General features: G+C 44.8%; 8 protein-coding genes, 6 long non-coding RNA genes, 2 other non-coding genes and 3 pseudogenes across 49 annotated transcripts; 8 read left to right on the top strand and 11 right to left on the bottom strand.

The window, feature by feature from the left end:
• Positions 1-20274: 20274 nt before the first annotated feature.
• TRNAG-UCC (transfer RNA glycine (anticodon UCC)) lies at positions 20275-20347 on the bottom strand. The gene has a single exon. It is a non-coding gene; the product is annotated as a tRNA-Gly (tRNA).
• An 8989-nt stretch (positions 20348-29336) lies between these two features.
• Positions 29337-59473, top strand: PRKCD (protein kinase C delta). Of its 6 annotated transcripts, XM_081524990.1 has the most exons (20): positions 29337-29563; positions 31875-32010; positions 33040-33151; positions 46571-46704; positions 47841-48040; positions 49333-49393; positions 49562-49724; positions 49825-49856; positions 50955-51040; positions 51328-51457; positions 52030-52130; positions 52809-52899; positions 53086-53183; positions 53350-53523; positions 53848-53939; positions 54511-54573; positions 55347-55485; positions 55637-55825; positions 56414-56542; positions 59021-59473. In XM_081524990.1, the coding sequence occupies exons 4-20, from the start codon at positions 46590-46592 to the stop codon at positions 59177-59179; spliced, it is 2022 nt and encodes a 673-aa protein (XP_081381116.1). In that variant the 5' UTR covers positions 29337-29563; positions 31875-32010; positions 33040-33151; positions 46571-46589; the 3' UTR covers positions 59180-59473. The 6 variants fall into 6 exon arrangements, with proteins under 6 accessions (XP_081381116.1, XP_081381118.1, XP_081381115.1 ...); XM_081524992.1 differs by lacking the exon at positions 31875-32010 and having other exon boundaries at positions 33040-33060; XM_081524989.1 differs by lacking the exon at positions 31875-32010.
• LOC145519923 (uncharacterized) lies at positions 45559-49103 on the bottom strand. Of its 3 annotated transcripts, XR_014064027.1 has the most exons (5): positions 49020-49103; positions 48128-48191; positions 47882-48006; positions 47110-47196; positions 46431-46674 (listed from the first exon to the last, which is right to left on the bottom strand). It is a non-coding gene; the product is annotated as an uncharacterized LOC145519923 (long non-coding RNA). The 3 variants fall into 3 exon arrangements; XR_014064028.1 differs by lacking the exons at positions 47110-47196; positions 48128-48191; positions 49020-49103 and adding exons at positions 45559-45781; positions 48224-48431 and having other exon boundaries at positions 46545-46674; positions 47818-48006; XR_014064026.1 differs by lacking the exon at positions 48128-48191 and having other exon boundaries at positions 47085-47196.
• Positions 59474-64745: 5272 nt separating the features above from the next.
• On the top strand, positions 64746-65237 carry LOC145519921 (PRELI domain containing protein 3B pseudogene; annotated as a pseudogene).
• Positions 65238-72158: 6921 nt separating this feature from the next.
• LOC145519920 (uncharacterized) lies at positions 72159-75072 on the bottom strand. Its single transcript, XR_014064025.1, has 3 exons — positions 74887-75072; positions 73199-73316; positions 72159-72942 (listed from the first exon to the last, which is right to left on the bottom strand). It is a non-coding gene; the product is annotated as an uncharacterized LOC145519920 (long non-coding RNA).
• A 3749-nt stretch (positions 75073-78821) lies between these two features.
• TKT (transketolase) lies at positions 78822-100964 on the bottom strand. 3 transcript variants are annotated; one of them, XM_081524988.1, is made up of 14 exons: positions 100725-100964; positions 97684-97686; positions 92613-92709; positions 90914-91011; positions 86850-87041; positions 85243-85361; positions 83730-83923; positions 83266-83430; positions 81946-82102; positions 81695-81825; positions 80995-81078; positions 80793-80886; positions 80114-80236; positions 78822-79108 (listed from the first exon to the last, which is right to left on the bottom strand). In XM_081524988.1, exons 1-14 carry the CDS (start codon positions 100829-100831, stop codon positions 78933-78935), a joined length of 1740 nt encoding a protein of 579 aa, XP_081381114.1. In that variant the 5' UTR covers positions 100832-100964; the 3' UTR covers positions 78822-78932. The 3 variants fall into 3 exon arrangements, with proteins under 3 accessions (XP_081381114.1, XP_081381111.1, XP_081381113.1); XM_081524985.1 differs by lacking the exon at positions 97684-97686 and adding an exon at positions 91702-91815 and having other exon boundaries at positions 92613-92730; XM_081524987.1 differs by lacking the exon at positions 97684-97686 and having other exon boundaries at positions 92613-92730.
• A 10197-nt stretch (positions 100965-111161) lies between these two features.
• On the bottom strand, positions 111162-152805 carry DCP1A (decapping mRNA 1A). 3 transcript variants are annotated; one of them, XM_081524982.1, is made up of 10 exons: positions 152645-152805; positions 149940-149980; positions 147552-147679; positions 132802-132868; positions 127492-127630; positions 125487-125600; positions 119376-120125; positions 117599-117664; positions 115459-115677; positions 111162-115148 (listed from the first exon to the last, which is right to left on the bottom strand). In XM_081524982.1, exons 1-10 carry the CDS (start codon positions 152777-152779, stop codon positions 115068-115070), a joined length of 1740 nt encoding a protein of 579 aa, XP_081381108.1. In that variant the 5' UTR covers positions 152780-152805; the 3' UTR covers positions 111162-115067. The 3 variants fall into 3 exon arrangements, with proteins under 3 accessions (XP_081381108.1, XP_081381109.1, XP_081381110.1); XM_081524983.1 differs by having other exon boundaries at positions 125487-125594; XM_081524984.1 differs by lacking the exon at positions 125487-125600.
• Positions 152806-237218: 84413 nt separating this feature from the next.
• TRNAG-UCC (transfer RNA glycine (anticodon UCC)) lies at positions 237219-237291 on the bottom strand. Its single transcript has one exon. It is a non-coding gene; the product is annotated as a tRNA-Gly (tRNA).
• A 51920-nt stretch (positions 237292-289211) lies between these two features.
• CACNA1D (calcium voltage-gated channel subunit alpha1 D) lies at positions 289212-635499 on the top strand. The gene is made up of 51 exons (XM_081524957.1): positions 289212-289378; positions 290365-290551; positions 292482-292791; positions 296536-296641; positions 470185-470324; positions 479396-479538; positions 484155-484307; positions 484852-485048; positions 491764-491867; positions 527155-527324; positions 542387-542474; positions 542763-542822; positions 543799-543825; positions 548124-548284; positions 549218-549443; positions 549574-549781; positions 552615-552735; positions 557081-557195; positions 557671-557740; positions 558591-558657; positions 559520-559667; positions 562060-562189; positions 565394-565453; positions 568102-568208; positions 571002-571089; positions 571757-571864; positions 571951-572003; positions 573785-573931; positions 575596-575797; positions 577869-578027; positions 579334-579444; positions 588144-588227; positions 588667-588750; positions 595549-595593; positions 596007-596135; positions 598349-598414; positions 600401-600492; positions 601381-601540; positions 602098-602225; positions 602361-602457; positions 605605-605707; positions 606020-606121; positions 610711-610841; positions 623740-623856; positions 624576-624943; positions 625697-625723; positions 627190-627339; positions 628593-628762; positions 631613-631734; positions 632564-632884; positions 633371-635499. The coding sequence occupies exons 2-51, from the start codon at positions 290485-290487 to the stop codon at positions 633662-633664; spliced, it is 6636 nt and encodes a 2211-aa protein (XP_081381083.1). The 5' UTR covers positions 289212-289378; positions 290365-290484; the 3' UTR covers positions 633665-635499.
• LOC145519917 (uncharacterized) lies at positions 294440-299589 on the bottom strand. The gene is made up of 2 exons (XR_014064024.1): positions 298785-299589; positions 294440-297824 (listed from the first exon to the last, which is right to left on the bottom strand). It is a non-coding gene; the product is annotated as an uncharacterized LOC145519917 (long non-coding RNA).
• Positions 635500-636154: 655 nt separating the features above from the next.
• Positions 636155-657643, top strand: LOC145519914 (uncharacterized). Its single transcript, XR_014064020.1, has 6 exons — positions 636155-637902; positions 638364-640046; positions 640967-641242; positions 642151-642433; positions 645785-645856; positions 657305-657643. It is a non-coding gene; the product is annotated as an uncharacterized LOC145519914 (long non-coding RNA).
• Positions 637904-707986, bottom strand: CHDH (choline dehydrogenase). Of its 5 annotated transcripts, XM_081524959.1 has the most exons (11): positions 707900-707986; positions 699103-699181; positions 673202-673334; positions 668927-669056; positions 661315-662070; positions 660511-660662; positions 659441-659570; positions 658403-658537; positions 641052-641194; positions 640478-640580; positions 637904-639722 (listed from the first exon to the last, which is right to left on the bottom strand). In XM_081524959.1, the coding sequence occupies exons 4-11, from the start codon at positions 668943-668945 to the stop codon at positions 639304-639306; spliced, it is 1857 nt and encodes a 618-aa protein (XP_081381085.1). In that variant the 5' UTR covers positions 668946-669056; positions 673202-673334; positions 699103-699181; positions 707900-707986; the 3' UTR covers positions 637904-639303. The 5 variants fall into 5 exon arrangements, with proteins under 5 accessions (XP_081381085.1, XP_081381084.1, XP_081381086.1 ...); XM_081524958.1 differs by lacking the exons at positions 668927-669056; positions 673202-673334 and adding an exon at positions 662365-662523; XM_081524960.1 differs by lacking the exons at positions 668927-669056; positions 673202-673334.
• LOC145520832 (cytochrome b pseudogene) lies at positions 646920-650141 on the top strand (annotated as a pseudogene). Its single transcript, XR_014064848.1, has one exon. The product of XR_014064848.1 is annotated as a cytochrome b pseudogene (transcript).
• LOC145520831 (NADH-ubiquinone oxidoreductase chain 1 pseudogene) lies at positions 652067-652880 on the top strand (annotated as a pseudogene).
• Positions 707987-708292: 306 nt separating the features above from the next.
• Positions 708293-725576, top strand: IL17RB (interleukin 17 receptor B). 10 transcript variants are annotated; one of them, XM_081524971.1, is made up of 11 exons: positions 708293-708378; positions 710432-710456; positions 711157-711297; positions 714025-714152; positions 714769-714895; positions 717051-717098; positions 718531-718673; positions 719061-719123; positions 720336-720432; positions 721532-721630; positions 724397-725576. In XM_081524971.1, the coding sequence occupies exons 1-11, from the start codon at positions 708319-708321 to the stop codon at positions 724954-724956; spliced, it is 1491 nt and encodes a 496-aa protein (XP_081381097.1). In that variant the 5' UTR covers positions 708293-708318; the 3' UTR covers positions 724957-725576. The 10 variants fall into 10 exon arrangements, with proteins under 10 accessions (XP_081381097.1, XP_081381099.1, XP_081381095.1 ...); XM_081524973.1 differs by having other exon boundaries at positions 719058-719123; positions 724493-725576; XM_081524969.1 differs by having other exon boundaries at positions 719058-719123.
• Positions 718967-743570, bottom strand: ACTR8 (actin related protein 8). Of its 8 annotated transcripts, none has more exons than XR_014064017.1 (15): positions 743324-743570; positions 738892-739062; positions 737438-737548; positions 735691-735795; positions 735234-735407; positions 734620-734713; positions 734281-734413; positions 732400-732553; positions 731530-731625; positions 730887-731027; positions 729685-729949; positions 728967-729130; positions 728003-728190; positions 724599-724667; positions 718967-719453 (listed from the first exon to the last, which is right to left on the bottom strand). XR_014064017.1 is itself a non-coding variant. In XM_081524965.1 (14 exons), exons 1-13 carry the CDS (start codon positions 743444-743446, stop codon positions 728047-728049), a joined length of 1875 nt encoding a protein of 624 aa, XP_081381091.1. In that variant the 5' UTR covers positions 743447-743570; the 3' UTR covers positions 718967-719453; positions 728003-728046. The 8 variants fall into 8 exon arrangements, 6 of the variants coding, with proteins under 6 accessions (XP_081381091.1, XP_081381092.1, XP_081381090.1 ...); XR_014064019.1 differs by having other exon boundaries at positions 738892-739025; XM_081524965.1 differs by lacking the exon at positions 724599-724667.
• Positions 743571-745540: 1970 nt separating this feature from the next.
• Positions 745541-751141, bottom strand: SELENOK (selenoprotein K). The gene is made up of 4 exons (XM_081524981.1): positions 751044-751141; positions 747749-747839; positions 746207-746290; positions 745541-745634 (listed from the first exon to the last, which is right to left on the bottom strand). The coding sequence occupies exons 1-4, from the start codon at positions 751060-751062 to the stop codon at positions 745541-745543; spliced, it is 288 nt and encodes a 95-aa protein (XP_081381107.1). The 5' UTR covers positions 751063-751141.
• A 34005-nt stretch (positions 751142-785146) lies between these two features.
• Positions 785147-790798, top strand: LOC145519915 (uncharacterized). The gene is made up of 2 exons (XR_014064021.1): positions 785147-785254; positions 790197-790798. It is a non-coding gene; the product is annotated as an uncharacterized LOC145519915 (long non-coding RNA).
• Positions 785883-906753, bottom strand: LOC145519916 (uncharacterized). 2 transcript variants are annotated; one of them, XR_014064023.1, is made up of 4 exons: positions 906650-906753; positions 800411-800664; positions 792541-792582; positions 785883-787111 (listed from the first exon to the last, which is right to left on the bottom strand). It is a non-coding gene; the product is annotated as an uncharacterized LOC145519916 (long non-coding RNA). The 2 variants fall into 2 exon arrangements; XR_014064022.1 differs by lacking the exons at positions 785883-787111; positions 792541-792582; positions 800411-800664 and adding exons at positions 880442-880923; positions 884371-884419.
• Positions 906754-916490: the final 9737 nt, after the last annotated feature.

The raw sequence follows: 916490 nt of genomic DNA, 5'->3' as shown, positions 1-916490 counted from the left end.
TGAGACCTGGAGATGTGAAGTGACTTGTTCATGTATATACAATTTGTATCTGGGTGGAGCAGACCCCAGGCTCCTGATCCTAAACTTGCCTCTCTTATCTGCATACTACCAATTGTGAGAACAGAGAAGAATGGTAGGGAAGTGCTTCAGAAAATGTAAAGTGCCCAACACAGTCATCAGTTGTTCTGTCCATGCTATCATCTGCTATGCAGGCCATAAAAAGTCCTATCTATCTCTTTTAGGCCCTGGATGATCTGACCCCAACCTACCTTTCAACCACCTTTCACACTATCACTGCCCTTTCCCTGAAACTTTCTGGACTATCCTTTCAGATCCCTTACAGGCCCTAATTGGCCTTTGCTCTGCTGCTCTCTCTGCCCAAAGTGCCCTCCTTGAGGCACCGCCTACCCTCCCAGACTCCAGTGTTTGTGAGTACAACAGCACCTCCTATGGATTGAATGTGTCATCCCCAAATTCATATGTTGAAGCCCTAATTTCCAATGTAGTGGTAATTGGAGGTGTGGCCTTTGGGAGGCAATTAGGTCATGAGAGTGGAGCCCTTATGAGTGGGGTTAGTGACCTTCCAAGAAGAGAAGAGAGAGGAACTCTCTCCCTGCCCTGTGAGGATACAGCAAGAAGGTGGCTGGCTGCAAACCAGGAAGAGGGCTCTCACCAAGAACTGAACCAGACAGCACTTTATCTTAGACTTTCCAGCCTTCAGAACTGCAAGAAATAAATTCCTATTGTTTAAACCACCCAGTCTATGTTATTCTATTACAGCAGCCTAAGCAGATTAAGATAGCACCTGTAAAGCACTTGGTAACCCTCAATAACTCTTAGCACAGTCTGCTTTGCAGTGAAAAGACTAGACTATGTCGAGACATCCCATGGGCTCCGAGAAGGCAGGAATGAAGGCCACTTGACTTTGCCTCCTGAAGCAGTGGCAGAGAAAGTTCCTAATACACCCATGAATGCTTCCTGACCTATTACTGCTGCTGGAAACAGACTATGGAGCTCAAGGCCTGTGCACTACCCCCACTCCCATCTTGCCAGATTAATCAAGCTCTGTCTTATGGCAGAGACTTACAATGTAAGCTTTTGACTATTAGACCAAGCTGGCCCTGAATCCTCGTTCTGTCACTCATGAACCAGGTGACCTCAATATGCTCAGCTGTTAAATAGGGGGTATTATTTGTCTTGTGATGGCAATTGTAAGGATTAAAGTAGACAAAAGTCTGGCCCTTCAGCAGCTTAAATTCTAATGGAAGGAAGACTGGGAAAAAAAAAAAAAAACCCTAGTAAACAAATAATACAATTTCACAAAGTGATAAGTGCTATGAAAGAATGAAATAAGGTAATAGAGGCTCTTAGAAGGGAAGGGAGGAGTGCTGTTCTGGAAGGCAGAGCAAATTAGACATCCACTTGGAGAGGAGAGCAAAATGCTGAGCTATTCAGCCTGTGGGCTGAGATGTCCAAGGCCTTGACCTAGGCTGCCTGCCCACCCCCTCAGACCTTAGGCTGGCAGGTGAGGTAGGCCCTGGCTCCTTTTATCCCCAGCAAAGCAGCTGCCTCCTCCACAGCTCCTCCTTGGAGCACAGCCAGCCAAGAGCTCTTCATGTCAACATACTCTAACCCTAGTCCTCTGGGTGGGCTGAGTGACTAGGGAATCGTTTCACTGGGGGCAAAGAAGGCAAGGAGGAAATTCTCCAAGGTAAGTCCAAAGTGCCAAGTCTCCCAGGAGTCCAAAGTACAGACTCCAAGGGACTTCTAGGCAGGGAGTCAAAGGCCCTCTTCTCTCATTCCAGAGGATAGGATTTAGCAAGGAGACACTGAGCAGATGCTTTGTGCCCAGAGTCATGTGTGGTACAAGGGTGTGTGGGAGAGAAAGAACCGTGATGAGAGTCAGTGAGCACTGAGCACTAACTCCGTGTCAGGTGCTCATGGGAGCACTGTACATGCATGTACCAACCCCTTCATTTTCTCAACAACTCATGAGGTAGGTGTTACAGATCAGGATTCTTGGAGAGCTGCAGAGATTGAGATGCAGTGAGCTTGAAGTTGTCCCCCGCCTCAGCACTGAGCTGCTCCAAAGGCCTCCCCTCTGTTAAAGGTATTGGCACCAACAGGGCCTGGCACACTCCACAGTTCTTGTGCAGGGGTCTAAGCTCAGGGCTGGTGAGCTGAGACTTGTTGGCTATTGCCTATTTTATACCACCTGCAAGCTAAGAATAATTTTTAGATTGGTAAATGGTTAGGAAAAGTCAAAAGAAGACTATTTCATGACACATGAAAATTTCATGAAATTCAGATTTCAGCGTCCACATATAAAGGTTCTTTTTTAATTAGAAAATTGGTATCATGTTGTACATTTCCACTGTGTTTTCAAATTATAATTTTTTTAATTGAGGTATAGTTGACGTACAACATCATATAAGTTTCAGGTGCACAACATTAGTGATTCACATTCTTAAAGGTTATATTTCACTTATAAAATGTTGTCTGTATTCTCTGTTTTCTCATATACCCTTATAACTCATTAATTTTTATAATATTTATTTATTTATTTGGCTGTGTCAGGTCTTAGTTGCAGCATGAAGGGCCTTCATTGCATCATGTGGCACATGGACTCCAGAGCCTATAGGCTTAGTTGCTCCAAGGGATGTGGGACCTCAGTTCCCCAACAAGGGGTCGAACTCATGTCCCCTACGTTGCAAGGCAGATTCTTACCCCCTGGATCACCAGTAAAGTCCTAGCTCATTTAATACGTAGTAGTTTGTACCTCTTAATCTCCACCCCTTTCTTGCCCCTCCCCACAAATAAAGTTTTATAGAAACACAACCACATCCACCCATTTGTTTACTTGTTGTCTATAGTTACTGTCCTACTACAGTAGCAGAGTAGTAGTTTGACCTGAAAAACTGAAAATATTTACTGCCTGGCCTTTTAAAGAAAAAGTGTGTCACTCTTGGTGATCAACATTAAGCTCTGGTGCCCAACGTGCCGTGGACATTTCAATACTGACTGAATGAATGCATACATAAAATAATATTTTAATTCAGTTAAAAAAATGTTTAAGGGTAGAAGAGATTTATTAGCTCATGGCAAGGTCCAAAATGATTAATGATAATGATGATAAGAAGAGTCCTTTCCTGGGGGTCCCTTGGCTTGGGGAACAAGTGACCCCTGGAAGAACGCTAGGCTGTAATTAGTTGTCATTGAAGGAGCTTTCCCCAGGCTTCCCTCCTCCCTTTTGCTCTTCATGCCAGGTAGCCTCCTTGCCAGGGAAAGTTGACCTGAGCTGGCTATTTTATTACAAAGCTGGAGGGAGTGCCAGGGCTGTCGCCAAGCCAGTTAGACTCCTGGGGCATCAGAACAGAGAGGGAGGTGGCTGGTGGGTGGGGAAGCAGGACAGAAGATAGAGCAAGTGGAGCCCTGGACCTTAGCTGGGTGTAGGCAGGACAGCAGGGCATGGTCCCATATACCAGCCACTAGCCCTGCCCTGCCAAGGCTTCCTGCTGCCCAGAGGACCTCCACCAGGGCCCTCCCTGCAAGAGAAACTCAAGAATCAGTCCCTCACTCAGAAGTCCCTGGGTGTGAGGATTCAGCTGTGTTACTAATAATCCATGTTTGCTGAGCCCAGGTAGGCACTGTGCTGCATATTTCTCTTTCATGATCTCATTTTATTCCCACAGCAGCCCCACAAGGTACACACTGTTATTATCCCCATTTTACAGACCAGGAGACTGAGGCTCCGTAGGGTTAAGGACCTGCCTAAAGGCTAGTAAATGGCGGTGCCAGAATTTACACTGGGCTGTGTGACTCTCAGACCCTTAACCAGGACTGAACCAGAGTGTTTATTGTTAGTGCTGAGTTTTGGGGCTTCACTTCAGCAGTTCTGAGTCAAAAAGACTAGGATGGGCCTAGGAATATGCATTAACCTGGGTGGTTCTGATACAGTGGCAAAGCTTTGGGAAGCACAGCCTGAGGACAGATCTCCAGGCACCTTGGAAAATCTACCTCCTTTGGTGGGCTGGAAAATTCTGTCTGCTGAAAGCAAGCAAATTGAATCCTGAGATCTGCTCCCAGGGCCATCCAGCCCACGAGGAGTCTTGCTTCAGGATTGGGGTGCAGTTCAGTGGTCAAGGCAGCAGAGACTGGAGGTAGTGCCTGTGTGAGGGCCTTGGGGAAATATTTTTTCGCCTATTATTTATTTATTTAAATTTTTAATCTTTTGATCACATTGCATGTCACACGAAATCTTTTTATTTCCCTGACTGGGGATCTAACCCGCACCCCCCACATTGGCAGCACGGAGTCCTAACAACTGAACCACTGGGGACGTCCCCGCTTGGGAAAGATTTGTACCAGGAAGGGTGCACAGTGCATCCCCTGGGTCCCCGGGTCTGCCCAGGGCCCGGGGCTGAGCAGCCACTTTTTGATTTGTGCAGAGATAAGAGAATAAATTGCAATGTCTGTTCATCAGCCTGCTTCATTTCAACTCAGTGTCTATTCCAGTGCCACCACTCTGTGCCGAGGCACAAGGGAAAGCTTCCTGCCAGAGCCTGTTTTGAGCTGCATCTTGAAGGGCAAGAAGGCATGGTCAGACAGAGGGACAAGCAGGCAGGGAGAATACAGAGGAGGAGACTTGCCAAGCCCACTGGGGGACCCAGTGAGGTCCTCCCTCACTGGTCTGTGACTAGTGCAGAGTTGGTGGCACTGAGAATAGCAAGTTCATGGGTGTGAACGTGCATGTGTGAATGAAACAAATTCAGGCACATGTGTTCACATGCATGACAGGAGGTGAGTGTGCATCTGTATGTGTGTGCAGATGTATTTGCCCAGGGTCTGCCCTCAGACAGACAAAGTCTGTGCGCACACACATGCATACACATGTGCTTGTGGGTTTACGTGTGAGCACAAATGTGAAAGCTTGAGTATTAGATTACATGTATTGTACGCAGCCAGTGAACATATGGGGACACAAAGGTGTGCGTGCACGCAGGTATACATGTACGTGTGCCACCTCAGGGAGTCAGCCTTTGGACTTTCTGATTCTGGGTCTATGGCCCCCATAAGTGTATTAATGGTTAATATTGTTGAGTCAGGCCTCCACTTTTCATGCATCATTTCAATTAATTTTCTCAACAATCTTACATGGTGGGCTTATAACAGTTATTTAATAATCTTCTGAGTTACTACCCCGTTTTACAGATGAAGAAACTGAGGCTTAGAAAAGTAAAGTGACTTGCTCTGGTGTCTCAGAGAGTAAAGAATCTGCCTGCAACACAGGAGATGTGGGTTTTTTCCTGGATTGGGAAGATCCCCTGGAGAAGTGAATGACAACCAACTCCAGTATTTCTGCCTGGAGAATCCCATGGACAGAGGAGCCTGGAGGACTACAGTTCTTGGGGTCACAAAAAGCCAGATATGACAGCAACAAACAACACATAGATGAAGAAACTGAGGCTTACAAAAGTAAAGTGATTTGCTCAGAGCTACCCAGCCAAAAGGCAGGAGAGCTGGGATTGTGAGCCCAGACTATCAGACCTCAAAGGCCTCTGCTTTATCACTTTTTGCAAGCTGCTTCTTAGCGATTCACAAAGCTCCAGGGAGGAAATGCCTCTGGCACCCTCCTACCCCTGGCCTGGACCCCGCACAGACACTCAGGGCTTCTCACATGCTAGGTAGGAAGGGGCTACTCCTGGGACCTGGGTCTTGCAACCCAGGGCTACACACGTAGAAAGGTCACACAGAGGTGAAATGGGGCAGTCTTTGTTTATCCAAAACCCCAAAGAATTTGGGCCAGAGCCAGTGGAGGCCCCTAGCCTGAGCACATGGTGTGTTTCCTGCCCTCTGGAACAACAGCCCAGCAAGGAGAGTTACCCCTAGGCTTTTCCAGCCCAGTTTCTTGAAGGCTACTTGTAGGCACCTGTCCCTGAAAAAGGCAAGGATTCAGCTTGGGGACTAGAATGGACTTGGAAGCCAGGGCAGGCCCTTTTTGGCCCTGACAGCCTGTTGGTGGCAGTAGTACCAACTTGCATTCTTGTCTTTTTTTTTTTTTTTTTGATTGGAACACACCTTTTATTTATTTATTTTTTTTATAAATGTATTCATTTTAGTTGGGGGCTAATTACTTTACAATATTGTAATAGTTTTTGCCATACATTGACGTGAATCAGCCATGGGTTTACATGTGTTCCCCTTCCTGGACCCCCCACCCACCTCCCTCCCCATCCCATCCCTCTGGGTCATCCCATTGCCCCGGCCCTGAGCATTTGTCTCATGCATCGAACATGGAATGGTGTTCTGTTTCACATATGATAATATACATGTTTCAATGCTATTCTCCCAGAACGTCCCACCCTCACCTTCTCCCTCAGAGTCCATAAAATTGTTCCATGCATCTGTGTCTCTTATTCTGTCTCGCATATAGGGTTATCGTTACCATCTTTCAAATTCCATATATATGCATTAGTATACTGTATTGTTGTTTTTCTTTCTGGCTTACTTCACTCTGTATAATGGGCTCCAGTTTCATCCATCTCAGTAGAACCGATTCAAATGTATTTTTTTAATGGCTGAGTAATATTCCATTGTGTATATGTACCACAGCTTCCTTATCCATTCGTCTGCTGATGGACATCTAGGTTGCTTCCATGTCCTGGCTATTGTAAACAGTGCTGCTATGAACATCTTTTTTTTCTTACATTGAGGGTGCAAGTGCCATGTAAAAACCAAAACAGACAATGATAATTTAAAAAAAAATAAGTCACACAGAATCATTTTTCTCAACCATTTGGAGATGACTGATCTAAATTCATATGTCTTTTAGGCAAGACAGTTCATTTCTCTGAGGCTCTGTTTTCCCATCTGTAAAATGGGGATGATAATAATACTTCCACATGAATTATGATGAGAGTTAAATGAGATAATGAATGTAGAAGTTTCCAAACTGCCAGGCACATAGCCTGAGCATGCTCAACAAATATCTAGGAGTGTCATTTTCATTGCATTTGCATTGACAGCACTGACATCATTTCTTCCTGTGACCTTGGAAAAGCATTTGGACCTCCATCCTCCCCACCATAGAGATTATCTTGAGTTTTTTTTGGTTAGGCTCATTTGAATATTTTAAAATATAACTTATTTTCATAATTCTGTACCATAAAATTTACCCCTTTTAAAGTGTACAATTTAATTGTAAATGAACTATATTTCAATAAAAATTAAAAAAATAATGAAATAAAGTAAAACATCATAACATTAAAAAATAAAAAATAAGGTTTACAATTCAGTGGATGTTAGCATTTTCATGGTTGGACGGCATTGTCCAACCTTCACCACTATCTCATTCCAGAACATTCTCATCACTCCCAAAAGAAACCCTGAAATCCCCTATTCATTAGCAAACACTCCTCTTTACCTCTTCTCCTCACCTCCTGGCAACCACCAATCTACTTTGTGTCTCCTTGGATTTGCCTGTTCTGGACATTTCATATAAATGGTATCATATAGAATGAGGTATTTTGCACCTGGAATCTTTCACTTAGCAGTAATGTTTTGTAGAGTCATCCATGCTGTGGCAGGTATCATTTTTCATTCCTTTTTATGGCTGAATAATATTCCCTTTTACAGGTATGCTGTATTTTGTTTATTCATTAGTTGATGGACATTTGAGTTGTTTCCACATTTTGGTTATGAGTAATGCTGCTGTAAACACTGGTATACAGACAGCTGTGTGGACGTATGCTTTCAGTTCTGTTGGTTATGTACCTAGGAACAGAACTGCTGCAGTCTTGTGGTGAGTCTGTTTCTCACAGTGGCTGTAGCATTTTACATTTCCAGTGGCAGTGTGTGAGGGTTCTAATTTCTCCACATCCTCACCAATACATTTGATTGTCCATGTTTTTGATCACAGCCATCCTCTTGGGTTGTAAAGTGATATGTCATTGTGGTTTTGATTTGCATTTCCCTAATGGCTTATGATGTTGAGCAACTTTTCATGTGCTTGTTGACCATCTGTATATTTTTTTTGGAGACATGTCTCTTGAAATCCTTTGCCATTTAAAAATTCTTTTTATTTTAGCTAACATTTAGTGAGCACCTACTGTGTATTGCCTTACTGGGATGGGCAGGGGCACACAGAGCCATGGACTCTGCTGGGGGCAGGAAGTCTTACCCTGCTCCCCCTCCCAGGACTGTCACACTGGAGCATGTGTGTGATACAGGGGACTCTGATCCAGAAGGGAAGGAAGCACAGGCTGGAGAAGAGCCTCGGGTTTCAGAGGCTCTGTCTGTGCCATGCACCCTTCCAGGGGCCTGCCTTGCCCATTGGCTGCCCTGCCACACTCAACATCAGTGTGATTGATACCTGGCAGTCAGAAGCTGACTAGGCATGGCAGCCACCCAGGTCACCAACAGAGGAGGTACCTTCTGGGTAAGCACCCACAGGGAGTCCCAATTTAAACCCATGACCACCCAGCCAGAGCTCCCACACAGTCCCTAGTCATCTCCAAGTGGCTCTCCAGGGAGAGTGCTGGGGACAGCAAGGCTGCTGGAGCCTAAGCAATAGGAAGATAAATGGACCCTGCTCTGGCCCAGACTGCTGTGTGCTTTAGGCATGTCTCTTGACAAGCCTAAAGCACATAACAGAAAACTGAGCCTCAGTTTTCTCATCTGTGAAATGGGAGACTAACAGCACAATCCCTTGAGTCCCTTATGAAGCTGAAATGAAATGAGGTATGCAAAGGGATTTACACAGGTTGGGAAAGAGGACATGTTCACTAGATATAACTTGTGTCATCTGAAAACTGAGAGGGACAAGATGATGTACAAATGCTTGACTCCTTCCTAGAAAAGAGGTTATAAGGAGCCAGGGGCACCCTCATGTCATATGAAAGGACCAAAGAGGTGGGCCAGACTCCCGGCCACAGCTGTCGCTATGGGGAGGACCCACCCTGACCTCAGGGCTGTGCAAAAAGAATTTCAGAGGCAACAGCCTCAGCCGTGGGGAAAGCCAGACCATCCTAGGAAGCTGTCTGGCTTCTGGGGCTCTTGGTCTCCATCCCAGTTTCTCCTCAGCCTGTGCCGTGGCGGCCAGGCGCCTTTTCACTGATCTGACAAGCTCATGGCCGAGGGGAAGTATGTTTCCAGATACGATGAAAATAGATCCTTCTCCAAATATGCTCATTGTGGCTAAGAAAAATAAATAGAACCAAGAAGGAAAAGAGAGAGCAGCTAGCAGCCATCAGATGGGGCCAGGCCTGGGCGGGTCTGGAGAGGCAAGCTGCAGATGCGTGGAGGTTGGGCTTGTGCAACCGAATGGTGTGTGTGCATGTGTGTGAGTGTGTGCATGTGTATATGACTGAGTTTAAGCATGATTGAGCATGTGTGATAGTAATCGTGAGTATGAGAATGGATATGCATGAATGTGTGTGAGTGTATGTGTGAGTATATGCAGGCTGAGTCTGTGAGTGCATTTGTGTATAAGGAGAAGTCTGTGAGCACGTGCAAGCATGTGACTGAATACGTAAGCATTGTGAGTCTATGTGTGAGTGTGAGTGCATGTGAGAGTATGCAAATGAGTGTGAGTATGTAGGAGTGCGAAAGTATGCGACTGCATGCATGTGTTTATGCCAGTGCATATGTGTGCATGTGTGAGTAAGCATCTGTGTACCTGTGTGTGAGTGTGTCTGAGTGAGAATGTGTGTATGAGTATGTGTGTGTGTTCACTTGTGTCGTATGGTGTGCACACATGAGCAAGTGTATGTGAGCATGTACAAGCAGGTTTGATAGTGAGTGTGTGTGTGTGCATGTGCTCATGGGGGAGGTGCTCCGAGTCACTCAGTAATGGTGGTGGCCCTGAGGGGAGAATTCTCTGTGCTTAGTCACTCAAAGCCCAGACACAATCAAATCAAGAATGTATTTCAAAATACATCGGCTGCATTTATCATGGAGACACTGTGCTTCTCAGGGGGCCCATGAAGCTTCCTAGAATTGCTGCTCCAGGGACCTCGTGGAAGCAGAGGAAGTTGGAAACTGGAGGGACTTGTAGCTCCTCCCCACAAAGACTTCCTGGTCCATATGGGGAGACTGAGGCCCAGGGTCACACAGCCGGCTGGGGCAGAGCTGGGCTTAAGGACTTGGCCTTCACCTCTCTGTCCGGTAGTCTGTTGTACCTCCCACCAAGACATGCCTTCCACCTCCCTAGCCATCATCCATTCATTCATCCAGCAAATGTTTCCTGAGGATGTGTTGAGAGCTACACACCAAACTGGGCTCTAAGATACAGACCAGGACTCTGCCTCAAGAAGCTTTCCTCCCAGTGTGGAAAGGTAGACTGTAAACCTATAGCCCAGCTGACAAGATAATTCCAGATTCTGATCAGAACCTTGAAGTCAGGAAGGCAGGGTGATGCGATCCTGAGGCCTCCTTCAACAGAGTGACAGGAAAGGCCTCTGCAGAATGACATCGGAGCTGACGCCAGGGTATGGGAGCCAGTTCCTCACAGCTGAGTCTTTTATATATAAAAAATATATATTATTTTTTTGTTGTTTGCCTGTGCCGGGTCTTAATTGCAGCATGCAGTGTCTAGTTCCCTGACCAGGGATCAAACCTGGGCCCCCTGCATGGGGAGTGTGGCATCTTAGCCCCTGGACCATCAGGGAAGTCCCTCCAGACCTCTTTTCTTGGTGACCTTCTAGGGACAGGTGGAGCTGTCACAAGTACCATAGGCCAGAAGGCTTCCACCACTCCCCTGGTCCAATTCCGATGAGAAGTAATGGAGAAAAACCTCCTCCCCATGGGGACTAGAGAAATCTCCCTCAGAGAAGACGAGAGCTAGTAAGCAAGTGGGCCCAAGGCAGCTGGGACCCAGGAATCACTGCTGGGGCTGTGGAAGAACCGTCCCCTCCACTCATGCCCTGAAACGCTATTTCAACCTTCATGAAAGTCTTAATAACCCGTGATGTTAAATAATATTAACTACTGATGTTTGCTAAGCACTTCGCCCATGCCAGGCACATACCAGGTGTATTACTGCAGTTAATGTCTTCAAGACACCTTAGGAAATGGGCATCAATGTCTCATTTATTTTGTAGGCAAGGAAAGTGAGGCCCCGTTGAAGTAGCACACACAAGGCCACACCACCAGGAAGGGGCAGAGCTGCCATTTGTATCCAGGCCTCTGTGATCCCAAAGACTAGAGGCTCTGAACACACAACCCAGGGCCTCCTGTCTGCCTGCCCTAAGAATCTCACTGATGTGGACCTTTCTGCCTGCCCTTGGAGCTCCTACTAATTCGGGCCTCACAACTTACCACAGAACCCTGAATTATGCTACCGTTTGCAAAGGCCAAGATAACGTCATTGTTCTAAGAGCCCCTACTAGACACAAGAGCACTGGAACTTTTACATACGTGGTTGTAGTCTTCAAAAGAACCCTTCTAGGTCAGGATTATGTATCTCCTCTTATAGCTGAGGAGATAAAGGGACTGGCTGATGGTCAGACAACTGTGGAGTGGGGTGGGTAACGTGACTCCAGAGCCTAATAGCCCCTCATGCTTTCACACAGGCTGCTGGTGAAATGCTTAGCATGCTTCAAAGTCAGTAACTCCCTCCCACCACCAGCCTAACCTATGCAGGGTTCAAATTCATGCCTCAGCAATGCTACAAATAACAGAAAATCCCCAACTTTTGGGGTCACTCTCAAGCACTTGAACTCACCATGTTGAAATGGTGAATGCCAAGGGTCCCCCACATCTATCCCTCAAGGCTGTGAGGGAATAGATGTAAAATAATACAGCCCTATCTTAGTGTAGGGAGCCTGGGCAAGTGACTTAGCCCTTTAGAATCTTGATTTCCCCATCTGCAAAATGGGGCTATGTGATAATACCCACCTCACAGGTTTGGAGTCAGGTAAAACCAAGGTGACTTAATGGTACCTGGCACACAGGAGGTGCTCAGTAAAGATCTGTGGGCAACTTGGTTGGCACTGGCTTCAAGACCCTGAGGGAGTGGTACTATTTGGAGTCGAGAAGTTAGGGCAGAGATTTCAACTTCCTGGGTTTCTGGGCCTGGCTCAGAGGGGCTCAGTCCTCAGCTCTCTCTGCCCTAGTCCCTGATTTGGGCAGCAGCCCCTGACTCTCTCTCTGGGAACTCTGGGGCAATGCACAGGCCTAGCCTCTCACGTTCATAGACCAGCTGGGTAGAGGAAACTGCAGGTTTTTCCAGACAGCTGTGCCCCAGAGCTGCAGCCTAAGGACAGAAGTATGTGCTCAGTGGGGAAGTTGCTGTTGCAACCACCAAGTTGAGAAACAAGGTGGGGAAAATCCACCAGGCTGCTGGCTCTGGGAGGGTGGGGGACCTCGGGGGGCGGCGCGTGCACACCACTGGATCCTCCTTTGTCCCCTTAGCCTGGAGGCAGTGGTGGCTTCCTGCTGCTGCTACTCTCTGGGCTGCCTTTCCTTTCCCTGATAGCTCCTCCACTTTTCCATCACCTGTGTAATGAATTCCCTACATTCAACTCCCTCTATTTGAAATACCTAAAGTGGCTTCTCTTTTGCTATTGGACCCTGAAGTCCAGAGAGGTAAGGCCACTTGTCCGGGATCAGAGGGCTTGCCCGGGGCACCCATCCTATGCTTCCTCAGCCCCCTCTCCCTTGGGGGCATCTACCTTCCTCACACTCACTCTGTGCCAGCCTTCCCCTGCTTTGTGGAGGACTATCTGGGAATGCAGTGAACTTAAGGCACTTCATCAGCTGATTCTCACTGAAGTGTTACTGACTGATACTTGGGTATTCAGAAGAAGCTAGAACCACATAGAGCCTGTCCAGAGGGATCGGAGGCCACAGAGGAGAGGCTGCCACTGCTGGAAATATTGCCTAAGGCATTTCTCTTCCTTTCTTCCTCCACCTTTCTCCCTGTGCCCTCCATGAGTAAACCAAGCCGTGGAAGTTTGAGGAGTGCAGCCTGAAGAGGTTGACCCCTTTGCCATAGACAAGGATCAGAGTAGGGTAAGGATGAGGAATGATCTGAGGTAAGTAGGCTCAGGATGGGCTTCCCAGGTGGCGCTAGTGGTAAAGAACTCGCCTCCCAATGCAGGAGATGTAAGAGACACGGATTTGATACCTGGATGGGGAAGATCCCCTGGAGGAAGACATGAAAACCCACTCCAGTATTCTTGCCTGGAGAACCCCATGGACAGAGGAGGCTGGTGGGCTACTGTCCATGGGGTCACACAGAGTTGGACACAACTGAAGTGACTTAGCATGCACGCAGGCTCAGGATGGACATATTCTGCTGTCTACTGCGGCAAGGGGTCAGATTTGACGGTTCCTGAGGACACTTGCTCTCTGAAAGTCCGCGGATCTGTGACTCTTAGAGCAAGGGCATGGATTCCCCTGGGTTCTGGTCACATTCTGATCTTGCATGGCCTGCTGATCCCTATCCTCTCTGGCCTTAGCTTGGCATCTGCTCAGTGGTGAGGTTGGTCAAGTTGGTCCAGCCGGGCCCTGGAAGAAGACCCTGCGTGTGGGGGCTGATTACCCATCCATGTCCATACCACAATTCTCCAGAAGGTGCTTTCAGGAATCTGTTGACCTCACCATACCTGCCCATCTGATGTCTTCTCCATCCTGCTGTCTCAGGCGGAGGCACCCAGCCCAGTGCCCTCTTCTCCTTGTGGTCCAATCTTCATGAGCCTGCCAGCCCATCAGCTATGGGGCCAGACCTCCCACCCCAGCTCCACCTTCGCTGGCTGAGGGCTGTTCCCTCTCAGAGCAGGCGGCACCACCCAGTCTGGGCAGAGTTCCCCTCAAGCCTTCCGCCCCACCTCCCTCCTTCTATCTGGGGCTTCTCCTTTTTTTCCTTTCCAGAAATGGAAGGAAAGTGGGCCAGTTCTAGAGATATGATAAGATTTTTAGAAAGATTCTGAGAGAGGTGCCGAGCCGAGAGGAGAGCAAGTCGCCTTCCGTTGGAGGCTGAGGTCAGGCCTGTCTAAAGTTTCCGCAGGCTCTTGGCTCTCAACCCCAACAAGTTAAAATGCGCCTGCTTCCCACATAAAACACGTTTGAATCACTTTATAAGAGCTGTGCTCTTCTCTTACGTGTGCTCCAGGTGACAGGTTGTTCTAATATTACCCTTCGCAGACATTTAAAGAAACATGTAAGAGTTGCAAGCTTCACTGTCCCTGAGCTGACACCCTGTGCTGTGTGACCTCAATCTATTCCCCCGAACACGGTACCACCATGAACACCCTCTTACAGGGGAGAAGACAAGGTCAGAGTGGTCTGGCACATAGCCTGGGAGCTCTGGGCCACCGTCTGGGTCTGCCACTCCCCATAGCCCAGACCTTCGTTACCCTGGATTCCTGGCTCTGCCGCGGGGATTCTGGGGCATGGACTTGAGGCCTGTGGGGTTCACACCTCATTAGAAGAGCTCGGAGCTGCTGAATGGCCTGCTGGACAGAGCCCTCCTCCTGGCCCAGTTAGATGCTTGATGCTGGTGCCCCAGGACTCCTCCCAAGGGTGAGCTGCAGGGCATGTGGTTTACCTGCCAGGAGCCCGGAGGCAGGAAAACAAACACCATAAATCATCAGGAAGCCTGTGTAAATATTTTATAGACAGGATAGTAAATAATGCAGCTCCCTGGATGCACCTGACCTAGTTCATCTGCCCCACATCCAGCACCCAGGTCAGTCTGTCTGGGCCCCCTCTCCTGCCTTGCACTTTTTAAACAAATGCTGAGGCCCAGTGTTGGGCCCTTTCATATGCACCATCTTCACTGCCAAACTTTTGCTCAGGCTGCTCCCTCTGCCTGGAACACCTTTCTCCCTAAGTCTGGCTAATTCATCCTCCTCCTTCAAGAGTCACCTCCTCCAGGAAGCCTTCTTTGATTTCCTAGGTAGAGTAAGGCATTCTCCTGGCTCTCATAGTACTTAAGCTTCCCCCATGTGGGCTCTGCTTCCTGGAGGTGGTCACTTCCTAGTGACTTGTCTGCTCTCCTTCTGATTGTCAGCTCCAAGAGAGCAATCATTTCCCTGGAGCTAAAGGCAAAGCTTGGTATATAGTAGGTGCTCAACAAACAATGTTGAAGAATAGCATAAATTGTCTTGTTTAATCTTTAAATAAGTCTGTGAAGTCTTATTGGAGTTATTGAGTTTCTTATTACAATCATCCTTACTTTACACGGGAGAAATCCAAGGCCCAGTGGCAGTGCTGGGATTGACTTCCCACCTGTCTGACCCTGAGGCTAAGGCTTTCTCAATTACCCACCTGGGAACACATCTCTTTCTTGTGCAGAACTCAAGGTCCTTGAATCAGGGACCCTATATTTCTGCTGGGAGGGCCTTGACCCCTGCCATAGGCTCTAGCATCCAGTAAATGTTAATCTATGTGTGTGAATGGCTACAAAAGGCAAGACAGCAGTCGGGATCTTGCCCCCGATCTGGGAAGGAATGCATAGTGAGCACCTTGGGAGCAGGAGACCAGGCCAGGGGACTCTCTGGATTCCAGAGCATCTCTGAAAAGATGTGTTTCTAGGGAGGGTTTTGGGCCCCTGATGGAGGTGGCTTTGGAAGGTACTTACATTTAGTGGCCCACATGCCTTCCGTCCAAAGGAACTGCACCACTTTGGGGCCAAGTCCCTAACCAGGCCATCACAGCCTCAGAGGAAGCTGAGATGCAAAGACAGATGATCCTGTCTGCCCTCTCCCCAGCCTGTGTCAGGTGCTAAGAATGAGGACAAGGAAATCAGGGCACAGGCTGTGAGAGGTGGGACAAGACAAGGACAGCTTTGCACAAGAAGCCCTGGCCTGACCCTGGCCTAAATCCTTGGCGGAGGTGGGCTGCAGAAAAGAGGGAGGGTAAATGGGTTTCAACTGATGTGTCGATTCCAGCTGGTTGCCAAGGGCTCCCTACAGCTGTGTTGAGGATTCTGACCTGTATCCCTCCAAGCTCAGAAATGCTGTGATCAATTAGTAATATCGGCCACCAGCACAGAGGGGCACACAGTAGCCCATGTCACAATTTGTCAGCCCCTCCTTTCACCTCTCCTCAACTCTCAGCACAGAGTAGAAATCCAATAAAGTTCCGAAGTTTCACTGGTTTTTTTAAGTTTTTTTTTTTTTTTTTTTAATGTGGACTATTCTTAAAGCCTTTGTTGTTTTGAATTTTTTTTTTTGGCCCCAAGGTGTGTGGGATCTTAGGTCTCCAACCAGGGATCGAACTCACACCCCCTGCATTGAAAGGCAAAATCTTAACCACTGGATCACCAGGGAAGTCCCGTGGTTCACTGTTGACTACTAAGGTCAGGACCGAAGTCATTTCTGCTTTAGTTATTTGTGGAAATGGAGATATGAACCCAGGGACTCTTTACTGCTGCATTTGCAAGAACCAGAAAGGGAACAAGGAGAAGAGAATAGAAAAGAATGACAGACAGTAAGTGAGAAGTTAGATGTGCAGGAGAACTTCTGGGCAGTATGGACTGAGATCCTGAACCCAGGCACAGCTCTGCCCTCACCAGTCAGCAAGAACCAAGAGTTTTCAGAGGTAAGTTCCAGAGATAAATCTTGGCAAGGACCCAGGGGGTGGCGCTTTGTGCTGCAGGAGGTGGGGCCCAAGCCTTCTATGAAGTCCAGCAGAATCAAGCATCCCCGTTGGGCCTGGGGCAATGCAAGGGGCACACAGGGGTACCGGATGCAACTCTTGCATGAGCTCCTCCCTCACATAGCTTCCCAGGTTGCGGGGAAAGGATGTTGGTGGAGCCAGAGCAGGTGGGGCCAGGCAAGATGCTCCCTTTGGGATGGGAGAATCTGGGCAGGTTTCTGGGGAAGGGACAAGGCCAGAGAGCCGACAGTGGGGCAGCCTGTGTATGCCTACCCTGGTTCCCTCAGCCTCTCATTGCCCCTTGGACATCCACCTTGTGAGGCCACATAGAAAGGTCTGCACAAGCCTTCACTGCTGGGGAACAAGCCTCCGGAAGGGGTGTTGTGTCCTTGTCCTGTTAGCAGCCAACACCTCCACACCCATCACTCATCTGACTTTACCTAGACCAGTTACCAACTGCTCCCCCGCCCCCAACTGCTCCTGTGACTTTAGGGGTAGCCTGGCCTGGTGGCTATGAGCTCTGGCCTGGAATTCAGAGTGGTCCGGGATGTGAGGCTCAGTCTGGCCGCATCCTAGCTATGTGAGAATTGGCATGTCATTTTGCCTCCGTGGGCCTCAGTTTCCTCTCCTGTAAAATGGGGCTAACGATGGTCCCCACATTGTAAAGGCTTTGTGGAAAGATTGTGAGTTAATAAACATCAAGGGTTAGTTCAGGGCCTGGTAGGTAGTCAATGCTTGATATATGGGGGTTGGAGTTATTGTTCCTGTTATGATTCTAATCAGAGACCAAGTTCATGTTTACCGCATCCTCTGCAGAGACCTGATTCCACCTGGACTCCTGGGGGACCTCTTCTAAGATTGGTAGGCATCGAGGCTGGTGGAGGGCCCTGGGGCTGGGGACTTGGGATGCCCTGAACCAGGGGCTGAGTCCGATGGGCCAGGCAGAGGTTCCGTGCAGCCCTGAGGCCTCTAGGCCTGCTGAGCTCTGGGCTGTGGGCAGAGTCAGCCATCCCAGGCCATCTATAATTACCTTCCAGCAGAGCTCTGTGGCACTGGGTGGGGGAAACCATTATCAAGTTTTATGTTGCTGTCCATTCAGTGCCCTTGGGCAGCCCCACACCTGCTGGCCACTATTAGACACAGATAAAGATTGAAGTTCTTCGGGGAGGAGATCCTTCCAAGGAGGCTGACCTCTGAGTGCAGGCTCCAAGAGTTCAGGACCCCCACAGTCTCCAGAGATCCACCTCTGCCCAGGCCGGGGGCAAAGCCTACTATGGGGAGCCAGGAGAGTTGATGGGGAGCTCTCCAGGGCCTCCTGGACACAGTGTGAAGCCAGAATGTGAAGGATGCTGAGGCCCCACGGCGCATTCTCCATCCTTGTCCTCCTAGCCACTGTCCCCTTTCCCTCCTCCCCTCAGACAGCCAGGCCTTGGTTTTACGAGGACCGTCGCTGGCCATTGTGGCGGTGGCTGGGAATGATGGTGCCTCAAGGGCAAATCCGGAGCCTGAGTCTGGGCCGTCTCTGGAGGTCGTGCACCCTTGCTTGGCTGGAGCCTGGCCTTCCACTCACTGCCGTGTGTACTTGCACCCTCCGGCTTTCCCACGCTCCAGGCCTCTCACACGTCCTTGTCCACTCAACTGTGTCAGCAATTGCAGGGTGATGAGGGAGGAAGTAATGGTGACTTCCCACCCCAAACTTCCTCATCTTAAAGCAGCAAGAGGTGGAGACTCCAGGAGTCAGGCTTGGGGATGCAGAGAGGATCCTGCCTCTGAATGCTACGGGCACTCTCGGGCATCAGCAGAGGTGGGTCCACCCTGAGGTGCTTCATCGTGTGTTGCTGGTCCTGATTCTTCTGGGCACATCCCCACCTAGTGTATCTTTCTCCCCAGGAGAGGGCTGGGGTGTCCCTGGATCCACAGAGGGGCTTTCAGGGCTGGGGTACAGGACGGGGAGCTCCGGAGGCTCAAGCCAACCTCAGCCACCCTGACTTCTTTGGGGAAGGGCCTCCCCCGCCTCCCGCCCCCATTGCCCTGTGGAGACCCAGAGGAAGCCAATAAATGCAGTGAACAGGCGCTGCTGAGCACTGATGGGCTTGGGGTGCCACCCCGGGAAAGCCAGTCTTTACTAAGTGCCTACAGTGTGCCTGACCCACATGGGGTGGCAGTCATGTGTGTGGAGGCATGAGGAGGGGTCAGGAGGAGAGGACATGGGCTCAAGGGGATGTGGCCCTATAGCTAAGGAAAGAACAAAGACATGCTCAACCCTACAGGCACCAGGAAGGTCACATGTCCCAACCATGACACCAGGAAGCCCAGAGACCCATAGGCAAAGGTTCCAAAACAAATAGTGAAAGAAAGGAAGGGTGTTTGAGGTGGTGCAGGAACCCCATACACACACCCACACTCTCACCCCTGAGTCTGTTGCTCAGAGTCCCAGAAACTCACCGCTCAGGGCTGCGCCTTCAAGCTCACAGAGCAAAGGTCAGAAGGGCAAAGATCAGAGAAGTCTCCCTGGACCCACACCTGTGTGCCCTTTCATATGGGCAAACCTTGTGCTCAGGGAGCAGGCTGTCATCAGCCTGGCAACAGTGGGGGAGGGGCATGTGGGTGGGTGGGTGGAGGGCTCTGCGTTGGCTCTGTGTCTCCACCCCTGCCCTACAGGTGCCATCAGCAGGACGGGGCAGGGTACTCTGATCCTCACCGTTTTGGACCCACAGAGCAGCGTGAGTGATAAAGGCCACGCTGCGCTTATTCACTGCAGCCGGGCCTGCCTCCAGATCCCTGCCCTTTTCTCTACCTAGAATACCTGTCTTCCCAATCTTCTCACCTCCAGTTTCTGTCTTGAAAGTGCCTTTCCCAAGTCTTCATTTCCCATTATCTTCAGCACAGGGCCCAAACGCAGGTCCAGCCTTTGCGTGGCATCCAAGACCCCTGAGAATGTGAATCCCCCACTGACCCCTAGGGTCCCCTGTGCACACCATGCTCCAGCCTCCCAGGCTCACCTAGAAGTTTCTGGGATTGGTCTTGGATATTGTCTTTGCTCCAGGTGTGAGTGCCTTTTCTGCCTCCTCACCACTGTCTGAGAAGGAGTTCCTCCTTGTCCTTTTCGGCCCAGGCCAGGGGCACCCTGTGGTGGAGCCATCCTTGCTTCCTCAGCTTTAGTACAGGCTCAGGCACACAGTAGGTGCTCGCTAAATGACTGCTGGAGGGAACAAATGAATTAGGTTCTATTCCGGGCTCTGTTGGAGTTTGTGCTAGTTACCTAGGCAAGTTACTTGGCCTCTTGGAACCTTAGTCTCCCATCTATATGATGGGAAGTTAGTGGGGAGTTAGATGAGATGGTTTGTATTAAGCTTCTAAGAGCCTTAGGTTTTATATATATATATATTTACTTGTTTATGATGGTAAGAATCTGCCCACAGTGCAGGAGACTCAGGTTCAGTCCCTGGGTTGGGAAGATCCCCTGGAGTAGGAAATGGCAACCCACTCCAGCATACTTGCCTGGAGAATTCTGTGGACAGAGAAGCCTGGCAGGCTGCAGTCCATGGGGTCACGGAGAGTCGGACACGACTGAGCGACTAACACTTTCACTTTAACTTGTTTATTTATTTGGCTGCACTGGGTCTAAGTTGTGGCATGTGGGAACTTTTAATTGTGGCATGTGGGATCTAGCTCCCTAACCAGGGATTGAACCTGGGCCCCCTGCATTGGAGGTGCAGACTCTTAGCCACTGGACCACCAGGGAAGTCCCAGAGCCTTAGGTTTTATGCAGAGGACTTCAAGCCATATAAGCTTCCCCTCCCATCCCTAAACACATCCTGATAACATTAAATCATATAAATAGCAGTAATCTATTGAGAGCTCACTCTGATCTAGGCACAGTGCTAGACCTCCTCTATCTACATTCCCTGAGCCTCTGAGGGGTACTAACAACCCCATTCAGAAACCAGAGAGAGGAGGTGACTTACCCAAGGTCACACAGTAAGAAACCAGCCCCCAGTGGCCAGGGGACTCCTGGTCTCAGACTTGGGCCTCCTGAGCTCAGCCACTGCCTTCCAAAACCACCTATAAGAATAGGCCCTTTGCAGGAGGCTCAGGCTCAGAGGCCTGGGCTACATTGTGGACTGGATCCCCACAGGCATATGGAAGGGAAGAGGGAACCCTGAAGGGCAATCACCCAAGAATGTGGCCTCTCACATCCAGCATCCAGGCCAGGCAGAGGAAAACAGGTGCCCAGCCCCTCAAATCATGCTGGACTCCATCCCTTCCTCTGGTGGGGATACTGGCCAAAGTCCCAGTTGCCATTTGGGCTCAGCCAGGCCAGACAAAACAGCTGCCCCTGTTCCAGTTTCCTGAGAAATTGTCCTGAATCTGCCCCTCTCAGTACCAACTAGAGGGCAGCAGAGATGTCTCCCACCACAGCATCTAGCCTTTGTCTAGGGAAGGGGCAGGAACCTTTTTATAGGACATGTGGACAGGCAAGGCCTTGGACTGCTACCTCAGTCTCTTCCAACAACCCTGGCCTTGTGTGGCCTTGGGCAGGGATGCACCAGAGCCTCAGTTTTCTCATCTGTGTGATGGGCTCAGAATGCTTAATCTATCCAAGGTGGAGGCAATCAGACAGCAATCAGGGGACTCACCATGGTGCCTGAGTGAGGCTCCTGGCCAAGGGATAAAGAGGAAAGTATCAGGGAAGAACCGTAGGACTGTGGGAACCTGTCCACGCTCCCAGCAGGTCCTCCTGCGGACCTGGGGAGTGGGGAGAGATGGGACAGGGATGCCTGTGGCCTCCTCCTTACCCTTACTGGGTCAGTTAACCCTCATGGCCACTGAGAGCTGGAGCTCTTAACATTCTTCATCATGTTTCAAGAAGCTGAGCCACCTGCCCAGCTGTCACACAAGCAGAGGAGGCTGAGCTGGGAGAGGAACCCAGAAGCCTGTGGCCCAAGTTTAACTACCAGGTGCCCCTGCGTCTGAAGCCACCAGATCCTCCTCCTGAAGTTGAAAGTCTAGTTCATCTTCTTTGAAGGCTCCCAACCAGGGTCCTCGGATCTCCCTGTGACCTGATGCCCCCGTTCCAGTTGCCCACCTGGGGCAACTTGGTGCACCTGGATACAGTTAGCCTGAGTCTTCATGCCCCCCTCTTCCTGTCTAGAGAGAGGGTGTAAAGGGTCCCACATGGCCTGAACCTGAGGGTTTAAATTATATATCCCAGCCTTTGACTCAAATATCACCCCCATCCGGAAGTTTCAGCCTTCTTCTGGAACTCCTCCTTCTATTGCCCTGGGATGACTACCTGGTGCCCACAGACCACAGCCTGGGAACCGGCTGTGTTTCTAGCCCCAACGGCTCACCATCCTGCTGTCCAAGACCTGCCCAATAGCCTGGCCACCTGCCTAGCCACTGTGGCCAAGATGGCCTCAGCCTGTGCCTGCAGAAGCCTAAGGGCAGAGGCAAGGCCAAAGCATGTGAAAGTGGTAGAGTGGGCAAGTAGCCGAAGGGTGAGACTCAGCTCCCTGGGGAGGCTCCTCCCTGCCAACCTGTCTCTTTCCACTGATGGCTGCTGGATATTGACAAGGAGGCATATGTCTGCCTAGGGAGCTCAGAGCCTGGGGAGACAGACGTGAACAACCCAGCTGCCTGTTTCCAGTGCTGGGCACAGGTCTGGATCCTCTGCAACCAACATTTCAATCCATCCTCAGAGCAGTCTCACGGGCTCAGGATTTTACAAATGAGGAAACTGAGGCTCAGAGATGGCTGACACTTGCTCAAGGTCACACAGCCAGTTAGTGTGGAAGCGGCATGTGAGTTCTTCCTACTGTGGAGCCTCTGTACATGTGGTCAGTGTCCCAGGAAAGACCCTGGACCGCGCCAGTAGTGGGATGGAGGTGAGGGCAGAGCTCATAGGAAGCAGAGGCCCTCCTCTGTTAGAGACAGGAATCTAGAGGAGGACCTCTTGCATGGGGTCTTGTTAGATGGTTAAAAACTTAATGGAATGGTTTTTTAAGAGCAACGCACAATCTGAGCAGGGGCCTTGAGGAGAAGCGTGGCGGGGGGTGGGGGGGTGAGTTGAAGGGCTGTCCTGGCGCCCCAGTGCCTCTCAGATTCCTGGCGGAGTCAGAATGGAAGGTGCTGGCTGTGTAGGCACATTGCTCAGGCTCTGCTGGTCCAACTGGCCTAACCACTTCTCTCCAGGCACTGCTCATTGCCCCTGCGTACAGCTTTGCCAAGCATTGTTGGCAAACCCTGGGTGAAGCTTGGTCAGGAGCCTGGGATCCCTCATCCTGGTACCAAGGTAAAATGAACAAGAGGTCTTGAGCCCCAGACTGCTCTGCCACCACCACACAGCCACCTTCTCCAGGAAACCTGCCCTGATTGTGCCTTCCAGTAAGAATTTTTAAGATGCAGTGACAGTGTGGACTGTAGATCTGTCTGAGGAGATGAAATTATCCGTGCAGTAATGACAAATTTCTACTTATCTCTGTAAACTTGTCTTTGTTTTCCTTAACTTGCTCTATTTTTCATCAGAACAGCCAATGTGTGTCATTCATTTCTTTTCTAGGTTTCTGTGACTCTCCGTCCCCATCTGGCATCCCCCATCCAGCCCCCCGTCCTCCCAGCCAGGAAGCTGGTTGAGGTGCCTTGAACAACACTCTTGCCCAGGCTCTCGGTTACGCCATCCATGAAATGGGAGTGCCCGAGTCTCTCTGACTCCGGGAACCGAGCCAGCAGCTAAGGGTGAGAAGACGCCGCCTCGGCCCAGGAGGCGGCGCCACTCCAGCCTCCAGGTGGCGGCCCGACCCGGGAATAGAGCCGGGTCTTTTATAGCCGGGTCTGAATCACGTGACGGGGCGGACGCCTCTGCCCGCGGCTGAGAAAGGCCTCCCGGGGGCCAGGCGGGGCGGGGCCCGGTGCGCGGTAGACGCGCCTGCGGGGGCGTGTGCGCGGCGGTCGCTGCTGGGGGCGAAACGGGCGGGTTGGGGTCGGAGTGTGCCTGGCGGTCGCTCTGCACCCTGTCAGCTCAGGGCCGCTCCTACCCGCCGCCCCTGTTTCCCACCCGCCAAACCGGGCTTGGTGAGCTGCCCGCTGCGGAGGGAGACTGAGGCAGGTGAGCAAGCCAGGGAGCTGATGAAGCCCGCAGCCCTCCACGCCCTGTGGGTGACGGAAACCCCTACCACCGCCGACTCCTGAAGTGTCAGAGCCTAGAGTGAGACCTGGCAGATCTTAGCGGCCGGGGGTACTGCTGTGTCCGGGTGATGGGAGAGGTAGGGGTGGTGCTGGAAAGCTGGGAGTTCCTCTGGGTCTCCTTGCCAGGGAATATCTGTTACTCCGTGACTGCCTCTGACAACATCAACACCCACCCACGCCCCTTTGGTGGGCAGAGGAGTAGAGGAGGCGGGAGATCAGACCCAGAAGAGCAGGGACTGTGCGGTGGTCAGAGCAGGACCTGGGTAGGCCAGGGGCTGCTTACCCTGTAAGAACCCCAGGAAAGCCCTGTGCCCTGAACTCCCAGAAAGCACCTTCCCCTTGGCCTACTCCAGGTATTTCTCAAGTTCCACCCAAACACAGATGTGTTGAGGACAGAACTTGTGGACCATTAGCTGGTCTCACCAACTCTTTCGCAGTTAACACCAGTATGGATTGAGCTCTGTTCCCAGAGTACCCGGCAAGCTTGATCTTGTCCATCTTCTCAGCCACCCCCCAGGCCAGCATTACTGTTATCTTGCCCATTCCACAGTTGAGAAAGCTGAGGCACAGTTAAGACATAGGGCCAGGGTGGAGCCAGGGTGTAAACTTGGCCCCTCCAGGCCCTTGATCTGGCACTTCCTGCCATTTGGTATTACCCCCCAAGGCCTCTGCCCTTACTACCCAGTGTCTGAGGCAGAAATTCGGGCCCACGATCATCTCGGTGACCTGAGGTACTGCTACAGGTTGGACTATGTTCCAAGTATCCTTCTCACTTGCACTAGACGCAGCAGGATCCATCCAGGCTCTGCCATCCCTAGGAGTTGCCCAGGAGCACCATCTCTGCTAGCCTGGCCTTCTTATCCCTGAAACACGAGCCCCACTCTCACTTGGCCAGCCCAGTGCTCTGGGAGTGATGGGGGTGGTGCTGGCAGCCAAAGCCTCAGGGAGAGGGATGGTGATACAGAGAAGCAGAAAGAGAGAGGGAGCAGAGGCAGAGAGGCTAGATCAAGGACCAACTCTTGGCAGGGCTCAAGTGAGGGACCCCTTCCTGCCGGCTCAGGTGGGCCGTCCGCCCCCAGAGACGGAGGGATGTCCAGGTCCTTTCCAGGTTGCTTGGCTGAGTCCTGGACTTCCTGTGGAGGCATCTGAGGGCCTCCAGGGTTCGTGGCCTCTGTGGGGTAGTGGTTGCAGGGGTCAGGCTGCCCCTCCTCTGGACTAACCCTCTGGGAGCCTTCGGGGGACAGGGTGGATGCTGGGGGTGGGAGTCTGGTGGCTGGCTGCTCAGTGCTGCCTCTGATGGGCCCGTTTCCTTGGCTGCAAACCTAGAGAGGGAAGAAGGGAAAGTACCACTTCTGGGTGGCTGCTGTGGACCCAGCCGTGCTTGGGGATTTATATGCCCCATGTCACGAGAGGCTATCGAGGACTCTTCCAAGGCTGACAGCCTGTGACTAGACAAAGTGACCTTACCTGTGCCGTGGCCAAGGTGAGTTGAGCCTCACCAGGTGTCCACCCTGGCTGAGGCGCCACGCACATTATCTCACACAACACTTAGCCCCCAAAGTGGTGGTTTGTCATCAGCCCATTTCACAGGTGAGAACTCAGGATCAGAGAGGTGTGGTCACCCGCTCAGAGTCATACCGTTAGCATGTGACATAGCCTAGGCTTTCTCCCAAGCTTCAATAGGCCCTACTAAGGTCAGTACCAGTCAGGTTATGGGGGCATAGAAGCAAGCTCATCCAGACCATGCCCTTGCCCATCCAGTGTGGCACCAGAGGGCAACTCCAATGTGCAGAGCCACTCCAGCCCAGCTTGGCCTGGATTCCCTGGGTCCTAGATCCCAGGGCCTGACTCTAGATGGGAGCCCACCTGCATCCTGTCTCTGCCTTGACCACAGTGTGACCTGCACAGCCTCAGCCCCTTCGCCTTCTCTGAGGACATTTTGCCTTCCCTTGGAGTCTCCAGGGGAGAAAGGTTGGCTGAGGCCGGTGTATGCTTGCAGCCCCTGAGTTCCCGAGTCCTGCACAATCCTGAGGGCAAGGAAAGTGCTTCCTGATGCCTACTTTATAAATCCTTGCTCCTGCAACACTAACTCTGATCTACAGTAGTGGTTCTCAACAAAGAGTGGTTTTGCCCCCTAGGGGTCATTTGACTGTGTCTGGAGACATTTTTTTTAAATGTTATTTTATTGAAGGATAGTTGATTTACAATGTTGTGTTAATTTCTGCTGTACAGCAAAGTGATTCAGTTTATATATATATATATATATATATATATATAAACTATGTATATATATACACATGTATGTATGTATATTCCTTTTCATATTCTTTTCCATCATGGTTTATCACAGGACATCAAATATAGTTTCCTGTGCTATATACCTTGTTGTTTATCCATCCTGTATATAATACTTTGCATCTGCTAATCCCAGGTTCCCAATCCATCCTTCCCCCATTCCCCTTCCCCCTTAGCAACCACTAATCTATTCTCTATGTCTGTGAGTCTGTTTCTCTTTTGTAGATAGGTTCATTTTTGCCATATTTTAGATTTCCTTGTGTAAGTGGTATCATAGGGTATTTGTTTTTCTCTTTCTGACTTACTTCACATAGTATGATAATCTCTAAGTCCGTCTCCATGTTGCTGCAGTGGTATTATTTCATTTTTTTTATGGCTGACTAGTATTCCATATGTGGGTTTCCCTGGTGGCTCAGTGGTAAAGAACCTGCCTGCCAGTGAAAGACATGTGGGTTTGATCCCTGGGTCGGGAAGTTTCCCTGGAGAAGGAAATGGTAACCCACTCCAGTATTCTTGCCTGGGAAATCCGATGGACAGAAGAGCTGGGCTGGCTACAGTCCTTGGGGTCACAAAAGAGTTGGACATGCCTTAGCAACTAAACAGCAACAATATTCCATAAGTACCACATCTTCTTTGTCCATTCATCTGTTGACGGACATTTAGGTTGTTTCTGTCTTGGCTGTTGTGAATAGTACTGCTCTGAACATGAGGGTGTGTGTGTCTTTTCACATTATAGTTTTATCTGGGTATATGCCCGGGAGTGGGATTGCTTGGTCATATAGCAACTTTATTTTTATTTTTAGTTTTTTTTTTTTTTTTGAGGAACCTCCATACTGTTTTCCATCGTGGCTGCACCAGTTTACATTTCCACCAACAGTGTAGGAGGATTCCCGTTTTTGGAGACATTTTTGGTGGGTAGAGGCCAGGGATGCTGCTAAACATCCTCCAGTGCACAGAACAGCCCCCACAACAAAGAATGATCTGACCCAAAGGTTAGCAGTGCTGAGACTGAGAACTCCTGATGTAAAACATGGACTTTGGAGCCTGGCGGACCTTGGTTTAAATCTCACTTCTGCCATTTACTAGCTGTGTCTCCTTGGGCAAGTGGATTTGAGACTTAGTTTACTCATCACCAAAAGTGGCACTAATAGTGGCCTTCACTGTGAAGGGTCTTGAGGTCTGATCAGGTTGCCCAGATCCAGTACTCAGCACAGGACCTGTCACTGGGGCAGCTCCGTCAGTGATGGCCATTATTCTTCTTTTCCATTTTCCAAGGTGAACCTCAGTGTGGGAGCAAAGGTCTGGTGGCTGGACCTAGAAATCTCCAAGTGGCAGCCCTCATTGCCCTCCTTCCAGTGGTCCCTGGCACTAGCTGGGCCTATTGTTGACATTGAGGGAGAGGTTCATCTGGCTACTGTGGACCTGGAGGGAGGAGCCAGAGAGGAAACTTGATTCCAGGTGAGCAAAAGTCACCTGAAGCTCATCTTGCTCATCCTTTCTTCAGCTCAAGCCCAAGTAAGCCATGGGGTGGGGGTGGGGACTAGGACACAAAACACACAAATGAATAGAGTCCTTTAGCTCAAGAAGTGCCATGGATTCACAGCTGGACATCAGGGAGAAGTGGCATTTGAATGGACACAACCAAGACAGGTAGAGATTTGGGAGTGGGTGGGAAATGACATTCAGGCCCAGGGAACAGTGTGTACAAAAGATTGGTTGTAAGCAATATGGCATAAGATTTCTTTCCTAAATGATGGTCCAGTGTGACCTGAAGGGTCCATCTTGGTGGACAGAGCCTACCCCAGTGGGGTAAGGGACAGGCATCAGAGCTGGGAACTTAGACATTAAGCAGTTTTCACACTAGGTCTTCTTTCTGGAATGTAGGGTAGCACCCATCCCCACCCACCCGTGTGTGGGAAAAATCATTGTATCAATAGTTTTCTTCTTTCCAGCTCAGACACACCCCTGCCACACACACGCAGTTTCAGATTCACACACACACACACACACACACAGTTGCAGATTCACATCTTGGCCAGGGCTTTGCATCCCTGGAGGTGTCATTGGACAACCCCTTCCCCCAATCCCCACAGCCCTGTAACCCAGAAGGTCTGGCCCCTTCTTCCCACCCATCTTCCCCAACCTAGGGTCCTCCCACCCGAGTAACATGGCAGCCCTTCTGGCCCTATCCAGCCCTTCTCTTCTCCTCAGCCACTATGTCCCATCCATTTCCCCCACAAGCCCATTCCATTCGAACAGCTGGCAGCACTCGCTCCTTGAGAAGACTAATGTCCTGGCCATGGCCTGTGTTGACCATGGGCCCCTTGATCAGCTCAGGCCTCCTCAGGGATTGTCTCCCATTTTCATCTCTTAGGTCTCAGCTGGAAAGAGCTGTCCAGACTGTCCGCATGACCTCCAGGTGGTCCCCCAGGAGGTAGGTCTGGAACTGGAACGCTTCTTTTCCTCTGGAAAGTGACATTTCTTTGGAGTATGGAATCGTTAGTCTGGTTTTCTGATATTTCGGGGCAAAGGAATGGATTCCCTGGGCCTTACTCTCTCCAGACTTGAGGTCCAGAGAATATTCAGTGAATGAATGAATCAAGTTCTAAGTCTAGAAAGGAAGCTCAGGAGCCTCCCAGAGGCGATGGGGAACTCTGAAAAGCAGGGGCAGAGGGGAGGAATACTCATGGATCAGGGTAGGAGCTGCTCTCAGAATCGCTTGACCAGCACCGGTGGACCGACTAGAGCCTCCCGCCCTGGAGTCTTCCCATTTGTCTCCGGGCACAGAGCCGGGACTAGCCGGCTTGGCGGCGGGCACCGAGCCCGGCCGCGTCCGCACTCCAGCCAACAGGAAGAGAAAGAGCGAAGGCCCGGCGAGGCGGGCCAGCTGGCGGGCAGGGCGTCCCGGGCGCCAGCGCTGGGAACTGGGGAACCCCCGCCGTCGCCTCCCCGGCTCCGAGTGCGGGGCATAGGATGGGGAAAGCGCCCCCCCGGGCCTCCGCGCCCTCAGTAAAATGAGGCCCCTTCTGAGGGCCCGTTCGTGCCCTAAGTGGGGAGAGGGGTGCTCGGGCCGGCGGAGAGGCCCAGACACTGAGTGGCGGGCCTTGGGGAAGCGGAGCTGCTGGACCCCCGGGGGTGGCCGGCGGAGGCGGGGCCTCGGAGGGGCGGGCCTACGTAGGGGCGGGCCCAGGGCCGGGGCGGGCCGAGACTGGGGCCGGCACCTGGGTGAGGTCGCGCCGCCCCGCCCCCTTGCACTTCCGTGTGCCGCTGCGCGGGAGCGGGAGGCGGCGGACCTGGGATCTCTTGAGCGACCCCCGGCGTTCGCCCGCAGCGCCGAGGCCGGGGTGGTAACTCACCGGCCGCCGGGCCCGTCCGGGTCTGGCGCGCACCGACCCCTCTCCGCGAGCGCTCCCGGGAGCGGCGCCGAGAGCCGGACCCCAGCCACCGCGACCCCTGGCGCCTGGCCCTGTGCCTGGAGGTGAGTGCGGGCCGCCGTAGGATCGGGCCGTAGGATCGGGCTGCCCCGAGGGCGCGCCGCCCCTCCCTTCCCCTGCCCGCTCCGGTTCTCGTTTCCGAAACTAAGAAACTGAGCTGCTGCCGGCGAAAGTCCCGCCGCGCTCTGAGACCCGCCGGTGCCTCCGTAACCCTGTCCGTGTGTCTCGCCCTTTGTCCAGCGGTGGGGGCCGAGGGGCTCTCATCCGTCTGCTCGCGGCCCCTCTCTACCCGTAAGTGTCCCCAGCGCCTCTGAGGGTCCGCTCGTCCGTTCCAAATTTCTCGAGCTCTCTGTCCGTCCATCCATCCCCGCTCCCTCAGTGTTCCCCGGCCGCCTCTCCCTGGTCCCCATCGGTCTGCCCTTCGCCCTCCTGGCTCCCCATCACCCCATCCGACCCTGCCTCCCGCCACCCCCTAGATCCTGTCCTCTGGGAGCTGCGCCCCCGGCCCACGCTCGCCGCCCCCTGCCTGTCTGCCGCCTCTCATTTTCTACCACGGGGCTGAGACCAGGCTATCCACTGGGCCTCGCCTCCCGCTCCTGGGACTCTGCCCGGCCCAGCCGCCGCGGCGCCTCCTCTTCGCTTGCTCTCTTCTTTCAATCTCTGGGTCTTTCTCCCTATCTGTCTCCGGGCTGGGCGTGGCTCCAGTCTCCGCCAATCCCCCCCCTTCCGTCCTACCCCTGCGCCCCCTCCTCCGGTGGTCTCTTCCCAATCCAGATGCTTCCCCTGTAGGGGCCCAGCCAGGAGAGGGGAGGGGGTGGAGGAGAGCAGAGATGAGGAGGCAGGAGGTAGAACTGCCCCACTTCCCCAGCTCCCCTGTTTGTCCTTGTCAGGGAGGGGAGGGCCCACTGAGCCCCCGACTTGAACCCGGTGAGCAGGATTTGGAGTGAGTAGAGGGACATTCCTTTCTCTTCTGGCCCCTACGCTATGCGCCTGGACCTTGTCTTGTGCTCAGTTGCCTGTACCTGTCACGTAGGTATGTTGGCTATCTGTGTCTCCTTGTGCGTTCTTTGTCCCCGGGTCCGGGACTTACCCTGTGTGTCTTTTTAAACATGTGTGACTTGCCTGTGTGTATGTGTATATGTCTGTTTGGGTGTCCTGAAACTCTCTGTGCTCTTTGCAGCTATGTATGGACTATGTTTTTTGTCACCAGACTCCCCTGTAAGTGTTGGGATGTGTGCCTATGTGCCTGGAGGGTCCTGTGTTGCACACTGGGTATGTCATGGTGACCAACTGACCATGAATACATACAGCCTTCAGTGCTAGTGTCAGCCCCCCAGGCTCGTGTGTGCACGCGCACACATACACACACTTACATTTTCTTCTTCTCTGCACTGAGCCGCTGTGACCAGGCTGTGACCAGGCTGACCTGGTCACTGAGGGAGGTGACTGGTCCCTTGGGTTTCCTCGTTCCTGCTGTAGACTGAGCTGGGGTGTGGTGGACAAGCCAATAGAGGGCAGTTGTGCTTGTGTTGTGTGTGTGTGTGAGATGTGGAGGTGTTTGGACAGTTGTACTTGGCTGTAGGGTGGTATGAGGGATCTGGTGTGTGACAGGAGTTTGGCTGGGGGCGAGGCTAAGCGAATGACTGGTGGGAGACTCACACTGTGACTGTATGAAATTGTGCGGATGTGTGCTTGGGGAGTCACTGTGATTGTGGGGAACCGAGAGTGTCTGGGCGTGGGTGTCAGTAGCAGAAGGAGGTGCAACAAGGTGTGTGTTGCCTGTGCCCTGGGGTGGCAGTGCTGGGAGGGAAGGTGAGAGCCCTTGTGTGTGCGCGCACGTGTGTGTGTGTGCATGTGGGAGGTCATGAGGTTGTGGATGTGCATGTGACACACTCAAGCCCAGTGCTGGCTCCTGGGAAGATAGGGAAAACCCTCCACCTCTCACCTTCCTCCACTTTCTCAAGTTCACAGACACCCCAGGTCACAGTGTTGTGAGCAAGACCTTGGGCTTGAACCAAGAAAGATTTAAGCTCAAATACTCACTGTGCCTTTTAAGAACAAGAGCCGGGAACTAGGCCTCTCTAAGGCAGTTTCCTTATCTGCAGAGTGGACAAAGTTGTGAGGACCAGAGGTCCTTTAGCCTCAGTCCATAGTGAAAGTTCAGCAGATGCTAAGTCTTGTTTGGTGAACACTTACCTCCCCTCAAATGTTGTTGTTGTCGTCATCGTCATCGTTGTTTAGTCACTAAGTCATGTCCGACTCTTGCGATCCCATAGACTGTAGCCCGCCATCCTCCTCTGTCCATGTGATTTCCCAAGCAAGAATACTGGAGCAGGTTGCCATTTCCTTCTCCAGGGGATCTTCCGCACCCAGGGATCGAACCTGTGTCTCCTGCCTTAGCAAGTCGATTCTTTACAACTGAGCCGCCAGGGAAGCCCCTCCGAACTATATGGTCCCCATTCTCCTGGGACTGGAGCTGCTAAAAGCCCAGGTAGCCCCAACCCAACTTCCTGCCTGTGATGTAGCTCTTGCCCCCTCCCATCCCCTTGGAGGGAAGATGGCTGATAGAGACCCTATCTGCATCCAGCCCTGTTGAGGCCAGCCCACATGATACCCTCCACCAGTCTCAGCAGCAGCAATGGTGCTGGTGGAGGTGATTCGGAGCTGTGACCGCAGGGCGCTGACACCGTTTAGCTGGCACAGCTAATTGGAGTTTAAAATTAGAAATAACTTAAAGTGCAGACAAAAAGATAAAGCTCGAGGATGCCTTGGCCCGGAGGGAGTGGTGATGGGGGTCTTCAGTGGGAGGAGGGGCTCGCATCTGGGAAGGAGAATCTTTTGTGGACACCTGGCCTGGCCTGCAGAGGAAGTGCTTAGGCCTTTCAGCCAGGAGACCTGGGGTATCCTGCTGCCTTTGCTGTTCCTTCCTTCTAGGATCTCTCTGGGCCTCTGTTTTTAAAGCTGTATAATGGGCACAACAGTAATGAGAGAATCACCTGAACTAGAAGGTACAAAACAGAGAATGAAAAAGTGTCATTGTTTGTTTGGCACTCCCAGTGAGTTCAGTACAGCAGCCGGCACACAACATCATTGGAACCTCACAATCACTTGAGACATCTCACCACTTCAGAGATGAGACAAACTGAGGCTCAGAGGAATTGCCCCAGGCCACAAAGCAGGGGTCCCTGATTGCACCATAGGCCTCCAAGCCCACAGGGCAGGCTCTTGAAGACGAGAGAATTGGGGACACCTTTTCTGTTGTATCTGTAACCTGGAAATGCTCCAAGGGCTAAGACATAGTCTTCTGACCCCTAGCATGGAGTAGACACATAGCCGGTACCCTGGAAAAGATGGCTCCAATACCTCACTTCACAGAAGAGACAGCCAGGCCCAAAGAGGCCAAGGTCTCAGAACGAGACAAGGCTGACCCAGGCCTGTGTTGGCCATGCTGGGGCTGACAGATGGGGAGAGCCTGTTTGGTGGTGCCTACTGGCTCAGCTGTTTTCTCTTGTTCTTGCAGGTCTGCCGGGAACTGGCCCAGGTGAGGGCACAGGCCTACTTCTGGTGGTGGTTGTGTGCAGTGGTGGCAGTGGCAGCCAGGACTAGAGGCCAGGGGAATCTGGGAGCCTCAGGTAGGACTGGGTCCTTTTAGGCAGGTGGACAGATAGACAGTGTACAGGGATGGCCTTCCGCTTTGGGCTTCTCCCTTTCTGCCCTGGGCCTGGAGTCGGTTTGGGGTTGGGGGGTGCAGCACACACTGAGTCCTTAGTCTGGGTGTGGGGTCTGGGCACCCAGGGTGGGTAGCAGTTTGCTGTGCCCCTGAAAGCTCCCTACCTGGAAGTGGCATCTGGCTCAGGGAAGGCTTTGACCTTGGACCTCAGGGACCTGGGACCCACCGGTGATTAGGTGCCGAGAGTGGTGACTCTGCTGGTCGGTCAGAAAGGAGGTGGTGTTTGAGCCAGAGTAAGAGTGGATGTATCAGCTTCTCCATGGCCCCTTTCTCTGCCTCAGGCTGTCCTCATCATCACACAGGGAAACTGAGGTTTGCCCTGGGCCCTCTAGGGGTTGGACATAAGGTCTCCCAGCTCCTGGCACAACCAAACTCTCTCCCACATCCCCAGGTCCCCCCATTTCCCTGGCCTTTCTGGGGCCAGAGGAGAGACCCGAAATTCCCATCTGCAGCCACCAGATTCAGGGTGTGCTGGGAGTGTCTGTGGAATGCTGGGGAAGGGTATACTCTCTCAGGCACCTTATAAAGCTCAGAGTTCCCTCCTTTGGGTCACACTTGCCTCCTTCCACCTGCGTTACAGTACAGAAGTGAAAGTTACCCTTTGGGTGTCCGGAGTCCAGTGAACAGGATCCTGGGGGGCACTGGGGGCTGCTGAGGGTGGCAAAGATGTTCTTTCCCCCAAGAGTCCTCCCGGCTCACCCCCTCAGTCCCACCCCTCCTGGCTCTCAGGCACCTACAGGTCTTGAGGATGAAGAGACGGTGGGGGCTGGGGTCCCCCTTGAAGGGAGGGCAGGACATCAGGGCTCTGGCTCCTGGAGTGGGAGTGGGGGCTGAACAAGGGCAGGGTCTATGCTGGGTCTTCTGTTTATTCAGCCTCTCCCCAAACTTGGTGGGAAGGGGGTGATGTGTCCTTGGTTGGCTGGGGAACTCTGCTATGTGAGGTCAGGGGGGCATTCCCACCCACCACTGAGCCTCATTCCCTAAGAAGTCCAACTAATTAACCTTGAAGCCAGCCTACTTTCTGCTCTCAAACGCCACCTACCTCGCCGGCGTAGGCATATAAACACACACAGGGATACAGAAGCTGAGCTGCACTCTGCCCCCATACCCGCAAACCCGCGAGTGCCTGCACACGCATCACACATGCGCACACACGTACACAGGTGTTCACATGCACTCACTCGCAGGCACGCTCAAACACGCACACAGACGCTCACCCGCTCACCCAGTCATCCGTGCACTCAGACGCCTGCCCACACATACCACACTGTGCCCATTCTGGGTCAGGAGGGGGGGGGGTCCTTGGTCAGGGTCACAGCTCAGCCTACATCTGGCACTGAGGGTGACGTTTGAGGTGTAACCGTGACCACAGGCACTCCAGGGGACAGCGCCACCCTGGGAGGTGAGCTTTGCCCAGACGTTTACCAGCTATCCCGCTTGGGCCAGGCCCCCGGGCTGACCAGGGCTCGGCATAGAGGGGGAGGGGAGATGAGTGCGGGGGAGGAGCCATGTCAGCCGTGCCGTTTGTGGCTGCTGCCACAGAGGAGGAAGTGGGCTGTCTGTGGTCATAGGCCCAAGGTGCTCACAGGCGGGTGGGCGGTTCTGTCGGCTTGTCTGTCCCCTGCAGTGTCCACACCTGGTACACGTGGAGTTGCTGGGCCCCGGGAACTGGGAGGCAGGCAGGGAACTTCTCCCAGGGCAGTCTGTGCATTTTCCAAGGCCTGGGCCCAAGGAGAAACCGTCTGAGGTGTTTCCGGAGGCCCACTTCCTCTGGGCTGCCCAGGAAGTGGTTTTAAAGTGGGACTGACCAGCTCTCCATCTGTGGCTCGCTCCGCCCCAGCCTGGCCCCCGAGGGGAACAGTGTCTGGATAGTGGATTAGGTCGACCGATCGGGCTTTCCACGGCCAGGGCTGGCCAGCCCAGGATGGAGACTCAAGGAGGGGAGTGGGGGTGCTGAGGCCACGGAGTCCCCCGCAGCCCCCATGACCCCAGCTCCTCCTTTCCTCCAAGCTGTAAGCCGAGACTCAGAGCACAAGCTCTGGCAGGAAGGGCTTCTTGAGTGTGAGAGATGCTGGGCTGCATCTCTGGGATTAGACAGCTCTAAGCAGCTGTATGAATGGACCTGGGCAAGTGGCTTTGACTCCCAGTGCCTCAGTGTCCCCCTCTGACACCTCAGACCACGACAGCGTCCACCTTTGCTGGGTTGTGCTGGACATAACAGATGATGTATGCAAAGTAGCCAGCACCGTGCCTGGCACGCTGTTCATGTTTAAGGACTAGCAGTGGTTTAGTCGCCAAGTCATGTCCGAGTCTTTGCAACCCCATGGACGGTAGCCCGCCAGGCTCCTCTGTCCATGGGATTTCCCAGACAAGAATACTGGAGTGGGTTGTCATTTCCTTCTCCGTGAAGAAGTAGAAACTGTAGTTATGTAAAGCACGCAGCTCCCAGTTCATGGTAACTGTTTGAAGAACAGCAAGTGGTACTGATGATGGGATTATTTTCGGCTGATGGCCTGGGCACGGGCCCAGTGTCACAGGGCCAAGTGGCTCTGGAGCCTGACTGAGAAGCCAGGTCTCAATTCTGCCTCCGGTGGCAACGCTGCAGGGTGGGGAGGGTTCTGTTGTTTCAATCTGTTCTGGGTCCTCCAAGGAGAAGAACTCCAGGGTGGAGCAGCTGTGCCCACTCAGTGGCCCAGCCCTCTCCTGCTCTTCTCCCCCTCACTCCATTTCAAAAGGAGAAAAATAGATCTCCTGACAAATGGATGCAGGGAAGGGAAAGGCAGGCGCAGCTGCCTGCTGCCCCCACAGGCCTCCCCCAGACCCCTCCCCTGCTCTGGCCCCCTGCAGGACATGGGGCTTGGAAAAGCTGAGGCTGGTGGTGTGGCAGTGGCTGCTGAGCCCTCCTGCCAGCCTGCCTCCACTTGGGACCCTTGAAGTTGGTCTTTGGGCTGGGGAAGGAGACGGACAAGGGGGCTGATGGAGCCTGGGGGGTGGGGAGAGCTGGAGATCCCCTCACACACGTTCATGCACACATCCTCACCAGGTGGCAGCTGGTGGCAGGACCCTACCTGTCCCAGGGACATGCAGAAGGTCAGCCCTGTGAGGGGGTTGCTGAGCTTCAGCTTTCGCTAGCCAGGACCGAGGGCCTGCGGGCCTCAGGTGTTGAGTGGTAATGATGACATTGTAGTAGGCAGAGGCCAGAAGCCTGGAGGGTGGAGAGGGGCAGGGGCCTGGGCTGAGAGTGTAAGTAAGGGTCTCCTGAAGGTTTAGGAGCAAGACTTCTGCAGGCGTCGACAGATCTGACTTCAAATCCTTGCTTAATATTTACTGGCTCTGTACTGACGCCAGGGACTAGGCTGCTTTAAGGCTCAGTCATCCCATCTGTGAAATGGGCAGATCCAGGAGTGTGCATCAGAGACCTGAATGATGAGAAAGAGCCAGTGTGTGTCTTGGTAGAGGAGCAGGAAGACGAAACAGTGAGTTCAGAGGCTCCTGAGCAGAAAGGAACGTGGTTGTTTAGGGGACCAAAAGTGGTTTGCTGGGGTTGGGGCTGAGGAGCAGGGTGGGGTATGGCCAGGAGGTCAGGGAGAGGGGTCTGGGAAAAACTGGGGTCTTGAACAAGGGGTGACAAGATCTGCTGTACTATCTTAGGAGATCTCTTTAGTCACTGGGGCAGAGGGACCTTGGGGGTTAGAGCAGAGGCTGGAGGGCAGTGAGCAGGCTTGTGCAGGCCTGGGGAAGGTGATGGTGCTGGGATGGGATGGTGATGGAGAGAAGAGAGGACTTTGGGACAGATAGGAGGCAAAAGTGATAGCCTTGTTGTAGGGGGAGGAAGAGGAGTGTGGAAACGACCCCCAGGTGTCTGACCTGAGTGCTGTTGCTACTAGGAGACCAGGGCACTTGTATGGGGAAGGTGTTTGGATGTATTTGAGCACTTCCAGAGCATGGTAGAGTTGGGGATATTACAGTTCAGGAGGGTCTGGGCTGAAAGTGGAGACTTGAGAGTCGAAATGTAGCATGTAAAGCCGGGACTGAGGGGAGGAGAGAGTTCAGCAGGCCTTCGGTGGGCAAGTCCAAGAGGCCCTGGTTATAAGACTGGGATGCTTGTCCCTCGAAGGTCCCTGCCAAGGTGCCCATGAAGGCAGGCTTGTGGTGGCTGAGCCACTGTTTTCACAACAGCCCCGGAAGCTTTGGATCATTTCTGTGGCTGTGTTGGGTAAACAGGTGTGCTGGAGTAGCCAGTCGCCAAGGCCCGAGGCTAGAACAAATGTCCGCTAGAGGTAAGCTGTTGGGGCTAGGATCGGGGGTAGACAGGAGGAGAACTGCAGGGTCGTTCAGTGTCAGAGCTGGAGAAAGCTGAGAGGTGTCCATTGTCAAGACAAGGAGACGGAGGTCCTGAGAGAGACGGTAGCTGGCCTGGGGTCTGCCAGTGGACTCAGCTACCTTTGCCCAGCCCGGTCTCTTCTCAGAGCAGCAGAGCAGGGCATCATGGGGCTGTATGGCTCTAGAGAGCCCCTTTCTCCACTGATCCAAGGAAGTTTCGAGGCCCCTGTGACCATAGGACAGCTGGAAAAGGGCGGTGGGGTAGGTGGGAAGAGGACATGGTGTGAGGATGACGGTGCTGGCAAGGATGCCGCTGCAGCCCATGCTGATCCGTGGGCAGGCCACGATCACCCCCTTCACAGATAATGCCAGTGCGCCTTGACCAAGGTCACAGGGCACCAAGGGCAGACATGTCCTGAACTAGACTTGCCCAGCCTAACCCAGCCCCTGCTCTCCACTTCCTCTGTTCACTGCTCACCATGAGATGGCACACCACAGTCCTGCTTCCCTCCAGCTTGCTCCCCGTCACTAAAGTGGGGAGGCATCCTTGGGGCCCTGCTCGCCTCCTGGTGCTCTGCTGTGCTTAGTCGCTCGGTCGTGTCCATCTCTTTAGGACCCCATAGACTGCAGCCCACCAGGCTCCTCTGTCTATGAAATTCTCCAGGCAAGAATACTGGAGTGGGTTGCCATGCCCTTCTCCGGGGGATCTTCCCAACCCAGGGATGGAATCCAGGTCTCTCACATTGCAGGCAGATTCTTTACCATATGAGCCACCAGGGAAGAGAGAGAGGCAAAAGCCTAAGATGGCCATCTCTCTTTCTCCCTAGCACGAAGTCTACTGTCGACAACCAGGAAAACCACAGGGACTCTAGGAAGAGGTGCACCAAGAGAGGGCTGGGGAGTGGTCTCTGGGGGCTGGCAGAGAAGCCATTCCCTCCATCTAGCACTGGCCCTTGTCTCCCTCAAAGCCAGACACGCAGTTCTGGGGCTGGAAACAGAGTCCCCTCTCCATCTCCCTGGGGACCACCCCGTTGAGTTCATGGGTCTGGGTGAATTACCCACTATCTCCTTGTCAGTTTTTTCCCAGTGAGTCTGGAGGTCCTGGGTGGGGTGCCCACGTGGCTTCTCCACCTACACAGGAGCACCAGCCCCTCCTTCTGTGCACCAGGCCTATATCTGCACCTCTGACCCCCGGCCTGTTCCCAGCCTCCAAGGACCTCCCCTCTTAGAAGGAGGAAGGCTGCCCAGCGAGGAGCCTGACCGGCCCACTCCTTCCTCTGTGCACTTTGGACTTCTCCCAGGGCTGGGAGGGACTTTCTCCACCTCCCTCAGCAGGGGAAAGCCAGCCTGCCTGACATCCAGCAGCCCTTCCCTCCCCTGTCCCCTGCCACTGGGCCCCAGCGGCTGCAGGAAAAAAAGCCGCGTTGGGACTTTCTGCTGGCAGCCCCTCGTTGGGCACGTGTGGGTCCTGCCCGGCTTGTGAGTTGATCACTGCCTGCCTGGAGTGTCTCCATTCCCGTGTGTACACAGATCTCTCTGTGCTGGTGAATGAGGGTACGAATGTCCCATGTGATCTGTGTGGGCCTGGATGTCTATCTACACGTGAGAGCCGCTGGCACGGGGGTGTGTTTCTCAATGTTCAAGCTACTCACTTGTCATAGGAGTGTGTGAGCGCCTATGGTTACAGCTGTGCCTGTGTGAGGGTGAGGGTGTGTTCAGCTGCAAGCAGGACTCCCCACATGTAACGGTGTGTTTGCTTTGGTGGGTGTGCCCATGTGTGGACATGTGACGTTATTCTGAGAAAGGCCCAGACGTACCCCTCACCCCGGCTCCTCACAGAGGCCCCCTTGTTCTCAGTCTGGCTGTGAAGGGGCTCTTGTTCCTTCCTCAGGGGTACCTGGGGCCCTCCCTCTGGCTGAACCCAGGGCTTCCCCAATCCTAGGGCCAGTTGAGTGATTCAGGCCTGTACCACACAGGTCCTATGCACCGTGCATGCTGGCAGGGGTGAGCGTGAGCCAGTAACAGCCAGTGTCCAAGACCTGCCTCTCTGACCCTTCCAGACCCTCTGGCTAGGTGACCCGGTGGCACCCTGGGCGTCTTTCCCGCTGAAGCCCTTCCTGACATCCTCCCACCAACAGGCCCCTTTGGCCCCCATTCCACCCCAGCCCCTCTCACTGCCTGAGCGGTGGTCATGTCCTTCTCTATAATGACATGTTTGTTTGCATGTCCTCTGTCAGGCTGTGAGTTCCATGGGCCTGGTGTGACTCATCACTGTGGTGCCCACTGGCTGGGTCTGAGGAGGGCTGAGGGTGACCTGGGGCCAGGCTGTGCGTTGGAGCCTTAGAGCCGGCCCGCTATCATGTGCAGAATCTTGTGTCCCCAGGCGCGGGTTTTCCTGCGGGAGACAGCCAGGTCTTTCATTGGTTCTGAGGGAACGACAGTGGCAAAAGGTTGAGTTGCGCTGCCCCAACCTCTCCTCTGATTCTTGTCCGCGGGCCGGGTTGACCAGCAGTGGAGGGGTTTACTGTCCCCAGGACAGTCAGGTGTGTGGCCGGAGCTGGGAAGGCTGAGCTCCAGGCAGACGCCCAGGTCGTCTGCTGAGTGTGATCCCAGACACCTGCCCAGGGAACCTGCCGGGGCCCGTGAGGTGATGGAGCGGCTGACCTCCTGGAAAGAGGGGTAGAAAGGACTGGACTTCAGAGCGATCTGTAAGGATATGTAGGAATTCAGGGGGCCACTCTGGCTGAGGGAACAGCGTGTGCAAAAGCACGGGGGCTGCTGCAGAGTGGGGCACGTGTTCACAGAGTAGCCAGGGGGTAAGATTGGAGGTGGCGAACAGGCCAGGGCCAGGCTCAGAGACGGGCCTTCTCCAGGAGGTTCCGAGCTGCGAGGAGAACGGAACAGGGAGGGACCAGGAGTGGTGGCAGGGAGGCAGGGTCACTGGGGAGGAGGAGGACAGTCCGCAGTGATCGGAGTTTCAGCTGGGGGATAAGGCGCGAGTCCTGATCTGGGGGGGGGGGGGACACGTCTCCTGCTCTGGGACTTGCCCATGACCTGAGACCGTCCGCGGCTGGTCCTCCTCCCAGGATGTGGGGGCTGGGGGGCACAGGCCCAAGGGGAAGGGCCTTGCTAGCCCTTCCTTCCCCCACCTCCTTTTCTTGCTGAGCCCATTTCCTGGGTTGTGAAACCCCTGTGGCCTCTTTAACTTGCTTCCGTCTGGGAAGGCCATCTGGGGAAGCCAGCCTCCCAGCTGAACTGCTGCCCGCCCGCCCGCCTGCCTGCCCTGCCCGGCAGCTTCTGCCACACCCAGCCCCCTTGCCCTGTTGCAACCCTCCCAGGGCCAGCCCTGCTCCCTGCTGCCATCACACTGCCTCTCTTATTCCTTCCCTTCCACTACCTGGGCTTCCTGGGTCCTCCTCCCTCCAGTCACCCCTCAGGACTGATGTGGCCTGGACTTTGAGCTCCCCCCGGGCAGGGTTTGCATCCCCAGAGGTCCTAGGCCGACACGGCCCCGCTTTGCTTTGCTGCTGCCACCACCCACCTTGACTGGCAGCAGGTGGTGCCTTTCATGGGAAGGTGGCAGGGGCTGCCCCAAGCTGGGCAGGTGTGTGTCGGGAGGGAGGGTGGCATGGGAGTGGGGTATTCCTTACTCCTCAGGGGTCCGTTCAAGGGAACCAGAGCCTAGACTCAGCAGAGCCTCATCTGATCCTGCTCACCCTTGCTTTGCTTGACCTCAGCCTGCCTCCTCTTGTTCCTCTGGCTGACTTGGAGAGGGACCCTCCCTTTATGTTCTAATACTACCCCCAAGAGTCTGCCTGAGGCCTCTCTTCTCGGGCCCTGCTTTGTTTCTCCGTTCAGCAGGCATCCCCCTGTGGCCTGTGAGGCAGAACCAAATGCCAGTGAGGGACTAGGGTGGAAGGGAACCATCTGAATCTAGGGACCAGGGAACCTTTATGGCAGGACCCCTTCCTCAGTTTCCCCCTGTGTATAAAGAGGAGATAGACAGGTCAGTTTCTGAAGGCCCATCTCTTGGGAGATATTTTGGCTTGATGGGTTTTATTTTTTACCTCTAACAAAACTGTTACACGTGATTGTTGTAGAAAAATGAGAAACCTCATCCTTGTTCCTGAGAACACCCCTCAGGCCGTGTTCCCATTCGCCTCCTTTACTTACTGGAACACACTCACACTCACACACACACAGGGATGTATAATGGGCACGATTGTCCTCCGTGCACCAGTAACTTCGGCTGGGGTAGTCACTCTGGTCACCTTGAGGTCGGCCTTGCCCACTGCCCCTGACTGGCTGGGAGCAGGTTTTCACTGCCCTGGAGGAGGTAGGCTGCCTGCTCTGGCCTTGCTTGGTACCACCTTTCCTTACCTGTGGGCTGCAGGCTAGGGCACGGTGTGGAGCAGGAGCAGCAAGCCCTCATCCCCTGAGGCTGGGGTCCAGTTAGGTCTTCCCCAGGTTTTGAGAACTGGAGGCTGCCCCAAGTGGCTGGAACAGGAGAAGTAGTAGCAGTTCAGGAGTCTGTACCCACCTTCTTTGTACAGTAGTGGTCCACAAGGTAAGGCCTGGAGCGGGTTGGGTGGTCAAGCATAGGAGACTTGTCTTCTGGTCCCCTCACCCCCTTATTTTCTCTATCCTCACGGATGTATTTCTGTACACTGCTCCCAACACATTTATCTGTCTCTACCTTTGTCCCCTCTTGCCCTTCATCTCCTCTTCCTGACATGGCAGACCAGGAAGAACATGGGCTGCAACATCAGATAGGTCTGGATTCAGAGCCTTCTTCTAGCACTTACCAGCAGTGTGATCTTGGGCAAATCACTTAGCCTCTCTGAGCCTGTTTTCGTCATCAGTAAATTACCCACCTCTGGGATCTACACAAGGATAAAGTGAGTTAATTCCATTAGAAGCTTGATCTGGTGTATGTAGGCCTCTCCTTTCCCTGCTGTGTCCACAAGTCTGTTCTCTATGTCTGTGTCTCTACTGCTGCCATACAAGTAGGTTCATCAGTACCATTTTTCTAGATTCTGTATATATGCATTAATATACGATATTTGTTTTTCTCTTTCTGTATTATTTCACTCTGTTTAACAGTCTCTGGGTTCATCTACCTCACTAGATCTGACTCAGATTCATTCCTTCTTTTTTTTTTTTTTTTTTGATTCATTCCTTCTTATGGCTGAGTAATATTCCATTGTATATATGTACACAACTTCTTTATCCATTCATCTGTCGATGGCCATCTAGGTTGCTTCCACGTCCTGTTGTAAATAGTGCTGCAGTGAACATTGTGGTACATGTGTCTTGTAGAATGGTTTTCTCAGGATACATGCCCAGTAGTGGGGTTGTTGGGTCACGTGGTAGTTTTATTCCTAGTTTTTAAAGAAATCTCCATATCGTTTTCCATAATGATGTTATCAATTTATATTGGCACCAACAGTATAAGAGGGTTCCCTTTCCTCCACACCCTGCCCAGCATTTACAGTTTGTAGATTTTTGGATGATGGCCATTCTGACCAGTGTGGGTGATACCTCATTGTAGTTTTGATTTGCGTTTCTCTAATAATACGTGATATTGAGCATTTTTTCATGTGTTTATTAGCCATCTGTATGGAGGGAGAATCTTTTTTTTTTTGTAAGTGAGGGCACTGATTCACACCCAGGCCCTTTGACTCCAAGTCCAGTGCTCTCTGCTTCATGGGCTGCCTCTGTTGTGGGCTAGAGAAGCAGGAGAGTAGAGACAGGTGGTCGGGAAGGGCCTGGCTGGCTTTGGCTGGCTCCAAGGAGCTGGTCCCCATGGAGGCCTATGTGGAGTCCAACCCCTGCTGTCTCCGGGGGCCTGCGGAGCAGGGATGAGGTTGAGCCAGCGGCCTTCCTTTGGGGCCTGTGGACCTGAGCCAATTTGCATGAGGGCTATAAATAGTTGGCTCACCTTGTTTTTGTGCCACCACTCCACCCCCGGCCTTCCCACCAGTGTTCAGATGCTTTGCAAGGTAGGTGAGTGACTCTGGCTCCGCTGTGCAGGGAGTCCCGGTGTACTGCGGCCCAGGACCTATCTTAGGGTCTCATGGTGATCGATGAAAGATGATGTCTGCTTACAGTGTCTCTCTTCCTCTGGGGATCCACACAGTGCAGTTGGGGTGGAGATGGTGTTGGGAACCTGGCTGGGGCCCGAGCTCTAGCTTTAGTCCTAGGTAGTTGGGGCTAGGTGACCTCACCCTAGGTTATTGCCAGGTAGCTCCAGGGCAGCCCGTGGTCCTCTTCCTCATGATGCTGCGGTCGGGCTGTGCAGGTTTGGGGCCAGGACAGGGCCCACTGTGGTTGTGGTTTTCCCTCTGGTGGCTTCTAACTGACTGCAAGCACCAGCTGTTCTGAGTCCTGCAGAGCTGGAGGGCAGGCTGATGACTCTGTCTCTGCCGTGGTCCTATGGACGGCTGGCTCCTGTAGGTGACCCAGAGCCCATGGGCTACCTGGACTGGGCCCTGAGGGGAGATGGGGTTGGGTGGGGGGGTGGGGGAGAAGCCAGCCTGCAAGCGCTGAGCCCACTGGCCACTTCAGGATGAGCAGCTCCATTCCTGGAGACTTGAGTTTTCCTCTCTGAGGGGTAGGGTCAGTTATCAGGACTGTCTTCCCAGGCTACTAGGAGCCTGGAAACCTGGATGTGGTGAGGCTGTTAGTATACATTGTAAGCTGTGAAGGATGGTGCACAGAGGAAAGAGGGATGCTATTAGCAAGAAGGGATGATAGTGACAAGAGGCCCCCACCCTGAGTCTTGTGGGGTTGGTGTTGGCTGTACAAGTTCTCATCAATGCAGCAGCCCTCCAGCAAGGCACTGTGCCTCATCTGGGGGATGGGTGACCGAGACTCGGGCCAGGTGACTCCCAGAGTCCCCCCTCCAGGACAGTTTATCCTGTTGGGAAGCCTGAGGCTGAGCCATGTCTGCTGAGGGTCAGGCTCTGGAGTGTGGTTGCAGACTCGAGGCAAGTGTGTGCTGTGTAGGGGTCATGCTGATCCTTCCGGAACCCCAGACCACATAGGGTGATGGGATGAGTGCAATAGCCTTTTGCTTAGAAATTTGAGACCCTCACGTGGGCTCCGACGTGCGCTCCCAGCCATGCCTGTGCAGCCCACTATCCACTGCAACACTGACTGTGTACCCACCGCCTGCCCCGCACTCACACGTCCTCACAGGCACACACATCTCCATAGCCGTGGAGTTACACCCACGTGTACGGCCCCCCTTCCCCTAACACCAGCTTGCATACTCATGCCTGCTTGGGGCCCAGGGAGGAGGCGGCAGCAGCCCACAGATGGCTTTCCCTCCCTGCCTGCTGAGGAGTGGTCGGTGCGGCTGGTCTCAGACGTGAGCTCACACACCCACGCTCACGCCTTCTAAGTAGGAGCCAGGCCCGGGCAAGGGACATGGTGGAGTCTGCCCTGCCTGGTCCCTCTTCTTTATTCTGGTGGCTGGCTTCAGAGGACTGACCGGACCATTGGGCTGGGCTTCAGGCTGAGGTCAGTGTTTCCTGTGAGCTCATCTGGGCTTGGAACTCCCAGTGGGCCTGGCTGCTGCTCTGCGACCATGAGGAGGAGCTGGGGGAGACGTCCCAGGGCCAAGGTGGTGTTGCCTGTGCAGACAGGCATGTGTGGTGGGGGGATAACGGTATGTGTCTTAGTCTGCCTCGCTGCCATCTTATGTTCAGGATGGAGCAAGGCTGTGTATATGTGGATATACATGAGTGAGCATTCCTGCAGCCACAGTGGTGGAGCTCCCCTCTATGGACCCTGGACCCTGAGCCAGTGTCTGGGCAGGTGTATGAGTGTGCACCTATGGGCTTGCACAGCTGAGCATCCTCCACAATGACAAGCCAAAAGACCCTCAGGGTCACCTGTCATGACCATTGATTTGAGGCACTGTGAGGAATGGGGGCGTGTGGGGCCAACGTGTGTGGTATAAGAAGCAAATTCAGCATTATGTTTAATATTAAAATAGTTTTATATTTGGGAAAAAGTTAGTTTAAGAGTGCAGGCAACTTTCCAGGTAGGCAAGAGGCGCCTAAACCCAAGGGGCTCGGGTTCAGAAGTGTCAGGCATTCCCATCTGGGTGGGGCTTTTCACTACCCTGGTCCCAGACAAAATGGGGACTTAATTAGTAGAATCCCAGCTGTAGGTTCTGCTTCATCCTCAGGATTTCAGTTTCCTGTAGGAAAAGTGGGGGTGATCATCTTGACCCTGGCTGTCTGCTTGGGTGCTGTGCTCAGTCGCTAAGTCGTGTTGGACTCTTTGCAACTCCGTGGTCTGTAGCTCACCAGGCTCCTTTGTCCATGGGATTTCCCAGGCAAGAATACTGGAGTGGGTTGCCATTTCCTTCTCCAGGGGATCTTTCTGACCCAGGGATCGAACTTGTGTTTCCTGCATTGTAGGTAGATTCTTTACCACTGAGCCATCAGGGAAGCCCTGTCTGCCTAGGTAGTTATGAGCAAAAAACGAACTATGAAAACCAAGGAGGGCTGCAGAGGGCAGGGAGGATGGGGTGCTGTCCTTCCCATCTTGGCTGGCACTGAGGTGCTGGAGCCCAGCATATACTAGGTACCTGCACATAGTAGGTGCCCAACCATTGGCTGTTAAAAGAGGCATTGAATTACTGACTCTCCAAATAAATGAGATGGAAGTCACAGGCTCACATGTCTCCAGGGCCCAGGTAGGATTTGGAGAGAAGTAAAAGCAGGGTTTTGAACTAGAGTGAACTGGCAGGGGTGCTCAACCAAGGGGGCGGTGCCAGCCAGATATTGCCCAGTGGGCCTGATGTCACACCTTCCAGTTTCATCAGGGAAGTCACAAATCTCGTCTTACGTAAAACTCCATTTTAATGTTGGCAGCTAGGACTAGTGCCTTTTAAGCACCATGTGGGAGCTCTGAGGGGAGTGGGTACCTGACCACCCTTCCAGGGCTGTGCCTGCTACCTGCCTCAGGTCTTCTGTCTCCGCAGCCCAACTGCAGGCCCCAGCATGGCACCATTCCTGCGTATCTCCTTCAACTCCTACGAGCTGGGCTCCCTGAAGGCCGTGGACGAGGCAAGCCAGCCCTTTTGTGCTGTGAAGATGAAGGAGGCTCTCAGCACAGGTAAGGCTGGAGGCTGGACCCCACCCATGCTGCAGCCACTGGCAACAGGGAATTGCCAGTGGGGCAGGGAATTCAGAGCCAGGAGGCGACAGCAATGGAAGGAACTGTGTCTTGTTCTCCTAGAACATTTGAGGGATCCTTCTCTTCCTTGTCCTCATCTCCCTGACCAGCTCACCTGGCAGTGCAGGACAGTAGACACTACCCACTGCCTATAGGACCTCCTGCACTGGCTACATGGAACCTTCTCTGGGCCCCAGGGCTTCTGGTTCCTCCCCATTGGTTGTTTTGCCAAGAATGGGCTCCTTGTAGGAGCTCCATGTGTCCATCTGTGCCAGGCCTTGTGCTGGGAACAGAGGATACTGCCATGCTCCAAGGCTGACCAGGCTCTGCCTTCATGGGGCTCACAGTCAGGTGGAGGAGCCATACAGTGAATCTTGTGATAGGGAAATCCAGACGAGGTACCATCCCAGGCTGAGGTTCAGGAAGGGCTTCCTGGAAGAAGCAAACATCTCACATCATTCCTTATTGCTTCTGCCCTCTCCTGGTGAACCCTGGCTCATCCTTTAGGTCTCAGCTAAGCTGTCCCTTTCTTTAGGAAGCCTTCCCTGACCCTTAAGCTGGGGCAGGCCACCTGACCATGGGTAGGTCTAGACCCACTGACATTGCTCTCTTCAGTCTCGTCACAGCTATGATTTAATATTCACTTGAGGGGTGAACTGATTCATGTCTTGGCCTAGAACTGGGGCTCTAGGACAGACACCATGTTCTTTGCCTCCAGTATCATGGCTGGCATGTGGGAGCCTGCAGCAGTATTCACTGAGTGAATGCATAGGGGAAAGTGACATCTAAGAGGGGCTAGAGGAAGAGGGTCACAGGAAAAGGAAATAGCAAGAACAGAGGCCCAGGGTGGAACCTAGTAGGGGCGCCCTCAGGGAAGGCCAGTGTTTCTGTGTTCTGGAACAGATCATGAGTGAGATGGTGAGGCGTGCAGAGCACAGCCGTGAGGGCTGAGGTGTGGAGACCTGGGCCCTCGGGGAGAGAGCAGACAGATTCCACAGGATGGAAGGCCATGGGGAGGTCAGGGAGGGAGGGACAGAGGGACCCTAGCCCGACCTTGCCTGCCTGGCCCATTGCAGAGCGCGGGAAGACGCTGGTGCAGAAGAAGCCCACTATGTACCCTGAGTGGAAGTCCACATTCGATGCTCACATCTACGAGGGCCGCGTTATCCAGATCGTGCTGATGCGAGCCGCCGAGGAGCCAATGTCCGAGGTGACGGTGGGCGTGTCAGTGCTGGCCGAGCGCTGCAAGAAGAACAATGGCAAGGCCGAGTTCTGGGTGAGGGGCGCAGCCACGACACACCACATGGGTGGGCAAAGGAAGCAGGAATGGCCAAGGACATCCCAGGCTCTGGCCACCAACAACCTGGGTTTGAATCCTAGTCCTGTGAGTCATCAGATCCTTAGCTTCTCTGAGTCTGTTTCTGAATCTGTAAAAGGAGAAGCTGCTAAAGAGACCTACCTTGGGTCAGTTGTTCCAAGAAATGAAAAGCTGAAGGTGAAGGGCTTACTGCAGCACCTAGCCCTCAGGCAGCGCTCAAGAGAGCCCTCCTAGTGTTGTGGCTGATTTTTTCCCTTGTAATTTTGCAAAGGCGGGATGTACAGAGTTAAACATCTCAAACTGTATGAAAGGGCAGCTCCTGGCCCCAACACCCGGCCCCAGTCCCCCCTTCCTAGAGGCCCCCATTGTTCCTAGTTCTGTTTGGAATGTTCGCAGATATTCCAGGCCCAGGCAGGCACTGGGGAACACCATTTAGGATCTTCCACAGCAAAGGGGTGGGGAGCAGGATCATAGCCCGCCACTCACCTGCCCAAACCTGGACTTTGCACCCACATGTGGCCGGGTATCCCTTGTGGCCACAGGATACCCATGCTGGCAGAGCATCCCTATGCCCTGGGGTTACATGTGGGCTCCTGCAGCCAAGACGCACCCCCCCCCCCAGGAAAGACCCTGTGACCGTGGAGACTCTGCTCAGCCTCCAGTGAGGGGTGAAGGAACTGACCAGGACAGAGGTTGACCTGGGACTGCACCCAGTCTTGAATAATCAATCAGAGACACCTGGTGTGTCTGTCCAGCACCCCAGCGGGCACAGTCGGGCTCCAGGCCCCGGGTCTGGGGAAGCTGAGGGTCCTGTCCTGAGGACCAGCCAGTCTGTGTGAGGAGACTGGCCACAGAGAGAGAGAGAGAACCAGCACTGTGTTTCACTGCGCGTGTGCCTATGTATGTCTGTGTATGGGCGGTGGGGGGGATGGAGTACCTCCATTCTAAGATCCTTGTGAAGCGGGTGGCCAGGGTTGAGGGTGGGGAGTTTCCCTTCCCACTCTGTTCCCAGGGCCATGTGGCCAAGGTGGGTGTGGGCTGGATCCTTTCACTTCCCCAAATGTAATAATACCCCAGGATGAGGGGTGGGGGCGGGGCTCAGGGGTGGGGCCCTGCCCACTCTGGGCAGCCAGGTGGCCGGCCGGAGGCCAGGACTCCCTGAGCCTTGAGGGACCAACCATGGGGGCGGGTTCTGAGTCTGGCTTGGCCCAGGCCCGCCCTCATTGACTCCCCCACCCTCACCCCTGCAGCTGGACTTGCAACCCCAGGCCAAGGTGTTGATGTCAGTGCAGTATTTCCTGGAAGACATAGGTAAGCCCCTCCCTACCTGGGCTGAGGATGGAGGTTCAGAGGCCAGAATGGAGGTTTAGGGAAGCAGCCTCCATCAGCGTCCTCTGGCTGGGACTGCCCTGGGAGGGACTGAAAGGGTGAGGCCCCTCCTAAGGGCCAGAGTTGACTTCTCTGCTCACCGGCCCCCAGATTGCAAGCAGTCTATGCGGGGTGAAGACGAGGCCAAGTTTCCAACGATGAACCGCCGTGGAGCTATCAAACAGGCCAAAATTCACTACATCAGGAACCACGAGTTCATCGCCACCTTCTTTGGGCAGCCCACGTTCTGCTCTGTGTGCAGAGAGTTTGTTTGGTGAGACTAGTTGTGCCCACCAGGGTGGGGCAGCGGGGAAGGCGGGCCCCCATCCCCGGCCTTCCTCACGCTCACCGAAGACTGGCCACTTGCCTTTCAGGGGTCTCAACAAGCAAGGCTACAAGTGCAGGCGTAAGTGTCTCCACAGCCCGGTGTGTATGCGCATGTGTGCACACATGTGTGCCTGCTTGCATTCACAGCAAAGTCTGTGTCCCTGTGTTGGGATGGTGTGTCTGCATGAAGCCTGTGTGTGTGTTTGTGTGTGTGGTGTTCCAGGTGGGTGCGTGTGTGTGGGCGATAACTGCATCAGTGAGTGCCAGAGCTGGAGTGTCTCTTGCCAACGTTTCCCGTTCAGTGATGTCACACTGGTGGCCTGAAAGAGGCCCCAGTGGAGTCCGTGCACAGAACCTGCCAGCACTGCACATCAGGGCTCTTTCCCCCCAGAGAGGCTATCAGAGCTTTGCCTGTGCATCCCTGGCTACACATGTGCTCCTGACCACACCATGACGGTGTGAGCAGAGGCTCTGGAGCCAGCCCGCCTGGGTCTGAACCCCAGCTCTGCTGCTTCCTTGCTGTCAGACCTTAGGCACAGTTACTTAACCTCTCTGTGTCTCAGTTTCCTCATCTGTGAAATGGGGATAATAGAGTCATTGTGAAGACCAAATGGGATAAAATATGTAAAGCTGTGTTCCAAGTGTGAGTGGGACACTGTAAGCATTCTATGTAAGAAGTCTTGTCCTTACTACCCTGCTGTGTATGTATGCCCAACCGTCTCTGTGTAGGAGTGCATCTGTCTGTGTGTGTTTGTGTGTCAGTGTGTGTGTTTGGGGGAGGGTAGATGGTGAGAGAGCTTAGGAGCTGTATACTGTCCTGGGCCACAACAAGGACTCCCCTGCCTCCAGTTCTCTCAGTGCCATCCCCACCCTATCCTTCACTTCTGCCCTGCTCCCTGCTCACCGAGACTCCTTGAGCCTTCCCTAATCTCTGAGGACTCCCAACCCCAGATCAGCCTGTCCTTGCCCCATCCTTCCCAGGCTCCTCCTACAGGGACTGGCGGGCTGAGAGAAAAATCAAGCTCCGGGGCCGAGGCCTCCATGGAGTGAGGGTGTGGGCGGTTGGGGAGAACGGTGGCTTTGTATAGAGGGCAGGACTGGGCCGGCGGGCGCCAGCTCACAGACTCTGCCCCTCCTGGGCCTTCCCGTCCCCCTCCTGGGCCTGTGCCTCCTCAAGAATGTAACGCTGCCATCCACAAGAAATGCATCGACAAGATCATCGGCCGGTGTACAGGCACTGCAGCCAACAGTCGGGACACCATAGTGAGGCTGGGCCCAGGGTGGGGGTGGAGGGGTGGGGGGGATCCGAGCTGTCCCCACCCCTTCCCTGTCGGGTCACCCTTCCTCCCTGTTTTCCTTCATCCTTCCTTCTGGGTTGACCCCTGGGATCTCTTCATCCTTCCTTCTCCTGAGTTGACCCCTGGGATCCCTGGGGTCATGGAGCCCTCTTGGGAAATCTACCATGCGTGGGGTTGGGTTGGGAAGTGTTAGGGGGTGAAGAAGGGGCTGGAGCTGGCATGTGACCTTTGACCCATCACCCTGCATCCCAGTTCCAGAAAGAACGTTTCAACATCGACATGCCGCACCGGTTCAAGGTTTATAACTACATGAGCCCCACCTTCTGTGACCACTGTGGCAGCCTTCTCTGGGGTCTGGTGAAGCAAGGATTAAAGTGTGAAGGTACATACTGGCGGGGGCGGGGGTGGGAGGGGAGGGACCACCCCACTCAGACCCTGGAAACCCTGACCAGCTAAGGTTGCCTTTGCTCCCTCACTTGGGGAATCTCACGTGGTTGAGGCCTCCTGGCCCCTCCCCACTGGCCCAACCGACTACCCTTTACTGCTGTGAGACCATCAGAAGGTGTCCCCACTGCTCTAAGCTCCATGTCTTCAGTTATAAAACAGGGGTTAGAGTCAAGTTGGCCCCAGTCGCTGAGGAGAATGGTGCAGAAGGTGCTCGGTCGGAGGGGCCTGTCTCAGCAGCTTAAAACATGCTCCTCACTGGTCCTCCCCCCACCTCCAGCTTCACTGCAGCAAGAGACGTCTGGAGGAAAAGGGACTTCTCTAGTTTGTCCCAGACATTTGTTTTTTATTTAAGTAAGAAAAGATTTGTGGTGATGATTTCAGACACATCTTTTTCTAGAGGCAGAAAACCCAGCAGACCCTGCCCTCCTTTCTCCTCCATCGCTCCTCGCCTTACTGGCTGCCAGCCTGGGCCAGAGGCCTGATGGTCTGCTTCTCTTCCCACCACAGACTGTGGCATGAACGTGCACCACAAGTGCCAGATGAAGGTGGCCAACCTCTGTGGCATCAACCAGAAGCTCTTGGCCGAGGCCTTGAACCAAGTTAGCCAGGTGGGCAGGCACTGTGGGGAGCCTGGACAGAGGGTCTTGGGGTTGGGGACCAATCCAGGCTCATGCTTACTCCTGGGGGGGTGAACTGCAGTGAGGTGCATTTATACCTAAGACCCCACTTCTGGAAGATCCATTTCAAGGTCTGGTCATTAGAAAGTGATGGGCTTGTTCTCCTAAGATATTAGTTACTCAAGCAGTGCTCTGAGGGTGAACCTGGAGGACTGCAAGTTTGGAACTCTTGGAACTGAAGCCTTATATGTTTATGTTGTGTGTGTGTGTGTGTGTTTGGGTATGTGGGTGGAGCTTGAAGGATGTCACAAAACTTTAAAATTGTAGAATCTATCACAAGTGAAGGAAAAAAACAAACAAAAAAAAACAAGTAAAGGTTCTATTAAGTGGTTGGGCAGGTAGGATTCAATTTCTAAAACTTTTGTTTGTAACCACTGCCTTTTAGACCTCCAAGGCATCTCTGTGCTAGAAGTGTGTGTATGTGTGTACTTTTTCGTGCGTGTGTACATGCACGTGTACCACCTAGGAGTCCTGGGCTCTGCCCCTCGCTGTCCCCCATTGGTATTAAGGATGGAGTTATGGATGGTTGGGGTCCTCCCTGTGGGTTGGGAGTTCTGACGATGCTATGACCTCTGGGTGCCTCCCCCCAACCCCCACCCCCTCCTCCAGAGAGCTTTAAGGAAGGAACCAGAGACCCAAGAAACTGTTGGGATCTACCAGAATTTTGAGAAGAAGCCAGGAGTCTCTGGAGATGTCGCAGGTGAAGCTATGCCCATGCCTTCCAAGAAAGCCCCTCCCCTCCCCCACCAGCTTGGGCCCCTGTCTCCCCACACAGTCGAATGCACCTATAGAGGAGGCCCCTCCGCTGGGAGGGATCCAGCAGGGCAGGGCCACCCTCTGGGCCTCCGGGCAGAGACCGGAGTCAGAAGTGGCTATGTCTTGGCAGAAATGGGGACCTACGGCAAGATCTGGGAGAGCAGCACGAAGTGCAGCGTTGACAACTTCACCTTCGTCAAGGTCCTGGGCAAAGGCAGCTTCGGGAAGGTGAGGGCCCCATGGCCCCGGGGCAGGCAGCCTGAGCCACCTGAGCCCAGGATCCCGGGGACACCTGCCTCCCACCCTCTCTGTCTGCTTCCCGGTTGGGTGGGGCCATGCACCCTGGACTTGGTTCTGGCCCTCCCCTGCTCAGCACCCCTGTTACATCCATCAGGTGCTGCTCGCAGAGCTGAAGGGCAAAAAGGAATTCTTTGCCGTCAAGGCTCTCAAGAAAGATGTGGTCTTGATCGATGACGACGTGGAGTGCACCATGGTGGAGAAGCGGGTGCTGGCGCTCGCTGGGGATAATCCGTTTCTCACCCACCTCTTCTGCACCTTCCAGACCAAGGTGCCTGGCCCACCCACTGTCAGTGCCCCTGGCCCACAGCCCTCCTCAGTTGCTCAGGTCAGGGCTGTATCTCCCGTTGAGACTCGCCAGAACAGGGCCCCTTCTTCCTCAGATCACTTAAGGCAGGGCTGAGTTCCCCTGTCCTCAGACGTCTCAGGACAGGTCTCAGGACAGGGCCGTTCTTCCCCCCGCAGGTCCCCCAGGGCAGAGTTGTTCCCTGCTTCCTGTTAGGGCCCACCCCTGGTGATCCTGTCAGGGTGCCTCCCTTCGCTTTCTGTCCCTCTGCTCACCATCATCCCCCCCACCCCCCCCACCCCCCCGCAGGACCACCTGTTCTTTGTGATGGAGTTCCTCAACGGGGGTGACCTGATGTACCACATCCAGGACAAAGGCCGCTTCGAGCTCTCCCGTGCCACGTACGCGAGGCCCCATGGGGGAAGAGCTTCTGCCCGTCTGCCTTCCATTCCTTCTCCTCGCCCCCTGGAGAAGCTAGCCTGGGCTGGAGCTGGTGTTGGAGAAACTTAGGGTGGCCAGGGCCATCCCCTGCCCAGTGTGGGAAGCCAGGGGTGGTGGGTGAGCTGCGGCTGGGAACCCAGCCTGGTCATATGCCAGATCCTGTCCCCTTCTTGGGCCTCAGCCAGGTGGGTGATCTTTTTTCAATGCAGGACCGAGGTGGGTGGCCCTTAAACCTGCAAGCACCACTAAACTGTGTGTGTGCACATAGGCATATCTGTATAAACGCGCATACACTCTTAGGACAGAGAATGGTCTCCTTTGGAGCTTCTTCCTTCTTAATTTTCTTTCCTGTCTTGGCTACCAGCCCCTACTTGCCCGACACAAGATGTACTTGATGAGGCCAGACTGTCTGTGAAGTTATGCGCAGCATTTCCTGTCCCTGGGGGGACAGAAGAAGACCTAGGGAGAAGCAGGGGCTGCTCACAGAAATCTCAGGACACTGTATGTGTGTGTGTGTGTTGTCTCATCCAGGTTTTATGCGGCTGAGATCGTCTGTGGACTACAGTTTCTGCACCAGAAAGGGATCATTTACAGGTGCGAGGATCGGAAGATGGAGGGTGTTTAGGAGGGGAGGCCCCAGCCACATCATATCCTCTGAAGTGCTCTGAATGGGGCTCGGTCCAGCTGTGGTCCCATCTCCGCCTGGAGTCGGTCTTTTAGTTGGGTATTTGCCTAAACCACCTACTCCATTGCTAGAATTCCTTGTGGCCCCTTAGCTGAGGCTGGCACAGCTCCAGGGTCTGGGAACTCCCCAAGCACACTCGATGCCAGTCAGGGAGCACAGCACTGACTGGTGTAGTGTCTCCCTCCCTTGGAGCCATCAGTCTCCCTCTAAAGCCCCTCTAAAGCCCCATCCGAGCACTGAATTTGCACCCATAGGGACTGGTTTCATAAATTCTCACCCAACAAATGACAGTCCTATCCTGCCGTTAATGTGTATTCTTGCCAAAGGATGAGGCCAGGCTCTGTGCTGCTGTGGGATGATGCCAGGGGATGTCAAGTTGAAAACCAATCCATGGGACAGTGTGTACTGAGTACTAGGGTCCAGGCTTTAAAAGGTGGTGTGAGATGCACACTATAACATCCGTCCATGCCTAGACTCACTCTAGGGAAGTAGGATGGTGTGTGTCGAACACGCAGTAGCCAGCTTGCAGGAAGCACTTGTATTTAGCACTTCTTTGCCCTCCTCTTCCTCATTCCCCCATACCTGTGGGAGAGTGCTAGACTGACAGTGGGGACATGGGAGGGAGCTGCCTGGAGAAGGGGAGTGGGCCCTAACGACTCCTCCTCCTGTCCTTTCCCTGCAGGGACCTCAAGCTGGACAACGTGTTGCTGGACCAGGATGGCCACATCAAGATTGCCGACTTCGGCATGTGCAAGGAGAATATGTCCGGGGACAAACAGGCCAGCACCTTCTGCGGCACCCCTGACTACATTGCCCCCGAGGTGAGCAGCACCCTCCCGGCCCCAGCCAACACCTTGCCTCCACAGGGCGGGTGTGACTGGCGATGTCTGAGCCGCAACTGGGAGGCTGAGGAGGTCCGGCCAGGGCTTGTGTTCTGGGCCCCCATCAGCTCCGACGCTTTGTCTGCTCCAGATCCTGCAGGGCCTGAAATACTCGTTCTCCGTGGACTGGTGGTCCTTTGGAGTCCTTCTCTACGAGATGCTCATTGGTCAGTCCCCCTTCCACGGTGATGATGAGGACGAACTCTTCGAGTCCATCCGTGTGGACTCACCGTACTATCCTCGCTGGATCACCAGGGAGTCCAAGGACATCCTGGAGAAGGTGGGAGGCCCTGGGCGGTGCTGGCCGGGGCTGGGGCTGGCAGGTCTCGGGAGTGCCAGAAGCCCCCTGTCTCAGGGATGGCAGCCTCGCTGATGCTCTGGTCCTCACATAGGGGAGTCACTCTCCTGCTGTGATCCCAGGACCTCCTGTCTGCGTTCCCTGCACTGAGTCAGTCTGGCATGGCAGTGACAGACTTGGGGTCAGGAGACAGACGGACCCTTGGCTAAACTCTGAGTTTGTCTCCTTATCTACAAAATGAGGCTAGGAGAGAACCTTTCTCACAGACTTCTGGGGGTGGGGGGAAACAAATGTGTGATGCTCCGGCCTGTGCCAGGCAGACGGAAAACACCCAGTAAATGACCACTGCTTTTATTCACAAATCCTGCCAGCCAAGAGTCCCAGCGGCCCCCGTCCATGCGGACCTGGGAGCAGAGATCAGAGAGGACTCGTCCACCCCAGAGGCTCTAGGCTGTAATGCCGGGCTGAACCAGACTGGCCCGGGTACCACTGGGCCTGCTTGGGGGTTTTCTGAGGATCCCATTTTCTGCAGCCCTTGGGTGCTAACCAGGTTCCTTTGCTGGGTTGCAGCTGCTTGAACGGGACACAAGCAAGAGGCTGGGAGTGACAGGGAACATCAAAATCCACCCCTTCTTCAAGACCATCAACTGGGTTCTGCTGGAGAAACGTGGAGTGGAGCCGCCCTTCAAGCCCAAAGTGGTACGTGATCCCACTCCAGTGGGGGCTGCCACTCCACATTGCCCCCTACTGCCTTCCTGGGTGGGCTCCTCCTGCTTTGCCCTGCCTCCCTCCTGCATCATTTACATGCTCTTCTCCTCTCCCTTCTTCTGACGAACCCGCTTTCCCGACCCTTCTGGCAGGCTGAGTCACAGCCTCTACCCTTGTGTTCTCATGGTCTCTCCTCAGTCAGTCAGTCATTCAACAAACATTTGGTAACAGTGGATCCAGCACCCTTTACTATACATTCTCTCTTATTTATTTATTTATGGTTACACTGGATCTTTGTTGCATCACTCAGGCTTTCTCTAGTTGCAGTGAGCGGGGGCTGCTCTTTGTTGGGGTGCGCAGGCTTTTCACAGTGGTGGCTTCTCGCTGCGACGCACAGGCTCCAGGCACACAGACTTCAGTAGTTGTGGTGCACGGGCTTAGTTGCTCTGAGGCATTGTGGAATCTTCCCAGACTAGGGATTGAACCCGTGTCCCCTGCCTTGGCAGGTGGATTTTTATCCACTGTGCCACAAGGGAAGTCCAACCATACATTCTTTAACACCCACTGTGTGCAGGGGCGTATGCTTTGGTAATCAGAGTTAAGGCCTCCCTCCCTCCATCTATCCATCCATCCATTCAGTCCATTTTGCAATAAATATCGAAAATGCTGAGTGCCTTCTGAGTGCAGAGCACTGAGCTGGGCTGCATACACAGCAGAGTAGGAGGCCCAGTCCCAGAACTGGAGGGCCCCAGCTCCTCAGAGAGATAAGAAACTTGCATGCCGATGATCGTTTATGATAAAAGACATCAGTATGAGAGATGTTACAAGGCCACACACGATCAGTTGCCATGAGGAGGGTCTGTCAGCAGGAGCCAGAATCCAGAGTTTGGAGTAGATCTGAGAGGAAATGGGATGCGGACTGGGCTGAGGAGGCTTGGCCAGGCTGGGACCAGATGCTTTCCAGGGAAAGCTGGGTTGCTGTACACAACAGCCTAGAACCTAGAGAAGCTGCTAGGAGCAAGCAGGAGAGCAGAAGCAAGCTAGACTTCTCAGAAGTTGGACGCTGAGGCCCTTCTCTGATCACAGCTCTTCCCTCCCTTCCTCTTTCTCTCTTTTGCTTCCCCTCACTCCTTGAGGACACTGTTAGCACCTAGCAGCCTGTGTAACATGCTCCAGTGTTTGTGTCTTAAAACCGCAGAGAACTCCTCTGACTCCAGGGACCTCACACTTGCTGCCTCCTGCACTGGGCACGTTACTACCAGGCCAGACAGGCTGTAGGAATATCCCACAGCCTGCGTTTACTGTCATGCTTTTGATAGAAAGAATGATGGACTGATTTTAAACAACACCAGGCATATGTGCTAATCAGCAACAATCCCTGTTGGAGGGAAGAGGTGGGGGCCTGTGATGAGCTGGCCAAGGGGTTTCAGCACCAAGAGTGGACAGACCTGCCAGGAAACTGGCCCAACTGCTCTGCCCTGTCAGTTTTCCAAAGAAGCCAGGAACCTGGATTTTTTTTTTGTTTTTTTTTTTGGCTGCACCACACAGCACATGGGATCTTACTTCCCCAACCAGGGATTGAACCCACGCCCTCTGCATTGGAAGTGCAGTGTCCTAACCAGGGGACCACCAGGGAAGTCCCCAAAACTTGATTTTGATGTCATATTGCCTAATTTTAAAATATTGGCTCAGGAATTTCCTGGCAGGCCAATGGTTAGGACTCTGAGCTTTCACTGCCTAGGGCACAGGTTCAATCCCTGGCTCGGGAACTAAGATCCCACAAGCCATGTGGTGCAGCCAAGAAAAACTTGGCTCAAAAGCCGTTAAAACTCATGGCTAGTAAAAATGGTTGTACCTGCAGCTCAGTTTGGCCTGAGGGCCACCAGCTTGAGACCTCTTTCTATCACACTTTCACTGTACCCTGAGAAGCAGAGTTGGCAGACTTTTCCTGTTAACAGCCTAATAGGAAATATAGGCTTTGCAGGCCAGATATTCTCAAAGTGGCCATAGATATAGCCATAGACATAGCAGCATGTCAGTTAGTAGGCATGGTTGTGTACTAATAAAACTTTATTTATGGATGCTGAACCATTGAATTTCATTTAATTTTCACATGTCATGAAATTTTATTCTCCTTCTGTTTTTTTTCCTCAACATTTAAAAATGCAAAATCCAATCTGAGCTTGTGGGACCTACAGAAACAGGTGGTGGGAGGGGTTTGACCCAGGGCTAGAAGCCTGCTTGGGCAAATGCCCACCTTTCCTCCTCCAGGCCCCCTGCTGGCTTCCCTCAGCCCCTTGGGTAACAGCATCCCTCTTCCAGCAGAGAGGCTCACTTTTCTGTTCTCAATAAGGATGGTGCTGCTTGGCCCAGCCCAGCAGGGATTCTGGCCCCAGGGGTGGGTCCCTGGAACCTCAAGAACCTTCGTCCTTTGAGTTCTGCTTACACACCCCTGCCCTTTGCTTGCAGAAGTCACCCGGAGACTATAGCAACTTCGACCAGGAGTTCCTGAACGAGAAGCCACGCCTCTCCTACAGCGACAAGAACCTCATCGAATCCATGGACCAAACAGCATTTGCTGGCTTCTCCTTCGTGAACCCCAAATTCGAGAGACTCCTGGAAAACTGAGGTTCCCAAACGTGTGCCCCAAAAGCCCACCCCAGCCCGGGAGCCTGGGTCAGCCAGCATGGCCTGCCGACCCGGCAGCGCAGGCAGGGCCCACACTTCATCAGCACCTGCCTGCCCCCCACGATAAGCAACTGTGCGGTTGTCGTGATTTCTGCTGCTGCCCACCCCCCATGTCCCCCAGAGGGGCCTCAGCTCCTGTCCGGCTGGGCTTTCATGGTACTTCCTCTGTGAATTGTGTGTGAATTTGCTTTTCCTCTGCCCTCAGAGGGAAATTGTAAATCCTGTGTTTCATGACTTGAATGTAGTTATCTATTGAAAAATATATATATATTATATATATATTATATATATATATGCACATACGTATATATATATATAGGCTGTATATATTGCTCAGTAGAGAAAAAATGTGGGGACTGGTGATATTGTTGATCTTTTAAAATATATATATTATATATATATGACACACGCCCTCCCGACCTCCCACACCCCCCCAAAAGAAAAAGGAGCACAAGCTGTTTGAACCACCAGGTGCTTTGATTTGTGTGTCTAAATAAACACCAAGTGGTACCGACCTGGCTGTTGGGACACATTTGTCCCAGGAAGTTGGTGGCCCCTGCTCCTGCTTCCGGCAGCTGTCTTGGACGCTAAACCTAGCTGTTAGCAGCAGATGCAGAGCCCCTGGGCTTTCATGCAAATGTGTTTGTATTTATGGGTTTCCTCTGACTCCAGAGCTGGGGGCCAAAAGCAGAAAACTTTTCTGGTTGGCTGAGGGAGCCCCGGTTGTCTCTGGGGTGATGGGACCAGCTGCAGAAAGTCCATCTCAGAAGAGTGAGGGGTGAGCGTGGAAGAGCAGGACAGTGCAAGGCCCGGCCAGAAGACATGAGCAAAGGCAGCAAGGCCAGCCTGGACCGGGGAGGAGAGGAGGGGAGAGGAAGGAAATACAGCTCAGACTTCAGGCAGATGTGGATTCAAATCGCACAGGAGCCAAAAGATGTAGCTTTTCAGGTGTCACTTAATCATCCGAAATCTCCGTTTCCTTATCTGTACAATGGGCCTGAGTTATTCAGTGTAACTCCTCAAGTTTGTCCCCACCCTTGCCACAGAGGATTCTGTGTCTGAGTTCTAGAATCTACTCCCCATCAGCCCTGAGGATAAGGAGGGGAGCAAGGTAGGAGAAAAAAGGGGAAAAAATGCTGAGTGGCTGGGTCGGGGTCGAGAGCCTTGCCCCAGTGTGACCTCATGCAGCCAGGAAGCTGGTGGTGGCCGCTGCCCCCTGAGCTGCAGGTCTCTGTCCCCACCACCTCAGTGGCCTGCTCTCGGCTTCCTGTTTCTTCCTGTCTGTCTCTCTCGGGGCACAGGCCCTGGGGAGGGCCTCCCCTCCAGCCCTTCGGGTCCAGCCCCCCCCAGCCCTTGTCCCTGGTGCTGGTGAGGTGCCCCCAGAGCCTGATTGGCTGGCCCTGGCCGCCAAGCAGCTGGCTTCCAGCAAGTTCATTTTTCTGAGCTGAGGTATAAGTTTCCATAGCTGGAGAGGAGTCGGGTGTGGAGGGGGGCTGGTGCTGGCCAGGGGAGGGGGCTGGGGGATGTTGAACCTTCTCCAGAGAGACCAAGTGTCTGCTTCCCCTCTCCCCCTGCCTGCCATCTTCTCAGGAAACGCTTGAATCCCTGCTCTGTGTCCAGAAGTGGGGCTTTGTCTCCTTGGGCTCACAGTCAGGTTGGGGAGACACGGGGGTGACATGGGCTGTGCTGGGGCACGCTGGGGCCATGAGAGCCCAGAGGAGGAGCCTGGGGACCCCTGTTCCCCACCTCTGCTGCCCAGGCCCCAGAAAACCTTAGGTTGGTCCAGAGCGGGTTTAGAACAGAAATATAGTTGATGTGTGAATTCAGAGCCTCTTGCCATCTTTCTGCAGCTCCAAGGTGGGGCTGTGCACCTAGACCTCATTTCCTCCAGCGTAGACTGGGGGAGTAAGTAGTTTTTCAGCCAGAGGCAATGGAGGGTGGCAGGAAGAATGGGAGTGTGTGTTTAGTCCGCCACCCACACACTGTAACCGCCATGAGTTTCTTCGGTGGGCCTCAGTTCCTCATCTGTAAAATGGCACCATTACTCCCTGCTGCCTTGTGGAGCTCCTGGCTCTGAGGGACCCCTTGGAGACTGATGCTGAGTATGCAGTGATGCTGGGCAAAGCCTAGGAGACGGAAGAGCAAGCTACCAGAGATGCTTCAAAACTGCCTGGAAAGCCGTGCAGCTCCAGACCTGTTCCCAGAGTTGGGTGGGCACCAGACCTGCCTGGCGGCCCAGGAAATGCCTATAGTGGCTGGGCCCAGAGCCATACTTTCACTGGGATCGGGGGTCTGGAAACAGGCAGACAGCCCTCCACTTGCCAAGTAGGTTTGCCGGCAGAGCAGCAAGCTCCGGTCCCACCTCAGATGTGTAGCAGGCCTCACACTCATGCCAAGCAGACTAACGTGGATGCAGGAGGTCCTGGGGGCAGGGGCAGGATCAGGGCTCTGCTGTCACATGCCCCTGGTTTCAAACCCTAGTTGTGTGACCTCAGTATGTGGCAGCCTCCCGGAGCTCCAGTTTCCTTTACTATAAATCGGGGATAGAGGCAGACCATGCTTTGTTGTGCTTCACTTTAGTGCACTCTGCAGACATCATATTCTTTACAAATGTAAGGTCTGTGGCAACTGTGCGTGGAGCAAGCCAATCAGTGCTGTTTCTCCAATGGCAGTTGCTCACTTTGTGTTTCTGTGTCACATTTTGGTGATTCTCTGGATATTTCAAATTTTTAGATAATTATTATATCTGTTATGGTGATCAGTGATCTCTGATGTGACTATCGTAGTTGTTTTGCAGCACCACAACCTGCACCCATCTAAGAACTCAACCTGTAAATGCTGTGTGTGTTCTGACTGCTCCACTGACTGGCTCTTCCCCCATCTCTCTTCCTTTTCTTAGCCTCCCTATTCTCTGAGACACAACAGTATTGTGGGGGTTTTTTTTAACATGCTTTCTTTTAAGAAAAATATTTATTATTTATTTTTGGCTGCGTTGGGTCTTAGTTGCAACACTCAGGATTTTTTTTTTGCATTGCACGGGCTCAGTAGCTGTAGCTTGGAGGCTTGGTTGCCCCAAGGCACATGGCTCTTAGTTCTTTGATCAGGGATCAAACCCATGTCCTCTGCGTCGGAAGGCAGATTCTTAACCACTGGACCACCAGGAAAGTCCCAAGACACAACAATTTTGAAGTTAGTCCAATTAACAACCCTTCAGTGGCTTCTAAATGTTCAAGTGAAAGGAAAGAGTCGCACATTCCTTTAAATCCAAAGCTAGAAGTGATTAAGCTCAGTGAGGAAGGCAGGTGGGAAGCTGCGACAGGCTGAAAGTGAGGCCTCGTTGGCCAGTTAGCGAAGGTGGGAATGTAAAGGAGTTCTTGAAGGAAATTAAAAGTGTTAATCCCATGACTGTACGAATGATAAAGTGAAACAGCCTTACTGCTGATGTGGAGAAATTGTTAGTGGTCTGGAGAGAGCATCAAACTAGCCATAGCATTCCTTTCAGCCAAAGCCTAGCCGAGAGTAAGGCCCTGAAAAAAAGGTGCAAGTGTTAGTTGCTTTCCTTGTGGCTCAGCTGGTAAAGAATCCACCCGCAATGCGGGAGACCTGGGTTCGATCCCTGGTTGGGAAGATCCCCTGGAGAAGGGAAAGGCTACCCACTCCAGTATTCTGGCCTGGAGAATTCCATGGACAGAGGAGCCTGGTAGGCTCAAAGAGTCGGACACGACTGAGCGACTTTGACAGTCAGTCACAGTCAGTCGCTCAGTCGTGTCCGATTCTTTGGGACTCCATAGACTGTAGCCCGCCTGGCTCCTCTGCCCATGGGATTCTTGGGTCTCCTGCATTGCAGGCAGATTCTTTACCGTCTGAGCCGCCAGGGAAACCCAGAGTAAGGTCCTCTCTTCAGATCTGCGAAGGCTGAAAGAGGTGAGCAAGCTGCAGAAGAAAAGTTTGAAACTAGCAGAGGTTGGTTTACGAGGTTTCAGGAAAGACCTTTCTCCGAAGAAGTGCAAGGAGAAGTAGCAAGTGCTGCTGTAGAAGCTGCAGCAAGTTATCCAGATGAGCTAACCAAGATAATTACTGAAAGTGATTACATTAGACAACTAATTTTCATTGTAGATAAAACAGCCTTATCTTGGAAGAAAATCCCATCTAGAACATTCATAGCTAGAGAGAAGTCATTGCCTGGCCTCAAAGCTTCAAAGGACAAACTGACTCTCTTGTTAGGGGCTATTGCAGCTGGTGAGATTAAGCCAAAGCCAGTGCTCATTTACATTTACAAAACTCCTAGGGCCCTTAAGAATGATGCCTGTGCTTTGTAAATGGAACAATAAAGCTTGGATGACAGCACATCTGTTCACAACATGGTTTACTGAACACTTTAAGCATATTGTTGAAACTTACTGCTCAGAAAAAAAGATTCCTTTCAAAATATTACTGCTTATTGACAATGTACCTAGTCACTCAAGACTTCTGATGGAGATGTAGAAGATTGATGTTGTTTTCGTTCCCGCTGAAACAACATCCCACCCATGAACCAAGGAGTAATTTTGACTTTCAAGTCTTATCTTATTAAGAAATACCTTTCAGGGACTTCTCTGGTGGTACAGAGGATAAGAATCCACCTGCCAATGCAGGGGACACAGGTTCAATCCCTGGTCCGGGAAGATTCCTCCCGCCATGGAGCAGCTAAGCCCATGTGCCACAATTACTGAGTCCTTGTGCTCTGACTACTGAAGCCCGTGTTCCTGGAGCCGGTGCCCCATAACAAGAGAAGTGACCGCAGTGGGAAGCCTGTGCACCTCAATGAAGGAGTAGCCCCTGCGCACTGCAACTATGCAACAGACCCAGCACAACCAAAATAAAATTAAAAAGGAAAAAAGAAATACCTTTTATAAGGCTATAGCTGCCACAAATAGTGATTCCTTCGATGGATTTGAAAATTGAAAACCTACTGGAAAAGATTTACCATCCTAGATGCCATGTGATCTATGGGAAGAGGTCGGAACATCAACATTAACAGGAGTTTGGAAGAATTTGATTCCAACCCTCATGGATGACTTTGAGGGGTTCAGGGTTTCAGTGGAGGAAGTCATTGCAGATGTAGAAATTGTAGAAGCCCTAGAAGTAGAGCCTGAACACATAACTGAATTGCTGCAATCTCATGACAAAACTTTTAATGAACAAGGAATTACTTCTTATGGACAAGCCAAGAAAGTGGTTTATTGGAATGGAATCTACTCCTGGTGAAGATACTGTGAAGATTGTTGAAAGGATTTAGAATAATATTATGTAAATGTAGTTGATAAAGCAGTGGCAGGACTTGAGAGGACTGACTCCAAGTTTGCAAGAAGGTCTACTGTGAGTAAAATGCTATCAAACAGCACTGTGTACTACAGAAAAATTGCTCATGAACGGAAGAGTCATTTGATACAGCAAACTTCATTGCTGTCTTATTGTAAGAAATTGCCACTAGCGTCGCCCTGACACCGTGCTGGCCGCCAGTACCATGAAGATCTGGACTTCGGAGCATGACTTTGACCACCCATGGGAAACCATTACAGCAGCTGCAGTTCAAACCCTTTGAACCTGAGTGTGGTTGGAGTTGATGTACTGGACAGACACATAGATCCCTCTGGAATTTGCACAGCCATAGACTTCTCAGCACAGAGTGGGGACTGCCTTCCATTGTGAAATCTATTATTGGTGCAGCAAGGACCAAAACATCTGTGCAAGAACATTCTGTAGTGGATCCCGTAGAGAAAACGATGGAATGTAAAACTACAAATATTTCATTTACAAATATGGTTCAGTAGATGGGAGACTTACATACAAACCACATCCTCAAGACCCAGAAAAACTATTTTGACTCAAGAAGCCATAATTACTGTGAAAGGGGTTAGTCTTGGTAGTTACCTTGAAGGGCTGATGGCAAGTACGATATCATCAAATGCTAATAAAGGCCGAGAAGCAATGGAGTGGGTAATACATAAATGCTGAAATTGAGGAACTGACAGCTTCAGCAAGAGGAAGCATATGGACACCAATGGCAGCAGCAGAATTTGGGGCGAAATGATAATGGAACTTAATACACAGCACCCAGTTCCCCAGGTCTCTACAAGCTGGCAGTATATTTGTTATTTAAAAAATACAACTCTATTTTAGGTAGAATTTTTTTTTTTTAATAAGCTGAAGAAAAGCTATGTGACTTGATCAAAGCAAAGAGCTGCAGGGTTTCTAAATAAAAGGGATCAGCAGAAAAAAATAATTGCCACAGCTTCCTCAGTCTTCAAGCTGCCAACACCTTGATCTGTCAGCGACCATCAACATCGAGCCAAGACCCTCCACCAGCAAAAAGATTATGAGTTGCTGAAGGCTCAGATGATGGCTAGCATTTTAGCAATAAAGTACTATATAAGTGAGGTATGTAAATTTTTTTAATTTTTAAATTATTTTGTTATTATTTTACTTTTTGGCCTTGAAGCACGGCATGTGGGATCTTACTTCCACAACAAGGGATCGAACCCATGCCCCCTGTAGTGGAAGTGTGGAGTCTTAACCCCTGGACTACCAGGGAAGTCCCTGTACACTTTTTTCAGACCGAATGCTATTGCATACTTAATAGACTACAGTATAATCTAAGCACAGCTTTTATATGCACTGGGAAGCCAAAAACTCTGTGTGACTCAGGCTTTATTTTGGTGTCCTGGAACCGAACTTGTAATATTGCCAAGTTATGCCTGTAACTATGACGCTGCTTGTGGACTAGGATGATTTCTGTAAGTGCATCCCATGGGCTCCAGACACAGTAGATGCTTAGTAAAAGCAGCCTCTGTGACCCCATCCCCTCAAGGGGATGAAAGTTGCTTAGGACAGCAGCCTGTCAGTTGCACATTGGAACCCCTGGGCCTTCTGACCAGACTGCAGGAGGACACCTTGGCAGTTTCAGTTAAAACCTAAAATGCACCCACCCCATGACTCAGCAGTCCCCCTTCCCAAGCAGTTACCCAAAGGAGACTCACCCAGAGGCCCTAGGAAACTGACCAGGATACCCACCACCTCATGGATTAATTGGGGAAAACCAGAAGCAAGCAGGACCCTCAACAGCTAGGGGGCGTGGGGTGGTGGTTAAATACTTCCCTGATGTGCAAAGTGGTGCAGGACAAAGGGATCAAGACAAGCAAATTAGAGAACCATAATTTCAGGGTGATTCCACTCTGTGGTTCCATGTGCCAGCTTACGAGGGCACCCAAAAGTGAAGGATGAAAGAATGGGCTGCGCAAACCACAATCCCTTTATGGCAGTGGCTCTGACAGTCAGCGTGCAATGCATCCTGATAAGATACGTCCTTTTATGCCAGGTTCTAACCAACAGGTCTCAGCTCTGACTGTGCACTGGAATGTGAGGGCAAGACCACCCTGGGTCTAGTTCTAGGTGATCTCTGGAGGGGCCCCCACATCAGTATTGCTAGGTCGCCCCACAATCCAATGGGCACCAGGACTGAGAGTCACTTGGTTGAGGTTCAGGAATCTACATTTTGCCCAGTCATCCTGTTGGAGCAGGGAGATGCTGCTGTGAGCGGGCCACACCCTGGAAGGCAAAGTCACCAACCAGTACCATCCAGCTCCTGTGTGAGGAAGGTTCCACTGCTGGACCTGGTACCCCTGTGGGAGCGCCCACCATAGGCAGAAGATCGGTGGGTCAAAGAAGCACAGGGGAAGGAGCCTGCAGCAGCTGGGGTGGCTATAGCGCCCTCTGGTGGGAGGCAGGCTCTCAGGCCCAGGGAAGACTGTTTTGTGCTAGACATATACTCAGTGCTATAACCCACCTACTGTCGTTACTCTCTGGGGAAATATTCCAGTAACAAGGTGCCTGAGAACCATTTTGAAGAGAGTCAGAGATGTGGAGATTACACATCTAGACAGCTCTCCTGGCATTAAGAGGGTCTCTGGACTGCCCCAAACCTCAACCCCATTCCCTAGCATCCATCATCACCCAGTTAGAATCCCATTTCCCCCAATTTATTCCTTACTAAGGTGTGAATGACTGATACGAGTTCCCTTGCCCCTGCTCTGGGGACACAGTAAAGAGTAGGTAAAACCAGGGGTGGCTGCCAGTCCTGCTTTGTGGCATTAGCAGCAGCAGGTGACCAAACCCCAGGAACTCAGAAATCAATGCCCACCACTGGCAGGTGGCATTGGCCCACTGCCCCAGCTGAGGGTTGGGACCTGGCTGAAGAGCAAGACAGCTGTAGCCAGCCACAGCCCATTAGAAACTTGCCATCAATAGTATCGGCAAAACCTCTCTGAGCCATTTCCTGGGTTTAAATCATGAGCTGAGAAAAAATTAAGCGAATTAGATGCATTTTGCATCAGTGACAAGTTAAAAAATAACTCACTTCACAAAATGCTTGCATTCTGTTAAAAATGGGTCCAGTTAGCCTAATTGTTATTAAGTATTCTGGAAACAAGGTATGCTTTTTTTTTTTAAGAAAAAAAAAGATTGCCTTTAAACCCTGGCTCAAGTTTGTAATAGCTAGATAGCAAATGCCCCTGTTTGTATTGGACCCATACTCAGACTCAGCCTAGCATGGGACAGGAAGTGGAGGCGCTGATGACAAACCGTGATTCGCAGACTTGGAGTCAGATCTGGTTCTATGCCTGCCTGCCCCATCCTCTGCTGTTACTCGGCCTCTCTGAGCCTCAGTTTCCTCCCCTGTCATCGTGCATAATCATACCTGCTTCATACGGTTGTTATGAGGCCAAAGCTTGGAAAACTCTTCCTGCAGCCCGGCACCCAGTGAGTGCTCAGGAAATCTAAGAATATTGTTCTTAACTCCATGAACATCTTCCATGCTTCCAAGCATGTCTGCCTCACAACAGTGCTGTAAGTACAAGGCATGGCTGGGCCCAGGCTAGTGTTCAGGAATCTCATAGAAAGGGGACACAATTTTCCTGGATGGGAGTGGAGTGAAGAGCCCTGGATTTTGAGTCAGGAGTGGGTTCCAACAGGGTCCGTCCCCTCCTCCCTCACCGTGGGCTTTGGGCCATCAGCCAGCTCTACAGTAGGAAAATGAGAGTCTAAAACTGACATGAGTGGCAGGTAGGTTTCATGCGGTTTTAAATTATGAAAAAGAAAATTAGAATGTCAAATACCCCCCGTTCTTGGCACAAACTAAAACCAAATGACACAAAAGGTAGTAATTCCCACTGTCACAAAAATCCATTGAAAGTTGCCACAGCAGCAGGAAGAGCGGCTGATGCCTGGAGGGCACCCCTTCTCCCCCTCTTCTTGTTTGATCTCAGGGACACACGAAAACCTTTCCCTTGACCCTCATGACCTTCCCCAGCAAGTTTCCAAGGCAGAGCTGAAGAGTCTCCTGGGGGCCCCCAAATAGCATCCGAGATGCAGACATACACAGGTTCGGTTGATGTTTCTTGAACAGCCACTAAGGTCAGATCCTGCACCGGAGGCTTCTTTAGTACATTTGTGGTCAGGACTCTGAAATGAAGGCTGGACTCATCAGTTCACTCTGTGAGCATTTAGTAAGTGCTGACTGTATATCAGGGATTCTGCAGGATGGTGGGAAGCTGTGCAAATGAGGAACAGGCTCATGGTTTCCTGGGGGAGGCAGGTCTGTAGGCAATTACAGTACTAGGAAAGGGGGTCAGGGTGCCTGCTGGGGCTGTGGGTGTACAGAGGAGGTACCGGCTCTTCCTGGGAGGGCAGCAGGGACTGGAAAGACCTCCTGGAAGAGGAGACGTTTAATCCTGAGGTCCAAAGAATGAGTCGGTCTGGTTGTTGGACCTGCATCACTTTTCAAGTCTGCTAATAACAAAGTATTGCAGAGATGCAGAGCTCTGGGTCCCTGTTAGCAAGGAGTGGGAATGAAATTGGCCTCATTCCTCCAGAAGGCAACTTGACACCCTTGGGGACTGCTGAAGATCCAGCCTTCTTCTAGCTGGAGAAAGTCTTGGTCACAGTATTGATGGCCACACAAGCAAGATTTTTCCTGGGCACATTGTAAAGTGCAAAGTTGGAAACAACTGAATGTCCACACAGAAGACTAAATGAAGAAATGGAAGTGAGTTCATGCAGTGGGTATGGCTCATCTGCCGTCACAGTGGACAGAGCTGCCAGCTTCAACCCTGGTAAAGCCTCAAGCCCACATTAAGGGGAAATGTGGAATGGTATGTGTGGGGTGATGAAACGGGAAAGCGCAGAGCTGTATGACCTCAGGAAAACAAACTTCTTTGTGAAGCACCAGACCCCCAGGGGCCAGGGTGCTGGCTCCTCTGAAATAGGTAGGGGAGGCCTAGATCCAGAGGCCACCTAAGGGCTGGGCATTTCTGTCTGTAACGCTTTACCTCACTGAAAAACACCTGAGGCATGTACAAAAAACCCATTAGAGGTTCACAGAGCTTAGTGGAGGGTCTGCAGATGCTTATTTTATTCTCTGTGCTTCACGCTCAAAATGTTTCATAATTTTTAAAAGTTTTTTTTTTTTAAGAGAACAGGTAGGCGTTCTGTTTCTTGACCTGACTGCTGGTTACCCAGGTGTCCCTTTAGCATGACTTTTTTACCCTGTACATTTGTGCTTTTCTTTACAGAGGTGACAATTCACAGTTTTTTAAAAGTTAAAAAGAATGAGTAGGTGACAGGCTGGGTTCGGGGAAGCCATCCAAGGCAGAGGAACGGGCAGGGCAAAGGCCTGGGTGCTGGGCAGGGGCCTGGGAGCCCTGGCCCATGGCTGAGTGGGGTCCCCTGCGCACAGCCCTACACCTGGCCCCGGCCCGCGGGTGGTCTGTCTCTCTGCACTGGGGGACCAGTGGGGCTGATTCCTGAGCGAGGCCGGATAGAAAGTGAGGGCTCATGCAGGGGCGCTGGGTGGAGTGACCAGATGGGCTTGATGAAGTGGTTTAAGCCCCTCCTGGTGTGGTAGCGGCGGGTGTGAGGTCCCCAGGTGGGGCTTATCGTGAGTCTGGCATTTCTCATTGGAGGCAGGTGCTGAGCTAATACAAGAACTCATGGCCAGGGTTTGGCGGCTTGACGGGCTGCAGAAAGAGGGCTGAGGACCCTGGACGCAGAGTAGCAGCGGCCCCACTGGGCCCCAGAGGTTCTGCTGATGGCCACCTGCCCCAGCTCGGTATGCTTTTCTGTGGCTTTGGGAAGGTTTAGGAAGACACAGAACAGGCAAGAGTGATGGGCTAGTTGAGTTTTCCCAAGGGAAGCCAGAAAAAAGCTCAAGAGTTGTTTTTAAAACTCTCTGGCGTTCTTTCTGCATCAGCGATGGGAAATCGGGCTCTGTGGGGCTGGTGTTCCCAGTGAGGTGCTGGGCTTGCCCAGGGAAGGAGGGGCACAATCAGTGGAAATGGGGCTGATTTATCTGCCACGCCATCTTCTTAAGAAAGCTCTTAAAGAAAAGGGTAGCACATCGCCCCTGGCAACTTCCTCATTTCCTCTGCATTCTTCCAGAGGGAACCAGCAGCTGGTTTTGGTATGTGGACCATTTCTCTGTACCATAGGCGACCCTGAAGATCGCCTAGGCAATTGTTTTGCATGTTTTTAAACGTCATTATAAATAGAGTCCATGCACAGAGGATCCTTCTGCCCCCAGATTTCCCCTCTAACCTCCCCACCCACACATGCTTTTAAAATTGACCTTTACTAAGCCCTTGTAGCTCAAGTGTATTTCCTTCCTTCTTGTGACAGCTTTGAGATATAATTCATATAACATACAATTCCTCCACTCAAAATGTACAGTTGTTTTCAGTATGCGCATAGTGTTATACAATCATTACCACAGTCGATTTTAGAACACTTTAATCACCCAAAAAAGAAACCCCATACCCTTTAGCCATCAGCCTCCCACTTCCCCCATATCCCCAGCTCTTGGCAACCACTAATCTACTTTCCTACTGTATAGATTTGCCTACTTCAGGATGCATCATATAAATAGAATCAGGTAATATGTAGTCTCTTGTGACTGGTTAAGGCATTCGTTTCAGGGTTGTGTGATATTCTATCTTATACAATGACCACACTTCATACAAATAAATGATGTAAAACCCTGCTTTTATCCTTCCAAGATGGAGTAAAAGGGACTGTGTTTACCTTCCTGTCCTGCCTTAGCAGGGAGAAAAAAAAAACACACCTAAAAACACAAGCAAGGTAAGATCGATGAAACAACAGTTCTCAAGAGTCTGGACATGAGGCAACAAAGGGCAGTGTTCCCCGAGAGACGTGAAACATGGGATGTGAGTCCCATGGTTGCCCAGCATTACTGCCTCAAGACAGTCCTCAGGCTGAGGCTCCAGGAGGGGAACCCAGGGAGTGCCCTGTGGGGTCCCCAAGCTGGGAAGATGAAACTGGGAGTCCAGGGAAGCCAAGGTGGCTAGAATTCACAATGTAGTCCATGGGAGATGAGAGAGAAAAGCCTGGAGGTTTGCAGAAAATTCTCCTGGAGTACTCAGCGGTACATGCGTGTGAGAAACACTCCAAGGCAGGAAAGGCTCATCTGAGTGGGTGAGAGGGAGCAATCCTCAGAACTCACTTGTTGTCAGGAACAGTACCTGTTCCCCAGCAGCCAGACTGGAAATCCTCATGACTCAGGGTCATCGTGTGGAGTACCCAAAAGGTACCTAGAACAAAGCCTAAGAATATTTATGGGAATGTAAAAAACATCCAATACCCAATCAGGTAAAACCCTCAATGTCTGGTATCCAATCAAAAATGACCAGGCATAAAAATAAACAGGAAAAATATCAGTCAATTGAAATGGACCCAGGACCAACACAAATATTAGAATTTGCAGATAAGGACACTAAAACAGTTATGATAACTCTTTCGTATTTCAAGAAGTAGAGGATGAAAAGGCAAAGGACAGCTGATTTTTTAAGCAATGAGTAAAAAACTAATAATATATTGATACATGTCATTATACATTTATTCAGACTCATAGAATATATAACATCAAGAGTGAACTTTAAACATAGACTTTGGGTGATAATGATGTGTCAATATAGGCTCATCAACTGTGACAGATGTACCACTCTGATCGGGGATGTCAATAGCAGAGGATGCTATGCACATATGGGGGCAGGGGGTATATAGGAACTCTCCCTTCCACTCAGTTTGGCTGTGAACCTAAAACTGCTTTTAAAAAATAAAGCCCGTGTTCAAAAAAAAAAAATAAGCAGAAAGTATGGCTGAAATTTAAAAAGATCCCAATGACACAATGATGTCTGAGATTTTAAAATATGCTGTTTGGGATTCACTGCAGATTAGACATTACAGTTAAAAACCTGAAGACATAGCAATACAAAATATCCAAAATGAAACCTGGGAGGTGGGAGTGGTGGTGGTGGAATTAACAGCACCAGTAAGACGTGGTACAATTTCAATCAATCTAATGTGTATCTAAGTGGAATCTCTGAAGTATAAGGAGATGATGGTACAGAAAAAATATTGGAAGAAATAATGGCAGAAAAATTTCTAAACTTGATGAAAACAGGATCCAAGAAGCTCAGTGAATCCCAAGCACAACAGTATGGATGACCTGGTATAATAATGAAGTTTTGGTGAATTGTTTTCTAGAATTGCAAATAGAGGCCATCTTAGTTAGTTCCAGAGGTCACATGATTTAACATTGCTTTATAAAAATGTCACTATTGCTGTAAGGGTGGATCCAAGGCAGGAAACTGTTTCTGTAGACAATGAAGTACAGGAAATTAGCAATGCATGCACCTTTCTCAACCATCACAATGAAATTTTCTCAGGTTACTTGTACTCTTTTGCTATTCATTTCTATTTATTTACTTAAAAAAAAAAATTTGGCCACATCCCATGGCATGTGGGACCTTAGTTCCCCAACTAGGGACCAAACCCACGCCCCCTACGTTGGACCTCCTGTATTAACCAGTGGACTGCCAGGGAAGTCCCAGCTACTCATTTCTCACTTACCCGCTTTGGTGGACAGCCATTCATGTGACATCCACCCTGTACATAATACAGCATGCTACTGGCTATGTAGAGGAAAAGATGAGCCAGAAAATTACCCAGGTCTTAAGGATTTCACAATCTAGAATAAACCACCATGAGAGAAGGTAATAAATATAATTGCTTTATGAAAGGAAGAAATACAGAAGAGGCCAGGAGGGACTTCTCCCAACCAGAGATCTAAGAAAGGCTATTTCTTAGGTAACCCTCCAAAGCATGAGAATTTAGAAATATTTACTTAAGAAAGGCTGCACCTATCTGTCATTTGCTGGCGACTGCTGATTATAATATTAAATGCTTAAAATATAAAATTTCTCCCCGTGCTTCATGCCCTGGCCTTCTGTTACTTTACTATGTTTGAAACTGGAGGGTCATGGAAGGGAAGAGAGATGGGGAGAAAATGCACAGATAACAGATGGTGAGGCAACAACGTGGAGGAACATAGTTTTCACCACCAGAATATCTTGATTATCTCCAAAGATGGCGGGTAAGAGGGTGAGTGGACTTGGGAATTATGACTGTCGTTTGGGCTTGCTTGCAGGTTTCTCAGCTGTCGTTGTTCAGTCACTCAGTCGTGTCTCTGCAACCCCGTGGACGGCAATATACCAGGCTTCGCTTTCCTTCACCACCTCCTGGAGTTTGCTCAAATTCATGTCCATTGAGTCGGTGATGCCATCCAACCATCTCATCCTCTGTTGTCCCCTTCTCCTCCTGCCTTCAATCTTTCCCAGCATCAGGGTTTTTTTTAATGAGTCAGCTCTTCACATCAGGTGGCCAAAGTATTGAAGCTTGAGCATCAGTCCTTCCAATGATTGACTGTTGTAGGGCGTGTGAACAGAAAGATGACCTTTTCGGTTTGGGAGGTTTGGAATCTGTGGAAAAGTCTAATTAGTGTTATACTCCAAGGAAATTATTCCCTGGCAGTCCAGTGGTTAGGACTCCATGCTTTCACTGCTAAGATGCCACAAGCCACGTGGCATAGTCAAGAAGAAAAAAAATTGTATTTCAACTACTCTATGCACTTAAACTTTTTGTTTTCTCTTGGTTTTCAGTTCAGTTCAGTTCAGTCACTCAGTCGTATCCGACTCTTTGCGACCCCGTGAATTGCAGCACGCCAGGCCTCCCTGTCCATCACCAACTCCTGGAGTTTACCCAAACTCATGTCCATTGAGTGGATCCTTTTATGAGAATTTCAGCCCATCTTTTCTTTGCTAAGGAAAGTCACAGACAGGCGATTTTCTGGGCCTAGGACTTGATTTGTGTGACAATCTCCCATTCTGTTCATTAGCCAAGTTTGGGGAATCACTGGTCTGGAGGACACAATTTTGGGCCAGTCCAGCTTTGGATTCTTTGCACAGGACCCAGGCCATGGAAAGGATTCAATAAAATATTGGTTGGAGGAGAAAACAAGAAGTTCCTCTTCCTGTGAAAATAAAACTGGAAGTCTTTTCAGGCAGAGTTGAGATCTAAATTAGTGAAGCTAGCATTCAAGAGTGCATTCTTCCTCTACCCACATCCCCTACCGAACCCCCACCCCCCCCCACGACGTGTGCCTCTAGTCACACTGGGCATGGCTGTCACCCATATAGGCTGTGCCATCCTCCTGAGAGGCCCTGGCCCCCGTCCCCGCCCCCACCCCTCCCGCAACTCACGCTCTGGTCGGAACCCAGTCTGCCCCCGAAGGCTTGGCTTAGGTGCCATCTCCTCCCAGAAGTCTTGTCTGATTCCCGCCCCCGGCCCAAAGCTTTCTCTTCCTCCTCTTGGGTCCCCCTTTTCTTCCTATTGTCAAACTGGCTCGTGTTTTCCTCAGCACTAAGTGTTCCAGCACCGACGCCGCCTCGGGTGGGGGCGCGCGTGCGCGGCGGGGGAGGCAGACGAGGAAGTGACAGAAACTGGGCTGGGGCTGGGGCTGGAGAGCCAGGGGGAGATGGTTTGAAGTGAGGCTGGAGCAGGGCAGAAGGAGGTCATTCAGGGGCTCAGCCAGAGGCTGGTCTTCATCCAGTGGGAGTCATGACGGAGGGGATGTGCTTGACCAGTAAGTGCTTGTGTCAGGTTCTAGAAGGTTTTCCTTGAGTTGCTGTGCAGAGAATGAGCTGGGGGCAGGGGCCGAGGTCAGAAGGCGTCCTCACTGACTGTGCTCTGTGTAAGAAGAGATGACGGAGGTCTGGAGCAGAATGAACACAGAAGGTGGCATGTTTGGGAGAAATAAGACCTGGGTTCAGTCCCTGGGTCGGGAAGATCCCCTGGTAGAGGAAATGGCACCCCACTCCAGTATTCTTGCTGGGAGAATCCCATGGACAGAGGAGCCTGGTGGGCTACAGTCCACAAGGTCACAAAGAGTTGGACACGACTGAGCATCTGAGCCACAGTAAGCAAAGTCAGTGAGGCCTGGAGTTACTGGGAGAGAATTCTGTCCAGGCCACCAGCAGGGGTGGTGGGGTGGAGGGGATTGGGGGTGAGTAATTGCCCAAAACTTTCCTGTTTGCCCCAGGATGCATCTTGAAGCCTCAGTGCTGTGTGACTACTGGGAGCCATTGCTGCCGCCCAGGGTCTTGGTCCACGAGTCATCCCCTCCCTGACCCTGTAGTTGGGGGTGCAGGCTCCTCCTACACATGGGCTCCTGCTTCCCACAAAGTGATGTGACTTGGAACTCTGAGGTGATAGAGAGACAGGCTAATTGCTGAGGTCTGTGTTCCCGGGATCAGCTAAAATGGAATTGCTGGTGAGTCTAAACTTCAGCACTCCTCATCCTTGGTCTAGTGGACCTGGGCTCATGCAGGTGTAGAGGCCCTGGCTTGTCTCCAAATACCTCTTGTGGGGATAGACCTGCTCATCCAGGGACTTCCCTGGAAGTCCAGTGGCTAAGAATCCACACTCCCAATGCAGGGGGCCAGAGTTCAATCCCTGATGAGGGAACTAGAGCCCGCATGCCTCAACTAAGACCTGGTGCAACCAAGTAAATAAATTAAATTAAACTTATAAAAAGAGTGAGAGAGTGAGCAACGATATAAAGCAATAGCAACAAAAAACTACTTATCCAATTCTGAACTGGGTGGTTGTTTTCTCAGTCTTTAGGGCATGGAGGAGCAGAGGTGCAAAAGTCTTGAATTTAAGGTACTGCATACGGATAGGACATTTTTGTTAAAACTCTGATCGGCTGCCTCCTACCCCCTTGAAAATATGTGGAAAAAAGATTGCATGTTAAGATCTGAAAGCAACATAAAAATGGGCCATGTACGACTTATGTACTAATAAACTCACCTTTGGTATTTTGAGGACTGAGGCAGAAAGACCTTTTCTGGGGAAAAACATTTGCCAGTGTTGTAAACTCTGTTGCTCTCTTTTTTTGCAGTGAGATCTGGATAAAGAATGGGAGCTCTGGGTTTCTACCACCCTTGGCCTGAGTGTGTGTTGCGGGGTGGTCAGTGACCTGTGGGTGAATTTGTGTTCCCTTCCTTCAGTTTAAAAAAAAAAATTATGTATTTTTGGCTGTGGTGGGTCTTCTTGGCTGAGAGGGCTTTCTCTAGCTGTGGTTGTCTTCCCTTGTTGCAGAGCATGGACTTTAGGCACACAGGCTTCAGTAGTTGTGGCGCACGGGTTTAGTGGGTCCGAAGCATGTGGGATCTTCTCAGGCCAGGGATTGAACCTGTGTCCCCTGAATTGGCAGGCTGATTCTTAACCACTGGACCACCAGAAAAGTCTCATCGTTTGCTTCTGGGAACTTCTCTGCATGGACCTTAGGCCCCAAGGACCACAGGTGGCTTTGCTGACAGTTGACAGAATCTGAGCTTCAGGCTACTCCCTCCACATTCCCCACGGTCATGGTCCTGCAGGAGAACCCAAGACCCTTCTCCAGGGGGCCGAGGGGTAGTAGGGTGCAGATGTCGGGGCTTCTGGAGTCAGAGAGATGTAGGTTCCAGTCCCAGCTCTGCCCTTTACTCGCTGTGCTGGGGTAACCAGTGTCTCCTTTGAGCCTCAGTTCTATGTCATCTGAAAGATGGGGATAATCCCGTTGCACAGGCTAAATAGATGTGTACACATAAAGCGCTGGCTTGCAGGTGTTAGGCAGTGTCACCTTCATTCCCCACTCCCCACCCTTCCTGACTGGCTGCTGCCCCAGTCCTGGGACAACCCCTGCCCTACTCCCATTTTCAGCCCTACCTTGGGGAGCTACTCCAGGCATCACAATATCAGGGATGACCACCAGGTGGCACCGCCCCCCCAGCTCCCTGTCCCCAGGCTCAGCTTTGCAGACTTCCATGGATTTCCTTACTCTTCTTCTATGGTTTATATTCAATAAAAGGGGCATCATAGTTATGTCAGGATCCAGAGTTCTGGCTGAGAACTATCTTCTTCCCCCACCCTACTGGGCAGGCAGGAAGAGAGGGCTTGTCTGTTTCCCTCCTCCCTCTACCCATATGGGGTTCGTATGGTGCCTGGTGCCAGCCTCCCTGGTATTCACCCTGACTTTGGCTTCTTCTAGTGTTTTAAGTCACCTCTAGGTGGTGCCAACAGGCGGACAAGCCCTGGCCCAGGGCTCTTCTCAACCCCTGCTCTTCCTGGCACCCTCTGGAATTGGTATCAAAGGTAGGCACACAGCCCCTGGCTCAGCCAAACCTGGCTGAGTATCTGTGAGCAGCAGCTTGCTGAATGTGGGTGTGACTTGGTTCATACTGTCCAGATTGTTGGGCGGACAAATGGACATGCCTGCGAATGTCTCATTTCCCTGAAGACTAAGGATTTCTTGGGAACCCCACCAGTGGCTGGGAGTACCCAGCCCTCTTTCCCTGGCATGTTTGTCCTAGGTCAGAATAAGATTCTATACATTTGGCTATAAGCAAGGACTTCCCTGATGGCTCAGCAGATAAAGAATCTGCCTGCAAAGCAGGCAACAAAGGAGACAAGGGTTCAATCTCTGGGTTGGGAGGATCCCCTGAGAAGGAAATGGCAACCCACTCCAGTGTTCTTGCCTGAAAAACCCCATGGACAGAGTAGCCTAGTGAGCTACAGCTCAAAAAGGTCACAGAGTTGGGCTTGACAGTGACTAAGCACAACAAGGGCTACCCCAGCTGAGCCCGAGGAGCAAGGGAGAAATCAGCGGTGGTCCTGGGAGCTCAGGGCTGCACAGCTAAGTGTAAGCAGAAGCTCCTGGACACTAGAGTCCCCGGCCCTACAGGCAAGGCGTTTTCACAAGTTGAAGGGAGTTCTGCACACTTGGAATTGAGGAGAGCCGGTCTGCGGTGCTGGGTGAAAGCTTTTTGTTTTTTCTACCACCTGCAATTCTGATGCCAACCTAAGGAGCGCCTTCTTCCCCAGGATAAGCTGCCCTATATCCCTCTGCTACTCTGGGGTTGATGAGGCTTAGATTGTAAGGCCAGCCGAGGGTGAGGGTTTCCGCCTCTGGGCTGGAAGCTGGTGCCTAAGAGGCAGCAACACCGCTGACAGTGGGGGGCAGATGAGGGGCCTCCCCAGGTCATGGTCCAGAACCAAATGCACGAAGCTCCCCGCCTTTCCCTCTACCCTTCTTCCTCTGAACCGGCACTGGCTGCATTCACATCCAAGAAGAAACATTTCAGGAGCCAATTCATTTTTCTCAAAACATATATTTTATGACTCCTCTCAATACATCTTTTGAGCACCTTTGCCAGTATCTCAAGAATGTGTAGACCTCACTCCCACACCATACCCAACGCCCTCCCTAGGCCCTGGTGACCAGGCCCCGCACGGCCTGCGCGATGGCGTCCCTGTCAATGCCGAACATCTTCAGCAGCTCCGCTGGTTTCCCGCTTCTTGGCACCTGGCTGACTGCCAGGCGGGTGACAGTGACTCCAGGCTCTCCCACGACTGCAGAGGCCACTGCCTCACCTATGCCACCTGGACAAAGGAAAGGAGGTGAGTCAGGGGACGCAGCCTCAGGGTGAATGGTGAGTGGATTGCCCCTAGTTGCCCCCAGCCCCGAATCAGTCTGAGTTTATTCCCTTTCCTAAGGATGGGTGAAGGGCATATACTCCACCCTGCCCCACACCTGTAATCAGACCAGACATCACCAATCACAGCACTTTTTTTTTTTCCCTAAGCCCAAATATGGCCTCTGAATCATTTTTAACACCATTCTCTGGGCATCAACCAACGAGCGTATGCACCTGACTTCAGGGTCTAAACCTATCTCTTCCCCAGGGGCCTGCCATGGAGGAGAGGGTAGCATATACTTGTGGAGGACGGCTTTGTATAGAACTAATAAAAGCTTCCCAGATGTGTGTTAGTCACTCAGTCATGTCCGACTCTTTGCAACCCCAGGGACTGCAGCTCGCCAGGCTCCTCTGACCATTGAATTCTTCAGGCAAGAATACTGGAGTGGGTTGCCATTCCCCCCTCCAGGTGGCTCAGTGTTAAAGAATCTGCCTACAATGCAGGAGACCCAGGTTTGATACCTGGGTCAGGACGGGAAGATCCCCTGAAGGAAGAAATGGCAACCCGCTCCAGTATTCCTGCCTGGAGAACCCCATGAACACAGGAGTCTGGTGGGCTACAGTCCATGGATTCACAAAGAGTTGGACACGACTGAAGCAACTAAGCAAACACACACACACATAAAAGTTTGATATTTGTGTTGCTTTCCCAGTTTGATTCTCCACAACAGCCCTAACTTTCAAGAACTTCAGGGACATAACCACCATGTGCTGTTAGCAAGGCTGGAACCCTTGCAGGTTTCCTGGATCAGGCAGGGATCCAAAGAGCCATTCCAGCCATTGAGTTCACTGGTCCACCCCCGAAGCCTGAGGTCTAATAAGAAACCAAGTGCCAGCTGCTCTGGGTTTCCTGGGCTGCAGCTACCCTCCTGGGGCTGGATGTCCAGCCGTGTGCCCCTAGCTCTCTCACCTTCATAGTAGTGGTCCTCCACAGTGAGGATCCTGCCCTTGGTAGCACGGGCACTGTCAAGAATGAGCTTCTTATCCAGGGGCTTGATGGTGAAAGGGTCCAACACACGAATGTTGATCTTCTCTGTGAGGGGAGAAAAAGAGGGGTGGGCTAAGGATGGGCACCCTGGGAGGGAGCCTGTCACATAGCTACCCACCCCTAACAGCTCACCCCCACCTCTGTTAACCTGTGGTGCCATGTCCTCTGCCACCCACCCCTCCACCTGGGAGCCTCCCTGGCCTGATTTGGGAGAAAGTGGTCTCTAGGAAGATGAAGAGCACCCCTCCTCTCCCCTCCTGCCCTGGGCTGCAGGATGCTGGCATTTGAACTGTCAGGAAACTCCATCAAAGATGCTTTTCAAGCTAAAGAAGAAGTCAGAGGAACATTCCAAGAGTCTGCCCTGAGGTAAGGTGAGGCACAGTGATACTGAATAACATACTTAGAGGCCAGCTAAGTAGATTCAAGTCCTATGGTCAGGCTCCAGGGCTTCTGATCTGGTCACCAAGCCGGGCACACAATAAGGGCTCCAAGTATGGCTTCTATTAATATTCTCATCATTTGATGAGATTCTTCCTCATCCCCAAGACCTGGTCTGCAGTCAGTGCCCCGTCTAAGACTTTGTGAGTCCCACCCTCCTTACCTCTCTTTAGCAGGTCAGCAGCTCCCAAAGCCTCGTGCAGGGTCACCCCAGCACCAATCACAGTCACCTGGTCATCCTTGCTCTTCAGGACCACCTGGGGGCAACATGGGGGCCAGTGAGGCTCAGAGACTGGTGGCCTGGGGCGGGTCCCAACCTCGGGCTCACTCTATGGGGTCTCACTGGGGCATAAACTGCAACTGACCTTGGCTTGTCCGATTTGGAAATCTTCATTGTTGTTGTAGACGATGGCATTTTCTGGGCGGCTGGTCCGGATGAAGCAGATACCCTGGAATGAAACAGAATAATGAAGGATTTTAGGATGTAGGACATCTAATCTCAAGGGCCAGAGTCTTTCCTCTGCAGTGTGTGCCTCTCCAAATACTCCTCTTGTGTGAGAGCCAGCCCTAAGTCCCAGACAGAAGAGTCTCCATCAGGTAGACTAGCTTCCAGGAAGGGTTGCCCCTACCCAAGTGGTGTACCTCAGCCCCTATCCTCAGACAGAGGAACGAGAACCACGTAGGGGCTGTCTGGTCAACAGCAGGTGGCTCTTGGTCAGGACTCAGTTCATTCTGTTTTGGAGAATCCACCTCAGGGAGGGCAGATAAGCCTCAACTTCCAAATTGGAGGCAGGGAGCCAGACTGGAGTATCCCAGGAGCTGCTGGGATGCTCAATGGGCAAAGAGTGTGGTGATCAGTTAGCAATGTCTGCCACGTAGCAGGAAGGGTGGTGTGTATTTCATTTTTCCTGATCTAATTCCTCCAAGCTACACCACCAGTGCAAAGTCAGGAGATACTCATTCTGGGGCAGCAAATGAGCAGCTCTGGGCTGGCATGCTGGCCTCCCCTCCTGTCTCTCTAGGGAAGGACTAGCTGCAGCTGAAGAAAGAAGTCACAAGACCCACCTTTGTATTGGCTGCTAATTCTACTGCCTTCTCCGTAGCCACTCCATCACTTGGGTAAAAGACAGTTGACATGGGGATAGACCGAAACATGGCCAGATCTTCCAGGGCCATCTGGGAGGGCCCATCTTCTCCTAGGGTGTGGGAAAGGATATGTCAATGTAAGACCCCATGCATGTAATAGAATCCTGGCCCCACACCCTGCTCCAGAAGTCTGAGGATGTCACAGGTGTAAGCACCCCAGCTCCACTCACCGATAGACACGCCGCAGTGGGAGCCGCAGAGGTTGATGTTGCTCTCAGAGATGGCTGCCATGCGAATCTGGTCGAAGGCCCGTGTAAAGAAGGCTGCGAAGGTGCTGCAGAACGGCACTGTCCTGTTGCGTGTGGCACAGCCCACGGCGACGCTTACCTGGGGACAGAGCAGATGGAGTCAGCCCCAAGGGAGAGGTGGCCAGGAAGCCCAGGACCTCTCAGGGCCAGCTCCTGGGAGGTGAGGGTTTTGTCATCCTAGTAACTGTTAATTCTCCTCCTCTCATGCAAGTGATCCTGTGCACCTAGGGACTCCAGTCTGTTTCCAGACTCCTTTGAACTGATATAACCATTTCAAAAGTTCTCTTAAAAAATCACTCTCCTGGGGAATACTTTTCTAGCAGCAAGCAAAGCCTTTCACAGAGCAAGCTAGTCAGCTTAGGCATGGATGGTTCATCCTTCCCAGGCCTGTACAAGTTCCCCTCCACCATCTCCCTGTCGCCCCAAGGCCTCTGCAAAGACAAGCCCTTGCAACCCTAAGCTCTGGAAGCTCTAGGCCCCAAATCCTGGCCTAGAAGCACTGAGTGCAGGCATTGGTTCCAAATTGGCACCACCTCCACAGCTATGAAATCCACCAGCTGACATGAGCCCTCCTTCCCCAGCACACCTGGGGCCTCCCCAGCCCCCACCCTCTCCACACCTCACCAGTTTAGTCTGGATCTTCCAGCTGCCAAGGCCAGAAGCCAGAGACAACTTCTGGTTCAGGTATTAGGAGGAAGAATGTTGGGTGCAATAGAGCCAAGTGGCCACCAGGGGGAGGAAGCTCTCAGCTCCTAGGGGTCTGCAGGCCCTCTGCAGAGAGGAGCAGATCTTTTGAAAAATAGGACAAAACATTGTTCTTCATTTAACAACCATAGTTCCTGACATGGAGTTGTGAATACAACCATGCACATGGTAGAGGTCCAGCAAACTCTCTCATCTCTGTATCCCGCAGGGCGGCAAGGGCCAGAGCCTTGTGCATAAAAGGGTTCAGCGGCCTTTGCTAAAACTACCCTCCTGGGCGTGCCTGCCCTTCTATCCGCAGAGCCCTTTACCCCCAGAGAAAGCCCATCCACCACAATCCCTGGCTGGCGTGCAGCATCCCTGTTCAGCTCCCCTGTTTCCACTCACCCAGTCCTTGGGTATCACATCACCCCTCCCTGACCAGTCACTTGAGGTCATGGGTCCATGCTGGGTCAAGGACCAGTATGCCGATACAGCTGCTCAAGGGAGTGGGAGGGCTTCAGCCCTAGACCACACCCCCCAGACCCCAGCTCTACCTACCATGTTCTGTTCAGCAATGTAACACTCAATGAAACGGTCCGGGTGCTCCTTTTTGAAGAGTTCTGAGAAGGTAGAGTTCTTGGTGTCCCCATCCAGGGCGATGATCCGGTCGCTGGCATGGCCCAGCTTGGCCAGGGCCTGTCCGTAGGCCTTGCGGGTAGCTATCTGTGCGGAGGAAAGAGTGGGTAGGCTGAGCACCTTAGGAGGCATGTGGCCTGGAGCCCTGCTCAGCCCCTGGGCCACAGCTTCCGCCAGGGAGGAAAAGGATCAAATATAGGGACAGAAAAGTAAATAACTCCAGAGCTGGCTGTCCCCCTGAAAGAACTGCAAGGAGCAACATCTCAGGGTTCCTCCTCAACCTGAAAAAATCCCTTTTCTCTCTCCCGGCCCCACTGTCCGAAAAGTAGAGAACTGTTGCCACCCCGGCCTAGCCAGTCCAGAAAACTGGAGGCTCAACTGGGTACCTTGTCCCCAACTTTGTAGCTGGGTGGGGTGGGCATTCGGATGTTGGTGATGTCCACTGAGGGGGCATCCTCCTGCGGGGGTGTCGCCAGGATCTTCTTCTTGCTCTGGATCTGACTGTAGATTTCCTGAACGATCTGATCGGCCATATTTTGGGGGAGGGGCTTCCCATGCCAAGACTCCTTATCTTCTATCCCTACAGGTACAACATAGGGACAGGTAAGATGACAGCTCTCAGGGGACCAGGAAGCTGCTTGGGGGGGCCCGGCCCTCCATGTGAGGGCAGGCCACCACCACAGAGGGTAAGGAGAGGACTTGTGTTGACCAGCGCTCAACTGCAGGCCCCTACTGAGTGGCGGCCCAGTCCTCCAGGAGCTCCCAGTGGGAGGGGGCGTGCGTGGGTGGACATATGATGCTGGCATGCTGGCCCAACCTGTTCTGTGCGTCACCTCCCCACCCCAAGCTTGCGGAGAGTGGGGTCTGCTGCAGAAATCACACTCGAAGGAGTTGGGAGGGAAGCTGAGGACCAGGGCAGGGTCAGCACTGCCAAAAGTCACCCCCTACCATGGTGCCTTGCTGTGTGGGAGGGCCAGTGAGGCTTAGTACCCCTCTCCTCTGAGGTCACCTCTGATGTCACCACAGCCCAGGGAGAGCCAAGGACTCAGGCCGCCCCCAGGAGCTGTAGTGGTAACACCTGAAGGGTGAGTGTCAGCAGCACTGAGGCCTGTGACAGTGACAGTGACACTATCTCAGTGACAGTATCCCAGAGGCTCAGAGAGCTGTACACCTCTCCCAAGATTCCAGTGAAATGCCCTCAATTGCCCCAAGTCCACGCAGGCAGAGAGGGACGTGACCCCTGGTGGGCAGAAGGCCAGCCCAGGGTCTGCAGTTAACTCTCTTAATGCCAGACTCCGTAGTCAAGTTCCTGGCCACTTCTAGCCCCATCTTCCCTTCTTTACAATGGGCAGTGGCCATTCTAGCCCTAAACAAGGGTCTGGAACCCATGGTTGGGTGCTAGGGAGGGACTTAATGCCTGCAGAACTCTCAGGCCCGGCTCAGGAACTATCTTCCAGACCCTCCTGGGCGACCCACCTGTACAAGCCTCTGGAATCCCTTTTCCATTGCATGAGGGGTACCCTGCTCACCTCTGAGGGGAGAATCTAGGTCTCCCTAGGCTCTCCTGGGGCTCCCTGCATCAGCCCTTTGGCTCAGGGCAGACAGCTGGAGCTGCCACGGTCACTCTGCGAATGCCAGCCAGGGAGTGTCCTTTCTCCTTACTCAGAGGCCTCCTCCTGCCTATACATGACCCCCATAGGCCAGCCAACCAGGGTCCTAAATCCCAGCTCAGCCACCCTGCCCACCGAGTCTCCTGCACCTCCTTCCCCAGACTGGGTACACTCCAATGAGCAAGCAAGGGGCAGGCTCTCAGTGGTACCCCCCAAAACCTCCAGCTCTAAAGTCAGCTGCAGGGCTCAGTCCCAGGCAGGGCAGGGGGTGGAAGGCTCAGGTACAGACCTGTGATGCCTCGGCCCTTGAAGGTCTTGGCAATGATGGCTGTTGGCTGGTTCTTCACCTGCCCAAAGGCCTTGCACAGTTCCTCCACGCTGTGTCCATCTACGATGATAGCGTTCCAACTGGGAACAGAGAAGGGCTGTGAGGAGCAAGGGCCCTGACAAGGGTCTCAGGGAAAGGCCTGCCCTCCTTCCACTGCAAAAAAGGACCTGGAGGAGCTGGGATGGCAGGCAGGATACCTGCCTGTTTCCAATTTGGGTTTAATTTTCTCTTTTCACATTGTTTTACTTCCTCTTGTTTGCCTTTGGACAGACCTTCCTCCTCTTTTCTAAGTAATGCAAAGCTCAGTGTGCTTATTGTCTTTCATTCCTGAGCTATTCATTTCCTACTGAAAGCTGCTCTTGGGACAATACGCTGAGTTTGGAATCTACTACTAGATTTTTGATGAATTTTTATTTCAGCTGACTTCTCCATGGCTGCTGGATGCAGTGTTAGAAACTTGTATAAAACAAGCTATGTTATCAAACATCCAGAAGGAAACTTTCTCTTTCAGCCAATCCTTTCTGGAATTCTTTTTGGCAGATTAACAGTAATAGAGGTGACAGCTCACACTTACTGAGCACCCACTCTGTAAAGCATGCAGCCGAGCACCTATTAACCCACTTAAGCCTGTTGTTGACCCCATTTTATAGACAAGTAAACTGAGATACTGAAGGTGGAGCAACCTGCCCAAGGTCACAAAAGCAAGTTAAGTGATGGAGCCAGGACTTAAGGAATCTAGTTTCGTAGTCACAAGGGTATGGACACAGACCCAAGGACACTGCCAGGGTTATACTCCGAGTCCCTAGGTCCATGTGGTTTTGGGGAGGTCTGTCCCTGAGGCATTTCGTGGCTCTGTTTCTTCCTTCGTCCAAAGAAATCTTTCCTCTCTTCACAAAAGAGGTAACAGCCCTGTGTCTGTGTGACCGGGTACTGGAACTCCACCCCCACCTTCCCTGGCTATTGTTCATCTCTGAAGGGTGGCCTTGGAGGTCCAGGGCCCTCAGAGCCCAACTGCAGAGCAGCTTGTACCTGGGGCAGGGGAAGGACATCAAGGTGGGGGCCCTTCTGGATGCTGCCCACCCAGACAGACCTCCCTGCTTTGTAACAGGTGACTCTGAACTCACAACCATCCGAGGCCCAGGGGAGAAATCTGGAAATCCTATCTCCCATTTCCCTAGGAGAAGGGCCCGCTGCTCCTCCCCAGGCTGGCTGGTCATAGGAGGTGACCAGTGGACTGACGTACTGAGCGAGCCTGGTCGACACTGTGTACCTCCTGCCTCCTCACCCAAAAACAAAGTGAGGATGTATGAGGTTGCATCACTTGGAAGCTCTGAGAGCCATCACACCAGTGTGCAAATACAGGAACTCAAGAGCTGTGTCTCAGCCCACAAATCTGTGGCACTGGCCAAGGCAACCCCTTTAAGCCCAAATGCCATGTGAGTCAAACCCTGAAGTGAGGCTGCATCAAAACGCAGCTTAACCTCCGGCTCAGCCCCTGCACCTGCAAAGCTTCTGGCATAGAGGTCTCCTTCGCTATGAGGGTCCTCAGGTCACTGCCCTGTACGTACCCGAAGGCCTCACAGCGCTTCTGGTAGACGTCCATCTGGTGCTGCAGTGGGGCGGGGTCACTCTGGCCCAGGCGGTTGATGTCAAGAATGGCGACAAGGTTGTCCAGCTTGTAGATGCTGGCGAAGGCCATGGCCTCCCACACGGAGCCCTCTGACAGCTCCCCGTCTCCCAGCAAGCAATAGACCCGGTAGCTGTGGATTGGGGCGGGGGGAGGGGGTTAGAGGCTGTCCCTGTGCCCCTGGCCTCTCCCTCTGGGACATGCAACAGCTGTGCCAAACCCAAGTCCACACCCAGTGAGGAAAGGGCTGTGACGGAAACTGTCAGGAGCTCCAGAAAGTAGTACTGGCTGCCAAGGAAAGAGCTCCAGACAGACAGCAGTCTGGCCAATAAGATCCGGACAATCAGGAGTTGTTAGGGCATGAAGAAAATGGTGAGGTTCATGGGGGCTAACTACTCATGCTGGATGGGAGGGCCTTAGCCACCCACCACAGGGGTGCATCCGCTTCTCTCTACCCCACCTTGAACCAGGACTGCTGGGGGAGCTCTGGGACTCACTGGGCAGGCCAGAGGGACAGGAGACCTTTCTGCTCTGAGCAGAGGTGAAGTGGGCTGCAGAGGCCACCTGCGATGCACACCAGGCAGCACCCTAGAGGCAGGCTTCAGGTGAAGATGAGCACTCACAAGGGGGCTTAAAGGTCAAGATCACTGCTGGGGGCAAGTGCCTCCTAGGATGGGCTTCTCCCAAGGTTCTAGGGCTGATTTTTGCCCAAGACTAGAGCTGGGCTTAGGCTTTCTGCCCCCGCTCCAAGGGCCATCTCCTGCCCTCAACCCAGGTAGCTACGATTGTTCCAAAGGCAGTAAGACACAGAATAAAGAACAAAGAAGTTGGGATAAATTACCCAGAAATAGAATCTTCCCTGGGGAGGGTGGAGCCAAGAGTGAGGCTGGGGGCAGGGAGAGCAACTCAGAGACCTTGACCCCACCTCCCACCCCCTAGCTGTGCTTAGCACTGAGTAACCCTCTCAAGAAGGTAAAGTAAAAGTGAAAGTCGCTCAGTTGTGTCTGACTCTTTGCTACCCCATGGACTATACCGTCCATGGAATTCTCCAGGCCAGAATACTGGAGTGGGTAGCTTTTCCCTTCTCCAGGGGGTCTTCCCAACCCAGGGATCGAACTCAGGTCTCTTGCATTGCAGGTGCATTCTTTCCCAGCTGAGCCACAAGGGCAGCCCCTTGTGAAGGTAAGCCCCACAAGAAGGTAAGTGCAGTTGTTATTCCCAAAGAAACACACAGATAAGGAAACAGGCTCAAAGGCCGAGAGACTTGTCTAAAGATCAGCTGAGCAGCCGAGTGGGGATTCAAACCCCGTCTTGACTGCCCACTCCTTGCTGACTAGGATTGCACGTAGCAGAAGGAGCACCAGGATGTAGAGACCCCCACTCGCTTGCTCAGTGTCAACTGTATGAAAGCCAGAAGTGAGGCTGCTTGCCTGCATGGCTCGGAGAGGACACAGTGGGTCGGGCCTCCATGCCTCCCTGTTGCAGGGCCAAGGCAGGAGGAGCCTGAGAAGAGGTGCGGCCAGCCATGGTGCTGTCAGCATGACTCAGCACCCCTGCAGGCCTCCAGGCCATAGAGAGCCCCTTCATCCTCTCCATGTCATGTCAGGCCTGTACCTTCCCTCCTGCGGCCTCCAGTGGGCCAGGCTACTGGTTCCCCCAGCAGGTGCAGGGGGTCCTGCACAGCCGCTCCCCAAAATGACCCGTCTGATGGGGCTGGGCAGAGGCCAGTAGGGAACTTGACTCCTCCAGAAAGTGATTCCAGGGAAGCCGACCAGCTACCTTCCCAACTCCACACCCACTTCCAAGGAAGTTGAACTGGGGCCAAGAGTGGAGTCACAGCACAGCCTCAGATGCAGGTCAGGAGGGCAGCCTGGGGAGACAGGGTGCCCTGCAGAAGCTGGGGCTAACCCTGAGGTTGTGTATTGCCTGAAGCTGTTAGATTTGGGGCGGAAGCTGCAAATACCCACAGTCCTGAACTACTATGAAGAGACCCTAATGAGAGTGCCAATATTTGTTGCAGGAGTTGGGAAACCACCTCAAATGTCCAACAACAAATGACTGTCTAAATGCATTATAGCATCCTCCTGAAACAGAACGGGCATTAAAACTAGCTCTTGACAGTGCGTGAGGAAATGTTCAGATTTTCCCAAAAAGCATTAGGTAAAAGGGTATAAATATTAGGATGACAGATCTGTAAGTTCCTTCTCACAATAACGTGGAGGAAATAGAAGGCACTGTTGTTAAGAAGGTTGAAATGGGGGTGGGGGAATTAAGAATAGGGAAACATGTTCATTTCTTTTTAATGCATTCCTGTGTTTCAGATTAGTACGTATTTTATAATCCCCCAAAAAAAATTATTTAAAAGAGAAATGGGGAATTCCCTGGTAATCCAGTAGTTAGGACTCCACCATCTCAGTGCCCGGGGCCTCAGGTTTGATGCCTGGTCAGGGAACTAAGATCCCACAAGCTGCAGAGTTTGGCCAAAAAAAAGAGAGGGAGAAATGGAAAAGAGCCAGTTGGATGTGTGCTCCGGCTGCTGGCTGGACAGACCGGACTGGAGGCTGGATCTGCTCTATCAGGACCTCTGGCAGCCCGCACAGCCTGATAATTCCCTCAACCCCTCAGCCTTAGCCAACTCTGGCTGCCGAGAACCCCGCTAAACCCCTTCTCCCTACACTGGCTTCTCCCATTATGTTAGGGTCAGGAAATGACCCTTCACGAGGAATTATTTCAACCAACTGTAGAGAATAATTAACTCACAACTCTGGTTCTGTGCCAAATAAAATACTCTTAAACACACATCCCATTCTTCGTGACTTTCTTCACTTCACGGTGCATCACGTCTGGGTGTAGCTGAGCCTGGCCCCAGAGCCCAGCCGGGGAGGCTGTGCAGTCAGTTGACACTGGCCTGAGTCTGGAAGGCCTCACAGCCCCAGTCTACCTCCTGGAGAAAACTGTCTCAGTAGCTTCCCCTGCACACAGTAGGTGCTCACTGAGGTGCAGCATCCAGCCAGGCTCCCTGCAGTTCACCTGCAGGCCAGGCTCCCTCAGCCTCTCCTCTGGGAAGCTTCCCACTCACCGGGCCCCCTGAACCTCCTGTGCTTCCCTTGGGCACCTCAGAGCAGCCTTGGGGACCCTGAATACAGACTCTGGATGCACGCACTGGGTTCAAAATCCTGCCTCCACCACAAGGCAAACATCTTACCTGTTTTCTCATCTGTGTGGAGGGACAGCTGTACGTATGTCACCACCCAGCCCATGGGGCTTACCAAGGTGAAACCCTAGTAAGCTCTAAGCAGAGTGCAGAGCCCCAAAGGGTAAAGGAATGCAGAAACCACCTTAACAGCCTGTAGCCAACATTCCTCCCCTCCACAGCAGAGACTCCGTCTGCAGGCCACGGTGGATAGCCTTGTGGCTGAAACCTGCCTCAAGAGGCATCTCCCCTAAACTGCCCGGGTGCTGAAGCAGCAAAGCTCTGACCAGGCTGCTCACTCCCTACAGACCAACCTTTCCAGGCTTCATTGCTTCCCTGGCTGACAGGCGGGGCTCACGGAGGCCCAGAATTCCCCCAGAACACACCATCTACTCCTTTCCTGAGGTAAGGCCGAGTGGCTCAGACCTAGGTTTGTGGCACCCGGTCAGGCATTGTGGGATGGGGCCTCCTAAGACTTCCAGGGTCCAGGAGCTGGGCTCAAGAGGGCAACAAGGGAACTCCTGAGTCAAAGCATTCTGGCCAAGGAGCACGTGGCCTTGGATGCAAGGCTGGCCCTGCTGGCCACACTCCAGGGACTCTGGGCATGTCCTTTCATTCCTTTGAGCCGATTTCTTCATCTTAAAAGGGGGCTAGTCCTGGTACCAGCCTCACACCACGCATGCACGGTTAATGACACAGTTTCCACTCAGTCTCAGTCAGGCAAGGAGGTGCTTGGGGGCAGAGAGTAAAACTGGGCCCCTAGGACCACCCACCAAAGCACTGTGGGTGGGGTGGGGGAGTGGGAGCATTACCTGGCTTTGTCGAAGTATTTGCCTGTGTAGGCCATCCCGCAAGCGGCTCCAAGGCCCTGGCCCAGGGAGCCAGTGGCCACATCGGTGAAAGCTTGTTTCTGTCATGACAGAAGGCTTCAGTTACCACAGACAGTGTTTCCTAGAAGTGCCTCCCAGGATCCTGGCCATGACAGCCTTGCAGCCACGCCCCACCCAGACCCAGGGGGTGTGATTTCCCACTCTTTCCCTTTCAGCAGTAATTGTGAGTGTCGTTCAAATACCAGCTCAGCCCACAGGGAGCTGTGTGATCTCAGGCCATGGACTGAATCTGTTCCCTCACCTGTAAAAGAACCCACCTTGTGAAGCAAGTGGGAGAACTCAGGACAAAACTGAATATTTGGCCTTCGTGGCTGGCCCTGATGGGATGTGACAGTTTTCATAGTAACTTCTAAGGAACATACTGGGCCCCTTCCCTGGATATCCCCAGTATCCTGCGGCCACCCCCTTAGTGAACCTCATCTCCCAAGCTGTGTCTACATGGTCAAGGAGGCCCAGCGGGGAAGGGAAGCTGGTATTTGGTGCTGGGGAAAGGCCCTCCTGGCAGTCAGCTCAGAGCATCCTAGGTTGGGGCTTTAAAGGCCTCAGACTTTGGCATAAGCTTGGGGTAAAGTGTTCCCCAAGCACCCACTTCTTCCTCTGCCCTCTAACACCCTTAGCTCCTCAGTGGGTGCCCTGCCCCCTTCCCACAAGCCTTGAGAAACAGGAAATGGAGGCAGAAGCCTGCAGGGCTCCTGGTGAGGCGCACTTACCGGGACAGGGTGCCCGTCCAAGTCGGAGCTGACCTTCCTCAGGTTCAGCAGCTCTGACTCCGGCAGGAAGCCGGCTTCAGCCCAGACAGCATACAGGATGGGCGCCGCGTGGCCCTGCAGGGGACAGACCGTGGGGAGAGGTCAGATGAAGAGCTGTTCCTGCCGGGCCTGGCCGAGCCTGCCGGCCAGGATACCCCTTTCAGAGAAGGAAGCAAAGGCCACTTCCCCTCCGTTCATCCTTCTCTAGCCTGAGGTTCCCACAGTCAAGGCCGAGCGGAGCCCAGGACAGGTGCAGGGGGAACACAGCTGTAAGGCTGCGGAGGCCAAAACCCCAGCAGGCAGCCGGTCGTTCTAATCCCTGGGTTCTGGCATGTGAGCCGACTTGGACAGACTTCTAAGCTCTCATGCCTGCCTCGAGAGACCAGAGGCCACAGAGCCAGGCCTGGGTACTGGTGGATTTGGGGGGTTCGTGGCATGGCTTGTGGCTGTGGCTCTCACGCGGTGGGTGGGGTGGGGGGTGGTCAGGGCTCCCCATCCCAAACTCTGCTGCAGGGTACCCTCACTCCTGAGGGAGCGAGCATGGCCTGGGTACTGGCACAGCAGAGACGCATGCAGAAAGCCACAAAGCTGTACCCCAGACCTGGACTGCCAGTCAACACCAAACACAAGTGGAACCCCCAAGATCATTTCCATTCTCTCCTACTAGTTCAGTCATTTATTTCTTAGTTAAACTTTACCAGCAGGGTCGGCACCGAGCAAGAGGGGGCCGGACCGGGTGGGGCAGGTGGAGAAGGAGCCTGGGGTGAGGAAGGGTGGCGAAAGGCTGGGCTTACATCAGGGAGGCAGGTCTCCTTCTCACTGTTCCAGGGCCCACCCAGGCTGAGGTGAAGGGCGGTGGGCTGGCCTCCTACCTTGGAGAGAACAAAGCGGTCGTTGTGAGGGTTCCGGGGATCCAGGGCCTTGTAGCGCATGGTGTGGAAGAAGAGGACAGCCATGATCTCAGCAGCGCTGCAGCATGACGTGGGGTGGCTGCGGCCCAGGAGAGACATGGACACATGTATCACGGCCCCAGACCCCTGACCCCAGGCCTCACCACACCCGAGCACTGCAGGTGGCAGGTATCAAGGAGTCCAGGGCCTGAGCTGTCAAGGAGCCACGTGATCTGGGCCCTGGGAGGGCTGCATGGGGGTTGCACCCTCAGAGACATGGAGGAGGAGGGGCCTAGGAGACTGCAGTAGCCCCTCTAGGACCAGTGAGCTAAATCCCACAGGGACTGCCCAGGACTCTGCCCACTTGTCAGCGCAACTTGGCCTTCATGGCCCTCACGGATCCAGGGCCCCTCCATGGCCACAGTCAGGGATTAAAGGACCGAGACTTCCAGCAGACTCAACCCATAGGGTGGGCAGTGTGGAAACTGGGGCTTTAGGCTCTCCAAGAGCATCATTGGGCTACTCAGCAGCCTTTTAATGGGCATTCTGAGGGGTGGTATAGCACCAGAAACCATGCTTTCGTACAGAACTTAAAAGGCAAAAGCAATCTCTTTTCTTCTACAAAGGATACAATCCTAAAAAAATGAAAATAAAAAATTCCTTCTGCCTGAGACAAGAGCTGGGGTGGGGCCAACAGTAGCCAAGAGCCTGTCCTTCCAGGTCTTGGTGGGGTCAAGGGAGCTGCCTTTATTCGGCCCTTGTTCTATTCACTGCACACTTACTTGAATGGCGAGTAGGTAGAGGACTTAGCTAGAGACAGCACATCTCAGAGATGAGACCTGTTGAGGTTTCTCAGGACCCACTTGACTGATTCAGCCCCAGACCCCAGGAGTAGAGATTAGGGTTCCCGGCAGGACATGCTATAATTCCTGAAGCCCTCTGGTCCACAGTCTGACTACAATGTCAGCCTCAGGGCACATGTCTCCCAGCCGCCCCCTCCACCCTGCAACATGCCCACTGCCAAACCCAAGGGCACATGCACCATCTGGAGTTCACGTGGGCCTCCCTCCTCCCTGCAGCCGGCTCCCCGCACGGGTTAGGGGTGAGTCACTCCCAGAGCAGACACATTAGTAGAGAAACTCGGAACTGTCCATGCTGGTTTAGTAGCCACATCCCCAGCACACAGTTGTCTTATACTTAACCATTTCTACGAACTCCTGGGTCATGGGGAAAGACACTAGACCTGAAAGAGGGAGGTGAGGAAATGTGAACAAGAAACCTCTTCCCTGCCTGGCAGGAACCCAGCTTCCCTGTCCCTAGCACAGAATTCAGTGGGGCGGGGAGGAACGGACGGATACCCCAGTCAACACCAGCCAGGCTGACCTCCTGCTTTCTCCTCCCTCCGAGGGCAGCCTCGTCCCTGAGGAACCCTGTTTCAAAAGTCAAGATCCTCTGAGAACAGTGAGGGAAGGATATGGGTGGACAGCAGGCCAAATTGCTCCAAGAGATAGAAGGCAGGCATAGGACGGGGCTCAGCCTCTCCTGCCCATCAGTGATTTCCAGGAAGGGGCTTCAGGGATAAAGGGCCTGGCAAAAGCACTTTCTGTGCATGGCAAAAGCGTGCCCGCTTGGGCAAAGCTGACATGGAAGGAGGGAGGTAACCCATGAAGAGACACCAGAAATTGAGAAGCACTTGATTTTAACCAGGCTTCCCTAGTAGCTCAGTTGGTAAAGAATCTGCCTGCAACACAGGAGACCTGGGTTAGATCCCTGGGTTGGGAAGACCCCCTGGAGAAGGAAATGGCAACCCGCTCCAGTACTCTTGCCTGGAGAATTCCATGGACAGAGGAGCCTGGCAGGTTACAGTCCATGGGATCGCAAAGAATCGTGAAAGGCATGAGGGTTGAGCCTACAATATTTTATTTCCTCGAAAGCCTGCATGATGGACACACTGCTGGCCCTACCTTCATACCTGCCAAATAACCTGTCTACTTATTTCCAATTAGTTCAGTCTATGAAGGTGGTGCTGAGGCAGATGGGCCTAAGTAAGTCTCCCAAAGCCCTCCCCACCCACCCCAGGGGAGGACACACCTTCCAGATATTCCCTTCTCCCTTCCATTCAGCACTCTCTCTGCCTGCTCAAAAGTGAACTTTTTTTTTTCCTGCATAAAAAGTGCAGAGAAGATCCCTCAGCCCTCAGGCTACGATCCGCTCCATTATCAAGAGATAATACTGCCAGCTGCCATGAGGGCCCTTCTCCCTGTCCTACACATACCTCAAGACCTCAAAAAATGAACAAACCAGGGAGGTGAGCACGGCCATAGCCTCTCTCATGCCTCAAAACAGGAAGAAAAATAATCTGTTATGTAGAAAAAACTAAGTTACTGAAGGAAAAAGTAAGAAATGTGAGTTGAAAACCCAACAGTGAAGATCCAACCTAAAAAGTTAAAAAATGCACTGAGCTCAAAGATAGTAGAAAGATAAAAACAAAAATTTATGAAATATGAAGCAAATGTACGATTTTTAAAAATTGAAGCCAACAGTTAGCTCTTCAGAAAAGAAAAAAAGATGAAAGGTTTAGCTAACTTCTGTTAAGGCGGGATCCAGAAAAAGGAAAGGGTGCTATTAGAAGTGGAGGGATGGGCTTAAGAACAGATGATAAAATACAAATAAATTTGGAAACACGAAAATGTCTAGGAAAAAATGATTTACCAAAACTGACTCAGGAAGAGATAGAAAACCTAAGCAACCTTTTAACTATTAAGAAGACCAAATCAACAGCTGTAAATGCACATTCCGTAAGGCCCCACTTCTAGGACCGCACTCACAGCGCAACGTGCAATGACCAGATCTGTAAGCCACCTTCATGTCTATCAAGAAGATATTTGATGACAATATATTTCTGGAATACTATGCAGCAATCTCAATAAAATCTCACACATACAACATGTGAACAAAGCACACTGCAGACAGATCTCTACCAGGGAAGACCATACTGTTTATGAACTTATACTATAAGGAAAATAATAAAATGCAAAACTCAGGGTATAGCTCTTTCTTGAGGAAACCTTCCTTCTGTGAGGAGGGAGAGACACCCAGTAGGTTCTAAAGCCCTGTAATATCCCAGTTCTTAGGCCTGGTGGAAGGTATACCAGGTTCATTATTTATAATATGTACATCAGTTATACTCTTTTTTTAGGCATATATTAAAAAAAAAAAAAACTCAGGAGAGAATCCTAGGATGCCAAGGCAGAAGCAAACCTCAGAAGCCATCCTTGTTCTTTCTGTTCCAGGAACCATGATGGGTGGCTCCTGCCTGAGAAGAGTGCCTCCATGCCTGAGATTGAGCCTTTTCACTGTTGTAGCCTCGCGCCTGAAGAGCATCTGACACAAACAATGCACTAAACAAATGATGTGCCAAGGTTCCAAGACCCTAGGGATGTGAACTCTCTGAGCTTCAGTTTCCTCTGCGTAAAATGGAGATATAGCAGAATCTGAATGAGGTAGTTTTTGTGTGTAAAGAGCCTGGCACAGTGCATAGAAAAATGGCAACTGCTCAGTAAAATCCTAGCTCTAAAAATATCAGATATGAAATCTAACCTCCTCATTTGAGGATAAGACCACTGAGGTCCACAGAAAGGAACTGCCTTGCCCAAGGTTGCAGTCGACCATCAGAAGAGCCAGGAGAAAAGCAAAATGCTAAGAGTAGGTGAAGAATGAATGGATAAACAAAATGTAGTTTATACAAACACCAGACTATCCAGCAATAAAAACAAAGTTCATTCACTACGTGCTACAACATAACGACCATAACTTTGTGCTAAGTGAAAAAGGGCAGACCCTTAAAGACCTCATTCTGTAGGACCCCATTTATATGAAATATCCAGAAGAGTTAAAATGGTAAGTGGTAAATTCACTTAAACTTACTGCATTAATAACTCACTATCAATACATTAAATCTACTAGAAGCCACTGAACCATATACTAAGAATGCCATGATATGAAAATTATACCTCACTAGAGCTGCAAAAGGATGGTATTTGAAAGGAAGAAGGTGCTCAGGGCCCAGATGAGGAAGTTCTTAAGAGGCCACACTCCCTTACCCAGTTGTGCAGTCTTTAGAGATTACAGCCAGGCCATGGGTGCAACTGACTTCTGAGCAAGGTCAAACAGTGCAGGCTCCCATCAGCCAGACCCACATGCTGGGGGAGTTACCAGCTCCTGCAAGCCCACCTCATGGAGTGGACTTGACCTCGCTGTTCAGGGAAAAAGTACTGCAGAAGAGTCTGCAGAAGGACCCAGCATCCAGGGCAGGCAGCTGTCCTGTGCACAATAAGGGAGTTCCTGATGTTGTGGACTGGGCTCTAGTGACAACAGACCTACCTACAGAGGCCAAGTCCAGGGAGGGGTCAGAGAGATGGTGGCCCAGGGGCCACAGTGTCATCAGCTCATGGGGAGCCAGGAGAACGTCTCAGATCCTAACTAGGCGCACCAGGTTCTCAGCTTCAGGAAGCGCTACCCACCAGCCCTGCTGAGTTCAGAGGCAGAGAACAGAGTCCCTGCAGGACAGCCAGGTGTCCTCACAGGGAGTTGGGAAATGCTGCTTGCTGCTGGGGTAATCCCAACAGGCTTGTTCTTGCCTCAGTCAGGGCTAAGCTGGGGTGAAGGCAGACCAAATGCAGAAGCCCTGGGCAGCAGTTCTCTGCCCAGATAGGCTGGGCCCCACAGGAGCCCTCTGAAAACTCCAAGTCCCTAATCACCAGAGCTGGTTGGCAAGGATGCACTTTCAGCCACTTTAAGGTCACACAGACTCTCCCCAGGACATGAAACCCACAACAGGTGGTGGCAGGACCCCAGAGCTTGCTCATTCTGGTCTCCCAGCCCCGCTCTCAAGAAACCCCGTTTGAAAACCACCTAGCTATGAACTTCTTTCGAGATGGGGAAACTGAGGCCTCGAACGAACAGGGCCTTTTCGACAAAGGCACAGTCACTCGGCACACAGCTACGGTGAGATTCTTGTCTCTCTGTGCCCACCAGCCAGGCCTGGCCAGACCTTCTGTTCCTGAGTACCTGCCCCAACACTGTGGGTCAGAGCCCTGGGGACCTCTAAGCACAGCCTGAGCCTTCAGATTCAGGTCTGACTCTGATGGAGTCCTCAGACAACACTTAGGACTGTTTGGATACTGTGAGCCTAACGTGGTTGGTGAGAACTATGAAATCTCCACCAAGAGCCTCAGCAGTCAGGGTCCCTCTGACAAGGCCACTGAGTGTCAACTTTTTTTTTTTTTTGGCTGCACCGGGTCTTTTTTGCAGCATGTGGGATCTAGTTCCCTGACAAGGGATCGAACCCAAGTTTCCTGCATTGGGAGCTCTATGTCTTATCCCCTGGACCACCAGGGAAGCTCCTGAGTATCATCTTTTAAAGACTGGGTGAGTTGGACACTTGCCATGGCTGCCACAGCTCCTCCGGCACGCGGAGGGAGGGCTAGGTGACCTGGAGCAGCCTTGGCTGCTGCACAATGAGCCCTCTGTGCAGGCTGTCCCTCAGCTCCACGACACAGAGGCCAGTGTCCTCACTTCCCAGGCCTGGGGAGGTTCACTGTCACTTGCCCAGTGATGGCCGAGGAAGGGGAAGGCTACCGAGATATCAGGACCCTGTGGTCCTCACTGACCCACTATCAATCCAGCATCTGCAGTGACCATGCAAAGACTTTTGGTCAAAGTGCTATTTGCACCACCGGGGATGTAAGCTCCCCTAGGAAGGAGACAGCCTGGCAGGAAGGTCACTTTGACCATGATTGTACAGCACCAAGGCCTCAAAGCTGCACCTTCACTTTGCAGAGCTCACCCACTGTCATGAGGGAACCGCCTCAAAACAAACATCTTGGAGGCCTGTTCAAGTCTTCCTTCATCGGTTTTTTTGTTTTGGGTTTTTTTTTTTTTTTGCACACAGAACTCTTGCCACATGCCTTTCAAAATCTCTTTTGACAGAGGTTACACAGTAATGTTACTTCCTTCTGAAAATTCAGTTTTCTAAGTATTTCTTTTTTTTTTGGTCTTGAGGCATGTATCTCTAAGGATTTCTTTCCTGAATCTTTTAGGCTTGCTCACAGCTCACAGGAATCCCTGTATCTTTCCCCTTTTTTCTCTTTGTAAATGGGCACTTTGAGTTCAGTGAGTTCCTCCTCCAGGCATTACGGTATAAACCTGCCTGTAACTCAGTTGCCAAAGCCAGTATCTTTTCCCTGTAGAAATCAGAGTTTAACTATATATCTAACAAAGACCCAGCCAGGAGTCCCACTAGACACCCTTTCCCTTTGGGAGCCCCCCTCCCAAGTTGTAAATATTTGTTGCATTTCTCTTCAAGTGCCTTCAAACTGCCTGAGACGCCCATTGCTGAGCCTGGTCTCCCCCTTTCCAGTTTGTCTCCATTTTCTGGCCTGGTGCTTCCCACCTGTCCAAAAAGTCTTCCTGGTAACATGAGCCCCTCACTGGAGCTTAGGATTTACTCATTAAAAACAAATCTTAGGAGAGGGTGAGATGTGTGGAAAGAGTAACATGGAAACTTACATTACCACATGTAAAATAGATAGCCAACACGAATTTGCTGTATGTCTCAGGAAACTCAAACAGGGGCTCTATATCAACCTAGAGGGCTGGGATGGGGAGGGAGATGGCAGGGAGGTTCAAAAGGGAGGGGATATATGTATACCTATGGCTGATTCATGTTGAGGTTTGACAGAAAACAAAATTCTGTAAAGCAATTATCCTTCAATAAAAAATAAATTAAAAATAAAACAAAAACATACCCTGTATGAAATTAGCCAGAAGCTAGAATCTTGTCTTTGTTCTACAGACTTAATCTGGGAAGGTCCCCGGAAACCATCCCCCACCCAGACTTCAAAATCATTTCATGAACCCATCATGAAATGCTGTCTGGGCAGCCTAGTCCCAAGCCCCAAAGGGCTGGAATCCGGGAAACTACCCAGTGTGTAGGAGCTACTATTGTTCCCATCTTACAGAGGGGGAAACAGGCTCTGAAGTGACTCATTGGCTGACTTTAAGTACCCCAGTGGACGCCTCCAGAGGCACAGGTGACCGGTTATCATTACTGTCCCTGCAACTGGCCACCTTCAGAGAAGGCTCCCTGAGATGGACAGCAGCCTTTCTCCGCCTTCTGAGCCACAAGGGCTGGCGGGAAAGGGCGTTGGGGGATGGGCCTGTCTTAGGGAAAGTGCAAGTGGAGGCTGGCCCTGCATGTTCACCCCAAGGCCCTGAGACTTGGTTCTTGGTTCTCTTAGCCTTTCAAACCTCCCTTCCTCCATCCCATCCCCTCCTCCTGTCCTGGCCCCAGAGGAGATCTCACTTAGACCTTCAGTTCACAAGGTATGCAACGGCTCTGCATCCACGTGGCCACCTCCCTCCTCACCCTTACTCCCCTGAAGTCGCAGCACTCTTGCTCCAAACCCAAGGTAGCAAAAATGTGATTCTTAACAGGAATGTGAGGTGCCGACAGGGACGGGTAGTTTGAGGTAGGGACAAGGCCAGGGCCCCAGGCTTCCCAGCAACGTGAGGGGTTAAAACAGGCGCTCTCGCGGGCAGAGCCGGTTCAAATTCCAGCTCTCGCTGCGCCCGATCTCGGCCAATTGACAAAAGCTGAGCCTCGGTTTCCTCACGTGTGGGTGGAACGTTACCAATTACCAGAGATTAAAGGGTCCAGGGGCCGCGTGTGCCGATGCCAAGCACAGGGCCTGGCTCTCGGCGGGAGCGCCCTAATGGAGGCCCTCTCCGCACGGGGGGCGAGGGGCTTCCGCAGTGCCGAGCCGCGTCTCTTGCGCCTTAGAGCGGAGGGGAAGGAGGGGCCGAGCCGGCCTAAGGCGCGCAGAGAGCCGGGCCCCTGCAGACGGAAGCCGGGCTGAGGACCGGCGCGGCGGAAGGATCGTCCGGTCCAGACCTCCCAGGCGCGCGCGCTCCACCATCCGACCTCACCCCCCCAACCTCACCCCCGGCGCCTCCTCCGCGGGGGCACAGTGCAGCGCGACACGGAGCCGCCGTGCCCGCACCCCGGCGCCGCCGCCCAGCGTCCCAACTCACCCTGATCCGGCCGCCGTGGTGGCTTGGATGGAGCTGATACGCAGGCGGTTGGCTGTGTCCTTCAGGGCCTGCAGCTTCTGCTGATCAGGCTTATGGTAGGCCTCCATGGCGAGGCAGGGCGAACGGGCAGGTGGCGAGGCAGAGGACACAGACGGGGACGTTAAGACGCAGGGCTGCGGAGCGGCAAGCAGCGGCCGAGGCCTGCGGCAGCTCGCGGGCGCGTTAAGAGTCCCGGGAACCGCCCGCGGGGCGGGGCGCCGGCATCACCCCAGGTTGCCCCGCCCCGCCCTGCCCCGCCCCGCCCCCGGACCTCCGCAGGCAGCTCCGCCCCAGCCCTCCAGCGCTGATAGGGAAACTGAGGCCGCCGCGAGCCTGCGCGTCTTGCGACCCGACCCGATGCTGTTCACCCGCCTCAGCTCTCGGTTCCTCCTTCCTTCCCCCCGAAATCTGCGAGGCAGCTAGGAGCTGCCAGGCTCCTGCGTCAAGCGGCACTGCCCTGCCTGGATTAACCACACACGCAAATAATGTGATCATAACTCCAGGTTCTAGGCCCGGTCCAGAATTCTGTTGATTCGAATCCTCCCTGCAAACAGCTCTCCTCCCTCCCCATAGCCCTGAGCGAAACTGACAGGGGAGGCTTCACTGGTAATCCCGTTTTAAAAATGAGCAAATTGAAACTGGCAAGGTCAATTAAAGTCACAGGGCTATTGGGTGCCGGGCTCAGTACTAGCAAACGTGCCCCATCCTCAAGCCCCCAGCCCCAGAGAGGGAGCCCAGGGCTTGAGCCTGGAGTGGGATGAGGACTATGAAAATGAGATTACAGAATAGTGGTAATGGCTAGGGGTGAAGTACCCGCCTGACAATGCAGAAGACAAAAATGTCGCGGGTTCGATCCCTGGGTCGGGCAGATCCCCTGAAGTAGGAAATAGCAACCCACTCCAGTATTCTTGCCTGGAGAATCCCATGGACAGAGGAGCCTGGCGGGCTGCGGTCCACTGGGTCACAAAGAGTCAGACACAACTGAAGCGCCTTTGCACTAGTAATAATAATATCATCTAGTGTTAACTGAGAAATTACTAGAGGCAAGCCCTTCACAAGTTATTAGGACCTGATAACACGACTCTGAGGGAGATCACTGGGTTTGGTCCCAGCACCTACAGGGTGTAGGGAAAGGAGCACTCACCTCTGCTCTTACCAGGTCCACTGAGCCCCAGGAGGATGAGTGTCCCCAGAGTGGGAGTAGGGAGGGGACAGTCATCACAGATTCTGTCGGTGGAGTTCACCCACCTCACTTGCCCCATGAGGTGGATACCCTTTACTATGTCTTGTACAGGAAGAAGCTCCATTTTACATTACAGAGGACAGAGAAAGGGATCCCCCTAAATCAGTGGCCAAGGAGGAGGCTGTAACAGATCTGTGGGAGGCAAGTGGCCAGGCCTTGTTTGCCTGTGCCCTCTTGTCTTTTGCATGGCCCACACTCAGAGCTCTGGGTCATGAGACACAATGGACTGTGAGTGAGTCCTACACCCCAACTCAGTTGCTCCTTGGCTGTTCCTCTACTGGCCTGGCTCCCAGATGCCCAGCCAGACCCTAAGCCAAGTGCATCCCATGCCCCTTGGCTCCTGCTGGCCCAAACCACGGAGGCCTGCCCACACAAGGTTGGCCCCAAAGCTGGCAAGGGCTGCAGGCTAGATCAGAGTGAGATAGCGCCGAGGGTATGCCATGTCAGAGACCAGGCATGTACCTCTGCCCTCAGTCTGATAAGAAAGGACATACCTTTGAAACCTTTGTAAGCTCTGTGCCTTCCTGAAGCAGTTATTCTACACATAAACCCCTGGTCACCACATCTAACCTTCTGAATTAGAATCTCTGGAGAAGGATTGATTCTGTTGTTGTTTAGTCACTAAGTTGAGTCTGACTCTTTACATCCCCATGGACCAGCCCACCAGGTTCCTCTGTTCATGGGATTTCCCAGGCCAGTGTACTGGGGTGGGTTGCCACTTCCTTCTCCCGAGGATCTTCCCAACCCAGGGATTGAAACACCACTGAGCCACCAGGGAAGCCCTACAGGGCAGGGCCTAGGACTCTGCGTTTCTGTGAAGATCCTCAGGCAGTTCTGTTTTGGTGTTCTGTGAACTCTCCAAAGGAAAACACAAGGGAGATCTGAGTCCAGTGCCTTGCTGGTTGCCCCATGGGGCTGAGTGAAGCACTGAAAGATCAGCTATGGTGGGGAGATGTCTGTGCCATGTTGTAAATGGAGTAAAGCAAGGTACAGAACAGCCTGTAGAGTGTGATCCTATTTCTGTTAAAAATGAATGAAAGCGTGCACACACATGCATGTGTTCTCATGCACATGCGTGTTTGTAAGTGTGCCTGGGCAAAGCAGAGGCTGCAAGGATGCACTCCAAGTCACAAGGGACTTTGGAGGAATTGGGACCTAATTTCCACCTGTGGAAGCTGGATAATTATCCTGCAGCCATAAATGTGCCAGAAAAACCCATTGGTTAATTTTTCTCTTCATTTCAACAAGAGTATTTGGTTTCTATGAATTTTTCTTTGGTTGGAATTTAGTGCTAGTGAACATTGTTGACTTTTATAATTCTCCCCCCCTCGAAAAAAAAAACCAGCCAGCGAAACCAAATTCTGTCTTGAAAAAATTACTGTGTCGATTGGGAGATGCACTTTTACGAATGTGCTTTTTCTCATCATTTCTTGTGATTATGTAAAGCTGCTTCTGTGTTTCATAAGCCAGGCCATTGCCCTGGATGTTTTTGAGTTGGGAGCAAACCTCCAGGCGGTGGGGGTGCTCACCAGTGGGGGCCCCTTCTGCCTTTGCCCAGCTGTCTGCATGAAAGGCAGGGCAGAGCTATCCTGATGTGCTCCTGCACGTCCCCGGAGTGGACTCCAATGAGGCGTGAACGGGCCCTGAGCAGCTGTGTTCCTGAGTGACAGCACTGGGCATCACTTTGGCAGCTCTGGTCTATGTGCAGGCCTGGGCTGGCACTGGGGGCCCTAAGCCAGCACTGAGCTTGCAGTGGAGCCAACAAGCCAGTCCAGGTCTTCAGGACACTTTCTTTGATTCACATCCAGGACTGAAGGCCCGTAGGGGCCTGAGGTGATTCCTGTGTGAGTGTGTGTTTTTTGAGTCCAGCCTGGTGTTCCCTAATGCCCTGCAGAGGGCCCATTCTCAGACACTCTCTAACAGGAATGCAGGTTGATGAAGAACCGAGCTTTAATAAATCCATCTCTTCTCTTTTTTTTTTAAATTTTATTTATTTATTTGGCTGCTCTGGGTCTTAGTTGTAGCATGTGGATCTCCCCTGACCAGGGATCGAACCTGGGCCCCCTGCACTGGGAACTCAAGAGTCTTAGCCACTGGACCACCAGGGAAGTCTCCATCTCTCCTCTTAGTGCCTCAGATTTCCTTCCAGAGGCATTTTTGGTGAAATGCTTCTTTTGATAATTATGCCCCCAGGAATGTGAGATCTCACACAGTTAACTCACAGAACCTCTGACTTTTCTGATTTGACTTTTGTTATTGTTATTGTTTTTTATAACATGTTTCCCCCGCCCCTTCAAAGGTAAAAGGAAAGCATGCTCATTGTAAAAACCTGGAAGGTATAGAAAATTTAAAAGTAAACTAAAATTGCACATATAATTCCACTCAAAGAGAACCACTGTTAAAAGTCATTTGTTCATTTGAGATTTTTTTTTTTTGGCCACATCATGCTGCATGCAGGATCTTAGTTCCTCAACCAGGGATCGAACCCGTGTCCTCTGCAGTGGAAGCTCGGAGTCCTAACCACTGGACCAGGAGTTCACTCATTTGATAAATATTGATTTGTTGTAATTGTTATGTAGAGAATAGAAGAAGGTCAAGGGTTAGGGAGAGGGGCTGGAGAGTAGAATTGGGCATCCCCTCAATAGGTGTTTGCTTTTTTTTTTAATATTGTCAAGATCATATAAAATTCACCATTTTCTTTTACATTCTCCCATTAGCATTCTCAAATTCTTCAAAGACATCATATTGATTAGCTGTGTATTGTCACATCATGGAGCTATGTCCTCATTTGTGACCATCTCTTAGTGATGGGTATTTGGAGTGCTTCCAGGTTTTCACCAAGATGTATTACCCTGCAGTTAACATGTGGTACCTAAATCTTTGTTGTCCTGGCAGCTTAGCTCTGAACTGTGAGTTCTCAACTGGGAAACTTCTAAGTCAGAGGGTGGCAACCATTCTAAAGCCCTTGATACATATTTGGCAAAGAGCTCTCCAGCAAGTCTGGTTCTGTGACTCGGGTACCTCTGCCTCTTAGTAGATCCATCCCAGACTCTGCCTGGGGGAGAGGGTGGAGGGAGGGAATCCAAGACCCCCATGGCCTTGGATGGATCCCTCTGTAAAATGGGCTCATTCTCACAACAAACAGGTGTGTTCTTGTTTTCCCTTTCTTTGTCTAGGGGAAGCACATTCAAGGGTGGGAGCCTGCCTTCATTTTAACAGGACTGTAAGCTCTCTCTGGTAGTGGTATGTAGGCAGCAGGAGTGATTGGAGACTGTACCCTCCGAGAGAATTCTGAGATGAGTTTTGTAGAAGGTTTTCTCCAGGACACGGCAAACTCTGGGACGTGGGCACTGGGCGGGCGCCCCATGATAGGAAGGCAGTGGTGGGGAAAGGGAACCAGGTATATATATATCCTTGGGTATACATTGCGGAACAAACTGTTTTTCAAAGTGATTGCACCATTACATAATTTCAACAGCAATGGATGCCAGTTCTGATTTCTGCATTCTTGTCAGTCCTTGTTATTGTCTTTTTAATTTTAATTAGCCTTGTAGGTGCAAAGTGGTATCTCATGGTGGTTTTGTCATTTACTACTTTTTTAAAAAAGTATACAAGTAACAACACATGTCCCTTGCAGAAAATTTGAGAATATAACAAAAACATTATGACGGTCTGTTTTATGTCATTCAGCTATGCTGTAGTCCCCAAATATTCAATTAAACACTAACCTAAGTGCTGCTGTGAAGATATCTTGTAGATGTGATTAAATCCCATAGTCAGTTAATTTTAAGTAAAAGAGATTATTCTAGATAACCTGGGTAGTTATCAGACCCATCAGCTCCTGTCTGGGGGCACCGTGCCAGGCTAGGCTCTGATAGTGCAGGGCACTTCTAGGGCAGCTAACCTGGGTGGTTATCTAGAACATCTGATTCAGTTGGTTCAAAGGCTGAAGAAGAAAAACTCAATGGCAATTCCACCTGAGCCCAGGGCCTAGCCTGCGTTTCCTGACAGGTTGCCCTGCAATTTGTGACTTACCTGATCAGCCACTCCCCACCCTCCCTGCCATGGAGCTATTCAATTCCTTGTACCAAATCTCTTAATATAGACAGTTTCTGCTTCTCTGCTTGAACTCTGATACATAAAGAGGAAAACTTCATCCCCCATAATCCCACCATGCAAGGTCACCGAGGACAACATTTTGGTTATTTCCTTCCAGTCTTTTTTCTCCATGAACATATATATTTCAAACAAGGTCATGACCCCTCTGGTTTACATCACTGTGCATCTTAAATTCTTTTCCACAGAGTCCAAGTGCTTTCTTCCCCCAGGATTATCACTGGGCAGAGGAAGGTTATCCACTGGCCCTCCTTGGTTGGACATTGCTTTGGCATTTGCACTGTAACAAACAACGTGTGCTTTCACAACAGCTAGCACTGGCTTCCAGGAGAGAGGACTTTTTTTTTTCTGGTTTTCACTGCGTGTCCTTGGCCAATCTCAGGACCAAATTGGGTGGTTGACCCTCTGAGTCACCACCGAAGGCCAGGGCTGCAGGCACCTGGCATTCCTAACAGGTGAGCACCAGGCTGGAGCCCAGCCAAGCCAGGCCTGCTTTTCTTGCACACAAAAGAAAAGCGCCTAGTCACTGCAGTTTGTAATCTGAGTAGCGGAGCCTGGGCACCTCCCCTGCGTTGGGAGCAAGGAGTTCACCCCCATCAGCTCCTGTCTGGGGGCACTGTGCCAGGCTGGGCTCCAATAGTGCTATTGACAGTTGGGGCACTTCTAGGGCAGCTAGCCTGGCCTGCAGCATGGAGTGGGGAGAGATGTCACCTTGTGCCTTGTTCTGATTGCTCCTGTTTCCCTGTGCAAGCCGGGCAGCAGGGGTGGCTTTTGTTCCAGTGGATATTACAGATGACCGTTTTTGTTTTTTTTTTGTTGTGGTGAGATTAAGTGGATTTCCTCCTGGGCAGTTATTGAATAGCTGAAGCGGTAGTTTTTTAGGTGAGGACTCTGGAGAAAGGCATGGCGAGGGATCATTTCCCTGTTCAGAGCCACACAGCTCCTCCTAGGAAACATTAAGCCATAGGAGTGCTTGGCTGGGAGGAGCAGTCAGCAGTTATAGGAAGTCCCCACCCAGGGGAGGTGCCCAGGCTCAGCTACTCAGATTACAACGCAATGGTTTTTTTCTCCCCACCCCACCCTCAGAATGAGCAACTATATCTAGTCAGCCTTTCTTCTGGTGACTTTGGTGAGGCCTCAAATGATGTTTTGATTCACTCATGAATTTACTCGTTTGTTGCATTTGCCAAGGCCTGTGTGCAGGTGCTGTGCTAGATGTTTGGAGAAGACGATCTTCTATCAGTTCTCGGCTCACAGGTCATAGGTCAGTGGGGGCCATGCGGCTCTGTCCTGTGATCTACACAAAGAATCGCCTGCTGAGGCTGCAGATCAGGGAAGGCTCTGAGGAGGAGGTGACCACTGACAGCAAATTTGCCCCCAAACTGTACCTGTGTCAAGCTGGCACAGGTGATGGGGATTGAGACAATAAACTCATTTCAGATCTGGGCCTTGGCTTTCCTGCTTGGCCAGTGTCCTGGCAGGATGCCTCTAATCCACTCTCCCACTTTCTCACCCTCTCTGGCCTAGGGCTGAGAAAGCCCTCTGAGAACTATACCTGTGAGTGAGGAATAACTGAAGGGGACTGGGAGCAAGGCTGCTGTCACTTCCAAATGTGCTCCAAAATTCTCCAGGGACCAGAAGCCTTTCTCCATGGTCCACAAACCCAGAGGGAGGTGGTAGGCATAAGTCCACTTCAACTCTTGCCTCTGCTGCCCTCTAGCTGGGTGAACTTGGACGGATGGTCTTTGGCCAATCACTCAATGGCCAGTTCCCTCATCTGTATCCCCCAGGTGGTCAGGAGGGTGAAAGTCACTGTTGCCCAGTTTGCAGTTTCCTATGGAGCCACAGTCTAAGGGGACAGGGCAGGTGTGTGTGCATGTGGTGTCCAGCACTGGGTTTGAGACAGAACAGCTCTTACCCGAGGATCAGATGGGGACCAACAAATAGGGTCTGTGCGTGTATGTGTGTCTCTCTCCCATCTTCCCTCTTTTTTTTCCATCTTCCCTCTTAACTTCCTCTGAGGTTGAGCCACCAGCCATTGCACCGGTCCATCCTTGAAGGGTGCTACAAGTCCTTGGGAGGAGTTAATAACCTCAGCATCTTGGGCTGGAGTGCAAACAGCTCCTCAGTATCCTTTTGGGCAGGAGCCCAGGGAGACAGAGTGGGCAGTGGAGGGGTGGGGGAGCAGGCTCCCAGGGGTGTCGGCCTTGGACAAGCACGCTATGGGAGAGCCGCTGTCTTCTGGCGGGGGGGGGAAGTGTCGGAGTGAAGGCCAGGGCCCCGATTTATGGGGGCATTCTGAGAATTTCTGTTGTCATGCCAAAGCATTTACATATTCAATATAGAACATCTGATTATAAATCACTTTAAAACTTCTCCTTTATATTACAATTTAGATATTACTTTAAAAATTATGTAGGCATAGGTTACATTCTCTGTGAATTCGGGATCAAAATGGTAAAGGTGAGGGACTTCCCTGGTGGTCTAGTGGCTGGGAATCTGTGCTCCCAAAGCAAGGGGCCTGGGTTTGATCCCCAGTCAGGGAACTGGATCCCACATGCCGCAACTAAGACCTGGCATAACCAAAGAAACAAATAAAGCAAACAAATATTTTTTAAAAATGGTAAAGGTGAAATGACAAAATACTTGTTTTAAAGGGAGTGAGGTGCCTGCTGGGGTGCACACAGCCTGTGGTGCAGACCACAAGGTAACTGGTGTTGCCGGCACCATTGCTGGAGCCCCCTTTCCCATCAGGGGGCCTGTCAGGGTAAGGGGTCAAGTGGAAGTCAAGGAAGCCTCCGGGTGCCAGCAGGACAGGAGAGGATGTTAGCCTGAGAGAGGCTGGAGGGCTAATCTCTGGGGGTAGGGACACCTCAGATATTGTTGTTCAGTCGCTAAGTCATGTCTGAGTCTTCGTGACCCCATGGACTGCAGCATGCCAGGCTTTCCTGTCTTTCACCATCTCCCGGAGCTTGCTCAAACTCATGTCCATCCAGTCGGTGATGCTATCCAACCATCTCATCCTCTGTTGTCCCCTTCTCCTCCTGCCTCAATCTTTCCCAGCATCAGGGTCTTTTCCAATGAGTTGGCTCTTCCCATCAGGCGGCCAAAGAGTTGGAGCTTCAGCTTCAGCATCAGTCCTTGCAATGAATATTCAGGGTTGATTTCCTTTAGAATTGACTGCGTTGATCTCCTTGCAGTCCAAGGGACTTTCAAGAGTCTTCTCCAGCACTGCAGTTCGAAAGCATTGACTCAGATGCCAGATATAGGAACAATAAACAGGGCTTGGGTTGCAAAATGTGTAGGGGTCCAGATTTTGTACTTGCTTCAGAAGCCAGGGCCCCATTGCCAACACTGTGAGAAACTCCACAGAAAATGGCGTGTGGCTTGCTGGAGGTTTCTCTAGAGCTCTGGCAGGGCTCAAGCCGTGCCAGACTCATCTTTTTGGAGTGGCAGGGACCTGGGTACAAAGACACCAGTTCCTATGGAGTGTGGCTGCCTTCTCACTCCACATTCTGGAGCTCTTTTCAGATGGACGGGCTGACATCAGTCTAACCAGAGCCTGTACCCCTTCTTCCCCTTCTCAGGATGACAGGAAGCTGGTATGTTTCGAGCCCTTTCTGGAGGCTGCACTTTGAATGGCCTCCTCCTCTCAGGGATGTGGGGAAGATTAACAAACAATGCACACAATCACACAGCATACAACAAATGTTGGTTATGATTACTTATGGGACTGTATTTCAAATTTATTCCAATTTAACTGAAAGAAATGTTTGTGAAACATGATGTGACTGTCATGTTGCTTTTGTTATCTCCTCCTTCTGAGCCATTCTACCAGTTGGACATAACATATCTCTTAGTAGTCATCCATAGTGAATTTATTTGCCTGGTGAACCTGAAGTGATGTGTGTAAGCCCCATCCTCCCACCAGGTGGGAGGCTTATGTCATGAGTTCTATTTGCGTTGAGTATGGCAGCAAACTCTAGGAGGTGAGGATCTTGAATTGATTTAAGCCCTTTAGAAACATGTTGACTTCTTCCCATTACATATAACAGAGACCCCCAAATGCACTGTCTGAAAGAGGGAATGCAGGCTGGGCTCCAGGGTTTGCTTGATTTAGTGACTGTTTCTTGTTGCTCTTCTCTTCTGCTTTCCAAGAACCCTGCTTCATCCTTAGAGGAAACCCTGTGGCTGGATTTCCAGCTGCTCATCCAGGAGAGACAGGCTGCTTCCTGTAGCTCTGATGAACATAGAAGCCCCAGCAACAGCAATCTAGAATAACTTATCGTGGAGGTAATGGGAGTCAAGAAAGGAATTCTAGACAAGCCCTCCAGTCTGCTTGGCTTCAGGTCCCTAACTCAGTGCTGGCTTAATAAGCAGCAGCCTTTGGCACATCCTTGTCACTCTTGACTTCAACTCCCTCCTCTCTAAAATGGGTTATTGTGAAGATCAAGAAAATAGTCACAATGTTTATGTATTGAGTGAGCATGCATTAGTGGTGATCATAAAGCAAGGTTTAAGCATATGCTCTGCTCTACGAAAGCAGGCAGGTAAAGCAAACATTTTAGGGAGAATTTCATTTGGAAACATACTGGGTTGGCCAAAACGTTTGTTCAGGTTTTTTCTGTAAGGTGTTATGGAAAAACGCAAATGAACTTTTTGGCCAATCCAATACTTCATGTGAACAGTTATCAGGGACTTATATGATTAACACTTTTCCACCCTTTTCCCTACTTACCATAACAATCACAGTTTATTTTCTTCCCTCCCTCTTTCCTTCCTTATCAACCTAGACACCAGGCACATGAATTGAGTGAATCTGAGAAGTGACTCAGAAGATAAAAGTCCCCTATAAAAGACTATTTCTCGTCCTGATTAGACCTGTACCCTCTATCTGGGGAAACCTTCTAGGAATAAATGGATTTGTTTTGTTCTCTCACCCCACTCCCTCTCAGCAGTAGGAGGCTCCAGCACAGTGTAGCAACTCATCCAAAAGTTCCTATTTCTGTAAGTTCAATAAAAACACAATTAAAATTGAGTAGGTGCTAAAACTTGGTTTTGAACTTTTATTAAAAAAATATATTTGCAAACATATAAAATTTAGGATGAAAAATGCTCATCTGAAAACAGGTAATAACTTAATATTTGCAAACATACACAGATGGTATAAAATCCATACCATTAAAAATGTTAATGATGCTGCATTGCGCTCATGGAACAAAAATCTTGCCATAGTCCCGGAGCTTCTCACACCCACATTCAGGGCAGTGAGACTCTGGTACACTGAAGGTCATGAGAGCCACATGGCCAAAGCAGGAATACAGAATAAAAAACCACTGAGAACATATATTTTAAAAACACGTTTCTGAAGGAATCACACAGATAAAAGGGAAACACAACTCTGCATTTCCCCCTTTCAAAGTGAACGGTATTGCATCAGAGCGTTTCAAATTAAGATGTCATATACAAAACCAAGTGAAACATTGCACATGTCTCTCTTGCTGAAAAAAAGAAAAAAAACAGGCTCCTGGAGGCCCCTGCCCACTCAGGGAAATGTTCTCAAGCACAGCTTTTAAAGAGCTCAGTGTAAGTTGCTTTACTTCTTTCAGATCTTAACATTTTAGACACCTGAAAACACAGGGCGCTACTGGTTCCAGCAGGCCCTTTGAATACAACTGAAGAAAACCAAAGACAGGTAAGAAAGAAACATGTGCTCAGCAGCAAACGTGCAGCAAGAATGCAGGACACACGTCCCTGTGATTCTTCGTTTTCACTCACACGGACTGAGCCCCCCGTGCCTGTGCCGCCTCTCATTCCTCTGTGTTTCATTTTGCCCAGAGTTACAGTATGATGGCTGATTTTTTTTTAAGCAGTTAGGCACCTTCAGTTTCATGTTGCATTATTAGTAATACAATGGCAGTTATGGCCTCTACTACCAAAATGAGAAAAATGTCAAACTACATTCTTTGGGGAGGAGAGTAATAAAGCTGCATGGTTTAAAAATATTTACCTAGTAGATTTGATGGGGTTTAAGATTTTTTACAAGAACACGCAAGTGGAAAAAGAACAATTCTTGACATGCAAAGTCGGGTCTTATTTTCAACTAAGCCCGTGCCTCCTCTGGCAGAGAAGTACCCAGGTCAACTTGGGCTCTTAACCAAACCCGGCTCCCAGAAGCCTTCCAAAGTAAGCCGTAGACATTCACATTCACATGCAGATGGCATGAATGCTTCTCCTGGACCTGACAGTCACTGGACAACATGGGATTCCAAGTCACATCTTACCAACCTGGGGGGAGATGCACAATGAGGAGGAGCTTCTGCCTTAAAGGAACAGGCTGTTTGGGAGGTGGGAGTCCACTCAAAGACACCACAGTCACCGCAGCAAAAGACGAGCAGGGCCGTCCGCTCGGGTGAGGGTGGCTCTACAGACAGACATGGTAACCAAGTGCAGGGCACCTGGAGTTCTGCAAACCTAGCAAGTAGCGTCTCTGTTTTGGTGTCCATTTTGACTCAACTAAGGTTTAAAGCTTAAGATTCCAGTAAAGTTACTGCAGCAATGTAAACATGCAACCTAAACGAGCATGAGGTTCCGGACAGAAGTCTGAATGAGGGGTAAGGCAACTGAACTGTGACTTTCGGCCCAGGGTCATCCAACTGCCACTGTTCAGGCTTGGCTTGACTTCTATACTGACTCATTCTGGCCTGAACTTCCTGGTTCTCATGACGGTGAACCTCTGGCTTCTGGATTTTCAAAATGCTTTGAATACATAAATTTGGGAGTTGAAACAGGCTTACTCTTTTCAAGTCTCCATGACTTGGGCACTTTAAAGTTTACTTTCACACTAAGGAAACCTCATCCCAGATTCTCTACCGTCTATCCTACTCATTCCTTGAATTAAAGGGTGAAAATGAACAGATTTGATAACAGACCCTCTTTAGGACAGTCTCTCAACTCTCTTGTAATACTGACCCTACTCAAAGCATCATTTCAACTCAAATGTCTATCATAACAAGAACCCCTTGATTCTTCCGCTTACCAAAGCCCACAGAGACTTACACCTGGGATGTGGGTTAACCTGCCAGGACAACTGTCTTCTGAGGACAGTCACGGGGGCGCCCTGGACACCATCTCCTGGGGTCAGCAACATTTCATATCTTACTGTAACCTTCTCTTTCCTGGGTGATGCGCAAGCAATTCATTTTTGGTTGCTGAATTTACATACTACCTTTGAAAACAAACTATTCCTAATTCCTAATTGAGTATGAGAACTTAGAAGCTTCCTTGACTTCTGCACAATTCACAAATAATAGGTAGACACAATAGAAGACACTAACTTTGGAAGCAGAAAAGTTGCCCAGGAAGCACGTTTAGATTAACAAAAGCCAATCAAGGTATTCTTTATGCTAAAAAACCAAAAAACAGAAAACAACCTAAGCGCAAACTAAAACAAGTATGTAATTCACAAGTAATTTTCTAAAATCTCAGCTAAAAGAAAAAAACCTATGGATTTATGATTGAGTTACCATTAAAGCTTAAATGATTGTTCCCAAGGAACCATCATATCTGTCAGCATTATTCACAGCTAATCCTTAAGCTAGCTGGTTGAGCCAATTGGGTTTTTACCCCATCATTAAATAGTGCTCAAAAAAGTAAGCAGTGCATCTTAATTGGTTAAATACTACAAAATGACCTGTATCATAGAAACGAAGACACTTTCATTCAAAGAATATCTTAAAATTACTATTGCTGAAATAAATCAAATCTACATTAAAATATTACTAATCACCATTACATGCCATAAAAGAATAAATATAAATCATGGCAGATCAATAGCAGCATAACAAAGCATCTTTACATATTTTCAGACTTTGGGCTGCAAAAGTACTTACAGCCTAAGAATACATTGGTAAAGTTCCGAATATCACACTTGGTTTTTAATTCCATATTCTATAATAAAGTAAGGGCAGTGTGAATAACAGTTCCCTTTTCTGCATAGCTTTAAAACTATTCTCAGTAGACTTGAGGAATGGAACCAGAATGGCTTTGTCAGATTGGTCCACTGGTCCTTTTGTCAAAGTGTTAAGGGAAACAATTAACAATGAGTTCTCACTGTGTTTAGACAGAAAAGGAAAATAAGGCTATGATTCACATACAAGCTTAACATTTTCAAAACCACTGGAGAGTTTAACTTAAAGTGAAGATTTCTCATAGAATATGGGTCTTACCAGTCCCAGCCTTTACTTCAAAGGTGTGCCACGCCTGCTCCCACCTCACCACAGGGCCAGCAGGGCCCTAATTCAAACGTATCCTCACAGTGGGAGCCCTCTGCGTGGCATCACCAGGGACACTTAAAAACCGAACACAATTAATAAACTTCAGAACTTTTAAGGCCCAAAAGGGGCATTCATATAAAATACACTTCACTTGAACAAATCCGTCCTAATTTGCCAGCGTAACTTCTGACCCTTAAAACGCAAAGCTACTTTGCAGAGAGCTAACTTATGCTCTGTTCAGAACTTGACTACCAGCCCAAGGCTCAAGATTTTAGATGGAAGTACGGGAGGGGAGTGGGGGTATGGGCTGGGCTGATTGCCGCAGGGCTGGTGACCTCTTTTCCCTAAGACCTTGAATATGAAAGTGAGCTGAAAACCAGATTCCTTATTTCACAAACTTGTTTAGAGCTGATGAAAACACCCACACAACTGAACACAATGGTCTTTTTTTTTTTTTTCTCCAAAACAAAGGTCTGCTGGTGATGCTTCACAGTGAAACCTCCATTATCACTGAGAACGTCACTTGGAAAACATTCTTAAGCAATGAGTCTCTTTCTCATAGGCTCAATTTTAGAATTCTCAAACTCAATGTTCCATTTAGAAGTTTCCATGATGAGGCCTATTTGTTTCTGAGGTCGACATTCTGCCTTCAGAATTACTCTGTTCTAGTCATAGGTTGTGGTTGTCTCTGTTCTTGGTCAGAACCTGTAAGTAGACTTCATGAAGTGTGCTGAGGAAGCTGGAATCATTCTGGAAGAGATGGTCATGTCACGTTTACTTCCTTAGAGCTTACTGTCATGATAACACCTTAAGAAGAAGTTATATACATGCTCTGTATAACTAATTATGCCAAGAATCCCACCACCCAGAGACAATCATGAGGAATATTTTGGAATTCATACAGATCTATTTTTCCACTTCCGAGAATTTTTCCACAGGGAGAGAGAAACACTGTTCCTAGCTGGTCTTGGATTTTCTTTAGAAACTGATTTTTTAAGAATTCATACAATTATTTTTTTACAGAATGAAAATTCGAAGACTAAACTAATATCCTACATACCTTGATTAGATGTATTAATGTATCCTGGAGCTGAGACTTGCTGAGGATAATGGAAGGCTTTCTCTGATTTTCTGTCGTCCCAACAGTGAGAGGAGAAGGGGAGCTGGCTTTCCTCTCAAGGTCTGAGGACCTTGCAACTGTCTGCTGGAAAACACTCGGGGACAGCAGGACTGAGGACGCTGCAGAGGTTGTTGCAGGAACCAGAGGGGGGCCTGCCACCTGCAGGGGAACAATGGTCATTTTGCACCAAAGAGTGTGGAAGCCAGCAGCCAGACCCACAGTAGGAGATGCCTGATAACAAGCATAAGCAGCAGGAGACTGGAATGCAGAGTCCAATGCTAACTATTTAGAGTTCAGATAAAGATTCAGAAGCAGTATCTAAGCATTTAATGTCAGGTTAGGAAGCTTGTTAGCTGAAGGATGAAGAGCCCATTTGCATGATAAGGATGCCCTAGAGCTGTTATGGATGAGTTGGTTGGATGGCATCACCGACTCAATGGACATGGGTTTGGGTGGACTCTGGGAGTTGGTGATGGACAGGGAGGCCTGGCATGCTGCGGTTCATGGGGTTGCAAAGAGTCGGGACACGACGGAGCGACTGAACTGAACAGAGAGCTGTTATGAGAAGCCAAGCCCTATCACTACAGAAGGGGAAGCTGATAACTAACAGCAGGGTAGGCACAGTAAGAACAGTTCTGAGATAAGTTGAATACAGAAAGTTTTTCCAAGAGGGACACAGAAATGCTTGGAGGAGGGTGTGAAGGAACTTTCTGAGGTGATGGAAGTGTTACATAACTTGGCTGGGTCACTACCCAAGGGATATACGTGTATTAAAACTCAATTTAAGAAATCTGCATTTTACTATACATAAATTTTAATTCAATAAAAAGAATTATATGAAGCATTCGTTATATGAAGTTATATGAAGCATTAGTTTCTTAGTCGTGTTCAATGTATTTATTATGCCACCATAGCCATCAAAGATACAATTTTAAAAACATAAAACTAATATTTACCTCCTTCTTTCATTTAGATATACTTCTGGGCTAACAATGGCTAACCAGCAGAAAACATAAAACAGTAATAATTTTTTTTTTGAAAGTGAAAGTTGCTCAGTTGTGTCCGACTCTTTTCGACCCCGTGGACTGTACAGTCCATGGATTCTCCAGGGCAGAATACTGGAGTGCGTAGCCTTTCCCTTCTCCAGGGGATCTTTCCAACCCAGGGATCGAACCCAGGTCTCCCGCATTGTAGGCGGATTCTTTACCAACTGAGCTATGAGGGAAGCCCTTTTTCTTTTTCTTTTTTTTTTTTTTACTAATTCTCATATTTTGATACACTCAACAAGAAAACTATGTATTTCTTCCCTCCTATCTGTCACCCTCCTCATTTACAAAGAACCAAAGCTCTCCATAGTTTTAAGAGTGCAGTTTCTGGGTTCTGAGCCATCTGTGGTTATTTTTGGTGCAACACTGGGCTGAGAGATCACCAGGAAGTGGTACGAAGATCACCATGCAGCAGGACAAGCTATAAAGAAGACCTGCTAAGACCAGTCAGAAGGTGGCTTTAGTTGAAAATCTTAGACTTCAGGAGAGGTGTTAAAGCTCAAAGGCAAATGGAACCTAAAAGTTTAGGAAGTGAAAAAGAGTGTGCCTGTCAAAGCTGGTAGGGAATGGAGGATGAGGACAACTTCTAAAAATGAGGCAGGGGAGAAGCAGCAAGGCACAGAGCACACAGGCCTGGGAGGTTCTGTCAACAGGGCAACGGGAAGACAACGAGCAGGGTGGTGACACAGTCTTCTGTTTACTGGGACGCCACAGTTCTTCCAGGGCAAAGACTATCTCTTAGCTATGGCGACGCGACTGACCTGCTCTCAGCAATCGCCCATTCACAAACACAGAGGGAGGGAGGGAGTGCCCCTGCTGTGGCCGACCTTGCCCTCCCATACACACACTCAGGGAAGACATCACTGAGGACGGATGACTAGAGGACTGCAAGAGGCCACAGCAATGAGCTCTGCCTGGGGGAGTGGGAGGGGACATTTAAGAGGGGCCTAGGTTTGAAAGCTGAAACGTTTCACTTCACACTCAGCAAAACAACTTAAGACATACTATGCTCTTCAGAAAAAGGGGATCCTTACCGGGATGGCACTGGATAACACCTTAGGCTGGGCAAAAACTTCAGGATCCTGGTTTTGCTGCATAGACTGCAATGTTTAAACAGAAAAATGAACAGATGTAGCAACTTTTCATTTAAGATTTCTTAGTTACTGGGGAAAAATCTAGGTTAGCAGCTGTAAGGAGGAGTTCAAACAGGACCTGGTTCCTAGACTCCTGAGGGAAGTGGCTGACCAGAATTTGTGACACTGCAGGATGGGAGCTTTGGGACAGCCCCCAACCCCCTTCAGCTCCACCGGAGAAAAGGGGTGTGCAAGGCCTTGAAAACGTCTCTACGGAAAAAGCTGAAACCTGTGTCTCTTATAAGAGCGGGCACAGACCAAGCATATTTTTGCTGTTGAGACTGTACAGATGCAAGATCCTGACAGCATGAAACCTCCTGATAAGGCGGTTCACACTCTGGACAGGTGGCACTGAACAGTTTTCACACAGAGCCACACACTTCCACGGATAAATGTTACACCTATTCCCTGGGAGACAAAGAACTTCCTGTAAAAGGACAAATACATTAGGACTCAGTAGGGTCCCAGGTCCTGAAATTCGATACAGCCACACAAATGAGAAAGAACATGTTTGTAAGCTTCCTCTGCCAGGAGGCATGCTGGAACAAAACACTCCATTAACGAAGAAATAATATTATACAGAAGAGTCAATATAATAATATTATTTGGTAAAATGTTAAAGAGATGGGGATTGTAATTATTAAAGGGCATGAGACTAAAACCTTAAAAGGCTCTACCCTCTTTCAGTTCTGTGATGTTGCACAAGTCACTTCAACTGTGACCTATCTCCTCATTTGTAAACTTACCAACCTTATAAATTACTGAGGGACAAATCTCTTCTTCACCCCTACATCCAATCCCCCACCAAGTCCCACTCATCCTCCTCCTTAATAAATCCACGTGTCCACACTCCCCAGTACAGGCCCCCACCAGCTCAAGCCTGTGACTGCCCCGACCTCCTTTCTGATGGGCCATCCTCCTTCCAGCGTCTCCTTTCCCAGCGTGCCACCCTTGGCTCACGCACTTAAAAGACTCTCCAGGGCCCTTGGAACAAACCTCTAACCCCTTGACACTATTTACAAAGTTTCACTCATCACCAATGCCTGCTCCCCCGTGTTTCTTGACACACAGATCCGGTCACACCACAGTTCAAGTTCAACAAATGCCCTCTAGTGTCTAGGCTTCTGCACCTGCTATTTTCTTTCCTTCACATACTCTTCCTACATCTCGGTCTGGCTAATTTCTATTGAGTCTTCAGATCTCAGCTGATGGCCAGTTTCCCGAGGAAGCTTTCTTTGACCTCAGACCTCCAAATGTGGGATGCTCTTATGGTAGCCCTAGTGAATCTGGCACAAGGCGGGCACTCAGTGACAGTACTGAGGGAGCAGGGGATGGAACAAAGTTTGGGATAATCTGGATCCATGGTCTTGAGTCAAATAAGGACTCCTAGACCTGTCAGGCAAAAATAAACAACAACAAAAAAAAACGCTAAAATGCACACCCAGGAAGGAAAATACAGTTTCTCAGCTTTTATCGGCTGAAATTATTTTGGGAAGTGGAACCGAGTTACACCACCAGTTACTGATGGTCTTGGTTGATCACCGCAGGGCTCCCCACCTCTCCTTTCTTCTAGCCCGTGACACACTCAACGGTTGTCTCTTTAAACGACTCTGTCTCCTGTCAATCAAAATCCAGTTTCATCCCACTAGGTTACAGCCACCCAATCTCCGCCCAGTACCTGAAGGGGAGCAAGCACCATGTTGCTCAGGGAGGCTGAGGCTCTCGCTGCTGTCGCTTTAGGGGAAGGCTCTATGAAGCTCTCGGGGGTGGCCAGCTGGCCGGCTGCTGGAGAAAAGCTGGGTGCCGCTGCACCTTTCCCAAGTGACTGTGTCTGTATTTGGTCGTGCTGCGGGGTCAACTTGAGTTTCTGGAGAAGATCAACGCTTGGGAGAGATGGACTGGTTGTGTTTGCCATGCTCCGCGGGGCCCTGAATGGGCTCTGGCTGGCAGTCAGGCTGGCGTGGCTCAGCTCAGGGACAGGCTGACTCAGGAGTGGAGACCTCTGCCTAGGTGTGGTCTTCACTGTTTGCATCATGGTGGTGTTTCGGGGTAGGCTGGGGGGAGCCTGTCCAGTAGAAGCTTCTGCTGGTAGACTGGGACTGAGCACAGAGTGCAATGGGATGGCATAGCTGGGGGCCTGCTTTTCACTGGACTGAGTCATGGAAGCAGGAGTTATTAGCACCGGGGTGGTGACTTCGGGCTGGACTGAGGGGTGGGCCACAGGATGGACAGCCAGGTTTTCCAACTGAGGGGCCCCTCCAGGCTCAAAGGAAAATGGTAGGAATGAGTTGGGCTCTTTCTGGGAGGCATCTCCTGGCAGCTTCTCCACTTCTTCTGAATCCAGACCCACAACTGTTGGCTGTTCCTTTGACAAAGAGGTTCCAAATAATTCTTCCACTGTCAGATGTTTGTGTCCAGATGGAGCAGACTGAAAAAACAAATCAAACCACCCAATGAGAGAAAACTCTTGCAAACCAGTGTAACTAAATTTCTTTTCCATCAACCAAATCAGTTTGCAGAAGCAAGGATAGGTAGAGTCTGAAAACAGGAAATGGAGATGTCCTCAGGATTAAGGCCAAGAATGCACCTGGTATCCCCAAGGTGGTGAAGAGATATCTACATTTGTAATAAAAATCAAATTTTAGGGACTCAGGTGATAGTTTCGAATTCACCTTTTCCGCTTCGCAAACAGATGTAAGGTAAAGGGGCAATTACTTTGCTCAAAGTTAATTTGCCCCATGCCAGTCACACATGGTAGGGAAATTACATTCAAGAGGATATGAGGACCAAATGATGATCAAGCAATCCTACCTTTATGTTCATATTTTTTTATTAACAGGCAGGCATTGTCCCTTAAGGACTAGGCCTCAAATACCCGAAAATAAATTTAACTATTAAAAAAAATTAAAGTATAGGTGATACAACATTATATTAGTTTCAGGTATACAACATAGTGATTCAATATTTTTATAGACTGTACTTCATTTAAAGTTACTATAAAATATTGGCTATATTCCCTGTGCTATACAATTTATTGTTGTATCCTATTTATTTTATACATAATAAGTTTGTACCACTTAATCCCCTACCCCTATACTGCCCCTCCCAATTTAACCATTTTTTAAATAGCAACCTTTCAATTCCCAAATCACAGATGCTGAAGGAAAAGGAAAGCATTTAAGTCTGAAAATGTTAAATTTACTTATATTTTAGTAATCTGGTTTACTGATACCACTGCAATGATTCAGAGGAGATATATTCATAGTTCCCACTTGTGAGCTTTCCTGCACCTTCCCTTCAAGCAGTATTGCTGAATTCATTTAACCTTTATTTGCTGAGTATGCAGAGGGTGCCAGGCCCTGCTCTGACCTGGGCCCAAAGGACTCCTTTCATTTATTTTATTTTTTGGCTGCACTGTATGGCTTGCAAGATCTTTGTTCCCCAATCACGGATTGAACCAGTACTCTCTGCAGTGGAAGTGCAGAGTCCTAACCACTGGACCTTCAGGGAAATCCCAATTACGTGGCTCTTAACCACCATATTCTTTTACATATACATATGTGTGTATGTGTACACACACACACAAACCAACATTTAGATATACCTACTTTAGAAAACACAGATCATACTGGAACGATCTTGTAGAAACTTAAGAGTCTTTTCCAGTGAAGAATACTATTTTATAAAAAAAGGAACAATCAGAAACCGGACATGGAGAAACCTCACCATGAAATACACCTTTGGCTTCGAAAATGATCCAGGTAGCAATTTTTATGTATCTAGTGGAACAAAAATGAACTTTTAAAAAACTAAAATTACCCACATTTATGTGTGAAATGTTTCTATACTTGAACTTAAGAACAGGTATTGCTGATAATTTAAAATCTACTTCATATTAAAAAAAATGAAGTCATATGGTAGTATGCAAAAGAAGCAGCAAGTTTCCAATTTCTCCATGCTGCCTCCCTGCAACATCTGCCAGGCCAGAGACAGATTACTAGACTTTATGGAATAGGGTGTGTAGTAAAGCATTAGATTTCGGAGGTACCTCACATAAGGCAGAAGAAATGAGGTTATAAGGCAGTAAGAATTATCACAGACAGAACGCTCACTGGACAGGAGGCCCTGTACTACACACTTTGCATGCATTTCTCTATTAATCGGTGAGGGCAGTACTATTATTATCGCCATTTATGGATGATGCCCAAGTACAACAGAACCAGATGCCAACCTAGTTCTAAAAAGACAATCCATATTCTTAACCATTATGCCACTGCACCATTATGTCCACCGTGCAGATGACAGGTTATCTAATCAACTGAATGGTGATATGATCCTTTGGAGAAGAGAGGTGCAAGTAAGACCTGAATAACTAAGAGCTGGTGACTGGTCAGATTGTATCAACTTTTGGAAACATGTAACTGGCTGAATTAGTCCCTAGAGGCTGAGGGGGCAGAATATGCTCTTTACACAAACTCCCCAAAGCTTTATAGTCTCTGAGCTGGTTTGGACAGGACCCTTTCCATGCTCCTCTGCCTCTGACAAGAAAAAATGGCTGCATTCCTCTAGTTGTCGGGCTTATTTATTTATGGATTCATCTTCCATCATCCACAGAAAAGGTGAAAGTTTATTCTTTACTCATGTCTGAATATGCTTACAGTCTGGATTCTGAGTTCAGTAATGCCTCACTTAAATCAAATTTTAATCTAACCATTCTCTTGTGAAATGGAATTCAATGAGTGACAGTATGTGTGGGACTGAAAAAAAATTTTTTTTTAATGAACTATATCAGGTTTTCCATTGTTCCTCTCTCACCCCACAGCTCTTGCTGTTTACAGTATTTCATATTTCTGTCTGAATTTACTGTGTTCATGTCAGATTTCCGACTCATTAGAGCCCTGGGCACACTAGAAGGTGTGATTATTCTTAACCACAGGAACAAAAAAACAAAAACAATACAAAACAAACTAGGGAAACTGTCCCAAGGAAATTTTAGTAAGTGAATAAGGAAACTGAAATAAAATTTAATACTATTAAGGCTTGACAGCATTATTTGCTCCTCAGCACTAGATGGCAGTGTTACTAAACCAATGTACTATTCTGTGTACAGGGCTGGTTATGGATCTGAGCTAACTTTAGACAATCACGTGGCTCGACAATATCCAGATCTCAGTATTTTACAAAATGCTGTCACTTTGGCCTATAAAATGGAGTCTTTTTGGGTTCATTTTTTCATTTGGGTTTCACAGTAAATCTGTGAGTCAGGTACTGCCAGAATCCTTAATCCTATGATTCAGAAATGGAAGGGAAAGTGACTAGCTCACTGGACATTCATGGCTGATAAGCTAGACCAGAAGGAATCTGTTCCTCTACTTGCTGCTTCTCTTAACACATATTTTTTAAAAATTAAATTTTACATAATACTTTCTTTTAATATACATTTGACCTTCAGGATCTTAAATTCAAATACAGTAAAAATAGAGCAAAGAAATGTAGTATACAAAATCTGGTTTAAATAATTTACCACATGCATCCCTAGAAACATTATAGATACATTGCTGATAGGAATGTAAAATGGTATAGCCTCTTGGAAAACAGTATGGTAGGGCAATTTCTAAACTAAAACATGCAGTTATGAAATTACCCAACATTTATACTCTTGGGCATTTAACCCAGAGTAAAGGAAATTTAGGGCTTCCCTGGTGTCTCGGCAGTGAAGAATCTGCCTTCCAATGCAGGAGACACAGGCCCCATCCCTGGGTCAGGAAGATACCTGGAGAAGGAAATGGAAACCCACTCCAGTATTCTTGCCTGTGAAATCTCATGGACAGGGGAGCTGGCGGGCTATAGTCCATAGGGTTGGAAAGAACTGAACACGATTTAGTAATGGAAGGACAAAGGAACAACAAAGGAAACGTGTGTACAAAAATCTGTACACAAATGTTCATGGAAATGTCATTCACAATATCCCCAAACTGATAACAACACAGCCGTCCTTTAACAGGTGAATGGTTAAAAATGTTAATTCCACTCAGCAATGAGATTCGGAACTAAAATATATGTAACAATTTCAATGAATCTCTTCAATGAGTTATGCTGAGTAAAGAAACATAATCCCAAAAGGTTATATATTGTATGATTCCATTTATAGAAAATTCTTGAAATGACAGCGTTATAGAGCTGGAGACATATCAGTCACTGCCGGGGTTAGGGATGCCAGAGGAGGGCTAGGAGGGTATGACATGTAAGTCAGTGTGATAACAAATGGGCAACACAAAGGATTCTTGTGGTGATGAAGTCCTCTATCTTGACTGTGGTGGTAGATACACAAAGCTCTACATGAGATAAAACTGCATGGAACTAAACACACACATATGAGGCTTCCCAGGTGCTGCTAGTGGTAAAGAACCCGCCTGCCAACGCAGGAGACATAAGAGACATGGGTTCGACACTGGGTCGGGAGGGTCCCCTGGAGAAGGGCATTGCCTGGAGAATCCCAAGGACAGTGGAGCCTGGAGGGCTACAGTTTATAGGGTTGCACAGAGTGGGATACGACTGAAGCAACTTAGCATACACGCAAACACACACGTGCACATACCCACAGAAATGAATATGAATAAAACAACTGAGGAAATGTGAACAAGATGGGTTTACTGGGTTAATATTCTGGTTGTGATACTGTACTAGATTTTTCAAGCTGTTATCAATGGAGTAAATAGGCGAAAGGGACATGGATCTTTCTGTATTATTTCTTATAACTGTGTAGGAATCTGTAATTATCTTAAAAAGCTTAAAAAACTATGGCTTTTACTCTTTCTGCATTATTTCTTACAACTGTATTATGAATCTGTAATTATCTTAAAATAAAAAGCTTAAAAAACTATGGCTTTTACTTGATATCTGTCACTTATCAAGTCATCAGTTTTAAAGAGAATTACTTCATAAAAATATAAATAATAAAATAAAAAGAAATAAAAACAACGAGAATGATTTCATTCAACAAATATTTACAATGCTGGGTGCTGAGGATACAGCAGCAAACAAGGCAGGCAAAACTGATATGATAGTTTTGATATCATAGTTCCTATGATACTTGGATTTTGGTGGGGAGGAAACAATCAAAAAACTTTAAAAAACCACAACCCTGATAGCTGGAAGAAAATAAAGCACAGCAGGACAGGGGTAGGGAAGGACTGTTATTTAAAATAGGGTGGTGTGAAAGGCCCTCACCTATATGGAAGACACTAGAATGGGAGCAAGGCACTTCTAGGAGGCAAGTCTTTCAGGCTGTGGGGACTATAGCTGCAAAGGCCTGTCCTGAGGCAGGGGCAGGTCTGACACATCTGTGAAAAGGTAGAAAAGCCTATGAGGCTGGGAACAAGGCAGAAAGATAGAAGATGAGGCCAGGGGTAGGAGGGCCAGATTAGGTAGGGCCTTAGGGGTTACTGCTGTGACCCTGGCTTTTATTTGAGTGAGATGAGACACCACTGGAGGAAAGCTACGGTCTAACTTAGGTTAAACCAGGATTACTTCGGCCCCTGGGTCAAGAAGAGGAGAGGGAGTGGCTAGGGCAAAAGCTGGGACACCAGATAGGAGGCTGCTGCAAAACTCGGCTGAAAGACAGTTACGTGGACCAGGGGAAACGGCACGAGAGGATGCCATCACGCTACTGGCTGCTCACACTCTGACAGACGATGAGCGGGTCAAACCGTACCGCGTCAAACCCTTGCAGGACGCTGGCTCTCTGTTAGGTTACTCTGGACAAAGCTAGGGCTTGAGCCGTACAAACCTTATCTTGCAACCCAGATGGTGTTTCTTCTAGCGTCTCCGTGCTTCCCAGATTGGAGATCTGAGTACTTGGCTGCAGCCCAGGGCTGGAGATATTTGAATCGCCCATCTGATTCTTACATTAAAAGGAAAAATACATCATGTGAAAAAATTTGCTATTGTTTGGTTTACAAAACAACAGAAATATTATTTTAAAAGTCAAGGATAACACCCCTCCCCCACAAATGCCAAATGTTTGCTTTGGACCTGCATATAAATATGGAAATTAATTGGACAATAAAATTTCTCGAAAGTTGAGCACATGATTTTAGACAACAGTGTTCGTAACAGCTGTCATTTTTATAACCCCTTTAAGGACAAGCAAACAACATTACTTTATTATATATTCTTTTCCATTTTTTTTTTAAGTTAGTATATGGTAAAATTAACTTTTGAAACGTATCACCAGGCTTCCTGGGTGGCTCATATGGTAAAGAATCTGCCTGTAATGCAGGAGACCCTGGTTCGATCCCTGGGTTGGGAAGATCCCCTGGAGAAGGAATGGCAATCCACTCTAGTATTCTTGCCTGGAGAATTCCATGGACAGAGGAGCCTGCAGGGCTACCATTTCTTTCACTTTCAAAATTAACTTTTGAAATGTATAGTTTTGTGTATCCATTACCACAATCAGGATATAAAACGTATTTGATCACCTCCCCAAACTCCCTTTTGCTATCCCAATGCAGTGGTGCCCTCCTTCCACTGTTCTCTGGCACTAGTTCTGTCTTTCCGAGATTGTCATCTAAATGGAATGCTGGCTTCCTTAACTTAGCATAATGCCTTTGAGATTCATCCAAGTTGTTGTATAAATGAATCTGGCAATCTCCCAAGTCTCTACCTAAAGATAAAGGGTCTATTTGGAACCATCTGAGGCAGAGGAGAGCTCACCCAAACACTAAGAAGTGAATTCAGGGGCCGCTGCTAAGACTAACACCATATGATTAGATGACAGGCAAGTGTAGACAAGCAACAATACTCCTGGTTTAAGGAAATGCCACCTATTTATGGATGGCTTCAAAAATAGAAAGAACACATTATGAAGGAAATATCAAAGATTTAACTGAATACCCAAAGGTTTAGTCTTAATCCAACCACAGAAATTTTATTTACTCCATATTGTACCAGAAGAATTCTCTTTACAACACTAATTATTGCGCTCTCCATATTTTCTACCTTTGCAATGTGCATTAACCAGAAATCATGTCAGATTTTTATACTGCTCATGTGACCTAAAGTTCCTTTGCAGCTCTGCGTACAGAAACAAGGCTTCGGTTCTTTCCTTCCTCTGGAGATGACTTGCTTCCCAGTCTGAGGAGGAAGGCGGGCCATCTCCTGGAGTGTCTGCTCTTGTGTGCAGCACCTATACTTTCTGTCCTGTGTGGCACCTTGGTCTCGTCATCACTGGGAATGGGTGACAGAGCTCGCAACTTATTAGCTGTTACCACAACACAGAAAGGTCTTTATGAAAACAGAAGAAGGCGTCTATGCAGATAACCCATATCTCACTGAGGGTATGGGAGGGAATTTATGGTAACACACGGTAACTTAAAAGCTCAGAAATGGTTCTTGAAATTTATTTACTTCATCCAGTTTCCTAAGAATCAATGAATTCATTATAGAGATGACTGCCTTTCCTATATTAATTTTCATAGATCCATAAATTCTTCGTAATTCTCTACGACAGACATTGAGGAATCTGGTAGAACTTGAAACGTCTCATGGGTTCTAATGTACATTTCTTTACCCAGGAAGTGGGACCTTTTATTTTCCAAAATCCTTTTCTCCCACAGTAATTTTATAGGAATAGAAAAAGAACACTCTGAATTTTCAGAGGTAAGAAAATCTCCTTCCTTATCTATAAGACATGTTTTCTTTCTGAACTACTTATTCCCGCTGGCCCAGTCCACCAGACCCGCCACAGGTCTCCTCCCTGCTCTGGTTCTCCTGCTCAGCACACCGAGCCTCACCCTCTCGTACTCATCCTTGGCTCTGCTTAGCATCTCCAGGATGTCGATGGGCCTGTGATCACTGCAGCCGTTGGCCTGGCTGGGACTCTGCTTATCCCGAGCTGCTTGCTGGGACCGCCGTGTCTCCTCTTCCACCACGCTAGAGGAAGAGAACCAAGTTTTAGAAAGACCTTTTTTGACACAATATGACCCAAGATTTTGGCGTCTATCTTCCAAGGATACTGGAAGGCTGCCTCATGGTAACAATACCTTCCTCACAACACAGAACACACAGCCTCAGCTACCTCATCCCAGTAAGACATGACTAACTACTTTCACCATCTCACTCACAACAGTACCAACCAATATAGTTTACTGTTAGAAGGCCAAAAATACAGACTTCCTTTCCAGATTTGGTAGAAGTAGATACCTTTAAAATCTACTAAATTACTCATTATTTTTCTCTCTCTCTTTCCTACAAGTATCTCAGGATCAGTCAAACTAACTGGTAAAGTAAATCTGAAAATGGACAATGCCACCAAGACAAAGGAAGGCTGTACAGGAGAACAACTCCTATGGAGACAGTATATTAATAATGGGGTAGCAAGGAGAAAGATTAGCATCTTGAAAATGAAGGTCTTGGTGAATCTTCAAAAATCAACAATAACTCTACAAGCAAACAAAAGATTTTCCTTGTCTCCTTAAAAATCACTAAGTGGTCAGGGTGATTGTGGCAATGCTCTTTATCTTGACGATGCTACTTAAGCTAATTTTGCACTTGAAAATATATATTAAAAAAGCATGAAAAGTCAAGGTCTAAGTCAAGGGTTGCGGTCTGCAAATCTATCTGAGGGGTTTCATTTCTTAGGAACATCCTCTCTCCCTGCCACATCTTAAAGTCTGAAGCAAAATGTGAGAAACTAAAAGTTGGGTGGTGAACACATGAATGTTTTATTGTTTCTTATATTTTTCTTCAAGCTTGAAATTAACGTAATAAATTCTAATAAGACAACTAATCTTTTTTTCTTTTAAACATCCATTCAGGTTTCAAGTCCAACTGTAATGAACAGGCCTACTTGCCATGGGATAGTATAGGCACAGTCACAACTTGATAATTAGATTAATTTGAGAACTTTCAGACAGTGATGATGACAGGCAATAAAATAATTCAGTAGTAAAAGGCTTGTTTTTTTATGGACTAAGAGGCATAGAACAGGGTAGCAAATTTCGGTTTACTGCTTTAAAATAGCCTGCCTAGGAACTCCTATTAGTGTGTGTGGGATGGTTCTTTTATTTGAAAACATTGGCTTAAACAATATTAAACACGGATTTTTTTTTTTAAAACAGCAACATTATTCTGAGTTTTTAACAAACTATAATGTATTATGATTCTCCAAGGATAGGTTTAAAGCTTTCCCCAAACTGGTAAGTCCCTGGTGGTCCAGTGGTTAGAACCCCATGCTTTCACTGCCAAGGGCCTGGGGTTCAATCACTGGTGGGGGAACTAAGATCCCACAAGCCTAGTGATGCAGCCAAAAACCAAAAAATACTTATTATTTAATACTCAGTTATAGGCCATGCCAACCATCAAGGACTGGTCACACAGCCCATTTCTACCCACCACCTGCTACACTGTCTGGCTTGCCCATGCTAGTATTCACCTCTCTCTGACCTGGACTGGATTTGTGATCTCCATTCAAAGGAAAAACATTTCTAATAATCACCATTGTTCATCCACCCAATGGGCTACCTTATAAAGCTCTCCATTGCTGAAAGCAGAAACTGGCTGGTGGCATGGAAGAGATACTCAGCTTTGGACTCTTCAGGCCTCTTCCAATTCACACTCTGGGAAAAACAACCCTGCCCCTCTCCCTTCCTCTCAAGCCCCCAAGTACGCCCCAAGACTATCTGTAAGATCAGGAATAGGGCTCACTTCTATGAGTTCTCCAAATTTTATAGTCTATGTTTAGGCAAACATTCAGACTAGGTTCTGTTAAAAACACTTTCTGGCAGACTGAATTTCCTCTTTAGGAGAGTCGACATTTTCCAAGTTTAGTGAATTTTCAATTTTGCTACTGATCAAAGAGAATTTCCAGATTTATTTATAGAACAGGTCTAGAAGTTTACCTGTCCTCCTATATATCTTCTCAGTTCTTATTAACAACCTTTTGGAATAAATCAATGTTTTACTTCAAGAATTTTTATTATATTGCAGCTGTCGAAACAGTGGTAGGAAGAACTAGATTTAACAGAACGGGCAGTGGCAGGCACTTTTATTTAGATGCACAGTATGTCCCAAAGAATTTTACCTGTATCTCTGGCTAACAGAGATGATATTCTGCAACATGTAGCGAAAAGAGGCTGTATGCAGGCAAAGTCAGAGCAAAGTAAGACAAAGATAACCTTTTTATCTTTGGTGACCAGAACGCCATTTATCACAAAGTTAATGTGAACATATTTGGTATTCTCTTCAGCCATAAATAGGCCAGACACTTGAAAACTCACTATCAACAATTTCATGCAGGCATTTGCTAATCACTTTCAATACCACTGCTTCTAGTAAAACAAGCTGAAAGCTTAAGCAAATGTCCCTCTTTTGGGCATCTCTAGTGAAGCAAACCTGAATGCCCTTCTTTTTCCTTTCTGCTTCCTGTTTCTACTTCCTCATCCTATTTTTATGTTCACTACAGTATTTTAAGATAGGCCTTCCGTCTTCTGCTTTATCTATGATCTGAAGTCTTGTCTTACGTGTACCACCTACTGATAGAGAATACAGTTCAAAACGGTTTCGTGCAAATCACTGTTAGAGCTAAAAGAGCCAGGGTCTCTCACTTTGGGCCCAAAAGCTCTCAATCTGCAGGAGAAAGTCTATGTATTAACACACTCCAAAATACAGATATTTAAGAAACATACTGTCAATTTCAGGATAACCAAAAATCAACAAATCTCTGTCTTCTAAGTTATCAAAAACTACCTCTTCAGTTCCTTTCAAAACTACAGATAGTGGTCATTATATAAACGGCTTTGAAAAAAAAGTAGCTTTTATCTTTTTTTTTTTTAAGAGAAAAGTTCTAAAAAGAAAAGTCTGGTTGTGGAAAGCCAATGCATTTTCAAATGCATGACACAAGTTCACACGGAACAATGTCCTTGGGGTCATACCTCCAGCAAACAAAGCTGCTGCTGCTGCTGCTAAGTCGCTTCAGTCGTGTCCGACTCTGTGCGACCCCACAGACGGCAGCCCACCAGGCTCCACCATCCCTGGGATTTTCCAGGCAAGAATACTGGAGTGGGTTGCCATTTCCTTCTCCAGTGCATGAAAGGGAAAAGTGAAGTCGCTCAGTCGTGTCCGACTCTCAGCGACCCCATGGACTGTAGCCTACCAGGCTCCTCCGTCCATGGGATTTTCCAGGCAAGAGTACTGGAGTGGGGTGCCATTGCCTTCTCCGGCAAACAAAGCAGGAAGCAGATAAAAACCCAACTGAGACATGTTAGCAGTCCTGGACTAAAATGTGGCTAAGGCCTTAGCCATGTGCATTTCTTTTAAAATGCAAATATACCTGGAAATGGGATGTGGGGCCTAATTATTTATTTATAGTTTAACAGGATTTAGTTTAATATTAGACAAAAGAAAAAGAAAAAAAATCAATGGTTTTCTCCCAAACATGTAGGTAAAAACTTTGCAGAAGAGCAAAGGGAATTTTGATTTGACAGAGGGGGAAGAGAGGCCAGCATTTCTGAGGAAATGCAGGCAAAAACTGAAAAGAAAACTTGAATCCACCAGAACTCGCTGCCCACTGCAGCATTCTGTCCAGGGCGTGGTAGCACCTCAGGCCCCTCTAACATCTAAGTGTCTCAGATTCCCAGAAACCAGAATGGCACGACCAGCAATACAGAGGGATGGCTTCTGTGGGCCAGTCTGAGAAAGAACAACGACCACCCCTCAGAACATCAATTCAATGAAAATCAGTTTCCAAATTCCAAGATTCTGATTTATAAAAGCTCTCCTGGGACATAACCCATTAGAGGACTGGGGATTCTAAATGCAGAATCTGTGTCAAAAATAAGTTCTCTTAAAGGAAGTAGCCATGGATGTGTGCGGGAGTTCTCTATCAGTTACTGAACACAGCTCCACCTGCTACGATGGAAATCTGGAGAGAGCCGAAGTCAGATGTACAGCGTGTGCATGTGGTGGTGAGGCTGTGCTCTGGACACAAAGAATACCCTCTGGAGCGAGGCAGCTGGACGGTTCTAACCACATGTTTAACAGCAAGGCTCTGGTTAAATTAGGATCTGTCTGCAGAATAGAACACAAAGCAGACATAAATACTAGAGAGGACTATCTAATGTCCTGGAAAAATGCTGTGGAAGTGAAAAGTCCGATGTACTGCGTAATCTTACTTTTGGAAGTGTAAAGAAAAAAAGTGTGGGCCTGCCATTCCAGTTCAAAAAGGATCAAGCCTATGGGCCACTGCAGTTACCCAACAGAGTGCGCCCTGAGAGGAACTCAGGATGGAGAAAAACAGCAAACATTCTGGGCTCTGGATATACTGACCCATAGATAATTAAGATGCATATCCAAGGAATCATTACACTGACCCCAGAATTCTTGCATCTTCCCACATATAGAAAAGCACTAAAATCTTCATCATGAGATGTCTGTTCTTTATTACTAGGAGTAATCTTTTGATACTTGACTATACATTTTTCTCAACAAAAAACTTCACCTATCCTCATTTTATTGGCATTCTCTTCTCTAGCTCCCTTGTTTATTAAAGCTCCCTCCTTTTATTTTTTTCCAGAGTATTTTAAAATTGTTACTATTGCTGAGGATCATATTTTAAATTCTTTTTTTCTGGAATGACTACACTAAATACCTTTTTTTGTTTGATTAATTCAGTAACAAAGCAGTCTTTAGATGATTCCAATTATGTAAATATTTTTCCTAGATATTCTCCTCTTGGAGGTAGTATCTCTTAAATAATTAGATGAGGCTACCTCCCAGGCTAGAAGCCTTACTGAGGTCACTTAATAAAAATTAACTCATAACTTTTTTGTTTTGCATTTTTCTTTCAGTGAACATAAAAAAACAATAAAAAACAATCACACACATCAACCCAAGGTACACGTAAAAAAAGACTGGTGGTAGTAGGATTATTGATAATTTTAGATTTCTTTAAGCTTTTCTGCCTTTTTCAAAACTTAGACAATAAAAGGAAATTGAGGGAAAATATATGAGTTAGTGGACTCTGGTAACAAAGGGAAGGGGGAAACGTTATTTTTTCATCTCCCATGTATCACTAATTAAATCTATGGTGTAACAGAAATACTTACTCGGCCATGAGTTTGGCTATGCGGTGACAGTCATTCTTGTCATAAAACCAGATACTGTATATTGACACTTGAAAAACAAAAAAAAAAGACAAGGAGAAATGAGGTTTCAGTACTTGAGTATATGGCAGTAATATATTATTGCCATAAAAGTCACAGAATTTACCATCAGACCCTCAAACTGTTAACAGTTCCTCTAAAGAAAAAAAAAAAAGCCTCCCCACAAAATGTTTTAATAATAAATTAATAAAGTTGGGCCAGGTAAAGTATACAGATAGTTGGTTTTCGACATCATTATCAGATCTCATTGAGCTTAAGATGACACTAAACTATAAGATGCATTATTATTTTATGTATTAGCAAGGGAAAAAATGCTGCCAATTAAACTAGGAGTTTCCAGGTGGCACATTAGTAAAGACTCTGCCTGCCAATGCACAAGAGACACAAGAAACTAGTGTTCAATCCCTGGGTCAGGAAGATTCCCTGCCTGGAATAGGAAATGGCAACCCACTCCAGCATTTTTGCCTGGAAAATTCCATGGACAGAGGAGCCTGGCGGGCTACAGTCCATAGGGCTGCAAAGAGTCGGACACGACTCGGTGACATGACAAACTAAGCAACAACAATGACTGTGTGGAAAGGGAATGGTGTCTACCATTCCAGTAAAGAAGGAATGCTGCCCTTCCCTGCTGGCAGCCATCAGCCACTGCAGCCCCCACGGTGCGTGCTAAGGGAGACTCAGGATGGGGACAGGCAGGAAACCGTGTGCTCTGGATCCCGGCCCCAGATAGCTGTGTATCCAAGATGCCTCCCTAAGGAATAGTTTCTATGAGCCCAGACTCTTGCATCTTCCCGTACAGAGAAAAGTACAAAAATCACTAACCTGAAGTATCTGTTTTTTTGTAATTAGCAGTACAACTTCGATGTTTGACTACATGTTTTCAACAAAAACTCCTATATACTGTGGCTCCTCCCTCATTTCTTCACAGCATTCTTCAGAGTTATCTGAGAGGCCATCCTCTGGGCCTTAGTTCTCAGAAAGGTCTCTGACTAAAATTTAACCTGCAACTTTTAGGATTTATTTTTCTTTACTTGGTAACTAACTGCAAAATGCCTTCCAAATTGACACTCAAATGTGGAGAGAAAAATTAATGAAAACTGCATTAAACCACATTCCAAAACCAAACACCAGAACCTATGAGTCTATCGAAATTTAAAAATATAAAATTAATACCATGTTACGGTAGAACAAAGCTTTAAAAACAAATACCCACTCCAGAAACTTCTATGATCAATTCTATTCACAGGTGAAATGGAAGTGCCCAGGCTGAGCTCCATATCACACTTTTTTTCTAATCTTTTATTCCCAATATGGTAATCACCACTAAGAAAGCTCCCCAAAACAGTGGTGAATAATAAACAACAAGGTCCTACTGTATAGCACTATATTCAATATCCCAGGATAAGACAAGATATATTAAAAAAAATAGGATATATAAAAAAGAATGCATATATGGGTATAACTGACTCACTTTGCCAAACAGCAGAAATTAATACAACACCGTAATCAACTATACTTCAATAAAAACATAGAGAAAAACCTGGTGGATGGATAGATGGAACTTTATTATAAAGACTACAAAGCTGCTGTGAATACTTCTCAAATATATTTTTATTTTTAGTTTTTTATACAATTTTAAAGGTTACTTTCCATTTACAGTTACTATACAATTTTGGCTAGATTGCCTGTGTTTTACACATAAATACTTTTTGCATAAGGCAGACTCTTATTGCCAAATTCAGACTTAAACTGAAGAAAGTAGGGAAAACCAGTAGACCATTCAGGTATGACCTAAATCAAATCCCTTACGATTATACAGTGGAAGTGAGAAATAGATTTACGGGACTAGACCTGATAGAGTGATGAACTATGGACGGAGGTTCATGACATTGTACAGGAGACAGGGATCAAGACTATCCCCAAGAAAAAGAAATGCAAAAAACCAAAATGGCTGTCTGAGGAGGCCTTACAAACAGTGTGATCACTCACCTAGAGGCAGACATCCTGGAATGTGAAGTCAAGTGGGCCTTAGGAAGCATCACTACGAACAAACCTAGTGGAGGTGATGGAATTCCAGTTGAGCTATTTCAAATCCTAGAAGATGATGCTGTGAAAGTGCTGCACTCAATATGCCAGCAAATTTGGAAAACTCAGTAGTGGCCACAGGACTGGAAAAGGTCAGTTTTCATTTCAATCCCAAAGAAAGGCAATGCCAAAGAATGCTCAACCTACTGCACAATTGCACTCATCTCACAAACTAGTAAAGTAATGCTCAAAATTCTCCAAGCCAGGCTTCAGCAATATGTGAACCGTGAACTTCCAGATGTTAAAGCTGGTTATAGAAAAGGCAGAAGAACCAGAGATCAAATTGCCAACATCTGCTGGATCATCAAAAAAGCAAGAGAGTTCCAGAAAAACATCTATTTCTGCTTTATTGACTATGCCAAAGCCTTTGACTGTATGGATCACAATAAACTGTGGGGAATTCTTCAAGAGATGGGAATATCAGACCACCTGACTGGCCTCTTGAGAAATCTGTATGCAGGTCAGGAAGCAACAGTTAGAACTGGACATGGAACAACAGACTGGTTCCAAATAGGAAAAGGAGTATGTCAAGGCTGTATACTGTCACCCTGCTTCTTTAACTTATATGCAGAGTACATCATGAGAAATGCTGGGCTGGAGGAAGCACAAGCTGGAATCAAGACTGCTGGGAGAAATATCAATAACCTCAGATATGCAGATGACACCACCCTTATGGCAGAAAGTGAAGAAGAACTGAAGAGCCTCTTGATGAAAGTGAAAGAGGAGAGTGAAAAAGTTGGTTTAAAGCTCAACATTCAGAAAACTAACATCACGGCATCCGGTCCCATCACTTCATGGCAAATAGATGGGGAAACAGCGGATGACTTTATTTTTGGGGGCTCCAAAATCACTGCAGATGGTGATTGCAGCCATGAAATTAAAAGACACTTACTCCTTGGAAGGAAAGTTATGACCAACCTAGACAGCATATGAAAAAGCAGAGACATTACTTTGTCAACAAAGGTCCATCTAGTCAAGGCTATGGTTTTTCCAGTGGTCATGTATGGATGTGAGAGTTAGACGGTGAAGAAAGCTGAGCACCGAAGAATTGATGCTTTTGAACTGTGGTGTTGGAGAAGACTCTTGAGAGTCCCTTGGACTGCAAGGAGATCCAACCAGTCCATCCTAAAGGAAATCTGTCCTGGGTGTGGAAGGACTGACGTTGAAGCTGAAACTCCAATACTTTGGTCACCTCATGCGAAGAGCTGACTCACTGGAAAAGACCCTGATGCTGGGAAAGATTGAGGGCAGGAGGAGAAGGGGACGACATAGGATGAGATGGTTGGATGGCATCACCGACTCAACGGACATGGGTTTGGGTGGACTCTGGGAGTTGGTGATGGACAGGGAGGCCTGGCGTGCTGCGGTTCATGGGGTCTCAAAGAGTCCGACGCGACTGAGGGACTGAACTGAACTGAACTGAACTGAAACAGAGATGCATGTGCCCTTTATTTCTTCCAACGGTAACATTTTGTAAAACTATAACATAATGTTACAGCCAGACTATTGACATGGATACAATCAAGACACAGAACATCTCTGTTGCCATAGAGATCCCCCGTTGCCCTTTTATGGCCATACCCATCTCCCCTGGTACCCCTCCCCACCTCTGAACCCTGGCAAACACTCTGATCTCTCCATTCTTATACTATAATGTTGTCATTTCGAGAAATGTATTACAAATGTAATCATGGAGGATGCAACTTTCGGACACTGACTTTTCTGACTCAATGTAATTCTCAATGTGTTCTCTGGACTCAATATAATTCCTGGATGTTATTACTTGTATCAACAGTTTGCTCCTATTTTTTGCTGAGTAGTATTTCCTGGTCTGGATGTATCAGTTTATTCAACCATTTATCCACTGAAGGTCATCTGCAGTGTTTCCACTTTGGGGATATTATGCACAACGCTGCTATTTTTTTTTTTTTTAATTTATTTATTTTAAGCTGCTATGTTTGTGTATAGGTTTTTGTGAATTTAAGTTTTCATTTTTCTGGGTTAAATGTCCAAAAGTATAGTTACTGAGTCATAGTAGTTGCATGTTTAAAAAAAACTGTTACACTGTTTTCCAGTTTTATACTCCTGCCAACAATGGATGAGCCATCTAGTCTCTCTGTGTCCTTGCCAGCATTTGCTGTTCTATTTTTAACTTTACGCATTCTGATAGGTGTGTAGTGGTATCTCATTGTGGTTTTAATTTACATTTCCCTAATGGCTAACAATACAGAATGTCTTTTCATGTGCTTGTCATCTATATATCCTCTTTAATCAAATGTCTGTTCATATCTTTTGCCCCAATGGATTGTTTTCTAAACTGTTCAGTTGAGAATTCTTTATATTCAAGAAACCAATTCTTTGTCAGATGTGGTTTGAAAATATTTTCTCCTTTGTCAAGAGCTTTTTTTTTCCTCCCCATCCTCTTCATAAGACCCTTCTAGAACAAAAGTTTTAATTCTGACAAAGTCCAATTTATGAGTTATGCCTTCTGTGGATTTCAAGTCTAAAAACTCTTTGCTGACCCTAGTAAATCGGATTGGGGCTCTGAAAAGACTCCATTTATGGCAATTACACACAATCATCTTTCTCTAATATGCCTCTTCTGACCTGGCTAAGGAACAGACAAAACACAAGACACCAAATACAAAAAACACCAATTTTTCTCTAATGGACACAAGGATGATATGGAATACATCAGGCTCAGAGAGGAACACACAACATTTTGAGAGGGCTAAGCAGAGGCATTTAAGTTTTCATAGAGGGGTTTGTAAACCAAACTCTTAGGAAAGAATTCCATATCAATAATCAAAATAGGTCCACCAGAGCTGTCGACTTACTCTGACAAATCTTTACCTAAAGTCCCACTCTCGTTCCTTTTAAGAAATACACTATATTAGAAATAAGATGCACATTTTCCACATTTGTGCATTATCAAATAAACTGCCAAGAAAGAGTCAAGCACTTTCAAAGGCATGCTGCAGAAGAAATAGAGATAAGGAGGCCATAATGATAGCTTAATGGGTAAAGGATAAGAGTCACACTCAATTCTGCCAAAAGCAGACATGCAGAGGTTCAGACACGCATCCAAGAATCAGCTCTGTCTGCCAACATATCAGATGTTCAGTGCATGCAACTGGCAAGGAGGCCCAGGGAGCTGCCACTGAGCCTGTCACCGTCACTGTGAGCAAAGACAGACAAGTTCACCAGATAGCTAAAACCATGGAAGACCCTGTCTCCACACCAAAGCTAAGTACTCTTCCCTCAAGGGAACTTACACTCTAAGGCCCAACATATTCTGCCAACCATCTGCTTGCTAAAACATCCTGAAATAATTTTCCTTGATTAATTATGCCACAGAGGACTTAGACATTTGGCAATACAGTATAATTTTGCTATGGTAAATAATAATGGCATCCTGTTTTGTAAGCGGCTTTTCTGAAGATGAAAGCAAACTATTCAGTTACTGGACACCCACCACATATCATGGCTGTTAACCACTGTCCCAATTAGTCACGCTGTCACTGAAGAGTTAGGGGGTGTGACAGGACATTTAAATACCTTTACGTTGTACTTCCATAAAAAAATATTAAAATGCAGAAAAGCATATTCAAAATTAACTGTTTCCCTTGCTTCTCAAATGACAGCCCTCTTCTTCTGAATGTATGAAAAGTGCAACTGACAAAGATCAAAGTTGTTGGATTATTTAATGCCGAGAAATTTTCAAAAGCTGAAGGGCAAGTCATCTGTTTCCCTGGAGAGTTCTGTTTGAAGATTCAGCAGCCAATTATGATCTGATGTTATACCTCATTCTTCTCATCAGGAGTGGTGTATGACACACATGAGGTCAAGAAAATCCAAATTAATTTGGAGCCCTTATAACATCCCTTGAGATTTCTAGCAATCTGGTGAAATGTCACTAAAACAGAGCTGGGGACCACTTTCATGCACGTGTTGTCTTTTTGATTCATTTATTAGTTAGATCTGACCTACTCTCTAAAAGGGTCTGAGGAGGCTGGAGATTTTCTCGGTATGGTGCCAAGCTGAAAAGGGGGTTTGATAAAGCTTTTTGGCAATGGTGTTATGACTTATAACATTTCTGAAGATGGCACCAACAAAGATCTGCTAGACCAGGAAACAAACACAACAAAATGTACTTTGAACATAACCAGAAATATTTACTCTGGAATAAGGAAGACTCTTCTGATTAAAAAAGGGCTGTAAGAATAGAATAGATGACATATACATAAGCATGCCCTGACAAGTGAAAAAACAAATGTCTTGACAGATCATTTCCTTTAAGACAAGAATAAGCCTGGTGGCTCCACAGCAATATCAAAAGAGACAGAAGAGAACGTCTCTGGGGTGGAGGATAGAATACACACATACAGGTGAAAAGTGACAGAGCCAAAGACTGATGGCCCTGCAATTACACCAGAGTGAGGCAGGTGGCAAACAGGCAGGTGAGGAAATGCTGTGAATCTATAAAAGGCTGCTAAGTGTAACTGGGTTGTGGCAGCAGCTTAACTTTTTGGGGCGTAAGAGTAGACGTACTTAAACACCACTGAACACTAACATGGCAGGACAAGATCCCACTTTCTAAAATTTAAATTATGTCTATTTAGTAAACACTGATTAAAAGACTTCTGCCAGAAATTAAAAATGCTACTCTGCAACTCTTTAGTTTATTTTTAAATTTGGTACCCTTCTCTAAATCAAGTCCAGCAACACTGCTTCCACTGTTCCTTTTAACTGTAATTTCAGTATAGGATTCAGACATATGAAATGATCACTAAACTAGGAAAATAAAACCAAGAATATCACAAGTGATGTTTCCTATTTGTAAACTTTTTACTCTGTAATGATGGGTAACCCTGAATAAAACAGTGAATCATACTAGGGTTTCACCTCTGCTTTTAGGATTTATTGTCACTATTGCCACATAGCACTTGCCATGAATGGAGCATACATGGTCAACTTTTAAAATATTTACAATTAAGATAATAATAATAAAAAATGATAAAAATTGCTTTCACCTGACAAAACTACTGGGGGGAGGGGGAAGCCAGTAACTGGGCATGATGAAAAGAATCTGTTTTGGAAATTTGCTACTGTTCATGGACTCAAGTTAACAAGAAGGTACCCCATGGAGGCTCTACTAGAACACTAAGCAGTGACTTACAACAGCTAGGAAGCATTAAAGATTTTTGATATGTCTGACCTAACAGCGTCACCAGATCAACCTTGGAGTCTAAGTCACTGTTTTCATGGTGCTTTACCTCTTCAGTCTACGTTATGTGACAACAGCAAGGCTCTTTCTTTATCTTGGTTCAGAAGGCCAGACGAATGCAGCGCCAAAGATTTCTTCCTCTTTCGCTGATTGCAGAATCATACCAGCCAGCTGCTGCTGATGGGGGAAGACTGCCTGCCTCTCTTCAGGCTACGTAAGAAGCAGTGTGTACTGGATTCAAAGATCACAAAGTATGGACTGTGGATCTTTAGAAACTGTTCATAAAGTCTTCTTTTAGCCTGGCGGTAGAACTCACATTTTTTGAGTTGCCAAACTGTCAACTTCTCTTGCAAGGAAATTTCCTGTACTGTGCTTTAAGTTTGAAGATTTGCACCAAATGCCAACAGCCACCTAGCATCTCGACTGCTCTTGCCCTTGAACTGAGAAAGGACAAGCAGAGACCAAGAAAAATACACGTACACACTACAGTATCTCTTCTAATAAAACTTAGCATTTGGCAACTACATTTTCAACGCTATGGAAATGAATCTCCCTGCTTTTTCTAGTGATCTAATTTTAATTAAAAATGCTCTATATCAAGAGACTGATGCTCGATATAAAGGAAAAGTGACAAGTGAATCGGAAACAAAGGGGTATTTCGCACAGATTTTTGGAGGTAAGTTCTTTCAAAATATTGAAAGTAGTAAGATTTTTATTTTCAATTGTTCCCGGTATGGTGATCTGCTGTTGCTGGTTAAGCTGGTTATAGGGTGTCTATGCCTTAGGGTACCCTCTCTTCTCACACCAAACTTTATTCTGTCCTTAGACAAGTGTGTGATGGTGATTTTAGCCAAAAGAGAAGTGATTATTTTTACTCTGTGTGCATGTTAGACTTGAAATCTCATAATTAAGTCACAAGTACATATATATATATATATATATACAACAAATTCCAGGTTACCATGTTAACCCTGAGAGATACCCACAGATATGAAAATGAAAATACCCCTGACACTGATCTTGAGGGAAACCACCTTCTAAGAGAAACATACTTAGTGAGGTTTTGTTACTTGTAGCCAGTGCTCATCAAATGCTTGAAGGAATAGTGGATAATATGAAGCATGATTTCTTTTCTACTGAGGTAAGTGTTCTTGTGTGAAGATCCTATAGTTGCTTTTTCAGAGGCCTGTTGCTATATGGACGACTACTTTAGTACCATTTACTGAACTGGAGAGAACATTCTTCTCAGCATTCTTTTTAGATGAGATAGAAAAGAGATTTTAAAACTACTGACCCAATTATTTCATTACTCCTAAGTGTTGTTACACTGTTTTTCCCAGGAAATTGTCTATATAATCCAAATTTTAAACTTCTAGGCAAAAAGTTCTTTACAGTGGTTTCTTATTTTATTCTCTATCCTTAGTTGCTATATATATATAGGTATATATATAGATAGATATAGTATATATTATTCCTAATATTGCCATTTATGTCTCTCCTCTTTTTGCTGTTGGATCAATCAGGTCATAGGTGAGAGCTTTTGTTTTGCTGATCTGCTCTATTGCAATTCCTACTTATGTATGATAATTTCAATAAAAATTCTATACATACTTGAAAAAAGATGCAAATTCTTGAACTGCTAGAAGCAGGGTTTTTTCCTTTGTCTGTCAGACCAAGTCTAACTGTGTTGTTTAAATATCCCATAACCTTACTAAATTATCTGCCCTATCTGTCAATTACTGAGGTGGTCTGTTTATATTTCCCACTATAATTATGAATTTTAAACATTTGATATGCAATGCTGACAAATACAAGGTACATAACAGTTTAGAACTGTTTTTTCTTGTAGGCGATCTACTTCTTTTGTCATTATGGGATAACTTTTATTCCTCAGATTCTATGACATGTGATTAACACAGCTACATCCATCTTGTTTGGCTAATAGTTACCTGATATATATCATCCTATCCTTTTACTTTCAACTTTTCCTGGCTTTGGAGTTTTAAGCTTTTTGAAAACAGCATTACTGGCAAATTCTGTATTTTTATCCAATCTCAGAATCTTTTAACTGGCAAGTATAGTTCACTTAACATTTGTTTTAATTACTGGTTTATTTATTTCTGCCATTTTATTAGAACTGGGCTATTTCCCATAGTTTCTATTTACTTTTCTCCTATCTCAATTTGTACTGGTTTAAAATTAAGACATCCTATTTTTGTTCTGTAGTGATTACCCTGAATCTTTTGATCAAAACATAGCTTGACTTACAAGTCTATTGGTCGTCAATTTATCTACCCTCACCTCAGTCTTGGTAATTTTTTGGTTTGGAAAGTTTTTATCTTTTATTATTGCTGTCTGGTATTTTTGCTTTACCTTTTTAGTACCTCTACTCAAGCGAGGCATTTTATTTTTTTATACAGTCAATGCTTATTTTGTTTTACCTCCTTTTCTTTGTTCATTACATCTCACTATTGCTTAAACCTAATTACTTCTGTATTCAATTTTCTTCTTTCTGAACTATACTCTTTAGAGCTGCACTGGTAAAAATAAATTAACAAAACTAAATTAAAAACTAACTTATTGTTAAAAACATTGTTGTACTTGGCACATTTCAAGGGTTCAATAGCTACCATACAGTACTGCTTTGGAAGCACATATGACAAAGGTCTGCTGGAGTCAACTTCTGTTTTTGTTGAAAAATGTCTTAGTTTGCTCTCTTGAATTACTAAATTGATGGTTAATTGTTTTTCCCTCAGTACTCTGAAAATAAAATTCCTTTGTCTTCTAAACTCAGTAGCTGCAATTACATATGCTGTCAGTCTAACTGACGCTATTCCTAAATAATACATCTCAAGCAGCTTTGGCTGCTTACGTCTTTGCCTTTGATCCAGGTCTGTATTTATTTTGCCATGTGTCCAAGTCTGTATTTATTTCTATTTATTTTACTTGGAGCCTTATTTTATTGCCTAAATCCAAGACTTATGTCTTTCATGGATTCTGGAAAATTCTCAAGTTATAATCTCCTCAACTATTCCCTCTTAAAAAAAAATTCCCCCTCTACATATTTTATCATTCTGAAATTCTTCTGTCATATGTTAACCTTCCTAAGACTTTCCAACCCTTTGCTCTCTGTCAAATTTTCCCTTTTTCCCCTTTCTGGACTGCATCCTGGATAATTTCCTCAGATGTCTCTTCCAGGTACCCAACTCTCTTTTCAGTCTTCATAAATTAACTGTTAAATCAGGTAGAGAGTTTACTTCAACAACTAAAATTTTAATTTCTAGCAAGTTTTACTTAGCTATTTTTCAAATCTACCTGTCACTTTATTTTATAATCTATATCTGATATTCCTATCCATTAAAGTCTCTAACTGATCATATCATTAACCAAAATTTCTGTGAAGGGCTGGCTGTTTCTTTTACCATATGCTTTACTGACTGTGAATTATGTCTTTGTATATATTGTAATTTTTGGATCATGATATCAGTAAGATCCTGGGGCAATCTTGATTAAGAATATTTCTCTCCAAAAAAGTTTTGCATTTGGTTTTGCCAAGTGTTCTAGAGTATTCAACAGGTGAGCATCAGTTTTATGTTAATTTTCTGGCCTGGGTAAGAAATTACATCAAATGAATATTATAACTTGAACCTCAAATCTGAGATATGAGAGAGGCCTCTGGCTACAATTTTTAGGGGGGAAATCTTCCCTCTAGTTCATAGCACAGATTGAGGTAGATAAGCTTGCCTGTCATCTATCTCCCTAGGTTGATGGGCTGATATCTTCCTAATTTACTAATATACAACTCATTAGGGGACCTGGATAATAAAGTCTTTAAGATCTTTCACTAATAAGACCACTTGGTTTAAGTCCAAGATAGAGACACAGTCTATAATATTTTAATTTGTAAATGCCTGAAAAATTACCTTTACATATATGATGCTTTCTTAAGATAAGCAGGTCAGATCAGTGGTTTCAGTGATTTATCCAAAGTTACAGTTGGGAAAATGGCAAAGCCTAGAATAGAATTCTTTTCTGCAAACTAAATTCCACGGCAAAGAGTGTTACCATGGCAAACCCACCCTCAGCAGCCCTTGCATCTAGAAATCATTTGTAAATTTTAAAAAGAAATGATGCAATGAGAGGCATACAAATCTAAAGCTGCCCGAGAATGTTTCTGCATGGATCTATGCTTCAGAACTCTGGTGTCCAATATGGTAGCCACTAGTCTCATATGGCTATTTAAATGCAAATTGATTACATAAACTTAAAAAAAATCTGTTTTTCCTTGGCTCTACCAGCCACATTTTAAGTGTTCCACAGTCACATGTGGCTGACTGGTGACTGCTATATGGGACAGTATCGATACACAGCATTTCCCTCATCAGAGTTCTACAGGACAGCACTGTTCTAGAGAGTGGATTGATGAAACAAGTTATTTTACTATTGTAGCAAAGTAGAAAGAACATTGGTTTTGATGCTCAAGAGACCTAGATTTGACTTCTGCCTGTTACTTATAAACTTTGTTGACTCTTGAGCAAGTTTCTTAACTTCTCTGGGACTCTGGTTTCCTCATCTGTAAGTGGGGAATCAGAAATCAGGTGCTGGGAATATCATTTTCTCTTAGTAACTACAGAATCTGCAGTCTCCTCAACCCTTGTTGGGGTCTTGTGGCTGGCAAAAGGTATAAAAATAAACTGTTTCCAAAAGGTGCAAGAGAATAACCAAAGCTAAACTTATAGCAGGTGCAAGCATTTCCTCTGTAAGATTCTACCTTTCTCTCGGGCTGGTGGGGTGGGGTGTTAAAGAAAAACTAGGGAATTCCCTGGCAGTACAGTGGTTAGGGCTCTGTACTCTCACTGCTGTGGGTCTGAATTCCATCCTTGATTGGAGAATTAAGATCCTACAAGCCACTCAGTTCATGCCCCCCCCCCCAACAAAAAAAGCTGGAACTGGAAAAAGTTATAGCTCAATATTCTATCAACTCTAAAACCTGATTTAAGAGGAAGAGGCTGGATCTGAGGGTGTAGCTGGAATAAAATGGGTCAGGTGTCTTGGTGGTATTTCCCATGAGAAAATGACAGAAGAACAGCCACAGAATCATGTATAATTACCTGTATACACATCAGACACTAATTAACTTTTTATTTAAAGAACAAATCCTTAAACAATTCAGTAGCTTGCTGACCTGACAAGACTACTTGATACTTTTAAGACTAGGGAGACAAAACATACTCAGCAGAGGCTTTAACACTCTCAGAATCATTTTATGCTGCCCTGCCGCTTCTCCCCAGTACAGAAAGACCTCTAAATACTTTCCCCAAGTTCTTCTTTTAGACTATTTCTAATATATCCACAGTATTGTTCTTGACCTTTTCAGGCTTTTCTCTGGCCTAAAAACAAAACTGATGTGCTCTTGAATATATGATTAGCAATACCAGAAACTGTTAGGCCCCTAAGAAATAATTCAGTGCCTCAATTAACCGAGAAGCAGAATGATCTGGGTTAACTGAGTCTTATGTTTAACTAAGGAAACCTTTGTTTCAACCTCTGGTTGAAAATCTTTCTACAATAAAAAGCATCAGTGCACTGTCCCCCTCAAGAATATTCTAATTAACATAATAAACACTTCTGATGATTTAAGGTCTTATCATTACAGCAAATCACTCTATGACACTATAGTGTGGTAAAACTTATAGTACTGATCCCAAGTAACACATGAGAAATTTGCTAGATTTTCACAAAATAAAACATTAGCCTTTTTTCTTTACAATTTGCATTCATTTCTTCCACACATGGACTATAGAAATATTTCCAGATATTTTAGGCTCCAATTAGTTAAATTTTGGTTAATCAACACCACACTAGAAATCAACTACACTTTGATAAAAATTAATTAAAAAAACTTTTTGGTTAATCATGGTTCACTTTTATTTGTGTTATCTTGCATTTCAACTTCATAGGTACCTTTACTTGTTCAATACAATTCATTTCAGGCTTGTGCTAAATGGTAATTAAGTCCATGGGCCTCTGATAATTTCCCCTACTGACTACTTTACTAATCAAACTTATATTAGAGGCAATAGCTAGATTAAGTTTTCAGGTAATAAAAAGCAGAATTAAAGCAATTTTCCTGAAATAAAAAATTGGATCTGTGTTGCTTTGCAGAATTTCCCCTTTAACAGAATGGTCAGCATAAAGAAAACAGCTATTTGAAGTAATTCTCACTGTTAATAATAGTTTAAATAACTCCATCCATTCAAACTAAGAGAGATAATTATCTGGACAAATCGTTTACTGAAAAGTCAAGAGATAGATTTTATTTTGCTTAAAAGTGAGCTAGGGAGAAGAATTTGGGACTTTTAGTTTCAACAAAGACTTGTCACTTCTCATTCAGGGAATGAAAAGATGTATACTTTCTAGTGGTTTTTTTTTTTTTTTTTTGGTAACATTTTATATTGAAGACATTCCCCCAGTACTAGTTACCTTGCACTCAAGTGAAATTCAAACTTTTATGTTTTAAGTTAGAAGCAAAGCCTCTCCAGCAGTCTCCTCAGCTGATGGCTGCAGCACAGTCCCCTTACCAGCATAACCAGTGCTCATAATCCTACCAGCAATGCCAGACAAACTGTCTTCTGTTCCCAAACACTCATACCTCCAATTCCATGTTGAAATACAAGAACCAGGTGTACTTTTTAGTATTTACTTCTTAAAAAGGCCACTCTGGCTTTGCTGACTACACCCAACCATTTTTCGTGTCTATAAAATGCCTGAAAGGACGCTGGACTAGGAAGCAGCAAAAAGGGTTACAATCCTCTCTCTCCAACCGAGCAGCAGCCACTCACCTCTGAGTCTCAGCTGACTTAACTGCCTGTCTACCCTAAAAGTTATTATACTATTGACATTAAAGTACAATAGCTCTTGGCCCAGCACTTGTACCCAATACTCAACTAAATAAACAGACTGAAAAATACCACAATCAGGGCAAAGACAGTCTTTTCTTTGTGCACAGAAATATTAGTATCTGTCTTTAAGTTCTTTTGCTCAGTGGCATGGGCAGCCAATAACACATATTACAACAAAAACAAAAGGTGACATTTATTTTCATAGGACAAATAGTAGGAATATAATGTTATACAATTATATAGAAAAATATAGTTAACTATTACTAAAATAATAAGTTACTGTATACAAAAGAGTGTTTCAATTTTAGAAGTTCAATTCAAAAGCTCTGATCTTAGCAAGAGACTCATTTATAACCATAAGAGTATAGACCATAATTTTTATTGTACCCTGAATTTCCAAGAATACTGTGCTGACAGAAACTAAAGTCACTCAGTTAAGGGGCAAACACATGAACTACAATTAACAGATAGATACTCACAACTTGCATTTCTATACAGAAGAAATGGTTCATGGAGCTGAAATTCCAAATCTTTATTCACTGGTTCAACTAGATTGTGCATATTCAGTCGATTCACAATGGTGAAACCATGGTAAGGTGAAGCTGACCTTAGATTTAATAGAAGAAAAAAAGAACAAAAACCAGTAGTCATTAAATTTGCTGAAATATTATCTACTCTTTAGTTCCATTTTAAAGAATGAATGGAATACTGCATTATATAATATTATTAGCACTTAAAATCATAAACAAAAAACTTAAGTTAGATCATACCCCTCCCTCTCTCAGAGCTTTCAAGGACTGTCCCTCAGAATAAAGGCCAAGGTTTTAACTAAGGCCACCCACCCAAGGCCTTAAGTGACGTGTGCCCCCTTGACTTCAACTCCTGTGCCTCTTCCCTGTTCTTCCTGCTCCAGCCACACTGGACTCCTTCCCATTCTTCCTATAGGTATGTTTCTACCTAAAGACCTCTGTCTGGGCTACTTGCCCAGAATCTACAGTTATCTCATTTCCAGCAAGCCTCTGCTCAAATGTCCCATTCTCAGTGAGGCCTGCTACAGAACTACCCTTTTCAATGCTCCCAAGCTCAATACCTCTAACCCTTCTCTCTCTTTTTCCATACCACTTTTTTTTGTATTTATCATCCTTCTCCACTAAACTGTACCATGCAAATAGGATTCTTATTTTTTTCAGACAAGTACCGAGAGAGACATATAGTAGATAGTTAGTGAATATATGCTCAATAAAAATATCGTTTATTTTAAATACGATAAGGACTGGTTACAGTAATTATTGCCCACCATCACAATGATTTTGCTTATATCAAATGGGAGAACTATGGAAAGACTTGAGCTAGTAAGAAAATGTTTTGAATCCTGTAAGAAGAAACCTCTTTGGTTCCCATGTCAGGGTGATTCAGCATACAATCCTTTAGGTACGTCTCACTTGTATATGACACATTTCTCTGTGTACATGGGAGAGGTTTTAGAATTCTATTCTACAGATTAGGAAACAAGCTTAGGATGATTCAGGCCTGCACCCAAAGTCACACAAATAATAACCAGGATTCAGCTTTCAGGTTTTCTGATTCCAAATCCAGGCTTCTTCTATGCTAAGGTCTCTCCAAAGGGACATTCTGACATCTGGTATATATTTAGCCATTTCATCCATAACATGTTCTCACATTTCCCAAATAGAGTCTTTCTGGTCTCCTTTTATTGGAATCAATACAAATGGAAGCTTCCATAAATTTTATTAAATCAAGTCAATCACTAAACTAAATTTCATTTTCTGTAATTGGTGAATCCACACTGTTACAATAAGGCCAGGAAAGTGCTTCCCAAGTACCAAGGTTCTAATAACAGTTGAAGAGCTTCTAGAGATTTATATTGGTAATGAATATTACTAGGTAAAGGGTAAAGGCCTTTTTTTTTTTAAAGGAGAAAGATGAGTAACAGGGAACAAAATGTCAAAAAGAAAGAGTAACATTAAAGCACTTAAAAGAAAGAAAAAAAAATCAGTGTTTTTTAGACAAGATCTCAAAGGTGTACAACACCATTTAGAAGAATATTTGACAAATTCTTGTTGCAATCCATAAATAATTTAACACACACACACACACACACACACAGGTATCAGTAATTCTGCTGAGTTTCCTAAGCTTTAGAAACCAAGAGAAGGTATCTACCCCAATCAGAGCAAGAGTTAAGAGGGATCCAGGAAAACAAGAAACTCCAATGACTAACATATCCTGTCAATTGTCTTTAGGCCAAAAAAGTTGCCAAACAAAACCAAACTTGCAATTCACAAACCAATCATGTTTAAGACAATTAATTCTCAGAAATGCTGAAAGTTAAAAATGTGCAGTTATGAGTAATCCAGGCTTTCTAAAGGACTCTTGAACTAAAAATACATATTACTAGACACTGTACACAACTCAAAACTTTTGGGTAGTTGGAATGGGGAAAGAACCAGAGTCTTAGAAGATAATCTTTTTGTTCAGTAATCACAGAATAGTTAGTCCCTGTATTATATTACATATATATATTACATATATATTATATATATATATTACATATCTCTGTTTTCCTAATATGGGGGGAAGGAGAAAGGCATCTGTTTCAGATTTAGTCATTACTACAAAATGTTTTCTATTTTGCTAGATTCCTAAATAAGTTCTGTTTGATTCTGAATCACAGGAACTGTCAAAGAAGGGACATTACTTGGTTAAGATATCACAGCAAGGGATAGATGAATACTTGGAAGGGTCAAGCAGGAAGGTTCCAAAGACAAATTACAATAGGGCTGAATCACTCTATATGACATTGTTCACCATCAAATTTTTAAAAAATAATTTTTTTAAAAGCTTACCTTCGATATACAAATAAGGTCCCTTCTATATCGGTCTTCTCCTGTAATAGACAATGAGTCAATTAGTTTGTTTCCCCATAATCTAACCCCAAGTTGTCCCAATGGAGAAGTACTTCATGTTTAAGATCAACTTATTTATTTTAAAATTAATTACTCTGAACAGGTCAAGCCTCTCTCCACAAACAACTGTTATCAGTTTCTTTTGTATCCTTTCTAGTCTATTGACGCATGTTAATTGATATGCAATGTTCTATCCAGCAACATGCCTGTATCTACAGTAACTTTCCTTTTCTTTTTTAAAATTTGAAGGAGAAAAAAAAATCTAGAAATAGCTTTCATTTTTTAAAACTAAAATGTTTTAGCCAAATTTCTTAATTTTAAAGCCAAAGTCCGTACACAGTCATTACTTTACCTTTAAAGTTTATCAAAGTTAGCAGGAGAAAAAAAGGAAATTTTATCTTACAGTACACTGTTTCATCACTTGGGAGATTTTGGCATATTTTCATGAGTAGCAAATTTTGTGGTTAGTTAAGAACTACTGTCAAACACAATTAGTTTGTTATTCTTAGAACTTTGTTGAAGAATCATGAATACTGAAATTATGCTTAGTATAATTTTTATAGTTCTTACAAATAATTGAAAACTTTTTTTAGCTTAAAGTAAACGTTTTGATTAAGAAAGTACAATTCATCATCTTTCATTTGCTGTGACAAGAGTATATTTAGGTTTTAAACAGTTACAATGTTTTAAAAAAAAGAAAAAAAAATTAGTCTACAGTTCACAGCCCAGATAGGATCTAAATAGTTTAATGCAATCAGCAAACTATTAGCAAACTTAAATGTTAGTCATATAGAATTGAATTTGGTGGGATGAAAAAAAGAACTTTAAAGATATTTACCATCTTGATTTCCAACTTAAACATCATCATGGAATTTTTCCTTAAGTATTTCTTGCCTTTCAAATTTTATTAACATAAGAAATTGGTAATCAATTGCTTCACAATGAAAGAAAATTTACCCAAATAAACAATTGTGTAAAGTTACAAATCACTGCCATGATACAAATGAATAATGGCAGCTTAGTTTTCAATTCAGGTTATTTCAGCTTGTATTTCATATTTAAAGAATGGCACAATTAAAATTCCAAAATATTGGAAGTCTTTGACAAACTAGAAATAAAAGCTTGTCAATGTAAAGTAATTAGCCCCCAACTAAAATAAATAAAAAATAATAATGAAAAAAAAAAAGCTTGTCAGTAGTATGCCCATGCCCCAAATATTCACCATTTGTCTGCAATCCACATTTGAAAAATTTATATGTATAGCAAGAAAAGAAAAATGGTCCAAAACAATTTAAACTAAAGCAATATTTAATAAAACAGTCACACTTAAAAAAAATCTATAATTTTGTTCTGTGTGGCTTGCCATACCTCCTTCTATTCCAGGAGGTGAAGGAGAGAAGATACAAAGCAAAGCAAGATGACTTTGAAAACTCTCTGCATCTGATTTAACTGTTTATAAATGCGAAATGATTTTTCACAAAATTAATGATTAACTATAACCCATGCATCTGCATTATGTTGTAAAGGATATATTATGATAATAATCTTTCCGTTTTGTTAGTACAAGGACTTCAATTCTTATTGAAACGTGAACGTGAACCATTTATTAATTCAATCAAACATTTACAGATTATTTTCTAAATAAAGACTATATAGCTAAATGAGTTAATCAAGAAGATTCATATTTTTAAGGGAAATGATGTTACGTTTATTTATTTATATTTTATTTAGCCACTTGCGTGGCTTGTTAGATCTTAGTTACCCGACCAAGGATCGAACTCTCGCTCCCTGCAGTGGAAGCAGGGAGTCCTAACCACTGGACCGCCAGGGAAGGCTCGAAATTCTGTCATGTAAACAACAACCGAAGCTTCAAACCAGCTAACAAATCAGTGAACTAACTGAATGTAACTTTTCGCAACCTCTCTCGTGCAAAAAAAGGGCAAAAAGTACTTAGTCTGATGGGAGCATTCAGAGGTGACATCACCAGCAGCATAGCTGAAACAAGCACGGGGTATCTTATCCAAAGGTTTCAGGGTAACGAAATTAACATGCAAGTCCTTTTCCTAAGTGCCTTGAAATCTTTTCCAAACTCTGGAAACACAATGTAGTTTGATAAATGCGGGACTTATCCCCACCCTCTCGCCTTTCCAAGAACTGAAACTAATTGGACTTGGAAGCTTTAAATCCTAATAACCTCTGCGAAGGGGGTTCTGATTTATCTATCTGTTGGGGGTAGAGGAGTGTTTACTTTATAGATTATGTATATATAATTTATCTAACAACTCTCAAAGCTTCAGACAATCTTACAGGCATCTTTCTGACTCCATCGGTGTCATATCCTCCAACACACCTGCAAAGAAGGCAGGTTGCCCACATTCTCGAACCGGACCCCTGGGGACTGATCCTTCTTCAACTCTCCCCTCTATCAGCTTTCCCCCCGGATGTTTGGACCTACTTCCCTCTCTCCTCTCACCCAATCCCCAGCGGCGCCAACACCTCTCAGGCGCCGGCCAGGCTCTCCTCTAGTCCCTGGCGTCGCCTCCGCCGCCCTGGCCTCCCGCATCGCCCCCTACCCAGGTCGGTCGGCGCGGCCCCTTTAAGAGGCGGCGGCCGGGAAAGCGACTTCAGCGCCTGGCTGCACTCACCCACTGGTTGGCCTTGGGGCAGAAGGTGTACAGTGCGACCTGGCCCGTGAGGTCTGCAATGCTGGTGATGTAGGGGTCGTGTTGCTTCAGGGCCGCTAGGCTCATCTCTTGCCCAGCTCGACTCAGCGACTCCATCTTGAATTCCGGAGCCGAGCCCCTCTGGCGGGGGCGGAGTCGAGGACAGGAAGGTGCCATGGCGGCAAAGTTCCCCCAGCTGCGTCAGCGCCCTCAATTTCCGCCTCTCCACAGGGCCTCGCGGCGGGGCGGTACGGTAGCTATAATGCTCCGCTGAACCCACGCCCGGAGCCCGGGTTCCGGCGTCTTCAGGTCCCAGTGGACTAAAGGTCTGAGGTGGCGTCCGCCGCCGCGTGGCGGAGCAGAGAGGCCTGGGCGCAGCTTCTACTTTTCCGCGGGCTGAAAGGTACCGGCGCTCGGATCAAGGCTGCTCCGGAGCTTTATCAGCGTTCCTGCTGGATTAGTTTCCCGCGGCCGCAGACTGGAAACCTAGCTGCGAGAAGGCAGGGCTCCACGGGCGATTTAGAAAACAGAAAAGCGGGGAGAAACGAGGGGGGGAACCCCGGAAAGTACTCCAGATCTCAGCTCTGTTAGTGTTTTTATAAAGGAAGGGTTTTGGAAAAAACCAAACTAGCCCGTCTTTAACTACACAGAAGTGTCTTTTATTGTCAACTTTTATTTTCTTCCTCTGAATCCCACGAAAATCTTTATCCAGTTTTGGAAAGAACCCTTGAAAACTTGTTTGCCGTGCATCGTTTAAAGCTTTAAAACTGTAACATCCTTTCAGCAAACATCTGCTGAAGATTTTAAGGCCTTTTTAAAGAGCCAGTTACTAGCTAAAGAGTAAAACAAGGCGTGGAAGATGAAAGGAACTCTGCTCCCCCTCCCCCGCCCCTCCCCCTCCCCCGCCCGTCCCCCTCCCCTCCCCTCCCCTCCCCTCCCCCTCCCCTCCCCTCCCCCTCCCCTCCCCCGCCCCTCCCCTCCCCGCCCCCGCCCCGCCCCCTCCCCGCCCCCGCCCCGCCCCCTCCCCGCCCCTCTCCTTCCCCTCCCCTCCTCTCCCCTCCCCTCCCCCTCCCCTCCCTTTCCCCTCCCCTCCCCCCCTCCTCCCCTCCCCCCTCCTCCCCTCCCCCTCCCTCTCCTCCTCGTTGTTAAAAAAAACCTTTTCTTATACTGAAAAGATAACCAAGAGGTGTCTCTGGCGGACCAGTGGTTGACTCCACCCTTCCAAAGCACGGGGTGTGGGTTGCATTTTTTTTGACGGAAAAAAAAGGGGAATAGTTGTATTGTTTATGATTTTTACATCCCAAAGTCATTTGTTATCGAAAAGGTACTTCATGTTTTACATTCTTGGCAGAATCACGTTACGTGTACAAATGCAGACAAGGAAACATATTCATTTACTGTTTCCTTAGCAAGTATTTTTGTTAGTTGCTCAGCCGTGTCCGACTCTTGGCAATCCCATGGACAGTAGCCCACCAGGCTCCTCTGTCCATGGCATTCTCCAGGCAAGAATACTAGAGTGGATTGCCATTCCCTTCTCCATAGCAAATATTTATTGAACTCCTAATTTGAATGGCTAGCCCCTTGGGATGCGAATAACTGACTCTGGAAAAGACCCTGATGCCGGGAAAGATTGAAGGCAGGAGGAGAAGGGGAGGGCAGAGGATGAGATGGTTGGATGGCATCACCAACTCCATGGACATGAGTTTGAGTAAGCTCCACGGAGTTGGTGATGGACAGGGAAGACTGGTGTGCTGCAGTCCATGGGGTCGCAGAGTCGGACAGGACTGAGCGACTGAACTGAACTGAGCCCGTTAGGAAGCTTCGAAGTCTTAGACAATTTTCTGGTTCTGGGAGAAACTGAAAGAAGTAGGGGCAATGCTAGAGGTCTTTCACTTGAAACCCAGGGGATGGAGCTAGTAACTTCATCTGTCACGAGAGTGTTGGAAGGCTTGATGGAGGAGATGATGTTTGAATTAGTGTTTCAGGAATAAGTATGAGTTCATCAGGAAGGACAGGCAAGGGCTCCCTTTCATATCAGTCTAAATGGTAGTGATGTGTTCATCCTCATTTGATGGTTGCTTAATTGAAGCTGGGTGGAGAAATCACTGGCTAGTTGTTCCATACTAGTCAGGGGTACCTGGTATTAGAATCCAGGGAACTTTTCTCCATGCTATGCCTGCCTTTCTTCGTATTGGAGAGAGAGCCCTACATCCTCCGCTACCTTCTTTCTTTCATATCTTTAACTTTTTATTTTATATTGGAGTATAGTTGATTAACAGTGTTGTGTTAGGGGACTTCCCTGATGGTTCAGTGGTTAGAAATCCACCTTCCAATGCAGGGGATGCAGGTTTGACTCCTTGTCCCGGAAATAAGATCCCACATGCCGCCAGGCAACTAAGCCTGCACACTGCAAGTAGAGAAAGCCCACGCTCTGCAACGGAGACCCAGAGCAGCCAAAATTTTAAATTTAAGTTAAATTTAAAAAAAATATAAAAAACCAACAAAAACCAATGTTCTGTTAGTTTCAGGTGTACAACAAAGTGATTCAGCTATACACATACATGTGTCTATCCTTTTTCTTTTAAAAATATTTATTTATTTTGTGTGCTGGGTCTTCGATGCTGCAAGTGGGCTTTCCCTAGCTGCGATGCGTGGGAGCTACCCTCTAGTTGTGGTGTGAGGGCTTCTCATTGCGGTGGCTTCTCTTGTTGCGGAGCACAGCCTCTGGGCACGTGAGCTTCAGTAGTGGCAGCATGTTAGCTCAGTAGTTGTGGCACACGGGCTTAGTTGTTTCGTGGCACGTGAGATATTCCAGGATTAGGGACCAAACCCGTGTCTTCTGAATTCGCAGGCGAATTCTTTACCACTGAGCTACCAGGGAAGCCCATTTATTCTTTTTCAAATTCTTTTCCCACTTAGGTTGTAACAGAATAGTGAGCGCAGTGCTCTGTGCTATACAGTAGGTCCTTGTTGGTTACCCATTCTAGATATGGCAGTGTGTACCTGTCAGTCCCACATCCCTAACGATCCCTCCCCATCCACCTGCTGTCAAGGGAACATTGAAACAATCGGTACCCTAATTTTTAATCGTAATTTTGGAATAAGTAACACATTCCCTTGGTACAAAATTCAAAGGCACAGCTGAAACAATTTAGGTTTTTTAATTCTTATTTTTTAACTTAGATACAGTTGACATGTTAGTTTCAGGTTACAACATAATGAGTTGGTATTTGTATATATTATAAAGTAATCACCACAATAGTCCAGTTAACATACATCACCACTCATAGTTACACATTTTTTTTCTTTTGATAACAACTTTCAATATCCACTCTCTTAGCTACTTTTAAATATGTAATACAAAATCATAGTAGTCACCATGCTATACATTACATTCTTGTCCCTCATTAATGACTTTTCTTCTTACATAGATTTCCTGAAATAATCTAAGACATTTCCTTTTTTAATTATTAGCTGTCTATTTTTGATTGAAGAGGACTAGACTAGTGATGAACACCCAGTTATTTTAGGGAGTTTTCATATACAGAATAGAAAATTGCTTCAAAATGCATGCATGTTTGAAAGTGAAGTCGCTCAGTCGTGTCCGACTCTTTGCGACTCCATGGACTGTAGCCCACCAGGCTTCTCCATCCATGGGGTTTTCCAGGCAAGAATACTGGAGTGGGTTGCCATTTCCATCTCCAGGGGATCTTTCCCACCCAGGGATCAAACCCAGGTCTCCCACATTGCAGGCAGATGCTTCACGCTCTGAGCCACCAGGGAAGCCCGCATGTATGTTTGCATGGCCCCAATTATATTAATGTTGACTTTGATGCCCTATACAGCTCTTAAGATATATTAAAGAGAATGTGAGTATTTTGGAATTGAAAATCTTTCTCACTTACTTTAAGGCCTGACTTTACCTTACATTTGTGAATCAAACATGAAGACCTTTCCTGTGTGTTTCACACAATAGGCTTTGAGAGGTCAGAGATTACATCTTAGTCTATTAGGTCTCTAGTACCTAACACACCCCCTGGCGAAGAGTAGACTTTGAATAAATACAGTGAATGTTGTCTTAAAACCCAACTCCATTACGGTCATGGAAGAGACTAGTGGGAGGGATGGGGAGGTGGAGAGAAGTCTTACTCTGCACTGGAAAACCTTTGGTTGGTTTTGCGTTGTCTTCCATGAATGGAACACATTTTATATTTATTTATTTGACTGTGCCGGGTCTTAGTTGCAGCATGTGGGATCTAGCTTCCAGACCAGGGATCGAACCAGGGCCATCTGCATGGGGAGCTCAGAGTCTTAGGCACTGGACCACCAGGGGAGTTCCAACAATTTTTTACGATAAAACTAATTTTAAATATGAAAACCTAAAACCCATGTCTCTCCCACTCTGAGTGTTTTTGTGGTAAAATAAATAAATAAAACTTGGCATTTAGATCATGGGCTCTAGGTCCAAGATGGCAGAGATGTTGACTTCCACTAGACCTTGAGCCTCAGTATACCCATGACAGGCGCCACAACAGGCCAAGGCCAACCAGAAAAGGCCAATAAGTGGGCTGTGGCCCAATTCCTGGAAATCTCCACCTCTTTCCCAAAATAGTTGGAGTAATCCTCCTACTCATTGGCCTGTGAAATTACCCAGCCTATGAAAACTAACCACACCTTGTTTCAGGGCCTCTCAGCTTCTGGGATGGCCCAAACTCTGTCTATGGAGTGTATATCTCCCTGAATAAACCTTCTTTCATTTTTAAAAATAAAATAGGACTTCCCTGGTGGTACAGTAGATAAGCATCTGGCTGCCAAGGCAGGGGACACAGGTTCGATCCCTGCTCTGGGAAGATTCCATGTGCCATGGAGCAAGTAAGCCTGTGCACCGCGACTGCTGAGCTCAGGCCCTACAGCCTGAGAGCTGCAAGTACCGAGTCCACAGCCCGCAGCTGCTGAAACCCGCACGCCTAGAGCCTGTGCTCTGCAACAAGAGAAGCCACTGCAGCGAGAAGCCTGCACACCACAACGAGAGAGTAGCCCCCACTCTCTGCAACTAGAGAAAGCGTGCTAGCAGGAAGGAAGCCCCGTGCAACCAAAATAAAGAAATAAAAAATAAGAATCAAATAAAAACCATGGGGTCTAAGATAAAGAGCACTAAAATACAAGTCATAAGATCAGTGTTTTAGTTCCAAATCTACTAGTCATGTAGCTTTGTTAGTCCCAGGCTTCCCATTTCTCCAGGTCCTTGCCATGGCCTAGGAGGAGGCATTGCTGGACCTGCTCTCTTGCTTGCTTTCTGTCTCCATCTCCTGTGAATTGCTCTTTCAATTTTTCCATCCCAGTTCATTGACCTGCAGGTGCTAAATGAGTCCTGCCTCAGGACCTTTGCACTTGTTGTTCTCACTTTCTAGAGCATTCTTCTTGCTGATATCCCTGTGATAGCTCATTTCCTAACTTTCTTCATAGCATTTATCTGTGAGTTGTAATTATCTTGTTCACTTATGTTTTGTCTGTCTCATCAGCGCAGTGAAGCAGGAAACATGTCTGCCTTATTTACTCACATTTTGACACAGAGGCCAGACCTCATAAATTTTTGTTGAGTTAAGAGTGTTAAGGTGATTTCTGTCACACAGAGCTGAGAGAAAGGATGGTTGTTTCATCTCTACATCCAACAAAACATTTGTTTGTCATTAAGTGCTAAACAAATCATCATGCCTGATTTACTTATATTGATATATTTTGATTCTTAGGCTCTATGCTTATTGCTTTTAGAATAGCCCGGGACAAGCATTTAGCATCTTTTCACTCTTGCAGCTTTCTCCCTGTCCATTTTCACTCCATCTCTTAAGTCTCCCTCTTTTCCTCTCTTTCTTCCCTTCTTCCTCAAATTTTAAAATACTCTAAAAGTATATGCTTATTACTCTTTTGCCTTTTAAGGCAGAGAAACCAAGATAACTAATTTTCCCAAGATCATATAATGATTCATTTGCTGAGCTGGAATTAGCATCTTCTAGACTTTGGCCACCTGATGTGAAGAACCGACTCATTAGAAAAGACCCTGATGCTGGGAAAGATTGAAGGCAGGAGGAGAAGGGGATGACAGAGGATGAGGTGGTTGGATGGCATCACCGACTTGATGGACATGAGTTTGAGAAAGCTCCGGGAGTTGGTGATGGACAGGAAAGCCTGGTGTGCTGCAGTCCCTGGGGTTGCAAAGAGTTGGACACTACTGAACAACTGAACTGAACTAAGCCTTGGTTTCCAGGTAGATCATGCATATTGCTACTATTCTGCCAGGTACACTTTTTTTTAATATAAATTAATGAGGTTTATTAATGAAGGAAAATACTATCTATGAGATAATGACACATAATAAAACAGTATCAAGCAAACAAAAAGAGAAAGCACAACTGAAGTATTATTGCATCAAAAATGAGTTAATCTAACAAAAACATTGTAAATTAAGACATTAGACAAATCAACTTGAAGCCACAGTTTTAAATTATACTGGCTACACATGAATGAAACTTGCTTTTCTTGTGTTGCTGTTTCACTACTGAGATTTATTTTACATGATTGATATCCAAAACATTTTGGACTTACTATTAAGTATAACACTCATTAAATTACCCTTGCCAGATGATTAGGACAGTAGTTCTTTCCTTGAGTTTCTCTAGAAAGGTCTCAGACCTCTGTATTTTAAAATGTTACACTATGAAAGTATTTTTTTTTACTCTTCTGTTTTTTTAATTAGTTTATTTTCTATTTTTTAACTTTACAATATTGTATTTGTTTTGCTATACATTGACATGAATCCACCGTGGGTGTACATGTTTTCCCCTTCCAGAACCCCTCTTCCACCTCCCTCCCCATCCCATCCCTCCGGGTCATCCTGGTGCACCAGCCCCGAGCACCCTGTACCATGCATTGAACCTGGACTGGCGATTCGTTTCACATATGATAATTTACATGCTTCCATGCCATTCTCGCATATCATCCCGCCCTCGCCCTCTCCCATAGAGTCCATAATACTGTTCTATTTATCTGTGTCTCTTTTGATGTCTCGCATACAGGGTTATCTTTACCGATTGACTAAATACCATATATATGTGTTAGTATCCTGTATTGGTGTTTTTCTTTCTGGCTTACTTCACTCTGTATAATAGGCTCCAGTTTCATCCACCTCATTAGAACTGATTCGAATGTATTCTTTTTAATGGCTGAGTAATATTGCATTGTGTATATGTACCACAGCTTCTTTATCCATGCGTCTGCTGATGGGCATCTAGGCTGCTTCCATGTCCTGGCTATTATAAACAGTGCTGCGATGAACATTGGGGTACATGTGTCTCTTTCAATTCTGGTTTCCTCAGTATGTATGCCCAGCAGTGGGATTGCTGGGTCATATGGCAGTTCTATTTCCAGTTTTTTAAGGAATCTCCACACTGTTCTCCATAGTGGCTGTACTAGTTTGCATTCCCACCAACAGTGTAAGAGGGTTCCCTTTTCTCCACACCCTCTCCAGCATTTATTTCTTGTAGTCTTTTGGATAGCAGCCATTCTGATGGGCGTGAAATGGTACTTCATTGTGGTTTTGATTTGCATTTCTCTGATAATGAGTGATGTTGAGCATCTTTTCATGTGTTTGTTAGCCATCTGTGCTGGAGTCCTGCTCCAGCTTGTCCAGGTTCCCTCAGGATGGACGGCGTCGGTGGTACGAATGAGAAGACACAGCGAGTCTCAGTGTTTCCAAGTGTCTCCTCACTTTATTATTTTCAAGGCAGCTTTTATATTTTTAGTTGTACATAGAACAAATGTAAAGTGTAAAGTCATGCCAAATCAAATCAATGGGTCAGCAGTCTTTGACCTTTATCGAAACCAGGACACTGTTTGTGTTTTTAGTTACAAAAAGTTTAAAGTTGTTTACATCATCTTCTGGCCTGGAGGCCTGCTAACATCTGGTGACTCTTTTATTGATAAGGGTTGATCAGCCAGGACACTTTTTCTAAAAGTATTTTTGTATTAGGCACAGAAAGTACCAGGGTTACATTTTTTTTTAAAGAATACGGGCACAGCAGATTATGACAAAGAAAGAATTCATAAACTCAGAGTTTCAAGGTAAAACCTGTTTTCTGTACTCTATCTTATGCCTTGAGCCTAACAGAGAAGAATGTGGTCCCATAAAGTCATGGCACAGCAAGCTGAAAACAATGTAGCGCCAAGGTCAGTGCTTAACAAAATCACCAGCTGAATTAACAATCGTCTTATTATTTGTATTACAGCTAAACTTCTATTTATATAAATCTCTAACTATTATGCTTTCATTATATAGGCTAAATACGTTAAGAGCAAAAACATAGTGAGTAAATATAGACTAAGTAACAGTTTCATAAAGCAATATCTCTTATATTTTCTAATAAGCCTTTTTCCTAAGAAGAGCTCTGTGCCTATTGGGGCTTTCTGTGTGGAGGCTCTCAATGTTGTTTATTGTTAGGGAGCAGCCATGCACATTAGCTCCAAAGACACAGGTATATTTATTAAACAAACCAATATGCAAGTAAGAGGAATTTAGATTAGTATATCCGATATCTTAGATAATTTTATTAGGGTGTTACCGTTCAGGGGCCTTGTTGATTAAGGTTTCAGAATGATCTATTTTGGAAGAGAATCAGGAAAGGCCTTTTGCCTAAGTCACAAAAAATAAGAAGAGGTTTATTATAGCAAACATCAGAAAGACAGATATCGTCTTGAAGGTGAGCGCTGAGGCAGCCTCCCGAGAGTCCCTGCGGCCTGAGTAGCTCTGCTCGATCAGTCCTTTTCCTCATGACTCTGTCATGGGTGTGATCTCGTGAGCTGGCTCCCAGCACATCTGTATGTCTTCTTTGGAGAAGTGTCTGTTTAGTTCTTTGGCCCACTTTTTGATTGGGTCGTTTATTTTTCTGGAATTGAGCTGCAGGTGTTGCTTGTATATTTTTGAGATTAATTGTTTGTCTGTTGCTTCATTTGCTATCATTTTCTCCCATTCCAAAGGCTATCTTTTCACCTTGCTTATAGTTTCCTTTGTTGTGCAAAAGCTTTTAATTTTAATTAGGTTCCATTTGTTTATTTTTGCTTATATTTCCAATATTCTGGGAGGTGGGTCATAGAGGATCCTGCTGTGGTTTATGTCGGAGAGTGTTTTGCCTATGTTTTCCTCTAGGAGTTTTATAGTTTCTCATCTTACATTTAGATCTTTAATCCATTTTGAGTTTATTTTTGTGTATGGTGTTAGAAAGTGTTCTAGTTTCATTCTTTTACAAGTGGTTGACCAGTTTTCCCAGCACCACTTGTTAAAGAGATTGTCTTTTCTCCATTGTATATTCTTGCCTCCTTTGTCAAAGATAAGGTGTCCATAGGTGCGTGGATTTATCTCTGGGCTTTCTATTTTGTTCCATTGATCTGTATTTCTGTCCTTGTGCTAGTACCATACTGTCTTGATGACTGTGGCTTTGTAGTAGAGCCTGAAGTCAGGCAGATTGATTCCTCCAGTTCCATTCTTCTTTCTCAAGATTGCTTTGGCTATTCGAGGTTTTTTGTATTTCCATACAAATTGTGAAATTATTTGTTCTAGTTCTCTGAAGAATAGTGTTGGAAGCTTGATAGTGATTGCATTGAATCGATAGATTGCTTTGGGTAGTATACTCATTTTCACTATATTGATTCTTCCGACCCATGAACACGGTATATTTCTCCATCTGTTTGTGTCCTCTTTGATTTCTTTCACCAGTATTTTATAGTTTTCTATATATATATCTTTTTCTATATATAGGTCTTTTGTTTCTTTAGGTAGATATATTCGTAAGTATTTTATTCTTTTCGTTGCGATGGTGAATGGAATTGTTTCCTTAATTTCTCTTTCTGTTTTCTTGTTGTTGGTGTATAGGAATGCAAGGGATTTCTGTGTGTTAATTTTATATCCTGCTGCTACTGCTAAGTCACTTCAGTCGTGTCTGACTCTGTGCAACCCCATAGACGGCAGCCCACCAGGCTCCCCCATCCCTGGGATTCTCCAGGCAAGAACACTGGAGTGGGTTGCCATTTCCTTCTCCAATGCGTGAAAGTGAAAAGGGAAAGTGAAGTCGCTCAGTCATGCAACTTTACTATATTCATTGATTAGTTCTAGTAATTTTCTGGTGGAGTCTTTAGGGTTTTCTATGTAGAGGATCATGTCATCTGCAAACAGTGAGAGTTTTACTTCTTTTCCAATCTGGATTCCTTTTATTTCTTTTTCTGCTCTGATTGCTGTGGCCAAAACTTCCAAAACTATGTTGAATAGTAGTGGTGAGAGTGGGCACCCTTGTCTTGTTCCTGATTTTAGGGGAAATGCTTTCAGTTTTTCACCATTTAGGATAATGTTTGCTGTGGGTTTGTCATATATAGCTTTTATTATGTTGAGGTACGTTCCTTCTATTCCTGCTTTTTGGAGGGTTTTTTTTATCATAAATGGATGTTGAATTTTGTCAAAGGCTTTCTCTGCATCTATTGAAATAGTCATATGGTTTTTATTTTTCAATTTGTTTATGTGGTGTATTACATTGATTGATTTGTGGATATTGAAGAATCCTTGCATCCCTGGGATAAAGCCCACTTGGTCATGATGTATGATCTTTTTAATATGTTGTTGGATTCTGTTTGCTAGGATTTTGTTAAGGATTTTTGCATCTATGTTCATCAGTGATATTGGCCTGTAGTTTTCTTTTTCTGTGGCATCTTTGTCAGGTTTTGGTATTAGGGTGATGGTGGCCTCATAGAATGAGTTTGGAAGTTTACCTTCCTCTGCAATTTTCTGGAAGAGTTTGAGTAGGATAGGTGTTAGCTCTTCTCTAAATTTTTGGTAGAATTCAGCTGTGAAGCCATCTGGTCCTGGGCTTTTGTTAGCTGGAAGATTTCTGATTACAGTTTAAATTTCCATGCTTGTGATGGGTCTGTTGAGATTTTCTGTTTCTTCCTGGTTCAGTTTTGGAAAGTTGTACTTTTCTAAGAATTTATCCATTTCTTCCAAGTTGTCCAATTTATTTGCATATAGTTGCTGATAACAATCTCTTATGATCCTTTGTATTTCTCTGTTGTCTGTTGTGATCTCTCCGTTTTCATTTGTAATTTTGTTGATTTGATTCTTCTCCCTTTGTTTCTTGATGAGTCTGGCTAATGGCTTGTCAATTTTATTTATCTTCTCTAAGAACCAGCTTTTGGCTTTGTTGATTTTTGCTATGGTCTCTTTTGTTTCTCTTGCGTTTATTTCTGCTCTAATTTTTAAGATTTCTTTCCTTCCACTAATCCTGAGGTTCTTCATTTCTTCCTTTTCTAGTTGCTTTAGGTGTAGAGTTAGGTTATTTATTTGACATTTTTCTTGTTTCTTGAGGTGAGCCTGTATTGCTATGAATCTTCCCCTTAGCACTGCTTTTACCGTGTCCCATAGGTTTTGGGTTGTTGTGTTTTCACTTTCATTTGTTTCTATGCATATTTTGATTTCTTTTTTGATTTCTTCTATGATTTGTTGGTCATTCAGCAGTGTGTTGTTCAGCCTCCATATGTTGGAGTTTTTAATTGTTTTTCTCCTGTAATTAACATCTAATCTTACTGCATTGTGGTCAGAAAAGATGCTTGGAATGATTTCAATTTTTCTGAATTTACCTAGACTAGATTTATGGCCCAGTATGTGATCTGTTCTGGAGAAGGTTCCATGTGCACTTGAGAAAAAGGTGAAATTCATTGTTTTGGGGTGAAATGACCTATAGATATCAATTAGGTCTAACTGGTCTATTGTATCATTTAAATTTTGTGTTTCCAATTTTCTGTTTAGTTGATCTGTCCATAGGTGTGAGTGAGGTATTAAAGTCTCCCACTATTATTGTGTTATTGTTAATTTCCCCTTTCATACTTGTTAGCATTTGCCTTACATATTATGGTGCTCCTATGTTAGGTGCATATATATTTATAATTGCTATATCTTCTTCTTGGATTGACCCTTTGATCATTATGTAGTGTCCATCTTTGTCTCTTTTGACCGCCTTTGTTTTAAAGTCTATTTTATCTGATATGAGTATTGCTACTCCTGCTTTCTTTTGGTCTCTATTTGCATGAAATATCTTTTTCCAGCCCTTCACTTTCAGTCTGTATGTGTCCCTTGTTTCAAGGTGGGTCTCTTGTAGACAACATATATAGGGGTCTTGTTTTTGTATCCATTCAGCCAGTCTTTGTCTTTTGGTTGGGGCATTCAACCCGTTTACATTTAAGGTAATTATTGATAAGTATGATCCTGTTGCCATTTACGTTATTGTTTTGGATTCGAGATTATACACCCTTTCTGTGTTTCCTGTTTAGAGAAGATCCTTTAGCATTTGTTGGAGAGCTGGTTTGGTGGTGCTGAATTCTCTGAGCTTTTGCTTGTCTGTAAAGCTTTTGATTTCTCCTTTGTATTTGAATGAGATTCTTGCAGGATACAGTAATCTGGGCTGTAGATTATTTTCTTTCATCACTTTAAGTATGTTCTGCCATGCCCTTCTGGCCTGAAGAGTTTCTATTGAAAGATCAGCTGTTATCCTTATGGGAATCCCCTTGTGTGTTATTTGTTGTTTTTCCCTTGCTGCTTTTAATATTTGTTCTTTGTGTTTGATCTTTGTTAATTGGATTATTATGTGTCTTGGGGTATTTCGCCTTGGGTTTATCCTGTTTGGGACTCTCTGGGTTTCTTGGACTTGGGTGATTATTTCCTTCCCCACTTTAGGGAAGTTTTCAACTATTATCTCCTTGAGTATTTTCTCATGATCTTTCTCTTTGTCTTCTGGGACTCCTGTGATTTGTATGTTTGTGTGTTTAACATTGTCCCAGAGGTCTCTGAGGTTGTCCTCATTTCTTTTAATTCTTTTTTCTTTTTTCCTCTCTGTTTCATTTATTTCTATCATTCTATCTTCTACCTCACTTAGCCTATCTTCTGCCTCTGTTATTCTACTGTTGGTTCCCTCCAGAGTGTTTTTGATCTCATTTATTGCATTATTCATTATATAATGACTCTTTTTTATTTCTTCTAAGTCCTTGTTAAACCTTTCTTGCATCTTCTCAATCCTTGTCTCCAGGTTATTTATCTGTAACTCCAATTTGTTTTCCAGATTTTGGATCATTTTCACTATCATTATTCAGAATTCTTTATCAGGTAGATTCCCTATCTTTTCCTCTTTTGTTTGATTTGGAGGGCATTTATCCTGTTCCTTTACCAGCTGGGTATTTCTCTGCCTTTTCATCTTGTTTATATTGCTGTGTTTGGGGTGGCCTCCTATGAAAGTATTTTAAGTGGTGTGCTCAGGTGGCCCGGTGGTAAAGAATCTGCCTGCCAATACAGGAGACACAGGTTCGATCCCTGGGTCAGGAATATTCCCTGGAGAAAGGAATAGCAACCCACTCCAGTATTCTTGCCTGGAGAATCCCATGGACAGAGGAGCCTGGAGGCACAGTCCATGGGGTCACAAAAAGTCAGAGATGACTGAGCACACACGCACAGATGCTTTCTATAATTACACTTCTGATATGTCGCACTAGTTTAGTCTATTAGTTCTGGAGCAGAAATAATAATACTTTCAACCAGGAAGAAAGAAATAGCTGTCCCTGGAGAAGGAAATGGCAACCCACTCCGGTATTCTGGCCTGGGAAATCCCATGGACAGAGAAGCCTGGTGGGCTACAGTCCATTGGGTCACAAAGAGTCAGACATGACTTAGTGACTGAGCACGAGCACACATTACTTCCCCATCTAACCTTACAAATTTGCATGTAGCTGTGCTCTGGTAAAGACCATAGATGGGGCAAGGTTTTAGAGATCATCTAGTCCAACACTCCCCATACGATTATGGGCAAGATGTCATTCAGATCCTGCTTGAACAGTTTTATGAACCACTACCTCACCAAGTAATCCATTTTGCTAAGGAAAACTACAATTATCAAAAGTTCTTCAACCAAGCCATATTTATCTCCCTGTGGCTTTATTTGCTTAAAGGATTAGATAGTGATATTAATTAAGAAAGCACCATCTCATTTAACTTAAAACAGCTATGTAAATTGATAAAACAGGCATTATAAATCTTCATCTCACCAATTGGAAATCTAAAACTCAGCTAATTGAGAAGACTTGAATCCAGACTGCCTAATGAAAATTGATAATACTAGGCCAATTCCTTTCCCACAGGCAATCCCTTCACCTACTTAAAAGAACAGCTCTTAAGTTGGAGTTCATGAACAGTCAATGGGTCAGCTTTGGGTGGTCCATGGGACTGTTAAAATTGTGTTCACTATACACAAAAATAAACTCAAAATGCAAAGATTAAAGGTCTAAATAAATGTAAGACCAGAAACTATAAAACTCTTAGAGGAAAACATAGGCAGAACACTCTCTGACATAAATAATAGCAAGATCCTCTATGACCCACCTGCCAGAGTAATGGAAATAAAAACAAAAACAAACAAATAGGACCTAACTAAACTTAAAAGCCTTTAAACAATGAAGAAAACTAAAAGCAAGGTGAAAAGGCAGCCTTCAGAATGGGAGAAAATAATAGCAAATGAAAGAACTGACAAAGAATTAATCTCCAAAATACACAAGGAGCTCATGCAGCTCAATACTAGAAAAATAAATGACCCAATCAAAAAGTGGGCCAAAGAACTAAACAGACATTTCTCCAAAGAAGACATACAGATGTGTAACAAACTATGAAAAGTTGCTCAGCATCACTCATTATCAGAGAAATGCAAATCAAAACCACTGTGAGGCACCATCTCATGCCAGTCAGTATGGCTGCCATCAAAAAGTCTACAAATGATAAATGCTGAAAATGGTGTGGAGAAAAGGGAACCCTCTTACACTGTTGGTGGGAATGCAAACTAATACAGCCACTATGAGAACAGTATGGAGAGTCCTTAAAAAACTGGAAACAGAACTGCCACATGACCCAGCAATCCCACTTCTGGGCATATACACTGAGGAAACCAGAATTGAAAGAGACACATGTACCCCACTGTTCATTGCAGGACTGTTTACAATACTGTTTACTGTTAACAATAGCTAGGATATGGAGGCAACCTAGATGTCCATCGGCAGACGAATTGATAAGAAAGTTGTGGCACATATACACAATGGAATATTACTCAGCTATAAAAAAAAAGAACACATTTGAGTCAATTCTAATGAGGTGGATGAAACAGGAGCCTATTATACAGAGTGAAGTAAGTCAGAGAGAGAAACACCAATACAGTATATTAAGGCATATATATATATGGAATTTAAAAAGACGGTAACAATGACCCTATATGCAAAACAGCAAAAGAGACACAGATGTAAAGAACAGACTTTTGGACTATGTGGGAGAAGGCGAGGGTGGGAAGATTTGAGAGAACAGCATTGAAACATGTATTTTACCATATGTGAAATAGATGACCAGTGCAAGTTCGATGCTTTAAGCAGGGCACTCAAAGTCAGTGCCCTGGGACAATTCAGAGGGGTGGGGTGGGGAGAGAGGTTTGGGATGGGGGGACACATGCACACCTGAGGCTGATCCATGTTGATGTGTGGCAAAAACCACCACAATATTGTAAAGTAATTAGCCTCCAATTAAAATAAGTTAATTAATTTAAAAAAAAAAAAAAAAAGAAATAGCTGTCCCATATGGAGTAATGTAGGGAGAATAAAATAACATGGGGTTAGAATAACATTTATTAATAGTTCATCCCTCTGTTGTCAGGAAAGATTGCACTTAGCATGGTGTTCTTGACAATATTCTTTGGTAGGAAGGTCTATGTTGTTTACTGTTACTTTACCAAATGTTATGTTTCAAGTTACCAATAGCATAGGGATGTCATAAGCAGTGGCAGTATATTCAACTGCTACACTGCTTATCCTTGGATCAAAGTGCTTCTTAGGTAGACTGTGGAAGGAAAATAAAAATGGAGTCGGTGTTGCTAAGGGAGCTCTGAAGCAGAACAGGGAGGACACTGAGGAAGTGTGACTGACACATGTCTCAGCCTGTATGGAATCTGAACTTCTGACCATTTAGTGTCCTAATGCAAGCATCCAGAACGTCTGCCAGAAACTCAAGATATTTATCACCTCTTACCCTAAAATAACCCATTCTTCCTTAAGGACAGAGATTTCCTGACTGTGTCAGAGTCAGTCACAGTTCTTGCCAGGCAACTGTAACAATGTGGTGACTTTTGTCTTCAGAGCACCTGATTCTTTCTCTTCCAAGGAACACACTTTTGGTTTTACCCAAGTCTGCATATCCAGAATTCTAAGATCTCAAATAAGTTCTGTTCTTATTTGCCACCTTTTTTTCCCCTGTCTTTGGGGTTGACAGTACACATTCAGAAGCCCTCATGATTGGTGTATGGATACAGATCATTGTTACTCATTTATACATGAAAGAGCCAGAGGCACAAGATGAGATGACCTGTCTCTGGCAGGGATTGTTCACCAACAGTCCCTTTATCCCTTTCCATTGACAGAGGCACAGCCAGGCTTCACCTCCCAAACTCCTTGGGGTTCCCTTTGTCTCCATGAGCAAACTCAGGCCAGAAGAACGCTAGCAGAAGTGCTGTGTGCCTGCTGCAGGCCAAGGCTTTCAGGAGCACCTTGCCCTTCCCATTGTTTTACACTGTCTGCTGACTGGGTGCTGTCATGGTGAGGCCAGGAGGAATGGCAGCGACACGGGATGAAAAGTGCCAACACTAACCGCCACATAAAGGAGAGCTGGCCACCAGCCAGGGTGCCCTTGAGAGACTATTAATAAGGAATGAGAAGCAGGCTCTGTTTGGCTTGAAGGATTATGTTATTTGAGGACTTTTAGTTACCCCAGTCCAGCCTATCCCAACTATATTACTGCTCCAGGTTGTTTAGAAAGTCACAAGTCACAAATGACAGTTCAATCTTCTAAAGTAAAATTAAAATGAAGCATATGACTGACCAGAACACAGCTTAGCACTTTGAAAATAAGTCCAAATTATAAAGAATTCCCGTCAAAGCTCTGTATTTACAATATATGATAAGCAACAAATTTGCAGAGTCACAAAGTGGCTAAAGACCAAAAATAATGTTCCCTGTATCATAAGCAAACTGAATTTGTAATTGCATCATGAAAAACCCTTGAAGACAAATGGTAGACTGACTTTATTTGTGGCAGTTTCCATGGAAACTCTTAGATTTCTGTTTTGTCTTTTTCAACTGACATACTGAAAGGAAACTATTTCTTATTTTCTCTTTATAATTTGATTTTGGTTTTTCAGAAATTTTTTTTTTCAGAAATTTTTATTTAAAATTAGACCACAGTTGATTTATAATAGTGTGTCAGTTTCAGGATTACAACAAAGTGATTCAGTTATACATATATTCTTTTTAAAATGATTTTTCCATTTAGATTATTACATAATGAAGTAGATTAATAAAGTAGTTCCCTATGGTATACAGTAGGTCTTTGTTCCTTATCTATTTCAAAAGTAATAGTGTGAATATGTCAATCCCAATTTAAAAAATTTTACCTTCTATAGATCACAAACTTTCTCTTGGTACCCGTAAGTTTGTTTTTGAAGACTCTGAATCTATTTCCATTTAGTAAATTATGTCATTTGTATCCATTTTTAGATTTCACATATAAGTGAGTGATGTGATATTTGACTTTCTGTGTCTGACTTACTTCACTTTGTATGATCTTCTCTAGGTCCACCAATGTTGCTGCAATGGCACATCTCATTCATTTCTGGAACGAGGAATATGCCATTGTATATACGTACAACAATTTTTGTATCCATACATCTGTCTACGAACATCATACATGCCTCAGAGGCTGGGCTGTTATATACAGGGCTGCAGTGAAAAAAAAGAGTGCTGCAGTGAACATCAACATGCATGTGTACGTTCAAATATGATTTTCTGCAGATACTTGCCCAGAAATGAAGTTGTCTGGTTGCTCTACTTTCTGTTTTGTGAGAAACCTCCAACGTGTTATCCATACTGACTGTAGTAATTTACGTTTTCCTCAAATGCAAAGGAGATTCGCTTTTCTCCAGATTCTCTTTCGGATTTATCGTTTGTAGCCTTTTTGATGCTGGCCATTGGGATTGGTGGGAAATTATTCCTGGGAGTAGTGGTGGTTTCCATTTCTCTAATAGGGCCAGGATGAGTAGTTTTTTTGTTTCTTTCCTTTGTAAACAGAGTGGGTAAAAAGTACCTATTGACTGACTTCTTGAAAGCAGGCCTTCTTTTGAATTCTGTTGTGATTAACTACCCCAGAATATGTCCATTTTTCCCTATAATATTTAAAGATTAATTAATTAATTTTTATTTATGGTTCTGGGTCTTCCTTGATGCACTAGGGCTTTCTCTAGTTGCCAAGAGTGGGGCTACCCTTCCTGGCAGGGCTCTCATGGCAGTTGCTTCTTTAATTGTGGAGTGTGGGCTCTAGGCACGTGCTTCAGTAGTTGCAGGACGAGGGCTCAGTAGTTGTGGTCACTGTCTCTAGGTTGCTGGATTGGTAGTTGTGGCTCAAGGAATTACTGGCCCCCAGGCATGTAGGATCCTCCTGGGGAAGAGGTTGAACCCAAATCTCCTGCATTGGCAGGCTTCTAAGTACTGGTCTCCCAGTAAAGCCCATCCCAGGGCAACTCTCAGTTCAGTCACTCAGTTGTGTCCGACTCTTTGTGACCCCATGGACTGCAGCACACCAGGCTTTCCTGTCCATCACCGACTCCCAGAGTTTGCTCAAACTCATGTCCATTGAGTCGGTGATGCCATCCAACCATCTCATCCTCTGTCGTCCCCTTCTCCTCCTGCCTTCGCTCTTTCCCAGCATCAGGGTCTTAAGGAGTCAGTTCTTTTCATCAGGTGGCCAAAGTATTGGAGCTTCAGCTTCAGCATCAGTCCTTCCAATGAATATTCAGGACTGATTTCCTTTGGGATGGACTGGTTGGATCTCCTTGCAGTCCAAGGGACTCTCGGGAGTCTTCTCCAACACCACAGTTCAAAAGCATCAATTCTTTGGCACTCAGCTTTATTTATGGCCCAACTCTCACATGCATATATGACTACTGGAAAAACCATAGCTTTGACTGCATGGACCTTTGTCGGCAAATTATGTCTCTGCATTTTAATATGCTGTCTAGGTTTGTCATAGCTTTTCTTCCAAGGAGCAAGCGTCTTTTGATTTCATGGCTGCAGTCACCATCTGCAGTGATTTTGGAGCCCAAAAACGAAGTCTCTCACTGTTTCTATTGTTTTTCCATCTATTTGCCATGAAGTGATGGGACCAGATGCCATGATTTTAGTTTTTTGAAGGTCGAGTTTTAAGCCAGCTTTTTCACTCTCCTCTTTCACTTTTATCAAGAGGCTCTTTAGTTCTTTGCTTTCTGCTATAAGTGTGGTGTTATCTGCATATCTGAGGTTATTGATATCTCTCCTGGCAATCTTGATTCCAGCTTGTGCTTCATCTAGCCCAGCATTTCATATGATGTACTCTGCATTTAAGTTAAATAAGCCAGGTGACAATATACATCCTTGACGTACTCCTTTCCCATTTGGAACCAGAGCCTTTCTAGAGGGTAGATTTTGTCTGCAGTCCTACAGGACGGGTGAGTATGAAGGGCCAGCAGGCAGGGGTTTCAAGTTGTAGTTAAAGGATGTGTCCCCAAGGCGGCAGCACATCTCCAACTGCAACTCAGCTCTGCTAGACCTGCTATAAGGCGTGTTCCAGGGGTTGTAAATCAGGGTGGAATGTGGTCTAAGAGACAGGAAAAAAGTGTCTCTCATTACTACTTCCCCATTACCCTTCACCTGCAAGTGTAATTTGAACTCCAGCCAAACCTCCACGCAGAGAGTGTTGTTTCAGGTAGGTGGGGTGACTCTACGGAAAAGTCGGCAAGTGGGAACCACAACCCCAGGAGAACTGGACGCCAGGGAACTTTTTGAGGCTCTTTAAGCTCAGGGAGTCCACCCCCACCCCCTTGTGTATGGGGTTTGACTTAGCTGTAAGTAAGCCCGCGTGGACATGGAGCTGTGGGTGCCTTCCAGGGGCAGGAGACACTCCTGGTCCTAGGGGGTTCCCCACTGCTGGCGTACCCCCTTAGCTCCATCAGCCAGCCCCAGGAGAGTCCTGCCTTGGGATCCAGCCCAATCAGGCTGCTGTGTTGTGAAAATCGCCGAGACTCACAAGGGCTGAAAAAGTATAGTAGGCATTTTTTTCTGGTGATTGTTATTATCAATTCTATTTCCATTTTGTATGGGAGTATAGTTGATTTACTTGGAGAAGGCAATGGCACCCCACTCCAGTATTCTTGCCTGGAAAATCCCATGGACAGAGGAGCCTGGTAGGCTGCAGTCCATGGGGTCGCTAAGAGTCGGACACGTCTGAGCGTCTTCACTTTCACTTTTCACCTTCCTGCATTGGAGAAGGAAATGGCAACCCACTCTAGTGTTCTTGCCTGGAGAATCCCAGGGACGGGGGAGCCTGGTGGGCTGCCGTCTATGGGGTCGCACAGAGTTGGACACGACTGAAGCGACTTAGCAGCAGCATAGTTGTTTACAGTGCTGTGTTTGTTTTCCGTGTAGAGACATGAATCTGTTGAACTGATACATCATTTGTTCCTTCTCAAATTCTTTGCCCACATAGGTTATTTCAGAGTGTTATTTCAAATTCAGTGTGATCTATAGGAGTACTCGGGTGGCTCAGGGTCAAGAATCCACCTGCAAGGCTGGAGATGTGGTTTAGATACCTGGATGGGAAGATTCCCTCTTGAGGGAAATGGCAGCCTATTCCAGTGTTTTAGCCTGGGAAATCCTATGGTCAATGGAGCCGAGCTATCCTCCATGGAGCTGCAGAAAGAGTCCTCAGGACTTGGTGACTAAACAACAACAACAACCTCACCAACAACATTAGGTCTTGGTTAAATAGCTGTTTTGTAGATACATATATACCTGTATGCTTATATGTATGTATCTGTATATTACTTAGACATATATGTAATATACATATACCTGTACATATTAGGTTGTATTTAGCAACCTCCTTCTTTAAATCCTGACACCGCCTTTCCCTTTGGTAAGGAGCAGTGTTTAGTATTCTTGCCTGGAAAATATCATGGACAGGGGGACCTAGAGGGCTACAGTCCATGGAGGGTCCCAGAGAGTCAGACATGACTGAAGCGACTTAGCAAAGGACAGCAGAGCACAGTGTTTTTTCTATAGGTGTGATTTTGTTTGGGTATGGTACCTTGATTCATTGGATTCCATTTTACATTTGCCATGTAAGTGCAATCAGAAGACATTTTTCCTTGTCTGACTTCACATCTTCGGACCATCTGTAGGTCCATCCATGCTTCCGTGTGTCCCATGAGATCTTTTTTAAAGCCTGAGCACTATTTTACTATGTTTTGGTACCACATCTGCTTTCTCCATTCATCTTTGGATGGACTTTTGGTTCCCTCCTCACCTCCGCTCTTTTGAAGGGTGCTGCAGTGAACATCAAAATGCTTGAGGCTTTTTGAATGATCGTTTCCTGCCGATGCTAGTGCAGGGGTGGGGTTGCTCAGTCATCTGGACCCTCAAGTCTTCGGTGTTTACGGAACGTCCACGGTGTTCTCCATCCCGGTGTGGTGGTTTACATTCCTCCCAGATGTGTTGGGGGTTCTTTTTCCCCTGAGTTCTCTCCAGGATTTCTGGTGTGTAGCCGTCTCGATGGGCACCACTGGGAGTGGTGTGCAGTTATTCCTGGGTGTGTGTGTGGATGGCATTGCTGTCATATAGCCACGTGAAGCAGTTTTTCCAGGTTACCTTGCTTTGCATTCAGGGTGGGGAAAAAATGTACCGATTGAACCTGGCTTGTGGAGGGGAGGCCCTGTTTTGAATCTACCCCAGGGCTCTTCTTTTAGTAAAGATTTTTAGTTTGTTTCTTTATTTTTCCTCCTGGTTGTCCCGGGTCTTCATTGCTGCACTCCGGCCTTCTCTAGCTGCTCAGAGCGGGGCTACGGTCCTTTTGGGCTTGACTTTTTGCTGTGGAGTCCCGGCTCTCGGCTGGCGGGTTTCAGCTGCTGGGGAACGAGGCCTCAAGGGCTTCTTGCCTCGAGGCGTGTGGGATCCTCCTGGGGAAGGGATTGAACCCGTGTTTCCTACTTTGGCAGGCAGATTTTAAGTCATGGATCACCAGGAAAAGGTCACCCCAGGGCGTTTCTGAAGGGTGGGTTTTTCCTGTAGCTCAGCGCAACTGGCGGGTTTGAAGGGCCCTTTGGCTGAGTATTCAAGTTGTAGTTACAGAACGTGTCCACAAGGCGGCAGCACTGCTCCATTCCCGAGTCCGGTTCCTTAGGCACTGCGAGACAAGGGCAAGGCATGTTCCAGGGTGGTAGCAAGTGCTTAAAAAGACACCAAAAGTTTCTCATTACTACTTCCTTGTGACCATTCACCTGCGAGTGTAATTTGAACTCCAGCCAAGCCTCCATGCAGACAGGGGTGTCCCAGGAAAGTGGGGCGACTCTAAAGAAAAGCCGGCAAGTGGGAACCACCGCTCAGGACAGCAGGGGAATTTTCCTGGCTCTTTAAGCCGAGAGAGTCGAGCCCTTTTTCAGGGGGCTCGGTTTAGACATAGGTAAGCCCGCGTGGACATGGCGATGGGGGGTGCCTTCCAGGGGCAGGAGAGACTCCTCGTCCTAGGGGGCTCCCCACTGCGGCTGCATCCTCTTAGCTCCATCAGCCAGCCCCAGGACAGTCCAGTCTTGGGATCGAGCCCAATCAGGCTGCCCGTGATGTGAAAAGAGCCGAGATTCCGAGGTCTGAAAAGAGGATAGTAGGCATTTGAGTCCGCATTTTCTTTTTTTTTTTTCAATTTTGATTTTCATTCCTATGGGAGTGTAGATGATTTACAGTACTATGTTTGCTTTCAGCAACCAGCAACATGAATCTGTTCAACTGATACATCAATTTCTTCTCGGAATCTTTTCCCTTATAGGTTGTTTCAGAGTGTTATTTTGAATTCAGTGTGATATACGGTAATTCTGTGGTGACTCTTGGTAAAGAATCCATCTGCAAGGCAGGAGATTCGGGTTTGACCCCTGGGGATGAAAATCTTCTGTTGAGGGAAACAGCAACCCACAGCAATATTCTATCCTGAGAGGTGACTGTTCAGTGGAGCCTGGGGGCTATAGTCCATGGATTCCGTAAAAGGGTGCACAGAACTGGGTAACTGAACAACGGCAACAACAACAACTTCACCAACAATAGTAGAAGTTAAATATCTGTTTCATAGATAAACGTATATCTATATGTTTTTATATCTGTATTTATATCCATGTAGACATGGTGTACATATACACGTTTATGTAAATATTAGGGTGTATCTATATATAGCATCCTCTGTCTTTACTCTGGACACCACCTTTCCCTTTGGTCATCAGTGGTGTTTTTTCTATGGGTGCCAGTCTGTTGATTCATTTGTGTCCATTTTAGACTTGCCTAGGGCTTCCCTGGTGGCTCAGAGGGTAAAGCGTCTGCCTGCAATGTGGAAAACCCGGGTCTGATCCCTGGGTTGGAAAGATCCCCTGGAGAAGGAAATGGCAACCCACCCAGTATTCTTGCCTGGAGAATCCCATGGATGGAGGAGCCTGGTAGGCTACAGTCCATGGGGTCACAAAGGGTCAGACACGACTGAGCAACTTGACTTTATTTCTTTAGACTTGCCAGTGAAGTGCTGGCAGAGGACATTTAGTCTTGTCTTGTCTGACTTCACTTCTTTGGACCGTGTGTAGGTCCATCCTTTTTTCTGTGTCTGTCGTGAGATCTTGTTCTTTAAAGCCTGAGCACTATTTCACTACCTTCTGGTACCACGTCTGCCTTCTCCATTCATCTTTGGATGGACTTTAGGTGGCCTCCTCACCTTGACTCTTTTGAAGGGTGCTGCAGTGAATGTAAAGGTGCTTGAGGCTTTTTGAATGACCACTTCCTGCCGATGCTAGTCTAGGAGTGGGGCTGCTGAGACATCTGAATTTTTTGGCTTTTAAGGAACCTCCAAGGTGTTCTCCATCCTGGCTGTGGCAGTTTACATCTCCCCCACATGTGTGGGGGGTTCTTCTTTCTCCAAGTTCTCTTCCAGATTTATGGTGTGTAGCCCTCTTGATGCTGGCCATTGGGGCTGGTGTGAAGTGATTCTTTATGTGTACTTGTGGATGACATTGCTCTGATATAGCGATGTCAAGGAGCTTTTTCTGGTTACTTTCTTTTTATAAAGCATGGGTAAAACGTACCAAGTGAAACTGGCTTCTGCAGGGTCGGCCCTCTTTTGAATCCTGTTGTGACTGACTACTCCAGGACTCTTCTGCTTTTCATAAAGATTTGTGTATTTATTTGGGCTTTCTTGGTAGCTCAGCTGGTAAAGAATCTGCCTGCAATGCAGGAGACCCCGGTTTGAATCCTGGGTCAGGAAGATCCCCCGGAGAAGGGATAGGCTACCCACGCCAGTATTCTTGGGCTTCCCTGTGGCTCAGCTGGTAAAGAATCTGCCTGCAATGCGGGAGACCTGGGTTCGATCCTTGGGTCAGGAAGGTCCCCTGGAGAAGAGAACCGCTACCCACTGCAGCATTCTGGCCTGGAGAAGTCCATGGGCAGAGGAAGAGTCTTTTGCTTTTATTAAAGATTTATTTATTTAATATATTTATATTACTGGTTGTCCTTGGTCTTCATTGCTGCATGCTGACCTACTCTAGATGCAGAGAAGGGACTGAGGTCCTTTGGGGCTTGTCATTGAGGTGGTTTCTCTTGCTGTGAAGCCCCAGCTCTAGGCTGATGTCTTTGGCTGTTGCTGACCCAGGGATCAGTAGTTGTGGCTCAAGGGCTTACTTGCCCCCAGGCATGTGGGATTGTCCTGGGAAAAGGATTGAACTCGTGTCTCCTACATTGGCAAGTGGATTGTAAACACTAGACCACCAGCAAAGCCCACCCACCAAGGGCATTTCTATGCTGCTGCTAAGTCGCTTTAGTCGTGTCCGACTCTGTGCGACCCCACAGACGGCAGCCCACCAGGCTCCCCTGTCCCTGGGATTCTCCAGGCAAGAACACTGGAGTGGGTTGCCATTTCCTTCTCCAATGCATGAAAGTGAAAAGTGAAAGTGAAGTCACTCAGTCGTGTCCGACTCTTAGTGACCCTATGGACTGCAGCCCACCAGGCTCCTCCGTCCATGGGATTTTCCAGGCAAGAGTACTGGAGTGGGGTGCCATTGCCTTCTCCGAGGGCATTTCTATAGGGTAGTTTTTATTTGCCGCTTTGCCGGTCTGCAGAGTATGAAGTGTCCTTAGGCAGAGGTTTCAAGTTGTAGTTACAGGATATGTCCACATATATCAGGTTCCCTAGGCACTCTATGCCCAGCATTGGAGAAGGAAATGGCAACCCACTCTGGTATTCTTGCCTGGGAAATCTTATGGTCAGTGGAGCCTGGAGGACTATAATCCAGAGAGTCACAAAAAGAGTCCACAGGACTTGGTAACTAAACAAGAACAACACCAACCTCACCAACAACAATAGGTCTTGTTTAAATCTCTGTTTAATAGATACATATATATTTATATGCTTATATATATGTATCTGTATCGATATATACATATGATCTCGGCCAGGCATCAGTGAGCAGAGGCATGAAATGAGATCTTACTTCCATGCCCAGGAAGAACCTGGGTAGCCTGGATGAAAACCAGGAATCCTAGCCACCAAACCAGCAAGGGCTAGAGGCTAGAAGCGAATTTTCCCTGGATCTTTACCATCTGTTAAAAATGCATTTATCACTGAGGCAAGAGCTATAAATGCACATACAAAAAGTTTATTATTACAGATATAGCACAACAAGTAGGAGAGTGCATAGAGAAATAGTTTGTTTAGTTGAGATAGAAGCAACGCAGAGATGCACATGCATGGAGAAAGGGGGTGTGTGTGTCCCCCACCAGTGAGGAGGAGCTCAGTAAAGAGGCTGTTAAGTCATTTATCTAGGTCCGTATTTCCAGGTCTTTGTCTTCCTTCAGGCCAATTATCTGGCTTCTATTACCACATTGATCTAACCTGGGACCCTCCCCTAGGGTGCCCATGCACCCCTGAGCCAAGATGGATCTGGAAGTGACAGCTTCTGGGAGGAGGCTGGCTGATAGTGAATTTAGACCTGGAGCCCGCCTATCTCTAGCCTCAGGAAATGCAAAGAGGAGCCTATGCTGTGTGCGCTTAGTTGTTCAGCAGTGTTGGACACTTTGTGGCCTCAGGAACTGTGGCCGCCAGGCTCCTCTGTCCAAGGGGATTGTCCAGGCAAGAATACTAGAGTGGGTTGTCATGCCAGTATCTCCAGGGGACCTTCCCAATCCATGGATCACACCTAGGTCTCCCCCGTTGCGGGCAGATACGATACCATCTGGGTCACTAGGGAAGCCAAAGAGGAGCCTGGCTGATTGTAAATGTTCAACGTGGAGCCCGTCTACCACATACCTCACATAGAAATATATGTACATAAACATGCATATATACTGGAGAAGGCAATGGCACCCCACTCCAGTACTCTTGCCTGGAAAATCCCATGGACGGAGGAGCCTGGTAGGCTGCAGTCCATGGGGTCCCTAAGAGTCGGACACGACTGAAGCGACTTAGCAGCAGTAGCATGCATATATACATGCTGCTGCTGCTGCTGCTAAGTCGCTTCAGTCGTGTCCGACTCTGTCCCACCCCATAGACGGCAGCCCACCAGGCTCCCCCATCCCTGGGATTCCCCAGGCAAGAACACTGGAGTGGGTTGCCATTTGCTTCTCCAATGCATGAAAGTGAAAAGTGAAAGTGAAGTCGCTGAGTTGTGTCCGACTCTTCGCGACCCCATGGACTGCAGCCTATCAGGCTCCACCGTCCATGGGATTTTCCAGGCAAGAGTACTGGAGTGGGGCGCCATTGCCTTCTCCAAGGTGGGGGATTTCTAGTTGTAGTTACAGAAGGTGTCCACAAAGAGGCAGCACCTGCCCATTGCCAAGGCAGTTTCGCTGGGCACATCAGTCTGTTCCCACGTGACATATGTTTACAGAGACAAGAATTTTGTCACTAGCACTTCCACGTGACCCTCCACCCACAAAAGTCACTTGAACTCCAGCCAAACCTCCGTGCCGTGAAGGGTGTCCCAGGAAACTGGGGCGACTCTAAAGAAAAGCCAGCAAGTAGGAACCACAACCCAGGCAATCTGGACACCAGGACAATTTTCCCGGGTCCTTAAGTTGAGACAGTCAACTGCTCCTTGTGCAGGGGGCTCAGTATGGCCACAAGTAAGCCTGCACGGACTTGGTAATAGGAGTGCCTTCCAGGGGCAGGAGACACTGCTGGTCCTAGGGGGTTCCGCACTGCTGCAATCTCTTAGCTCCATCAGCCAGCCCCAGGACAGTCCAGCCTTGGGATCCAGGCTGATCAGACTGCCATGATATGAAAAGAGCCGAGGTCCCGAGGTCTGAAAGAGTAGAATAGACATTTTCTCCGTGTTTTTTTTTTTTTAATTCGATTTTCATTGCTATGGGAGTATAGATGATTTACTGTGTTCATTGTGTTTGCTTTTGTACTGTGTTTGCTTTCAGCGTCCGGCAACATGAATCCATTCAACTGATACACATCAATTCCTCCTCAGATTCTTTTCCCGTATAAGTTATTTCAGAGGGTTATTTCCAATTCAGTGTCATCTGCATTGGTTCCCTGGTGGCTCTTGGTAACAAATCCATCTGCAAGGCAGGAGATTCAGGTTCCATCCCTGGGGTGAAAGATCTTCTGTTGAGGGAAGCGGCAAGCTACAGCGGTAGTCTTACCTGGATCATCTTATGGTCAGTGGAGCCTGGGGGCCCATAGTCCATGGAGTCGGTAAAAGGGTGCACAGAACTGGGTGACTAAACAACAGCAGCAACGAGAGTATCTGTATCTATATGTAGGCAGATATTGTGTACATACACATGTTTATGTAAATATTAGGGTGTATCTGTAGGCATATATCACCCTCTGTCTTTACCCTGGACACCACCTTTCCCTTTGGTCAGCAGTGGTGTTTTTTCTATGGGTGCCAGTCTGTTGATTCATTTGTGTCCACTTTAGACTTGCCAAGTAAGTGCTAGCAGATGCCATTTAGCCTTGTCTTCTCTGACTTCACCTCTTCGGACCATCCGTAGGTCCGTCCTTGTTTCTGTGTGTGTCATGAGATCTTTTTGTTTGAAAGCCTGAGCACTATTTCACTATGTTTTGTACCACATCTGCTTTCTCCATTCATCTTTGAATGGACTTTTGGTTCCATCCTCAGCTCGATTCTTTTGAAGGGTGCTGCAGTGAACATCAAAATTCATGAGGCTTTTTGAATGACGGTTTCCTGCCGATGCTAGTGCAGGAGTGGGGTTGCTTGATTGTCTGGTCCCTCAGCTCTTCTGTGTTTAAGAAGCGTCCATGGTGTTGTCCATCCTGGCTGTGGTAGTTTACATGTCCCCCAGAGGTGTGGGAGGTTCTTTGTTCTCTGAGATGTCTCAAGGAATTCTGGTGTTAAGCCATGTTGCCATGCACCACTGGGAGTGGTGTGCAGTGATTCCTGGGTGTATGTGTGCATGGCATTACTGTCATATAGGCATGTGAAGCAATTTTTCCTGGTTATGTTCCTTGGCATACAGGGTGGGGGAAAAACTGGTGCCAATTGCAACTGGCTTGTGGAGGGGCGGCCCTTTTTTGAATCCTGTTGTGAATGACTACCCCAGGGCTCTTCCTCTTTTAGTCAAGATTTTTAGTTTATTTCTTTATTTTTCCTCCTGGTTGTCCCGGGTCTTTTTGGTGCACGCTGGCCTTCTCTAGATGCTCAAAGTGAGGCTACAGTCCTTTTGAGCTTGGTATTGTGGTGGCTTCTTTGGCTGCGGAGTCCCGGCTGTTGGCTGGCAGCGGGCTGCAGCAGTTGTGGAGTGAGGGATCAGTAGTTGTGGTTCAAGAGCTCTCTTGCCCCGAGGTGTGTGGGTTCCTCCTGGAGAAGAGATCGAACCCATGTCTCCTGCTTTGGCAGGCAGATTTTAAGTCGTGGGTCACTGGGAAAAGGCCACCCCAGGGCGTTTCTGAAGGGTGGATTTTTCCGTAGCTCTGCGCCTATCGCTCAAACAGTAAAGAATCTGCCAGCATTGCAGGAGACCCCTGGGTCGATCCCTGGTGGGGAAGATCTTCTGGAGAAGGGAATGGCAATCCACTCCAGGATCCTTGCCTGGAGAAAGCCATGGACAGAGAAAGCTGGCAGGCTATACAGTTCGTGGGGTCCCAAAGAGTCGGATACGACTGAGCGACTAACGCTTCTGAGAATTGATGCTTTTGAACTGTGGTGTTGGAGAAGACTCTTGAGTGTCTATTGAACTGCAAGGAGATCCATCCAGTCCATCCTAAAGGAAATCAGTCCTGAATATTCATTGGAAGGACTGATGCTGAAGGTGAAACTCCAATACTTTGGCCACCTGATTTGAAGAACTGACTCATTTGAAAAGATCCTGATGCTGGGAAAGATTGAAGGTGGGAGGAGAAGGGGACAACAGAGGATTAGATGGTTGGATGGCATCACCGACTCAATATACATGAGTTTGAGTAAACTCCGGGAGTTGGTGATGGACGGGGAGGCCTGGCGTGCTGCATTCCATGGGGTCGCAAAGAGTCAGACATGATTGGGCGACTGAACTGAACTGAGCCACAAGGGAAGCCCAAAAATACTGAAGTGGGTAGCCTATTCCTTCTCCAGGGTATCTTCCTGACCCAGGCATCAAACCAGAGTCTCCTGCATTGCAGGTGGATTCTTTACCAACTGAGCTCTGAGGGAAGCCCAGGAAATGTAGAGAATAGGTGAGGATTTTTCTGGCACTTTAAGCTGAGAGAATCGAGTGCTCCTTGTGCAGGGGGCTCCGTTTAGCCAAAAGTAAGACTACATAGACGTGGTGACCGGGGTGCCTTCCGGGGCAGGAGACACTCCTGGTCCTAGGCGGTTCCGCACTGCTGCTGCATCCTCTTGGCCCCATCAGCCAGCTCCAGGACAGTCCAGCCTTGGGATCCAGCCCGATCAGACTGCCATGATGTGAAAAGAACCGAGATCTAGAGGTCTGTAAAAGTAGAATAGGCATTTTCTCTGCATTTTTTTTTAAATTCAATTTTCATTCCTATGGGAGTGCAGATGATTTACAGTACTCTGCTTTCTGCGTCCGGCAACATGAATCCATTCAACTCATACACACATCAATTCCTTCTCAGAGTCTTAGTCCATGTAGGTTATTTCAGAGTGTTATTTCGAATTCCGTGTGATCTACAGTAGTTCTGTGCTGACTCTTGGTAAAGAATCCATCTGCAAGGCAGGAGATTCGGGTTCGATTGCTGGGGTGAAGGATCTTCTGTTGAGGGAAGTGGTGAGCCACAGCAGTATTCTTGTCTGGGAAGTGTATGTTCAGCCTGCAGGCCCATAGTCCATGGAGTCAGTAAAAGGGTGCACAGAATTGGGTGACTAAACAACAGCAGCAGCGAGAGTATCTGTATCTATATGTAGGCAGACATTGTGTACAAACACACGTTTATGTAAATATTAGGGTGTATCTATATATATCACCCTCTGTCTTTACTCTGGACACCACCTTTCCCTTTGGTCAGCAGTGGTGCTTTTTCTATGGGTGCCAGTCTGTTGATTCACTTGTGTCCACTTTAGACTTTCCAGTTAAGTGCTGGCAGATGACATTTAGCCTTGTCTTGTCTGAATTCACTTCTTTGGACCATCCATAGGTCTGTCCTCGTTTCTGTGTGTGTCGTGAGATCTTCTTGTTCTTTAAAGCCTGAGCACTATTTCACTATGTTTGTACCATATCTGCTTTCTCCATTCATCTTTGGATGGACTTTTGGTGGCCTCCTCAGCTCAGCTCTTTTGAAGGGTGCTGCAGTGAACATCACAATGCGTGAGGTTTTTTTGAATGACCGTTTCCTGCTGATGCTAGTGCAGGAGTGGGGTTGCTCCATCATCTGGTCCCTCAGTTCTTCAGTGTTTAAGAAACGTCCACGGTGTTGTCCATCCTGGTGTGGTGGTTTACATTCCACCCAGAATGTAATGTAATGTCGGAGGTTCTGTGTTCTAGTAGAGATCTCTCAAGGAATTCTGGTGTGAAGCTGTCTTGACGCACGCCACTGGGAGTGGTGTGCAGTGATTCCTGAGTGTATGTGTGCAAGGCATTGCTGTCATATAGGCACGTGAAGCAGTTTTTCCAGGTTACTCCTTGGCTTACAAGGTGGGGAACAAATGTGCCAATTGCAACTGGCTTGTGGAGGGGTGGCCCTTTTTTGAATCCTGTTGTGAATGACTACCCCAGGGCTCTTCCTCTTTTAGTAAATATTTTTAGTTTATTTCTTTATTTTTCCTCCTGGTTGTCCCAGGTCTTTTTGGTGCACGCCGGCCTTCTCTAGATGCTCAGAGCAGGGCTACAGTCCTTTTGAGCTTGGTATTGTGGTGGCTTCTTTGGCTGCGGAGTCCCGACTGTTGGCTGGCAACCGGCTTCAGCAGTTGTGGAGCGAGGGATCTGTAGTTGTGGTTCAGGGGCTCTCTTGCCCCGAGGTGCGTGGGTTCCTCCTGGGGAAGGGATGTCAAGTTTGTCGGGAAGATTTTAAGTCGTGGATCACTGGGAAAAGGCCACCCCAGGCCGTTTCTAAAGAGTGGATTTCATCTGTGGCCCCGTGGGACTGGCCAGTCTAAGTGCCCTGGCCGGGAGTTTCTAGTTGTAGTTACAGAACGTGTCCACAAGGCGGCAGCACTTCCCCAATCCCAAGGCAGGTTCCCTAGGCACCGTGAGCCTGAGGGCGAGGCGTGTTCCCGGGAGTGGCCTGTGTTTACAGAGACAGAAGTTTGTCACTACCACTTCTACATGACCCTTCACCCGCAAGAGTCATTGAACTCCAGGCAAACCTCCATGCAGACAGGGGTGTCCCAGGAAGCTGGGGCGACTCTAAAGAAAAGCCGGCCGTGGTAGTTTACATCCCCCCCGGAACTGCCGCAGGTTCTTTTTTCTTTGAAATCCCTCTAGGATTTTTGGTGCGCAGCCTTCCTGACACGAGCCATTGGGGGTGGTGTGCAGTGATTCCTGGGCGTATGTGAGGATGGCTTTGCCGGCATACAGCCGCGGGAAGCAGTTTCTCCTGGTTATGTTCCTTTGCATACAGGGTGGGAAAAAACGTCCCGATTGAAACGGACCTGTGGAGCGGCGGCCCTGTTTTGAATCCTGTTGTGAACGACTATCCCAGGGCTTTTCTTCTTTTAGTGAAGATTTTTTGTTTATTTATTTTTATTCGTAGTTGTCATGGGTTTTTATTGTTGCCCTCCAGCCTTCTCTAGATGCGCACAGCGGAGCTATGGTCCTTTGGGCTTTTCTTTGCAGCGGTTTCTTTTGCTGACTAACCCTGGCTCTAAGCTGGCGGTCTTAAACTCTTGCGTATTGAAGCATCAGTAGTCGTGGCTCAAGGGCTTTTTTGTCCCGAGGAGTGTGGGATCCTCCTCGGGAAGGGATCGAACTCACGTTCCCAACGTTGGCAGGCAGATTCTAAGTAGTGGATCACCGGAAAAGCTCACCCCAGGGCATTTCTAAGGGTAGATTTCATCTGCAGCGACTGGGCGACTGGCTTGCGTGAAGTGCCCTTAGGCAGGGGTCTCAAAGTGTTGTTACAAAATCTGTCCACAAGGCACCAGCAGTGCTTCAGACACAACTCAGGTTTGCTAGGCAAAGGCAGCCTAAGGGAGAGTGGCGTTCTGGGTTTGTGAATAAGCGTGGAAGCTGGTTAAACAGGGCCTTCCCAGGTGGTGATAGTGATAAAGAACCTAGCTACCACTGTAGAAGACATAAGAGACGCGGGTTTGACCCCTTGGTCCAGAGGATGCCCTGAAGGCAGGCATGACATCCCCCTTCAGTATTCTTGCCTGGAAAATCTCATGGACAGAGGAACCTGGCAAGCTACAGTCCATATGTTTCCAAAGAGTCGGACAGCACTGAAGCGACTTAACATGCATGTACATGCTCAGTCACCCAAAAGTTTGTGTAGCTTCCCTTTTCTCCATGTTCTATCCAGCATTTATTGTTTCTAAACTTTTTGATTCTGCCCATCGGGTCTGGTGTGAAGTAATTCTTTTTTGTAGTTGTGATCTGCATCGGTCTTATAATGAGCAATGTTTAGCATTGGATATGTATGTCTTCTCTGGACAAAACACTATTTAGGTCTTCTGCCCTGAGAATGGAATTATTTCTTTAGCCAACGCTGTAAGAAAAGTTTCGGTAAGTCCTGTATTGCTATGTCAAGTCTGAAAGGTGAAAGGTTTTTTTCTTGACCCTCTAGATAGTTATGAAAATGTATAAAGCAGTGATAATAGAGCCTATAGATTCTTTTCATTTCTTCTCTTCTGTTACTCTTTTCTGGGGTTTCTTACAGGCTTTTTTTTTTTAAAACTATTATTTCACTAATAATATTTATTTTTTAGCACTTTCAGTATAATCATTTATACATGTGAGTTTAATTTATTTTATGAATTTTAGCTCCCACCTTTCTGCAATTTGTTGAACTTCTATGGTTTGTATTTGCACGGAAATAGGTTTAGGAATTAATTATTTATATTCATTATAAACTCCTACTTTGAGGTAAAACCATAGTGTTACATACTTAAAGGGTTCAATGCTTTAGTTTTTCTATTTATATATTAATTCAGTTTGGGTTTTTGAAATGTGTTCTACCTTAGACAAAAATGCCATATGATTTATTGGGAATCTTTCTTGTGGATACTGCTCATTTTGTGATTTGTGGAAGAATAAATGTGATGCACATATGATTTTTCTAAACCTGAACTCATTTAGCCTGAAGGCTTGAAGTTTTAGGAAATTCTTTCTTTTCCCATTGAAGTGCACTTGTAACATAGGCATTGATGTCAAACAGGATCATTAAAATCACTCTGAATTACTGAAACACTATAATTTAATGAAGATTAACTGTCACAGTATGAAAAGCCATTCACTCATCTGTATGTTGTCTGCAGCCTTGAATTTAAGGGCTATTACCTGTTCTGAGCCATGAAGGGAACTTGGTGTTCATTATCAAAGAGAAAGACATAAATTATATTCGGCCATTCAGTAAGCATTACCCCCAAAGATAACAGAGTAACCAGTTTCTCTTGCACAGTAAAATTATTGCTACTCCTGTGACAAGAGGAACAGTTCTTTTTACATTGCTCAAGAACACTGAAAGAATTAAAAATTGATGGATTACCTCCTAGAAACAATGATCTGGTCCTGAAACGTAACAAAACACCTACTCTCCTGTATCCCCCAGCTTCTCCGTGCCATTTCATTTCGCGATTGTATTAGCGTGACAGCTTCTCAAAGCTCTAGAAACTGTATTTTGGCAAAGATGAAGATTTTCAAAGCAAAAGATTTTTTATGGGAAATCCAGAGGCAAATGGTGTAGAAAGGTAACGTTAAAATATGATCATCAAATAGTATCTCATTTTGTGTAAACTCTGTATATTCGTGTTTTTATTGTAGATTGCTGATAAGTAGAAGCCAAAAAAAAAAAAATAATGGAGCTGAAGTAAAGAGTGGTATTAAAAATATCATATAGTATAAATATCCTTCTGGCTACAAAAAATACTGTGTTGTTATTTTTATGTAAAATCTTTCAGAGCAAAAGCTGGCAAAGTTACTTCTTAAAAGAGCTATATGTAGTTTGGAGAAGGAATTTATTAATAGTCCTTTAATGTTTCAGACATTTCTAAGTCTTTGTTGTTGTTTTTAAAGAGTATTTTAGCACATGTATTTGTATAATATTTAATACTGGAAAATAATATAGGTGGACCTGCTTCATCACAGAAGTAACTTAATTTTAAGGGACTTGGGGGAAAGTTGGGGCATTTTATTTGTAAATATTTTAAAGTCATTTATTTCTTATTGATGGATGTTTTCATATAAAAAGTGTTTTTGTTACTCATAGATTTTTTTCCCCTGTCTTTGTTTTCCTTTGATGGCCCTTTATTCTTCAATAATGAAACCCATGAGAAATTCACAGTTTTCAACCATTCCATAGATTCTAAGCTAAATTGCCTCATGGTTTGGTAAAGATAATGGAAATATGATGAATTGGGTGAAAATTACTGTGCAGACACTTTCTACTTTCCACAGATTCCTGCATTTAAAGAAATCTACAGAAAACTAGGGCTTTGGAGGAAAAAAATGCCCACCTACAGTTTATACTATAATAGAATATGTGTGAATAAAAATCTCCATTTTTCTAAGTCAGTGACTCCCTGAGGATTGAGGTACATCATCTATAGACAAGCAACCAAGAGATCTGATGAAAGGCATATCGCATCAGAGAAATGAGCCGTGTAGTTTGCAGTCGATAGAAATACATCAGCTGAACCGAACTGACAGATAATCTCAGTGTCATATTTTGGCATGCCTTCTCAGAATAAGCAAGGAGTCTTTTCTTCCCCCAAAAGAAGCTGACTAATTTTTAAAGTGTTTGGAATAGCAGAGATCTTTCCTGGTGTGAGCTGGAAAGGTCTTTTGAAAAGGTATCATTGACGTTAAATAAAAAGAGCAGGCTTGGGATTTTTGTCCTTCAGACTGGAGACGGGTAATGCTAAAGAGGTTTCAGAGACCAAGCCAAGAGTGTATGTCATCCTTAAGACTGGCAGAGGGTAAATGTAGTAACACTGTGAAACAGAAGAGAACTGACCTTTTATGAAGTATGGGTCAGGGTCACGTGTATTAGACCTCTGTATTTCGCAGGCCTGAGCAGAGCAAAGCCAGCTGCTCGCCATGCGGTCTCGTGGTGTGGCCAGGCCTTCTGCTGGAGGGTCTGTTGTCCTCCAAGGTGCGGATGGGGTGAAAGAGCATTTTGAAAGCTGAGGGAAGAACACAGATCTTCTACCCAGCTTTCGAATCCAGTTTTATTGAAAACCATCACCATCAGATGTATGTACACTAAAATACTTGACTTTTAACTTTGTTTTTTGTTGAAAAAAAATTTTTGGTCACACCATATGGCACATGGGATCTTAGTTCCCTGACCAGGAATGGAACCCTCACCCCCTGCAGTGGAAACACTGAGTCTTAACCACGGTACCGCCTGGGAAGGCCCTTGACTTTTAACTTTAAGCCAAAAATATAAGCAACAAACTGGTAAGGACTCAGTAGCACTCTCCCAATAAATAAGCAGTTTGTTTTTGTTTAAAATTAATTGACCAAACAGGCTTGATCCGACAGTCCGGGCTGAGAACACTGGTAAACCACATCCGAACTCTGCCGTGATGACGAAGCATCGCGTTCTGGTACTTTGATCTTTTAATATGCTCTTTGCTGTAGGGGAGGAGGAAGTTTTCCTCAACCTTTGTAGGTCCATGGCTGGGTCTGAAGATTAAATTGCTAAAGACTGACAGGAGAAGAGCACACACATTTATTTGTTACGTGACACAAGAGACTTCATAATGAAATGAAGACCCAAAGAAATGTTAATTAAGCCTGAGTGTTTTTAAATTAATTTTTATCCGAGTATGGTTGATTTACAATGTTGTGCTAGTTTCTGCTAGGCAGCAAAGTGCATGAATCTCCACTTTTTTTTCTTTTATTTCTTTTTCTTCTGGCCGTGCTGTGCAATTAGCACAATCTTATTAGTTCACTGCCCAGGGGTTGAGCCTGGGCCCTCAGCAGTGAAAGCATGGAGTCCTAACCACTGGAGCACCAGGGAATTCTCATATTCACTCTGTTTTAGATTCTTGTCCCATATAGGTCCTTACAGAGTACTGACCAGTTTCCTTTGTTATACAGCAGTTCCTTGTTAGTTATCTACAGTAGTATGTGGGCTTCCCTGGTGGTGGCTCAGACGGTAGAGAATCTGCCTACAGTGCAGGAGACCTGGGTTCAATCCCTGGGTCGGGAAGATACCCTGGAGAAGGGAATAGCTACCAAAAAGTGGAAGTTTGTGCTCTTTGACCCTCTTCACCTCATTTCACCCACCCCTGCACACCTTGCCTCTGGCAACCATCAGTCTGTCTTCTGTATCCATAAGTTTGCTTTTATTTTTTTTTTAGGTACCACATATAAGTGAGATCATACAGTATTTGTTTTTCTGTGTCTGACATTTCACTTAGCGTAGTGCCTTCAAGTTCCATACATGTTGCAAATGGCAAGATGTTCTTTTCTTATGGCTGAAAAATACTCTATGTGTATTTGTATATAATCTATTTTATATATATATATATATATATATATATATATACACACACATGCCGTTTTTCTTTATTCATTCATCCATCAATAGATACTTACATTTTTTTTTCCTTAGTATTTCTCTGCTTATCAAGACAACTAGGAGTTCAGAGGGGTAGTTAAAAGAAAGGGGCAACATAAAGCCAGACATGGTTAAGTACCGACTGAGTAGGCCTGCTCCCCAGGGCTGTGTTCCAGGTGGACGGAGGAGGCGGGCCAGGGCCTGCGCCTTGGCGGTGGCCAGGGTTAGGACAGGCTGAGAGGAGGGGAGAGGATGTTTTGTTCCGTAGAAAACCATATGGATTCTCTTTGGAGTTGCATTCTTTTTTTTTTAAACTTTCAATTTTATACGGGAGTAATAACTGATGAACGATGTTGTGATGGTTTCAGGTGGTCAGCAGGGGCTACATTCTTCAGTACTATCACCTGGACCACTCTTGGGAAGAACGTTCTTCTTTCTTCCCGTTTGCTGGACTATTCTAAAGCAGCATCTCACCAGTAGCTGTAAGACATCCTGCATTTGAGCAATGAAGCTCAGAAAGTCAAGCAGGGACTCCAGCTGGGCTCCACCGCATGTTGGCTGGTGCCTCTGGGGAAGTCAGTGGACTTCTCCAGGTCTGTTTTCTCCGACCTGAAAAAATAGGATTAATGCTTTCCACCGCCCAGGCTTGTAGAGATTGAGAAATTTGCCCACACTGAGAAAATGTGGGCAAATTAATTAAGATAGTGCCTACAACATAGGAAGAGCTTAATCGATGACTGGGTTCTCTTCCCGCTTGATAGGCCACAAACGACGGGCTTGTTTTTTCAGCCGGGGACATGCAGTGTGGCTCCTGACAGCACATGAACAAGGGGGAACCTCTGCCGAAGTGCTGGTCTCTGGAATCGTGGACAGCCTTCCCGGAAACCTAAGCCAGACCTCTCACTGGTGGCTGCCCACAGACCCTCTTCCCTGTCTGGAGAATGAATGGGGACCCTGGGGGTCACACTTCCCAGTACATTGCTGTCCACACGCCTCATGAGCCCTGGAACACAATGTACGCTGTCAAGAGGATTAAGGGCGGCAGAGTTCAGGACTGAAAAGTGCTGAGGCCAGGCACATATGTTAAGTGAGGACATTCGTTAGCCAAGGACAAGTGCAAATTGCTAGGTAATCAGAAGTTTCCCAGGGAGCTAGCCCAGCACGGAGCTACACTCATTTTTTCTCGCATATATTTTTCTGGATGGCCTTCTAAAATCCAATGGTAATGCAGTCAGGGGTGGCAGACAGGCTGGTTAAACCGGCTCTCTACTGGCAGACAAAAGGGGGAGAAATGGTTTCTTCTTGCTGGGAAAGTTGCTTCTGAGGGGGATAACCTGGTTAGGGAGCTTGTTCTAAATCTAGAAATTGAAGAAAGGGGGGAGGTTGCATTGTCACAGGTCCCTGTGAAGTCGCTCAGTCGTGTCTGGCTCTTTGCGACCCTATGGACTATACAGCCCATGGAATGCTCCAGGCCAGAATACTGGAGTGGGTAGCCGTTCCCTTCTCCAGGGGATCTTCCCAACCCAGGGATCGAACCCAGGTCTCCCGCATTGCAGTTGGATTCTTTACCGGCTGAGCCACAAGGGAAGCCCCTAGCGAGCTAAATAGCATCCCTTTGAAAGCCAAGTGTGATTTCAGGTTGAATCAGGATCATACCCATAGTTCCTGTGTCCGTAAGCTCTAGGGGTTCTGTTGAATTAATAATAAGAACAATAACCACAGATGACAAAATATTGCCAGTCAGAGAAACGGTTCCAAGTCCAAACCCCCTGAAAACCTCAGAAGGTAAAACCAATCTGTTTTAACATTTGCTGCTAACACGGGGAGGGGGCCCCTTTTGTGGGGCTCCGAGGAATTGGTTCCACCAGGCAGCCAGTCTGGCTCAGCAAGGCCGCCGCCTTCCACGTCTGCAGGGGCCTCTGATGTCTGTTTTCTTCCCTGAACACTCAGAGAGTCAGTCAAGAGGGACTAGATGCGTGTTTAAGAAAGTGTTTATTCTGTGGGAGATGAAGTTAGGGTTGGTGCTGGGTCAGGGCCTTAGAGAAGCTCTTAGAGGTGAGAAAATGATGTTATGGTTACTACCCTCTTTCCCTCTTTCTCACCTTATAAACAGTGAAAAAAGGGTCATATTTTGGAATGCCTGAAGATAGCCTTTTCACACTCTAGGCAGCTGACAAGTCTTGTTCGGGGTGGCCTACAGACCGGAAAGTTGGATAGTCACTGTGGAAAAGGAAAATTACAGGTAGTTTTAACCGTGTGAAGAAAAAGTAGATACAGTTCTTCATCATTATTTATTGATGGTGCTATTTGCGGATTCCATCTCGATGGGAATCTGAGCCTTTGAAGGGTGACGTCCTAGGACACCTCAGAAAAGGGACCCAGTTAACTAGAGTGGAGGATTCGAAAGGTGATAGAAGGAAGATTTTCTTCAGGGGGTGGTTTTTGCCACCCCAAAGCCAATAGAGTAAACTGTCTCTGCCCCCGAGGGTCATTTTATTTCTGAAGTTAATGATTAACTGATGTTGTGGTGAATTCTGTTCCCCCTCCCCTCCCTACCACAATCAAAGCCTAGATTTTTGTTTGGTTTGGTTTTCAGTGTAAGGACTGAGCATCAAGTTATCCCTGTAAAATCTAGGTCAGACGTTAATTTCAATAGCTTTTATCGTTGTTGTTGAATATTTCAATGGAAAGTCAAATTTAATTTTGTACTTTTTAAATTTGAAACGAAATATTTTAGGGTGTTCTGGTTGCCTAAGATAGTTGAGTTTATACGGAGATATCTATAAATACGCAGTCAGGCTGAGAAGATTTGGCTGATATGTTAAAAGTTCAGTTCAGTTCAGTCGCTCAGTTGTGTCCGACTCTTTGCGACCCCATGAATTGCAGCACGCCAGGCCTCTGTCCATCACCAACTCCCGGAGTCTACCCAAACCCATGTCCATCGAGTCGGTGATGCCATCCAACCATCTCATCCTCTGTCGTCCCCTTCTCCTCCTGCCCCCAATCCTTCCTAGCATCAGGGTCTTTACCAATGAGTCAACTCTTCGCATAAGGTGGCCAAAGTATTGGAGTTTCAGCTTCAACATCAGACCTTCCAGTGAACACCCAGGACTGATCTCCTTTAGGATGGATTGATTGGATCTCCTTGCAGTCCAAGGAACTCTCAAGAGTCTTCTCCAACACCCCAGTTCAAAAGCATCAATTCTGCGGTGCTCAGCTTTCTTCACCCTCCAACTCTCACATCCATACATGACCACTGGAAAAACCATAGCCTTGACTAGACGGACTTTTGTTGGCAAAGTAATGTCTCTGCTTTTCAATATGCTATCTAGGTTGGCCATAACCTTCCTTCCAAGGAGTAAGTGTCTTTTAATTTCATGGCTGCAATCACCATCAGCAGTGATTTTGGAGCTCCAAAAAATAAAGTCTGACACTGTTTCCACTGTTTCCCCATCTATTTCCCATGAAGTGATGGGACCAGATGCCATGATCTTAGTTTTCTGAACGTTGAGCTTTAAGCCAACCTTTTCACTCTCCTCTTTCACTTTCATCAAGAGGCTCTTTAGTTCTTCTTCACTTTCTGCCATAAGGGTGGTGTCATCTGCATATCTGAGGTTATTGATATTTCTCCCGGCAATCTTGATTCCAGCTTGTGTTTCTTCCAGCCCAGCGTTTCTCATGATGTACTCTGCATATAAGTTAAATAAGCAGGGTGACAATATACAGCCTTGACGTACTCCTTTTCCTATTTGGAACCAGTCTGTTGTTCCATGTCCAGTTCTAACTGTTGTTTCCTGACCTGCATACAGGTTTCTCAAGAGACAGGTCAGATGGTGTGGTATTCCCATCTCTTTCAGAATTTTCCACAGTTTATTGTGATCCACACAGTCAAAGGCTTTGGCAGAGTCAATAAAGCAGAAATAGATGTTTTTCTGGAACTCTCTTGCTTTTTCAATGATCCAGCGGATGTTGGCAATTTGATCTCTGGTTCCTCTTCCTTTTCTAAAACCAGCTTGAACATCTGGAAGTTTACGGTTCACATATTGTTGAAGCCTGGCTTGGAGAATTTTGAGCATTACTTTACTAGCCTGTGAGATGAGTGCAATTGTGCGGTAGTTTGAGCATTCTTTGGCATTGCCTTTCTTTGGGGTTGGAACGAAAACTGACCTTTTCCAGTCCTGTGGCCACTGCAGAGTTTCCCAAATTTGCTGGCATTTTGAGTGCAGCACTTTCACAGCATCATCTTTCAGGATTTCAAATAGATCAACTGGAATTGCATCACCTCCACTAGCTTTGTTTGTAGTGATGCTTTCTAAGACCCACTTGACTTCACATTCCAGGATGTCTGGCTCTAGGTGAGTGATCACACCATCGTGATTATCTGGGTCGTGAAGATATTTTTGGACAGTTCTTCTGTGTATTCTTGCCACCTCTTCTTAATATCTTCTGCTTCTGTTAGGTCCATACCATTTCTGTCCTTTATCGAGCCTATCTTTGCATGAAATGTTCCTTTGGTATCTCTAATTTTCTTGAAAATTAATTTGTTAAAAGTTAGAGTGAATTAAAAGCATATTGTGACACATTAAAACGTAGATATGCCTGGATGTAGAAAACTCAGAAGATGAAATCATGATTGCAGTGGTTTTTAACCTGGGGCCTGTGGAGGGCCGTTAGAAATTCTGTAACCACTCCGGGATTGAAAGCAATGTTTGTGTGTCCGTGCTTTTGTCTCAGGACAGAATGGGTGGCCTTCATCAGATCTCAAAAGGGTCCATGTCCCCCCAAAAGGTGAAGAACCACAGGCACTGTAAAAAAACTTTTTATTTTGTGTCGGAGTATAGTCGATTAACAGTGTTGTGATAGTTTCAGGTGAACAGCTAAGGGACTCAGCCATCTGTTTACATGTATCCATTCTCCCCCAAACTCCCCTCCCATCGAGGCTGCCGCAGAACATTGAGCAGAGGACCCTGTATACAGGAGGTTCTTGTTGGTTATCCATTTTAATATAGCAGAGCGTTCATGACCATCCCAGAATCCGCCTGCCAATGCAGAAGAACCACAAACATTGAAAATGCTCTGCACATTGGGTTACATTTTAAAAACTGATAACAAGGAACTTCTCTGGGGTCCTGTACCTTCTCTTTCTACATGAAAGTCTTGGAATATTAGATATTATAACATAGATAGTAAACATATATATATACAGATTTAAATAAATAAATATTAAATATTTATAAAATTTTAAATAAATGAATTTATAAAATATAAAATACTATATTATATAATATTTTATATATGATATATACTATATATATCATACATAATATAATTTAATATATATTATATATTATGTGTATATATTATATATAATTAAATGTGTACATATTATATATTATATGATATATAATATTTATATAATATATAATATATAAATATATATAATATACATATAATATATATTGTATATGTATATTATATTATATATAATATGTAATGTATATAACATATATTATATGTATATTATATTATATATAATATATAATGTATATAACATATTATATGTATTATATATATTTATGCATATTATATATAATATTATATATGATATACATACACTATGTATTATATATTATATATTATATATGTTATATGTATATTATCTATTGTATTATATTATATATAATATTATATATTGTGTATATTATATATTACATATATTATATATGTTGTATTATATATATATTATTTATATATTATATATACTATATATAAAAATATATAGTATATAAATATATTATACATAATATATTTATATAATGAATATAATATAATATAGTATATATTTATGCATAATATATAATGTACATTATAATATATAATATATTGTATAATATAATATATAATATATATAATATAATATATTGTATAATATATAATATATAATATATATAATATAATTATATATGATATACCTGGGGCCTCTTATATTATATATAACAGGCCCCAGGTAAAAAACCATTTGGCTTCACAGGGGACCTATGATATATATATTATATATTATATATTAAATATAATTATATTAAATATAATAATATATAATATATATTTAATATATTATATATTACATTATATAATATAATATAATAATATATAATTATAGTATATCATATTATATATAATATATATAATATCTAATATAATATGTCATATTATATTATATATAATATAATAATATATAATTATATTATATATAATATATATTTATTACCTATATATAATATATAGTTACTAGCTATTACCTATTTTAAATTCCTATGATATATATATAATATTTAAATATATATTATAAAGTATATAATATATAAATATATATACATTTATATTTATATTTAGATAATATATTTATAAATTTATAGATAAGTATGTTATATAATTCATATATAATATATATTGTATAATATGTACAATATATAATTATATATAATATATATTTAAAATTTATAAATATTTAATATTTAAATATTATATACAATAGAATATTATATTATATGGATATCTATATAGATATTAGATAATATATGTAGCTATGTATGTAATATAGATATTAGATATTATAAAATAGATGTTAGATACTACATATTATCTATATTATAATATGAATATTAGATACTATAATATCTAATGTTCCAGTTTTTCATGTAGAAGGAGAAGGAATAGATTCCCCAGAAAAGTTCCCTTTATCAATTTTTAAAATTTAATCCAAGGTACAGAGTATTTTTAAATATTTGTGGTTCTTTTGCATTGTCAGACTTGGAATATTAGATATTATAGGATATACAACCTTATGTTCTAGTATGAATTTTAAATCCCTATGTAATGATTATAGAAATGATTTTACACTCAGAGAAGCTCGATTAAAAAGAAAGACACCTTTCTTGGGGTGTGAGATGGTGTTAACACATTCAAGTGAAAAATTTCCTGAACTGGAAGACTGAAAAGATGGCCACCCTGGGGCTGCGGGCGGAAAAGTTCACCTGAGTGCCACTGGGAGGCGCTGTGGTTTAGGAAAAGAAGGGAACCCAGGTCTAACCAGGCCTCAGCTTCCAACTCAAGCGAGACGGGTGGACAGGTCCTTTAATCTCCCCCGGGTCCGTTTCTTTATCTGCAAAGTAACGATATTCTGTTTCAATGTATTTCAATGAGACTAAGGTGTGATAAACCACAAAGCCCTTTTAAAAAAGTGCCCTGTGGTCATTAAAATAACACTGTTGAGAGGGATTGCCAAGATACATTATGAGGATAAAGAGTAAGGTGCAGGTTACTTACAGTATGATGGTTTTGTGTATGAATTTTTCTTCTAACATGTATATGCTGATAATATATGACATCGTTGTTATTATTTACTAGAAAAATAAAAAACTATGGTTGTTGGGGGAATAGAACTAGGAGTGGGGAGGGACGTTTCTGTTTTTCACTTCATTATTATTTCTATTAGAAATATTAACGGGAAAAAAACAAAAGCAAAAAAAGAAATATTAACGGGACATTTGGGCAGTGGGATTTTGGGCGGTTGTTTTAATTATTATTTTCTCTTAAAAAGCTAAAAATAAGTTTTTAAAAAGAAATAAAAGAGCCTTGCAGAGTCGGGTTTGTTGTTGGGGGTGTGGGGCCAGGCCGACTTCACAGGTGCTTCTGTGTTCTTCCATCAGGAGGCTCATAAAAGTCTGTTTCTCTCCTTAACATGCTGGTCATCCTTGATGATTAATGCTTATTTCTTTTTTTTTTTTGGAGAGCTTTTATTTTTATTTATTTATTTTTTTTTATAAATTTATTTATTTTAGTTGGGGGCTAATTACTTTACAATATTGTAATAGTTTTTGCCATACATTGACATGAATCAGCCATGGGTTTACATGTGTTCCCCTTCCTGGACCCCCCACCCACCTCCCTCCCCATCCCATCCTTTCATTAGAGGCTTCAAAATATACTAGGTGATATTCTAATTTTATCTTTCCTTTTTCATATGTTTATTAGCGGAAGTACGTTTTAAAAGAGAAATTTACCTTCATTTCCTATTTGTATATCCAATGGTACAGTTTATATAAGAAAAACAAGATAAATTTTTTGATTATAAAAATTGACTAGTTTCAGAATAATGAGCTGATCCCCTAACATCCTCAATTTGGGCTTTGGGATGATTTTTTTTTCAAGTATCATTATGAACTCATGTTTTAAACATATTAGATGTGTTTCAGTCCATTACAGTTGTTATTCATATGATGCTCAAATATTTCTATTCCCTCTCTCTTAAACTCTAATAATTCCCTCCACTCTTGTCAATGTCACCATTGGCCCACATGCCACAAAATCCAACAGTCAACGCTGACGTCTCTTTTTAAAAGATTTTTCAAATGGAGATATGATTCACATACCATGATATGCACTCTTTTGATATAAGTGGTTCAGTGGGTTTTGAAGTTTATTCACAAAATTGTACAGCCATCGCCACTTTCTAATCCCAGAGCATTTCACCACCTCCCGAAAGAAACCTCACACCTGTTAGTAGGTAGTCCCTGTCTCTCCCTCCCCCAGCTTCTGGTAACCACTAATCTACTTTCTGTCTCAGTGGATGTGTGTATTCTGGACCTTTTATATAAATGGAATTGTACAGCATGTGGCCTTTTGTGTCTGGCTTTTTTTTATTTACTGTAATGTTTTCAAGGCTCATCTGCATTGTTGCATGAGTCCCGAGTCCTCATCTTGACGTATCAGCAGCATTTGACATGACTGATCACTGTTCTTTGTTCTTTTGATTTCTGGAGCACCCTGTCTCTCACATTCTTCTCGTGACTCTGGCTGCATCTGTCAGTCTTAGATGCTTCCTCCTTATCGTCCAGTCCTCTTACTATTGGTGAGCCAGGGGCTCAGACACCAGACTTCTTTATATGCATGCCCCAGAGGCCCTCACCCAGTCCCAGGGGTTTACATCCTACCTGTGTCACACCTATACCATCAACTCCTGAATTTGTTCTCAGCCGAGACCTTTTCTCTGAATTCCAGAGCTAAATCTTCATCTCTTCTTGGATGTCTCACGTTCGTTGCAAAAACAACATGTCCAAAATTGAAGTCCTGAGCCACCACACTCTCCTGCTTTCTAATTTGTTCCTCCCACAATGTAGAATTTTCCCTCTACATTCTTAGACCAATAACTTTGTAGCCACGCTTGACTGTTTTTCTTACTCTCCACATTACATCTACCAACCTGGCCTTTCCTTCAAAACACATCCGGAACCCAACTCCTTCTCACGACCCTCATGGCTAAACCCCCTTGTCTAAGCCCCCATCACCTCTCGTAGGCAATAAATTGATGACTGGTCTCCCTGCTGCTACCCTCCTAGGGTATATTCTTAGCAGCTCAAGGGATCATTTTAAAGTCTAAGTCAGGTCACTTGTCTCTTCTGTTCAGAATTGTTCAGTGGGTCCCCATGTTGGTCAGGATAAAAGCCGAAGTTCTTACAGTGTCTAACAAGTCTACTAAATGCAGCTGCCCCCCACCCCATCCCACTCACCTCCTGCTGCTCTCTGCCTTCATTTCTGAGTCATCCTCACTGGATATCTCATAGACAACTCACCTGTGCTCATCTCTGGGCCTTTACACTTACTGTTTTTCTGCTAGAATGCTGTTCCTCCAGATATCTCAGTTCCTCATCTTTCAGTCCTGTGTTTATTCATCACCTAATCGATGAAGACCATTCTATTTAAGATAATAACATGGGAACTTCCCTGGTGGTCTAGTGGTTAATACTCTTGCTTTCACTGCAGGGGACACAGGTTTGATCCCTGGTCGGGGAACTTAAGACCTTACATGCCATATGGCACAGACCAAAAAAAAAAAAATTTGCACCCAACCCTTTTCCCATCCCCCATGCCACTTTCTCTGCCTTTCTTTATTCCAAAGCACTTACCTGCTGACACATACATGCACCCATAAGTATATGCATCCACGTGTGCACACCTATGGCAGGTGTACAAGCACACATGTATACCTACTTGTTTATTTGTCTATTGCCTGTCTTCCCCACTAGAAGGTAAGTTTTGTGGGTACAGGAACATGATTTTGTTCCCTGCTACATTCCTAGCACCTAGAATAGTACTTGGCAAATCTTAGGCTGTCAATGTATTTTTATGGAATAAGTGAATGAATTGCCTGAATACTTCTTTCCCCCACGGAGGCAAGAGCAGGAACTTTGAAGCGTTATTTTGGTTGCCGTCTGCTTGTTGTGAAATGCCAGAGGCCTTGTGTTTCCTTTCTAAAACTCAGGTTGGTCAGGATTGAGCTCTGGGCTCACAGCTAGTCCTCCTGGCCATTGAGTCAGCTCGTCTTCCCCTTTGATCTCCCAGAGTCCTTGGGGAGTCAACATTTAGGCCCATCTGTGAACCTGGCACTCGGCCCTCATTCCCTACAAATGTATGGATGCTTGGCTCTTAGGTAGAGATGCTAAACAAAGAAGGGAAGATTATCTTTTGGGCTACGGATTACTTCCAAAAGTAAATGTGATGGAAGTGCTATCACAAAGGCTAGCGTCCACAAGTAGCTTGAAAAACTGGCTTGAGCAATTCTGCTTGCTCCGGTTAGAAGGGAGAAGAAATTCTAAATGTAGAATTTCCCAAATAATCAGACTTTTAGAATCAAGAGGGCATTTCTTTCCCTTCTTCCCTCCCTCCTTTTTTTCTTCCCTTCCTTCCTTCCTTCCTCAAATAGACACCAAAAGCCAGAGAAATGAGGCAGATCCAGGCTCCCAGAGTTAATGGCAGAGTCAGAACACAAACTCAGGATTCCTAATTCTCACTGTTTGGAATATATTAAACTGCCTTCCCAGTAAACAAGGAAATAGTCCGGAAGATGCTCAATTAAGTATGTTGGGGGAAGTTAACTTCTTAGTTCTCAAAAGGCTCAGTGCCAGTGGACAAGAAATTAGAGTCCATCCAAGAGACTGACAAAGGAACATTTCTTTATCTTTAACCACTCTAAAGTTTCCAGTGTACCTCTCTAATCCTGTAGCTTTCTCCCAAGGTTGTTTATCTTCAGCTTAAATCATTATTTGGTCATTTGCTTGCATAAAGTTTATATCTTTCTGTGGGCAAAAGAGAACAGAGAGAGTTGCAAAGAAAGTGTGCTATTTTTAAAAAATTATTGCAAAACAATTAAAAAATATTTTTAGGTTATGCTACGTGGCTTGCAGGATCTTAGGGATAGAACTCAGACCCTCAGCAGTGAAAACGTGGAGTCCTAACCACTGAACTGCCAGGAAATTCCCTACTACGAAATAATTTTAATGTACATTAAGCATAATAAAAATAATACTAGCTAACCAGAGATCAAATTGCCAACATCTGTTGGACCATCAAAAAAGCAAGAGAGTTCCAGAAAAACATCTACTTCTGCTTTATTGACTATGCCAAAGCCTTTGACTGTGTGGATCACAACAAACTGTGGAAAATTCAAGAGATGGAATCACCTGACCTGCCTCTTGAGAAATCTGTATACAGGTCAGGAAGCAATAGTTAGAACTGGACATGGAACAACAGACTGGTTCCAGATCGGGAAAGGAGTACGTCAAGGCTAGTATATTGTCACCCTGTTTACGCTGGGCTGGATGAAGCACAAGCTAGAATCAAAATTGCAGGGAGAAATATCAATAACCGCAGATATGCAGATGACACCACCCTTATGGCAGAAAGGGAAGAAGAACTAAAGAGTCTCTTGATAAAGTGAAAGAGGAGAGTGAAAAAGTTGGCTTAAAGCTCAACATTCAGAAAACTAAAATCATGGCATCTGGTCCCATCACTTCATGGGAAATAGATGGGGAAACAGTGGAAACAGTGACAGACTTTATTTTTTTGGGCTCCAAAGTCACAGCAGATGGTGACTGCAGCCATGAAATTAAAAGATGCTTACTCCTTGGAAGAAAAGTTTTGACCAACCTAGACAGCATATTAAAAAGCAGAGACATTACTTTGCCAACAAAGGTCTGTCTTGTCAAAGCTATGGTTTTTCCAGTAGTCATGTATGGATGTGAGAGTTGGACTGTAAAGAAAGCTGAGTGCCGAAGAATTGATACCTTTGAACTGTGGTGTTGGAGAAGACTCATGAGAGTCCCTTGGACTGCAAGGAGATCCAGCCAGTTCATCCTAAAGGAGATCAGTCCTGAATATTCATTGGAAGGACTGATGTTGAACCTGAAACTCCAATACTTTGGCTACCTGATGCGAAGAGCTGACTCATTTGAAAAGACCCTGATGCTGGGAAAGATTGAAGGCAGGAGGAGAGGGGGATGACAGAGGATGAGATGGTTGGATAGCATCACCAACTCAATGGACATGAGTTTGAGTAAACTCCGGGAGTTGGTGATAGACAGGGAGGCCTGGCATGCTGCAGTCCATGAGGTCACAAAGAGTTGGATACGACTGAGCGACTGAACTGAACTGAACATTCATTAAGCATATTATGTGTGGCAGATGCTATTATAACTTTTCATATGTTATCATATTTAATCCTCATAACCTATGTGAGGTAGGTAGTATTATCATCTTCATATTATAGAGGCAAAAACCAAAGCTTGGAGAGATTATGTAACTTGAATTGGGTTTTTCCTCAGTCTCAAAAAAAATTTTTATTATTTATTTATTTTTTAATTAGTTTATTTTCTATTTTTTAACTTTACAATATTGTATTTGTTTTGCCATACATTGACATGAACAAAAAATATTTTTATTCTTATGTTAGTGAACAGCTCTTCTGCTACTGACATACCCTTTGTGTTTCTGTGGCTTAGTGGGTATGGGATTGTACCAGTCTATACAGTTTTCTGTTTTTTTTTTTTCCACATTAATTGTTTCTAGCAGTAAGACCATGTATTATATTTACATAGATTTGGACATATAGATAATTGTAGAAAAATATATAGGCCACATATATAATTTAAAACAGTCATTCTAAATCAAGACACATGGATTTTTCAAAGGAGCTTCTCGGACATGTTGAATCCAGAATTGGACTCCAGTGAGTATGTTTTAAACTCTTATGCTGTGGAAGATAAAACTAAAGTATATTTTGCATGTTTTCTTTACATTTTTGTAACTCAGAGAGCTTTGATATGATAGTTGTCTTCATAAAGCAAAACAGGATTTAATAAAATCATATTTTACAAAGGTATAAAACTCTTAGCAGAAAATATAGGTCTAAATCTTCATGATTGTAGAGTAGGAATTGGTTTCTTAAATATGGCACCAAAGGGATAAGCAACAAAAGAATAAATAGACAAATTGAACTTTTGCAGAATTCAAAACTTTTGTTCATCAAAGAACACTATCATGAAAGTGAGAAGACAGCTACAGAATGGGAGAACACGTTTGCAAATCTTGTCTCTGATAAGGTCTAGGATGTAGACTTTATAAGCAATATTTATAACTTAACAATATAAAGACAAAGAATCCAATTTAAAAATAAGCAAAGGAAAAATAGATGATGGAGATTAAGAGGAATAAACTTACAGTTCCAAATACATGAGTCACCTGTATGAAATGTACAGTGGGAATACAGTCAATATAATATCTATATGGTGACATATTGTAACTAGACAACATAATGATCATTTTGAAAAGTATAGATATACTAAACCATTATGTTGTGGAACAGGAACTAGCAGTGTTGTAGGTCAATTATAATTTAAAAACAAACAAACAAACTCATAGAAAAAGAGACCAGATTTGTAGTAACCATAGGTAGAAGATGAAGGGGAGGGAACTGGATGAAGGCAGTCAAAAGGTACAAACTTCCAGTCATAAGATAAATAAGTAAGAATGTAATGTACAACATGATAAATATAATTAACACTGCTGTATGTCATATATGAAAATCATTAAGAGAGTAATTCCTAAGAGATCTCATTACAAAACGTTTGTTTTTCTATTTCTTTAAGATTGTATCTGTATGAGATGATGAATGTTAAATAACTTATTGCGATAATCATTTCATGATGCATGTAAGTGAAATCACTATGCTGTATACAGGGCTGAATGTCAATTACATTGCAACAAAGCTGGAAGAAAAAATTAATAAAAATAAGCAAAAGATCTGAACAGACATTTCTCCAAAATAGATACACAAATGGCAAGTAGGAACATGAAAAGATGCTCAGCATCACTAGTCATTAGGAAAGGAAGTCAAAGCCACAATGAGATACTACTTGATACCTACTACAATGGCTAAAATAATAACAAAAATAACAACAATGGAAAATAACAAACATTGGTGAGGATGTGGAGAAATTGGAGCCTTCAAACATTGCTGGAATGTAGAATGCAACAGCCATTTGGTAAGACAGACTGGTAGTTCTTCAAAATGTTAGAGTTATCCTATGACTCAGCAATTTCATTCCCAGGTATACACCCCAGAGTGTTGAAAGCATATGTTTTCTTATGAAAAAAAGTGCATAAGAACTTGTGCACAAATGCTCACAGCAGCATCAATAGCCAAAAGGAGGAAACAACCCCAAATGTTTACCAAATGATCACTGTATTAAAACAATGTGGTGTATCTAAACAATGCATATTATTCAGCCATAAAAAAGAACAGGATGCTAACACATGCTACACCATGGATGAATCTTGAAAACATGATGCTAAGTGAGAGGCACCAGACAGAAAAGGCCATATATATGTGATTCCATATATATGAAGTGTCTAGATCAGGCAGATCCCTAGAGACCACAAGTAGATTGGTGGTTGCCAGTGGTGGGGGGAATGGAGAAACTGGGAGTAACTGCTAACAGAAGTGGGGCTTCTTTTTGGTGTGGTGGAATGTTCTGCAGTTAGATAGTGATGATGGCTGTACAACTCTGTGAACATATCACTATGTTATACCTTTAAAAACGGCTAACAGCGTGAATTTTATGTTAAATGAATTTTATCTCAATTTAAAGAAGTGGCATTATACAAGCTTGAAGTCATGCGTATATTTGAATCATCTTATTTAAATTAGTTTTCTGTGCTGTTTATTGCAAGCAAGCTTTGGCTCTTTTTATATCTGTCAGACTTTGATTTTGTCTTTTATTAGTTTTCACTGGAGTATAGTTGCTTTATAATGTTGTGTTAGTTTTTGCTGTACAGCAAAGTGAATCAGCTATACGCATACATGTATCCCCACCTTTTTGGATTTCCTTCCCATTTTGGTCACCACAGAACATTGAGTAGAGTTTCCTTTGCTATATGGTAGGCTCTTATTAGTTATCTAAATATTATGCATAGTAATCCCAAGCTTCCAGTTTATCCCATCCTTTCTCCCCTTTGGCGTCCAATGTTTGTTCTCTATATCTGTGTGTCTGCTTTGCAAATAAGTTCATCTGCATCATTTTTCAACATTTCACATATAAGTGATATTATGTGATATTAGTTTTCCTTTTTCTAACTTACTTTACTCTGTGTGACAGTCTTCAGGTCCATCCACGTTTCTGCAAATGGCACAATTTCGTTCCTTTTCATGGCTGAGTAATAATCCAATATATATATGTGCCACATCTTTATCCATTCCTCTGGTGATGGACATTTAGGCTGCTTCCATGTCCTGGCTGTTGTAAGCAGTGTTGCAATGAATACTGGGGTGCATGTATATTCTCTGGGTATATGCCCAGGAGTGGGATTGTGGGTCATATTGCCTTTCTATTTTTAGTTTTTAAAAGAGCCTCCATACTGTTGTATATAGTGACTGTATCAAATTACATTCCCACCAACAGTGTAGGAGGATTCTCTTTTCTCCACACCCTTTCCAGCAATTTACTGTTTGTAGATTTTTTTAATGATGGTCATTGTCAGAGTTTGATCTTGAGGCAACACCAGGCTGGGAGCAGGGCGTGTGCCCCTTGCATTGTCTCAGAACTTCACTGTGGTTGCTTCTCTTCAACTCCTGCTCAGCTAATTGTATAGTACCACCTTCAGAAGGTGGGAAGAGACCTGGTCAACTCCAAAACTGGGTCTACACAGTGGGAAAACACTTGATGAGTTTAATCTAAAAAAATCAAGCTAGAAAAATAGACTCTGAGATGTGGGGAGGGGCATGGTTGTGACTTGGAGGAGACATGGAGGAAGTTCCGCAGTGCTGGGGTGCTGGGCATACTGTGCATTTTGATATGGATACTGCTTCATGGGTGTGTTCAGTTTGTGAAAATTCATCCCATGGTATGCTTACGATATGTGTACTGTTCTGTTTGTCAGTTTCAATAACAAGAAAGCAATTCAGTTCAACCTCCCAAAACTTATTATTTATTTAGGATATCAACAAACTGGCGTGATGGAATGGGGACTGGGATCCACTGAACTGACATGCTGCCATGGACATGAGACCCAGGCACGGCAGTTCTGAAAGTTTGATTTCAAACTTTGTAGGTTCTCTCTGAGCTCGGCCTCGGGGCACTGTCTCTGGGGCAGTCAGTGGGTCTTCATCATCTCTTAACCATTGTTTTCAAGAGCAAGGGCAGGGCATTGCGGAGCTCCTGTGACTTGGGGCTGCTGGAGTGTAAACTCTGTGGAAGTGGTGATGCTCGCAGTCAGGGATGGAGCTGCCAGACCTGCCTGCCCCACTCCTGCTCGGTCAGCAACATCAGATGTCCAAAACTCACCTACCATGGTACTTTCTCTTTCACCTGGGCTCAGACGTGTCCTTATGGGCACCCACTACAAACAGATCTGGTTGGCCTCTTTGTGGGTTCAGGCCCACAGCCCCATATCTGAAGTATTTGGTGCCAGATGTATTTTAGCATCCAGACATTTTAGGGTTTTAGAAAGGTGATAAATCGAGTATGCCTTATATAATGTAGTCCTGCCAACATTACCTTGAGCAGCTGTCTATAATGAAAGATGAATGTTTAGGCCAGATGGGATAAAGACTACAAATGGTCTCCTGTCAGTTCAGGCCAGGGCGTGCTGCTATACGAGTTTGCATCAAACCTCTAAAAGTTTTTTTGGTTTTTAGAGTTTTGGGCTTTGGAATTGCTCATGAGAGAACATGGAACTGTATCAGTGAATTTTCCATTGAGCAAACGAGTCCTAGTTCTTTCCTGATAGAGGTTTCAGTGGGTGGAGGGGCTGAGTGGGCAGGGGAGTGGGGAAGGACGTGGGATGAGGAGGAATGTCACTGACTGTTCAGGCTGAGGCTGTGCCTCTGGGTCAGTGAGTGGAGGTGGGCGAGTGGCCGGGAGGTCCCCTTGATGAGGGGGGCAGAGGTGCCTGGTGGAGCACAGCCCTCTTCCGGATTCTCCTCCACTCCGTGGCACCTGCTGAGCTGTCAGTGCTGGTTAACGTTTCATTGATTGCCGCAGCACATAGGGGCCTTCTGGAGCAGTCAGCTGTAGCCAGGCTTATGATGTAAAATTTCTGGAGACTAATATTTATCTAAATTAAGTTAAGTATAAGGATGATAAAACTCACTTACACAGGTGTTGTGAGGAGATTAGAGTTGAATTCCCTACAAGAGGAGCCTTTCCTGGAAAACTGATTTGCCACCATTCCTGTTGATCCCCCAACAGAGTGTAAGTTCACTGTAGGTGAAGTGAAAGTGTTAGTCACTCAGTCCTGTCTGACTCTTTGTGACCCCATGGATTGTAGCCTGCCGGGCTCCTCTGTCCCTGGGATTCTCCAGGTAAGAATACTGGGGTGGGCAGCCATTCCCTTCTCCAGGGGATCTTCCTGACCCGAGGATCCAACCTGGGTCTCCTGCACTGCAGGCAGATTCTTTACCATCTGAGCCACCAGGAGTGGCTTCTAAATGTCTTTCTACAGGAATTTTGATAGAGATCAGAGGGAAATAAACAGACAAGCGTCACATCACATTGGGAAAATGTCCCCTATAATCCCCAAATTCACTAATTTTGGTGTAAACTGTTTAAAAGGAACAATAAAGAAAGGGATGATGAATGGAGAAACAGACTTATGGACACGGCGGGAGGGGAGGAGAAGGTGAGATGTATGGAGAGAGTAACATGGAAACTTACATTACCATGTGTAAAATAGATAGCCAACGGGAATTTGCTGTATGTCTCAGGGAACTCAAACAGGGGTCTGTATCAAACTAGAGGGGTGGGATGGGGAGGGAGATGGGAGGGAAGTTCAAGAGGGAGGGGACATATGTATACCTATGGCTGATTCATGTTGAGGTTTGACAGAAAACAACAAAATTCTGTAAAGCAATTATCCTTCAATTAAAAAATAAATAAAAAAAGAGGATGGTCGCTACTGGTGGGGGTGGTTTGTAAGCGGATTCTAATTGTAATTGGTGGTTACATCTTACTGTTATGTAATGTTTTTTTGATTATGACCTCAGAGATCTTTTTCTGTCTCCCTCTTGCAACTTCCACCATCTTCTGCTCCTCATCATGTTTCATTTGGATCCATCCAACAGATGTTTGTGTGCTGAGTGCTTTTGGTGATGTGGGAGATGTCGCAAAGTTACAGTGGGTACTAGGGAAATCAAGCTGTTAAGACACGGTCTGCCCGCTAAAGCTTTCAGTCTGGCAAGGTCGACAATTGAACAGTCATGGACAACAGTGGGATAGAGTAAGGCCTGCAATAGAAGTGTTTGTGGAGTGTTAAGGGGGCACAGAGGAGGCGTGTCTGAATCAGTGCATGGGGCTCAGGGCAAACTTCTTATGGGAAATGATGCTTTGGATTGACTCTTTTCTTACTGCTTCTCATTAGAAACCAGTTAAATAAAATGCATGCATTGTAATATAGTTCAGTGAATTTTGACAAACGCCTCCATCCATGGAAATACCACCCCAATCAAGATATTAATAGTTTTCAGCACCACAGAGAGTTCCTCTGTGCTCCTTTCCAGCCAGTACCCCACCCCCAGTCACCACCTCAGAGGCAACCGGGTGAATGGGCCTTGGTGTAGACATTTACAACAGGAAGGGAGGAGGAAGGGCAATTCCAGTGTGCAAAGGCATGGACGGGTGAGAAATTGTGATGCGTGTAAGGGACCCCCTGTCCTCTCGTCATTGTACCTCTGGAGCTATGGGACTGTCATCTCTGTTGGATGGTGGTTTGTCAAAGGTGAGGCTAGGAGTCAGGTCACTAAAGGATGGGCAGTCAAGACTTGACTTTCATCTTATTAAACAGCAGGAGCATGGATGGGATTCAGGCAGGGTAGTGGTAGTGGTACAAAGACCAGTGCACTTAATTTTATTTTGCTTTTTTGCTAATTAACAATCCCAGTCTTTTCACTGAGGTAAAATAAACAGCATGAAATTTACCATCTCAGCCATTTTGAAGTGTACAGTTCAGTGGTAGTAAACACATTAACACTGTTTTACAACCATCACCACCATCCATCTCCCGAACTCTTCATCTTGCAAAACTGAAACTCTACCCACTAAACAGTAACTGCCCATTCTCCCCTCCTCCCAGTCTATGGCAACCATCGTCCTACTTTCTGTCCATATGATTTAGACCACTTTAGGTACCTCACACAGGTGGAATCAAATAGTGTTTGTCTTTTTGTGGCTGGCTTATTTCCATTAGCATAATGTTCTCAACTTCATCTATGTTGTAGCACATGTCAGAATTTCCTCCCTTTTTAAGGCTGGATTCTTTGTATGTATTCAGTATTTTGTGTAAGTGTACTTTGCTTATCCATTCATCTGTTGATGGACCTTTGGGTTGCTTCTACATTTTAGCTTTTGTGAATAATGCTGCTTTGAAATTGGGTGTACAAATATCTGTTTTAGACTCTCATAATTCTTTTTGGTATATACTGAGAAATGGAATGGCTGGATCATGTGGTAATACTTTGTGTAATCTTCTGAGGAATCATCATACTGTTTTCCACAACAGCTGTACCGTTTTACATTCCCATCAATAGTGCACAGGGGTTCCAGTGTCTCCACAGCTTTGCCAACACTTGGTGTTTTCTCTTTTTTGGATAGTGGTCATCCTAATGGGTGTGCAGTGGTAACTCCACATAGTTTTGATTTGCATTTCCCTAATTATTAAGACCTTAATTTTAAAGAGATCATCTTGGTGTCCAGTTTTTTTGGGAAATGGAAAGGACATTGATAGAGGCAGATAGACCCTGTCAGGAGTGATTACAGTAACCCAGAAAAGAGAAAGGCCTAAGTCAAGACAGTGGGTGGTGGAAATGGAGAAAAGGAAATAGATGGGAGAGGAGGTAAGGAGGTAGGGTCTCCAGTCCTTGATGACCAGGTGGCGGCTGAGTTTACAAACTAAAGCAGGACACACATGGTATATTCTTTAATAACAGCAGCTTTTGTGCCTCCCCATATTTCAAGACTTTGCTTATTCAAAGTCACCAGCAGGTTAGTGGAGAACACTAGACCTCAGATCCCTGGCTCCCAGCCCAGGTGGGGAGTTCTTTTCTACCATATTCTTAGGGCCTCTTAAATATCTCAGGAATAGGCCAATTGTTATGCTTGAACAAATCGTTTTGGGTTTCCTTCCTCAAGGAGTGACTGTATACCAATTCAATCTGTGATTTTTTTATAATCTATAATTTTAAAATAACAGCTTTGTTAAGATATGATCCACATACTGTGCAATTCACTCATTTACAGTGTACCATTCAGTGGTTTTAATATATGGGCAAATTGTGCAGGCGTCACTACGATCAACGTCAGAATACTTTCATCGCCTCAGAAGAAACCCTATTCCCTTTAGCAGTCACTCTCAATTCTTCCTCTGCCCCCACAGCCAGCCCTAGGCAACCACTAATCTACTTTCTGTTTCTATTGATTTGCCTATTCTGGAATGTTCACAGAAATGGGATCACACACTATGTGGTCTTTTGTGACTGGCTTCTGTCACTTAGCGTAACATTTTCAAGGTTCATCCATGCTGTAGCGTGTATTAATACTTAATTTCTTTTTATTGCTGAATAATATGCCAAATTGTGTTTATGGACATTTGGGTTGTTTTTTTTCACTTTCTGGCTAGTATGAATAATCCTGCCACGAACACTCATTTACAAACCAATTATGGTTTTAAGTGGGAATGGCTACCTTATGAGGTTGTTGCAAGAATAAAGTGAGAGGAGGTATGTAAGGCACCAAGTACAGTGCTCAGTACACAGTAGGTACAAAACAAATGATGACTTCATATGATGAGGCTGGTAACCATGGTGATAGGTGACTCTGTCAGGAGCTAGAGGAGCTGGAGGTTGATGGCCCTCAAACATTTCTCTCTCGTCTTTTGTCCTACTCCATGGCTCCACTTACATCTTCCCCTTTTCTTCCTTTTTCCTTTCTTTTCCCTTCCCAACTCATATCTTAACATTATTGGTGGTTCTTTTGTGGATTGCTTAGGGCCCAGTAGCCCGAGGACAGGGCCATCATCTTTGTTTCTCATTGGGAATAAGTGTGACTTAGCCTTGGGAGTAAGTATGGTGATGGACAGGAGATTACTGCTGGGAAAAGTCTATAAGGATCTTTTCCTGGATTTCAGAGGCGCTTATTTGGGTGACAAAACCTAATGTAAGATTTCCAGCCACAATTAAGTTTTAGAACCTGTTTTTTTAATATGCAAATACTCAGATATTTTGTCTTTTAATCAAAGGAACGTTTGGGTATCTTCTATACTGCTATGCAAGATAATTGTTTTTCATGGGTATTTATCTTTTTTTTCAGAATTTGTTGGTATTTTATCCATTTTTAATTGAAGTACAGTTAATTTATGATGTTGTGTTAGCCTCAGGTGTACAACAAAGTGATTTGGTTATACATATATATATATGTTGTGTTGTTCAGTTGCTAAGTCATGTCCGACTCTTCTGTGACCCTATGGCCAGATTCCTCTGTCCATGGAATTTTCCAGGCAAGAATACTGGAGTGGGTTGCCATTTCCTCCTCGAGGGGATCTTCCCCACTCAGGGACTGAACCTGCGTCTCCTGCATTGGCAGGTGGATTCTTTACCACTAAATCACCAGGGAATATGTACACACATATATATTCCTTTTTAGATTCTTTTTCATTGTAGGTCATTACAAGACATGAATATAGTTCCCTGTGCTATACAGTAGGGGTTCTTGTTTATCTATTTTATGCATAGCAGTGTGTATACATTAATCCCAACCTCCTAATTAACCTTTTACCTCCACCCTTCTCTATCCCCTCTGGTAATTGTAAGTTTGTTTTCTATGTCTTTGAGTCAGAGGTGTTTATCTTAATAGTAAATAAATTTTTATCAATTCAAAGAAAATGAAAAGTAACTAGAGACAATTTGCATTGTAAAAGTTTAAGTCGTTAAAACATTTTGAGGGCAAAATTTTATTTTATTGTTAGGAAATTGTTAAATTCAGTCCTCTGCATAATACAGTAATCTGTCTTTATGTGAAGAGAGACAAACATCTCATTAAATAATATTGCTTGACATCAAGCAATTGATCAAATATTTCAGTGAAGACAGTTTTATGCTCAGTGTTGCTGCTGAATGGTGTCTGCGTTTGAAACTCTCTTTCATATTAATTCAAGATGTCATCGGTCTCTCTTTTTGACTCACACAAAGGAACAGAAACAATTCTTTTCTATAGGGAGGACCTCAAAAGCAGAAGCTGCACTGACACTGCAGAAGATTTGAAAAAAGACTCAGCAGGCCTTTTTGAAAGTGTGTTATGTGGGTGCACTTTCTTCTGCCTAAATTGATAGTTCATTTGCTTTTGAAGTCTGGAAGGGAAAAACAGTTGCTGGAAAGAAACTCCCCTTCTCAGGAGCAAGGCTGGCTTGTCTCTGGGAGTTCTCAATGTGTTGCTGACTGGCGTTGTGAACCACTTTTCCTTACTCTTGTCCAAAGAAAGCCTTAGGATGCAAATTTATTTTTAAGATTAAGTTTTTTTTCATGCTTCAAAAAATGAACTTGTGTGAGTGACCACTCTCTGGTCCTCAGTATTTTTGTGCAAAAATGAAGACAGTACAGATAGTGAAAGCTTGTCAGAGGGGCATGCTGGAAAGATCGTTAAATATAGTCACATACTAGTTCAGAAGAACTGAAAGACATTAGGAAAATTATAAAAGCCATAAAACAGAACCTTATTAATCAGAGTAGCAAAACCTACAAATGAGGTGACAGAATTCAAGAAAGAACTAAAAATAAAGGGAAAAAAATCATTTTAGAAAAGGAGACTGAACTAGAAGGAACAATAGAACAAACAGATAATAGAAGGTAAAAAGAAATATAATTTAACAATAAAAAAGAAATGAGAGACATTAAAAGAACTTGAGTGAAGGGAGACATAGGAGTAAGAAAGGTCAGAAATATGGTTAATGGGAGGGGAAGAAGAACAAAGAAGGAAAGAACAAGTGTTAAAACTGGAAGTCAAGAAAACTTTTCTGAAATATTTCCTGGAATGTTTTGAACTACAGATTGAAAGAGCTATACTGACCCAGAACTGCAAATACCAGGACACATTCTAGAACAGTTGCTGGGCTTTAGAGAAAAATTAAAAATTTCTTTTAATTATGAAAGAAAGGAAATTAGATTATTACCAGACTTAAAAAAATATTTTATGCAATTTATACTTTCCATTTATGGTTTTACAAAATATTGGCTGTATTCCCTGTGTTGTTCAATGCAGGGGCGCTATATTACACACAATAGTTTGTACCTACCGATCCCCAATCACTCTATTGCCCCTCCCCCCTCCCCATTGCATTGTAGGCAGATAAAGAATCTGCAATGCAGGAGATGTGGGTTTGATCCCTTGGTCGGGAAGATCCCCTGGAGAAGGAAATGGCAACCCACTCCAATATTCTTGCCTGGGAAATCCCACGGACAGAGGAACCTGGCAGGCTACACTCTATGGGGTCACAAGAGTCAGACACGACTTAGTGACTAAACCACCACCTCCCCACTGTATTACCAGACTTTTTGACAGCAAACATTTACTCCAGAAGATGGAATAAGATACTTGAGGAAACAAAATCTGAGCGAAAAGTTTTATCTCCAGTAAGACTGATACTACCTGTGATCAACTTGCAAGAGCTCAGGGAATATTGTTCTCAAGGGCCCCTCCTTATTAAAGCGTCCACTAGAGATCAAGCCCACGACATAGGGAGACACTGACAGAAGAACTGGCGGTGAGCATGAAATACATGTTTGCTTATAGAACTGAGACTTAATGAAGGTTAAAAAGAAAGATTATAATATCTAAAGGTTATATAATCTGTCAGCATAGATCTAGTGCAACCATTGAAAAAGAGGAGAGAATAAGGCTAACCTAAGAAAAACATTTTTTAAAGTGTTTTCTCTATTCAAAATCTGTGATGGTGTTATTATTATTCTAAAACTGTTGTACAGTTATTATAGCTTAGAGCAAATGATGGGGTATTCTGATTCTGTCAGCTTTGCGGTCCTTGAGAACTAGGATTGTTGGTATGGAAGAAAGGGTGAAATCCCCTAGTAGCTCTAGTGCCCAGAGCGTGGCCCTGATACACTGTGTTTCATTAAAAGAAACTAGGACTTGGAGAAATGGCTGATTCTAGGTCTGGAGTAAGGAAATGTACAAGATGAACCAGAACATCTTGACGTAGCACGAGCAGGAAGGCTATCAAAGATGACTAGAGGGGCAGACAAAAGTCTCAGAGGCCATTCTGAAGAGGCTCCCACAAGTCAAAGGTGAAGCAATTTGAGCCTTAATGAGAATAACATTGAAATGTATTTAAATCCATGATTTCACAGTGGTATCTAAAAAGAAAGCTAACTGGTCACCTTCTGAGGATGCCAGGTAACCAATTCTTTATTATGAAAACTGTGAATAAAAACAAAGAATCAAATGTTTATCTTGCTTCTCCTTTGTGAATTGCAACCAAGTAAATGAGAGGAAGTATTTCTTTGTGAAATGCTTCTAGCCCATAAATAAAAACAGTGTGATAGAATTAGAATATCACCATTCTAACCACAGACTGGTTCCAAATAGGAAAAGGAGTACGTCAAGGCTGTATATTGTCACCCTGCTTATTTAACTTATATGCAGAGTACATCATGAGAAACACTAGGCTGGAGGAAACACAAGCTGGAATCAAGATTGCCAGGAGAAATATCAATGACCTCAGATATGCGGATGACACCACCCTTATGGCAGAAAGTGAAGAAGAACTAAAGAGCCTCTTGATGAAGGTGAAAGAGGAGAGTGAAAAAGTTGGCTTAAAGCTCAATGTTCAGAAAACTAAGATCATGGCATCTGGTCCCATCACTTCATGGGAAATAGATGGGGAAACAGTGTCAGACTTTATTTTTTGGGGCTCCAGAATCACTGCTGATGGTGACTGCAGCCATGAAATTAAAAGACGCTTACTCCTTGGAAGGAAGGTTATGGCCAACCTAGATAGCATATTTAAAAGCAGAGACATTACTTTGCCAACAAAAGTCCGTCTAGTCACGTCTATGGTTTTTCCAGTGGTCATGTATGGATGTGAGAGTTGGATGGTGAAGAAAGCTGAGCGCCGAAGAATTGATTCTTTTGAACTGTGGTGTTGGAGAAGACTCTTGAGAGTCCCTTGGACTGCAAGGAGATCCAATCAATCCATCCTAAAAGAGATCAATCCTGGGTGTTCACTGGAAGGTCTGATGTTGAAGCTGAAACTCCAATGCTTTGGGCACCTCATGCGAAGGGTTGACTCATTGGAAAAGACCCTAATGCTGGGTAGGATTGGGGGCAAGAGGAGAAGGGGACAACAGAGGATGAGATGGTTGGATGGCATCACCGACTTGATGGACATGGGTTTGGGTAAACTCCGGGAGTTGGTGATGGACAGAGAGGCCTGGCGTGCTGCAATTCATGGGGTCGCAGAGAGTCGGACACGACTGAGCGACTGAACTGAACTGAACTGATTCTAACTACCTCAGATGAATCAGTTAACCTAGGCATTGAGCACTGACAACTACCAATATTAAAAGAAAATGAAAACCAGACATTATGTACCCCCTTGGTGAAAGAATACACCGCCACTTCATCTTGTCAAAGAGACGGAATCTGAATCTCATCAACCCTCTGGATCTGGTGGCCAATCTGTGGGAAAAACAGAGGATAGGGGATTATGCTGGCCTGTACCGTACTGCAATAGAAGTCCAGGTTGGAGGAAACTGCAAAGATTAAACAGCTTAGGTACTTCAGCAGAAGCACTGTAAGCAAATTACGGGGACAGAGTGGGGATATACCAAGTCAACAGAGGGAGCCAACTACCCTACTGTGCCCACTTGGGTGATAAAACCATAAAGTAACACAGGAAGGTGATTATACTTTTAGAGGGAGAGCTGGAGGCTCCCCTCTGGAGAATACCGAGTGTTCTGTTTTTTTTCTTTCAGTATTTACTTTTTTATTTAGTTGCTCCAGGTGTTAGTTGAAGCACGTGGCATCTTCATTCTTTGTTACAGCATGCAGGATCCTTAGTTGAGGCATGTGGAATCTTTAGTTGGGCAGGTGAACCCTTAGTTGCAGCATGTGGGATCTTGTTCTCTGACCAGGGATTGAACACGGGCCCCCTGCATTGGAAGCTCAGAGTCTTAGCCACTGGACCACCAGGGAAGTTCTCACAAGTGTTCTGTTATTGCGTGCATGCTAAGTTGCTTCAGTCATGTCTGACGCTTTGTGACCCTATGCACTGTAGCCCTCCAGGCTCCTCTGTCCATGGGATTCTCCAGGCAAGAATACTGGAGTGGGTTGCCTTGCCCTCCACTAGGGGATTTTCCCAACCCAGGGATCAAACCCGCAGCTCCTAGGGCTCCTGCGTTGGAGGCGGAGTCATTATTACTGCTGAGCCAGTGGGGAAGCCTGTTCTATTGTTAACACACTACTATACTTGTTTTAACATATATATAGCCAATCCATCCAACCATCAGTCAACTCATCTTAATTTTACGTTTCAAAGTAAATTACAGACATTTGTGTACTTCCCTCAAAGTACTTCGGTACTGTATACCATTAACCAGAGCTTAGTATTTACTTACAGCTTTTATCTTTTGAGGTAAAATTTACATAAAATTAAATACACAAATTTGTAGTGTACATTCACTGAATTTTGACAAAAACATACAACCATGTAGCTCATATTAAGATATATATTACCATCAGCCCCAAATTCCCTCGTGTTCCTTCTAGTTCTCTAAAACCTGAATGTATTTTTTCTCAAACGATTAAATTCAAGAACAAAATTGATTTCTTTTTGAGTTAAAAAAAAGCTTGTTTTACTTCCTCTTTCCTTCCCTTGATATTGTTAGCTTTTGTAAACGTAATATACTCTAAGAATCTCACTTTGGATTATCGCTAGTAGTACTGAGAGGAGGTCTAGAATGATGGTTAAAATTTTGGAACCAAACTGCCTGGGTTTGAATCCCAGTTCTTTCCCTTATCAATGGTGTGAGATTTCTTACATACCTTCTCTGCCTCAGTTTTCTCCTTTGAAAGTTAGAGGTAATAATAATGCCTTCGTCAAAGGGCAGTTCTGAGGATTAAATGGGGTAGGATAGTTGGCCCTCCATATCATAGTCCTCTGTGGATTCAATCAACAACGGGTTGAAACTATTTGAATAAATTCTAGAAAATTCCAAAAAGTAAAAAAGTAATATTTGAGTCTGCCACATGCTGGCAACTATTTGGATAGAATTTACATCGTATTTACAGTTATTTACATATCATTTGTATTATTTTAGGTATTATTAATAATCTAGAGATGATTCAGAGTATATATGAGGATATGTGTAGATTTTATGCTAATACTAAACCATTTTATGTAAGAGACTTCAGTATTCATGATTTTTGGTATCCTTGGGGTTCTGGAACCAATGCCGCATGGATTCCAATGCACTACCGTATATGTAAAGCACTTACAACAGTACTTGGCACATAGTAAACATGATATATGCGTTTGTTGTTATTAAATTACCATTTAACTTTACGTTTATTTATTTTTAATTGGAGGATAATTGCTTTACGTTACTGTGTTGGTTTCCGCCATATGTTAACGTGAGTCGGCCATAGGTATACATGTGACCCCTCCCTCCTGAACCTTCTCCTACCTCCTACTCCTCCCTACCCCTCTAGGTTGTCACAGAGCAACAGATTTGAGCTCCCTATTAAATTACCATTTCACACTATGTATTATTTCTTTTAAGAACTATTTTCATGATGGTCTTCAGATTTAAAATTACATTAACAAGAATAATATTAACAACAATTCTTTAGACTTTACTAGATTTGAGGGTATATTGCAGGCATCCAATGACTTAACTATGGGTTGTCCTTATAATCTGGAACCATTTGTTCTAGAACCCTTCAGAGACCATCCATCTAGTATAGCTCCCATGTGGTCTTGAGGAAACCTTCTCTGTTTAGCTTCTTTTCTTTAAGCTGTGAGACTCATACAGGGGATTCATCAGACTCATCACAGAAACTGCTTGGTTATAAACCAGATTATTCACACGAAAACTTGTGGAAGTCTTCAGGAAACTGATACTCTGTATGTGCCTGTGATTGTTGTTATTTATTGTTCTCCAAATGAGTCAATCCTTTTCATCAGCCTGGACATACTGACTTGAGCAGACGGGGTCAGCTTGCAGATCACCCATTACTGCCTGCATGCCTGCTCAGTTGTTTAGTCATATCTGACTATTTGTGACTGGCTCCTCTGTCCATGGGATTCTCCAGGCAAGAATACTGGAGTGGGCTGCCATTTCCTACTCCAGGGGATTTTCCCGACCCAGGGATCGAACCCACGTCTCTTGCATCTCCTGCATTGGTAGATGGATTCTTTACCACTTTGTCACCTGGGAAGCCCACCATCCATTACTGGTGTCTCCTTTTTTCTCCTCCCTTGAGTCATCCTCCCCAAGGATGCCTCCATGTCCACCATCACCTCCCAGCCGTCTCTCCTGTAGCACATGGTCAGCTGCCATTATGGCAGCTTCAACCTATCCAAGACTCTTACAGGGGCTAGATCTACCTTTTTCTCTGTGAGGGAGCAGGAAAATTTCTACCATTTCTTTGAAATCATCAGTTTTGCAGCTGTGGAATTTAGGGCAGTCATTTGAAATTCTGTTTGATTTTTGCCTTGTGCATGTTTACTCATCTGTGATCAAACCTCTGAAGTTTACTAACAGAATGTGCAGCAGAAACTATATCCCATCAAGATGAACTTTTTGGATAATGTTAAAATTATCCTTAATTTCTTCTTTCTCTCAGTTGAGGGAACCTACATTTAAAGTTACAAACCACATCAAAGCTAATCAATAAATCAGATTGGACTTTAATTTGTACATTTCATGTTATCTGCATATATGATAAAGACCTATCAAAATCACATTAAAATTTTCAAAAATTCAGTTGAATCTTATTTTTACTTTAAATTAAAATTTAAAGTGTCTAATATATAAAAATATGAATTCATAGTAATTCTAGCAAACTGGCAGGAAACAAGCCTTATGACAGGGTTCCAAAACACATCTGTGATGTTTCTCAATCTACAAAAGTTTAAGTGAGTCATGTCTGTAGAGGTTTAGACTTTTCCTTCCCTTTCTGTTGCTTCTCTCCAAACAGCCTGCTCTTTGACTTTACCATGTTCTTTATCACTGTCTACACCCCTGAGACACTCCAGGTTACAGTCTCATGGTTGACCATGCTATACACGAGAAAAGCAGCTAGATTGTGTTTTGCCTCTTTATCTTCCAATTGTATGAGCTCACATACCACAGATGCATATGTTTCTTGCAGTCAAGAGTATGCTATCCTTAGAGACATACAGAAAATCAGCCTGACCCCCATCTCCCATCTGACTGGTGAATTTCCAGGTGTTGTGTTTTCGTGGTCACCTCTACATCTAACTTATCATTCCTTAGATTTCACCTCCTTTTAGGTGTTCTCTCTCTCTTTGATGTTTGCCTAGACATGGAGTACAATGTCTTTTCTTTGCACATCCCCAAAGCCCATATGCAAAGAGCATTTTGTATCACAGATTCAGAGCTATATGGCAAACAGTTTCTTAAATTTGTTATCTGAGACTCCTGTCCTTCCTCAATTTCTTCCCGGGTGTTCCATCCTTCTTATCACATTGCTCTGCTCCTGTCTCTCTGCCATTTCTCTTTTCTTTCTTCTCCACCTAGTCTTTTTTTTTTTTAATTAGTTTATTTATCTATTTTTTAACTTTACAATATTGTATTTGTTTTGGCATACATTGACATGAATCCACCATGGGTGTACATGTTTTCCCCTTCCAGAACCCCCCTCCCACCTCGCTCCCCATCCCAGCCCTCCAGGTCATCCTGGTGCACCAGCCCCGAGCACCCTATATCATGCATTGAACCTGGACTGGCGATTCATTTCACATATGATAATTTACATGTTCCACCCAGTCTTGACAACAAGTTTCTCTTAATTTCGTGGACAGAAGAGCTTAGCTCTTTCTTGGTTTCCCAGTTTGCTTCCAACTCAATGACTGAAGCCTCACTTTTGGGCACCCAAATCAGTGTATGTTGCTACATAAAATCCATGGTTCTGCAGGAAATGGTGCCAATTCCATTGGCTCAGAAGAGATTGCATTCAGATGTATTTTTAAAATGTCAGTGTTTAATTTTCCCCTCTACCACTCAGTACAGCACCCAGAAGTTGACTATGATTTTGTTGGAATTTTACTAGCAACTGATCTTTTCTTAGTTGATTCTCTTTTTTTTCAATTCTGAAGTAAAGTACTATTGAGGATCCTGGCACACTGAGCCGACAATCTGAAAACACTTTGTTGACTTCATGGAGTCATTGCTTTTTATTATACACAGTGTCTTTGTGTTGGTATTTCTGCATGTAACCTAATCACTTCCTTATATAATTGAGAGGTGATTTCTTGATTTGATAATACAAATTTATTTAAATTGATTTGGGCTGCTGATTCTGGAACAAGATGGAATAAAAGAACTTTTCCTTGATTCTTTCCTCTAAACACAACTAACCATACTTGCATCTATTATTTTTTAAATGTAGTTATGAAAATGAAAGTGAAATGTTAGTCCCTCAGTCATGTCCGACTCTTTGTGACCCCATGGACTGCAGCCTGCCAAGCCTGCCAGGCTCCTCCATCCATGGGATTTTCCAGGCAAGAATATAGGAGTGGGTTGCCATTTCCTTCTCTAGGGGGTCTTCCCGACCCAGGGATCGAACCTGGGTCTCCCACATTGCAGGCAGACTCTTTACCATCTGAGCTACTTTACAATTTTATTTATTTATTTTTGGCTGTGCTGGGTTTTGTGGCTGTGTGGGCTTTTCTCTACTTGCAGTCTGTGGGCTTCTCATTGTGGTTGCTTCTCTTGTTGTGGAGCACAGGCTCTAAGGTGGATGGACGTCAGTAGTTGCGGCTCCCAGGTTCTAGAGCACAGGCTCAGAAGTTGTGGGGCATGGGCTTAGTTGCTCCATGGCATGTGGGATCTTCCTGGACCAGGGATCAAACCTGTGTCTTCTGCACTGGCAGGCGGAGCCTTTACCACTGAGCCACTGGGGAAGCCCATACTTGGACTCATTGAACAGACAATAACAACAGGACTCTGAAAGCTGGAAAGAAGCAGCAGGCTGGTAGGAAACCCTAAGACATGAGGAACAACAACGTGGTGAATTCCTAGGATTTTTGTTTTATCTCCCATATACTCCTGGCCCCAGGTGACAGAGGAGTCCTGCAATCTGGAACCCCCAACAGCCATAGACAGAAGAACCGAGAAAAGCCTGCCTTTTGTGGCCAAAGGATTGGGAGAAGGGAAGCCCAACAGAGACCCAGTGTGGAGACACAATCCATGTTTCACATCTTGGGCCAGGAGGCAGTGTGATCTGCTAGCAACAGTGTCAGCAGCAAGACCCCCAGCCATCCTAGGCGCTGTCCCACAACCATAAATGGACATCAGTTTAAATGACAGCAGATTGCTCATCTGAAATCATGGGGTCCAGGGAGAAGTGGCACAACATTTTTCAAGTGCTAAGAGAAAAGAATTGTCAACCCCAAATCCTATATTCAGACAGATTATCCTTCAGAAATGAAGGGGAAATGAAAGCATTCTCAAATGAAGGAAAACTGAAAAATTTGTTGCTAGCAGAACTACCTTTAAAGAATGGATAAAGAAAGCTCTCCAAATACATATAACAAATGATAACAGAAGGGCTTCAGAAAGGGTAGAAACACAATGGAATGTGTTAAAAAAAGGGTGTAAGCATAACAGAATATACTATTACACTATCTAATATGGTGCTCGATATATGTAGAGGAAATAGTATTTGAAAATGGGAAGAGTAAAGCAATCTATTAATAAATAGAAGTAAGTTTTTTACCCTTTATTTGACTTGAAAATGTCAACACTAGGAGGCTCTGATTACTGTATGTATATCTAGGTAAATATAAATATATATATATACACACACAGTATACCTAGAGTAACAATTAAAAACTACAAAATAGTATACTAAAAACATTATAAACAAATAAAAATGGAACTCTAAAAATGCACCCAAAAGAATTGAATGTATGCCCAAAAGAATTGCAATCAGATTGAGATTAACAGATTGAATTGAACAGATATTTGTATACCAGTGTTCACAGCATTATTTTACAGGAGCCAAAGGTGGAAACAACTTGTATCTATCATTGGATGAATAGATAAACAGAATGTGGTATATACACACAATGGAATATTATTTGGCCTTCAAAAAGAAAGGGATTCTTACACATACTACAACATGGATGAATCTTAAGGACATGCTAAATAAAATATCGGACACAAAAGAACAAGTATTATGTGGGTCTACTTAAATGTAGTACCTAGAATAGTCAAATTCATAGAGACAGAAGGTAGATCAGTGTTTACTAGGGGCTGGGGGAGGAGGGAATTGGGAATTATCGCTCAATGGGTACAGTGTTTTGTTTGGAGTGATGAAAAGGTTTTGGAAATAGTGTGATGGTTGCACAAAACTGTGAATGTAATTAGTGCCACTGAATTGTGTGCCTAAAATTATTTGAAGGGCAAATTATATGTGTGTGTGTGGAGGGGTGTGAGTGGGTGGGTGCATGTACTTGCCTGCTAAATTGTTTCAGTCGTGTCCCACTCCGCAACCCTACGGACTGTAGCCCACTATGCTCCTCTGTCCATGGGATTCTCCAGGCAAGAATACTGGAGAGGGTTGCCTTGTCCTCCTCCAGTGGGTCTTCCTGACCCAGGGATCTTTCCCACATCTCTTATGTCTCCTGCATTGGCAGATGGGTTCTTTACAATATATATATATATAAACACACACACACATATATATGCTTCCTGGGTAGCACTATATATATATAACTAAATATATATATAATTAGTCACAATAAGAAGGATGTAGTTAGACTTTGGAGGTCCTGTAGCCTACTGCCAAGAGCTAGTAAGGTATGACTATCCTTTACTGTAGAGGATCTATACTCCAGGTAGGTCTCCTAAGCAGCCTGTGTGTAGTAGCATCTCAAGCAGTGAAGACAAAGCATGTCATATCTGAGGATCTTTAAGTGGAACTTCAGTTCTCAGCCACAAAGTCCACTGAACGTGGTATAAACAGGTGAGTGCTGGGAGCTTTGCATTAATTATTTTCCTTCCTGTGGTTTAATCTGATTACCAACTGTGGAGTGATAAGGTGGATGCGCAGATCTAGAAAAGAATGAGCTCAGTGTTTTCAGCCAGGGTTACTGGAAACCCTCCTGTTGACCTTGTCTGACTCCACTCCCTTGGCTCGTCTGCATTCCTTAAGCCTCCGTCCGTGAACCATCTGCCGTCTCAGTGAAGTGGAACGCTAACTCCACTTACCCATGGGGTCAGCCTGTCACACCCTAAGTGACTGGGGACTCCGGAGAAGTGGCCTAACACATGAGTTGGGTTCCTTCACCAAGATGCAGATTCTCAGGGCCCCTTAGGTTGCACAAATAAGGATGTTTTGATGGGCTGTTGGCTGAGTTATCTTTGAAGTTTGGCTGTTGAAAGATTAATTTGGCCTTAGCCTCAGAAAAAAAAAGAGAGCGTTAATATAACTTGTGAAGCATTAACTATACTATTTTCGAGAATGAAATCATTTCTATAAACATTTGCTACACATTTTGCATATGTTTATGCTGAACTATTAAATGTGTCGAAGTTCTTAGGCTTTGCTTACAGTTTTAATATATCTGGGTGTGTTGAATGCCATGCAATTTGTATCCAGGGAAGCATCTCACACTGTGCGTTGCCAGCTGGGGGATCATTCATTCATTCAGCATTAATCAGTTACCAGGTACTCTGCTATGCCTTGAGTCCAGATCTAAAAGCATTCCCCCATCATCCTTACTACCACCAGTACAGCAGAAGCAGGGGACTTCTTTGGGAGGCCTCACCCTGCACAAAAACCACCGTTCCCTAGCGGAGCCTAGAGTTGTTCTACTGACTTCCCAGGAATTTAGAGAGCAAGGTGAGCAAGTGCTGGTATTTGGTGTTATGATGTTCTCTTTCCTTTTAATCGTATCAATAAAGGATTTTATTTTTTTTTCCCCCTGGGTTTTAAAAATTGAAGTGTAGTTGATGTATAGTATTGTGTTTATTCGTAGTATACAGCAAAGTGTCATTATCAGTTCAGTTCAGTTGCTCAGTTGTGTCTGACTCTTTGCGACCCCATGGATTGCAGCATGCCAGACTTCCCCTGTCCATCACCAACTTCTGGAGCTTGCTCAAACTCATGTCCATCGAGTTGGTGATGCCATCCAATCATCTCATCCTCTGTCATCTCCTTATACGGATATATATTTTCCAGATTCTTTTCCATTATATGTTACTATAAGATATTGAATATAGGCCCGCGTTCTGTACAGTAAATCCTTGTTGTTTATCTAGTTTACATATAGTAGTGTGTATCTGTTAATTCCCAGCTCCTAATTTATCGCTTCTCACCTTTTCTCCATTGGTAACCGTAAGTTTGCTTTCCATGTCTGTGAATCTGTTTCTGTTTTGTAACTAAATTCATTTTTATTATTTTTAGATTCCACATGTAAGTGATATATAACATTTGTCTTTCTCTGACTTACTTCACTCGATATGATAATCTTTAGATCCATCCATGTTCATGTTGCTGCAAATGACAATAATCTGTTCTTTTTTCTAGCTGAGTAATATATATATACATGTACACACACACACACATATATATATAGCACATATTTTTATCTATCCATCTGTTAATGGACACTTAGGTTGGTTCCATGTCCTGTATATTGTAAATAGTGATGTTGTTAACATTGGAGTACATATATCCTTTTGAATTAGAGTTTTCATCTTTCCTGGATACATACCCAGAGATTGTTGGGTCATGGTAATTCCATTTTTAGTTTTTTTAAGGAACCTCCATACTGTTCTCTATAGTGGCTGCACCAGTTTAAATTCCCACCAATAGTGTAGGAATGTTCCCAATAAAGAGTTTTCGTTTATTTTTAAAGGATTTTCTTAATTTTCCACATCACCAGGCATTTTCTCCTAAACATCTCCTGAAAGCAGACAGTCTATCTATATGTAGACACACACAAGCATATACGTATGTTATGAAGGTAAATAATAAAATAAATTACTTAATTTTATTATTTCTAGATTATTGGGCTTCTTTCGTGGCTCAGTAGTAAAGAATCCTTGTGCCAACACAGGAGACTCTGATTCAATCCCTGGGTCAGGAAGATCCCCTGGAGAAGGAAATGGCAGCCACTCCAGTATTCTGGCCTGGGAAATCCCATGGACAGAGGAGCCTGGTGGGCTACAGTCCATGGGGTTGCAAAGAGTTGGACATGACTGAGCAACTAAACAACAGCAGTAAAATACTAATGAAGCTGATATTCAACTTACTAATAAAATATAACCAATACTATTGAAACTACTTTGCCTTTCTCCTTTATTTTATTCCTCTGCTTCCCCGAACCCAGCCCAGTAAATCACTATCCTGAATCCTTTTCTATGGCTTGTGGGATCTTAGTTCTCCAACCATGACTGAACTCAAGCCCTCAGCAGTGAAAGCACAGAGTCCTAACTACTGGGTCACCAGGGAATTATCATGAATTCTTTTTTTTTTTTTTTATAATTTTAATACATAGGCATATATCACAAAACAATGTATTGTTTAGTTTTACATATTTAGACTTTAGGTAAATTATATCAGACTGTGGTTTTGTTTTTTGTTTGGTATCCTGATTTTCTTTTTACTTAACATTATATTTTTCAGACAAATGTTATTGTGTGTAGCTATAGTTCATTTATTCTTGAAAGTGAAAGTTGCTCAGTCATATCTGACTCTCTGCGACCCCATGGACTGAAGCCTGTAAGGCTCCTCTGTCCATGGAATTCTCCAGGCAAGAATCCTGGAGTGGTTTGCCATTCCCTTCTCCAGGAGATTTTCCCAACCCAGGGATCAAATCCAGGTCTCCTGCATTGCAAGCAGATTCTTTATCACTGAGCCATGCTGCTAAGTCGCTTCAGTCGTGTCTGACTCTGTGCAACCCCATACACGGCAGCCCACCAGGCTCCACCGTCCCTGGGATTCTCCAGGCAAGAATACTGGAGTGGGTTGCCATTTCCTTCTCTAGTGCATGAAAGGGTAAAGTGAAAGTGAAGTCGCTCAGTCGTGTCTGACTCTTATCGACCCCATGGACTGTAGCCTACTAGGCTCCTCCGTCCATGGGATTTTCCAGGCAAGAGTACTGGAGTGGGGTGCCATTGCCTTCTCCACTGAGCCATGAGGGAAGCCCTAATTTATTCTTACTGCTGTGTTGTATTCCACTGTGTGAACATTCTGCAGTGCTTTTAACCATTCTCCTGTTGATAAACACTTTGGTTGTTTCCAGGTTTTTTTTTTTTAACTAACAATGCTGCTAGAACATTCTTGTACCTGTCTTTTGATGTAGATATGTAAGAATGTCTCCAAGCTATTTGAGGGTTCTTGGTTTGACCTACTCTCATATCTATTTCTTGCCTTTCTGCTGATCTGCTGTGTATTGCAGGAAGCAGACCCTACAGGCTGTATGCTTCAGGCTCTTGTGTCTGCTGGGTTTGGTGAATGGGAATTCCAGGGGTGGGAGGCAGGATGTTGGAGGGACATAGAAGAGAGAAGTCAGGCATTTTTCCCCCTCTGTCTTGAGCAGTATTTCTGAACGTGGCCATGGCTGAGACTTCTCCTGGCTCTAGGTTCTGGACAGGCCACTGTGGTTCTAGCTTCTGCCAGGTGACTATTGTCCATGCGTTTTTAGAACATTGTTTTCTTCCTTTGTCCCTCGTGACTGAGAGTCATCAAGCTTTTCCCATAAAGAGTCACACAGTAAATATTTAAGGCTTTGCAAGCCATACAGTTGCTGCTGGAACTTTTCAGCTCTGTGAATGGGTGGGGCTGTGTTCTAACAAGACTTCACTAAATTTACTAAATTTAGTATTTTAGTAAATTTTACAGAATTTATTAAAACTGGAAGACACTTGTATGAGACTATTGGATAATTGCCCTATACATTCCCGAGGCTGAAAACCTTATTCTTTCTGTTCTTAAGATTGAATGCTTTTTAAGATCTTTCTTCACATTTGCTATGACTGAGCGAATTTCACTTTCACTTTCATGTTTGCTAACCCTTTGTTCATCTGGTAAGCCCATCCAGTGAATTTTTCATTTCAGTTATTGTTCTTTTCAATTCCATTTAGATCTTTTTTGTTCATATTTATTTATTTAACTTTGGCTGAAAGTGAAAGTCACTCAGTCATTTCTGACTCTTTGCAACCCCATGGAATAGTTCATGGAATTCTCCTGGCCAGAATACTGGAGTGGGTAGCTGTTCCCTTCTCCAGGGGATCTTCCGAACCCAGGGATGAAACCCAGATGCCCTGCATTGGGAGCGCAGAGTGTTAGCCACTGGACCACCAGGGAAGTCCTTCCATTTAGAACTGCTAATATCCATTTAGATCTTTTAAAATGTTTTGTTTTTATTGCTGCAGTTTCCTGTATGTTCACTCAGTAAGACCATATGCTCCTTTAAGACCTGGAACATACTTATAGCTGCTTGAAGTATCTCTGCTAATCCAACATCTTTGCCATCTTGGGGTCACATTTTCCTGTTTTTTTTGCGTGTCTAATAGTTTTAAATTGCATAATGGAGATTATTGCCAATACATGGTGGAGACTTTGAATTTTATTGTCTTCATCTGAAGAGTCAGAGAAGGCAATGGCAACCCACTCCAGTACTCTTGCCTGGAAAGCCCCATGGACGGAGGAGCCTGGTGGGCTGCAGTCCATGGGGTCTCGAAGAGTCGGACACGACTGAGCGACTTCATTTTCACTTTTCACTTTCATGCATTGGAGAAGGAAATGGCAACCCACTCCAGTGTTCTTGCCTGGAGAATTCCAGGGACAGGGGAGCCTGGTGGGCTGCTGTCTATGGGGTCGCACAGAGTCGGACACTACTGAAGCGACTTAGCAGCAGCAGCATCTGAAGAGTGGTGATTTTTGTTCTATGAGGCAGTTCTGTTACTGGAAGGTCATCTTGAATTTGTGCAGAGTTAGTTTTATGCTTTTTTAGGACAGATCTGTGCAAAGCTTATTTCTGTGGCAAGCCCATTCCCAGCCTCTTGACCTTGGCAGAATTCAAATTCCAAAACCTTGTCTTCCCCTCAGATCTTGTCAAGACTGCTGAGTGGTCTTCCTATTTTATGTATATTTTATTTATTATTTATTTATTTTATTTTCGGCTGCATCGAGTCTGTAAGTTGCAGCATGTGGGATCTTTCACTGTGATGTGCAGGCTTTTCTCTAGTTGTGGTGCATGGAGTCAGTGGTTGTGGCATGAGGGCTTCATTGCCCCGCAGCATGTGGGATCTTAGTTCTCCAACCAGGGGTCGAAGCTGCATCCCTTGCATTGGAAGACAGATTCTTAATCACTGGACCACCAGAGAAGTCCTCCATATATACTTTAGAATCAGCTCATCATGGCCATGTTTAAAAACAACTGAACTATATGAGAATCTTTTACTTTTATCTAGTTTGTCTCACTATTTCTATTTCATATTCAGTGCTCCCATTTCATTTAGTTTATGTTTTTCAATTTCTTCATCTGTTTTTGTTTCTTTTTTTGATGTTCTTTCTCAAGCCTTTATCAAGTATAGTAGAAAAGCTTTTGTATACATATATATTTAACTTATATGCAGAGTACATCATGAGAAACGCTGGGCTGGAAGAAACACAAGCTGGAATCAAGATTGCCGGGAGAAATATCAATAACCTCAGATATGCAGATGACACCACCCTTATGGCAGAAAGTGAAGAAGAACTAAAGAGCCTCTTGATGAAAGTGAAAGAGGAGAGTGAAAAAGTTGGCTTAAAGCTCAATGTTCAGAAAACTAAGATCATGGCATCCGGTCCCACCACTTCATGGGAAATAGATGGGGAAACAGTGGAAACAGTGTCAGACTTTATTTTTTTGGGCTCCAAAATCACTGTTGATGGTGATTGCACCCATGAAATTAAAAGACGCTTACTCCTTGGAAGGAAGGTTATGGCCAACCTAGATAGCATATTGAAAAGCAGAGACATTACTTTGCCAACAAAAGTCCGTCTAGTCAAGGCTATGGTTTTTCCAGTGGTCATGTATGGATGTGAGAGTTGGATGGTGAAAAAAGCTGAGTGCCGCAGAATTGATTCTTTTGAACTGTGGTGTTGGAGAAGACTCTTGAGAGTCCCTTGGACTGCAAGGAGATCCAATCAATCCATCCTAAAGGAGATCAATCCTGGGTGTTCATTGGAAGGACTGATGTTGAAGCTGAAACTCCAATACTTTGGCCACCTCATGTGAAGAGTTGACTCATTGTAAAAGACCCTGATGCTGGGAAGGATTGGGGGCAGGAGGAGAAGGGGACGACAGAGGATGAGATGGTTGGATGGCATAACTGACTCGATGGACATGGGTTTGGGTAGACTCCGGGAGTTGGTGATGGACAGAGAGGCCTGGGGTCACAAAGAGTTGGACACGACTGAGCGACTGAACTGAACTGAACTGAATATAAATAATATGTATTATATATTTACATATATTATATGTAATATTATATATATTTTAGAAAATAAAAAATATATTTTTAGAGAACATGAATTTTTGCATAAATAAAAACTTTATGATGTTTTGATTCCACTTGTTTGACTTAGTGTGAATACAATGCTAGATTTCTAATTTTAAAAGATAGATATGCAACAGGCAACAAAGGTTTGCTATATAGCACAGGGAACTATAGTCAATAACTTGTAATAACCTATAATGGAAGATAATTTAAAAAATAACATGTGAATATGTATAACTGAATCACACACACAAAAAAGAATTCTACTTTCTGAAATTTAGTAATGTTTATCTTTTTGCCAGTTTTTCTAAATGTCCTATGGACATCTAATAACAATATATGAAATATAAAATTTTAAATATATTTGTGTAGGATATGATTAATATAAATTAATTAAATATAAATCTATTATATTTAAATTATTAATGATATCATTCAAGACACTCCTATTTTTATTTTTTCTGCAGTTGATATTCTCAGAGAAGTGTTAATATGTCTCACTGTGATTATATATTTTCTTTTACCTTTTATTTCTTCTGATTTTTGCTTTATGTATCTTTGTTTCTTTGTTGTTAAGGTTTCTAATAGTTTATGATGTCTATCTTCTTTCTGAATTGTACCTTTTATCATTAAAAATATTCATCTTTGTTTCATTTAAAATAACTTAAAAAATATTGTGATCTAGAATCAGCTCATCAAATTCCTATTTATGGGGACTTAACATTTTCAGCTAAAGAGTGGTTTAAGAATATGTGACATGATCTTTGTTTATAATGAGTTTTTATTCAAATTGCAGAGAGGACTAATATCCATGAAAGAGTGAAAAGAATAAGCTGGTAGTTAAAGTGCAGGATTGTGCAGAATATATTAGACACAGAGGAGAAACCTAGAAGAGATTTGGATACAGACGGTAGAAGAGACTAGTGAGATTCTAGAGAGGATGGTAGGGCTTGAAGGATGATGAGATGAAGAGGAGGAAAAGTGTGCTCAGAGGTGACAGAAATAGAACTTGCTGAGTGTTAATGCATCCTAGTCTACAAAGTGCTTTCACATATATTATCTCATTTGGTCCTCAATGAACACTACTGAATAGACAGGTTGTTGTTGTTCTTTGTTCAGTCGTCCAGTTGTGTCTGGTTCTTTGCGACCCCGTGGATTGCAGCACCACGTCAGGCTTCCCTGTCCTTCACTATTTCCCAGAGTTTGCTCAAACTCATGTTTATTGAGTAAACAGGTAATATTCTTATTTTAGGGAATGTAGAGGCAAAGTGATTTGCCTGAGACTCTAGTTTGTAAATGCTAGGCTGGAACATCAGCCCAGATCTTCTGCTTCTAGTCTGGAATCCTTTCGACTGCTTTCCCTTATCTTTCCATATATAAGAATGGTGTTGAAAGAAAGCCAGGATGCCTGGAACTGAGGTCTGTGTTATGCACATGCCTTCTCTCTTCCCCAGAGCATGTCAGAAATCAGGACAGGCTGTTTGATCTGTGACCCTGTTAATGCTTTTAGCATCCAGGCAGCCTCAGCTAGGGAGCCAGAAGAGGGGATTAAGCAGAGCAAACAAAATAAAGAGTGGCAGTTGAGAATCATGTGGCTTTGGGACTTCTCTATTGGCCCAGTGGTTGAGACTCCACACTCTCAATGCAGGGGGCACGGGTTCGGTCCTTGTGCCCTTAGTTGGGGAACGAAGTTCCCATCTTAGTTCCCTTAGTTGGGGAAATAAGATCCTGCGTGCTACATAGCATGATCCAAAAAAAAAAAAAAAAGAGAATCATATGGCCTCAAAAAGATCCTGCATACCTCTTAAGAAATTAAATTTCATGTCGAATCATGTGGACACCATGGCTCTATTATAACAGACTTCTTGTTTTTCCTTAAAAAGAATGTCACAAAGTAATTATCTATTTTTTATCAGGCAAAATTTGGGGTACTATCATTTGCTCTGGGCTTACACTTGATACAACATCAGTTTGGGTGCAGAGCTAGTCCTCCCGTGCAAAACAGCTGAAGCTGGAAAGTTGTTACTCATTTCCAGCACCTTCCTTTCTTCATCTCTTCCCAGCCCTTTGATTATTGAGTCCCATCCCTTATCCAGTGCCCTCTTGATGACTCTCGCTCACTTCTAAGTGACATCAGAGTTCAAGATTGAATGTGATTGATGCAGGCTAGGGTAAGCTGATTTATGATAAGCTATTTTGATATCTTTCAGGAGCATCTTCATTTAATTGAAGCAGGGCTTCAAGCTGAAGAGATAAAAGTGTGCAGTAGGTGGACTTTCCAGCTGCTATCACTGTTGGGTGAGGGGTGGGTGGCACAATTAGAGAAAGAAAATTTTAGTTTTAGTCCTTTATCCTGTATCTACTGCTGCTGCTGCTGCTGCTAAGTCCCTTCAGTCGTGTCCAACTCTGTGTGACCCCATAGACGGCAGCCCACCAGGCTCCTCCGTCCCTGGGATTCTCCAGGCAAGAACACTGGAGTGGGTTGCCATTTCCTTCTCCAATGCATGAAAGTGAAAAATGAAAGGGAAGTTGCTCAGTCATGTCCAACTCTTAGCGACCCCATGGACAGCAGCCTACCAGGCTCCTCTGTCCATAGGATTTTCCAGACAAGAGTACTATATCTAAAGTCATACCAAATCAGCAAACATTTATTGAATACCTATGAAATGCAAATCAGCAAAATTTTACTGGATGTCTACGATATGTTTTACTGTGGGATATATTGTTTAATCTCCAGAACTGTGGGGTCTATTAGAGATGATGTAACTTCCGAATTCTTAATTTGGGGTCTTAGGATATTCCATGACCATCTGAAATTCAAGCAGTATTTGTTGCATGTGTGTGTATATATGTATATGTGTGCATATATTTTGCTGGAGGGGGAAGTGTGTGTGTTAGTTGGTTAGTCATGTCCAACTCTTTGTGACCCCATGGACTGTAGCCCGACAAGGTCCTCTGTCCATGGACTTCTCCAGGCAAGTAAACTGGAGTGGGTAGCCATTCCCTTCTCCAGGGGCTCTTCCTGTCCCAGGAATCAAATCTGGGTCTCCCAAGTTACAAGCAGATTCTTTACCATCTGAACTACCAGGAAAGGAGCCTATAGTCACCACCCTTCCCCCAAAGCTTAAAAATTACTGGCAAGGGTTCTCTCTTCCATCACATGTGGACTCCAGGATTGTGGTAGAGGTGGGCTCATTTCCTTCACCAGTAGTGATGTCAGAATCAGGATTTGGAATCACATCTCAAGGCTCATCCTAGCTTTGCTGTCATTGGGAAGCAGATTTTGCAACTGAGATTTGCTTTCAGAAAGTGCCTTCAGGAGTACCTTTGGGATTGACATTGGTAAAAGGGAAGGGAGGAAAGCAGGATTGGGCGGAGGGGGATACTTGGATGCCATCTCAGAGGATGCTGTGGTTGATCCCATGGGGCCCTGGGTGCCTGGCCTTTACCCCTCCCAGTGATCAGTGATTGGATGAGGAGTGTGACCTTGGGTGAGGTGCTGATCTCCATGTAAGGCAGTCCCAGGGGCAGGAGTCTGGTGGAGACCAACAGTGGAGGGCTTCCTGCTGGCAGCAATGTAATTCCTGCCTTTTCAATGCTCAGAAGAGTCTAGCTCTGTGTGGCTCAGATCCACTTCTTTTGTGTCAAGTCTGGGGGAAGCTCCTCCAGGATTCTAATTAGACTGTCCTCCTGTGTAAGCTGATTCTACTGATGCAGCAGTAAATCTTTGTAGGCTTTATCTCCCACTTCCTGGAGAGTATATGTGTTAAGTCCTCCAGTGTGCTAGCCACTTGTCCGCCTGCTCTGATGATGTATATTGTTGCTATTCAGTCGCTAAGTCGTGTCCAATTGTTTACTCCCCCATGAACTGCAGCACACTAGGCTTCCCTGTCCTTCACTGTCTCCCTGAGTTTGCTCAAACTCATGTCCATTGAGTCAGTGATGCCATCCAGTCATTTCATCCTTTGTCACTCCCTTCTCCTCTTGCCCTCAGTCTTTCCCAGCATCAGGGTCTTTTCCAGTGAGTCGGCTCTTTGCATCAGCTAGTCAAAGTATTAGAATTCAGGTTCAGTGTCAATCCTTCCAATGAATATTCAGGGTTGATTTCCTTTAGGATGGACTGGTTTGATCTCCTTGCTGTTTAAGGGACTCTCAAGAGTCTTCTCCAGCACCACAGTTTGAAAGCAGCAATTCTTTGTTGCTCAGCCTTCTTTATGGTCCAACTGGCTTCTCTTTCAGGCAATTATTTCAGTGTCTAAAAACTGTTTCTGGCTCAAGTTCAGAAACCGGGCAAAGACCCATGATGTTTTATTGAGGCAATGGACCTCAGCCTCCCGATTATCCAGCCTTTATTTATTTATTTATTAAAAAAATCTTCATTGACTTTGTTACAGTATTGCTTCTGTTTCGGTTTTTTGGCCATGAGGCAGGCATGTGAAATCTTAACTCCCTGACCAGGGATCGAACCCACACCTCCTGCATTGGGAGGTGAAGTCTGAACCACTGGACCACCAGGGAAATCCCCTGACCTTGATTTATTTTGATTTTTCAGTTTAAGTAGTACCTTTGTTAGGATCCCACTTATTTTGTCCTCATGGATCCCATGTTCTGTTAGTCGTTTTCATAACTCTGTCTCAGACCTCCTGGTGGCCCCCGACCATGACATGTACTGTGATGATTACATCCACTTCCCTCTGACCTTTAATCATTGCCACCTGGACAGGGAGGTAGGGTAACGTGGTGGGCGTGGCTAACATTGTGGGCGTGGCTAACATGGCGGGCGTGGACCATACAGCCCATCCTCATTGCTATCAACGAGTTGTTTTGTATCGGTCTCTCTACCATCAGCCGTGGCCCACGGCGGGTGGACTTCATTTAATTTCTCTCTCAGCTTTGGTAAGTGCTGCATCCTCCGGTGGTTTTTCTGGCTTCCTTTCCGTCTAGCACCCCTGACGACCTTTTGGCCCTTCTCCCATGGCGGTCTACCATGGCAGGTCTGATATTTCTGTTTCACTTAGTGTGGCCCGTTGCCTTTTCTGTGCTTTCTCCCTCTCCCACGAGCCGTGCCAGGGTGTTGTAGCATGTATTCCAAGAGATTGTTCCCCAAGGGATAAAGTCTCCGTTATTCAACCTTGCATTCTGCCCTCGTTGACAGGAGCCTGCTGAGGGCTCAGGAACCCTGTGTGTGCCCACCTCCCTCCTGCTGCTGTGGACTGGGGAGGGCCCGCACCTCCTGGGTGGCCCCTTCCTCCACACCTGGGCCCCGGGCCAGATGATTGTCTCCCACTTCCCTGCCATCTTACCTACACTTCGACCACATGTAGTATTGATGATTACAGAGCTGGGTTATGTTGATGGCATCACCCACTCGATGGACATGAGTTTGAGCAAGCTCAGGGAGTTGGTGATGGACAGGGAAGCCTGGCGTGCTGCAGTCCATGGGGGTCACAAAGAATCGGACACGACTGAGCGGCTGAACTGACTGAAACCTGTTACTGGCCTAATGATGGGAAGGGGAGGTGAGGGTGAATCCTGAGGGGGTCATGTGTTATTTTGCTGGGGAGAAGGCTCTGTGGTCACCTCCAAGCGAGAGTAGGGGACTAGCCCCTCACAGAGAGGAGTGGGCCACGTCGGCAGGCTCAGAAGTTTTGGGGAAATATAGGAATTTAGCATTTTCAGCTGGATCAACCCGGATGCTTCTATCCCATGAATCATGGTCTGGTTCTTTCCCAACCGGGACTCTGTCCTTTGTACAGCAAATCTACACTGTTGAGGACTTTACCTTGGAGCTCAGTTGCTTTTGTTCTCAAGTCCTAGGACCGATCCTCAGCATTCCTGTCTCCCACCGTAGGTGATGATAGCCTCTTCACATGCAATCAAAGAGGCCATCTGGCTTTCACCCGTAGCTTTTAATTGATGATTCCTCACTCTCAGCTTTTCATTATCTTTTTCCACAGTGTCGATGGTGTTTAGCAATAGCCACACAATTTCGTCATTCTTACTGTTACTATTTCTCCAATGCATGATACATCACGGCAGCCAATGCCTTTCTTTCCACCCGTGTAGCATTCCCAGTTCACCACAGCTACAAATTTTAACAGTTGCACTGCTGCCTTATCACACAGTCCCACCAGTGATGTGAAGAGAGGGGTCCCAGGAAGGAGATAAGTGAGAATATTGACAATACACGGACGGGCCCTGCCTTTACACCCCTGTGTGCTCCACAGGCTAGGGTAGCGAGGATGAGTGGGCTGTCAGTCACTGGAGTGCTCTGACAGGAGGTTTGGAGCCCTCCTGCAGCAATGAAGGGGCTTGTCTGTTTTTCTAGTTAGATTCTAAATCATCTATGTTTCCACAGAAACCCAGAGTTCCTCAAAGGTCTCCGAACGCTAGCACTCCTGGCAGTGTGTGTAAGGGACTGGGCAGGTAAGGAGTGGATGAGAACTCACTGTTCAGTAGAAATTGAGTAGATAAGGAGGACTGATAAAACACAGTTTCGAAATTTACCTCGTTCATCATTTCTAGTGTTTTAGATGATAGCTAATGCACTCCACTCAATCACTCCTCAGCTCCTGGCAGGAGGTAATAATGACACCTATTTGGGGCAGAGTGGGTAATGACAAACCCCCCTGCACTCACACATCACAGCAGTGTTCTCTGCTCACAGAGCCCAACTAAAATCAGCCCATGTAGTTCGAGTCCATGGAGCAGCAGACTCCAGATTGGCATTAAGCATGCAGGAGATTTCTTGAGGGGAGGTAGGCAGCACGAGAAGGCAGACACGGTGATACAGGTCTGACATCTGAGGCAGGAAAAAGGACAGGAAAGCAAGACTGGGTAAGAAGAGTCTTGGGCAATATAGCATGGTTCCAGAAAAGTTTCAGCCAGGCCAACAGGGAGTCCTCAAGCTGGTTACCTGTTGGAGGAATCCTGCCTCTTGCTGGAATGAGCAGTCTTAATCTCTTTTATTTTTTTTTTTATTTTTAAAAAATATTTATTTGTATTTATTTATTTGGCTGCTCCGGATCTTATGTGGCACTTGGGATGTTCAATCTTTCGTTGTGGCATGTGGGATCTAGTTCCCTGACCAGGGATTGAACCTGGGCTCCCTGCATTGGAAGCCCAGAGTCTTAACCACTGGACCACCAGGGAAGTCCTTAATGTCTTTTAAAAAATTAATTCATTCATTTTTGTTTTTGGTTGCACTGGGTCTTTGTTGGTGTGCGCAGGCTTTCTCTAGTTGCTGCGGTCAGGGGCTACTCCTCATTGCAGTATGTGAGGTTCTCATTGTGGTGGCGTCTCTGTTTGTGGTACATAGGCTCTAGTCGTGAGAGCTTCAGTAGATGCAGCACAGGCTTTGTTGTTCCCAGCCATGTGGAATCTTCCCGGACCAGGGATTGAACCTGTGTCCCCTGCATTGGCAGGCAGATTCTTATCCGCTGTGCCACCAGGGAAGCCCCCATCTTAATCTCTTGATGGCTGCCTATTTATGTCACCTCCAGGAACATTATACTTGATTAACTATCTACCAACTCTCTGAGCATCAAACCCCCTTGACTGCCCACCCTGGCCCCTAGTGCTTTGGGCCCCATCATCCTGGTAGATACTAACAAGCCTGGCTCTCTGATGGCCTGCCGAGGAGAGTCACCACCCAGCTTCTCAGTGAAGCCAGGTGCTTGGGGGAGTCCTCGAGCCAAAGCCGCCTGTTGGAAGACTCTGTGTCTTGGTGGATGAACCCGCCTTAGTAGCCCTGCTGTGCCCAGTCACTGGCTGGGAGCAGCCGGCCGAAGCCTGGCACAAGCGTGGTGATGAATCTAGAGGAGGAGCAGCTGGGCCAGCGCTCAGTTAGGCTCCCTTTAGCAGGGGCCCAGTGGCACTTTCCCTGGCTGCTGCACAGTATCTCTCGGGGTGCATACAGGAGGGGAGAGAGCCCAGGCTCATAAGACAGGAAGGAAAAGTTGTACCAAAGTCACTAAGCATAGTTTCTTTTTTTCTTCCTAAAATATTTCTGGCCAAGTCACTTTCAAACACGTAATTTCTTCTATATGCCCAGCATTTTAAGAAGTTGAGATATAATTCACATACCATAAAATTCACCTGTTTAAGTATACAGTTGTTTTTTTCTATATTCACGAACTTGTGCATGTATTATGACAAGTCTAATTTTAGAACATTTCATCACTCCCAATAGAAACTCCACACCCATTAGCAGTCACTTCCCACTCTTCGTCCCTCCTGCTTCATTCCTGACAACCACACATCTGCTTTCTGTATCTAAAGATTTGCCTATTCTGGACATTTTACGTGAATGGAATCATGTATATGGCCTTTGTGTTGGGCCTCTCTCACTGAGCATAGCATTTTCAAGGTCACTCAAGTTGTAGTATGTATCAGTACTCCATTCCTTTTTAATGGTGAAATACTAATCTTTTGTATGGTTATACCATATTTGGTTTGTCTATTCATCAGTTGATGGACATGGGGATTATTTCCAATTTTTGGCTATTATGAATAATGCTGCTCTGAATATTTGTGTATGGATTTTTGTGAATGTAAATTTTCAGTTCCTTTGGGTATAAGAGTGAATCGCTGGGTCAGGGGGTAACTCTATGTTTACATTTTTGAAGAACTGCCAACCTGTTTTCCAAAGTGTATGCCCAGTGTTTTTATAGGCATTTTGGAAGAAAGGAAAGTGAAGATAATCTCTCAATCCAAAGAGTTTACAGTTTACAGTAGATAAGATGAGATTAAAATGCAGACCTTAAACTATAATGATAATATTATTGTTGTTGTTTAGTTGCTAAGTTGTGTCTGACTCTTTGCAACCCCATGGACTGTAGCTCACCAGGCTCCTCTGTCCATGAGATTTTCCAGGCAACAATACTGGAGTGGGTTGCCATTTCCTTCAGCAGGGCATTTTCCCACCCAGGGATAGAACCTAAATCTCCTGCTTGGCAGGTGGACTTTTTACCACTGAACCACCTGGGAAGTCCATAATGATAATATGTGTTCTAAGTCACTTCAGTCGTGTCCAACTCTTTGTGACCCTATGGACTATTGCCTACCAGGCTCCTGTCCATGGGATTTTCCAAGCAAGAATACTGGTGTGGGTTACTATGTCCTTCTCCAGGAGATTTTCCTGACCTGGGGATCGAACCCGCTTGTCTCTTACATCTCTTGCATTGACAGGCAGCTTCTTTACCACTAGCACCACCATGATAATAGAGCTTATAATTAAGAACCAAACCATGTGGCTCTAAATTAAAAGTGAATCTACAGGGAATTACTTGGTGGCTAAGTGGTTAGGGCTCTGCACTCCTACTGCAAGGGGTACAGGTTCGATCTCTGGTCAGGGAACCAAGATCCCGCATGCACACATACTCTCAGAGCTGGAAAGGAAGAACAAACGTGTATGAAATAGTTAGGGCTGTGCCTCTGAAAGCCAGCATTTCCAGCGTTCTCTCCAACAAGACCAGCATGGGACGAATGCTTGAAACTCTGGAAAGCCGACCCTGCATCAGGGGTGTTTTCTGCTTTTTTCACTTTACATGAGACCAGCATGGGACTAATGCTTGAAACTCTGGAAAGCCGACCCTGCATCAGGGTGTTTTCTGCTTTTTTCACTTTATATTATTTTTAAAGGTAAAAATCTAATGTGGTTGACACAGTTTGGACTTATGTTTTAGATATTTTCTCCAAAAGCGAACGTAAATTTGAGTAAAGCTACTCCATTCTCTGATCTGGTCTTCCGGGTGACATATGGTACTCATTTGCTGACTCACATGTTGGGGTTATGGTTAAAATCTGTGGTCAGGAGCTGAGTGGAAACAACTAGTTCACAGAAGAACTTTGCACTATGCACTTGGGGCCACGTTAAGCCGTAGCTTGGGGCATTTTCTGTTTCATGCTGAAACAATAGTGTAGCATTAGTATTCTGCTTCCTTCCTCCTTCAGTGGTTTTCTTAATGGATGGAGTCGAGTGCTTTCCATTTGCTCTCCATTTATCTTTCAGAGAGCAAATAAATGATAGGATGGGAGTTATTCCCACTGAATTATTCTGAGATACTTCCTAAGTAAAACTGGCATCACCTTCGCTCCATTTCACGTTGATGCTTGCAGTGGATTTCCCACTGTCTGAATTTCCTAACACTCCCGCTCAGCATCCAGACCTTGCTGTCCTCTTTAGAGAAATCAGCCTCCACTGGCCACCCTGGAGGCCTTCGCTCCCCCCATGCTCTCACCTGCCGTCACTCACCCAACTTGGCCTTCACAGAGAGATTTGTTCTAAGTGTTGCACACCCTCCTTTCTGAGCTCCCTCAGCTTCTTACAAGACGGACATTCACTCTGAATTTTAAGTAAAAAAATTAGCGGGGTGGGGGTGAACGAAGCCTTTTCTGTTTGTGCACCAAGGAACATGTTCTGTGTCCCTTCATGAACGAGCAGAGACTTGATAATGGACTGGTGCCTCCTCCCCCTTGTTAAAATTCTCATCTTTTAGTATTAAAAAAAAAACAAACCCAATTGCATGGTGAATCTGTCTTTATTTTCTCCATGACTAAACACTGCATTTTTCAGCACTTAACAGTCATTGTTCTGAAAAATTGGTTTCAGATCAGAATTTGCTGTTTGCTAATGAGGCAGTGACTTGGTTGGTAATACATTTTTTTTCACCCTGGAACTGTAAACACAGGAGACATGAGAAAAGGCATAAAAGATGGATGGGAAATAAAATTATGCAATTCCCCCTTTCCAGTGGGGTCTGTGAGTAATAAAGGATTGATAGAAGGCCGGGATCTTTGATTGAAATTCTATCAATCAAAATTTCTAATTAAATAACTACTGTATATCCAGCCCTGGTCATTGTTTGCTGAGGATTCAAGAAAAGCAGAGTTGCTGCAAGCTAATCTGGGAGGAAACTTTTTTTTTTTTTTTTTAATTTCATTGACGGATAGTTGATTTACAATGGGTTTCCCTGATAGCTCAGTTGGTAAAGAATCCACCTGCAGTGCAGGAGACCCCGGTTCTATTCCTGGGTCAGGAAGAGCCACTGGAGAAGGGAAAGGCTACCCACTCCAGTATTCTTCGGCTTCCTTTGTGGCTCAGCTGGTAAAGAATGCGCTTGCAATGAGGGAGACCTGGATTTAATCCCTGGGTTGGGAAGATCCCCTGGAGAAAGGAAAGTCTACCCACTCCAGTATTCTGGCCTACAGAATTCCATGGACTGTATAGTCCATGGGGGTTGCAAAGAGTTGGACACAACTGAGTGACTTTACAATGTTGTGTTGACTTCTGCTGTACAGCAAAGTGATTCAGTTACACATATATATGTTCTTTTTCATGTTCTTTTCTGTTATGGTTTAACACAGGGTATTGAATATAGTTCTCTGTGCTATACAGGACCTTGCTGTTTATCCATCCTATATAGTTTGCATCTGCTAATCCCAAAGTCCCAATCCATCCCTCCCCTATCCCACTCCTTGGTAACCACAAGTCTGTTCTCTGTGAGTGTGAATCTGTTTCTGTTTTGTAGATAAGTTCATTTGGGTCATTTTTTGTATTTCACATATGTGATATCATATGATATTCATCTTTCTCATACTTCACTTAGTATGATAATCTCTAGGTCCATCCATGTTGTTGCAGATGGAATTATTTCATTATTTTTTATAGCTAATATTCCATTGTATATGTATATACACATACACACACCACATCTTTTTTAAAGATTTATTTATTTTTGGTTGCGTTGGGTATTTGTTGCTGATGTGGGCTTTCTCTTGTGATGATCAGGGGCTTCTCTTTGTTGCAGGGCAAAGGCTTCTCATTGAGGTGACTTCTCTGGTTGTGAAGCACGGGCTGTAGGCACATGAGCTTCAGTAGTTGCAGAGTGTGGGCTCAGGAGTTGTGGTGCATGGGCTTAGTTGTTCTTGACATGTGGGGTCTTCCCAGACCAGAAATTGAACCCATGTACTCTGCGCTGGCAGGCTGATTTTTTAACCACAGGACCACCACAGAAGTCCCACTCCACATCTTCTTTATCCACTTATCTGTCTGTAGACATTTAGGTTGCTTCTATGTCTTGGCTATAGTGAATAATGCTGCTGTGAATATAGGGGGTGCATGTAGTTTTGTCATTGGGATTGATAGATCATAGGAATGGGATTGATAGATTGTATGGAAACTCTATTTTTAGTTTTTTGAGGAACTTCCACACTGTTTTCCATAATGGCTGCACCAATTTATGTTTTCACCAACAGCAAGGTGGTCTTCTGGGCCATTTTCATTGGCCTTCCTTAATGCTTTCCGACTCCCTCTTTCCGGACCCCAAGCTTTCCATCTTTCAGAGTCTGATTCAAGTTACACATATTTTGGCAGCTTCCCTGATTGCTACAGCATTTGCTGATCATTTTAGTCTATTTTCTCAACTCTACAGTACAAACCTATGTTAAATAATTTGATTCTTGCTTATAAATTATTCTGTATTGTTCAGTAGTTCCAAGTGCCCTCTGAAAGTGCCCTTCAGAGTTGAGAAAACATCATAGGTTGTTCGTCTCTCTCAGAGTACTTAACATTTATCTGTCAAATCGATAATATTTATAAAGGGCTTATTCTGTATTAGGCCCAGTTCAAGGTACGGGCTTCCCCGGTGGCTCAGACGGTAAAGAATCTGCCTATAATGCAGGAGACCTCCCCGGATTCAATCCCTGGGTCAGGAAGATCCTCTGGAGCAGGGAATGGCAACCCACTCCAGTACTCTTGCCTGGAGAATCCCGTGGACAGAGGAGCATAGTGGGCTACAGTCCATGGGGTTGCAAAGAGTTGGACACGACTGAGCAACTAACACTTTTAAGGTACAGGAGACACAATTCCTGCCCACGTGAATCTTACATGCTAGTGGGGGAAGCAGACAATATACAAACCAAACAGATGATCTAATACCAGAAGCATTCTGAGAATCTCTGTCTTTTCATTTTCATTTTATTGAAATATAGTTGATTTGCAATGTTGTGTTAGTTTCAGGTATACAGCAAAGTGATTCAGTTATACATACACTCATTCTTTTTTAGATTCTTTTCTCACATAGGATATCAAAGAATAATGAGTTAGAGTTCCCTGTGCAATGCAGTAGGTCCTTGTGGGTTATCTATCAATACGTGTAGCTTCTAAATAAGTCATTTATTTTGGAGAACAACTGGAGACCAACTAAAGAAGAATATAGTAAGCAACCTCATGGAAATTATTTATGCATTTTACAGCAGATCTGTGGTTATCATCTTGGGCATTTAATTTTGCAGTGCTTCAGTTTCTTCATCATGCTCGTGTTCCATCAGGCATACACACAGAATCACATCAAGTACAGTATCATCGTCCCCTTCCACACTCCAGTGATCATCCTTAGTTACTCGCACATTCACTAGTCTACCAACTGTTCGAAGCCAAGCATCTGATAATTATTCTCAGTTTTGTTTGCTATTGGATTGAGGGACTTTAGAATCATCTGATCCATTCCCCACATGATAGATGGAGAAATCAAGGCCCAAAATGTATGTGTTTTGCATAAAACCACATACTGATGAATTGGGAGAATCAGGAGTAAGACCCGACTTCAGACACTTCTCCCCACCCCGACCCTGTGATTTCACCATCTCATCTGAAATGGCTCCTCCTTGACCCTTACAGGCTGCTAGTGTTCAGTGTCTACTGTATTTTCTGATATGGGACTAGTTTCCCACCAAATAAATAATATGCTCTGAAAGCCCATCTTATTCAAGGCTCTATCCCTTCTGTGTAGTGTACTGCCTGGCATGTGCATGTATTCAGTAAATGTTGGATGAGTGAAGATATTAGTGAATAATTGAAGTGCATCTTACTTTTGTAAGAAATACATTTCTGAAAAGTGATATGTAAAATGAATTTCAATAAATAGACTGTGACTTTCTTCTTGATTCTCATTCAGAGAAGAGAGATCACTATATTTCTAATTTGCCTTGGATTCAAAAGGAATTCCTTGCATTTTAAGCTTTAAGTTTTTCCCCTCTAGCTCAGGGACTTTGTAAAGCAGTTCAGAGTATATAAGCTAACAATATCAAATATATTCAAGAAGTACTACTTGGGATCACTGTGATTAACTTTGAGTTAACTGAGGCATGATTTATTGTGTCCTCAACCTATTATATATTTACCACTCCTGGATTTCCCATAATGAATTTTCTTAAAGTGAGGCCCACCTTCAGCATGTGTGTGTATTTATGTGTGTGTGTGATGAGAACCAATGCCAAGGTTAAGTTAGCCCAGAAATGAGGAAGAGGGAAGAAGTATAAGCCTCATCATAGAACAGCATCACAGCAAAAGCCTAGCAAGTGAGAAAGAAGGACAGGAGGTAGACCAAGTCACAGTGGATAGAACCTTGAGTGCCAGGATGAGAAAAGTGCATTTATTTTTAAAAAACTTATTTTATATTGTAGTACAGCCAATTAATAATGTTGTGATAGTTTCAGATGGACAGCAAAGGGACTCAGCCATACATATACCTGTATCTGCCGGAGTCCCGCTCCAGCTGGTCCAGGGGTCCCCAAGGGGTGAATGGCGTCGGCGAAAGGAAAAGAAAGGAGACAGAGAGTTTTTGATGGCCCAAGGACCATAATCTTTATTGCTTTAGTCTCTATTTATATAGCACATGTTCTTCTACATAATGATACTTACAATATTTGTCCATTCAGATCATCATCCCCTAATTCTAAGATGTGTTAAAAGTTTTTTCCTAGTCTATTGTCACATTTTGGTTACATGTTTACCCCGAAACCTATTTTTATTTTACTAGAACATAGTCTATGAATCATATCATTCCATCTACTTTTTCTGTACAGCCTGCTACTACAGCGAATACAGCGTCTTGCTTCAGTGAATAAGTACTGTAGCGGTGGCTAAGGGTAAAAGTTTCTCATAGTACAGCCATTGTCAGCAGTGGCTTGTTTACCATCTACCCACATAATACAAGACTATTTCTGGCAGGGGCAAGTCTTTTGCAGTTTACCTAGAAACTGTTTACAATACAATTCATATATTTCTTTTCCGTTTATGCTTAGATTCTGAGGGGAAAAGGCAATTGGCTTAGTTTCTGTAATTTTCCCTGATACATGACCCAAGTTTTCCAGTCATCAATAACAATCTCCTCATGAGGCCAGGTCACAATAGGCTTAGGGCTTGTTTTCCAAATGGTCATGGCCTTATTCCCTGGCTGAGTGTTAGGGACCCACCAGCCAGGGGCCTCAGTAGGTTTAATCATTTTTGGAATGTTTCTCTGGGGCAAGGGATCATTTTTCTTTTTACTGGACTCTCATGACCTCATCATGGAAGCCCCTACAACTCCAGCCATCAAAGAATGAAACAGAGTTAGCCACAACAAAAGCATAGAAACAGGAAGGAGTGGAGGTTCCTATCCAGGAGAGAAACCGCTTTGTGGTTTCTTCTTGAGTGGTGCCGTGACTTTGTCGTCCGGCAGTAGTTCCAGAACGGCTCCCAACATGTATCCATCCATTCTCCCCCAAACATGCCTCCTATCTAGGCTGTCACATAACATGGAGCAGAGTTCCATGAGCTTTAAAATAGGTTCTTGTTGATTATCCATTTTGAGTACAGCAGTTGTACATGGTGATCCCAAACTCCCTAACTTTCTTTTCCTTCAATCCTTATCTCCAGCAACCATAAGTTCATTCTCTGTCTACCTTAATGTCATTCTCTAAGTCTGAGTCTGTTTCTGTTTTGTAGATAAGTTCACTTGTATCGTGTCTTTTAAGATTCCTCATACAAGGGATGTCATACGATATTTCTTCTCTTTCTGACTTCACTCAGTTGAGAAAAGTGCATTTAAAAAGTCCAGTAAAAAGAAGAAGAGTCCAGTAGAAAGAAGAGTTTTAGCAGAGTTTATCGGAGAAGGCAATGGCAACCCACTCCAGTACTCTTGCCTGGAAAATACCATGGACGGAGGAGCCTGGTGGGCTGCAGTCCATGGGGTCATGAAGAATCAGACACGACTGAGCGACTTCACTTTCACTTTTCACTTTCATGCATTGGAGAAGGAAATGGCAACCCACTCCAGTGTTCTTGCCTGGAGAATCCCAGGGACAGCGGAGCCTGGTGGGCTGCCGTCCATGGGGTCGCACAGTTGGACACGACTGAAGCGACTTAGCAGCAGCAGCAGCAGAGTTTATAATACCCTTCATCTGCCCTCCACTGTTCTTTCTAGCCTATTCTTTCCTCATCCCAACTCACAGGTACACACCCTTTGAAATGATGACCTACCTGCCATTCACCAAGATTCCCTGTTCTGTTGCCTCTGTTTCTCCACCTCCTCTCCCATCCTTTTATTTATAGTCCACTCTAATTTATTCTGGAGTGGACAGAGGATGAGGTGGTTGTATGGCATCACCGACTCAATGGACACAAGTTTGAGCAAGCTCCGGGAGTTGGTGATGGACAGGGAAGCCTGGGGTGCTGCAGTCCATGGGGTTGCAAAGAGTCGGACACGACTGAGTGACTGAACTGAACTGCACTAACTTACGCTTGAGGTTTCACCCATCATTTCCTCCAAAAGCCTTCCCTGTCACCTCCTAACTGAGTTGGACTCTGGTCCTGTGTGCCTCCCTCACCTGTGGCCACCCTGTCATCTCTCTCAACTCTAACAGTTACTGAATCTTCTGTATCCACTTCCAGGCAGGAAGCTCCTTCGGGACAGACTGTGACACATGGCCACTGTATTCCAATTGCCTGGCACATAATGGCCCAAGTCTTTGATGCATGAATGAAGGGAAGGATGAGCTAATAAATGCATGGATGGAATTATGTAATTCGTCCTGCCCTTTAGGAACCTTACCTGGCAAGATGAACAGAGAGAAGTGAGCGAGGTTAAGGAGTTCCTGTGGTATCTGGGGAAAGAGGCTGAGGCTTAAACAAGCTGCAGAAAGAGTGCAAAATTGGGACGTAAGACAGTTTCAGAGGAAATCTAGCAACTGATTGAATGTTCAGAGCGAGGGACCAGATATAGACTAAAGGCTGAAGTTTTGAGCCTTTGGCTAATGGCACCCTGAACTGAAAGAGAAGGTGATTTGAGGTGGTCATGATAGGGAGGTAAAATTTAATTTTATACTGAACACATGTATAATTTTATCTACTAAAGCTAACTATATGGTTAGTTTTCCTGGTTCATGAAAATGTACCAGAATTAAGCTACTCATGCTTGAATGCTAGATCTGGCCTCTTCTTCATCCTTTTTGCTAATCCTCAGATTGTTTGAAAGACCCTACCTTTCTTTTTCAGCAAGGATTTCTTAGTTTACTTGGGAAACGCAGCTGTTTTTCTGCACTTCAATCCAGACAAGATCCTGTATGCCCAGGAAATTACTGTTTTGAGCCTGACTCAAGGTGGTTGTTAGAATTAAGTCCATTCGCATGAGGGTTCCCTCAAGTGTCATGGCAGTGGCCATTCTCCTAGGACAGTCTCTATGACTAGTGACATTACTTTCCTTCCCTGTATGCGGGGTCAGACAGGTGCTGAGGCTGCAGGGCGAGGGGTGCCGATCATGGCAATGCCCTTGCCAGGCTGGATGGCAGATAACATGTCGTTTCTAGTAGGATTACTCTCAGGATTAACGTTTGGCAAAAGACTGCTGCTGAGGACGTTTGTCTTTGGCATTTTTGCTCAGTGTTTCTCTCCACATCCTTTCCCTACTTTTATTTTCTTCCCAGTGGGTGATCCAGGCAGGAAGGTTCTCTAAACTTCTGGGTCACTTGAAGAGAATAAGATCGTACCATCAAACATAGTTGTTAGAGTTGGACATTGTTTCACTTCCTTTCTCTGTGACATTTTTTGTTTTATAACTAAATTTATTCACTTTTTTCCTTTTTGTCAGAAGTTTACTTCTCTTTTGGTTTTGTTTTTTTTTTTGTATTGGGGTATAGTCGATTAGGACTTCCCTGGTGGCACAGCAGTAAAGAATCTGCCTGCCAATGCAGGATACCCTGGTTCAATCCTTGGGTCAGGAAGATCCCCTGGAGAAAGAAATGGCAACCCTCTCCTGTATTCTTGCCTGGGAAATCCCATGGACAGAGGAGCCTGAAGGGCTCCATGGGAGTCACAAAGAGTCAGACACAGCTTAGCAACTAAACAACAACGACATAGATGGTTAACAAACAGTGTTATGATAGTTTCAAGTGAACAGCGAAGGGATTCAGTGTGGCATTCCTGTTTTAATAGTGGTTAGATTCTTAGTAATATCTGAAAATATTGGAAAGTTGTTTGGTCTGGGGGTATGGCCCCTGAAGGCAGAGAGGGGTCCTAGGTTCTGGTTATTAAGACTTTGAAATTTGCACACGTTGAATGGGTACATCCTCAGTTTGTTTATGACACAAGGCTGTTAAAACTCAATCAGTGTTTTTCAATGCTATCAATGTCTTCTCTTTAATTTGAAGCTCCTCTTTTACTGTTCTGAAAAGAAATTCAGACTATTCTGAAGTGAAACTCAGAGATAACCTAAGTTACTTATGTATAGGATCGAAAAAGAAATCAATATAGTACCTTAACTGTAACAGAAAAAGAAATAAAAGGAAAATATTTTATATAAAATACTATGTATTTCAATACGTAAATGCTCAGGCCCACCAGATGTAAAGTCATCAGATATTTGCAGCTATACATAGCATCACCATAAATGTGACAGCTACAAATGCTACAACCAGGAGTATGTGGTGTTGGCGTTCATTCATCATTTTTATTGGCCATCAAATACAACTCATGGCATTGCTGTCAGTGATGTGATTTTCCAAAATGGTGAGTGTTTCTTGGTAAAGTTCCAAACAAAATAAATCAGGATCTTCCCTCCTGCGTTGCTTTCCAAAAGAAAAAAATTACTGTATATTTAAACTGTGCAAAAAAAAAAAAAAAATGCCATGTGCCTGAATGTAGAAAGGAGTTTTGTTCTAGGCTCAGATAATTTTTTTAAACAAATATTTTTTATTTTTATTTATTCATTTGCACTGGGTCTTAGTTGCAGCATGTCGGATTTAGTTCCCTGACCAGGGATCAAACCTGGGTCTCCTGCACTGGCTGCGTGGAGTCTTAACCACTGGACCACCAGGGAAGTCCCTAAGCTCAGATAAGTAGTTACACACACACTTTCCCTTATGTAACTGGCTGCCTGGACCTTGAGAAACCAGGAGGACTGAGACACTTTCTGTGGGTGGGACTCTTCTCCACGGTGCAGGATGTTGAGGATCTCTTACTACCCCCAGCAAATGCTAGGAGGTTCTTTCCAAATTACTGGGAGAACAACAAAGACACCCACTGCAATTTCCAAAACATACTGGAGAGGGAAGGGGGCGGTACAGGCAGTGCTGACTCCCTGGAGATTTACTGAACTAATGCCCTTCTAAGTCTTCAGGGACTCCACTGAGGGCAGATCCAGGTATTATGGGTCACAAAGCTTATTCAGTTGGGGACCTTGTCTTTAAACAAAGCACCAAAACTACAAATAGAAAATTAGGTAGGAACTTGGGTAATTATTTACCACATGAAAAGTAATGGCAACAAATTATGAAAATTTCAAAAGCTGATAGGTACCACAAACATCACAAACACCTAGTAATTTTAAAATTACATTTTAAAATATTCTTTAAGACTTTTCCCCTGTGGTATCCTCTAATCATCTCATCTCTTCACATGATATTAGTATCATTTTCTGTAGAGACAAGGAAGAATAATTCAGTCTTTACTTCAGCATGGTTGATCAAATTTTATTTCTATTAGTGATAATTTAGAAAATTTTCTTTTAGCGTCATGGCTCATTATGATCATATAAATTGTTAGGATTGTTATCAGATTTTGGAAAGCTGCTAGTTTCTTTTATGTAAGCTGTAAGACAAAAAAAATTTTTTTTTGTACAGTGACCAATCATAAGTAGCCCTTAAACTGACAGCACTCATTAACCAGTTTGTCATTGATGTTCTTGTTTTAGTAGCTTCATGTTAATTTAAATTGTCTTCATCAAGTCATATTTCATGTGAAACCAGCAGGAAATGTATAGACAAGAATTCTGATAAATTCTATTTTGTATGATTCCCACAAAAAGAGGGGGGAAAAATGGGCTTTCGTATTTGTGTTGGCCCCACTATCAAGTATATTTCTTTTGGGAGAAAACTTCTCTTTCGACTTGGCATCAGTGAACACTTGATCCTTCATTTATAATTTCACATGTTTGATGATGAGAATTTTCCATAGGCTAGCTTCTAGTTAGGTACATGCACTGATCACATGCTTCTGGGGCTGGGTGCCATAGGACATGTTGAGATCACGACATGGCCTAACTTCTGCGTCTTCATATCGTGATAGATAGCAGGCGAGCCAGCTAGGTGGACAGCAGGAGCATCCCTGGAAGTCTCTCTGAGATGAGAAGTGACAACAAAGCTTAACTCCACATAGAAGTGACTGTCCCATATAAATATTTCCCAGTTAAAGCAAAACTAAATGTATCCACAGTTCAACTTCCCCTTATCCAGATTCCCCAAATGATGTCTACTCTAATGGTACCAACTCTAGAAGTGTGATAGAAGGGAAGTTGGAGAGGAAGGAGATGAAATTCTCACAGTTGTGGGTGAAATATTTTATTTCTGCCAATGACCTGTAAAAATATTTTTAAATATTTCATGTTAATGCAAGATATTGCCTTTTACCTCTTCCGATGTTGCCAAATTTGGGGTGATAAACCACATAAGTTTTTAAAAATTAATTTTTACTATTGGCAAGAGAATAAATTAACATGTTTTAAAAATTCAAGTAGGGCTAGTAGTAAAAATCAGTGATCCCATGGCTTCTCCTAACCCAAGAGGCAGCCACCTTCAACTTAAGGAATCACTTTTTCAGGTTTTCTTTATATTTTCAAAAGGTATTTATGCACCCTGATCTCTTAGGTTATTGTTTTAGATGTTATTTATTGTCTCTATTCTAATAGATGCAAAATTTAGCTTTCAATTTCGTGTTTCTTTCTTGCAGGCATTCTTTTGGCAACCTTTTGTCCTTTCCTCCCACTCTGGACCTGTCTTTCTCCAGGAACACATACAAACTTTCTTAGGACTTCTCTTTTCCATCATTTGAGAATTCCTTTCAGCTCAGCTCATCTTCTGTGGTCTGGCCCCCAATTCCTGACTCTCACACCTTTCATTTTCTTGGTTTACACCTCTATTTTGGTGAAATACATCTTCCAGTAGCTTTTTAGAGAAGAGTATATGGGAGATAAATCTTTAGAAACTGAAAAAAATTTAAGTGTCTGTTTTCCACTCCTATGTTTTTGGGGTATAGTAATTTTAGATTAAAAATAATTTCCATTCTGAAGGTATTGTTTTAGTGCTTTCCAACTTTAGTATTGCTCTCAGTAAGTCTGTTACCACTTTTTTTTTACAACTGTTAGATTTTTTTAACAATCGTTAGATTTTTATATAGTAATTCAAAACTTACAATGATCTTTATGAAGGAGTAGCAAGTAATAAAACACTTCACATTTGTACATAGCTTTAAAATTCTTTTAAAGTACTTTCAAGGTTTTAATTTTATTTTACCCTCACAATAATACTCCAAAGGGGAATAGGTATTTAATTCATTAATGAACTTGGTAATCAAGTTGACTGATTCATGATATTGTATAGCAGAAACTAACACAAAATTGTAAAGCCATTATATTCTAATAACAATTTAAAAATTAATACGTATGTATTATATATAATTAATGTTAAATAGATATAGAGTCATAAATATGAGCATGTGCTTTGCACAAAACTGGAAAAAAATTTGGTTCAACACTGACCCTGATTCTTACTAGTTACATAATATTGATGTTATTGGACACCCCTGAACTTCATCTTTGAAACAGAATATGATAATATTAATAACACCTGAGGTTATAAATGTGAACTACCTGGCACAAAGTAAATGTTTAGTGAATTTTGGTTACTTTTTTATAGGTATGTATTTTTATGACAGGTGATAATAATAGCAACAGACACTTATATAATACTCCATGACAGGAACTGGTCTAAGCACTGTACATATTTATACATACTTATTTCCTTTGCACAACAGTCTTCTGTGGTAGGTATTATTATTATTCTTTTTTTTTTTAACTTTTTTTTGTATTGGGATATAGCTGATTAACAAAATAATGTTGTGATAGTTTCAGGTGAACAGCTAAGGGATTCAGCCATACATACGCAGACCATCTGATACCATTCGGCTTCCAATTCTTTGTAGGTAGCCAGTTACTTCTCTTTAGATATTTTAGGGTCTTCTATTGAACTCTAATGTTTTGAGCTTTTATAATAGTTTGTCTGGCCTATGTTGTCTTTCAGTCACTGTGTTGGGCACTTGGTGGGTAGGCCCTTTCAGTCTGGAGAATCATGTCCTTAGTTCCCAGAAATTTCCCTTTTTAAAGAAGTACTTGTGTTTGAAATTTTCCTCCTCACATTTCCTTTGTTCTGTGGTTGGAAGTATTATTTAGAAATTGGACCTTCTGGGTTGCTTCTGTTTCCCTTTTCTTTTCAGTATTATTGTTCATTTCTTGGCCTTTTAACTTCTATTTTAAAGAGATTTTCAGAGACTAAAATTTTATATACTATTAAAAAAATTTTATATACTTTTAATTTGAAGAGTGCTCTTTTTGTTCTTGGATTGTTACTTTAAAACTTTTATATATAGTATTCTGTTATTATTTCAAAGATGAAATATTGGGTTGTTCAAAATGTTCATTCAAGTTGTCATGCTTTCTTACAAAAACCTGAATGAACTTTTTGGCCAACTTAGTATCTTTTCTCATTTCTCTGAAATTCTAATTGAGTTTTCTTCTATTCCTTGGTTATATCTGTTTTCTCTGAAGTTCTGTTTATTTTCTTTTCTCATACTATACTAGAAATATTTCTAATATTTCTCAAATGTCTGATAATCCTATGCTGTCTATTCATGTATGAGGATTAGGTCTAAAGAGCTATTTGTATATATAAAAATTCATCTAGAATCCTACTTCTTACCACCTTCCTTTGTACCGTCTTGGTCCAAATCACCATTGTCTCTTGCCTAGATTATTGCAACAGTCTCCTAATTGGTTTCTCTGCTTCCATACCTATGTCCTATAGACTATTCTCAACAGAGGCTAGAGTGATCTTTTAAAAACTTAAGTCATACTGTATCACTTCTGTTCCAGATGCCTGAACTGGGCTTCCCATCTTATTCCAAGTAAAAAGCTAAATCCTTAAAATAATATGTTATTTATGTATGCTGTGTAATAAGTTGCCACAAATTTAGTGGCTTACAACAACACACATTTACTAGTTTGGTTCCTGTGGTTCAGAAGTCCAGGCATGACTCAGCTGGGTCCTCTGCTTAGGATCTCACAGGCTGCAGAAAGGTGTTGGCCACGGTTAGGTTCTCATCTGGAGGCTCGACTAGGGAAGCACCTGTTTTCTGACTTGTGTGATGGTTGGCAGCATTCAGTTCCTTGTGATGGTGGGATTCACAAAAGCTTGCTTCCTCAAGCCAGCAAGGGGCGGGGGGAGGGCGGTGAGGGAAGGAGAGAGAGAGGGAGGAAGGCAGGGACTAGGGCAAGTCTACTAGCAAGACAAGAGTCTTATATAATGTAACATAATCACAAGAGTGACATCCTATCCTCTTTGTCTTAATCTTTCAGTTAGAATCAAGTCACAGATCTTTTCCACGTGCAGAAGGAGGTAACAGCACAAAGGCATGAACGTTAGAAGTTGGGAATCAGGGTGCCCAGGGTAGATTGGAGTCTGTTTGCCGCAGATGGGCTGCAGGGCCATGCCTGACCTAGCTCCCTGTTGCCTCTCTGACCCAATTCCCTACCACTGTTGCTCTTCACTCTGCTACAGCCACAGGAGTCTGACAGCTTTTGCATTTTCTCTCCCTCTTCCTGGAACTCTCTTCTCCCAGGTGTCCAGTAGCTCACTCTCTCATCTCTTTCAAGCCTGTGTTCTGGTGTCACCTTCTCAGGGGACCACTTAGTTTAGAATTCCAGGCACTCTCTATCCCTTTTCTGCTTTATTTTCCTCCGTGTACTATGTTGTTGCTATTTTGCCTCTCAGTCGTGTCTGATTCTTTTGCGACCCCATGGACTGTAGCCCACCAGGCTCCTCTGTCTGTGGGTTTTCCCAGGCAAGAATTCTGGAGTGGGTTGCCATTTCCTTCTCTAGGGCATTTTGCTGACTCAGGGATCGAACCAAATCTCCTTCATTGGCAGGCGGATTCTTTACTGCTTGAGCCACCAGGGAAGCCCACTATATATTATATCATTTATCTATTTGTTGTGTTGATTATTTGTTACCCGCTGCTAGAATGGAGGGCTTCCCAGGTGGTGCTAGTGGTAAAGAACCCGTGTGCCAGTACCGGAGGCATAAGATACATGGGTTCTATCCTTGGGCTGGGAGACCCCCTGGAGGAGGGCATGGCAACCCAGTCCAGTATTCTTGCCTTGAGAATCTCGTGGAGAAAAGAGCCTGGCAGGTTACGGTCCATAGGGTCACAAAGAGTTGGACATGACTGAAGTGACTTAGCATGCCCTAGAACGGAAGCTCTGTGAAGATAGGGATTTGTGTTTCCTGTACTGCTGAATCCTTTGTGTTTAAAACACAGTAGTCACTCCATAAGTATGTATTAAATAAATGAGTGTGTATGTGCAAGACTTGCTGTCTGATGAGCTTAACAATAGGACGATTGGATGCACGGGTGGCTGGCTTTTTTGTTGGGGCCTTCCAAATTCCAGCATTTGTGGGTCTTTGTTTATGTATCCTTCAGTGTCTCCAAGAGGAGGATCACCCAGTCACCTGCCCAAGGACTGTAAGAAGGCTGTCTCCCATTATTTTGTAGCTCTGCAGTGGGACAGACTGAGGTTCTCGTATTCAATATGCAAATGTTTACTTTATCTTTTAGTTTTTAGTTTTGCTCCTGACCATATTCCCGCTACTCCCCAGGCCTAATGTCCTTTAGACCTGATTGTCTCTGTTCAGTGTCTCCTGAGACTTGATCTTCTGATTCCCGTGAGAAGGGGAACTAGCCGATTCTGCCAGGGTGAGGGTGGGTTCTTAGAGCTCACCTGATGCCTCAGGCTCACCTCTGCCTTCTGTCTGGTACTTAACCTTTCCTGAATTCCTCTCATCTTCTTGAGAGTGAATGAGCTTCTCTTTCAGTGGCCTCTTCTGTTGTATGCCCTCAGGTTTGACCCTTTTCTCTTCGAAGCCATTAATCCTTCCTACACCTACTTTCCGACTTTATATGGAGTTTCTCTTTCTGTTTCTTCTTGTTTTGAAGAAGAAGGACATCTCAGTACTGAAAATCCTAATGGATATTTTCATCCAGATGTTTAGTATCTCCTTGGGGATAGGCTTAAAGTCTAAAAATATTGATGGCAAATAGAAAGTCTTATCAGAGGCAGCTTGATTCTGTACTATAGATGAACAGTAGGAAAGAGGATTTCAGATCGCCCAAGGGTTAAATGGGGTTGGAGGAGAGGGTGAGAAATACTTGTACAGTCCACACTTGAGATAATTCATACCTTTTGATCTTATCATTGCCTTTCTAGGACTCTGTCTTAAAGGAATAATCAGTCAGAAACTTGGGCGAAAATAAAAGTGCAATTATGTTCATCCCAACACTAGTCATATAATCAAAACTGGAGGAACCATAGCAAAATAAAATTTGGTAGCATCCTTGGAATATTATGCAGATACTAAAAGAGATACTTCTGAAGTTACTTTTGAGAAGTCAAAAAAAGAGAAATTGTTAAGACTGTTTAATGACATAAAAAAGAGCTCACAGTATATTAAATGATTAAAACAAGATGAGTACACATTAATTTTATTATAAGAAAGCTTTTGAAAAGCAAAATTAAATTAAGAGTCATTTAATTTATTTTAAGCCAGTTAAAGAGATTAACAAACAGTTAATGATACACAAAATGAGTGTTATATGCACCAGAAAATAGCAAATTATGGCTTGCAAATGAGTTCAAAAGAAAGCATCTGTTTCCTCTCTTCGGTACCTACTGCCGCTATAGATGTGAAAGGGAATAAAGCAGTTACTCCTTTTCAAGGAAACCAATTACCTTTCCTTTGGCCTATTTGGTAAACTTATAAGCCCTTACTTTGCAGCTTTCAAAAGAATCTTTGTATGTACTTTAGAAGAATGGCTTTTTCCAATAGTCTGCCAAGCTTTTAAAAAAAGCCCCATTGTTGACCAAGTTTGGAAAAGTGCATAAATGTTTCACTGCATATAAAATCAATGTGTTCATTTCATAGGAATATTCTCCAGCATGTAGGACGGGTTTAGAGTATGCAGATGACAAGTACTCTGGTATTAGTTATTAATGCTTGAAGAGTTTAATTCAGGGAAAAATTATTTACTCAGTGAAGGGGTCAGTTCTTGAACCTGAACTCTTCACTACATAAAAGAGATGTTGAGCAATATTATGGCTCCAGAAATAATCATCACAATGAACTTTCACGCTCAGCCCGTATTCATCTACGAACTCTCGGGCACAGAGAGTTGGAGGAGTGTGATTCTTGCCTTTGAGGGAGGCAGAAGCTAGGATAACAGGCAGAAGTTATATTAGGGTATGTTTTTCTTTATGTCTTTCTGTTTTCCTTTCTCTTATTCCTTTTGTTCTTTCTCTCCTCCCAGCCCCACCCCACCTTTCTTTAAAAAATAGGGGCAGAAAATACATACTATCTGTTTGCATTTTCTGTTCTAGTTCCAGAGGAGCATCTCACATGCCTGTGGTCTGACACTGACTATATGCAATTATCTATTCCACCCTTCATCTCTCATATATAAGTACTGAACATCTTATTATGCAAGGCATCATGGGAGACTCATGGCCCCAAGGAGCTTATGATTGAGCTCATGACTCAAGATAGTTCAACATACACCCTATATTGTACAGGTGGACAGGGAGAGAGTGTGTTATGGATAGGTACCACAAGAAAGAGCTTCTGCTCTGGGCATTTAGCTTTTTGCAGTAGAGGGGTTTTCTTCTTTTGGAATTCTCTTGAATTTTATAATACAGCCATGCTTTTGTATATCCTCATGAAACTGTGCTTAGTAGACCTAGGCTCGGCAAACAGATGCCTTTGCCCAAGGAAGTTGGAAGTTGACTGCTGCACATTTGGAGAGATGAACTTTCCCTGCATTTCACAGAATGGGAGGATTTGTTTGGTAGAAACATTAAACATGGGTACTTTACTAAAACTAAGGAGCTGGACTAATTCACAAAGGTTGAAATTCTCAGTTTTTGTATGTTTCATACCCTCAAAGTGTTTTTGTTGAGAAAATTTTACTGATCAGCGTTAAATATTTGAGTCAGTCCCTTTAGAGCTTCCATATTCCAGACCTTTTAATTCTCTGACTTGCCTTTGAAGGATCTGGCATCTCTCTAATGAATGTCCTTGGATCCAGGTGCCAGGGGTGGTTGTGTTCTCTGTTTACTTGAAAGGTGAGGTTTTGGATCATAGTAACATTTCCATAGTTCTGCTATTAAATCTTGTTCACAGACCTCTAAACATGAAACAGATCGTAGAACCCCAGTACCATAGCCTTAATTGTGGAGATGAATTCCGTATGAACTCAGTCTGTCTTGGTCCTGCACAAGGAAATTTAGTTACCGCAACACAATTAACACACTGTTTGGGAGGACTTTAGTACTTGGTGATTCCTAAATTGATGAATCTTTTGGGTGCAATGCTGTTATTTTTTTTCTTTTTTTTTAAAAAAAACTTGGAGTGTAGTTGATTTACAATGTTGTGTTAGTTTCAGGGGTACAGTAAGGTGCCAGAGTCCAGCTCCAGCAGGTCCAGGGGTTCCCTCAGGATGGACGGCGTCGGCGATACGAATGAGAAGACACAGCAAGTCGCGGTGTTTCCAAGTGTCTTCTGACTTTATTGTTTTTAATACAGCTTTTATATTTTTAGTGGTACATAGAAACAAATGTAAAGTATAGAGTCATGCCAAATCAGCTCGATGGATCAGCAGTTTTTGATCCATATCGGAACCAGAACACTGTTTGTGTTTCTGAGTTATAAAAGGTTTAAAATTGTTTACATCATCTTCTGGCCCAGAGGCCTGCTAACATCTTGTGACTCTTTTATTGATAAGGGTTGATCAGCCAGGACACTTTTGTATCAGGCACAGCAGGAAAGAATTCATTAATAGAAAGTTTCAAGGTAAAACCTGTTTTCGGTAATTTATTCTATGCCTTGAGCTTAACAGAAAAGAACGTGGTTCCATAAAGTCATAGTACAGCAAGCTGAAACAATATAGCACAAAGGTCAGTTCTTAGCAAAATCACCAGCTGAATTAACGATTGTTTTATTATTTGTATTAAAGCTAAACTTTTATTTATACAAATCTCTAATTGTTATGTTTTCATTATATAGGCTAAATACGTTAAGAGTAGAAAAGGCACAATGAGTAAGTATAGACTAAGTTACAGTTTTATAAAGCAACATTTCTTATATTTTCTAACAAGCCTTTCTTTCCTACAAAGGGCTCTGTGCCCATTGGGGCTTTCTGTGTGGAGGCTCTCAATGCTGTTCTGTTGTTAAGGGGCAGTCAAGCACATTAGCTCCAAAGGCACAGGTACATTTATTAAACAAACCAATATGCTAGCAAGAGGAATTTAGATTAGCATATTTTATATCCCAGATAATTTTATTTAGGGTGCTACCATTCAGGGGCCTTGTCGACTGAGATTTCAGATTGATCTATTTTAGAAGAGAATCAGGAAAAGCCTTTTTTCTAAGTCACAGAAAATAAGAAGAGGTTTATCGTAGCAAACATCAGAAAGACAGGTATCATCTTTAAGGTGAGTGCTGAGGCAGCCTTCCGAGAATCCCTGAGGGCTGAGAAGCCGTGCTCAGTCAGCCCTCTACCTCATGACTCTGTCATGGGTGGGATCTCGTGAGCTGGCTCCTGGCAGTAAGGTTAATCAGTTATGTGTATAGCCACTCTTTTTCCCTGGTAACTCAGCTGGTGAAGAATCCGCCTGCAATGCAGGAGACCCCAGTTCGATTCCTAGATCAGGAAGATCCCCTGGAGAATGGATAGGCTGACCACTCCAGTATTCGTGGGCTTCCCTAGTGTCTCAGATGGTAAAGAATCCACCTGCAATGTGGGAGACCTGGGTTCGATCCCTGGGTTGGGAAGATCCCCTGGAGGAGGGCATGGCAACCCACTCCAGTATTCCTGCCTGGAGAATCCCCATGGACGGAGGAGCCTGGTGGGCTACAGTCCATGAGGTCACAAAGAGGTGGACGTGTCTGAGTGACTAAGCACAGCACAGACTCTCTTTAAAATTCTTTTGCCATGTAGGTCATTACAGAATATTGAGTAGAGTTCCCTGTGCTATAAGGAGGTCCTTATTAGTTACCTATTTTATATATCAATGGCAACCCACTCCAGTGTTCTTGCCTGGAGAATCCCAGGGACGGGGGAGCCTGGTGGGCTGCCGTCTATGGGGTCGCACAGAGTCGGACACGACTGAAGCGACTTAGCAGCAGCAGCAGCAGCAGTATGTATGTCAATCCCAGTTTCCCAATTTATCCCTCCTCCCCCTTCTCTATCTGGTAATTATAAGTTTGTTTTCAACACCTGTGACTCTATTTCTGTTTTGTAAATAAGTTCGTTTGTACTTTTTTTTTAACATTCCACATATAAGTGATATCATATGATATTTGCTATTCTGTGTCTGACTTACTTCACTTAGTGTGATTATCTCTAGTTCTGCCCATGTTGCTACAAATGGCATGATTTCATTCTTTTTTATGGCTGAGTAATATTCCATTGTATATATGTACCACACTGTGTCTTGGCTATTGTAAATAGTGTTGGTGCTATTAAATGTTTAAAGAATTCCCAAGCAATATGTAGAGAATTGAACTTTTTGAGCAACTTGTTTATGCAGTTACATGGGATCAAAAAGCGATAGCTGAAAGCAAAGAGGGCTGACCCTACTCTGCAGGGAGAAAGAAGGGAAATTTAGATGCTTTTCAGAGCCCAGCTTAATCCCATGAAGACTTCTCTGTCTATCCGTGTTCATTGCTCTCCCTTGGCTTTCAGATCTTACAGCCTCTGCACACGATTTTTGACTTGTTTCATATGTACAGCAGCACAACTGTGTTTTGGTAACTGCTTTGTTACCAGGGATGAACCAGGTACTGTATGACATAGCGATTCCTGCTCTCCTGGATGTTACAATGGAGTAGGACAGACAATAAGCAAGTAACAGGAATAAACAGTTCATCGAGGATTCTCAATTCATTTGGATATAAACTTGAAACAGCTCCATCTTTTTTTCTCCCGTGATTGCTTTCAACCTTGTTCACCCAATTTCCTACCTCTTGGTGAATGTTTGGCAGACCCTATTACTTTCCAGTCAATTCGAGTAGTTAAAATACAGTTTAGGCAAGCTTACAATTCACCTGACTTCTGGTTCAAGTAAACTCCTCCCTCATTATATGCTGTAGTTCTTTTCACGCCAAACTGGCAAGAAGTTCTCAGAGATTCTGGTTGGTCTCTTTTCCTGAGAAAAATCGGTAAGAGCAAAGTTAGGGGGATGAAACGCCTTTTCACTGCAGCTGATCTCAAGATTGCAACTGAAACTCTGTATCCTTTGCTTTGGTTCTAAATTCCCCTCACCCTTGGTGAAGAAAGCTGCCTAACACATCCAAGCAGGGAGATTTGTCAGAGGGACACAACAATACAAGGAGAGGGGCAAGAGAGCATTGAGGGGATTTGTAAAGAAGAGATTATTAAGTTGGAACATGGGATCTAAAGAGTGTAGGAGGGAAGTGGTGAGAGAGAGAGAAATGATATGAGAAAGTGCGCTGCAGCTCCAAAATGATGTTGAAGAATTGCTGTAGGTGGGATACTGGAGCAAGTAGATCAGAAGTGTTGCCAAAGTGTTGGCTCTCTGTGCACCAACGCCAAACAGAAATACAGAGACAGAGTTACGGAGGAGAAGGAGAGAGTGGCTTTATTACTTTGCCAGGCAGAGGGGAAACACAGTAGGCCAAGTACCTCAAGAACTGTGCCCCCCTCCCTGGTGAGTAAGGAAAGGTTATATAGTCAGGCAGAAGAATGTCATAAGATTCAAGGCAGTAACAGTCTTGTATTCTTTCTTCTGCAGAGTTTCAAAAGGATGGATTGCTGACAAGATTAGCATGTGTGCAGGATCTTAGGGGGCTTCCCTGGTAGCTCAGCCAGTAAAGAATCCACCTGCAATGCAGGAGGCCCCAGTTTGATTCCTGCGTCAGGAAGATCCCCTGGAGAAGGGATAGACTAACCATTCCAGTATTCTAGGGCTTCCCTGGTGTCTCAGATGGTAAAGAATCTGCCTGCAATGCGGGAGAGCTGAGTTTGATCCCTGGGTTGAGAGGATCCCCTGGAGGAGAGCATGGCAACTCACTCCAGTATTCCTGCCTGGAGAATCCCCGTGGACAGAGGAGCCTGGTGGGCTACAGTCCATGGAGTCGCAAAGAGATGGACATGACTGAGCGACTAAGCACAGCACAGGATCTTAGGTGGTCCAGTCCTCTAATCTTGATGAGCCTCCCTGGTCCTTTAATCTCACCTCAGGTGGTTTTGTCGCTGTTCCTCCTTTGATTAGCAACTGTTCTGCCGTTTGGAACTGAGAGAAGGTCATGGAGGCTGGCGTCTTGCCTACAAGAAATGGGGGACAAAAAGGCCTCTGTGCCCAGCAGTCCCACAGGGCCCTGCTTGGCATCAAAAGAATAGGAGGTTGGAGTTTGAATTTAGAAAAATAGAAGCAATGTGTGTGTGTGTGTGTGTGAGAGAGAGAGAGAGAGAGAGAGAAAGAGAGAGAGAGAAAGAGAGAGAGAGAGAGAGAGAGAGAGGAGAGAGAGATCTCACGAGGGTAGGCAGGCTGCTGCATCAGAATGGATGAAAGAGTCATTTGAAATAAGAAGATGGAGAGGCCAACACACTATTCTGTTTTGTCTGTTGCTAAATTCCTTGCAGTGTGTGTCTTCCCTACTAGACTCCAAGTTTGGCACCAAACACACTGCTGAGCCCCTATGCATATACATGAGAGGAACAGCCTTAAGATCTTATGTTACACACGGAAAGAACAACTTCAAGACATAAGAGCTGCTGCTGCTAAGTCGCTTCAGTCGTGTCTGACTCTGTGCGACCCCCATAGACGGCAGCCCACCAGGCTCTGCAGTCCCTGGGATTCTCCAGGCAAGAACACTGGAGTGGGTTACCATTTCCTTCTCCAATGAATGAAAGGGAAAAGTGAAAGTGAAGTGGCTCAGTCATGTCCGACTCATCACGACCCCTTGGACTGCAGCCTGCCAGGCTCCCCTGTCCACGGGATTTTCCAGACAAGAATACTGGAGTGGGGTGCCATTGCCTTCTCCACATAAGAGCTAGGGCTGTTCATTTACCTGTTAGCAGAAACCATGTTATCACTTCTAAGGAGGCCAGAGGAGCAGCTATAGAGAGTAGATTTAACTGTTTTTGACATTTGCAAATAGGCAGGCTGACTGGGGAACAGGAGACATAACCAGAACACAGAATTAGTACAGAGGTTTTGTCATGTATTATTCCCAAACCTCCCCTTTTCCTTGTATTCAAGTGTCTCGTGCATTATTTTTAATGTCAAGAGGACCTCTATAGATATTTCTTTCCCCCTTCTGTTACATATTTGTGTTACTCTTTCTTTCTTCTTCCAGAGAGAACCAGGGATAACTTTGATTTTTAAGGGCTAACTTGTTTTGCTAAGGTGTGTTTCTGTTGGAGGGAGCAAATTTTCCTTAAAGGGGTTGACTGATGCTAAAATTTCTTTCACTAATTTGGTGTTTTTCTTCCGTTAAAGGAATAAAGGCTTAGAATGCAAACTCCTGGGGGAAAGATAACAAAGCTTTAGATAGTATTAAGGTGTAAATGACTAAAGCTTGAGTCCTTTCAGAGAGAAAGAGGAGGAGGGTCAGAAGACAGTGATGGGGGAGAAATTGCTCTGAGAAGCTGAGCTGCAGGAGCTAAGTTTTTTTGCTTGCTGCTGGTTTTGCCACCTATGAGCCCCTGGGTTGTTGTTGACCTAAAACAAATAGACTGCCAGATACTGCTCTGGCAAATGTCGGTTTCTTCAGGATCAGTAGAGAATTGCAACTCAGGTCTGCAGCCCTGGAAGGCCACATGCGAGTTTCCTCCAACACAAGGGGAGGAAAACACTTTTATAGAGGAGAAAGGAAGTGGTGAGGGCTGTAAACAGAGTCCATGGCTTCTTGCTGGCTTAGCTCTTGCTGGGAAAGGCGAGATGTTTGTCTTCTCCTGGGCTATGCTATCATCGCAGGGCATGAGAGCTCCCCCTTCTGTTTAACTGAGATTTCTGTTTATAATTTTTTTTTTTTAACATGGTGGATATGGTTTGTGAGCTGTGAAGACATTCTTTGCTTCTGAAAGACCTTGAGGCCACTGGAAATATTTGCCTTCTTATAGGAGGCTGTGCCAGCTTTCTCTCTCTCCTCTAGGAATTCACCTGGCTTATCAAGTTCACATTTCCTCAAATGAATGAGAATTCATGCCCACTAAACTTTCCTTTTGAATGCAGGGTTCCAAAGAATAGCAAGGAGAGATAAGAAAGCCTTCCTCAGTGATCAATGCAAAGAAATAGAGGAAAACAATAGAATAGGAAAGACTAGAGATCTCTTCAAGAAAATTAGAGATACCAAGGGAACATTTCATGCAAAGATGGGCACAATAAAGGACAGAAATGGGATGGACCTAACAGAAGCAGAAGAGATTAAGAAGAGGTGGCAAGAATACATAGAACTATACAAAAAAGACCTTCATGACCCAGATAACCACGATAGTGTGATCACTCACTTAGAGCTATACATACTGGAATGCGAAGTCAAGTGGGCCTTAGGAAGCGTCACTATGATTAAAGCTAGTAGAGGTGACAGAATTCCAGTTGAGCTATTTAAAATCCTAAAAGATGCTGCTGTGAAAGTGCTGCATTCAATATACCAGCACATTTGGAAAACTCAGCAGTGGCCACAGGACTGGAAAAGGACAGTTTTCATTCCAATCCCGAAGAAAGGCAATGCTAAAGAATGTTCAAACTACCGCACAATTGCACTCATCTCACACGCTAGCAAAGTAATGCTCAAAATTCTCCAAGCCAGTCTTCAATAGTACGTGAACCGTGAACTTCCAGATGTTCAAGCTGGATTTAAAAAAGGCAGAAGAACCAGAGATCAAATTGCCAACATCTGCTGGATCCTCGAAAAAGCAAGAGAGTTCCAGAAAAACATCTATTTCTGCTTTATTGACTATGCCAAAGCCTTTGACTGTGTGGATCACAACAAACTGTGGAAAAGAATTCTTTAAGAGATGGGAATAGCAGACCACCTTACCTTCCTCCTGAGAAATCTGTATGCAGGTCAGGAAGCAACATTTAGAACTGGACATGGAACAACAGACTGTTTCCAAATAGGAAAAGGAGTACGTCAAGGCTGTATGTTGTCACCCTGCTTATTTAACTTATATGGAGGGTACATCATGCAAAATGCCAGACTGTATGAAGCACAAGCTGGAATCAAGATTGCTGGGAGAAATATCAATAATTTCGGATATGCAGGTGACACCACCCTTATGGCAGAAAGTGAAGAAGAACTAAAGAGCCTCTTGATGAAAGCGAAAGAGGAGAATGAAAAAGTTGGCTTAAAGCTCAACATTCAGAAAACTAAGATCACGGCATCATGTCCCATCACTTCATGGCAAATAGATGGGGAAACAATGGAAACAGTGAGAGACTTTATTTTTGGGGGCTCAAAAATCATGACAGCTGGTGACTTCAGCCATGAAATTAAAAGACACTTTTTCCTGGGAAGAAAAGCTATGACCAACCTAGATAGCATATTTAAAAGCAGAGACATTACTCTGCCAACAAAGGTCTGTCTTGTCAAAGTTACGGTTTTTCCAGTAGTCATGTATGGATCTGAGAGTTGAACTATAAAGAAAGCTGAGTGCTGAAGAATTGATGCTTTTGAACTATGGTGTTGAAGAAAACTCTTGAGAGTCCCTTGGACTGCAAGGAGATCCAACCAATCCATCCTGAAGGAAATCAGTCCTGGGTGTTCATTGGAAGGACTGATGCTGAAGCTGAAACTCCATTATATTGGCCACTTGATGCGAAGAACTGACTCATCTGAAAAGACCCTGATACTGGGAAAGACTGAAAGCGGGAGGAGAAGGGGATGACAGAGGATGAGATGGTTGGATGGCATCACCGACTCGATGGACATGAGTTTGAGTAAACTCCAGAAGTTGGTGATGGACAGGGAAGCCTGTCGTGCTGCAGTCCATGGGGTCGCAAAGAGTTGGACATGACTGAGTGACTGATCTAAACTGAACTGAAACTTTTCTCTGTGTATTCCAAATCATTCTTTCAACTATTTCCTATTACCTATCAATGCAGGAATGAATCAGCTGACACAAGCACTAATCAGTCACCAGGTTCAAATGGGACCTGTTCTAGTGCTTACAAAAGTGAAATTATGAGTATTAAAACAAATAAAATCTTTCAAGAAAAAAATTTTTTTTCAAGCTAAAGTCAGCTGAGTTTCCAAAGCTATTTTATTTCTAGTTCCACCACTAGGTAGTCTTTTGACCTTGGATGAGTTATTTTATTTTTGGGGGGGAGGGGGTGCTCAGTTTCCTCATCAAACGTGAGAAAGACTGCTGCCGTGCAAATACTGTGTATTCAAGTGATTAGTAAGGTCAAAAAATGGCCTTTGACTGTCGGATGGGGTTGCTCATGTTGTGGTTTGAATCCTGGTAAAAAATCCCACAGTTCAAAACTGCTTTGGAATCTGGTCAGGTTTTTGCTGCTTTTGTTCAGAAGGTTTTTGTACGCATTGCAGGTGGTTGAGGGCAGTATTAGGATCATTGAGAAGCTTTTAAAATTTTTTTTCCTGGCCATGCTACTCTCCTGAAAGCTAATTCCCAGGCCTTAAAAGTTATTGCTGAGTCACATCTTCCCTGCTTTTCTCTCCCAGAAGTGGTGTTGATGTTTCTGCCTTTTTAACTTCTGCTCTCCCTGGAGGCCTCTTAAGGTAGAAAACTCATTTAATTCCTCATCTCCAGCTGGGAGTGTTCTTGAGTTCTGTTCTTCCTCCAAGATCTTTAAGGCGACTGCTTGCTTATTCCTGGATATGCCTCTCCGTGCATTTTCAGAATTGAGCACCCGGGTTGACGTAAGTTTTTTGCATTTTCCTTTTCTTTACTCTAATATTCTATTTTCTCACCATTGCTGCTTCCATCAAGAACCCCCTTTGCCTTTAGTTAGATCCAGTGAGTACTGGACACCATGGTTCCTTCAACATTGTTATTATATATTTATATCCCAACTCCTGTGTATCAGTTCAAATGCCATCAATGATGTGAAAATTTAAGAGTTACCTTTTCCGCTTTTTTCCCCATTTCTAACTATGGCTCTGACTTGACCAGAGAGTCTGATGGCATGCATAGAATTATACCATTTTGTGTTTTGGATGGATTGAATTTATCTACCAATCTCAGAGTCGCAAGATATGAGTTTGCATTCCATTCTGCAATAAACTTGCTGTGGGATATCAGGGGGTTCCCTTAATTTTCCCTGAGCTCCCGATTCCTTATCTGTACAATGGGTACAATAGTTTCTCACCTACTTCACAGTTATGAAAATGAAAGTAAATGTTTTGTGATAAGTAAAGTACTATATCATATAAGCAACCTTTGTCATTATTATTGTTATGGATGATTTTCTGGGAGTTTACCATCAGTATTGAAATAATAGTATTGTTATGGAATCCTGAGATTGGCTGGCTCCCTGGAACACAGGAAAGGGTATCGTTGGAATATTGTAGAGTGGGCAAGGTGAGAAAAGTGGAGCTGAGGTACCTAAGGTGCTAAAGAACATGCATATTTAGTGCATGAGACTCAGATGCTGGGTCCTGTCTTTAGCCCTAAGATGAGGGCACCCTGTCTTCTTAGCAATGCCTTCTCCTATCTTTCTCATCTTCAAGCTCGCTGTCAGCTTTCTCATTTCCTGTAGTGCTAGCCATCCTTTCCACTCCATGTCCTAGCTAGGCTTTGGTGTCAGTGTTCCAGATTTTGGTCATTTTAATGGGTATGTAGTGGTATCCTCACTGTTGTTTTAATTTGCCTTTGCCTGATGCCATATTACGGAGAAGGCGATTGCACCCCACTCCAGTACTCTTGCCTGGAAAATCCCATGGATGGAGAGGGCTGGTAGGCTGCAGTCCATGGGGTCGTGAAGAGTTGGACACGACTGAGCGACTTCACTTTCACTTTTCCCATTCATGCATTGGAGAAGGAAATGGCAACCCACTCCAGTGTTCTTGCCTGGAGAATCCCAGGGACGCTGGAGCCTGGTGGGCTGCCGTCTATGGGGTCGCACAGAGTCGGACATGACTGACGCGACTTAGCAGCAGCAGCAGATGCCATATTATATGGAGCATGTTTTCATGTATTAATACTTCTTTGTCATCTGTGTATCTTCTTTGGTGAGGTATTTGTTAAGTTCTTTGGCCCATTTTTTAATCAGGCTGTTGTTTTCTTATTATCGAGTTTTAAGAGTTCCTTGCATATTTTGGATAACAGTCTTTTATCACATGTATCTTTTGTAATATTTTCTCGCAGTCTGTGTCTTGTCTTCTCCTTTTCTCATCATTGATTTTCACAGAGCAGAAAATTTTAATTATAATGACATCTAGTTTGTCAGTTATTTCTTTCATGGATTGTACATTTCATATTCTACCTAAAAATTCATCACTATCTGCAAGGTCCTCTTAATTTTCTCCTATGTTATCTTTTAGGAGTTTTCTATTTTTGTATTTTACATTTCAGTACGTGATCCATTCTGAGTTAATTTTTGTGAAAGGTGTAAGATCTGTGTCTAGTTTCATTTTTTAAAACATGAATGTCCAGTTGTTGTGGTATCATTTGTTGAAGAGACTATCTTTGCTCCCTTGTATTGCTGTTACTTCTTTGTCAAAGATCAGTTGACTGTTTTTCTGTGGGTCTATTTCTGGACCCTGTATTCTGTTCCATTGACCTATTGGTCTGTTCTTCTACCCAAATACCATGCTTTCTTGATTAATGTAGCTTTTTAGTAAGTCTTGAAGTCAGACAGTGTCAATTCTTTGATTTTTTTCTATCTCAATATTGTATTGGTTGTTTTGAGTCTTTTGCTTTTCCATAAACTTTAGAATCTGTTTGTTGATACCCGTAAAATAACTTTCTGGGATTATGATTGAAATTGAATTGAATCAACAGATTAAGTTGGAAAGAACTGACATCTTCACAATATTGAATCTTCCTATCATGAACACAGAATATTTCTCCATGTATTTAATTCTTCTTTTATTTCTTTCTGAGTTCTGTAGTTTTCCTCATATAGTTCTTGTACATATTTTGTTGGACTTACAACTAAGTGTTGGGTGGGCCAAAAAGTTTGTTTGGGTTTTTGGTAATGTCTTAATGGAAACATCTTTCTTCCTTTCTAATATGTACATGCAGTGTTATAAAATTCCTTCTATTTCATCCCACAAATTTTGATAAGTTATATTTTGACTTTTATTTAGTTTAAAATATTTAAAAAAACCTTTCTTGAGATTTCTTCTGTAACCCATGTGTTACTTAGGATTGTGTTAATCTCCAACTATTTTGGAATTTCCAAAAGAAGATAGATGATCTTTCTGTTATTAATTGCTAGTTGATTCCATTGAGAGAAGGATGTTGACATCTCCAACTATAATAGTGCATTTCTCTATTTAGTCCTGCAGTTCTGTCAGTTTTTGCTTCATATAGTTAGATGTTTTGTTGTTAAGTACATACAGATTAAGGACTGTTATGTCTTGGAAAATTGACTCCTTTATCATTATGTAATGCTCACTCCACTTTATACCTGATATCTTTCCTTGCTTTAAAATCTGCTCAGTGTGGCATAAATTTAGGTTTTTAAAGTTAGTGTCAGTATGGTTTATTTTTCTCCATCCATTTGCCTTTAAGATTTAGAAGACTCTAAGGCCAACAAAGGTCCGTCTAGTCAGGGTTGTGGTTTTTCCAGTGGTCATGTATGGATGTGAGAGTTGGACTATAAAGAAAGTTGAGCACCAAAGAATTGAAGCTTTTTAACTGTGGTGTTGGAGAAGACTCTTGAGAGTCCCTTGGACTGCAAGGAGATCCAGCCATTCCATCCTGAAGGAAATCAATCCTGGGTGTTCATTGGAAGGACTGATGTTGAAGCTGAAACTCCAATACTTTGGCCACCTGATGTGCAGAGCTGACTCATTTGGAAAGACCCTGATGCTGGGAAAGATTGAAGGCATGAGGAGAAGGGGACAACAGAGGATGAGATGGCTGGATGGCATCATCGACTCGATGGACATGAGTTTGGGTGGACTCAGGGAGTTGGTGATGAACAGGGAGGCCAGGCGTGCTGCAATTCATAGAGTCACAAAGAGTCGGACACGACTGAGTGACTGAACTGAACTAAAGGGGATGTGAAAACACCAGGGTGGAGTAAACTGGGCTCCCTAATTCAATGAGTGGTGAAGAACCTCCTGTTAACCAGAATGTTTGCTTTCACCTGTTAGATGAGCAAGAGGAAAACATTAATTTCATTAAATCACAGACATTTTAAAGTGTATTATCTCTTAGCATTATTTAAATAATAAATTTATCATTGCTAGCATTGTTAATTTATATAGTTTTTCCTTTTTTTTTTTTTTTAATATTGATCAGCCATGGTGTTGGCTTGCTTCCTGTTGGCGTCTCTCTGGTGGGCCTACATTTATACCTTCCTCTGCTCTGCCGCATCATTGACCTTGCCTCGTGGGTTTTCTCTCTTCAAGTGCTGTGATTCAGGGTTACAAATATCTTTAAGTTTCACCAAAGTTGGATTTTTTTCCTCATTATTTTTTATAGTAATTTCTAGGAGAAGAATGAGGATGGAAATATCTTTCCTCTCTCCTCTACTCTGTCCTCTTGAGACCTGAAGTCCCTTGAGTTATCCTTAAATGTGTTTAGGTTGTAAATTCTTCTTGGACCAGGATAGTGTCTCTTTTGTATTCCCTCAACACTGTAAATTTATAAGAGCTACATTAACATGGTACATGTTGAAATCCAGGTGGTTTGGACACACCAATCTCTCTGAAAAGTGTCAGTGTCTCTGGCTGGTTGGGCTTAGATGCTGTCTAAGAAACAAACTTCCACCTTCCTGTCTTCTCTGAACCACTGCTCTTGGCACCACTGAACCAGTTTTCTTAGAGGCCTGTAGCTACTCTCTATGCTTTTTCAGGGAGGTGTAGACCATCCTGAGAGAGAGATGAAAATCGTTTTACAGGCAAGGCCGAAAGGATGAAGGCTGTCTTTTGTTTCAGGAAAGGTATCATCCCTTAAGTCTTTAAAAATGACGTGTGAGTAGGGTGGTTTTGCAGTATGAAAGTTCAGCGTCAGGAAACTATGTTTATTCTCAATTTTTCTCACATCTGTGTGTGTGCGTGCTCAGTCGCTAAGTCATGTCTGACTCTGCGACCCCATGGACTGTAGCTCGCCAGGCTCCTCTGTCCATGGGATTCTCCAGGCAAGAATACTGGAGTGAGTTGCCTTTTCCGCCTCCAGGGGGTCTTCCCAATCCAGGGATCGAACCCACCTCTCCTGTGTGTCCTGCATTGGCTGGTGGGTTCTTTACCACTTGAGCCACCTGGGGAGCCCTTCTCATATCTAAGCCCTTCTTATAGCTGATTTGCATTGTTGTACAGCAGAAACCAACACAACATTATAAAGTAATTATACTCCACTTGAAAATAAATTTTTTAAAAAAGAACTTTCTGAGAAAAATTATGTAGAAGAATCACTTCGCATATTCAGTGACAGATCTGATCTGCCAGAGCCCTGTTCATCTTGAAGCTGAATCTAGCAATCTGGGTTCATGGCCACACCATGTACTATCTGACTCTGAGTACCATCCATGGGTTCTCCTCCTTAACCACTAGCTTTCTCGTGAACCGATAAACTCCTTTGTGCTTAGAAGCAGCAAAGCACAGAGACAGCCTCGTGCGCCCTGGAAATGTCTATGTTTCTGTCAATCCAAGGATGAAGGGTGTATGTGGGAACCTCCGTTTTTAATTAGCCTTTAGGGCACAGCCTGCTCTCCATGCACTGTCACAACAAAGGGATCTTTATTTCTTTGGGGAATAGTATTAAGATGCAGGAGCTGGAACTGTATACTTGTCATGTTTAAAACAGCTTTTATCTCCTTTTTCATCAGTGGTCTTTGACAGCTGATCTCCAGTTCTGGCTTAACCATGTACTAGTTGTATAACCTTGGGCAAACTCTTGCCCCAGTTTAATTCATCTAGTTTCCTGCTTTATAAACTGGCAGTGGTAATATTTTCCCTGACCAGCTGCCTCAGAGACCTAGTAATCCTTAAAGGGCTGCATGGAGATGGAAAATTGTTATTAAAACTATAAAAATAAATTACAGCTTAGAGAAGTTTTTCTTAGGAGGGGCAAGTTAAAAAAGGAAGTCCTGGTTGCCTCCTGAGAGAGTCCTATCCTTGGGGGTAAAAGCAGAACATAGGACAATGTTGGCACTGAGTTTGCAAAAGCTCTGCCACCACTGCCAGCTTCCCCACCTTTTCTCGGCCCCCCAAAGCGGAGACAGTAATTGACATGGGACAGGACACCCCTCCTCGGTGTTGCCAGGCCACCTAGGCCGTGTGGCCTTGTCAGAGGACTGACAATCAGCTCCCTGCTGCTTTCTCATCTTTTAAAATCCAATTAAACATCTCTGGCCACAGCGTGACAATTGTCTGGGCTCCACAGAGTGGAACTTCACCTGAGGTGGCATTAGGAAGCCAAATAGGAAAAAAAAAGCTGCTTTATCCTGGAAAGATGATGCCTGCAGTTGCTGAGAGGGTGGAAGCATTGTGAGGTCTGGACTCGTGTTCAGATTGTTCAGAGCAGTGGTCTAGCTCAGTTTCAAACTTCGAGATGTCAAAGGTCATGGACCAGGGTGAACCCTGTCCACATGGGCTTCTGGGCTAAGTGCTCTGGTGGTTTAACAGTCAGCAGGGCATGAGGGGTGTGTGTGTGTGTGTGTGTGTGTGTGTGTATGAGAGAGAGAGAGAGAGAAACCGAGTTTGAATAGAATATCCTAGCAGGAAGGGATGTGGGAAAGTTAGGACGGAACCAGATTATAGGGGACCTTGAAACCTCCATCAGAGTCTGACACTGAACTGTAGGGCCTGACCTCCTATGGAGGCAGGAGGATTCTGCTACAGGGAGGGTGTACACCTCGCAGATTACCATCCTGTAACATCCTGCCATTGCACATGTTTCCTGAAGTTTATCTAGCCCGTCTAGTCACAGTGCATTGACACGTGGATTGTTTAATACAGTAATGGCTCCCCATAAACACTAAGAAGATGCTATATCCGGAAGAATCAAAAGCTTCTTGTTCTAAAATAAATGCTATGCAGTTACTAGATCAACAAAACAAAGCATAAAAAAGCAAGGAATCTGGACTCTGGTACTGAATTTGCTACTATCCAATTGGGCATGTGAGGAAACTATTCTTTTCTTGAGGTTTCAGTTTCTTCATCAATAAAATGATGGAGAAAGTGACAGCCAGATCAGTGATCCCCAAAATTCCTCTGAGAACTTTCTGAGGAGTAGTTTCAGCTGCTGATATGTCTGTACCTGGTTAATTACTACTTGTCTCACATGTCCATAGGACCATTCTATTGTACCAAGTTTCTGAGGATATTTTAAAGATAAAATAAATGTCATGTAAAAAACAACAACAAAATAACACTGATGTATTTTGTCCTTACCAGGTGGACTTTCACCATTTGAAGATCCATTTAAAATTGAGGTATAATTGACATATAACATTATATTGGTTTCATATGTAAAACATAATGATTTGATATTTGTATATATTGTGAGATGATAACCCAAAAAAGTCTAGTTGACATCATCGCATTATTTTTGTGATGGGAACTTGTAAGATTTATTTTTTAACAACTTTCAAATAGGCAATACAGTATTTTTACCTATAGTCACCATGCTATACATTATATCCCCGTGACTTATTTATAATTGGAAGTTTGTACCTTTTGACTCCCTTCAATCATTTTGCCCACCTTCCCACCCCTGCTTCTGGCAACAGATCTTTTCTTTGCTCCTGAGCTTGTTTTTTTCCCCTCTTTTAGAGTCCACATGTAAGTGACATCATGAAGCACTTGTCTTTTTCTGTCTGACTTATTTCACTTGGCATAGTGCCCTCAGGTTTCATCCATGTTGCAAATGGCAAAAATTCATTCTTTTTTAAGGCTGAGTAGTATTCAATTGTATGGATATATATATATATATATATATATATATATATATATATATATAATGTGTGTATAAATAATAATTATAAATAATGCTGCTATAAACATAGGGCGTATATGAGATTATACCCTTTTGAATTAATGTTTTCATTTGCTTTGGATATATGTCCAGAGTGGAATTGTTGGGTCATATAGTAGTTCTATTTTTAGTTTTCTGAGGAACCTCTATACTGTTCTCCATAGTGCTTCACTAATTTACATTCCCACCAACAGGGCACGAAGGTTCCCTTTTCTCCACATCCTTGCCAACACTTGTGATTTCTTGTCTTTTTCATCATAGCCCTTCTGACAGGTATACTGGAATACCTCATTATATTTTTTTAAAAAATTTATTTATTTTTTAATTGAAGGATAATTGCTTTACAGAATTTTGTTGTTTTCTGTCAAACCTCAACGTGAATCAACCATAGGTATACATATTTCCCCTCCCTTTTGAACCTCTCTCCCCACCCCACCCCTCTAGGGTGATACAGAGCCCCTGTTTGAGTTTCCTGAGATATACAGCAAATGCCTATTGGCTATCTATTTTACATATGGAAATGTAGGTTTCCATGTTACTCTCTCCATACATCTCACCCTCTCCTCCCCTCTCCCCATGTCCATAAGTCTATTCTCTATGTGTCTTTCTCCACTGCTGTCCTGCAAATAAATTCTTCAGTAATATTTTTCTAGATTCTGTATATATGTGTTAGTGTACAAAATTTATCTTTCTCTTTCTGACTCACTTCACTCTGTATAATAGACTCTAGGTTCATCCACCTCATTAGAACTGACTCAAATGCGTTCCTTTTTATGGCTGAGTAATATTCTGTTGTATATATGTACCACAGCTTCTTTATCCATTCATTTGTCAATGGACATCTAGGTTGCTTCCATGTTCTAGATATTGTGAATAGTGCTGCAGTGAACAATGGGATACATGTGTCTTTTTCAGTTCTGGTTTCCTCAGGGTATATGCCTATGAGTGGGATTGCTGGGTCATATGGTGGTTTTATTCCTAGTTTTTTAAGGAATATCCATACCATCTTCCATAGTGGCTGTATCAGTTTAATTCCCACCAACAGTGCAAGAGCATTCCCTTTTCTCCACACCCTCTCCAGCATTGATTGTTTGTAGACTTTTTGATGATGGCCATTTGACCTGTGTGAGGTGATATCTCATTGTACTGTTGATTTGCATTTCTCTAATAATGAGCGATGCTGAGCATCTTTTCATGTGTTTGTTAACCATCTGTATGTCTTCTTTGGGGAAATGTCTGTTTAGGTCCTTTTCCCACTTTTTGATTGGGTTGTTTATTTCTCATTATGTTTTGATTTGCATTTCCCTGATGGTTAGTGATGTTGAGCATCTTTTCATGTACCTTTTAGCTATCTGTATGTCTTCTTCGGATATGTCTATTCACATCCTTTTCTGATTTTAAAATCAGATTCTGTTTTGTTGCTATTAAATTGTATGAGTTCTTTATGTATTTTGGATGTTAACCCCTTATCAGATATATGATTTGCAAATACTTTCGCCCATTCAATAGTTGAAGTTTCATTTTGCTGATGATTTCCTTTGCTGTGCAGAAGCTTCTTAGTTGGATGTAGTCCCACTTGTTTATTTTTACTTTTGTTGCCTTTGCTTTTGGTATCAAATTCAAAAAATCATTGCCAACATCAATGTCAAGGACATTACCACCTATGTTTTCTTCTAGGAGTTTTACGGTTTCAGATCTTACATTCAATTCTTTAATTCATTTTGGGTTTATTTTTGTATATAGTGTAATATATTGGTCCAGATTCATTCTTTTGAATGTGGTGATCCAGTTTTCCCAGTAGCATTTATTAAAGAGACTAACCTTTCCCTATTGTATATTCTTGGCTCCTTTATTGTAAATTAATTAACCATATATGCATAGGTTTACGGAGAAGGCAATGGCACCCCACTCCAGTACTCTTGCCTGGAAAATCCCATGGACGGAGGAGCCTGGTAGGCTACAGTCCACGGGGTTACTAAGAGTCGAACACGACTGAGCGATTTCACTTTCACTTTTCCCTTTCATGCACTGGAGAAGGAAATGGCAACCCACTCCAGTGTTCTTGCCTGGAGAATCCCAGGGACGGTGGAGCCTGGTAGGCTGCCGTCTGTGGGGTCGCACAGAGTCAGACACGACTGAAGTGACTTAGCAGCAGCAGCAGCAGCAGCATAGGTTTATTTTTGGGCTCTCTTTTTTGTTCCATTGATCTATGTGCCTGTTTTTGTGCCAGGACAACATTCTTTTGATTTTTTAACTTGGTAATATAGTTCGAAATCATGGAGCATGATACCTGCAACTTCATTCTTCTTTCTCAAAACTGCTTTGACTATTGTTTTGTGGTTTCATATACACTTAGGATTGTTAGTTCTGTTTCTGTTAAAATGCCATTGGAATTTTGACAAGGATTGTATTGAATCTGTAGATTGCTGTGGGTAGTGTGGACATTTTAAGAATATTAATTCTTCCAACCCATGAGCACAGAATATCTTTCCATTTATTTGTGTCTTCTTCAATTTCTTTCACCAGTGTCTTAGAGTTTTCAGTGTACAGGTTATTTACCTCTGGTTAAATTAATTCCTAAGTATTTTATTCTTTTAGACCCAAATGTAAATGGGATTGTGTTCTCAAATTTCTCTTTCTGATAGTTTGTCATTAATGTATAAAAATGTAACAGGTATCTGTATGTTAATTTTGTATCCTACAACTTTACTGAATTCATTTATTCGTTCTAACAGTTTTTGGATAGAGTCTTTAGGGTTTTCTATATATAGTATCATGTCATCAGCAAATAGGGCAGTTTTACCTCTTTCTTTCCAATTTGGACGCCTGTTTTTCTTTTTCTTGCCTAAGAACTCTGACTAGGACTTCTGATACTACAGTGAATGAAAGTGGTGAGAATGGACATCCTTGTTTCATTCCTTATCTTAGAAGAAAAGCTTTCAGATTTTCTCCTTTGAGTATAACAGTAGCTGTGGCTCATCATATATGGCCTTTGTAATGTTGAGGTGTGTTCCTTCTATACCCATTTTGTTGAGAGTTGTTATCATAAATGGCTGTTGAATTTTGTCAGATGTTTTCCTGCATCTATTAATATGCTCATATGATTTTTATCCTTTATTTTGTTAATATGGTATATCATATTGATTGATTTGCAGTTATTGACCCACCCTTGCTTTCCTAGAATACATTCCACTTGATCATGGTATTTGATCTTTTTAATGTATTGTTGAATTCAGGGAAATTTTAGAGAAAGGGAAAATGATGTGCCAGTGGTTACAATGTGTCAAAAATGAAGCCTAGGTTCCAGATCTCTCTTCTTCCAGTTTTCTTCTTGCTGTCAGCTGTGGAGTTTGTTATATGATGGAATGATCACCACACTTGCTATAGTTGTGGGAGATTGGAGGAAAAAAAATTAATAAATTATGGAGTAGTTGGGAAAGACTAAATGGCAGAACAGAGCCTAGGCTGGAAACTGACAGAGGGCTAAGATTTGACTAGGCAGAGAGGAGGGAGTCAGACTTCCCAAATAAATCAGAATGCAAGGCAGGGCTGGTGTGTTGGGAGGAGTCAGGAGCTGTACTAGTGAGAACAGGAAGCCTGGGAAATGAGGAAGGGCCTTACAATCACCAAAGCCCCCAGGTAATGCTGAAGCTCCTATACTTGGTGTGCTAGGACCGAGGAGACCCAAAGTATGGGCTTGGAACTGGGAGCATTGTTATGACCTGGGGCTTGTTAGAAACACAGCATCTCAGGCCCACCCTAGCCCTGCTGAATCCAGATCCTCATTTTAACAAGATCAGCAGGGATTCCAGGCTTCCCTAGTGGCTCAGTGGTAAAGAACCTGTCTGCCAATACAGGAGACACAGGTTCAATCCGTGGGTTGGGAAGATCCCTTGGAGAAGGGAATGGCAACCCCTTCCAGTATTCTTGCCTGGAAAATCCCATGGACAGAGGAGCCTGGTAGACTGCAGTCCATGGGGTCACAAAAGAGTTGGACACAAGTTAGTGACTAAACAATAAAGGTGATTCCTGTGCACCTTAAAGTTTGATAAGTACTATCATTCAGGACAGTGGTTCTCAGTGATAGGATGTCTGATCTCCGACCCCCAGGCCTCCTAAATCAGACTTTTCTGGGGATGGGGCTTGGACATGAAAGGTTTTCAGAAGCTCTAACTTGCAGTCAAGGTTGAGAAGTACTGTTTTCATGGCTGTATAGCAAGAATGAAAATATTGGATCAGAGAATAGCACAGTGAAAGATTTAATAAAGATAAGTCAGGCAGCGGTATGAACAGTGTGCTCAGGAAAGAGAGATTAGTGGCAATGAACCAAAGATACAAAATGAAACAGAAGACCACTCCATCAGGTCGAGTCTTGCTGGTTGAGAAAATAGTTGTGCTAGAATTTGCTGCAGGGAGCTGGTTTGAAAAGGCGTTAGTTTGACTTAAGACATTTCCACTTAGATTTGATGGCAACTCTAGCTGGCAGGCACTAGATGGTGTGGCACTGGAGCTTAGGTGAAAGGGTGGCACTCAAGTGTGGATTTGTGATCCAGTGGGAGCCTGAGTCATACAAATGGTATAAGAAGACCAGATTACAAAATAAAGGCTTTTCTTATGTATAAATTAGAATGGGAGGCCTGGAAGGAATTTTAGAAAACTTTAGGCCAGACTTCTCTGCATGATCCAAGTGTCTCCACCTCAATGATAGTGCAAGGAATGTTCTTCCAGCTTGGCCTCAGCAACTGTCAGCCTAGATCAGCGAAGGATCATGCCCTGGGCCCCCATGTAGAGCCCCATGGAGTTCATAGCTGGAAGGGCCTGGGCTGTGTGACGTTCCCTTGCCAACTCTGTGACTCAGATATACACTTCCACAGTGATATTTTCAGAGTAAAATTATGTGTGGCAGAATCTCTTTTCCATGCCTGATGGTGTTGCCTGTCTGTGGAGTCATCAAGCTCTGTGCCCTGAAATCAGGGAGGAGGAGGTACGCAGTGGGAGAAAATTGGGAGCCTGCATGGATGGTAGGAACCTGGGGTTCATGCTCTGTACCAGGGATCCACAGTCCAGCACCCCTCTCCTAAAGGGAGGCTGGGAGTTGAACAGTAATACACAGACCACTTCAGCAATAGGGTGCAAACCAGATTGAAAATACACACCAAGATGAAAGAAGTAGTCTTTTAGAGTCAGGTTCAAATCTAAATGAGCTCTGCTGCTTACTGACAGAATCCTTGCACAAGTTTCCTTCTCAGCTACATGAGGAATTTTCTCTTCTTCATGGGCTGTAGAGAGCACATGAAATACTGCAGGTCAGAGTGCTATGCAAACTACAGTCTTATAACTTTTTTTTTTTTAAAAAAAAAACACAGGATATCAAATGTATAGACAGATGTGGAAGAAGAGGACCAGATGCAGTTGGAAGATTTGCTTCCATGATGGTTTGGGAAGTTTCCTGCCTTTCCTAGTGCACCAAAAAGCAGGAATCTTCCTGTTTGGCTCTGTCTCTGTTGTGATCCATTCATTCTTCCTCTTTCAACCTGAGACTCCCCAAGTCAATCCTTAAGGTTGTTTTTTCTTTTTTTTTTAAAACACACCTATGATGCATACTTGGTTCTGTGTGTACACCTGTCCTTGGGCAAGTTTGCGAAGGAAGCAGTTACCTATAGTGACCTGAGGTAACACTTTACGGTATGGTTCCCAAAGCAGGCATGGGCGTCCCACTTTTCAAGAACAGGACACTTTACCTGGGAAGTAAAAGGCTGGCTGTGAGATTTCCAGGGCTGTTGGCATTTCAGCTGGCAGACTAAAGCTTTAAGCTCTGATGATGGAATTTCTGGCATGGGTAAGCTGGGTGGAAAAGTGCAGAATTAGATCTTTCCGGTATCCTTGAAACCTCAGTACACAGGATTCCATTCAGGTGTTAGGTTGGCCTTGTGGTGGAATAATTCTCAGCCCTCAGAGAGGTCATGAATTGTATAATCCACATTATAAGTGCTCTGGGATTCTGTGAAATGGATCCAGTTGGTTACTTTGTCGAATTTTGCGAGAATCCAGGAGAGAACAGAGGAGCGTAAGCTATTGTGCTCCTCCGGGGATAAGTACCATTGCAATATAAGGTCAGTAATGTTCCTGACGCTGGCAGAATCTCTTCAGAACCGTCAGAAGCAGCAACCAGTGGAAATCTCTTGAAAAGCAATTCATCTGTACAGTGCAGCATCTTCAAACATTAGCAGGTATCTGAATCACTTGGGGGCCTTGTTAAAGCACAGATGGCTGGACACCACCCAGAAACTATCCAGAGTTTCTGATTCAGTAGGTCTGGGGTGACTTGGAGAATTTGTATTTCTAACAGGTTTTCAAGGACTGCTGCTGCTGCTATTGTAGGAGCTGCACTTAGGAAACCGTGGGTCCTGTGCCTTGTAATTTATAAAATGCTCTCCCATTCCAGTCTCCTATGATCCTCTCACACCTTGTGACCTTGTGAGGCAGGTGCTTCACAGATGAAGAAGTAAGTTCAGAAAGACAATGATCGCTGAAGTTTGCCTCCCCCCCCCCACCGCCCCGCCGCAGCGAGCAGAGCTGGGACTCTGAGCCTCCCACTCTTAGAACCGCTTTTCTCGTTCTAAAGTGTACCATTGCTGAGTTCTAGGACGTCAGCCAGGTGTGGCCAAAAGATGACCCTCAATCTTCTAATCCTTTCTGTAGGTTTCTTTTTATTCACTTTGCCTTCCACAATCTAAGCTCTAACAGTTGGGGGCATTTTGGAGACTTTCGAAGAAATGTATTTGGAAGAAGAAACAAAGAGACTAGAGGGAAGAAGCTTCTAAGAAAAAAGGTCTCTGAGTGTTGAAAGGGTCCAGTTAGGCGGCTGGGAAAGGAAGCCCGGGAGAGACTTGCTGAGGGAAAGGGGAAGGGGAGCAAGCTAGTAGAAAATTAAGAATCCTGAAAAACCTCTTGTAGCACTGAGGCATTTAGCTTCAGGGACAAGATACGCAGTGGTCTGTCCTTGAGTCACTTGGTTCTGTGTTAGTTGCTCAGTCGTGTCCGACGCTTTGTGACCCCATGGACTGTAGCCCACCAGGCTTCTCTGTCCATGGGATTCTCCAGGCAAGAATACTGGAGTGGGTTGCCATGACCCCCTCCAGGGGATCTTCCCGACCCAGGGATTGAACCCAGGTCTCTCACATTGCAGGCAGATTCTTTACCATCTGAGCTGCCAACTCACCCCCATCAAAGTCTAGTCTGTTTCTAATGTAAAGAGTGTTTGCAAAGCCCCTCCCCCCAGCCCTGGCATTCTTTGCTATTTGCTATTAAAGTAGTGTCAGTCTTCAAAAAATTATGAAGCTCTGGATATGTTTCCCTTTCAGCCCCATGTGTTCCTTGTATTTATCAAAATGGAACACTAACAAATATTTATTCGGTTTTATAGACGTGTTGACAATAAAGACTACCATGTGTGTCTCCCTGCCATGGTGATTATTTTGCTCAATACATGATTGACTGAGATGTCTTCAGTGTATTATAAACACACATTAAAAATAGCAACCTGAAAAAAAGATAAAACTGACAAATAGGAAGTTCCATATTTTTGGAGGCAATACATTGCCAACCTGGTTATTAGGACACAAAACAGATAATCTTTAGTGCATTACATAACTTTGTACGATTCTTCTTCAAATAAATGTCTCTTTTGACTCCTACAATGTTCCTTTTCATTTATAAAACTGTTTCAAACTGGAGTCCATTTAAAAGAGGCATTTTTTCCCCCTGCATGCATGTTCTAATAACCTAGGATATAGAAAGATCTGACTACTTTTTTGAAATTTCAAACTCACGATCAAATTCCAGTTTTTAGCATCTACTTATGACTATAATCATGAAGCTAAGAGAGGTTACTGCATTTTCATGTTGCATTTTTGTCAGACAGAAAGAAAATGTTTTTAAATTGGCTAAATACTCTCTTCTTTGCTAATCAAAGCATTCAAGATTTGTTGCTGCTTATTTCTGTGTATTATTAAACAACTTAAAATTAATGAAATGAAGATTCTTAATTTTTTTTATCATTTCCTACTTAATGTTCCCCCAAAACATTGATTTAAAAGTGGAAAAGGCTTATGTCAATATCAAGGATTTGTGACTTTGATTTTTTTTTTTTTTTTTACAGTGATAAGAAAAGTGAACAAGTCCACCCATATTGTGGGTGCCAGGTCTGAGAGATACCGGTGCCATTTAAACTTTAGTTTTTGTTTTGCAAACTGAATAGTTTAAACAACTGCTCTGAGAAAATGAAAGGAAACTATAACATTTGCACTATAAAATTTCTGACGTTTATTGACTCTCTGGATCTCCCAAACAACTTCCTATCCTCATAAATTTGCTCCTGTGGTTGATCAGAGGCAGACTTGTATTATTTTTCATCACTGTGTGTGAACACACCAGCTTTATTTCCAGTGGTTGGTTGCTCTTAACGTGGAGGTGGCTGTGCAGTAGTGCTGACTAAACCCAGTGTTTGATGTGCTGTATATGTGTCCCCTTTCACATCCAGTATGTTCCATGGCTCTGTACTTGTGTGCCTGGATGTAAATACCTATTTCACTAATATCTCCATCCTTCTACTTTATCTGCTTTGGGGGTTGTCAGTATTGGTTGTTAAATCTTAAACAGGAAAGTGTGTACTGGAAATGAAAATGAAGCAAAATACAAAACTCTTTTCCAAAAAATCTAAGTGCATTCTCTTGCTTTGGGACTCTATTGAGCGACAGGGTTCTCACGAACGAAAAGGACAGTCATCACCGTGGGTGGATCTTAATGCAGGCGAAGAGTTAAATGTGAAGGTCAGGCCATAAAGGTGAGAGCTAAGACCAACCACAGGAAGGGCAGACCATTTAATTTATGTTTTATTTACTTTTTTTTGCTGTACAGTATGACATGCAGGGTCTCAGTTTCCTAATTAGGGATGGAATCCCTGCTCCCTGCAAAGGAAGTGAAGAGTCTTAACCACTGGACTGCCAGGGAAATCCCTGCCAGCACCATTTAAGTGGTGCCCTCTTTTCCCTCCTTTCTCTCCCTGTAACTGCATATACTTAAATTCACATGAGATATCTGATTCAATGTGATGGTATCTCTCTGAGCTTCTACAACATTATTTTAAGTCTTTGCAATAAATCAATGAGATGGGTGATAGTTTCCCTGTTATACCTGAGGAGAGTGAGCTCCTCAAAGCCATGTAGTTACTAGCTGTCAAGGGCAGGATTTGAGCCCAAGAATACCTGGCTCTAAAGTCTAGCGTCTTCAGTATTTCATATCAGAATGGTAAGAACCCTTAGAGATCATGTTTTATAACCAGTTTATTCCACAGACAGGAAACAAGACTTGCCCTCTTCGCTGTTTCCTTCAGTCAGCGTGGGTAATAGGGTGTTGACTGTATATCTTACACTTTGCCAGGATTTCCCAGCTGGGGAAATGGAAAGGATTTGCTGCATCAGAGAGTGATGGATAAGATTTAAGAATTGGGTCAAGGGGGATGGGAATGAACCAGTTAAAGGAAAATGAAATTACATAGCCTGATATGAAACATAAATCCTGCTCTTCAAGTGAATAGTTAGTTGATGAAGGATAAAGACCAGCTGGGCTCTACTTTCCATGTGACCAAAGCAAGAAGAAAGGCCTTTAAGTAATACTTTGCTGGTCGGGGTATTCTGCTGTTGTGTGAGTGCTAAGTCATGCCCAACTTTTTGCAACCCCATGGACTGTAGCCCATCCATGGAACTTGCCAGGCAAGAATACTGGAGTGGGTTGCCATTTCCTACTCCATGGGATCTTCAGAGCAGGGATCTGCACTGCATGTGAATTCTTTACCACTGCGCCACTTGGGAAGTCCGGGTAGGGATATAAGTCTGTGGAAGTTGAGAAATCTTGATTGGGGTAGAGGTGTTGGGAGGAGGGTGGCTAGTTAGAATGGTAGAATGGGGACCCCCTCCCCCATTCCCCATACTGTCAGTTCAGTTCAGTCGCTCAGTCGTGTCCAACTCTTTGCGACCCCATGAATTGCAGCACGCCAGGCCTCCCTGTCCATCCCATGCTCTAGTGACTTCTAAATTGCCTTCTGCAAGTCTCTGTTTTCCTTGCCCAAGCTTAGGATAGTGTTGCCCTCTCAATAACTATAGATAAGAAGTGACATATTCTTTCTGGAGTAGGAAAATGGCAACCCATTCCAGTGTTCTTGCCTGGAAAATTCCATGGACAGAGGAGCCTGGCAGGCTACAGTTCATAGGGTCACAAAGAGTTGGACACTGCTAAGTGCTGAGAACACAACATATTCTTGTTGCATCAGAACTTCCTGCACCTACAAATATTTCCACTCTCTGATCCATCCTGCCCACTAGGGTTAGAGCTATTTTCATGAAGCATAACTCTGATACTAATTCTCTGCCCAAAGATGGCCCCAGAGTAGCTATTTTTGAAGTGTGGTTTACGGAACCCCAGAGATAAGTTTCAGTTACTTGCTGCCAGTTGCAGAAAGTAAAAATATACGATGCCCAATTAAGTTTGAATTTCAAATAACCAACAGAAAATTTTTTTAATATGTCTATGTCCCACGCAGTATTTGAGCATCCTGTATTTTATCCAGTAGCCCTTACCTTAGGGACCTTAAGATCCTTTTCAAGGGGTTTTTGAGGTCAAAACTATTTTCACAGGAACGCTAAAACTTATTTGCTATTCCAACTGTTGACATTTGCATTCATAGTGGAAAATCAACAGCAGTTAAAACTTCTGGTGTCTTAGCATGGATCAATGCAGTGACACCAAAGTGCACTGGGGTCATCATGTGATACACAATCTCTGTCATGTACTCATAGTAAAAATAAAAAAGGTCAGTTTTACTAAAGAATCTCCTTGATGAAGCAGTAAAAATTATTAGTTTTATTAAATCTCAGTCCTTGTATAGATGTCTTCTTAATATGCTGGGTGACATATTGAGAAGCAGATATAAAACATTATTGCTGAATGCAGTGGTTGTCTTATTTGTACAGTGGTTTGAGTGCTGAGCTAAATGGTTGCTTGTTCGTGTAACACCATTTTTACTGACAAACTTTGGTTATTGAGACCTAAGTATCTGGCAGATGTTTTGTTGAAAATGAATGAAGTGAGCCAGTTACCTCCAAGAAAAATCTTGACAGTGTTTGTGCCAATTATAAAATTTGAGCCTTCAAGTGAAAATGAGAATTTTGAAAAACTTCTGTCTACCACCGAGAGCTTGACAGCTTCCCAATGCTTAAAGGCTTTCTGATGAGACAGGCAGTGATAACAATGAATGTGGTTTTTTTGGATACTGTATGATGAAACATGTCAACATTTGGAATGTCTGTGTAACTTAGAGAGCCAAAATGTTTCAATGACCAATGCATGATGTTACCAAATTCTGCATGGGTAGAAAGATCCATTCACAGTGCAATATAAACTGATTGACTTTAATGTAACAGTGTATGAAAAGTTGCATTGTTATGGTTTCAAATTCCATATTTCAACCAACCTTTAAAAGTCAAGTTTTGGTGTCATACCAAAGAAGAATATCCACAATTATCTTAAAAAGCTATTAAAACAGCCCTTCCTTTTCCAAATTCATATCCACATTAGACTGAATATTCATCCTTTACTTCAACACAAATAATCCATCACTACAGATTGAATGCTGCAGGAGATAAGAGAATCTAGCTGTCTTCTTTCTCAGCCAGACTGTAAAGAGATTTGCAGAAATGTAAGAGAGTGCCATTCTTTTCATTATTTTGTTTTGGAAACTAGAGTTACTTTCCTTTAAAAATTATGTTAACAGGTAATGGTCTTATTACTATTTTAAAATGAACTAGAAATAATGTTTTAAATGTTCTCATTGTGAATTTTGAATATGGTAAATATCAAGGGAGACAATCTACACAGCAAAAGCTGTCTGGGGTCTACCATAATCTTTAAGCATTTGGAGGGGTCCTGAGACTAAAAAGCTTAAGAATCACTGACTTACAGGACAGTGCCTAGACTGGTGAGCCAGGTACTGGGGACTTGCCACCATTCTTCTCCATCCTGCCTTTGCCACCTCACTTACGCCTCTGAAGTACTCCCAGCTTCCAGCCTAACCACCTACCAACTGACTTTCTGCTCATGTTCTGCTCTTGCCATTCCTCTGCCTGGAACTCACGCCTGCACCTCCTTTTTCCACCGGTGTGCTGCTTAGTGGGTCAGAGCTAGCTTCTTAGGGCCTGAGGATGGAGACTCATTCCGACCCAAATTCACAATCTGTTTATGGCTATACGGTGCATCTAGCCTTCAGGATCTGTTTATTTCTCTTCCTTAATTAGAATTCCTGGAGTGCAAAGGACTCGATTTTCCCTCTGTTTATATATATATTTTTACCATCGAAAAGGACAAGTACCCCGCCATAAAATTTATGGGATTTTTGTAAATATTAGCTGACAATTTCTAGCTATATCTGTGGGATTTTATGATCCCGTGCAGATTAATCAGAGTATTTAGTGCCTGCTGTGAGCAGAACACTTGACAGTTGGGGGAGGGGGGCTAAGGAGGTGATCCTTGCTTAAGGACCTGCACTGTGCTTGGAGAGACAGGATTTATAGCCAAGAAGCAATTAAACAAGACACAAGAAGGTATCTAATCAAAGGAGTAACCAGGTGCTGTAGGCCTTTAGGAAAGGGGAGGTGGGGGCGTTTGCAGCGGTGGAGGAATCTGAGCAGGCTCCTGGGAGGAGACAGGGAGTTACTGGGGACTCGTTAAACAGGGAGGGTTTAGTTAGAGGTCAGCAAGGCAGGATTTTGGGTCGGAGAACAAAGGCGAGCCAGGGCAGAGTCAGGAATGAGCACAGCATGTTCACAGCCTAATGAGGAGGCTGCTGACCACGATGAAGGTGAATGGTGCGAAATGATAAGGTTGAAAGCTGGTCAGAGGAGTTTAGACTGGAGTCAAAAGGAAGGAGGAACCAGCTTTTTCTCTCTTTTAGTTAGGGAAGTGACACGGTGTTTTCTGAGCACAAGATGGGTTATTTGTGGGAGGAGGAGAGGAGATGGGGCATCTAATCAGTGGCCCAGGGGTGTGTGATGGTGAGGCCCTGGACTGGGGGGTATCGGCGAGGTTTTCTGAATGAAATTCATTCAGGTCACCACGTCAAGAATGCCAGTACGGCGCCTTTAAATGATAGTGTTATATATATATAAAGGCCTAGGGATTAAAACTTCACAGTAGCATGTTAGTGACATAATTGGGTCTTATCACATGTGGCTGATTTAGAGATGAAATCTTTTATTCTAGACTTCCTTCATGTTTTATTGTTTCAGCTACTAAATAATTGCATGTGTTTTGGGGCAAATTACTTAACTCCTTGGTGTCTTGGTTTTGTCATCTGTAAAACGAGGGGATTAATAATTTAGTAGGACCTGTCTTATAGCCTCATTGTGAGAATTACACGAGGTAATACATGTAAAGTGCCTATATTTGTGCCTGGCACATGGGAAATAAAAAATATTTTTATTTTTTATACATAAAAAATACATACATAAAAATATTATTATGTATTTATTCAGGAATTCAGATTATCATGGGAATAGAAATATTTAAATTACCTAGTGGGCCAAAGCCTTCAGAACTAAGCTGAATGAAGGCCCTTAAAAAGAAAAAAAAGAGACAAAAACTTGCTGGAGACATTGCAAAGATGGGACTCAGAAGTTGGGACGGAAAAATGTGAAAAATTCTAATTCCATAAACTCATTAAGATCTGAAGTATAAAACTGGGAAACCCGAGTCACAATTTAATGTCAGCTTAAACACCTTCATTGATTTCCACTGCAGAGAGATAAATCTGGTCTTTTCAGCAAGCCAGCCAGCTTTCCTTCCCCAGCCTGGTGGCCTGCACATCAGCTGCTCTGCGCTCCTGCTAAATTTTGAACATATCCTGTCTTGTACAGCAGTCTCCCTTGCCTTTATTCTCTTCCCCAAAGCCCATTCCTCTTACTCCATTGATGCACTACAAAATTAGTCACTTGTTTTCAATAGACTTTATTTTTAAGGGCATTTTTAGGTTTACAGAAAAATTGCTTAGAAAGTAGAGTTCCCGTATACCTCTCTTACCCAACAGTTTCTCCTGTTATGAACTTTCTGCATTAGTGTGGTTCCTTAGAACTGATAAGCCAGTATTGCTACATTATTCTTAACTAAACTCCACGGTTTACATTAGGGTTCACTCTTTTGTGTTGTACACATCTATGGCTTTTGAAAATGCATAAAAATAATGTTCTACACCCACTATTACAATATTGTATAAGTATATTCACTGCCCGGAAATCTCCCTATCCTTCATCTGTTTGTCCCTTCCTCTTTCCTTCCCTGCCCATTTTTTAAGAATCAGTTAAAATGTTATCTCTTTGAAAATACCTGATTTCCTCTATTATAAATCTCTTTGATGCTCACATAGCACTTTCTTCATACCTGTTATAGCTCCTGTGTTCCAAATAGTGTTAGAAATACACACACTCTTTTCTTCCTGTACTAGAGTGTATGTCCTTGAGGGAGGGGCTGCGCCATAGATTTGTCCCCTGTGTTTGCCAGGTGCCTTGTGAATGCTGAGTTGTGAGCAAAGAGCAGAGTGGGATTTTGCAGAATAGGTCTCAAGAGGCAGAGCTTTAGACTTAAGAGTTCTTAAAGTGACAAGTGTACTTGTGTATTTTAAACACACTTCAGGACCCAGGGGTCCAGGATGGGAAACTCTCTGAGGGGAGGTGGTTACTCTCCTTTCAGATTTGGGCTCAGAAGCAGCCTCAGAGATGGCCCAGGCCAGTTTTCTATTGCTACCTAGGCCTCAAGGCTCTCTCCTTGCCTCTCCTTGTAAAAACAGAAAAGGACAGGGAGGTTGGTTGTTCCCATCCATCTTGCCAGGATGCCCCTCTCTGGAAGGCCCTCCCCGCCCTCCTCCCCCCACTCCTCAGGTGGCCCCCAACAGCTAAGGGTGCCCAGTATGCCTTCTTTGGCCAAGGAGCACCTTCCCTTAATTTCTTAGTTCGCGCTTTTTGCTTTATTTTTGCTTTTAAGTCTCTGTTCCCAAACATTCTAAGAGGCTGTAGGAACATGCAGATCAGAACCAAAGCAAATATATCGAACCTTGTGAAGAAACAAAGCAGACGTCCTTATTCAAGAGCCAGGACGACTGCTACATGAGAAATACCGGTCACGCACTAGAGACAGTAGTTTCCCCTCTGGACGGGAACTGCCATTTGCAAAATCCGCCCCCCGCCGCCCCCAAATGAGACTGTGAAGGTACCATAAAACCAACTACTCTCCTTACTTCTACATGGGAGTCTGCAGTTTCTAGCAGCACTGCCTATTCCTTCAAGGAACCCAGTTTGCAAGACCTTGGAGGCTTTCACTTCCCCGTACCTGCCTCCTAACACGTGTGGGGGTGGGGGTGGAGAGGGAGGGAGGGAGGGAGTGGGAAAGAGAGATGTCCTCCTCCTCCCCCACTGTCTCAAAGCCCACAGCGGAGCTAGATCCTGCGCAGGGCGGGGGTGGGATGGGGGACGCTTTGCAAACCAGGTTAGATCTAAAGGTGCTGTTACCTGGGGCCGTGAGTGCTCTCCAGACAGCCGGGCTCCCCAGCTCCCCCCCGCAATTGGAAAGAGCCGAGGAAAGGTACGGGGCTCCAGCCCCTCTCCGGAGCGGTTTGGGAGCCGGGCAGAGCCCCTCGGCATCCGAGCGGCGACCTCCCGCCCGCACCTGTGTTCCCAGGGGGCGGGGCCTCCTCCAGGTGTGCAGCGGGGGAGGATGGAGCCGGGAGCCAAGGCCCGCCGCGGGAGCCTAAAGTGCCCCGGCCGCCCGCCACGAAGAAATGCCCGTGGAGGAGCGGTTCATCCGCACCCAGCCTCGGCGGGATCCGCGGGCCCCGCTCGCGCGTTCGCGGGGGAAGGGGAGAGCACGCCGCGGCGCCGAGGGGGTTAAGCAGGAGGCCCGCGGCTGGAGCGCGCTTAACCCTTCGGCGCCCGCGGGTCAGCTGAGCCAGGCCAGGGTGCCGGGCCCCCGAGTCCCACGCGGCGGCCACCCGCACCGCGCGGGCCGTGCGGGGCGAGCCGCGGGTCGGCCTCCGATCGCCCGGGCGCAGCGCAGCCCGTGGGAGGCCCGGGGCGGGCGGGGGGAGGGAGGGGGACGCGGCGGCGGGCGCGCAGCGTCGCCAGGGCGAAGCCGGCGTGCGGCGCGGCGCGGCGGGCGCGGAGTGAGTGAGCGAGCGAGCGCCTCCGTCCCCGGATGTGAGCTCCGGCTGCCCGCGGTCCCGAGCCAGCGGCGGCGCGGGCGGCGGCGGCGGCGGCAGCGGCGGGCACCGGGCACCGCGGTGGGCGGGCGAGAGGGCGGGCATGGGGGGTGCGCCGAGCTGCCCCGGCGGCCGGGCCGGCATCCCCGCGGCGTCCCTCCGCTAGAGGGGGGGACCAAGCCAATTCTCCTTTGCAGCAAAAAAATTACATGTATATATTATCAGGATAATATATACATCTGATCTTATTTTTTAGAAAAAGTTTATTTTGCTCCGATTTTGAAAAAGAGGGAGCGTGGGTGGCCAGCGGTTTTTTATAAATTATTCTTATTTTCTGTTATCTGTCCCCGTCCCTCCCCACCCCCTGCTGAAGCTTGACTAAGGGCAGGGACCGCAGCTCTTACCTATCGGTCACCCCCTTACCCGTTCCTCCCCCGCCCCAACGCCTAGCACAGTGCCCTGCACACAGTAGGCGCTCAATAAATGTTCGTGGATGATGATGATGATGATGATGAAAAAAATGCAGCATCAACGGCAGCAGCAAGCGGACCACGCGAACGGTGAGCAGCCAGAGCCTGGGCACCCGCTGCCAAATCTCATCCTTGTCATGGTCCTCCTCTTCCCACCCCCTCTTTCTTCTCACCCCCCCCCACCCTATCTCTGATGCGCTGGTGGGTTGAGGGGGTTGGAGAGGATGCTTCTAGCTCGGTGTCATCTACATAGAAAGGGGAGATGCGTGACAACCACTCCATTCTCCCCTTCAGGCCTTGAATGTCAGAGTTAATTCTGCATTTTTGGGGTGGGGGTGGCCGTGGGGTCTGTGGAGTATGGTGCCGCCGCCGCCGGAGGGGCGGTGAGCCTAGGTGATTCGGGTTTAGTGTCCTCGGGCTCAACTTTCCTCCAACGCTCGCGAGCGATGGGAAGAGGGTGGCTGTGAGTCTTCAGCCCAAGCCCCCTTTCTAGCCTCTTCGCCTCCTTTCCCGCCCCCTGGTAGATTAGGAAGAAGGTCTCTGGTGGCATCTGGAAAATTACAGGCTTGCCAGGTTTCACCCTTCTCATCGGAGGATGAAGCACTTCGCTACCCTTGAGAGGGAGGTTGGGTCTCGGAATCGCTGGCCAGAGGGTCGGATGGAAAGTGTATTCCCGCTCCCAGCGCCGCTGTGCAATGCCCGGGGAGTCACAGCCGCTGTGGGGCTCCCCTCCCTAGCCCGGCCCGGGCACCACGTGCAGTTAGCACTCCACCGGCTGGCCCGGCTGGCTCGAAGAGGGGTGCAGCTCCTGGCCAGCCCTCTTCACTCCTCCTTAGAGGTCGCTGGAGTCCCCACAGCCCTCTGGGGGCTCACAGCTTTCCCAGTGAGCGCTCCCCAGGGTAAGACTTGGGACGACTCCTCCCCCGGTTCAGACCTCTGCTGCCCACTCCTGTGGACCCCTCTCAGGCTGCCAACCAGGCAGACCTGTGCTCGGCTCCGACTCTCCCTTGTGTCCTTTACTTAGCAAGAATTGGTTTCACAAATGCCCATCCCTCTCTCTTCGACTTCTGTCTCAGTAAGGAGATTGTGACCCAAGGAAGGCAGGTGCCTGGGAGACCTGCCTGGGTCCTGGCCTGACCCAGGGCTTTGCACGTGAAGCCTCCTTGGGGTTCTATCCTGTGTGCACTTGGGTCCCAGTCTATGCTAGCTGGTTCCTGTTTAGGCCTTGAGGGCCCCTGACATAACTCAGCCTGTCTCTCCTAGGTGTAAGGATGCAGGCTGCCTGCCTTGTCTGTTTCTCTGGTTGCTGGTTTGGCTGCTGCGGCTGCAATTTAAAATGCAAAAAAGCCCTAAAGATGTTTTCTGTTTTCGGAAGCCTGTGGAGGAAATGAGTCCCAAGCATCATGAATTTTCATTTGCAGGAAGTGTCAGTGCATAATCGAGGTATTTGTTATGGGGCTCTTGGTATTGCCCTGGTGCCAGTGGAGGAGGTTTTTTTTTTTCCCATGCTGAAAAAAAATGCATTTGTGGAAAGATGTTGGAGTAACACCCTGAAAATGATTAAGACTATTGAATTATTGCCACTGCCTTTTTTTTTTTTGTAATGGTAGTTATTTTGGAGGAAAGCTGTGGTATGTATCTGTTAACTCACTAGAGATACAGGGGTTTTGAAAGTCAGAAAAGATGTGGAATATAAGTGGAAATGACCTCAGTTTGTCTGAAGGAATGCACTGAAAGACTTCTTGTGAAGATATGGATGTAGAGAGGTATTAACCCATTGGGCAAAATGCAGCGGTCGTGGTGTGTAACTGACACTTTGGGCAGAGCTCAGGGGCTTTTCTTGCTGCTCTGGCTGACCAAACCCTGCTTCTGAAAAATAGGATATGAGGTTTCCAGTGCAAACATGGGGATGATTTCCCTGCTCTTCTTGATGGGAAACCAATTCAGCTTTCTTCTGACACTGGATTCTCATTGTGTCATTTTTTTTTTTAATTTTTCTTTTTTTTCTCCTTCTTCTCAGAGGCAAACTATGCAAGAGGCACCAGGCTCCCTCTTTCTGGTGAAGGACCAACTTCTCAGCCGAATAGCTCCAAGCAAACTGTCCTGTCTTGGCAAGCCGCAATCGACGCTGCTAGACAGGCCAAGGCTGCCCAAACTATGAGCACCTCCGCACCCCCACCTGTCGGATCTCTCTCCCAAAGAAAACGTCAGCAATACGCCAAGAGCAAAAAACAGGGTAACTCGTCCAACAGCCGACCTGCCCGTGCCCTTTTCTGTTTGTCTCTCAATAACCCCATCCGAAGAGCCTGCATTAGTATAGTGGAATGGAAGTATCCTTTTCTGGGGGAAGTCTTTCTCATTTTCTCTTTTACCATCTGTTCTTTAAAAGGATTTGTTGTCTGAAATGGCACTTAACACAGTGATAGCACTTTGGAATGTGAGCAACAGAAGCTGTGTGTATAGAGTTTCATGGTATATAATTTTCTGTCTCCTTTGGGTACAGAAGGGTATCTCTCTGGGTAAATTTAGGCTACTGTGTGTGTGTGTGTATGTGAGTGTGTGTGTGTAGTGATGTTGGGGGAGGGAATGATAACCTGAAACTTCAAAGGGGTAGATAATTAAATTAACCTTTGGTCATCTGACATTAGATGGCTAGTTTAAATGCACCTTTGTTTTTTTGGCAGCGGTATGCATTGAACCTATTACAAATAAGGTATGCTCATTAAAAACAAAAAACAAAAAAACTCTACTAGGAAGAAATACATTTTTGACCTTTAGTGGAATCTTCTCATTCTGATGTTTGAAATTTGCTTCAGATACTCCAATTAATGCTAAGGTTGCTTGTAGGTCTGCCATTTGGTGAGTCTGATTGTTCAGGTAGCTACAAATATGAACATTTGCTTCACAGGGAGGGAGTGATTTGGTCATCAATGCTATGATTTCCTGGAATTTCCTTTTGACAAGTTCCAAAACAGCATTTGAAATGTGAGCATGAGGGAGCCTGTGGAGGGAGAGGTTTGTGTGTGCCTCTTCTTCCAAAGCCTGCGTGAGTTAGCGCCCAGCCCTCTCCGTGGAGGAATTTGCAGTTGTTGCCTTTATAAAAAAAAAAAATCCTGTGTCCTTGGACTGGAGTTACATTTCTGGGTTTCTCCTTTGTATTTTTAAACCTGAACTCCAAATGCCCCAGGCAGGTTATTAGGGCTCAGATCTTGGAAAACTGGGGTGCATTGCCTGTTCACCCCCTTCCTTAACCTGGAGGCCAGGCTCCAGTTCCTGCCACCCATCAGAAAAGGTTGACTGAGGTCTTCTTTCTGAGCAAATAGCTTTCTAGTTAGTCAGATGATTCACTGGTTTGGGTAAAAGACAGCATTTCCTTTTCCCAGAATTATATTTGGGACCCGGGCCCTTGAGCAGTTCCTAGGCTTGGGAAGGAGTATGGATGTAGGGCTTTCCCACCGAGCCCGGGTCAAGAGGCCATGCTCTCAAGAGAGGATACTGGGTACCGGCTGGCTGGCGAGTAGAGCTGGAACCCCCTTATCATTTGAGTGCCTAGCGAGGCAGCCCTCTGTCTCAGTTGGCTGTTTTCTGTGCTCATGGAGAGTTAAAATGAGGCAATTCTCCAGAAAGGTTGTGGAGAGAGTAGCCCAGGTTAGGATTTGAGGGGTTTTCATGTGCATTTCCTTTGCAGAACAGATGTCTCTTCTCCAGAGGGTGTTGCGGTGTCTCTCACATGGCTGGGGTTGTGTGGATGTGTTTTTCTCTATAGGTTCTTTTTGAGTCTGAGGACCGAACACTGGTGTCGGCCCAGGAGGGAGCGGGATCCACGGGGCGAGTGGGGGGCCCTCGGGGGGGGGTGGTCTCTCAGCGGCATGGCAGCAGCACTTAGTCAGATTGTACTTAGTCACAAAGGTCTCCTCCTCCTCAGGTTGGCTTGACTTGACTCTGAGTAAGCAGGGACCTCTCGGTGGGGTCATTAATTTCACGCAGAGTGAGGTGGGAGGCCTGGTGCTGTTTCTCTTTGTGCACCGTAATTTGTATATAGTAATTTATGTGAACGGGGTGAACTCCTGGATGGTGCTGCTGACTCCCTTTCCCGCACCGCCAGACACGTGTGTGCAGGAATCAGGGGCTGTGGCTGCCAGCTCAGGGAGAGGCCGCCCTGTAGATGGGAAGCGTTTGCAGAACAGATTCTGAAACTATATGTGACGTGTTGTTTTCAGTTGAGTGTTTCCTTTAAGTTCTGGGAGCAGGGCATAGACAGCCTTCAAAAGTCAGCTGTGCCAGGCTCTGTTAGCACTGGGTGAATGAGTTTTTTGAACCTACTGTTTGTTTATACATGCAGGCAAGGCAGTGTGTCCTGCACTTAGGGGAACAAGGAAGGGATATTTAGGATCAGCCCCATCTGTTTCTCCGATGCTCTGTTCTGCTTGGCTTGTCAGAATCTTGTGGCACAAGGATAGGATCCAGCATTACCTGCAATCTGCAACTTTTTCACTGTGATGAAAAAAGTAGTCTTCTGTGTGGTTTTCCTAAATAGCATCAGTACTTCTCTGATTTGCTGGTTTATCATTTAGGTATCGGGAAATTTAAAAGGCAGGATGGTGATGTGGGCGATGGGAGAGGCAGTGAGTGTGTTTCCATATAGGATGGCTTTGGGGCAAATGACTTTTAAGTTTTAGAAGGAATTGCCAAAAGGAAAGATGAAAAGGAGTTTCTGAAGTCTTTTTAAAGTAGACTGCCTTAAAGTTGGATCCCTACATAAGAGATTTTGTAATACTAGGTGAGTTAAAAGAATAACTATGAGGGAAGGAAAAGTGTCTCGAAAAATAAGCCATCGAATTAGTAAGGGAATGATATCATTCACATCCATGTTTCAGTGAGTGTTAAAGTTCTTCAAAAGGCTGAGGTTTCATGAAACGCAATGGAACAGAGACATGAGGGGTCTTTATTTCCTTCAGCATCTTTGGATTTTCCAAAAGGAAGTCAAGGTGAATGCAGAAGATCTGTGCACATCCTCCAAGCTTTAGGACTTGGAGGTGTTTAGTGAAACTGTGGCTTTGCCTTTAGTGGATGAATGTTTGGGAGAAACAGTGTTGTACAACCAAGCCTGGAATTAGAGATTAGACTGGTTTGCTTGTGAAACCTTGCATTTGGAAAGGCTGAAAAACAAGAGAGGAAAAACAGTCGTTTTTGGCAGATGTCAAATTTTGTATTGCCATTTTGACAGTGTCTCTTAATAACACCAGAATGTTTAAGCAAGTATCTGTTGAGGCTGTTGCAGAGTGATTCTTCCAGACAGACCCCTGAGATTTAGAAATGTTAAATCGAACTCTGAAAGTGTCTGGTGCTGATTTCTTATGGCCTTGTATTTGATTTGTTTATGAATTGAACACAATAACAACACATTATAAACGGAGCTCCAGTCCAGCTCTAATCTGAAACAGTGGTAACTGCTGATTAGTAAGGAAAGCAGAGGAGTGAGGTGAAGCCTGACTCACTTGTTACAAGATTGGAATAGCTACGAGACAGTTGCAGGTGGTTTGGAAAAGGTCCGTGGTGACTTGTCCTGTCCTAGTCCAGACAGGAGATCCAGGCAGACCTGGCCAGGAAGAGCGACCAAGAAAATGGCTCTAACACATGGTAGCAGGGATTTGTGAAAGAGATTTATCTCATGATGGTTTTTCTTTGTGTCTACAACAGCCAGGAATTTAGCTTTCTAAGGCCCTTGTTGCTGTGAAAACGACACGAAGCAGAAACCTGGTTCACACAGTGCCCTAATTGGATGGACTTTTAGGTTTTCATATAGAACGTCCAACAGAAGGATGAGTGTAACCTAATCCTTGCCACAGAAGAAAAGAACTCGTGGAGAGGTCATTTAATAGGAAGATCTGCTGTGAGTTGACCGCTGATGATTACTGCTGCTGGAAACCTCGGCATCACAGCAGTCATTTGAATAAGGATTTGTGTGTAAGATTGTCATTTAAAAAGCAGGTCAAGATGGTGTGATTGAGAGTGTGATGAGAGAGATGGTGTATGTTGGCATAATGCATATATACCTTAACAAAAACTTTCAGACCATTTGACATATTTATATTATTGGCTATTTTTGCCAATTGTGTGGCCTTAGCTATTTACATCCCATTCCCTGAAGATGATTCTAATTCAACAAATCATAACTTGGTAAGTGTCCTTAGAATTGCTGCTTGTCTTAATGTGTGCTTGTCATTGACCTCAGTACTGAAGTTGGCAGCTGGCTTTCTGGGTGGTTGAAATGTACAATGATGCATGTGATGTTTCACAGAGTTTTGCAGCAACGGTGTTGTTTTTTTTTTTCCTTTTGACCTGTATTCTCAAATTTATACTGAATGAATGAAGTGTTTAAAGTCATGAATTTTGTATAAATAGATGTGAAACTTTTCATGGAAGAGGTTTGTAGCAGATTTAAAAATAACTTTTCTCTCCATGTAGCCTTTTTTTGGTTCTACCATTCTCTTGGTAATGTTAGCTTTGTTTTTTTTCTTTAATCTAGTATTATTTGGGAGTTTGGGGGTACTTTGGTCAATTTTTCTGGTAAGTAGAGAGTTATCATATAGATTTTGTACATCAGCTATTGTTGCAGAAGTAGAACACGACAAAACTAATCATCATAGAACATAATTCTGAGAATAATATAATAGAGTGTCTAAGTTCCTCCTGTTAGTCCTATGACATGCCCCAGGATAAAATAATTCTATGGTGAAATAAATTGGGATACTTCCATATACTTTACTACTCTCTTAAAGATTTATTGTGCACATTAACTCAGTAAAAGCTCCAGGAAAGTCTGTAGTTAAAAAACCAGTTTCATTTTGTTTAACTCAGCTTAGTCCCTAAAAGTAATTGGTCATGGATTCTTTAAACATTTTTTTGGCAGCGTGCATCACAGTGTTTCATGGAACTTCCTTTGGGAAAGGTTGATATAGTTTAAAAAAAAAAAAAGCACTGAAGAGCACTGGAATGGGACTAGGAATTGTCCCACTGTGCTGTCAACTGGCTGTATTTTGGGGCGTTTCCCAGATCCTTTCTACATTGCTGTTGACCCATCTGTCAATTCAGAGGACTGGACGAGAAGATCGCCAGGGTTGATTTTACCTCTGACATCCTGTAATCTTGCCTTGGTGATTCAGGATTCAGGATTTTGCTGGTGCTGTGGCATCCTCTTTGCAAGGATCACTTCTTCATGACCGGAGCCCATGCAGAAATGAGGTGAATGAGGGCCACGTCCCAGATAACAGCAATTCTCTCTCTCCTGCTTTGCTTTTCCCTCTTTCATCTGGTTCCATTTGTTTTTGGTTTCTTATGTTGAAGCTGTATTTTAATAGGTCTGAATGTTCTTAGCTGCGTGTGGTAAAGGTAGAACTAGGGTGGGGAGAGCTCTCCCGAGGTCTGGAGACGGTGACATTATGCTCTTATGACTTCAGACTTCATGGTTTATGTACGGGATTTCATGTTGCATCTCTGATGTGCAGCATATTTTGTATGTAGTGTGATGTCTCTTCATCTTCGGGCTTTTGTAGTCTGATGTGTAGAGAATTTTAAAAAATTATGGATACTGCTACTGCAAGTACAACTGGAAATGAGAGTTGGATATACAGATAAAGACTGACTGTTAGTATATATTTATACTGTGTTAGAGATGATTTGTGTGACTCTGGGTATTTTAAATAGCTTCTGATTTGGTTGTAGCCATGTGCCTTTAGACAGTCATTTCAAAGGAGAAGCAGAAGTAGTGAAAAGCCCCCATCAGTGGGGCTAGATCATCAGTCTAGGCCACAGATGGTGTCAGCCTTGTTACCAAATTTAACAACGTGGATGGTGACCCAGTTTGTTGCTTTTTGTAGCTCAAGAGAACATGATTAAACAAACTTAGAAAATAACTACCTTTCAGAAAGGCAGATTAATTCAGATCAATAGAATAATTAATGTAGCTGCATGTATAAGTCAATTAATATTCTGATTTTTTTTCCCCCAGAGAAATTCAGGGCACTAATATAAGAAGTGTCAGACCATTTGGATTTCTCAGCTAATAACTGAGGGAATAAATATAGGAAATAAATAAACTATAGGAAATGAATAAATCTCTCTTCCTAACGGAGGAGCCTGGTAGGCTGCAGTCCATGGGGTCGCTAAGAGTCGGACACGACTGAGCAACTTCACCTTCACTTTTCCCTTTCTTGCACTGGAGACGGAAATGGCAACCCACTCCAGTATTCTTGCCTGGAGAATCCCCGGGACAGCGGAGCCTGATGGGCTGCCGTCTATGGGGTCTCACAGAGTCAGACACGACTGAAGCGACTTAGCAGCAGCAGCAACCCCTGTAGTCCCTCCCTGGTGGATCTTTTCTTGACAGTTCTTAAACAGTGGTCTTTGTGGGTGGGGGCAGGGTGTTAGTTTGGCAAGCCTTTTTAAAAAACCAACATATATTTCTTTGACCTCTTAATATTCTAAAGCTTAGAGCATTCTAGTTTGTGTCTTCGTTTACTTGGCTGGTCACATGGCCGAATGAGTTTAATCTCTGCCTAACTCTTTAAATATCTCTTTTCCCACTGTGGGAAGGGAAGACTCTGTGGATTTCCCCCTGACTCTCAGCAAGGTCCCATGCCATGTCAGTCCTCCTGCCAGGGAGCAAGTTTGTTTTTTTTTTTTTAAATACATTTGACCCCATTTGTACCAAAGTGATTGCTCTATTTTTGGGATTGGTTTAGAGGCAGCTGAACGAAGCTTATTTTTCATCTGTAGTAAATACCTTTCAATGAATGTGAATGGCAAAGGGCAGAGACCCATATGGAGGGCAAAGCTGTATGTGTCAGGGAGCTGGTGGTTTCCTTTGCCTGCAAGCTCTGTTGGGAATGTGGATGTTGAGCGCTTAGAGTACAGTTCAGGGCCAGTTTTGTGGAAGATGTTTCTGCCTGTTGCAGGTAGTTTGTCGTGAAATTATTACTTTTGTTGCCGAAGAAATGCGGCCATAACCCTTGGTCCAGTGTGGGTTTGGCCTGGGTTGTACGTCACTGAGCCAGCTTTGGGCATTTGAGATTACCTTGGGGGCAGCAAGTTTTCCCAGGAGTAGTTTAAAAAAAAAAAAAAAAATATATATATATATATATATAAACAGTCTCAAGTTTCTGTGCAGCTTTCCTTTGTGGACTTGCAGGGACCTATGGAGGCTGCAGCCATGGAAACGGTGCAACTCAGTTCCCATAGCCATCTCCCTCCTAGATCAGTCAGTAGCAGAGGTTCTTCAGTTCCACTTATTGAAAGCATATATCATTCATTTAATTTTCTTCTTAGCATGGGCAAGGGGCAGAGAACGCTTCTTTATGGAGTGTCAGAGTGGGGACAGTCACAATTCCTGTACTTCACCGTGGTGGCAAATGCTTTATTTGGCTTTCCGAACTTCAGTTTCTCATAAGCAACTGACTGAAGCCTCAGTCCAGTACCTGGAGCATCCAGTACCTGGAACTCCCGTCCCATCCCCAGGCTCTGCAGCGCTAAACAGCCTCAAATTAGAACCTTCCAAAGAGGGGCACCCAGCTTCCTCAATGTCTGCAGCCATGGGGGGGGGGTAGGGCTGTGGCCCCCACCACCCTGTCCCTTTACTACTACTACTACTACTAAGTCGCTTCAGTCGTGTCCGACTCTGTGCGACCCCACAGACAGCAGCCCACCAGGCTCTGCCGTCCCTGGGATTCTCCAGGCAAGAATACTGGAGTGGGTTGCCATTTCCTTCTCCAGCGCATGAAAGGGAAAAGTGAAAGTGAAGTCGCTCAGTCGTGTCTGACTCTTAGCGACCCCATGGACTGTAGCCTACCAGGCTCCTCCGTCCATGGGATTTTCCAGGCAAGAGTACTGGAGTGGGGTGCCATTGCCTTCTCCTGTCCCTTTACCAGGTGCACAAAAAATGCTTGTGAAACTCAAAGAGATGGTTTTAAGTCTTTGACTCCCTTTGAGGCCCTTTTCATCTTGTCTTTGTGTGTATGTTTTTTTTAAATATGTATTTAATTTATTTATTCATTTGACTGCATCGGGTCTTGTTTGTGGCATGTGGAATCTAGTTCCCTGACCAGGGATCCAGCCTGGGCCCCCTGCATAGAGTCTTAGCCACTAGACCGCACAGAAGTCCCACCTTTATGTTTTCAGGTTGCAGACACTGGGCCTCTGTAAAGCCCCTGCGTCTTCCCCTTCCTCTCCATTCACTTTGCGGTTGGGTGGCTTTTGCTAGAGGAGTGAACATGGGCTTCAGGGGCAACCTGCTCTCCGAAGGAAGTCCACGCCCTCCTTGGTCTGCTTGACCTTTTCTGCTTGACTCTCTGTGCGTCTCCTTCATGCCCCCCACCCCGCCCCATTCTATTCATCCACCGGCCTTTCCTAAACACCCCTCCCTACGCTGGTCCACCTCCTGGCCTTTTCTCCATCTGAAATACCGCTTCCTCCCTCCCACCCCTTCATTGTCATCACTGTCCTTAGGAGGAATCTCAAAAGGATGTCTCTTCTGTGAAGCCTTTTCTGAACCTGATTAGAAGTAACACTTTTATCTGCACTGCTCTCCTGGCACTTTGCATATGAAACACTCGATATTTTAGTCTTTTATGTGCACATCTTATCTTTATCTTATCAAGCCTCCTCAGAATACAGTTCACGGTGAATCCTTTTGGAACCCCAACAGCACGGAGCCCGGCGATGTGTACATGATGTTCATAAACGCGGGTTGTTGAGGACCACTGAGTGACCACTCTCAGGAGGAGCTCCTCACCCTTCAGTCTTTCCTCTGAACTCAGGATTTCCTCAGGTGGCAGGTCTCTCCGTGGACGCCTCCGAAATCCTCGGCTGGGGGTTGGTGGCAAGTTCCAAGTGTTTACTCCTGAAGAGCCGAGGGTCTTCTGACCCTGCTTCTTAGGTCCCTGTGGCTGAAGGTGCCATTGGAGCTGGGTCTCCCTACTGAGCACTCCTGTAGGTTTTGCGCTCCGGCTCCAGGGCAGGTAGTAGCAGAGTGCTGGGAGCCTCCCTGTGAAGCAGTGCCACCTGGGGATTCCGGGCAGTGAGACCGGATGCTTTACAAGGGCCAGGAGTGCTGGGGGACAGCCTACTTTGATTGCATCCTGTCCTCCGTGGCTGAGGTCCCCACACGGTGTTTCCTGGGTTTAAAAAGCAAGTTCATTGGCTCTGCATTCTCCAGGGTTTAGCATCTCACATAGTGAATGGTGTGAATGGAATTGAAATACCTGAAACAGTGTCATAACTTGGCTCCGTGGGCTTTGCCTAGAAGGTGGCTTTTAGTTCCGTACCTCATCTCTGTGTCTTTCTGTTTGAACTGTGTGTATTTCTGCGTGCCTTTAGATTCTGTTGTTTTTTTTTTTTTTAAGGATGGGTCCTGTGTTGCCCTCAGTTCAGCCTTCTCTGGTCCTTGTCCCCGCCTTCTAGCCCACCAGCCTGTGTAAATAGTACTTGCTTTCCTCTTTGCAGACATTCACCCCTTTTCACCTTATTCTGTAACTACGGTGGGATGTCACTTGGTGTGTGGAGAGCAGTTCTGTATATGGTCTCTGGGCTCTGACATCCTGGCTCTTTGGATGAAGAGCTAGCTGACTTTGGACGAATGTTGGACATGCTGAAGCTGGAGTCTGGTTGATCTCTACGGTGTTGTGAGCTTCACTCTGCGTAGGGGCACAGTAGGCGCATGAGGAAATGCATGTGGAATGAGTAGGTCCATAAATGAAAGGCTGTGCAGGGCTCCATGGCACGTCCTTTATAGATTAGTAGTTAATTTTCAACAATTGGCTAATGATTAATGTTTGCCTGAGAGGCTGACCTTCATTGTCCAGTATTAATGACAATCCCAGGAAATACCTGTCAGAGTTTGCCTTTAATTTCAGGGTTGTTTATTTCTTGGCAAATTTAGCTCTTTATATTTGAAGCAGGAAAGAAGAAACACACGTGCTTAATACTTTTTGAATCCCTGCATCGTAAGCCTGCTTCTGTGCTCAGCATCGTGTGTGACATGTATGAGTGGCTGTACTTGTGTATGTATGTGTGTTTGTGAGACATTTCGTGTGAAGGTTGGTGGAGGGAGGACAGCAAAATGACAAGACTGGATGGACTTGTGTAGTAACATTTAATCCAGGTTTGGTTTCCTCATCTTAATGGTGAGTCCATTTATGTCTTGTATAAGTTATAGCATCTCTTTTGTCATCTTACCTCACGTTGACAAAAAACAAGTTACCCAGATTGACCTTTTATTGAACGGAGTTTGAGTATCGGCAGTTTTTTAGAAATCAAATCCAACTCTTAAAGGATTCAGATTTACTTCTATTAAAGTTCCTTAAGAAGAATTCCCAAAGGATCCTTTAAGGATTGTTAAAAAGTGAATCTCATTGTTTTATAGACACACCTCAAACACTGGAACTTTCCTGCTTAGACCCTTTAAAAATGAGCCTATCTTAGAGACTTCCCTGGTGGTCCAGTGGTTAAGACTTCGCCTTAATGCAGGGGCTGCAGGTTTGATCCCTGGTCAGGAAACTAAGATCCCCCGTGCCTTGTGGCCAAAAAAGACCAAAACATAAAATGGAAGGAATATTGTAGCAAATTCACTAAAGACTTTAAAAATGGCCCACACCAAAAGACTCTTAAAAAAACAAAACGTATTTTAAAAAAATGAGCCTATTTTGGAGTGAGGATATATTGGTGTATTGGCCAGAACTTGTTGGATTACCAGTTGAAGAAACACAAATTGACTTAGTTGGGGAAAAAAGAAGTATGTGTGTGTTTGTAATTTATTAACTGAGCTAACTGAAAAGTCCAAAGGGTAGAAACTGTTATCAGACACAGCTAGAAACGGGGCTTAAAAGAGGGTCTCGGGATCCCACCCTGCACCCCAGCACCCCCGTCCCCCAGGCACAGTCTGACTGGCCTCTAGCAGCTCCCCTTACATGCCGCCTGAAGCATGCATCCCATCAGCCCACTTCAGGGAGGGTCTTTGGGGTCCCTCCCTGGGAGATGCATTCCTTCTTTAACCTCAGCTCAAGTTCAACATTTTAAAAATGATTGTGTGAGAAACAGAAGACCCGTGTAGCAGATTCGTGGGTAGCTTCTTTTTCTAACCTAACTGTCTGCAAAACGTGAGAAAGACTTGCTACAGAAGTACTTGCCCAGCAGTAGAGACACTTAGTCTTGTTAACTCCTAGTGGTGGTGGTGGTGGTATGGGGGCGGGGCGGGGGGGATACTTTAGAACAGACCCTCACCTGCACCTCCCCTAGGAAAGTCTCTAAAGAGATTGCAGAGGCTCTGGAATGCTGGTGCCTGAGTGGAATGTTACTGCTTGCTTGGATGCTGAACCACAGGAAGCACTGTTGGTGGGTGTCCTTGCCTCGTGGGGTGGCAGTGGGGGTTGGGAGGTCATTCTGGAATAGACTTGAGCCTCCTGTCGTGGTCCCAGTCCTGGGGCCCTCTGCCATCAGCCCTGTAGCATATGTCCCCAAGACCTGTTCTGCCCATGTGTTCGAAATAGGAAAGTGCCAGAAGATGTCTTCCCTTTTTAATTCCGGTGAGCTTGGGATTCTCGCAGCTGGGGTTCTTGTGGACAGTGATGTGCTTGACTGGGCAGGCAGACTGGCCCTGGGAGGTGGGGAGGAGGGCACCGTGAGAAAAGCTAAAGATGGGGTTGGAAGAGGAAGTGTCTGAGGACCCGTCCTCTGTGTGTGCATGAGGGCTGGGGCAGAGTGTGGTGGGTGGATGGACAGATGGCTGTTTTTCTGACACACACCTTGTAGCATGGAGACTTCTTTTGGAGATTTTTAACTAAGCAGGGCCCCAGACACTGTTCAGGCTGGGGAAAATGACTTTCTTCTGCAGAACCACAAAGCAGTTACTTCTGCTAATTTCTTTTCCTCCTCCCTACTGGTTGATGGGTACATTTAGAAATCACCTGTTGAAATTTTTGAATGAGTGAACGTGAGGGACAGGCTGGAGGGAATTGGGGGGCCGACCTGAGGGAGGGAAGGCCGGCTGCACCCTTCTCAGGAGAGATGCAGCTGACAGGTGGATCCCACCTGGGAAGGAAGGAGAGGGTATCTTTGGTCAGCTTGGCCTGGGGATGCAGAGCAGGCTGGCTGTGAGGTTCATGATTTCCCGGCCGTGGTCATCTTCTGAGGGGCCCACTCTGCCTCCCTTCCTTGCATCCATGGGGAGGTCTAGCACGGCGTACTCACAGATTCTTTTGTAGTGTGTAAGGACTCTTGTTTATAAGACAGGAAGTCGAGGCACCATTATTCAGCAAATATTTATTGAGACCTGCTCTGCAAAGCATACCAGACTCAGGGGTCCAGGCTTGTAGCTGGGGCTGTGGTGGGCTTCCTGTGCCAGGTTGCCCTTTCATGAGGAAAACCCACCAGGTGGAGTCAGAGAAAGGCTTTCTTTGTTTTTCATATTTTGTGTTCTTACAGTAAATCATCATTCGAATGTATAGAAATAATTTATATAAATAATACACGAATATGTTCTTCTAAACTATTAAAAAGGTACAGATAAAATGACAGTTTTCTTTTGCCTATCCAGCTCCTTCTAATCACAATAATCAGTTTCATAATTTTTTTTTTTTAAACTATGTCTGTATGTGTATATCATCTGTGCGTTTTGAAATAGATACCTATGCAGTTTGGGTATTTTAAAATTTTACACAAGTGGAAGGAGACTGCATGCATTGTAAAGCTTATATTTTTGCTGCCTTAATGGGTCTTACAGATCTTTCCATATCTGTGTGTAGAAATCTGACAACTCCTTAGCTGCCATAAAATATTCCATGTATGTGCCATAGTTTATTTAGTTGTTCTCTTTCTGGTGAGCAGTTAGGTTAGTTCCTAAAGTTTTGCTGTTTGAAACAATGCTGCCTTGAACATCCTTGTATGTACTCTTTGTGTGTACAAGTAAACATTTCTCTGGGATAACTACTTAGAAGTCAACTCTCTGGGTGGGAGGACAGTGCATTTTAATGCCATACTTCCTGCTGCATTGGCTTCCACTAAGCCCCTGTCGATTTACACTCCCACCCCCGCAGCTCCTTGAAATCAGTCGTCCTTTGATGAGTGACCTCATTTGTTCCTTATCTCAGGCCATGGGAAAGGAAATCTTAGGCGCTTGGAGAGAGTACAGCCTCTTCCTTGGATGTCTGGTAGACACCCAGAGCATCTGGTTAGAGCAGCCAGTCCTGGAACTCTGAGCACCAGACTTGTCATCTCTTTTGAAGCACTGACTGAGATGAAAGGCATCAAGGCAGCTTATTCTTTCCCTTGCTTTGGGTGCCATGCACTTGGGGACCAGGATTCTTTCAAGGGAAACATTCATTTCAGGTAGCTGGCAGATAAGTAAGACCCTAATGCAAAAACTGAGCCTTTAGTTTTGCAGTGTTTGCTTGCTACAGTTGAGTTCTAAGGCAAATACTTCCTTCATACTCCTTTTAGTTGTGGAAGAAAAATATCTCACCTGGTATGTTTCTGCTGTCTCGTGTTCCTTGATTATTAATTATTCTATTTTCACGCACAGTAGAACCTTGCTATTATTATGCTATTTATTACAGGATTTGTCGCCCTTTCTACTTCCAAAAGCTCTGATGTGGCTTAGAAAATGGAAGCTGATGAAAGATGGGGCAGCCAGGAATACAAACCAAAAGCAGATCTGCCCAGGTTGCACAAGGCCTGCTGCTGCTGCTGCTGCTAAGTCGCTTCAGTTGTGTCCGACTCTGTGCGACCCCATAGACGGCAGCCCACCAGGCTCTGCCGTCCCTGGGATTCTCCAGGCAAGAATACTGGAGTGGGTTGCCGTTTCCTTCTCCAGTGCATGAAAGGGAAAAGTGAAAGTGAAGTCGCTCAGTTGTCCGACTCTTAGCGACCCCATGGACTGTAGCCTACCAGGCTCCTCCGTCCATGGGATTTTCCAGGCAAGAGTACTGGAGTGGGGTGCCATTGCCTTCTCCGTGCACAAGGCCAATGGTTTGCAAATACCCCAGTACCGAACTGGCCGTTAGGCTTTGCAGCAGTGGTGGCAAAAGGGAGCACTTCTGACTTACAGGGTTTTTTATCCTCTCAACAATGAGAAGCGGCCTCATTCATTGTGAGAGGCACTTTCTAGGAAGCAGATCCAAGCAGGAATCTACAGATGGCTCCTTGTACAAGGTACTGTTGGGGTGCAGAGAGCTGCGTCTTTGCTGTGTTTTTGTTAACGAGAAATAAATGCCCTACAAGTGGATGGTGTCTGGATTCAGAGCTCCTGAAGGGTTAGGGCACAGCATTAAAACTGGCCTACCAGAGGCACTTCTGTATTCTATAACAGTTTTGCTTTTTGGTGATATAAATTACTACAGAACTAAAAACCGGGAAGATTAAAGAAAGAGTAGTTTAAAATAGCTATCATTTAATCATATATAAAGTCCTTTTTGGAGCATTTGTTAAGTGTAAAATATAGTCCATTAAACATACTCACTTACTGCCTTAACTTAGTTTAAGCCTGAGTACAAAAGGATAATATGAATTAATGCAAAGAACCACTCCCAAGTCCTCATTTTGGAAGAGCTGTGGTTTTATTATTTTACTCTAATGTGTACTAAAGAAGTGACCAATATTTAAAAAGGAAGACATCCTTGAATGTTCTTCAGTAAACAGATAACAATGGGGTATGATGAAACACTGTTTAAATGACTCCTTTTAAATTGTACAAAAGCAGCTTGAATGAGTAAATGGTTAAAATGATGCCCTTTTATACCAGTAATTAGTCCCTTAGTCCTTTTTCTTTTTTAAGATAATGCAAAAGTGTGCTTCTTATTGGGCATTCACAAATTCTGAATTATTGAGATATAAATTAACAGTGAATCTATCTAAAGCTCTCTTCAGAATTTTTGTCTGGTGGGATTGAAATTAAACATCAAAGTTTCTAAATTAGAATGTGGGGAAGTGGTTATACCCAGCAAGAATATGGTAAAAGAGAGGTGTTTAAGAAATCTTTTTTTCTAGAAAGCCCTGTGGAGTTGGGACTAGTTTGGTTGGGGCTGAGAAAGCTTTGGTGCTATTTTAGGTCTGTCAGCTGAATAAGCTAACTGATAATCTTAAAGACCGGGGATGGGGGGTGGGGAACAGTAGCTTAGATGCTGGTTTTGATTTACCCTGGCTGGGATTGGGCAGGACCCCAGAGACCTTCAGATGGATGTGTTCCTCCTCCAGACCCAGCAGTTGACTTGCTCAGGGTCGCAGTGAGAGAGGAGCCAAGTGGGGTCTCAGGCCAGGGTTCCTGTCTCCGGGTCTGTTTCCTTCCCACCCTCTCTGTTACAGCCATGCATCCAGGTTGAAATCAGGCATTTCCCATCTGACTGGCAGGTCTGAGGATGCCAGGGGCGCTTGTGACATCTGGAAAATCAGATGACAAAAGCATCTCTTCAGAGCAAGCTGGGCATTCAGCTGACTTTGAGCTATCTCGATTTTTTTATCTCCTCGATTTTTTTTTTTTTTGTCTTCCGTAAGATAGTTTTGATCATCCCTCCCTTGCCTGTTTTACTTCATAAGTTATTCTCTTACTTTCTTCATGCCTATTAACGTGCAGAAATCACTTGGCCGTAGATGGCTTCATTATTTTAGGCAAAGAGGGCAGTGGCCAGTGGGTGTGGGAGGGTAGGAGGGGATCAGGGGCCAGTTGACAAATGCGGGGGTTGGGTCTCTCCTCAGTCACCTGGTTCTGGGTGGCTGGCCTACCTTGTCTTCTTGACCATAACTGAAGGCACAGAGCCTTTGTTACGAGCTCATGGTTGACATCTACTGATTTAGGTGTGCTTTGTATGTGTAATCTCCTTAGTTCTCCTTTAATCCTCACCATAAAGTCATGAGGAAGAGACTACTGAGAGCCTCATTTCACAGGTGAGGAAAAAAGGCTGAGGGTGGTGAAGCTGCTTACACGAGGCCCGAGGGCTCCTAATTGTCAGGGCCTGGGTCCGCATCCGGGCTTTCTGCCTCCGCAGCCCGCGCGTTCCAGCAGCAGGCGGTGCAGGCAAGCCGGGCCTCAGAGGCCGCTGGCGTTTAAATGCCGGGCAGCTCAGCGGAGGCCGCCGGGCAGCGCAACGCCGCGACCTCCAGGTGGGTCTCTGCGCGGGCTTCATGGCCCTGGTTTTGGTTTGGGCCTGGGTTTGGGGGACTGGCCCAGAAACTCCTTCCAGAGGAAGCATTCCCGCCGCCTGGAGGCCTTGCCAGGTCAGGTAGGGCTGTGGCTGGAGAGAGTCAGGGTGGCCCTCTGACCATCTCCTGAGGCGCCTTGTGAACCCAATTAAAATGGGACTTGGAGGAGTTTTAAGTTTGGGCATTGCATTGATTTTATTGCATTTTCACTTCATGAAAAGTGTTACTCATGAAGGGGAAGTGTGGGGGCTCTTGTGCATGGGTCGGTGGTAGGAGTGAGCAGTCAGGGCTGTGGTCACACACTCCTGCTGCCCTTCCTTGCCCGGTCCCTTCCTCTTCTGTAAAAGAGGAGATTAGGTGGCTGGCAGGGTGAGCAGAGCCCTGACTCCTGGGAGACATGGAGTCGTGGGCTCACTGTTGCCAGCACGGCTGCATTCTTGAGCCTCCTGCAGTCCTAGGAGGTAGGGGTTTGCTGTCCTCCACTTTCCAGGTGAGGAGCCCGGGCTCGGGAAGATGGACCGCTGGTTCCTGCCCGTGAGGGAGCAAGAGAATTGGCATCAGGTGAGGGTGGGACCCCTCCAGCCACGCCAGGTTTTCTGGACGGTTCATTGAGTCAGGGATTTGCTTTCCAAAGCCATTTTACAGGAGATGTTTTCAGCGGACAGACCCATTCCTTCTGTCCCCTGAAAAGCCTGAGACGTAACAAACCGACAGGGTGCTGGAGGGACCTGGTGTCGTATCAACAGGAAGTTACCCGCCCGTTATAGGAGGCCGTGGACCTGGACTGCACCCCATCTTCGCTTAGACAGTGGTCAGAGCTGTTGTTTTCCCTCGGGACACCAAGGAAAGAAAGGGGCTGAGTTAAGTGATCAGCATCTGGTTCTCACTGATGGGAAGCCTGTAGCCTCCCTCTACAGAGTTATTGGTGAGGCAACACAGAACAATCCAGAGCTCAGCCTCTCGCGAGACTTGGCTGCATCCTTGCCCGAATGCTTCCACGGGGACTTGTGAGTCCACGTGACCAGCTGTGTCTTGTTCCTGCTCGGCCCAGGTGGGAGACCCTGGCTCTGTCTTGATTTAAATGTTACTCAGAAGAGGAAAGAAAACAAGTGCTAAGGTGCAGAACAGGGGCCCTGGGATTTTTGTTTCTCTTTTCCTCAGTGTGGCCCAATCCGTGGAGGTTGGTGGGCAGCGTGCCCTTTCCCTTCTCTTTGCGTTACGGGGTTGGGGTCGGGGGAGGCCTCGTCGCTGCTCCTGGATGCCAGCTGGGCAACCATTGAGGCTGGAGGTCCTGACCGTGGGTCTTGACTCCTTTCCGTCCCGGTGGTTTGTGAGCTGAAGTCGGGCGCTTTTCCCTGGGAGCTTCACAGAGTCGCCCCTGGTGGGTGCAGCCTGTTCCCTGAGCCGTATACTTGTGTGTGTTTGGTCTTACACTGTTTTCTTACTTCCAGCAAGAGTGTGAACTTGTTGTGGGCGGGGACCCAGCCTGCCCTTGTCTGCCTTCTCCTTGGCTCCTGGCACGGGGTGTTTGTAAATAGTGGACCAGTTAGTGAAGCATCACTGTGTCTGTGTCAGCTGCTCTGGGGTTGCCTTATCGCTTTGACTGCTTTCTTAATGTGGTCCGATGGTCTCTCTTTGCAAGCTGGGAACAGAACTTTGGGGAGAGTGACAGAGCAATGGCGGGGACCCACAGCAGGACAGAGGGGCAGAGATGGAAATAGGGGAGAGGGAGAGAGATAGGAGGGGTGGGAGAGAGGGAGATATTCCCTGTGGGAGAGAATGTGATTGTTTAATGAAAACAACAGAACCTACAAAACCAAAACACAGTGCCCTCTTCAAAGCAGTTGTTCTGAGGCTGCGCCCTTGTCCCAGTGATGCAGGAATGCTTGTATTCAGAATCACTTTCAAAGCCAATTTCTACTTTTCATTTTGCTTTTGTTTATGGCACAAAGTGGGGGTGAATCAGGTTGATCACCGGCCTTATTCACTAGCCTTTTCCTAAAGAGATTCTGGGTATTTCTGAGAAAATCAAATCTGTCTTCAAAGAGCGCCACATTCTCTCGTCTGTGAGACTCTCAAGAGGAGCGTGTCCTGGGCTCTGGAGAAGTTTGCCCTGGGAGCTGCTCTGAGGGGTGGCGGTATTCCCAGCACCACACCGCCCGCTTCCCAGGCTTCCTCCTTTGAAGGGAACAACACTTGTTTATGTGATTCTGGTGTGTTGATTAAACAGAACAGCCTTCCTACTTTGCAGTCACACTTCCCTAAGTCTACAGTCCCATCTGGTGCCAAGAATCCGTCCCCCTAGACTTTCCTCTTTAGCCACTGGCCCCAGGAACACTGTCAGATGAGGTATTTCACTCCCAGCTGTAGCCTGGCTTTTAAAGGCCTTCCTTGTCCCTGGCACAACAGACTTTCATGTTACCCCAGAATCAGGGGACTCAGATGTGGACTTCTCAGAAGTGAGGATACCTGCCTCACCCCCATTAGGACTCGGGGGTCTTGTGAACATGTGTAACTGTATCATTCACAGCTGTCGTGTCGGTAATTTACACAAGTAGAATTCCTTCAGTTCCCAGGAGGGCTCCTTGGGCCTGACTTAGAATATGTGAGTTTCTGCAGTTTTTCTTTCCTTGCCTTTAAAAAAAAATGCACTTTTGATCCTGGTTAGGTTAGACTTTTTCATCTTAGTGACAGCAGAAAGAGCTCCACCCTTGCTGTGTGTGAAGTGTGCGAGACGACGCAGGCTGCTTTAAAAATAGCCTCTCGTTTATAAGTGTGGCGTCTTCAACTTAAGTCGTGTTCTGTGCAGGTTCAGAAGGTCACCACTGGCACTTGTTGGCACCTGGGGGAAATAAATAACAATTAATTGGTCTCCACTAAGTAGATGGGGTGAAGGCACACACATTTTTTTTTAAACAGCCTTATTGAGATATAATTCACATACTGTACAATTCAGCATTTTAAATTGTACAATTCAGTGGTTTTATTATATTCAGAGTCATGCAACCATCATCAAGATCAGTCTTAGAACATTTTCATCATCTGAAAAGAAACCCCATACACATTAGCCATCACTCCCTGTTTTCCTCCAGCTCTCCCTCCCTTCCCCAGCCCTGCTGCTGCTGCTGCTGCTGCTAAGTCGCTTCAGTCGTGTCCGACTCTGTGTGACCCCATAGACGGCAGCCCATCAGGCTCCGCCGTCCCTGGGATTCTCCAGGCAAGAACACTGGAGTGGGTTGCCATTCCCTTCTCCAGTGCATGAAAGGGAAAAGTGAAAGTGAAGTTGCTCAGTCGTGTCAGACTCTTAGCGACCCTGTGGACTGCAGCCTACCAGGCTCCTCCATCCGTGGGATTTTCCAGGCAAGAGTACTGGAGTGGGGTGCCATTGCCTTCTCAGCCCTAGGGAACCACAAATCTACTTTCTGTCTCTATGGAGTTTCCTATTTGGGACATTTTGTATAAATTAAATTATATAATATGTGATCTATCAAGTTTGGCTTCTTTCATTTAGTATACCATTTTCAAGATTCATTCATGTTGTAGCCTGTATCTATACTTAATTTCTTTTGTGGCTAAATAGTATTCCATTGTATAGATATGTCACATTTTCTGGGTCCTTTGCTCAATGGATAGACATTTGGATTGTTTCCACTTTTTGCATTGTGATATTATGAATACAGCTTTGAACATTCATGTACAAGTTGCTCTATGAACTTACATTCTCATTTCTCTTGAGTATATATACCTAGGAGTAGAATTTGCTGGGACATATGGTCGTATGGTAACTTTAACGTTTTGAGGAACTGTCCAACTGTTGCCCAAAGCAGCTGCACCATTTACATCCCCACTAGCATAGTATCAAGGTTCCAGTTTGTGCACATCTTTCCTGACACCTGTTAATGTATATCTGCTGGGTTCTCGCTTCTTTAGGATGTGAAGTAATATCTCATTATAGATTTGTAACTCTCATGACTAGTGATGTTGCGCTTCTTTCCTTGTGCTTATTCGTCATTTGTATGTATTCTTTTTTTTTTTTGTATGTATTCTTTAGAGACATGCATATTCGGATATTTTTCCCACTTAAAAAATTGAGTTTTTTTAAATTATTGAGTTGTAAGAATTTTTTATATATTCTAGATACCAGTTCCTTATCAGATACATGCTTTGTAAACATTTTCTCTCCTTCTGTGGGTTGTGTCCTCATTTGCTTGATGGTGTCCTTCAAGCACAAGTTTTACATTTTGACTGAGAGGCATGTGCATTCTTACAATCTTACAGCTGGATAGGGCCTTTGTGGTGGCCTGTTCTGAATCTCTTGTCCTAGTGATGACATGCCTTGTGGTCCACAGAGGAGATGCCTTCCTCAAGATCACAGGCTAATCAAGTCAGGACTGGAGCGTAACCCCTGGGAAGCCTCAGTTTCATCCCCACTGTTTCTGAAGGTGGTAAGTTTAGGTGTGTAGGGAAAGAGGTGGTAGCACTGAACTGTTCGCATCTTCCTGGAAGCGCACAGACTCCAAACTCAGCTCTCGTTATGGATGGACTGACCCTTCCCCAAAGTTCATTTGTTTTTAAGTATAAAAGGGTCCTTTCGTTGGGAGGGTGCAGGCTGTGAGAGACCAGTGTAGATCGGTGCTGTCAGGAGTCGCTGTCACTAGTCACCTGTAGCTGTGAGACCTTAACTTAAAATTAACTCACATTTAGAATTTATTTTCTTAGTCACACAGTCCTCATGTGCATTGCTCAGTATCCAGAGATAGGAAACGTTGCCGCCACTGCAGCAAGTGCTGGTGGATGGTGCTGGCCTGGAGGCATCTCTGCCTGTGCACTGGCTTCTGTCCTCACCACTGACCTAGGCTGGTTCTCTGGACCCACAGGCTTGGTCTGTCTTCTGTGTGTACCTCCCCCACCACTCAAACTTCCTATGTGTGTAGCTGCCTCTGGGCTTCTTGGCAAGCCTCCTCCTCAGATGAGATGGTCCGTGGGTCCTGCTGGCAGAGACACTGCTTTTCTGTGGCTTCTGGACTTGGTTGCTAGTGAGGAGACCAGGGTCTTCCCTCACTTCAGCTGGTGGATGTGTCTTACAGAAATTGAGCTGGAAGATGCTTGGAGAGGAGTGCATTCTTTCTTGGAAAGGCTAACTCCTGAAAGTGAATGAATGAATGTGTTGGTCTGCTCACTGGACAAGAGGAAGAAGTTGAAGATTTTTGGAGTTTAGTTCTTTTGGCTGCGTTGGTAGGTAGCCTTTTGAGTGGCGCTTCCCTGGTGGCCCACATGGTTAAGAATCTGCCTGCAATGCAGGAGACCCGAGTTCAATCCCTGGGTCGGGAAGATCCCCTGGAGAAGGGAATGGCAACCCACTCCAGTATTCTTGCCTGGAGAATTCCATGGACAGAAGAGCCTGGTGGGCTACAGTCCATGGGGTTGCAAAGAGTCGGACATGACTGAGCCACTAATACTTTTACTTTTCCCTTTAGAACAGGGGTCCTCAGCCTTTGAGATCTAATGCCTGATGATCTGAGATGGAGCTGATGTAATAATAATAGAAATATAGTACACAATAAATGTAATTCACTTAAATCATCCCCTCACACTGTCTATGGATAAACTCTCTTCCATGAAAGTGATCCCTGGTGTCAAAAAGGTTGCGGACCACTGCTTTAGAGGTAGTCAGTTCCAAGGATTTGCAAGATTCCAAAGGGACACAAGGAGGGAGACAGGAGGAGTCAGAAATGTGGGGTTCCAAGTCAGTGCCGTGGCAGATGCTGGCCTTGTCCTGCCTAGTGCTCTGGTACTAAGTCGGTTCAATTGTCTTTGACTCCTTGTGACACTATGAGCTGTAGCCCACCAGGATCCTCTGTCTATAGGATTCTCCAGGCAAGAATACTGGAGTGGGTGCCATGCCCTCCTCCAGTGGTTCTTCCCGACCCAGGGATTGAACTTGCTGCTCCTGCATTGCAGGCAGATTCTTTACCGCTGAGCCACCAAGGAAGCCCAGTGCCCTGGTGGGAGTCACCTTTATTTTAGTGCCTATAATCCCGAGGGCTGTTCAGAACGCTGACTCCAAGGTCACCAGGGCTGCACAAAGTCTCTCACAGGAAGTACTTTATGTGAAAGGATTGAAGACATCATGGTTGTACCAAGTTGGAGCATTAGAGCAGAGAGGAGAAGGGATTGACCCAGGTCATAGCAAGTTAGTGGTGGCAAAACTGATGAGAATGTGGGTCCTGCGGCAACTGGCCTTATGCACATTCCACATGCCAGTTTTTTTCCTTCATTTACATAAAGGACAAGCACAGTGACTTCATGGAGACGTTGCCCAGGGTGAGACATGAATTAATTTAACCCATGTGAGGCACTAAGTCTTGCCTTTAAGTCCTCCTCTGCAGCTTGCGTCATTTGAAAGTATATTAAGAAACCTTTCAATTAAGGCGGGATCACCCAGGGTTCTCATTCCTTCTCTGCAGCCTATCTCCAGGATCTATTTTCTGCAGGGAGATCTGTCCTTGACTTTAAAGAAAGCGTTGGGAAACAGAGACTTGTTGTTTTTGAGGTCAGCCTTGTTCACTGGACTTTGAGAGCCTTGAGGGCAAGGCCAGTGTCATCTGTCACCACTTGGGGACCCGCACAGTGTGTTCAAATGGGGAATATCTGTGGACTTTGCCTTTTTCAGGAAAACTACCCTTTGAATGGGTTTCTGAGGTATAAGGTCCCTTCTCCAGGTGGTCCTGAAACTTTGTCACTTCTGATTTGGGAATAGCGACCAGGAGAAATGGAATCGTTTTTGTTTTTTTTTTTTTTCTGTCTGTAGGGAGAGTTGTGCATTTCGACTTTGAACTTCATGAGAGCTGGAGAATTTTCATGTTTGGATCAAGAAAGTAAGGGCTGCTTTTTGCTAAATTGGGCAGTAGGTGTACAAAACCTGACAGAACATGCTGGGTAGAATTCCCAGAGCAGTGAGGGGTAAGCAGGGAATTGTGGAAGGCATTTCAGGCTATAAACACAGGATACCTCACTTCATAGTGGAACTTCTCTGCTCTTTCCTCCAGAGGTGGCAAACAGTTCTTTCAAAGACAAGCTTAATGACTACTGTGCCAACATACAAACCTACGAGATAAACGTATGCACCAGTTTAGCACTGGAAATGCAGTTTACAAAAGATCTGCACGACAATCTTAAAAACAGGTTGAAGCATCTTAGGCTCAGCTGCTGTACTTCTACATCAGTTATTAGGAACAGGGCTCTGGGGACAAGATCATGGAGCAGGGATGTGACCCAGTCAGAGCACCTGTCTTTCTGGCATTTGAAGCCTCTGTTTTTGGGTTCATTTTAATTAATTTCTTGTTCGGCCATTAAAGGACCCAAGTTTCTCTGGTTGGAGCACAGTAAGTTTTCAGGCTGAATTGCTTGGATCATTGCCTTTGTTTTCTTTTTCACATAGCCTGTGGATATCTGGCCTTTTCAGCCAAGGAAAATGGAAATGGTTTTAAACACTCACTTGAGCCATGGATTTCAACCATGTATTAATTTGCTGTTTATTCTTTGATTTTTCATATCTTTTGAGAAGCAATGCAATGACACTGAGTCAGGCCTTCTAGATCCTTTGGCGATACCTCTGGGGCCTGGAGCTGGAGGGTGCGGCCTGGGAGAATGGACTGTGCCCCGCCACCCGTGTCACCCACAGAGAGCTCCCCTCCCTCTCACTCTCCCTCCCTCCCTCCCTTATGTGTGTGTTTGAGGTTTTAAGATTTCATCTGGGGAGAAAAGAATTTGACATGTCTCTTGCAGGCAGTTAGCGGAGAGGTTGGTCTGTGTCCTGTCCTCACTTGAGTCAGTGAGGTCTCCAGGATGAACATTGAGGGCTTGGATCTTATTCCTTCCTCCTAAGAATCAGCCACAGGATAGATGCTGAACTAAGGTGTCAATTTTGCCTCTAACTCATAGCTGTTACTTAGCTTTTCCGGGAAGTAGAAGTAAGAAACCTGGTGTTACAAGTGAGCACAGGCCTTTTAAATGATTTCTGCGTATTCTGGGCATCTTGTATTCAAAGTATTCATCCATTTTGCATTCAAAGTATTCAGTGTTATCCCCATTTTTTTTAAAATGGAAAAAGAAAAAAAATCCCAGGTCGATCAGAGTATGAAATTATTCCTGTCTTCTAAAATTCCTTTCCTAGCGGGGAAAAGGATTCAGGCACGATGAGTAGCATCAGTTCAGTTCAGTCGCTCAGTCATGTCTGACTCTTTGTGACTCCATGCACTGCAGCACGCCAGGCTTCCCTGTTCATAACCAATTCCTGGAGCTTGCTCAAACTCATGTCCATCAAGTTGATAATGCCATCCAACCATCTCATCCTCTGTCGACCCTTTCTCCTTCTGCCTTCAATCTTTCCTAGCATCAGGGTCTTTTCCAAGGAGTCAGTTCTTCACTTCAGGTGGCCAAAGTATTGGAGTTTTATCTTCAACATCAGTCCTTCCAATGAATATTCAGGACTGATTTCCTTTAGGATGGACTGGTTGGATCTCCTTGCACTCCAAGGGACTCTTAGGAGTCTTCTCCAACACCACAGTTCAAAAGCATCAGTTCTTTGGGGCTCAGCTTTCTTTAGAGTCCAACTCTCACATCCATACATGACTACTGGAAAAACCATAGCTTTGATGAGACGGACCTTTGTTGGCCGAGTAATGTCTTTGCTTTTTAATATGCTGTTTATGTTGGTCATAGATTTTCTTCCAAGGAGCAAGTGTCTTTTAATTTCATGGCTGCAGTTGCCATCTGCAGTGATTTTGGAGCCCCCCAAAATAAAGTCTCTCACTGTTTCCATTGTTTCCCCATCTGTTTGCCATGAAGTGATGGGACCAGATGCCATGATCTTTGTTTTCTAAATGTTGAGTTTTAAGCCAACTTTTTCATTCTTCTCTTTCACTTTCATCAAGAGGCTCTTTAGTTCTTCTTTGCTTTCTGCCATAAGGGTGGTATTATCTGCATATCTGAGGTTATTGATATTTCTCCCGGCAATCTTGATTCCAGCTTGTGCTTCCTCCAGCCCAGCATTTTGCATGATGTACTCTGCATATAAGTTAAATAAGCAGGGTGACAGTATACAGCCTTCATGTACTCTTTTCCCAATTTGGAACCAGTCTGTTGTTCCATGTCCAGTTCTGACTGTTGCTTCTTGACCTGCATACAGATTTCTCAGGAGACAGGTAAGTTGGTTTGGTATTCCCATCTCTGGAAGAATTTTCCACAGTTTGTTGTGATCTACACAGTCAAAGGTTTTGATGTAGTCAATAAAGCAGAAGTAGATATTTTTCTGGAATTCTCTTGCTTTTTCGATGATCTAACGGATGTTGGCAATTTGATTTCTGGTTCTTCTGCCTTTTCTAAATCCAGCTTGAACATCTGGAAGTTCACAGTTCACACACTGTTGAAGCCTGGCTTGGAGAATTTTGAGCATTACTTTGCTAGTGTGTGAGATGAGTGCAATTGTGTAGTAGTTTGAACATTCTTTGGCATTGCCTTTCTTTGGGATTGGAATGAAAACTGTCCTTTTCCAGTCCTGTGGCCACTGCTGAGTTTTCCAAATGTGCTGGTATATTGAATGCAGCACTTTCACAGCAGCATCTTTTAGGATTTTAAATAGCTCAACTGGAATTCTGTCACCTCTACTAGCTTTATTCATAGTGACGCTTCCTAAGGCCCACTTGACTTCGCATTCCAGTATGTATAGCTCTAAGTGAGTGATCACACTATCGTGGTTATCTGGGTCATGAAGGTCTTTTTTGTATAGTTCTATGTATTCTTGCCACCTCTTCTTAATCTCTTCTGCTTCTGTTAGGTCCATCCCATTTCTGTCCTTTATTGTGCCCATCTTTGCATGAAATGTTCCCTTGGTATCTCTAATTTTCTTGAAGAGATCTCTAGTCTTTCCTATTCTATTGTTTTCCTCTATTTCTTTGCATTGATCACGGAGGAAGGCTTTCTTATCTCTCCCTGTTATTCTTTGGATGAGTAGGTAATGGGCCATATATAATGTGGCGGCTTTGCAGTGGGGGTGGTGGGGAGTACAGTGGGAATAAACTGAAACTAATGATTAAATGATCAGTACAGAACTTTGAGATTTTTATTATTTTCTGCTTTGGGTATATAGCTTTTGCTCTGTAAAGCGTGGAGATGACCCATTTAATCCTTGTGTATTTGGAGCTCTCAGAATGTGCCAAGGATCGGCCTAATTGACTGAATGTTAATGGAAGGAGTCAGAAGTCAGTCCCTGACCACAGGGAGCTCAGAGTTCAGTGGGGGGCAGATGACCCTTAATGAGCCCAAGTATTAGGATTCCTCTGATCTAAGGAAAGAACCCAATCCCAGCACAGACTGGATTATGTCAAATAGCAATTTATTGGTTCCCATAACTGACCAGTCCAGAGATAAATCTGGAGTCAGCTCAGTGGCTCAAATGATGTCATCAGGGTCTGGCTTCTCTCTCCCCATCCTGCCCCCACTTCCTGTGTGTTGACCCCATTCTCAGAATGCCCTCCCCTTGTAATTGCAAGATAACTGTTAGAAGTTCTTAGGCCTGCCTCCTTCCACCTTCCTTCCAGCAAAAGAGAGCATGAGAGTCTTTGTCCAGCCCTGCCAGGCAGTCTTGTTTGATCCCATTGGCTCAGGCTGAGGCAGGTGCCTTCTGTCACATGGCTGGGGCATGTGAGGCACTGACTGAGTTAAGCCCTGACCCTGTGCTTCACCCCTGAACCCAGGGTGAAGCCATCTCTACTCTAAGCCTGTGGACTAAGAATGGAGAGAAATTGGAATGTTGATTTCTGGGAAAGGTAAGGCTTTGATCAGGATCAGGCTTGAATTCTGAACTCACCTAGCATCATGGCAGGCTGAACTTGGGGCTGTACTCCCACTGACATCGCCGTGGGTCAGAACTTTCTCCACGAGGAGCAGAGCATCTTGTTACCATGTGGTTTAGCTGCACTGTGGATTTAAACCCCAAACCTTGTCTGCCCTCAGAACACTGTTCTTGCTGAGGTTGGGAGGGAAGCATTTCAGAGTAGCCGTAGGACCTTGACTCTGATAGTGAACATCTTCCTGGTGGTACTGTTTAGGATTCTCAGAGGCATACAGGTGAATAAGGACAGTCGTGCATTGGCACCCCTCCAATCAGATTAGCATGTTTTACTCTTTCTGGGGTTCCAGTAGCAGAGTGGTGAATGGTACAGACTTTAGAGATTTGGGAAGGAGAACTGGGTGTACATCCTGACTTCAGGTTCCTCATCTGTAAATGGTAACCATCTCAGAGTTGTTGAGCGAAGTAAATGAATTGGTGTGAGTACAGCCCAGTGACTGGACCATAGTACCCAGTCCACAGAGGTAGCTATTGTCATTTCCTAACTTTTCAAATGAGTAGGGATGCTACCAGATAATCTGTTTGGAGTTTTAGTGTGACCATTCTATGAATCTGTGAAAACCTTTCTTTCACTGCCCACATCTCTGAAAACTGGAGAGATGCTTCTTCACTGGGGATGAGATGTTGGGAAGCTCGCACAGACCACAGCCTCACTTATAATCCACTGAGTACCTTTGCATGCCTGCTCTCATTTGATTCTTAGAACAGCCTGTGATGAAATCACGATCCCCATTTTATAGAAAAGGAAGCTCATTCATGACTCAAGGACCTTGTGGTGGGAGGGTGGTAGGGCAGGTCCTACTGTCTGGAATCTTCTCAGATATCCTACATCCTTTGTAGCTTTATGCTACTCCAGTGTGGATTTGCCTTTCTAATATAATTCATTGAATTTATTACAGATCTACCATGGTTTCAGATGGATTTGCATGGACAGCCATATTGTATAGTACATCAAAATAAGAAGCCTTGAGTTTATCTAGTGAAAAATAAAATTATCCTTTCACTTCTGTCTTTGTTCATTGGCTTAATTCATCAGGATTGTACTGCAAACCCTCTTGCCATTAAGGCAAATTAGGTCAATTTGTGTTGTTATGAAATAACATAAGTCAAGTTTATAACAGTTCAAAGTTCTAGGCAGTAGCTTCCCAATTAGAACTGGAAAAATTTGCCTTGCTGAAGTCCAAGTTATTTATCTTGGTTAAGATAGAGATTTTTGAGGGAAAAGAGATTTCTCATGGAAAAGAGAGTTAAATGCTAAATTTCTTAATCTCTTTAGCACCTAGCTCATTTCTTCCTAACCACACCCATCAAAACATTGTACACTAGCATATTTGCAGTAGTGGATAGTAATTATGATGGCATTAAGTATTTGAGAAAAGCTGAGGGTGTCTAGCAGCCAATAGACTATTGTGAAAAGATTATTAATATTATCACATACAGATCTTCCTCGACTTAATGATGGAATTGCTGTTGCTGGTTAGTCGATAAGTTATGTCTGACTCTTGCTATCTTAGGGACTGTAGTCTCCCAGGCTCCTCGGCCCATGGGATTTTTCAGGCAAGAATATTGGAGTGGGTTGCCATTTCCTTCTCCAGGGGATCTTCCCAACCCAGGGTAAGAACCCGTGTCTCTTGCTTGGTGGGCGGATTCTTAACCACTGAGCCACCTGGGAAGCCCAGTGTCCTGATAAAACCATCCACTGTAAGTTGAAAATATCATTAGTTGAAAATGCATTACACATATCTAACTTACTAAACATCATGTCTTAGCCTTACTTACCTTAAATGTGCTAAGAACACTAAGATTAGCAAACATATCTACACAAAGCCTACTTTATAATAAAGTGTTGAATAGCTTATGGAATTTATTTATTTATTTATTTATTTTTTGGTTTTTTTTGTTTTTTTTTTCTTTGTTTTTCAATTTTTTTTTTTTTTAATAAATTTATTTATTTTAGTTGGGGGCTAATTACTTTACAATATTGTAATAGTTTTTGCCATACATTGACATGAATCAGCCATGGGTTTACATGTGTTCCCCTTCCTGGACCCCCCACCCACCTCCCTCCCCATCCCATCCTTCTGGATCATCCCATTGCCCCGGCCCTGAGCCCTTGTCACATGCATCGAACATGGAATGGTGTTCTGTTTCACATATGATAATATACATGTTTCAATGCTATTCTCCCAGAACGTCCCACCCTCACCTTCTCCCTCAGAGTCCAAAAAATTGTTCCATGCATCTGTGTCTCTTATTCTGTCTCGCATATAGGGTTATAAGTGGCTGTATGGGTACACATGGTTGTACATTTAGTGGCTGTTCATCCTCTTGATTGCATGGCTGACAGAGAGCTGCGCTCACTGCCCTGCCCTATGGCAGGAGAGGGTGTATCTCTAGCTTGGGAGAAGATCAAAGTGCAAAATTCGAACTAGGGTTTCTACTGAATGAGCATGTGATGTGGTCAGGGAATATGTTAGCTGGTATTCTGTTTCAGCTATTTCTTCCTGATCTTGGAATAAGTCCCTCATATGTAATGCGAACAGTTATAAAAGGCCTTGTAGAGACCTTACTTGTTTTCTGTTACTTATATTCCTGGTCTTAATGAGTCCCTTTTCCTCCCTTGATAGTTGTCATTTCCTGTGTTTTTTTCCTTTCTTGTCTCTGAATAAATCCTGAAGAACCTGTCTTTTGTCCAACTGTTTTCCTTTAAAGTGGGGAAGCTAGAGTTTCAACTGTATTTGGGAGTGTGTTTCAGTAATGTTAAATAGAATATGTGAGACAACTTTTTCTTTCTTTCTAAAGGTCTTATTTTTTAAAATATTTTAATAAATATTTCTATTTATTGATTTATTTGACTATGCTGGGTCTTAGTTGCAACATACAGAATCTTTAGTTGAGGCATGTGGGATCTAATTCCCCAACCAAGAATTGAACTTGGGTCCTCTGTATTGGGAGTCTTAACCATTGGACCACAAGGGAAGTCCCTGAAGGTCTTACGACATTCTGGAAATGTTCTCAAATGTACACAGCCAGATCAAACTAAATAATACTTAAACTAAAAGGGAAAAGTTGAGTTTGGAGTACAGAATATTTGAAGAGAAATCTAGTTTTATTACTTTTAATTTTAAAGTCAATTTTTAATTTTTTGTTTTGTGAGTAATACTTTCTAGGTCCCAAGAAAGATCACAAAGATACTCTGTTTTCTTCTAGAAGGTTTATAGTTTTAGCTTTTACATTCAGGTCCATTTCAAGTATTTTTTCTATGGCATGAGGTAGGGGTTTATTTCATTCCCTTCTTCCAATGTACATCCAATTCTTTAAACCACAATTGTCTGGGATTCCAGTACTGTGTTGAAATGGAAATGGTGAGATTGGACATCCTGGTCCTATTCTTGAACTCAAAGAAAACGTGGTTAGTCTTTCATCATTGAGTACAATGTTAGTTTAGGTTTTGCATAAATGTGCTTTATCGGTTGAGAAAGTTTCTTTCTGTTTCTAGTTTGCTGAGAGTTTTTGTTATGAAAGGGTGTTGAATTTTGTTGAGTTCTTTTTCTGCATGTATTGAGGTAATCATAGGCTTTTTCTCCTTTATTCTATTAATGTGGTTAATTCCATTGAATTTTGAATGTTAAGCCATCTGTTATTACCAAGTTAGACCCTACTTGGTCCTGATATATTAGCCTTTTTATGTATTGCTGGATTTAATTTTCTAACATTTTATGAAGGATTTTTACATGTGTGTTCTTGAAGGCTATGGGGGTCTTAATTTTCTTTTTTTGTAATGTCTCTGGTTTTGGTATCAGTGTTATGCTGGCCTCATGAAGAGAGGAGTCGTCTGGTAGCAGTTACTCAGCCGTGACTGGCTGCAGAGTTCCAGTTTTCTTTTAAGCGAATAGAGTGATGACTGTTGGGTAAAAGAAATGGTACTGTTTTAATTATCAGCTGAGAATTCCTGCTTTATTAACATGAAACATCTATGGAATAGTATGTTGTATATGAAGTAATACATCACAGATGCTGAAAAATGTTTTACCTTAAGTGGGATGAACAACTCATACCTACCCCCCCTCCTTATGCTAAAATTGCATTTCTATTGTAGTGGCAAAATTTGTTTAACCACTGAGGGAATGAATTGTCTTCTCTGGTTGTCATTCCTTTGTGATTTTTGGAATATTCAATTAATAAGCTTTATTGTATGTTCATATTTGTGTCTCATTGTTTTCCTTTCTCTACCCTCTCTTGGTTGTATTTCTCCCAAATAAAAGCTTATATTCATAAGTAAGCTAGTGTTTTGTACCTGTTGAGTTATTTTGCATGGCGTTGGTCACATGGCCTCACACAAAATAAAAATATTTTTTCGCTAGTGACATTGTAGGTTGCCACTGCTGCTGTGGTTTCTGTTTTGAGGAGACTTGCCTTCAAAAAGAAAGGTTATAAATTCAGTCTAACTCAGCAAGCAGTTCAGTAGAGAATGGAGTTAGGAGAAAACACACCATCAATTTTGGTGAAGTGCAAATCTTGCGTTAAGTAGGCAGTGGGTGAGAGGGAACTGGGAGCAACCATGCTGGTTCCCATAGTGATACTGCATCCAGGAAAAGTACAGGGAAAAAGGAAATCATTCTGGAAGAGTTTTGGGGGGTGTGTTGTGATGCTTCAGGAAACATGCCAACTTCTACACCTCTGTCTTCAGCATGACGTGCTTAGACACACATCCTACGCCATGTTCAGCAGTGCGTGCTGTGCTTCTCTTGTGTCCCTCCAGTCCTAGAGGATGGTACCTATGGGGGAGTTACGTCCCCGTGTGGTTTAGAGGGATCCTCTCCCTTGTTTCTTTCTAAGAGTCCTATAAATAGAGACACAAAATATTGCTTGGAGCGTCTGGTGACATCTGACTGACAGGTGTCCCCGCCCCCTTGCTGTCGTCCGTAGTTCCTGGATGGGAGACTCCGTAGTTCCTGGATGGGAGACAGAGTTATCGGCTGCCTGTGGGACGGTCTGCGTGTTCTCAGATGCCACAGGCCCGACCTTGATGCTGCCCCCAGTATCTGCCTCCCTTGTTCCTCTGGGGGATGCTTATCCCAAGGGTCTTGGGATTGGGGACCATTTCCACATTTGTATAAAGTGGTCCCCCAGCACGAAATGTCCCTCCTTGTTCTCCACCCATTCATATCCCATCATTCTCGAAGGCTCATTCAGTAACCCCTAACTACTCAAGCCTCTCTTCTTTTTCCCTTTACGATCTATGTTTTATGTTTGTATTATTTAGTACAGTCTTAAGAAATAACACATTTTGAAAGTTTATTTCAGAAGTATAGTCTAGGTCTGATTTTTTAAATAAAGTGACACAGAATGGAGTCTTTTTATTTACTTGGCAGGAGTAAAAAAAAAAAAAAAGTTCTTACACTACACAATGGGAAATGAAGAATTTGCAGCAAGCAGAGGATTTAGGTTATAGTGAGTGTGAGAGCAGGGATTTAGGCTAAAAGAAACAAAGTTATTTGAGGTCTTGATCTCTCAGTTTGACCCCTTGGATGATTGCCTTCTTTCCTTTACTTTCGGACTCCATGGTAAGATTTTTCTGCAGCGGTACTTCCTTGTCATTAATGAATTCTGTCTACCATACCCGCTCTGTTTGTATTTTTGAGTCATTTTCCCCTTTCGGCTTGTGAGCCCCAGTGCTCTTTTTATTAAGGCTTCTCTGCTAGTTGTTTTTTGAATATTGGTGTCAGCGTCAAATCTCTGCAGGATCAGATCTCAGGCTACGTAATCCTGAGCAAGTCCCACTCACTGGTTGACTTTTTATTCTTTTTAAAAAGAAGGAGGAGGAAGCCTTCCTTGCAGGATGGTGGCAGAGTTTGAGAGAATGCATGTCCATGCAGCACAAGGCAAGGGCTCTGATGGTTGCTTAACAGTCCTCCCTTTGCTCTACCCCAGAGGTCCCCTCTGTCCTTGCATGTCAGAGGCTGTGGTAAATGCTTTCCCATTGGGTTACTTACGTTACAGGTAAGGTGACCTTGGTAGTTCATAGCCATGGGAGGTGAGTGTCCTCAGGCTCTGGCTTGTACCCTTGAACTTGCTGAATTGTTGGAAAGGCATTTTTCCTGGTGTTTACCCAGTGGCAGATGTGACGTGTACAAAATACTAGCCCTATGATAAAAACATTCCTAGGTATAATGCCTAGGAAGTTGTTAAGGCCACAAGAAGTCAGTGAGTAACTTACTCTGTGTCCTCCGTGGAGATTTGGGAATATAAAGAGAGAGACTTGTCATGAATAGTCCTGAGAAGGGGAGACCTTAACCACAATTACTGCCACTTACAAAGTAGCTTTTTTAATATGCTGTCTAGGTTGGTCATAGTTTTTCTTCCAAGGAACAAGCGTCTTTTAATTTCATGGCTGCAGTTACCATCTGCAGTGATTTTGGAGCCCCCCAAATTAAAGTCTCTCACTGTTTCCATTGTTTCCCAATCTATCTGCCGTGAAGTGATGGGACCAGATGCCATGATCTTCGTTTTCTGAATGTTGAGTTTTAAGCCAACCCTTTCACTTTCATCAAGAGGCTCTTTAGTTCTTCTTCACTTTCTGCCATAAGGGTGGTGTCATCTGCATATCTGAGGTTATTGATATTTCTCCCAGCAATCTTGATTCCAACTTGTGCTTCCTCCAGCTCAGCATTTTGCTTGGTGTACTCTGCATATAAGTTAAACAAGCAGGGTGACAATATACAGCCTTGACGTACTCCTTTCCTGATTTGGAACCAGTCTGTTGTTCCATGTCCAGTTCTAACTGTTGCTTCTTGACCTGCATACAGATTTCTCAAGAGGCAGGTCAGGTGGTCTGGTATTCCCATCTCTTTCAGAATTTTCCACAGTTTATTGTGATCCACACAGTCAAAGGCTTTGGCGTACTCAGTAAAACAAAAGAAGATGTTTTTCTGGAACTCTCTTGCTGTTTCAATGATCTAACGGATGTTGGCAATTTGATCTCTGGTTCCTCTGCCTTTTCTAAATCCAGCTTGAACATCTGAAAGCTCATGGTTCACGTACTTTTGAAGCCTGGCTTGGAGAATTTTGAGCATTACTTTGCTAGTGTGTGAGATGAGTGCAATTGGGCGGTAGTTTGAGCATTCTTTGGCATTGCCTTTTTTTGGGATTGGAATGAAACCTAGACAGCATATTAGAAAGCAGAGACATTACCAACAATGGTCCGTCTCATCAAAGCTATAGTCTTTCCAGTAGTCATGTATGGGTGTGAGAGTTGGAGTGTAAAGAAAGCTGAGCACCGAGGAACTGATGCTTTTGAACTGTGGTGTTGGAGGAGACTCTTGAGAGGCCCTTGGACTGGAAGGAGATTCAACCAGTCCATCCTAAAGGAAATCAGTTCTGAATATTCATTGGAAGGACTGATGCTGAAGCTGAAACTCCAGTACTTTGGCCACCTGATGCGAAGAGCTGAGTCACTGGAAAAGACACTGCTGCTCGGAAAGGTTGGAGGTGAGAGGAGAAGAGGATGACAGAGGATGAGATGGTTAGATGGCATCAGTGACGCCATTGACGTGAGTTTGAGTAGGCTCTGGGAGTTGGTGATGGACAGGGAAGCCTGGCGTGCTACAGTCCGTGGGGTCGCAAAGAGTCCAACATGACCGAGTGACTGAACTGAACTGATGGAGCAGCTGCTCTGTTCCATAAACAGTAGTCACACAGTAGGGCAGGAAAGTAACCTGAGGCTCCCAGAGGCTGTATTGAGGTGGGTGTACAAAATTCAAAGAGAAGTGTAAAGTGGGCTCTTCAGAGCAGGAGAAGAGATTGAAGAGATGAATAAGGGTAAGAGATTTCAAGAACTTCGGTAATAACTAAAGTTTTATCACCTTTTGATTTTTAAGATAAGCGTCATTGGCTAGCAGTTGAGATTGATCTGTCACGGCATTGACTTTTGCATGTAGGCTGGTTTTCTGTTTATTACTTTTGATATTTGTTTTGTGAAAACCCTTTACATTTGTTGGATTTTACATTCTTCTTGGGCTGAGGCAGATACTCTTATAGCCAGGAGGAGTGGAGAGGCGGTGAGGGTGTGAAGAGAAGGCAGCCATTTTGGATTCTGGTCACTTTCCTGTTGCCCGGCTGTGTGACTTGTCCCAATACCGCTGCAGGTGCTGACACTCGGCGTCAGACTCGGGTGCCCGGCCCATGGTCTTTTCTCGGGGACCCTTGATTGATCTTCGAGGGTTCCGAGCAGGTTTTGTTTTGGTGGTGCTGGAGACGACTGCTTGGCCCGTTGGTGAGGATGGTTGAGATGTAAACTAAGAACCAGGCTGTTGACCAGATCAGACTGCTTTTGATGTCTCAGCCGTGCCCCTTTTGAGCAATCTCTCTGCGAGTTGTTGGAGTATCTGCATTTCCCATCATGTTTTCCTTTTTGTCTTGGCTTCAAAGAAACTTGGAGCTAAATTTATTGCTTGATTGTAGTTGCTGGGTTGGCCAAGGTTTTAAATACATATTTTTTACATGACTTTTTTTTCTTTTTCTTTTGAAAATCTTGTTTGTGTCCTTGATTGTATCCACCTTAAATCATTGTTTTGAAGTAGGTCAGGTATACATTGAAGAATCGTTTCTGCAGGAGGAGAGCCATCAGACAAACGGAAACAGATTTGGGTGACTTTAGTTAAAAAAAAAAGTAGGGATAGATTTTGCATTTAAACTCCTTTTTATATTATTTGCTCTCAGATGGTCTGTACAGCTCATTTTGCTGTCCTCTAATGTAGGGTAAGCATCAGGGGGAAGGTTTTCTTCATAACAATTATTTGATTATGGAAGTACTGAAGGTGGGATAACCTTCAGTTCTGACCTTGTAGTCAGACCTGTGATTCCCTGAGGTTTTGGGGCCATATGCCCTCACTCTCCTCCCTTGTTTGGGGCCTGAGGCAGCTCCCCTGGAGCCCCAGGACCACCGAGGGGGTGAGGGCACTGAGCATGTGTAGCTGCTGGCTAATCCTTCTTGAATATGGAGGGGAAAGATTCGGGGTCTAGTTACTGGACCCCTTAATTCCAGCCTGGCTTCTAGAAGTAGCTGTTATGCTCCCGACAAACAATTGTTTGGCATAAGCTATATGCTGGGCACTGAGATAGGTGCTATGTTTTTTAAGCACTTAATGATGACAGCAGAGTTGTTAATAATTACAAATAGGATAGGCTCATCACACTGGCAATAAATATTGGAGGAATGCTATTGAAGACTCCTTCCTAGTGGCAGATGTGAGCAGCTTGAGGAGAGGAACCGAGGGCCCTGTAGGAACGGAGGACTCTGGTTACAGTGGGGCCAGGCTGGGGAGCAGAGTTCCTAGGTTGTCTTTCTTGTGTGTGAGGGCCTATTGGGACACCTCTTTGCAGTCATTCTAGATATTGGGGCTTATGAAGAAAGGACCTCAGACCCCTCAGCCCTTTGATGTGGGCCCAGAGAGATGCTGACATGCCTTCCCAAAGTTCTTTGGAGGTGGAGCGCGGTGGCCGGCTGTGCCTCCCCTTCACTTTCCTCCCCTCTTTGTGGCTATTCCTTTCTGTAATTCATCTGATTGCTATTCTTTACAGATTGCTGGCTTCAGCTTTATTTTATCTAATTTTATCTCTTCCAGCCTTGTACATCCAGAGCATCGTGGGGGCCTGTGCTCGTTCTGTCCCTTCCATTTCTCCTCTGCTCCCTCCACATCCTGAGGGGGCAGGGATGGCGTTTGCATAATCTCTGCTTCTCTGGCGCAGGAGGTGGCTGGCCAGGTTCATGTCAACCTCTGGAACCTCACCTTTATGTGTTCCCCTCCTCATCATCATCGTCGTCTGTCATTGACATATTTTGCTGCTTCTGAGAGTTGGTCCTGTGTCCTCTTGCCCCATCTCTCTCTGCTTCCTTTTGTCTTTTGACCCATATCCTTCCCACCCCGATCTTGACCTTTTTTGCTTGCTGGCTGGCTTGTCATACCTTCTGTCACATTTCATGCTCACTATTTCTTTTTACTCCAAGCATCTGTTCATCTAAATCATGAACTGCAGTTGGTATAATTAAATATGTAATATGTTTATTTTAATATCAATATGTCACTCCGTGCATGTATTTGTAAGAGACCTGGCTGTCAGCACTGGGTCAGATCACTGTTTGCAAATGTCTACTCCTGCCAGCTCCCCCGGGATGTTCATGGGCTCTCTATCTCCGTGTCTCTCTGCTCTGTGTGTGTCTCTCTGTGTTGCTGTCTTTCTCTCTGAAGCACATCATCCGTATGGACTGGCCCTTCCCCTCCCCATAAATCCCTGTCTGTGGAGGCACACAGATCCCTGGGTGAGTGAGGAGGATCAGAAGTGCTCAGTTAAGAGGCCACTCACAGGAACCAATAAAGAACTAAAATTTCATGCCCTGCTCTTTATTTTCCTTCTGTGAGCTGCTCTGAAGCGGCAGCGTGTTACGTGGAGCCCGGGCACCCTCCCCTGAGTGCACTGCTGATGCAAAGGCAGGCAGGCAGAAGCAATCAGAGCCTCTCCCCGGCTTGTCTGTGGTCCCATGTGATCCCCCTCCCCAAGTGGGCAGTGGGGAAACCAGCCCATCTCTGAGGCTTCTGAGTGGAGTGACAGAAAATAGAGGATCCGGTATTAGAATAGATTATGTGGTGTTTGCTTGTCACTTCTGTTTAAAGGTAAATAAAAAATCTATCTCTGGCTTAGAATTCTAGCCGCCTGGCCTGTGGGTGAATATTGACTGGCAAGCATCACCTCCCATGTAGAAAGGCTTGCATGCGAGCCTGTAAATAGAGCTCTGCTGTAGATGTATCTTCTTAATGTTTCTGCAGAGCAGAATTAGAACATGTTGTTTCTTTGGAGGTTGGGAACTGCAAACAAGAATCCCCTTCCTCCTAGACTAGTGGAAAGTAAACGAAGAAGTTGAAATCTTGTTTCATCAGCCATAAAAGTTAGATGAAAGCTGGGGCAGATAGATGAGAAGATTGTGGTATGTCTTGGACCTCAGATTTTTATTCCTTTTCTGGAAGAGAAAAATTGCATTTTAGATTTAGATAGTTTGGTTACATTTTGTGGGCTGTCAGATACACAGAACGTTAGATTAACTTTCCAGTCTTGAGTTTTAGCACAGTGATAGGTAAGTAACTTGACATCTACAGGCTCTAGCTTCATCAACTCTCCAATGGAATACAAATTCCCACCTTGTAGGAGGTAGTGATGATCGATTGGAAATTTGTGTCAAGCACAGATCATTTGTTCAATAAATATGGGTAAATGGTAAGCCCTTTGATAAACCTGCTGAAGTTCTGGGTGGTTCTTTAGTTTTTGCTTGTTGGTTTCATTTTGTTAGTTAAAATGTCTGGCTGGACTTAACACACGCAGTTTGTGCTTCTGTGGACACTGGTTCTTTTAGGGACTTAACTCTATTGTTGTCATGGAAATTTTGAAAGGACTCATGGTTCCAAAAAGGACTAAAAGTTTTGAATTTCCTTTTTATTTTTTGCAAAAGATTTTGAAGCTTAAGTCATGCAATTTATAACAGGGGAGGTTAAGAGTCAAAGATTTTTCTTTTATTCTGGTCATTTTTTATGCTGAACTTGGCATGGGTTGAAGCAAATTCATGTCTTCTTGACCATTCACTTTTTTTTTTTTTTAAACTGAGAAGATAGATTCTATCTCTAATGAAATAATTGCAAACAGTCCTGTTAACATATGGTACTGATTTTTGCAGAAGCGTTGTTGAAATGCATGGGAACTACCAGGTAAAAAGACATAAAAATAGCCAGTGCTTCATACAGTCCAGATGGTATCTTCAGACTAGAGGATCCAAGAGGCACGAGAATTGTCTAGAGCATCTAGAGCAGGGGTTGGAAACCATGATCCTTGGCCAAGCCCAGCCCACTGCCTGTGTTGCATGACCTGTGAGCAAAGGATGGTGTTTTTTTAACGGTTAAAAAAAATCCAAAGAAGAGTACTGTTTCATGACATGTAAAAATTCTATAAAGTTTGCATTTCAGTGACCGTAAGTGAGGTTTTTCTTTGGATCACAGCCAGTCCCATTTGTTTATATACTGTCTGTGACTGCTTTTGTGCTACCACGTCAGGCTGAATAGGCCTAAAATATTTACTGACTGACATTTTACAGAAAAAGTTTGTCAGTCTTGAATCTAGGTGGTGAGGAATTTTAGTTCTAACGTATATTAGTTGATACATGGCTTTTTTTTTTTGAAGTTTAGCTTTTGAACTTTAAGCCTTTTTGCTGTTTAAAAACTTTTATTAATAGAGAACAACAACAAATATGGCCTATTAGTCCCACTACTCAGATCAACTGTTTACATTTTCTGTAATTAAAAATAAAAATGCTCATGGTAAAAATGTTCAAATAATGTAAGGTATAAAATAAAAATCTGCCCCCTATTTTTTCCCCATCCCAGTTTTTTAACCCAAAGGTTAACACTTAATAATTTAATACTTAACATGCTAAAACCTGCTGCTGCTGCTAAGTCGCTTCAGTCGTGTCTGACTCTGTGCGACCCCACGGACAGCAGCCCACCAGGCTTCTCTGTCCACAGGATTCTCCAGGCAAGAATACTGGAGTGGGTTGCCATTTCTACACTGGTATATATATGTATATCCTTTTTTAAAGAGCAGGATTCCCTGGTGACGCAGTGGTAAAGAATCTCCCTGCTAATGCAGGAGATGGGAATTTGATCCTTGGGTTGGAAAGATCCCCTGGAGAAGGGAATGGCAACCCACTCCAGTATTCTTGCCTAGAGAAGTCTCATGGAAAGAGGAGACTGGCAGGCTACAGTCCATGGGGTTGCAAAGAGTTGGACGTGACTTAGCGACTAAACAACAACATTCTCACAGAATGCTTAGCTCCCTAGTAAAATATTTTAGTTAATTATTTAACCTTTTATTATGAAAAATTTCAAACGTGTACAGCATGTGACAGAAAAACACAGTGAACCTTGGGAACCCTTTTTTCAGCTTCAGTATTTTTCAGCTCCTGACTAAATCCTGTTTTCTCTGTCCAACCCAGTTCCGATGTTATTTTGAAGAAATTCCAGGTACCTCATTTCATCTGTAGATATTTCTGTATATATCTTTAAGAGATAATGATTCTTTCAAAAACATGTCCACAAACTAAAACTGTTAAAAAAAAGTAAAATAAGGTAGATTTGAACACCAGGTATTATTTAAATTTGTGTCTCCCTGCCACCCCTGGTTCTTTTTTAAATGTCATGGTTTACTCTTTGGTTGAATCAGAATAAGGCTCACACGATGTGACTGATGGTTGTCCTTTAAGTAAATTTTAATCTATAAGTTCCCTGAACACCCCTTCTTTTTTCCTCCTTACTTCTTAATTTTCAAAGAAACCAAGTTATTTGCTATGTAGATGTTTCATATCCCTGTCGTATTGTTTAATGTTTTTTTTTTTTTTTTCTGTCCTTTAAATTTCCTGTGAATTAGTAGTTGTGTCTAGAGGCTGGATCACATTCAAGCTTATTTTAATGATGAGGGTGTTTAAGCAGGGCTACTTCATAGGTGATGGTGGATTCTTCCAGTAGGAGACTCTAAATGTCTTTTTGTAGTACTAGCACTGGTTGGTGTTTAATGTGTATAGCCAGTCGTTCAGTATGTGTTGTAACATGGTGATGCTCTAATTCTGTCATTCCTTTGCCGTTTATCAGATGAGATAGTTCATTTTTTTCTACCTTTACTAGATTTGAAAGTATTGTATTGACTTATTAACATCCTTTAACAGTGACTGGTTTGGTTTCTTGTTTTTAGAATTTATAGAAATATTATGAATTTAAACCTATTTAATGTGTTCCATCAAAGTTATTGATGTTCAAAATTTCTCCTTTTTGGCTTGTGTGAGCCTTTTCAAGTTGGTCCCTGAGTCCTTTTGCCGTGAGCCTAGTAGTCTCTGATAGCTTTCTTTCTGTCTAGTACTAAGATGGTCAAGGTGACATTTCTTGCCCCAGTTTTGGAATCAGCCATTACTCCAAGAAGTCAGTCCTGTTTTTTTGTTTGTTTTTTGGGAACAGTGTTTCAAGACATAGTCTGGGCTCAAAAGTACATGTCTATTAAAAAAAACAAATAACTTTTTATAATAAAAACACATATAGATAATGTATAAAGTACAACACTTATATAACCATCACCTCAGTCAAGAAGTAGAATGTGGTAGCAGTTCAGAAATACCCTAGTAGGTCCCATTCTGACCACATCTTCTTCCTTTTCCCCTCAAAGTAACCACTCTCCTAATTTTGATGATAATGACTTCCTTGTGTTTCTTTTTATCATTTATATGTCTACATCCCTAAGCAATATAGCTTGGTTTTATCTGTTTTTACATTTTATATAAATGGATCTGGTTGCGTGAATTTTTTTATATCATCTTTCATTAAGCAGTGTAAGATCCATTTGTTTTCATTTTTCATGCAGTATGATATTCCATTGAATGAACAGACCATAACTTATTTATTGATTCTTCTGATGATGTACAACTGAGTTGTTTCTCCTTTTGAGATGTTAAAAGATGCTGCTAAGACTGTCCATGTACTGATATTTCCAAAGGGTATACACCTAGAGGTAGAATTGCTGTGTCAAAAGATAATGTGTATTTCTCCAAAGAGTTGTACCAGTTGATGCTCTCACCAACAGTGAGATGTTCTATTATTCTATTGCTTCATGTCCTCTCCCAGCCTGAAACTGTCAGATTTTCCATTTTCTTGCCAGTCTGTTGATTTGAAGTGGCAGCTCACTCTGACTTCAGTTCAGTGTTTCCCTGATGACCAGTAAGGTCAGACACCTTTTTGTATGTTTAACTGTTTGGATTTATTTCTTTTGTGATGTTTTGTGGTGTTTCTGATCAAGTCGTTGGCTCATTTTTCCACTGAACTGTCTTTTTTCTTATTAGTTTGTAGGCATTTTAGTATGTACTGGATATAGATTCTCATTGGTTGTGTGAGTTGTGGGTGTCTTCTCTCCTTCTCTACATTTTCATTTTCTTTATGATGCTTTTTGATTAACATAAGTTCTTGTGCTTTTTTGTATCTTATTTTAGGAAATCTTCCTCAACTCTGAGATAGGTTAGAATGTATAATAAGGATGTAAAATATTCTATAGTAGAAGTATGTAAATAAAATCTGATCTTGCAAAAGCCTTACAGCTTTGTATTTCTACGTACGTACATTCTCTTTTAAATAATCTACGCAGAAGGAGTAATACAGCATCTTACTTTTTCACATAGTTTTATTTTAGAGATCTTTCTACATCATCCATATACTAATCTACCTTTGTTTCCAGTTTTATTTCCTGGTAAGATGTGGTGCTGCCAAAAAAAAACGTCTTGTGCATAATTTTGGCATAATTTTGTGAGTATACTGATAAAACAGATTCTACACAGTAGAATTTCTAGGTCCAACAATTTTCTTGTGTTAAATATTAATAGGTATTAATATTTGCTCTCCATTAATACATGTGAAATAGCCAGCAGTCCCACTGATCACATCCAGAGAAATTATCTGGATATGAAGTGTTTTTTAGACCTAACCCACATCTATTGCATATGATTATTTTTAAAAAGTCAACACCGATCATTCTCCATATTTCAAAGGAAGAAATTGCTAGTTTAGCCAAATTATAGTTTGGAGCAAATTTCTTAGGAGAGTCTATGCTGTGTGGAGTATACATCATAAAGAACAGGGAGGCAAGAGGTGCTTAACTGTGCTATAAAATCAGTGCAGAGAGGCCACTCTGAAGGATTGTGGTGTTCTTTGTGACAGCTCACTTGAGAGTTCTTGGGTTTCTGAGTCATCATCTTCAACAAAGTAGGGACTTTTGGATCTTACGTTTTATTCAAATTTAAATGCTTTCCCCACCTCTTGCTTTAGTAATTCTTTGAGTATAGCTGTTTTTCCTCAATTACTTCCTAAGTACCTAACTGTGTTTTCGGGGAGAGTGACTTCTCTGGGGAAGGTGGAGTGTTGGTTATGAGATTTATTGTTTGTCTTCAATCAGATTATTATCACATAGAAGGATTTAGTTGGTAGTTTATTTGTATCATGGGCTTTTACCATTAATTGGGTATTACTCTCCTCAAGGCATCATTTAAATCAAAGCAGCTTAGCCAGTCACAAAAGACCACATGTTATATGATTGCATTAAGACAAAAGCCAGGAACAGGGAAATGTATGGAGATGGAAAGTAGAGGAGTAGTTGCTAAGGGCTGGGGGATAGAGGGAAGTTGGGTCATGATAGCTTAAGGACATGGGTTTCTTTTTGATGTGATGAAAATGTTCTAAAATTGGTGGTGGTGGTTGTATGTATCAGTGAATACACTAAAAACTATTGAATTGTACACTTTAAATGGGTGAATTGTATGGTATGTGAATTGTGTCTCAGTAAAGCTGTTAAAAATATTAAAATCAATGCAACTGTTTTTCCTCTGCTGGCTCAGTGAGATTTCCCTATAAATTCTCTGGTTGCTTAAAAGAACGGATGATATAGAATTCCCAGGTGTGGAGGAAGGGTCCTATAACAGATGTCAGTTTGATGTAAGTGAAATAGCCAGTTTTTTACCAGTAGATAGGAAGCTTTGTTTCCTTCCGCACTGAGGATGAGTCACTGCTGTTCAGAGGCTCTTTAAAGAAGGGATCAACATTATTCTTTTTACAGGGCAAACACAAAACAACAAAGTACCAAACCAAAACATTGCCCACAAACCCATTTAACTCAAATTTGTGTAACTTCTTTGAATTTATAATTAATACAGGTATTAAATGTGTTTTCCTCCCCTTCCCCCGCTTTACTGATGCCATGGGTGAGGAGGTAGGGTGAAGAATTTGAGTGTACAGTTGAGTTGTTCAGTTGCTAAGTTGTGTCTGACTCTTTGTGACTCCATGGACTGCAGTATGCCAGGCTCCTCTGTCCTCCACTGTCTCCTGGAGTTTGCTCAAATTCACGTCGAGTAGGTGATGCTATCTATCTGATCCTCTGCTGCCCCCTTCTCCTTTTGCCTTCAGTCTTTCCCAGCATCAGAGTGTTTTCCAGTGAATCAGCCCTTCGAATCGGGTGGCCAAAGTATTGGAGCTTCAGCAGAATATTCCAGTTGAGTTAGTATTCGTTAGTCCCCAAATGTGCAGGATTCAGAGCCCTCTCTTCAGGTAGGTGTGTGGTCTATACATAGGAATTGATGTGTATTTATCGAGGTCTCAGAAGGCACTGGCACCCTACTCCATTACTCTTGCCTGGAAAATCCCATGGATGGAGGAGCCTGGTAGGCTGCAGTCCACGGGGTAGCTAAGAGTCGGACACGACTGAGGTGACTTAGCAGTAGCAGTGCTTGTCAAGCCTTGTGTAAAGATGCTCTGGCCTTACCCAGGAATATAGCATCTGATTGAGAGAAACATGAATAATAAACGCTGTCCTAATAATTGACATGTGTGGATTGTTTACTGTGTGCTAGGCTTGCATATTTTTAGGTTGTTAGGAAAGCAAGAAAAAAACTCTCTGACAGTCAAAGGTGTAATTTTCTTGTATAGTTCTTACAACTGAGGTGGTGAAGGCACTTTTACTGTTATTTTACAGGTGAGGAGACAGATTGAGACAGATCAGGTGTCTTGCATAGGGTCACACAGCCAGTGATGGGTAGATTCACTCCCAGATCTGTCTGAACTTCTTCTTGTCAGGGGAGAGGGAACATGCAGTTGGTAACATTTTTATTACACAATTAATACAAATTAAAAGACAAGGAAAAGCACAAAGCAGAAAATAAAAGCCACCCATAATTCTACCCCACGGGCATGCCCATCTTTAGTGTTTCTGTGTATTTTCTTTCAGTCTGTTTATATGCCTTCTGATTTATTTTTATATCCACCCAATCTCTGTCAGCCCATCGGTGAAGGCCATTGCTAATTCATTAAAGGACCTTGGGACTAAGGACACACAAGTCATAAATCAGGATGCTTCATGGGCTGGAGACTGGGGTGGGATGGAGACTGGACACAGACCTGACAAGTCCACACCATGATCCATCTCAGGGAGGGCCTTCCTTTTCCAAAGTGTCCCCTTAATCTTTCTCCACTCCTCCAGCTGTAAGACTGTACCTCCTGTGCAGCATTTACAGAAAATATCTGTACAGGGGCACATGCTGCAGCCCCGTAGGCTTATGGAGAATGTGTGGTGAACATGAAAAAGTACAGGGCTAACAATAACAGCTTCAGGATCTTATAGGCACGTGAGGTGCGTGGTGGGTATAGAGGTGGCTGGAGACTTTCTGAGACTAATGGGACTGGGTCTGGCTTGCACCCAGTGGAAAACCTGCAAATCTGGGAGAGAAAGTTCCATGTACTATGAAAGGTCATGAGAACCTCCAGTCCTGGGAGGACTTCGGTTCAGTTCAGTCACTCAGTCGTGTCCAACTCTTTGTGACCCCATGGACTGCAGCACACCAGACTTCCCTGTCTATCACTGACTCCCAGAGCTTGCTCAAGCTCATCTTCATCGAGTCAGTGATGCCATCTAACCATCTCATCCTCTGTCGTCCTCTTCTCCTCTGCCTTCTATCTTTCCCAGCATCAGGGTCTTTTCCAGTGAGTCAGTTCTTTGCATCAGGTGGCCAAAGTACTGGAGCTTTAGCTTCAGCATCAGTCCTTCCAATGAATATTCAGGACTGATTTCCTTCAGGATGGACTGGTTGGATCTCCTTGCAATCCAAAGGACTCTCAAGAGTCTTCTCGAACACCACAGCTCAAAAGCATCAATTCTTTGGCGCTCAGCTTTCTTTATGGTCCAGCTCTCACATGCATACATGACTCCTGGAAAAACCATAGCCTTGACTAGATGGACCTTTGTGGGCAAAGTAATGTCTCTGCTTTTTAATATGCTCCCTGGGTTTGTCATAGCTTTTCTTCCAAGGAGCAAACGTCTTTTAATTTCATGGCTGCAGTCCCATCTGCAGTGATTTTGGAGCCCAAGAAAATAAAATCTGTCACTGTTTCCATTGTTTCACCATCTATTTGCCATAAAGTGATGGGACCAGATGCCATGATCTTAGTTTTTTGAATGTTGAGTTTTAAGCCAGCTTTCTCTCGCCTTTCACTTTCATCAAGAGGCTGTTTAGTTCTTTGCTTTCTGCCATAAGAGTGGTATCATTTGCATATCTGAGGTTATTGATATTTCTCTTGGCAATCTTGATTCCAGCTTGTGCTTCATCCAGCCTGGCATATTGCATGATGTATTCTGCATGTAAGTTAAATAACCAGGGTGACAAAATACAGCCTTGATGTACTCCTTTCCCAATTTGGAACCAGTCCATTGTTCTATGCTCGGTTCTAACTGTTGCTTCTTGACCTGCATACAGATTTCTCAGGAGGCAGGTCAGGTCGTCTGGTATTCCCATCTCTTTAAGAATTTTCCAGTTTGTTGTGATCCACACAGTCAAAGGCTTTGGTGTAGTCAATAGAGAAGTAGATGTTTTTCTGGAAGTCTCTTGCTTTTTTGATGATCCAACAGATGTTGGCAATTTGCTCTCTGGTTCCTCTGCCTTTTCTAAATCCAGCTTGAACATCTGGAAGTTCTTGGTTCATGTACTATTGAAGCATGGCTTGGAGAATTTTGAGCATTACTTTGCTAGTGTGTGAGATGAGGGCAGTTGTGCAGTAGTTTGAACATTCTTTGGCATTGCCTTTCTTTGGGATTGGAATGGAAACTGTCCTTTTCCAGTCCTGTGGCCATTGCTGAGTTTTCCAAATTTTCTGGCATATTGAGTGCAGCACTTTCACAGCATCATCTTTTAGGATTTGAAATCCTCAGCTGGAATTCCATCACCTCCACTAGCTTTGTTTGTAGTGAGTGATGCTTCCTAAGGCCTACTTGACTTTGGACTCCAGAATGTTTGGCTCTAGGTGAGTGATCACACCGTCATAGTTATCTGGGTCATGAAGATCTTTTTTGTATAGTTCTTCTATGTATCCTTGCCACCTCTTCTTAATCTCTTCTGCTTCTGTTAGGTCCATCCCATTTCTGTCCTTTATTGTGCCCATCTTTGCATGAATTGTTCCCTTGGTATCTCTAATTTTCTTGAAGAGATTTCTAGTCTTTCACATTCTATTGTTTTCCTCTATTTCTTTGCATTGATCCCTGAGGAAGGCTTTCTTATCTCTCCTTGCTATTCTTTGGAACTCTGCATTCAAATGAGTATATCTTTCCTTTCCTCCTCTGCCTTTTGCTTCTCTTCTATTCTCAGTTATTCGTAAGGCCTCTTCAGATAACCATTTTGCCATTTTGCAATTTCTTTTTCTTGGGCATGTTCTTGATCTCTGCCTCCTGTACAATGTCATGAACCTCCTTCCATGGTTCTTCAGGTACTCTATCAGATCTAATCTCTTGAATCTGTTTGTAACTTCAACTGTATAATTGTAAGGGATTTGATTTAGGTCATACCTGAATGGTCTAGTGGTTTTCTCTACTTTCTTCAATTTAAGTCTGAATTTGGCAATAAGGAGTTCATGATCTGAGCCACAGTCAACTCTAAGTCTTGTTTTTGCTGACTGCATAGAGCTTCTCCATCTTTGGCTGCAGAGAATATAATCAAACTGATTTCGGTATTGACCATCTGGTGATGTCCATGTGTAGAGTCGTCTCTTGTGTTGTTGGAAGAGGGTGTTTGCTATGACCAGTGCATTCTCTTGGCAAAACTCTGTTAGCCTTTGCCCTGCTTCATTTTGTACTCCAGGGCCAAACTTGCCTGTTATTCCAGGTATCTCTTGAGCTCCTACTTTTGCATTCCAGTCTCCTATGATGAAAAGGGCATATTTTTTGGTGTTAGTTCTAGAAGGTCTTGTAGGTCGTCATAGAACCGTTCAACTTTAGCTGCTTCATCTTTGGTGGTTGGGGCATAGACTTGGATTACTGTGATATTGAGTGGTTATTGTGAATGGTTACTGTGATATTGAATATTGAATGGGAGAGCTAGGTGAGGGGAAAAAAATCAGATGGGACTTTACCTGGTGAGTCATCAGTCATTTGCTTGATGATCGGCAGGGATCACTTGTTGTTGTGTCTGTTCCCAGTGTTGAGAGGGGCGAGGTTGGTGGTTAGAGCTTCCTCTTTGCAGAAATATCAAAAGAACAGCTATATTTCCAAACCAGCTGCATCTCACATGTGCATGCATATTTCAATGTAAAGGTTGAGGTAGCTGACGCAATGGTCTGAGGGTAGTGACGGACTATGGGTTAGGGCTCAGGTCCTGGTTCACTGCAGTAGTTCCCATCTCGACTGTGCTGCATTCTAGTTGTGTGACCTGGTAGATTGTTTAGCCTCTCCTTTGTAGAATGCAGGGCCACCTACGACACCTGCATTTAGCACAGCTCCTGGCCCAGAGTGAGTTCTCAGTAAAGACGAGCTAGTATTTTATATGATAATTCTAGAGATGGGGACAGATGGGATGTTTAGGTTGGAAAACTGGCATCTTCTCTTTGTGCTCACACAGAAATGCTATAAGGCCTACACAAGTCACTTTAACATTGTTTGGGGCCTCAGCTTCCTCAACAGTGAGATGATGGTTCTAAGTGATCTCTTAGATTCTACCCATGCCTAGAATTCTATGATTCTGTAGTTTTTCGGTTTTACACCATACATAGTTACAGATTTTTTTTTTTTTTGATTGTGGTAACTTTTAAGGTCCCTCTCTTGGCACCTTTCTAATTTGCAGTACAGTATTGTTAACTGTAGTCACCATGTACATCATATCCACAGAACTTATTTTGTACCTGTAAATTTGTACCTTTTGACCCACTTCACTCATTTTGCCCATTCCCTACCCCTTGTATAGTTCTGTCATTTTAAAGACTGTCTCATTGAACACAAGCTACTGGTCAGAACATTTCCTTGTTTGAGCCTTGCCATGACGTTAACGGGCAATGACCACTTTTCCAAATGAGGAAGCAGTCTTGTAGACCTTGGAGTTTGTGAGAAGAGCGTATTCTAGAAAACGAAAGCCAGGTTCCTTTTGTGTGGGGTGAAATGTGTGAAATATGGATGCACCTCAGTTGTGCTTTTGCCCTTGTGTCAAAACTGAGCTGGTAAGAGGTTCTTGGAGGATTTCAGGAGACACGATTCCCAGGAGAGCTTCAGACTAGGACTGTCACAGTAAAGCAGTAACTTACAGGCTCCTGACAGCTCAAAAAGGTCGTGATGTTCTTTATAAATGAAAACAAAGTAACTTGGGGTCCAGGGAAAAAATGAAAGGGCTTGTAAAGACTGAGCTCAAAATCCCCGTTTGTTATCATGTCAAAATTTGATTTGTTTGACGCAATTAGCTTAATCGGGATACTTCCTTAATTCTAAAAGCAGCTGGGATTCAGGGCACAGGCTGAAGCAGCATTGGGGCAGGGGCAGGGGAGGAGGCCCTCTGGCAACAGTGGAAAGGCCAGATTGTTTCTATTGTGTGCCCTGATGTAATTCTTTGTCTGCCTGCCCTCTGTGGTTTATCACTTTCCATTTCACGCATCCTTCTTGTAAAGCAATTACAGAAGCAGGGACGAATAGGCAGTAGCGGCGTGGATCAGAGCCCTTTAGAATGGATAACTGATGCAAAGTGGGCGTCAGCTTGTGGAGGGTGAGGAGTGTAAAGATGGAGCAGGGAGAGTCTTTGGGGGAATGAGAGTCACAGGGTTATGAGTATTGCATATTAGGCCTCTCTGGCAAGGCCCTCCAGCACCTGAATTCCTTCTAAGTGGCTTACTGGCTGCATGAGGAATGTGTCTGCGGTGGTGGCCGCAGCGGCCGAGCTGTAATTTAGATGTTACCACTGCTCAGCCGTGAAAGGTCAGTGCCAGGCTGCTGTGTTGTAGTGCTGCAAGGGAGGCTTAGGCCTTGGGGGGAACTGGCAACTGCATCTGGAGTGTGGATGATCCCGGAACCCCTGGAGTGATGCTTGGACCCTCATCTCAGTGGGTTGGAGTTTGGGTGGTAGGGGGTCCCCAGATCGAACTGTTTGTACCTTTAGGGCTAGGCACTGAGTTTAGAGCCATTTGCTGGTCAGGTTGAGATGAATTTCTGTCACTGGTTTTGTTATCTTAGAGTGGCTTTTGGCTTAAGCCTCTGGTGACTGACTGCTCACAGCCATAATATAGCCCTTAAAAGGCCATGAGAGCAAGGATGTGGCTAGCAGGGATGAGAAGCCAGTTCTGAAGAGACCCTGCTTCATTTATGATTGGGCATTTCTTCTGCATTTGTTTTTGTCCCTTCTACACTGAGGCCCGCCTCCCACCCCCACGTCTTTGCGGAAAGCTTTGCATTATAGAGCTCAACTCACCAGCCTGGCCCTGTCAGCATGATTATCATTAAGCCCATTGCATCATAAAAAGCATTGCAAAGTAAGTGGATGGAAAAGGGCTCTGCCCCCTGATATTGGGTGAGTAGCTTGAGTCTTCCAAGTCTTGTTTTGTTTTTTTTTAATTTTAAAAGTTTTCAAGGTGGAGATAATAGTAGCAATATATACCATGGTTATAAAGAAATGTATGTAAGTTATTCAAACAATGGAACATTTAAAGGCAGAAGATGGCATTCTCATGTCAAGTGAGATTTTCTATAGGAAAGTTGTTTGTAGTAAATTGCATTATCACATACTCTACTTAAATAGTACTGAATATTTGCCCTGAAAAGCTTTTATTTTGTTGTTCCTTTTGGATGCCATCAATAAATATGTGCAAGAAGGAGACAGGAATCGTTACTCTCAGCCACCATTTGACAAAGCAGGGGGCACTAAAGCTCCTGGGTGTTGTTACTTGTGCAGGATGATTTACTGAGTAAAGGCCCATGTGAGTAATACAGTGAGGCCAGTGCTCTTGCCATCACTGTGTGCTGAGTGCAGAGCATTTGGGCTCATTGGTCATGGTCCTGAGGGCTCACCTGCCTGTTTGCCACCCCCATTCATTCGCTCAGCAGCTCTTGACTGAGGGCAGCTGGTGCCCAGGGCCTCTACTGGGTGTTAGGAATGTCATTGACAAGGGGGCCCTGGTGCTGGCCCTCTGGGAGCCTGTGATCTGGCAGGGGAGGCAGACTATAATAATTACGGTGTCAGTGGCTCCTCTTTCTCTTCTGTCTCCTGTGAATGTGTCGGGGCAGGGGTGGAGGGAGACTTGGCTCTCTGTGGGCTTCATCTTTCTCCTCCTGGGAAGTCCGGAGACGACTCCTTGGATGATGTCCATTAGAATTCCGCCTGCCTCTGCCCGAGGCCGTGTGTGCTCAGCAGTTGGAGACCGAGGAGGATACGTCTGTGGGCTGGAGGGCTGTGAAGACAGGAGAGACAGGGAGCTTGCTCCAAGGAGACACATTTGGAACCAGCTCTTGAAGATGATGACAGTGGTCCCTCGAGGACATGGCCTTTCCCGTTGGCTGTCATGACCCATAGTGGGATGTCGGCAATTTTACCGGGACCTCTCGTCCTACTTGTGAAATTTTAGTACTGATTTACTTGTTCTGAGTAGAGCTGGATATGACAAGGCAGTAAGGTTCTGCCTTTGTCCCTATAACATCTTCTTCCTACCAGAGCTTTCCCCTAAGTGGGCAGTAATATGGGACCACTTCTTGGCACTGCTGGGCTACCTTTCCAGTGTGAGCGACTGGGCTTGGTCCAGGAAAGAGGGGCTGAGGAGAATGATCCCAGATTTAGCATCTGGGTGGGCAGAGGGAGGTCTGGACTCATCAAATAAGGAAAGTCTTTTCCCCTTGCATCATGGGCTAGAGGTGATTTGCGGACTTCTCAGTGGTTGGTTTTCCTCTTCCTCTCTTGGTTCTTTGATTCATTTTGCCTTATGTCAAGTCTGTTTCCCTTCCTTGTACCTTTCTCTCCTGAAAGAGAATTTGGCAGAATGGCTAGAATCATGTTAAATACACTGGCTTTGTGGCTTCCCTGGGAAGTGATTCCCTAGAAGCTCAAATGGTAGAGTCTGCCCGCCACGTGGGAGACCTAGGTTCGATCCCTGGGTCAGGAAGATCCCCTGGAGAAGGAAATGGCAACCCACTCCAGTATTCTTTCCTAGAAAATCCCATGGATGGAGAAGCCTGGCAGGCTACATACCACGGGGTTGCAAAGAGTCGGACACGACTGAACGACTTCACTATCTTTCTTTTGTGGCTTAGTTGTTGGTATGCAAAGAAATTGAAGAATACACACCTTTGCTGTGATCCTTCACAGAGTGTGTCCTTCCAGAGAACTGAGTTTTCCAGAATGCTGAAGCTGAGTTTTATGCATTGTAAACAGCAAAGTTTTTCTTAATTAAAAAAATCCACCTTGTAAGGGAATTCTCTGAAGTGTATTGCATGTACAGATACACTGTCTTTGTAAGCAGACCACTTGGAACCTCGTCTGATGTTTTCTCCATCACACAGTGTCACTGTTGGGAACTTCAGAGGTTGTTCATTGCTGGGGGAGTGATACCTTCAGGTTGTTTCCCCCTATAGTACAAGGTGCCAGAGTCTCACACTTAGTTCATCCTTATATCTGGGCTTTTCCCCCCGGTTCCACTGTGTTAGGTGTTCTGGGCTTCCCTGGGGTCTCAGTGGTAAAGAATCTGCCTGCCAATGCAGGAGCCTCAGGTTTGATCCCTGAGTCAGGAAGATCCCCTAGAGAAGGAAATGGCAACCCACTTCAATATTCTTGCCTGGGAAATTCCATGGGCAGAGGAGCCTGGAAGTCTACAGTCCATGGGGTCGCAAAAGAGTTGGACGTGACTTAGCGACTAAACAGTAACAAATGTTTGTCGTTACTTTTGCTTGCGCTTTCTCTCTCCTTCTAATCTGTGTGTTTAGGAACAAGAGAGCAATTTATTTGGAAATGTAAGAACAACATCGACCATATAGTGGATTCTTATGGTAGGCACTACAGTAGTGCTTTACACAAATGTTCCCATTTAATGCCCACACAGTTTCCAGGAGGTCTGTAGCGCCATCATCCTTATGTTACAGAAGAGAGGGAACTGAGCAGCAAAGAAGGCAACCACATATCCTTCTGGCTTGAAATACAGCAAATTAATTCAACTGGCATTCATTGGGGGCTTCTATTATACTTGTTTGTGTGTGTGTGTGTGCGCTCAATTATGTCTGACTCTTTGTGACCCTATGGACTGTGACCCTGTGGCTCCTCTGTCCATGGGATTTTCCAGACAAAAATACTGGAGTCGGTTGCCATTTCCTTCTCCAGAGGATCTTCCCAACCCAGGAATTGAACCCAGGTCTCCTGCATTGCAGGCAGATTCTTTATCGACTTAACTACACGAGAAGCCACCACCTATTAAGCATCATTAATTAAAAATAATTTGTAGGGGGTATTAATCAGTAACACTGAAATAGTTTGAATAATAGAATTCCTAAATAAATGGTCTGGTTATTTACAGGACTTCATAAATCTTTGTGCTCTCTTACAGTACTTAAAAGGGATTTAAGCATGAGAGAAACAGTCTGTAAATTAAATTAAAATGCAAAAATAGTCTCATTGCTTTGCGGCTCAGCTCTCCAGACCAGAGCTCCATTGAGTGCAGTAGTCATTTTTGTTTTTCAGCTACACTGATGTCGTAATTGGTGTTCATTTATACAGTCTAATTGTCCTCATCCTGAAGGGCCTTGATTTAAATTTATTTACATTGCTTCTGCCAGATGGAAATGACATGCACCTATGCACTTGAATTTATGTTTGCCTGAGCCTTTGAAACCCTATCGATAGAGTGAACCCAGCACCAAATGATGAGACAGCAGCCTTAGGCTCCTGTTTTCTCCCTGCCACTAACTTGTTGTGGGGCCCTGAGCAGAAACATGACTCTTCTGGGGCCCAAGCTCCTCTACTTTAACATGAGGAGGAAAGGAAATCTGGTGGAATGTCTAGCCTGAGACAGCCTATGAAGAGTGTGTTATGTCTCGAATGGTTGCCACCAGAGCTGCAAGTCTATAGGTGCTTGCTCTGAAGAGAGTTATATAAGCAGTGGTATTTAAATGTAAACCACTAATTTATAAAATTCTCTGAAAGTTGATTCTTTGAAAGATGTTATACTTGCCCTTGGTGTCTTGTGTTTTTTAAAAAAGTTACTTTCTTCATGTTCTTTATTGGCTTTTCAGGCATTTTCTTTGTAGAGAGCTCAGAAGTGGTTTTCAGACCTGTTTCAGATTAATTTATTGTAAATTCTTTTTTTTTTTTTAATTATTTAGTTTTTGTCTTTGCTGGGTCTTCATTGCTGGGTGTGGGCTACTCTCTTATCTGCGGTGCACGGGCTCCTCATTGCAGTGGCTTATCTTGTTGCCCAGCACAGGCTCTAGAGCTTGCAAGCTTCAGTAGTTCCAGTTCCTGAACTCTAGAGTACAGGCTCAGTAGTTGTGACTCACAGACCTAGCTGCTCCATGGCATGTGGGATCTTCCTGGATCAAACCCATGTCTCCTGCGTTGGCAGGTGGATTCTTTACCACTGAGCCACCAGGAAAGCCCCTGTTGTAAATTCTGAACTGGTAAATTTTCTGTTAATGATGTTCTTGTGCTGTCTGTTCCCCTTGGCCCTTTCACACTGAGTGAATTAGAGAGCATGGGAGAGAAGTCTCCTTCCCTTCAAATACTCAAAGGGTTATTTTTTTCTCCTGAGTAGCTCTGCATATCTATATAGGACGGAAGTAGAATAAAAGAAGTTAAAAAGGAGGAGATTTCAACTGAGTACACAGAAGGGTAAAAGCAGCCTGATCATTGTGCTGAAACCTCTGCAGAGATGCTGGGAGGAAGAGATGGTGTGTGCTGTTGGCCTGTTCTGAACAGCCCCTGGTAAAACAAAAAAGACAAAAGAGCGTTTTCACAGGCCCTTGGGGGAAGAGCCTGCTGGAGGAGAGGGAGGAGAACCCAGGATACCCTTCTTGGGCTGCAGCTGAGGGCAGGTGGCAGCAGTGGGGCTGGCTGGCCTTCAAGGTTTCTTTCTGTGCTTGGGTCCACTGAGATGTGGCACTTGCATCAGGCAGTGCAGGGAAGAGGTTAAGTTTTCCTCTGTGTTTTTAATGTTCCCTGATTACCGGAACGTTCAAGGGCAGTGAGTACTGGAGCTCAGTTCCCCAGGAACCATGGCGTGGTGCTGACAGCGTTCATTTCTCCCTTCACCCCAGGTCCAGATCGCTCTCCGTCAGCAGCATCACTGGCGCCCAGAGGCAGCTGAGTCTCCGACTGCATTCCTTGACTCTTAATGAACTATCGGGCTTTCCCCTATAATTGAGTCAGGCAGCCATGTGACCTGCTGCCTGCCAATTTCTTTTTTGAAAAGATGTTCATTTCATGGATCATTTTGAAGATTCTCCATGGATATGCACAGTGGCTTGAGAAATTTGGATAATTTTTTCATTTGTTCTTTGAGATAGGTTGTTTTGTAGTCTTCTTTGCAGTCAGCCACTGTAGACTTTTTGAAGAGGTTCTCTCTTGCCATCTCCATTTTATTGCTTCTTGTCTGAGGAGAACCACGTGAGGAATCCCTAGACCCACATGACCCTAACCTGCTCCAGAGGTGGAGAGAGAGAGAACTGGTAGGAAAGTACAGATTTTTGAATTACGGATATTTTAGTAAAGGGCAGAGAGAGAGAGATAGACTGAGACCCAGAAGTGTTTTTTACTTGTATGAGCAATTATGTCCTTCTCTTGGGGATGGAAATATGTCCTGAAATTTGTTTTGTCAGCTTCCTTTGAAATAAATAAAATTACAGTGATGATATCATTCCTGTTTAAAATGTTTGAATAGGTATCAAGGCAAAGTGATTAGGGCTTAATTGTTCTGCCAGATTTTCTTTAAAACTACATTTTTGGGGGGGAGGGTGGGGTGGGAATTTCTTTGCCAAAAAACGTCTTAAACTGATGAACATATAGTTCTCTTCACTTATTTTGGCTAGTGTTTAATTAGATGACTGTTTTCATAGTTGAGGAAATACATTTGCGTTGGGCCGAAGCCCCAGGGTGCCAGGTTTCAATCCCAGAAAAAAATGTTCTTCTCAGTTTAGTGCTGATGTACACTTAAATAGCACAGGAGCGAGCGCTTTTCCTTGGCCAAGGTCACAGGGCGACTTTCCAGAGGGTTGATTGGTTTCAGAGCTGGGCAGGTTTCAGGTCGAGTGCCCAGCTTGCCCTCCATCTGGGGAGCTGCGGCCCTCCAGCTCCCCATGAGAACAGCTTCAGGAAGTTACCAGGTTCTCGAACCTCTGTCCCCCGGCTGGACAGGGGCAGAGGGGGTAGGGGCAGAAGCACGGTTGCTGCCCATTCGAAGCCGATCTCCTTCTGGTCCCCACTGCATTGCGGCCACTACTGTGTGAATTGCCAGCTCCCACAGAGGTGTGCTTGCTCGTGCTGGGTGCTGGTGATGAGCTGGGGGTTTGGCATAGCAGATGCTGGAATCAACCAGTTTTAGTTTTCCTGAAACCACACTTTGAGGCTTACGCTGATAACATTCTGCAGTTCTTTGCCAGCCCCTGGTCAGGCACCTTTACTGGTTCTCTTTTTACCAAGGACATGAAGGCTGAACTCTCAGCTAATGCTCCATCCACTCCAGACATGCTGGACCTGTTCTTCTCCTGAATCATCTCTGCATGTTTGCCGGGCTGTTTCTTTTCATTGCTGGGTATCTGACAGGAGCCTTGTGTGTGGCTTCGATGGTGGCTGGGTGAATTTTCCCAGGTGTCCTGCCCACCTTTTTGGAACATTGTATCTCCTCCTGAGGCCGCAGATGGAGTGCTGGGGATGTGGGGTCTTGGATGGTAAGGGCTGAGCCAGGACAAGGGCATGGGTGTTTGCTGGGGGCCTGGTTCCTGCTCCTCTCCTGGCATCCTGTTACTGACCTGTTCCCTGGCCCACTCCCCAGAGGAGCTGAGTACGTGTCCTGAAAAATGACAGACTCCAGGCTCTTCTTATCTCTGCCCATGCCCTTGGTGTTTTGTGGCATTCTGCTCCTGAGGCATTCATTCTGCTTCTTAAAGACTGAGCTTTTACCTCCCCAGCCTTCTTGCCTCCAGCTAGAGCCCATGAGTAGGACTGTGCAAGAATGTGCTGGGTTTTCCTGGCTCCCTTCTTTTCTCAGGATTGCCCACAGAAGTGAAGTGGGGTCAGGAGCTGTCCTTTGCCACTAGATTCTTCTGTTTCTGTTCTTGACATATGCAATGTAAGGTTGATTTCATTTTTTTTTTTGATTTCTCTCTTTTTTTTTTTTTTTAGATGTTTAAGGAGTTTTTTTTTTTTGCCCTTTTTTTTTTTTATAAATTTATTTATTTTAGTTGGGGGCTAATTACTTTACAATATTGTAATAGTTTTTGCCATACATTGACATGAATCAGCCATGGGTTTACATGTGTTCCCCTTCCTGGACCCCCCACCCTCTCTTTTTTTTTTGTTTGATTTCTCCTGGTGTTTTTCTAAACTACCTTGTATTCATCTTGCTTGATTTTGGAGTGGAAACATAACATGCTCCTATTTTACCCTCATCTGAACTTGGAACTGCTGTGATACACTTTCAGTTCAGTTCAGTTCAGTTCAGTCGCTCAGTCGTGTCCGACTCTCTGCGACCCCATGAATTGCAGCACGCCAGGCCTCCCTGTCCATCACCAACTCCCGGAGTCTACCCAAACCCATATTCATCGAGTCGGTGATGCCATCCAACCATCTCATCCTCTGTCGTCCCCTTCTCCTCCTGCCCCCAATCCTACCCAGCATTAGGGTCTTTTCCAATGAGTCAACCCTTTGCATGAGGTGGCCAAAGTATTGGAGTTTCAGCTTCAACATCAGACCTTCCAATGAACACCCAGGATTGATCTCCTTTAGGATGGATTGATTGGATCTCCTTGCAGTCCAAGGGACTCTCAAGAGTCTTCTCCAACACCACAGTTCAAAAGCATCAATTCTGCGGTGCTCAGCTTTCTTCACCCTCCAACTCTCACATCCATACATGACCACTGGAAAAACCATAGCCTTGACTAGAAGGAGTTTTGTTGGCAAAGTAATGTCTCTGCTTTTAAATATGCTATCTAGGTTGGCCATAACCTTCCTTCCAAGGAGTAAGCGTCTTTTAATTTCATGGCTGCAATCACCATCAGCAGTGATTCTGGAGCCCCAAAAAATAAAGTCTGACATTGTTTCCACTGTTTCCCCATCTATTTCCCATGGAGTGATGGGACCAGATGCCATGATCTTAGTTTTCTGACCGTTGAGCTTCAAGCCAACTTTTTCACTCTCCTCCTTCACCTTCATCAAGAGGCTCTTTAGTTCTTCTTCACTCTCTGCCATAAGGGTGGTGTCATCGGCATATCTGAGGTTATTGATATTTCTCCCGGCAATCTTGATTCCAGCTTGTGTTTCTTCCAGCCCAGTGTTTCTCATGATGTACTCTGCATAAAAGTTAAATAAGCAGGGTGACAATATACAGCCTTGACATACTCCTTTTCCTATTTGGAACCAGTCTGTTGTTCCATGTCCAGTTCTAACTGTTGCTTCCTGACCTGCATACAGGTTTCTCAAGAGACAGGTCAGATGGTCTGGTATTTCCATCTCTTTCAGAATTTTCCACAGTTTATTGTGATCCACACAGTCAAAGGCTTTGGCATAGTCGATAAAGCAGAAATAGATGTTTTTCTGGAACTCTCTTGCTTTTTCGATGATCCAGCAGATATTGGCAATTTGATCTCTGGTTCCTCTGCCTTTTCTAAAACCAGCTTGAACATCTGGAAGTTCATGGTTCACGTATTGCTGAAGCCTGGCTTGGAGAATTTTGAGCATTACTTTGCTAGCATGTGAGATGAGTGCAATTGTGCAGTAGTTTGAGCATTCTTTGGCATTGCCTTTCTTTGGGATTGGAACAAAAACTGACCTTTTCCAGTCCTGTGGCCACTGCTGAGTTTTCCAAATTTGCTGGCATATCGAGTGTAGCACTTTCACAGCATCACCTTTGAGGATTTGAAATAGCTCAACTGGAATTCCATCACCTCCACTAGCTTTGTTCGTAGTGATGCTTTCTAAGGCCCACTTGACTTCACATTCCAGGATGTCTGGCTCTAGGTGAGTGGTCACACCATCATGATTATCTGGGTCGTGAAGATCTTTTTTGTACAGTTCTTCTGTGTATTCTTGCCACCTCTTCTTCATATCTTCTGCTTCTGTTAGGTCCATACCATTTCTGTCCTTTATTGAGCCTATCTTTGCATGAAATGTTCCTTTGGTAGCTCTAATTTTCTTGAAGAGATACACTTTATTATTCTTTATTGCATTGTAATTGGCCTGAAATACTATATTAGTTTCAGGTGTGCAGTATAGTGATTCCATATTTTTATACATTATGAAATCATCATGATTCTGGTTACCATCTGTCACCGTAGAGTTATTACTGAATTTTTAACCATAGTCCCTATGCTGTACACTATATCCATGTGAGGTATTTATAACTGGAAGTTTGTACCTCTTAATCTCCTTCAACTATTCTACTTCTGCCTGTTCTTCCAACACCCTCCCCTCTTGCAATCACCAGAATTGTTCTCTGAATCTCTGATTCTGTTTTTTTTTTTTGGATCATAGAAATAAATGAAATCATACTGTGTTTGTTTTTCTATGACTCATTTCATGTAGCATAATACTCTCTGGGCCCAGCCAGGTTGTTACAGATGGCAAGATTTCATTTTTATATATCTGAGTAATATTCCATTGTGTATTTATATATATATACCACATCTACTTATCTATTCATCTATCAGTGGACGCTAAAGTTGTGTCCATATCATTAACTGTTGGCAAATAATGCTGCAATGAACCTGGGGGTGCACATATTTTAGAATTAATATTTTCATTCTCTTTGGATAAATATCCCTAAGTGGAATTGCTGGATTTTAATGTAGTTCTGTTAGGTTGGTGCAAAAGTAATTGCGATTTTGCATTGTTGAACTTTGCTGTTTGATATTGGAATGCATTCTTAAATAAATATGTTATACATAATTTTAATGTGCATTTCTCACTTTGTGTTTTTTTTTTTTTTTTTTGCTAATGACATTACTTGCTGTTTACTTTATATTTATTTTAGACTGAAGAAATGACGTTAGACAAAAAGCAAATCCAAGCAATTTTTTTTATTTGATTTCAAAATGAGTTGTAAAGTAACGGAGACAACTTGCAACATCACAATGCTTTTGGTCTAGGAACTGCTAACAAACATACAGTGCAGTGGTTGTTCAAGAAGTTTTGCAAAGGAGATGGGAGCCTTGATGTTGAGGAGCATAGTGGCCAGCCATCAGAAGTTGACAGTGACTGATTGAGAGAATCGTTGAAGCTGATCCTCTTACAACTACAGCTACATGAAAAGTTGCCAAAGAACTCAACATTGACTATTCTACTGTTATTCAGCATTTGAAGCAAATTGGAAAGGTGAAAAAGCTCAATAAGTGGGTACCTCGTGAGCTGACTGCAAATCAAAAAAAATTGTCATTTTGAAGGGTATTCTCTTATTCTACGCAGTGAACCATTTCTCAGTTTGTGACATGCGATGAAGAGTGGATTTTATACAATGGCCAGAGATGACCTGCTCAGTAGTTGGACCAAGAAGAAGCTCCAAAGCACTACCCAAAGCCAGACTTGCACCAAAAGGAGAGTCATGGCCACTGTTTCGTGTTCTGCTGCTGGTCTGATCCATTATAACCTTCTGATTCCCAGCAAAACCATTACATCTGAGAATTATGCTCAGCAAAATCAATGAGATGCACTGAAAACTGCAAGGCCTACAGCTGGTATTGGTCTACAGAATGGACCCAGTTCTTCTCCATGATGATGCCTGAACTCAAGTCGCACAACCAACACTTCAGAAGTTTAACAAATTGGGCTACAAAGTTTTGCTTCATCTGCTGTATTCACCTGACCTTTCGCCAACCAACTACCACTTCTTCAAGCATCTCAACAACTTTTTTCAGGGAAAACATTTCTGCAAGCAGCAGAAGGCAGAAAATGCTTTCCAAGAGCTGGTCGAATCCTGAAGCATGGATTTTTATACTACAGAAATAAGCAAACTTACTGCTCATTGGCAAAAATGTATTGATTATAATGGTTCCTATTTTGATTAATAAACATGTGTTTGAGCTTAGTTATAATTTAAAATTCATGGTCTGAAACCACAGTTACTTTTATACCAACCTAATATAAAATTTTTTTTGAGGGACTTGCATACGTTTTCCATAGTGGCTGTACCAACTTATATTTCCAGTACTGGTGCATACAGGTTCCTTTTTCTCCACACTCTCACCGAAACTTACTTGTTGTCATTTTTTTGAGGTATTGTTGATTTACAATATTAGTTTCAGGTATTTCACAATTTTTATACATTCGGCTCCATTTAAAGTTATTACAGGACTTTCCTGGTGGTCCACTGGCTAAGACTCTGTGCTTTCAATGCAGGGGGCGTGGGTTTGATCCCTGCTTAGGGAACTAAATCCCACAGGCTGCAACTGAGGGTTTGCATGCCACAACTAATGATCCCACATGGCACAGCTAAGACCTGGTGCAGCCAAATAAATAAATAAGTTATTACAAAATATTGGCTGTGGTCCCCGTGCTATACAGTATATCCTTAAAGCTTATCTATCATATACGTAGCAGTTTGTGTCTTTTAATCCCCTACCTTTATCTTGACCCTTCCCTCTTCAGTCTCTCCACTGGCAACCTGTAATTTGTTCTCTATACCTGTGACTTTGTTTCTGCCCTTCATTTTCAGCCTGTATGTGTCCCTTGTTTTGAGGTGGGTCTCTTGTAGATAGCATATATAGGGGTCTTGTTTTTGTATCCATTCAGTCCTGGGTGTTCATTGGAAGGACTGATGTTGAAGCTGAAACTCTAATACTTTGGCCACCTGATGCGAAAAGCTGACTCATTGGAAAAGACCCTGATGCTGGGAAAGATAGAGGGCAGGAGGAGAAGGGGATGACAGAGGATGAGATGGTTGGATGGCATCACTGGCTCGATGGTCATGGGTTTGGGTAAACTCCGGGAGCTGGTGATGGACAGGGAGACTTGCCCTGCTGTGGTCCGTGGGGTTGCAACGAGTTGGACACGACTGAATTAATTCTTTTTTATGTGATTATAAATGGGATTATGTTATTAATTTCTTTTTGATGGTTTGTTGTTAGTGTATAGAAATGTAACAAATTTCTGTATGTTAATTTTGTTTCCTTCACCTTAACCAAATTCCTTGCACTTTAGTAGTTTTTGGTGGTGTCTTCAGGATTTTTTAGATATATATTTAGAATGTATCATGTCATCTTCAAACAGTGGCAGCTTTACTTCTTCATTTAGAATTCAAGTTCCTTTTATTTTTTTCTTGTCTGATTGTGGCTTGGACTTCTAATACTGTGTTGAATAGAAGTGGTGAAACTGGGCATCTTTGTCTTATTCTTGATGTTAGAGGAAATGCTTTTAGCTTTTCACAGTTGAGTTTGATGTTAGCTTTGGCCAGACCATTCATGACCTTTATTATGTTGAGGTATGTTCCCACTATACCCACTTCATGGAGAGTATGTTTTTTTATGATAGATGGATATTGAGTTTTGTCAGAAGGTTCTCTGCATCTATTGAGATGATCATATGTTTTTTATTCTTCAATTTGTTAATGTGGTGTATTGCATTGATTTTATAAATATTGAAGTATCCTTGCATCTCTGGGATAAATCCCACTTGATTGTGGTGTATGATCCTTTTAATTGGATCTGTTCAGTTTGGCTTGCTGATGTTTGAGGTTTTTCATCAGTGATATTGGCCTATAATTTTATTTTTTCATGATATATTTGTCTGGTTTTGGTAGGAGGATGATGCTGGTCTCATAGAATGAGTTTAGAAGTATTCCTTCCTCTGCAGTTTTTTGAAATAGTGTGAGAAAAATGGATGTTAACTATTTAAGTGTTTGGTCGAATTCAACTGTGAAGCAGTCTGCTCCTGGTCTTTTTTTTTTGGAGTTTGTAAAATTACTGATTTAATGTCATTACTGTTCATATTTTCTATTTCGTCCTTGTTCAGCCTTGGGAGATTATACATTTCTATGAATTTGTTCATTTCTCTTAAGTGGTCTATTTTATCTTTATATGTTAATAGTTATTCATACTAGTGATTTATGACTCTTTGTATTTATATGGCATTGGTTGTAACTTCTCCCTTTTCATTTCTGATTTTATTGATCTGGACCCCCACCCCTCTTTTTCTTGATAAACTGGCTAAAGTTTTATCAATTTTGTTTATCTTTTCAAAGAACCAGCTTTTGTTATTTTTTTAGTTCCTTTAGATGTAAGATTAGGTTATTTATTTCAGATTTTTTTCTTGTTTCCTGAGGTAGATTTGTATCATCATAACCTTCCCTATTAGAACTGCTTTTGCTGTGTCCCATAGATTTTTGGATCATTTTGTTTTTGTTTTCACTTCTCTCCAGGTATTTATTTATTAATTTTTTTTTGTTTTTTACTTCTTCCTTGATTTCTTCAGTGATCATTGGTGGTTCAGTAGTGTATTGTTTTGCCTCCATGTGTTTGTGTGTTTTGCCGATTCTTTTTTCCTGTGCTGCTGCTGCTGCTGCTAAGTCGCTTCAGTCGTGTCCGACTCTGTGTGACCCCACAGATGGCAGCCCACCAGGTTCCGCCATCCCTGGGATTCTCCAGGCAAGAACACTGGAGTGGGTTGCCATTTCCTTCTCCAATGCATGAAAGTGAAAAGTGAAAGTGAAGTCGCTCAGTCGTGTCTGATTCTTCAAGAGCCCATGGACTGCAGCCTACCAGGCTCCTCCATCCATGGGATATTCCAGGCAAGAGTACTGGAGTGGGGTGCCATTGCCTTCTAGCCTCATAGTGTTGTGGTTGGACAGGATACTTGATACAATTTCAATTTTCTTCAATTTACTAAGGCTTGTTTTGGGACCTAGTATGTGATCAGTGCTGGAGAATGTTCCATTTGCGCTTGAAAGGAATGTGTATTTTGCTGCTTTTGGATGTAATATTCTCTGTATATCTATTAACTTATTGACTGTAGATGTATTAATATGGCATTTGTTATCCAAATGTTATTGACCAGAGATGTTTCAATAATCACTTACATAACAAATTGCCAGCTACAGGCATTAGTTTCTGCAGAAATCCCTTGGATAAGGTATTAAGTCAGTCTGGTCTAAAGTGTCATTTAAAGCCAGTGTTTCCTTATTTATTTATTTGTGGTCTGGATGATCTGTCCATGAATGTAAGTGGGATGTTAAAGTCTGTTAGTATTATTGTGTTACTGTCAATTTCTTCTTTGATGTCTGTTAATGTTTGATTTGTGTATTTGGTGGTCTTATGTTGGGTGCATACACATTTATAATTATTCTTGAATTTATGCTTTCATCATTATGTAGTGTCCTTCTTGTAACAGTCCTTGTTTAAAATCTGTTTTATCTGATAAAAGTATTGCTACCCTGGCTTTATTTTGATTTTTATTTTCATGGACTATTTTTTCCCATCCTTTCACTTTCAGTCCATGTGTATATTTAGATCTGAAGTGAGTCTCTTGTAGGCATCATAGATATGGGTTTTGTTTTTGTGTCTGTTCAGTCACCCTGTGTCTTTTGATTGGAGCATTTAGTCTGTTTTCATTTCAAGTCTGTTTGTTTGCAATCTATGTGTTTGCTATATCCCTTAACTGCTTATTGTGGCTATAGATGCTTTTACTACTTGTGTCTCTTAACCTTCCTACTAGCTTTGTGTTTATTAATAGTTGGTTTATTACCTTTAATGTATATTTGCCTTTATTGATGAGCTTCCTGTTTCTAATTGTGGCCTTTCCTTTTTTGCTTAGGGAAGTCCCTTTAACATTTCTTGTGAAGATCTGTTTGGTGGTGGTGCTGCTGCTGCTGCTGCTGCTAAGTCGCTTCAGTCGTGTCCGACTCTGTGCGACCCCATAGACGGCAGCCCACCAGGCTCCGCTGTCCCTAGGATTCTCCAGGCAAGAACACTGGAGTGGGTTGCCATTTCCTTCTCCAATGCATGAAAGTGAAAAGTGAAAGTGAAGTCACTCAGTCGTGTCCGACTCTTAGCGACCCCATGGACTGTAGCCTACCAGGCTCCTCCATCCATGGGATTTTCCAGGCAAGAGTACTGGAGTGGGGTGCCATTGCCTTCTCCGTTGGTGGTGCTAAGCTCTTCTAACTTTAGTTGTTGTTGGTTAGTTGCCAAGTCATGTCCAACTCTTTGCGACCCCATGAACTGTGGCATGCCAGGCTTCCTTGTCCTCCACTGTCTCCTGGAGTTTGCTCAAACTCATGTCCATTGAGTTGGAGATGCCATCCAACCATCTCATCCTCTGTCGCCCCCTTTTCCCCCTGCCCTCCATCTTTCTCAGCATTGGCATCTTTTCTAGTGAGTTGGCTCTTAGCCTCAGCTTTTGCTTGTCTTAAAACTTTTGATTTCTCCAACAAATCTGAATGAAAGCCTTGATGGGTAGAGTGTACTTGGCTGTATGTTTTTCCCTTTCATTACTCTAAATATATTGTGTTACCTGGTTCTGACCTGCAGAGATTCTGCTAAAAAGTCAACTGATGACTTTCTGGGAGTTCCTTGTACACAACTTGTTGATTTTCCCCTTGATGCTTTTGATATTCTCTCTTTATCTTTAATTTTTGCCATTTTAATTACAATGCGTCTTCATACAGGCTCTTTGGGACTCTTATGTGCTTCTTGAACTTGGAAGTCTGTTACCTTTCCAAGGTTAGGGAAATTTTCAGCTATTAGGTCTTCAGATAACGTTTTCTGCCCCTTTCTCTCTCTCTCTCCTCCTTCTGGAACCCCTATCCTGTGAATATTAGTAAACATGATATTTACTAATCTGGGACAGCAACATGATATTGTCCCAGAGATCTTGTAAACTGTTCTCATTTGTTTTTATTTCTTTTTTCTGTTCAACTTAAGTGATTTCCACTACTGTCTTATAGCTCACTGATCTGTTCCTCTGTATCATTTAATCAACTATCAATTCCTTTTAGTATATTTTTCATCACTGTTTTTGGTTCTTTATATTGGGCTGTCCAAAAAATTCCTTCAGTTTTTAAGTAAAAATAAGATGTATTTTTCATTTTCACCAAGAACTTTATTGAACATGTTCATGGTTTTGTTTCACAATCTTCTACCGTTTTGCAGGCAACTTCATAATTCCATCTTACCAAAGCTTTTCATCTTTTTAAGCACAGGACTGTTCCAGGTGCCTTTTACAGTCTTCCAGGGAATTGAAATTTTTCCATTAAAAGAGAATTTTGTAGAGACTAAAATAAATGGACATCTGAAGATGCAATCTGGTGAATATAGTGGATGAATCAGAACTTCCCAACCAGGTTGTAACAGTTTTTACCTGATCACCAAAGAAACATGCCATCATTGTTATCCTGATGGAAGATGATGTGTTTTCTGTTGACTAATTCTGGATGCTTTTTGTCAAGTGCTACTTTCAGCTGGTCTAATTGGGAGCAATACTTTTTGGAATTAATTTTTTGGTTTTCAAGAAGGAGGTCATAATAGAGGACTCCCTTCTAGTTCCACCATATGCACAACATCACCTTCTTTGGTTGAAGACTGGCCTTTGGTGTGGTTGGTGGTGGTGGTTTATTTCAGTTGCCCCCTGATCTCTTCTATTCCACATTATTGTAAGTATCCACTTTTCATTGCCTGTCACAGTTTGTTTTACAAGTGGAACATTTTCATTATGTTTAAGTGGAGAACCACATGCAGAGGTATGGTTAAAAAGGTTTTTATTGCTTAACTTATGTGGAATCCAAACATCAAAGCAATATACATAACCAGGCTGGTGCAGATGATTTTCAGTGCTTGATTTGAATGTTTTGAGTTTGTTGGCTATCTCCTGCATGGTATAATGTTGCTTGTTCTCAGTTAATGTCTTGATTTGATTGCTATCAACTTCCACTGATCTACCCAACTGTGGAGCTTTGTTAAATGAGAAAGTTTCAGCATGAAAAACTTCACAAACCACTTTTGACACATTTGATCAGTTACAGCATCTTCCCTTCCCCATACACTGCACACATCTTTTTGTGTGTGTGTTTCAGTTGCATTTTTACCTTTGTTGAAATAATAAAACATAGTATGCCAAAAATGTTGCTTTTTTCTCCCATCTTCAATATTAACGTGGATACACAAAATACAGCAATTTTGATAAATGTTTTTAAATGCATGCTGATATGACAGCTGTCACAATACAATCTAATAAAACTGTTTTGAATGAAGTTAAAGACAACTAAGAGCTATTAGAACTATCTTACTGAAAAAACTGAACAAACCTTTTAGCCAACTCAGTATTTTATAACTTTGTTTAAAAGTTCTAGCTTCTTATTCTGTTTATCAACTCTTCTCCCGAGTTCTTTGATCATCTTTGTGATCATTAGCTTGAATTCTTTCTCAAGTAGATTGCCTATCTCTACTTCATTTAATTCTTCTAAGGTTTTATCTTATTCCTTCATTTGGAACATGTTCCTCTGTTGACTCATTTTTCTTAATTTGCTGGTTTTATTTCTGTGTTTCTGCTAGGTTGGTTGTGTTTCCCGACCTTTGTGAAGTGAGCTGTAGGATATGGCCTATGAATCCCAGCAGTGCACTCCCCTCTGGTCACCAGAGCCATATGCTCCAGAAGCCCCCTCTGTGGCTTGCATGGGCCCTTCTTTGTGGTGGGCTGACTACTGTGGGCCACCTTGTGGCCGTGATTGGCCCCTAATCTGGTTGTTTGCCAGGCCCTGCCTTGTGTGGAGGCTGCTGGACACTGGTTGGTAGGGCCAAGTCGTGATGCAGCTGGTTGTGGAACTCTGGCAGGTCCCAGGGCTAATGCTGGCTCACTGGTGGAGCAGAGCTGGGTTCTGAGGTGGATGATTGCAGAGCTGAGTCTTCCTAGATCTAGTGTTGGCATGCTATTTTGTTTGGGGTTTGGGGTAGGGGGTGTAGCAGTTCCTGACAAGGCTGGCTGTGGGTTCCAGAGTGTCCCAAAGCTGGTGCTTGCCCACTTTGGGGCTGGAGGGTGGGACTGGATCCTGAGGTGGCTGGTTGAGAAGTTCAAGGTATCTCAGAGCTGGTGTTGGCTGGTAGGTTGGGCTGGGGCCCAGGAGATGCCAGTGCTGTTTCTACTGGTGGGTGGAGCTTGGTCCCAAGCTTCTGACTACAGGGTTCCAGGGATCCCAAAGCTGGTGTCTGCTTGCTGTGAGTGGAGTTGGCTCCAAGGGCCATAGACTAAAGGGGTCAAGATGTTCCAGAATGGAATTGGCCTGCTAGTGGGCAGAGCTGGAGCTTGCTGGGTCCCCAGACTGGTGCTGGCCTACTGGTGTGTTGGCTGGGTCCTGACAAGGCAGGCTGCAGAGCTGTAGTGATCCTGGGGCTAGTGTCCACCTGCTGGTGTGTATGACTGGGGCCCTGGGGTTTCTGGGGCTAGTTCCTGCCCACTGGTGGGTGAAGCTGGGTCCTGGAGTCTCTGGCTGCAGGCTCATGGATCCCAGAGCTAATGTTAGACTGCTGGTAGGAGGAGCTGTTTTCTCACACAGCTGGCTATGAGACCCAGAGGGTCCTGAAGCTTGTGTCAGCCCACTGATGAGTGGGGTCTGATTCTGTGGTGGTTGGCCCAAGGGCACAAGGTGTCTCAGGCCTGGTATTGGTCTCCAGTGGGTGGTTGTTGGGCCCATGGGTCCTGGGGCTGGTTGTGGACTGCTAGTCCATGCCACGGAGAAGGCAATGGCACCCCACTCCAGTACTCTTGCCTGGAAAATCCCATGGATGGAGGAGCCTGGTAGGCTACAGTCCATGGGGTCGCTAAGAGTCAGACACGACTGAGCGACTTCACTTTCACTTTTCCCTTTCATGCCCTAGAGAAGGAAATGGCAATCCACTCCAGTATTCTTGCCTGGAGAATCCCAGGGATGGCAGAGCCTGGTGGGCTGCTGTTTATGGGGTCGCACAGAGTCGGACACGACTGAAGCGACTTAGCAGCAGCAGCAGCAGCAGTCCATGGCAAGGGTCTTGCCACAGCAGGGTGCAGCTATGATTGTGCTGGGGCTGGTGTCTGTTCATTGGTGGGTAGGGCTAGAGCCCTTTTTGGTGGCATCTTTAGGGTTTTTTTTCAATATCTAGTATCATTTCATTTGCAAACAGTGACAGTTTTACTTCTTCCTTTCCAATTTGAATGCCTTGTATTTCTTTTTCTTGCCTACATGCTGTGGCTAGGACTTCTAATACCCCCTTGATATAAATAGTGATGAAAGTGGTCATCCTTGTCTTATTTCTGATCTTAAAGGAAAAGCATTTAGTTTTTCACCATTGAGTAAAGATGTTAGCTGTGGGTTTTGCCATATGTAACTTTTATTATGTTGAGGCATGTTGCCTCTATATTCACTTTGGTGAGAGTTTTTAAAATTATATAGGGATGTTGAATTTTGTCAAAAGGTGTTTTTGCATCTGTTGTGATGATAATAAGATTTTATCCTTCATTAATGTGGTGTATCACATTGATTTGCAGATGTTGAGCTATCCCTGCATCCCTAAAATAAATCCTAGTTATTTATGATTTATGATCCTTTTAATGTATCATTGGATTTGGTTTGCTAGTGTTTTCTTGAGGATTTTTGCTTCTAAATTCATCAGTGATATTGGCTTACAATTTTCTTTTTGATATCATGGTTATGCTCTTTTGTAAAAATGAGTTTGGAATCATACCTTCCTCTTCAATTATTTGGAATAGTTTTAGAAAGATAGGTATTAACTCCTGTTTAAATGTTTGATAGAATTCACTTGTGAAGCCATCTAGTCCTGGATTTAGTTTGTGGGGTTTTTTTGACTACTGATCGCTTTCATTGTTAGTAATTGATTTATTCATTTTTTAGTTATAGAAGCTTGTGTTTTTCTAGGGATTTATCCACTTCTTCTAGATTGTCCAATTTGTTGATATATTATTTTTCATAGTATTCTCTTATCCTTTTTTTGGTGTGATAGTAGTTGTAATTTCTCTTCTGTCATCCCTGGTATTATTTATTCGGGGTCTTGCTTTTTTTTTTTTTCTTGATAAGTCTGGTGGAAGGTTTATCCATTTTGTCTTTTCAAAGAACCAAATCTTAATTTTATTGGTATTCTCCATTGCTTTAGTCTTTGTTTCAATCTCACTCTGATTTCTCCTAATTTGGGGCTTTGTGTGTTTTTCTTTTTCTAGTTTCTCTACTTGTAAAAATAGTTTATTTGAGATTTTTCTTGTTTCTTGAGATAAGCTTATATTGCTACAAATTTTCTTCTTAAAACTGCTTTTGCTGTGTCTTGTGGATTTTTGGAACATTGTATTTTTATTTTCATTTATTTCAAGGAGTATTTTGATTTCCTGTTTGATTTATTTGTTTGCCTGTTGGTTGTTTGATGACCTATTTAATCTCCACATGTTTGTGTGTCATCCTGCTATCAATATCTAGTTCCATACTGTTGTTGTTGTAAAAGATGCTTGATATGATATCAGTCTTAAATTTATTGAGACCTGCTTTGTGGTCTAACGTGGAATCTGTACTGGAGAATGTTCCATCTGCTCTTAAAAAGAATGCATATTCTGCTGTTTTTGGTTCAGATGTTCTGGGTCTATCTACCAAGGTCAGTAGTCTAATGTGTTATTTAAGGCTAAACTTTTTGAATTGACTTTATGTCTGGATGGTCTTTCTAGCCATTGATTTAAGTAGGGTATTAAAGTTTCCTACTATTATTGTATTGCCGTTATTTTTTTTTTCTTTATGTCTGTTAATACCTGTTTTATGTATTTAGGTGCTTCTGTGTGGGTGTTTGTGTATTTACAAATGTTATGTCCTGTGTTGGAGTTGATCACTATGCAATGTCCTACCTTGTCTTTGTTTTAAAGTTTGTTTTGTCTGACACAAGTATTGCTACCCCAGCTTTCTTTTCATTTCCATTTGCATGGAATATCTTTTTCCATTTCTTCACTTTCAGTCTGTGTGTATATGTTTAGATCTGAAGTGAATCTCTTGTAAGCAATATATAGGTGAGTCCTGTTTTTTATCCATTCAGCTACTCTGTGTGTTTTGATTAAAGAACTTAGTCTGTTCATTTACACTTATAGTATTGATAGATATGATTTATTGCCATTTTGTTAATTTTTTTATGGTTGTTTTTGCAGTTTTTCTTCCTTTTTTCTTGTTCTTTTCCCTTGTGGTTTGATGACTGTTTTTAGTTTTGTGTTTGGATCCTTTTCTCTTTTGTGTATATCTAGTATAAGTTTTGGGGCTTCCCAGGTGGCTAGTGATAAAGAACCCTCCTGCCTGCCAATGCAGGAGACATAAGAGATGTGGGAAAGATCCCTGAGTCAGGAAGATGCCCTGGAGGAGGGCATGGCAAGCCACTCCAGTATCCTTGCCTGAATAATCCTGTGGACAGAGGAGCCTGGTGGGCTTCAGCCCATAGGCTTGCAAAGAGTTGGACATGACTGAAGCAACTTGCATGCATTAAAAGTTTTTAGTTTTTGGTTACTATGAGGCTTATGTATAACAACATATATTTAACTATATGTACATACACACACACACACACACATATATATGGTAGTTATCCTAAGTTGATGGTCACCTGTGTTTGAATGTAGTCTGTTAGGTTGGTGTGAAAGTAATTGTGGTTTTGCTTTATTGAACTTTACCCTTTGATATTGGAATACATTCTTAAATGAAGTTATGTTATACATCATTTTAATGCACATTTCTTAGCTTGTTTTTCTGCGTAACTTATTATTCACTGTTTATATTTATTTTAGACTATAGAAATGATGTTAGACAAAAAGCAAATTCGAGTGATTTTCTTAATCAAGTTCAAAATGGGTTGTAAAGCAGCGGAGACAACTTGCAACATCAGCAGCGCATTTTGCGCAGGAACTGCTAATGAATGTTCAGTGCAGTGGTGATTCAAGAAATTTCACAAAGGAGACGAGAGCCTTGAAGATGAGGAGCATATTGGGTAGCCATTGGAAGTTGACAACAATCAATGGAGAATATCATCAAAGCTGATCTTCTTCCAACTACATGAAAAGTTGACACAGAAATCAGCATCAACCATTCTGCGGTCATTCAACATTTGAAGCAAAGTATAAGTGGGTGCCTCATGAGCTGACTGCAAATCAAAAAACTGTCATTTTGAAGTGTCAGTCTCTTATTCTACGCAACAACGATGAACTGTTTCTTGATCGGTTTGTGACCTGCAATGAAAAGTGAATTTTGTATGACAGCTGGTGACAACTAGCTCAGTGGTTGGACTAAGAAGAAGCTCCAAAGCACTTCCAAAAGCCAAACTTGGACCCAAAAAGGTCATGGTCACTGTTTGGTGTTCTGCTGCCTGTCTGATCCACTACAGCTTTCTGAATCCTGGTGAAACTGTTATATCTGAGACGTATGCTCAGCAAATTAATGAGGTGCATCAAAAACTGCAATGCTTCAGCTGGTACTGATCAACAGAATGGGCCTAATTCTTCTCCACAACAATGCCTGACCATACATTGCACAACCAGTGCTTCAAAAGTTGAATGATTTGAGCTACAAAGTTTTGCCTCATCCGTCATATTCACCTGACTTCTCACCAACCGACTACCACTTCTTCAAGCATCGTGACAACTTCTTGCAGGGAGAATGCTTCCACAACCAGCAGGAGGCAGAAAATGCTTTCCAAGAGTTCATTGAATCCCTAAGCACGGATTCTCATTGGCAAAAATGTTTGACTGTAATGGTTCCTATTTTGATTAATAAAGATGTTTTTGTGACTAGTTTAATGATTTAAAATTCATGGTCTGAAACCACAATTACTTTTGTACCAACCTGATACAAACTCTGTTCTCTCCCCATATTTCATAATTTACATATTTGTACTTTTTCCCCCTCAAGTAAATATTATAGTTATCAATTTTTGCTACTTTTGTTTAACTTTCATACAAGCTTTTTAAGTAGTTGATCTACTACTTTTACTACAGTTACCTTTACCAGTGAAATTTTTTTCTTTCATGTATTTTTAGTTACGGCCTTTTCTGCTTAAAAAGTTCATTTAACATTTTTTTGTAGGGCTGATGATGAACTCCTTTATTTCTTGCTTGTCTTGATCTCTTCTTAAATTCTGAAAGATAACATTGCTAGGTAGAGGATGCTTGGTTGTTAGCCTTTTCCTTTCAGCCGTTTGAATATATCATGCTGTGCCCTTCTGACCTAGACAGTTTCCACTGAATAATAGTTTTGTGGGGTTTCCCTTGTATATAAGAAGTTGTTTTCCTCTTGCTGCTTTTAAGATTCTCTTTATCCTTAGCTTTTACTGTTTTAATTATAATATACCTTGGTGTGGTTCTTTTTGGATTCGTTTTATTTGTAACTTTGTGAGCTTCCTGGAGCTGTATATAGGAGAAGACAATGGCACCCCACTCCAGTACTCTTGCCTGGAAAATCCCATGGATGGAGGAGCCTGGTGGGCTGCAGTCCACGGGGTCGCGAAGAGTCGGACACGACTGAGCGACTTCACTTTCACTTTTCCTTTTCATACCCTGGAGAAGGAAATGGCAACCCACTCCAGTGTTCTTGCCTGGAGAATCCCAGGGAAGGGGGAGCCTGGTGGGCTGCCGTCTATGGGGTCGCACAGAGTCGGACACGACTGAAGCGACTTAGCAGCAGCAGCAGCAGCAGGAGCTGTATATTTGTTTCCTTTCCCGGGTTAGGAAAGTTTCTGCCATAATTTCTTCAAATATTTTTTCTGACCCTTTCTCTCTTCTTCTGGAACCCCCACAATGTGAATGTTATTCTGCTTTGATGATGTCCCAGAGGTCCCTAAATGTTTCCTCCCTTTTAAAAATTCTTTTCTCATCTTGCTGCCCTGTGTGAGTGATTTCCATTGCTTTGTCTTTTAGCTTGTTGATTTGTGCTTTTACTTCATCCAGTCTGCTGTTGAGCCCCTCAATTGTATTTTTCAGTTCAGTCATAACCTCTGTTTGTTACTTTCTTGTATTTTGTATGTCTCTGAAGTTATCACTGTGTCCATCCATTCTTCTCCCGAGATCAGTGAGCACCTTTATGACTATTACTTTGACTCCTTTATAAATTAGGTTGCTTATCTCCATTTTGTTAGGGTCTTTTTCTGGGGATTTGTCTTTTCCTTCGGTTTGGAACAACTTCCTAAGTCACCTCACTTTGCCTGACTCTTTCATTTGTCTGTATGTATGAGATGAAAGGGCTGCCTCTCCCCGTCTTGAAGGTGTAGTGTTACGTGGGAGATGATCTGTAGGGCCCGCCAGGGCAGTCTCCTCTGGCCTTCGCAGCGCAGTGCTCGGGGGCATCCCTCCTGAGGACCGTGTGCCCTTGAGGCCGTGGCGGGCCTGTGCTGCCGCCCCGCGTGGGCGTGGTGAGGTGCTGGACAAATGGTGTCCGCCAGCTCTGTCACTAGCAAGTTAGAAGGAGACGAACACCAGAGAAAGTTCCTGAAGATTCCTGCCTTTCCAGCAGCTGCTGTGGGGTTGGTGGGTGGTTCTCCCTCACGTATGGTCCTGGTGCTTTCCACACTGTTGGTTCTTTGCTGAGGTGCAGGGTCAGTGGTCTGCATTCCTTTAAGAGCAGATTCTCAGTTCCCTACAGTTCTGTGGTTCCCCTGGACTTAATCCCTGTTGCTTTTAGAAACCAGACATTTTGGGGGCTCTTTTTTTTTCTTTTGGTGTGAGATCAAATGGGTGACATAGTCCTTTCACTCCTCAAGGGGACATTTTGTATTTTGTCTATCCCTTCCCTACCGTGGGACACCGTACCTCTCGGGGGTTCCTGGGTGAGACTGAGTCTCTGTCTCTTACTGGTCTTGGTGCATCTCTATTTTTTGTTATGAAGCTACTGTTTATGCAGTCCTTGGGTCCTTTTCAGAGAAAAGTTATTCCATATGTAGCTGTCAATTTGTTGTGTCCATAGAAGGAGGTAAGTTCAGGCTCTTCCTGTGCTGCCATCTTAAACTCCTGATTTCCATGATACACTTTATAAAAGATTTAGTATTCCTGTGAATTTCCTTCCTTTCTAAACTATAAACTTCTTCAGGCCAGTAACTACGTTTTATTCTTCTGTGTGTCTCTGCTGTATCTTTACTTGCTGGGTGCTTAATAAACACAGGACTGAACGGTGCAGAGCTGACCTGATATAAGAGTACAGTTGCTTCAAAGTTATGTTAAAAGCTCTCCAGTGCACTAAAAAATTACTTGCAGACACAAATCAAGCTGCCTGCACTTGCATTAAAGCAGGGACACTAAGAACCACTACAGGGAAACACTGTCTTAGCTTAGAAAACCGTTTAAAGTAATGCTGTTTGGGGAACTTCCTGGGTGGTCCAGTGGCTAAGACTCCATGCTCCCAATGCAGAGGCCGCAGGTTCAATGCCCGCACAGGGAAGTAGATCCCGCATGCCGCAACTGAAGGTCCCGCATGCTGCAGCTAAGACCTGGCAAAACCACGTCAATCAATCAATCATTGAAAAAAGGAAGTAATGCTGTTTTATTTATGTGAATGTATTCTAGTTGACACAGTCATTCAGAATGAACTTGCTACAAATTAGTGGAGCATTTCAGTGACGTTTGAAATAAATTCCTAATTTCTGGAACTTATCTAATTAGGCTAGGCTTGTGTTTCACACAGTCCTTGTTTCCTCGCTATTGAGTTATAAAAAAAATGTGTTTACACTGTCCCGCCACATCACCACCTGGCTGCAGAGCCTCCAGGAGCACCTCTGCTCTCTTCCTGTTACCCCCTATTTTAAGAACAAATCACTACCACTCATCAGACACATACTGGTGGGGGTAATGGAAATATTACTACCACTGCTGTTTGTGACCACATCCCCCTGCCATGTCATCGGGAGCTGGTGTTTGAGGAACACTCTTTTTTCCCCCCACACAACAGCAGGATACAAATTCTATTCAAGTTCCCATGGACTATAAACCAGGAGACACTAAAACATATGCAGGTACATAAAACAAGGTGCAGACATTTTGATGAGCGTTCTTATGTTGCACTGTAGTCTGAGCAGTGTATGTGTGTCCCACTTAATCCTATGAGGCATGTGCCATTGTTACCTGTACTTTAGGGGAGGCTCAGAGAGGTTAAGTGCCATGCTAAGATCACACAGCTTGAAAGAGTTGGGAGTGGGGAATAGGTTTTTCCCCTTAGGGCCACATTTAGTGGACTGAAAAGTAATCAGAGCCTACTGATAAGAGAAAGACATGACCCCAGGATGAGGGTACAGGCTAAACATTACCATCTTGTTTGTGAATAAGAGCTAGAGGACAGTGGTTGTGGGGGAAGGAGTCTAGAACAATCTTCAGCTGACAGTTATCTTTGGTTCAGGTAGAAAGTAGTTCAGGTCCCAGAATTATGATCAAAAGTACAACTCTGAAATGTGACCCCAGTAATGAGAAGGCACACATACAACCGGAGAGGAGGAAAGATGGCAGACTTGGAAATTCTTCTAGGTAGATGGAGCTTCCTTGTTCATATGTCTGTGTGAGCATCTTAGACTATTCACCATATATAGATGCCAGGCAATTACCCATGTGTCTCTTTAGAGCATAGTAAGAGGTATGTGTGTGTGTGATTTCACAATTTCTATAAAGAATATTTTCTGATGAGAAAAAGATACTTGTTATGTTAAAAATTTGTAGTGAGAATCATTTTATTCTCAAAGCAATTGAAACAGTGTAACTCTAAATAGGATCTTTTTTTAAAAAAATACTATTTTTGTCTGCACCAGGTCTTTGGTGCTGTGTGGGCTTTCTCTAGTTGTGGTGATGTGGGGCTGCTCTCTTGTTGCGGTGTACGGGATTCTCGTTGTGGTGGCTTCTTTTGTTGCAGGGCAAAGGCTCTAGGGTGCACAGGCTTCAGTAATTGCAGCACACAGGCTCAGTTGCTCTGTGGCATGTGGAATCTTCTCGGACCAGGGATTGAACCTGTGTCCCCTGCAATGGCAGGCAGATTCCTTACCACTGGTCCACCAGGGAAGTCCTAAGTAGAGTCTTTTCCCAGCTATCTTACAAGTCACAGGTACACACATCACACATAGGCTAGGATTCCAGGTTGTGTAATGTTTAGCCCAATACAGTCAACAAATTTGATTCCTGGCAGTCAGTAGCTGGTGGAAGAGAAGCTACAAATCAGGACTGTTAGGATTAAGTTCAAAGGTTCTTCTGGGGATTGTGATAAGCCTTTGTGAGAGGAGCTTTTCATACTCCATACAAGTTTCCACTACTTAGAAACTTGTGCTAACCTACAAAATTATGCTACAAAACACAGCCGTGTAAATACTTTTTGAAAGTGTCTTAAGTTGTGTGTGTGCAAGTGTGTTTTAAAATTGGCATTTTCATTATCATACCACAGGCAAAAATAAAGTATGTAAGCAAAATAATAAAAATTCTTTACAGAAGTGGAAGGAGTTGTGAGCCAGTGAACTGCTGTTTATAAAAACTACATTCACTGCAGTCCCTGCTGCCTCCAGCATCACATCATCCTAACAGATGGGGGATTGTCCCTCCTCTCCAGGCACAATATTGTGTGTGGGTTCCCCACCCCCAGACTTCACTTCTCTGTGAACTTGCCCTGATGAACTTGAGAGACTCCTTTCCTTGTGCGCCCTTCTTTCAGCCCAAAAGATGGCCATGGGATTGAATGTGCCCTTTGAGCCGATCCCCACTTCCTAGATCTTTTCCAAATGACTTCATCATCCCTCCTCACTTACAGTTTAGTCTTCTTAAGGGTAGGGATTAGCCGGTTGGTTGTTCCTTCTCTCACAACTCAGTGTGTGTGTGGCTTTGACTGCATGAGGTTAGTACATTTTGGTGGCTGACATTTTATCCTGTTGTCACCACTGAGGAACCAGCACATGGTCTTGCACTCAGTAGGAAATCAGTAAATACTTTGTTGATTAATAATTGCTAAAGCTGATTCCTTCATCTGTTGAGTTCGATGACTGTTTCTGATTATGAATGGGAAAGGGTTCTCTTGGGGGTAGGGTGATAGCAAACTCCCCTCGACATGCTTGCATCCATTGACTCACAAATAACAACCCCCTCCTTTTAAATTTGCATTCTGTTATTGTTGGCAAGTAGGTAGGATTATATAAAAATTGAAAGAACCTATACTGAAATACAATAATGGTGAAAAACCATAATGACTTTGAAGCAAAATCATTTTTCCTGAGCCTCTCTCACACTATTTCTGGGGTCTGGGTAGTGTATCTAAGTGATAATTGAATTAGAAATGGAAAAAAAAAAAGCCGTATCAAGCATTTAGTATCATGCACTTGTGAGATGAATCAGTACTGGAATTTCCAGCTATGTTTTTTATGACCCTGTGTCTTATAAAACCGTGGAAAATATTGAACCTTTGAACAGGGATCTCAGTCACGGTGATAGAGCGCGATGTAGGAAGGCTGTGCTGTGGAGTTCCGTTTGGAGGGAGATTCTCCTGCCCTTTGCCCTGTTTCCTTCTGGCTGCTTTTTTCTATTTTCCTGTGAAGCTCTTCCCAGGGAATAAAGAAATAAATCAACAAAAAGCAAGGATAAAAGGGGGATTTATGACTTTGTATACCTAAGGTTCATAGCTCTTGCCTTTACTGCTGTATTGACTCATCTCTTTCTTTCCTTTTCCCCTCCTCTTTAAGTCATTCTCAGTGATGCTCCATTTCTCACTTCACCTCTCTCATCAGTTGCAGATGACCTATTAGGAAGGAAGACTAGACCTTGTTTGCCTCTCAGCACACAGAATACCTGCCTGCATCTGTCCAACGGCTCCTTTCTCTGCCCTTAGTTTTTTTGTTTTATGTGGATAGACCCTGCCCAGATGAGTCTTTTTTTTTTTTAATTAAAATTAACATACCATAATTGGTTTTGTTTTTGATGTACAGTTATGTGAGCTTTAACACATACAAGAAATCTCATGTCCACTCACCACCACAATCAGGACACAGAATGGTTCCATCACCCCAAAACTTGATCATCTGGCCTTTTTGTAATGACACTCTCCCTTCACCCCAACCCTGGGCAGCCTCTGATCTGTTCTGCATCACTATAGACTTTTGTCTTTTTTAGAATATCATGTAAATACACTCACTCAGTATAATGCCGTTGAGGTTTATCCATGTTCAATAGTGTAGCAATAGTTCCTTTTTATTGTTGAATATTATTACGTTTATGGATATATCACAGTTTACCTGTTGAAGGAAATTTTATTTCTAGTTTTTGGTGATTTTTCAGTATAGCTGCTAGAAACATACCAGTTTCTGTGTGACTGTAAGTTGATGTCTCCATTGTAAATACCTAGGAGTAGAATTGTTGGATCATATAGTAAATGTATGTTTAATGTTGTAAGAAACTGCCAAACTGTTCTTCAGAGTGGCATGGCCATACTATTTTGCATTCTCATCAGAAATGTATGAAAGTTCCAATTACTTTGCATCCTTGTCAATACTTAATAGTGTCAGTACCTTTTATTTTAGTCTTTCTAATAAGTGTTTAGTGGTATCTCATTTTGGTTTTAATTTTTACTTCCCTAATGGATGATGATGCTAAGCATCATTTCATTTGATTATTTGCCATCTGTACATCCTTTTTGGTGAAATATCTGTCTCTATCTTTTGCCCATTTAAAAACTTGGATTGTTTGTTTTATTTCTTACTGTTGAAATCAGTAAGGTTTGCATTCTGTTAATATTGTTGGCAAGTAGGTAGGGTTATATAAAAATTGAAAGAACGTATACTGAAATACAATAATGATGGAAAACCATAATGACTTTGAAGCAAAATCATTTTTCCTGAACCTGGATTATTATTATTATTTCCTGGATTATTATTCCTTATGTATTCTGCATCCAGGTCTTTTATCAGATATGTAATTTCCAGATATTTTCTACTACTTTGTGACTGGTCTTTTCTTTCTCTTAAATGTCTCTTATAGGGCAAAAGTTTTCTTTTTGATGACATCCAACTTTTCAGTTTTTTTCTTTGAGGGGTTATACTTTCTCCCAGGTTAGATACTTTTTCTCCAGTGTTATTTCTAAAATTTTATAGTTTTACATTAAAATCTGTGATCTGTTTTGAGTTACTTTTTGTGTAAAGTATGAGGCTTAGGTTGAGGGTGCTTTGTGTTTGTTTCTTGCACACAGGAGTCCAATTGTTCCAACACGATTTGTTGAAAAGCCTAACCTTTCTCAATAGAATTATCTTTGTACATTTGTCAAAAATCAACTGGCCATACTTGAGACTTTTTCTGGACTCTGTTCTGTTACATGGATCTATTCATTCACCAGTACCACTGTTTTGATTATTATAGCTTTAAGTCTTAAATCAAGTGTTTTGAGTTTTCCAACTTTATTCTTATTTTTAGGAATTGTTTTTGTCTATGCTAGTTCCTTTGCCTTTTCACTTAAGTTTTAGATTCAGCTTGGTGGATTCAAAAAAAGCTTACTTTGATTTTGATTGTATTGAATCTACAGATTTAGGTAGAATTTGCACTTTAACTACAGTTGACCCTTGAGCAATGTAGGAGTTAGAGGTGATGACCCTCTGTGCAGTCAAAAATCTGTGTATAACTGTAGTTGGCTGTCTTTATCTGTGGCTCCACATCTGCCGAGTCAGCCATCCGTGGATCATGTAGAACTGCATCTGTATTTACTGAGAGAAATCCATGTAGGGTGGACCTGTACAGTTCAAACCTATGTTGTTCAAGGGTCAGCTATAATATATATTGAATTTTCTAATTCATAAACATAGTATGTTTCTCTATTTGCTTAGGTCACCTTTGATTTATTTCATTGAGGATGATCTCTGTTTTCATAAGTGTGTTTAGATTATCCACACTCATTATTTTTTTTCTTTTTTTTAATGTTTATTTTCTATTTTTTAACTTTACAATATTGTATTTGTTTTGCCACACATTGACATGAATCCACCCACACTCATTATTATCAATATGTTTATATTTAGGTGTGCCATTCTATTATTTATATTCTTTTGTCTCTTTTTCATTCTTCTGTTGCCCATTTTCTGCCTCCTTTTGGATTATGTGAATATTTGTTAGCACTTCATTTAAATGTATCTATTGTTCTTGATCTTAGGGGGAAATCCCTCAATCTTTCACCATTAATTATGATGTTAGCTATGGTTTTTCATAATTTTTTTTAGGCCAAAAAAGTTTCCTTCTATTCTTAGTTTTGTTGAGTGTTTTATCATTAGAAGTTTTTGGATTTTATGTATAGATTTTTTTTCTTGTGATACCTTTATCTGGTTTAATATCAAAGTAAGTCTTCTGATACTTTGAAAGTGTTTATGAAGGATTGGCATTAATTCTTCTTTAAACATTTGGTAGAATTCACTACCGTGTGGGCCTGGGCTCTTCTTTCTGGGAATTTTTGGTTACTAATTCAGTCTCCTTACTTAGCATAGACCTGTTCAGAGTTACTATTTTATCTTGAGTCAGTATTAGTAGTTTCTTCCTAAGAATTTGTCCATTTCATGTAGGTTATCTAATTTGTTGGCAGCATTTAAATTTTTTTTTCTTTCTAAAAAAAAATTATTGGAGTGTAGTTGACTTACAGCATTGTATTAGTTTCTTCTCTACAACCAAGTGAATCAGTTATCAGTTCAGTCACTCACTTGTGTCCGACTCTTTGTGACCCCATGGACTGCAGCATACCAGGCTTCCCTGTCCATCACCAACTCCTAGAGCTTGCTGAAACTTATGTCCATTGAGGTGGTGATGCCATCCAACCATCTCATCCTCTGTTGTCCCCTTCTCCTCCTGCTTTCAATCTTTCCCACCATCAGGGTCTTTTCCTGAGTCAGTTCTTCGTATCAGGGGGCCAAAATGTTGACGTTTCAGCTTCAGCATCAGTCCTTCCAATGAATATTCAGGACTGATCTCCTTTAGGATGGACTGGTTTGATCTCCTTGCAGTCCACGGGACTCTGAAGAGTCTTCTCCAACACCACAGTTCAAAAGCATCAGTTCTTTGGCGCTAAGCTTTCTTTATGGTCCAACTTTCACATGCATACATGACTACTGGAAAAACCATAGCTTTGATTAGACAGACCTTTGTTGTCAAAGTAATGTCTCTGCTTTTTAATATGCTAAGTCGGTCATAGCTTTTTTCCAAGGAGCAAGTGTCTTTTAACTTTATGGCTGCAGTCACCATCTGCAGTGATTTTGGAGCCCAAGAAAATAAAGTTTGTCACTGTTTTCATTGTTTCCCCATCTATTTGCCTTGAAGTGATGGGACCAACCTCTGAAAATGTCATTCACCTTCATTTTTCAAAGGATGTTAATAGAATTCTGGGCTGACAGCACTTTGTAAATACTGTTTCTCTACTTTCTGACCTCCATGGTTTCTTCTGAGAAGTCATTTAAATTATTATTCCCTATATGTTATATACTGTTTTTCTCTGGCTATTTTGAAGATTTTTTTCTTTGTAGTTCTTAGCATTTTGATTATGATAGATCTGGATATGGATTTGTTTGAGATTATCCTGTTTAGAGTTTGCTGAAACTCCAATAGTTTGGCCACTTGATGCGAAGTGCTGACTCATTTGAAAAGACTCTAATGCTGGGAGAGATTGAAGTCAAGAGAAGAAGGGGACGACAGAGGATGAGATGGTTGGATGGCATCACCAACTCAATGGACATGAGTTTGGGTAAACTCTGGGAGTTGGTGATGGACAAGGAGGCTTGGTGTGCTGCAGTCCATGGGTTCACAAAGAATCGGACATGACTAAGTGACTGAACTGAACTGAGTTTCTTTAAAATGTCACTTTAGGCCTTTTGACAAATACAGGAAATTTTCGACCACTATTTCTTCAGATATTTTTCCCATGTAACACTCTTCACTTTCTGGGATTCTGATGACATGAATGTTAGACCTTTTAGTAATATCCTGCATATTCCTGGAATCTGTCTATCTTTGTAATTCTTTGTTCATCCAGTGACATTTAAAATATACTGTTGTATTTTTCACTTCTAAAATTTCCATTTGGTTTTTCTTTATGTCTTTTTTGGGACAGGGCTAAAATTTTCTGTCATTCCATTAGTTTCAGCAGTGTTCAGCCTTACTTCCTGGGGCATGGTTATAATAGCTGCTTTAACTATTTATTAGATAATTCCATTATCTATGTTATCTTGAGGTTGATGTCTTTTTAAAAAAATTTTATTTATTTTTTAATTGAAGGATAATTGCTTTACAGAATTGTATTGGTTTCTTCCAGACAAGGGGTTGATATCTTTTAATTGTTTTTTTCCTTGCAAGTTGAGTTACCTGGATTTCATATGCTGAGTAATTTCAGATTGCATTTAGACATTTGGATATTATGTTATGGTTTTCTGGATCATGCTTATATCTTATGGAGACTGTTTATCTTTTTTTCTGTAAGCAGATGATTGATCTGTTTGCAAGTTTTGACTCGCATTCCATGGGCTGTGTTTCTAACATCAATTTAGTTTTCAAAACTTTTCAGTATCATTTGAATCTATCCCGTGTTTGTGTATTCCACTGCCCAGTCTGGGACCTGGGCAATCATCTATTCCAAAGGGCAGATCTCAAAGCTGTTGGCATGCTGTTTAGAATCAGATGCACGGTGAACAGCTCAGAGGTGAGCCAAATACCAATATACCACTTTGTGATAAATTCCCTTAAGCTCCCTTCTCTCTGAAATCTCTCTGACAATTTCTGATTCCCTGAGGTCCTCTTTTGCTGACCTCCAGCCAGAAATACAGGACTGTTTCTCCTGCTCTGCTGTTTACTCGCTGCAACTGTGCAGGTCTAAGCAGCAGAAGGCCAGTGAGAAAAAGAAGCAGTGGGGGTTTATCCTCTTGTTTCTAGAACTACAGTCCCTCTTCTTAGAGAAAATCATTCTACTTTCTCTTGAGTTTTAGGTGCCTGCTCACTTCCACTGTTGTTCTGTGGCTCTGTGGGATTGCCAGGGGTTGAGGTAAGAGAGATCAGAGAAAAGCAAAACCAATACAGGGGATTTCTATGAACATTAGGAGATTAAGAGTTACTTTTTTTTTTCTCCTTGGGCTGAAAAGTGAGGGCTTCTCTTCCAAGTTGATTGTTTCTGTTCCTAGTGAGCACTTCTGGGTGCTGGGCCTTTGAATTCAGCTTGGGTAATACTACAGAGAATAAGAGCAGCAATGGAAAATTCACCACTGGTTTGGTGGTCCTCTGGGTTCTGGTTTTCTTCCTTGGTTTACCAGCTACCATTGACTTGTCAGAGTCCTCAGGTGCTCCATGTTTTCTATCCAGCTTTTATATTTACATATAGTTAAAGAGGTAAGGCAGGTGTTCTTAATCCATCTTGCCTGGAACTGAAGCATCCATATTAGTCTTAACATCATCATTTACTAAAAAATACCCTGTCTTATGGTAGGGTTTACCAAGTCTAATTTTCTCAGACCCTGGGATGTGTTCATAACATGTATCATGGTGTTCTCACATAATACTTCTATTTAAAAGCTTACTTCTCTTTAATTAAAAGGAGGGATTAGCATGCTGTTTCTATAAGGGGCCAAATGGTAAATCTTTCAGTCCTGTGGCCATGTGATCTCTGACACAACTTCTTAACTTGGCTGTGGTTGTGTAAGAGCAGTCATAAACAATACAGAAACTAATGAAGCTGGCTGTGTTCCAGTACAACTTCATTGACACTGACATTTGAATTTCTTATTCTTTTCATATGTCATGAAGTATTACTCTTTTTTTTTTTTTTAACTACCATCCCATAGGCGGTTGGCCAGATTCAACCCACGGACCACAGTTTGCTGACGCCTGACTTTGGTCATGGATGGCTGTCTAACCGACAACCATTCTTGATCGTCAGGGGTAATTTTTACTTGTTGTGGAGAAACATAGGTGGGAAAGCAACAGAGGTTCCAGAAATCTTCCAGAATGTTCATGGGTGAAATCTGTAAGCAAAAGTAGCATTTCAGTCCTTTTTAGTGTGTCTTAGGTTGTAGAGAGTGAGGGCCTTTTATATGTTTTGTGTCAGTGTACCCCCATATTACTCTAAAGCAAATGCTTTCATCCTCACTTTATGGATGAAGGAACTAAGGTATGGAGGGTGTTACATGGTCCAAGTCATGACTATCCTGGGCTGGTCCAGTGCCAGAGCTCTAGGGCAGTGAAGGACTCCTTTTTCCATTTTGGCTTGTGGTCTTACAAAGAGGCCTTGTTGATAGCTCTGTAGGTCATCAAAAGACCTGGTACTTATGACCACTGTGTTCTCCTCTGGACTAGTTCATATATCATTGTGTGAATCTGGGCAAATATCTTTGTTTCTCTAGTTCCTAGTTTCTCTACCTATAAAATAGGGAATTGGGCCAGCCAACGTCTGTCTCTCTGTCACTATGGGTTTTGTTTTCTGGATTTTTGGCAGCAAGCGTCATAACCATGGGCAGGGACCCTGGGAGGAGGCGGTGGTGCATTTCATCCCTGGAGGGCTAGGGAGAGCCGTAGGGAGCGAGCCTGGCCCTGGACTGCACTGCGGTGGTGGTTGACTAAGAGCTTTGCAGCTATAGAGAAAAAGAGAGGAAACATAGTACTTCTTTCTTTCTTTCTTTCTTTTTTTGGTGGTATCTTAGAAATAGATTTTTTTTTTTATGTCCCAGTCCTCTCTTTCTTTTTTTTTTAACTTTTTATTTTGCATTGGTGTATAGCCGATTAACAATGTTGTGATAGTTTCAGGTGAACAGTGAAGGGACTCAGCCTTACTTAGACATGTATCAACTCCCCTCCCATTGAGGCTACCACAGAACACCGAGCAGAGTTCCTTGTGCTGTACACTAGGCCCTCGTTGGTTACCCATTTTAAATATAGCAGTGTCATAGTACTTCTTTTTTGTTTTCAGTTTTTCACAGTATGCTGTTACATTGAACTTTGTTTGATTTAATGTTTACCACGTAAGTTAGTGCCATTTTCTTTGAACTCCTATCAGTAAAGTCAGCAATAACTGCTTACGAGACCGTGGGCCTTGATGAAGTACTGGTATACCTTGTCTGAAATCTGTTCTGCAAGTAGTAAAGCATTTCTTAAAGACTTGATGGCATGATATGAAAATGTTCATTGCTTTCTTTGTTCACTCGAGCAGTTTTAAGAAGTTACTTTCACGACACATATCTTAATTATGTCGTTGATTTAATGTTCTTTCAAATGTGGTGAAAATGGAAAATGTAAACAGTCATAAAAAATCAAAAAGGGGAGAAATGAAGTCACATTTGAGTGCTGCTTTGTGCTAGCAATTTTCGTACATGCTCTTCTACAAAGTAGTCTCATTTTACCATGATGAGCAAGACTTGGTCTCTGCCATTAAGGAATTTAGAGTTTAATAGGCTTAATGGTTCTCAACTGGCATTATTCTCCTTCAGCACTTAGAAATGTGCAGGGCAATTTTAATTGTCACAGGTGCTAAGAGCGCTATTGGACTGCAGTGTGTGGGGCTGAATAGCAATGAAGAATTGCCCCACCCCAAATTCTCATAGACCCCGTCTTGAGAAATACTAGGCTGAATGAAATAACAGTATTGACAATAATACACACTTGCATGCTGAGCACATCCTGTGTGTTCAGAGAGCTTGACAAACACAAGTCCATGTTCTCTGATATGCAGCTCTGAATTTAAAAATCTCTAAAACTGAACTGGATTTTTAAAAATGAACCAATTTGGTGATAAAACATCACCTGAATTGATGTGAGACTTTTTTAAAGCTGACAGGTTCTTTTAAACAGCTTTATTGAGGTATAGTTTACATACCATGAAATTGACCTGCTTTAAGCAGTGTTCAATTCAGTGATTTTCAGTACATTTATAGAGTTGTATTACTACTAACACAATTCAATCTTACAGCATTTTCTTTATCCCCTCAAATTCTCTTGAGCCTGTATGAGATTATAATACAAGTTTTTGTTCGTTTTAGTGTCAATTTTCAGTGTTCCGCTGAGGAAACACGAAAAGTATTTGGTTATAGAGTGCTCTTCCAGATCCTTCTGGGACATTAGGTATTTGTTTTCTGCAGTCTGAGAAATTCTGAATTCTAAAGCCCTCCTGAGCCCAGACGTTTCTGGGAAGGAATTGCCCATCCCTAGCATAACCCTGTGACAGAGATACCCTTCTTGTTCCTTATTTATAGTTTGGAGGCTGAGGCATGAAGAGGGTAAGCAGTGTGCCTAAGATAATGCAGTCGCACGAGTGACGAAGCCACAGTTAGGACCTCGGTATGATCTTACCACGTTGCTTTACCACTGTGTCGTTTATCCAGGGCCGAATGGAATGCCAGTGGGAGTCCAGAAGGGAAAACCAAGAAAATAGCATGACAGCTGGGCCTCTAATAGAATTTGCCTGTGTTTAGAAATGGAGGAAATCTTGTTCTTCTTTTTTTATTTGCGTTGATACTAAAGAATATTTATAAAATACTTCAAAATTCAACTCAAGATACTGTGAAAATCAGCAGACCCACAGTCGCTATTAAATACATGACCATTGCCTTCACTCCTCTGTGTACCCCTTCTCTTCTCTTTCTCTCCACACAGAGGGGACCATAATCCTGAATTCTATGCTTATCCATCTTTACTTTTCTTGATAGTTATACCACATGTGTTTTAATCCCTCAGCAACCTATTTTTAGTTGTGCACGTTTTTGATGTTTATATAAATGGAATTGGATTGAATACATTCTCTTCCTAACTTGTAGTTTTCTCTCAATTGTATCTCTGACGTTTGTCTGCAGTTTATCTGTTTTCACTGCTGTATATCAGAATATACCATGATCTTTTTATACATTTACTGGTGGTGGACATTTGTGATGTTTCCGTGTTTTTCTAGTTCAAATGGTGCTACAGGCACGGGCTTCTAATCTCTCTTGGTGCACATGTGCAAAGGATTGCCTCGGAGTGGAACTGGAAAGTGTGTACGCATCTTCAACTTTACTGGATGATGGCCACTTGTTTTCCAGAGGGTCATATAAATTTATGTGACACTTGATGTTGTACTTTTTAATTTTTCCAATTTGATGATTCCAAAAAGGTCTCATTGAGGTTTTAATATATATTTCTTTGTCATATGAGGTTGAGCATCTTTTCCTAAAGCCCTTTAGTTTTCCTCTTTTTTGACATGTTTGTCTAGTCTTATGCCCATTTTTCAGCTGGATTGCCTTTGTCTTATTCATTCAGTGATGTTCTCTATATGTGCTGGTGACTAATCCTTTGCTGATTACATGCTGTACAAAGTTTTCCCGGTTTGTGGCACGTCCTTTTGTTCTTTGTGGAGTCTTTTGATGAACAGAGTTCTTAATTTTAATGTAGCTAATTCATTCCTCTTGTCATTCGTGGATTATTTTTGGTTTATTAATAAGTGCTTATGGAGCACTTTCTATGTACTAGACACTTTTAAAGCACTATCCATAAGTTGAGAAACAAGATACTGTGTCTATAAGTTAAGTTCCCTCATTTGCAAAGTCAGAGGTAACAGCACCCAAGTGGTCTTAAATGGCTGGTGCTTATGTTACATTGAAGAAATTGAACTAGAAGACCTCTAACTGGGAAAACTTTCACTCCCTAGATGTTCTGTTAGAGGAATGTCAAATGCAGTGTATGATATGTATTCAGGCATATCCTGCTCTATCCTGTGACCCTTCTTCTGTAGAAAGTATCATTTATGCTGCAAACAGCAGCTAACTTTCAAATAATAGAAGTGCTCTAAGTCATAGCCTTTCCCTGCTTAGTTGGCCAAAGTGAGGCATGATAAGGCTTTGTGAAAATTATAATTACTGTTTCTTTTTGACTGAAGGCAGAGAATTCCTGGATAGTGGGAAGGGGAAACCGTTTCCTGAGTAAAACTTGACAGTCGGAAGTATTTGCAGCCTGTGGACCAGAGCAAAGTCTTACCATGGACCAAAGAAATATCAGTGTGTCATCTGCCCTCCATCTCTTAGTCATGTCCTGTTTCTAGTCCACTCCAGCCATGATGGCATCCTCATTAGTCTTCAGAATGACTCTCCTCTTCCTACTGCCTGGAATGCGCTTCCCCAGATATATTCCTATTCACTCCTTTATCACCCAGCTCTCTGCTCCTAGGTCATCTTCCCAGAGAGGTCTTCCCTGAGCAACCCCTAAAGTAATAGCTTCTACACTGCGTCTTGCTTGCCTCTCTGTTGGAACTTGCACTGTCTAGGTAGCTTTTTCCATGGGTATTTCTTTTCATTACACCCTAAAGAGGCAGCATATTGGTTAAATTTTTTCATTTGTCTTCCTTGCTGTCTTCCTCCGGGGCCTAGGACTGAGCCTTGCATGTTGCTTGCTCATGGTAGACTTGCTCTTCAGTGTTCTGTTCACAGAGCATGTAGATGGCAAGGAGAAGAGCAGTAAATTAGGCAATGGTCATTTCTTATGTGAACTTCTGGCTGAAGTAGCACTTCCGCTCTGAATTCCTATATGTACTTTTCCTTGAGTTTCCTGTAAGAGACTTGTTTACTACAAAACCCTCAAAGCAGTGCTCAGCTCTTGACATCCACTCAGTAAATGTGGATCATCCACGGCTGAAATTAACTTTAGCTTATGTGAAATTTATTATTATTATTGATGTCAAACTTTAAACTTACAAGAATTACTTACACTATCCATACAGGCTGTGTAGGGAACAACAGTGTCTCATTGTGGAAAAGCCTTCCTTGTTCACCTGACCTCCTGTGGTGTAGAGAGATGTGTCGTACCCTATTCTGTAGTTGGTATATTCCCAGATGTTCAGACATGGAAGTCTCTTCTGAGTACTTTACTGCTTTTGCTTCATTTGTTGGCGCTTCTGTGACCTTGAAGAATTTATCCAACTTCCAAAATACTTACATTTCTGCTCTCTCCTTATTAGAGAGTTGAAGCCTCAAGTGTTTGTCAATTTTAATAATAGTGTAGCCAGTCATTTCACTAGCAAAAGCAAGTTTATTCAGGAAGAGCCAGAGAAATGGAGACCCTGGACAAGCAATCTGTGGTGGACCCTAGCCCAATTCAGAGAACAAAAAAGGGGAACTTGCTTATATAGGGAAAGGGGGTGGCGGTTGGGACAGGCTGTAATAACCAAAGAGCCCGTTGGAGAAAGCTGAGAGCCCAAAGTATGAAAGCCTCTCATTGGATGGACTGCTGCAGTGTCTGATTGGCTGGGCTGTTGTAGGCCCAGCCCAGAGTTTTTTTCCTTCCGGATAGTAAAGTAGGGAACACCTTCCTGTTGGAGTAATTGATGATGCGTGATAAGACATGAGAGTGCACCCTATAGCCTGTTCTGACTTTAATTTCAGCTGAGATTTCTTTAGTTAATTCCACAGATTACTGAGGAATGAGAACCTACAGTCTAGAATTAATGTAAGAGATCAAGGGAAGATAACGCAACCTTTGACAGAAAAGTCTGTATTCATGAAAAATAAGTTAAGCCAATTGTCTATAGTTCAGAACATCCTCACTCATAAGCAGTTGGTTGTGATGAAATGTATTCCATGTCTGGCATGCATTGCCTGGGGTGTGGCTGGAATGGTGCTTAAGCAGAGCAAGTGCTGAAGCTTTTGCCAGTTTTTCCAGGCAGAATTGTATCAGGAATTCCTAGACAATGAGGAGTTCTAGTTTATGAGTTTCTTTCTGACTGGAAGTAGCATGGTTGGGCAGAGCATAGAGCTAGGAGTCAGCAGACCTAGTCTTGTGACTTTAAGTAAGTCTTTAATCTAATTGAGTCTTGGTGTTCTCACACAATACAGGGGATGATGTTTAGATTAAGTGAGTGAATGTGATTCTTTGTGGACAATGAATTTCTGTGAAAATAAGATCGTGAGGTAGTACTGCATACAAGCTTGGCAAGACTCCAAGCCTGAATAACTGAAACTGTTTATCCTCTTATGTGCTTATACCTGTATAACTAAGCATGGTTGCAAACGTCATGTAGCTTTGTTGACTGGTAGTCTTTAAAATGATCACCAATCTCAAGTGACAGCTTCGTGCCCCTGGCATTTATACTGTCTTTAGTGAAGTTCATTCTTTCTCATTCCTTGACACTGACTGCATGTATTCTCCTCTCTCCGTGAGGCTCCAGCACCTCTTCCCTATCCTTGTTCTCTGCCGATGGCCTTACTTACCTCTTCCCTGAGGAAGTTGGAGCCACCAGAAGAGAACTTCTGTGAGCTCCCCCAGCCGCATCCACCCATCTGTCTGCTTTTCTGTCTGCAGGAGCATCTGCTCCTCCTGTTACCCGTGCCCCTGGCCAAGGTCAGCTGCTTCACTTCGTCTCCAGATCACATCCCATCTTGCCTGTTCAAGTGCAGGGCGTTGCTGTTCTCCTGCTCTTTTGGGTTCACCTTCTATACTGGGTCTTTCCCGTCAGTGCAGAAACATGCTATCATTATTTCCCCTCTTTGGGTACAAACTCTCTCTTGATCCCTTTTCAGCCATCAGTTGTGAACCCATTTTTCTCTTTTCCTCTCTAGGTAAACTTTTCAAAATATTTTCTGCATTCCCTGTAGTATTGTTCTCTTCTCACATCTTTGAACTCATCTAATCATGCTTCTGCTACCACCACTCCCTCAAAACTGTTCTCATCAAGATGACTACTTATCTTGTTGCTAATTCCAGTGGTCCATGTTCAACCCTCTCTGTATTTAATGCACCCGAAGTACTTGCCACATGCAACCCCTTCTTCCTTGATATACTGTCTTCTCAACTTGACACACTCTCTGGGTTTTCCTGGGCTTCCCCCGCTGCTCCCTCTTCACCTCCTTTTCTGGTCCCCCTGACCTCTTCCTGCTGGTGTGCTCCGGGAAGCAGGCAGTGGACCTCCTATTCTTGCCAATACCCAGAGGCTGATGTCCCCTTGCCCTCCAGCTCAGGCCTCGCTCCTACACTCCAGGCTGTGTATCCACCTGTCACTGGAGAGGCATGCCTTGTCCTGCTCACCCTGCATGTTCTCCTACAAAGCACTTGTTGCCACTGACAGGCTGTGGCTCTGCTTACTGGTTGCTACCTCTGTGCTCTGTACTAGAATGGAAGCTCCACAAGGGAGATCTTTTGTTCACTGCTGTAGCCACTGTACCAGGCAGAGTGGATGTGTTAGGTTGCATTATTCACTGAAGACTAATACTTTACTGTTACCACAGTGTCTCTGCTCTCTCTCCATCCAGCGGTGCTCCAGCCCTTCATCAATGATCCTGGTCTTGGAAATCTTTTAATGAATCCATTTGGCAAAATGGTATTATTCCTGTATAACACTGCTTGAAAGTGGAAGTGTTAGTTGTGTGGTCTTCTTTGCGACTCAATGAACTGTGGCTGGCCAGGCTCTTCTGTCCATGGAATTTTCCAGGCAAGAATATTGAAGTGGATTGCCATTTCCTTCTCCAGGGGATCTTCCTGACTCAGGGATCGAACCTGGGTCTCTTGCACTGCAGACAGATTCTTTACTGTCTGAGCCACCAGGGAAGCCCAACACTGTTTAGTGTCAGGCATTTTTAGTATGCAGTGTTAAGTATATTCTGTGTGATTGATGTAGGGAGGCTATTTGGAGTAGTAGAAAGATCTTGACTTTGGGGCCAGATTCTTCTGAGTTTAAATTCTTGCTCTGCCACTAAATAGCTACAGAGCTTAAGTCAAAACATAGCAACCGTAGGCTTTAGTTTTCTCCCATTGGTGATATGAAAAGATGCTTGTTTCATAGGGTTGTTGGGAGAAATTAAATGCTGAAGGATGTGGACTGCATCTAGCATTAATTCTTGGCACATGATAGGTGTTCAATAATGATGACTGTTAGAATTCCTGTCCTTACCTGTATAGATGATTTTAGGATTGCTAGCAATTCTAAAATTTTGGAATAAAAATTTTGCAGTTTTTCCTTTTAAATGTTGGCAGTTTGTCTTTGGTTGAAAATTTGATTGTTTAATACAACATTGTTTCTGTGGTAAAAATTAGACTTGATTTACATTGTTTCAACTTACAGTCTTTTTCAGGAATTTATTCTGCTACAAAGTTCAAGGACTGCCTTTCCTAAAATTTACTTAACTAGAGTGCTCAGGAATGGAATGTTCTGGAGGAATTGAATCTACTAATTAATGAGAAAGGAACTCATTTTGTGGGGGAGGCTCTTTCTCAAATGCCTTTATATGTACATGGAGTGTAATTCCTAAGTGCACAGGAAATGCTCAGTCACTACTTGGTTACTTGACTTTGACCTAGAGATACTTACCTGAACTTCTATATTGATTGCTCTGAGCTGTAAGCTACAGGAAGTGTAGGCAATGCTTCTAAATACAAGCACAATATAGGCTCAAAGATATCTTACAGTTTTTTTGGCTTTGAACCCCAAATGTCAATAGCAGTCACTTTAATGATAATTATTTATTGATTGTACCTACTTGGAGAAGAAGGATTGGTTGCAAATAGCCCTGGATCAAAGGAAGCTGAGCAGGAAAGTTGAGACAGTACCTGCAAACACATATCTGTGTGTGGCCACGTGTATACATGGTTTCACACATATACACTGTTGACTGGTAGGGCTAGAGTAAGATACTGAGTGCAAAGTACAGTCCAGTGTATTTCACTGGACGATATGTGGTAAGTGCCAAGTGAATGGGATAAATTTAAGTACTGTGGTTTCAAAGAAGGAGTAATTAACAAAGGCTAAAAATGGGCAGAGAAAGCTTCCTGGAAAAAGTAAGATTGGAACTGGGCATTAGGTTGAGTCAGAGCGTGTCTCCGTGTGATGCAGTTGACAAGGCTAGTCCAGCCAGCAATGAGAGGATGGTTCTCTGGCCAGTCCATACCCACCTCTAGGAGGATGGGGCTGTTGATCACCTCATAGCATCCCTGTGAACACAGTGCATCGTCCCTAAGTCATGTCCTTGTTTGCCACTTGTGATTCTGGGTGTTTTGTGACTTTAAGACTGGAGAGGCAGTGTTCTTAAGTTGGAGGGTCAGGAGAGAGAGCTTAGGACAAACTTTGTTGTGGGGAGGTGTTTGAACCACCAGTTTCTTGTGTGTGTCTGACTTGTTCTTCGGAGATGGGTCCATGAGGGCAGCCTTTAGCTGTGTGTTTCTCTCTGGTGATGTGGTGGGTGATTGTGGGGGAGAAGAAAAAGGAGGTATAGGTTTTAGACAGAAACATGGAACCATTCATAAATACTTTAGCTGTTATACTGTGTGTCAGGAATGGGATGGGAGCAGTGGGGTGGCCAGTGTTAGTTGCTCAGTCGTGTCCGACTCTTTGCAACCCCATTGACTGTAGCCCACCAGGCTCCTCTGTCCATGGGATTCTCCAGGCAAGAATACTAGAGTGGATTGCCATTTCCTTCTCCAGGGGCTCTTCCTGACCCAGGGATCAAACCAGGGTCTCCCGCATTACAGGCAGTTTCTTTACCACTGAGCCACCAGGGAAGCCCTGGGGTGACCAGAGAGTGGTTTTATATCGATTCATTGGCTCAATTCTGTTTCATTTACTGGAAAGCCATTGGTGTCAGTTGTGGCTCAAATGGTAAAGAATCTGTCTGCAATGCAGGACAGCCAGTTTCAGCCCCTGGGTCAGGAAGATCCCTTGGAGAAGGGCATGGCAACCCACTCCAGTATTCTTGCCTGGAAAATTCAATGGACAGAGGAGCCTGGTGAGCTATAGTCCGTGGGATTGCAAAGAGTCGGACACAACTGAGCTGCTAACACTTTCACTTTCATGGCTGTCGGTAGTTGGTTGTACTAGCTGAAGGGGGTGGCCAAGAGCCCACAGTCTCACACAGACCTTTTTAAAAAAATTTTAATTATTTATTTTTATTTTTGACTGTGCTGGGGCTTTGTTCCTGCGCAGACTTTTCTCTAGTTTTGGCAAGCGGGGACTACTCTCTAGTTGTGGTGCATGGGCTTCTCACTGCTATGGCTTCTCCTGTTGCAGAGCACAGGCTCTAAGGCCAGCATGCTTCAGTAGTTGTGGCTCCCAGACTCTAGAGCATAGGCTGAATGATTACGGTGCATGGGCTCGGTTGCTCCACGGTATGCAGGATCTTCCCGGACCAGGGCTCAAACCCTGTCTCCTGCATTGGCAGGTGGATTCTTTACCAATGACCCACCAGGGAAGGCCTCACACAGGCCTTTATGTGAGTCACCAGGGGCTCTCTGTTGGCAGTGAAGCTGAGATGGAGTCAGGGGCTGGAAAGGAGGGGCTGTGAGTGTCACAGGGTGACGACCACACTTCTCCAGAGGAACTGTAGCTGCAGATGCATGCTTAGGTTAAACGTGAGCCCTGAACAGGAAGATAACCTTGTTTTTTTAGGACCTCCACAATTTAACTGTGGACTTCCATGGTGGCTAAGTGGTAAAGAACACACCTGCCAGTGCAGGAGACAGGGGTTCGATCCCTGGGTTGGGAAGATCCCCTGAAGAAGGAAATGGCAGCCCACTCCAGTATTCTTGCCTGGGAAATCCCATGGACAAAGGAGCATGGAGGGCTACAGTCTGTCCATGGGGTTGCAAAGAGTCGAACACAACTTAGCAACTAAACAACAAAAACAACAATTTAAGTACCTCTCTATAAGACAGTGAGCTTCACTGCAAAGTCTTACTTAAGAAAAAGCATAAGCTACGTGACTGTGATCATGAATCCCAAGCTGCCCTGCTCTCACGGGTACTCCAGACCATAGCTAGACCCTGGCCTGCTCAGCACATACTCTCTAAATAATAGGGGGTGAGGAACTTCTGACTCTGAGGGATTGTATGTATGTATGAAGAGGGTGACAGAGGATGAGATGGTTGGATGGCATCACCAATTCAATGAACATGAACTTGGGCAGGCTCTGGGAGATGGTAAGGAAGGTGGAGGCCTGGAGTGCTGCAGTCCATGGGGTTGCAAAGAGTTGGACATTACTCGATGACTGAACAACAGCAACAACAATGCTATATGTATTTGCTGTTGCTGCTGATGCTGCTAAGTCACTTCAGTCGTGTCCGACCCTGTGCGACCCCATAGACGGCAGCCCACCAGGCTCCTCCATCCATGGGATTTTCCAGGCAAGAGTACTGGAGTGGGTAGCCATTGCCTTCTCTGATGTATTTGCTATTGAGTCCGAAATTTATATGCCTATCTAGCAGTGACCTAGCAGTCATCTCGACTTGTATGTTTCAAAGGCATCTCAAGCTCTACATATCCAATAATGAGCCCAGATCCCCACTCCCGCCTGCCACAAGCCTGGCCACCCTCAGCCTTGCCCTTTCCAACAGATGGCGTCCCACCCACCTAGGTGCTGACACTGCAAGTCTGAGGGTTTCCTGGATCCTTTATTATCCCTGAGCCTACCAGCAGAATCACCAGGCAGTCCTGTTCTCTCTGCTGCTGGGTTTATTTTGACCCTCTCCACATCTCGTCGTCTCTGCAACCTCCCTCATCTAAACCTGCATCGTCTTCTGTGCCTCAAGTCTCTTCTCCACATGGTGGCCAGATGGCCCTGTGAACACAAATCTGATCATGATACTCACCCATCTGCATACCCTTCCTAGATCATTCTTATATGAAGTGAACTTGGTTTTCCCATTGGAGTCTCTGAAGCACTGTGTGATCTCTGCCTTCTCCTCTATATCTCTGTCTGCCTTCTCCTTTGTCTGTGACACTTCAGCCGCATCCACATCATTTTAGTTTCTTTAAAATAACAAGCTCTGATGGCCACAGTGATTTCAAACATATTCATTGTACCTGGAAACTCCTTTTTTATCCATGAGTTCCTAGCTCAAATGTCTCCTCCTTTAGGCCTTAGGTAATTCCTCTACCTAAAAAGTTCTTCCATTTTTTTCTCTATCATTATACCTAGTTTATTTCCTTGATAGCCTTGTCTATAATCATTTATTTGTTAATTTGGTTGTTGCCTGTACTAACTGCTGTCCGTGTTGGTTTTGCTCATTCATGCAAATCCTGCTTTGTCTCCAGGTCGTCTCCTATTACTCTGCCTTTCCTGCGTTTCATTCCAGCCACGCTTCTTTGTCATTCTTCAAAAGTGCTCCTTTTGCTTCTGCTCCAGGCCCTTTGCACTTGCTGAGCTATTCGTCTAGAAATTTTTTTCCCCAGATACCTGCATGGTTGACTAGTTTTCTTTAGATTTTTACTCAAAGTTACCTTTTTCATTAAGTCTTTTCTGGCCCCTGTGTCTAAAATTGCACTTGTCCTGACACTTCCATGCTGCCCGACACTGCTTTCATTGTCTTTCTTGTACTCATCACTATCTACTTGTAGCACATTTTACTTACCTTACTTCTTCTCTGCTTTCCCCATGGAGAATGAAAACTGTGAGTTTCTGTTCTTTCTGTTCTTTTTTTACTGCTATATACCCAGTATTTGGAACAGTTCTGGGCACATGGGCATTCTATAAATGTTTGTGGAATGAGTGAATAATTGCATGAATAATGTATGCTCAGTGAACAGCACCCAGTGGGCATTGTGTACACTTTCTTATTGTGAAGTATACATACGCTGTAACTTGTTAGCCATTTTAAGTGTACAGTTAGGTGGCATTAAATACATTCTCACGGTTGTGCAACCATCACCACCATCTGCTTTGTCCTCTTTTCTGAAATGAAAGAATCCAAGAATAAGTGAGCAACTGAGTGAATGGAAAGCAGGTTTGCAATAAAGGTCCCTTGACTTGGGGCCCAGTGTTCTTTGCAGGAGGGTGAGGGGCAGAGTTTGAGAACCACGGCAAGGTGCAGTGGTGACTACTGCAAAGAACCCAGGGGGGTAACACATGTTCTGTGTGGTCTGCGTTGTAAAGGACCAGGGCCCTGCCCTGTTTTCCCTTCTCTCCACCATGCACCACCACCCATGCTCACACCTGCACCATGCCTTCTAAGATGGGACTTTGTAATGTTCTGAGCTTTTCTAGTGATGTGAAAGGGAAGTGCTCGTTCTCCTTTGAACCTTTCTTATTGGATCTCTATCAGGAGGGGACCCTTGCTGCCTCCCTTGGAGCTCTCAGCTCCTTGGATAATTCCACTGATGACAGGGCAGTGTTATTTTTAATTTTAAAGTAAACCAGATTATACGGAACCCAAAATGTTAAGTGTGGGTCAGAGTCATTGATTGAAATTCTCCCAGATGGATGGAAAGGGAGGATTGCTTCAAACCCTTTAAAGTTTGTTTATTTTTTTTTTTTTCTTCTCACAAGCTTGTTGAATTGTACAGATATCCATGTTTTTGTACACATCACCATTTCAGGCGCTGCTCTCCTGAAACCGTCATGGCAGATTCTCTATCCCTTGTCCTGCTCTGGATTCCTTGGTGACACTGCAGTGGTGTCTTTTCTTCATGACCCCACTGAAGTCTTAAGATGGAAGCACAGGGCAGACACATCTAAGTGATGGGGGTTCTCTGCTGAATCCCCAGTCTTATGTGTGCTGCTGTCATGGATCTGACACTGTGTCAGTCTGGGGAGTTCAGAGAGCGTTCCAGCATGAAGCATTCAAACATAACTGGGCCCTAGGAGAGCTTCCAGTGCAGTGGCAGATGGAGCTGTCCCTCCCTGACTGCTTCTCAGTGCTCAGCGCTGGCCTGTCCTGTGTACTGAAAGTTGTGGGAGTGCTAAAGAGAGAAACTTGCTATGTGAGGTAGGGGTGCAGGTAAAGTTTAGGGGAGAGTTCACAAAGGTGCTTGTCAAGGCTCTAGGGCCATTGGTGTGGCTGGAGACGGGTGCAGGGGAGCAGCGAGGCAGAAAGCTGGGGTGCGGGGCAGGATTGTGGTTGGGGCCAGCTTCCTGTCTGATATTGTCAGTGATAGAAAGTGAATTTAATTGGGATTATGTTCATTTCTTTTGTCAGCTCTATTCATTTGCTGTTTGACTTGCCTTCACTAGAGGTATTAATATTAGTATCTGTCAGGGAATTCCTGAATTTCCACAAAGGCGGCCATAGTGCAGGGTCCAGGGCCATCCGTCAGACTGCTGGTACACAGAGTGTTCAGTGTGACCTAACCTCCCAGGATTACCCAGCCAAGTAGAAAATAACAGTGTCCCTTTAGGTCATTAAATGTTACTTCATGAGAATAAAGACACACACTAATTGGTTTAATCTATTTTTTTTTTTCTGATTACTTTCTTCTTAAAAATATCACCAGTCCATTCTTTGTTTATCTTAAAAGGTGCTAGACACTTTGCCAGATACTTGGAGTCATTGATATGATAAGACTTTGTGTGTGATTGTTATTGCAGTATTGATAATATTTCTACCCACAAAGAGTACACACCTTCGCCTTTGGATCAGCAGAGGTCATTAAGAGAAAGCTTCTTTTGTCTTGTTGGAAGGGGAAAAATGTCCTTTAATTTGCATAGTTATTTTTCTATTCTTAAAATTAAGCTTACAAACGGCTACACAGATGAAAACATTATTACAATTACTTTCTTGACATTTTATTTATTAGTTCTGAGGAAGTGTTGTGTCTCAGGGGCACTTTCCCTCTCAGCACTGAGACTTGACAAAGCTCAAGTCTTGATGGTCCTTGTTGGTCCTTGATGGTCCTTGTTGTTATCTTTGCTTTATTTGTTTTCCTGGGTGTCTTAGCTGCAAGCCAGGTAAATGGCCCATAGCAAGGTATGCTACTGTCTTTCACTGGGGACATATTGCTGTTTGTTTCCATCACAGTGGCCCATGAACTAGTTGGAAGATATCACCGATGTTGGTTACATATTACAGAAAAATAACAAGAAGCTTTTCAAGTTTGACTTGTAGTTCACTTTCTTTCTTAAAATGGCAACAGTGCACATTCTCTGGTGAGTGCATCCTCTTAAATTTTAAATAGATTTGAACAAAATTTGGTCTGTGGATGTGATAGTTTTCAGTGAAATCTTCAGTGTGCAGAAATACTAAAAGCCCTTGTACTTAGAATCATTGCTTTCTGTAATGATTTCCTGGAAGAAGAGAAGCATCTGCATCCTCCATCAGACTAATGGTTTTCCAGTCCAACTTTCTGATGCTGAGAGTGAAATTAAAGGAGTCACTCTGGGAGGACCTGGTGACCCTTCTTGCCATCACCTTTAAAAATTTAGGGGTGCGGTTCAAACATGGGTAACTTCCCTTAATAAGCTATTATGGAGCCACTACTCATATTATTCTCAAATTTTTCTGAGTTGCTTTTGAAAAAGTTTTTTTATTTTTGGCCTTCCCCATCTGGTGGAATGTGGTGGCCAGTCTGAGTAGCAGCCAATCAGAGTTTACCCTTTTTTTCTCCCATTGAATTTCTACACTTACTCTTTTGATTCACTGCATGGAATTGATAAATGCTTACATTGTTCAGTTGTGTTTACTTTAGATCTTTACTTGGCGTCAGGTCAGCGGTACAGTCCCTAAGGACATTTTCTCCACTTCTTCCTGCTGCAGGGGCTCTCTGAGCTGTAGAGCCTCTGCCCGATCAGCCCCATCTTAGGAGGACACGAGCGTCAGAGAGTCCCAGGTTCAACTCCTGTCCCCGCTGTGGCCTGGCCCTGTGGCCTGTGTGCTTCAGCAAGCCTCTAAGGCTCAGCGTCCTCATCTGTATGATGGGGGTGCTGTGTGCTCTCTCATAGAGTTGTACTCACTCAGACACTAAGTTACAGGTGGCAGAAGCCCAATTCAGAGTAACTTGTATAGGATGAGAGGGTTACTAGCTCATGCACACAGGCAGGGTGCCACTTGCTTGGGTGTCGCCAGATACGAGCCCTCACGGTGTGGTGAAGAGCTGTCTGTCTATCCCTCAGCAGTGCTTTTCTCTGCCTGGACTGTCTCCTTCGATGTGCTGGCTCAAGCCATTGGCAGCTTCACATTCATATCTTACCAGCTTGGCAACCCAGCCAAAAAAGACCGCAGTTTTTCCAATAGAAAAATCAGAGAAATCCCATGCAGTCTGAGTCCTTGGCCTGGAGCACAGTCTGTTCTTGTCCTTTTCACCGTGGCCAGGGGAAGAGGGCTTTTGGCCCTGCAGTGGCCAGAGGATAGAGTCACCTCCGCCACAACCACAAGAGGAAAGGTTCCCTTGAGGAGGAGGCTTCCGCCAGGAGAGCGGGTGGGAGGCATCCACGGCCGTGAGAGGCGGCAACAGTGGCAGTGGGTGCACTGCAGCGATACCCGGTAGATGAGGCCCCCGGATGGAGCCCTTTCTCTCTTACCCTTCATTTTACTCCCCAGGGAGTGCAGCTTCTTTAGATTGGTTCTAAAGCCACTTCTTTAAGGTGATTCTACCTTTCGTACTTCCATAAACTTTTCATTTGACTTAACTGCACCTTTGAAGTGTTTTGAAAAGATCTGTATAGAGGAAGGAGGCACAGCAGGGGGAATAGTTACAGAATCTGTTTCTGTTATTCAGTCAAAAATGACAGCATCTGCCATAGACAAGACCCTTGGGTGTCCTGAGAGGGTGGGAGAGAGCAGGGAAAAGCCCCTCTCTCGGGGCGTCTGCAGGCCGGTTGGTGTGGGTGGTGGGTCAAGTGTGTAGGTACTGTGGCATGAAGTAGAATATGAAGAAGTGCTGCTGGGGAGGAGGGAGGCTGTGGGGAGCACCACGGGAGGATGCAGGCGAGTCTGAAGAGGGAGGTGGTTTAGGCATAGGCTGTAGGGAGCAAGTTGGGGCGGCAGGAAGGAGAGGTGAGGGAGGGGGATTGGCTCATCCTGGGCCCTGCGTGTGGTGCTGGGCCCTCAGAGATGAAGAAGAGTCCCTCAGCATAGTAGATGAAGAACGTCGCAGTCCCGGACACCCGGACAGGAGTCTGTGCGGGTCTGGCAAGGGCTAGAGGATGGGATCGTCGACTCTTATTGCCAGTGGTGAAGGGCATGAGCACCAGCAGAGATCGGATGGTGGGAGGGGACCATGGGGTGAGGAGCAGCTTTGTTTCTGGGGCAGGAGGCTCACAAGGAGGAGATGAGAAGGAGCAGGCAGTGGAGGACCTTGCGTGTCAGGCTCAGATGTTCACTGTGATTCGCCGGGCAGTGCTTCTCCAGGGAAGGCTTCGCAGGCCTGTGACCTCTGCAGCTGCCCGGGGCCCCATGCTCGGCGCAATGCGCTGCTGTTGTCTGAAAGTTCTTAGCAACTTTTTTTCCTTTTAAATTGATTTATTTTTTACTTGAAGGATAGTTGCAGAATTGTGTTGGCTTCTGCCAGACATCAACATGATTCAGCCATGAGTGTACATATGTCCCCTCCCTCTTGAACCTCCCTCCCACCTCCCTCCCCATCCCTTAGTAACTTTGAAACAAAGGGCCCTGCATTTTCATTTTGTGCTGGGCTCCGAGAATAATGTAGCCTGTAGTGGGGTGATGTGGTAGAGGTCTCAGCTGGGCTTTGGGACGTGTCCCCCAGAGTGAAGAAGAGAGAGAGGGTGGAGGCGGGATGTGGTTTAGCACAAGAGAAACTAGTGACTTCGGGGAGGACAGAGAAGGAGGCTTGCATCAGACACCTGTGGCTGAGCCTGAGCCGCAGATTGAACAGAATGGGTTGGGGAGGGCGGAGCCAGAGTTGGCTTCTGCCCTTGACCTGGGGGCTCCTCCTGCTCAGTACTACCCTCTGAGCCAGGGGACTTCTGGTGGATAAGGCTGGTTTTTCAAACCGAAATTTATGAGACTGTCTTAATATTTTTACTCTCAATAGTAAGCTGAAGCTGACATTGGCAGGCTTATTCAATGATTGTAAAATAACCAGAAAAGACATTCTGGAATCAAACAGATGGACCAAGCAATCATGTTAAAAACAGTAAATCATCACTTGAACTTCAGCTAATCACAATCACATTTTGCTTTATTTAATCTTGAGACATCTTCCTAAGTAATTTCTTATTTTGGTTTCTTTTACTTAAAGGACTTGTTATTATAGGGTACCCCAGTTAAAGATGCCTGATATATGATAGCTGACTCCCCCCAAAATCTTACCATTTAGGAAATGATATCCTTTTTGAGATTTCAATAGGTTGTTTCATCTACAAAGATTCATGAGGGAATGTACTTCCCTTTGTTCAATCAACACAGAAATTAACATGTCTGTGTATTTACCTAATGATTTTTCAAAAACGTCTTTGAAGTAAGTCCAGGTTGCCCTGAATTTGGGGTCTCAACCAGCTGTAAGCAGTGTTTTGAGAAGTGGGGCTGAGAAGGGTGTGTGGTTTTGACCTTCGGGTCTGACCTTTAAATACAGTACTGTTTCCTGTCTGGCACAAACATGGGCAAAGCACTTCTGTTCCAAGGACATGAGGTCAAGGCAGTGCTGTCCAGATCCTGTGCTGGGGCATCTTGAAATTGGGAAAGCAGCTCATGGCTAGAAGGGACCAGGGTGTGAGGCTTGAGAACAGATCAGAGGACTTCACTCCAGTCTCATGGACAGATTGGTACAACTTTTCATAGTTTTATAGAAAATGGCCTCTAGGGAAGTACAGAGGCTCCTGTAGCTTTCTCCCTCCTGGTGTTTGTTGCTCACACCTGGCCATCCAAAATAGCTGTCTCTGACTCGTGCATCTTTTCTATGAAAGGAGTAATTTAGTACCATCCAGATGTGCCACACTCTAAATACAGTTGTTTTTCTGGGGCGGGGGAAGTGTGGAGGAATATGTGATGTTATAAATGGAGGGCCCACAAAGTTAGGTGAAAAAGGAAGTTTTCTTCCTGTGCTCTCTGGCCCTCAATGATGGTGATGTGTTTGATTTTTATCTCGGTGCTCCTTCTGCAGTGATGGTGAGCACTGCCCTGTGGGTGCTGGTTAGTTAAGGGCCTCTCTTATGAGGCCTGGCACCTCGAATCGGGAACATACTGTAGACACCTGGCTAGTTCCTTGGTTTCTCCCTCGCCCCCAAGTATCTTGCTGTGAGCACGGTAGGTACTTGTTGTTGGATGAATGAATAAACATGCAGCTGAATGATCCTGTTTGACCTGCCTGAAGAAAGACACCGTCACTGTTTGTAGAGTGAATTGTGACTTCTGAGTGCAGGGGCAGCTTTGTGCTCAAGCGGCCACATAACCTCAGTTGGCCCTTATTTGGCACCGGAAGCTGTGAAGGTCTTTCTGTTTTGCTCCGTGTTTATTCCCTGGTGGCTGGTGCAGGAGTTGGTATGTAGCAGGTAATAAATGTTTGTTGAAGGGAGGAACAAATGAGTGGAATACAGCTGTCTTACGTCCCAGTAGAAGTTCGTTTCTGAAATAGTCATGTATGCGTGTCTCCAAGTTGCTTTAGTCCTCAAGGTCTTCTCCTCCTGCATCCTCCTCTCCCCCCTTACCACCTCCTCTTCCTCCCTCTTCCCCAGGATCCAGCGATCAGCACAGTGATGGACACATAGTGATCATTTGGTATTGGTTCAGGAAATGACATGGAAGTTGGTAAAGGAAAGTGCCGCGAGTAGGAGTTAGAAACTCTGCAGTTTGGTCAGTAACCAGTCTGGAGATCTTGTTTAAGTAGGCTGGGTGTGCTGTGCGCACACCTCTGCTGTCTGCACACCTAGCGGAGGTGTGCAGACAAAGAGGACATCTAGCAGAGTCCGGCTTTGTAGAGTGGGGTCACCAGTCGCTGCTCTGGTGACTGGGAGAGTGAGGAAAGAAAGGATATGAAATGCTTGGAAGAGTCAAGTCTTGTACCCGTTGGAAGACTACTTCTTATTACCAAAACAGGATGGAATTCAGTTATATTGAATGTGTGGCTACTGTGCATGTACCTACTTCCCAATCTGCCCTGAGGACTGTTGGCTTTATTTTTCCTAGATACCTAGATCGATAAATCAGATTTACACTTCAGTGTAGAAAATTAGAATATCACAGAAAAGTATAAATATGAAAACAGTAATTACCCATACTCAGTAGTCCCAAGATAACCACTATTAACCTTGTGGAATAATTTATAACCTTTCCTAGGCAGGAATACATGCATCACACCACACACACACACACACACACACACACACACACACACACACACACACGCTGCACATAGACATATGAGGTATGATTTCAGTCATCTGATAGTTATTTTTTGTGTGTAATTTTCTGAAGTAAATTGCTGTCAGCTTGAGCTGCTGTACTGAATACTATAGCCTGAATGGTTTAGACAACATTTATTTCTCACAGTCTGGAGGCTGAGAAGTCCAGGATCCAGGTGCCAGCAGATTTGCTGTTTGGTGAGCCCATTTCCTGGCTTGCAGACAAGCGCCTTCTTGCTGTGTCCTCACATTGTGAACGGATGTGAGAGTTGGACCATAAAGAAGGCTGAGCACTGAAGAACTGATGCTTTTGAATGGTGGTGTTTGAGAAGACACTTGAGAGTCCCTTGGACAAAAAGGAGATGAAACCAGTCAATCCTGAAGGAAATCAGCCCTAAATATTCATTGAAAGGACTGAAGCTGAAGCTCCAATACTTTGGCCACCTGATGCAAAAAGCCAACTCATTGGAAAAGACTCTGATGCTGGGAAAGATTGAGGGCAAGAGGAGAAGGGGGTGACAGATGATGAGATGGTTGGAAGGCATTGTCGACTCAATGGACATGAGTTTGAGCAGACTGCAAGAGATAATGAAGGACAGGGAAGCTTGGTGTGCTTGGAGTCACAAAGAGTCTGATGTGACTTAGTGACGGAACAACACTTTGTGAAAGAGGAGGTCTCTGAAGTCTCTTTTTTAAGGGTACCATTCCATTCATGGGGGCTCCACTCTTATGACCTTTACCTCCCAAAGCACCCCTCCCACCCAGTCACCATCACACTGGGGGTTAGACCTTAAACAAATGAATGTTTGGAGGACACAAACATTCAGTCTATCAGTTCAGTTCAGTCGCTCAGTTGTGTCTGATTCTTTGCGACCTCATGGACTGCAGCATGCCAGGCCTCTCTGTCCATCATCAACTCCCAGAGCTTACTCAGACTCATGTCCTTTGAGTCGGTGACGCCATCCAACCATCTCATCCTCTGTCGTCCTCTTCTCCTCCCACCTCCAATCTTTCCCAGCATCAGGGTCTTTTCAAATGACTCGGTTCTTCGTATCAGGTGGCCAAAGTATTGGAGTTTCAGCTTCAGCATCAGTCCTTCCAATGAACACCCAGGACTGATCTCCTTTAGGATGGACTGGTTGGATCTCCTTGAAGTCCAAGGGACTCTCAAGAGTCTTCTTCAAAACCACAGTTCAAAAGCAGTCTGTAGCAGTGGTCAATTCCAGGAGAAGAAAGAGTGCTCTCTTAACATTCTTCTATAACTTCCTCTGGGCCTAGTCTGATGTGAGACAGAGAAGATATTTGCTACATACTCAAATAGATTTCTGGAACCTCAGGGCTGGAAAGATTCTGAATTATAATTAAATGTTCTCCTTTTAAATACAGGAAAACTAAGGCCTCAGGGTGGGGGGGGGGCGTGGAGCAGGCTCCCAGGTCCCAGAGCTGGATGATAGCAGAGCTGGAACCCAGTACCTCACCTGGTGTCTTCTTGCCAATGTGCTCCCTGCTGATGAGTTAAAGTGCAGGTACCGGGGCCTCCACGGGGTTGGTACTTTGAGCAGACAAGCCAGTGCTTGGTTCAGTCTGCCTTTGTCTCTAGGTTTGGGGGTACCGCTGTGTCTGAGGATAGAGCCTGAGCATCTTGAAGCAGCTGTTTCCAGTGGTGCTTTCGGACTGTTCTCTCCACATGCTGATTTTCTGTATGGATCCACATCTGGGGCCTCCCTCCTGGCTACCATCATTTGTATGTAGGCATAGACTCTGCACTTGATTTAAGATTCTCACCTTGGTGGGAATATATTCTCCTGTCTTTTTCATTTAGATGTCCTAACATTTCTCTTTTCTTGGTGTTAAAACGTAGCAGAAAGGGGTCCTCCTTTCTACAGGTGGTCCTTGCCTTACTCTCTCACAAATGTGTAAATCTACCCCCTCCTGCTCCGTGGTTGTCTTATGAGCATTTCCTGCATAAGGTCCCCAGGGAGGCTACCTCTGGGGGCTTCTGCATCTCTGAACCCCCTGCCTTTAATTGAAGAGTCTGAGTCTGAGGAGAGGTGACATGCATATAGGAAAGTTATAGCTCAGTTTGTATAGTGACTGAGACCCCAAGAGAGGGGCAGATACAGTGCTTGATACTCAGGGCAGGAGGGTAGGGAGATGGGCAGGCATGGATTTGAAAGGAGAGACATTTGAGCTCAACTTGAAAAGGATGATTAGGCTTTGAACTCTTGGAGGTTTCAGGGACAAGCATTCCAGGTGGACTAAGTACGAGATGAGAAGGCTCAGAGGTGGATCCTCGCTGGGGGCAGCCAGGAAGGACCTTCAGGAATTCTGGGGTCTGGGACTCAACAGAAGCAGACTGAGTCTTCGTCTTAGGAGGAGGGAACTTGGGGACCACGTGCCTCATCTTGTGTCTTGGACTTGCTCTAGTGAGAGTGGTGCCTGTAGCCTGGCCAGCTGGTGGAACTAGTTCTCCTTTGGGACAGGGCTCCTGACCAAGGGCCTGTGGACCTCTTGGTGCCTGCCATTGGATTTCAGGTGATCTGGGAACTGCATGCAATTGGGTGCATGATTTCATATCTGTGTGCACTTTTTTCCCTCCAATTTTTAGAGGTCTCTGTTTCTCTTGAAAAGTGAGGCACCTTACAGTCTAGAAGGAAAAAGATTGGCACGTGGATTAATTTTAACAACTCATTTAAAAAACTCTCAGGTCATAGGAAGTTTATTGGGAGTGAGTTCTGTTCAGTGGGAAAGCCTTCCCTCTTCTCAGGCACACCCACTGGTCTCAGGCACTTGCCCTGGTGAGCAGGACTGTGCCCCCTTCTTCTCTGTGTCATCTCCCAGCCCCACCACCTGGCCCAGAACTTGGCCTCAGACATGTGCCATTTGTGATGTCTCTTCAGGGAATGAAATGGCTCTGCTGTGGATCTCGGTCCACATGTATGCTGACCTGTGGTTGAGTGGACTTTGGAGACCGTTTGGCCACCTCTAGGATCTTGAGGCTGGTCCTGTGGAGGGCGGACAGTTCGAATATCAGTCTCTCTGCCTGGTCCTTCCTTGCTCAGCACAGGGACCAGCTGAAGGCTGGGGCTGTCTGCCCTGTACCTGCCAAATGCAGTCTGAGCTCTCTTTACTCAAAGAACACTTAGACCCTGTGATTGCAGAGGGGGACTGGAACCAAATGTGCCTCTTTGCCTGTTACTGGCAGGGGGTGGGGGACATGCTCAGTAACCTCAGCTCACCCCTCCTTGACTTGAGAACAGCTTGTGTCAGCAGCAGCCTGTGCTCGAGTTAGAGAGTGTAAGGCCTCCTGTGGCTGCAGAACTACCAGTTGGGACACTCCTCCGGGGCTTTCTGCTTGGCGAGTCTGCACTGTTCATGGTCGGGAACTCTGCCAGGGCGACATGAGGTGCCCAGCAGAGGGCAGGGCCCTGGCAACCACCTCAGTTCAGTTCAGTCATTCAGTCGTGTCCAACTCTTTATCAGCCCACGGACGGTAGCATGCCAGGCTTCCCTGTCCATCACCAACTCCCAGAGCTTGCTCAAACTCATGTCCATCGAGTCGGTGATGCCACCCAACCATCTCATCCTCTGTCATCCCCTTCTTCTCCTGACTTCAATCTTTCCCAGCATCAGGGTCTTTTCCAAGGAGTCGGTTCTTCATATCAGGTGGCCAAAGTATTGGAGTTTCAGCTTCAGCATCAGTTCTTCGAATGAATATTCAGGACTGATTTCCTTTAGGATTGAGTGGTTTGATCTCTTGCAGTCCAAGGAACTGCAAGAACATGAGAACCCCATGAACAGTATGAAAAGACAACCACCTCAGCATTCTGTTAAGTAGGTGTGCAAGTTGGGGCTCACTGGGTGGCAGCTTGGAGCTGTGGTGGTGGCATCATTTGCGTTTCCACCTGATATAGACTGCTTTATAGCACCATGGGGGAAATCAAGGGAGAGGAGGGGGTCTCTTCATGGTTATTATAGGTTGTTTTTTTTTCCTTTTTGGAAAGGCACAAAGAGAGCATTTGATTTTCCCTTGTTAAGGGATTTGGCCTTTCTGAGAAAGACAGCAACTGTGGTGTGTGATGTTCTAGGATGACAAGCCAAGTTGGGCAAGCCCTCATCCAGGTGGGTCTGGGACCCCATTTATCACCCCCATGAACCCTCTCGTTTGTCTCTTTCTCATTCCTTTGGTAGCTCACTGACCGTCTGACATATGCAGAGTGAACAGATGCACACAGATCTTACCTTGAGAGAGCCTTCTAGAAGGCTGTAGCACCGGCTAATGTCCTAAAGTGTTTTTGAGATGAGTGCCGGTGGGGGCTGTGGTGGGAGGGTGGGAGGTGATTGGAAATGTTGCTCCTGCTTCTTTGGAGACGCTCCTGTTTTCTTTCTTTCTTTCTTTTTTTTTTTTTAATATTGGCTTATTTATTTGCTGCATCAGGTCCTAGTTATGGCACACAGGATCTTCATTGTGGTACACAGACTGACGAGCTGTGGCACAGAGGCTCAGTAGTTGCATCTTGAGGGCTTAGTTGCTCTGAGACATGTGGAATCTTAGTTCTCTGACCAGGAATTGAACCCATGTCCTCTGTACTACAAAGCAGAGTCTTAACTACTGGGCCACCAAGGAAGTTCGCCTCTTTTCTTTCCATTCTCCTAAACCTTCAGAATCTTTACCACTTGTTTCCATCTTTAATCCTTATTGCATTTATAGCCCCTTCCATCATCTGCCTGTCCATACCATCCATCCCATTCATCCCTCCATCCCTTCACTATCCAACATTTAAAAGCCCTAAAACAGGAATGCAGAAAAAAAGACTTAGTTCCAGCTCTCAGGGAGCTCATCTTTGATTTGCTTTGGGGGTTTTGTTCCCTAGCTTAACTGTAAGCTCCTTGAAGGTCAAAGAGGAGCTCTTCTTTGATATTCGTGGAAGACTGGAAGATGTGTTGTTCAGTGGATTCTGGAGCTGTAGTCCTGCTGTCTTTGCTTTAATGATAGGCTTGAAAGAATGTGTGTCTGCAAAGCACATCTGCTTTGCTGCTTGCCACATTGTGTGGATGTCTCTATGAGAGGCTCTTAGTTCTGGTTTATAAAGCTGGAGTGCTGGGAGGGACTTGGGGGAAAAATATAATGTCTCAATAGCAAAAATCCCCAAAGTATATCTGTGCTTGAAGCTTTTCTAAAGAATGAGAAAGCTTAATTCATGTCTTGTCTATATGCTTCTACCACTTTTTCTGTTTTTAAAAGAAAGGGATGTGTCAATTGAAGCTGCTTAATTCGTTTTTAATGTGGGTCAGAGCTGCCGTCTTCACGTGCCTTTATCTAATCACACCTAGACTTCTGCTAAAATGCTTGCTTCATAAGTTAAATATAATGAGTAGAAATAGGAAGGTGAAACCCAGGGCTGACGACTCTGGTGAGCCCAGCTTCCTGCCTGCCTGGGGAGACCTTGCTCTCAGGGCTGGATTTGCACTTGGGGAGCCAGGATTCTGGGAGTCAGGCTGGGGCATTCTTCCACAGTGCATAGTATAGATCTGCTTCTTAGCAGATACACCTGGCCCACTTACAGTCCTGATGCCAAAACAATTGTCATTGTCTCTAAAATTTCTTTTGACTTAAAAAAAATCAGGGTTGAGGCCAGGTTTGAATCTTAAAGCAGGTTGACCTATTTTCATCACAGCACTCGCAAAGCCTGCTTTGTGATTCTACGTCCCGAACGTGCTTTTATTGGTGTCACATGAATTGAACACCTGATTTGAGCCGGGGAGAGAGTGAACACCTTGTCTGGGGGAGTGCGATTTCCCACCGGGCCTGGGGGTGGAGCTTCCTTGGGGTACAGCCTCCCAGAGCCACCCCACTTGCCTGGGAGAGGGGGGCCCCTGGGAGAGGATGGCAGCTGCCTCACCCAAGCATGGGGCTTTACCTTTTACAGAGTGCATTCAGTTTCCCTGTTTGACCTTGATAGCAGCCTGGGGAGGCAGGCCCAGCAGGCCATGTCATCCTTGCTCCACAGAGCAGGAGAGGGAAGCTCATACAGGCGGGTGCCGGGAGGCCTAGATTAGAGCCTGCAGTGGTGGCTCAATCCCTATGGACCTGTTGGAGCCCCTGACCTGGAGCCCCTGCCTCGGGAAGCTTCTACTCCCTTCCAGATCCTTTGTTCTCCCCTGCACTTGGTTTAAGCAGGTCCAGCTGTAGTTGAGATTCAGGAGCAAAGTAGCCCCCAAGTTGTGCAGGACCTGCGTGTGACAGACTGGCCACTGAAGTCTCCTGAGCATCCTCATCTGACGGCGGGCTCTGGGTCAAGATGAAGGGAAGGGCTCCAGTTCCTCTTGGGCTGGGACAACCCCACAGCAAGTGCATCAGCCACAGGAATTCACATAGAGAGGGAGGATTTGCCCACTGGTTTTTTTCTTGCCTCTCTTCTGTTTTTCCCCCTTGGAAGACCAATAGCCCCTACTTCCAAGGGGCCTCTTCTGCTTATTTATTGGTGGCCTTCTCATCTATTTCTTTGATTGTCTTGATTCTCTCTGAAGCAAAGATTCTTCACCCTACAGTGTCGCCAATGATAGGAATGAGTATCACAGAAGATAGCAAAGCAAAATTAACCCTCTTCGCTTTTTAAAATTAATTGTGGCCCCTGAAACATATTTATGAGAACTGGAGACTAATTTAGCATTATGAAAACTAACTGCAATAAATATATCTAATAGTACATTATATGTATTTAATATCCTTTACATTCCTGTACAGATCTTCGTGAACTTTAGACTGTCTTTAGTTAGGTTGTCTTACTCATCATTTCCATAAACCCTCTGGATTTGACAAGTGGTTATTAAATATTTCCGTGTTACAAGTGGGAAAGTTAAGACCTAAAGATAATAAGGTCCTTGACCAGGGTTACTTACCAGCTACTGAGCAACTGAACTAAACCCACAAGCTTTAGTTCAAAACCAGACAGGCTCTGTCTTTAACTCCATGATGCTTACAGTCTAATTGAGAAGAAAGATATTGAATAAATACCAGGATAAATGTAAGACACTGAGGGATATAGGAAGAAGGACCTAACTAGTCTGGGAGTCGGGTGGGCTGCCCTGAGACAGTGGTGTGTGAGAGTCACGGATGCTTGGTTGGCTTTTGCTAAGTGAGAGGAGGGTATGAAGATAGATATGATGATTCAGGGTGTGGCACGTTCAAGGCATTAGATGGAGCTTTGTGTAACTAGACAAGCATTGAGCCAGGGATGAGGACCACAAGGTCATTCTACAGAGGGCCTTGTGATCTTTGATTTGGTCTAAGGGCTGTGAGAAGCCTCTGAAGGGTTTTAGGCAAGGGGTTTACTTGTGTTTTAGAAAAGCGGCTTAGACAACAGGGTGGATATCTATTGGGGGAAGGGCAAGAATGAAACAGGAAAGAATTAGGGAGCCTAATCAACTATACCTCAATAAAATTAAAACTAAAAAAATCTGTATAGCTGAATCACTTTGATGTACCCACGAAACACAATGTTGTAGATCAACTGTATTTCAATAAAATGAAAACTAAAAAAGGAAAAGCTAGAGAGCCTGGTCATGCAACTACTGGAGTTGTTCAGAGGGGAGGAAATAATGATAACATGAGACCTCTTCAAGAAAATTAGAGCCACCAAGGGAACATTTCACGCAAAGATGGCTCAATAAAGGACAGAAATGGTATAGACCTAACAGAAGCATAAGATATTAAGAAGAGGTGGCAACAATACACAGAAGAACTGTACAAAAAAGATCTTCACAGCTCAGATAATCACAATGATGTGATCACCCACTTAGAGCCAGACATCCTGGAATGTGAAGTCCAGTGGGCCTTAAGAAGCATAACTACGAACAAAGCTAGTGGAGGTGATGGAATTCCAGTTGATCTATTTCAAATCCTAAAGATGATGCTGTGAAAGTGCTGCACTCAATACGTCAGCAAATTTGGAAAACTCAGCAGTGGCCACAGGACTGGAAAAGGTCAGTTTTCATTCCAATCCCTGAGAAAGGCAATGCCAAAGAATGCTCAAACTACCACACAATTGCACTTATCTCATGGGAAATAGATGGGGAAACAGTGCCACACTTTATTTTTTTGGGCTCCAAAATCACTGCAGATGTTGATTGTAGCCATGAAATTAAAAGACACGTACTCCTTGGAAGAAAAATTATGACCAACCTGGATAGCATATTAAAAAGCAGAGACATTACGTTGCCAACAAAGTTCCGTCTAGTCAAGGCTATGGTTTTTCCAGTAGTCATGTGTGGATGTGAGAGTTGGACTGTGAAGAAAGCTGAGCGCCAAAGAATTGATGCTTTTGAACTGTGGTGTTGGAGAAGACTCTTGAGAGTCCCTTGGACTTCAAGGAGATCCAACCAGTCCATCCTAAAGGAGATCAATCCTGGGTGTTCATTGGAAGGACTGATGTTGAACCTGAAACTCCAATACTTTGGCCACCTGATGCGAAGAGCTGACTCATTGGAAAAGACCCTGATGCTGGAAGCATTGGCAACAGGAGGATAAGGGGACGACAGAGGATGAGATGGCTGGATGGCATCACCGACCTGATGGACTTGAGTTTGGGTAAACTCCGGGAGTTGGTGATGGACAAGGAGGCCTGGTGCACTGCAATTCATGGAGTCGCAAAGAGTCGGACACGACTGAGCGACTGAACTGAAGTGAACTGAACACATGCTAGTAAAGTAATGCTCAAAATTCTCCAAGCCAGGCTTCAGCAATACGTGAAGCGTGAACTTCCAGATGTTCAAGCTGGTTTTAGAAAAGGTAGTGGAACCAATTGCCAACATCTGCTGCATCATCAGAAAAGCAAGAGAGTTCCAGAAAAACATCTATTTCTGATTTATTGACTATGCCAAAGCCTTTGATTGTGTGGATCACAACAAACTGTGGAAAATTCTTCAAGAGATGGGAATACCAGACCACCTGACCTGCCTCTTGAGAAATCTGTATGCAGGTCAGGAAGCAACAGTTAGAACTGGACATGGAACAACAGACTGGTTCCAAATAGGAAAAGGAGTACGTCAAGGTTGTATATTGTCACTCTGCTTATTTAACTTATATGCGGAGTACATCATGAGAATCACTGGGCTGGAAGAAGCACAAGCTGGAATCAAGATTGCCAGGAGGACTATCAATAACCTCAGATATGCAGATGACACCACTCTTATGGCAGAAAGTGAAGAAGAACTAAAGAGCCTCTTGATGAAAGTGAAAGAGGAGAGTGAAAAAGTTGGCTTAGAGCTCAACATTCAGAAAACTAAGATCATGGCATCTGGTTCCATCACTTCATGGCAGACAGATGGGGAAACAGTGGCAGACTTAATTTTTTGGGGCTCCAAAATCACAGCAGATGGTGACTGCAGCCATGAAGTTAAAACAGCCTTGGAAGGAAAGTTATGACCAACCTAGATAGCATATTAAAAAGCAGAGACATTACTTTGCCAACAAAGGTCCGTCTAGTCAAGGCTATGGTTTTTCCAGTAGTCAAATATGGATGTGAGAGTTGGACTATAAAGAAAGCTGAGCGCCGAAGAATTGATGCTTTTGAACTGTGGTGTTGGAGAAGACTCTTGAAAGTCCCTTGGACAGCAAGAAGATCCAACCAGTCCATCCTAAAGGAAATCAGTCCTGGGTGTTCATTGGAAGGACTGATGTTGAAGCTGAAACTCCAATACTTTGGCCACCTGATGCGAAGAGCTGACTCATTGGAAAAGACCCTAATGCTGGGAAAGATTGGAGGCAGGAGGAGAAGGGGAAGACTGAGATGAGAATGTTGGATGGCATCATCGACTCGATGGACATGAGTTTGGGTAAACTCCTGGAGTTGGTGATGGACAGGGAGGCCTGGCGTGCTGCAGTCCATGGGGTCGCAAAGCATTAGACGTGACTGAGTGGCTGAACTGATTGACTGGATGATGTTGGTGACAGTGGGGTTGGACAGAAGTGGAAGAGAGAAGAGCCACTGAGCAGTAGAGTGAGGAGCGGTTTGGGATTGTCTGGTAGTGGTAGATGGAGGGGGGAAGGTAAGACAGACTGGCAGGATTCAGGCTTGGATGGGTGCTAGGATCATTTTCTGATCCTAGGGGAAAGGGCCGGTATTGGCAGGGAGAGTGGGATCATGGCCTCAGTTTGGGATGTGCTGAGTTTGAGATGCCTATAGAATCCTAAGTGGAACGATTAGGTGGGAGCTTATACAAGTGGGCTCAAGGCTAGAGGCGTGACTTTGGAATTCATTGACACAAAGAGAATCATTGAAATAGTGGGCATGGGTTAGGTCACCATATTTTGTGTTGTTTTACCACGCATCTTGAGGGGGGTGTTTTCTCATGCCTTTATTTGGAACTAGAGCTTAAAGCGAGTTATTGTCAGATCTGGAGATAGTTTAGTAAAGGCTGTTCCTCAGGTCTTAGCAAAGGCCCTGAAGTGCAAAAGGGAAATCCAGTAGGTGAGTGTAACCAACAAAAGAACTTACTCTTATATCTGGGCATTGATAATTTAAGAACTAATGGTTGGCTGAAGGAATGCTGGCACATGGTCTCTGAGATAACAACTTTTTTATGGCTTCTTTTACCCAAGTAGAAGAATACAGCACAATTAGAAATAATTCTGAAATACTTTTATCACATACTGAAATTGTAGATTAACTCTTTGAATAGATACCCAGAGGGCACCTTCTGTGACTCTAGAGTATGCACATGTGTCGTGACTGTTGTTATGGAGAAGACCAGTGGTTCACATCAGCGAGAGCCCTGGACTTGCTGGGGCAATACCTACATGTCTCTCTCACTGAAACCTACCAAGAGTTGCCCTCCTGGGTTTGAAAGGACTCCCTCTTTGAGATACTCAGAGAGCTTGGAGAGGAAACATCCCCTCATTGGGGCTGGCTCAGCACCTCTGTTGCCACGAGGAACATAAATGTGACTCAGACCCAGTCCTGCTTGGAGCCTGGCTGCTGCTGCTGCTAAGTTGCTTCAGTTGTGTCTGACTCTGTGTGACCTGAAAGACGGCAGCCCACCAGGCTCCCCTGTCCCTGGGATTCTCCAGGCAAGAACACTGGAGTGGGCTGCCATTTCCTTTTCCAATGCATGAAAGTGAAAAGTGAAAGTGAAGTCGCTCAGTCGTGTCCGACTCTTTGCGACCCATGGACTGCAGCCTACCAGGCTCCTCCATCCATGGAATTTGCCAGGCAAGAGTACTGGAGTGGGCCGCCACTGGAGCCTGGGGCTAGAGTCTAATAGCTGGGTAGACATGACACAGACCTTTAGCACTGAGGTGAGCTCTGCTTTGTGTGAGTTCTAGGCATGGTGGGGGGAGTGTCTAGAGGAGATGCTCCTCCTGCTTGGAGAGCAGAGAAGTGCTTCACAGAGGTTATGACAATACAGTGAAGTGGTGGAGGTGACTGATGGCTCTGGGCCCCTGGTTCAGCATTCTCTTGTCTCTGGCAGAGTCAGAGAGCCCTGGCCAAGAAGGACACAGGTCAGCGGGTGGAGCCTCACTTCACCCAGAGAAGGCAGAGGCCTGTGTGAGGACCGGTGCCTTCTGCCTAGGCAGCTCTTTTTCACCTTCTAGTTTTGGAAGTATGAATTTTTAACCAGGCATTTTCTGACCTTAAAGTTATTTAATGTCACTGAGAAATCATTCCAAAAAATTGGAACTTTTAAGTAACTTAATGATTTATTGAGTCGATCCATCTAACTATTCACAGTTAGAGGTATATAATGCATATGTAAAATGATAACAGATTCTGATTTCCTTTGTGGGGGAAAAGAAGTAAAGGTCTCTTCTGGAAGAAAATGCGAGAAAAGGTCTTGATTAATATTTTGTCATGTTCACATTTTGTGGAGAGCACCTTTCATTTCATAGGAAAGGTACCCGTGTGTACTTTTCTGTTTTGCACACTGCCACTGCTCTAATTACTCAAAGCTTCCAAACAGTGACAGATGTGGGATTCTTTAATTCTTCAAATCTGTAGCGTTTTCCCTTGTGCAAAAATCAATGTCTTGTTTTTCAATTTAATTAAACCTTTAATGAATATTTTATCAAATGAGCTCCATGTCTTGTATTTCATTATTAATGTTGTTTATGAGGCCCTCTCATTAGCATAGTTTATAAACTAAAAGATTACTGAAGGCGGGAGGATATTTTACAGACAATGAATGGGAGAGTACAGGCACATTTTTCTACACGTGTGCAGACATGACCATTTAAAGAGGCAGGAGACCGTGGGCTGCTGGAGTGTGCCTTTCACCTGAGTGCAGTTGTCCTAAGGGCATGGCTGTTGCTGCAGAAGTTTGGATGGAGTGTAGGGGGAGGGACCATAGAGCAGGAACCTGGAGGCAGAAGGGCCAGTCTGGTCCTCACTGGGTCACTTTAGCCATTTCCTGGCACACATTCAGGGTCATTTTGCTCTGCCCACTGGCCAGAGAGTGCTCCTGGTTCACTGATGACCCTGGCAACTTGTAATCTCCCTGCATGCCTGTTTTGGCTCAAGTGTATGGTTGATGTCCTCAGCAATACTCTGGCCTCTCATTTCAAGGGACTTTCTACCTCTCCCTGTAGTCTCCACGCCTGTACCTGGGAACCCATCTTCTGGGGTAGTGTTCCAGCTCCTGAGCCCCTGCCTCAGCAGCCCCTCCCTGTGAGGCTCTGCCTGGGATCCGTTCTCCTTCCTCTGTGATCCCTGAACACCTTTGTTTTTCTCCTTGTCCAGCCTGCATTCCAGACCTTTCAAATCGATTCCCCAAATGGTCTTCCCTGTTGTCCTTTCCACTGCATCTTCCAAGAAATCCCCATCCCTGGGTGGATGGACCCAGCTCTTGCACCCCTGGCCGCCTGTCCCCTGGTTCATGGCCAGAGTGGCCTTTTCTCTTCCTGGGATGCTCCTCTCTCACTTTGCGGCTGTTTCATAGCCAAAGCCCTCATTTGCCTCGTGGGTGGGGGGGCCTGCTCTGACTGCCTGATAGAGGTCCAGTCTCTCCCTGTCCTGGTCTGTTCTCTGCCTGTGTTATCCCTCACTGTGTGTGCTTCTCTGTCCAGACCTGGTCCAGGCTTCCCAGGGCAGCCCTCACTTCAGACCTTCTGTTCCTTCATGTCCATGAAATGCCCCAGAAATCTTATTACTGTGGCATCCAAATGCCATCCCCCAGACTGTCTCTCCTACTCAGAAGCAGCTCAAAAATCTTTGGTCAGCATGTGTTCCTGAAGACCGTGGTCCTTGTTGTTACAATCCCTGCTCTCTGGAGGTGAGGTGGAGTATTTGTAAAGGGCATAGGCTTTGGACCAAGTTGCTGATTGAAATCATGACCTTGGGCTTGGTAACCTCTCAGAGCCTCCTCATCTAGAAGCCGGCAGTAGTGCCCGCCTCCTGGCATTGTTGCAAGGATAAATGGGCAAATGCAGGCGTGGAGCGCACAGAGGGTTCGGGGCACCAGGGGGCGTCCAGGCATGTTGGCTGCTGCTGTTGGGAGCTGTTCCCCATCACTGTGGGGACTTAAGACCCTACCACCTGTGCTTCCTGCTGTCCCCTTACATGTGGGCTTTCAGTAAACATTTGGAGATTGAAATAGACATTTCAGAAGGCACTGAACCCTCGCGAGCCTGCAGTGCAGAACCGTGTCCCCCTGTACAATAGCATCTCATTCCCCCTCCCTCTGCATCTGGCCCTCTCGGCATCACCGCCTTCTCTCCACTCTTACATCACAAGTGGCTCTTCACATCTTCCTCCCCTCATTCTGTCTGGGAAACCCTATCTCTTTCCTTGGATCTAGCATCGTGTCTACTACCCCCTCTAATACCAGCTTCACAAACTCTATGTGTGTGTCCGCTGACTCTGTTGACCCTGTATGTGTGGCCCCCTGCCCACTCAGCTGTCTGGATTTGCCCTCATTTCTGTCTTTTTAATTCTGAAATGATAAACTTCTAAAGGTGGGAGTGATGTTTCCTCCTTGCTGGAAACTGCACAAAGCATAAATGAACTCAGTCCCTCCTACGCGTTCAGGAAAAGCTTGTTGACTGAAGGAAATAACCAGGTGACCTAGTTCTGGTATTCATTAATTAATACCTAAATATCATATGTACCCTGGGATGCTTGTTAAATACATGTCACTCAAGACATTTTGCCACCAACTTCTGGCAAAACCAGGTGGCAGGAACTTGTCCCTCCTCCTGCCCTTTTCTATTCTTTCTCTGCCATTCCAGGAACAGCCGAGTCTTTTCTGCACTAAGGCAGCAATTGCTCACGTCCATTCAGCAGTTGGACAGGAGTTACTGGGCACCTCCCTCCTGTGTCACAGGCAGGCCCTTGTCTCGGCGCCAAGGAGCAGCAGTGAACCAGACAGGTTCTCCTGCACACTGATGGGGGAGAGACACACGCCACAGGGATGGAGCTTCCCTGTGACATTCTGGCAAGGACGTGGGATATGGACAGAGCGAAGGAATGAGAAGAGGGTAGGGTGATGCTATTACACACTTTGAGCGGCCAGGAAAGGCTTCTTTGCTGAGGCGATATGTCAGCAGGGACCTGAATAAAGTGAGGGAGAAAGGCTTGTGCACATCCAGAAAAACGATACTGGGCCAGAAGGAACAGCATGTGCTGAGGCCCCAAGGAGATGGGAGAATGTGTGTTGTCTTGGGAAGATGGCAAGGGTTGCATCTGACAGAGATGGAGTAGGGGCAGGGAATTACGGGAGACCAGGTTGCATGAGGCCTTCCCAGCTCCTACGAGGGCCTAGGATTTTATTCTGAATTAGATGGGGAGCCATTTGAGGGTTTTGAAGAGCAGAGGGACACAGTCTCATTTATGTAATGTCACCCGACATCTGTCAGGAGCTTAAGGAAATTGAACGAGCTCAGTTGTAGGAGGCGGGGAGTCACTTGTACTTTAACAGAAGGGCACTTGTCTAATTACTTCATGGGTGAGGCCCATAAACAAAAGGAGTGTAGTAGGCCGCTTGGAATTAAGTGACTCCAAATGCCTCCTGCTTCTTCCTCTAATGGCACACATGTAGGTGGTAAACACTTTTTGGAAGAAATACACACTGATCCCAGTGGTTTTATATATATATATATATATATATATATATATATATATATATATATATATTCTGTCACCACAAAACTGTCTGTTAAAGTTAAGCTAAAGCAAAGAATCCCAAAGACTTTGTGTGGACCTCACATTTTTCTTTCAGATTTTAAAATACTATTGCACATATTGTTGTTTAGTTGCCCAGTCATGTCCGACTCTTTCGACCCCATGGTCTGTAGTCTGCCAGGCTCCTCTGTCCGTGGGATTTCCCAGGTAAGAATACTGGAGTGGGTTGCCATTCCCTTCTCCATGGGATCTTCCTGACCCACGGATTGAACCCGCGTCTCCTGTATTGGCAGGTAGATTCTTTACTGCTGAGCCAACCAGGGAAGCTCGCCCTACTGCGCATATGCCTATTTTTAAAATTCAGGTACCTTTTGGAGGGCACAAATTGAAGAAGTCAATGTGGGGTGTTCTGAGGTCTGAATTCAGCCACTTCGAACTATTCGTCTGACTTCTATAAACCCCCCACAGACACTTGGCATTTGATGGTGATGAGAACGTTGTTGATCGTAGCTCTGTACAAGAGGGTCTGTTCCCCTCTGTCTGAGGACTGTAAAATTATCAGGAACATCCTGTTGGTGTTGAGTTCATGAGCAAGTGAGGGAAAAGAGGGAGGCAAGGGGTGGCTTCTCTTCACCCTTTGAAGTATGAGCAGGGCTGTGCTCCAAGGCCACCCAGGGAGCTGGACTGTTTTACTTCTCAGCCTGACCACCCCCACTCCCGCCCCCTGCCAGCAGGTGGGCCGAAGGCGCTGCCTCACCAACTGGCTGAGACGTGACCTTGTGTCCCTCCTGTGTACCTGGGTCACCAGCAGAGATGGCTGCAACCCCAGCTAGCTCTGCAAGAGCCGAGATCACAAATGATGTTAGACTCCATTCTTCAGGGAGCTGCTGCTTTTCTTAGAAGGTGCAAAAAAAGAAAGATGTGAGTAAGGCGGAATCTTAGAAGAGGAAAGAACAGAAAAGTCCAGCAATAGAACCCGCTGGACCTGGCAAAGTCTGTCTGATTAGGAGTAAGGGAGGGGAGACGTGTGTGTGCATGCAGATGTGTGAGTGTGCAGGTGTGAAAAGGCAAAAGAAGTGGGAGACTGCATGGACACACAAGCCCTCACCCACAAGTGTGCTGTCTAGTTAATAGTAGTGACCAAACTTAGACAGCATTAAGGTGAGAAATTGGTTTCCTTTAAAGCATTTGAAGTCACGAATTGGTCTGAAAGGTGGTCGTCTGAGCCTTACTTGAGGGTAAGTCCCTCAAAGGCTCTGGGATTACTGAGACTCAAGTCACATGAGAAGTTAGACCCAGGTTTCTCACCCAGGTTTCTCAGACCCAGGAAAAACTAATGTTTTTCCATTAGTTACTTCAAGTTTTCGTTTACCGCATGACAGTGACCATGCTGATTATTGGGGCTGCTTGGTGAACAGTCTCCACGTGGAGCTGATGTTCTCCCATGGGGAACAGGCAGTAAACAGGTTAAACCAGAGAAGATAACTTCAGGCAGCACCTGCCTTACAGAGGAAATGAAGTGAGGTGATGTCGTACCCGGTAGGTGGCTGTGAAGGCTGCGTGGGGCCCTGAGACTGTTTTCAAAGCAGAAGGAAGATACAGAGCCTCTAATGGAGAAAGAAGCAGAGGGTTTTGTGTTTTTTTTTTTTTTTGGTGCATAAGAAAATGCGGTGGGTACCATGGTTTTCATGCATGAGAGAGCAGTAGCATCCTTGAGTTCTCTTCCCTTGCTCGCATTCTAGTGGAACCCACGGACATGGGTGTGTGCAGCTGGTACGATCATGGGCATCGGGGAGCCTCCTTTCCAAGAGCTTCCCCTGGACGAAGGTGTGAAGAGTTCTTATCAAAGCTTGGAGCCTTTTGAGACTTGAAGACTGTTCTCCTATCATTTTTCCCCCAATCACCCAAATATGAAAAACCTGAATTCCCCCATCAATCTGGAGTTGTGTGCTGGAAGGTTTTTTCTCCCGCATAGTTCTCATGTCCTGTTGCGGCTTTCCCTGCATTTCAGTTTGTATGTTCTCCACGTTGTCTGTCTGCTGGTTGTCCCTTTTCTGGGGGAGCTAATTGTTTAGGCATTAGAATGGTTCATTAGTTCAGCTGAGTGATCATACACAGCTGCTTAATAGGGAGTTTCACCTTGGTGGTTTCAGCCTGTCTTCATGTCAGCAGTTAGGGTGTGATGACTGGCTCCTCCCTGGACTGTGTGCCTTTTCCCTGGGGAGAAGGCAAAGGGCACATCCACGAGAGGATGCTGGTGGGGACATTTGGTGGGAGTTGAGACAGATGCTAACAGTACTTTAATGTGGAAGAAAAGATGAACACCAGAGGTTAAATCAAGGAGTGGAGGACATGCCACTCCCCCACCCTGCCCTGGAACCCTCATCCACATGTGACCATCTCCAAAGCCCCAGATCACTGGGGAGGCTCCGAGAACCAGGAAGGACCATGTGTTGGTTCTCAGTCTCCAACTGGCCCCAGGAGCTGCTCAGCATCTGGAGTTGCTTCCCTGCTCCTCCCTGACCAGCTCAGCAGAGCCCACCAACTCAGACCAGGCCTTCCACTATCTTGGACCCTTGCCTGCCATCACCCACTCCAGTGACCCCAGCTCCTGGTGACACCTCTCTGACCAGACTCAGTTTGCCTAGAATGCAGTGGAACTTGTAGCAAGGGAGATGCCAGGTAAGAATGAAAAAAGATTGAAAACTGTTTTCGTGGTTCTTGCCTTTAAGGACTTTACAGCCTGGCACTCATGAAGACATGAATGATAGAGGCATCTTGTGACATGTGCCCAGGGGATGGTTCAGACAGACTGGCTGAGCAGGAGGGGGATGTAGGGTGTGTATAGTAAAATATATTACTAGATGGTGGCATCTGTTGTTGACAAGCAGCCCAGGCTGGTATCAGGATAGACTTTCCTGATCTCCTAGTGTTTCTTTTCAGTTGTAGAATTCTGTCATCACTAAAGAAATGAGTCTTAGCAGCTTATTGCTTTAAATGTCAGAAAGAAATGGAGAATGAGGTCAAGATCTATGGGGCATTGAGAATCTCATGGCATGTACACTGTGAGTACGCCCCTTCTGGCTGATGTTCAAGCAGATTGCATGGCACTTGGGGAGGAAGGCAGGGCAAAGAACCTGGGTAATCTCAGGCTTACTCTAAGACCTTCAGCCTGGTCCTCTGCCCTTGGGGGGCTCCTACTTTCTCAGGGCTATATCTTCTACTGTGTGTGTGTATACACATGTGAGCCCATGAGTTTGTAGAGCGGTAACTCCGGTGTTGGAAGGGATTCTGTCAGGAGGCAGGAACCCTGGGTAGTGGTCCTCTCTTTGTCATTTACTGTGCCATTTTGGAGGAAAATGGACCAGAGTAACAGCTCCCCAAATGGTGTCCACATCCTTATATCTCAGGAATCCTGTGAATACGCTACCTTACTTGACAAAAGGAACTTTGCAGGTGTCATTGGATCAAGGATCTTGAGCTAGAGCAATTGTGGATTTTTCAGGTGGGCCCACCCCATGTTTAAGAGGGTCAGAGACAGAATATGTGATGATGGAAGCAGAGGTCAGAGAGATCTGACTCCAAGCTAAGGAAGGTGGTGAGGGGGACCTTCTAGAAGCTGGAAAAGACAAGGAAGCAGATTCTCCCCTAGAGCTCAAGAAGGAACACAGTTGTGCCAACACCTTAATTTCAGCCCCATAGGACCCATTCTGACATCTCTCCTCAAGAATCTATAAGGTAATAATTTTGTGTTTTAAGCTACAACATTTATGGCAATTTTTCCAGCAGCATTAGGAGACTAATATATCACTTACTTCTCTAGAATTTAGTTTTCAGTTGCTCAGTTGTGCTCGACTCTTTACAACCCCATGAACTGCAGCATGCCAGGCTTCCCTGTCCTTCACTGTCTCCCAGAGTTTGCTCAGACTCATAACCATTGAGTTGGTAGTGCCATCCAATCATCTCATCCTCTGTCGCCCCCTTCTCCTCCTGCCTTCAATCTTTCCCAGCATCAAGGTCTTTTTCCAGTGACTCAGCTCTTTGCATCAGGTGGCCAAAGTATTGGAGCTTCATCTTCAGCATCAGTCCTTCCAATGAATATTCAGGACTGATTTCCTTTAGGATGGACTGGTTGGATCTCCTTGCAGTCCAAGGGACTCTCAAGAGTCTTCTCCAACACCATAGTTTGAAAGCATCAATTCTTCAGTGCTCAGCCTTCTTCAGTTGCCTTAATTCTAAAATGGAGGCAAAAAATGATACCTTCCCTGAGGCTGAGACCTGAACCATGCATTTCCCTCCTGCCTGCCCCCCCACATATTTTCTGCTCTAAACTCTATAAGATTAAAAAAACAAAAGCAGAACAGTTCTTTGAAAAGTTTAAAAGGAGAGGGAAGAAATAAACAATCTTTGTGTGCCAGATGTTTTCCACTGTTTTGTCATTTAATTTGTATCACCATCTAAGAAACAGTTTGGAACTCTCGTTTTTTAAAAAATTGTTCAGCAGGTATTTGAGATGCTGTTCTGGATACTAGGGATACGGTAGTGAGTAAACTTGACAAAAATCTCTTCCTCGTTGAAGATTCTGTTCTTTAGGAAGATGGATGATAAACTAAACATAATAACTAAGTAAATTATGAATGATATTGGAGGCTGATAATTGGTCTGAAAAATAAATAGAGCAGTTTGGGGTGCTAGTCATATGCACATTAGAGGTACAAGAAGGAAGCTCACAGGGCTGAGGATTTGCTCAAAACTGTAGCACTGGGAAGTGAGGGAGCTGGACTTAAACCCAGGTCTTTTGGGATTCAGAGGCCTGATCTGATCTTCCTCTCAGGCCAGCAGAAATCTCTGCTTTACTCTGCTTATTTGTTTTTTTCTAAGGGAGAGGAGTCCCCAGTGCCAGCTGCTGCTTAAAAAAATTGCTGCCATTCTGGACTTTATATTTTTAACTCCTTCCCATCTCTGCAATAAAAATGCCAGAAAACTTGGCCAGTTTTGGTGCTGGTGACGAGCCAAGGAATGCAGGCAGCCCAGCGGGCTTAGGACAGCACGCACGCGGGTCCCTGTTCTGTTCCCTGTAAATGCCGGCATCCCATCTCAGGGGAGGCCTGAGAGCAAGACCATAATCTGGGGAAAATGGTGGCCTGCAATCATGTTTTCTTCTTTAGCATGGCCTTTCTCTTGAGAGTTCGATGTTTATCATTTCCCAACATTTAGAAATAGGTTTTTCTAGGGAGCTGTCAGATTTTTAAAGGGAAACTCTAAAATTGTTCCTTATTGCCCTTCTCTCTGTTCACTTTACTTCTCAATTTCTGATTTGACAGTGAAGGGTGCTTGGCAGTAAGACGAATGGAAAGAAAATGTTTTAGTATCAAACATTAACAAGTCACAATTCATAAGTAATTAATAAGTTTTATTAATATGTCTTCATAGACTCAAACAGTATAGACTCTAGACTGAGACTGGGTTGGGAATGCTTTCTGTTGAAAAAAGGGACTTGGAAGAAAAGCCTTGTTGCTCTGTTGTGCTCAGTTTGACACTGCATTTCCCTTTTATTTCTTCTTACTGCTATTTCCACAAAAGCCAAAAGAAAGGATGACTTCAGAAGAATTAACCCCTGGGGCTAGCTTCAGTGAAAGGAATTGAACTTCTGGTTAATTAGTGAAGGCTGGGGCACAGCTGGTGGAGAGGGATGTGCCAGGCCTGGTGTTGAGAGATTGCGTCTTGGCAGAGTTCTGCAACCGATACCCTTGTCATCTTGGAAGATTTTTCTGGGTCCTGGACAGCAGAGAAACTTGATTCCACTTGAAAATGTTCTTCAGAGCTCTAGCAGCTTAGCCAACCCTGGAAGTAAGTAAGTTTTAAGTGGCCAAATTTGGATATGTTATCGGTGATCCTCTTTTTTTCGTTTTTGGTAAATACCACAGGTATGTTCCTGGTTAAAAAAAAAAAATGAATGTAAATTGAATTTTAAGTAGTTTTCCAGTGGAAGGAATTCTTTCCTTTTGTACAAATTAGTTTCTCCTGAAAAGGAAGGGGCTCTGCCTGCATTTCCCCTTCCATATCAGCTTAGAAAAGTTTAAAGTAAAACATGTTCATTTCAGACATGTAGGAAACAGGAACAAGAACAGTAGAATAATATACATTTATAAAATGGAATCATTTATTTCTTGATCTATTCCGAGCCCCTTGCATTTTCCCCATGCGTTTTAGATTGGTTGTCAATTTCTGCAAAATACCACCTGGGATTTTGGAATGGATTCTTTGAATATTTAGATCTGTTCATGGAGTATTGACATCTTATTAGATTAAACCTTCTGATCCAAGAGTATGGGATGGTTTTCCATGAATTTAGTTTTTTCTCCATTGATCTCAACAAGCTATTGTAGTTTTCAGTGTAGAGGTCTTGTACTTTTTCCTCATCTCTGTTGGATGCTGAATGTACATAACCTTCTGAACATACAAAAACTTCTGAAGGAACTTGCCCCAACCCTACTATGTACTGCCACCTAGCTGGCTTGTAAGCGAGTCACCAAAAGATTATCTTTGCTTGATTCTTCTTTTCAGTTCAGTTCAGTCGCTCAGTTGTATCCAACTCTTTGAAATCCCATGTATTGCAGCACACCAGGCTTCCCTTTCCTTCAACTCCTGGAGCTTGCTCAGACTGATGTCCATCGAGTTGGTGATGCCATCCAACCATCTCGTCCTCTGTCATCCCCTTCTCCTCCTGCCTGCAATCTTTCCCAGCATCAGGGTCTTTTCTAATGAGTCAGCCCTTTGCATCAGGGCTGATTCTTCTTTTAGAAATCATTGTTTCAATCTCATAAATGCTTATTGTCCTTGTGATACATCTTTTGGTGGAAATAAAAAAGGAATAATTTAAACACATTCTTTTTAAACTGAATGACATACTGTGAATTTCTTTGGTATCTTGTCTTCTATAGATATGCTTGCTGACTGCATGATATTCCATTAAAATGGTTGTTCCCTTTAGCCTGTGTTCTGTTGTTAGAAATTTAGATTGTTTTCTTCTTTTAACTGCTGTAAACCATGTTGCATTAAATATCTTGGTGGCAAAATTGCCATGCATGTCCTTGAGTATTTTCTTAGAATACATTTTTAGGTGAGCAGTTGCACAACAGAAAGTATATAGAGCATAGATTTCTGTGATTTTGATGAGTTTCGAAGCATTTCTTTGTTGTTGATTTTTAAAAGGGTATACAATTGATAATTTTTGTTGTTGAAGTAATTGAATATTTAAGAACCCAGACTATCAAGTTACTTCGCATTTCTAGGCCTCAGTTTCCTCCTTTATAGAATGGGTATAATAACATCTTAAATGAAATGTGAGCATTAGTGGACTCATGGAATGTAAGTCAAACCCTAGGCTGCATGTGAACTCTCTCCATGCTGCTGCTGCTGCTGCTACTAAGTCGCTTCAGTCGTGTCCGACTCTGTGCGACCCCATAGACGGCAGCCCACCAGGCTCCACCATCCCTGGGATTCTCCAGGCAAGAATACTGGAGTGAGTTGCCATTTCCTTCTCCAGTGCATGAAAGGGAAAAGTGAAAGTGAAGTCGCTCAGCCGTGTCCGACTCTTAGCGACCCCATGGACTGTAGCCTACCAGGCTCCTCCGTCCATGGGATATTCCAGGCAAGAGTACTGGAGTGGGGTGCCATTGCCGGAGACCTATTAATTTATACAGCAACCACTCCTGTTCACCAGAAGCATGTGAGGCCTGGCGTGGTCCCCTCTCCTCTTCACCCTCTTCCCAGGTCGCCACCATGGGCACGAGCAAGCCTGCTGCCCTCTTGGTGCCCTGTGCCCAGGGTTGAGATGTCAGTCCTAGTTCTGAAAGTCTGCCTTCAGACATTTATATGTTCAGACAAACTAATCAGGCTGAAATTTCTCATGCTTATTTGCAGCTAGATGAAGCAATCCATTTAGTTGCTTGGGAATTACCCAGGCGTGGAAGAAATTGGTTTCTCAGCCTTGAGAAATTCTGTGGCTAGGGAGGTACTGACAGGCACCAGGGCCAGCTTGGTGAACTCGGAAATAAGGGAGCCCGGCTGAGGCCCTCGGTCAGGACCTCTGTCCATGGCTAAAACGGTGATTCCCTGGGACTCGCCACTCGGTGTCACCTCTTCCTGTGCCCGCTGTATATGAGGCTCCTCCTCTGAAGAGCTCTGAGCTTCTCATTGGGAAAGCAGGGCTTTGGTTTCCTTTCAGTTTCCTCAGTGGTTGATAGAGATATTTGCTGATTTTCTCCCTTTTTCCCGAGGGAGAGGCCCACAGGCCCTTAAATATGCAGTTGCTTTCTGTTAAAACCAGCGATCCGGTCTTCGGTCTGTCACCAAGGGCTGTGGGGGAGGAGAGGTTAGGCTGTGTATGGGGTTCCAGATCCCAGAGTGTGTAGTCCCTCCTGTAGTCAGCCTTCACTGCCCAGGGGTCAGGAGCACGAGGAGGCTGAGGGCTGAAGAGGAATAAGCCCGGACATGCAGCTGGTCAATGATAGACCTTAGATTAGATCCCCATCCTTGCAGAGTATGGTTCCATTGTTGGTGCTTTGAACCACCACATGGTACCATCTTTCAACAAATACCTGCTTATCAAAATGTGTTTTGTACCTGTCTGCATCATGAGGTTTATCATTCACCCATCAGTTATGCTGCTTTTGCACCAGAGCGTGCAGAGACAAAAAGGTATGATACCTGTCCTCAGAGAAAATTTTCATATAATTGTAAAAGCAACAAAATAAGAAGCTATTATATGAAAATAACTCACCTGTTTAATACATAGATCTAAACCCCCAAATCCTTCAAGAATTTTGTGATGAATGATCAAAATAGATGGTCCTCTTACCTAATATGCACACACACCCTTTATGCCGTATCCAGTACCCCAGGTCTCGTGAAGTCTTGATACTTTTCTTTTTATTGGCAATCCTGACATGTTGGGTTATCGACTCTGAAACTTTGCAGTTCAGTCTAAGTTTGATGTGAACAGGGAAACCATCTGGGGCTCATACCACTTACTGTTTTCTTTTTGAGGTCATGCCCTTTTGTCATGAACATAAAGATTCCAGCCCTTACTTCTAAGATTCTGATGTGTTTTCTAATTTTGTGAATGTGCTCATTGCCTCCTACTCATTCTGTGTGCGGATCATTAATGTGCAAAGAGAGTTGTATTTCTTCTCTGTACATCCCATCAGCACAGGTCAGGTCAAGCTTTGCTTCCTGTCACAGGTATTGAGGGTTTTAATTTTAAACTATGAAATTACATTCTAATACTAAATATTCTCTTCCCATCTACACCCACTGCTGTGAGCCTACACACTTTCCCAAGATATATCCTCTGTGGGGTGCACCCCTTGGTTAAGAATCACTGGTTCAGTAGCAAGGGGGAAGGCAGGCGACTGATTAAAACAAACCCCAGGATTCTAAAAATAGACTGATTTGAAGTATGGGAGAGAGCCCTGCAGACCTCACTCAGCCCTGAGAAGAAACTGTTCTCTTATAGCTTAACCATTGATTTTCCTGACTCCATATAGAAGATGTTAAATTGTGTTAGCAGTGATGATGATGATGGTAGTAGCTACCGTTGAGTATGTGCTAAGAATTGCAGGAGGCACTTTTCATATTTTTGATTCTTAAAGCAACTGGCTCATGGAGTTCAGCTTTTCCCCTGTCTCACAGCTAGGTAGTGAGGTGCTGCAGTTTTAACCTGTGTCACCTGATACTGAAGTCCTGTGCTTCTAACCCATCACCCTATTGCAGCTTCATAGCACTTACATAAAGTGTTAAGTGCTGTGTGTACTACTGCTGCTACATCACAGAAGTTTTACTCACCTGAGTTGTCCTGTATTGTCTTTGCTGTCACAGATCATTTCTGGAATGAGAGCTGGGTGTATGTGAATGCGTATGGCCTCATTCACTAGGTGGTAAGGTGTTTTGTGGTCAGAGGTGATGACCTTAATCTTTCTAGAGTGCATGTTTAGGTGGACAATGGCTGGACCTTGATGAAGGAATCAAGACTGAGTTCTGGGTCTTACCTCTCATGAAATGGTTTTGAAACTTTGGGAAGGTCCCTTCCCACCCACCACTAACTGGTTATGTTTCCCTTCTCTTTCCTCCTTTCTTTTTTATTCCCCTTAATTTTTATTTGATTATAGTCAATTTACAATGTTATATTAGTTTCAGGTGTACACCAGAGTGAATCTGTTATAGATATACACATATCCACTCATTTTTAGATGCTTTTCCTGTTTAGGTCATTATACAGTACTGAGTAGAATTCCCTCTACTATACAGTAGGTTCTTATTAGTTATCTGTTTTATATATTGCAATGTGTATAAGTTAATTCCAATCTCCTAATTTATCCCTCCATTTTGTATCCCCTGGTAACAGTGTTTGTTTTCTGCATCTGTGACTCTACTGTTTTGTAAATAAGTTCATTTGTACCCTTTTTTTAGATTCCACATTAAAGTGATAAATATATGATATTTGTCTTTTATGTCTGACTTACTTCACTCAGTACATTTCTAGGTCTCTCAGTATTGCTTTGAATGGCATTATTTTGTTCTTGTCATGGCTGAGTAGTATTCTATTGTATATGTACAGTGTATATGTACCACATCTTCTTTTATCCATTTCTCTGTTGATGGACATTTAGACTGCCTTCTCATGTTCTGGCCATGGTAAATAGTACTGCAGTGAATATTGGGGTGCACGTATCTTTTTGAATTGTGGTTTTCTCCAGGTATATGCCTAGGAGTGGGATTGTTGGGTCACAGGGTAGTTCTATTTTTAGATTTTAGTTTAGTTTTCTTTTTTTAGTTCTCCATGGTGGCTGTACCAGTTTATGTTTCTAGCAACATGATAGAAGGGTTCCCTTTTGCTCACACCCTCCCCAGCATTTATTGTTGGTAGAGTCTTTGATGATGGCCATTCTGACCAGTGTGAGGTGATACCTCATTGTAGTTTTGATTTGCATTTCTCCAATAATTAGCAATGTTAAGTATCTTTTCACATGCCTTTGGCCATTGGTATGACTTCTTTGGAGAGATGTCTGTCTTGATCTTCTGTCCATTTTTTAATTTGGGGGTTTTTCGTGTTTTTGACATTGAGCTGCTTGAGCTTTTGTATATTGTGGAGGTTAATCCCTTGTCAGTTGCTTTGTTTGAAAATGCCTTCTCCCATTTTGAGGGTTGTATTTTTGTTTGTGGTTTTCTTTGCTGTGCAAAAGCTTTTTAAGTTTAATTAGGTCCCATTTGTTTATTTTTATTTTCATTACTCTAGAAGATGAATCAAAAAAGATCTTCCTGTGATTTATGCCAAAGACTGTTCTACTTATGTTTTCCTCTAAGAGTTTTATAATGTCCAGCTTTACCTTTAGGTCTTCAATGCATTTTGAGTTTACTTTGTGTATGGTGCTAGGGAGTGTTCTGATTTCATTCTTTTACATATAGCTGTCCAGTTTTCCCCTGGAGAAGTAAATGGAAACCCACTGCAGTATTCTTGCCTGGAAAATCCCATGGACAGAGGGGCCTGGTGGGATACAGTCCATGGGATTGCCAAGAGTCGGACGCGACTGAGCATACACCATATTGTTAGATCACTTGACTCTAAACCAAATGAAAATGCTTCATAAATTGCAAAATAATATTCATATACTCTTCATGATGAAAAGATGAAGAAATGGAACATTCTAGTTTAAGTGTAGCTGATAATCCTAATTCATGCAGCAGCAGTGAAATAGGGCAATCAGAGATGATAGGGAGCCCAGAGATGACATGAGCTCCCTGGAGCAGTGATGCCTGGACTGAACTGTGTATTAAAATCTCTGGGCAACTTCGAAATCTAGAGCATTTGGTTCCTTTCCAGACCAGTAGGGTCAGAATTTTGGAGGACAAAGGGAAGAGTGGACCATGGAAGTTATAGTCGTCATTTTTTCGTCATTGTTATGATCTTACAAAAAGTTCTCAAGGTGATTCTGGTGCTGCTAGTCTGGGCACCAGTGTTTGGGAGCCTCTGACTTGCATGGTCTAACAGAATTAGTTGGTTATATTTAATGGGGTGCAAGAGAATTTGGGAGTGTCTGATAGTGGGTTCAGTTCAGTTCAGTCGTTCAGTTGTGTCCGACTCTCTGCGACCCCATGAATTGCAGCACGCCAGGCCTCTCTGTCCATCACCAACTCCCGGAGTCTACCCAAACCCATGTTCATTGAGTTGGTGATGCCATCCAACCATCTTATCCTCTGTCGTCCCCTTCTCCTCCTGGCCCCAATCCTACCCAGCATTAGGGTCTTTTCCAATGAGTCAACCCTTCGCATGAGGTGGCCAAAGTATTGGAGTTTCAGCTTCAACATCAGACCTTCCAATGAACACCCAGGATTGATCTCTTTTAGGATGGATTGATTGGATCTCCTTGCAGTCCAAGGGACTCTCAAGAGTCTTCTCCAACACCACAGTTCAAAAGCGTCAATTCTTCGGCGCTCAGCTTTCTTCACCGTCCAACTCTCACATCCATACATGAGCACTGGAAAAACCATAGCCTTGACTAGACGGACTTTTGTTGGCAAAGTAATGTCTCTGCTTTTAAATATGCTATCTAGGTTGGCCATAACCTTCCTTCCAAGGAGTAAGCGTCTTTTAATTTCATGGCTGCAGTCACCATCAGCAGTGTTTCTGGAGCCCAAAAAAATCAAGTCTGCCACTGTTTCCACTGTTTCCCCATCTATTTCCCATGGAGTGATGGGACCAGATGCCATGATCTTAGTTTTCTGAACGTTGAGCTTTAAGCCAAACTTTTCACTCTCCTCCTTCACCTTCATCAAGAGGCTCTTTAGTTCTTCTTCACTCTCTGCCATAAGGGTGGTGTCATCCGCATATCTGAGGTTATTGATATTTCTCCTGGCAATCTTGATTCCAGCTTGTTTTTCTTCCAGCCCAGCGTTTCTCATGATGTACTCTGCATATAAGTTAAATAAGCAGGGTGACAATATACAGCCTTGACGTACTCCTTTTCCTATTTGGAACCAGTCTGTTGTTCCATGTCCAGTTCGAACTGTTGCTTCCTGACCTGCATACAGGTTTCTCAAGAGACAGGTCAGATGGTCTGGTATTCCCATCTCTTTCAGAATTTTCCACAGTTTATTGTGATCCACACAGTCAAAGGCTTTGGCATAGTCAATAAATCAGAAATAGATGTTTTTCTGGAACTCTCTTGCTTTTTCGATGATCCAGTGGATATTGGCAATTTGATCTCTGGTTCCTCTGCCTTTTCTAAAACCAGCTTGAACATCTGGAAGTTCACGGTTCACGTATTGCTGAAGCCTGGCTTGGAGAATTTTGAGCATTACTTTACTAGCATGTGAGATGAGTACAATTGTGCGGTAGTTTGAGCATTCTTTGGCATTGCCTTTCTTTGGGATTGGAACGAAAACTGACCTTTTCCAGTCCTGTGACCACTGCTGAGTTTTCCAAATTTGCTGGCATATCGAGTGTAGCACTTTCACAGCATCACCTTTGAGGATTTGAAATAGCTCAACTGGAATTCCATCACCTCCACTAGCTTTGTTCATAGTGATGCTTTCTAAGGCCCACTTGACTTCACATTCCAGGATGTCTGGCTCTAGGTGAGTGATCACACCATCGTGATTATCTGGGTTGTGAAGATCTTTTTTTTAATATATGCTGATAGTGGGTATCTGCATTTAAATAAATGCTCATTAGATAATATGGGAGAGGCTACACAGGCAAGCTTGTCTGAAAGAAATTCTTGACACCTGAAACCTGGGGCTAAGAATCTGGCTCTGTCTTATTAAGGTCAGTGTTCACTGGCTGACTGGTTCTCTTGCCATGTGGGTGCGGTGGTGCTGGAGACCGTTAACTGGGTGAGGTGTGGGGGGTGTAATTGAGAAGATTTGGGAGTGGGCAGTTTTTGAATCCTGGTTTGTGGTGGCACACTGGGTTCCCATTCTGAATGTGTAGGTGCAGTGGTTCTGTGGGTGTGGGATTTTGCAGAAGGAGAAGCTGCAGGCAGAGGGCATAGTACAGAAGATACGGTGAGCAGGCATTCGGGTGATTGGCCAGCAGACAGGAAGTTAGCCTAGTCATTCCAAACTCATTAGTCTGGGAGCAAAGAATGAGCTGTAGGCTATAGTTCAATGAAAAGAGAGGAATGGCATATCCTTAAGAAGGAGGATTAGAAATGGAGGGTTTATTAAAGGGTCATTGAACACTTCCTCATCACCCTACTCTTCTTTCTTTCTGTCTGTAGCTAAAAAGTCTCTAAAAGTTTCTTAATGAAGAGATCATAAAAGCTAAGTGGGATGCCAGGGTGGGTCAGTGATAGCCTTTGGACCAGCATCTAGCAGCTGGTTTGGTTTTGGTTTTGCTATGAATGGAGATAAGCATCCTTTCTTTTTCAGAGCTGCCATAGAGCTGGAGGAAGCAGTGGTTATGAATGGCAGCTTTGTTAACTGTTAAGTGCCATTCACATATATGGAAGCATTACCTGTGGTGTGGACATAGCATCCACCTTGGCACTGGAGGAGAGAGCAGTCTCTGCCCCTGGATGGGGCTGGGGGTACTTGATAGTGAGGATAGGGCCCTGGATCTAAGGATCTAGTGACATGTGCCATTGCCTTCAAATCATGGTCTGAGATACAGGAGTAGCTCCCTCCTAAGTACATTGCAGGGCAGGGCTCTGTGCTGACTCCTGTGGTACAGCTGTAATGGCCTGTCTGTGATGGTTTCTCACTGAGGCTGTTGCATTGTGTGACTTGTTATACCCAGTTTCCAGAACTCTGCTGTGACTCCATTTCTTTGTCTTCTACTCTGTTACTATGTGTAAGCAAGAGTGCAATCATTAAAGGTAATGCTGGATCCATCTAACTGATTAAACTCCCCCAAAACAATAGATTATGCATGCATTTTGCTACTGTTCTGTTAGGAATAAATGACATATGATACCCCACACAGCATTTGTCAAGAGCCATGAGCCCAGGTAGAGACCACCATGGTGGGCTACCCTGTGTGTCTGGTGCTGAGGAAGTTCTTGGGGAGATGGATGGACTGTTGTTTTTCTGGTCCCTTAAAGTACTTCAGTCTTTCTGGGAAGATAGTGAACAACCCATGTTTCCAAATGACTGGTGGGCGTTTAGGTTTTATAGGAGTTGTTCAGAGAGAGAAGAGGACTCAAAATAATTGAAGTGGTGTAATTGATCAGCGTGCTGAAGGGCAGGCAACTATGGATCACGCAAACCAGAGTAATAACTTCTATACAGAGCACTTTACATTTTATAGCTTTGTGAACCTGGGACATCTTCAGGAGCCAGACAGGCAACAAAAAATCAGAGAAGCAGTTTTAGGACGGTGAGGATTATGCTATAAAACACAGCAATCCAAAATTTAGAACAGAAGCATAATACGCTGCTTCTGATTTTCAAAGAGCATTTATAAATATGATCCCTTTTAATGTTCATAGTGCAGTAATGAAGCAGGACTATTCTCTTCCACGGATAAAAAAACATCAAATACAGTCCAACCAAGGCAGTGCTAGCTTGTGGCCTGGAGCCTGCAGTGCCGATCGGCAGGGCTGTGCTGTGCTTCCCCTAAAGGCCTGGGCCCTGGGGACCAAGCCACTTGGGAAGAAGGTGTTGGGTCTCCTAGTGTCTGCCCCGTCCCCAGAGCTGCCTCCGTCGTTCTCTGAGCACAGCTCTGGGGAGATGGGCCCTTGGGCCTGTTTGTTCCTACTCTTACCCACTTTCTTAAATGGACCCAGGAGGAAAAGCCTGGGAGATGTCAGCAAGGCTGTGCAGGAGTGGGAGAAAGCCGTCACCCAAGTCAGTGCCCGGGTCCTCTTGGACATAATAACAGGCCCAAAGTGCTGAAGTCAGCTTTGCCACTGCATCAAATTGGCTGACTTGAGATTTCCCAACTGTCTCTTCCTTTTTATCTTTCAACCATCTTAGTCGTTTTTCACCGAAAGAAAAAGAGAGATTGAGAGATCCAGTTGGGCTTAGTTGAACCCAAAGCAAAGACACCCCTTGTACTGGGGCTGGACTCCCCTGAAGGAGAGAAGAGGTGTCAGTTACAATTAATGTGAGCAGTCTCACTGGCTCCCAAGACCTCTGGTTACAGCAGATGTGACAACATGGATTACCTTCAATTACGGTGAACTACATGTAACCGCATTATTGCTTGCGCACCTTGATGGGAGCTGGCTGTTTTGATATCCCTGACGATGGAAGGAAAAGACAGGAAGGTAGACCTGGAAATGACAGCTGCCTAGGATCTGGGTGACGGGCACAGTGGGAGGCCAAGGAATATGGCCTTTCTGTACCATCCTCAAAGGTTGTAGATGATGTGGGGTCTGGTTCCTGCAAGGGCTTGAGGAAGGCAATTACCCACTTTAATGAGGTATAATTTATATACAGTGAAATGTGTATGTTGCAGTGTACAGAAAGTTGAGTTTAGGTAAATGTATATACCTCTGTATTTACCACCCCGATGAAGATACAGAGCATTCCCATCAGGTTCCCTTGTATCTTGTCTGGTCAGTCTCCACCCCTATTCTTGACTGAAGGAGAGCACAGATCTGCTTTTTATTACTGTTACAGGTTAGATTTGTCTTTCCTGGAGTTTCATAGAAATGACATAATTCAGGATGTACTCTTGTGTGGGTTATGAAAGCTTTGTCCTTTTTATTGCTGGATGATGTTCCATTGTATAGATGTGGCACAATTTATCCACTTAGTTCATGTTGGACATTTGGGTCCCAACACTGGAAACATCTTTTTGCCTATTACAAATAAAACTGCTATGAACCTTCTTATACAATGTTTTTTTACTCTTTGGAAAAATAGCAGATTGGAAATGCTGGATCGTATGGTGTGGTAGGCTGAATTTTGGTCCCCATTGTCTTTGACCCCGCCCTAGGTGATCAACCTGTGAATATATTACAAAAGGAACTTTGTCGATAGAATTAAGGTTGCTGATCAACAGGCTTTGAGGTAGGGGATTATCCTGGGTTAATGGACCAGTGAATTCCATGGACCCTTAAAATCTGAAAAGGAGGGCAGAAAAACCAGTTGTAGTGGTGCGGTAGAAGTAGTCAGGTTAAGAGAGTGAGAAGGACTCAATGAAGCATACTTTAGCTGACTTTGAATGTCGACACAACTGAACTGCTGTGTAACAGGGTGAGGACCCAGGACTGTTTCTACCGAAGGAGATGCAGCTCACTTTGTTACACGTGAAGAAGCTCTCACCCATAACCCCAGTGAGGAGACACATCGTCCCAGGAGCCACTGTATTCCTGTCCGGCTTTATTAATTACTCCTCCTAGTCACAATCCCATTGAATATTCTGTTGCCTATCGATGAAATTGTTAACTAAGTTGACTTCCAACAACTCATACATAAAATCAAAATGGGAAGGAGAGAAAAGAAAATAACATGTACAAATAAAAAAATAAACATATAACAGGCGAATAGAAAACATTTGCTACAGTCCTAATTTCTGTTTGCTACAGTCCTAATTTCTGTAACTGACCGTGTGACCATGGTTGCCACTGACGGTTTCCTTTATCTGCTACCCAGTTTGTATTTGCCCTGCTCTCAGACACATCAGCTGATCGGGATTCTTTACTTGATGGAACGACCTACATCTTCCTGAAGGGTTCAGATCTATAGTTCCCTGCCAGGTTTGCCAGAGTTTTCTCTTAACCTTTACGATAGGGCATGGAAGTATTAAGAGAAGCCCTAGAGAACTGCCTGGTTGCTGTACTGCCTGCCGGTCTCCGTTGTGTAAAAGCAACCCAGTTTCCCCTTGCCAACCAGAATTAGTCACTATAGTCAGTGGATTAACCCCATTTTCCCTGCCAGTTGGTTCAGTGGCAAAAGAGACCTAAATGTCCAGATGGTGTTCTCATGTTCAAATTCATGCACCCTGGTGGAAGTGTTCCTTCCTTGGGGATGGAGGTCTCCAAACCACACATGACAGCTGCTGAGATGGGAATCAGGTATCCTGTGAGTTGATTACTAGGTGTCATACGGAGAGGAGCCTCGCTCACTTCCACCCTTTAAATTCTGGATCGTGTATTCTGGCTGTGAGAAAGACTGCAGAGTGTGTTGGTTTCTGACTCAGAGCAGAGACCGCCTCCTATGAAACCATATCCCACCCTTTCAGGGTGTGCTGTTACCCCTGGTGCCATAACGGCATCTTTAGAAGCGTTTTCACCTTCTGCCAGTCGGCCGCTTCCAGCGACAGGGCGCTGACCGTTCTTGCCGTTGTACTGATACCAGGTTTCCTGCAGGTTCTGTGTTCCTGTTACAGCTGGCTCATTGATTCTCACGTTTCCTATCTCATCTGCTTTCTGTTATGACTTGATGTGTAACTTGAGGTAAATCCTTTCCTCTCTCTGGATCTCCACCCCTCCAACAGAAGAGTGGGAGGCTTGGACTTGATCATCCTTTGAAAACCTCCCACTTGTAGTGTGTTCTCACTTGAGTGACCTTGCAGGGTTTGTCGTGAGAAATCACTTGGGACAGTGTGGATCGGAGTGAGCTGTTGATGCCAGGGGTTGCTACGTGTTGGGGGGGCGGGATTTGAGCCTTGAGACATTCCCACCATCATCTTCATCATTATCATTGGTGTCTGCGGCTTGAATTCCGTTCTGTCTTTAGCAGAAGGAAGGGTACTGGTCCACCAGTAATCACGCCACTGTGTCTCTCCCCCAGGGCTCTGGGATCATCGCTCCTTCCTGTGGGTGTGGATGCAGAACTGCTGACAGGGATGGGGAAGGGCCACGTTGTGAAGAGCTGGCCACAACAGGAAGGTGGAGGAATTTGACATTTCCAGGCCACACCTCCTGCCTTCCTCTCCTTATCCCCCGCACAGAGGTGCACACACACATACTCTTTCTCTCTCCTTTCCTGACAGATGCAGACGCTCTGGAGTCAACCAGTCTTAATGAGGAGACAGCCATTCCAGTTCCTTCCTCTTGCCCGCCCCTGGCCTGTGCTGTTCTTGGCAGTTGCAGCAGGCCTACGAGGAAATACGCTATCCTCTCCCTGGTGGTTGGGGTTTTTTTTTTTTTTTTTTTGAGATGAAGACCTAAAAATATTCTACTCTATAATTGGTTGTCCAATCAGCCATGCAAATAAGCACTGTGGCAGAGCACATAGGAGACAAGGCAGGAGGCTTGAAACTTGGAATCATGCCAGCTTTGCCTTTTTTTTTTTTTTTTTGAAATAATGTGCTTGCGATATGAATTTGGGAGTCAAAAAAGAGGAGGATGTACTGGGCAGCTTTCCTTGGAGGCAGGCACTGGACACTGATGTTGTGTCTACCTGGTGGGTTGAGGTCAAAGTGGGTTGGGCTTGGTGTCAACAGGGAGTTTTGGAGCTGGTGTTACTGAGTACAGTTGAGACGATTTGACTTACTGTGCCTTGCACATCTCTTGCAGCCTCTGGGGCTTTCTCTTATACGATGCTTACCTCCGCCTGTGCAGCTGCCTAAAATGCCACCGCCCTCTTTGCTGCTTCTGCACATTCTGTGCATCCCTCAAGGCCCAGCACTCGCTTGATGCTGTCAGGACCAACCATGCATAGCGACTGCAGCCTCACAGTACTCTCTGCCTATAACAGAAACAGCTGCCTTGCTGTAGCTCCGTGCGGCGCTCGTGCACGCAGCCTTTCCTGTGTTCTCTGCGTCTATTCGGATTCTCCCAGAGGCCCTCTGACACTGGTTGGAGGCGGGGAGGGCGTGGGGGCAGAGTGGAGGACTTCAGTGTTTGGGCTCAGAGTGCATGTTGGAGTCACATCCTGGCTACTCTGTGGGACCCTGAATAAGTTAATGTACCTTCTAAGCCTCAGTTTCCCCCTCTATAAAACACTGAGAATGACACTTGTGGTTTCATAGAGTGTAGGAGTATGACAAGTGAATGGCACAAGGGCTGTGAAGGACTCGGCAGAATGGCTGGCTTGGAGGCAGTGCTTGTGGATGCTGAGGGGATGGGCGTGTACTTTTTGTAGTTGAGGGAGAGGGAATGAGGGGAGGAGGCGACTTCATCGGGTTGCACCGTCAGTTGTGGGCAACTGGCACAGACTGTGGATGGTCACCTAACTGGATTATTCAGTGCCGGCTCCAAGGCCAGCCCCCTGGCCACTGTGCTGGCCCGGTGGTTGGCAGTCAGGGGTGCAGTGGGGAGGAAGGCTATTTCCCATGAGCACCCAGCATGCTGGGGCAGGTGGCGAGGGGAGGCATCTTCATCCAGGGGGGGAGAGAGCCTCACTGGACACAGAACAGAAACTCTGTGAGGAGAGTGCCCTCTGCACCCAGGACAGGGCCAGCCACATTGTAGGTACTCAGTCCTCCTTTGGGAAGGAATGCCCAGGAGCCCTGAGCTGGGGTGCTGGCTGTCCCCCTGACCTGAGTATCCCTAACAGCTCCCACAGCCCCCAAGTCACAGGGAACTCCCCCCGCCCTCTGCCCAGTGTAGGAGGGGTGGGCCTTTAGAATGCGGTTCTCTGGGGTTTGCTGGCAGCACCCTCCACGCAGCACGTGTCTTACCTCAGTTGTGCTTTTGGAGAACTGGGTAGAGAGGTGAGAACATGACGGTGTGACGGGGCTGACTGGCAGGGAGGGCGCCAGGTGCTGGCAGAGCCTTGGGCAGTGTGCGGCTGTCCTCAGATGGCCGGGCTGGCTGACTCCGCAGGAGCACTCAGCTCATGGACAGCCTGGGTTTGTGCTGACGCTGAAGGACTTCCCTGACAGCCAGACTTGCTGCTGTTGCTACAGCTTCATCAGAGTCGAGAGCATTCTGACAGCAGGCCCTACTTCCCTGTTTCTCTGGAGGTCGGCAGCCTCCAGAGTCTGGTTGGCTGTGGGGTAAAACCTCTGAGCACGGTATTTGGGGCCCTTGAGATGCTCTGGCTCCATCAGCTCTTCCTGGGTCATCTCCTGCTCGCTTCCGGTCGGCAGGCCCCCAAACCCATGCTTTGGCCACCTCGACTATTTGCCAGCCCCCCGGTACACCCAGAGATTGGATCATTTATGCTGACATTCGCTGCGCCTGCCTCTGCCACGTGCACCCCGTGCTCTTCTAGCTTCCCTCCCTGCTCAGGTGTCATCCGTCACAACGAGTCTCCTCCCGTTAGTTGGAGTGAATTCTTCCATTTATAACCTGTAGCACCCAGGCAGTCCTTGCTTCCATCTGGTATGCTCATCTGCAAGGCTGTACACTCCAGCGGTGCTGGCATCATCTGTGCTTTTGAACAGCCTGGGATTCCAATTCTGGCTTTGCTGTTCTCCCGCCATGTGACCTGGGCAAGTCATGCAACTTCTTGGCCTTCACAGTATCGTTGGTGAAGTGTGGTTAACAGCTCTGATGTGCCAGAGTTTTGTGAGCCACTGTATTTGTAGCCCTTTGCATGTGGCAGTTCGTGGATCCATAGGGAGCTCCTACCAGCACCATCTCCCCTGTGTTCATTCAAACCTGTTTCTCTGGGCAACTCCACCTCCTTCCAGGTGGAAACCACGTCTGTAAAGTGTTGGCACAGCAGCAGGTTGGGTCAGGATGCAGGAATCACATCAAGAGAAGGGGCTGAGCCCTGTGGCTCTAATTTCTATTCCCTTCCCAACCCGTGGCTTCCACACCTTGCACAGAGCTGGCTATTCTCAGACCCGGTCTTCACAGAAGGAGGTGGAATTTGATTTTCAACTTGCTCATACCTTATGAGCGACTCAACTGAACTGAGCTGAACATGCCTTATATCTTGGATCCTCAGAAAATTAATACTCAGAATTGGAATTCTTTATGGAAATTTTTTCATTCTCTCCCCTTTGCTTTTTTTCTGTGAAGATCATCAGTTCAGTTCAGTTCAGTTGCTCAGTCATGTCTGACTCTTTGTGACCCCGTTAAGTGCAGCATGCCAGGCTTCCCTGTCCATCACCAACTCCTGGAGTTTACCCAAACCCATGTCCATCGAGTCGGTGATGCCATCCAACCATCTTATCCTCTGTCGTCCCCTTCTCCTCCCGCCCCCAATCCTTCCCAGCATTAGGGTCTTTTCCAGTGAGTCAACTCTTTGCATGAGGTGGCCAAAGTATTGGAGTTTCAGCTTCAACATCAGTCCTTCCAATGAACACCCAGGGCTGATCTCCTTTAGGATGGACTGGTTGGATCTCCTTGCAGTCCAAGGGACTCTCAAGAGTCTTCTCCAACACCACAGTTCAAAAGCATCAATTCTTCGGCGCTCAGCTTTCTTCACCATCCAACTCTCACATCCATACATGACGACTAGAAAAACCATAGCCTTGACTAGATGGACCTTTGTTGGCAAAGTAATGTCTCTGCTTTTCAATATGCTGTCTAGATTGGTCATAACCTTCCTTCCAAGGAGTAAGCGTCTTTTAATTTCATGGCTGCAATCACCATCAGCAGTGATTTTGGAGCCCCCAAAATTAAAGTCTGCCACTGTTTCCACTGTTTCCCCATCTATTTCCCATGAAGTGATGGGACCAGATGCCATGATCTTAGTTTTCTGAACGTTGAGCTTTAAGCCAACTTTTTCACTCTCCTCTTTCACTTCATCAAGAGGCTCTTTAGTTCTTCACTTTCTGCCATAAGGGTGGTGTCATCTGCGTATCTGAGGTTATTGATATTTCTCCCGTCAATCTTGATTCCAGCTGGTGTTTCTTCCAGCCCAGCGTTTCTCATGATGTACTCTGCATATAAGTTGAATAAGCAGGGTGACAATATACAGCCTTGATGTACTCCTTTTCCTATTTGGAACCAGTCTGTTGTTCCATGTCCAGTTCTAACTGTTGCTTCCTGACCTGCATACAGGTTTCTCAAGAGACAGGTCAGATGGTGTGGTATTCCCATCTCTTTCAGAATTTTCCACAGTTTATTGTGATCCACACAGTCAAAGGCTTTGGCATAGTCAATAAAGCAGAAATAGATGTTCTTCTGGAACTCTCTTGCTTTTTCAATGATCCAGCGGATGTTGGCAATTTGATCTCTGGTTTCTCTGCCTTTTCTAAAACCAGCTTGAACATCTGGAAGTTCACGGTTCACGTATTGCTGAAGCCTGGCTTGGAGAATTTTGAGCATTACTTTACTAGCGTGTGAGATGAGTGCAGTTGTGCGGTAGTTTGAGCATTCTTTGGCATTGCCTTTCTTTGGGATTGGAATGAAAACTGACCTTTTCCAGTCCTGTGACGATCATAGATTCAGGTTATTTTCTTGAAGTAATTAATGCTGGCAGATCTTTATGAAGTGTTGAGAAGGTGCCTGGGTCTTTGAGGTACTGGAGAGGACGAGCAGTGTTCTTAGATGCTGGTGCGTCTTTCAAGGACCTTCACTGCTGCTGATGTGGTCCCAGCGCCAGAGGTCGCTGAGGGGGCCACTCTTCTGACCTCATTGTACAGGGGGCTGGGGTGCAAGGCCTCATCTTTGGGCACTAAGTCACGTGTCCTCTCCCTGCCCTTCTTCCTTGCTTGTTAGAGGCTCTTCAGCGGATTCTTGTCCAGAGTAGAGGCTTCCTTTTGCTCTGTTTCTCTTTTAAGTATAAAGAAGCCCTGGGCAGGTGGAAGAAGGGGAACATGTCGTTTCTTTCCACCTGAAATGCACGAACACACTGCAGTGGATGGGGCACCTCTCCTTCTGTTGAACAGATGGTGATTGAGGGTCTGCTTTGTGCCCCACCCTCTCCTAAGAGTTGGTAATACAGCGATAAACTAGACCCCCCAAAAAAATATTTCTTAGACATATGCGGTTAACAGAGAAAGAGATCATCAAGTTGTTATAGATTGTTGTAAGAGCTATGAAGACAATTCATGAAAAATTAAATAGCAATACAGCTAGAACACAATAAAATAAAAACACACCCAGACAAATTATAAGGTCATCATGTGTTAGTATCAGCTCTGGAAAGGCCCTGGTGCTGCCTCTCTGCCTTGAGAGAAAGCCAGATTCTGAGGAGTTGGGGCAGATTTCCACCGAGTGGGCTTTCCATGGACGGTGTGTGTGGAGGGGCCCGGAGGACTGGGAGTGGCCTTGTTTTGAGAAAGGTATCAAGATCTTTAATTTCTACCATTTGCATCCAGTTCTGGCTCCTCTTTTAAGGCTGAAAAAAGTCCCAAAGGAATAAAATGTGTACTTTTGTGGTATGGGGCTGTTTTGCTAACTGAGGACTCCCCTCCTCCAGCACTTGGAATCACAGATTTGTATAAGAACTTGGTTCACACCCTACACTTTGAGGATAAGCAGATATACCTGGATTTGTGCAACAACAAAGACTATTCAGGGTGGTTTCGGAAAGACTCCACTGCTGTTTGAAAGATACTAAAAACTTTAATATTAGGTGAGGATTGGGGGCAACAGAGAGGAGGGAGGTGAGGTGGTGTGCGGGCTTTGAGGCCTTAGGAAGAAGAAATCTGCCCCATCCCACAAGGGCAAGCCCTGACTTTGCTATAGGAGCACAGGCCCCAGAACACGAGAAGGGAGCAGGAAGGGCATCTCCTAAATAGGAGAAGACTATACATTTCCACACACAGCCTCCAATGCCAGGCTGAAACTCCACTACCTTCCCCTTGCCTTGATGCTTAAAACCTTAGAGGATACCCTTCTATTACAAATGAAGAATCCATCTTAAACACTGGGATAGAGACCTGTAAATGCAAATAAGGGGAAAAAACAAAATCATCCCATGGAAACCGACAAGCAGTGGGCTGGGAGTGCCACTCCCTCAGCTTCTCCCCCCATTTGAGACTGAATCTGGGCAGCCCTGGGTCTTGACTAAATGTCTTCTTTGTTTTGTCATTTCAAAATTTCTGTGCTGTAACCCAGCCAGAGGGAACTCTGAAGAGATAACCTGAGTGGCCAGAGGCTGCTTTTATGCTGACGCTGCCTGGCTGGAGTGGGGAGAAGAGCCTGCTAGTGAGGAGGGGAGCCTAGGCGTGTGTTGCTCAGAAAAGTTGCCCTGGCAGAGGAGAGAGAGGAACAAATCAGTTAAATCCACTTATGTGAAGGAAATCAAGAATGTGGGCGGAAGCAAAGGTTTCTAAGACAGGGTACAGACAGCAGTAACCATAGAAGAAAACACTGATACGGTAGACTTCATCAAAATGACAAAGGAGCGCTCATCAGAAGATGCTGAAAGGAAGATGAGTAAGTAAGACCCCTGTTGGGAGAAAGTGAAAAGAAAGTGAAGTCGCTCAGTCGTGCCCGACTCTTTGCGACTCCATGAACTGTAGCCCACCAGGCTTCTCCATCCATGGGGTTTTCCAGGCAAGAATACTGGAGTGGGTTGCCATTTCCTTCTCCAGGAGATCTTCCCCACCCAGGAATCAAACCCAGGTCTCCTGCGTTGCAGGCAGATGCTTTACGCTCTGAGCCACCAGGGAAGCACCGGTAAAACATAATGGATGTAGGACTTGCATTCAGAGCATGTGAAGCATCCATACAACACAATAAAAAGACAAACTTTGGCATTTTAAGTTGACAAAAGATGTAACAGATATTTTTAAAGTTTATTTTTAATTGGATGATAATTGCTTAACAATGTTGTATTGGTTTCTGCCATATATAAACATGAATTAGCCATAGGCGTACATATGTCCCCTCCCTCTTGAAACTCCCTTCCACCTCCCACTCCCGCCCTAACCTAGAGGGCTAGGTTGTCACAGAGCACCGGATTGAGCCCCCTGTGTTATACAGCCCCTTCCCATTAGCTATCTGTTTTACACATGGCCATGTATGTATGTCATTGCTACTCTCTCAATTCGTCCCGTCCTCTCCTGCCCCCACCGTGTCCATAAATTGTAGCAGGTATTTTTCATAGTGGATACAAATGGCCAAAAGGCCCAGGAAGAGATGTTTAGCATTACTGTCATCAGACAAATGAGGGTTAAAACCATAGTGATGTGCCATTCATTATCCACCAGAGTGAGTAAATGAAAAAGGTGATAAGGCCAGATGTCAGTGAGGCTGTAGAACAACTAGGTACTCTCAAGTATTGTTGGCGGGACTGGGCAGTGGTCCAGACGCTTTGGAAGATCCTCAGGCAGTTTTTTATAAGGCCAATAACACAGCAGTTTTATTCCTGGATGTTTACTCAAGAGAAATGAAAACATCCACAAAAAGATTTATACACAAATGACTGTAGCAGCTTTATTCATAATAGAAAAAAAATTCTAGACACTGTATAAGGGACCATCAATAGGAGAATAAATAAACTGGTGTATTCATACCATGGGAATAGTACTCAGTAGGAAAAAGGCCTGTGTTACTGATCCATGTAGCATCATTATGCTGAATGAAAGAAACCTTTCACGAAAGTCAGTACACTCTGAGTCTGTTTAAATTAGGTTTGCCTGTCCGAGAACTAATCTGTGGTGATAAGAATCAAACAGTCACCACCTCTAGGAAATGGGTGGTGACCAGGTGGGAAAAGGCACAATTTTATACATAGATCTGTACCTCATTTTAAAGTGTATCTTAAAATAAGATGCACAATGGGTGGCTGGAGTGGTGGCTTAGATGTATGAGAAAGTGTGTATAGCAAAATCATACTTGCTGAATTTAGGTACTGGATGTAAGGGTATTCACTGTAAAATTCTTTCGGCTCTTCTGGCATGTTTGAAAATGTTTATAATAAACGTTAGAATAAATTTGCTCAAGTGGAAGATGCAATTTGCAGTAATATGAATGGAAAATAATTGTGATTTATCACCCTTTGTTACACGGGGCCATTTTGCTTATCTTCTTCAAGATTCCATTAAAATCCTCTGCAGGAGCCTCCGCGATAGAGCCGATTTATCAAATTCAGAAGAGTCCTGCCATCCTTCCTGATTCATTTGTATCACCTGGATACCTTTGGGTTAGTTTTCTCATCACATAATTCCCTCTCCCCGCCTTGAACATGAACTCCCAAAGATGTGTTTCCCTCAGTACCAACGGTGTGGAGTAGTGCCACAATCATGTTCATTGTTTGGAGAACAAGAAAACCAACAAGTAGAAGGAGATTGGGAAATAGATATGGGGGAGTACTCAGAACTCACTAAATAATGTAAAAGATCCTCAGTGACCAGAACAGAGTTCTAGCTTTTTAACAAAGATTTAAATAGAAAGATGAACTGGGTTGTTCTTTCCCCTTTGTCACCAGTGGCCCACGTGCAGTGTCCTAGTGAATTATGCAAGAGCCATCCATTGGAACTCTTGGGAGCTGAGACAAAAATGCCCACGATGCTGTTCAAGTTAGACCAGGCCAGCCTTTGAGTCGGGAGGGAAGTTATAAACCACTGCAGATAATCACCAAGTGAGCTGGAGACAGAGATTAGATCCACACTCATTCCTTTTTCAGTTTTTCTGGAATGAAGTCCCAGTGATGTTGTTCTCATTTTTATTTGCAATGAACCTAGTTTTTGACCTGATCAGTGTTATACTAAGTACAGGAAAGGCAAACTAGACGAAAGGAGCCAGAATGTTGGCTATTGAGGTCTTGCACGATAATGCAAACAATGAGAGAAAGTGAACCCAAGCCCTCTGGCTGGTCAGGTTCCCTCTCCTCCTTCCCTGGGCCCTCCCCTCTTTGCCATGCTGAGCCTTTCCTACCCAGGTGTGTTTTGGGGAGGCCTTTACTCTCTCTCCCTGCCAGTTGGAGCCCAGCTATCATCACTGCTTTGCAACGTGTGTTCTGATGTTTGCCTCCCATGATGTGGTGCTTTACCTGGGAAGGGTTCCGATGAGGCACTCTGCTGTTTGCCAACAGACTTTTAGTTGGTGTGATAGTTATTTTGATTACACAACATAACCCCTTAAGCCTTGAGCTATGGCTTTGTTGGGATCAGTCATCAGAAATGGAATTTCTGTGAGGTCCCCAGCTAGTAGACCCAAGACTGGGCTTGTCCAAGTGGTGCCAGTGGGACTGTAGGGGAGTCTCGGAAATGTACACTCAGTTGGTACGCTGAGAAACTAAGAAACTCAAAACATTCTTATGACAGTGAAAATTGCATTGATAGAAGAGAGGTATAAGAAAGCTGATCGATTGCTTTTTTATAGAGCACTGTTTTTATAAAGGGTTAGGGAAAGGGAGAAGACAGGGTCTGTCAGTGGCCCAAGGAGTGTCACAGTGGCCCATGGATTTCTTCCATTGTTATTGCCCCTCAGTGAAGAGGGCTCAACCTGTCTCCAATTCCTGGATAGTGGACAGAACTCAGTACTGTGGACTGTGGATGTAGACCATGAAGAGGCAGAAACCACATTTCATTCATGTCTGAGTCTCCATGTCCCAGCATTGAAAGAGTAGCTGGAAGGAGCCCCAAGGGCAGTGAGGGTGGCTGGGTCTGAGTACTGGTGCTGATGCTGGTGAGATGGACCCTACAGTCTACCTTCCCTAGATTTGACAGAGGGGTTATAAATATGTCTGCGGCCATGTCTCCACTGTGTCTCCTGCCCTTTCCTCTTGGTGTTTTAGAAACTGCTTTGCTGTTTTCCTACACCCTACATCTGCTTCTTGTCTCTGGCACGTCTTTTAAAAAAATAAAAATAAAAATTTTCATTTTACTAATACATAATTTATTTCCAATATATTCTTTCTCTATGGGTAATATTTATTCTTTTTTATTTGTAAGATTTTATTGAAGTATAGTTGATTTACAGTGTTGTATTTATTTCTGCTAAATAGCAAAGTGAGTCATTATAGATAGATATTCTTTTTCATGTTCTTTTCCATTATGCTTTATCACAGGTTAGTGAATATAATTCCCTGTGCTGCACAGTAAGACCTGGTTGTTTATCCACCCTATATATCATAGTTTGCATCTCCTAAGCCCAAACTCCCAATTGTTTTCTCCCCCTTCCCTCTCCCCTTCGGCACCCACAAGTCTGTTCTCTGTAAGTCTGTTTCTATGTCGTAGATATGTTCACTTGTATCATCTTTTAGATTCCACGTATAAGTGATAGCAAATGTATTTGTCTTTCTCTTTCTGACTTCTCTTGGTGTGATAATCTCTAGGTCCATTCACGTTGCTGCAAAGGGCGTTATCTCATTCTTCTCAATGTCTGAGTAATACTCTGTGGTGTATGTGTACCACATCTTATTTATCCATGTTGCCTCCATCTTGGCTATTCTGAATAGTGCTGCTGTGAACTGCATATATATTTTTGAATTATAGTTTTGTCTGGGTATGTGCCCAGGAGTGGGATTGCTGAATCTTCTGATAGTTCTGTTTTTAGTTTTTTGAGGAACCTCCATACTGTTCTTCAGAGTGGCTGCACAAGTCTACATTCCCATCGGCAATATGAGAGGGTTCCCTTTACTCCACACCCTCTCCAGCATTTATTATTTACAGACTTTCCAATGATGGCCATTCTGACCAGTGTGAGTTGGTACCTCCTTGTAGTTTTGATTTGCATTTCTCTGATAATTAGAAACCTGGAGCATCTTTTCTTGTGCCTATTGGCCATCTGTATTTCTTCTTTGGAGAAATAGTTATTTATGTCTTCTGCCCATTTTTCAATTGAGCTTTTGTTGTTATTGAATTGTATGAACTGTTTGTATACTTTTGAAATTAAGTCCTTGTTGGTCACATCATTTGCAAGAATTTTCTCCCATTATGTGGGTTGTCTGTTTTATGATTTTCTTTGCTGTACAGAACTTCTAAGGTAGTTAGGTCCCATTTTTGGCACTTCTCTTGAAGACAGTTGTTTCACTCTGTAGCTGTGTGAGAGCCACAGTGGCACTGTTTACACTTTCAGGAAGGTTCATTGCTGTGGGATTTGGGGGTGTTCTCTGCATCACTGCTGAACCTCCCCCAACCTGAGCACTCCTGCCTCTGCCAGGTTGGTGCCCTGATTTGTAACAATAAACAATTTTAAGAGGGTGGGCACATTTGTTCATGTATTCGTTCATTATCTATTAAGTGCCCATTTTGTCTCAGTTATGACTGAGGGTTTCTTGCTGGTTGGTTTGCAGCTTTTGTACCTGAAACTGGCCAGGAGGCAGACCCTCCATCTGGCAGGCATCCCTGTGCAGGGTCTCTGGGGTTTTGCAAAGGGTCTGCCAAGCCCTCCCCACCCCAGAGGCCCTGATGTGGGACTTGTGGCTGTGCCTTAGCTCCTGTGATCCCGACTGCACCGCCTGTGTCACTCGGCTGACCCACCTTTCCTGGTGACTGGTCCCCTCAGGTGAGGTCCCCTAGATAACCCAAGCCTGGGACCCCGTGGGGAAGCTCATGGGTCCCGGCCAGGCCAGCAGGCGGCGTGGTGACTGCCCTGCCTCTGTTTCTCCTCGTTCAGGGAAGGAGAGCAGTGCTTCAGGACTGTGGCTGACAGAGTCCTCAGTGGGGAAGGAGCTCATGTTTCCTCCTTTGGAGTGTGATCATCTTTATGACTCTCTTGAGTCCTTGTCACTTAGATTAGGAGGGGGGCCTCCCTCATGCTTCTCCTCCTCCCAGACACTACAATCAACTCTCTGTCTTTCCCTCAGGCCTCTCTGCACTGTGGCTCCAGGGGTGGCAGGTGGTTGATGGCAGAGAGCTGGCTTAGTGAGCCCTGGGTGAGGAGGTGGTGAGTCCTTTTTCTCAGTGACTTAGAAAATGAGATGCTTAGTACTGAATACTTCTTGTTTTCAGCGGGGAGCGCTGTCCTCTGATACCTGGGTAACAGCACACATCGCAGCCAGCTCCTGTTGAAGTACAGAGTTAAGCCTTGCATCCTTACCCACACTGCCTGCCATAGGTCATCCGTACACACACCTTAGTGTCACATGCAGAGCCTGCATCCTTTAGATGGGGCTGTCTTCTCGTGGTTCTGGTTTTTTGTCTGTAACAGTGGTGTTTGTCAGAGCCTGAGGACCACTTCTTGTAGAAGGATGAATGTTAAGTCTTATTTAAGGCTGTTATAATGTCTCAGACCACCTCCCGCCCCCTAAAAGCTTAGAGAGTCAACCTGTGCTGATCTGGGTTGGCTGTATGCTGACATCAGTGCTGTCAGGCCAAATTATAGTACTCCCTAACCCAGTTCTAAAGGATGCATGCCATGGCACTTCAAGTATTTTGCAGAAACTATTATTTTAACTCATTTTCACAGTGGCTCCAGGTTTTTTTAATAGTCTTGTAGGAACTTGGGTTAAATACAGAGTAAAAACTGAAAGCTTCTTGGGGAATAATGAGGAGTCAGGTCCTTCAAGGTCTTTCAAAAAATATTCCCTAAGTAGTAGTCTCTCTTGTGCCTGCAATTCCGAATTGTTGTTCGCTTATCCACACAGAGATAAGCAACATGTGACAATGCATGTGTGTGTGTTTCCAGAGCCTCAGGCTCACTGTAATTTTAGTGCCTTTGTGTTTTCATGGGAAGCAGTTAGAAGGACTGTCAGAGCCTGGTTTTAAAAATGTTTGCTAGGTTGCTTCCATAATAGTGCTGCAGTGAACACTGGGGTACATGTGTCTATTTCAATTTTGGTTTCCTCGTGGTATATAATAACTTCCTTGGTAGCTCAGATGGTAAAGCATCTGCCTACAATGCGGGAGACCTGGGTTCGATCCCTGGGTTGGGAAGATCCTCTGGAGAAGGAAATGGCAACCCACTCCAGTACTCTTGCTTGGAAAATCCCATGGATGGAGGAGCGTGGTACCTTACATACAGTCCATGGGATCGCAAAGAGTCGGACACGACTGAGTGACTTCACTTTCACTTTCATGGTATATGCCTAGGAGTGGGATTGCTGGGTCATATGGTGGTTTTATTCCTAACTTTTTTCTTTTTAATTAATTTATTTTAATGAGAGACTAATTACTTTACAGTATTGTAATAGTTTTTGCCATACTGCTCCTGCTGCTAAGTCACTTCAGTCGTGTCCGACTCTGTGCGACCCCATAGACGGCAGCCCACCAGGCTCCGCCGTCCCTGGGATTCTCCAGGCAAAAATACTGGAGTGGGTTGCCATTTCCTTCTCCAGTGCATGAAAGGGGAAAGTGAAAGTGAAGTTGCTCAGTTGTGTCCGACTCTTAGCGACCCCATGGACTGTAGCCCACTAGGCTCCTCCGTCCATGGGATTTTCCAGGCAAGAGTACTGGAGTGGGGTACCATTGCCTTCTCCACTGACATGTTATTTCTAGCGTTTTAAGAAATCTCCATACCATCTTCCATAGTGGCTGTATCAGTTTACATTCCCACCAACAATACAAGAGGGTTCCCTTTTCTCCACACCTTCTCCAGCATTTATTGTAGACTTTTTGATGATGGCCATTCTGACTAGTGTGAGGTGGTATCTCATTGTGGTTTTGATTTGCATTTCTCTAATCATGAATGATGTTGAGCATCTTTTCATGCATTTGTTAGCCATCTGTATGTCTTCTTTGGAGAAATGTCTTTTTCCCACTTTTTGATTGGGTTGTTTGTTTTTCTGGTAGTGAGTTGTATCAGCTGCTTGTATTTGGAAATTAATTCTTTGTCACTTGCTTCATTTGCTATTATTTTCTCCCATTCTGAGGGTTGTCTTTTCACCTTGTTTGTAGTTTCCCTTGCAGTGCAAAAGCTTTTAAGTTTAATTAGGTCCCACTTGTTTATTTTTGTTTTTATTTCCACTACTCGAGGAGGTGGGTCATAGAAGATCTTGCTTTTATTTATGTCATCGAGTGTTTTGCCTATGTTTTCCTCCAAGAGTTTTTATAGTTTCTGGTCTTACATTTAGGTCTTTAATCCATTTCGAGTTTATCTTTGTGTATGGCATTAGTTCAGTTCAGTTCAGTCGCTCAGTCGTGTCCGACTCTTTGTGACCCCATGGACTGTAGCACGTCAGGCCTCCCTGTCCATCATCAATGCCCGGACTTTACTCAAGCTCACGTCCATTGAGTCGGTGATGCCTTCCAACCATCTCATCCTCTATCATCCCCTTCTCCTCCTGCCTTCAATCTTCCCCACCATCAAGGTCTTTTCAAACGAGACAGTTCTTTGCATCAGGTGGCCAAAGTATTGGAGTTTCAGCTTCAGCATCAGTCCTTCTAATGAATATTCAGTACTGATTTCCTTTAGGATTGACCGATGTGATCTCCTTGCAGTCCAAGGGACTCTCAAGAGTCTTCTCCAACACCACAGTTCAAAAGCATCAATTCTTCAGCGCTCAGCTTTTTTATGGTCCAACTCTCACATCCATACATGACTACTGGAAAAATTATAGCTTTGACTAGATGGACCTTTGTTGGCAAAGTAATGTCTCTGCTTTTTAATATGCTGTCTAGGTTGGTCATAGCTTTCCTTCCAAGGAGTAAGCATCTTTTAATTTCATGGCTGCAATCACCATCTGCTGTGATTTTGGAGCCTAAAAAAATAAAGTCAGCCACTGTTTCCACTGTTTCCCCATCTATTTGTCATGAAGTGATGGGACCAGATGCCACGATCTTCATTTTTTGAATGTTGAGTTTTAAGCTAACTTTCACTCTCCTCTTTCACTTTAATCAAGAGGCTCCTTAGTTCTTCGCTTTCTGCCATAAGGGTGGTGTCATCTGCATATCTGAGGTTATTGATACTTCTCCCAGCAATCTTGATTCCAGCTGTGCTTCCTCCAGCCCAGCACTTTGCACGATGTACTCTGCATATAAGTTAAATAAGCAGGATGACAATATACAGCCTTGACATACTCCTTTCCCAATCTGGAACCAGTCTGTTGTTCCATGTCTGGTTCTAATTGTTGCTTCTTCACCTGCATATAGATTTCTCAAGAGGCAGGTAAGGTGGTTTGGTATCCCCATCTCTTGAAGAATTTTCCACAGTTTGTTTTGATTCACACAGTCAAAGGCTCTGACATAGTCAATAAAGCAGAAGTAGATGCTTTTCTGGAATTGTTTTGCTTTTTTAATGATTCAATGGATGTTGGAAATTTGATCTCTGGTTCCTCTGCCTTTTCTAAATCCAGCTTGAACATCTGGAAGTTCATGGTTCACGTATTGCTGAAGCCTGGCTTGGAGAATTTTGAGCATTACTTTATTAGCATATGAGATGAATGTAATTGTGTGGTAGTTTGAGTATTCTTTGGCATTGCCTTTCTTTGGGATTAGAATGAAAACTGACCGTTTCCAGTCCTGTGGCCACTGCTGAGGTTTCCAAATTTGCTGGCATATTGAATGCAGCACGTTCACAGCATCATCTTTTAGGATTTGAAATTAGGGAATGTTCTAATTTCGTTGTTTTGCATGTAGCCGTCCAGTTTTCCCAGCACCACTTATTGAAGAGGCTATATTTGCACCATTGTGTATGCTTGCCTCCTTTGTCAAAAATAGGTGCATGAGTTTATCTCTGGGTTCTCTATCTTGTTCCATTGGTCTATATTTGTTTTTGTGCCTATGCCATACTGTCTTGATGACTGTAGCTTTGTAGTATAGTTTGAATCAGGAAGTTTGATTCTTCCAGCTCCATTCTTCTTTCTCAAGACTGCTTTGGCTATTCAGGATCTTATGTGTTTCCATAAGAATTGTGAAAAATTTTTTTCTAGTTCTGTGAAAAATGCCATTGGTAATTTGATAGGGATCACACTGAATATGTAGATTTCATTTGGTAGTGTAGTCATTTCCACAATATTGATTCTTCCTACCCAGGAACATAGAATATCTCTCCATCTGTTTCTGTCATCTTTGATTTCTTTAACTGGTGTCTTATAATTTTTCATTTACGGGTCTTTTGTCTCCTTAGGTAGGTTTATTCCTAGATATTTTTTTGTTGTTGTTGTTGCAATGGTGAATGGGATTGATTCCTTAATTTCTCTTTCTGATTTTTCATTGTTAGTATATAGGAATGCAAATGAGTTCTGTGTATTGACCTTGTATCTCATGACTGCTGAATTCACTGATTAGCTCTAGTAATTTTCTGATAGTTCCTTTTGGGTTTTCCATGTATGGTATCATATCATCTGCAAACAGTGAGTGTTTTAGTTCATCTTTTCCTATCTGGATTCCTTTTATTTCTTTTTCTTCTCTAATTGCCATAGCTAGGACTTCCAAAACTATGTTGAATAACATAGTGGTGAGAGTGGACACCCTTGGCTTGTTCCTGATCTTAGAGGGAATGCTTTTAGTTTTTCACCGTTGAGAATAATGTTTGCTAAGGGCTTATCATATATGGTCTTTACTATGTTGAGGTAGGTTCCTTCTGTGCCCATTTTTTGAAGTGTTTTTATCATAAATGGGTGCTGAATTTTGTTGAAGGCTTTTTCTGCATCTATTGAGATGATCATATGTTTTTTCTCTTTCAATGTGTTAATATGATGTATCACATTGATTGATTTGCATATATTGAAGAATCCTTGCATCCCTGGAATAAACCTGATTTGATCATGGTGTTTGAGCTCTTTAATGTGTTGTTGAATTCTATTTGCTAGAATTTTGTTGAGGATTTTTGCATCTATGTTCATCAGTGATATTGGCCTGTAATTTTCTTTTTGTGTGTTGTCTTTGCCTGGTTTTGATATCAGGGTGATTGTGGCCTTGTAGAATGGGTTTGGAACTGTTCCTTCCTCTTCAATTTTTTGGAAGACTTTCAGAAAAATAGGCATTAGCTCTTCTCTAAATGTTGATAGAATTCCCCTGTGAAGCCATCTGGCCTTGGTTTTTGTTTTTTGGGGGAGATTTTTGATCACATTCTCGATTTCAGTGTTTGTAATTGGGTTGTTCATAATTTCTCTTTCTTCCTGGTTCAGTCTTGGAAGGTTGAACTTTTCTATGAATCTATCCATTTCCTCTAGGTTGTCCATTTTGCTAGCGTATAATATTCTCTTATGAACTTTTGTATTTCTCTGTTGCCTGTTGTAACCTCTCCTTTTTCATTTCTAATTTTGTTGATTTGATTTTTCTCCCTTTCTTTCTTGATGAGTCTGGCCAGTGGTTTGTCAGTTTCGTTTGTCTTCTCAAAGAACCAGCTTTTAGTTTTATTAATCTTTGCTCTTGTTTCTTTCATTTCTTTTTCATGTATTTCTGCTCTGATCTTTATGATTTCTTTCCTTCTGCTGACTTTGGGGTTTTTTTATTCTTTTTCCCCCCACTGCTTTAGGTGTAGAGTTAGGTTGTCTCTTCAATGCTTTTCTTATTTCTTGAGGTATGATTGTATCGCTATAAACTTCTCTCTTAGAATTGCTTTTGCTGAATCCCGTAGGTTTTGGGGCATCGTGTTTTCATTGTCATTTGTTTCTATGAATCTGTTGATTTTCCTTCTTATTTCTTCTGTAACCTTTTTCTTATTTAGTAATGTATTGTTTAATCTCCATGAGTTTGTGTTTTTTGCAATTTTTTTTCTTGTAGTTAATGTCTAGTCTCGTAGTGTTGTGGTTAGAGAAGATACTTGATACGATTTTAATTTTCTTAAATATACTGAGGCTTGATTACTTTGCCCAAGATGTGGTCTATCCTGGAGAATGTTCCATGTGCACTTGAGAGGAAAGTGTATTATTCAGCATGTGAGTGGAAAATCCTGAAGATATCAATTACGTCCATTTGGTCTAATGTTTCACTTAAGTTTTGTGTTTTGTTATAGATTCTCTGTTTTGATGCTCTGTCCATTGGTGTAAGTGGGGTGTTAAAGTCCACTACTCTTATTGTGTTACTGTCAATTTCCCCTCTTATGCCTGTTAGTGTTTGCATTAGGTATTGAGGTGCTTCTATGTTGGGTGCATGCTGCTAAGTCACTTCAGTCGTGTCCGACTCTGTGCGACCCCATAGATGGCAGCCCACCAGGCTCCGCCATCCCTGGGATTCTCCAGGCAAGAACACTGGAGTGGGTTGCCATTTCCTTCTCCAATGTTGGGTGCATAAATATTTACAATTGTTATGTCATCTTCTTCTATTGATCCCTTGATCATTATGTAGTGTCCTTATTTGTCTCTTACAATATTCTTTATTTTAAAGTCTGTTTTGTCTGAAATAAGGATTGTCACTCTGGCTTTCTTTTGCTTTCCATTCACATGGAATATCTTTTTCCATCCTTTTACTTTCAGTCTGTATGTGTCTCTAGGTCTGAAGTGGGTCTCTTGCAGGCAGTGTATATATGGGTGTTGTTTTTGTATCCATTTAGTCACTCTATCTTTGGATGATGCATTTAATCTGCTTACATTTAAGATAATTATTGGTACATACGTTTCTGTTGGCATTTTCTTGATTGTTCTGGGTTTGTTTTTGTAGATCTTTCCTTTCTCTTGTGTTTATTGGCTATGTAAGTCCCTTTAGTATTTGTTGCAAGGCTGGTTTTGGTGGTGCTAATTCTCTTAACTTCTGCTTATCTGTAAAGCTTTTGATTTCTCCATCAATTTTGAATGAGATCTTTGCTGGGTTAGTAATCTTAGTTGTAGATTTTTATTTTTCAGTATTTTAAATATATCCTGCCTTTCCCTTCTGATCTGTAGAGTTTCTGCTGAAAGATCTGATTAATCACTGTTAATCGTATGAGTTTCCCTTGTATGTTACTTGTTACTTTTCCCTTGCTGTTTTTAATATTCCTTCTTTGTGATTAATGTCTATTAGCTTGATTACTATGTGTCTCGATTTGTTTCTCTTTGGGATTATCCTGAAAGGGACTCTCTGTGCTTATTGAACTTGATTGACTATTTCCTTTTCCATATTGAGGAAGTTTTCAACTATAATTTCTTCAAAAATTTTCTCAGTGCCTTTCTTTTTTTCTTCTTCCTCTGGGACTCCTATAGTTTGAATGTTGTGTGTTTAACATTGTCCCAAAGGTCTGTGATAAGAAAGCCTTCCTCAGAGATCAACTCAAAGAAACAGAGGAAAACAATAGAATGGGAAAGATTAGAGATCTCTTCAAGAAAATTAGATACCAAGGGAACATTTCATGTAAAGATGGGTACAATAAAGGACAGAAATGGTATGGACCTAACAGAAGCAGAAGAGATTAAGAAGTGGCAAGAATACACAGAAGAACTATACAAAAAGATCTTCATGACCCAGATAATCACAGTGGTGTGATCACTCACCTAGAGCCAGACATCCTGGAATGCAAAGTCAAGTGGGCCTTAGGAAGTATCACTATGAACAAAGCTAGTTAAGGTGATACAATTCCAGCTGAGCTATTTCAAATCCTGAAAGATGATGCTATGAAAGTGCTGCACTCAATATGCCAGAAAATTTGGAAAACTCAGCAGTGGCCACAGTACTGGAAAAGGTCAGTTTTCATTCCAATCCCAAAGAAAGGCAATGCCAAAGAATGTTTAAACTACTGCACAGTTGCACTCATCTTACATGCTAGCAAAGTAATGCTCAAAATTCTCCAAGCCAGGCTTCAACAGTATGTGAACTGTGAACTTCCAGATGTTCAAGCTGATTTTAGAAAAGGCAGAGGTACCAGAGATCAAATTGCCAGCATCCACTGGATCATTAAAAAAGCAAGACAGTTCCAGAAAAACATTTACTTCTGCTTTATTGACTATGCCAGAGCCTTTCACTGTGTGGATCAAAACAAACTATGGAAAATTCTTCAAGAGATCGGGATACCAGACCACCTTACCTGCCTCTTGAGAAATCTATATGCAGGTGAAGAAGCAACAGTTAGAACCGGACATGAACAACAGACTGGTTCCAGATTGGGAAAGGAGTATGTCAAGGCTGTATATTGTCATCCTGCTTATTTAACTTATATGCAGAGTACACCATGCAAAATGCTGGGCTGGAGGAAGCACAGCTGGAATCAAGATTGCTGGGAGAAGTATCAATAACCTCAGATATGCAGATGACACCACCCTTATGGCAGAAAGCGATGAAGAACTAAAGAGCCTCTTGATGAAAGTGAAAGAGGAGACTGAAATAGTTGGCTTAAAACTCAACATTCAAAAAATGAAGATCGTGGCATCTGGTCCCATCACTTCATGACAAATAGATGGGGAAACAGTGGCTGACTTTATTTTTTAGGCTCCAAAATCACAGCAGATGGTGATTGCAGCCATGAAATTAAAAGATGCTTACTCCTTGGAAGGAAAGCTATGACCAACCTAGAGAGCAGATTAAAAAGCAGAGACATTACTTTGCTAACAAAGGTCCATCCAGTCAAAGCTATGTATTTTCCAGTAGTCATGTATGGATGTGAGAGTTGGACCATAAAAAAGCTGAGCGCCGAAGAATTGATGCTTTTGAACTGTGGTGTTGGAGAAGACTCTTGAGAGTCCCTTGGACTGCAAGGAGATCACATCGGTCAATCCTAAAGGAAATCAGTACTGAATATTCATTAGAAGGACTGATGCTGAAGCTGAAACTCCAATACTCTGGCCACCTGATACAAAGAACTGACTCCTTGGAAATGACCGTGATGGTGGGAAAGATTGAAGGTGGGAGGAGAAGGGGACGACAGAGGATGAGATGGTTGGATGGCATCACCGACTCAAAGGACATGAGTTTGAGGAAGCTCTGGGAGTTTGTGATGGAGTGAGAAGCCTGGCATGCTACAGTCTGTGGGGTTGTAAAGAGTCGGACACGACTGAGTGACTGAACTGAACTGAAAGGTGTCTGATGCTTTCCTTCTGTCTTTTCATTCTTTTCCTTTTATTCTGCTCTTCAGCAGTATTTCCACTATTCTATCTTCCAGCTCACTTATCTGTTCCTCTGCCTTAGCTATTCTGCTATTTGTTCCTTCTAGAGTATTTTTAATTTCAGTAATTGTGTTATTCATCTCTGTTTACTTATTCTTTATTTCTTCTATGTCCTTGTTGGTTGTATTAACTGTATTCAATGTTTCTTATATTTTCTCCATTCTGTTTTCAAGTCTTCACTATGATTATTCTGAATTGTCTTCAGGTTGATTGATTATTTCCTCTTTGTTTATTTGGTCTTGTGAGTTTCTACCTTGTTCCTTCATTTGTGCTGTATTTCTCTGTCTTTTCATCATTTTTTTCTCTAGCTTGTCCACTTGATGTCTCCTTTTCCCAGGCTTTAGGGTTGTATTCCTTCTTCCTTTTGTTTTTTCCCCTTGGAGGGGAAAGGTTGGTTGAGTGGTTTGTGCTGATTTCTTGTTAGAGGTGACTTGTGCTTGTGTTCTAGTGGGAGGAGATGAAGCAGATCACGCAGGTAATTACAGAAATAATGGGACATGTACACACACTTCCACACATACAGTTATAATCAAAGTATTCTGAAGAAAAGAGTACAGAAGATTGACTTGGTGAAAAAGGGAAACCAAAAGTGATGTTGACCAATTAAAAGCAGAGCTCGCTGATGCTCAATCTGAAAAAGTGAGCGTGAGCAGTGGGCCAACTGGGGAATATAGCAGGGAGAGCTCAACAAGTGAGCTTACCTGCTGACAAAAGAGGGAGGCAAAAAGAGAGAAAAGAGAGAGTGAAAAGATATAAGGGTGGATGGGAAAAAGAGAAAAAAGAAAAAATAGAAAAGCAAAGATAAATAGATGTATGTGAAAAAGATTTATATATATTCAGGAATAGCTATAGCTTGTAAAGAACTATATGAAAAGCAGTTGAATATATAAAAAACAAAATAAAAGAAACTCATCCAAAAAGAAAGGGTGAAAAGGAGAAAAAAAGAAAAAATCTTAAAATGAATTTTTTTTTAGACAAGGAAAACGTCACAGCACCACAAAAGGCGAATTTGAAGGTAGAAACATGTAGGGGGAGTAAACAGTGAGATTTATAAGGAAAAAAAGGAAAAAAAAAATAGAGTTAGAATGTAAAGATGCATGAGAAGAAAACAGAGAGCAGTTCTAAAAGTGTATGGTTTTCCCTTGTCGCTTGCTGTCATCTCGATACCTGTATCCAACTCAGCAAATCCTGAGCAACATTCTTTATGTGGTACTTCCAGGTAATTCAGCTGAGTTTTTGTAGAAGTTATGGTTCTTTTTGCACTTATGTTTCATCATTTCATTTCAATTCAGTCACTCAGTCATGTCTGACTCTTTGAGACCCCATAGACTGTAGCGTTCCAGACTTCTCTCTCCATCACTAACTCCCAGAGCTTCCTCAAACTCATGTCCTTTGAGTCGGTGATGCCATCCAACCATCTCATCCTCTGTCGTCCCTTTCTCCTCCCGCCTTCAATCTTTCCCACCATCAGGGTCTTTTCCAAGGAGTCAGTTCTTTGTATCAGGTGGCCAGAGTATTGGAGTTTCAGCTTTAGCATCAGTCCTTCTAATGAATATTCAGTACTGATTTCCTTTAGGGTTGACCAGTGTGATCTCCTTGCAGTCCAAGGGACTCTCAAGAGTCTTCTCCAACACCACAGTTCACAAGCATCAATTCTTTGGTGCACAGCTTTCTTTATGGTCCAACTCTCATATCCATACATGACTACTGGAAAAACCATAGCTTTGAGTAGACAGACCTTTGTTGGCAAAGTAATGTCTCTGCTTTTTAATGTGCTCTCTAGGTTGGTCATAGCTTTTCTTCCAAGGAGTAAGCGTCTTTAAATTTCATGGCTGCAGTTGCCATCTGCAATTATTTTGCAGCATGCAATTAAATTAGATAGTTACAGAACAAGTCCACCTGATATTAAACTTGGGGAATAATGGGGAGTTATAACACATTCTTGGTAGGCATACAACACAAGTGTTGAGGACAAAAATGTATACATTTTCTATAAATTACCTTGGGAGCCACATGGGTTCCATATGGCACGGACTTTAGTTGTTATCTTTTAACCAGAAGCAACAAAGAATGTCAGTTAATCTGGCCAGATGGTTAAATGCAAATCAATTTAGAGAACTTCTGCTGTATTAGAAAAAAGATCAAGACCTGAACTTCTACTCTCTCAATTCCCAGTATAATAATAACCATTTAATTGTGTGAATGCTTTGCACTGGGTATTGCATGTGAGTTCATTTATTTTCTTTTCAGGACTATCACCAATTAGGAAACCAAGCTTCAAAAGGGTGAAGTGCTTGTCCCAGGTTATATCTCTGGAGCCAGTAGGAACTTTGAATTCAGGCTCTCTGACTCTAAAATTCACCATGCTATTCAGCGTACCACTGGTCATTCTACCAGTTTTCCTTATCCTGGCTTGAGGGGTGTCTGGTTGTTTAAAAGTCAGTAGCAGACTGGTAGAGTGCAGGCCTTACAGAGGTGTTACAGGACACTTGCTTTTGGGGACCCACCTATTCACCTTTTACTGACTGTAGTGAGGTGTAGTCTTCTCTCATATCTTTGCCTTTTTCTATGCTTGAATATGTCTGGGCTGTGAAAAAATGAACGACTGGATGTCACAGTTGAACTATTCTGGATTTGGATTTTTTTTTTTAAGTTTGGCATTTGAGCAGAATCACAAGTTGTAGAAAGTGGTAATTTCCAGACATTTCATGTCTGATTCACCAACACTACTGTAATTAAAGGAAAACCTGTATTTGTTTGCCCCATTTTATCCTGACTCACTAGGATGTTTTATAAATAATGAACCTAGATATTTTAGCAAATAGCATCTATTTAGTTGTTGAAGCTTTCGGGGATCATCTGTTCATAAGTCTCAAAGTCATCCTAATGATGGGAGTTTGCTTGAACACTAATCATTGGGAAGTGACTGTGGATAGTGAAGTATACTGTCATGTAAAGGCAGCTTCAAAATACAGAGTATAGTAATTAAGCAGCTCAACAGTTCTTTTAGGAGATACATTATGAAATATTGAGAGCTCAAGTGTAATGATTTCAGTCGGTCACAGAGTGTTAATGAATTTTGAATTGAGGTAGTTGTGATTAAGCCTGTTGCCTTTTCCAACACTAATCATTATTAAAATGATGATTGATCTGAGTGATTATGAAACCATTAAAAAGGCATCTGCCTATGCCTGAATTAACAGGATGGATGTAGGTTTTGTAGTTGTAGCCAAATAGGACTTGTAGTGGTTTGATTTCAAGGCGCTTGTTTGTTTAGGCTCCTTCCTGTGTTTGCCGATCCTACAATACTATTTTCTAGTAATATTTCTACTATTTTCACAGGGTGAAAACATTGGGGTTGGGGGTAACACTTGGTGTGACCACTTGGGCCTCAGCTCTGTGAGGTGTAACGTGACAGGAGGAGGGTGGCTTCTCAAATTCCCACAACCCCACCCTTGATTGTGGAGATGCTTGTAGAGGCCCTTCCATGAGCATCACAGCTCCTTCACAACACAGCTGCACGGTGACAGCAGCCCCTTACTGAGTGCAGAACATGCGCCAGGCATTTCCACCATCGTTATTAATCCTTAGCTCCCCCAGGGTCGTGGTGGTGGCACCATTGAGAGGATAGGAGATGGCTGCTTGACCATTTCAGGTCTTTCTCTTGGACCATACATCTGGTCCAGCGGAACCAGGGTTTGACTTCATTTTTCATTATCTTCAGTTTTGTGCTTCCTTAAAAGAATGTTCTTTTGGTAGATCACTGAAGTCTTAAGAAAACTGAGACAAGACTTCGTCTCATCCAATGAATGAAGACATGAAACCGTGCTTCAAAAGAACGGCCTGAGCCCGCCCAGCTCAGAGAGCCTTTTACGCTAGCCACCCACCTTTCGCATAAAGCAGCTGGAGAAGAGAGGCCCCGTTTCTCTCTGATGTCCCCCCCATGTGAACTGTAGACACCCATGGTCTGGCTGCCCTGCTCCCACCTAAGGGGTGTGTGTGCCTGACAACTGGCAGCCCCCTGACTCTGCTTGGCCTGCAAGCCCGCCTTGGGTGGGGACCATGGCCCAGGTCTTCAGATGTCTGCATGCTCCCTACCCTACTTCTCTGACCTGCTGTCCCACTTGGGGCCCCACTGGGGGTGTCAGTTCACTCTCTGTTCCGGTCGCATTTTATGAGTTCTTCCTCACAGGTCCTTGAGGTGGATCGGGAAGGTGGACCGGCTGTGAGGCAGATCAGATCTGCTAGGACCTTCCCTCCTTGCCGAGTCCAGCGCCCAGGCGTCCGCTTCTGCTTTTCCTGCCCCAGGTGCTCAGTGTGCTGGTGCTGCCCTGCCTTCTCTGGGTTTCAGTTTCTCCATCTACGAGAGCACAGTGTTCTTGGAGCTCTGGAGTGCCTTCTGGATCTGTGGTTCAAAGCCTTCCCCGTCCCATCCTCCCTTCTGTGGTCCTCTGCAAGCCTGCATCTTATTTATTTATTTACTTATTTATTTGGCTGAGCCCATCTTAGTTGTGACATGTGGGATCTAGTTCCCAGACCAGGGATTGAACCTGGGTCCCCTGCATTGGGTGCTCGAATTCTTATCCTCTGGACCACCAGGGAAGTCTCCAAACCTGCATCATCTTTCTTCCCATAGAAATTCCTGTCTTGGTCTCACCCAATCTCCATTCCTTCTTCTCCAGGTAGCGCTAGAGATGGCTGACTCCCAGGATGGCCTCACTTGGTCTCCTAGGACAGGCAGGGAACTCACTGCCCAACCTTGGCCTGAGGCACTGTTTGCTTATGTGGAGATTCAGTTCTTCCTTGTGAAACAGACCTAGGACATGTACCTCCGTTCCCATTGCTTCCTGGGTTGATTCTGTTTTACTGTTTGGTTTGATTCTTGGGTGTTTGGCTCTGTACACAGTTGGGGATTTTTTTTCAGTACCTTTTAACTTGAGTTTTGTGGATGTATGTGTGTGTGGAGGGGGAGAGAGTATATGAGCAAGCAGAAGTGAGTGGTTATTTTTACCCAGTGTTGTCCACTGGTAGATCCAGATTACTGGCTTTTAGAGCTATGCTTTTCAATTTTTAAAACTTTTGCCAACAAAAGTATATACATCTTACATCTATGTATATATTATCTGAGACATGTTTGATGAAAATATACTTAATAAGTTCTGGTATTTGCTATGCAGTCTGATAATTTCCCTTCTGTTTTATTTAATTTTTTCAAAAATTTCTGGATGTAAACCACAAAATTAATTTCAGATGTATTCTATTTAAAATGTCTTCTCCATTACAGTATAAATTCCATGAAGGCAGGCAAAAATGAATCTAGTTCCGGCCATTCCTCTTATGTCCCCCATAATCTGTGTTCAGTTCATATTGTCAGCTGATTCTTCTCTCCATGCAAATCCTCTGGAGAAATACTTTTAGATTCTGAGAAGCAATTTCATTCAAAAAGATAAGGTAACTTGTGTCACTGGTTTCCTTCCATAGCAGCTATTAGAAATCTCAGAGAGACATTAGTGACAATGTCTTCATCATATACATCTTCATTGTGCTCTTATTCCTGTTTCATTTTATTTTCTCTTTCTTGTTAATTTTTATTTCTTGCCTTTTGCTTTTGTCCTAAATATTTTGACTTTCAGCTGATTATAAAGATGCTCAATGAGAAAAACACAGGTCAGACATACGTAAAAGTAGAGACAGACAGTCCACCATGATCTTGCTCTCAGAAGCAAGCCTTTTTGTTTTCCGGTGTCTCTGCTGCAGATTGGCTTGTTAAGAGATCTTTCAGGCACCAAGGGGGTCATGTTATTTGTGTTATTTCTGTAGTAATGTATGATGGACATCCTTCCTTGCCCTGTGTGTAGATCTCCTTCTTCTTTTAAACATTTAGCATTCCCTTTCTTACTTCAAATTTTTGTATTATAGCTGCCTAGATTTCTTTTTTGGAATGAGGCAGATCTATGTAAAATTTTACCTTAAAAAGATCAGTAGCAATTAGTGACTACACCTAGCCACCTGACCAAGCAGAATCCCCTCTGGTGACTGCTTCTGGAGCCCCTCATTTTCCTGGGAGTGGAATTGCTCCTAGGAAGCCTGAGTGGATTCTGAGCTTGGGGGTTGGTGAGAGAGCCCTCCCCTCCCCCTGCTTCTGGGAAATGTTAAGTGACAGATGAGGGAGAGGTCTGACTGAAGGGCCAGATCAATGTGAGGGGTGCTCCCAGCTCGAGGGGGTCTGCAGACACTTAGTTCTGCTTAGTCACTGCCTTGGGTATTGATTTCTACCTCAGGACCACAATTAGGTGCTGCCTGGTTTTTAAGCCACCCAATGTCTTTTAAATTAAATTAATTTTACTTTCTAATACTAAAACAATGATAAATTATAGACATGGAGTTATTAATCTTCTGAGTAAATGTATCACATGTTTCATCTCAGTTATAGACTCTGCAGTTTATGTATTTTTAAACTTGATTCATGAATTTATTCAGAAAGAAATGATCTATATTCCTATGGTCTCATTACATTCTCTGGAAAAAAAGTGTACCACCAGTGAGGGTTGTTCATCCCAAAGGAGTGGTTTTTATGGTAGAGAGAAGCATATGGTGAACTGAATGGCTCCTGTTCCTCCTGCCCGCACCCCCCCCCTCCCCCGCCAACCCACAGGGACTGGCTCCTTTGCTGGTGCAGGGGAAGAAGGGGGTGACGCAGAGTCTGGGAGCAGGTGTTTCACGTCCTGAGTGTTCCATCCTATGATGTGCCATAGGCAGACTTTGCTGGGTGGTCCAGGAGGTGTAGGAGCTGCTGTAGATGGGTGTCTGTGTCTCTGAGAGTAGAGTCAGGGCTGACCCTGGGCCGGCCCCCGCCAGGAGGAGATGCCTGCACAGGGGTGTGTGCAGACCTACAGGGTGGGCAGCGAGCTGGGCCCTTGTCCTAGTGCCTACGTGGTGAGTAGTTAGCATGGGCTCCACGCCAGGTCCCATGTTGTTCCTGGGGCGTAGCCAGGCCAGGGCAGCGTGTAAGATAGAGGCAGCAGTCAAGTGAGCTAGCATCCAGGAGTGTACACTCCACACAAAACCTGGCTCCCGTGTTTTACATGTGTTACCTCATTCATGCTCAACGACAAACCTAGCCTTCTCATTCTCAGTTTATGGTGAAGAAGCAGTGACAAAAGAGGGGTAAAGCTGCTTGCCTGGGTCCACACAGCTGGTAAGTGGTGGATCTGGAACCTGCCCCCAGGCTCTTTGCTGCCACTGGACTAGGTCACAGTACATTTGCACACATGATTCCAAATATTCTTAAATGGGGATAACACTGCCCAGCAGGTGCCAACATTATTACAGTCGGCTGCTCCATCCATAGGGTGCCTCCTCAGATTGCTCCGTCCAGGTTGCTTGGATGACCCAAGGTTGAGGTCCTGGTGGAGCTCCATGAATGCCCAGGTTAGCTTTGATGGGCATGGGACCAGTGGGGAGGTGTGCTTCCCCACCAGGTGGGTGCAGTCAGGTCTCTGCAAACCAAGGGGCACAATGACTGCTCTCTGTAGTTGCTGTTCACTGTGACCCTCGCACATGACTATAATAGTAATCCCTTCTTTGCCTGTCTTACTCCATAGCTTGGAGAGTCCCCTGAGGTAAGAGATTGGAACATGTTTCTCTGTTCTCAAGTGCTGTGTCCAGGTGTGCATGTAGTGTGTTTACAGGCATACAAGTGAGCATCAGGGGCCTGACATGAGTTTACACCCAGAATTCAGATGTCAGAAAATTTAACCGTAGGCAGATGTGAAAGGTTTTTCTTTAGTTCTGTTAATGGGGAAAAGGAATGCCTGTCTTCTCGTCAAAATGAAGATGTTTGGTTTTAAACTTATTCAGTTCCTGCCATTTTGAAATATTTGCTCATTTCTTTTCAGCCAAGGAGATGGACATGTTGGAGCATTTGACTCATGTCAGGCAAAAGAAGCAATGCTAAGAAAAGACTTCATTTCTAAAATGATGGAGTTTGGCAGTTTTCACATGACCTGGGCCCATTAGATCCCAGGGAGGCAGTGAGCTACTTTGATCAGCCCCATGTGGGGCACATAATCTCACTGCCATTTACGTTGACCTGAGCTGTCGGAAGAGGATGTAAAGGCCTGACAGTTAAGGAAGAAAGCCGAGCTCTGTAATTCCACCTAGGAGAGGAGAATAGATCTGGGCCTGGGTGTCAGAACTACTGGTGGGGCTTCCTGACAGTGAGACAAGGTCTCAGCCGAGGGGCTCAGAAATGCAGCATTGGGCTATTCTTTTTTAGTGGATGATGCCATCATGGTATTTTTTGAAGCTAAGTTCATATTTCTCTGTTCCATATGATGAGAGGGTCTGCAGAGGTAGCGGAGACGGCAATGGCACCCCACTCCAGTACTCTTGTCTGGAAAATCCCCTTGCGTGGTAGGCTACAGTCCATGGGGTCGCTAAGAGTTGGACACGACTGAGCGACTTCACTTTCACTTTTCCCTTTCATGCACTGGAGAAGGAAATGGCAACCCACTCCAGTGTTCTTGCCTGGAGAATCCCAGGGACGGCAGAGCCTGGTGGGCTGCCGTCTGTGGGGTCGCACAGAGTCGGACACGACTGAAGCGACTTAGCAGGAGCAGCAGCAGCAGCAGAGGTAGATGCAGTGGATCTGGTCTTCAAGGTACTAACAATTTTCAAATGATACAAGACGATGCCTCATAGGTTCACGTTCCCAACTTAGACCAGGAGCTCTGGAAAGTAGGGCAGCACGTTGCCCCTCTCTGCCCCCTTTCATGGCCTAATATGTAATTAGTGCTCAAGCATCTGTTGTTACGATTTACTTTCATGATTAAATGCAAATGATGCAACTTTTAACTCTGAGGCGGCAACGAGTTTTGACTCACATGCCCACTCCATTCCAGAGGTGATGCCTGATTGGGCAGCATGTGCAGCTGTATTAGGGGGCAGTGGGAGCACTGCCGACTGGAGACTGGTGAGGGATGTCTGCTGCAGGGGTGCCTGGGGAGCAGAGGCAGTATGCACCCAGGGGTCATTTGTCTTCCCTGATAAGTGCATCATGCTTATGAAAGAGGGAGTGGAAGAGCACTCAGAGGACATGAAACTTCTCAGTCTTTCCTGAAAGGGTGGAGTAGGATTTAGATCAGTAGAAAGAAGTGCTTTTAGTGATGGAGAAGAGCAACAGAGAGCAGAAGTTCCAATGAATGTGATGTATACTCAGGGTGTTCTGGGAGCTGACGCACTGGAGCAGAGGCAGTCGTGGAGGAGGAAGAGGAGTCGGTGGGATGGAGGCCGTTTGTCTGATGGGGTAACACATCAGGTGGTTGTTAGTATGTATAGCGTAGACAGATTGTGTAGGGGTCCTTGGGGATGCCAGATGGAGGAACTGAGACGTGATACAGTCCTCTGCTTTTCAAGAAGCTTTCCCAAATGTTCCAGACACAACTAGTTGTTCCAATCCATATCTGCCTACAGGATATTCCCAGTACTCTACTCTAGCTATGATCATTGTCTACTATGTCTATAAATGTTTACATATACATCTGCTGTTCTCCTCCAGGACGTACAGTGTCTTAGTTATCACTGATCTTCAGTGCTCAGGACCACATCTGGTATGGAATAGATACCCAGTGAATATGGTTGAGTTAAACTGAAATAGGGTTCCTGAACTGCCAGCCAAGATGGGGCAGATCTGGGCAGTGCCTTCGTGGTGAAGCTGCATGAGAAAGTGTATGGCTGCAAACCATAGAATGTACCTACCTGCTACCAAGGGGTCCCAGGATGAGTGGAATGGGAAGCAAGGCAAGTCTGAGGCATCAAGTTTACAGGAGTGTGTAGAGAGCCAGAAACCGGGTACAGTTGAAGACAACAACATGAATGAGATGGAAGAATGAAGTCAGGAAAACTGAGCCTCAATGAATTCCCAGAGGCAGTGGCTTGCAGGGCTCTTGGGTCCTATGCCTAGAGAACCATTCCTAAGCCTGTGGGCCAAAGGGAGTCATCCAAGGAGTTGAATCTCTTGAGAAGTGAGGAGCTGCTGAAGAGTCTCTTAGATGCTTTAACTTTCAGAGAAGCAAAGTGATTCTGTAGCCCCCTGATGTTTACCTAGGACTTTAGTTAGCAACTGACCCAAAACCCAACCTAAACTGGCTCAGTTTATTTGCTTTTGTAACCGAAAAGCCCAAAGTCGGGGGAGAAGTGTGGCTTCAGGTTCCAGGTTCAGCTTGATCCACGGACTCATGTGGTGGCATCAGAGCCAGGCGCTTGCCTCTGTCTTTCCGTTTGACTCCCTCTCCTCATCTTTTGCCTTTACTTCCCTTGGTGTTAGCTTTTCATCTTTATGTCCTCCTGGCAACTCGAGGCTTGTAGCCTCAAAGAGCTCAGTTGAGCCAGTGACAGAACTTCTAGCCTAGTGGCTGAGTGAAACCCAGGATTGGTTCTGACTGGACCTGGTTGGTGGGCATTGGGTCACATGCCTATCCCTGGGCCAGTAACCTGGGTCACAGGCCAATCCCTGTGGCCCCTGGACTGAAAGTAGGGAAGAAGCGATTCTCAGAAGAAAGTCAGGGAGCTATTACTCTGTGAGTTTTGCTAGGTGACAAGAACTGTAAGGAGCCACCCCCTGCCAGTTGCTTGCTTTAGCTCCTGCAGCCTCTGTAATTCCAGTGAGTGGGGAGGCCACAAGAGAAAGGGCCCTGTCAGCTTCATCTGTCTTCTTCCCACCGACCAGATGTCTTTGAGTTTGGTCTCCATGGAGCGGTCAGCCAGGACACTCAATGGCCCCCTCCCTTTGTCACCTCAGGTACATTCTGGATGGCATCCTGTGCGCTGGCCCTGCCCAGCCTGTGTGGTCACTTGGCTAGCATCAGTCCTGTAAGTTTTCTGTCCCATCTCCTGATCCTCCTGTCGGGATTCTACTTCCAGAGCCTGAAAGTGTGGCCTCTCCTTATCCTGTCGCCAGTGGCCTCTGATGGCGAATGTCTGACTGTTCACAGGGCTCTTTCAGACTTCACTTAATCTGATTTTCACTGTCACCTGGGTGGGAAGGATGAGTGTCCCAGTTTTACAGATGAGGAAGCTTAGAAGCGGGGGCGCGGATGACTCAGCTGAGAGCCACAAGAAATGGACTCAGTCGCATGTGCTCTTCAATGTGTACTTTTAAACCAAAGGTGAAGAAGGAGGAAGGCACACTGACTATTCCAGCCAGTCTCTTACCATCAGCCTGGCATCCAGCTACCCACTGGCAGCCGTCTAAGACTTTGTTAACACTCGCAGAGGAAAGCCTTACCTCTGTTTACATGCTAGTTCTCTGAGGGGAGGCCACCCGCTGTCCCCCCTGCCATGGTCTCCAGAAGAGTTTACAGGAGGTTGAATCACACATAGAAACCCTGTATGAGTAGCTAAATGTGTCTCAGGTGACACATTCCTGAGAGCACCTCCTGGAATGTGGGAGGGTTTCTCGGTGACCTCAGGTGACCTGGTCACCTGACAAGGCAGTAGCTGTTCCTGGATCTTGCTGCTCCTGGTTGGTCATCCTCCCCAGCATCCCTGGGCCCTCACTTCTGAAGTGGCCTCCTACTGAAGCCTGCGTCTGGACACTGCTCCTCAGATCATAAAGAATTGTAGTTTCACAGCAGGAAGACATCATCCATCCAGACTTCTTGTTTTACAGATGAGAAACAGAAGCCAAGCCTCAGAACCTCGCCTGGCCCCAGGCCCATGTGTCCCTTGGTCCCTTTGGTTCCCCCTCCGCTCACACCTGTGCTCCTGCAGCCCTGGACCTCTCATTGCCCTTGACTGATTTGCCTTTGTGGATGCTCCTCTCTCCTATGAGGCCGGGAGGTCATGGTGCAGGGCAGAAGCTGTGAGGTTCTTCCTGGGTGTTTAGTCATGGGTGTTTTCCTGGGACGAGGCCTGTAGTATTGTTATGGGTGGGATGTCTGTATCCCCTCATGTTGATGTGTTCAAAACTCAACCCTAATAGGTTGGTGTTTGGAGGTGGGGCCTTTGGGGAGTGATTAGGGTTAGATTAGGTCTTGAGGATGGGGCCCTCATGATGGAATTAGTGCCCTGAGAAGAAGAGGAAGGGTGAACTCTCTCTTTATGTGTATATTTCCACCAAGGAAAGGCCAGATGAGGACAGCATGAAAAGCCAGCCCTCCACAAGCCAGAAAAAGTGTTCTCACCAGACACCAGATCAACTGACACCTTGATGTTGGACTTCTCAGCCTCCAGACTGAGAAATAAGCCTCTGTTGTTTAAGCCAGCCGGCCGACGGTATTTTGTTATGGCAGCCTGAGCCGACTAAAACAATTATGGAATGTCTTAGCAGGAAAGGCCGTTTAATAATGTTTGGTCAGAACCTCTCATTTTGCCCATTTATTTTCTCATTTATAAATATTGAGTATCTGTTTTTGTGACAGACTTGGAAATACAGTGATGTATGAAATAGAAATGGTCCCTGATTTTATAAGAAATTATCATTTATTGGGATAGACAAGTATCAAAGAGGTAGGTTTTTTTTTAATGTAAATTTTCCATTGTGAATAGTGCTATGCAGAAATATGGTGAACTTTGACAGCATTTACCAGTGGGCCTGTATTTTGTCTGGGAGGTCAGCAGAGGTTTTGCTGAGAAAGTGTCATTTAAGCTGAGCTTTGAAGGACAGGTAGAACTTAGCGTGATGTAAAGGCAGGAATTGGGGTGAGGGTAGAGGGAGGCATCCTGTAGTAAAGAACAGGATGTTGACTTGAGTGAATCAAAGCTGAGTGGGGCTAGCAGAATACAGATTCAACTCCAGGCCCTGTATTCTCTCCACCACTCCGTGCTGGGTTTGTGTTAGTCCCATGTCAGGGTTGTGTGCTCACCAGAGATGGGAGATGACACCTGTAGGGGTAGGGCTAGCACACAAGGTGGGTGAAGCAGAATGGACAGAGGTGTGGAGAAGGGGAAGCATGAACTTGGGAGCATAGTGGAAGGGAGCAGGTCAGCCCATGACATGCAGTGGATGCTCTTGCAGGAGAGGAGTGAGCAAGCTGGAAGGGACAGAAGGGTGGAAGGTAAGGGTGTTCACAGGGGCTCTAGCTGGGATCGAAAGGAAGGACCTGGGAGATGCTGGGATCAGCTGTTCTCTACAGTCTGACCACTGAGCCCAGGCTTGTTCTAGGAAGCTGCTGCTGCTGCTAAGTTGCTTCAGTCGTGTCTGACTCTTAGCAACCCCACGGACTGCAGCCTACCAGGGTTTTTGGTAATTTAGAAAGATTCCTGCCCTGCTTGTTTTGCTTTTTGGTACACATGCTAGAATCCTGAGTTCTCATGTTTTTATAGCCCTCTTTCAGTCTGGCCTTGTTGCTTAATTCCTTGTCTTTTTTTTTTTTTCTTTTCTACCTCCTATTGGGACCCATGAGTACTTTATGTGTGCCCTGTATGGTATTGGAAAGTGAAAATGTTAGTTGCTCAGTCATTTCCGATTCTTTGTGACTGCATGGACTGTAACCCACCAGGCTCGTCTGTCCATGGAATTCTCCAGGCAAGAATACTGAAGAGGGTTGCCATTTCCTTCTCCAGGGGATCTTCCTGACCCAGGGATCAAACCTGGGTCTCCTGCATTACAGGAAGATTCTTTACCATCTGAGCCATCAGAGACTGATATGGTGCTGGATGCTGGGGTTACAAAGACAGTTAGAAATGATCTCTGCCTATAAGGAGCCCAGGTGGTACGACCCAGAAGGGATGTGTGTGTGAATGGGGAGACTGTGTCTTTTACTGCCGGGGTGTATGCCAGGAGACCTCTGCAAAGACTTGAGCCTTTTGGATGATGAGCAAAGCAAAGAGATAAGCCTTACCTGGCTCACGAAGCCTCTGTTGATCTTTTGACAGCAGGTGGGGACTTCTGTGAGGGTAGGGACCAGGCTTTCTGAGGGAGACACAGGTGCTCAGGGATGCATGAATGAATGGATGGATGGATTCATGATGGATGAATGTGTGTATCACAGTGCTAGTAAAGGGATCCTTGAAAATAGGACAGCTGACCACCAAGTACATGTAAGGATCTTGGTATCAACTGTTCCCTGCTAGTTGAGTTTCTGTTGCTCAAGACTCTGTGTAGGGTGAACTGGTTTAGAGACTCTTGCTTTAGAGCCTCTCCTGCTTGGTGAAGCTTCACTGTTGAAAGAAGGTAAATCAGGTTTCAGAATTAGACGTGCAGCTTTCATTTCTCTAGTGACTTGGGTCTCATAGGGGACTGTCATCCACATAACAGAGTGGTCTCTGGTGAAGACTTGGTGCTTTCTGCTGTCTTAAAAGATGGTTTGGCTGGCCCTGCTCATCCAGGATCCCCTGTTAGTGAGGTGGATCCCTGCTGGTGGCTGGGTGAGCATGCCTGGCAAATGCAGGGAGACGGGGGTACAGGAATCATGTACTCTTCTTGTTTGGCCCGGAGTAGGGCTTCTAAGATACAGCCCCTGCCCAGGGGCCACCTCACTTCATGTTCGTTTCTGGAGGGCTCCCGCTTGCCTCTCTTCAGTCCTCCCATTCCTTCATCCTTACCATGGTGGCTTCCTGTGCTCCCATCCATCTTGGACTCTGACTGCGAATCTTCTCACTGTCCTTTATCCAGGTGTGTGTTCCCACCCCGTCTTGTAAAGTACCTGACCTTTTCTGGTGGCTTTCAAATCACTAACCCAGCATTCTTTTCTCAAATGAGCAATCCTCTTGTGAAGTAATTACCTCCCCTTCCGAGGATTGTTGTTTCGCAAGAGTTTTCTTTGACACTGCATTTGCTTAACATAGAAGGGTATTTGTTTCCTAAGAGTCCTTTTGAACAGCAGGATTGGGGGCCAGGATGACCTGGCTTCTAGGCAGACCGCTCTGCTGTGCTCTTCAGGCTGTGATTGTTCGGCGGGAATCATGGTAGAATCTCTGTAGTCAAGAACTGCATTAAAACAAGGTTACATTTCATATAATCAATTCCATCAAGTAATGTGTGGAGGATTTTGGAAAGAGAAACCAAAAATCTTCAAAAAGGAGAGAGGGGAGGATGAGAGAGGGATAAAAGAGCCCTAAACAATTCAGTTGCACAAATAGCCTTTGTATTAGTGCGACAAAATTGCTTATAAGTAAAAGCTACAGAGGGAAAACAAGCTGTGTTTGGTAGGTGTACTCTCTGTTCCCTGTCTTGTTTGTCTGCTCTAAAGTATAGTGCTGTGTTGACGTAGAGATGTTACTGCTCTGAATATTGATGGAAGCAAAAGCCTTTTTTTTTTTTTTTTCTGTCTGGCCCAGTAAATAAAGCAGAAAGGATAAAAAGGGAAGAAGAATTGTAAAATTGACATGCTGTTTCCTGCTTATCTTGTTCCCTTACAATTCTAACTCTTGAAAACATCCTGACGGTCTACCTTTGGTGGCCAGGGTCCAATTTGAGGGCAGCAGATTGGTTTATTCATCGAGTTTTGCTTCTGGTTACATCTTTTCCTTTTAGCTCTCTGAGTTAGTGTCACTGCCTCATCAAAGCCTTCCCGAATCCCTCCTCTGTAGTCAGGAGTGACGTTGGTCGCTGTTCTTCAGAACATCCACAGTGGCCTGAGTGTATGCCCCGTGGGAGCTCACCAGCTGGGGATGTGGCGGTGAATGGGAAAATGAGCCCTTGCTCTCACGAGGCTCACCGGGACTCCAGAGAGTAAACAGAGGAGTCCTTGGAGGTCTGCCTGGGGGACAAGGGGGCACACATGCTGTTGCTCTGGGAGATTTCAGCTGCTCTCCCCAGCCTGGAGGGTGTGGCTGCTTTGCAGAGGGAGCAGGTCATGGTCCAAGAAGGTTTTGCAGCCTGGCAAAGAGTGGCGTGGGGTACACGGGATGAGCCAGACTGAGAGGGGACCTATTGGGAGATCTGGAGGAAGCATGAGTGTGGAGGTGGGGGATGAGCAAGGCTTTTAAAATTGAAAACACATTGACTCTGGCTACTTTCACCACAAAGGAATTTATTAGACCATTCGGATGGTGTTCTGAGGATCAAGGGGTGCTCTGGAGGACATGTGAGGAATGACATGGACCTGGAGGGAAGAACTGATGAACTGGCTTTTCAGCATGACCAGTGGGGAGCGGAGAACGGGGGTAAAGGCTGGGGTACCTCCAGGGTTGGACAGTTCCCCTGCTGGTAAACAGGAAGGATGCAGTGGCAAAACTCAGTGAAGTCCCACCTGGGACTCGTCTGCGATGGAGGGTAGCACTCTGGTGGCAGCTAGAGCCCAGCGTGGCCTAGACAAAACACTGCTTCTGTGGAGCAAAGCAAGTCCTTGCAGGGGTTATTGTTGTTGTTTAGTTGCTCAGTCGTGTCCTACTCTTTGCGACCCCATGGACTGCAGCACGCCAGGCTTCTCTGTCCTTCGCCATCTCCCGGAGCTTGCTCAAACTTATGTCCATTGAGTTGGTGATGCCATCCAACCATCTCATCCTCTGTCGTCCCCTTCTCCTTCTGCCTTCAGTCTTTCCCAGCATCAGTGTCTTTTCTAATGAATCGGCTGTTCGCATCAGGTGATCAAAGTATTGGAGCTTCAGTTTCAGCAGGGGAGAAAGGATCTAACCCTTTGGCCTTATCAGAGGGCAGAACTGCTTATCAAGGTGCAGAACTGCTCTTTGTTAGTTCCCTCTGCTGCAATATCCTCTGTGTATCATGTCTGAAACCCTCACCTCCCGCACTGGACTAAACGTCTCAAAGACAGGACCACAGTGGAGACGTTTTTCTTATTTTGTCTCCTGGAGTGGGGCCCATCGTGGAGAAGAGGTGCTCACTAAGTATTTCCTGAGCCAAATTTATTTGCCCTCTTGCACTAGGCATCTTAATAAGTGAATTCTATGACTTCTATTTTCCTGAGGCATTGGTAACTTTCCTCAGGTCTCACAGAGAATTAATATTAGCAGAGGACTTTGTGGTCCACGTGGAAGAGTTTTAATTAGGATTTTTCACTTAGTTGTTATTTAAGTAGCTTTTTGCCAGAACATACCTCTTGTAAAATTGACCTCATACATCTCAACAGTCCATATTTCTTTTGAAACCCAAGCCACACAAAGAAAACCTTAGTAAAAGAGGAAGGAGCCAACATTTTGAGACTTGCTGATGGGTGCATTTGCTACAATTCATGGAATTACATGAGTTGGAATCAGAAAGATTCTGAGAGCCCCATAGCATGAGGGTGGCATCTCAGAGATCTGTGGCAGTCAGATGGAAGTGGCTGCTGAGTCTGTTAAGAGCATTCCAGGACTGAGGCCAGGCTCCCTGGGAATGTGCGTGGTTTACCCATCAGCAGTGGCAGCTGGGAGAGGCGGCACACCAGTAAGGTGGCCATGGGCTTGCTGTCCTGAATCCCCTCCTCACCCGCCCTTACTGTGCAGGTGAGGAAATGCAGGTTCAGAGAAGAGGGGCTTGCCAAGTTCATCTGGCTGCTCAGTGACAAAGCCGAGCCTGACCTAGAAGTCAAGATGGAAACCCGAGAGGAAGAGAGGGTCAAAGGAGACACAGCTTCCTTTCTTCCCAAGGACATTCTGTTCAAAGCCCTGAGGGAATCTTTGTAGCACCCTTGGGCTTTCCTGGGGGCCTGATTGGGCAAGCTTAGGAGGAAAACACGCTGTGTTTTGCAAATGTGCAGAAATAGCGAACACGCTGTTATGTCCTAGGCAGGGTCACCATGCACACATCAAGGCGGGTGGCAAAGTGCAGCCGTGCAGTCCAGGATGAAAAGTGTTTTACACTTAGCTGCTTATGAGACATTCAGTGTTAGAATTAAAATGCCTTCTTGCTCCAGGTGCAGTGTTAATTGTTCCATTTCTCATAATAAAACTTGGCTTGGAGTAAAATGCTTATATTTCTGAGACACTGATTCTAACCCCTATTTCTTTTTCTTCTTCTCCCCCACCCCCGATTTTTTGTTTTGTTTCTTTGTTTCTCTTCACAGGAAAAAGTAGAATATGCCTTCCTGATTATTTTTACAGTCGAAACATTTTTGAAGATTATAGCATACGGATTATTGCTACATCCTAATGCTTATGTTAGGAATGGATGGAATTTACTGGATTTTGTTATAGTCATAGTAGGGTAAGTCCCTTTTATTTGGGGAAATGTTTTTTGGAACATGGAAGGTGGGGAGTAACAGGAAACAGTATTTTAAGGGCACAGGCTTGATGCTTTATGCTGGTGATTGTAGCCAGAACCTGTCAGGAGTTCTCTGAAGCCTTGTGATGCCAGAGACCAATTTGAAATTCTCTCATTGCTGTTACTCCCTCTTTCAGGGACGTGTTAAGGAAGGAAGTTAAGCTTAGCTAGTGATGTGAGAGGGTTCTTCTTACAAGGCCTTGGGCCTCTACAAATAGGCCAGCTCTGCTGGTGATTTGAGTCCAACATGTAGAGCTCTTATACTTAACACCCCGTTAAGTTAAAAAATCAAAATAAAGCAGTAATAAATCCTTCATAGCAGTGAGATACTCTGCTATTTAACATACCTTGAGCAAAGCTATTAATTTTTTCTGCTGCCTTGGGGGAAAAGATTTGGCACACTACTCTCCCATTTCAAATAACAAAACAAGTGCTTGAAAAATGTCAGATATCCGGCATGAAGTGAAATAAGCCAGAAAATGCAGAGAAGCAGACATTATCCCCGCATCCTGTCACAGGAAGAAGACACCAACAGTTTCAGTTAAAGGAGAATGTTAAAAAACAGTGGCCTGTGTTAGTCTGGTCCTTCAACACCTGAAAATGTTTCCAGCAAGAGAGAAATGAATCAGTGTCAGAGGAACGCTGGGTCTTTGGACCAAATACCCACACAAGAAAATAAGATCTATCCCTTTACTCAGTCTTAAGTGCCTAGCTGTAAAATGGGTTGTTCCTAAATGGTATCTATTCCCATAGAGAAAGATTATTAAATGGCCTTTCTGTTTTCATTCCCATGACTTCATTCAAATGCTTTTTGCAGTTGAGCAAGGTGATTTTTTTCTTTTGGATTATTCTTTATCATGAATCCTTTACTTTTTCATGGGAGACTAATAGTCCTGGATATTTGGAGAGTGGGATAAATTTTGAGCCTCTTCTTTCAAACCTAGGAAGACAGAGTGGGATCCAAAATGGTAGCCCAACGGTATGATTAGACTTATGGAGAAAAATGTTAACTTTTGCAAAAGCCACCCTAGTACATTGGAATCTAAGGCATTATGGCAAAGATAGTGCAACCAAAATGAACAGATAGTTGATATGTATCATGCCTTCCTGTATTTGATGAACTCTAACAAAGAATGGCAAGCAGGAGCCTTAAAGACCTCTCAGTTCTGGAATAATCTTGCTGTAACTCTCCTGACTCTGGACTGTCTGTTCATCTTAGCTCCATTTCTTTTATCCCACCCTGCAATCAACTTTCCATCTGGAGGCACTTTTCAGACTATCATACAGCCCAAAGACAGGGAATTAAGCAGAGTGTGGTGATCTCATTGAGTTTCAGAGACAGAGACAAGAGTTTAGGAAGGTTGAGATGGGTAAAATTGGAGAGACATGGTATGGGAGCAGAGAGGGACCTATTCAGAGAAAGAGGTCCATAAATATGCCTTGGGGTCCTCTTGAGGTTTGACTGAAGCCTAAGCTACACTTACATGGGATGATAGTCCATAAGGCCAGGCAAAGAATACTACTAGGGAAAAAGGAAGAGCTGGGGGCTATAGCTGACTAATAACTAGGGCTCATATAGGTCTGGGATTTGTTCAAGTTACAACCAACCAGAGGGGAAAGACCTTGTTGAACACCCTGGACTATCAGTAGAAACCCCAGAAGGGCCATTAATAGTACAGCTAAACTAACTCTAGAGTAGGTGCTGGCAAACTGTGATCAGTGGGCAAAATTCAACCTGCTACCAAGTTTTGTAAATAAAGTTTTATTGTAACACAGTCGCAAGCATTTGCTTCCATAGTTGAGTCATGTGGTTTAGGTCCAGAAAGCCTAAAATATTTACTGTCTGGCCCCTTACAAAATAATTTTGACAACTCCTGTTCTACAGTAAAAACTACCTGAAACCCTTGCTAATAGTATTTGAAAAGAAGGCTGAAAAGGAGCAGACTGACTTGCAAGTAACTTAAATGCCTGCCAAAGCAAAACTCAACACTCTTTAAAGGAAGACAACAAAATCCAGATAAAGTGTTCAGCATCCAGTCAGATATTTCTAGACTTGTGAAGAAATGTGATCCATAACTAGTGGGAAATTCCACTAATAGAAGCAGATGTAGAAATGACAGACAGGATGGAATTAGTGGAGAATTACTTTACAAGACTTTAAAAACTATTATAAGTATGTTTATATACTTAAAAGGAATAATGACTACAGTGAGAAAAGATGGGGCAATGTAAAACAGAACCAAATGGAACTTTGAGAGCTGGAAAATATATCTGAGAAGAAAAATTCCCTGGATTGACCTAACAGAGTAGACTCAATAGAATGATCAAGAAATTTGAAGAGATAGCAGTAACACAAAAAATAATGATGGAAAATAAATGAGCACCACCTTGCTGACCTATGGGGTAGTATCACATAGTCTAGTATTCATATGCTTGGAGTCCCAGAAGATAGAGGGGAGACAAAAATATTTGAAGAAATAGTCCAAATTTTCTAAATGTGATGAAAAACATAGACTCACAAATCCAAGAAGGTCAACAAAGCCCAAAGTAAAGATGAAGAAAGCTGCATCAAGGCATATCATGATCATAATCAAGTTGCTCAAGACCCAAGATAAAGAGAAATCTTAAAAGTAGAGGAAAAGTCATTGTAGACTTCTTGTCAACAACTATGCGACCTGGAAGACAATAGAAATGTTTAGAGTTCTAAGGAAAAAGGTTCACCTAGAATTCTTATTCAGTGAAGATACCTCAAAAAATTGAAGTAAGAAAGAAAATTTTTCAGACAAACCACAGCTGAGAATTCACCCCCAGGAGACCTGCACCTTAAGAAATATAAAGGAATTTCTTCGCACTGAAGAAAAACGACATTAGAAAGAAATACCAGTCTATACAAAAGAAATGAAGAATGCCAGAAAGGGTAAATGCATGTATAAATATGAAAACATTTTTTCTCATTTTAAAGTTTCTTTATAACAATTGATTATTTAAAGCAAAAATAACAGCAGTGGATTGTGGGGTCTGTAGCATCTATGAAAGTAAAATATAAAAATAGCGTGAAACAAGGAAATATCCATATAGCATGGAAAAGTGCTTGTACAGTTGGTGGAATTATTTGAAGGTAGACCATGAGAAGTTAAAGAGTATATGGTAAACCATAGAGCATAGGCCAGCAAGCTTCAGCTCATAGACAAAAAAGACATTTACTGCCTTTTTCACCGCCTACATTGACAAAGTATTTGGCTGTCTGCTTTAACAGATTAAGTTTTATTGGAAGACAGTCACACTCACTCATGCTTATGGCTATTTGGTGTTAGGATGGAAAAGTTGACTAGTTGTCACAGAGACCCTATGGCCTGCAAATCCTAAAATAGTTGCTCTCTGGCACTCCACAGAAAGCTTGTGCTGACACTGGATCTAGAAGAGACACTCGAAAAATAAAGAGGTATAGTTAATAAGTCTGTATTAGAGATTAAGTGGAATTCTTCAAAAGCTCATTTAATTTTTTTTCAACAAGCAGGAAAGAAAAGTTTGGTGGATAGAGCAAGTAGAGAGCAGATACCAAGATGATATAGATTTAAACCCAGCTATACCCTTATTTAAAATCCAGAGGTTATCAGATTTTATATATGTATAAAAACACTCAATTCTATAGTGTCTATAAGAAACCTAATTTACAAAGACAAATAATTTGAAAGTGAAAGGACAGAAGAGGCTTCCCAGGTGACTCAGAGGTTAAAAAAAAAAAATCCGCTTGCCAATGTAGGAGACATGAGTTTGATCCCCTGGTGAAGGAAATGGCAACCCACTCCAGTATTCTTTCTGGGGAAATTCCATGGACAGAGAAGGCTGGCAGGCTACAGTCCATGGGGTCACAAAGAGTCGGACATGACTGAGAGACTAAACCCAACAATAAGTGGACAGAAAACTATATATCATGAAAAACTGATCAAAATTAAAAACCAATCAAAGCTTTATTAATAACTGACAAAGTAGACTCCAGAACAGGAAATGTTATAAAGGATGCAGACATTTCATGATGATAAAGGAGTCATTTCATAAAGAAGATGTAATAATCCTAAATGTGTGTGGGGTGTGTGTGTGTAGATTGGCTATTAGGCTTATATGCTATGATGATCTGTGTGCCTAATAACAGATCTTCAAAATACACGAAACACAAACTGATGGAAATGAAAGGGGAAATAGACAAATCTTCACTTGTAGTTGTACACTTTAATACTCCTCTCTTGGGAGAGTTGGTAGGCCATCTAGCCAGAAAATCTTTAAGGATACAGGGACTTCTGAACAGTACCATCAACCAATTTGAGGAAATTGATTTTTCAGAGCACTGTGCCCATCAGGAGCAGAATGCACATTCTTTTCACGTGCATGTGGAACATTCAGCAAGAAAGACATATTCTGGGTTATGAAACAAATCTCAGTGAATTTAAGAAGATTAAAATAATATGAAAGTGTGTTTTGAATGAATTTAGCAGTGTTTTAAAGAAGCATGTAAATTTCTATATATTAGTCATGAACAATTTGAAAATGAAATGTTAACAACATTATTATTTATTATTTCATCAAACCCACGGACTATTGAGGGATAAATAGTGCACTGAAAATGACCAAACCTGCTGAGAGAAATTTAAAAAGACCTAAATACATGTTATCGACCGGGAGACCCAATGTTCCAGTTTATGGACTGGAAGACTCAATATTGTTAGAATATCAGTTCTTCCCAAATTGTGATATAGATTGAATCTAATCTAAATCCCAGTAAGATTGTTGTAGAGACTGACAAATTTATTCAAAATTTTATATGAAAATTAGAGAGGCTCTAGACTAGCCAAGGAAATCTGCAAGAACAAACCTGGAACCTGATTTTAAGACTTTCTATAAAGCCACATTAGTCAAGACAGTGAGATACTAGAATAAGGGATAGAAATAAAGATCAGTGGAACAAAATAGAAAGTTTAGAAATAAGCCCATATAGATGTGATCAATTGATTTTAGATAGAGGTGTCATGATGACTCAATGGATTAAGGAAACAGTTTTCAACAAATAGTGCTGGAACAACTGTCCATGTGAAAAAGACGACTTTCTCCATTCTTACCTCATACCACATACAAATAATGCCTTAAAATGAGTCATAAACCTATATTTAAAGGCTAAAACTATATTTCTGGGAGAAAATCTTTATGACTTTGGGCTAGGTAGAAACTTCTGATGACCCAAAAAAGCATTTGCCATAAAAGAAATAACAGAATTTTTGAATTTTTGAACTTTATCAAAATTAAAACTTTTATTCAAAAGAGACACTGTGAAGAAAATAAAAAGATATGGTACAGATTGGGAAATAATATTCCTACTACATATATATGACCATGGACTTGTATTCAGAATTTATAAAGAACTCTTATAACTGGAAGGTAAGAATATGACCCAGTACATAAATGGGCAAAAAATTTGAACAAATCTTCACAAAAGAAGATGTGTAAATGGTCAACAAGCACCTGAAAAGATGTTCAATGTTACTGATAATTGGAGAAATGCTAATTAAAACGGTGACATAGCATTACCTACCCACTAGTATTAGTAAAGATTGACAATACCAGAAGTTAACCAAAATATGGAGCAAATGGAACTCTTATACACTGCTTATAGAAATGGAAAATGGTATTATCACTTTGGAAAAGTTTGCCAATTTCTTACAAAAGTAACTATGCAGTGATCATATGACCAGTACTGTTCTTGAGTACCTAACCAAAATAAGTTAAAATACATGTTCACGAAGAGACTTCATAATAGAGAAAAACTGGTAACAACCCAAATATTCTTCAGCAGGTAAATGGATAAACTCATTGTGGTATGTTCATATAGTGGAATATCACTCAACAGTAAAGTGTAGCAGCTTGGATGATCTCAAAACTATGGTGAACAAAAGATAAAAGGAGAACATGCTGTATGACTCTATTCATGTAAGATTCTAGAAAAGGAAATAAAAACAAAACAACCCTACATGAGAAAACTGATAAAGTCAGTGGATACCTGAGGCTGAGCTGAGGATGACTGCAAAGAGGCATGAGAGAACTGAGTATTTGTTACTTGGGCTCATGCCTTTGTCAAAACCTGTCTCACTATACTCATTAAATGGTTGCATTTTATTTTGTATAAAGTGAGCCACAGTAAAGTTGGTTTAAAAAGTAAAAAAAATCATCTAAGAAACTCAGGTCGAACTGGCCTCGATCTTTTTTTCTCATTAAATATGAAAACCTTTAGAACATCAGATTATCCTTTATCTAAAACATGTACAAAAGTATAGTCAAAGAGCAGAAGAAAAGTTTAAAAGGAAAAAGGAAAATTTAATTGTTATGTCTTTACTTGAATCAAATTCCTACTCACTGAAGTTTCCAACTGCTGATTCTATCTTAATCCAGTGGATTTTCCGTTCCAAGTCAACCATGACCTATTGCTTTTGTCAAGATTCCCAATAACAGAGATGTTAAGAAAGTAATTGATATTTTCTAAAATGTTAACTGTTATAATGTGACCACAGGAAGGTTCAACGTGTCTACCAGAGCTGATGTAATTCCCTGTATAGAAAAGTTTGACCTGAGTCAACTTTTATTCCACTCCTCTAAATTTTCCAACAAACATATATTTCAAGCATTCAAGCTCATCACTTAAGCTTTGTGAACACGAGGCGCTCATTCCCTTACTTCTAATTTGTGTCAGTTTGGGTAGCTCCTTGCCTTTTCCTTCTGTCTGGAGATAATACTTTTAATAACAATTGAAGATCAAATACTTTCTCCTTTTGTCCTCATCTCTTCAGGCACATGGTACTTAGTTGGGTTGGGTGGAAGGGGAGGACAATGGAAGGTGTAATCTCACAGAATATTAGAACGGGAAGGACAGGGTTCTGTATCATTTAATCAGTTTTCTCAGTTTACACAGACATAAACTAAGGCCCCAAGAAGGAGACACTTTCCTAATGCCTCCTAACTCTTAGGAAGGGAAGCAAGGCCTGGCCCCTGAGGCCTCTAAAAGCCTGGAAACAGCAGTCAGCCTCCCTGTCTGACTCAGGCTCCTCGGTGAGGCAGGAGGCATTGTTCACCTGTTTTCAAGGGCATCACTGAAGAGAAGGGGATAAAAGGGCCATGAATTGTACATTGCAAAACACTAATACTTGAAAGCAATCTTAAGTCACCACCTGCGTAAATTATTTTCCTAACCCTTTGGGATGAAAATTCCTGCGGCTGCTGCATTTCAGAAGAGTTTGAGGTTTTCTTTCTTCCTTTGGCTTTGCTTTTGTGACACTGTGAACTTGTTTGGGAGGGCAGACTTTTAACTTCAGCCTTGACTGGGGGTGGGGGGAGGTTTACGTTAATTACAAAACTGTGCTAATGAGAGAGAGAGAGAGACCTATCATAAATGTGATACATTTCCCAGTCATAACCAGAAAGAGCCTGTCTTCTGTAGCTTTGAAAAGGTAAAGACCTGACATACTCCTGCTCCACTTCCCCTGCCTCCCACCCCCCAGGCTCACTGCTAATTGTGGTACTGTTATTAAAACAAATAACCCGTCTTTAAACACCCCAGAATGCCATGGCTCTGCCCCATCAGGGCTGTAATCAGACCACCCTGTATTTTATGGACTTAGTTTCTTGGCTATCCTGAGGCATGCCAGTGGGGGCAGAGTTTCTACTTTAGCTGCTAATTAAACTTTGGAAACCTTTTCTTTGTTGCTGGGCCAATCATTTCCACAATCTGATTGGCCCAAGTTGATTCTGTTTGAAAGGGGCAAATTTCTATTTATTCTGAAAAACAAGCAACAATTCCAAAGAACAAATGTTTATTTGAAAAAAAAAATGTTTATTTGAAAGAGCAAAAGTAACTGTCAAGTGAGCAGATTGCCTGAAAATAGCTTTATTCGAAAAACCTTCTGAGCATAGGAAAAAATTTGTCGTGGCTGCCAGATACAATATTATTCACATTTCAAAAGAGAAAATGATGGTATTAGTACCTTGTCTTAGGTTTCTGCATTTGGCTTTTGCTCAGCTCCTTGGCATCTGTGATTTACAGCATGCCCTGAACATCCCTGTGAGGATGGAGGTGGGGCTGTGTGTGTCTCAGTGACTGTATTGGAAGTGGTATAACATATTGAATAAGATTTGGGAGTTTGGAGTTACTCACTCATTGATTTATTCATCGCATATTTCTTGAGTGCCTCCTGTGGTCAGGAACTGTTTTAGGCACTGGGCTGAAACAGATTAAATGAACAGAGAGACGACAGTTCCCTGCCATTGTGGTAAAGAACCTGCCTCCCAGTGGAAGAAACATGAGAGACTTGGGTTGGATCCCTGGGTCAGGAAGATCCCCTGGAAAAGGAAATGGCAACCCACTCCAGTATTCTTGCCTGGAGAACCCCATGGACAGAGAAGCCTGGTGGGCTGCAGTCCATGGGGTCGCAGAGTCGGACATGACTGAAGTGACTTCCACTTAACACATGGAGCCTACATTCAGTGAGGCCAACGTACCTGGATTCATATGTTAGTTTTGCCATTAGTTGTGTGGCCTTGGGCAAGTTACTTGTTTTCACCAAGTTTGCTTCCTCACCGCATAACATTTTTGAGAATTAACAAGATAATTGATGTAAGGTGCTTAGCACATGGCGAGCGCTTATGAATGAGAGCTGCTATGATTATTGTTGTCGTTACTGCTGTTTGGGCAATTCCATTTTCATCATTGGAAGAAGGGATTCACCAGGGGTCCAGGGGGCTATCTTGCTAGGATGCTCCATTGGCAGGAAAACAGGTGAGATCAGTCCCATCTCTAGTCCTTTTAGATGAAGGATTCTAGCCGGAGTCATAGCCCAGTTCTCGCCTCTGCCTTGCTTTCCCTTAAGCATCATCCTTACAGAATTAGCTTTTGTTCAAAAATAGCTACTCTCACCATCCTGTTTTGCTTCCCTGGGTGACAGACTCTAACATTTCTTCCTCTCTTCTTCTTTCAGATTGTTTAGTGTAATTTTGGAACAATTAACCAAAGAAACAGAAGGCGGTAACCACTCCAGTGGCAAATCAGGAGGCTTTGATGTCAAAGCCCTCCGCGCCTTTCGAGTGTTACGACCACTTCGACTAGTATCAGGAGTGCCCAGTAAGCACATTTCATTCCCTAAAGCCAGGATTTTGTGGATCGGTTTTCTTCTGGGTGGGTCTCGGGATTATGAAGCAGGGCGTGATAAGGTGAGTTGCTGTTCTCCAGCCAGGGTCTCTGCAGGCAACACTGTGGAGGCCTTCACTGTTTACAAAGTACTCTTGCTTATGTTGTCACTTTGGGTCCCTGTGACAGCCCCAGTGGAAGTGAAGTAGGGGCAGTAGTGATCATTGTCTTCCTGATTTTGTATAAGAGAGAGTATTCTCTTGGCTAGAGACCAAGTGAATGGTAGTAGGAGACCATGAGTTCAGGCCTCCTGACTGCAGTCTGGTCTTTAGCCTCTAACACCATCACTGCCATCACTTCCTCCCACTTTCAGGCCTGCCCCTCTGAACATGGTGGGTTATATAGACAGGGGTGTTAGAGGGCTCAACTGACTGCCTTTTCTCAAAGTGAGCTGCTAAGGCCTGGAATCCTAAAACTTTTGCTTAACTATCCTGTAGAGGGGCTGTGCCCATCCCACTGCAGGGAGGAAGTGAATGCTTCTGGGTCCTCCCTGTGTGTAGGGCACAGTAGCACCTGCTGAAAGGTGGTTGTAAGGTCTGAATGCGGTAATGCAGAGAGAGCCTTCAGCACAAGGTCTGGAGCCAGAGGGGGTGCTCAGTGTGAGAGATGCTGTGTTGCCCGCTAGTCTACGATACCTGTCCGTGCCAGGCCCTCGTTTGCTTCTTGCTCCAGATCTCCAGGCCAGATCCAGTGTCACCTGAGTATGGAAAAGATGCCCCATCCATGCCCCAGCCAGGAATTTGCATAAGGAGCCAGGTGTGTGCTTCCCTGGGCTCTGCCCATGAGAGGACGTCCCTCTTGGGGACTTCTGAGGGCAGACACTTTAGTGCCTCTCCAAGGACTGTGGCTGTGAGGTGACTGCCTGCTTCTAGCTGCAGGATGGATATGGGATTGTAGGGTGTGCCTTTTTTTCACAGCTCATAAAACCTTCAAAAGAGCACAGATCATGTTTTTGCTTCTTCAGAAGTTTTTCGTAAAATTGTATTAAACCTTTTGGTACTCAGAATGCACCAAAAATTCTCTGGAAAAAAAAACTTCCAAATTTAACATTCTAAAATGTAGGAAGTGGTGTTTTGTGTGTACTTGTTTTTCCAGATGGTTCATTTATTTTTCATTGAAAAAGATCAGCACAAGTCAAAGCCACAGTACCGTCTGGAAGCAATTGAGAAAAATAGACATACCTTGAAAATGACTGTCCCTGTTATGTGTGCCATGATTAAATGAGAAGTTCAATGAGCAAACATGAGGTTTCAGATTCAGTTGTTACAGCTTAATCTAATTTCAAAGTAACCACGGCAACTTTTTTCCCCCAAAGAGCAAATGATAGGCCAGCCTGCCTGCGGTATTTGTGTGGTGAGCAGACACGCGGGTGCTGTGGCCTTGTGGATCTGAGTCATACGTGAGGACTTCTCAGCCTGTGTTCATTAACTGCCCTGTGGGGAGCATCCAAGTCTCTCACCAGACCCCGCTGGGCTTTGGGGAGATGGATTGGGGGCTCTGGGTCATGCTCTTTCCCGTGCTGGTTGGCAGCTGTGGACTAGTGATTTCTTAAGTACCTGCAATTGTTAAAAATGCCTGGGAAGGTGTGACTGTTTACACGTACCTCGGAGATGTCTAATGCCTTCTGAAGACAACTCAGACTGTCCTGCAAGACTGATTTTGTGTGTGTATGTGGATATAAGTTCCTTCATTGGAAGGTAAATATGTGTTTCAAATAGAGTCCTTCAGATATGTGTGGAGCTCTTCACCACCCACTCTCAGGTAATAGGTGCATATGAGAATCCTTGAGCATCAAATAGGAAAGAACCCTCAAGATCATCTGGTCCAAAGCACTGTCTTCTAGGTGAGGAAGCTCACAGAGACCATGGGCAGGTTCTCATGGCTAGAGGGCAGCCAGACGGGATTAGACCCTTGGCCCCCTGGGTCAGTTCCTGGCTCAGTGTTCTTTCTGCTCCATTTCACGGCTTCCTTGGTTAGAGCTCTGTGAAATCTGCTGGACACATTGGTCATGTACAAAAGAGCCTAATACCGTGAAAGTGTACACATGCACTTGAAGATACAATGTCATTATTTCATAAATGTGGCCCATCTGAAATATTACAGTTACAATAAACATATTTATGAAACATGGGGCTCACTGCCATTCAGTTGAGAAGAGCTAACTGCTGGATGATGATTTTGGATGGCCCTTGCATATCTTAAAATAAAAACCAAATGAAAAAACAAACAAACCCCGTCTTGTCCAAGTAGATTAGAGCACATGTTTCTTTTTCTCTTCATCTATTCCTTATGGAAGATGAAAACATTACAAGTCATCCTATTGATCATTGTTTTCTTCAGAAGACATCATTTGAACATTTAAATATCCGAAGGCAGTATGTAGGATTTTGTCTTAATGAAAGTCTGGAAAGAAGTTCTTTGTGAGTCTAAAAACCTCTTATCATTCTTCCCTCCCCATCCTGTCCCCCACCTCTTCCTGTGTGCTTTTTATCAAGGTGAACTTTTACTGTTACTCCTGATAAGTATTTTTCTCTTTGCTTGGTGTGTTCTGATTTCTAATGTATTTAATTCTAGCATCTCAGCCTCTTTGTTTCTTTGGATGTGTATTGGGAAGGTACTGTGAGAAGATACTCGAAAAGGCCACTTTGGAGGAGGGAGAGAGAGCAGGGAGAGGAAGGGAAAGAAAAAGAAAAGGGAGAAAAAGATGGATTGGGGGCTCTGGGTCATGCTCTTTCCCATGCTGGTTGGCAGCTGTGGACTAGTGATTTCTTCAGTACCTTCAATTGTTAAAAATGCCTGGGAAGGTGTGACTGTTTACAGTGGAGAAGCTGAGGTGGGTCTCCGTTGGCCACGTGTCTCACCGTGCAGGGCACGTGCATGGTGTCGGGGGGCCTGCATCTAGTTGGCTCTGGTTTCCTGCTGACCACGCTCCCTCCAGCTCCTGCTTCCCTCCACCTGGCCCTCAGTATTGCCCCACTGTCCTCTCAGCCTGTCTTTTCTCTTCCTATACCGTGGCTCTTAGTGTTGCTCCAAGTGTGGGTACCTCCAACGTTTGCACATCTCTCCCTCATCTCTAAGGTCTGAGGTTCAGCCACAGGGCACAGCCTCCTTCATGTAGAGTGATCAGACTCACCAAGTGTTCAGTTCTCACCCTCCTCTTCATCTAACCCTCTTTTACCTCCCTCACTCCAGGGGAGCCTCCTTTTGTTCAGGCCCCAGGGTTAGCCTCATGACCCTGCCAACCTGGGCACCTTCCTCTAACTCAGACTCACTTGCTGAGTTCTGATCTCTTCTGGATCCTCACCCTTTCCTCCCTGGAGAGCCCGGCATGCTCCAGCTTCTTCTCTGCCTGTTTTGCCCTTTGCAGCCCCACTTGTCTTTTTAAGGGGCTTGCCTGGTGGCTCAAATGGTAAAGAATCTGCCTGCAATGCAGGAGACCCAGGTTCCATCCCTGGGTTGGGAAGATTCCTATGGAGAAGAAAATGGCAACCCACTCTAGTACTCTTGCCTGGAGAATTCCATGTACAGAGGAGTCTGCAGGCTGTAGTCCATGGGATAGCAAAGAGGTGGACACGACTGAGCAGCTTTCACTTTTTATCTTTCTAAAAAGGCTGCCTTTTGAGTTTTCTTGGCTCTTTCCCATATATACTTGTTATGAAACTTTTGTTTGATTTTCTCTTGTTTAGAATAAATAAAGAGGCTGTCTTTTGACAGCCTCTAAGGTCTGGCCTCTAAAGCCTCTAAAGTGGACTAAAGTCTGGCCCTGTAATCTGAATCCAGAACCCAGAGCTACCTTTTAGATTGCAGCTGCAATCTGCTTGCCTTTCCTGCTACCCTTTTCCACTGTATCACCACCAACCAAGACTCGCCATCCTCAGCCCACACAACACTCGGTCACTTCTGTGCTTTGGATACTTGCTTCCCCTGCTTGGAGCAGCCTCTCTCCCATGCCCACAACCCACCTGCCTATGGAAATCCATCCTGCTCGGTCTTCAGGCCCTCCAGAAAGAGAGGCTCCTGCCCATCCCTCTTTCTCCCCACTGCACTCATAAGTGATGTCTTTCATCCCTCCTTTAATTTTCCCTGTGTGATGTTACTCATCTAGCGTCTGTGTGCTACCTTAGAGTAATTCATGTGTAATGCTTACGTCTCTCACTAGAACCTAATAACCTCTAGGAGAAACCACATTGTGTAATACATCTTCATAGTCCCCAAAACATTCCACCTTATGTTTTTCATGTGGCGGATGTTCAAGGAATTTTGTTGAGTGGATGAACAAATGCAGAAATGAGTGACTTTCATATCCAGCCGTTGCCTCTCTAGGCCTCAGTTTTCCCATGTTTCTAGTTAAGGGAGTTAGATTAGAAGATCTTTGAGAGGATCCTTTTTAACTTATCTCACACCCAGGTTTCATGTTAATTCAAAGCTCTGAAATACCTCCTTGAGTTTTATTACCACGTGCCCCATACAGAACAGGCATCATTAGGAAGTATATAAATGCATCCCTGAAATATCTTGCTGGCTCACAAACTTGTTTTTGTCTTTCCTAGGTTTACAAGTTGTCCTGAACTCCATTATAAAAGCCATGGTTCCCCTCCTTCACATAGCCCTTTTGGTATTATTTGTAATCATAATCTATGCTATTATAGGATTGGAGCTTTTTATTGGAAAAATGCACAAAACATGTTTTTTTGCTGACTCAGGTGAGTAATGAAAAAGGTTGCTAACCAAACTATATTAAACATTTGGCTTTCCCCGAAACAACTTTTCTGGTTTGCGGAAAATCTAAAACAAACTGGGGGGGGGGGGGATATGGAAAGCCAAATACATTGGTAAATCTAAGCCAGTTCTTAGTGTGAATTATATTTAGAATTAATGAGAATTTAGTCTCTTTTTCTATCTTGATTTCCTATGTAATGTGTTCTGGCAAACAGGATGAAACTGGACTGTGAGGTGAATCAGTAGTGTTTCTCTGGGACTTCCCTGGTGGTCCAGTGGCTGGGACTCTGCACTCCCAATGCAGCGGTCCCAGACGGACCCTGGGTCAGGGAACTAGATGGATCCCATGTGCCGCACTACGACCTGGCACAGCCAAAGAAGTAAAATGTAATATTTTTAAAAAATGCTGTTGGTCTGTGTAGGCTGGGGAAAGGTGGGGTGAGAGTGAGGACAGAGGAGAAAGGGGTCCATCCTCGGCTCCCGAGGCCGCCCTCCCCTGAGCGGTGCAGCCCGCCTCTCTGTTTGCAGATATGGTGGCCGAAGAGGACCCAGCGCCGTGCGCGTTCTCAGGGAACGGACGCCAGTGCAGCGCCAATGGCACGGAGTGTAGGAGTGGCTGGGCTGGACCCAATGGCGGCATCACCAACTTCGACAACTTTGCCTTTGCCATGCTCACTGTGTTTCAGTGCATCACCATGGAGGGCTGGACAGACGTGCTCTACTGGGTAAGCAGCCTGCGGAGGGAGTTGACGCAGCGTGCTTTTCCCCGGATAAGTGTTGCATTAGTGGGAGCCGCTGGGGAGCTGGCTGGTAAAGACCCCCTGGAAGTGAGTTCTTTGGGAAGGGAAGCAGACCCTCTTTTCACTCAGCAAGACCCATTACGTCTCCCCGTCAGGGCCTTGGTTTCAGCTGCAGAAAGCTGCTGCAGGACGCGGATTCCCTCGCATCCCCAATGTCTCCTGGGGACTTACTACTGAGCATGCCCAGTAGTCCCCTTTGCTGGAGGACCTCCAGAAGGCCAGGGCTGTCCTGATTAAACACTGGAAGAACCCAGGGTCATTCCCCAGAGTAAGAGGCCCCCGGACTTCCATAGACTAAAATTAATCTTTTACACCTAGAGGCAGGTTGCTCTACCAGGTCCTAAATCGAAGGTAGAAAACGTTAATTAATTGGATTCTTTCCAGGCTTTCCATAGCTTAGTACAGCCTTAAAGCCCAAATGGGTTTTGCCCCTATTACAGTGTTTCCCTTTTGCATCGTCAGTATTACTACAAACCAGCCCTTAGCTATCTATTCCTTTTTCTTTGGCTCTAGAGAACTTTGGCAGAGAAGGTAGAGATGGCACATCAGCCTTCCAGGGCTGGTGGGCCTGTTCGTGAAAACAGATGGACACCCTCTGTATGACTCGGGGCTAGCTTCTCTTGTTCCCGACAGAGCCAGTAGGGTTTGCTACAGATGAAGAGCAGTTGTATTTTAACAGTCATTTCTCAGAGCTGAGTTTATTTGTTTACTTCTGTGTTTGATAGAATTTGAAAACACTCGCAGAAGTTTAGAAATTATTTTTCTATGGCACAGAGTTGTTGGGAAAAACAGCTGCCTTCTAGATTTTGAGCATAAACCCAGGTCCAAATGGGATTAACCAGGATTCCAATCATGATTTGTTAAAAGGTAATGAGTAATAACATACTTCTTAAATGGTTGGTCTCCAGTTAGACAGTCTGCACGTTGAGAAGTATTTTCTGATAGGATCTAAATTTTAGACACTTTATAAGATTTCCTGTTACTCTATAACTTCAGAGAACATAACACATAATGGTTGTAAATAGGTTTTTGCTTCCCTTCACCAGTGAATTCCATGCTTGCAGGGTTGTAGAAATGTCAGTATGTTCAGTGTTAGGCAAAGAAAATACATTTTTATTTTCATCCCCAAGTGTTAGTCTAGTTTGGTAATAAGGTTTTTAAAACACCACCAGCATGTCATATCTTATTTCTTCCCCTTCCCCTCCTTTTTCTAATTGTCATAGGAGAGAGAATGTGAGAGTGTGTGTGTATGTATGCAATCTGTTATTTATATCCATAACACAATGCCTTTTGTAAAATTTTTTGTGAAGAGAAAGAGGAGGATTATATAGGATGAACCAAGCCCATGGCCAAGCATGAGGACCCTCTAATTAGGTAAAGAGCTCATTTTCAGTATTATGTTTTAAGTTGCCATTCCTGGTTAGATTAGTGGAAGGCTCAATCCCAGTCTTCCTTTGAAGTTTCTGATAGATAGAAAAAGCATCATTCAAATAGCCCAAATTCTGGTCCTTCCCCCTAAAACAGTGCAGAAGACGTTTTGATTTAAAACAAACAAATGAAAAAATCAGTGACTCCTCAGCTCTGTTCTCTCTATTTTCATGGTGTATTGACATTGGTGATCTTACATGCCCTGACTGATGGACAGTTGCAGACTTTATGTTTCTGCACATTGATTCTCTCATTACGATCTTCCTATCGCCAAGTTAGTGAAAACTCTGGGAGTGTGTGATTAAAGGAGAGAAGACTCCACGTACCTAGAAACAAAAGTTTCTACTTGCTTTCCTGAGAACCTCTAAGTATCACCTAGGATGATATAATTATTACCTCTATTTTTCATATGACAGTCACAGGGCTAATAATTTGACAACATAATAATTACATTCTCTATGAATTACATGGTGTCTTTATTCCGATGGAGGAACTCCAGTAACTTATCAACCTTATGCCAGTCTATATCCCTTTATAGGAGGTCTGGGAAACAGTTGAATGTAGACCCCTGGACATTCTCAAGGTCCTGCCGCAAGTGGTTGTGGTATTTGATTTACAACAAGGGTCTACAGACCTTTTTTTTTCATAAGGGGCCAGACAGTAAATATATGTGGCCGTGCAGACCATAATGTCTGTGTCACAACTGCTCAACTCTGCCCATGTCGCTTGGAAGCAGCTGCAGACAACATGTACACCTGTGGCTTCATTCCAGTATTTATTTATGGACACTGACATGTGAATTTTGTATAACATTCCTGTGTCATGAGATAGTCCAGATTTTTTTTTTCCCACCATTTAAAAATGTAAAAGCCATTTTTAGCTCACGGGCCATCCAAAAGCAGGTGGTAGGCTGGTTTTGCTCACAGGTCATAATGTCATGACCCCTGGTCTAGACTAGAACCCCACTCTCTTTCCTTGGCGTTTCTCCATTCTCAGAGGTTTGTGAGCCCTTCTGGAACACTAGGGGGCAGCTCAGTGATGTCTTCCAGAGTGCTCACTGAGATCTTATTCTCAAACATATCAGGTTGCTTCTAATTACTGATTACATTTATTAACTCAGCATAGACATAGGCAGGAGCCAGGCTCCAACCTTCTTCCTATTTTATGGGCCACAGTCGGTGGGATCCACAGCTGTGCACAGAACAGCGCCTCCCTGCCCAGCACAGCGCCCGGCCCAGAGCTGGTGCTCAGCAGACATCAGCTACCATTACTCTTCAAGTTCACAGTCCCATTGCCTCAGGGTAGTTGGGCCTTTTTTAAATGCCTATTTTTGTCCACAGCCAGAGTGTAAAGGGAACATCTTGAGAGAGAACTGAGATTCGATTTTAAATATTGATTGCAAGCAAAGTTTTCAGTCCTCTAGGTGTTTGTATTTGGTGGACTAAGTCTTTGCCAGGCATGAGTTTGAATCTGGTCGAGTTTATGTTCAGTCAGTATTCCCAAGTTCATGGATGCCTCAGTCCCAAGGAGTGCTTGGCAAGTGGCGGCAGGGTCTTGGGAAGGTTGGCCCAGTATGCAGAAAGACACGTGTGGAACAGGACCCCTTGGATATGTGGGGAGTGGGATTATTAACTTCTGATAGAAGACCATTTTTTAGTGCTCTTTTTTTGAAGTGAATTCTATAAGCATAATTAAGCTGCCATCTGACCCACACATTTGTTGTCCAGAGGCAGAAAGGTGTAGTGCAAGGAAAGAGCCTTAAGGCTGGGGAAGGCTAGGTGCCTGACCTTGGGTAGGTCACCCAAATACTCTGGGCTTTAACTTTGTGTCATCCACAAGATGTGGAGTAACACTACATGATCCTATTATTTTTTTCTTCAACTCCAAGGAAATGGTTTTAAATGTAGGCAATTAATTAAACTATTAGAATTGGCTTCAGGAGAGAATTATCCGTATCAGTTATATGTGGCCTTTTGCCTTAGTGCCAGCCTCTTCTCTCAGTCAGCAGCACTCCATGGCAGTGCTGGCTGCCAGACTCAAACAGGAAGTTCTCTTCTCCAAGTTGACAGTCTTCTTCATTCATGGTACCTCGGAACTCCCTCTTAGTTAGCCAGCAGCTTGCCTTTCTGCTCCTTTCTCCGATTACAGGCTCAGGGGAGCCACAACCAATATATCAAGTTTCTAGTAGTCTTTGCAACAGGAAAGAAGAAAAAAATACCCTCACATTAGCCTTTAATCACAGACATGGATGTGCATTTCAGTCTTTGAAGTGAGGGGAAACTGAAACTAGGTTATTATTTACCAGGGACACAACATGATGACTTTGATATAAATATTTTAAAAATCAAAATGGAAACGATTGAGCTCATGCCGCTTTCTCCCTTGCTGACAAAGGACGCATAGACGAAATCCCAAGCAGTCTCTCTTTTTGTGTGGGTATTGCAGGGACTGGCTGGCCAGGCCTGACTTGTCCCATGCGATTGGTAAACTCTAAGAAATACTAGCCCCTGAAAAGAGACCAGGGTTGAGAAGGTTTCTTTAGGAGAAACACTGGCCCTTAAAGCTTAATTTTTATTTCTCTTTCCCACACTCTGGAGATTTAGGGTCTCCTGTGGCCTTTGGTTTTCCCTTGGCCCCCAAGGGTTATTCTAGGTGATATTTCTGATTTGAGCAAAAACACTTACTTCTAAGAAATCGGAAGTTTCTTTAAAAAAAAAAAAAAATTTCCCTCCCAAGTTGGAGCAGACAGCTGTTCCCGGAACCATTCTCTGGAACTCGGGGCTGAGGCCTAAAAGAGGATGGGCGGGGCAGATGCTCAGCTGACGGCTAACACACTTTGATGAGGTGTGAGAGGGCAGAGTCCCCTAGTGGGGACGCTGGGCATGCACCCTCTTCCTCTCCATGAGCGAGCATACTCTCCCCTGTCGTGGGCGCCGCTCTTGCCCCAGCAGAGGGGAAGCAGGCCCAGAGAGAGGTCTGTGGAAGGCCCTGACTCCAGGCTGGGCTCTGGTTACTACTCCAGGCAGCCTATTTCTTCTCCTGCACATCTAGGTTATTAAGTAAGTTTAGTGGTGTACTTGCTTTGGAAGAATTACCCTCAGCCTTCCTGCTGAAATTAGTTTATCCAACTTAATGAGATCAACAATTGCAGCCACTGCGCTGCCTCATTCATTACTCTGATTGCCGATATAAGATGTGCAGACTGATAGCAGTTCCAGTAAGCACATCCATTTTCATGTGGCCAAACAGGTGTTTCATAAGGGCTTTAATGCCCTCTCCCTAGACTTTAGCAACAGATGTTAGGTAATTTTTTTTTTTAATGTTCTCTTTTTCTGTTTGGTTTCTGCTTGAGGCAAACAGTGAAATGCATGAGTTTCATTCTGTAAAGCTTAAAACCTAGTGCCAGATAATGTAAAGAAAGCACATGCTTAACGGCCTGAGGGCTTGACCTTGGAAAGCCAGAACCATCAATCAGCCCAGACGATATACTGTTCTGTTAGCTGGGGATTCCAGCAGAGTCAGGCCTGGGGTCATGCTTTCAGTCCTCTCACTGGTGCATCACACCTCCTTTCTTGGAGAAGAGTTTGCCCAATTTAACACTGACCTATGCTGTTACAAAGTTGCATCCAGCCGTGAACCCTGAAGCACCTGTTTGCTCCAGCACAAAAGCTGCTCATGACCAGACCTTCCCGGGAAGATGTGTCCAGGGGGCCCGTCTGATCGTGCTGCTTCACTTGGCACAGCAGTAGGGACACCAGGTTCCTTTGAAAGAACTCACAGCTGGAGCCACCTGTCTCAGGGCAGGTTATGTAGGTTCAAGCTAGATTTGAGAGATGAGAGCTTTTTTATTTCTCCTTACTGGTAAGTAGTTGGGTCCTTCCTATGAGTGCAGTTGAGGGAAAAAGAAGTCTCATTGCCCAAAGCAACCCTGAATATGTCAGTTAGTTGACTTCTGAATACTTTCCTTCTTTGCATTAATTTAGCTGTGCTTGCACTGACTGATAGCAGATAATCCAGATTTAAAGTGGGTTAAGTTTCCTGGGATAGATTGGCTTCCAATCTACCCAAAATCCAATAACTGGAAAGTAATTATTTTAGGGTTTTTTAAAAAAAGACCGCTACAAATTTGTCTCTATAGCTAAGACTTTTCCACCATCACAAATTTTGAAAGCAAGAATACTACCAACAATTTGGGCAGAGTAGAAAATAGTTTCTAGCTAAGCACTAGTTTTGTCTTCTACCAAGATCTCTGAAAATCCCTTACCAAGGCAATTTCCTGTAAGAAAGAGCCAAATTCCAGCTGATTGCCCTAGCAGTGGCCAGAGTTTGCTAGAACTTGCCCTGAAAGTTTTGATGACTTTGTGTGTGTGTGTGTGTGTGTGTGTGTGTGTGTGTGTTGGGAATATATAATGAATGTGCATTGGCTACTATTGTCTGATTTGAAGCTAAGTAAATGTTTAATTAAATGTATGGAATGCTGTCTCTAATGTAACCCTCTCTCCTTATTAGATTCTCTTATTAACCCACTCCTATGAGATCATCTTATTTCTTGCAGATGAATGATGCTATGGGATTTGAATTGCCCTGGGTGTATTTTGTCAGTCTCGTCATCTTTGGGTCATTTTTCGTACTAAATCTTGTACTTGGTGTATTGAGCGGGTAAGCTACACCTCTTTCATCTTGAAAGCAGAGTCCTGAGGACAGTTGCCAAGACCACACAGGCTTGCTAGATGGGGGCTGCCGGGTGGGTGCCAAGCGTTTTATGTGTCCTCCAAGATGCTTTCTTTTCTGCTGAGGCTTCCCAAACCAAGATATTTCCTGGAACCTCACCAGCCTTTGTGAAAGAAAGCTATAGGATAATTATTGACCAGAGATTAATCAGCATTGTCACTTGGGATTTAAATCATTGGCATCACTTGCCCATTTGTCCTAAAAGGAGATACATCTATAATTGCTTTATTGGTCTGGATCCAAATATAATGCAGATTAATTGGTACCAAACAGTAGCTAAATGACTTTCAGTAGGCCACATTTGGGGATTTCCGCAGCAGAACCTGCCCTTATTGAAAGAACAAAACTGGAAGGCCCTTGGCGGGATCCCATCCTTGGAGCACCAGTCCTCAGTCAAAGCCCTAGTGGTCCAGCAGCAGTTCCGGGGGCTCTGCTCTTTGGCAAATGGATAACTGATAACTAATCTCCTTACATTTTACAGGTAAATGATGCGATAGGATGGGAATGGCCATGGGTGTATTTTGTTAGTCTCATCATCCTTGGCTCATTTTTCGTCCTTAACCTGGTTCTTGGTGTCCTTAGTGGGTAAGCAGTTGGATCCGTGTCCCACATTCTGCTGCTGCCATGTGTCAGGCGGCTCCCTACAGCTTTCTCTGCATGCGTGTGGACTCTGATGTCCCCCCTGTGTGTTGCTTTGGGACTAAACTGTAATTCTCAACGCTCGTATCTGTCTGTGAGATTCTGTGTTTCTGATGCTTGCCAAACTATTAATTGAATGAAACCATTTCCCTGAAGCCAGTCACATTTATATGCCAGTGTAGGAGTGGATTAAAAATGACTAAAAGGATGCCCAGCCTTGGTTTCCCCCAGCAAAGGGCCTTTGTCTTTTGTGGTTTTTCTTCTCATCAGTATTAGTACATAGCCTGGCCCTTTAAATTTACTTGCAGTATATCATGATTATTTCCAGTGATGTTTCAGATTTCATGGTAAAGGAGAAATAAGCCTAGATTAGCACAGAAATACCGGACAGTTTCAAAATCTCACATCCTTTCCCTGGGGATCATTTATTAGCTTGGTTTTCTGCTGCTGTCACTGTGAGAATTTTCCCTTGAATTCGTTTTTAATCTTAGCTCATAGAATCTGTCTTTAATGCAGAGTAATAATCAGCTTTTGCACCTGAATTTCCTCCAGCCTTATCATTGTCCATGTCACTCAGTCATCATTTTTGAAATTTCGCTTTGTCGGCCTCCTCGGCTCTGTGGATTGACAGGGGTTCAGTGGAGACTGGGACCGGAGCGGGGCTCTGTTTTGTCTGTGGTTGCCATCCTAGAGCCCTCCTGGGCAGCCTTGCATCTTCCCCACCACACAGACACCCCACACAGGGGAATACCATAGAGAAGGGAGTGGGGCCTCCCCAGGCTCTCAGTGCCAGCTTATCACCATTGCCAGGGCCTGGGAGTGTGACCGAGGCTCGTAGGGACCCGTTTCCCCCGAGGAGCCCCTGTCACTCCCTGAGCTCAGACATCCTCCGGAGATACTGCTGATAGACTTGTTTCCCAGTGAGTTTATCTACTCCTCACTCACTTTATCACTGTCTCGCTGAGAGCTTGTATCTCAGGGGAAGTGATGTCTTCATGTAATGCCGAGTCAGTGGAGAGACCTTTATCTCACTTTTCTAAACACTGCCTTTTCCAGAGCAGAGAGTGAGCTAGTTACCCATCCCTGCTTCCTCTCCTCATCTTTCCTCTCAGCTACCCTGCTGTTTAGAATTCTCCTTGACTGAGTGTGGTCGCTTTCACACCATGGATGCACACTGTCCTGTGAAGCCCTGTCTAGAAATGAGCCAGGAGCCCATGCCTTACAGTGAAGGGAAAGAGGGCTCTGGGCCTGAGTCCTGGGTGTGACAACTGACCCCCTGCCCCAACCCGGGCCAAACATTCTTTCTCTGGATAAATGGCTCTTCAAGCCTAAAGTTCTTTCACGTCACACTTTAAAAGTGCCTTCTTCCTAATGACCCTCCGTGGCCTTAGGTCAGTGTCAGGATGGTGAGGGTGGAATTTATCCCTGGAGAAACAGCATCGTGTTGATTTTATTATAGGAACAGCCCATACAAGGTTAACAGCAATTCTGTTGTGAATTCCTTGGCGCCCTGTGTCTCCTAAACCCAACTAAACTGAGGCCATGGAAACGACTAATTTTAACAGTGCCAGTGACATGCCTTATCTCTGAGCTTCCCAGAGCAGGAACATCACCCCGGCAGGATGAGGCAGACTTAAAAAGGGAAAAGGGGAAAACGCCAGGAGGGACCCCGTGTTATAATGGTCGATGCTAAATATGCAGGGGTACCCACAGCTGGAGGATAAAGATGCACACACCATGATGGAACAGCCAGTTTACTGAAATATATTTTGGAGAAAGTAATAAGTAACTTTAAAATATTTTTAAATCAGAACAAAACTAGATCCCTTATGAAGGAGAATGCAAATGACATTTGAATTCTTAAAATAAAACCCAAGAATTCCCAGCAATATTCAGTCAGTTGCACGATGTGCCCCAGCTCCCCCGGGGCTGCAGTTGACTCTGCCTGGACATGCGAGGCCACTTGGGTGTAAAGGAAGAACCACGTCCGCAGAGCAGTCTTCCAGCATGTACGCAAATTTGGTCCGCTTTTCCTGAGTCCTTGCTGCATGTCTGGCTCTGGGCCAGGGGCCAGGGTGCCAAGATGTCTAAGACACAGATGGGGGCCTTGTGCTCAAACAGTCATTGTCTGGGGTGGAACTGTCATTGGGCAGTGCAGGATGGCCAGGCTAAAGTAGGGGTGGGGACAGAGAAGCTGTGAAAGTGGCATGTCTATGAGCTGGATGTTGAAAGATGATAAGGTGTCTGTGGGGGTGTGGGTGGGATGGGCTGGGGGTGGAGAAACCAGAGAATGGGCTGCTCCCACCTCTTCTAACAGTTAGTTACTTGGGCTTCTCTGCCTGGGTACTCCTCCTTGACTTTCCCCTAAAGCAACAAAAAATCAAAATGGGTAATTTGTATTTATTTTCTTGTTTCAGAGAAATGAAATTTAAAAAAAATTTTAGTTTCGAACTTAGGGTTCTTCCCAACTTTTTTAGGGAACATTGGAGGAAATACAAAATCAGAAGGACATAAATGTTAAAAAGGAGATGGCTTATATTGCATAGCCCCTTAGGGACCATTGGACCACCACAAATGTAATTCCAAAAGCCCTGAATTAAAAGGCTCTCTTGTTTTAGACCATGCTGCTGCTTTCTAATGAAGAATCATTATAAGATGCTGTGTGTCTTTAAGTCAACCATTTGGAAATATTTGTTGCTCTTCCTCGGCTCCTCCTTTTTCTCCATGTGGCCATGCCATCCTATTGTATCCTTAAACTGATTTTAATCTGTGTACTTGATTTGGTATTGGTGCATTTTTGAAGCATGGTTAAGACTGATACTTTGAAATATCTTTGGTTTTACAGCAGACTGTTTTTCTCAAGGTGAGTATGAGGTTCATGAACTGTACACCCTGCATAGCCAAGCGTGATCCTGGATGAAGACATTTCCCCCCCAGGTACTTGTGCTGTGTGGGAGGAGCCGAGAAAGTCAGTAACTAGAGTTCTGATTTCATAATAAGTTGTTATCAAGGAGATGGTCCCGTTATGACCAAGCATTAGAAAGAATGTCTCAATCAAGTCTACAGTTCAGATGGCTCTTCTCATGGTGGCTTTGATGATTTTTCACTTTTAAAATTGTTCACTTAACTCTTGTCCCCTTTGGGGGTTTTTCCCGTAGGCAGGTAAGATAAGAGAACACGGTGGTGTTTCAGCACTTTGTGTCTTTAGAGTCACTGCTAGATTCCCAAGGGGGATGGTGGTCATGGACAGTGGGCTCACATCTTCACCTGCAGGGACTACCTGATGCCAGGCGCACCTGCGGTAAGGTAGAGGGCCCTCTGAGGCCCTGTGGTGTGGGTCAGACCCCCAAAAAGGGGCTGGTGGATGAGAAGCAAACTAGACCTGGGTTCTGGTCACATGCTAAATAACTCTGGGACTTCACTTAGGAGTCCCGAGCCTACATCTCTTGGCCCCTTAAAGGGGGACGATGCTGCCGTGCCATCCCCACCCACACACACAGGGCAGGTGACTTTAGGTTGGCTTATGAATGTAGAAGTGCTTTGAAAAATAGATACTGCAAAGAATTTTGCTTATTGAATGTATCTTTCTCTTACGTCTGTGGACCTCCTCCCGGTTCCCTCCTTGGGTGAAGTGGGAACAGCTAAGAGGCTATTTGGAAAATATCTGAAGTGTACTATTTTCTGAATTTCCCAGGAAGAGACCAAGAGAAATAGGCTTTGTATGCACATTAATACTGTATTCAGTGCCCCATGATCAGGCCATGGAGGTTCTTTGTCATCTATAAAGTGTGGTGCAGCTCTCAATCATGATTGAAGTTCTGACAGTGATTTCTTTTTGCACAAGTAGCGAGGTATGGCATTTCTGTAACATATGGTTAAACACTGGCCTTAGAGTTGGATAATCAAGACTTAACTCTCTGCTCTGCCTTTTACCAACTATGAGATTTGGTGAAGTGGTTTACCTGTTCGAGCTTCACTTTCCTTGTCTGTAAAATGATGTTAATAATATCAACTGTGAGGAGTTGTGAGAGGATTCAGTGAGCTGAAGAGTGTAGAGAGCTTTGTTACTTTGATGGTGATGGCTTGAGTAAGAGTATATAAAATGAGATTTGATGCAAGAAAAGTCTAATCAACTCAATTCTTTTAATATTTTTACGTTTTGACCAGTCCTATAGGTAGAGTTTAATTTGCATGACTCTTTTACTCAGGATGTTAATAAACTAAGTATTCTCTACTTAGTTTAGAGTAGAGAATTTGCTTTTAGAGGATCTAATGTCCAAAAATGCTCTTAGAGGTGCAGGAAGGTAAAATGAAAATACTTATAAGTTTGTAAATTATGAAGTCCATGCTAAGCAAAGATTTGATTTGCCTTTGTCTCTGTTTCTGCCAAAGATAGACTAAGGACCTACGGTGCCTAGACTGGTTTTGATGTCTATTAGATGGATTTCTCCTGAGAAATTTAGATAATCTCTGATATTTATATAGTGGCAGTCAGATCCCTGGCACTTAGCAATGGCCAGGAAGAGATTAGATAAAAGACCCTTAAGAGATTAGTGTAATATAACCCAGACTTTGATGCATCTGTTCTCTGTCAGCCTTTGAAGTCAGGCCCCATATGCCATTTTTCATAGTAAATCCAAAGGGCAATTTTAGGATCCTATGCTGTGAATATTTTTCTATTCAGTTGTTTTGAACACTGTTGTCTTGGTGCCTGGATATTCCCTGCCATAAAATGGAGTTTAAAAACCCCATTCTCTTTTCTTTTATAAATTCAGTATCATAATGTGAAGGTTCTTTAATTATGTGCCAAACTATGAGCAGTATTGAGACAAACCTCTGCCCTAGTCTTTTTTAAAATATTTATTTATTTGTGACTGCGCTGGGTCTTTGTTGCTGGGCTCGGGCTTTCTCTAGTTGTGGCGAGCGGGGGCTACTCTACATTTGCAGTGCGTGGGCTTCTCGTCACGGTAGCTTCTTTGTTGTGGGCTCTGGGCCTGTGGGCTTGGTAGTCGTGGTGCACGGACTTAGTTGCCCCCAGGCACATGGGGTTCAGACCGGGGATTGAACCCGTATCCCCTCCATTGGCAGGCAGATTCTTAACCACTGGATTGCCAGGAAAGTCCCTCTAATCACTTTTTTAGAGGAAAAAGATGATTAATGAATTTCATCTCCTAATGCTTAGACTTCACTCCCATTTGCCCAAAACATTCTATTTCTCTTCAGCCCATTTGGTTTCTCTTTAATCCACATTAAATGGGGGAAAAGGATGCTTGGTGATTGGTTGAAAGTGTTGGGATAAAAAAACCTAGGCAGAGATTCATGCATGGCTTCTCTACTTGTATAACTGCTGGTACAGGGGGAGTGGAAGGGGGTGGCATAGCAGGTGGGGGTGACTGTACTGTATTAGAATTTTACAAAATAGGTTCAGGTGTGGGGGGCATCATAATTTGCACCCTAGTCTGTTAAATTCACACCATTATGAACCGTGGTCAATCAGAGATTGCCTCCAGTTCCCTCCCCTTGAATGTTGGCTCAGAGGGAAAAACATACCAGGTATATTGTGGAGACATACCCTCTGGGAATAGGCATTTGTATAAATTATTCATGACTGGGATTAGAATTTGCTCTCATTCAATGTTTTACCAGCATCTGCTGACAAAAAATGAACAAGAGAATTTTCCTGTACATGAACAGATCTGTACCTTAGAAGAGCAGTCGAATTGCTCGTGACATTGAAAGGGGTGTTGTTAAGTAATGGGATAACCAGGCTGTCAGCGTGATTGGTTACCACTACATTACAGAATAAAATTGTATTGAGTTAATGAGTTAATTCCATATCTTGACAACAGGCAGAGAAAACACACAGAGGTCTAGTTCAAAAACAAGGGGACAGTGGAGGGTTCTTTGTAGATAGTTCTTACAATTAAAAAAAAAAAAAAAGATTTTCCTGTGTGTAATTAGTGATGATCAGGCTGCCAGATTCCCAAACAAAGACGCTCTTAATGATCACTTGTAGCAAAATATTTCCCCACAGTTAGCTGGATGTGTCTTTGGTTTGACTTGACTCATAGATGAAAGAGTTGTCCACACAGTTGGAGGTCTCTTTTCTTGAACTTGGAAGTAGTGTTGTGAGTGGGGTTGAAAGCTGAGGGAGAGATCTATGGTCCTTTAGTAACTTCACATGGTTTGGTTTTGGTAGAACAAGAAAGTAAGCCCTGCTTCAGCTCTACATGGAAGAATGCTAAATTTCCTTTTTCTAATAAGGAAGTGTGCTGAATATTTTTATATACTTTTAAGCACCGAGCTTTCTTGTTGCAGAGTTAAGATGCTGTCATGGGTAGCTGACAGCTGGATACTGGTGCTGTTGATACTGTGGTACCTGAAGTGAATAGGCTGATACCACACCTGACATTAACAAGTGAGTGGTAACCTCTCTGCCACTGGCTTGCAGCGACTGTTTCCATAGAAATGGCTGTTGGGATCAGTGGAAACGAGGTAAGTGAAAGTTTTCCCTGATCCTTGTCTCCATCAAGCTGATGTCGGTTTCCCTGGCAACAGCAGGGGACAGCAGCCAGGCACTAGCCGCAGATTGAGGAGAGCTCTCTCACTTGTCAGCTGTGGCTATCATGTATTCCTAACCCAATCCTTTTTTATAAGATGTAGCCAAAAACCTCTGAGGACCCAGGAGGCATCTCTGGCCACACATGCCCTCCCGAGCACCCAACTTGCCAATGGAGAGCTCTTTACTTAGCGGAATTCATCACTGAGCTTTCGTGCAGAGGCTCAGTTCTTCATAAAGCCACTGGCACCTTAGCAGTTGAAATTAAAGCCATAATTTTCCTGTGTTCCCTATTCAGTTGGCAACATTACCAATTGTTCTTATTTCTGCAGTGAAGGGTTGTTTATGAATTTAATAATTTGACTTCTGTGAGAAACATATTGATGATTGCCCTAAGGTGCTACTGTCAACCTTACGTCAGTTTTTTTCTTTTTCCTTCCTTGTAATATTCTTTTATAGGCTGGTAAAACTGCTTACAGAAATCAAATCTTGGTATAGCAGAACAGCTCAGGATAGCAAGACCTGTACGTCTGTGGTACTGGGAGCTCTTCTTTATTCAAGTTCAGCAGTTGTTCTAATAAATAAAATGTTCCTGGAACATTTTATTTTAAACCTTTTTTGTTTTTTAAGTTGATTTTTAATAGAATATAGTTGCTTGACAATGTTGTGTTGGTTTCTCTTGTACAGCGCAGTGACTTAGCTATATGTATACATATATTCCCTCTTTTTTAGATTTCCTTCCCACTTAAGCCAACACAGAGCACCAAGTAGAGTTCCCTGAGCTATGCAGTAGGTTCTCATTAGTTATCTGTTTTATACATAGTTATGTGTCTATGTCAATGCCAGTCCCCCAATTCATCCCACTTTCCCACCCCTCCTTGGTTTCCATAAGTTTGTCCACATCTGTGTCTCTGTTTCTGTTTTGAAAACAAGTTCACCTGAACCATTTTCCTAGATTCTACACAGAAGCGATATTATATTTAAGTAGATGTGGGCACCCAAGGTAAAAGTATCACCTCCTGTATGAGACATGTTCTCAGGTCCCACAGAGCAGACCAGAACTGTTGTCACTGCCAGGGCATGTAAAGTGAGAGTGTGTTCAGAGAGGCACAGGATAAGGTGTTGGGCACCATCTTATTTTAAACCCTAAAAGGCATTATTAATATTTTAAAAACATTTTCTGTGGCGTATTCCTTTGTGGGTCCAGTGGTTAGGACTCCCTACTTCCACTGCAAGGGACCCGGGTTCGATCCCTGGTCAGGGAAATAGGACCCTATAAGCCATGTGGCACAGCGCCCCCCCCACCGAAAAACAAAATATTTTCTCTGAATCAAAATGAAACTGCAAGATTCAGAGCTATATCTCTGAGAATCAAATGAAGATACAGATCCACAGCTTATGAGAATTTAGATTGACTGTGTAAAAGAACACTAAAAAAAAAAAAAAGTTAAAGAGCACTGAAAAAATGGTAAATTTCCTGTCTTGGGGGGCTTTCTGAATGACTTTGTCCCCAACAATCTGGACAAGGGCAAATATGGTTGGTTGGGAGGCAATATTTAGACTAACCCTGTACCACTTGATAAGAGTTCAGTGTGACAGACTAATAAGAAGCAGACAATCTTACTAAATATTCTTCTCTTAGTCTTATTAAGAAAAAAAATGAGTTCATCATCCATTCAGTGAATGTTTTTATGTGCCTACGCAGTGGTAGATGTATTTGCCAAGTACCTTCCCAGGCTCTGGGATTTGAGTGGTGAGGCAAAGCAGAGCCTCATCTTCATGAAACTTGTATCTAATGAGGGGGAGAAAGATTGCAAACTTTTATAAATTCTTTAAAGGAAAGGTCCATGATGCTGTGAGAGTGTGTAACAGGGAGAACAAATGTTTAGGGGCAGCGTCCTGAAGAAAGGGAGGGATGAAGGAATAGCCATCATATCCAAGCAAGTTGGGAAAGACACTCAGAGAGGGTATTACAGTCAAAGGAGAAATCCCATTCCGAGGCCCAGCAGCAGGAATGAATCGAGGGTACTGGAGAAGCTGAAGAGAGCCAGGGTGGCAGGCACCCAGGGGCTGGGAAAGGAAGGTGGACAACAGAGACTGACCAGCAGAGCCCAGGCCATAAGGTCCTTTGAGAGCGTGTCACAGAGTCTGGTCGTTAGCTGAAGGGTAAAGGAACCTACTGATAAACCTTAAGCTCAAAGTGATGTGATTTCTATCTATGTTTAAGGAAAATTACTCTGTGTTCTGATATCGTCCACTTACCTTCAAATGCTTCAGCAAATACAATAAGGTAACTGTGGATGGATAGAGGCATAGATAGATAGGAGATAAATAAAGTGTAGCAAATGTTCATTGTGGAAACTAGGTGGTAGGCATATATGTGTTCACTGTGTAAGTCTTCCTACTTTTATGAACATGTGAAATTTTTTCTGAATTTTGGAAACATTCAGCATATAAAAATCACTCTGGCTACAGTAGTATGAATGGACTATATGGATGCAAGACTAGATGAGGGGAGAGCAATTTAAGACTATTGTAATCCTCTTCCAGTCACAATATAGTAACAGTGCCAGAAAGGACCTTTTGCTATAAACAACTATAAAACTGGCCAAAATATACAAAGCATCTTTTTCCCAGAAGATAGAAATAGGCAGCACAGGATTATGTCCCTTAAGGGAAACACATGAAGTAAGTGCCACGATTGTCTTGGCTTTCTGCCCAGAGATGCTTTTAGAATTGTGGCTCAGGGAGGCAGAGCCCAGGAGAGGACCACGGTCTATCTGCTTAAGAGGCAAAAAGCAGAGTTTGAACTGCCAAGATAGCTGCAATTTTCAGGGCAGGCTACTGGAGAGCAGTATGCAGAGCAGGGACTCAGGATATCTGAAAAGGATTCTCTGAAATCTTTGAGCATATACTAAGCTGCTGTGTGCCACTTGGGCCTACTAGGGTGTGGCAGAGAGCAGCTACTACAAAGCTGTGAGCTGCTGGGAGTCTCAGTGTTGGACAACAGAGGATGCTGATCAGCTAGACGAGATTGAACTTGATGAACACATTGGGCACTCAAGTGAAACCTCAGAAACACCAGGCCTTAGGGGTGGGGTTACCTTACCCCTGGAGTAAAAGCCACTCTAGACCTGCCCCAGTGAATCTTACAGACAAGCTTCAGAAGGATCAGGACAAGTGGCCAACTAAAAACCTGCCAAAACAAGTCAACACCCATTAAAGGAAGACCCCAAAAGTCAGAGGTTCCCCAAGTGTTCCCCCAGATCGTTAAAAGTTATGGGCCATGAAAAGAAGCAGGAAAACATTATCCATAATCAAGATGGGGTGGGGCTATCAATACAAACAAATTGAGAGATGACAGATAAGGCAGAAAAGGAACAAAGAACATGTGGGATGAATGAAAAACCAATAGCAAAGTTAAGTGGAGAAATCGGTAAGTCCGCAAACACAGATGAAAAATTTATAGTCCCATTTTGATAATTGAAGAACACGGGAATGAAAAAAACTAAACATAGATAACATCTGAACACGACCAATGAAACTGACCTTAATTGTTACTTATAGAACACTACATCCAGTAACAGCAGAATACACATTCTGTTTGGGGGCACCAAGATAGGCTATGTCTGCGCTGTTTAAAAAAAGGGCTCAAAAGATTAAAATCTTAAAAAGTATGTTTTTTCTAACAGCAATTAATTAAAAATATAAACTAGTAACAGTAGCTATTTAGAATTCTCTTTAGAATTCTAGAATTCTTTAAATTCTTGATAATGAAATAACACATCTCCAAATAACTTATAATTTAAAGAAAAATATTACAGTGAAAATAAGGGATGTTTTAAACAGAATGATCCATGTGCACTTGAGAAGAAGGTGTATTCTTTTGCATTTGGATTGGATGGAATGAGATCCATCTCATCTAATATATCATTTAAGACTTGTGTTTCCTTATTAATTTTCTGTTTTGATGATCTGTCCATTGGTGTGAGTGGGGTGTTAAAATCTCCTATTATTACTACGTTACTGTCAATTTCTCCTTTTATGTCTGTTAGTGTTTGTCTTATGTATTGAGGTGCTCATATGTTGAGTGCATAGATATTTACAATTGTTATATCTTCCTCTTGGATTGATCCCTTGATCATTATGTAGTGTTCTTCCTTATCTCTTGTAATCTTCTTTATTTTAAGGTCTATTTCATTCTGGCACACATATACAGAATCTAGAAAAATGGTTCTGAAGAATTTATTTGCAGGGCAGCAGTGGAGAAACAGACATAGAGAACAGACTTGTGGACATCGGGAGAGGGGAGGAGAGGGTGAGATGTATGGAAAGAGTAACATGGAAACTTACATTACCATATGTGAAATAGACAGCCAACAGGAATTGGCTGCACGGCTCAGGAAACTCAAACAGGGGCTCTGTGTCAACCTAGAGGAGTGGAATGGGGAGGCAGATGAGGGAGGTTCAAAAGGGGGGGGATATATGTCTACCTATGGCTGATTCATGTTGAGGTTTGACAGAAAACAGCAAAATTCTGTAAAGCAATTATCATTCAATAAAAAAGAAAGAAAAAAACTGATAATGAAAATACAGCAAATCAAAATGTGCATTATCCATCTAAAGCAGTGCTTAGAAATTTGTAGCTCTAAATGCCTTTCAATTCAATGGTCTGTATTCCCATCTAAGAATCTAGAAAAGGAAAGCAAATTAAATCCAAGGAAAGTAAAAGAGAAATGAGAGAAGTCGGTAAAATAGAAAACTCAAGTAATAGGTAAAGTTAACAAAGATAAGAGTGGACTCTTCGAAAAGCTTGATAAAGTTAATCTTTAGCAAGACTAATTTAAAAAAATCCATCAGTATCAGAAACGATGAAGGGGATGTCAACACAAATACTATAGACATTAAAATAACAGACTAGGATAAACAGCTTTGTGACAGTAAATTCAATAATTTAGGAACAATGGACATATTCCTTGAAAAACACAGCTGATCAAACTGACTCAAAGAGAAAGAAAAAAACTGAAGGGCCCTATATTTGCTTTTCAAATGGAATTCAGAATCACAGACCTTCTCTCAAAACCAGAGGCCTGGGTAATGTCAAGTGAACTCTGTCAAACAACTTAGAAGAAAAGAATAACATTCCATTCCTAGAAAAACTTCTAGAATGTATAGGACGGGACCTTCTCTAACTCATTTTTATGAGGCCAGAATAACTTCAATACCAAACACAGCAGACGTAAGAAAAGAACAATAACCTTCATTGATACAGATGTAAAATTCTCAAATATTAGCAAACTGTATCTAGCAATAATTAAAAGAATAATACCTCATGATCAAATGGAGTTTATGTTAGAAACACAGATCAGTTCATCATTGGAAAATCAAGCAATGTAATTTACTGTATTGACGGAATGAAAGACAAAAATCATATGATCATCTCAATAAATGCAGAAAATGCCGCCAACAATACTCGATAACCATTCATGATAAAAAAAAAAACTCTCAGCAAACTAGGAATGTATGGCAACTTCCTCAATCTGAATAAGATTATCTACAGAAAACACAGAAAGTATAACTGTCATCATACTTAATGGTGAAAGGCCGAATGCTTTCTTGTAAGATTAGGAACAAAGTGGTCACTCGTCCCTCACCCCATTTGTTCAGCATTACCAGTAGGTCAATACATTAAGGCAAGTAAAGGATATAAAAGAAAGACTAGAAAGAAAGTAAAAAGTATTTCTCTTCACAGAAAATATGATTGTCTACTTAGAAATTCCCAACAAACTGCCTGAAAACCTATTAGAATTAATAAGTGACTATGACAAGGTCTCAGGGTATAAGATCAGTGTACAAAAGTCAATCTTATTCCTATATACAAGCTCCAATAATGTGAAAAATGAAATTTGAGAAAATAAGATTTTCAATAGCAATAACACATTTTAAAATACTGAGGAGTAAGGATAAGAGAAGTTATGGAAGACCTCTACACTGAAGACTACAAAATACTGATTGGTCAAATTAAAGATGATCTAAGTAAATGATGATGGCCCATGATCATGAATTGGAAGATTCAATAGTGTTAAGATGTTGAATTTATCTACACATTCATCAAATGTTTCTATTTATTCAGTGATATCCCATTCATGAATACTAATGGCCTTTTTTTAAAAAAGAAATTGGTAAGATGATTCTAGTGTTTATATATTATTGTGAAGGACCTATAATAACTAAAACAATCTTGACAAAGAACAAGCTGAAAGACTTACACTACCTAATTTCAAGACTTCCATAAAGCTGTAGTAAACACACTGTCATTTTGGCATAAAGATAGATCTATGAACAGTTCAGTTCAGTTGCTCAGTCGTGTCCGACTCTTTGCGATCCCATGAACCACAGCATGCCAGGCCTCCTGTCCATCACCAACTCCCTGAGTCCATCCAAACCCATGTCCATCGAGTCGGTGATGCCATCCAGCCATCTCATCCTCTGTCATCCCCTTCTCCTCCCGCCCCCAATCCTTCCCAGCATTAGGGTCTTTTCCAGTGAGTCAACTCTTTGCATGAGGTGGCCAAAGTATTGGAGTTTCAGCTTCAACATCAGTCCTTCCAATGAACACCCAGGACTGATGTCCTTTAGGATGGACTGGTTGGATCTCCTTGCAGTCCAAGGGACTCTCAAGAGTCTTCTCCAATACCACAGTTCAAAAGCATCAATTCTTCGGCGCTCAGCTTTCTTCACCATCCAACTCTCACATCCATACATGACCACTGGAAAAACCATAGCCTTGACTAGATGGACCTTTGTTGGCAAAATAATGCCTGATTTTTAATCTGCTCTCTAGGTTGGTCATAACTTTCCTTCCAAGGAGCAAGTGTCTTTTAATTTCATGGGTGCAGTTACCATCTGCTCTGATTTTGGAGCCCAGAAAAATAAAGTCAGCCACTGTTTTCCCATCTATCTGCCATGAAGTGATGGGACTGGATGCCATGATTTTAGTTTTCTGAATGTTGAGCTTTAAGCCAACTTTTTCACTCTCCTCTTTCACTTTCATCAAGAGGCTCTTTAGTTCCTCTTCACTTTCTGCCATAAGGGTGGTGTCATCTGCATATCTGAGGTTATTGATATTTCTCCCGACAATCTTGATTCCACCTTGTGCTTCCTCCAGCCCAGCGTTTCTCATGATGTACTCTGCATAGAAGTTAAATAAGCAGGGTGACAATATACAGCCTAGACGGACTCCTTTTCCTATTTGGAACCAGTCTGTTGTTCCATGTCCAGTTCTAACTGTTGCTTCCTGACCTGCATACAGGTTTCTCTAGAGGCAGGTCAGGTGGTCTGGTATCCTCATCTCTTTCAGAATTTTCCACAGTTTATTGTGATCCACACAGTCAAAGGCTTTAGTATAGCCAATAAAGCAGAAATAGATGTTTCTTTGGTACTCTCTTGCTTTTCCAATGATCCAGCGGATATTGGCAATTTGATCTCTGGTTCCTCTGCCTTTTCTAAAACCAGCTTGAACATCTGGAAGTTCACGGTTCACGTATTGCTGAAGCCTGGCTTGGAGAATTTTAAGCATTACTTTACTAGCCTGTGAGATGAGTGCAATTGTGCGGTAGTTTGAGCATTCTTTGGCATTGCCTTTCTTTGGGATTGGAATGAAAACTGGCCTTTTCCTGTCCTATGGCCACTGCTGAGTTTTCCAAATATGCTGGCATATTGAGTGCAGCACTTTCACACCATCATCTTTCAGGATTTGAAATAGCTCAACTGGAATTCAATCACCTCCACTAGCTTTGTTCATAGTGATGCTTCCTAAGGCCCACTTGACTTCACATTCCAGGATGTCTGGCTCTAGGTGAGTGATCACACCATCGTGATTGTCTGGGTCATGAAGAACTTTTTTGTACAGTTCTTCTGTGTATTCTTGCCACCTCTTCTTAATCTCTTCTGCTTCTGTTAGGTCCCTGCCATTTCTGTCCTTTATCGAGCCCATCTTTGCATGAAATATTCCCTTGGTATCTCTAATTTTCTTGAAGAGATCTCTAGTCTTTCCCATTCTATTGTTTTCCTCTATTTCTTTGCATTGATCGCTGAGAAAGGCTTTCTTATCTCTCCTTGCTGTTCTTTGGAACTCTGCATTCAAATGGGTATATCTTTCCCTTTCTCCTTTGCTTTTCGCTTCCTGTCTTTTCACAGCTATTTGTAAGGCCTCCTCAGACAGCCATTTTGCTTTTTTGCATTTCTTTTTCTTGGGGATGGTTGATTCCTGTCTCCTGTACAATGTCACGAACCTCCATCCATAGTTCATCTGGCATTCTGTCTATCAGATCTAGTCCTTTAAATCTATTTCTCCCTTCTCCTGTATAGTCATAAGGGATTTGATTTAGGTCATACCTGAATGGTCTAGTGGTTTTCTCCACTTTCTTCAATTTCAGTCTGAATTTGGCAATAAGGTGTTCATGATCTGATCCACAGTCAGCTCCCGGTCTTGTTTTTGCTGACTGTATAGAGCTTCTCCATCTTTGGCTGCAAATATAATCAAGGTATATAGAACAATTGAATGGAATAGAAAATCCAGAAATATGTATATATGGTCAGTTGTTTTTTGACAAAATTATTAGTGGAGAAAGAATAATGTTTTTCAGTGAAATGCTGGAAAAACTAGGAATCTATCTGTTAAAAAAATGAACATTGACCTTTATATCACACTTAACACAAGCACTAACTTGAAATGGATCATCAGTTCAGTTCAGTCACTTAGTCGTGTCCAATTCTTGCAGCCCCATGGACTGCAGCATGCCAGGCTTCCCTGTCCATTGTCAATTCCAAGAGCTTACTCAAACTCATGTATATCGAGTCGGTGATGCCATCCAAGCATCTCATCCTCTGTTGTCCCCTTCTCTTCCTGTCTTCAGTCTTTCCCAGCATCAGGATCTTTTCCAGTGAGTCAGTTCTTCACATCAGGTGGCCAAAGTATTGGACCTTCAGCTTCAGCATCAGTCTTTCCAATGAATATTCAGGACTGATTTCCTTTAGGATTGACTGGTTTGATCTCCTTGCAGTCCAAGGGACTCTCAAGAGTCTTCTCCAACACCACATTTCAAAAGCATCAATTCTTCAACAGTCAGATTTAACTAAAGAGCTAAAATATAAATATTTTCTAAAAATATTTCTGCATTTCATAAATAAGAAATTGGAAAGAAAAGCACACAATGGGAGAAAATATGTACAACGCATATATCTGACAAAGAGTTTGTATAGAGAACATACAAGAACTCTTAACAAATAATAAGATAACCCAATTGAAACTGGCCAAAGACTTGAACAGATACTTTCCAAAATATATATATATATACACACACAAATAGCCAGTGTACATATAAAGATGTTTAATATTATTAGTCATCTGGGAAATGAAAGCTAAAATTGTGGTGAAATTCTACTACATATCAGCTTCCCTGGTGGCTCAGCAGTAAAGAATCTGCCTGCAATGCAGGAGACATGGGTTCTATCCCTGAGTTGGAAAGATTCCCTGGAGAAGGAAATGCCAACCGATTCCAGTATTCTTGCCAGGAACATCCCATGGACAGAGAAGCCTGGCGGGCTACAGTGCATAGTATCACAAAGAGTTGGACATGACTGAGCAACTGAGCACACATCTACTACATATATAGACTCATTAAAAATAAAAGAAAAAACAGAATCCCATGTTGGCAGCAGTATAGAGCAACTGATAATGCTCACACATTTCTCATAGAAACATGAAATGGTACAACCACTTCAGAAAAGCTTGTCAAAGTTCTCATAAAATTAAACAGATACTTACCATTATAACTCAGCAGCTCCATTTCTAGTTGTTTACTGAAAAGAAATGAAAGTCTTCTGTCCACAAAATAACTTGTATGCCAGCATTCATCGAGCATTGTTTTTAGTAACTTAAAATTGGAAAAAAACCGAAGGTCTATCAGTAGGTAGCATAGAAAAGGAAATTGTGGTATATTCAGATTTTGGAATACCGTTCAGCAGCAGTAAAAAGGATTGAAGTACTAATACAGCATTATCATCAAAAACATATTGATGAGGGAAAGAGGCCAGTTGTAAAATAACATGATGAAGTTCTGGAAGAGGCAAAATTAATCTATAATACAGAAATTAAATCATTTTCTAGAGTGGGAGGAGGATGAGTTGATGGGGAAAGGCAATGAGAGAACTTCCTGAGAGGAGGTGTAAATGTTTAATATCTTGATTGTGGTGCTGTTTACATGCTGCCAACATTAGCTAAGCCATAAACTTAAATTGTGTGCATTTGATTGTTTGTGACTTGCATCTTGATAAAATTGATTTGAAAACACCATTAAAATAGAATTAAAATCTTCTTCTTCTGGTCAAGATGGAGTAACAGTTACCAGATTTGCCCTCCCACGTGAAACAACAAAAACAAACCCCAAAACAGACAATATATGTAAAACAATGGTTTTTAAAGACACTGGATATCAGGCAATGAAGGATAGTGATCCCTGAGAATCAGGAAAGAAACTCAGTGAGCTTCATGATTGTCCCAGTTTACTGGCTTAAGAAAATTCTTGGGCCACAGCAGAAGAGAAGGAAGCCCAGGCAGAGCCCTGTGGTCTCCCTGGGTTTAGAAGATGAAGCTAAGAGTCTGAAAAAACTATGGTGGCTAAAGAACGCAAGACAGAGTTCTGGAGAGGAGAAAATTTCATGGAGAACTCCATAAGTTCCCTCTTAAGTATTCAGTACATGTGTGTGTATGAGGAAGCTGGGGAAAGAAATTTGAATGGATTAGAAAAGATGGTGTTCAGTGCTCGCATAGGGCCAGGAATATTGCCTAGTCTCACCTGCCAGACTGGAAAAACTCATAATTCACAGGACACAGAGTAGAGTACTCAGAAAGGATTTGCCTCAGCAGTGGAATTGCTAGCCCTAGATTCAGTAGTGTTTCAGACTGACCTACAGATTGTTAAAGCAAGACCTGAAACGATCAATCAGTTTGGTCCAACTTACGTACCCCAGAATGAAGCACTGGAGCATGTGTAGAAATACAAAAATATCTAGCATCCAACAAGGTAAAATACCTGGGATCAAGTTACAAGGCATGCAAGGAAGCAGATAACTGCTACCCATAATTAGAAGATCTAATTAATCAGTCGAAAAGGATCCAGAACTCACTCAGATGTTAGAATTAGCAGAAAAAGACATGAAAGAGAATCATTAATAACTGTATTCCATGTGTCCAAAATGTTAATCGGAGACAAGGAAGATGAACAAATAGCAAATAGCAAAAAAACAAACAAATCAAGATCCTAAGAATAAATCTAATGAAGGATGTACCAGATCACTTCTACAGAAAGCTTTGCTGAAGGGAATTAAAGAAAGCCTCAAAAAATGGGAGGATTGGAAAACTTTCTTAGACTGTCAGAAAACAGGTAGGGTTAAGAGGAGGAGGTTTTTTGGTAATGAGAAGAAAGGAAGAGAAGGTGGGGCAAATACAAGTTTGTTTGGTCTTAGGAAGCTGGGGCTATTCCTGCTTGGTTCCTAGTGTCTCTGAAGCAGGAGGCAGGGTTGACTGCTATGGCAGGAGGTAGGTGGCAGAGTCATGTCTGGAGAGTAGAAAAGGCTCAAGAGAGTGGTTGAAGGGAATTGGGATCAGAGAACTGAGGTAGATGATTGGCAGCATTGAGGTCCTGTTTGAAGACGGTGATGATGAATCCATATCTATTCCAGTCTATCTCACTGTATGACTTTCTGTAGCCATGTTTGACTGCTCTTACCTAGGAATGGAGAAGGGGAGTGTTTGAGCTCTTCTGGGGCGAGGGTTTTGCTCTCTCTGTATGATAAAAGGATGCAAGAGAGTTTAGGATACCCATAAGAACATCACTGAATGCATTGCTGATGGATTGTAAAGTCTAAGGTAGATTAGGAGGGGAGGGGAGGCCTAACAGATTGAGAGAAAAAGGGAGGCGGTCAGTGGACTGGACGGGAATAAATCCCAAGTGGCTCTGTGGTAAAGAACCCACCAGCCAGTTCAGGAGCTGCAGGAGATGCGGGTTCAATTCCTGGGTCAGGAAGATTCTCCTGGAGCAGGAAATGGCAACCCATTCCAGTATTCTTGTCAGGATAACCCCATGGATAGAGGAGCCCGGCGGGCTACATCCATGGGGTCACAAAGAGCCCACAGTGACTGAAGGGACTGAGCACGCACACAGTAGACTGCACGTTCCAAAGAGGTTAGTATTGTTTCTAGTGGGAGTAATGAGACAGGTCAGCTGGTCTGAGAGAAGGTTGTGGTTAGAGAACAGAAAGCTTGAACTCATGATTAGGACTGGTAAGACTTGGGGATTGATAATAATGGAGGTTAATATGCTGCTGCTGCTGCTACTAAGTCGCTTCAGTCGTGTCCGACTCTGTGCGACCCCATAGACAGCAGCCCACCAGGCTCCACCGTCCCAGGGATTCTCCAGGCAGGAATACTGGAGTGGGTTGCCATTTCCTTCTCCAGTGCATGAAAGGGAAAAGTGAAAGTGAAGTCGCTCAGTCGTATTCGACTCTTAGCGACCCCATGGACTGTAGCCTACCAGGCTCCTCCGTCCATGGGATTTTCCAGGCAAGAGTACTGGAGTGGGATGCCATTGCCTTCTCTGGGAGGTTAATATATCAAGGGATTAAAAAGCCAGGGGTTGACAGGGTTAACCAAGGGCTACTGGAGTCCCCTAGGAAGATGGTAGTATTTGGGATGGGGAGGAAGCCTGGGATCTGGGAGCCTGAGACTTCAGTCCAGGGGGCAAGTAGAAGACACACACAGGAAGGGGAGAAGGTCCCATATCCTATGGTGCTGTCCTCGGAGGAGCAGGACTTCTTGTTCGTTTGGCATTTACAGCAGGATGAGCAAGTATTTTTCTAGATGTAAAGAGGAACAGAAAAGCAAGAAGGCCGTCAACTCCACCTTGAGACCCCAAGGGAGGTAAGATCTGGAAAGGGCTGGAGGGGAAGCAAAGCGGTAAGCTTGAGGGTGACTCAAGTTTCCATCAAAGCAAGGAGAAGGGAGAGGGTCCCTTTGAGAAGATTGAGGGTACAGGAGAATGAGCCCTCTGGAGGAGCAGCAGTTCCAGGGGGGACACAGTAAAGGGTTGACAAGTGAGAGGGGGCTGATGGGGACGTTCAGAGGACCTCAGGGATGACAATGCATGGGGTGATGGGGATTGTCCCTCCGACATGTCCCTTGTGCTTTGCCAGGTGACTGCTGGCATCAGCAGAGGCTTAGTGGTGGTGAGGGCTTCCTGTGGGGGAGGATCCTCAGCTAGTGGAGATCACTTGATCTGGGGTGGTGGTCTGGGCTCACCCAGCCTGAGATGTGTACTAGAAGCTTCAGTCTCTTCATGGAAAGCCCAAGGGTATTGGTAACTCCAGCGGCTGTACCCACAGCTGAGGGGTGTGCAGTGCTGTCTCTGGGGCTTCTGAGTGCAGCTTCACCTGCAGTGGCTCCTTTGGTCCAGGGGATTCCTAGTTGCTGTGATCATTGGTTTCCACATGTTGTGGTGGAAAGAACTTAAGTTCAGAGGTCAGAGTCTTGGCTCTTGTCCTGGCTTTGTTTCCTGGTGACGTGACTTTTGGCAGTATATTTCACTTCTCCAAGTCAGGGTCTTCTCACCTCCTCAAGTCAATGGCCCCATTTTGCCGTGTAGTTTTTCTTACAGTGCTGTCCTGAGAGCCAAGGAGAGAAATGGATGGGAAGGGACCTTGTGAACTGTAAAGACCTTTACACGTGTGAGGTGTGCTCATCATTGGCTGGCTCAGAGACTGTTCTGTGAGCTTGAAAAGACTTCTTATTTATATTTGCAGCCTGAACATTCACTTGCCAGCTCTTGTCTCCAGGGCCCCACGTCTTTCCAGGACTTGGAGTGGCACTTGAAGCCCTAACCTGATTTCTCTAAGTCTGATTGTCATAAGAGTTTGTTTTGGATTCAGGGATCAAATATTAATCCACCCAGAACTAGATCATTCTCTTGACATTATGCTTTAAAATAAATTGCGGTTTAAGTTATCTGCTGGCACCTTCATGGCGTCCAAGCATTTGAGGATTTTCAGCTTCTGAGTCTGGAAGGCTTTCGCTGCATCTGAAGGATTCTAATCCAGTGGGTGATGGCACACTGCCTGCCCAGAGGTGCACTGTTCCCAGAAGCCCACCTGTCCTTGAATCATATGCTGTTCCTTACGGACAGGCTTGCAGAGACATAGGGAGGAACTCGAGGGCCCCGCAGGCATGGATCCCAGCACCTGCACCCTGTCCCCTCTGGCTCTCAGTCCAGGGTATTTTGGACCATCTGTGCTGAGCAGTGTGCCTGGGGAGACAGTGGAGGCCTCACAGGTTGGAGAGGGCTCCCGGAGGTGCTCAGATGGGGCCTTGGAGCGAAGGCTTCTGTAAGGATGTCAAGAAAGGAGGATGCATCCCAGATCCCGGAAGTGGTGAGGGAGCAGGACCTGGGGCGGCAGGTGCTTCTGGAGCCACTGAGTTGGCCAGTGGGGCTGCCGGGTGCTCTGTGCTGGCTTGGAATGGAGGGCAGAAGAGTGGATGCGTAGCTAGGGGTACCCAGTGAAGGAGTCAGGATTTTGTCTTTAATTCATGGGAGTTGTTTAGGTGTTTGAGCAGTAAGATGATGAGGCGGGCTGGGCCTGGAAGGTAAAGTGCCTCTCTGGGTGGAGTGGAATGAGGAGAGCCCTGGGGCTGGGGGCTGTGGCAGGTATTGGGGTCGGGAGGGAGGTGAGGAGTTGGGAGTCCAGGCTGGGGAGGAGAGGACACCACGCGGAAGATGGTTGTGGGTCAGTGTCTCTCAGATGAGGAGAGATCTGTGTCTTTGTCAACTCTGGAGTATGGATCATGTGAGAGATTGTTTTCTTTATTTTTATTATTGTTGTTACTCTATCAGTTCTATACACATCTGTGCCTAGCACTGGGTTAGGTGCTCTAGATACTTGATTTCATTCAGTCTTCTCGAGGACTTCAGCACAGTGTTTTTTTTTTTGCCTTCATCTTATAGATGAGGGAAGCAAAGTTCAGGGAGGGTTTGTTTTTCTCCAAGTCACACAGCTGGTAAGGAAGGAATTCCGAGGAAACTAGGGCTGAGATTTGAATCTGCTTGACTCCAGAGCCCAGGCTGCTTTCTCATCGTTGGAAGCTCTTTCTGTGTGCGGTGATGGGTACCCTTCTGGGATCCCATCTAGCAGACTGGCTCTGTGCTGACCCGTCTCGGGGTGTTCCATTCCTCGTGCCCTTCCAATTTCTGTCTGTTGCCCCAAATCACTCAAAGTTAAGGGGAATTGTGGAAAATGGAGACTTCAGAGAAATTGGTTTGTTCTTCCTTTTGAAACTGCTGTGAACAAATTCCATTCTAGCTCAAGAAATCCTTTGGGATCCTGTTACTGGGGAAGGCAATCCTTGAGTCCTGAAGTCACCCCAGTAATAGGATGCTTTCCCTTTGTTCTCAAGTAAGTCTGATGGTTCAGAAAGGGCACTTCACCCATCCTGCCATTCAGGAAGATAGGAAGGGGCCTCATCTCCTTTAGTGCCTCTCCAGGTGGTCTGGCTTTGACATGATGGGTGAGTGGGACCCGGACTGGAGTTCCTACCGGGATTGCTTTGAGGACCTCCAGCTGTTGGGCTCAGTTCCAGCTTCTTCCTGGGGCTCATTCCTCATCAGATCCGCCAGCTGCCCTTTGCATAGGTGGTGCAGCCCTCTGTCCCTCACAGGCTCTTTAACCAGGGACTTAGCAGCAGACTTTTTTGGTGCAGAAGCAGGACAGGGCCTGGGCTTGCTGGTCTCTTCCCACGTGTTGATTTTTGAAGGACTTTGCCACCCTCCCAAATCATACTTCCAGTACATGTTTTTCTCATTTTTCTTTAAAAACCAGAATCTGACAAGTCTAGCGAGGTGGGCTTCTCAGTGACTTCTTAGGAGCAGTATTTGAAGCTATCATGAGAAGATGTGATGTTGTCAGGGCTCCCTTGATTGATGCATTTCACAGGGAGAAAATGATGTCAGCCAAGAGGCCTGTGTTTTTGAAGAACACCCCTTAAAGCATGTTTTTTAAGGAAACAAGCTGAATCAAGAAGTCTGTGACTTTTAGCTCGCAGCCCTCGTGGATTCTTATCATTTGGGGAAATGTCTTTGGTAGCTGTGGAAGCTGAGTCTTCAAAGAAATATCAGCTCCTCTGTCCTCAGACAGGGGAATGTGGTGAAAGGAATGTATTTCATTCTGGGATACTTTATTCCCATGGATGACTTCTTAAATTTGTCTAGGACTCTGGTCGGCTCAGTTTTTTGGTATTTTGTTTGTGACCACAATGGTGCAGTTTCAGGTGACAGAAAAAATTACTCAAGGATTGGTGGTCAGGAATGGAGGAGGAAACGGCTACCCACTCTGGTATCCTTGTCGGGGTAATCCCATGGACAGAGGCACCTGGTGGGCTACAGTCCGTGGAGTCGCGGAAGAGGTGGACAGGACTGAGCAACCGAGCACATACAGAGCACTTCCCCTGCGGAGCCCACACCCCAAGTCTCTGACATGATCATCATTAATGTAAGACCTGAGCCTGTAGAGCTATGTGTTAAACTCCGCCTGCTCTTTGTTGAGCACCTACTAATGGATTTGTGATAAGGAACCAATACACAGAGATGAGACAGATACAGCCCCTCCATCACAGAGCTTACAGTCTCTCTCACAGAGAGAATATTGACTACCAAATTGCAGGGCAAATGGGAGAAATGTTTCTGTAGGCTGACCCAGCCGAGTGGTGTGACATCTGGAGAAGCAGTTGAGTTGAGCCTCACTTAGGGCACAGCCTGGAGCTGAACGAGGTCTCCATGCCTTTGAGAAGAAGGAGGGAATTTTAGGATGGCTGGAGCACAGGGTTCAAGCCAGGGAGTGGTCAGAAAGGAGCGGGAGAGAGAGAAAAGAAGACCAGACAGATCACGCATTTGTTCCCTCCATCCATACCCAGCTTCCTCTGGGGCAGCGTAAATGCCATCCCGCCCCAAGCTTGGGTGTGTTCAGGCAACCCATCTGCCGTTCACAGCAGATAATTCACCCTAGTCTTTAAAAGCTAGGAAACACTCCTTTAAAATGGTTCATCTCCCCAAAGACGTTAACTCTATTCTGTATAACATATCTTCATGGACATTGATGTCAATGAAAGCAGCCAAGGACGTGAAAAGGGGAGGATTGCTTTGAGAAAAATCTCTTAATGTTCCCAAACCTTTGCAAACAGGAAAATGAGAAGGTCCAGGATCCTGTTACATAAGGATTCCCTGTGGGGTTTGTTTCAGGAGTGCACTCCCAAAGGATAGTCATAATGTAGTTGGGTGATTAGAAGTATGCTTGTTACACATATTTCCTGACATCCTTGCTGTGTAAACAAGGGTCGTCCAGACGCTCTTGTCCCTTTGGCCTGCCAGCAGTTCCTGCACTTCTTGGTGGCCAGTGCCTAACTTGCGTTGAGGAGTGTTGTCACCCCCTAGCCCTGTTACACCCCGTGGGTGTTACCTGCAGGGGATAGATCTTAGAGATGGGGTGCTGCAGTCCAAAGCCTGCCCCCCACTCTGGCCTATTTATTTCATGCAGAGAGAACACGTTTTTGACTGCTCCTGGCTTTTTGTGGTTGAGGAAAAACTGGAACAGAGACAATGATTTGGATGAACTTTGAACTAAACCAGTGTCAAGAATTAAAAAATTTTGTGTGTGTGAAACATCGCATGCTATTGTTGATTTTCAAAAATAAAGCACCCAGTTTCCTCAAACACAAACTGAAATTACACGCTTTCCAAAAAATTAAACAAAATGTTTTTTGAACCAGACTACTCTTTCATTCAGAGAAGGCAATGGCATCCCACTCCAGTACTCTTGCCTGGAGAATCCCATGGATGGAGGAGCCTGGTGGGCTGCAGTCCATGGGGTCGCTAGGAGTCAGAGACGACTGAGCGACTTCACTTTCACTTTTCACTTTCATGCATTGGAGAAGGAAATGGCAACCCACTCCAGTGTTCTTGCCTGGAGAATCCCAGGGACGGCGGAGCCTGGTGGGCTGCTGTCTATGGGGTCGCACGGAGTCGGACACGACTGAAGCGACTTAGCAGCAGCAGCAGCACTCTTTCATTCTGTTTTATTTCCTCCGTGTTTCTGTGTAGGGGAAATAATTTAGGTCTAAAGAACACTAGCTTCTGCTGATAAAAATCAGTGACTTCTTCAACTTCCTCCTCCACTTTGCCTTTTGGTGGGGAGTTTGTTTTAGTTTTTAATGAATTTCTGAGTCCTTTTTTTTTTTTTAAATAGAAATCTGAGTCCTAGTGATTCCATTGGCCTCACTCACTGAAGGTTTTCATGCTTGTTTGTTTTCTCTGTGCTGTGTGTATAAATTTCAAAGCATTTAGCTTGTCTAAATTTTATTTGTGTGGGTTTGGTTGAAACAAATAGTATTACAACCCAAGGAAAGAAAAAATGACTCCATCTCTAAATCAACATGATTTCCTGTGGCCCGTGTATTTCATGGGGCATTTGGGAAATAACAAATTCCAGAGCGGACTGTGCATCGTCCCTCTGCACTGGTGGCCATCACGTGTGACTTCTGCTGCTATTCCAGGGCGGTAGTTTGCTTCAGGCCAGGTGTTCATCTTCTGCGAGTGTTGACTAAGCCAGGGCTCCCAGAGCTCGGGAGGCAGGCCTGTAAATCCCGGGCAGTGTCAGGGTTCAGGAGCTCTCTGCAGAGTGAGGAGTGTGTGCCCGACTCCTGGCTGGGAGTTATGTAGGGGATCCCGGGTGGATGACTGGCTGGTTCTGGGGCGTGAAGGACAGCACGTGGGGAGACGAGCACCTTTCTGGAAGCCCGAGTTGGGGCTCTGGAAGAAAATCAAGATATGAGGGTAAATGGTGCTTTCCATCCTGCCCCCTCCCTCACTGGTCCAACCAGTAAGTGTCCAGACTACACGTCTCCTGAGCCAGGAGGCCGAGGGACCAGGAATCCTGTGAATAGAGCCCTGAGTCGAAGCCTGGTTCAGAGCCCTTTGTCCTGTTTGCCTGGCGTGTGACATGGGGTCACCTTGTGGAGGTGACATCCCAATACCGAGGGCGTTGGCGCCATTGCTGCCAGAGAAGAGGCCGTGGCCTGCTGGGCTCCCCACGGGAAACCAAGTCCGCTCCCAGCCATGCTGGTGCAGACCCTCTGGAGCTGCTGGAGGTTGGCTGGCACCCAGGGCCAGCACGATCATGGGTGAGGGGTGGCAGGGGCCCAGGCTTGTCCTCGGTGTCGCTCCATCTGAAGGTCTTTGCCTGTGTGAGCACCACAGGGGCTCTGCAGTCAGCACCCCTCACGGCCATTTCTAATAATCACCCTCAGCCTTTCTGCTGCTTGGCTGCCAGGGTACTAGGCCACTGCCCAGGGGAAGGAGCAGAAAATGAGGAAGCAGTGGGGTGTCCTGCAGCCCTCTGAGCCATTCAGGAGGCTGGGGAGACACGAGTGACAGCTATGATCAAATACAGTGCAGGGCACGTGCTGTCCTGAGGGGAACAGGGCAATGAGGTGTGGGGCCTGGGGAAGACAGACGGCAGAGTCTTCACCATATCCTGTGCACCGGCTTCTTCTCCAAGGGGTTAGTCCTTCTATCAGAGGTCCCTGTTTGCACCCCTCAAGGAAGTTGCTGCTTCCTGGTCCATTTTTTTGTAGACTTGGATTATTAGAAATTTTCCCCTTCTGTTGTGCTGAAAGCAGTCTTCTGCACTGTCCACCCTCTCCCTGGGGGCACACAGCAGGTCTACTTCCAGAGCCTTCCAGAGGTTGAGGACCAGGGATGTGGCTCCTCTGTGGCATCTATTCTCCATCTGGCCTCCTGTTTGCCTTTCTTGCCTGCACACTTAGGCAAGGAATGTCTGCCTGGCAGGTGGTGCATCACCTGGCCCCACAGGAAGGTCCGTAGTAGCTGAGAAGACAATGGTGGATGTGCCAGACCCAGGAGACCACATGGAAGGGGAGGAGGTCACAGTGACCAGACCGTGAAGTGGAGGATGATTGAAGGAGCAGCAATGTCAGGCCTCGTAGGTGCTTTTCCAGGTCGTGTAACGAAGTTGGGGACTGTATCAGGATCCTGTTATGCCTTTACTTGCATTCCTATTGATGTTAAATCTTGTCCATCACCCAGGGTTTACTCCTTGCCTTCTGACCTCCTCACCAGAATTTCTCCTTATATGAGCTCATCTTAACCCATCACTTCTGTAAAACAAAGCTGATGGTGACTCTCTTCTGTCAGACCTTCAGGTGGTTCCCTGTTGCCTACAGGGAAGCACAGCTCTCAGTTTGGGATTTAAGGCCCTTCCTGGACTGACTACGTGTGTGCGTGCAAAGTCACTTCAGTCGTGTCCAACTCTGTGATCTTTTGGACTGTAGCCCGCCCAGGATCCTCTGTCCGTAGGGATTCTCCAGGCAAGAATATAGGCCCTTTCCTGGCCTGACTATAAGCTGACTTCTATCCTAATCCCTTCATATACTTACTCCCTTCCTCCTCTGCCTCCTGTGGCCCACGTTGAGGTCCTTAGGAGGGTGGATTCAGGAGCTGGATGGGCTTGTCTAACCAGCCTCCCTGTCCTCAGTTTCTCTATAATGAGAGTGATACCAGCCTTCCCTCAACGTCCACACTCTCCGGTGAGGATGAGGTGTAAGGAACTGTGTGGGGCTCTGTTAAGGACACCTCCGAGGAGGCTGGCAGGCAGAGGGTGTGCGCTCAGATCCGTGGTATTCAGTGTGGAGAGGGCTCTCGAGGGGAGAGCTCTTTCACTGGGGTAACCAAGGAAGGCTAGGTCTTGATGAGGGAGCTAGAATTCAGAATGGGTAAAGGCTGCTCAGGTGGGTGGACCTCTGTGGACAAAGGCTCACAGGGTTGGGGAAGCAGAGAAGATTGTAGCCACAGTACCAGGTGTACATCTATGAGAAGTGAAGATAAAGCTGGAATAGCAGGTGGGGGAGGGCTGAAAAATTCCTGAGTGCGGGACCTGGGTGTTTGATACCTGAGGACAGCAGTGAGGGTCCCTGAGGCCTTCTGAGCAGGATGACACCAAGATGGAGTCCAGATGTGCCCTGATGGTGACCTGCCAGGAGGGAGACAGGCCCCAAGGAAATCCTCTGGCTGCAGCCCCTCCAGCTGCCGCAGTGGGTGGGAAAGTTGTGCGCACACGGGCCAGCGTGAGACCCTTGGCAGTTGTCAGATTCCTCCCTGATAGATTGCTCCTTACAGGACATAGACCTTGGAGGGAAGATGTTCTGATGACCTTAGATAGGAACTCCATCCCACAAGCCTATAAGTGCTTAGGGAAAAGGGCGGGCTGGTGGTGGAGGCTGCTTTTGATGGTATCCATGGATTCAGACATACTTTTTATGGGCTTCTGGGCAACCCCAGGAACTGTGGGCTTTCTGTCCTGGTGCATTTTGGCCTCTTAAGGAGTAGGGCTCATTTTGCTGTGTGTTGTCTTTTTCTACCTCATTTCCTGCATGCCTGCTTGAGGCAGGGGCTGCATGGAGGAGAGAGAGATGTAGAAAGAAAGAAATGGACAGTATTGTACACAAAAATAAACTCAAAATGGATTAAAGATCTAAACGTAAGACCAGAAACAATAAAACTCCTAGAGGAAAACATAGGCAAAACACTCTCCGACATAAATCACAGCAGGATCCTCCATGACCCACCTCCCAGAATATTGGAAATAAAAGCAAAAATAAACAAATGGGACCTAATTAAAATTAAAAGCTTTTGCACAACAAAGGAAACTATAAACAAGGTGAAAAGACAGCCTTCAGAATGGGAGAAAATAATAGCAAATGAAGCAACAGACAAACAATTAATCTCAAAAATATACAAGCAACTTCTGCAGCTGAATTCCCGAAAAATAAATGACCCAATCAAAAAATGGGCCAAAGAACTAAACAGACATTTCTCCAAAGAAGACATACAGATGGCTAACAAACACATGAAAAGATGCTCAACATCACTCATTATTAGAGAAATGCAAATCAAAACCACAATGAGGTATCATTTCACACCAGTCAGAATGGCTGCTATCCAAAAGTCTACAAGCAATAAATGCTGGAGAGGGTGTGGAGAAAAGGGAACCCTCTTACACTGTTGGTGGGAATGCAAACTAGTACAGCCACTATGGAGAACAGTGTGGAGATTCCTTAAAAAACTGGGAATAGAACTGCCATATGACCCAGCAATCCCACTGCTGGGCATATACACCGAGGAAACCAGAATTGAAAGAGACGCGTGTACCCCAATGTTCATCGCAGCACTGTTTACAATAGCCAGGACATGGAAGCAACCTAGATGTCCATCAGCAGATGAATGGATAAGGAAGCTGTGGTACATATACACAATGGAATATTACTCAGCCATTAAAAAAAATACATTTGAACCGGTTCTACTGAGATGGATGAAACTGGAGCCCATTATACAGAGTGAAGTAAGCCAGAAAGAAAAACAACAATACAGTATACTAATGCATATATATGGAATCTGAAAGATGGTAACGATAACCCTATATGCGGGACAGAATGAGAGACACAGATGCATGGAACAATTTTATGGACTCTGAGGGAGAAGGTGAGGGTGGGACGTTCTGGGAGAATGGCATTGAGACATGTGTATTGTCATATGTGAAACAGAGCACCATTCCATGTTCGATGCATGTGACAAGGGCTCGGGGCCGGGGCAGTGGGATGATCCAGAGGGATGGGAGGGGGAGGGAGGTGGGTGGGGGGTTCGGGAAGGGGAACACATGTAAACCCATGGCTGATTCTTGTCAATGTATGGCAAAAACTATTACAATATTGTAAAGTAATTAGCCCCCAAGTAAAATAAATAAATTTATAAAAAAAAAATAAAATAAAAAAAAAAAAAAAAAAAAAAAAAAAAGAAATGGACAGTATTGTCCACTCCTGCAATAAACCTGTGAAAGTGAAAGTTGCTTAGTCGTATCTGACTTTGTGACCCCATGGACTGTAGCCCACCAGGCTCCTCTGTCCATGGAATTCTCCAGGCAAGAGTACTTGAGTGGGTAGTTGTTCCCTTCTCCAGGGAATCTTCCCAACCCAGGGATTGAACCCAGGTCTCCCACATTGTAGGTGGATTGTTAACCTTCTGAGCCACGAGGGAGTAAGCCTATAGTCTACCTGGTAAGCAGAAATGAATATAAAACAACATAAATTTGCAGTTGGTTAAAATGATTACGTTTTCCAAATATTTCAACAAATTTTACTTGGAAGTGATTTCAAACATACAAGAAAAGTTGCAAGAACAGCTTAGTAAACAATCCAGATATCTTTTTACTCAAAATCACTTATTATTAATATTTTATCTTGTTTGCTTTTTAATTTATCTATAAGGGGTGTGGACTGGTTTTTTAATACTAAAAAATTCTTTACTGTTTTTAGTTATTTGGGGGCTCAAATTATCCCAGATTTGGTCAGTGGCCAAATACCCCATCATGTTTTGTTTTTGTTTAACACTTTCTTATCTTCTTGGTCCTGTATCTGCCCTGCCTCATCCTTGGAATCAGCCATTTCTCCAAAGTCTACTGATCCTTCTAATGGGAAATAGTATTAGAGACCAAGATCTGGACGCCAGGTGTGCTCATAGCTACTAGTAGTGCGAATGTCTTTGTTTCTAGGTCTTTCTGACAGAGCTAGGAGGTAGATACATTTACACACATATATATAGTCATATGTGTACTTCTTTAGAAATCATGAATTCACGTCAGCTTCCCAGTTGCAGTCCATCCCCAAAGGGTACTTTCTAATGGTCACTCTCGTGTCTTTCTGTGTCCCTCCTTCCACAGGCTCCCAAGTACATTGGCACATTAACTCATTTGCGAAATCCTCAGTTCAGTTCAGTCACTCAGTCATGTCCAAGTCTTTGCCACCTCATGGACTGCAGCACGCCAGGCTTCCCTGTCCATTACCAACTTCTGGAGCTTACTCAAACTCAAACTCATGTCCATCGAGTTGGTGTTGCCATACAACCATCTCATCCTCTGTCGTCCCCTTCTCCTCCAGCCTTCAATCTTTCCCAGCATCAGGGTCTTTTCCCTGAGTCAACTCTTCGTGTCAGGTGGCCAAAGTATTGGAGCTTCAGCATCAATCCTTCCATTGAATATTCAGGACTGACTTCCTTTTGGATTGACTGGTTTGATCTCCTTGCTGTCCAAGGGACTCTCAAGAGTCTTCTCTAACACCACAGTTCAAAAGCATCAATTCTTTGGCACTCAGCTTTCCTTATGGTCCAACTCTCATGTCCATACATGACTACTGGAAAAAACCATAGCTTTGACTATGGACCTTTGCTGATAAAGTGATGTCTCTGCTTTTTAATACTCTGTCTAGGTTGGTCATAGCTTTTCTTCCAAGGAGCAAGCATCTTTTAATTTCATGGCTGCAGTCACCATCTTCAGTGATTTTGGAGCCCAAGAACATAAAGTCGGTTACTGTTTCCATTGTTTCCCCATCTATTTGCCATGAAGTGATGGGACCAGATGCCAAATCCTATAATACATCTAACATCATTTCAGTAAGGTTTTATCCATATCACTTCAAAAAACCAAGCTTACTAAAAAGAGTTCAGCATTTGTCTGTGGTTCCACCCTCATCCCAGCCCTGTCCAGATGATAAGAGGGTACAGCAAATGTTCATAAACTACTTGAACTAGTTGTGTCTCTCTCCTTCAGGGTGGTTATGACACTCATTTGAAGAACAATCAGATTCATTTATTTCACTTCTACTTTAAGGGTATTTTCTCTCCATCTTATCCTTGTTGATTTAATTAAGAATTTAATATGTGAAATATTAGCATGATCCTAAAAGTTAGATTATAGAAAAAAGTACACTTAGTGTCACTTCTATTTGATGCCCTCTTGTCCCTTGTCTCCATCCCTTACTTTGTGCTTTAACTTTCAGATAAGGTTTCCTTATTTCCTCTTCTTTTGCATCCAAAGGGTAGCACAATATATGCATTTTTTCTCCAAGCACTTTTAAAATCTCCCTTTGGCTTCCCTGGTAGCTCAGCTGGTTAAGAATCTGCCTGCAATGTAGGAGACCCTGGGTTGTTTCCTGGGTTGGGAATGTCCTCTGGAGAAGGGATAGGCTACCCACTCCAGTATTCTTGGACTTCCCTGGTGGCTCAGATGGTAAAGAGTCTGCCTGCAATGCGGGAGACCTGGGTTTGATCCCTACATTGGGAAGAGCCCCTTGAGAAGGGAAGGGCTACCCACTCCAATTTTCTGGCCTGGAGAATTCCGTGGACTGTATAGTTCATGGGGTCGCAAGAGTTGGACACGACTGAGTGACTTTGACTTTATCTGGAACAGGTAGGCTTCTCTCACATGTGAGGTGTCAGATTTCTAGTCACTTGCAAAAGTCTGGTGATTTCTACCAGTAGACTTGTTAAATTAACTTTTATAATAGTGAGTGTTATTTAATCCCTTAGTACTAGGCTTCTAGAATGACAGATTCTTACATGAAATGGAAAACTGTTTTCATCGTCCACTGAAGTTGATAACGTTTCAGTGGACCCAGGTGAGATTTTACGGAATGCAGGGTTTGTTGTGAACGAGTTGTTTTCCTCTGAGCAGAGAGTGGTACAGGTTTGATGGGATGCTTGCTGGCTCTTTGAGGTCACTCCATGCCCTAGGATCCCACGTGTCCTTTTGTGCCTCCCTCAGTTCCACTGGCGTCATGCAGCTTAGAGCCCATTCAGAGCGTTTGCAATTTTTCTCCTTTCAGTACTTGAGAAACCTCCTCCAGTTGCCTTTTATTATTCCCAGATTCGACAACTAAATGTTATACTTTTGAACTTCATGTTTGTACAGTGCTTTATGATGTTCCCAATAGCATCTTGTTGAATGTCTGACTTCATCCCTATGAGACAATGGAACAGGTAGCACGTCTGTTTTGCAGGTGAAGAAACTGAAGCTCAGAAACAGAAAGTGACAGAGTGGGAAACAGAGCCCAGGTCTTCAGACTTAGAGCCCAGTGTCTGAGAGGAGTGATGGGGCAGCTGAGTTTGTCACAATGAGCCCACTCCCTGCACCTTCTCCTCCACCCCATCTCAGAGCCGACAGGAGATATATGCCTTGTCAGTCTCAGTTCTGTCCAAATCAGGAACGGTTACAGGCCTGCTAAGTATTAGGCCATTCAGAACTGTCTAAAATCAGTTCAGAGAGTTTATATTAACAGTTTTGTTACATGAACAGTTATAATAGTCTTTAGTATTTACAGTAAATGGGCTACAAGCCAGAACTTGGCAGTGTTTTTTAGTCTCAGAAAGTCTAGTCACAAAAGGATTTTACCTAGGTATATTTTGCTGTGCTCCAACTACCAGAATGTGCAACAGTGATGCAGCTTGTTAGACGGTCTTTTGTATTTCTGACGTAAAAAGGCTTAAAATGAAGTGTATTACTAAAGCCAGATTCCCTGTGAAACTTAAGAGTGACTCTTCTGCTATCTTAGTAATTTTTTTTTTTAAGAACTCAGATGAGATATGTAGCCAGAATCAGAATACCCTGTTTGTACATTATCATGTGAATTGAGTACTCTTGAGTTCAGAGTCAAACATGCAGAAAGCTTTATGTTGGGATGTTTCTGCTGGGAAAGACTGGAGGCAAAAGGAGGAGAGGGCAGCAGCAGATGAGATGGTCAGATAGCATTACCAACTCAATGGATATGAATTTGGGCAAATTGCAGGAGATAGTGGGAGACAGGGGCGACAGGCGTGCTGTGGTCCACGGGGTCACAAAGAGTCAGACATGATGTAGTGACTGAACAACAGCAACTACTTTTGGTAAACAATAGACTTGAAGGCCCACAGACTTGGTCTTTACAACGTATTTAAGAGAACAGATTACATGATGCAGTTTCATGTTGACACTCCAGACCCTCCACTTGTTCAAGGAGGAGATTCTGGTTCAGGTGTGACATTTTCAGAGTTCAGATTCAGTTGGTGAACCCACCTAGGAATGAATGATTCCGGTCTGGTATCTCCGGAAGCCAAGGCTGAGAAGCCCCGTATTGTTCTCAGGATATGGTTCTTGTGAGCAGCAAGGTGCTGCCTTCAGAGGCCTTGCATTTTGAGAGGGAAGATGTTCTCCCCAGGAGGCTCTAGGCCTTGATTGGCTTCAGCTCACCCTGAGAACCCCCTGGAGTCGGCTCCACCCAGGCTCAGGATGCCCCGCAGCCTCGCCCCCTCCTCATGTCTCAGCAGGTAAAGGTGGGACAGACCAGCTCTAGCAGAAAGGACAGATCCTGGGCCATCTGGAAAATTTAGGGGCAGTGAAGGTGTCCTTTCTCGCGGAGGTGGGCAGAGGCCGGCATCTTGGGGAGGAATCTGGTTTCTTACCCGAAGCGTCAGGGTCACTAGGTGTCCCAGTGTCTGTCCAGCCCATCTGCAGCCCAGAGTTGAGGGAGGGCGGGGAGAGAGAGAGTAGAGGTTGACTTTAAGCGGGTCACCTGCCCTTCCTCGGTTGGGTTGGGTTAACGAGGTCCTGGCAGGGGAGATGCGCTGGCTTTGTACTGGAAGGAAGGCAGATGTGGTGTCCGTTGGCATCCAGTGGTCTGTGTGCAGGAGCTGGACTGCCTGTCGTCACATCTGCTTTCTTAGCAGCTTTGTAATCGTACTTCCCAAATCCATAACACACATACCTTGGGTCCTGTAACAGTTCATGGTTGGAAATGCAGATGGTTCCTCGTATATGAGAACTGGGTAGTCATCCACCTGACTTCCTGCCTTGCCTCAGCCAATGTGGGATTCTGTATATACGCAGAGATCCAGGCTTGCAGACAGGAAAAGTAGAGTAAACCATGAACGGTTGGGAACATTTCCTCGTCTGCCAGAGCCTTTCCAGGGCAGGTGTTCCCATAAATGGGCAACAAATCATGCTCCCTTTCCCCCTCCTATGGGGAGGACTTTGGGGGAAAAGATCATGGCAAGAAGCGACAGTTAAGAAAGATAACAGTGCTTCAAGGGCGCTCCATTTCCTGTCTGGAAAGGGGGGGCCGGGCTGTCTGGTGGGGGTGCTCACCTGCTCTCTGCTCTGAGCCTGTCCACTACTCTGGCTGGATCTGCAGAGGTTGGGTGTGGGGTCTCAGGGCTCATGGTTTGGACAAAGGGGCCAGTACACATCAGGATGCTGAGTGTTACCTCCAAGGATGGAAGAAGCCCTCTAGGACCACAGCTCAGCCCTCTTGGGTCCTTTCTCTCTGAAGCATCGTGCCTGCTATCTGAGGAGGCTTTGCGGGAAGGGGGGAATCTCTGAGTCCAGGCCCCTGCTGGGGGATCAAGGGCCTGCTATGATAGCACATGATGTTTGGGGCACGGAGCTCCTAGGGGGTGCAGGTTTTCTGAGGGGCGTGCATGTGCATTGGCGTGGTCTCTGCAGCTCTGACCCCACAGTCTTGCTGGGGAAGGCACTGTCACGTTTCCTGTCCACGTGTGTGGCCCCCGTTGTGTGCTCCTGTGGCTGTACTCGGTGCCGTGTGTCCTGCCGCAAGACTGTTGTGCGGCTGGGCAGACGGCTCTCAGGGCGGGTCCCGGGGACGTCCTGACATGTGCCCGTTCTCTTTTCCCCCCTCAGAGAGTTCTCGAAGGAAAGGGAGAAAGCAAAAGCACGGGGAGACTTCCAGAAGCTCCGGGAGAAGCAGCAGCTGGAAGAGGATCTCAAGGGCTACTTGGACTGGATCACCCAAGCAGAAGACATTGATCCTGAGAACGAAGAAGAAGGAGGCGAGGAGAGCAAACGAAATAGTAAGTGGCACCTCTGCTGCTGGGGACCCATAGAGTCCGTGTGCCGTTCAGATGCCTGCCCATGGCAGGTATCTCTTCCGCTCTGAGACCCAGACCACCTCTAGCTCTCCGAATCGGATTGTTGGCCTGCACATCAGAGAGCCTATTTGCACTGACTCTGCATTTCTGCTTGGGGCCTGGACTTCAGATACCTATCTTGTCTTGTGGCTTTATGGTTGCAGAGAGTCAGCTGGATGCTCTTTGTGTCCTGGGAATACAATAAGCCTCAGCTCTGGGGCAAGGGTGTGGTAAGATGAGTATGTGCCTTGCACCAGAGGAGATGAAGCTGTGGGTCCTCCAGTTCAGAGCGAGTTATTGGAAGGGACCTTGAAGAGTAGGGCCACTTCCACCCTTCAGCTCCTCGAAGTGGCTTCCATCTGCACCAAACATGGGACGCCAAGTGCTTAGCTCATTGCCCGCCAGAAGACAACAGTTCAGTGTTTAGGGCAGTTTTAGGAGGCACGAGAGTCCGTGTGGCCGCTCCAGAGCACAGCCGGCTGGTCCCCCACAATGGGACACCGGGCACCAGGCACCATCCTGCAGCAGGAAGGTCCATGTTCAGTCCACCACTGGGATTAATTGTCACTGTCACCCAAAGCGTCTCTTTTATCATATGCTTTTCTTGCTCCTACTCTTCTTGAGATGATCTGTGCCTCCAGTAAAAGGGGAGATTGAAATTCAGCAGTAGAGTTGCCTTACCATATGCAGTCAGACCTCTGTTCAGCAAGGCTGTGTGGATGCCTGGAGGACTCCTGGGGTGGGGAAGGCGGGCCCACACCCAAGTGAATGCAGCCCCAGGAGACATGAGTGCAGGTCACCAGAAGAGGCAGGCCGTGTACCGGGGGCTGACAGGGGGCTAGCCACGACTGTCTAGGACTGAACAGTGGGCCCTGGGACCTGGGCCTTGAAGGATGGATGGACCTGAGATGTGTGAGGCAAAACATTCCGAGTCGAGGCAGTGGTGTGAGGAGGACATGAAGGTGGGCAAACAAAAGCTCAGGGAGGCCATGAAGGGCTACTCCTATGGCTGGAGCCCAGGGTGGGTATGCAGGGAGAATGGGTAAGTGGAGGCTGAGACCCAGGGTGGAGGGCATGCCTGACCGAGTTGACCTTCGTGATTGTCCGAGCCTGGGACTCTTAGTCTCTGCTTCTGTGGAGAGTGTTTCCTGTCATCAGGGATGCACACTTGACTCAGTCCTGTGTGCTCGTGGTTGGGGGAGGTGGAGGGGGATGTTGGTGTGTGCAGGCCCCCTGCTTCCCAGGCTGCACCGCTGCCTCCTCAAAGAGAGCCTGGGGACTGCCCCCTGAGGGCGAAGGAACCAGGGAGCACTTTATTAGACTAGGTTCCTCAACTATGAGATGAGAGTTTCTAAGTGGACGTTCACGCGAGCTCCACATCTGGTGATGTGGTGTAAGGAGTGTGTACACATCTTTGGCCCAGCTCTGGCTGGGGAGGGGGTTGTCGCAGAATCCTGTGACCTTCACAGAGCACCTGTCCCTGCAGCGAGGCCAGGGACAAGCCTGCAGCTCAGGGCTGCCTGTCCCGCTGTCTTCCTCTTGGTTCCCGAGCTGTGGCCTTGAGGCTGCCCCTCAAGGCTCCACCAGCCCCCTGCCCTGCTCTCCTAAGTCCAGCATGTCACCTGTTGTATATAAACAGACGCAGGTCTTGTCCCTTCTTCTGAGCAGGGCCCCTTGCTCTGTCAGCCTTGGTGTGTCCTGTAAGGGCCGAGCGGGGCCCTCCTGCGGGCGCGTGTCCTTTCGTTTCCTCATATTCCTCCACCCTCTAGTCACAGACAGGGTCCACCTCGTGGAGCTGTTCTGTGGCCTGTGATTTGAGGAGCAGGGATTTCTGCGGGACTTGAGCCAGTGTCTCCCGGTCGCTCTGAGGGTCCAGTGCATTTCCTGTGTCCTGCCGCTGCCTGTGAGGAAATGCCTGATGGCAAAATCAGTGCCTCTGCCTGAGGGGACCTTCCTACGGCATCTAGTGTGAGATAGCAATCGTAACCAAGGGCCTGCAGTCTGCCTTGGGAGCCCAGGAGGGCGTGGGGATGTGGGATGAGGCGGGGATGCAGGGGAGCCCTGCAGGAGAGGCTGTGTCCCCGCTGAGCTCTGAGGGACGAGTGTAGCCTTTGGTTGTGGAAGGTTGCGGGGGGGAGTGCTGCTCACGCTAATGAAATGGCATAAACAAGGTAGAGTGGTACACATGTTCAAAACCCCTAAATGTATTACTTAATAACTAAGGAAAGAAAGCCCCCTTAAAAGTTGCAGAGCCTCAGAATTCACTGTGTAATGGGAGCTCTGATCCCCAGAAAGCTGCTCTGTGTCTCGGGGATGTCACCCTCTCGGCTTTGCCCTGCGCAGTGAGGCTCTGCGTCAGCATGCGGGACCGGCTTTGTGCTTGGTCTGGAATGGCGCCTCCTTCTGGTGCACGCTGGCTCTGTGTGGGCTCCTTTGCCAGATGCTGGGGTGTCCTGTGGAGCGAGGACATTACACCAGGAGACTGGTATTTCCCTGGTCATCAGAGTTCCAGATCCTTGGTGGATCAGGGTTGGAAGTGGAAACGTAAATCCGAGGCTGTGGGAACCATGTTAAGCTTTAACTGACTTGAGAAGAGAGCCCCAAGCCCCCTCCCCACGAGTGCCTTCCCCTGCGGCCCAGACTTCCTGGGGGGGCAGCCCTGCCAGGCTTGCACTGGGGCCTCTGTGGCTGCCAGCCATTTCCCCCTTGTCACAGAAACACAGGGAGGAGGGGTTCACCTCTGTGGTCCTCCTCACCCGCAGACAGTGGCTGACTGACCACCCGCACACGCCAAGTCTGGTCTCTGTACCTGTCAGCAGGCCGTGAAGTGTGGGCATTGCCAATGTCCTCCCTGAGCATATGAGGCTCACCCCACACCCTGGCCCTGCCCTGTGTCCTCCCTGGGGAAGGGCGGGGGGAGCTCCTGACTTGTGCCCGCACCGCCTCAGGATGCTGATTCCACTGACTGTCTTTTTCACTTGGGTTGGAGGTGCACTGGGATGGTTTCTTCCCAGACAGGGAGGAACTGAGTGACAGTGTGAGAAGAGGTCTGCCTGATGGCCGAGGCTCAGCCTAGACAGAGGGGACCGTTGATAACAGCAGGTGTCATAAGCCCATGGAAGACAGGGGTGAGCCTTGAGAGCATGGCCACGTCCCTTCTCTGGAGGTGGCTACAATCGAGTTGAGTGACTTGGAATTCGGACTAGAGCACTAGGCACATTACCCAACACCGCTGAGACCCAGTTTCCTTTCCTACTGGAAGTGGAGAAAGACATTTGCCTCATGACAGGGTTGTCATGAGGATTAAGTGTTCCATAACTGGTGGGAGTTGCCATAGCTGTCAGAGGACTTGCTGCTGCTGTTGTCATCAAACTCCAGGAAAACTTGACCTGAAACGAAATTGGTTTTGGCGATTCTACTAGATCCCTACCCAAACTCAGAGAGAGGACACCTTTTAGGACCCACATCCCTATTCCTTGCTGTTCAAGAACTACAAGGCTCTCAAGTATTGATAGAAAACAAATCTGTCAACTCAGTCGCTTTCGAGATAATAGCAGCCCAACTTGCTGGCGCTTGAAGTCTGTTTCTACCTCGGTGATGCTTGGTGTCAGAGGACAGATGTCAAATCAAGCACTTGGAGATGTGCTCACATTATCTTTTCTCTCTGATCTACTAAATGTCACTGTCTGCACATGTGGTACCCAACTCTAGCTGTACGTGACAGTCACCTGGGGAGTGGGGTTGCATCCTGGTGCCATGCCTCACCCCCATGCCGATTCGCTGGTGACGGGACCCAGATGTGGCTCCCTGGAGGTTTCAGTGTGAAACCAGGGTTGGAGACTCCTGAATGCCAGCATACCACGTGTCACACTTGGAAGAAGACAGAGGAGAGGCAGTGGGGTCCCTACCTTTAGGGCTGTTTGGTACCACAGTGACAGGTAGCTCTGGCTTTTAGTGTCCACAGATTACTTATGATGCCTGTTCCCTAAATTTGCTGTTAGAAAGCTAGTGTTACACAATTAATTGAATGGACAAGATTCCCTTGGAAGTTAGTTCCTGAGCATTTGGGATATTTTCAGGGATAATTTATTTAACTTTTTGCTGAGCTTTAAGTTCCTTAAGAAACTCTGCCAAATCTCAAAGTGATTTTTTAGACGTATGCAGCTGCTTCTGAGTGAACAATGGAGTTTTGCTGGGGCCATTAAAATCTGAAAGCCTCACATTCTATTTTAAACTCTTCTCATTGTCAGTGATTAGTCCTTAAAAAAAAAAAAAAAAAGCATTAAAAATAATGAAATCCTTTTAAAGGAAGCTCATTCTAAAACTCTGGCCAGAGAAGCAAGGCATTTTCCTGAGGGAACTATGAATGATCAATAATCACTGTCAGTGGGGATATAGGATGCCCCAAAGAAGGGAGGGGAGGACACCCTGAAACTCCAGCCCTGACTGCAGGGGAGAACCCCTGTCTTTTCTTCATCAGGTCAGTCCTAGAGGCTGTGAGCATTGTCCCTGCCTGCCTCCCAGTGGGACGCTGCCCCCTCAGCATACAAGGTTGTCACAGCTGTCACCTCCCGCCTGTATGTGTCACTTTGATGCCTTTTACAGCCAAGTTTGATTTGTGGGGTGGGCAGAAAACCAGAGATGGCAAAGCTATGCGCAAGCACAAAGCGTGGATATTTGTTGGTCCTGTTGAAAAAGGTTGTGTCTTCAAATGTTGATTTACAAAACTGCTTTCATCACGGTTAAACCACCTCAGGGTGCAAGTTCAAAATGGAAAACATTCAATTAAAAGCTGTCAAGCAAACAGCAGCAGTTAGAGCTGCATAGGGTAAACACACATCCAGGGCAACTGCCCTCTCTGGAAGGAGCCCAGTGCTGGGGTTACGGGAGACCCCCCCCCACCCCGGGTGGTCCTGGGAGCCATCATCTGCCGGGGGCTGGCCTCTTGGGAGTTGGTGGGAGACACTTTGGGATGGTTGCACCGCCGTGATGAGGCAGCCAGGTTTGTGAAGCTCTGACTCAGGGCAGTGTTTGTTTTTAATATGCTTTGATTACATAAGTGCTATTTGCCCACTGTAAGGAATTCATATAACACCGAGGTGTATAGAGCATGATCATTCACTCATCCTCTCCTTAGAGAGAAGCAGGCCTGGCAGTTGGGAGCCTGCTCTTTCTGGCCTCAGCTGGGCACGTGAGAACCTGCATTTGCACAGACAGCACCCTCCCTGGGCCCCAGCACCAGATCGCCCAGCACAGACGGCCCTGCCACTTGCCTTTCTTCACTGAACCGTGTTCTGTGGATATCCTTCCACGTTTTGAAACAACATTTTGGCTATTTTCAATAAATGGCCAGTTTAAAGCTGCCACAGTGGACTGTATGGTCCATAGAGCATGTGGGCTCTACAGCAGCTATGCAGCAGCTATGCTTGTTCGCGTGATCGATGTCTTCCTCTGCCGCAGGACTAGGAGCTCCGTGGAGGGGCGGCTGGCACCTGGCAGGGTCTTTGTCACATGTCCGAGCTCCCAGTGGTTACTTGTTGAATGAAAGAACACCAGGTCATCGCTCACGTTTGTCAGGTGGTTCCTTTGTGCCAGACATTCTTCTAAGGGCTGTGGGTACACGAGTCTGTTACTCCTCACACCACTGTGAGGCGAGGCCTTGACAGAAGAGGAGAATGAAGCACAGAGAGACGAAGCAGCCTCTCAGGGCCGCGTGACTGCTGCAGAGCTGGGATTTGAACCGAGGTTTTGCCACAGTCTGCACGTTTGCCGCTTCTAGCCCCCAAATGCCGCACCTGTGTGACCACCGGTGCCCAGGGTCCTGTGGGAGTGATGACCAGGAATGGCTTTTCTGGGTCCCAGAGGAGGCCTGTTTTAGAAATGTGAGCGTTATGCTGAGTGACACCACTTCCCATTCCCACCAGCCGTGTGTGAAAGCTTGCCCTGTGTCCATTCACCATTCCTTCTGCTGCCCTTGCATTGCCCTGGGGCGTGTGGCCTCTACTGCAGAGATTAGCCAGCCTGGAGCAGCCGTTGTATCACAGAGCTGTCTGGGGCTGGAGACCCTGGAATCATTGTCTTGAGACCCAGTGGCCTCAAGGGAGTTGTCATGGTTGACTGCGCCTCGCCAGTGCTTGTATCATTATGTTTCACTGTATGTACTGTTCACCTCTTAGAGCAACTCTCTGGAGGGCAGGTTCAACTGTTACTAACATCTTACGAGTGAAGAAACTAAGGTTTAACACCGTTAGGTAACATGTCCACAGTCATTCAGCCAGTCCATGGGAGGGCTGGGATTAGACCTGGTCTGTTTAAGTCCAGAACCCACTGCTTTAACCCCGAGTGTCCTACTGCATAGGATGATGCTGGCTAGACTCAGAGCCGGTCAGCACCCAGGACTCCTGCCGATGTGCCCTCTCCCTAATGCCCTTCCTAGAGGGGAAGCTGAACCTTGGGAACCTTTGTCCTGAGTGGGTTAGTTGGTTGTTTATTTAGGACAGGTGGTTTGTTTTGGGTTTGTTTTTTTTTTTTCAAAATATTTGCTTTACAATATTGTGCTGGTTTCTGCCATATGTCAACATGAATCAGCCACAGGTATACGTATGTCCCCTCTCTCTTGAACCTCCATCCTGTCTCCCACCCCTCTAGGTAGTCATAGAGCACTGGGTTGAGCTCCCAGGGTCACACAGCAAATTCCCACTGGCTGTCTAGTTTACATGTGGTAATATATAGGTTTCCATTCCTGTCTCTCCATTCGTCCCACCCTCTCCCTCCCACGCTGTGTCCACAAGTCTGTTCTCCGTGTCTGCGTAGGACAGGTGTTTGAAGACAGGCGTTACAGTATACTAGCCACAGAAGGTGCATGCTCACTCTGCTGCTCAGGTCATGAACTGTAGATTTCTCCCTAGGAGGAGGGCAGATTTGGGGTTTGCCTATCAGAGCCGGTGGACAGGGCGCCTTCAGCATCCTCAGGCCTGTTGGTGTTGCTGTTGCTGCCCTCTACTGAAGCATAATGAAATTGCATGTGTTCCACTGAAGGGGTCACAGTGGCCGACTTGCTAAAAGAGGATAAGAAGAAAAGGAGATTTTGCTGCTTTCGCCAACGCAGGGCTAAAGATCACGGTAAACTGCTGAGCTTGAACTTCCTCTTTGGGAGACTCTTTTCCCAAGCCCTCTGACGTCTGTTCCTTACACATGGCATGGTGTGAGGTGCATGTGCTGTGTGGTGTGTTTGTGAGATGCCTGTATTTTCATTTGATTTCCTTGAAACTTGTTTGTGTTGTTTTCCTCTTGTCTTTTCCCCAAATATGTGTCTTAGCCAAGACGGCATTGCAGTTTCCTCTTTGTGTGAACTGTACCTTTTAAAGAAGCAGCTGAACCAACTCAGAAGATTTATTTAATTCTGCATGAATATTCTTAGACTGGAAGACAGACTTTTTAAACACTTCCCCCCAAATGATGCTTTTTAATCTAAACTGTTTGGAAATTCCAGGGATGTTGTTTGATTGATTTTTCTTTTCCAGGTTACGTGTTTCAGTTGGCCTCTGCGTCTTGCAGTCCCTGGCTGGTTTGCCCAGGACCAGGTTAAAGCTAGTGGTGCTAGTTTCAAGAATGAAGTTAAAAATAGACTTCTAGAGGATGCCATGATTGGGAGTACTTGCCTTTACAAATGGGAATGGGGAAAGGGCTTATGTGGGAAACAGTTTCAGTCTCTGCTCTAAAATAATGCTTAACACAGCCTGTCATCGGAATCCCTGGGTTTGGCATCAGGACCATCCCCATGCAGGGCAGTTATACAGACAGCTGGTGTCCTGCCTGCTCGAGCCATCCCTGTGCTTTTCCTGTGCACATGTGGTTGCTGCCACCAAGGTCGGCTCTGGCCACACACACTTGGAGGAGCCTCCATGAGAAGATTCAGACTTGGGGGCACAACACCAGCTGCCAGGAGAGCAGAGGGTTCATGGTGCCCTGTTTGCTCGCTCGTGGGAATGCCGAGCAGAAGTGATGGGAATTGGACTTGAGCAAGTCTTGGGTGGTCTGAGTGAAGGATGTATTCGAGTCCTACTCTCCTCAGAAGGTCCCAGAGTGGAAAGGGAGAGTGGGTGCAGATATGAGCCCTTCGTCACTCTGAGAACACGTGGCGGCTCCAAGATAAGGAACTTGTCTGAGAGTGGGCCTGAATCTGGGGCGGAGACAGCTGAGTCGTGCCACTGCAGTGCTGGCAGTGGGTTTGTGAAGAAGAGGCTGGGCGTGGGGACCTCCTAAGGCCTCTGCAGGAAAAATGGGCTTCCGCTAAGCAGCAAATACTGTGATGGTGTGAGAAAAAACTTTGCAAAGACTGACTTAGGCTTCTAGCTCTGAGAAGTTACATGAGCAGATGAGTGGTTCCTATCCCAGGGGAGCAGAGACCCCTCCTTGAGCTGGTAGGTGCCCCTGCACCCCTCAGCTGGTGCTTGGGCCTTGTGACTTTTCAAGGATTCTTGAGAATTCCAGGTTAGCTTTGAGATCTGCAGGATTAGGAAGCAACTTAACTTTTCAGAAAACTTGCTGTATTTTGTTGGGGGTGGAGTTTTTTTTTTTTTTTTATTTAATGAAATACTTAGAGACCCAAAAGAAGGCCCCTGGCGTTACTGGTGATGCTAGTGGGGTGGGAGCCCTCATGGGGATGCTGTGCTCCCACTGTCGCTGGTCATACAGAAATAGTTGCTGGCAGGGCATGATTCTTGCTTTAGACACAGAAACCTTGGTCTGGCCTTGACCCACATTCTCCAACACGAGCCTGGCTTCTTTACAGCAATGAGAGTCTGTTAGCCTGTGACGGCTGAGCGTGTCACCCCTAGCAAGCACAGGCAGATTCCTCCAGGGGACGTCATGGCGCTGCTCGTGCTTGTCATGAAAATAAGATAAAAATACAAGATCTTGGCTGCGGAGCCCCTGTCCCAAAGGAAGGCAGCTATGATCCTGCCACTGGTCAGTTATCTAACCTGACCGCCTTTGAAAGGAAAGAGTGAGAAGCTTTAGGCTGCTGGGGCACAGGGGGAAATGCTCAAAGAGACCCCTGAGTGTGCAAGAAAGCACGTCCCATGGAAAACAGGGGAAGCAGGTTCCTAGAGGCCCCGGACATCTGTGAGCGAGGCTGTCAGTGTGACCTGCTCGAGGAGGGGCCTGCCAAGCTCCGGGTTCACTTAGCAAGGGTCGCCACGGTCCCGGGGCGCCCATGGCTGGCAGAGGCCTCCCAGGAACTGCCCCTTCCTGTGCTGCTATACTCCCCAGGGTGCTCTGCCTGGAGGTGACTTGGAACCAGTCGTTACAGGCCGACTGCTGGCCTCCTGGCCACCCTCCTGAGGGGTGGGCTGTGACTTCACAGTGCTGCTCACCTCCTGCTCTCTTTGCCGAGCTGGGGGCGGGGCATGCGAGGGAAACCCCCTTGGTGCTGGGAGTAAAACCAGACAACCTGTGGGTGTTTCCTCTTCACAGCAGTCCTGTCAGGTCAGAGGTAAATGGGTCTTAGAGATGAAATTGACCAATAGCTCATTTGCAGATGCAATAACTACGCCCTGGGAAGAAAGGGGACTTGTCCCGGCAATGACAGAGACCAAGCCTCTCTAACATCTGTCCTGGAGGCAGGAAAGCTGGTCTGGGATTTTGCTGTGCCTGTGAGTGGGGGGAGGGGCCAGAATTTGGGGGCTGCCTGTTTGGATCTGCACACAGACTCACTCTGACTCCTGGGCACACGCATCCATGCCCATGTGCACGCGTGCACTTGTGTATTGATCTCCCTCTGAATCCACAGGCTAGGTGGATACAGTTGAGAAGTGCATTGTCCTTCAGAGAGACAGTAGATAGAGGAATGTTTACATGGTGGTGAAGATACTGTTGAGCTGGCCTGAAAAACAGCACATTTCCTGGTTTATTTCATGTGGCATCACCCATGATGGCATCCAGGCCCTACAATTAGATCCTGAAGAGAAATAGTGTGACCTGCTATCCATGGAGAGCAGGGGCTGAGCCAGGCTGCCCGGGAGGCCCTCGCAACTCTCACTTACAGTCCAGGGTGTCCTGGGCTGCTGGCTGGCACCATCCCCTCGCCGACCTACCACTGGAGGCAGCTTCTCAGTGTACACATGCTGGAAGCCCAAGGGGTCTGCTCTGGGGCTCTCCCTAGAGACCCCAGTGCCTGGCAGATACAGGGCCAGTCAGCATTGTGGCATAGGCCATAGGCTTGTCCTAATGCCTGGTTTCAGCTGGGGTCATTGAAAATTGCTTTCAAATTTATATTTAAAAAATGAAAACTTCTTCAACAAAGCTCTAAAATTTCCTGAAATGTGTAGGGAAAAAGGACCGATAGCCTCTCTGCATGCAGATGGCCCTGGCTCCTTCTACAGGAGGGTCTGGATTCTGTTTGAGGGGGTCTATCTGCTGCAGCCCTAATTAGGCCTAGTCACTTGTCTGCAGTGAACGCTGAATGCTTACGGGGACAGAGCGTTCACCCTGAATGGGGCGGTCCTGATGCTGAGGCAGCCAGTTAGGGAGAATGCCACGTGTTCTGATAAAGTCGTCTGTGGGTTTACTTCCTTGGGCTTTTATGAGTCTTTCTGTTTGGGCTTTTATGAAGTCCCAGTAGTCCCTGGCACACCTGTATTTTTGTCTAACCCACCCCTCCCCCGTTTGCTGGGCTGATCTCCTGGAAGTGGCCTGGCTCTACACCAGGTTTCCAGGGGTTAATGAGGGTCATCAGGACAGCACAGCATGGCTGGCAGGTAACAGGCTTACTTGGTTTTTGGAGCTTTTTGATTTGTGGAGTTTTAAGTGTATACCAGTGCACATACCAACATGTACCAATACTGAATCACACACCAGTGTATTTAAGGATGTACCAAAGCCACAGGGTTGTTGCACAGTGGGGGTGGCGCAGGAGAGCTTTCTCCTCTCACGTCTGAGCTGTGTGTCCCAAGGCAAGCGGGTCGGTTCTCTCATCTGTGAAATCACAGCATTCGTTCATGTCCTCTCAGAAGCCCCTTCCAGTTCTAACAGTCTCTGATTCTCCTGTCTTGATTTTTTAAAACATAGATGAGATCCTACTGGGGCTAAGTGAAGTGAAATGCATATCAGTTTAGGAATGTTAAAAAAAAAAAAAAATGAATGTCGGGTACAAGTGAAGGGTGAAATGTTTTAATGTACAAACAAGCTCCTTGGTTATGCCCACTGGGCCTGGTGTCTTGTATGCTTCTGAAAAGGGGAACACTCCTATGGCAGGGAGGGAGAGGTGGGATGGGGAGGTTGCCAGGGCCTCGGCCGGAGTGTGGCTCTGAGGCTCGGGTGGAGGGACTGGATCCACATCTATTTCCAGGACCAAATGAGGTCACCACGTTCTGGTGGAGTCACTGCTCTCTTCCTCCACCTGCCCCTTCCTCTCTTCCTCCTGAGCCCCCGGGGGCATGATTCCAGAGCAGATTTATTTATTAGGGTTCTGTGGCTCTGCAGGTGTCAACTAGGGATGACAGAAAAATTGCTCTCAATACAACAGACTATGTTAAAATAACTCAGCTTAAGGCAGAAAATGTGATACAAACTGGGAGCGCAGGCCGAGGCTGGGTCAGAAGTGTGGAAGGCTGTTCACACGAAAATCCTCTGTGTGGCCGTAGAAGTGGGTGGGGTGAAGTGACCCTGGACTTGGACCATCCAGAGAGAGTCACCTTGCTTCCAGGGAGCTCCAGGAAATCTTTTCTGTGATGATGGATTCGTTATGTTGGAGCCTCACTGATGGCCTGATACTGTGGATCACTCTGTACCACCTCCCTTATAGTTCTGCCCTCAGCCCTGTGAAGTTAAAAGTATGCCCCATTTTAACAGATGAGAAAATGAAGCCTTGGAGATGTTCAGTCACAGATGGGGGGTAAAGTTAGATCTGGTTAACCTGAGAGGCCTGCTCTCAACCACTGTCCCATCCTTCCTAAAGGATGGAGCCCCCTTGGCTAGCAGGAGGATTCTCTCCGTCAGTGCAGCCCTGACACCATGCCCCACAGTTAGCCTCAGTTTCTGCTTGGGGAGTTCAGTTTGACTTCTTATCTCTGCACTCCCAACCTCACTCTATGAAGCAGCTTGTACATTTCATTCACTAGTTGACATGGAACCAGAAATGCAAAGTAATGTCCCCCCACCTTTCCCATGGGCAGGCTGTGAGTTATCTGTTTGGACCAGATTGTTTGAAAAACAAGCTTTAAGAGTGAAACACAGCAACTCTCTTGATATCATCATGGGGCATAGCCCCAGAGAGTAAAAAGCCACAGAGTTTTGCCCATGAAAAGAAGTTTGCTCTTCTTGGACATAGTGGCTGAATTTACACCATGATTAATATTAGACCCATGAAGTATTACACTGTTGTAGAGGTAAGTGACCTTCCAGACCATAGAGATAGTGTTCCCACTTTACAGAGAGGACCTGAAGAAGCCTGGAGAGAGGTGGGACTGCTCGGGGCAGAGCCAGGACCCCGCTGAGGCCCGAGAACCCCTGTCCACCCGCCGGCCCCCACCACCCTGCTGCTTTCATCTTCTGTCCCCTCAGTGGTGGCAGTAACCACCAAGAAAAACATTCCACAGAGATGACTCCTGGTCATATCTGGAGAAGGCTCTGGTGACCCACTCCAGTACTCTCGCCTGGAAGATCCCATGGATGGAGGAGCCTAGTAGGCTGCAGGCCATGGGGTTGCTAAGAGTTGGACACGACTGAGCGACTTCACTTTCACTTTCCACTTTCATGCACTGGAGAAGGGAATGGCAACCCACTCCAGTGTTCTTGCCTGGAGAATCCCAGGGACGGGGGAGCCTGGAGGGCTGCCGTCTATGGTGTCGCACAGAGTCGGACACGACCGACGCGACTTAGCAGCAGCAGCAGCATATCTGTAAGGGTCTCCCATCATGATTTTCTTTGTCCTGTTCCTGAAGAAAAGGGTGACCCTGTGGGAGTAACCTATAACAATGAACTTGGCTGACTCTTATGACTGCTGAAGTCAGACATGGAATAGTCATGGAGAAGCAAATTGCATGAGCAGCCTCCTGTGTATGTGTGTTTCTATCTCTTGATGGAGCTTTTTGTTTAAGATTTTTCTCTGATGGGATTGTGGGGTTTTTGTTTATGGTTTGTATGGTTTTGTGTCTTGTGTTTTTGCATGGAGTTGTGAAGAAGTGAATCAAATTTGTAGTTGGTTTCTTTTGACTTGACTAAGGAAGAAAAAGGTTATTCTGTGAGAGTCCTGGTTGTATTATATCGTCTGTAATTCTGCTCATTTTGCCTTCCTGTTTGAAGCCTTTGCCTCAATGTGCCTGGAGATGGCTCTTGAGACCCCTTCACCCTGGCAGGTTCAGTCCTCTGGGAGCTCACAGAAGGGAAGGGGTCTTCTTTGTGCCTCAGAAAAGAAGTTTCTCAGTTCTCTGGGCCCATCAAGTCAGGTCCATGTCCATCCTTGTCATTCACACCCTGTCTCTCCCCCGATCAGGGTCCGCAGCCGTGCAGCTGCACCGACAGAGCTCTGTGGTCCTGCTCCTCTGCTCTGCCCTGACGCCAGTCTGGGCTGGCCTCAGACTACTCCCTACGGCACTCCAGGCGCCACTGTCAGATTTTACAGCTGCAACTCAGGCATCCTTCAGAGGAGGAGCCATATGGGCAGAACTTGCGGGGAAAGGCCTTCCTATTGATGCCACCAGGTCTCCAAAACCAGAAGGTTGCCACAGTTCACAGTTATGCATCAAGGCAAAGACATGCATGTGTAGGGTGATTCTCCCAAGTTTCAACTTGTGATGATGGCTCCTAACCTCAGAGCAGAGTTAGTCGTTTTACGGCACTTGCCCAGACCCCTGAGGTAGCTCTGGTCATGGTGGACCGAAGTCCACTGGGTGCTGCCTCTCCCCTGGGTCCTCCAGGACAGGTGCAGAGCCAGGTCCCTCTTTGTGTCCCGCACCTCCTCTGCTGCCTGCTCCCCAGCACATGACGTTTCTAGGGTTGAATCAAGTGGAGGAGAAGAAAACACCCATGTGCCAGATGGTGACTCTTGAGTGGGTCCCTGAGCCTCCTGACCTGAGTGGGTACATTTCAACATTTCCTCTGCTTCTGCTTGATACCATGCTGTGGGGAAGGGAGAAGTGCCCGGAGACCCTGGTGCACTGGGACCACAGACAGCTTTGCCCTCTGGTCGCTGGTTGGGAGAAAACCTTCTTCCCCCATAGGACAGTATTCTGAGCTCTAGTGCAGGCATCTTTGGTCAACGGTGTCTTTTTTATTAATCCTACTGACGTTCTTCAGCATCTTGGCTTTACAAGCTGGGCAGAAGAACATCAGATAGGATTAACGGAAAATGAGTTGAATACTTCCATTTTTAAAGAGATTCTCTGCTTGGTACCTTCATATGCTCCTCCCTTAGTAATATCTCCTCTCCTTCAGTATATTTAAAGTAAGAATTTGTTTATGAAATCTTAGGTTTGTTCACAGATGTTCTAGAGTACTTCTTGCAGGGACAAGAAAAGATGTAGCTGTAACTGAGATGTTGCAACGGCCTCTCAGGGCAAACCTGGAAATCAGAAGAGTAAGCTGGCGCTGGGCATGGCGACAGGACTCACTTTGGTCCCCAGGCTTCTTTCCCTGGGAAGTTGGATAGTGGGTTTCTCTTCCTGTTGGGATACTTTCTGGGTTTCCTCGGCAGATCATGGAAGTGAAGGCTCCTCTGTGGAGACACCTGGCTTCTCAGCACTTCCTTTTGCCAGTCAGGTCCCTGGAGACCCTTCATCATGCTCCTCACCCTCCTGCCAGCTGCCCAGAGGCTCATCCTGGAGGCAGAGATCGAGTTTGTCCCATCCTTGGGCGCACAGAGCATCCAGTCAGTCAGTTCAGTTCAGTCGCTCAGTTGTGTCCGACTCTTTGCGACCCCATGGATCGCAGCACACCAGGCTTCCCTGTCCATCACCAGCTCCTGGAGTCACGGCACCATCTACAGCGTTTTCTTCTCCCCGCAGCCAGCATGCCCACCAGTGAGACGGAGTCTGTGAACACAGAGAACGTGAGCGGGGAAGGCGAGAACCGAGGCTGCTGCGGGAGTCTCTGGTGAGTGGGGCTGAGGCGCTGCCCTCTTGGCTCCTCCTGGCTCCTCCTGGCTTCTTAGAGAAGCAGATATGAGTCGCCCAGGTTTTGGTGGAGTGAGCCTGGAGCCACGGCCTCAGATGCAAGCGGGGTGGGCGGGCTCACCCTGGACCCCTTGGTCCTCCTCCTAGCCCTGGCCCCCCAGACCCCCAGCTTGTCACCTGCCTTGTCCTCCAAAGTGGTCCGTCCTGCTGAGATGGAACCTGCCCCGGGCTGAGGCAGGTAACCCGGCAATTCCCCTGTGTCCGCTAGGTGCTGGTGGAGACGAAGAGGCGCTGCCAAGGCCGGGCCCTCGGGGTGTCGGCGCTGGGGGTAAAAGGCTGGGTCCTCTGAGCCTGGGCTGGCGTCAGTGCTTTGAAGGGCTTGTATGGCAGAACTGCTCATAGAATGTGCTCCCTATTTAAGTTTCTTTCACTTACGGGCTGTCCCAACCTCATGCGTAGTGGCTGGATAACGAGACCCTGCCCTTCTTGGCTCATACACTTTGTCTGGAGCTCTGCACCCCCCTCTCCTAACCCTGGAGGATGCCTTCACATGAGCACCCATTGGCTTTTTTCTGGATGCACTGGGCTGCAGCAGCAGGCGCACCAGCCGTGTGCAGTGCACTGAGCACCACCTGCTTTGGGGGAGCTCCACGCAATTCTCTTTTATTTTTGCTTGCTGCTGGTGTCCTTTAGGTCTTATGCCTGTTGAGTACAGGTGTCATTTTTAAGAGAATCTGATCTCCTCGGCAGAGATTCATAAAAACGATGTTAGGAGCAGGAAACTCAACAGTTTATGAAGTAAATTTTCCTCCTCCTTCTTGCTGCGCCCCCCTACAATAGCATGAAGTAGGTAGGGAATGGGTTTGTCTTGCCATTTTACAGATGAGCACACTGAGGCTCAAAAAGGTGTGCGGCTTGCCCGAGCTCTCATAGTGAATGAAGAGTGGAGCTGGGGCTCCAAGTCCAGGGCTCCTCTCACTGTAGCAGCAGCACGTGCTGTTGTGGAGATGCGTGGCTGAGCTGTGGGCAGGAGCGGCCCCACTGGCTGCAGTGTGAGCAGTTTGGGGGTGGGGGAGAAGAACCCTTGGCATCTCCACCTGTGCCACAGCCGCTCAGGCAGCTGAGAGTCTTCTATTGCCTGGCTCCCTGCCCCATGCTCACCCTAGCTGGCTCGCTTCAGGAGCCGGGGGTGCTGGGTCCAGGCTTCCATGCATGGCTTTTATGGTATCTCTGCTGAAATGTGGAGGGGAACATATCCTGGAGCCTTCCTAACAGGAATCATATTTTTTCTGTCTTTCTTTCAGTCAAGCCATCTCAAAGTCCAAGCTCAGGTCAGTATCTTCTTTCCGTAATTTTTCTTAAACCTGTGTGGGCTTTTTATGTTCTAACTTCTAAACTTTATGTAGAATTGCTCTAGACCTGACTTTTTTACACTGTGGGCTCTTCCTGTAGAAGATCAACCTGCCCAGCAACAGTAAGTACCTGCCTTGTAGAACTGTAGAAGGTGCCGAAGAACCACTGCCCACCCCCCCAAAAAAAGAAAACAGATCAGTAACATGCAACCATGAATAATGTTTTGCCTACTCAGTTCAGTTCAGTTGCTCAGTTGTGTCCAACTCTTTGCGACCCCATGAATCTCAGCACGCCAGGCCTCCCTGTCTGTCACCAACTTCCGGAGTCTACCCAAACCCATGTCCATCGAGTCAGTGATGCCATCCAGCCATCTCACCCTCTGTCGTCCCCTTCTCCTCCTGCCCCCGATCTTACCCAGCATTAGGGTCTTTTCCAATGAGTCAACTCTTCGCATGAGGTGGCCAAAGTACTGGAGTTTCAGCTTCAACATCAGTCCTTCCATTGAATACCCAGGACTGATCTCCTTTAGGATGGACTGGTTGGATCTCCTTGCAGTCCAAGGGACTCTCAAGAGTCTTCTCCAATACCACAGTTCAAAAGCATCAATTCTTCGACACTCAGCTTTCTTCACCATCCAACTCTCACATCCATACATGACTACTGGAAAAACCATAGCCTTGACTAGACGGACCTTTGTTGACAGAGTAATGTCTCTGCTTTTCAATATGCTATCTAGGTTGGTCATAACCTTCCTTCCAAGGAGTAAGTGTCTTTTAATTTTATGGCTGCAATCACCAATCAACCCTTTTTGTATACCCTCCCAGAGGCATTTCTCTAAGAGAGATGCTTCCTACCACTTTTCTCCTGCAAACTTTTTCCATGGAAGGAAGTTCAAGAGGTCTTCCGAGTTGCTCGTAATGTTTTTGTTTTACTTGCTCTGAGTGCAGGTTACATAATCAGTTGGTAAAAACTCATTGAACTGTATACCAGTAATTTGTTACTTTTCCATATAAGTATTATTTTTCAGTTAGAAACAGTGTCTTACCACTGTGTATAAAAATTAACTTTAAGTGGACTAGAACTGAAAGTGCAGTGTTAGTTGCTCAGTTGTGTCCAACTCTCTGCTACCCCATGGACTGCAACCCACCAAGCTCCTCTGTCCATGGAATTCTTTTTGTAAAACTGTAAAAATCCTGGAAGAAAACATAGGAAATTTTACTGACCTTGGGTTAGGCAAAAGTTTCTTGGGTACAACGCCCAAAGCTCTGGCCGTAACAGGAAAAACTGATGGATTGGACTTCATCAAAATTAAAACTACTACTTCTTGAAAGAAAAAGATCATTTGCAGACTGGAGGAAAAAATATTTGCAAAACAGAATTGAGAAAGGACTAGAAGCCAGTATACATAAGAATAGTATCAGTAATAATAAAATGACCCAATAAAAATAGACAATAGATTTTTAGTAGGCATGTAGCCATAGAGGGGGCTTTCCTGGTGGCTCAGATGGTAAAGAGTCTGCCTGCCATTCAGGCAACCCGATTCGATCCCCAGGTCGGGAAGATTCTCTGGAGAAGGGAATGGCAATCCACTCCAGGATTCTTGCCTGGAGAATTCCATGGACAGAGGAGCCTGGCAGGCTATAGTCCATGTAGATGGCAAATAAGCACGTGAAATGATCACTGGTCATTAGGAAATGCAAATTAAAATCACAGTGAGATACCATAACACACCTGTAGAATGGATCAAATTTTGAAAGCTGACATTTTGACAAGGATGCAAATCAGTGGAAATTCTTATACATTGCTACAGATCAGGTGACACAGCCATTTTAAAAGCAAGTTGTCAGTGTCTTACAAAGTCCAACATATTTACCATATGACCCAGCAATTCTCCTCTAAGGTATTTATATAGGAAAAATGAAGATAGATGCCTACACAAAATATTTTGCATGAATGTTTATATTCATAAACATTATATATGTATAATTGATAAATACAGCATTTATATGTTTGTTTATAATTGCCAAAAGCTGTAAATAACTCAGATGCCCATCAGATGGTAAGGGTAGACAAATGATAGTTCATCCATGTGATGGACTGAAACTCAGCAACAAGAAGGGAAAAAACTACTGAGAAATCAACAACACAAATGGATCACAAATGAACTTTTTCTAAATGAAGGAGGCCAATCTCAAAAAGCTGTGTATTGTATGATTCTGTTGATAGGATTCTGGATGAAGCAAAATAATAGAGAAAGAGAACAAATCAGTAGTTTTCAGGGGCTAGGGTGAGCAGTGGATTAACTATCAAGTGCCATGAAGGAATTTTTTTGAGTGATAGAAATATTCTACATCTTGATTATAGTTGTGATTACAAACTTTAGAACTAAGAAGAAGTCAATTTTTCCATATGTAAGTTATATCTTAATAAACCTGTCTTAAAAAAATTAAGGGGACTTTTCTTGGTAGTCTAGTAGTTCAGACTGTGTACTCCCAATGAGGGAGGTACGAATTTGATCGCTGGTTGGGAAACTGAGACCCCACAGCACATGTGGCGAGGCCAAAAAAAAAAAAAAAATTAACAGCGTTTTCATAATTAAAAGCACTTTCAAGAATTTCCTGTTGCCAGAGGGCATTTAAATTTCTTCATAATTTGGCCCCCAGATCACCCTCTGACCTCTGGGGTATTTAGACACCCCTCCCAGACTTTGTACTTTGTTAATCTGGACTGCTCTCCAGCTGTCAAATGGACCACGCACTCCAGTTCTTCCCACCCAAGTCTCTTTGGCGGGAGCTAAGTGGAGTGCCCTGCCCTCTCCCTGTCCACCCTTGGCTAATCCTTATTCAGCTCTCGAGAGCCAGCCAGCCCAAACCTCAGCTTTCTGAGGAAGCCTTCCCTGACCCTTCAGCTCTCTTGTAGCTCCCTCTTCCTCCTCCTGTACCCAGTACCCTGGGCGTAGCGCTTGGTGTGGGTAATTACCTGCCACAGCCCTCATACTGTTACAGGATGGGGCCACAGACCGTGCCTCCGTGGACTTGGGAGACACCTGTCACTTGTCCCTGCAGCGTGAATAGGCCCACCAGGGCTGGGTGTCGCTCAGGCCACCTTGCTTGTGTGCACTGCATTATGCATCATGGGAGAAACCCAGTCTTGTGGGAACAGTTTTGAGTGTCCTCAGCAGAATTTTTCTACTCTGGTTATCATGCTTCCAGCTGCTAGTACCATTAGAAACCCACAGAGCAAGAGCAGGAATACAGTGCACCTCACTTGTTCCAGGCCTTGCCAAAGAGTTGGCACAAGTCTTTCATTAGTCCCTGGGTTACAGTGTTCTTAGCAGAGCAATGCAGCTGAGTCAGCCAGGGCTTCAGCCTTGACACAGCCTGGAGATTATTCTGACTCAAGTGCTAGAGGAAGCGCCCACCACCACCGTCTGTGAGCACAGCCTGGACCGGGCTGATGCTGCCACTCGGCCAGCCCTTCCCTGAGACCCCCTTCACCAAACCATCTTGTGGCAGAGAATGTTTCCCGTAGGGAGACAGGCTGAGACAGAGAATACTCTAATTACATACTGCAACTGGGAGTTGGTAGAGAACATGCTGCTTGTCTGTTTGGCTCAGTTCATTTTATTTGTATGGAAACATGATTCAATATTAGCTCTCCTCCTAAAGGTGTATTTTGAGCATCGCTAGTTAGAAAGGGCACCTGATGACTCAGGAGTAAGACTCATGTCCTACTCAGCATTGACAACTCTCTCTGGCTCCAGAGCTACCTCCCAGATTTACGAAAGGACTGAAGGGTTCCCTAAAAGGAAAACTCAGGTTTTGGAGCCCTTGGCTGCCTGATGAATTCCACATGATGATCGAGGTGCTGCAAGAGATGTGGATGATAAGCTAGCGTCTCTCTGCACTGACAGCTCAATCAGACCTGAGAGCCTCATGATGGGCACGTAAACTGTGGATATGTTCAAGCTGGTGACTCTGAACATCAGGATTTTCTGACTGACTCAAGGACTGCATATGACAAATTATGGGGTTATCTGAAGTCATCGGAAGGAAACTGATAGCACGATCAAGTCAATACTGTCCTTTAAAAGTCATATTTTAAAACCAACGTTATTTGTCTTATGAGGTCTGGTCATTTGTGTCATTTGTTCTCATCTTTCCTCCCTGCACCCCGACCCTGGTGGGGACCTCCAGGGTGCAGTCATTCCTTAGTGATATTGATCAGGTGCTGCATCTGTCTGTCATCCAGGGGGTAACGTTTGCTTCTCTTACAGCCGCCGCTGGCGCCGCTGGAACCGCTTCAGTCGCAGAAGGTGTAGGGCTGCCGTGAAGTCTGTCACGTTTTACTGGCTGGTCATTGTCCTGGTGTTTCTCAACACCTTAACCATTTCCTCTGAGCACTACAACCAGCCTGACTGGTTGACACAGATTCAAGGTATAAGCAGAAGCCATTCCCTTTTTGCTCCAAACAGGGGATCCCCAAGGCTGCCCAGCTGCAGTCTGGTCTTCTCAGATGGACGTGTGCTGGTCCAGGACCATTTCCGGTGGGCAGTAACTTGGAGGGTGGCAGACCAGGCACAGGTGCACCTGGCAAGAGTGTGCAGTCCAGGTTGTGTGGTGTGTGATGCACCTTGGAGCTAATGACTCCAGAGCAGCTCATTGTCCGAACCCTGTGTGGGACCAAGGAATCTGGCAGCTGGAAGGGACCCCATATCTCTCCTCCCTGTGCCCACTTGAAGCTTTATTTTCTGCTGTAGTTTCCTTGGCAAGTGGTGGCTATTCACCCACCTCGAATGCCCCAGCAGGGTGGTGTGGGAGCTCACCCAATTCCGAGTTGGGCAGTTTTGAGCCATTGTGAAGTCCTGCCTGACGTCAAGTCAAGTCTGTCTCTACTCAACTCTCCAGCCTGCTGGGTGGCATTTTCTGAAGTGACCTTGACAGGCAACTGCTTCTTAGATCTTGGGGCTGTAAGCAAGACCAGACAGATTTCTTGTGTGACTGAAACAAACAAAAATAATACTATGGTCTAAATGCAGACTTGTAGGCTTTCAGGCCTCGAAAGCTGCATGGATTATTTGGTTAGCTGCCCCTCCCCATTGTACAGTCAGTGAAAGTGAACCCCAGAGAAACCAAGGAACTTCTCTAGGGGGCACACGTCTGGGTGGTAGCAGAAGCAGGACTGGAGCCTGGAAGACAAGTGGACCACGGGTGTTCCTGCCACATTTCTGTGAAGAGGGCAAGAGCAAAACCATGGGCTGAGAGCTTCAGGCCCTTCCAGCAGCAGCTGGTGGGAGGGGAGGTGAGGGGACAGGGGTCAGAGATGCTCCCACGGTGAGATCCCACGGGCACATGCTTCTTGTGTTTCCAGATATCGCTAACAAGGTCCTCTTGGCTCTGTTCACCTGTGAGATGCTGGTCAAGATGTACAGCTTGGGTCTCCAGGCGTACTTTGTCTCTCTTTTCAATCGGTTTGATTGCTTCGTGGTGTGCGGCGGAATTACCGAGACGATCCTGGTGGAACTGGAAATCATGTCTCCCCTGGGCATCTCTGTGTTCCGCTGTGTGCGGCTCTTGAGAATTTTCAAAGTGACCAGGTGAGGATGCGTGTGCTCGCTGAAGGGGTTTCCTGACTGTGGGTGGTGGTCAGCCCCGACCCCACTTGGGGGGACCATCTGCTCCACCCCAGGCAGCGCCCTAGGCTCACCCCATCGTCTTGACTTGCAGGCACTGGACCTCCCTGAGCAACTTGGTGGCATCCTTGCTAAACTCCATGAAGTCCATCGCTTCGCTGCTGCTTCTGCTTTTTCTCTTCATCATCATCTTCTCCTTGCTGGGGATGCAGCTGTTCGGCGGCAAGTTTAATTTCGACGAAACACAAACCAAGCGGAGCACCTTCGATAATTTCCCGCAAGCGCTTCTCACGGTGTTCCAGGTGAGCGCCCGCCCTCCTCTCCCTGGGCAGCACCTTAGGAGACACCTTCTCGTCTGTCCACGACTCAGCAAGGCAAAGTGATCCCATCGTCACTGTATCAGTAACCTCTGTCCTAATAACCCTGATTAATTTCATGCCATATAAGTCATTTATTTTGCATCAAAGTCCAGAGGGATGTGCTGTGATCTCACATTTTTGTGAGACTATTGGATGTCTTATGAAATAATAAACCCCACGTTTGTGTTTGACTGTATGAGGTTTCTGGGGTTTCATAGGGTCTAAAATCCTCTTCTTGTACTTTGCTCATTCTTGATGGCAGGCAAGTTTTATAATCCTGGTTGTAATGGATTTACCCATAGGTGTGACTTTTAAAGCCCTGATGCTGTGGTGTATAGTCAGGAATCAGGGTGATTAAACAGTTGCGACAACTGCTGTCCCTTTGTTGTCCTCCCTCGTGTGACGGATGGGGACACACAGACTCTGAAGATGTCTGTGCTGGTGGGGCCCTGGCGAGCATAAGGCTGAGAAGGGAGCCACAGGGTTAGGGCTTCACAGGTGGCCCTGCCCTCAGAGGCCCAGCCTTTCCACCCCACCTGGCTCGCACCTGAGGTGTTCCAAGCCCCTCTCCTTGTGTATTGTGGCCTTCCTTGGACAGAGCCTGGCAGGTAAATTTTAAAAACCCACCTGCCCTTGTTGTTTTTCACAGGGAAGGCCAGCGAGTCCTGCAGGCAGGGTGGGGCGGCCTGGCGGGAGGCCTGACCTCCCACAGCGGCTCTTCCACTGCTCATCACTGTGACTTTGTAAAGTCACTATTTTCTGAAAGATGCGAGCCTAGAAGGAATGATCTCTAAGGTTCTTTCCTACTTGGACATTTTGAAGTGAATGGAATTGCTGTCACTGCTACAGGCCTGGCCTATAGCAATTGTTTTTGGCTGTGCTGGGTCTTCGTTGCTGTGCTTGGATTTTCTCTAGTTGTGGCAGGCAGGGGCTGCTCTTCATTGCACTGCTTGGGCTTCCCACTGCAGTGTCCTCTCTCTTTGCGGAGCACAGGCTCTAGGCTCTTGAGCTTCCATAGTTGCAGCACATGGGCTCAGCAGTTGTGGTGCATGGGCTTAGTTGCTGCATTGCATGTGGAATCTTCCTAGACCAGGGATGGAACCTGTGTCCCCGGCATTGGCAGGAGGATTCTTAACCACAGGACTACCAGGGAAGTCCCCTAACTCAGCTTTTTGAGTTAAACTTAATTTTTGGCCACTGATGAGTCATTCATTTTGTTTTGTTTTGTTTTGTTTGATACTTTCAGAGAAACCGCATGGTGGTGGTGGGTTTTGTAGTACATGTGTATGGCACAGAATTTAAATGTTAGAAAACTATACAAAGTAGCAAGTCCATCTCCAACCCAGCCACCAACTTCTCCTTGTGAGAGGCAACCACCAGTAAGCAGATTTTTCTGTATTCTCCCAGTGTGTTTGCTCAGACGTAAATAAATTTACCTGTCTACCTACAATCAGATGAATTTACACAGATAATAGCTCATTCTACATGCTTTTTTCATCTTTTTAGCACCTAAAGTGTCCTTAAGAACCATTCTTATTGGTCCATAAAAAGGTGCCTCTTCCTTTTCAGTGCTGCCTCCATTTATTTTTTATTGGAGGATAATTGCTTTACAGTATTACTATATGGTTTCTGCCGTACATCAGCATGAGTCAGCCCCAGGCAGACATGTGTCCCTGCCCTGCTGAACCTCCCTCCCTTCTCCCCCCGCACCCTACCCCTCTAGGTTGTCGCAGAGACTGGGTTGAGCTCCCTGTGTCTGTCCATTTTGTGGTGTGGGTGCGCCATAATTCATGGAACCGGTCCCCTACTGGTGAATGAATATTCCACTGTGTCTTGGCTGAGTGGGTGGCCTTGAATGCACATCGTGGGGCTCGTGTGTGATCTTAGATCTGTAGGATAAAGCCCCTCAAGTGGAATTGCTAGTTTAAAGGGGGTGTGTCCACTTTCAACTTCCACACTCTTGCTTAAGTCTTCTCTTTAAGGCTGTGGTAGTTGATCCTCCAGTGATGGGGGTGGATTCTGTCTGTCAACTCACTCCCTTTCAGCATAATGAGTACACAAACATTTTGATCACCTCCTGTCTGATAGATGAGTGTTCTCTCGTTGTAGTTGTAATTGATACTACTCTTGTCAGGAATGAGGTTGAATATGTTTTCATGCGACCAGGAGCCATTTATAGTTCCTTCTCTATGAATTGCTTTACCTTTTCCAATCATTTGGCAAATTTCTGTTTGGTAGTGATTCACATCGTAGATATGATTTTCCATTTCCACAGTTGATTAAGCATGAGGAATGCTAGGCAGCTGTTAAAAAGAATGAAGTGACTCTGTGACACAGAGGGTCTCCAGAATATATCGAGTGGGAGAATAAAAAGCAAATTGCAAAAAATTCAAATAGTATGATACCCTCTATTTCTAATAAATAAATAAGACACCAACTGCCTGTTTTCTCCGGGTGTGTATGTATGTGCTTAAATGCATAGACAGACAGAGGTCCTGGAGAGACACACCAGCAGGGGCTGAATGGGCTGGGGTGCAGTCAAAGAGTACACACGTGTTATGTGGAATGTTATCTTATTTTCAGCAGAATAATTAACTCATGTATTTGTGTGATTAAGTCTAACATTTTGAAGACTATGGGTTGACGGATGCATTTGTTCTGTGCAAACTGAATCGTGCAAGGCAGCTTACACCAGACCCAGGCAGCCCCAGGAGCTTGGGAGAATCGTGGGAACTGTGAGTCTACCTGCCCGCTGATCCCAGTTTTGGCTTCTTAGATCCTGACAGGCGAAGACTGGAATGCTGTCATGTATGACGGTATCATGGCATATGGGGGCCCATCATCTTCTGGAATGATCGTCTGCATCTACTTCATCATCCTCTTCATTTGCGGTAACTGTATCCTTCTGGCTGACCGGGGTCACCTTGTCGTCACCATATGCTGTCTTCCTCTCCAAGTTTCCCCGGGGTGGGGGCAGTGGTGTCCAGGGTGATGGGAAAGTGAGCATCCTCACCTCGCTCCCATGCGTCCTCCACTGTTGCTGGGACAGCAGAGGAGCAGCAGTGCCTCCGTCAGGCCTTGAGGAATGAGAGCAGCCACGGAGGCAACCTGAAGTGACACGCGGGCTGCACCAGTGGTCACCCACTCAGCGTGACATCACACCCCAAGGGACGGCTTAGGACAAAGCCATGTGCTGTGTACACTGTCACCCTTGAGAGTACGGGGAGGAAAAGTGTTCTCTACCTTCCAGGTTCTTTTGACCGGTTACTGATCAAATGGACATAAGACAGATTAATAGGAAAACACATTTAATTTCATACATATGAAGACCCCATGGATGTAGGACCTAAGAAATAACCAAAGCAGGCTGTTCATATACATTTCATATATATTTCCAGAGAAAATATCAATTATTTCTGAAGATTTGACAAAACAAAGAAGTGTTTGCTTGGGATAGCAAAGTAACGGAGAAGTCACAAGCTTTGTAAATCCTTCTCAACCTCAGATCCCCTATTGCCAGCGCTGTCCTCCTGGCTTACGGAGGATGCCCTCTCAGGGAGCTTGTTTCCTGCTTTCAGAGGAACAGACGTGGGTCAGAGTGTTCTTCTTGTACCAGCTGTTTCTCAAATAACTTTAATTCAAAGTCACCAATGGCATCTGGTCCCATCACTTCATGGGAAATAGATGGGGAAACAGTGGAAACAGTGTCAGACTTTATTTTTGGGGGCTCCAAAATCACTGCTGATGGTGATTGCAACCATGAAATTAAAAGTCGCTTACTCCTTGGAAGGAAGGTTATGGCCAACCTAGATAGCATATTTAAAAACAGAGACATTACTTTGCCAACAAAAGTCTGTCTAGTCAAGGCTATGGTTTTTCCAGTGGTCATGTATGGATGTGAGAGTTGGACGGTGAAGAAAGCTGAGCGCCGCAGAATTGATGCTTTTGAACTGTGGTGTTGGAGAAGACTCTTGAGAGTCCCTTGGACTGCAAGGAGATCCAATCAATCCATCCTAAAGAAGATCAGTCCTGGGTGTTCATTGGAAGGACTGATGTTGAAGCTGAAACTCCAATACTTTGGCCGCCTCATGCGAAGGGTTGACTCATTGGAAAAGACCCTGATGCTGGGTAGAATTGGGGGCAGGAGGAGGAAGGGACGACAGAGGATGAGATGGTTGGATGGCATCACCGACTCGATGGACATGGGTTTGGGTAGACTCTGGGAGTTGGTGATGGACAAAGAGGCCTGGCGTGCTGCAATTCATGGGGTCGCAAAGAGTCGGACCCGACTGAGCGACTGAACTGAACTGAATGAACATGCCACCTTGGCATGTTTTGGGGTGGCCCACTCAAAGCCCCACTGAAAGGTTAGGGGTACATCTCGACTTCCTAAGACCCTTCAGAATGGATGGGGATGTATCTTCAGTGGATTGATCTGAGCTCCCCTGACCCTCATTTTGCCCTGCTGGTCTGTACGTCTTTGGGGATCACGTGTCCATTGGCCAGCTGCTCTGTCATGCTTTCTCTGACTTGTTTTCTTCCTTTTCCCGGCCAGTCACTCTAACCCCAGGTTTCTGAAAATTCAGACCTCTCTTTACGTCGCTCGGCCCCTTCTTGACCCTGTAACCTTGGGTCGTGTCTGCTTTCTCTCTGCACCCTCCCTGCCCTGGCACAAGACCTGGCACGTGGAGCTCCTTGATTAATGCTTAGTGAAAGAACAAGTTGGACCGAAGTATGAATACTGCCCCTTGGTCTTCACTTTTGTATTTTAAAGAACCCTAATCTCGAATCGTCTTCTAAGAAGTCTGTTGCGCTGTTTTCCCCTTCATTTTCTCTGGCTTCTCAGTGACCCTTCTTCAGGGTGGAAACCCAAGTGCAAGCCTGTGAGAACAATGCTTTGTACTTCAGAGTATTCTGTGGAAGCCCCTCTCCCAGCACACACGAATCCTGCTGCAGGGAGCCGCACTGCCTACCCCGCCCTACGGGGAGCTCTCCTGCCAGTTTCTCTCCACGCTCCTCTCATCACTTGCGGCTCCTGCTGGAGTTTGGGGTGCAGGTCTCCATCTTGCCAACTAGTAACAGGCGATAAGCTTCCCAAGTCCGCAGTCTCTCTTTGTAGTCACGTCTTTGCGGCTTACACCACAAGATCATGCGCAGTTGGCTCTTGGTCAGTGTTTGTTAAATGAATGATCAGTATTTTCTTTTTCTGTTCTCGTGATTAATTCTCTAGGCCACAGCCATATACTGGTTCCAATCTGCAGAGAAGTATTCTCTAGCCACTTTCCTTCCAGTTAGATGTTGTAGTTTCTTTATATGGGTGTATCACTCTCTGCAGTCCTTAAATGGCTTATAGTCTGTCTCCCCCAGCTAGAACAGATGCTACTTGGAAGCCAGGTCTTCAATCTGTCCTGTTTCCTCTCATGTCCCCAGCACCCAGAACTCTAACCAGCATGTCAGAGGTGCTTGTCAGGTCTTGTCAGATGAATTCCATGGTACACCAGTGTTTAGGAGGGTCTGGTGGGTAATACCTCTAAATACATCTATTGGGTATTCGCTCTTGAAAACCATCTGTTACAATGTTGTAAGACTTTCCTGTGGTTTGTTACTCTGGGTTTGCTTTCTACTACTGAAAGAATCTGGTGTCATCATAAGACTAGAGACACAGTATTTCTTCATTGCCGTCATTAGTAGGAATTCTCAGTGCAGTTATTCCCAGCACTGATCATTTTCTGAGCCACGATTACCCCATGTTCATCAGAGGAGAGCTCATGTTGCCAAATCATCAGCCGGCCCAGAACAAACTGCTTCCCCAGGCTCATTGCAGCTCTGTTTAAAAAGTAATCCTAGTGTATCAGAGGTGTTTTGACAGTCTTACTAGAATCTACTCACATTTCTACCCTCTTTTTAAAGACTTGAATAGGTTAGTCAAGCATGACATCCCCTGAAGCTCGCTCATTATCAGTGCCTTGTTAGGTTGTATTTGTTGACATGTTCAGCAACCCACAGGAGAGTTCAGATTGCGCTGAGCGTGTGGGACCATGGCGTGCCTCTCCTGTCTTGGGGCCCGTGGGCTCCCACTGTCTTGCATGCAGATGGCCTTGTGTCAGCCAGAGGGAAGCATCCATGAGAGAAGGGAGTCACGTTGACCTGTTTGTTGCCCTCTGATCCTCACGCTTCTCCAAAATGTACTTAACTGCTGGCAAGTAAGAAACAGGCATCTTCAGAGTATGTTTTTGTTTTTTTTTTTTTCAGTCATTCAAGGAAACTACAGAAACAACATTATAGTAAAAGCTGAAAAGCTAGTAACTTGTCTAGTTAGCCAACTTTCTACTATTTGAAAAAATAAAAATCAACCACAAGAGTCAGAGATATAGTCACTGTGTGACAATGCAGAAGGACAGGCCAGCACATCTGGCAATAAGTTAGATGTGCTCCAGTCAGTCAGTGTGGAATGAATGAATGAGGTATTTGCAGACTTGGAAGGTCTGCAAAGGTCCAGACTGCCTTGTGCGGTCATCATTTGAATAAGGTGTAGGCTTTCTTGGGGTCTTATTTTGGAGAGCACACCCCAGACAGATAGGTTGTGGGTATGTATGTTTTAAAAGAAAGAAAATACAGTGCATAAAGTGAAATGCAAAGTGCGCAAAAACATTACATTTATGTTACAGATTGTTTTATGCAGTGTGTTTCATATGCATAGATACCTAGATCTATAGCCACACACGTAACACAGACACCAAGGGAAATATTGGCATTTGTAGGTTTTCATGGGTTTTAGTGAATCTTAATTTTGCTTCTGGCTAGTACTCTTGCCTGGAAAATCCCATGGACAGAGGAGCCTGGTAGGCTGCAGTCCATGGGGTCGCTAAGGGTCAGACACGACTGAGCGACTTCACTTGCACTTTTCACTTTCATGCATTGGAGAAGGAAATGGCAACCCACTCCAGTGTTCTTGCCTGGAGAATCCGAGGGATGGAGGAGCCTGGGGGGCTGCCGTCTATGGGGTTGCACAGAGTCGGACACGACTGAGGTGACTTAGCAGTAGCAGCAGCTTATCTTCTACAGATTCTGGTTCTTTTTGGAAAATGGGGCTCCAGTCTCCTGGCTTTACCAAGTGAATACAGCACTAGGGAACAGTCAACCTGTCAGCAGCCTCTCGAGCACAGGGGTGTGGCACTGCCATTGTTGACCCCGTTTAGCTGCATTTAGAACCATGTTTCCTCCTTAACATTCTCAAATTAGATATTCTACTGAATGTCTTCTTGGCCATCGCTGTAGACAATTTGGCTGATGCTGAAAGTTTGAATACTGCTCAGAAGGAGGAAGCTGAAGAAAAGGAAAGGAAAAAGATTGCCAGGTAACCACCTTTCCCCTGGGGAGGTGTGCTGAATGAAGGGGTTTGACCCAGGGAGCCAGTCATAGGTGCGACCTGTTGGGGCTCCCATGCCGCTGCTTTGTGGGGATGGTGGCTGGCCTGTGGGCTGACCAGAACAGATGGACTCTTGGGCAGATCCCAGGCCCTTCGCTCTCATTCCCTTGGAGCTGAAAGTAGGAGTTACATCCCCATGCTTAATGAATCTCTGCAGTTAATTCTGGCATCATAAAATAAATGATGCGTCCAATGCTGATTAGCCCTTGAATGAGAATTTTAATAAGATGATCTGTGTTATGAATTCAGTGCACTGAGATGAACTGAGTGTGGGTTGTGCTATATTCTTGCTGTTAGGGTTGTTCCCAATTAAATGGGCCACTGTTGATTGAAAATCCTGATGAGCTTTTTTTTAATACAAAAGAAGATGGTTACTTGGTTCCTTCTGTTCTCTTCTCTGTAGAAAAGAAAGTCTGGAAAATAAAAAGAACAACAAACCAGAAGTCAACCAGATAGCCAACAGTGACAACAAGGTATATGTTACATTTTCTGCTTTGTTTCCAAATAATTCTGTTGCTATCACCATAAATGTGTCGCCTTTATACCATGACAGCGTTGTGTGTGCTATTTTAGAGTGAAACTGTGGCACCGCATCACAGATGCTGGCTTTCCAGGAGGGTCTGCGTGAAGTGGGGCACTTAACCGGTTGTTAACAGTATTTCAAACAGGGAGCTAGTGTGATACATATTTAACTGGTCTGACGCCTTATTTTTTCTTGATTGGAATGGTGTGGTCACACCAGACCAGTGTCCATATCTTCTCGGTGGGGATTAAAATCAAAGATTGCTAATAGATGTCTGTCCCCAGGGACGATGGGAGGGTGACTCAGGATCAGAGGGTCTGGGCACTCAGGGCTCTACTGTGAACACTCAGGCACTGTGTCAGCTGTGGATTTTTCCTTAATTTGTTGATTTATTCACTGAGTCAGTAAATCCTTTCTGAATGGTGACTGTGTGTCAGATACCAGGGATCAGGAATGACTGAGACCAGTGAGACCCTCGCTCACACAGGGCTCAGTCTGGCGAGGAGGCAGGAACCTGCAAGCTGGTTCTCATGTAGCATGTGCACCAGTGCTGGGTGGTGCTGGCTGTCCATGGCTGGGTGGGGGGGACACCATTTGCTCCTCATCTGCCCTCAGACTCTCTCTCTGAAGCAGAGGCATCATCTGGGGGTACCTGCTCTCCTGACACACTCACACAGCACCCACTTTGGAGATCACACCCCTACCCCATGCTGAATGGCAGGGTTAGGTCTTTACCCGCCCCTCTCGAGTCCACTTAAGTCAGAGTCTCCCTTCCTCCCGAGACCTCTCTGTCCTCCCAGGTTACCATCGACGACTACAGAGAAGAGGATGAGGACAAGGACCCCTACCCGCCGTGTGATGTGCCAGGTATGCGGTGGGCACCAGAGACGGGCTCTCAGCTCATGAGTGATGGCTTTGTCCTCACACTGATCAGTGCCTGGGTCTGTGGCCAGGCCAGCTGGGCACACGCAGGGCTGCAGAGGCTGCCAAGGCCAAGGGTTCGGTCCCCTTGTGGGCTGGTTAGCTCTGGTTTTTCTCGGGCAGCTTAGGGAACCCAGACACCAGGTGGGTGGGGAGAGAACGTGGAGGTGGAGCGGGGCATGCCCAGCCGGCACTGGGTATCTCTCTAGGAGGTGGCCAGTGATCAACACTCACCTGACACTTTCTCCTTGACTGGGGAGTTGATGGGCTGCTGGAGGGAGGTCCTGTGGAGTCAGGGAACCTGGGAGACTGAGTGTGTGACTTGAAACCCTATCAGGCTGAAGCTGAGTGTGGAGGTTGGTGGGGAAGCAGCCAGGTGCTGGGGGGCTGGCACCTTCAGCTGGTGCTCAGATCTTAAACTGCTGGGGACCTCATTCCCACAAAGGCACACACTCACCAGATGAGAACGCTTCTCAGCCCCAACCTGCACAATGTCAGTTCATATTTGGAAGGTTTTCATTAATGTAGCCCACCAGGATCCTGTGTCCATGGAATTTTCCAGGAAGGAATACTGGAGTGGGTTGTCATTCCCTCCTCCAGGGGAATCTTCCCAACCCAGGGATTGAACATGGGTCTCCTGCATTGCAGGCAGATTCTTTAGTATCTGAGCCACCTGGGAAGCCCTATGTAAGCTGATACATGTTGTTAAAGTTTAAGCCACATTTTCATGTGAAATTGAAAATGAGCGTTCAAACCCAAATGCAATCCTTATTTCATGCCTATAAAAAAAAAAATGTCTCCTTTAAAGTAGGTGAAGAGGAAGAGGAGGAGGAAGAGGATGAACCGGAGGTTCCTGCTGGCCCCCGTCCTCGCAGAATCTCTGAGTTGAACATGAAAGAGAAAATCGTCCCCATCCCGGAAGGGAGCGCTTTCTTCATTCTTAGCAAGACCAACCCGTAAATATCCCCTTTCTAGTCACGTGGCTGCCCCGTCTCCCCCAGGACCCTGCAGAGTGCTTGAGAGTGGCTGGGGGCCGGGGATTGGTGGGGGGCGAGCAGTGCAAGGGAAGATGGTTCACAGCCCCTTTCTGTGCCTGAGTGTTGAGGCCCCCCGTTCCCCCTGACCCCTGTCCTGTTCCGGCCTTGCCTTTGCCCTCTCTTCATCTCTTCCTGGTCTTTCTGTGCCTGGACAGGGGCTATAGGGGGGTGACCAGGTCCTGGGAGAAGTGCTATTCCAGACCCACTCCCACACACCCCCGCACTGGGACAGCAGTGGTGCGGTACTGCAGCTCTGGTGTTCTGTGGGTCGTCACCTGTGAAGTGTTTTCCATCCAAAGGACCCTTTCTTCGTAAGGAAGTCTTTTGCTAAGATGCTGTGGGAGATGAGGGTTTTGACCAACTTCCTGAACATCTTCACTCAAAGGCCCAGTGTAGCCGATCACTTTTCCCTATGGAGTTTGATAGCAATATACCAATATTGCTCAGTGGTGTTTTATAAGTGGTAGCTATTCAGTTCAGCTCCATGATAGCCTGCTTAAAATAGCATTTCTCCTGTTAAAATGATCCAGTGCTTGCCAGGAACCTGGTAATTACTCACAAGTACTGTAAGAGGAAGAGGTGTGTTTACTAGCTGGTTTCTAGGTTTTAAATCATCTGGGACAGAGTGAAATGCCAGTAGGAATAGATGGCTCCTGGAAAGGTTGCTGGAATTGCAGAAGCAGTTCTGGGCTGTCAGAGGAGAAATCTGTAAATTCTCAGGTTCCAGGGAGACACAAGGGAGAAGCAAGGCATGTACAGTCCTTACAGAGCTGAAAATTAGATACTAATCTATTTTTTTATGGGCCATTTTTAAAAATCTTTTGTGAGTTTGTTGCAATATTGCTCCTGTCTTATGTTTTGACTTTTTGGCCTTGAGACATGTGGGATCTTACTTCCCTGATCAGGAATCGAACCTGCACCCCCTGCATTGGGAGGCATAGTCTTAATCACTGGACCTCCAAGGAAGTCCCTGGATGGTAGTCTTTATAGCTTATCATTGTTGAGAGTTTGCATATCTCTTTTAAAAAGTTATTCAGTTTCCTCACTGACACCTGCAACTCACTGTGTCTGCTTATATGGGAAGAATGAATTCCATTTGCCCCCAAAGCTTTGAGCACTTCTTGCCCTCACAGTGCTGTCAGGCTTTACCCAGCCGCTGACAGCTTGCCAGCCCTCCAGGAACCACACCCAGGCATTCAGCAGCCCCAGAAGGAAAAAATGAAGCCTGACATCACCTTCATATAAAGTTGACTTCTGGTTTTTAAAGTGGAAAAAACTTTTCAAAGGAAAACCTGCATGTATTCTGTAGACAAAAAAAAAGTGAAGTTCTGAAGTCAAATCCTGAGGTTAAGGGAAGTCAGGCGCTGACTACACTAAGTAGTCCCTGGGTTGTCAGGGGCATCGGGAGAGGCTCTGACAGCCTGCGGAGCTGTTGTGAGAGTCAGGGCTGGGATGCTGGGCACATGCTGCCCTCCTTGTTTCATGGGACCGGAGGAGCCTGTGATGGCTCTGCCACACCGGGTGCAGGGAGATCCTTGTGAGATTCTTATATGATGATGTAACTTCCACTTGACTTTCTCAGAAGCACTTGTTGTGGGTCAACCCCCCCGCCCCCCGCCCCCAGAATAGCACTTCTGACAGGATGACCACACAGCAGGAGAGTGCACCCAGTCTCGCTCCCCGAGATCAGGTCAGGATGCAGCCTGACTTCTGGGGTCACCCCTGTCCTGTGTGAGCGGCTGTAATGAACTCTGACCTCGGTCTCTGTTCCAAGGCAGGAAAAGGGAGCTGCTGGGCTTCATGTTACAGTGGGGAAGTGTCACCATCAGACCTGGATTGGAAATGTGCCCTGTTCCCCTCCTAGATGAGTCACCTTTTTGGGGGCTTGGGGGTGGCAATACCACGGGGCTTCTGGGAGTTTAGCTCCCTGACCAGGAATCAAACCCTGGCCATTGGCAGTGAGAGCGCAGATTCCTAACTACTCGACTGCCAGGTAATTCCCATAGCTGGGTCACCTTAAGAAAGTGCTTTCACAAGCTGAAGCCTCAGTTTCTTCACCTTTAGAAGTGCAGTGTCCCTGCTTTTCAGGACGCAGTGAATGGTCTGTGGGGCTTGTCCACACAGAACCCTCAGGGTTTCGGTGAATGAATGGTCCGGTGGTTCCAGTTTGCTGAAGGGGAGGCTTGGGCGGCACAGGGACAGCGGTCCTCCGCCTGGTCCGTCACCACGGAGTGGCCCCAGCATGCTGAGAGCACCGGCCAGTGGGCTCGGGCCCTTCCAGGGTTCATCCGTGCGGTGGCTCTTCCCACAGGATCCGTGTGGGCTGCCACAAGCTCATCAACCACCACATCTTCACCAACCTCATCCTTGTCTTCATCATGCTGAGCAGCGCCGCCCTCGCCGCTGAGGACCCCATCCGCAGCCACTCCTTCCGGAACACTGTAAGCCCCCAGCGAGGATGGCAGGGCGGGGCCCCCCCGGTCAGCGCTGGGCTTGCAGGCAGAGGCCGGCGTCCAGGCAAGGCCTGCAGGGGCCACGAAGGTCAAAGCTCATGTGGGCCCCTCCTTCCCCTGCAGGCATTTTATGCTGCAGATTTGTCAGTGCCAGAGAGGTTTTTTGTTATGGGCACAAACCTTTATTGAATTATATATTTTACACCTCATTTCAGATACTCTGTAGTAACAGTGTATTCAGGAGCCCCACTTCCCTGCATCGCTGCCAACATTTTGATTCCTGTTTTCCCCTCCCCAGTCAAATTCATGTGCATACCTGTTTTGAGGTTTCCTGTTGGTGGCAGCATCCAGCAGAGAGAAAATAAAATCGAAACCTGCTGTGTCACATGCCCGGGAGGCTCTTATTTGGTGTTGGCAGGAAGACTTATATGGACTCACATTCACCCAGCTACTGTTACTGATGAGAAATACAGGTCAGGGAGATGACAGCTGAGGACCTGAGGCATTCAGTGGAGAAGGACAAAGTCTTGGTTCGTTTGGGGCAGGAGGTGGCTTTACAAAAGAGAACACAGGGTTTAATCTTTTATTATTAATCAGTTTTCATAGTTCAGGGCTGACTCCCTTGCCCTGCATCTGTGTTGGGCAGAGACTGGTACCTTAGTCAGTTCCTGCCTGAGCAGTTCAATCTCAGCAGGTCAGCCATCAGCACTGAGAACAATCCAGAGGCAAGACAGCTTCACAAGATGGTAGCCTGTTGACTGCTGGGCCTCGATGCTGTAGCGCAGTTTCAGCTGATTTCCCAGAAAGCCACCCAGGGAGGCAGGCCCACAAGTATGCGAGGCCATCAGGGGTTGCTGCCTTGCCTCGTTGGTACCTCTTCTGTACAAGAGATTTTTGAGATTTGTGGATTGAGACAAGTCACCAGACCAGTGCCCCATGATTTCAGTTGTGACAACCAAGCCCTGTGCTGTCTTTCCATTTGCTTTTGGTTTGAAGCCTGGCAAACCTAATCTATGAGACTGATGAGATATGGGCATCCTGATATGAAGATGAAAAGATCTTCCCCTCAAAGCATGGTTGGGTGATGTAAAGATGGAGCCCTGAGCCTATCTCAACCCGTACCCAGGGGTTACGGCTTTTGTTAAGGTTCCTGAGGTCTCTATCTAAATACTCAGATGGAACAAGGCACAACAGGGTGTCATCAGTTCCATCATAAAGATGAGACACAAGGAAGAAAAGCTGTTTCGGAAAAAAGTACCATTGTGTGATGGACTAGGTCACAAACTGGTCCTAGAACACAGATTGACCAAGAGTTTGTTTACCTGCAGGCCTCATGTTCTAATTTATATTGTAATTACTTCCCCATTGGTTTATTTCCCTGCCGCTTTTTCCAAGAAATGTTATTGTTCTTTTTAAATACATGTTCACATGAATGTGTGTCTTGCTTTTAAAAATATTGCACTGTTTTTCTTTGACTGTGGTCAGAACAGTTAGCATGAGATTTTCCTTAACAAATTCTTAAGGATACAAAACAGTATCCTTAGCTCTGAGTACCATGTTGGACAGCAGATCTCCAGAGCTTACTCACCTTATGTGGGGAACTTTATGCCCATGTCCCCCTGCCCCAGCCCTAACAACCCCTCTTCTGCTTTCTGTCTGTGAGTTTGACTACCTTAGATACATCATATAACTGGGATCTAGCAGCGGGTTTTTTTTTTAACCTTAGCTGAGTTATTAGTGAAAAAGTAGGCAGAGTGAGCAGAGATCAACCTGAGTCCAAGAGCCTTGACCCTTGGTACCAGGCCACGTTGTTGGCTTGCCGGCAGCTGTGTCTTTCTTGGCTCCCCACCCACTTTCAACACATAGAGAGACCTGCTGTGACCTCGGAGAGCATAAGGGTAAGGGACAGGGCTCCTTGTGGGCGGCCTCCGTGGTATCCTGGGAAAGACCTTTAATAGGCTGGCCAGAAACACAGATACACAAGAAGTGTTCCAGCAAAATTTATAAATCCCCAAATGGAAGCAGTTTGGAAAATGAATAATGCTGTCTGAGAGAGAACTTCGGGGAGGACAGCCTGGCCTTTGAAGCATAGGTTCTCGTCTTAGTCTCATAGCAGTGAGGACTCCCCTGGGGTGGGTCCCACGTGTACACAGCCGGGCCCAGGACTCTTGACCAGCATCTCAAAGGCCTGGCTCCATGCTTAGTGATGCAGAGACTGGCCGCCTGGCCTGAGTAGCTGCCTCTGTTCTCAGCATCCGCATCTGGGAAATGAACAGAGTCGGCCTGGGTGGGCTCCACGGGTTACCTTCCAGCGCTGGTCTCTTCGGTTCCCCCAAACCGTACAGCCCAGTTGTCATGAAGATAAGCAGCCCAGGTGGCCAGTTCCACCGCAGGGTCTCAGCTGCCCTGTTTGTGGCTGAGGACTTGCCGTGAGCATCCTTAGTTGAGGCCTGCTGCTGTCTGCCTGCCCTCCCTCCTGTCCCCACAGATCTGTGGAGAAGCAGGGTCTATAGAAGGGGACACAAGACTGCAGCGGCTAGAAAGTCGATGGCATTTGGGGAGTGCTGATAAAATGGGCCCAGCAAGGAGTAAGCCTGCCTTGAGAGAGAGAGTGCAGTGTTAGACACAGGGCAGCGGGCGGGAGGAAGAGGATCAGTGAAACTCTTCCTTGCAGATTTATCCAGCCCGGCACGTCGGTGGAGGAAGGTGGTGGCTCCCTGGCTGAATGGGTGGGAATTAGAGGGGACACATGACCCCCTTTGACGCCACTTATACCTTTGTTTACATTTTCCCTCCAATCTGAAGCTCAGCTGGAGGGCCGCGTATTTCATTCTACCAAAAAGGGCAGTTAAAGATCTAAAATGTGTGTGAGACTTAATTAATCTGACACCATAAGTATCTTACCAGCATTGTGTGCCGATGAGCAAAGGTTATTTATAAAACACTTTCCTAAGTGAGCCTCTGCTGCCCAGAACACAGGGCTAGGAGGGGAGTCAGCAGGAGTGGTCACAGGAGGTAAGTATGCCCAGAGATCTTTGATGGACCGAGTTGGGGCCCTTGGAGCATCTCTGCACTTCCCTCCGGGGTGACAGGCTCCTCCCGGGATGACGGGTCTCTGAGTGCATGTGGGCGTGTGGCTGTCGGGAGTTGTTCGGATGCCATTTTCTCATCTCCACGTGTTGTGCCTTGCAGATACTGGGTTACTTTGACTATGCTTTCACAGCCATCTTTACTGTTGAAATCCTGTTGAAGGTAACGGCTTTTTCATGGATCCTTGCGTACTCTAATGCAGCAGTAGCAATAACACTGGCAATTCTTTGTTTACCTTCCAGATGCTAGGTTATGCAGATTATGTCTTCACTGGTACTTTTGCATTTGAGATCGTTTTAAAGGTAACAGGTATCACAGGAGTGTTTTTCAGGGGCCTGCTCCTGTGTGTGACACACAGCCAAGACACATGACGTGCTTTTGGCTATTTCCAGGTTTTGTCCTCTGTGATCAACCTCCACTTTTTTTTTTTTTAAACCAAAGGATTTTTTTCCTGTAACTATTCAACCTTTTGTTGCTGTTTCTTCAAGAAACCTTTGAATGCATGTGGGAGCTACTTTGGCTTCCTAATAGTGATTGGGAATTATAGTTTGCTCCTTTTTTTAATGTCCTCTGAAATTTGTCAACTGACAACAGATCCAGTGCTGTGTGTGAACTTTCTTCCACCCTCCCTGACCTGGAAGTCAGAGGAAAAGCCTTCCTCCTCTGGAGGAAACGTCTCTCCTGTTTCTTTGACTGCATTGTTTTCAGTGCCCTGAAATAGTAACACACTATTTTCTTGCAACAAGATTTGCAAGATAACATGGGTCTCTCTGTGTTAAGATACATCTGTTTTAATGGATGGGCTTACATTTACACAAACAAAAAGAGCACCCTCTGGACAGGGTGCCCGGAATGTACTGCCCATGCATGAGCTGCCTGTTGCCATTGCTGCATGTGGTTCGTGTCCTGGTTGTGAAGGCCACCTTGAGGGAGCCCATCCTCCATTTCTGTGGACTCGGAAGTCTGGAGACCCCCAGGGACAGCCCAGAACCCCAGACTTGCCCAGGGGTGTGCATCCTTGAAGTCCTGAGACAGAGTGGCCTGCGACATCTCCTGGTGGGGAGACACTCAGGGAAATGGGGACTTGTAACCACAAGTTTCTTTAAACCATGTTGGGGTTTTTGTGTGTGCATCTCAGGACAAAAAAAAAAAGTATTTTCATGTAGACCACTGTGGAACATGGGCTCTTTACAAAACCTTCTGTAAAATAAAACCTCAGTTAACATTCCAGGCAATAGAATATTTAGTTACTTTCCGTCTTTCTCTCTCTCTTTTTTTGGCTAATGAAAATATTAGCACAATACCCACCAACCAACCTTGTTAAAAATCTTCTAGATGTTTGAGTTCATTTTTCTGCCGTCAGGTCAGTATATGTGGTTGAATGTGGTCTGAAGTGAGATGCTGCCTGGATCGGTGAGCAGATTCTACCACCGTCTCCATGGTGACGGGCATCACAACAGAAGGCATAGGGTGTGGGGTGCAACAGTGCCCACCTGGCCTATGCTCCAACCTGAGTTTTCTGTTTTGGTAATTTGCCGTCTCCTCAGACTGAATTTGGAAATGTCATCCTTAGCCTGTTAGCCTGGTTAATTGAGGTTTTATTTTCCTTTCCACATTTTTAAGTTGTTCAATGAAGTGTAGGTACTCTTGGGCTTCAGGGCAAAGAGATACAGGTTTATTTAAAAGCAAAAAAAAACCCCACAATTACTGCTTTTCACTTTCTATGTATTTGCCTCAGTAACTTAAATCTTCCAAATCAATCCTCATTTTGAAGAAATCTTAGAGAGTGGAAAATAAGCTAAAACAAGAGGGATTCCGAAAATGGAGAATCTCTGAAAAGCAGCTGACATTGAAAGGGTGATTCCTGATAACCTGGGGAAGGTTTGGAAGGCTGTTTGGTTACTGGGTTACATTTGAAGTGGGCTTTTTGTTGTAGTTTGTGGGTCAAAGAGGATTGATGATTGGCAGTTCCACATGGTCTAGTATAATTAACTCCCAGATCTTCCTCTCCTGTAGTTATCTGAAAATTTCCTCATCTTTTTTTTTTTTAAAATAAGCAGTAACTCCATGTGTTTCTCAGTTTTTTCTCTGGGGCATTTGCTAACTAAGCTCCTTATTTAGGAAGCTCAGTGGGCACCTGCAGTGTGGGCTCCGGGCACTTGGGGCCATGGCTTAGAGAGCAGGTGAGGAGCAGGTGAGGTACATGTGACAGCTTCCGAGCAACACCTGGCACGTGCCAGAGTGGCTAGACTTATAGGAGCCCTTTGAAATGGATATATCATTCGGGACTGTTAAGAGCAGTATGGGGCCTGGGGAAATGAAGCCAGTTTCTTTGTCAACAGTGTGTGTGAGGACGGGGCTCAGACACTTCTAGCCCCACTGAAAAGCCTGGGTTGGAGCAACATGGGCTCTGCTGGCATCTCAGAGGGGCTAGAACCAGGGTTTTATGGGGAAGCCAGGTTGTCTGGGCAGCAATTGAATCCTGAGAAACCTGGTCATGTGGACTCACTCCTGAGATAGAGCCTTTGGACGTGCCAGTGATATATCATATTTGAAATTTGTCATCGCCATAATGAAGTCCCAATTGGTGTGTTCTTTTAAAATGTGTTGGAAATCAACTGCCCTTTTTTCATTTTTGAACACAGCATTTGGTTACTCTGCCCTGTTGCTTTGCATTTCTGGCTTCCTAACCCACACTTGTTTATAAAGTCATACTTTGCTCAAGATTTTGTAAAGAGCCCAGGTTTCTTTTCCCCTGGAAAGAAAAACAGAAAGAAAAAACACTAAATCACTTGTACTTCTGCTCACAGATGACGACCTTTGGCGCTTTCCTCCACAAAGGCGCTTTCTGCAGGAACTACTTCAACTTACTCGATATGCTGGTCGTTGGGGTGTCTTTGGTGTCATTTGGGATCCAGTAAGTATTCTGTGTGTATGTGTGTGTGTGTGTGTGTGTGTACACAGGACTGTTGGGCAGGCAGGTCTATGTGAGGGGCTTCCCTGGTGACTCAGATGGTAAAGAATCTGCCTGCAATACAGGAGACCCAGTTTCAATCCCTAGGTCAGGAAGATCCCCTGGACAAGGGAATGGTAACCCACTCCAGTATTCTTGCCTGGAGAATTCCATGGACAGAGGAGCCTGGAGGGCTGCAGTCCATGGGGTGGCACAGAGTCAGAGACAACTGAGTGACTAACACGTTTATAAAGCCTTGGCATTATACTAATGGTGGCATTCAGGTAACTGGAAAGCTTTACTTGTGCCCCTACCAGAAAGCATTGTGACAACGCGTGCTTCCTTGGGCTTCTGTTTTTCTATTTATGCCATTTGCTGGGCTGTGCTCACTATTCTCTGATTTTTTTTGTTTTGTTTTCCAAAGAGAGTGAAGGAAGTCTGAACTAGGAGGGAGGGCAGCTGGACTCTAGCCTGGGTTCTCCACGTGTCCTTCAGGTCCTGGGGGGCCTCCTTTCCTGAGCTCTCCATTCCACTTCTGAACAGGAGGGGTAGTACGAGGTGGCCTCTTTAGCTCTTCCATCTTGAGGATTAAAGGCTTCTTTCCTCTCCAGGATAAATCAGCGGCTGTGACCCTTTTCTTCTAGTCTCTAAAGTTTTTTTTTTTTTTTTTTTTTTAGAAATTTATTTATTTTAGTTGGGGGCTAATTACTTTACAATATTGTAATAGTTTTTGCCATACATTGACATGAATCAGCCATGGGTTTACATGTGTTCCCCTTCCCGGACCCCCCACCCACCTCCCTCCCCATCCCATCCTTCTGGATCATCCCATTGCCCCAGCCCTGAGCCCTTGTCACATGGATTAAAACCCTCCAGAAAGCAGGAATAGAAGGAACATATCTCAACATAATAAAAGCTATATATGACAAACCCACAGCAAACATTATCCTCAATGGTGAAAAATTGAAAGCATTTCCCCTAAAGTCAGGAACAAGGCAAGGGTGCCCACTTTCACCACTACTATTCAACATAGTTTTGGAAGTTTTGGCCACAGCAATCAGAGCTGAAAAAGAAATAAAAGGAATACAGATAGGAAAAGAAGAAGTAAAACTCTCACTGTTTGCAGATGACATGATCCTCTACATAGAAAACCCGAAAGACTCTACTAGAAAATTACTAGAGTTGATCAATGAATATAGTAAAGTTGCAGGATATAAAATTAACACACAGAAATCCCTTGCATTCCTATACTCCAATATTGAGAAAACAGAAAGAGAAATTAAGGAAACAATACCATTCACCACTGCATCAAAAAGAATAAAATACTTAGGAATATATCTACCTAAAGAAACAAAAGACTTATTTATAGAAAACTATAAAACACTGATGAAAGAAATCAAAGAGGACACAAACAGATGGAGAAATATACCGTGTTCATGGATTGGAAGAATTAATATAGTGAAAATGAGTATTCTACCCAAAGCAATCTACAGATTCAATGCAATCCCTATCAAGCTACCAATGGTATTTTTCACAGAACTAGAACAAATCATCTCACAATTTGTATGGAAATATAAGAAACCTCGAATAGCCAAAGCAATCTTGAGGAAGAAGAATGGAACTGGAGGAATCAACCTGCCTGACTTCTTCTAGTCTCTAAAGTTTTTATCTGGGAAAGGCAAAGCTGTAAGTTAGAGCCTCAGGGCCTTTCCGTGGTGTTGAGTGATTTCTAGTGGGGAATAGCCGCAGCTGCACCCCGCTTGCCGTACCTAGGGGCATGGAGCAGAGGCTCCAGTGGGAGCGTCCAGGGGTGGCCTTGCTTTCCTGCAGACTTCAAAGCACTTCTGCTCGGGTGCTGACCACCAGTTCCTCCGTAGAAGAGCCCTCTGTGCACATGGCCTCTGAACTATAGGTGAACAAGAGGCTCTTCCCCATCAGAAGATGAGGACCCCTGCTGAAGCTGCCCTGTGCTAATCCTCTCCCTCACCTCCCTTCAGTGCCCAGTGTGGGGAGCTGTGTAGCTGTAGCCTAGACGGACATTCTCACAAGTATCTTTGCAGCTCCTGGGGGCTCCCGGCTGTGCCTGGCTCTCCACCCCCGCCCACTGCCTCCTGAGAGCTTGTGCTCCGGCCACACTCAGCCACCTGCCATTCACCCCTAGCCGCAGCCTCCCTTCTAGGGCCTGCGTAGGTGCTGCCCCCCTCAGCTGGAGCCCCTTCCCCGTTTGTCTAGGTAACCCCATCACCCCTAGATTCTCACCTGGCTATCACCTCCAGGGCACCTTCCCAGAGCCCCGCCGAGGCATGCTCCCCCAGCTGCCTTCCCTCTGCTGTCACTCCTGCTCACTGGCTTGCAGCTGCCCGTCTCTCCCACCCAGCAGCAGCCTCCTTGAAGACCAGGGAAGCCCAGCATCAGAGCAGCACAGCAGGGCCTCCAAACTTAGAAAACCAACCAAACCAGCACAACCCGGCCAGGTCACGCCTAGAGTAGACATCTGGTGGGAAGAGCCAGGAGCACCCAGAGTCGCATCTCTGCTGCATCAGCTGTGTGACTCTCAGGGCTCCGTGAGTTCCGATCCAGGACCGTGGTGGAGTGTGGATGGGAAGGAGGAGACCCGTCCTCCTGTGGGGCTGTGGGGAGAGATTGGCTCAGCTCCACTGGGTCCCACCACCATCACACTGCAGTGAAATCATCTCGCAGTGTTTTACTGACTGTGATACACTTTGCTTGCTTTCTTTCTTCTGCTCTTTCCCTTAGATCCAGTGCCATTTCTGTTGTGAAGATTCTGAGGGTCCTAAGGGTCCTGAGGCCGCTCAGGGCCATCAACAGAGCGAAAGGACTTAAGGTTTGGATTCCTCCCCAGGCTGGGCTAGCTTTGCTCAGGGTTAGCTGTCATCAGTGACTTTCCTGGGCCAGGGCTGGGCTGAGGCCTGATGGATTTTTCAAGTGGGTTTTGCCTTAGAAAAGAACATTTCTAGTCAATGAGGCTGCCTCTCCCAAGCGCTGGTGGCATTTTAAAAACTGCTATTTTAAAATTTTTGTTAATTTAAAATATTTTTCTTTATCTGACCACTGTCATACTTTATTACTTTTTTCATTATTAATAGTATTCCTTTGGGTTTAGTTCTGTCTTTAGCTCTGTTCTTAGGGAGTTTGTACAAAAGGCCAGAGGGTTTACATTTTCCCAAGTCCTCTTATGGGGTGCATAAGAGGGGCTTGTGTGCCAGGCACTGCTGTGCTCCATGGCTCTTCTTCTGCCCTAAGCTCACTGCTTTGAAGGAAACCAAGGAGCAGCTGCTTACAGGGCATTCCTCCCAAGTGGCCATGATGCACTGAGGGGAACTCGCCATAGATCACTACCTGCAAGACAAGGCATAGAGGAATGTCAAGTAGGAAACTCATATAAAAATGCACATAATCATAGAGAATCTTGGCTGATATTAGTTCACCCTATGGCTAAACTAGCACAGGCAAGTAACGGCCCTCATCCGCTCCCCGCCCCTTCTCCCCAGCACGTGGTCCAGTGTGTCTTCGTGGCCATCCGGACGATTGGCAACATCATGATCGTCACCACGCTCCTCCAGTTCATGTTCGCCTGCATTGGGGTCCAGCTCTTCAAGGTACAGGGCAGGGCCCTTGAGCACGGAGCCGAGCCCATCTCTTCAGGGGGAACCAGAGTTTGACTGCCTGTCTGTTTTGTGTCCAGGGAAAGTTCTATCGCTGCACAGACGAAGCCAAAAGTAACCCTGAAGAATGCAGGTGAGTGTCCTGAACGTTGTTGCTATTTAGTCACTAGGTCATGTCAGACTCTGTGATCCCAGAGACTGCCAGGCTCCTCTGTCCAGGGGATTCTCCAGGCAAGAATACTGGAGTGGGTTGTCATTTCCTTCTCCAGGGGATCTTCCCAGACCAGGGGTCGAACTCATGTCTCTTGCATTGGCAGACAGATTCTTTACCACTGAGCCACCCAGGAAGCCTGTCCTGAAGGGAGTGGGGAATTTGGAAGAACAGGTAGAGAGCTTCAAGGATTTGTTCATATTAGTGTCTCTGAAGGTTTTATTGTAGAGGACAAGAGTCCCGAGAGCTCAGCTCGTAGCCGGAAAGATGGAGGAGTTGGTTTTGAGGTGAAATTCAAAGAACATAAAATTAACCTCTTCAAACTGCACAGTTCAGTGGCATTTCATACAATCCTGTTGTGTGAGCGACACCTCAGTCCAGTTCCGAAGCTTTTGATCACCCCTAAAGAATGGACACATGGGGAGTCCCCATCTTCCCCAGGGCTAAGATTCCACACTCCCAGTGCAGGGGGCTCGGGTTTGATCCCTGGTCAGTGAACTAGATCCCACATGCCGCAACTAAGACCTGGTGCAGCCAAATAAATAAAATGGGTTGGTTTTTTTTTTGGTTTAAAAAAAGAAGAAGCAAAGATTACTTATATTTTAAAAAAGAGAGTGAATAGACAGCTGACTTTTGATGTTTGGTATAGAATCAGTAAACAGAGGTGGGCACTAAAACCTAAAATAACAATTAGCTCTCCCTACAGCCACGTATCCAAGTTTTTCCTCAAACCAGAACTCAGAGCTCAACCTGCCGGAGTCCAGGATCCAGCCCCTTCTGCTGACAAGCCCCAGGCTGCTTCTCCCCACTTGCTCCCCTCACCCACACTTTGGTCTCATTTTCATCCACAGTAATGGTGACAGGAGAGAGCAGGTGGTAAATAGTCATTCCTCTCACCCCAGCTCATCCACACAACTCTGAAGGCAGACACACAAACCACAGCCTGAAGTGCTGAGACCTCAGCGTAGACATCCTTGTGTCCCTGTCCTGAGATGTCGCCAGCCAAGGCTGGGCTGCTTGCCCTGGGTGTTCACTGGGCCCCGCTTTTCAGCAGTCAGTGCTCTCAGAGAGTTATCCGACTGCCGTGTGACTGTGGCTGTGGGCCTTGGGGGCCCCATTTACACCGTGGGTTGAAGGGTGCCCTTGGAGGTGACAGCACGGAAGCCTTCCCTTCCCTCGCTGTGTCAGCCTCCTCATCTGTGCCACAAAGATGCTGGAACCCTTCCAGAAGTGAGATTGTATGAGAAATACTGTGTGCCAGCAATTACAGAATTCTTTTGGAAAGAAAACTGGGAATATTGTTAATATCAGAAAAGGAATTCGATTAAAACTAAGAGGGAGATAAGAAGATGCCCGGGCTTATTTCCCAGAGCTGTGGAATTCCGCACGGCCAAAGCTCTTGGTTCTTCATTGCACACTTGGAGCCCTTTGTAGGAGGGATGGTTCTTGTTCAGTAGTTCTCCTTTGTGATCAGGCATATGCTAGGTGTCTGCTTGGCCGCTCCGGAGAATGCTCATTTAACTGGTTATTTGAACCGTAGAGTAGACTAAATACAGGCCAGGATACGGAGAAGGGCAGCCTGTGCTGTGTTCAGACCTGTGGCCTGGCTGTGGACCGAGCGTGATGGTGCCCGGCGAGGAGGGATTGGGGCAGCGACCCATTCCACGTCCAGCTTGGGTGACCCCACTTCTTTTCCTGTCTAGGGGGCTCTTCATCCTCTACAAGGATGGGGATGTTGATAGTCCTGTGGTCCGTGAGAGGATCTGGCAAAACAGCGATTTCAACTTTGACAACGTCCTCTCGGCTATGATGGCTCTGTTCACGGTCTCCACGTTCGAGGGCTGGCCCGCGTGAGTACCGGGACCGTGTGTCTCCTAGGGATGCCCCTGCTGCTTCGCAGGCACTCTGGGCTGGGCCATCTCTCCTGGAGCGAGTCCTGCTGCTTTTCTCCAGCTTTGCAGGCCTCTTGTCTGACTTTGGAACTTTGGGCCACTTAGCAGTCACTTCCTGATGCACAGGGCCCCTCTGTCTGATTTGTTGAATGATTCACCTCTATGGGCAGCTGCTGGGGCTCTCAGATTTGAGAAGCTGGGGTGGGGTGAGGGGGGCATCCCTGGATGGGAATGGGGGGTCCCCAGAGGCATTTTTCAGGCCAGCCCCTGTGTTGCCCCATCAGTAAAGCCGCCATTACGCTGTTCTAAAGAGGCCCTTGAGAGTGTTCCAGACTGTTTGTTCATTCACTCTGAGTCCTCATCCATACCAGTGTGTCATGTCTTTCACTGATGCACTCACTCAGTCATTCATGAAGTGTGCTCTTGATATCAGCTCCCCGCACACACTGTATTAAGCCCCGTGGAAGAAACAGAGCTGTCTAGACATGGTTCCCCCTTTCAAAGCCTGCATCTAGTCAGTGTCCTCAGCCAAGCCAGGCAGGAGAGGCCTGGTGCCTCAGTGACATGCAGCACAGGGCCCTGAGGAATGACTTGGGTTTTGACGGGTGAAGTAAGAAAAAGGGAAGGAAGTAGAATAGAAAAGGAGAGTCTCTTACACCTTTCTTGTTCTCTGCTCTCTGATGGCACCCCAGCTCCTGCCACCAGAATATACATACATTGATGGTATTCTGCATGTCAAGTTGTTATGCCCAGAGGAGCTGTGCAAGGTGGACGGGCTGGCAGGACTCTCTGGATGCATGGAGTGCCTGCAGAGTAAAAGGACAGTCGGATGGGGCTTGGCCCTGGGAGGAGGAGAGTGTGGGGTGAGACCCTGTACTCTCCACAGGCGCTGGCTGTGGCTTCAGATTTTAAACATGGAACTTTAGCAAATCTTATGGCAGGAAAATGAACAAGCTTGGGGCTCAGGGCAGGTGGGCTCCACTCTGACTCTGCCCCCCCAGGACCTTGACCTTGACCTTGGACACTGAGACCCCTCCCTGAGCTTCTGTAAGACAGGACTGCAGTATGTTCACTTTTCCAGATGGATGTGCAAGCATCCAGCACAGGGCAGCACATGGTTAGTGCTCAGAAAGGCTGCATCTGCATCAGAATGGGCGTGAATTGAATTGGAGGTTGCTGCAGTAATTTCCCGTCCTTCTGATCAGAGTTCTGCTTGGCACATACTTTACTGTAGTGCCTGTTTCAGTTTGGAGAACCTCTTGTAGTTCTTTGGAATTGCCCTGGCTGCTTACTTGTGCTCTTATGTTCATAGCTTTCAGTACTGCCAAAGACTTCTATGTGATGTCCTTTCTCTCTTCTGTCTGTGACTAGAAAGGAGCATTATTGAATATTTGTAAAATCTTTCTCGGTCCTCAGAGCAATCAGTCAACAGATACATTCCAGGTGCTCCCTCCTCCCCCAGGTGCTGGGCTGTCTGGCCTGATGCTCAGTAGGCTTCCTGGGGGACTGCCGTGTATCCAGGGCACTTGGGGTGGGCTCCTAGTGAGAGGTCCCACTGTCAGTGCCCCCAGAGGCGCTTAGAAGGCAGCAGGGCTGGTGCTGACTGGTTCTCTGCTCTCCAGGTTGCTGTACAAAGCCATCGACTCGAACGGAGAGAATGTGGGCCCCATCTACAACTACCGCGTGGAGATCTCCATCTTCTTCATCATCTACATCATCATTGTTGCATTCTTCATGATGAACATCTTCGTGGGCTTCGTCATCGTCACGTTTCAGGAGCAGGGAGAGAAAGAGTATAAGAACTGTGAGCTGGACAAAAATCAGGTTAAAGTCACACACTGTTTGGGCTTCCATCCCTTGAGCTAAAGAGGACTGATTTCTCTTTTGATGCCTTTCCCCACGTGCAGAGCAGGGTGCCCACCTGCTCTCTGCCCCTGGGGCTCAGGCCCTGCTCAGAGCACACTCTCAGCCAGTCTGAGTCAGCAGTGTTGAGAGTTAGTTTCCCAGAGACAGATGAGGCTGTAATTTTTAAATTGACCCCCACATGTGGGTGAGAAGCCAGAATACCTTGGCTACCTTGTGTGGTCGTGACCTAGCTGTGACAGCTCAGAGTCATGCAGGGTGGTGTGGCCCAGGGACAGAGAGCACCCCCTGATACTCGCACAGTCTCTGGCGAGGCAGAGCCTTGAATCTTCTCTGTTGACGCTGGAGGCTGGATAATTCTTTGTTGTGCTTCCTGTGCATGGTTTAGAAGCATCACTGGCCTCTACCCACTAGATTCCAGTAGCACCTTCTGCACCCCGCCCCCCCCCGATTCTGCACCGTTTTTGGTGACAACCAAAAACATCTTCAGACATTGTCAAATGTCCCCTGGTTGAGAACCACTGACTCAGAAGGAGGTACCCTCTCACACCACAGGGAAAGTTGCTAACTTTAACCTTGAGACCAAGATTGCACTGGCATCACTCTCCCTTGACCCTGCACCTCCTTTTAACCAAGCTGACAGACATGGGGAACTTTGGCTTTGCTCGCTGGATGATGAGAGGGCTGGGAGACCGAGTCTGGTCGTGTTCTCCCTGAACCTGCTCTGTGACTGTGGGTGCGTCCCCCCTTCTGTCTGGGTTAGCTCCCTTATGTCTTTTAAGTTGAGGTCATTAACGAGTTAACTTTCAGCCCTGAAAGTAGTCTGTGAGATGGAGATTGTGTTACAGGAGTGTCCCCCAGGCCCTCTATCAGTTGCCATCTCTGTTTGATGATTGCATAGTGAGCAAGGGTCATCTGCCAGCCCGAACTTCCTGGGGGGACATGGCCGTGCACGGCGAGGCCGTCTATCTTGGGCTGCAGCACCCCGCCAGGGGAAACACGAGGAGTGCCGGGTTTGCAGGGAGATATCACTCTCGTTGTCGGGTGCGCCTGCAGATAGTATCAGCCACAGTCTGAGGGAGGCCTGGCCCAGCTCTTCACCCTCCTGACCACCGCCAAGGGAGAAGAGCATCAGGGCAGGACCCAAGCAGCAGCCAAGCTCAAACTAGGTCACCACAAGGTCCCAAAGAGGCTCTGATCAGGGGTCCCAAGAGGCAGCATGTGAGGTCACAGCAGAGCCAGGCCTTGGATGGAGAGAGCCTGTCCAAAGTCAGAATCCAGAGCCAGAGCCGAGAATAGGGGTCAGTGAGGGCCAAGGAGCCAGGAGGGTCTGATGCTGAGCTGAAGGCTCTCGGGTCTGGAGGCTCCTCTGTGTTGGCTGCACGTGGCAGACTGGTCATGGCCCCTGCGTGAGTGCCTGGGGCAGCGCCCTGGCTGTCATCACAGACCACGTCCTGGGGTTCTGAGATGAACTCGACTAGCTCCTGACCCTCAAAAGTTCTCAGCAGACACTCAGCTCACTCACCACTAAATGCTCAGGGTTAACACCTTTGCTGTCCTTCTGGGAGATATCTCATGTGGGTCCCTCCTGGAGCAGCCAGGCACCTCCAGTCTGAGGGAACCAGCCCAGCCCCTCTGATTCTTGAGGATTTCCTTGCCTCTCATTACTTGGCTTCTTTTCCTGGGCAGGAGAATTCCACCAGCATTGAGGAAGGGCAGGTAGAGATGGGGGTCGAGGCCTTGCATCTCTGCTTAATGCACTACAGGACCTCAGTCTTTTAATAAGTGAAATGAAAGCACATTGGCTGCTCCACTTACTCTCCAAGACTGCTATGAGGAGCGGATGAGGTGATGGATCTGGGGGTCCATTGTCAGTGATGCTGAGTGGTGCTCTTGGGGGTTGCTATGGCGGTTTCCCGTCATCCGTGGTCCTTCCCAGTAGGCGTGCACCAGCTTTTCAGGGCAGACGAGAACTGTGTCCTTCTTCCATAGACGTGCTCAGGACCCCCGTTGCTCTTTTCTGCCGTTGCAGCGTCAGTGTGTTGAATATGCCTTGAAGGCACGTCCGCTGCGGAGATACATCCCCAAAAACCCCTACCAGTACAAGTTCTGGTACGTGGTGAACTCCTCGCCTTTCGAATACATGATGTTTGTCCTCATCATGCTCAACACACTCTGCTTGGCCATGCAGGTAAAAATGGAGACAGCCACGTGGATCACATGTGGGCCTTCGGTGCAGCCCCATGCCCCAGATCCTGAGGGTGGAGTGCCACCCCCTCACAAGAGGAAGGCTTTGCTTTTCTGATGAGTCTGGGAAGCAGTTTGGCCAGACTCTCATTCTGGCTAACAGTTGCCAGGGCATGAGTTTACAGGCACTCTTGCATAAGAGACTGACTATACATTATGACCATCAGTGACATTTCTATGGAGCCCTAGCATGGCCTTCCAGTCTGTAAACCTTTCCTGTGGGCTCCTGTGGCCAGGGAGTGGGTGAGGACTAAAGCTCTGTCGGTGTGGAGTTGAACAGACAGGGGTTTGAATCCTGACTTGACTCCTCAGCCCCTGGGTGATCCAGGAAAAGTTATTTACATCCCCCAGGCCTGGCTTTCTTTGTTGGTAATGTGGGAGACAGAGTTGATGCTGGATGACTTGTGTCAGGCACTTAGCCCTGGGACCATCTCAGAGTGACATTCTTATCCTCAAGTTGCTCTCAGCATGGCAGTGGGAAACTTTCTGGTTCTTGGAGTATGGAGTCAGACCTGTGTGGCCTCCGCTCCTTGTTCGTGCTGGGGGCAAGGGCTGCGACTCCCGTCAGTTGGCCACGTTGAATTACAGAACGAGACTGACAGAGTTTCTAGCACTCACGTTGCCTGGTGGCTGTTGCATCAGGACAAGAGCGGCCAAGGTCTAGTTTCAGTTTCCCACTGATTGTAAGGATTTGAGCAAACCAGTGTTGTCTGGAAAATGGCTCTAAAGACAGCCAAGCATACATTTTCTGGCCCTTTCCTTAAATTGAAGAATTCTTTATGAACGAAAAGGATCCTCTGCTGATGTAGGGAAAAGCATAAAGTCAAGATAATACTGACTTTGATTGAACATAAGCCTAAATGGCATAAAATGTATACCTAACTGAATCCTACCTTTGTCCATAGACCTGTGGGTGTGTTCTACATTGTACCTGGGTCAAGGCCCTGAATATAAACCCTGTCGGGAGAAAGGGTGGATTCCTTTTATCCTGAGCAGAGGAAATGGATGTCTTTTCCCTTCATCATTCGGTCACCCTCATCTTGTCGAGGCCTCCTGCGCTTTGGGGGGGTGGGGGTCAGCCATGTGCCTCGCAGGGTCAGTGGGATCACTGGGAGAGGGTGCTGGATGGGGAGGTCACCTCCATGTCCAAGTGTGGGACGGATGCCTGCAGGGGGCGTGGAGGGCTGGGGAGCCGCCTGTTGCAAATCTGGAGCAGACCCTGAGAACCGTGCCTCTGCCTCCATCCACAGCACTACGAGCAGTCCAAGATGTTTAATGATGCCATGGACATCCTGAACATGGTCTTCACCGGGGTGTTCACTGTCGAGATGGTTTTGAAAGTGATTGCATTTAAGCCTAAGGTAAGTGGCTGAAGTCACTTGTCAAGGGCTGTTGCTGAATCACCTCCGAGAAGTGCTCACTTCCTGTTAGTCTTGTGTTTCTGGATTATGCTGAATGGTTCTGGCTGTTAACTAGGTTATCACCTGAGAACGTTAAAATCTGATTAGGACATTATGTACGCAGGGGAAAATAAATCTGCAAAAACAAAACCTCATAAAAACAATTCTGAGAAAAAGAAGAGAGAATTAGGAATTTGCACAATGAAGATTGTTTTGAAACCGGATTTTCTGTCTCTAGAAGAGCATGCATCACACTGTCTCAGAGAAACTCGCCTCCTTACTTGAGCATTGGAGACACTGCTTTCACATAACCCATCAGATATAATTCTGCCCTGATGTTACTTTTAGATTTCCAGCATAAAAACTTCAGTTTTCTTTGTTCTTGGTCTACAGCATCTTTTTCACCTTTTATGGAAAATTCAACCAGCTGCAGACCTCTCAGAGCCATACCACCTTTCGTTTGTTTAATTTAGAAAAATTTCTCTTCACTTTAAGACGAAACAAGACATTCATTTTAAACTGTGTTGGACTGCTCTGCATATTATGTCCCCTTTAGGAGGCCGTGCATCCAGTCCACAGTTGTCCATGGGTGTAGTGTAAGAGACAGATAGTACAGTGTGGGAAAAGATGCACAAGTCTGGAAGCAAATCCGCAAGTGAGTGACCGCTGCTCTGTGACTCCCCTTTCCTCATCCCTGAAATGAGGACACTAGTAGTCCTGTTTCATAGAATGCTTTAGAGGAGTAAGGATCACTCTGTGTGCCATGCTTACAGGAATGCCTGGCCTGGCACGTAGCCCCATGCTGTAGACGTGCCAGGACTATCACTGTGACCACTACCGTCCTCCTCAGCAAGCAGTGATGTTCCCTTGTCCTAAAACTCTAGATGGAGGAGTAGATCCAGGCTCAACTGTGGGACATCTGACCCTCAGTTTCTTTACTAGCAAACCCTCCACCCATCCAAGTTAGAGAATGAGTTTAGTGACCCCCAGTATTTGTTCATTGGTGTGGAAAGTATCTGACAATACTGATCTAAGTAAGACCTGGATTATGAAATGATGGTTTCACATACTCCATACTTCAATGGGATTCTAATTCAGAACTGTTCATTTCTTTAATTCAAATTAATTTCTATGCCATCTTTGTCAGATCTTTGTGGACCAAAAAGAAAGGACACTTGTAAGTGACTGATCAGGGTGATTGCAGTGGGGTCAGATTTGGCACTTCTGCATGGCCAGATGCTATTTCCTGTGACTTGTCCATATCTCCGTACATACACATTTCCTCCCCTCCCAAACTCTTCTGGATTTTCTTTGAGATTTTGGTTTGTGTCCCTCTGCCCTTTCCATCTCTGAACAGTATTTGTCTGGACTGATGGAAAGGTTGCAAAATAAGAACTTCGAAAGTACTTGATCCAGGCAACATGGAATGTATCTATGGAACATTTCTCAGATCCCCTAGCCCTGTTTTCCCCCCACCTGATGATGAAACTCCAAGAAGGCACATTTGTCCATGGCATGCATGTGAGTCCATATATGTCTGCGTGTGTGTGCTGTCAGTGGCTGTGTCCAGAAGACCGCTGATACCAAAGCTGGGAAGGGAGTTCAGTGGCATGTAAACAGACTGGTGAGGCCAAGGGGAAGTCAGTAGCTAATTTATAATCAGTACTGAGAGATCAGAGTTTTTAAATGAGTGATTTCCGTTAGAAACTGTGCTGCTTTGTAGTTTTCCTCCACAAGATATTTTCACAGCAGAAGACAACTTCAGATTAGAAGTGAGAAAAATCTTTAAATGGCAGTAGCAGCATCTCTACACTCGAGGGGCACTGTCGCTGTATGCACGAAGCAGATGGATTTTATGTTGTCACTGTGTGTCTGGAGGAGCCAGAGAGAGTCATTTCACCAAGAAGCAAAGCTCTTCTTAAAATGCTTCCTGACTCTCCTGTCTCTTTTGTGTTAGCAAACCAAGGCCAGGCCTTCCACGGAGAAGTCCATGAGGCCCTCCTCCCCGTCAGAGGCAGTGGGACTGAGGAAGCATGTTGCAAAGGCAGCTGAGGGGAGAATCTCTGTGAGGGAGACGGCCAGGAAGACAGAGGGCTGGGAACCTGGCCCAGCAGCTTCAATCGGGAAAGTCTTTGTCTCTCCCGGAATGCTCAATCACAGGGTCCTCTGGGGTCGTGTTCTCCATGGTGAGGGACACACCTTCTGGGAGAACTTTTTGGCATCTGTCAGGAGAGATGGGATTGCAGCTGTTTTGTCCTAGAAATACAAAGAGTGAGGTTAGCTCAGGTGAGCCTCAGTGTAGCAGCTTGGTGGCTGGATGGGGGCCATCATGGGGCATGCTGGCCGATGGGTAGCCATGAAAACAGCCCTCCTGGTGGGCTTCCAGACAGCCCTTGACCAAGCTGAGTTTGCGAGTTGCCCACCATGCACTGATCCCACTCAGGATCAGTGCTCCCACTTGACAGACCCACAGGGTCCCTAGAGACTTACCCAGCCCTGGCACTCAGTAACCAGTCAGTGAATGCCGGGCAGAGTGCCTGCTGGCAGGTGCCATCTGGTGAAGGCAGAGGGGGTGCTGGGGGCTGGGTGGAGGTGGGTTCAGTGGGAGAGAAGTGCTTGAAGGCAGAGGGTTAGGAGTGTGGAGGCCCCAGAGCTGGAGATGGGGTATAGTGAGGGAGGCAGGAGCCTGGGGGGTACTGTTGGAGGCTACGCTGCTGTGTGGAGCATAGCCTGAAGTGGGGTGGTGGGGTGAGGTCCTTCCTGGAGGTAAGAAGGCATTGCAGGAGGAAGGGTTCCGACAAGTGGAGGAACCTGACTTCTTTTCTCTGCAAGGCCTGAGTGGTAAAGGGGACCTCTTGAGCGAGAGCCTATTGAGAGGGACATGGTCTGAGGGTCTGCAAGGTGAGATCACCCAGTCTCCATAAGCAGGAAGGGCCGAGCTGGGGGATGGAAATAGGAACCACCTCCCGCAAAGCTGGGAGCTTCCCTGGTGGGGAGGTGGGATCCTTCCAGGGAGAGAGTTGTTTGGAGTGTGGGCTCAGCAAGCATGGAAGGTGTCGAGAGGCCAGAGAGCCAGGGAGTAAGGGCAGGGCAAGCAGGCTGTTCAGTGGGTTGTGTCAGCTTCCCAGGGAAGACACACCCATCAGGCATTGACCTCACTCACTTGGAGTGACCGGGACACCCTATGGTTTTGAAAGGTGGGCCCTGATGTGGGTAAGAACCAAGTCTCATTCCCCTGGCCTTCCCCTCCAGTTCTCCTGAGGGGCAACTGCTGGAATCCTCCAGTGGTTCTCTTGCCCCAAGGAGGGCTTTGTCTCCTTTGTGCTTCTGGAAGCCACCTGTGTGGTGTTTTGTCCAACACGTGGTCAACTATGTTACCTGCCTCCACCATGGGCCTTTCTTCAGGGAGCCACACTTTGTTCCCACGTTTTAGACCTCTAAGCATTTTGCCCTTGGTTCTATATTTGACCTTTGAACAACACGCAGGTTAATCCACGTATAACTTAGAGTCGCCCCTCCTTATCTGAAGTTCCCCTGCATCCGTGGATTCGTCCAACCACAGACCATGTTGTGCTGTGAGATTTACTATTGAAAAATATCTGTGTGTATGTGGACCTGCACCTTTCAAACCCGCATTGTTCAAGGGTCAACTGTGCCTTGAAAATGCCTGATCTACACGCCAAGACACTGGAGTGTGGAAAAAGTCGAGTTACTGGGTTCGGAGGAAGAAGAAAGTGGTTGAGCACTGTCCTCCTGCTTCTGTGCAGAGCAGACGTGTGGCAAACGCTGGGCACCTGGTTCCGCCCACCTCCCAGGGCAGCATTCCCTCCCCCGGGTCCCTGGCAGAAATAAGGCTGCTTAATCAGCACCAGCAGTTTTGCTGGAGTATATTCTACACCTCCTGGAATGAAACCTTGATACTGTCTTTTCAGTTCATCAGTGAGCACATATATCTCAGTGATATGTTTTAATGCCAAATAACACTTGAGAGGAAATATGCCTCTCCTTAACTAGAACTTGGTATCAGGCTCATCTGTGGGCTTAGCTGTCCCGTCAAGACCTGGGTCCACAGCTCCCTTCTGGTCCCCTTCTCCTCTGGTAAGACATGTCCATGCCCAGGGCTTCGTTGGCCAGCTTGTCTCACCCCAGCCTCCACTGCCCTACTCCCTCCTGCGTCACTCCACTGCTGAATCGTCTCCTGCCTCTGGCCTCAGCCCTTTCCCTTCACCTTCTGCGCACTCACTTGTAAACGCAAAGGTGACCATGCACCTATTGTGTGTGTGTGTGGCGGGGTTGGGGGGGGTGGTATTTCTTTGTTGAGTATTCAAAGTCCTGCACCAAACACTAGCACATTTAAATGCCTCCCACATTTCTGGTCGTGGGTTCCTGGCCATTCCTCCTCTGCCCCCATCCCCAACTGTTAGCCTGCTGGACTTCTCCGTGGCTCATGCTTCTGTGCCTGGAGCCTTTGTCCACCTTGTTGTCTTTTAAGGCCTGTCTGGAATGTGGGCTCCTCCGTGACAATGTCCCCCCCCTCCCAGCCAGGGTCGACTCCCTCTGCATGTGTGCTTGTTAGATGCTCAGTGTGCATTGCCAACATCAGTACCACCCATGTCTCTCCCTCCATTAGTTGATGAGCAGCTGGTCAAGGTCCCAGGCTGGGTTGTGTTTGTCTCGCGCGATGCCTGCTACATGCAGGTTACTCAGAAAAGTGATGGAAGGAAGAAAAGAATGGATGGATGAGCCTGTGAGTTCAGGCTCTTGGCATCAGACACTACCTGCTCTTCCATCGCAGGGGGTTTAGGCAGAGCAGAGTGACCAAATGTGAATGTGTTTTTCTCCAAGCCTCTGCTTGCCCTTTGGGAAGGCTTATGCTGGTTAGAAAGCTGTCAGTTACAGTTTCTGCCCAAAGCTGGCATGATGGGTCAACCCTTGAATTGAATGCTTCCTAGATAGTCCCTGGCAGAAGTTGGTAGGTGATTCGGCTGCCTCAGTAAACCCCAAAAGGCCAGTGATTGCTTCAGCTTCTGCAATCTGCAGAGAGACTCCAGGCAGCAAAAGCATGGACTTGGTCTTCTCTTCTCGTTTCCACTGCAGACACCTTGCTGCCTAACCCATGCCGTGCCTATACTCTGTCCTGGCTGTGGGTCCAACTCTGCTCCCAGGAGCCTGCAGTTGGGCAGGAGATGACACTGATGGACAATCAGGACAGCATTCTTAGAAACAGCAGACTTCCTGGTCCTACGTCCACGTTAATCTGGGTTATGAATTTGAATTTCCAGAGTCAGAAGTGTTTTCAAATAATTGACGTTATTGCTTGTGAATGACTTGCTTGGTTCATTCAAATGGGTGAGAAAGGACAAAAAATAATATGGGCCAACTCTGACTGGGCTGCTGGGGCCTGCTGGTTCCACATGTGGGGCCCCCGGCCTCAGCATTTGTTGTAGGAGACCCTCCTGTCATGGGCTAAGAGGAGAAAGCATGAAGGCAGTGCCGTGCTGGAAGCCCTGGCCTAACCTGCTGGTTACTAGATGCTGTGGTGACTTTGATGGGAAGGGTGGGGGCTGAGTCATACTCACTTGACAGTGACTTTATTACAGAGGAGGCTACTAAACAGGGAAATGGGATGTGGGAAGAAGGGGAGGGCTGGCATTTTCTGCCTCCCCTGGACCCCTAGTGGAGCCACGTGGTCAGAGCCTATGGATTCTAGGCACCTGCACCAGCTCCAGCCTCCTATCTCCTAGATTAGCGGTGTCAGTCCAGGAACCCTCTGGAGTTTGGGCATGACTTAGTGAGTGCAGTGGACTCTCCGGAGAGGGAGTTGATGAGGTTGCCAAAGAGTTCTGGGACCCCAAAGGTCAAGTCACTATCAGATTGGTTCTGAGTGACTTTACACATCACAGTGGGCCGAGGTGGGCCAGCTGGAGAATAGTTCATAGGCTGATAGGAATGGTCCAGAGGTGAACACTGACCGCTCTGGAGAGACAAAGACTCCTGAGAGGTGCTCCTGAGGAATAAAGTCTAAAGCAGAGTGGGACTGAGTGCACAGGCGGTGGGTGTGGCCTCCGCTAAGGGAGGTACCATAGCCGGACAGGGCAGGGGCTGAGCATGTGCGGGATGCGACAGGAGGGATGATGGGTCTTTACTGTCCTCTGTCTCTCTCGAGGCCCAGTAGCTTCTGATGACCACGTGTTTCTAAGGCATCAGTTCCTCTCTGGAGGAGAGGGGAAGGCCCTGCATGTGCTCTGTGACTCTGCATTGCTGTTAAATCCCTAAAATAAGGACAGGCTCTGCCGCTAAGAGTGTGCTCTGTGGCTAGGCCACCAGTTAGCCTGGTGTGCATTACTGTTCGCAGTGATGTGACTAATCTGAGAACAGACGTGTGTTCTCACAGTCCAGTATAGTGCCGGCATTCCGCACACTGCGTCATCAGCTGACTGTGGTCTGGCGTTGTCCTTGGTGAGGGAAGTAGAACATGCCTTTACAGCCTGCCGTTGGTCTCATCGCTGACCAGCACGGCCAGTTTGTTGAGGGGCACCAGCCCTGTCCTCACGTGGGGGCCCCCTTCTCAGTTTTGCTAGCCAAGAGCCCCGCATTGTGAGAAGAGAAGCTCTAAGATGTGAGATGTGGTGTTTATTGAGCAGACCCTCCCGTCAGACATGTAATGTGTACCACAGATCATCAGAGTTGGGGCAGGCAAGCTTTTGCTTACTGGTTAGGGCCTAACAGAGGGGTCTGGGAGGTGGCAGTCCTGAGGGTGGGGAACTATGAGGTAGGCGCTGGGATTGTGGGAAGGGAGGAGAGAGGAGACGGGGGACTGGGGTCAGAAGTCATGGCAGTTGGTTGGGAAGATCGTGCATTCTTAAAGATGAAATTGTTTTAAAAATCCTGAACCCTCAGGCAGTGTTAGAGCTCCCCTGTAAATGCACCTGGGGTGATTAACAGTGATCAGGATGGCCATCTCTACCACAGCTACTGGAACAGCCAGCCTGTCTGTCTTCTCCACAGTGGCATAAAGGGCCCGGGCTCTGCAGCGGCTCTCTCTGGGCCTGCACTTGAGACCAGTTCCTGGGACCTGACACTTCACAGAACCTTCTGGTCTTCTTGATCTAGCACTAAGTACACCCAGTTGTAAGCATGCTGGGCCCCTTTTTATTTAGTTCAGACCGGAATTTTTATTTCCACAACACATCTTGTCTTGTTGAAAAGACACCATGGGTTTTCAGTTGTTGACGTCGCAACCAGAAGCCTCCAGGTACAGAGCTCCCACCCCCTCTTCCGATGGAGGGCTTTCTGGGGACCATCCGGAGACGACAGGCACTAATATAGCCCCTACTGTGCTGAGCCCAGAAAAGGATGCAGAGTGTGTGCCACGTGTACATGGATTTGTAAGTTACATCCTAGGGATGTTCTACCTTCCATGAGATACAAGAGCCTGAAACAGTGACAATAGAGCAGCGCTGAAGGACCTGGAGGATGCATGCTGGTGAGGGTGGGGGCATTGCCACCTGACAGGCACTATCAGAGCTCAGAGCCCTGGGCTGGGGGTGGGATTCATCGGTGGGTGGGTGGGGGCTGGGCAGAGCAGCCAGCACAGTCCTTGTTCTCAGAGGGCTTTCCCCAGGGTCGACCTGCAGGCACAGACCCCAGATTTAGTGATCACAGCTTCAGAGAACAAGAGAGATTCCGAGTCCCCAGGATGGGAGCTGCAGGTGAGGAGGACCTGAAAAGAAGCCATCAGAGGATTGGCATTTGAGCTGAGCCTGAAGGAGGAAGTGGACGTGGGCAGGTAGTGTAGGGTTGGGGAGGCCAGGATCTCAGAGGCCTCTGGAGGTGAGGAAGAACCTAGTGGGGGGTTGTGGGATGGAGAGGAGCCCTCTCAGCCTGGAGGATGCAGAGGGAGGGGAAGACAGAGATGGAAAGAAAGAGGAGCCTCTCGGGGGGTTGACACTGCTCTGGGGGATAGTGGGAGCCTCGACCATCATCGCCCTCACTCAGTGCTCCTCCCCCGTGAGACCTTGCCTGCACTGACCCCCCGCCTGCACCTCTGTACCTGGACCGTGTGCATTGCCAGCCTGTCTCCCTATAAACCTTCGTATCCCTTTGACAGAGAGCTCTATGGGGACATCCCTACAGGACATGCCCTCTGCAGTACTTGGACTGGTGAGGAGGGGCAGGGATACTGGTTTGTTTCAAGAGCATACAAGTGAGAATGTGTGAAATGCCAGTCACAGTGCTCAAGTGGGGGAAAAGGAAGTGGGGTGATTGGGGACCCCATTGAAGGAGTAGGAGGGTCTTCTCCTCCCTCAGGTTGGGGTTGTGACTCTGGGTGCCAGGGCAGGATCGCCACGTGTCTCCCTCTTGTCTGTCCTGCAGGTATGTGGCTTGGTCCAGTGCCACCTAGGACCAAGGTCTGCATTGTGTGTTCGTGCACACGCGTGTGTGTGTGTGTGTGTTTGTGAGTGCGCATGGACTCTTTCACACATTTAGGTGCCCCGCCCCACATCCCTCTCCACCGGTGGACGGTGCGGTCACTTCCCTTTGGCTCCCCCCACCTGGTTTCCGTGGGTGCTGCGGGGCCTGGGTGTGTCCTCATGTGGTCGGCATGGCGTCTCCTTCCTACGTGCTCATGAACGTCTGCCCCCGCCTGCTCTGTCCAGGGGTACTTTAGTGACGCCTGGAACACCTTTGACTCCCTCATCGTAATCGGCAGCATTGTAGACGTGGCCCTCAGCGAAGCCGACGTGAGTATGTGCCCGCCCGGGGCGCCTCCCATCTTGTCTCTGTCTGCACACCCACCCCACCCTGCACCGCATCACCTGGACAAGTCACAGAGCCCAGTCACACTTGATCCAAAACCAGGAGTTTGCTAGGGAGAGCGTGGAAGAGAGGCCTTTTAGCGTAGAACTTGATCCGCAGGCCTTTTGAGACACGGATCGTCTTTGGCGGGACTGGCGATGGTGCAATAGGCAGGGCAAGACAGGCACTTGTGACTGTTTTTATTTGCTGTGTCAGAAGCGATACCCAAAATGACGTACCTAGAATATTTTTATTTTAGGGCAATTTTTTAAGTAGCCAAGTGGCTTCGTGCTAGAATGTTCCCCTTTTATAACACTGTCCTTTTCTTCTTTTTTTCCTGTTGTGCTTCCTCTCTTCTGTGGCTTCTGACTGCTTGCCTAACAGCACTATTTCACTGATGCATGGAACACTTTTGATGCCTTAATTGTTGTTGGTAGCGTCGTTGATATTGCTATAACTGAAGTGAATGTAAGTAGCAAATTTTGTGTCCTCTAAACGTAATTGTTTTCGTTAAGTCTAATGTGGAAGAGACCAGAAACCCTCCCCATGCACCTCTTTACACGTTTAGAAATTCATGCACACATTTGTTCCAAGGGCTTCCTTGGTAGTTCAGGTGGTACAGAATCTGCCTGCAATGCAGGAAACCCCAGTTCGATCCCTGGGTTGGGAAGATCCCCTGGAGAAGGGAATGGCTACCCACTCCAGTATTCTGGCCTGGAAAATTCCATGGACTGTATAGTCTCTGGGGTCGCAAAGAGTCAGACACAACTGAGCGACTTTCACTTTTGTTCCAAAAGACTATTTTCCCTCCCGCCCCCATCCCCTTCCCTGAATGACAGTGGGGAAGTAGATGTGGACTTGCCATTTTGGAATGAAAACATGATTATTTAAGACCTACTTAAGATGTTAAGGGCTGAGAGTTAATTATGTGGGTATGTGAGCATTGCCGCCCAGTAGCTGTCTGACCTTGGCAAGGCCCCTGGCTGCTTAATGCCTCAGTTTTTCCAGCTGGAAAACAGAGTTCATAATGTGAGCTGTGGTGCCCACTGTGGTTCTGTGGAAGCACAGGAGAGAAACCTCACAGCCGTGCCCTAGGTATCCTCACCGGTACCCTGCCCTACTGGTGACACTGGAGAGCGTCCCCATCCTAGCTTCCCAAGTGGTGATGCAGATAGAAGGCTGCCCCAGGCCAGGCAAGGGGGGCCGTGAGTGTATCAGGAGAGGGTTTCAGCACTCCTTTGTTGCACCCAGTTGAATCCTGTGTTGGGGAGCAGTGTGGTAGATGGAGTGACACCCCGCCACCCTTTCGGAAACATCCGGAGAACTCTCCTCAAAACTCAGAGGCTCCAAAAACGGGCAGCACCACCTCCCGCTGGCCCCTCTGGGATCTGACCCATGCCTCGACCAGGAGGGCCTGTTGCAAGCAGAACCGGCCCTGCCCACCTAGTCTGTCCCCGGTGCATCAGCAGGCCTCTGTGGGTGTCAAGCATGTGTGCCCAGGTTGTGTGGAGCCCTTTGCAGGGACGGGTGGAGCATGGGGTGGGTTGCTGTGTGCTGTGCGGGGCTTCCTGCTCCACGGTGCCAGCCTGGTCCTCTGCCCCGCTTGGCTGGGAACAGGTTGCCACGCTTTGCCTGGCTGACATCTGTGGGATCGTATGGTCCATCCTGGTGCCCAGACAGCCTGTATCAAATAAGGAGAAGGAGATCTCTGTATACCACCGCTTTGGGGGCCAGGCTGATAGTGGAGTATAGAGTAGTGGACTGCTGGACCTGGGCCTCAGTTCCCTCATGGGCCCACCAGGGTGAATGATGTCAGCCCTCCCTGCTTCATAGGTACATTGCAATGATAAAATGATAGGAGTATTTATGAACGTACTTGCTAAATAACCCCAAAGTGTTAGGGAGATACAGCATCATTACTTTAAATGTAGATTTTCCTTGTAATAATAAGCGAAATGAATTGTAAGACATTACCATGTCCTTGAGGATGTGGGTTAAGCCTCGTGACACTCAACTTCATGCCATGACCAGGTACTGAAATGGTATCTTGCTAGACTTAGGTACATAGATCCGCCAACCTCCATAAGCCTAGATGTCTATAAATTCCACTTTATGTGAAATACTCCCCAAGTCAGGTATAAAATTGCCATTCCTAATGTGTAAATTATGTTTGGTTATAAAATAATCTGATGCTGGGAAGACAGCAGGACCCTCCCTGGGTGGCCCTGGGCTCTCTTCTCAGTTTACTACCAGACATCTGCCTGCCTAATCATATCACCACATACAGCACTTACAGCCTCCATCAAAGAAAACTTATGTGACCATTCTGGAACCAGACCCTTAAGTCAGAGGTGGTCTTTAACGCAAGTGAAAATATCATAAAGGATACGTTGAGCAGATCTCCTTGGAGTGCTGTCGTGCAGGTGGTGGAGTTCATGCTTAGTTTCTGTGCGTCAGGATGTGGCCAGGGTTTGTGCAGCAGGTGGACAGCCCAACCCTCTAATGCCTGACCCCCTCTCTGGTGCACCCCCAGAAGCACATGCAGCTTCCTGGCTGCCTCACCACGTGCTGGGGCTGAGCCCACTGCACCTTCCCTCTGGTTCAGCCCTGCTCAGCGGTGTCTCAGACATGTCCTCCTTCACCTTGCATTGGTCAGGAAAGCCACAGGTCTGTAAAAGCCCACAGACGTTTTGTAGTTAGCATTTGACTCTGGAGTGTCTGTGCAGTACAGGCTTTCATTGACATTCCATCAGGCTTTTAAAAATCACACTGGTCAACATCCTTGTACTGTTTTCCAGTAACCGTGACCTTTCCCCTAGTCAGATGGAGCCTGAGACCAAACCTCCCTGAGCTGGGAGCAGTGCCTGTTCAATGCCCTGGGCCAGTAGGGGACCTTAGGGGGCCTCAGCATTTCTGTGCTGGGCCTCCGTGTAGAAGGGATGCTCACGGCCACCTTCTCATTTACTCAGTCCTTCATCACGTCTTTACTGGGCATCTATGACCCGCAAGCCATAGCACAGAGGCAAGAGAGACTAGGTGTCCTTAACCTCTGGTGACGTAACTCTCCTGTAACCGGTGGCTCCTCCACCCCACCCCCTCCCACACCGATTTCCGCAGGGAAGCAGCACACGTGATTTCCCTGGTGGCCTGTCCCTTGCACTCCTGACTCAGCTGAGCATGAATATTCTTGGTACATCGTTGGCTGTTTTTAGCTGCCATAAGTCATCATTTTTTGCAATGTTTAATTTGCTGTGCTGTCTCTCCCAACCTCTGTTGATCTTTTCTGTTGCCTAATTGATTTTCATGTTGGTTTTGTTTTTAGAAAATTGTAGCGGCAAGTATATATAAACATATATACGGTGAAGTCGTTAAAGCAAAAGCACTCAAAAGACTGTATTCTTGTCTTTGGCTTCCCCACCTTTGGTTTTCGCTGAATTTCACAGGAGTGCTGTGGGTCGTGGTCATCTAAATTGTTTGCTGTGCCCTATTTCGTGTCTCCAGCCTGGCACCTGAGCTGGGGCCATCTTGGTCAGTCACACTTGGCTCTGTGACAGGCCAGCGTAGTCGCAGGAATGAATTGATCCGACCTGGAAATGAGAAATCGAGCCTGCCTTTGTGTTCTTTGTGGAAACAGTTTGGATGGCCCTTTCCGCTGTCCTGCTTGCATGCTCACTCAAACCTCTTCATCCTGCTCCCTCCTCCCCAACACCCACCCAGCCACAGTCGTGGTTTGAGAGCTCTCATGGACTTGTCTTCATCACAGTTGGTCATCACATCATCAAGCTGCTAAAATGTCAGATGAGGACTGGCGGGCTCATTTTTGCTCATTCTTTGATGCCTGTTTGTTCCTTGAGTGGAGAAATGACCCAGCTTCATATTCTCCATAACCCAGGGAATGGCTGTCGCTGACATTTAGACTCCACCTTTATCATTGCTGCTGGGGAGGCAGCACACTTGTTTAGAAGCCATGTCTGCATTGTCGGTGCTCAAGAGCCACAGTAGGGAGCTCCCTCCCAGGGACCTCAGAATTGTCGCTGACTTGTTGTGGACCCAGGGTGGACCAGGTGGCCCACAGCTACCCTCAGTTTCTTGTTCTGAATCCACACTCAGGTTGCTCAGCCCTCCATGCTGTATGCTCACCCTTTTCCAGGGACCAGGTAGCTGGTTTCTGGAGACAGACTCAGCAATCCCCAATACAGAAGGCTTCCATGCCAGAGGTGTTACCTGTCAGGTCAGAAGTCAGAGGCTCCCCGTAGGAATTCCCCAGGATGCCTCAGGGTAACTGGTTTGCTGCGATGCTGGCTTGCTTCCTGTCTGGATTGGAAAACGGCATCCTTTCAGTTTTTTTAGGAAAAGATGAGACAGTGCATAAATGCAAACTGCTCCCTGTGCACCTGGGAAACTCAGGGCTCATTTGACTCCTGTAGCTGCAGGGGGGTTGGCCTGGAGCCTACATCTCAAAAGCCTGCTCAGGAGCCCTGTGGGAAGGGGCTTTCCAGACCCTAGTGTATAGTTTGGCTCCCTAAAGCTGAGGGTCCATCCTCCTGTAGGATTTCAGAACGAAGACTGGCATCTCAGGAAGGAGCTACCAAGGTCATCTAGCCCAGGGCCCAGCATGACACTGCAAATCCCTCTATTGAAAACTGATCATTTAGCCCTCAGTGCTGTCTGTAGAAGCTTCCTGGGGAGTGAGAGCTTCCCTAGTGTCCTGGCCTCTAGGGGTGTCCTGTGGTTGATCCCAGGAGTCCGGCAGAGCGGCGTCGTGCTCATGGTCCACTTATACCCTTCACCAGCTCCCTGGGTTTGTGAGCCTCCTCCATCCCTTGTAAGAAGATGGGGATGGCCCTGATGGATACTCAGTTTGCATCCGTCTGAGTACTGAACCCTCATCAACCCCAGAAGAACCCATTGCTTAGCTGTAACAGCCTGTGTGGGCTTTTCTGGTGGTCCCACTCTGTGTGGCTGCTCCAGATCTAAAGGGAATGAGCTGTTGTGAGTGACAGGCTGAGTTGGAACCACCTGGGAGCTTTTAAAAATATCCAAAGCTTGGGCATACTCCAGGTCCTTTAAATAACAATCTCTGGAGTGGGACCCAGGCATCAGAGTGTTAAAGATCCCCAGACAGTTCCTGTGGGTAGCCCAGGGTGAGAGCCGGCCTGCCCTTTTCATCAGGCTGGCATTTGTAGTTTGGGAAAGCCATCCTCAGGGTCCCTCTGTTTGTAAGATATTTTGGCAACTTGCAGTTTGCCCCGAGTGCTACCAGTGACGTCCTCCCTGCCCAGCATAGCACGCAGGGGCCGGGGAGGGCTGTCCCAGGCCTCTCTGGGGATGCATGCAACCTGCTGTGCCGTTTGCCCTGTGCTTCCATTCTTGCATGTCATGCTGCCTTGTCCCTCCACAAATGCTATCTCTTCCTCTTTGTTTTTTTTTGAACAAGATACCCATGGTTTCATGTTCGTAACCCAAGATCTGACATACTTGAGAGACAGCAGTTGAAAAAGAGACGTACACTTCAGAAGTCCATTTGGCAGCTAACTTTCCCATGTCATCAGCAGGGTGTACAAGCTCTGTCATTCTTGGAGCAGGCTAGGGAGGGGTCAGCCAGGTCCCTCCTGGAGAGGCTTGAGCCATGTGTTGGCCGAAAAGAGTGTGGTCCCCAACCACCAGTCTTTTATTCTCTTGCAGGTCCAACGCGACATTGCAAAAGTATACCACAGGGTGCTGTCTTGTGCACACTCTGGTCTCCTTGAGCACACATACACATGCACACACCACCTCACAGTCCAGCTGTGTGGGTGAGACTGGAGCCCCCTGCACACAGCCCTGAGGGAGATGGTGTAGGAAAACTTTGGTAAATGAAGTCCTTCGTTTGTTAAAATCATGAGTTAAAAATCATCATCTTTAAGGAGATATGGTCTCTTTTGAGGTGAGATAATAGAAGGAATGTAAAAAGAGCATCCCAGCTGAAGCAGGAACCCCTTCCTAACCCCATCAGAACCTGTTAGTCCTGGCTTCATAATCTCATTGTTGAATTTCAGTTGTGAGGTGTCGTGCCCAAATACCTTATATTTTATGAATTTTACAGAGTTTTAGTTTTGGTCTTAAGAGGAAACTGTAAACAAGAGTGAACCTTCAGAATGGAGTTTTTCCTCTCCCGCTATCTCCAGGGAGGAGAACCCATCTGATTGTTGTGTGCATCCAGATGTGGACGCACATCCCTTAGCTGTACAGACACACCGTGCAGAGAGGCTCCCTAGAGGCCTGGAGAGCGCCTGGCAGTTCATGGCCCCCCAACCAGAAGAGCCCCCTTCCTGTGCTGGCTGCCAGGTAGCCTGGCCACTTCAGCAGAGGTGACCCCATTGGAGGGAAGGCTGGCACTTCCCAACTCTTGTTCAGCCATCGTTGTTGAATTTGAAGATGCCTGCTGATATTTGTGAGTTGGCTTACAACCTCTTTGCATTCTCATAATCACTTACTGAAACTCTGATAAGTGCCAGACACTGTGCTGGGCACTGACTGGAGTGAGGTGAGGTCCCTGCCCCTGGGGACTCCCAGCCTGAGTGGGGAGGCAGGTGGGCACAGGGCAGCGAGGGCTGGGATTCTGCACCCTGGGGACCGGAGCCCAGCCAGACCTCAGGTGAGGCAGTGCTGAAGAAGCCCAGGGCACGCTGATGCTAGGCTGCTTCTTCCCAGGAGTTGTCTAGAGCCCAGCCTTCTCAGTGGGGCCATGACAGCTTCAGGGGGTAACCAGCCCCTGTCCTGTGTGCTCTGACTCAGCCCCACCCAGTTCTACGGGCCTAGGAGCAGAGTGGATTCTGGGAGGTTTGAGGACCACAGGCAGCTTCCACTCAGTTTTCCCTGTTTGGTAGAGTCATCCTTTTCCCCAGGGTTAGGAATAATTTCCCTCCGAGCAGTTTGTTCCTTAGACCCACAACCCCGACTAAGAAAATAGAATCCCACCCTGCATTTCTGCGTATGGGGACACCTGAGGTCTTGCAGCATTATCTTCTCCTGGATGTCTGTCAGCCTTTGAACATCACGTCCTGGGGTGTGGATTGGCAAGTAGTGTGTCCGAGCTTGCGTCAATGGCTGCCCGCCCTCAAGTCCAGCTCCAGGCAGTGCCATGGCATTTCCTCAGGGAGGGAGCACATGGGTTCTCCTGAGACACAAAACACAGAATGTTTAAAAGTGGGGAGGGGCCGTTCTCCTGAATCCCGGCTTCCTTCCCAGTTCATTAATGCATTTTCAATCTTTGATTTCTTAAAGCCAACTGAAAGTGAAAATGTCCCTGTCCCAACCGCTACACCTGGGGTAAGATCAGTGACTAGTCCCCAGGGGGCTGGGCCTTTCCCTTGAGTTTATTTGGCCATGTCGAGTCCTCCACTAGTTGTTCTGTATTCTCCATGACTGTCCTTCCAGAACAGTGTCTGCAGTGGTTTGCATTCATCATCAGTGTCCAGTACTCTTGACCAGCCCAGCGTCCTCCTCTTAACACTCTAGACCACATGGACATGCATGTGCTGTGTGGGTGCAGTTTTCCAAAGCCCTGTGTTGTTAGCATGTAACTTCTCCTTTCATATCATGCTTTATAAGGTGCAAAGGCCCTAGAAACACATCTTTAATTCTTACCTCTGCCACTTCTGTGTGCATCTGTTGCTGTTTTTCTGAAAGTGTTGCATGTTCTACTTTCCATTGGGTTTGACCTCTCCATGATAACCCTTCAGAACTCTGAAGAGAGCAATAGAATCTCCATCACCTTTTTCCGTCTTTTCCGAGTGATGCGATTGGTGAAGCTTCTCAGCAGGGGGGAAGGCATCCGGACGCTACTGTGGACTTTTATTAAGTCCTTCCAGGTAAGAGCCATGCCAGAGGCTTCTTTGTCTTTGAAGATCATGTGTAAGTCGGTGGTTGTCCCCTATCGTGGAGGATCCACCCTCCCTTCTGCAGGACCACTGTGACCATCAAGGTCCATGGAGGACATAGAACGCGGAAGAGACCTGCCCAGCATTGCTTGGGAAAATCACTTAGGATGAGTTGCTTAAGAAAGCAGAAGAAAGAGCAAGTAAGGACCCGCAGCTGAGAGCTCTGCAGCATTTCCAAGACGGACAGAGATACGGGCTCGATGCCCCTCCGTCCTCCCCAGGATGCCCGGGGTGAATGGTGATGTCTGAGAGAGGGAGGGTCCCAGCCGATCCCTGGAAGCGTTGCAAGGCTGCCACAGTCCAGTCCAGTGGCTGATCTGGTGATAGCTACAAAGTCAGAGACCAACTGGCCTGGGCCAGCACACTGTCCCCCATCCTGGGTTATCATGTGCCTGGCAGGATTGCAGAGTGGAGGGCATCTAGGTATAAGGCAGGTCCCCTTTGTCAGCGGTACTCTCCAGGCTGTTCCAAGCAGAACCCAGCTTCTCCTGTACCTTCTGGCACCCCACACCAGATGTTCCAGTCTTTCGGACTTACTCCATTGGGAGGGGCCCAGATTCTTATCCAGAGGTACACCACTTAGAAAATAAGTCATGGATCTTCATTTCTTTATCTTTTGACAGTTTTTAATTCAAAAGCTATAAATGCTCACATTAACAAATGAAGTTACCCAAAGATACACAGAGAACAACCCACCCCCACGTCTCAAGTAACTGCTGTTAATATCCCAGGAGACATTTTTCCACAGTGGGCAGATTTTTAACAGGTAAAGAGGAGAAGGTGTGCATCTGGGGAAGGAGGTCAGTCCAGAGACTTGAAGGAAATTCAAGAGTCCCGTTGGGGAAAATGAGGTTGTGCAAGGAGCTGGGCAGCGGCTCTCAGAGAGGCGGGGCCAGTGGGGGTTCCAGGCAGGTAAGCTTCGGTCCTGGAAAGAGATTAAAGCCTAGACTGTTGTTATTAATGCAAAGCACCAATGTTTGTGACTGAGCTACTATAAAGATAGAATGATTCATGCAATAATGTCATTCGTCCTTTTTAAAAAGGTTTTGGTCACTATAGATAAATTCATGTCACCAAGTAGCGGACCGTAAAAATTGAGAAGCTGCGCCAACAAAATTCTTCAACACTTATCTAGGGAGAAAATGCATGTTGGTATGGCAAGGACAGCCTGAAACTAACCCTGTGGGGCTGTTAACCAGCCCAGCTGTCACAATGGTGCAGCTGCTCTGGGCCAAGCTGGCAGTCACAGACGCAGACCTGGCACAAGTCGGGAGGTTTTTTAGCCACTGGCTTTCTGATGACCTTTCTCAGATAAGAGAACAAGTGGAGGCTTTATGCATGTGAGCTTGGCCTTAACAGTCTGGGCACTCCCTGGAGGCATGCTGAGCACATGGACATATTCTGTCACCTGAGATGAGGGAGAAAAGCATTTGAGGAGCCTTGGCTTAAAAGACCAGGGGTCTGTCTGACCTCACACCCGTGCTTTTATTTGATGTTCCTAAGGAGAGCCCAGGCTTGGCCACCACACGTCTAGCTCCTTTTCTTCCCTGGCCCAGCCCCCAGCTCTGCATTTCTTTCAAAAAGGGTGCATTTTAAGAAAAGTGTCTTGCTTTCTACAGCCACAGCCAGAAAGTGATTCTTCCCCTCTGACCCAGTAATTCCACTCCTAACACTTCACTTTAAGGAAGTACTTCAGCAGACACAAGGTGATTTTGCATCAAGATGTTCCTTTGCAAAATAGTTGCTTGCCCCGCTACAAACACACCCACAAAAGAAGGAAGCAAGCAGTTTGGAATCATTTTATCAATTACAGTAGTTTCACGAAGGAATCCAACAGTAAATGTAGGCATTATTCTGAGCGGTAACACTATTTAAGAGTAGGACGCACTGTTGATGACCGTGGCCAGCACATCACACCTGCAGCTTCATAACCCAAGGTGTAGGGGCTGCTGTCCTCAGAGCTGAATGCTGTGCTGGGGTTTAAACAGTTCTTCCTCACTACTGCTGTCCTTTCAGTATAGCATGGAACAGAACAGAGGGTGCACTCTACGTGGGCCTTCAGTTTCTCCCCTCCCCGCCCCCCGAGCCATCGGTGCCAGGGGGACAGGAGGCTCATGCTGACCCAAGCGCTTCCTCTCTTCCAGGCGCTCCCGTATGTCGCCCTTCTCATCGCCATGCTGTTCTTCATTTACGCGGTCATCGGCATGCAGGTACGCTCCAGCACCTCTCCCCTGGATCTCTTTGCTGCATCGCCCCCACATGCTGCACTTGGGACAGGGGGACTGGAAAGGCAGGTCATGGTTTTTTAGCCAGGCTTGGCTGCTAAGGAGCTATAAAGTTGAGACTTGGCCCTGCAGGAGAGAGCTTGTGCCAGCGAGAGCCCCAGGCTTAGAAGGGCGTGAGGAGGTTAGAACATGTCAGGGAAAGCTGGGTTTAGGGCACCCCCCCCACCCCCGATCTGTGTCTGAGGAGAGCCAACTGATGGAGAAAACCCACAGCTTAGTGTAGCCACGGCGAGCGCAGTACTGAAAGAAGCCATAATTGTCCTGTTTTCTGCACCACCGTTGCTAAGATGATACTGAGTGATACTAAAGTCTGTTTATCATCTGAAAGCATTTCAGATGCTGGGGCTGAAGTGAATCATTATCTTGCCTCAGAAGCGCCCCTCTAAAAAGAAGCATGCAAGCAAGCCCTTCTGTGACCTGGGGGCTGCTCTCCAGCCCCTCGTGAGGTGTGGAGAGAGGACAGGTGCTCACTAACAACTGAGCCCTATCATGAAGTGGCCAGGTTGGGGGCAGAGCCTCTGTGGGGGGAGGGAGGTGGAAGAGTCTGTGGTCCTGGACCCGCACCCCCCTCCCCGGAATCTCTCTGCCCTGCTCTCTGCTGGTTCAGGTCAGGGAGTGCTGTGATGAGAAGAAGTATTCCAGCAGCAGAGACGTGGTGGTCCCTACCTTTGTATTCTTAAAGCAGAGAAGCATGTACAAGTCACTAGGACTCACCAGGGATTTTACTTGTTCATTTATTTTTAATTGAGGGATAATTGCTTTACAATCTTGGTTTGATTTCTGCCATACATCAACATAAATTAGTCATAGCTGTACATATGTCCTTTCCCTCTTGAACCTCCCTCCCACATCCCACCTTTCCCACTGCTCTAGGTGGTTACAGAGCCCCGGTTTGCATTCCCTGAGTCATACAGCAAATTCCCACTGGCTATCTATTTTACGTATGGCAGTGTATATGCTTCCATGCTACTCTCTGCATTCATCTCACCCTCTCCTTCCTCCACCACCGGCCCCTGCCCTTGTCCATAAGTCTGTTCTCTGGGTCTGAGTCTTCGTTGTTGCCCTGAAAATAGGTTCGTCAGTACCGCCTTTCTAGATTCCGTATCACCAGGGGTTTTGAATGAGGAGTCAGTGTGCTTGAGCCCCTGTATTTCAGCAGCTTTTGGTGCTCTGGGCCCTGAAAAGTCTTTTATGCCATAACATACTCGGGTAAAACTTAAGTGTTACAGAGAACTGCAAACCACATCACATATACTACCCTATGTTCACTGAAGAATCTTTGCTGGGCATCAGGCTCTTCCTAAATGTCAGTCTGCTTCTATAATTTCGGTGAGTGAAGCATTCAGTAACTTCTCCTGGCCCTTACAGCAAAGCCCACTGCCCCCCCACCCCATGCTTGTCCACAGCCTGTCTTTGGTCTGTCTGTCACACTCACTTTGGCTTCATGTCCTGGAGCACCCAGGCCGTGTCGTTTCTGCTCTTTTGCAGGCTGTGCTCCCTCTGCCTGAAGCACCCTTTGCCCTCCTTGTCGCCTGACTGGCTTCTCCTTACCCTTCAGTCCTGTCCTTAACCTCACTCCTCCTGGAGGCCTTCCTTGGCCCCAGCGCCCAGCCTTGGGGATCCCGTGAGCCTGTTCTATGCTTCCCGTGGGGCTGGACCAGCCGAACTCCCATTGGAAGGGCTGCCTGTCTGGTTATTTCTGCATCCCTTCCCCAGGGTAGGAACTTGCTGAGCTGAGGATGTGCCCAGGGGTTAGAACAGAGCCCAGCACATCTCAGTGGGATGAATCAAGTGCCAGGAATTTTGGGTATTGACCAAACTTGAGTTCTAAATTCACATGTGGAGGTCTTTTTTTTTTTTTCTCCATATGATAAATTTTTTTCTTTTTCCCCTAACAATTTCTCTCTCTAGATGTTTGGGAAAGTGGCCATGAGAGATAACAACCAGATCAACAGGAACAACAATTTCCAGACCTTTCCCCAGGCGGTGCTGCTGCTCTTCAGGTGACCGAGTCCAGTCCCAAGCAGATGTTTCTGTCTTTGGGCTCCAGAGCAAAAGAGGACCTGGGTTCTTAAAGCACTTGGGTCCTGGTGGTTTTTTGTATTTGTTTTATATTCTTACATGGACACGGTAGCATTTTAGTCACAGGGATTTTGCTGGCTTTTGGTCATTCACATTGTGATTGGCTTAAGGTTTTCCACTTGGGAGTGAATGGGTAGGTCTGCTGGGCCACTGAGAAGGTATGGAGTATATGCTCACACATGGGCGCACGCACTCAAACAACCAGGAAAATGAAAATTTAGCAGGACCATGGAGGCGTTTTGCACAGTTAGTGGGGAGCATCGTGAGATGCACAATTTCAAGCTGTACGGGATTGTTTTTAACTCTCTTTAATAACTTTGTAAACAGAGTGCCTTGAAGTGTGAGAACTTTCTAGAAACCATACAAATAATTCCTATTGACTCTAGTGACTGGAGAGCAAGTTCTTTGTAAGTTAGTTTCCAGTTCTGTTCTTTCAGCAAAATTGAACGGGGAATCTAATCAAGCTGTCAGATGTTAGGTCGCTAAAAATAATGATCATTTAAAAATTATAGTGTAAGTGTTTAAAAGCGAGAAGACAACAAAACAAACATCCCTTTATACGAAAAGAATTGATGTGCTTGTATCCAGTGGTTGATGCATATCAAAGGGAGTTGCAACAGGTCCTCCACTTACCTCCACTTGCATTTGAAAATAAATAGGATTTTCAGTTTAGGAATTTTGACTAAATCAAGCTGCCTTCCTCCCAAATTACTTAGGTTTTGATCTAATTGAAAAATATTTTTTCTTACAATTTCTTGAAGGTCTAAGCCTTATATGCCTTCTTTCTTTCTTTGCTTGATCCGAAAAAGGTGTGCGACGGGGGAAGCCTGGCAGGAAATCATGCTAGCCTGCCTCCCTGGGAAGCAATGCGACCCCGACTCGGATTACAACCCCGGGGAGGAGTACACATGTGGGAGCAACTTCGCCATCGTTTATTTCATCAGTTTTTACATGCTCTGTGCATTTCTGGTAAGTGATCGGAATTGCCCTGCACTCTTCTCATAGACAGATATTCATGTAGCATTTGGGATTCAGACCGGTGATATTGCCCCATCAAATAGCTGTGGGGTATCTTATGCTGACGAGCACTCTAGACTCCACTGGGCAGTTGAGGTTTCTGCCAAGTGAGGCCTGTGTTATATAAGCACCTTTGTTGTAGTAGGGCTTTCGGTGCTTCACCACTCTGGCTTCTTAGGGCTGCTGGTTCTTTTATAAAAATCTCAAAGCCACTGCACATAGCAGTGACTTAAGATAGTGAGTTATTTGGTGCAAATTATAAAACTCCAGTGTGTTTCAAAAGATCAGACAATACCTATCCACCCCCCTGCCCCGGGACTATACCCAAACCATTTGGGAAAGCTGGAAGCCTGCTTTTGCTTAATCGTTCTTTAGAATGAAAGTTTTTCAGCCTCTCTGGGAGAAATGGGTGCAAATGTCTTGTGACCCTTATAATCAGGAAGCACTCACTAGGATTGAACCCAGCTAACCTCACTGCACCTGAAACTCCCCTCGATTGGCTTTTACAGATCATCAACCTCTTCGTGGCTGTCATCATGGACAATTTTGATTATCTCACCCGGGACTGGTCTATTCTGGGGCCTCACCATTTAGACGAATTCAAACGGATCTGGTCTGAATATGACCCTGAGGCAAAGTAAGTGGAAAAGAATTCTGTCTGGCTTGTATGAGCTGTTTCTGGGTGTTGGCTGTGCTCCTTGGGGAAGGTGGGATGGACCACAAACCAGGATGAGTGGTGCTGCCCTGCCCTCACGCTGTACTTTGCCTCCAGGGGAAGAATCAAGCACCTGGACGTGGTCACTCTGCTCCGCCGCATCCAGCCTCCCCTGGGCTTCGGGAAGTTGTGTCCACACCGGGTAGCCTGCAAGGTGAGAGTCTTGTTGGCGTGCCTGAAGGCCTCTTGTAGGGAGTCCCTGCTTTAGTCAGCACTGATTAACTTACATTCTACGGAGCCTGCCATCAGGCGCTGGGGGGAGCTGAGATGAATGTTATGTGGTTGCCATCCTTGAGGACCTCTCACCCTTTCAGCCAACGGTAAGGTTAGGAAGGGAATTATGTAATTTGTCACTGGTTGGGAGAAGGGAATGATGACACTTGCATCAGATTCAGCAGGAGAGAAGTAGGAGTTTATCAGAGCGGAAAGAGCATCACAGAAGGGGAGCCTAGAGAGCCCAGACACGAAGGCAGGAGAACAGGGAGTGGCTGGTATGGCTGGAACATGAGAGAAGGTATCAGAAGGCCTGAGGCCCAAGCTGAGCGTAGCTGCGCGAAGCCTTCTGTGTCATGCTGAGTCTCATGGAAGGAACGTGAGTAGACATCGTTCTACGTCGTTCTAGAAAGTTGACTCCAGGCAACAGAGAGGTGAACTGGGGACAGGAGACCACCCAGGAGAGCTGTTGTGTTATCTCACTGTGACATATAGCAAGAGCCAGAGGGAGGGCAGTGGGAGTGGGCATGGAGAGGAGGAGGGGTTGGCTTAGGGATCTGCTTAGGGAGTCGGATGGAGAGGACTTGGTGACCTGATCATCTCCTAGCTGGTGTGATGGTGCACGTGGTGACCCTCTGCTACCAGAGCTCCCTTCCCAGTGAGCGTGCATTGAGCGGTGTCCTCTCGGGGATGGACTCAAGTCTTTTGCTAAAACCACACTCTTTGTCAGATGGGACTTGAACCCATCTGCACCTCAGATTGAGACTTGAACCCACAATCCTTGCCTTAGGAGGAGACTTGAACCTACTGTCTCTTAGTTTAAACCACTCACCTGGGCTTACTGAAACTCAGGTTTTTTTTGTCTCGATGTGGAAAGAATTCAGTATGAGGCAGAGTGGCTGGCAAAGAGTGAGTTTATTAGCAGAGGATGCTTGTGAGACATACAGGGGGCAGGCAAGGGAGCGCAGCCCCGAGAGCAGAGAGGTTTACACTTTTATAATCAAAGGAAAAGTAGAGGAGAGAAGATCCCCTTCTTCCTCATTTTTAGATAGATATCAAGGCTTATACCCTTAGTTCCTCTTTTAACCTTTTATGGTGTAACCAGGACCATCATGGCAGTGTTTAAATCATATGTTTATTAACAAAAGGGTGGTAATACACTGAAACAAGGTAATTGATCTCAGATTTTGGTATAATATCCCCTTTCACCTAGTTTCTTTCCCCTTTCACCTATATTCCTGTCATGGCTACTTGCAGAAGTGCTACTCTTCAGCTCCCTGACTTGGTGTAATAATACTCAGATCCCATATCTACTGTCTGGTACTTTACATATGTACACTGTTGCTTGGTTACCGGATTGTCTTATTGAGTGACTGTAGGCTTGCAACGGTCTCCCAAGCTCGCTTAGAATTCCCTTCTATCTTCAATGCCCTGGTGGGACTTTTAAGCTAAGTATTTAATTATCCTGCTCCATTGTTATCACTACCTCACCCCATTCCTGATGTTTTCACATCAGCCCATGCTCTCTGTGAGCTCTCCTCGAGATCTGGTTTCTTTCGGCAGAGTTCATGTCAAACCACCTGGAGTCAGCTATAGAAACAGAAAAGGACCCCCCACTTTTTAGAGGAGAAATGTGGGGGTTTGTCTTTTGAAACTGCCGTGTAGAAATCCAGCCAGACTGAGCAACACCTGGTCCCCTCTTCCCATAGATCTGATGGGATTCAGGTTCAGGGGTTCACCTTACCCTCACAGGGGTGCTAGGCTTGCTCTAGACAGAACCGCAGTAAAGAGTGGAGTCTACAGTGTATTTCAGGCTTTCAGAGAAATCTGAGCCAAACTCATTGTGCCCTGCCCTAGAAGTCCAGAAAGCTACATTGGCAAGTCCTTGGGCTCCTTGCCCGAGTCTTTGTTTCTCCTCATCCTGGACTCTGGATGTCGGCACAGAGAATAAGCCATGGATGTTGACTTTTTCCCATAGGATTTCACAGTACCAGGCTCTTTTCTGCTTTCCAAGAACAAGATGAATTCTAACTCATGGCTATTGTTTTATGTTTGCGTTTGCAGACTCTTTTATGTAAAGAATCTAAGTAAGGACCTGTGTAAGTAAAAATGGACTACTTTGTGCTCTAAGGACAAAGCAGTTTGCTGATTCAGAAATTTACCAGAGATGCAAGTAAATGTGCAGGCTGTCCAAGTAAATGTGCAGGCTGTCCTAGGACTAGGAATTCGGGTAGGGTGAATCCTGTGTACAGAAGGTTGTAGTCCATTGATAGGGAGGGGGAAAAGGTTTTAACATCTTTCTTTTAGGACACCTTGTCAGCCGAAAGTAAGAAATGTGAAACTATTAGTAATTCTAAATATCGCTTTGTTAGCACTTACACCTGCCAGGCACCCAGCTGAAGTGTCTGTGCCCTTAGTGTCTACGATATCCTTTACCCCTTGCACAGCACTTGGCTGTGGGCGTGTCATCTGCATCAGCTGGGGCCAGAGAGGGTGTTTTCTCTCATCCTAGTCCTCTCTGGCTCTCAGTGCTGGTGTTACAGGGGTTAAGAGAGAGAAGACAGGAGCAGGACATTGGGGATCCAGCTCTGCAAGGCCAAATCCTCAGAGGAACCACATGGACTTGTACAAAACACTCCACAGTGGTCTCTCCAGGGCAGGGTCCTTGAAGGACACTCCCCAAGTTAGGAAAAGTAATGGACTTCATTGGTTGAGGACCTTTGTCTCAGACTCTGTGCCTGGCTCATCATACCTGGTATATCATTTTACCCCCAAACAGCCTTAAGGATGTGCCCAGAATGGAGGCTTGACCCCAAGACACAGGGGAGCCAGCTGATGAGAAGGGGAAAGGAATGCATATAAACAGTAGGGACTAAACAGTTTTAAAAAAACAAAACGTATCTTCTGAGTGCCAGCATTTGTGCTTTGTCAGAGCCCCTCAAGTGGTAGGTGCCCCTCAATGGCCATTAAGTTGAATCAAGGAACCATTAGAAAGGAGATGAGAGAATAAGCAGAAAATAAATGGAATGGACTGAAGCTGTCATCAGTTGTTTGCATTCTCTCAAGGGACTTTTCTTTCTGTTTACAGAGACTAGTTGCTATGAACATGCCACTCAACAGTGATGGGACAGTCATGTTTAATGCAACTCTGTTTGCTTTGGTTCGAACGGCTCTTAAAATCAAGACTGAAGGTGAGCCCTCCCTGGAAGCAGGACAGGTGGGAGAAGAGGAAGGGAGGCCATATCCCACCTTGATTCTCATGTGGACCTCTTCTTGTCAGAAGGCCCCCCCAGGGTGGGTGGTGGTGCATGTAATCAGGATGTCTGTGCTGGGCCCGCTGGCCAGGCCAGCCTCCTCTACACTTCTCTCCTCCCTTCATGTGTCACTTTGTCCCAGAAAGCTGAGAGGTGACTCGTGCCACCGGCAGCTCTGGTGAGAACAGAGAGGCTTTGCAGGGGAAAAAAAAATAAGGCTCATTCGCCTCTCTTGCATTTTGAATCCAGGGAACCTGGAACAAGCTAATGAAGAACTCCGAGCTGTGATCAAGAAAATTTGGAAGAAAACCAGCATGAAACTACTTGACCAAGTTGTCCCTCCAGCTGGTGGTCAGTGCAATTTATTTCCTAAGTAGCTCTTGGCCAACATGTTGGTTTCAGTGCTAGTCTCCAGGAATCCCAGCGTGTTTGCAGAAGGCTTGAGGTACCAGCCAGAACATTGAGGCCAGCAGCTAAAGAAGGCCCTTATAGCCATCAGTGTAATGATTTGGGGTAACGTGAAGACCATTGCAGACAAAGGAGAGGCTTCAGTGAGAGGGAAACTGAGACCCAGATGGCTGAAGCAGGGGTTCTCTTGTGGGTAGAGGAAGTCATGTTAGGAGAACAAGCTGACGGCCTCAAAACCAAAAGCCTGTATTTTTTTGGGGGGGGGGGAGTGCCCAAAATGAAGTACTTAAAACTAGTTTCCATATATCCTTCAACATGTTGTTGAAAACTTCTGACAAAAAAAAAAAGCTTTTGAAAAATGGTGTTTTTGAAATGTTCTTACTAAGACTAGATCTATTACCCAAATGTCCCTTTAGTTAGAATTTAGAGTAGAGACGGAACTAACAGGCATGCTTATTTCTTTTTGCTGTTTATCATAAAATAACTGACTAAACTTTTATCAGACTTATATATATATAACACATATATATATAATCCAGATACTGTTTTTCCATTTTTGTTTAAGTACACATTGACTTAAAAGTGGAGGTGGTGGTGTTTTGACTTTCATTTTTGAGTTTTAAAGGTGCAGGATCCGTCTGCTCGGTGCCAACACACCCGGCCTCTACCCCCTCAGCCCCGGGTGTGTTAGAAATGTTTGGTGTGTTTTGTAACAAACTGAACTGTGTCACTCCCAGTGGGGCTGGCTCAGGTCTGGAAGCTGAGTCTGGAACCCCAGGCCAGGACAGTGGCCTCTCCTTTTGAGAAAGTGACAACCTCTGGATCCTGGGGGATAGTGCAGCTTGCTGGCCAGCTCTGCGCCCCACATGAAGCCAGAAGCACTGTGAGCTCTTGTTGTTGGAGGGAGCCACCCAGAGCTGGCAGGGCCAACAGCTCAGAGCTGGGAAGGAGGACCCACCAAGAAATGATGAAGGGAAAGCATGCAAAACAAAACACCGACAGAACCAAACAAAAACTCCCACCCAGAGAGAGGTGCCTGGCTCCCCACAGGAGAACTGATCCTGCACATTTAAAACAGCTCTTTGGTTTCCGTTCTTTTCTTTTTAGCTGCACACCCAGGTGTTCGCATGGCTGAGACAAATTGGTTTTTTTTAATCGTTGTAACAATGTGCTTGAGCTTTTTCTGCAGCCTCCATTCCTTTTGAGTCTCAGTCTTTCAGAATATTCTGAAGCAATTCTGTTTTAGGGTGGTGGCATGGAATCAGAGTTATCTCTTGCCAACTGTATTCCCCTACATATTTCTCACGATGCAGATGCATGCTTCAGAATAGTGGGCCGTACGTCTCGGGGGAACCTTCCTCGCAGGCTCCCCCCTCCTCTCACCTCTCTTGATACGCCACCCTCCCTACAGCCCAGTCTCTCACATCAGTGCCATCCTGGCAAGGCTTACCTGGGGAGAGTCATTCACATCACTGTGAAACTTCATTTGTTTCCATTTCACCAAGAAAAAAAAAAGGGTCCAGAAATTGCTTCCCTTCCTTTGATCAGCTTGTAGCCCTACTAGGCTTTTCATGAAGGCTACATAGTCTTCCTCTTTCCTGGCCCAATAGTGGGCCCTGCTTTTCTCTCTGCATTTCTTAACGTGGATTGGGGGTTAGGGTGACAAGGGTTAATCTCTTCCAAACTGGCAGTCAGAGCCCTGGAAAACAGCACCTTAGTAGGGATGGGATGCTCAAGAAGTTCTATGGCCCAGGTGGTGGATATGCTGAGCATAGAGCTTATCCAGGCTGATCTCGAATAAGGGCTCTTGTCACTGAATTTCCAAAGGTGGAGACTTCAGGCTTTAGGGCACAGGCTCTGGTTGAGTTGCTGGGCAGGGTTGTAGCATCTGCATTCACCCTTTGCCTCTTTGTCTTTCCTCTTTTACCTTCCAATAGATGAGCCTTTCCCACCCCGTGGAGCACTTAGAAAAGGGGAATATATTTATGACCCTCTGGGCCAGCGCATGCGTAGCTCCCATGGCGGAGGGGCTCGGTGTCCACCCTCGGTAATCTGGCCCGAGGGCAGCAGACTGAGCCAGGCCAGCCCTGCACTGGGACTGGTCTTTGCGGGGCACTCAGGGAGCCCTGACAGCCCTGGTGAGAAGGCAGAGTCGGCGCCCATCTTAAAAGGCCTTGCCAGCACAGGGGTGATGTGAGGCGCCCCCAGCTCATCGTGAGCTTGATGAGGTGATGCTCAGGAATGAGCCTGGGAGCGAGGCCAGAATGCTGGGCTGCAGTGCTGCCTCTGGCTGTGGGGACAGCCTGTCCGCTCTCGCCATGCTGAGCTGTCTCATTTCCCATCTGGATCTTGCTCGTGTTCTCCGCTCCGCTGTGGTCTCCTGCTGAGTCATGGCTCTTCCCCTGTCCTCCCAGGGGTTCCTCTCTGTCTTCGGACTTCCGCTCCTGGACCTGAATCTTTGGCTCCTTTCCCCCGAGGAGTGTTCAGAGCTGTGACCCCATCGCTCTCTGAAGTCCAGACGGCCTCCCTGCACTCACTCCTCGTCTTCCTTCTCTGTCCTGCTGTAGCTTTGACTTTTGCTGTTCTTGAGAGTCTTCCTGAGCCCAGTCTCAGTAGCTCAGCATCTCAGTGCAGAAGGTCAGGTGGCCCTTGGAGGCCCTGCCAGGACTCTCCCATAGGAGCCCCCTTGGGCCCTCTAGGCTAGCACCATCCAGGCTGAAGGGGGAGAACAGTTAGCCCAGCTTTTGCTGGAAGCACCCCAGTGAGGGATGAGATGGGCCTCCTGTGAGTATGGCTGGTGTTTCTGTGGGAGCCCACAGGGGAGACTGGGGACCCTGACTTGCAGAGGCTGGCTGACCCTGGGATTGTCGGGCCGCAGTTGGGCCGCTTCCTGCATGTGGCCTGGTGGCGAGGTGGACTTCGCTGGGGAGAGGCAGCCCCACAGGACCAGGTGGCCCTTGGGGTGGAGCTGGGCCATCCCTCAGGGAGGCAGTGGAGTGGAGAATGAGAACCCAGGTCTGGGGGCCCCACCTCCCAGCTCACTGGGCCTGGAGCTAGTCATGGAACCTCTGTCCACTCACTCTCACCTCCCTGCCTCTGCACAGGGCATTGTTAGACCATTTGGACCAGCCCTGGACCGATGACAGCCCTGGTTTCATTGCTGCCCAAAGGCCGAGGTTCACTGGGGTGGCGCCCGTGCTGCTCTAGGACTTGCCTGGCTTGGGTTTAGAAGAAATGTGACACACTTCTGCAGGCCGACCACCCCCAGGCATCCTCTCGCACAGTAACACTGAGCAGCTCCTGACAAGGAAGTTAGGGGTGGGCAGCCAGAGTGGCGCTGCAGTGTCCAGTCACGGACCCCTGCCACCCGGGTGCACCCCACCCGAGGGTGCTGCACCCTGTCATGGTTCTCGTCCTATTTCAATAGATGCCACTGTTGGCGAGTTGTTAGATAACAGTGAATCTGTTGGCAACAGCCCACTGTCACCAGACCACCCAGAGCGCTCTACAGGCCTCTTATCCTGGAATCCTCACAGCTCCTCCTGAGAGGCTCAGGCTCCCTTGTGGGTGAGAACACAAGCCCAGAGGGGCCAGACCCTCTATCCTAGATGGCACGGGAGTCGCGAGGGCAGCCTGGCCACAGGTCGAGCGGCGCTAAAGCCCGAGGGCAGCAGTGATACTCCTCCAGCCTCTGCAAGCCATGGTCACTGGCTACCGGTCTCGTGGGCACCCCGGGCAGGTGTGGGGGTGAGCACCTTGGAGAGCAGGCCTCATGGAGACCCCGGGCACACCGGCACTGCCAGGGTGGTTTCCTGGGAGACAGCAAGAGCCACTATTCTGCCTCATGCATCACCTTTAATCAGGCTCAGCAGAGTCCCAGCTCCCCGGCCACGCACAGTGGGGCTGTTTCTGAACAAAGAGATAAGGCAGCCAGCTCTGAGGTGAGCTGGAGCTGTCACTCGCAGTATCGAAAACAAGCAGTTCTGAATTACAAACCGAGACGTGGCATGTGGAGGCTATGGCAGAGAATTAAGGGGGCACTTGGAAATCTGGGTCTGCAGTCACTTAGCGGAGTCGGCCTCTCCTTCTGAGCTTGTCTGTCACCTTTCTGAGTTCTCTTTCTCTCCAGGCATTGGGGTTTGGATGGTTAATTGTCCTTGGTGTTTGCGGTAATTACACATGCAAATCCCTATGCACAGGGTGAAAATATGACCCATGAAGCCTTTTTTTGTTCTGTAATGTTTCTTTTGAGTCAATAACCGAGACGGCACTTCATGGTGTTACTAATACGCTGCTCTATGAAACTCATGACAAGTCCATTATTTTCTGCAATTTTGAATATCAGTTTATGTAACTGACTCTAATTTTGAGGCTTAACTGCTTTGCACAATCTTGCTTTTCGCTAGATTTAGTTTCCCGTGTCCTAAGCTGAGAGCTCAGTGCCCCCGCCCCCTCCCTGCCCAAAGCGAATGTTGAGGCTCTTGGTGCAAACGTGCTGATTCGGGAGAGCTCTGTCTGGTCTCTCCGTTTAGATGATGAGGTAACCGTGGGGAAGTTCTATGCCACTTTCCTGATACAGGACTACTTTAGGAAATTCAAGAAACGGAAAGAACAAGGACTGGTGGGAAAATACCCCGCGAAGAACAGCACAATTGCCCTACAGGTGAATTGTTGTTTTTGTCTTTTTCTCTCTTTCACTAACAATTTTACAAGCTTTATTGAAACGCTAGAGAGCTGACTATTCATGGTTGAGCAGTTACCACCAGGATTTTGTTTAAACTGAGATACTGCACACTCCCCTAAAGGTGGACTAGCCATTTCTGGGCCACCAGGTAAGTGCTTCCCCCTCTCCACACCCTCTGTGCCCCCACATCCATGCCCACCGCTGCCCGGCCCATGTGGTGGGACCCCCCAGGACAGCGGCCAAGGCACGTCCCTCGCGGGAGGGGAGCCAGAGCTGCCCCACGCCCTGTCTCTCCTGGGTTTCTCCAACAGCAGCATCCTCCAAGCAGGCACCCACCTTCCCCGGCCCTGGGCTTGGGCCCTGGCTGCCCACGAAACAGCTTTCCATCCAAACGCAAGTGCTTTGTTTTGTTTCTGTTTATTTCTTACCCCACTGCTTGTTGGTTTTTGGTCCATCTCAGTAACATCCATCACCTCCTTGTGTGTGTGTGTGTGTGTGTGTGTGTGTGTGTGTGTGTGTGTGTGTGTGTGTGTGTGTGTGTGTGTGTGTGTGTGTGTGTGTGTGTGTGTGTGTGTGTGTGTGTGTGTGTGCGCGCGCGCGCGCGCACAACCTTATGTGTGTGTACGCGTGTGTGTGTGCGTGCAGGGTGTCTGTGTCTATGTGTTGTCTCCTGGTGGCCGTGAGCCTGCTGTGCAAATGCTGTTCTCTTGTGACCCAGCCAGCCTCTGGTCCCTACACCTGCCCAGGCTCCTGGAGGGGGAACGTGGTTTCAGGAACCTCTGATTCTAACTAGAGTCCATGCATTCAAGGGTGTAGAACCCTAGGTAAGCCCAGAGCCCTGGTGGGAAGCAGGTATGTAGGGTAATGGTGTCCTGGTGGAGACCGGTGGAAAGAGGGGCTAGGAAGGGCAGTCTGTGGTCACAGTGATGGAGAAAGCAGGTGGAGAAGGAGTGAGGAAAAGATGCTGAGACTACAAAAAAGGGAACTGCAGAGGTTGGCAAGCTGTCAGAAACAACTGTGCAAATGAATCACACACCCTGTCATCTCTGCTATCCCGAGTAGGTTGATACAGAATCTTTTCCTTTTATGTCCCTCTTACCATTGTGTGTCTTAAATTGGGTCTTGTTTGTATGGGTAAGGTTCAATGTGAAATAGTCTTTTGCTTTTTTTCCGGGGGAAAATGCCCATTGTTTTGTGTTCTCAGTGACGGTAATTACCAAAGTGAAGGCTTGTCTGTGATCTTGCTGAGAATGAATGTGAATGATGATGAATGAAGGGAGGAGTGTGAGGTATGTGCAAACGGCGGGTTAAGAGATGACCTTGTGTGACAATGACCTGTGTGGATATGACCTGGGCTTTGCCCAGACAGCTATAGGACAGGGGGAAAGATGGAAGCTGAATCTGACCAAAGACAGATTCTGGTCATTCTTCCTCTGATCCAACATCTCCTGAAGGAAGCTTAGTGAATCTGAGGCTCAAATAGCTGATTGCTGTCCCAGATTGTGGAATTTCAATAACGTTTTCACCTCTGACCTGTCCAGTTTGCAAAAATGACAACCCTTCTCCTGAGCACAGCTCACAAGTAGCCTTAGAGGGGCCAGTCAACTGAAAAGACGCATTTGCAAACTTGAACAGGTCTGGTCCATGTGTTCTAGAGGGTGGTGTGGCAAAGTTGGGTGTAAAGGCAGGGAGTGATGGTCACATTTCTGCAAGCTCCTCCCTAAAGCAGCCCAGATTCCAGAGTGTCATGGTGTCCACCCTCTTACAGGAAACCACTTGCTGTTCTCAGATTCTAGGTGGTGGGTGTGGTGGGGCTTGATGACTTTTCTGGAGGGGGAGACATACTCTTTTGTGGATGGCTGTGTCATCATGTACAGTAAATAACCAAGGTAGCACTATGCTGAAAAGCTTTCCATTTTCCATGGAAGGCAGGTACAATGACCACTTGAACACAAGGTTATACATTTACTGAGTCCCCAAGGCTTCCTAGTTAGAAGGCTTCAGTGCTCGCTCTGGAGGTTGGATATAGTGTTTGGATGTTTTAAGACCTGAATGACAACACATGGCTATATAATTAATAATCACATAGTGGGGTGGGTTTCACTGAGTCTTTAAGTCAAAGGTTTAAATGATGCTGAAGCTACACGTATGCGTCATGGCTTAAAGACTATTGCGTTGTGTCACAGTCATGTTTTTCTCCTGGACATTTTTCATTTCGTTGTTTATAGAAAGTTTTATTTCCTTGGTGAAATTAAAATATTTCCAGTTAGGTACCAACATCAACACATTTCCACATGGTTCCACTGGGAGTTGAGGCTGTGACTATACTTGATGTTGTGTACCCAGCCTAGTAAATTAAGTTGTCTTCATAATCTTGACAGATACATCTGGAAAATGCATTTGATACTGCAGCAGGCATTGAAAACAAAAATTTTGCCTCCGTGAAGGATAGTTCTCATTACGTTTTTGGTCCTATGCTGTAGGAAGGGCTTTAAATGGTTCTGTCACTCTGCATTTAACTAGCACGACGGAGCACTTCCTTTCTGAATTGAGGAAATAATACGAGCAGATGTGATGTTAGGGAAACAGGGTCAGATGGCAGTGGGAGGAGAAATGGGTGAACTATGTCACTAGGACAAGATCATAGATCCTCAGAGAAGCTTCTCAAGGTGGGCATGGCCTATTAAGAAGTGGAATGAGGTGGTCCTCTCTTTGTCGGGGGTGCCAATAGACTAGCAGCTCAATTACTAATGAAAAGAGGAACATGAGCATCAGGTGAGCGCCGGAGACAGTACATAGGCCAGTGCTGCTTGTGCGGGCAGGGTGCAGTCCGTCTGAGCAGGCTCAGAGCCGGTCCACGTTCTCTGCCCCCTGCCCGCCCTGCCCCACAGTGGCATGGCTTTGGCGGGCACACAGATGCACTCTGGTTATCAACCCCGTGGGCTCCATCTGGTCTCCCTCTGTTCAGACCAACTGCAGGGCCCCTTCTCCACGAAGGGGGGGTGATTTGAGGAGCTCCTGGATCCACATGTGGGTAGGAGCTCGGCACCCGGTGTCCTCTGGCATCTGTGGTCTGAATGAGTGTGCAGTTTCCATCTGTCCATTCATCTTCATCAGTAAAGCCAGCCTTCTCTCCTGCCCCTCTCCAGAGGGGATCAGAGGGAAGCTGCGTCAGGCTTTTTCTTTTTCCTCCCTCATCCCCTACGTGCCATATTCACTTTAGTTTGACTCAGCCTTTGCTCTTCATCCATTGTTGCTGCATCCCAGTGACCTGCAAATTTCCACCTGAATCAAGTAACTAAATGAACACAAGTCCACAGCCATGAAAGCTCTGTACCCTCCCCAGCAAACAGTACTGCCCCATCAGACTTTGCAGATGAGGACCGCAAGATCCAGACTCGCAAGAAAACAGGTCCCAGAGTGGGGAAAGTTTTGTTCATTTCTTTTTCTTTCAATGTCCAAGGATTTCCTTTATGCCAAAGACACTCTGGTGTAGTCTGAGGGGGAGACTGTTCCCCGCTCAGTCCAAACGGGAGCCTGCCCATCTTCATGACAGGAAGACTTGAGAGGGCTAGATTTTCTTTTTTTTTTCTTTCCTGTTTGGAAGTTAGGTTTAAGGCTTGTAAAGAATTAGACAGTTAGGTTTGATCACATGAAAGCCTGAGCCCCAGCCTGCAGGTGGTGGTGTAGGTGGCCCAGCGGAAAGGTGGGTGGTGGATCGAAAAAAAGTGACTCCCTCACGTGGCCTCCTTGGAGGGACTCAGGCATAAACCCAGAGGGAAATCGGGATACTCTACAGACACTGAACCTGTCGAGTATCTCACACCTGTCATCTAGTCACACCTGTCATCTAGTCACGTTAGTCTCAAAATTAGTAAGATTTTTTGTCTTTTTTTTAAAAGCATGATTCCATCTAAAGCCATAAAAAGGCTATTTTTTTTTTCTTTTTTAATCTAAGAGAAGAACAGATGCTAACAGATAAGATTTCACTGGCTGATTCATTTGTTTCAGATGCTTGAACGGATGCTTTAGAATTTTCTGCCTGAGCTACAGCACCAAGCTCGTTAGTCGGAAGGCGTTTGTGGCTAAGGCCTTGAAAGGGAAAAGTCTCAAGTGGGCTTATGTCTACTGAAACAGCATTTCGGGAGAAATGCAGGAAAAAGCAAACCCAAGGCCCCAGAGAGACCCCTTCCAAGCAAACCACTCTTCTGGAAGGTGGAAGCAGGGCCGTGGCTCAACTGCGGGGCCGTGGCCTCCTGTCGTGGATGCTGCTCACGTGGCTCCTTCTCATGGAAGGGAACGAGCGAGGCTTAACAGTTTTCCCTTGCAAGCAGAGACTCAGAGAAAGGGAAAGAGTGAGAGAAAGCGAAGGAGGGGGGCGGCTGCCCCAAGAGAAATGAAATGAACACAACTTCCTGATGCTGGCCAGTAAAAAAATAAAATAAAAAAATAAGATTAATAAAAACAATTAAGCAGACCTGCCTAAGGTGGGCAGCTGACTCCATTCCAAAGTCCTGCATCCCTAGTTTGCCCGAACTACCAAAGACTGGCAGGCCCCTCGGCACTGGGCTGACAGAGTTCTTTTTATATATGCCAGTCCGTCCTGACTACCCCACTCAGCTCTCTGCAGTGACATGTGCACAATGCAGGGAGACGGGGGCAGGACAGGAAGCGCAGACACCCTCATTTACACTGACACATACACCTGCATGCCCAGACCAACCCAGGTGACACCTCAGGTTCCATCTTAATGCTTCCCCGGAAACCATCCCACACCCAAACCTCATCCGACATTGTCCGTCTCTAATTCAAAGCCAGTCCGGGGATGCCTCTTTGGAAGCGGTGTGGTCCAGTTTCAAGGACACTGGGAGTCAGGGGACCTGGGTTCTAGTCCCAGTGCCAGCGTTCACTTGCTGCGTGACCTTGGGCAAGACACTTAACCTCTCTGTGCCTCAGTTTCCCCATCTGTAAAATGGGGGTAATAATGTCGACCTACCTCACAGGGCTGTTGTGAGGAATAGCTAAGTGATTGTAAAGCACTTTGAACGTATAATTGCTTATTATTAAGACTACAACAATAATAATATCATATGCCTGTTTACTACCAGAACTTTAAGAAACTCTTGTTTTTCTTTGATCTTTTTTTCAGTTCTGTACTGTAGTGATCCATCGAGAAAGAGAATTCTCCCCCTTTTTGAGATATCTAGGAAATGTGTAAAGATGTAAACAGAAGTAACTCAGGTTGTTGTTTTCTCACATCTTACAAAGGGTATATTTTTGCCCAAGAAGTTGCTTTGAGAGGGGGCCCCATCTGAAATTCTCAGCCAACTCCAAGCAGTGGTTGAGGGGTCACTGCACCGGACACTGAGCCCAGGACTCGCAGGGGAGTCAGTTTGAGTTTTGGAGTCAGCATTCAAAAGTACCCTTAGTGTGAAACCTTGAGGTTCCTGAAGAGTCTAGAGAAGGGTTACAAGCCACGGTCTGTGCAGATTGGAGGCTGCGTGTGCATGTGTGTGCGTGTGTGCAGGGTGTGGAGCCCCGGCGTGTGGGGAAGCCCGGCTCCTGGAGCCACATCCCCACGAGGAAGAGCGGTGCTAGCAGAGGTCCCCCGGGCCCGTCCTGTGCGTGACTCCGCCCCTCCTGGCCGTGAGGTCTGCTCCAGTGCTGTCTTCTGGGCTCTGACCTTTGTCCTGCTGGGGAAGCAGCCCTGGCCCCCGATTCTGCTCCGACACGCACAGACTATCAGATGTCTAGGAGCTCGAGGTGGGTTTTCCTCACAGCAGAGTCCATGGGACAGGAGAAAAGGGCTGCGTTTCGGACATAGCACTGTGAGTGGTGACGTGGGCATGGGGGTGACCCCTGTGACGATGCTGAGGTACATCTGGATGCTGACATCGGTGGCCCTCAGCACCTTGAGTCTCCTCTCCTCCTGCTGGCACCCCAGGCCCACACCAAACCCCTCTGTGAGTCAAGTCACCGAAGGGCTAATGCTTGCCTTAGTGGGGACCTCTGGGGCTTGCAGAGGTTTGAAGGCCCACCTCCACTCTGTCTGGGTAGTGCCCGGGATGTACTGGTTATTAAGTATTTAGTGTATCATAACTGAAGAAGAAGCTGGTCAGCCCTATGGGCACCTGAAAAGTGTATCTACCATCACAAATGATCCCTCTGTCCCCCACCTACTCTGATGTCAAGTTTATTAAGCACTGAAGGGGTGTCCGTGCTCACCCCCACCCCCCAGTTGTGTCACCCCATGTCAGAGGCCTCAAGTGACCATCTGTCTTCTAAATCTGAGTCTAGACACCAACGCCTCCACAGAAGAGCCCTAAGCAATTCACGAGGCTGGTGTCTCCACATGCATATCTCCACGGTCCTTCCACATAACTGAAAACTGGAACACGGTAACTCTCTAGGTGGGACTTAGGGAAATGCGAGAATCTTGCCCCACGTGGGCCCGGGGGTGGCTGGTAGCCGAGGCCAGTTGGTTAAGAACAGTCAGGAATTGCAGGGGCCACCTCCCGCCTCAGCTCAAAATGAGGCTTCCCTGAAGCCTGGGCGACAGTCAAGCTGCAGACAGCTCGCTCCTTTTCCCTAAAACCTTAGCTTTTGCTAAGGTTTAGATGTGGAAAAGTTGTAAGAGACGAGTCAAGCTGAGTATGTGAGACTGACAAACTCTCTCAGCAAACTCGGTGCCCGACACCAGAATCCATGGTGCTAAACTCTTAACTAAGCTCCTGGATGGAAAACACGACGCAGGCCAGAGTCCATCGTAGGACAGCAGGTGTAGGATTAGACCTTGGGCTCTTCTTAAATAACTTACTCTGTGATGTGACCTAATTAAAAATTCAGTGGATCCGCAGGGTTATTGAGCACTCAGTTATCTACTCGTAAAGGTAGGATATCTTTCCTTTCTGAGAAGAGTGATTCTGACTTTCACAAGTCTTTGAGATGACAGAATTACTGAAAATAAGTCAAGGAAAATTACATTACATAATCGTAAAAGGTATGATGTTTTTTTTTTAAACCAGGGCATGTTATTGAATAACACCCAGCTCGTAGCCCTCATTAGCCCAAACAAGTCACGATTCAGTCATCCATGGGTGGGAGCTTCCTAACACGCATGACTGCTTGGACGGGTAGGTTCCTGCGATAATTCATTGTCCGTGGCACACCATAGCCCTCAGAGAGGGGGCTGTTTGCGGTAATGGGGGCACAGGTCATTGTAAGGCACAGTGAAGGCCACCCATGCCAAAGGTTCACTCAGAGAAACCATGAGGGGCTGTTTCTTCCAAAAGTATAGAGAAAGGCCCAGAGGATTCACAGGAGTTCTGGATGCGGAGGAGCCCAGCGCCCAAGGAAGAGATGGTGTTGCCTGTCTATGGGTGGGTTAGCTGCAAGTTCTCAAACTTTTTGGTCTCAGGAAACTTTTATGCTCTTAAGTACTGAGGACCCTTATCTATCAGTATTTACTACGTTAGGAATTTAAACAGATTTTTAAAACCCAGAATATGCAAGCACAAAGATGCTGGAGAGACGAGATCCCCAGGGATCAAGCAGCCTTTTGGAACACCCCAATGTGTTTCTGGGACAGGATGAGGGCATACAAGCATCCTTGTCTTATCATGCAGATCACAGTGACCTCCTGCAGGGGTCCCAGGGGCCCCAGGGTCCTTGGGCCGCACTTTGAGAACTGCTACTCTAGGGGACTGAGCCCATATCCCCCCTAAAGGAAAAGGGTGCTGGAGCCTTTTTATAATCTTGCCCTACCCTGAACCATTCCCTGCCTTCCAGGCCGATGTCCAGTCCCAGCCGCGTTCAGACTAAGAGTCACACCCCACAGGCCACGTCTCACTGCCTGTGCTGATCTGGAAGAAGGGTGGCCTGAATTCGTGTGTGAGAGCGAAGTGATTGTAAGGATCTCAGCTCCTGAGGGTGGCATGGCGGAGATGAGAATGTGTGCTGAGGATAGTTTTCATGGTACCGAGTGATCATCTGGCATAGCTGTGATGCAAGAGCGCAGCTGGGTTAGTGGGAAGAAGGGTCACATCTTGATTGGGCGGCAGCCGCAGTCCTGTGTGGTCACAGTCGTGAGTGGGCGCGTGATCACGGCTTGATCCCAGCGTTCTTCTTCGTAGACCCAATACAGTGGGGTTGGCATGGTGTCGCTGAAGGCTTGAGCATCAGGACTGCTAGCTGAGCCTTGACCAGTGTGGGCAGGTCACTTAACCATGTGGGAATAATCCTGGCCCCCCTCCTACACCCTTCCTCCCAGGAAGTGGTGGGATAAAGTGTGTGATAGCAGTTGGCAATGAATAGGAGTCGTGAGTGGTGACTTCTGCTGAGCCTCCATTTTAAGTAAAACTCTCTGTTTTCAGGAAACTGGCAAGCATTTCCCCATTTTTGGTGTTAAAACTACAACCAAGAAGCAAGGCGGAACTAAAACAGAGAGCTCTGTCAGATCATTTGCAGGGAAATGTGATAGGTCACTTTAGGTAATTTATTTAAAGTTTCCTTTATGTTTTGAAGTGAAGGTAACAGACTTGCTGTATTCAGCGAAGTGTTCCTCCTAGGGGATAACTTACGTGGTAACCTTATGGCTGAGTTTGCAGTGAGAGTTGGAATCACTGTGCGTGACTCACAGGGCTGCCGGGCTCATGATGCTAGCCCCTGATGTTTGTGTATAACTCGAGGACTGTTCATAATGTTGATAATGGACGCAAAGGCCACACTCAGAGGCGGAGAGCAATGACAAAAGAAGGCGTGTGCCTGTGTGTGATGAGTGTGCATGTGGAGATGCGGGGGAGGCAGAGGACGGCTTGTGGATGAGCAGGTGTGTTCTGAGAGAATTGAATCGCCAGTTCTTTTCTGCTGAGGGAGCTAGTCTAAAATGATCCCTTCTGATTGGGGAGGGGCAGAAGCGGGCTAAAGGGTTAACCAGAACTCGCCTTGAAGATGACTGAGCAGGGCCAGCCCTGGCTGAGCGGGACCTGCCTGTGATAGAGACCAGGCTCTGCTCTGCCCGGCAAGGGCTCTTTGGCTGGAGCCTGGAAGCCTGGCTCTCACACCAGAGGATGAATGGGCTGGCTCAGTCCCGCCTGGAGACCCACATCTCTTATCTGCACTGTTACAGTGTAGGTTCGGGGTAGGGGGGGTTGAGCGTTTCTCTGTGCTGAGAGCTGGCAGACCACCAGTGTGTGTGACGACGCTAGCTTAGGGAGACGAGCGGTGAGAGCTTTTCTAACGCACCAGGTAGGAAAAACTTACTCCTGAAAGTGGGTGAGAGAAAAGGAGGTATGTGAGCGTTCCTATTTGAGGTTAGAACACCATAATATAGTGCAATTGCTTCAGAAATATTTAGAGAGATTTTATAGTTTGGGGGTGTTTTTTTGGACTTATTCATTAGAGTAAATATCTATAAAATTCCAATTAAATGGTGTCTAAAATTGAAAGCAGCAGTCTACAGGCAAAATGCCAACATTTCTTTTTTTTTTTTTTAAATATAAGAACATCTAGCATTTAAAAATCAACCAGAAACTAGGCTTGATTCTGTTTAATATTTTATATGATTGGACATCTTAATAATGTTTCTATTTTATAGCAGCAATTCTGTGTTTATTCAAAACCATAATTCTGTGATGTTACTGGAATGACTTTCATATGGCTTTGTGTTGGTTTAAATGCTAATGGCCACATTTCAAATTAAAATAGTATTTTGCTGATAGAGGTAGACACAAACATGACATGAAAGAATAGTTAATTTTCCTGATTGTAAAATGTTTTATTTCAAGACAAAAATGTTCTTTTTTTAAGGGCTGTGAAAAAAAAAAAAGTTATCGAGGGTTTAAGATAGATTTCTGCACTTTAGGAATTGGAACTTGTGCCTATGGAATTTTTGGAGCAGCCTAAGCTACCTTTTAGCTTGATATGTGTGCTAGAAATTTTTTCATTATCGTGTTTTGTGATATGTAATAAATTCAGGGTGCTGTGCTTAAGCTTCGCTTCAAGTTTGGGAACATGTGTTTCCCTCATTCCAAGCCCTGACAGGTACCCGTGCCCTCTGTAGTACCTCCCCTCCCCCCCCACCCCCCACCTATCCTTCCTCAGACCCCCTGTGAAAGACTGAAGTCAATCCCTGACTCTTAGAACGTGTGTTTCTTCCTCCATGGAGCAAGCAAACTATAATCATGATTTCTGAGCCTCTGCTTTCCTGTCTGGGAAGAGTGCTGCGTTCTCTCCTCCTTTGATGTCTCTTTAATAAACATGTTGTCTTTATTTGTCTTTGGAAGTGGCCTCCTGGGCCACCTCTCAATTTTCTCCTTGATTTATGTTGGAAACAAATTCTCTGTCCTGTGTCTGTTCACTGCTCTCTCCTAATCCTGTGTATCATTGAAGACATGCTGGAGACAGTTTTTATTTTTATTATGCAATTATGTCACATGTGTATTTCAGTGAAATGTCAACCCGTCAACAGAGGATGATGTTAAAAATTATCCAAATAAATAGTTTTCTATTTCTTCTAATCAGACCTAGTCCAATCAGTTGAATGACAGTTAGTAGGATTCTCTGTTGTTATTTAAACAGTGTTCCCAGCCCTCGGTGCCTTGGGATGTGGATTACGGTACATAATTTACCTGATGTGTACTCCGTGCCTTGTCACCTGTGCGTGTTTTGTGCAATGGCCGTGGGTATCTCAAACCTGGCATCTTATCTGGGAGCCTCAGAGGGTGTAACAGCTCTTTCTTCCTACTGATCCAGAATCAGATGGTGAAACCCTGGTTTAACGTATCCTCTCTTGATAATCATGCCCCAGAGAGCACTGCTTGGCTGACTTGCAGGTTGTTCAGTACTGCTGGGCTCACCCTTGCTGCCCAGGCCTGCGGCTCTGCTGTGAAAGAGCTTTCACCCACTTGGCATTAGAGCTGCCTTCTCGATGTTCCCCTGAGAATGGTATGGGTGTGCCTCTAAGAGAAATGATTTCCCAGGCTCAGGTATGCTGGAAGCGTGGGTCCTGGGAGAGTGTATACGTGTGCGTGCGTGTGTGTGCCTGTATGTGTACATGTGAGTGTGTGTGTCTTGTGCCTGTGATCAGAGGGGCAGTCTTACTGACCACACCACAGAGTGTTCTGGGTTTGGACCTGCGACCCCTTTGTCATTCTCCTGTGTGACCACAGCATTCCTAGCTGGGAACCTTAAAGCTTTGACTCCAGGCTGCAATTTCACCCCCACAGTTCATAAAATGGAAAAGTCTGCTGCTCCTATGTTGAAAGAATGGTTTGAACCAGACCCAGCCTGGTTGGTGAGCCATCTTTGAAAAGATCCTCTCCTAGGCCGAGGGCTGTTATGAACAAGGCCATTTTCACGGGAGCCTCTTGGCCGGTTCTGTACGCTTTTCTGTTCTAAATGAACATCCCCCCCACTGGTGTCTGCAGGAGACCCATCTGAGCATTCCCACACGAGGAGCTCAGCCCTGCCGCATCTGGCAAGACTGCGGCCACCATCCTCTCTGACCCCCACCCCACCCACTCCGCTACCAGGCGTGTCTCAGTTGTGGTCTTGACGCTTTGTCTATGTCCTACACCCACCTGCTGCCAGGGCGTGTGGAAGAAGGGCAGGCCAGGGCTCCCCTTCTCTGTAGACTGCCCTCACATTGGAGAGCATTAGCTGCAGATGGAGACCCGCACAGCCAGACGCCAGATGTCCTCCATACCTTTAGTGGCCACTGAGGTGCAGACAGACTGCCAGCACCTTAAGAGGTGCTGCCCAGATACAGGACATGTGACCTTAGACCCGGGGTGGGGAGGAAATGCCTCTCTGAGATGCCAGAGTTTTTGTGGCGAAGGATGGAGTAACTGTACTATCCCTATTAAGCTTGCCAGTTTTCTCCAAGTCTTTGGTGAAAACATAATTTTCTCAGAGCCAAGAGCTACCCCTTGCCCACAGATAATCTGTAAGCATCTTGAATGTTCCCTAACGCAGTTAGGTACAATGGAAGGCCTTTTCCCAGGCCCTGTCCCAAGGGAACCTGGGGCCCAGGGTGAGGCAGGCTGGCAGCGAGGGCCCTGGGGAAATGCAGAATGTCTATGAGGGGCCTGAAGGGCTCACCTGGTTGGCCTTAGACCACCTCCAGAGGCTGGAGCCCCTTTCAGTGTCTTGTGGTCTTCAAGAGGATGACCCAACCATCGGCCAGTTCTTAGCCTGAGCACAGGCTGCAGGCCAGGGTGCCCACAGGACCACGGAAGCTGGCCCTGCACAGCGGCCCAGGTCCACGCGTGTCTGTCCACTGTGTCGCGGTCCTGAGTGTGCTGGTGGCTGCGGTGTGTCGTGTCACTCCCTTCCTCCCATGGCTTCGAAGCAGAACCACTGGCCTGGACAGCTGCTTGGTCTGCTTGCCCTCTGGCCCCTGCACCCGACTCCCTCATCTGCGACACAGCCAGCGAGCCCTTGCCACCTGCCCTGGAGAACAGCCAGGCTGTGCCCCTCGCCCTGCCTGAGGTCTGGGAGGTGGCGCTCTGCCGCCCTGCTTCCGTGGACTCTCATTTAGACCTGGGCCTGGGTTCTTGGCCATGGCAGACCCTAGTACTGGTAACCAGGCCCTGCTCCGTGCGAGTGGAGGTGTTTGGAAAGAAGGTCACTGGCCTCAAGCACCCCAGCTCGGGCCGTCTTGAACTCCCGACCACACCCTACATCCCTGAGCCCACAGGGACACCATCAGGTGCATTCAGACCAGCGGTCAGTCCCCTGGACTGTCCTCTGGAGAAACCTTCCTTTCCCATGACTGACTCAGGCAGGAGTGCAGCCAGGACCCAGGCTGCCCCCCACCCTCTCCCTGGCCCCGGCCACCCGTGTTGTCTAACTGGTTTTGCTGTTCTCATTGATCTAGGCGGGATTAAGGACACTGCACGACATTGGGCCAGAAATCCGGCGTGCTATATCATGCGATTTGCAAGATGATGAGCCAGAGGAGACAAAACGAGAAGAAGAAGAAGATGTGTTCAAAGTAATTATTCCACGCCTAGCTACACACTGGCCACTTGGAAATAGCAGGGCAGGAGTCCAGTTGGGGCAGTTAACGATCTGCAAGAGAGCCTGGAGGACACACAGCAGCCCCCAGGCCTAGAGGGGCTTATGGACCCTGCCTTCCCCTCCAAGCAGACCCTCCCCGTTCCCCAGCACCCCTTCCCGGGCCAGGCCTGCTCCTCCTCTGAGCTTGCTCCTCTGCCGCACACTGGCCACATCGGAGGAGCTTGGCCACAACCACTGGCTGGTGAGACGAGCATCCCGGGTCCTTCTAGCAGCTGCCGGCCCTCCCTACCTGCTCTCTCCCCACCGGGCTGGCTCTTTGGTCTGCCAGCCTGCCCTCTGCTTGCTAGCCCCTGGCCCAGAGACATGCCTGCGGCCCAGCCTCAGCCGCTGGGGCCACCGACAGCCCTGCTGGGCGAAAGTCCACTTACCTCGGAGCAACTGGAAGAGCCCCCTCGAGTGACAGCCACGTGCTTGCTCCCCAGCTCAGGAATCGGTAACCTTCCTCATTTCAGGGGGACCAGCAGCCACACACACAGGCACCCTGATCACTGAGACACTCAGATTGTTTTCCAGGGATCCTACGGAGCTTGCCTAGAATTTGTTTTTCATGTAAAAAAAAAAAATGACCTGACATAGCTAGCCTGCATCAAATATTTGTTAAATTACCTGGTGTTGTCTCCCATTATTTTGCAGAGAAATGGTGCCCTGCTTGGAAACCATGTCAATCATGTTAATAGTGATAGGAGAGATTCCCTTCAGCAGACCAATACCACCCACCGTCCCCTGCATGTCCAAAGGCCTTCAATTCCACCTGCAAGTGATACTGAGAAACCGCTGTTTCCTCCAGCAGGAAATTCGGTGTGTCATAACCATCATAACCATAATTCCATAGGAAAGCAAGTTCCCAGCTCAACAAATGCCAATCTCAATAATGCCAATATGTGCAAAGCTGCCCCTGGAAAGCGGCCCAGCATTGGGAATCTTGAGCTTGTGTCTGAAAATGGGCATCATTCCTTCCACAAGCATGGCCGTGAGCCTCCCAGAAGGTGCAGTATTAAAAGGTAATGTTTCAAACGGGTTTGTACTTGGTAACGTAGTGTCGGCCCCAGGCGGGTCTTTCTCACTCCATCTCCAGCAGAGGCGGGGGATTCCCTGTGGGCATTTCCATGAGCACCTGTGAGTGCCCTCAGGTCCCAGCTTCTTCAGGCACTGGCCACGTGATGGTCCCAAAGGATAGAGGGCCACAGGCCAGCCTGCAGCCTGCGCCTTAACACAGCATCTGCAGACTCGACCTTCCCCAGCTGTCCCACAGACTCAGGGACAGGGATTGGCAAACTTGCTCTGTAATGGGCCGGAGAGTAAACATTTTAGAGTTGAAGCACACGCAGTCTCTGCTGTGACTACTCACCTATGCTGTCTTAGCAAAAAGGCTGCCATGGATAGTACGGAGACACGTGTGCAACTGCGTTCTGATAAAGCTTTCCTTGTGGACAGTAAAATGCCAACTTCATATACTCACATGAAATGAACTACTTTTCTTCCTTTGATTTTGTTTCAGTCCTTTCAGTTCAGTTCAGTCGCTCGGTCATGTCCAACTCTTTGCAACCCCATGGACTGCAGCACACCAGTCCTTTAAAAAAGTCTAGCTTGTGGGTCATACAGAAACAGATGACGGCCTGTATTCGGCCTGGGAACCACAGTTTGCCAAGTCCAGCTCTGGGGAGTAACTTGATATATCCTTTGTGTAAAGTTTGTTGGAAATATTTTAACTTTTATTTTCTCCCTCCCTCCCACGTTATGCCTTTCCTGGATAGAACCCGCTATTATGAAACTTACATTAGGTATGTGCTTGTTGCCTGTGTTTATGTGTTAAATGCTGTGTGTTCCCGGTGGGACCAGATGGCCTCTCCAGTGCTGGGAGGTGACTGAGCCCTGGGAGCCAGCTCGCCTAGTGTAGTGGTCTGGCCCCAGGCCGTGGATGCAGAGCTTTCAGATCCATATCTGCAGAGACAGGGTTACCACCCAGGGGCCCACAGGCCCATGCTGCATGCCCACAGCTGCAGCCCCACAGGCCTCGGCGCGGTGCTGGGGGAGCAGACCTGTGGAGCTGGGCAGTCATTCTGCTCTGTGGGGTTGAGCCTTTTGTGGGGGCTTTGTGAAAGCGTGACCACTCACCTCCTGAAGAGCAGGGCCTTCTCCTTTATCTCCCTACGTGCAGAGGACCCCGCTCCCTGTGTGTTGAGCCCAGTGGACTTGTGGGTGGGATGGTCATTGTGTTGGAGGTGGGGACGATCCACCTCTGGTTTACTGATCATCAGGGGGGAAGTCACTGGGGCTGGAAGAGGGTGGGAGGGAGTGAAGAGCTTGGAGGACCCATGGCGTTCTGTTTGGGGAGCGGTGACAGCGCGGCACCCAGCTGCCTGTTCTGAGGGCTGAGGCCAGAACCTCTGGGTTTCAGGGCGTCATCGCATGACAGTCGTGGGGCAGGGCCGTCTTTGGAAAACGCAGCAGGTGTTGTCCAGGGGAATCTCTCTCCCTGGGACACTGTGCGTAAAGTTCCTGTCAGCCCTCCTGGGTCAGGGGCTCCAGGCTCTGAAGTCACCCTGGGCCTGCTGCCCGTGCCTGCCAGGAACCCAAGCAGGTGGCCTGGGAGCCCATCGCTCCAGGTCTCCAGGGCTGTTCTCTTGTTCCTTTCCCGAACTACATCTGCTCTGTGGGTTCTCAGGCAGGCCTCTGCAGGGAGCTGTTTGGTGCAAGCATCGTCAAGGCTCCGAGAGAGAAACCCCTTCCTGGTATATATGTGTATCACACCACACACATCCACACAGCCCCCCTGCACACACCCTATACACACACACTCTACCCACACTCCCCCCACCCCCACCCACCACACACACACCCCCACACACACACCCACACTATACACACTCCCCCCACCCCCCACACACACATACAGCCCCCCCACACACCCTATACACACACACTCTACCCACACTCCCCCCACCCCCACCCACCACACACACACACCCCCACACACACACCCACACACCCACACTATACACACTCCCCCACCCCCCACACACACCCTATACACACACACTCTACCTACAGTCCTGCCCACCCCACCCACCACACACATACACACACACACACATACCTCCCCACCACCACTGCCAGAGGCAGCAGCAGAGTCCAGCCCCCCCGAGGCAGGAGCACTCCCCGGGCAGGGATGCTCTGGCCGCCGTGACACGGCCGGAAGAGCTGCCACCGCCCACCTGCCCGCTCAGCCCTTCTCTCCCCACTGCAGGTCTGACTCGGGAGATGAGCAGTTCCCGACGATTTGCCGGGAGGACCCGGAGATACACAGCTACTTCAGGGACCCCCGCCTCCCGGGGGAGCAGGAATATTTCAGCAGCGAGGAGTGCTATGAGGACGACAGCTCGCCCACCGGGAGCAGGTGAGGGCTACATCGCCCCGGGGACTGTCCTGGCAGCGGGGGCACGCTCCCCAGGCCATGGGAGATGTTGGGGCAGGAGAAGGAGGGCCAGAGAGTGGTGGAGCAGAGGCCGTTCCTTCAGGCCTGTAGACCTGTTTCCACCAGGAGCCCATGGGGCTTTAGTGAACGTGCCAGAAATGAGAGCCTTGCTGAAGGCTGAGAGCTCTGGGCTGGGCTTCACGAACAGCTCCTGCTTCTTGCTCCTATCAAGGGGGTCTCTCCTGGAGGTGATGGGATGAGGTCAGAGGGGCATCACTCAGCAGATGAGCCGCCTGGGCTTCTGTCCTGAAGAAGGCGTGGGTGGGGTCAAGTGGGCATTTGCTTTAGGACACGTGTGGATAGCAGGTGGCACAGGGGCACAAAGGCCATCCACCTCTTCTCCGTGGACTGCAGCTCACCGTGAATGGGGCCCATGAAAGTGGACGTGGTTGTGCAGCGAGGTCCCTTCTGACCTCTGAGATGGTGTTAAATGCCAGCCTCATGCTCCAGACTGGCCACAGCCAGACCCTCCCTACCCCCACTCTCCATCCTGTCCTCCCATGGGCCTCAGGATGCCTGACCTCAGGAACCACTCGTTCTGAGCCAGCCACATTCTTAGTTTCCTTCTTCAGGGCCGTGGCTCGCAGCATGACCATGCCTTGGATGTTCTTCCCCACCTCCGCTGGCCTGACCCCACCCCCTGCAAGAGCCTCCTCCTCCCTCCCCCGACTGGAACTGAAAGGGCCCCCACCCTTAGAGCTCACGGCCCACCCCGAGCCCTGTCTTGCAGCGCTGACCTTCTCCAGCCTGCATTAGAATTCTGTGTGCACGGGGTATTGGCCCTGCTCCCTGAGAGTGGGGACTGGGCTTCATGCATTTTCTTGTCCCAGGTGCCCCCTCCCACCACCATCTAGCCATGGGCAGCCTCTCGGGAGAGGGTTCTCCGGGAGAAAGGGAGGATAGCCCAGCCTGCAAGGCACCCGCAGTCCACATCTGAGCCGGGACTGAGGCCGCCCAGGGAGGGACAGCACCGGTGCCTTGCTTCTCACAGGCCTGCCCTCCTGAGCCTTCCTGTAGCAGCCCTTGTCCTCTGCCTGGAATCTTCGGTGGAGCCGAGGGCTGCGTTCTCAGCTAGTCCAGGTGTCCAAGGAGGTGGGAGCGAACTGTGGACGTGGTCTTGTTAGCTGGGCTCTCACGCGACCCCTGGTCTCTCTCCTGGCCTTCTTGGCCACCAGGCAAAGCTACGGCTGTGGCTACTATAACCGATACCTGGGCAGTAGCTTGGACTTCGAGCGGCCTCGAGGCTACCATCACCCCCAAAGCTTCTCAGAGGACGACGACTCACCGGTTGGCTACGATTCCCAGAGGTCTCCGAGGCGACGTCTACTACCTCCCACCCCTACATGTGAGGCCAGATTTTTTGTTTGGGATCCAGGCTCACAGAGGGTAGTGTGTCTGCCCCAGCCCGGGGGGTGGGCCGGACATGGTCCTGCCACGTCAGGGGCCTTCAGTCCTCCACACTAGCCCCCTGGGTGGAGAGGCTGTTGGTTTTCTTTTCTTCCTCATCCACGTGCCACATGGTAGGGCTGGAAGCGCTCTGGTGCTGAGAACAGAGAAGGCAGCATGGGCCCCCATGGTTGCACAGTTTGTAGCATTTGATGAGGGGCTTTCTGGGCGCATGGTCGTTGCCTTTGAGCTTGGGGTCTGCCCTGGTGGGTAGGCAAGTCCTGCACCATGGTGGCGACAGGCTCACTCCCCAGATGGGGTCACGGGCTCTCTGAGGGTGGAGGATGGGACTGCCTACTGAGTGGACTTGAGCCCAAGCCTCTTACCAAGGCCCAGGCCTCTGAGGAGCACCTGAGGGTTTGTGGTGCCCATGCCTCCTCCTGTCTCACCTCACTGCCCTTTTCTCCCCCACCTTTGCCTTGGTCTGCCAGTGCCTCTGCTGGGGCCTTGTTGGTGACCCCTAGGGTAGGCACTCCCATCCCGGGGCCAGGGAATCCCATCCTGCAGAGAAGGGGCAGGGGCCGGCTTGTTTTTGGGTACATGTGGCATCACCGGTATTGCCAAGAGAGCTGGGTTACCCCCAGTGAGGACCATGGGCTGGGGAAAGAGACGAAGCAGCGGCTCCTGCCAGCTCCTGGCTGGGCAGCTTGATTTTGGATGCGTGGACATTTTGATGATGGTTAAAGAATATCCACTTCTGGCTTTGCTGAGGAATGAGGTGTATTTGGGGGTAGGACTCTAATCAGTCACCAAAAATAACGAGACACATCAGCTCTGAGTCTGCCATCTACGTGCATAGTAATGAGTACAGTTGGGTGGCGCCCAGGCCTCTCTCCAGCTGTCACGTCCCATGGGCGAGTGCAGTCAGACCCATATCCATGGTTAATATTTAATTTCACAGCCCCAAACACAAGCTGCTGAACAGAGCAGTGCTGGGCTCCATTAGTCCTGGATGACGCCTGGATGTGCAGGCGGGGCTGGGCCCCGGGCCCCGTGAGTTCCACTGCCCTCCTGTGACCACCTTTTCTCCCTTGGGTGGTCATGATCATCTCCACCATTCACAGGGGCTGCCTCCGTGAAGCAAGGACCCTGAGTGGGCAAGTGGCTGCCCTCTTTATTTATAAGCATGAATAGGTGAAATGCATTGTATTTGCTCTCCTGCCCATGTATTCAGACCTCGGGCAGGGAGACCAATGAACTCCTATGTGCTCAGCTCCAGAGGGGTTGCTCCCTGCATTAGAGCTGGTTGTGCAGAGCAAATAAGATGACAGGCATAGATGGATCCATTTTCAAAACTGAAGGGTGCTCTCTGAATGATGGTGGTGGTAGTTTTCCTTTCTTTGCTTGAGCCCCTAGTCCCACCACCTGACCCAGGAGGGAGCTAGAGGTGGTGCTAACCTGGGAAGCCTGTCCTTCTCTTAGAACACTTGAGTTTGGCCCTGGGCAGCATGTGGGAGGAAGGCCGTCTGGAGCAGATGGTAGGTGTCTGTGTTCCCCAGAAGCAGCTAGACCAGGAGGCCCAGCAGGCCTGTGAGACAGGCTGGTTGTCTGTGGGGTCTCCCACCCCATTGAGCAGTGGCTGGCATGGGCTCGCTCTGGTCTCCATGCACTTTTGGAGCCGGACCTCCACCAAGAGGGCTCTGCAGCTTCATATGCCTCCCAGGATGCCCGCAGGGGCTCCCCAGGCTGGTCCCCGCAGTTTTCCAGTGCAAGAGTCAGGGGTGTGTGGAGTTGTGCTGGGGCAGGATAAATGCCCCCTGAGCTTAGAAAGCAGAGTTGAAGAAAGGAAAGTTGAGGTGACGCAGTTCTGCCTTGCAGGCCACCAGTAAGGAGAGGTGTCCTGGGGAGCCCTCTGGCCTGTGCACGGGGGCTCAGAATTTAGACTGATTTCCTGGGCCTGGCACCCTGGAGAGCCTCAAGCCTGGATCACCTTGTCATCGCTCAGCCTGTCTAGAAGCCTCTGTTTGGAGTGGCTGTTAACAGGACATGCATAGGTGCTCAGTCATCTCTGACTGTGCAACCCAATGGACTGTAGCCCACCAGGCTCCTCTGTCCATGGGATTTCCCAGGCAAGAATACTGAAGTGGGTCCACATTTCCTTCTCCAGGGCATCTTCCTGACCCAGGGATCGAACCCGTGTCTCCTGTGTCTCCTGCATTGGCAGGCAGATTCTTTACCACTGCGCCACCTGGGAAGCCTGTTTATTGTCTATTAAGGACAACTGGCCACATTCTTTACGGTTCAAGGTGTCCTTTCCTGTGGGTTCTGTCTTCCCGGTGAGGGAAGCTGGCCCCACAAGGGGATCTGCCTGTTATCTGGTTGAGCCGTTAGGGCAGGTAGCAGACAGAAGGGTGAACACAGCCTGGGAGCACCGACAGGACACTCCAGCCCCAGAGACGCTCAGGAAGAGGAGGACAGGCAGTCGGCAGGCATCTGTGGGTTCTCCAGTGAGGTCATGTACTTGACCTGAGATGCTGTGTCCCTGCCCGGGGCCTCGAGTCAGAGCGTGGCCCTCTGGCTCCTCCTGAGAGAACAGATGTGTCGGGGCCGAGACATTAACTTGCTGTTTTTGGAAACACCCCTCAGTCGGGCTGCTTTCTCTTCCTGAAGTTCTGAGACAGCCCCCACCCCCGCCACCATGCCTAGTGCTTTTCTCTGGATGCCTTGCTTGCTTCCTCCTGGGCCGCCCTGCTGGACGTCCAGGTGGTGACAGCGGTTTTCACAGTCACCCGTGTGCTTCACTTCTCAGCCCACCGCAGGTCCTCCTTCAACTTCGAGTGCCTGCGCCGGCAGAGCAGCCAGGAGGAGGGCCCTCCGTCCCCTGCCTTCCCACCCCGCACGGCCCTGCCTCTGCACCTGATGCAGCAACAGGTGAGCCGCCCCCCCAGCCCACCGCCCCGGGCAGCTCCGGGGAAGGGACCCCCAGTGTCCTGAGCACATAAACCTAGCTGCTGCTTCAGAGTTTCTGTTCAGGTCTTTCTGCCAACCTTGTCCCTTTTTGCCTCCCATTTTTTACGTTAATTGCTGTGTCCTGCTCTGCCATGGATGGAGGACAAACCTTGGGAAGGCCCCAGGCATCACATGCCACACACCAAGTAGGCATGGGGGTCCCCGCGGGCTTGCGTGTGCCTCCCTTGGATGGTCCCACCTTCTGACTTGGCCACAGGCCTGTGCCTTTCACAGGCCTGGCCTCACTGCCCGCTGTGCCCCTTGCAGAGAAGGATGCAAGGCAGGCCTGCCGTGGCACTGCTGTAGGTGGAAGAAGCAGGCTTGTACCCGGGGGTGCTTCCAAGCAGAGTGCCGGCCGCAGACGAGTTGCCTGAGAGAGAACCAACTCATTTCTCTGTGAGCGCTGGGTGCCGTCAGCTTGCCCTAAATGCACTTCCCTGTTCAAACCCAGAGTCATCCAGGTGGCGTGTTTGTATTTCACGACTCGTGTGTCTTCTTCCTACTTCTAAGCAATTTCACAAATAACTAATTCCCACCTGGGGATCAGGAGATATATTACGGATTTGGGGCAAAAGAAAACACAATCTGCTAGACAGCCAAGTTTTTACAGCCAGTTCACTGAATTACTCAAGAGTGCTATATCCTTTTGAAGCCCCTATAAACCAGCGCCTTGAGCCTGGCCTGTTCTGAGGGCACCCGAGGCCAGGACCCCAGAGGACCTCTGATCACCCTGCTTCCTGTGTCTCCTCAGATCATGGCAGTCGCCGGCCTAGATTCCAGTAGAGCCCAGAAGTACTCGCCAAGCCACTCCACCCGGTCGTGGGCCACCCCCCCGGCCACGCCGTCGCATCGGGACTGGACGCCTTGCTATACCCCGCTGATCCAGGTTGAGCGGCCGGAGGCCCCAGACCAGGTCAACGGCAGCCTCCCGTCCCTGCACCGCAGCTCGTGGTACACGGACGAGCCCAGCGTCTCCTATCGGACGTTCACACCAGCCAGCCTGACCGTCCCCAGCAGCTTCCACAGCAAGAACAGCGACAAGCAGAGGAGCGCAGACAGCCTGGTGGAGGCGGTGAGTGTGGCCGCGAAGTCTGCACGGGAGGGAAGGTGGCGCCGGGGAGGTGGTCCTCAGGGCGGGCCTGCTTCTGAACCTGGACAACTGCCCACCTCTTAGCAAGGATGGTACTTAAAGCACAAGTATAAAAACACCATGCCAGTCCATGGGGTCGCAAGAGTCAGACATGACTTAGCTACGAAACCATAGAAACACCAGCCCAGCAGGGTTTCATCAGCTGGCTGCACCTAGGATTGTGTATGTTAGTCCCACAAATATGACTTGTTTATTCTGAAACATTTGTCCCCTGTGGGTTTCACACTTGTTGGGCCATGTGCAGTGTTTGAGCTCCTTTAGATTCCCGTTTACCTTCACGCTTAGTTACCCTGAATGGGGTCTTGCCGATGTGACTGGCTGGGTCCCAAAAGCACATCATGCAGTCAGTGCATGAGGTGGTCTTTCTGTCATTCTGCATCTATGCCACTGATCCTCTTCTCTATACAGGTTCTGATATCCGAAGGCTTAGGACGGTATGCGAGGGACCCAAAGTTCGTGTCGGCGACAAAACATGAAATCGCCGACGCCTGTGACTTAACCATCGACGAGATGGAGAGTGCAGCCAGCAACCTGCTGAACGGGAATGTGCATCCCCGGGCCAACGGAGACGTGGGCCCCGTTTCACACCGGCAAGACTACGAGCTCCAGGACTTCGGGCCTGGCTACAGCGACGAGGAGCCGGACCCCGGGAGGGACGAGGAGGACCTGGCAGACGAAATGATTTGCATCACCACCCTGTAGCCCCCCAAGGGAGCCGCTGACAGGCTCTGGCCTCAAGGTGGGGCCCTGGAGGGCCAGGGGAAAAGTGCCTCGTAGTTAGGAAAATTTCGGCACTAGCGTGGAGTCCCTATTTGCAGTTAGAATTTTGTAACAAGTGATGTCATGCCTCAAGGAAGCCATAAACCTGGCAGGGGACGGCCGTGCCCCAGCTGTGTGGGCGAGGGCAGGTCCAGCCCTCCCGGAGAGGACCAGCGAGGAGGGTCAGACGAGCACTGCTGGCTTGTCTGGAGCGCTCACCTGCCGCCTGCAGGCACAGGGTGGGAAAGGTTTAAAGGTGATGACGATCACCATACCTGTGTCATTACCTCAGCCATCGGTCTAGCATATCAGACGTTCACTGGGCCCAGCATATCCATTTTTAAACCCTTTCCCCCCAAAAAAACCACACTGCTTCCTGATTCCTGTTCAGCTGTTCTGAAATACAGTGTGTACGTCAGGACCAGCCTACCAGCCGTCATCCTGGGAGGGGAAGCAGGACCCTGTAAGCAGGGTTTTCTGTGATGTGATGCCAGTTTACAGGCAGGAGAGCATCGCTCCGACAGTCGGATTTCTGACTGTCAGGCTAAGGGCAACTGTAAACTGGAATAATACTGCACTCGCAACCAGGTAAACTTAGATACGCTAGTTTGTTTAAAAATTATAGATTTACTGTACATGACTTGTAATATACTATAATTTGTATTTGTAAAGAGATGGTCTATATTTTGTAATTATTGTACCGTATTTGAAATGCAGCAATATCCATGGGTCCTAATAACTGTAGTTCCCCACTGAAATCTAGAAACTATTAGTATTTTTACTTGGGCTATACAGAAGTATAATAGACGAAACAGAGCCAATTCTCATTTATTCAGTGAAAAATCTTTTGGGGGTACAATCTTTAGTTCAGAAGAACTTGACACTACAGAGATTTTTCTAAAATATTTTGAGTCACTATAAATCTATCTTTACACAAGAGATTCCAGAGGACTATTTGCAGTCTTTTCTTTGGGCAGGGGTTCTGTGATTTGATATTGTAACTTTCGATCCACCAGGGTTGCAACTGTCTTTTGTTTTCCTTTAATAACCCCTCCGATGAGTTCACCGCAGAGGAGGTCGAGCTGGTTACTCGGACCCTGTGGCATTCATTCACAGTCATGGTTTTCTCAGCTGCCCCACAGGATATTCTGGCATTTCTGGTGCAGAGATAATGGCAGTGGTGAATGAAGTCTCTCTGCTGTTGTCCCCCCGGGACTGGTAAGGCTGTGCGTCTCGGGAAATAAAGAGTGCTGGGGGCTGGGGGACCGAGGAGGCAAAGGAGGATCTTACAGGACTAGATGTCGGGGTCTGTACAAATCATATTGCTGCCTTTTTACAAAACATTGCTGTACTGTGTGTTCTCTTTGAGGGCTTTTATATGCAACTGAATGAGGGCTGAAGTTTTCACTAGAATGCACTCTCACTCCAATTGTACTTCTTGATGAAAACCCACTTTGGGATCATCAGACCCAACAAGGCTTCCTTCTCTGTTCACAGAATTATGCCGAGTTTGTCGAGTTACCCTGGCAGGGATTCCCTGCGGTCAAAAAGACTAGTAGCGGTTTTTGGTTCAAAATTTTTAAAGAATACATGACCTGTTAATGTTAGGGTTTTGGTTTTTTTTTTTTGTAAATACACTTTGTTATGAAGACCTTACAAACCTCTTCTTAAAGACATTCTTACTCCAGATCCAGGCAAAAACACTTCAAGGTTTGTAAATGACTATTTCCTGACATGAATTCTTTTTTATTAAAATGCAAAATGATCTTCAGAATAAAGCTGTGTAATAATTTTATTGTATTTGGGCGCTCTCCTTGCACAGAGCTGGTGCTTGCCAGTGACAGCCTCCGGAGGAGCAGGTACTCTGTGAGGGCACTGCTGTAATGATGTAGATTTTCTTTTATTCTCATGGCTCCTTTGGTGCCAGTGGTAACTTAATTCCAGCTGCAGACAGCACCGTTCTCCTAAAGGGCTAACCCACGGTCACCGTCGTCTTGGACTCCATCTCTCCACTGAGTGTTCGTCCTACTTGTGTGGCTTCCCATTGTTAGTCCAAAACTGTCCTACCAGGATTGAGTTTCCTGGCATAGTCAGTGATCTTTGCTAGTCAGCACTTAATGTGGCATTTTTACAGACCGCACCACTTCTAATATCTGTCTGCATTACACCTGGTTCAACTGCTCATGTGACATTAAATTTTTCTTTGTTAAGAAAAATTTGAAGTTGTAGAACATGGTTTCTTTTTTTTCAGGAAACTTTAAATGTCTCTCCTTTTTAGTTTCCCTTCCATCCCCTAAAAAAGTAGTCATCTTGGGGTTGTCCCCAGGAATAGTACCCATAGTCTCTTTCATCACGTGTTTGCCATAATGTCACAAAACAGAAATAGCGAGCAAGAAGTTCGTTAACTGTGGTCTCTGTGATTTCCATCCGGACAGCTGGGCCACACAGCACCTCCCAGTCTGACTCTGAAATATTTCAGAATCAACTGGTGGCTGGGACAGGCAGCTTGTAAAGGCCCTAGAAGCTTCTTGGTGCACAGAATGGGTTTAACATGTCTGATGGACCACTTTATGTCTGATGCTACGCTTGTGAGAGAAACCAGAGCAGTTTATTTTGTGCTGTTTATGCTTCACAGTCCTAAATGTCTTTGCCCGTTGCCTGTTTTCCTGCAAAGGTTTTTATTATTAGGATGGTGGTCAGCTTGTTCTGAAAGCTAGTTAGCTTCACACAGAGTTCCAAGCTTCTTTATTAGCCTCTCCTGACTCATAAACAAGACTCCAGCTATGCCTTCATTTGTGGAAAAAGCTTTTGTTTCTCTAAAATGATATTCCTTCTCTACTGGGGATCCAAGAGAGCAGGCAAGAAAGAGGCAGGCCCAGGGCCCTTGCTTCCGAGCAGAGAACAGGAGTGAGCATGGCCGTGAGGGTGCCCTGTGGGGACAGAGGCAGGAGAGGCCATGGGAGGCTGCCTGGGGCTCAAGACAGGGCCAGCAGAGAAAGGTGTGTGCTGCTTTTTCTGGTTTCTAAGAGAAGGGTGCCTAGGTATTTGATGATAAGTTGTTCAGCGGAAATATGACATGCCTTTGGGTGGAGGACATGGTCTAAGGAGACTCTATTTGAATTTATGGAAATGACTCCTGCAGCCTGCACAAACGCTCCGTTTATAGGTGCCAGAGTCCCACTTCTGCGACCTGCCCTTTCCTGGCCACCTGCAGGCAGGCCGCTGTGCCAGGAGGAATCCTTTGCTGATGGAGAGGTTCACACACGGGCTTCTCTAGTGGGGCCCGTGTGCCGCAGAGCCTGCCCATCGGCACACACACCGCTTCCGTTAGGCTTTGTCAACCGTTCTGGGAAACGTACATTCTCCCGTTCGGGGGGCATGGCAGGCTTTCTGCTAAGGGGCTTAAGAGCAGTCTTCACGGTTTCTCTAGAGGCCAAGTGCTGGCCAGTCTCCGTGCCCGTCGGGCCTGCCTGACTGGCTTACCCTCCCCGATTCCGGTCGGCACTTCACTCCCCTCTCTGGCCTCCTCAGCCAACAGCCCCCTTTCTTTCTGCTAGTGATGGTTCCTTTGTGGCGCTGGACCCGTCAGACAGCTGGCGGTTAGGACACGGGCCACTGCCCCACTCTGCCCGGCCGGCCAGCACTTTGGGCTCGAGGGCGGAACTGCCTCAGATAGAATATTCCATCTGAGGTCTGGACCACAACAGCAGTTTCCTGTTGGGTGCCGGATATACGACACTCATGCTCTTCTTTGAAACGTGCCTGTGTGCGTGGCAGTGTTGTGTGATGGTCTGCAACAAGCGGGAGAGGGGCCTCGGAGCCCCACAGTATAGGCCCCCTGACACACGCTGTTTTGCTCACCTACACACGCACACTAGCCTATCAGCTGCTGTCTCAGAGGCCGACGGCACCAGAGAACGTAGAGGCGGCAGATCTGAACGGCCGCGTCACCTGCCACCCCGAGGAGGTCAGTTCAGTCACAGGCCAGGAGGTGTCACATCACGGCCCTCAGAGTGGGGGGTAGACACCCACCCTCCTGCTGCCCTTCACCCCCGCCGGCGGCTCCCAGACCCAGAGGAGGCCTCTGGGCAGGTGGGGGCCTCTCTAGGACACAGACATCTCTTGACAGACACAGAATTTTCTCTTTTGACCCTCCGCTGGAACAGAAAATAAAGACACAGGTAAGATCAAATAAGACTTTACTCAAACATTCTTCAAGGCAGGCCGGTGTGATGGCTTTCTTCTTTCCACCTTTCTAGAAATCTTTCTCAGCCGTGGGGCCTCCAAGGGACTTTAATCCCCTGTGTTCTGGGGTGAAGCCTGGAATGTTCCATCTTCCTCTCCTCTGCTTCTGGGTCCAGTGGGGCAGGTTTCCAAATGGGAGTTCCCTTCCTTCCTGCCAGACAGGGGCTTCTGGATCTAGTCAGAAAAATCAATCCAAAACGCATCCACATGTTCATGACCTCGTAATGACAGTCTGGATAATGTATCTCAGTTCAAAAGTAAGTTATGGGGTTGCCTTATTGAATTAGAAGAAGTTTAAAGATCAGAGATCTGTTTTAAATGTTACTTTGTTTTCCCCTCAAGCTCAAATCTTCGCCGATTCATTTGTCTTTAAATCAATTGCATTTTTTTTTTTCAGGATGAGGATCATAGCTTTACTTGACTGCTTTATCCGTCAGCCTGGCTCCCCCCTGGTCTGTTGCTGGGAACATCTGGAGAATGAGAATTAGCCAGCCGTGGTTGCTGCTCAGTCCCTGTCTCCCCAGGCTTTGTGCAGAGCAGGCTGGGGATACAGGTCTGCTCTGGGTTTCTAGGTTTCCTGGCAACAGAAGATCTTTAAAAATGCGAAATCCTAAAACCCATGGTAGTGAAGAGGTGCTGCAGACTCCTGAGTCCTGAAGCAGGGTCCAGAATTCCGGCCTCAGGCGGATAGTGTCAGTAAGAACCAGAGCATCGTAGAGGTGGGCTACAAGCCCCTTGGAGGGACCCAGCTGAACACCAGTTCCTATCTCCCTCTGGGGGTGAAGTCAGGAAGCAGCAGAGAAAGAAGCAGCCTGTTTCTTCCAGCAGGCAGCTTTCCCTCTGCCCAGGTATGTTGGAGGCTTGTCACACATCCCAGCTGAGCTCCACGCTCCCTCACTCCAGGCTTCCAGTGCGGCTTTCAGCTGGACGGGGAGGATGCCCCGGGCTCTGTGCAAGCTCCCTGCTCCTGGAGCGGCTTGCCTCCAGACAGAGCCTGGGAGGGACCCACCGTCCTCAAGCCCCACCCAGACCCTGGAAGGCGGCAGGACCCTGGACTGGAGAGCACTGCGGAGCACAAGACAAGGACCTGGTAGGAGCTGCCCGTTCTCCACCAGCCTCCCCTCCCCCTTGCTGTCTTGCCAGGAGGTAGGGAGAAGGGGCCCCAGAAGGCCTGTGAGGACATGCTGGTAAGAAAGCAGCCAGTTCACTGACCAGAACTGGTCTCATTTCTTAGGAGATTATCCAAGTCTCAGCCACTGGACTGTAACATTCTAGACAGGTTCAGAAAAGTCCACGTGGAGCAAGGCTGTGCTGGGCCTTTGTGGGCAGGGCCGACCTCAGCGCTGGGTGGCCAGGGTCCTGGGCTTGTAGACCGGGACATCCTCGTCCCAGAGCACCGGCCGCCCCTGGATGATGTCGGCTGCCTTCTCTGCGATCATGATGGTGGGGGCGTTCAGGTTGCCGCTGACCATGCTGGGCATGATGGAGGCGTCGACCACCCTGAGGTTTTCCACCCCGAGCACCCTGGTCTGTGGGTCCACCACTGCCGTGGGGTCAGAGGGCTGGCCCATCTTGCAGGTGCACGAGGGGTGGTAGGCACTGTCTGCCCTCGCCCGCACGAAGGCGTCTATTTCCGCATCCGACTGGACATGGCTTCCCGGCTGGAGCTCCTTCCCCCGGAATGGTGCCAGGGCTTTCTGTGCAAAAATCTCTCGGGTCAGCCTCACACAGAGACGGAAGTCTTTAATGTCGGCTTCTGTTGAGGAGAAGAAACAGGTGAGACGTTTCCTCTTACTATGCTGGCCCTGCTGGAAGACTCTCCACTTGGAGACTCAAGAAGCTGCCCAAGGGGACACAGTGCAAGGACGTGGAGGTCCAAGCCACCAGGCTGCCTGTCACCTACCCAGCGGCAGTGACAGCATAACCTAGCGGAGTTCCACGAAGCCCAGACAGCATCCTAGATGGACACAGCCTGGCCCAGAGGACCTTCATTTAAATCAGGGATCTGAATTTTCTCATCTGCAAAATGGAGATAAGACTGCACGCCCTGCCTCTGCCACAGCATGGCTGTGAGTGCCCTGTGAGTATCCTTGGGCCAAACCTGCCTGGTGGGGGCGGCATTTTGGCTGTGCATAGAGACAGGTCCAGAAATGTAATTTGCTTTTAGAAGATACTCCCAGGGACAGTAAGAAAAATGCTCTGTGAGCTCTCTGTACACAGCCAGAGCTCCGTGTATCTCTTGGTAGACTGTTCTGAAAGCTGCAAATCTGTGTTGAGTGCCATCCTGGGGCCACTTCCGGTGACCCAGGGCATTGCAGCGCAGCACGTGCAGGTTTACAGCCCAGGATAAGGGGGTGGATGGAGGATAGAATGTGACTGTGGCTCAAAAAGTAGGCTCCAGGGCTAAGATTCCAGGGCAAATATGAACCCCACAAAGGCATTCATTCATTCAGTCTATCAGTGACCCAACAAGCTCAGGTCTGGGCGAAGCAAAAATGCCTGGGGAATTACCTGTTGACAGGTAGTTGGGTTGGATCACAGGGTGGTCGTGGGGGTTGGCACTTCTCAGTTTGAGCCAGCCCACGCTCGTGCCCCGCATGGTCCCCACGTGCACCTGGAAGAGCCCAGAGGAAGCGGTGACCCAGTCAACCCCTGAAGTAGTCATTTAGAGATGCCCTGGTTTCCTGTGGGGTGGGACTAGATATCCAAAGTCAATTAAGAGCAATGCATTTTGGCATCTACCTGCATCTTAACCTGCTCCCCTTCCCCCAACAAGGCATCAAGCCACCTCAGTCGATTGCTCCTGCCTCCTGGCTTTATACCTGATCGTTCGAAATGTTCAGGGCTGGCATTCCCTGGGCAGAGCTGGCCTCTCTGTCCGTTTCTAGTACTCAGCACCCAGAGCCAGTGGCCCAGGCTGGGTGCAGGTCAGCCTTGCTGTGCATTATGCAACCTGTCTCCCTTTACCTCTGACTCCCCACCCCTCTTCTCTCCCCTCAGACACTGAGCCCCTGGAGGGCAGGACACAGACTTCAGGGCCCCCCACCCCGAAGGCCTTGCTGTGATGGGGAGACCGCCTGCCTACCTGGTAAGCCTCCTGCTTCGGGGGGACCCGCCCATGGTCGATCACCTGGGACGGCAGGAAGTGGAACTGGATGTCCGGATGGGGGACCCCAGGCTGGCTCCGGATGAACCCCCCTGTTTCCAGATGAGCCGTGGCTCCATCCCCTGAGGACCACAAGAAGATGAGGCAGAAGAGCAGTCCCGGCGTGGCAGGTGGGTCAGACTCCTCTTGTGGGTAGTTCCTCCTCCTCTTCCTGGCCCGTGTTCCAGTACCTGGACCAAGTCCTCAACTCTCCTCTTTCCCCCAGGTGGGCCCACCCAGCACCATGGCTTTATCAGCTCCATGCCAAAGGGCTTCAGCTTTGCCCCCCTCCCGGCTCCACCACTGCCAAAGCGACTGTGGGACTTGATGTCACATGGGCGTCCCAAACCTATCCCAGCCCCCACCGCCGACTACACTACACTACTCTCACTGCAAGTCAAAAGTCAGAAAATCCACTTCCCCATCACCCTCCACCACATCTGTTAGAAAGTCTCCATCTTCGGCTCCAAAATCAACTACAGTCCACCTTCTCGGCACTACCACCCACACCCCAACCTCCATCCAAGCCCACACCACCTAAGTGGTGCCTGGTGCCCAGCCTACCTCTGTGCCTCCTGCAGCCCGCCCACCACACACAGACCGGGATCAAGGTCAAGTCCGTCCTCCATCCAATCTCCCACTGTTGCAGGAAGGGGGAACCCCTTCCAAGGCCCCCAAAGTAGGCTCTTATCTAAATCTTGGAAATGAATTGTCAGAGGAGACACACATACTGACAGAGCAAAAGACGTGATTGGGAAGGACCACCCCTCCCAACCCCGGCTGGAGAGCAGCAGGGTAAGGGAACCCAGGAGAACTGCTCTGCCACGTGGCTCACAGTCTCACGTTTTCTGGTAATAGCGTTAGTTTTGGGGTTGTCTCTGACCAATCATTTTGCTTGGCCCATAGTCTGACTCTGGGTCGCTCCTGGTGGCATCTGCATCTCTCAACCAAGATGGATTCCAGAGTGAAGGATTCTGGAAGGTTGGTCTTCTCCTCCCTCTTTTGGCCCCTCTCCTGAATCCTCCTGGTTATTTTTCAGTGGCAGCACCATGTTCCTTATTGAGACCTCCTGTTGTGAGACAACTGAGGCAAGTGGTCATCATGTGCCAGCCAAGGCAGGTGGTTTCGGTCTCAGGCCCTAGAAGGAGTCTGTCTTCCTGCAATAGTTGACTGGTACGAGCTCTTATTTGCTGCGACTGACATCCTGACCATCAGGATCAGCTTGGCTGCTGATGGACCGGACCCAGCAGCCAGCACTGGGACCCCTTCAATGTCCCTGATCTCCTCCTGATATGGATGACTGGCCAGAGCTTCCTGACCAGGTAAGGAACGAGAGACTTCACTGGCCTGTTTTCCCTTCCCTTTCCTCCTATCCTACTCTTCTGTTCTGGTCCTGGATGCAGGAGTCTAGTGGAAGGGCCTCAGTTATCTGAGGACTGGAGCCTGATCACCTCCTGTGGGCAGGGACCTTGCGTTATCTGGTTTCTGGTAAGGCTGAGTTCCCATCCTCCCTTCCTGTAAGCCCAGGGGGAAGGTCCTGTCACACCTGGGTGTCTGCAGGTGGCAGGAGACGTCTAAGGCCACCCCTTAGTTCCTGTTGCTCAGAACTCAAATCAGAAGTTCTGCATCTCTGTAGAAGGTTTTCTGAGAACCTGCAATCTTGTATTTTAGGGAGTGCCTGATTAGGACAGCCGTGCCTGTTTTATATTTTATGTTCTGTGTTGTGATCTGTGATGGCCATTCTGCCTTCTGAAATAGGAAATTCTGGTTCTGTTCCATTGCAGGGCCCTCTTGGGAGAATTTGTCTTGACTGAAAAGGTTTTAGCTATGAGCCTGTGATTAAGAGAAGGATATTTTATTGTAACTGTGTGGCCAGAATATTCTTTAGATTCCAGAGAAAACCTGTTTAGGTGAAACTCTTGAAAATTCCACAACTGGTTCTTTTTGCATATACAGTTAGAAAAGGCAAGCTTGATACAATGTCTTTTAGAATTCTGACCCTGAGGTGACAATGCCTCTAGGAGAACTTGGTTTTCTCACCCTGTGCCTTAACAGATCCTGAGGGCCCTGGTCCTATTTTATCTAGATCATCTCTAATTCCTGAGATAGATGGGGGTTGGTGGGGAACCTTTCTAAACTATACTTAGTCCCACTATTATTCATAAATTAATGAGTCTTATAATACTCAATTCATGGTTAAGTTTAGAAAATGAAGCTGTGAGATTTCTGGTTGTGTATATATATATCTCCTTACCTTTGGATGGTATTATCAAAATTAATTCATCGATGAGCTCTACTTGTCTTAAGAAAATTAAGCACTTATATAAATTTTTAAAACTACAGAAAGGAATTGGCAAGAATTTCAGGTTCATGTGAACTGGGAAATAGTACTAGATTAATATCTGGTTTTAAACTTTGTTAATTTAAATAGATACGACTTTAGAGTCATCAAGTTATATGACTTGTATTAAACCAAGGTATGGAGAAGGAAATGGCAACCCACTCCAGTATTCTTGCCTGGAGGATCCCAGGGACAGAGGAGCCTGGTGGGCTGCTGTCTATGGGGTCGCACAGAGTCGGACACGACTAAAGTGACTTAGCAGCAGCAGCAAACCAAGGTATAAATAAAGGTATTATAAGATCTTATTATATCTATTACCAATTTGTCAGCAAGGAAAGTAACGTGGCATGATGAAATTTTATAAGTGAGTTAAATGCAAGAGAGATAACAGCTTTTGGATGAATGTCTTAGGAATAATTAAATTGTAGGAATGTCTACTTAAGGATAATCTCTCTAGATATTTGAAAATTTGCTTGAAATTTAGAGTTGTTCTAAATTAAGTGATGGACATTTATTGAATAGCTAAGTCATCCCCAAATAAGACACTGAAACATCCATTATTAACCTTAATAAACAGAGAAACTAAAGGTATTTAGGATGATTAATGAATATGTTTGGTGTCATCCTGAGATGTTCTCTGTAAGAAAGCAAATGTTTTTAGGAATTATCACCAGTATTTATGTTCACTGATCTATAGAATCCTAATGTAAAAGATAATTCATAATTGCTTACCTCCTAGTTTTCACTAGAAATTAAGGTTTTTAAAAGGGTTCAGCACTCTAATTTAAATGTGTAATTAAAGCTAATAGAAATAAAAGAAGCATTTCAGTATACAGTAGGAAAGGAGGGTGTGTATTGTCAGTGAAGAAGGTATGAGGAATGGAATTGCATTTTATTAAAGGAAAAGAAAGTGACTCTTAACAGCTGGTTGTTTCTCAATGAAGAAGAAAATGGAGGACAGACTAATATGGATACAGAAAGTGATGGAGGGTTTGTGGATCATCAGGATTGGCTACGTTTAAAGTTAATTTTGTTGTTAAAAGTAGGTTAGTACAAGACTGGTTTTCTCTATTAAGAGGACAAAGTTTCCTTGGAATGCTGCTTTTGGTAACAGATTGTGTGAGTTTTTGTGCCTTTGCATGCTAAGTTGCTTCAGTCGTGTCCGCCTCTGCGACTCCATGGACTGTAGCTACCAGGCTCCTCTGTCCATGGATGCTCCAGGAAAGAATACTGGAGCGGGTTGCCATTTCCTCCTTCAAGGGATCTTTCCTGGTATCAAAACCGTATCTCTTGCGTGTCCTGCATTGGCAGGTGAGTTCTTTACCACTAGCACCACCTGGTAAGGGATCTGTATTTGCTTTTTTCCCCCTTGTATTTATTTTTAAATTTTTAATTGGAGGATAATTGCTTTACAATGCCTTGCTGGTTTCTGCTGTACAACAAAGTGAATCAGCTATACGTATACATATATCCCCCCCCGCCCCCCCCAGGTCGTCAGAGTGCGGGGCTGAGCCCCCTGTGCTATACAGCCACTTCCCACTAGCCAGCTGTTGTACACAGCATAGTGTAGCTATGTCACTGCTACTCTCTCAGTTTGTCCCATCCCCCCTCCAAACACTGTGTATTTGCTGTTGAGATCTCTTGTAACTTTGGTTAAGGAATAAGTAGTATCTCACAGTGATGTATGATCTTATTTGACCAAGTGGTGTGAAACCTTTTGACAAACTTTCCAAATATCAAAATTTAAAGTCTGTCTGAAACATTACTAGATTTTAATCTGTGTTTTCCAAAAAAACCTTCCCCTCAAACTAATTATGACTTACAGCAGTTTGCTAAATTATACCTTTGTAAGCAGAACTGAAACACCTCTTTCTCTATATCTGATTCCTCTAGAGATTGGAAACTTTTAGGTTCCCAGCAGCTTTATCAGATAAATTAGGAAGGCCACCTCCTAACTGGTGCAGGAATCTCAAGGTATTTTATGGACCTCAAAAAGGGAGGAATTCACCTAAATCTGTGACAAGGCCTTAGTGTGGCTTTCCTGGCCTAGAGAGACCATCCTAATCAATTAATCAGACTTAATTTTAAATCAAGATATCTTGATTTGGCTATATGTGATAAAAATGAGGGTAATTTTAGAGAGAGAGGTTTCAGTGGGTATCAAATTCTAATGCTAGTTACTGAGGTCTGTGTTCACTAAGTCTCACTTCTTTTTTTTCTTTCTTTTTTTTTTTTTTTTTAAGTCTCACTTCTAAGATAGTTCCTTGCTGTTATGTTAATTGTTGCAAAGCTTAATTGAATTATTAAAAGGAAACACTGCTTCTTTCTAAAGCTTAATTTTTAGTAATCTGTTTTTGGATGAAGATTGGACACTCCATGATCTGCAACAGAAAGTTAACACCAGGTACGGTCATTTAAACTTAAAGGCTCCCTTATGTTGGGGACAGTGACACCATACTAGGGTTGACCAACCTAGTAACACTAGGAAATTGGGCTGAGTGCCTCGTGGACAATGCTGATATATAATTTCCCTAAAACGTAAGGGCTGGGATACAACAGACAGACAAAGTCAGATGAACTGAGATATGCTGGGCTGCACCTAATTAAATTTTTACTTATGATTTTACTAACACTGCTAGCTATATTGTTTATGTTGCCTGTTTTACAAAATTGTTTCCTGCATTACCAAATGTGTGACTGAGCCTCTGATAAGGTGATGATATATAGTTCCATATGAGATCAGTGATGGTAATAGTGTAACTCCAGATGTGGGAAGAAGCATATTAGCATCATCCCTCCTAGCTTTAATCTGACTAGAGAGTATTTTTTACCACAAACCGCCTCCCTCATTCAACTGAAATTTTCTACACTAGTATCAAAAAGACCTAACAGAACTAGATTTTCTCTCATTCCTCACCATAGCATATCTGTATTTAATTGCCACAAGTCACCTCTATAATAAATACAATACCAATAAGCAATAGCCAACCAGTAACAGTTACTAATCGAGAACCATAACTAGACAACACTGCGATTCCCATAGCCTCCTCACTAAAAACTCCAGAATCACCTCTATCATAAATCACTCAATCCCCTAGTCTGTTAAACTTAAATACAATCTCCACTTTCTCACTTTTTAAAACATAAAATACCACTGAAAATTCTATCATCAACCCTGAAAGAAATATACCTAAAACACTCTCTAATATTAGAGACTCAAAGAGCAGGATACTTGCGCAGTAGCTGTCATATGACCAAACACCAGCAACATCCCCCTAAATAAATAAAAAATACTGTTAAATCCAAGAATGAGCCACCAAAATTCAACACAATCCCACAACCACCCACAATCATCCCAAGTCCACCATAAAAAGGTGAAGGTTTTAAAGAAAACCCCACAAAACAAATTACAAAAATAGAACTTAAATACAATATATGTAATCATTATTCTCACATGGACTCTAACCATGGCCAATGATATGAAAAGTCATCATTGTTATTCAACTATAAGAACACTAATCACCATCATCTGAAAATCACACCCATTAATACATATTATTAACAATGCATGTATTGCTCTTCCAGCCCCATCAGACATTTCATCATGAGGAAATTTCAGTTCCTACTGGGCATTTGTTCAGCATTACACATATTAACAGGCTTATTTCTAGCAATACATTACACATCAAACACAGTAACCACTTTCTCATCAGTAACCACTTTCTCATCATTAACACTTACCCAGTTAATGTTAGTTAGCCAACACATCGACTACAGGTGAGTTATCCAATATCTACATGGACATGGAGCCTGCGTATTTTTATTTACCTGTTCCTTCATGTAGGATGAGGGCTCTACTATGGATCCTATACTTTTTTAGAAACTGCACTTTGCTAGAATCACCTTACTATTTATAGTCATAGCCACAGCATTTATAGGCTATGTCTTACCTTGAGAACAAAATCGTTCTGAGGGGCAACCGTTATTACTAACCTCCTCACAGCAATTCCATATATCAGCACAAGTTTCACTGAAAGCATCTGAGCTGGCTTTTCAGTAGATAAAGCGACTCTTAGATAATTCTTCACATTCCGTTGAATTCTCCCATTCATTACTGCAGCACTCAGCTGTCCACTTACTATTCCTTCATGACACAGGATCTAATAACCCCACAGGAATCTCATCCGACACAAAATCCCCCTTCACCCCCACTATACAGTCAAAGACATCTTAAGGGCCTTATTAGGAGTTCTAGTGCTACTAATGTTGGTGCTGTTTTCACCTGACTTGGTAGGAGACCCCGATAACTACACACCCTATCAAGCCGGAGGGGTACTTAGTATCTGCGTCGCAGTCCTGCTTTCGATCCCCAGTAAACTAGCAGGGGTACGGGCCCTAATCCTTTCAGTCTTAGTTCTAGCACTCTTCCCAATGCTCCATACATCTAAAGAACAAAGCGTAACATTTCAACCTCTCAGCCAAAGCCATTTTTGAGTACTAGTAGAAGGCCTCTTAACACTAACATGAATTCAACAATAACCCATAGAACACCCCTTCGTTATTGTCAGACAACTAGCATCTATTTTATATTTCTTTTTAATTCTAGTACTAATGCCAACAACTAACATCACTGAAAAATAATTTCTTAAAATGAGCAGTCTTTGCAGTGTATATTATCCTGGTCTTGTAAACCAGAAAAGGAGAATAACACATCTCTTTAGGAAGAAGTTCCAGTTCCACCATCAGCACTCAAAGCTAAAATTCTATCTACAGTATACCCTGAAATTTTGTTATGGGACATTTACAACATTATTAAGTACCTGTGAGTATTAAAATAACCTCTTTTTACCATAAACTATGTACTATGCATATATGCACTATGACATGAATATGTACATACATATCATATCATACATAATGTATATACGTGTTATAACATGCATTTACCCCGTTTATAAGCATGTAAATTATCTTATTGACAGTACATAGCACATATTACTAATCATACATAGCACATTAAATCAATTTTAGTCAACACGAACATCATATCCAGTAGATTGCAAGCTTAATCAGCAAGCTCTGTGAAACCACCAGTCTGCTTGGCAGGTGTCCCTCTTCTCTCTCCAGGCCCATGACTTGTGGGGGTTTCTACTGATGAACTTTATCAGACATCTCACCTCACTTTAGGACCATCTCACCTAAAACTGCCCACCTCTTTCCACTTAAATAAGACATCCTGATGGACTCATCAGCGCATGCTCACACGTAACTGATCTCATGCATTTGGTATTTTCTAATTTTTTAAGGGATGCTGTGACTCAGTTGTGGCATTAATACAGTCAAATAAATTGTAGCTGGGCTTTGAGTATTTACCAATATGATCAATCAAAAGGTGTCATTTCAGTCAACGAGTTCAGGACATAAGAAAATTAGACACACACGCCACATGTACATGACCTGTTTAATAACCCCCTTAACCACCCCCACACTAAATCCCATGCTATACGCAATCCTGACAAAACAAGGCTAAACGTATGAATACAGAGAATTAGCCGTCTACTCAATAAACATGAGTAACTTAATGCTCAAAATTAGACAGGCCTAGAAAATAAAGCCCAATCATACCAATAAACTACCTAGATGTTTGCCATCTATATAGACAGACATTTCCCTAGATCTATTGACCATTTTCATGAAAATTCTAACAACAAATCCAACAGAAACCACATAAAACAACTATATATATGTTATTTCACTATGTAAAAACAGCTTGTTAATGTAGCTTAAAATCTAAAGCAAGGCACTGAAAATGCCTGGATGAATTTGCCAATTCCATGAACATATAGGTTTGGTCCCAGACTTTCTCTTAACTTTTAATAGAATTATACATGCAAGCATCTGTGCCCCAGTAAGAATCTAAATCACCAAAATTAAAGGGAGCAGGCATCAAGCACTAATATTTGTAGCTGATAACTTAGACTTGCTTAGCCACACCCCCATAGGAAACAGCAGTGACAAAAAGTAAGCCAGAAACAAAAGTACAACTAAGTTATATTGAGTAGGGTTGGTAAATCCCGTGCCAGCCACTTCAGTCATACAGTTAACTCAAATTAACAGTGATATAAAATAAAGTTAAATTTTAACTAAGCCATAAAAAGTCATAACTAAAATAAAAACAGACTATAAAGGTGACTTTAGTATTTCCTGACTACACAATGGGATTAGATACCCCACTATGCTTACCCCTAAACTCGAATAATTACAAGATGAAATTATTCACTAGAGTACTACTAGCAACAGCTTAAAATTCAGAGGACTTGGTGGTGCCTCACACCCCTCTAGAGGAGCCTGTTCTATAATCGATAAGCCTCAGCAACCCTTCCTAATTAAGCCTATATGCTACCCTCTTCAGCAAACCCTAAAAAGGAATAAAATTAAGCCTAATTATCATACATAAAAACATTAGATCAAGATGTAACCTATGGGGTGGGAAGATATGAGCTACATTTTCTATTTCAAGAATCTATTTCTCCATTACACAAAAAAGTTTTTATGAAAACTTAAAAACCAAAGGATTTAGTAGTAAATTAAGAAGAGAGTACTTAACTGAATAAGGCCATGAAGCATGAACATACCGCCCATCACTCTCCTTAAGTGTTATAAGAACTTCCTATAATCTATTAGCAAATACTAATCACAAGAGAGGAGACAAGTCATAACAAGGGAAGCATACTGGAAAGTGTGCTTAGATAAATCAAAGCATGGATCAAATAAAGCACCTAGTTTATACCTAGGAGATTTCATAATTTATGACTATGTTGAACTAAATCTAGCCCAACACCCCTTCTCCATATCTATTAATATGAGGAGACTAAATGCTGAAGGAATGTTTTATTTAAAGTATGGGAGATAGAAATTTAAAATACCCTCTGGTGCTATAAAGTACCATAAGGGAATGAGGAAAGAAGCGTTACGGGAACAAAAAGTGAAGTTTACTCTTTGTACCTTTGCATAATGATTTAACTAGCAAACATTTAACAAAGAGAAGTTAAATATCCTGAAACCAGATGAGCTACTTATTAACAGTTTATTAGAACAAACTCATCTGTGTAGCAACATCGTGAGGTGATTTATAAGTAGAGGTGACAAGTCTAAGCAGCTTACTGATAGCTGGTTGTCTAGGAAAAGAATCTCAGTTCAACTTTAAAAATTACCAAAAAAATTAGAAATGTTAATGTATTTTTAAATGTTAATCTAAAAAGGTACAGCTTTTTAGAAATGGATACAGTAAAGACAAACAACACCACAGTTGGCTTAAAAGCAGCCACCAATTAAGAAAGCATTCAAGCTCAACAACAGCTTTACCTTAATATTAATACCAGTAACAAGCAAATCAACTCCTAGATTCATACTGGACTAATCTATTGACCAAGAGAGGTAATAATATGAGTAACAAGAAGTATTTTTCCTTGCATAAGTTTACATCAGTAACTAATAAAATACTGACAATTAACAGTATATAAATATAACTCAACATTAAATTATTTACGGTGTGTGTCCGACTCTTTCCAACCCCATGGACTGGGGCCTGCCAGGCTCTTCTATTCATGGGATTCTCCAGGCAAGAATACTGGAGTGGATTCCCATTCCCTTCTCCAGGGGATCTTCCCAACCCAGGGATCGAACCCGGGTCTCCCACATTGCAGGCACTCTTTACCAGCTGAGCTACTGATTTGGGCTCAGTTATTTACTAACACACTGTTAATCCAAGGAAATGCACTGTTAATCCACAGGCATGCACTCAAGGAAAGGTTTTAAAAAGTCAAAGGAACTCAGCAAACACAAACTCCGCCTGTTTAGCAAAAACATCACCTCTAGCCTAACTAGTATTAGAGGCACTGCCTGCCCCAATTGGTAAACAGCCACAGTTTCCTGACCATGCAAAGCTAGTATAGTCTTTGTTTCTACATAAGAAGTTGAATGAACGACCACTCGAGTTTTACTGTCTTCATGAAACTGATCTTCCCATGAGGAGGCGGGAATAACAGAATAAGATCCTGTGGAGCTTAATTAATTAACCCCCCAAAACCTAACTAAACCACCAAGGGATAACAAAATTTTATATGGGTTGATAATTTTGATTAGAGTGACCTCAGAAAACAAAAAAAAATCTTCTGAGCGATTACAGTCTAGACTTACCAGTCAAAACGTTATCACTTACTGATCAAAAAAATTGATCAGTGGAACACGTTACCCTAGGGATAACAGCACAGTCCTGTTCTAGAGTTCATACCAACAACAGGATTTACAACCTCGATACTGGCTCAGGACACTCCAATGGTGTAAGGGCTATAAAAGGTAAAAAGTCCTACGTGATCTGAGTTCAGACTGGAGTAATCTAGGTTGGTATCTATCCTGTATATATGTCTTCAAGTATGAAAGCACAGAGAAATAAAGGCCCATTTTAAAAAGCACCTTAAAACCAATTAATGTATAATCCTAATTTAATTAATACATAAAAAATACTACCCGAAACCAGGGTTTGTTAAGGTGGCAGGGCTTAATTGCATAATATTTAAACTTTTATAACTAGAAGTTCAAATCTTCTAACAAAATGTTTATAATTAGTATCTTAGTACTTATTATCCCCATTCCTCTAACTGTAACATTCCTAACATTAAGTGGATGAAAATTTTTAGGTTATATGTAACTTCAAAAAGGGCCAAATATTGTAGGACCAGGTGGTCTATTATAGGCCTCTGCTGGTACAGTCAAATTATTTACTAAAGAACCGCAACGACCAGCTACATCCTGAATTTCCACATTTAACACTGCACCAATCCTAGTCCTAACCATATGAATTCCCCAACCCATACCTTACCCCCTTATTAATATATATCTAGGAGTATTATTTGTGTTTGCAATCAAGCCTAGCTGTATGCTGTATACTCCATTTTATGATTTGATGGGATTCCAACTCTAAATACGCATTAATCGGAGAAGCCCTATGAGCAGCAGCACAATTTCATAAGAAGTAACACTAGCAATTATTCTTTTATCAGTCCTCTTAAGAAATGAGTCTTTTACCCTCTCTCAACCTTCATCAAAACACAAAAGTATCTACGAAAAAATTTCCCATCATGACTCTTAGCTGTAATATAATTTCTTTCCACTCTTACAGAAACTAACCAAGCCTCATTCGACTTAATAAGAAAATCTGAACTTGTATCAGGCTTCAATGTAGAATATGCAGCAGGCCCATTTGCCACATTTTTCTTAGCAAAATACACCAACATTATCATCAACTATATGAAACATTTTCTCAACAATCCTATTTCTGGGATTGTTCCATAACCCCTACTTACCAGAATTGTACACAACCACCTTTATTATCAAAACATTTATTACTAACAGTTTCTTTCCTATGAATTCAAGCATCCTGCCCTCGATTCCAATATGATCAACTAATCCATTTACTCTGGAAAAACTTCCTACCATCAATGCTAGTCCTATGCATAGGATACGTCTCAGTACCTATTATAATATCAAGCATCACAAATGTAAGATGTATGTCTGAAATGAGTTACTTTGATAGAGTACATAATAGAGGTTTAAACCATCTTATTTCTAGAATCATAGGAATTGAACCTACCCTTAAAAATTCAAAATTCTCTGTGTTACCACATTACACTATATTCTATAGTAAGGTGAGCTATCAGGCCCGCCCATACCATGAAAATGTTGGTTTATATCCTTCCTGTACTAATAAAATCCCATCATCTTTATCATTATCCTAACAACCATTACATCAGGAAGCATAACTGTAATAACCACTTCCCACTGACTACTTATCTGAACTGATTTTGAAGTAAACATACTAGCCATTATTCCCACTATAATAAAAAAAAAAGTAACCCATGAGCTATAGAAGCATCCACTACTAAATATTTTCTAACCCAAGTCACTACATCAGTATTTCTTATAATAGCAGTTATCACTAACCTGTTTTACTGTGACTAATTAACTATTATAAGAATCTTCACTCCAACAGCATCTAGAGTAAAAACAATAGCTCTAACCATAAAACGAGGACTATCTCTTTGGGAGTTTGGGATTGACATGTACACTCTGCTATATATAAAATGGATAACCTACAACAAGGAGCTACTGTGTAGCACATGGGACTCTGCTCAATGGTATGTGGCCGCCTGGATGGGAGAGGAGTTTGGAGGAGAATGGACACACGTATGTATATGGCTGAGTCCTTTTGCTGTTCACCTGAAAGTGTCACAACATTGTTAACTGGCTATACTCCAATAGAAAAGGGACAGTTTTTTTTTTTTTAAGAGGGGTGTATATTAACAAAAAAGGACTGCTGAACCATTTCACACCAGTTAGAATGGCTATCATCAAAAACACAAGAGATAAGAAGTAGTGGTGAGGATGCAGAGCAAAGGGAACTCTCCTGCACTATTGGCAGGATTGTAAGTTGATATTGATACAGTCACTATGGAAAACAGTATGGAGGTTCCTCAAAAATTAAAAAGAGAACTACCCTATATATGACCCAACAATCCCATTTCTGGGTCTACATCTGAAAAAGATGATAGTGGCATCTCAAAGAGATACCTGTACTCCTATATTCACTGCTGCACCATTCACAAGAGCCAAGGAACAGAAACAACTGAAATGTCCATTGATGGAGTGATGGATAGAGAAACTGTGGTGTACATATATCCAGTGAAATGGTATTCAGTCACGAGAAAGAAGGAATCCTGCCATTTGTGACAATGTGGATGGATCTTGAGGGCACTGTGGTAAGTGAAAGAAATCAGAGAAAGACAAATACTGTATATCACATCTATATGTAATCTAAGAAAGCTGAACTCATAGAAACAGTAGAATGGTGGTTGCCAGCAGCTAGAGGGCGAGAGAATATGAGATGCTGGTCAAAGACTACAGACTTCCAGCTATAAGATGAGTAAGTTCTGGGGATGTAACACACAGCAGGGTGACAACAGGTGACAATACTGTTACTAAGAGAGTTAGTTACTAACAGAGTAAATCTTAAATGTTCTCAATGCATGCAGACACACACACACAAGCACACACAAAAGGTAATTATGTGAGGTGATGAGTTAACTAACCTTATTGTGATAATCATTTTCTAGTGTATATGTTGCACACCTTACACTTATACCGTATGTGTCAGTTACCTATAAAGAAAGCTGCAAATAGGAAAATAAAAACTAAGACTATCTCCATTCCACTTCTGAGTACCTAAAGTTACGTAAGGTATCTCATTAACAGCAGGCTTAACCTTATAGCATGACAAAAACTTGCATCCTTGTCAGTATTACTCCAAATCTCACCATGTATCAGTCTAAACCTAGTATTATCTGTATCTATACTATTTATTGTAATTGGAGCATGAGGCGGACTAAACCAAACCCAACTACAAGAAATTACAGCTTACTCATCAATTGCTCACATAGGGTAAGACCCATTATATTGCATAACCCAACTATAACATTCCTAAACCTATACTTTATAATAACACTCAACCATATTCACACTATTCATTTCTAGCTCAGTCACCACCATGCTATCACACACATAAAACAAAATACTCACTATTAGAACCTCCATTCGCATCACACCATTATCAATAGGTCTTCCACCACTATCATGCCAAAATGAATAATCATTCAAGAAATAACAATAACAGTATTATTTTACCCATACTAACAGCTACCACAGAGTTACTCAACCTGTACTTCTACACACAACTCACATATTCTACAGCACTAACTATATTTCCCTCCATAAATAATACAAAAATAAAATGACAATTTGATTTTACATACCAGCTTTCCTACCAACAGTAGTCATATTATCCACAATAATCTTACCCCTTACACCAATCCTTTCAGTAATGGACTAGGAATTGAAGTTATACCAACCAAGAGCCTTCAAAGCCCTAAGCAAGTATAATTTACTTAATTCCTGCTCAATGAAGACTGCAAGACTCTATCCTACATCAGCTGAATGCAAATCAAACACTTTAATTAAGCTAAATCCTCACTGGATTGGTGGGATTACATTTCCCACAAAACTTTCAGTTAACAAGTAAATACCCTAGTCAACTGGCTTCAATCTACTTCTCCTGCCACCGGGAAAGAAAGAAAAAAAAAAGGGCAGGAGAAGCCCCAACAGAATTGAAGCTGTATTCTTTGAATCTGCAATTCGATAAGCAAAATTCACCACAGGACTAGGCAAAAAGAGGACTCCACCCCATCTTTAGATATACAGTCTAATGCTTACTCAGCCATTTTACCTTGTGTTCATAAACCACTGACTATTCTTAATTGGCCATAAAAATAACATAAGTATAACATAAGTTATACTTACTGTTTGGTGCTTGGCACTTGTTAATTTGTGCTGAATTAGGCCAACCTGGAACACTGCTTGGAGATGATCTGATTGCAGTTCTAACAGCCCAGACATTTGTAGTAATTTTCTTTATAGTTATGTGTGTTGTAATTGGAGGCTTTGGGAACTGACTAGTGCCACTAACGTTGGGCACCTGACACAGCCTCTCCCTGTGTAGATAATACAAGCTTCTGATTACTTCCACCCTCCTTCCACTTCTACTTGCATCATCATCAGTAGTTGAAGCCAATGCTGGTACAGGCCCAGCCGTATATCCACCCTTAGCCGGAAACGTGGCTCACACTGGAGCTTCAGTAGACCTACCATCTTGTCCCTACATCTAGAGGGTATTTCCTCAATTTTAGGTACTTTTAATTTTACTACCATTATAAATATAAAACCACCCACTATATTCCACCATTATTCTGTGTGACTAGTTTTAATTGTAGTTATATTGTTGCTATGGTTATTGTTTAGTCACTAAGTTGTGTCCGACTCTTTGCAATCCCATGAACTGCAGTGCACCAGGCTTCCCTGTCCTTCACTATGTCCCAGAGTTTGCTCAAACTCATGTCCATTGAGTTGGGGATGCTATCCAACCATCTCATTGCTGCTATTAGCATTACTTGTATTAGCAGCTGGGATTACCATGCTATTAACAGACCAAACCCTAAACACAATTTTTTTTTCACTAGGCAGGAGTGGGTGATCCAGTCTTATATCAACACCTATTCTGATTCTTCGGACACCTTGAAGTCTATATTCTGATTTTACCTGCATTTGGAATAATCTTGCATACTGTAACATTATTCAGGAAAGAAGAGCCTTTGGGATATACGGGTATAGCATGAGCCATAATATCAGCTGGCCTCTTAGGAGTCGTCGTATGAGCTCGCCATATGCTCCAGCAGCATAGATGTTGACACACAAGTCTATTTTACATCAGCCACTATAATTATTGCTGTTCCCACAAAAGTAAAAGTATGTAGTTGACTAGCAACCCTCCATGGAGGTAATATCAAATGATCTCCGGCAATAATAATGAGCCCTAGGTTTCATTTTTCTTTTTACAATAGGTGGATTAATAGGTATTGTCCTAGCTAACTCATCACTACACACTGTCCTTCATGATACATATTACGTAGTTGTACACTTCCACTATATATTATCTGTAGCAGCAGTATTCGCTATTATGGGAGATTTTGTATATTGATTCTCACTGCTCTCAGGATATACACTCAACATGAGCAAAACTTTATTTTGTAATGATATCTGTAGGGGTAAATATAACCTTCTTCCCACAACAGTTCCTAGGTCTACCTGGAATACCATGACGATATTCTGACAACTCAGATGCATACAGAACGTCAAATACTAACAGCAGTAATATTAGTAATTTTAGTAATTTTCATAATTTCAGAGGCATTCACATCAAAATGAGAAGTCTCAACAGTGGAGTGAGAATTCCCAGTGTCCTGGGAGAATGTGGGAGGGGCCAAAAGAGGGAGGAGCCGATCAACCTCCCCGAATCTTTCCTGCTGGAATCCATCTGGCTGAGAGAGGTGCATCCCCGGGAAGGACCACGAGTCAGATGATCAGCCAAGCAAGACGACCAGCCAGAGACAACCCAGAAATTAACTCCTCACCTTAAAACCTGAGACTGTGAGCCGTGGAGCAGAGCAGTTCCCATGAGCTCCCTTCCCTGGCTGCTCTTCAACCCGGGGGCCCCTTCCCAATAAAGTCTTTTGCTGTGTCAGCATGTCTGTCTCCTCGGACAACTCATTTCCGAGAGCCCACTCTGGGGCCTCAGAAGGCCCTGCGACACCCGCACCACCTCCTCCTCGCAGCGCTGCCGTCTCCCTGGCCAACAGATTTGTTCTTCAAACACACCCAACGCCTGTCCCCAGGGCCTCTGCATGGATTCTTTCTGACTAACATGCCCCACGCCACCAATCTCTACTTTAACATCGTGATTATTCCTTCACTGTACTTAAAGCTTAGCATGTTTACTTAGTTCCCTTCCATTGTCTCCACTAGAGCATAAACTCCCTAAGAAAACCTCCCTTATTAGCACTTCTCACCATGTAGCTCAGAACAGAGGGGTGTGAGTAATGCATGCTGAGCGAGTGAGTAAGATTTCAGATAGAAACCAAATGGAAAATGCTGAGAGATGGAAGCTGATTCTGTAGTCCAGCATCAGGTGCCCTTTCTCCTGGCCCCTGGGCCCCGACCGTGTCCAGGACAAGTCCATCCCTGTCCATTCGTCAGGAGGAGCAGCAGCCAGCCCTGGCAGAGGCTCACCCTGGGCAAGTCCTGTGTGTGGTGTCTGGTCCTCCACGCAGGAACTGTGTATCCCCATTTTGCAGATGGGAAAACTGAGGCTCCAAGAGCTGACATGAATGGCACAGTTCCGCTTTGAACCAGAAACTTGGAGCCACAGCCTGTGCTAGGTACCTCAACAGGGAGGCCGTGCTGCCCACAGACCATCTCTCCCAAAGTCATGGATGAGCACACCCACCTGTGAACTTCCAGAGCCACTCCAGGCCAATCCAGGCCTTCCTCAGGGGCTTCTGTGCAGAGTGGAGTGTGATGGGATGGGTGCATGCCTGCTGGATATATATCTCCAGGTGGTCTTGGAGGTTCTGGCCAACTCCTGAAACCAGAGGGAATGGTTAGGAAAATGTCTCCCAAAGGGGCTTGCTCAGGTGGCCTCTCAACATCCCCCTGGTTTTGAAAACTCGCTTCCTTCATCCACTTATCTGCCAGGCCAGCTCCTGCTCATTCCCAGGAACCCCATTCCCGCACTCCCAGCCGCGTCTGGCCCTCTCGGATGCTGCCTGAGCTGCCTGCCCCTGCCCCTCGCTCCCAGGGTACCACCTGTAACCACATAGGTGCCTTTCTGCTAAGCAGTCCTCCCCATAGGCCTGTAGCTGGCACTGCTCAGGGAGCTGCCCCTGGCTGGGGAAGGAGGGAAGCAGGCTCATCATGCTGAGCCCATCCAAGCTCAAGGGGATGCTGGGCAATTCACTGCCATGGACCAGCACTTTCACAGACCTTACAGTCAAGCCTCCAGCCCTCTGGGAGCTTGAGTTGTAAGAGAGGGCAAGAGGGCCTGGGCCAGGCCCCCAAAAGCATCAGAAATGGAAGAAATATTAGGCCTGGGAGAACCATCTTAACATGAAAAGCATGTCAGGATGGCTGGTGAGTCCTGAGGATGGAAAACACAAAGGCCTGGACCCTCTCCCCAAAGGGCCGCCCTGCTGACCCGCCTGAGCCTGGCCCCGTGGGCTTTTCCGGCAGATGCCCCCTGCTAGAGGGGCTTCGCTGCTGAGAGGGGCAGGACGGCCGGGGTCGGGAGGAAGGCAACACGGAGACTTGAGGTTTCCCTGGGGCGATGTTCCAGTGAGAATGGGGGAGGCTTCAGGCTCGTGGGAAGGATGTGACAGCTCTGAGGAGCCCTGACTCCTGTCCCCTCCCCACTCCATGCTAAGAAAATATGATAAGCAGTTTTATTTAGCAGAGACACCTCTGGGGCGCAGTGGGGAAGGGGGCTCACCGGGAAGGTGGCACACCACCGGGATGCCCAGTTTCCTGAGGTCGTCTGCATTGCCCACGCCCGACAGCATGAGCAGCTGCGGAGAGTTGATGGCACCTCCACTCAGAATCACCTCCTTGCTGGCATAAGCCTGGAAGAGGCAGGGGGCCACACAGGTCATGCTTCCCTAGAAGAGCCCGTCAGCACCCTGAGAATGTGGCCTTGGCAGGACCGCTTGGGGATCCTGCCCAAGGCCCAGGGGGAGGAAGCGGATGCTCAGGGTACCACTAGGGGAAGGCAGCCCGCACATGCAGGTACGGGGGGGTGTGAGCACAAATATTCTGATATTTTCTGCCACAGCCAGAGAGTAATGATGGTCCTGAAGTAAGGACTGTAGTGCTTAAATGAGATAAAGGAAGCAGGCATTCAAATGAGCAGTTTAAAATAAAGCCTGTGGTGAGACAGATGGGATGCAGGACAATCCTTACACGCTGCTAAGTGGAAAACAGCACAGTGCAGAGATACAGACTGTGATCACAGACATGGTTTTTACCTGCGCTGAAAGTTGCTCAGTCATGTCCGACTCTGCAACCCCATGGACTGTAGCCCGCCAGCCTCCTCTGTCCATGGGATTTCCAGGCCAAGAATACTGGAGTGGGTTGCCTTTTCCTACTCTAGGGGATCTTCCTGACCCAGGGATCCAACCTGGGTCTCCTGCATTGCAGGCAGATTCTTTACCATCTGAGCCACCAGGGAAGCCCAATATGGTTTTTAAAGCCTCTAACATAAACCTATCAATTTCTGGACAAGTGTGGAAGGCAGTAGCAAACTGAGGTTCAGGAGGGTGCTCATGCCAGAACGTCACCGGCTGCTGGCCAGACTGGGGCTCCCTCCCTTCTATAGGCCACTGCCTCCTGCCAGGTCTAGGGACAGTCTTTCAGGCTGTTGTCACCAGCTGCTCATTCCTTATCACCATGTTGATGGAGACAAGAACATGACTCCTGCCCACCCACACTGACGGTGACCTTGGGGTCATTGCCCACTCCCTCCCTGCCGAGTGAGCCGCTCAGGCCTGGTGGTAATTCACTCACCCTGTGGTTCTCGCCGTTCTTGATGTACTCCACACCCACTGCACGGGTGCCTTCAAACAGAACCCTGCTCACAAACGTCTGGGTCTCGGCTGTGAGGTTGGGGCGGCTCAGTGCTGGGTGCAGGTATGCGCAGGCCGTGCTCCAGCGCTTGCCTGCAGGACAGAGCAAGGAGATGAGTCAAGCCCATGCCTGTTCCCTGGGTACCTGTCATACAGAAAGTAGGTAAGGACAGGAGTAAGAGGGAGTTTGCCCTTCCCCTGACTCTGGAAGTTCTGTCTTCAAAGGAAGACTGAGACCCAGACGCCCTGTACAACTGAAATTCACATCGACCTGGGGTCTCTGGATGCAGGTGGGCAGACATCCCTCATCCTTGAGAGGATGACAGAGGCCAGGAGAGGCTGATGATGAGAGCCCTGGGTCCAACCTGGCTGTGCCTCTGCCCTGCTGCCAGCAAGGCTGGTCACTGCTCTGTGCCTCAGTATGCCCATGTGTAAGGCTCTGAAACCTGGGGCTATATGGCTGATGAGCTGACTCTTTATTATCCACATCAAATGAGACCAGAGGATGCCCAAGGTGTCGCCACCTCCGAGTCACTTCTCACTGGCTTTGGGTGGTATCCTGTGGCCTCTGGCCGGTGCAATTTGTCACATCCTCTCCACCTCAAACCAGCCCCAGTCTGTTCACACTTACTGATCATGACGGGGGGCCGGGGCTGGGGGTCGGAGGGATGGGGCTGTGATAGAACAGCTTTTCGTTTTTAAAGGAGGAACCTGGGAGACAGGGAATCAGGAGGCTCGCACCTACCTTCGTGGATGGTCATGTCCATCCAGCCGAAGCCCTCTTGCTGGAAGCCGTTCATGTCCTCAGTGAGGGGGTAGCCAGCCTGCTGTGCCGCCTCCAGGAACGCGCGGTGCAGCGGGTGGCCGCTCTTGCCCCGGGACACGCGCAGGGGCCCGTCGCCGCCGCGGTACCTGCCAGCGCCCAGCTCGTGCGCCTGCGCCCTGCGGAAGTAGGGCAGGCAGTGCGCGTAGTCCCAGCCCGCAGCGCCCTGGCGCTGCCAGCGCTCGTAGTCCTCGGCGTGCCCGCGCACGTAGACCATGGCGTTGAGCGACGACGAGCCGCCCCAGACGCGGCCCCGCGGCCAGTACAGCACGCGGCCGTCCAGGCCCGCCTGCGGCTCAGTGTGGTAGCACCAGTTGTACCTGTCGTCGCACAGGTTGGCCACGAGGGCTGCGGGCATGTGGATCTTCCACCGGAGCCGCTTGCTCCCCGCGTATACGTCCTTGGGCCCGGCCTCCAGCAGTAGCACGCGCTGGTTGGGGTCCTCCGTGAGCCGGCTGGCCAGCACGCAGCCGGCGGAGCCCGCACCCACCACCACGTGGGTGTATTCGCCCTGGCTCCGCAGGCGCTTGGCCAGGGCGCGGAGGCCCCGGGAGCCTTGCACCCCTAGGGCTCCCCATGGGCCCAGGCATCCTCCCCACCAGCCTCGCAGGATGCACCACATGCTTCCAGCCCAAGTTCTCTTACTTCCACCGAGGGAAATGTGATGATTCACTTGCCCTAAAAATAGAAAAAGAGGGTTTGCAAAGTTTAACTCAGCATGCAGGTACAGAATCGGGGCCCACCCGGCGCTGGGTGTGGTGGCAGGTCTGGGTGGCAACGTTCCTGGGGAACCAGGAGGAGCGAACACAAGCAGGATTATCAGTCTTGTAGGATCAGTGCCGGAAGTGATAAGCCCAGGCCTGGGGGCACAGGAGGCTCCTCCCCAAACCTGCGGGACGTGGGGGGGTGGTCCCCAGAAAGGCTCCTCTGTGACATCTCCCCATGAACCTGGAGGCAGGGGCAGGACTCTACCTGCTAGAAAGCAGGGGCTTGAGGGCCTTCCATGTTTGCCCTGACTCCTCATCCATTCAAGACACGGAGAAAGTTGCTGAGCCCCTACCACATCAGGCACCATGTGGTCCTCTCTAGGAATACCCAGAGAACAAGACATCTGCCCTGAAAAATGATGGTCTGAGACCAAGCAGACCGACAAGAAGTACATAAATAACCAAAGTAAGGTCAAGGTGAGAGGCTAGAGACTAGAAAGTTTACAGTCTTTGACCTGAGGGCCCCAGAGTGCAGGAGAAGGGTTTGCAGCAGGGGATGGGGTCAGAGCCACAATCTTCAAAGATCACTCTATCCAATTCCAGAGTTTTAACAAACATCAGTAACTTCTGGACGGTCCTTTCCCGACAATGTTCATATTAATTCCACCATGCTCAGTGCATAGGGGAAGAAGAGCCACAATATCCATCAAGACCTGTGCTGACACAGGACCTCTGAGAAGCTCAGGCATGTGTGCCATGAAGCTCAGGCACACAAGGCCTGCCCAAGAGTGAGGCTGCAATCAGAGAACTGAAAAACCTCAAGAAAACCCTGATAAATTCCCCCCACCTCTTCCACAATCCTGCACCAAATCACCAGCAGCCTATTGCTGGAAGCAGGCTAAGAAGAGAGTGGAGAGAGAAAGACTCCAACCCCCCCCACCCCCACCCCATTCCTGAAAGCACAGGAGAGAGACCAGCAGGGCCTCCTAAAAACTAAATCTGAAGCAGGAATTCTGAGAACCTTCCAGCGTTCCAGGCCTCATGCAGGAACAAGGCAGCAGCGGCCCACTGCTCAACTCCCAACTGTGCTGACTTCAGCACTCCACACTAATGACCTGACAGAATAAAAGGCATGACCTTCCCTGGGTATAGACACTATTCACCCTCCAGTCCCCATTATCCTGTTACACACAAGGCCATGCATGCATAAGAAAGGTCATGCATACTCATTATAAAGAGAAAAGTAGCGAACAGAACCAGATCAAGGGGGTGACCCATCCAGATGTTAGAACTATCAAAGACTTCAAAGAAACAAAGTTTAAAGTTTTTAAAGATTTAGTTGAAAAGGTGGACATGTTGAACAGATGGGCAATTTCAGCAAAAAGCTGACAATAAAAAAGGCACAACTGCTACAAATAATAAAAAAGTTACCAGAGATAAATAATTTGACTGTAAATGGCAGAGAAACAAATAAGTGAAACTGAACATCAGGTTCGTAAAAATCATCCAGTGGAAATACAAACAGAAGAAAGAGTGAAAGACAGAGAGAGAGAACAGAACAGCTGAGAGCTATGGGGTGATACCAAACCATCTAAAGTATACACAACTGGAGTCCAAGGAGGAGGAGAGGGATAAAGGGAAAGAGAAGGGGGAGAGAGGAGGAGCAGCAGAGGGAGAAGGGGGGAGATAGGGAGGGAGAAGGACAGAGGGAGCATAGGGGAGAAAAGATATCTGAAGAAGTAATTGCTTAGACTTCCCCAAATTAATACTAGATAAAAATATCACAGATTCAAGAAGCTTAGAACATCCCAAGCAAGATTAATATAACGAGAAACACACCTAAGGTATATCACAGTCAAACTGCTGAAATCCCAGAATATCATCAAAGGAGCCAGCCCCCTGCAAAAACATATGTACAGAGGAATAAATTTAAGAGTGCCTGCAACTTTTTATCAGAACACATACAACCCAGTGGGAGGGGAGTCTGGGGGAGAACGGATACACGTATATGGATGGCTGAGTCCCTTCACTGTTCACCTGAAACTATCACAACATCATTAATCAGCTATACCCCAATATAAAGTAAAAAGTTAAAAAAAATGAAACTCAGATATGATCTTTTGGATGTTTTATACCACCCTGTTGAAAATCACTGAGTTAAATACATTAATGTCATAGGATTTAAAAAAAAAAAAAAAGAAACACACAATCCAGAATCAGATCTAGATGGCGGGGGAAAGCAAGAAAATCATGTAACTGAATAGGATCAAAGAAGAAAAACAGAAAAAGAAAAGAATCAGGACAAAACCTGGGCCCCCAGGAGGAAGGGAGCTGTGAAACATGATGTTTCTGCCTCACTGGTGGAGTGATCTGCCTAGACAGACGGGGAGCCTCCGGGCCTCAGAGGGGCGCACGGTAACCATCTTGCACAGGGCAAAGCAGAGAAAGACCTGCACAGATGCTGGGCGCCGCCCCCCAGCACTCCCCAGCCTGAGACATTCGTCCTCTGACCTCTGACGTGGGTGGGAGCTGGGTGCGGTGGCTCCGGCTGCAGAGACCAGCCCTGAAGCAAGGACTGGGGCTGGCTTTGGTGACAGCTGAGAGGGTAGGGAAGAAGCCTCGACCTGCCAGAGAGTCAAGGGACCATTGTTGGGGGGCATACAAGGTACCGCACAACTACACTCATCTCACATGCCAGCAAGGTAATGCTCAAAATCCTGCAAGCTAGGCTTCAACAGTACATGAACCGAGAACTTCCAGATGTTCAAGCTGGATTTAGAAAAGGTAGAGGAACTAGAGATCAACTTGTCAACATCCACTGGATCATCGAAAAAGCAAGAGAATTTCAGAAAAAACATCTACTTCTGCTTCATTGACTATGCCAAAGGCTTATACTGTGTGGATCACAACAAACTGTGGAAAATTCTTAAAGAGATGGAATACCAGACCAGCGTACCTGCCTCCTGAGAAACCTGTATGCAGGTCAAGAAGCAACAGAACTGCATATGGAACAGCAGACTGGTTCAAAATTGGGAAAGGAGTACATTGAGGCTGTATACGGTCACCCTGCTTATTTAACTTTACATGCAGAGTACATCATGAGAAGTGCTGACCTGGATAAAGCTCAAACTGGAATCAAGATTGCTGGGAGAAATATTAATAACCTCAGATATGCAGATGACACCACCCTTATGGCAGAAAGTAAAGAACTAAAGAGCCTCTTGATGAAGGTGAAAGAGGAGAGTGAAAAAGCTGGCTTAAAATTCAACATTCAAAACACAAAGATCACGGCATCTGGTCCCATCACTTCATGGCAAATGGATGGGGAAACAGTGACAGACTTTATATTCTTGGGCTCCAAAATCACTGAGGACGGTGACTGTAGGTATGAAATTAAAAGACACTTGCTCCTTGGAAGAAAAGCAATGACAAATCTAAACAGCATATTAAAAAGCAGACACATTACTTTGCCAACACAGGTCCGTCTAGTCAAAGCTATGGTTTTTCCAGTAGTCACAGATGGATGTGAGAGTTGGACCATAAAGAAGGCTGAACACCAAAGAATTGATGCTTTTGAATTGTAGTTTTAGAGAAGATTCTTAAGAGTCCCTTGGACTGCAAGGAGATTAAACCAATCAATCCCAAAGGAAATCAATCCTGAACATTCATTGGAAAGAATGATGCTGAAGCTGAAGCTCCAATACTCTGAACACCTGATGTGAAGGTGGTCTTTTCATTAGAAAAGATCCTGATGCTGAGAAAGATTGAAGGCAGGAGGAAAAGGGGACAACAGAGGATGAGATGATTGGACGGCATCATAGACGCAATGGACAAGAGTTCGAACAAGCTCCGGGAGATGGTGAAGGACAGGGAAACCTGGGGTGCTGCAGTCCATGGGGTCACAAAGAGTCAGACACGACTGAGCGGCTGAACAGCAACAACAACACGAGGAGAGGGGTGGGACTGCCACAGGAGTTCCTTTCTCCACGTGCCCACTCTCAGCGAGCAGGGCACCGCTTTCACAAGCTCCGGGGGTGGGAACAGGCCACCACTGCCATCTCGGACTCCAGAGGTGGGCATGAACTGCTGCCACCACCAAGGGTCACACAGCTGGATGCCCCTGCCTCCCCGGGAGGGCGTGCGGGTCACACAGCTGCACATCCCTTGTCAGGGATAGTGATCAGCACATACTGAGGACAGAAACAGCAAGCATCCAAACCAAAAACAATCCTCATGCCAAAAACATATGAAACCCACACAAGCCATCCAGGGGCACTCCTGCATATAAAAGGCCATCCAAGACTGCAGTAGATGATTGTTTCTCCCAAACTTACCAAGTAAGAGAAATACAAGCAAAATGAAGAAACAGAGGAACCACTCCCAGTTAAAGGACCAAGAGAATTCCCCTGAAGGAATAAACAAGGAAACAGACCTCTTCAGTCTAACAAACACCCAGTTCAAAAAGGAGGTAATGAAAATACTGAAGGAATTAAGGAAAGCTATCGAAAGAAATGCAGATGACTCAAAAAATGAACTAGAAACTATAAGGAGGAGCCAAGAAAAATGAGAAAATTCATTTGCTGAGATGAAAGCTGAGCTAAAGGCAATGAACAGCAGAATGAATAATGCAGAAGAAAGAATAGTGACCTGTTAGATAGAATAATGGAAATTATCCAATCAGAAAAAAACAGATTCAAGGCCCAGTGAAAAAAGAAAGAAAGCAACATACGATAACATAAAGTATACCAATCTACACATAATAGGGATTCCAGAAGGAGAAGAAAGGGGGATTGAAAATGTATGTGAATAAATTATGGCTGAAAATTTCCCAAACCTAAAGAAGGACACAGATATTCAGACACAGGAAGAACCAAGTGTATCGAACAAGATGAGCCCAAACAGACCTACACCAAGACATATGGTACTAAAAAGGGCGAAGAACCCACGTGCAATGCAGAAGACACAAGAGATGTGGATTCAGTCCATGGGTGGGGAAGATACCCTGGAGCAGGAAATGGCAACCCACTCCGGTACTCCTGCCTGGAAAATTCCATGGACAGAGGAGCGTGATGGGCTAAAGAGTCCATGGGCTCCAGAGAGTTGGACACAATGGAGAGACTGAGTACACACATACAAAGATAAACAGAGGATTCTATTAGGGCAGCAACAGAAAAACAAAGAGTTAATTACAAGGAAATCCCTATAAGGTTATCAGCTGATTTCTCTACAGAAACACTGCAGGCCAGAAAGGAGTGGCAAAATATATTCAAAGTCTTGAAAGGAAAACATCTGCAACCTAGAATACTCCACCCAGAAAGATTATCGTTTAGAATAGGAGGAGAAATAAACAATTTCTCAGACAAGCAAAAAGTAAAAGAATACAGTAATACTAAACCTATCTGAAAAGAAATACTGAAAGGTCTTCTCTGAATAGAAAAAAAGCAGGAAGAAACTGGAAATCACAATTGGAAAGTAAATCACTTAAATTAGTCAGTATACAGATTTAAAAAAAAAAAACTGTGAAAGTGATGATAAAAGAACAGCAAAAGGATAAACATGAAGATGTTAAAAAAAAAGACATCAAAATCATAAAATGTGGAGGAAGAGAGTAAGAAAATGCAGATTCTTTCTTCTTTTAAAGAATGTGTCTGAGCTTATATGACTATCAGTCTACAGTAAGCAGATATAGGAAAGGACTAATATACTTGAGGAGGCGGCTGCGACGGCTCGGCGCAGAAGTGTGGCCGAGAGGAGCTAGGCTGGGCCAGGGCCCGGGGGCCGGGGGCGACGGCCGAGAGGGGCTAGGCTGGGCGAGGAGCCGGGGGCGGCGGCCGACAGGGCCTAGGCCGGGCCGGGGGCTGGGGCCGGCGGCGACAGCGGCGGCCAGAGGAATTACCCAAGGCCCAAGGTAAGAGAAACCCAAGTAAGACGGTAAGTGTTGCGAGAGGGCATCAGAGGGCAGACACACTAAAACTAAAATTACAGAAAACTAGCTAATCTGATCACACGGACCACAGCCTTGTCTATCTCAATGAAACTAAGCCATGCCGTGTGGGGCCATCCAAGACGGCTGGGTCATGGTGGAGAGGTCTGACAGATTGTGGTCCACTGGAGAAGGGCATGGCAAACCACTTCAGTATTCTTGCCTTGAGAACCCCATGAACAGTATGAAAAGGCAAAAGGATAGGACACTGAAAGATGAACTCCCCAGGTCAGTAGGTGCCCAATATGCTAATGGAGATCAGTGGAGAAATAACTCCAGAAAGAATGATGGGATGGAGCCAAAGCAAAAACGATACCCAACTGTGGATGTGACTGGTGATAGACGCAAAGTCCGATGCTGTAAAGAGCAATATTGCATAGGAACCTGGAATGTTAGGTCCATGAATCAAGGCAAATTGGAAGTGGTCAAACAGGAGATGGCAAGAGTGAATGTTGACATTCTAGGAATCAGCAAACTAAGATGGACTGGAATGGGTGAATTTAACTCAGATGACCATTATATCTACTACTGTGGGCAAGAATCCCTTAGAAGAAATGGAGTAGCCATCATGGTCAACAAAAGAGTCCAAAATGCAGTACTTGGATGCAATCTCAAAAACGACAGAATGATCTCTGTTCGTTTCCAAGGCAAACCATTCAATATCACGGTAATCCAAGTCTATGCCCCAACCAGTAATGCAGACAATGGGTTAGCAGACAATTGCCCTCCAAACCACACAATCTGATATGGGTGGGGAAACTGAAAACTGGTTCACCAGTTTGTTCTCCTGGATCCGACGAGGTAGAGTAAACCTTTCTGGCAGCAAGTTTTTATTTTCTTTTACCTGTCTTCTTATCATTCATGCCGCTTTATGCCATATTTCCTCTAGCGCTCTGTTGTCTTCCCTACTGTTGTAAACCTGTGACTAAGACTTCTCAGTCCAAGAAGGAGACCTGGGTCCAGCAGGTCCAGACCTTCCATTCCAAAAACAGAGAAACATGTTAGACATTAAGACTAACAAAAATAAATATCCAAGCAGAATGGCTTCTTGGCAGGGGTAACATCACCCCGTCTGGTCAACAGTTAAGACAGCCCTCCCAAAGTTACCCTGGTTCTTTCCCTTTCTAGGTCCTGTAATAGCTATCGTGCTTCACATTTTTAACACTTGTTTATTAACCTTTTGGTTAAGTGTGTCTTTTAGGATGCAACAGTTTGCATTAGGGCTCATGATGGCTCAAGGAATTCAAACCATTCCACGGAAAGTGGCCCAGGTCCCTACAGGTCCCTGGAACAGTCAGTGAGTGACCTCTACACCTCTAGGGTAGACTGGGGTCTGTCTGCAGCCCCTGTTCAGCAGCAAGAGGTTTCAGAAGAGAACTTCAGCCCCATATTTCTTAAGAATAAGGGTGCAGAGTCTCTCCAGGTGAAATGAGACACATAGACCTGGGACCCTTTGCTGCAATGCTGTGAAGCCTGCACCTGGACACACCATACAAAATACAAAGAACTGCAAGGGACTAAAAATAATTGTGCGTTCAGTTCAGTTCAGTCGCTCAGTCGTGTCTGACTCTTTGCGACCCCATGAACTGCAGCACACCAGGCCTCCCTGTCCATCACCAACTCCCGGAGTCCACCCAAACCCATGTCCATTGAGTCAGTGATGCCATCCAACCATCTCATCCTCTGTCGTCCCCTTCTCCTCCCACCCCCAATCCTTCCCAGCATCAGGGTCTTTTCCAATGAGTCAACTCTTTGCATGAGGTGGCCAAAGTATTGGAGTTTCAGCTTCATCATCAGTCCTTCCAATGAACACCCAGGATTGATCTCCTTTAGGATGGACTGGTTGGATCTCCTTGCAGTCAGAGGGACTCTCAAGAGTCTTCTCTAACACCACAGTTCAAAAGCATCAATTCTGTGGTGCTCAGCTTTCTTCACCATCCAACTCTCACATTCATACATGACCACTGAAAAAACCATAGCCTTGACTAGATGGACTTTTGTTGGCAAAGTAACGTCTCTGCTTTTCAATATGCTATCTAGGTTGGCCATAACCTTCCTTCCAAGGAGTAAGGGTCTTTTAATTTCATGGCTGCAATCACCATCAGCAGTGATTTTGGAGCCCCAAAAAATAAAGTCTGACACTGTTTCCACTGTTTCCCCATCTATTTCCCATGAAGTGATGGGACCAGATGCCATGACCTTAGTTTTCTGAAAGTTGAGCTTTAAGCCAACTTTTTCACTCTCCTCTTTCACTTTCATCAAGAGGCTCTTTAGTTCTTCTTCACTTTCTGCCATAAGGGTGGTGTCATCTGCATATCTGAGGTTATTGATATTTCTCCCGGCAATCTTGATTCCAGCTTGTGTTTCTTGGGGCAAATTGGGGCACAAAACATACAGAGACCAAAAAAACAAAACAAAACCCCTTAACTGCTATTTCTAAAGATCTGGAAGCCAAAAAAAAAAGGGTAGCGGGAGTAAAAAAGGGTACTGAGAATGTCCTCTGCACTCAGCACCACCAGGTGGGCAAACTACCTAAGCCAGCCTCTCCAGCCCAACTCCTGACACACGCCTACCCTCATCCCACATGAGGAATGAGTTTGCCCCTACTCAGGGAGGAAGCGAGGGAGCTTGTACTTGTTGCTCCCTTCGGCAGCCAGCTCAGGAGCACCAATAAGACCTTGCCTGATCTCTTGCTGGCCTCTAAACAAATTGTACTGATTGGAGAAGGCCAAGAACCCTAGTTATTATCAGATGTATGGCTCCCAAGGTGGGGCAGCTGTCCCATTCTGGGGAGAGTACCTAGCCACTGAATGCAGCTTCCTCGTGGGTGACAGGTGGCCACGTGAACCTCGTTTCAGTGTCACTGCTTTTGGAAAGTCAGCCTGCCTGGCCCCTGGGGGTCTCAGGACCTGCATTCAAGGAACGCTTTCCCCTCCCCCTGTCCTTCTCCCTCTCCTGAAATCTCTCTCTCTCTCCTCTCTCCCTCTCCCCTCGCCTTCTCAGACAGTGGATGTCCGGCAGCTACAGCCTCCCTGCTCTCAGCTTCTGTGAGCTGCTCCCTCTGGCCGCCAACAGCTCACCTCGACACAAGGCAAGCAGGGGCGGGAGAGGCTCACCTCGTGCCCTGCAGACCCTGGTGCAGCAGGCTCCCCTGAAGGAGACTAATGAGAGTGATACAGGTTTAAACCTAGTATCAGTCGCGGCTGTAAGCCCCAGTATTTTCGCCTTTATTTTCCTGTCTCTTTCACTTTTTCAGTCTTACTGGTTCCTCCTCCCTGTACCTCACCCTCGACCCTTATACATGCACTCCCATTGCCTTTACCCTGAAAACTTGTTTGTGTCTTCAAGGTTTTGTCACTGGCATCTTTGTTTTATGTACTCTTTTCTCTTCAAATGCTCCTCCAAGTCTCTGCCAAGACTGTGGGCAGACTAGAGCATTTAAATCTTGAAATGCAAATACAGCCCACACTGCCTGAGACTCCAGCCTTGGGTTACTTGCTGGGACTTTAGAAAGGAGCTTGCATTTTCCCCTCCTCTGCCTTTGCAATTTAACTATTTTGCCTTGTTCCAAGAAACTGCCTGATTCATCTGTAGTCCCCAAGATTGAAGAAAAGTCATTTTAAATTCAAGCGGGAGAGCTATGAGATCTCTCATTCTGTAGGAACTGACTTTTATGGCTTAAATTTGCGGGTTTAATATTAATTAACAGATCTGCCTTTAGGCTCATCAGAGTGAAGTATAATACTTTCATTGTACCTAGGGTTACTGAAAATCAGTAAGTGAATATCATATTTGTTATGAAATTTGTCAACAGGGAAAATGAAATGATAAGACTAGATTTTTAAGTAAATGTAACTGGGATAAAGGTGGCTTCAATCCCTGGTGGTGGAGCTGGAAAAGAACATGCCTGAAATGCAGGAGATGGGGAGATGTGGCTTCAATTCCCTTAGTCGGGAAGATCCCTTGGAGGAGGAAATGGCAAACCATGCCAGTAATCTTGCTTGGAATATCCCATGGACAGAGGAGTCTGGTGGGCTACAATTCATAGGGTTGCAAGAGTCAGAAATAACTAAGGGACTAAAGAACAGCAGCAAACTGGGCAGAAATAGAACATGGAGAAAAGAATGTTGAACGTCGTCAGAATTTTCAAAGGTTGCATTAAACTTAAATTAGGCAAATGGATTTTATTATAGGCTGATGTAAACTAAATTTGGTCTCTCTGTCTTAGAGATGGAAGTTTTTCTAGAATGCTGCTTTTGATAACAGATTGTGTGCATTTTTATGCCTTTAATTGATCTGTATTTACTTTTGAAATCTTTTTTTCACCTTAATTCAAGGAATAATTGTTTCACTGTGAACTCTGATTCTATCTAACTGGGTCTTTTAAAATTTCTTGAAATTTTTGACTGACTTCCCAAATATCAAATACTAATTAAAGTTCTTTTGATCTCCTGCTAGCAAACTCTGGAAGCTTACAGGGCCCCTGAAGCAACCCAAAGAGAGATCCTAAACTAACTGAGTTGGTATCTTAAATTATATGGGAAACATTGTCCAAACTCACTGCTGACTGTGTCAGATGGAATTGTCGGGCTTTCCCCAATTCTATCACATCCGCCAAACATACAGGGGAAAGGGTTTGAGCTTCTTGGGCTGTCTAGTCTCTCACCTTACTCTGTGTCCATAATATCCCCTGTGGGAATACTCCTACCTCCAGGCCCTCAGATCCTGACCCCTGGGGCATTTTCCACTGTGCCAGCTCCAATCTCTCCAGGAGAGAGACCCTAGGAGACCCTTCACTCCAGGTCTTGGCTGCCCTTACACAGTGACAGACTACTTATTGGGCTAGCCACATCCAATCAGCCCACATTCCTAGGCTTTATAAATGTCCAATTTCAAGCAATACAACTCAGCATCAGGAAACCTGTTATAAGACATAAGCATTATAGACAACAGACCCCTCTCGGGGAGAGTCCTGACAATGCACTGGTTCAAGCGGCCCCTACTGGGGACCCCTCATGCAAGGGAGGGGGATGACCAGAGATGTCTGGTTAATTCATGGGAGAGTCGAGGATGCTCGGAATCCCATTAGGTGAGAAAGGAATTCAGGGGATACTCTGACCCTCTTCTGACAAAATCCTCCTGTAAGTTTTTCTGCGATGCTGGTCTTCCCATCTAGGAGCGCTCTTGGTTGCAGGTTACTCAATGTGGGAGGGTCCTCTTCCAAGCCAGAAAAAACATCTCTGGAATGAATCCTTAAAAATGGGTAATTTTTAAAAAATAAATCTGCTGAAAAGGGAAAAACTTCTAACTTTATTGTAACATTGACTGGTCTTTATACAGGCTTGGGGATGGAGAAAAAGGGTCTAAAAACGGGTCTCCAAATTACAATACCTTAATTTCTCTTTCTGACTTTTCACTGTTAGTGAATAGGAATGCAAGAGGTTTCTGTGTATTAATATTGTACCCTGCGATTTTACCCAATTCTTTGAGTTGCTCTAGCAACTTTCTGGTGGTATCTTTCGGGTTTTCTACATACAGTATCATATAGTCTGAAAACAGTGAGTTTTACTTCTTTTGAAATCTTGATTCCTTTTCTGTTTTTTTATGATTGCTGTAGATAAGACTTCAAAAACTATGTTGAATAATAGTGGCAAGAGTGGGCACACTTGTCTTGTTCCTGATCTTAGAGGAAATGCTTTCAGTCTTTCACTATTGAGAATAACATTTGCTGTGAGTTTGTCATCTATAGCCTTTATTATGTTGAGGTAAGGAAACAATCCCATATACCACTTCAACAAAAAGAAGAAAATATCCAGGAATAAAGCTACCAGAGGACATAAAATACCCCTGTGCAGAAATCTGTAAGACATGATAAAAGAAACCAAAGAAGACATAAACAGACAGAGATATATACCATGTTCTTGGATTGGAAGAATCAATATTATGAAAATGATTATACTTACATAAAGCAATCGACAGACTCAATGCACTCCGTAACCAATGCCATTTTTCATAGAACTACCACAAAAAAATTTCACAATTTGTAGTAACAAAATAACAACAGTAATGGGAACAAGAACTAAAAAGCCTCTTGATGAAAGTGAAAGAGGGGAGTGAAAAAGCTGGCTTAAAGCTCAACATTCAGAAAACTAAGATCATGGCATCTGGTCCCATCACTCCATGGGAAATAGATGGGGAAACAGTGGAAATAGTGACAGACTCTTATTTTTTGGGGCTCCAAAATCACTGCAGATGGTGATTGCAGCCATGAAATTAAAAGATGCTTGGGGAAAAAGTTATGGCCAATCTAGACAGCATATTAAAAAGCAGAGACATTACTTTGCCAACAAAGGTCCGTCTAGTCAAAGCTATGGTTTTTCCAATAGTCATGTATGGATGTGAGAGTTGGACTGTAAAGAAAGCTGTGCATTGAAGAATTGATGCTTTTGAACTGTGGTGTTGGAGAAGACTCTTGAGAGTCCCTTGGACTGCAAGGATATCCAACCAGTCCATCCTAAAGGAGATCAGTCCTGGGTGTTCATTGGAAGGACTGATGTTGAAGCTGAAATTCCAATACTTTGGCCATCTGATGCGAAGAGTTGACTCATTGGAAAAGACTCTGATGCTGGGAAAGATTGGGGGCAGGAGGAGAAGGAGACGACAGAGGATCAGATGGCTGGATGGCATCGCCAACTCGATGGACATGAGTTTGGGTAAACTCCGGGAGTTGGTGATGAACAGGGAGGCCTGGCGTGCTGCAATTTATGGGGTCGCGAAGAGTTGGACACGACTGAGCGACTGAACTGAACTGAACTGAATGGGAACAAAAAGACCCTGAATAGCCATAGAAATCTTGAGAAAGAAAAACGAAGTTGGAGGAATCAAGCCCCCTGACTTCAGACTATGCTAGAAAATTCTAGTGATTAAGACACTACAGCTCTGGTACAAAAACAGAAATATAAATCATTAGAACAAGATAGAAAGCCCTGATGAAAGTAAAAGAGGAAAGTGAAAAAGCTGACTTAACTACTGCGCACAGTAGTGAAAGTGCCCAGGTTTGATCCCCTGCCAGGGAGCTAAGATCCTGCAAGCTGCGCCGTATGGCCAAAAGAAATTTAAAATATTTTTAAATTAAAAATAAATAGAGAATAGTATGAACAATTAAATGCCAACAAATTTGACAACCTAGGAGAAACTGACAACTTTCTAGAAAAACACAGCCCACCAGAACTGTATCAAGAAGAAATCTGTTAAGTGTCTAAGACAAGAAAAAGGAAAAGGAACACAGACACAAACAGAAAACAAAGGGATGTACTGTGTGCAGCAAACAGCCTCCGAAGAAAATCTACTTAGAAGGTGAACAGGAGGAAAAACTGAAAGAGCTTAAGACACGATTGTGTCAGGAAACGGAGGAACAGACAGCATCTCAAATGAAGAAGCTCAAATGTGTCCATGGTCAGACTGTGGGTGGCAGTCAATCAGCTGCTGAGTATGGTTTCCATTACCCCCAGTCCAAACACCACATTTGGGGGATGGCTTCATGTTCTGGTCCATCAACAGCTGATTGGATTCTCTACTTTCAAAGCTGAAGGGTAGAGGGGTGCCTGGAAAGACAATCCTACTTACTGAGCACAGCTAATACACAAAGCTCTTCTTAAGAGCACTGAGCCGAAGCCCTGCCTAGATACCCCAGGATGACTTTAACCCAGACAGGAGTCCAGAACAGCTGGCAGACTTCCTAGTGTGCTTGGAGAGAGGGCACTGAGGCAATATCTGTCCATACCAGTCACTGCAGTCAGAAAAGAAAAAAATGAACAACAACAACAAAAAATAAACACAATGCATAAACAACAAAGTCCTACTGAACAGAACAGAGAATTATAGCCAATCTCCTGGGATAAACCATAATTGAAAAGAATATTTAATAAATTATCTCTATGTGTGTATAAGGGCCACTTTGCTGTACAGCAAGAGTGAGCATGACACTAAATCAACTGTACTTTAACTAAAAAAAAAGAAACCTGCAATCCAGAAGACAATGGAGTGATAATTTTAAAGTACCAAAAGGAGTGGAACCCCAAACAATCAGTAAAAAATTCTCTCTACCCAGTGCAGATATAGTTCAAATATGAAGGAGAAATAGACATCTTCAGAAAAAACAGAAGCTGACAGAATTTGTTACCAGCTGGATTTGCTTTACAAGAAGTTCTTCAGGCAAAAGGAGTACAGTACTAGATTAAAATGTCACTATATTCCTACAAAGAAAGGAGAAGCAACAGGAAATGAGAAAAGTGGTGGGTGTATTAGTTTCTTATGGCTGCTGTAACAAATTACCATAAACTTGGTGGCTCAAAACAACACACATTGGGACTTCCCTGGTGGCCCAGTGGTGAAGAATTCACCTGCCAATGCAGGGGACACGGGTTCGGTCCTTGGCTGGGGAACTAAGATCCCACATGTTACAGGGCAATTCAGCCCATGCGCCACAACTACTGAAGCCCATGCACCCGAGAGGCATGCTCTGCAACAAGAGAAGCCACTGCAATGAGAAGCCCGAGCACCGCAATAGAGGAAGCCGGTGCAGCGGCACTGAAGACCCAGAACAGTCAAAAAATTAGTAATTTAAAAATTAGTTTTTAAAAACACTCATTGAATCTCGTATACTCCTGGAAGCCAGAGTATGAAATCCGTTTCTCTGGGCTAAAGTCAAGGTGCTGGCAGGGCTAGCTAGCTACTTTCAGAAGCTCCCAAGAGGAGCAATTGTTTCCTTGCCTTTTTTGGATTCCAGGGGCCACCTGCATTCCTTAGCTAGCAGCCCCTTCCCTGCATCGGTGCAGCCTCTTGCTTCTGTCACCACATCTATTTCTGCAGTAATATCTCCCACTCATTGGGATGCTTGTGATTATATCATTGGGGTCACCTGGATAATCTAGGATAGTATCTCCATCTTATGATTCTGAATCTCATCTGCAAAGTCCCTTCTGCCATATAAGGTAATATATTCACAGACTCTAGCATTAGGACATGGATATCCTGGAGGGAGACCACTGTTTAAGCCTATCAGAGGCAGTAAACAAAACACACTTCTCCCTGTATTTTTTAATCTCTTTAGAATATAATTGACTAAAATAAAAGTACTAAAATATATTATAGGGTTCATTATATATGTAATATTACAATTATATAACAACAATAGCACAACGGATGGGAGAGGGAAGAAACATAAGCATACTTTTACAAGTTTTTTATACCATAAATGAAGTGGTATAAAATAAACATTATTTGAAGGTATGTGCTAAGTTACAAATATATATTGCAGAACCTTGCACAACCACTAAAAAATTAAAGAATTGCAGCAAACAAGCCAATAATGGAGATAAATACAATAAAACATTGAAAGGAAGTAGAATAAACTAGGCAAAGAGGAGACAGAGCAAACAACAAAATGGTAGATTTAAATCCAACCATACTAATAACTGTACAAAGTATAAGCAGGCTAAACACTCCAATCAAAATGCAGATGGTCAAATGGGATTTGTAAAAAAGCAAGACTCAAATATATGCTGTCTGCAGAAAAAGAAAACCCACTGCAAATATAAAGACATAAGAAACAAATTTAAAAATGGAAAAAAAGATATACTACACAAATACTAAACATAAAAGAGAGTTACTACATTAATATCAATGTAGACATCAGTGTAATGAATATTATCCAAGGCCTAGAAGACATTTCAAAATAATAAAGAGGTCAATATATCATAAAGACAAAATAATTCTAAATGTGTGCCTAGTAGAGCTTCCAAAGTATGAAGTATAAATTGATAAAACTGAAAGGAGAAATGAATAAAAACAACTATAATTGGAAATTTTAAAACTCTCCTCTTGTAATAGATAAAACTACTAGATAAGTCAGTAAGAAGACACTAATTATAGTGTAAGTTGACCTAATTAGCACTTAGCATGAACACCCAAAAACCCAGAACACATGTCCTTCGCAAGGGCACATCACCAAGATAGACAGCATTCTGGGCCATCCTAAAAATCTGAACAAATTTAAGAGGACTGAAATGCTACAAAGTATGTTGTCTAATCACAAAAGAATTGACTTAGGAATAAATAAGAAAAGTATATCTGAAAAATCCCTAAATATTAAGACATTTAAAAAATTCTTTTAATTAACCCATGAATCAAAGACAAAAAAATCACAAGAGAAATTAGCAAATGTTTGAAGTGAATGAAAATGAAAACACAACAGACAAAAATGTGTGGGATGCAGGAAAGCAGTGAGGGGATAATACAGCAATAAAATGCTAACATTAGAAAAGTCAGATCTCAAATTGAGGACCTATACTTTCACCTTTCAAAGGTCAGAAAAAAAGAAAATTGGTTGCATGGTGATTAGAAGAAAGTAATACACATAACAATAGAAATCAATCAAACTAAAAACAAATTTAAAATAGAAAAAAGTAATAAAACCAAAGCACAGTTCTTAAAATAAGTAATAAAAGTAATAAACCTCTACCCAGGCAAAGAAAAGAAGAGTGATAATATAGATTACCAACACTGGCGATGACAGGGAACATCCCTATATATTCCATAGACAGTAAGACTACTATGATAACTTTATGTCAATACAACTGATAATTAAGATGATACGGATGCATTTTTAAAAAGATTATCAAAGTTCACACAAGCTGAACTATATAACCTAAACAGCTGTATATATTTATTAAAAACTTAAATTCATAATTTAAATTTTCCCCACAATGAAAACTCTATAGACTACATTGGTAAAGGCTAAGAAACATTCAAGATGAAATACTACCAAGTCTGTAGAAAACAGACAAGAACACTCCCCAACTCATTTTATATGGTGAGCAGTATCCACTTACCAAAACCAAAGATATAACAAGAAAACTACAGGCCAATATATCCATCATGAAGAAAGATGCACATTTTTTTTTTACAAAACTTTAGCAAATCAAATCCAGCAACATACAAAAAGCATATATCACAACAACTAGAATTTATTCCAGGAATGTAAAACTGATCTGACATTTGAAAATCAGTCTATGGTTTAACACACCATAAAAGAATAAACATATGATTGATCATCTTAATACAGAAAGTATTTGGATATATACAACTTCCATAAAATTAAAATCTGTGTACTTAAAGAAGATAAAGGGAATCTATGACATATCCACAGATTTTGTACTCAGTGGTGAAAGACTAGAAGTTTTTCCCAGGAGATCAGAAACAAGACAGGATGTTAACTCTAATCACTTTTGTTCAACATTGCTTGAATATTCTCACCAAGGGTTTAAGGTTAATCAATTAGTTAATTAAAAGTAAAGGGCATAAAAACTGAAAGAAAGAATTGTGTTTCCTTACTCGACAACAAGATGGTCAGTCATCTACATAGAATTCCCAAGGAATTTATAAAGAAAGCTACTGGAATTAATAAGTGAATTTAGCAATATCATAAGATACAAGGTTAACATACAAAAATTAACAGCATTTTTATATACAATTAATGACTAACGAAAATTTTAAGTGGAAAAAAATGTAATGAAGTGTCTGAGTCTATTTTTTATATTTGGCCATTGACAGCTTTCAAGCTCCATTTCTCCCTCTTGACTCACATCTAAGCTGCTGCTGCTAAGTCGCTTCAGTCGTGTCCGACTCTGTGAGACCCCATAGACGGCAGCCCACCAGGCTCCACCGTCCATGAGATTCTCCAGGCAAGAACACTGGAGTGGGTTGCTGTTTCCTTCTCCAATGCATGAAAGTGAAAAGTGAAAGTGAAGTCGCTCAGTCGTGTCCGACTCTTCACGACCCCTTGGACTGTAGCCTACCAGACTCCTCCATCCATGGGATTTTCCAGGCAAGAGTACTGGAGTGGGGTGCCATTCTCGTCTCCAGGGGATCTTTCCCACCCAGGGATCAAACCTGGGTCTCCCGCCCTACAGACAGACTCTTTACTGTCTGAGCCACCAGGGAAAGCCCCCTTATGGAGTAATAAAACTTTCCATAGCCTCTTGGTCCATGTGTGGTACCATCAGTCCCAACATTTAAACAAATGTGAGGAAGTGTATTTCACTCAGAAGACAAAACAATATCACTTATGAGAGCATCAGGAAATTAGAAATAATTAGGATTAGATTCATGTGCAAAACCTATACACTGAAAACTACAAAACATTGTTGACAGAAGTTAAAGATGACCCAAAAATATACAGAGAGAGAGACCATGAATAGGAAGACCTGATGTTGTTATATCAGTCCTCCCCAAATTGATTTATAGATTTTACATGGAATGACAATCAATCTCAGCAGGAATTTTTTTTTAAGGAATTGACATGTTGACTTCAAAATGTATATGGAAATACAAATGACATAGAAAAAGTTACAGTACAGATAAAAAGAAACCTCATGTGGCAATGAAAATGAAGGAACTACAGTACCTCATATTAACATGGTTGAATCCTAAAAATAGATTCAAAATACACAAAAAAAAGATGGTATGAATGAGGCCTTTACATAAGCTTTAAAACATGCAATTCATATATGTACCTAACATCAGACTCCCAAAATACATAAAGCAAACACTGACAGATTTAAAGGGAGAGACAATTCTACAGTAATAAATGAAGACTTCTATACTCAGATTGAAATAATGGATAGAAGACCAGATACAACACCAGTAAGAAAATATAAAGAACTTGAATAACATTATAAACCAAATGGACCTAAAAGACATTTATGAAATACTCGACCCAGTAACAGCAGAATACACATTTTTCTCAAGTGCACATGAAACATTCTCTAGAACAGATCATCTGTTAGGTCACAAAACAAATCTTAATAAATTTTAAAAGACTGAAATAATACAAAGTATATTTTCTGATCATAACAGAACTTGAAATCAGTATCAGAAGGAAAACTGGAAAATTCACAAATGTGTAGATACTAAACAACACACTTTTAAACAACCAATGTGTCAAAGAAGAAATCAAAAGGGAAATTAGAAAATTAGACAAATGAAAATAAAACAGCGGCACGCCCCTGCTCTGGGCTTCCCTGGCGGCACGAGCAGTAAAGAACTCACCTACCAATGCAAGAGACGTGGATTCGATCCCTGAGTCAGGAAGATCCCCTGGAGTAGGAAATGTAAAGCTGCTCCAGTATTGCCGCCTGGGAAATACCTTGGACAGAAGAGCCCAGAGGACTACAGTCCGTGGGGCCACGGAGAGTCAGAAGCAACCGACCGACTGAGAGCACACGGCCCCTGTTCCCCTGAGTGGAGACACACAGGCGAACCCAGGGAAATGCTGGACTGTGAAGGGCTTCTCACCCTCCCTCCGTGCCAGGCCCTTCTGGCTTGGCCCCCTCTGCCCTCATCTACTGTTCCTGCTGCAGATGCTTTCTTGGTCCTGTGCAGGAAGCCCTCTCCTCATGTCTAAACTAAAAGCTCATCCCTATGGCTGAGTAATTCCAAATGCCTAACCTGTGATTTCAAGATTGGGACCAGGATTCAGAGCTGAAAGTTAAAACTAGCTCAAAAAACGTTTGGATGCAGAGGCTTCTGTCCTCGGTGAACAATTCTGTGAACAATGAATTGGTCCCCTGAGCTCAATCCTACCCTGGATTGTATGGTGTATAAAATTAACTTATTTTGAAATTCTTTTCAAAGATGAAGATAATAAATTAGGAATGTATCTTCCAAACACAGGTATTAAGTGCAATATTTTGCCAAAAAGATCCAAAAAACTGTGGCATGCCAAAGCATATGAGATGCAGCAAAAGCAGTGCTAAGAAGAGAAATTTATAGCTATAAATGCTCACATTAAAAAGGAAGACAGATATCAGAAAAATCAAACTTTACATCTTGAGAAACTAGATAAAGAGTAAACTAAACCCAAAGCTAGCAGAAGGAAGGAAACAATCAAGATTAGAGCACAGATTAATGAAATTAAGAACAGAAAAACAACAGAGATAGTCAAACCAAAAGTTGATTCTCAAAAATAAACTTTTTTTGAACAAAACTTTAGGTAAATTGACTAAAGAGAGGGAAGACTCAAATTAGTAAAATCAGAAATTTAAGTGGGGCCATCAGTAAAAACTTTACAGAAACAAAAAACAATTAAGAAAGTACTGTGAACAACTGTATACGAACAAACTGAATAACCTAGATGAAATAGACAAATTCCCAGAAATATACCATCTACAAAAACTGAACCATGAATAAGCTGAAAATATGAATAAACCAATAAATGGTAAGGAGACCGAATAATTGAAAGCCTCCCAAGAAAGAAAAACCTTGGACAAAATGGCTTCAGTCGTGAATTCTACCAAAGACTTACAAGATTAAAGTCAATTCTCCTTAAATTCTTCTCAAAAATTGAAGAGGAGGAAAAGTGAACTCACCGTATGAGGCAGGTATTAACTAGACAGCAAAGCCAAACAAAAGCACTAACAAGAAAACTACAGACCAATATCTCTTAGGAACAGTGAAGTAAAAATTCTTAACAAAACACAAGCAAACTGATTTCACTGATGAATTCATCAGCATATTAAAAAAGGAAAGCATACCATGAGTAGGTAGGATTTATCCCAGGAGAGCAAATATAGTTCAACATATGGAAATCAATCAATATAATACATCACATTAATAGAATGAAAATAAAAATCATAATCATCTTGATGCACAAGTATATGACAAAATTCAATACACTTTTATAATAAAAACACTCAGTAAACTGGAAGACATTTCTCCAAAGATACAAGAGTGGCCAGTAAGCATGTGAAATAATGCTCAACATCACTAATACAAATTAAACCACAATGAGAGGGACTTGCTTGGTGGTACAGTGGTTAAGAATATGCCTTGCACACAAAGATAGAAATATAGATCAATGGAACAAAATAGAAAGCCCAGAGGTAAAACCACACACCTATGGACACCTTATCTTTGACAAAGGAGGCAAAAACATACAAAGGAGAAAAGGCAACCTCTTTAACAAGTAGGGCTGAGAAAACTGGTCAACCACCTGAAAAAGAATGAAGCAAACACTTTCTAACACCATACACAAAAATAAACTCAAAATGGATTAAAGGTCTAAATATAAGACCAGAAACTATAAAACTCTTAGAGGAAAACATAGGTAGAACATTCTCTGACATAAATCACAGAGTAATGGAAATAAAAACAAAAGTAAACAAATGGGACCTAATTAAACTTAAAAGCTTTTGCACAACAAAGGAAACTATAAGCCAGGTGAAAAGGCAGCCTTCAGAATGGGAGAAAATAGCAAACGAAACAACTGACAAAGAATTAATCTCCAAAATATACAAGCAGCTCATGCAGCTCAATATCAGAAAAATAAATGACCCAATCAAGAAGTGGGCCAAAGACCTAAACAAACATTTCTCCAAAGAGGACATACAGATGGCTAACAAACACATGAAAAGATGCTCAACATCACTCATTATCAGAGAAATTTAAATCAAAACCACAGCAAGGTACCATCTCACGCTGGTCAGCATGGCTGCCATCAAAAAGTCTACAAACAATAAATGCTGGAGAGGGTATGGAGAAAAGGGAACCCTCATACACAGTTGGTGGAAATGCAATCTAGTACAGCCACTATGGAGAACAGTTTGGAGATTCCTTAAAAAACTGGAAACAGAACTGCCATATGACCCAGCAATCCCACTGCTGGGCATACACACCAAGGAAACCAGAATTGAAAGAGACATGTGTACCCCAATGTTCATCGCAGCACTGTTTACAATAGCCAGGACATGGAAGCCACCTAGATGTCCATCAGCAGACGAATGGATAAGGAAGTTGTGGTACATATGCACAATGGAATATTACTCAGCTATTAAAAAGAATGTATTTGAGTCAGTTCTAATGAGATGGATGAAACGGGAGCCTATTATACAGAGTGAAGTAAGTCAGAAAGAGAAACACCAATGCAGTATATTAATGCATATATATGGAATTTAGAAAGATGGGAACAACAACCCTATATGCAAGACAGCAAAAGAGACACAGAGGTAAAGAACAGACTTTTGGACCATGTGGGAGAAGGTGAGGGTGGGACGATATGAGAGAATAGCACTGAAACGTGTATATTACCATATGTAAAACAGATGACCAGTGCAAATTCAATGCATGAAGCAGAACACAAAGCTGGTGCTCTGGGACAACCCAGAGGGAGGGAGGGGGGTTCAGGATGGTGGGACACATGTACACCCATGGCTGATTCATGTCGCTGTATGGCAAAAACCACCACATACTGTAAAGTAATGAGCCTCCAATTAAAATAGATAATTAAAAAAAAAAAGATCATGCCCTGCAATACAGGGGATGCAGGTTCAATTCCCTGTCAAGGAACTAAGATCCTACATGCCAGAGCAACTAAGCCCACACACTGCAACTACTGTACCCCAACGCAGCCCATGCACCACAGCTGGAGAGCCCACGCCCCGCAACCACAGAGCTCACACGCCACAGCTAGAAAGTCCGTGTGCTGAAAGGCAAGCTCCCACATGACACAACGAAGGTTCTGTGTGCCGCATCTAGGACCTGATGCAGCCAAAAAAGAAAAAAAAAGAAAAAACCCAAAACCAAAACAAACAAAGCAAAGCAAACAAAAAAATCACAATGAGATACCATCTCACATCCAACAAAAAATGGAAAATAACAAACGCTGACAGGGATTTGGAGAAGATGGAACACTTGTGTACTGTTGGTGGGAATGCAGATAGTGCAGCCACTGTGGAAAACAGTTTGGTGATTCTTCGAAAAGTTAAACATAGAATTACCATGTGAAAGTGAAAGTTTCTCAGTCATGTCTGACTCCTTGCAACCCTATGGACTACTCTAGGCCAGAATACTGGAGTGGGTAGCCTTTCCCTTCTCCAGAGGATCTTCCCAACCCAGAGATCGAACCCAGATCTCCCGCACTGCAGGCGGATTCTTTACCAGCTGAGCCACAAGGGAAGCCCATATGATCTAGCAATTCCACTCCTAGGTATGCACCCAAAATAACTGAAAGCAGGAACTCAAACGAATGCCAGTGTTTTTAAGCAGCATTTTCAAAAAGATGGAAACACAAATGTCCATCAACAGATGATTGGATTAACAATGCCACATTGGTCAGTCCTCAAAAGGAATGAAACTGAGGACACAGGAGTGGGCACCAATCACTGGCCCTGTTGACCAAGGGATGCACAGGCCACTGCTGCTGTAGGGAACCCACGAGTGGGTGCCAAGTGCTGCTCCTGCTGTCCTTGGATTGCACGGGCTGCCGCTGCCACTGGGAGATCCACAAGTGGGTGTCAAACACTGCCCCCTCCGCCTGGGGAGTACACACAGGCCATGAGTAGGCTCCAGTGTCTGTCCCTGCTGTCCCAGGACTGTGTGGGTTGTCGCTGCCACTAGGAGACCTGGGAGCAGGTGCCAGTCGCTGCCCCTGCTGTCCTGGGGGTGTGTAGGCTGCTGCCACAGCTAGGGGACCTGCAAGGAGGTGCTAAGCACTGCCCTTGCTGTGCCAGGAGCATGTGGCCCACCACCCCTATTGCATAACCCACAGGGTGGGCACCAATCACTCTGTGCCTCCACCCTATAAGGACTGTGTGCGGGCCACCACATCTACACACCCCATATCAAGGGGCTAATGGTCAGCACACACTGAGAAAAGAGGCAGCAAGCATCCAAACTAAAAGCAGCCCCTCTATTCTGGACAAGAGAGTGGAACAGAAGGACCTGCGTTTGCTCACCTCTCACGAAAACACCAAAATCACAACTAACAGCTGAACAACAATCAATTAAAAAGACTGGAACCTATCAAAAAAGATATTTTACATCCAGAGAAAAACAAGAAGCTACAACTAGGAACCAGAAAATTACAAATGGGAATGCTTACTGGTAAAGGCAAACACAAAGTAAAGGCAGGAAATCATCTATACACAAGTATATCAAAACCAGCAGTTGTGAGAAGAGGAGAGTACAGATGCAAGATATTGGAAATACACTGTAAACTGAGCAACCAGCAATCTAAAACAATCTGCTATATTATACATATAGACAGCTATATCAAATCATCATGGGAACTGCAAACCAAAAACCTACACTAGATAAACACACAAAAAAGAAAAAGCAATCCAAACACAACACTGAATATAGTCATCAAATCACAAGAGGAGAACAAGAGGAAGAGAAGAAAAAACACCTATAAAAACAAATCCAGAACAATTATCAAAATGGCAGTAAGAACATACATATTGATAATTATGTGAAATGCAAATGCATTAAATGCTCCAACCAAACACATAGACTGGCTCAATGGATACGAAAAGAAGACCCATATGTATGATGGCTACCAGAGATTCACTTCAGATCTAGGGACAGATGCAGACTGAAAGTGAGGGGATGGAAAAAGGTATTCCATGGAAATGGAAATGAAAAGAAAGCTGGAATAGCAATATTCATATTAGACAAAACAGACTTTAAAATAAAGACTGTTACTAGAGACAAAGAAGGATATTACATAAAGATCAAGGGATCAATACACAAAGAAGATGTAACAATTATAAATATACATGTACCCAATATAAGAACACCTTGATATTTAAGACAAACACTAACAGCCATAAAAAAAGAAATTGACAGCAACACAATTATAATGAGGGATTTTAACAAGCCACTTTCATTGACAGACACATGATCCAGACAAAAAAGCAACAAGGAAACACAGGCCTTAAATTAGACCGGATAGACTTAATTGATATTTATAAAATTTATAAAAATTGATATGTATAAAATGCTTTGCATCCGAAAGCAACAAAATACACTTTCTTCTCAAGTGCACATGAAACATTTTCGAAGACATCTTGGGCCAGAAATGAAGCCGTGGCAAATTTAGGAAACCTGAAATCATGTCAAGCATCTTTTCTGACCACAATGTTATGAGATTAGAAATCAATTACAGGGGGAAAAAAAACCCTATAAAAAACACTAACACATGGAAGCTAAACAATATGTTACCAAACAACCAGTGGATCGCTGAAGAAATCAAGTAGGAAATCGAAAAATACAGAGACAAATGACAAGGAAAACATGATGATCCAAAACCTATGGGACAGAAGAAAAGCAGTTCTACAAGGGAAGTTCACAGCAATATAATCTTACCTTAGGAAACAAGAAAAATATCAAATAGACAACCTAAATTTACACCTAAAGCAACTTAAATAAGAACAAACAAAACCCAAAGTTGATAGAAGGAAAGAAATTGTCAAGACCAGAATTCAACGAAACACAGACAAAGAAAACAAGAAGAAAGATCAATGAAACAAAAATTGGTTTTATAAAATGATAAACAAAATTGATAGAACTTTAGCAAGATTCATCAAGGGAAAAAAAGGGAGAAGACTCAAATCAATAAAATGAGAAATGAAGAAAGAGAGGTTACAATGGACACCACAGAAATACAAAGGCTCATAAGAGACAACTATAAGCAACTATACGTCAATAAAATGGACAACCTGGCAGAAATGGACAAATTCTTAGAAAGGTACAATGCTTCAATACTGAACCAAGAATAAATGGAAAATATGAACAGACCAATTAAAAGCAGGCTTCCCTGGTGGCTCAGATGGTCAAAAATTCACCTACAATGCAGGAGATGTGGGTTTGATCCCTGGGTGGGATGATCCCATGGAGAAAGGACTGTCTACCCACTCCAGTATTCCTGCCTGGAGAATTCCATGGACAGAGGAGCCAAGTGGGCTATAGTCCACGGAGTCACAAAGAGTCAGACATAAAATGAGTGACTAGCACTTTCACCTTCAATCACAAGCAATGAAACTGAAGTTGTGATTAAAAACAAAAGTCCAGGTCCAGTTGGCTTCACAGGGAAATTCTATCAAACATTTAGAGACAAGCTAACACCTATACTTTAGAAACTCTTGCAAAAATCTGCAGAGGGTGAAACACTCCCAAACTCATTCTGAGTCCAACATCACCCTGATTTCAAAACCAGACAAAGATATCACACAGAAAAGAAAATTACAGGCCACTATCACTGATGAACATAGACGCAAAAATCCCCAACAAAATACTAGCAAACAAAACCCAATAACACATTAAAAGAATCATACACCATCATTAAGTGGAATTTATCCCAAGGATGCAAGCATTCTTCAATATACACAAATCAAACTGTGATACACTGTATCAACAAACTGAATAAAAACTATATGACCATATCAATAGATGTAGAAAGTTTTTGACAAAATTCAACACCCATTTATGATTTAAAAAAAAAAAAAAACAACTCTCCAGAAAGAAGCCATAAAAAGAACCTACCTCAACATAATAAAGAGCATATATGACAAACCCACAGTTAACATCACTCTCAACTGAGAAAAGTTGAAAATGTTTCCTCTAGATCAGGAACAAGACAAGGATGTCCACTCTCACCACTTTTGTTCAATATAGTTTTGAAAGTCCTAGCCATGGAAATCAGAGAATAAAAATAAAGGAATCCAAATTGGAAAAAAAGTAAAACTGTCACTGTTTGCAGATGACATGATACTATGCGTAGAAAAGTATCCTAAAGATACTGCCAGAAAACTACTAGAGCTCATGAATTCAGTAAAGTTGAAGGATACAAAATTAAAACATAGAAATCTCTTGCATTTCTACACACTAAACAAAAGATCAGAAAGAGAAATTAAGGAAACAATCCCATTTTCAATTGCATTGAAAAGAATAAAATACTCAAGAATAATCCTATCCAAGGAGGCAAAGGACCTATACGTGGTATAAGATGCTGATGAAAGAAATCAAAGATGACACAGAGAGATACACCCTATTCTTGGACTGGAAGAGTCAACATTGTGAAAATGACTATACTACTCAAAGCAATCTACAGATTCAATGTAATCCCTATCAAATTACCAATGGCATCTTTCACAGAACCAGAACAAAATATTTTACAATTTGTAATGGAAACACAAAAGACCCAAAATAGACAAAACAATCTTGAAAAAGGAAAACAGAAGTGGAGGAATCAGACTTCCCGACTTCAGATACAAAACTGTAGTCATCAAGACAGTATGGTACTGGTAAATACAGATCAACAGAACAGGACAGGAAGACCAGATATAAACCTATGCACCTATGGTCAATTAATCTATCACAAAGGAAGCAAGACTATACAATGGAGGAAAAAACGGTCTTTTCAATAAGTGGTGCTGGAAAACTGGACAGCTACATGTAAAAGAATGCAATTAGAACATTCTCTAACACCATAAACTCAAAATGGATTAAAGACCTAAATGTAAGGCTGGATACTATAAACTTCTTAGAGGAAAACATAGGCAGAACACTTTTGCACATAAGTCACAGCATATCTTTTCTGATTCACCGACTAATGAAAATGAAAACAAAACAAAAAAATGGGACCTAATTAAACTTAAAAGCTTTTGCACTGCAAAGGAAATCATAAACAAAGTGAAAAGATAACCTACAGAATGGGAGAAAACATTTGCAAATGAAGTGACTGACAAGGGATTAAATCTCCAAAACATACAAGCAGCTCATGCAGCTCTATACAAAAAACAAACAAACAACAAATGCCAGAGGAAAGAATGGGGGGGAGATAGTTAGGGAGTTTAGGATCACCACAAACACACCACTGTTTTTAAAATGGATAACCAACAAGGTCCTACTGTGTAGCACAGGGAACTTGGCTCAGTGTTATGTTGCAGCCTGGATGGAAGGGGAGAATAGATACATGTCTATGTATGGTGATGCACACATGAAACTGTAACAACATTGTTAACCGGCTATAACTCCAACATAAAATTTAAAAGGTTAAAAAAAACCCAATCAAAAAATGGGCAGAAGATCTAAACAGACATTTCTCCAAAGAAAATATACAGATGGCAAACACAGGAAAAGATGCTCAACACTGCTAATTATTAGAGAAATACAAATCAAAACTACAATAAGGTATCACCTCAGCATGGCCATCATCAAAAAGTCTACGAACAAAGTGCTGAAGAGGGTGCAGAGAAAAGGGAACTCTACTACACAGTTGGTAGGAATGTAAATTGGTACAACCACGATGGAGAACAGCACGGAGCTTCCTCAAAACACTAACAACAGAACCACCATATGATCCAGCAATCCCACTCCTGGGCATATATCCAGATAAAAACTATAATTGCATAAGATACACGCACCCCTATTTTCACAGCACTACTCACAATAGCCAAGACCTAAACGTTCACTGACAGACAAATGGATAAAGAAGATGTGGTATGTATACACACACACACACACACACCACACACACACACACAATGGAATATCACCCAGTCAAAAAGAATGACATAATGCCGTTTGCAGCTACATGGATGGACCTAGATATTATCATACTAAAGTGAAGTAAGTCAGAGAAAGTCAAGTATCATATGATAACACTTAGATGTGGAATATTTAAATGATACAAATGAACTTATTTGCAAAAGAGAAACAGATTCACAAACTTCTGAAGCAGACTTTTGGTTACAGGGGCAGAGGAAAGTGGAGGGGCAGGATAAATTAGGAGTTTAGGATTAACATTATACACTACTATATATAACAAAGTTAATCAACAGGGACCTATTAATGTATAGCATAGGGAAATTCTACTTAATATTCTGTAATAATCCAAATAGGAAAAGAATCTATAAAAGGATGGATTTATGTATAACTGAATCACTCAGCTATACATGTGAAGCCAACACAACACTGTAAATCAACTACACTCCAATATAAATTAAAATTAAATTAAATAAAAATTAATCTCAACCAAAAAATAAAAAACAAAAAACCATGCTACAACATGGAACCTTGAAAATAGGTTAAGTAAAATAAACCAGTCACAAAGCAACAATTATTGCATGATTCCACTTCCACTCCAGTGTTCCTGCCTGGAGAATCCCAGGAACGGAGGAGCCTGGTGGGCTGCCGTCTATGGGGTCGCACAGAGTCGGACACGACTGAAGTGACTTAGCAGCAGCAGCGGCCACTTACATGAGGCAAATCCAGAGAGACAGAGAGTAGAGGAGAGATCACCAGAGGCTGGGGGAAAGTGAATGGGGAATTCCTATTCAAGGGATATGGAACTATTTGGGGTGATGAAAAGTTTTAGAAATGGGTAGTGGTTATGACTGCATAACACCGTGAATATACTTAATGCCACTGAATTATACACTTTTCTAAAAAAGTGGTTAAAACTATGTTTCATGTTATGTATATTTTACCAGACCTCTTCTTCATGGGGTGGCAGCAGGTCATTTACTCTCCGTGGCCCCAGCCATCCCCAGACCTCAGCTTCTATCACAGTTCTTCTCTGACATCCTTCTACAGCGTGCTCCAACATGGAGAGCACATGTCATTGTTCTCAAAGGTCTGAGTCTGGTTGTGGACTAGGCAGAGATCTCCCTGGTCCCTGGGCAGGGCTGGACCAAGCTGGACATTTCACTGTGGCCCCACGTGTGCAGAGGAGAAATGCTCCCATGTGCCTGCGCCCTGAAGCGCTACTCCCTTAATAGTCTTCTGCCCAGGGTTTACTAAATAATGAAGATAAGACAGCCCAGGGCACTTGCCCACTCTCACTTCCCCTTCTCGGGGTGCTTGCCCCCAGCTCTCCAGCCCGTGCCATGGCCAGGAGTGGGATGGCCTCTTCTATTCGCCCCTGGCAGTCCTGGTGCCCAGCCCTGGAGGGAGGCTCCCACCTTGGAGCCGCATGTCCCTGTTCTTGAGACCCATCCTAGGGGCTCCCTCCCTCCCTTCCCTGTCAGCAGCCAGGCCTTGAGCTGGGGGAGCAGAGGAGTCTCGGCCTCACGGTGTTGGGAGGTGGTAACACCTACACGTACTCACAGTGCCCGGGGGATGGGGGTAGTGGGAGCGCCGAAGAGGGAGGGGCCTGCTATCAAAAGGGCAGAGACACTCCAACCCCTAACAGTGCCCTCTCAGGCTCCCATACTGGGTGGGTGAGTGGACAGACTGACCGGCAGGGTCAGGCATCACAGGGAAGCAGCCCCTTCCCCAGTGCAGGGCTGCCAGTCACTGGCAATGTGGAGCACGAGGGGTGGGGCCGGGGTGGGAACTATGGAGCCAGAGAAAGACAGCATAGCACCTGTGTTCATGTGTTCGTGTGTTCATGTGTGTGTGTGTGTGTGTGTGTGTGTGTGTTAGGTGTAGGATGGCGGGACAGGGCTGTACCCTGATAGGGGCATTCAAGGCTTCCTCCTGACTCTGGGTGCCTGTACCCCGACCCCCCTGTTGCCTGGAACCAGCCTTGGCTCTGTGTCTAGGGCTGTCTGTCCACTCCTACAGCTCTGGGTGGAAGATGAAGGGAGAGGACACTTCCACCCACTCCACCTCCCAGTCAAGGGGAGAAGACCCTCAACCATACGCATCTTCCTGGGCTGCGGGGCAGCACGCCAAGCCACACATGCCATCCAGATGGTCAGCTTGGAGCTGGACAGCTGGACCACATGGTACCTCCGGCCAGGAAGAAGGTTTTGGTCAATTCAGGCCATGACTCTCAACACCAGTGATGGACACAGTGGATGTGGAGAGACAACGTCAAGTGGAGAGACGACATTCAATGAGGGAAAACAAGGGTAGGGCTCCCACCCGCTCCTGAGTACCGCGGCTTTCATCACCAGAGTCCTTTGTTGCAACTAACAATTCTCATTTAACTCTGAAATTGATAAGCAAACACTGGTTTTGAAAAATTTCCCAAATTTGCATGACAAGCCAGATTTCCATGTAATTTTGAGCCTGTGGTCAATTGCACAACAAACTTGATAATTCTGGTGAAGTCAAATTGCAAAAGAACTGTGACCCGAATAAAATGCTTACCCACCACATCTGGAGCACCCATGCTCAGACACAGTCCAGCTGGAAGGCTGACCAAACTTTTTTGAAACAACCCTTGAAGAAGGTTCTTCATAATTTCGTGCGTGTGCACGCGCGTGTATGTACTTCCTTTCTAGCTCTGGGCCAGTGGACCAGACTAGCATCAGATCCTTGGGGCCACTGAGATCCCAGCCTTTGTCAGTTACCCAAGAAGAGAGGACAGAACTCTGGAGAGGGGCCAGCAGTCTCGGCCAGGCCTGCAGGTGAAACAGCGTGCAAGACCTGCTTCAACCTTTGAAAAGCTCCACCGGGCAGGGCCAATGGTAACAGTGATTCTGCTCTGAGCAAGCTGGGGAGCATGTAAACCTTCTTCAAGGTTATGGACGCCTCAGGGTTCTACAGGGGCAGCCCTCTGTTTCAGCAGGCCCACTTCGAAGAATTCAACCAAAAGAGAACTGTGCTCAACTGTGAAAAAACAAACCTAAGGGGTCTGTCCCGGATTGTTTAAGATGGCAAACAATGATGAAAGCTGAACTGTCCACTGCTTGGGGACAGAGCAGGAAAAAGGGCCCAGTCATAAGAAAGGACCCTGTCAATCATTTACATATTGACTGTGTAACCCTATCACTACAGACATGGCTTGAGCTAACCTGGGCACTAAGCCCCGTGGTTCCCCAAGGCTGGCAGACTGCCTCAGAGGTACTTGGCCTTCACATTATCTCTGAGCCCATGGGCCAGAGTGGTGACAACAGTCCCAAGGGAGAACTGTAAAAAGCGTGGTGGAGGCACCGCCATCCTCCCCTTTCTGGGGGTTTCCGGGGGTGGGGGGGGGCGGTCTCCAATGAAGGATTCAGAGCCAGTCACCTGCCTGTGGCCTGGCCTTCCAGTCCTGGCTTTGACCCACTCTCCTACAAGACCTGTAAAGAAGTTCTCAACCTTCTAGGCCGGGCTTTGTGTGGGTCAAATGATCAATGTCCGATAGCGTGCCACTGTCTGTTCACAGAGCTCCACTAAGCCACAGAATCAGAGTTATAAGTACAGCAATAATAAAAGGGGCAGCCACCCATCCTGAGCACTTCACGTGGCTTTATCACACTGTGAACCCCCCAAAGACACTGGATGAGCGGGCTTCACCACTGTCCCCATCGTCACCGTCAGTCCTACATCACAAAAGGGAAGCAAGCCTGCGGGGGGAGACCCTGGCCCTTTCCAACTCAAACGCAGCGCCCGCCCGGCACAGGCCTGACTAACAAAGCCGCATCCTGGGAGTTATAAAAAGTCACGGTCAGTACATGGAATGGGAACAAGGCACCACATGCCCTCCAGGGCTCTGGAGGCCAAGAACCGGTTTAGTCCAGCTGCTTTCCTGCAGTCTGGCACAGCCACCTAATGGGCCAGCCCTGGGTGGGAGGCGAGTTTGAGGTGGAGGGGGAAAGGGCCCAGGTGGGAAGGGTCTCGTCAGGGAGCAATGGTCTGGTCAAGAACCCTGGGCAGCTGCCTCCTCCTGCCACAGGCACCTCACTGCCCACCCCCAGCCCAGGTCACCTGTCCTCCCAAGAAGACTCAGCCAGCGTCCTCACAGCCCCAAGGGCCGTCTCGTCCCAGGAGCCCTGCCTCCTGCCCCTGTCCCAGCCATCACTTCTCACCCAACCATGAGCCTCACGCTCTGGGTTCCAGGCATCAGGACCACCTTCCCTCTGTCCCACCCAGGGTCTTTGCACATGTTCCCCTTTCCAGGTAACGGGGTCCTCACCTCACTGCACCTGGGTCACTCCTTACCTTCCCTCAGGCCCTGCTCAGCCAATGTTCCCTTTGAGAAGCCCCCCTTGGCCAATGGCCACGTCCATCACGGGGCTTCTCCTTATACCATGTACGGAGACCTCCACTCTAAGAATGAAATGAGCTGTTGAAAACCATCACCCCAGCCAAAGGCTCTGTGGCTTCGGTCCCAATGCAGAGCCTGGCCCTCTGTAAGGCGGAGCAGAGATGTGACGTGGCTGGGCCAGCATGCAGCCTACAGCTCCCACACCGAGGCAGTCTGAGACATGGGTGCTCAATTCATACATCTGTGCCGGGGCAGAGAGAGGTACCACTTAGGAAGGGGACAGGGTGGGCCTTCCCTGGCAGTCCAGTGGTTAAGACTCTGTGCTTTCACTGCAGGAGGTATGGGTTTGATCCCTGGTGGAACTAAGATCCTAAATAAAGAAGAAAGGGCACAGGGAACGTTATGGATCCTGAGCTGGTGATGATCCCCTGGGTATGTAATTATAGGTATATAATTTTTATACAAATAAAAATTCACCATCAGTATACTTTCATGTTGGGGCTTCCCAGGTGGCACAGTGGCAAAGAATCTGCCTGCCAATGCAGGAGATGCAAGAGATGTGACTTCGATCCTGGGGTCAGGGAGATTCCCTGGAGCAGGAAATGGCAACCCACTCTGGTATTTTTGCTGGAAATGCCATCGATAGAGGAGCCTCGTGGGCTACAGTCCATGGGGTCACAAAAGCACAGCACAGCAGGAAATACTTCACGTTTATCTTTATAAACACTTTATCTTTTAATTAGAAAGATTTATTTTCTTCAAAAGTCAAGTTTCTCTTCCTAAAACTCTCATCTCCCACATCGTGGTGCCAAATAAACAAAGGACTCAGAAACTCTCCCCCCTTCTCTTGCAACAGCTAACCATCCGCTGCCTCGGAGATGACTCTGGCGGCCTGGGCCCTCCTGGGGCTGAAGGTGGGACACAGGACAGGGCAGAGGCTGCTCAGGCTGCCCAGAGAGCCCCAGTAGGGAGCCCCGAGTCTGACACCAAGCGAAGGCCAAGCTTTCATCCCCAGCTCTACCGGGACTGCTGTGTGAGCCAGGCCAGGGGTTTCTGGTCGCTGACGCGGGCACTGGCCTCTGAGGGGCCTCTGATGTTTGCAGCTCCTCCCTCCTCACCTCTGCAGCCACCACGGCACCTGTGAGACCTCGCACCCTGCATTCCGGGCATCTGACCTTGGTTCACAGTCTCCGCCTCCCATGGCGACCTCCCTGCTTTCTCAAACCCCCATGGTGGTGGTCTCACCAACAGCAGTGTAAGACGGGAAGCCTTACCACCCGGGGCAGCTCCCGGGGTTGCCTGTCGTCTCCTCCTTCGCTCGCAGGCGTGTCTGTGGATCCAATCTGTGCTGTGGGTGTGCTCCCACAGACGCACTTGGGAGGCAGGTGCAATGCTGTGGTTGCTGCTGGGGACTCAATTCCCACGGGGACCCTCCCTGACACGCTGGGGATCAGGGAAGAAGCCTCTGGAGCTGGCTCCTGAGAAAGAAAGGAGCCCCTCCAGACATGAATGCCCCTGCACTTGGGGCTGCCCTGCACCTGGGTGAGTGGGCTCCTGCAGCAGAGAAGGCCCAAGTGAAAGTGAGGATGTGGAGGGACACACTGCAGTGGGTCTGGGTAAGTCTGAGCCAAAACCAGAGGTGGGCTGCAGGGACAGAAGACCCTGGTGTTGCGCCGCTTACACGGTAAAGGCATAACATCAGGAAGAGAGACTCTTCTTCCCTCTCAGGGGCACTGAAGGTCCCCTTTGGGCCAGGCACAGTGGCAGAGTGACCGTGGTCTACCAAGATTGCTATTGCAGAGCCTGTCCAGAGCCATGACCATGTTTGTTTACTCACAATCAGCATGGGATGGAGCTCATAGCTCCCAGAGCCAGGCAGAGTAGACACTCAATAAATGCTTGTTAGTGTGTGTGTGTGTGTGTGTGTCTGTGTGTCTGTGTGTGTGTGTGTGTGTGTGTGTGTGTGTCTGTGTTCAGTTACTCAGTTGTGTCTGACTGACTGCAACCCCATGGACTGTAGCCTGCCCAGCTCCTCTGTCCATAGAATTTTCCAGGCACGAATACTGGAGTGGGTTGCCATTTCCTTCTCCAGGGGATCTTTCCGACCCAGGGGTCGAACCCATGTCTTTTGCATTGCAGGCGGTTGCTTTACCACTGTGCCACCCAGCAAGTCCACATGTTATTGACTAGTGTGTAAAAACACAGTGTTCACTTCACAAGAGGAGGCAGACATGGAAACCAAGGTACAGAGGGGCAGTGACAGCTCTTGTAAGGGGTGGGGTCGGCACAAATGAATCTGCCCACCTTGGCCTACCCATGGGTCAGTCCCCACCAAGTCCTGCTGGCATCCCAGCAGTAACCCTACCACCAGGACGAAACTGAAAAATCAAATGATTTTTCCCTCAAGTGGAGACAGGGGTGACACAATGAAATATCCTCACCAAAAGCTCCCAGGCCTGAGTCTGCTCACACTTCTAAATCCACCCACTGGTTCAGAGGAAATCTGAATGTCAGAGGAAGGTATGAAAGGACACGATGGATCCCATGCATGGAATCCAGGCCAAGGGACATTTCTTCCACAAGTTCAAGTGAAAAACAAACAAGGTAGAGAGAGACAGAGGGAAACCCAATGTCAAAAGAGAATGACCCATGGATCTCATTCGGGCCCTGGGAATTTGAACACTGACTGGATATTGGAGGGTATTTAAAGGTCACTGTTTGTCAGATGTGACACTGGTCTCGTGGTTATGTTGCTTAAAATGACTCTTTCAGAAATACCTACTGAAATACCAACAGAAAAAAATAAGTGGTATCTGGAATTTTGTTTATAACCCAGGGATTCGGGGGCAAACAAAACAGGATCACCCATGAGGGGACGGCATGTGGGGTTCAATACTCTCTTCTGGCTAATTCTGAATGTGTTCCAAATTTTCCATAACAAAAAGGGCTGTTGTTTTTGCTGTCTGTTTTAAATCTCAGATCTCCCTGCTAACGGAGTAAAAGAAGGCAGAGTGGGAGAAACAGAGGCCATGAGCCTGGTCTTGGCTCAGGGGCTCCACCCTCTTCCACAGAAGTCGGGGCATTCCACAAAGGTTTGCTATCTGCTTCTTCCTTCAAACACATTTACAATCAGTTTTTAAAATCTCAATTAAGAAACACCCACCTCACACCCAGATGTCAAGGATTCAGGCTTGGGGTGGGGGTTGGGGGGTAGGGACAGCCCGCATGCTATTTTTGATAGTCTGTGAAAGATAAGCATCGAATCAAAAGGCAGGTTTACAAATGTTCCCAGCAATCTGACACAGTGACTTGTTGTCTCTTGCGTTTCCCAATAAGATAATGGGCTTAAGTGAGAGGTATCTTTGTTTTTATCATAACTTTAGTTACATTTTTAAAAATCATTTCATGCAAGATTAAAATTTAAAAACCAAACAAATGTGGTCCTTCAGAGGGAGTTGAAGACACACTACCACGGACTGGACATCAGTCCCCTGGGGGCCCAGGCCCGTCTGCTGAGGTGGCCTGCCCAAGGCCCCAGGACAAAGTGGCCCTTCCCACTGCTGGCAGTGCCAATTCTGGCATCTGCTGCAAACACAGGGCTGAGCAGAGGGTAGACAGCGGCAGCTGCCAGGCCTGCTTGATCTTCAACCCACGTTCACTCAGGCACTACCACAGGCTTGGAGCCATGCTCCACCCAAGGCCACAAGGCCCAGGAGGTGCGGGGCACGCCCCTCTCAAGGTGCCATCCCAGCCACAGCATGGTGCCAGATCACACCCCGGAGCAGCCCCGGAGCAGCCCCGGGGGTAGCCAGCCACTTTCATCTGTAAACCAACAGTGAGAGATGAGTCAGCCAGCTTTCCCACACATGCCCACTGCTGTGTCCCTTTCAAGCTGCTGGAGGGGCTTAGCTGCAGGGAGCCCTAAGGAATGCCAGGCGAACTGCTTCAAAAACATCCACTGTTTTCCTTGTGTCAACCAGAAACAGCTCTATCGCTGAACGGAAGTACAGAAATCAATCAGGCAGAAGGGCTGGTGGATGACATCAACCTGCACCCACGGGTCCTGGTTTCAACAGTTTCGCGGCTTTCCTGGGGTTTCCTGGTTTCACAGAAAATAGCATTGCTGTTCTATAACATGCAAGTAAGAAATGGAATACTTCCTGCCCTATCAGTAAATGAAGGATGTCACAGTCATCAGCAATTGCAGCTGCCACCGATGGTGAGCTGCTGAGCCCTGAGGGAACTCGGGAAGGAAGGGTTACCTGCCATATAGCAGCCATCACACTGCAGCCACTCCAGACAGTGAGCCCTGAAGACACTCAGGATACTGGCCCCTGAGAGCTGAGGGGCAGATCAAAGGAATGATTTCAGTTGAGGCAGACTCATGTATCTTCCTGTACATAGAAAAGTGCTAAACCTCTTAGCTTGAGATAGCTGGTTTTGTTGAATTCACAATCATCTTTTGATGTTCAGACTACCTGCCCTTTGTTGCAAAACTCATAGATAACCTGGCTCCTCCCCCCACTTCCTCAGAGCAGCTTGCTCAGGCTTACTTAGAGATGCTGCCTTCTTGACACGAAGTCCTAAAAATTCCCGCCAAATCAAACAGAACTCTCAACTTTAAGGTTGTGAATATTTTTTATTTATAGTTATGGAGACTGACGAAGGGACCAGAGCAGATTCCTCTCCTTCACCTGAACTCGACAAGGATCTGGACCCTTGGTACCAGCAGAGGCGACTTGTGCCCATCCACCTCTTTGAGGAGTCCAGACAAATCTGGGTGAGTCTCTCCTTAGTTCTAGGATCTCCCATTATTGGTTGATGATCGTAAGTTTCATACACTGGGGGAATAAGTTATCTTTGAAACTGAGTTTCCAGAAGTGGTACCTGGGTTATCCTCAGCTGAAGTACTGGGAAGATTTTGCTCAGTGTAAAAGGCACTGGCAGACTCAGTTTAGACAGTGAGTGGTTATTCTCAGCTTAAAGGCTGGGAAGACTGCTCAGTTAAATATTGTGTAAGGTTTAACTCCCCACCTGAGTTATTGGGGGAAGACCAGCTTGTTGGTTTTCCTTGAATTGGCAACTTTAATAGAGACTGTCGAAATTAAAAAAAATAAACAAAAACTGAAATTTATGAGCGCTTCTGAGCTCCAAAGAAGGGACTCTCTCCTGGCTGGAAACAGCTTTCTGAGGTGCCTGAGAAACTCACAGGAGTGGCGGTGGCCAGACCCCACGCTGTGCAGCTGTCCCTACAGGGAGAGCCACTCATTTCACTAACAACCTGCACAACCAGGGACTCGAAGAAGAACTGACCATGCTGTGATCTGAACACCATGGTAGTCTTACTAGGAGAACCCAAGACACCTAAGAGGGAGCTGAAACAAAATCTGACGCCAAGCCTAGAGGAGTTAAGCACTCAAGCAGCACAGTGACGCATCACACAATCATCACTAGCAATGTTATTTCAGCAAACCAACTTCAGAATGGGAAATAACAGTTACAAAACAAAAGAAAAAGGAGGACTTCCCTGGTGGCTCAGAATCCACCTGCCAATGCAGGAGACACGGGTTTGATCCCGGATCTGGGAAGATGCGTCATGCTGCAGAACCGTAAGCCCACGCTCCACAACTGCTGAGCCTGTGCTCTAGAGCTCGAGAGCTGTGACAGCTGAAGCCCAAGTGCCCTAGAGCCTGTGCTCTGCAAAAACAGAAGCCACCGCAGTGAGAAGACTGCTCACTGCATCTAGAGAGTAGCCCGTTCACCACAGCTAGAGAGCACTCGCACCGCAATGAAGACCCAGCATAGCTATACATAAATAAAAGGAACGACAGACTGCCAACCTCCAGCCAATACCCCAGTCAGGTTAATGCACATACAAAATTTACAAGTACCCACTTAATTGGGAATTAAAGGAAATCTCACCCTAAAAACAAGGGGCCTCTCTTACTGCACGTGCAGTTAAATTAAGGTTAAAAAGCTGACTTGACAAAAATATCTTTTCAGAATTTTGATGTTAAACAAAGTCCTTCTAGGGGAAAGCTTGTATTTCTCTTCCTGAGTCTTTGAGATGTAAAAGTTCTAAGTGATCTCCCTAGGACATTCTGTGTGTGTGTGTGTGTGTGTGTGTACGCACTTGTTTTGAAAACTTGACCTCTGCCATACTATTTTTAAGAGCAAACTCTCCAGATTTTGCTTAGGTTACATCCTCCCCCACTCTTATGAGGAAGCCTCTTGCACCTCGGTGGTTTGAATCACCATTAATATGTATTTTATTAATGGTCAAATGACGGACTCCTTTAAAAGTGGAGAAACAAACTGGTGACTCCATAGCACTCTCATTATAAAGCTGTTTTATTGGTACCTATAAAAACAAAAATCAAATTTAAGGTGGAAAAAAAATATCTAATAATTAACCTAAGAACGTCTGTAGTTTAAAACAAGTAAGAAAAACTGGTTTGGGAAGCTTCATTTGTGGTCTTTGCTTCCCCTCAATGGGTCTTACAGATGATAACTGTACAACAATTAAGGTTTATAGGAAATATCCTATACGGAAAATCTAGATACTATTTCCAAAAAGATAAAAAATTTTAAAGGGAATTATCTCAAATGAATAAAGAACTCTTTAGATGGTTAGAGTATGATAAATAAAATGGACATTTATGTGGTTAAAACACAAGGTTTTACATTACACTACCTAAAGTTAAATGGGTCAAAGGGTACCCCCTACTAGTTCCCAACAGTAAAAGCCAAACAAGCCTGGTCTACTCACCCCAGTGTTAAATACTTAAGGAGCTAGAAAAATTTACACTGAGTACCTGACCAGCAATTATTTGGGGCAAAAGACAGGCCAAAGGGCCTGAGTTCCACCACTCAACCTCTCTCTGGGGATCCCAGAGCCTTTTATATAAGAACAGATAAAATGGACAGGAAATACTGAATAAAAAGAAAGACAAAAACTAAAAGTCCTCCTATAAGACGAAAGCTTGTTAATTGGATACTAATGAAAAGTAAAGTTAAAGGTATAAAAGCTGACAAAATTGAGATGAAAGTGTATCAAAGTGGTATATTTAAATGGACTTTATATAAGATGGTTAGCATTTCTTTTAATTATATTGTGAGACAGGCATGCTTCACTGGGAAATACTATATGGCATTTTAAGACAAAGTATATAAATCTGCCCCTCAGGAAATATTAGTTAAACATTCTAAAGGAAACCAATAGGATTACCTGAGCCATACAAATAAGTAAAAACTGCCACCTAAAATTCAAGAACTAATAAAAAAACAAAAGTAGTGATTTTTCTCTGGGTTTAACTGGTAAACTCGGAATGAGGGTCTTTGGTGAATGCCTTATACAAGCTTTTGAAGGTATGTGAAACTCTGAAGTTCTAGAACACAGAACTCATACATTTCAGGTGAGCTAGAAATCTTCTCACTGATAATATACAGTTGGACAAATCAATCTTTCAGTATCCTTTAGGTGACAGATCTGTTCTCTGGGGAACTGAAAGTAATTGTCTGTCTCTTGCAAATCTCTACAGAACAAAAATGTAAATACAGGCCACAGGACCTGAAACCGAGCCTAATTAGCTCAATCAGGCAATACGAAATCAAGGAAAAAAAGAGACAAAGTGACAATTCTAAAATTTACAGGGCTGGGAAAGTTCCCTCAGCCAAACTTCACAAAGAGTAAAACCTTTCATCTGAGCTTTTCATCTGAGCTGGCAAATGTAATGTATTCCAACTGTTCTCTGTAAACTAGCAAGTTTAGATTGTGATACCTGATTTATAATTAGGTGAAACCATGAGATCTCTAGTTTTGCCTGTTTATATGTCTGTGTACACATGGTACCTATGAGATATCTCTGTCTCTGGAAAGTATAGTATCATCCACATTGAATCTATAAAGAGCTCTATTTAATTTCAAAGAAAGTACTTACAAAGTAAATAAAAAGAAACAGGCCAAAATGACTTTCAGGTTCACGTGAACTGAGAAATATTGAACATTAAGTTGATACCTGGTATTAAAGTTTGTTGATCTAATTATTTAGAATCATTAAGTATAATACTTTATTGTACCTAGGTTCGACAGAAATCAAATAAGACGGACGTTATTGCATCTGTTGCAAGCAAAATAACTTGATATGATGAAGCTTTACAGTAAATGTAAGTGAGTTAAGAGCTTTTGGGTAAACTCTCTTAAAATAATTTTAAAATTTCATCGCAATGAGAAACTCACATGCCACAACTAGAGAGAAGCCCCTGCACGCCACAACTAAGACCCAGCACAGCCAGATAAAGATAAATTAATTAAAAAAAATACACAGGATACTGGCCCCAGATAAGTGAGGTGCACATCAAAGGAATGATTTCAGTGAGCTCAGACCATACATCCTCCCATACACAGAAAAGTGCTAAATTCCTTAACTTGGGTTATCTGGTTTTCTTTACTTAATAGTAATCTTCTGATGTTCAGACTACCTGCCCTTTGTTGTAAAACTTCTATATAACCTGGCTATTCCAGCCTGGCCTCCTTGGAGCAGTTCTCTCACGGCCACTTGAGATGCTGCCTCCCGACCTTTAAGTCCTAAAAATTCCCAGTGAAACACAGCTCTTGACTATTAGGTTGTGAATATTTAAGCCAAACACACATGCATAAATTACAAATATGAATTTACAAGATAACTCACACTAATCATCTGAGCTGGCAACATCTGAGCTATGCAACAACATCATCTGTATGTTTCATATATACTGAGGTTTCAAGTTTCACTACTTTAAAAAAAAAAAGTGAAAGGAGCTGGAGGTCAAGATCCATGGTTTGTGGTCTCACCTCTGTCACCACTCATGGTTTAGCAACTCTGGGCCTCAGTTTCCACATCTATAAAATGGGAACAGTGCAGCCCATTTCTTAGGTTGGTTACGAGAGGAAAAAGAAATGAGCCAAATACACCCTTCAAAGAATTACAGGTGCAAAGTCAAAAGCACATGGTAATTTTATCAAGTTCATATCATGGCCTCAGTCCCTGCTTGCTCTCCTCCCTGCATCCTCACTCATCCCCTTCAGTATGGAGAGTGATGCTGTGACTATGAATAACAGTGATATTACTAATACAGTAATTAAAGTGTCACTGATGGAGAAATACATGGCCCCTGTGGTATGGGCCCCACACCTGCCACTGCTCCCCACCGCCGACTTCTCCAGTAACCACCCCCCTCGAGCCCGGGGAGGCTGACTCAGTCACCCAAGCACAGACGGGGCTTTGAGAGAGTAATAATACCAGCCTCCTCCACGCTCTGGACTTTTTCTGAGGCCCCAGTGTGACAGTGCATGTGAAGATCGAGGCAAGTACACACAGGCTGTGGCCTCACAGGGTTTCCTGCCAGTTCCTGGCAGGAGTAGTATTAACATGGACTTAACCCCCTGTGAGCCTTCCTGGGCCAGCCCTCCTCACTGGAGCAGAGAGGTCGTTTGTGGCTCTGTGGCCCTGCTGGGGACAGGGAGCAAGCACTCAGGGGGGCCTTGGGATCCCTGGCTCAAAGTACGCATGACCACTGACTCTGCAAAACTCCACAAATGAAGGAGAACACGGGCGGCAGCGGGCGGCGGGGGGGAACGATACTGTGGGTGGAGGTGCCCCCAGTACAGCCCGTCCAGCTTGGGTGGGCCGCTGGGGCCCTGGGAGGCAGCCAGTGTCTGCCAGAAACAGCCTGCATCTTGCTCTTCAAGAGACAATGAATCCACTGTTGACTGGCTGGGGCCTTGATTAATGTTTGGAAAAAAAAAAAATGGAAAATTCCACCTATGTGGGTGGAGGCCAGGCCTGGGACAGGTCAACAACCTCTGATCACCTTGTTCCTGGGGACAGGGAGGACAGAGAAACAAAGGGGCCGGCCAGAGTGGCGGCCTGAGGGCGTCTCTGCACCTGGGTCCAGAGAAATCTCCCTGTCAAGCACAGGGAAAGCATTTGTTTTTCTCCTTGTCCCACCTCCCCTGTCCTTACATTTACACAGCACCTTTAAGTCCTCCAGTTTTTTCCCATCCCTTCAGAGTCTCCCAACAGCCCTACAGGCCAGCAGGGCTGACGTCAGCCCCATGTTATGGAGGGGAAACTAAGGCCTTCCAACACCCAGAGCCTCGCTCAAGAGTGGCACTGGGGAACGAATAGCGCAGCCAGGAGATCTGAACCCCAGTGGCAGCACAGAGCCTGTCCCGGGGGTCTAGGCCATGGGTAGTGGACAGAGGGGTCCCTCCAGACTCCAGAAGAGATGCTCCTCACCCCACCAGAGAAGGAAGAGGAGAAGGAAACCCAAACCAGCTCTCCTGGTTGGGCAGGCTTGGAGGAAGGTATGCATTCATTCATTCATTCATTCAAGCATTTAACAAGTACCTACTAAATACCCAGACAAGAAGGAATGCTGCACAAGGCTCTTTCAGAAACCCAGACGCAGTAGAATTCAGGCCAAAGAGGAAAGGTCAGAGCATCTGCACTTCCCTCCCGGACCTGAGTCACCTCACTGCCATTACACTTGACAGCAAAGGACACTGACACTCTGAGAAGGGCCGAGACTTCCAGGGTCACAGGGGAAGCTGAGACCTCCGGACCCACAGGGGCCCTGCAGCCCACTAACAAAGCTACGACACTACTGGGCTTAGGTGTTCCAACAAACAGCGTTCCTTCCAGCAGGCCAGCTTTGAGGCTTCATGCTTAACCAGCAAGGCCCTCTCGCAGAAGAACACTTTTCAGAATGACCTTCTGAGCCAGCGTGGACCCCTCCTACTGAACAGGCACACCTTGCTGACCCACAGAACACACCAGCCATGGCCGAAGGGATCACTCGGGACTACTCACTCTGCAGTCCTGCCTTCGACCTGGCCGTGTGCAGCAGAGAACCAGAGACAGGGCTGTGTGATCTCTGTGTCCACAAGTGTCCAGCCCTGCACCCAGGGCACGGGGAGGTCACTCGGTCTGCGTCCCAAGTCAACGGCCAGCACCCGCTGCTCTGGTTCCCTCCTCCAACTCCTCTGACCCGATGTTCAGCCACCTTGGCACCTTGCTCGCCTCGCCTTTCTCCTCTCCTTTGCCCACCAGCTTCTTTTCCTGGAGAAATGATCTCAATCTTGCCCTTTCTTGGAAGAAAACCAGCCCTCTCCCATCTCTAAAGCCACTTCCTCTCATGCCTTGTCTCATCCCTTCTTGCCAAAGATCTAAGTCAGGGGCCCATGGCAGGCCAGGCCACCCGTGGCCCCTCTGTCTCACCTGACACCATGGCTGCTCCCTCACTCTAGGATCTTACAGAAAGGAGGGAGTAGGGAATATCCCTTCCTGGGGCCCTATCCACCTCCCCTCTCTGCTCCTGCTGCTGCTGCTAAGTCGCTTCAGTCGTGTCCGACTCTGTGCGACCCCATGGACAGCAGCCCACCAGGCTCCTCTGTCCCTGGGATTCTCCAGGCAAGAACACTGGAGTGGGTTGCCATTTCCTTCTCCACCCCTCTCTACTAACCCCTATAAATGTCTGACTCACAAACTCTGTCTCCAGGACTAACCTTTGCATCCCTGGTCACCCCTAGAGCCATCACCCTCAAGAGCCCAAGTTCCCGCAACAGGGCTTTCTTTGGGGCATGGCTGTAAAGCCAGTACAGCCTGGAGCCTGGCCCATGCAGGGACTTGGCTAATCGTCCAGCAAACAGATTCAGACTAATTGCGGCCTCTTCTTACTGCCCTCAGAGGGACTGACTTTCCATGGCCTGGCACAGCCAAGCCAGGTGGCCTTCCTAAAACTGAAAAATGACCATCACCAAAACGTCTGGCATCCCACGGGACAAGGGTTGTGATCCCAAGAGCAGGAAGATGAGACTGTCTGCATCTGCACTTCCACAGCGGGGGTGGGGGGCCCACATGCCCTCGAACATACTCTCACCGCCCGCGTTCTCAGTCCAAAGGGCACCAATTAGCTGGCACCTTTGCATTCCAGGGCTGGCACCCTGCACAGGTTGCCTCAAGAATACAGATAACTATTAGAGCTGCAAGTGATCTCTGGGACCACAGGGCTAGGGCTCAAAGCAACTCAGAGACGTTGAGCAAGGGGCCGCTGGTAGCCCAGCCCCAGGCATGGGTGAGGCAATACCCTCACCTGAGCCACTCACCTTAATTAGAAACCAGACCAATCCTCAGGAAAACGTCGCCTGCACCTCACATATGTGCACGCGAGTCCCCAGCCAACCTTGAGACTGGGCCTGCTCCATGCTGGCCAAAATCTGAATCAGGCAGCTAGGCCAGGACTGGTGCACAGGACCTCAGCAAAACAACTGCTTGACTAAGTCAACTTTTCACCACCTGACAACTCCATCCCTCCCTAGGCCTTGGTTTCCCATCTAAAGAGTGGAGCTAACTCAGCCTAGAAGTTTAAGGGACCTTGAGTTGGTCACCCCCTCCTCACCTCCTCCTCCGCAAACCCAGGCGCCTGAAGCCGCAGTTTCAAGCACTTTGATTCACCGTCAGCCCAGTTGATTTTCATTAACCTTTCCCCAAACCACTGTGTCTCTCAAAGAATGGGTCCGGTCCACCTGCGCAGAATTAACCGGCGAGACAAGTTAAATGCAATTCCCAGACCCTACTCGGTCCTGAGCGGCTAGGTCGGCTCTCTGAGGCCGCATTTAACTTGCAAATTTTGCTCAGAAATCCTGAGCTCCCTGAAACTCAAGAACCCGCCTCCAAACCCAAAGGGTGAAGGCTTTCGTCTTCGGAGACCCAGCTGTTAGCGTCAGGTCTCATTTTGTGGAAAGATACACTGACCAGAAAACCAGCGATAGGGACGGTTTCTACTACACGAATCAGACACAACTTAGTTTCTGCGAGGAACTCAGTGCGACTCTGCTGTTCCCGTCCCACACATTTTGTTTCCCGAGGCGGGGGTGCTCAGCCGTGGCGTCCAGTGGGGCCCCAACCTCGGCGTCCAGCCGGGGTTCTCCAGACCCACCCGACCTCCCGGCCCGACCCCGCCGCGGGCTCGGGACTGCGGCCACGGCCCCGGGTCGAGCGCCTCTCCGCTACTCACCGTGGGCAGGTCGGTCCGAGCGATGGGACAGTCGGCGGCCCGGCCCCGCTACACTTTAACCGGCGGCGCCGGCGCTCCGCGAGCTCCGGACCCGAGAGGGGCGAGCGGGCGCCAGGCGGGCCTGCGGGCTGGGGCGAGCGGGGCGTGCGCTCACTCGCGCACCTGGCTCCCCGCGCGCAGGGGTGCGCGGGGCCGGCGCGTGCGTGGCTGCCCGGGAGACGCTCGAACCCCGGCATCCATCCCTCGCGACCCCTGCCGGCCGGGCACTAAATTCCCCACCCTGGGAGGGCGCCGGAGGGCCGCCCCTACCCGGGCGGTGCTGAGGGGGGCGGAGCCCGGAGGTGTGGCCCCGGGCCGCCTGGATAAGAGCGCGGTCTGAAACCGACCCACCCCGCCCGGTGGCGGGCGGTGACCCCGCGATGTCCCTAGTACTGCTGAGCCTGGCCGCGCTGTGCTGGGGGGCCGTGCCTCCGGAGCCGGTAAGCACCCCCGTCCGCTCCCCTCTCCCGCGTTCCGGTCCCTCAAACCTGGACCCAAAAGCGTCCCAACCCATCAGCTCATGCTCCTCCGAGGCGTTCGCAGAGGGCCATCTAAAGCGGAGATTGGGCGTCGGACTGCTTAAGTCTGGGGCGAGGGAATCAGACGGGTTCGGATGCCACCATGCGTTCTTGATCCAGCCATTTATCCCCAATGAGCCTCGTGTGCTCATCTGTCTACCTGAAGGGTCATATACCTCACTCACCAGGATTTTGTGAAGAACAGCGACCGGGCCCGTAAGGTAGCAGCAAAGAGACTAGCGCATAGTAGGCGTTCACTATGGTTATTGCCTGGGGTCGCAAGAGCTGCTTCTACATTCCAGTCGCCTTTTTTGCCGTGTTCTTTTCGCTGTACTGGGGCCCTTGTCCCCAGAGATAAGCCCCTGAACTCTGCAGCTTTCCCTTCTTCCCCTGCCTTACCTTTAAGAGGGACTTTGAGGGACTCTTCTGGGTCTTCAAACAAAACCTCATTTGCAAAATAGCGTTTGAAGCTATATTGCTGCCCTTAAGCACAGCACGTAGCATAAAAGTGTGGTGTCATTTGCTGATGGAAAGACATACCCTGCCTTGATGTCTTCAGCTACTCTCCTTGTCTTCTGTCTCAGTTCAGAGCCCACCCCCTCACTCCACCGCAGCCCTACATTTCCCCTAGAGGAAGAATTAATTCCTTTTGCAGTACCTCCTACTACGCCTGTAGCTTGAACTCTTGTACAAAGCTTACAGCTGTGGCTTTGCTTCTTTCTAAAATTTGTCTCAGCAGCCCCTTGACAAGAACTTAGCTCCCAGTATCACCATGGTGGCTTATTTGTTTAAAAAACTGTATGGTGACATCCCTTGAAGTTCAGCTTTAAAAAGACAAAGATGAGCGACTGACAGTTCCACCCAACTCATATTACTCAAACCATCAAAAGTCTTGCCTTCTGTCTTCATGGTGTTGAGAAATGTTGAGGCTGCGAGGGCTCAAATTCCAGAGCTGGTGGACTTACCCACACTGTGTCACGTGTGTCACGGGAACTTGCTGCTTCCTTTTAGGTCCTGAATTTTATTCCAAAACCAAAAGACTAATTACTTTTTCTTATAAAAAGGCATGAGCAGTTAATCCAAAGGATTTAATATTGGCCTTTCTTAGATACTGATGATATTATTTATTTTTATAAGTTCTTTTTAAAAGATAACATGATGAAATCATAGTTGCTTTATGATTTGGTAAATAGTTCGAGTGAGTCCTTTTATATCAGAAGGGGAATTTTTTAAAGAACATTGGAAAGGTACCATGGAGTGCATACTTCTGCTCTTCTTGGCACAGCCACTCTTTAACTTGGGGAAAGTCAATAAATATTCTAGACTGTCCTAGAAGGCTACAGTTAGTATGAAGGGGCCTCCGTAATGGTCCAGAGTTATCTCCTGCTTGTGGCAGGGAAGGCTGAGCTGCAGAGAGGGGTGTAAACTCAACTTTGATCTTTAAGGGAGATGATGGCCAGGCTTGAGGTTCAAGTAAATGGTGGTTAATCTATGGCCCATCATAGCCTATCATGCTGCTGCTGCTGCTAAGTCACTTCAGTCATGTCTGACTCTGTGTGACCCCATAGACGGCAGCCCACCAGGCTCCTCTGTCCCTGGGATTCTCCAGACAAGAGTACTGGAGTGGGGTGCCATTTCCTTCTCCAATGCATGAAAGTGAAAAGTGAAAGTGAAGTCGCTCAGTCATGTCTGACTCTTCGCAACCCCATGGACTGTAGCCTACCAGGCTCCTCTGTCTGTGGGATTTTCCAGGCAAGAGTACTGGAATGGGGTGCCATTTCCTTCTCCAATAGCCTATCATAGGGCTGCTTAATGTCTCCCAAACTGTGATGTGGGACCAGCTCAGCTTTTCTTTGAACATTCATCACTTGTCTATGCCTTTAAGGGAAAAGATCATGTTTTGTCTAATTTGGCAAATGAAGGCTTGTGGTTTGCTGGTATTGAACATGGCACTCAATTTCTTTCTCTCTTGCAGACAATTCAGTGTGGCTCTGAACCCGGTAGGTACACTAGAAACAGGGCTTTACACCAGAAGTACAGTTGGACTTTCAGGGGACCTGAATCCTGGCAGTAGGTCATCGAAGACCAGGCACAGAGTGAAACTTGGCTTTGTTAGCTGATGCGGGTGAAGCTAACACCCAAGGCAGAGCTCCCAGGGTTTCGGGTGGGCTGGCCTCCTGGCTGGAAAGAGGCACAGGAGATCAAGTGCCATGTGAGGGACGTCATTTACACTTGGGAACAGAAAGCAAATGTTTCAGAGAAGGAGGAGTGGTGGAGATAGTAACATTTAAAGTATGTGTTTCTGCCCAAGAAATGTGGATGGACAGAGTGAGCTGGAGGAGAGATGGTATTGGCAGAGACTAAGCGTTAGGAAGGGGGAGTCACGGGGGTAAGCTGACTGGAGTCCAGGCTGAGGTGTGGGGGTAGGCAGAAGCAATCCTAATAAACATGTCAAATAAATTGGATACATACACTAGTATGAAGGGACCCAGAGTGGACACGTGTGCCCTGTAGATTGGGCCCAGGAAGTTCAGCATCACCTTGGTGGCACATCAGCCAGCACTGAGAAATGTCTGTCCTGCTTAAGCTGAAAGAAGAGATGAATTGTGAGTGAGGGGTGGTCAGAGTGGGTCATGTAGAGCAGGTGGCATTGGACTGGGCTGAGGAAGGGGTGTCATGGGCAGTTTCACCTTCTCCCAGGACCGTCTCCAGAGTGGATGGTCCGACACACCCTGACCCCAGGAGACTTGAGGGACCTCCAAGTGGAACCTATTAAAAGCAGTGTTGACCTGGAGGACTCTTCAATTTTGATGAACATAAGCTGGATACTCCGGGCAGATGGTAAGTTTGCATCAATCAATGGTAAGGCCTGACGTGTCTACTAAAGCAGAAATGGGCAGACTCTATGACCCATGACTTCCCTTCCCGGCACATACCCAACAGAACACATACACACATGCCACAGATACACCAGATACATGCCATACATACACCAAAGCCACAGACTAGAATGCTCATAGTAGCAGTACTCAAAACAGCCAAAAATTCCGTTCAGTTCAGTCGCTCAGTCGTGTCCGACTCTTTGCGACCCCATGAATTGCAACAGGCCAGGCCTCTCTGTCCATCACCAACTCCCGGAGTCCACCCAAACCCATGTCCATCGAGTCAGTTATGCCATCCAACCATCTCATCCTCTGTCGTCCCCTTCTCCTTCCGCCCCCAATCCTACCCAGCATTAGGGTCTTTTCCAATGAGTCAACCCTTCGCATGAGGTGGCCAAAGTATTGGAGTTTCAGCTTCAACATCAGACCTTCCAATGAACACCCAGGACTGATCTCTTTTAGGATGGATTGATTGGATCTCCTTGCCGTCCAAGGGACTCTCAAGAGTCTTCTCCAACACCACAGTTCAAAAGCATCAATTCTTCGGCGCTCAGCTTTCTTCACCGTCCAACTCTCACATTCATACATGACCACTGGAAAAACCATAGCCTTGACTAGACGGACTTTTGTTGGCAAAGTAATGTCTCTGCTTTTAAATATGCTATCTAGGTTGGCCATAACCTTCCTTCCAAAGAGTAAGCGTCTTTTAATTTCATGGCTGCAATCACCATCAAAAGTGATTTTGGAGCCCAAAAAAATAAAGTCTGACACTGTTTCCACTGTTTCCCCATCTATTTCCCATGAAGTGATGGGACCAGATGCCATGATCTTAGTTTTCTGAACATTGAGCTTTAAGCCAACTTTTTCACTCTCCTCTTTCACCTTCATCAAGAGGCTCTTTAGTTCTTCTTCACTTTCTGCCATAAGGGTGGTGTCATCCGCATATCTGAGGTTATTGATATTTCTCCCAGCAATCTTGATTCCAGCTTGTGTTTCTTCCAGCCCAGCGTTTCTCATGATGTACTCTGCATAGAAGTTAAATAAGCAGGGTGACAACATACAGCCTTGACGTACTCCTCTTTCCTATTTGGAACCAGTCTGTTGTTCCATGTCCAGTTCTAACTGTTGCTTCCTGACCTGCATACAGGTTTCTCAAGAGACAGGTCAGGCCAAAAATAAAATGCCTTAAATGCCCGACAGTAGACTTAGATTCACAAAACTGAATCCACTATATCAACTGGCATGAATGATTTATAACTATGTATGGATGAATCTCACAAACAAAAGAAGCCAGATTCAGGAGTTCATACTTTCATCTCTGCATGCAGGCCTGTGGTCCTACCCACCAGATGATTCCATTAACAAAAAGTGCAAAACTATTCTATGTAGTTAGAAGTCGGGACAGTGGCTATTCTTGGGTAAAATTTGCTCAGTTATGTCTGATTATCTATGACCCATGCACTCACTGTAGCCTGCCAGGCTCCTCTATCCATGGGATTCTCAGGCAAAAATACTGGAATGAGTAGCCATTCCCTTCTCCAGGGGATCTTCCAAACCCAGGGATTGAACCCAGGTCTTCTGCATTGCAGGTGGATTCTTTACCATCTGAACCACCAGAGAAGCCCATTCTTGGGCTTCTTGACTGAAAGGAGGCCTGAGGGGCACTCCTAGGGTGTTCCTTGACCTGGGTACTGGCTGCACAAGTGTGAAAACTCATCAAGTGGTGTGCTGGTGTTGGTATGCTTTTGTTACACTGTTCTTCATGGAAGAAAATGGCATAAGGCCAGAGATGATCTCGCAGGTTTAGGAAAACATTCTCTTGGGTAGATAACTTTTCCACCTCCCAAAGGACATCATGGAAGTCCTAGCATTTCTCTGAGGCACTTTGGATGAACCAATACTGGGGTCCTAAAGCCCATGTTTGTAGAGTCCCCTCACTAAATTCAGCTAAATTCCATATGGTCATAATCTGGGAGTGCCAAGCATGGAGAGGTGAGTGAGCTACAGTTCCTGCTCAGTCAGGTTCTCAGGGGCCAGGGAGAGGCAGACAGACTGTCAGGGGAACCCTGGAGGGACCTGTAGTTCATCTTCGGGGGGGTTGAGGGGAGAGGAGGAGCAGGCCCTGGTGAGATCACATTAAATTAGACGGCATTTGGCTTCATCCCTGGCACAGAGTGAGCTCCTGTATTTGTTAGCTATCATTATAGGTGGTGGTGCATAAGTTGGGCCTTGAAGGAGGAAGAACTGGCAAGGCAAAGAACAGGAGGAAAAGGCATTGCAGAGAGAAGGATCAGCATGGATAAAGGTACAGACAGAACAGGTTTGGCTGTTGAGGACACTCTGAGAGGCCTCTGCTCTACATAGCACGCCTGTTACTCTTAAAAGAGGTCCAGGATAGTGTAAAGGTAGACTCCTCTTAGCAGGTACCTGTGAAATTCAGGCTCACCTATGAGGAGGAAAGGCTTTGGAATCTGAATCCATATTCTGTCGCTGATGAACTTTGTAAGCCACGGCACAGCTCCCTGAAATTCACTAAGCCTCGCTCACCCCTTCTGTAAACCAGGAACAATCATAGTGCCTACCTCTGAGGGTCATGGTGAATGTGAAGGCAGGTAGGCTATCTAGCATCAAATCAGCTACAAAGGAAGTGCTAAATACACAACTGCCCTCTTACCCACCTTGGCAGCCAGCATCCGCTTGTTGAAGGCCACCAAGATCTGCGTGATGGGCAAAAGCCACTTCCAGTCCTACAGCTGCATCAGGTGCAATTACACCCAGGCCTTCCAGACTCAGACCAGACCCTCTGGTGGCAAAGTAAGCACTTGGAGACACTTGGAGGGCTGTCACTAATCTGGGTCCTTTGTTGGGGGTGTGGATTTGTGTTCACATACAGGCTGCTGACAGCTACCACCTGCAGCCTGGGTGTCTGGGTTCAAATCCCACTTGGGGCCATCTCTCTGCTGTATGCCTTGGGCAAGTCAGCATCCCGGGACCTTGGTTTCCTCATCAGCAAAGTGAGGGAAGTGTTAGTCACTCAATTGTGTCCAACTCTGTGACTCCATGGACACTGTAGCCCACCAGGCTCCTCTGTCCATGGAATTCTCCAGGCAAGAATACTGGAGTGAGTTGCCATTCCCTTCTCCAGGGGATCTTCCTGACCCGGGACTGAACCCAGGTCTCCTGCATCGTGGGCAAATTCTTTACCGTTTGAGCCAGCAGGAGAGCCCAAGTGAGGGAAACTGAACCTAAATTATATCCTGGCTCTAGAATTTTACACTTCTCTGATTCTGTGGGTTACACTGGCAAACTGTGTGGGGTCAATTTCCTTAGTAGACACTGGCTAGAGACTTAAGTTTTAGCAGTGGGTTAAGGAATGAAATTATAAATGAAAAGGATGTGGCAATTCAAGGGTTCCCACTTTGCTTTGCAGTGGATGTTTTCCTACATTGGTTTTCCTGTCGAGCTGAACACAGTCTATTTCATTGGGGCCCATAACATCCCCAATGCGAATATGAATGAGGACGGCCCCTCCATGGCTGTGAACTTCACCTCCCCAGGTACACGTCCTCACTCCTCTCTTATTCTCTGTCTTGCCGGGACACCTAATCTGATATGTGGTTTGGTAGAGAGAGGCCAGGTCCCCTGGATGAGATGTTTGGCCTTGCAGAATCTCGGTTTCCTCATGTGTAGTAGGGACACAACAGGAACTGCATCTCACTCAGGAGAGGCCTGAGTCAGGTGAAATGGAGGGGAAAGCCCACTCCTGTGCGTCAGACACTGACTGAGCACTCGACACGCATCATCTCATTTGGGCCACCAACAACCCCAAGGTTTGGACAGCCCTGATTTACAAATAAAAGAAACTGGGAGCTTCAGTAAATTGCCCTGGTTACACATGTAGCGAAGTGAAGCTGCCGGTCAAACTCTGGTCCTTCTTGACTGATGCACATTTGCCATTCTTTGTGGTCGATGCAAAATGCTTGTTCCAGTCTCAGCTTCTGGGCAGGATGTGTAGTTTGACCACGTGTGGCTGGTCTCTGAGGATGTACAGACTCCAGTGGGTTTGCCCCCTGAGCTGGGAGAAGAGGCAGGTGGCACTAAGCTGAGTGCTGGTTCTTTCCCTTGCTCTATGACACACGCTCATCCCTCTGGTGTCACACCTGCACGATCACACACGGGGTCAGTGCGAGGATGAGACGGGATCTCCAGTGAGGAGGGCCCAGCACGGTGCCTGGCCCCAGCAGCTCCCACATCACTCTGGCTTGGGCTGGGTCACCTGTTCTGTCCCCACGCCTGCCCCTGTGCCAGCTGTGGCACTGAAGCCAAATGGGGGCAATTTCCAATCTGTTTGCATTCTTTGGTTCTGGTCTAGTGTATTCTCAGCATCACATCATTTACTACACAGTAGTTCCCAGGTTTCTTGGTGAGACCAAATCTCACCAATATTTTAAAAATATTTTGGAATATTTTATAGAAAAGTTGCAAAGCTAGTACAAAGAGTTCCCATGTAGTGCTCACCCAGTTTCTCTTACTGTTAACATCCTACATTACCACGATCTATTTGTCAAAACTTAAGAGTCCAATACTGATACATTTCTATGAAGTAAAGTCCAGACTTTACTTGGATTTCATCTGCTTTTCCACTAATGTCGTCTTTCTGTCCCAGTGGCATTTAGTCCTCTGTGTCTTCTTCATCTCCTCTGGTCTGTGACAGTCTCTCAGTGTTTCCCTGTGTTTCACGACCTTGAGTCTTGAGGAGTGATGGCCATGCCTCCCGCAGGATGTTCCCCCAATCTGGGTTTGTCAGGTGTTTGTCTCATGATCAGACTGGGGATATAGGAGTTTGGTGAGAATTCTGCACAGGTGAAGCACTCTTCTTGTGGCACCTGTTGGGGTGGGTGACATACACAGGGCATCACAGGTGATGCTCACCTTTGTCACTGTTAAATGGTATCTTGCCAGGCTTCTCCATGTAATCTAGTATCCTTCCCTTCCCCAGCTCTAGTTTTTGGAAACAAATCACTAAGTCTACCCCACCCTGGGGCGGAGGGGTATCAGTTCAGTTCAGTTCAGTCGCTCAGTCGTGTCCAACTCTTTGCAACCCCACGAATCGGAACACGCCAGGCCTCCCTGTCCACCACCAACTCCTGGAGTCCACCCAAACCCATGTCCATCGAGTCGGTGATGCCATCCAACCATCTCATCCTCTGTCGTCCCCTTCTCCTCCTGCCCCTAATCCTTCCCAGCATCAGGGTCTTTTCCAATGAGTCAATTCTTTGCATGAGGTGGCTAAAGTATTGGAGTTTCAGCTTCAACATCAGTCCTTCCAGTGAACACCCAGGACTGATCTCCTTTAGGATGGAGGGGTATACAGTAGGATTAATCTCCACCTCTTGGAAGGGGCAGTATCTACATGTATTACCGAACCTCATTTTTCAAGAATGGCTGGTTTCGAGGTCTTCTTTTGGGGATCACAGATACTGTTCTGATAAAGGCTGTATTCAAATTAGATTCTGCGTATCACTTCATAGGTAGATAATCTTGTTTAACAGTATGTTAGCTTCTCATTTACAACTGCTATCTGACCTCATATCTGAAATGTTCTGGCAATTCATTACAGGTGTGGTAAGCATGTGTTGTGTACACACTTGTTGGCACTGGGGTGGAGCAGAGTTACTTTTTTCTAAAATGTGAAAACTTTCAAATTTCCAGGCTGCCTGGACCACATAATGAAATATAAAAAAAAGTGCATCGAGGCAGGTAAGTAAATTCAGCATTTGCTTTTGTTATGAGAAGAAATCCATACCTTGAACCAGCATAGCTCAATCAGACTTTTTACGATGAAGGAACTGAGGCCTAGAGTGGGGCTGTTACGTATCCAAACTGCTCAGTGAAGGCTGATCCCCAGCCTGACAAACTCTTGGTAGGTTTCTGTGGTGAGCAAGTCACAGAAAAAACACCCCACTCTCTTGATTAAAGTAACATTTTAGCCCCAAACAAAGGTCTTCTCTGCCTGGATGGGACTCAATTATAACTCCTCCGCCCGCTCAGACACCAGCACCACTGAGCTGGGGCCACAGGGACCTACCTGGATTTGCAAACATTCAAGGTGGCAGTGTTAGCTAAAGTAATGACCTAGAAGCATGCTCCCAACCTGTGACCTCACAGGGGTCACATCTCATAGGCAGACTGTTAGAAACTGCCCCTACCCTCTGAGTTTTGAAATAAGCCCTTTCAGGTTAATCAGTCCCAACCATCCAGTTTCCAAGGGGTTTACAAGGATTTCTGTGCATTTCTGGGTAATGACAGTCTTAGGGTGCTAATGAGGCTAATGGTTTGGGGGGACCAGTCCCTGTCTTTTAGGCACCCCCCACCCCACAGGTGTCCTTGTGAACCCCAGCAGACCGAGCACGTGTCTCCTTGCTGAAAGGCAGACTTGGAGCTTTGTGCCTCCTCCACGGCCTCCTGCTGGGAGACATCTGGAGTAGAGGACCCTGTGGAGTGTAGGGGGCCCGAGGGCCTTGAATCAGTCCTAGAACTCAACTCCTAAAGACAGCTGGGAGCGAGGGCTTGAAATGGCCTCCTGGGTGGGGAAAATAATGCATGCTCTTCTATATCATGTTCCTGGAAATTAACTGAGTGCTGATTTGCAAGGCACATGAATGAAACAATTGGCTTTTCTCACAGAGTAGACCTGTCAGGGTATTCTTTTAAGCCACGAGGCACTTCCTTATTTCCTGACATTTGGTTAAGCTGGGGCAGAGCAGGCTGATGGATGGAGTTCTGGAATCCGGAGTATTCTAGTTCTAGCTGAATTCACTCACTCTATAAACTCAGACACGTCTCCTAAGCTGTGGCTCTTGCTCCCCATCCTGGAAAGGGGGAAATCGTGACTCCCAGCTCTTCACTCCAAATGGATGCTGAGAGTAGAAGAGAGTAGTAGAACCCAGCCTGTGCCTCCCATTACCATCAGCCCAGGGAAGCTGTTTTCAGCAAAGCAGTGACGTGGGGTCACTAAACTTTCTTGGGCAGCAGGTTACTCTGAGATGATAAATAAAAGACACGCTGTGTAGCAGTTTGTATCTCGTGAAGGTGTGCCTCAGAACAGACATCTGTGTTGGTCAAGCCCTTTTGGGGACTTAACTGAGGGCTCAGTTCGCAGCTCCATCCTTGTGCTTCTCCTGACTCACAGGAAGTCTGTGGAAGCCAAACATCACTGCTTGCAAGAAGAGCGCGAACACGGTGGAAGTGAATTTTACCACCAGTCCCCTTGGAGACAGATATATGGTGCTCATCCAAAATACCACCGTGATTGGGACTTCCTATGTGTCAGAGGTACTTTCTTCCCCTTCATGTCCTCAACACCAGTCCTGTCCTCCACCTCCAGCTCTCCTTCCTTTATTGGAGAACTTCCCTGGACAGACTCTTTTGAGAGAGCAACAGGCAGGACTGACTGCTATACAAATGTGCTGGGCTATTTTGATTAATTCAAAGGAATAAAAAAACAAAACCCAAGTCCCCTGGGGGCATCTCTGGAAACATCCCCGTGAATCTAAAACCCACCAAAGGTAGAGGTCTCAGAAGTACAGAGTGAATCTGACTCACGCAAATTAACGAATTCCAGTCAGTTTGGGAAGAGCAGTGGGTTCACTGGCAGTCTTTAATCTACTCCCTCCTTTGGCTCCTAATTCTTGATTTTGTCTCACTCACCTGCACCAGAAGGAACTAACTCGAACTTCCGTGGTGGTTCACGTGACTGGGGAAAGTGAAGGTGCTGTGGTCCAGGTAAAGCTGAACAAGATGCTCTGGCAGGGACAGAACGGGGCTCACTTGAATACGCACTGCACCGCCACTCGCTGCTTCTGAGCGGTCCGTTCTGGTTGGAGCAGATGTGTTCTCTCCTCGGCTCGCTTCTGCCAGCAGCCTCTCTGGCATTACGTGATGTTGATGGGGAATCCGTGAGGTCAGGAAGGTGACCTTATTGTCATGGTCCCTTTGGCTTCAGTGAGTGGCTGTTGACTTTCCAATGTGCTTTTATTCCCATTTGCTGTCACAGAGCCACAAAGGAATTCTGAGACAGGAATACCATTTTATTATCACAAGCCTCCATTTCCACTGCAAAATGAAGTAAAAAAGGATTTGGATTTAGAAGGTTTGGGTTCCTGATCGGTTTATGAACTTTGAAGGGTAACTCTGTCCTCTTGGGGCCTGTGATTAGTCCACTGGAGAACAGAGAAGTCAGGCCAGCAGACACTTTCAGCGCTCTTTCCACTCTGAGTTCATGTTACTGAGGGTCCCAGTGGAACAGAACCGCACCCAAGATATAAGACTCTTTCGTTCTTCATTCCTGGGACATAAAGGCAGCACTCAGACATGCCCAGGGGAGCAGATACCCATCAGCATGTTAGGACTGCACCCCTTTTCCAAGGAAACAGACTCTCCTAGTCCCAAGGGACTTAAAAGTGCTGACTTAGGTCAAGAGGCGTCCCACTGCCTCTTGGAGGACATATTTGTTTATGTATTAGGATGCGACCTAACCCTTTTAGATAAGGAAAGTAACCTCTTGGTGGGCCTCCCATCTGGCTCAGTGGTAAAGAATTCGCCTGCCAATGCAAGAGATGTGGGTTCGATCCTAGTCAGGACGATTCCTTGGAGAAGGAAGTGGCAACCCACTCCAGTCTTCTTGCCTGGGAAATCCCACGGATAGAGAAGCTTGGTGAGCTACATACAGTTCACGGGGTTGCAGTCAGATAAAACTGAGCGACTGAGCATGCAAAACTCTTAGCAACATGTACAAAGCTTGGATTCACAATCCAGGAGTCGTAGAAGGTGTCTGGTCTTGGGTAACTCTGCACTTTAGGGCTTTATGACAGAAGTATGACCAAGGGGAAAAAAATGCCTTATTACAATGCCAGAGAGGGGTTGAAGCCAGAAAAGAAGGGATGAAAAGTTCTAGTGAAAAGTAGGAATAATGCTAAGCCCCTCGCTTCTCCTTAGCTGACTCCGTATTTCCGTACCTGTGGCAACGACTGTATCCGACAAAGAGGAACCGTGGTGCGGTGCCCACAAACGGGAGTCTCTTCTCAGGATCATGGTAAGTGCCCAGCACAGAGCCTCAGGACAGGAACGACCCCAGCCCTACCCCATTCAGAATGCAAAAGGCTGGGAGGGAGGGGGGGAGGAGAGTGAGGGAAGATCCCTGCCTGTGGGTGCTGAACAGGGTGTAGGGAAAGACAGCGGTTCTGTGCCCAACAGCTACAATATGAATAGGAATGAGGCTTCATTTACGAGATCAAGATCCTGACCAAGCAGGACATACAGAAGGGGAAAAAAAAAATCAGTGGTGCAAAATAGAGTGCCACAAGGATCTGCTGAAAAATGTCAGTGGTGTAAAAGGGCTGAGTATATGAAGGAACAGGCATTTCACTGCGTTTTGACTTTATCTGTCTCAGTGGCCCAGGCCCAGCTGTTACTGTAACGCAATGTGGCCACGCAGACATTTGGATAACAAATTAGGAATAGTGGCACCGAGACACACACCTTGTTGGTGCCCGAGAGCAGCCTGTTCTGGAGAGTGTCTCTCTGGATTTAATGATGTTAGTTCTTTCAAATTAAATGCTTCCGGAACTAGCCCGGCATGGGGTCGAAGGTTAGAAGGTGCTGTTTTTAGAAACCCAGCCTCCTGACAATCCTGCCTGCTGTGTGGGCACAGTGCCGACAGATTCCTGAGCACTTTCACACGCTGGAACTTAACTGACTCTCAGCGTTCCTGTGACCGGGTGGCATTACCCTCACATTTGTCAGTCTGACAGAAGAGCCTTTAAAGATGCCCTCTATGCATACTATATATTATATGAAGCAATTGCACCCGGAATAACATTAATTCATCCAAGAACCACCACCACAACAAAATTGAATGTAAACTCTGGTTACCACAGTGAAAATGTGGAGTAAGAGGCCAAAGTGATTTTGGAGAACCATTCCTAACCTCCTGGGCCCCCTCTCCCTTTTGAGTATCTAGTGAAAGGCCTGGACGCTCTGTAAAAAAAAATACTGATCTGCAGAGATCTACTGACCCTTGGCTTTGAAGGAACCCAAACTTCTACAAAGCATCAAATAAAAATTTTAGTCTTCAAGTAAGAGAGAAATCTAGTTGTGTTCTGCTAAAGATAAGTAAGCTCTGTTCTTCCCAGACAGAACTGTGCCGGGTGGCTGGCTGCCTCTCCTCCTGTCTGCTCTGCTTGTGGCCACATGGGTGCTGGTGGCTGGCATCTATCTGATCTGGAGGCACGGTAAGGGTTATAATTCAGCCCTTTAAAGAATGATGCTGATTTTTTCTTTTAAAGGAGCTTCCTCCAGAGGCAATCACATTTTGGCACCAGAATAGAGTCAGACAACATTTATTTAATACCTTAGAGCTCTCCTAATGACTGATCACACCTGCAACGGTAAAGCAAGGGTCGGGACTCAGGATCTGTACTCACCTTTTTTAATCACCTTTTTCTTTAAATCACTGAAGCATCTACAAAGACTGAAATGGTCCAAAGATAGCTAATAACAAATTGCCCCTTACTCGAGATAGCTAATCTATGCTAGTTCCTACTTTTTTAAAATAAATTCTTCCAAGGCATAAGAACAACACTGTGGCAAGAATACACAGAACTATACAAAAAAGATCTTCATGACTCAGATAACCACAATGGTGTGATCACTCACCTAAAGCCAGACATCTTGGAGTGTAAAGTCAAGTGGGCCTTAGGAAGCATACAACAAACAAAGCTAGTGAAGGTGATGGAATTCTAGCTAAGCTATTTCAAATCCTAAAAGATGATGCTGTGAAAGTGCTGCACTCGATATGCCAGCAAATTTGGAAAACTCAGCAGTGGCCACAGGACTGGAAAAGGTCAGTTTTCATTCCAATCCCAAAGAAGGGCAATGCCAAAGAATGCTCCAACTACCGCACAATTGTATTCATCTCACACACTAGCAAAGTAATGCTCTAAGTTCTCCCAGCTAGGCTTTAACAGTATATGGACCTAGAACTTCCAGTTGTTCAAGCTGGATTTAGAAAAGGCAGAGGAACCAGAGATCAAATTGCCGACATCCGTTGGATCATAGAAAAAGCAAGAAAATTCCAGAAAAAACATCTACTTCTGCTTCATTGACTACAGTAAATCTTTTGACTGTGTGGATCACAACAAACTGGAAAATTCTTACAGAGATGGGAATACCAGATGACCATACCTGCCTCCTGTGAAACCTGTATGCAGGTCAAGAAGCAACAGTTAGAACTGGACATGGAAAAACAGACTGGTTCCAAATTGGGAAAGGAGTACATCAAGGCTGTATATTGTCACCCTGATTGTTTAACTTATATGCAGAGTACATCATGTGAAATGCCAGGCAGGATGAAGTACAAGCTAGAATCAAGATCACTGGGAGAAATATCAATAACCTCAGATATGCAGATGACACCACCCTTATCACAGAAAGTGAAGAACCAAAGAGCCTCTTGGTGAAAGTGAAAGAGGAGAGTGAAAAAGCTGGCTTAAAATTCAACATTTAAAAATGAAGATCATGGCATCTGGTCCTATCACTTCATGGCAAAGAGAAGGGGAAACAATGGAAACAGTGACAGACTTTCTTTTTTGGGGCTCCAAAATCACTGCAGATGGTGACTGCAGCCATGAAGTTAAGACGTTTGCTCCTTGGAAGAAAAGCAGTTAACAAACCTAGACAGCATATTAAAAAGCAGAGACATTACTTTGCTGACAAATGTCTGTATAGTCAAAGCTATGGTCTTTCCAATAGTCATGTAGGGATGTGAAAGTTGGACCATAAAGAAGGGTGAGCACCAAAGAATTGATGCTTTTGAACTGTAGTGTTGGAGAAGACTCGAGAGTCCCTTGGACTGCAAGGAGATCAAACCAGTCCATCCTAAAGAAAAGCAACGCTGAATATTCATTGGAAGGATTGATGCTGAAGCTGAAGCTCCAATACTTTGGCCACCTGATGGAAAGAGCTGACTCATTAGAAAAGACACTAGTGACGGGAAAGATTGAAGGCAGGAGGAGAAGGGGATGACAGAGGACAAGATGGTTGGATGGCAACACTGACTCAATGGACATGAGTTTGAGCAAACTCCGGAAGTTGATGATAGGCAGGGAAGCCTGGCATGCTGCAGTCCATGGGGTGGCAAAGAATTGGACACGATTGAGTGACTGAACAACAACAAGGATCTTGCCAACCCGAAAACACTGAACACTTGAATGAGAAATCAGAGTATCAGTATTTATATAGATAAACTGCTAGAGGGAGGCCCACTGATAACCTCTGCTTTCCCCTCCCCTCCACACATTAACATGGAAATGCAGCCTTTGAGTTGTTTGTTATGTTGTAGATAGAACAAGATTAATCCCGTGTTCTTTTTTAGGTAAACAAGCCATATTGAACTCTGACCTTAAAAATACTTATATTAATGGGAATTGTTTGACCTGTATCTATCCATTACAGTAGTTTCACACCTAGCTTCCATTCTGTAGCATGTACAGGACAGAATTCCAGTTGAGTTCCAGATAAAATGAATTAAGCTTATGCAACTGTAAAGAAACCCTACCACCTACAGGTAGAAGATGGAATTACTACTGAGTTGACCCAACTCAAAACATGATGTGAAAGGGCAGAGGTCAGCTGTCCTTTGTATGTATGGCACTGAAAATCCTACAGTTACAACCACCCACCTGAAACAGAGTACCCTGAACCTAAATAGTTTCTGTGAATTTATCTGAAAAGGGATGGGCTTGATCAAGAGGACTAACTCAGTGACAGGGACTTAGAAAATAAATCTTTTGCAGCATCTTTTAAGGTTTAAGTATTGGTGTATTTCAGGTGATGTGTACGAAAGGAACTTCAGGGATATTTTCCCTCTGGCAGTAATAACACCTCTGATGCTCAGCCAGTGTGCCCTAGCAAGGGGTCATTTATCTGCCATGGTTTAGATTGGCGTGAAAGCCTGCTGTTTGCTGTGCAGAGATGACAAATGCTTCTCTCCCCCACAGAAAGGATCAAAAAGACTTCCTTCTCAACTACCACGCTTCTGCCCTCTATTAAGGTTCTTGTGGTTTACCCTTCTGAAATATGCTTCCATCACACAGTTTGTTACTTCACTGAATTTCTTCAAAACCGCTGCAGAAGTGAAGTTATCCTTGAAAAGTGGCAGAAAAAGAAAATAGCCGAGATGGGTCCCGTGCAGTGGCTTACCACTCAGAAGCAAGCAGCGGATAAGGTCATTTTCCTTCTTTCCAATGATGACACCATGTGTGATGGTACCTGTGACAAGAATGAGGGCGGCCCCTGTGAGAACTCCCAAGACCTGTTCCCCCTTGCCTTTAACCTCTTCTGCAGTGATCTGAGAAGCCAGACTCATCTGCGCAAATACGTGGTGGTCTACTTCAGAGAGGATGACATCAAAGACAACTACAGCGCGCTCAGTGTCTGCCCAACGTACCGCCTCATGAAGGATGCTACAGATTTCTGTGCAGAGCTTCTCCATGCCAAGCAGCGTGTATCGGTGGGGAGAAGGCCACACGCCTGTCACTACAGCTGCCTCTCCCTGTAGCCCAGCCATGAAGCAGGAGACCTTAAAGCCTTCTGACCCCTCCAATCACAAGGAAAAAAGTGTCTGTGAGAATCTGAAGTTTACCATATAGGCTACTTGCAGGGAGGATTACAGCTGAACCTTGAACAACCCAAGGGTGCTGACCCCTCTGCAGCTGAAAATCCAGGGACAACTTCACAGTCCATCATCTATATCCATGGTTCAACCATCTGCTGCTACTGCTAAGTCGCTTCAGTCGTGTCCGACTCTGTGCGACCCCACAGACGGCAGCCCACCAGGCTCTACCATCCGTGAGATTCTCCAGGCAAGTACAGTGGAGTGGGTTGCCATTTCCTTCTCCAATGCATGAAAAGTGAAAAGTGAAAGTGTAGATGTGTAGAATGTTATTTACTGAAAAAACTGTGCACATAAGTGTATCTGCCCAGTTCAGACTTGTATTGTTCAAGAGCCAACCATATGTATATCTGCTTGAGCAAAAGGAATAGGGAAGATTTACAACAGGATAATTTACAACGGAATACATACACCTTAATCTAGTAATTAAATGTTATACCAATAAAATTGTTATAAATATTACTAAAGACTGTGGCATTAAAGAGCAGAAACTAAATTTGTAACTATAAAGCTCAATTTCATATCTAAAAATCAGGAACACTTATAATGTAAAACTATAACCACTGTGATAATCAGTAATAAAGCATTTCCCACCTGAACATCCAGTCCTGAATAGGGCATGCCCTGCAAAATAGGTAGAACTGTTTAGCTCTGTAACTAAGTTTAATTAATGAATGCCAAAACTAAGAGTCCTCACTAGTTCAATAACTTCTTAGGTGAAAAACTCGCTGTAACACACAAAAATCTTTATAACAAACATAGGGAATAACAGGCTGTGCTGATCTTCACTAACCATATGCCCTACTCTGTGTGGAAACACTTCTATACCTGGTATTTGCAAAGGACGCTCTGAACCAGCTGAACTAGCTTCATGTCCTACCTGACTCTTGGACAGGGGATTTTTAACATCGACAAAATATATCACTTACAGAGCTGATGTCTACCTTTGCCCAAAGTTACCCATTAGAAGTAACTGTCAGAATTCAGAATTTGTTGATTATTACATAACCTTTCATGTTCAAAACAAAAATAATTCCTATATTGAAGTTAGCCCTCTTGAAGTAATTAATTTTTTATAAATGAGTTATTATACTGTTTTACTTAAGTAAAAAAACAGAATCTACCCTGGCATTACAGAACATAGAGATGGGTGGCATTTTAAGTCTTCCAATTTTTTTTACTTTTCTCAAAGCATCTTTTTCTTAATGCAGAAGTCACTAAAAGTTGGTTATATTAGCATCTGTATTTTCTAGGAAACCCTGTCTCTTTCGCACAGTGCAAGACTGCATCTGCTCTAGAATGTGGATCAGTTTCAGATGGATGACTGTTAAAATGTTTTTGTAGAGTATCCCTAAAGGGCCATGCCACTCCTCTGATACATGTCTTATAAAGACCAAAATAAAGAAGCATAGAGTGTCCAGCTTCACAAGCAAATAATTAGTAATGCCTGAGGCAATACAATTAATGTGGTAAAGCTCACTTACTTGTCGTGTTCAGTTTGCATGGTGCTTTTAAGTGCTGATAATAAAAGATGGACATGGCCTATGTCAAATCACGGACCAGAACCAACTTCCCCTGAATCAACCTCTACCAGCTTTAAGAGCAAATTGCTATTATGTGAAAAGCTATTATAAACAGAATTCATTATGCTTTTAGAACTAGGTAGCTAGTATTACATTGTGTTGAAACAGCCCAGAAACGTAAAATCATAGTGTATAAACTTAATTAAAAACTAAAAAAAAAAAAAAACCCAACAATAGCATACAGTTTTCAGATTGAAGGCAAGCATCCCAAAGAAGAGAAGCAAGTTAAAATTTTGTTACACTGGCAGGCTCTTCTTTGTTTCCAACCTACTGAGCAGACACTCAAGATAATCCTATTTATTTAAAATACTCTAGTATTTCTCCATGTCCTAAACTTCCAACCATCCTTTTTTTGTTTTTTTGGCCCCAATGCTTATGGGGTCTTACTTCCCTGATCACGGACTGAACCTACGATCACAGCAGTGAATGCGCTGAGTCCTAACCAGTGGACCGCCAGGGAAAGCTCCCAACCATCCCTGTTTCTATATTCCACTTGTCTGAGTCTCTTACTTCACCTGCTTTTGTCTTTCTGCCAGTCCCACCCCCAGCCCCAGTTCTAGAGATCATACTGAACAAGAAGTACTCTGAGAACTTTCACTTTGTTTTTCAGGTAAAGAAGACTGGGGAGCTAATGATTCAGTTAGTAATTATGACAGGTACCTTGTCTAAATTATATATAAACCATTTCTATTTGGCTTTAGGAAGATAGTGAGTTTCCCTTTTCTGTTTCTGTTCTGTTTTGGTCAAATAGTGACTGGTTTCCTTTCCCAAGTCCACCCCGGATCATGTGGGTAACAAAAGCCAACCAGCCCAACCTTAAATCTTTGCTTCTGGAAATCTAGACCTGAATGGGCCCCGATATTTTTTGTAATCCAAGAGAAAATTTTAAAAATGAAACAAAACAACAACAACAAAAAAAAAAACAACTTTTTTTCCCCTAAGGAATTTTAGCAGCATATACAAGTCATGACATACGTTTATGCTATACTAGGCAAGAGGGAAAATGTGAAACCAGACATTTCTCACGATTCAGGTACACAGTCACACCCACCCCTCATGGGTACCTGAGACTGCCTAACACTCAGAAGTCAACCTAAAGGGAGGGCTTCACCACCTGAGAACCACTCTATTGCAGCAATGGACATCATCGGGAGTCTGAGACCCCGAAGAAGGGCAGGAGAATTCACCACGGAAGACTAAGTTCATATTTACTCTCAAATGTCCTAACTACAAAAGCAGCTTATTTTTTACACCAATGTAATGTGTTCAACAAAAAGAAGTTAAAATTCATTTATTTTCATGAAACTTAAAAGCACCTAAGTCAATAAATTATACTAAGTCTTGTATACCACAAGGTTTGTGTTGGCCTTCAATAGCGACTCTTCTGTCCATTTCACCACACAAAAGCAGCTCGCTCTCGTAGCATGCGGACGCCAAAGCGCTGCCACTCTCTCTGATAAATCCACAGTTCCTGTGTGGTATCCAAACAAGCCAACACTGCCCCTCCTTTCCAGGCAATCAGCCGGGGATCCATGTCCTAGAGAAGAAATAACAAAGATATTTCAATGAAATCGGACAAGACATATACTTAATCATTTACTGGAATTTAGGGGCAGACTCATGCAGGACCTATGAACTAACCACAGACATTTTCTATTTCAATTCACAAGAAAATTTTTCGGTTTTTATTACTGAAGATGCTATTATTCACTACTTAACTATTATTCCACTAATAGTCCCTATAGGCCGAACCATTTCTAAGGAAATAACTTATTTTGAAATTTGAGTGGAATAAATATATCCCATAACCTCTCCCTCTGAATGAAAATTAAACAAAAATATTCCCTGGAATTGTCAGTGAGAATGATAAAATACAGACACAATCTGTTTCTAAATTGCTGTGTTTATGGTTTCCATGATAGTTCAAAGCAAAAAGATCCTTGAAGATCACCCGGTCTAGGGACCAGCTGGAGATTCTCAATATGAAAGAGATGAAAATGGACTTGTTCTAGTTGACAGTGTGAGAACAGTCAGTCTTCTCCTTGCCCAACCCATCCTTTGACGAAGTCAGAAGCCGGTCATGCTAATCTGGAGGACACAGCAGGGACTGAAAGCCAGTAATCCAGTCCCTGAGTCCATAGCTCCTTCCACATCTGTGTGACCTGCGTGAAAGTGATTTTTCTACTTGCCCCAAGCCCTCGAGAACGCCCCACACACAGACTCATGCCTCGCAGGATTTTCTCTGTCCACATACAACTACAAGTAATGCTATTTCACTGGAAAAGAGTCCGACGTGCACCATGTACAACATACCTTGGGCCTTGTGATCACATCCACATTTTCAATAATTCGCCTGAATGAAGGTGGCATTTTATTGAGAATTCTGTGCTGCAGAAATTCTTGGGCTTTATGAAACATCAAACCACCTCCCACCACCAGGATGGAGCTGTACATCTTCTTTTTGGTTTCATCAGATGCTGAAAAGACAGTGAGATCCCTTTCATGCTTTTTCTTCGTATCTACCACTACCCTAGGCCAAATCACCATCATCTATTGCTTGGTAATGGCAGAAGCCCCTCAAAGCGCTCTCCCCAACCTATCTTCGACAATGCTAAAATGCAGCCAGAGGAACCTTGCAAAGCACAAAATGTGAGCAAGTTGCTGTCCCCACACATGCCCCGCCCCCCAACCCTGCTACTAGCAGGATTAGGACCTCAGTCTCTAAGGGGGCCTACAAAGTCCAGTGTGGTGTGTACCCACTCCTTCCATAGCCTCACCCTGCTTCCCAGTCACACTGGCCTATACACAGACTTCTTCATCTACCTAGAATGCCTTATGTGGTAATTTGACTTGTTTTGGCCTTTGGTACTTGGTTCTATGTTCAAGAAGGCCAGGAATCAGATTCTAATACCTGACAATGTCGGCACAAAGTAGGTCCTCAATAGTTGTTGAATGAACATGCTGCAGGATAAAACTACACCCTAGCCTGAACCCTGGAACTGCTCTCTCCCGGCTCCCCAGATGTGCTTACAACAGCAGTCTATGCTATGGAGGATGGCTTTATCCAGTCCCAGGGCTTTGCCTTCAAACAGCGAGATGGCAGTCTTTCTGGACATCAGTGCGGTGAGAGCCTCCTCAGAATCATTGCCAGCCATCAAACAGTCTCCCTGGGAGGGCCCCAGATCCACCTCCTGGGAATGCAGTCTTTCTGGAAGGTCAGAGGACTGGCCACGAAGGTCCCCTTCGAATCCAATGGGTTTGGATGCAGACTTCCGGTCAGCAGTAGCTTTTGCAGACTTTAAATCAATCAAAAGGAGAGCTGAATGGATGGTCCGACTATGACAGTGGTCAGTGTTCTCCAGCTGGATGTCCCCTCCCCACCCCACTGCTGGAAACTCTGTAAAACAAAGGCCTGTCCCCGTGCCGCAGACAGGAGACACCCCACAGCATACAACCTAGCACCCAGTCCCTGCCCCTGGATAACTGGGTGGGGTGCTATGCAGAAGATGAGGACATGCTAACAAAACCAGGCTGGCAGGGCAGACCACAGAACTTTCCTAATATTGGCTGGATTTTAAGACTGAAATGTTGACGTTGATGAACTATTCCCCCATGAGTTTTTGAGTACAGTTATTTCAGTGGAATTCTTGGGCCAGTGGCTGTCATGGGTCCTCATTTTCAGACCTTATCTAAGCAACCTCATGCTCAGCTTTGGGACAGGAACAAAGACCAGAGCAGCTTTACAGCATTCTCCTCTCCATCATGAGCTGCTGTTTCACTGGCAGATAAGAGCTTTAATTTGTGTCCCTGCAGCAGACATCCTACAACTAGGATCGGCTCTGGACAAAGGAATTCAGTTCCTTGCCTGTGCCTACCCACCTTTCATGTGATAATTTAAAAACAAGTGAGAAAAAAAATAGGTGAGATTTTACCAAAAATACTACTGGAAAAATATTCAAAAGTAGGAAAAGTGCTGAAATAATACACACCAAAAGGGAAGCATCATCATTAAATTAACTTTTACATGTGTGGAGTAGTATTCTGAAAATAGATGTTTGCCCAACAAAGAAATCTGCCATCTGGATTTTAAATGTAGACTTCACCTATGGTCCTAAAAATAGTATCAGCTTTAGCATACTGTCAGACTGCAGTCATTGCAATGATCCATTAAGTGTGGGCAAACTCCTCTCTCAGGCACAAAACTATCCCTTCTCACTCTGACTTAACACAGACCTGTTCCTGCTTGCTCTGTGTGGCCAGCAGGTACTGTTCATCGTGAGGATCCTCAGGGTCACCCTGGGATCTGTGCTGTAAAGTTGTCATTTTCTGTCCAACGATTCCAAAAGTTGCTGGATAAAACAAAGCCATTGGAGCCTGTGCAGGGAAGGAAAAGAATGACCAATCAAGCCTACTGCCTCCTGAAAAAACTGACCTGTTAAATAAATTGTGTCCTTCCAAAAACAAAACTGGCAGGTCAGATCCTATAAGCCAGATTGAGTAAGCATTCTCTTTTGGAAGGAGCATCAGTTCTTCAGTGTGTAATGGGCTTCATCATCAAACTGAAAGGGTGATATAACACCTGAGAGAGAAATCTCAAAGTGAAGGCAAAATAAGTGCCTAGTGAACTACTTCATAATTTCCTAGAATGGCGCCTCTCTCTAAATAGCAACTCCTCACATAGTGGCTAATTAAAAAGATGGCTCAGATCTCCTCTAATCTATACTCTATCGGTGGTTTAAATGTTGGGCTAGCAGCTAATTTACACCCAGTTGGTATTCTGACTTCAAGAGGTTTCCAGCAAATACACATTCTCTCAGTCTGACTGAACCTGGCTGCCTTTCTTTCTACCCATGGGAAACACACACCCATACGTTACCTGAAGTTTTTCATCTCCCAATCGAAACTGGTAAAGAAGGGCAGGGGAATCTGGATGTCGAATCTGAAACTCATGGTCCTGAAGCCCAGAGATGTCCTGAATCCGGGGAAAGATGCTGTCAGTGAATCAGAAAAAGTGCACGCAAACTCTACAAATAACAAGCCTCTCTGCGGTCTAAATCTCACCCACGAAAGGGCTGCCCTACAACTTTCTACCACTCCCACTGGAACTTAAAAAACAGGACTCCAACTGTACCTTGTTTCTCTTTCAACATTTCTGAAATTGCCACTATCTGAATTTCTGGTTTCTTTCATTACCAATATACACAAATACAAACAATATCCAAACCAACAAGCAAATTCCCTCAATAACTGGGAAATGTTACCCTGTTCTACATTTCTCAAAAAAAATTTTTACTCAGAATTTTATTACTTGAAGGTTTTTTTAAAAAAGTCTAAAATGAACAGTATAAAAAGGTAGCAATTCATATACAGCAATGATTAAATGCTGACTGTTCACAATAGTTAAGAAAGTGCTTCAAATGATACAATTTTATCTGTGCCTATGTATTTACCTGCTACTGTTCATTACATCGAAAGGTTAATCTTTATCCTTAGAATGATCATAGATCCTAAGAAGAGAGAAGTCTACTCTCTTAAAAAAAAAACTAGCTGTGTTTTTCTGAGTATGAGATACTTCTGTACGGGTCTGACCTTACCAAAAATCTCACTTCTTAAGAGCTTCAGCCTCAAGGTTTTATCAACTTGGGTTGAATGGGTAGCATAGTACTGTTAATTTTTTAATTATCTTTAAATATCTTCAATTTTTCCTGAAAAGAAAAATAATCAGCAATTTTGATTTTGCTCCCACCTGATCTAAGTGACAAAAGGTTTCTTTAAGGTGCTGCAGAAGAAGGCAATCCATTTTATTTGTTAATTGGCATTCTCTATAAGGGAAACCAGCTCGCTGCATCAGCCAGTAAAAGCATCTTGACACATCAGATCCACCATATGCCAGACAGAGCCTAGAGTTAAGAGAAAAGGGCAGCTAAAAAGATGCAAAGGGTGTTCCAAAAACTCAATTACGCACAGCGAAACAGCAAGTTTCAAGAAATGTTGTAAGGATAAGTTAAAGAATGAAAGGGCAGAATGGATGTAAGAGAGAGAGAAAGGAAACTAGAAAAAACCAGTGGTGAGCATCGACAAGTAAAAAATGCTCCTTGCAAAAAATCCAAGAGACAGAATACACATTAAGTGCAGCTCATTGCCAAGTCCATATGTATAGCATATGACAGCTGTTTGCCTATCTATGCTTACCGACATATAGAGATGGCAGGGAATAACATCATAAGACAAATCTCTCTTGTGGGAGAAAAACTCAAGAGAATACTAGTCACTAACTGAACATTTCTACGATCTGGAAGGATCACTGCTGTGTTGTTTTAGTGGTAGAAGACCTGGGGTCCAGTGTTCTGTCTATACTTCAAGAAGCAATGGCATTAGGCAATACAAATGGAGGAGCGCAAACCACTCAATTAGGGTTTGAGAATGCACTGTAACCTAGGAGGTAACAGCTTAACTTTTCTCAAGGACTGCTTAGACCCTCTTTTAAGTTTGTTTCTATGCCTTAAAAGTCAAACTACCTATGTGAGTGACAGGAAGAATAAAAGCATCCTGAAGAACCCATCCTGGAAGCACAAAATGCTGCAGAGAACTGGTTATATGTATACCTGGTATGTTCACCTGTGCTGGGCTTGTCTCAGATAAGCAAGCAGCAATTCTTCTATCTGTGATGATGTAATAAAGGGACTGGACCACTACAAAGTTGCCCCTCACTCATCAAAAATAATTTGACAAGAAAAGCAAATACTCAGGAGACCCTAGTGGCCTAGTGGTTAGGATTCTAAGCTTTCACTGCTGTGGCCTAGGTTCAATCCCTGTTTGGGGAACTGAGATCCCACAAACTGAGCTGCTGCTAAATCGCTTAAGTCGTGTCTCACTCTCAGTGACCCCATGGACTGTGCAGCCTACCAAGCTCCTCCGTCCATGGGATTTTCCAGGCAAGAGTACTAGAGTGGGGTGCCATTGCCTTCTCCACAAACTGAGCAGTGTGGCCAAAAAAAAAAAGAAAAGCAAATACTCAAAATGCCGGCTAGAGAATTTCGACCTAAAAACCTCTTGTCTCCTAGATGACTTGCCTAAACAAAGCTTTGCTGTGAGTGTGACGGCCACACCAGTGAAAGACACGGAGCCAACATACACACTTCTCTGGCAGGAAAACACATAGCACACACTAGGGCTTGCACGAGCTCAGTGATATGAGTTCACACTGTTGTTGTTTTTAGTCCTTACATTGTGTCCCAACTCTCTGCATTCCCATGGCCTGTAGCCTGCCAGGCTCCTCTCTCCATGGGATTCCCCAGGCAAGAAAACTGGAGTGGATTGCCATTTCCTTCACCAGGGGATTTTCCTGACCCAGAAACTGAACGTGTGTCTCCTGCACTGGCAGGCAGGTTCTTTACCACTGAGCCACCCGGAAAGCCCAGGGTCATGTTAGAGGGTTCCAATGGGAAGGGTAAAATCACCAGTTTATAAGCCTTGTTCAAATTTGAACTTCCACAATCTCGCTGGCTTCGTAAAAAAACAATGTGAATACATAATTCCTTAAAAAATCTTCTAACTCAAGATGCTTTTAGTTAAATAGGCTGTGAAGGAAGAGGAAGAAGAGAATACCTCCTCCCAAGCTCCTCACCGAGTGTTCCGATGAGAGACCCCATCCTCCACACAGCACACGCTTGTCTTCTGGTCTCCGACATCTACAATACATGTACTGCTTAGGCCACTTCCAAAGGTGGCGCACACAGACTCCTGATGGACCACGATCCCTGAAAAACAAAAGGCAGAGGGGTGATCAGGTGGGGAGCAGGAAAGATCCTGTAACAAATATCTAATTAAAGTCTAGGAACCCCCAGGCAAACATCACTGACCCTCCCAGAATAAGCATTTCAGTGAAGCAGTGAATTAAATCAACTGTGTCAGGAAAAAACAAAACAATCTCATTTCAGGCAGGCTTCCCTGGAATAAGACATACCTGAAAAACCCATCTTCATTAGGATCATATTCACTAATTCTTTCACATGCTGTTTATTATAGATATCAGGAATTAACAAGATACATCTATAATACTGAAAAGAAGAACAAAGGAGAAAAAGATAAAATGGTGAATATTCAAGTCAGGTCAGAATAAATTTCACCACAGCTGTCCTCAGAGAGGATTTGCTCTAAAGAAGCAGCAGCAATGGCTAGAGGCCCAAAGTAAAAGCCCAAAGCTCTCTGCTATCTTTTAGGTTTTATATTAAAAAAAATTTTTTTTGAAGTTTTGTGGACTTTTTTTTCCTTTTGAATTATTTAAAACTTGTAAAATGAAAATAAGACAACTGATGTGTCCAAAAAAGGTCCAGAGAGAAGGTATAAACATGAGCAAGTTTGCTGATTGCAGAGCAATAGAAATACCAAGAACCAAACAAAATGAGGGAAAAAAAAGAAAGCACCAGAGGGGAATTTAGTGAAGGAAAAAAAGATTTCCTTAACACCTTAAAGTGGAGAAGGCTTCTGGGACACCGTCTTACAAAGAACTGAGTACAGTGTACTTTTATTGACCAAGAATCTCTAAAGACAATCCAGTAACTAGGAATTTCAGTTTACCTTTAAATCTTTCAGTGGGATTTCCAAGTATTTTTGTATTGCATGAGACCATATTACTTCAATATCTGCCAGAACAGCTGTAAGAGAGCCCCCAGGTCCTGGGTGAATATTTAACTGACCTCTTCTGATAGGCCAGTGAGTATTGTAACAGTCCAAAGGATTAACATACAGGGCCTGGAAACGATGGGGAGATGAATACGTTGTTAGAACTCTTCTCTCAGGGTTTCCCAGATTCACATTAAAAAACCAAAGGCCAGAAGTTATCATTAACATTTGCTGACTGTTCCCATGTTGAGAGTGGAGTGTCTAATATCTCAGGAGCCAGTGTAAATATCTGTTCCTCAGGGTAAGATTACAGAATGCTTGGAAACAACTAGAACTGGGTGGCAAAGCACATTAATTTTATAAATAGGACCTAGGTTTTCTTCTTCCATTTCACTGTGAACAAGTCTCCTACCTCTTCTCCCACCAAAAATTCGGGGTGATGAGATGTGTTTGTCCACTTGTTTCCAGAGCAGTGATCTAAAATAGCGGGTCGCATCTGCTTGTTGTAGGAACGTGCCTGAAACAAAGGAACATCAGAAAATTCTCTGAGTCTATGCAAGAAAACAGGGGCTGCCCTCTTCTCCTCTCTCACAGAGTAGATACAGTAGCAAATTTTAATCATGAATCCAAGATAGGTGACAAAATAGGGATTGGTCACAAGTGGGTTCTCCTGCCCTTTTCCACAACCTTGATTTTTCCCATCCTGTTAACACTTAGGCTGTGATTCACAGCCAATCTAAAATGAATATTGCGCTCTGCTGAAACTTGAATATAAATTTATATATTGGGTTAACCAAACAGTTCATTGGGTTTTTTCTGTCAGATGGCTCAAGTTAGCTGTCTTTAACTTTATTCAAAACAATTGTTAGATTATGTTGTGATAGCTATAACATCAGTGTGCATTTAAAACAAAGACTTGTCAAAACGGGTGATTTTTTGTGTATCCATCTTAATATTGATGATGGAGAAAAAAGGGCAACATTTTCTGCATAGTATGCTTTGTTATTTCAAAAAAGGTAAAAATGCAACTGAAATGCAAAGAAAGATATATGCAGGAATATGGAGAAGGTGACATGACTTATTGAATGTGTCGAAAGTGGTTTGTAAAGTTTCGCACTGGAGATTTCTCACTGGACAATGCTCCCTGGTCCAGTAGACCAGTGGAAGTTGATAGCGATCAAATCGAGACATTACTTGAGAATAATCAACATTATACCATGAGGGAGACAGCCAACATACTGAAAATATCCCAATCAAGCTATGAGTAACATTTGTACTCAAGTACAACCAAGTAACAGCTTGGTTATGTTAATTGCTTTGACGTGGGATTGAAAAGGAGTCCTGTATTATGATCTCCTGGAAAACCAAATGATTCATTCCAAGTACTGCTCCAAATTAGACCAACTGAAAGAAGCACTCGTTGAAAAGCATCCAGAATTAGTCAACAGAAAATACATAATCTTCCATCAGGATAACCTAAGACCACATGTTTTTCTATATGGAAAAACTACTATAGCTTGGATGGGAATTTCTGATTCATCCGCTGTTTTCACCAGAAACCACACCTTTAGATTTCCATTTATTTACAAAGTGTTTAGTGGAAAAAATTTCAGATCCCTGGAGTCTGTAAAAGGCACTTGGAACAGTTCTTTGCTCAAAAAGATAAAAAGTTTTGGGAAGGCAGAATTATGAAGTTGCCTGAAAAACGGTAGAAGGCAGTGGACCAAAACAGTGAACACGTTGTTCAATGAAGTTCTTGGTAAAAATGAAAACTTTGTCTTTTATTTTTACTTAAAACACTGAAGGAACTTTCTGGCCATAAAGACTCGTGTCCGTCCCCAGGAGTACTGGTTTATCACACTAAAAGGACAAACGTAGTAAGAATACAGCTTCCCATCAAGATGCTGGAATCAAGACTCTCAGGTAAACTAAATTTTCATCAACTTGACATAAGAAACACTACCTTACAAATTGTTTGGTTTGCCAAGACATTTGTAACACCAATTTAGGTATTCTGCAGGTGGTTATAAATGGTTTTCTTTCCTTTTTAAAGAAAATCCCATCTTTAATAATTTGCATAATGAAATAGGGAGTGCACACGAATGGTTATGACATAATAGCAGTGATCAAGCAATGAATCTGAAGAGCTGAGACCCAACCTGCTCGGGGGACACAGGAATCCGTCTTGTACCATTTGACATCTTTTTAGACCATATTGCTTGATCCACCATTTTAAGGCCATTTTGCCTTTGTTCATTACTTTCAGGTTTCTGGCAGAAAAAAACAGTGATGAACAGTATAAATGATTTAGTGAAAAAGAAAGCAATGACAAAATATTAGTTTAATCTAGCAACAGAAATGCTCCCTCATCAAGAAGCATGTCCTTCACTTATGTCACATATGTTAACCCTAAGAATTCAAAGTAACCTTTTTATTATTTATAAATTTAAAAAAAAAATCAGAAAAGCACCATCACCATAAACCAACTGTTGCAAATATCTACAACCTCAAGGGACTTGACTAATAGCAGAGCATAGCTACTTTAAACTTACAAGTATTTCAAGACTCTTCCATATATTGATATAATTTTCATGCTTACAATTTTATAGCAATATTTTTTCCTACATGTGTTATTTCACTTAGTTAATGAGTATTCAAGTTATTATGATATTGCAAAGAACATTCCATAAATACTTTTGAAAAGATTATTTTATTTTCTTTCTATTTTTACTCCTGAGCTTTAGTCCCTAAGATAGAATTAGAAGATCCAAAGATACAAGGGAGTTTTAAATCCTTACATTGTCAAGTTACAGTTAAGCTTAGAAATGGACTTAAGGATGGTTTGCTAGTTATGCTAGAAAATGAAACCCTAAGACCTACTATTAGAATTATAGAAACTGCAAGTTCCTAAAACTATCCTTGATTTAAAGCTTAAAAGTGGATTATAATGCAATATACATATTCAATACCTATCATGAAAAATTTTCCTGTTAATTATCACTTGCAAAATAGGACACTTACTGCATCCTAAGTAAATGACCCCAAGGACATATTATTTTTTGCCTTTAAATTATGATTTAACCTAAGATTATAACAAGTGCTTATTGGAGGAATTCAATTTGCTACAGATTGACAATATAAGCTCAATATAAACTCTAAGTATCTGGAAGAAAAAATACAGCAGTCAGTTAAGAAAGTGACAATTCTGTATCCTCCACTAAAAATCAGCTTCATCAATACCCAATTCATCCTGATGGGTTATAAAAATTAATTTTCTTTGGTTACAATTATTTCTGTACAATCTAAAATTGTTAGCTCTGATAAACAATTATATTTGTAACCCTGAACAATGTCATTATTTTAAGATACATTAAGCTATGAAGATGTTGTTCAAGATTATGACATACACTGAATATCCAAGCCCTCACAAGGAGACAACCTTGGGCTTTCTCTCCAGGTCCTACATTTCATGTGTGTGTGGTGTTTTGTTTTGTCCACACAGCGTGACTTGTGGGATCTTAGTTCCCTGACCACGGACTGAACTTGGCCCCTTGGCAGCAAAAGTAGACTGGACTGCCAGGGAATTCCCTCCAAGTCCTCCATTCTGACTCACATTGAGTCCCTCTCTTAGGAGCCAATTGTCCTTGTACAGTGGCTGCCCTTGCTGTTTGTGTCTTCGAGCAATGACGTGAGGAATGCTGGCAGGAAGTGTGTCTGTGGCTCGACCAATCCTCAGAGTTGTGGAACCTGGATGTATGACAACAATGAAGTTGCTCTGGATTTGCTGTAAATATAAAACACAGGAGTGTGACTTTAGAAAATAACATAGATGGTAACAGACTAGACTAAGAAGTTAGTTTTCTGTAATGACTATCAAACTTATTTTGTATCTGTGTTTTGAGGATCTGACTCATGGCACATAGGTCAACAAATCTTTGTTTAAATGAACAAAATCCTAAGTACCCAGTGCAAATCAAGCTATGATTTGGGGATGTTTCTGTGCCAAGGTACAATGGTGACAAGGACAAAGTCCCACCCACTAGAGAACTTTCCATTTACTAAAGAAGACAGTTAAATAAGGAATAATAGCATGGGGAATACTCTGACTCGTGAAGTGCTGGGTTCCCTAAATCTGAACACCTAAAGATTCTTGTTAAAAAAAACAAAATAAAAAAGACCCTAAGGCTTCATGCGAAAGGTTGACTCATTGGAAAAGACCCTAATGCTGGGTAGGATTGGGGGCAGGAGAAGGGGACGACAGAGGATGAGATGGTTGGATGGCATCACCGATTCGATGGACATGGGTTTGGGTAGACTTCGGGAGTTGGTGATGGACAGAGAGGCCTGGCGTGCTGCAATTCATGGGGTCGCAAAGAGTCGGACACGACTGAGCGACTGAACTGAACTGAAGGCTTCACTACAAACTTTCTGAGGTGATCACTATCATTGCTCAGATGTGACAACACTGGTTGAGCAGGTGAGGGAAGAAATGTAGTATTAGAACAGAATCACTGTTTTCTAATGCTGGAAAGGAAGGCTCAATACAGGAACCACTTTCAAGAATGAGCATAAACTGTACTTTGGTCACTGTTTCTTAAATACTTTACCCTTATTGACTCTGTGCTATTTACCTGATTTGCTAATGGTTTGGAGTTAAAAAGCCAGAGTTCACAATTCTATCCTCATATGTCTGCCTTTCACCACCTGTTCTTGGGAGATAGTGAACAAGGACTGATGAAGGAGCACAAATCAAGATGGGCTTGTAGATCCGTAACTCTCAAGGGAGAAGAATATAACCTGAATGACTGGGGAACCTTTACCATGGTAACATGCTGAGGGACTCAGTGGGGAACTCAAAGGGACTCCAACAATCCTTTTGACAAACTGATGCCTCTGTTGAGAATGGCCTTTCCAGCATGACTCATCAGCCAGCACCTACTCCGTTCCACCCGCTGGCTACAGTTGTGTCTTCTCCGCATGGCCCCTTTTAAAACATTTCTGTAACTTGTCGATAAGATACAGTTCAGAACCTCAAGATCAGGACCGTGCCTACTTCTCTAGCTTTACTCTAGAACTACTTCCTTTTCACTCTCTTTGGTCTTCCGAATCCAGATGTCTCCTGATTTCTTAGCTCACAGTGCTGACCTTCAAGCCTGTACAAAGGCACTTCCCTTTGTCTGCAATGTTCTTTCTCCCTTTTAAATCTTACTCTTCCCTTCAGGTCTTAAGTTAAATGTCATTAGACCAAGTGTGTTTGTCCCGCTGCAATAAAATCTTATGGCACCCCTCCTTTTCATGACACTTGTCATTCTTACAATGATTTACTGTCTGCTCTCCCAGAAGACAAAATCTTCATGTAAGAGGGGACTGTTACTGTCTCATTCACTACTGTATGCCCAGTGCATGGCACACAGGAACCTGGTAGGTTATCTGTTGAATGGTGATGGCACCATTCTTACAAAGCCTGGTGCCATTCAGCAGACTCCTCAAGTTTTTTTGTGTTAAGGCAGACAACATATATCTAGAAGACTGAGTTAAACCGATGAGGCTGCTTGCCAGCCGGGACAGGGTGGTGATGGTTTAGTTGCTAAGTTGTGTCTGACTCTTCCACAACCCCATGGACCACAGCTCCCCAGGCTCCTCTGTCCATGGGATTTCCCAGGCAAGAATACTGTAGTCGGTTGCCATTTCCTTCTCTGGGGGATCTTCCAGACCCAGGGATCAAACCTGCGTCTCCTGCTTGGCAGGTGGATTCTTTACCAATGAGTTACCTGGGAAGCCTGCCGTCGGGGACATCTGTATCCCATCAATGGTACACAGGCTGCAGGATACTGATTGGGAAGCTCTGGGCTAGTAAATACAGTTTTCCAAAGTCTGGACAAGGACTTTTTAATAATTACATATTTAACATATTAAAAAATAACTAGCCAGTGAATCCTACATATCATTTCCTGGACATTATTGCTTAAGAAAAGATTCAGAAGAAAAAAAAAAGTTATTCAGCAAGTAACAGTCGAGGTGCCACAGAGGATATGGAAAAACCAAAAGGTGTTACATGACTGATGTGAAGCCAATGTTTCAACAGTGGTTAAGGGCCCGGGCTCTGGATTCACAGATACGGCTTCAAGTTCAGAGCGTGCCACTTCTTGGCTCTGACTGAAGTTCCTACCTCAGAGAGCTACTATGAGGATTAAAAGAGTTGATCATGCAGCCCGGAGTCTGGCTAGCTCTTCCAAAGTTCCCCTTGGGAAGAGGCCAGGCTCTGCCTTATACCACTCTCATGACACCCCTCTTAAGAGCTCCAGTCTCATTTCTTGCTCTCTCTTCTTCCCTGATTCCAGAGATTCTCATCTCCAACACTTTCGTATGCTCTCTTGGCCCAGGTCTCCTCCACACACGTATGTTCTCCTGCCCTCACACTCCCCATGGCTAACTCCTAAATACCCTTTAGGTCTCTGTCTAGGTGTCAGCTGCATGGAAGAAACTGTCCCAGACCGTCAGGGTTGGAGGAGGTACCTGCTGTGTGTGTCCAATACTTCCGCCTGAAAAATATTTACTTCTGCTTCATTGACTATGCTAAAGCCTTTGGACTGTCTGGATCACAACAAACTGTGGAGAATTCTTAAAGAGATAGAATACCAGACTACCTTACCTGCCTCCTGAGAAACCTGTATGCAGGTCAAGAAGCAACAGTTAGAACCAGACACGGAACAGACAGGTTTAAAATTGGGAAAGGAGTACGTCAAGGCTGTATATTGTCACCCTGCTTATTTAACTTCTATGCAGAGTACATCACGCAACATGCTAGGAGAAATATTAATAAACTCAGATATGCAGATGATACCACCCTAATGGCAGAAAGTGAAGAGAAACTAAAGCACCTTTTGATGAAGGTGAAAGAGGAGAGTGAAAAAGATGGCTTAAAACTCAACATTCAAAAAATTAAGATCATGGCATCCAGCCCCATCACTTCATGGCAAACAGATGGTGAAAAAAATGGAAATAGTGACAGACTTTATTTTCTTGGGCTCCAGCATCACTGCAGATAGTGACTGCAGCCATGAAATTAAAGACGCTTGCTTCTTGGAAGAAAAGCTAAGACTAACCTAGAGAGCATGTTAAAAAGCAGAGACATCACTTTTATTGGACAACAAAGGTCCATATAGTCAAAGCTAAGGTTTTTCCAGTAGTTATGCATGGATTTGAGCGTTGGACCATAAAGCTGAGCACTGAAGAACTGATGCTTTTGAACTGTGGTGCTGGAGAAGACTCTTGAGAGGACCTTGGACTGCAAGATCAAACCAGTCAATCCTAAAGGAAATCAACCCTGAATATTCATTGAAGGCACTGATACTGAAGCTGAAGTTCAACACTCTGGCCACCTGATGTGAAGGGCCGACTCACTGGAAAAGACCTTGATGCTGGGAAAGATTGAAGAAAGGAGGAGAAGGGGATGACAGAGGAGGAGATGGTTGGATGGCATCACCGACTCAATGCACGTGATTTTGAGCAAACTCCGGGAGATGGTGAAGGACAAGGAGGCCTGGTGCGCTGCAGTCCACGGGGTCGCAGAGAGTCGGACACGACTTACCGACTGAACAACAACAATGGTGCTCTGCACTAGCCATCCCACATCAGGCCTTGTTACCGACATCAGGCCTTGCTACCTACTGCTCCAACTCAACTGGAGCTTTCTCCTCCCGCCTCCCCCTCGCAAAGTGGAAGAATCCTAGAGAGTGGGAACTGGCAAGGCCCCGACACACCATCCAGTCCGCTCCCTCAACCATATGACAGTAAAGCGACAGCCCTGTCCTGGTCTCACGGTCCCGAAGGGGCTCGTACAGCAGTTGGTGTGGGCGACCGGTGGGGACGCAGTGACCTGGCCATCCGTCCAGTGCCCTCGGAGCGAACGGGAAATGACCCCCTTGCACCACCCACCCGGGAGGGGGCCCGAAGCCTCGGGTCGCTCGCCAGTCTCCTCCCCTCGCCCAGCTCCGCGGCCCCCGCCCGGAAGCCGAGTCCGAGGCCCGCCCCCGCCGCCTCACCTCCTGCAGCGACTCGGGCACCAGCGCGGGCACGATGGGTCGCTTCACCCCGCGTTGCTCCTTCTCCTTCTCCCCGCCCTTCTCCTTCCCGTTCTCCGCCTCTCCCTTCTCCGCCTGGGTCATGTCGGCCGCCGACGCCCCTCCAGTCTCTAGCCTCAGGGACGCGAAGCGAATGCCAGAGAAACGGTCTCAGCGTAGACGATACCTCTCGGGCGACCGCCCACAGACAAGGTGGCCGCCAGGCGCCGGCCCAGAGGATCCCGGGAAGGCGGAAGGGCGGAGCTGCCCGGAGCGGGCGGGGTCGGGGGTGGATTGGGCGGATGCTGATGTGATTGGTCCTGGCTGCTGTGTGCCGGCAACCTACTTTTGTTTTGTTTTGCGTACTTGGCTGTGGAACCCGGGTTACCTAGCATCTCACTTAAACCTCACACGTTGTTTCTTCTGGCTTCTCAGACAATGTACGTAATTTTAGTTCTCCTCGTACTTCACTGGCTGTGCTCAGTCCGGCCTCGGATGTTAGTATTCCCTGAAAAGTTAGGGCTTCTCTACACACTCCTTGGAGGACTTGATCCAGTTTCATGGCTTTAAATATGAAGGTAACCCCCAAATATGTATTTCCAGTTTGGATCTCTCCGTGATAACCAATTGCTTCTTTAGTATCTCCACTTAGATGTCTACAAGGCATTGCAAACTTACATACAAAATGGAACTCTTGATCCCCCTAATCTGCTCTCACTTAAACCATCCTCAGCAAGTTTCACTTTGTTTCTTCAGTCGTCCACATCTTCTACAACCAAGTCCATCAGCAAATCCCAGTCTCTCAAATATGCCTTCAATGCAACCACCTCTCCATTCCCACTACCATTACCTAGTCCAATCTACTATCTCACCTGGACCACAACATCCTCGGAACGCAATTCCCTGCTTCCAATCTTGTCCTCCTGTGATCTGGACTTCATACAAACCAGTGTATTAATGCCCCTACACTCCTATTTCCAGGTAGAGTTGAATAAATGCTTACTGATGGATACAAAAACACTTTTACCTGAACACCTTGGATCCAAATACTGTTAAACACAAAATAGAATTGTCTGTATTATTCATTTTTTCATAACTATTTCAGTGCCTATTACACGTAGCCACTGTTCAAAGCACTGGGATAAAGAAGAAAAATCCCTAACCAAATAGGGCTTTCATTCTAGTGAAAGAAGAAGAGTTACCTGCATTCAGATGGGCTTAAAGCCAACAGGTAGTGTCTTTAGAACTAAAATTGGCAGACAGCACTGAAGTCCATAACTTTAAAGACCATTTATCAAACATACATTCTGTAGCTCAGGTCTGTTTGTTATGGCTTTGTAAGTACCCTGCTAATTACATTTGGTAGCAAATAAGACATATTGTATTAAAGATCCATGGGACAGATAGGTTTTAAGATTAAAAATTAACTCAAGAGCATAGATATCATATGCATACTACTGAAATAAGCACAGTGATTTATTTATAAATGAGAACCAAAAACCCAACAATGAACAATATTTCATAAGTTGAAAAAGGTGACACTAATAGTACTCAATATTCAGTCTTTTATTTTCCTTCAAATCTGCAGCTTTTTGAGTTTTAATTTTATAAAGATGAGAAGTTGAGAAGTCAGCTTTGTAACCTAAAAATTTTACTTATTAAAACTATATTAACACTTTCACAGACAATACAAAAAAGATGAAACAAACGTGCATTTATAGAACTGCGTGTCAGTCATGCCAGATCCCTGCAGAGGGAATTCCCAGCATGACCTCATTCGTCTGTGAGGACACAGAGCAATCCTTGTTTAGACATACACATTCATCTAACTTGTCCAGCATGATCAGCACTCCATTTCTTGATGGTTTCCTTCTGCTGTTAATGTGTACGTCCAGTTGTCTGCTTCTTAGAGCAGACATTTATCTAAAAGAAAACATTATAATAGTTACTAATTTGGATCTGTATGAAAAACTCAGTCATTGCATGTTATAAAACCTTCTTCAAAAGACATTTTGATTCAAAAGATAATTTTTCAAGGGTTAAGATATAAATATTTTTTCAAATTCAAGGGTTAAGATATAAATATTTTTCCAAATTAGACATCTGAGTATAAAATACTGTGACTTCTGTTTTCCTAAAGAAAGCCTTCCTAAGGAGGCATTTTCAAAATGAAATCTCTGGAGAACTGCAGACTGTAAGTTACCTTCCTCATCCACCGGCCATTGGAGGAGGATTAGGGCCCTGCAGATGATTAATTCGACCCATTCTTCTTCTGGGGGGGTTTCCTGGTGGCCTAAGATAAGAAAATTTCTACTGTTTAGTAGGTTCTTTTCAAATACTCAAATAGATCCTTTTCTTAATTTAACATAGGAACTACCATTTAGATCTGAGTTGAAAATTCAAATACTGGAAGAGACCAGACACATTACACACATGAGGAAAAGTGAGTCAAGCAAGAATTATGATAAACTGAACAACATCTATAAATGCCAACCTGAAACCCAACTCCAGTTTATTCTAGCCATATGGAAACACAAGCCTTACCCAGTGCTCCTGGATCTTGAGATTTCCATTAGCAGCTGGAAATCTAGACTCTAAAGTGAAATCTCTAGATTTTAATGTTGACCATCACTTTTCATTCACTAATTGAGACTTTTCCGATAGGATATTTGATGTATTTAGCTTTGTCAGATTAACTCAGATGATCAAATCAGAGGCAACTTGTTTGATTTACAGTAATGCATTAATTTTGTAAAATAGACTTTAAGTCTTTAAATGAGCCTAACTATGTCTGTCTGCCTATTTTTAATCTAACAAATTACACAGAGGAGTAAAAACATCTTTTATTAATTTAAAAAGCTATACCCTCTTCCGTCATCATATCTGGAATCAGACGAGCTTCCGTAGCCTCTTCTCTTTTTCACATCTTGTTGAAGCAGAGTTCTGAAACTGAAAGGGGCAGAAAGCAACAGAAGATCCACTTTCTACACTGTAAAATTTCCATGGCTTCAACTATCATCTCTGTGGGAGGAAGACTAAACTAACTTAGCTCCAAAGCCCCATTTCTTGAGGCCAGCTAGATAACACCATCTATCACAAACACAGGTTTCAACATAGTATGCTGTGTTCTGTGCCAAAGCTACCATCCCTCGTCTTTCTTATCTGCTGTAACTCTTCTAGACAGAGTCTACGTATGACTCTGAAACCAGAGTCAACTCCAACTTTATTCCTCTGCTCTGTCTTGATTGTCAAGCCCCAGAGACTGCTTTTAAAGTACTGCATGTTTATTTCCTGTGCCAAAAGCTTACCTAATGTTACCTTGGGGAAGCAGCGATTGAGGTGGTATGCCAGAGGCAAAGGGTTTCTGGGAATTCATTTAAATGGAATTTTCTTTATTTGTAAAGAGGAAAGGATTTAACTAAATTAAATTAAAATTTAACTAAATTAATTAAATAAACAATATGGAGGTGAAATTTGTAAGATATTGCAAAGAAGTTTTGCAGTGAGTACCATAACTTAGGCCTCTCTATCCCGTTGCATTTCTCTATGGTAGTCTCTTCCATTTTACCCCTTTCAATTTATGTTACATGCAGCCATCAGATTAAACTTTATATACCAGAGCTACATATCATAGGCTGATTTTCAAACTTCTCTGCCGTCCTTCCTGTGTCTCTCCCACCTGGAATAATCTCCTCTAATGTCCACCTCCCACCATCATGCCCTCCCCAAGGCCCCTTGTAAAATGAAAGTATTTACTACCACTCGAGTCAATGAAGAAACTATCTCCCACATCTCTGCAGTTCTTGGCCCACTAGACACTCAAATATATGTTTAAATTTTGGATGAGTAATACTTGCTAGTAGTTGATGAAAATTTTTCATAAAACAGAATATGAAAGACCAAAAAAAAAAAATTTAAGAATTGCTTGAAATTATGGAGAATTATGTGTATCCTGTGTATTGATGCTAATCCTTCATTTAAGAAGAAAAGTTTATGGCTTGGGAGCTTTTAAAATTCAAGATCTAATTCCCGTTGTTTACTCATTGTATATTGTGCAATAAAAGTTGCATGTACACATGAAAGGCGGAAATAACAGAAAGTGAGGTATGTCATTGGGCAATAGAAAGAGTTGGTCTAGCCCCATAGCTGCAGGCTGAAATGGTTACCATGAGGGCTAAGTCATAGTCAACCTTACTAACTCAAGAAGATATTTATAATCATACAAGGTGTTTGAGGGGAGTTTTACCAGTATACAGGTCTTCATCTCCCTTAGAAAAGCTATTAATAAAAATCACAATTGAAAACTGCTTCAGGAAAGCTGAGCTTATTTAAGATACCAACATAATGTCTCTAATGTACCTCTGTCAACTTAAATATCAGGGCCATTAACAGCACTACTGTACTTACAACAAAACCACGAACTCAGCTATTCCCCAGAAGAAATCTGTTATAAAAGATAATCTCCATGGGGACTGACTCCTGCTGTCCAACACTTGTCCTGCAGATAAGAATGAAAAAACTTCGGTTAGTGCTACAAATCCCTGACACAAGACACATTACACCTAATCAGTCGGGTAACAATCATAAGCTCAATTTTCAACATGTTCGCTGTTCCAAACAGTCTACACAAGGAGAAGTCTGTTATGTATATATGGTCCTAAGGAAAGGTTCAGGGAAGTGAAGCTCTGTGATCTAGAGGTCATTCCTTTCATATGTCAAATAATGCCTCCTATAGTTTGTAATTTTTGGTGGGTGACATTTCAAGAATTTTTTCTTTTCTTTTAATGAGGTAAAATATACACAAAAAATTTTTATCACTTTAATCATTTTAAGTGTACAATTCTACGGCATTCTATGTACATTACCATACAACCATCATCATCAGCTACTTCCAGAGCTTTTTCATCTTCCCCAACTACAGCTCCACACCCCTTAAACACTAACTCCCCATTTCTCCCACTCCCCAGACCCTGAAAACTACCACTCTTCTTTGTGTCCCTATGAACTTGACTGCTCTAGGAAACTTGTACAAGGAATCGTACACTATTTGTACTTTAACAACTGGCTATTTCACTTAGTACGATATCTTCAGGATTCATCCATATTGTAGAATATGTCAAAATATCCTTCCTTTTTTAGGCTGATGAATATTCCACTGTATGCATATACTACATTTTGTTTATCCATTCATCTATTGACGGGCACTTGGGTTGCTTCTACATTTTGGCTACTGTGAACATGCTGCTAAGAACATGGGTGTATAAATATCTGTTTATTCAAGCATTTTGAGGAAACAGATGAGATGAATGAATATAAAGAATGCTCACACCACTTCCATTTCCTAAATGTGTTTGGAGTATCTCTTTCACTTGCAAAGTCTCTTGCCTAGATAAAAAGACTTTATACATACTCTTAAAATCTTCATAACCAAAAAAAAAAAAAATCTTCATAACCACGTAACAGTTGTTATGTTAAAATTCCTATAGGTCAAAAAATTCGTGTGCTCTAAGTACTAAAGAGAATTTGGCTTACAGCTATTTCTTTAACAGAACGCTGTTGATCCTAATTATAGACTCCGGTTTTAGCTTACATAAAATTGCATCTATTTTTCAAACCACTTTAAATAATAGAAGCTATATCAGGAAAAGTGAATACTCTATAGTTTAGGTCTTGTAAATCAACAGGTTAGAATATTTTGAGAGAAGAGCCATCTGCCAACTACCTGTTCTCTCCATTTTCCCAAGGACTTCACCACACTCACTGCCACTCCCCCAGCTACAGCTTACTTTTCTTCTTTCATAGACCAGCTTATTTTCAGTATCCACTTGGATCTGAGCTCTTACAGAGCTATTGAGAAAGGGGGGTTACTACAGAGTGTGAGGGCTTCCCAGGTGGCTCAGTGGTAAAGAATCCACCTGCAAAGCAGGAGACATGGGTTCGATCCCTGGGTCCGGAAGATTCCGGAGTTGGGCGGATCCCCTGGAGAGGGAAATGGCAACCCACTCTTGTATTCCTGCCTGGCAAATGCCATGGACAGAGGAGCCTGGTGGGCTACAGTCCATGGGGCTAAAATCAGTCTGACACCGACATGACTGAGCAACTAAACAACAACAACAGTATGTGATTGGCTTGGTTCTGCCTCTTACTAGCTCTGTATCATTGAGAAACATTTTCCTTCTCTAAGAAAAAGCATTCCAAGACTAGTCATCATATAGAATTGTTGGAAAAGAAAAAGTCATCTGACAGAGAAAATTTTCGTCACCTATGAAATACTGATACAGTCCTTCTAAGAAAACAGATCTAACTAGAACTGGTCGATTTCTTCCTATGCAGTTCTAAAGAGCCTATTGAATGCATTTGTACCATTCAGTTTTTTGTGCTTTTTCTCCCAGTTTCTGAAGGCAGAAACTTATCCTCCCTCAGATAGAAATAAGTGGCTTGAATGCAACTGGCATTTCTCAACTATACAAGTGAGATTAGAGGCCCTAATAAGACTTTATTTATGTAGATGAAAAACAACAAGGCATACACAAGACACACTAAAAATTAGTCAGTAAATAATAGAAGCTGCCAGCCTTAACCACAAAGGATGTTAACACAAAGTCCGCAAGTGCCTAAAACCAAGACGAAACTTTGATTTTTAGCATTCATCAACCTATCTGTTTCAAAGATTTTAAGTGGGAGACAAGGAGGAGAAGAGATTTTGAAAATCAAAGACATGCAAAGTGCGCTCAGCCAGAAGATTTCAGACGACAGTATCTTTATAGCCTCTTAAGATAAACAGATGATTCAAACGCAACCAGAATCTGGCTCCTGTGATCCAAGAACTAGTTAAGAGGGCACCAAGACATTTGTGTCACCTGAGTCAAACAAGTGGGCAGGCAGTTCTGACATTTTCCCCAGTCATACTGTGTCTTTCTTTCCATTCACTGTCTTTGGGGAACCACTGAATTAAGTCAGCTTCTCCATTCCAGGAATAATCAGCTTGTTCCCACAGGGAGTGTTTCTCCCTATGCTCCTTGAAATTAGGGCAGAAAATTACCTGAGTGACAAGCTCTCTCTCACCTAGGGGGAAAAAGTCTATCCAAAGCTTTTAGTCCACACTCTTACAAGTTACGTAAAGAGGCAGCGTAGTAGATAACCGCAAGGAAGCTGACGTCAGCCTACCTGCGTTAGAAACCCGAATGAACCATCAGAACTACATCTGTGATCCTAGGCAAACTAATTAATCCGGCTGCGGCTAAATCTCCACCCGCAAAAGAGATAATACGTTTCACCCGGATAAGGCGATATAGAGACTGAATGCGTGGACACACGAACGACTCTTTAAAAAAAGTGTCCGAGGCGTAAGCGCAACGCAGATGGTGTAAACACTGTGGTCTTTACTATTAATACTTAAGGACACTGACGTCCGAAAAGGAAAGACCACTTTTCAAGACTCACAAGCAGAAGCTCCAGGAGGGCGAGATCGCCGGACGCTCGGCACAGCAGTCACCAAGGGGACCTCAGCCCTCGCCGCCGGCTCAGGGACGGTCGGCTGAGGAGCTGCAGGCCGGGGCGACGTCGCCCCCAGCTCCATTTGGCCGGGGGGCGTGCCCGGGAAAGCGGCGCCGGGCCGGCGGGCGAGGATGGAAGAAACCCGGGGTCCGGCTTCCCAGGATATCCCAGGACGGAGGTCGCGCACGTTACCCCTTCAACTCACCATTCGAGATATAAACCATCTTGCCTCTTCTCCGCCTTCAGGGCGACGGCGACGCCTGGCCCCTCTTGGCTTCCGTATCTCTCTCCGCGCCTCCCTCTGATGTCACAGGCCGTGAATAGACAAAACGGTGACAGAGAAGGGAGGTGGACAGAACCCATTGGCTCTACGGGGACACGCCCTCGACGGGCGTTTTGGTCACGTCATGCCGGCGATTTCCGGTGTGAAGCGGCGGCTGGGGCCGGGGATCGGATGTGATGTTGCGGATTTAGTCCGTGAACATTCGCTTTTTCTAGGAGAGCTGGTTTGCTCCGGCTGGAGGAGAGGTGCTGCTTTCTAGTTTGGAGGGCCCAAGGCTGGGGAGGCGAGGCTACGTGTGGGGTGGCTTGAAGAACCGCTCACAGGAAGAGGTTCCTGAGAATTTTCCAAAATTGTGGATCTTTGAGGGTGTGCCGGGAGGGGCCTTACGGGAGGAGACGGTGATCAGACCGAAAAGAGCCTTATCGTGAAGCCGTTGGGAATACACAGGCACTCTCTAGACAGGCAATCTCTCGGCTAATTCTCCTTAGAACTAGTGTTTCTACTCTTGGTTCGCTGGAAGTGGATGGAGTTTTTATCAGCTCTTGTGAGATAGCTGAAAAATACTGTAGCGCGAGGTAGCTCTACCTTACTCTGCTAGTTTTTTTTTTTTTTATTCCTGGCAACTGCGTGATATGGGGCTTCCCTGGTGGCTCACGCCTGCCAACGCAGAAAATGCGAGTTCCATTCCTGGCTGGGGAAGACCCCCTGGAGAAGGAAATGGCATCCCACTCCAGTATTCTTGCCTGGGAAATCCCATGGATAGAAGCGGCTGAGACTGAGCACACCCTCATTGTGTGATAATGCCAGCACTGTGGAGGTGACAGATGAATGAGAAGCCATCTCCTGGTCATTGATTAAAAATGGACCACATACTTTGTGCTGATGGCTACTTAGTCCTCCCACTGGGCCACTTTCTGGTCCTTTACCATGGCAGTCTCATTCTTGGCCCTTTGCTTTTGTCCTTGTCTGTCCTTTCTGCGTGGACTCCATTTTTTTTTTCCTCCAGTTGTCAAGCCACGTGTGTTGTATCCTCAGAAAGTTCCTAATCACCTTAACTAAAATGAAAATTTAAAATTACATTTTGGAAATAATATTTTGCATCTAACGATGTGTGCTAAGATTGTATGTTCCAATATCTAGAATAAACAAATATTTATTTTCATGTTGACTTCTTCAACAGAAGTTTTCCCCCCAAAAGTGCATACTAGGACAAGACAATATCCTTCATCTGAAATTTTTGCATCGCAATCATACAGGTTTCTTCATGCACAAATATTGACATGGGGTCATTAATTTTTCCAAAGACCTTTCTTAACACAAGCCATGCCATTATCTCTTACCTGCTCTTGTCTAGTTGTCTTCTACCTGAAATCCCAGCTTCCACTCTTACCAGCCTTAGGCAGTTTTTCACGCTGCAGCAAGAGTGATCTTAAAGAGGAAGTAATTTCTTGCAACCTTTTAGACACTAAAATTTAGTGATTTCCTATTGGTCCTAAGATCAAGTTCCTAAGATCTAGTTCCTTGTCGCCGTCTACAGGCCCTTCATGACTTATCCATCTGATTCCCCCTTCACTACACCTCCTGCCACAATCCCACCGAAATTTTGCTCTAGCACATTGTTCATTTAGTCTCAAGCACCCAAGTTCTTTCCTGCCTGCATGTGCTTTTCCTTCTCCCTGGGGCACTCTTACCCTGACTTCTTGCACAGCCAGTTCCTTTCATCTTTTAGGTCTTAGGGCTTAAGTGTCACCACTTCTGAATTCCTTCTCCAGGCCTGTCATCTCCATGATTATTTTCTTCATAGTACTTATCACAACATGAAAATATTTTATGTCATAACTGGCTTGTTTCTTTCCAGAAAACATAACATGTAAGAGGTCCAGAATCTTAACCTGCCTTGTTCCCTCTTAAATCTTCAAAATCTATCATAGTCCTTGGCAGGTAGTAGGTACTCAGGTATTTGTTGGTAGAGAGGGAGGGAGAGAAAGAGCGATCTAAAAGGCCCCTAAAAATCGCCCCAGTCCGGAAAGGTTGAAGGGAACTAATATTAGGATCTCCCAGGTACTAGACAAATGGCTCTGTCCCCTTATCCATCTATCTGATTGTTTCTTCCTCAGATTTTAATTCTGTGATTCCCTAATCAACTACCTCTAGCCTTGCCCACTCCATTTCATGCTATGTTTAGCCACTTGCTTAATCCAGTTTTGCCTCTTTCCTGCTCACTCCTTTGGTTTCTTCCCACCAGCTGACAATGAACACCTCAGCTTCCCTAGTCTGGCATTGAGAGCTTCCTAGATATATCTTCTTAGGTTTATCTCCATGATTAATTTCCTAATGGACCTTTTCCCTCCTTGTTACTTCTCATTTGTTTCCTGTTGATGGGAATCTTCCCCACCTCTTAAAATCTAATCCATCCTTAAGGTGAGGCATGTTTTTATTAAATGAAATAATGAATAGCAAATGCGAAAGGAGTTTGCAAGCTGAAAAAATACATATTTCATATAGGTAGGTAGATAGATATAGATAATTAGTATCAAGATGGGCTGGGGACAAAGAACATTTTCCCCCTTTCCCTAACCTTTCATGTAAATAACTAACTGCATGTTAGTTACCAGCCACATGTGGCAGTTAAGTAGTTGAAATATGCTTTAGTCTGAACTGAGATGTGCTGTATGTGCAAAATCACAATAGATGAGAGATATAAAATGAAGTAATGCCAAATACCTCAATTTTCAATATTGATTATGTATGCTAAGTCACCTCAGTCATGTCTGACTCTGCAACCCCATGGACTGCAGCCCGCCAGGCTCCTCTGTCCCTGGGATTCTCCAGGCAAGAATACCAGAATGGGTTGCCATTTCCTTCTCCAGGGCATCTTCCCGACCCAGGGATTGAACCTACATCTCTTGAGTCTCCTGCATTGGCAGGCGGGTTCTTTACCACTAGCGCCACATGGGAAGCCCAATATTGATTACATGTTGAAATAATATTTTGGATATTGGATTAAAATATTTTACTAAAAGTAATTTTGCCTGTTTCTTTTTACTTTTTAAATGTGACTGCTAGAAAATTAAATTACATACTTGGCTCACATTTATGTTTCACATTATATTCCTTTGGGACGCCACTGGGCTAGAGTGAAGATGTTATTAGCCTGGCACAGAAAAGGTACTCAGTAAATATTTGTTGAATGAATGAATGGTCTTAATAATGGATAATATTTATGCACGATGCACTCATCTCACACCCTAGTAAAGTAATGCTTAAAATTCTCCAAGCCAGGCTTCAGCAACATGTGAACCATGAACTTCCGGATGTTCAAGCTGGTTTTAGAAAAGGCAGAGGAATCAGAGATCAAATTGCCAACATCTGATGGATCATCGGAAAGCAAGAGAGTACCAGAAAAACATCTATTTCTGCTTTATTGACTATGCCAAAGCCTTTGACTGTGTGGATCACAAGAAACTGTGGAAAATTCTGAAAGACATGAGAATACCAGACCACCTGACCTGCCTCTTGACAAACCTGTATGCAGGTCAGGAAGCAACAGTTAGAACTGGACATGGAACAACAGACTGGTTCCAAATAGGAAAAGGAGTACATCAAGGCTGTATATTGTCACCCTGCTTATTTCACTTATATGCAGAGTACATCATGTGAAACGCTGAGCTGGAGGAAGCACAAGCTGGAATCAAGATTGCCAGGAGAAATATCAATAACCTCACATATGCGGATGACACCACCCTTATGGCAGAAAGTGAAGAAGAACTAAAGAGCCTCTTGATGAACGTGAAAGAGGAGAGTGAAAAAGTTGGCTTAAAGCTCAACATTCAGAAAACTAAGATCATGGCATCTGGTCCCATCACTTCATGGCAAATAGATGGGGAAACAGTGGCTGACTTTATTTTTCTGGGCTCCAAAATCACTGCAGATGGTGACTGCAACCATGAAATTAAAAGACACTTACTCCTTGGAAGGAAAGTTATGACCAACCTAGACAGCATATTAAAAAGCAGAGACAGTACTTTGCCAACAAAGGTCCGTCTAGTCAAGGCTATGGTTTTTCCAGTAGTCATGTATGGATGTGAGAGTTGGACGGTGAAGAATGCTGAGCACCAAAGAATGGATGCTTTTGAACTGTGGTGCTGGAGAAGACTCTTGAGAGTCCCTTGGACTGCAAGGAGATCCAACCAGTCCATCCTAAAGGAGATCAGTCCTGGGTGTTCATTGGAAGGACTGATGTTGAAGCTGAAACTCCAATACTTTGGCCACCTGAAGTGAAGAACTGACTCATTGGAAAAGACCCTGATGCTGGGAAAGATTGAGGGCAGGAGGAGAAGGGGATGACAGAGGATGAGATGGTTGGATGGCATCACCGACTCGATGGACATGGGTTTGGCTGGACTCCGGGAGTTGGTGATGGACAGGAAGGCCTGGAGTGCTGCGGTTCATGGGGTTGCAAAGAGTCGGACATGACTGAGCGACTAAACTGAAGTGAATACTATGTGTCAGGCACCATTCTAAGCACGTTTTACTCTTTAGTTTAATCCTTATGACAACAAGAATAATAGCTAACATTTATATAGTACTTACCCTGTACTAAGCAGTGTTCTAAGTGCTTTGATATATTAATTCATTTAGACCTCAACCTTATTGAGCTCTATAGTTTTTCTGATTTTACGATGAGGAAACTGAGTCATAAAGAGCCCAAATGACTTGCCCAGGGTCACATAGCTAGCAAAGAACAGCTGAGATTAAGACTAAGAGTTTGGCTCTACAGTTTATGTGCTTAACTCCTATGCTAGGGAATTCCCTGGCAGTTCTCCACTCTCACTGCGGAGGGCCCGGGTTCAACCCCTGGTCAGGGAACTAACATCCACAATCCGCATGGTATAGCCAGCACCACCCCCGCCCCCCATAAAGCAAACTCCTGTGCTCTACTGCCTCTCCACACACAGGGAGAGGTACTGTATTGAGAAAAGGAGGATATAGTCCATTGTGGTACTCACGGAATGGGAGGTGACCTCTGAAGCCTAAATGCATCTCAGTTTTCTCAAATTTACAAAATAGCTTCACATACTTTTTCTTTCCTAGACACCCTAAGTGTAAAATCCCCCTGTGCTGTGCTGTGCTTAGTGGCTCAGTTGTGTCCATCTCTTTGAGACCCCATGGACTGCAGCCTGCCAGGCTCCTCTGTCCATGGGGATTCTCCAGGCAAGAATACTGGAGTGGTTTGTCATGCCTTTCTCCAGGGGATCTTCCCAACCCAGGGATTGAACCCAGATTGCGTACATTGCAGGTGGATTCTTTACCAGCCAAGCCACCAGGGAAACCTAAGCATCTCTAAATTGATGACCTAGCCTTCTCTGTTCCAATCCCTTGGCCAGAGGGAAGGGCTATTCTGAATGACAAATACCTCTGGAGCTGGGACTGGAGTCAATCCCACTTAAACCACATGGGTAAAGAGAGGTGATATTTACTACAATATAGTGAAGGAATGGGTTTCCCTGGTGGCTCAGTGGTAAAGAATCCACCTATCAGTGCAGGTTCAATTCCTGGATTGGGGAGATACCCTGGAGAAGGAAATGGCAACCCACTCCAGTAGTGTTGCCTGGAAAATCCTATGGACAGAGTTGCTGGAGGGCTACAGTCCTTGGGGTCGCAAAAGAGTCAGACACAACTTAGCAACTAAACAGCAGCAGTGAAGGAATGCTGCATAGCATCAAAACAATAAGATGCCTTCAGTATTGCCTTTAAGGAACATGGGAAACAGATGGCATTTATATTCTTCATTAACTTTTTTATGAGTTTGTTCTAATTACTGCCTTTGTATTCTTTATTTCATCAGGGCTCAAATGTCTCAGCTCTGTGTCTTTTTTTTTTCTACCTTATATTCTCTACTGATGTTTTCACAGTAACTTTTTTTTTTAATTCGTTTTAAGTTATGTAGTCTCAGACTGGACATGCTGTGCAAATCAGGGGCTTACTTTTTTGAACCAATATAGGCACTTCATCCTTTCAGTTGAACTGATGGTTTTACTGCTCTACCAGTCACTTTCTTAAACTATTTGAACTCATTTTCTGCATCAAAAATGGAAAAAATACTAGAAATTCACAATACTAACTTCTTGCGAAAATTTGGTGGGTTAAAAAGTTGGGCATTTCATCTTTAGTCTCTAAAGTATGTTACTGTTACTGTTCAGTTGCTAAATCATGTCCGACTCTTTGTGACCCCATCCACTGCAGCACACCAGTCTTCTCAGTCTTTCTCTATCTCCTGGAGTTTGCTCAAATTCATGTTGATTGAGTCGGTGATGCTATCCAATCACTTCATCCTCTGTTGCCCCCTTCTCCTTTTGCCTGATCACAAAGTTAATTATATTATCAGTTTCATTAGTAAGCCTGTGTGGTTAAATTTAAACATCTCTTTAAATGAATAAGGAATATCTAGAGTCTACCTGTGATTCTGTTACAGGAAGAGAAATACTATTTCAATTATAATTTCTAACCTTTTAAACTCATGATCTGATTTTAGTAACGTGGTAAATGGAAGGAAATACTTGTACAGATTTGTAAAGTAAAACCATCAGAGACTTAGGTGTTGGTTGTGTTGTATCCTGGGGGCATTAACTGATTATTAAAAACACACTTATTATTTTTAGAATTATATTCTATAGTACCAAAAAAATGTTGGTTTAAAGCCTTATGTCTAGATTCCTAAAAAATGCAGTAAAGAAATATAACAGACGTGTACATTCTATCGCTGTGTTAAGTCTCAAGTAACATTGATTTTTACATTTTGAAAAACCAGAATATAGATATGTGCCTGTTAACTTTAAGAAACATACGATTTATTAGTCTTACTCTCTAAATGGTTTTGGAGAAGGCACTGGCAACCCACTCCAGTACTCTTGCCTGGAAAGTCCCATGGACAGGGGACCCCCAGTCCATGGGGTTGCGAAGAGTCAGACACAACTGAGTGACTTCACTTTCACTTTTCACTTTCATGCACTGGAGAAGGAAATGGCAACCCACTCCAGCGTTCTTGCCTGGAGAGTCCCAGGGACGGAGGAGCCTGGTAGGCTGCCGTCAATGGGATCGTACAGAGTCGGACACGACTGACGCGACTTAGCAACTTAGCAGCTAAATGGTTTGGAGCAGAGAATTTCATAGTCCTTTAGGTCTTTTGTTTTGTTTTAATGTGGTGCCTGTATAGAATATAAAAGTCAAAAGATATAAATAATAGCCCATGAAGAACAAGTCTCCTATCTTCTCATTGTTTCCCCTTAAGCCAGGATTCTAAATGTCCATCCCTCACTTAGTGAGGCTGTTAACAGCCCTGCTTAGCAAGTTCCTCTTGGGCAACAGTAACCTCAATGACAGACTCACCTCCCTGAAGTCCCATCTTCTCTGGGATCATGGCCAAGCAATTCCTCACTTACTGTCATCTTTAATGTACTTAAAATGTTTTCTCCCCTACTTTATCCAGGTTTTAAAGTTGTGCTCAGAGGTAGAGTTAGTGCAAATTACTTCCTCCTTTGTAATGAAGTGGAAGTTGATGTATCTATTTAACCAAATCAACATGGCCATTTAGATTATGTCTTAGATTAAGTACTATTTTGCCCTTCACTTGAAAAATTATGTTATTTGTGTACAAAATTTCCAGAACAACTCCTAGTGTTTCAAATGTAGTCAAAACACATTATTACTTATGAACAGAAAGATTACTGTCAGTATGAGTACTATAAATAATAGTATTGTAATATGTAATAATAGTATTGTAAATAAATATTATAAATAGTAAATTGTAAGTAATTTACTAAAAATAGTATGATATTGATGCAAAAATAGTAAATTAAAAACTGTGAGTGAATTTAAAATATATTTTGCAAATAAACATTTTTGTTTTAATCTTTCCACAACAAAGTAGATGAATAAAACCTTACTTTGGTTTCATATTCTTGGTCCTTTTAATTAAAGGCTCAATGAAAATAGATTCATTTTGTGGTCTCCTCAGGAAAGTTCTTTATGGTCCAGTGGTGACTGGTCCTTGGAAAGATTGTTCCAAGGCTCTACACGGGGGCTGCCATTGCCTCAACTAGGTAGTAAGACGTGCTGCTGCTGTTGCCTCAACATCACCTTATTTTTTCTTACCAACTGTATGACACAAGCATACAGTTAATAACCTTGGTTAATATCACCCAAGATCGAATATGATTCTTAATTTCAAAAAAATCATCTTTCACAATTATCAGTAACCCATCTCTTTTGCTGTCACACTGTAACTTCGTTTTGATGAGAAGTATGAAGTGGAGACTCTGAAAATGGAATCTGGCAGCGGCCAAAGTGTTGCTTGCTGTTATTTTCCCGTTTCATTTGGAATGGATTTAGCTACTCTTTAGTGGCACCCAGTCTTTCACATTGAGACTGAGACATTTCACAAGCGTGTTGAAGACCATATGTGCAGAAAAGTGGAGAAGCAAGTGGAAATGGCTAGAGTCACCTTGGGTTGCTGACCTGTTTGGTCTCTCTAGTTCCTGTGGCATAATCAGCTGGCTAGCTAGGGAGGGGAGCAGGTTCAGAGGCTGCCCAAAGGGCAGCTACATGAGCCTGGCTCAGGCTGACTGCTGCAATGGTACTGACAGCATAAACAGTTCACACCGGCATTTTATAAGGTAACTAGGGGCTGGGGATGCCACACAGAATATGACTCTAACCATTTCAACTGAGTCACTGTTTTTAGAAATGTAAAATTTTTTAAAAATCCCACTAAAGAACCTTGTCTATCATAAGCCTTGAAAATGTTCAGATCCTTAATCCAACATTTCCATTTCCAGATTTCAGTCTAAAGAAACAATGAGAGATGTAGACATAGGCACAAGAATATCTACCCTGGTGTTATTTGAAATGAAAAGAAAAAATGAAAAGTCACATAATTGCAACACTGAGGGATTGGCTAAATTTTGAATATATAGCATAGGGTACATTAAAATATTGCAGCCATGAAATTAAAAGACGCTTACTCCTTGGAAGGAAAGTTATGACCAACCTAGACAGCATATTAAAAAGCAGAGACATTACTTTGCCAACAAAGGTTCATCTAGTCGAGGCTATGGTTTTTCCACTAGTCATGTATGGATGTGAGAGTTGGACTATAAAGAAAGCTGAGTGCCGAAGAATTGATGCTTTTGAACTGTGGTGTTGGAGAAGACTCTTGAGAGTCCCTTGGACTGCAAGGAGATCCAATCAATCCATCCTAAAGGAGATCAGCCCTGGGTGTTCATTGGAAGGACTGATGTTGAAGCTGAAACTCCAATACTTTAGCCACCTGATGCAAAAAGCTGACTCATTGGAAAAGACCCTGATGCTGGATAAGATTGAGGGGAGGAGGAGAAGGGGACGACAGAGGATGAGATGGCTGGATGGCATCACCGACTCAATGGACATGAGTTTGGGTAAACTCTGGGAGTTGGTGATGGACAGGGAGGCCTGGCGTGCTGCAGTCCATGGGGTCGCAAAGAGTCAGACACGACTGAATGACTGAACGCAACTGAACTGAACTGAATTTCCCACTATTTTAATGTTCAGTTCAGTTACGTTCAGTTGCTCAGTCATGTCTGACTCTTTGCAACCCCATGAACCACAGCACACCAGGCCTCCCTGTCCATCACCAACTCCCAGCTGCTGCTGCTGCTAAGTCGCTTCAGTCGTGTCCGACTCTGTGCGACCCCATAGACGGCAGCCCACCAGGCTCCCCGTCCCTGGGATTCTCCAGGCAAGAACACTAGAGTGGGTTGCCATTTCCTTCTTCAATGTATGAAAGTGAAAAGGGAAAGTGAAGTTGCTCAGTTGTATCCGACTCTTCGAGACCTCATGGACTGCAGCCTACAGACTCCTCCGTCCATGGGATTTTCCAGGCAAGAGTACTGGAGTGGTGTGCCATTGCCTTCTCCGTCACCAACTCCCGGAGTTTACTCAAACTCATGTCCATTGAGTCGGTGATGCCATCCAACCATCTCATCCTCTGTACTCCCCTTCTCCTCCTGCCTTCAATCTTTCCCAGCATCAGGGTCTTTTCCAATGAATCAGTGCTTCCAATCAGGTGGCCAAAGTATTGGAGTTTCAGCTTCAACAAAAGTCCTCCCAATGAATATTCATGACTGATTTCCTTGAGGATTGACTGGTTGGATCTCCAGCTTTCTTTATAGTCCAACTCTCACATTCATACATGACTACTGGAAAAATCATAGCTTTGACTAGACGGACCTTCGTTGGCAAAGTAATGTCTCTGCTTTTTAATATGCTGTCTAGGTTGGTCATAACTTTTCTTCCAAGGAACAAGCGTCTTTTACTTCATGGCTGCAGTCACCATGGAGCCCCCCAAAATAAAGTCTATCACTGTTTCCACTGTTTCTCCATCTATCTGCCATGAAGTGATGGGACCAGATGCCATGATCTTAGGTTTCTGAATGTTGAGCTGTAAGCCAACTTTTTCACTCTCCTCTTTCACTTTCACCAAGGGGCTCTTTAATTCTTCGTTTTCTGCCATAAGGGTGGTGTCATCTGCATATCTGAGGTTATTGATATTTCTCCCAGCAATCTTGATTCCAGCTTGTGCTTCATCCAGCCCAGCGTTTCTCATGATGTATTCTGCATATAAGTTAAATAAGCAGGGTGACAATATACAGCTTTGACATACTCCTTTTCCTATTTGGAACCAGTCTGTTGTTCCATGTCCAGTTCTAACTGTTGCTTCCTGATCCTTATACAGATTTCTCAAAAGGCAGGTCAGGTGGTCTGGTATTCCCATCTCTTGAAGAATTTTCCACAGTTTATTGTGATCCACATAGTCAAAGGTTTTGGCGTAGTGAATAAAGCAGAAGTAGATGTTTTTCTGGTATTCTCTTGCATTTTCGATGATCCAGCGGATGTTGGCAACAATATCTGGTTCCTCTGCCTTTTCTAAATCCAACTTGAACATTTGGAAGTTCACAGTTCAAGTACTATTGAAGCCTGGCTTGGAGAATTTTGAGCATTACTTTGCTAGTGTTTGAGATGAGTCCAATTGTGTGGTAGTTTGAGCATTCTTTGGCATTGCCTTTCTTTGGGATTGGAATGAAAACTGACCTTTCCAGTCCTGTGGACACTGCTGAGTTTTCCAAATTTGCTGGCATATTGGGTGCAGCACTTTCACAGCATCATCTTTTAGGATTTGAAATAGTTCAACTGGAATTCCATCACCTCTAATAGCTTTGTTCATAGTGATGCTTCCTAAGGCCCACTTGACTTCACATTCCAGGATGTCTGGCTCTAGGTGAGTGATCACACCATTGTGGTTATCTGGGTCATGAAGATCTTTTTTGTATAGTCCTTCTGTGTATTCTTACCACCTCTTCTTAATATCTTCTGCTTCTTCTGTTAGGTCCATACTATTTCTGTCCTTCATTGTGCCCATCTTTGCATGAAATGTTCCCTTGGTATCTCTAATTTTCTTGAGATCTCTAGTCTTTCCCATTCTATTCTTTTCCTCTATTTCTTTGTACTTATCACTGAAGAAGGCTTTCTTATCTCTCCTTGCTATTCTTTGGAACTCAGCATTCAAATGGGTATATCTTTCCTTTTCTCCTTTGCCTTTAGCTTCTCTTCTTTTCTCAGCTATTTCTAAGGCCTACGCAGACAACCATTTTGCCTTTTTGCATTTCTTTTTCTTGGGGATGGTCTTGATCCCTGCCTCCTGTACAATGTCATGAACCTCCATCCATAGTTCATCAGGCACTCTGTCTATCAGATCTAATCCCTTGAATCTATTTCTCACTTCCACTGTATAACTGTAAGGGATTTGATTTTGGTTATACCTGAATGGTCTAGTGGTTTTCCCTACTTTCTTCAGTTTAAGTCTGAATTTGGCAGTAAGGAATGCATGATCTGAGCCACAGTCAGCTCTGTCTTGTTTTTGCCGATTGTATAGAGCTTCTCCATCTTTGGCTGCAAAGAATATAATCAGTCTGATTTTGGTATTGACCATCTGATGATGTCCATGTGTAGAGTCTTCTCTTGTGTTGTTGGAAGATGGTGTTTGCTATGATCAGTGTGTTCTCTTGGCAAAACTCTGTTAGCATTTGCCCTGCTTCATTCTGTACTCCAAGGCCAAATTTGCCTGTTACTCCAGGTGTTTCTTGACTTCCTACTTTTTCATTCCTGTTCTCTATAATGAAAAGGACATCTTTTGGGGGCATTAGTTCTAGAAGGTCTTGTAGGTCTTCAGAGAATTGTTTAACTTCAGCTTCTTCAGCATTACTGGTAGGGGCATAGACTTGGATTACTGTGATATTGAATGGTTTGCCTTGGAAATGAACAGAGATCATTCTGTTGTTTTGAGATTGCATCCTAATACTTCATTTTGGACTCTTTTGTTGACTACTATGGCTACTCCATTTCTTTTGAGGGATTTTTGCCCACAATAGTAGATATAATGGTCATCTGAGTTAAATTCACCCATTCCAGGCCAATTCAGTTCACTGATTCCTAAAATGTCAATGTTCACTCTTGCCACTTCCTGTTTGACCACTTCCAATTTGCCTTGATTCATGGACCTACCATTCCAGGTTCCTATGCAATATTGCTCTTTACAGCATTGGGCTTTACTTCCATTACCAGTCACATCCACAACTTGGTGTTGTTTTTGCTTTGACTCCATCTCTTCATTCTTTCTGGAGTTAATTCTCCACTGGTCTCCAGTAGCATATTGGGCACCTACCCACCTGAGGAGTTCATCTTTCAGTATCCTATTTTTTTGCTTTTTCATACTGTTCATGGGGTTCTAGAGGCAAGAATACTAAATGGTTTGCCATTCCCTTCTCCAGTGGACCATGTTTTGTCAGAACTCTCCACTATGACCTGTCTGTCTTGGGTGGCCCTACATGGAATGGCTAATGGTTTCATTGAGTTAGAAAAGGCTGTGATCCATGTGAATAGATTGGTTAGTTTTCTGTGATTGTGGTTTTCATTATGTCTGCCCTCTGATGGAGAAGGATAAGAGGCTTATGGAAGCTTCCTGATGGGAGAGACTGAGTGAGGGAGAAACTGGGTCTTGTTCTCATGGGCGGGGCCATGCTCAGTAAATCTTTAATCCAATTTTCTGTTGATGGGTGGGGCTGTGTTCCCTGTCTGTTGTTTGACCTGAGGCCAAACTATGATGGAGGTAATGAAGATAATGGCAACCTCCTTCAAAAGGTCCCATGCAGGCACTGCTGCACTCAGTGCCCTCAGCCTGCAGCACGCCACCGCCGACCCATGCCTCCACTGAAGACTCCTGGACACTCACGGGCAAGTCTGGGTCAGTCTCTTGTGGGGTCACTGCTCCTTTCTCTTGGGTCCTGGTGCACAGAAGCTTTTGTTTGTGCCCTCCAAGAGTCTGTTTCCCCAGTCCTGTGTAAGTTCTGGTGGCTCCATGGTGGGGTTAATGGAAACTTCCTCCAGGAGGGCTTATGCTGACAGTAGACCTTATATCCAGGTCTACTGCACCCAGAGTCCCTGTCCCTGCAGCAGTCCACTGCTGACCTGTACCTCTGGAGGAGATACTCAAACACAGTTCTGGCTCAGTCTCTGTGGGCTCTCTGGGCCCTGGTATGCATAAGGTTTGTGTGCCGATGGCTCTGTGGCAAAGAATCCACCTCCTTGGTGAAGAACACAAGAAACACGGGTTTGATCCCTGATCTGGGAAGATACCATGCAAAGCAACTAAGCCCATACACCACAAGTATTGAGCCTATGCTCTAGAACCCAGGAGCCTCAAATTGAGCCCACGTGCCACAACTACTGAAAGAAAGTGAAAGTGTTAGTCTCTCATTCAGGTCCAACCAGGGAAGCGCAGCAAATACTGAAGCCTACTCATGCACTGGAGAAGGAAATGGCAACCCACTCCAGTATTCTTGCCTGGAGAATCCCAGGGACGGCGGAGCCTGGCGGGCTGCCGTCTTTGGGGTCACACAGAGTCGGACACGACTGAAGCGACTTAGCAGCTTAGCAGCACTCAATGTTGATTATAACCCCCATGTCAACCAATTAGAAAATAACTCAAAATATATTGTTAAAAAAATGGAATTAAAATATTTGTTTAACATGAGAGAACTTATTCATGGAGGAATAGGAAAAAAGGCATAAAACACAGAAAACAAACAGAATAGTAGACATAGATCCTCCCTTATCAGTAATCATATTAAGTGTAAGCGGATTAAACACTCAAAACTGGAATGGTTTAGCGGAATGGGTTTTTTAAAAACTCATGATATATGCTATCTGTAAAAGACATATTTAGATTTAAATATACAAATAAGTTGGAAATAGAAGAATGAAAAGAGATAAACCATGCAAACCATAACCAAAAGATGGCTGTCATGGCTATACTAATATCAGACATGATAGACTTTAAGAGAAAATTTGTCACTAGAGAAAAAGATGGATATTTTATAATTATAACAGTGTCACTATAGCAAGAATATAGAACAATTATAAATATATATGCACCTAATAGAGTCCCAAAATATGTTAAGCAAAAACTTGTAAAATTGAAGGAAGAAATAGACAATTCAATAATAATAGTAGAAGACTTTAATATCCCACTTTCTATACTTGCAAGAAAAATTGGACAGTCTTCTTGAATTAGTAATAAAAAATATATCTACAAATAAAAGCCCAGAAGCAGGCGGCTTTTATGGTGAATTCTACCAAACATTTAAAGAATTAATACCAATTCTTCACAAACTTGAATATAAGAGGGAGAAACACTTCTCAGTTCATTCTATGAAATCAGTACCATCTTGATACCAAAACAAGATAAAGACATCAAAAGAAAAGTACAGACCAATATCTCTGACAAATGCTTTAGTCACTTAGTCGTGTCCGACTCTTTGCAACCCCATGGACTATAGCCCAGAAGGCTCTTATGTCCATGGAATTCTCCAGGCAAGAATACTAGAGTGGGTTGCCATTTCCTTCTCTCATCTCTAACAGATAGGGATTAAAATATCCTTAGAAAATGTATTAACAAAATGAACAGCCACATATTAAAGGATTATACACTATGACTAATGAATTTATCCTAGGAATTCAAGTTTGGTTTAACATCTGAAATTAATCAATGTAATATACCATATTAACAGAATAGAGGCATAAACAACATGTCATCTTAATACTTGCAGAATATGCATTTGACAAAATCCAAAACCTTTAAAGATAAAAAAGTCAATAAATGAGGAATAGATGTGAACTCCCTCAACCTGATAAAGGGCTCTACAAAACAAAACCAAACAGCACAGCCAAGATCATATTTAATGGGTGAAAGAATAAGTGTTTTCCTCATAAGATCAGGAACAAGACAAAGATGTTCACTCTCACCATTTCTATTAACATTATGCTGGAGTACCTAGCCAAGACAATTAGGCAAGAAAAAGAAATAAAAGGAGTTCTGATTGAAAAATAAGAAATAAAACTATCTTAATTTGCAAATGACCTGTTCTTATATGTAGAAAATCCTAAGGAATACACACTCATGCCCATGCATGTATACATACATACACATACACATACGGGCTTAGAGATAACAAATGAATTCAGCTAGACTGCAAGATTCAAGGAGAAGGCAATGGCACCCCACTTCAGTACTCTTGCCTGGAAAATCCCATGGATGGAGGAGCCTGGTAGGCTACAGTCCATGGGGTCGCTAAGAGTCGGACACGACTGAGCGACTTCACTTTCACTTTTCCCTTTCATGCACTGGAGAAGGAAATGGCAACCCACTCCAGTGTTCTTGCCTGGAGAGTCCCAGGGACGGTGGAGCCTGGTGGGCTGCCGTCTATGGGGTCGCACAGAGTCGGACACGACTGAAGCGATTTAGCAGCAGCAGCAGCAAGATTCAAGATTAACATACAAAAGTCCCCTGTATTTCTATATGCTAGCAATGAATGATCCAAAAGCAAAGTCATGAAAACTACTGTATTTATCATAGCATTAAAAATAATAAAATAGGAATAAATTTCACAAAAAAAGGGCATAACTTGAAAACTGAAGCCTCTAAAACATTGTTGGGAGAAATTAATGGAAACCTAAATAAGTGTAAAGATATCATGTTCATGGACAGTAAGACTAAATACTAAGGTGATGATACTTCCCAAATTGATCTATACATTCAACAAAACTTCTGTCAAAATCCCTAACAATTTTTCTTTATAGAAATTGACAATGTAATACCAAAATTCATATGGAAATTCAAGGGACTCAAAATAGCCCTTAGTCTAGAAAAATAACAAAAGTTGGAGGACTCACAGTTCCTGATTTCAGAATGTATTATAGAGCAACAGTAATCAAGATAATTCAATACTGGCATAAAGACAAACACAGAGATCAATGGGATAGAATTCATAGTCCAAACATACACCCAACTAAATAAGTAAATAAAAATAAACCCATATGCCTATTGTCAATTGATTTTGACGAGAGAGCGAAAACAACTGAATGCAGACCAAGAACAGTCCTGGGTGTTCACTGGAAGGACTGATGTTGAAGCTCAAACTCCAACACTTTGGCCACCTCATGCAAAGAGTTGACTCATTGGAAAAGACCCTAATGCTGGGAGGGATTGGGGGCAGGAGGAGAAGGGGACGACAGAGGATGAGATGGTTGGATGGCATCACCGACTCGATGGACATGGGTTTGGGTGGACTCCGGGAGTTGGTGATGGACAGGGAGGCCTGGCGTGCTGCAATTCATGGGGTCGCAAAGAGTTGGATATGACTGAGCGACTGAACTGAACTGAACTGATAACTTACACCAGACACAGAAATTAACCCAAAATGAATCAAAGCTCTAAATATCTAAGAGTTAAAACTATAAAACTCTTCAAAGAAAACATAGGTGTAAACCTTTGTGAAGTTGGTCTCGGCAGTGATGTCTTTACACATGATATTTCAGGCATAGGCAACCAAAGAATAAAACAGGTAAACTGGATGTCATTAAAATTAAAACCTTTTGTGCATCAAAGGACACTACAAGAAAACGAAAAGACACAGGATAGATAAATTTTTTTATAGCTCATATATCTGATAAGAGTATTCAGAATATATAAAGACTCATCAATAAAAAGACAAATAACCTAATTTTAAAATGAGCAAATGATTTGAATAGGCCTTTCTTCAAAGAAGATACAAAAATGGCTAATAAGCACATGAGAAGATGCTCAATATCATTTAATAATCAGGGAAATGCAAACCAAAAGCACATGAAATATCTCATACTAGGTGAGTGATACCACACACGAGGATGGCTATGATAAAAAGATGGACACTAACAAGTGTTGATGAGGATGTGGAGAAATTGGAACACACCATTGCTGATGAGAATGTACAACAATATAGCCACTCTGTAAAACACTTTGTTTCACAAACAGTTAAACACAGATTTCCCAGAATGACCCAGCAATTTCACTCCTAGGAAAATACCCAAGAGACTTGAAAACATATGTCCATACAAAAATGTGTATGGCAGCATTATTTACAATAACCGAAAAGGCAAAACAACTCAAATGTTCCTCAACTAATGAATGGATAAACAAAATGTGGTATATGAACACACCCCAATTTTGTTTACCTGAAATTGTCTTAGTTTCCTCTCTCACTCTTGAAGGGCAGTTTTGCCAGATAATCCTCATCTGAAGAATCTTAACAGCTTTTTCTTCTCTTTCTTTTTTCCTTTTAGCATGTTTAATATATTAGCCCACTACCTCTGGCTTCCAAATTTGTTAGGAGAAATCTGATTATCTTTTTTGAGGATTCAATGTGTATGACAAGTAACTTCTGTTTTACTACTTCTTAAATTTTCTTTGTCTTTGCCTTTCATCAATTGGATTATAATGTTTCCTGGTGTGGTATGTGTATGCATGCACGTTCAGTCTTGTCTGACTCTTTGTGACACCATGGACTATAGTCTGCCAGGCTCCTCTGTCCCTGGAATTCTCCAGGCAAGAATACTGGAGCGGGTTGCCATTTTGTACTCCAGGGGATCTTTCCAACCCAGGGATCGAACTTGTCTCTTGTGTCTCCTTCATCTCCTATACTGGCAGCCTGATTCTTTATAACTGTGCCACCTGGGAAGCCTTCCTGATGTGGTATTGTTTAGCAACTAGGAGTTCTTTGAGTTTCTTAGATGCTTACATTTGTGTCTTTTATAAAGTTTGGGAGGCTTTTGGCCACTATAAAAACTTTCATGGCTCAGTTAATTAGTACCCTCTTCTTCTCCCCTCACCCTCTTCCTTCTTGATGATCAGAAACTCCTTTGTGATCAATTTTATTGCAGGTTTTTATTTGTTTGTTGCTATTTTTTTCTTCTTTTTAAATTTTTTTTCCTTTAAAAAAATGTATAATTAGTTTTTAGTCTGCCATCTTCTCGGTCAGTTGGCTTTCCAAATAAAGTTGTAGTCCTTGCCTCAAAACCTTGTCTCTCAGTTAATTGGCCTGTTGTGTGGTGAGCAGATCAAGTTTGGACTCGTTAACAGGTTTTTTTTTTTTCCTTTGGTATACTCAACTTAAGTTTTATGATTTAAGTGGCACCATGCATTTTCAACTACAGTTAACAGAACAAAATTTACCTCTCATCTGGTCTCATGCAATTTTCTTGGCAGAAAAAAATTGGTGACTTATGGCCATATTTAACCCTCAAACTCTACAGAAAAAAAAAATGATCATAGGCCAATGCATCCAAATAATTCATGTTTGTCCAAACAGCTGGGAGATATGAAGTGTTTGTAGTCAGCTGGAACTTGCTTGATTCCATGGGATCCAATCACTATTTTACAGATTCATTATTAAGGTTCTGATGTGCTGTTGTTCAGTTGTTCAGTCATGTCTGACTCTTTGCTACCCCATGGACTGCAGCACACCAGGCTTCCCTGTCCTTCACTATGTCCCGGAGTTTGCTTAAACTCATGTCTATTGAATCTGTGATGCCATCCAACCATCTCATTCTCTGCCATCTCTTTCTCCTCCTTCCCTCAATCTTTCCCAGCATCAGGGCTTTCTTCAGTGAGTTGGCTCTTAGTATCAGCTGGCCAAAGTATTGGAGCTTCAGCTTCAGCATCAATTCTTCCAATGAATATTCAGGGTTTATTTCCTTTAGGATTGACTGGTTTTATCTCCTTGCTGTCCAAGGGACTCTCAAGAGTCTTCTCCAGCACCACAGTTCGAAAGCATCAATTCTTCGGCGATCAGTCTTCTTTATGGTCCAACTCTGACATCCATACGTGACTACTGGAAAAAGCATAACTTTGACTGTATGGACCTTTGTCAGCAAAGTGATGCCTCTGCTTTTTAATACACTGTCTAGGTTTGTCATAGCTCTTCTTCCAAGGAGCAAGCATCTTTTCTTTTCAACAGGAGAATGTTGGAACCCACCAAAAAGAGGTACCCCATGTTCAAGGGCAAAGGAGAAGCCATAGCAAGATGGTAGGAGGGGTGCAATCGCTTTTAAAATCAAATCTCATACCCTCCCGAGACACTTGGAGGGCATAAACAAAACCCTGTGCTCATCAGGACCCAGGGAAAGAAGTGACCTCGCAGTAGACTGAGCCGGACTTGCCTGTGACTGTTTGAGGGTCTCCTGGGGAGGCATGAGTCAGGAGTGGCCCGCCACAGGGACAGGGGCTCTGACAGCAGCAGTCCTGGGAGGCGCGGCATGTGGCATAAGTCCTCTTGGAGGAGGTCGCCATTAGCCCCACCATAGAGCCTCAAAATGGGTGTGATACACAGACTGGAGAACAATTATACTGAAGAAGTTGTCACACGGTTGCAAAAGTTCTAGGCCCCACAATGGACTTCCCAACCTAGGGATCTGGCAAAGGGGCTGAGAATCCCCAAGGAATCTGACTTTGATGGTCAGCAGGATTTGATTACAGAACTTTGACAGGTCTGGGGAGACAGAGACTCTTGGAGGGCATGAATAAAACCTTATTTGGAGATAGGGTCTTTACAGAGGTTCTCAAGTTGAAGTGAGTCATTACCATGCCTTAATCATATATGACTGGTGTCTTTATAAAAAGAGAAAGCTGGGCAGAGGGATACGCAGAAAAGGAAGATAACATGAACAGACATAGGAAGAAGACAGCCATCTATAAGCCAGAAGGACGGCATGGAACAGATCCTTCTCTCACAGCTCTCAGAAGGAACGAACTCTAAGGACACCTTGATTTTGGACTTTTAGCTTCCAGGACTGTGAGACAATATATTTCTATGGTTTAAACCACTCAATTTGTGATTCTTTGTTATAGTGACCCTAGCAAATGAATACATTACTTGTATACTTTTTTTTTTTCTTTAAAGAAAGCCAACTCTTTAAGAAAGCTACAGGGACTTCCCTGGTGATCCAATGGCTAAGACTCTGTGCTCCCAATGCAGGGGGCCCAGGTTCCATCCCTGGTCAGGGAACTAGATCCCACATGCTGTAACTAAAGATCTCATTTGCTGCAATCAAGACCCAGTGCAGCCAAACAAATAAAGAAATATTTTAAAATAAATAAAAAAGGCCCTGATGCTGGGAAAGATTGAAGGCAAGAGGAGAAAGGAGCTACAGAGGATGAGATGGTTGGATGGCATCATTGACTCAATAGACATGAGTTTGAGCAAACTCCAGGAGATAGTGAAGGACAGGGAAGCCTAGAGTGCTGCAGTTCATGGAGTCAAAAAGAGCTGGACATGACTTAGCAACTGAACAACAATAACAACAACAACAAAAAGCTATAGAAGTGGGAGTATTTTGTGGCTGTTTTATTTTGCGATTTTTCAAGTTTGCAAGAATGTACAGATTATTTCTCTGTCATGCATCTATTCTTAGTGGAGATCTAATTTCATGCAATAAGGAAATAAATATTGCCCTGGCCTCGTTTCTTTTCATTATTTAAAAAGAACCCTGTGACGTGATGTCATCAGCTAAGTTTTTGCTTTCATGTATCTTGCTCAAAGGGAAACTCACTTTTGATGTTGTTCTCATCAAAGGTTTCAGAGCATCTGTACTTCATGGTTCTTGGCAGAATCACCTGCAACATAGCCGACATCTGAAAGCTGTCTTCCTCACAGTGCCTTGCAGACTGATTTGTAGGTTGCTGAACGTAGCTAAATTGAAAACTGCCCTATTTGAAAGAAATGGACATCGTCAATCCTTCTGGAACATCAACAGCTACAGGACAGACAGCCCACAAAATATAATGACTGCCTAGAAAACCACCTGGAGAATGGCAGCAAATGTAACCTGCTGCATTTTAATCATTTACATGGCATATTGACTATGCTATCATTGAAGTTTGAAAGACTTACTCTACATTTCAGTGGCCTGTGTGGTAACTTGCATTGATAGAGAAGGGGAGGCCTCCCAGTCTTGCAGAATCTTTCTGGGATATTTTTATTAAATTGTAGCCCACCTTTTACTAGAGTCCTCAGAGCAGAACAGACAGACAGCAGGCCTTGAAGAAAGTAACTGATTCCCACTGACTATATGACTCACCAGGTTGGCTATGGCAGTGAGCTTTCAAGTCTCCTTCTCCTGTACTCAGGCTCTTTGATGGAACTGGGTTTCCAAAACCTTTTGGTATATCTGTATCTCCTGAATCCCTAGATTAACTCAAAAATATGTGTATTTGTGAGGATGGAGGTGCAGGGCTTGTCAAATCCTTTCAAATGTTGTGAGATGATTATCAAAGATATAGAGGGAACTTTACTTGTGGGAGGACTTGAAGTGGTTATGCAATGACTAAGACAACTAAACCTAATGTTGAAATGCCCATGATGACGTCGTAAATGTGAACAGAGTTTCACAGATAGTCAAACAGACACAGGTTGACATCTTTCCGGAGGACATGGAGCAAGAGTAGGAGGCAGTAGGGGAACAGTCACAGTTTATCTTACATGTTTCAATTTAGTTTTTCTTTGAAAATGAAAATAATTGTATTCCATATTATTATTATTTCTTTTTGGCCAGGCCACGCAGCTTGGGAGATCTCAGTTCCCCAACCAGGGATCAACCTGCTCCCTACAGTGGAATCACAGAGTCCTAGACATTGGACTGCCAGGGAAGCTCCTTATGTATTCATTTTATCAATGAAGGTAAAAATATAAATTTGAACTAAACTGAAAACAAAACCCAAAATACTTGGGTAATTAACACCAAATGTTTTGATGCTTTTTTTGGAAAATGGTAAATGGTTGTGGACTGATTAACAGAAACATAATTTTCTTTTCTCCTTCCTGCCTCTTATGTTACACTTTTAAAAATGCTGTCTCCACAATCCATAAAAAGTAACAGTAGCCTGCACTTTCTAAGCATTGACCTAATGTGTTGGGCACTGTGTTAAGTGTATCACAAATATCTTCCCCTTCAGTCCTTACCGATTTTAGCATATGGGCTGCTGAAGCGAGCACTTCCCCTTCAATCCTTACCAGAATCCTTGGGATGAAAAAGGGTGACCTTTAGAGAATTGATATTATCTACAGCTACTGCATCAACTGTTTTATTCTCAGGAATACGTTGCAAGTACAAAACTCCACAGAACATCATTTGGAGATACTGTCTTTTCATTGGATTTACTATCAATTTGATGAGCTGTTCAAGCAGGAATAAATATAACTGTCTCTTTCTCTTTAAGTCATCCTGTTGCTGCTAGAGAATAGATCTCTGATGGTCACAGTGCTATGTCTCTCAGTACATCTGTACAGATAACTAACATTCCAGAGTTTTGGCTTGAAGATCATATCCCAGACTAGAAGAAACAAGATGTCAAGATATATCCATAGGTGAATTTAGAAATATACGATATTCTGAAAGAGACTGAGCCATCCCACAGAAGTAAATTTTTCAGATAACTGATACTCAAGCATCAGAGATTTTAATGACTTATTCTTTGCTTTTTGTTTGTTTGTTTCATAGCTGGTGTATTATTTTTTAAAATTTTTATTGGAGTCTAGTTGATTTACAGTGTTGGGTTAGCTTCTGTTGCACAGCAAAGAGAATCAGTTACACATATACATTTATTTACTCCTTTCTAGCTTCTTTTCCCAGAGAAGGAAGTGGCAGCCCACTCCAGTATTCTTGCCTAGAGAATCCTGTGGACAGAGGAGCCTGGTGGGCTACTGTCCATAGGGTTGCACAGAGTCGGACACAACTGAAGCGACTTAGCAGCAGCAGATTCTTTCCCCATATGGGTCACCAGAGTATTGAGTAGAGTATCCTGTGCTACATAGTGGGTCCTTAATAGTTATCTATTTTATATATAGTGATGTGTACATGTCAATCTTTCAATTTATCCCTTCTCTCCCCACCCCATTCCATTCCCCAGCTTCCCCTCACCCCCACCCATAAGTTTGTTTTTTACATCCGTGATTCTGTTTTGTAAATAAGTTCATTTGTACCTTTTTTATTAAGATTCCACATATAAGCTATATATGACTTATTCTTTCTATTGAAAGTCTTTCAAATAGAACTGTATCATGCCTGTGGTAAACAGTATATTACTTGTAATTTAATCTTGATAACATAAGCTTATCATTACGAACATCCATTATTGTTCTGTGCTAGAGCATGAAAACAATGCAGTTTATTTAGAAGGCTCTTTTAACGTATACCTCCACTAGGATATAATCCTTTTCCAAATAGTTAGCTCATGGGATTATTATACTATTCTAACAATGCTGTTACTGCTACAACATGTCTGAAACGCTTCCTTATGAATGAATGTTGCACTTAGCCTTAGCAATATTAGTTGAGATTTCTTTAGTGGGGAAAGAGCCCATCTTTTGAAGGTAAATTTGATTTTTGGCAATACCTTGTAGCCACTTGGAACCAAATCTAAATTACCATCTTGGGTCAGAAATAACCTGTCATTATCAAGTAAGAATGCAATTTGTCACTTGCCTTGGATATTTTCACTTGCCTCTACCTTGATCTCTGCATTTGAGATTTCCTTTTTATTGAAAAAGTAAGACACATTTTCTTACATTCTAGAACAGAAGAATAATGCATATTTATAATGATAAGCTAGATATGAGACTTTGAGGAAATAGATGAGTAGATAATTTTTAGGTTTTGCTATGTGCTGTGTGACATAAGCTGTCCTTTTCAAAAGGTCTTCAAGACAGACTTATACAAGTGTTCCCCAACATTTTATGATAAATTTTTTTAAATGTACAGAAAAGTTGGAGACTTTTATGGTGAACAGCCACATATCTACCTCCTAGTTTCGCCTGTTGACAGTTTATTGTACTTGTTTTATCTTCTTATCTATCAATATTCATTTTTTGGATTAATTTCAAACTTCTAAGTTTTTAAAATATATACTTTTTGGATATTCTACATCCTTTCCTTTTCTATAAATATTTCAGAACCACCTTATCAGTTTCCACAAAAATGCTGCTGGAATTATGACAGAAATTGTGTTGAATCTACAGATCAATGTGGAGAGAACTCACATGCTAATAATACTGAGTCACCCATTCCATGAACATGGTCTCCATTTAATTAGGTTATCTTAAATTCTCTCAGAATGTTTCATGGTTTTCAGTACAGAGGTCTTAACAATTCTTTTGTTAAATTTATCCCTAAATATCTTTTTCTTCTTCATAGTACTGCTAATGGAATTAAACACCTATCTTCCAATGGTTTGCTCTTACATATAAAATATAATTAAGTTTTATATATTAACCTTGTATCCTGCCATCTTGCTAAATTCAATTGTTCATTCTAGTAGTTGTTTTGTAGATTCCTTTGGATTTCCTATGTAAATGTAGAAGGAAGAAACTTTCTTCCACTCTTTTAGGTTCTGTGCTAGACCTAAGAATTAAACTGTCATAAGACAAATTAACAGGAGAAAAATACATACATTTTACCTACTGTTCTTACATGTTCATAGTAGTCTTCAGGAGGAAAATAAAGACCCAAAGAGGCCATTAGGCCTCAAAGCTTATATATATTTTTAAATAAAATCAATAAACAGTGGGGATGTAACAAGATAGAGAGGACTGATCAAGACGCAGGACATGGTGGGACAGTGTCTAGGGAATAGTTGCTGAAAACTGATGGAAGATAAGGCATTTGTTAGTAGTTTTTCTGTACATGCCCTCTCTGGCGTCAACTCCCAGCATCTGTTGATAAGAATGTTCTCTTTCTGATGCAGACAGGGCACTCTTTACAGGGGAAGTTTTATGACCTGCTTTGAGATAGAAAAGGGAGAGGTCAGAGAGCGCTTTCTATATCTGCCGTTTTTCAAGTGCCTTCAGCCCAAAATAATCAAGCAGTATATTTTGGGGTGGGGTGTTCTGAACTTTATAAACAAGCATGTCATCTGTAAATAATTTTACTTTTTCTTTCTCAATTTATGCCTTTTAATTTCTTTTTCCTTGCCTCACCACACTGACTAGGACCTCTGCTGCATTGGCAAATACTTGTGAAATGGGACATCCATACTTTGTTCACAATTTTAGCACTGAATGTATCACTGTTAAGATAAAGAAGATTTGCTATATATATGTGTGTGTGTGTGTGTGTGTGTGTGTGTGAGTGCATGTGTGTACATATACACACACAATGGAATATTACTCAGTCATAAAAAATGAAATATTGCCATTTGCAGCAACATAGATGGACCTAGAAAATACCATATTAAAGTGAAGTCAGACAGAGAAAGACAAATATCATATGATAGCACTTATATGTGGAATCCAAAAAAAAAAAAATGAAACAAATGAACTTATTTACAAAATAGAAAGAGACTCACTGACATGGAAAACAAACTTATGTTAGCAAAGGGGAAAGGGAGGCAGAGGAAGGATAAATGAGGAGCATGGGATTAACAGGTACACACTACTATATATAATACGGATAAGCAACAAGGATTTACTATATAACAAGGGAAAGTATATTCAATATCTTATAATAACCTATAATGGAAAATAAACTGAAAAAAATATATATATATAACTGAGTCACTTGGCCAGGTGGTGTTAGCGGTAAAGAACCCAACTGCCAGTGCTGGAGACATAAGAGACGTCGGTTTAACCCCTTGGTCAGGAAGATCCCCTGGATGAGGGCATGGCAACCCACTCCAAGATTCTTGCCTGGAGAATCCAAGAACAGAGGAGCTTAGCCTGTAGAACTGCAACTTACACAATGTTGTAAGTCAACTATATTTCAATAAAAAGATGAAAAAATATTTCATCATTAAGAAAAATGTTAACTGTAGGTCTCTCATACTCTTATTCGATTGAGAAGGTTTCCTTTTACTCCTAATTTTCTGAATTGGATTTTGCCAAGTGCTTTTTTTCTACATATATTCAAATGATTGTATGGATTTTTCTCCTTTGATATCAATATTGTGAATTACACTGATTAGTTTTTGTATGGTAAGACAACCTTGCGCCTTAAAAGAAGCCACCCTTGATCATAATATACTACCCTTTTCTATATTTTCTTACTCAAATGTGACGTACAATTCACAAGTCCATCCTTCAGATAGTGAGGGCAGGTTTTTCTCTTTTTATAAAAAGGTAAATGACTCAGTTGAGTCGTTTGGGCCTGGCAAAGTTTACTGAGGAAGGTTTTCTTTAAAAAAACCAAAAAACTATCCTGGAGAGGCTAAAGTCAGAACTTAGCAAGATGAGAAGGTGGGTGCTATAATAAAAATAACTATTTGATCTTATTTCCCTATTCCTGACATGTGCATGTGCTAAGTCGCTTCAGTTGTGCCCGACTCTTTGTGACCCAGTGGACTGTAGCCTGCCAGGCTGCTCTGTCTATGGGGTTCTCCAGGCAAGAATACTGGAGTGGGTTGCCATTTCCTTCTCCAGGGGATCTTCCCAATCCAGGGATGGAATCTGCATCTCTTATATCTCCTGCATTGGCAGGCAGGTTCTTTACCACTAGTGCTACAGCTCTGGGAATCTTAGGAGTGAAGAGTGCCTTTTGTATGCTAATGAAATGGTTGGTGACTGGGGGCTCCTAGGATGGGGGCAGAACCACAGCAGAGGGGCCAGGCAAGAATTGTCCACTCTCCCAAATGACTCAACTGAGTCATTTAACTTTTTATAAAAAGAGAAAAACCTGCCCTCACTATCTGAATGATGGACTTGTGAATTGTATGTCACATTTGAGTAAGAAAATAGAGAAAAGAGTAATATATTATGATCAAGGGTGGCTTCTTTTAAGGTGCAAGGTTGTCTTACCATACAAAAACTAATCCGTGTAATTCACAATATTAAGATATTAAAGGAGAAAAATCCATGACCCTTCCTCCTTGACCTCTAGGCAGGTGAGATGGGCTAGAGGTGGAGGTCAGTCAACAATGGCCAGTGATTCAACTGATCACATCTCTGTAACACAACCTTCATAAAACTCCTAAACTGGCATAGTTCAGCAAGCCTCTGGATAGGTGAACACGTCTATGTGGCAGGAGGGTGCCCCACCCCAATCCCGTAAGACAGAAACTCCTATGTTCCAGACCCTTCCAGACTTCATACTATGTGTTTCTTTGTCTGGCTGTTGATTTGTATCCTTTATAACATTCTTCATAATAAAATGGTGATAGTAAGTACAGTGCTTTCCTGAGTTCTATGAGTCAGTCTGGTGAGTCATTCAGGTGGGGGTGTGAGAACCTCCTAAATGCACAGCTGATTGGTCAGAAGTGACAACCTAGGTCTTGGAACTCTGGCCTGTGAAGAAGGGGGCAGTCTTGAGGACTGAGCCGTAAACTGGTGGGATTAGAGGCTAACTCCAGGTAGAAGGTTAGAATTAAAGTGAATTATGGAAAAAGTAAATAAAGAAAGTGAACTGTAGGATGTCAGTTGGTTTTGAAGAGCTGGAGAAGCACTGGAAAAGAAATCATACATTTGGTGGGCTAAAAAACCCCCCAAAAACCCAAAGATTCAACCAAGTAAATTTGAAGATCTCATTGGTTTGATTCAGAAATCCCTTTATCAAGCAGCATCCGGTCCAGTAAACAGAAGAGTGGTCTGAGCAGGCTGTCCAAAATGGATAGTTTGCAGAGGCAGAAGGAGGGTGGAGCAAGGAAGCTATTAGCAAAGAAAAAGAAGGATTATTTCAGGCCTGGTCACCTTATTTGGGGGGAAGGCTTAGGGGCGATCATGCAGATGACCTCACTGGTGCTGACCAGAAAATCCCAGTTAAGATTTACATTCCCAAGGAAGGTTAAAACTGCAATTAAGCATTAAACCTAAGTTTGGAATTGAGCCCTTTAGCACAAGTGAACCCAGTTTGTGCCTGTGGTTTTCCTTTGTCAGGTGTCAGAAGCACCAGGAGTTCAAATGGTTTGGAGGTGACAAAACCATCATTGGTTCCTGCTGCCTTTCCTCTCCTTCCCGTCTCTCCCTTTCCAGGATCCATTCTCTCCCTGCAACTGCACCTGATCCATTTTCATCAAGGTCCAGATCCCAGTTTTTCCCTGGTAGCTCAGTTGGTAAACAATCTGCCTGCATTGAAGGAGACCCCAGTTTGATTCCTGGGTCGGGAAGATCCCCTGGAAGGGACAGGCTACCCACTCCAGTATTCTTGGGCTTCCCTGGGTGGTTCAGATGGTAAAGAACCTGCCTGACAATGTGGGAGACCTGGGTTTGATCCCTGGCATGGGAGGATCCCCCGGAGAAGGGAATGGCTACCCATTCCAGTATTCTGGCCTGGAGAATTCCATAGACAGAGGAGACTGGCAGGCCACAGTCCATGGGCTCTCAGAGTCAGACCCGACTGAGTGACTTTCACACACTAGATCCCAGCTGGTTGTCATAACCCCACAAGGAACTCTCAATGTCATTTAGTTTGATCCAATATATACATTCCCCTTCTCATACACCTAAATGAACCAGGTCCCTTTGCCCAGTAAGCAGTCACCCAAAATGCTGAGACACCGAGATTTGCAGCCAAATAAGGAGATCGAGAAAAAGCCTTAGATCCACCATCATGAAGACAAGAGGGCTTGCGTAATTATGGATAAAGAGGCCAGGTGGGGGCTTCCCTGGGCTTCCCTAGTAGCTCAGCTGGTAAAGAATCCATCAGCAATGCAGGAGACACTGGTTCGATTCCTGAGTCAGGAAGTTCCCCTGGAGAAGGGATAGGCTACCCACTCCAGTATTCTTGGGCTCCCCTGGCGGTTCAGATGTAAAGAACCTGCCTGCCAAAGCAAGAGATGTAAGAGATGCAGATTCGATCTCTGGATTGGAAAGATGCCCTGGAGGGGGTCATGGCAACCCATTACAGTATTCTTACCTGGAGAATCCCCATGGACACAGGAGCCTGGCAGGCTACAGTCCATGGAGTCACAGAATCAGGCACGGCTGAGCAACTAAGCACAGCACAGGAGCTTCCCTGGTGGTCCAGGGGCTAAGACTCAGTGTGCCCAATTCAGGGGGCCCAGGTTCAATCCCTGGCCAGGAAACTAGATCCCACATGCTGCAACTAAGACCCAACACAGACAAATACATAATAAAATACATAAAAATATTTTTTGAAGAAGAAGTGTGGCAGTCTGAGACAAAGGGTTGTGGGGAAAGGGTGACTGGAGATAAGAGAAAGGTGAGGTAATCATTATAGTAAGCTGTAAGCTTCTTCATGGGACACATGTTCAGAAAATGGTGGGCTCACACGTTTTGAGGTTGGCGTTTTGGGCCGTCTAATGTTTAAAGGTCACCAAGTGGACATTTACACATGTCCCGCTGTGAGGTCAGCAGTCTTAACCAGCCTTATCCAGCTTGAGCTTGAAAGTGAAAAGTGTTAGTCACTCAGTTGTTTCCAACTCTTTGCAACCCCATGGATTGTAGCCTGCCAGGCTCCTCTGTCCATGGGATTCTCCAGGCAAGAATACTGGAGTGGGTAGCCATTCCTTTCTCCAGGGGATCTTCCCAACCCAGGGATCAAAGCTGGGTCTCCTGCACTGCAGGCAGATTTTTTACTGTCTGCCACCACGGAGGGCTAACTCCAAATTCTTGGAAAACAACTTGGGCAAACATCTGACAGTTTAGGCTCCAGGCTGCTTGCAGGACATGCAAGGTTTTTTTTGTAGCAACAATGAAAGTCAGTTTGATCAGTGAAGGAAGGTTTCAGGTATAATAGATCCAATCAGTGACTACCCAGTTTCATTCTTTTAATTATCAGTTGGTCCCGTCTTTAACTTACCTTCCTTCCTCAGAATGTAATGTTAGCAAAGCTTAAACTATGATCCATGTTAGAGTTATTAACTCTTAGAACGTGTTTTTAGGGGGCCTTCCCTGGTGACTCAGTGATAAAGGATCCACCTGCCAATGAGAGACACAGGTTTGATCTCCGGGTGGGAAGATCCTATGGTGAAGGAAGTGGCAACCCACTCCAGTATTCTTGCCTGGGAAATCCCATGGACAGAGGACCCTGAGGGGCTATAGTCCATGGGGTTGCAAAAGAGTCAGATGCGACTTTACTAAACAGCAACAACAATGTGTTACTAAGGGCTGCAGAAAGTTCTCCGGGATCAAAGTAATGGGCTGCAAAGTGATGGAAACCCAGACACCGATACCGGTGAGGAAGAAAGCATGTGGAAGGCAGAGAAGTCTTTCCAGCTTCCCTAGTATCAGACTGACCAAGCTGTTTCCTAGACTGTCCATCCTTAAAGCTCCCTGACCAGCTGTGGGGCTACTTGCTTTAAGTGACATAGTTATTTCCATCTTTGAATGCCTACCTTCAGGCCTAAAACAAGCGATGTTTCTGTGGGATAAGTGTTTTTGGACAACACAGTGTTTATTATTGTCTCACCTCTCTGCCTGATCTGGTCACAAAGGTTTCGAGAAGATAAACAAAATTGATAAGCCATTAGCCAGACTCATCAAGAAACAAAGGGAGAAGAATCAGATCAACAAAAATATACACAATGGAATATTACTCAGCCATTAAAAAAATACATTTGAATCGGTTCTACTGAGATGGATGAAACTGGAACCCATTATACAGAGTGAAGTAAGCCAGAAAGAAAAACAACAATACAGTATACTAATGCATATATATGGAATTTGAAAGATGGTAACAATTAACCTATATGCGAGACAGAATAAGAGACACAGCATGGAACAATTTTATGGACTCTGAGGGAGAAGGTGAGGGTGGGACGTTCTGGGAGAATAGCATTGAAACATGTATATTATCATATGTGAAACAGAACACCATTCCATGTTCGATGCATGTGATAAGGGCTCAGGGCCGGGGCAATAGGATGATCCAGAAGGATGGGATGGGGAGGGAGGTGGGTGGGGGGTCCAGGAAGGGGAACACATGTAAACCCATGGCTGATTCATGTCAATGTATGGCAAAAACTATTACAATATTGTAAAGTAATTAGCCCCCAACTAAAATAAATAAATTTATAAAAAAAAAAAAAGAGGATATAAGGCTACGTTTGTTATCGGCAATCAAGGAAACGCGTAAGAGTTTTAAACTGGAACGGGTGCCTCTGCCCACCCCAAGTTCTATGAGCTTCATGGAAACAGGATCACCAAAAATGCAATTTTTTTTTCAGGCTCCTGCTTGGCTGCTCCCTTTCTTGCTCCCACTAGATGTCACCACACTACACAGTAATGAAGGAAAAAGACATAAGTGATGGGCTCCTGGACTGTAGAGAAATGGCTATCAGCAAATCAAGCCTAATTAGTTTATTTGATAAACTGTATCTTTAAGGAATGAAAATCATACATAATCAGGCCAGAAAGTAAGTTACTTCGTTCACTCTCTTAAAATGCTATCAGTCCTGGAAACCCAAGCAGAGAGGAGCTTACCGTCACTCTGTAAAAACCTGGCTGGATTAAATCAGCTGATGACCCTGCAAAGGCCGAGTGGATCTCACCCCGCAGGATATTACATCTCTTTGCTGAGAGCTTGGATTACTGCTAGATCCCTTTATCACTGGAGCTGAGCTCCTGCGGCTGCTGGGGATTAGACATGATCCTTCTGTGTTCAGGGCACTCTCACATCCTTCCTCTTCCTAGTGCCTCCTTTGTGGTCACTCTTCTGTGATGGCGAAGATAAGATGCCAGAGATAAGGGCAAGTGAACATGGCAACCTCTGCAGCATTTCATTCCCAATATCCTAGCTGCTGAGCTGCCCCACTGGTACTATAAACATTCTTCCTGGTCCCCAACATCAAACAGCCTCTGAAAGCCAGGTCTGTGATTATCAGCTTGATCTCAGACTAATTTAGGATATCAGGATGCTTGGTGGAAAGTAAAGCCCAGCAAATTCTATGTATCTCACAGGATGAGTGATAAACGCTTGTGAATGTATCTAAATCTAATGAAGCTTAGCTCCATGAGGCTGACCCCTTCTATCTCCCAGACAGGTCTCCCTGGGTACTGCCATCTAACTTCCTATGGATAATAATTCAACATCCAGGGTTCAAGAAGCTCGCAGGTCAGTGATTGCTCTGTGTTCTGTTCTTTGACGAAGACAAGATGCCACTGACATCTGGCTTTCCTTTTGATGCAAGGTTTAGTTTCATTTCAGCTAGGTCATCTGAGATTGCTGTTAAAATGTCCTGGCTCTCAGTTAGCAGGCTCTCAGAACGAAGAACGGAGAAGGCAATGGCACCCCACTCCAGTCCTCTTGCCTGGAAAATCCTATGGACGGAGGAGCCTGGTGGGCTGCCGTCTATGGGGTCGCACAGAGTTGGACATGACTGAAGCGACTTAGCAGCAGCAGCAGTAGCAGCAGCAGAACGAAGAATGAGATTCAGCTGCCATCATTAACACCAAGCAGGTTTCCCAGGTGGCTCAGCAGTAAAGAATCCACCAGCCAATGCAGGAGATGTGGGTTTGATCCCTGGGTCAGGGAGATCCCCTGGTGAAGAAAATGGTAACCCATTCCAGTATTACCTGGAGAATCCCCACAGACAAGAGGAGCCTGGTTGGCTTCAGTCTGTGGGGTCGCAAAAGAGTTGGACACGACTTAGCAACTAAATAACATTTATAAACTATTAAACTCAGCATGGCTGTGGGGGGGATCTCAAATGTGTTTACTTGAAAGAGAACACCTTCCCCTCCCTACTTCTCCTATATGAAACAGGCAAAACTAGAGCTGCCGCATATAGTCATGCACAAACCTAGGGGGTGCTGTTTGTGATGTTTTCTGTGTAACCATAGGTGGTACCTGGGCAGCACCCCCAAACATAAAGCAAATAAAATCAGTATTTTATTGATATAAAAATTGTATATTCTAATTTTGAAACTTTATTTAAAAGCCAATCAGTGGGAAATACCCCTTTGATTAAAATTAAACTTCGAAATTGTGAGTTGTGGTTGAAAGTTGCCCTCGGTTGCATCTCAGATCATGCAGATAGGCAACTGAAATCTTAGAAACATTTGAAATCAGACAGATCCAGACACTCACAGACAAGAGTGGCAGGAATCACAGACTTTGAAATTTGGGCAATTTCTGTGCAAGAGGAGAAAGGAATATCTATCAAATAGAGGTACTATTTAACCCAGCAATTCTGCTTCTAGGATGTTATCTGATGTACTTTCAAATATGAAAAATGATCTGTAGACGAGAGTTATTCACTGCTGCATTGTTGGTAACAGCAAAAAACTGGAAACAACCTAAATGTCTGATAGAGGACAAATCATACAATGGAACACTTGGGAGCTCTCACCAGGAATGAGGAAGCTCTCTGTGCATGGACGGAATAGTAGGCAGATACAGGGTCCCAGGCAAGGAGCAAGGTGCAGAAAAGTGTGAATAAAAGGGTATCTTGAGTGAGTGTATGTGTATGTGTTTATCTATCTGCTTGTATATGCATTAGAAATTCCTGGAAAGATACCTAAGAAACCAATAACACTGTTTGCCTCCAGGCCAAGGTCCTGACTACACAGGCAGGGGTAGAGGGCACCTACTGGATACTTTTTGTACCTTCTCAATTGTAAACCACATGAAAGTGAAAGTCACTCAGTCGTGTCCAACTCTTTGTGACCTCTTGGAATGTACAGTCCATGGAATTCTCCAGGCCAGAATACTGGAGCGGGTAGCCGTTCCTTTCTCCAGCGGATCTTCCCGACCTAGGAATCAAACTGGGGTCTCCGGCATTGCAGGTGAATTCTTTATCAACTGAGCTATCATGGAATTATATGAATGTATTACCTAATCTAACAGCAACAAAAATAGTCTTATTAGATTCCCACTCACCCTCCCCCAAAAGAGTCCCCCCACCCAAAACACATGAGAATCACAGTAGCTCTCTAAAATACAATGTTCTCACAGCACAGCTGAGTCCACTGCTGATTCACTTTGGTGCAGCTTCGCACCAAGATCAGCCACACTATTGACAAGATTGTGTTGAGTTAGCACTGAAGTTTAATCCTGCTTCCATTACTTATTAGTTGTGTGACCTATGGCAGATCTGCTTAGCTTTCCTGTGCCTCAGTTCCCTTTTTAATAAGTGATGGTTAATAACCCTTCAATAACCCTACCTGGAAGGCTTATTGAAAGGACTGGACCATTTGGTATCTGTTCAGCATTTAATGAAACGTTTAAAAAGAACACAACAGAACAAAGAACCCCACTGTGCCCGGTTTCATTATCGGGATGTGTGGAGGCTGCAGTGGTGTAACTGATAACAGACAGCACGTAAGTGCAACCCTTGACACACAGTAGATACTTAATAAAACATTCATTCCCTCCTCATGAGAACTGGGCTGCCAGGGGATTTACAGACTCTGAGCAGGCTGGGCAGTCATTTCCTACTGGACATATTTGTGATGTCTCGATTTTAGTCTGCAGATGGACCCTTTGAGCTGTCTTAGACTGGGTCAGGGTGCTTTTTAAAAATGAAAACAACTATTTGGCTGTATTGTTTCCATGTCAGTTTCTTAGGTTTATCTAAGCAAACATTTCCATATTTTTTTTTGTCTAAGTTTTATATGGATTAAATTGTTTCACTGGAAACGTGCCTTGCTGTAAAACGCAAAATCTGAGGTTCTGACTTCAAGCATAAATTGAACAAAGGTGCGAGGCAATTATAGGAATAATTCTTAGAGAAGCCGAAATAAAAACAAAAATAAATAGTCAATATTTTCAGAACATTAGGGGTTGTGCCCAGCACTTTACAAGGTTTATCATTAACCCCTTTGAGTTAGTTATGATCAGTTCCAGTTTATACTTGAGATTAAACTGAGGCAACTTACTCAAGGTTACAAGGTAGAAACTGATTTGTTCTTTTTGTAATCTAGTCACTAAGTCATGTCCAACTCTTTGTGACCCAAAGGACTGTAACCCACCAGGCTCCTCTGTCCATGGGATTTTCCAGGCAAGAATACTGGAGTGGGTTGCCATTTCCTTCACCATGGCATCTTCCCACCCAGGGATCGAACCCACATCTCCTGTATTGACAGGTGGATTCTTTACCTCTGAGCCACCAGAGAAACCCAGTAAATGGTAGAGATAGGATTTAAACTCAAGTCTGGATAATTTCAATTTCCAAATTTTGTGTAAATATCTTTTCTTCTGAGGCAAAGCATCAGAACTCCAAAACTTAATTTATAAGCCTTAAACAGAAACTGCTAATTGATTTTAAGAGGTAGTTTTCTAAGTAACGAAGGGACCACTGTCTGTTTGATTTTAGTGCATTCTTGGGTTCTTGTGTGCTGGGTCTTTTATGTTTTCACATTTATTGTGAATTAGGGATTGCCTTTGTCTTCCAGGCAAGGAAACCAAGACTCAGGGATGTTAGGTAACTTGTCCAAGATTGCACAGCAAGTGGAGGGGAAAGCATTTAAACCAAGGTCTGTCTACTTCCGGAGTACTCGGACTTACAGTTTTGAAAAACTTCTAGTCGTCTTCAGTCTTGTCTTGTTTATCCTGAAGCCCTCTGCTGGTACACAGGTTCAAAGGCAGTTCCTCAAAAGGCCCTCAAAATTTGTCTCAAGGAGTTGTTTTTCCTGGTTAGATACCTGTGTGACCCAAAGTAAAAAAACAAACTTTCACATTAGGATAAGTCTCTGTCTCTGTATTTAGATTCCATCCACTCTCTATCTAATATATTTCTCATTCAGTTCAGTTCAGTTCAGTTCAGTTCAGTCGCTCAGTCATGTCCAACTCTTTGTGACCCCATGAATTGCAGCATGTCAGGCCTCCGTGTCCATCACCAACTCCCGGAGTCTACCCAAACCCATGTCCATCGTGTCGGCGATGCCATCCAGTCATCTCATCCTCTGTCGTACCCTTCTCCTCCTGCCCCCAATCCTTCCCAGCATCAGGGTCTTTTCCAATGAGTCAACTCTTCGCATGAGGTGGCCAAAGTATTGGGAGTTTCAGCTTCAACATCAGTCCTTCCAATGAACACCCAGGACTGATCTCCTTTAGGATGGACTGGTTGGATCTCCTTGCAGTCCAAGGGACTCTCAAGAGTCTTCTCCAACACTACAATTCAAAAGCATCCATTCTTCGGCGCTCAGCTTTCTTCACCGTCCAACTCTCACATCCATACATGACTATTGGAAAAACCATAGCCTTGACTAGACGGACTTTTGTTGGCAAAGTAATGTCTCTGCTTTTTAATATGCTGTCTAGGTTGATCATAACTTTCCTTCCAAGGAGTAAGCATCTTTTAACTTCATGGCTGCAATCACCATGTGCAGTGATTTTGGAGCCTCCCAAAATAAAATCTGCCACTGTTTCCACTGTTTCCCCATCTATTTCCCATGAAGTGATGGGACCAGATGCCATGATCTTATATTAGAGCATACGTTGCTGACATGAGTTTGTAACAATGCAACAGTTTCTGCATTTCTTTATAGTCTGAGTTGTCAGTGCCTTAAATTAGGTGGAACAGAATTCCTTTCATGCTATGAGTCTCTGACAGGGTTTGTTTCGATTCCCTTGAAGCAACTGTTTACAGCCAGAGTTTCCTGGTCTGAGAGCCCAGAACCTGAGGGACTGACAAGGGAGGATGGGAGACCCTCATGCAGAGAATGCTCCCGGGAGAAGTTCCTGACTGCAGGGAGAGAGGCTGGGAAGGTGGGTGGGTGCTTTGCCATTGCAGGCTCTGGGATTCCGTATCTGTACAAGGAGGTCGAGTCAGGTGGTCTCTCGAGCAGGTGTGAAGCCCGAAGCTGGGTTATTGACCTCTGGTAGAAGGTGGAGGCATTTTCCACAAATGAGACCTGAGTACTTACCATGTGCCAAACAAGATGCTGAGCATACTTGAAGGTTGATTTGATTATCCCTCACAACAGCCCTGTGGGAGGTTCTGCTTCTCCCCTTGTTTTACAGATGAGCAATTTGAGACTCTGACAGTGTCACTCATTTTACCCAAGGTCCCACAGGCAGCAAGTGGCAGTGTAGGGATTCAAACCCAGGCCACCAGGCTCAGGAACTTACTCCTTAACCACTTAGCTCTCTAGCCCTGAAGTTAATAGAATTACCCCTCATTCTGCGGCTCAAGAGGGTTTCCCAGGTGGCACTAGTGATAAAGAACCCACCTGCCAATGCAAGTTAGATGCAAGAGACACAGGTTCGATCCCTGGGTCGTGAAGATCCCCTGGAGGAGGAAATGGCAACCCCCTCCAGTATTCTTGCCTGGAGAATTCCATGGACAGAGGAGCCTGGTGGGCCACCATCCATGGGGTTGCAAAGAGTCAGACACGACTGAAGTGACTTAGCACACACACACTGCTGCCCAGAAAGAACTCATTCTCTGTGCAAACGTATCCACATGCATCTCGAGGTCAAAACTGGATCCTACTGTGTGTACTGTTTGGTAATTTATTTTTCTCTTAGCAATATCCTTGAAAGTTTATCTTTGTTTTTAAGATAATCCCTGCAGAGTTGGGAGGATTGATGCTAAGAAGAGCACATAAGCAATGTGGAAGGAACTCACTGTTAAAGGAATAAGCCAGAGTCTTTAAATGACCCCCAAACAGTCAGATCCTGTTCAGCAAAGGCAGAAAAAAAAAAAAGAATTTTCTTGGCTGTGTTTTGTAGCTTCCATTAGCTTAACTGTCATCAAGAACAATGCTGAGTCAGGGCCTGAATGATCTCTGCTTGGGTTCTTGTCTTGGCTTGCTGCCATTCTCTGCATGCTACAAGGCATGAAGACAGGTGTCCATCTCGCAAGAGAGGTGGTAGATAGTATACATATTTTAATAGGGAGCAATACAGTGTGTATTAGAAGGAAGCCTCTGAGTCCTGGCTCCAAGTCTGTGGAGCCGTGTGTCCTTGAGCATGCAATTTAACTCAGAGCCTTGGTTTCTTCATCTGGAAAGCACAGATGCTGAGATTGGCTCCCTCCTAGGACTGCTGTCAGCTGGAATCCGACAGGCATGAGGGTACTCGGCACAGAGCCGATGCTACAGGGGCAGTGCCACTCTGTGCTCCTCACAGCCACTGGGACCATGTTTCTATTCCTTAGACACTTGGTGAGGCTACCTGGGACTTCTCTGACCAGACAAAAATCCCCACTCTGGGTCTGGGAACTCTGGGTCTTGCTACCTACCACATTTGCAGGGGACAAGGGCATAGCTCTCCTTTTCTCAAACGTTCAGATCTGTCCTCCTCTTCACCAGGAATTTGGCCAAGAGAAAGGACACAGGAATCTTCTCAGGGATGCATTAGACTTATGGTTTTCTTTTTTTTTTTTCCCTCCTTTGCTTTTGACTTCCCCTCTTTCCCACTAGCTCCTTCCTATCAAGCCAAGGGATTTTGATCTACCCTGGGGCGGGGGAGGGAGTGATTGGACAGGAAAGCTGTCTCCTACCATACTTTTTCTGCATCCCTGGGTTGGTTGGGAAGTTCCCCTGGAGAAGCAATTGGCAACCCACTCCACTATTCTTGCCTGGAGGATCCCATGAACACAGCAGCCTGGTGGGCTATAGTCCATGGGGTCGCAAAGAGTCGGACTTGACTGAGAGACTAAACAACAAAAACGACCATATTGGTTTTGTTTGCAACGTTTTAACTAATTTAAGGAGAGGCTTTTAAAACTAAAGAGCCAAGCATTGATCCCTATATGTGTTATGTTTCCCTATTTCAAAACAGTATCGTGCCATAGAGACATGGCTTTATTTGGGCTGCCTGGCTGCCACCTGCCACCTGGCTGTTTCAGGATCCTCGTGTGAGCACCAGCACAAGGAGCCCACGAGCGCTTCAGTCTTGGGCACCCAGCACGGTGTCCGCCTGTGACACAGCGGGAGTTTCACACATGCCTCTTTAATGACATCCTACCCTATCCAAGAGATAGCCTGGATATCTTACCCTGCTTCAACTTGTTAAATGTGATTTTTAAAGTCCTCAATGGTAGTTTTTGTGCAAAACAGAGATTATTCATAAGTGTGACTTTTTACGATTTTTAAATTAGTCCTTGATTTACTAAAGTTAAAAACATTACAAAGCCTTGCATTTATTAAGCTATTTATTTTGTTTATAAGCCCAGCAAGTTCTAACAGTCACTTTTAAGGGGACTTTGGTTAATGTTGGATCCCATTTACAAACTTGATTGAACTCCTTTTAAACTGCTTTTATAAATTTAATATATTCAATTTCCATATAAGTATTATAATAGTCTTGACTTAACAAAAGCTTCCTGCATATTTCATTAACTCTTGTAAACCTAATACATTAAACTTATAAATATGATAAAACTTTAGCTCTATTAAATTACTCAGTTTGTAATATAAAGATCTGAACTTAAAAATCACAAGTCTAAATCAAGTATATATTTAAAATTAGAATACAAAGATGACTTCTTGTTTCCTAAGGCCAATTTTCTTAAACATAAGAGAATTTAAAGTATATAAATGCCAAAAATGCACAGACTCCTTAACCTGAAAATATTAATACTACACATTTGAGATTCTTAAATACTTCTAGATTTATGTTTAAATCATCCTGGAGCTAAAAGATACTGAGGCACCAAGAAAATAACTATGTCATCCTAAATAACATTCCTTTTCTTGTATTCTTTTCTTCTATACCTTTGTTCCCCAACCAACCTGGCTACGTGTCAGTGAAAGCCTTCACTGCCCTGGAGATCGAATCTATTGCCCTCATGGGATTTCTGTTTCTCTACCAGTAAGAAAATCAATGGGGTTAGGTTAGATGATCTCTAAGGCCTTAACCATACAGTTCTGGAATTCATATCTTTTTAAAAAATATTTATTTATTTGGCTGCACTGGGTCTTAGTTGCAGCATATAAGATTTCGTTCCCTGCCCAGGGATCCAACCTGGGCTCCCTGCATTGGGAGCTTGGAGTCTTTAATCACTGAACAGGGAAGTCCCTGGAATTCAAATTTTTATGTTTATTCACAAGTACGGTTTTCTATTTAGGCTAATTAGAATGGACAAAATTACTAAATTAGAGCATGTGCTGCTCATGGAAAGCTATCATCAGAGACTGCCCACCACTGCACGTATTACGTTTGCAGTCTGCTCCTACTCAGGGTAACCCACATGGTGGCAAGGACCCTAATGATTTTTATCTTTAGCCTTTTGATGTAAGAGCACAAGCAGTCAAGAAGTTACATCTGGGAACATCTAGGAAAAGTTTTAAAACTAGAAGGATTCATTGCAAAGTGTATGTTCCAGTTTATTTTAAAATCATGACCTTCATTGATGGCTTGGGTCATTGCTACTGCTTCTGAGTACAGTTTGGGGGCTTGAATAAGACATCCTTTTGTTTCAATCCCAGATCCACTCCTTAAAACCATGTGACTCTGGTGACCAATTTTGTGCAAACAAATTTGATAATTCAAGATGAAAATGAAAAAATTTCTGGAAAGATACAAATCACTCAATGAAATATTGGGTTTCTATAATTATTTTGAAATATCAGAAAAAAAAGGTCCGAAGAAATAAGAGACATTTGTTTCATTTATCAAATATACTGATATATTAAAAACCACTTGAAAAGACATGAATGCTTGTTAAATGTATATTACTATGTGCAAAACTCCAATCTGAAAAGGCTACATATGATATGAGTCCAAGTATATGACATTCTGGAAAAGTCAAGACAATAAAAAGATCAGTGGTTGTCAGGGGCTGGGTGTGAGGTGTGGGGTGAATAGGTGGGGCACAAATACTCTGTATACCATAATGATGGACACATCATTATACATGTATCCAAACCCATAAAAATGTAAAACACCGAGTGTGAACTGCAATGTAAACTACAGATTTTGGTTTAATGATGTGTCAGTGTAGGGTCTTTATTCATAATAAAGGTACCACTTTGATGGGGATGTTGACAATGGAGGAGGCCATGCATGTGTGAGGGCAAGGTGTGTATATGGGAACCCTCTATACCTTCCTCTCAATTTCTCTGTGAACTTCAATTATTCTAAAACAGCAAAGTCTTAATAATAACTTAAAAAACTCACTTACCTCTTTTCAAACCCTAAAATCTCCGTCTGTAGCATTGAAAACCTGCAAAGAAAGAAAAAAAAAAACTTGTGGGAAACTGAAATTTTGGCTTAACAGGTCAAACAGGCAAAAATAACTCATTTTAAGGGATAATAAACATAGAAATATTTTGTCATTTCATTTTATGAAATTCCAGCTTGGTAGAAGTGAAAGATTTTGTTAGCCAGTGTAAATGTCAATCAAGACCCAGTAAATGTTTTTCTTTTTTATTCAAGATGTTTAAGTAGGTGAAACGTTTTTATAGTTCCAAATTCAAAATTACACAATAAAGTACATCAAGAAGTCTAGCTTCTACATTCATTCCCTCCATCTAGTTCCTTCTTCACTCTACAGGTAATCTTTTTTGGGGGGGATTGCAATTAACTGTTTTTTTCTTTTTTTAAACTATAAGGAAATCCCCTTTCTTATCAAAAGATACCAAAGATAAAGCTTGTCTCCCTGCTTCCTGTTTTCACTTCACAATATATCCCTGTGATCACGCCAGGTGACAGACAGAGACCCCCGTGTATCAGTGGCACAGTCCTCCACTGTGTAATGCATCATGGTTTTCAGCCAGTTTCTTGGTGATGAATATTTAGGTTGTTTTCAGTTTTTCACTATTATACATAATGCTGCAACACATAGCCTTGAAGTAGTAAATTAAAGGTGCAAATTATGAACATTCCTCGGCACCTGAATGACTTTGTCCTTTGGCAAATCAAACTAACTATAGCTTATAAAGTTGATCCAATACTGTTTGTGATGAAATTCCCTTTGGACTACCTGTTGCTCTGAATCACTTTGAAATTATCTTTCTAAGCTAAAGTGTTTTCACAACAAATCCTTGATACAGATGCCATTTCTTATTGATCATCTTATGTAAATACTGGATTGCTTAATGCCTACAACCAAATTGTTTAACTATCTTTAGTATTTACGGGACTTTTTATTTCTTTGTATCAGTTCCTGTTAATGTGGGGAAAGTTGGGGTCTAAAAAAATTCATCAAGTCAAATGTCAGGTATCTGGAGTCTGATAGAGCTCTAGATATACTTTGCAAAGACTTTTAAATGTCTTGAGTCTATATATAAACATTTCTATTTTTAACTTTTATTGATTTTTTAACACAACTCATCTGTATTCACTGGACAAATATTAGGAAGTTCAGACAAGAAGAACGAACAAAAAACCTACCTATAAACCCAACTCTCAGAGATAACCAATATTAGCCTTTGTCTTTTAAACAGCTTCTCTACCCCAGCACACATGCTTATGTAATTTTTCATGTCTTGTCCTATATGTAGTTTAAGGGAAATTTCATCTTTTCTATTCATTAGGTTTTTTCCCTTTAACTTTGCTGTTTGCTTTGCACACCATAGTTTTTTTTTTTTCTTTTCGGTTTCCCCATCATAGTTAGCTCTTTGTATTTCTCTCTACAGTGTTTACCTTAGAAATAGAAAATCAAGTGTTCTTTATCCAGGATAAATAAATTGAAAGCCCCCAATATTTCTTTCTCATGGTATTCTAAGTCCTTAAACTGCCCCCTATGTTTGTCCTAGGGCCATTTACTGATTCCTAAAAGGAAATAAGTACAACAGACTCAGCAGAGATCTGCTCTTAAAGAGACTGGTTATGCAGAAAGTCAAGTCAAGCAGATTGGACATGATCTTTATTCTGCTATTCAAAGATTCATTGGTAAAGGATAATTCCTGCAAGTGCTTTCTGCAGTCATGATTGCTTATATCTTATTATAACCACTAAAATTGAATATTCAATTAAAACCTGAGAAGGTTTATTCACCAAAAATAATTCCTGATAATGAACTAAAGTTTAAATTTTTTGACATGGATGGATTTTGACATTTTGCACAGTAGAGTTGTGTACCTAGGGCAGAAGTGGGGTATTTTCTTCTGCCATGGGTCACTTAAATAGGGGGCCACATGAAACTATTTTAATTCTTGTGTTTTATTACCTTATCGTAACAAAGAGATCTATATAAAAGATAAAACTACCTCATCATTTATTTAACAAGTGGGAACTGAAAATATGTTTTTAATGTCATTTTATAGTCACATATGTTTTTAACGTCATTTTATAGTCAGTTAAGCAGGATGGTAAAAACAATGGTGAGGTATAAGTAGACAGAAGCAGAAAGTAGACCAGCAAAGGTGAGAAAGACAGATATGAGGGGAGAAGGGTAGGGAGATGTAGACTAAATACTATCCCTCAAAGCAGGAGAGGAACACACACTGAAAATGAAGTTGGTAAGAAAGTCATTTAGAGAGAAATTTTACAGTATCCATCTAGTATTTATGTGCCTAAATCTTTAACCCAGCAGTATTATTAATATTTCTGAGTATCTATACTATAGAAACACTCATGTAGGTATGCAGGGGCACTTCGTGAAGCATGTTTATAACAGCAAAAAGCTATGTACAAATCAGATGTTGAACAGCAAGAAAACAGTTCAATAGGTAAGAGTGCATCCGTTCAAAATCGGAAAGGAGATCACAGGCCGCTCATGCACCTACATGCAGAGTCATCATGTGAAACGATGGCTGGACGAAGCACAAGCTGGGTCAGACTGCAGGGAGAGATGCCAACAGCCTCAGGTATGCAGATGATACCACTCTCATGGCAGAAGGTGAAGAGGAACTAAAGAGCCTTTTGATGAAGGTGAAAGAGGAGAGTGAAAAAGCTGGCTTGAAACTCAACATTCAAAAAACTAAGATCATGGCATCTGGTCCCATCACTATGGCAAATAGATGGGGAAAAAGTGGAAGCAGTGACAGATTTTATTTTCTGGGCCTCCAAAAGCACTGCAGACGGTGACAGTGACTGTAGCCATGAAATTAAAAGATGCCTGCTCCTTGGAGGGAAAGCTATGACAAACCTAGACAGTGTTTTTAAAAGCAGAGACATCACTTTGCTGACAAAGTTCCATATAGTCAAAGCTATGGTTTTTCCAGTAGTCATGTATGGATGTGAGAGTTGGACCATAATGAAGGCTGAGTGCTGAACAATTGATATTTTTCAATTGTGGTGCTAGAGAAGACTCTTGCGAGTCACTTGGACAGCAAAGATATCAAACCAGTCAATTCTAAAGGAAAACAACATTGAATATTCATTGGAAGTACATATTCAGCTACATATTGGAAGTAAATATTCAGCTACAGCTGAAGCTCCAATACTTTGGCCACCTTACGAGAAGAGCTGGCTCGTTGGAAAAGACCCTGATGCTGGAAAAGATTGAGGGAAAGAGGATAAGGGCGCAACAGAGGATAAGATGGTTAGATAGCATCACCAACTCGATGGACATGAGTTTGAGCAAACTTCAGGAGATACGGAAGGACAGGGAAGCCTGGCATGCTGCTGTCCATGGGGTCACAAAGACTTGGTTACAACTTAGTGACTGAACAACAACAACAACAACAAACATTCATTCAGTGCAATTCTAAGCAGTCATTGAAAAGAACAAGGTAGAAGTATGCATAATGACGTGGAAAGATAGACATACCTGTGATCAAGAAAAAAAAAACAAACGCTGCCATACATTATGCATAGTATGATTCCAATTTTGTAAAAGCAAAAAAGTATGTATGCATTATATGTGAATACCTTGAAAAGTAGTCTAAGTGGATAAACTTAAAGATTGATGATTTTGGTTAGGAAAGTTTAAATTGTTACAATGGTATTTTATTAGTCTTTGAGAGGATAAACACAAGAGAATAACTCATGTGTCCAAATGCATCCAGAAGAAATTTCACAACTGGCACTGAGGTATTCTCTGAGTTTCAGCCGGAGCCCAGACAAATTCAGATGAGGGCTGAACCTGGCCTGAGGGTCTGTCCCATGTCTAGTGTACACCATGGAGCCCAGACCTGTGTAATTCTGTATTTGGATATTAGTGGACAATATTCATTACACTTGTAGGAATTTTGGGAAAGCCACTGAAGGAAAGGGGATTTTTCTCATCTGTAATTTAAGGATAATAATAATCCTTGCCTCAAAGGATTATTTTGAGAGTTAAATGTAGTAATATATATAAAATGCCTAGCTCAGTGCTTGGCACATGGTCAGGACTTACAAATGCCACTCCACTTTTGTTATTAATATTTTGGAGGGGTTCAGGATTAAATTCCCATTTTTCTAGGCCTTCCTTTTCTTTATCTATGATTCCTTGTAGAATCAAAAGCAATTTAAAATATGGAATTGGAGCTGGACAAAAGCACCTAACATTTTATTTTAGGTCATCACAGCTTCTGTTCTATGCCTGTATGGGGAAGAATCTTTTGTTCATTTTGACTCCTAACTCATCATGACCCAATTATCTGATAATTTGTATTAGTCATTAAGGCAGTCTCCAAAAAGTATCTGTTTATTTCCTCAGCATAGACTTTCAAACTTTAATAATTTACATAATAACTTATACAATTTTGGACATTTTTATTATTTTTAAATGAAGCGACTTCCAACACATTAAATTTTTTCTAAGAGATGACATTAGGCTGTGTATCTTGTCTGCTAACTTGAGTAGATTTAATGTACTTCCACATCCTTAAAATGTTTTTATAATAGCTTCATAATTACAAGTGATGCTTTTTAAATGTGTTGTCATCTCAAAAAAGAGTGACTCTGACTTGTAGTTTTTATGAATTTTGCTATTTCCTTAATGTTTCAACTTTACCCACTTGTAGGAAGAAAAAGGTCAAGTTGCACAAAGAGCCGGTCAGCTCTAGACGTCAGGACTACTCATGATTATCATGCATGGCAGGAATGAAGTTGTTGTGTTCCTGGTCATATTTATTTAATAATTTATGTAATAATTGAGAAAATTATCTACTTAGAAAAAAAATCTGCCCTTCAGTGGAGACATGTAAATAGGACATTTGAATTTTTTAAATTTTATTTCTTTTTTGTTTTAGTTTTTATTTAATTTTATATTTTGGCCATGCTGTATGGCATGTGGGATCTTAGTTCCCTGACCAGGGGCTGAACCTGTGCCCCCTACAGTGGAAGCGCGGAGTCTTAACCACTGGACTGCCAGGGAAGTCCCCAGATGTTTGTATTTTTGAAACAGATTTTTTTTTTTTAAATCAAAGGGCCAAAGATTCCCTTGTGTAATAATATGTAATAATAATCCAGTACCCTCTCTCCAATATGCATTATCATGGTTCTATGCCCATAACAGGGCAATATGACACTATATATGGCACAAGTGCTGCTCCTCACCCCTCCACTTCAACTCCCACCCACTGTCTATCCTTGTCCCCCCGGTCCTTCTCCATCACCCCCACCCCGTGCCACACGACTGTGATGGCCATCACCAATCATTTAGCAAATGGATTTCCTGAGGTCACTGGGCCTGCCTGTGACATCAGAACCCCTTGAAATCCAGAGCCCTAGGTAACCGCTTACCGTCAACTGCTACAAAGGAGGACACCTATCAAAATTCCAAGATTTACCAAACATTGACAGCATATCCAGACAGTGTAGGCAATTCAGCTCTCAAAGTAGTTAGCTCAATTTTTAAAAAGCCAGCCACATTATTTTTGGACATAGTGTAAATAAAAATAGTTAATTTATGGCAGAGATTTTTACTTTTCAAACTGCTGTTTCAATACAACACTGGTAAAGTTTGAACAACTAACTATATAATTAACTACAACATATAAGGAACATTACGTGAAGAAAAGTTGATTGTGAAACAGCTGACACTTAGGCAGGATCTTATCAGCTCTGTGTGAATGTGCTCCAAATTTCTGCTTTGAAACAGAATTCTCACTGACCCTTCTTTGCTGTCCTTCTAGCATATAGTGTAGATGATGTTTTCTGCCCCATGAAAATTCATCACCATATCCCCGCACTGTGGCAGATGGAAAGATGAGTGGCCTGGCATCTTTTCTGGAGATTCTCCTGCCTATTCACTGAAGCTGAGTAGTTTGATGACTTGGGTTCATTTAGTATGCAAGGGGAAATAACTCTGACCCTCATTCCACATATACCGATCAGAGGCATAGAAAGACCTTAGATCCCTCTCAAATAGCACAATCAAGGCAGTTGGCACTTGGGAGCTATGGGGTATGTTTTCTCCTTTTCCCCCATACCCTGTTGACATTAGATGGGATTTGCAATAGCTGGCAATCCCCTAGACTGAACACCTAGGGATATAGGACCCCCTCTGTCTCTCCTTAGCTGTGCCCTTCTCAGTCTCTCTCTCTCTTTTTTTTTTTTGCCATACTGTGTGCATGTGGGATCTTAGTTCCCTGACCAGGAATCGAACCTGTGCCCCCTGCATTGCAAGCACGAAGTCTTAAACACTGGATTGCCAGGGAGATGTCCTCAGTCTCCTTTGACACCCACAGGAACTGAGCTAATGAGAAGCAGGGGTGAGACTCTGTCCCCCAAGGACAGTCTCTTTAGACGTTAGACTGTGGGGAAAAGGCATGAGAAAGACAGTGTGAAATTAACACATGAAATGGAGAGAAAAAGATCAAAAAGTCATCTCATTTTTAGATGTTTGCTACCTTACCAACCACCAGGGCCCTGTCCCTGTCCCCGTAGGACCCTGCCCCGGGCTTAGTCACATTAGTCTTAGCCCCTGGCAGTCTGAGGCCTCAGACTGGCCTCTCTGTGTGCGTGTTCCTGCCTTGCCCACTCGTGAACCTCGGATAAGCTGCAGGTGTGACCCAGAGGTGTGCATTCATGCACTCAGCATGCTGTCTGTGTTCTTCTGCAAGAGCTGCCAGCTCCTTCTCTCTTGTTGCCCTCTAAGCTGACCTGGCAGCCCAACCTGCACTTTTCAGGACAGCTCAATTCCTGAGGCAATTAAGGTAGGTAATGACTGGCTAATTCATTCTCTTTCATTTTGACAATTAGGTTTTTATTAAAGTAAATTCCTTACAACAGGACTTTTGATCTAAACTGTCTGCTAATGTTGTGTTTGATAAATAATTAATGGCTCATTGCTCACACTAGTCAATAATTACTAATGCCTCATTTGCATGTGAAATTAATATTCCATATGGTTGTTCAGATCATGTAAGGTAAGCCTAAGTTGACAGGAGGCGGAATGCTGACATGAGCAGAAATTTGGGTTGCTGTGGAATAAACAATTGGGTTGTTATCAATACTTTGATGCTCTCATGGCCAGGGCTGGAGGCCGGCTACAAGGGCATATTTTTCATATTCTGGTGATGCCTTTGCAATAACAGACTTGTTCTGAATCCCAAGTGCCATGAAGATCATTCTATCATGCCACAAATATTTGTTAGATTCCTACAGTGCACCTACCACCGTGTCCAGAGCACTTGTGTTAGAGACTTCTAATGGTTGTTAGGAACACAGGAAAGAAAACTAAAAATTTACCTCCACTTTAATAAGAAATTGCTTCCCAGACTCTAAGTACAGACTATTGTCAATGCTTTGAAACCCCATTTGCTTGATATTTGTCAGTATTTGATAATGAGTCATCTAACCAAGGGGTCTTTGAACCTTTGGTTCATCATCAACAATGGTTATCAATTAAGATTTAGTTCATCATCAATATTCTATTAATAAGCAAAGAATATTTTTTTTCAAGTTGTGTCCAGCCCTTTGTGACCCCATGGACTGTAGTCTCCCAGGCTCCTCTGTCCATGGAATTCTCCAGGCAAGAATACTGGTGTGGGTTGCCATTTCCTTCTCCAGGGATCTTCCTGACCCAAGGATCAAACCCGCATCTCCTGCATTGGCAGGCAGATTCTTTACCACTGAGCCACCAGGGAAGCCCATGAATATTTTCTTATTTAATGGGAGTTTCAAAGCTCATTTTTATCAATGCAAGAACATAAAGATTACTATTTGTTTCTTACCATATTGTAATGGGCTTTCATAAATATATGAAGAGTAGAATCTGATGGCTTAGAAAGTATGTTGGATAAACTCCAGCTTGGGGGTTCTGCCAGTGATGTCCTTATATGCTTTTTCCTTTTTTTGGTGGTAGCATAGAGAAGGATACTTCTATTCCATAGATGGGCCATGTACCAGTCAAGATAGGCAATATTATGTTTTGTAGGGGAGAAGAAATAATTTTCCTTCTATTCTTCTAAGTTCTTGGCTGAGACTCCTGTAATAAAAGACAAACAAGAGAAAAACTAACAGAACTTTATAAATATGTACACCACATGTATATACAGGAGATACCCAGGGAAAATGAGGAACTCAGGTGGCTTAGAATTCAGGATAAAATGCCATCTTACTAGGGAAATGTGAGGATAAATATAGGCCTATTAGGGAAGAGTAAATAATTTGGGGGAAAGATGACTGGGACTTTAGAAAACTAGATGGGAGCTGTGATACTTTGTCACAAAGGTTGGGAGTACTGTTGACTTCTAGTCTTCTCTCCTGTGATAAGAGTTGGTTTTCCCTGGCAGGGGACTTAAGATAATTTAGTTTCTTTTGGAGGATATGTGCTTAGGCAGCTAAGGAGATATCAGAGAAGTGTTTCAGGAGTGTCAGTCTTAAGCCACATCCATGCTAACATGCTCTTCTGTGATTACTGCATCAGGGAAACAGAAGACTGAGGAGTGGAGCAGGGACCATAAAATGCTTCCACCAGTAAAGACGCAGCAGAGGAGATGCATGCTAATCCCAGGCTCACGGAAGGACTGCAAGTCAATTGGCCACGCTCATCTTTAAGGGAGTAAGTTCATCCTTCCGTAAGCCTGGAAGTAGAGGTGCTGGAGCAATGATGAACAGGATGCTTGCCTGTCGGCTCACTTCAGACCATTAGAAAATCCAGAAGAATTTTTATCTTTTGTTTGGTTAGTGAACTCGAAAGACAAACAAAAGTCCCTGAAAGAGATTTTCTTTACTGTGAGTGTGATGAAATAAATGTGGGAAATGATTGCAGATTATTGACTGTATGACAAAAATTACAAGTAACTAGTATTAGTAATCTATGTATGTTGATATCTTCAGAAATATGACTTGTTAAATCCCTTAGGGGAAAGCATATGTGGACTTCTTAGAGGACTCAGAGGGATGGTGCCCTAAAAATATCCATGTCCTAGTCCATGAAACCTGTGAATAAGCTGTGTTACAGGGCAAGAAGGAGTCAGGGTTGAAGATAGAATCTAATCAGGTTGACTTTAACATAAAGAGATCATCCAGGATTACTTGGCTGGGCCCAAAATAATCATGAGGGTCCTTTAAAGAGGAACAGGAGGTCAGAACTGAGAGATGGCAGTCCTGGAAGAATTGGGCCGATATTGCTAGCTCTGAAGATGGAGGAAGGGGACCATAAGCTCAGGTTAGGTAGGCTCTAGAAGTTGGAGAAGGCAAGGGAATGGATTCTCCCATAGAGCCTCCAGAAAGAGAGCAGCCCTGCTGACACCTTGATTTGTCCTAGTGAGTCAGACTTCTCCCCTCTAAAGGATAAGAGAATAAACTGGTGCTGTTTTAAGCCGCTAAGTTCATGGTAATGTATTGTAGCAGCAGCAGGAAACTAAAACATGTTCCATGCTTTCTCTAGAAGAAAGGCCAGGGCAGAGCAAGTATTCAGAGGAGTGACTGATGGATGGAACAGGTGACGGATGGGGTTGACACCCCAGGAGATGACTCTGAATGATGCTTTATTTAGGTTAGATAAAAGATTAGGATTATGGATAATATGCACAACTAGTTTACCTTGAATCTAGGGTGTAGCCAAGGTGAATAGCAAAGTTCCTTGTTTCCAAGGACTACTGTCTGTGCCATTACACCTGCTTAATGCATGACTCTACATGGGCTTTCCTGGTGGCTCAGTGGTAAAGAATCCACCTGCCAATAAAGGAGACCTGGGTTCGATCCCTGAGTCGAGAAGATCCCCTGGAGAAGGAAATGGCAACCCACTCCAATATTTTCCTGGGAAACCCGTGGACAGAGGTGCGTGGTGGGCTACAGTCCCTGGGGTCACAAAAGAGTTGGAGAGGACATTGTGACTAAACAACAAAACAGTGACTCTCCAGGCTCTATATATGAATATATATAGCACATATTTCATTCCCTTGAAACGATTCCCAAAGAATGTAAAATACAACAAAGTTGCTATTTAGAATAACCAGCAGCTGGAGTACATACAGAGAGACAAGAACTTGGCTCAGCATAAAAAACTGTTGAAGACTGTTCAATGACTGACCCCAAAAATTAACAATGGTAGACACCCACCTAGACAGGTAGTTAACAATCATTATCTTTTACCAAATCCCAATAGAAAAGCTCCCTTTTCTATCCTGTTTGCTAAAATTCTATATTGACAGAGTAAGAAGTGCTCCTAAGCTCCTTTCTGTCTATGCTAACCCATGCCACTTGCCATTATTCCCCTCCCCGCTACCTCTCCTAATTACCAGGAGCCCTGTTCTACTCTAGAGTGTTATATTCCAGTCATTAGTAGTGGCTTTACAATAACGATAGCAAAAGATAGCTAATAGTTCTATTATTTATTTATTTCACTCACTCTGTTCCAAAAAGAATTTAAAGTGTGTTGCAAAAAATGCATGCAACACAGCAGGATGAAACAAAGATTAGTATAGTGAGGAAATTCCGGCAAAAGGAGGATAAAGGTGGAAAAATAAGAAACTAGGAGTACAAAATGTGCTCCTTGAGGCTCTGAGCCTTTCCCAGGGGTGGACTCCATTTTTGGCCCTGGCTTTCTAAAGCAGCCAGGTTAAGCAGAGGAAAGTGATCAGTAACATGAGTCAGTTGATCAGACGCAGCACAATAATCCCTGGAATTTAGATGAGAGAGCAATTTCTCTCATAGGGCTCTGAAAAGATGACCTTTGCAGAATTCTCCACCAGGGAGAAACGACAAATTCCTCAGGGTTATGTCTTATTACATCCTTTAGTATTGGACTGTGATGCATCCCCCAGCAGAATTCAGTGAAAACCCTCTCCAGGGATCACAGGGACTTTTGCAGGTACCCTATGTGATGCTGGTTTAACCAAAGTAGAGGTTAAGAGTGTTTAGAGGAACAGGATGAGCATCCTCATCCAGAAACACTGTTTCTTCTCAGCTGGGCCCTGCAGGAGTTAAAAGTGTCTGCTGTTTTCTCTGCTTCAGTGAAAGGGTGGACAGTCAAGGTGCTTGCAGAGAACTTCAAGGTCTGGGAAAGAGTTCCTGTCTCCCTTTTTTGTGTTTGGGAGGTCTAGAGTGGAACTCCAAAGGGCCAGCAGAGATGTCAGGAGGAAAGAAGGAAGGGTGTGGGCATATATGAGATGTGTTACAAAGGGTGGGAGGTGGAGTGATGGTGGTGGTGGTCTCAGGCATCTCCAGGATGGAGAGGGTCCCCTCCCAGCAGCAGAAGCAGTTCAGCTCTGGGACTTCCCTGGTTGTCCAGTGGTTAAGACTCCTCACTTCCATTACAGGGGACAACACAGTTTGCATCCCTGGTTGGGGAACTAAGATTCCACGTGCTGCACAACCAAAAAAAAAAAGCAGCAGCAGCAGGTCAACTCTTTATGCTGTTGCCTTCAAGGGCACCTGGATCCAGGAGTCATTGGGCATATGGAGCCCCATCCGTGTATTGGGGACCCTGATGGTGCCCTGTGAGCTCAAGCTCGATGGCTAGGACCCCTCAGACATCAGGGGGGATCTGTCTCCATCTGGGGCTCCCTCCCACAAGCAGACTTCCTCCAGGACTCTGGGTGTTCATCTGGCCCCCTGACATGTTGTAAACAAAGACTGCTGATGCTGTTCCCCGGCAGCCCAACACCTGCCTCTCAAAAACTCCTGAGGCCTCAGCAGGATTTGGGAACCCCTCCAGGCTCCAGCAGTGGGCCACTCACATTTTTTCTAGCGCCATTGTCCTTGTACATTTTTGGCAGGAAGAGGAAATAATGAACATGTGTTCTTCCAAAAATACTCCAATTCATTCTCCACACTACAGTCACCGTGATCTTTCTCAAACATAAATCTCATCATGTCACTTCCCTGATGAAAACCTGCCCATTCTTTCCATGCCCCTCAGGATAAAGCTGCAGGTTTGAGTACAGTTAAGCAGATCCTCATGCTCAACTATCTCCGTTTCTCTTCCTCTGTGCTTGTCACCCCCTATTCTCTACAGTTGTCCACATTTTTGCTTTTTTAGCTGACCCATGCCTACCTTCTATTTCAGGTGACAGCCCAGAAATTAATGCCTGTGGGGAGTGGTCCTGGAGGTACCTCTGCTGGGTGCTCCGGGGAAACCTTTGCTTTCTTCAATGTAACACTGTGTTAGGAAAATGCCAACTGCAGAGATAAACCCCAACATTTCAGTGGCTTGATTGCAACAGAATTGTATTTCTCCCTCATCTAACCATCCAAGCCAGGTGATCCTGGCTGTTAGGTGATTCTCTCCAGGCTGATTCAAGGCTCCAAGTTCTTTCCATGTTGCTGCCTTGCCATCTTCTGTTGTTGTTCAGTCACTAAGTCGTGTCTGACTCTTTGTGATCCCAGGGACTGCAGCACACCAGGCTTCCCTGTCCTTCATTATCTCCCTGAGGTTGCTCAAACTCATGTCCATTGAGTTGATCTTGCCATCTAACCATCTCATCCTCTGTTGTCCCCTTCTCTGCTTGCCCTCAATTTTTCCCAGCATCAGGGTCTTTTCCAATGAGTTGGATCTTCACATCAGGTGGCCAAAATATTGGAGCTTCAGTTCAGCTTCAGCATCAGTTCTTCCAATGAATATCCAGGATTGATTTCCTTTAGGATTGACTGATTTGATCTTCTTGCTGTCCAAGGAACTCTCAAGAGTCTTCTCCAGCACCACAATTTGAAAGCATCAATTCTTTGGCATTCAGCCTTCTTTATGGTCTGACCTTCACATCCATATATGACTACTGGAAAAACCATAGCTTTGACTAGATGGACCTTTGTCAGCAAAGTGATGTCTCTGCTTGTTAAAAGCTGTCTAGGTTTGTCATAGTTTTTCTTCCAAGGAGCAAGCATCTTTTAATTTCATGGCTGCAGTCACTGTCCTCAGTGATTTTGGAGCCCAAGAAAATAAACTCTTCTGCTGCTGCTGCTGCTGCTAAGTTGCTTCAGTTGTGTCCAACTCTGTGTGACCCCAGGAACTATAGCCTACCAGGCTCCTCCATCCATGGGATTTTCCAGGCAAGAGTACTGGAGTGGGGTGCCATTGCCTTCTCCAGAAACTATTCTAGGGCCTCAAAAATCTTAACATGCATCTGGGGCAGGAGAGACAGGGTTTGGAAGGCCTGCGTGCCCCTTACTGCTTTAATGTGAGGGCCTCTTTTGTCCCTCCACCTGATTCTGTTGGCATGAACATAATGTCATGTTGGTCCCTGGGGCAGCTGCAGTCCCAGTGACAGTGTTACAACATGGAAAGAAGAGCTCAAAGCTTGGTGGGCACACAGGCTCCCCCAGAGCCTTATTTTAATTGCCCATGAGTTGATTAGACTCTGAACTCAGTGAAGGGAAAAAAGGTGACAGATCCCTTTGCCAGCACCATCACTGGCACTTTGGGGCAGACAGTGACTGAGGAGGGCTTGGCTGAAGGAAGGAGAGGGTCACATGGACAAGTCCTCCTCTTAAACACCCTCCCCCATGCTGTGAGTGCTGGCGGAGGGAGGTGGGGAGAGCCAGCAAGCAGACAGGTGTTCCCTACTGCTGCTGCCAGGCCAGCCCCTTGAAAAAAGTGCCAATTCCCTTCATAGAAAGGCATTCATTGTGAGTGGAGAGGCTCTGTAATCACAGGTGCCCGTCAAGGCATGAGCCTCCTCTTGGATGATGGGGCCTTCTGATTAAAGACTTGTTGTTGGTACTTTATGGGGCAGAGAGAAAACGTGCTGCTGTGCATCGCAGCTCCACAACACAGCACATCTGGCACCTGCCTCTGAGTCCAAGGAGATGGATGGTGAATGCTTTTTTCTCCCTTCCTCTTTGTACGCCAGCTACATCTTTAAAGTGTCTCTTTGCAAGCCGTTTTGTGTGTGTGTGTGTGTGTGTGTGTGTGTGTGTGTATGTTGCTATGAGCATATAATAGTAAGAAGGCAATCACCTATCATATTGTCCAGGTTGAAAAGAACAAATCAATAGACATGATGTCTAATTGACTTATGAAATGTGAAAGATAGAATTCACTATCTCAAGTGGTGAGATTTTATCCATTTCTGAAAACCCTCAGGTGGGATTGTAGTGGCTTGACTTGTGAAATTGGGACCTTGTGCTTTACAATTTGAGGTTCGAATACTGACTTGAGGTTGTGTCACAAATGAAAACACTGGAGGGCCCGATCCCCACAGGCCCATGTGGGGAGGAAGTCTGGTACTCCACTCTGCAAGGCTCCCTTCTGCTAAGTCAAGAACCCCAGGACTGACTCAGTCCAAAAAGCTCAGTATTCACTTCCTTGGTGTCACTGCACAAAGTCCAGTGGTCTTGATGATACAGTTCAGGACTGCAGCCTGCCAGGCTCCTCTGTCTATGGGGATTCTCCAGGCAAGAATGCTGGAGTGGGTTGCCATGCCCTCCTCCAGGGGATCCTCCCAACCCAGGGATTGAACCTAGGTCTCCCACACTGCAGGTGGATTCTTTACTGATGGAGCCACCAGGAAAGCCCATAGTTTAGGACATGCTATCCCAAATCTGACACCTTGGCATATTGAATGTTTCAAGCAGGAGGGTCACTCTGACCTCCTGCCCCCTTGCCCTTCTTCCCTGAAATAGATCCTAAAACCTTCCTGTGAGAGGTGCCCTCCCTAGACTTGTAGGAAAGGAGCATCATTATCTCTGAAGACAAACAGATGGCAAGAAGAATCTGAACAAACAAGGCTTGCTAAGCTCCCCCCAGTTTACTGCACTTACATGCCTTAAGCTATCCTATTTCTCCATGACTGTCCATTTATCATCAAACCTAGCATAAAAACACACAGGTCAAGGTGGCTTTTTTTTGTTGTTGTTGGGTTTTCATTTCACTATGAAGTAAAGCTCCTATGTCTTGTAAAACTTACACTAGATCAATCTGTATGCTTTGCTCCTGTTAATCTGTCTTTGTCAGTTGACTTTTCAGGCCCAGACAGGGATCCTAAGAGGGTAGAAGGAAACTTTCTCTTCCTACCACACTGGGCAGCCGCGATCCAGTGCAGGGGGCATCGTGGAGGCCCAGCAGCACCTTGTTCTCTCTGGTCTTGCCAGTTTTCTCAGGGTTTGGGGGAAGGAGGAAGCCTGTGTTCTCCCCTGCCGGGGTCCTCTCAGCCGTGTGCACTGCAGGCCAAGGGGGCAGTACGGAGCCAGGCCACAGCTCTCCAGTGAAACGGTCCTGTCCCGGACAGTGATGTTTCCATCTCCAGGGGAGCTGGGGCCTCAGGTGATGCCTCTCTGCTCATGTCCTAAGGGCCAGCCTCCCGGACCTGGTTCTGTGGACCCTGAGGGTCAATCTTACATTAATCTCACTGCCTCTCCCTAGCGCTCAGTTTTGGCTACAGCCATTTTGGGCCTAAACAGGTGCCAGTGACTTTGAACCTCAGAGATGTTCTTGGTTCTTTTCCGCTAGGAAAGCTCAGGATATCTGACCCCTTCCAGGGACCATTGTTCTCCAAAGAGTGGATTCCTACATCCCCTACGGCAAATAAAAATCACTAATATTTACGAGTACTTACAATGTGCCAGTGAAGAAAGCTGAGCGCCGAAGAATTGATGCTTTTGAACTGTGGTGTTGGAGAAGACTCTTGAGAGTCCCTTGGACTGCAAGGAGATCCAACCAGTCCATCCTAAAGGAGATCAGACCTGGGTGTTCATTGGAAGGACTGATGCTGAAGCTGAAACTCCAACACTTTGGCCACCTCATGCGAAGAGTTGACTCATTGGAAAAGACCCTAATGCTGGGAAGGATTGAGGGCAGAAGGAGAAGGGGACGAGAGAGGATGAGATGGCTGGATGGCATCACCGACTCCATGGACATGAGTTTGGGTAAACTCCTGGAGTTGGTGGTGGACAGGGAGGACTGGAATGCTGCAATTCATGGGGTCGCAAAGAGTCTGAGTAACTGAACTGAACTGAACTATGTGCAAGCAGTAATTTAATTCTCTTACATTGATTTGCTCATTTTAATCTTCACACACACACACACACACATTGATTAAGGAGGCCTTAATTTCATCCTCGTATTATGTAGGAGGAAATTAAGGCACAAATAAAATAACTGCCCCAAACTAGGCAGTGTCTGGTTTGAACCCACACTCCTCAAGCTGGGTTCTTCACCTACTCCCTGCTCCCTCATTTACACAACAAGAGCCAATTCTTCTCAGAACAGAGCTGGGCCCAGGGCCACTGCACTTCCTTGCTACTGTCACCCACAAAACCCACTGGGGTCTCCAGGAAAAATCAGATGGAATCGAGGTGGTAAGGTCTAACCTTTTGAGCTTAGTGTAGTTTCACGTGACTACAAGGGGCTGTGTGCAGAGATCTTGCACCTAACTTGTTGGATTAGAGTTTGTAGCATAGAACCCCTGCTCCCCACACCCCCAGGTTGGCTTACTGTGTGCAGAAGTGCTGCACAGGGTACCTCCATTCAAGATGGCAGAGCTCCAGCAGAGACGCTGTCCCTGGCACTGAGATCCAGAGCTGCGCCCTGTGTGTGAGACCCCGCCCCCTTCCCCAGCGACCACACCCTATAGAGCAGCCCCGCCCACGGCCTGTTGGGCGGAGCCCTGGGCGCTCTCGTGGGAGCTCAACCTCTCCATTCTTGAATCAAAGGATAAAACTTGCCTTTGCTTCTAAACTGAACTTGGTCTCACTCCATTGATGCAAGCTGTACCAGGCAGAAAGATCCTTCTCAGGACTCCAACTCGAATGAAAGTAACACTGTCATTATTAAAAATGTATACCATGAAGAAGTTTAAAAAATACAGAGTAAATTCCTCATCCCCTACTTAATTATCCTTTATAAGAAATGAACAGTGAGAGCAGCTGGGTGTATGTTCTTCCAAGCCTTCTCCCAGCCTTTGAGAACATGCCCATGGGTTTCTACAAAATAGAGAGTGGAATAGCTGGTGGTATCTTCTGCAGAAAAGTATTTTGCAAAAAAAGTTCTATCTCTGGACACTTTGCTCTGCTCATAATTCAGAGAGATCTTCCTAACCACTTTTACAAAAGTGGCACACAGACTGAATGCTTGTGTCCCTCCCAAATTCACATGTAGAAACCTAATCCCCAGGGTGATAGTATTAGGAGTTGAGGCTCTTGGGAGGCAATTAGGTCACCAGGTATTAGGGTGGAGCATCAAGAATGGGATTAGTGGCCTTAAAAGAGACCTCAGTGTGGCCCCTCCACCATCGGAGGTTACAGTGAGGAGATGTATGAACCAGGAAACAGGTTCTGATCAGAAAATGAGTCTGCTAGTACATTGGTCTTAAACTTCCCAGCCTCCAGAACTGTGAGGAATGAATGTTTGTTGTATAAGCCACCTAGTCTCTAGACTTCTGTGATAGCAGCCTCAACAATACAGAACCAGGCACTGCACATACACAGAACTAGATCCCCCATGAGCCCCTGAGTTTACTGCATGCCACAGAAGGGATGTGCTTTGCTTCATGTCTTGTGCTCTGCGTGCCAGTGGAATGAAAGGATAGAAGGAATTAATAAGACATGAACCCAGTTGTCAACGTGCTCTGTAAGGCACTGCATCAGACCAGGATACCCGAGCCATGCTCCTCGCTTTGTCCAGTCATTTCATTTGAAGTCACGCAGCGCCTCCTCACTTGCATATGGCCAGTCATGCTCTTTCTCCTGTGAGATGCTCCAGCCAGACCTAAAATGCTTAAGTCTGCAGACTAAGACCATCTGCTTCCTGGTCACTAGACTTTAAGACCCTAGCATGTGTTACTGCAGCCTTAGTAAACAGCTTTTGGGATTTTGGCTTTTCCTAGGAGGTGTACTGTGAGAGCTCTCTTGTGCTTTTGGAGCACAAAGTGGTTGACAGAGTTCTTTGGCAGGCATCCAGGTATTCAAAACAGCCCCAGAAGAGAGGGAGGGCACACGCTTTGCTGAAGATGGCTGAATGAGTCGGGGCCAGAGCTGGCACTAAGAGCCTTCAGACCCTGTACTGCCAACCCCCTCCTCACATCCATTCAATAGCCTCTTCAAGACAGTACTTTTAAAAACAGATAAGGAAGCCCCCAAAGGGAAAAGTCCTCCTCTTAAAGTTGATTGTGGGCTTCCCTTGTGGCTCAGTGGTAAAGAATCCATCCATTTGCAATGCAGGAGACCTGGATTTGATCCATGGATTGGGAAGATCCCCTGGAGGAGGGCATGGCAACACACTCTAGTAATCTTGCCTGGAGAATCCCACGTACAGAAGAGCCTGGCAGGCTACAGTTATGGGATCGCAAAGAGTCAGACATGACTGAAGCGACTGAGCTCGCACAAAGTTGATCATACACCACCCCTCCCCAATTAATGGTCATTCTGGTTCCTTCAGTTTGGTTCAGTTGCTCAGTCGTGTCCAACCCTTTGTGACCCCGTGGACTACAGCACACCAGGCTTCCCTGTTCATCACCAACTCCCAGAGCTTGCTCAAACTCATGTCCGTTGAGTCAGTGATGCCATCCAACCATCTCATCCTCTGTTGTCTCCTTCTCCTCCTGCCTTCAAACTTTCCTTAGACTGTAATATAACTCTGATCTGCTTTGTGGGAAAAGATTATTCTATTTAAATGTCAAATGTACAAAACAAATTAGGAATTGATTTTTAAAAGACTTCACCAAAAGCTTTCTTTAAACAGAGAGGTACCTTGGAGGCATTTCAAATTATTTGATTTATACACACTTAATCTGCACACAACTTTTCAAGGAAAATATAGTATGTAGAGAGGAAGGTAGACAAGTGTGGTTTGCAGGCCACAAGGTGCGTGCTGCTTCCAAACCTTGAACGCATCCTGTGATATGCTCTATCTTATTCTGTATGTGGTGATCACCTGTCTTCCTGTCTGTTATTGCCATTCGAGTGTGAGTCCTCCGCTGGCAGGCAGCACACCTTAATCATGTGAGCATCTCCAATATCTGGCAAGGTTGTTGACAACTGGATTCATGTCTTATTAATTCCTACTATCCTCGATACCTGATTTTGGAATTGGCATTCAGGGGCTCTCAGAAAATGTTTATTGAGCTGAAAAAATTAACTACAAGTTTTCCTCTTCGACAGTAGTATGGACTTTTGTACTTGTAAAATTCCTCTCATTAGTATAGCCCATTAAAACAATTATTTAATGTTCCTGGCCATAGGCTATCCATAGGAAGTCTGGTTTCCCACTGATGAATTCATTTATGGGAAGTCTATCACGTACTCGGCACTGAGCTAGTAGGTGGGGGTATAGTGAGCGAGGCAGATGGGGTTTCTGCCCCTGTGGAGCTTACGGTCAAGGGGACAAGGCAGAGGAATAAGAAATAACAACAGAGTGGTAAGTTCTGGCAAGAGCACAGGGCAGGAGCAGAAGTGATGTTTGAGCTAAAACCTAAAGGACAGGGAGGAGGTAGTCAGGCAGTACACATGGGAAAGGGCTTAGGTACAAGAATCTAGAATTTGGGAGGGCCAGAGACTAGAGAGGAAGTCACAGAGGGGGAAGAGGTGCTGGGGAGGTTGGCCAGAGCAGGTTGGCAGAGGCTGTGTTATCTGCACGGAAGAGTTCGGAGTGGATAGTGAGGAGGGGGAGGGGAAACAGGAAAGGTGACTGGCCGCAGCACAGACGGTGAATTGGAGACACCAATCCCTAGGTTGGTGTGGATTTTTAATGTCCAAGGGAGCATTTATTGTGGAAATAAATGAAGACCAACCAAACGAGAATGAGCCAAGGCTCTGAGCTTGCTATACAAGGGAGTTAGCCACCATCACCTACATTTTGTCAGAGACCTGAAGGCAGGTAGAGGAGGGGGCAAGGCTTTCAGGCTTGAAAAAAGGGAAAGCTTGGGACTTCCCTAGTAGCCCAGTGGCTAAGATTCTGTGCTCGCAATGCAGGGGGCTCTGGTTTGATCCCTGGTCAGGAAACTGTATCTCACGTGCTGAAACTAAGAGTTCACTTGTCACAGTTAAGAGATCTAGCATGCCACAATGAAAACCGAAGGTCCTGAGTGCCACAACTTAGACCTGGTGTGGCTGTGTGGCTAAATAAATAAATATTAAAAAGCAGATAAAGGGGAAAGCTTGAGTCTTATTATCAGCAGGGAGAACTACAGTATTTATGGTTGCAGGTATTTAAACAAGAGTTGCAAATAAGAGCACTTTCATTAACATGTATTAAATTCCCCTAAATATTTATTCCTAAGTATATTATTAGTCAATTAATGATAAGGATCTAAGCCACATTATACTACATTTATAGATTTATTTAATATATCTGACTTCTTCAAAGTACTCCACATCCCTGACTGGGAGGACTTACACCTTTAAAAACTTTTTAAAAATCCCAAATCTGAAAAACATCATATAGATTCACCAACATGCCACTAACTGCTCCATTTTTAAATAACAAATGTACACAGATTGTCCTAAAGATTACAAAACTTAGTTCTGTAATGAACAGTACTACATTGAAGCTAAGGAACGGATCTGTAAGGGCTTCCAGGTAGCGCTAATGGTAAAGAACCTGCCTGCCAATGCAGGAGAGATAAGAGACATGGGTTCTATCCCTGGATCGGGAAGATCCCCTGGAGGAGGGCATGGCAACCCACTCCAGTATTCTTGCCTGGAGAATCCCATGTACAGAGGAGCTTGGAGGGTACAGTCCATGGGGTCGCAAAGAGACACAACTGAGAGATTTAGCACGTACTGACCTGTAAACCATCTCAGTTTGTGAAGTCACATCCCCAAATAAGAAGAGCAGTTTTACCACCTCAGGCAGGCTAAGGGTACTAGGTAAAAAAAATAAAAAGATTATGATCGCAATATTCTTACTCACCAATCATACCTGAGACTGTGACCTGAGACCTGATACTACATCTTCCTAGGTAATTCTACCCCTGTCACCAGAAAACACGCCGGGCCCTTGGTTAGCATCATTTTCTGTCTTTTATTGTTGGCTGATGCCTCCCGGCCATTCCTTGTACTGGGATTTATTGCAATTCAGTACATTCAATTTCTCTTGGGAGTCTTTCAGTATTACTGATGTTTTCCCTTAACTTCAACTCTTGTCACCATTTGATTGGATTAATCTCTTTACCATCCTATTGGATTCCTTATATACTTTGCTTGACAACCTCTCCAGGGACCCAGGTTAAGAGGCTGTTCCGGTCAGAGGTGGAGGGGATCCTCTGAAGTTCTTTATGCTCTTATAGTGACTGTGACAATGTTACTCGCTCAGTTGTGTCCAACTCTTCGAGACCCCATGGACTGTAGCTGCCAAGCTCCTCTATCCATGGAATTCTCCAGGCAGGAATACTGAAGTGGGTAGCCATTCCCTTCTCCAAGGGATCTTCTTGACCCAGAAACGCCTCTGATTTTATGATTCTCTGATCAAAGACATGTCTTCAATGGCATTTTAAATCACCTTATCTCTTATAAAGAAACAAGGATAAAAATGATGCTGCCTTCCTTAGTTGCTGTGTTCTTTCTTTTCCCTCTGGATTATCAAGGCCATCTTTTTTTTTTTTTTTTTTTAAAGCAGTGCTGTATAGCATGTGGGATCTTAGTTCCCCAAACAGGGATCAAACCTGCGCCCCCTGCAGTGGAAGCTCGGGGTCTTAACCACTTGATTACTAGGGAATTTGTTTACAAGAATCCATGTCTCACACAATAGCAGAATATATACATATAAAATATGTATATTCAATACATATATATTATGTAGACTATAACAGTCTTGAATAGAGGTAACTATAGGTTATATATAATATATATTTAATATATATGTATATTCAAGAATTATTTGAACCCATAATGATAGTAATAATCTTTGCTTAAAACTCAACATTCAACAAATGAAGATTATGGCATCTGGTCCTGTCACAGTACAGACTTTATTTTCTTGGGCTCCAAAATCACTGTGGATGGTGACCTCAGCCATGAAATTAAAAGATGCTTGCTCCTCGGAAGAAAAGTTATAATGAACATAGATAGCCTATTAAAAAGCAGAGACATCACTTTGCCAACAAAGGTCGGTATAGTCAAAGCTATGGTTCTTCCCATAGTCATGTACGGATGTGAGAGCTGGACCACAAAGAATTGCTGCTTTTGAACTGTGGTGCTGGAGAAGACTCTTGAGAGTCCTTTGACTGCAAGGATATCAAATCAGTCCACCCTAAAGGAAATCAGTCCTGAATATTCATTGGAAGGACTGATGCTGAAGCTGAAACTCCCATACTTTGACCATCTGATATGTAGAGCCGACTCGCTGGAAAAGACCCTGACGCTGGGAAGATTGAGGACATGAGGAGAAGGGGACGACAGAGGATGAGATGGTTAGATGGCATCATGGACTCTATGGACATGAGTTTGAGTGAACTCCGGGAGATAGTGAAGGACAGGGAAGCCTCGTATGCTGCAGTCCATGGGGTTGCAATGAATGGGACATGACTGAGCGACTGAACAACAATAACAAAATCTTTGTTGCTGCTGTTTAGTCACTAAGTCATTTCTGACTCCTTTGTGACTCTATGGACTGTAGCCCCCCATGCTCGTCTGTCCAGGAGATTTCCCAGGCAAGAATAGTGGAGTGGGTTGCCATTTCCTCCTCCAGGGGATCTTCCTGACCCAGGGATCAAACTTCTGTCTCCTGCATTGGCAGGTGGATTCTTTACCACTGAGTCATCAGGGAAGCTCCAATAATAATCTTTAGGCCCAGGTAATCTTATTGCCAGATGAAGTATATGCAGAATTGTTTGCCCCTGGACTACAGATCTTTGGTTTCATTAGAGTTATAGAGGCACAAGTGAAAGGTTGTTGCTGAACCATGAAAGACGCCGGGATTCTTGGCTTCCAGAGGAGAAGAATTCAATCCAGGGCCAGAGACGAGGCTTGATTGCTCAGAGCTTTTGTGTAATAAAGTTTTATTAAAGCATAAAAGAGATAGAGAAAGCTTCTGACATAGACATCAGAAGGGGGCAGAAAGAGTGCCCCCTCACTAGTATTAGCAATGGAGTTGTATACTTTTAATTAGTTATTACAGTGAATCAAAAGAATGTCTGGAGGTTGTAAAGACCTTACTAGACCCACTCCCATAATTTACATTTTAAGATAACAGGATTAGCCAGAAGGCTTTTTCCACAAACTGTCCTCAAGCAGGATATATTATTGTTATATAATATTAAGAAGAGGTGGCAAGAATACACAGAAGAACTGTACAAAAAAGATCTTCATGACCCAGATAATCACGATGGTGTGATCACTCACCTAGAGCCAGATATCCTGGAATGTGAAGTCAAGTGGGCCTTAGAAAGCATCACTATGAACAAAGCTAGTGGAGGTGATGGAATTCCAGTTGAGCTATTTCAAATCCTCAAAGGTGATGCTGTGAAAGTGCTGCACTCAATATGCCAGCAAATTTGGAACACTCAGCAGTTGCCACAGGACTGGAAGAGGTCAGTCTTCGTTCCAATCCCAAAGAAAGGCAATGCCAAAGAATGTTCAAACTACCGCACAATTGCACTCATCTCACATGCTAGTAAAGTAATGCTCAAAATTCTCCAAGCCAGGCTTCAGCAATACGTGAACCGTGAACTTCCAGATGTTCAAGTTGGTTTTAGAAAAGGCAGAGGAACCAGAGATCAAATTGCCAATATCCACTGGATCATCGAAAAAGCAAGAGAGTTCCAGAAAAACATCTATTTCTGCTTTATTGACTATGCCAAAGCCTTTGACTATGTGGATCACAATAAACTGGAAAATTCTTCAAGAGATGGGAATACCAGACCATCTGACCTGTCTCTTGAGAAACCTGTATGCAGGTCAGGAAGCAACGGTTAGAACTGGACATGGAACAACAGACTGGTTCCAAACAGGAAAAAGAGTACGTCAAAGCTGTATATTGTCACCCTGCTTATTTAACTTATATGCAGAGTACATCATGAGAAATGCTGGGCTGGAAGAAACACAAGCTGGAATCAAGATTGCCAGGAGAAATATCAATAACCTCAGATATGCGGATGACACCACCCTTATGGCAGAAAATGAAGAAGAACTAAAGAGCCTCTTGATGAAGGTGAAAGAGGAGAGTGAAAAAGTTGGCTTAAAGCTCAACGTTCAGAAAACTAAGATCATGGCATCTGGTCCCATCACTTCATGGTAAATAGATGGGGAAACAGTGGAAACAGTGTCAGACTTTATTTTTTTGGGCTCCAAAATCACTTTTGATGGTGATTGCAGCCATGAAATTAAAACACGCTTACTCCTTGGAAGGAAGGTTATGGCCAACCTAGATAGCATATTTAAAAGCAGAGACATTACTTTGCCAACAAAAGTCCGTCTAGTCAAGGCTATGGTTTTTCCAGTGGTCATGTATGGATGTGAGAGTTGGATGGTGAAGAAAGCTGAGCGCCGCAGAATTGATGCTTTTGAACTGTGGTGTTGGAGAAGACTCTTGAGAGTCCCTTGGACTGCAAGGAGATCCAATCAATCCATCCTAAAGGAAATCAATCCTGGGTGTTCATTGGAGGGACTGATGTTGAAGCTGAAACTCCAATACTTCGGCCACCTCATGCGAAGAGTTGACTCATTGGAAAAGACCCTGATGCTGGGTGGTATTGGGGGCAGGAGGAGAAGGGGACGACAGAGGATGAGATGGTTGGATGGCATCACCAACTCAAAGGACATGGGTTTGGGTAGACTCCGGGAGTTGGTGATGGACCGGGAGTCCTGGCGTGCTGCAATTCATGGGGTCGCAAAGAGTCAGACACGACTGAGCGACTGAACTGAACTGAATCCTAAGAAATGTAGAGGAAAAAAAGCATTTGTCCTTTCCTCCTCCTTGAGAATTCCAGACCCCTCTCTCCTTGGGGACCCCCAGACTTCTTATCAACCTGCCTAGGAATTGACTCTCTCACAAGTAGTTCAAAGAGATAAGTTCTTCAGGTCTTATTAAAAAAAGAGTAGTTCACAGTCTGCCTTGCATCTTTTTTCCCTTCCCCTTTACATTTTTTAACTGATTTTTAAAAATTTCCTTCCATATCTATGAATAACATGGTCATGTTTCTCCTTGTTTATTTTTGTCTTTGTGGCTTTATCTGTTGACTGCCCACTATGGAAGATGAGGATTTAACTCTTGCATTTTCCCTCTCCTATCACACATGCTCACTTTCCTTACTCTGAAGATGATTTATCATAATTTTAGTTACACCAGTATTCAGTGTTTACATATTGTGATCCAATACACTATTCAGAGCTCACCATGTAGAAAACAAGAATTACTTTTCTTTTCCTGAATAACTTTGTTTTCTCTCAAGTTAATACTTATCCTTTAAAAAAAAATTGCTTCCATTTTCTGTGTCTTTATTTCTGCTTCAGCTTATTAGTGCTTCTAAAGCAATCTAGGATGAAGGAGCAGCTTTTTTAAAAAAAAAAATCTAATCTGTTACAGATGCTTTTATAAAATATAATAAAAATATACTTCTAGAACAGTTCATGGATAGCCCCAGGCAACCAATCATACTTCATGTGGCATTGTCAGATCACCTGTTAATATATTGAAACATATTGAGTATTCTGTCAGTTTCATCCTCTTAAAGAAGCCTTTTTGGTGCTTTCTTACTTGCCCCCATAAATTGATTACCTTCTGTATATGAGGTATGTGTGCATGTGTGGTAAGTCACTTCATTTGTGTTTGACTCTTTGAGACTCTATGGACTGTCAGTCACCAAGCTTCTCTGTCCACAGGATTCTTCAGGCAAGAATACTGGAGTGGGTTTCCATGTTCTCCTCCAGAGGATCTTTCTGACTCAGGTATTGAACCCATGTCTCTTATGTCTCCTGCATTGGCAGGCAGGTTCTTTACCACTAGCACCACCTGGGAAGCCTATATACAAAGTATACAGTTTTTAATGGGTCTGTTTTTTCCTCTTGAAGTATCAGGCTTCTCTTTGTCTTTCTTTTTTTCTGGTTCCCATGCCTGCCTCATTCTTGATTTACTCCTTTGTTTTTACAGAGCATATCTTGCAATGCAGGAGATTTAAGAGATGCAGGTTCAATCCCTGGGTCAGGAAGGTCCCCTGGAGGAGAGTATGGCAAACCACTCCAGTATTCTTGCCTGGAGAATCCCATGGACAGAGGAGACTGGTAGGCTACAGTCCATAGGGTCGTAAAGAGCTGGATACGACTGAAATGACTTAGCAGGCCCGCACGCATCCTGCAACAGCTTCCTGGAAAAGGGTGTGTGGAAAAGAAATTTTTTGAGACTGCAATGTCAAAAAATGAAAATGTTGACTGCTTGTTTGGCTGAGTATAGAATTTTTGATTGGAACTGATTTTTCTTCAGAAAACTTTCTTGTCTTCCAGCTTCCATAGTTGTTGTTAAGAAGTTGAAGACCATTTGGACTCCAGACCCTTTTTATAGGGCCTGTTTTTATTCCTCAATCCAGTTTAGTCACTCAGTTGTGTCCGACTCTTTGCGACCCCATGGACTGCAGCACGCCATGCCTCCCTGTCCATCACCAACTCCTGGAGTTTACTCAAACTCATGTCCATTGAGTTGGTGATGCCATCCAACCATCTCATCCTCTGTTTTTATTCCTGGAAGCTTGTAAAATGTTTTACAGATTATAGATCGACTTACATTCATTGGACTGGGCACTTGTGAGCTTTATAATTCCTTGAAAATGTTCCTGAATGATTTCTTCTATTTTCCTTCCTTTTTTTTCCTTCTGTATTTTCTTTCTGGAAACATTATTTGGACATAGGATGTGCTAGACAGGTCTCTCCAGTGAGGATTCTCCACGTAAATGGACTTGGCTCTCTCCTTTCCTCTCTGTTGACTTAGGAATCAGCATTCTCTAGGCTAATTCTCTAGGAATCTCTGCCTCCTCTATCCTTCTCCAGATCCTGGTAGTAATTTTTTAATAGTAACATTAGTAGGGTCTTAGGAGAGAGCAAAATTAGGTGTGTTCAGTCTGCCATCTTTATCCAGTATCTGGTGTCTGCCTTCTAAATACTGCTGTTTATTCTCCATTGTGTTCTAGTTTCCAACTCTTTCCTTCCACTGAGTAACATATAAGGTGAAGATGCAGCTGTAGGTTTCCTTAGTGCCAGCCCCACTGACATTATTCCCCAACCATATGACCTTGGACAGATCACTTCACCTCTCAGAAATTTAGTTTCTTCATCTGTCTGATGGAAGGAATCATAATACCTAGTAATTGTGGAGAGGAGGTAGCACTCAGCACTCAGGACCCACCTCTCAGAAATTTAGTTTCTTCATCTGTCTGATGGAAAGAATCATAATACCCCAGTGACTGTGGAGAGGAGGTAGCATTCAGGACCCAAGGTCGCTGTTCTGGAAATGGCACCTGGTGTTGCGGGTATTGCTCAGGCTTGACCCTGCACGCTTCCTCCTCCCTCTCACAGTCTGTGAGCTAGAAAGTTGAATTGCTTTGCATGCTTAAACTGAAATAAGACTCCCTAGAGGGCTCTCCTAAGGTGTAAGGGGAAACATTATTTCAGGGACTTGGCAGCATCTAGTTTGGCTGCCCAGAAACTCATCTCTTGGTTTTAGCTCTTCTAGCATCAGCCAGGATCCTCTCTCCCATATGCAGACCTTCTCACTGAGTCTCTTGAGCCTTCATGATACAGGAAGTTTTGCACTATGTCCACATGTCCTCCTGCATGTCCGGCCACAGACCCCCCTCACTTGTGGCTCCCAGACCCCATACTGTTGCTTTCATCCCTGCCCTTCTAGTTCTGGTTTCCCAGCTCTGCAAATCCCAGAGTCAAGCCTGCTTTTCCTGTAGAATTAGGTCAGCTTTCACTCGTTTTGGAAAGCTTTTCCTGACCTCCCCCACCCTGACCTCTATTGCTCAGACCCCATTCTGGGTTAGTGTGTCTCACATGCCTCATCACGTTCTGTAGGTGTACACCTCTGTCACGGGCTTCCCTGGTGGCTCAGTGGTAAAGAATCTGCCTGTGATACAGAAGACACAGGAGATGTAGGTTTGATCCCTGGGCGGGGAAGACCCCCTGGAGGAGGACATGGGAACACACTCCAGTATTCTTGCCTAGAGAATCCCTTGGACAGATGAGCCTGGCAGGCTACAGTCCATAGTGTCCCAAAGAGTCAGACACAACTGAAGGGACTGAGCACACATGCACGCACACCTCTATCACAGCACTTCTGATTCTTCTGTGCCTGGTTACTTATCTTTCTCAACTACAAAACTGTAACAGCTCTGGGAATAGAATATGTGACCTTCTTATCTTATTCTTAGCATCCAGCATGGTGCCTGGTGTATCTCTAGTGTGTGCAATTTTTGAAGTAAAATAATATTTTTGAGTTAATGAATGAACACAAAGATATTAAATAATAGTTTGGTTTTGTGTACTTAAAGAATGAAATACTTGAGTCAAGGAAATGATAAATGTAATTCTCTTTGCAAATCTTCAGAGATCAAAATCTTCCCCCAAATGACAATATTTACTTGGCATTTTCCTACCAGTTTGGGGAGGGAAACTACGATTGAGGGGTTGGAAATGCTCTGATCCTTTTCTTCATGCTTGCCAGCCACTCAATGCACCAACACAAGAGCAATTACTGTATTACAATTGTCCAAGGCACGCACAGGCAGCTTTGTAACTCCTCTAATCAGCCTAGCAACAATATTTCAGTCACATTTCTGGGTGCTCATTGCTCTTCTTAAAATACAAACTATCTTCATGTTGTTTCCAGCCAAATGAAGACAGGGCAAGCTTTACATGTCTAATGAAGGAACAGCTCAAAAGCTTAGGAAAAAAGGATTTTGGTCACACCAACATGCACTGCAGACATGTGAGGGCAGGGACTCCTGTTCATCCACCAATAGGTTCTGTCTGCCCCAGCTTTTCTCCTGGTCACTCCTGAAAGAACCTGGATTAACATAAGGAGGGTGCTTGAGAACCAGCTCGTATCATTTTACAAAACTTCAGGGTCGAACAAAACACCAGACTTTATGCTCAGGCTGCACTACCAACAGACAATTTATTTAATGAACTATTTTCTGCTTACAGATGGAGGTTGAAGTTGTACTCACATGCTTTAAATGTCAGCCTGCATCTTTAGACTTGGAGAAGGGAAGAAAAGACAAAACCTTGTTATCCCAAATTTGGGCACCCAGCTTCTAAAGGATACTTTGATTCCTCTCTTGGCCTCATCTATGGAGGAGTAGCCCAGGTGGGGATTCTGTATACAGAGGAAGTTACTGAAGCAATTCACCAATCTGTCTGATTAGCACTATCATTTCAAATGTAAATAAATAACCTTGAGATTTCACGTGAGAACTGGATTTTTCAAAGATGGTTTCTGTGGCTGTATTGAGTGAACTGGACAATCCTGATTTGTGGTTAGCTTTACATCTTAAGTATATTTTCCATCTCTCAATATGACTTCATGTTTTACCAAAAGACAGTGAAGACTCATCCATAGCAATCTTTTAGGAAAGTCGGGACAAAGTAAGATCAAAGTTGCAAAACTGACAATGAGGAACAGTGATGGCATTAACAGCCTTATTATTAAATGGAATAAAAAGTCATTAAATGCCTATGAACTCAAAGTAAAATAGATGGCAAGAGTTAATCACCCTCATTAAGTCATATTTCTGTACCTCTGGATACAAGTTATCACTAATCTTGGACACTAGCTGTTCATTCCTTCAAGGGCAATAGACTCAGTGCTGGGAGCAGCCCTGTTTTAGCTTGGGGCTGAGAGAGAGAAGGAGAGAGGAGAATCCTTGACCACATGGATTCCATTTATGTTGCTCAAGAGATCAGTGGTTCCACTGACTCCAACCAATTTGGATTCACAGACACATTATAAAATAACTCTTCTATTTAAAGGACTTTCATCCCATCTGGGGAGATGTAACATGTCTTGTATTCTAGGTAAATTGAATTTGTTGTTTAGTGCTTTGAGCCACATGTAGTCAGGGAACTTTATTGAATAATTACATTGATTGATTCACAATCTCTTGGCTATAAGAAAGTCACAAGGGAGAGCTATTAAGGGCCAGCCAAGTGTATCCATCCAACTCATGGTCTCTCCGGGCAGGAACTGGTGGACTATGGATCTCCTCAAGGCATCTAAAGTCCCGAGACTTATCTAATATGGCTCTGCTTTTACTCATCACCCATAAATTGGACATACAGAGGCATTAATTTTACACATAAAAAATATGAGCTTCTTCTTCAGTTTCATAAAACTAAGGAAAACTATTTATCCACTACCCATTCTGCTAGTCATTTTCCCCATTTGAAATCAAATCTTCACTTCAAGATACATTTTATTATTCCCATTTTTACAGAAGAGGAAACTAAAGCTCTGAGAGGTGAAGTTACTTGCCCAAGATTTAGAAGTTTACAACCACAGTTTATTCCCAGGTCTCTCTGATTCAAAGGGCATCTTCTTTCCACTCTGAATCAACAAGAGATTATATGAGAGTGGAGTATCTATATTTATATCCACATAAAATTGCTACTATAATCTATAAGTGGAGAAAGCCTGAATTTCTAAAAAAAAAAAAAAAATTAAGCATGAAGTTACCCCAGAAATTCCAGTCCTATGTATATACTCAAATAATTGAAAATAAGAACTCAGATACTGGTATACCAATGTTTATGGTGGCACTATTCACAATGGCCAAAAGGTGAAAACAACCCAAGTGTACACTGACAGATGAACGGATAAACAAAATGCGAGATATACATATATAATCTCATGATTACAGATATCATTCAGCCATAAAAAGGAATAACACTCTGACACATGCTACGACGTGGATGGACTTTGAAGACATCATGTTAAGTGAAAGAAGCCAGTCACAAGACGACAAATACTGTTGACTCCACTTCTATTACCTGGATAGGCAAATTTATAGAGACACAGAGTAGAGTAGAGCTTACCAAGGCCGGGGAAAGGGGAACGTGGAGTTACCAGGGTACAGAGTTTCTGTTCTGAGTAGTGAAAACATTTTGGAACTAGATGTGGTGAACAATGTTATACAACAATGTTGTACAACATTGTGAATATACTTAATGACACAAAAGCAGTCAAAACGGTAAGCTTTATGTTATGTCCATAATTTTTAAAAAAAGTTTGGCATGATGAAAAGAGTCAAGCAGTTTTAGTGTGAATCCCTGACCTGCCTCCCACCTGTGTGAACTGAGCAAATGACTTAAGGTCTCTGAGCCTCCATTTTCTCACTTTAAAAGTGAAGGTGATAATGCCTAACTCACTAGGTAGGTGGGATGTAAATCACCGAGCCTGTACTTAGCACCAAGCATGAGCACTCAGTAGATGTGGAGGTGACAGCCATGGTAGGAAGTTATTCCTCTCGTTAGCTCTCAACTTCCACACCAGAAACTTAAACACAGGAAGAGTATTTCTCACCACACACACTGAGGGATGGTTAAATCATAACTGAGATTTTGTTCTTGTTCTGGAAGAACTTTTTTTCAGCAGAATGCCAACGAAGAACCAGGTGTTTGAAAAATGTGTCTGTGTTAAGTTAAATGAGCCTTTTTTGGATGCCAGATGGGAACATAAAGCTGTTTGAAACCCCAACGGTCTTTTCTGGTTGATTTTCACATGACTGGAAAAAGATTTGACCACCGGACAGAGGAGCTGCCCAAGTGTTCTTGCTGCCAGCTCCTCGGCTGCAGTTTAAGGAAAAGAGGAGACATTTTAGAGCAAAAATGCATAACCCCTAAAAATAAGAAGGTTGTGTTGGCAGCCTCTGAGGAAGCCTTTAATAATGGCATTGCTGAGGTGACATGCTCGTTACAGGTCTCTCGGACAAGCCCCCTCTGCTGAATGTCCTTGTCTGTTGTGTCATGTATAGGGAAATTGAGTTCCATGGTGGAAGCAGTGGAAGAAACCTACCAAGGTGAAAAAGACCCACAGAAGGCATTTAAACACAACTGCTAGACTGATTTCCGTCTTCCATAAAGTGGATGACCAATCTCTGTTCCCCATATACACGAAATCTGCTTTTAATGCATGTAACCATTTTCTAGAATAAGTTTACACCAAATTCTTATGGATATTGACTGTAGCTCCCTAATAAAACACAGCCATGGAACCTGGAAACATGTCCTTTGAACATTTGGAAGCATCTCTGCAGGCTCCTTTCTTTGCTTGAGACACATATGGCTACTGAAAAATAATGTGCCTTTGTATTAACCCTTGGAGTCTTTCAAGAAATTCTTTTGTGGAGCAGAATGTATTTGGTGGCTCCCTCCCTAGTCATCTCCAAGAGTGAACACACCTCCTAAAAGTCAAGCTTAGCTCCTTCCATGTCCCCCCATGCATGCTCTCTGTTTGTTTGGAAGTAAATAGATTTTCTTGTGTTGCTTAGTGTCTCATCCAGAGCTGGATGCCTGATACCTGTCCCTTTTATGAAATTAACGAGATACTTTGTATAGAAACTCAGACTTATCACCACAGGCCAATGACTCATAAATAACTAGTTACATTTAGGCATATAACTCACCAAATTTTTCAATACTTGAACAACAATTTTTGTCTTTTACAAAAATGAGATTATACTGAATATACTCTCAAAAACTCTGCCTTTGTCAAATACCAATATATTGTGAACATCTTTTCACACAATATTATTGTAAATGGCTGCTTAGTTTTGATCATATGGATTTCACATATTTTATTTATCTAGCCTTTAACTATTGGGTTTTTAGGTTACCAAATCTATGTAGTAGCTAAAATTAGGTTCAGTTTTATTTACAGAAAACTCCAAAGAGCAGTGGCTTAAATAAGATGGATGTTTATTTCTCCTTAATGTAAAATAACCCAGAGGTGGGCAGTCTAGGGTTAGTATATCAGTCATTTTGATGACTTAGTCTTTGGACTAAGGCTTCTTCTACCTTTTTGCTCTATCATTTTTATGGATATATTCCATTCTCAGGATCACTTCTTGGCCCAAAATAACTACAGGAGCTCTGAACATCACATCAAAGTTCTAGGTAGCGCAGGACAAGGGCTTAATTTCCAAAATATACAAACAGCTCATACAACTCAACAACAACAACAGAAAACAACCCCCCCCCCCAAAAAATGGCCAGAAGATCTAAATCGACATTTCTCCAAAGAAGACATACAGATGGCCAACAGGCATATGAAAGATGCTCAATATCACTGATTATTAGAGAAATGCAAATCAAAGTTACAATGAGTTAAACCTCAGAACCATCAAAATGGCCATCATTAAAAAGTCTACAAATAACAAATTCTGGAAAAGGTCTGGAGAAAAGGGAACCTTCCTACACTGTTGGTAGAAATGTAAATTGGTACAGCCAGTATGAAAAATAGTATGGAGGTTCCTTATAAAATTAAAACTAGAGTTGCCAGGTGATCCTGCAATACCACTCCTGGGCATATACCCAGACAAAACTCTAGTTTGAAAATACACATTTACTCCTATGCTCAAAGCAGCACTATTGACAATAGCCAAGACAAGAAAACAACATAAATGTCCATCAACAGAAGAATGAATAAAGATGTGATATATATATATATATATATATCAGCCATCAGAAAGAATGAAATAATGCCATTTACAGCATTATCACACTAAACAAAGTAAGTCAGAAAAAGAAAGACAAATACCATATCACTTACATGTGGAATCTAAAATGCAATACAAATCAACATATACATGAAACAAAAACAGACTTACAGATAGAACACAGACTTGCTATTGCCAAGGGGGAGGTTAGGGAGGGAAGAATGGGAGTTTGGGATTAGCAAATTATTATATACAGAATGGATAAATAACAAGGTCCCACTGTATACCACAGGGAATGATGTTCACAATGGAAAAGAATATATGTATATATTAATATGAATATATATGTGTGTGTGTATATATATATATATATATATATATAACTGAATCACTTAGCCATACAGAAGAAATTAACACAACATTGTAAATCAACTATATTTCAATAAAATTAAAAATCAAAAGCTCCCCCACCCAAAGTTCTAGGTAGTATAGAGGAGAAAGCAAGGAAGGGCTCAAAAGGCTCCTCCCCAGCCAAATTAGCTGCCTTTAAGTAGCTTCCCTGGTAATCCTATGCAACACTTCTGCTTTTTTGTAGTTGGCCACATTCAGCTGCAAGGGAGGCTTTGAAAGGAATTCAAAAGAGTTCTATTGTTAACAAAAAGGGGAAGAATGGGTATTGTGTAGCAACTAGTGGTTTCTGCCACACCAATTTTTGCCCTTATAATCCATGCTATCATGTATGGCTTCTAGCTAAATACTTTTATACACCCATGGTTGTTTCCATTTAGAATTTATGCTGAGGAAATAACTGTGTCAGGTGAACACTTTTTAAAATACTATTTTTTTTCTTATTGCAAAGCAATGTATGTTTGCTGAAAAATATCCAAAATAGTAGAAATATAAGCTGTTTTCATATATGTTGCTACTCTGAAATGTTAATTAGAGTGAACAAAAGGGTCAATTTCCCTGTATTTTTTTACTGGTTCCCTCTTGCCCTGTTTACACATCAACTAATCTAATAAGAAGTATATTAATTTGTACTTTCATTATTCACCTTTTGAGATTCTTTGCTTACTTTTCTAAAAGGATTCTCATTAAAAATAACTTAAAAGGGCTCATATATTTAATAGTTACTTGATAATTACTATGTGTTCTAATACTTTTACAAATTGTCACTTTCTTTTAAGTTGATTTTACAGTGTTTTAGTAATGTAAAATTTTTAAACTTTATACACTCAAATCTGTTAATCTTTTTCTTTAAGGCTGTCCCTTTGGTGTAGGTACTAACTCTTAAAGAAATAAACAATTTTTTATTTTCTCAAATTGTATTTGGAATCACAGTGCTAAGAGCCAGCCATTAAAATAGGCAGTCGGTGAAGAAGTAACCTTTCTTTTCTCCTGGCACAGAGCTTTGTGCTGATAACTGAGGGGAAAAATTTGAGTATGTTCCAACAATAAAGCAAGGAAAGTCACTCTCACCTGCAGTGGTTACGTTTCTGATGACTGAAATGTAAATGACATACTTGCTTCACTAAAATCCTATTTTCCTTTTACTTATGTTATGCCTAATCTTAGGGATGGCTTTCCTAGTGGCTCAGTGGTAAAGAACCCATCTGCCAAGGCAGGAGATGCAGGTTTGATCCTTGGATGGAAAAGATTCCCTGGAGGAGGAAATGGCAACCCACTCTAGTATTCTTGCCTGGAAAATGCCTATGGTTAGAGGAGCCTGAGGGGCTAGAGTCCATGAAGTCCCAAAAGAGTTAGCATGACTTAGCGACTAAACCACAACAATCTTAGGGAACTATGTTACAAACCAAACACTTAACTCTTAATTCAAATGGAGCCTTCTTGTGCTTGAGAAACAGTATGGAATTGTAGGAAGAACATAAGCCTCAAAGCGAAACAACCCGAGTTGACATCCTACCAACATTTATTACTTACAGAATTTTAGGCAGGTTACGTGACATGGATGGGTCTCATTGTGTTGGGACACTAACCGGATCAGGAGATAATTAACGTGAAAGCATCTAGCATCATAACTAGCTCATGGTGATGGAGACCATCAACAGATGTTTCCCCAATCTGCCAAGAAACTGAAGACTTTAAGTGTATCAGCCATGAAATTAAAAGATGCTTGCTCTTTGGAAGAAAAGCTAGGACCAACCTAGATAGCATATTAAAAAGCAGAGACATCACTTTGCTGACAAAGTCCATACAGTCAAAGTTATGTTTTTCCAGTAGTCATGTATGGATGTCAGAGTTGGGCCTAAAGAAGGCTGAGTGTCGAAGAACTGATGCCTTTGAATCGTGCTGCTGTAGAAGACTCTTCAGAGTCCTTTGGACTGCAAAGAAATCAAATCAGTCACTCCTAAAGGAAATCAACCCTGATTATTCATTGCAAGGATTGATGCTGAAGCTGAAGCTCTAATACTTTGGCCATTTGATTCGAAGAGCTGACTCACTGGAAAAGATGCTGATGCTAGAAAAGATTGAAGGCAAAAAGAGAAGGGATGTGATGGTTATATAGTGTTATTGACATAAATTTGAGCAAACTTTGGGAGATAGTGGAGGACAGAGGAGCCTGGCATACTGTAGTCCATGGAGTTGCAAAGAGTCAGACATGACTGAGCAAATGAACAAGTGTTTGATGGACTCCTTGGTATTACGAATTCCTTTACAAAGCAAATAATAACCTTTTTTTTTTTTTTTTGCTTGGTGGTTCCTATTTTCAAATATTAGGGTAGCGGAAATATAATAGGACCTCTCTTATCTTCCCTGCTCCTACCCTCCTACCACGAAGCCAGAGTTAGATTACCTTCCCTTCTCTCTTTTCCCCCAGATCAAGTCCGGTTAAAGGGAGGCGAGGGAAGAGTGGGAGAAATTGGTGAATGGGTGGTACCCAAGGCCCTGGGAAAGACTGAGGGGAAGAAAACGGGGCAACAGTGGATGAAATGGTTGGATGGTATCACCGACTAAATGGACATGAGTTTGAGCAAACTCCAGGAGATAAGGAAGGACAGGAAAGCCTGGCATGTTGCAGTCCACAGGGTCACGAAGAGTCGGACGTGACTGAGTGACTGATCAACAACAAAGGCCCCAAACAACTAACTCTAACAACAAAGAGTTAGCAGGCAGTGAGCCAGGTATCAGCCCCACGTGTGGTTCCTTCTCTTGACTTCTAAGATTTCAAATTGTTCAGATTTCTTTTCTTTGAGAGTTATATTTTATTTGGCAGGAACGCCTAGGACTTCAAGCTCAGGAGGCAGCATCTCAAGTAACCCTGAGAGAACTGCTCTGAGGAGGCGAGGGGAGGAGCTAGAATATACAGGAATTTTGCAACAAAGGGCAGGTAGTCGGAACATCAAGTTGCTCAGATCTCATAGACTGAGTGGGACATTAATATCCTCGAGGAGCAGAGGGCCAGGGGTTTTTTGTTTATGCTCTGGCCGGACCTGGAGAAACTGAAGTCCAAAGGAAGAACAGACGTGTGTAAAATTCGCAGTCAGCCACGACTGCAGCACCAGGGCCCCTGTTCTTTCTCCCAGTCCTTTGATGCTGATGACTGGACATGATGAGTTGCTCACAGGTTTGAGCAGCTGAGGTCAAGACATCATTAGTTGCAGCCTGGAGAAGAGCCATTTCTTATCCAAGGGGAATCATATGCCAGATTAATAAGAACATTAGTGATTTTCATTTGCTATGCGTTAATTTCTCTTGAGAAAGGTGAGCAGACTTTTTAAAGCCACTGCTGGCAGATTTCAGTTTGTGCTATTTCTGAGGTCTTGGCAGCACAGCTGATGCTCCATCCCAGATCTCTGAGAACTCCAAAGAATCCGGTGCAGGGTGTTCCTGTGAATTCAGATTTTGAAGCATCAACAGAATCTGGGTGCTATGGATGAAATGGGGATGCATGGTGAGCTGCTCAGGCCCCAAAGTTCCCATGGGCTTCTGGTAAATGAGCTGATTGCCAAACTGAGGATTCAGGGAAACCATTCATGGAGCTCTTACTGCTGAGATGGGTGTGGAGGGAGCATGGAAGTGAGGTTTGCTGGGAGTGGGTAACACACCACGTGCCAGCCAGATTCCCCCAGCTGTGAGAGATATTGTTCATAAACATCAATTACCAATTATCCATCTGGGCCTGGCAGGTTCCACGAACTTACAAGCAAAAATACCTTTAATAATTTCATCTCTGAAATTCACTGCTCTGGAGCTTTTGTTTACTCTCCAGGAAGTTTACATAACACACGTTTGTGTGATAAGTGGGTGGGTTGTGGTGCATGCTGGGAAAATAGTTTGACTCATACATTTATTAATAAATTTAGAATTGAAAAAAATTACTCTGGCACTAGAAAAATATGCTCTGACTCCTTTATACTTTTGGAATGCTAAAGCAGCTTAATTGGATCAATTCATCCTGACTCTATCAGTACTCGCTCCCCTCCACCATCTCTAGACCCTCCTTGGGGACGCATAGGGTCAAAAGCTCTTGGTAACAAGAATTGAAAGAGACACGTGTACCCCAATGTTCATCGCAGCACTGTTTACAATAGCCAGGACATGGAAGCAACCTAGATGTCCATCAGCAGACGAATGGATAAGGAAGCTGTGGTACATATACATAATGGAATATTACTCAGCCATTAAAAAAAAATACATTTGAATCGGTTCTACTGAGATGGATGAAACTGGAGCCCATTATACAGAGTGAAGTAAGCCAGAAAGAAAAACAACAATACAGTATACTAATGCATATATATGGAATTTGAAAGATGGTAACGATAACCCTATATACGAGACAGAATAAGAGACACAGATGCATGGAACAATTTTATGGACTCTGAGGGAGAAGGTGAGGGTGGGACGTTCTGGGAGAATAGCATTGAAACATGTATATTATCATATGTGAAACAGAACACCATTCCATGTTCGATGCATGAGACAAGGGCTCAGGGCCGGGGCAATGGGATGACCCAGAGGGATGGGATGGGGAGGGAGGTGGGTGGGGGGTCCAGGAAGGGGAACACATGTAAACCCATGGCTGATTCATGTCAATGTATGGCAAAAACTATTACAATATTGTAAAGTAATTAGCCCCCAACTAAAATAAATAAATTTATAAAATTAAAAAAAAAAAAAAAAAAAGCTCTTGGTAACAGTCCGAGGTTCATGTTCCCTCTCTGTGCTGCAGAAAGGGACTTTCGGAACCACTCTCTCCTTGCATCCCTTTCTCCTACATTTTATCAAAGTGCCTGGCCTCACAGTGATGATGCTAACTGAAGAGCAGGAGTCCCAAACTGGGTCTGTGGTTGGAATTCTGATGGTTCAGGATGTATTTGCTGAAGTTAGAGGAGCAGGTGGCCAGCCTCTGCAGGAATGAATTTATATGGATGAGAGACTTGCTCAGAGAGGAAGCTGTGTACCCAGGAAGAGAGGGGAATGTGGCAGACAGGAGAAGAGCATGCTGTATCTTTCAGGCATGAGTTCTCCTACTGGTACCCTGAACTTCATCTGAGATCTTTGGAGATCTTTGCAGGCACAAGCTGAGCAGGAGTTTTCCTTGGGACAGTGGCTTGTGGCAGCCCAGTAGAGGCATTTCAGGGTCCAGGAGACTCAGGACAGCACAGAGTGGACAAATGAGTGCCTCAGAGAGTTGCTTTGATGTGAGAACTCCAGCAAACCGGCTTGGCCTTGGCACTGAGAGGGGTATCACCCTGGTACCGCCTTTGGACATGAGTGTTCTCATGGAGGGTGGCCAGCATCAATGGTATGGATGAATCCAGCCCTCGCTTGGCTTTGTAAGGAGCTGACATCAACTAAGGGCTCAAATGGGGGCTTCCCAAGGCACGGCTGCAAAGAATCCCTGCTAATGCAGGAGGTGCAAGAGATGTGGGTTCCATCCCTAGGCTGGGAAGATCCTCTGGAGGAAGAAATGGCAACTCACTCCAATATTCTTGCCTGGAAAATTCCATGGACAGAGGAGTCTGGCGGACGATAGTCCATGGGGTTGCAAAGAGTTGGACACAACTGAATTCGTGCATGTGTGCACATGCACACACACACACACACACACAAAGCTCAAGAAGAACACCAAAGGGATGTTTGTGAATCTCAGGTTCTCTCAGAAGTAACTAGATGAGACTTTGTGTGGGACAAGATCTAGTGAATTTGGGCTATTAACGACTGTCACAGAGCCTTGGGAAGTTCAGGTTGTTTTGAATTCTCTTCTTCATCAAAAAGAAGAGGAACTAAGGAGTATGGAGTACACGGCAATGATAACAGTCTTTGGTTTTGAGTCCCCATCCACTATTCTTTTTGGAATCCAACACCCACTCTGGAATTCTTTTCCAGTTGTCATTCAATTGTTCCACCTTCCCCGTCAGGGCTGCTGCCTCTTTCTCACTGTTCTTCCTCTTTCCTTATATACTGGATGCTTTGCCTAATTGTTCTTTCTCCTTGCACTGACTCCAGTTTCTCCCATCCATGCTGGTGCTTCCACCGTCATAGACTCTGATGCCAAATCCATCCCTGCTGAGGTAGGGTACCTTCTCTCCATCAGAGTTAAAACTTTTATTTGGCTCTTTTGCTCTTCGAAATAGTATCTTTTGCTCTCTAATGTACTTATTGCCTCCCCATTCAATGAACTTAAGAACAAGTTAATGCCAAGCATGGTTGTAAGACATGTGAACAGTTTTGCAAAGTGTCTCATGAGAAAGTTCTCTGTTCACTCATAGTCAAAGACGGTCATCTCACATGACACCATAAAACTCCTAGAACAGAGCACAGGCAAAACATTCTCTGACATAAACCGTAGCAATGTTTTCTTTGGTCAGTCTCCCAAGGCAGTAGAAATAAAAGCAAAAATAAACAAATGAGACCTAATCAAACTTATAAACTATTGCACAGCAAATGAAACCATAAACAAAATGAAGAGACAGCCTACAAACTGGGAGAAAATATCTTCAAATAATGCAGCTGGCAAGGGCTTAATTTCCAAAATATACAAACAGCTCATACAACTCAATAACAAGAAAACCAAGAACCCAATAAAAAAAATGGGCAGAAGATTTTAGTAGAAACTTCTCCAGAGAAGACATACAGATGGCCAATAGGCACATGAAAAGATGCTCAACATCACTAATTATTAGAGAAATGAAAATCAAAACTACAATGGGGTACCACCTTACACCAGTCAGAACAGCCATCATCAAAAAGTCTACAAATAATAAATGCTGGAGAGAGTGTGGGGAAAAGGGAACCCTCCTACACTGTTGGTGGGAATGTAAATTGGTGTAGCCACTGCGTAAAGCTGGCTTAAAACTGAACATTCAAAAAACTAAGATCATGGTATCTGATCCTATCACTTCATGGCAAATAGATGGGGAAACAATGGCCACAGTGACAGGTTTTATTTTCTTGGGCTCCAAAATCACTGCGGGGGGTGACTGCAGCCATGAAATCAAAAGACACTTGCTCCTTGGAAGAAAAGCTATGACAAACCTAGACAGAGTATTAAAAAGCAGAGACATTACTCTGTTGACAAAGGTCTGTGTAGTCAAAGCTATGGTTTTCCCAGTAGTCATGTATGGATGTGAGGGTTGGACCATAAAGAAGGCTGAGCACCAAAGAACTGCTGCTTTTGAACTGTGGTGTTGGAGGAGACTCGAGAGTCCCTTGGACTATAAGGAGATCAACCAGTCAATCCTAAAGGAAATCAACCCTGAATATTCATTGGAAGTACTGTTGCTAAAGCTGAAGCTCCCATACTTCAGCCACCTGATGAGAAGAGCCGACTCATTGGAAAAGACGGGGAAAGACTGAAGGTAGGAGGAGAAGGGGATGACGGACAAAATGGTTGGATGGCATCACCAACTCAACGGACATAAGTTTGAACTAACTCTGGGAGATGGTGAAGGACAGAGAAGCCTGGTGTGCTGCAGCCCATGGGGTCGCAAACAGTCAGACCCGACTGAGTGACTGAACAACAACAACTGTGGAAAGCAGTATGGAGTTTCCTTAAAAAACTAAAAATAGAGTTGCTGGATGATGCTGCAGTCTCACTCCTGGGCATATGTCCAAACAAAACTTTAATTAAAAAAAATGCATGCTGTGTGCTAAGACTCTTTGCAACTGTATGAACTGTAGCCTGCCAGGGTCCTCTGTCCATGGGATTCTCCAAGAAAAGATACAGGAGTGGGTTGCCATTTCCTGCTCCAGGGGATCTTCCTGACCCAGGGGTCGAACCCTCATCTCTTGGGTCTCTTGCATTGGTAGGTGGGTTCTTTACCACTAGCACCACCTGGGAAGCCCAGTTCGAAAAAATACATGTACCCAATGTTCACAGAAGCACTCTTTACAACAGCCAGGACCCAGAAGCAACCTAAATGACCGTCAACAGATGAATGGAGAAAGGTGTGTGAATACACACACACACACACACACACACACACTCATATATATACAGGCTTCCCTGATGGCTGAGTGGTAAAAAGTTCGCCTGCCAATGCAGGAGACATGGGTTTGATCCCTGGGTCAGAATGATACCCTGGAGAAGGAAATGGCAACCTACTCCAGTATTCTTGCCTAGGAAATTCCACGGAGAGAGAAGCCTGGCGGGCTATAGTCCATGAGGTTGCAAGAGTCAGATGGGACTCAGCAACTAAACAACAACAACAACAACCCATATACACAATGGAATATTACTCAGACATAAAAAAGAATGACATAATACCATTTGCAGCAACATGGATGGAACTTAGATTATCATACTAAGTGAAGTAAGTCAGAAAGAGAAAGATAAATATCACATGATTATCACTTATATGTGGAATCTGAAAAATGAAATGAATGAACTCACAACACAGAAACAGACACCACAGACAGAAAACAAACACGGTTATGTAAAGGGAAAGGTGGTGGGGAAGGGATAAAGTAGGAATTTGGGATTAGCCGATACTATTATATGTAAAAATAGATAAACAACAAGGTCCTACTGTGTGGCACAGGGAACTATACTAACTATATTCATTATCTTATAATAAACCATAATAGAAAATTTGAAAAAGAATATATTAATATATAGATACAGATACACAGATAACTGAAGCACTTTGCTGTACACCAGAAACTAATACAATGTTGCCAATTTATACTTTAATTTAAAAAACACCACCACCAAAGAGAGTCGCCTCAAATTTCTTCTGCTACAGAATTCTCTTCTCCACATCTATCTGCTCATTGATCGTTTTTCACACATTTAAAAAGTGCACATTGCTTATTCTTTAGCATTTCTCCTTCCAGAATGAAATTCATTGAAACAAACTAATACTCTCTTTCAGAAGATTTTCTGTATGAAATATCTGGCAGTTGCTTCTGTTTGTTTAAACTTAGAAAAATCGATGATTTCAAATTGCAAATTCAGTTAAAATTTACTTTGTGATAATGTTGTAGGATAATATTTGCCAGAGTTTGGAAGCAGGAAGCAAATGAGGCAGGAAAACAAGATAATGGAGAGGATGATAGAACAGGATCTCTGATTAGTGAAGCACAATTACACGGAATAAATACAATATCGACTTTTGTGTAAAAATCGCCCACAGAAGGGGAAAACAGGAGGGTCCTTTGTCATCTTTCCTTTTCATTTCTATTTTTCAAGATATTTTCAAGTTCTCTGAACCGTATTAATCTTTTTTTTTAAAAAAAATACAATTCTGACTTAGATGATTGATACTGCTTTAAGTGCCTCTAGTATTCCCTCTTTGGAAGTCTTCTTCTGAACCCCTGTAGCCCTGTGTCAGGTCCACTCTGACATTCCTCATTTTCTACATGCTGTTATCAGTGTTAATAGTATTTGTGTTATTAGTAATTATTCATATAGTATTCATATAGCAATATTAATAATATTAGTAATATTTGTGTCCACGCCTTCACTCCTTTGTTTGGCTGTAGATTTATTGAAAGTAGACCTATACTTATCAACAGTGAATTCCCTGGTGGCATGAGTAGGTGGAGTTATTTTAAGAGTAGGTTTTAAAAATTTGAGTTTATAAAATATATCATAATTAATGAGAAATTTTCACAGGGGATGTAAGTTTTGGTGACCCTGAGATGGAGAATACAATTATATTTCTAATAGTTTGTAGGGAGAGAAAGGTATTTCAGCTGTAAACCAGTTTCTTTCTTTTTTTTTTAGTTACTTGTGTTTTTTTATGGGTCCCAGGGCACATGTGAAATTGAAAGACATACATACACACACAGAAACCCTTGAAAGAAGTGGAGATGCCATGGTCCCTTGTGGGAGGGGAACAAATGTGTCCCTGATACCAGCACTAAGTAGGTTTGCTATTCCCAGAGGGCTGGGGTCACAGCTCTCAAGGGATGAAGTTGGTGATGTGGGCCTGCTGATACTTAGAGGCAGGAACTACCTGGGAGAAGGGAGGTCTGGTTGTGGCCCGGTTGACCAACACACCCTCCCAACCTCACTGCTCCAAAGGAGAGACCTAGAGAATGTAGAGATGGTTCCTGTTTCCTTTCTGGGTTTATTTTTTGGTGTTTGATAATTCTGAATTTGTCTAAGGACTCTTCATGTGGTTTTTAGCTTAACCCCTTGGAACTCAAGGATTCTTTGTAAATTTCATTGTGTATGTAACTGTACAGAAAGAATACTGACTATTCCTTTGGGACTTCATGGAAGACCTGCTAGAGAAAGACTGAATTGGACTTGTGTACTCTATTTTGTGAACTCCTTAGACAGCCTGGAGAGTATAGGTCAGGTGCTCAGGGCCCAGAGCCAGAACAATTTTTTTATTGGAGTATAATTGCTTTACAGTGTTGTGTTAGCTTCTGCTGTACAATACCGTGAATAAGCCATATGTATACATATCCTTCCTCCCACCTTCCCATTTCACTCACCTAGGTCATCATAGAGCATTGAGCTGAGCTCTCTGCACTATACAGCAACTTCCTGCTAGCTATTTCACATATGGTAGTATATATGAATGGAGAAGGAAATGGAAATCTACTCTAGTATTCTTGCTTGGAGAACCCCATGGACAGAGAAGCCTGGCGGGCTACAGTCCATGAAGTTGCAAAGAGTCGAACACGACTTAGTGACTAAACCACCACAGAGTATATATGTCAATGTTACCCTCTCAATTCGTCCCTCCCTTTCCTTTCCGCCTCCACCCACCTCACCGTGTTCACAAGTCTGCTCTCTATGCCTTTTATTTCTGCCCTGCAAATAGGTTCATCAGTACCATTTTTCTAGATTCCATATATATGCATTAGTATATGATATTTGTTTTGATCCAGAACATCTTTGAATTTGGGATGCATCACACACTAACTGTGCAGAGGCCAGTTTACCGTGAAGCTGGTAACAATAAAATTTCATCAGATTTGCGTCCTTCCTAGAGACCATAGCCACATGACTAACACAGTCAATAAGTTAATATTGTCAATCAGTTAATACTACTGTCTCTTTCCACTTTGATTTCCACTTGGTCTCTGTTTACTTTGAATAGAGTGACACTGGAATGGCCAAGGGCATCTTGGGAATCTGAGTAAGGGGAAATTGAGTGGAGGATATGTCATTTCAACTACAATTTGGAGAGTCATTTTGGAATGTGTCAATAAAATAAGTGAGAAATTACATACTCCTGATAGATCAAATCCCTTATGAGTATACAGTGGAAGTGACAAATAGATTTAAGGGACTAGACCTGATAGACAGAGTGCCTGATGAACTATGGACAGAGGTTCGTGACATTGTACAGGAGACAGGGATCAAGAAAATCCCCATGGAAAAGAAATGCAAAAAAGCAAAATGGCTGTCTGAGGAGGCCTTATAGATAGCTGGGAAGAGAAGAGAAGCAAAAAGCAAAGGAGAAAAGGAAAGATATTCCCATCTGAATGCAGAGTTCCAAAGAATACCAAGGAGAGATAAGAAAGCCTTCCTCAGCGATCAGTGCAAAGAAATAGAGGAAAACAACAAAATGGGAAAGACTAGAGATCTCTTCAAGAAAATTAGAGATACCAAAGGAACATTTCATGCAAAGATAGGCTCGATAAAGGACAGAAATGGTAGGGACCTAACAGAAGCAGAAGAGATTAAGAAGAGGTGGCAAGAATACACAGAAGAGCTGTACAAAAAAGATCTTCATGACCCAGATAATCACGATGGTGTGATCACTCACCTAGAGCCAGACATCCTGGAATGTGAAGTCAAGTGGGCCTTAGAAAGCATCACTATGAACAAAGCTAGTGGAGGTGATAGAATTCCAGTTGAGCTATTTCAAATCCTCAAAGGTGATGCTGTGAAAGTGCTGCACTCAATATGCCAGCAAATTTGGAACACTCAGCAGTTGCCACAGGACTGGAAGAGGTCAGTCTTCGTTCCAATCCCAAAGAAAGGCAATGCCAAAGAATGCTCAAACTACCGCACAATTGCACTCATCTCACATGCTAGTAAAGTAATGCTCAAAATTCTCCAAGCCAGGCTTCAGCAATACGTGAACCGTGAACTTCCAGATGTTCAAGCTGGTTTTAGAAAAGGCAGAGGAACCAGAGATCAAATTGCCAATATCCGCTGGATCATCGAAAAAGCAAGAGAGTTCCAGAAAAACATCTATTTCTGCTTTATTGACTATGCCAAAGCCTTTGACTGTGTGGATCACAAGAAACTGTGGAAAATTCTTCAAGAGATGGGAATACCAGACCATCTGACCTGTCTCTTGAGAAACCTGTATGCAGATCAGGAAGCAACGGTTAGAACTGGACATGGAACAACAGACTGGTTCCAAATAGGAAAAGGAGTACGTCAAGGCTGTATATTGTCACCCTGCTTATTTAACTTATATGCAGAGTACATCATGAGAAACGCTGGGCTGGAAGAAACACAAGCTGGAATCAAGATTGCCGGGAGAAATATCAATAACTTCAGATATGCGGAGACACCACCCTTATGGCAGAAAGTGAAGAAGAACTAAAGAGCCTCTTGATGAAGGTGAAAGAGGAGAGTGAAAAAGTTGGCTTAAAGCTCAACATTCAGAAAACTAAGATCATGGCATCTGGTCCCATCACTTCATGGGAAATAGGTGGGGAAACAGTGAAAACAGTGTCAGACTTTATTTTTTTGGGCTCCAAAATCACTTTTGATGGTGATTGCAGCCATGAAATTAAAAGACACTTACTCCTTGGAAGGAAGGTTATGGCCAACCTAGATAGCATATTTAAAAGCAGAGACATTACTTTGCCAACAAAAGTCCGTCTAGTCAAGGCTATGGTTTTTCCAGTGGTCATGTATGGATGTGAGAGTTGGACGGTGAAGAAAGCTGAGCGCCGCAGAATTGATGCTTTTGAACTGTGGTGTTGGAGAAGACTCTTGAGAGTCCCTTGGACTGCAAGGAGATCCAATCAATCCATCCTAAAAGAGATCAGTCCTGAGTGTTCATTGGAAGGTCTGATGTTGAAGCTGAAACTCCAATACTTCGGCCACCTCATGCGAAGAGTTAACTCATTGGAAAAGACCCTAATGCTGGGTAGGATTGGGGGCGGGAGGAGAAGGGGACAACAGAGGATGAGATGGTTGGATGGCATAACCGACTCGATGGACATGGGTTTGGGTAGACTCCGGGAGTTGGTGATGGACAGAGAGGCCTGGCGTGCTGCAATTCATGGGGTCGCAGAGAGTCGGACACGACTGAGCGACTGAACTGAACTGATTTGAATAAGGGTAAATGGTACTTTTTCATATCCATCTTTCAGTTCATTAAAGAACTGAAAATAAAATTCATTTAAAGATGAAAACATGAGCTAGAACTGAGAAAGATGAGCAATAAAATCAGGAAACACTGAGTAGCAAATTATAACAAAAATTTTTCAGATCGTATCAAACTCACTCAATTAACAGAAAAAATTATTCATTCATTTAGCAGGAAGGAAATACTGACTAGAAATAATGAAGAAGCACTTGGAGCTTTGATAATATAATTAATGATGGGGAGTGAGTCATACGAGCACACTGAGAAAAGATTTAAATTAAGTGCTAATTTGACACAAAACAAACATGACATGAAAGTCATAAGTCAGTATAGTGAAGATATCTGTCGACAACAAACAGGTTAATGAGTGTTGTCTAATGTGATGTTTATTCAGGATTAATCATTGACAAGAAAACTTCAAGTGCCCTGAAGTCTTAAGGCTCAGATATGAAAGAAACTTGATAGAACTTTTACCCACATTTGATGACAACCCTAAGGACTAACCTGCTACCATCTATATTGAGTTATGAAGCTGAAAGATATTTCCTTAACTAACAATTTTGAGCAACCACAATAAGGAATGATAAATTATTTTTTTGTTCTCTTTGTAGAAAACAATATGCAGCCAACAAATAAAAGAGGTATGTCAGGTGGATGATAAAAGTGACTGCTCTGTTTCCAGATTTTATGATATTTGTAATACTTTTACATTTGTAATTTGTTGCATTTTGTTTCCTCATTCTCAATAGATATTTACTTACATTCCTAAATTTATTACTTACATATCTAAATTTATACAGTATTCAGTTCCTTAAAGCAAGAATCTTCAAGTTGTACACATTTCAGGTTACAAAAAAGCAGATCTGTCCTATAGATAGATGACCCTGAAGTGCATACTCTGAATCTCAGTTTCCTCAAGGCAGAACAGGGATGTACAGATTCCTGGTGATGAAATCAAGAGGTTTAAATGGGATCATGATGATGAAGTAGTTAGCACAGAATCTGGCACGTGGTAAACACTCCTATGAATATCATCCATCTATTCATTCAGTAGATGTGTATGAAGCTCCTGAGTGATTAAGCACTGTAAATTCAGCAGGGAACAGGATGGGAAAAAAGCCTCTGTTCTTTTTCTTTTTTTTAAGATTTTTTAATGTGGACCATTTTTAAAGTCTTTACTGAATTTCTTACAGTATTTCTTCTCTTTCTGGTTTGTTTGTTTTTTTGGTCCTGAGGCATGTGGTATCTTAGCTCCCCAACCAGGGATCAAACCTGCACCCCTTTCATTGAAGTCTTAACCCCTGGACCACCAGGGTTGTTGTTCGGTCGCTCAGTTGTGTCTGACTCTTTGCGACCCCGTGACTGCAGCACTCCAGGCTTCTGTGTCCTTCACTATCTCCTGGAGTTTGCTCAAATTTATATCTTTTGAGTTGGTGATGCCATCCAACCATCTCATCCCTGGTTGCCCCCTTCTCCTCATGCCCTCAAAGAGCAGACTTATTGGAAAAGGCCCTGATCATGGGAAAGATTGAGGACAACCAGGGAAGTCCCCCAAAGCCTCTGTTCTCAAGAAGCTTATATTCTAGTTTGTTCTAATTGTTACTGTTATTTACTACTCTCATTATTAGGTCTCTTTATATTCCTCTTCCTTCTAAAAGAGTTTCTGGCTCCTTAGATTTTCAAATGAAAGGAATTAAAAATTCATTTGTTTTGAAAATGATGTACCATCCTTTAGATATGTGGTCCCCTCAGGGATGCAGAAAAATCAGAGTTGGAAATTGATGACTTGATATCCATTCTAATCTTGCGGTGGGATGAGGTTGGCTTGAACTGTGACTTGGCATTCTGGGTGGTCAGTGATGGAGACCGGACAGCTTAACAAGGACCTCATCACAGTATCCTGAAAGAGGCCTGTCTAGAGACTTTTACTCCTAACTTCCCTTGGAACTTTAGGATAGAAAAGACATCTCGGAACTAGGACGCAGAGCTCGCTCACTTCTTTTGGGAGCTACCTATTTTTGAAGAGTTTTCTGGGGTAACTCATCATTCTGGAAATACTGTTTTCTGCACTAATAGCTTCCCAAAACACAGCTTTCTAAAGTTGGCAAGGGGTCAGGAAAGGAGGCAGCACGCATGTTTCTGAGGACCAGAGGGTTGGTTTCCACTTGGACTCTTTGAGTCCAAGCATCTGCTCAAATTTATTTATAGGTTTACAGAAAGGGTCTTGGTTCTTCTACAGCAGAAGCCCAGGGTACTGGCTTTGGTCCAGTTTCGGAAAGCTGAAATGTTTGACTCTTTTTGTTTTATTTAAGGAGTGTGCTATACTGGTGGAGTCAAATGAGGAAGCAGTGATTTTTGAGCACAATACTTTTATTTTTCTTTAAGATGAATGACTTGGTTAGAGGTCTGATAATATTTGGTCATTTAGTGGCAGCTATATTCAGTTATTAAGACCCCAGATCTAGAGAATCTACTGATTTCTTTTTTCTTGCACTGTGAATCTGTTTTTGACACCTAAAATCCCACTAGTAGTCTGTGAGTTCTGGACACTTCATTTTGAACAACCCCAGGTGTACACTATAAGCTCCTTAATGGCAACAAACTCATCAGTAGAGTCCTAGGAATCAGCAAGGTATCTGGTACTTAGTAGTTGCTCAATAAATGTTTCTTGAGTGAACGAATGAATGAACAATAAATGAAGGATCACATAAGTAAACAGCATTTCCAAAGTGGAAAAGGAGGCCTCCTCTACCAAAACAGGTTCATAAGAAGACTCTGTTAAATAAAGTTTATTTCAAAAATGAAGGTTTCATTTTGGGAATAAACCAGTTCCTGTGTTAATACAGAATAAAGTGCTTTGCAGCTGTAGAGGCATTTCTCCAAATGGGAAACATTTAAATAGTGACAAGGTAACTGAGCTCTTTGTTAAGAGTGGGATAAGTCGTCTGAGCCACCAGGGAAGTCTAGGTCCTTGAGATAGCCAACAGGGTTCAAATCAAAGACCCTGGGGTCTAAACTCAACTATGCTCAAAACATACTGTTTTTGGCCAAGTTACCTAAGCTCTCTGAATTTTCTCATCTATATAATGGGGGTATCAATAATGGATTTCATAGGGTTGTGGGAAAGACTGAATGAGGTACTACCTGGTACAAAGCTAGGTGTTCAATAAAAAATTCTCCTCCTCTTCCTCTTCACCCTCATCTGTCCCCTGCTAACTAACCTGGGCACTGCCAATGTCTGCTGTGCATGGCCTCTGCAGATCTCCCTTGGAAGCAAGTTAGTATCTAAGAACGGTTTCTGAAGGCCACTATTCAGCCGTATCTGGGAGTAACAATTTTGTATCATCTTGGAATGTTCAGAGAGGAAAAAAATATTCTATCCCTAGATTTTTTTTTAATTGAAATTTTTTTTGGCCACAAGGCATGTGGGATCTTAGTTCCCCAACCAGGGATCAAACCCCTGCACTGGAAGTACTGAGTCTTAAGCACTGGACCGCCAGGGGAAGTCTCTGCCTAGACTTCATGGAAGAGACCAGCACTCACACGTTTGCTCATGTATTTAGTGAGTATCCCCACCTACTCCTACCCTCTCCCCAAGTTGGATTTTACAAGCATTCCAAATCCTCTGGGATTGCTCTGAGCTACCCGCACTCCCACCCCCTGGCTTTTTTTTTTGGTTGCCCCTTTCCCCATCTTGGGCAGCAGTGGGGGCATGAAGTCTCAACCACTGGACCACAGGGAATTCCCTCTGAACTTCTTTTCCTTCTTGGAATGCAAGCCGACTTTTATTTTTCTTTTCAGAGATTTTACTGGGTGAGAAACTGGCGTTGAAGACAGTTTCCCAAGGGCTTGGGCCATAAAGGTGACTGACTCTTTCAAAGCTATTAGTAACGTCAAGAAGCCAAGCAAAACTTGCCCTTCTGGAGGGAGCCACCCACAACTCTCTTAAGCAGCCCTTTCTCCTAACTCCTCCGTGACCACCCAAGGTCAAGCTCGTCCGCGGTGGTGGCTGATTTTTGCTCACTTTGTATATTATTTATGTAACAGGCCGGTTTGTGAGGGAGTGTGGATGTAGATGATTCATAGGCACAAGCAGTTGGGAACAGATTGCAGAAGCCCAGCCCCGTTACTTGGGTGTCCCCCGTGCCCCGCCCCCCAAGCTGCTTCCTGCACGCTCGAAGTGCTGCTCCAGCCCCAGGCAGCCCTAGGTCCTCCCAGCCCTATAGAGCAGGGGGTCCTTGGACAGTTTAGAAGCTCTAAGCCTATGCAGGCAAATCCACCTCCCAGGATGTAATCCTTACCAAGAAAAAAAAAAACACAAAAACTAAACCATAAACTAGCATAAGGAATTCTGAAGAAGTTATGATGACTACTTCAATGCTTATTTTTTGAAATATCAAGTTCTTAAAAAAAAGTTTCTCAGTTTTGTGTTGCTGCCCTTATTCTCTAGGCTCTGCCTGGCACCTGTGCTTAGACCGCCTCTTGGGCAGCCTGGTGCCCGGTGGGCATGCCATCCTCACATGGCTAAGTTGCAAAGGAAAATCTCTTCTCTACTTTTTAAACATTTTGTCCCGGCCAGAAGACCTGCCTTCAGGTGACATCCACTACTGTGTGACGCACGGGGCAGAGCACAGACTGTGGAAGTAACAGAATTGGACAGGTAACTCGTCAGTTCTACGTGAAAATAATTATTGTGAAAATGATTCAGTGGAACAAATCCCTCCAAAATCTCCATGGCTAACAAAGCATTAATTGCTCATGCTTCAGGGTGATCAGCTAGGCAGTTTTGTTGATCTTAATGAGCTTATTTACATATATGAGGGTTAGATGACCACCGACCTAGGATGGCCTAGCCTGGGGTAATGGGATGTCTTGACTCTGTGCCCCATATCTCCCATCCTCCAGCATGCTAGCCTGCACATGTTCTCTTGGCAATGGCAGACCAAGAATGAGAATGTTCCCAGTTTATGTTACTCTCATCCAAAAACAGCCTCAAAGAAACATCCAAAATAATATTTGAGCATATATCTGGGTACCATGGCCCAGCCACACTGACACATAAAATTAACCATCACATGTACTACAGGTCTATAACTAATTATGAATTCAACAAGTATTTAATGAATATTAAACACAGGTCTACTGCAAGCCTGGAACTATATTTATCCGTTAGAATACAGCAGTCAGTAAGTTATTAAGCCTGCCTTCGAAGAACTGACAGTCTAGTATGGGTAATTAAGCAGATAAGAAAAACCAAGCAGGGCCAGTGCTGAGTCAGCATTTGTGCAGTGAGCTCAGAGACTGAATGGAGGTTTCTGCATCATCTCCTTCAATTCCTGCAACAAACCTGGGAGGCAGGCATTGCTGTCCCTATTGTTCAGATGAGGAAAACGAGGTTTGGAGAGATTAAATGAGCTGTGTGGAGGTCCCAAAGTAAGTGCAGAGCTCAAACGGAGTTCATCTCTGCCTGGTGCCCAAGCCCAGGCCGTTGATGCCTTCACTGTCCCACTTACGCAGACACAGAGTGCAGAGGAGGAGTGGGACAGTGTGAGCCTGAGGTCAGCCTGGAAGGCTGTGTGTCTGCGGGAGCTCTGCTGTGCTCCTGGACACACGTGCCCTCTCACTCCTGCCAGCCACTTCCCACTGTCATTTCCGGAGCCTCTGGGGTGTAGGCGGCCAAGAGCCCCCAGGGTTATCCTGGAGCCTGCAAATCCATCCTGGGAAACAACTCTCTCAGGCTCTTCAAGCTTTAAAGGAACAAACGAGCTTGTGTCTGTATGTAGGTAGGTAGCTAGATGGAAGACTGAGCCCTTTTCAGGGAAGCCACTGCTCCTCTAATCTGCTCAGGGCCATGCTCTGGGTGAGTGTAATACACATGTAATATTTTCAGACCTTATCGACTTCCAAACTGCTTGCAGCAGGGGTGCAAATAGAGCTCTATGCTAACAGATGTGGGAGAAGCAAGCTCCCCATGTCACGGTTGATCCTGGGTATGTTTAGAGCAAGCTATCCACTAAGGGCTTCGCTCCCTAGCAGCTAGCTCTGGGCTGTGCATGGCTGTGCACACGTTTGCCAGGGGCCTGGTATAGCTGGCCAAAAGCCTGACCTGGCCCACAGATGAAGAACCAGCGGAGGCGAGGGAGAAGGGGGCGCTTTATGTAAGTGGTTTTTAGACAGATGGAGGATTTATTTTAACTGAGTAAGAAGCAATCTTTCTTGAGTAGAGATGTAGGTCCTTTCGCAAACCTGTGTTAGACAAAATTTGCTGCTGCTGCTTTCCTAAATGCCCCTCTATTTCCACGATAATGGCTCACGGGGGTGTTCAGTTGCACCTGGCCATTAGCCGCTTATACGGATGCTCAGCAGTTCTCAGTATACCCCCGCTCAGTGTAAGCTGATTGTAGTCCCACTTGTAGCACCTTGAGACAGGTTGTAACCCTTCCAGTGGGTTTTGAAAATGAACAAGTGGATATTCACAACATGAGGCAGTGAAGAGATTGAACAAAGCAAGTTCAAGCTGTGCCCCCAAGGATGGTCCAACTCCAGGGAAAAGCCCTTCACCTCCATATCTTTGCCCCATTTAAGTTCACCCTTGAGAGAACCTCCAAGTTATCCCAGACGAAAAACCCATGAGAGTTAGAGGAATCTGAGTTCCAGCATCTCCAACTTTGGAGCTCCTGCTGGGTACTATCTTTACTGGCCTTTCCCTTGAGGACCTGGAGGAAGGAAAGACTGGCTTCCTGCATATGCTTTGGGCAGAAGAATTCTAACAACAAAGACATTAGCTTGGATCATCCGGCTGCTAGGCTGCTATAATCAAGATGAAATCACTTATGCCAGCTGTTTATCAGTGAAGAGTAAAATCTGATCTCTCCAGCAGGAAGCAGCTTTATTGAGCTCAAAGCTCTGTAGGATGAGATTTTCACAAGGAAGAACAAAGAGGTTTGAGGTATTACACGGGGAGATCCTTTGTCCTAACTAGTTACATGCTGGGTGGAAGGAAGTTCATCTCAGGTGTGGGTTTGTGTAGGCACTGTGCCAATTTTGCTAATCTCTGTCAAGATAGCACCCTTCACTGAGAGGAACACAATATGTGTTTGTTAGATGGATAAGTACTGAGACCAACCAGAATGGAGGCAGCCTCAACCGAAATAATCCTAACCGATTTGTAAACAGTGTGTAAGGCCAAGTTCTTGTGCAGGTTGCAGGGGACAACTGTGGCAGGGGACAAGAAGGGGTACAGAGCTTCTCAGACTCTGTCACTAGCCCTTCCACATTGCCAGTCACAGAAATTCCAAGAATTTCTTCTCCGGTCTGTCCACCATCTGCATCTTGGAGCTTTTGCTTTCCTCCATAAGTAGCACGTTGTTTCTCAGCTCTGTGGCTCTGTCAGCTCTACCAGGACCGCTTCCCCTACTCGCCTGGTGGCCTCTCTCCAGAACCAGCCCACTTGGATTTCTGTGCTGGGGCTGTCACTACTATTTGTGACCTTGGCAACTTGCCCCGATCACCTAATAATTTTCCTCTGGTGAACAAGAGTTATAATAACAGTACCCAAATCAGAAAGTTGCTCTAAGGACTGAATTGGTGAGCGCACACAACATAGCCAGAACAGAGACTGGAACCTGGCACATAGCGCCCATCAGCCACCGTCTTGCTTGTGGTTTCTTCTTTTTCTGCACCCCTGTTGGAGCTGTTTTCTTTTCTCTCCAAGCACACTACTTTATTCTCTTTCTCTCTCAGCACCTTGGCTGGCCTGCTTCCTTATTCAACAACTCTCGGGGGCTGGCCAATACCCGCCCAACTACATTCAAAGCTCTTTAGCAGAACTCAAAGCCTTCCACTTCCCAGGCCGGCAATTTTGACAACACTATTTCCTGATCCACTCTTGATCTGTCTGCCTAAGGGTGCTCTACCTTTGTCCCTAAGCAAGTTCCATGCCCTCTCACCTGCTTGCTCTGGCTTCCCAGTCTCCGCCTGCCTAGACATCAGCCTGTAGGGCAGGAAGAGCCGCAGTCTTCATACCAGGGCTGGCCACTCTTGATTTTCAGGCTTCAAAGACCCCTGGTTTGGTTCTGGAGGTCAGATTCTACCCTCACATTCAAAAAGGCAGAAGATTCTCGATCATATTCCGAGGTACCTTTGCACATTGTAGCCAACTGAAGCCCATCAGGTTTCAAGCTTGTTCCCTCCTCACCCAAAGCACCCTGACTTGCCTCCTTGTGACATTGGTTTTATTGCACTGAATTTGGTTACTTCAAGGGCCAGCATCAGCCATCTTGAGGGATTTTATTTTAGAGAATATGAAGGACAGTGCTTGCGCTATAGAGGGTCACTGCATCTTGTTGTCCCCGAATACGTATGACTTTTAAAATCGTCATTTAATGATTCACATGTGGCAGAAAGTGCTTATCATATAATGTTAGCTGAAAAATCAGAATACGAAATTGCACTTACAATATGATTATAACTACATATGATTCATGTGGGTCAGGACTAGATGAGGCCTGGGGCAAATGACAGTAGCTTGACTAGTTGCAGTGATCAGATTAGAGACAATTTTTCTTCTTCTTTTTTTTTTTTTTTACTATTGTGTAAATGTTTTGCCATTATGCAAAGTAAAAATCTCAATTAGTAATGTTAACACCTACCATTTCTAATATTATATTCACAATGTACAAACAAATGCATGCTCAGTCTGGACCACTGAGCTCTGCATTGGCTCACTGAATCTTCCCTGCATGTCTGTGAGGTAGGGGTATTCACCCCCAGTGCACAGCGAGAGAGGGAAGGAGTCTCCCCAAGTGGTACAGCCACTGAGGGGACAGCTGAGTGGCCTTCTGCATCATGGCTCCTGTCATTTTCAACCTGTTCTCTTATCCACTGCTTCTTTCTTATCAAAACAAAACCCAACAACATTTCGTGAGTCAATCATACAAGTTTATTATAGAATAATTAGAGAATACCAGAAAGAAAAAAACTTTAAAGATAAAACTTAGTCTGAGTGTCAAAACCTGGGAAATGTGTTGTCGATCGTTGGACATGCCTTCCAGTTCATTTCCTTTCATGGCAGCCACTGTGATCCTCCTGCAAATGGTTCACGAGGACCTTTGGTGTGTTTTTCCCATCTGAGACGTAGAGAAGAAGGAGAATATTTGTTCTTAAACCACAGTCTTTTAAAAAAAATTATTATGGTGATGCATCCACAAGTCTAGGAGTATATTAAAAGCCCTCGAGTTGTACACTTTATTTATTTTTGGCCATGCTACACGGCAGGCAGGATCTTAGTTCCCTGACCAGGGATTGAACCCATGCTCCCTGCAGTGGAAACACAGAGTCCCAAACATTGGACAGCCAGGGAAACCCCAAGTCTTTTTTTTTTTTTTTTTGATGGCTGTTTTTAAATTGAAGTGTAGTTGATATACAATATTATATAAATTACAGGTGTATAATATAGTGATTCACAATTTTTAAATAGTTATTACAAAATATTGGCTATATTCCTCACATTGTACAATATATCCTTATAGCTTATTTTAAGGGATTTGTACCTCTTAGTCCCTTACCACTAGATCGTCCCTTCCACCTTCGCTCTCCCCACTGATAACCACTAGTTTATTCTTTGTATCTGTGAGTCTGCTTCTTTTTTGTTATATACACTATTCAGTTGTATTTTTTTTAGGTTCCACATAGAATTGATATCATACAGTATTTGTCTTTCTCTTTCTGTCTTATTTCACTTAGCATAATGCCGTCCAAGTCCACCCATGTTGTTGCAAATGGCAAATGTTCATTCTTTTTATGGCTGAGTAGTATTCCATTGTGTATATATATATATATATATATATATATGCCACATCTTCTTTATCCATTCATTCGTTGATGGACATTTAGGCTGCTTCTGTATCTTGGCAATTGCAAATAATGCTGCTATGAACATTTGGGTGGATGTCTGAAGCCTTAGTCTTTAGGCTGAATGAGTGAGTGAGTGAGTGTTGTGTGCTCAGCCTTATATGATTCTTTGCAAACCATGGACTGTAACTGGCCAGGCTCCTCTGTCCATGGGATTATCCAGGCAAGAATACTGGAGTGGGTTGCCATCTCCTTCTCCAGGGGAAACGCTAGCACCTAGAAAACTGATGAAACTACTGCAGGGTGGCAGAATTTCCTCTCTTGAAATCTAAGATAGGAATGAATGAGGAATTGTGGTTTGGATGTACTGAGTCTATCCCATTGACAGAAGGGCAATGCTGTGCACAATGGCTGTTCTAACTCTCACACTGCCATAATCTAGGGAGTAGAGAGATTTTAGGAACTCCTGAAAAATCTTTAGGTTTTGACCTTTAAACAACTTACACATATCCTGAATGAAGAATGGAGACCACTTTATCCTAATATCACCATAAAATTATAAAGCAATTAGATAGTGCCAAAAGCTTTATGATTTTTCCACGTGTTTGTGCTCAGTCACTTCAGTCATGTCTGACTCTTTGTGACCCCATGGACTCTAGCTGGCCAGGATCCTCTGTCCATGGGATTTTCCCAGCAAGAATACTGGACTGGGCTGCCACGCCCTCCTCCAGGAGATCCTCCCCACCCAGGGATCAAACCCACATCTCCTGCACTGCAGGAAGACTTTTTTTTACCATCTGAGACACTGGGGAAGCCCACTGTTAGTGCTACCAGAAGATAGTCCAGAGTTTCCCAATATTTTCATTTGATTAAAATAGTTAATAGCTTTAATACAGTTTAGGTTTTTTAAAAAATAATTTCTTTATTGGTTTAAGAATGATTGCAATCTTTGTTTGGCATTTAGTTTTATCATACTGACAAATTTATGAAGGATGTGTGAGATAAGAATGCAACGGACTTGATTTATCTTTTATTCATAATTTATTAACTTATTACTTAACTAGTAAATATTTACTGGAAAACAACTATATGAAAATCATTCCTTTTACATTTGCTATAAAATTATAGTCAAGTGCATTGCCTATTATGCATATTAATATACATTAATGTTCTATGTATGAAATCCACATGAAAAGTTTTAGCATTAAGTCCCAGAAAAGCACTCTAGTTTATTTGAGTTATACCAAACTTTCTCTTTTCTGATGATAGCCATTTATTGTTGTGCTTCCTATTTTGTCCAGGATGCCAGGAAGTTCAGAGATACTCTTGATACTTGGTCAAAAGTATCATATTAACCTCCTGCTTGGTATATTTATCCCTTTCTCCTTTTTATGGCCCTGATTTTCTGCTTTATTAATGTAACTATGTATCTATTCCTTTGAAAGCCCACCTCAGTTCTTGTAGATATCCTCATTAGATGTGTCAGTAGGAACTAGATACAGGTGATGGTTGCCTAACCTTGTGAAAGAACTAAATGTCACTTTAAAATGATTAATTTTGTTAGGTGAATTTTACTTCAACAAAAAAATTAAAAGAAAAGCATATCAGTGACTAAATGACTTTGATGATGATCATGGTGATGGGGATGACTAGGCTATAACTGAAGGGAAAGTGTTTTCCATGATGGCCAATGGGAACTGTGGTAAAATCATACAGTGAACCTGCCTCATTGCCTTAGAAGAGCAGTGATTAACATCGGCATGTGTACACTGCTGACTTTGAGAACAAGAGCTCTCTCCGCACATCTCCATCTCTTTTCCAGCCATCTTTTAAAAATTAAACAATTACAAAACAGCTTGATATTTAAGTATTACAAAACAGAAATGTTTATTGTGGGAAAAATCACCAAATAAAAGCCACTCATACTTCTAATAGCCAGACAGAATCACTGTTAACATTTTGTATGTACTTTTAGACTTCTATATTGATTCATTAAGGCATACATTCAATTATTCATCCATCTTTCCAAAGCATGGCCCTCAGGACACCGGTTTCATGATTAAATAGGTTTTAGAAAATGACCCATGAAGGAAAGTTGCATGGCTCAAGGTAGCCTGGAGTTAAAACTCCCCTCCAGGTCTTCTACACCATTCTAGGCAAAACAAAGAACTCTCTCACCCGAATTAAAAATAGACATTAGGTTGATTACGCCCAGCTCCAAGCCAGCCCAGCCTCTGGCCGATCTCCAGAACTCCATGCCCCAGCCGTTGAAGAGATAACTACTCCCAGCAACCTTGGACAAGAACAGGCCCCCTTAAGACAGTACCTTTCTACATACACGCCTGTATATACTTACTCTTTTCTTAGATAAGTGCAGCAGCTCGCTAATCTGACTGCTGCCCCTTCTTGCCTCATTAAAGGTGACCTGTTCCTGTAGAGTGCCAGTCTCATTCTTTTTCTGAACCTCGCCTACTCTAACTCCATACCTTACAACCCACGGTAGCACCTCCTCTTGGAAATTCATGATGCTCACCAGCATGTTCAAAAAGACTTGAGAAATTTAATAGCAAAGTTCATTTCACTGTGATTAATCTAGATTTTTCCAATTTACTTGGGCATGGAATCCTTAATTTCTATAGCTAAAGGACCTAATAATGCAAGTTATCATGGAAGACAAGGAAACTGAGGAATATTGGGCTTAAATTCTATTACAGATCATATTTAATCTATATAATTGTATGACAGACTGCCTCAACTGATTCTATGGTGTAAATATCTATGTCAATTACATACTTCTAAATATAATTTTTAACGGCTGCAACTAATTCTATTGTTTAAGGGTCCCATGGCTTTTGGAATCAATATCTTATTGTTTGGGGTTTGGATTTTTCCCATCTTTGTCTCTCATAATGAACAAACATTATTACCGCTAACTAAGGTTCACTCCTTTAAACATCTCATCACATGAAGGTCAGTTTTCCTAAAGAGTTGTATCTGCACAGATTCTCTATGAGTGTTTATTATTTTTCTGACCTCTAGTAGAAGAAAGAAAGAAAAGAAAGAAAGAAAAAAAGAAAGGAAGAAAGAAAGGATAAACGGTAAGAGTAGAAGAGTAGAAAGAAGGGATGATTTTACTGTTAAATTGGATTTTTTAAATTAAAAAAAAAAATCTAAACCTGTGTATCTGGTGGCCAGAATTCTGGTCTAGCTTCTGGCCACTCCAAGAGAAATTTGGATGTACTGAGACTGCTGAGCTTAGATTTTCTGGGATTTGTGGGTATGGATCCTCAGCCAAACGTTAGGAGACTCATGGAATGTGGGAGCATTTTGAAGTAGTGTGAAATCAACCTTTCTATGAGCATTTAACCTCACCCTTAAGCTGTGGGATAAGCCCCACTGGCGTGTGGAGGGATTCGAGAGGGTGCAGAAGATGATTTTTAGGTGGCGTTCTGTGGGCACGGATCACATCATGAGAAAGATATTCCCTTTTCAATCCTTGTTCGGTCTTCCTGATGTTTGCTAAGGAGCCAGTCTCAGTCTGGGGCCAGGATACCTTCTAACCTCCCCTGATGACAAGGTCAGAGCCTTGGCAGTGCCATTGTTTTGTTTCACTGTATTCATTCATTTATCTGCTAGTTATGGCAAGAGATCTTGATAAGATTTCTTTAAAACTAAATGTAGTAAAGAAAGCAGAATAAGCAAGTGGATATCAAGGAAAATTATAAGTAAATAGCGGTGTTCAGATATGGCAAAATAATAATAATAATAATAATGACAAGTAACTGGGATTTGAGGGAAAAAGTGAGTCAACCGACGTCTCCTGACCCCTGGTCAGTGTGAGATATTACAGTTGTATCTCTATGATTTTCATTAATGGATTTATTCTGGGTCCTCAGTCTGGCTTTCTCTCTTCCTTCTCATCAGCTTTCACCTTTCTGGAGGACCCAGGAAAGACTTCACACTGTAGGGACATCTAGCTGGGCCTTAAAAGCTGTGAGCATTTGCCATATAATAGTGAATATAGAGACACCTCAGGCTTCCCTGGCGGCTTGGTGGTAAAGAATCCGCCTGTGATGCAGGGGACAGGGGGTGAGGGTTTGATCCCTGGGTTGGGAAGATCCCCTGGAGGAGGGCATGCAACCTACTCCAGTATTCTTGCCTGGAGAATCCCATGGACAGAGGAGCCTGGCTGGCTACAGTCCATGGGGTCACAAAGAGTCGAATACGACTGAGCACACACCCGCTTAACACACGCATAGAGATCTCTCAAGGGGTCTGACCCTCCTCGTGGGTCACAGTCAGCTTTTCCTTTATTATAAGGGAAATTGCTCATAATGGGAATAAATAACACTTGGGGCCAATAAATATAGAAGAATTCACTGAAAAACAGTTTGGCCAATAACTACACTATCCAGGAATTGGAGAAATATTTCTCCTTTCCCTTTTGGCATCTGGGAGAGTGAATAGCCGTAACAGAGGCCAGCAAATAAGAGCAATAAAAACGTAAGTCCATGCACAAGACTGAGGGGAGATGTGGGTGTTGAGGAGGGTAAGGACCAGAAGTGGAGCAGAACAAACAAAGGCAGGTAGAAGCCTATGAGGCACAGGGCAGATTTTTTATAGTAAGCAAACAGAAGATTACAGGAGGGGGAGAAGCAGGCTGTCTTTATTTTTTATGACAGAATCAATAGAATCTAATCTAGTTTTGAATGCAATCAGAATAAGATGAGAAATCCCAAGTAGGTCCCCGTAGGCAGTAACTAGAACATAATTGTGTCCACAAGGGATTACCAAAGTGATGTTCCACATTTCTCTCTAAGACCTTCGGGGACAGAGACTGTCTGAAATTGAGAAAGGGTGACACGGTTTCAGGTTCATGTCCCTGGAGCTTTTCTTTTTCATTTATTTTTGGCTGTGTTGAGTCTTTGCTACTATGTGGGCTTTTTTCTCTACTTGTGGTGATTGGGGACTACACTCTAGTAGTGTACGGGCTTCTCACTGCCGTGGCTTCTCTTGTTGCGGAGCACAGGCTCTAGGTGAGCAGGCTTCAGTAGTCGAGGCACGTGGACTTAGGAGTTGCGGCTCCCAGGCTCTAGAGCACAGGCTCCACAGTGTCAGCACACGAGCTTAGTTGCTCCGAGGCAACTGGGATCCTCTCAGACCAGGGATGGAACATGCATCTCCTGCATTGGCAGGTGGATTCTTTACCACTGAGGCACCTGGGAAGCCCATCCTCAGAGTTTTGACGCTTTGTTTTATGTTGACTTTTTTTTCTATGTAGGAGCTCCTGTGAGACTGTTTTCATCTCAGAAAGAAATGCTATAATTCATTTTCAGTTCAGTTGCTCAGTTGTGTCCCACTCTTTGTGACCCCATGGACTGCAGCACGCCAGGCCTCCCTGTCCATCACCAACTCCCGGAGTTTACCCAAATTTGTGTCCATTGAGTCAGTAATGCCATCCAGCTATCTCATTCACTGTCATACCCTTCTCCTCCTGCCTTCAATCTTTCCCAGCATCAGGGTCTTTTCAAATGAGTCATTTCTTCGCATCAGGTGGCCAAAGTATTGGCGTTTCAGCTTCAACATCAGTCCTTCCAATGAACACCCAGGACTGATCTCCTTTAGGATGGACTGGTTGGATCTCCTTGCAGTCCAAGGGACTCTCAAGAGTCTTCTCCAACACCACAGTTCAAAAGCATCAATTCTTCAGCACTCAGCTTTCTTTACAGTCCAACTCTCACATCCATACATGACTACTGGAAAAACCATACCCTTGACTAGACGGACCTTTGTTGGCAGAGTAATGTCTCTGCTTTTTAATATGCTGTCTAGGTTGGTCATAACTTTCCTTCCAAGGAGTAAGTGTCTTTTAATTTCATGGCTGCAGTCACCATCTGTAGTGATTTTGGAGCCCCAAAAAACAAAGTCAGCCATTGTTTCCACTGTTTCCCCATCTATTTCCCAGGAACTCATGGGACTGGATGCCATGATCTTAGTTTTCTGAACGTTGAGCTTTAAGCCAACTTTTTCACTCTCCTCTTTCACTTTCATCAAGAGGCTCTTTAGATCTTCTTCACTTTCTGCCATAAGGGTGGTGTCATTAGCATATCTGAGGTTATTGATATTTCTCCCAGCAATCTTGATTCCAGCTTGTGCGTCATCCAGCCCAGCGTTTCTCGTGACGTACTGTGCATATAAATTAAATAAGCAGGGTGACAATATACAGCCTTGACATGCTCCTTTCCCTATTTGGAACCAGTTTGCTGTTCCATGTCCAGTTCTAACTGTTGCTTCCTGACCTGCATACAGGTTTCTCAAGAGGCAGGTCAGGTGGTCTGGTATTCCCATCTCTTGAAGAATTTTCCACAGTTTATTGTGATCCACACAGTCAAAGGCTTTGGCATAGTCAATAAAGCAGAAATAGATGTTTTTCTGGAACTCTCTTGCTTTTTCGATGATCCAGCGGATATTGGCAATTTGATCTCTGGTTCCTCTGCCTTTTCTAAAACCAGCTTGAACATCTGGAAGTTCACGGTTCACATATTGCTGAACCCTGGCTTGGAGAATTTTGAGCGTTACTTTGCTAGTGTGTCATATGAGTGTAATTGTGTGGTAGTTTGAACATTCTTTGACATTGTCTTTCTTTGGGATTGGAATGACAACTGACCTTTTCCAGTCCTGCGGCCACTGCTGAGTTTTCCAAATTTGTTGGCATACTGAGTGCAGCACTTTCACAGCATCATCTTTTAGGATTTGAAATAGCTCAACTGGAATTCCATCACCTCCACTAGCTTTGTTCGTAGTGATGCTTTCTAAGGCCCACTTGACTTCACATTCCAGGATATCTGGCTCTAGGTGAGTGATCACACCATAGTGATTATCTGGGTCATGAAGGTCTTTTTTGTACAGTTCTTCTGTGTATTCTTGCCATCTCTTCTTAATCTCTTCTGCTTCTGTTAGGTCCCTACCATTTCTGTCATTTATCGAGCCCATCTTTGCATGAAATATTCCCTCGATATCTCTAATTTTCCTAAAGAGATCTCTAGTCTTTCCTATCCTATTATTTCCCTCTATTTCTTTGCACTGATCACTGAGGAAGGCTTTCTTATCTCTTCTTGGTATTCTTTAGAACTCTGCATTCAAATGGGTATATCTTTCCTTTTCTCCTTTGCTTTTTGCTTCTCTTCTTTTCACAGCTATTTGTAAGGCCTCCTCAGACAGCCATTTTGCTTTTTTGCATTTCTTTTTCTTGGGGATGGTCTTGCTCCCTGTCTCCTGTGCAGTGTCATGAACCTCCATCCATGGTTCATCAGGCATTCTGTCCAGCAGATCTAGTCTGATATCTCCTCTCGGCCACTGTGATATGTCCTCTCGGCTGTGGGGTTATCTCCTCTTGGCCGCTGCTCCTGACCCTGGATGTGGGGTATCTCCTCTCGGCCGCTCAATGATATAATAGGAAGATGTTGTTCTGGAGGGAGGTAGTGATGGGTGTCATATGTTACTTTCTAGGGTGTGTGTGTATGTCTGCTAAGTCGCCTCAGTTGTGTCCAACTCTTTGTGACTGTAGCCCACCAGGTTCCTCTGTCCATGGGATTCTCCAGGCAAGAATACTGGAGTGGGCTGCCATGCCCTACTCCAGAGGATCTTCCCAACCCAGGGGTTGAACCTGCATCTCTTGCATTGGCAGGCAAGTTCTTTACCATTACTGCTACCAGACTCAGAAAAGAGACAAGCAACTGGAAAGTGTTAAGGACTGGGGACTCTCAAGTTGGTGGGAGGGTCAGGCTACAGTCTTCATGCACATTCTGCCCTAGTCACCCTTTATACAAAAAAATCAGACAAAATCTGAGTGCTAACTGTGTTAACGCAGCTTGAAGCTCCCCAGTGCAATCCACTTACAACAAGAGGGTGGGACTTCCCTGGTTGCTCAGCAGTAGAGAATCCTTTGGTCAATGCAGGAGACATGGGTTCCATTCCTGGATTGGGAAGATTCCCTGAAGAATGAAATGGCAACCCACTACAGTATTCTTGCCTGGGAAATCCCACAGAGGAGCATGGCAGGCTATAGTCCATGGGGTCGCAAAATGTTGGACACAACTGAGTGACTGAGCACACACACATTCTTACAAGGCCCCTAAGGAAGTAGTTTGTTACCTCTCCCATGCTGGAAGGCCCTTCCAGAGCCCCAGTATGGAGTTTATCTGCCTCCAAGTCCAGATGATTGAATAAAAAAAATAAAAGAAAAAAAACAAGAGGGTGGCTCATCATATGTTGCTTGAGCCCCCAACTAGATGCCCCTTCTAAGCACCTCACAGAGCATGCTTCTGGAACCACCACTGAAAGGTGATTGTGACTTGAATTCATTGATTCTGCAAGGAGCATGAGAAAAAGAAAATCCACTTACTTGTGCAGGCTTTATCATCATTAATTATGTAGGATCTGATTTACAAGGACTGGGTGCCAGGCCCTGGGGAGACAGGGCTGGGTTGGAAGCTGATCTGTGCCCTTGAGGAGCCCTCTCTGTCCAAGTGGGTGACAGAGACACGCAGTCCATAATATAACCCCATTAACTTGAGCTGTGATGGGGGCCCTGGCCCAGGGCTGTGGAAGTCAGAGGAGGCTATAAGTCACTTTGGTTGGTGAATGGGGCTGGGAAAAGAAGCAAAGGCAGCTAGTGAACATTGATTTTAACCCATAAGAGTGGTCTAGGGACTTCTCTGGTGGTCCAGTGGTTGAGACTTTGCCTTTCAATGCATGGGGGTGAGTTACATTCCTTTTCTCAGAGCTGAGATCTCATGTGCCTCGTGGCCAAAAACCCAAAAACATAAAACAGAAGCAATATTGTAACAAATTCAAACAAAGACTTTAAAAATGGCCCACATCAAAAAAAAAAAAAAAACTGAAAAAAACATCGAGTGGTCTAAAGCCATACAGTTCCTGGGGTGGAAGCTGTATCATTCCTTTGGGCAAACAGTCCGTGTTCAAGGAGCACTTGTGAACAGCTGGATGAAGGAATAAACACAACTGTCTCTGATGAAGAAACTGGGCCTCAGAAAAGAAATAATGTGCCTGAGGTTACACAGCTCATACACAGAAAAGCTGGGGATCAGACCTAAGAACTTCATCCTCTTTCTTTCACACACATGGGATTTGCTGGAAGGAGTAGAAAGAGCTAGTAAGCCCTGGCAGCCAGGAGGGGAAAATGATAGGAACCAACCAAGGCTGAGATTTTAGGAGGGACTCAGCCATTGTTTGTAGATGTCTGTTGCCTTCTCAGTCCAGCAAGACTGCAGCAGCCAGAGAGCACCCTGCTCATCTGTACTAATATTTGTCTTTAAAAACACAATATTTAAAAAAGCTGCTGTACTCTTCACTCTAATATCTCAGTGGGTAGCTCTGGGCCATCCTCTGAACGAGCCCTTATAAGAATATTCTCTTTTCAGTCCACCTGGTTTGGATATTTGATTCTGAAACAACTGATGAAGTCCACTTGCCATATGGGTAAGGGAACTTGTTTTAAGTAGGTGTTCTGCCTCCCTGCAGCTCTAGGAGCTGTTGTCATAGTAACATTTCCCCCTTCCACTTGCAGAATGCACAGTCCACGGAACCAATGGCAATGTAGGTCACGAGTGAATAGGGGTTTGGTGGCATCGCTTCGGTGCCCAGTTTGGCATAGCTGGGGGTTCAGAGTGTTCTCTACTAGGACTGACTGCGGAGGAGAGGGCGGGGGAACCAGGCAGTATGGAAACTGTGAGGGAAGGCTGGCGGGAGCCCCTGCATGGAGATTCAGAACGTGCCAGAGCTCAGGGTGACCTGAGGGCGGAGGGAATGGATCCCTGGCAGCTTGTTGTCTCTGCTACCGGGTGTGTATTGGCGCCCCCTGCAGTTCAGAACCCCTTCCAAGTTGGTTCACGAAATCAGTATAGTCACTCAGTCGTGTCCAATTCTTTGTGACCCCATGGCCTGTAGCTCGCCAGGCTCCTCTGTCCATGGGGATTCTCCAGGCAAGAATGCTGGAGTGGGTTGCCATTTCTTCCTCTAGGAATTGAACCCAGGTCTCCTACATTACAAGCAGATCCTTTACCATCTGAGCCACAGGGGTTCACGACGGCCCATGTTAATGATCTATATAAAGTTTGCCTGCTGAAAGACCTCAGCTTCCTACACAGCTTGGAAATGTATTCACAGATATATTTTATATGCATGCTACCACCATCTATTTATCTATCTATCTATCTTCGATCTATCCATCCATCCATCCATCCACCCATCGTTTGTGAAAAGGAAATTCAAAGAGCTTTACTAGATACGGATATTCTATTGAGTGAGAAACAAAATGTTCATAAACTGTAAGAAACTCAGAGGCTCATTACAGGATGGTTTACAAAGTGAAAATGAGGACGTTGCTTGATCTTACAATGACTGGTTGTTTCACTGGGGTTTTCCAGATACAGAGGACTGGTTAAAAGTGCTTCAGTTCAGTTGCTCAGTCATGTCCGACTCTTTGTGACCCATGGACTGAAGCACACCGGGCTTCCCTGTCCATCACCAACCCCTGAAGCTCACTCAAACTCACGTGCATCGAGTCAGTGATGCCATCCAACCATCTCATCCTCTGTCATCCCCTTCTCCTCCTGCCCTCAATCTTTCCCAGCATCAGGGTCTTTTCCAGTGAGTCAGCTCTTCACATCAGGTGGCCAAAGTACTGGAGCTTCAGCTGCAGCTGCAGCATCAGTCCTTGCAATGAATATTCAGGACTGATTTCCCTCAGGATTGATTGGTTTGATCTCCGTGCAGTCCAAGGGACTCTCAAGAGTCTTCTCCAACAACACAGTTCAAAAAATTCTTTGGCGCTCAGCTTTCTTTATAGTTCAACTCTCACTTCCATACATGACTACTGGAAAAACCATAGCTTTGACTAGATGGACCTTTGTTGGCAAAGTAACATCTCTGCTTTTTAATATGCTATCTAGGTTGGTCACAGCTTTTCTTCCAAAGAACAAGCATCTTTTAATTTCATGGCTGTAGACATCATCTGCAGTGATTTTGGAGCCCAAGAAAATAAAGTCTCTCACTGTTTCCATTGTTTCCCCATCTGGTTGCCATGAAGTGATGGGACTGGAGGCCATGATTTTAGTTTTTTGAATGTTGAGTTTTAAGCCAAGTTTTTCACTCTCCTCTTTCACTTTCATCAAGAGGCTCTTTAGTTCCTCTTCTCTTTCTGCCTAAGGGTGGTGTCATCTGCATAGGTGAGGTTATTGATATATTTCAGCTTGTGCTTCATCCACCTTGGCATTTCCCATGATGTACTCTGCATATAAGTTAAATAAGCAGGGTGACAATATATAGCCTTGATGTACTCCTTTCCCAATTTGGAACCAGTCCATTGTTCCATGTCTCGTTCTAACTGTTGCTTCTTAACATGCATACAGATTTCTCAGGAGGCAGGTAAGGTGGTCTGGTATTCCCATCTCTTTAACAGTTTTACACAGTTAAAATTAATTAAAAATTAAGAGTGATTAGCTAAAATTAATTAAAATTTAGAATTAATTAAAAGGTTAAAAGTGATTATCTAATATCATTTTAGAAAGATGACAAATTTTGTTTATGATTATCAGAGGCATTTACAGGAAATATGGTAAAGTTTTTCTTTATGTTCATGAAATTAGCTAGAATAAGTTTTGCTTAACTGGCTTTGTCTGCATGGGGGACCCTCAAGCCTGGTCTCCATTTTGTTTTAACACCATCCATCCACCCATCTATCCATCCATCCATCCAATCTGTCTATCAATTGTTTGATCTTGAGTTGTAGACATGATAGAACGTCCTTTTGTTGCTAAATAATGAAGAGTCTACTTCTAAAAATAAGATCGTTCTCTTATATCACCATAATATAGTTATCAAAATCAGGGAATTAACATTTACACACCATTGTCTACGCACAGATCTTATTCAGATTTTGCCCATCATCCCAATAATGTTCTTGATAACAAAAGGAAATTTCTTTTTCACAGAGTACATTCATTTGTCTATTCAGTCTCCTATAATCTGGAATAGTTCCTAGTCTTTTTCCTCTGATATTGATAGTTTTAAAGAGTGTGGATCAGTTATATTTTAAAAAATCAGGTGTGCCAAGGCATAATCTCCATGCAGTAAAATCCACCCACTCCTTGTGAGCAGGTCAGTTATCTTGTGGAACGGTACTTACTTTGGATAGGTCTGATATTTCCCCATGATTAGATTTAGACTCTTGTTTCTTTAGCAGAAACATCACAGAAGAAATGTTTCATTTTTCATCATATCAGAAAGCATATCTCATTACTTGATGCTATTGGAGACTGTGGAAATCTCCTGTTACTCCCCAAACTCCTGCCCAGTAGCACTGTCATTATTGATGATTCTTCCTCAAAATTTCTTAATATAGTGTTTTCCAAATGGTGATTTTCTACTTCCGTCATTCCTTTCATATTTGTCTTTCTTCTGTCAGAGAATAGGGGGAATGTGGGCAACACACAATGATGGGAAAAAGGTGCAGGTCCATGGCAAGGGGTTTTTCAGAGGAAGGGAAGAGAGGGTGGGACTGGGAAAGAGCCAGCCTGGTTGGATGACAAAGCAAGAAGTAAAAGTGTGAGCCTAGAGCCATAATTCAGAGAGATGAAGGACGCAGGAGGTGAGCTGGGGACAATACTATAAAATAATAGGCAAACTGGTGATAACCAAAAAATAGCATCCCCATCTGACTAAGGAGGAAAGAAGGCTCTGAGATTTTGGAGGTAGAAAACATCATACAGGGAAAGCAGGGTCTGTATCTATTAACACAGAGCAGAAAATATTCTAGGACTGAACAATTACATTTCTCACTATCCACTCTATGGAAACACTCTCTCATACATGAGGAGATGCATCCAAGAATGTTCATTGCAGCAGTGATTGTAACCACAAAACCTAAATGCCCATCATTGTGGGAATGGGTGAATGATCTATGATACACCCTTGTCAGCATGATACACCCTGTGCAGCAAGGAAGAAGAGAACAAATCTCACTGTGGTACATGGAAACTCTCCAAGATATATGACTGCGAGAAAGCACAAGGCAGGACAGTTGGTCATTTGGGTAAATGGAAAAAAATACTGTCCCTTCACCCCTTATGAGTACATGGTGGTGGTGGTTTAATTGCTAAGTCATATCCAACTCTTGAAACACCACGGACTGTAGCCCGCCAGGCTCCTCTGTCCACGGGATTTCCCAGGCAAGAATACTGGAATGGGTTGCCATTTCTTTCTCCAGGGAATTTTCCCAACCCAGGCACTGAACCCGAATCTCCCGCATTGCTTCACCACTGAGTCACCCTATATATAGTTCTAAATGCCCAGAAAAATGTATGAAAGGGTTCAAAGCAAACTGGAAACAGTGTTTACATAAGGAGAGTTCTAGGATTAGGGTTAGGACCACTAGGTGAGGTCAAGGGGAATTTCAGCTTTATCTGTAATGTCATAATTTTATTGTAAGCTCCCAAGTACCTGTCAACCCACATATTCCTTCCTCCAGAATTACTTTAAAGCACACTCCATTCATTGTATTCCATTCATAATTTTTCTAACAGACAAGAACCGTTTAAACAAAACAACCATAATACCATGGTCACACCTAAAAGTAATAATGATAATTTCTTAGAATTTATTAAATACTCAACCAGTGTTCACAGTTCCTTTTCTTGTTATTACAATTGGCTGTTCAAATCTGGATGCAAATGAGCCCTATACACTGCAATTGGTTTATATGTCTCTTACATCTTTTTTATGTGTTTTTGACAGCACATCTCCAGGACAGATTGCTAGAAGTGACTATGCTGGGTCAAAAGTCAAGGGCATGTGTAATTTTGCTAGAGTTGTAGACATGTACATTCCCACTGGCAATGGGTGAGGGTGGCCGTTTCCCCTGGAGACTTACCAACAGACTGTTCTATCAAACTTTTGGATTTTTGCCAATCTGATAGTTGAGAAGTGGTATCTCTTTGTACTCTTCATTTCTTTAAATTAGGTTTCAAAAGAAAATAAGCTCAGGGAGAATTCTGAGTTTGTAGAGGAAAGGAGCAATTTGCATAGAAATAATACTATTGCCAACTACCATTCAGCACAACTATTATTTTATTGTACTTAATCCTCTCAACTCTATAAGGAAGGTGCAGTCCAGAAACAGGAGCCTACCAGATTCAGACTTCGAAGTCAGCATCCTTCTGTCAAACACCTTTTGATTACTGAAATACTGCTTTGCACAATTCACTACAAGCACGGAAAATCTGTTTTCAGCCTTTCAACATTATTCCAATGAGTGAGGATGGCCACTTGCATTCTAACCCCTCTCCAGAGGAGAAGACTGAGTGACAAGTTATCTCGGGGATTCTACAAAGCTGCGGAAGAAGCAAGGACCAAGACTGCAGTTCCTGGGACTTCCCTCGTGGTCCAATGGTTAAGACTCCACCCTTCCACTGCAGCGGGCACAGGTTCAATCCCTGGCTGGAGAACTAAGGTACCACATGCTGCGTGGTGTGGCCATAAGCTTAACAAAAAAGACTGCAGTTCCTTTAGGGAATGTTAGCCAGGATCCTCCACAAAATGGATTTTTGTCAAAAGTTTGACTTTAGGAAGAAAGGTCCTCATCTGCTCCCCTTAGCACCCTGAGGGCTGAGAACCCAACTTTTCTATCTTCTGTCTTCTTCACTCCTCAGCACCAGGCTGGGTTTGGGGGCTACACTGGGGGTCAATCTGCAGGGCCCTCAAGGAGCTGAGAGAAGAGGAGAGGGAGGCATACAATTAGGTGACTAAAAAAGAAAGTCACAAACCAGTCTCTGTCTCCTTAACCCACGTGCATGGACACACGTATATTCACCCAGCACAGTTCAAACACTGGACTGAGCCTTGGAAGAGGTGGGTTTGAGCTCTGGTGCTGCCACTTCCATGGCTGGGTGGTTTGGAGCAAGTCACTTTCCCGCCTTAATCCCCAGTCTCCCCCTTTGAGAAAGGGAGTTGATAATGCTTTTGTCATGGAGATGCTGTGAAGACAAAATGAAATGCATACAGCAGGGCCAGATGACATGGTTAGGGCCGTGCCTGGCGCAGAGTAGGTGTTCAGGAAACCCTGATGGAATCTGATCCCGTAAGCCTCAGGACTGCTACAAGTGAGAGGACCTGGGAGGGCTAGCATCCGTTCTCATTGTCCTTGGCAGCTGTGGGTAAGGAGCACTGTGCTGTGCCTTGCTCTGATTAGGGGCAAGGCTTGCCCTGGTACCAGTCTTCTGACATGTGGTTTAGGCCCTCACTGCCACACAGGCCAGCCCAGGACCATTCAAGCACATGCATGTGTTCACAGTTCACTCCCATTTCCTTTCCACTAGTGCTTAAGACCAGCCCCACCACACACATCTTTCAGAAAACAGAACAAAGAGCTGCATCTGCACCTTTGTCTTTAAAACATGTTTTGAATGATTTGCTTTTCTTTACAAGTGGGTTTTTGGTATTTTATCCACCCCTCCCCCACTTCCTATTGATCACGAGTGCTTGCGAAGATTCATTTCAGGGTGATAAAGAGGGGAGTCAGTTTAGTAGGACTCCACGCAACTCTTCCCCAACAAAAACTCAACAACTCAGTAACAACTCCTTCCTTCCCCTAAATCTAAAGAGCTGGTCTCTTCCCTCTCCAAGGGCTCTGGGAAGAACTGGACAATTACTCTGGGCTCTGGAAGGACTTCAGATTCTTTTTTATCCCCAATAGAAGCTCAATAATTCTCAAGATCCAAATTTAGAAGCTTATATGGAGAGCCCCCAGAAATCAGTAGTAAGACAGCCAGGCTTTCTAACTTTTTTTTTTTTTACCCAAGAAATCTAATAAAGCTATTGCACAGTCATTTCCCAAGGTCAATTTTCAGCTTTTAATAGTTTTAATGAGCTGTTTAAAAGGCTCCTCAACTTGTGCTCATCCAAGCTTGCACATGTTTGGGAGTAGAGAGGAAAATAAGGAGGAAGGGGAATGAGAAGTAGATGGGAAAGGGGTGGGGGGTTAGTCCTGCTAACTGGGGACAGGAAGGGGACCAGCTCAAGGGTTGGTGCCTCTACAGGATGTCCCAGGGATGCAAATGGGACTGCTGTTGCACCCTTGGGATCAGATCTAAATAATGCAGGGATCTGAAAGGCAGCCACTTCTATCTCCAAGCAGGACCCATGAGTGCCCCCTAACCCTTGGGGTCTGCAGGGAGGTGGAGGAGGAAGCAGAGTTAGAGAGTGATCATAAAGTCAACAGGAGAGATGAGACAGACAAGCCTCAAGTGTTTAATGAACATATGAAGGGGATGAGGAGGAGAAAGGAGAGACAGAAGAAAGAGAAGGCAGCAGCTCATGGGTAGTGATGCTCCAAACATAATCGGGCCCTGTGTATTAGGTGGTCTCATGCTAATAATCACCGTTGTAATTATGGTAATGCTAGTGATGCCCAATACTATTCACACGCGGTGTCTGTGTTCCAGGCTCAATGCAAAGCAGGCTGTAGGTCTTCACTCTCAATTCTCACAACTACTAGGGAGGTGCGTGCATGCTAAGTTGCTTCAGTCATATCCAACTCTGTGCAACCCCATGGACTGTAGGCTGCTGGGCTCCTCTGTCCTTGGGATTCTCCAGGCAAGAATACTGGAGTGAGTCGCCATGCCCTTCTCCAGGAGTATCTTCCCAACCCAGGGACTGAACCTGGGTCTCCTGCATTGCAGGTGGATTCTTTACCATCTGAGCCACCAGGGAAGTAGATTCTACTATTGAGGAAAGCAGAGGATCACAGAGGAGAAGTCATGGGTCAAAGCTCACCCAGTTAGTAAGGCTAATTTGCATCCAGTTTGACTCCAGAACCCGAGATTATAACCATCACTTTTGGTTTGTTGTGAGAGCAATATGAAACTTTCAGAAAAATCCAGATACCTACACAAAAAAGGAAATAAAAATATGCCTAAGCCGACTTCATAGTCATAGCGATGTGAGAATTTTGGTGTCTGTGGCACGCACTGTGGGCTCTTCACCAAAGCCGTTCTTCTGCTTTCCACAGGGATGGAATTATAGCCAGGCCTCTGCTGCCCATCTGGACAGCCTTTCCCCACCTCCCCGGAAGTTAGATGTGAGCAAGTGATGTGGCTGTCATCATGGAATGTGAGCAGAGCTGATGTGGAGCATCCACAGGCCTGGGGTGACGTGGGGGCGAGTCCTCCATACTCTTTCTCCTTCCTGATGGCTGGACCTGCACTCGCAGCCACCCAGTATCAACCAGTGACTGTGATGACTCTGCTGAGGCGGGGGGGCACACAGTGCAAGGAAAGGCACCCACCTCTTGCACCAACCACTTTGACACTGTGGTGTAAGAGAGAAATACAACTCTGTTTTCTGGCCACGGTGTTGCTGCATCTCTTTGTTACAGCAGTTTTCTCTATTATGGTATGCTTCCTTCTAATTTTCCTCCTCTGAGGTGTTCTTTTCCTCACATTTCACGGTCCTCTCTCACATCAGTGAGTCCAGGTTCACTATCTAATTTCACAACAGTGTTTATTAAAAAGGATAGTCCAAATATAAGCCACCCATTCCCTACCTCTTCTGATTTGAGAAAACCTTCTGTGTCGGGCACTCAGTGGAGCAAAATCCAGTTCCCACAGTATTGTCAATATGTCCAAAGCTTTTCAGACTGGAGGATAATACAGTCACCTTTCTACTTTGTGTAAGCATGAAACCTTATCCTTGCATCTTGTGCTATGACATGCAAAGCCCCAGCACCCTAGTTTCCTCATCTTGAGACTTTGGTGAGCACTATGTTCTAATTAGGACCCAGCAGGTCTATTTTATAGATTATGACACTGGTTCACAGAGGATCTGGTTTCTGGGCTCCAGCCCTGGTCAAGGATGGACTTTGAGGGCCAGAGGATGTACTCAGCTCTTTTGATTTCAAAACTGGAAACTTTTAAAAAAATTAAAAATTTTTTCTTGTGTTTTCAAAAGTAATTTGTGTTCTTTGTACACACTATCTCAATAGCAGTCAGAATAAGCCTTTTATATCATAAGTCATAAAATGACAAATAACCCCATTTTTTAAATGGGCAGGGATTTGAGTAAACATTTCTTCAAAGATATACAAATGGCTAGTAAGCACTAGAAAAGATGCTTAGGAGGAGAAGAGGGTGACAGAGGATGAAATGGTTGGATAGTATCATCAACTCAATAGACATGAGCCTGAGCAAACTCAGGGAGATAGTGAAGGGCAGGAAAGCCTGGTGTGCTACAGTCCATGAGGTCGCAAAGAGTCAGACACAATGTAGTGACTGAACAACATTAGTAATTGGAGAAATGCAAATAAAACCCACTTTACACCTGCTGAGCTTCTCCAATAGCTCAGTTGGTAAAGAAACCGCCTGCAATGCAGGAGACCCCAGTTCAATTCCTGGGTCAGGAAGATCCGCTGGAGAAGGGATAGACTACCCACTCCAGTATTCTTGGGCTTCTCTTGTGGCTCAGTTGGTAAAGAATCCATCTGCAATGCGGGAGACCTGGGTTTGATCGCTGGGTTGGGAAGATCCCCTGGAGAAGGTACCTACTCCAGTTTGTGGCCTGGAGAAATCCATGGACTGTAGAGTCTATAGGGTAGCAAAGAGTCAGACACGACTAAGTGACTTTCACCTTCACTTTACACCTACTAGAATGGCTATAATCAAAAAAACAGGAAATAACAAGCACTAGTGAGAATATGAAGAAATTGGAACCCTCATACACTGCTGATGGGAACGCAAAATGGTGCAGCCAAGCCACCTTGAAGAAGAGTTTGGCAGTTCCTCAGAATGAACTGAAAACATATGTCTACATAAAGTCTTATAAATGTTCATAATAGCATTATTCATAATAGCCAAAAGAGGAAACAATCCAAATATCCACCAACTGGTGAACAGATAAACAAAATGTGGTATATCCTTACAATGGAACAGTATTTGACAATAAAAAGGAATGAAGTACTCATACTGGCTACAACATGTATGAACCTTGAAGACACTATGCTAAATGAAAGAGGCTAGCCACATATTATAAGATTCCAGTTGTATAAAATGTCCAGAATAGGCTAATCCACAGAGACAGAAGAGATTGTGATTGCCTGCAGTTGGAGAAAGGGGTACTAGAGGGTGACTGCTAAAAGGTATGCACTTTTTTGGGGAGAGAAGGGCATGAAAATCTTCAGAAACTGGATAATGGTGATGGTTGAACAATCCTGTTAATATACTAACAATCAGTGAATTACATAATTTAAATGGATGAATTAAGCTATATGTAAATTATATCTTAATAAAGCTGTCTAAAAATGTAAATTAAATTCTGTCATTTCTTTGCTCTGACCCTCCAGTAGGGTCCCTGATTTCCTTAATTTAAGACTCACATATCCATGTCATCCTGCAAGGCCCCTGGTACCTTGGCCTTCAGTTTCCTGACTGTATACGTATTCTGCCCGAGATGTGCCAGGACCACACTTGCTGCAGGGCCTTTGCCCAGGCTGTTCCCTCACCTGGAGAAGCCCCATCCCCGTGTGGCCTCCTAATAAGCTCCTGTTCATCTGTCAAATCTCCTGTCCTGAAGGTGTTCCTTAGCCACTCTGTTTGGAATTACAACCCCACCCTGCCTGGCACTCCTTACATTTCTGCCTTATTTTTTTATGCAACATACTATATGATATAATTTATTATTTTATCACACTCTCTGGTTTTCTCCACTAGAATGTAAGCCCTAAGAGATCCAGGATTTTGTCTATCTTATCACTGCTGTGGCCCATCACCAAGAATAATGCCTGGCACATAGCACATACTCAATAAATAACTGTCCAATGTCATGTACACACTGCTATATTTAAAATGGATAACCCACAAGGACCTACTGTATAGCACAGGGAACTCTGATCAATGTTATGTGGCAGCCTGAATGGGAGGAGAGTTTAGGGGAGAAAGGATACGTGTGTATGTATGGCTGAGTCCTCTTGCTGTTCACCTGAAACTATCACAACACTGTTAATCAGCTATACTCCAATATAAAGTAAAAAACTGAAAAAGATATAAATATTCGTCCAGTGAATGACTGGGACTGTATGGGGCAAACACTGCTGATCATTCCCAATTCCCTTCTTCCATGTCCACCTCCTACGAGGGAGCTGAGGACCCAGGTTCTTACTTTCCCAGTTTACCTTCAGCCATGAGCACCCATAGGACCAGGCTGCCAGGAAGTTTCTGAGTAAAATGTTTATTCCTCAGTAAAAAAGAAAGAGGCCTCTTAGGAGAAGAAACAAGAGTCTTGTCTACATCTACCCTTAGCTTTTCCCCTTTAAATGTTGACATGTAGGGCATCTTTTCAGAATTTTTTCCTTTTCATTTCCAGACTTTTTATACAGTTTAACATTGGATTATCCTCTCTAGACACATTTGAAAGTCTCCTTTTTCCCACTGACTATGTCATGGCCGTACTGACTTGTCTGTCATTCTGTCCCCCAGAGGGGAGCTCACTCTGCCTGTTTATTCACTTACTCATCCTGCACTTACTTTGTGATGGTAAGTGCTCACATTCCCTGGTGGCTCAGATGGTAAAGAATCTGCCTGAAATGCAGGAGACCTGGGTTTGATCCCTGGGTTTGGAAGATCCCTTGGTGAAGGGAACGGCTACTCACTCCAATATCCTGGCCTGGAGAATTCCACGGACTGTATAGTCCATGAGGTCGCAAGAGTCAGACACGACTGAGCGACTTTCACTTTCACTGTAGCAAGAGTCAGGCAGCACAGAACAAAGACAAAAGTGTGTCTGGGTGCAGAGAGGCTGGGGAAGAATGATGAAAGGCCAGGCCTGGTGTGGGGGATGGCTGGGACCTAACTGGGGAATGCCGCAGGAAAGATTCAGGGTGGCTGATTCAGGGAAGGATTCAGGGAAGGAAGAGTGGCTGGCTCATCAGTAAGGTTGGTCGTGAGTCTGCAGGGGCCGTAGGGCCCCTTTTGATCAGACTCTCCCTGCTCTGGCTGTAGACACGTCTAGGTGTGCCTCCACCAGGAGGCATCTTGCTGGCAACAATACATAGACCTCTGAATCTGGGGGGAGCCAGGTGTGGGGTGGGGGTGTCTCATTCCTGTACTTCGTGCATAATGCAAATGTAATTAATCATGTCTACAATGGTTTATAGTTCAGCATTTTTTTCCATTTTGAACAGTCTAATTAAATTCATTTAAACTTTATAAGTAGCTATTTTAGAATTTGTCTTTGCACCCCCACTGGTGCACTGGTGTGAAAACTCACAATAAATATGTTTCAAGGTAGCTACTGCTGTTTTCAAAATGAATCTTAAAGGCTATTCAAGTGAAAACTATTATTGTGTTACTATAACTTGGATTAGCCATAGAAAAAAACTGGAGAACTGTTTCTTGTTTCTTTATCTTAACGACAACAGTACTTTAAAGCATTAGGATGGAAAATGCCACAAGCTGGGGAAGAGTCACTTAGCAAGATCTTTACCCCGATGGGTCGAGGCATAGAGGTCATCTGTGCTTCTAGGACACAGCTCTGCAGGCAAAGCTCTCAGCTGTCTGAAATGGAAAAGAAACCACACACATCTTCCTTGTCTCTCAAACAAAAGCCACTTCCAGATATGTTGTGCAGAGCTCATTTTAATGGTGCAGTAATTAAGTTAGAAATACGTGGTGCTTATTCCTTTTATGAATGCTCAACTCGCCGAGTTTATAATTTCTCAGTGGAAGTCAAAGAAACATTACTTAAAATGAGGATCAAAGGGGGAAAAAGTCTATTAATGAAGATAGAAATGCAAAGGAAAGCAACAACAAGATGCCATTTTCCTCCCACCAAATTGTCAAAGATGTATAGTAATGATTAATATGCTGGAGTTGGCAGTGGTGCTGGCAGAAATTTGCAAAGGTATAATCTTTGTGGGGATAATCTGAACAGTTAGTAACCGGGATGTTTGTTTTGGATAACTTTTTGTTTTTGAGGGCAATTTTTTGGGGAATTGGAACCAGAAATCCTGCCCCTCGGATTGTATCTGAAGCAGATATGCAGACAAGAGGATTTGCATTCATTCAGTCATTATTGTAGACAGTCGGCCCTCCATGTCCACAGATTCTACGTTTGCAGATTCAACTAAATCCAGATGGAAAATATTTTTTTAAAAAATTACAGAAAATTCCAAAAAGCAAAAGTCAGAGTTTAGGAAGTGCAAAAGCAGTTATTTTGGTTACTTCCCCAGAATGCATTTTTCTTTTCCTTGTTTTTTCTTCTCTTAACTCTCACATTCTTGGTATTACAGATAACTGCTTTCATCTAGGAGCTGGTCTTATTTCAGATCTGCTGATTATGTCTAGAACAAAAAAAAAAACTGGATGGCAGACCATATATCTTTGCTTTATAAATCACGGCTGTGTTTTATTGTTATGGAACAAATGCCCGTGTTCTATAAAATGCAGGCTTTGTAGAGCAAAGCTCTTCAATTTCCCGGACTTTTTTCAACTTGTGTTTTGTTGCACATGACCTAACAAGCTGCCACTGGAGGGGAGACTGATAATTGCCATAATAATGACCATGGAATATGTTGACCTCCCATCACCATTCCTTCCCCAGCACTTTTAGTTCCTGTGCAATGAATCAAGCCTTCTCCTCCTTCTGCTATATTAGTACACCAGAAAAGGTTCACTCCAAATGGGTATGGAGTTGGTGTATTTTTGGAGACACTGGTATGTCTGTTATTGTCAGACCAACTGCTAGTATTGTGTTACATTTGTCTCTGGTTGCTGTCTTATTCAGTGGATTTTTTTTTTTTAGAGCTTTGTGGGTGAGCACATTGATGGCATGCTGATCAGCTTTCCAGGCTGCCATGGCTCTGTGAGGAGAGCTAATAAACTGGATGAAAGAATGATGAGCCAAAGCAATGGTGACAGTCTGTGAAACGTCCTGGACCATCACAGAGACCAGACCAATGCAAAGCCCAGCACTTGGGTACAAATGACAACTTGCAGGAGGACTGCAGGTGATGGAATCCACCAAAGCATCTGTGAAACGGTCATGTGATGTAGTAAATGGCAACCTGAAGGTGTGAGGTGGTTGCCAAGAAAGTGAAATTGGAGGATATTAAGATGGAGAGGGAATGGCTCTGTCCTGAGTGGCTGTCACCGGGGGCTCGTGTTGAGTTTTCCTCACCACACCACAGGGATGGTACTGAGGAGACAGGTTAGGATGGCAGGGCTGAGGTCAGGACTTGAAATGTCATATGAATCTCAGTAGAGAAGCCTAGACACCTGAGGCTCTTGTGAGCCATCATAGGTGGAAATATATTCCTTTACAATTTAGGGAAAGCTCAGCTAGCAGTGATTAGATGATAAAATGTGATTATCTCAGAGAACAAAATGTCTGGAGTGAGCCACTCCAGGGTGAGCAGCAGGGGCTAAATGATACCACCCAGGCCTAGGCTCCTTTTACATTTATGTTTTGCATCCCTGGCATGTTGGCTTCTTAGGTTTGTCGCCTTATGGTACAAAGATGATTGCCATGGTTCCAAGCATCAGGCTTCACACGACCACATTCAAGGCAAGGAGAAGTGGGGAAAGGCAGAGCCAAGGAGCTCGTCTCAAACATCTTAACCTTCTATCTGGAAGCAAACACTTTTCCAGAAGTTCCTTAGCACACTTCCCTTATACTTCACTGGCCAGACTGTGTCATGTTACTGTCCCTTCAGCTCTTTAGTTTCAAAGACTAACTAGACCTGGGCCTGGGGAAGAGATATCTTTCTTTGAACATACTTCTGTCCATCTAATAACCAAACAACATTGGCTTTCTTTTAGCTAGGAAGAAGGAGGTATGAAGGATGGCTGTCGGGTGGGCAACCAAGTGTATCTGCCACTGGGCAGAGCTTCTTTTTCAAATCAGAGAAGATATCTCCTCTTGGGATGCAGAAAAGGGTTTCTGAGGCTCCAGACACAAAATCTGGGCAAATGTGTGTCAATGGGTAGAAGTTATAAGAAAGCCAATTTTTAGTCCTACCAGGGTCAAGATATTCCGATAACTGCAGTTATTTAGAGATAGAAGGTGCTGCTTCTATGGAGACATGAATCAGGATTACCTTCTACCTGGTAGGGACATCGTAAGGGGGTTCTTATATCAGTTGAGGGCTGCGGAAGGTGGAGAGAGAGGGTGGGCATTCACACTGGCCTATGAGTTTCCATCCAACGCAAGGAGTCTGTGATTCTAGTAATTAGATTTTCCCTTTTGAATGTTCATTAGATAATTATGCTAACTGGAGATACTGTTTCTACTAAGTGAGGTATAATTTGAAGTTGAATGGTATTTTTTTTTAATCTTTAGCATCACTTGGTGAGACACAAGAATTTGCCTTGGACTTAACATTTGTACTTTGTAACTGTTACTTATACAAGGACAGAGGAAGGAAGGACACAGTCCCTTTGAGTTAGATTATACTAACAGATAACTTGCACCCTATGTGTGTGTGTGTGTGTGTTAGCTGCTCAGTCGTGCCCAACTCTTTGTGACTGCATGGACTGTTCATGGGATTCTCCAGGCAAGAAAACTGGAGTGGGCAGCCAGTCCCTTCTCCAGGGGGTCTTCCTGATTCAGGGATCGAAACTGTTCTCCCGCACTGCAGGCAGATTCTTTACTGTCTGAGCTACCAGGGAAGCCCTCAACTTCCACCCTGGTGTGCACTGACTGGCATTGTAAGTACCAACTTCTGTGGTCCCACAGATACTGTTGGAGTTCCCACACTGAGGCAAAGGATCAACCAGGTAGAGCCACCCTCTTACACCTCAGATATTTTATGCCTGAAAGAGAAGCAGCAAGCTCATGTGGATCAGGGTATCAAGGAGAAAAGGGTGAAACCCACCAACTGAAAGTTGCTAAGTTTCTCTTCAAATGAGAGATTTCTAGTGGTTTCCAGTATTTGAGGCAAACACTGTCTTTTGTATAAAGAGATGACTGGTCATGTAAAGAGTGTGGGTCACCACCTCTTACCATGAAGACAGACCACATGGGCCAAAGAAAGAATGCTGAGGCATTGTCTGCTGCGACTGGTCATGCTATCTGGCTCCAGCCCTGCTTCCTCCAAGGCCGCTGGATGCTTATTAACCTCCTCTTTTGTGTCACAATTCAGAGTCCATCCTGTAACTCCTTCTCCATTTAAGCTGGTTTGCATGGATTTTTTTTATTTATAGGCACCTGAGGGAAATCTGATCTTTAGAAAAGCCCAACAGAAAGCGAGTATGAATTTTAAAAAGAATTTTTTTGAAATACAAAATTATAAATGTTCATTGTGTTACCTATATATATATATGGATTCCCTGGTAGCTCAGATGGTAAGGAATCCACCTGCGATGCAGGAGACCCCAGTTCAAGTCCTGGGTAAGGAAGATCCACTGGAGAAGGGATAGTCTACCCACTCCAGTATTCTTGGGCTTTCCTTGTGGCTCAGCTGGGAAAAAACCCTCCTGCAATGCGGGAGACCTGAGTTAGATCCCTGGGTTGGGAAGATCCCCTGGAGAAGAGCACTACTTCTCCATTTAAGCTGGTTTGCATGGATTTTTGTTATTTATAGGAACCTGAGGGAAATCTGATCTTTAGAAAGGCCTAACAGAAAAGGAGGATGAATTTTTAAAAGAATCTTTTTGAAATACAAAATTATAAATGTTCACTGTTTTATTTATATATGTACGGCTCCAAATGTGAAAATTCTAATACTGCTCTTTAGAGATAACTGCTCTCTATAGTTTAGAGGCAAGGCCATGAGCAGGTACAATCCAGCAAATAGTAACCTTAATTGGTTCTTACCAAACTTGTATAAAGGACAGAAATAGTAAGGACCTACAGATGCAGAAGAGATTAAGAAGAGGTGGCAAGAATACACAGAAGAACTGTATAAAAAAGGTCTTAATCACTCAGGTAACCACGATAGTGTGGTCACTCGCCTAGAGCTAGACATTCTGCAGTGTGAAGTCAAGTGGGCCTTAGGAAGCATTACTACAAACAAAGCTAGTAGAGGTGATGGAATTCCAGCTGAGTTATTTCAAATTCTAAAAGATGATGCTGTTAAAGTGCTGCACTCAAGATGCCAGCAAATTTGGAAAACTCAGCAGTGGCCACAGAACTGCAAAAGGTCAGTTTTCATTCCAATCCCAAAGAAGGGCAATACCTAAGAATGTTCAAACTACTGCACAAATGCACTTATTTCACATTCTAGTAAGGTTATGCTTAAAATCCTTCAAGTTAGGCTTCGGCAGTATGTGAATCAAGAACTTCTAGATGTACAAGCCGGGTTTAGAAAAGGCAAAGAAATCAGAGATGAAATTACCAGCCTTTGTTGGATCATAGAGAATGCAAGGGAATTTCAGAAAAACAACTACTTCTGCTTCATTGACTATACTAAAGCCTTTGACTGTGTGGATCACAACAAACTGTGGAAAATTCTTAAAGAGATGGGAATAGCAGACCTCTTTACCTGTCTCCTGAGAAACCTGAATATGGGCCAAGAAGCAACAAAACCTTACATAGGACAACAGGCTGGTTTCAAACTAAGAAAGGAGTACATCAAGGCTGTATATTGTCACCCTGTTTATTTAACTTACATGCACAAGACCTCATGTGAAATGCCAGCCTGGATGAATCACAAGCAGGAATCAAGATTGCTGGGGGAAATACCAACAACCTCAGATATGCAGATGATACCACTCTAATGGCAGAAATTGAAGAGAACTAAAGAGCTTCTTGATGAAACTCAAAGAGGAGAGTGAAAAGGTTGACTTAAAACTCAACATTCAAAAAACTAACATCATGGAATCCAGTCCCATCACTTCATGGCAAATAGATGGGGAGAAAATGGAAACAGTGACAGATTTTATTTTCTTGGCTCCAAAATCACTGCAGATGACAACTGCAGCCATGAAATTAAAAGACACTTGCTCCTTGGAAGGAAAGCTATGACAGATCTAGACAGGGTATTCAAAAGTGGAGATAATCCTTTGCCGGCAAAGGTCTGTCTAGTCAAAGCTATGGTTTTTCCAGTAGTCATGTATGGATGTGAGAGTTGGACCATAAAGAAGGCTGAGCACCGAAGAACTGATGCTTTTGAACTGTGGTGCTAAAGAAGGCTCTTGAAAGTCCTTTGGACAGCAAGGAGATCCAACCAGTCAATCCTAAAGGAAATCAACCCTGAATATTCATTTGAAGGACTGATGCTGAAGCTGAAGCTCCAATACTTTGGCTACCTGATGGGAAGAACTGACTCACTGGAAAAGACCCTGATGCTGGGAAAGATTGAAGGCAAAAGGAAAAGAGAGCAACACAGGTTGGGATGGTTAGATAGCATCACCAATTCAACGGACATAAATTTGAGCAAACTCCAGGAGATAATAAAGGACAGGGAAGCCTCGCATGCTGCAGTCTATGGGGTCACAAAGAGCTGGACATGACTTAGTGACTGAACACAGCAAACTCGTATAGTTTTAACTTACTGAGTTATTTCCACAAGGCCAGTCAGTTCAGTCACTCAGTCGTGTCTGACTCTTTGAAAACTCATGGACTGCAGCACGCCAGGCCTCCCTGTCCATCACCAACTCCCGGAGTTTACTCAAATTCATGTCCATTGGGTCGGTGATGCCATCCAACCATCTCATCCTCTGTCGTCCCCTTCTCCTCCTGCCTTCAATCTTTCCCAGCATCAGGGTCTTTTCAAATGAATTAGTTCTTCGCATCAGGTGCTCAAAATATTGGAGTTTCAGCTTCAGCATCAGTCCTTCCAATGAATATTCAGGACCGATTTCCTTTAGGATGAACTGGTTGAATCCCCTTGCTGTCCAAGGGACTCTCAAGAGTCTTCTCCAACAACACAGTTCAAAAGCATCAATTCTTCGGCGCTCAGCTTTCTTTATAGTCCAACTCTCATATCCGTACATGACTACTGGAAAAACCACAGCTTTGACTAGATGGACCTTTGTTGGCAAAGTAATGTCTCTGTTTTTTAATATGCTATCTAGGTTGGTCATAACTTTTCTTCCAATCCACAAGGCCATGGGGTAGTATTACTTCTACCTTCATTTCTAAAGATGATGGAACTTAGGCACAGAGAGGTTAAGCAGGGAGGCAGGATTTGAATTCAAGCCGTCAAGCTCCAGATCCTGGGCCCTTAATGAGGTTCCTGGGCAGGGACTCCTCTGAGGCTTGACTGGGATGGGATCCACTGTCAAGCTCATATGGTTGTTGGCAAGTCCTTGTGGGCTCTTGACTGAGGGCTTCAGAACCTTACTCGTTGTTGGCCAGTTCCTCACCATGTGGGCAGTTCTCAACAGGGTAGCTAGCTTCATCAGAGTCAGCACAGGCGGGAGTCTGCCAGAAAGACAGAGATCACTAAATAATGTAACCTAAACATCTCACTACTCTTGCCACATTCTACTGATTGGAAAATTTCCCGAACTAGCCTATACTAAGGAGAGAGGGTTACACAAGTATGTGAATTCCAGGAGCCAGAGATTATCAAGGATCATTTTTAGAGTCTGCCACATCACTCTTATTTTTCACTTTCACATTTTTGACAAATCTATGGTAATGGCTGGATTGGAGCAGTTGGCTTAGGGTAAGGCCAAGATGGCACCTTGAATTGGAGACAGCCAGGCTCACAGCTCAGGGCAGGGATGGTTTGATCCCCACTCCCTGATGCAGGAGAAGGAGCTGGAGCAGAGAGAGAAGGCTGGATCTATTCACCTCTTCTTCCTCCTATGCCTCTTGTTTCCCATCTGGGAACAGGAAACCTGGGGAAAGGGGCATGAGAGATGTCACAAGCAGGCAATTCAAGGTCTAGAAGGCCTCAGGCGCTTCCTAACTTCACTGCCTTCTAGAAAAAATGGCATAAGGGGTGGCCCTCCCGGGGAGGTGTGAGTCAGGGATGGAGAGAGAGAGGGGAGGTGTTGGCCGCAGGTCTCCTTCACTCATGGGCATGGAGGAGGGAAGGGGGAGAGGTAAGGTTCTCCCTGACCCATGTCCAACAGAGAGTTCTGCACCTTGCTTTAGTCACTAGACATGCATTTGGACATCTTTTTCTGTTAGAACACAGGGATTTGATTTATCCTTTTTTTTTTCTGGCTGCTTAGTATTGTACAGCATGGATGGCCTAATAGAAGTGGAGCTGTAGGTCTTTGGAGGCCATCCCGCCTTTGTTTGAAGTGCACGTTTGTGGAGTGCCCTTGAGGTGGGCCCCTTGGGCTGTGTCATTGTGGAAGTCTGTGCTCCTCAAAAAACTCTTTCCAAGTTTGGTGTATGTGTATCCCCCAAGGGCCCAAAATGGGCCTCTGAGACCTTCCATTAACAAGGATGACTCCCAGGTGTCTTTGAGGAGGTCCTGGGGCCACTGAAGGGAACACAGCCAAGCCCCTGCCACACCTGGGAGGGAGGAAGGACTCTGTGCATCAGGAGAGGCAGGTGTGTGAAACCCTGGCTGACCTCCCGGTATTAGCTCATCTCCTGCCAGATGAAAGGAGGTGCTATTTCCTTTCAAGCAGCCTCACCTTTTGCCCCCACACTTGCTTCTGTTTCATGTTCAGCTGGCTCTTTCACTGAGCACACTACAATTACTGGCGTCTGTTTCATGCGTGCCACCCCAATAACAGGCTGCAGATATTCTTTCGTTTCCCCTTTGCTTTATTTAGAGTTTTAATAAATAACCTTTTCTCTCATCTTTTTTTCCCCCTACAAAACCCAAAATCATATGATGTGATTTCTGTGTACAGCTCAGTTTCCTTTCATGGCTCTCCTGTTTGTATTTCCAGAGGTTAGAGTTTTAGCTTAATGATTTAAAATAATAGTCTTTATTTACAAGATTTTAGCATGCAGTGGGCTTCCCAGGTGGTTCCAGTGGTAAAGAACCTGCCTGCCAATGCAGGAGACATAAGAGAGGAGGATTTGACCCCTGGGTTGGGAAGATCCCCTGGAGAAGGGCATGGCAACCCATTCCAGTATTCTGACTTGGAGAATCCCATGGACAGAAGAGCCTGGCAGGCTACAGTCCATAGGGTCGCAAAGAGTTGGACACAACTGAAGCGACTTAGCATGCTTAGCATGCATAGCATGCATGCCTAGTGTGCACCAGGTGCTGTGCTCAAAGCTTTGTAGGATAAAGTACCTGGAAGCTTCAGCATATATAAGCCTTAGAAGATATTTTTGCCATCTCTGTTTTACAGAGGAGGAAACCCAGGCTGAGAGAGGGCCTCACTCAAGATCACTTAGAAAGGGCCTGGATTTGAAGCCACCCTTGCTTAGAAACCCCAAACTCATGCAGAATTATTGCCCTAAGTCCTCTGAAGGTTCACAATGGGGCCTGCTAAGAACAAGGTTATTCAGCCTCTCAGGAGGACAAGGAGAAACTGGAGAGCCTCCAGGGTCCTGGAAAGTGATTAAGAGGATGAGAGCAAGACTGGTGAGAGGGCTCAGAGGAATAAGAGTAATTTAATTTGGAGAAATAAATTCTAGGGGTGAAATTAATGGCATACCACTGATGTCTTCATGAGAATCAATTAAAATATTTTAAAAACAGGAACCAGTCTGCTAGTTTTATTACACAATGTCAAAGGAAGGATTTAAATATTATTTTATGTAATGAACTCAACAAATACATAGTAAGCAGCTGCAAAGGCCCAGATACAGATTAAATAGGACCAGCAAGGAACTATTTGTCTCACAGGACTCACATTTTGGTGGTGGTGATGAGGACGGAGGGAAGAGGGAACCAGCGGTGAACAAGGAAACCACACAAGAATAGAATCATTCTAGTCAACGATAAACACCATGGAGACACTGGGACAGGAGGGTGGGGAAGCCAGTGTCTGCAAATGGGCTTCTCTTAGGAGAGGACTTATGAGCTGAGACCTTAAACCACATGAAGCTCAGGGAACAGAATACAGGGGGATAAGGCTGGTGGTGGAGAATGGTGGGCCATCCACTGCGAGGTCATGTTGGAGCTTCAGTACTTGCGGTTGGAAGCAGGTGAGCAAAGGAGTCACAAGGGTGAAGGAGCTCCTCCTGACAGAGAGAGGGAATGGATTGCAGGAGGTCAAAGTGAACAATGCCGTGGCAGCTTGGACTAGGGTGAATGTGTAGAGAAGTGAATCTTTTGGATCCATCTTGCGTTGTTTTTACTGATAGGAAATCATGGTGGATGAGAGGTAGGGAGGGGGCAGAGGTAAGAGGGAGAGAAGACTCAGGCATGACCGTCAGATTTTGGGGAAGAGGAATCAACTATTTCTTTTGTTGTAATTTCACTCGGAGAAGGATGTTTTGAGGGTACCCTGCTTGGGAGTTTTCAGCAGGTACTCCTGAGCCATCAATTCCAGGTGTCATTGTGGATCTCTGTATATTTTCTAGGGAGAAGATCCACACCTCGCATCTGTTTCTTGGAAGGGAAAATCTCACCCTCCTCAACTGTCAGCAATGAAAAGGCTGGGTCTGACCCAGGCCAAACTCTCCCCACCTCACATCATTTCACAAGCAGGAAATCTGAAGCTCAGAGCTGTTCGTACAAAGTCACACCCCATTTGGTCCTCGGCAGAGTCTGAGGTCTCCTGATGCCTCAGCCAGGGTTTTCTCCACTGTATGAGCTGACTCAAGGCATCAGGGGGCAGAGGTTTGAACTAGCAATGATTTCAGCCCTCCTACCCTGGACTGACAAAAGGTCCTTGCTGTTTAGAGGTCAGTGCTCAGAACTTCCTGCCTCAGCTCCAGCCACGCCAGCACCTTCCCTCTGGCCAGCCTAACAGAAATGTAAAGAGGTCTGTTGCTAAGAAACATCCCCCATATTCAAGTGTGTATGAAATACAAGTAAGATCCAGGTGTTACTGGAACATAAATTAGGCAGCAGTGAGGTATGTGTGTCGATCTATTTTGGGTGCAAATCACTAAGGTTTTGGGCCTGTGGGAGGGTGGCAAGCTCCGGCAGGAAGTGTTTCCTAAATATTTCTCCAGTAAGTCCTGAATTATAGTCTATCAGACAGGATCTTGAACAGAAGTCTCAAGTCGTAATAATGCCACTATATACTTTTTAAAAGCAGGAGTTAGAGTCTTAGAGTAATCCAAGGTGAAATGAATGCATGCTTCTTTTCAGTTTCAGCTTCCTGAAATTCAGGCACACTTTACGGGTTAATCTCTGAGGGTCAGCTAAAGGAAACAGAGGAGAAAAATAGAAGGTCTTTAAAAAAAAAAAGCTCGTACTAGGAAGACAAAACCATGATGTTTTTAAAGGGTGGATTGATAAAATGGAGACTTCCTCCAGGAAATTTTCAAATGAAACTTTAAAAATCTTTATAATGATCTTTTTTGTAGCCTGGAGAGCCAATGCACAAAATAATGAAAGTATTACAATTATAATGCTCCTTACCCAGAAGCTTAGTGCAGTGTGGTGAGAATTAGAGTCTGCAGTGACGTTCCTTGTGGCATTGTAACTGCCTCAAGACTGGAGGCCGAGTTTTACAGTATGGTCCACTTTTAACCACACTGGAACTGATAAGAATTTCCCGGACAGAGAAATGTCTTCTCAACCACTTCTTACTCCACTAGAATCTGTAGATTTACTTTTTGTGTTTTGTCTCAAGGTAGTTTGTCTCAAAGAGGCTTAAAGCTGCTGAATCTGCTTAAAGGAATATACGTTATTTGGAAAACGCTATCATGGTTAACCATGAATTACATGATCAAGTTGATTGGTTGCTGAGTGGTTTTTGGCAAAGATCTGGGGGAATGAGATATACCATAAATAAGTTTTGACACGTTAAAGAAGGGAACAAAAATCCTGAGGCTGAGGGAGGTTGCCTGGCGAGGGGAAGCTCCGCACTGAGCAACACTGGAGTGGCTATTTTGAGTACTGAAAACCGAGCTAATCTCCTGGTCTGGCCCTATTGGGACTTGTCAAAGCTTTCTTTGCAAACAGCTTAGTTTTCCTTGAAAGTACATAGAAACTTGACATTAGACAGTTTGCTTTAAGCTGCATGCATGATGTTTAAGACCCAGAGAGTGTGAGTTAGGCTCTTATTCTTCAAACGACAAAATCTGGGTCTCCAGCTAGGTGGCATTCTATCTGACAAGGGCTTGCAAAGCACCTGGAATTCAGTCACCTCTGAAAAAGGAGCTACTCCCTCCCAGGAAGCGGAAGTGATGCTGTCCTCCTTTGAGTCTTGGAGAGGCGCTAGTCTGTCTCCATTTCTTGCTTAGCTAGCCAAGTTGTAGAATTATGATGACTGAATCAGCAAAGCACATTCTGGGAGTAACATGTTTCCTATGCGAAAGTGAACTCACCTCTAAAAAGGGTTAGTTTCCCTCACTTTCAGAACTTGTACAGTTTTCCTGGATGTATATTTAGTTTTAGTGTCCTAGCCACAAGATGTCAGGAAAATGTACCATACTCTTGAACCCCCCAGGTAATGCTTGTTGAGTACTAGTTTAGGCTGAACAGATGAGTAACCTACTGCTCAGAGAGCATAACTGCTTGCCCATACTAGAAACAAATGGAGCTCGAGTTTGAACTCACGTCCATCTTCCTGTAAAACCAGCCACATTTCTACTGTCCCATGTTTAAAAAAGCAAACTTCGGCAAACTGGTAGCTATGGTGGGGGGCAGGACAGGAAGATGTTTCTGGCATCTGGGGAGGGAGGAACTCCTTTTCATTATTTCTTTGGGAGGGGGTTGGGGCTCAAAAATCTCTGCTTCACTACTTCAGTTTTGAATGACCTGGGAAATGCCCTTTCTTTCTCACTATGCCCATCTGTCCAAGTAGACAGTAGAACCAGATCACCTCTCAGGACCCTGCTGGCACTGACTTAATGTCTGCCTGACAAGAGGAGAACCAGTGGGCCATTCTGGCTTTGTGTCAGGTATGGGTTGGGTTTGCCTTAGTATCACAGACTAGCCAGGTGGCCAGAAAGTCTGTTTTCTCTTCTTAGGCACATAATTGAACTGTATTTTCCAGCCCCCTTTGCATCTGTATGGGGTCGCGTGACTAAGTTCTCATCAGCAAATGCAAGGACAGATTGATGTGTCATCCTGAGGCCAAGGCAGCTCAGAGCAGTTATGCCTTGTCCAGCTCGCCCTTCCCCTTCCACACAACCTTGGAGGTGACGCAGATAGCAGCACTCTAAAGATGGAAGAAGTCTGGATTCCTGAGTCAGGGCTTGGCGGAGAACTGCCAAGGGAGTTGTCCAACCAGAACACTCTGCATTAGATTTCGTATGAGTGAAAAATACAACTTAATGTTAAACCAAATGCAACTTTAAGATATTTGGGGTTGCTTATCATAGTACCTACTGTTAATCACTTTGACTAACGTGATTGTCAAATGATAATCCCAGGGCACATCTTCCAATCCATTCTGTGGTAGCTCAGATAGTAAAGAATCTGCCTGTAATGCAGGATACCCAGGTTCAATCTGTTGGTCAGGAAGATCCCCTAGAGAAGGTAATGGCAACCCACTCCAGCATTCTTGCCTTGGAAGTCGCATGGACAGAGGAATCTGGTGGGCTATCGTCCATGGGCCTGCAAAGAGTAGAACATGACTGAGCAACTGACACTTTCTCCACACTTGACTAACATGGCCATCCAGTATCCATTTCTCTTTCTGAGGGACAGACCATCATTCTCTGTCCATATGCTCCAAAAGATATATAAGTAATACAGGCCTGACCAATCATAGCATTGCATGATTGGTCATCCTCCCAGCCATAGTGACAGGTTTCAAAATGGGCATTTGAGCCAAGCAGAGCCTTTCTGCTAGATTTGAAGCTATGATTAGAGTACAAGCTGCTGAGGGCTTCCACATGAGGAGAGTACGGCCTTAGAAGCGAACAGAGCCAAAAGACAAGGAGAGTGAGGTTGGGATGACCTGCGCACACTGCCTAAGTCCCTGGGTTCAGTCACACTTGATCTGCCCAAGGTTATTTCAGTTGCCTAAGCCAATAAAGTCTCCTTTTGTTATCTTGGATTTTTTTTTTGTCACTTGTGACCAAAAGAATACTGACTTATACAGGCAGTAAAGATGAGGAATGTCAATTTTCTACATTTTGTAAATAATCCATCTTCACCCACTCAATTTCAGAATGAATGAGTGAATGAATGGCCACAGAGGCTGGAGTCATGGGGAGAGTGAACTACAATTCAGGCAAAACGCTAGGGCATTTGGTGAAAGGTCTTAAAGTTACATCACTCGTTTTCTATATAATGTTTGAAAACGTGATGTATTAGAACAAATGATTATAACTTTAAGTTACCTAATGAGTATGCATTATAATACAGGATGTACAAATAAATGCAAAACCTGTAAATTATTTGATGGATTTCTTTGACAATTCACAGTGGTCTGCCTTAAACTCTTTCTGAATGCTGAGGCTCAATTATCATTGCAGGAGTGATCGTACAATTATAGTTAGGCTTGGTTTGGAAGCTTTAGTAATTGTGAAGAGAGAAAAAAATGGTCTTTATGAGGCAGAAAATAATATACACATTTCAGTAAGTATTTTCTGTATTGAGTTTTCCTTGGTCCATTTTCAAATTCATATGGATTGTGATACTTCCTTACTCGGCCAAATTCAGAATAAATGAATGAGTGAGTAGCAAAGTCGCATAATTTAGGACTGAAAACTCAAATCAGATTGCTTACTAAAAGAATAATAGCCCCACGAAACTGAGAAGTCCTGAAGACCAGATGTGAGGTCAGTATTGATCTAGATAATAGGTGACTGCAATCCTTTAAGACCTATTTCTCCCAATTAATGCCTCTGATTTTCCTCATGGAGCAGTTTTGCATCAGCAGACTTCACACAGCAGAATCCTGACAGGCTAGCTTTCTCCTGGGCAGCAGAAAGATGGCTAGAGAACACTTCACCAAAAAAGATACACAGATAGACAATAAGCAAAAAGAAAGATACTCCAGGGCTTTCCTCGTGGCTCCATGGTAAAGAATCTACCTGCCAATGCAGGAGACATGGGTTTGATCCCTGGTCTGGGAAGATCCCACATACCATGGAGCACCAGAACCTGTGAACCACAACTACTAGACCCACATGCCACAACTACTGAAGCCCCTGCACCCTAGAACTTCTGCTTCGCAACAGGAGGAACAACCACAATGAGAAGACTTTGCACTGCAACGAAGAGTGGCCCCCACTCTCTGCAACTAGAGAGAAGTCCATGCAGCAACGAAGACCCAGCACAGCCAAAAATAAATAAATAAATAATTTAAAACATGTTCCCTATCATATGTCATCAGAGAAATGCAAATTAAAATAACAATGATAAACCACTGCACATATACTAGAATGGTCAAAATCTGTAACATTGATGACACCAAATGCTGGCTAGGATGCAGTAAAACTACTTGTATGACACTATAATTGTCATGTCACTGATCTATGCCATTGTACATTTGTCTGAATCCACAGAATGTACAACACCAAGAGTGAACCCTCATGTAAACTATGGACGTTGTGTGATAAAGATGTATCAGTGTGGGTTTACTGATTGTGATAAATGTACTACGCTGGTGTGAGATGTTGATAGTGGGGGGCAAAGCGTATATGAGAAATCTGGGTTTCTCTCTGGTGTGAGTAAGATAGTGATAGCGAGGGGCAGCTGTACATGTATGGGGCAAAGTGTATATGAGAAATCTTGGTTTCTTCTTCTCTTGGTTTCTTCTGTTGCCATGAACTGAAAACTGTTGTACAAAAATACTCTTCAAAAACAAGATAGCTACAGAGTTCCATACTTTGACATCATTGCAATGTACTCTCAAGGGTGAGAGAGAAGATCTTTTGGACTAGCTTTTGCAGAGGAAGAGAAATACTTTAATGCTGGACAGATTCAGCGATGTCACCTCATGCCCTCGTGTTTCACTGGAGCCAGAGTGAGGGACACTGGTTGACCTAAGCCAACCTGGAGTTTCAGCTTCACCTAAATCACATGGCTGGGCGGAAGGAGGATGGTTTCCCAGGAAGAGGGTGAATGAGTGATGAGTAGGAGATAAAGATGTTCTCAATAAATAGGAAGTTTATTTTCCTCCCTGAACCTGAATATCCCCATTTCTCAAAATTCTATAGCATTTCTCTGAAGAGCCATTTAATTTTGGTCCACTGAACTGGTCTCCAAGGCACACAGAAATTACACAATAGACATTACTGAAAGAAAGACCATCAGGAAAAGTAATACTTGTTGTAATGTTCTCATATTCAGTGGCTGAACACAACAGAAGTTAGTTCTTGCTCCTCTGAAAGAGATGGATTGGCAGATGGTTTATCACACTGTGATTCAGAAATCCTGGTTTCTTCTGTTTTTGCCTCAGTCAAAGACCTCAGAATTCTTCACTTCCAGATGATAGATGGGAAAAAGAGTGGAGAATTGCCTGTAGGAAGTTTTTATGCACATCACTTCTGCTTACATTCTGTTGGGCAGAACTCAGTCTCAAGGCTATGCCTTCACTGCAAAGGAGGTTGGGAAATGTAGTCCAGCCAAGTACCAGGAAAAAAAAAAAGTCATAAAAAAGGAAAGGAAGGACAATGAAAGAAATTTCATTCACCTAGTGCATATGCTGACAAAGAAAATCTTTATCTAAATTAAAATATATCAGTAAGACAATAGGTGAGAATAGCTACAGGTTACATGAGACAACCATGCTAACATTATTTAAAATATTTAAAAGTTGATCTGTATGGAGCTGACATGAATAAATTGCAGTTTCACATAGTTCGACTTAATAACAATTCAACATGAAATCTAGGAAATGATGAAGTCGAAAATATACTGGAGTAACTACCTTTGAGTATTCGCGGATCTTTACTTTTGAAACAACTTTTCTGAGGTACAATTTACTTACAATAAAACGTTGGCATTTAAGGTGTATAGCTTGATGGGTTTTAACAACCTTATTACATTTTTTGATGAGGAAAGTGTCCAAGGAAGTAAGTCTGTATTACCACTATACAAAGAAGAGTGTTGAGGGAATGTCTAGAAACTTCTGTAAAGCAATTTGTCTTTCTTTGAATTAATTAATAGTGAAGAATTAATTTGGCCAAAATAGCTAGATTAACATTTCAGTTTGCTTGGCCAGAACAGATGTGACTTTAGCCTTTGAACAGCAAGAGTACTTCTAGGCTCCAGGATGAACATAACTACTACATTCCAGATAAACCACATACACTGTGGCTAAGAGCATGGGCTTTGGCATTAAACAGATCTGGGGCTGAGTTGTGGCTCTGCCAATTTCAACCTATGTTGACCTTGAGTATTCTGAACCTCCATTTTCTCTTCTGCAAAATGGGACGGTTAACAGACCTACTTGATAGGGTTAGAATGAAGATTAAAAGAGATAATGCATGAAAGCACATAGTACAATGACTAACACCTGATAAGTGCTTAATTCCTGCTAGCTGCTATCATTAGTTATTTATCTTCCATTAGAAAAATACCCATTCTTGGAGAATCACTGATTTTTATACTGTAGGCCCCTGAAAGGCTCCTGAGGAAATCATGCTCAGCTTGACTTCCCTTTTTTATTCACAAAAAATCCCATTATTTTCTATAAGATATTTTGAATTCCCTGTGGAAGCAAGAACCATAGTAACAAGCCTTCAGCTTCATTTTGCTTCTGAGATGATCATTAATGGAGTTATTTTGATACTTTTTTTTTTTTTTTTACAAGACAGCCTTAAGCTGTAACTACAAATGCTTTTTCAAAATTCCCTGATTTATTTTCTTGCTCGGCTGCGCTCTTGCGTCTTTGTCTTCATCTGTTTTTGATGAATGGATGATGTTGTCTTCAGATGTTCTCAACCATCCTGGGCACATTAAAATCTACTCGATGGCTTTCATCAAATGGAACACAAGAAGGGGAAACCCAAGAAAGAGATGCACAGGCGCCTGCTAAGGGACTAGTGTTAGGGAAGTTTACAAAGTCAGCCCCTGATTATAAAGATTCTTCCTTAAGGAGAAAAGAAAACAGAAAAGAAAAGTAAAAGAGAAACAACACACATTTACTTCAAAGAACTCTTGTCTGATTCAGGGAAGAAAAAGTAGCCTCGCTGCTTTGATCCCTTCACTGAGAGAAACAACATGAAAAGAAAAGAGAAAACAAAGCTCAAAATATGGGCTTTTGTTGAGAGCATCATTAGGAGTGTTTATTGGCTGCAGCAAACACACATCGCGCCTCTGGAGAGTTCAGTGAGGTCTCGCCAGCTTCTGCCTGGATGGCCAGGCCGTTGACTCTGGGCCACACTTTTTTCCAAGTGAGGCAGCAGGTCTCAAACCTCCTTGACCTCTACTGAGTTCAGGCTTTAGAAACAAACTTGTTTTTTTTCAATTTTTTTCATGACCTTGCTTTGTTTACCTTTGGTAAACACTGTCTGATTCTTTGTTCCCCTTGAAGAGAAAAGCTCTTCAAAGAGCTGATGAAAAGCCTTTTTGCACATCAGCTTCTTCAAAACAACATTGTGATGAGTTAAGTGCAAACAAATCAGGATCAGATGAATTACATTTTCCCTTTAAAATTCAGAGTTGAACAGATTTAAGGTGGTGGGGGAAGTGTTTTGGAAAAGTGCTCTTCAAATCCAGAGTACTGAGTGGCAATCAATACGGACCAAATTTGCTCCTCTGTACTTATAGGAGAGTATTTCTCAACTGGTGTGCATCCTCAGTTCCTTCCAGGTAAACTATCAAATTTTGATGAATGTGTGACATTAATTTGTCCTGCATATATGTATATGTATAGCTGATTCACTTTGCTGTATGATTTAGGAACTAACACAACACTGTAATGCAACTATACGCCAATAAAAATTGACTTTAAAAAATTTGTCCTGCAATGAGAAAATTCCCAACCCAGCGACATTGAAGAGACGGAATAGGAAGCTGAGTGCACAGCTACTGCTTATTGAAAAGAGGTAAAAAGTACAATTTAACAGGAAACCGGCACCTAAGAAAGATTGAGTAATGTGGGGGCTGTGAGATTTTTGCTTCATGAGCATATAAGAGTGTGGTCAGGGCAAGACATGGTCACAAAAAACTGATGGTGAGAGCAAACTTCCCATCAGCGCAAAGAAAGATACATTTTGCTCCAACAAGTCTTGCCTTTGAAAAGAGCCATAAATGCCTTTATTTCATCATTTCTGATGCTTCTCTAGTTTTCAGAGCTCTTCAGGGCGACAGACAACGAGATGGTTGGATGGCATTATCGACTCAAAGGACATGAGTTTGAGCAAACTCCGGGAGACAATGAAGGACAGGGAAGCCTGGTATGCTGCAATCCATGGGGTTGCAGACTTGGACATGACTGAGTCACTGAACAACAAAAACAACTCGCTCTTTGTCTTCTTCCATCAAAAGCATAACGAAGAGATTTATGGAGTACTGAAGCTAGCTCTTGTGTTTTCAGATAACTCTTTTGGATAAACTTGGGTGAGTAAATTCATATAACTCAACAGCTTATTCCAAGGGAGAGAGCTGCTTTGAGCCTGTTCTAAAATAAGCAATGTTTGCAGCCTTATTCTTTTAAATATTGAAAAATTGTTTTTACAGTTAATCTTTAAGTTTTTATTGTTTTCATTTATTGGGCCTTTTAAAGGAAAAATGATATGAGAACCACACTCTTACCACCCCCCAAGTGTGGAGTTTCACTATTTGTATTACAATATTACTTAAATGTACATTGCAGAAAAATAGATATAAATTTATATCTGTAATTCTTATAAACTATAAAAGGAAAAACCAATTTACAGGTTAAAACCAAACAGTCAAACCAATAAAATTCAAATTCACAACATTAATGTGGAAGATGATATAGTTTTTCTGGAACTAAATCACTGCTCAAAACAAGATGCTGACCACGTTTGCTTTTGGGGAAATTTTCTGGGCACAAAGGCAGCCCTTCAGTGTTATGTCCAACTTGGTTCTTTACTGTATAGCCTTTGACAAAGTATTAATAATACTATTGGGTGCCAAGATAAATGTAACCATGAAGCACTTTGGTCGCTGGCATTGCCTTGTATATAGGTGTATGGCTGTGTGGCTGTGTGCATAGTCATGCCTGACTCTTTATGACCCTATGGACTGTAGCCCGCCAGGCTCCTCTGTCCATGGAATTTTCCAGGCAAGAATACTGCCATTTCCTACTCCAGGGGATCTTCCCGACCCAGGGATGGAACCTCCATCTCTGGTCTCTCCTGCATCAACAGGCGGATTCTTTACCGCTAGCATCACTGACATAGGCGTACAGGTCAGTCTTTATATATAGGTTGGCCATCTAGGTGATACAGAATATGCTCATACTGATTTTTTTATCTTCAACCTGAACGCCCCAAATTTGAAAACTCCCCGTTAGACAGTTCATAGGTACTCATAAACTCTTTTCAGTAACCCAGTAAATATGTGGGTTTAGAGTTAAACTATTTAACTCAAGCTTAGAATGAAATGGTTTTGATTATAACACAATGAACATTTTTTAGGATGATTTTTGTACTTTCATAAGAACACTGTTGAGCTTATTTATCATTTACCAAATAGGGAATGAGTTTTTCAACAGGAACACAAAAGGCCTTTGAAGGAATTCAAGTACTCGTTCCCTTTTTTTTTCCTTCTCTCCAATCAGTATAGGCTTGGTTGTGCTGTGCTAGGGCTTCCCTGGTGGCTCAGATGGTAAAGAATCTACCTGCAATGCAAGAGACCTAGGTTCGATCCCTGGGTCAGGAAGATCCCTTGGAGAAGGGAATGGCTACCCACTCCAGTACTCTTGCCTGGAGAATTCCAGGGACAGAGGAGCCTGGTGGGTCAGACATGACTGAGTGGCTAAGCACACATGTGCTACACTAAGAACCAACCCCTAAAGTGCAGACTTAACAAAATGCACTTCTCCTGTGCTGGTTGGAAGTGGGCCTCTGCTCTTGATGGTCCCTTAAGGGCTCAGGCTGATGGAAGTATGACCTTGATATGTGCTTCCAGCATCTCCCTGGCTAGGGAATGAGGTGTAAGGATTCACATTCAGCTCTCTAAATGTCAACCTAGAAGTGACACAATTACTTGTATCCATAAACCACTGGCCACAGAAAGTAACACAGGCTTCCTAATTTCAAAGAAGGGTAGCCCTGTCACAAGCTCCCCAAGGGGAGAACTGGAATGTTTGTGGCCAGCCCTAGGGCCCACTACCTCTTCCTTTATCAACTCTCACTCATTACAGAGGCAGAAACTGAGGCGGGAGGTGTTGCCTCTGATGGTATCTGTTAGGTTGTCTGACTTTGTTATCCAAAAATACTCCTGCCATCTTAGAAAGAAAATGGTTAGTGTGAAATAACAAGGTCTATTTATTACTTTGGGGGAAAAAAGGAAGTAGTACATAGTGGAGGAAAGATTGAATTAAAAAATGCAAATTTTATAATTAGAGGGAATTAATAAAAATGATACTATCTTCTCTCCTAGAATAGAGCTTATCTCAAATGACTCTGATAGTACGAAGGTAAGCTTTAGAATTTGAATCTTGTAATAGGTACTGGTCAGCAAACAGGGCTCCCAAATCATGTGAGGTACATGGGCCATTTAGGGGTACTGGGTAATTATGAATTTTTTGGTAACTGAGTTATGGATGAAAAAACCTCCACGAATATTTTGTATTTTCACTTTTGTATTTTATTTTTAAGTGGCAGTGGGGATCAAAGATAATTATGATGTAGTTTGTATTTAAATAAGGCATGTGAGTGGAAATATCATTTAATTTTCCTCTCAGAAATCAGTTTCAATAGCAGTGTTGAAATGTGCCATTAAGAGTACCTCATGCTATGATAATTAAATATTATGCTTTCCAAAGATGCTAAATGATATCTCCTGAGGGTCTCAAAATTTGCAAGTGTCTCTATTTTATTTAATGGAACTTTGAAATGAATAAGAGTAGCTATTTTATAAATTGAGGATTTAAAATGAAAATTGGACATACTCATGCTCTCAAGATATTTTATTCTATTATAAGACCAATGATAAATCCTTAACTGTCCTGGATACAGTACATAAAGACAAGAAATCTTTCTCTTTTTCAACAGACTATGTTAGATATGCTACTTTTTAGTTTTATTTTGGCCATTCTATTTTTCAAAAAAAATGAAAGTAGCCTTTTTTGTGGTAAGTGATGTCAATTTAGGTGGAAAACATTTTTATGTTGACTTTGATGTTAAAGTCAAAGAGTCGGACATGACTGAGCAACTGAATTGAACTGATGTTTAATTATAAAGTATATTCATTGTAGAAAAATCAGGAAATACTGAGGTACATAAAGAGCCAAACAAAAAAAAAAAAATCAAAAGCCTAGTAATAATTTCCCTACCTTGGAGCAAGCATTTAACATAATGTTTTTCTTACCAGTCTTTCCTTTAATGTGTGTGTGTATTTCTGTGTTTGTGCCCTCAAAAGTGCTTAATTCCATTGAGATCATGTATGAGGAATTCTATTTCCTACATTTTTCATTTAACACTAGAATATTTTGGGTGGTGGTGGTAGCGAGGAATGTACCGGGTCCTGCTCCATAAACGTTTTTCTTAGAATTATGGACTCTGCACCCAAATTTTAGACCACTGTTCTTCTTGGAATAAAGGCAACAATGCTTAAGCATGATATGTATACAGAAAAATGATTTTGGGAGCAAGTATTAAAAACTTGGCTCAGATTGGCTTGGACAAAAAAAATCTTTGTTACCTTGCATTATAAGAAGTCTAGAGGCAATTCGGGCTTCAGGGTTGCTTGGTTTAGTGATACAACAACATGGTCAAGGACCAAGGTTCTTCCCATCTCTCCTCTTCACTATCCACCCACCTGGCTTTATCCCATGGTTGACAACAGCAATAGGTCAACAGGCTTCCTGCTTTATTCCTAGAGGGAGAGCGAAAGCCCTCTTCCCTGTCATGGAATTAAACCCCTCTCATCATTTCAGGGTACAGTTAGTCCAGTTTAGGTTACCTGGCATGATTAGCAGTTGTCTCTTGCAGGGATTAAACCCAGGATTGGGAAGGATTGACTTAGATCTCTTGGAACCCATCCCTAGAGGTGAGAGTGCACCATTTAAGCTAATATGGAGAAGGTAGAATACCTAAAGAAATTTAAATTCTGCTGGGAAAGGGGGGTGGATAGATGCTGGATAGGCATCTGACATTATCCAGCAAAAATGGTGGATTAATGCCTGGGGGTCCAGTGGTTAAGACTCCACGCTCCCAATGCTGGGGACCTGGGTTTGATTCCTGGTCAGGGAGCTAGATTTTCCCACATGCCATAACCAAGACCTGGAACAGCCAAAAAAAAAAAAAAATGTCTCTTACAATGTCTGCTATCCTAGTCGTATACTAGTTTTACTTTCCACCATGTTCTCCCACCTCTTTCTTGATTGCAGTTTCAAACGAAGTGGTTATATTCTCTACCTCAGGGCCTTTGAACATGCTATTTCCTATTCCTAGGCTGCTCTTCTCTTCTCTCCTCTTTTTTTCTTAGCTAACTCCTACTCATCCTTCTTGCATCATCTCAGCACTCACCCTGACTAGGTCAAATCCTTTATTCTTCTCCTTGCTAGCACTTGTTAGTGTTTAGCCTTTAGTGAGTAGTGTCTTTTTTTCCCTTTCTTGGCTAGCATTTTTTTTTTCTCACTAACTCTAGTAAGAAATCACTAATTTCTCACTAACTCTAGTAAGAAAATTACTAATTTTCTCACTAATCTCTGCTCCTTCAGGGCAGAGATTAACTCATTGTTTTATTTCTTGGGCCTAACAGAGAGTCTGAAATGTGTAAAGTGCTCAATAAATAATTTCTAAATAAAAACTGAGCAACTGAAGCTAATTTTAAAGAGATTAGATGCCTGTATATCAAGATGAAATTTAATGTTCAAAACAGAAAATCAGTGCTTATTCACCTTTTTTTAAGTATTTTCTTATAGAGTAATAGAGATGGTACTTTATAGCTGACACCCACAGGAGGTGTTTAGAATGTGGAGGCCAGGGCCTGGAGAGGATATACCAACTGCTGGCAATATCAGGTAGTTAAATGAAAACTTCCCACATTATTTTGGCAGATCTCATGGGATTGTTTAGGAGGAAAGTTTGTCCCATATCCCCTTTTCCCTCGGTTAATTTGTCACCTGAGGAATCTCCTTTTTTCTATGAGAAAAGAGATCACTATGGATATAAATCATGATGAGAAATAATACAGTCATGATATGCACTTTCCTGTGGGTAGTATTTTTCTGTTTCATCTAATGAAAAATATAGGTGTTAAAAATTAAAGAGTTTTTTCAAATGTTTAATATACATGAAGAATATTTACTAGAATGCTAGTAACTCACTAGGTTTCAGAGAATTAATATCAAACATCAATAAAAACACTAACACAAATGGTCATGGAGGTAATATACAGAAGAAATCCACTTCATACAGAAAAACCATTTGGTTACTATTTTCCCATGTATTTTAAACACTCTTTGTTTATATTGTCTTGGAGTGTCTGCCTACTTTCTCATGTCTGAAAATACAATTTCTAATCTTAGATTAAGACATTTCATCCCCTCCCCCTCTTGCTTTATAAGTAAAGCTCAGATGACCATCTCAGCATAAATCCACATGCCAGATTTTGTCCTCCAGACTGATTATCAGAAATAGCATTAGTGGGATCTCCACTTTCCATGTCCAGCTTTGAAAGGCTTCAGTGAGTTCAATGTTCTGAAAGTGAGTTGGCTCACCGCGGTTTGAAATTGGAGAAGACTAAGCTGGGGAGATGGGGTGTCTAGCTCAGGGTGTTGCACTGATTCACTGGTGACATTCAATAAAGGAGGACTCAGCAATTGTCCCTGGGGTGGGGGCACTGGGATCTGCCCAGGTGCATTGACTGTCAGAGAGGTGGCTGCATCCGAAAAGACACAAGGAAATTTCCTGCCTGGGCCCGGGGTGTGAGAACCTTGAGGGAAACTCAGGTGAAGTCCGTGTCAGCATCTCACCTTTAAATATTGGACTTGGAATGTGATCGATCAGCAAGCCACAAGGGAGGAAATATAAATAAAACATGTCCCTTGCAAAGAGGGCAAAGCTGCAATTTGCCAAGTACACTGTAATTGCTTCTGGTTAATTATCTCAGTGGTGAGATGGGAGCACCAAAAGCACACATTTACATTCATACTGTGGATAAAATAATGCCACTCCTTGGATGATCCTGATTTTGTTGTTGACATGTGGACAATGCATTCCCATGTCCCCTGGATGGTAAGTGGTAGACGGTGACCTCATATAGCTCTACTGTTTGGGTTGTCAATTTTTATCATCATTGTAATTGCTTACAACAATTATGTTATTCTAATTATTATATATTTAATATAATATGATAATTATATTGCTGTATTAATAAAAAGTACTGATAATTACAATAACACTAAATGCAGTCACTGGACTAAGTACTTTGGCACATGCATGAGCTCACTGAATGCTCAAAACAACCCTAAGAGGAAAAATTCTTTTTCTAATTTTCAGATTTGGCACCTGAAGCTCAGAGAGGTTTAGTGACTTGTTTGAGATCACACAGCAGACACTGAATCCCAGTTGTTATGCTGGGATCCAGAGAGTTTTGTCTGAAGGACAAGGCAGACACCTTGGTGCCCCACCTAGACCTCTGGGAGCCCTTTTTACCATTCAGTGCACCCACCCACCCAATTGCTGGAGGTGCTTTTGTTAACAGTTCACTCCTGATGCCTATCTGGGAACACTGCTCTTCAGAGACTAGAGCCGATTTGCCTGGAAGTACCTGAGAATAATGGCCCCCACACTGGATGAGCCCGTAACTAATAACTAGCTGGTGCAGAAATATAAAAGAACAACACCCTTGTCTTAAGGTGGTTCAAGTTCCGTGATGCGGTGTGGTCTAGATCTCTCTGCAGGATCAAGCTATGGTTAGATGTCACTGGAAACTACAGTCTTGTTTAAAACTTCTTCTCCTTCCCTATCCTACTTCCTTCCTTCCTCCCCATGCAGGTTCAGATCACTCTTTTAAATAAATGCATTTTATACAAATCCCTTCTCAGGCTCTGCTTCTCGGAAGCCTGACCAAAGACAGTCTCTATACAAAGTGGGCCCCTGGTAAGTCTGCTGACTTGCTGAAGGCATCCTTGCCATGGTAGCAGTATTACCTTGTCTGTATGACCTTGGGTAAGTCCCTTACCTCTTGGGGCCTCATGTCCCTTCTCTGAAGGATGAGAAGAATAGATTGGATGGTCCCCAGAGCCTCTTCTAGTCCTGAGCCACTGACATTTCCACTTTCTAAAAATCCATTTGTTTGTAGATAGCTTTATGGCTGTGCCCAAACAGGGACATTGGTTGGGCAGCTTGCACTGAATAGGAAGGCTCCCAGAGATTGTGAACTTTTTTCCCCTGCCATCTCCATCTTTACCACAGAGGACTCCGGAAGAGACTGGAGCCCACTAGGTACTTCTCTGGGTGACCCTGAGTATCCAGTTAAATCTGGAATGTCTCTGGGAAGAAATAGTACTCCTGAGCTTGGCAAGAAGGGCAGCATCCCCTAGGGAGGCAAGTTGGGATTTTGGAGATAGAAGTGGTCTGGATGTGGCAAGGAGAAGCAAAAAGGACACCAACCCCACCTTTGGGACGTAAATCAATTTTCACCCAAGAGACCTGCAGGAAGTCTGTGCTCGGAGGAACAGTCAGCTTTCAGAAGCAAGTGGTACTCAGAGATTCTTTAAGATACCAGACCAGCCAGTGCAGTTGCCAGGGAAAGAGCAAGTGATCAGGGAGTCACACCACAGGACTTCTACCAGGAGATCATTTGTCAGGCTCTTGGGAAAAATGGAAAGCAAGTGCTTGGCATCAATTCTGGCCTCCTTCGTAAGTGCCTTCCTGTTCTGCAAAGGCTGAAAAGGGGGAGATGAAATTTCCCAGACTCCTTTGCATCTAGATTTCCAGATGTGCTCCAACTTCAGCTAAGCATATATGCCCAGGCGGGAATCAGGAGATAGAAAATGAGGCAGAGGCCATGTTTCTACAGCTTCTGCTGATACTAACAGTGACAGGGCTGTGGGGGGTGGAGGGCTAGGGGGTGGTAAGTAGTGGACGGGGCACCCATTTTTGGTGCTGCAGGTTGTAGCAGGCAGTGAGGGTGTGGAGTTGGAGACACCAGCGGAGACTTCCTGACTTAGGTGCTCCTCTGACCATGGTAGTAATTGCATGGGTATGGAGCCAACAGTTGTAACAGAAGTTTCTGGATCAGTCAGTGCTTTCTTGTCATAGAAAAGGCAGGCGACTTTTGGAAGGTCCAATTCTGCCAGTTTAGAAAACTTAAGCTAGAGTCATTTTCTTCAAGTCTCTAATGATTCTGTAGGCCACAGAATACTTTGAACTAAATGCCTTCTGCCTATAGTTGCTAGAATGTATTTTATGCTCTATAACCAGACCCTAATGGGCCCAAGTTACATAGTAGAAGTAAAGTTGCCCTAAAACCATAAAGTACATAGTGCCCTCAATAAAAAACACTGGGTCACTAGGGAATAAGAATGTACCCAGAGCAACTCTTTTTTTAAAGATTTTTCTTATGTGGATAATATTTTTAAAGTCTTTTATTGAATTTGTTACAATACTGCTTTTGTTTTATGTTTTGGTTTCTTGGCCCTGAGGCGTGTGGGATTCTTGTGCCCCCATCAGGGACTGAACCTGCACTGCTGCATTGGAGGCAAAGTCTTAACCACGGGAGCTCAGGGGTGTCCCCAGAGCAGCTCTGAAGAACCCATTCTGTGCCTGCCATCACCTCGGGCCCTCATAAAGTCCTCCAGAGCAGGCGTGATCACCACCCCATTTACACAATGGAAACTGCTTCTTTTCTATGGTTACACTGCTGGGAGGTGGGGGGTGGCAGAACCAGGTTTGCTAAACTGTCAGCCTACCACGGGGTTCTCCAGGCGAGAATACTGGAGTATTTCCTCCTCCTGTGGACCATGTTCTGTCAAAACTCTTCACTATGCTCCGTCCCTCTTAGATGGCCCTGAATGACATGGCTCATAAATTCACTGAGTTATGAAAGCCTCTTTACCAAAACAACATGTGATCCTAGAAAGGGTCAGCCTACCACATGGCCTCGTTGGGGAGGGACGACTCTATTTCAGACACAAGGACCTGGCAAAGTTCTTAAATACAGAAAAGTGATTTTTGTGCTAAGAAATATCTCTGGGGACATTTCCCCTCTTAAACACTTTAGTAAAGTTGGAGTAACGTTATTTTAAGCAAGGCTAGACATGCTTCTGTTTTGACCATCATATCAGCATTTACACATCAAGATTCCTAAATGGTAAGGATTTGATGATGAGATAAGAAGGGTTGTTGAAATCCCACGCTGTCAATGATAGGGATGAAAAAAGAGGGTCACAGTAGCACAGGGAAGAAGGTTTTGGGAGCTTCCATGAAAGGGGTTGAGCCCGGCTATACAGAGGGGCAATGTGATGGATGCTCAAGTCAGGATTTAAGTTCCAACCAGAAGAACAAAGGAGTCACAGGCTGAAAAAAGAAGTGAGAGATGGAAGAGGGAAAGAGCCATCCTCCTAGAAGATGCTCTGCACAAGAGGCCACCATCCCAGCTCAGAAATGAGGAGAATCCATCAGTATTGGGGAAAGGGTAGGAGAGAAGCCAATAGGGGGGAAAAGGTAGGAAAAGAAAAAAATCTAGAAGAAAAACACGCATGTGGTCAAGCTTTGATTGGCTCCTCTCAGTTGTGTGTGTGTGTGTGTGTGTGTGTGTGTGTGTGTGTGTGTGTGTGTGTCAGAGAGCAATGTGATTTGACCCATCTGGTTTGGCAGCACAGCTACAGCTCTCCAGCCATCCTTGGATCCGACTGTCATTAACTTAATCTGAATACCATCTCCAAGGCCCCGTGCCTTCCTTGAAGGTGGCACTTCCATGTCATTCAGCTCTTGCTTTTCCATTTCTCGAGCTGTTAACAGCACAAGGGCTTGGACCTAGGCTAGGTGAAGCTAGACCAGCCATGCAACCTTGGGCGAGTCACCCACTCTCTCTGAACCTCAGTGTTCTCACCAGTACAATGAACACAATAAGCATGCTTGTGATACAGCTTAAATGAGACAATACATGCAAAAGCTCTAACCAAGGGCTTGGCATTCAGCAAGTTCTCAACTAATGGAAACTTTTGTTCTCTTTATCTAGCATCCTGTCCTTTCTCTCTATACTCATTGCAGGTATTGGGCTGTACCCTGCAAGCCTGCAAGCCCGGTACTTGCCCAGCTTTAAAACCAAAGAAAGAGCCCAGAATCAGTGAGAGAGACATCAATGATTTAATGGATAGGGAGATCTTACATGTCTGAAGCAGGGCCCTGGAGCAACCTCCAACCACTGCAGCAGATGTTGGGCAGGACTTGGAGGCAGCCTTCGCTCCTGCAGGGAGGAGGAGGTTTCCAGTTACAGGGGGAATTGATGTCAGGTTGGCTCATCAGTTACCAGGGAAACCAGGAGATAAGCTATCTCAGTGGAGATGTTCTGATATTAAGCTAGAACAATAATGAGCTGGGGCAGGGTCAAGTATGTTGGAAGGTCAGTCATGTGAGTAGAGGGTAGGTGAAGCAGGCTCTGGTGGAGCTGAGGACGTACAGAGAGCAAGAGAGCAGCCATCCTGGGTGGCCTGACCATGCACCCCAACCCCTACATACCCTGCATGACCCTTACAATCTTTGTTCACCCCTCTTCTGCTATGTCCCTGGGGTCAGGTATGTAGAGGGGCACTGCAACCAGATATCACAAATATAATAAAGACACCAGCAGCTAAAGAGTGACAAGAGTAAGACACCTAATGTGCTAAGAACACTCATTTGCCAGGATGTGGGCAAACTGTGGAGCCAGGCGCTTACCAGACCAATGGAGAGGGAGTCAGTGGTGGCAGTGTCCCGTCAGAGCCACCCCATGTGGAGAAGGGAGGCCCCAAGTCTAAAACCAACATTCTGGGGGCCTAGCCAGGAATCAGCAGTCACAGTACAGGTCTGCCACCCCATGTTATGCTGAGTGCCACTCCTCCACTGTCAGTCATCCCTACATGGTTGCATCATTGGGTCTATTTTTCATGCAAGCCTCGAGGAGGATGACAAACAGCACCTCACTAGAGACCCAGCAGTTAGACTCATTTCACAGTGAGTTCACTTGCTTCCTACTCCTCAAATAGATATCCTTTGTTCAGGCTACAGGTGAAATGTAAGACACCTAATAGGCATGACACAGGGAAGACCATGACCATTAAGCAAAACACAAGCGTGGCCTGCATTCTGCGATAACACCACTTCTGCCTGAGGTTTGTGTCCTGTCTGCAATACAGTTCGATTAACTCAAATTTGCTGTAATACAGGAATATATCTAAAATCATGTCTACAATTGCCACCTAGTTTTATGTTGGATGTCTGAACCACAGCTACTCCATTTTGACTTTCCAATACATTCTCCTCCTCAACAGCCAAAGCTGATTTACAGTGCATGTTCAGTAGGCCACGACACAGGCCACTCTGTCACATGGTTTACATTAAACCATGTATAAGCCAGAATGACTTCCCCATACCTCAGCATGTGAAGATTTTCCCATGACTTACCCTTTTGATTGAAAATCTTTCAACAGACCAAAGTATTTGTCCCTCAAGGTCAGGGTCCTGCCCTGGGCCTGCTTTATATTTGCCTATATAAATACATATATTTATATTTGTCACTTTGGGGGACAATTGATCATATAAGCTCAGAAGTACATTAATGGGGAAACATTTTAGCAGCTATACATTTGATCAATTATATTAAATTTTTACAAAAACATTATACCTGTGCTTTTAGCAACAGACTTAAAGCAAGTAGTGTCATATATCACAAGTAGTTAAACTCTGTGACAACTTCACTAGAGAATTTTCTTTTCCTCCAGAACATCAGGGCAAAAGTGTGGCCTACACAACTTTCAAAAATCTAGATCTCAATTAACAGGACTAGAATTTAGTATCTACTGAACCATAATCTTTATCTCTCTAAACGTACCCTCCTTTCCACCAAACACAGTCAAAGCAAGACTAATTTGTTTGCAAAATAAACCCGGTCAGTTGGCCACATAAGGCTTCTCCAAACTGGCTGTGGTAGAACTCCTCAGAAGGAATCTCAGACTGAACTCCCCAAAAGCCTCTCAAGGCCAGGAAAACCATGCCAAAAGCTTGCCATCAGGCTCTGCCTCAATGAATTTCCCTCTTCCAGAGGTCCCCCAAATATGGAGATTCCAGCACAGGCCATTTTTTCCCATTCACCTGACAAGGATGCTCAGAACTCAACAGTCTCCACTTTCTGGAGGGACCAGGCAGAAAAGAAAAATGTTTCAATTCTACCCACTGGTCAAGCTTACCAAATTGCTGTAAATCATAACTAATTTGAGGGGAAGGGCTTCCCTATATCTGGAAAATAGATCAAACCCAGTAATATTCCAGAAAAAATCCATAAAAACTATAACCATATTCATCAGTTCACTCAGCAACCAATCCTTTTGTTAATTTTTTAGAAGTCATAAGGTTTTCCATTAGGATTCTTTAATTTCTTTCTCAGTTCAACAGTATGATCTGAAATTTATCAGAGACCTGTACTTGTCAAAAGTCCTTCCTATGAATCTTCTTGAAGATGAGCAACTTTTGCAAGAGCATCAGAATACAAACATAACTTTCTATAAATGACAAAAAGACTTAAACTGACCGGTTAAATATCTTATTACTATGTAACCAACAAAGAAACTTGGTAACAATAGCTAGAATTATGACTGATTATAATTTAAATCCTTAAAAACTTTAACCTCTGGCAAAAACCAAGGCTCAAGTAATTGTGCATTGCTTGTCATACCAGCATTTTCAATTGTAAAACTTACGTTTTAGTCTTCCTCTCCTAAGAAGGCAAAGATAGGTAAACTTACATGTGCCCAACAATTAATGTTCCAATATTATCCTATTTGACATAACCCAAATAGTCAATGAATTCTCCTCATTTAATACAGTTTAGTTTCAAGTTACCAAATCTGGAGAGACTAATTTTTTCACAGAGACATTCTCAAAATATAATTATTCTATCAGTTCAGTTCAGTTCAGTCGCTTAGTTGAGTCTGAATCTTTGCAACCCCATGGACTGCAGCACACCACGCCTCCCTGTCCATCACCAACTCCCAGAGTTTACTCAAACTCATGTCCATTGAGTCGGTGATGCCATCCAACCATCCCATCCTCTGTCGTCCCCTTCTCCTCCCGCCTTCAATCTTTCCCACCATCAGGGTCTTTTCAAATGAGTCAGTTCTTCACATCAGGTGGCCAAAGTATCGGAGTTTCAGCTTCAGCAACAGTCCTTCCAATGAATATTCAGGACTGATCTCCTTTAGGATGGACTAGTTTGATCTCCTTGCAGTCCAAGGGACACTCAAGAGTCTTCTCCAACACCACAGTTCAAAAGCATCAATTTTTCGGCACTCAGCTTTCTTTATAGTCCAACTCTCATATTCAAACATGACTACTGGAAAAACCATAGCCTTGATTAGATGGACCTTTGTCCTCAAAGTAATGTCTCTGCTTTTTAATAAGCGGTCTAGGTAGGTCATAGCTTTTCTTCCAAGGAGCAAGCGTCTTTTAATTTCATGGCTGCAGTCACTACCTGCAGTGATTTTGGAGCACCCAAAGATAAAGTCTGTAACTGTTCCCACTGTTTCCCCAGCTATTTGCCATGAAGTGATGGGATGGGATGCCATGATCTTAGTTTTCTGAATGTTGAGCTTTAAGCCAACTTTTTCACTCTCCTCTTTCACTTTCATCAAGAGGCTCTTTAGTTCTTCTTCACTTTCTGCCATAAGGGTGGTGTCATCTGCATATCTGAGGTTATTGATATTTCTCCCAGCAATCTTGATTCCAGCTTGTGCTTCCTCCAGCCCAGTATTTCTCATGATGTACTCTGCATATAAGTTAAATAAGCAGGGTGACAATATACAGCCTTGATGTTCTCCTTTCCCAATTTGGAACCAGTCTGTTGTTCCATGTCCAGTTCTAACTGTTGCTTCTTGACCTGCATACAGATTTCTTAGGAGGCAGGTAAGGTGGTCTGGTATTCCCATCTCTTGAAGAATTTTCCACAGTTTGTTGTGATCCACACAGTCAAAGGCTTTGGCATAGTCAGTAAAGCAGAAATAGATGTTTCTCTGGAACTCTCTGGCTTTTTCGATGATCCAGTGGATGTTGGCAATTTGATCTCTGGTTCCTCTGTCTTTTCTAAATCCAGCTTGAACATCTGGAAGTTCACAGTTCACATATTTATGTAGCCTGGCTTGGAGAATTTTGAGCATTACTTTGCTAGTGTGTGAGATGAGTGCAATCGTGTGGTAGTTTGAACATTCTTTGGCATTGCCTTTCTTTGGGATTGGAATGAAAACTGACCTTTTCCAGTCCTGTGGCCACTGCTGAGTTTTCCAAATTTGCTGGCATATTGAGCGCAGCACTTTCACAGCGTCATCTTTTAGGATTTGAAATAGCTCAATTGGAATCCCATCACCTCCACTAGCTTTGTTCATAGTGATGCTTCCTAAGGCCCACTTGACTTTGCATTCCAGGATGTTTGGCTCTAGGTAAGTGATCACACCATCGTGATTATCTGGGTCGTGGGATTAGAGACACATACTACTATATATAAGATAACAAACAAAAAGATTCTACTATATATAACACAGAGAACTATATTCAATATCTTATAATAACCTAATGGAAAAAATATTAACAAATACATTTTATATACATATATGTATATATATTTATAAGTGAATTACTGCTATATACCTGAAAACATTTTTTGTGGAAAAAATTTTCTGTGGAAAATTCTGAAAGAGATGGGTATACCAGACCACCTGACCTGCCTCCTGAGAAGTCTGCATGCAGGTTAGGAAACAACAGCTAGAAATGGACATGGAACAACAGACTGTTTCCAAATAGGAAAAGGAGTACATCAAGGCTGTATATTGTCACCCTGCTTATTTAACTTATATGCAGAGTACATCATAAGAAATGCTGGGCTGGAGGAAGCACAAGCTGGAATCAAGATTGCTGGGAGAAATATCAATAACCTCAGATATGCAGATGACACCACCCTTATGGCAGAAAGTGAAGAAGAACTAAAGAGCCTCTTGATGAAAGTGAAAGAGGAGAGTGAAAAAGTTGGCTTAAAGCTCAACATTCAGAAAACTAAGATCATGGCATCCCATCCCATCACTTCATGGAAAATAGCTGGGGAAACAGTGGAAACAGTGGCTGACTTTATTTTTCTGGGCTCCAAATTCACTGCAGATTGTGATTGCAGCCATGAAATTAAAAGACGCTTGCTCCTTGGAAGGAAAGTTATGACCAACCTAGACAGCTTATTAAAAAGCATAGACATTACTTTGCGGACAAAGGTCTGTCTAGTCAAGGCTATGGTTTTTCCAGTAGTCATGTATGGAAATGAAAGTTGGAGTATAAGGAAAGCTGAGTGCTGAAGAATTGATGCTTTTGAACTGTGGTGTTTGAGAAGACTCTTGAGAGTCCCTTGGACCATAAGGAGATCCAACCAGTCCATCCTAAAGGAAATCAGTCCTGAATATTCATTGGAAGGACCGATGCTGAAGCTGAAACTCCAATACTTTGGCCACCTGATGCGAAGAGCTGACTCGTTTGGAAAGACCCTGATGGTGGGAAAGATTGAGGGCAGGACGAGAAGGGGATGACAGAGGATGGGATGGTTGGATGGCATCACCGACTCAATGGACATGGGTTTGGGTGGACTCCTGGAGTTGGTGATGGACAGGGAGGCCTGGCATGCTGTGGTTCATGGGGTTGTAAAGAGTGGGACACGACTGAGGGACTGAACTAAACTGAACTGACCTGAAAACAGTTACAAATCAATTATATATAATTTTTTAAAAAGATAGTAAAATTCTGAAAATACTCTCCAATTTATGAAAAAGGGAAAAAGACAAGATTAATAAATATATTAATGTAACATATTGAATGATGTTAGCATTCATCATAACATAACATAATGAATGTTAATGTAACATAATGAAAGGCAATGGCACCCCACTCCAGTACTCTTGCCTGGAGAATCCTAGGGATGGAGGAGCCTGGTGGGCTGCCGTCTATGGGGTCGCACAGAGTCGGACACGGACACGACTGAAGCTACTTAGCAGCAACTTAGCAGCAGCAACATAATGAATAAAATTAGGTTACATTTTTACTTTCTACTTTTAAAAGAAAACAAACAAACAAAATGCAGTGGCCAGTCCACAGATGTGGCTGCTGCCTTATTGTTAAACTTTTTTCCCACTGTAATTGTGGCCAACAGCGCCACAAAACCCTTAGCCCCCTGTACTCCCGTGGTGGCCGCCATTCACCAAGCACAACCACCACAGTCTCACATACTAGTGAACTGCCACCGCAGGATCACCGCCGCAACTTCTGGGCCCTAAATGCTAACAGACAGCCTCCTCAGGATTACATCCCTAACTTTCAGGGCCCCATAGCTTCCCCGTCCTTACTTCCCAACGTCTCGGCACTCTCGGGAGTCTCCTCAGTCTCCCAGCTGCTTCACCAATCGTTCGGCTGCAGCTTGCAGGCCGACAAGCCCTGTAGTTGTCAGCTTGAAGACTGAAGAACCAACCCGGTGTCGGTGACAGAGACATCAAAGGTTTCATGGGTAGAGAGAGCTTACTTGTGTGAAGCAAGGTCCTGAGTGACAACCCACTGTGTGCAGTGAACGGTGGCCTCTGGACACGCCAGCATGGACATGGCGGCCATCTTCGCACCCTGCGAGCCAAGGTTATTGGCGGAAGTGACCTGACGTCTGGTTGGTTCATTGGTTGCTAGGAAACCAGCAGAGGAACACGCCCCTCAGGGGCCCCTGTGATAAGCTATCCTGGCGCTGATGTTTTGACTTAAAGGTTAGAGCAATCACCAGGACTTCCCTGGTGGTCCAGTGGTCAAGAATCCCCCTGCCTATGCAGGGGACATGGGTTCGATCCCTGGTTTAAGAAGGTCCCATATGCTCAACAGCAACCAAGCTGGCGAACCACAACTAGTGAACCCCACACCCTAGAGCCTGTGCGCCACAACTAGAGAAGCCACCTCAATGAGAAGCCCACACACTGCAACCAAGAGTAGCCCCGCTCAGGCAACTAGAGAAAGCCAGTGTACAGCAATAAAAACAACCCAGTGCAGCCAAAAATAAATAAATAAATAAAAATTTAATAAAGAACAATCACCAGCCCACCGGGGGCAGGGCAAGTATGTAGCAAGGTCACTCTGGTGAGGAGGGTGTAGGTGAAGTGGGCAGGGGATATACAGTAAGCAAGAGAATACCCACCTTAGGTGGCCTGACTGTACAGCTGGTAAGATAGAAAATAGTAAGACTTAAAGAATCTGGACTCCTACTTGGCTCTACCATTTACTATGTGATTTGTGGGGAAATCTCTAGACTCTCTGGGCATCACTGTTTCCATCTCTGAAATGGTGGCAAATGAGAAAAAGTTCAAATGAATGAGATCTGTCTTTGACATGATCATATCATTTCTACTCTGGCAGAGAGACTCCTGGAAATTCAGAACTAATTCCTCCGGTCTTGGCAAGTTGAAGTAGTCTTTGTCTCGAGCTCTTCATTGATCCAGTGCTGTTCCAAAAACCATTTGTTAAGGACTTTTTTTTTTTGGCCATGCTATGCTGGATCTCAGTGCCCCCACCAGGGATTGAACCCATGCCCCCTGTACTGGAAACGTGGAGTCTTAAATACTGGACAGCAAGGGAAGTCCCCACTGAGGACATCTTTATGCCAGACCCCCATCTCTAGGATAATTCATGTCTACTCTTCTCTGAAATCGCTGCAGCTCAAATACAGTTGCTTTTCCTGACCTGTTAGTGGGGTGTGGGGCTGGATCATGTCTTGTCAGAGCTGATTTGTTAGATTTGGGGGAATTCTATAAGGCAATTGGGCTTCCCTGGTGGTGCAGTGGTAAAGAAACCGCCTGCCAATGCAGGAGATGTGGGTTTGGATCCCTGAGTGGGAAGATCTCCTGGAGGAGGAAATGACAACCTATTCCGGTATTCCAGCCTGGGAAGTCCCATGGACAGAGGAGCCTGACAGGCTACAGTCAATGGGGTCACAAAAGAGTTGGACATGATTTAGTGACTAAACAATACAAGGCAGTTATTAAGCATTTATTTATTTAAGTTTTACTTATAAAGCATTTGGTTACTAAGCAGTTATTAAGCCATTATTAAACATCAAATTGTAACTACTTGCAATTAAATGTTATATTAAAAACAAAGATAATAAATACTTGAATCTCATCACTTTCTAGTTATCTTAAACATTTTACCCATAGCCGTGCTCTTAAGGTTATCTGCATCTATTTTAGCTATACACTGGTATGCACAGCTCTTTCCAAATCTATGTTCAGTGACTTCATGTAGGTAGCTTGAAAACAGGCATGGCGGAAATATTTACAACTCAGAAATCAGCAGATGTTACAAATAAAGGCTTTTGCCCCCAAGGTTGGCTGTGAAACATTTGCCAGCACCCCACTGCCCTTAGGCACTGGGAGAAAGTGGCCTTCTCCAAGGAACATTATTGGCAAACACATGAGTCACACTCAGTTCCACCAGCAAGTCAGCATGGCCCTCAGGCTGGAAGCTATTCTGTATTTGTCACCCATTTATTAATACAATTTCCTCCCAGCAAAGGTTTCCCAGCCTGTTCCTGAGAGGCAGATATACCTGATTCATGCACAGCCCTATTATCATTACTGCATTCCTATTTGACTCTTTACAATTTAATTAATATGGAGCAGCCAAGATGCTCCTTTTCTTTCTCTCTCTCCCTCTCCTCGCTCGCCTGAGGCACTGTCTAAGCAAACTGGAGAAGTCCTCGGTGCTTGGGCTGCTTGCTGTTAAGGGCAGATGGCATACGGATGATCTGGGCTTTGTGGGGAAATGATTCCACACTTCCTCTCACCCCTACCAAGAAGACAATGCTGAAACCCCATCTCTACCCCGCCAACTGTGAACTGGAGGGATGTAAGGCGTTCCACCTGCTGGCCCCTCTACCCAGAAGGATGGGATGGAATTAGTTGTGATATCCCAGAGAATATGATATCCCAGAGAATATTAATCAACTGGCCTCTTCCGATCTCCCAAATCCACACCTGGGCTGCCGGAGTGGGTAGAGGTAGCAAAATGGGAGGGAGCTTTGAAACAAGACCCTGGTTATCACGGCAGACCAATATCTTCCCTGGACCAGTGGACAGGAAAGCCTGTGAATGCTGCTGAGTGAGGAAGGGCACAGACATAGCTTGTAGTAAAGAGCCTGGAGTGGTGGTACCTTTTTGGTGCACTGGGAAACAACCTGCTTTCATACCTGAAATAACCCCATGGAAGCCAAGTGACTTTGAGGCTTAGGGGTAACTTTTGCAAACAGAATCTGCGGTGGAAAAGTCCTGGCTCAAGTGGGAGGGGCCGGGAGTGCAGACAAGGTCGAGGGGGTGGGCTTTGGAGACCAACAGTTAAGTTTGGTGTCCTGGTCTGTCCTTACCATCCTAGCCTCCGTGTCATCACCTTAAACGGAGATATGAATGATGCCACTTGCCGCTGAGAGTTGTTTTGAAGGTTAAGTGGAGCCTGTTAGAAGCTGAGGGGCTTTCCTGGCGGTCCGAGCTCCCAGAGCAGGTGGCCTGGATTTGATCCCTGGTCAAGGAATTAGATCCCACACGCCGCAACAAAGAGTTTGTATGCTGCAACTAAAGACATCATGTGTTGAAACCGAGACCCAGCTCAGCCAAAATAAATAAATATTAAAGAAAGAAAAAAAGTTTAGCAGCGGGCCGGACATCTTGAAAGTACTCAGTTAATATTGGGGCTGGGGCCAGGGATGGGAGAGGGACATTTTATACAAAGATCATTTTTATTGGTTCCATTTTTTAAGATTATGTATTTATAATACCTATTTCTTTTTTAAGGTGAAAAAAATAATGCTACATAAGCAGAGTTTTACTGGATTGGGAAAAGGATGAGAAATATTCATAAAACTCCTTCTTCTCTAGGCAAAGAATCATTTTACCTTATCTGTAAAATGGGGTAAAAATAGCACTGACATCACGAGGTGTTTGTGAGAATGAGGGCTCAACCCCGTGCTTGGCATGCGGTTGTGCTCTATAAATGTGAATCCTGCCCCCATTAGTGTAAAGCCTATGGCCTGAAATCCTGCATGGAGCCTGCTGTTCCGGTCCCACATCTGCTATCCTCTCAGCCAATACTTAAGGTGGTCTCTAGGGAGGAGAACCCCTGTAACTAACTATCCCCAGCAGGAACCTCAGAGCTCAGGGCTGAGTCTGAGCCTCTTTTGCAGGGTGGCCAAATTCCAGGGTCACCAGTTCCTCGAAGGTGGTCGGCAGACAGGTTCCAGCGCTACTGCTTGCTTGTCCTGACCCTGGTTACCCGCAGGCAAGGATGCAGGACATAGGAAGACAAAGGGCACTCTGGCATCTTTGTGTTTGGCAGGGATGAGAGGTTTGGCGGGAAAGTTAGGAGACATAGATTAAATGTGGAACAAAAGGCTGACCAGGTGAAGAGCTTTCCATTGCAAGTTATAGCAGACGACTGTGTCAGTGGGAAGCTTGCCCCTGGCACCCTGGAAGATGTAGTGGCAATGACAGAGCTGCAGAGAGGAATGGCCACATGGTGGTCCTGGAAGACTGGCACTCCCCTCCTGCCCCCCACCCCACCCCAGGCACTGTGATAGGATCCCAGCCTGGACGGAGGAGCAGAAGAGCCTCTGCCTCCACGGATCATACTGACCTGGCCCTGAGTAGCAGCAGTGACCACAGTGACCGAAGGCCAGAACCCTGCCTTGAATGTTCCAGAACCAATATGATCTGCACCATCAAATAGCACTGGTGGGAGGAGAGTGCTGGGAGAAAGATTCATCCTGGTGAGTGGGAACATGGAGTAAAATTTAATTTGATTAAATTTAATTTGAAAATAAAGTAACATGATATTTACTTCAGATTCAGACTTCTCTCTGCAGTATTGATCCGGGACCTCAGTTATGCCAGCACTGGACTGGATGCTTTTACATAAAGGATCCTATGTGAGGGGTCGTCCATCTTTTACATGCTCTATAGTTGAGGAACTGTTAGGATGGCTTATGCTCAGGGCCTTAGACCCGCCTCATGCCCTGCGGCCTGGGATGAGTAAACAGGTGCAGTCTGTAAGGCTGAGGTGGTGTCCAAGAGTGTTTTAAGCTGGTTTTCTTGTAGGGGAGAGTGCTGTAAAGCATTCTTCTCAATCTCCTGTCGGTATAGAAATTAATGAAATGACTACATGTGCACTGAACTGGCTGCTCGGAACTTTCTCTTTGAGCAGAAAGTTCTTTCATGTATCATCTGCTGCAAATGCCTCCCCAACATTGTCCCCCCACCATCATCTGAGACACCTTCCCCCACCATGGCTCTCTTGCCAATAATGCCGCCAAAGCTACAACTGAAAATCAAAGAACATTTTTAATGAAAAAGGTCCTTTACATCCCTTTTGCTGCAAATCCACTAAAATAATTTTGAGACTGTTAGTGACATTTAAACCCTCCTAGATATTCCTCTCCTGGAGGGAGGCTGTTCATCCAACACAGTCTCAAATAGTAAAAAAAAAAAAAAACCCAAAAAACTCTTTACATTGCACCTGTGACCTTTCCTTTCATATAATGTCAACAACATATAAAATAAATGTTGGACGTTTCCAAGACAGATTTTGATGCTTGGGTAGCCAACATTCTCGCTATTATTCAGAAAGTGTCTTTGGAGTACCTCTTCTGTAAGGGTAATTTGCATATGCGTGTCTCTTTTGTACTTCATGCTATCTGAGCATGACACACACTCACTTTTTTTTTTTTTAATCCTTTCACATTATGATACTATTAAGAGGTGTTTCTTAAATTAAGCATCCTGACAAACTGATCTTCCTTGGTGAGGCAAAGAATGAGTGGCTGGCATCTGAAAAACATTATTTGGGAATGGAGTAAGGTTTGCTTCTGCACTGATGAGTAATAAATGCCCCTTGGCAATCTTGTTTGGAGCTTACAATCTAAGAATTTTTAAGCACCTGTTAGTGCCAGAATTTTGTCTGCCTTATCTTCTTTAATCTTTACTGCATCCCTGCAAACTAGGGGTTATTGTTTTGCTTTAAAAAAGAAACGACAGGCCTAAAATGGAGTCACTTGTGCTAAGCACCTAAGCAGACTAAGACTTAATACCTAACTGTGTTCTAACCTAACCTAACCTAACATCCTCCCCGCTTTAGTCTAGACTTCTCTGGTCAGCACCAATGAGGTAATCTGCCACATAGCCCCCTTCTGTCCTCCATAGGTAGGTTTCCTAAGCCCAGAAACAATCCGCTGTTTTCCTCCTTCTGCCTATAAAGACTTTTCATTTTGTACAACACCGCTGAGTCTCTCTTCTTGCTACATGAGATGGTGACTGAGTCATGAATCATTCAATATAGACAATGAGACCTTTAAAATTTACTTGGTTGAAAACTTTATTTTAACAGTTTCCATTTCATAGAAAAGGAAGGTGAGGCTCAGAGAGATGAGTTAACTTGTCCACTTATGACTTGGGTCATAGGTGGCAGGGCAGGGTCCTACTCTCAGTGCCGTCTGAATGTAAAACCAAGAACGTCTCTCCTCAGTTGCTCTATAGTTCACAGTGGAGATGGCGTTAGGATGACATAGAAACCCCCCCTCCCAGTCCATCTGAATTAGAGCTGTGGTGGGGGCACACACAGGCATTTGCTTTTAAAAGCCTCCTCTGAAGGTCATGAATGAAAAGGAAAAACTGAGGAGCGTTTACGTCACTGGGTGGCTCAGATGGTAAAGAATCTGCTTGCAATGTGGGAGACCCGGGTTCGATTCCTGGGTTGGGAAGATCCTAAGGGTAAGGACGTGGCAACCTACTCCAGTATTCTTGCCTGGAGAATCCCAAGGACAGAGGAGCCTGGTGGCTACAGTCCATGGGGTCCCAAAGAGTTGGACACGACTGACCAAGTAATGTTTTCCCTTTAACAGGGCAAGCAGGGTGAGAGTACTCAGGAACTCTCTGGGGCATTCTTGTGATATTTATGGAAACCTAAATAATGTCAAAGTAAAAAGCTTTAGAATTTTGTATACTAAAAAAACAAGTTTGATTTTAAAAAATAATAATAAAAAAGAAAAGCCCTCCTCAACCGAGGTGACCCCACTTGCTGCTGGGGTTGATGGAGAATGACCCTGGGAGATGACAACCCAGATCCATGGGCGGCCCCTGGCTGAAGTGAGGAGATTCAGTTTGAAACAGTTCTGTCTCCCTGACATGGACTTGGTGTATTTCTTCTTAAGCAGGGAGAGGAAACAAAAATGTTCATGCTAAAAAGGGAATGACTTGACTTGGGCTCAAGAAACAGGCAAGATGTGCTTTCTGCTGGGAGGGGAAGCTTAATGGACATGATTTTTTTATTCCCCCAATTCACCCTCCCTTCTTCTTGTAACAGCACGTTGTGTTTAGGGGAGAGAGCCACCCTCACCCCATCTCTAAGGTGCATGGGCGGCAGCAAGCGCAGACATGTGACCCAGGCCTGTCAATGAGGACACAGTATCCCCCAGCTCAAGGACTGATGCAGGATGAGGACATGACCCAAGTCAACCAGTCACATTCCATCATCCAATCTGGAGATTTCTGCTTGGGTTTCAAAAGAGATGCACTCTCTCATTTTTCCCCTTAGACTAGAATCTGTGAGAGGCTGGAGCTGCTAGGAGCCATCGTGGGTTCACAAGAGAAGAGTTCATCTGAGAATGGAGCCGACAAGGGTAAGATGGGGCTGAGAAGCAGTGGAAGACCAAGACTTTTGAGCTTCGGACCCAGCCAAAGCTATGCTTAGCAACTTCATGCTGTGAGAGACAATGAATCCCCTGTTTTGCTTAAGATAATTTGGATTGTATTTTTTTTTTTTTTTGGTCACTTAAAACTGAGAAGAAGTCTAACTGACCCAGGGTATCAGACATCAGACTCGCATAAATCTAAATAGAGGAAATATGCTTTTCTGGTCCAGTCCTTCATTCCATAAATATTTATTGAGCTTCTGCTATGTGCCATTCACTCTCCTACGTGCTGCGGGAGATTCAGAAGCAGCCCTCAAGGGACAGATGGCCTGATTGAAAGAGGATCTGAAGCAGAAGACAAGGGTAAAACAAGGTGGGAAGGGAAGCTGCCCCAAGAGATGTAGATAATATGGTAGCAGGAGCCAGCGGGGAATGCTCACACTGAAGAAAGGCTTCTCTTCCAATCATGGGACTTGTATCTTCCTGTCCTCTGAGTCCCAGATGCTTAGCTCAGCACCTGGCATGGGATGAGTGCTCAGTAAATCCTTAATGGATGGATGGCTTTGTGGAGGGTGTAACACTGAGAAATAAGTGAACTGTACCCTTGAGCCAGGCCCCCAGGCTGAAAGGTGGGAAATCACGGACCCCTGCCCATAATTCATGCTGGCTGGCTGGTCTGGTGGAAGAGAGGAGGCTTTCCTGTTTAAGAGCAGACGTGTGAACTCAGTTCAAATTGCATGTTCAGCAGCCAACTGATTTCTATCCTTCAGGTTGTACAGGAACTTCCTAGATTGCTTTTTGTCCTTAGGTTTCTTGACAAATAGTCTTTCTAAAGAAATAGAAAAATCATTATTGATTCTTTTCCTGATCATAATTTTTCTGTTCTCACAAAACTTAAATGGGATAAACACACATATAAAGAAGAAGCAAACTCTCGTAATCCTACCACTAAGAAATAATCACTGCTAACACACATGGAGCTTCCCAGGTGGTACAGTGGCAAGATCCTCCTGCAATGCAGGAGACGCGGGTTCACTCCCTGGGTGGGGAAGATCCCTTGGAGAAGGAAAGGGGAAGCCACTCCAGTAATCTTGTCTGGGAAATCCCACGGACAGAGGAGCCTGGCGGGCTACAGTCCATGGGGTCACCAAGAGACAGACACAACTAAAAACACACACATACAACCACACTGATTTAATCCACTTTAACATCGTGTCGTATCTTTCCTTGTCAATAGAGTTGTACATTATTGTTTTAATGACTGCTGAGTATTCCGTTGCAGAGACGAACCAAAATTAATTGAACTAATTTCCTGTTGATGGACATTTGGGTCAAATCGACTTTTTAGGCTGTTATAAAAACACTGAGTGAAATGAACATCATTTCAGTGAAAATATTACACATTTAAAATTATTTCCTTTGTATAAATTCCTAGAAGTGGAACTTCTGGGTCCAAAGAAATGCATGCTTCTAAATATCTGTGACACACATTACTAGCTCGACTTCTGGTATTTATCCTCCCCAAAGCCCAGCCTTCTACCTTATCTCCAATACTGGGTGTTGCCATTGTTCCTTCTCTTTTGTCCATCTGAAGGGCAAGGAGGTGTAGCCTTGGCAACAGCGTGGGGCAAAGGTCGTGTTGGTCTCTCCTGTCCCTTTGCATATACCTCCTGACAAGGACACCTTTCTCCAGGACATGGGTCTGACCAGAACATCAAGTGCTCCGTCTAGGAGCCTCACTCTTAGAATTAGAGACGCCAGAGACCTCATTCATTCAGTCTCAGGTTCCAGAAGAACTACCTCCTTCTCCTTTCAGTCCCAGGCCAGTGCTCCTCTGACCTCTTTGGATGTTAGCTTCCTGGCACACGTGGAGATGGAGGAGGGAAAAGGCAGGTCCTGTTCGCAGCCTGGAGAGAACTGGGTGTTCCCATGTCTCTCAGTGGCAGCTCGGACTCTCATCACACCACAGTCCAACCTGCCTTTCAAAGTTCCAAGGAAATCAAGGATGATTGAAGCATAAGCTCTGTTGGAAAAAAGCCTAGTTTCTTCTAGCCACAATTCCTCTTTCTCCCCCTCTCTCCCATGAAAATTTAATGCTGCACTCTCAGCAGGGAGGTTTCTTCTTAATCGATAGGCACTCCCTCTACTGAACCACCTCAGGGGAAGCCGGATGATAATCTAGAGAAGATCCAGCCCCCTTCACCAGGCAGTGTTCTCCCAGAAGCCTCTGCAGAGAGAATCCAAAACCAGTCTCCCTCATTCATTTGACAACTAATCACTGAAGACCTGCTCTGAGGTACACCCTGGGCTGACTCAGCACTGGTTCAGGAAGCTCATTGCTCGTGGTCTTCGAAGGGATTTTTCTCCAACTCTTAGGGCTCAGTCAAACTGAACCCTTATGGTGTAGTAAAAAATCACAGGCTTTGGAGTCATGGGGACGTGGGCTCCATTCTTGTTTGGATGCTGCTGACACCCATCATTTCTCCTCTCTGAGCCTCAGTTTCCTCATCTGTGAAATGGGGATGGTAATGATCCCAAATTCACAGAGCTGTGAGGATTCAGCAAGGTGATCTGTGCCAAGTGCTTAGCACAGAACTGGAAGCATAGCAGGCACTAAATACATCTTAGCTCCATGAATATAGCGAAAAGACATCTATGA

This window comes from Giraffa tippelskirchi, chromosome 9 (genome assembly GCF_054371585.1).
Source record: "Giraffa tippelskirchi isolate mGirTip1 chromosome 9, T2T-mGirTip1v1.2.pri, whole genome shotgun sequence".
NCBI lineage: Eukaryota > Metazoa > Chordata > Mammalia > Artiodactyla > Giraffidae > Giraffa > Giraffa tippelskirchi.
Note: the sequence above shows the minus strand (reverse complement) of the source record. Positions and strands in the feature narration are given on the sequence as shown.

Bases quoted from the DNA above. Each gene is read 5' to 3' on its own strand.
- PRKCD (XM_081524991.1), top strand. From the start codon at position 46,590: ATGGCACCATTCCTGCGTATCTCCTTCAACTCCTACGAGCTGGGCTCC. The intron at 48,041-49,332 runs GTGAGGGGCGCA...TCACCCCTGCAG, and splicing joins ATGGCAAGGCCGAGTTCTGG to CTGGACTTGCAACCCCAGGC. The intron at 49,857-50,954 runs GTAAGTGTCTCC...TGCCTCCTCAAG, and splicing joins GCAAGGCTACAAGTGCAGGC to AATGTAACGCTGCCATCCAC.
- TKT (XM_081524985.1), bottom strand. From the start codon at position 100,831: ATGGAGGCCTACCATAAGCCTGATCAGCAGAAGCTGCAGGCCCTGAAG. The intron at 92,731-100,724 runs GTGAGTTGGGAC...CCTGGGCCGCAG, and splicing joins ACCACGGCGGCCGGATCAGG to CCACCCCACGTCATGCTGCA. The intron at 83,431-83,729 runs GTACCCAGTTGA...TCCTCCGCACAG, and splicing joins GCTACAAAGTTGGGGACAAG to ATAGCTACCCGCAAGGCCTA.
- DCP1A (XM_081524982.1), bottom strand. From the start codon at position 152,779: ATGGAGTCGCTGAGTCGAGCTGGGCAAGAGATGAGCCTAGCGGCCCTG. The intron at 125,601-127,491 runs GTGAGGCTCGGT...TTTTAATGTAAG, and splicing joins CCAAGGATGAGTACGAGAGG to AATCAGATGGGCGATTCAAA. The intron at 117,665-119,375 runs GTACTGGGCGGA...TAAACATTGCAG, and splicing joins TGGTGCTTGCTCCCCTTCAG to TCTATGCAGCAAAACCAGGA.
- CACNA1D (XM_081524957.1), top strand. From the start codon at position 290,485: ATGATGATGATGATGATGATGAAAAAAATGCAGCATCAACGGCAGCAG. The intron at 470,325-479,395 runs GTAAGTCCCTTT...TTCTTCTTTCAG, and splicing joins TTTGTTATAGTCATAGTAGG to ATTGTTTAGTGTAATTTTGG. The intron at 595,594-596,006 runs GTAAGATCAGTG...ATAACCCTTCAG, and splicing joins TCCCAACCGCTACACCTGGG to AACTCTGAAGAGAGCAATAG.
- CHDH (XM_081524958.1), bottom strand. The intron at 662,071-662,364 runs GTAGAGTCCTGC...TTCTATTTTTAG, and splicing joins AAGCCCCTGCTTTCTAGCAG to GGCAAGTGAATCATCACATT. The intron at 641,195-658,402 runs GTGGGTGTGCTC...TGTGGTCCTCAG, and splicing joins GTGGCTCTGGAAGTTCACAG to GGGATGGAGCCACGGCTCAT.
- IL17RB (XM_081524972.1), top strand. From the start codon at position 708,319: ATGTCCCTAGTACTGCTGAGCCTGGCCGCGCTGTGCTGGGGGGCCGTG. The intron at 718,675-719,049 runs TACTTTCTTCCC...GTCTCACTCACC, and splicing joins GACTTCCTATGTGTCAGAGG to TGCACCAGAAGGAACTAACT. The intron at 719,124-720,335 runs GTAAAGCTGAAC...GCTTCTCCTTAG, and splicing joins GTGAAGGTGCTGTGGTCCAG to CTGACTCCGTATTTCCGTAC.
- ACTR8 (XM_081524965.1), bottom strand. From the start codon at position 743,446: ATGACCCAGGCGGAGAAGGGAGAGGCGGAGAACGGGAAGGAGAAGGGC. The intron at 735,796-737,437 runs GTTGGGTCTCAG...CCTTTGTTTCAG, and splicing joins TTCCTGTGTCCCCCGAGCAG to GCACGTTCCTACAACAAGCA. The intron at 728,191-728,966 runs GTATGTTGTACA...TTTCTTCTCTAG, and splicing joins ATGTGATCACAAGGCCCAAG to GACATGGATCCCCGGCTGAT.